This window comes from Globicephala melas, chromosome 19 (assembly GCF_963455315.2).
Source record: "Globicephala melas chromosome 19, mGloMel1.2, whole genome shotgun sequence".
NCBI lineage: Eukaryota > Metazoa > Chordata > Mammalia > Artiodactyla > Delphinidae > Globicephala > Globicephala melas.
The window spans coordinates 14723005-15839096 of record NC_083332.1 but is presented as its reverse complement, the minus strand read 5'-3'; the positions used below and the strand labels follow the sequence as shown (position 1 = coordinate 15839096).

The 1116092-nt window shown below is 43.7% G+C and overlaps 43 protein-coding genes, 2 non-coding genes and 4 pseudogenes across 142 annotated transcripts; 29 read left to right on the top strand and 20 right to left on the bottom strand.

Moving 5' to 3' along the window:
- Positions 1-3201: 3201 nt before the first annotated feature.
- RBM42 (RNA binding motif protein 42) lies at positions 3202-10707 on the top strand. 4 transcript variants are annotated; one of them, XM_030874704.2, is made up of 10 exons: positions 3202-3428; positions 3664-3808; positions 5111-5195; positions 5291-5365; positions 6848-6913; positions 7012-7166; positions 7661-7993; positions 8312-8429; positions 10178-10372; positions 10464-10707. In XM_030874704.2, the coding sequence occupies exons 1-10, from the start codon at positions 3301-3303 to the stop codon at positions 10574-10576; spliced, it is 1413 nt and encodes a 470-aa protein (XP_030730564.1). In that variant the 5' UTR covers positions 3202-3300; the 3' UTR covers positions 10577-10707. The 4 variants fall into 4 exon arrangements, with proteins under 4 accessions (XP_030730564.1, XP_030730563.1, XP_060144806.1 ...); XM_030874703.2 differs by having other exon boundaries at positions 6991-7166; XM_060288823.1 differs by lacking the exon at positions 6848-6913 and having other exon boundaries at positions 7015-7166.
- A 2293-nt stretch (positions 10708-13000) lies between these two features.
- Positions 13001-16919, top strand: ETV2 (ETS variant transcription factor 2). The gene is made up of 8 exons (XM_060288846.1): positions 13001-13155; positions 13551-13647; positions 14569-14658; positions 14753-14866; positions 15137-15196; positions 15453-15911; positions 16357-16469; positions 16719-16919. Exons 3-8 carry the CDS (start codon positions 14589-14591, stop codon positions 16917-16919), a joined length of 1017 nt encoding a protein of 338 aa, XP_060144829.1. The 5' UTR covers positions 13001-13155; positions 13551-13647; positions 14569-14588.
- Positions 16920-18912: 1993 nt separating this feature from the next.
- COX6B1 (cytochrome c oxidase subunit 6B1) lies at positions 18913-27356 on the top strand. The gene is made up of 4 exons (XM_030874820.3): positions 18913-19054; positions 20822-20938; positions 22115-22215; positions 26860-27356. The coding sequence occupies exons 2-4, from the start codon at positions 20833-20835 to the stop codon at positions 26911-26913; spliced, it is 261 nt and encodes an 86-aa protein (XP_030730680.1). The 5' UTR covers positions 18913-19054; positions 20822-20832; the 3' UTR covers positions 26914-27356.
- An 11859-nt stretch (positions 27357-39215) lies between these two features.
- Positions 39216-50410, top strand: UPK1A (uroplakin 1A). 4 transcript variants are annotated; one of them, XM_060288844.2, is made up of 8 exons: positions 39216-39957; positions 40377-40711; positions 41123-41214; positions 42727-42927; positions 46023-46097; positions 46231-46338; positions 48047-48226; positions 49937-50410. In XM_060288844.2, the coding sequence occupies exons 3-8, from the start codon at positions 41131-41133 to the stop codon at positions 50165-50167; spliced, it is 879 nt and encodes a 292-aa protein (XP_060144827.1). In that variant the 5' UTR covers positions 39216-39957; positions 40377-40711; positions 41123-41130; the 3' UTR covers positions 50168-50410. The 4 variants fall into 4 exon arrangements, with proteins under 4 accessions (XP_060144827.1, XP_060144828.1, XP_030730617.1 ...); XM_060288845.2 differs by lacking the exon at positions 39216-39957 and having other exon boundaries at positions 40125-40711; XM_030874757.2 differs by lacking the exons at positions 39216-39957; positions 40377-40711 and adding an exon at positions 49540-49623 and having other exon boundaries at positions 40815-41214; positions 49703-50046.
- A 15927-nt stretch (positions 50411-66337) lies between these two features.
- ZBTB32 (zinc finger and BTB domain containing 32) lies at positions 66338-76825 on the top strand. Of its 3 annotated transcripts, none has more exons than XM_060288819.1 (5): positions 66338-66375; positions 74707-74843; positions 74960-75028; positions 75152-75316; positions 75502-76825. In XM_060288819.1, exons 3-5 carry the CDS (start codon positions 75001-75003, stop codon positions 75783-75785), a joined length of 477 nt encoding a protein of 158 aa, XP_060144802.1. In that variant the 5' UTR covers positions 66338-66375; positions 74707-74843; positions 74960-75000; the 3' UTR covers positions 75786-76825. The 3 variants fall into 3 exon arrangements, with proteins under 3 accessions (XP_060144802.1, XP_030730558.1, XP_030730556.1); XM_030874698.2 differs by lacking the exon at positions 66338-66375 and adding an exon at positions 73437-74513 and having other exon boundaries at positions 74770-74843; XM_030874696.2 differs by lacking the exon at positions 66338-66375 and adding an exon at positions 73437-74513.
- A 227-nt stretch (positions 76826-77052) lies between these two features.
- Positions 77053-97294, top strand: KMT2B (lysine methyltransferase 2B). Its single transcript, XM_030874552.3, has 37 exons — positions 77053-77415; positions 78603-78675; positions 78913-80930; positions 81165-81278; positions 81373-81523; positions 81808-82087; positions 82249-82304; positions 82534-82812; positions 83113-83207; positions 83488-83586; positions 83728-83841; positions 83963-84109; positions 84209-84304; positions 84776-84893; positions 85388-85501; positions 85674-85858; positions 85933-86022; positions 86108-86212; positions 86346-86419; positions 87023-87138; positions 87234-87325; positions 87406-87543; positions 88279-88437; positions 88682-88802; positions 88880-88958; positions 89060-89220; positions 90289-90516; positions 90600-91896; positions 91983-92072; positions 92150-92259; positions 95209-95346; positions 95431-95505; positions 95610-95787; positions 96092-96199; positions 96317-96400; positions 96519-96648; positions 96739-97294. The coding sequence occupies exons 1-37, from the start codon at positions 77053-77055 to the stop codon at positions 97012-97014; spliced, it is 8151 nt and encodes a 2716-aa protein (XP_030730412.1). The 3' UTR covers positions 97015-97294.
- A 398-nt stretch (positions 97295-97692) lies between these two features.
- IGFLR1 (IGF like family receptor 1) lies at positions 97693-100322 on the bottom strand. Of its 3 annotated transcripts, none has more exons than XM_030874726.2 (4): positions 99514-100322; positions 98849-99031; positions 98156-98546; positions 97693-98071 (listed from the first exon to the last, which is right to left on the bottom strand). In XM_030874726.2, exons 1-4 carry the CDS (start codon positions 99778-99780, stop codon positions 97716-97718), a joined length of 1197 nt encoding a protein of 398 aa, XP_030730586.1. In that variant the 5' UTR covers positions 99781-100322; the 3' UTR covers positions 97693-97715. The 3 variants fall into 3 exon arrangements, with proteins under 3 accessions (XP_030730586.1, XP_030730587.1, XP_030730588.1); XM_030874727.2 differs by having other exon boundaries at positions 98156-98549; positions 98849-98950; XM_030874728.2 differs by lacking the exon at positions 98849-99031 and having other exon boundaries at positions 98156-98549.
- A 138-nt stretch (positions 100323-100460) lies between these two features.
- On the bottom strand, positions 100461-102614 carry U2AF1L4 (U2 small nuclear RNA auxiliary factor 1 like 4). Of its 3 annotated transcripts, none has more exons than XM_030874790.2 (7): positions 102526-102614; positions 102294-102381; positions 101832-101898; positions 101699-101748; positions 101526-101624; positions 101219-101352; positions 100461-100726 (listed from the first exon to the last, which is right to left on the bottom strand). In XM_030874790.2, exons 1-7 carry the CDS (start codon positions 102567-102569, stop codon positions 100642-100644), a joined length of 567 nt encoding a protein of 188 aa, XP_030730650.1. In that variant the 5' UTR covers positions 102570-102614; the 3' UTR covers positions 100461-100641. The 3 variants fall into 3 exon arrangements, with proteins under 3 accessions (XP_030730650.1, XP_060144858.1, XP_030730651.1); XM_060288875.1 differs by having other exon boundaries at positions 101231-101352; XM_030874791.2 differs by lacking the exon at positions 101526-101624.
- Positions 102615-102751: 137 nt separating this feature from the next.
- On the top strand, positions 102752-104117 carry PSENEN (presenilin enhancer, gamma-secretase subunit). 2 transcript variants are annotated; one of them, XM_030874799.2, is made up of 4 exons: positions 102752-102865; positions 102999-103154; positions 103558-103662; positions 103849-104117. In XM_030874799.2, the coding sequence occupies exons 2-4, from the start codon at positions 103094-103096 to the stop codon at positions 103986-103988; spliced, it is 306 nt and encodes a 101-aa protein (XP_030730659.1). In that variant the 5' UTR covers positions 102752-102865; positions 102999-103093; the 3' UTR covers positions 103989-104117. The 2 variants fall into 2 exon arrangements, with proteins under 2 accessions (XP_030730659.1, XP_030730657.1); XM_030874797.3 differs by having other exon boundaries at positions 102759-102865; positions 103037-103154.
- Positions 104118-105636: 1519 nt separating this feature from the next.
- LIN37 (lin-37 DREAM MuvB core complex component) lies at positions 105637-110557 on the top strand. 2 transcript variants are annotated; one of them, XM_060288861.2, is made up of 9 exons: positions 105637-105852; positions 108379-108454; positions 108616-108666; positions 108985-109014; positions 109096-109181; positions 109267-109433; positions 110093-110175; positions 110264-110337; positions 110424-110557. In XM_060288861.2, exons 1-9 carry the CDS (start codon positions 105819-105821, stop codon positions 110471-110473), a joined length of 651 nt encoding a protein of 216 aa, XP_060144844.1. In that variant the 5' UTR covers positions 105637-105818; the 3' UTR covers positions 110474-110557. The 2 variants fall into 2 exon arrangements, with proteins under 2 accessions (XP_060144844.1, XP_030730634.1); XM_030874774.3 differs by having other exon boundaries at positions 105638-105852; positions 110035-110175.
- A 51-nt stretch (positions 110558-110608) lies between these two features.
- HSPB6 (heat shock protein family B (small) member 6) lies at positions 110609-113469 on the bottom strand. Of its 2 annotated transcripts, none has more exons than XM_070044210.1 (3): positions 112955-113469; positions 111813-111968; positions 110609-111734 (listed from the first exon to the last, which is right to left on the bottom strand). In XM_070044210.1, the coding sequence occupies exons 1-3, from the start codon at positions 113150-113152 to the stop codon at positions 111561-111563; spliced, it is 528 nt and encodes a 175-aa protein (XP_069900311.1). In that variant the 5' UTR covers positions 113153-113469; the 3' UTR covers positions 110609-111560. The 2 variants fall into 2 exon arrangements, with proteins under 2 accessions (XP_069900311.1, XP_030730655.1); XM_030874795.3 differs by having other exon boundaries at positions 111846-111968; positions 112955-113449.
- Positions 113470-114277: 808 nt separating this feature from the next.
- PROSER3 (proline and serine rich 3) lies at positions 114278-125615 on the top strand. Of its 4 annotated transcripts, none has more exons than XM_060288745.2 (10): positions 114278-114379; positions 115634-115836; positions 116813-116940; positions 117048-117148; positions 117809-117891; positions 117992-118134; positions 122298-122473; positions 122589-123564; positions 123664-123745; positions 123901-125615. In XM_060288745.2, the coding sequence occupies exons 2-10, from the start codon at positions 115781-115783 to the stop codon at positions 124040-124042; spliced, it is 1887 nt and encodes a 628-aa protein (XP_060144728.1). In that variant the 5' UTR covers positions 114278-114379; positions 115634-115780; the 3' UTR covers positions 124043-125615. The 4 variants fall into 4 exon arrangements, with proteins under 4 accessions (XP_060144728.1, XP_060144727.1, XP_069900256.1 ...); XM_060288744.2 differs by lacking the exon at positions 114278-114379 and adding an exon at positions 115273-115413 and having other exon boundaries at positions 118025-118134; XM_070044155.1 differs by lacking the exon at positions 114278-114379 and adding an exon at positions 115273-115413.
- A 2161-nt stretch (positions 125616-127776) lies between these two features.
- ARHGAP33 (Rho GTPase activating protein 33) lies at positions 127777-141936 on the top strand. 3 transcript variants are annotated; one of them, XM_060288719.1, is made up of 21 exons: positions 127777-128149; positions 130380-130477; positions 130557-130641; positions 130995-131075; positions 131185-131322; positions 131754-131846; positions 132800-132922; positions 133010-133087; positions 133173-133239; positions 133323-133382; positions 133473-133625; positions 133709-133811; positions 135235-135379; positions 135457-135539; positions 135624-135731; positions 137126-137271; positions 137907-138060; positions 138144-138289; positions 138370-138444; positions 139494-140159; positions 140253-141936. In XM_060288719.1, the coding sequence occupies exons 1-21, from the start codon at positions 128144-128146 to the stop codon at positions 141509-141511; spliced, it is 3867 nt and encodes a 1288-aa protein (XP_060144702.1). In that variant the 5' UTR covers positions 127777-128143; the 3' UTR covers positions 141512-141936. The 3 variants fall into 3 exon arrangements, with proteins under 3 accessions (XP_060144702.1, XP_030730430.2, XP_060144703.1); XM_030874570.3 differs by lacking the exon at positions 127777-128149 and having other exon boundaries at positions 128359-130477; positions 140253-140644; positions 140729-141936; XM_060288720.1 differs by lacking the exons at positions 127777-128149; positions 130380-130477; positions 130557-130641 and having other exon boundaries at positions 131185-131249.
- An 8787-nt stretch (positions 141937-150723) lies between these two features.
- Positions 150724-162771, bottom strand: PRODH2 (proline dehydrogenase 2). Of its 3 annotated transcripts, XM_030874546.2 has the most exons (11): positions 162711-162771; positions 162186-162448; positions 161913-162109; positions 161684-161822; positions 161515-161601; positions 155944-156024; positions 155702-155857; positions 155435-155601; positions 152494-152604; positions 152020-152105; positions 150876-151060 (listed from the first exon to the last, which is right to left on the bottom strand). In XM_030874546.2, the coding sequence occupies exons 2-11, from the start codon at positions 162357-162359 to the stop codon at positions 150876-150878; spliced, it is 1383 nt and encodes a 460-aa protein (XP_030730406.2). In that variant the 5' UTR covers positions 162360-162448; positions 162711-162771. The 3 variants fall into 3 exon arrangements, with proteins under 3 accessions (XP_060144812.1, XP_030730406.2, XP_060144813.1); XM_060288829.1 differs by lacking the exons at positions 152020-152105; positions 162711-162771 and having other exon boundaries at positions 150724-151060; positions 162186-162359; XM_060288830.1 differs by lacking the exons at positions 155702-155857; positions 162711-162771 and having other exon boundaries at positions 162186-162359.
- Positions 162772-173832: 11061 nt separating this feature from the next.
- On the bottom strand, positions 173833-191137 carry NPHS1 (NPHS1 adhesion molecule, nephrin). The gene is made up of 29 exons (XM_030874545.2): positions 190999-191137; positions 190676-190891; positions 190477-190599; positions 190152-190280; positions 189422-189503; positions 188933-189036; positions 188622-188749; positions 188363-188534; positions 188021-188178; positions 187610-187754; positions 187383-187507; positions 186006-186192; positions 185651-185780; positions 185329-185501; positions 184772-184912; positions 184541-184681; positions 183913-184034; positions 182775-182946; positions 182523-182679; positions 182276-182427; positions 180793-180904; positions 180528-180709; positions 178870-178926; positions 177056-177175; positions 176891-176915; positions 176709-176784; positions 176459-176552; positions 176256-176371; positions 173833-174215 (listed from the first exon to the last, which is right to left on the bottom strand). Exons 1-29 carry the CDS (start codon positions 191135-191137, stop codon positions 174084-174086), a joined length of 3810 nt encoding a protein of 1269 aa, XP_030730405.2. The 3' UTR covers positions 173833-174083.
- A 3441-nt stretch (positions 191138-194578) lies between these two features.
- Positions 194579-202674, top strand: KIRREL2 (kirre like nephrin family adhesion molecule 2). Its single transcript, XM_060288742.2, has 15 exons — positions 194579-194764; positions 194979-195128; positions 195740-195889; positions 196051-196211; positions 196585-196735; positions 197008-197113; positions 197230-197378; positions 197708-197835; positions 197926-198058; positions 198360-198460; positions 198623-198842; positions 199307-199411; positions 199728-199828; positions 200178-200243; positions 201772-202674. The coding sequence occupies exons 1-15, from the start codon at positions 194713-194715 to the stop codon at positions 202105-202107; spliced, it is 2109 nt and encodes a 702-aa protein (XP_060144725.1). The 5' UTR covers positions 194579-194712; the 3' UTR covers positions 202108-202674.
- Positions 202675-203952: 1278 nt separating this feature from the next.
- APLP1 (amyloid beta precursor like protein 1) lies at positions 203953-213347 on the top strand. 4 transcript variants are annotated; one of them, XM_030874618.2, is made up of 17 exons: positions 203953-204211; positions 205118-205261; positions 206089-206221; positions 206447-206559; positions 206792-206925; positions 207036-207220; positions 207682-207812; positions 208184-208258; positions 209126-209284; positions 209363-209491; positions 210409-210508; positions 211555-211662; positions 211912-211935; positions 212130-212200; positions 212442-212504; positions 212636-212779; positions 212896-213347. In XM_030874618.2, the coding sequence occupies exons 1-17, from the start codon at positions 204083-204085 to the stop codon at positions 212992-212994; spliced, it is 1941 nt and encodes a 646-aa protein (XP_030730478.1). In that variant the 5' UTR covers positions 203953-204082; the 3' UTR covers positions 212995-213347. The 4 variants fall into 4 exon arrangements, with proteins under 4 accessions (XP_030730478.1, XP_030730477.1, XP_030730481.1 ...); XM_030874617.2 differs by having other exon boundaries at positions 211909-211935; XM_030874621.2 differs by lacking the exon at positions 212442-212504.
- A 3704-nt stretch (positions 213348-217051) lies between these two features.
- On the bottom strand, positions 217052-224071 carry NFKBID (NFKB inhibitor delta). Of its 4 annotated transcripts, none has more exons than XM_060288840.1 (12): positions 223489-224071; positions 222826-222926; positions 222569-222629; positions 221995-222212; positions 221547-221737; positions 221359-221464; positions 221094-221240; positions 220925-220976; positions 220683-220831; positions 218604-218720; positions 218151-218315; positions 217052-217665 (listed from the first exon to the last, which is right to left on the bottom strand). In XM_060288840.1, exons 4-12 carry the CDS (start codon positions 222145-222147, stop codon positions 217612-217614), a joined length of 1134 nt encoding a protein of 377 aa, XP_060144823.1. In that variant the 5' UTR covers positions 222148-222212; positions 222569-222629; positions 222826-222926; positions 223489-224071; the 3' UTR covers positions 217052-217611. The 4 variants fall into 4 exon arrangements, with proteins under 4 accessions (XP_060144823.1, XP_060144824.1, XP_030730606.1 ...); XM_060288841.2 differs by having other exon boundaries at positions 223568-223574; XM_030874746.3 differs by having other exon boundaries at positions 223517-223547.
- Positions 224072-226016: 1945 nt separating this feature from the next.
- HCST (hematopoietic cell signal transducer) lies at positions 226017-227340 on the top strand. 2 transcript variants are annotated; one of them, XM_030874822.2, is made up of 4 exons: positions 226068-226110; positions 226505-226528; positions 226943-227074; positions 227300-227340. In XM_030874822.2, exons 1-4 carry the CDS (start codon positions 226068-226070, stop codon positions 227338-227340), a joined length of 240 nt encoding a protein of 79 aa, XP_030730682.1. The 2 variants fall into 2 exon arrangements, 1 of the variants encoding a protein (XP_030730682.1); XR_009560001.1 differs by lacking the exons at positions 226505-226528; positions 227300-227340 and adding an exon at positions 226214-226326 and having other exon boundaries at positions 226017-226110; positions 226943-227230.
- Positions 227341-227597: 257 nt separating this feature from the next.
- TYROBP (transmembrane immune signaling adaptor TYROBP) lies at positions 227598-255748 on the bottom strand. 3 transcript variants are annotated; one of them, XM_060288879.2, is made up of 7 exons: positions 255561-255748; positions 251712-251888; positions 230540-230788; positions 230132-230158; positions 229840-229974; positions 229616-229662; positions 227598-227820 (listed from the first exon to the last, which is right to left on the bottom strand). In XM_060288879.2, the coding sequence occupies exons 3-7, from the start codon at positions 230589-230591 to the stop codon at positions 227761-227763; spliced, it is 321 nt and encodes a 106-aa protein (XP_060144862.1). In that variant the 5' UTR covers positions 230592-230788; positions 251712-251888; positions 255561-255748; the 3' UTR covers positions 227598-227760. The 3 variants fall into 3 exon arrangements, with proteins under 3 accessions (XP_060144862.1, XP_030730675.1, XP_030730674.1); XM_030874815.3 differs by having other exon boundaries at positions 229616-229659; positions 255561-255747; XM_030874814.3 differs by lacking the exon at positions 251712-251888.
- A 6216-nt stretch (positions 255749-261964) lies between these two features.
- Positions 261965-269491, top strand: LRFN3 (leucine rich repeat and fibronectin type III domain containing 3). Its single transcript, XM_030874644.2, has 3 exons — positions 261965-262874; positions 264333-265769; positions 268155-269491. Exons 2-3 carry the CDS (start codon positions 264349-264351, stop codon positions 268618-268620), a joined length of 1887 nt encoding a protein of 628 aa, XP_030730504.1. The 5' UTR covers positions 261965-262874; positions 264333-264348; the 3' UTR covers positions 268621-269491.
- A 26109-nt stretch (positions 269492-295600) lies between these two features.
- Positions 295601-296741, top strand: SDHAF1 (succinate dehydrogenase complex assembly factor 1). Its single transcript, XM_030874812.2, has one exon. It carries the CDS (start codon positions 295721-295723, stop codon positions 296075-296077), a length of 357 nt encoding a protein of 118 aa, XP_030730672.1. The 5' UTR covers positions 295601-295720; the 3' UTR covers positions 296078-296741.
- Positions 296742-302802: 6061 nt separating this feature from the next.
- On the bottom strand, positions 302803-306615 carry SYNE4 (spectrin repeat containing nuclear envelope family member 4). Of its 5 annotated transcripts, none has more exons than XM_030874733.3 (8): positions 306483-306615; positions 306132-306183; positions 305492-305632; positions 305065-305259; positions 304745-304993; positions 303875-303952; positions 303114-303172; positions 302803-303021 (listed from the first exon to the last, which is right to left on the bottom strand). In XM_030874733.3, exons 1-8 carry the CDS (start codon positions 306608-306610, stop codon positions 302844-302846), a joined length of 1080 nt encoding a protein of 359 aa, XP_030730593.1. In that variant the 5' UTR covers positions 306611-306615; the 3' UTR covers positions 302803-302843. The 5 variants fall into 5 exon arrangements, with proteins under 5 accessions (XP_030730593.1, XP_030730596.1, XP_030730591.1 ...); XM_030874736.3 differs by having other exon boundaries at positions 303875-303978; positions 304735-304993; positions 306132-306282; positions 306483-306614; XM_030874731.3 differs by having other exon boundaries at positions 306132-306282; positions 306483-306614.
- Positions 306616-307184: 569 nt separating this feature from the next.
- On the bottom strand, positions 307185-312171 carry ALKBH6 (alkB homolog 6). 6 transcript variants are annotated; one of them, XM_060288849.1, is made up of 7 exons: positions 312102-312171; positions 311230-311312; positions 310774-310914; positions 309454-309514; positions 308939-309111; positions 308618-308734; positions 307185-307454 (listed from the first exon to the last, which is right to left on the bottom strand). In XM_060288849.1, exons 2-7 carry the CDS (start codon positions 311308-311310, stop codon positions 307191-307193), a joined length of 837 nt encoding a protein of 278 aa, XP_060144832.1. In that variant the 5' UTR covers positions 311311-311312; positions 312102-312171; the 3' UTR covers positions 307185-307190. The 6 variants fall into 6 exon arrangements, with proteins under 6 accessions (XP_060144832.1, XP_060144830.1, XP_060144831.1 ...); XM_060288847.2 differs by lacking the exon at positions 312102-312171 and adding an exon at positions 311429-311897; XM_060288848.2 differs by lacking the exon at positions 312102-312171 and adding an exon at positions 311429-311885 and having other exon boundaries at positions 308939-309090.
- A 396-nt stretch (positions 312172-312567) lies between these two features.
- On the bottom strand, positions 312568-325592 carry CLIP3 (CAP-Gly domain containing linker protein 3). The gene is made up of 14 exons (XM_030874676.3): positions 324460-325592; positions 323922-324145; positions 320773-320912; positions 320594-320687; positions 320245-320406; positions 319711-319829; positions 318965-319201; positions 316544-316679; positions 316276-316404; positions 315493-315636; positions 315302-315425; positions 315030-315094; positions 314577-314649; positions 312568-314104 (listed from the first exon to the last, which is right to left on the bottom strand). Exons 2-14 carry the CDS (start codon positions 324085-324087, stop codon positions 314050-314052), a joined length of 1644 nt encoding a protein of 547 aa, XP_030730536.1. The 5' UTR covers positions 324088-324145; positions 324460-325592; the 3' UTR covers positions 312568-314049.
- A 741-nt stretch (positions 325593-326333) lies between these two features.
- THAP8 (THAP domain containing 8) lies at positions 326334-338257 on the bottom strand. 4 transcript variants are annotated; one of them, XM_060288859.1, is made up of 5 exons: positions 337982-338048; positions 336887-337013; positions 329120-329312; positions 328566-328958; positions 326334-326939 (listed from the first exon to the last, which is right to left on the bottom strand). In XM_060288859.1, the coding sequence occupies exons 3-5, from the start codon at positions 329264-329266 to the stop codon at positions 326799-326801; spliced, it is 681 nt and encodes a 226-aa protein (XP_060144842.1). In that variant the 5' UTR covers positions 329267-329312; positions 336887-337013; positions 337982-338048; the 3' UTR covers positions 326334-326798. The 4 variants fall into 4 exon arrangements, with proteins under 4 accessions (XP_060144842.1, XP_030730628.2, XP_030730626.2 ...); XM_030874768.3 differs by lacking the exon at positions 336887-337013 and having other exon boundaries at positions 337982-338257; XM_030874766.2 differs by lacking the exon at positions 336887-337013 and having other exon boundaries at positions 337968-338249.
- WDR62 (WD repeat domain 62) lies at positions 338241-387221 on the top strand. 4 transcript variants are annotated; one of them, XM_030874559.2, is made up of 32 exons: positions 338241-338928; positions 341728-341819; positions 343180-343242; positions 347442-347499; positions 347737-347907; positions 348777-348914; positions 349330-349512; positions 350875-351035; positions 352472-352661; positions 360510-360647; positions 362284-362462; positions 364052-364143; positions 365679-365804; positions 368725-368792; positions 368873-368994; positions 369802-369877; positions 370660-370771; positions 370867-370930; positions 371533-371658; positions 373332-373465; positions 375879-375931; positions 377911-378129; positions 379938-380065; positions 380402-380505; positions 380860-380967; positions 381273-381407; positions 381700-381814; positions 381938-382079; positions 382161-382221; positions 382403-383086; positions 383637-383794; positions 383889-387221. In XM_030874559.2, the coding sequence occupies exons 1-32, from the start codon at positions 338752-338754 to the stop codon at positions 384150-384152; spliced, it is 4641 nt and encodes a 1546-aa protein (XP_030730419.2). In that variant the 5' UTR covers positions 338241-338751; the 3' UTR covers positions 384153-387221. The 4 variants fall into 4 exon arrangements, with proteins under 4 accessions (XP_030730419.2, XP_030730418.2, XP_030730422.2 ...); XM_030874558.3 differs by having other exon boundaries at positions 381252-381407; positions 383889-387220; XM_030874562.3 differs by lacking the exon at positions 381273-381407.
- Positions 387222-387243: 22 nt separating this feature from the next.
- Positions 387244-392273, bottom strand: POLR2I (RNA polymerase II subunit I). Of its 3 annotated transcripts, XR_009560000.2 has the most exons (7): positions 391909-392273; positions 391776-391830; positions 391410-391483; positions 391248-391322; positions 391089-391140; positions 390484-390711; positions 387244-390387 (listed from the first exon to the last, which is right to left on the bottom strand). XR_009560000.2 is itself a non-coding variant. In XM_060288877.2 (6 exons), exons 1-6 carry the CDS (start codon positions 391965-391967, stop codon positions 390664-390666), a joined length of 363 nt encoding a protein of 120 aa, XP_060144860.1. In that variant the 5' UTR covers positions 391968-392273; the 3' UTR covers positions 387244-390663. The 3 variants fall into 3 exon arrangements, 2 of the variants coding, with proteins under 2 accessions (XP_060144860.1, XP_030730671.1); XM_060288877.2 differs by having other exon boundaries at positions 387244-390711; XM_030874811.3 differs by lacking the exons at positions 387244-390387; positions 390484-390711 and adding an exon at positions 390758-390857 and having other exon boundaries at positions 391909-392268.
- TBCB (tubulin folding cofactor B) lies at positions 391173-400675 on the top strand. Of its 2 annotated transcripts, none has more exons than XM_030874777.2 (7): positions 391173-391313; positions 392290-392709; positions 393107-393250; positions 396598-396694; positions 397428-397619; positions 400172-400244; positions 400400-400675. In XM_030874777.2, the coding sequence occupies exons 2-7, from the start codon at positions 392596-392598 to the stop codon at positions 400512-400514; spliced, it is 735 nt and encodes a 244-aa protein (XP_030730637.1). In that variant the 5' UTR covers positions 391173-391313; positions 392290-392595; the 3' UTR covers positions 400515-400675. The 2 variants fall into 2 exon arrangements, with proteins under 2 accessions (XP_030730637.1, XP_060144845.1); XM_060288862.2 differs by having other exon boundaries at positions 391218-391465.
- Positions 400676-419084: 18409 nt separating this feature from the next.
- CAPNS1 (calpain small subunit 1) lies at positions 419085-426574 on the top strand. Its single transcript, XM_030874773.3, has 11 exons — positions 419085-419233; positions 420044-420258; positions 421173-421206; positions 421486-421575; positions 421744-421801; positions 421899-421963; positions 423445-423513; positions 423615-423693; positions 423831-423947; positions 425834-425892; positions 426077-426574. Exons 2-11 carry the CDS (start codon positions 420062-420064, stop codon positions 426101-426103), a joined length of 795 nt encoding a protein of 264 aa, XP_030730633.2. The 5' UTR covers positions 419085-419233; positions 420044-420061; the 3' UTR covers positions 426104-426574.
- Positions 426575-427287: 713 nt separating this feature from the next.
- On the bottom strand, positions 427288-428967 carry COX7A1 (cytochrome c oxidase subunit 7A1). Its single transcript, XM_030874800.2, has 4 exons — positions 428825-428967; positions 428023-428109; positions 427814-427898; positions 427288-427419 (listed from the first exon to the last, which is right to left on the bottom strand). The coding sequence occupies exons 1-4, from the start codon at positions 428837-428839 to the stop codon at positions 427364-427366; spliced, it is 243 nt and encodes an 80-aa protein (XP_030730660.2). The 5' UTR covers positions 428840-428967; the 3' UTR covers positions 427288-427363.
- Positions 428599-501402, top strand: ZNF146 (zinc finger protein 146). 7 transcript variants are annotated; one of them, XM_060288856.2, is made up of 4 exons: positions 428599-429221; positions 434306-434438; positions 488406-488643; positions 498162-501402. In XM_060288856.2, the coding sequence occupies exon 4, from the start codon at positions 498943-498945 to the stop codon at positions 499819-499821; it is 879 nt and encodes a 292-aa protein (XP_060144839.1). In that variant the 5' UTR covers positions 428599-429221; positions 434306-434438; positions 488406-488643; positions 498162-498942; the 3' UTR covers positions 499822-501402. The 7 variants fall into 7 exon arrangements, with proteins under 7 accessions (XP_060144839.1, XP_060144840.1, XP_030730622.1 ...); XM_030874762.3 differs by lacking the exons at positions 428599-429221; positions 434306-434438 and adding exons at positions 477702-477991; positions 479696-479744; XM_030874761.3 differs by lacking the exons at positions 428599-429221; positions 434306-434438 and adding exons at positions 478064-478166; positions 479696-479744.
- LOC115862605 (zinc finger protein 565) lies at positions 445278-477607 on the bottom strand. Its single transcript, XM_030874653.2, has 7 exons — positions 477581-477607; positions 472961-473130; positions 465930-466022; positions 458266-458339; positions 454627-454753; positions 453874-453969; positions 445278-447439 (listed from the first exon to the last, which is right to left on the bottom strand). The coding sequence occupies exons 2-7, from the start codon at positions 473073-473075 to the stop codon at positions 446169-446171; spliced, it is 1776 nt and encodes a 591-aa protein (XP_030730513.2). The 5' UTR covers positions 473076-473130; positions 477581-477607; the 3' UTR covers positions 445278-446168.
- A 21488-nt stretch (positions 501403-522890) lies between the features above and the next one.
- On the top strand, positions 522891-542365 carry LOC115862636 (zinc finger protein 850-like; annotated as a pseudogene).
- A 7428-nt stretch (positions 542366-549793) lies between these two features.
- LOC138842447 (zinc finger protein 14 homolog) lies at positions 549794-560141 on the top strand (annotated as a pseudogene).
- LOC115862718 (U6 spliceosomal RNA) lies at positions 556105-556211 on the bottom strand. The gene has a single exon (XR_004043202.1). It is a non-coding gene; the product is annotated as a U6 spliceosomal RNA (small nuclear RNA).
- Positions 560142-567846: 7705 nt separating the features above from the next.
- ZNF567 (zinc finger protein 567) lies at positions 567847-597641 on the bottom strand. Of its 5 annotated transcripts, none has more exons than XM_060288763.2 (6): positions 597581-597641; positions 595779-595871; positions 593684-593757; positions 574059-574185; positions 573703-573789; positions 567847-570154 (listed from the first exon to the last, which is right to left on the bottom strand). In XM_060288763.2, exons 3-6 carry the CDS (start codon positions 593690-593692, stop codon positions 568434-568436), a joined length of 1944 nt encoding a protein of 647 aa, XP_060144746.1. In that variant the 5' UTR covers positions 593693-593757; positions 595779-595871; positions 597581-597641; the 3' UTR covers positions 567847-568433. The 5 variants fall into 5 exon arrangements, with proteins under 5 accessions (XP_060144746.1, XP_060144745.1, XP_060144747.1 ...); XM_060288762.2 differs by lacking the exon at positions 597581-597641 and adding an exon at positions 597506-597580; XM_060288764.2 differs by lacking the exon at positions 597581-597641 and adding an exon at positions 597544-597575.
- A 76-nt stretch (positions 597642-597717) lies between these two features.
- ZNF461 (zinc finger protein 461) lies at positions 597718-636551 on the top strand. Of its 3 annotated transcripts, XM_030874624.3 has the most exons (5): positions 610645-610778; positions 612387-612480; positions 621216-621342; positions 622112-622207; positions 634367-636551. In XM_030874624.3, exons 2-5 carry the CDS (start codon positions 612472-612474, stop codon positions 636073-636075), a joined length of 1941 nt encoding a protein of 646 aa, XP_030730484.1. In that variant the 5' UTR covers positions 610645-610778; positions 612387-612471; the 3' UTR covers positions 636076-636551. The 3 variants fall into 3 exon arrangements, with proteins under 3 accessions (XP_030730488.1, XP_030730487.1, XP_030730484.1); XM_030874628.3 differs by lacking the exons at positions 610645-610778; positions 612387-612480 and adding an exon at positions 597718-597849; XM_030874627.3 differs by lacking the exon at positions 612387-612480 and having other exon boundaries at positions 610640-610778.
- ZNF260 (zinc finger protein 260) lies at positions 597765-807934 on the top strand. 20 transcript variants are annotated; one of them, XM_070044176.1, is made up of 7 exons: positions 703248-704188; positions 706124-706217; positions 707454-707580; positions 721477-722858; positions 748846-750017; positions 761956-761962; positions 806612-807934. In XM_070044176.1, exons 1-7 carry the CDS (start codon positions 703950-703952, stop codon positions 807311-807313), a joined length of 3723 nt encoding a protein of 1240 aa, XP_069900277.1. In that variant the 5' UTR covers positions 703248-703949; the 3' UTR covers positions 807314-807934. The 20 variants fall into 20 exon arrangements, 19 of the variants coding, with proteins under 19 accessions (XP_069900267.1, XP_069900266.1, XP_060144811.2 ...); XM_070044165.1 differs by lacking the exons at positions 703248-704188; positions 748846-750017; positions 761956-761962; positions 806612-807934 and adding exons at positions 610653-610778; positions 655573-655641; positions 695429-695482 and having other exon boundaries at positions 721477-724894; XM_060288828.1 differs by lacking the exons at positions 703248-704188; positions 748846-750017; positions 761956-761962; positions 806612-807934 and adding exons at positions 676903-677090; positions 695429-695482 and having other exon boundaries at positions 721477-724894.
- Positions 649542-677432, bottom strand: ZNF382 (zinc finger protein 382). 5 transcript variants are annotated; one of them, XM_060288795.1, is made up of 6 exons: positions 676722-676860; positions 674575-674648; positions 673654-673709; positions 672133-672259; positions 671765-671860; positions 649542-651855 (listed from the first exon to the last, which is right to left on the bottom strand). In XM_060288795.1, exons 3-6 carry the CDS (start codon positions 673654-673656, stop codon positions 650435-650437), a joined length of 1647 nt encoding a protein of 548 aa, XP_060144778.1. In that variant the 5' UTR covers positions 673657-673709; positions 674575-674648; positions 676722-676860; the 3' UTR covers positions 649542-650434. The 5 variants fall into 5 exon arrangements, with proteins under 5 accessions (XP_060144778.1, XP_060144779.1, XP_030730531.1 ...); XM_060288796.1 differs by having other exon boundaries at positions 676844-676856; XM_030874671.2 differs by lacking the exon at positions 673654-673709 and having other exon boundaries at positions 676844-677432.
- Positions 778342-864473, top strand: ZFP82 (ZFP82 zinc finger protein). Of its 4 annotated transcripts, XM_060288811.2 has the most exons (8): positions 778342-778403; positions 787909-787981; positions 818141-818258; positions 818353-818419; positions 849074-849159; positions 850614-850740; positions 852776-852868; positions 862324-864473. In XM_060288811.2, exons 5-8 carry the CDS (start codon positions 849151-849153, stop codon positions 863679-863681), a joined length of 1587 nt encoding a protein of 528 aa, XP_060144794.1. In that variant the 5' UTR covers positions 778342-778403; positions 787909-787981; positions 818141-818258; positions 818353-818419; positions 849074-849150; the 3' UTR covers positions 863682-864473. The 4 variants fall into 4 exon arrangements, with proteins under 4 accessions (XP_060144794.1, XP_060144795.1, XP_030730403.2 ...); XM_060288812.2 differs by lacking the exon at positions 818353-818419 and having other exon boundaries at positions 818141-818320; XM_030874543.2 differs by lacking the exons at positions 778342-778403; positions 787909-787981; positions 818141-818258; positions 818353-818419 and adding an exon at positions 839244-839361.
- A 2062-nt stretch (positions 864474-866535) lies between these two features.
- Positions 866536-922427, top strand: ZFP14 (ZFP14 zinc finger protein). Of its 5 annotated transcripts, XM_060288808.2 has the most exons (6): positions 886710-886769; positions 887424-887466; positions 892394-892478; positions 895782-895908; positions 897016-897114; positions 917077-922427. In XM_060288808.2, the coding sequence occupies exons 3-6, from the start codon at positions 892470-892472 to the stop codon at positions 918441-918443; spliced, it is 1602 nt and encodes a 533-aa protein (XP_060144791.1). In that variant the 5' UTR covers positions 886710-886769; positions 887424-887466; positions 892394-892469; the 3' UTR covers positions 918444-922427. The 5 variants fall into 5 exon arrangements, with proteins under 5 accessions (XP_060144792.1, XP_060144791.1, XP_060144793.1 ...); XM_060288809.2 differs by lacking the exons at positions 886710-886769; positions 887424-887466 and adding an exon at positions 866536-866567; XM_060288810.1 differs by lacking the exon at positions 887424-887466 and having other exon boundaries at positions 886720-886769; positions 897019-897114.
- An 18418-nt stretch (positions 922428-940845) lies between these two features.
- On the bottom strand, positions 940846-967666 carry LOC138842283 (zinc finger protein 568-like). Of its 2 annotated transcripts, none has more exons than XM_060288790.2 (5): positions 967199-967666; positions 966063-966115; positions 953008-953131; positions 952616-952711; positions 940846-947376 (listed from the first exon to the last, which is right to left on the bottom strand). In XM_060288790.2, the coding sequence occupies exons 2-5, from the start codon at positions 966069-966071 to the stop codon at positions 945941-945943; spliced, it is 1665 nt and encodes a 554-aa protein (XP_060144773.1). In that variant the 5' UTR covers positions 966072-966115; positions 967199-967666; the 3' UTR covers positions 940846-945940. The 2 variants fall into 2 exon arrangements, with proteins under 2 accessions (XP_060144773.1, XP_069900262.1); XM_070044161.1 differs by lacking the exon at positions 967199-967666 and adding an exon at positions 966855-966982.
- A 34731-nt stretch (positions 967667-1002397) lies between these two features.
- On the bottom strand, positions 1002398-1043589 carry ZNF568 (zinc finger protein 568). Of its 5 annotated transcripts, none has more exons than XM_070044157.1 (6): positions 1038565-1038609; positions 1038354-1038445; positions 1036782-1036840; positions 1011466-1011592; positions 1011099-1011194; positions 1002398-1007291 (listed from the first exon to the last, which is right to left on the bottom strand). In XM_070044157.1, the coding sequence occupies exons 2-6, from the start codon at positions 1038427-1038429 to the stop codon at positions 1005709-1005711; spliced, it is 1941 nt and encodes a 646-aa protein (XP_069900258.1). In that variant the 5' UTR covers positions 1038430-1038445; positions 1038565-1038609; the 3' UTR covers positions 1002398-1005708. The 5 variants fall into 5 exon arrangements, with proteins under 5 accessions (XP_069900258.1, XP_060144770.1, XP_060144771.1 ...); XM_060288787.1 differs by lacking the exons at positions 1038354-1038445; positions 1038565-1038609 and adding exons at positions 1042092-1042162; positions 1043453-1043589 and having other exon boundaries at positions 1002399-1007291; XM_060288788.1 differs by lacking the exons at positions 1038354-1038445; positions 1038565-1038609 and adding exons at positions 1042092-1042162; positions 1043313-1043583 and having other exon boundaries at positions 1002399-1007291.
- On the top strand, positions 1033812-1033938 carry LOC115862714 (small nucleolar RNA SNORA25). The gene has a single exon (XR_004043198.1). It is a non-coding gene; the product is annotated as a small nucleolar RNA SNORA25 (small nucleolar RNA).
- A 40-nt stretch (positions 1043590-1043629) lies between the features above and the next one.
- Positions 1043630-1062064, top strand: ZNF829 (zinc finger protein 829). Of its 2 annotated transcripts, none has more exons than XM_060288831.1 (4): positions 1043630-1044590; positions 1049344-1049470; positions 1049773-1049868; positions 1059854-1062064. In XM_060288831.1, exons 1-4 carry the CDS (start codon positions 1044555-1044557, stop codon positions 1060831-1060833), a joined length of 1239 nt encoding a protein of 412 aa, XP_060144814.1. In that variant the 5' UTR covers positions 1043630-1044554; the 3' UTR covers positions 1060834-1062064. The 2 variants fall into 2 exon arrangements, with proteins under 2 accessions (XP_060144814.1, XP_030730580.2); XM_030874720.2 differs by having other exon boundaries at positions 1043630-1044648.
- On the top strand, positions 1053402-1054130 carry LOC132593992 (cytochrome b5 type B-like; annotated as a pseudogene).
- Positions 1062065-1064661: 2597 nt separating the features above from the next.
- On the top strand, positions 1064662-1067273 carry LOC115862586 (heterogeneous nuclear ribonucleoprotein U-like protein 1 pseudogene; annotated as a pseudogene).
- Positions 1067274-1080749: 13476 nt separating this feature from the next.
- On the bottom strand, positions 1080750-1104857 carry ZNF793 (zinc finger protein 793). Its single transcript, XM_030874721.2, has 6 exons — positions 1104840-1104857; positions 1099002-1099123; positions 1094291-1094336; positions 1087480-1087609; positions 1086864-1086959; positions 1080750-1083671 (listed from the first exon to the last, which is right to left on the bottom strand). The coding sequence occupies exons 3-6, from the start codon at positions 1094303-1094305 to the stop codon at positions 1082689-1082691; spliced, it is 1224 nt and encodes a 407-aa protein (XP_030730581.1). The 5' UTR covers positions 1094306-1094336; positions 1099002-1099123; positions 1104840-1104857; the 3' UTR covers positions 1080750-1082688.
- Positions 1104858-1116092: the final 11235 nt, after the last annotated feature.

Here is a 1116092-nt window from a genome sequence, read left to right as displayed (position 1 = left end):
CTCCCTCCCACCCTCCCTATCCCAACCCTCTAGATGGTCACAAAGCACCGAGCTGATCTCCATGTGCTAAGCAGCTGCTTCCCACTAGCTATCTATTTTACATTTGGTAGTGTGTATATGTCAATGCTACTCTCTCACTTCGTCCCAGCTTAACCTTCTCCTTCCCTGTGTCCCTCAAGTCCATTCTCTACATCTGCGTCTTTATTCCTGTCCTGCCCCTAGGATCATCAGAACCTTTTTTTTTTTTTTTTTAGATTCCATATATATGTGTTAGCATATGGTATTTGTTTTTCTCTTTCTGACTTACTTCACTCTGTATGACAGACTCTAGGTCCATCCACCTCACTACAAATAACTCAATTTCGTTTCGTTTTATGGCTGAATAATATTCCGTTGTATGCGTGTGCCACATCTTCTTTACCCATTCATCTGTCGATGGACACTTAGGTTGTTTCCATGTCCTGGCTATTGTAAATAGTGCTGCAATGAACATTGTGGACATGACTCTTTTTGAATTATGGTTTTCTCAGGGTATATGCCCAGTAGCGGATTGCTAGGTCATATGGTAGTTCTATTTTTAGTTATTTAAGGAAACTCCATACTGTTCTCCATAGTGGTTTTATCAGTTTACACGCCCACCAATAGTGCAAGAGGGTTCCCTTTTCTCCACACCCTCTCCAGCATTTATTGTTTGTAAATTTTTTGATGATGGCCATTCTGACCGGTGTGAGGTGATACCTCATTGTAGTTTTGATTTGCATTTCTCTAATGATTAGTGATGTTGAGCATCCTTTTATGTGTTTGTTGGCAATCTCTATATCTTCTTTGGAGAAATGTCTATTTAGGTCTTCTGGCCATTTTTGGATTGGGTTGTTTGTTTTTTTGATATTGAGCTGCATGAGCTGGCAGGCAGATTCTTAACAACTGCGCCACCAGGGAAGCCCAGGGAGTTTTTATTTTATTTTTTAATTTTTATTTATTTATTATTTTTGGCTATGTTGGGTCTTCATAGCTGCGCGCGGCTTTCTCTAGTTGCCGCGAGCGGGGGCTACTCTTCGTTGCAGTACGTGGGCTGCTCATTGCGGTGGCTTCTCTCGTTGCGGAGCACGGGCTCTAGAGCGCGCGGGCTTCAGTAGATGCAGCACGTGAGCTCAGTAGTTGTGGCTCATGGGCTTCGTTGCTCCGCGGCATGTGGGATCTTCCTGGACCAGGGCTCGAACCCGTGTCCCCTGCATTGTCAGGTGGATTCTTAACCACTGCGCCACCAGGGAAGCCCCCAGGGAGTTTTTAAAAAGTAATTTTATAATAAAGAAATCTGACAAGTGCTACTTCAGGAGATCAAAGTTAACAATAATAATTCATGTTGATAGTATGTAGCCTTGGTATGATATGATGAAAATTGCACTTTACCTCTGTGGTCTCCCTCCCCCGCCCAAAAAAAGCATAACCCCAGCCTAATAATGAGAAAAACATCAGACAGGTACCAAATGAGGAACATTCTACAAAATACGTGACCAGTACTCAAAACTATCAAAGTCATGAAAAAGAAAGAGTAGGAAATTGTCACTGGCAAGAAGAGCCTAACGAAACAAGGCAACTAAATGTTATGTGTTATCCTGGATGGGATGCTTAAACAGAAAAGAGATTAGGTAAACACTAGGAAAATTGAATAAAGTGTGGACTCTAGTTAATAATTTTTTAAGGCATCCTATTCTTATAACATCTCTAACACAGAAGCAAACAAAGTATTTTAACAAAGCATTCATTTATGCTGATTCAAACTGGAGCTTCAAGAAACCAAGGCAAGCGGTAACATTAAGTTTTGTTTTTGTTTTTACTATTTATTTATTTTGGCTGCGTTGGGTCTTCGTCGCTGCACGCGGGCTTTCTCTAGTTGCGGCAAGCGGGGGCTGCTCCTTGTTGCGGTGCACGGGCTTCTCATTGCAGTGGCTCCTCTTGCTGCAGAGCACAGGCTCTAGGCGAGAGGGCTTCAGTAGTTGTGGTGTACAGTCTTCAGTAGTCGTGGCTCGCGGGCTCAAGAGCGCAGGCTCAGTAGTTGTGGCTCACGGGCTTTGTTGCTCCACGGCATGTGGGATCGTCCCAGACCAGGGCTCAAACCCGTGTCCCCTGCATTGGCAGGCGGATTCTTAACCACTGAGCCACCAGGGAAGTCCCCAGTATAAAGACATTTTGAGGCAGAGAAAATTGAACTCAGTCTGGGTGTTAGATGATACTAAGATACCCATTTTCTTGGGTGTGAAAATGCTGTTTTTGTTTTGTTTCGTTTCCTTTTAAATACTCCTTATGTTAGAGAGACATCATGAAGCTATTATGGGTGAATTGATAGACGTCTGGAATTTGCTATAATGTAAAGCAAAAAAATAAAAGAAGTATAGACGAAACAAGAAGGGTAGAATATTAGTAATTGTTGAGAGGTACGTGGATGTTCATTCTCCCTACTGTTGTGTATTTTTGAAAATATTCATAAAACATTTTGAGGACTAAAAAAAAAAAAAAGGAGGGGTCAGCTGTATCCCTAGAAAGCACAGACACCGAAACTATACGCGTGACCTTATGAGGTGACGCACTTGACTACTGTCTCTCGGCCTTTGCATGAACTGTATTCCTCCTACCCAGAATCTCTCTCATTTTCATCCAGCAGAAGTTTTCAGACGTCACCTCCTCCAGGAAGCCTGAGTCAGGCACCTCATCTGAGCTTCCCACATCATGTCCCTGTTTTTTCTGGGACTCACTGTCTGGTAGCGTGTCCGTCTACCCCAGAGTGGGCGACCACGGCCCCCAGCTATACCCAGCCTCGTCCTGCCCTGGGATCATTCGGATTTCAGTGTGTTTTAAAACTTCCGGAACGGGCCTCGCGGTGGCAAGGGTGGGACCTCCGAACTTTCCTGAGTTCTTAAAGATCAAGTTTCCACTTCAGGAACGGGGACAACTGACTTTACAGTACTTTCATTAGCCCGTGTTCCTTCACGTAGGCGTGGTGGTCTCGCTCGGCTGCACTCTCATAGACTCAGAGTCTTCCGTAAAACTCGTTTTTCCGGCACTCTGATTGGCCTATACTCCTCCTTGGGGCGGGCCCTTCGGGTGTGGCCGGGTTCTCATTGGCCTTAGATCCCCGTTGACGAGCCCCGTTGGCGCATTATGTCATGTACCGGCGCCCGTCACTCTCGCTGAGACGTCATCCGCTGGCGCCCACCCTGACGAAGCCAGGGAGTACACAGCGGAACCGGCGGAGGTGACTGAGTTGAGGCGGTAGTAGTGGCGACAGCGACGGCAGCAGCGATGGCCGGGGCGGGGCCAGCCCCGGGACTCCCGGGTGCAGGAGGACCTGTGGTCCCGGGCCCTGGTGCTGGCATCCCGGGCAAGAGCGGCGAGGAACGCTTGAAGGAGATGGAGGCGGAGATGGCCCTGTAAGGCCCGCGACAGGGCGCGATAAGAGCCGTCCCACAGCCAGAGCCCTGGACCCTCCAGGCCACGATAGGCCCGACAGATGGCTCTATCTTGGGGAAATGGGACTTTCGGGATTGTGGGGGCGGGAGTAAGAAGGAGAGCTTGGCAGGGGTGAAGGCGCTGTCGCGATGTACCCAGCGTTCCAGAATTGGTGCAAGGTCCTGAGCTGTGGTGTCTGTCCTGCCCCCACCCCAGGTTTGAGCAGGAAGTTCTGGGGGCTCCGGTTACAGGAATCCCAACTGCTGTGCCTGCGGTGCCCACCGTCCCCACGGTAGAAGCAATGCAAGTCCCAGCAGCTCCTGTGATCCGCCCAATTATCGCCACCAACACATACCAGCAGGTACGGCTGAACTAACGCATATAATAGAGCACGTTGCCTCTGAACACAGTGTTTGTATACAGAGAGCTATTAACATGTTGGCTTGTTGATTAATTAGTGTGACAAGTATTTCAGGTGCAGGGCATTGAGGACACAGTAGTGACTAAGACAAACAATATTTCTGCCCTTTGGGAGCTTTTATTCTAGATCATGTTGGTCAGTAGAACTTTCTACAATGATGGAAATGTTCTGTATTTATTTAAAATTCATACTAAAATTAAATAGTTCCTCAGTATCATTAGTCACATTCAAGTGTTTTATAGCTAAGTATATATGAGTAGTGAAGAGAGAGACTACTAAAAAGAGAACAAGTAAATGAAACTTGTTCATTCTCTCAACAGATAATTTTCCAGTGCCTTTTCTGCACTAGGTACTATTCTAGACATTAGGCATATAGCAGAGAACAAAACAGAAAAACAATCACTACCTTTTTGGAGTTTACATTTTACTACTGAGAGACAGGTCAAAGTAGAGTAAGAAAGGCAGAGGTTTATCAGCGCGATCAGGAAAGGCCTTTCTGAGGAGGTGACATTTACGCAGATATAAAGGGCATGATTGAGGGAACCAGGCAGATATCTGGGGGAAGAGTATTCCCAGCAGAGAGAACTGCCAATGCAAAGGCCATGAGGTAGGTGCATACCTGACATGTTCAAGGACCAGCAGGGAGAATAGTGTGGCTGGAATGCAGTGAGCAAGGGAGAGGGTGGGAGGAGAACAGCACAGAGAGGTGGTAGAGACAGATCTAGTAGGACCTTGTTGGTCATCACAAGGACCTTGGTTTTTACTCTGAGATGGGAAGCAGTTGAAGGGTTTTGAGCAGTGAGGTGATGTGATCCAACTTAGATGTCACCAGGGTCGCTCTGGCTGTGTTTGGAGAACAGACTATAGGGGGCCAGGGCAGAGTCAAGGAATCTGAGGAAGAGGCTACCATAATACTCTAGGCAAGAGATAATGGTGGCTTGGACCAGGGTGATGGCACGAGAGAGAAGGAGGACACGCTAGACATAATTTCAGGTAGTGCTAAGTGCTTTGGGGAAGATGAAGCAGGATGATGAGAGAAGTTGCAACTGGGAGGGGCTAAGGACACCTTCGGCTAGTGTGGTCCCAAAAACCTCTCTGAAAAGTGATGTTTTAGCCGAGACCTAAAGTTTGATAGATAGCCACAGAGTGCAAAGAATGAAACCCTTGGCCTCCCAGGTGAGCCTGCCAGGGAAGCTTGGGGGCACTGAATCAGGCCTCTCACCCAAGCCTCCTCTCCAACAGGTCCAACAGACTCTGGAGGCCCGAGCAGCCGCTGCAGCCACAGTGGTTCCTCCCATGGTGGGTGGCCCACCTTTTGTGGGCCCAGGTAAGTAAGGAGTGGTGGAGTGAGGGAGGCAAGGTGGTGAAAAAGGGATGCCTGGGACATTCCTCCAACCATCCTCATCTCTCCCCTCCCAACAGTTGGCTTTGGTCCTGGTGATCGGAGTCACCTGGACAGTCCAGAGGCTCGAGAAGCCATGTTCCTGCGGCGAGCAGGTAGGTCTGGGGCCAGGAAATCCCACATTCCACCAAGCACTCTTGTTTCAACTACTTCACCCTCTCCATTTCATCCCCATGATGTCATTGTCTTTCTAAAGCATAAACCTGATCGTGTACTTTGTCAGTTTGGCATTAGTAAGGCTTCGCTTGATCACTGCAAACCAACCCCCTTACTGTCACTCCTAATCCTTACGCTTTGCTATGTTTCTTCATAGCACTTCATGCTTTAGAACAGTTGTACAATTTATTTATTATGGTTATCATCTTTTGCTTTCTCTAAAATATAAGGTCCATGCCAGCTAGTAAGTATTACGTGCTCTCTGTTGATGGGATGAACAAACCATCAAACAAGCACCTGTGCTCCTCACCTGTCAGTCAGGACCCTACATCACCCAGCCCCTTGCAGAGAGAGATCCGCATTTCCTCCTCAGGAGCCCCAAACATTGCTGGGATATACCAGCAGGGCTCTTGTTGAGGTCCCTTCTCTCCCCTGCTCATTGTCGCCCAACTTTAATCTTCCAAAACCTATCAACTAAACCCAAATCAAGCTAACCAAAATCAACTAAAATCTATCCTCTCCACAGGTCACTCACTCCTACTTTGTGTTGTTGAGATGACCTTTATACACACAATTTTTGTGACATTAGTATTTCCTTATGTGTATGAAAAGGGTATGTGTTCTGTAAAGTTCTGGTGTGATCTCTATTAGATTGTACTTGTTAATTGTGCTACTTAAGGTTTAACACCTCCTACACTTTAGTATGGTTTTGATCAAAGTGCATACCTGACATAGTCCCCTGCCCAGCTTCCAACCCTGCTGTGGCTCCCCAGTGCCCTCCAGAGGACATACACGGTTCAGCCAACAAGACTGCTTGGATGCCTACTGACCTCTTGACCATTCTCCTATGATGCTGTCCAACTCTAACATCCTCTATTACGATTACACTAAACTGAAAAGGGAAACATTTTTGTTTATAAATGTTCTCCTTGCTAGTAATATTTCCAAACTCACCCTTTGCCTGACCAACTCTTCATTATCCTTTGGATCTCAGCTTACAGGTCCCTTTCTCCAGGAAGCCTTCTCTAGTCCCCCCGGCATAGGTCTTCTGAGCTCCCACTGCTTCCTGGGCTCCCCACTCCCAGCCTCCATCACTCTGCCTGGGCTTTCCCCCATCCCAGCCCTGATCTCTCTGGCTGTCACTCTGGTGATAGGTCTGCTCTCTCCTGCTCTGGACCAGGAGCTCCCTTAGAGCCCTTGGTCTTTGGTGTGTCCCTAGCATTGCACAGGACAGGGCCAGGCCCAGAGGAAATCATCAGTGGTAAGTTTTTGCTGAATGAACAAATGAAAAGAACCCTGCATCTCCCAGAAAGCTCCCCAGGCTCTTCTCCAGATTTCTTGGTTCTGAGAGTACCCACAAGCACACACCTTGCCCCAAGTGCCCCAGTCCCCCTTGACACACACCCCCATCTCTCCCACAGCTGCGGCCCCCCAGAGGGCCCCTATTCTGCATCCAGCCTTCATCCCTCACGTGCTACAGAGAGCAGGTGAGGGGGCCAGGGTCATCATCCTGCCACGTAACTCCTCCCCAAGCCCTCCGATTTCCCCACTAACACCCTGACAGATTCTGCTCTTTCTTCCACAGCAGGTGGCCCCCGCCCTATGGCTCTGCGGCCCCCTCACCAGGCCCTCGTGGGCCCCCCTCTGCCTGGCCCCCCTGGACCACCTATGATGCTGCCACCGATGGCTCGGGCCCCAGGGCCCCCTCTTGGCTCCATGGCTGCTCTGAGGCCTCCTCTGGTGAGTGTGTACAGGGAACTGAGGGTCAGAGGTGCAGTGGGCAGGGAGGCCCTCATCCTGGCCCGGTGGGCTGTGTCCACCAAGTCCGCCTTTCCTGTGGCTTTTCATGTCTCTGCCTTCTCACTCTCTGACTTTGTCTCTGTCTTTCCCTCTTTCCTTCTGTGGCCATATCTTTCTGTTTTTTTCTTTTTATAAGGAAAGTATAGAGAGAAAACACAAGTTACAGGTGTACTTCTCTCTCTGTATCTCTATTTTTCCTTTGATTGTCTCTGTTTTTCTGTCTTCATGTCTTTTTTTGTCCCTATGTCTGTCTGTCTCTCTGCCTGTGTTTCTCTATCCCTGTGCTTGTCTCTAACTAGAGACTCCTTTCCCTGTCTAGGTGTCTCTTGCCTGCTCTCTGGTGCCCAAGCCCTTTTTCTGTTGTACAGGATGGAGGTGGTAGTGAGGTCTGAGCCTGTGATCTGGCCCCCCTCATGCCCTCCTTTTTCCTACAGGAAGAGCCAGCAGCACCCCGAGAGCTGGGCCTCGGCCTGGGGTTGGGCCTGAAAGAGAAGGAGGAGGCTGTGGTGGCAGCAGCGGCCGGGCTGGAGGAGGCTGGCGCAGCGGTGGCTGTGGGGGCAGGGGGCACCCCAGCTGGCCCTGCAGTCATTGGGCCCAGCCTGCCACTGGCCCTGGCCATGCCTCTGCCCGAGCCTGAGCCCCTGCCCCTGCCGCTGGAAGTTGTGCGAGGCCTACTGCCCCCGCTGCGCATTCCTGAGCTCCTGTCCCTGCGTCCGAGACCCCGGCCCCCTCGGCCTGAACCACCCCCTGGCCTCATGGCTCTTGAGGTAGGCAGGGAGCAGAGCAGTGGGGGCACAGAAAGGGCTGATTGGGCAGACAGGAGCCCAGGGGCTTCTTCACGCAGAAACACATGTCATCTTCTATCTGTGGAGGTAGGAGGGACCCAGGAAATTGGAGGGGTTGGGAGGACATGGGGAATAGGGAGGCAGACACACACATCTGACACCCAGCAGCACATCCAGCGCCCCAGCTATGGAGGCGGGAGGACCAGGTGGGCAGAGGAAAGTGGGGGAACATGAAGAGGGCATATGGGTCCAGCAGACTCCAGCATCAAGCCCTTTGCACCCCATCCCTTTCCTCTGCAGGTCCCAGAGCCTCTAGGTGAGGACAAGAAGAAAGGAAAGCCAGAGAAATTGAAACGCTGCATTCGCACAGCAGCTGGGAGCAGCTGGGAGGACCCCAGCCTGCTGGAGTGGGATGCAGGTAAGTGGGCTCGAGTGCAGGATCTGTGCTGCTCCACCAAGGGAAGGCGACCCAGGTAACTGCACACCTCTCTGTAGGGCGCACCTACAGAGTGGGTTAGCCCACCCCGGGGAGAGCCAGACTAGGACACTTGGGGGGCAGGCCCTTGCCCGGCCACTGAACAGAACTTGGTGGAGGGGATTGGCACCTAGGACCTTCTGGCCTCTGTTTCATTCATGAGGGGCCTGGCTTGCTAAAAGTGAAAGAGCATTCTTTTGTCTCCTAACTTTTTATGAAAAATTTTAATACTGAACTACACAGTTAACAACTATATATCTACCACCTAGATTCAGCGATTAACACTTTGCTGTATTCACTTTAACTTTCCATGTGTTTGTATCTTTTTTTGGTTTTTGCTCAGTCATTTGAAGTAAATTATAAATGAAGTTATCACTTCACTACTAAATACCTCAGTATTCATCTCCTAAGAAAAGTGATATTTTCTTTCATATCATTACACAATTAACACATCTAAGAAAATTAACAATAATTCTGTGGCATCTCATATTCTGTTTATATTCATATTTTCCCAGTTGTCCCCAAACTATATTATAGCTGTTTTTCCCCTGAATCAGAATACATGTGGTTTTGTGTCACTAGATTATCTTTTAGTGAGAATTGTCTCCCTCCCACTGCTTTGTCCTATGTATAATAGTTTTTTGATGTGTTCAGACTGGTTGGTTTGTAGAAGGTCCTACCCTTTGTCAGATTATTTCTGCCTGGGGTAAACTAACTTGTTCTCAGAGAGTGTCCTCAGTCACCAGCAGAGCTATGGGGCAGCCACAGCGGTAGCCAAGGAGAGGGGCCTGCCTCCCACCCTAGTCTTTGACTTCTGCCTCTTTCCCTGGGACCGTCTACCCACCCCAGGCCAGAGCCATGGCGGCGCCGGCCCAGATGTGGCCAGTGCAGGCTGTAGGCCCTAGTTCCGTGGCCTTGGGCAAGTCGCTTAGCCCCTCAAGCTTCATTTCCCTCATCTCCAGCAAGGGGATGGTAATAGTATGTGCTCACGGGGGAGGGGATTCTTTGGGCTTGAGCACATTTGGTCGAGGCTCAGGCCCAGCCCAGGGGATGTGTCCAGGAATGGCAGCTGAAGTTGGCCTTGGAGAAGAATCAGGCAGTATGTTCAGGTTTAAGGGACCAAGGGGGATTAGAGTGGGCTTTGCAGAGGAACGATGAATTCTGTGGTACCGGGGTGCCATTATGGGAGCCAGTGGGTGTCAGGGGCCCAGGGAATGTCCATGGGGAGGTGTTCAGGAGACCAAAGGATGCTGTGGGCTTGGAGGACAGGCCAGGGCTGGGATGACGAAGGTAGGGGCTTCATCGAGGGAATGGGAGAGCTGGCCCTGGGGTGGGGCAGGGCAGGGCAGTTAGTTAAAAGTGAGGACTCTGGAGCCAGATGCCTGAGTTCTTGTCCCAGCTCTGCCGCTTCCTGATTAACTTGGGGCGGGTGACTTGACCTCTCTGTGCCTTGGTGTAAAGGGTTGTTGGGAGTGCCAGATGTGCTAGAACCTCATGGGTGCTTAGCAGAGAGCCTAGCACAGGGTAAATACTATACAGGCATTGGCTGTTATGACCAAGAGGGCCCCAGGCAGAGACTGCAGGGCATACAGAGGAAGAGGGCTTGGTGATGTTTCCAGAGAAGGTGGGGTCATTTAAATAAGACTGAGCCAGACATCTGTATCCTCTGACCTCCTCTCTCCCAACCCCAGATGACTTCCGAATCTTCTGTGGGGATCTGGGCAATGAGGTGAATGATGACATCTTGGCACGAGCCTTCAGCCGCTTCCCATCCTTCCTTAAGGCTAAGGTGATCCGCGACAAGCGCACGGGCAAAACCAAGGGCTATGGCTTCGTCAGCTTTAAGGACCCCAGCGACTATGTGCGCGCCATGCGTGAGATGAATGGTGGGTGCAGCCTTCCCTAGGGTCAGTGGGCATGGCAGGCATCTGGCCTGAGCCTGACCCCAAGCCTGACCATGAACCCTCCCTCCCACAGGGAAGTATGTGGGCTCACGCCCCATCAAGCTGCGCAAGAGCATGTGGAAGGACCGGAACCTGGACGTGGTGCGCAAGAAGCAAAAGGAGAAGAAGAAATTGGGCCTGAGATAGGGTCTGTGGCTGGGCACCCGCTCCCACCCGGCCGGGCGCTGGCTCCTCCCCACAGTTCTTTGGGAAATCCTCAACTATCCACCCACCCATCCTCCCCAAAACCAGTTTCAATAAATTTACGTTCATTTCCATCCTTGGCTAGGCTTGGAAGCACTCTTTGGGGGGCAGGGCTTAGCATCCCCCACTCTGGGAATAGTGGGGAGCCTTGAAAGTTTACTCAAACATGCAGATGGGCATTTTTCGGTCCCTGCTGCATGCCCCTTACATCTTCTTGAAACCTCTTAAGTGCACGTCCAGTGCGGCCTATTCCACAGAGGAGGAAGTAGAGGCTTAGGGCAAGGCCGAAGCCAAGCAGAGGCTCAAACCTGTGGTCTTCTGACTCCACCCTGTGTTCTCAGCACCAAGATAAGGGGGTCTTCTGGGCCCTGCCCTTCTGGAGCTCACAGCCTTCCAGGCTTTCATCCATTCAGCAGACTCTCATCAAGGGCCTGGACAGTGCTGGGGACACAATGGTGACTTAAACAGCCACAGGCCCTGTTCCCTCCAAGTTCATGGTCCAGTGGCAGAAGATAGGGCTGTAGCCAGGCAGTCACAGCCCAGAGTGATCAGGGTTGGGATGGGAGCCATCCTGGGAGTCAGGGAGGGGCTTCCTCAAGGCACTGGCCACTTCTGAGACTCTCATTCTCTTCCTGTTTTTCTCTCTCCTAGTCTCTGCAGTTGTCACCCTCTAGGTCTCTGAGACTGTTTTCTAGTTTCTTCACTCTGCCAAAATCCAGCCAACTTCTGCTCTATCTCTTTGAGTGTTTCTCTGTTTCTCCTTCTCTGTTTCTCTGTGAGTGCCCCTCTGTTTCTTGTCTCTTTCTAAGTGTCTGTATCTCTCTGAGTCTCTCTTCTCTCTCTGCATCTGTAAGTCTCTCCCCAACTCCTGTTTCTCAGCTCCACGCTTGTCTCTGCCTGTCTGAAGAAGTGTCCATGCAGGAACTTGAATGCCAAACTGGGAGCTTAGACTTTACCCTGAAAGCAGCCAGCCTTGAGAAGCTGAGACAAAGTTTAAGCAGGGGACTAGCATCACAGATTTGCACTTTAGAAAAATCTGGGGTTCTGGAAGGAGGCTGGAGCAGTGACCAGGCAAAGGAGGGAGATGGCATGGGGAGGGGATGAGGGCCTCCCTGGGACATAGCCATCAGAACCCCTGATTGGGAGAGGGCTTGGGAGGGAGGGGAGAAACAATGCCAAGGCTTCTCAGGGAAGCCAGTTACCCAGGAAAGGTGTCAAATTTCCTCAGTTCCTGTCTTCCTCCCTCACTGCCCCCTCTGACGTCACATTTTCCAGTCTGGTTAGAGGGGTGAGGGCCTCCCATCAATGGCAGGAAGTACCCTTCAGCCCCCTGCCACCTGGGCTGGACCACCCAGCTCCAGAACCCTCAAACCCCATCCCCACATCACTAGCCCTCCCTACTCCTGACCCTCTTCTATTCACTGCAGGCAAAGGAGGAGATGGAAAGAAGAATGATTCCAGAAAGGCGGGTTTTAAATGTGTGCATTTAAGTCCTGAGGGGAGACAGAAAAAGATCAATGGGGTTGAGAGACAGAGGGACCGAAATGGAAGGGATGTAGTGAGCAGAGACAGAGAGGTGGGGAGGGAGACAGGAAGAGACGAGAATTGTGGGTCTGAGGCAGTACAATGGGAAGGCAGATGGGGAAAAAACCCAGGGAGGGAAAGAGATGGAAACAGATAAGGAGATAGGGAGAGAGACAGAAACACTTAAAGACAGGTGCGGGGGGACTGAGACATCAGAAGAGACTTGGGGGGATTCCCTGGGGTCCAGTGGTTAGGACTCCTTGCTTTCACCTCTGAAGGTGCAGGTTCAACCCCTGGTCAGAGAACTAAGATCCCACAAGCTGTGAGGTGTGGCAAAAAAAAAAAAAAAGTTACTGCAGTCAGGCCTGGTACAACAGAGACCCAGGGCCAGGGACGTCAACCCAGGGCAGAGAGACATGGAGAGACAGATACATACAGACAGGAGAGAGGCCAGCTTCAGGGAGAGGAGGCTCCAGGCCTGGTGGGGCACAGCAGGTGGAGACTCCTTTCAGACCCCTGGGTTAGATGGATGGAGGGACTGGTGATGCCCGAGGGCTCTGTGGTTCAACCAGCGCTGGGTCCAATCCCAGGAGCCCCAGGACCACCCACTGTGTGACCTAGTAAGTTGCTCTTCCCGTTGAGGCCCAGTTTCCCTCGTGTAACAATGAAGGGCAGTGCCCACACCCCCCACTCCTCCCACCCCCAGAATGGCAAGTGGTTAGTGATTGAACTGGGTGAATATTGGAAATGGCCCATATTAAAGAGGTTATTTTTGTTTTTGTTTTTGTGGTACGCGGGCCTCTCACTGTTGTGGCCTCTCCCGTTGCGGAGCACAGGCTCCGGACGCGCAGGCTCAGCGGCCATGGCTCACAGGCCCAGCCGCTCCGCGCCATGTGGGATCTTCCCGGACCGGGGCACAAACCCGTGTCCCCTGCATCGACAGGTGGACTCTCAACCACTGCGCCACCAGGGAAGCCCTAAAGAGGTTATTTTTAATGGTAAATATTTACTTATCAATATTGTAGGATGGGTACAAGCACAGGCTCTGAACCCAAGCTACCAGGGTTTAGGGTTGCCAGATTTAGGAAATAAAAATACAGGGCACCTAGTTAAATTTGAACTTAAGACAAACAACAAATAATTTTTTAGTATAAGTGTGTCCCAAATATTGCACGTGTGCATGTACATGTCGCAAGTATACATGGTTTGTTTTTTTACTGAATCATTGGAAACAAGTTACAGACACAACACTTCACCCCTAAATATCTCAGTGTTCCTTATAGAGGTAGCTTTCATATCATAGTACCATCATCACATCTAAGAAAATGACTAATTCTATATCTCATATTCAGTTCATATTCAAATTTCCCCATTTGTCCTAAACTGTTATTAGCAGGGAAGGGCATGGATTCTGGAGATGAAGAAAAGTGGAAGGAATTCCTCCTCAATTTCCCCTTTCATAAAATCGGGATAAGACTAGTACCTACCTGGTAAGCGGATTAAACAAAGGCCCAGGGCACAGCCGGTGGCATGTAATGAGCCCCCAATAAATGTTAGCTATTATTATCACTGTTGTTATTGTTCATACTGTTGTTGCTACTGTCCTCGGAAGCAGCCCCAGGACTTCCCCTCAAAGCCCTCAGAAGGGGAGAAGTGGGCCTGGTGGAGGATCCCAGGTCAACCTACCCCCACTGGCCCCCTGTGGACTGTGACGTCTGCCCACCAGGGGTCTGGCCGGAAATCCCCCTTCCTGTTGCAGATAAGCCTGGCGCAGCCCAGCTGACCCCAGGCTCTCCTCCCCCACCACCTCCCGTGTCACAGGATCAAGTCCCCAAGCCCCCCCCCACGCCCCAGTCACCCCGGAAACACCCCTCCTCACCCGGGTCTCTCCCAGCCTGCTGTTTCCCAAGCTCCTGTTCAAGTCCAAGCAACCCCTGCGGCAGGACAGCCAAAGCTACCGTGGAGGCGGATGGCCATCTCTGGGGGCAGAGGGGAGTGGGGCAGGGGTGACACAGCTCGGCCCCGCCTCAGCCCCTGCAACTCGACCCCCGCTGCGACCCCCAGCTCTGACGTCTTGGAAAATTCCCTCCTGCCCAGGCCCCCGGGGGGAGGGGGTGCATGGTATGAAATGGGGCTGAGACCCCCGGCTGAGGGCAGAGGGACCTGCCAGAGGTGAGCTGTGAACTGGGGACTGGAAGTCTGGGTGTCTGGGGGCCTGGATTCCTGGGTCTGGGTGTCTGGGGGCCCTTAACTCCTGGTCTGAGAGAAAAGGACACTGGAGGCCAACAATCCAGGGTCCTGGGGAAGGAGGGAGCAGAGGCCCGGACTCCTCTGTCTGAGTGAAGCAAGGGGTGGGGCTCAGACTCCAGGGTCCCTAAGCTCACCCTGGGCCCTTTTTTTTTCTGACCCAGAATATTCACAGCGAGCAGCCATGGATTTGTGGAACTGGGATGAAGCATCAGCACAGGAAGTGCCCCTGGGGAGCAGGCTGTCAGGTCTGGGTAGGCTGCTGGGGCTGAGACAATGTGTGTGGGGAGGGTGCTCAGGTGGGCGCCTCCACTGACCCTGACGGGGCTCTAACCTTCTTGCCTGCAGAAGGAGCTGAACTCGACTTCTATTTCCCTGAACTGGCACTCCAAGGGGACACGCTGACAGCGGAGACAGGTTGGAAAAGTGTCTGTGGGCTGGGACCCCTGAGCGCTGGGGAAGGTGAGACGCTGGCTTCTAAGTCTAAGGGAGGAAGGGGGCGTGCCTGGACTCCTGGGGTTGAGCGGGGAGAGGGGTGTGGGCTTGAACTCCAGAGGTTGAAGGAGGAGGGGCCCAGACAGCCTCCTGAGTCCCAGGTCTGAGTGAGTAGGGGCCGGGGGTAATAACTCTCAGTCCCTGACAAATAAAGACCACTGGGTTGAGTGGCTGAGGGGAGTCTCTAGTCATTGTGCACACCATCCCCTAAACTCTGCTACGTCCTATCCCTCTCAGGGCTCCCACAGCCGGACTGGGGCTCCGCATTACCGTACCCAGAAGCTCCATGGGGGGCGGGTGAGTGTGTGCGGAGAGGTGGGGGGAGGAGGGGACTGGGGTCCTCCATTGTGACTAGAGGTTTAGACTCCCCGATCTTTGAGGGGGAACGGGGATAGGACGGGGGACGCCTGTGCCCTTAAGGTGGCATGACCGAGATCCTGGAGCGTGGGGCCCCAGGCGCCAGGGCTGCGAGCTTCGACCCCTAGAACCCCCGAGGGGGCCAGGGATCGGGACACCTGGGCTCCTCTCACTTGGGGTCCGTTCGTCCTCACAGAACCCGCCCCTCAGGCTCTTCCGTGGTCGGGAGACTGGACAGACTTGCCGTGCACCGGCTCGGTCCCTTGGAGCCGCGTCTCCCAGGCCCTGGGTCCCGCCCTCTGGGCTGGCTCTGAAGGGGCAGCCGCCCAGAACTGCGCCACCTCCGCGGAAAGTGCCAACTCGTGGTCGGGCGCCCAGGTCGCCGCCAGCTCCACCAGCTGGGACTATTCTGTTGGCCCGGACGGCGCCACCTATTGGGGCAAGAGCCTCGGCGGGGAGCCGCCCGCCGACTCTACCATTTCGTGGGGCGGGCCTGCGGGATCGGACTATACCATCTCCTGGGACTCGGGGCTGCATACGGACTGCACCACCTCTTCGAAGGAGTACCAGACTTCAGATCTCACCACTTCTTCCGAACCGAGCCAGCAGTCGGACCGCGCAACCTTGGCTTGTTACCCCAAAGCTAACCACCGAGGTGAGGTCCGAGACACTTTGTCCCAAGGGAGCGAAGCCGGAGTCTAGTGAGGCGGGGCCTAGGCGCCAAGGGGGTGGGACCGGCAAACTGGTGGGGCTCGAGAGAGGAGGGGGCGGTGGCCCTCCTGTTGGGTCCCCAGGGAGGAGAGGACTAAGACACGGGTAGTCTTCCCGAGAGCAAGGGAGGAGGACCTAGGCTCCTGCATTAGGCAAGAGGAAAGAGATGAGGATGTGGATCCCTGGGTCTCCAAGATGGGGCAGCCAAACTCCTAAATCTCCAAGATGGGGGCCCCGATGCCTGGGTCCCCAAGGCCAACTCTTAGGTCCCTTAGACGGAGGAATCCGGACTCGGTCCCCGAGGAAGAGGGGATCCGGATTCCTGGGTCATCGAAGCGACATGATCTGGGGCCAGGAAACCTGAGTATTCACTTGCCTCCACCCCGCAGGTCCCATTCAGCTGTGGCAGTTCCTCCTGGAGCTACTCCACGACGGGGCGCGTAGCAGCTGCATCCGCTGGACGGGCAATAGCCGCGAGTTCCAACTCTGCGACCCCAAAGAGGTGGGGCAGCCTCCCAGACCCGCTTAGTCCCGCCTGGGTCTCCCTGTGTTCAGTTTAGCCCCACCAGCAGCACTTCGCCTAGTGCTAGGCCCCGCCCTCAGCCTCGCCCTCAACTCCGCCCCGCTCCGCCGGGCCTAACCTCCACGCTGACAGACCAGAACCCCAACCCCGCCCCACCCATCTATTGTCAAGCCCCTCCCACTCCTCACCTCTCCCGCCCCCTCAGACTAAGCCCGGCCTCCGCCCTAGGTGGCGCGGCTGTGGGGCGAGCGCAAGAGGAAGCCCGGCATGAATTACGAGAAGCTGAGCCGAGGTCTGCGCTACTACTACCGCCGCGACATCGTGCGCAAGAGCGGGGGGCGCAAGTACACGTACCGCTTCGGGGGCCGCGTGCCTGGCCTAGTCTATCCCGACTGCGTGGAGAGCGGACAGGGAGCAACGACTCAATAAAAATACACGGTCAAGCATCGTTGTGCGTGCTGTTTGCATCCTTCCCACGGATACTAACTACGTCTGCTAGGGAGCCTGTGTGCACCAGCACACCCACATCGCCTCCACAGCCCCGTGTGATCCCGAAACACACAGGGGGACCTACCGTGTGCTCACTGTGTCGTGGGACACGCAGAGGAATCAGACAGTCCCCACTGGGCCTGCCTACCGTGTGCCTGCCCTGTACTGGGACTTGCACAAGAATCAGACCCAATCACTAACTTTCGAGTTTATTTACTGTCCCCACCTTGAAGAGAGGACTCAGACTCCAAAAAGGGCTTACTGTGTGACCTCCCAGTGCTAGGAACCATCAAGGAATTTGACCTAGTGCTTATGCCCCAAAACCATCTACTCTGTTTCCCCACTCCAAGCTGGGGGCCATAGAACTCAGACCCCAAGGAGAGCCTACCCTGTTCTAGGAACTACTGAGCCTCTGAAGAGAGCCTACTGAGTGGTCCCCTTATGGGCCATGCTGGGAACTCAGCAGTGACCAAGACGACCCTGGACCTTGCCCATAGGAAGCTCACAGTCCAGTGGGGAGACAGACCCATCACCAGCCAGGGACAGCCCAGAGTGGTCAGGGCTGGGATGGGGAAACTCTAGGGGGTAGAGGGGGACCAAAAAGAGGGATCTGCCCTAGCCTGAGGTGGGGGCAGGGGGGTGGTCAGGGAAAATTTCCTGGAGAAGAGAATAGCTGATTTGAAAAGTCAGGTAGGCAAAGAATGTCCCAGTCAGAGAAATAGAGTAATCGAAGGCCTGGAGGTAGATCTCACAGCACTGTTCAATGAACTAAAATATCAGCATGGCTGGAGAGGGGACCACGGCTCAGTCCACAAAGCTCCAGTTGGAACTGCCTATGTGGGCCATGGTAAGGGGCCTGGACTTTGTCCTGAGGGCACAGGGGAGCCAGGGAGGAGGTTAAGCAGGGAAGGGCTTTGGGCTTCGGGAAGATCTCATTGAAAGGGGTGGGTGCAGGCATGTAAACAGGCAGTTCCACAAATAATTACAACGCTGATGAACACAGAATGCATAAGTGGCCCCCAACCCAGTTAGGCCTGGACGCTGCACCCAGCACAGTATGTGAGAAGCTTTGGAGGCCAGGCTGAGGGGAGGGGCAAAAGCAGGTCTCTTTCCCAGCTTCCTCTTCCAGTGCCCGGAAGCCCCCTTTATTCACACAAGAAATTCACGCATTCCACAAATATTTATAGAGTACCTATACTATGTGCCAGAAACTGTTTTAAGTGCTAGAGAAACAATGGTGAATGAGACAAAACTTGCTCCTTTATGATGCTTCTATTATATATTGAGGGAGACAAAAAAAGATAAACAATAAAAGGAAGGATACAGTATGTCAGAAGATAAGTGCTTTGGGGAAATAAAGTAGGGAAGAAACTGACAAGACAGCAATTTTAAATATTTGGACTGAGAAGGACTCATTGATAGGGTGACATTTTAACAAAGACCTGCAGGACATGATGGAGGGAGCCAACTGCAAGAAGAGCATTCCAGGCCAAAGGGACAGCAAGTGCAAAGGCCCTTACGGGGAAGCCAGCCTGCACGTTTAAGGAACTGCTAAGGAGGCCAGTGTGCCTGGAACCGCAGCAGTTAAGAGAAGGAGATAAGAGTATAAAAGGGGGCCAAACCGTGTAGGTCATTTGCAAGGATTTTGTCAGGGTAAGCATTCAATAAATAATTCTTGCACGAATAAGAGCATTTCCGCTAGGATATTTTTCCCATGCCCACTCTCCAACCAGCCCCAAGACCCAGACTCCTTTCTCCTGGTAAAGACAGAGAGGTGACCATGCTGCGCCCACAGCTCGCACAGCCATAGCTCCGTGCGGTTCCAAGTGACACGCAAGCTTGCGATTGGGTCGGGATTGAGGATGAACAGGCATTCAGCCCAATAGGAAGGTTGGACTTCGCTCGCATGGGCGTGGCCTGAACCGCTCCAGGGACGGCGCTCTAGCCGTGCGGAAGGCTGCCCAGTGCGCTGCCTCGTCCCGCTTCCGGCCGGTCTTCGTTCCGCTTCCGGTCCGACGCTGGCGTCATTGCTAAGGGTCACATTGAGCTTCGAGGAGCTTCAGGAGCATCTTTAGGTGAGTGTGGGGGCTTCGGGGGCCCTGGAACCCCAGCCTGGGGGACTGTGGAGCCCGACCCTTGCTTCCCGGAGAACGAGATAAGGTTTCCGGCCGGCGGCGGCCGACCTCCAGGAGCCCTGGGGTCCTGTTCAGTTAGTAATCGTAGCTGACGATTATTTAGTTCTTCGATGCCAGGAACATTCCAAGCGATTTATATTGCTTCATGTAATCCTCCCTCCAGCCCTATGAGATAGGGCCTGCGATTATCCCTTTTTGACTGGCAGGCAACTGAGGATCAGATATTATGCAGTTTAGCCAGCGACCAGGACTGCAGTGCTCTTAGTCACCAGGCCGCAGGCGTCCCTCCCCTCACGACCCCCGACCCCCCAGGCTTGCCTAGGCCGCAGCCTGGCTTCCTGGTGTCTGGCCCCTCCTCTCCCTTGGACGTTGGAGGGGCTGCAGCGTCATCCGCAGTCTACCCTCCCTCCCGAAAGCGGGTGGAGATCGCTTCCAAAACAACTCTTCCGACCGCGTCTGTGTCCCAGCGGCTGGTGTTCACATCACCCCGCTCCCGGAAAGACTCTCCTCCGGTGCCCCAGATCCTTACCGCTACCCTGGGTCGCTTGAATTTATTACTGGTCTGCTTACTTCTGTGTAATCCCACGACTCCTCGAATAATCTGATAGAGGCAGTTTCTCTCGGATTCTCTGATGAAAACAGTGTGTCACCACATAAGAGAGATTACAGCACAGGTTTTTAACCCTGGGTCCACAGAATCTGTAGAATCCAAGGGGTGCTAGTACTTGAATGGGGGGAAATTTACATCTGTATTTCTGCTAGTTTCTAATTAAAATGTAACATTTCCTTCAGTTAAGAATGGAGGCAATAGCCCTAGTAGTATTGGCATCATCTGTGACTTTGTCAGCAATCAAATCATAGGTCATCTTACAGATCATTATGGTTGCAGATTTCACAACATATCATTTTCAGGCATGATTATTTTGAAATTGTGAAAGTTAATAAATCCTCAGCTACAAGTAACTGGTTTTCTTTGTGATCCTATGCAATTTTTAAATGCATTCTTAAGTTTTTATTTATTTATTTTCTTTTTGGCTGCGTCGGGTCTTAGTTGCGGCACACGGGATCTTCGTTGAGGTGCGCAGGCTTCTCTCTAGTTGTGGCGTGCTGGCTTAGTTGCCCCCGGCGCAGGTGGGATCTTAGTTCCCCGACCAGGGATCGAACCCCCGTCCCCTGCATTGGAAGACGGATTCTTAACCACTGGACCACCAGGGAAGTCCCCTTTAAATGCATTTAAACATATTCTGAGAAAGGACTCATTAGACCCCTGAGGAGTCCATGGCGTCAGTAGACCTTAAGAACCTCTGCAGTGTAGGTTAAGTTAGTGATAGAGTGCAGCTCCACCACATGTGTGCTGAATGACCTTGGGAAGTCGCTTAAACACTCTGTCTCTTGTCTGTGAAGCAGTGATAGTAATAGTTTCTGCCTTGTAGAGTGACTGTAGGAATAAAGCTTCCTTGCTTATAGTAAGCACTCAGTGAATGTCAGCTGGTGTTATGTTGGGACAAATAAAGCCTGATTTTACCAAGGAGTTGACTCCCCCAGACACCCTGCTGTGACTTCTACCTTTAATGTGTTCTTGCCCTGCCTTCGCCTCTGTGTGTACTGAGCGGGAGGGGCGTTGGCTTGTGGCTCACCGGGCCTGGGTGGACTGACAGCCCCTTGCCAGCCCCAGAACCCCTGCCAGCACCCATTCTCTGCCTCCAGGAGTCAGCACTATGGCAGAGGACATCAAGACCAAAATCAAGAACTACCAGACTGCTCCTTTTGACAGCCGCTTCCCCAACCAGAACCAGACGAGGAACTGCTGGCAGAACTACCTGGGTGAGCAGGACATGGGGGGGCAGGGGGCGCGGGGTGCAGTGTTGACCTTCCCCTGGTCGCACACCTCAAGTCGCTTGCCTCTTGGCTCCTCGCAGGGGACCTATGCATCCCAGGCCTCTTCTCTTTTATTCTAATCATCTGACCTCGCAGGGTCTGTGCCCCTCATCACCACCTGTGCTTAAGATCTGGCCCAGGGTCACAAACTTTGGTTCCCACAGTGATTTTTTTTTTCCCCCAAGATGTGTGTGTGTGTGTGTATTTATGGAATGTGACATACGTACAGGAAGTACATAAAACATAATGTACAGCTAAATGAATAATTCTAAAGTGCATCCCCCGTGTAACTATAATCTGGATACAAAACTAGATACTGCCAGCCCTCTGGGCTCCCATGCCTACTGCACGCCCTGTCTTGAAAACAACACTCTACTCTCCCCAGAAGAGATGTAACCCCGCAGACTTAGGGCAGTCACACTTTGGTTTTATCACCGCTGTGAGGTTTGCCTTTTTGTGATCTTTATAAATACTGTACGTGTTGTCTTATGTTTGGATGTCTTCATTCAACAGTTTTGAAGATTCATCCATGCTGTGGCATGTGTTTTGCTCATTTTTATTGCTGTACAGTTTTCCACATTTTATTCATGGACACTTGCTTGGTTTCCAGTTTGGGGCCCTTATGAATGGTGCTGCTATAAACATGCTTATAAATGTAATTTGATGTCCATGTGAATGCTTTTCTCTCTAGGGAGTGTGCCCAGGAGTGTAATACTTGGAGTAATTTTTGAATTAATTTCCTACTATTAAAAACCAGATTATCCCCCTCTTGTCTTCCTCTCCAGGATGCCAGCATCTTAGCATCGAGACCACTGTCCCCTTCCCCTGCCCTGGTTCTGGACTTCCATAATCCCCACACACACCTCTCAGGTTGCCTTATCTTTCCTGACCCCAGAATTTTCAAGTAGAACTGTCATTCTTTAGGGGTTGCAAAATCAGCTTAGCGAGGTGTGTCTAGCCCTTATGAGTACTACACTTGTAAGGGTATGCTTTCTTTGTGAAACTTGGGAGTAGGGGGGATTTGTGTAACTGGTTGTGAAGTAAAAATGATTTCTGTGAATTTTGATCAAAAATGTGTTCCAGCCCTTGGTCTGGGCTGACCCTGATCCCCATTCTTCACAGACTTCCACCGCTGTGAGAAGGCAATGACTGCTAAAGGGGGTGACGTCTCCGTGTGTGAATGGTACCGGCGTGTGTACAAGTCCCTCTGCCCCATATCCTGGGTATGTGCCTCCTCCTGGGGCCCTTGGGGTGCTGGGGTGGGGGTGGGGTCCTAGCAGAGGGGCGTGTGATGACTTCATGGGAGCTCATCTCTGAGAGGCAAAGGGAGGACAAGGCATCACACTGGGCATGGATGTGGCCTTTTCTTCTTCCGAGAATCACCTCCCTTTCCTCCTTTCGCCGGTTCTCTCAACCAGCCAGGCTCTCAGCCAAGGCAACCAGATCTGTCTCACCCAGACACTCTACAAGTAAATGCCCTGTCCCTGTGGAGCTCACCATCTTTTGGAATCCTGTCCTTTTTTCATATGAGCATTTCCAAATATACATAAAAGTAGAATAATTCAGTGACGCCCCAAATATACCCATCACCCAAACTGAATAGTTTCAAGATTTCCCCACATTTCCTCCATGTCCTTTTCTTTTTCCTCTTTCCTTTGCTGAAGTATTTTGAAGCAAATCCCAGACATGTCATTTCACCCCTACCTACTTCCGCATGCATTTCTAAAAAACAGGGATGCAATAAGGCAGTCCTTTTAGGCCTGATCTGACCAGACCCGTTGTTACTATTTAATTTTCTGCCATACCCTCTTTTTTTAAATAAAATATTACTTTATTGCATCAAGTCAAAGACCCCATCGACTACAAGAAACACTGAGAGATGTTTAAATCTTTTTTTTTAATGCCAGAAATGGATGTAACAAGCATGCTATTTTCAGAGATGTTAAAATGAAAAAAATCATGTCTTAAAATCAAAATATGATATTATTACAAAACTAATAGTGCTCATTTAAAAAAATAAAACAGTACAGTACAGCACAGAGCAGTACAGTAAAATGAAAAGCAGACGTCACCTTTCGCTCCCCAGTCCCCCTCCCCTGAGGTAACTACTGTTAACCGATTCATCTTTCTCTGTATACATTTATCATATATAAGCCTGTGGAACTTTCTGTGTATGCATGGGTCATACTATATAGTCTGTTCTGTGACTTGCTTTGACTTATCAGTGTGTCTTGAGCCTTTTTTATGACAGTGCGTATAGATCTACCTCATTCATTTTTGTTGTTTTCTTTTCTTTTTTAAAATTTTTTGGCTGTGCTGCACAGCATGTGAGATCTTAGTTCCCCAACCAGGGATCGAACCTGTGCTCCCTGCAGTGGAAGCGCGGAGTCTCAACCACTGGACTGCCAGGGAAGTCCTTACCTTACAAATGCTTTATTTAACTGGTCCCCTTTGATGGAGATTGTGTTCTAGTTTGGATGTACATCTTTGGGGCTTGTTTCTTGAGAACAGATTGCCTTAATGCACTCTTCCTCAGCTTGCTTGGTTTGCCTCCCACCTCTGTGGCCACACTCTCAAGTGTCTGAGTACCCTCTCCCCTCCCAGGATTTCTCCTTGTCCCTGAGTGATCTTGGGTGCCATGACATCATGATCCCATAATATCCACCCTCCAGCCTCAGGGCCTGCATTAGGTGAGTGCTGGACAGGGTGCTAGGAAACATGCTTCCAGTCCCGGTGCTGCCCCACACCCCAGCCTTTGGGACCTGGGCCTGCCCTTACCTGGGGAGCGTTAGATTCTGTGGTTCCTCCCCTCGGGTGCCTGCTGTCACTGCCTTCTGAGGGCTGGATGTGAACACACCCTTTATACCCAGCAGCCCTGGCTTCTTTATTCCAGAAATTTGGTGAAGTAAAAATAAGTGTTTTGTTATTGCTATCGTTCGTTTTTGTTTTTTTATAAGCAATATAACAACTTCACAGAAACTTAAGAAATAGAGGAAGGGGCAAAAAATTGTTTCTCATTCTCCTGACCTGGCTGATAATACTGTAACATCTTCCAGGTGTTTCCTGTGTATTTTTAAAAATTAGTCTCTAATCCCAGTATGTGTATTTGGGGAGGAGTGGGGCTGGGAGTCCAGCACTTATCCTATATGAGCATTTAAAACATTTTTTCCAATCATCTTTTCTTTTTCTTTCTTTTTTTTTTTCCCCACATCGCGAGGCTTTCAGGATCTCAGTTCCCTGACCAGGGATTGAACCCGGGCCACAGCAGTGAAAGCTCTGAATCCTAACCCCTAGGCCACCAAGGAACTCCCTTTTATTTTCCCATTTTAAAAAATCTTTAGTTTCTTCATAAAAAATACAGTAAATCTTCAAAGTGAAACTTTTATAATGTAAAAAGTGAAAAACTCCTAAGTCACCCCCTTCTGAGTCCAACGTTAACTTCCCTTAGAAATTTGGTATAAATCTTCCACTTCCTTTTCTGTGTGCTAATGTGTGAGTAGGTGTTGGTGTATGTTTATATACTTTTTTCTTTTTAATTTATTTTATTTTATTTATTTATCTTTGGCTGCATTGGGTCTTCGTTGCTGCACGTGGGCTTTCTCTAGTTGCAGCGAGCAGGGGCTGCTCTTCGTTGTGATGCACGGGCTTCTCATTGCGGTGGTTTCCCTTGTTGCGGAGCATGAGCTCTAGGCACACAGATTCAGTAGTTGCGGCTCACGGGCTCTAGAGCACAGGCTCAGTAGTTGTGGCGCATGGGCTTAGTTGCTCCGCGGCATGTGGGATCTTCCCGGACCAGGGATCAAACCCATGTCCCCTGCATTGGCAGGCGGATTCTTAACCACTGCGCCACCAGGGAAGTCCCTATGTACTTTTTAAATATAGATATGGATCATACTGTAGATACTGTTTATCCTTGGCTTTTTTACTTGCATTGTTTACCTATTTTCATGTCAGTACAACCTGCTCAATTATTGGGTAGCCATTGTCTTTAATAGTTAAAAAATAGTCCCTTCCCCTTTAGCTGGACTCAGTCTTTTTTCACTATTTTAAATGATACTGCAGTGTACAATTCCACTGCAGGAAATGTTTTGCCTTCTATTTGAATGGTTTCCTTGGTTTCCTTTCCATGAAGTGGGATTATTGGACAAAGACGAATTTGCCAGAGGATCAGACCAGCCTGATCCTTTAACTTAAAAGGGATGGGGAGTGGAAGATAGTACTAAGTGTTGATGGTTCTATAGATTGGTCCAATCACTTTTTTAAAAATTTATTTATTATTTATTTTTGGTTGCATTGGGTCTTTGTTGCTGTGCACGGGCTTTCTCTAGTTGCGGCAAGCAGGGGCTACTCTTCATTGCAGCACGTGGGCTTCTCATTGTGGTGGCTTCTCTTATTGTGGAGCACGGGCTCTAGGTGCACGGGCTTCAGTAGTTGTGGCATGTGGGCTCAGTAGTTGTGGCTGGCGCACTCCAGAGCGCAGGCTCAGTAGTTGTGGCGCACGGGCTTTGCTGCTCGCGCGGCATGTGGGATCTTCCTGGACCAGGGCTCGAACCTGTATCCCCTGCATTGGCAGGCGGGTTCTTAACCACTGCGCCACCAGGGAAGCCCAGGTCCAATCACTGTTAAGGTCAATCCTGAGACAGGATCTTTCAAAATGAAAAAAATCATACTCTAGATGTGGCAGTTGCACATCTACACATCCTATAAAAATGTTTGTGTACAAGGACAACCATTGCAGAGTTGTTTGTAATGGGGAACGTTCAGAAACCAGTTATAAATGATGGTATATTCATCTTGATCTATGTGACAGAATACAGAAAGAGCTCTAAGACTCATGGAAAAAGCAAGTTGCAGGACAATCTGTATAGTATGGGGGGAAAAAGTCTGTATAGTATGGCCCAATTTAAGTAAAGAGTATTTGTGATGTGTGGTGTATGTGTGTAAATAAAGTAGGCACTTGCTATGGGCCGGCTACTTTGTAAGTGCTTTATGTCATATAAGGGCAAACATGCTTAAAAAAAAAAAAAAGATAGGTACTATTATCAGTATCCGCATTTTACAAAATTGGAAACTGAGGCCCTGAAAGGTTGAGTAATTTGCATGAGGAAATTACAGCTAGGAAGCGATGGAGCAGGGATTCAGTTTGTCTTCCTTATCCATGCATTTATCCATTGCCTCTAATGTATAGCATGTAAATGTGCATGTGTGTGTATATATAAAAATAAATGTGCTCTGACTGCCTGTAAGAGGGTCCACAAGTTGCAGAGTGTTACTTCGGGAGAGTGTTAACAGTTCGATATGGGCCTGTCCATCGTTTTGTATATGTACGCATACATCTGTGAGCAATAGTAGGATCACACTCTGTAGCCGGTTTGGACCTTTTTGCACTTGACTGTGCATTTGATCGTTAGAGATGCATTCCTGCTGGAGCATAGATAGCCTCATTTTTATTCACAGCTGCCCAGTATTCCTTCTTTCTTCTGTTCTGACAGACATCATTGAGGGTTGACTCTGGGGTTCCTGAAGCAGGCCCTGGTCACACTTTTGAAGGTCTTTACACACATCTCCCCACAGACAGCTCTGCAGTGAGTCTGCCTGTTATTATTCCTCCACCACCACCCCACCCCTCACCCCACCCCTTGTTCTCTCAGTGGGTCAGTTCATGTCAGCTCATTCAGGACAGTGATTCTTGTCCTTCTGGGTCACTACTGGTTCCCCGGCTCCTGGAACAGTTGCCAGTACTGGCACATAGCAGGTCCTGGGGTTACTTGTTGACTGAACAGGTAGGCAAAGTGGGGAAGACAAAGAAGTTCACCCATCTGGTTTCCCTGTGGAGGAAGGGAGTAACACTGGCTGTCTTTCCACAGGTGTCAGTCTGGGACGACCGCCGGGCAGAAGGCACGTTTCCTGGGAAGATCTGAACTGGCTCCGCCCCACCTTCTCTGTCCTCCGTCCTTCTCCCCAGGGTGGTGAAGGGGGACCTGGGTACATAGTGATCCCCACCCTGGGGTCCTGAATCATGGCTTAACTAATAATAAATACTCGTTGGAAGAGTGTAAGGCTGTGTATATGTAAAAGAGCTGGATGATGGGGCCAGAAGCTGGGGCGGAATTAGTACCTTGACCAGTAAGAGAGACTGAATTCAGGGTGTTTTTTTTTTTTCTTTTTTTAAATTTTTCTTTTCATAAACTTTGACCACCTCTTCTTTACCAGACAGTAGAGTGAGTGATTATACAAAATAGCCTCATGTTCCTGTATGTGCTAAAATTTATCTGTATGTTCTCCTTTATTATCTGTATAATTTTTAAAAACTTATGTTTTGAACCACATGAAAATAGTATAATAAAAACTCCTATGTACTCATCACCTAGCTTCAACAATTATCAACAAGTGAACACCCCTCTCCCTCTAGGTTATTTTATTTTATTTTATTTTTACTTATTTATTTATTTGGCCACGCCACGTGGCTTGTGGGATCTTAGTTCCCCAACCAGGGATTGAACCCGAGCCCTTGTCAGTGAAAGTGCTGAGTCCTAACCACTGGACCACCAAGGAATTACCCCTCTAGGTAATTTTAAAGCAAATACTGGAGATCATATTTTATCCAGAAATAAGTAAGTATATGTATCTCTTCAAGATACAGGTTTACTTTTAAACATAATCATATAATTACATCTAAAAGTTAATACATTCTTAATATCATCTAATAAGCAGTCTTCTGTGCAATGTGTAATTTCTCCGTATTTTCTAGGCCTCCTCTTAATCATGTTGATCATGGTGACAATTGGAAGTCATTTAAGTAGGCCAAGTTAAGAAATGTTCTTTCTTGATGTCCCCAAAGGAATTGCCACACAATAACAGTACAAAATATCATCCACCGCAAACTTGTCAACAGGGAACTCCTGACACAGTGTGGCCAGCTAGAGTACCATGTTGTGGCCAAATTGGTGTTTCCTCAAGACCACTCAGATGGTTGTGTAACAAACTTATCTGAAGTATGTTCAAAAGAGCAGAGAGATGATTTTTGTATTGAGGGAAAATGGGCCTAGGGAGGGCTCTTCTGAAATGGCCGCCCATGAGGAGGGGCGCTGTAAAAAGGAGCCTAGTGCATGCTTAGGAGCTTTGAGGGACTGTAGAAGCTTCTGGCATGTGTCAAGAATAGGAAAGAAACATGGTGAAAATTTCAAATGAAACAGGAAGTCCAGTGAAAAGATATAGGACTTCCTTTGACCCCTGTCACCCAGTCCTGCCCAGAGGCTGCCACCATTAGCAGTTACAGAGATAGCCTGTACATCTAGAAGCATTTATCTTGTCTATTTGATTTGATAAGGATTTGATATGGTTCTCCCATTTCCTCTTTGCTCTCCCACTGCTCGCTTGCTCATGCAGTTCCTCCCACACTGACCTCTTCATTGTGACAGGAACCCTGTGAGCCAATGAGAAGGTCAACGCACCAGGCTCGCTCCAGCCTCAAGGCCTGTGCAACTGGTGCTTGCTCTGTCTGCGAGGCTTAGCCACACAGCTCACTCCCTCCTTCGTTCAGCTCTTCCCCAAATACAACTTAGTGTGCCCTTCCCTGGCCACTTGACCTACCAATTCGACTCCACACACAAACTTTGCAGCCCTCACCCCTTTGGTTTCTTAAGTATTTACACTAATATTCCTGTATTTTATTTATTCATCCTTGATAATTGTCCCCCCACCACTAGAATGTAATTTCTGTGAGGACAGGGATTTAAAAATATATATATATATATGTATGTGTATATATATATATATATATATATTCCCTCTTTTATCATTTTATTATGAAAATTTTCAAGCATACAGAAAAAGTGGACAAATAGTACAATAATTGCCCTTATACCCACCACCTAGTTTTAACAGTTGTTACTATTATGTCATATCTACTTTGTATATGTGTACATGTAATTTTTTCCCGAATCATTTAAAAGTGCTTTCCAAACATGCTGACAACTTCACTCATAAGTACTTAAGCATGTATCTTTCAAAAATGCCATGTTTCTTCACTACAGTTGTCACTCCTAAGAAAAACTAACACGGATTGCCTAACATCTCATATTCATATTTCTCAAATCATACCCCAAAATCTTTTTTCTGTTGTTTTTTTTTAATTTAGTTTATTTTTTATTTATTTATTTTTGTCTGTGTTGGGTCTTCGTTGCTGCACGCAGGCTTTCTCTAGTTACGGTGAGCGGGGACTACTCTTCATTGTGGTGCGCAGGCTTCTCATTGCAGTGGCTTCTCTTGTTGCGGAGCACGGGCTCTAGGCGCGTGGGCTTCAGTAGTTGTGGGTCGCGGGCCCTAGAGTGCAGGCTCAGTAGTTGTGGTGCAGGGGCTTAGTTGCTCTGTGACATGTGGAATCTTCCCAGGCCAGGGATCAAACCCTTGTCCCCTGCATTGGCAGGCGGATTCTTAACCACTGCGTCACCAGGGAAGTCCTGTTGTTTATTTTTTATACCAGGATCCAATCAAGGTTCACCTTCTGCATTTGATCTCTAGGTCTAGTAGTTTTTCAGTTCTAGAATAGCCCCACCCCCACCCCACCCACTCTTATAAGAGTGGAATTTTTTAAGAGGCCAGGCCAGCTGTCTTGTAAAATGTTCCCCATTCTGGATCTGTCCAATTGTTTCTTCATGGTGTCATTTATCTTCTTCCACCCTCTGTAGTTCTTATAAACTGGAAGTTGGCTCTAAAGGCTTCATTAGATGCAGATTAAGTATTTTTTGCAAGAACCCTTCCTGTGTGTATCTTCCTTATTGCTTCCCATCAGGAGGTACCTGATGCCAGGTTGCCCCAGAGGAGGGGCCACTAGCCGTGTCCTCTGGAAATATCTGGCAGATGACCTGTGGGATGATACTATGGGGAATGGTTCCACCACGACAACCTTGCACATCTCCACATGAGCCACATAAGCAGTACTTAGTTGTGGTCTGACCCGAACCACAACAGAACTCCTGGTGATTCCTCCTGAAACAAAAGGAGATAAGCAGTCTTGCAAAGAGCTGCCGTGAGGCATTTTTTCTCACCCGCCTCCTCTTGCAGAGACTGCTTCAACACCATTCCTCACCCAGCTCCCTTGTTTCAGTTGATTACAGGACTTTCCACCTCACTCCTCCTTAGGGTATAGCTGCAGGCTGTAAAACTACTCTGAAGCTACCCCACTGGATACCTTACCTGCCTTATCACAGATCTTCCAGCAACTCAATAAGCCATGTGTGATTATGACCCCTATTTTGTAAGTGAGGAAACTGGGGCTTCTATTCCCCTGCCAGTCCATGTGGCTGTGGGTTTCCCTTTAGTGTATCTGTATAGGAGAGGGTTCAGTGCAGAAAACAGAAACCTTTCAAAGCATATTAAGTAGAAAGGGATTTAATAGGAGAAATTTGGTACAATAAATCCACGTGATGATATGAATTTGGATATAGTATACCCTCATCATGTTCAACTCAGCATAACCCCACATAGAACATACCTCAACATAATAAAGGCCATATATGGCAAGCCCATAGTTAACGTCATACTGAATGATGAAAGGTTGAAAGCTTTTCCTCTAAGATCAGAAACAAGACAAGGGTGCTCACTCTCACCACTTCTATTAACATAGTACTGAAAGTCCCAGTCAAAGCAGTTACGCAAGAAAAAGAAAGAAAAGTCATTCAAATCAGAAAGGAAGAAGTAAAATTGTCTCTGTTTGAACGTGATATGATCTTGTATGTAGAAAATCCTAAAGACTCCACCAAAAAAGTGTTAGAACTGATAAACAAATTCAGTAAAGTTGCTAACTTAAAATCACTTACATATACTATCCTTGTACACCCCCATTTTATATTTTTGATGTCACAACATCTCTATATTGTGTGTCCATTAACAAATTATTTTAGCTATTGTTAATTTTGATACTTTTGTCCTTTAATCTTCATATTAGAGTTAAGTGATTAACACACCACTATATTATAGTATTAGAGTATTTGAATTTGACTATATACTTACCTTTACCAGTGTGTTTTATATTTTCATCTTTTTATGTTACTAGTTAGCATCCTTTCATTTCAGCTTGTAGAACTCCTTTCAGCATTTCTTGTAAGGAAGTTCTAGTGATGACAAATTCCCTCACCTTTTGTTTGTTTGAAAAGTCTTTATCTCTCCTTCATTTCTAAAGGACAACTTTTCCAGGTAAGTATTCTTGGTTGGCAGTTTTCTCTTTCAGCACTTTGAATGTATTATCTTACTCTCCCCTGGCCTGTAAGGTTTCTGCTGAGAAATCCACTGATAGCCTTATGAGAGTTTCTTTGTAGGTAAGGATATTTTTTCTTGCTGCTTTTAACATCCTGCCTTTGTTTTTCATTTTAGACAGTTTTATTGTGTCTGGGAGACGTTTTGTGTGTGTGTGTGTGTGTGTGTATGTGAGAGTGTGTGTTTTAGTTGAAATTTTGGGGGAGGGACGTCCCTGGTGGCGCAGTGATTAAGAATCTGCCTGCCAATGCAGGGGACACAGGTTCGATCCCTGGTCCTGGAAAATCCCACATGCCACGGAGCAACTAAGCCTGTGCACCACAACTACTGAAGCCCGCGTGCCTAGAGCCTGTGCTCTGCAACTAGAGAAGCCACCGCAATGAGAAGCCCGCGCACTGCAACGAAGAGTAGCCCCCACTCACCGCAACTAGAGAAAGCTGAGCACAGCAACGAAGACCCAACGCAGCCAAAAAGATTAAAAAAATAAACTGTACTGGAATAAAGTATTTTTTAAAAATTGGGGGGAAGCTTATGAGATTAATGAATTTGAATGTACAAATTGTTCTTCAGATTTGCGAAGTTCTCAGCCATTTTTTCTTTTAATAAGCTTTCTCCCCCTTTCTCTGTCCCTTCTCCTTCTGGGACTCCAATAATGCATAATTTATTTCTCTTAATGGTATCCGATAGTTCACACAGGCTTTCTTCACTCGTTTTCATTCATTTTTCTTCGTTCTGTCTGGAAATTTCAATTGAACTTTCTTCTACTTCACAGATTCTTTCTTCTACTTGATCAAAGCTATGTTGATGCTTTCTACTCCATTTTTCAGTATATTCATTATAGTCTTCAGCTCCAGAACTGTTTGGTTCTCTTTTATAATTTCTGTGTCTCTGTTAAACTTCTCATTTTCTGTATTGTTTTCTTGATTTCATTGAATTGTCTTTTCTTGTAGCTCAAGAAAAGCTTCCCTAAAACAATTATTTAAAATTCCACATCAGGAACACCACAGATCTCCATTTCACTGGGGTTGGTTACTGGAAAATTATTGTGTTCCTTTGGTGGTGTCATGTTTCCTTGATTTTTCATGTTCCTTGAAGTCTTGCATTGCTTCCTTCGCTTTTGAAGAATTGGTCACCTCCTTCAGTCTTACTGACTGGCTTCAGATGAGCAATACCTTCCATCAGCCCTGGTAGGGATTCTGAGGCTTTCTCAGGACTTTTCTATGGATACCCCTGCTCCATCATTTCTTGTTCCCGCTTGAGGGGGAATTCTTAAGACTGTATGCCTTCTATCAACGCTGCAAAGCCAGACTGAAAGCTGACAACCTCCTGTTTGCTTTCCCTAGGACTGTGCTGAATGCCCAAGTTCATGTGCTTTCTCCTAATCCCCCAGAGATGGCTGACTTTCTGCATGCGCTCAGTAGCCATCTGCAGAGGCTCACTCTCACAGCCCTCAAGAGTGTGCACAGGGAGCTGGTCGTGAGGTGGGAATGTGTGTGGATGAGGCACGCAGAGCACTGGAGGTGCTGTGGGCCAGCTGTGGGGGAACCACAGGCGAGGCACCCCCAGTGGCTCATGCGCAGTCTTCCCACTGTCTGTGATGTGGTTACTAGGATCCGAGTCCCTTTGATGCTTTCTGAGAGCCCTGGCTGCTATTCTCCCTGCCACTCCCTGCTCCACCACCCGCCCCCAGTTATGCAAAACTCAGTATTCCTTTTCAGAGCATCGAACCTTGGATTTTTTATTTCCCCCAGCAGTGTGCTGGATACCCAGACTTCTCATCTGTGAGTGATTTTCAAAATCACTTTTGGGGGACGATGGTAGAAAAACTCCTATTTCACCATTTTGATAACATCACTCTCTCAACTTTTACAAAGGTACAAAAATATGCAGGAAAAATCAGTCATTTCCCCACCTTCTCCTCTAGCCACAACGAGGTGACTGCTATCACTGGTTTCTTGTGTGTCCTTCCAAAGATAGTTTATGCATTTGCAAGCAGATCCTCCCTCCTATCTGCCTACCCAACATAGTAGCCTGCTGTTCCTGGTGTTCTGAACCTTGCTTTTCTCCATTAATAATAGTATCTGGAAATCATTCCTTGTCAATCTGATATTCTTGAACTTTTTCAAATTGTACAAGTAATGCATGAATATGTTTTCTTCTTTTTTCTTTTTCTTTTCTTTCTTTTTTTTTGACCACACCATGTGGCTTGTGGGATCTTAGTTCCCCGACCAGGGATTAAACCCAGACCCTTGGCAGTGAAAGCGAGGAGTCCTAACTACTGGACTGCCAGGGAATTCCCCGAATACGTTTTCTTGGCTTAAAAAAAAGGAAAATATTCCAGCAGAGTCAGTATCACCCAGAGAGGCCATATGGTGTAGTGTAGTGGTTAAGGGGGTGGGCACTAGAGCTAGGCTGTCTCAGTTCAAATGCAGGCTCTACCACTTACTAGCTCTGAGGCCTTGGGCAAATTACTTGACCTCTCTGTGTCACGGTTTCCTCATCTGTAAAATGAAGTTAATGACACTTTCCTCGTTGGGCTGTTGTGCAGATTAAATGGGATGCTATGTGTAAAGTGCCTAGAACAGTGCCTGATACTATATGTGAAGTGCTTAGAGCAGTGCCCTGTGTGTTGAAAATGCTCTCTAGATATGATGTGCTCCTGATACAGTGGTCTCCTTTCTGGGCTGTGGACACATCAAGGAACTTTTCCTTCTCACTGTCTTTGTGTGTGTGTGTGTGTGTGTGTGTGTGTGTAGGACACTTAACATGAGATCTACTCTCTTAACAGTTGTTTTTTTTTGAGATGCACCATACGGCTTGTGGGATCTTAGTGCCCCAACCAGGGATTGAACCCAGGACCTTCGCAGTGAAAGCACGGAGTCCTAACCACTGAACCACCAGGGAATTCCCTTAACAGATTATTTTTTTATTAAATTTATTTTATTTATTTATTTTGGCTGCATTAGGTCTTTGTTGCTGCGCACGGACTTTCTCTAGTTGCGGCGAGCGGGGGCTACTCTTCGTTGCAGTGTGCGGGCTTCTCATTGCGGTGGCTTCTCTTGTTGGGGAGCATGGGCTCTAGGCACACGAGCTTCAGTAGTTGTGGCACATGGGCTCAGTAGTTGTGGCTCGCAGGCTCTAGAGCGCAGGCTCAGTCATTGTGGCTCACGGGCTTAGTTGCTCCGCAGCATGTGGGATCTTCCTGGACCAGGACTTGAACCCGTGTCCTCTGCATTGGCAGGCGGATTCTTAACTACTGTGCCACCAGGGAAGCCCCCCCTTAACAGATTTTTAAGTGTACAGTATAGTATGGTTAAGTGTAAGCACAATGTTGTACAGCAGACCTTTAGAATTTATTGATCTTACATAAGTGAAACTTTATACCCATTGATTAGTAATTCCCCCATTTTCCTCCCCTCCCAGACCCTGGCAACCAGGATTCTACTTTCTGCTTTAATGAATTTGACTATTTTTGTCACCTCTTATAAGTGGAATTATGCACTATTTGTTCTTCTGTGGCTGGCTTATTTCACTTAGCACCATGTCCTACAGGTTCATCCATGTTGTCATCTATTGCAGGATTTCCTAATTCTCGAAGCCTGAACAATATTCCCTTGTATGTATATGTCACGCTCCCTCTGTCAGGAATGTTCTTTCCTGCCTTTTATTTAACTGCCAGCCTCAGTCTCCTCCTTCAACGTCCCTTCCTCCAGGAAGCCTTCCTGTACGCCCTGGGCTGGCTCAGGCACTTCCTCTGGGCTCGCACATTCCCCTTTGTTTTCCCCATGGTGGCCCTGACCCTTCTGCCTGTGCTTCCTCCCTCAATGCCTTGGTCACTTCAGCATCCCCCTGACCATGCTGAGTTGTCACTCTCTGGTGAGTGTCTGTCCCCCCCCCATTCTTCTGTGAGCTTGTGATGACAGGGACAGAGCCAGCCTGATCGCCACTGTGTTCCCAGCATCGCACCCCACAGGGCTGGGCATGAGAAAATTCAGTACGTGCATCAGACCCTTAATGCTTAGTTCAGGCCTGATCACATACTTGGTGCTCAGTAAATCTGAGAAAGAAATAAGAAGGCCTTTTGACTGTCCCACCCTAGTGCTTTCCTCCTTGCTTCACCACCTCACACCACGTCCTAGTCTCCCCTGACTTCTCTCTCTCCCTCTCCCTCCCTTCCTCTCTTCTCCTCCAGCCACACATCACACTGGCCCCACCCAGCTCTGAAGCGTCCCTTTCTTGGGCGTGATGCCCACCTCTCACACCCCTACCCATGAATTTCAGGCCCTCCCTGCTCAGCTGACCCAAAGGAGCACCTGAGATTTCAGCCTTTCTCTATTACCTTGACACCCAGACTTCAGGTTTCAGAGCGTTGCCAAGTCTGCACACCTCTGGGCTGCCACTGACGGCACTTTTCTATATCCTCTCTGATAAAATGAATTCATTTGGAAAGGAAACAACCTATGACGTATTCTTGCAAAAAACTGGATGGAGTAGAGCCACATATGTGATGGATAAATCTAAAAAGCATAGTGCTGCGGTGGCAAAACCCAATTGCATGTACCGTAGGATACAATTTACGTAAAGTTTACCAAAAAATCTAAAACTATTCTATACGTTGTCAATGAATATATGCATATATATTAAAAATATGAACGCGTGCATAGGAGTAGAAACCCAAAATGCTAACAGACATGCGAAAAGATGCTCAAAACCATCAATAATAAAACAAGAGAGAATTGAAATAACAGCAGGTGCCACTTTACACTGAATTACTCTTGTCAAAAACTAGAAAGCTGAGTAATATCAAGGGTGGGTGCTGAGGAAAGGATACAAGAACCCCCGTGAACTGTTGGTTGGAGTGTGGAACGGGACGGCCTTTGTGGAAAGCAAACTGCCACATACATATCCAGGACCCAGCAATTCTGCTCCCTAAGAAAGAGACACACAAGTCTCTACCGGGCCAAGCATGACGGGGTTCATTGCAGCATTATTACCAGTGGGAGTAGTGTGGTGAGGGAGTTGGAAGTAGCCTGACTGCCCTCTCTGGGGAGGAGACAGTAAACTGTGGAGGATGCACACCAGAGGGGCCCCAAGCAACTCTCAGACGCCATGGACTCAGTGTGCCCGGAGTCACATGGACGGACCTTAATAAAACTGTGGTGCTCAGCAAGAGAAGTAAGAATAGGATGAGCTATTTAACACAGTCATGGGTATGTCAATTAGAAAAGACATGAGCAGGAAATACTGGGATCCCTTTTGTAAGAACCCACTCAACCAAAAAAGATATATATGAGAATATTAGAATGTTTGCCAGTGGGGGTAGGGGCACCGAAAGAGACTAGGATATGGAGATATGAGGAAATACATTAAATTTAAATCAAGAGGGCTTCCCTGGTGGCGCAGTGGTTGAGAATCCTCCTGCCAGTGCAGGGGACACAGGTTCGAGCCCTGCTCCAGGTAGACTCCACATGCCGCGGAGCAACTAAGCCCGCGAGCCACAACTACTGAAGCCCGCGCGCCTAGAGCCCGTGCTCCGCAACAAGAGAAGCCACTGCAATGAGAAGCCTGCGCACCGCAACAAAGAGTAGCCCCCACTCGCCGCAACTAGAGAAAAGCCCGCGTGCAGCAACAAAGACCCAATGCAGCCAAAAATAAAATTAATTAATTTTAAAAAAACCATTCACTTAAAAAAAATTTAAATCAAGAAGTATCTTGTGGGGGATAATGAACTATAAACTGAGGGTGTGGGATTAACGCAATCCAGGACACCTGTGATCTGAAAAGGAAGACAAGGGAAGGGTGTGGAGGAGGATGAGTCCCAGATTTATCTATCTATCTATCTATTTATTTTTGGCTGTGTTGGGTCTTCATTGCTGTGCGCATGCTTTCTCTAGTTGCGGCGAGCTGGGGCTACTCTTCGTTGCACTGCGCGGCCTTCTCATTGCGGTGGCTTCTCTTGTTGCGGAGCACAGGCTCTAGGCGCTCAGGCTTCAGTAGTTGTGGCACACGGGCTCAGCAGTTGTGGCTCACGGGCTCTAGAGCACAGGCTCAGTAGTTGTGGCACACGGGCTTAGTTGCTCCGTGGCATGTGGGATCTTCCCAGACCAGGGGATCAAACCGATGTCCCCTGCATTGGCAGGAGGATTCTTAACCACCTCTCCACCAGGGAAGTCCGAGTCCCAAATTTAGTAGTGAAGTTGTCTCTCTGGGGCGGGATCAGGTGGCTTCAAATGCCGTCTGCAATGTATGCACCTTAAGAAAACGATCTGCTGTGAATACAGAAAATACTTAGATTTGACAAAGCTGGGATGTAAGGATGTAGGTGTAGGTTACATTATCCCTACGTTTTCTTGTATAGTTGAAATTTTTTTTTTGCGGTACGCGGGCCTCTCACTGTTGTGGCCTCTCCCATTGCGGAGCACAGGCTCCGGATGCGCAGGCTCAGTGGCCATGGCTCACGGGCCCAGCCGCTCCACGGCATGTGGGATCTTCCTGGACCGGGGCACGAACCCGTGTCCCCTGCATCGGCAGGCGGACTCTCAACCACTGCGCCACCAGGGAAGCCCAGTTGAAATATTTTATAATTTAAAAGTTTGAGAAAACTTTCCTTTCACCACTGCCCATGGAAAACAAAACATCTTAAGAATAAATACAATGAAAATATGTTACTATTAAATTCTAGTGAGACACTGAGGCCTGTTGAAACCTGCTCTAAGCAAGAAAGGGGAGATGTTTAGGACACAGTAGCATGAAATTACTGAGCCTTTCTCCATGGCACCGTCTGAAGGACTGGTTAGAAATGGCTCATCATATGAATTTTGTATCATTTCATGCCATTTCATCTCATGTCCATGGAATGCCTAAAATTATCTCACGTGCCCTCTTTCGAAAACACCACTTTTAACACACTGAATATGTTTCTTTTGAAAGGATCTACCCTCTTTAGAATAAGACATTGGAATAAAAAAAATACAGAAAAGTGCACTTATCGTGAGTGTACCGCTTGATGAATTTTCACAATCTGAATACCCCTGTGTAACCAGCGTCCAAATCAAGAAAGAGAAGCCCCCTTCCTGTCCCCCCGCCTAGTCACATGTTCCCAAGGGTAACCACTCCCTGACTTTTATCATTCTAGATTGGTTTTGCCTGTTCTAGAACTTCCTATCTAGGATCATACAGTGGTAGTCTTTTGAGTGGCTTTTTTTTCATTTAGCGTAATGCTTTTGAGATTCATCCCAGTGGTTGCGTGTATCCATAGTTCGTTCCCTTTTGTTGCTGAATAGTATCCATTATATGCATGTACCATCATGGACTTATCCATCCTCCTGTTAAGGGACACTTGGGTGGTTTCCAGTGTGGGGCTGCTATGAATACACTCACAGCCTTTGGTAGACGGAAGTAGGGGAATTTCCAGGGACAAATGTCCGGATCATAGCATAGGAATATGTCATCTTTAGGAGATCTTGGCGTTGTGATTTTTATCATCAACCTTCTGAGCATCTGAGTAATTAGCACTTCAAATTTTATTGTTTTGAAGACTAGCTTATATAAAAGTAAGAAAGAATAGTGAAAATTCAAGTTTGACATCAAAACACACTGGGTTCTTGTTTCAGAACAAAATGAATCCCTTTTACAACAGGTGACATATGCCTCCATTGATGAAAATTTTTTGCTTTTATCAGACATTGTATATAACTTCCAATTGCTTATAGTTATCAACTATTGGAAAATAAAAATATTTCATGTTATTAGCATGGTCCTATTATTTTGCAAGTTACTTTAGCTAAAACTTATAAAATGTATTTGACAGGTTATATACATTATTAGAAAAACTATTTTAAATGTATAGTGGATTGACTAAAAATCAAATTATCCATTTTAATTGGAAAACATCTCATGAGTCTTATTACCAAGCCAGTATCTTGACGATTGAATTTTAAGTTCCATTTGTTTGCCCATTTCTCACTGGGGAAAGCCAAAGCACAGAGAGAAAACCAAGCAAATGCCCTAGCTCTCCGGGTTGAAAAGTTCTGGGGAAGGCCGGGCCCAAGTCACCCTTTTCGCCTGCAGGATCAGCCTTTTGCCACTAGGGGGCGCCACCGGAGAGACCGTGGGCTGCTCCGGAGCACTGCTGGTGAGGCGCGGCTGCCCACTGCACACCAGGCCCGAAGACACCCTTTGCAGATATCCCCGCCCTCAGTTCCCACCGCCGCCCAGGAAAGTGGTCTGATGGTACCCATTCTGCAGATGGGCAAATGCACACGCCAGGTCGCGCGTCACAGAGTAGGCGGAACTGGGATTTGAACCGAGGTCTCTTCGATCCCGCAAACTGAAGACATTTCCACCCACGGCTCCACCTCGCTGTGACCCTGCTTTGTCCGCGCGTGTGTGGTGATGGTGGGGGGGCCTCCCACCAAGCCCATTCAGGGTGCCCCTCCCTTTTGCCCCTCCTCTCCCCGCTTGCTCGTTGAACACTCATCTCAAAATCCCGTCACACACGCATCTCCTTCCATCCATCCCCTCAGCGCAGAGACCGAGCACCAGCATCCCGATCATCCCTCCCACTTGCCTCGTCTCCTCCCACCTCCCTGCCTCATCCAGCTGCCCTTGCCTGCCTGGGTCCCTGCCTAGACCTCCCCTTGGGCTCCCAGCCTTGGAGAGGTGGAGCCACCCGCAGAGGATGCAATTCTGGGATTGCGGACACGCGTGTGGGTTTTTTGTTTGTTGGGTATTTATTTATTTATTTATTTATTTATTTATTTATTTATTTATTTATTTATTTATTTATTTATCTGTGGCTGTTTTGCTCCCAGGCTTCCTTTCTTCTAGTTCTGGCAGGGCGGGGGTGGGCCTACTCTTCCTTGCGGTGCACCGGCTTCTCATGGCGGTGGTTTCTCTTGTTGCGGAGCATGGGCTCTAGGCGCATGGGCTTCAGTAGTTGTGGCTCGCGGGCTCTAGAGCGCGGGCTCAGTAGTTGTGGCGCACGGGCTTAGTTGCTCCACGGCGTGTGGGATCTTCCTGGACCAGGGCTCGAACTCATGTGCCCTGCCTTGGCAGGTGGATTCACTGTGCCACCAGGAAAGTCCCCTCACGTGTGGGTTTGACTTGGATCTCTCCCTCCTCCCAGGAAGGCCCTAGTCCTGAGGAGAGACATCAGGTGGTGCACTCGCCCTCTCCATCCCGCCCCCCTCCACCACCATGACAGACTGGGAACCAGAGGCCCCTGCAGTTCACCTTGCTCATGTGGCCAGATATTAGCCAAATCTGGAATTTCAGGTCTGTAAATCACTAGGGGGAGGGGTCTCATAAAACTGTTCTCCCACACTGATCTGCCGGCTTGACCTCTTGTCCCCTCCTCCAGACACCCTCCCCCCTTCCAGGAAACTGGCCCAAGGAGGGGCCTGGGCATATATAGGGAGGCACTGTGGGAGGGCCTGGCCAGAGAGGCTTCAGGCAGAGAAGGTGAGGACGGGGCTCTGGGGGTCTGGATGGGCAGGGGGAGCTGGGGAGGTCTGAGGCTAGGGGTGGGGGGCAGCCCTGAGCTCTGGCCAGTGACTACCCCACCCAAGGCTTCATTTCTTCTTTTTTATTTGGCCAAGCCACTCAGCTTGTGGGATCTTGGTTCCCCATCCAGGGATTGAACCCATGTCCCCTGCAGTGGGAGCGTGGACTCCTAACCACTGGACCAACCAGGGAACTCCCTCCTCCTCTGTAAAATGGCCCACTACTGGGGTTGTGGGAAGCTGGGCGCACTTGGTACTGGCTTGGGCCCATCAGAGAGCTGGCAGCAGCCCCTGGCAGCTGGGGTGTGGAATGGGGCAGTGGGTCCTCTCCCGGCCCCTGCCTGGCCTCATCCCGGCTCGTGTGTCGCAGGCAAGACTATGGCTTCTGCAGCAGCAGCAACAACAGAGAAGGGGTCTCCAGTTGTGGTGGGTCTGCTGGTCGTGGGAAACATCATTATTCTGGTGAGACATTCCCTGGGGCTGGGAGCCCAGTGGGCGGGTGAAGAGGAGGGGGGCGGTCCTGAGCCTGGGAGTGGGACAGCTGAGGGCTCAGGACTCACCTAATGGCCAGTGTCGCCTGGCTCTCAAGTCAGAAAAGCCCCGATTCGAATCCCAGCTCTGCCTCTCCCCAGCTGTGTGACCTTGAGTAAGCGATTTGACTTCTCTGTGCCTGTTTCCCCATTTATAAATTATGTCCACACTGTGGGCATTGTTGTGTGGATTAATCCATGTATGGCCCTCAGCTCAAAAAAAGTGCTTGACCAGTGCCAGCTATCATCATTAACATGATTACGGACGTAAGGTGCCCGACTGGTGCACAGGAGTCCAATAGTAACGTATAATAACAAAGTCTTTTAATTACGTGATACCTGTACATGGCTCTGGAGCCAGACAGCCTGGGTTCAAATCCCAGCTCTGTCACTTTCTATTGTGGGACTTGGGGCCAGTGATGTAACCTCTCTGGGCCTCAGTGTTCTCATCTGTAAGATGGAGATAAAATAGGAATGCTGAGAGGATAAAATAAGTTATTGGATTTGTGCTTAGGCCAGAATTTGGCACACGTGGTTGCTATCTGTGTTGGCCATAGCAGCTATAGTGCAGGAGAGCTGGTAACAACGATGATTATCATACAGAAAGCAGTTTCCAGGACCAACGCACACAGTAAATACTCTATGAGAGTTAGTTTGATTGTTGGCAAAGGTATCCACTGAGCCGTCTTCCTCTCTCTTTGTTCCCCATCCCAACAGGTAACGAGATTTTTATTTTCTCCAGTATTTCTTTAAGCAAATACAAGCAAATAGGAACCTATATACCTATTTTCTCCCCTTTCTTGCCCCAAACGTAGCTCATTCTACACCCTGCTCCGTGCCTCCCATTTCCTCCTGTGCACATTCTCTGTCCACATGAATCCTCAGACAGCCTCCCTGTCCTTTTCCACAACCGCCCAGCCCTCCATTGTGTGGCATCCTGGCTCCTTTACCCACGGTGCTGCGGGGAATAACCTTGTGGGTGTGTGATTTTCCTGCCTGGGCAGGTGTATCTGGAGGATTGACTCCTGCAAGTGGAATTGCTGGATCAAAGCGTTGATGCTTTTGTAATAGTTCTGGCCACGGCCAGGCTCCCCTCATCAGGGAATAGCAACACTCTTCAGGGGAGGCGGGCTAACCTAGCATCTCCTCGGTACCAGTCATGAGCGCCAGGCTTTGCATGTAGCATCTCTTTGTATCCTTGAAGCCACTGGCAGCTGGGGTGTGGGTGGGGGCGGAGATCTGGCTGGGTCCTCCCTTCCCTCATGGCCTCCTGCCCACCTTCATCCCTGCTCATGGAAGGTGACATCTTTGCCACTCTTACTATGTGCCCACTTTACCAAGAGGGCAGTAGAGGCTCAGAATGGGGAAGGCCCTTCTCACGGAGACTCATGGAACCGGGGCTGCTGCCCCTGTGCAGGCCTTGCTAACCGGCTGCCCTGTCCAGCTGTCAGGCCTGGCCCTGTTTGCTGAAACGGTATGGGTGACCGCCGACCAGTACCGCGTGTACCCACTGATGGGCGTCTCGGGCAAGGATGACGTCTTCGCTGGTGCCTGGATCGCCATCTTCTGCGGCTTCTCCTTCTTCGTGGTGGCCAGCTTTGGTGTGGGCGCAGTGCTCTCCCGCCACCGGTCCATGATGCTCACGGTGAGGCCCCAGGAGGAAGGGGATGGGGACGGCTGGGCACAAAAGTCATCCTCACAGAGTCATAATAACAACCACACCGCAGCTACTAGTGTGTGTTCCGCATGGTACCACGCTTGGGCCTCGTGGCAGTCAGGTCAGTTAATCTGCCCATAACCTAACAACCTAGGCTCAGCTGTTACCCCCATTTTGCAAAGAAAACTGGGGCACAGGGGAGGCAGGGAAGGCAGCTCTGCCTGGGAGGATGGCTCTTAAGTAACAGGACTGGGATTTGAACCTCAGCTGGTTGGTCTCCAGGGTCTGTACTCGGGAGCTCTGTTGATGACAATGACAATAATAATAGCACAGCAACCATTTAATGAGCGCTCACTGCATTCTACGTGCTTTACATAGATTAGTTCATTTGCTCCTCACAACCCACCGTGAGGTACCGTCATCACCTTCATCATCATCATCATCTTCATGGCCCATTTGACAGAGTTGAAACTGAGGCTCAGAGAAGGGAATCCACTTATCCAGGGTGGCACAGCAAGTGAGTGACAGAGCCAGGATTTAAACCTGAGCACTTCAGTGCTTGAGCCTAGGCTCCTAATCTCTGCCCACAGCAATAACCCACACTCCCCAAGTACCTCTCACGTTCTGCCACTAGGCTAAGCAGTTTAGAAAATGAGCTCCTTCAGTCCTCCCAGAATCCGTCTGAAGTTAGTGCTTCTCTGCCCATTTACCAGATGGGGAAACTGAGGTTCAAAGAGGCCCACAGCCCAGATGATAGGGAGACCAGGGATTCCAATCCTGGCCCCACTGACACAGAGCCAACGCTGGGTTTTCCCCAGCTGAGGGCTTTTTGGATTCCCGGGAGCAGCTACTTATCCAATCCACAAATGTTTATACAGCAAGAACCATGTGCCAAACCCTGCGCTGGGCGCTAGGCTATTTTGTGAGCAAACCATAAAAGCCCTTGCTGTGGGGGAGGATACTCTCATGGGGCAGACAGTGACCAGGCAAGGGAGAGCTGGAGCTGGGGATGGGAAAGGGAAGATCTTGCAGGCAGAGAAAGTGAAGACCCGGGGCGGGGGCTGGTGGCGGGGGGGGGGGGGGGTGCGGGGGATTGGTAAGGGAGTGAGCCGCATGAGTATCTGCAGAGAGAGCATTCCAGGTGGAGGGAACAGCAAGAGCAAAGGCTCTGAAGCCAGAGGGGACAGGAGTTCAGTGTGGCTGGAGCCAAGTGGGGGTGAGTGAGTGAGTGAGAGGAACTGAGGACGGACAGGGGAGGAGAACAGCAGCGGGGCGGGGTGGGGGGGGGAGGTTTGCTGGCCTTGAGAGGAGAGAGGGGAGAGAGCGGAGGTGGGCCTATCAGGTGGACCTGCAGGCCTTCGTAAAGGCTTTGGCTTCTCTATGAGTAACGTGGAGCCATGGAAAGGCTCTTTTCCTTTCCTTTTCTTCTTCTTTTTTTCTTTCTTTCCTGCATCTAGTTCTCTGGCAGAACAATTTAACCAAAGTCCTAAAAGTTCACCCAACTAGTAAAAGAAAAAAGGTCTGTGTCTGTCTCTCCTATTAGTTTGTCATTAACTAAGACACAGATTTTTTTTTTAATTGTTATGGGAAATTGCAAACAGACTAGAGTGAATGACACGATGCACCCTGTGTACCTATCACCTGGTTTCCACAATATCACCCGCACGTCGTCCCCTCTACCCCTACCCTCTGCCTGCCCACATTTTTCTTTCCTGGGGTATTTTGAAGCACATTCCAGACACCAGGTCACTTCCCTGTGAATACCTGCGTGCACATTTCTCTGAGTGATAAGGACGTGGTTTTAAAGCAGCCAGGCATGCGTGGCCACATCATCTCGTCTGGGCAGTGGAGCTGGCACACCCACACCCCACGCCCTGTTGCTTTAAGGGGGAGGGGAGGGGACAGCTGAGGATCAGAAAAATAATTTTCATTAAACACCAATTAAAGAGCTTTTTCAGGTTTGGGGTTTTTTGTTTTGTTTTGCTTTCCCCAATCACCGTACTGCGGGCACATGGTGCAAAATTCGCCCCAGTCCCTTCCTATCTATCTTCCAATACCCAATCTGTGTTCAGATGTCCCTGGTTGTCTCAGGAATGTCTTTATTTTTTTCTTTTCTACGGTAAGCATTCATTTTACTGCATCCAAGCCAACAGTTAACAGTTAAGGGAATACCTTACATATTTTTGTTGATTGCATTGTCCTGTAACGTTTTATTTTTAAAAATTTCAAACATACAGAAAAGGTAAAGACTTGCACGGTGAACACCTGTATATCCCCCACGTAGATGTTTCCATTCACATTGTCCTATCCTTTTTTTTTTAACATCTTTATTGGAGTATAATTGCTTTACAATGGTGTGTTCGTTTCTACTTTATAACAAAGTGAATCAGCTATACGTATACATATATCCCCATATCTCCTCCCTCTTGCGTCTCCCTCCCACCCTCCCTATCCCACCCCTCTAGGTGGTCACAAAGCAACAGCTGATCTCCCTGGGCTATGCGGCTGCTTCCTACTAGCTAGCTATTTTACATTTGGTAGTATTTATAAGTCCATGCCACTCTCTCACTTTGTCCCAGCTTACCCTTCCCCCTCCCCGTGTCCTCAAGTCCATTCTCCAGTAGGTCTGCATCTTTATCCCCATCTTGCCCCTAGGTTCTTCATGACCTTTTTTTTTTTTTTTTAGATTCCATATATATGCGTTAGCATACGGTATTTGTTTTTCTCTTTCTGACTTACTTCACTCTGTATGACAGTCTCTAGGTCCATCCACCTCACTACAAATAACTCAGTTTCGTTCCTTTTTATGGCTGAGTAATATTCCATTGTATATATGTGCCACATCTTCTTTATGCATGTCCTATACTTTTTAAAAAATTGTGTTTCTGGGAATTCCCTGGCGGTCCAGTGGTGAGGAGTCGGTGCTTTTGCCACCAGGACCAGGTTCCATCCCTGGTCGGGGCATGGCCAAAAAAAAAAAAAAAATTGCATTCCCATCACGGATCCATCCCTTGAGGGGTGTGACTTCACAGGCTTTGCCCTGCCAGGGCTGTCCCTGTGACCCTCCCTCCGTCTCTGCGCAGTACCTGGTGCTCATGCTCACCGTCTACATCTTTGAGTGCGCCTCCTGCATCACGTCCTACACCCACCGAGACTACGTGAGTCGGGGGGAGGACAGGGGAGGGGCATGACTTCCAGGGGGAGTTTGGTGAGGGTCTTGGGCCGGCAGTGGAGGTCGATCTCTCTCCCCACCCAGCCCCGCTGGACCCTGTTCTTCCCGGCCCACTGCAGATGGTGTCCAGCCCATCCCTGATCACCAAGCAGATGCTGACCTTCTACAGTGCAGACTCGGACCAGGGCCGGGAACTCACCCGCCTCTGGGATCGCATCATGATTGAGGTGGGCGAGGGTAGGCAGGATGGGTGGGGAGGGCTGGAAGAGCTGAGGCTCTGACCAGGTCTCCCATTATGGCCCCCATTAGGGCTCCCATTATGCCCACTGGTAGATGATATCCACTCCTGTGGTTCTTATGAGGGAGAGGCTCTGGTCCTTGCCATTTTTGGGATGAAAACAGGCCCAAAAGAGGGAAAGTCACTTGCCCAGGGTCATATGGTTGGTAAGGGGCAGAGCTGGGATCCAAACCTAGATCCAGAGCCCCTGCTCTTAACCATTGCACATGCTGTCTTTTTTTTTTTTTTTGACTGCGTTGGGTCTTCACTGCTGTGCGTGGGCTTTCTCTAGTTGCAGCGAACAGGGGTTACTCTTGGTTGAGGTGCGCGGGCTTCTCATTGCGGTGGCTTCTCTTGTTGAGGACCATGGGCTCTAGGCACGCGAACTTCAGTAGTTCCGGCACGCAGGCTCAGTAGTTGTGGCGCACGGGCTTAGTTGCTCCGCGGCATGTGGGATCTTCCCAGACCAGGGCTCAAACCCATGTCCCCTGCATTGGCAGGAGGATTCTTAACCACTGGGCCACCAGGGAAGTCCACACCTGCTGTCTTAATAGTAACAATAGTAATAATAATAACAGATGGTGGTCCAGTGGTTACGACTCCATGCTTCCACCGTAGGGGACACGGGTTTGATCCCTAGCTGGGAAACTAAGATCTGCATATCAGCGAGGGAGCTGCCAAAAAAAAAAAAAAAGAAGAAGAATTGTTCAATTAAAAAAATAACAACAGGGCTTCCCTGGTGGCGCAGTGGTTGAGAATCCGCCTGCGGATGCAGGGGACACGGGTTCATGCCCCGGTCCGGGAGGATCCCACATGCCGTGGAGCGGCTGGGCCCGTGAGCCATGGCCGCTGAGCCTGCGCGTCAGGAGCCTGCGCTCCGCAACGGGAGAGGCCACAGCAGTGGGAGGCCTGCATACCACAAAAACAAAAACAAACAAACAAAAAAACATTAAAGAGCACTATCTTTTGTTTAGCGCCATTCAAAGCACTTTCAAGCTTATTTAATCCTCACAACCAGTCCATAAAGAAGATCAGCTCTTTAGCAGTGAGGAAACCAAGGCAGGAAGCTGAGGGTTTGCACGAGGTCACGCAGCTGGTAGGTCACAGAACCAAAAGGGCTCAAACCCAGGCTGCCAGCTTCCAGAAGCCACGTTCTTAATTAAACTCAACAAGATACGGCAGCACAAGAGGAGAATATTGAGGACCCAAGGGAAATTGAGGTTCTCGTTTGGTTCGTCATGCAGCTAGCCTGGACTGAGACCCAGGTTTGAAGGAGCCTATGTTTTCATCATTTGAGAGTCACAAATTAAACACCCACGGGGGTCAGGAGAAGCCAGAAATCTGCCTTTTGGTGTCATTTACCTCAGGTTTTGTTGACAGCTAATTAAAAAAATTTTTTTTTCCAATGAATTTTTTTTCCAAAACTATTTAAACTAAATCACGAGTGTGGGTTTGAGCCAAATCCCCCATCAGCCTCGGGGTGCTGGGACCAGTATCTTCTGCTCCTTTGCCCACACACAGACACTGCTGCCCCTCTTCGAGGAGGCCCAGGATGTGGGGAAGTGCAGGCCAACCTTATCCTTCCTCGCTGTGTGACCTCAGGGGAGCGGCTGTCCTCTCTGAGCCAGAGTCCTCCTGACCCCTGCCTCTCTCTCCAGCAAGAGTGCTGTGGCACGTCAGGTCCCATGGATTGGGTGAACTTCACATCAGCCTTCCGGGCCACCACCCCAGAGGTGGTGTTCCCCTGGCCCCCGCTGTGCTGTCGACGGACTGGCAACTTCATCCCCCTCAGTGAAGAAGGCTGCCGCCTGGGCCACTTGGACTACCTGTTCACCAAGGTGTGTCTCCTCCCCCATGCTGTGTCTGTCGGTCTTTCTGGCCCTCTCTGGTTCTTCTTTTTCCCTCCCTGTCTGTCTGTCTGCTCCTCCCTCCCATCTGGCTTTCTCCTTCTCTCCCCTCCCTCTGACTCTCTCAACTCTCCATCTGTCCCTCCCTCCCTCTGCAAGTCAGCGGGATGAACCCCGGTTCCGGTTTGATCTGATCCAGACCTGGCGGCGCCCGAAACTTTTCTCAGATTGTCTGGGGATAAAAGCAACAATAACAGTATCAGCAGCACAACACCAATAACAACCAACATTTATTGAGCTGATACTTTGTACCAGGCCTCCTTGTAGGGGCTTTAAGTTTTTACCTTATTTAATTCTCACCACAGCCTTATGAGGTAAAGGTTATAATTACCTCACTTTACAGATGATGAGCCTCACTAGTGACGGATGGAGTTGGGATGTGATTTCAGGCAGTCAGGCCCCAACCAGGTGCTTTAACTCCTGCAAAGGGAGTACAGAGGCAGAGAGAGAAACCAGAGGAGAACCGGTCCCCTTCGCTGCCTGGGGGCGCTTCACCGTCATGCCTTAGATCAGGTGCCACAGAGAGGGGAGCCTGTATGCAAACCGTCACCGCCACCAGGGTCCGACAGCCCTTCCTTGAACCCTGGCTCTCTGCAGAGTGCTTACATGCATCATCTCACAGCATCACCACGACTGCTTTCGGAGGGCAGTGCTGTCAAAGATCACCATTTCACAGATAGCAAAACTGAGGCTCAGAGGGTCAGAATCCTAGCTAGGCCCCATAGCCAACAAGCGGCAGAGCTGGCCCCCAGCTCCATCCCGCCTGACTCCAGGGCACACACCTGGAACCTTTGTTCTTGGCTGCTTCCAAGTTGGGCCAAGCAGGGGTCTACGTGAAGGCGACCGGTGTGGGGCTCTGGGCCCACTCAGCCTTACCTCCAGATGAGGAGGTGTCAGAACTGGACTGATCCTAAAGGCGTATTTCAAACCCTTGGAACTTGGGGGCAGCACGGAAAGCCAGCCCAAAACAAAATCACCCTCAGACTGTCATAGGCACCATCGGGGCAGCACCTGCTTGTGCAGGGCCTGGGTTAACATCACATCCCTGGCTCCCTGAAACCGCCCTGGGAGGGAGACACTGCCATGATCCCCAGGGTGAGAAACCCACTTCCTCATGGTCCCACAGGTAAGAAAACCAAGGCTCGAGGCAGGAAGTGACTTTCCCAAGGGTGCCCAGTGACTCTTGCTTTCAGCAGCCAGCCTCCCCAGGCATTTTTTCAGACCCCCGTGTTCCCCCTGCCCAGGGCTGCTTCGAACACATTGGCCACGCCATCGACAGCTACACGTGGGGCATCTCATGGTTTGGGTTCGCCATCCTGATGTGGACGGTGAGAGGCGGGAGCCTGTGGGCTGGGTGGGATGTGGCTGTGAGGCTGGGGCGCCCCTCACCTGCCTCCTCCCCTCCAGCTTCCTGTGATGCTGATGGCCATGCGTTTCTACAGCACGTTGTGAGGAAGAGAAGGGAAGCCCACGTGCACACTCAGCTCCCCTGCCCCTGCTCCCTCCAGCTGCGACGCCGCCCCACCTCTCCCTTCCCCACCTCCTCCACCCTTCCCTCCCTCCACTCCAAAGTTTTTTTTTTTGTTTGTTTGTTTTTTGCTGTACTCGGGCCTCTCACTGTTGTGGCCTCTCCCGTTGCAGAGCACAGGCTCCGGACGTGCAGGCTCAGCGGCCATGGCTCACGGGCCCAGCCGCTCCGTGGCATGTGGGATCTTCCCGGACCAGGCCATGAATCCTTGTCCCCTGCATCGGCAGGCGGACTCTCAACCGCTGCGCCACCAGGCCCCTCCAAAGATGTTTTACCAGGTTTCTGAGCCCTGCTGGGAGTTGGGGTGCCCTGAAACCCCTGGACATGTGTGCACGGACCCTTAGACCTTAACCCCATCTCACTTGGCTGATTCCTGGCCCATCTTTCAGTGTCAACTTGAAGTCCTGTCCTGGCGGGGGGGACCCTTCCCTGATCTTACCACCCCACTCGCGGATGCCTCTCTAGTAGCTCCCTGAGCTCCTTCTTCATGCTGGATGTCGTCACCATCACTGAGTAGTTTGTGATTGTCTATTTAAGCTCTGGTAGACTGGGACTGCCATGAGGGGAGGGACAAGTTCTGTTATGGTTACTTTAATATCCCCAGTATTGCCCGGCACAGGGCTGAGCATGGATATTCAATAAATACTGCTTGAATGAGTTAATTTGTTTTCTTCGGAGGCCGAGGCGAATGAACCAGAACTCTTCCAATGGAAGTGGCAGAAACCCAACTGGCATTGACTGAAACACAAAATAGAAAGTATTGGCTCATGTAACTGAGTCAGTAAGGCTAGCTTCAGGCATGTCTGGATCCAGGGGTTCAGTCTGGGTCTCCAGGAAACCTGCTTCATTCTCAGGCAGGATTTCTCTGGCGACACCAGACTTACATCTTTATAGCTAGGCAACAGAGCAGCGAGAAAGGGCCTCTTTCCCAATAACCTTTGCCAAGGTCAGGGATTAAATCTCACTGACTTGGTTTAGATTCTAGACCCACTCTTTGGTTGGGGAAGGTCAGGCTCTGTGGATTAACATTCCTGCTAAGGATGCATCCAGGGGTAGTGTTAGGAAAGGGGGTTGTTTACCAAAGGAAAATCAGAGTGCAGGGATGCTGGGCCAGTACAGGTGACAGACATCCTCCTACTAGGGACTAAAGCTTCCAGAAGGTTCTCTAAGAGGTGCCTGAGAGCAAACAGTTTAAGAATCTCATCACTGCTGTTTTGTCCTCTCTGAAGCAGGCTCATGCTCTGGCCACTTTACAGCAATTAGGCCCTGTGAGGAGAGTTTGTCTTCCTTCCCCATCAAATGAGGTTTCTCAGGGTCCTCATCTACTCTACTGGTCTGCAGATGGTCTGCAAATGCTGAATTCAGATGTCAGCTTTTGAAAATATACTTTAAAAAAAATCTGTATTGGTCAAATCTATTAGGGTGAAAAATTGGAAACAACCTAACCTCCATCAGCAGGGGGTGGGATGTACAACTCATGTTATATCCTTGGACTGGAATTCTCTGTGGCTGTTAAAAAGAAGATAGATCTATGTGAACTGATATAAAAAGATATCATAATGGTATAAAGAATTAGAAAGTTCATTACAGTAACCTAAATGAACCTCAGTAGGGGACTGGTTAAATTAGCTATGCTATGTCTATTCTCTAGAATACCACACACAGTAGTAAAAAATAATGTTTTAACATGACAAAAATCTCCAAGAAATGCAAGTAGAAACACTTACAAACCACATACGGTACTTTTATCCCTGTGGTTACATATGAAGGGTAGGTCTTGTCTTTTAAAATAAATGGGTCAAGGTTTTTAAAATAATTTTTAGAAGAATTAGGGAAAATACTTTTAAAAATCAAAAATCATTGATAACTCTTCCACTTAAAAGATTATAAAAATTTACAAATGGAAGTGTCCCATGTTCCGCTCCCCAGGAAACTCCCCCCCCAAATCTGTAGATAACTGCTATTAATACATGATAAATGTCCTTTTCGGCTTTTCAAAAGTTTATATCGACATATCTATATATACTTATATGAGCACACACATACACACACACTTAATAGAATAGTGCTTCAAATATTGCTTTGCAACTTGTTTCCTTCACTTAACTGTATATTTTGGGCATCTTTCCATGTCAGTATATATGAATTCACCTCTTTTTATTTTGTTTTGACTGTTGCAGTGTATTCCAGAGTATAGCTGTGTCATCGATCACCATGCTCTGTTGTAAGTAGATAAGGCAAGGAGCAGAATAAGCATAAGTGATTTCATTTTTATAAAAATTCTATATACATATATATATGGTATGGGATAGAGGGCCCAGAGGAGGAATTTTCACACCATATATATCTTTATAATGTTTGAAAAAGATGTTCGTAAAGATAATCTATTACTTTTCAAAAACAAAAACTAGTAAAGGGGTTTCTAAGATACTAAACCATGTACAGCTTTGCTTTTCAAGCCAGAATCTTTTTAAATGCCGTGTAGTTGTTACACATACCATATGTTAACACACAAGAGTCCCTCCAGGTTAACTGGCCTAACAGGCTTTTCTGCAGGCCCTGGAATGAAACTTCTCCCCCATCCCTGAGCACATATTTGACCACGTTGTAAACATGTCAAGGAAAGGGGGGATTTCATTCCAATCTACTTTTAAATTCAGGTGTGCCCTCAGGAGCAAGCTCACAGTGACCCAGCCCGTGACTTAGATTCTCTGAGAAAGGCAGAGAGGCAGTACTGGGTTCTCACCACACCTCCACCACACTCTGAGCCTCCATGTGCCCCTCTATAAAATGGGGTTCTAGCAGTCCCTACCGCATAGCTTAGGGTCCAATACATTCTAAGAGCTCAGGAACCCATAGACCTCTTTACTGTGAATCAGGAATTTTCTAAATTCCGTGCCATCAGAACCAAATGCAGAAATAAACTGCCGGTAAGGCTGCTACTGTGTCTGGTAAGCCCCAGTTTCAAAGGTTTGGGGCTCCACCGTCTCGATGTACCGTAGCCAGCTCATCGAAGTGACTCACATATCTGTGCTTTCAAAAGTCAAATCATACCTGAAAACGCTTGGTGCTTTCGCTGAGAGATGTTCAACCCATGGGCTCGGCATATGTTAGCGTTAATATAACACTTTTTGCCTGAGTGTCCTTCAAGAACGTTTGTGGAGTTAGTGGAGATTGATACGCCTAAAATCAAATCTTTCCTTAAATGTCACACTGCAAAAGAATATTTAATGTCATGGGAGAATACCTTTTTTCACTGTTAAGTGAAAAAAGAAGATTACAAAAAGGCATGCCAAGTATGATTGCTTTTCTGATAAAAATTCAAGTATGTTTGTGTTTGTGTTAAAGTTGTAAAACACAGTCTCCCAAAGGTTAGCCCTGGTTATCAAGGAAAAAGAGACACTTGAGGGGGATTTTTATTTCATTCCTTAGGCATTTTGGTATTTTCCAAATATTCTATGATGACTCTTGCTTTTGCCCTCCAATAAAAATAAATATTAAGAGAGCTCCTTTCTACTTACTAGACGGGATGCTGCCTAATTCATGACTTGTTGAATAAAACCAATTAGATCTTCAGATTTACTCAGTTGATTTTTCTTAACACTCCTACTCAGAGCTAGTTCTGATCATACAACCACAGCCTCCTGAAGACAGATACTCCTCTCTAGCCATCAATCTCACATTGGCTATTGCAATTTAACAATGGAGTTCAAACTTGCCTGGTGGAATGGGATGTGATCCAATTTCCAATAGACAGTTCCTGAAGCAGAAGAAGTGGGTGTCCCTCTGTAGGCCTTTCTGTTTCAAGTAAGATCCACATAAGTGACTGGCAAAGGAAACTTAAAGGCAGCTCACCACTGAGCAACTTCAGAGAGACCAGAGCTGGGAAAACCAGACACCTGCCCCACCCCATCTCCAGCGCCCACTGCAGACGACTACAAACAAGCTGCTCTTGATTTTTCACTTCTGGTAGTAACTGTATAAATAAAATAGATGAATAATAGAGAGATGGGTGGATGAACGGGTAATGATTGATAATCTTTTTAAAGAAGAAAAAAAATAAATATTAATAAAAACTTCACTGTAGGACATGAGATGTGTACTGAGAAAAGAATTACCTTGCTAAACATTTTCAGACTTTACCTGAGCTGTTAAAACAGGTCAGGCCTTGTCAGATACTGGGGTCTTGGAGTCAAGCTGGCCTCTGGGCAGCAGGTACGGGTCCTCCGCCTCTGTCCCACATCTGCCACTCCCTTCTCTGGCTTCATCTGGCCACATATTTGCTCAGCTGGAATGGCAGCGGTGCGGCCTGGCCAAGGCAGGCCTCGGCTGGCAGGACGGGTTTGTCTGCCCTGGCCTTTTCACCCAGAGGCCCACTCCTGTGGGTGAGAGAGGAGCAAAGAGCTGAGCGCCAGGCGAGTGAGGCTCCCAGGACCACCCAAGAGAGAGGCAACCATTCGATGGCTGTTCCTACTGCACCTCTAAAGGACCATGTCTGTCCAGAGCTGGATCCGGCCTCTAACCCTCCGTGGCTCCCCAGTGCCCTCAGCACAAAGTCCAGCTGCTCAGCCTGGCACTGAGGGGCCCTGTGGCCTTTTTCCTTGCTACTTCCCCAAGCCTATCTCTCCCTCCTGTCCCCCCTTTTATTTTTTTAAATTTTGGCTGTGCTGCACAGCTTGCGGGATCTTAGTTCCCCGAGCAGGGATCAAACCTGTGCCCCCTGCAGTGGAAGTGCATAGTCCTAACTGCTGGACCACCAGGGAATTCCACCCTCCTGTCCCATTGAACCAACCTCTCTTTCACCACTGGAGATCATAGAATGGAAAGAATAAACTAATGTATATTATAGCAATCAAGCAGGCACACACCTCTGACTACATACACTGTTGCTTACACTCCTTCCATGAGAGCAAGTTGACTTCTTCACTGAAATGTAAAACCCACACCCCTTTGACCCACCCGATTCCACCTCTGGGAATCTATCCTGCATATACACTCCCAAGAGTGTGCAAAGACCCATGTACAAGGGTAACAGAAAAGCAATAACTGAGGAACAGCCTGAATCACATCAGAAGAGAACTAGTTATACAATTCATTTTCTCACACCATAGAATACTCTGCAGCTAAGTTTCAAGGGAGCTACATTTATATTTGCTGATATGAAATCATCTCCAAGATAGATTGTTCACTGAGAAAAATGCAACGTGCAAAACTGAATGTATGCTAGAGTGAAGTAAGTCAGAAAGAGAAAAACAAATATCATATATTAACACATATACGTGGAACCTAGAAAAATGGTACAGCTGAACCAGTTTGCAGGGCAGAAATAGAGACACAGATGTAGAGAACAAAGGTATGGACACCAAGGGGGAAAGTGGCCGGGGGGACGGTGGGATGAATTGGGAGATTGGGATTGACATATATACACTAATATGTATAGATATTATGTAATTATAATTATGTAATTATAATATGTAATAGATAACTAATTGACATATATAGACTAATATGTATAGATATTATATAATTATAATTATGTAATTATAATATGTAATAGATAACTAATAAGAACCTGCTGTATAAAAAATAAATAAAATTTAAAAATTAAACAAAGAAAAAACTGAACGTATGCTAAATGCAATGTGATGTCCTATGTTGGATCCTGAAAAGACAAGACATTAGTGGAAAAACTAGTGCAATCCAAATAATGTCTGGAGTTTAGTTAATAGTCCTGTACTAGTGTGAATTTCTTGGTTTCGAAAAACATATCATGGCTATGCCTCTAAATTCCATGTATCATTTAGCACAAGGTTAGGTCTTGTGAGTAGAGGGCGCTGGAGGGACACGGCAGAAGTTAGGGGTTCTCTCCAGATTCCGGTTCTTCCTTGTTGTTCCAACGGAGCTGTGACCAGCAGGTGGCTGGGGTTCTTCTCCACACTTTCCTAAGCCACCTTCATTAACCCAGCTAGGGACGCACCCCTTAACCCAAGTAAGAAACCTATTGAAAACAGGAAATAGAATCCTGATTTCTCACTGTCTTTTCAGATGGTCTTCAAATGGAAATAGAAAGATGAAAAACAGAGAAAATGGTCTTTTTGAAGAACCACTTCTAGGGCTGCTGGAAAAAATGATCAAAAGATCCTGGCATTTGATCCCTGGCACTAAAATTCATCTCATAAAAATGTATTCAGAAAATTGAGGGAACAGGTCTAGAAACTGAAGGGATTTTTCAGCTTTCAAGATGTATACCCAGAGCCAAAGCAAATATATTTGTTGCCTAGAAACCGCTCTAGCCCAGGGTATACTGGTTAATTTTGTTAACACGCCAAAACACAGTGACTTAAAATAATGATTAATTTTTAGCTGCTGATTCTGTGGGACTATTTGGGCTGAGCTCAGTCAGCCAGGCAGCTCTTCAGTTTTTCTCACCTGGGCGTACCCATGCAGCTGCAGTCAGCTATGGGGTGGCTGGGGGCTTGTTGGTCTAGGGTAGCCTCCCTCACGTGTGTGGCTGGCTGGAAGTTGCTGTAGGTAGCTGGGGTGAGGGCTCTGACTGGGCCATGTGTCTAAAGAGGCCAGCCCAAGCACATTCACATGGTGGTGCTTGCAGGGTTCCCAACAGCAGCAAGAAAAGACAAGTCCCAAGGTGCGTAAGCAATTTTCAATGTTCTGCTTTTGCCACATGTGCTGTTGTCGCATTGGGTGAAGCAAGTCAGTGGTTAAGGCCAGACTGAGTATGGGAGGTGTGCAGAAGGGAGGAGAATTATGGAGGCTATTTTAACAATCTAACCAGGATGATGAAAAGGTGCCAGCAGTCCCCAGCAGAAGTATCAAATGCCTTTATTTGAGAGTATCCCACAGTTGTGATCTCCTCAAACAGCTTACAGTTCCCAGAAGGAAGCTAGATAGGAAATAGTTAATGCCAACAGTAGCCTGGACCTTGAGCCGTTCCTCCAGTAATCAAAGAGTTGTCCTGTGAATAAGTGCTTTTTCCAAATTTCAGATGTCACAGAAGTTTGAGACAATGTTTTGACTTAATTCATGTTTCAAAACCCAAGCAGGAGATCTATTAAAGACATCAAGTTTCCCTTAGATAGCTCTCAGATGGCCACCTCAGATGCCATGGGCACTGGAATGGAAATAAATAAAATATAAAAGGTAAAAAGCTGTGAATTCCCTGGCGGTCCAGTGGTTAGGACTCCACACTCTCACTGCCAAGGGCCTGGGTTCAATCCCTGGTTGGGGGACTAAGATCCCACAAGCCATGCAGTGTGGCAAAAAAAAAAAAAAAAAAAAAAAAAAGGTAAAAAGCCAAGAAAGTGGTCTTTCTGGAGTTCCACTTAGGTACTGTTGGACACATAATTAAAATAAGGTCCCTAGGGACTTCCCTGTGGCACAGTGGTTGAGAATCCGCCTGTCAATGCAGGGGACACGGGTTCGATCCCTGGTCCAGGAAGATCCCACATGCCGTGGAACAACTAAGCCAGTGCGCCACAACTACTGATCCTGTGCTCTAGAGCCCACGAGCCACAATTACAGAGCCCACATGCCACCACTACTGAAGCCCGCGCATCTAGAGCCTGCACTCAGCAACAAGAGAAGCCACCGCAATGAGAAGCCGGCACACCGCGGTGAAGAGTAGCCCCTGCTCGCCGCAACTAGAGAGAAGCCCACACACAGCAATGAAGACCCAACGTAGCCATAAATAAATAAAATTTAAAAAACAAAAAAGAAGAAGAAGGTCCCTAGTAGTCAAGTACCTCTTGTTGTATCTAAGATCAAATTGCCAAGGATGTCTCATCTCACCACTCCTTTTCAACATCATACTGGAAGTCCTAGCTAATGGAATAAGACAAGAAAAAGAAATAAAATGTACACAGATTGAGAAGGAAGAAATAAAACTGTCTTTGTTTGCAGATGACATAATTGTCTATGTAAAAAATCTAAAAGAATTGACAAAAAACCTCCTGGAACTAATAAGCAATTATAGCAAAGTTGCAGGATACAAAGTTAATATACGAAAGATCAACTTGCTAGTGCAAGCATTACATCTATTGATCACATCCCTGCCTGATGGCAACTGAGATACCGCCAGGACTTACAAAGGATTGGTCTAGAAATAACAGGTGCGATCACTGACATTTTTTGGAGATTTGCAATCATGAGCACAAGTGCTGTTCCTTATTAGACTTTCCTGACCTTCCTCAAGAAAGAGATTATCAATCAAATCAAAATAGATGAGTTTATTGTACATTTCCATGCCAAAGTACCAAATCTTTTATTCAGCAAAGGCAAATTTTCTGATCAGGAAGGAATGAGGTTAACAGACACCGTGAGCCACATCATATGCTTTTTACTTAATGATCAAGATATTTCATGGGTAAAAGCCCTATTTTGATCGTAGATACTTGTATTTCGAATGTTTACCATACTAATCCTCAAGCCGAGTATGTGCTAAAACCCCAGTCAATTTTAATCTTATAAAAACATTCTCTTAAAATGCAGGCACGTCTCAGAGATATTGCAGGTTCAGTTCCAGACCACCACAATAAAGTGAATATTGCAATAAAGCATGTCACCAGAATTTTTTGGTTTCCCAGTGTATATAAAAGTTATATTTACACTATACTGTCCTCTATTAAGCATACAATAGCATTATGTATAAAAATACAATATATATACCTTAATTTAAAAATACATTATTGCTAAAAAACGCTAACCATCACTTGAGCCTTCCGCGAGTTGTAATCTTTTTGCTGATGGGAGGGTGTTGCCTTGATGTTGACGGCTGCTGACTGATCAAAGTGGTAGTTGCTGAAGGTTGGAGTGACTGCGGCAATTTATTAAAATAAGACAATGAAATTTGCTGCATCAGTTGACTCTTCCTTTCACGAAGAATTTCTCTGTAGCAGGCAGTGCTGTTTAATAGCATTTTACCTACAGTAAAACTTCTTTCAAAATTGGAGCCAATCCTCTCAAACCTTGCTGCTGCTTTATCAACTAAGTTTATGTCATATTCTAAATCTTTGTCATTTCAACTATCTTCAGAGCATCTTCACCAGGAGCAGATTCCATCTCAAGAAACACTTTATTTGCTCATCCATAAGAAGCAACTCCTCATCCGTGAAAAGGTTATCATGACGTTGCTGCAGTTCAGTCACATTTTCAGGCTGCACTTCTAATTCTAGATCTCTTGCTATTTCCACCACATCTGCAGTTACTTCCTCCAATGAAGTCTTGAAACCCTCACAGTCATCCATAAGGGTTGGAATCAACTTCTTCCAAACTCCTGTTAATGTTGATATTTTGACCTCGTCCCATGAATCACAATGTTCTTAATGGCATCTAGAACAGCAAATCCTTTCCAGAGGGTTTTCAGTTTACTTTGCCCAGAGCTATCAGAAGAATCACTATGTATGGAAGCATAGCCTTACAAAATATATTTCTTAAATAAGAAGACTTGAAAATCGAAATGTTACTTGGTCCATGGGCTGCAGAATGGATGTTGTGTTAACAGGCATAAAAACAACATTAATCTCACTGTACATCTCCATCAGAGCTCTTGGATGACCAGGTGCATTGTCAAAGAGCAGCAATATTTTGAAGAGAATGGTTTTTTCTGAAAGAGTAGGTCTCAACAGTGGGCTTAAAATATTCAGTAAACCATGTAAACAGATGTGCTGTCATCCAGCACATCTGTTTACAGCATCCATTTATAGAGCACAGGCTGAGTAGACTTAACAAAATTGTTAAGGGACCTCGTATTTTCAGAATGGTGAATGAGCACTGACTTCAACTTAAAGTCACCAGCTGCATTTGCTCCTAACAAGAGAGTCAGCCTGTCCTCTGAAGCTTTGAAGCCGGACATTGACTTCTTCTCTCTAGCTACGAAAGTCCTAGGTGGCATCTTCTTCTGACAGAAGGCTGTTTCATCTGCATTGAAAATCTCTTGTTTAGTGTAGCCGCCTTCATGAATGACCTCAGCTGGATCTTCCGGGTAACTTGCTGCAGCTTCTCCATCAGCACTTGCTGCTTCACCTCGCACTTTTATATTACGGAGAGGGCTTCACAAACGTCACAAACCGATCTCTGCTAGCTTTAAACTTTTTTTGCTGCAGTTTCCTCACCTCTCTCAGCCTTCACAGAATTGAAGAGAGTTAGGGATTTGCTCTGGACTAGGCTTTGGCTGAAGGGAATGTTGTGGCTGGTTTGATCTTCTGTCCAGACCACTAAAACTTTGTCCATATCAACAATAAGGCTGTTTCACTTTCTCATCATTCATGTGTTCACTGGAGTAGCCCTTTTAATTTCCTTCAAGAACTTTTCCTTTGCAGTGACAGCATGGCTATTTGGCACAAGAGGCCTAGTCTTTCTCACTAAGCTTCATGATTTCCAGCTTTTGATTTAAAATGACAGACATGTAATTCTTTCTTTCTTTTGGCCACGCAGCATGGCCTGTGGGATCTTAGTTCCCCCGCCAGGGATTGAACCCGGGCCCTCGGCAGTGAGAGTGCAGAATCCTAACCACTGGACCACCAGGGATTTCCCATGTGATTTTTTTCACTTGAACATGTAGAGGCCATTGTAGGGTTATTAATTGGCCTAATTTCAATATTGTTGTGTTTCAAGAAATAGGGAGGCCCTAGGAAAGGGAGAGAGAAGGGGGAATGGCTGATTAGTGGAGAAATTACACCAGTAATCCCACAACATTTATTGATTAAGTTCGCTGTCTTATACGGGTGCGGTTTTTGGCGCCCCAAAACAATTACAATAGTAACATCAAATATCACTGATCACAAATCACCATAAAATATAACAATGAAAAAGTTTGAAATATTGCAAGAATTACCAAAATATGCCACAGAAATATGAAGTGAACAAATGCTGTTGGAAAGATGGCACTGATAGACTTGCTCAACGTAGGGTTGCCACAAACCTTTGATTTGTAAAAAATGCAGTATCTGCGAAGCACAATAAAGCAAAGCACAATAAAATGAGGTATTCCTGTACTGTTAATGCTACTGATTGGTGCTAAAAACTTTTTTAAAGCATTTCACAAAATGTGTCATTTAAAAAGCATGCATTATCACTAGATAAAACCAACTATGTGTGTACCTTTCCTCCCTAATAAAGTGTGTTTGTATATTTCCCCCTCTCAAAGAGATTTTTGTCCCAATTGCTTTCATTGTCAAGTAGAATGTGTTCAAGGAGAAAAATATTTAAAAGAAAAAGACTGAGGGAGTACTGATGAAATAAGAAAGGCAGAATGTTGATAGCTCTTGCATCTGGGTGATAAGTATTGTACATAGAGGTCCATCAAACCAGTCTCTGTTAAAAAAAAAAAAAAATAGACACTTCCTTCTGTGATTCTGCATGGTTCTTAGGAGAATGCCAGCACTCCTGGCAAGGCCAGGCCTTGCCAACTACACCAGGTCTCCCTCTCCCCTGCTTCCCCTGTACCTCCTTGCTCTGCTCTGAGACATTGGATTCTGGGCCATGTTTCCTCTCACCCCAGAGCTCTGGAACCTACTTTCCTACTGCCTGGAAGCCTCTCCTCGCTCCCTAGTCTGGTTAGTGAGTACTCATTTTTCAGACCTGAGTACAAGCATCACTTCCTCCAGGAAGTCTTTCTTGAAAACACTGGCCAGATGAGAGTTTTACTTTCTTAATCTATCTTGTGGTTTTCCTTCGGAGCATTTAGCACAATTTTAATTTTACTTGTAATTAATAACAATAGCCAACATTTAATGAGCACGTACTCAGTGCCAGGGGCTGTCCTAAGGACTTCAAGGGTATCTGCTCATTTGATTCTCTCAAGGCACAAAAAGTGGAAGAAACTTGCTGAACGTCACATAGTTGGTAAATGACAGAGGCAGGACCCAAACCGTCAGTGTGATTCCAGAGCTGACATCTTAACCATTCTGCTCTGCTCTCTCCACATGTTGTTAATAATATGCATCTCCCCTACCAGGCTGTTTAATCCCTCAGTGGTAGATATTTAGTGTTATAGACTGAATTGTCAATAAGTCCAAATTCCCCAGATTCATGTGTTGAAGACTTACCCTCAATGTAACTGTATTTGAAAACAGGGCCTTTAAGGAGGGAATTAAGTTAAATGAGGTCCTAAGAGCATGAAGCTAATCCAATAGGACCGATAAATAAGTTTGTATTGCTTAAGGACTGATGTCCTTCTGTCTTAGTCTGTTTGGGCTGCTGTAACAGAATACCAAAGACTGGGTAGATTATATATAACAGAAATTTATTGCTCACAGTTCTGGAAGCTGGGAAGTCCGAGATCAAGGCACTGGCAGGTTTGGTATCTGGTGAGGGCCCGCTTTCTGGTTTATAGATGGCTGTCTTCTCACTGTAAAATCACATGGGGCGAGGAAGCTCTCTCTGAAGCCTTTTATAAGGGCACTAATCCCATTCATAAGTGCTCCACCCTTAAGACCTAATTACCTCCCAAAGGCCCTATCTCCAAATATCCTCACATTGAGGATGAGGTTTCAACCTACGAATCTGGTGTAGTTGGGGGTGTGGGAGGGGGCGGCACAAACATTCAGTTTACGGTACCTTATCAGAAAAGGAAGAGACACCCGTAGTGTGCATGCACAGAAGAAAGGCCATATGAGGACACAGTGAGAAGGCAGCTACCTGCAAGCCAAGGAAAGAGGTCTCAGGAGAAATGAACCCAGCTGGCACCTTGATTTTGAACTTCCAGCCTCCAGAACTGTGAGAAATAAGTTTGTATTGTTTAAGCCACCCAGCCTTTGGTATTTTGTTACAGAAGCTCTAGCAGACTAATACATTCGGTCTCTTCTTGTTTGCCATTATATGTTTTGGACTAAGCACCATGCCTAGCACATAGTAGGTCCTCCAAAAATATACACTTAGGGGTCACCACCTTCTCTGAAAAGTCTTCCCTCACCCTTCTCCCTCCCCCAGCCCTGGCTTAAGTGCCCCTTCTGGGCTTTAGTTGCTACACTTACCACTTGGTTTTGGAAGGATATGTTTTAAGGTCTAATTCCTTTCTATAAGGTTAAATCTTTTAATCTAAAGATTTTGAAGGGGCTAAGTCTTCCCTGGGCTTGGCACAGATGGCATATGCTCTCAGAGTTTAATAAATATTTGAGTGAATGCAAGTCTTCTGACCCCTACACATGAGCCCTGGTTCAAGACGACCTGAGTTCTAAGCAACATCTCTAAATCCCTGTGCTTGGACACGGAGCCTCAGAAGTAATCATGGCGGACTTCCCTGGTGGTGCAGTGGTTAAGAATCCACCTGCCAGTGCAGGGGACACGGGTTCGAGCCCTGGCCTGGGAAGATCCCACATGCAGTGGAGCAACTAAGCCCGTGCGCCACAACTACTGAGCCTGCACTCTAGAGCCCGCGAGCCACAACTATGAGCCCTTGTGCCACAACTACTGAAGCTCACACGCCTAGAGCCCATGTTCCACAACAAGAGAAGCTACCGCAATGAGAAGCCCGAGCACCACAACAAAGAGTAGCCCCCGCTCGCCACAACTAGAGAAAGCCCGCACGCAGCAACGAAGACCCAATGTAGCCAAATACAAATTAATTAATTAATTAATTATTTAAAAACAGTAATCATGGCTTTGGGTTTCTCCAGAAATCAAAGCTTGGGTAAAGTCCATTATGCTCTGAAAAGTACAGGGTCGTTTTGATGCCTGTTATGAGCACATGTGCAGTTGGGCTGAGCTCCTGAGTCTTAGTCATCTGCCTGGTTCCAGCTGGACTTCTTGCTGTACCTCAGACATATTAAGTTCACTCCTGTCTCAAGGCCTTTGCTCTTGCTACCTCTTCTGGGAACACACTTCCCCCAGACTTTCCCAGTGCAAATATCCAGCCTTAATTTTCAGTATCTACAGCAGAGTCAAGGCAAGTGATGTTGATTGCAAGGAAACAACTCAGTTTCAGAACACTGGAGAAGAGAAGAGATGCCACTGTTCTATTAGTTCATTTAAAATCCTCTTAACAGGGGCTTCCCTGGTGGCGCAGTGGTTGGGAGTCCGCCTGCCGATGCTAGGGGACACGGGTTCGTGCCCCGGTCTGGGAAGATCCCACATGCCGCGGAGCAGCTGGGCCCGTGAGCCATGGCCGCTGAGCCTGCACATCCGGAGCCTGTGCTCCACAAAGGGAGAGGCCACAGCAGTGGGAGGCCTGCGTACCGCAAAAAAAAAAAAATAAATAAATAAAATCCTCTTGACAGTCCTGAGAGGTATTTATTATCATTATCCCCACATTACAGGTGAGGAAATTGAGGCCAAGAGAGGTTAAGTAACCGGCCAAAGGTCTCACAACTAGCAAGAAGCAAGGCCAGGACATGAATCCAGGCAGACTGGATCCAGTGTCCAGCTTCTTAACCACAAGGCTTCTCAACATATATTAAAGTGTAGTTAACATTGGGCCTGGCATGGGGTAGTTGTTCCATAAGCCATAGTTATTTCTCTACTCCTCTCAGACAGCTTACTCTTCAAATCTTACAGTCCAACCTCCAGAATGAAACCAACAACCGTTCTGACTCCATCCTGCCAGAACCCAGGGTCCCTCACTCCATCTTCTCATGCTTGTACACACTGGGTAGTAGCTGGAATTGAGGGTTCTCGAAGTTCCAATCCAGGCTCCACCATTCACTAGCTCTGTAAACATAGAAATGTTACATCCCGCCCTGGGTCTCAGTTTCCTCACCTGTAAATTGGGGACAATAACAACCCCTATATCCTAGAATTATTATAAGGATTCAGTGAGATGATACATGCAGAATGTTTTCCACCTAGCCTGGCTCATAAAAAGTGTACAATAAATTGTAGCAATTACGATTAAGGCTTCTCAATGAGAAGCCCCCAAAGGCTCTGAGGCTGTGAAATACGTTCCCAACCACCTTTAGGGCCAAAATTGGGACCAGATGACCTCATTGCTTGCAGACAAGGCTGGCTGGGTATGAGGACTTCTCACCTGACCCAATAACACAGGATCTACCAGACACATACTTCCTGGAGGTAATGTGGTTCAGGGAGTGATCTCTTGGGTCTGATAGGCCTGGGTCTGAATTCCAGCTTGGATTTCTCCTCAGCGCCTCAGTTTCTTCGTTTGTCAAATGGGAAGGGAGCAGTGTGAGGAGTGATTAAGAATGTGGGGTGTGGATTCAGCATATTAGGTATGATTCATTCTACTCCTTGCTCAGCCATGGACCAGCTATGTGAGCTGAGTGTCTTCACCTCCATGAGCCTCTGTTGTCTGTTCTAACGAGTGTTGTCATCATTCCTCTTCCTAGAGTGGCTACGAGGATTCCCCAGGACCATGTGTGCCCACACTCTGGACACTGTAGCTGTTAGGATGACAGGCGTTGTATATCAGTGGTTAGGAGCTTAGGCTCTGGAGTCAAACTGCAACAGGCCCAATTCAAATTCCGGCTCTGACAATTACTCCTGGTGAGATCTTAGGGAAATCAGGTTCTTCTGTCAGCCTCAATATACTCATCTGTGAAGTGAGAAAAATAACAGTAAACATCTGATACAGCTTATGAGGATTCAGTCAGAGGATGCATGTAAAACACTTAAAAGTGGCTTGGTTCGCTGTCAGTGGCCAAAAAGTGGCAAAGATATTATGATGCTGATTTTTAAAATATCTTTTTCTAGAATGCAAATGCATTTGCCCCAGAGTTGGAGGAGTTGAAAATATATGCTGAGTGCTGAGCCTTCAGGATGGGATTCAAGTCTAAAAGAAGAAAAACAAACAAGCAAAAAAACTCATTTATATGATGAAGTAAACCAAGGTCATGTGACCACATGAGACCCCATTCCACATCTATATAAGATCAATCCTACTTAATTGTAGTGTAGCTCGGATGTTGGACTCTCACCAGAACAATGTCGGCGTCCCAGCAATGCCCATACTCACTGAGACAAGTGACTTCACCTCTGACCCTCAGCGTTTAACCCGGCTAGTAATAGACTCCCTCACAGAGCTATTTAGAAGGATTCAGTGAGATGATGCACAAAGCGTAGTACATGGAAAGGGCTGTTGTTACTACTACAGCGCCCGTCTTTCCCCTGCTATTTGAAGGGTTATCTCCCTCGTACCAGGCGCTCGCCTTAGGTGGTCTCGGTTCCCACTGTCCTAAGCTCCTCTAGTCGAGTCACGCCCTCCTCAGCGGGGCCCCTTCCAGCTCCTCCCCCCACCCCACTCTCCATCCCCATTTCCCCACTAGCCGTGGGGAAGGAGACGCCAGACAACAGTCGCCAGAACCCCGAAGCTGAACAGAAGCAAAGGGACAGAATTCTAACCGCCGCCCGAAACCATTGGGCTGGGCTCCCTCCTCCAGGTCCCCTGATCAATCAAAGGCGAAGAAGCAAGCCTCGGGACCAATCAGAAGTGGAAGCGGTGGAGCAATGCCCGTCTCCTTAAAGCGCCCTCGCGCCTGATTGGATGTGTCCAGGCTAAGCCACTTAGGAGTGGGGCCAGCTGATCGACGGTGCAATGGCAGCGGGGCCGGGGGAAGAAGGGAGGCAGTCGGCCAGCCACAGATTGGTACGGTGTGTCAGCACCAAAGCCCTGCCTAGTCAGAAAGCCCGCTGGCCGGGTTCTAACCCCGGGCCAGTTAATGGTGGGGCAGCGTAATGGGTCATTCTCTTTACGGTGTGGTGGGGGCTGGTACATGAAGTACGCAGTTAATCCTGACTCAGCAGACAGCTGGGGCGTCATCGTGTATTTGAAGCGCGAGCATCTAGGCCAATGAGGGGGGTCAAGGCACTGCCCTCTCTTGTGTCTTCTCTGTCCCCGCATACTTCCGGGTGAGGCAGGGTGCGTTCTGCAGCCAATTAATGGTGGTGCAAGGCAAGAGGCGGGAAAGGGGAGCTGCCCACTGGCACCCAAAGCCTGATGGCCTCCTATCCAATCCCAGTCACTTCTCCACAGATTGTAAGGGGTTGAGAGAAAGGTGAAAGGGTTTGCAACGAGGACTACACAGGATGGAAAGATAGAAACAAGAAAGCAGTGGTATCCCTGAGCACTTTCAGAGGGAGCCTCCAAAGCTATGCAGGTGAAGGAGGTTCAGGCCCCAGTCTCTTCATAAAGAGGGGGGGACAGAGCAATCTGCGCAGCCAGAAAGCATTGAGGACCGGCTGGTGGATGAGCTCTCAGCCTTAGAGGCCTGAAGCCTAAGTCCGCGGACCAATCAGATTTAAGGCCCTGTCCCTCCACAGCGCCAGCCAGGTGGGCGCGAGCTCGGCTCCGCAGCCAATCAGCGGAGGTCGCGAGGCAGAGTTGGGGACCCGGGGGCCGGGAGGGGGAGGGGCAGGGGGTGGTGCGGAGTGGAGCTGTCCTAGGTGCCTCCCAGGCTGTTGTGATCCCTCAGCCGGCGGGAGCCAGGAAAGAGGGTGTGGCCAGCACTGCGGCCAATCAGCGTCTGCCTCGGGATCCAGGGCGACCAGCGAGCTGTGCACGCGGCCCGGCCTCGAGCTCCGAGCCTCGCGCCGCTCCACTTTCTAACGGCTACTCGGGCTTGTGCCGCCCGGAGTGTATGTGAGGCGGAGTGAGGAGAGGAACAGGGCCTGAGTCGGTGAGTGCCATGGATTTTCTTTCTTTTCTTCGGGCTTGGGCCTGGCCCAGGCAAAGCTGAGGTATGGGGGCTTGAGTGGTCGCCCTGAGGATGAGGATCGGGAAGTGGGGGTGAGGGCGTTAGGCTTTGGGGACTCCCTCTGCCCTGGAGAGGCTGGAAGTGGGGCCTCCTGGGCACCGTTGGGCCCGGCTGGGCAGAGACCAGGCCGGCATGTCCCCGGGCCCTGAGACAGCCTGATTTGGAAGTGTGTTGTGGGGCAGGTGGAGGCCTTGGAGCTCTGTGTGGGGTCATTGGCCATGAGGTATGGCCTCTGATCTATGAGAGGTTGTCCGGGGTCTCTGGACTGAGACTGGATCTGGTGACTGGAGAGGTCTGTGACTCTCCAGAGGTTCTTGGGAGTCTTTGACCAAGAAATGAAACTAGTGAGAACTTGAGAGGTTTTCTGGAGTCTTTGGATCCAGCCTGGGCTGAGAGTGAGTGTTGATGAAGTCGAAAGCCCAATGGGAAGTTGTCAAGAGTCATTGCATCCTGGCTGTGATGGGAACATGTGGCTGCAAGACTTTTGGGGGACTCTAGCTTCTGGGTTGGGGTGCTTGTGTAAGATTTTCCAGGACTGGGTCCAGGCTGGACAACGTGGCCAGGAGATTAGGGCCGTGGTCTTCTGGAGGTTCCGGGGTGGGGAGGGTGTCTCTGAATCCCAGCAGGTTGTTTGCCCTCCATGAAGTATTATTGTTTTGTGGTGGCTCTAGATAGAACCAGGATTGAGTCGTGTCTTGGGCCTTTTAGTCCCTGTTCCCATTCTTCCGCAACCTGTTTCTGGTCATTCCCAGAAGACATCAGGTTCTAAGCATGGGGCAGCTGCTTGGAGAAGATGGACGTTGTACTGGAGCATAGGAGGTGTGTGAGATATCCTGCTCTTTAGGAAATCACCCAGGTTGTCTTTACTGAAGATCTTTTTATACTTATGAGGCAGGATGTTGATATCTAATTTCACTCCGCTGTTCAAGCTCTACCTGGTACTAAAGCTTTCAGGGTACTTTCATGTACACCCAGAGTTCTTAAACCAAGGGTGGAGGTGCATGGGGGGAGTCTATGAGTGGATTACAGGGTCTATGAGCTCCTGGGAATAATCCAAAAAACTGTATGTGTGTTGGCAGGGGGGGCGGTAAAAGCAGCCACAAGGATGAGGAGTGAAGCCTGTGCAAGGGTGAGTTTCAGAGCAGTCTGTGACTCTCTTGTCATTCACATGCAAAATGGTATGAGAATCTACAATTTTCTGATGTAAAGAGTTGATTCCACGACTTACAATTTTAAAAAGCATAGTGACCCCCTGAGAGGTTAAGAACCACTACAATAAAGCAGGCTCCCATATTATTTATGGGGCTTAGGCAAGACTAGAAATGGAGATTTCCCCTCTTATCCCCACATCTGGTGTTGGCGCATACTTCAAGGTGTCTCACATACTAGCCTGCATGTCCAAGTTCCGTCTACGTGCCCCTCCCACCCAATCGGCCACACAATTACATCAATCACATAGCCCACTCGGAAGAGTATAGACCTGGGTCTGAGGCCAATGTAAACCCAGGAAGTGGGCTATTTGGGCCAGGAGGTCCAGGGTTCCGAGTTCCCAGAGCATGGTCTAGAATTGGGGGGCACAGGTTCCAGGGGGGTACTTCCTAGATACCCTTGGACTCCTCAGCCCATGGGGAGGGACACAACTAGAGGTCAGAGTGGGGCCCTCTGTCTGGATTTGAGGCAATATGGATATTCAATACTGGTCTTGAAAATAGTCTCTATGAGGAAGTTGAGGGTCTCAGAAGAGTTAACCCCGTTAGTGCTGAAGAAAAAGGCAGTCCACTGTGAGGATGCAGTGGAACCTAAGTTGTTTTTACTTCTCATCTGGTTGTTTTGCCACTTAATCCACAAAAGGTGTGCTGTGATAGGGTCTCTATGACCTAGATTCAGCTCACCTGCCTATTACTATATCCAGATCTTGGGCTATGTAGAACATAGATTTAAGGGAAGAAAGAAACTCATTCATTCTGTGGTGTCTCTCCTCTGGTATGTGTTGGATGTACTTAACTAAAAAGATTTATGTAAGGTTTGGATAATTGGTTTTAATCTATATAAAATGATGCAGGGAGTTTAACCACCTTAATTTGCCGAAAGTGATGTGTTCCTGGGAAGAGTGGAAAGTTCATAGAACTTTTCTGAATTGAATCTTGTTTAACCTGGCTTTTGGAGGTAACCAATACCTCAATACGTGAGACCAAGGGAGAATATTTTCATAAAACAAATAATCATCCCTCTAATTGGCATATTCTGATGGTTTAGTTTTAATTATAATATTTGAAGAGACTCTATACTTGTATTGCTGTGTTGACATTTTTACAGCAAGCTGGGTTGTGCCTGAAGGTCAAGTCTATCAGTAAGAATAAAAGATATCAGATTTCAAACTTTATTTAGTAATATGAATATTAGAAAGGACTGAGAGGCAAAAATCATATCTCCTTTTCCCACATTCTTTTCTTCCAATTATATCCTACCTAACCTCTCCCACCTACGGTACCCTCTCCCAGGATGCAGGCTTGTGTCCTCATGACCTGTGGTTTCCTGGCTCCACCCCAGAGAGACAACTGCAGGAGATCCCTACTGAGTCAGCCTGGGAAGTGGAAGGTGGGCAAGGTTTCTGAGGCTGGGGAGGAGAGTCCTTTCAAGAAGAGAAACACAACACTTTCCTGGTGGTCCAGTGGTTAGGACTCCGGGCTTCCAATGCAGGGGGCACGGGTTCGATCCCTGGTCAGGGAAGTTTTGCATGCCATGCAGCCAAAGAGAGAGAGAGAGAGAGAGAGAGAGAGAGAGAAAGAGTCAGCAGTGTCCCTACCTTTCCAAGTCAAAGTGCTATTTGCTTCTGCTTCTGCTATCACTGCTCAGTGCAAGGTGGTTTGGACTGTGCAGTCAAGAATGTCAAGAATGTAGGAAGGAAGAAGGGCTGCGGTGTAGAAGGCCCTAGAGATACCTCTAAGGAGGCAGTCTCTAAAGGGATATCCTTAGAAGGGGGTAGACACCAAGTGGGAGGAAAGATGGGGTTTCCCAATCTTGGGGGCTTTTGTTCACTGAATGGAGAGTCCCCTTGCCCCTTGCCCTCACTTTTAGGTTTCCTGAGAGCCCGTTGGCACTCCCTGTCAACTGCATAAGAGGATGCTGCCCTTTGAGCACAGCCTCCAACTCTTTTGAACATCAGTGGGCAACCACCGGTAGGGGAGCCGAGTCATGGGCACATGATGTAGGCCTGGGAGGTGAGGGGACTCTACTCCACTGGGTGATGATGTAATCTTCCAGACCCCTATACCTACACTTGGGGTTTCTCCTTCATGGCTTTCCTCACTTATCCCATATCCTCAGGGAGTATTTCTGTATTGGAGGAAGGATGTTTCCCTCTGTATACCTACATGTCAGGGATTGGTGCATTTCTGTGTCCAAATCAAGCGTCTTTTATATGGGTATCTAATGAGTCCCTGGGTGTGGTGGTGTGAGGAGTTAGAAAGCTCAGAAATGGAAAATATTTAACGACCAGAGTAGCAAATGAATACAGCTTGCCCATTTGCATTTTCCCTTTCACTCTGACTCATCTTCCCCTCTCCCCACACTATTATTGCCCCTCCACTAGCCCCACCCATTGGCACACCCTGTCTGATCTAGGAGGGATTAACATCCGTTTGCACCCAAGCTAGAATGAGAGATAGAGGGAAGGCATATTAGGTCTGGAGAGAGAGTAGAAGGATGGTCTGAACATTCGGGGGTCCTGGAGCCAAAAGGTGAAACAGGAGTTTTAGAGACATAATATTTGAGTCTAGGAGGGGACCAGAATCTAAGAGAGAAGCCGAGGGGGAACCAGACTGTGTCTTGTCACCAGAGCAGCCCACCAGTGCCTGACTCGTTAACCTTCCAGTTATTTATTAGGCACATATCATAAGCGATTTAGCAGCACTTGTTCTGTGAATGAAAATTCTATCACAGGACGAGGAATAATGAAATAGTAAGAAACAGAGAAAGAACTTTGAGTCTCTCAGGGCTCATCTTTTCCCCAGGTTAAGGAGTGCTAAAGTGTGAAAAGAGGGGAAATCTCTGAGGAACTTCACCCCCTGGGCAGGAAGTCAAAGAAACCTCGGAGTCCTGATTTCAGAGAAATGTCATTTGTCATCAACCCAAGAAAAGGAGTTTTTCTCTTCGAAGACCACCACAGGCCCTTCCTGGGGTTGCCCCCATCAGAGCCTGATGGGAGGATCTGAGTCACTCACACACCCAGTCCCCAGTGATGTCCCAGATGACAGGGGTCATTCCCACAGAGCAGTTGAGGCTTCCTAGTACCAAGTCAGAGAGAGGGAGGAGGAGGCATGCTTTTGGCCCTCCTTCACTCTCTCCTTAGAATGCAGATGTTTCAGTCCTTTTTACTTTTGAGGTAGTAGAAAGAGCTTCCAGCTGCTAGAGATCTACTGACACCTCTAAGAAACAGAACTAATACTATTTGAATGATGCTATGTACCGAGAAACCACTTTCACATACATCATGTCATTTCATCTTCACCCCACCTCCAAATGAGGTAAGCAGAGGTTATCCCTATTTCATGGATGAGTTAACTAAGGCTCAGAGAGGTGACTTGCCCAAGGTGACTCAACTAGTAAATGGCAGAGATGAGACTCAAACGCAGGTCTGATTATCCCAAAGTTCTTATTGCTTTAGATACACTTCTTTGACTAGGGGTTCACAAATGAAATGAGACAGGAGGTTAGGAGGCAGAATGCCAGGGCTCTGGAGGGGAGAGTGGTCTCTCCTGGAGGAGTGAAGCACAGCCAGGGGTATAAAACCACACCCCTTGGAGGACTGTGGCAGACTGATACTTGGGACACCCAATGGATGACTGTGAGGTCAGGGGCGGGGCTAGCTCCAGGGTGGGGGTGCCCAGGAGCCCCAACAGCAGTTCAGAGCATGCGGTGTCCAGGAGGAAGCTACAACCGGTGAGTGGCTGCTTCTCCCCAGCTGAGACTTTCCTCCCACTACACCCCTCTTTCTGTCCACTTCCTGCCAGCCTGTAGCCCTCTCCGTGAAGTGTCCAACTAGTAATCCCCCCTCCTATGGGGTCCGTACTCATGGTGAGCCCACACCTAGGAATATGCCTGCTGGGCACTGCAACACTTAGGTGCGTCTCTTTATATCTGGGTTCCCAGTTTTCTTAAAAGCCAATGTGGTGGTTTTGATGTGTGATAAATTTCTGCCTTGTTCGGTTCTGTCCTTCTGTTCTTCACTTTTGGCTTATGAAAAACAAAATTGAACCGTCTCCTTATCCTAATCTTGAGAGGAAATAGCCTCTCCCTCTATAGTTCCCATTTCCCTTTCTCTGGCTTCCTCAAGGGTCAAAGCCTTCTCCAAAGTCTCTCCATCTTCAGATGAGGAGCCTTCTCTCCTGTGGCTTCTGACCTGCTCTCTTATCTCACTGCATGGGAGCCTTTGGTCTCTTCCAGTTCCTTCTCTGAGGGTGGGTTCTAGAAGTTTCGTCCTCAGGGAGATGATTGATTGATGCCTTAGAGCCTGCCCTCCTGCAGTTACGACCCCTGTCTTGCTGCCCTTTCTTCCTCTCGGGACCCTCAGCTCCACATGATGGGCTTGCAGGGGGAGGACACACTAGCTTTCTAACCTCACCCATGAAGCTGTGTCTTGCTCCATCCCTAACTTCCAGGGCTGACTGGGTTTTGTGGTGATCTTCTTGTCTGGAATGAGGAGAGCCTGACCTACTCCGAGGTCTTTCCCTGCAGAGGAGCTTGGAGAAGCAGAAGTATCAGTGTTTGCTATCCTTTAAGTCAGACATTGCCAACTGGCAGGACCCATCTATACTAGCCTTAAATCCACTACTTGAGATAGTTCTTAGCTGTCTTGTCCTTGCTCTTTAAGTCCTGAATTTGGTCTAATTTCCATTCTCCCACCACCCCACCTCCACCCCTGGCCCCTGCTATGATTCTAGATAAGCTCAGGTCCTCTCTCGGGTCAGGTTATCTGTTCCATGCAGGACAGAGAGCTCTGATTCAGAACCAGCAATTCACTCTTTCTCCCCTCACCTCCACAGGCTTGAGAATATGCTGTTCCTGCCTCCCCTTTTCACCATGGACCCCACAGTGTGGCCCTTCTCTCAGAACCTCTGAGATTGGTACCCAGGCAAGGCACAATGCCCACGTCCCCAACAAGACTGCCTAGTCCCTATGGCTCTGATCGGCTGGTACGGCTAGCAGCCAGGCTCCGGCCAGCACTATGTGATACCCTGATCACAGTGGGGAGCCAGGAGTTCCCTGCCCACAGCCTGGTGCTGGCAGGTGTGAGCCAGCAACTGGGTCGCAGGGGTTGCTGGGCTCTGGTGAAAGGCATCAGCCCTTCCACCTTTGCCCAACTTCTGCACTTTGTTTATGGGGAGAGCCTAGAGCTGCAACCTGGGGAACTGGGGCCCCTTGAGGAGGCAGCCAGAGAGTTAGGGGTGCAGTCCCTGGAAGAGGCATGCATGAGGGCTCGAAGAGATACGGCCAGAAAAGAGCTGGGTCCAGGGCTGAAGGAACAACAGGAGGAGCCAGAGAAACCCACAAGGGATTCTATGAGAGGAGTGCGGGGCTTTGGAGAGAAGCAGAGACCACAGAAGTTTGTTAGAGCTGGTGGGAAAGAACAGGAGACGTTGCACAGGCACAGGCCACCAAGAGAGAGCCCTGAGATGGCAGAGGCAACTCTGGAGGAGCAAGGGGAGCAGATGAGACCAGAGGAGAAACTCAACCAATCCCCTGTTGGCCGCGGAGGAGTAGATGGGAAGCAAGAAGTGATCATGTGGGTGAGGGACAGTCCAGGGGGCTCTGAGGAAAGTCTGCGGGAGTTCCCTGGCCCCCTTCCCCCACCAGGTTCCCTCCAAACCGGCATCACCCCTAGGCCCTGGTGGGCTGAGGCCCCTTGGTTGGGGGAGGGCCAGCCTGCCCTGTGGAGCATCCTGCTGTTGCCGCCCAGATATGGCACTCCCTTCTCCCATAGCACCCCCATGACTGCAGCCCAGCAGGAGGTCTGGCCTCGGGACCAGAGGTGAGTTGAAGGGCCTATGGAAGACCTCCGGCTGGGAGGGAGTGGCTTAGGAGAGGCAGCAGTGAAGGGTGGAAGGGCACCACATCTCTTATCTCTACTATACATTTCCTGAGCTGGGGAAAGGACAAGAAGCTCCCACCACAGGGAAACCCAAAGCCCAGCCCCTGAGGACTCATGACACCTCCCTCTCCAGAAAGGAATTGGCCAGGATCCCAGGTGTAGCCGAAGCTGTAACTCTTCCCCATCCCACTCCCAGGATCCCACTGTCCCTGAGCCTCCACAAAGGCCTCTGGAGCCAGAACCAGTTGGCCTCCTGCAGCCCCACCCCAGGTAAGCCCCTCATTGCCCTGCATGCACCCTGTAACATGTTCTCTCAGCTGGGGCTGAGGCTGGGGCTCCAAGAGTCCAGCCTGAGCAGAGCCCCTACTTCACTCTGCTCCCTTCAGGTTCCCTCCCCCAGGGCCCCACACAGCTCAGCCCTGGGGAGATGGAAGAGTCTGATCAGAGGCACACAGGTGAGTAGGGTGAGGGCACTTTTGCCTCAGCCCCACTGTAGCCCCTGATGTCTTGCCTGAGTGTTCCAGTGATCCGGCTCTGGGGTTCCCAGCCCTGCCCTCCTTTGCCTTTTGTCGCCACAGGTGAACTTGCAACCTGTGTGGGTCATGTGGGCACAGCAAGCCACCCATCTCACCAACACCCTCCCCCACCCCCTCCTGCTCGGTCTCGGCCCTATTCTTGTTCTGTCTGTGGAAAGAGGTTTTCACTCAAACATCAGATGGAGACGCACTACCGTGTCCACACAGGTATGGGCACCCTGCCCTGTGTGAATTGTCTACCTCCTTCCAAACTCCAGTGGGCCCGCTCCTAAGTCCCTCTCTGAGTGTCTGGCTCCCCCACAACGACCTTGCCCAATTGCCCCAATCTACCCCAGGCCAGCCTTCGCTCCTTTCCTCTTTCCTTCATGGGTCTTCCCCTCCACTTGCCCTAGGAGAGAAGCCCTTCTCCTGTAGCCTCTGTCCCCAGCGCTCCCGGGACTTCTCAGCCATGACCAAGCACCTGCGGACGCATGGGGCCGCACCCTACCGCTGCCCTCTGTGCCAGGCCGGCTGCCCCAGCCTGGCTTCCATGCAGACGCACATGCGCGGCCACTCGCCCAGCCAGCTCCCGCCGGGATGGACCATTCGCTCCACCTTCCTCTACTCCTCCTCCTCCTCCTCGAGGCCATCTCGGGCCTCGACCTCTCCTTGCAGGCCCCCTTCCTCAACCACCTGACAGGGTGTCAGTAGCTTCTTTGGCTTCAGCCAAGCGTACAGAATGAAAGATGGGCCGGCGGGCCTGCTAGGCTTCTGACCTCGCACCGCGGCTACGGCCGCCTAGCAAACTCTGCTCCAAGAAGCGTCGCAGCAAGGGCGCCAAGAGCCCTCTCCCAGATGACCGCGGGCCACAGAAACCTGGGCCAGCGAGCCCGTGTGGGGTGAGGGCAGTGAAGTGTGCACGAGTGAAGGTTAACTGTGCGGGGACTAGCGGTTCATCACCAAAATAAAGAGTTTCCTGTGCCCTCCTCTCGGGACCAGAAAGCCGAGTCCGGACTTTAGCCTGCGGGCGGGGGACAGCCTTGCCCCTAGTCCTGTAGCGGCCCCTGGTGGTTCATCGCGGCGGCCACCTCCTCCGTCTCCCGGGGCTCCCTCTCCTCCCCCAGAGGCAGAGGGCCGCGAGGACTCGGCGTCCAGGCCGACTTAGCAGCAAGCCCTGTGTGGGGAGGCTGTCAGAACCCAAGTTACCCGTCCCTTCCACAGCAAGCAACTGCGCGCGGAGTCTGAGTCTGGGCCTCCAGCCGGGGGCTCGAGAGGAACGCGTGCTCCGCCCTGCTTTCGGCCACCCTCCTCCTTTCCTAGCACAAGAGCCGAAAGGCCGCAGCCTCTCCAGCATCCTCCCTCCAGGCTGTACGAAACGGCTGCCGGGTTTAGCTCCGAACTGAGACTAATCTTTTGCCGCCGCCCCTTACCCAGCCCACGCCTCCTGCAGTACCGAACTTCATTTTCCAGTGTCTCTGGTGTTCCCAGGGTCCGAGGCCCACCGCACTCTGGGAGTGGTAGTTCACACGGGCCGCTGGCCTCGACAAGAACAATGGGAGGAGTCTGGGTCAAGAACCACATCTCCCGGTGGCCCCGGAGATCGCTTTCTGGGTCGGGTCAGGACCCCATGGTCCCAGCTCTCGCGGCCCTAGCTCGCCAGGAAGGAGCGAGGCGCTCGAACTACATTTCCCAGAGGGCCCTGCGCCTCATCCTCTCCCGCCGCGACGCGGGAGTCTATGCTCTTCAGATGCGGGCTAAGGGTGACGGCCGGCAGGTCTCGGACTCCCGCTCCCGTGGTGCCCCGCGCGCGGCCGGCCCAGCCCCCGGCTCCCGGCGACCCCGCGGCGGCGCTGGTGGTTGTCGTGAGCCGCCGCCGCCCCGCCCCTCCTCTGCTCCCCTCCCCCCCGGCCCTGCTTACGGGCCGCCCCTCCCCCCGCCTCCCCGGCCCCTCTCACGGTGCCAAGATGGCGGCAGCGGCGGGCGGCGGCAGTTGCCCCGGGCCTGGCTCTGCGCGGGGCCGCTTCCCGGGCCGGCCGCGGGGCTCTGGCGGGGGCGGGGGCCGCGGCGGACGGGGCAGCGGGGCCGAAAGAGTGCGGGTAGCTCTGCGGCGCGGCGGCGGCGCGGCGGGGCCGGGCGGAGCCGAGCCCGGGGAGGACACGGCCCTGCTCCGTTTGCTGGGGCTCCGCCGGGGCCTGCGCCGGCTCCGCCGCCTGTGGGCCGGCCCGCGCATTCAGCGGGGTCGGGGCCGGGGCCGGGGCTGGGGCTGGGGCCCGAGCCGGGACTGCCTGCTGGAGGAGGAGAGCAGTGACGGGGAGTCCGACGATGAGGTGAGGCAGTCGGAGGCGTCCCCATCGCCGGGCGGGGCGGAGGTGGGGGGCTTCCAGGGGTCTGTGTGGCCCCGAGGAGTGGCGTGGGGAAGCGTGGTCCTCAAGGCCTCCTGAGGAGGGAAAGGGCCCTGGAAATAGGCATGGGAGGAGGTAGGCTGCACGGGAGCTGTCGGAGGAAGAGGCCTCTGAAAGTGGATAGAGAAGCCCGGGCTGCAGCTGGGCACTTGGGCCCGAGGCAGGTCCTGCTGAAGTGTCTTGGGCTGATCCTTCTTGGTAGTTGGCAAATCCAGGGCAGGAGAGGTTTGGGCTAGGAGGCTGTGGGGACTGCACGCCCAACCGGTGGTTGACAGCAGCAGCGTGGCTCGAGTGGACCCAGGCTAGGGCTCTCTGGGCTCTTACCTGCAGGCTGCCCCGCCCGGCCGCATAACCTCCGGCACATCCCTGATTTCACCAGCGCCCCAATTCTTTTTCTGACTTAAAGTGGAGAGAGGGTAAAATGGTGGAGGTCTTCCTCTTGGGGGCACAGGTTGAAGAGAAATGGAATGCAGGATGAGACTGGGCACTCTAGCAGGTCTGAGTTCAATTCAGGATTTATCACCAGTCTCTCAGAAAAGGCAGGAAAGTGTGCGTTTTATTACTTAGGACAGTTTGTAGCCACCTCAGGACTCAGGGCAGATTATAATATGATAAACCGCTTGATACACACACACATACACACACACACACACACACAAACACACACACACACACACACACACACACACACAAACACACACCCTGCTTGGGTGCCCCAATTCCCATTTTCACTGAGGAAGAAACTACAGCCCGAGAGGGTATAAGCAGAGGTTCCACTTTTTTCTCAGTTGGAGAATGAGGGAATCTGAGGGTAGTGCCTACTGCCTCATCTGAGGCGACCCTCTTCTGTTCCCTTTGAACCAGTGAACCACTGATGGCTGTGCTGGTGTGGTCTGGAACGGGGTGCAGGTTCAAAATATCCTCTGCCTCCATCCCTAGGAGGAGACCGTCTTTTCTTTTCCCCTTGCTTTCCAGTCTTTTTAGTTCTTTTGTAAATAGGGATACGTTAAGGGGGAAGCTGGGGATATTCCTCGGAACCTGAGTCTCACATGAAACGAGGGCTTTGGCACTGACTGCTGTTTCTCCCCTCCACCCCTGGTCCCCTAAATCAGGAGTTTCAGGGTTTTCATTCAGATGAAGATGTGGCCCCCAGTTCCCTGCGCTCTGCGCTCCGATCCCAGCGAGGTGAGTGATGGGGAAACTCTACCTCTATAGCTTTACAAGAATGTTATTCTTGCTTTTCGTGTCAGCTCTTCCCTGTTCAACTAGAGTCTTCATCAGTTACCAAGTGTGTTCTGTGTTCAAAGCTCAAGCTAGGCTGGGCTGTCGGGGAAACAGACAAGACTTAGTCCCTGCCCTCCTGGAGTCCCTCAGTCTGCAGGGCTACCTTGACCCATCTCCCAACACCTATTCTCCTTTTAGGTCGAGCCCCCCGAGGTCGGGGCCGCAAGCATAAGACGACCCCCCTTCTGCCTCCTCGCCTAGCAGATGTGGCTCCTACCCCCCCAAAGACTCCTGCCCGGAAACGGGGTGAGGAGGGCACAGAACGGATGGTGCAGGCACTGACTGAACTTCTCCGGCGGGCCCAGGCACCCCCAGCCCCCCGGAGCCGGGCATGTGAGTCCTCCACCCCCCGTCGGTCTCGGGGGCGGCCCCCAGGACGGTCAGCAGGCCCCTGCAGGAAGAAGCAACAAGCAGTAGTGGTGGCAGAAGCAGCTGTGACAATCCCCAAACCTGAGCCCCCACCTCCTGTTGTTCCAGTAAAACACCGAACTGGCAGCTGGAAGTGCAAGGAGGGGCCCGGCCCAGGACCTGGGACCCCCAAGCGTGGAGGACAGTCTGGGCGAGGAGGCCGTGGAGGCAGGGGCCGAGGCCGAGGCGGGCTCCCCCTCGTGATCAAGTTTGTTTCAAAGGCCAAAAAAGTGAAGATGGGACAATTGTCCTTGGGACTTGAATCAGGTCAGGGTCAAGATCAACATGAAGAAAGCTGGCAGGATGCCACTCAAGGAAGAGTTGGGTCTGGACAGGGAGAGGGCCCCTGCTGGAGGAAGGAGCAGAAGCTGGAGGAGGACGGAGAGGAGGAGAAAGAAGCGAAAGACAAGGAGGAGGAGGAAGAGAAGGAAGAGCGAGCTGTAGCCGAGGAAGAGATGGTGCCGGCTGAGGAAAAGGAAGAGGCGAAGCTGCCGTCACCACCCCTGACTCCTCCAGCCCCTCCACCTCCCCCTTCCCTCCCACCCCGCTCAACATCTCCTCCATCCCCACTTTGCCCTCCACCACCCCCAGTGTCTCCTCCGCCCCCACCATCCCCTCCACCGCCTCCTGCCCCGGAGGAGCAGGCAGAATCCCCTCCTCCCGTGGTCCCAGCTACATGCTCCAGGAAGAGGGGCCGGCCTCCCCTGACTCCCAGCCAGCGGGCAGAGCGGGAAGCTGCTCGGGCAGGGCCAGAGGGCACCTCTCCTCCCACTCCAGTCCCCAACACCACCACAGGAGGCCCTCTGGAAGACAGCCCCACTGTGGCCCCCAAAAGTACCACCTTTCTGAAGAACATCCGGCAGTTTATCATGCCCGTGGTGAGTGCCCGCTCTTCCCGTGTCATCAAGACGCCCCGGCGATTTATGGATGAAGACCCGCCCAAACCCTCAAAGGTGGAGGTCTCACCTACTCTACGGCCTCCTGTTGCCACCTCCCCACTCGCACCACAGGAACCAGCGCCAGCCCCGTCTCCACCGCGTGCCCCAACTCCTCCACCTACCCCAGCCCCACTCCCTGAGAAGAGACGGTCCATCCTAAGGGAACCCACATTTCGCTGGACCTCACTGACCCGGGAACTGCCCCCTCCTCCCCCTGCTCCTCCACCGGCCCCACCCCCGCTTCCTGCACCCGTCACTCCGTCCCGGAGGCCCCTGCTCCTTCGGGCCCCTCAGTTTACCCCAAGCGAAGCCCACCTGAAGATCTACGAATCGGTGCTTACTACTCCTCTTGGGGCCCCTGAAGCCCCTGAGCCAGAGCCGCCTCCCGCCGATGACTCTCCAGCTGAGCCTGAGCCGCGGGCAGTGGGCCGCACGAACCACCTCAGCTTGCCTCGATTTGCCCCTGTGGTCGCCACTCCTGTTAAGGCCGAGGTGCCGCCTCCTGGGGCTCCAGCTCCAAGCAGTGGGCAGCAGCCTCAGGCTCAGCTGCAGCAGCCCGTACAGGCCTTGCACACCCAGCTGCTGTCTCCAGCGCTACCACCACAGCAGTCACAACTACAGCCGCAGTTACAGCTGCAGCCGCCGCCACCGCAGCAGCCGCCACCACTGGAAAAGGCCCGGACTGCAGGCCTGGGTTCCTTACCGCTGTCTGGTGTGGAGGAGAAAATGTTCAGCCTCCTCAAGAGAGCCAAGGTGCAGCTAATCAAGATCGACCAGCAGCAGCAGCAGAAGGTGGCATCTTTGATGCCGGTGAGCGTGGTACTTGGGCCATGCCCCTGCACCCAGCCTCAATTCTCTGCAACCCCTGAACCTCGTTCCCTCCCTAGACACCCTCCAGCATTGCAGGGAACCTTCAGAGCCAGTCCTTCCCCTGTCCCCCAGCTTCCTGTGTTCCTTCCCTGGTCCCATCCCTCCCCAGTGCTAGTCTCCTGGCCCCATTTTTTCTCGCTCTCTAGTCTCTGACCCTGTTTATTCCCCCACCAGTCAAGCCCTGGAGGGCAGATGGAGGAAGTCGTGGGGGCTGTCAAGCAGATCCCAGACAGAGGTTCTGTCAGGTCTGAAGATGAATCGATGGAAACTAAGAGAGAGAGACCGTCGGTATGGAGTGGGAAGAAGGCCCTCTGAAGAAGGCTGGTTGCGGGGCCACAAGGGGCAGTGCTCCACATATGTTCCTGCTTTCTCCTCCCCCCAGGGCCCCGAGTCCCCTGTGCAAGGCCCCCGCATCAAACATGTCTGCCGTCACGCTGCTGTGGCCCTTGGTCAGGCCCGGGCCATGGTACCCGAAGACGTCCCCCGCCTCAGTGCTCTCCCTCTCCGGGATCGGCAGGACCTCGCCACGGAGGGTAGGGGCGGGCACGTTGGGAAATTTGACAGCTGTGTCAAGTTTGGGGGCAAGTGAAGGCATCAGGAACCTGGGAGAATGGCAGCTGAGTCGGGTGCTTGGGGCCAGGTGGCAAGTGGGTTGGAGTGCTAGGTCTTAGAGCAGATTTGGGAGCACCTGGAATGGGAGCACTGTGGGAAAGTGGGGACCAGAAGGCCAGTTGTATGGAATCTAGGGGAGGTTAGGGAAATGAGGTAGAACTCCTGGTGGCTTTGTGGCTCCATCCCGGCCTCTCCACTGCACTAGATACGTCGTCAGCATCTGAGACTGAGAGTGTCCCATCTCGGTCCCGGCGGGGAAAGGTGGAGCCAACAGGGCCCGGGGGAGACTCAGAGCCTGCGGGGTCTGGAGGGACCCTGGCACATGCACCCCGGCGCTCACTGCCCTCCCATCATGGCAAGAAGATGCGGATGGCACGGTGTGGACACTGTCGGGGCTGCCTGCGTGTGCAGGACTGTGGGTCCTGTGTCAACTGCCTGGACAAGCCCAAGTTTGGGGGCCCCAACACCAAGAAGCAGTGCTGTGTGTGAGTAGCTGGGGTGCAGCCTCCATTCCCACCCGTGGTTGTCAGTTACCCAGGCCTCCTGCCCCAGCAGAGCAGTGGGATTGGCATCCTTGTGGAGAGCTTCCTCTCTTCCCCCAGACCACCAGTCCCCTACCCTGGTGACGTGCTGCTCCCCTCCCCAGATACCGGAAGTGTGACAAGATAGAGGCTCGCAAGATGGAACGGCTGGCCAAAAAAGGTAACGAGGTTTGAGGAGCATTTCTTTACACAATCTTACTGAGATTCGTGGTACGGAGGAAACCATGTCTTCTTTGCTCTCCTCCCCATACCTTTGCAGTCCACCACCTTTCTTTCTTTTCCATCGTGTGCTTGTTCGCTTCTGCCCCACTTTTTTCTGGCTTTTCTCCATCCCAGTGTCCCATGTCCCTGGCTGAGCTCAGATCCTACTAAGTCCCCTGTTCCCACAGGCCGGACGATAGTGAAGACGCTGTTGCCCTGGGATTCCGATGAATCTCCTGAGGCCTCCCCTGGTCCTCCAGGCCCACGCCGGGGGGCGGGAGCTGGGGGGCCCCGGGAGGAGGTGGTGGCCCCCCCGGGGCCCGAGGAGCAGGACTCCCTCCTACTGCAGCGCAAGTCAGCCCGGCGCTGCGTCAAACAGCGACCCTCCTATGATATCTTCGAGGACTCGGATGACTCAGAGCCCGGGGGTCCCCCTGCTCCTCGGCGTCGGACCCCCCGAGAGAATGGTGCGAATTGTTTGTTGCTTCCTCTGTCAGTCAGTCCTGTGTCTTTTGTGTGGAAGCGTCAGGACTCCCAGACCCAGGGCTTTGTCAGTCTCAGTGTAGAGAAGGGGGGTGGTTTTAGTGGACAGGGAGGACGGGTGCAGGAGGTTTTCAGTAGCCTGCTGAACAAGGCCCAAGTCATCCTAGTGGACCTTGTCTAGTTAAAGAAGGCCCTGGGGATCCAGGTAACAATTGGGGGTTGTAGAGGAGGGGGAATGGGGCAGAGAGGAGGGGGAAACCTCACCGCTCATGTGTCCTGCCTAGAGCTGCCAGTACCAGAACCAGAGGAGCAGAGTCGGCCCCGCAAACCCACCCTGCAGCCTGTGTTGCAGCTCAAGGCCCGAAGGCGCCTGGACAAGGTCAGCATAACCCCACACCAAGAACCCCGAGTCCTGTGGAAGGCATGGCTCCATCCCAAGGAGCTTCCTGGCAAGTCAGGGTAACAGGCTCACCTGAGTGCCGTGGTGTGTCCACGCCAGAGGACAGGTCCTGAGGGGGTGAAGCAGGCCTATCCTTCTGGAAGGCCAAGTAGGATCTGGGCAAAAGGCAGGGTTGGGAAGGCTGGAGGAGAGGGCGGTGAGGAGAAAAGTTGGTAAAGGGTGGGGCTGGCAGCACTCTGAGCACCACCATCTTCCCTAGGACGCTTTGGCCCCTGGCCCTTTTGTCTCTTTTCCCAATGGCTGGACTGGAAAACAAAAGTCCCCTGATGGCGTGCACCGGGTTCGTGTGGATTTTAAGGTACGGCATGGAGCGGGGGAGGGTGGTGGGGACTACGGTGGGAAGAAACTTGTTAATCATGAGTGAGAAACCAGGGCTTTAAGGTTGGGTCTGGCTTGTGTTCCTGGCTGCTCTCTGACCCCTTGTCTTCTCCTCCCTCAGGAGGATTGTGATCTGGAGAACGTGTGGCTGATGGGCGGCCTGAGCGTACTCACCTCCGTGCCAGGGGGACCACCGATGGTGTGCTTGCTGTGTGCCAGCAAAGGCCTGCATGAGGTTGGACCCCTGCCTTCTTTCACAGCCCCCCAAGTCTGGTTTCTTGGGCCCTCTCCACAGGGTCACGTTCCCTGGCCTTCTGGCCTCACACTCTGCCTGTCGTTCCGTCTCCCCACCCCAGCTGGTGTTCTGCCAAGTCTGCTGTGACCCTTTCCACCCATTCTGCCTGGAGGAGGCCGAGCGGCCCCTGCCCCAACATCATGACGCTTGGTGCTGCCGCCGCTGCAAGTTCTGCCATGTCTGCGGGCGCAAAGGCCGGGGATCCAAGGTTCGGGCACGAGGGCCATGGCAGTGGAGGCATGAAAGAGAAGGGGTATCCCTGTGCCAGTAGGTTCTGCCATTGCTGTCTTTCTTCAACATCCAACAGCACCTCCTGGAGTGCGAGCGCTGCCGCCATGCTTACCACCCAGCCTGCCTGGGGCCCAGCTACCCAACCCGGGCCACACGCAAACGGCGCCACTGGGTGAGAGATGAGGCCCCCACCCCTTACTTTGGAGTTCTGATTAATGCCGCACGCCACCCCCAGACATGCTCTAGGCGAGGGTTCTCAGGAGGCGGGGAAGGGTGGAGGTCCTTCTGAGAGTTTGATAAACATCACACGTCCTCTTCAAGAATTTCACGTAGACAAGATTTATGTGCAGAATTTGTATGTAATGGTTTTATGGGCTCATGCATTCCACGGCCCCCAGCTCACAGCCCCCTCCTGCTCTAGCCTAATCTCTTCCGTCTCACTCTACCGATCTCCCCACTTCATTTCTCTCCTGCCCTGCTTCTTTCCTTCTTCCTTCCTCCTCCTCTTCGCCTCTCCTGCACACTTTTTCTCCTCTTACCCATCCTTCCTCATCTGTCTCCTGCCTCCTCTTTGCCCATCCCCGCTTCGCACTGCTCCAGCCCGGTGTCTGGCTTTCCCCCTAATGTCGCCCTGCCCTCCCAGATCTGCTCAGCCTGCGTGCGCTGTAAGAGCTGTGGGGCGACTCCAGGCAAGAACTGGGACGTCGAGTGGTCGGGAGATTACAGCCTCTGCCCCAGGTGCACCCAGCTCTATGAGAAAGGTGGGGACCTGGCAGGGGACCGGGGCCCCGGGGGCCACCGGGGAGTGGGCCAGGTTCCTAGACAAGCAGTTGGAACAGATACTCTTCTCTAGTGGCTTTCTACTCTCTTCTAACTATGGAGCCTTTCCTTCCACTCAGAGTACTCTCCCACTGAGGGCAATGGGAGTGGAGGGCGTGGAGCCCACCCTTGTGGTGGTCCCTGAGATGCCTCCTGGAACCTCAAGTCTCCACTGAGCTCTTTGAAGACCTGGGCTTCCTCATTTACTCAGGCAGCATGTTTAGCAAAGCTCTACTTTGTGAGGCCTTGGGGCTGCAGAGTTAGAAAAACAGCCTTATCCTCAGCCAGCTTTTGGGGAATGGTAGGGACCCAAGTGGGGCATGATAGAGGCAGCTCCTGCAGCAGTCAAGGGATGGCTGGCCTCTGGACAGGGGCTCTGAGGGGCAGCCAGTGGCACCAGCCCCTCTGACTTGTCTCTTCTTCCCTCTCGCTCCAGGAAACTACTGCCCGATCTGCACACGCTGCTATGAAGACAACGACTACGAGAGCAAGATGATGCAGTGCGCCCAGTGTGACCACTGGGTGCACGCGAAGTGTGAGGGGCTCTCAGGTGAGTGGGTGGATTACCTGGGGGGTGGCCTCAGTCCTTTGGGGATCCCTGTTCTACCCTTCACCCCAGGCCCTCAGGGGACAGGGCTGAATGTTCTTGGTGATCTGGGGGCTGCTGAAAGCCCTCACATCTCCCTAAACCATTTTTTCCTTTCCTGCCCTGGCTGTTCTAGATGAAGACTATGAGATCCTTTCGGGGCTGCCAGACTCGGTGCTGTACACCTGTGGGCCATGTGCTGGGGCCACGCACCCCCGCTGGCGAGAGGCCCTGAGTGGGGCCCTGCAGGGGGGCCTGCGCCAGGTGCTCCAGGGCCTGCTGAGCTCCAAGGTGGCAGGCCCACTGCTGCTGTGCACCCAGGTCTGGGGGCCCAGGTGGCAGGACGGGGTGGGCCTAGGCCCAGCACGAGCCCTGCTGACTTCCCCTCTTTGCAGTGTGGGCAGGATGGAAAGCAACTGCACCCAGGGCCCTGTGATCTGCACGCTGTGAGCCAGCGCTTTGAGGATGGCCACTACAAGTCCGTGGTGAGTGGGACACTGAGAGGAACAGGTGGGTGCCAGGAGGAGAGGATTGGGGTCGAGGCTCGAGTCCTGACAAACCCCCTTACAGCACAGCTTCATGGAGGATGTGGTCGGCATCCTGATGAGGCACTCGGAAGAAGGAGAGACGCCGGAGCGCCGGGCTGGAGGCCAGACGAAGGGGCTCCTACTGAAGGTGAGCTCTTTGGGGGATGCCTGGAGGGTAGCTAGTATGGTAGTGGGGAGGAGAGAGTGGGTCCTTTAGACCCTGCCCCGGCCAGCTCTCCTGAGGAAGCCAGTTCTTCTCATCCTGTTAACCTGCTCCCCAGCTGCTAGAGTCTGCGTTCGGCTGGTTCGACGCCCACGACCCCAAGTACTGGCGACGGAGTACCCGGCTGCCCAAGTGAGCGAGGCTGGGTAGCAGGAGGGGAACCAGGGAGTGAGGGCAAAGGCAAGGGCACCTAGGAATCCAGGGGCAAGCTGGACTGAGAATAGACGAGGAACAGGGTTAGGGTCTGGAGGGTGGTGGAACCAGCATGAGAGTCCCCAGTGGTTCTAGACGAGCAGAGACTCAGATTGTGTAGTTAACTTGTACTTCGGTTCTACTTTATGCAAGGCAGTGTTGGGGACAGCAGTGGGCGAGCCATGTTTGGGAGGTTGGGCAGGCACTGATGACCCAGACAGTCAGGGCACTGATGGGGAGACCCAGGGGCTGTGGGAGCCCAGAGGAGGCGCCTGCCTAGGAGCCTAGGGCCTGAGGCTTTCCGGAGAGATGACATCCAAGCTGAGAAGTGGAGGAAAAGTATTCCGGGCATGAGGGACAGTGTTTCGTGGGCCAAAGGTGGCATGAGAGGGCCTGGCTTGTTTGGGAGACTGAGAGAAATTCCACGTAGAGAGAGGACAGAGGGTGTCATGGCATGTTCAGGCTGATACTGTGGGTGGGCCCCAGTGCATCCCCCACCCCCTGTTAAGAGACATGTCAGAGGCTGACCCTGCCTGTCCACAGCGGAGTCCTCCCCAATGCCGTGTTGCCCCCTTCCCTGGACCATGTCTACGCTCAGTGGAGGCAGCAGGAACCAGAGACCCCAGAATCAGGGCAGCCTCCAGGGGATCCCTCAACAGGTACTGGGAAATTGGGGCTGGAAGCCAGATCCCCTGGTTGGTGGGCCAGGCTCCAGGTCCTCATTCTTGGACCTTCCTTCCCACACCCCTTCCAGCTTTCCAAGGCAAGGATTCAGCTGCTTTCTCACACCTGGAGGACCCCCGTCAGTGTGCGCTGTGCCTCAAATATGGGGATGCAGACTCTAAGGTGAGGGCTACTGCATGAAGCCCAGGCTGTGGGGTCTGGTCTCTGGGTCCTCCCCTCCTGCCACCCTCCTCTGTCCCCAGGAGGCAGGGCGGCTTCTGTACATCGGGCAGAATGAGTGGACACACGTCAACTGTGCCATCTGGTCAGCCGAAGTGTTCGAAGAAAATGACGGCTCCCTCAAGAACGTGCACGCTGCTGTGGCTCGAGGGAGGCAGATGGTGAGGGCACGGGCCTGGAGAGGTGGGCAGTCCTCGGGGCTCTCCTCCACTCGGAGACAGCTCTTGTTTAGTCTCTGCCACAGCTTGTCCTTCCACTGCTGGTCCTAGTACCTTTCTTGGTTGTCCCAGCACTGTGGTGCTGCAGTGACAGCAGCTCTTTTCCTGTTTGTGCTCTCTGGCCATAATATGGGCCTGAAGCCTGGGAGACTAAAAGTTAGTCTGTTGAATCTTGTTGATTAAACCTGTGCTGGATGCTTTCCATACAGTGTGGCATTTAGCTCTTATTACATCCCTATGAGGTGAGATGTAGCCTGAGTTAGAATCCCCCTTACCAGTTTCGAACCTGAGTCAGGTACTGTAGAACGTCTCCAGCTCACCCTCAGAAAGATGATAGAGAGATGTACTACGGAGGGCAGATGTGAAGATTAAATGAAATAATACAGGTTCCATGCTAGAACAGCATGAGAAAGATGGTAAGGTAAATGCCACTCTCAGCCTTAGCTCTTGTTATTCTTCTTCCTATTGCAATTCTGTATCAAACAGTCTGAAACAGTTTTGATGTGTACCTGGCCCTGGATGCAGCTAGGGGAGAGGTAATGTTTGGTGAGTGCCTTTGCTTGGTGAGGTGCTGGGCTAGTCAGGGGCCCAAGCAGAGTCTCAAGGACAACGATGCTGAGTGTCAGGCTCTGGCTCGGGTCACTGGCTTCCCCCTTTAGCAGCCCCTTCCCCCCACAGCGCTGTGAGCTCTGCCTGAAGCCTGGAGCCACGGTGGGCTGCTGCCTTTCCTCCTGCCTCAGCAACTTCCACTTCATGTGTGCCCGGGCCAGCTACTGCATCTTCCAGGATGACAAGAAAGTTTTCTGCCAGAAACACACAGACCTGCTGGATGGCAAGGTGGGCCCGCACCCTGGGGGAGACAGCTCCCCACTGCACTCTCTTCCTCTTCCACTCAGGGAGCTCCGTAGCCCCTCAGGCCTGGCCCCAGCTGCCTCTCAGTGTCTCTTCCTTGTTCCCTTACCCTCTGCCCCCAGTCCTTTAGTCAAGCCCCTGACTGACCAGTCTCTGCCTCCAGAGCCTTCCCTCACATCCCCCTCACTTGCCACCAATCCAGCAACCCCATTTGCCACCCCCCTCCCAGGAGATCGTGACCCCTGACGGTTTTGATGTTCTCCGCCGAGTCTATGTGGACTTTGAGGGTATCAACTTCAAGCGAAAGTTCTTGACGGGGCTTGAACCTGATGCCATCAATGTGCTCATTGGTAAGCAGCTTGCTCTCTACCCTGGTCTTCCTGACCCTGCCTGGGCCCACCCTCCTGATCTCTCCTCTGCACCATAGGCTCCATCCGAATCGACTCCTTGGGCACTCTCTCTGACCTCTCAGACTGCGAAGGACGGCTCTTCCCCATTGGCTACCAGTGAGCAGCCCAAGGGACATTGGTGGGGCTGGAGGTCTCCAGGACTGGATCTTATTTCCTAAGTTGTCCTGATCCTCTTGTCCCACACGCCCACCCGTCAGGTGCTCCCGTCTGTACTGGAGCACAGTAGATGCTCGGCGGCGCTGCTGGTATCGGTGTCGAATTCTGGAGTATCGGCCATGGGGGCCGAGGGAAGAGCCGGTTCACCTGGAGGCGGCAGAGGAGAACCAGACCATTGTGCACAGCCCCGCCCCTTCCTCAGGTACAGCCTTGGAACTCCTTCATTTTCTTCCCTGAGTGCTGCCCTCCCCAAACAGTTACCCACCAACCCTATTCTCCTTGTGCCCTAAGGATACCCCAGGATGCTTGCCATTGTGCCACTTCCTGTAATGGCGGTAGTTTGAGATGACTTAATGGCTGTGCAGAGTGTGCGGGGGCTGTGCTCAGCGTCTCCCAGGAGAGAGTGCCATGCTACCTGCTTGTGCACAAATGCAGGGAGCATTTATGGCCACCTGACTTGGGGCTGCGTGCTCATGTGATGCTCCCCGCAGCCCTTTGAGAAAGGTGTAAGCTCCTCTGTACAGCTCAAAGAGGGCAGTAGCTCTCCACAGTGACCTAGTGGTAGAGCCAGGATTCAAACCTAAATCTGCTCATTTCCCAAACTGGCACCTTCCCATCTGTGCTAGCACTGAGGGATGTAGCTGAGCGCTGGATGGCACAAAGCAAGAACGGGCTTGGAGATAGGTAGAGGGAGAGGTCCTCGTGGGCCGAATGGGAGGAGGAGGAGATTTGGATTGCGCTTGTGGGTGAGGTGTTTGTTCTGGGTTGGAGCATGACACAGGGTAGAGAGGGGAGGAGGGTACAGCCATCCTGGCTGGAAACAAGGAAGCGTTGGGAGGAGGCAGCAGAGATCAGCTTGCACAGATTGGGTGGAGCCAGGTAATGGGGAGCCGCAAGCACCAGGACGAGGTGGATGCATTTGATGTGGCAGGGATGTGCAGAGCAGGTAGGACTGGCCGTGCTGGAGAGAGGGCAGTGCCCTGTGTGGGGCCTGAATCAGAGAGCAGTAGGCAGCCAGGAAGTGGGGAGATGGCAAAGGATGGGTGAGGAGGGGTCACAAAGGAACTCGGACCCAGGTGTGTATGGAGGTTTTGCAGAAGCCACAGAGGGGTTTGGGACCTGGGTGATGACTGGGAACCCATGCACCTTGTCCCCAGCTCAGGTGCCAGGCAGAGAAGGTGCGGTTGGTTCAGAAGAACAAAGGGTATGTGAGGGGAGGCTTTCACAAAGAGCCCCTGCCACCCATGATGCCATTCTTTTGCCTCTTCAGAGCCCCCAGATCATGTGGACCCCCCACCAGATACAGGTGCCCTTATCCCTAGAGCTCCTGAGCACCACTCACCCGTTGAGAACCAGGACCCCCCACTTCGGCCGGATCCAAGCAGCGCCCCACCTCCAGCCCCCCGCTCCTTCTCGGGGGCTCGAATCAAAGTGCCCAACTACTCACCATCCCGGAGGCCCTTGGGGGGTGTCTCCTTTGGACCCCTGCCCTCCCCTGGTGAGTACCTGGGAGTGTCTGGGAGAGGGGTGGGGCAGGGTGAGGCAGGAGCTCCTGGCTGACCCTGACCCTTCTCCCTACAGGAAGCCCATCTTCTCTGACCCACCACATCCCTACGGTGGGAGACCCGGACTTCCCAGCTCCCCCAAGACGCTCCCGTCGTCCCAGCCCCCTGGCTTCCAGGCTGCCACCATCACGGCGGGCCTCTCCCCCTCTCAGAACCTCTCCTCAGCTCAGGGTGCCCCCTCCTACCTCAGTCGTTAGAGCCCTCACACCTACCTCAGGGGAGCTGGCTCCCCCTGGCCGGGCCCCATCTCCTCCACCACCCCCTGAAGACCTGGGCCCAGACTTTGAGGACATGGAGGTGGTGTCAGGACTGAGTGCTGCTGACCTGGACTTCGCGGCCAGCCTGCTGGGGACTGAGCCCTTCCAGGAAGAGATTGTGGCTGCAGGGGCGGTGGGGAGCAGCCACGGGGGCCCAGGGGACAGCTCGGAGGAGGAGGCCAGCCCTACCCCCCGCTACGTCCACTTCCCTGTGACTGTGGTGTCTGGCCCTGCCCTGGCCCCTGGAGCCCTCCCTGGAGCCCCCCGCATTGAACAGCTGGACGGAGTGGATGATGGTACCGACAGTGAGGCCGAGGCAGTCCAGCAGCCTCGGGGCCAGGGGACTCCACCTTCAGGGCCAGGAGCAGGCCGGGCTGGGGTCATCGGGGCTGCAGGGGACAGGGCTCGACCTCCCGAGGACTTGCCATCAGAAATTGTGGATTTCGTGTTGAAGAACTTAGGGGGGCCTGGGGAGGGGGGCGCTGGGCCTAGAGAGGAGCCACTCCCCCCAGCACCTCCCTTGGCCAATGGCAGCCAGCCCCCTCAGGGCCTGCCCCCTAGCCCAGCTGACCCCACCCGGACGTTTGCCTGGCTCCCTGGGGCCCCAGGGGTCCGGGTATTGAGCCTGGGCCCTGCCCCCGAGCCCCCCAAACCTGCCACATCCAAGATCATCCTGGTCAACAAGCTGGGGCAGGTGTTCGTAAAGATGGCAGGGGAGGGTGAACCTGTCTCACCCCCAGTGAAGCAACCACCTCTGCCCCCTCCCATCCCCCCCACGGCCCCTGCTTCCTGGACTCTGCCCCCAGGACCCCTGCTGGGTGTGTTGCCAGTAGTAGGGGTGGTCCGCCCTGCCCCTCCCCCACCCCCCCCTCCACTGACGCTGGTGTTGAGCAGTGGGCCCCCCAGCCCACCCCGCCAGGCCATCCGTGTCAAAAGGGTGTCCACCTTCTCTGGCCGTTCCCCACCAGCACCTCCCCCAAGCAAAACTCCCCGGCTGGAGGAAGATGGAGAGTCCTCGGAGGACCCCCAGCAGGGTCCAGGGCTTTGTGGCAGCGGGTGAGTGAGCGTGCCCAGGCTGCGGAGTGGGAGAAGGGTGGGCAGGAGAAGGCAGCTCAGCCTTCTCACCGTCCACTCCGCACCAGGTTTAGCCGAGTGAGGATGAAAACGCCCACTGTGCGTGGAGTTCTCGACCTGGATGAACCTGGGGAGCCCACCTGGGGGGAAAGCCCGAGGTGAGTGGCTAGCCTCCTTTGCCTGGAGGCTCTGGAACCTCTGCCGCTTCCTCCTTCTGACAGGTCTCTCCTCACAGGCCCCTCCAGGACCGGTCCCCTCTGCTGCCACTTCCAGAAGGTGGTCCTCCCCGGGCCCCCGATGGTCCCTCTGACCTGCTGCTTGAGTCCCAGTGGCACCACTACTCAGGTAGGGGCCAGCCTTTTCCTCTCACTGCGTCCTTCCTGGCGCTTGTCTCAGCTGAGTAACTCACAGATACAGAACTGGTCCACTTAAAAAAAACACACACAACGCACTGGGTGTTGCACATTGCACAACTACCTGGGTACGAGCCTGGGCTGGATGTTAGAGTTACAGAGACACCCTTGGGAGCTTATGGCCTGTGTCAGAAACAGACACATGCCTGTTCAGTGTGCCCAAGAGCCCAAGGAAGGGCTTCAGGAGCTAGTGCACCAGGGTCAGAGGTTAGGTACCTAGTAAAGCCAGAGATGAAGTTCTGGGGATCATCCACAGAGGATGGAGCCCACCTAGGACCCAGAGGAAAGACAAGAACAGTGGGAAGGAGATCAGAGGAGAGTGGTGTCCCAGAGGCTTAGGGAAGGGAGTGGTCAGCAGTCCCAACTGCCACAGAGAACACCAGGCATGTGGGGTCTAGGGTTGGTGTACTGTCTGGGCAGATGGCACAGGGTAGGGAGGATGTTGTGTCAGAGTCCAGAACCAAAGACAGTGTTTGCCGAGGAAGCCAGAATAGCAGCCGGGCACCTTGCCAAAAAGCTCAGTTAAGAGTCTGGGGTGGGGGGTGGGGGTTGGGGGGAGCAGCTCAGAGGGGTTTGGTGTGAGGGCTGTGACAGCAAAAGCAAGGATGAGGGTGAAGGGGACTCGTGGATGGAAAAGGAGGTGGGAGGAGACATAGTGGTCAGGTTTGCATAAGAGACCCCTGAGGTGGAGGGAAGGACATGAGGAAGGTGTACAGGCATACCTCGTTTTATTGCCCTTTGCTTTGTCACGTTTTTTACAAATGGAAGGTTTTTGGAAACCCTGCATGGAGCAAGTCTATCAGTGTCATGTTTCCAGCAGTATTTGCTCACTTTGTGTCTCTGTGTCACACTTTGGTAATTTTCTTAATACTTCAAACTGTTTCATTATTTGTTACGGCGATCTGTGATCAGTGATCTTTGCTGTTACTCTCGCAAAAAGATTACAACTCCCTGAAGGCTCACAATGTTTAGCATTTTTTTAGCAGTAAAGTATTTTTTAATTAAGGTATGTACATTGTTTTTTTAGACATAATGCTGTTGCACACTTACTAGACTATAGTATAGTATAAACATAACTTGTATATGCACTGGGAAACTAAAAGATTTGTGCGACTCACTTTATTGCAATATTCGCTCTGTTGCCGTGGTCTGGAATTGAACCTGCAGTATCTCCGAGTTATGCCTGTACTTGCAGAGATACGAGACATCAGTATGCAGGATGGGGGCACGTGGAGCAGTTCTGGCTGATGGACTCAGTGAAGCTGGAAGGGCCGTGCTCTGTTGGTCATGGAGGGCAGTGGGAGAGGGAGTAGGCTACAGCCGAGTAAGCTGATAATTGAGCAGACTGAGGCTCGGAATTCCTTGTGGCCCCAAGTCCTGTCCTGATGTGTGGATTTTCTCATTATGTAGAGCTAAGCTGCTGAGTATGGAAATGGAATGAAGTAGACTGAGACTGTTTTACTGAAAGGCTACTTACAGGGGTCGGAGATGGCATGAGGATATGGCAGTGACCATGACAGACAGGTCCCTGCCCATAGGGACCAGACCACATTTTGCTAGAGGAAACAGATGCATAATTAACAAGCGCATTCTAGCTTAGGATGAGCACCATGAGAAAGAAGAAAGTAAGAGTGTGCCCAGGCGAGGCCTCTGTGGTTGTGCTCAGGGAACAGAATGGAAGTGAGGATGGGGAAAGGTGGCAGAAGTCAGAGGTGGACCCTAGGGCATTGCGAGGCCCAAGGATGATGTGGGACACACAGCAAGAGTTAGGTTTAGAGTCTTGCTTAGGGCTGGAAGGGCATATAGGCAGGTTGGCCCAGAGCAGTTCTGTGGGGAGAAAGTGTGGCCATGTGACTCCTGCCCCTCCTAAAGTATGCTCCACTCAAACGTATGCCCCCCACCCCACTCAACCCAGGTACAATGGTCAGGCCTCAGTCCACATCCTGCTTGAGCCAGTAGCAGCATTTGGTGTGCTGATCCCTCCCTCCTTGAAGCATTTCCTTTCCTGGCTTCCAGCACCCCAGCCCTCTCCTCACCTCTGGCTGTGCCTCCTCACTGCCCCAGCCTGTCAGCTTTGGTGTGTCCCAGGCTCTGGCCTTGACTTCTCTAATCTCCACTCACTCCCGAGTGCTCTTGTCTAACTTCCTGACTCTAAACCCCATCTCTAATTCTGATAGCCCCCAAATCACTAGCCAGGCTCTTATATCCTGCTGCCTGTTCGCCATCTCCACAAGCAAGTTGAAAGGGGAGGTTTTCTAAGAGGAATCTCAGGCTCAACATGTTCCAAACTGAGTTCTTGACCTTGACCCCAAACTCGTTTCTCCCTCACCTTCACCATCTCACTCAGTGACCATTTTATCCTTCCAGTTGTTCAGGATCCACACCTCAAGAATTGTCCTTGACCCCCCTTTTCTCTTACATCCACCTCACCTGTGTCAGCTAGTCCTATCTGTTCTTGCTTTAAAATTTTTAGCCCCTGAGAAATCCATCATAGTGTACGTATACTTGATTCTGTGAGTATGGGCCTTTATAATAATATATTGGTAATCTTTACAGCAACGTGGTACACATAAGAAAAATACATGTGCAAAATATAGTAGTTCTCCAGTATTTTAAATTTTGTGTGAGATGCAGAAAAATGAGGAATAGATTGGCATTTACGGTAGACTGAGTTTGAGTGAGCCGTAAGCATGTCCTGCAGTCAAGAGACTGTAGGCCCTTTAGAAAAAATAATGTCCATTCTATAGGGTTCACTGGGCAAATATTGCAGGAGGAAGGCCCTCAGACCCAGCAACTGTGCTTATATGCGGGCAGGAAGGAAGGGCAGAGGGGAACCAGGAGGGGTGATCCTCACCAACTCTGATCTGCTCCTTGGGACCAGGTGAGGCTTCAAGCTCTGAGGAAGAGCCTCCATCCCCAGAGGACAAAGAGAACCAGGCCCCTAAACGGGCTGGCCCACACCTGCGTTTCGAGATCAGCAGTGAGGATGGGTTCAGCGTGGAGGCCGAGAGCTTGGAGGGTGAGTTTGGGAGTAGCATTGACAGGGAGGGAAGGTGTCCCATAGAACACCATCCTGACAGCTCTGGCCCTGCCCTCTCCCCAGGGGCATGGAGAATTCTGATTGAGAAGGTGCAAGAGGCCCGAGGGCATGCCCGGCTCAGACATCTCTCCTTTAGTGGTAACTGAGGGGTTTCACAGGGATGCTGGGGGCCGGGATGACTCCCTGTTGGCAGGATGGGCCTCCGACGTGACTTACGTGTCCTCACTTTTGACTCTCCCCAGGAATGAGTGGGGCAAGGCTCCTGGGCATCCACCACGATGCTGTCATCTTCCTGGCAGAGCAACTGCCCGGAGCTCAGCGCTGCCAGCACTATAAATTCCGCTACCACCAGCAGGGAGAGGGCCAGGAGGAGCCACCCCTGAATCCCCATGGGGCAGCCCGCGCTGAGGTCTATCTCCGGTGAGAGGTCTGGGGTGTGATACCTGAGTCGGGGTAGCCCTGTAGGAGTTCTCAAGGGTGGGAATTAAGTCTTTACAGATTAGAAACTGAGGTCTGAGGAGAAGATACTAGGCCACTCCAGAAGTTATTCCTAGAGTTCACATCAGAAGAATGAACCTCATCTGTTCCCCGTTTGCTGTGTCTTCAGTAGTAGCAGTATTGCTCCTACCCTACCAGCAGCAGGCCCAGGCCAAAGAATATATGGGTAGCATCTTCTTGAAAGAATGGCTATGAACCTCCTTCCTTTCCTCCCTCCCACCTGCAGGAAGTGCACCTTTGACATGTTCAACTTCCTGGCCTCCCAGCACCGGGTGCTCCCTGAGGGAGCCACCTGTGACGAGGAAGAGGATGAGGTGCAGCTCAGGTCAACCAGGTATGGAGGGCAGGCCAGGGTACTGGGGATGGTCTGGAAAGGTCCAAAAGAGGGTGATCGGGGCAAGAGAGGTCATTCCTGGGTACCAACCTGTGTGACGCTGCCGTCCCCCACCAGACGCGCCACCAGTCTGGAGCTGCCCATGGCCATGCGCTTTCGCCACCTCAAGAAGACATCCAAAGAGGCTGTGGGTGTCTACAGGTCAGTGGGGTTGGGGGGAGGATGCCCCTTGGGTGGATGGACAGGTGCCCTAGTGTGGGACTACCTTGGTTCTGTCCCCCTGCCCCCTGACCTCCCCCTTGCCCATGCAACCCTGCAGATCTGCCATCCACGGGCGGGGCCTGTTCTGTAAACGCAACATCGATGCTGGCGAGATGGTCATTGAGTACTCTGGTATTGTCATTCGCTCTGTGCTGACTGACAAGCGGGAGAAGTTCTATGATGGGAAGGTAGGCTCTGCCAGGCCATGGGAATGAGACGGGTGAAACAGTGTGGTCCACGGGAACAGAGCCCCTGACTGCCCCACCCTATCCCTGTAGGGCATTGGGTGCTACATGTTCCGCATGGATGACTTTGATGTGGTGGATGCCACCATGCATGGCAATGCCGCCCGCTTCATCAACCACTCGTGTGAGCCCAATTGCTTCTCTCGAGTCATCCACGTGGAGGGCCAGAAGCACATCGTCATCTTTGCCCTGCGCCGCATCCTGCGTGGCGAGGAGCTCACCTATGACTACAAGTTTCCCATTGAGGATGCCAGCAACAAGCTGCCCTGCAACTGTGGCGCCAAGCGCTGCCGTCGGTTCCTTAACTGAAGCTGTGGCTGCCTGCCACGCCCCCCGCTGCCATCTTGCCCCTCGTCCCTCCCAGAGCATCTCACCCCACCCTCGTGTTCAGGGTGGATGTGGGCATGCAGGTGGCAAGGGCCCTGCCTCCACCCCTCCAGCCCACCCAGCAATCGCCCCCTTCTTTCCCTGGGGGCCCAGGATGTAGATATTGTACAAAAGTTTCTAAATCCCTTCTTTTCTATGCACTTTTTTATTTAAGAGGGTGGGATCCCAGGTGGGAACCCCCCACAATAAAGTCTGTCAATGTTTGGAATGGTGGTCTTCCATTTGTATGGTGCTGGGGGCAGGTAGGAGCTTCTGTTCCTCTGCGCCCCACACTCATCCTGAGCCAGGGGAGGCGAGAGGGCATCGTTCAGAATTAGAAGTAAACTGTGGGGGTCTGTTAAGGCTCAGAGCATAAATGTAACACCTATTCCAAGTTAGAACTCAGATGGGTCCCTATAGATGAACCCTCCCAAGGGTAGCAGGGCCATTTCTCAGAGGGGACCCCGGTTGCCCAGAGGTAACCCACATCTGGTCTTGTGTGTGTGGTGGGATTGGCCCATTCCCTGAATGGGGAGGGGAGTGAGAGGATGTCTGCTAGGTTTTGGCCCAATTAAGACTATTTTAAGAGGACCCGTGATGAGGCCCAGAGACAGCAAGCACTTACTTCAACGGAAACTTTATTTTTATCGGGTACTAGGCTGGGCAGGCCCCAGCTCAGCCAAGCTTGGACAGCACCTGCAGTGCATCTGCCCGCCGTCTCTGGGCAGGTGTGCGCCAATCTGGCCCAGAGAGGCAGAGGGCTCCCTTGCCACCACCATCTCCATCAGGGCCCACCGAGGCCAGCGACTGGGCTGCAGGGAGTAGGCGGAAGTGGACCAGGCAGCAGGCAGTCCATATTTTGCAGCCAGGTGTCGAGTGCTGCCACAGGCTCTCCCCCAACCTGGCCCAGGCTCAGGATCCAGCAGCACGATCAGCTCCTCCAGCACTTCCAGCTCATCCAGGAGGCGAGACAGCGGCTGTGATTCCAGACTTGGCAGCTCTGGGAGACAAAGGGAGGGGTGAAGGGGAGGAAGCGCAAGCTTCCAGCCCACCTCCCCCCCTCCTTGGTGTATCCTCAACTAACCCCTGCCTAGGAGTGGAGGCAGAGGGACCTCCTTCCCTGAGTCCCCTGCCTCTGAAGCCTCCAGGGAGCCTGGAGGGGACAAGTGCAAGGAGAATAGGGTGTGGATGTTGAGGTCGTTGCAAACCAAGCCAGGATAGGGGTGTTGGACAGCTTTCCCCTGGTGGTGGCGACGGCGGTGCCTTTGCAGGGCGAGCAGGAGAATTTCTGCTGAGGTCATGAGCAGAACCAGCACCAGGGACAGGTCAAAACTCCAACTCGGCCAGGCCTGCTGAGGGACTTTGTGCTCAGATGTCCACAGGAGACTGGAAATCGCCGGTAAGCTGGGCTCCTGGGAACTAAGGACGCTCAGCTTTCCACGTGTCAGGGGGCAGGGCTCCTTGTTAGGGACCGGCTTCTGGAAATAAAGTGGGAAGCAATGCCCTACTCCTGCCTCCTCAGCACAAACTTCCCATCCTTAAATCCCTCAATGGGACCACATCTCCGCCTGATCCTGCCCTCCCACCCCCCCACCCCGACTCCTTTAACCCCTGATACCATCAATACTGTGCCCCCATCCCTGTCCTCTTCAGTTAGGTTACACCCTCCCTTCCCTTGATACAGACGCCACCCATCCGACCCCAAGCCACGCTCCCCGCCCCCGCCCCACTCTGGCGGGCTGCACCTTGCCCAGGCTCTCCGGAGCCCAACCAGCACCTGTCTGCCGCGCCTCCGGGTCCCGCCGCGGCTCCCCAAGGAAGTGGGGGCCGTTGCTCCGCCGCCACAAGGGCTACATAGCTCCTCGCTGTTGGGGTTGCACTGCCCAGGAGGACACTCTTTGAAGGGGTGCGTTACGTGATTGCCCGCATCATCGGGCCCGCAGTTTTCCGAAAATTCAGTCTGGTGGGACACAGCGTCTCACGTGCAACCGCCAAACCTGCCTCCTCTGCGCTAGCTACGTGCTTTCCCCTTTGTCCTATCCCAGCAGTCCCCGCCCCTTGCACTGTACTCACGCAACCTATCAGCGGACGTGCCCATCTCTCTATCCCCCCCTCACCGCCCCCCCGCACACTAGCCCTGCCAGTCTCCCAACCTTCTCTACATAGGCCCCGCCCCTTTCATTCCCCCGCCCGCCTCTTCCTCGCCTCTCGGTTCCCGCCTGTCTAACCGGCCACACCCCTTAACCATGACCGTCTTAACTCACACTGTCCCTTTCTTCGCAGGCTCAGCCCCCCATCCCCACTTTGTCTACGTACGGCCCACCGCCCCCACCCCGAAGCAAGCCTCACGGGCCATACCCCACAGACCTCGCCCCTTCCCCCTTCCCTATCACCCCTTAACTCCGCCTGAACATATGCAAACGCCCAGTCCCGGCTCCTTACCCGAGCAGGGGGCGGCCCGAAGCGCTGCAAGCAGCTGCCACAGCACAGGTCCTCAGGGTTCCGGTACTCCGGCTGCAGTGCTGAGAGGCCTTCCTCGGCGCCGCCTGGGCCAGGAGCAGCACGGCAGTCAGGAGGAGGCATAGGGGCCCCATCCTGGCGGAGCCTGCCTTCTGGGGGGCCATGACCACAGGACTTCCTGCCACAGCACCTCTGCAGCACTTGCCAGGAAACCGGGGCAGAAGAAGGAAGCAGTGGATGTGGGGGCATAGGATCCCCAGTCCCCTTTGGAAGCCAGGAATCTACTCTCCAGCCCCAGACCAGCTCCTGGCCCGTTATCAGAGCAGCCACAAGGCCTCAAGATGGCTACAGCGAGGACTCTGGAGCCGGACTGCGTGGATTTATATCCCATCTCTGCCATCTTCTTGCCCTCTCTTTTCCCATCTGTAAAATGGTATAATAGTACCTGTCTTAGAAGGTTATTGTGGAGAAGTAAAACCATTACTGGAAGTAAAGCATTTAGAACACCTGGCACCTGGCACAGTGTAAGCTTAGGTATTAGGTACTACCTATTCCCATCTCAGGGCAGTGGGCATGGAGGACCCAGCCATCACCCACTGGAGACTCCCACCCAACTCCCAGCAATCTTACCTTAGCTCCTAACCCCAATCTCCTCCAGACTGGGAATCCTCTGACCTGCCACAACCAAGCATCTCCCCCTTGAGAATCCTCTGATGGACGTGCTGAAGTTTCAGCACGAAGGCAGCCCCACCCAACCAGTCCCACTTGGGGGTTTCTAGGACCCTGGGCATGCTGCTTTCCCACCTGTTGTTGTAAGTTTCTTGGCTGAGGTTGTGGCCAGAGCCCAGCCCTACTTCCCCTTTTCATCAGCAGATGTGGGGGTGGAAGGAAACCAGCCCACAGCCAGGCTCAAGCTAACAACGAAGCTCTAAACCCTCAATACAGAACTTTATTAGGGGCGGGGCGATAGAAGGTCCCTGTGTTGAAGGTATTACATCATGGAGACCCGGAGCATGGAAAAGATGGCACTAGGGAGTTAAGGGGGCTTTGAGGAGGGGTCCTGGCCAGGAACATATGTGCCTGCCAGGGGTGGAGGGCAAGGTCAGCATCTCAGAAATGGCCATGCCGGTGGTCTGGGGACCGTCGTCGATTTCTTTCTCGGGAACGGTGGCCGGTATGGGACCTTGGGGGTGACCTGGGGACAGGAGAGAGGAGGATCAGAGCCATGGGGATGGTGTGCAGATCCCCCAGTTCTGCCTCTCTGCTCTGGGATAAGGCATGGCACTTGATGAAGTAAGTAGAGTTCCTGGGGGTGGCCTCAGGATAGGTGCACAGGGGCTGACCTCAGGATTAGAGATCCAGGATGGACTTGGGTTTGGGGTTCAGGCTGGTTTGGGGGTTGGGACTTAGGTGCTCGTCTTCAGATGGGGCTCAGGGCTAGTTTTAGGGCACAAAAGGCTTGAGACACTTATTGGAGCACAGGATCAGATTCATTTCAGGATACAGGGGCCTGTATCATTTCAGGATACAGGGGTCGCAGGTGCATGAAGTTGCAGAAACCACCCCGGGTACATTCCCTGGGTAAAGCATGGATGGACGGATGAGGCCATTGTCACTGACAGCCCCCTCAACTCATACACAGAAGTCTGGGACTCCAAGTGCCCATCCCACCCCTGCACTACCATACCCCATCTCATACTGCCGACAGCACGACTCCCGGAAGTCAGTGACGGGAGACAGCTCGGCATGCACAGCCTGCCCGTTGAACCAGCGGTTATTGAGTTCAGCGACTGCCCGCTCTGCATCCTCCTCGCGCCGAAACTGAGGGAAAGTCGGTCAGGGTCAGCAATCAAACTCAGAAATCAGGGGATTAGCTAGCAGCTCAGGGTCTGGACTGGATTTAGTGAAGGACCTCAAGCTGTGAGGCTTCAGCGGTGGCCGTTAGGCATTGAAATGCCTCCACCTCTAGGCTCTAATGGGGAGACAGCAGGCACCTTGACATAAACATTGCCCACGAGGTGATCCCCCAGGTTGTCGCACACATTCATCTCTTCAATCTCCCCGTACTTCTCCTGCAGTTCCGTGAACACTTCCTGTGGAAGACCACGAGGAACTCAGCTGCGCTGCTGGCCCACAGGAAACTGAACCCACCCCTGCCAACCCTCACCTCGAAGAAGTTATCATAGCGTTCTTGCACCTCCACGTCGCTCACGTGACCTGGTGGAGGGGGGCAGGGTGGAATCAGGGCGTGGCCTGCTGGGAGCTGTCCGCCCTGCCCCCAAGACAGGTCCCTCACTCACAGTGCGATCCGTCTGCGGTTTGGGCGGTGTTCTGTGGATTCCGGTACAGGTTGAGCAGCACTATGGTCTGAACAGAATTTAAAGGGGGCGGGGCCTGAGCTCAGAAGGCGGGACTATATGCAGAGGGATTGGGTATGAAGGTTGGGGGTGAGACCTTGCACCAGAGAAAAAGCATAAGCATCTTGAGTGCAACAGCAACGCCTGTCCCTCAGAAAACCAGAAGAGGGGATACCTAGCAGTGAGGGACAGCCCAGGGCTGTGGTCTTTACGTACGGGGGCGTGGCCAAGTTCCTGGGAGAAGGGCCTGAAGGTTGGGAGAGGAACCTGCAGAGCTCCGACAAGAAAAACGCCGGGCGGTAGGGTGGGCCCTAGAAATCCGGAAAAGGCGGGACCTCGTGATGGTGGACAACAGAAAGGGAAAGGACAGGAAGTTAACCCCCCAGGCTCCGTGCCGGGTCTCACCTGGCTGAAAGTCGGTTTGTTGTGAAGCCGGGAGCACCGGTCCCCGTGCCGGCAGGCCCCGATCTTAAAGTAAAAAGAGCAGTTAACCCTGGAAGAGGTGCAGAGACAGAGGTGAACCGAGGGCCGAGGAGCCGGACACCCCAGAAACACCGCCCCACGCCGCCCAGCCACCAGGGAACCAAGTGCCTCGTCCTCGGGCTCCCGAGGGGCCACTCCCTGCGCCCGTTCTCACTTGTCCTTCTCAGTCCCGAATATCGAAGCTAAATATTCGGCCATTTTTACCCGAACCCTCCAACTATGTCTGCTATTACGTCACTTCCGTTGCTTAAGGGCATTGGGAAATGTAGTTCTTTGCGGCCTCCGGACACTCAGAAACTCCCTAGTGCGCTTGCGTGACGGAGGCTCTCACCCTCCCCGCGGACTCACCCACTGGAGTTTCCTGAAAGCGCATGCGTGCAGCGTTGCCTGACCAAAAAGACTACAAGGTCCAGAGACGCTTGCGGCATCTCGCGCAAAAGTCCGTAGTTGAAAGTGGCAAAGGGGTCCAAAGAGGAGGAAGTAAGACTCCACTGGTGAGTTAGGGGTCGTCTCCGTACCCCAATAAACATAAAGAGCGTCTCAACCCAGTCAGCTTGCTGGTGGGGGCGGGGGTACCCTTCTTTCAGAAAACCCACCCTTCAATTTCTCTCCCTTTTGTCGTAATAGGGGCGTGGTTGTTTGTGATCCTTGCATCTGTCACTTAGGGTCAGGGCTTGGGTCTTGCCCTGAAGACCCTCGGAAGACCCGGCCCCAGCGCAACTATGAACTTGGAGCGGGTGTCCAACGAGGAGAAGTTGAACCTGTGCCGGAAGTACTACCTGGGTAAGGGCTGATATCTTAGGGTCCCCGGAGAAGAGAGGGGACGGGACTAGAGCGCCTGGGGGCCTGGATTCTTGGGTCTAGAGGATGAAGTGGCTGGGGACGCCGACTCCTGGGTCCCAAGAGAGGAAGGGCCTGGGTCCTGAGGAAGGAGGAGACTGGGGCCTCAATTTCTGGGTCCCAAGAGAGGAGGGGAGTTGGGGGCCTGGTCTCCTGGTCCTGCCGAAAAGATGGTTGAGGACTCAGATTCCTGGATCCCGGGGAGGAGTCAGGATTCTTGAATCCCTGATAGCAGAGATCTCCATTTGAATTTGGGTATGGGAGAGGACCTTCCAAATTGGTCAGCTACGTGGGTGTTGGGAGGATCCTCATTGCCTTAAGTCCCAGTTTATTTTCTTCTCTTTAGGTGGGTTTGCTTTCCTGCCTTTTCTCTGGTTGGTCAACATCTTCTGGTTCTTCCGAGAGGCCTTCCTTGTCCCGGCATACACAGAACAGAGCCAAATCAAAGGCTGTGAGTCCAGGGCACAGATGAAGGGAGGCCATCGGGTGTGGGGAGGGGGTCTCTGGGAGCCTTGGTGGGAAGGGACAATGGAGGTTCCAGAATTCTGGGACTCTGTGGAAGAGAAGAGAGGGCCGGTCTCGGGGAGACCAGAGAGCAGGTGGTGGCCAACCTTTCCCCTCCTGTTCCCTCTTACAGATGTCTGGCGCTCAGCTGTGGGCTTCCTCTTCTGGGTGATTGTACTCACCACTTGGATCACTATCTTCCAGATCTACCGGCCACGTTGGGGCGCCCTTGGGGACTACCTCTCCTTCACCATACCCCTGGGTACCCCCTGACAACTTCTGCACAGGCCTGAGGACCAGGATGGGCTCCTCTTCTCCAAGCCCACTCTCAAGCCCCTAAGACTTGTTCCTATCTCCTGTGTTCTCTGCTGACATCCCCTAATAAAGGACCCTAATTCTCAATATTGACTTCCTGGGATCTTTTGGAGGTTGAAACTTAAAATGATTATTAATATTCAGAAACATTTATTGATTGCTTACTTTGTGCTAGGCTTAGTGCTTCATACATGATGCGCATTAGTTCACTGTATACTACTCATAACCCTTCAAAAATAGGAACTTTCTTGCTTGGGAACCCTATTGTACAGATCTGGAACCAAGGAAGGAATAATACTTCCATTACTAGGGACTGTCATCCTGTACAGGTAGTATGTGAATTTGAAAACATTACTTCGCCCTCATTATTCTTATCGGAAGTGTGGATCACAATGCTACCCCCTAGAATTTATCTACGCCAAGGCACATGTGGTAAATGGAAGTTCCTCATTTTCTGAAGGAGATTGTCTGCAGCAATAGACATGTATTCAAGAGATTTATTAGAGGAGGTTTCCTTGATCCTCCTATTTAAAATTTCAGTCCCCACCTTGGCACCCCCTGTGGAGCCCTACATCAAGGACACCCTACATCAAGGACACAGGACAAAAACTCTGGAATTAACCGAGCCCCCATAGCAACTGTTGCCATGGCCTCTCCTAATCTAAACCGGACAGCCCCCCACCCCGACTCCATATTAGGTAAAATATTCACCATGTAGTAACCTTGTAGCTTCCTGACCAATCACCTAATGCCATCCTGCTCGCAGGATTTTTCTTTGTCTTGAGGCTATAAAAGTTGGCTGCCAGCCCACACAGGGGGTTGACTTTCCCTGGCTACCAGGAAGTTGGCCCGCTGTTCTTGCAGCGACCCTTCTCTTTAATAAACTCTATCTTCCTTACATTCTGCCTTGTGCCTGGAAATTCTTTTCCAACCCGCGCTCGGGCCACCACACTCCCTATGTCTCTTTCAGGCTATATCCTTTCTCCTCTTACATTTCATTTAAAATATTCTACTTGTTTATTGTTCGTCTTCCATCCTCTAAAATATAAGCTCATTAGGGCAAGGATTTTTGTCCATTTTGTTCACTGCGGTGTCCCCAGTACCTAGAGTACCTGGCTCAGGTACTTAATATTTGCTAAGTGAATGAGGCTGCACGTTAAAAGAGTTTAACAGGTAGCTGGCACCTAGTGAGTGCTTAGTTAAGAGGGAACCCAGCCTAGCCCCATAATTGTTTTCCTCTTAGGGACCAAGAGAGACTCCCACGGTTAAATAACTCCTGTTAAATAGCCAAATTTGTGTTACTCAAATCTTCTAATACTATAAGTGCCAAGCAGCCTCGCGACGCTCTGATCCTTGGTCTCCCACCGTGCCTCGCGCGGCGCAGGCGCCCTTACTTCGGCTGAGTCTCGGGAGCTAGAACTACACCTCGCAGGAAGCGCCCTGGGATATTGTTGGTTTGTTTCCGGAAACCTGGACCACCCCCACCCCAGAAAGGTGGGACTTAGAGCTGGGAACCGACAGCGGCAGCTGTGAATTGGCCAGGGTACGAGATTGACGGTTGCATTGACTAATGGAAACAAGGGACTGCCGAAGGGCCCGCCCACAGAAGGTGAACTGGAGGAGGTGGCGGCTTCCGCGGCCGTCGCGGCCGGACACTGCTCAGGGCGGAGGACTGCCCACACACGAAGCTTACCTTTGACTTCTCCCCGTCTGCCTCTGGCCTTGACTTGTGACCGTAGGCTCTTTTGGGCTTCTCTGACCCAGCTAGCCAGACCCCAGACCCCAACCATGTTCCCGGTGAAGGTGAAAGTGGAGAAATCAGGTGAGGACCCCGAGGTCGGGGGCCTGTAGGGGAGCACCGGACTGATCAGGGTGTGGGAGTCCCTATAGACAGCATTATCGCGATAAGGCGGACTACGCGACTTCTCCCCGCAGCCCATCTGACTATCGCTGTCAGGCATCGAGCGATTCCTGCCACCTTGATACCCTCCCGGTGTGTGTTCAGGATAGCTTTGAGGTTGAATGGTGGTGACTCAGGCAGTGGTGTGGTGCGGTAAGACATGGGGATCCCGAGCCGTGTGACTCAAAGAAGGACTCTTTTCTCCGTTTCCCCATTTCTCGCAGTGGTCATGAGTCCAGCATTTGCTGAGCACCTGAAGTACGGGAAAGCTTTTAATCCTCGTAGTCACTGTATCCCAATAATCCTAGGACGTGGGAAATGTGGTAGATGGGGAAACTGAATCTGAGAGAGAGGAGGTCATTTTGGGTTGGGGCCAAGCTTGATGGGAACCCAGGACTGGCACGTTAAGGGTGGTGGGAGAGGCGTGGAATCCAGACAACAAAATAATACTAAAATGACGTGAGATGTTAAATGCTATAAGTGGTAATAAAACGAAACAGGAGAAGGTAGGGAGATCAGGAGTGAGGCCAGGTGAGGGAGAGAGCGATGAGGATAAGTGAGGGAACAGCAAATCTGACAAAGGAAATAGCTTTGAAACAGCGGAGAGGTGAAAGCCTTGTCCGGAGTGTTCAAGGGCCAGCACGGAGGCCAGTGTGGCTGGAGCAGAGCGAGTGATGTAGAAAGTGTGAGGAGATGAGAGCAAAGGTGGGGGGTGGGCAGGTCTTTGGCTTTTGCTCTGAGGGAAATGGGGAGCCAAGGGAGGGTTTTGAACCAAGGAGGGAGTTTTACAAGACGGCCCCCCAGATGCCAAAAAATGCCCCCAAAATCGTGGGTGGAAAAGTGAAGGGGGCCTGACCACAACAAAATAATGGTGAGGAAGGAGTAGGCAGGGTCATGGAGGCCTGTGAACACCAGGCTGAAACACTCAGACTCTGCCCCAGGGGGGCACTGCAGAGTCGTGGAGGGTTCTAAGCAGGGAAGGATCAGGGTCAGGTTTGGGTTTAGGAAGATTCCCCTGGCCACCTTGTGGAGGGTTCATTAGAAGGGGAGACTGAGGCTGGGAGCCCAGGGGGAGGGAGGGAAAGGACCCAGGTGGGCAGACTAGGGAGGGGGGAGAGACACTCAGGGGATCAAGTGGACAGGCCATGGGGTGGGCGGGGGAGGGAGAGAAGTGACCTTGTTGAGGCCCAGGGAGGGATGGGGTGACAGTGTGGATAAACCTGAGAAGGGGATCCAGGAAAAGGGATAAGTTTAGAGAGACACTGAGGCCAGTGTGGGACCCAGTAGGTAGCAGGAGCCTGGGGGATATCAAAGGGAAAGTGTCCAGGGTCAGGAGAGAAACAAGGACTAGGGAAAGAGAGGTGGGCATGATCCATACCTTGGCTCCTAACCAAGGCTCTTTGCTAGAATCTCAGCTGCCCCCAGCCCTGCATCCCCACCCTGTCTCTCCTCTGAGTCATGTCTCCTGGTCTCTTCAGGAAGTCTCAGGGCTGGCAAAGCATGTCCCCAAGTGTCCTTCCAGGCTCTGAGTGCTGGGTCAGAGCTCCTACTAGTTGGAAGAGAAGAGTGAACACCCCACAAGAGTAAGAGGGGAATATTTATAACATCATCACCTACTTATGTTCCGTGATGAAGAGAGGCAAACACATAGGCTGACAGGGCCAGGCAGGGGCTGTGGCATGCAGGAAGGTGGGCCCGGATCTCATTTCCTGGGGGAAAAAAAAGCCAAAAATGGGTATTTGAGATGAAATCTCCCAATTATTAAATGTAGTCATCTTATTCAGATTTAACTCAGATTTAAAATAACACAACTACCTCAGCCAAACAGAGCACATCTGTCGGCTGGATTCTGCACCCAGTTTGAGTCCGTGCCTTATAACTTCAGCTGTGGAGCCAGATGACCTGGGTGCAAATCCTCAGCCTTGCGATTTCCTAGCTGTGTGACTTTGGGCAAGTAGCCTAACATCTCTGTGCCTCAGTTTCATCATTTTTAAAATGGGGATAAACATCATATTTACCTGCCAGGGTTATTGTGAAAACTCAGTGGGTTAATATGTGTGATGTGCTTGGAACAGTGCTTGGCACATAATAAGCACTCTATATATGTTACTCGTTATTATTGCATCCTGCTAAGAGATTCATATACAACATAGGTTTGTTTAAACCTCAAAACAGTCCTAGCAGGTAGATACCATTCGGAGACCCATTTTCGAGATGAGGAAACAGGCTCAGTGAGGTAAGGTGATTCACCTTAGGTCACACATGAGCATGTGGGTCAGCCCTGGAAGCCAGAGCTCTTGCTCATCATTTCAATAGTCTCTGCCCACTGTACCCTCCCAGCATGCCTGGGCCTGACCGAAGGATTGGATACACATGCCCTTCCCCGGCCCAGTGGCTGCCCACCTGCCGTGGGCCTGGGAAGTGACTCCTCGGTACCCTCTTCCCCAGAGTTGGAGATGGCAAAGGCCCGGAACCAACTGGATGCTGTTCTGCAGTGTCTGCTGGAGAAGAGTCACATGGACAGGTTGGGACCTGGCCCAGCATGGGGTCATAGGGAGTCGGGGGCCCTGGGTGGGACCCCAGAGGCTGGCTTAGGGAGGAAGGGGCCCAATGGATGAGGCCACTGGGTGCCTTCCCACCCTGGGCCCTTGGAACCCTGAGCCTACAGTTCTCCTCTGCTACCAGGGAGCGTCTGGATGAGGAAGCTGGGAAGACCCCCTCAGACACCCACAACAAGTAAGTTTTATTGATGGGATCTGTGTTTGAGGGTTTGTGGTAGATAACTTCTTTCCTCATCCAAGCCCTGACCACCCTGCCCCATGCTTTCTCCACCACACTCCTAACCACTCTCCGTGTACAAAGGCCCTGGGGCAGCAGAAGCTTAGGTCCCCTGATGATGCCACCTCGGGCCCCGGTGTGGGGGGAACACAAGGCCTAAGGAGTTGGTGGCGTCTATATGAGCTTGATCACAGTACCCCAAGGGTGCCCTTTGGGGGGTTTTGAGCAGGCATTTGTTCAAGGGTAAGCCTGCTGACGCCCTGTCTCTCCCCACAGGGATTGCTCCATCACGGCCAGCGGCAAACGGTAAGGTGGCAGGGGCCCCAGCCAGCTGATGAGAGGTCCTCAGTCCCCACCCCGGTCCTGAAATTCTCCCTCCCCACACAGGCCATCTGCCCGATTCCCCCATCAGCGGAGGAAGAAGAGGAGGGAGATGGATGAGGGGCTGGCCGAGGGAGGGCCACAGCGATCCAGTGAGTAGTCGGTGGCCCTGGAGGGCAGGCAGTGATGGCGGTCTACGTGACGATATTCATACCCCTCCCACTCTCACCACCCTAGACTCGTACGTGATCAAGCTGTTTGACCGGAGCGTGGACTTGGCTCAGTTCAGTGAGAACACACCGCTGTACCCGATCTGCCGAGCCTGGATGCGCAACAGCCCCACAGTGCGCGAGCGTGAACACTCACCCAGTTCACCGCTGCCCCCACTGCCTGAGGATGAGGAGGTGGGATGGGTGGTGGGCCCCCGCCCAGCAGCCAGGGAGGGCGGTGGGTAGACAGTCGCAAGGTACCTTCCCCCCAAGCTAATGGGATAGACAAGCATAGGTCTCTGTGTCTCTCGGGTAACTCCTGGATCCGGTGAGGTACACAGATAGGAACCTTTAGGCCAGGGGAACGGTTGGAGTGCCCCAGAGCAGACAGACGTGGCTATCCGGTCTGGGAGGGAGAGGCGACAGGGTTCCTCTGGGCAAATAGATGTGACCTCCAAGATCAGGGGTTCCCAAGAGCTGGGGGACTGGGCAGGGGTTCTTAGTGCAAACAGGTGTAGCCACCTGGCCTAGGGGAGCAGATGGGGACCCCTTGGGCTGGGAATGGAAGTCTGCATAGATAGAGGTCTGTGTGCTGGGCAGGAGTAATTGAGGAGATCCCTGGGTTGGATAGGAGAAAACAGGGATCATTGGAGCAGACAGACATGACTCCTAAGTACAGGTCCCTGGTGAGACCCTCATGTCTTTTGTCACTGGGAAAGGAAGGAGGTGTGAAATGTGTGCCCCTGGCCCTCTTCTCTGACTCTCTTGGGCTTGGTGTGGGGTCCTGTATCCTCAGGGTTCAGAGGTCACCAACAGCAAGAGTCGTGATGTGTATAAGCTGCCTCCACCCACAGCTCCCGGACCACCCGGAGATGCCTGTAGATCCCGAATTCCATCCCCACTGCAGCCTGAGACCCAGGGTACCCCTGATGATGAGGTGGGTGTGCAAGGCCAGCCTGGGGCAATGGGGCAGGAGTTGTGGGGCTCGGGCGTGGCCACCCAGCCTGGCCTCTCTGTCCATGCAGCCCTCTGAGCCTGAGCCCTCACCCTCCACACTCATCTACCGAAACATGCAGCGCTGGAAACGCATCCGCCAGAGGTGAGCATCCCCCAAATGCTTGTTCCCTGTGGCCTGTGCTCCAACTGCTGAGTCCTCCCTCTGCCTTCCCCCCACCCCAACTGCAGGTGGAAGGAGGCATCCCATCGGAACCAGCTTCGTTACTCAGAAAGCATGAAGATCCTACGGGAGATGTACGAGCGACAGTGATGTTCCCCTCTCCCCACCCTCACCCCAATAAACATTCCCCTCCTCCACACTGGCCTCCGCTTTCTCCAGCCCATCCTTCCCGGATCAGACATAAAGAAGTTGGCACAGTTCTAGCACATTTATTGGGGGAGTGAGGAGACGGGGCATCAGGGAATTTGAGGCGAGAGAAAGATTGTGGGGAATCAAAGAAAGTGGCTGCTTGGTTGGGTCTTGGAGAATAAGGGGAGGGGTGTGGAAGGTGGATATGTGGTTGGAGACTTGGGGGTCAAGACAGTGACTGGGGGGTTCTGGTTAGAGCTGGGCGTAGGGGCCTAGGACATCCGTGCAGAGTCTGAGGAGATGGGATGGGTATCTGTACAGTGTGAGGTTGAGGGTCCTGGTTGGCCTAGAATAGGTGTACAAGGGTGGGGGTCAGAAATGGGGTTCAAGAGTCTGGGGGTGGCTGGCTGAGGTTTCAAGTTAGAAGATGGGTTGGGGGGAGAGAGTGAGGAGAAGTGGAGTATCTGGTTGGAATGAGGGGAAGGACCCAGAGTCTTGGGGACCAGGCCAGGAAGGTCCAGGGTGGGAGGTCTGTGCAGAGTCTGGGACATTTGAGGGGAAGCAGGGGCTTATGCTTGACTAGCCTAGGCCTACCTAGGATGGGGGCAGGTCTGTCTACACCATAATCTTGGGTTGGGGGGGGACTGAAACGGGGTGTGGAGATGTTTTCCTAGAGAAGTCAGAAGGAAATAGGGAGTTTGGAGTGGGGTTCTATGCCAAGCGGGGTCAGTGGGGATGGGAGACTGTAGGCTGAGAGCCTGTGCTTGTAGGGTCTGGAAGCCAGAGAGGTGTTGGGAGGTTTGAAAACAGGAGAGTGTGTGAGAGAGGGAGTGTCAGCGGAAAGGTCTAGGTTATCAAGGCTGAGTCTAGGTTGGAAGGTTCAAGGCAGATCCCAGATTGGGTGGGCGGGTAGTCTTGGCGCGCTCGGGATATCTGGCTAGGCGGAGTCAGGTCGGCTTTAAAAGTGCGGTGGAGGGGCCTCAGGCGGCTCCCAGGGTTCAAGCGTGCCTTGGCTCCTACTTGCCGGCAGCCGCTGGCGGCGACGGCAGTGGAGCCTGGGCCGGAGCAGGTGCGGCCTGGATGGAAAGGACGCCCTCAGGGGACAGCGCGGACGTCACGGCCGCAGGGTCCACGCCAGGCGGCAAGCGGTAGCGGCGGTGAAACTCGCGCGCGATGTATCCGTGCTCATCCTGGAGGGAAAGAGGCTTGAGGGGCTCGGCCCATTCCCTGTAGATGCCCCGCCCCTCCGGTCTGCGGATCCCGCGTACTTGTTCTGGCCCCGCCCCCGCCAGCGGGCTCACCGGGCGCTCCTCGTGGCGCGCGTGCACCTCCACGTGGTCGCCAACCACCTTGACGGCGATTTCCTCCGGTGAGAAGTGCTTCACATCCAGCAGCACCGAGAAATGCCCGGGGTCGGTCGATACCTGTGCACAGCCCGATAGTCATTGGGCGGGGCGAGGCTCCGGGGACCCAGAAAGGCCCCTCCCCTTGGTTCTCCGTTGGTTCCGGTGCTGCAGCTGTTCCTGGCCTCTGGAACTGGGGCGTCCCCTTTCCTACACGTAGCCACCGAGGACCTCCTCGCCCAGAATAACTGAGATCATCCCTCCCCTTGTGGCCACTGGGATTCCCCTCTCATCCAGAGTGATGAGGCCCCCTTACCCTGCAAGGTCAGGGACCTCCGTCCTCACGGGGTAAGGCCTGCCCTCTCCCCCAGTGTCAGCAACGCCGTAGTCAGCGTGTCCTTCTGAACACTGCTCAGCCCCCTTCCCCTCAGAGCCCCAGGGGCCCTTACTGCGCCACCCCCGCCAGAAATCGTCAAGATGCCTCCTCCCACAGTCTCCCCTTTCTACCCTCCCACTCGAGTCACGGGATTGCTTGAGCCCTCAGTAGTTACCAGTACTCCTCCCCCACTTCTGAGTGGCCAGACCCCCCTTTCTCAAGTCACAGGACCCTCCCTCCCCTCTACCTCTCCAGGAGACATACAGTCACCACAGTCTCCAAACTCTCTTCCTCAGGAATAACAAAATATTCCCTCCCCTCGGGAGGCACTGGTAACCCCACGCCCTTCAGAATGACTGGGCTCCCCCTTTTTCCCAGATTCCCTGGGTCCCCAGCCTCCTTCAGAATCACAAAGACTTCCCTCAGAGTGACCGCCCCCACCCAATTACTGACCCAGCCCTTACACTCCCTCTCGAAGCTGAGACCCTCCTCAGACTGACGGGGACCTCCTACCCCTTTCAGTAACCTGAACTCCGAGAATCCAAACTCAGGGAACTCCGGAAGCCCCTCTGAGGGGCCGGACTCTCTGGCCCGCTCAAAGTCAAGGGCCATTCCTTCACCCCCCGCAGGGTGACCGGGGACCCCAGCCTTGGAAGTAGACGGGTTACCGCCCCTCCCCCAGGCCTGGCACCTGGGCGGTAGGCAGCGCCACGCTGGGTGCGCGCAAGTAGTAGGGGGCCAGCGCGGCGGGGCAGAGCGCAGCCAGCTCGGCCTCCAGCAGCCCCTCGCCGAAGCGCTGGTCGAAGAGGCGCCCGGGTGCCGAAAGCCCGGGCAACGGGGCCGAGGCGCGGCGCAACCAAGACGGCTGCACAGGCACCGGGATCTCCATCGTGCTCCGCCGCCGCCCTAGGCTCCGCAGTGCCCCAGCGGGTGCCGCCGCTGCTTTATAGTACGCTCTGTGTCCGCCCCTCGGCGGGCCGCCCGGGGACGTTGGGACTGCGGCCAGAGCCGGCCATTAATAGAGCCTTATTTAGACAGCCCAACAATGACTTGGCCATTTATTAAGCGCCTGCTGAATGCCAGGGAGGTATCATTCCCCAATTTTCCGAAAGGAAAACTAAAGCTGAGGAGGCGGAGCCTTGCCAGAGTGGGGTGCAAGCGTGGCGTTTGGGATCCACGGCCTGAGAAACCCACCAAAGAATTCCCAGTCCCTTTAATCCACCCCCGCCCCAAAGGCGCTCTGAGGATGACGCAGATGGCGGTCTTAGGAGCAGATTCCTGGGTACAGGGAATGCGGTAGCTGGGCCAGGCTGTCAGGAGGACACAGAACAGACCCTATTCCCATCTCAGCAGGGCCCTGGTCCCAGCCTAAGCCGGGCCTAATTCTGTGCGTCTGACTCAGCCTCGGGTGCACAGGACAGCGGGGTCTGCCAGGTGAGCAGCGGCCAGGGGGCGCGGGCAAGAACAGTCCAGGCTGGCCCCCCTGGGGCAGCGCGCCGGGGCCCAAAATAGCTCATTTTGATCCAGCCACCTCGGCCAGGAGCCCAGGCCTGGCATCTGGCGCAACCAGCTGCTCCTGGAGCAAGACGGAAGTGCTTAGATGACGGGGTGGGACTGGTAGGCTGCTGGACTGATGGAGGGACGGCGGTTAGAGAGGGCATAGACGCCCTTACTGCCCCTGCAACGGGAAAAGCCGTAGTTAGACTGAAATCTGGATGAGATTTACGCAGCAAGAGGGGGAGTGGCCAGAATACACGAGTACAGGAAAGCAAGAGTGCATTGGAACCCCTCCTAACCGCGAGCCCAGTCTCAGCTCCTTTCCATTGGTCCACGGACTTGCCAATTACTGCAGCTCGCTACGGTTCTCCAATTAAACATGCTCTCTCATTCACGTTACAGCCAACCAATTGTGAGACACCTCCCTTTGGCCACCGTCCAATTACTTTTATTTTCCTATCTTTCGTCGCCTTGGAGGCCGCTCTCTTCCCGCGCCTGCAGTCCCAGAGAGGGGCGGGGCTGATAGGGCATTGCTAAGCGACAAAGATGCGCTCCGAGTGAGTCCGGTGACCGAGCAGAGCAGGCGGAATCGGCGAGGTAGCTGCGGGATGGACCGCAGGTGAGACCGATCCCTCTTCCGGGGATCACAAGGGGCCTGGGGAGGATCAAGGGTGAGAGCAACGCAGCCTAGGATCAGGTTTTCTAGGGTGCGGAGTCTCTCGTTCTCAACGGCACTGGAACTACAACTCCCAAGATGCTCCACAGCCTTAAGCGGCTCCCGCCTTGGACTTCACCGTCTCGGGGGTTCCATAGCGTCTTACGTTCCGCTAAGTGGCCCCGAGGGCTTTTTTTTTTTTTTTCCCTCTAACCTCGCAATTCTCAGGGGCATCTTGGGAATTAAGATTCTTAATTTTGAATCTGTCCCCAGACTCCCATGGGTGTTATTTTTGACCTTTCTTGCTTAGGCGGAGCCCAGTGACTATAGGGACTGTAATCCATCTACCCCTTTCTCCTCAGAGAGTGTCCCAAGGACTTATGGGAAATGTACAGTGATAAGGTTTAGCCCTTAACGTGAGCTCCACTTCAGAATCACCTGGGACACTGCGAAGAAGATGTATGTAGATGCCCAGCCCCCTTCCTGATATTCTGATTCTTTTGGTCTGCGGTGAGGATCACGCATCTGTAGTTTTAAAAGATTCCTCCTAGACTGGATCCACGGTTAAGAACCACCAATCAACAGTTCCTGGGTTCTTCTCTTTTGAGACTGCTCCAAGGGCTGGTGGGAATCGTGCGTCCAGTATCTTTATCTTGAGTGTGCAGTGGTGCTTCAAGGGAATTATAGTCCATCTCTTCCAGGAATCCATGGGAATCGTAGGGTGGTTGTGCCCTCTTACCGTTCTCCCATCCACCCCACCCACATACAGCCTCCCAGCAGGGCTGCAGTGACCTTGCTTTGCCTGCCAACCCCCCTCTCCCCTTGCAGCTTGCCAGTTTTCTCCACCCAAGACAGTACTTTGGGGGACGGCCCCCTGGGTCGAAGCCACTTCTGACCTGGCACCCCAAGATGAGGACACCCAACAGAGAGTGCTGTGTTCCAGCCCAGTAGCAAGGGAGTGACAACTAGAGGGAAGGAAGACATGATGAGAGATGGGGGTGAGAGATCAAAAGACAGTCCCTCCTCTTTTCCCTATGGCCCTACCCTTATCCTGTCCTCTACCACCTAAATCCCTCATCACAGCCCCAATCACTTTGAGTTGTTGCAATCGTGGGATGTTTCCTCCCCTCCGGACTGAGACTTCGTATGTGTCTTCGTTACCCTACAGGGATAACCCCTCAGCCTCACTTTTTCTTCTCCTCGTTTCCCCTATCTTAGACCCTGAGCTCATCCAGGTCCCAGAGATCCAGGCTCCCAGAGGCTCCCAGGGCTCTGGCCACAGGTCCCAAATCCCCTGAGCTGTTTGAGGAGTCCTGGCCATCCAGCTCAGGGACCTCTTCCCCACCCAGCACCACTGAGGGACAGATGAGAGCCTCTCCACCACTCACCGTGACTGACAGCGGGGACTCTGTGGTGGCCAAGTAAGTAGCAGTAGCCCTGGGGGAAAAGAAGGGTTTGGATCAGTGGGAGGGGGCAGACATCCCATAATATCACAGCCAGATCTGCACTTTTAGGACCACACTTCATGCATGTTAGCAAGCGATCTGGAGCGAGGTTCAAATCCAAGCTTCGTCACCAACTCTGTATATGATCCTGGCCTCAGTTTTCTCATCTGTAAATTGGAGATATTAATAGCGTGTATGCTCTAGGGCTGTTTTAAATTTTCAATGAGTTACTGTCCGTGCAGCATCTATAACAATGCCTGTCACATAGTGAGCACTTGGATTTGTAGGATCCAAGTTCAGCTGCTATAACATAGAGTCCCAAATTAATTGTGGCTTAAACAAGAGAGTACTTATTTCTTCCTCACCTAATAGTCCAGACAGAAACAACCAGGCCTGATATGGCAGCCCCTAATTGAGGTCTCAGAGACACAGTTTCCTTCTGTCTTGTCGCTCTCACTTCCCTAGGCTGTTACCCTTTCCTTCATGGCCCATAATGGCTCCCAGCCACATCCACTTTCCAGAATCACATCTCCTCGTACCTGTTGGTCAAGAACAGAGTTACATGGCCATAAAGCTACAAGGGCACCTGGTAAATGTATTTATAGAAGAGTGGCTATGTGCCCCGGATTATATCATCTTATATAATACTGCATTACTGGGGGACTTCCCTGGCGGTCCAGTGGTTAAGACTCCGCACTCCCAATGCAGGGGCCACAGGTTCAATCCCTGGTTGGGGAACTAAGATCCCACATGCCGCCAGCGCGGCAAACAAAACAAAACAAAACAAAACAAAATTGCATTACTCTATAAGAAAGGAGAACTGATGTTGAGGGACAACTCCCAAGTGCTGCTATGGAGTTAGGTAAACATTGGCTATTGTGATTATTATTGTTATTTTTAAATATTAGGCTCTCCTCATCCCACCCACCTTACAATTCTCTGATGCTCACAGGTACATAAACCGGTTCCGACAGGCTCAGCCCACAAGCCGAGAGGAACGCAAGTCTGCAGGCCCAACCCCAGCTGACTTTTGGTGGCTGTGGCCTGAATCACCAGACCCCAGCAGTCAGCTTGCAGCAGGTACCTGCTTCAGTCTCATCTACTCCTGGCCTATAACCTCTCCTGAGCGATACCCCCAGCAGCCACTCCTCCTGGCCCCCCCTAAATCAACTGGAGCTTCTCAACAGGAGCCAATGAACCAGAAGGAAGACGCAACACAGCAGTCCCGACTCGTGCCAAGGTGGCCAGCGCATCACAGACTATGGCCCCCCTTCAGGAAATAAAGCAGGTGACATCCCCATCCACTCCTTCCCCTACATGCCTGAACTGGCAGTACCCGCCCTGGGATAGAATTAGAGTCAACCCCCAATTCAAGGAAGTGTAAACAAAAAAGGAAGGTCTTGCTGGCTAATGCAATCAAGAAATCCAAAGGTAGCTGCTTTCAGGCATAGCTGAATCCAGGTGTTTGCACCATATTGGGAGGAACTTGACTCTCATGGCTCTCTGTTCCTCTTTGTTTGGCTCAACCTCAGGTAGGTTTTCCCCTCAAAATAGCTAAGATGGCCCCGTTAACTCTAGGCTTCTAATGTACTTGATCACTCCAGTGGAAAGAGAAGGCTTTTCCAATAGCTCCATCCTAAACCCCAGGGCTTACTCTCATTCGCTCATCTTTGAGCCAATCACTGTGAACCAGAGGACAGAACGTTATGACTAGCCAGGCCTGATCAGGAAGGCAGGGTCAACCCTTCTATAACAATGACTGCACTGAGGGATACGGATCCACAGAGGAAAACCTGGTCTCTCTTTCCTGAGGAGGAAGAGCAGATTCTAAGCCAGCATGTGAGGGCACCAGGTGGAATGTAGACCTGCATCCAGGCCCTCTGTCCCGAGCCCCTTTCCCAGTAGCCTTTGGGATGGGAACTGGCCTCTGACCCCTGTCACCTCACAGAGCCTCAACACGTGGAACTCATCCCTGCTGGACTTGGAGACACTGAGCCTGCAAAGCAGAGCTGCCAGGCTGCTCAAACGCAGGTGCCTCCCCCACCCCCATCACCCTCCCCACTCCTACCCCTCCAGGCTCGGGCCACTGCCTCTGAGACCCCCGTTGCCTCACTTATGCCTCTCCCTACAGCAAGGCCTCCATCTCTTCCTCCTCCTCCCTCAGCCCCAGCGATGCCGGCATCTCCTCATTCCCCGTCAGCTCTGATGGCCTCTCTCCCTTCTCCATGACCTTCACTCATGACTCCAGCAAGGGCTCTGACCCCAAGGCACGAGGTAGGTTCTGGGAGGCAAGGATGAGGGCAGTCTGGGTGCAAATCCCAGCCTTTCGACTTACCAGCTCTGTGACCTTGGACCTCTCTGGGCCTTGTTTCCGCAGCTGTAAAACAGGGGAAATAATTGTACTCCTCTGCTGTGGGTGTTGTGAGGATTAAATGAGTTGGTGAATACATGGAAAACCTAGCACGGCTCTGTTAACAGTAGCTATCAGGAGTATGCGTGTTCTCTCTCTGCATCCTGTCTGCAGTTCTGAACACGAAGCCCCAAAATCAGAAGGCTTTTTGCAAATTTGGCACCACAGCTGATTTGCCAGCAAAATTTGATGTAAACAATATGAAGAATATTCATATATCTATCTTATTTTATTGAGGTATAACTGATTTACAATATTATATTAGTTTCAGGTGTACAACATAGTAATTCAAAATTTTTACAGATTATACTCCATTTAAAGTTATTATAAAATATTGGCTATATTCCCTGTGCTCCACAATATTTCTTTGTTGCTTTTTATTTTATACATAGTAGTTTGTACCTCTTAGCCCCTGTCCCTATCCTGCCCCTCCTCTGCTTCCCTCTCCCCACTGGTAACCACTAGTTTGTTCCCTATATCTGTGAGTCAGTTTCTGTTTTGTTCTATTCATTCGTTTATTTTTTCAATTCTACATATAAGTGATAACATATGGTATTCACCTTTCACTGTCTGACTTATTTAACTAAGCATAATACCTTCCAGGTCCATCCATGTTGTTGCAAATGGTAGAATTTCATTCTTTTTAATGGATGAGTAGGATTCCATTGTATATATACACCACATCTTCTTTATCCATTTGTCTGTTGATGGACACTTACTTAGGTTGCTTCCATATGTTGACTATTGTAAATAATGCTGCTATGAACATTGGGGTGCATGTATCTTTTTGAATTACTGTTTTCATTTTCTTCAGATATAGACCCAGGAGTAGAATTGCTGGATCATATGGTAGTTCTATTTTTAGTTTTTTGAGGAACCGTCGTATTGTTTTCCACAGTGGCTGCACCAGTTTACATTCCCATAAACAGTGTACAGGGGTTCCCTTTTCTCCACATCTTCACCAACATTTGTTATTTGTGGTCTTTTCGATGATAGCCATTCTGACAGGTATGAGGTGATATCTCGTTGTGATTTTGATTTCCATTTCTCTGATGAGTAGCATTGTTGAGCATCTTTGAATGTGCCTGTTGGCCCTTCTGTATGTCTTCTTTGGAAAAATGTCTATTCTGGTCTTCTGCCCATCTTTTAATCAGGTCGTTTGTTTTTTGATGTTAAGTTGTATAAGCTGTTAATATATTTTGGTCATTAATCCCTTATCAGTCATACTGTTTGCAAATATTTTCTCCCATTCAGTAGGTTGTCTTTTTGTTTTGTTGATGGTTTCCTTTGCTGTACAAAAGCTTTTAAGTTTAATTAGGTCCCATTCATTTATTTTTGCTTTTGTTTCCTTTGCGTTAGGAAACAGATCTACAAAAATATTGCTATGATTTGTGTCAAAGAGTGTTCTATGCCTGTGTTTTCTTGTAGGAGTTTTATGGCTTCAGGTCTTACATTTAGGTCTTTAATCCATTTTGAGTTTCTTTTTGTATGAAGTGGGAGAATATATTCTAATCTCATTCTTTTACATGTAGCTGTCCAGTTTTCCCAGCACCACTGATTGAAGAAACTCTCTTTTCCCCATTGTATATTCTTGCTTCCTTTGTTGTAGATTAATTGATCATAAGTGTGTGGGTTTATTTCTGGGCTCTCTGTTCTATTCCATTGATCTACTTGTCTGTTTTTGTGCCAGTACCGTTCCGTTTTGATCACTGTAGCTTTGTAGTATAGTCTGAAGCCAGGGAGTAAATATTCATTCTCCTTTCTATGGATATATAACATTGAACCATATGAAATTTTTGTCTGTAAGTGAAAAATGGTTGAATAATGGCAATTTCATATTGTTCAACTAAATACCAATGTGTTTGAGTCTGGTGTACTGACCCAGACCCCTGTCAACACTGTACATACCATGTAACTTTGCTAAAACATGCAAACTGTTGAACTTGCAAATTTCTGCCCCCAAGATTTCAGAGATTGGATTAAGGACCTGGGTTACTGTTACGGTCATCGTTGTTACTCTGTGCCTAGGTCCTGGGATGCAGTGGTGCACGGGACAGATGCTTTCCATGTTTCACAGGACTCCCATGAGTGGGGACAGGCAAGCAGAGAGAACAGAGTGGTGTTTGTGCATGTTGTGTGATCCTGCCCAAGCACTCCCCTGTCTGATTCTTTGTTCCTTCTCTTCTTATTCACTTCTCCTCCTTGAGCCTCAGTTTCCTCATCTGTAAAATGGGGATAAAACTACTACCTACTTCATGAGTTGTCTTGCTGATTAAATGTATTCATTATTTCACATAACAAACATTGAATATCTGTTGTGTATGAAGCCTGTGAGCAGGATTGGGGATTCCTTAGTGAACCAACCATACATGGTCCCACCTTCATGGTCCTCACAGGATAGTGAGTGTGGGGTAGAGAATAGCTACATAACTCCACAAACAAATGTGAAATATAAGCAGAAATGAGGGCCATGCAGGAGAGAATTGCGATGCTGGGATGTCAGAGAAGGCCTTCCTGGAAGAGCTGCTATCTAAGTGGAGACCTGAATGATGCAGGTGGGGACAATAGCCCTCTAGCCTGTACAAAGGACCTGAGGTCGGAGGGAACACGATGCAGACAATGAACTAGGAAAAGCAAGAGCCAGGAGTAAGAGTAGTGTGGGATAAGGTGGAAGAGATTGGCAGGGGTCGGATTCCATGGGCTATGTAGGCATGTGAGGCATTTGGTCATAATCTACCGGGGAGCCACGGGAGAGTTCTGAGCAAGGAGGGCACGGGATCTTTATCGCTCCCTATGGCTGCTATCAACATCTAGAGAGAGACAGACTCTGGTAGTTTGGGTTGGGCCAGAGCCTGAGGAGCAGAGTAGAGGGGAGTGGCCAGGTCTGGAAGTAGAATCACAGTATATAGAAGGGAGAGAAGAAGAGGTCCCACATGATGCACCCCCCCCCCTTCTCGGTGCAGCGTTAGTAGGTGGGGCTTCCGAGAGATAATGGTAGCCATGCTAATCATAACTGACAAAATGATGCTCTGGGTGATAGGGAATGGTGTCTCTTTGCCCCACAGGACTGAGGACAGCCAGTGGCCCTGCCTTTAGTCACTGCTGTATTCCCAGCACAGGGCTGGGCACTGGGATGGAACACGATAAACAGTTCATTTTGCATTTATGCCACAAATACTGACACTAGGTCCTGTTCTTGACACTGAGGATATGATAATGGCCAGATAGACAAAAATTGCTGCCCTTGTGTAGCTGGCATTGTGGAGGGAGAGGTGAACAATAAATAAGCAGAGAAGTATGATATTTAGTAGTTAGAAGGTAATAAGTGCTAAGGAGAAAAATGGAACAGGAAAGAGGATGGAGAGTGGTAGGGCCGGGGTTGTTGCAGTTTTGAATAGGGTAGCCAGGGAAGGCTTCACTAAGAAGGTGGTACCTGGGAAAATACTGGAAAGACTTGGAGTGAACCCTGTGGTTACATGAACAAAGAGCCTTCCAGGCAGAGGAAACCACAAATGCAAAGACTTTTGCTTTTTATCAGGAGAGAGGTGCAGCCCGGGGAAGATTCTAACCCAGGAGCACCCTGATCTGACTCAGGTGTTCACAGGCTCCCTCTGGCTTCGGGTGGGGACAGTTTGGGAGGATAGGAAGAAGGGAAACCAGGGAGGAAGTTGCTCTGAGGTTGGCAGGTGAGGGAAGGAAAGTGGGGAGAAGTGGGCAGATTCTGGAGGATCCGCCTTGGTCACTGCTATAACCACCACGTCCAGAACAGTGCCTGGCAAATAGTAAGAGCTCAATAAATATTTGTTGATGAATGAAGAATTGAATGATGACAGGTTGAGAAGCCCATGAGGGCTCTCTTCTCTGATTCTGCCCCTTTCCCCACTTCCCAATCTGCAGGGGAGTTGGGACATTATCTGGAGAGCCTGTCTGAATAACCTTCTGGTACAGTCGAAGGGTGTGTGCTAGGCTGTCCTTGCTCATCCCCCCAGGCCCTGCCTTACCCCTCTTCCCTCTACTTACTCCACAGCAACCCCAGCACCTGCCCCCATCCCTACTCCATCCCCAGTCTCCTCCCGGGCACCCCTGCGGCAAGAGGATGACATTCTGTACCAGTGGCGGCAGCGGAGGAAGCTTGAACAGGCTCGAGGAAGCCAGGGTGATGGAACCTGGGTGCTGCCCCAGACCCCTGCCCTCACCCCTACGGTGAGATTCGGGAGGGAGGAGACTGAGGGGGCTGGAGCAGGGATCCTAAGGGAAGTTGGAGGAAGGCGGAGGCTGAGGGGATCTGAGGACCCTCTACCTTTTCTCTCCCTCTCAGGTCCCTATCCCCAACTGTCTACAGACCTCTCCTGCCCCTGCGGAGACCCTTGGTTCCCTGGGAACCCAGCCTAACTGCATCCCGCTTTGGGGCAGTGTGGCTCCACCTGGTCCCCGGGAAGCCTTCCACTTGGAGAGGCCTCCTATTCCCCCAGGGTTCTCTCCACATATCTTTTGGGGCCACAGCCCCCATGGATTCTTCTGGGCCCCGCAGCCCGGTTCCTGGGTATCTCTTGGGGCCATCCCTCCCACGGCCGCGGCCTCCACCCCAGCGCCCCCAGCCTCCACTCCTGCGCCTCCAGCCTCAACCACTGCGCCCTCTGCCTCCACTCCCGCGCCCCCTGCCGCCCCCCAGGGCCCGCCCACCCCTGCACCATGCAGCCCAGCCGAGCTCGAGAGGCAGAGCTCCAAGCCTCGAAGAAGCAGAGCCCAGCGCCGGGAGTCTGCTGGGCGAATCACGGAAGCGGACGAGGGCCCTGGCCCGCAACTCAGAGGCGCGCTGGGCCAAGTAGTGGCGGCTCGGCTGTTTCCGGACAGCCTGGAGGACACGCCCCCTCGCCAAGAGGGCCAGCCTCCGCCCGAGGCTGAATCTCAGAAAGTCAAGGCCACATGCCCTCAAACCGAGACTCGGTCCTCTCGTTCAGAGGTCACGGCCCCTCCATCTGAATCACGGTGTCCCCAGGCAGAGACCCCGCAGGATTGGTCTAAGGCCGAGTCTCGGAACGCCAAGGCCGTGCTCCCCCTAGTGGGATCGGTGCCTAGGAAGGACAAAGACACTTTCTTGGCTGACGTCGGGTGTAAGCCGCCCAAGGTCCGGCCTCATCCAGCTGAGGAGGCGGCCACTTGTGTTGAGGCCCCGCCCCGTCCATTCAAGGAGGGGGCTCTTGAAGTTGTGGCCACGCCCTCATCCGCTGATGGCCACGCCCCCTCAGAGGACGTCCTCGCCCAGGCTGCCAGACTTCTGCAGGCTGCGGAAGGTGAGCAGATGCGCACAGACGCACGTGGCTGCCCGGATCTGGATGGCAGTCCAGCACGCTACGAGTCCGGCCCCCTGAATCTCGCTCTTTTTCCCCCAGACTCCGACGGCAGCGAGTTCCAGGACGACCCTATACTGCAGGTGCTAAGGGTTCAAAGGGCGGAGCTGCGGCGGCAGAAAAGGTGACCATGCCAGGATTTAAGACACCCGGCCCCTGAATCCTCTGAGACTGCCGTTTGGTACCCACTTCTCCTGAGCCCCTTTCCCAGAACATACACAGCCCCAGACCCCAATCCTGAGCAAAACTTCAGCCTCTACTCCCCTGTCCTTTTTCCAGGAAAGTAGATGCCCAGATATCCCGCCTGCTGGGCCACACTGAAGACCCAGGGTCTTGGTCTCCTCCAGCCAGGTCGCCTCCCGGGTCCCCAAGGATGCAGCTGAGGAGGGAAGGAGACTCTCTTGAGGCCAGACGACTTTGAATTGTACAGATTCTATTTTTCCTAATACATTTTTTTTTTCAGGTTACTGGTTGTCTCTGAGAAAGAAGTTGTTTTGGAAAGTCCAAGGGTCATGCTAATTTAGGGAAATAGCTCCCATGCCCCACCTCCCCTCCACACACACCCTAGCTCTGCCCTGCCCCACCTCACCCTAGTTTCTGACCACTGAAGCAAAGTCTCTTCTGGTTTCATCCTCTGTGAGGGCAGGAGAGGGGTTCCGGGCAAGACTGGGACTCACCTTATCTGACCTTCAACTTAGGAGTGGATCCTCTTGTCTCAGATGAGACCAAAGGAACTGTCCCCTGGGTATGAAGCTTGTAGAGTCATCAGAGTGTTGGACAATGGTCAGGCCTCAGTCCACATCCTGCTTGACCCAGCAGCAGCATTTGGTGCTCTGATCCCCACCCCCTCCTTGAAGCACTTCTTTTCCTGGCTTCCAGAACCCCAGCCCTCTCCTCACCTCTCTGGTTGTGCCTCCTCATTGTGCCTCACACCTGTCACTTTAGTGTGTCCCAGGGCCCTGGCCTTGACTTTTCTATCTACAGTCAATCCCAGGTGCTCTCATCTGGCATCATGGGCTCTAAACCCCATCTCTTTTCTGATAGTCCACAAATTTCTATCTTCAGCCTAGAACCTCAGGTTCTTGTACCCTGCTACTTGCTCATCATCCACACAAAAAGGTCTAAGAGATGTCTCAAACTCCACAGATCTTAATCTTCCCCCTAAACCTGCTCCTCCCTCCCTGACTCTCAGCTCCAACCTTCTACTTGCTCAGTCAGAAGCCTCACAGCTGTCATTGACTCCTCTCGTTCCCTCACACCCACAGTCAGTTGACCAGCAAGTTCTATCATCTCTACCTTTAAAATCTCTCCAGAATTTAACCCTGCCTTTCTCCCCATTCCACTGCCCCACCCCAGTCTAGGCTATCGTCACCTGTCCGGACTATTGTGAAAAACCTATTGTTTTATCTGTGACTACTTTGACACATTTCCCATCAAAAAAGTAGAGTCTATGTCCCTTCTTGAAACTGGGTTGAACTTTGTGACTGCCTCCACAAATAAAATGCAGAGGAAGTGATATTACTTTAACTTTCTAAATTGGATTAGAAAAGATGATATAATTTCCACCTGTTTTTCTCCCAGTCTCTCTTCTCTCTCCATCTCTCCCCGTCCCCCTCCTTTTGGAGCCCTGGGATGCCATATTAAAAGTCCAGTTGCCATCCTGGATAAGGATTTTGACTACAAAGGTGTCAAAATTCAGTGAAATTTATGAATTGCATGGTATGTAAGGTTTACCTCAAAAGAAAAATAAATATTGAACTCCAATGAAGCATATGCATGCTGAAGTATTTAGAAGACAGTATACAATGTTTTTAATTTATTTTGAAATGCATCCAAAAATTAGATTAATGGATGAATAGAGTAATAGGTAGATGTGAGATAAAGCAAATATAGTAAAATGCTAATGGTAGGATCTAAGTGGTGGGTATGTGGGTGTAAAATTGTTCAGCTTTGCTGTATGTTAGAAAATTTTTATAATAAAATGTTGGAGAATATATGATCAGGATTATTTTGATATTTGTATTTACAAAAAAAGAGAAGATAGGATAGATTTCTGTAAAAAGTAGCTCTGTATGTCACAGACATGGTAAATACTTGTTTTCAGTCTTTTTGAACAAACCATACATTTAAATAAAATCAAAAGAAGGAAATAGCTGCTTAGATATAAGGAGAAAAAAAGATGTTTATAGTAGCAGAATCTGATCTTGGGGGGTGAGTGGGACCTAGAAATTTTCCTGAGGAAGTTATATTTGAGCTGAGACAGGTAGGAATTAATAACTAACAAAGGGCCATCCTAATTGCTATTTTGGGTTACAAGCCACCCCAAAACTTAGTGGCATAAAACAATCATTTTATTATGCTCATGGATTCTGTGAGTCGGAAATTTGGACGGGGCACAGTTGGGGACAGTTTGTCTCTTCTCCATGATGTCTAGGGGTTCAGCTGGGAAGACAAAGGTGGCTTGACAGCTGGGGGCGGAATCTCTGGAGCTTCTTCACTCCCAAGTCTGACATCAGGGCTCAGATGACTTTAAGCTGGAACTACGGACTGTAGTGCCTATACAGGGTCTCTCCATGTGGTTTATGCTTCCTCAGAGCACGACTACCTCAGCAGAGTTGCACTTCTCACATGATGCCTCAAGGCTCCAGAGCTAGTCATGCCAGTGGACGAAGAATGCCTTTGCCTTTTACTACATAGCCTTGGAAATCACATAGTGTCAATTTCTATTCATTCCTATTCTCTGTTGGTTGAAGTTGTCACAATCCTGCCCAGATGGAGATAGACTCTACCTTTTCATGAGAGGAGTGTGAAAGAATTTGCAGTCGTGTTTTAATGGCGGGGGTGGGGGTGGGGGTGGGGGTGGCGCGCAGAGAATACTCTGGGCAGAGGGAAATTCATGTGGGAAATCCCTGTTATGGAAGTGAGGTCAGCAAGTTCAATAAACTGAAATAAGTAGCTGTAAATTTACCCCCCAGTCAAGCACTCCCTTTCCCCAATATTGGCTTAAATTTTATCCATAGAACTTATCGCTTTCTAATATTCTATATTTTAAAATTCTTATTTTGTAAACTGTCTTTTCCCACTAGCTTTTGAGCTCCATGTGGGCAGGTTATATTTTCCCCTGTTTTGGTTACTGATATATCCACAAATTAAGCGATCAGAGTTTTTGAATGAATGAATGGGTGGATCAAGGATGTACCTTCGAGGGCCTTGTTGAGGGCATGAACAATGGCAAATTCTCTTGGAAAGGGCGTTGTTACAGAGTGTTTTCTTTTTCTTTCTTTCTTTTTTTAAAATGTACATACCTGGTCCAGGGATCAGAGAGCTGTATTTATTTATAATTTATTATTTATTTTTGGCTGTGTTGGGTCTTTGTTGCTGCGCACAGGCTTTCTCTAGTTGTGGCAAGCGGGGGTTACTCCTGGTTGCGGTGCGCAGGCTTCTCATTGCAGTGGCTTCTCTTGTCGTAGAGCACAGGCTCTAGGTGTGCAGGCTTCAGTAGTTGTGGCACGCAGGCTTAGTAGTTGTGGCTTGCGGGCTCTAGAGCGCAAGCTCAGTAGTTGTGGCACACGGGCTTAGTTGCTCCGCGGCATGTGGGATCTTCCCGTACCAGGGCTCGAACCCGTATCCCCTGCATTGGTAGGCGGATCTTTAACCACTGAGCCACCAGGGAAGTCCCTACAGAGTGTTTTCTGAGCCTCAGTCAACAGCGGGAACAATTGGGACTGGCTTTATGGGAGGCGTGGTCATGTTCAGGCATGCAGGCTAAATTTATTCCTAGGAAAAAGGAGTCAAGGCTGGAGGCCAACCTGTAAGAAGCAGTAGAAGAGGAGGCAAGGAAAATGTCCTGTGAGTAGCGGGAGGCTAAGTCGCAGATTGCCTAGGGTTATGTCCCAGGTAGGGCATCTGAGCCAGTGAAAAACATCCAGAGGCCAATGTTGTTAGTATTCTGTGGGCAGGGGAGGGGTCAAGGACTGACAAAGTGGGGTCAGAGAATCGAGACTTCGAAGAGCTGCTTAGGGGATGGAGAAAAGCTTGAGGCCATGGGAGAAGCCAATTGAAAGTGGCAGAGGAGCGGTCACTGACAGTGGACTAAGGGAAGGGTCCACAGCTTAGTGTTAGAAATGTTAGAAGCAAAGCATAAAGAACCTGAGGGTGTGTCTCAGGAGGGGAATGACGGCCAATGAAAAGCAGGCATAGGCGTGGCGCTGTCAAACTTCGCGGGGCGGGACCGGAGAGACCGAGCCAGAAATGAGACCCAAGCCAATGAAAATCCGCCATGTGGGCGGGGCGTCGTCCTAAAGCCAAGGGTGGAGCCAATGAGACGCTGCGCCGCGTCCCCCATTGCCCCCGCCCCTGTGAGGCTAGTGCCGGAGCCACGGGCGGCCGTTAGGGGCGGGGCCTGCAGCCGCCCGCGCGCAGCTCGCGCCCTCCCCTTTGTGTCGCCATGGCGGCGGCATCGGCGACGAAGACGACGAGCGAGGGGTCCAGCGCGGCCGGCGCCTGAGGAGGCTACGCGACCATGGTGGTGAGGCGCCCACGCGGCCGTCAATCTGTCGGCGAAGTCAGTCTGTCCGCGCGGGGCCACGCCCCGCGCGCCCCGCCCCCGGCCCCGCCCGAGCCCGCGGCCTGCGCCGCCCCTCACCCCTCACCGCGGTCCCTCTTGTACCCCGGCCTGGTCTTGGGCCCGAGCTCTTACCCGAGCCCCGCCCCCTCAGCGCGCATCCCTCTTCCACGCCCTGGATGGGGGTGACAGTGGCCGAAGACCCAGACTTGGGAGGAAAAAGGGCTGGTCCAGGGAAGGACCCCGCATCCTCCAAGTGGCCCCCGCAGGGGCCTGCTGAGGCTCTCTGGGTCCTTCAACAGCCCCTATCCCAGAGCCATCCTCAGCGTCCTCATCCCAGCCTCCACCCCTCCCTGGCCTAGACCCCTCCTCCTCCTACCATCAGCCGGTTTCTCATTCTTGAGCCCCACCCCCATCCGGCTCCATCCTCAGCCTGACCCTTTTCTTCTCCTTCTCGTCTTTCTCACCCCTTCCCAGTCCCTCTCAACCAACCCTCCCTTATCCCCCATCAGCCTGAACCTTTACTTCAGCCTCTCCATCTGCTACCCTCCTCCCTACTCCACCCTAATCCCAAGCCTGCATTGTACCCCGATGTGATCCTTGGGTCCTCTCCATCTTCTTGTCCTCATCCACCCTCCCCCACCATCTCCCTCTCCCACCCTGCTGCTCCTGCTCATTCATCCATTCATTCCCTCATTCGCTCACTTAACATTCACTGAGACCTCTGTGTGGCCCCTTTGCTCCAGGCACAGAGAAAGTCAGATCCCCTCCTGCCTTGGGGAGCTTCATGGGCTGGAGAGGGACCCACCCAAGGGTGAGACCCAAAGGATGAAGTCGGCGTTGTAGAGATACGAAGGAGGGAGAGGCTAGAGCCCAGCCTGAGGAATCCTCATCTGGCAGATGGTTAATTTATTCATCAGAGTTTACGCAGCCCCTGCTGTGTGACTGAGCTGGCACTGGCCGTTGGGACCCAGAGAGGAATCAGGCACAACCCAACCTGTGAGGAGCATCAGTTCTGTGCCCAGCTCTGTGCTGGGCAATGCTGGGGGACTAGGGACTCAGTCCCAGTCCAGTGGGGGAGATGGACTCCTCCATTGGACTGTCACCAGACAGGGACACCTCAGAGTGCTCAAGGCTGTAATGAGGGAAGCTCAGGCAACATCAAGCCTGGGATGGGGGTGGCTCAGGGGATGCGGGAGTCCAGAAGAGGAGCCTGACACAGCCTGAAGGGTCAGGGAGAACTTCCGAGAGGTGGGAACATGAGAGCTGAGACCTGAGGGATAAGTGAAAAGACGGAAAGGATGGGGAAGAGTGTTCCATGCAGCAGGACCAGCCTTTGCAAAGCCCTAGAAGGAAATGAGAAGATGGTACTTTTGTTGGACTCTTAGAAGTTTGAGAGCTCTGAGAGCAGAGGCAGTGGGAAGAGATGAGGCTGGAGAGGTAAACAGACCAGAATATTTAGACTTTATCTTTTTTTTTTTTTTTTTTTTTTTGCGGTACGCGGGCCTCTCGCTGTTGAGGCCTCTCCCGATGCGGAGCACAGGCTCCGGACGCGCAGTCTCAGCGGCCATGGCTTATGGGCCCAGCCACTCCGCGGCATGTGGGATCTTCCCGGACCGGGGCACGAACCCACGTCCCCTGCATCGGCAGGCGGACTCTCAACCACTGCGCCACCAGGGAAGCCCTAGACTTTATCTTAAAGACAACAGGGAGCCATTGAAGATTCATGAGCTGTGGAGAGACAGAGGCAGATTTGTGTTTTGTGAAAGTTATACAGGCTCTTGCTGTGAAGAAGCTGGCAGGGAGGGAGAGGTGGAAGCAGGAAGACTGATAAGATGGGAGCAGTGACTGTCCAGATGTCTATGAAAGGCGTGGAGAGGCACATACGGGAGATGACTGTACTCTGCTGGGGCTACAGGAGGGTTTTAAATGGGGAGAGGTGGTACCAACATGCTCTTTCCCTAATTCACCCGTGGGCCCTGCTCTGCCAGCCCCCCACCCCAGACCACACACGAAGAAGCAGACCTACCCTCAGCCCAGCCTTTACCTCCCCCTGACCTACCCCTCTTCTCCCTGCTCAGGGCAGTGTATGGAGCAATTCGGGCCCGCAGGCCCGGGCTGACAGATAACAATGCTCCCGTTGTCTCTCTGCTCCCATCTCTGGGGGCCTCTGATGCTTCTTTCTGCTCTACAGGCTCGCAGCACTGACAGCCTGGATGGCCCAGGGGAAGGCTCAGTGCAGCCCCTGCCCCCTGCTGGGGGGCCCAGTGTGAAGGGCAAGCCTGGGAAGAGGTGAGAGGTGAGGGAGAGGCTCAACTTAGGAGGGGAACCAAGTGCAGGAGCCACTAGTGACCTGTCACCTGTCCCCCAGGCTCTCGGCTCCTCGAGGTCCCTTTCCCCGGCTGGCTGACTGTGCCCATTTCCACTACGAGAACGTTGACTTCGGCCACATTCAGGTATGGGGGCAGCACCAGGTGGGTAGGCAAGGTCCCACCCAGCCCTGAAGCAGTATCAGCCACCTTACCGCTGAAACCTACCCTTGGGACTGGTTGCTCAGTGGCAGGAGCTGCAGGGCAGAAGGGGAGAGTTGTTCATTCATTCATTTGTTCCTTTATTCATTCAGCAACAACTTTTTGTTAGGTGTATGCTTTGTGCCAGGACCCTGTACTCTGACTAAGACATCACGAGGCCCTGCTTTTGGGGAGGCTCAGGAGGGGGACACAGACCCATCCTTAGATAATGCCGATCTGGAGAGGTCAGGGCTGGAAAAAAGTGAGACCCTCACCTGGACCTTTGTTTCCCTCTACAGCTCCTGCTGTCTCCAGAGCGTGAAGGTCCCAGCTTCTCTGGAGAGAATGAACTGGTGTTTGGGGTGCAGGTGACCTGTCAGGTGAGGCCACCCACCCCTACCTCTCATCGAGCCTGGCGGACTGGTTGCCCCAGTCCTCAGCTCAGGGTAATGGAACCATTGCTCCCTCCTGTCCTTCCCGCTCCCACAGGGCCGTTCCTGGCCAGTTCTCCGCAGTTATGATGACTTCCGTTCCCTGGACGCCCACCTCCACCGGTGCATATTTGACCGGAGGTTTTCCTGCCTCCCAGAGCTTCCCCCGCCCCCAGAGGGTGCCAGGGCTGCCCAGGTAGACTACTTGTTGTCCCAGCCCCTACCTCAGCCAAGGTGTGTCCTCATCAGAGATGTGTGAAACCATCAAGGCAGGGGAATAGAGAAATATTTAAGCACTGGTATGGCCCGAGTCCCAGCCAGTCAGAGGCCTTAGAGCTGCAGCAGGGTTCTGGAGACTCCCTTTAGTTGTAGGATCATAGGGAGTTCCCGGGGGTTTCATGGAAGGGTCAGAATGGCCACACCAATGGGGGCACACGGGGACTCGGCATAGTCTATTTAACCAATTGATATGACAGCATTTCAGTACTTAAGAGCGAATGGAGCAGCACCCATGCGTACAAGTTGAATTTCGGCTCTGCCAGAGGCGAGCTAGGGCAGTATAGGAGGGCAGTGGGCTGTCTTGGGCAGGGTCTTCTCACATAGCCCACTCTGACCACCTGCCCCCAGATGCTGGTGCCGCTGCTGCTGCAGTACCTGGAGACCCTGTCAGGGCTGGTGGACAGTAACCTCAACTGTGGGCCCGTGCTCACCTGGATGGAGGTGGGCCCGGGCAGGAGGGCTTGGAGCTGGGAGTGAATGAGGGATGTCTGGGGAGCAAGAACCAGCGTGGGAGGGTGTGTGTGGGCACAGGAAAGAAACGAGTAGGAGTGGAGGAGACGCTGGTATTTCAGTGTCTGTGTGGGCGCTTGCCTATGAGGGGAAAAACGTGTGTGCGTGCATGCGCACACAGGTGTTGAGCTGTAGGGATGTGAGAATTTCAAGGTATATTGGTTAGAAATAGGTTTGGCTGTAGCTCACAGAATGCCGGGCTAAGAGTGGCTTAAAGCAGCAGGGTTGGGTTTTTTTTTAATTAATTAATTTTATTTTTGGCTGCGTTGGATCTTCATTGCTGCACGTGGGCTTTCTCTAGTTGCAGGGAGCGGGGGCTATTCTTCGTTGCGATGCACGGGCTTCTCATTGCGGTGGCTTCTCTTGTTGCGAACCACGGGCGGGCTCTAGGAGTGCGGGCTTCAGTAGTTGTCGCACACGGGCTTCAGTAGTGTGGCTCACGGGCTCAGTAGTTGTGGCTCGCGGGCTCTAGAGTGCAGGCTCACTAGCTGTAGTGCACGGGCCTGGTTGCTCCGTGGCATGTGGAATATTCCCGGACCAGGGCTCAAACCCATGTGCCCTGCATTGGCAGGCGGACTCTTAACCACTGTGCCACCAGGGAAGCCCTAAGCAGCAGGTTTTTAGATAGCAGATGTGCAGTGTCTGCTATGGAGGACGAGGGTGCAGGGGCGTATCAGAAAGACTTCGGGCAGGGTAGTCCTGGGACATGGAAAGGACTTTGTTTTGGGAGGGGCAAGAATGTAGGTGTTTGACCAATAGCTCTGAGTGACAGGGGCTCTTGGGTGGGAGACAGGTGGTGGCCTCCATTGGGCATGGAGGAACCTTCTCTGTCTTTATTATCGCCTTCCTCTGGCCTCTCCCTGCCACATTCTCTTCCATCTCAGCTGGACAACCACGGCCGGCGACTGCTCCTCAGTGAGGAGGCCTCACTCAATATCCCTGCGGTGGCCGCTGCCCATGTGGTGAAGCGGTACACAGCCCAGGCACCAGACGAGCTGTCCTTTGAGGTGAGGCTGTGGAGGAGCAGACTCCAGCTGGGTCCCCACTTCCCCTGCGCCTTCTGACCCTCCCTCCTCACACCTGCCCACTCCCAGGTGGGAGACATTGTCTCAGTGATCGACATGCCGCCCACGGAGGATCGGAGCTGGTGGCGGGGCAAGCGGGGCTTCCAGGTGAGCCTGGCTTGGGGTGGACAGGTGGGGTCGGGGCACTGCGCCAGCTCAGATGGCCCAGTCACTGACCCCAAACCCTCCTCAGGTCGGATTCTTCCCCAGCGAGTGTGTGGAGCTGTTCACAGAGCGGCCGGGTCCAGGACTAAAGGGGGGTGAGTGTCCTGGGCAAAGTGGGGAGGCCCTCCTGCATCCTTTGTCTGCCATCCATCCTTTCCACCCCTTGTTCGCCCCACAGATGCCGACGGTCCCCCGGGTGGTATCCCAGCTCCCCAGGGTATCTCCTCTCTGACCTCAGGTAATGCAAACGAGGGGCGAGGCCCCTGCCTCCCACCCCATCAGACCGGGGGCTGCACTGACCCTGTTTGACCCGCCTGTACACCCACAGCTGTGCCCCGGCCGCGTGGGAAGCTGGCCGGCCTCCTCCGCACCTTCATGCACTCCCGCCCTTCCCGGCAGCGGCTGCGGCAGCGGGGCATCTTGCGGCAGAGGGTCTTCGGCTGTGACCTTGGAGAGCACCTCAGCAACTCAGGCCAGGATGGTGAGGCCCGGGCCCACCTGCCCTGCCCGATCCTCCCACCCAGGCTGCAACCTGCCCAGCCCTGACCCCGCTGTTTCTCCCAGTGCCCCAGGTGCTTCGCTGCTGCTCTGAGTTTATCGAGGCCCATGGGGTGGTAGATGGAATCTATCGGCTCTCGGGTGTGTCATCCAACATCCAGAGGCTACGGTGAGGACCCTCCACCAAGCCCTTCCCTCTGCAAACATTTATTGAGCATCATCTCTATTCCAGGCCCTGTGCCATGTGCTGGGGACACAGAGTTATTGGGAGGGCACAGGGCAGGGTTGGACCGGGGTGGGGGCAGGGAAGGCTTCCTTGAGGAAGTGACACCCCAGCTGAGGTCTGAAAGGTGAGAGCAGAACAAGCACTCAAAGCAGAGGGGTCGGCCTTCACTGAGCACCTGCCACATGCCAAGCACTAGGCACTGGGGACGCAGTGGTGAATGAGACAACCAGAAAATCCTGCCCTCACGGGGCACGTGCTAGAGGGGGAGCCAAACAAGGAAATGAGAGAGTTTACAATAGGTGACAAGTGGTATGGAGGAAAAAAGACAGGGGTAAGCAAGATCATAATAAGAAAACGGGGGGGGGGTATTGCGGTTTTCAGTAGGGTGGGCGGAGAAGGCCTCCTGGGGGAGAGCTCGCTGTGGAGGAGGTGAGGGAGCGAGCCATGTGCTTATCCACGTTGGAGGGAACAGCCAGCGTGAGGGGAAAGCAGCAGGAGATGATGTCTGCGAAATGATTAGGGGCAGAGCATGCAGGGCCTTTTTTTTTTTTTTGGCGATACGTGGGCCTCTCACTGCTGTGGCCTCTCCCGTTGCGGAGCACAGGCTCCGGACGCTCAGGCTCAGCGGCCATGGCTCACGGGCCCAACCGCTCCACGGCATGTGGGATCTTCCCGGACCGGGGCGCGAACCCGTGTCCCCTGCATCGGCAGGCGGACTTTCAACCACTGCGCCACCAGGGAAGCCCCACGGGGGGCCTTTTTGATGACTGTTAGGATTTGGGCTTTTACTGGGAGTAAGAGGGGAGCCACAGGATGGGTTCTGAGCCCAGGAGAGGCAGCATGCATAACAACAGTCGAAGAGGTGGGAAGCAGTGAGGCATGGGCTTCCAAGCTGACAGGAGGCCGTGAAGCAAGAGCGTGGAGCCTGGGGCAGTGAGAGATGAGGCCGAGGTCACGTGCATAGAGCTTTTACCTGAGAGGGTGGGACACCGCCAGGTTGTGAGCAGGGGCCGCTGGGATTTCAGCTGCATTTTCCAGTGTGACCTCTTGGAGCCAGGAAAATGGCACAACTTTGTGGACAGAGCCCGGTCACACTGTGGAGGCAGATAGCCTTGGGTAGCTACAAGCAGGGCATCTCCCACCTGAGCCTCAGTGTCCTCCTCTGTAAGTGGGGTGCCCTTGTCTTTGGCACATACGGTTGTTGGGGGGAAGGGGGGGCTCAGTAAGGTTCTGAGAGCCTCTGAAGAGCCCAGCACAGGAAGAGGATTGCATCCACCTGTGGACACTTTAGGGGGTGGGGGAAGGACACGGCCAGGTGGGCTAGCTCTGACCCGAATCTTCCTCCTCCTTGACCTGGTGGCCTCAGGCATGAGTTTGACAGTGAGAGGATCCCTGAACTGTCTGGCCCCGCCTTCCTGCAGGACATCCACAGCGTGTCCTCCCTCTGCAAGCTCTACTTCCGAGAGCTGCCGAACCCCTTGCTCACATACCAGCTCTACGGGAAGTTCAGCGTGAGTGAGGGCGCTGGCAAGGTTGGAGGGTGCTGGGAGGCGTGCGGCCCCCCTCATTCATGCTCACACAATTTCAGGAAGCCATGTCAGTGCCTGGGGAGGAGGAGCGCCTGGTGCGGGTCCACGACGTCATCCAGCAGCTGCCCCCGCCGCACTACAGGTAAACCAGGAGGGGCAGGGAAGGGCTGTGGTGGGCTCCCAAGGGAGTTGAGGCTCAGGCTTCCCCCTCCGCTTCCACCCCCAGGACCCTGGAGTACCTGCTGAGGCACTTGGCCCGCATGGCGAGACACAGTGCCAACACCAGCATGCATGCCCGCAACCTGGCCATTGTTTGGGCACCCAACCTGCTACGGTAAGCTGGCAGCTCACCAGCCTGCCCCCCAGCTCCCTCCCACAGGCTGGGCCTTGAGTCTCCCCCTCCCCCTCCCCCACCCCAGGAACCCACCCAGCTTTTGCTCTCTTGTTCATTTCACATATTTCTTAAGTGTTGGATGCCAGTATGCCAGCCCCTGTTCTCAGCACCGGGGACACAGTAGTGAGCAGGAACCTGTGCTCTGGGCTCACATTCTCATGCGGGAGATGACAGTGAACCATTACAAGAAAAACACAGAGCGCTGTCTGATGGTGATGAGTGGCAAGGAGAAAGATTACAAAGTGGGGAAGGGAGATCTGCAGGGCCATGGCATTTGAAATGTTTAGACTGGCAGTGAAGGCTTCAGGAAAAAGTCTTCCATGGCCAGCAGCAGAGTAAGCCCCAGAGGATTTGATGGTGACCAAGACAGGCAAGTTCTCTGTTCTGGAGGAGTTCAGTTCTTCTTGGGAAACAGATAAGTAAATAAATAAAACAGATGGTACATGGTAGGTATAAGAACTACAGGAGAAAAAATAAAGACAGACCTGGAATATAGAGGTTTACAATTTTAAATGAAGTGGGTGGGGAAGACTCCATTGAGAAGGTAACATTTGAGTTGATACCTGCAGAAGGTGAGGAAAGGACCCATGTGGATATCTGAGGAAGAGCAAACTAGGCAGAGGGAATAGCAAGTGCAAAGGTCCTGGGGCTGGGTCAGGGCCTAGTGTTTTGGAGGAGCAGCAGAGGGGCCAGTGTGACTGGAGCTGAGTGAGTGAGGGAGGGGTTGAGGGGGAGGAGATGGTAAGGTCAGAGAGGTGATGGACCAGGTAGGGGAGGGACTTATGGGTTGTGGGTCATAGTGAGGACTTTGGCTTTTACCAGGAGTGAAATGCAGCCAGAAGAGGGCTCTGAGCCAGGAGGGCCCTGATCTGACTCAGGGGTTCACAGGCTCCCTCTGGCTGTGTGTGGGGAGCAGACTGTAGGGGCGGGATGGGAGCAGGGAGACCAGGGAGGAGGTTGTGTGATGGTCCAGGAGGGAGAGCGTGGAGGCCGGGCCAGGGTGGGGGTAGTGGAGGAGCAGAGTTTAGATTCTGGATAGACTTTGTGGGTGGAGCCAACAGGGTCTGCCGAGACTGGATGTGGGTGTGAGGGAAAGACGGGCCAAGGACAATTCTAGGGTGTTTGGCCTGAACCACTAGAAGAAGTACACTGACTGAAATGGGATAGGCAGGGAGGGAGCAGGTTTGGGGAAGGGTTGAGAATGCAGTTTTAGTTTGATGGGGTCAGAGACATTGAATGATAGGCATTGCTTCCAAGGCTCCCTACCTCGCCTGGCCAGAACCCACCAGCTGGGGCTCGAGGCACCGGGCCACCCTCCCCGTCCTCCCATCCAGGTCCATGGAGCTGGAGTCAGTGGGGCTGGGGGGGGCAGCAGCCTTCCGGGAGGTGCGGGTGCAGTCGGTGGTGGTGGAATTCCTGCTCACCCACGTGGACGTCCTGTTCAGTGACACTTTCACCTCTGCTGGCCTTGACCCTGCAGGTATGCCCATCCACCCCCGATGTCCTGACTACTGCCCCCTCATTGTCCGGGCTGCAGCGGGAGGGCAGGTGGGCTCCCAGCCCCATCCCTATCCCACTGAAGCTGGACCTCCCTTCTGGCTCCTTGAGGACCCCGCCCCGGCCTCTCCCTCCCCTCCCCCCCCTTCTCATTTCAGCTCCTACGCTCAGGATCCCCACTTCTTGGCCCGGACATCGTTCTTCCTTCACCCCTTGTAGCTCCTGGGGGCGCTCGGGGCCTTGGGTCCACCTGGGAGGAGGTGGGAGGTCCCCAGACTTGACCCCGCCCCAGCCCCACCCAGACTCCCCGCCCTGCCCCGGACCCCAGCCCAGTCAGGATTCAGCACGTCGGAGGGCCCTCTGGCTCGAGGTAACTGAAGCCAGAGCCGCTGTCCTCGCTGGCTGCTGGGAGCTGCCTCCTCATCAGCTCGTTCTGCCTCACGCCTCCTCCTCACCTGCCTGCTGCCCACCCGTTCCCGCCTGATCCGCCCTGGCCCCCTGCCTTGCCAGCCCGGGTGGGCACGCTGCTGGGCCGGGGCTTGGGCTGTAGCGCTTGGCTTTGCCTGTGGCCTTGAATGGTCCCAGAGCTGACGGCTGCCCCCTTTCCCGACTTCCCAGGCCGCTGCCTCCTCCCCAGGCCCAAGTCCCTTGCGGGCAGCGGCCCCTCCACTCGCCTGCTGACGCTGGAGGAAGCCCAGGCTCGCACCCAGGGCCGGCTGGGGACGCCCACCGAGCCCACAACTTCCAAGGCCCCAGCTTCACCTGTGGAAAGGTGAGTGGGAGGCCTGGAAGGGGAGGGGCTCGCCGGGGGGCCCCAGCTCTCAGCCTGCCTCCTGTGTCTCACCCAAACTCCAGGAGGAAGGGGGAGAGAGGCGAGAAACAGCGGAAGCCTGGGGGTAGCAGCTGGAAGACCTTCTTTGCCCTGGGCCGGGGCCCCAGCATCCCCCGAAAGAAGCCTCTTCCCTGGCTAGGGGGCACCCGTGCCCGACCGCCACCTTCAGGTCAGAGGCCGGGCAGCTGGTGTGGTGGTCAGAGAGGCACTGTGTAGTGCCCCCCGTGACCCTTCTTCCTCTCCCTGCAGGTAGCCGACCTGACACTGTCACGCTGAGATCTACCAAGAGTGAGGAGTCTCTGTCATCGCAGGCCAGCGGGGCTGGTGAGCACAGGGCAGCGCTGCCTATGCCCAGGTGGAGCTGGGAGGGACTGGGGCCCTGAGCTGGGCTCCAAGTGGTGTTTTCAGATTTGGGGGTCTTGGGTTTTTTTCGTTTTTAATCTGGACCATAGGTACAATAAGTTGGATAAAGCTTCACCCTTGTTTCCTGATGCACTATGATCACTGGTCCATGCAGCGTCCTTTCAAAGTCTTTTATTCATCCCTTTTGAAAAAAAAATTAAATAGTATAATGAACACCCATGAACCCACTGGCCAGAACTAAAAGAGCGCCACTATGTTACCTGCGAACTCTTCCCCCTCCCACCTGCTGCCTCCCCACCACAGGCATCCTCTAAATTTGATAGCTTCATCCCTTTGCATTTACAGTTTTATCACATACAGGTGCAGGCGTCAATAACATACTGGGAAGTTCTAGTTGTTTTGAAACTTTAATTAAAGGGTACCATTAAAAGCGGTATCGCGCTATATGTGGATTCACTCACCACTACATTATAGGCTGCCGTCCGCGCTGCTGAGTAGAGCTCAGCCTCCTTCCTCTCCGTCACTCTCTAGTGTTCCATGTGTGGGTGTCCCCTTGGGAGTTGCTTGTCCATCCTCCTCCTGATGGATCTGGGGGCTCTGATGAGCTCGCCCAGGAGTGGAGGTGCATACTGTACGGTATGCTCACGTCCAACTGTACAAGACAAGGCCCAAGTATTTCCCAGACGTGGTCGCCCCACGCTGTACTCCCAGCCACTGTGTATGAGATCTTGCTGGTCTCATGCTCACAGCCAGTGGGGTCGTCAGACTTCATTCTTGCCTTTGGGTCTGGAAGGATTCTCTTCATGGACTTGCCATTTATTTCCTTTATCACCCATGAGTCTGAAGAGCTCTCCCTGGATTCCCAGCCATTGTGACCCTGTCCAGGGACGTGCCTCTTCATGTTATTTCCCCAACTTACTGGGTGGTGTGTCCTGTTCTCACTGATGTATATGGGTATGTAAAGTTCTGACCCCTGACCCCTAACTGCACCCCCCATACTGCCCTTCCAGGCCTCCAGAGGCTGCACAGGCTACGGCGACCCCACTCCAGCAGTGATGCTTTTCCTGTGGGCCCAGCACCTGCTGGCTCCTGCGAGAGCCTATCATCCTCCGAGTCCTCCGAGACCTCCGAGTCCCCCGAGACCTCCGAGTCCTCCGCAGCTGGGCTGGGGGCGCTCTCCGGTTCCCCCTCACACCGAGCCTCAGCCTGGCTAGATGATGGGGACGAGCTGGACTTCAGCCCACCCCGCTGCCTGGAGGGGCTCCGGGGGCTTGACTTTGATCCCCTTACCTTTCGATGCAGTAGCCCCACCCCAGGGGACCCTGCACCTCCCGCCAGCCCGGCCCCCCCGGCCCCCGCCTCTGCCTTTCCACCCAGGGTGACCCCCCAGGCCCTCTCGCCCCGTGGACCCACCGGCCCTGCCTCACCCATTGCCCTGGACATCTCAGAGCCCCTGGCTGTATCGGTGCCACCCGCTGTCCTGGAGCTGCTGGGGGCTGGAGGAACACCTGCCTCGGCCACCCCAGCGCCAGCCCTCAGCCCCAGCCCAGGCCTGCGCCCCCATCTCATCCCCCTGCTGCTGCGTGGAGCTGAGGCCCAGCTGAGCGACACCTGCCAACAAGAGATCTGCAGCAAGCTGGCACTGCCTGGTCCCCGGGGAGCCCAAGGCCAGCATGGTGAGTACTGTCCAGCCCCCCTGATCCCGCACCCTCACAGCCCTGAGGCTGCGCCCAAGACCCTGCCGACTCCTCTTCCCACTCCTCTCCTAGGTGCTGGTATGGATTCACCGCTGCTGCCCCCACCCCTGTCCCTCCTTCGTCCTGGGGGGGCCCCGCCCCCGCCTCCCAAAAACCCAGCGCGCCTCATGGCCCTGGCCCTGGCTGAGCGGGCTCAGCAGGTGGCTCAGAGACAGAGTCAGCAGGAGCAGGGCAGCACCCCGTCTGCTCCCCACTCCCCTTTCCACGGCTCGCTGTCCCTGGAGGTGGGCAGTGAGCCCCCAGGGACCTCAGGGAGTGGGCCACCCCCCCGCTCCCTAGCCCACCCAGGTGCCTGGGCTCCGGGACCCCCACCCTCCCTACCAAGACAACAAAGCGATGGGAGCCTGGTGAGGAGCCAGCGGCCCACGGGGACCTCAAGGAGGGGACCCAGGGGCCCTTCCCAGGTCAGTGCCCAGCTCAGGACAGGTGGGAGGTACAGGGATGTGCCAGAGATGGCAGCCCACTTCCTGTGTTCTGTCCCCCCACAGGTTCCTACCCCTGGCTTCTTCTCCTCAGCCCCCCGGGAGTGCCTACCATCCTTCCTCGGGGTCCCCAGGCCAGGCTTGTACCCCCTTGGCTCCCCATCCTTCCAGCCCAGCTCCCCAGCCCCAGTCTGGAGGAGCCCCCTGGGTCCCCCTGCACCACTGGACAGAGGAGAGAACCTGTACTATGAGATCGAGGCAGGCGAGGGGTCCCCTTACTCTGGTCCCACCCGGTCCTGGAGTCCCTTGCGTTCCATGCCCCCAGATAGGCTCAATGCCTCGTATGGCATGCTTGGCCAATCACCACCACTCCATAGGTCCCCCGACTTCCTGCTCAGTTACCCACCACCCCCCTCCTGCTTTCCCCACGACCACCTTGGCTACTCAGCCCCCCAGCACCCTGCCCGGCGCCCCACCCGACCTGAGCCCCTCTATGTCAACCTAGCCCTAGGGCCCAGGGGTCCCTCACCCGCCTCTTCCAGCTCCTCCTCCCCTCCGGCCCACCCCAGAAGCCGCTCTGATCCTGGTCCCCCAGCCCCCCGCCTCCCCCAGAAACAGCGGGCCCCCTGGGGCCACCACACCCCTCACAGGGTGCCTGGGCCCTGGGGCCCTCCAGACCCGCTCCCCTACAGGGCAGCCCCACCAGCCTATGGAAGGGGGGGCGAGCACCACCGAGGGTCCTTGTACAGGAATGGGGGGCAAGGAAGGGAGGGGGCTGGTCCCCCACCCCCCTACCCCACTCCCAGCTGGTCCTTCCACTCTGAGGGCCAGACCCGAAGCTACTGTTGAGCCAGAGCTGGGAGAGACCTTCCTCCTTTCTCTTCTCCCTCACTGATCTTGGTCCAACCTAATCCCTTGTTTTGTATTTTCTTGAGCTCCTGACCCCTACCCCAGGTTTCTAACTTTGTAACTTGCCTCTGATGTGGGTCCCTAACCTGTTATCATAGCTTACCTACCCTGGGCTGAAGGGCATGCCCATCACCCCACCACCCTCCATCCTGGGGGCTCTTGCACAAATCTGAGAGGGTTAGGCTGACTCCCTGTCCTCCCTTTCTCTCCAGGAGTTCCCAGCATGTCCTGTCCTGTGCACAGGGGGTGGGGGGACAGCTCCTGCCATCTCCCCCCCCATACCCCACTAAACCATCTGACAAAATTAATGAATAAAAATGGTGAAAATGTGGCTGCTAGTGTCATGCTGGGACCAGGCTCAGTGAATAAAGAGGCAGTAACAGATGGGTTGCTTTCTCATTTTATCATTTCAGCAGGTGCTAAGTGGCGAGTCACTCCTGGGAGACTCTGAGGGGCAATATCTGCAGAGAAGGGGCCATGGGTGCCCTAACAGTTTGTGTCAGGAGTGGGATTGAGCCTGGGCCTGTCTTCAAGTTGGCATCCACCTTGTAGCTCTGCTATGATCTCCAGCAGATCCATCCTGGGGGTGGGGGGCGGGGTTGGTGGCGGGCAGGTGAGGGTTATCTCAGGGATGAGGAAGGGGCCTGTGGCCTCCCACCAGTGCCCCATTTCTCACTTCTGCAGGCTGGAGAAGAGACTTCCTCTGATCAGCTCAGGGCTGGGCGCCTGCAGGAGTAAAAGACTAGAGCTGCCACCCGGTGGCCACGGAGCTCAGGATGGCCCTGGGAGGGTGGGGTGGGGCAGGGGCTGGGCTCAGGGTCCTCTGCTTCACCTGCCCTCGTGGCCTTCCCTGCCAGCAGTCTCCAGGGTGTGGGAAGCCTCCCTGTGGGTCAGTAGGCAGGGGGTGGGCTCACAGGGCTGGGGGTCAGCAGGGCAGCCCTGTGTGTGTGCCACCACAGCCCCTGCAGGGCTTGGATCTTGGCTGAGAACTTCCTCTCAAACTGCTCCTCAGAGCTCTGAGTCCCCAGCAGGGAGGCTGAGTCCTGAAGGCTGGAGTACAGGGCAGGGCCCTGGGGGAAGCAGGGTTGGTTGGGGGTCACAGGTCATCGAGTGGACAGTTGGGGGTCCCAGCGGGTCCCTGGTCAGAGGAGAGGCAGCCAGGGAAATTGGGGTTGGTGACAACTGGAGGGAGGGGTCACAGGTGAGCAAGTGGTTGGTGGCACAGGGCTCAGGGTATCCATACTGTTGATCTGGGCTCCAGGCAGCGGTCCAGGCTGACGCTGGCTGTGGGGCTGTGCCCTGGGCAGAGGCTAGGGCTGGGACTCGAGCTGCTGCCTAGAGTCAAGCTGCTGCCCGAGTCCCAGGCTGCACCCCTCTGGACTTTGCTGTGGCCCATGACCTGCAGAGAGCGACGGCAGAGAGCTGGCATGGTCGCCCAGGTGCCCCACAGCTCCCTTGGTCCTCCACATGCCTGTCCTGGCTCCTACCTGGGATGAGGAGGGGCCTGGGGACATCACAGGGGGCACAGGCCTGAGTGCAGTCTTGGCTCTGGGGGAACAGACCAGTTGGTTGGAATGGGGTGGGGTCACAGCTGACCTGTGCTTAGCACCTGCTACCATCCCCTCCTTGCCCTCTAACCTGGTGGAGACCCCTGGGGTGAAGGGCACAGTGTGGTCCAATCCATTGGGGAGCTCACCTCAGAGGCTGAGTCCTGTGGAGAGGAGGCTGGGTGTGGGACACGGGCCCTGCCTGAGGTTCCAGGGCTACCACCCACCCTGGCCGACCTGCCCTATACCTGAGCCATGGCCTTCCTCAGCAGGTATTGTGTACTCTGCAGGCTGCCCCAGTGGTCAGCAGGCCCTAGACCCAGCCCAGCCCGAACCAGGGCCTGGTAGGGGGCTGGCATCAGGGGGTCCAGAGCTGGGCTCTCACCGGCCTCCAGTTCAGCCTTCACCGGCCTCCAGTTCAGGCCCTTCTCTTCCAGCCCAGGGAAGCTCTCTTGTGAGGAAGCATGATTGGGGGACCCAAACGGGTGGGGGCCTCACTGGGGCAGGGAGCGGGGTCACTCGCTGACCAGTGAAGACCTCCTGGGCCAGGATGCAGAAGCTGTAGAGGTCTGAGGTGGCGGCAGGCGTGTTACCGCAGATGAGCTCAAGTGGCAACCACGGGTACAGTTCGGGAGGTGGGGGCAGCCCTGGGCCTGGGCCTGGGCCTCCCCACGGGTAGCCCTGCTGTGGCCTGTGGAGGCCAAGGAACCTGGTGAGCCAGTGGCCGCCGGACAGGGACGCAGGAGCAGGCAAGTGAGGCAGGCGCTCACCTAGGCCGCAGCCAGAGTTGGTGCAGCGGGTGCCCGTGCTCCAGGCTGCCCACCTTGGCCAGGCCTGGCCGCATCAGCTGCACAGCATGGGAGCTGAGGCCTCCAGGAGCACGCCAGCGGGCCTGCAGGAACAGCAGGGCCTCCAGCACCTGCAGCGGCAGGTGGCCAGGCAGCAGGCCGGCACAGGGCAGGGGCCCCCTCTCTTGGTCCCAGCCACACGGGTTCGAAGAGAAGGCACAGCCCCGACGGGTCGGCCGAGGGGCTCAGTGCCGTCAGCAGCAACAGGCTGGTGTGGTGCAGGGCAGGCGGAGAGCAGGCCACTCACGAGGAGGCCCCAACCCACACGGGGCAGGGGGCTGCCCTCGGGCACAGATCACCACGCACCAGGGGCTGACAATCTGCCTCAGCCACCAGACGGAGGGGAAACCGAGACCCCGGGTCACACAGCCTGGCAGTGGTAGAACCAGCACCCTGTCTGTGGTATCCCTCCCTACGCCCGCCTCCTCTCAGAGGCCTACAAGACAGTGCACCGAACTGGGTACCCACTTGCCCGTGGGGAGGGGTCACACCAGTAGGAGGGCTTCATGCCAAGCGCTGGCCCAGAGGTGAAGACTGTAACCGCGGCCACTGCCACACTCCCTGCGCTTCTGTTTCCGAAACACTTGAGTCGGGAGGGCAGGCAGGAGACTGCTCTGCAGGACTGGGCTGGCCTGGCGGGAAGGCTGGGGTGACGTACCTGCAGTGCTGAAGGTCAGGCAACAGCACGTCAGGCTGGGCTCCAGGTGCCTTCAGCTGCCACACGGTCACGGTCACGGTCATGGTCACGGGGTGGCCCCTCCACAGGAGGCTGGAGAAACGGGGAGGGGGAGAGAGTGTGGGTCTGAGACAAGGGGGCTTTCCCTGTAAGGGGAGAGGAGAGCTGGACTCTTCCCCGAGCTCTGCTGCACAGCCAGGCAGGCGTGTGGGAGGGGTCTCTCTCTCTCACTTGGCCATGAGGGTGTGGGAGCTGCTCTCATAGGTGCGGTCGGGCTCGCCCCGGGCTGGCAGCCGCTCCTCGGGGTCCACCTGTTACCAGCCCCAGTGGCCACAAGCTGCTCCGCTGGGGGTGGGGAGCGGGACCATGAGGCAGGAGGAGGACGGAGTGGTCCCCACTCCCTCCAACATCTCCCGCTTACCTGGCCGAACCCTACGGCTGGGATTTGGGGGGTTCTCCTGGTCTGCTCCGGCCTCCGTGCCCTGGGGTAAAGGGCCGTCTGAGAGTAAGTCCAAGGTAGCTGGGAGCGGTGGGTGGGCAGGCTTCGGGATGTGGGCTGTTACCTGTCGGCCTGCATCAGCCGCACATCACCACACAGGCTCTGTCCAGAGCTGGCCTGCAACTGGCCCAGGGGTGCAGTGGGTGCCAACTCACTGCCATGCACCAGTGCTGATGTGTGGGCACAGCAGAGCTGTAACGGCTCCAGCACCCGGACAGGGGGTGGCCCGTGAGGTGAGGCAGGGTGGGGCGCCCGCCCTGACGCCCTCACCCCACCCCGGCCACGGCTCACCTCCCAGATCTGCTTGGCACCGCCTTCCTCTGTCCACTCCCGAGGGGTGCGACCCTGCTGGTCATGCAGACACAGGTCACCCCCCCGCCTGCAGCACGTGCAGCATCACCAGGCTGCGGCCCGAGAAGGCGCCCGCATGCACAGGTGTGCTGCCGTCCAGGCAGCGGCTGCAGCAGAATGATGAGAACAGTAATGGATTAGGAAAGGGACGGAACAGGGACAGGAGGTGGCAGGGTGGGAGGACTGAGGGATAAAGGTGTCACTACGATCATGGGAGGTGGCTATCAAGATGGGGGGCTCACTTGGGAACACAGTGGAGTCTGAGAGGGTGAGAGGATAGCGGTGAGCATGGGAGGCAGTGGGAGAATGGGAATAGTCACTGGAGGATAAGAAGGGGCGAACTGAGAGAACAAGGTGGGGGCTGGTCACTGGGGATGGGAGGGTCATCAGGGGATGGAAGGGGGTCTGAGGGAGAGAGTCCTCTGGGGAAGACAGCCCTGGCTCTCAGGCTCCCTGGGACTCAGACTCAGGGCGCTGGGAGTGCGGGGCATCGTCACCTGTCCACTCACTGGTTGGGGCTGGCACCAAAGGCCAGCAGGAGCTGCACGGCAGAGCTGTGGCCCAGCAGCGCCACGAGGAAGAGCGCCGTCTGCCCAGCAGAGTTCTCACCATCTACCTGGACAACGGAGGGGCAGCAAGGTTGAGGATTACCCCTGCCCTTTACTCCGGGGGCAGAGGTCCTCTCCCAGTTCCCTGCCCCCACAGTCCCTCCTAGACTGGGTGATCCTTGACTCCAGGTTCCGTCTCTGTGTCCTGGAACGCCCACCTTCCAGCTGCTGGGGACTCTGCCTCAGAATCCATCTCAACACAGTCCTCACCATTAAGTCCACAGAACTGGAACAAGGTGACATCTACCTGCTATGCCAATATCCATCCCCATTCCAGAGGTGTCAAAATCACACCAAGGTACCCAGGGGCCAGGAGGAAGTGGACTTCATGGGCACTTGGGCTTATAGGAGCCTCGTGCACTGTCTAGGGCAGGCAGGCTCCACCCAGCTCTACTTCACTATATGAATACGGGTCCCATGTGGTCAGCACCAAATTCAAGAAAAGCAAACTCTCTGGATTTTATCAGGAAATCTCTCAAGTTTATTTTTGAACACTGCATTTAAGAGCTGAATCCAGGTAGTAACCTCCTCTGGATTCAGCCTCCATGCCCTTGCCAATCCCCTACTCACCGTCATCCTGCTCAGAGCCCCCCTCCCAACCCTTCATCTCCACACCCATCATGTCCCAAGCCCTGTTTCTCTGCATCCATCATCCCTGAGTGCCTCTTCCTCCAGACTCTATCCCGTATACCCATGGTGTCTCTGTCCTTGCATTCCTATGTAACTGGCAGACACAGTTAATTAATCATGTACTTGGTCCAACCTAGCTTGGTCTCTGCCGCAAAATCCCTCCAAATGTGGTCCTTCAGGAACCTCTGAATATCACATTTACTGCATCCTATTTTACTCAGTAGCCTACCATCTTTTGCAATGGCATCCTAACTGGTTTTCTGCATTTGTTTTGCCCTGCAGAGGGATCATCTTAAAACACAAATCATTTCACAATATAATCATTACGATAATCACTTCATTTCACGTATAACCTTATACAAGTTGTTCCGAAACAGAAAAAGAGGGCAAGGCTCATTTTTATGAGGCTAGTACGACCTTAGCTTCAAAACCAGATGAGAGTTTCCAGAATCAGAAATGAAGCTATATATCAATTCAGCTTATGATCATATACGCAAAGCCCCTAAATAAAGTAAAAAGGGTAACCCAATCGATTTATTCCCAGAAAGCAAGGATGATTCAACAAAAGAAAATCTATCAATGTAACAAAACACATTCATGAACTAAAAGACAAAAATCACGTATAACTGCATCAGTAGAAAAAAGCACTTGATAAAATTCAATACCTACTTATGATTAGGGAGAAAAAAAACCCACCGCAGAAAACTAAGAATAGATGGGAACTTCCTTACTTGATAAAAATTACAAACCAAAACCCAAACAGCAAGCATGGTACCTAGTGCAGAAACATAGGCTCTTCTCTTTAATATCAAGAACAAGGAAAGAGATGTCCATTGACAGCAAGGTTTGGGGGTTCTGGCCAGTACCTTATGACAGGAAAAAGAGATTGGAGTTTAAAGATGAAATAGCTGAGACCAAACTGTCACCGTCTGCAGATAACAAAAAAGGAAAAGAATCAACACACAATTACAACTATTAAGCAAGTTCAGAAAGTGGCTGGATACACAATCAACTTACAAAAATCAATGAAAAACAGAAACTAAATTTGATAGTGTTAATTTCCTGCCTGCAACTCCGATGGTTTCCAATCACACACAGAACAAAATCCAACAAAATTCACACCCCTCTTAAGGCCCTTTCCTGTCTGTACCTGCTGCCCCCTCAGCTTCAGTTCTCTCCCTGAGTCCCCTTGCTCCTTGCTGCTACTTACGCATACCCAGTGTGTTTTGACTTCAGGGCCTTTTCACTGGCTATTCCATCTTTCTGAAGTGCTCTTCCCCCAGCTGTCTGCATGACTGACTCGTAGTGTGGGACCCAAGTATCACCCTATCCAAAAGGCCATCCCCTTTACCTCTCCTTTCTACGTCATTCTCACCACTCTCTTAAATTCTCATATTAGATTTCATTCACAATGACCCAGGAGGTCACGTTTACCCATAAATCCCCATCTCAGACAACAGAGCCTTGGCACACGATAGGTGCCTGCTACACAATTGTTGACTGGCCAACTGAAGTTGCACCCTCCATTCTGCCCCTTGATCTTGTCCCCCCGAGGCAGTTCCAGCAGGAGCCAGGTGAGGCCCCAGCCTGGGCCCCTGGCCATAGCCAGGCAATGCAGACGGCCCACCTAGCCTCCTGGATCCCGGACAGAGCGCAGCTCCACGGGGAAGCGAGAACGCAGTGAGGGCATCTGTGGGCTCTGGACTCAGCTCCTGGCCAGGGATCAGCTAGCGGGTCTCATGAGGGCATGAGGAAGTGAAGGACTAGACCTCTGGAAAGCAATAAAGACAGAGCTGGCTGGGAGTCCAGGGGGGCAGACTGAGAAAAAAAGGCAATTCAGGAGGGGTCTGCTTTGGAGAGAGGCATTAGAATGAGAAGAGGGGTGGGCTCTGGGACAGCTACGGAACAGGTCAGGGGTCCAAGGGAGTCTGGGAGTGAAGAGGATCTATGGAAATCTGAGGGCTGGGCACTCCGTCTGGGAGAGAGGGTGTAAGGGCTACGGGGATAGGATTGGGGCCAGGGAAAGGAGTCTGGGGGCTTGGGAAGAGGGTCTGAAGACTACCTAGGGGCTGGAGGAAGAGGAGTCTGAGGGTTAGGACCTGAGAGGGGCTGGGGTCTACGGGCTGTGAGAGGGAGGCGTCCAAGGGAGGAGGACAGTCTGAGGGCAGGGTCTGCAGGCTTGAGGAGGGGTCTGAGGGTAGTGGCTGGGGTCTGTCACCTGGGAGAGGGTCTGAGGGTTGGGGGGCATGGGCTGAGGTTTAGGGAAGCGTCTGTGTGCTAGGATGGGGTCTATGGATTATGAGAAGGGACGGAGGGAAGGAAGGGGTCTGAGGACTGCATCCGTGCGCTGAGGGAAGGGAGCGCATAATGAAGACAGGGTCTGATAAAGGGGTGGGTCTGAGGGCGCAGGAGGGGTGGGAAGGACGGGAGGAGTGTGAGGGAGGGGGAGGTCTGAGGGCGGGGGTCTGTGGGCTGGGGAAGGGGCCTGGTGGACAGCTGAGGGCCCAGTCGCTGCAGCTTTGTACCTACCGTTGGGCTCCGAGAGCGATCCCCATGTGGCTGCCACGTGACCCCGTGCACTATGGCGATCTGAGCGGGAATCCTAGGCTCGTGCGCACCAGCTGTCTCTGGCCACCTGTGCGCTTGCGCAGTAGCCTCCCTCCCCTGAGAGCTGCCCCTGCGGCCCTGAGGTGCCCCGGTAGGAGGGACAGCAATGGCCACCCCAGAGCTACTGACTGCCCCCTAATGTTACCGCCTTCTTGTTTGGGCTGGCGGGCCCTTTATGATCCCTGCCCTTGGCTGTCTTTCCATGCTTTTCACCCACACCCATGGGCGGTTTCCTCCATCTCAGCCCCAGCCTCTCTTCTTTGCCCCACAATGTCCTGATACTCTGCCTCTCTCTGGACGTCCCCTGGGGCCCTCACACCCACTGGGTCCCACGCTGGCCTCAGTATCTCCCCCAAACTGCATCTCCTCCCAGATCCCCATCTCAGAGTTGGACCCACTGTCCCCTCTTTAAGCCAGAGCCCCGGGCCTGGCCCTGAATGTCTCCCTCAAATCCAGCCTATCAGCTCCACGGCCCTTCCGCTCAGCCTCCTGATTGCTCTTTCCACCAGCCCCCTCCTCCCTTCCCCACACCCTGCCCTGCTCTACCCACCTGCCAGGATTCCCTACCCCAGCTTCCCCTGGGCTCTCAGACGGAAAGCTCGAGGTCCACTCGCCATGCTGCAGCCCAGGGACTCTCACTAAAGCCCAACCTGACTCTGTCCCTCCCCTGCTTCAAAGCCTCCTTACTCCCCAGTGCCCTTGGGACAGAGTCGATACCCTGCAGTGTGGCACCAAAGACTGCATCTTCTGGCCCCCCAGACTCCATCCTTGTCCCCCGACTCCGCAGTCTGTTTATGCACATGCCCTTGTCCTGGAATGCCCTTCTCAGTATTTACTTGGTTATTCTCATGAATTCTCTGGGACGCCCTCTTGATCACCAGGTGTGTCTCCTCTGGCCTCCTACAGCCTCCAGGCTTTTCCCAACGTTGCCCTGATACTCTGCCTGGGCTCCCCTCATCACAGCCCTGACCACCCTGGGCTGTCACTGTCTGAAGATGGGTCTGTCTACCCCTACTGGACTAAGAGCTCTGTGAGGCCAGGCCTGGGGTTGTGTTTGGTCACTGTTGTGTCCCTAACACTGTTCACCTGGAAGCCTAGCTCAGAAGGAGCTTCAGTAAATGCTTATTAAATCAGAGAGTGGCTTGCTTCTTCTCTCCGTCCCTCCGTGGACGTGTGGCCTTAGCCCAGCCTCTAGATTTCAGTGCCTCCGTGTCTGCTCTTCATCTGTGCTCTTTACCTGGGCGTCCACTGGAGTAAAGAAAATTCCCGCGTGAGCCACTAGCTGGCTGAGTAGAGCTGACCCCAGGCCCATGGCAGGATCGTCTGCCTCAGGGTTGGTGGGGGAGCTCATTAGTCTTTGATCAATGCCCTTGCTATGCTCTGGGGTCATCTAAAGATCTCTCTTGAGCCACAGAGCCCCCTGAGCTTGGGCTGGCTGAGGTCGAGATGAGCCCTTCCCCAAGGAGGCGGCTTCCGTACAGGGCAGCTGCCTGGGCAGCAGCTCAGGACCTTTATTGACCATATGAGCCCTGGGGGTGCTAATGGGGTACCCTCAGGCCCCGCCCCAGCAGCCTCCGCCGAAGTTCTTGACTGAGCAGTTCCTGTTCCCTGCGGGCACCCCGCAGTACGCTTTGGTTCTCCTGGGCCCTCCGGATCAGGTAGGGGATCACTTCCTCCAGGGAGCCATAGGGGATGGACTTGTACACAGCATAGCCAGCCTGCCCTGGAGGGAGAGTAGTTGCAGGGTGTGGGCTGGTGTTTGGGGGAGAGGCTCCCCCAGGCCCCATCTGGAACAGAGATTTCCATTTCTGAGAACATGGCAGACTAGGTGGGTTGGACAAAATCTCCCACTGAAAAAACTAAAAATCCTGGAGTAAACATTAAAAAAAAAATCTTCTCAAAGTTATGAAAATGCTTAATCCAAGAATTAAGAGAAAGTGAGAATCCAGAGAAGGAAGGGTTACACAAGAAGCATTTCTATCCTGAAGGCAAAATTGGGCTGCTACTTAATGACTTCAAAGCTCAGGGGGTACAGAAATGGAGGCCCAAAGCCTGACCACGGTAAGAGTTATAAAGGAGAACTTCCCCAGATTAAGTTGGAATCCAAAAATCTAGACCCTCAAAGTAAGAGATAACAAGAAGTCAAACCTCCCACCCTCCCTCACTCCCGGGGAATGGCCTTGACCATGAGCAGAGCAAGGAAAAAACTAGAGAAATCCATCTCTGATACGTTGTGGCCGTGGGTTAGTCCCCTAAAATATTTGCAGCCTCAATTTGCATCCCTGGGATATCTCAAAAAAAACCCCTCAAGCTGTGAAGTTAGGGTACACTGACTTTGTACCCCTCAGCACCTGGCAGAAGAAAACATAAATCTTCTGGTCTCAGGCCCTGGTGAACAACACAGTAAAGAAAACAAAGCACACAGGTGACAAGATACCACGATGAAGAACCAACAGAAACAACAGACCGCAGACACAGAGACACAGGCCCGCAAGGCCTTCAGCTATGGGACAGATCTATCTGGAAGGGTCTGGCGCTCGGACCGGCTGCAGGCTCTGGATGGGAGCCTGGCCAGGCATTGTCTGGGAATGGAAGATGGGATCTGTTTGGGAGGGAATGAGGCCTGGGGCTGACTGGGTGGGATGTGGGAGTGGGGCTGGGAGGGACAGATCATTCACGTACCCAGTGCCAGGGAGACATGGTCACACATCCCCAGAAGTTGTCCAAAACAGACAGGCCCATCCAGAGGAATGCCCAGCTCCCACATGCTACAGAAAAGGCCACATCATCAATCCAGACAGTGGCTGGATCCAGAGCTGAAAGTCAGCCATGATGCGCTCATATGGCTGTGCTAGTTATTCAAATGTTGAAGTACTTCCAAACTCACTGATAAATAACCACTGCCCTGGGCCCCCTGAAGGATCCCCAGTGAGTCCCCACTTCTTCCCTGGAGCCCTGGGACCTCCCCATGCCCCAGCAAATAAGGGGCAATGCCTTGTTCAGCTGGGGCCTATGGGACCTGCAGGTGTAGCAGGAGTTAAATATTTTGAATATCCTCCCCAGATCCCCTTTGAACCTACTGGCCCACACTGTCCCTCCCCTTGTTCCACATCCACCACCCTTTGGGTACCTATTTCCCAGTCCCCTACTTCATACCGCTTGGTTGCCTGGTGAACAGAGTCCTCATTGTGGGAAGCCACCATGAGGGGGCACATGGGGCCACGATGGGACACCTGGGTTAGCATCAGCTCCAGACAGCGGCTGTAACTGAAGGGAGATAAAGGCCTGGCATATGACACCTGGTAAGTGAGAGTTAGGCCCCAGGGACTGGGGATTTCTGTCCTTGGGAGGTGGGGTGCCTAAGGGCAAGGACCCTGAAGTCGGGAAGTACCTGCATCCCACCTGCCTCCCCTGTGAAAGACATCCCCTCTCTGAGGCTTTTTCCTCTCTTTAACAACCCACGTTCACCTAACAGTGTTGTTGTGAGGATGGAGTGAGATGAGGGTGGACATAAAGCCTCTGGTACAATGGCACTCTCACAGCAAAGGGCCACATCACACAAGATGACATTTATCCAAGGTCATTCACTGCAGCAGTGTCTACAGAGCAGGGTTAGTAACAACCCAAATGTCTGTAAGTGGGGGACCGGCTAAATGAACACCCAGAGGAGAGTGGAGTGCCCCTGCGGGGGCAGGGAGACCCCGTGATTACATGGTGATGGGAGCGGATGGGAGCTGTGTCGGTGTGTTCATTTTCATATCATTTTGATTTTTGAATCATGTGAATGTATTATTTATTCAAAATCTCTATTAAAACATTAACGGTACTGTGCTGGAGAAGATGTGGAGAAATTGGAACCCTCCCACCGTGCTGGTGTGAGTCTAAAATGCTGCAGCCACTTTGGAAAACCATATGGTAGTTCCTCAAAAAGTTAAACATGGAGTGACCATATGACCCAGCGATTCCAGTCCTAGAGAACTCAACTTTTTTTTTTTTTTTTTTTTTTTTTTGCGGTACGCGGGCCTCTCACTATTGTGGCCTCTCCGGCTGCGGAGCACAGGCTCCGGACGCTCAGGCTCAGCGGCCATGGCTCACAGGCCCAGCCGCTCCGCGGCATGTGGGATCTTCCCAGACTGGGGCACGAACCCGTGTCCCCTGCATCGGCAGGCGGACTCCCAACCACTGCGCCACCAGGGAAGCCCTGGGGTTTCTCTTTGAGGTGATGAAAACGTTCTGGAATTAGATAGTGGTGATGGCTGCACAATCTTATGAACATACTAAAGGCCACTGAATTGTGCACTTTAAAATAGCAAATTTTACGATATGTGAATTATATCTCAGTAAAAAAACCCAAAAATGGTGCCAAATGATTAAGCCTATGGGACACAAATGTGCCTAGGAAGCTTCATGGGCTTGGATGCAAGCTTAGCCTTCGTGGCTTGGCAACTTGCTCTGGAAACTTGGTGAGTACTTGCAATTCTACAGACCTCTCCTTGGTCCACTGTGAAATGGAATTGGGCTTTGAAAACTCCATGAAGACAGGGCCTGGTGGCCACCTTGGTTGCCACTGCAACCAGGGTGCAACACAGTTCCTGATCTAAATCAGGTGGTCAGGGACTTCCCTGTTGGCACAGTGGTTAAGAATCTGCCTGCCGGTGCGGGGGACAGGGGTTCGAGCCCTGGTCCGGGAAGATCCCACATGCCATGGAGCAACTAAGCCCATGCACCACAACTACTGAGCCTGAGTTCTAGGGCCCATGAGCCACAACTACTGAGCCTGCGTGCCATAACTACTGAAGCCCGTGCGCCTAGAGCCCATGCTCCACAACAAGAGAAGCCACCGCAATGAGAAGCCCACACACAGCAACGAAGAGTAGCCCCCACTTGCGGCAACTAGAGAAAGCCTGAGCGCAGCAACAAAGACCCAACACAGCCAAAAATAAATAAATAAATAAATAAATAAATAAATTTAAAAGAAAAATAAAGTGGTCAGCAAGTATGTATTGAAAGATAAATTCTGTTTTTTCTTTTTTTTTTGGCTGCGGCCTCTCGGCTCACATGATCTTAGTTCCCCAACCAGGGATTGAACCTGGGCCCCTAACAGTGAAAGCCCAGAATCCTAACCACTGGACTGCCAGGGAATTCCCTGAAAGAATAAATTCTTTCTTCCCAGGGCCATGGGATGGTGGCCCAAGGAACTCACAATGATTTGAGGTGAGTAAAAATGTGGGTTCTAGAGCCAGTCTGCCAAAAATCTTGGCCCTGCCACTCACTAGCTGTGCGACCGTGGGTAAGTGATTCCATTTCTCTGTGCCTCGATTTCATCCTCTGTGAAATGGGGATGATAATAATAGTATCTACCGCTTGGGTTGTTTATTCATTCTTTCAACAGATCTGTACCAAGCACCCACCACACAGCAGGCGCAATTTTAAGCACTGAGGGTTCAGCAGTGAACAAATCAGAATGCCCTGCCCTCCTGGGCCCACGCTCCCGTGGGTGAGACGAATAATGAGCAACCGAATGTGAAACCTCAACTGCTGATAAGTGCCGGAAGAAAAATAAATCGAAGAAGTGAGTGGGTGTGGAAAGTTCTAGTTTTTGATAGGAAGGTCCCCTGAGAAGGTACCAACAAATAAAGATCTAAGGAGGTGAGGGATTGAGCCACACCACTGTCTGGAGGGAGAAGGTTCTGGGCAGCGGGAACAGGAAGTGCAAAGGCCCTGGGGGTCATCAAGGAGGCCAGTGTGGCTGGAGTGAAGTGAGCGAGGGGACAGGATTGCAGGCCGCTGCAAGGATCTGGGGGTTATCAAGGGTGCACTGGGCGCCATGGGGGGATTTTGAACTGAGGAGGGACAAGATTTGAGGCAGGTTCCCTCTGGCTGCACGTGGGGACCGAATGGGGAGGGGGTTAGAGAAGGGAGCAGGAAGCCCAAGGAGGAGGCTGCTCTTCAGGTGGGAAGTGACGGTGTCCTGGACTGGGGAGAGGGAGTGTTGTGTGGACCCACACAGGACACTCAGCACCCTGGGGAGTGAGCTCTGATGAAAGGTTAGATGCTAATATTATTTGTCTCAGAGGCCAGCCTGCCCCAGTCCCACCTCTGACTGGTAGCCTTGTAGTCAGGCTGAGTGGGATCTTCGGTACCCTGGAGCCGGGCCACCTCTCTCTCCTTGTCCAGATATGCCCCTCGTACCAGCTTCACCCCGAAGGCCAGGCCAGCCCTGTCTGCGGCCTCAGCATCCCGCCTCAGCTGCTCGTAGGTGTCCTGGCAGAGCACAGGGGCAGCTTCGGGTCAAGGTGCCGGGACCCCGGCCTGCGGTCCCCTCCCCCGGACCCCCCCCACCCCCCCCAAGTGCACCACACACCTTCAGATAGGCCTGGTAAGTGTTCCACACCCAGGGCCCGCCTTCCCTGGGGCCGTTCCAGCGAGCGGCCAGAGCGGCCACCAGCAGAGAGAGTGCAGGGTTCAGGGAGGTGTACTCAGCGTCCACCAGGAGCCTCACATGCTGGGCCCGGGCGTGCTGAGGGCGAGAGAGACTGTGGTCGGGCCCCCAGGAGTGACCAGCAAGCAGGTGCAGCGGAGCCAGACCGCGGCCACAGGTGTTACCTGTACCACCCGGTGCAAACGGCTCAAGGAGGCCTGGAGATGCCGGGTTTGCTCGACATTGAGGCAGGAGACCTGGAGGTCCTGTGGGGGGTGGGGGATGGCAGGAGCAGTTCAGGGCTACTGCACCCTTCCAGAGCTTAAGTCTTCTCTCCCCCACCAGCAGGAAGGGAAAAACAGTTTAGAAATTGTTCGAAATCTGAAAAGTAGCTGTATCACATTGATATTATTTACTGAGGGATAATACAATGGTTGAGAGCTCAGAATCTGAGTCTGAATCCTGGCTCCACCACTTACTGTGTGGCCTTGAACAAATCATATAACCTCTCTGGGCCTCAATGTTCTCCTCTGTAAAATGGGGGTGATAATAATAACTACCTCATGGAGTCGCTGTGTGGATAAAAATGGGTTAATATATGAGCTGTGCCTGGACATACACAGAACAGGACAGTGCCAGAATATGATGAGCGCTCAATACCTGTTATGATAATAGGTGGCTTCAGATGCCATCTTATGTATTTAATCTTTACAATGATCCTAGCAGGCAGATGTTATTCCAAGCTCTGTTTTCCAGTGGGAGAGTGACGTGACTTGGAATTAGCATCTAGAAAGTGCTTGGAACAGTAGCTAGCTCAGAATAAGAGCCATAAGCGTTACCTCGCATTCGTCTCTTGGGACCTCAGTTTCCTCATCGAACTTTGAAGGCCTCATTGCAACTCACTAGGCTCCCCTGGTCTGACCCCTCTGCTCTCACCTCCTCCCACCCTCCACCTGGCTTACTGCCCTCCAGCCTCACGGGCCTCCCTGCTAGTCTTTGAACATGCCAGGCACCTTCCCACCTCAGAGCCTTTGCTCTGGCTGTTCCTTCCGCCTGGAACACTTTTCGCCCAGATGTCCACTTACTTCACTCCAACCTCTCCGCAGGGTCTTTATTTCAATGCCACCTTCTCTATGAGGTTTTCTCTGGTTTGAACTTGCAACTCCCTTCCTGGGGCTTTCCCTTCCCCTTCCTCAGCCTTATTTTTCCCTACAATGGCTGTCTATACTTGTAACATATCGGCTTTGTTTTTTGTTTTAGTATAATTAAACATTTATTACATTTTTTCACACACTTATGGATAGAGTGAAGAGAGGGCAATGTTTCTCTGTGTCTGTCTCTGCGCCACACTCCCCATCTGAATCCAAAATCATTTGATTGTAAGGGAACAATAAACAGAAACCTTTCAAAAGAGCTCAAGTGAGAAGGCGGTTTACTAATATGGGGAAGTTCTCAGAGCCCAATTTCTTTTTTTTTCTTTTTTTTTTTTTGCGGTACGCGGGCTTCTCACTGTTGTGGCCTCTCCCGTTGCGGAGCACAGGCTCCAGACACGCAGGCTCAGCAGCCATGGCTCACGGGCCCAGCCGCTCCACGGCATGTGGGATCTTCCTGGACCGGGGCACGAACCCGTGTCCCCTGCATCGGCAGGAGGACTCTCAACCACTGCGCCACCAGGGAAGCCCTCGGAGCCCAATTTCAAAAGCACCTACTTTATCTGCATTAATAAATTTGATCCCCTAAAACAATTAAGTAAATATTATTCCCAATTTCCAGATTAGGAAACTGAGACCCCGAGGGGTACTAGAACCTAAACTTGAAAAAGAATGATTTTCCTGGCTCGGTGCGCTTCCCACCCCCCCCACCCCCCCCCCCCACCCCCACTCCCCCCGCCTCAGCACGAGGCCCTGCAAGCCCCAACTTGGCTTTGGTTTTAACAATTGAGAGTCTCTTGCGCCTCCCAGACTAGCAAGTAATTACCTCGAGGGCAGAGATTTTGTTTATCTTGGTCATCATCCCCACCCCTGGCACAGCATCTGGAATGTGGTAGATGTTCAACAAACGTTTAGGGAATTGTTACATTTGTAATGTGGAAATAATAACTATCCCTAGTTCAGGGTCCTCTTATGGGGATTCGAGGGTGAATGTGACCTGCTGGTGACTCAGGGAGTCCAGCTGGGTTCAAAGAAACTGGGAAGTTAAAGGAAGAGGAACAGGTGGAATTTAGGGCTCCAGTATGGTCAACAGGTTGGGTATGGATACTATCCTGGGGGAGAAGACTCTCCAGGAGAAGGGAAGGGTGAGGGGCACCTGCGGAGTTCTTCTCCCCAGTCAGAGAATTGTCTCCCTATGGGGCATCCTCCCAGGAGAGTTCTGGGGTGTGAGCAGCTGGTGGAGCCGCCGCCCTCACAGAGGGCCGACAGGGCGCCACATGCAATTTCAGGTCCTCATTTACCCTTCACCACCCTCTGAAGTAGGGACTATTGTCATCCCCATTTTACAGAGGGGGAAACAGAGGTGAAGGCATAGAGAGTTGAAGTCATTCGTCTAAAATCACACAGCTTGGGACTTCCAAGCTGTGTCTGGTGGAGAATGGTTAAGAATCCGCCTGCCAATGCAGGGGACACGGGTCCAAGCCCTGGTCCGGGAAGATCCCACATGCCACGGAGCAACTAAGCCCATGCGCCACAACTACTGAGTCTGCACTCTAGAGCCTGTGAGCCACAACTACCGAGCCCGTGTGCCACAACTACTGAAGCCTGCATGCCTAGAGCCTGTGCTCCGTAACAAGAGAAGCCACAGCAATAAGAAGCCCACGCACCTCAACGAAGAGTAGCCCCTGCTTGCCGCAACTAGAGAAAGCCCGCACGAAGCAACGAAGACCCAACGCAGCCAAAAATATAAATAAATAAATAAACTTATAAAATCACACAGCTTGACCTGGGATTTAAACCTCAGCATCTTCAGGCAGAGAGTAAATGCTTCCCTTGAACACATATAAACCACTTAGGACAGTGCACGTTGTGAGTGGTAAGTTCTCCACCATTAATTTTGTTTCAGACTCACTTGCTCCATTCATTTACTCATTTATTTAACATATGTTTATCACATCTTGTCTAGGTGCCATGGCCTGGGATATGGCCGTGGACAGGACAGTTATGAATCGTGCTGTGGAGCCAGTGGCTGTGAAGACCAAGGATGGGTGGGGCCTGGGATCGGGATGGGGGTGGTAGGACTGCTCTGAGATGGGGACAGGAGGAAGGGGCAGGTTTGGGGAGACACAGGCCAGTGTGGGACCCAGTTGGTGTGAGGGGTCTGGGGGATGTCCAGGCGGAGGTTCCAGAGGGACTCAGAGGAAAGGCTGGGGCTGGAGACAGAAGGCAGGCATCATGAGCGCAGAGCAGGGAAACAGGCTGTAGGGGTGGGTGCGAAGGCCCCTTGGAGGGGAATAAGGACTGAGAGGGGAGTGAGCCGGGACCTCGCCCTGGGGAACCTCCATATTTAAGAGTCAGGCAGGGTAAAACCCAACGAAGATTGAGAATGAGCTGGCAGAGGTGGAAAAGGAACACCAGGTGTGATGGTGTTGGGGAAGCCAAGGGAAGCTAGTGACACAGAGGGATGAGGGCCCCTCTGTCATCGTGCAGATGCCAGCCTGGCAGGGGCTTTAGTCTTTGAAAACACCCTGGGAAGAAATTACTATCACTGCCCTCACATGAGTAAACTAAGTTCATGAAGAGGTGAAATTCGGTACACTCCAAAGCTGATCCTTTGAAGCACTAAGTCCTGCTTCTATGTGTTCTGTGACACATATTAAAAATTACGAATTAAAAAAAGAAACCTCAGCAGGTCCCAGACAGCATGATTTGGGGTGATGGAGACTCAGAAACCACCCGGGTGTCCATCCCAGGAGAGGTAAACCATGCGGCCAGAAGCAACCATTAAAAACAGTGGATTAGGGACTTGCCTGGTGGTCCAGTGGTTGGGACTCCACACTCCCAGTGCAGGGGGCCCAGGTTCGATCCTTGGTCAGGGAACTAGATCCCACATGCTGTAACTAAGAGTCCACATGCTACAACTAAAAGATCTCGCACGCGGCAACGAAGATCCCGCGTGCCACAGCTAGGACCCAGAGCAGCCAAACAAATAAATAAATATTTTAAAAAATGGATTAGATGTACACAGAGATGCTTGGAGGGATCTTAAAATCAGAGTGCTCAGTGAAAAAAGTAAGAAACAGAATGCCATAGGTAACATAATGTTACTTGTGTGCGTTTAAAACTATACCCTCCACCCCCCACCCAGCCCCATTGATGGAGAAGGGCACAAGGGAACTTCCTGCAGTGATGGAAAGGTTCTATACCTTGATAGAGATTTGAATTGCTCAGATGTGTATTTGTCAAAGCTCATCATCAAAGGGTACATTTACAATGTGTGCATTTCATTGTATGTAAATTTTACCTGAAAAGAAATACATACAGAACTCTAATTAGTTATGTGCGTTCTGAAGCATTTGGGGGAGAAGTGTGCTGATGTCTGCAACTTACTTTGAAATGCATCAAAAAAATGTGGATTGATGGATGGATAGAGGAATGGATAGAAGGATAGATACGATTTAAAGCAAGTATAAGCCCAGTGGCATGGACATACATACACTACCAAGTGTAAAATCGATAGCTAGTGGGAAGCAGCCGCATAGCAGAGGGAGATCAGCTCGGTGCTTTGTGCCCACCTAGAGGGGTGGAATAGGGAGGGTGGGAGGGAGGGAAGAGATATGGGGATATATGTATATGTATACCTGATTCACTTTGTTATAAAGCAGAAACTAACACACCATTGTAAAGCAATTATACTCCAATAAAGATGTTTAAAAATACATAATAAATAAATAAAGCAAATATAGTTAAATGTTAACGGCAGCAGGTATATGGGTGTTCACTGTAAAATTCTTTCAACTTTTCTGTATGTTTGAAAATTTTCATAATAAAATGTTGGAAAAATATGCCCCCAAAGAGCATATACTTGGCAAAACAAAATCACAGTAACTAAGAGATACATGCTGCTGATGGCAGGGAAGGTAGAAATAAGATATGGAAATAAAGAATAAATGAAAGAGGGACTTCCCTGGTGGCGCAGCGGTTAAGACTCTGTGCTCCCAACGCAGGGGGCCCAGGTTCAATCCCTGCTCAGGGAACTAGATCCCACATGCATGCCGCAACTAAGGGGCCTGCCGGCTACAATTAAGAGCACACGTGCCACAACTAAGGAGCCCACCTGACACGACTAAAACCCGGCGCAACCAAATAAGTAAATGAATAAAGTAAATATTTTTCAAAAGTTACAGTTAATTAAAAAAAAAGAATAAGTGAAAGAACAAATGAGTGAATGAATGAACCAAAACCCATTGGTCTAATCATAGCTTCCAGCTGGTTAGCACACACTAGCATAGCTGAGTCGATTGATAAAATATTGATTACTTTCTTCTAGTTGGTAAAGAGCTGCTGTCTCAGTGTCTCCTCTGAGAGCTCCCAGCCCCCAGGCCCCTCCCCTAGAGTCTCCAGGTGACCCCTATTCCATTTATTCCAGCCATGCCCCAGGTCTGTAGCCACACTTATTCTGACCATTCTAAGCCTGGAAAGTAGAGGTAGTTAAACATTTTGAACATGCCTCTGGCGGGTGCCTGCTACCTCCAAGTCCAGGGGGCTCTGCTTCCCCCACATTCCCCACCAACCATTCAATCTCCCCCAGCCTGAGCTCCTTACCTGCCCAGAGTCCATGGCTTCGGCCAGTCTTTCAGGGCTCAGCTCCAAGGACCCCCCTGGCCTTTGGACGCGTGAGGTTAGCTCCTTCTGGAATGGGGTGGTAGATGGGGTAGCGAGGGGGACCTGGGGGGCGCCCACCCCCTCCCCTCCCACTCTGCCGGTCCCTTACACAGAGCCGAGTGCTCATCAGCGCCGTAATCTTCAGCTGCATGAGGATGTTTCCAGTCGGGCCGGGGCTCTCCAGGAGGCCTCGTGACAGGTCCACACATCGAAGCATAGCGCGGAGGTTCCCCTCATACCAGGCCTCGCTGCCCAGCCAGCAGGCGTCAGGGTTTGGAGCCCACTAACCCCCTTCTTGCAAGCCTCCCGGCCACCCTGGTCCCTGGCCCCCTACTCACCCAGTCTTGACAGCTGAGTCTGGCTCCTCCTCAGTGGGCACCGCCAGCAGGGGCCGGAGGCCTAGGCTCTGCAGCTGTTGGACACAGGCCCTCACCTCCTCTGTGGTCTCACCAGCCACAAACTGCCCGTAGATGGATGCTCGGAGAAGCGCGCCCGAGAGCTGGGACCCCAGGAGTCGCTGAGACCAGGCTTGGAGCTGGGGTGACAGGGAGCAAGGGCTCAGAGCCTGGCCCTGGGGAGCCCCTGGGCCAGTCCCCACGGTCACTGCTCACCGCCAGGCCGTGGGTGACCAGAGGGGGCCAGGCACACAGCCGTAGCACCAGCAAAGCCCGGGTCAGTTCTCCTGTGCCCTTGAGGTGGAAGGCCCCACCATCAAAGCGCAGGGGCTTCCAGCCCCCAGCGGAGGGCCCCGCTTGGGAGCAGAGCACACGACAGGTCCAGAGCATCAGGAATCCTTCGCCACTTCCACACCAGGTCAGGGGACTTTGGAGGCCGCTGGTCCACCTAGTGCCCCTTGCCCGGCCAGGGGCAGTGACTGATTAACCAGACAGTAACCAGGGAAAGGTAAATCTTTAGGATCACGGGCTCCTTGAGGGGCAGTTAATTATTAACTTACGGGGACATAGTTCAGAATAATGGGGACAGGAAAGGAAACCCCCCAAAACAGCCCCCAACGACCCTCAGAATAACAGCTCACAATTATTAGGTGCCCATCACATGCCAGTGGGTGTTAAGTGAGAATGTGGGCTCTGGGAGCAAGGCAGTGTGGCTTTGTGGCCTTGGGAAAGTCCATTAACCTCTCTTGTTGCAATTGCTTCATCTTAAAATGGGAGAGAGGGTAGTGCTACTGAATAAATTTGAAAATGCACATAACCTTTTACCTATCTGTTCCATATTAAGTATGTATCTTAGAGAACTTGAACATGGGCATCAGGAAACATGTACAGGAGGAAACGTTCCCAGCAGCATTGTTTGTAATAGTCCCAAATGGGAATTTCCATCAACAGGAGAATGGATGAATACATTGTGGTATAGTCATACAACAGAATACTACAGAGCAGTGAAAAGAGCATAAACTACTGATACGCACAACCACATGGATAAATCTCACACACGTGGTGTGTGAAAGACACCAGACACCAAACAGCCAGACAGGACATGCTGTCTTATTCTATTCAAAAAACTCAAAAGCAGGGATAATGAAATGGCAATATAGTATGGGGGATACATACATACATGGGTGGTCAAACTACAAAGAAACGCAAGCAAGGAAATTATTATCACAAAAGTCAGAAAGGTGGTTACCTCAAGGGATTAGAGGAGTTGTAACTGGGTAGGGGCTCATGGGGACTTCTATGTCCTTTTTATCTTAATCTGATGAGGATTCACAGTTGTTCACATTATAAGTATTTTTTAAAGCCATACGTTTATATTTTACACTCCTGAATGTACAGTACATTTCACAATAAAATAAACATAAGAAGTGAATCATAGTGTCAGCCTCACGGAGTTGTTATGAGGATCCAGTGAGCTCGTGGACACACACAGCCTGGTATACAGTATGTGCTCAATACATACTGGCTGTGATCATGAAGTTTTGTGTACGTACAACCCCATTGGTGTCTATGCCCCTGAAGAGGTATATGACATTAATCACCCCTGTGTTTAGGGATCCGCAAAACCGCCTCAGGCTCACCGATTCGCTGGAGGGACTCAACTCAGAAAAACTGGTTTACTCATGGTTATGAAAGGATACAGATTAAAAATACCAAAGGGAAGAAGCTATGGGACATAGGAGACATACGACCTGGAGACACCAAGACAAGACATAGGTCCTGGAGACACCAAAGCAAGCTTCTCATTGTCGTTTCCCAGCGGAGCCCAGTGAATGGTGCTCAATTCTCCCAGCAACAAAACGTGAAAACACACGTGGAGTGCCACAGCCAGGGACATTCACATGAGCCGTGGTGTCCAGACTTTTTATTGGGGGTCAGTCACATGGGCATGGCCTACCTCCCGCATGACTGACCTTAGTCTCCAGCCCCTCCAGGGGTCAAGTTTATACTGCACAGCCCAAGGACCCCAGGTAAACAAAGATACTCCTAACAAGCAGGATATTCTAAGGGATTAGAGGTTACCTCCCAGGAGTGGACAAAATTAATCCTTTAATGCACAACCTCCCATTCACAGATAGTAAAAGTGGAGCCTCAGAGAGGTAAAGATGTCTGAAGTCACACAGCCAGTGGCCAAGTGTGGATTTAATGTCCTTGTCCCCTAAACCCCAGGAATAAAATTTTAACCACCCTTTTTGCAGTCTTTTCCTCAGTACCTAATTCACAGAATCAAGGGACAAGAGTCAGACTATAAAGCCAGAAAAACCCTGGGTTAAAAAGTCTTGAAACTTTTTTTTATTACATGCACAGTTCATATTTTAAAATTAAGATAATACAAAAGGAAAAGGAGTGGAGCAGTTTCTCCAACTCCTCAATTCACGCCTCTAAAGCAACAGGGTATCCTTGCAGAGGATGGTTTGTGCATAGAAACACACCTATGTAGCTCCTTTTCGTTACATAAATGAGAAAATACTACTTGTCCCTTTGCACATTGATTTTTTTACTTAATGTATTTTGAGGGATTGTTTCCATCTCAGCACATATAGCTGGATCTCAGATTTGAAAGATTTTATGTTATTTCTTTCTTTAATCTTTGATAGATTTCACCAGCAGAGCCATCTGGGCCTGGAGCTTTCTTTGTGGGAAGGATTTTAATAATAAGTTCAATTTCTTGAATAAATATATTTTCTATTGCATCCTGAATTACCCTCATATGTTGTGTTTTTCAAGGAATTGGCATTTCATCTAAATTGTCAAGGCCTTGACACAAAGTTGTCATAATATTCTCTTAACATCCTTTTAATGGTGACAGAATTTATAGTGATAATCTCTCTTCCAATCTTGATATTAGTAATTTCTGTTCTCTCTTTTTTTCGTGATCAGTCTAACTGGGGATTTTATCAATCTTGCTGATTTTTTCAAACTTTGGCTTTGTTCATTTTCTCTATAGTTTGCAGATCTGCCTCATTTTTAACATTTGCAGATTGTTGTGTTGAATGCATTCCCATCACTGATAATTTCTTCACTTTCCCTGACATTTTATCATGAAAATTTGCAAACAAAGTTTAAAGTTGTCTTACAGAATGTCCTACATATTGTATTTGCCTGATTATGATGTCATTTAATGTGTTCCTTTATCTTCTGTATTTCCTGTAAACCAGAGTTTGGGTCTAAAGTCATAAATTTTTAAATTTACTTTTTTGAAGTATAGTTGATTTACAATGTTGTGTTAATTTCTGCCATACAGCAAAGTGATTCAATTATACATATATATACATCATTCTTTTTCATATTCTTTTCCATTATGGTTTATCACAGGATATTGAATATACTTCCCTGTGCTATACAGTAGGACCTTGTTGTTTATCCATTCTATATATAATAGTTTGCATCTGCTAATCCCAAACTCCCAACCCATCCCTCTCCCACCCCTTGGCAACCACAATTCTGTTTATGTCTGTGAGTCTGTTTCTGTTTCATAGATAAATTTTTTGTGTCATATTTTTGATTCCACATGTAAGTGATATCATATGGTACTTGTCTTTCTTTTTCTGACTTATTTCACTCAGTATGATAATCTCTAGGTCCATCCACGTTGCTGCAAATGGCATGATTTCATTCTTTTTTATGACTGAGTAGTATTCCATTGTATATATGTATCCATTCATCTGTTGATGGACATCTAAGTTGTTTCCATGTGGATAAGATCAACTTCTTGAGTCAGTGCTGATCCGGGAAGAAGTAGAGGAGGCCACAAGAATCACTCCCTCAAAAAAGTCATGATCTGACAGGGGATAGAGTAGGGGGCAGCTGGGAGAGGTAGAGTTGCTCTAACGGCGGTTACTGACAGCGGCGCTGCTTACCAAGGTGCCGTGGTGTTGCACTCATCGCTCCAGTAGAGGCGGTGCCAAGATCTTCCCCTCCCTCATGAGAGGTTCTCATGACAAAATTAATTATCCAGCTGTGTTTGACGTTTTCCAAGGATGTTTATGCTGGAGGGTAGGCAGGCAGGCCCTGATTGCTCTTTAATTAAGTTACAAGGAGATATATAGCAGTGGGAAAACTCAGTTCTGGATGGGAAAGGCACCTTAGTGGGATTTGGAGAAGATATTTTTTATTTCTCAGCTGGCAGATCTTACTTTTTGCCCCCCTTGCTTGTTCTTAAGGAGATAGAACCAGGACTTCCCTGGTGGAACAGTGGTTAAGACTCCACACTCCCAATGCACGGGTCCCGGGTTTGATCCCTGCTCAGGGAACTAGATCTCACATGCATGCTGCAACTGAGAGTTCACACGTCACAGCTAAGGAGCCCACGTGCCACAACTAAGGAGCCAGTGAGCCACAACTAAGGAGATAGAACCAAGCAGCAGCAGGTGAACTGCTTGCATTTAGGGATCTCAAAGGTTAATGGTGATAGAGGGAGATTATTGAAGGGAGAACGAATTTGCTCCTTTCTCAAATTAGGCATAGGTGAGCCACACTTACACTGAACTAGTGATGTGTGTGGTTGTATCAATTTCCCGTAGTAGGAGGAAACTAGCCTGCTCCCTGACCTCTGACAATGTGTTAACCAATCGAAGAATTTAGTTCTTCTCCCAGGGTAGAGTTGTGGGGGGTGAACTGGGGCGTGGTGATGAGATTATTATCAGTCTGATGTTGATATTTACAAATGTGAAAATTACAGACTGTCCCAGGATGGGGCCATCCAAGACTAGGGGTGAGTTCTTTAGGGTTATCGAGTAAGAGGGATGAGAAATGGGAAATCTCATCAGTAGTTAACTTTGAGGTCTGTCCTAAAAGAGAAGATAAATCACTCTAAAATAATGATGTTCCAGCCTGGTAATATATGAAAAAATAAAATCACCAAGCACACAAGAAAGTAAGCCACCATGAGGGTTAGCAGAAGCAACTGCTCCAGTTAACAACTGTTGCAAAATAAACTACCCCTAATATTGGTAGCTTTTAAAAATAGCGATAATTTATTTTGCTTACAATTTCTCAATTTGGGCAGGGCTCAGTTCCGTTGTTTGTTTCTGTTCCATGTAGTATGAGCAGGGTTGGCTCAACTTGGGGCTGGAGGATGCACTTTCAAGATACTGTACTCACGTGCCTGACAACTTGGTGCTGGCTGTTGGCTGGAGATTCGGTCAGGTCTGTGGGCTGGGGGCCTCAGTTCCTCTCCACAGGATGCTTGGATTTCTTTGCAGCATGGTGGTGGAGTTCTTAGAGTGAGCATCCTGAAGGAATCAGGGAGGAGTTGTACTGCCTTTTATGACCTAGCTTTGGAAATCACAATGTCACTTCTGCCATAGTCATAAACTTGCCCTGTGTCAAGTCATATTGTAAAGAGCAAATCTTGTTTTGGCCATCTTTGGAAAAATACAATATAACACAACAACAAACAAAAGATTCAGACCTGCAAGAATTTCAGATATTAGAATTGTCAAAATCAGACGACAGACTAGCCCTTTGTAAAATTTTTAAAGAAATAAAATATACAATCACAAATGTAAGCAAGCAACAAGAGAGTATCAGGAATGAAAAAAGTGGATTTGAAAAATAAAAGATGAAACTTTTAGAGATTAAAAATATAACAGATATAATTCCCACAATAAAAATTAAAACAGTGGATTAGACATAGCTGAAGACAGAACGTTTGAACTGAAAGATTTATCAGAGGAAATTACATAGCACAAAGAGACAAAGAGATGGATATATGAAAGAGAGATTAAGATACATCAAATATCTAATAAAAGACCAAAAAGCAGAAAATAGAACGGAGGAACAGCAATCTTTGGAGAAATGATGGCTGAGAATTTTCCAGAACTGATGAAAAACATGAATCCACAGTTCCAAGAAGCAAGTATATCCTAAACAAGATAAATAAAAATAAATTCATGCCTAAATACATCAAAGCGAAATTGCACAACATTGAAGACAACCATTCTTATTGAATAAAATGGGTGGGCATACCAGGTCGAGATCACAGACGATTTAAAGACAAGGAGGTAAAGCATTTCTTCTTAACTACCTGAAACACAGAACTAGGATTGGTAGAAAGTGAAGTTGAAAATGACAGTGCGGTGGGGGGCAGAGGCTAGGTGGGGAACCTTGAGGTCCTGGCAGAACAGGCAGAACACAGCAAGCTGCTCAACTGTAGCTAGGGAAGGTTCTTGAATGAAGTTCCCAGATGGTCCTTCTGTGGGTGACCACCCACTTCCTGCTGAGCGTAAAAGGGGCTTTAATATTAGCTCAGAGGCAGGGCAGTGTTCTAAGGGGGAGAACAACTGCGGGGGTCAGAGTCCTCTCCTTAGTTCTGACTGGGTCACCTGATGACCCGTAAGCCAATCACTGGGCTTAGAAAATAAGACACTCTGGTTGGTCAGTTCCCAGGGCTATCCCTATTCGTGGAGCCCCAGGTAGAGTGGGCTACATACGAAGCACAAAGCATATCTGAAGTAGGAGACCAGGCACCGATGCTTCCCGAGAGGAGACTGCAGGTCACCAGGAAAAGGGTGAATGAACTCTGGATGACAGAACAACTGAGCTCATGAGTAATTCTGATGGTTCCGGAAGAGAATACATAAAAAGAACTTAGAAAAGGGGTTGGCGTGTGGAAACAGCTAATAAATGCTGTCTGTCCGTTGTTGCATTTCAGCTATTTAGTGGCTTCGTATCACCCATAGGATAAAGTACAAACGCCATAAGATGACCTTCGTGATATATCTTTGCCCATCTCGCCAGCCTCAATTCCTACCTCTCCCTGCCTTGACAGTTATTCTCCAGCGACAATTTTAAGAAAATCCCTCCGCACGCTGTGCTCCTGCGGTCCCCTATGTCTTGATGCCCTGCACAGCTACTTAGCCTTTAATATTGGGGCTCAGTGACCACTAAACATGCAGAAGACACTCCCACCACCACCACCAAGTTATTATCTCCAGCACAGACCCATCCCCTGAGCTCCCAATACACAACAAATCTGGTAGATTGGTTCTTCCCAAAAGGGGCGGTACCGCCCCCTGGTGGGAGTTTTGGAAATTTGCGCAAACGTTTTTGGTTGCCGCGTTGACGGAGGGCGCTACAGACATTTTTTTTTTTAACATCTTTATTGGAGTATAATTGCTTTACAATGGTGTGTTAGTTTCTGCTTTATAACAAAGTGAATCAGTTATACATATACATATGTTTCCATATCTCTTCCCTCTTGCGTCTCCCTCCCTCCCACCCTCCAGACATTTAAGAGGCCAGCGTCAAGGCATGCTGCTGGATATTGCGTCCGCGTCCTGAACGACTTGAAAACATCGTTAAAGGCATTCATATGGGTAAAAAGATAAGTTTATAATTATCTTAAATTAATATAAATACGCATGCATGAAAAATTTTGGTATGGTTTAAAATATACGAACTTTTTTTCTGAAATGAAACTATACAGTAAATAGAGTGACAATTATAATTTATTTGTTCAGAACGGTACCAAGCGTTGTTAACCATATCAGAAAATTATAATTCCAACCATAATGCCAGCTATGAGATATAATGTAAAAAATTTAATGATATATAACACACACAAAGAAATGTACCCATATCACAAGTATTGTGTGATAAATTTTCAAAAAATGACAACACCTGTGTAACTAGCACCCAGGTCAAGGAGCAACATTATCAGTCTCGTAAAAACCCTCCTTGTGTCCCTTTCCAATCACTGTCTCGCTCTCCCCCAAAGGTAACCACTCTTGCCACAAATCAGTTTTGACTGTTTTTAACTTTAAAGAGATGAAATCATACAGTATGTTCTCTTTCGGGTCTGACTTTTAATTCAACACTGTCCATGTTGTTGCTCTAGATAGTCTTCATTTCCCTTATGATCTCCTTTTCTTAACCCAGCTTGAGCCAACCCGATTTGATCTGTCTGAAATTTGGAATAAAGGCACTACATTTCAGAGTCAGGCAAGGGTGTGGTGCTCTAGAACTGGAGCAGTCAATTCCTGGACAAGCAATAATTATGGACAAAGAGGGAAGCTAGGTATCTACAAGGAGAGAATGGAGGAAATCTGCTGAGGGATGTAGACAAAAGATGATGGGACCAATGAAAGATAAAAAGAACTGGATAGGGCTTCCCTGGTGGCGCAGTGGTTGGGAGTCCGCCTGCCAATGCAGGGAACACGGGTTCGTGCCCCGGTCCGGGAGGATCCCACATGCCGCGGAGCGGCTGGGCCCGTGAGCCATGGCCGCTGGGCCTGCGCGTCCGGAATCTGCGCGTCCGGAGCCTGCGCGTCCAGAGCCTGTGCTCCGCAGCGGGAGAGGCAGCAGCGGTGAGAGGCTCGCATACCACACACACACAAAAAAGAACTGGATAGATTTGCACAACCCATGAGACCCAGTTGTACTTCCGATTCTTTTCTTCTATGACATTGTCATGCACCTTTACAATGCACTTTTTAAAATCAACTTTTATTTTGATGTGATATCAGGCCTCCAGAAAAGTTCTAAGAAGGACACAAAGCATTTCAATACAGTTCACCCTCATTCCCCAAATGTCAACATTTTACCTTTGTTTTATCCTTTTCTACCTCTCTGTATAAACACACATTATTTTTCTCAGTTATTTGAGAGTAAATTGAAGACATGATAACCTTTTACCCTAAACGATTAAGTGCACACTTCCTAAGAACAAGGCATTCTCTTACCCAACCATAGTGTAATAGAATTAACATTGACACAATATTGTTATCTAATCTACAATTCTTACTCAGTTTTGTCAGTTGTCCCCATAATACCCTTTATGGAAAATATGTGTTGCCCTCAGTTGCCATGTCTCTTTAGTCTCCTTTAAGCTGGAACAATTCAGTCTTCTTTTGTGTTGTATGACCCTGACATATATGAAGATTACAGGACAGCTGTTTTGTGGAATATCCTTCAATTTCAATATGTCTCCCTCATGATTAGGTTCAGGTTATGCACTTTAGTCAGGAATATCATTGACATACTGTTGTACCTTCAATATTTCATATCAGCAGGCCCATGATGTCAATCTCTTACATGCCTGGTAATGTTAACTTTGATCATTTGGTAATTACTATTTTTCCCTTAGTAAGTAATAAAGTAAATGCCTTTTAGCTCTACTAATTTGAGTGAGTTTCTTCCCCTTGGAAATTATTCATTTCTGTATCAGTTTACTAAAGACCCCATTCAAACTGGCTTAAGGGAGAGGGTAATTTATGGTTGCAACTAACTAACTGAAGACGCCATTCAGATTTACCTAAGGGAAAAGGGGAATGTATAGTCCAGGAGTGGCTCTGACTTTGGGTATAGCTGGATCCAGGGGCTTAGCATAATTAGGAACTTGTCTTATTCAATGATATCTATATAAATTAAGAGGGACTCGATTCTGGGCAGACAGAAGCAATAGATATCTGTTACATTGATTCAGACAGTAGCAAAGAGGAAGTAAAAAGTGCATGAAGAGACCCAACCACAGCCTGGGGGTTCCTTTGGTGAGCCTTACCCAAGTGGTTTATGTGGTTCTGAGCAACCCAGGACCTGGATTATCCACATATTTTGTTCCCTGGCCATAATGATTGGTTCAGGGATGGACGTAAGACCCAAGCTGGGCTGACGAAAGACAGCCCCAAGACCTTCCAGAACTATTGGCAAAAGATGTACTCTGGCTCCTGAGCTTCTGGAATGCCAGCCTAGAACGGCAAGTGCTCATCTTTGTCCCCAAATGAAGGCTCTACCTGAGAATGAAGTCAACACAGAGAACAGCAAAGCCAAGAGATACAGAGAGATAGACCCCTCATAGTTTTGTTTCAATAAATTCACCTTTTCTCCTTAGCCAAAGTGGAAACAGAATGTTGTATGTTTCTCCTCCTTCTCCTTCTCCTCCTCCTCTTCCTTCTTCTTCTCCTTCTCCGCCTCCTCCTCCTCCTCCTTCTCCTCCTCCTCCTCCTCCTCCTTCTCCTTCTTCTTCTCCTCCTCCTCCTCCTTCTCCTCCTCCTCCTTCTCCTCCTCCTCCTCCTCCTTCTCCTTCTCCTTCTTCCTCTCCTCCTCCTCCTCCTTCTCCTCCTCCTCCTTCTCCTCCTCCTCCTCCTCCTTCTCCTTCTCCTTCTTCCTCTCCTCCTCCTCCTCCTTCTCCTCCTCCTCCTTCTCCTCCTCCTCCTCCTCCTCCTCCTTCTCCTTCTTCTCCTCCTCCTCCTTCTCCACCTCCTCCTCCTTCTCTTCCTTCTTCTTCTCCTCTCTCTTTTTTTTTGGGGTGGGTGGGTGGGTGTGGGCCGCCCTGCTTGGCTTGTGGGATCTTAGTTCTCTGACTAGGGATTGAACGTGCGCCCTCAGCAGTGAAAGTGCAGAGTCCTAACCACTGGGCAGCCAGGGAATACCCTGTAGTTTTCTTCTTTGAACAGGAAAAATATACAATTAGAAAAATTCTATTCTTAGGAATGGAATATTTTTTTAATTAAAGGGAAATCAGTTGGACTCCAATGTATTTGTGTATTCAAGTGCTGTGGTATAAAAACTTATTTTAGCCTATGCTGATAAAAAATAATATGTGGACAAACATTTGTGGGTTTTTAAAAAATATTTATTTATTTATTTGGCTGTGCCAGGTCTTAGTTGCGGCACGTGTGATCTTCGTTGCGGCATGCGAACTCTTAGTTGTGGCCTGTGGGATCTAGTTCCCTGACCAGGGATCGAACCCAGGCCCCCTGCATTGGGAGCACAGAGTCTTAGCCACTGGACCACCAGGGAAGTCCCTGGACAAACATTTGAACTAAACAGTTTTGACAATATGATTAATAAAATAGAACTGGGGGCCTAAAGAAAGATTATTCCTAACTATACTCTGTTCTCCATGGAAATAGACAGCTTCTCAGTTAACTTTTCCTGCTTTTCAATACAAAAAAATAAGAGACTAATAAGAACTTGCTGTATAAAAAAATTTAAAAATATAAGAATTCTCTTGCTGGGCTGCTTTATTATAGTGCCTTTTTAAAATAAATTTATTTATTTTATTATTTATTTATTATTTTTGGGTGTGTTGGGTCTTTGTTGCTGCGTGCGGGCTTCTCATTGTGGTGGCTTCTCTTGTTGTGGAGCACAGGCTCTAGGTGTGTGGGCTTCAGTAGTGTGGCTCGCGGGCTCTAGAGCGCAGGCTCAGTAGTTGTGGCGCACGGGCTTAGTTGCTCCGCGGCATGTGGGATCTTCCTGGACCAGGACTTGAACCCATGTCTCCTGCATTGGGGGGCGGATTCTCAACCACTGCGCCACCAGGGAAGCCCCTATGGTGCCTGTTTTTAAAGTCACTTTTGTTGAGGTGTAATTTATGTACCATAAAATGCAACCATCTTAAGTGTAGAGTTCAGTGAGTTTTGACAAATCTATACATTCATATAACTACCACCACAATCATCATAAAGAACATTTCTATTACCCCCTCAAAAATTTCCTCATACCCTTTTTTTGTCAGTTCCTTCCCATGGTCCCAGGCAACCACTAATCTGGCTCTGTCACTGTAGCTTAGCTTTGCCTGTTCTAGAATTTCTATAAGCGAAATCACATAGCATGTATAATTTTGTGTCCAGCTTGTTTCAATAAAGGCTGTTTATTTTCTATAGAGTCTATTTATGTTTACATGTGTGTCATAGTTTATACATTGTGTTGTAGATAACTATGGAAAAGCATAAACCAAGCTATTTCAGATGTAGTTGAACTCAAAATGAACTGAGTTTTTAACATGTCTTTTCCCACTTCTGAAATGTTTACTTTAAAAAGCATAAAGACCCTCAGACTACCTTTTCATTATTGAGATGTCTTTTACAATTCACTGTGTCCCTATGGAGAACTCTAAATCCAACCCCAGGAGGAGGCTTGTTTATACTTTGACACCAGCTTGAACCATCTTCTGTCACTTACACACACCCCTCCACTTCCCTTTCTGAAAAAGTCCAGTCCCTTTGTGTCCAATGGAGATCACTTAACAAGCTCAGCCTAGGCTGGAATAAAAAGGACAGTTGGGATATTATGTCTTGCAGGTGTAGGAAAAGGGTGTTGAGAAGCCTCTCACACCAGCTGTCCCCTCAGCTCAAAGGGTAGAGCATCAGGTTCCATAGGGTCCAAATCTCCTGCCACCTGATCATAGATTCCTCTGGTATCTTCATACCTGTCTTCAGGCCAGTAGAGGTCACAGGAGCCCTGACAAGCAAAGGTGAAGTTAGAACCATAGAGAGATGCTCTGTGTGTCATCATTGCAGCTCTGGGGGATACAACCTCCTGCTCTACTTCATAGAAAAAAATGTTTTAGCTTCTAATTATGGGGGAAATTCCAACATAAACAAAGAGGAGAGTGATTATTATGTACCCCGTGAGCCCATCACTTAGTTTCAACAATATCAACCTTTGGTCAATCTTTATTTATCTATATCTCTATCTTCTCATCCCCCACCCCACCCCCGACTGGATTATTTTTAAGCAAGTCCAAGATATCTTGTGATTTACTGTCAAAAAAGTAATTTAAATGTCAGACATGTGAAACTTTTAGTTAGCCCACGATATCAGATATGGGAATTGTGGAATGTGAGTCTTGATTCTGTCAGTCTTATGAAGGTCCAAGACATTCCCTCATCAAAATAGAAGAGATAAAAGACGATGTAGGGTGGTCGCTACTGGAGTTGTGCTGTCCCTAGATTTGGGAGAAAATGGTTCTTTTTGATCAGCAAACTTTAGAGCAGACTTGCCCATGGGCCAAATATGGCCCACTGTATTTTTTTATTGCCTAAGAATAGTTTTACATTTTTTAATTGCTGGGAAAATATCAAAAAAGAATGATACTTGTGACATGTGAAAATTACATTAATTTCAGTGCCCCAAAATGAAGTTTTATTGGAACTTAGCCACAATTGTTTGTTATTGTCTATTGCTGTTTTTATGGCAGAGTGAGTCGTTTCTAGAAAGACACTGTATCCTGCAAAGCCCCAAATATTTGCTATCTGGCCCTTTTCGGAAAGTGTGCAGACTGCATCTGTGCTACAGAGGGCTCGTGTGGTTCAGCACCATGGACAGCATCGCGCACTTTATTTCCACCTTTGTGGGGAGAACAGTTCCCCGTCTGGACAAAGTTGCAGAGGGAAATCTTTGGCCCACTGTAGCCAGAGCATTCGTCAAGGCCACACAGAAAGTAGGGGTTCTGCCCCACCTCCCTTACTGTGAGGCAGTAGGTGGGGCTTAGTTTGTGGCCAAGGTCCCTGTCGGCTGCTTTTGCCTGCCCAGCCACGATCTTCATTTCCCTCTGTGCTCTCCATCCCTCTTCCACTCTCAGCCCAGTGGATTGAACGGGGCTGGCCCCTACTCCCTGATGCCATGGGTGGGCACTGATTCAGACTTGTCCAATTAGCATATTCTACTCCCCACTTCAGTGGTTCAGCAATGAGTATGAGCAAAACTAAACCAATGAGCGTCTGCGTTGGGGCTTTGGAGCTACCGAAAAAGAGGCATTCCCTTTATTTGAAGGTTTCTAATCTAATAGGATACAAACCTGAATTTGTTAGGGACATCTTTAGAGAGGAAATTCTGGGTGGGCCTGAAGACATTTCTATCCCTTGACTTTTCCATTGAGTAGGCCAAAAAATTATTTCTCTATATCTCTCTGCTTAACCAGTATAGTGGAGACGGCTAATTATCCAACCAAATACAAACCTTCCTCCTTCCACAGTAACAGAATTGTAGTAGGGGATATAGCTGCCGATAGGCTGCATTTCTCGGACTCTTTTGCAGTTAGATGTGACCATGTCCATATTCTCACCAGTGGAATAAAAGCAGAATGCTTTTATGGGCCTGTATAATGGGCCTTTTATGGACCTGTATAATGCCTTTATGGGCCCGTTTCTGGGCCTGTACCATGAGTCAGGGTTGTGCCTCTCCCATGCTCTCTTTTTCCCTTTCCCATCAGTTGAAACCCCCAGGGAACTGTCTCATCCATGTAAACTTGGTCAACTTACTAGAGGACAGCAGAGGAAAACAACAGAAAGAACTTGGGTTCCAGAATAATTACATGCAGCAGGGCCACTCACCTCTGACTGCTATGTGAGAAAGAAATAGACTGTCTCGTTTAGGCCACTGGATTATGGCCAAGGCCTCTTTGCTACAGCAGCTGGCTTACCCTAATTAATACAAGCAGTAGGAGGTGGGTTTCTAGCACTGGCCAAGAAATATTTCTGCTGATACAAATCTCCTCACCATTGGTACTTCATCATAGAGGGGTCCCCAGGCCCCAGACGGGGCGTACAGTCTTTCCAGCTCATCATACACGTGCCCAGGAAAAGCCATATTCTCCTCCTTAAGACCTGTGACACCTGGAAGGGAGAGATGATCAGGACACCAGGTCCAGATGTCAGGGTTACTTATTGGCAGGGGGGGGTTCCACTGTGTTCACCACTCACCTCGGGGATAAGACACCTCCTCCAGCATGGGGGGAAGCTGGGGGCTGAAGTCCCTCATGGAGTGGTAATAAGGCTCTACATCTGTTGTGCTAACCTGTCAATGCCCCCCCCCAAAAAAAACAGATAAAGTCTTTTCCATCCTTTGACTCCATCATTCCTGGAAAGGGCAATGATTAACGTGAAGCTAACAGTGGAATTTTAGTCACTGTCAATTCCCTGTCAGGGGAGTGTCAGGACCACCCCCACTCACCATGGAGCTTCGAGTGTCACGGTCTCCAGTCCACTGGCTCTCCTCGTATTCATTCCTGACTCGGTCTTCCTCCGACCTTCCAGGATGGAGACATGGGGGCAGCTGGGTGTTGACCCTCTGACAGCTGTCTCCCTCAAACCTCCTCCCCAGAGGCTTCCTTACAGAAAAATATACCCACTTACCCTGCCTCTGTCTTCTCTGAGATGCCTGAGGGAAGTAGGGGAAAAAAGGGTCAGAAACATGGTCCTCGAGCCCACTTGGCCCTGGGATACCTTCAATATGCAGCCAACCCAGGGCTCCCATCACCCTTGGGCCTCCGTCCCGGCAGGGGAAAGGTCCCTCCTCACCCTCAGCAAGACGCTTCAGTCTCCGCTGCCAGAGGAATCCCCCGACACAGGAGGCGTTAGAAAGCAGCAGAAGACCCCCAACAGCAAACAGCACAGGCAGCAGGGGCAGCTTTGAGGGTCCTGTGGGGACAATTGGTTTTAGACTTCAATTGGGGTTCTCTGGAAAAGCCTGTCCCTGACCAAGCAAAGTCCTCCTCCTAGGTCAGGAAAGCAGATGGGCAGGGGTTTCCACGTCCACTCCTTTTGCCACCCCAGAGAAGGTGGCTCCTTTCTCAAATCAGGCCATTAGCAGTGGGTCCTACCTTTGCCCAAGCCACTTGTATGGACTCAAGCAGGAACTTCAGCTCTTTAGCTGGGCATTCAAGACCTTCTATGATCTGGCCTCTTTCCATGTCCCCACTCTTGTTCACCAACTACTGACCCTCCAGCCACACAAAACTAACAGCTGGCTGTTTCCAGAATCACTGAGACAAACCCACACTTCTAAGCTTTCGAATAGTCAAGTGTCTGTCTTTAAATGTCCTTTCATCTCAAGCAAACTTCTCTTCTCCCTTCAAACTCCATCTTGAATGACTTCCTCTTTGCACAAACTTCCATCCCAGACAATATCAGAATCCTCTGCTATATCCCTGAGGACAGGACTAAGTCCCTCTCAGCAGACATCTGCTTAGCACTCATTTCCCCAACTTCTGCTAACAGGACTCATTTTCCTTTGACGGTGGTTCTCCCTGCTCTCCTCAGTCTGGATGGCTCCCCAGGACTCCGTGGAGGACATGTGGCCTGACCTGGCCAATAAGAGCACCCATCCCTCTTCCCACGGTGATCAGTTCAGAGACTGGCATTTAACCTAAGGTGGATTTTTGCAAGAACATCTAGGACACTCTTCTGCTAGCTGCTAAGAAGTGAAATAAAAGCTGAAGGTGTGGGAGGATTTCTTTGCCTTCTTAAGAGACGAATCCGAGAAGGAAGTCATCCGAGTTGAAGGCAAAGTTGAGAGAGTGAGGAACTGATCCTTGGTGAAAATTTTGAGCACCTGAATCCAGGCACACTAAGAGGTTTCAACTTCATGAGCCAAGCCATTCTTTCTATTGTCAACGACAGCTGAATTTCTGTCACTTGCAATCTTCTCAGACTCTAAAGGGGATTATTTGCAAAATGATCATAATGGTCTCCCTATATGCGTACCCTTGAGATTTTCCCTTCCACACTGACTCTGGATTGAGCCATGTCACTTGCTTCAGCCAATGAGACAGAATCAGAAGCTTGAAGAGTGCCTGTAAGTTGGAACTTGCCCTCTCCTGCTGCTCTTGGGATTCCAGTGACCACCTCCATGGGAACAAGGCAAGGAGACGCATGTGGCCCACTTACCTCCATTGTCCCAACCAAGAGCCAGATCGTCAGACGTGCGAGGAGGGGCCCCTCTAGACCAACCAGTCCCAGCAGAGCTGCTACATGACTACAGCCCAGACCAGAACTGTTCAGCCACTCATAGAGTCACAAGAAATAATGTTTGTTGCTGTAAGTGTGCATATTTGGAGTGGTTTGTTACGCGGCAAAAGCCAGCTGACACAGGTTCTGCACAGGGCATGGAATCAGCTAGTTTTTCATTTTGCTTTGTTTTTCAGAATTAAACTGAATTAGGAAGAGAGAAAATTTATCACATCCAGGTAAGAGGAAGAGCTAAGGATATGAGTGAGGGCCTACAGGGCAGAGCTAAGTCTTAAAGGGCTGTGGCCACAAGGAAGAGGAGGTGGGGTTAGAGACCAGAACGTTTTTTCCGGGAGAGAGAGGGTGTTTGGGGATTGAGGACTTGCCTGCGGGCTGCTCTGTGGGCCGCTGGTAGTCAGGTTCTCCAGAAGGTTGGTCTAGACCTGCGAGGTGAATATAGAGAGTGCAAATTAACACCATTAATCTGAGACTAGCCTTAAGTATTTCTCAGCCTCCTATTAAGCTTTGCAACCCATTTTGAGACTCATGGGAACTAATTTATGACTTCTTAGGAATATTTCAAAGAGAACTGGAAACTGCTGATGATAATGACAATACTATTAACAGCCATGCTAATGCTAATAATAAAAATAATAATAATAAATTATTGATGAGTGCTTTATGGTGTGGAAGGTTCTTTTAACCTGAATTGTCAATTTGGGGGGTTAATCAAAAAAGATGCTGGGTTCTCAGGATGCCTTAATAGAGGTATAAGTTCTAGAGCAAGGGAGGTAAGTATAGTACTACTTTATGCTTTAGTGCTTAAAGGGAAAACTGGAATGGAGGTGGGGGGAAGGGGAGGGAAGATTGTAGGGATGGGAAAGAGTCCTTACTTCCAGGAGGAAAAAGGCTGCTCTGTCAGGAAGGGAAAGACAGAGAAAGGGAGCTTTCATGGGGCAAAGTAAACAGAAGGTGAGCAGGGGGCATTTCGTGAAATTAGCATCTACATAGCACTTACTTTGTACAGGGGCCTGTTCTAAGAGTTTTAGATATATTTTATTTAATCCTCACAACTGTCTAAGATAGACCTTACTTTCAGAAGCTGAGATACAGAGGCTGGAGATACACCTTATCTTTAGAGCCTGAGGCTCAAAGATTATACTGAGTCTTAAGTGACTTGCCTAAGGTCTCACATCTAAGAAGTTGCAGAGCTGGGACTTGAACCCAGGTTTGTCTGAACCAGGCTCTGTGTGATTAGCCACTACACTGTAGTGTCTACCAGAGTCAAAATGTTCTCAGTCATATAAGAATTTATCCGTGTCATCAAGTTGCTGAGTTTATTGACATAAAATTGTTTGTAATACTTCCTAATGTCCTTTAATGTCTGTAGGATCAGTGGTAATGTCCCCCTTTTCATTCCTGATATTGGGTAAGTGGTGTCTTCTCTCTTTTTTGCCTTGATTAGCTTTATAAACATTACTGATCTTTTCAACAAATCAGCTTTTGGTTTCATTGATTTTTCTTTATTGTCTTTTGATTTTCTAGTTCATCAATTTCTGCTCTTTATTATTTCCTTCCTTCTGTCTACTTTGGATTTGGATTTAATTTGTCTTTGTTTTTCTAGTTTCTTAAGATGGAAACTTAGAGAGACAATTTGAAGTCTTTTTTAAAAAAATCTAATATGAGCACTTAATGCTATAAATTTCTTGCTAAGCACTGCTTTAGCTGCACCCCACAATTTTCATGTTTTCATTTTAATTCAATTCAAATTCTCTTATAATTTCCCTTGTGTCATCAATCACATTCCAACAGTAGAGTCTAGTGGCAAAAACTAGTCTTTGGAGTTCATCTGCCTGAGTTTAAATCTGAGTTGAACTACTTCTCTGTAGTTCCTTTCACCTGTGTGAACTTTGACAGTTTGTTTAACCTCTCTGGGTCTCAGTTTCTCCATCTGCAAAAAGGGAATAATAGTACTGACTTCACTATACCACCCTATAAGTTCTCTGAGGAATTTTGCAACCTGCCCAAGAATGTCCCTTCCCACCTGGAGTGGTGACTGAGATCTGGGACCCTTTGTCAGCTATTCCACTGTCGCCCAGGGCATTGCTGGCCAGCAACCAGACCCTGTATCGTGTAGAAGGTTGCAGCCCAGTCAGTGTGAAGGCGGTGGCCTGGGGTGGTAGGACATTCACGTAGAGAAACCCTGGAGTCCCCAGAGCCTCATACCTGCATGAAAGGGAGGGCAGTCATTCAGGGAGGTGCCCCAGTCCTATTGGCTACCACCCCTTCCTGCCATGACAGGGACCCACCTGACTTGGAAACTTTGTGGCAAGCCCCCATCAAAGCCAGGCTTCCACTCCAGCCCCACCGAGTATGGGGTCATGCTCACGACCTTCAATCCCAATGGCGGATCAGGGCGGCCTTTGAGGTAAGGGATGGGGGACATAGTCAGAGGATACAGAAGGATTCTGAAAGATTCCTTCCAGATTCCTTAAGCATGATTTTAAATATACAGTCGATTCTCATTATTCATGGTGGTCATGTTCTCTAAAATCACTGTGAACCCTCAGCGAGCAAATACCAAACCATTGCTTCTAGGGGAAATGCAGGCTTAGATTCCCACGAGCCTCTAGTCACATTTTCATCAACCAATTAATACATGATCTTGTATTATGCATGTTTCTGCTTAAAGACATCTTATTTAATATATCTTGTTGATTCATTACCATTGAACTCACAGACAGTGGTGCTATAACTCACACCTGAACGAAGCTTATCCAACACAAGTATTTTCTCCAAATGGCACACCACAGACTTCTTGAGCTTAGGAACACCAGACAGCACTTGAGTGCTGTGCTTGGGGGCCATTTTATTTAGCAAAATCACTAACAAAAAGGACGAAGGTGCAAACTATGAGAGCTGTAAGAAAGCAGAGTGTTGTCTTGCTCCACCGCAGCTGAGAATGTACTCATTGGGTGACTCAAAGTTTTCACCCGCTCTGTACAGTCCCCTGAATGTCTGAGAGAGCAGCATGAGTATTGATTTGAGGGTTATGAATAAATTTTAGCAGGCAAACGTGCAAATACAGGCTCCACAAATAAGGAGGATTGACTGTATAATATATGTTTCTTGTAGTGGATTTTTGTGCCTATCTCATATCCATTCCCCTCATTTCTTCTGGTTACAGAACCCTGAATATCCATTGGAGAACCACTTGCCCACGTTCTCGGGCCACGTGCTTCTGACAGAAGTGACTCCACTCCTTGTAGGATGGACATGTGACTAGGCCTAGCCAACAGGAGCAACAATCAGATCAGGTTGTCTTCCCCTCACCACCTGATTGGATCAGGCATGGGCTGGGAGCCAAGTGGAACCAATGGATCTTAATTCTAGTACTTTCACACCACTGTTAGGAAGCCTTACTTTACTGTAAAGCTTCTCATAGTGGTTGTTAGATGTCTAACAGACATCTCACAATAAGGCCAACACAGAGATAAGCGGTCCTGAGAGGTGGGGAGTTCTTGATGACGGCTGAACCTAGATCCAGCAACTCCCAAAAATCTACTTTTCAGTTACTTGGGCCAATAAGAACCCCCCTCCATTTTTTCCTTTGTGTGGGTTTCCCTAAAAATTCAGTCTCCATTGGGATTTCAGGGCAGGCAAAAACTCCATCCTCGTTCCTAAACACTTCTCAGGTTTCAGGAACACTGCCATTCTGAGAGCAACCAGAGACTTGGGGATTGACCTAGGGGAGCACCCTCCCAACACCCTCAGAGCCCCCTCCCACCATACTGATGCTGACGAGTTGAATATCGGTGTGGTCCGAGCCGAGGGGGTTGGTGGCTGTGCACGTGAAGAGGGCATAGTCCTGGGCTGCGGACACGTTGGCAATGGTCAGGAGACTGCTGTGGACACCACTCTGGTGGTATGTGTGCTCTGTGTACCTGGAGAGGAGGTGTGGCAGGGGCTCAGGGAGGGTGATTGGGGCTGGGGGATCAAAGTTAGGGCTGGACTGTTACCTGGCTAGGCCTGGGCTCACCTGGGATCCTGGAGATCCAGAGGGACCCCATTTTTGGTCCAAGTGAAGACGATATTGGGGACACCTCGGGCACGACAGTGGAGGGTGGCAGAACTAGTGCTGTCTCCAGCTGCAGCCACTTTAGTTAGAGGAGAGGGATGCTCCACGTGGGGGGCAACTAGAGGGGTTGGAGGTCAACATGAGGTGTATGGAAGGACATGATATGTGGATTTAGTGGCAGGCGTTGAAGTTAGGATTTTGGTTGTTACTCACATCTAACAACAAGACGGACCAGCCCTCTGGCTGGAGGTGCCACCCCATTGTCCACAATGCACTGGTAAGCACCAGCCTGGGTCAACTTGGCATGGTGAATCCGAAGACGCCCTGTGGACCCCTTTGATATCTTCTCCATGTCATCCAGGCTCTGGTCCTCCTCCTCTTCTCCCTGGAGGCACAAGACTCAGGAGATGGTCCCCAAGTCTGGCCCCAGCTCCATTATCCTCCAAACTGGGTCCCCTCTGTAGCCTCATTCTCCCAGCCACAATCACCCTTTCCAGCAAAGAAAAAATTTCTGCTGTCATCCACCCATGCACCCATCCATCCATTTATCCAACCATTCATGCATGGATCCATCCATTCATCCATCAATCCATCCAACCACTCACCCAACCATTTATTCAACCATTCATGCTTGGAAACATCTACCCACCCATCCATCCATCCATGTATTTAACCATCCTATCCATCAACCTCCCATTCCATCCATTCATCCATTCACCCATTCATTCATCCAACCATCTGTCTTCCTTCTACCTGTCCATTCACCCTTCCATCTCTCAACCCATCCACCCCATCTATTTCCTCATAGACACACACACCAATAAACACATGCATCTCTTCATCAATGCATCTAGCTACCTATTTATCTATCTCTCCATCTCTCCATTGACTTGTGCGCTCACCCATCCGTCCATCCATCCATTTACCCATTATCCTTCCACAGACATCTTTTCCACTGATGGTGTATCTATCCATCCATCTACTCTCTAGTCTAATCTACTCATTTCTCTCATTCAATCATCTAACTGCCCATTTATTGATCCATTTATCCAGTCATTCACTTGTTCATTTGTCCATCTGTTCTTCCATCCAGTCATTCATCCATCCACTTATTCATCCACCCATCTACCTATCCATCCATATATCCACCCACCTGCCCACCCACTCACCTGGTTATCTATTTACTCATCCACCCATCCATCTGCCATTCAACAGTTATTTCTTGGAGCATGCCCAGACAAGTACATAGTTATAGAAGGTCATGTAGACGTGACCCCTCCTCCCAAGGAACTCACAGTCAAGAAATCACATCCCCCCAGGCCCCTCCATTTACCAAAGGTTTGATCCTCACCAGCCTCTCCCAGTTGAACATCTCAGGAAGGATGGGATTGGCATCAACAGTGCAGACTATGTCCACAGAGCCCCCAATATTCACTTCAGTGGGATCTTGGAGAGCTCGGATGATGGGAGCATCTAGGGAAGGGAGGAGCTTGGGGAAGGCACTTGGGCCCAGACAGGCCATGGTGGAAGAGGGCCCCAGGTGGGTGAGGCGTCTTAGAGGTGCCCGAGAAAGTCATGGGTGGGATAAAGTCTGCCTTTAGAGTAAAGTTCTCAAGGTTAACGAGGTTGTCCCCACCCTCTACTATACGACCGTAGTGACAAGAGTAGGTGTGGTGGACTTCCAGAATTGTGTGGCAGTGGGGCTTCCACAGTGGGCTTGGCTTCCTGATGGGAGTAGGTGGGCAGAGATTCTACATAGGGTCTCTCTAGTGGGCAGATTTCCCGAAGTGGACGTGGCTCCATCACAGTGGGGGCTCCCAGAGTGGGAGGCTTCCAGGATGGGTGAAAATCCCTGGGTGGGTGGGGCTTCCACAATGAGGAGACTCCACAGTGGGCAAGATTCCCTGGGTGGGTGTGGTTTCCATGGTGGGCGGGGCTCCCAAAGCTCCCTAGTTGCCTAGGGTGACGAGGGGGCTCACAGTGTACGTCCAGCCTCACGAGAGCTTCAGCGGTGCCCTCTGAGTTCTGGCAGTGCAGCTGGTAGAGGCCATCGTCAGCGCGGGTCACGTTCCATAGCTGCAGAGCTCCACCAGACAGGATACGATGCCGGGGGCCGCCAGCTGGGGGAAATAAAGGTTGAGGGGCTTGCCAGACCCTCCCGTCCCGGAGTCCCGGAGACCTGCGCTCCTCTTCATTCCCCTTCCCTGTACCTGGGCTGAGGCGGTAACCGCGGAAGGTCCAGTTGAAGGCCTCCGGGGCGGGGTTGGCAGACACGGACACGGGTAGCAGTGCCTCGCCCTGCTCCACCGCGGTCACCATAAGCACCTGCTCACCCAGGAACTCTGGAGGGTCTGCGGAGGAGGCGCCGCTGGGAGTCAAGATTGTTAAGGTTCGGATCCGGGGAGGATTTGAGATCAGGTGCAGGCATGAAATGTTAAAGTCAAGATCATGACTAGATTTTAAGGTTGTGGACAAGGTAGCAATTAAGTTCAGAGCTGAGATGGGGGTTAGGTTCAGGAGAAGCCAGAGTCAGCTTTAAGGATGGAAAGAGCGTTCGGGACGGGGGTGATGGTCAGGGGTAAGGATAGAGGACAAAAGGCAGGATGGGGGTTGGGCAGGATAGGAGCTGGTGCAGGGTCGGGTGTGAGGATAAAGGTCAGGAAAGTTTCAAAGTTTAGGATGGAAGTCAAAGACAGTATCAAGATGAAGACCCACGTAGTATAAGGTCAGGAGGGAATCAAGAGGGATGCCACGCCTGCGTACATACACAGCACGTTGAGGCGGTAGAACGCGCTCACGGTTTCCCGTAGCTCGGTGCTGTGGGCACGGCAGGTCACGCGGTGGCCGTGGTCGCGGGATGACATTCTCAGAAGGACGCTCCTAGCGGCAGCGGAGCCTTTGAATGGAGCACTCCGGGGCGTGGCGGCCACACCCTCCAGCCTGTGGACCGGGCAGGGAGTAGGACCAGAGCCAGAGTCTGGGTACTGCGCAGGGTACTGGACAGAACGGCAAGTAGGGCGGGGGCGGGATTCTGACTGTCAAGGAGCGTGGCCAGAACCAGGGAGCGATGGGGCCACTCGCACTCTCACCTCTCCCCCTCCTTGTCCCACGACAAGTTGACTGGAGGGTTGCTGCTAACGCTGACGCACGTCAAGTTTAAGGCATCCCCGGGGCGCAGCGCCGACGCGTTGGCCAGGATCGTCACGTTAGTTGGGGGGACTTCGAGAACCGGTGGGAGGAGCGAGGCTCAGAGGTGAGGAGGGGGCCCGGCCTGCTACCGCCCGGCAGTGACCCGGGCCCCGCCCAGCCCCGAGCGCGCCGGGGCTCTGCGGCATCCACCCCTCCCCCAGCCGCCCCCCATCCCCAAGCCAGCAGCCACGGCTCCGGCTCAGTTCCCCGCCGCGGCCCAGCCCTCGCCCCCAGCCCGGCCGTGCGCCCCCTCACACTGCACCACAAGCTGCGTGGACGCGCTGAGCTGGCCGGCTTTGCACGTGAACTTGGCCTGGTTGTCCGACGGACCGGTGATCAGTACCAGTTCTCGGGAGAAGGTGCTCCCGGACTTCTCCAGACTTCCCAGCTGCACCCGCCGTGGCTCCTGCGGTGGCCGCGGCTCGGTCACTGTGCGCGAGTCCTGAGGGCCGAGAATGACCGGGGGACCGCGGGTAGCCCTGCCATTCCCCGCGAGACGCCCCACTGGGTTGGCTGCCAGCCCAGATAAAGCTTTTGTGTGATGAGGAAAAGGCGCCCCCTTCCGTGGGCACCAGCTAGGGTAGAGGAATGGGGACTGGAACTGAGCACATCCTACCGGAATCTCTCCCGCCGACTGGGCCCCGGAGCCCCGAGATTTTGCTGTCTGATTCCGCCTCCAGTCCCACGCCTCACCACCCCCGCCCCCCCACCTCTGCTCTCTGGATGCCCTCGGCCGACCCTCAGCCCCACTCCTCAAAATTCATTCCAGCTATGTTTACCAGACACCCTACACCAGGAAACTCCCTTGGAATTCCCAAACCTTTCCCAGAATTCCTTCACTTTTGCCTATCCTTAGTTCTTTTGCTTAAACTCCCCACCTTCCTCAAAGATTTCCTTTGATCTTTCCCTTAATTCCATTGGCTGGTTGCAAATTTCTGAATCCTTCCCCAATATTCTCTTATTATCCTAATCTTTTACTAGAATCCTTTGTATTGTCCCAATTCGTGGTATTTCTCCAAAACTCCATCCAATTAAATGGAATTCAATTTTGTTCCTATAATGCCTAGTCTCTCCCCCAGAATTTCCACTAGATTCCTAATTTCCCAAGAGTCTCCCAGAATTCTGCCAGAATTTTAAAATTTTAATGGAATTTCATTTTATTACCCCCAAGTCCCAAGAATTCAATTTAATATTAATGGATTTTTCAAATGTGCTGGAGAATTACTAGTCTTTCTCCCCAAATGTCTAGGCTTTGCCCACCATTGTCTTTGTTTCTGGAATTCTTAGTCGTTCCCTAAAATTCCTGCCATTTCACCTGAATTCCAAGATTTCACCAGAATTTCCTTTAATTTTAATGAAATTAATTGCCTTTTCTCTAGAATTCCCAATCTGGATCCAGAATTCTTTCTTTTATTCTAGAATTCTCACTGTTTTCCCAGAATTTCCTCACTTTTTCTAAGGTCGCATTTAATTCTCATGGCGTTTGTCTTTTCCAATTCCCTGCCGAAACTCAAAATCTCCAGTATTTTTCAAGAAATTCAGGTTTCCCAAGATTTCCCAAGAGGAGGAGAGAAGGGGCTTCATCTTTCCCCCACATTCCCGGCCACCCCACAACCCTTGCTTGGCACCAACCTTGTACCAGGTGAGGGAAGGGTCTGGATTGCCTCCAATGGCCAAACATACCAGCCTCACCCGGGTCCCAGCCCGGAGACGCTGCCCCTCTGGGGGGCCCTCAATCCATAGCTTCTGGGCAGGATCTGTGGGGAGAGCCAGGAAGAGTGGATTTTCTCTCCTGGCTGGGGCCTGAGGGTGGGGGTCTCTAAGGCATGGGGCACCCCCAGGTGACGGTGGAGCCTCACATTTCACATTCAAGGCGAGTGACTTCTTGAAGGTCTCCTTGGTGAAGGCCTCACTAAAGGCCTCACATGTGAGGGTCAGACCATTGTCCTCCCGTCGCGCCAGGAATGTCAGGTTAGACATGGAGATGTGGCCACCATGCAGGCCCTGGCAGGGAGCAAGCTTCAGACTGGGGGAGTAGGGCACCCCCATCCATGGTACCAGTGACTTGGGTCTACCCCAGACCCCAGCAGGGACACATGAATCATCTCCACCCTCTCCTCTGTTAGACCCAGGAGGCCCTGGGCCCCAGTCCATGCTTGCTCCCCAGGCACCAAAGCATCCAAGCTGCCAGACCCCTCCTCTCCCAGATCCAGGAGTTGTGCCCTCAGCTCCCTCCTCCCTCAGACCCAGGAGCCCGGCCCCCGCCTCACATCCATGACCGTCTCCTCTGTGGACAGCAGCTGCCGCCAGCCCAGCCACCATCGCAGTAGGACCCTTGGGCGACTGGACTTGGTGATGCAGGAGAGTGTCACGTTCTTGTTCTCAGACTGGGATGCAGATCCCAGGATGGTAATGGCACTGGGGGGAACTGCAGGGATGATGGACAGAGAGACACTGAGCTGGGCTGCACGGCTCACAGATGAGCCCAGACAGAGAGGAGACTGGGGACAGACGATGAGGTTTTTGGCATCAGACAGGCATGATCTGGGGGCACAGACAGATGGTTCTCTGGGGCACAGACTGACAGATGGGCAGCTGGCACCAGGACTCACAGGTGACCTGCAGCGTGACCCCGCGTTCCTGGATCCCTGTAGATACGCTGTTGTAGGCCTCGCAGCTGAGCCTTGCCCCATGGTCTTCCGGCCGCACGATCATCACTAACATACTGCGGGCCACTGCCTGAGTGTGCTCTGTGCCCCAGGCTGTGGACACTGGCTGGCCGTTCTGGAGACAGGGACAGGCCTGGCCAGCTCAGGGCCGGCTCCTGGCCCTCGCCCCTTCCCCCATCTCCAGACCTGCCTCTGCCCTCACCTTCAGCCACTGCAGTGTGGCTAGCGGATTCCCCCCTCGGGCCATGCACAGCAGCTCCAAGTTCTGCCCTGCCCTCGCGTGCCCCTCGTCCAGGCCTGGCCACTCAATGACAGGGGGTCCTGGGGGGACTGGGGAACAGCAGTCACGGGCCTGGGGACCCCATGCATTCCTTCCAGGCCCCACAACCTGCCTCTGAACCCCTATGTTTCCCCCTTGAGAGTCTGAGCCTTCCATAATCCCTGTGCTCCCCGGGCCCCCCAATTCCAGCTCCCCATTCTTAGTGCCAACAGTTGACTCAGTTCCCCACTTACACAGAACATTCATGGTGATTGAAGCCTTGATAGGGGTGTCCAAAGCTGGGCTGGACCCCTCACAAACCAGTAACTGCCCATTATCCGAGCTCCGGGGTGTCACCCTGGGGTGGGAAGTTGGGGTTCTAAAGTCAGAGTCATCATCTGAAATTTGGGCAGTCAAGGTGAAGAGGTGGGCATGCCAGCTCCCCACACCTGGCCTAAGTCTCTATGATGATTTCCTTTAGGATTTAGATAGAGTTCCATGGAAGAGATTTCAGGGTCAACAGCGAGAACTGGGGTCGCAGAGGCCCACACCTGGCCAAAACCTTTGTACTTGATCCTCTGGAACTGGGATTCCATGAAGAAGTTTTAGAGTGTCAGGGTGAAGAATTGGGTCCCGGATGTTCCTACCTGACCCAAGTTTCCATGCTTGAATCCCTAGGATATGGGGTTTTCATGGAGAAATTTGGGGATCCGTCTGCGGGGAGGGCACCCCAATTTCCATACCTGGCTGTGGCCTCTGTGGTGAAGAGTTTCTCCTGGGATCCCTCATTCACATTAGCAGAGATGTCAGAAATTGTTTGTCCACCTTAGGGTAACAAGAAGGCTGAAGGGGTACCAGGTTTCCCCCAAGGTAGATCCTGGGGAGCATGGCCTGGAATTCCTCAGGGTGGACATAAAACCCCTCCCTCCTGGTTCCGGAGGAAAAACACTATATCCATTCCCTCCACACATTCTAGCCTCCCTGAATCCTGGAGTCCTCACTCAGGGCTGAGTCCTGGCCTGGGCCTCTCCCCTCCTCTCCTTTTTTTTTTTTTTGGCTACGCCACCTGGCTTGCAGGGACCTTAGTTCCCTAACCAGAGATCAAAGCCGTGCCCCCTGCAGTGGAAGTGCGGAGTCCTAACCACTGGACCGCCAGGGAAGGCCCTCTCCCCTCCCCTCCTTGCTGGGTTGTATTACCCACCCCCATCACCTCAGCTTCTCGTTACTGCACCAGAAGGACACCCGTACCTCTATCTGGAGCCTCGGCCTCTCCCCTGAGTCCCGGCCTAGCAGTCCTGTGAACTCCTTGGTACCTTTCCTGGATGTCCCCTCCCATCCACTGGGTCCCACAGTGGCCTCAGCATCTCCCCAGGCTTGTTCCTGCATCCCATCTCAGGAGAACCCTGGGCAGGGACACATCCCCTCCCCACTCCAGGGGCTTCCTGCTGCCCCCATCAGTTCACCCACACTCACTCAGGAGGAAGGTGATGTCAGGTGCTGGCTTTGCATCCCCAGACACACAGCTGACCAAGTACTCCTGCCCAGCTACCCACGTGACCGTGCTCCCTGCCTCGGGGGTCAGCTGAAGCACCTTGGGGGGCACTGGTGAGAAAGGGTCTGGGATAAGCCAGAAGGATATGAGGATTTGGGCTTCGTGTCTCATTGCTCAGGAAATGAGTTCTGCACCCTGGGTCTAAGGAAGGGGGTGGTGGGGAACTGGGGTCTTGGACTCCTGGACCCTGGAGCTGGCAAGGGTGGAAGTCCAGACTCATGGGTCCTGGAGGTCTCTCACCCGTACCCAGGATGGAGAGAATCACTCTGGGCGACACGAGCTCAGGACCTGTTTCTGAGCGGCTGACCTGGCACTCATACCCTGCGTCGTCGCTGAGGTCACATGCTTCAATGTGCAGGTGGAATTCACCTGCAGGGAGGACCCCAGATCAGGGCCGCGGTTAGCCTCTGCTGGTGGCTCAGAATCTCAGGCTCTTGTCTCTTACCTTTCGTAGGGTCCCCTTGCAGGCGATACCGCGGGAAACTGGGGATCCTAGGATCAGGGCCTAGGAGCAGCCCATCTTTGGCCCATTGGACTGTGCTGCCAGGGGCGCTGACCCCACACCACAGCTCAGCGGCAGCCCCCTCCACCACCGTCAAGTTTTCAGGCAGAGCCCAGAAGCCTCGCGGGGCTGAGGCAGGGACTGGCACCTGGGCCAGGCCTGGGGACACAGAGGTATCAGTAGGAGAGGGCGGAGGGTCTGCCTGGAGAATGTGGGTGGAAAATGAGGGCCACCTGGCTCTGGTCACCGGCCAGGATCCCACTCACCTGTCATCAGCAGCCCCAAGAGGAGCAGCGGTGTCCAGATGGGGAGCCTCAGAGCCAGCCCAGGTCCTCTGCCTGTGGCTCCCACAGGGACCACTGCCCGCCTCCTGCGTCTGCCTCTGTCTTTCTCTGGGTTTTCCATGTCTCCGTCTCTTACTTTTCTCTTTGTTTCTCTTTTTCTTCTTCTCCTTCTCTGTTTTTCTCTCCTCCCAGGAGTCAGTCTCCCCTCCCCCACACTGTCTTTCTCTCTCCCTCTTCCTGCCCTAAGTCCCCTCTGATCTCCTTCCTGTATTCTCTCTATCGTGCTCTCCTGGTCTAAAGTTTCCTCTCTTTCTCTCTCTCTCTCTCTCTCAGTCTCTATCTCCTTCCCCGAAGTCAGTGTCTATTTCTCTTTCTTCTCCTGTGCCACTCCCACCCCTGGTCTCCTCTCACCACTCATAGCCCCTCAGGGAGGACCCGCTGCTGAGTCGCGCAGGCCCTGGGAGCCCAGGAGAGCGAGGATGCGGTCAATGGCAGAGCTGGGTCCAGTTCTCAGTCGAATCTTGTCCTCACACTGTTACCTCCCCCAGGCACCCTCCTGCGTCTCCAGCTTCAGGCCTCTGCCCAAGAAGCTCCTTCCGGCACAGCTGGAGCAAGAAATCCCCTGTCAGCACATGCCAGGCACATTCCTCGGTGCCTCCCCAGCCCCCATGACCCCAAGGGCCTGGCTTGGGCCAGGGGTAAAGGAGGAGCAGTTCAGACCCAGGAGGTCCCAGCTCAGTATGGGGAGCTGAGAGCTGGACCCAGCGTGGGGGTAAGACTCTTCGGCTCTTCCTACCCTGGTACCTGACCTTCAAATCCCTTCCTTCTTTGAGTAGACATCCCCCTCTCAGTGACGTCAGGGGTCTCTGCTGAGGAGTGTGCAACAGTGTGTGAGAGGGACTGGGAGAGTGCCGATATCTGTGTGCACACATATGTGTGAAGTGCTTGTGAGTGTGTGAGCATGCGTGTGAGCCTGGGGAAGGTGAGAGTGAGCTGTGATCTGTGGAAGTTTGTGCAGTGTGTGAGTGTGTAAATGTCTAAGGTGTTAGGTATGCCTGGCAATCTGAGTGGGTAGGAGTGACAGGTAGGGTCCGAGGCCACAAGCACTGAGCCCAGTGTGGGAACACTTTGGCAAGGGCCTTGTGAGTTCTAGTTCACGTAGCTTCCCTCTATCTCTTTCTGTCTCTTCTTGCCTTCTGGGTGTCTGTCTCTCTCCCTCCCTCAAGCCACGTCGATTTATTTTCCTATCTTTCTCCATCGCTTTGAGACTCTCCCTCTCTGACTCAGTGTCTTTCTCCCCCTCTCTCTCTCCATTAGGTGGTTACACGTCAGCCAGCCTTTAACTCTGTCACTGTCTGTGCCTGTATGTTTCTCTGTTTTTCGCTTTCTGTCTCTGTTCTCAACTCTATCTCTCCCCCACCCCATACTCTGTCTCTCACGCACACCAGGAGCTCAATAAATATTTGTTCTCAGTCAGCCTTTGACTGTGTGTCTTTCTTTCATTTGTTTCTTCATCTCTGAGTCCTCCTGATGGTTCACATCTTTGGATTTTATAACCATATGCTGCTTGGCCTGCCCTCCCCACTCCAGTGTGTGCATACACACCCACATGGGATAAGCTGCTTCTGCCCGCTTATCTCCTGCAGGAATTGGAACTGCTCGTTTTCTCTCTCTCTCCCCCACTATGACCCCCATCTGGTCCTCATCCAGAAACAAGATGAGGCATCTGGCCTAAGTCCCCACATCTCCATCCTTGATGCTCCCTCTAATCTCTCTTCTTGCCTCCCATTCCTGACTCCTTGCCCTCCTCCCACATTCCCTCTCCCGACGCCCCCACGCCTCCTGGGGAATGGGCTGGATGCAGCGCCGTCACCAGATGGTGTCCCTCGGGGCCAGGGCATAGAGCTGTCCATTGCTGGGACCTTTAATTAGCACAAACCTTCCACCCTCCACCTTGGATGTTTTCCTTCTCTGGATATTCCTGGGACCTCAGGCTCTCCATCTTTCCATGCTTGTGGCCCCAGAGAGCCAGGAAGGGGAAGTGATGTCAGGTGTCTGGAAAAACAGCCTTACTACCTGACTTCCACCCCAAGACTCAGGAGTCCTGGACCCAAGCTCATCCTGTTTCAAAATCCAGGGGCTGGATCCCCAAAACAAAAGCCAAGAGTTCTAGAAGTCTGGGCCCCCAGGATCTACCCTCTCAGACTCAGGAGTCGAGGCCCCTTCTTCCCAAGGACCTGGGAGTTCAGACCTCCAATCCTTCCCACCCCCCCCACCCCCCATGCACACACAGGACTTAGGGCAGATGTTCACTGTCTGTTGATTTTCAAATCCTTCTGGTCCTGAGTGGGGGTGGGAGAGAGATTGGTGGTTAAATCCACTGACTCTAAGATTTAAGGCCAGATTTTCTGACCCCAGGTCATCCTTTCCCAACTACACTCTGCTGCAGGCAGGGGACCTAGTTGAGTCCCCAACTCCTCAGAAACTTGGCGTTCAGGACATTAGCTTCTCAGTCCTCAGAGGTCTGAACCCCTAGTCTTAGAATCCTGGGGATCCATGCCCCTGCTATTCAGGGACACAAGAATCTGAGCTCAGGAACAACGGAGTGTGGAGCCCCAGTCCCTACAGGCTCAAGAATGTCAGACCCCCAGTCCCCGCTCTGTCGGCTCAGGGTCCCTCCCACCTGCTCGGCCAGCTGCGCAGCGCACCGCGGGCCGGCAGCGTGGGAACGCCCCAGCTGGGCGGCATGTAGCCGTCAGGACAAGCTGCGTGGTTCCCAGCCTCCCCGCCTGAGTCAGCCCGGACACCGCCGCCTCCCAGCCGTCGCCCGGCAACCACGGCCGAGTGGGGCGAGGAGGTGGTCCCGGACCGCAGGGTTCTGGGAAAGGAGGGGCTGGGGGCCTGGATTCCTGAATCTTAGGACGTGCTATGGTTTGCAGCGGTAGCAAGGCAGGCAGAGGGATATTTTGAGAAGGGGTTTTGAGGTGGGGAGAGCTGAACCTCTCCTTCTCGGAGGGTCCCAGCTGCCCCCCAGGCAAACACGGTGCCCTCTTCCTGACCCACCAGGCCAGAGGAGCCCCGGGCCCCGCTTCTCCGGGGCGCGGAAACTAGCGAGTCCCCAGGGGTTCCCATTTATAGCTCCGTTTCCACTCAGCGCGGTCCCTCCAGGACCGGGCTGAGCAAGTTTCTTCCACTCCCTCCCCTCCCTCTTCCTCACCCCCAGCCATCCCCCAACCCCGGCAGGGTGCAGGTGTCCAACCCAGCCGGTACCCCCTCCTTCAACCCAGGTGTTCCAGCTCCCAGACTGAAAGGGCGCTGGGGTGTCCTCCCGCTGGGGGAACCCGGCCCTGCATGCCCCCATTCATCCGCTTCTGGGCCGCGGGAGTTTCTCAGCGGGAAGAGGGCGGGTCTCCCAGAAGGCGGGCCGGGGCGGGGCGAGGGGGATCAGGCCCTCCAGGGTCTCTCGGAGACCGAGCGCGCGGAACTGGCCTGCGTTTCAGAGCCGCGGAGCCTGCGGCGGAGCAGGCTAGGAGAGCTCCGGGCCAGAGACAGGGGGTGCTGCTAGCCTGGAGAGAAGAGTTGGGAGCGAAGGGGACTCCAGGCTAGAGTGGTGGGAGGTGTGCTGCCGAGGAAGGAGCTGGCAGGGAAGCCAGTGCAACAGCAAGTCTGCTGGATCTTGGGGGACACACACTCAGGATGCTGGTCCCCGCACTCCTTGTCCTTCTCTTCTGCCTCAGAGGGCGTGCAGGTACCGCGAGGGGCAGGGGCAGATAAATACAAGAGAGGGTTGTTTGCCAGTTGTCGCTTTACTGTGGTAAGTGCAGCTGAGGGTTCAGACTCCTAGATCTGAGGGACCCTGGGCTTCTGGATCTGAGGGCAGAGGGGATTGGGGACTGAACTCCCTCCTGAGTGAGGGAACTCTTGAATGTGCTAAGCTCTGCTCCTCCGCCCCATTCTCCTAGGTCTGTCACCCCACTTCCTGCAACAGCCAGAAGACCTGGTAGTACTGCTGGGGGACGAGGCCCGTCTGCCCTGTGCCCTGGGCGCATACTGGGGGCTGGTTCAGTGGACTAAGGATGGGCTGGCTCTAGGGGGCGAAAGAGACCTGCCAGGTGAGGCTGTTCTATCTATTCAGGGAGGAGCTGACTCCAGGGTGAGGGTGTTGGGCTTGGGCTATGACTGAAGTTTCTATTTTGACGTTTTCAAGTTTGGGAAATGAATGGGCTCAAGGAAACATTTGGGAGTTCAGAATTTTCAGCTCCTTCTTTGGAGGTGACCCATAGGGTTTGGGAATTTTAATTTTTATTGTAAAATATTGCATAAGTGCAGAAAGGCTCATAAAACATAAATGGAAGATTTGCCAAATAATTCTAAAATAGACAGCCATGTAACGACTACCCAGGTCCATTGCCAGCTCCCCAGAAGCCCTCCTTGTTCCCTTCCCCTGTCATAGCCCACTCCCTCCCCACCCAGGAGGTAGTATCTCATCTGACTTTTATGACAATTGTTTTCTTGCTTTTTTTTTTCTGAATTTGTCACACACACACACACCCCACCCCCACACCCCGCAAGTTTGCAGCGACTCTGGATTGGGAGAGGATTAGTGTCTCTCTGGCCCAGCACCCACTTTTGGTAGTGTCTTTCTGGTGTGGGATGTCTGGGGATGGAGGCCTGGGGCCAAGAACTCAGAACCATGGTGTGACTGCCTTTTCCCTGACTCCAGGGTGGTCCCGGTACTGGATATCAGGGAATGCAGCCAGTGGCCAGCACGACCTCCACATTAGGCCCGTAGAGATAGAGGATCAAGCATCCTACGAATGTCAAGCTACACAAGCAGGCCTCCGCTCTCGACGAGCCCAACTGCATGTGCTGGGTGAGGACCCAGCCCACTTGTCCCTGGGGAGCCCAGGGGGACGGCCAGTGCTAGCTGGGAATATGAGAGTCCGGGGAGAACGGAGGAGTGGTCGGTCGGAGCTGGGAAGATCAGGGTCTCTGGGCCCAGGATCCAGCTCTGACCTCAGATCCACCCTACAGTGCCTCCGGAACCCCCCCAGGTGCTGGGTGGCCCCTTTGTGTCTCTGGTTGCTGGGGTTCCTGCGAATGTGACCTGTCGGAGCCGCGGGGATGCCCGCCCCACCCCTGAGCTGCTGTGGTTCCGAGATGGGGTCCGGCTAGATGGGGCCACCTTCCGCCAGGTCAGGTCCAAGTCTCTGTGCCAGCCCTTGCTCATTCAGGGAAATTTGGGGGTCCACTCAGACCACAGGCTCTTCCAGAGGAGGCATGGGAGGGCAGGGATTCAAGGCTTGGGATCCTTGGTACGTACTTAAGTATAAGGGCTCTAGGGCTAGACTACCTAGGTTCAGATCCTGGCTCAGCCACTCGTTAGTTGATCTTCACCTTTCCATCCCTCAGTTTACTTATCTGTACAACGGAGTTAATAGTAGTATGCACCTCTAGGATAGCTGTGAGGATTAAATAAATATTTATAAATGCCTAGAAGAGCGCCTGACCTAAAGTAAGTACTACCTAAGGGTAGATGAAATCATCGTTATTATTCATAATCTACAGACCCTGTTGAAGGAAGGAACCACTGGGTCAGTGGAGAGCATCTTATCTTTGACCCCTTCCAGCCACGATGATGGAGCCATCTTGGTTTGCCGGGCTCGGAGCCAGGCCCTGCCTGCGGGGAAGGACACAGCTATCACACTGAGCCTGCAGTGTGAGTGCAGTTGGACACTGGGCCTTGAGCCTGAGGTCCTTGGGGAAAGAGGCAGCTGGGGCCTGGACTTCAGGGTATGAGAAAGGAGAGGGCTGTGGACCTCAGGTCCCTGGGGGAATTGGGTACTGGAAGCCTAGACTCCTAGCTGAAAGGGAAGAGGGGACTGGGGACTCAGATTCCTGGGGTGGAGGACCTGAGAATTGGACCACTAGGTCATCAATGGAGGTGTTGCATGTCCTTGCCCACCACTGACCATTGACTCACTTCTACAGACCCCCCAGTGGTGACTCTGTCTGCAGAACCACAGACAGTGCAGGAGGGAGAGAAGGTCACTTTCCTATGCCAGGCCACAGCCCAGCCTCCTGTCACTGGCTATAGGTGAGGACACAGATCATTTCTCCCCAGCCGGGAGAACAGTCTTGGGGAGGGCTGGGGCTAGGACGTGAGTAGGTGTGCTTCGGGAGCAAGGACAACACAGCCCACCACCTTCGCAGGTGGGCAAAGGGGGGCTCCCCTGTGCTTGGGGCCCGCGGGCCAATGTTGGAGGTAGTGGCGGACGCTTCGTTCCTGACTGCACCGGTGTCCTGCGAGGTCAGCAACGCAGTGGGTAGCGCCAACCGCAGCACAGCGCTGGATGTGCGATGTGAGCAGGGGCGGGGCCATGGGTGTGGCCAAAGTGGGGTGAGAGAAATGGGACTGGGGCTACGGTGAGGCGCGGCTCTGACGGACTGCGGGAGGTGGTGGGGCCCGAAGTAGGATTTAGGCGAGATTTGGCTGTGCTGGATCAGTACCAAAGTGGAGTAGGGGCGGGGCGCGAGCGGGGCTGGGGCTTGTGAGCCGGACGTACGAGCTGATTTGTGAACCGGGGGCTTAAACCCAATGGCCCTTGGGAGTGTCGTTTCGGAGTGGCTAATCCCAAGTCAGAAGCTGCATCCCTCCCTGGTCATGTGACCCCTCCTCTGTCTCCTCCAGTCGGGCCGATTCTGCAGGCAAAGCCGAAACCCTTATCCGTGGACGTAGGGGAAGACGCCTCCTTCAGCTGTGTCTGGCGCGGGAATCCTCTTCCACGGGTAACCTGGACCCGCCGCGGGGACGCGCAGGTGAGGCCAGACCTGGGGCTTGTGGCCATGGCTAGCAGTAGATGGGGCTTTCTCCCATGGTCGTGTCCCTGACGCCCTTCCCTATCCCAGGTGCTGGCCTCCGGGCCCACGCTGCGTCTTCTCGCGGTGGGGCAGGAGGATGCAGGCGACTACGTGTGCAGAGCCGGGCCGGGGCTCTCGGGCCTGCGGGGTGGCGCTGCGGAAGCTAGGTTGACTGTGAACGGTGAGAAAGCGGTGCTTCCTAGTGGACCTGGCATGTCCTGGGATAAGAAGTGGGCAGAGGGGGCGAGGGCTAATGGGAGTGGGCGTGGCCTCGAGAAGGGGAGCTTAACTGACGGCTGGGGCCCTTGGATTGAAGCGGGACCTAGGGAAGGCAAGCCTCAGAGGGGTTCGAAGTTTGTTAAGAGGCTTGGCCTAGTTGGTCGGGGTTAGTGGGGAGTGCCCAGGCCTGGCCTCGCCTGCTTGAGAACGGGCCTTGGGTGGGCGGGGCCTCTCCTCTGATTGGTCCACAATCTCCAACCCAGCTCCCCCAGTGGTGACCGCCCTGCACTCTGCGCCCGCCTTCCTGAGGGGCCCCGCCCGCCTCCAGTGTCTAGTCTTCGCCTCCCCCGCCCCAGAAGCCGTGGTAAGGAAAGTTCCCACTCTCGTGACCCTTCCAGCAGTGATCCCAGACCTCCTAGCCGGACCCCCAAAACTGCTGGGATGATCTGTGACTTTCCCGACGCCTTGACCTCCTCTTCCCGCCCTCCTTCGTCTCCTCAGTGACCCTCCTCTTCTGTGCCCCCAGGTCTGGTCTTGGGATGAGGGCTTCCTGACGGCGGGGTCGAGGGGTCGGTTCCTGGTGGAGACATTCCCAGCCCCAGAGGGCCGCGGGGGACAGGGTCCAGGCCTGATCTCTGTGCTGCACATTTCGGGGACCCAGGAGTCCGACTTTAGCCGGGGCTTCAACTGCACTGCCCGGAACCGGTTGGGCGAAGGAGGCACCCAGGTCAGCCTGGGACGTAGAGGTGAGACCCTGGGCCCGAAGACCCCAAATCTGAATATTTCAAGCCCCCAAAATGCCACAACCCCCAAACAGAGGACCCTCAAGTGCAGAGACCCTCAAACCTTGGGAGCCTCAAAACTATGAGTCCATTGAATCCTGAGATCCCCAAACAATAATTTCCCTCAAATACGGAATCCTAAACTAAGAGACCCCTCACACTTAGGGGCTCCAAAGAAGGCAACCTCCAAATATAGGCAAAGTAAAAATACCCTCAAAGTCTAAGACTCTCTAAAGCCAGGGAGTTTAAACTTGTGAAACCTCAAGTTCATGAGTCCTTAAACCCAAGGGACCCCAAGCTAGGGGACTGCAAAACTTGGAATCCCCAAACTTGGTGACCTTTGAACCCAGAGATTCCCTACAAAAGCCCCAAGCCCTGTTCCCCAGTTCCTGCTCAGCATCCTCAGGAACCCCCTCTTCTTCCCACAGACTTGCTGCCCGCTGTGCGGATCGTGGCTGGAGTGGCCGCTGTGGCCATGACTCTCCTTATGGCCGGCACTGGGGTGGCCCTCTGCTGCTGGTGCCACGGCAAGGGTCAGTACCTGAGCCCCACGGCAGGCCCATATACAGGCCCTGCCCACTGACTGGCCTGGCCTTGGGACCTGGTCCCAGTCCTGCCTCTCTAGACCCTCACTGGCCTTGGCTTACATCCAGGACCTGATTCCCTGCTCAAGCTCTAACTCCATCTCCTCAGGGTCACACACCCCTTACTCTCCTAGGCCAGAGTTCTCTCCCAGTCTCCCGACCTGATTTGCCCCAGTCCTCTCTCTTCCTGCGCACTGGTCTCCACAGACCGTGATCCAGCCCCATCGTTTACCTCTGCCCCCACCCCCAATGTCCCTGGCCTCAGCCTCTTTCTCCAAGCAAAAGAATCTGGTGCGAATCCCAGGGAGCAGCAACGGCTCCAGTTCGAGGGGTCCCGAGGAGGAGACAGGCAGCAGCAAGGACCAGGTAGGATGCCAGGGTCCCCAGACCTGACAGTACCTCAAGACCCAAATAGTAACCCAGTCCCAGTTGTGATCCCAGTCGCAACTGGGCGCCCCAAACTCAAAAAGAGCCGTAGTCCCAACAGGGATCCCCAGATCCAAATATCCCCCAAATCCAAATACACCCCTGACCCAATTATTCCCTGGACTCAATATGTCCCTAAGGCTCCTTGTTGTCCTGAGCCCAGACCCCAGCTCTCAGGTGCCCTTGGTCCCTCCTGCCTGGCCTCAGATGTTCAGCTGAGGGTCTCTGGGGTCTGGCAGTGGGGCCAGAAGATCCTCTACACTCCCTTTCACTAAGCACCCTACCCCAGGGCCCCATCGTGCACACAGACCACAGCGACCTGGCTCTGGATGAGGAGGGAGCTCTGGAGACCAAGGTGAGTGTTGGGAAAAGAGGGGCTCCCTTCACTGTATCTCCAGCTCTCTCTCCACTTCTTTCTTTTTATTTTTTTTTTTTTTATGTTTGGCTGTGTTGGGTCTTCGTTGTTGCGCGCGGGCTTCCTCTAGTTGTGACGAGTAGGGGCTACTCTTCCTCGCGGCGCGTGGGCTTCTCATTGCAGTGACTTCTCTTGTTGCAGAGCATGGGCTCTAGGCGTGCTGGCTTCAGTAGTTGTGGCATGCGGGCTCAGTAGTTGTGGCTCTAGAGCACAGGATCAGTAGTTGTGGCACACGGGCTTAGTTGCTCCGTGGTATGTGGGATCTTCCCAGACCAGGGCTCGAACCCATGTCCGCTGCATTGGCAGGTGGATTCTTAACCACTGCACCACCAGAGAAGTCCCTCTCTCCAATTCTGTTCCCTGCTTTTTCATTCTGTTGCCCCCAGAGCTGGCACCTAACCCCCTCCACCCACTTCTTGCTGCCTCCTGGGCTGTCTCACCCAACTCCAGTCTCAGTTTGTTTATCTGCTGACTATGCCCACATATCAGCCCCAGCCTTGGCCTCCATCTTGAGCCCCAGATCAAGGTTCAGTCTGCTTGTGCTTTCCCCAACACAGTCATGTTTCAGGCCTCCTAGATGCCTCTCCCTGGTTGCTTCACCCAGGCCCCTTCTACCTACCAGGTTCCACACTGGCCTCACATTTCCCCAAACTTGTACATCCTTTAGGGTCCCATCTCTTTTAGGCCCCACTGACCCCAGTCCCCAATCCAGAGCCCTTCTCTCTCTTCTCTGTACCTAGTACATGCTATTCTCTTGGCCCGAAACACTCCTACCTTTCTTCACATACCTACCTAATTCTCTCCATCATTCCTCTGGTCTCAACTCAAACGTTTCTGGTTCCAGAAAGCTCTTGCTTCCCTCCTCGTAGCCCTGATCATTCTGTCTGTGTTTCACCCGTCATAGCCATGACCACTGTGAGCTAGGCTTCCCCATCTCAGTCTGAAGATCCCCCCATAGCTGTCCCAGTCACTCCCTGAACTTCCTCCATCACAACCCTGACCTTCCTGGCTCTATCTAGTGATTCCTCGTTTCTCCTTTGGCCTGGATCTCCATGAGGACAGGGCTAGGTCTATCCTAGTGAGAGATGTCTAGGCATGCAGCACAGGGCATGACTCAGAATCAAAGCCTCAAGGCTGTTGGGCAAATGAATGAATGAATGTCTTGATCTCCATTTCTCTCTCTTGTTCCCTCTGCATCTCCTTCCACACCGCCACCGCTCAGCAGGCCTATATCCTTCTGTCTCTGTCTTTCTCTGCCCATCTCCTCTGTCCCTTCATCTCTTGTCACTGTTTTTCTGTGTCACTTTGTTCTTCTACCAGTCCATATGTCTCTGGATCTCTGACTGCTCCTGTTTCTATCTTTTCGTCTCCCCCTAGGTCTGGCTCTATCTCAGTGTGTCTCTCCATCAGTGACCCTCACCCCGCTGTACCCTTACATACCTTACCAAGTCCCATTTTGTCCCCTCAGGACCCAACCAATGGTTACTACAAGGTCCGAGGAGTCAGTGTGAGCCTGAGCCTTGGAGAAGCCCCTGGAGGAGGTCTCTTCCTGCCACCCTCCTCCCCTCTTGGACCTCCAGGGACCCCTACCTTCTATGATTTCAAAACACATGTGGGCATTGTCCCCCCCTGCAGGTTATATAGAGCCAAGGCAGGTTATCTCACCACACCCCGTCCTCGAGCTTTTACCAGCTACATCAAACCCACATCCTTTGGACCCCCAGATCTGGCCCCCAGCACTCCCCCCTTCCCATATGCTGCCTTCCCCACCCCCAGCCACACACGTCTCCAGACTCATGTGTGACATCTCTCCAACTGAAGAGTCCTGGGATCTTCAACTTGCCATAATGGATTGTCCTGATTTCTGAGGAACCAGAACAAGTTGGCGACCTTACTCTTCCAACATTGAACATTGAGGGGAGGGAAAGATCGTTACAATTGTCTGGGTCATTGATATACAGTCAGCTCAGCCAAAGGGGATGCCCCAAGTGGGAGCAAGAAGGCCACTGTGCCTACCTCTTCCCCTGTGTAAAAGAGATGCAAGATGGCACATGGACCCTCTGCAGAGGGATGGGGGGGCAGGGGGTGATGGGAGTTAGGGGCAGAGAAGGAAGTTGTTTCCCAACACTGAAAGAAGATATTTCAAGATGACCACCTGCATTGAGAAGAAAGGCAACATAAGGCAGATTAAGATGGAGGACCTGTCCTGGCTCTCCCCAAGGGGCACTTTGCTTCACCCATGGAATTGCAGCCAGAATGGCCATTCACCCCCTGGGAATCCAAGATGGTCACTATCTTGATTTCTTCTACCTTCCTTAAAGGCCCTGGAAGAACTGGACCCAAGGAGTAAGGATAGGGTGAGAGCTGTTGTGGGGTTGGGGGGGGTGAGGGGTGGTGTTGGAATCTGAGAATGAGCATATTTATGTTTAATAAAAAAAGTTGCGAAGTGAATGTCTTAGAGATTCTCCTGGCATTATTACTGTCTATCAAAGAAGGGGTCCATCGAAGCTGCCCCAAGGCCCTTCTTCTTACCCTAGACTATGAAGTGGCTGTAGAAAAAACCGTGAGCCACCCCCCAGCCCTTTGCTACCCATTGAGCACTCTAGGCTCTTTTAAGATACATCTACACAAACATACATGCACAGATGCACACACGTGACAGGACTGCCCCAGTCAGCTTGGGGAAGACAATTCTACACTGCATTCTGAGGAGACAAAGAAGTGAGCCCTGAAGGGGAGGGGGCGAAGGAGAGGCTAGGGGTGGGAAAATAGAAATGCCCTGATCCTTACAGCAAGGATGGGGGTCAACTCTTATCTTGAGGTGCTGGCTACCTGACTCAGCTCATCCTTAAAGAAAGGGTCTGGGGGCTTTGGTTCATGAATCCTTGATCTAGGAGTTAAAGGTCTAGATGACTGGGGTTCCTGGGAAGCAGAGCAGAAGGCCTGGACTCGTGCGTCTTAGGGAGAAAGGGCTGAGGGCTTGGTCTCTAGTCCTGAGAGAGAAGGTACCTGGGACCCAGACTCCTGGATCTGAGGGAGAAGGGGACTGGGTCTCAAGTGCTATGTTCTTTTTTTTTTTGCGGTACGCGGGCCTCTCACTGTTGTGGCCTCTCCCGTTGCGGAGCACAGGCTCCGGACACGCAGGCTCAGCGGCCACGGCTCACGGGCCCAGCCGCTTTGCAGCATGTGGGATCTTCCCGGACCGGGGCACGAACCCGTGTCCCCTGCATCGGCAGGCGGACTCTCAACCACTGCGCCACCGGGGAAGCCCAAGTGCTATGTTCTTGATTGGGGAAACTTTGGAGGCCTGTATTCCTGGGGCCTCAAGAGACGATTTGGGGGTGGGGGCCGCTCTCCAATGCTTGCATCCCTAGAGGAGAAGCGAGATGATTTGTGACTATCTGGATCCGAGGGAGGGGAACACTGGTGGTGAGAGTCTTGAGGGAGAACTCAAAATCCCCAACCAGGAAACCCGTGACCCAGACTCCTGGCTAGGCGCTTGCATGGGGTGGGACGCCTAGAATCTCAAGGCGGCGGGGGCCTGGCGCAGGTTCCCACCCGGGGTTTCCAAGCTTCTCCGCTGTGCGCAGAGCTGCCACGCTATTGTCCTGGCCAGGAAGGCGGGGCCAGCGCGGGGCGGGGCTGGCGGCGCCGGCGCAGCCCGGGGGCGGCGGGAAGAGGAGGCGGCGGCGGCCGTGGCGCTGGGAGCTCCTGTCACCGCTGGGGCCAGGCCGGGCCGGGCGGAAGTGCTGGGGACGTGAGGGCGCGAGGGCCGGGACATGGGACCAGCCATCCCCGCCGCTCGCGGTCTGGGCCCGCTGCCGCTGTTGCTGCCACTATTGCTGCTGCTTCTGCGCGCGCAGCTCGCCGTCGGGAGCCTGGCCGGTGGGAGTCCCAGCGCTGCCGAGGTGAGGCCCGGCCGGGTCCAAGGGGATGGGGGAAGGGGCGGGACCGGGCCTCTGGACCCCGATGCGGACAGGTCCAGAGCAGAAAGCGCAGTCTTTCCAGCTCGGTGGCCGGGCCCCCCGGCGCCGCTAACTGCACTAGGCATTCAGAAAACCGTAAGTCCAGGCCCCATCTCCTTCATCATCTGTCGTCCCAGTCCCCTCCAGCCCGCAGCGTAGGAACTGGCTTTTCCAGAGCCCCTGGTCCCAGAAGTCCAGCCCCCCCCAGACCCTCTCAACCTAGGTGACTCAGCCCCAGACCCTTCCCACCTGAACAGGACCCACCAGGCAGCAAGGCACCTACAGCCAGGAATCTGGGCCCCCTGCATCCTCTGGACCCATATGAGGCCTCCCGCAAGGCTCCTAGGACCCAGAAGTCTAGGCCTCCAGCCACCGCCCCCCAACCCAGGATGTAGCTCTCCATCCCTCAAGGACTTGGTGTCCAGGCCTGCAGGGCCCTGAAACCAGGCCTTGTGGTCTTTGCACCCGAGAATGCGAGCATGAGCTAGGGATGGAGGGAGGAGGGGCCAGAACGCCTGGGTTCTGACCTCCTCCCCCGCCATTCACGTTTAACCCTTTCAGCTCTAGTGCGGCTGAGCTGGGGTGAGGGCGGAGCCTGTCTCCGCGGCAACAAGGCCGCGAGAATCCCGGGGGACCCGGGTCGCCATAGCAACGGCAGAGCTGGGGCGCCCCCGCCCTGTGGGAGCTGTTTCCCGGGGAACCGAACGTCTATGGAGGCGGTGCGCGGTGCTTGGTGGAGGGGGCTGGTGCTGGGGGTGTGAATATCTGCGTCCTAGGGAGCAAAGGACCAGGGGAGTCACATGCCCGCGTCCCCCGTGCCCTCGCTGACCCCTCCGTCCCCACCCCCAGGCCCCAGGGTCTGCTCAGGTGGCTGGACTATGCGGGCGCCCAACGCTTCACCGGGACCTGCGTACCGGCCGCTGGGAACCAGACCCACAGCTCTCACGACGCTGTCTCCGGGACCCGCAACGCGTGCTGGAGTACTGCAGACAGGTAGGCGGGACCTACTGGGAGGGGCGTGGCCAGCAAGAAAGGGGATCCAGCTTGGGGCCGGGTAGCGCGTGAGAAGCTAGTCGTGCAAAGACAAGGTCCAGGGAGATGAGGGATCCAAGAAGGCATGGGAAACTAGGGGACGTGGCCAACAAAGAGGCGAAGTTAGGATAGGACAGGACCTGTTTCTGAGAAACTAGGTCAGGAAAGGGGAAGAACCGTGCAAAGACGGCCCGCTGAGGAAAGTGTCCAGTGAAGAGACAGAGTTTAGCAATAATGTGGTGGACTCCTTAAAGAGCAGGTGTAGGTGGACGTGACCAAAGGAGACGCGGGGCTAAGACAAAAAGACCTTTGGACCGGCGTGACTGGGAACGGGGTGGAACCCAATGGGAGAGTGGAAAGCTAGGAGGCGTGGCTATGAAAGCAGGTCTAACACAAAGAAAGGATACTTACTGAGAGGCCAGAGAGAGAGCCGAGGCTTAACGAAGGGAGGAATCTATGGGGAGATAAACCTGATAGGGGGAAGGGGCAGAGGCGACTACAAGAGAGGTGGGCTTAGAGGGATTGAGCTTTTGGGCAATGGAGGGACCTTCGTTAAGAAACTGGACAGGCAAAGGGGCGGAGCCTAAGGATGGCGTGGCTTAAGGGAGAGGTACTAGGGGGCGTGGCCAACAGGCTTGAGGGGCTTAGATATCTAAGACCTGTTCTACAGAGAAGCGGGGCCTAGGGAGGAGAGGTCCTTATGAATACTAGAGACTTGAAAAGGGACGTGGCCAGTGCAGAAGCGCAGGCGGGGCCGTGGGTTGATCACCCCCACCCGGTGCCCCCAGATGTACCCGGAGCTGCAGATTGCACGTGTGGAACAGGCGACACAGGCCATCCCCATGGAACAATGGTGCGGGGATGCCCGAGGTGGCCGCTGTGCCCACCCCCACCACCAGGTTGTGCCTTTCCGCTGCCTGGGTGAGTCACAGGCTGGGGGAGGAGAACGGAAGGAGCGGGGGTGGGGGGAGGGGGGCGTCTCCGAGGGGTGAGATTCTGGCCCTGGTTTCAGGCTCACATTAGGGAGATGGATGCCTGGGTCCAGAGTGGGACAGAAAAGCCTATGAGGATAAGAGATCTGGATTCTGAGGAGGGTAGGGCTAGTGGCTGCGGCAGTGTCTCACATCGATGACCCCCATTTGCCAGAGGGTGAATTTGTGAGCGAGGCCCTGCTGGTGCCTGAAGGCTGCCGGTTCCTGCACCAGGAGCGCATGGACCAGTGCGAGAGTTCAACCCGGAGGCGTCAGGAGGCACAGGAGGTCAGGACTCAGCCCACTCATTCTCACCGCCCCCCAGAACCCAGGGATCCAGTCCTCTAACACCCTCCTCCTCCAGAACCCAAGAGTCTGGGCCTCAGCCTTCTCTTCCCAATGGGACAGAACCAGGAATCCAGGCTCCCAGCCCCATCAGCCCCCAAGACCCAGGCATCCAGGCTACCCCCTACCCTCTGTTACCCCACAGTCCTGGCATCTGGGCCCACTCTTCCCACAGGCCTGCAGCTCCCAGGGCCTCATCCTGCATGGCTCGGGCATGCTTTTGCCCTGTGGCGCGGATCGGTTCCGAGGTGTGGAGTATGTGTGCTGCCCCCCTCCAGTGACCCCCAACCCGTCTGGGACAGCAGTTGGGTGAGTGGGAGGGAAGCCTCCATGCCCAACCCAAGGCTCCTGAGGCAGGAGATGGAAGCCTGGGGGCCTGGGCCCAGGTTCTCATTGCCTTGGGTCTTCTGCTCCCTCAGGGATCCTTCCACTCGGTCGTGGCCCCCCGGGGGCAGAGTTGAGGGGGGTGAGGACGAGGAAGAGGAGGAATCCTTCCTACAGCCAGTAGATGATTACTTTGTGGAGCCCCCACGGGCTGAGGAGGAAGAAGAGGAGGAAAGAGTCCCACCCTCAAGCTCCCATCCCCCTGCAGGGGTCAGCAAAGGTGAGGCAGGCTCTGCACCCCCAGTCCCCTCCACCCTTGGGGGAGGATGATTTAAGGGAGCCTTGGTATAGGGGCCTCTTTGGGAGGGACCTGTGGGGGAGAAGCCCTGTTGGGGGAAATGGGAGGGATGGGAATGGCTTTGAATAAAGTAGAGGTGGAAGGGGCAGCCTGTGAGGAATGCAAAGGGGGAGGGTGGTTTGGGGGTGCCCAGAAGTGGAGGAGTCATTTGGCGGGTCTGAAGGATTACTGGGGGGAAAGCTTAGAGGATAGTGTAATGGATTCCTAAGCTTTACAAGAACAGGCCCAGTTCAGAACCACATTTCGCATGAGGCCAGGCAGCAGCTATGGCTGAAGTGAACACATGAGGGTCTCCAGTGCGCTCTAGGAAATGCAGTTCTCTGGGAAGGGAAGGAGACCTGGAGCTGGGCTTCTGGCTGACTCCCTGGTTCCTGGCCTTGCAGTGACTCCCACCCCGAGGCCCACGGATGGTGTGGACGTGTACTTTGGCATGCCTGGAGAAATCAGCGAGCACGAGGGGTTCCTGCGGGCCAAGATGGATCTGGAAGAGCGCAGGATGCGTCAGATTAACGAGGTGATGGTGCCGGGGGCCCCAGGACCCCCCATAACGCAGAGCTCCCTAAATACCAGGAAATTCCTCAGGGACACATTGAGACTATCTTTAAAGAGTCCCCAAGTCCCCATTAACCCCCAGTCCTCAACACCCCCCCTAAGATGACCAGGGATCTCTGACCCACCTAGAATCCCACTGAGATGCCACCAGATTCTATGGAAACTCTGATGCATGGTACTCTTCCACTTTAAATTCTTTCTGAATCCTCTCGGGAATCCAAGAGGCAGAGGGACTTAAGGGATCTGGAGACTCTGAGGAAGGATGGGGGCGGGGGAGATGCAGTGGGTAGAGCAGGGTGGATTCTAGGATCCTGAAGCTCGCCTTGTCCCCAGGTGATGCGTGAATGGGCCATGGCGGACAACCAGTCCAAGAACCTGCCTAAAGCCGACAGACAGGCCCTGAATGAGGTAGGACAACCTCCAGGGTGTCCTGCTCAGGTCTGTCCACTCCCTGGGGCACACTGGCTTTGTCTGGCCTCATCCAGTTTCACCCCTTCCTACTTGCGCGGGCCTCTCCGGGCCCCACCCTTACACTCGGCTCGGGCCCCTCTTGGCCTACATCTAACCCGACTTTGCTTCCCTCCTCTTCCCACTGGCCATGTTTTGCCCTGTCTTAACTTGATCCTAGCCTCTGAGGGCTGGCTCTGGAGGCCTCTCCCAAGCTGGGCCCCTGCAGACACAGCCCGGTCCTTCTCAGCCTCTCTTTGATGCTCGGCCCTGCTCCCTGACTCTGATCCTGCCCCTGTAATCTCCCTTTTACTCAGTCCCTCCTCAGTAGTCCCAGCCTCATGACTCTCTGCCCCACCTCTCTCAGCCTCACTTTAGTACCGCCCTACCCTGTGTAGACCCCACTTGTCTGCGCCCCATTACTTGACTCTTGCTCCTACCCAGCTCAGTCTTATTTAGTTACAGCCTGTCTCCAGTGGGTCCTGCCCAGGCCTGAGCCCTACCTTTCCTACAATACTTGGCTCCTTTCATCTCGACACAGGCCAGCTCTGTGCCTAGATTGTTCCCACCCATGTAGTGAACACCTTCAGCGGGGCTCCCAGCAGGCCTAGCCCTGCCCCCACTCCACCTGGCCCTGAAGCCCCAGCTCTACCAGTCAGTCTCCTGTCATCTAGTCCCACCCCAGGTTGACTCTGCCCAGGCCTAGATCCACTGCACGCCTCCCTCTCCCCCGCCACTTGACCCCATAGCCCTACCCTTCCAGACTGCCTTTGACCCGGGTTTCACTCCACTACACCTCTCCTGGCCCTGTGCCCACCCCCTCGCCAGCACTTCCAGTCCATTCTGCAGACCCTGGAGGAGCAGGTGTCTGGTGAGCGACAGCGCCTGGTGGAGACCCATGCCACCCGAGTCACTGCCCTTATCAACGACCAGCGCCGGGCTGCCTTGGAAGGTTTCCTGGCGGCACTGCAGGAGGATCCGCCTCAGGTGCGGGAGCCGTGGGGGCAGAGGGCAGGGGGTGGAAAGGGCTGGGGCAGGCCTGGGCAGCCTTCATCGCTTCCACAGCCAGAGCGCGTCCTGCTGGCCCTGCGGCGCTACCTGCGAGCAGAACGGAAGGAGCAAAGGCACACGCTGAGGCACTACCAGCACGTGGCTGCCGTGGACCCCGAGAAGGCCCAGCAGACGCGCCTCCAGGTGCTCAGGTTCTTCCAGCTCCCAAATTCTCAGCTAGCCCTCAGACCCCGGCCTCTGGGACCCCATCCCTCTAACTCTTCTCTTGCCCCTCATACCCTCTTTCTATCCCTTGGACCTTCCTATCCCTGGAACCTCCCCCTTCTGTGCTTGGAACCCACTCCAGTCCCTCAGATCCTTACTTCTTGACCCTGGAATGCTGCCTCCCCGACCCCTGTGCCTTTGACCCCTTTCTTGAATTCTCACTCTCTGTCCCTCGACCCCACTTCTTGTCCCTTGGATTCTTCCTTTCCTAGAATCCCCCTCCTGTGCCTTGAACCCTGTTCCTGCCCCTCAACTCTCCTTCTTCCCTAACCCAACTTGTTCTTCCTGGAACCCTTGCTCTGTGCCCTCAGATCCTAATTCCTGTTTCTTGGATGTCCTCTTCCTGTCCCAGAATACTCCATTCTGTGCTCTTGAACTCCAAGTCTTGCCCTTGAACCACATCATTTCCATATGACCCTCCAATTCTTCCTTCTTCAGAACCTCCTCAAGCCTCACTTCCTATTCCTCAGACCCTACTCTCTGCCCCTCCTACCCACTTACCATCTTCTATACCATATTCCTTGTACCCTATACTTACCTTGTCTCCTGTGCCCCACCTTTCCTAGCAGCTACTCCTTTTCCTTCTTCCTTACTTTCTTTCCCAAGACTCTCACAGCCTGTCTTCTGTACATCGTTTCCTTTTCATTGTATTCCACTTCTCCTTCTCCAGTTTCCTTCCTCCCATGGCCAAGTTCCTGCCCTTGTACCCTACTTCCTGTCCATTGTATGTGCTAATTTTGCTTGGACCCTCTTGACCTTCCTCCTTCACCCTGCCTCCGTTTCCCCATCTCTAGCCTGCACTGCTCAGTTCATCCCTCGTACTCACTCCCCCACAGGTGCAGACTCACCTTCAAGTAATCGAGGAAAGGATGAATCAGAGCCTGGGGCTGCTTGACCAGAACCCCCGCCTGGCTCAGGAGCTGCGGCCCCAGATCCGTGAGTGCCCAGTCCTGACCCCCAGCCTTTGACTCCCCTGCCATTTCAGCTCTCTATTCCTGTGTAACAAACTGCAAAACTTAGTGGCTTAAATCAACCACTTTCTTTTCTTTTCTTTCTTTCTTTCTTTCTTTTTTTTTTTTTGAGTTTGGAAAACCAAGGTTTATTCCAGTCTTTCTTTAAATTTAAATGGTCCACAGTCCTTCAAGGACCTTCAATAGCATCACTTGAAAAGTTTGTTAAAAATGCAAGTTTAGGGACCTCACTCCACACCTATTGAATTAGAATCTTTTGAGACATGGATGGAAAATTTGCATTTAACAACTTCTTTGAGTAATTCAAATGCACACTGAGGACAGGAAATCTTCATCTTCTGGTCATAGGACAGCATGGACCAGGTATTATAGCTGTATTAAATCGACCATTTTCATTGCTCATGATTCTGCCGTCTGCTCTGGGCTCTGCTGGGTGCTTCTTCTGCCGGTCTTGTCAGTAGTCAAGCATGTCACTACATTTGGCTAGCAGGTCAGCTAAGGGCTGGGACTCTGGCACAACTGAGCCTCTCTCCCTCTCTGTGTAGGCTCAGGGCCTCTCTTCTCCATGGAGCCCCTCCACGTGGTCTGTCCAACAAGGGAGCTGGACTTCCTACATGGTGGTTCAGGCTCCCCATACCGTGCAAGTGGAAACTGCCAGGACTTCTTAAGACTTGGGCCCACCTTCTGTAGGTTAAATCAAGTCACAAACCCAGTCCAGATTCAAGCTGCAGGGCCTTCACAAGAGCATGAATACCAGAAAGTGTAACCCCCAGATCTACTGCGACTTCCTCCTGGATGTCCCATGCCAAACCCTAATTCTCCTGCTCTTTAAGGAGGCTGTTCTCTTGAACTTCAACCTCCATCCTCCAACACTCAGCTCCACTTCCCCAGGTCACACGTATGGCTCCCCGCTCCGATCGCTCTATTGTTAGGATGCCATCCATTCACCCATTTTTGTTTTGTGGATCCCTGTGATCACAACCTCACCACCTTTCTCCATGTTCCCCTCAGAGGAACTCCTCCACTCTGAACACCTGGGCCCCAGTGAATTGGAAGTCCCTGCCCCGGGGGGCAGCAATGAGGACAAGGGTGGGCTGCAGCCCCTGGATTCCAAGGATGGTGAGTTAACCCAAATCTACATAATCCCAGACTTTGGGGTACAGGTCCCCAACCTCAATTCTAATCCCCTAAAATCTGGGGGTGTCTTAGCCACCACAGTGAGTGGAAGAGGGTGGGAAGGAATGTCTGAGGTTGTAGAGGCCTCTGTGGGATCCTCGGCCCCTGGGAGGGGGCTTCCCCACACTATCTTTGGTGATGCTCTCCTCTCTTCACTGTTCCACCTGTCTCGCCTCCTCTGACTGCCAGCAGACACCCCCATGGCCCTTCCAAAAGGTGAGTATCTCACAGAGTAGCCCCCAGCCACCAAATCCCTCTGAGTCCTTGAGCCCAGAATGGAAGAGGGCCCGTACACGGGGAACCCCAGGCCTCCTGGGGTGGAGTCTGGTGCCCCTTCTGACCCCCTCTTCAGGCGGGGGGTAGTAGCACCATTCTGGACTCTCAGGAATGAGATAGGATTTGGGGGGTAGGGTCCACAGAACAAGATGCTGCATCCTCTGAGAAAGAGAAGATGTCCCCCCTGGAGCAGTATGAACGAAAGGTAAGTTGGTCGGACCCACGGGCATCGGAGGGAGGATGGGCCAGGGGGCCTGGACTCCTAGGTCTGAAGGAGGAGGGTGCTAGGGGTTTGGGTTCCTTGGCCTCAGAGGAAAGAAGGGACTGAGGACATGGACTTCAGGGTCCTAGGGAAGAAGAGGGCTGGGGGATGCCCTCTCGGGGCCCAGGGGAGGGGGAGGCAGGGGCCCAGACTTCTGGGTCCCTGACACCTCCTGCTCCCCCAGGTGAATGTGTCTGTTCCAAGGGGTTTTCCTTTCCACTCATCGGAGATTCAGAGAGATGAGCTGGTAAGAGGAGGAATATTGTGGGTACTTAGGGGAAGAGGTCAGAGGTCAGTGGCTAGGCTGTGACTCCAAAAGCCACACAGGGCCCTGGTGAGCCTCCAAGATGACCCCGGCCCCATCTCCTCTCCCTGCAGGCACCAGCTGGAACAGGCATGTCCCGAGAGGCTGTGTCTGGTCTGCTGATCATGGGAGCGGGTGGTGGCTCCCTGATCATCCTCTCCATGCTGCTCTTGCGCAGGAAGAAACCCTACGGGGCTATCAGCCATGGAGTGGTGGAGGTGAGAGGCAAAGAGACCTGGAATGGGGAGGACTTCCAGAGCCTGGGAGTAGAGTGGCTGTGAGGTCTGCGGTCAGGCCCCTGTGGCCCACTCTGCCTCCCCTGCCCCTATTGCAGGTGGACCCCATGCTGACCCTGGAGGAGCAGCAGCTGCGTGAACTGCAGCGTCACGGCTATGAGAACCCCACCTACCGCTTCCTGGAGGAACGACCCTGAACCAGCCCCCTTCACCCCTTTGGCTGAGCCCAGACCTTCCCTCTTCCTGGAGCCCCAGAACCCCAGCTCCCAGCCTGGGAGAGGGGTCTTGAAAAAGTTCATTTCACACCCTTTGTGAGGGGGCTGGAAATTCTTATTTCCCCTGTCCAATTCCAAATTGAATTCCTAAGAAATCCCCAGGTATTCCCAGCTGCCTCCCCGCTTGGGACCTCCTCACTTTAATTTATTTTGTACATTTATGTATTGTTCCTTAAGGTGGCCACCAGTTGGTCCCACTGTCTGTTGTTCCCTTGAATTCACCGTCCCACGTGTCCCCCACTAATATCCCAATAAAGTCCTCTTCCCCACCAGGCCATCCTCCGTCTCTGTGGGGGAATCAGGGTGTAATCAGCTCTGGACATTGGTGTGCAAGCCCGCCCAGACCTCCTTCACCTCTTTAAACTGTTGGAGAGATCTTTAAATCTGGGCGGGGCCTTGGGAAGGGGCGGGGTCCAGAGATCTAGGTTAGGCTCCCACCCAGGAGCTTTCCGTGGTACTGAATGGGCAGCCACTTCTAAGCCTGTATCAGCTGGGTTCCAGGGTGGACTCCAAGGAGGCTGGGCTCTAGCAAGTTTCCCCTGCCTCCCACTCACCCTCATACACAGTCACATACAACATCCACCCCCAACCTGTGAACTCGATGAGGGACAGGGAATCTTGAACTGCTCTTCCCATTCTTGAGTCTTAAGCCCTTCTGGGGGAGGTGATAAGAATCCCCTTGGAGTGTGGAAATCCAACCATGTGTCCCAGAGAGGGTTATGTGATGTCTGCAAGTGCATTGCATTTTGTGACATGTCAGAGTTGTCCCTCTACATATACTGTTACCTGTCTCAAGAGGGTTGTTATGAGGATTAAAAGGAGTGATATTTGTTGGGACATTAGAATTGTGCCTGGCATTTCGCAAGTACTTGTTGAATAAATTCTAAAATGACATGGCAGCAAACATTCATACGGCACCCTGTGCCAGGAACTGCTCCAAGGCTTTCACGCACTGGCACGCTTAATCGTTATTTCTACCCCATGAAGTAGGTACTATGACTATTCTCATTTATAGATTAGGAAATGGAGGCAAAGAGAAGTTATGTCACATTCCCAAGGTCACCATCTAGGAAGGGATGAAGCTAGGAATCCAACCCAGGAAACCTGGCTCCAGTGCCCATACTCTAGGCCATTTTGCTACCCTCCTGCCTAATAATTCATGGCTGTCCCATATGGTGTTTGGGTTGCTCACTGCAACATTTTAAGTGATACCATTCATCTCCTAGACATTGTAGATTTGCATTTTTACCACAACTTCCCAGCAGATAGCAGTAGTGTGCCATGTTCTAATATCAGGAGAGCACAATTTTCTGACAGATGGCTAAGGGAGGGAGCACGTATTTTTAATTCTTCCAACGGACCGATGAGCTCACAGTGATGAGCTCTACATAACATATACATGAATTATAGGTCATGTATATTAAATATAGACGTGGTAGGTATTGGGAGGAAGATGCCTGCACGATGCAAGTTGGATACAATGCCACAGCTTTCTTAAGAACCCAGTTTGCAACATCATTCTGATACCGGCTTTACCATCAGGTAGACTCAGACCATTCTAGTAGAAATCTATAACTAGCACCACAAGCAGGGGAAAAACTGCCTTTGTATTTTCACAGCCAAGGGTGGTTAACAGGCTACCAATAGGTAAGGAGCTCCAAGCAGGTGGGATAGGAAATGAAAGGCCATTTTGCTCAATACACTCAGTGCATGATTCCCTAATAATATGTGCATTTTAATGGCAATACTTAGAGTAATTAGTTCAAAAACACTGTTTTTATTGAAATTCCAGCAGGAAAAATAACTTTACTATTGCTCATTTGATGCTCTTGTGCCCCTAAACCACTCTTCTTTTCCCACTGAATACGATTTAATTCTTCTTTTAGTAAAGCAAAGTTTCCTAGAGACTTGTTATCACGTTAGTGGTGTGTGTGTGTGTGTGCGCGCGCACTGATACATGTCGGGAAACACATCTTATACGTCAACAGAATCTAAGATGCCATCAAAAATAAGAAATACCGGGCTTCCCTGGTGGCGCAGTGGTTGAGAGTCCGCCTGCCGATGCAGGGGACACGGGTTCGTGCCCCGGTCCGGGAAGATCCCACATGCCGCGGAGCGGCTGGGCTCATGAGCCATGGCCGGTGAGCCTGCGTGTCCGGAGCCTGTGCTCCGCAACAGGAGAGGCCACAACAGTGAGAGGCCCGCGTACCGCAAAAAAAATAATAATAAGAAGAAATACCATTATTTTATGTACCACAAGGAAAACTACGGAGACATTAAACTATGCCACCTGATTGTAAGATGAATTCCAATTAAGTTCTTCCTAGAATTAATGAAATACAACATACTATTATGAATTTTCCGTGGGTCAGCTGCCCCTATGTGAGTACACACAGAAGAGCACACTCATGCTGGTCCGAGGCAGCTGACGTGGGAGACTTGTGCTGGCACCACCAGTAACTCCACCTCCCAATATTCTTGTTCTAGTGCAGTACCTTCCTCCCCACTGATTCTGGGCTTGGCCACATGGCTGACTTGGACCAATGGGGTATCAGCAGGCATGATGCAAGCAGGGGCTTTTTCTCTTGGAATATTCCCTCTTGGATCTCCTGCGTGAGGAGATCCTCCTACCCTCCTGGAGGGACCACAGGGAGAGGGATGCTTGGCTCACTCTCAGAAGTTCCAGCCATCTCAGCTGAGCTATCAGACACGTGAGTGCTGTTGTCTAGGCCAATCGGGCCTCCAGCTGACTGCAGCCACGTGTGAGACCAAAGCAAGATAGCAGAACTGCCCAGCTCAGCCCAGCCCAGATCGCAGAATCATGAACAAAATAAGTGGTGCTGGACTTCCCTGGTGGTGCAGTGGTTAAGAATCCGCCTGCCAATGCAGGGGACACGTGTTTGAGCCCTGGTCCGGGAAGATCCCACAGGCCGCGGAGCAACTAAGCCCATGCGCCACAGCTACTGAGCCTGCGCTCTAGAGCCCACGAGCCACAACTACTGAAGCCCGGGTGCCACAACTACGAAAGCTTGCATGCCTAGAGCCTGTGCTCCGCAACAAAGAGAAGCCACCGCAAAGAAGCCCGCGCACCACAATGAAGAGTAGCCCCCACTCGCCACAACTAGAGAAGGACTGCGCTCAGCAACGAAGACCCTATGCAGCCAAAGATAAACAAAATAAACTTAGCAAAAAACAGACGTGGTGGTTGTTTTAAGCCTTAAGTTTTGGGGTAGAGACACTGGCATATGCCCTGAAGTGTGCTTGGTTTGTTATCCGTGAGAGCCTCCAAGCAGTGGGGGCTACCGTGCGTCAGAGGGCTTTCTGGAGTGACGAGACTGGGACGGAGGACAGAGCAGAGGCTGTGGGACAGAGGTACAAGGGGGCATTGTGGAGGTCTTCCGTCTTTCGTTTGGGTTTCTCCGGAAGCAGAGGCTTAGGCAAGGATTTGAGGACAAGATTACCTGCAAGGAGTGGAGAACCTTGATAGGGGAGCAGGAAGGGACCCAGAGAAGGGAAAACTGCCAAGAAAGGGTATGTTCTCAAGCCAGAACCATGGTGGGGAACCGGAGCTTCGTTCCACTGGGAGCTTGGAGAGCCCGTGCGGAACACACACTTCCCAGTTATCCCCACGGAGGCCGGGGACCTGGAGGATTTACATACCGTCTCCCTTCAGTCAGTCACTGGTTGAGAACTGCTGGAGCGGGAAGAGGCATGATCCTCCTGGCATGGAAGTCTTGACACACTCATACCCAGGGCAAAGCAGGCGCCAGTGGTCTGAGAATGCCCACAGGCAGAGTCACGTGCCGGCCCTGGCAGTTAGACCACCAGGTGTGGACAGGGTGAGGGGGACAGGATATGGACTTCGCACCCGCCGTGTCTGCTACAACCCCCCACCCAGACACATCCACCCAAACACGGCTCCTCAGCCGCTTCCCTGCACAATGATTAGAGATTAGACAGTAACGGTTCTAGTCCAAACTGAGTTTAATCAAGAGTTTCAGATAGGGGAGGGATTCACTAGAAATACTGAGGTCTGGGTCAGGGGCCTGGTTGTGTTCTGACTTAAAGCAGTAGGACCTAGGGGACTATGATCGAGAGTCCTTCCTATGTCTCAGGGTTAAGGACCTGAAGGGGGTGGGTCCTGGGGAGGTCAGGGGTCATCTTAGGAGCTCTACTAGGATGGTACTGGAAGCTCTTTTGGCGTACCCCAAGTACCATATAGGGGAGTTACATCTGGACCCCAAAAGATCCTGGTGGGGAAAGGGTTGGGGGTCCAGTGTGTTTCACAGAAACAATCAAGGGGCCTCGATTTCACAGAAATCATCAAGGGGGCTCCTTGTGGGTGGAGGAAGGGTATCACACCACCCCAAATATTGGGGACTGTTTACCCACCAACAGCCATTTTGGGGTTTTAATGTAAGACCCCGATGGCAGGACATTATGCACATACATTATCACGGATTTGCAACATTAGCATACGCTGGCTGTCCCACAGGACGGTGGGGACTGGAAAATCAGTCCAGGTTCTGGGTTTGAGTCCTAAGAGGACAGGCCTGGGGGTGCCACACGGCTCCTCTTCAGTAGCTGCCGGAGCTGTGGACAAGACAAGACGGGGGAGAAGCTTGAGAGGTTGCAAGGAGAACAGGCACACCCTGTTGGGGTGTGAAGTTGGGGGTCAGAGAGAAGTGAGTAGGGTCAGTTGGGTTTGAAGGTCAGAGGTTCTGAGTCAAGATGCGGGGCTGGGGGTGAAGGCTCGTTCACACAATGAATCAAGGCTCCTGAGCAAAGGCGTTGCTGGCTGGGCGTTCCCACCTTGGGATTAGCATTGAGGACTGGGAGTCAAAGGGGAGAAGCAAGGGGCCAGAGTCACATTTGGGGGTCAGAAGTCCCACTCTGAGGTCAGGACTAAAAGTCAGGGGGCTGGAGGTCATGCTTGGGGATCAGAGGTCACACCTTGAGGTCAGGATACAGGGTTGAAAGTAGAGGTCAGGAGGAGTCACCATTATCAGTCACCCTCTACAGTCAGGAATGTTGGGGTCGGGGGTGCACCCTGCAGTCAGGGTGGGCTCAGTGCTCACCCCCTCAGGGCCCAGCCCGGGCCGTAGCAGGTGGACGGGCTGCTCGTTCTCCAGGTTGCGCAACGTTGGATCCGCCCCAGCTGCCAGCAGGCGCCGCACAATGGCCTCCTGGGCCGGCCCAGGGGGCAGGGCGGCCGCCATGTGGAGGGCTGTGTTCCCATGGGCCTGGGGACGGTGAGGGGGGGCCTGCTGAAGACGCAGGCTCAGCTGGCCTGGGCCCTCGACGGCGCACTTCATATTCCGTCACACCCAGGTCCCACATGTCCCTCCTCACATCCCCCAGAAGCCCCCTCCAGGGCCACATTCCACACACCCCTCTAGGCCCTACACGTGCCCCGTCCACATCTCACACAGCAGCCCCTCCCCAGACACAGCCCGTGGGACTCCCAACATCCCACTGCCCGCTCTCTGCCACGTCTCACCCAATCTGCACATTCCAGCCTAGGCCCCTACCTTCATGTTGACAAAGGCCCGCAGGTCTCCCCGCGGCAGCGCCAGCAGCAGCTGAACCAGGGTCGGGTTGGCAGCCTGCACAGCCAAGTGCAGAACTGTCTTGTTGCTCTTGATCTCCTGTGAGGAGGGGAACGACAGAGGTCAGGCCAGTCCTCACACCCAAGCCTCCACCCATGGAACCCAAGAGCCTTTAGACACTCTGTCTCTCTTTTTCAAGCACCCAGGAGTGCCTTATACAGTTGTACGTGCTGTGCACTCTACAGGAATACCAGATTTAAGGGGGTGCCGTTCAGATCACACACATCACCGAACGGTACATTTATTAAGATAATATTCCAGCCCAAGTATCTTTGAGAAAAAGATTTCTTTTCTATTCCTCCAAAGGAGCTCTCTGGACTAGCAGCTGCCCTGGCCAGCCCACATTCTATTAAACACAGTAAAATGCGCCCACATCCCACATGGACTGTATTTTATCTATAAAGATGGGAACTGAGCAGCATTAATCAGCGGCCTATCTAAGCCTGTACCTACTTCCATACTGAACTGTTCTCTCTCTCTCTTTTTTTTTTTTGCGGTACATGGGCCTCTCACTGTTGTGGCCTCTCCCGTTGCGGGGCACAGGCTCCGGACACGCAGGCTCAGCGGCCATGGCTCACAGGCCCAGCCGCTCCGCGGCACATGGGATCCTCCCGGACCGGGGCACGAACCCGTGTTCCCTGCATCGGCAGGCGGACCCTCAACCACTGCGCCACCAGGGAAGCCCCTCTCTTCATATTTTGAAGCAAGTAAAGACATTTTCCACAATGAAACTTTACTATGTGCCTTTAAAGAATTTGTAATGATAATAAACATTAAAAATTGTGTGTTTAGACATAGAAAATAAACTTATGGTTACCAAAGGGGAAAGGGGATGGGGGAGGATAAATTAGGAGTTTGGGATTAGCAGATACAAACTACTACATGTAAAACAGATAAACAACAAGGTCTTACTGTATAGCACAGGGAACTAGATTCAATATCCTGTAATAATCCATAACGGAAAAGAATATGAAAAAGAATATGTGTACAACTGAATCACTCTGCTGTACACCAGAAACTAACACAACACTGTAAATCAACTATTCTTCAATTTTAAAAAGAATTCTGGGTTTACATAGGGCAAAACAACCTAGCTGGCTCTATCAAAAAAATTATGAAGAGAAAACTCTAAAGGAGGGGAAGCTCTAAATTAAGAGCTTAAAAGGACGTATCACTGCAATGTGTGGGCTTTATTTGAATCCTAGTTTTTTTTTCGTTTTTTTTTTTTAATGAAAAAAATAAATGTATGCCACTTTAGAGCCAAATAAAAATTTGGACACAGGATATTTGATATTATGAGACTGTTAATTTTTTTAAAGGTGGAATAAAGGTACTGAGGTTAACAAGAGTTCTTGTCTTCTAAAGACAAATATTTATGGGTAAAACTATAAGCTTGGATTTGCTTAAAAATAATACAGGAGAAGTGGATGGGAAAGGACTGGCTATGAGTTGCTGGTTATTTATGTTGGCTACATGGAGTTCATTATACTATTTTCTGTACTTTATCTATGTTCAAAGTTCTTGAACTAAAATGTAAAAATCCAAAACAATGAGTAAATGTTTAATTCTCTCAGCCAGCCTTTGAAGGAGCCACTGTCAGGAAGGAGGAGACTATATGTATTCACAGCTGGATTCTGGGGTCAGGCCACCTAGGCTCAAATCCCCTCTCTGACACTCACAAGGCAAAGTCCTTGAGCCTCAGTTTCCTTATCAGTGAAAGAGAGAAAGTAATAATAGTATACACATCAAAGTGCGTTTGTGAGGATTCAATTAGCTAATCCATGAAACAGTGTTTGATGAATAGTAAGTGCTTGGTAAATACAAGTTAAGATCAGTAATATTATTCCCAGTTGACAACTGGCACACAGAGAAGTGAAGTCACGTGTTCAAGGTCACACAGCTGGGAAGAGGCAAGTCAGAATTTGTTTCGAGCCCCTGGATATCCAGGCGCCCCCATCCCGCGTGCCCTCCTGGAGGCCAGCTGCCCACTGCCCAGCTCACCTGGCTGGTATGATCAGCACCCATGTGCAGCAACATCTTGACGCAAGCCAGCCTGTCCTGGGCCTGGGTACTCAGTACTGGGGGATATAGGTCGGGGGGGTGCATAGCAACGTTGAGGGCCAGGATGGCTGTGTGGAGAGGGGTGAGGCCTGCAGAGTAGAGACAGTGAAGACTCTACATCTGGAGCACCGACCCCACCCAGCCCCACCAGCCCCACCCACCCTGCCCACCACCCAACTTACCCTCGAAGTCTCTGGCTTCGATGTCAACTCGAACCCCTGAGTTAATCACAGCCTGGGAGGAGGAGGAGGTAGAGAGCTGGATTAGGGTCTCCCCAGGCCTCCTAGCCCTGAAAGCCAGGATCTAGGCAATCAGTCCATCCCATTCACCCCAGCTGCCAGGTGAACATACCGAGAGAACTCTTGGGAGCCCATATGTAGCGGCCACGTGTAAGACAGAGCGCCCTTGATGGTCAGTGGCGTTGGGTTCCGCTCCCAGGTTCAGTAGATCCTCCACAATCAGGGGCTGGTTGGCAGCAGCAGCCACCAGAAGAGGGGTCTGCAGGAGTCAGGAAAGGTCAGTCTGGGCCCCCAGCCCCCTCCCCTCTGAAAACCGGGAATCCAGGCCTCCAGACCCTCTGCCCTCAGATCCAGGAGTTCAGGCCCTCAGCCCTCACCTTGCCCTTATGCTCACGAATGTCCAGATGTCTGTACGCTTGGAGCATCTCAGCTGCGGCGTATGCGGCCCAGCGCAACCCTCGAGCCGCAAACAGGTGCAGGAGCCTGAGGATAGGTGGAAGGAAGCAATGAGCACAGCACCCCAGCTGAGCAGGAGAGCCTGCAGACGCCATTCCCCTATACTCACGTGTCTCCCTCCTCATCCTGGGCCAGCAGCTTTTGTGGCCCCAAAGCCAGCATGTGAGCACGGGCAGCATCCAGGGATGGTCCGTTGACCACAGGAGGCAACTGTGGGGGTCCTGAAGGGAGTCCAGAACCTCTCCAGGATCCTGCCTGTGGCAGGGGAGGTTCTGCATAGGGTCGAGTATCCAGGGGGTCCTGAAGGGTACAGGTGATGGGGAGACCCAGTCAGCTGAGAATTCCCTCTTTCTACCACACACACATACACATACAGAGTGCCAGGCAGAGTGGCTGGGCGTCCCACCTGCGCCAAGTGACCTTGGACCTTTGGGCCTCAGTTTTGCCCATCTGAGGAATGGGATCCTAATCCAACCCCAGACATCTCAGAATGCTGCATAAGGGCAACTGGGAATCTTAGGAGCCCTTCAGCACCCACCTCCCATTCTGTATCTCACCTCCATCCCCAGGGGAAATGAACACGGCCGCCCTGGGTCCGAGTGTGAGTAGAAGTCAGGAGTCAGGAAACCTTCAGCAGCAGAAGCAGGGTAAGAGTAGGGCCTGTCCGTGTAGGCAGCATGCGTGTTGGGGTCCCAGTCTGGAAAGCCCATGGGGGGCGCCAGGCTGCCAAGTCCAGAACCCACAGTCTCCTGGTGTGCTGGGAAGTGAGTATGGCCTGCATGTGAGAGGAGGAGCAGAGGCAGGCCTGGTTACCAGAGTTAGGGAAGTCACAAGGTACTGAAAGCTAGTACTTCTGGGGCACCAAGGGGCTGGAAGCTTGGACTTATGGGACCTAAATGCCTGGGACACTGAGGGGTTGAGGGCCTAGATTCCAGGCTGGGAGCCTGGGCCCCTGAAGGACTATGTGCGTAGACTACTGGGCTCCAGAGAATCTGGCTCTACTCTGCGGGTCTCAGCAAGAATGAGGGTCTAACTCCTAAGTTCCTGAAAGTTCTAAGAGTTGGGATGTTTGAGTCCCTGAGGGAAGCTGGGGCTAGGAGCTGAGGGAACCAGGTGAGTTTCCAGACTTACCAGCTTCACCCTCATTCACAGGTGGGGTCAGGGGCTGGGCCAGGGGAGCCAGGAACTGTCCCTGTAGAGGCATAAGCAAAGAGAAACAAGGGTGAATTTACCTGGCAGATTCCTCAGCATCCATTCCCCACCTACAGGGCATCTAAGTCAGGACTACGTCTCTCCTCAGCCCCGAGGGCCCAGCAAGGCAGCAAGTCCTTGCCCAACAGGACATGGCCTCACGGGAGTTGTAGTTTACAGCGCTTCATGGGCCTCACCTGTAGCCCACCAGCGTCAGGCTGCTGCTGGCGGCGCCTTTGTTCTTCTAGGAGCTTCTTCACCGTCTGTGATGGGCAGTGGCTGCGCTCATTCCGGCTCACTGCGGGGTGAGGAGGGAGGGAAGTTATCAGGGGTCCTTACGTCACCCAAGTGCGCCGGGGAGTGGATCTGAGCGCCCTCTTCGCCCTCCCGCGCGGAAAAACTGGCACACTGATGCCGCCTGAGAACTCCAAAGCCAATCTAAGATTTCGGGTGCGGCGCCGCCTCCGCGGTTTCCTTCCTTTTGCTCCGCACTTTCCCCTCTGACCCAACTTTCCACCAGCGTCGTGGAAACTGAGGAAGGAGGTGGAGGGCGCCCTCTGCAGCCCCCCTCCCTCTGCCTAACACTTCCGTGAAAAATCCCACCCCACCCCACCCCCAGATCTCCCAGTTCTGAGGGATTCGGGGCGTCGCCGGGCATCACTCCCCAGAGACGCACATCCAGGTTCCCAATATCTCTCTGCCCTAGAAGCTGCCCTGATACTTTTTCCTCGGGATACGAGGCATCTGAGTCCCCAGCCCCTCTCCCTGAGGAGCCACGAAGTCACTAGCCCCCTAGCTCATTAGGAATCCAAAGGTTCAGACCTCGCCCCCCTCTTCAGACCCAGAAGTCCAAGCCCCACCTCACGGGAGTCTGGGAGACTCGCATACCCTTCCTCAGGACCCAGGAGTCCGGGCCCTCAGCCTACTCCCCTCTAGGACCTGGTAATCCCAGTTTCCAGACTCCTTGTTCGCACGACGCAAGAAGGCCGGGCCCTCAGCCCTCACCCTTCCGAGCCCCGCTCGAGCACAGGAAGGGTTAAGCGCCGGAGGGCGGACTCGGAAACCGCCCAGACGCGACGCACTGACGTCACGTCGCTCACGCAAGGGAATCTTCCATCTCCTTCTTCCTCTCCGCCCGGCGACCCAGGTGTCCCGCTCCGAGACGCGATGCGTGGCCAAGCGTGGCGCTCGTGGAATCCCCGCACAAGGGAAATTCCTGCTCAGCCCGGGGACCCGGGCCGGGTGGCGACTCGGGAAATCCCAGGGTGGGGCAGGGTCACGGTCAGAGTGCATTCCTGCGGCCAAGCTCCGGACCTTGCCCACCCAGACCTTGGCTGATTTCAAACAACGCCCCCAAGGACTCGATCCAGCCTCTTTTTCTACAGCATGGAGTCCGGGTCCCCAGCCCCCTCCTCCCAGGACCCAGGCAGGAGTCGGGGCTCCCAGCGCTTTCACCCCCGGGACCTAGGATTCAGGATCAACAGTCCTTTACCCCACCCCACGCCCCCACCACCCCGGGACTCAAGAGTCCAGAATCCCAGCCGCTCCGGGATCACGACCCAGGAGTCTGGACCCTCCGCCCCCTCCAAACACCGGGTACCCTCACTCTCAGCTTGATGCTTCACCCCTCACTCTTTTTTTTTTTTTTTTTTTTTGTGGTACGCGGGCCTCTCACTGTTCTGGCCTCTCCCGTTGTGGAGCACAGGCTCCGGACGCGCAGGCTCAGCGGCCATGGCTCACGGGCCCAGCCGCTCCGCGGCATGTGGGATCTTCCCGTACCGGGAAGAATCCGTGTCCCCTGCATCGGCAGGCGGACTCTCAATCACTGCGCCACCAGGGAAGCCCACACCCCTCACTCTTGATGCTCCAGCTCCGTCCCTCAGAGCCTCAAGAGTCCGTCCCCCAGCCCCTCTCTTAGGGGCCGAGCGTGCCTCACCTCCCCGCCCCTCCATTACCTCGGGGATTCCGTTGTGCGGATTGTGGGGCCCCAGGGCCCCGGCCTCGGCGCTGCGCCAGCCTCGCTGTTTCCCCGCGGAGCCGCCGCCGGGTCCCCGATCTTGGGTCGGGTCCCCCCGCGACTTTTTAAACTGAGGTTCTGGCCCCGCCCACAAGCCCGGGAGTCCCCGCGTTGCGCTCGAGCAAACTTGGTGTCTAAATGGGCGGGGCTGACTTTAAGAGCCCGATTCCTAAGTCTCCCCGGAAACAGTGATTGGGAACCCCGTGTTTGGTCTGAGGGAGAAGGGGCCTGAGGTAGCGGACTCCTGAAAGAGGAGGGAACTGGGGACCTGGACTTTTGTCCAGTGGGGTGTTGGAGGCCTTGACTCCCAGGCCCTGGGCTGGCCGAGGGGCGGGGGGACGCTGCCAGTATTATTGGGTCCTGAGAGAGAAGGGGGCTGGGGTTCTGAACTCCCTGGTCTCGAGGGAAGAAAGGTCTGTAGGTAAGAGTGATATAGGTGAACTCAAATTTACCCCCTTCCACACATCACCTTTCTCAGAGGCCAGTTCTCATTATTCATTCATCATTAAAAATAATTACTGCAAGGGAGGTACTTTGCTGGGTGCTGTGGTATAGCTGTGAACTAAGCAGGCAGGAATTCCCAACCCTCAAGCCAACTGACATTCCAGTGGGAGGCTCATTCTCAGTTCCCATCTTGGTGACCATGTAAATCATATTTCTCCCCTGCCCTCAAGACTCTATGCTCTCCTGGTTCTCCTCCCTCCCTTGCTGCTCCTTCCGTTTTACTGGCTGTTTCCTCCTCTTCACCCATTCTTGGTGTTGGGAGGAGGTGGTGTTGCTCCTCTGTCTGTACTCACTTCCTTGATGATCTCATCCAGTCTCATGGCTTTAAATACCATCCATAAGCCAGCAATCCCCAAATTTACATCTCCAGACCAGACTTACCGCCTGAACTCAAAGAGGCAGCTGTGGTCATTCAGCTTCTCCACAGGGTGATCTATCAGGCATTTCCAACCCAGTTTGCCCAAACCTTGGCACTCTCCCCCCTAAGCCTGCTTCCCCTCTTTCTCCATCCTGTCAAAGGATGCTCTGTCTTCTCAGTTGCCTAGGCCAGAAGCTTTGGTCATCCTGGACCCCTCTCTCTCATGCACACTCATATCCACTCCATCAGCAAGTTTTGTTGGCTCTACCTTCAAAATCTTTCCAGGATCTCCCCAGTGCCCACACCCTGGTCCACCTGTCACGTCCCACCTGGACGATCACAGCAGCCTCCCTGATCTCTCTGACCCTCCCCCTAGTTTGTCCCTAAAGGCTGTCAGAGAGATCCATCACCTCTCCCCCTCCCACACACACACAGGAAGCAGGTGGCCTTGCCACCAGCAGAGTGACATCCGCTATTGCTGCCTCTCTACTCCCCATTGTTCCTCAGGACTTCTCTGGACCAAAGCCCTTTGACAGACCTCTTCCAGCCCCCAGCCCATCATGGTTCCTGCAGGCAACATCCCGTTCCTGCTTCTGCTCCCAGGTGAAGCCAGTGGTTATGGGGGGTGTTAGGCAGAGCTTTGTGAAAGGAGTGGCTTGGGGTGGCATCTGAAGGGAGGGGTGCTGAGGATGGGTCCTTCTCCCAGTGCCCTTGCCCTTCCAGAGAGAGACTTCTGGGCCTGGTTCTTTGGGGAGGGAAGCTGAGTTTGGATGGCTGCTGTTCGTCCCCTTCTCACCGCTGGGTGAGATTTCCCGTGAGGTGAGATTTCTGACTTCCTGTCTCCCTCCGTGTCTCTGGGTGCTTCCCTCCCATTTGGCCCCTCTTTCTTATTTGACCTCTCCCGAGTGGAGGCTACTTCTCAGGACATCACCTTTCCCTGCACCCTGTTTTGAGAACCACCCCTCCCCACTGATCTACCTCCCCTCTCCTTCCTCAGTGGCTGCAGCTCAGACGACCCCAGGTGAGAAATCAACACCCTGTCCCCTTTGCAGCACGCTTCAGGTGCTGCTTCCATCCCTAAAGTGTGGCCTGTGGGTCCTGGATCTCACCTCACATCCCCGAATCAGAGCCCCCAGAGGATCTGCAGCCCTCTCTAGGTCCCCATCTCACCGTCCTCATCACCAAACTGAAGGCCCAGGGCCTCGGCCGTCTGCCAGCCTGTCTTCAGGAGTACTTACTATGCCCAGAGCACAGTCCTGGGAGCCCTGGGACACCTCCCAGCCTCTCTCTGGATCTCCCTCTCCCCTTTCATTCCCCAGGGAATCTGGGACACCCACCTCCAAAGGGACTTCCTCTGACCCATATGCCCAAAGCCCAGGCCCAAGTGTCTGGAACTCCCCTCAGCTGCCTTCTATCTTGGCTCCCACCCCTTCAGGTTCCTGTTCTGGATGTGGGCCCCTCTCCCTGCCACTCCTGGCGGGCCTCGTGGCTGCAGATGCGGTCGTGTCACTGCTAATCGTGGTGGTGTTGTTTGTGTGTGTGCGCCCACGCAGCAGGCCCACCCAAGGTGAGGGCAGGGACAGAGCTGGGCCTGAAGAGGCATGGTGTCCCTAGGGAGGGGGTCCCCAGGGCGGGTGCCCCCGGGCAAGCCCTTGAGGTTCTGGGGAAACCCTGGGGGCGGTGCTTAGGGGAACTCCTGAGGAAACCCCTGAGGCAGGGGGTCCCCAAGGAAGTGGAGATGTGGGTGGAAGGTGGGTGGTCAGGCCTCGTGCTTTCTCTCCCCCACCCCCAGAAGATGGCAAAATCTGCATCAACATGCCTGGCAGGGGCTGACTCCCCAGTAACTGCGACATAGGACTTCTGACCCTGTCATCCTGGATTGTGTGTGGCGGCACAGGAAATCCAGCCCTCTTCTGGGCTGGAATAAAGCAATTGAAATACTCCTTGTTGTAATTCTTTCTCAGACAACCCAGGTTCCCCAAAGGCTCCCTCTCATTTAGCTGTTTCTGGGTCCTTGATCCACCTAGAACCCCGCATATCCCCATCCCGTCAGCCCAGGGATCTGGAATAACTCAACATTGTTTGTGTGCTCCATGTTTATTTGGGGGCAGTAGTGGGGAGAGGTCTGATGTCTCATTGTGGACACTCTGTGGATCCGTATCTTGGTGGGAGTAGGACTAGAGTGCTGGGCAGGCATCAGGAATGACTGGATCCAGGCATCAGGTTGCTGACTGCCCTGGTCTGGGCTCATTTTTAATATGGCCTCTGTGTGTTGAGGCTGCTGTAGACATCTGTCCTCTGGCCTTGGAGCTCCTAAAGGGATGGACAGGGTGTGGACCATCAGTGAAGGGGGTCCACCAAATGAACTGAAAATAAAATCTAGCCTTCTCCCAGTGGCCTGCAAGGCCCCTGGCAGCTTCTTCAACCTTGTAGCCATGAAAGAGATCTGGACTTTATTCAAGTGCCTGCAATGTTCCCCCTTCTCCTCTGCCTCATTGTTATGCCCCAGCTGAGGGGCCTTTGTGTGTGCTGTTCACTCTGCCTGAAACATTGGTCCCCTAGATATTCCCATGGGTAGTTCCTTCTCACCCTTCAAGTCTCAGCTCACGTCACTTTTTCATAGAAGCATTTCTTGATTTCCCCATCTATAGTTTCTTCCTCACACACTCGAGTCACTGTCACATCAATCTACTTTAATTCCTTCACGTTGCCTCCCCAAATGATCTTATTTGTTAATCTGCTTCAAGTCTGTCTCCCCAGGACTTCCCTGGTGGCGCAGTGGTTAGGAATCCGCCTGCCAATGCAGGGGACATGGGTTCGAGCCCTGGTCCAGGAAGATACCACATGCCACGGAGCAACTAAGCCCATGAGCCACAACTACTGAGTCTGTGCTCTAGAGCCCGCGAGCCACAACTACTGAGCCCACGTGCCACAACTACTGAAGCCTGCACGCCTAGAGCCCGTGCTCTGCAACAAGAGAAGCCACCGCAATGAGAAGTCCACGCACCGCAAAAAAGAGTAGCCCCCGCTCATCGCAGCTAGAGAAAGCCTGCGCGCAGCAACAAAGACCCAACGCAGCCAAAGATAAAAATTAATTAATTAATTTTTAAAAAAAGTCTGTCTCCCCAACTAGGATGTAAGCTCTGCTGCTGTGTTTCCAGCATCTAGCATATATCGGCCCTCAACAAATTCCACCAAAGGAATGAATAAACTGGGACTTTGCCCTAAAATTTCACTGTCCCCCACCTCCCCCAGTAACTGGAAAGCCCCTTCAGTCCTCTGGACCTCACAGAGCCGAACTTGAGATTCTTATACTTTACAAAGAGACTTTTTATCCACAAGTGAGGCAAAGCAAAGTTGGCTGCAGACAAGTAAAACAGATTTCACAGAGCAGGGTTCACGATGGGGATGGGGTGGGGTTCTATGCCCCCAAGGTGCAGGCCTCAGATAGAATCCCTGAAATCATATACAAATGCCCAGTCTGGAGTTCATCTTTCTGGAGAGGGTCTGTTTGGCTTCCATTAGATTCTCAGAGGAGGTCATGACCCCCTAAAGGGTTAAGAATGGCATGGACAGGAGGTGGGAGATGGAAAGATGACGTTTGCATTATGGTTCTTAAGAAGGGTTTCAAGGATACTTGCACCGCCTCTAGATTATATGCACAATTTTGCATCTTTTGTGTGGATTTTTCTGAAGAGTCTCTGGCTTTCGTCAGTTTCTCAAAGGCTGCAGGGTCCCTCCCGCACAAATTCAGAGCTCCTCTCTTTAGAGTTACCAAACTAGGGTTGAATTATATCCTCTGCCCTTATGAGGACTTCTCTGAGAAATCAGCCTGTCCTGGGCTGGGCTTTTGGAGAACGATTGAGAGCCTGCCTTCTGGCTGAGACAAACTACCCCTGTATTTCCCCTGCACGCATTTTAAGCTGAGCATAAGGTGGTGATGGATCATTGAAAGCAGTTTTGGATGTTTTGCCTTCAAGCGTTTGAGGAGCTGCTGAGAAAGTGGGCTTTAGGGCCTAGGTTCTGCAGGGGCTGGGGGAGGGGTATTTGGGACAAGACACCCTCAGGGCAGGAGTGAGGTGTGAGAAAGAAAAGCTGGTTTCCTCACCTGATAAGGCGACTCTGTCTCAGTGATGTGCTGTTTCCGGGTCACTGCTTGGGGGTGGGGAACAGCAGAGTTCAGAGACAGACGGGGTGAGAATCGGGACCATTTGGTTGCAAAAGCCGCCCCTCCATCACCTCCTTTTGGGTGGACGTGACTTGGGAGCTCACCCCTCCCCGCCACGGAAGTCCTCAGAGGGTCCCAGGCCATCCCTGGCCAGCTCCACTCACCCTCCGTGGGCCCTCGCCCCCGAGGGACCAGCCGACCCAGGGAGTACACGGCCAGGGCGATGAGGAGGGTGAGCACCAGGTCCCCCAGCACGATCCCCGCCAGCATGCCAGGGCTCACCGAGGAGCAGCTGCAGTCTGGGAACGTAAGTGGCACAGGAGTCAGAGACCAGTGGGAGCTGGGAATTGGGAGGTGGTGTCAGTCATCAGGGGGTGGTGTGGAGAGACTGGGGAAGGGACAGAGGTGGGGTGGTCTTTGGGAGGTAGGGAGGGGGATCGCAAGGTCTAGGCCTACCTGCGTGGGCCTGAACGAGGCTGAGACCTGAGGAGAGAAAAAGAAGGTAAACTGAGACACGTGACTATGACTGGGGGTTGGGCAGAGAAGCTGCGTAGGGTGGGTCCTAACAGGCAGCAGGCGCGGGTGGAGAGCCACGTCTGGTGGGACCTGCGGGCCGGCATCACGGCCACCGGACTGTGTTACTTCTACATCGACGTGTCCTGTTGCAACACCCTCAGAATCCCCTCCCTCTGCTTCTCCCAGAGGCCAGATCTTGTGGGGCACAGGGTCTGGGAGAGACCCATAGGGTTTTGAGCCCCAGGGATCTGCTCCGGTATCATCCCCCACCCTTTGGTTCTCTCTTTCCGCCCTGTTCCCTTTCCTGCCCAGAACTGAGCCCAGGAGCTGCCGAAGCCCCCAACTCACCACCCACAGTCAGGAGAGACAGGAGCCTGTTGGAAGGTCCAAGGCCCCCCATGATGCAGGCGACGCTGCTGGACACCACAGTCCAAGGCGGGTGGGATGTGACGTAGTGTCCAACCAAGGAAAGGAGGAAGTCTGAGGTGGGTGGTGGCAGGAGGGAGGAGGGGATGATGGGGGAGGAGGAACGGAGACGGATACCACCAGAGAGTCAGGCCCAGACACCCCAGAGGGCCATGCTGCAGTCCCCAGTGGCTGGAACGAAGGGCAAAAGATACATGTGTCAACTCGACCTCCATCCCTAGGCAGGGGTCAGACATCATTATAACAGGAGGGTCTGTGGCTGACTGTGCTTGAAGCTATCTCTGCCTCTTCCTGGCTGGACAATCTTGAACAAGTCACTCAACCTCTCTGGGCCTCAGTTTCCTCATCTGTAAAATGAGGAGTAAAATAGTACCTACTTTATACTATTGTTGTGGGGAATCAAATGAATTAATATTTCTAGAACAGGGTCTGACCCTTGTCAGCTTTTTATAAGAACCAGTTATAATTACTTGACAATCAGAACCATGTGATGTTCATAGGATATTAAAAGAGAGCCATCAGGATACGGGTACTAACGACGTGCAGGCACCCCGTCCCAAGTGTTCATGCATTTAACCCCCAAGAACACTCTTCTGAGGGAGATGCTCTGATCCCCATTTTACAGAAAGATAAAGACACTTGCCCAAGGTGACACAGAACATAAAGGCAGAAATGGAACCCAGGACCCAAAGACAAATATTTGACCCTTAGAAAGAAAAAAGAACCAAGATGGAGGATAGGGAAGGAGAAAGTAGCGGGAAGGCAGAGAAAGAGGGAGAGGAATAGGCAGTGACACAGATGCACACAGCACAGATGCAGGACTGGGGCTTTGGGGTGAGGCAGGTGGGGGAAACGTGGTAACACTGGGCCAGGTTAGGCTGCTCCCACCAAATGAGGAAGTGGCTGGAAGCGAGCACTGACGGAGGCCACCCAGGAGATGACAAGGACTTCTAGCCCCAGCAGATGAGCTGGGGCTGGGGAAGGAGGAACCTGAGGTTAGGGCCAGCAGCAGGAAGCCCCCCTCCCCTGTCCAGGCGGAACACCCACAGCTCCCCAGGGGGCCGGGCTCAGGAGAAAAAAGGGGAAACTGGATGCTGGTCATGGGACAGACGCTGAGTGGCCTGTTGCGGGGGCGTAGTATTCAAGTCTGGAAGAGGGCCAGGGCCGAGTCCCAGGCAGCACTGGCTGCTAACATCGCCGCTGCCCAGGCCTGGCCGAGTTCCGCCGCAGAAGAATCAACACCCCACCATCACCACCACCACCACCAGGTCTGGAGGGAGTAGGTCCTGCAGGCCCTACTGGCGCACCAGGCATCTCAAGGTGGCTGAAGCCCAGCAAGCCGGGGGGGGGGGGGGCGGGGGGGGCAGTCAGAGACCAGAGGAAGCTCTGAGCCGGGGGGGCTTTGATATGACTCGGGTGTTCCCAGGGCTCCCTCTGGCTGGGGGTGGGGAGCAGACTGTGGGGGGCAGGGGCAGGAGCTGGGGGCCAGGCTGCTGCAATGATCCAGTTTCTCGTGAGGATTTTGTGAGGTCTGTTAGAATCAGGCTTCCTGGCACCCTGTATATGCTCGATGAATGTTAATCTTTATCAACATCATTGCTGTTACTGTTATTATTACTTCAAGTCTTAGTTCTGGGCTCGCCTTGAGAAAAATCCTCCCTCGACCTCTCAGCCTCGGCCTCCTGATCTGATTCTTCCAACTCCAGCCAGGCCCAGGCTGTCCCCAGTCTACCAGCCCCACACCCAGGCAGCGCCTAGTCAGAACAGATGTGGCCACAGGGCTCGATCAGAGTCCTGGGGCTCCCCTTTGCTTGATGAGATGTGGGGAAGTCTGAGGTGTCCCAAGGGAGCCAACTGGGGTGGTGGTAGATATTTGTGGGACGTGGGATAGAGGCTCTTTACCAACCCAAAGTGAAGTATTTCAATATTTTAGCGACAGGTACAACTTTACTGGTGCAGACCCCGATACGCCAGCCTGGGCTGGTCTCCACTCCCTGGTCTCCATTCCACCGGGAAAAGGAACAGGCTGAGATGGAGGGCAGCATCCTCCTCCCAGAGCCAGACTCCAGGAAGCAGGGTTGCCCCCCTGGCCACCAGATCTGTAAGTGTCTCAGTCTCTCCTGGCAGCAGCGCAAGAGTTGGGGAAGGTCAAAACTGACTTTCCCAGAAGGCAGGCTGTGTGCTGAGTCTGTGACAAGCTTGCCTCTGTGGGAGCTACAGTCCCTCCCCACTCTCCCTGCTTCCACTTTTGCCCCCTACAGTCCATCTTCCCCACACCAGCCAGAGGAAGCTTTCTGAAAAGTGAGGCAAATAACCCACTTTTTTAAATGGCCGAAAGATTGGAACAGACACGTCACAAAACAAGAGATGTGACTGGCCGAATAACATGTGAAAAAACACTCAACATCATGTCATTAGGGAGATACAAACTAAAACCACAATGAAATACACACCTACTAAAATGACAAAAAAAATTTTTTTTAAGTATTTATTTGACTTCACCCGGTCTCAGCTGTGGCATGCAGGATCTAGGTCCCTGATCAGGGATCAAACCTGGGCCCCCTGCCTTGGGAGTGTGGAGTCCCAAACACTGGACCACCAGGGAAGTCCCTAGAATGACAATAATTAAAAACACGGACCCTACCAAGTGTCAGCAGAGACGTGGAGCAATTGGAAATGTAAAATAGAACCTTGGAAAAGAGTTTGATAGTTTCTTATAAAGTTAAATAGTCACCTATGCATAGATCCAGCAATTCTGCAAAAGAAGGCATTTACCCGAGAGAAATAAAAACATATGTTCATATAAAGACCTGCCCATCTCTGTGTCCTCCGCTCGGGCCTCTTTTCACCTCACTTCCCCTACTTGAGTTACACTGGTCTTCTTGCTGTTTCTTGAATAAGTCAAGCTCATTCTCACCTCAGGGCCTTTGTACCTGCTGTTCCCCCTGTCTGTGATGCTTTTCCTGAAGTCTTTGAATAATTGACCCTTTCTCATCCTCCAGGTGTCAACCCAAATGCTACACACTCACAGAGGCCTCTCCTGGTCACCACTGCTCAAGTCACCTCCTACCAATTTCATTTTCTTCCTGTATTTGTCATGCCTGAAATTCTCTGACTTACGTATTCCTATTTCTACGGTCCGCCACTTCCTCTAGAATGGAAACTCCATAAGAAGAGGAATCTTTCTGTCTTGTTCACCGTTGTGTCGCCAGCACACATAGCAGATGCTCAATAAATATTCTTTGGCTCTTGGCCCTAATGACCACCAGTGGTAACAGGTTGTATTAAACATGGCTCCTCGGGCTTCCCTGGTGGCACAGTGGTTGAGAGTCCGCCTGCCGATGCAGGGGACACGGGTTCGTGCCCCGGTCCGGGAGGATCCCACATACCGCGGAGCGGCTGGGCCCGTGAGCCATGGCCACTGGGCCTGCGTGTCCGGAGCCTGTGCTCCGCAACGGGAGAGGCCACAACAGTGAGAGGCCCGCGTACCGCAAAAAAAAAAGACTGGGACTTCCCTGGTAGCCCAGTGGGTAGGACTCCGTGCCACGCTCCCAGTGCAGGGTCCCGGGTTCGATCCCTGGTCAGCGAACTAGATCCCACATGCATGCTGCAACTAAGAAGTCCACGTGCTGCAACTAAGACCCAGCACAGCCTAAATAAATAAATAAATATTAAAAAAACCAAAAAAGATCAAAAACCCAACTACCACTTCTGAGGTGTCAGGAGCAAAAGCAGGATACTGCACGTGGTCCCTGCACACAGCACCACCAAGTGGGTTGGCCAACCGCCTAAGCCAACCCTCCGGCCCGGACCCATGAACCGACCCCTACCCTCACCCAATTTAAGTTACCAGCTCACTCCCCTTCAGGAAGCAAGCAAGGGGAACTGTTACTTGTTTTTGCTCCTTCGTGCTGCAGCACGAGTCCCAGTAGAGCCTTGCCTGAATTTCTCATCTGGCCTCTTATCAATTACTATTGATTAAGGAGTCCAAGAACGCTGGTTGGTTAGACAGATAGATAGATAGATAGGGATATATAATATAGATATAGATATATATTCTGGGAAAGGGCAAAGATTGGCTCAACACAAATAATCTGCCCACCTCAAAACTGGGGTGAGGGGTGAAATCTGTAAGAAAATGGCAGGATGCATGAGGACACTGAAATGGAGCAGGAGGGAGGAACAGTCCCTAGAAGCAGCATGGGGGGATGCTGTTGGTGTCTCACCCATATTCCCTCAGCATTTACCATTTCCAAGCACACAACCTGGCTTCTGAGTGCCTGCACTGTGGCTATCTTCTTGAGGGCTCTTTCTGGCTGTTGCAACCCACTCCGCCCAAGCTGGAAAGGGCCAGGGAGTTAATGCTCCTGGGAGCAGCTCTCTACCAATAACTGACGGGAGTTGGTAGATAAATACCCCAGCTCCCTCAAGACTTGGATGAACAACTCTAGACTGTTCTACAGTCTTCCAGGATTCCCCAGCAAGATTAAGCTCCAACTGCTCTAGATAACACACCCTTCATTGGCTCATCCTTCCCTGTCTCCCTTCCCCACTCCCTGTTGGTGTTCTCTGAACTTCCAGTAAATGGCTTGCACTTGAATCCTCTTTCAGCGTCTGCTTCTGGGGGAACCTACACTAAGACAAAGGGAGTTTAATTTCCAGAAGGAAAGAGGGGCACCGGGTCATCAGTACAATGGGTGCCCATGACATCTCTTATCCCTACCCCTTTCTCAAAAGACTTGCTGCTTCCACAATTTGAAAGTAGGAATTATCCATGCCCACCCCCTGGCACCAGTTATTAAACCAACGTTACACTTGACCCAAACATAGCAGTCAGGGTTCTTCGTTACATACCATAGAAACCAAGGCAACAGAAAAGGAGGTGTGTTCAATGATGTTAAGGAAACCGCTGAATCTCTAGGAGGGCCAGAGAAGCACTCCCGGGGCTACACAAATCCTAATGCCCACACAGAATTTTCTGCTAAGACTTCTGATGTTCACATCAGAATCGATTTTACAGGTTGCCTCCTTCTCACTCTCTTTCAAATCGAATCATGATGTGAGTACCAAAATACTTGCAGATGAAATATGATGTTTGGGATTTGCTACATAACAAGACAGAAGAGGGGAATGAGTGGTAAAGGATGGGCCATGGTTGGCCGGTTGTTGGGAGTAGATAGATTATTGAGGACTCCTCATACTTTTCTGTCTACTTTTCTGTCTTTTCAAAATTTTCCAAATTAAAAAAACAATTTTCAAACATGGGTGTATTTGGTTGGCAGAGTATGGAAAACATTCCCACACCACAGCTGCAAGAAAGGGTGGGAAAGTGGTCTCTGAATTCTAGACTGGGGAGGCCAAATTCATAAGGTAGGAAATTCCCAAAATGTAGAGCTGATGTTCAGAAAGCCCTGGACCTCTGGATAGAAAGCATGAGAATTGTCCAAAATACCAAGGGAACCAATCCATCTGGCCTGCCTTACCCTTCCTAGATAAGATAATAGTTTGATTCTTTGGTCAAAATAAAATGGAAAACCACAATGAGATACCACTACACATCTATTAGAATGGCAAACAACAACAACAACACTGACAATATCTAGAGCTGCCAAAGATGTGAACAGCTAGAACTCTTATACATTGCCGATGGGAGGGCAAAATAGTACAGACCCTTTAGAAAACAGTTCGGCTGTTTCTTATAAGGTTAAACATATTCTTACCATATGACCCAACAATCTCATTCCTAGGTGGTTTTTTGTTTTGTTTTGTTATGTTTGTGGCTGCACTGGGTCTTCTTGCTGTGCGCGGGCTTTCTCTAGTTGTGGTGAATGGGGGCTACTCTTTGTTGCAGTGCGCTGGCTTCTCATTGCGGTGGTTTCTCTTGTTACAGAGCATGGGCTCTAGGTGCGCGGGCTTCAGTAGCTGTAGCAAGTAGGCTCAGTAGTTGTGGCTCACGGGCTCTAGAGTGCAGGCTCAGCTCAGCGCACGGGCTTAGTTGCTCCATGGCATGTGGGATCTTCCCGGACCAGGGCTCGAACCCGTGTCCCCTGCGTTGGCAGGCAGATTCTTAACCACTGCACCACCAGGGAAGCCCTCATTCCTAGGTTTTTACCCCAGAGAAGTGAAAACTTAAGTGCACATAAAAACCAGTATGCCATATCAATAGTGGCTTTCGTCATAATTGCCCAAAACTAGAAACAACCCAAGTGTTCGTCAACAGATGAATGGATAAACAAACTGTGATACTTCCATACGATGGAATACTATTCGGCAATTAAAGGGAATAAGCTACTAATACACACAACAGCACAGACACATCTGAAATGCATGATGTTAAGTGAAAGAAGCCGGACTCAAAAGTCTACATACACGATTCCATTCATATGACATTCTGGAAAAGGTAAACTATAGGGACAGAAATCAGATCAGTGCCTGCCAAGGGCTGGAAGTAGAGGGAGAGGTTGACCACAAAGGGAGATCCGGGAGTGATAGAATTCTATATTTTCATCGTGGTGACAATTACATGGTTGTATGCATTCTTCAAACCCACAGAAAAATACACTAAAAAGGGTGATTTTTACTCTATGTAAATTCTACCTGAATAAAAAAAATTGTTTTTGTTTTTAATGAAATGACAGCTGTAAGCACCAAAGAAACTGGTAAAGAGGTTTCACAATCTCTTTATTTCCTATCAGTTATTTCCTATCCGTGGATGACTACCCAGATGTTTCCCACTCTGGCGTAAGGGAAAGTGCTAGCAAGCACTGTTTGGCTAGAAGGTGAGTGAGCCTGAATTCTAGTGATCAGCAAACATTGTTTTCTCCCCTTCTTCTATTGAAATAGCATTTGGAATTGGGCATCTGGTCCCCTGGCCAAGACTATGTTTCTCAGTCTCTTTGGAGCCAGGTGAGGCCTTGTAACTGTCTTCTGGCCAATGGAATGTGGGAAGAAACAAAATGGGCAACTTCTGTCTTTTTGTTTGTTTGTTTTGTTTTCGGTTTGTTTTTTGGCCACGTTGTGTGGCATTCGAGATCTTAGTTCCCCAACCAGGAATTGAACCCGTGCCCCTTGCATTGGGAGCACGGAATCTTAACCACTGGACCGCCAGGGAAGTGGCCCGGTTGTGTTTCTGAAGGCAAAAGTGTGCCCTGCCCGTCTCTGCCCTTCCTCTTGGCTGGAGTGTGGCCCTGACACTGGCAGTGGGCACCCATCTTAGACCACAACGGCCAAGTTTTATTCATAAAATGAAGGCCTTTTAAATATAATTAAAGCAATACTTGATAGATTTATCAACTGTGTTTTACCCATATCATAAACGCAGTCATTACAAATGAATTAGAACTCTACAAGCTGATTTGAAGGGATTTTAACTGAGAAAAGCAAGATGCAGAGAAGTGAATCTAGTGCGATTCCAAACAGTGACCAAAAAGAATCCCTTATAAATATATGTATACATGTTTGCATATTTGAGTGATGGTGGAGTAAACTATGTAAGGATACACCTGGGCCGCTAACGCTGGTAATACTGGTGACCTGGATCAGGATAGGAGATGGGGGAGGGTAATCACAAAACAGGGTTGAAAGGAAAGGAACTGGGACATCCCTCGTGATCCAGTGGCTAAGACTTAGCCTTCCAACGCAGTGGGTGCGCGTTCGATCCCTGATCTGGGAGCTAAGATCTCACATGCCTCGTGGCCAAAAAACCAAAACATAAAACAAAAGCAATATTGTAACAAATTCAATAAAGACTTTAAAAATGGTCCACATCAAAAAAAAATCTAAAAAAAAAGTGAAGGAACTCTATGAGAACAATGTGGGTATAACATGATGCCATTTACATAAAATGATATAAGTAAAATTGTGTATATCTGCGTAGAAAGAAGTATGAATGTGTAGTCAAGTGAATGCCAACTGTGGTATCTCTGGGCAGTGGGATTTAGATTATTTATTTTTTTAAATTAATTTATTTGTTTTTATTTTTGGCTGTGTTGGGTCTTTGTTGCTGTGCATGGGCTTTCTCTAGTTGCGGCGAGTGGGGGCTACTCTTTGTTGCAGTGCGCGGGCTTCTTATTGTTGCGGAGTGTGGGCTCTAGGCATGCGGGCTTCAGTAGTTGTGGCACGCGGGCTCAGTAGTTGTGGCTCACAGGTTCTAGAACGCAGAATCAGTAGTTGTGGCGCACGGGCTTAGTTGCTCTGCGGCATGTGGGATCTTCCCGAACCAGGGCTCGAACCCATGTCCCCTGCATTGGTAGGTGGATTCTTAACCACTGCGCCACCAGGGAAGCCCTATATTTTCTTACTTTTAAAAATTTGATTTTTTTTATGGGGAGTATTTTTAATCTATGTAATTGGGGGGAAAAGATATTTCAATATCAGAAAACACAACAAACAAATAAATTCAATTTTGCAGAAGAAAAAAATACAGGACTTCTTCTGCCAGGAGTGGTGTTCTAAAGAAATCAGAAACCACCCTCCATTGGAGAACAGATAAAAATGCAGGATGAAGTCTATGGGAAAAAAAATTTACTAAAAGCAGCAAAGCACTAGTAAGAGGCTAAGGAAACAGTACTGAAAACTCAGAATAAAACAAGAGAGGAGTTCAAAACTCAAATGCCTTTGGGCCAAATGCCTTCATTTGTCCCAAAGGCATTTTCCAACTCAGAAGACAGTCTGAGATTAGAGGAGCAAAAGTAAAGGCCCAGATCCACCCAGACTGGAGAGTCTGAACCTCAGCTCTTCATTTTAAGCTGAGACCTGAAGGCCATCACACTCAAGGTAAGAATGAGCCCGGAGTCACCTAACTTTCATGTGAACTTACAGTTTATCCTTATACCCCCTTCACTATGCTATAGCTACACGAATTTTCAAGAAAACAAAACACAAGTTTGAAGTTTTTATCAGGAAACTGGAAATTATAAAAAGTGAGAGAGGTTTTTTTTTTCGGTATTCGAATACAAAAAAGAGAAATACAAAAGATAGGATGAAAGAGAATTTCTAACTTATTTCATTGTAGTCATAGAAGAATGGGGTAGAGGCAATATTTGAATAGATCATGACCAAGTTAGAATTATAGTAAGAAAGCAAGATTGGTTGAATATTAGAAAATCAATGTAAACCAGCACATTAACAGGTTAAGGGGGGAAGCATATGATTACCTCAACAGATGCCAAAAGTTTTTGATGAAATTCAACATTCTTTCAGAAAACTAGGAATAGAAGTGAATTTAAATATTTGATGAATAACTATATATAAAATAGACAACTAATAAGGACCTACTGTATAGCACAGGGAACTCTACTCAGTACTCTGTAATGACCTATATGAGAAAAGAATCTAAAACAGAGTGGATACACAAATATGTATAACTGATTTACTTGGCTGTACACCTGAAACTAATAGAGCATTTTAAATAAAATATACTCCAATAAAAAAGTTTTATAAAAATTTGATGAATAGCACTACCAAAACCGACAGCTAGCATCACTTATGGTTAAGTATTAAAACATTTAATGGTTAAATATTAAAAGTTTTCCTTCTGGGACTTCCCTGGTTGTCCAGTGGTTAAGACTTTGCCTTCCAATGAAGGGTGTGTGTGTTTGATCCCTGGTCAGGGAGCTAAGACCCCATATGCCTCAGGACCGAGAAACCAAAACATAAAACAGAAGCCACATTGTAACAAATTCAATAAAGACTTAAAAAATGGTCCACATCAAAAAAAAATCTAAAAAAAAATGTTTTCCTTCTAAGTTTGGAATAAGACAAAGAAAGATGCCTGTTGTCATCACTTCTGTTCAATTTTGTCCTGGAGACCTTAACTCTGAAGTAAAGCAGGAAAATAAATAAAAGGTTATTGCCACCATTATTAATAGAGTATATGATTCTGGCTAAAGAAAATTCAGAAGACTCTATAGACTAATTTATTAGAATTCATAACAGAATTTAGTGAGGTAACTGGATATAAAATCAACCTACAAAAATCAATTTTATTGCTATATACCAGCCATAAACCAAACAAAGGTGGAAAAAAGTAACACTTTACATTAGCATAAATGGCCAAGTAGCTAGTAATAAATCTAACAAACTATATGAAAAGCCTGTACAGGGAAACTCTGTGAAAAACTTTTAAAAAAATCTAGATAAATGGTTTGATATACCACGTTACTGGATTTGGATAGCAGTTTCCCCTGAATTTACCTATATATTCAATCCATTCATAATCTAGACTCTAAAAGCTTTTTCCTGTGGAACTTGCAGATGGAGCCTAAATTTTACACTGAAATACAAAGAGCCGATTATAACAAAGATACTCTTAGACAAGAACAAGATGAGAGGTCTCTCACCCTACCTGATATCAAGACTTATTGTAAAGCTGCTGCGGGAGTGAGTGGAAGTGGTTTAACCACTTTGGAAACAGTATGGCATTGTTTTTCCCAGTGACTCAGAACTTCTGCCCCTCTACCTGTATCCTGGGGAGACTAGTGGATGGACACCAGGACACCTGTGTAAACCTCTTCACAGCTGCGCTATTTGCAAAGCCCTTCAGGGGAACCAACACATATGCCCATCACAGGAGAATGGGTACGTATATTGTAGCCCATTCACACAATAATGATAATAATTATCCTGGATCCATAGAATAAATACAGTAGATACTAATACTTGCTACAACATGGATTTATCTCACAAACAGAATGTTAAGTGAAAGAAAAAAAAGCCATATACAAAAGAGTACATGCAATATGGTCCTCATTTGCATAAAGTTTAAAAATAGTCCAGATTAGACTACAGTGTTTAGGAAGCACAGGTAGGGAGAAAAACTATTAAGAAAAGCAAGGAAGGGATTCTATCAAATCAAAATGGTGGTAACCTGTCAGAGAAGAGGAAGCTTTACGAATAAAAAAGGACAAAACATTTTCTAGACTGCACTGATGACCTCTTTTTTTTCTGTGGCGGTAGATGGTTGAGTGTTCACTCAATGATTCATTATGCAGTGCATTTGCTTTTTGTTTGGGGGTTCTGTGGGCTCTTTTGATAGGTGTTCTATATGTCACAATAAATAAAATTTAAAAGATCTAATAATGCTTGCTCGTTGTGAAAATTTTGAAAAACACAGCAAAATACAAAAAGAAAAAGAAACTTCACCTACATCTGAGAGACAACCTCATTACAATATTTTGTTATATTTCCATCCTGTCATTTTACTGGGTATATTTTTATATATTTCTGACCATATCATATATGCAAATTTGCATTCTGCCCATTTTTGCAACCAACTTGTATTAACCTGAAACAAGCAGCTATATTCCCTTTGACTGCTCATTCATGACGTGACCTCACTGTTACCCTCGCTATTTGCCCTGGGAAGAAACCAAAGAGATGACCCTCAGAATAAATTAGACACCAAAGCTAAGATTTTATTTCTCTGTCCACCTATGCTTAGAAAGAGTGGTGGGCTGAGTCTCCATTTCCCTTTTCCCCTTCCCACTGCCTGGAGCATGGATGTGGTGGGAGCCACCTTGGACCACTCAGGCCGGGACGCTCCCCTAGGGATGGGAGAGCCATAGGTCAAAGCAGCCTGCATCTCTGATGCCATAAAGCCTCCATACTGACACCATGAAGCCCTGGACTGCTTATGCTTGGTCTACTGGTGAGAGAGAATTAAAGTTCTCCTTTGTTTAAGCTGTAGTTATATTGAGTTCTGTTACGGATTCATGTCCTACCTAACATAGACCCTACCTAAATGCTCATTATATGTGAGCATTTCCTTAGAAGTATCAGTCTTGGGACTTCCCTGGTGGCGCAGTGGTTAAGAATCCACTTGCCAATGCAGGCGACACGGGTTCGAGCCCTGGTCTGGGAAGATCCCACATGCCACAGAGCAACTAAGCCTGTGCACCACACAACTGGACCTGTACTTTAGGGTCCACGAGCCACAACTACTGAGCCCGTGTGCCACAACTAATGAATCCCGCACTCCTAGAGCCCATGATCTGCAATAAGAGAAGCCACTGCAATGAGAAGCCTGCGCACCGCAACGAAGAGTAGCCCCTGCTCACCGCAGCTAGAGAAATCCCGCGGGCAGCAATGAAGGCCCAACGCAGCCAAAAATAAATAAATTAATTAATTAATTAAATTTTTTAAAGTCTCTTAAAAAAAAAGAAGTATCATTCTTAATTGGTTCATAATATTGTGTCCTGTGAAGTTACTGAATTTTTCATCCACTCATGCATTCATCCATTTATTCCATCACATATTTGTTGAGTGCTCACTGGGCCCCTGGATGGGTGATGGGTATGCAACGGTGAATAAAACTGCCTTCCTGCAGCTTACATCCTAGTGGAAGAAGACAGGTGATACACAAGAAAACAAATAAATAAACAAGATAACCCTTCTCTGTGTTCAGATACAGCATGTTCCCAAATATGTAGCAGAGACTAATTGCTCACTAAAACTGCCCCCCTTGCCCCTTTGCACACAGCTGGACCACATTTCCCATCCTCCCTTATAAGCAGGTATGTGAGCCAATGAGCAAGTGGGCAGATGCTGTCTGACTTCCAGGTGTGATCCCCCAAACCTCCCACTTAGGATCCTCACCTCTTTTAACATTCACCAATGGAGAGGACTAAGTGCAGGTGCAGGGAAGCTAAAGGAGCCCAGAGGTGCCAGGTGGGAGGAGCCTGGGTCCCTAAGTGGCTCTGAGGAGCAGAGCTACCCCACCTGCTGTATCACACAACCCTGTGAAAGAAGATAAGTTGCATCAAGCCACTGAGATTTGGGGATTCTTTGGTTACAATTGCTAGTAATTTACCTTGCCTTATACACATGAAGAAAGGGCTCTAGGGCTTCCCTGGTGGCGCAGTGGTTGAGAGTCCGCCTGCCAATGCAGGGGACACGGGTTCGTGCCCCGGTCTGGGAAGATCCCACATGCCGCGGAGCGGCTGGGCCCGTCTGAGCCATGGCCGCTGAGCCTGCGCGTCCGGAGCCTGTGCTCTGCAACGGGAGAGGCCACAACAGTGAGAGGCCCGCGTACCGCAAAAAAAAAAAAAAAGAAAAGAAAAGAAAAGAAAGGGCTCTGGTCAACTGCAAAAATGGCTCCAATTTTTCAGCCCTCCCTGGCTCCTTATCCTTTGCCGTCTGACTTCACAGCATCTTCCATCAAAGGGTGGAGTCTATTACCCCACCCCTTGAATCTGAGTAGGTCTTGGGCCGTGAGGTGGCCAATAGAATGAGAGAGAAGAAATGGCATGATAGTTGCCAACAACTGCTAAAGAACTGAAAATGAAGTCAGAAATAAGTAAATACATTCAGGAAAAAAATGCCTAGGAGGTACCCTCATACAGTTATCATGGACTCTAGCATGTTGAGGAAAATTCCTGCAGCTCACCTAACTTCTTTCAAGCCAGCATTTCCCACATTTATTTTATCAAGGAGTCTTTATTCTCAAACACCAATTAACATCCCATGGATCTTTGTCAAATGCTAGTAGGACACAGTCAAATTATTTCCAATTAGTTTTTGTTCGTTTCGCTATTATTTTAAAAATGGTGTTATAAAAATCCTTGTAGTGAAATCTTTTCCACTTGCCGGATTCTTTCCAGTGGCTAAGTTCCTAGCAGGGTGAATGGTGAATTAACAGATATGCACATTCTCAGGTTTTGGACTCAGGCTGCCCAATCCTTCTCTGGAAGGGTCACTCCCATTCACATCCCAATCATAGTGAATGTGAACAGGGTCTTCCATTTCCCTGAACTCTCCTCACCAAAGGGAACCACATTTCAAACATCCTTGCTGATTTAACAGACAAAGGGATGCATCTCAGTATTTCAAGTGGCAAGTTATTTGAATATTACTGGGGATAAACTTGCCTTTCATCTTTTTTGGCTATTTGTATTTCTTCTTTGAATTGTCTTTTCATATTAATTACTCATCTTTCTTTTGGGTATTGGCTTTTCCTGTTAATTCCACATTAATTTATTAATATCTTTATTACATTAACCACTTTTCTATCATACCTGTTGCAAATATTTTTCTCTACTATTTATTTAACTTCAATTTTAGTCATGCCCTTTTTTTTTTTTTTTTTTTTTTTTTTGCGGTATGCGGGCCTCTCACTGTTGTGGCCTCTCCCGTTGCGGAGCACAGGCTCCAGACGCGCAGGCTCAGCGGCCATGGCTCACGGGCCCAGCCGCTCTGCAGCATGTGGGATCCTCCCGGACCGGGGCACGAACCCGTGTCCCCTGCATCGGCAGGCGGACTCTCAATCACTGCGCCACCAGGGAAGCCCCGTCATGCCCTTTTTGAACATATGGGATATTTAACTTTTTATACAGTCAAACCCATCAATCCTTTCCTTTGTAATTTGTTCTTTTTTTAACAGAATTTTTAAATTTTTATTTATTTATTTATTTTTGGCTGTGCAGCACGGCATACGGGATCTTAGTTCCCCAACCAGGGATCACCAGGGATCGAACCCATGACCGCTGCAGTGGAAACACGGAGTCTTAACCACCGGACCGCCAGGGAAGTCCCTGTGATTTATTCTCTTAAAGTTCAGAAAGTCTTTTCCAACCCAGAGGTTATTAAATATTTATTTCATCTTCAAGATTTTTTTTTCAAGATTTTTATTGTGTAATTTTCTTCCCACATTTTCCTCTAGTCCATCTGGAATTTATTTTCATTTATCATGCAAGATGAGGCTCCAAATTGATATTTTCCCCCAAATGGCTGAGACATAAACCCAGCTGGTATGACATTATGTTTCTGTTCTATAATACATTCTTGCTTTCTTTACTCTGTCTTTGGCCAATCATTCTGGTACATTACCCAGGATGATTGCTCTTACACTGAAATCACACTTTATATTATATGAATTCCATGATTTTGCCTGTCTTTTCACCAGTGTATCCACAGCACCTAGAACAGAGCTTGGCACATGGCAGGATCTCAATAAATATCTGGTGAAAGAATAAATTAGTGAATGAATCAGTGAATGAGTGAGCAAATAAATGAATGCATACAATATGCCAGCCCTGATCTGGGCAGTGAGTGTACAGAGGAATAGGAAATAGTTTACTCAGTGTGTATCAGGTAGCCATTGCTGCATAACAAAATTCCCTACAACTAATGGCTTAAAACAGCAACCATGTTATTATTTGTTCACTGTCCTGTGTTTCAAGATTTTGAATAGATGCAGAGATGGTTTGTCTCTGTTCCACATGATGTCAGCTCTGGTTAGAACATCCAAGAAAAAAAAGAACATCCAAGAGAGCTTCTTCATTTGCGTGTCTGGTGCTTTGGAAAAAGTTCGAATGGCTAAGGGATAACTAGAACAGCTGAACTGGGGTCATGTATGAGGGGCATCGATTCTCGCTGTTACCTGGCTTCCTTAGGTCTCCACATGGCCTTTCCATGTGGTCTCCCCAACAAGGAGCTCAGAGCTCCTGAGTACACAGAAGCAAAATCTGACAATCCTAAGGCTTAGCCAGGAACTGGCTGGGGGTGACTTCTGTCATGTTCTATTGGTTAAAGCAAGTCACATGTCCAAGGCAGATTCAAGGGGAGAGGATTATATGAGTGTGAATAGGGAGGTATATCTCTTTGGGAATTTCAGCATAACTGACTTCCACAATCCATTAAACGGCTGCTTATTAGCCATTCACAAGGGTCAGGCAGAAAGCAGGTGCAATGGCAGGCCACACAGACACAGGCTCCTGAAATGCAGTGAATGTAGGGGCCCAAGCCATTGCTGGGCCCTGAGGCAGGTACCTCTCCCAGTCTGAGAAAGGAAGTGGCTTCCGATGGAGGTAACCCCAGACATGTGTATTAAAAATGAGAGCACAATCAGTTAAATGGAAGAGCATGTACTAAGGTTCACAGGCGAGAAACCACTTAGAGATTGTCTTGGTGAATCCCTAAAGTCCAGAGGCAGAGAGATGAGGTTGGAGCCAAATCAGGGTCTGTATAATGTGGAAAGATGGGAGCCCTGAATGCCACTGTAAGAAAGTTAGCATTCATCTTGAAGAATAGTGATTCCCAATCAGCAACTGGGTATCAGAATTACCTGAGTTTAAGAGGGCAGACAGCAGAAGCAAGAAGAACTACAGTTCTGCAGACTGTGGAAGGAAAACCACATTCACAGAAAGATAGACAAAATGAAAAGACAGAGGACTTTTTACCGGATGAAGGAACAAGATAAAACCCCAGAAAAACAACTAAATAAAGTGGAGATAGGCAACCTTCCAGAAAAAGAATTCAGAATAATGATAGTGAAGATGATCAAGGACCTCAGAAAAAGAATGGAGGCAAAGATCAAGAAGATGCAAGAAATGTTTAACAAAGACCTAGAAGAATTAAAGAACAAACACCTAGAAGAATTAAAGAGCAAACAAACAGAGATGAACAATACAATAACTGAAATGAAAAATACATTAGAAGGAGTCAATAGCAGAATAACTGAGGCAGAAGAACAGATAAGTGACCTAGAAGACAGAATGGTGGAATTCACTGCCATGGAACAGAATAAAAAAAAAAGAACGAAAAGAAATGAAGACCGCCTAAGAGACCTCTGGGACAACATTAAATGCAACAACATTCACATTATAGGGGTCCCAGAAGGAGAAGAGAGAGAGAAAGGACCCGAGAAAATATTTGAAGAGATTATAGTTGAAAACTTCCCTAACATGGGAAAGGAAATAGCCACCCAAGTCCAGGAAGCACAGAGAGTCCCAGGCAGGATAAACCCAAGGAGAAACACCCCGAGACACACAGTAATCAAATTGACAAAAATTAAAGACAAAGAAAAATTATTGAAAGCAACAGGGGAAAACAACAAATAACATACAAGGGAACTCCCACAAGTTAACAGCTGATTTCTCAGCAGAAACTCTACAAGCCAGAAGGGAGTGGCACAATATATGTAAAGTGATGAAAGGGAAGAACCTACAACCAAGATTACTTTACCCGGTAAGGACCTCATTCAGATTTGATGGAGAAATCAAAAGCTTTACAGACAAGCAAAAGCTAAGAGAATTCAGCACCACCAAACCAGCTCTACAACAAATGCTAAAGGAACTTCTCTAAGTGGGAAACACAAGAGAAGAAAAGGACCTACAAAAACAAACCTATAACAATTAAAAAATTGGTAATAGGAACATATGTATTGATAATTACCTTAAACGTGAATGGATTAAATGCTCCAACCAAAAGACACAGGCTCACTGAATGGATACAAAAACAAGACCCATATATATTCTGTCTACAAGAGACCCCCTTCAGACCTAGGGACACACACAGATTGAAAGTGAGAGAATGGAAAAAGATATTCCATGCAAATGGAAATCAAAAGAAAGCTGGAGTAGCAATACTCATATCAGATAAAATAGACTTTAAAATAAAGAATGTTACAAGAGACAAGGAAGGACACTACATAATGATCAAGGTATCAATCCAAGAAGAAGATATAACAATTATAAATATATATGCACCCAACATAAGAGCACCTCAATACATAAGGCAACTGCTAACAGCTATAAAAGAGGAAATCGACAGTAGCACAATAATAGTGGAGGACTTTAACACCTCACTTACACCAATGGACAGATCATCCAGACAGAAAATTAATAAGGAAACACAAGCTTTAAATGACAAAATAAACCAGATAGATTTAATTGACATTTATAGGACATTCCATCCAAAAACAGCAGGTTACACTTCTCAAGTGCGCACGGAACATTCTCCAGGATAGATCACATCTTGTGTCACAAATCAAGCCTCGGTAAATTTAAGAAAATGGAAATCATATCAAGCATCTTTTCCAACGACAACACTATGAGATTAGAAATCAATTACAGGGAAAAAAATGTAAAAAACACAAACACATGGAGGCTAAACAATATGTTACTAAATAACCAAGAGATCACTGAAGAAATCAAAGAGGAAATCAAAAAATACCTAGAGACAAATTACAATGAAAACACGACAATCCAAAACCTATGGGATGCAGGAAAAGCAGTTCTAAGAGGGAAGTTTATAGCAATACAAGCCTACCTCAAGAAACAAGAAAAATCTCAAATAAACAATCTAACCTTACACCTAAAGGAACTAAAGAAAGAAGAACAAACAAAACCCAAAGTTAGTTGAAGGAAAGAAATCATAAAGATCAGAGCAAAATAAATGAAATAGAAACAAAGAAAACAATAGCAAAGATCAATAAAACTAAAAGCTGGTTCTTTGAGAAGATAAACAAAATTGATAAACCATTAACCAGACTCATCAAGAAAAAGAGGGAGAGGACTCAAATTAATAAAATTAGAAATGAAAAAGGAGAAGTTACAATGACACTGCAGAAATACAAAGCATCCTAAGAGACTACTACAAGCAACTCTATGCCAATAAAATGGACAACCTGGAAGAAATGGACAAATTCTTAGAAAGGTATAACCTTCCAAGACTGAAGCAGGAAGAAATAGAAAATATGAACAGACCAATCACAAGTAACAAAATTGAAACTGTGATTAAAAATCTTCCAACAAACAAAAGTCCAGGACCAGATGGCTTCACAGATGAATTCTATCAAACATTTAGAGAAGAGCTAACACCCATCCTTCTCAAATTCTTCCCAAAAATTGCAGAGGAAGGAACACTCCCAAACTCATTCTATGAGGCCACCATCACCCTGATACCAAAACCAGACAAAGATACTACAAAAAAAAAATTACAGACCAATATCAGATGCAAAAATCCTCAACAAAATACTAGCAAACAGAATCCAACAACACATTAAAAGGATCATACACCATGATCAAGTGGGATTTATCCCAGGGATGCAAGGATTCTTCAATATATGCAAATCAATCAATGTGATACACCATATTAACAAACTGAAAATAAAAATCATATGATCATCTCAATAGATGCAGAAAAAGCTTTTGACAAAATTCAACACGTATTTATGATAAAAACTCTCCAGAAAGTGGGCACAGAAGGAACCTACCTCAACATAATAAAGACCATATACGACAAACCCACAGCAAACATCATTCTCAATGGTGAAAAAATGAAAGCATTTCCTTTAAGATCAGGAAAAAGACAAGGATGTCCACTCTCACCACTATTATTCAACATAGTTTTGGAAGTCCTAGCCACGGCAATCAGAGAAGAAAAAGAAATAAAAGGAATACAAATTGGAAAAGAAGTAAAACTGTCACTGTTTGCAGATGACATGATACTATACATAGAGAATCCTAAAGATACCACCAGAAAACTACTAGAGCTAACCAATGAATCTGGTAAAGTTGCAGGATACAAAATTAATGCACAGAAATCTCTTACATTCCTATACACTAACAATGAAAGATCAGAAAGAGAAATTAAGGAAACAATCCCATTCACTATTGCAACAAAAAGAATAAAATACCTAGGAATAAACCTACCTAAGGAGGTAAAAGACCTGTACTCAGAAAACTATAAGACACTGATGAAAGAAATCAAAGTTGACACAGACAGGTGGAGAAATATACCATGTTCTTGGATCAGAAGAATCAATACTGTGAAAATGACTATACTACCCAAAACAATCTACAGATTCAATGCAATCCCTATCAAATTACCATTGGCATTTTTTACGGAACTAGAACAAAAAATCTTAAAATTTTTATGGAGACACAAAAGACCCCGAATAGCCAAAGCAGTCTTGAGGGAAAAAAATGGAGCTGGAGGAATCAGACTCCCTGACTTCAGACTATACTACCACTCTACAGTAATCAAGACAATATGGTACTGGCACAAAACAGAAATACAGGTCAATGGAACAGGATAGAAAGCCCAGAGATACCATGCATAGAAACTCATGCCCCTATGGTCAACTAATCTATGACAAGGGAGGCAAGGATATACAATGGAGAAAAGACAGTCTCTTCAATAAGTGGTGCTGGGAAAACTGGACAGCTACATGTAAAAGAATGAAATTAGAACACTCCCTAACACCATACACAAAAATAAACTCAAAATTGATTAGAGACCTAAATGTAAGGCCGGACACTATAAAACTCTTAGAGGAAAATATAGGAAGAACGCTCTGACATAAATCACAGCAAGATTTTTTTTGATCCACCTCCTAGAGTAATGGAAATAAAAACAAAAATAAACAAATGGGACCTAATGAAACTAAAAAGCTTCTGCAAAGCAAAGGAAACTATAATCAAGACAAAAAGACAACCCTCAGAATGGGAGAAAATATTTGCAAAGAAATCAACAGACAAAGGATTAATCTCCAAAATATATAAAGAGCTCATGCAGCTCAATATTAAAAAAACAAACAACCCAATCCAAAAATGGATAGAAGACCTAAATAGACATTTCTCCAAAGAAGACATACAGATGGCCAAGAAGCACATGAAAAGCTGCTCAACATCACTAATTATTAGAGAAATGCAAATCGAAACTACAATAAGGTACCACCTCACACCAATTAGAATGGGCAACATCAGAAAATCTACAAACAACAAATGCTGGAGAGGGTGTGGAGAAAAGGGAGCCCTCTTGCACTGTTGGTGGGAATGTAAATTGAGACAGCCCCTATGGAGGTGTCTTAAAAAACTAAAAATAGAATTACCATATGACCCAGCAATCCCACTACTGGGCATATACCCAGAGAAAACCATAATTCAAAAGGCACATGCACCCCAATGTTCATTGCAGTAGCCAGGTCATGGAAGCAACCTAAATGTCCATCGACAGACGAATGGATAAAGATGTGGTACATATATACAATGGAATATTACTCAGACATGAAAAGGAACAAAACTGGGTCATCTGTAGAGATGTGGATGGATCTAGAGACTGTCATACAGAGTGAAGTAAGTCAGAAAGAGAAAAACAAATATCGTATATTAACGCATATATGTGGAACCTAGAAAAATGGTACAGATGAACTGGTTTTCAGGGCAGAAATAGAGACACAGATGTAGAGAACAAATGTATGGACACCAAGGAAAGTGGCGGTGGGGTGGTGGTGTGATGAATTGGGAGATCGGGATTGACATATATACACTAATATGTATAAAATAGATAACTAATAAGAAAAAAAGAGAATTACCTGCGTTTAGATATTTTGAAGTGTCTACATAATATCTGGGAGGAGGGATGTCCAGTTGATAACCATTCTATACATCAAGAGAGGGTCTGGGCTGCAAATAGGGCTCGGAATCGTAGCCGTGTAGTTAGTCATCAAAGCCACCAGACTATAACAGAGAAGTTCATCTCAGGAGAATGTCTAGAGTCAAGACAGAAAAGGACTCCTATCAGTGCCTCAAATAACATTCTTTGTAGCAAGTTCCTCACATCAAAAGGTGGGATCTATGTAGCTTCATCTTGAATCTGGGTGGGTTTGTGACTGCAGAAGTGATGCCGTGGGATTTTTGAGGCCAAGTCATAAAAACAAACAAACAAACATACAGTTTCTGCCTGGATCTTTTGGAACACATGCTCTGGAAGAAGCCGGCCACCATGTAAGGTCACCATGCTGGAGTAGCCACGTGTAGTTGCTCTGGTCAACAGCCCACCGAGCTCTCAACCGACAGCCAGCAACATTGCCAGCAGTGTGAGTGAGCCACCTTGGACATCAGCCCCTAGAGTTCTCAAATGACCCCACCCCAGTCAACATCGGACTCCAGCCACAGCACAGACACCTCACGAGAACAGCCCCACTGAGGTCTTTGTGAATTTCTTTTTTATTTTATTTTATTTTATTGATTTTTGGCTGCATTGGGTCTTCGTTGCTGCGTGCCAGCTTTCTCTAGTTGTGGCGAGCAGGGGCTACTCTTCGTTGCAGTGCGCGGGTTTGTCATTGCAGTGACTTCTCTCGATGTGGAGCACAGGCTCTAGGCGCGTGGGCTCAGTAGTTGTGGCTCACAGGCTCTGGTGACACCACCTCCTCCCTTTGTTCTTCCAGCCTGGAGCAGCGGTGGCTTCCCACTGCTGTTAATTTCCGATGGCTTCACTGGCTCTTGTTTGGCCCCTCAGCACCTCCATCTGCTGCATAACCACCCCGATGTGTTAACGTCCCTCTGTTCTTTGTTTTCTGTATCCTCAGCAAGCCCTCACAGGTATAGCAGCTCCAGACTACTGGTCCCAAGTTGGAAAGTGGGCTCTGTGTTGTCAGATATCCCAATGTGGCAGAAGCCAGAAATCAGGATTGTCATGGGGAACGTTCTGAGATTTCAAACACCATGGATGCCAACGGTCCTCTGATTTCAGAGTAGGTGGAGGAAGCTAGAGAGACTGAGGAGGAGCAGCTGTAGAAGTTCACATGCTGGGGAAGTTCACATGCTGGGTCAGTGAAAAGACCTTTTTTAAGCACCTACTGTGTGCAGGCACTGTGGGAGGAGCTGAGGACAAAGTGGTGGGCTAGAGAGATGAGTTCCTGCCCCCGTGTGCATACATGATAAGACAAATGAAGAAGAACAGTGTGTGGTACGTGCCATGCTGAGAATGAAAGGTGGGTGACATTGTGTGAACATGGGTGCAGGGAGCCGGGCTTTAATGACACATGGCAGCATGGAGATGAGGACATCTAAGCTGAGGCCCGAAGGAAAAGAGAGAGCCAGTCCTACAAAGAACCGTGTTCTCAGAAGAGGGAATGGCCATCACAAAATCCCCGAGGCAAGAAAGAGCTGGGAGTGTGAGCAACAGCGAGAAAGGTGGCAAGGCTGGGGCAGAAAAAGCGAAGGGCGAGCTGGGGGATGATGTGAAGATGGGGAGGCTGCAGGGGCCACAGGAAGGAGTTTGGATTTTATTCTAAATGCAATAAGAAGTCACTGGAAGGTTTTAAGCAGGGAAGTAATGTGATCTGATTTATGTTTTTGGAGGAGCCCCAGAGCTGTGTGTGAGAACTACAAGTAGGGTAGATGCCAGGAAACTACAACTACAACTACAAGTAGATTAGATGCCAGGAAACCAGTTTGTAAGCAATTGCAGTGGTCCAGGTAGGACCGAATGATGCTCAGACCACGGTGCTAACAGTGAAGGGGTGAGAAGTAGGTGGGTTTGGGAGGGTACTGTGTCACAGAAACTGGGAGGGGAGTTTTCAGACAGGAATGGTCTGGAGGACTTGGTAAAATGCAGACTGCTGGGTCCCATCCCCAGAGACTCTGGTTCAGTAGGTCCAGGGCGACAGAGAATTTGCATTTCTAACAAGTTGTCATGTGATGCTGATGCTAACGCTAACGCCGCTGGTCCAGAGATCACACTTGAAAACCACTGGTCTAGAACAACACTTTCTACTAGAAATGTAATGTGAATCACATAGGTGATTTTAAAATTTCTAGTAGCCACACTTAAAAAGTAAACAGGTGAAAGTACTTTTAATAAAATAGCTCTCTCGTGTACTTTATTATTAATATATCCCAAAACTATCGTTTCAACATGTTATCAATATTTTTTAAATTCTTGAGATATTTTACATTCTTCTTTTTGTACTGTCTTTGAAATCGCAGTGTGTATTTTATACTTACAGCACACATCTCAATTAGAACTAGTTAACCTCTCAAAAGCCACTTGTGTGGCTAGTGGCTACCCTACTGGACAGCATAGGACAGGTCCATTATTACAGGACCAGTGAGTTGAGGATGGAGAATTGCCTCTTGAGCTTAGCAACAAGGAAGAGGTTTAGCAATAGGCGCCAACATTTGTGAAATAGAGGGAGAGAGATGGAGGGGAGATCATGGAGACACTTCCTGAGGTTTGGCTGTGGTTTCATAATGGATGGATCAGGCCGACAACACTCAAACCCAACACTGAATATTAACATCACACAAAAAAAGAAACATCCAGGCAGTATTATGTGCCTCCTGATGGAAGGACTTGTCATCACCCACGAAGCATACTTATCCCTAAATTGAATCTGAATCGGACCCAGCTTCTAGATTTACCAGTTTGCAGGGCATACAGGGGACCGAAGAACATATTAAAGGACACCAAGAAGTGCAATCAGACTGTGAGATAGATGGGAGTGAGGGGGAACTGTCATCGAAAAAGACTTAAAGAGGTACCAACAAAATGCAATGCACTATCCTGTTTGGATTCTGATTTGAACAAGCTAACAGTTAGGAGACATTTATAAGATGATCACGGAAATTTGGTGATGGGTTGGATATTGGATAATATTATGGAATTATTCGTTTTTTAGGTGATAAAGGTGTTTTTTTTTTAAGAACCTTATATTTTAGAGATACATACAGAAGTATTTATGGATGAAATCATATGATGTCTGGCATTTGCTTTAAACAAATTCAGCCAGGGAGGGAAGCAGAAAAAATAAAACAAGACTGGTCATATGTTGATAATTGTTGGATGGGTAGCTGGAGGATCATCGTACTATTCTATTTTTGTGCACGGTTGAACGTTACTATAGTAAGGTGGTTTTTTTAAAAAAGGGGTGTGGCTATAAAACGAAATGAGAGAAAAGAAGGATTTTTTTTTTTTCCTCTCATTACTGGAGCACTGGGACTTCCCTGGTGGCGCAGTGGTTAGGAATCCGCCTGCCAATGCAGGGGACACGGGTTTGAGCCCTGGTCTGGGAAGACCCCACATGCCGCGGAGCAACTAAGCCCACGAGCCACAACTACTGAAGCCCGTGTGCCTAGAGCCCGTGCTCCCCAACAAGAGAAGCCACTGCAAGGAGAAGCCAACGCACCGCAACGAAGAGTAGTCCCCGCTCGCCACAACTAGAGAAAGCCCGCAAAGACCCAACGCAGCCAAAAATAAATAAATACATAAATTAAAAAAAAAAAAAAGACTGTAGCGCCAAGGAAATACTAGGGACAGTGGAGATGCAGGAGAGAGCCTCACGGCTGGTGAGCTGGTTCCAGGACACACACAGTGTGGGGCGGGGGGGTGGGGCGGGGGGGCGGGGATCCCGCTCTTCCTCGAGTAATGGACTGCATACCCTCCACCGCTGCTTCAACTTCAGCTCCGCGTCTGTAGCTCCAGGGCCACCCACCAGCTAAGGTCCAGCGGGCGCTACCGGCCACCCACGCCTGCGCAGCAATCCCTCCTTCCCGCGCGGGCCTCAGTCCCTACACCCCATAATCCCCCGCGCCGCTCTGGAGGCGCGCCCTCTGTGGGGGCGAGACCTCCGCTTCCAAGATTTGAGCAAGGTGAGGCAGAGGGTGTCGCGTGGCCTTCCGGGAAACGCAGTTCGCATGCTGACCCAAGCCACCGCTTAACCTGCCCTCAAGCCTACGCGCCCCACAATGCGCCGCGCGCGCAGCTGCTGAACGGTGTGTTGCTGCCCCCAAGTGGCGATTGAGCGGTTACGCCCTGGCCTGGGAAGGGTGCTGAAAGGGACAGGGGCGAAGGCGGGACTGGGGACTCCCTGGTCCCTGGGAAGCTCTGGGAAACCTTTCCAGAGGATGAGGCCCTCAGACCTGGGCCAAGGAAGGTGGTGAAGAGATTGCAGGTAGGGCCCGCTATGAGAATTACATGAAATCAGAACAATAACTGTTGGCTGCATATTATCATTATTATTGCAGCTAGTACTTAGCGAGTAAGCACTTAGATGCCAGGCCCTGCTCCCAGCGCTTTACTTGTATTAACTCATTTAATTTTCCCAAAAGACATTTGATTTACTATCAGCCCCCTCTTTACAGGAATGGAATTTAAACCCAGGCTGTCAGGCTTCAGAGTCTGAGAGTCTTCAGAGTCTTCTTCACTATGAATTTAACACCCTCTGATCATTCTATTAAATGATCCCAAGATTGTAATTAGCATAGGAATCACCTCTAGATGGCCATTAGCAACGTGGACCTCTTTGAGTTGATGGTTATCAGCATGTGTTCCTGCCCAAGTTTGTGATTTAGCCCTTCTCCAGGACAGAGTTTGCAATCAACTCTGTTGATTACCACATGAATTAGCACATGGTTAGCACATGAATTAGCACATGAATCAGAACATGGGATCAGAATTCTGATTAGGGATCAGATTTCACAGGGATCAGATTTCTGATTAGCACTTGAATCAGCAGTGGTTTGTGTTAGGAACTGGAATCATAGGTTTCTGATTAGCACATGGGTCTGCACACAGGGATTGTGTTCACACCTAGAAAGCTCTATCCCCTTTTGGTCCAGGTGACCCCCTCAAATGTTGCCCCCAACCCTTCCCTGAACCCCACCCCAACCGTCACCAACAGACAGACAGACTTGGTGGTTTCCTTGCCCCTCCCCTCTCTCCCATCTTGTTCATAATGAAATATCACAGCGACAAGCACAGGTTCAGAAATCATCTGTTCTCTTTCTGCCCTGTGAGGAGACACAACTCCAAAGCCTGGACTGTGTCTCATTCGTGGGCATGTTCCCAGCATCGGGCCTGACACACAGTAAGGGCTCAATAAATGCTTAGAGAAAGAGTGTCGGACTCTCACCATTATCCTTCTGCAGTGACCTAAAGATTTATCAAATCAAGTCAGATTCTCTTTGCCCTCAAAGGAGTCAAATTTGTGGTCACCCACCCCAAAGGCAGGGAACCAGGGTAGATGGGTGGGTGGGTGGTCAGGGTGGGGCTGGGAACTTCTCCCTGGAGCAGGACTCCATGTAGTGGAGGGAAGGAGATTCCATAGCCTCTTTCTGCTGCTTCCCCTGAGGTTGTGGATCTGGTGGTGGTTGATGTCGGCTCCATTATAATCCACACTCTCCTTGCATAATTGTGACTGAGAGGGAGATGCCCAGCCTAGAAATATGTTCTCAGCCCCCCTTGCATCTCTCCAATCAGATATGAGCAGAAGGGAAATCTGTAGAATGTCACTTCTGGGCCAAGTTTTTTTAAGAAGCTGGTGAAACGTCTCCACTCTGTCTCCTCCCATTTGCCAGGTAGAAGCAGATAATTCTGAGCCCTAGGAAATAATGGAGGTGCAAGATTAACAAATCTGGCATGTGAATCAGCAGATGGAGGATAGCTGCCAACCACGCAGGACACCTGTGGCGAGAAATAAACTATTGTATTAAGTCACTGAGAATCAGGGGGTTATTTGTTACAGCAGCTGGCATTGCATTCACTAACACACTGATTCTTCCTTTCTGGCCCCAGATATCAGTAAAGCTTGAGCCCTCCTTGTCATTCTGTAAAATGACCCTCTAATCCCCAACTGTGGCATTCAGGCTTTCACAGAGCAGGTCTATACAGTGGCCCAAAGTCTCTATGTTTGCTAGTTAAAAGTTTTCGGCATATTTCCCTCCATTCTTTGCACAAATGTAAACCTTTCCCCATGTTCTTATGGAAGTGTTCTTCCATGTTGATAGCTGGAAGTCATTAAAGCAGACCTTGAAAGTTGCATTCCGTCTTCCACGTAGTTCAGCGGAACCTCATGTAGAGGGTCTCCTGGTTGCTGTGTAGAAGTCAGTGCTTGTTTGGGACCCATCAATCTGATTTAGGGTGGTTAGAATGCGTGTACGGGGTGTGGATGGAGAGGATGTACTCATCTCCTTGCCCCACTCTTTTGACCCCTCCACATGGGGGTGCACCTTCAGACATGATCTTTAAAGTGAGTCCCTAGTTCTCAGCTCTGATTCATGTGCTAATTACAAAGCCGAGCTAATTTCAATGAACCCCATTGACTGGACTTGGGTTGTACAAGGAGTTGGTAGGTACTAGTTGAGGATAAGGAGATACCACCTCCATCCCTTCTTGCGCTAACAACCCCCTGACTTGGAAGGGGCCTAAGTTTATTTATAAAGCGACCCCTTTTTGGCAGACAGACTGAATCCACTGGTTTGAATGTGTGTGTGCACACGTGCATGTGCATGTGTATGCCCATCCCATGGAGGTGTCTGATGTGACTCTCTGAATATGTTTCTGTGCATATGTGTGGGAGTGTGGCTCACACATGTGTACAAGAGAGAATCTGTGTGCAGAGTGTGTTTCTGCACATGTGACCTCTCACATGTCTGAGTGTGAGTCTGTGTGTGTGTTCTGGAAGTGTGTCTAAGTATTCACTTTTGTATGCCCCTGTATTTGAACATGAGTCCAGGTGATATAAGGTCCATGTGCCTGCTGTATCCATGTGTGTTCTGGTGAGCCTCTGAGTATGTGATGTGCATGTGTGAGTATGGATGTGTATTTTGGGGCAGATTCTGTGTGTGGATATGAGCAGTTCCCTTCCCCCCAAGTCTCCCTCAGCTCTCAGGCAATTTAACGTCATTCTTCCTGCTGTGGCTGTTTCCACTGCTTCTGTCCCCTTCTCCAGATGTTACAATTATGTAAATGCAGCAATTAAGCGGAGTCCCCCAAACGAGCATCCCACCAGGATCCCCTTCCAGGAGCCAATGAGAGATTACAGCACATGCAGACACATACACGGTGCTATTCAGGCACCACAGGGACCACCCCCCCAGACTGCACATGCTGTGGCATGAGGGCACACAAACGGCATAGGGGGTGCCTTTGCCCACCTGCTTCATTCGTACTTATCCTTAAGATCTCAGTATAAAGACCCCCTCCTCCGGGAAGCCCTCCTGACTCCGGGGGTGGGGGAGTTCGGGGGAGAAGGGTTGGACTCTGCCTCTGGGGCCCACACCCTCTGTTTCCCCCATGAGAGCCCTGACCACTGTGGCCTGTGCTTTGTCATCAGAGCCCTTATTATTTTGCCCTGTGCTTCCCCTAGCACACTTTGACCACTATGGCCTGGACTTCTGTCATGACAGTCCCAATCTTTCTAGCCCAAGCTTCTCCCATCCCCACCCTGACCACGCCAGGCTGTCTAGAGATGTGTCTTACTCCCTTTTAGAATGTGAGCTCAGTGAAGCAGGACCTGACGCTGTCTTGGTCACACTTTTACTGCAGTGTCATCTAGCACACAACCATGCCCAGAAATCCAAAGTAAATGTTGAACTAGCATCTTGGCCTCTGCCTTTCTTTGTTGCCAAATCTCTCTTTATGTCTCTAAACATGTTAGTTTCTTTGGCACACATTTGGGGTGCTGCATGCCCTCAATTCACAAGGTTTTGGCATAGGTGTGGTGGACAGTACCACACACATTGCAGATGTTCCTGGTTTAGCCCAGTGGTTCTCAAAGTGTGGTCCCTGGACCAGCAGCATTACCATCACCTGGGAAGGTAGACATGCAAATCAGAAACTCTGGGAATGGGGCCTGGAGATCGATGGTTAACAAGTCCTCCAGTGATCCTGATGCAGCTAAAATGTGAGGACCTTGGGTCTAGTTCATGCAAGTCATCCCTCTGCTTTTCCACCTCAGATCTCAGATGGCTCTCAGTACCACCCCCTCTCACCAAGGGAGAGTCATCGCCAAAGGGGGCAAGATTCTGTGGACAAATGCCCCAGCCTCTCTGAACTTTGCAGCAGGGAAGGAAGGGAAGGAACGACAATTCTGATGTGTTCTACAGGGTTCCTTAATGTTCCCCAGCAGAACTGAGCCCCAGTTGCCCGAAGAGGTAACCCATTCCTCGTCTGCACCTTCTATTAACTTTGTTCCTCCTCTGCCTCACTCTTCCCCCTCCCTCCCTTGCCTATTTCCTGGGGCCATACACCAAATCAGCCAGATCCTCTGAATTCTAATCCCAGTCTGTTTGGGATTGTCTCCAAGTATTTTCCTCTATCTCCCCCACCTCCACCACTTCTGCAGCATCTCTGAAATTTCTCACCATCTTTCTGAGCTTCTGAGAAACCGTATCTGCTGTGCTGGGCCAGGAGCACTGATGAACTTTGCTAATGATTGGGAAAGGTGGACCCTAGAGCTGAGTTAATTTTAGCTGCAATTTTTCAATACACACAAGTGGAAGGAGCCAAAAGTCTGTTCTGAAACCTTCAGCAGAGCTAGGGATGCCAGGGTGGATGTGCATTCATGCCCCCGCCCCCAACAAGGTTACTTTACTCCTCTGCTCAGTGGGGGGTTCCCGGGGGTGGTTTTTGATCAGGTCCCCCCAGGGTAGGGCCATGACCACAAGCCAAGGCTATGCCCCCTTCGGACGAGGGTTTGCAAGAGATTAAGTCCCCCACGCTGCTATAACCAATAGCAACGTTCCCAGGCGAGGCTTGTAGACCACGGCCCACATTCCTCTTCCTGCAACACCATCTGCCAGGAAACATGTGGAACCCACCCCCCTATCCTCTCCTCCACTATCCTCCACAAGCATCAGCACAGGAAGACACCACTCCTGGTGAGTCATGTGTTAGTACAATTCTAGTAGGATATTCTGTGGGGCAGTGGACCTGAGTTGGGGAGAGGGGAAGGCAGTGGACATACTTTTCTGGGTCAACCCAGCCAACCCCCTGCCTCTCTCCCAATTCCTAATTTCTCCTTCCTCCATGGGATATCTGGCCAGTGTATCTTGAGGTCTAGCTCTACATCCAGAGGGCACAGGGCACAGGAGCCAAGTTTTCCCCTTGCAGCCAGGGCAAGGAGTCTTAGGAAGGAGCAGAGTCTCCCCTCTGGCCTGAAAGATCAGGCTTGTTGCTGGGCAGGGTTCAAGAAAGGAAACTCCACCTGAGGGACGGACATCCCAGAGAGGTGGTGCTGGGGCACAGGGACAGAAGGATACAGGCTTCTGTGGGGGCCGGGGGCTCTGGGGTGGAGAACCACATTCAAGGCTGTGAATGAGACCTGGACACACACATATATACACGTACCCATCCTCATAGCTGAGTTGCCCCAGGTCAGTCTGTCTCTGTCTCTGTCTCTCTCCCATTTCTCTGTCTCTCTGACTTTATCTCGATCTCTAACTTGTGCTGTCTCTTGTCTCTCTTTTTCTTTCTGGGTCTGTCACTGTCTCTGTATTTCCATCTCTCCTTGAATATGTGTGTCCCTTCCTATCTCTCTGTCTCTCTATCTGCCTCCCTCTCATTCTACTCCTCTCTGTCCCTCAATCTAAGCCTGCCTTTTTATCTGTCTTTCGCTATCTCTGTGTGTCTCTCTGTCTCAGTCTCTGTGTCTCTATCTCTCTGACTGTCTCTTTATCCAAGGATTCTCCCTCCGAAGCAAAGCCAGAACGACTCCGTGAGAGGTGAGGCCAGGGGCGCGCCTTTGAGGGAGGGGACCTGCCTACACCTTTAAGTGCGGGCGCGCGCGGGGCCTGCGCCTTTAAGCACGGGCGCGCGCACGGCCCTGGGTTCCCGGCGAAGAGGCCGCGGGAGCGCCCGGACCCGGCCCGCCTGCCCCGCACCTGCCCGGCCCCCGCCCCGGCCCCGGCGGGGGAGGGGTCTCTGAGCGCGGCCCCTCCCCCCTGCGCCCCGGCCTGTGCTGCGGTGCCCCCACCCCGCGTGTCCGTGTCTGTCCAGGCCTCGCCCCACCCCGGCCCCCGGGGCTGCCTGGCCGCCCCCCCGCCCCCACCGCAGCCGCCCCCCTCCCTCTGGGCCAGCCCCCGCCGCAGCCCGGGAAGCAAGTCGGGACGCCGCCACCCCAGATCCAGGACCCGCACCCCGAAATCTGGGGCCTGCACCCCGAGATTGGCTCCAGAGATCTGGAAGCCCAAGCCTGGGAGCCTGATTTGGGGCTGGGACCCCAAGACCTGGAGCCTGAACATCAATATCTGGGGCTGAAATCTCAACATCAGTCCCTGGGACCCCAAGATTTGGAGCCTGAACCCCAAGAATTGGAATATGGACCCCAAGATTTGGAGCCTGAACCTCAAGATTTGGCATCTGAAACCCCAGATCTGGAGCTGAACTCTTGAGTTCTGCGCCTGGGACCTTGAAATCTGGGACTGGATTCTCATTTCTATACAGTGGAACCCCCTATTTGGGACCCCAACCCTGAGACTTTAGGCCTCAGATCCCAAGATCTGAACCCTGGCATTCCAAAGGGCCTAAACCTGAGTTTGGGCCTGAAGTCCTTGCTGCAAACCCGAATACTGAAATTTGGGGCAAATCTTGACTCAGAGCCCCAGTATCTGAACCCAGCACCCCAGTATTGGATCCCAAGACTGGGCTTGGGACTCAGAGCTTAAACTCTCCATTTGACTGTTGAGCATCCCAGGACTGGAGCTGGGAGACCATGACTCCAAGCAACCCAAACTGGGGCCTGGGTCTCTAAAACTGGACCCTTAGGGGCCCAGTATTTGGAGATCTAGGACCCAAAGTGTCCAGGTCTATCAAAGTATCAAGACTCCGTGGCCACAAATCTGAGCTGAGACACAACAGACGGTCCCTCTGCAGAGGCCTTGGGGACGGGGAAGGAATGACCAGGCACCCCCTCCAGACCCCTGACCCCCTTGGAGCTTGAGGACTCTGCTCCCTGGGGTTGCTTCCAGCTCAGGTAAGACTACTGGGAGACCCCACGGTGGGGAGGGACTTGGGAGGAACTTTGTGACTGGGGGTGGAGGTAAGGATTACCAGGTTCCCCTGGGCACCTTTGGAGTTTCCCCAGGAAACATATCCCCTCACAAGGGTCTGCCTCCAGCTCCTGCTCTGCTTCAAACACTCTCTGGACGTTTGGCCAGCCCTGCCTCTCTCTAACCTCCTCTTCCCCAGTTGATGGCATCTCCAGGTCTGTGACCCACTCACCACCACCCCCTCCCCCGCCCCGCCGGCTCTCCAGCGTCTTCCTACCATCTGTCTTATTTGATCATCTCCAGCTGCCTCTCCTGTCCACCATTCCGCTCTCCAGTCTCCTTTCTCTGCCTCTCCTCTCACTGACCGTCTCTATTCACCTGTCCTCTCTCTGATCATCTTTGACACTTCTGTCCACTGTTCTTCTCTCTGGCTACCTCTGGCCACCACTCCTCTCAGTGACCATCTCTGTCTGCCACTTCTGTCTTTGATCATCATCTTTAACCCCCCTGTCCACAGCTTCTCTCTCCAGCCACCTCTGTCTACTGTTTCACTCAATGACCACCTTTGACATCGCTGTCCAAGGTACCGCTCTCTAATCATCTTTCAGCAGCTCTCGTGACCGTGTCTACCCCTGACCCTAAGCCTTGACCTGTGACTGTCTCTGACCATCTTTGACCTCTTTTTCTACCACTCTTCTCTCCAGCCGCTTCCATCCATCTCTCCTCTCTGACTTCCTTTATCCGCCTTTCCTCTCTCGGACCATCTTTCACCATCTCTCTTGCCCTCCACCCACTCCTGACTCCAGCTGCCAGTCTGTGACCATCCTGGCCTTTATTGACCACCTCTCTTCTCTCTGTCTCTCTTGCTCATTGGTGTTCTCTGATCATTTCTAACATCTCTGGTTGCCTTTCCTCTCTCTGATGACTTCTCCCCACACCCATCATCCTAACCAGCTGTCCCATGTCCAGCTGTCTCTGACATGTCTGTCCTCTCCTCCTCTCTCTGACTGCCTCTCTGCCTTTTGACCATTTTGGACCATCTTTGACCATCTCTCCTGGATCTGACCGCCCCTGGCCACTTCCCCTCTCTGTCCACTTCTGATCTTCTTGACCATCTCTAACCACCTCTCTTCTCTGGTCACGTCTGGCTACTTCTAGTCATTCCCGCTACCCTGACCAACTCTTGTCTCTTTGGCCATCTCTGAGTATCTCTCTGACCACGTCGAAAGCTCTCTGGCTTGCCTTCTACCCACCCTGACTACTGATCCTGTTCTCTGACTGTCGCTAACTGTTTCTAATCACCTCCCTTCCCTCTGACCATCTTTGACCAAGTCTTCTGCTCTGTGACCTTCTCTTCTGGTCTCAGACCACCCCAACCCCCTTTAGCCCCCCCCACCACTCCTGGCCTCAGCCCGCCCTAACTCCCCCCTTCTTCCCTGCAGGCCGCCCCTGCCCGCGATGGCCGTCCTCCCTCTGCTCCTCTGCCTGCTGCCGCTGGCCCCCGCCTCGTCTCCACTCCAGCCAGCCACACCCAGCCCGTGTCCCCGCCGCTGCCGCTGCCAGACACAGTCCCTGCCCCTAAGCGTGCTGTGCCCGGGGGCAGGCCTTCTGTTCGTTCCACCTTCGCTGGACCGCCGGGCGGCCGAGCTGCGCCTGGCGGACAACTTCATCGCGACCGTGCGGCGCCGTGACCTGGCCAACATGACGGGCCTGCTGCACCTGAGCTTGTCACGCAACACCATCCGCCACGTGGCCGCCGGCGCCTTCGCTGACCTTCGCGCCCTGCGCGCTCTGCACCTGGACGGCAACCGGCTGACCTCGCTGGGTGAGGGGCAGCTGCGCGGCCTGGTCAACTTACGCCACCTCATCCTGAGCAACAACCAGCTGGCAGCGCTGGCGGCTGGGGCCCTGGACGACTGCGCTGAGACACTCGAGGACCTCGACCTCTCCTACAACAACCTCGAACAGCTGCCCTGGGAGGCGTTGGGCCGCCTGGGCAACGTCAACACGCTGGGCCTCGACCACAACCTACTGGCTTCCGTGCCCGCCGGCGCCTTTTCCCGCCTGCACAAGCTGGCACGGCTGGACATGACCTCCAACCGCCTAACCACCATCCCACCCGACCCACTCTTCTCCCGCCTGCCGCTGCTGGCCAGGCCCCGCGGCTCCCCCGCGTCCGCCCTGGTGCTGGCCTTCGGCGGGAACCCCCTGCACTGCAACTGCGAGCTGGTGTGGCTCCGGCGGCTGGCGCGGGAGGACGACCTCGAGGCCTGCGCCTCCCCACCGGCCCTGGGTGGCCGCTACTTCTGGGCTGTGGGTGAGGAGGAGTTTGTGTGCGAGCCCCCCGTGGTGACACACCGTTCGCCACCCCTGGCCGTGCCTGCCGGTCGGCCAGCCGCCCTGCGCTGCCGGGCAGTGGGCGACCCCGAGCCCCGTGTGCGCTGGGTGTCACCCCAGGGCCGGCTACTGGGCAACTCGAGCCGAGCTCGCGCCTTCCCTAACGGGACGCTGGAGCTGCTGGTCACCGAGCCGGGCGATGGCGGCATCTTTACCTGCATCGCGGCCAATGCAGCTGGCGAGGCCACGGCTGCTGTGGAGCTGACCGTGGGCCCCCCGCCGCCCCCCCAGCTAGCCAACAGCACAAGCTGCGACCCCCCGCGGGACGGGGATCCTGATGCCCTCACCCCGCCCTCTGCTGCCTCGGTCTCTGCCTCCTCCAAGGCGGCTGACGCAGGGCCCCCTACCGACCGTGGCGTCCAGGTGACTGAGCATGGGGCCACAGCTGCTCTAGTCCAGTGGCCAGATCAGCGGCCTATCCCAGGCATCCGTATGTACCAAATCCAGTACAACAGCTCAGCCGACGACATCCTCGTCTACAGGTGCAGGGTCCAGGCGGCGGGCAGGTTGGGTGGGGGAGCGAGGTGGAGGGAGGGCTGGAGGAACACCTACTGATACCCCAGGTTGCAGCACTGGAAGTGAGGCTGCAAGGTTACAAAGGCAATCAGACAGCAGAGGTAAAAGAAATCAGGCAGAGAGGGTAAAAGAAATCTGGCAACAGTGGTAAAAAAGAAAGAAGGCAGCAAGCATAAATACTAATCAGGCCAGAAAAGTAAAAAGATAATTGGGGGTGAGGGGCAAAGTTGAGGGGATACAAACCAACTTAAGTAGTAAAGAGAAGCCGGGTTTTTCCAGATGACAGGGCTAGACTCAAACCAGTCTGCAGGAGGAAAAAGAGATCAAGCGGGAGAGTACACGGATCATGGGAAAAATGCAGTGAGGCAGCCCGGCTGCAAAGGAACTCAGACCAGAGGCTAAAAGGAAAACGGGGGAGGACGTTACATAGAGATTAGGCTTTGCGTTTGTGCGGTGCGACCTGCTCCATGTGTTTGGAGTTCCAACGTGGTGACATCTCAACTTTTGGTTTTCTAAATCAAATTAAACCTAGTTCAAGCTCCACCTCTGGGTGAACAGGAATGTTCAGTCGACCACTGCTGGGGCCTCCCTTCTCCCTTCTCTTGTTGCAAACACAAAACTTGGGGTTTACGCACTCCAAGAGGCGGGTTACGTAACTTCTGCCCCCAAGCCGGAGAGCACATGGAACATCTGCTGTGGCCACATGTGGTCACTAGGGGGCTCTCATCCAGATGTGCTGACACATCTCGCCCAAGTCCAGGCTTGCATGGATGCCTGTGGATGGCTCCCTGTTCTCACTGCCAGGCTGGGCCAAGGGTACAGTCTCTGACACCTGGCTGCAGAGGACTGGGCCTCCCAAGGCCTGGGGTCTTCACCTTGTAAACCCAGTACCTGGGTTCCCTGTGCCTCCCCAGAAGCCCAAACATCAAAAGATAGTCACTTGATTTCCTTTTCAGTCCCGGAAATCCAACGAGCTTTTTCCACTCCCTTTCGTAGACAGTGGTACTCAGTAGATTCCATGGAGGGCCCACACCTGAAAATCACACAAGTCCTATCTACCTTGCCTGTCAGGGGACGGGACAAATGCTCTCCTAGATCATCACCCTCCTAGAGATAATCATGGAGTTCCCTCATTAAAGCAGTTTAAGAATAAAACAGATTATAAAACAAGTTAAATCTGCAACAGGGCGCCACGCTACAAAAGGAAATATAGTGGAATTGGGTACTGAGGGTAAAAGGGAATGGGAAAAATAAGGATAAATAGAAACCAGGCTAGAGAGATAAAAGAGAATCGGGGACAGAAGTGGAAAGAAATAAGGCAACAGGGAGGAAAAGAACTCAGCAGTGATAACTGAGGCACATCAGTTTAATGAAAATGGAGCCAGATGACAGGACTCACTGGAAAGCAGGCTGTGGGTGTGGTAATAATAACACAGCAGCGGCAGCGGGGCTTGGGGGACAGTCATTGGCAGGTTAGAAGGAAATCGGGCATCAGCAGTATGGGGGGATCGGGTGGTTAGATTAGAGAGAATTCTAGGTTTAACACTAGAGGAAGGTCAGGCAGCTGGAAAAGGGAAACCAGGCACCTGCTGGAGGAAAGTCAGAGGAGCAGAGGGAAATTAGGTGAAGGTCTAGAGGGAGACTGGGAGGTGGGATTAGAGGGAAATTGGATGGGCGTGGGGGGGGTGTGGCTAGAAGGAAATGGGCATCCGGTTAGAGGGATACCAGACAGCATTAGAACAAAACTGGGTGCTGAGTTGGAGAGATGTCTGGCAGTAGGGCTGGAGGGAACTCGGTGGTGGGCTGGCGGGAAATGGGGTAAACTGGAGAGACTCGGGCAGTGAGCTAGGGGAGAGTAGGGTGGGGGGACCAGCGTGAAGTCAGGCAGGAGAGTGGAGAAAAACTGGGCAGCAGAGCTAGAGGGAACTTGGAGGTTGGTGGGAAATTGGGGGGCAGTGCAGGATGGGAACCAGGCAGTGGGGTAAAATGAAACCCCACATGGGGGGCAGTGGGGCTAGCGGGAAGCTGGGCAGCAGCGCAGAGGGGAAGCGGGCAGCGGCACTAGAGGGAATTTGGGCGTTAAGGCCACAGGGAGATCACATGGGTATTCGAGCAGTGGGAAAATGAGAGGGTGGGCTCGGGTGAAACAGGCTAACAGAACGGAGGGATATTGGGCAGCTGGTGGGTATCAGACCAAAGGGAATTCCTGTAGTGGTTACAGGGAACTCAGGGGCTAGGGTGAAATGAGACAGTGGCCTGGGGGGAAATCCTCCAGCTCGGAGGGTTGGGGCAGAGTGCAGGGTGGGTACTGGGCAGCCGGAGGCCTGACTCCCACCTGTCTGTCCCTCCAGGATGATCCCAGCTGACAGCAGCTCCTTCCTGTTGACGGACCTGGCATCAGGCCGCACCTACGATCTGTGTGTGCTAGCCGTGTACGAGGACGGCGCCACGGGGCTGACAGCCACACGGCCTGTGGGCTGCCACCGCTTCTCCACTGAGCCAGCGCTGCGGCCCTGCGGGGCCCCGCACGCACCCTTCCTGGGCGGCACTATGATCATCGCACTGGGTGGTGTTATCGTGGCCTCGGTACTGGTCTTCATCTTCGTGCTGCTCATGCGCTACAAGGTGCACGGTGGCCAACCCCCGGGCAAGACCAAGGCACCTGCGCCTGTCAGCAGCGTTTGCTCCCAGACCAATGGCGCCCTGGGCCCCACGCTGGCCCCGCCGGCTCCTGAGCCGGCCGCACCCAGGGCCCACACCGTGGTCCAGCTGGACTGTGAGCCCTGGGGGCCCAGCCATGAACCCACGGGACCCTAGCTTCGCGCCCACCTCTATGGCCCTTCTGGCTCCAGGGGTAGCAGGACCCGGACACCCTGTGGGACCTGGCTTCAGACTCACCAAATTGCTCACGGTTTTTAAAACTCTGATGGGGAGGGTGTCGCGGGCACCGGGACACAACAAGAAAGTCCTATTTTTCTAAGCTTGGGCCTGGGCCCTTGCCCTTGTCTCTGTCTGTTGGGGCTGGGGGATCGTTCAGGGGTCTGGAGCTGGGATGCCCCCTCTGGGGAGAGAACCACCCCCCAGTTCTGTCTGAAGTCCCTGGATGAGGCCGAGGATGGTTATTCCTTTAACCAGCCAACGTTCCTTGAGTGTCCTCTCTGGGCCTGCCCTGCGCTGGGTGATGCTGCAATGCCTCAGGCAGCCCCCAGCCCTGCCCCTCAGACAGTGAGAGCTCAGAGCGAGCAGAGCCGTGGTGAGGAGGGAAGCCTAGGAGACTGCAGGAGCCCAGAAAAGGGGCCTGTCTCAGCCCAGGGTGTGGTCAGGGAGGGCTTCATGAAGGAGACGTGATCTGAGAATGACGTCTGAAGGAGATAGATGGGCAAAGAGCAGTGGGAAAGGTGTTCCAGGCAGAGGGACAGCCCAAGCTAGGGCTTAGGGAGTGCCAGGCACTGGGGGTGCCGTGGTAGAAGTGAGGCAGGAAGGGGGGGCAAGGTTCAGGACCTCCAGGCTGAGGAGCTCAGACTCTAACCTGATAGTACTGGGGAGCCACGGAGGAGTCTATGCAAGGGAGGGAGAGGGTCAGTTTTGGCTTTAGGAAGATCCTTCTAGCCATTATGAGGAGGGTGGACCAGAGGAGAAGACTGAGGTTGGGAGCCTGGGGGAAACCAGGGCAGGGACCTGGGTGGGTGAGGACAAGGCTGGACCAGAGCCGGCCTGGGGGAGGGCACTAGGGGGTGGGTGAGAGAGACATTCAAGAAGCTGAGTGGATGGGTTATGTAGCTGAAGGGCTGTGGGGGAGAGAAGTGTCCAGGGTAAGGCCCAGGGCTCTGGCCAGGGGAGAGACAGTGGAGCTGCCCTGATACAGGACCGGGGAGGAGGGGCAGGTTTGGGGAAGATGCTGAGGCCAGTGTGGGACTTGGTGGATACAGAAGGCAGCTGTGCTCACCACTGTACCACCAGTGCCTCTGGGACTTGGTGGATATGGGGGGGCCCAGAGGATCGGCATGCCACCAAGGCGTGGCAGCCAGGAGGCCTTAGGACCCCTGGTCTAAGACTGGAACTGGGGACAGAAATGAAGGCTCTGTCAGCTGTGATGGGGAACTGAGGCCACCAATTTCCCCATATTTAAGGGACAGGCAAATAAAACCCTAGACTAAAAAACAAAGACTAACTAGGAGCAGTAGGTGAAGGGATGGATTGACGCAAACCAGGCAAGTCAGACCCAAGTGACTCTTCTGTTTAATGATATCAAGGCTGCGGTGACCTCAGCGAGAGCAGTGTTAGGGGATCAGGTGGGCGGTTGCCAAATCCAGCTGATGTGACAGGAGGAGGGAAGAAACTGTGGACAGGGAGTGTAGACCCTGTGATTCTCGGGGTCTAGGGCCTGGTTCAGGTTGATCGGGGCCTTTCTGCCCCACGTCTCTCCAGGGCTGGTCGTCACTCAGTCTAGGTCTGCTCTAGGCTCCCCCACTCAGACACCAGGCCTGGAGGTTGGCAGGACTAAACCCTGGGCCTTGGACATGTTGAACCTCACTGGAGATCCAGGAATGGGATGGGCAGTAAGAGGATGGCGCTCCCTGACTTCAGCCCACCTGTCGTGGTCCAGAGGCAGAGATGTGGAGGGAAGTCGGGTCCTGTCATTCTTCTCTGAAGTGATGTGTGAGGGGCATGGTGAAGGGAGCCCAAGACTGGCTGGGCCGTTCTCGTGATCTGGCTCGCTTGACTTGTCCTCGTGGGATAACATCCTAGATTCTGGCGAAGTTTCTAGATGGGTGTAGGCCTTGGAAATGATCCTACGTCGGCCAAGGGAACAACCTAAGTGCCAGGGACCTGATCTGACTCCTGAGTCCTCCAGCAGCATCCGGAGTCCTCCTTCTTCTTCTTGTGTGTTACCCTCGGTGGCTGAGGTCAGGTGAAGCCATCAGGGAGAGCGAGGTGTCTTGGGTAAAAGGGCCCAGGGGGTGGGAGGATGGGATGGATTCCTAGCGCCAAGCTACAAAATACCAGTTTCTGCCATGAGGGGGAGCCAGAGTGCGCCATCCCTCAACCCTCCTTTTAAAATCTGAACCATTCATTGTGTGCCCACTGTGTGCAACGTGCTAGGGATTCAATACAGAACAAATACAGGCCTGTCCTGCCCTCCCATATCTCACCATTTGGTGGGGGAAACAAGGGTCAAATTAACAAGTGTAAACACGTATGGTGACAAGACAGGTCAGGCAGGAGAGAGCCTTGGAACTGTGAAACCCTATAACCAGGGGACTTGACCCAGGAAGAAAGGTTGAAGGAGGCTTCCTGGAGGAAGTAACGCCTCTGCTGAGATGCTCAGGTTGGAGTTAACTACACAGTGGGTGGAAAGGACATTCCATACAAATGAAACAGCACTGCAGGAGGCCAGGGGGCTGGAGTGGGGTGAGGATAAAGGGAATGATGCCGTGTGGAGGCTGGAGAGCCAGAAGGGGGCAGATGACGCAGGACCCTGTAGGTGGCTTGGAGGAGCCTGGGTTTTATTCTCAGTGGCACGAGAAGCCTTTGGAGGGTTTTGAGCCATGAGGAGAGTAGTGGTCCCTGATCTCAAGGAAGCTGGCAGCTCTGTTTGCATGTTCAGGACAAAGTGAAGCACAGAGACCAGGGAGGGGGCTACGGTGATGGTCCGGGCCGAAAAGTGGCCGGACGAGTTTGGGACCTGAAGTGGATGGATTCAGAGATTTGAAACTATCTCACCAGAGGCCTCCATCCCCTACACAGAAGGGGACAGTGTGGACCACTGTCCAGCTACCCTGTTCTCAGGCTAGATTGCAGAGACTGGGAAGAAGAGTTGTAGAGCCTAGGTCTCTGATATCCGAGGACCCATTCCTTAGAAGGGGGAGCTGACTTCCCTGTAGTGCAGGAATTAAGGACCTTTTCTAGGTTCAAGTACTAGGACTGAGGCCATAGCTGGTTGGGGGGAATGTGGACACAGGAAATGCAGGCCCAGAAGGCGGACACACACCCAGTGGTAGCTTATTACACATTCAGAAGTCGGAGGTGGGAGGAGGCCCATGGGGGCAGGCTGGTCCCTCTAACGTGGTCCCCTTCTGCCTCCTGCACAGGATGCCTGGACCATCCCCCACCCCCAGGCAGAAACAATACAACTATGGACAAATGGTGACGTGTGTGGAATTTAAAGTTAAAATGTAGCTTGTCCAACATTGCCTGGCTGAGCCCACCAGTTTCCTGAGCTCAGAGAGTGCTACTCTTTCCACTGTCCCTCTTCCATCTGGCTTTGAGGATGCCCTGCACAGTTTTGAGACCAGCTTTCCTGGGGCCAAAGCTCCAGGCTATTGGAGCATTTTCTTGAAGACACTGTAGTCCTGATACCAGGACTCTCCCCTGTCTGGGTCCTACCAGATCCAACCCATGTGTCCGGGTGTGGCTAATCCCCCACAGGCCCTGAGTGTCTGGACATACCTGTGATCCCTGGAGAGGCCTCAGCTAATGCCAAGCCTTCACAGCTCTTTACCTGGGCACATATGTGGGAGAATCAGACAAAGGGTCCTCAGAAAGGGGATGTTTCTTTTCTAGGTTGAACTTGGGCATGGCTCCAGCCTTTGGTTCCTCCCTGATCATGCCTCACAAAAGCAAGGTTAAGTATCAAAGCTCAGTGTTGCCTTGACCTGTGCAGAGTGATGCTGGGAACACAGTGGTGACCAACATAGCCCCAGATCCTGCCCTTATAGAGTTCAAGTCTGGTGGAGGAAGTAAACACTCACCAAACAGTGGCAGCTCAGAGTGGTCAGGGCTGGGATGGGGGAAGCACAGGCAAAAATGATTAGGGCCTGTTTAAGCCCAAGGGACTCTGGGAGCCCAGAAGGGGCTCCTAACTGAGCCTGGAATGGGAGGTGGGGCGAATGCAAGATTTCCTGAAGGCAGGGCCGGCTTCATGGCAGCTTCACTGGCTGTAGTCGCCCAGTGCCCTGTGTTTAAAAGGACGCTGTGCTAGGCTGATGCCCTGCGGTCACCATCATGAAATTCTTAACGATTTTTGAACAAGGGACTCCACGTTTTCACTTTGCACTGGGCCCTGCACACTTGAAGGATATACAAAGAGAGCCGGGAGAAGAGAGGGTCTTCCAAAGAGAGAGAACATCATATGCAAAAGAGAGGAAGGGAAGAGAGAGGATTGTGCATTGGAGAGCTGGCCAAAGTTCTGTGTAGCTGGAGCACAGAGTGCGAGAAGGGGGGACGGTGACAGGTGAGCTTAAGAAGTGGGCGGACGCCTGCTGCCAGGCTTACGAACTGCGACTCCACGCCAGGGGCACTGGAGCCACGGGAGGGGCAGGATCTGGTTTGGACCTTAGATCTATGGTGGGGAGGGGTACACGGCACAGAACAAGGTCAGGGTGGGAGGCTCATTTGCCTTAGGAGGGGTTGGGAGTGTGGCCACTGCTTAGGCTTTTGAAGAGCCTTGAATGCTTGGTGACAGACACCCCAGTGTACCAGGAGACTGGCTGGGGAGATTCCACAGTCACAGGCTGAACCCCGAGCTTCATTTTCACTTGAAGATTTTCACTGTTGAGGGTGGGAGGGGAGTACACAAGGGTAGGTTAAAGGGTGTCACTGGTAAGTACTTGAAAATCTTTTTATATGAGAACTCACATGCATAGACTGATGGAGGTGAATACAAAATTGATGAGAATTTAGAGTATAAAACGTGAGACTTCAAAGGACTTTATTCTCGGTATATTCTGGCTTCAACTCTGTGGAACCCCCGGGGTGCACTTCACTCTGGATGAAACATCAGTTCTTTGGGAACTTCCTCTTCATCCACAGTGCTGAATGCTATGGTCCCCAGGGCTGGGAACTCACCGCCTTCCTGCTTCTCCACTCACCTCTTTCTGGGGCATCACCCCCAACACACCCCAATGCCCCCGTTTTCCCTCTCTGCTGAGGCCCTCCACATCGCTGTCCCCGGCCCTGGCCCCTCTCCTAAACCCCGAGCCTGGCTTACCTTGGCTTCCTGGACACCCCCCAGGCCTCTCACACACACTGGGTCTCACACTGGCCTCAGCTGCTTCCCACACCTGCCCCTCTTCCCGGGTCCTGTCTCAGGGCAACCCCCACCCAGCCTCCTGAACAGCCCGCCCACCTCCCCTTCCTCCCTTCTCAGGTCCCATCCTGTTCTAGCTCTGGCCTCATCCACCTGGGTCCCTGCATCTCCTCCCCCTGGGCTTCTCATCTCCTCCCCCTGGGCTTCTGGCCTCAGTCTCACTCTCTGGTCCAGGGAGTCTTCCTAAAGCCAAACCTGGCCCTCCTCTGCATGGAACCCTCCATGGTTCTCCAGGGTTCCCGGGACAGGGTCCCAGTTGCTCAGCCTGGCGGCACAGGCCTTGCCCCCTCCCCTGCTCCCTTGCCTAGCTCCATCTCTAGCACATGTGTTCAGGGACCTCCCTGGCAGTCCAGTGGTTAAAACTGCACGCTACCACTGCAGGGGGCACAGGTTCCATCCCTGGTCTGGAAACTAAGATCCCACATGCCGCGTGGCGTGACCAGAAAAAAAAAAAAATGTCTAGCACATATGTTCTCCACCTCAGGCTGGAAGGGATCGCTGCTCCCTGAAAGGCCCACACCCTTATACTCCCACACCTTCCCTCACCTTGATCCCTATGCCCTCCCTCACCTCCTCTGCTTGTGATGAAGAGCCTGGGAAGGATCTTAAGCAGGTGTGAAATGAAGCTACTGAAAGAAAGTCGGTTCCTTCTTGAATTCTCCCCCTACTCCTCCCACCAAAGGCAAGGGCTCTGGGGGGAAAGGGACTAGGGGTGCAGGCTCCTGGGACCTGAGGGAGGGAGGGGCTGGAAACTGTATCCAAGGTCCCTTGCCTTTCCCTGTCTAGAGCCCCAGGCTTGCCATTCCTCCCGGATCCTCCATGGACGGTGCGGCTCCACTATTCTCCGGCTCAGGACTTTCTGGGAGGATGGGAGTGACTGGAAGCCATTGTCTTCCCTTGGGGAGCCCCACCCCCCAATCCTCCAGACCTCCACATCGGGCACATGGTGTCCTCTCCCGCCTGGCTCCAGTCCTAGGGGTCCAGGCCCCAGTCCCCACCTTCAGGTCCCCAGTCCTTCTCCCTCACACACAGAAAACCAGTTTCTATCCCCCTCCTTCTGCAGAATCCCCAAGGCTCCTGGCACCCTGGCGCCCTCCTTCCCAGGATCCCAAAAGTCCAAGCCGGAAGCTCCTCCCTCCTCAGCAGGCTCAGGAGCCCTGCTCCTCTCCTCCTAGGAGCCCTGATATTCTTGCTTGCTCCCTTCCAGCCCCTGATTTGTAATCCTCTGTCTCAAACTTGGAGCCGTCACCTCCTCCGAACACAACCACTTCCTCCACACTCGAAGGCCCTCCTCTGAAGAAATATCTTTCCTGTCTCTCTTGGCCTTTACATCTCTCCACCACGTTCAGCCCTCTCTACATTCCTTACTCTGCCTGTCTCTCTCCCCACACCCATCTCTCCGTCTCCCTGTAATTTTCTTGTATTTTTTCCTCTCCCTCTTTGAGTGTCTCTGCTCATCTCTGTCTCTCCCCTCTTCCCTCTCTATCCCTCTCCCTCCGCTCTCTGTCTGCCCCTTCTCCCTGACCCCGCCCACATAATTAGGCCTCATTATGATCCGTGGCACCAGGTCAGGCTGGAGCCAGTGTTAATGGGGACCGCAGTCTGCTGACCCTGGGAGAGTGTTGAGGGCCAGGCCCAGGCATCTGGAACTATAAATGCCCCCACAATGTGCCCGGCCTCAGTCTAGCTCCTGGCAGGTGAGATCCCCAATCTTGCCTTTTTCCTGGGGCTTGGAGGTCCAAACCCTTCTCTGGGATTCCTCTTGTGTCCCCTTCCACTCCTGCAGTAGGAGGGCTGGAGGACAGACTGGCAGGAGAGACTGCACTGACTAGCCTGGATCTGTCCACTCCCTCTCCAGCCGTGGCTGCCCCGTGTGTGAGCACCTGCCCCGCTGTGCCTCGGTGCCCTGAGTTTCCTATGGGGTGAGTGACCCATGGGAGATGCAGAAGGCTGGTGAGCTGGCCTGGATCTACAGCAGAGGACTGGTTGTGTCGTCTGGGGTTGGGGGGGCTGCCTGGCAAGTTCTGCAACAGGGGATTGGCCACAGTGGAGCTTCTTGGGACAGGGCCCTGGCCAGCTGGGACAAAGGACTATTTGGGCAGACTCTGTGACAAGGAATTGGCCAAACTGCTTGTGGGAAGGGGAACAGTCAGGCCTTTCCAGGACGACGGCCCAATGGAGGCAACTTTAAGTTAATGTTTATGTACCATTGTTCCGTGGCCTTTACGTATATTATCTCGTCTAATCTTCCCATAGCTCTGTGAAGTGTGGGCTAAACACTACCTCTTACAGATGAGGCAAGTGTGGCCCAAAGAGGTTAAATACCTTGCCCACAGTTCACATGGCCAGGGAGTGGTAGAGTCAGGATTACAATATAATGTGTTTGGCCTCAAAATCCACCGGATTATGCTGACTCCTTCCTATCCCCTCCCGGTTCCCTCAGGCCCAGGGGCTGCGTTTGTAGGTTTCCAGGGCCATGACATCATCATGGCTTTCTTGGAGTACCGGCGCTGAGGCCAACTTCCGGCTGTACGTGTCGCCACCGCTCAAGGGGCCCCTGGTGCTACTGAGGGCGCACCCGATGCACCACTGCGTGGGTTCGCGGCAGGCGGCGGGCAGCGAGGTGCCTCTAGAGGCGTCGCGGCCGATGGGAGTGACAGTGATGACCGCGAGTAGGCGCGCCTCCCCGGACACGGCACTGGCTCTTCCGCGCCACCTGCTGAGTACCCATTACGTCGTGGTGACGCCGTCGCTGCAGCCCCACGACCCGCACAAGGAGTTTGCCATGGTGGCAGGCGCTCGGCCAACGTGCCTGAGCCGCAAGCCTCCCGTGCGGGTCCTGCTGGACGGAGTCAAGCACGCTGCCCGCCGGCCCCTCCTCGTACACCTTGAGCCTTTCCAGGCACTGCAGCTGCAGAGCTCAGAAGACCTGTCAGCACCTGCGTGGTGGCCACTCATCCCGTCGTGCTGCTGACTGGTCACAGTTGCCTGCAAGTGGGAGACAAGGCCTGTGGCCACGTGTCCAAACTGCTGTCCCAGGGTCTCTGAGGCCCCGTCTACGCCGTGCCTCCGTTCGCGCTGGCGTATCCCGGGCCCCGAGACCTCGTGTACTTGGCGGCTGGCAGCCCCGGCGGCGGACGTTTGTGGAGGAGGCGGCGCCGGAGGAGCGCAGGCTCTGCGCCCTGTCTCCTCACTGCACTTCGACGTGGACCTGGTGCGCTCGCTTGTGCTGCGCTTCTCGGCTCGTCTGTCTGCAGGTGCTTTTTCTGGGCGGGGCCGCGGACCTCGGCGGCGTCGCCTACGATCCTTTCTTTTCTCTCGGGCTCCCAATGGGCGCGTTCAGTCTAAGTTTAGCGCTCAAGGAGCTGCCAGGCTTTCCCAACCGGCGGCCGCTGCCCAACCTGCACTGGAGCTTCATCCCCACCGGCCCTGAGCCGCATCACGGGCGGCATTCTGGCCACAGCCAAGCCCCGGCTCAGGGCTTCGCCTGAACCGAGCTGGCCTAAGAACCGGGTCGCGGGCACAGCGCGGTGCACAGCCTGGAGACGCGCGAGGCGTCCTTCTGAGTGTTCAGCTTAAGCACCGCCCATGGCGGGGGCTTCCGGATCCAGGCCGGTGGGTAGCCGGCGGTGAGTGAGCAGCCCTGGGGCCCAAGAGAGTCCGGAGGTGGGCACGTGATGGGATTTCTGGGGATGAGGGTCGAAGAAAATCATAACAATACATTCGCTTGCTCACATAGCAGCCAGAGAGAGTTTCTAAATTCAAGTTACGTACCTCCCACGCAATCATTCCACCTCACTCCCAGCAAATCCAAAGTGTTTTATAAGGCCCCACAGGATCTGCTCCCATTACCTCCCTGATCTCATCTCCTCTCTTTGTTAAATGTGCACCACATTGTATTCCAGGCACTGGGCTCAAACAGGAAGTTACTGCTGAAGGTCACACGCTCTTTTTCTTTATTACAGTATGAAATGTGAACAATGGGGTGGGAGATGGGATAAAATAATAATAGCTAATGTTGAGTGTTTAACCTTCCTGCTAGCTTTTGAGGTAGGCTCTATACTAATATTGTAATAATTCCTTTTTTTTTTCCTGGAGAAGGGAGGGGGAAAGGCTGGAATTCAAATCTTTTGCCAAATTCATACAGAAAGAAAGTGGCAGAGCCAGGATTTGAACCCCAGTCCACTTGCTTCCAGAGCACAAGGTTTTAACCACCTTTTTGTTTTGTTTTGCTTTTTGTACTGCCTCACAAAGACTGATAGTCAAGACTTATGAGCTGAGTGATACGTGCTTTTATATATATGTACATTATGTAATGTAAATCTCATAGCCACCGTGGAGGCAGATCTTTCTATTACTCCCGTTTTATATAGGAAGCGGTTGAAGGTTGAGGTCAAGAAATCACCACCCAAATCTGCACACGGAGCAGGTGGCAGCTGTGATCCCAAAATTCGCTCAGGATGCTAAGGAAGATGTGCCTCTCCACCAAGAACGCGTCCCTCCACGCAGATTCAGTGTAACCGGATGCTGACCATAGTCCTGAATTATGCTATGGGAATCGGGGTTTTCCCGTAACGCTGGAATAAGGAGCTACCATCCAATCTCTTTCTGTCCTGAAAAACAACAGGAGAACAGGAAGATGAGAGAAAAGTGAGGGATACTCAAAGGCTGGGGTTTCTTAGAAACGAAGACATGGACTTCAATTCTTTTATTCATAATGGCTCAGAGCCAGGCTCTGGAGCCAAGAGACCTGGATTCAAATCCTGCTTAAAGTCATGTGATCCTGGGCCCATCACTTCACCCTCTGACCCTCTATTTTCTCCTCTCTGAAGTGTGGTAATAACACCAACAACATTATAAGATTTTATGGCATTTTAAAAAATGAGTTAATAGAACAGTGCCTGGCATGCAGTAAATAGTTGCTGTTATTATTTTTCAATATTTTTAAAAATATTTACCTCAGGCCAGGCCTGTCCTAAGCACTGGAGATGCAACAATGAACGACATAGACAACACCCTTACCCTGGGGAGCTGACATGTAAGCTCATAATCTAATCCACACCAATACTCTATATCCCATCTTGATGGAAAATGTGCAAAGCTTTACAGAACAAACAAGGTTATTTCTTTAAAGTTCACTTTGTAGATGGCTAACTTCATGAACTAACAGCTATGAAAAAATAACTCCCCTCCCTGGGAATTAGGGGGGGATATATGTCTCTAATTCCCACAGGATATGTACACACACACGCACACACACACACACACACACACACACTTCTTAAGGCTGCTTAACAGGGCACGTTGCAAGTCCTCACTGACCAAAATCAACCTACAGATGTGATTGGACTTATGGGCACAGATATTTTTAAATAATTGATATGGCGTTTTTAGATGAAGCCTGTGCTCGCCCGCTCATCAAAGTCCTATTCTACACCCAGGCTGTGCTGATCATTTCTGTATTGTCCCTCAGCCCCACCCTTCTCTTTCTGCTGATATGGGCCCCAGTTCATTTTAGACTGGGAACCCTATTAGCTTCTGAATGCTGAGTCTTTAATGCCAGGGAGCCTGGATGCCAAGGGTGTGGAGGCAGGTCAGGGATAAGATTAAATGCCAGGATTCAATTCTGTGGCGTCCTCGCCTCATCTCATCTCCAGATATTCTGACTGAGGAGGCTGTGGACCCTCCCATGGAATCTCATTCCCTCCTAGCGTCTTCCCTAATGATGCTACTCCCGTTCCCAGTCTCCTATAAGGACTATGCATGCTCCAGTGGGACCACATGTCACCTTTGCAAAGCACAAGGCTATGTGTGTGCCTAGCACACAGGCCACATATGGATTCAAGACCATGTCCAGTTCCAACTCGGTATCTCTGAGGGACTCCAAAACAGTGTCCAACTCTCAACCCTGGTAATGGCCAATCCAGGATCTGAGAGCACACCTGAACCAGGGCTTTTACCTGTGGCCATGGCTTAGCTGGGGCTTGCACAAGGGGCCGTGAATGGAGCCTGGCCTGAATCTGTAGCTGTAGTTGAACCAGCACCTACACCTGTCTCCCTGCCCATGCTCATGGCTGAACCAGAGTCCAAATCCAAGATAGCGTCTTGATCTGGGTCAGAAACTGCCTTAGTGGCCAAGCCGGGGCTCAATGTCGTGGCAGTGACTGAACCAAGCTTAGAGGCTGTGGCTGTGGGGAAACCAGAACTTGAAACTGTATCTGGGTCCAAAATGATGTCTGTGACCAAATCAGAGATAGCAGCTGGGACTTCCCTGGTGGCGCAGTGGTTAAGAATCCACCTGCCAATGCAGGGGACTTGAGTTCAAACCCTGGTCCGGGAAGATCCCACATGCCGCGGAGCAACTAAGCCCGTGCGCCACAACTACTGAGCCCACTGCCTTGAGAGGCAGTGGGCTCAGTAGTTGCCCTTCAGTGCCACAACTACTGAAGTCCACGCGCCTACAGCCTGTGCTCCGCAACAAAAGAAGCCACCACAATGAGAAGTCCGCGCACCGCAGCGAAGAGTAGCCCCTGCTCACCGCAACTAGAGAAAAGCCCATGCAGCAATGAAGACCCAACGCAGCCATAAATAAATAAATAGATAGTGGCTGTCTCTAGTAATGGGCAGGGGACCATCACAGGGAGAACCTGCTGGGCCTCTGGGTTACCACACATCTACACTCTGGATGGCTACTCTTTCCCCATGCCTGGGGGCTGCGCCTACATCCTGAGCAACTGCCCTCAGACCCTACCCAGAGGCCTCCGTTCCTTCCAGCTGTGGGTCGCCTGCTCTGGAGGGAGACAGCTCATGTTTTGTCGCAACGCACATCCCTGACGTCATCATCACTGCTGTCAAACAGGAGTTCCGTTTTTTCGGATAAGAATCACACTGTACGGAATCCTGGGAAACTCCATCCTTCTCTGTCCCTCATTTTTGTCATCTGTAAAATAGAGGCAATTATACGGGTCCACAGTTTTCTTAGCTAAAATGATCGGGGCCAGGTGCATTTCAGATCTTAGAATTTCAAAGGGTCATACCATGCAAATGCCACATATTATATAATACCCCTAGTGGGTGTTACAAAATCACAAATATTAACGTCTCTGCAGTGACATGTCTGAATATTCACACCAAATGGGATAAATTAAGACTACAAGCAGCCACATGTGAGGGGCTATTGCTGCCAATTTAGTTCTAACATCAAACACACAAAACATCGTTCAGTCTTCAGACCACTTTTGCATTGGGGGATTGTAGATAAGGGATTGCGGATCCCTAGCACCTACCTCATCAGGCTCCTGTGAGGTGGGAACGAGTTAACGCATGAAAAGCACTTGGAACAGAGTCCAGCTCATGGTAAGTGTCATATGAGGAATGTTTGCTATGTTTATTGTCCCCTAACCCTGGCATCTGGAACCTCCAAATTCTCTGAGCTTTGGACATATCCTAGGACCACATGCAGCCACTGGCATGTCCCAAATTTGTCCTCAGGGAAGGTTTGGGGACATTGCTCTGGTTGGAAGCCTGTGGGAGCTAGACTGTATTTAATTGTGGTTGCTAGCGGGGCAAACTGATGGAGGTTATGGATGTACAAAGACACCTTTCAGCACTTTTCATCACTATAGAAAGACAATGGACTCTGGAGCCAGATGGCTTGGGTTCAAATCCCAACTTGACCACTTGTTATTTATATGATCTTCGGCAAATTAGTTAACCTCTCTGGGCCTCTGTTTCTTCATCTGTGAAATCGGGATGATGTAAAGACCTAACGCATAGGGTTGTAGTGAGGATTAAGTGAGATAATATAAGGAAAGCTCAGAAGGTGTATGTTGCTAAGACCTGATGCGTGAGCCCATGATGGTCCATACTCCTCTCCACATCTCTTAAGAGCTCACCCTGCCACTTAGGAGTCAGGAGTTCCCCAAGTGCTCTTATGACTCCCCAGCATCCAGCAGCCTCCACTCCAGGTATCCAGCACCCTCAAATTCTCAGGGCTCCAGTTTTTTGTGTTTTTTTGCGGTACGTGGGCCTCTCACTGTGGTGGCCTCTCCCGTTGCGGAGCACAGGCTCCGGACGCACAGGCTCAGCGGCCATGGCTCACGGGCCCAGCCGCTCCGCGGCATGTGGGATCTTCCCGGACCAGGGCACGAACCCGTGTACCCTGCATCGGCAGGCGGACTCTCAACCACTGCGCCACCAGGGAAGCCCAGGGCTCCAGATTTTTACCCTCACCACTTGGGCCCCCATCTCCCAGGGACCTGACACTCCTGAATTCCTTCCTTGATTAAGGAATATTTTATTCTTATGTACCAGAACTTGTTCAAGAAACTGAGGACACGTCAGCAACACAGACAGACAAAACCCTTGTTCTCACGGTGCTTATAGTCTAGCAGAGAGAGAGAAGCAATAAATATAAGTTAATTACATAGTATGTTAGAAGATGCTACGTGCTAAAGAGAAAAAAAAATAGAGCAAGGAAAGTGAGATGAGGATTTCTGAGAGTACAGTTTTAAATAGGAGGGATGTAACTTAAGCCAAGTCTTAAAGAAGTGAGGGAGAGAGCCATGTGGGTATCTGAGAAAAGAGCATTCCAGGCAGAGGGAACAACAAGTGCCTAAAGTGAAAATCTGCCACCCATGTTAAAGGAACAGCAAGAGGTCCAGGCTGAAGTGGGATCGTGGTGCCGAGCAAAGGGAGAGATCATGGGAGTCAGGTTGTGTACAGCAATGTGGGCTCTTGCGGTAACTTTGGCTTTTATTCTGTGTGAGGTGGGAACCAAGGAAAGATTTTGTGCAGAGGACGGTTGAGATCACTCGCGTGTAAATAAGATCCTTGTGGCTGCCATGTGGGAAACAGACTATGGGGCTTGTGGAGGAAGACCAGTGAGGAGGCCTGCTGCAATGTTCCAGGCAGGAGATGATGGGGGCTGGACCAGGGTGGAGGTAGTGAAGGAGAGTAAAAGGTGGGTTGGGAACCTTCTGGGGGGTGGCGTGGGGGCATAAAAACAGAAATCATGGGTTGGGAGAAGAGAGACACTCTCTGACCTGGAAGTTCTTGGAGGAGGCTCTTGGTAATTGTGGGAAAGACCTTTGGGTCCTGGCTGAAGGCTGTCCTATTAACTAGAGGAGGTGGGCACTCCTAGCTCCTTAGTGGAACAACTTATCTGGGTTCCTCAGAGGAGGACTTCTGAGTTTTGCATGAGGACAGAACTGGGTATTGGAAACAAGACTCCTGGTTAGCAAATGAGGGTGAGACCTTGCAAAGCCCCAGTACCCCAACCTTCAACCCCCTCAGCTTTCATCCCTCACCCCTCCTCAAATGCTCAGGAATTCAGCCTTTCTGGTGACCCTGGCTCTTGGGTTGCCAGGTGAACCAGCAGTGGCTACAGCTGTCGGCAGCCCTGAGTATCACAAGGCTTTGGTTGTACTTCCGCAGCTCCGAACTACGGGCAGAGGCAGGTCTGGGGTAAGAACCGCCTGCACTGCACTGTCTTTGACTGGCAGCTCGCGATGTCTCTGCAAGTGACCAAACGTTACCGTGCACACATGTAGGGCCTGTGTGGAAACTTCAACGGGGACCGGACCCATGATGTGGGAGGTCCCGATCTGCGTGTCTTCTTGCATAATTGTGCCCTGCAGCCGCCTGATGCCCCGTGCCAAGCCCCCTAGGCTGCGCCCTGCATCAGACCTGTGTCCCCACCAGAGACCCCAGGGCCCTGTGCTGTCCTCGTAGGTCTGAACGGGCCCTTTAGCCACTGCCATGACCTGATGCCACCTAGACCTTTAGAGACCAGCAGCAGTGCTTGGATCTGCCACGAAGAGACAGCTTCCCAACTACCCATTTGTGCTTTGCGACTTGCACTTTGTGCGTGGCCCTCCAGGTCTGTGGGCACACCTATCAGCGCCTGGGTGTCAGTGTCAGGAACGCATAAGTCTTGGGGTCAGGGTCTGCGGGTCCTGAGGGTGGAGAATTCTAGCTCCTGGGGTCCAGAACTACTCAGTTCTAAAAGGCAGGATTCCTGGACCTGATGCATGAAAAAGTCCTCTAGGCAGCGAGGACTCCAGGCTCTGGAGTGAGGGCTCTGTGTCCCATGGCCTGACTTTTATGTGCTGGAGAAGGGACTTCTGGTTTCTGAAGACAGAAACTTTACTCTGTGAGATGGGGTTTTCTGGGGCTGGGAGCTGGAAAGCTTCCACTCTAGGGCCACCAGGCTACCTGAGGATGCTTTGGCCTGGGCCTTCAGCCATAGCTTCTCGGTGGGTTCCCTGAGCGAGTGTCCGGATGCTGCTGGCAAGATGCTGTCACTGCCACCATGCTGTCACTCTGCCAACCACCAGAACCCCAGCCCACTTTGCCCACATGTGTGACGTCCTCTTTCACCTCGGGGCCCTTCCAGCTGCGCCCTAAGCTGCTTGCACCAAACCCCTGTGTCCAAGATTGCATGGTGGACGTATGCCTGGGCATTGGACTATGCCCAATGCTAAGTGTCTACTGTGAAACCCGCCAGTGGCTGGGTGGCCAAGTCTTCCGCTGGCAGAAACTGAGCCAGTGCAGTGGGTGTCCAGGGCCTCGGTCCAACCTCTCCATCTTTGCTCATCTGGGGTCCCCCTCCTGACCCAGTTTCAGCTCCTTGTTGCCCATCTCAGGGTGCCAGCCCCTCCCTGCACAGGTTAGTCCCTGAGACCTTGTACGTCCCACTGTGCCAGCCTCCAGCCACCCCTCCACGGCCCATTATGGTCCAACCTTTGCCCATCCTAAAGTGTCAGCCCAGCTCTGACAGCAGTCCAGCCCCCAGCTCTTATCCTTCTCACTTCTCAGTCCTGATTATGGTCCAGCTCTTCAACCCTCACCTCTCAGGAGCTCAGAGCCGTTCATGGTCCAGCCTCCAAGGCCTTATCCATCCCAAACCCTTATGGGTCAGCTGTGCCTCTGATCCATGGTTGGCCACCTGGTATTTATCCCTTTGAGTGTTAGCTTCAGCTCTGCCCAAGTCAAGCTTTCCAGCCCTTACCCCGGCAGGGCCCCAGATGCCCCATCCCAGCCCCAGAGGTGGGGGGTGAGACTCCAGCAGCCACTCGCCACCAAGGAACCCTCCATTCCTACTCCTTCCCTCAGGCCGGCTATGCCCTGCACGCCCACACTACTCGCTGTGCACTCCGGGACGGCCAGACACTTGCGCAGGGCTGGAGGGGCCGCCCGGCTGGGAGGGTGACCGACGCTGTCGCGGGGGCTGCGTGTGCAACGCAGGCCTTGTGCTGAGTGGTGTCACCTGTGTGCTCACGGCTCAGTGCAGCTGCTCAAGCGCTGGCCGGCTGCTACCTCCCACCCGGTGCACCGCTGCCGCGGCTGCCACCTTGGCGGCCAGGTGGCCTGCAAACCCTGCCGCGCAGCCCGGGGGCAGCCCAGGCCTCTGCCTCGCCTCGGGCGAGCTCTATTACCCCACCTTTGAGGGTGTCACCTTCCACCTTCTGGTCGCCAGCACCTATTCGTTGGTGAGCACAGGCACGGGTTGCCTTCGGGGTATGTGGCCCTTCGAGGTGGTACCGGAGATAGGCTCACGGATGCTCAAACTCCGTCACGTGTTGCTCCGCACACAAGGCCGCCGCTTAGGCCTCGACCCGCTGCAAGGATGGGGATGCGTCAGGGTGAGCTCCTGCTCTGTGTCTGCCACTTCCCTCCCATTCCCTCTTCACCCCAGCACGCCCACCCCACCTGTCTCTCCCATCCTCCAGTCTTCATCTCCGAGTAGTTTTTTCCTCTGCCTGGGTTTCCCTGCACCTTCCCATGCTCCCCAGCTACCATCACCTTTTCCCCACTCCAACCCAGCCTCCCCTGACCCTGGTTGCTGCTTGCCCAGACGCCTTCCCTGTGTGCCCCTCTCTCACCACTGCCCTTCCTCTGGCCTCTCATCCCCTCTCCGCCTCTTGCCCCCCGCATCTCCCTCCTCTTCCCTGGCTCGACAGCCCTCCACTGCCTCCCCATCCCCCAGTCCATGGATGCCCTCTAGGTCTGTCTCCTGTCCTCCTCTCCCCTCTCATCCTTCACCCGCATGCCCACCCCACCACTCTCCCTCCCCTCCCTTCCCCCACCTCCTGTCTCCACAGGCGTCCTCCCCCTCCTCCGGCCTTCCTCCTACACAGCACCCACTCCCAAGCCCACAGCACCCACTCCCAAGCCCACAGCACCCACTCCCAAGCCCACGGCACCCACTCCCAAGCCCACAGCACCCACTCCCAAGCGCCGCCCTGAACGCCTCTCCCCTTGACTCCTCTCTCCCCCTTCCTTCACCTCCTCGTCAGTCCGCTCACCCCTCCCACCCCTCTGCACTCTCCCCTGTTCTGGCACACCACCTCTCTCAGCCTTTGCACACACACCACCACTCCGTCTTCTCCCTGATGCTCCCCAGGCCCTGATATCCCCCCTCACTCTAGGCCTCCTTTGGCTGCCTGCCCTTCCCACTGACCGGAGGTGGGTACGCACCTTCGTGTGGCGGGGGCGCCGTCTGTGGTGCTCGTGGCTTGGATGCCAGTGGCTGCTCTTCCAGTGCAGCTCCCATGTGAGCCTGCCGCTGCCTGTGACCTCCTGCAGCTTCCCATGCAGCCTCTGGGGCAACTTCAACAGCAACATGACAGATGACCTGCAGCAACCGAGGCCCGGGTCTGTGCTGCGCTGTGTTCCTGCCCAGATGCCAGCTGTCCAGCAGCCACTGAGGACAGGGGCGCAGACCCAGCACCTGCGGCCTCCTGTGTGAGCCCAGTGACCTGCTGGTACCCTGCCACCCATGCCTGCCGCCAGAGCCCTTCTTCTGGGCCTGTGTGGCCGACAAGGGCCCTGCCCACAGGAACCTCAAAGTGCTCTGTGCCTGCCTGCAGGCCTCCATGGCCGCCTGCCAGACGGCTGGTGTCAGTGTGCAGCCCTGGACGGCTCCTGGCTTTCGCTGTGAGTCATTGCCGGTGGGGTCGGCATTGCAAGACCATGTCTGGTCTTCTGTCATCCCACAGGTGTTAGTGGAGGACCAGCATGTGCCAGGCCCACGAGGGAGATACAGCGCCAAATAGGACAGAATCCTGCATACATTCTTGTTGGGAAAACAGATCTTATCTCTTAGCTACATTTACAGAGCACCCATTCTATATCGGACCCTGTGTTGAGACAGTGGGGCTCAAATTATTGTCCCTAGACCGGCAGCATCAGCAACACAGGGTTTGTTTACAGTGCAAACTCTTGCCCTGCCCCAGATTTACTGCATCAGAAACTCTGGAGGGTGTGGGACCGAGCAACCTTTTGTAATGAGCCCTTCAGGGGATTCGGATGCTAGGCTAGGTTTGAGAACCTCTGTTTGACCTGCTTTAAGTCAGCTCACTCCATCTTTGAACCGCTCTAGGAGATAAGGACAATCATTGTCTGCTTTCTACGGTGAGGAAACTGAGGCACAGAGAAGCTAAGTACTTCCCTAGATCTCAGCCAGTAAGCAGCAGACCTGGCCTTCCCACCTGGCTCCAGAATCCTCCTGGCCCTCTATGCTTTAGTATCTTTCCAACAATAATGTAAAAATAGTTCCAGTAATAACATGAAAAGAGCAGCTGACTTTATTGAGTACTTGCTCAGTGATAAGCCTTGTTATTACCTTAACTGATTCTCGCAACAGCCCCATCAGGCAGGTTTTTTTTTTTTAATTTATTTATTATTTATTTTTGGCTGCATTGGGTCTTCGTTGCTGCACACGGGCTTTCTTTAGTTGCAGTGAGTGGGGGCTACTCTGTTGTGATGCGCAGCCTCATTGCGGTGGCTTCTCTTGTTGCGGAGCATGGGCTCTAGGCATATGGGCTTCAGTAGTTGTGGCGTGCAGGCTCAGTAGTTGTGGCGCACAGGCTTAGTTGCTCCGTAGCATGTGGGATCTTCCCGGACCAGGGCTTGTGTCCCCTGCATTGGCAGGCAGATTCTTAACCACTGCCAGGGAAGCCCTATCAGGCGGGACTCTTAGTGGCAGTGTCAGAATCCCAAACTGGGGAAAGAAAAAAAAGGACTTGAAGTACATGTAACTGCAAAGACAGAGGGTATTTCTATTTTCAGGCTTAGCTGGATTAAGAATTTTCAATTGCAGTTAGAAGAAATCTGTTTCTCTCCTTCTCTCTCTTGGTGTCTCTTCTGTGTCTTGGACTTCCCCTCCCTCCTCTCTCTGTGTTAGCTTTATTCTCAAGCAGATTCTTCCCTTGTGGTAGCAGCAAGGCTTCTGCAACTTCAGGCTGACAATTCTACCAGCTTCAAAGCCCTCTTCCAAAATGGAACACCCTTTCCCCACTGGCCCCAGCCAAAGTCCTAGAGTCCCTACCCATAGACTTTGCTTGACCAATTATTGGGGCCAAAGGAGAGAGGAATAATCTGATTAGCCAGCCCCGATTCCTGTACCCACCCCGGAGCCTGGATGTGGAGTCATCTCAACCTACATGTTGAAAGTAAGGATGGGTGGCTGTCAAAAAGGAGGTATCATTATCAGAAGGGTGGGAGGACAAAAAAGACATCCACTACTATAGTTTACTGACAGGTTCCGCTCAGGCCCAAACAGGTGGATAAGAGGTAGGATCACTTGGTGGTTCAAGAGATGGTCAACCCTTTCAGTAGGGGCTGGGAGTGGTGGGTGGGGCAAAACCCCAGAAGACAAAGAGCAGAGAAGCCATGTCAGTCGTATCTAGGACCCATTAAAGTAGCCAGCACACGACGTGGTATGTAGACACTGCTCAGTCGTTGCTGGTTATTATTGCAGATATGATTAATCCACGGGGGAGATCCCTCAAGAAGGATGCAGCCTCAGGGTGCTGGTGGGATGGACAGTAGGCCCCTGGCTTGCCTGAGTCTGACAAGCTGCCTCTTCCCAGCCATGCAGTCTCCCCCCACCCCCACTCCCGTCCCCAAACACAGCCTCTACAGCTTGTGTGGAACCCCTGCCCCGTGGCCTGTCCGTGCGTTCAGGAGGTGCAGCTTCCCACTCCCTGAACTGAGGGCCGCAAGTGTGATGATGGATTCTTCCAGGCGTGGGCTGACTGCATCCCTGTGGACCACTGTTGTTGCCTCCACAATGGCCAATACTTCCCTGTGAGCACATCCTCTTGGGTCCCTGTTAGAGTTTCACTTGGATCCTTCCACTTTGCCTTTGATTCCGACGCACTTCCTTGAATGGGGCTCATGTCAGAACCTCTAGGCGTCCTTCCTTTTAGTACCACCTCCCCTTTCACCCTCCCTCCCTTCCTCCACAGCCTGGCCAGACTATCCTCTTAAAGAATTGCCCCTCCTATACCTGCCAACTGGGGGACAGTGTGACCTGCAGCGGCCCTACAAAGTAGGTTTGTGGGTCACAGATGGACCCCTAGGCTGTCAATTGCAAGGTGACCAGGGCTGTGGTCTGAGGGGTCAGAGATTGGGGCATGACTTCTGGGTCTTGGGAAGGAGGGGACTGGTGACTCAGACTCCTAGGACTCTTGGGTCCCTGACCCTCTCTCTCCCCCACAACGACCTTGGCCCCTGCTCTGAGACCCATGGCCTCACTGCTGGGTTCCCCACCATTGCTCCCCGGCCCCGGTCCCCAGTGCCCAGCTATCTCCCGCTTTGTCCCATGTGGTTCTGCATGAACAGCCACATGTATCAACCCCTCAACCCCAGAGCACTGTAGCTGCCCCCGTGCCCTTACCTGCCCGTGCCTGTCTGGTCATCTGCTGCCTTGGAGGGCTGATGCGTGCCCCGTGCCCACCGCTCCTGCTTCCTGCACCAAGGCTGCACTTTCTGGACAGACAACTGTATTCAGCATGGCCACTGCCTGGCCACTGGGGCCCTGGTAAGCAACATGCCCCAGTGATGGCCCGAGAAGTGCTGTGGTCATTGCAAGGCTGCCACAGGTAGCTGGTATCACTGCCTGTTAGCCTAGTCCCCACCAAGCCCCACTGTCCTGGAGGAGCCGCTGGTCTCCACTGCTACTGGAGACTTCCACTTCCGCACATTCGGAGGAGCCCGCTGTGAATCCCTGGGCTCCTGTGTCTACCGCCTGGTGGGTCTCTGTGGCATAGCCCATGCCAACCTTGACCCCTTCAGTCTGGATTTGATCCCTTTTCTGCAGCCACATGGCTGCACCAAGGGCCAGACCCTCTCAGCCAGTCTGATACTGGACATGAGTCCGAAAGATCTCAACCACATCTGGGTGAGGTTTCTAAGGCCCACACTGACCCACCACCCATCACTGTCCCCACTACCCTCAGGTAACCCATAGTAACCCCTTTTTCCTGCTGGTGCCCCCATTATTGACTCTCCCACTGGTCCTGAAAGATATCTACTCCAATTCCCTAGTGGCCCTATTCATCCCCTACCAATGGCTACTGACCCCCCTCTCCTCATTGACTTGCTTGTTGACTCCTTCCTACTGACTTTCACTTGTCATTATTTACCACCATTGAGACTCCTATTACCCTCCCATAAACAACTCTCCTTTGAGTCTTCATTTGATTCCCTAATTGACTCCCCTTTAACCCACAGGCTCAGCCCTGACCTCCCCATTGACCCTCCCTTTCACCTCCCCATTTAACATCCCCTTAAGCCATTGCCTCCCCAAGTGATGCTTCTGTTGTTATATCCACTTGCCCATTAACCCTACTTACTGCCCTGTTGACCCCACCCCACACCCTTCCCCCATTTATCTGTACTGAGCTATCTATTTGACACTCCCAGGGATCCATGACTGGCCCATTAATGGCCCCATTTACACCCCTGTGGAGCTTCCCATTAAGCTTCCTAGTGATACTGACTCCTCCATTGAATTCTTGGACCTTTCTGTTATCCTAATTCAGCCTCTTTGACTCATTGTCTCATTCACTGAGACTTTCAAAGTGTCCTATTAATTCATCGACTCACCTTCTGACTCCACCCGAATTTACCCACCAGCTGAGTCCTCCCATTGCCACCCAAAGCCATCTAAGCCTTCTCTTGACCCTCAGTGATGCATGGATTTGTCCATCCACTTCTTCCATTTGCCCTCTTCATGATCCTCCCCTTGATTTCCCACGGACCCCTCCCTACTGACTCCCTAATTATCCTTTTTACCCCTCATTGATCTTCCATTGACCCCTCATTAATTCTGACGATCTAGTCACTCTACCATTGATTCCTCATTGGGTTCTTTATTGACCCTCCATTTAGCCTCCAACTGACCTCCCACTGTAGTCTCTTTTGATCCCTGATGACTAAACCCCCGTTAACCAACCAGAATGTTCTCCTTGATCCCTCTCTGATCCTTCATTGACATTTCCAAGAATGTCTGCTGACAGCCACTACCCCCTTCCCTGGCTGTTCTCCCCTCCCGCATTCCCTCCCTGGAGGTGGTTGGAATTCTGGAATCACCACCCTTCATTCACAGCTGCCGCCTCCTCGCCTACCGCCGGGGATGCCTGCCCTACGTGTGCGCCCCACGGCGTCCGCTGCACAGTCGACCAAGCCCTGGTCGCCTACATTGTCACCTGTCAGTCTCTGGGCGTGCGCCTGGGCCCTGGAGGATGCCTGAATTCTGCTGTGAGTGTGTGGGGCTGGCTGGAGATAGTGGGTGAAGCTCTGGAAACTCAGATTTGGGCCACCAGAGGACGGACGCTGGAGGACCAATGGAGAAGTTTAAGCCTGGGTGAGCGGGGGCCAGGTGAAGAAGGGTGGGACTTGAAGAGTTAAGACTACGTTTGAAGAAGCAGCCAGACCTGGAGGGACAGCAGTTTAACAAGGTCTTTCTGTTTTTTGTGCCTGTCTCTTTTTCTCACTGTCTGTCTCCCCTTTGCCCCACAGCCTACACTGCAGGCTCGCCAGGAGGCTGGGATTCCCGTGATACCTTGGAGGGGTCCCCAACTTTGCTGTGAGTGCTCTGGCTGGGTCTGGGATGCATCCGGGCAGGTTGTGGGCTGGCAGGAAGAGCCCTCTCTCCTGATGGAGATCAGAGAAGACCTGACATAGATGGAATTGGCTGGAGAGTGTGTGGGAGGGGCATCCAAGGGAAAGGAAACTGTAATTGCAAAGTTGTGGAGGTTGGAAAACACCAAAGGGAAGCTAGCCTGACTGGATGCAGGAGGCAGTAGGACTGGAAAAGGAAACTTGAGTACCAAGCACTCACCTTTGCCATCCACCTGCAGCCCTGACTTGTCCACCTGAAGCCACTACAGCATCTGTGCATGGACCTGTCATGGGGGCTGTGTCCCACCTCTCAGCCCTGCTCACTGTTCTACCCAATGCCATGAGGGCTGTGAGTGTGACCCTGGCCTCATCTTTGATGGCACAGACTGTGTATCCCAGGACCACTGTGGCTGCGACATCCCTGTCAGAGAGGCCTCCAGGCCTGGGTGGGTAGGCACAGAGTCTCCCGTACCTCATCATAAAATGTTCCCTGAAACACACCATATCAGTAAGACTTTCAGCTGTAACTGACAGAAAATGATGCCAACTATCTTAAATACAACAGGGAATTTATATCCTTTCATTTGTGTAAAGTTGAGGCCTTCAGACATGGCTGGATTCAGGGACCCAAATAATGTCACTAGGACTCAGGTTTCCATCTTTCATCCCTGCCTTTTCCTTTTTCTGTGTTAGCATCTATATTAAGTAGGCTCTACATCCAAATGCTATAACAGAGGCTCAACATTACAGTGGCTTAAACTTGATAAAAGCTTATTTCTCATGAACAATCCAAGTATAACCAGTTTGTTTCCTCCGAGTCAGGAACACAGGCTCCTTCTATCACACACTTCTATCTAACACAGCAGGGGTCAGCTCCTGGATTGCAGGGTTGAGGAATGAGACAGCTGGAGACAGCAGGTATAGACACCTCTCTTGACAAGTTGTCCATGCAGAAAGGGGAGAATAAAGATCAGCTAGAAAGTTCCAGAGGGCAAAGGTATCTTAGAATTGATGATGATGACGATGATGATGATGATGATTTTGAGATGGGAGAAACTCAGGGATGTTTAAGTGCTGATGGGAAGAAGCCAGCCAAGGAGAGGTTGGAAATCCAGCAGGGAGAGATGCCAGGGTGGAGGATGCATGGCTCCCCAAGGAACTTGGAAGCAGGAGAGCAACAGGAGAATTGAAATTTGGGCAGGCAAAATGGATAGTATTTCTAAGTAAGAGGAAAACAAACCTGAAATCTCATGATGAGAAATAGAAACATCTATGAGTTCAAGGTTAATTGTAGGAGTGGGAGGATGGGCCAGCAAGAGAACGGCTGGGTATCTGCCACAACCTGGCAGGTAAACTAAGCCAGAACCTTTGGTTAAAGGGTCAAGAAACCCCCACTATGTCTCTTAAACTTCTAGTGTAACTTTGGGTAAGTGACTCAACCTCTCTCTGTGCCTCAGTTTGCTCATCCACAAAAAGTGGTGGTAAGAGTGGTGCCCACCACATAGGGTAGCTGTGAAGATACATATAAAGTGCTTGGGGGACTTCTGTGGTGGCGCAGTGGATAAGAATATGCCTGCCAATGTGGGGGACACGGGTTCGATCCCTGGTCTGGGAAGATCCCACATGTCATGGAGCAACTAAGCCCGGGAGCCACAACCACTGAGCCCGCGTGCCACAACTACTGAAGCCTACACACCTAGAGCCCGTGCTCCACAACAAGAGAAGCCACCACGATAAGCCCACACACCGCAACAAAGAGTAGCCCCCACTCTCTGCAACCAGAGAAAGCTGCCGCCAGCAACGAAGACCCAACGCAGCCAAAAATAAATAAATTTTTTAAAAAATTAAGTGCTTGGTATAAGTAAGTGACCAATAAGTATAAGCTGTGATTGCTCTTGCAGCCATTTTTATATTATCTTTGGTGAGGCAGTATGTATAGCAGAGTGGTTAAAAACACAGGCCATAAAATCAGATCCCTGGGGTTTGAAACCTGGCTCTGCCACTTACCAGCTATGTGAACCTGGGCAGGCTACGTTACTTCTCTGGCCTTGGTTTCCTAAGAGGCAAGAGGCATATGGTCCTGCAGATCTACCTTGTCAGAGTGTTGGTGAGGATTTAATGTCACTTAAAATATCAAGTGTTTAGGGACTTCCCTGGCAGTCCAGTGGTTAAGACTCTGCCTCCCAATGCAGTGAGTGCAGGCTTGATCCCTGATCGGGCACGGCCAAAACTTAAAACAAACAAAAAATGTTTCAAATATTCACTATTTTCAAATAAGTGTATTACATAATATAAATTAGGTGACAAGATATTAAAATAGCATCATATTATATTGCATATTTTATTAACATACTGTGTCATACATTATCTTATAAATAAAATATTAAAGCACTTGAAAGAGTGCCTGGCACAGAGTAGTGCTCTGTAAACAGTTACTAGATTATGAAGACACAGGTGAGAGAGATGTGACAGGATCCAAAGGCTTTTTTTTCTCTTTCTCTAAATCTCCCTTTTAAGAAAGTGTTTATTACAGAAAATTTCAAGCATCACAAAAGAAGAGAGAATAGTGTTATGAAACCCCATTACAGTTACAAATATTTTGCCACTCTTGCTTTCTTTTCCTCTCACTCTTTGTCGCTCCGCGGCATGTGGGATCCTCCCGGACCGGGGCACGAACCCGTGTCCCCTGCATCGGCAGGGGGACCCTCAACCACTGCACCACCAGGGAAGCACCTCCTCTCGCTCTTTTTGTTTTGTTTGTGCCGGAGGATTTTAAAGCAAATCCCAGACCTTATTCCTCTAGCAAAGACCTGGATATGTATTTCTGATAGAGACACCGAGGGGATTCATAGCGGTTTCAGATCTCCCGTTTGACTCCCAAACTCCGACCCTCTCCCCAGTCCCTGACCCGCCTCCCTTCTAGCATAAGAACCCACGCCCAGCGCAGCTCGCCGCCCAGGTGTGCCGGGTCGTGGTCGCACGCTGGGCGGAGGGTTCCGGGTTATTGTCCAGCGGCCCCTCACGCTCCGGGTGCTGGTAGGGTCCGAGGGGGTCGTGGCATTGCAGGCCTCCCAGCCCTACGAGTACGCCTCCGCGTAGCCTGCGGGGACTCTAACGGAATTGAGGCTGACCTGATACTCCCTGGACATCGGGGTGCCAGCCTAGTCGAAATGTGCCATGTGGGCTGGACTCTGGACTTCAACAGCTAGGGAGGCCGCTCCCTCTCCTACCCTCGGACCCGACTCATGTCGGTAGAGGGCGCTAAGAGCCCAACTCCCTGCGCTACAGGCTGCGTCTGGGGGCTTACAGCCCACACCATCTCTCACGCCATCTTCTCAGCACCGAGAAGCTTGTCCTGCCGGCTGTGACCCAACACTTCACCGCGTGACCCCGTCCCTCTGCCCGTCCCCAGGGTTGGGACCCTCGACGCACACCTGCTCTGCGGGTGGGAACGCATGGAGCTTCCCTAGATTGCTTTAATAAATGAGGACAAAAGCATGCCTGTGCCTGTCTTCTCTCTCCCAGTGCCCCCAGAGCCCTGAGGCACACAAGGGCTCCAACCTCTAGCTCTCTCCACTCGCAGGACCCAAGAGTCAGGTCAGGATCCCCTGGTCCCTTCCGACCCCAAACCTAAGAGCCTCAGCGCCTAGCGCCCTCCTCATCCAGGCCCTCAGAAGTACCGTCCTCTAAAGGACACTGATTTCCTGTGGGGCGGGCCAGTGAACCAGAAGCTCCGCCCCTTACTCACAACATTGTGACGTGGCAGCAGCGACAACCTATGGGACGCGACGGCGCCGCAAAGCTGGGTGTGGGTGGCGGAAGCGTCAGTTGTCGCGTTTCACCGCTTTTCCCAACTGTTCTGCCGCGCCACTCGGTGGGGCGTCAGCTGTGTGAGCCCGCGGCCCAGCTGCTACCATGAGCCGGCACAGCCGGCTTCAGAGACAAGTTCTGAGTCTGTACCGCGAGTTGCTGCGCGCCGGGCACGGAAAGCCGGGCGCCGAGTCGCGGGTGCGGGCCGAGTTCCGGCAGCACGCTCGCCTGCCACGCTCCGACGTACTGCGCATCGAGTACCTGTACCGCCGCGGACGGCGCCAGCTTCAGCTGCTACGCTCGGGTCACGCCACGGCCATGGGTGCCTTTGTGAGTACGCGGGGCCCGACTGAGGAGTCCCCCGGCGCGGGGGCCCCAGGGACCCCACCTGACGAAGGTGACGGCCCAAGGAGACCGCTGGACAGCATGGGGGTACCGAAGACCGCGCCGGATGGACGGTGACCGTCACCCGGTGGCTCAGGGGAACCGGGGGCCCGCCTGACTGCGTGGGGGGACCGGGGAACCGGCCTGATGGAAGGTGAGAGGTCTTGAGAGACCAGATCGACAGATTGGGGGAATTGAAGAGCCCTCCTGGCGACGTAGGGTGCGATGGCGAGAGATGCTCGACTTTGTCCGATGTATGGTAACGGGTCAAACTTACCCATGAGGGCTTGGGGCAGCCTGGGTCGCCGGCTGGCTGGACTGTCAAGCTGAGAGCTACTTACCCGAAGGCCTTGGGGAGCCAGGACGCCCCGCTGTTGGACAGAAAGAGACAGACACGCCCTTCTCTAGACCCGGGAGAACATACCACTCCTGGCTCCTCAAGGAGACTCCCTTCGTTGTAACTATGAGGAGAGCAGACTTTTTTGCTGAGGAGTTTGGGAAGATGCCCTGATGGCCGGTGAGAAGCCTGAAATCCCCTTAGAAAAATCTTTCGCCCATTGTGACAAACTAGGATCGATGAGGAAGCGGGTAGGGAGTCTCTCACCCCAGCTAATCAATTAAAGACCCCCTCAAGACCTCTACGTGATACTTCTGAGGAGGACTCCCGATTCCTGCCCCTTTCCCTGCTCAGGACTGTTGGACAAAAAGGCAATAAAATTGGGGATGTGCTTACTTCCCTGTTGGTGGTCTTAAAGATTTAATGTTTGGGGGGATTTTTGAAGAGGCACACACACACACACACCAACTAGTGACCCTCTGGCAAGGGATGGGTGTGGGGAGCTGTCTCTTCCCCTCTGGAGCCCTCTAGAATGGCAGGTTGGTTGGAGCCGCATAGTTCTCTCTCCTGGGCAGATCCATGGAGGGGACCCAGCCTGGCTTGACCCCAAAGAACCCCCAGTAGACTCCTTAATGGAGGGTAATGAGGCAGGAGAGGAATAGTGGAGCTGAGGAGACCTGGCTGGTAACCCCTGAGGTAGTAGTGGGGCCCTCAAACGTGGCTGAGGAGTCCAGCCTCAGCTACAAGCTGGGATTTTTGTTAGCAAGGCTGAGGGGTTGGGGAGGAGAGGCGGACCCAAAGGCCACAGGCATACCTCCCCCCATAGACCTGCCCTAGGTATTCTCTGGAGTACTGCACTTTGCAGCCCTCAGCTGTAGTTGCACTGATGTCGGTTAAATAAGTGGAAAGCAGTTGAATGCAGTTGAGAGGAGGAGGAGGACCTCAGGAAAGGAGCCCAGGCCTCAGATCAAAGGTAGTACGGACAGAAGAGAAACACAGTCTCTGCCCCAATCCCAGTGGGGGAGGCAGGAACCCAAATAGTAATAAAGTTGGGGTGCAGTTTAAAGAATTATAAAGTATTTGCCAGAATGTAGGGATAGGCTTCCAAGCAGGGGGACCAGTGTGGGTAAAGGCCTGGAGAGGGCGAGGGGAGAAATGCTGGGCCCTGGAGTGCCCCAGAGCACAGGCTGTGCTGTTCACGCAAGTGACTTCTACTTCAGCTTTGTCTCTGGTTGGTGCTTGGCCTCCACGGCCATGTTCGTCTCTCTGCCTCAGTTTCTTTGGCCAGGGTGATGCTGTTAATCCTGGCCTGACTCCATTTTGGAGTAAAAGCCAAAGTCTTGAAAGTGGCTTAAGGGGTTAAGTCCTACCTATCCAGCCCCCATTACATTTCCCTCCTCTTCCTCTTGCTCACTCCTGGCTCCAAGATCTTGAGCCTTAATAAGCTCCAGGATGGGAGCTTCTGGCAGGGCTGCAGGCAATGATTGAGTTCTCACTGGGGCTGGGTATCCCGGTCAGGAAGGGAGACATTCACTTGGGTATTACAGAGGAATGGAGTTTGTCTGGTAGAGAGGATGAGGGAGGGGATTGCCTGATTTGAGGGAGGAGGTTGTAGGTGAGTGAGCAGTGATTAAGAGCATGGACCCTGGAACTGGAATGCCTAGGTTTGAATCGCAGTTTCAACACTTACTGATTACATGATCGGAGGCAAGTGATTTAACCTCTTTGTGCCTCAACACCCGTATCTGCAAAATGGGCATACTAATAGTGCCTCCCTCCTGTGGCTGTTATAATGATACAGTGAATTAAATACATGTGGCAGCAGGTGATGATGTCCCAACCCCACTTGTAGCTGCAGAGGAGGGTTCCCAAGAGGCAGCCAGCTTCCTGCTCTGAGCCCCTGCATCTCTGCTTCTCTGCTTGAGGGCTTTTGGGGAATTATGGGGGGTGGGTTAATACCCTTAGGAGCAAACTACAGCCTGTGGGGGACAGCAGTCACTGGATAAGTGCCTGTTGTCTGGTGGGACAAATGAAATGTGTTCTACAAGGTGCCTCCATGGGACTGAGCCCCAGTTGCTCACAGTGGCTATCACTCCATGAGCACGTTTTTTGATTTTACCCTGCCCTGTCTCACTCTCCCCACTCCCTAACTCCTGCCTCCTGGGATCACATCCCAAATAAACCACCTCACTTCAGTGCTGACGTTAAAGCCCCCCCGTTGGTAATCTCTGTGTCTGCTGCTGTGTTTTTCACTCTTCTAAGGCACAGGGTCAGTGCCTCTCAACCTGTCTGTTAAAAGAATCTCCTGATCTAAGAAAATTGCTATAAAGGACTTAAGCGGCTTGGAATATGGATTGTGGGTTAATAATAGACTTGAATTGAGTTTTTAAATTTCCTGATTCCAATAACTGTACTCTAGTTGTATAAGATCTGTACTTTTGATCTTAAGAACTATACACTGAAGTATTTAGGAATTAAAAGTATCATGTCTACAACTTACTCTCATATGGTTCCAAATTATGTGCACATATATATTAGTGAGAGTGTGAATGGTGAAGCCCATGGGGTAAAGTGTTAACATTTTATGTGAATGTGGGTAAAGGGTATATGGGGGTTTGTTGTACTCATCTTAAAGCTTTTCAGTAATTTGAAACAAAACAAAAAGTTACAAAAAAGACAATGGTCATATCACTGGTCATTCCTCTTTGGGCACCAGAGATCTTCACACAGAGGATACATTTTTACAAGAGATTTGAGAAGAGTAAAGCCTGCATCTTCTGAGACTTTATAAATCTCTCATGCATACCTTCTTCGCAGATTTAACAATCAATTTAAATTAAATTTCTGACCTTTGAAATAATAACATCTGCTCTCCCTTACAGATTCTGATCTCCACCCTATTGGGAGTGATGGGTCACTAGAATATGTTCCTGTCTTGGGTCACAAGCTCAGTGGTCCCAAAGGGGCGACCAGGTGCATGAGGTGGCCCAGTGGGGCCTTGGGGAATTCTGGGAAACTCACAGTACCTGATGAGGATGAGGAGCCAGCCACACCCTCAAATTCCCAGCACTCCTGCTGAGCTCCCTCCCTCAAATAGTGACATCCTAGGCGTAAGTGATGTAGAGGAATGACTAGAATTTTTTTTATAGTAGTAAGAGCGTTGTGATTGGATTTTTTGCGGGGGGGGGGGGCACACGCAGCACAGCTTGTGGGATCTAAAGTTCCCCGACCAGGGATCGAACCCGCAAGCTCGGCAATGAAAGCATGGAGTCTTAACCACTGGACCGCCAGGGAATTCCGTGATTAAATTTTAAAACAGAATCGATCTTCTGGAGATGGTCCATGAATTGCTGGTGAATAGAAAGGTACAATGTCTAGAATTGACTTCAAAGTAGTAATCTAGGAAGAGGGGAGTGAGCACCTGGGAGCATTAAACGGGATTGGCCCTGAGTTGATAATATTTGGAGCCAGTGATGAGTTCACAAGGACTTGTAATGCTATTCTTTCTCCTTTTGTACAAGTTCAAAAATTATCAGAATGAAACCTGACACAACAAAAGCCCCTCCAGTGCCCATCTTACTCAAACTAGAAGTCCTCACTGTGGTCCACAAGGCCTCACCTGATCTGGCCCTACTGCCTCTCTCACCTTACCTCCTTCCATTCTCGCACTCCAACCACACTGGCTTTCCCACGCGCCAGGCACACTTCTACCTCAGGGCCTTTGCACTTGCTGTCCCCTCTACCTAGAATGCTCTTCCTCCAGGCCTGTACTGTCCAGTATGGTATCTGGGAAGTACCTGTGACTTGAGCATTTGAAATGTGATTAGTGCAACTGGGGAATTTTTTTTAACTTTATAAATTTTAAGTAACTTAAAATTTTAAACTGTAGCAGTGTAAAATATTTTGTCATTAAACACAGCTGTATTGTTTTGGTAGCACTACATTTCATTTTATGCGTTGAAAATTAAGCATCTGAACTGAGATGTGCTATAAAGTATAAAACACATACCAGACTTCAAAGACTTAGTAAGAAAAAAGGATTGTAAAATACCTCATTATTTTTATATTGATTACATATCGAAATGATAATATTTTGGATATGTTGCGTTAGAGTATAAATTAAATTAAAATTAATTTCACCTGTTTCTACGGTTTTACTGTGACAGCTAGGAAATTTAAAATTATATTTGTGGTTCACATTATATTTCTGTTGGACAGCACCCCTCTAGGAGTCCCCCTGGTTTGTGTTCTCACTGCAATTTGGTATAATGACTTAATTATAGCATAATGATATAATTGTCTCCCTGATTCTTTCTTCAACCATCCTAATTGTACCCCTCCCCCTTTGCCTTTTCCCACATTAGTTTTCTCCTTAGCACTTAACCACTCTCTGACCTGTTATGTATTTTACCTGTTTCTTTTACTTACTGTTGCTTTCTCCCACTAGAATGTCAGCTCCACAGGGACCAGGATTTTAGCCTGACTTGTTCACGATCATAGCCCTGCTCTTTGACCAGGACCTGGTTCATAGCAGACTCAGTCAATATTAAATGAATGAATGAATGAATGAATGGCATGGATTTGCTCCATTACCCAATCGGTTGGGTCAATATTGCCAAGACTCTGCCTGTCCCATTTGCTGGTAAGCCCAGGAACACCATGCCTCCTCAGGGACAGGACCTGGCCTGGCATTTGAAACAGAACAGATCTACGTTTGCATCCTGACTTCTCCCCGAACTTGGAGTCACTCCCAGAATCTGCTGCTTCCTGCCCCCTTCCCTCAGTGTCCATCCCCCCTTCTGGTGACAGCTCCCTGATTTTTTTTGGAGAACAACTTCTTCCCCTGTTTTCAGTACACGTGGTTCCGTCAAGGCTGACTGCAGCCCCCAGTGAAGTATGTGACACTGGCTTTGGGTCCTTGGCTGGAACTGTAAGGGAAGAGTAACTCTCCTATTGGCTGCTAAATTGGTGGGATGTAGGCTTGGAGGTTTTGAGGGGCACTCTGGCGATCACTTGCATAAGAGTGAAGCCAAAACAGAGGAAAGAACCGAGCCTCTGGATCCAGCTGTGCTTATAGTCCTGAACTTTTCAGTTACCCACGAAAACAAATTCCCATTTCTTTTTAAATCAGTGCGGATTTGGCTTCAGTCACTTGCTCCCTGTGTGGCCTCAGGCTGGTGGCTTCCCGTCTAGAGCCTCAGTTTCCCATTCTGTTAAGCGGGGCCACATCATCAGGTGGTTGTGAGAATTAAAGGAGAAGGGATCTGTCTTAAGTGCACATCCAGGAGCCTAGCACAGGGCTTCTGCCTCTGTTCTTGAGTCCGGTTCTGCTCTACGCCTTGTCCTGATACCTTAAGCTCTGGGGAGAGGATGAGCTTAGACACCTGGGGCTGGGGACTGGACTTCAGGACTGAAGCCTGGCAATTCAGCATGATGACCTGGGAGAAGGGGGCTTTCACAGTCGTGCATCAGTGATGGCCAGCCTGGGAGCCCACCATGTGGAGTGTTTGAACAGAGCACGTGGATGAATGCAGGTCAGGGGCTATAGCAAGTGCTGTCGGCAACCCAGCACCAACATCACCTGCACCCCTCCTGCACACCTGCACCCCTCTAGCATCCTGTAGCAAGCACCTGTGCCTCTTGGCCTGAGGGTCGTTTACAGGCAGGAGAGGCTGGAAGTGCTGGGGAGTTAATATCTCTAGGAATAATCCTTAACCAATGAAAGATGGGAGCTGGTACATATATGCCACAACTTCTTCACCTCTTGGGTGGGACAACTTTGAGTGTGTCTCACAGTCTCCCAGAGGTCCCTAGGGGGATGGCACTCTAGGTGCCCAGAGCAGCAACCAGCTCATTAACTCCTTTCCATGGTTCACTTCCCATTCCCCTATCCATTTGCCTAGGATCAACTCCCTAAAAAACTACCTGTGCTTGAATCTTTGTCTCAGGGTCTGGGGGAACCCAACCCAAGATGGGCTGATTCAGTTCCATGTTCTGTGCTCAAGGCAAAGGGATCTGTGGAGGGGGCTGTCCAGATGTACCAGGGCCATACCCAAGATTCTCAGTACTCAAGCACCCAATATCCCCACATATCCTGCTATAGACTGAATGTTTGTGTCCCCTCAAAATTCATATGTTGAAATCCTAACCCCCAAAGTGATAGTATTAGGAGGTGAGGCCTTTGGGAGGTGATTAGGTCATGAGGATGGAGCCCTCATGAAAGGGATTAGTGCCCTTATAAAAGAGACCCCCAGAGGATTCTCTGCCCCTTCTTCTATGTGCAGATACAGTGAAAAGACAGCCGTCTATGAAGCAGGAAGTGGGTCCTCATCAGACACTGAATCTACAGGCACCTTGATCTTGGACTTTACAACCTCCAGAACTGTGAAAAATCAATTTCTATTGTTTATAAGCCACCAGTCTATGTTATTTTGTTATAGCAGCCCGAACAGACTAAGACACATCCTTTGACAGTGACCATTTATTACATATGTCTGGACTGTGTAGTCAGATTGGGGGAGGACCATTGACATAGCTGAGCACCAGGTAAGGTGTCCTGGCCAGTCGGGCAGGAGAGCAGCAGGAGTCCCCTGACATGGGCAGGAGCAATGTGGCACCCACCAGCAGAAGGAAAAGGAGGAGGAGGAGGAAGGTCAGGGGCCGCCTGGATGCAGGAGTGGGGGATCTGCAAAGGGAAATGCAGTGTTCAATGTATGGGTGGGCTGCCACCATAAGCCCTACCCCCACACCCCCAGACCCATCTCCCAGGCATCTCACCCAGGGTCTACCTCCAGCATCACATCCTGGACATTGGGAGATGCTTGCCTCATCTTGTCCTAAAGGTAGAGAGCAGCCAGCAGTAGAATGGGTGGAAGTGATATTTAATGTGGTCTTTACCTTACTCCCACAGACCTACAGAGCTGGGCTTATTTCTCCTCCTTTCCTAGCACTCCCTCCATCCCCAAGACCCCACATGGACTTGGAATATCTCCAGGTATAGTGGATGTCTGTCAGTGCCTGCCCTCCAAACAGTCTCCCTTTTCCTGGTAACAGTGGTTCAATTTGGGGAGAAGGGTATCATACCTCCCTACTTTCCTGAACTCAAAACTCCACCTCCATGGTTAGGCATGTGACCCAGATCTGGCCAGCCAGAGCCCTCCATCAGCTTGGCTACTGTGATTGGTTCAGGGTGTAGGCCATGACCCAAGCTGGGGAAGCAGAAGTCAGCCCTAGGACTTGGCTGCTGTAGGTCAGTGGCACTCTCTCCTCCTGGGGTGGGTAAGCCAGTGGGAAGTGAGTGTGTAGCTGCTGGGGCAGCCATTTTGCTAGAAGGAATCCACCTTGGAGAAGTAGAGCCCAAGACAGGGAGGGACTGAGCCCTGACAGTATTTGAGGTCTTGAATTCAACACCACCTGGACTTTTCAGTTACATGAAAAAAACAGCATCCTCTTTTTTGTGTGTAATTCAATTTGGGTCGGGTTGCTGTCACTTGCCGTCAACATTCCTGAGTGATACACCTGGCCGAGGACCAACTCACCTGAGACTTCCGGAGCAGGGACCGTCTTCGGTGACCTGTTAAGTGTTTCCGGTGGCTGAGGCCTGACATGAGCATGTCCTGTGGGGAGAGAGAGGAGTGGGGTCCTTGGAGAATCAGTGACAAAGAGACACAAAGTTGGGGAAGGGCCAAGAGGGGGGAAGTGTCACAGAGATTAGATTCTGTGGGAAGAGAGAGATCTCAGGGAGAGATGAAGAGAGGGGCAGAGCCAAAGAAACCAAGAGAAGAGAGACATTATTTATTCATTCATTCAACAAATATTTAATGAGCATCTGTTACATGCCAGGTGCTATTCTAGGAGCTGGGGACACTGTGAGCATGGAAACAGGCAAAGTCCTGGCGTCCATTGAGTTTATATTCTAGTAGGAGAGAGAGAGACCATAAGTTAATAAATGTATAATGTCAAGATGTGGTAAGTGCTGTTAGGAAATAAAATAAGAGGATAAGGAGTGATAATGTTTGGAGGCCAGGGCAGGCCTCTCTGAAGAGGTAACATTTGAGGAGAGACTGGATGGAATGAAGTGAGGAGGTGAGCTCGGTGTGCCTCTGGGGGCTTCGAGATGGGAGTGTATTTGGAATATTTGAAGAGCCAGGAGGCTAGCGTGGCTGTGGTGGGGTAAATGAGGGGGAGAGTGAGAGGAAATGAGGAAATAAATATAGGTACAACAGAGACACCTGGAGGCCAAGAGAGGCAGAGGGATGAGGGAGGAGACCACTGAGACACCAAAAGCAAAAGAGACACCGGGAGAGACAGAGCCATGAAGACCTCCTCGAAAGGGAAAAAGGCCCTGCTAGGAGACACACAGAGGGTCCCTTGGGTGCCTGGGGGGAGGTGACCCCACCTGCTCTCACCTCAAGGCTTTGTCCCCTGCCCTGGGGCCCCCTGCGGCCACACAGCTCACAGGGAGTCCCTGGTGTCCAGGCTGTCCTTTGCCCCAAAGGCCCGAGGCCCCCAACGTCCCCCGCCGGGTCCCACTCCAACTCTGCGGGAGTGGGGAGGCTACTGGGTGCCCAGGGCCCCCAGACCCCACCAGGTCCTGGCCCGTCTGAGTCCCCCTCGACCTCCAAGTCCTGCTCCAGTGTGCTGGCCTCCTCAAACACCTGGTCAGAGGACAGAGGTCATGAGGGTTGGGATCAGCGCCTGCGCCAGGGACCGCCAGGGTGGGCCATACCAGGCTGTAGCTGACCAGCTGGGCCTGCAGCCGCCACAGCTGCCGGAGGATGCTGTCTCGGTGGGCTCTGAAGGCCCTTAGGACCTGCTCCAGGGATGCCCGGGCCTGAGGCTCACTCCGCTGTGCCAGCCCCTCACCGAACACCAGCAGTGCATCTAAACGCTCAGCTGCCCCACGCAGGTCTGCCTGTAGGGCCTGGGTACACATGGTTGGACATCACCAACACCACACCAGCCCATCCCCACCCCCCGCCTCCATACACACACAGCAGGGGCACCAGAGACCTGAGACCTGGAGTCACTATCCCCACCCCCTCTGCCATCCAGACACCTGGAACATGGAATAAACCCATTTCCCACCCTGGGAAGCTGGCACCCACTCCTGAGGCCCTGCCCACCCTCCCACGTTTTGGCTTCCCACTGCTCACCTGCAGCTGGACCATCCTGCTCTGGGCTGATGCCCAGGGCCCCAGGCCTTGCTCCAGGTCCTGCAGCCGGAGGCCCAGCCCCAAAAGGCAAAGATGCAGGCTGTCCTGCTCAGCCTCTAATCCCCAGCCAGAGATGGGGCGCTGGGGAACACAGGGGGCTGAGTCAGAGCCAGTGAGCCAACCAAGGCCTGGCCCGCACCCATTGCACCCAGGCTCCTGCCCTCTGGGTGCTTCTCTGCAGCAGAGTCCATCTCTGGGTCTGCACCAGGGTTGCTCCCACCTAGAGAAACTTCCCAGTGGAGCCAGGCCTGAGAACCTCTAGTTCAAATTCTCCAGGTTTTCAAGGCTCCTAGAAACTTGTACGTATAGGGCCTGGGGCTCTGGAGAGGGAGAGGGTGATGGAGCTGGATAGCCCCACGAGGAATGGGGCTACGCCAGGGCCAATGATGAAAGAATTCTCTCTCAGTTGGTAAAATACTGAATAGTGATAGTTAAAGAATCATTGTCTAGAGCATCCCTCCCCACACAGATGCCCAACATTTTTCCAGAATCATCACCTCATCCCCGGTGTGGAAGCCAGATCCTGGGAGACAGACAGGAAGTAGGGACTGGCACAGGGGCCTAGTTCACCTCAGCTCACCTCACGGTGTTTGGCCCCAGCCGAGTCCTCATGAGAAGGGGGCGTTGGCAATCTGGGGAGGCCAGCAGCAAGTTCAGTGCCCCTCGGCCCACCCTGGAAGGGCTCGGGAGGGTCCAAGGAGTCCTGCCCCAGCTTCTGGGCCTGTTCTGACCTGGGATGGTGGTGGGGGGGGGCATTGACAGGTCCCTGGGTGAGCCTAGGTGCCCATTATCCACCCTACCCTACCCCTGTCCCCAGTTACCTCTCTCATGTCCCCAGGTGATCTTAGCTACAATACCTCCTACCGTCAAAAGGCCCCTGCTACTGCCTCCACCCTTTGGGGACCACAGTTTCAAAAGCCCCAGCTCGTACCTGATTCTCTCCTCTCCAGAGGCGGAGCAGATGGTGCATCCAGATGTGTTCAGTTCCCTAGGGGCTCCAGGCGGGTGGCTGAAGGGCTCTGAGGGGGGTGTAGGGCCCAGGCGTGGGGGCAGGGCCATATTGGGGAGCCTGAGGACAGAGAGTCAGTGAGTAGAAGCCCTTTTCCTTTCCTCCCAGACTTCCTCAGTAGGACTCACCCAGGCCTGAGGCAGCCAGAAGCCCAGGGGCAGGCTCAGCTCCACCTCTTTCTAGGAGGAACCTGGACCCAGGTAATTTGATGCCCAGCTCAGGTGATAGTAGCACCACTTAACTCCTTCCTCCCCAGCAGACCAGTAGCTGAACCTCCCAAGCTCACCCCACCCACCTAAGGGGTTTCCAGATATAACCCTGCCCCTCAAGAGCCCTGGGTTCTTCTCCACTCTGTGACCCGAACATCTGACCTCGGCAGCCCACACCATCCATCTAAGGTCCCGGACGCAGCGCCCCTCAGGAACCCAAACATCTGGCCCCCCACCCCCAAATGTCCAAAACCAGAGTAAGATTGTTTTGTTGGTGGTTTATTTGGAATGGGGCCTTTTCCTGTGGTTCCCTCACAGGTACTGGGAAAATAACCCGGGGGGAACCGCCTCTGCCCACAGGGAGCCAGCAGTCCAGAGCAGGTGAGAGCTCGGGAATCCGAGCGGGTCCTGGGTCCTGGCGTCACTTGCTGAGCAGGAGGCCAGCGCGCAGCACGCGGGGTACGCGGCGGATGGTCAGCGAGACGCGGGTGCCGCGGACCAAGCGGGCTCCAGCTTGCGCCGAGGGGCAAGCGGCTGCGTTGCGCGGCAGGGAGGCGGCGTCGAGCGCGTCTACGCTGGCGGCTGCGATGCCGTGGAGGAGGCGCGTGTAGGCGGTGCCACGGAGCACCAGCAGGCTGCGCGGTTCAAGCAACAGCGAGGTGGCCGGCCGGGGCGGGGGCCGGGGCTGCGGGGCGGGTTGAAGGTTAGCGGGTCCCCAGAAGTTAGGAGTGGGGTGGGCGAGAGGTCAGCGGGTTTGGGGGTTCAGGGGGCGAGGGTCAGCGAGTCCCAGGGGCAAAGGCTGAGGGGCAAGTGTGCTCCTAGGGATCGAGGCTTTGGAGTGAAAATCCCGCGGGGGCCAGGGCCAGGGCCAGGGCCAGGGCCGGGCTTCCAGGGAAGTGGAGACGGGGTGGTGGTGGGGTGTCAGCAGCCCCTCGGCAGGGACTAGGCTGCAGATGGGGGTGTCTAAGGGCCTAAGGGAACTGCAGCTGGGCTCTGCAAGGAGCTGGGGCTGGGACCGAGGGATCAGTGGTCCCAGGAAACTGAGTGGAACTGGGCTGAGGACTTGGCTGAAGCCAGGAAGGGAGGAAGAGATGAACAGGTGTGGTCTGGGAGGATGTGCGGATATCAGGATGTTTTGAGGACACCAGCAGAGTGGGAGGGGGTGTCAGTGCATCTAGGAGCGTGTAGGATTAAAAAGGGCAGCCGTAAGGAGCAGTTGGTGTCAGGGTGTCCAGGGAGTTTCTGTGTCCAGGGGGTGTCAGACATACAGCAAAGAAAGAGGTCAGGGAAGCTGCTGTCATGAGCAACACAGAGGGGAGGCAGGATATCTGGGGGCCCTTGAGCAGCAAGTCATGTGTTGAGGTGCCAAGGAGAATCTGGGGGTGTCCTGCATGACAGATCACATTATTGGAGGGGGAGGTAGGAAGTCAGTGTTGGGGTGCCTGTGCAGTGGCCACTGAAAGGGTGTCTGGCAGGATGTCAGCGACAACCCTGAGTGGCTGGTGTTGGGGTATCTGAGGATGTCCGTGTCTGTTGGAGAACTGGGGAGCCCTGCATGCGGTACTGGAGCGCTCTGAATGTATGGAGCCAGGGGATCTGTAGGCTGTCAGGGTATTCATTCAGCAGATGGGGGTATTGGGGTACCCGTGGATATCATGATTTCTAGGGCACCCTGCAGGCAGATGGGCTGGGCATCTGGGCGGATGTGGGTGCCCTCCATGAAGGGACAGAGGAAGATGTCTGGAAGGGTATCAGGGGTACCCCGCAGGCAGGTGGGATTGGGGCCTCTTAGAGGATATGGGGTGTCAGAGTGCCCACAAGCAGCTGGGGCAACGTCTCAGGGCCCACCTGCTCTGTAGGGTCATCGTCCTCTGGCTGCCGAGGCTCGTAGAGGTCCAGCATGGTGTGGGAGCCCAAGCTGATGGTGCTGACAGTCGGGTAGTACAGTGGCCCATCCTCGTGGGGCTGGGGAGTGGGTACCAGGGCTGGACAGGGCAGGAGTCCACACACCCCCACCCTCAGGTGAAAGCGGGGCTCCCCAGCTGGGGACAGGGAGGTGAGTGTTTGGTTGGGGTATGTGGCTGCTTAATGAGAGTGGATGTGGGTCGACAGGATGCCCTGCCCCATGATGGATCCGAGGTCTGGGGGTCGGGGTGAGAGTGTGGTTACCATGATGCCCTCCCCAGGCAGATACTGGTTCACAAGGACGTGGTTGGCTGGGAGACCCCCAAAAAGGCTGAGGTCAGACACTTTGTCCACGTAACGCTGGAGCCACGGTGGCAGCCGCTCAGGAACCATCCCCCGGGGATGGGGGAGCCCACCTGGGGGAGGGAAATGGGGTGCTGAGGGCACCCAACAAGGAGCTCTGGCATGTGGAGCCCCCATTAGGGATATCCCAGTGGTTGGTAGCACTCTGACCTCCTCGGGGACCCCTAAATCTTTGGAGATCACCACCACTGACTTCTCCAAACCCCTAGAGATACCCTCCAACTCATCAGGAAATCCCTAAGCCCTCAGGACCTCCACTGACCCCTGAGAATCCTCCTGGCCCTTGGGACCCCTTGAACCCTCAAGGACCTCCCCCCGGCACCCTGACGCCTCAATGTCCTGAGACTATCCAACCTGAGCTGCCTACCCCAGTCCCCAGCCCTAAATCACCCATGCCCACAGCCGGAGACACTTACCCCAGTTCTGTAACTTCCTCCCGGAGAGCTGGGTCCACTTTGGTTTTGGGGCATTGAAGACCTGGGAGGTGGGAAGGGGGTCAGTCCTTTTCCAGGACCACCCTCTCTGATTCTCCCACCCAGGCCAACATAGGGGTTTTCACCTAGGGTGGAAATGGGTCATCTCAGTGTCTGTGGGATCATTCTCCGAGACAGTGTTCCCAGGATTTTGTTCTTGCCCTTTCCCCTGTGGAGGCCGCTGGCCTCAAAGCCCCTCTGTGTCTAGGGATTGAGGGAGGGAACCAGAGCTACCCAATCAGGGTCTGAGTCTACTCAGAGCTCTGGGCTGGGTTGGGCTCTTTCAGCCCAGCAAACAGTCTGCACTCTGTAATTTCGTGATTCCTGGGCTATCTCAGCACAGTCTGAGTCCTGGAACCTCCTTGTTCCTCTTGCCTGGGGGAGAAAACGTGCTCAACTGGGCTATTCAGTATAACCAAGAGAGTACGTTGAAAATTCTCCACTGCCAAGACCCCAAGGGTCTAAAAAGGGTTATCTCAAAAAGTCTAAGAAATCTCCTTACTTCCTTCATTGTTATGGGGCTGGAAGCGGCTGTCTCAGTATGAGAGTCTGAGTTTTGGAGCTAACTCATTCCTGGGACTCAAACTAGACAGGACTAGTTGGGATAGCACAGGGAAGATCTGTGCTCTATAACCAAGGCTCTGGGGCTGCAAAAGGCTATCCCAGTGCACAGACTCTGAGCTTTGTAAAATTCTCCTTTCCCCAGACCTTAAGAATAGAGTACAGACTGGGCTATCTAACACAGGTGGTCTGTGCTTGGTAACCTTGTTCCCAAGACTCTGGGTCTATGCTGAGCTATCAGCACAGGGAAGCGTTTAACATTCTGAGCCCTGGGTTATCTCAGCACAGAAATCTGAACACTGTAAATTCTTCATTCCCCAAATCTCAAGGGAGTGAACTGGGCTACCTCAGCCTATGTTATAACCTCCTTCTCTCTAAGGTAGCCGGATAGGGCTGTCTTAGTACAGGGAGTCTTAGCTCCATAATAACCACCACCTTTCTAAGAATCAGTTTGGGGGGTTCCCTGGTGGTCTAGTGATTCGGTACTTTCATTGCCATGGCCCAGGTTCAATCCCTAGGGGAATGAGATCCCACAAGCCACGTGGCGTGGCCAAAAAAAAAAAAAAAGAATCAGTTTGGTTTCCCCTAAGCTTCCTGGGAAAAGCCCTTTCTGACAGTCCCCAGCAGGTGCTGAGAAAGGAATAGGGAAGGTGGTGAGGGATGGGTGCCAGGTGGCACTCTCCCTCCTGCAAGAATCCTCACTGTGACCTTTCGGGCTCTCCTACGAGAACTGGGGGTTGAAGAGGTTCTGGGAAGAGGGGATAAACAGGTCACCTGTCGAAGCAAATACTCCTCCTCTTCCTTGGAGATGAAGTCAGGGACATAGTAGATTACAGGTGGTGCCTAGGATAGAGAGATCCCCCCTGAAGGTGTGACCTTTGGACCCACACAGGAATGCTGCCATCCATGAGCAGCCCCTCCTCTGGAGCGTAGCTCAGGATGTCCCCAGACAGGGCAGGGCCTTAAGTCGAGGGACCAATGGCTATTTGGGGGATGGGGAGGTGGGGTGAGGGTAGGGCTAGACCCTGAGGGTAAGGATGAATTGAGAGGGAGGGGGCAGTCCCAGCCCACAAACCCAGGAGTCAGCCTGCCTATCCCCACTCTATCTCCCGCCCTCTAGTTCCCACCTTCACCCTCTGCACCCCCGGTCCTGACAACCTGCTCCACCCTGAATGGTTCCAGAGCTGGAACCCTGGCGTCCTGATCCTCCATTGACATCAAGTCCGTGTACCCGGTCATTCCTGTGGGGAGGGGAGAACATGCTGAAATCACCAAGCCTCCCACCCGCAGACTGTGATCCAGCTTTCTGGTCTCATCATGGGCCAGGGCCTCACCTCAGCCCTCTAGTGAAACTCACTTGGTTTCGAAAACCTAGATGTCCTCAGCATCTCAAAAGCCACACAGTGCACCCGTAGGCTCCCTGCCCAGACACAATGAGCACCCACAGTACTCCCCCCAGACTCCGTCCACCAAATACCCATCAAACTACACGTCTGCCGTCTCAAGCCTCTACAGAGAACAGCCTCAGACTCCACTGGGAGCCTTTCTTAAGAGCTCCACGCATATCCCCCAGGGCTGCACCCCAGACCCCCTTTAAACACCTTCATTTGAGACCTCATCCTAAAAACTTCAGACCTGCAATCCCGAGCCCGGCTCTCTAACAATATTCGAGGTCCTCATAGACCCTCCTCCCGCCTCAAGCCTTTTCAGACGCCCCATTCTGAGCACGCTTGTGCCCCCAATCTAAGCTTCCTCAGACACATCCATTTTCAGTCTCCTTGTATCCTCCCCACTCTAGACTCCCCTCAAGACTTCTCTTCCCGAGCGCCCCTTCCCTGCAGCCCCCTTGGACCTTTGACCCTGAGCCTGACCCCTCTCACACCTTCCCTCCCTGAACCCCTTGGTTCCCCCGACTCTGTCTTCTAGAACCCCACACTTTTAGCTTCCTCGGACTCCCATCTGAGCTTCCCCGGATCCCCACTCTCAGCCCTCTTGGACCCCCATCTCCGCCCTCGGCGCCCCAAACTGACCGTCCACCAGTGACCCCTCCAAAATCCAAATTCAACACCCCCATTCCCTTCCCAGCCACTTCCTACCCACATGGCCGACGCAGGAATTCTCAGACCAATGGGAATTCTCAAAGGCTCTAAGGCTCCTCCTTCCACCCAATCGGCGCTCTCACACACTGTTGTTCCGCCCCCTCGCCCTCCTTCGGTGACAGGCTGTGCCTCCCGGCCTCTGAGCCACTGGGGCCCCTTCAGAGACGGGTCTTCGTCTGGCATCGACCAATCAGAGCTCCAGAATCGAACCTGTCCACGCTGCGGAGAGCCCAGAAAGGAGGGGCAGCCGTGGCGGCACAGGAAAAACGCGATGGTTGGAAGGACTCCCCGCAGGTTAGGCCATCCTATATAAAGCCGCAGGGATGCGCGACTGCTGTACCCAGCAAGGGTACGGAGGCAGGGCCGTAACTCCCTAAACACCGACCCGACACAGAGAGCCGTAGAAACGTCTTTATTGAAGGGGGTAGGGGTCATGCTGAGTTTGGGGACATGCAGTGAAGGGGCAGTCGTGAGCTGTCCTTGGTTTTCAGGGTCCCAGGTCTGCCCTGGACCCCTGGGCCTTCAGGGTCTCCGTCGGGCTGTTAGTCTGGCCAGGGTGCTCTGAGGTCCTTCAGGGCCAGTAACTTAGATTTGGTGTTTTGGACCTGTGACCAGAATGTAGATTGAAATGGGGACTCCAGGATTTGGGATCCCCTCAAGGCCTTGATGCCCCTCATGTATGAGATGGAGGCTTGAGGATTTGGGGTTCCCTTGGGGCTGGGGCTCTTGGAATTTGGGTGTCTTGAGATCCATGGACTCGGGGCATTCAAGTCCTCTGGTTTCCGGGGATGAGAATTCCTGTTTGGGGTTTCTGGTGCCTATGAATAGAGCTTGAGGTGCCCTGGGGGCCCAGGATACATATCTCCTCCATCCCAGGCACAGGAACCTCCGTGACTGAGGTTTCCTGAGGGCTTGGGATTGGATTTTTAAAATTTGGGATTCCCTGGGGATTTGGGGATTCCATGATTTGGGGATCCTGGGAGTTAGGGCTTTGGGGTCTCCTAGGGGCTCTAGGACTTGCGGGCACAGGGGAGTTTAGGACAGGTACTCTGGGGTTTGGATCCTCAGAGTCCCAGAATGGGACCTCCAAATTTTGGGGTCCCCCCAAAGGGGGAAATAATTACTTTAAAAATAGAGAATTTTCTGGGAGCCTGGCCAGCACAGGTGCTGTGGGCCGCATGGGGTGGGCTTCGTACAAGGCACTGGGGGTTTCTTGAGGGTGCAGAGGATAGGAAGACTTGGGGGTCCTGTAATTAGCACTTCCAGTACTGTTTTGGTATCTGTAAATTGGGGGTGACAGTGGGCTGGTTAATGTGGGTCTCTTCTTGAGGGGTAAGAGCAGGGGGGTTCGTTAATGGAGGGAGTCTCTGATTGCAGTGTAGGGGGTTTGGGGTGACCACGGGGGTCACAACATCTTGAGGGGACTGATATTAAATGTGGGTTTGTTACTCTTGCTTTGGAGGTGTTTCTTTCAAGGGGACTTGATGGTGGTTGGGGGGGGCCTTTGTTAACAGGGAAGGGTTCTGATCCAGTGACTAGTGACTCAGGAATGTTCTGCTGTGGAGCATTATGTAGAGAAAGTCACCGTCATTTGGGGTGATGTGGAAATCTGTTATTGGGGGGTCTCCTCTGAGGGGTTGGGACTAGCCTGAAGGTACTACACTTAGGGAATCTCTTTCTGGGTAACATAGGGTCTGTATTTGGGGGGTTATCATGAGGGAATCTGTTAATAATGGGGCCTCAGTGATCGAGGGCTGGCTAATGGGGGTCTCTATTCTGGACGTGTTACTGGGAATCTCTATCTCAGGGTGACTCGGGGGCTCCTTGTATCAGGAGATGCTAGAGGAGGCTCTGTGTCTCTCTCAGATGTCCAGAGCCTCTAAGACTGCATCTCCGCCCTCAGCATCCAGGGAAACCAGCAACAGAAGAGCAACCTGGGGAAGAGAACTGTGTCACACGCTGGTGCAGGATGCGGAAGCATCTGGATCCATCACCACCCAGCTCTTCCCCGAGTGTCTGGGATTTGGCCTTTCTGGATTCCAGCTGTGCCCTCTCAGGCTCCCGTGGAGCCGAAGGTGTTCTGTCTCTTTTACCTGCCCCTTAAAAGTTGAAGTCACCAGGGATTTCCCTGGTGGTCCAGTGGTTAAGCCTCTGTGCTCACAACACAGGGGGCCCAGGCCCGGCGCAGCCAAATATATATATATATATAAAAGTTGAAGTCACCAGAATTCACTATGGGGCCTCACTCCCTAAAGACTGCTTCTGGGTAAGCTAACTAGTCATATGTTTTCCTAACTTCTATTTCCAGCCCCAACCCAGAACTCCAGACTCCCTGTGTCCAATGGCCTGGTGGATGCCTCTCCCTGAATATCCCACAGGAGAGGGGGACCAAGGGTTGCTACGTACCTGGAGATGGAGTTCTCTGATGCGATGTCCTTTGGGGTCCGGACTGTTGTGAAGGTGCGTTTGGGCTGCGTCACTGAAGGGAAGGGCAAGGTCTCAGGTGAGGGGATGATAGACCCACCTCTGTCCTCAATATCTACCCAGACTCTTTTTCATTAATATTTATCCACATCCCCAATATCCTACATTCCCAATAGCCATCTAGACCTCTTGTCAATAATATTCCCTGTGTCCTCCAAGACCTACCCATGTCCCCGGTGCCTGCTCAGAGCCTTGTCGTTAACATCCCCATCCCTATAGCGCCCATCCTTTTGGGGATCCTGTCTCATCATTTTCCTGGACCCTGTGTCCCCAATTAAATACTGGAGATTCTGTCACCAGCATATACCTGAGGACCCAAGACCTTTCTTCCTATCCCCAAATCCACACTCCTCCCACAGCCAGCCCCCAACTCACTTGTCACTTGATGTACTTTTTTGGCTCCAACGTTATCCCCAGGGGGGTCAGTGGATCCACCAATCCTGGGGAGACACGAGGAGTGGGAGGAGTCAGAGCCACAAGAGGCCAGGGTCTGACCAGGAGCGGAGCCCCGGGGGGCCTACAACGAAAGAGCTAGGGTGTGGGGGTGGATATCCACACTGTCCTCCTGGTCCAAGAGAAGGAGACATCCAAGCAGGGGATCAGGATTCTGGGTGGTACCCTGAGTTGTGACCAGAGTTTGGGCTCACCTCTGAATTCGAGATGCTGGTGCAAAGACTCCATGCCGTGGGGGGCAGGTGAAGTACCGGACACCAAAGACAGAGCCATCATGTTTGCCGGTGGGCTGGTCTAGCTCTATGCCGTACCAGTAACCTGCAACAGGAGAGTGTCAGGATGCCTCAGGGCCCTGCCTGCCCCCAGCCCAGATAGCTATCCTCACCTGGGGCAAAGTCTGTCTTCCCATAGAAACGCACGATCCCTTGCTTCTGGCCTGCGACGAGCACTTGGTCTCCAACCTCAGCCTTAGCTCCTTCACGCTGCTGCAGGCTGCCCAGAGATGGGGATGATGAGGGCTTCTTCTTACCTGGCGGGAAGGGGACAAGGGGTGAGGGTGAGGCCTCCAGATGCCAGCCCTGGGGGCCCCGTGTCACCCAGAAAGCCACAAGGTAGAAACTATCCTGGTTCAAATGAGACGAGCCTTCCCCTGAAATGGGGTTGGCGGGGTGGGCTTGAAAGGAAACAATCCCAGCTGCCAGAGAATGGGGGTGGGGGCTTTGGGCCTGAGGGACAACTAAGTCAAGAACCTACAGAACCTCAAAACTCTTTCTCAAAGTTGAAGATATTTGGGCCAAGGGGAAAACTGAGTCTCAGAAGTCAGAAACCCAGAAACTGTCCTTTTAAAATGAAGGGGGGAGTTAGGTCTGAGAATAAATCAAGTCACTAAAGCCAGGAACCCCATAGATTCTTCCCTAAAACTGGGAGAAAACCTTTGGCTCTAAGGGGAAACTAAGTCATGGGGGCAGGGAACACACAGGTCCTTGCAAGAACTGGGTGGGACCAGTACTGAGTCAAAGGAGAAACTGAGGCACAAAAGTCAGGAACTCAGAGGTCATCCTCTAAAATGGAAGTTTGAGCCTGAGGAGAAACTGAGTCACAGAAGCTGGGCTATCCACAGAATATCCTCAAGAATGGCTCTCGTCACCCCTAGGGCTCCCCCTCTGACCTTTGTGTTCCCTGCGGCCTTTGCCTGTGACACGGGAGAAGTCCATCCGGGGAGTCCGCGGTGTGGAGGTGACAGATGAGGGAGGTGCATCCACTGCCTTGGAGATCTTGGACACAGAGGCAAAGAGACCTGGGGGGACAGAGCCTGGGCTGGGAGTTGTCCAAGCCTCTGCCCTCTGACCCTGCTCATCACCTCCCAACCCCAGCACTCAGCAGCAGAACTACTGAGTGGACCCCACCATCACCTTCTGGGCCCCAGTGGGACTGACCCTGCTTGGGAGGGCAGATGAAGTACCGGACACCCCCAACACTGCCATCATTCTTGCCCTCAGGTTCATCTAGTTCCACGCCCACCCACTGGCCGCTGGCGAACTCCGTGGTCCCGCAGAACCGCAGTGTGCCCGTCTGAGGAAACAAGGGAGGAAATGGCTTGGGTGCACCTTGAGAGGCCGATAAGATCACCGGCACACAGGTAGCATGGTGGGATGGACGAGGGAGCCCCAGGCTTAATTCTCAGCTTGGACATCACCATTCACTGGTTGTATAACTTAACTGTGCCTCGATGTCCTCATCTGCGAAATGGGAACAGAAATCTCACCCACCTTACAGGATTGTTACAGAGCTGCGCTGTCCGACGCAGTACACGGCCACTAGCCACATATGACAATTTAAATTAACTAAAATTAAATTAAAATATCATTTCTCCAATCACACTAGCCACACTTCAAGTGCTTAATATCCACATGTGGCTCATGGCTAGTTCACTGGACTACACAGACATAGAACATTTCCAATCTCACAAAAAGGTCTACTGGACATGAATGCTATAGAGACATAAAAGCCCTCAGAACAGGGCCTGGTGCTGAGTAAGGGATCAGTAAGTGTTGCCTATTATTATCCTGTAACTTTGGTAAAGGGACCTCACGGGGCCTCAGTTTCATTTGGAAAATGGGGATCACAGTCCACCTCAGAGGCTGGTTATCCGGTGGAAACATTTTTAACATATGTGAAGTTGCTTAGCTGCAGTGAGTGTGGTTATCATCATTTGTGTGAGGCTTCTTCACTGCTCTAAGCCTCAGTTCCTCATCTATAAAATGGGCTAAATAATAGCGCCTACTTTGGAGAGCTGGTGTGGGGATCAGAACAGTGCCTGGCACACAGAGCCAAGCCCTATTCTAAGGGCTTTACACATTTTAACTAATTTAAACCTCGAAAATAATCTTAAAAGAGAGTGGATATATACATAACTGATTCACTTTGCTGTGCAGCAGAAACTAACACAACATTGTAAATCAACTATATGCCAATACAAATTCATTTAAAAAAATAAAATAAAATAAAATAAACCTCAAACAACCCCCCTCAAGTGGGTACTATCAGCTCCATTTTACAGATGAAGAAGCTGATGCCCAGAGAGGTGAAATCACTGGCCCCACAGCTGGTAAGTGGCAAAGCTGAGATTTGCCTGAGCAAATCCCTGAGCCTGAGTTCATAACCACTGTGCTATGCTGCTTCTCTACACGCAGAGATTGTTATTACATGTCTTCAGACAAAGAGTTTCACCTCTTGGGCTTCTTACAGTCTTCTATATTGTAAAATGGAGAGAATCAACCCATCCTGCTTTCAAAATTGTCACACTGATTTGATTAAATCATGTACAGAAACTTTCCAGGTGGGGCTGATGCATGCAAAACTCTTGATTACGAAACAAAATGTGACTTTTATGGCTTCTCACTGTACAAAGAAACAAAATTCAAATTCACTCCAGTGGCCTGCAGGTCTGGTGAGATCCAGCCCCTGCTAACGTCGCCACTTCACCCTCCCTAGATAACTCCCCTCCAGTCACACTACCCCTCCCCTCCTCTGGGATTTTGTACCTGCGATCTCCTCTGTCTCCATATTTTTGCAAGGTGAGCTCCTTCCCCTCTCAGCTCAGATATCACCTCCTCAGAGAAGCCTTCTCAGAAGACCTTAGCTAAAACCACCTCGGCCCTCAGCTAGGGCCAATTTATTAAATGCAAGCATTTAATGGTTTTCAAAGCCTTTGTTGCTACTGGAAATTATCTTAACTATGGGTATACTTTATTGACTGTCTCTTCCTCAATAGAAATGGAGTTCTATGAGAGCAGGTCTGGGGCTAACACAGGCCTTCATCCCCAAGGACAGGCTGGGTCCAGCATGGAGCCTGAGGGACACCAGGTAAATGAATCAAACTTGGAATGATTGAATGAATAAAGATCTCTCTGTCCTCTGGGACTTTATACCTGCTCCCCCTCCCTAGGGCCCCCTTCTCCCTTTCTTCTCCTGGCTCATTCCTCAGCATCTTCAAGTGAGCAAAGTATTGACCACTCTGGGAACACAAGTGGCCCCTGGATGGGAACCACAAGGCCCAGGGGGACCCAAATGGGGCAGAGTTGCACTGATCACTCTGCATGTGCTTCCTCGTGAGCCATGACAGCTCTGGGCTGTCACTGTCAGGAGATGTATCTGTCTTCCCCCTTGGACTGAGAGTTCAGCTTGGGTGGGGCACAAAGGAGGCACTCACAGAACAACTGTTAGACAAAATGAATACTGTGTGCATGACTGGGAGGGTGGGCAGGCAAAGGGGAGAGTCTGCACTCTGCCCAAAGACCCAGCTCTGAGGGATGAGGGCTGAGTCCTGCCCGCCCTTCCCTGCTCCAGTCCCTGACCTTCTGGCCATCCAGTAGCACGCGGTCTCCCAGGCGCAGGCCCAGTGCACTGAGCATGAGATTGCCTGGGACGTTGTCATAGTTGGGTAGCGTAACCTTGGGGAGGGCGCAGGAGAGCGGCACAGCCTCCTCCAGTAGCGTCCGCAGCTCCTTGGCCACCAGCGCCGCCTCTGCCTTGTCCAGGGACATGTCCATGGGGTCTGGGACCACCTCCGCTGGCACCTGTCCCTTTCGGTTCTGGGGGCCAACAGGAAGAGAGGGAGCAAAGACTCAGCGGCATAGGCTGCACCCCCACTGAGCCCATGCCCCCAGAGACCCCAGGTCGAGGTGAGGCAGAGGTGGGAGTAGGTCATACCCTGGGCCAACTTGGAAAGAGGAAGGGGTGGGGCATTAAGGTACAGCCCACGATCCCCAGGGAAGTCCACCTCTGAGACCTCAGGCTGGAGATGTCAAGTATGGAGCCAATAGGGAATGAAGGTCCCACTTCAGTGCTGTAGGTCATGCCCTCAGGGCCAAGACCCCAAGCCCGGAATGGGGCCATGTGAAGGACAAACACTGAAAATGGGCTCCTGTGGTACCAGGTTAAGGATCCAACTGGGCCAATGGGGAATGAGAGTTTCAAGAAACTCAAGTGGTCCTGCCCCGCCCCCTCCCCCGCTCCCATCCTCTGCAGAGGCCTGCTGGCCAGAAAGCGGTTGGGGAGGAAGGAGAAGGAAGGTAACAGGACTGGGCCAGGGTGGCAGTACCCGAAGCGCCGGGTTGGCACCGTGTTCCAGCAAACATTTGGCCGCACCCAGGCACAGGTTGGAGGCAGCGATGTGCAGGGCTGAGCCATGGTTGAAGTCACTGCACGTGGAGTTCACCACTGGGAAGTGGGTGAGAGGAGGGTTCCGGGTGAGCACCCTCAGCACCCCAGCCCTCCCGCTGCCTTCCAGCCTCCGAAGTCCACCTCTTCATCCATCTCTTAACCCGCAGGCCCCAGGCCCCACCACCCCACGGCAGCCTCTGACACAGAGCCCCGCCCCTCCTCGGCCACCCCCCTCCCAACCAGCTCCCGCCAGGCCCTGACGTTTTGGACCCCTGAACTCCTTCTCCCGCACCTCCCGCCTCCCGCCTCCCACCCTGGCCTCCCACCCTGGCCTCCCACGCCAGGCCCCATCAGTCGCCTTCCCTGCCTTCTCACTCGTCTCCTCCCCCCACACCTGGGTACCCTCCTTCTGCTTCCAGCCGTCCTTCCTCGCCTAGGTCCTGCCCCTCCCAGCCCGGCCCTTCCTCCTCACCTCTGGGCCGTGCACCCTTCAGTAGCACGCGCACGAGATCCGGCACGTCAAAATAGGCCGCGTAGTGAAGCGCGTTCATGTTGGTCCAGCGGCTGCGCAGGGTCACGTCTGCGCCCAGTGCCAGCAGCTGCTGCGAGAGGCGTACAGCCGCCGCGGGGTCCCCTGCGCGACAGCCCAGGTCAGCTTGGGTTCCCTCCTCCAGAGTGTGGGCCCAGAGCATGGGGAAGGCCCAGGGCTTTAGGGACTGCACTTTGGGATCTTAGGCTGTGGGGTCCAGGATGGAGGTCTGAGGGTCGGGGTTCTGAGAGTGTTGGGCGTGGCAGTTAGGTTTGGGGGTTTGGACCCTCACCGACTCCGTGGGCCCCCGCCTTGCACGCATAATGGAGCAGTGTCATGTCGGTCAGCCCATCACGATCATTCACGTGGCAGCCTCGACGCAGAATCTGGGAGTACCAGGGGACCAGGGAGGGTTACCCAAACACGTGAGGAAGCCCTTCCTCTCCTCCCTCGCTTCCCCAGCGCTCTCACCTCATTGCCAATGACATCAATCTTGTGCTGGACTTGGGGCACCCACTGGCGCACAATGGCGAACAGCTCAGGGATGGTGGTCTGCGGGTCAAACAGAATCTCCTGGCAGGCAGGGTCGTTGGGGTCGAAGAAGGTGAAGGCTGGGGTGGTGAGAGGTCCAAGATCACCCCAGGCAAACTGTGGACTGACCCCCCCCCCTCCTTCCATCCTAAGGCAGAGGAGCTCTAGACCTTTAAAACCTTCTAATACAGAGTCTCAAACTGGTGGCACATGGGCCACAGGCATTTTCTGTGTGGCCAGCGTGAGGTTTCAAAATCAGGTCTCACATAAAAATGTGGATGCCTGGTGTGTCTTGAAAAATTGGAAGATCATATAGCAGCAAACTCCACCCCATGAAACAAGAGTGGTAAGGAGTCTGCATGCCCAAGGGGGCTGCTACTGCTCTAGCGCATGTCGCCCTGTCGGGGCATGCTTTAGCCAAATCTCCAGGGTAAAGAAAATTAAAAAGGCAGAAGTCACGGTTTTTAAGAAAAATCTCCCCGAATTTCAATTACTGTGCAGTCCACATAAAATGGATCCATGGGCAGGACCCAACCTGTGGCCAGCCAGGGGGTGCCCAGAGGAACTTCCATCTCCCCCCTTTAGAGTGTTGCCCTGTAGTAACGTCAGCACGCAGCACAGGGCTGGCACAAGGCAGGAGCCCAGTGCATGTTGAATGGATGAGCAAACGAATGACCAGATGACACAGAGCCCAGGGACGTACCGCATAGAAGGTGTCTCCCGGAAGCAGCCTGTGTGCTCTTTTTAAAACCCCAGTCACAGCACAGCTCTCCCTGGCTAAGCCTGCCCTGGCTCCCATCACACTCAGAGTACAGACCCAAATCCTCAGCCTGGCCCACAGGCCCTAAACAAACTGGCCTCATCTGTTCTGTGCCCTCTCCCCCTCACTCGTTCCCCTCCAGCCACACTGACCTCCTTCTGTCCTTCCAACTCGCCAGGCAAATTCCTCTCTCAGGGCTTTGTGCTTGCTGTTTTTCTTGCCTGGGCCCGTCTTCCCTGAGATCTTCCTAAGGCTTCAGAGAGGCCTCCCCAGACCACCCTGGCTAAATCAGCACCTCTGCCCTTCTTTATCTCTTGCCCTTTTTCATTTCTTTAAAAATATCACTACTTAGGGACTTCCCTGGTGGTCCAGCGGTTAAGACACTGTGCTTCCTATGCAGGGGGCCCGGGTTCGATCCCTGGTCAGGGAACTAAGATCCCCATATGCCACGCGGCGTGGCCAAAAGAAAAAAAAGAAGAAAAAAATCACTACTTAACATTACTTGTTTACTCCTTCCTCCTTCCCTCTTTTCCTCTCTTTCTCTTCTTCCTCATTCTCTTCCCTTCTTGCTTGTCCCCCTCACTAGGACGTTTCCAGGCTGCCTTGTTCACTCCCCTATCCATGCAGGAGGCGCTCTGTCAGTCTAGCTGAATTAATGTACAAATTTAATAAATACACGAGTTTCTCTTGGAGTCCACCTTAGCCCTCTCTCTGTCCTAGACTACATTTTCAGATTCCTTCACATTCTGTGACCAAACCCTCCTTGTTCTACAGGCAGGATTCCTGGGGACGGGGGGCAGATACTCTAGACTCTCTGACTTCCCAGCAGGCCACAGGTCCCAGCCACATCCAGCCACATTTCCAGTGGAGATTTTCCAGTTTCCCAGGGTGGATACCCGGCCGTAGACACCCAGATAACGTTCTTATTTTTCTATCAGACTGAGGGCAACTTATGGCCTCTCTGACCCACCTCTAGTGGGTGGCATGTCCACAGATGCCACCCCTCCTGCCCTATCCTGATGACACCTACTCTCTGAACTTGGAACCTCATTTCCGAACTTACAGCTGCCGGGGATTCCCAGCCAACATCTTTTAGAAGCCTCCTCCTATATCTAATTCTGGCTGAGCTCCACCCTCTCTACCCAGTAGCCAGAGGGAGCTTTTAAAAATATAAATCAGACCTGCCCCCCCACAAACTGCTCTCCCCCGCCATCACACTTAGAATATATCCAAAGTTCTCACAGTAGCCTTTAAGGCCCTTCCAGATCTAGCCATTGCCAACCTCTCATCTCAGCTCCAATCACTCCCTAACAGCAACACCAAGATCTTCCTTCTGCTCCAAGCTCAGTCCTGCCTCAGGGTTTTTGTACTTGCTGCTTACAGCCTGGAACACTCTTTCTCCAGCTCTCCTATGGCTGATTCCTCCTCATGCTCTGGGTCTCAGCCTAAATGCCACCTCGTCAAAGACCCACCCTGACCACTCTGTCTCCAGGTGCTGCCCCCTAGCCATTCTCTGTTATATCTCCATCTTTTATTTCTTTCATAGCATCCACTCCAATCTGAACTTATCCGATTTATATACCTGTTACTTGCTTAGTCTTGCCTTCTCTCCTGAGAGCAGGGATCATGCCTGGATTGCTCACCATTAAATCTTCATCTCCTAGCACAAGGCTTGTCACAGAGTAGTAGTGATGGATAAAAGTGCTTGGTGAATGAGTAGACACTTTCCTTTTCTCCAAGAGGCCAACCTCTCAGCTCCACATCTTCCTACCTCAGAGCCTTTACTCCTGCGGTTACCTTGCCTGGGACCCCCTTCCCCTAATCTTTTCCCTTGTTAACCCTCAATTCATCCTTGAGTCTCCCTCAAATGTTCCTTCCTCAGGGAAAGCATATCTTAACAAGCTCTTGCAGAATTCGGTTCTTAGCAAACACAATTCTCATCCAGTCTTGTAATTATGTACTTATATTTTTATACTTATTTGTGTGGTTGTCATTGAGGCCTGTGAGTTCTCTTAGGCAAAGACTAGATCTGTCTTGCTCCATGCTGTGCCCCCAGTTCCTAGGTCCATAGCAGGCTTTCCAAAAATGCTTGTTTAATGACTAAATGACTGAATGATGTGTCATGAATCAAATATTACGATTATCCCAATTCCATTCTCCAATGGGTGAATGAATTAATGAGGGGGGTGGGAATCCAAGGGCCACGACTCCTCCAGAACACCTTCAAATCCTCCAGGTTCCTCCCACCATCTCCACCAGCAGAGTTCAGCCAAACCTCCCTGGCAACCCAAGGCTCCAGGCCATATTGCTGAGTGGGGAGGGTGGTTACCGTAGTCCTTGGGGAGGGGGGCAGGTGCCGAGGGGTGCACAACAGGCTTCTGCCGGCGCTCCTGGGTGGGGCTGGGGGGCTCTGGGACAGGCTCATCCTCCTCCTCCTCCTCTTCTCCCTCCGCCCTGAGCGGCGGGGCCATCGGGGCGGGATCTGTCTTAGTCATGGTCCTTGGTGGCCCTCAGTGGGCAGGTGCAGAGTTGGAGGTGGCCTTCAGGCAAATCCTGGGGGCAGAGGTCAGCTAGAGAGGGTGCCCCAGTCTCCGGAATCTGAGCCCCCCAGACGCTCACCGGGCTCCGGGTGGCTCCCACGCCCCCAGCTCTGGATTTTGGGCAATCATAGGGACGCCAGTCACCCATCAGAGGACGCTGGTTTGTGGGCCCAACGCCTACCACTTCCCCCAGGCCAGTCCCCCATTCTTCTCCTCCCGCGTCAGGGCCCTCAGTCTAGGCCGCCCCCTCCCCCGGTTTGTTTATCTCAGGATGCAGGATGCTTTGCCCCTCCCCTTCTCCGCGGGCCTCCCCTCTACCCATCTTACCTCGGGTGTCTGGGGCTGGAGACCAAAGCTGAAACCGGGGAAACTGGAGTAATGGGGTGCCAGTGTCTGGGGAAGTGATGGGGGAGAAGAAGACAGAGAGAAGGGGACGAGGCCCGGACGCCGACGGGGGATGGGGGTGGAGAGGGAGGGGCGCTGACGGCGCATGCGCTGTCACCCCCAACCAGGCGCGGGGGCGGAGACACTGCGAGGCTGCTTGCATTGATGAAAAGGCTGGAGGCAGCGGTGGGAAGGGTATAGACACCAAGAACGGGGAGTAGAAGAAATGGCCACGAAGAAGGATGTGAGGCATGGAGACAGGAGAGAGATGAAGCAGGGACAAGGGCAAAAAGACAGGGATGGGAAAACGGGCACATGGATTTTTGTCCATCCCGCTGTGATAGCGCCTTTGCGAAGGCCTGCAAACCAGACAGTTTGGGCAGGGGTCTCCATGTGTGGTAGTGGTGGGTGTTCTCTCTCTGACATATCAGACCTGACCTCTACTCCATGTCCACCCTAGACAAGGGATGTCTCAGAGGGATGATTTTGTGGAGACTCCTATAATCACTGTCATTGTCATTATCACATAGTGCGCACACAGCATTGACCCAGAGAAGTTAAGCCATTTACCCAAGGGCATACAGCAAACAGGTAATGGAGCTAAGACTTGAATCCCAGTGGCCTGGCTATAGAGCCTGGGCTTTTAATCACCGTGCTACATGGCTTTGGCAGTGCCTAGGGGATAGACCTGCCAATGGACTCCTCCCCCCAGAAAGACCTCCAGGAGCCAGCCCAGGGATGAGGCCTTCCCGGCCCCATCATCCTGGCTGGGCTGTCACACCTGACTGGCTGTGGCCTGCACTGTCCACAATCATCCCAGCCTGAACAGGGCTAGCTGACTTTGCCTTCCACCTCTCATCCTTCTAATGTGCAGGCCCAGTAGCTCCATTAAGATATTTCCAGAATTTCATCCCTCACCCCAGTCCCAGGCCCTAATCCTGGTCCATCCTTCATCCTCTCCCGCCTGGACTATGGCAGCTCCCCACAACACTCCAATATGCAGCCAGAGGGACCTATTAACACCTATCAGGGCTTCCCTGGTGGCGCAGTGGTTGAGAGTCCGCCTGCTGATGCAGGGGACACGGGTTCGTGCCCCGGTCCGGGAAGATCCCACATGCCGCGGAGCGGCTAGGCCCGTGAGCCATGGCCGCTGAGCCTGCGCGTCCAGAGCCTGTGCTCCGCAATGGGAGAGGCCACAACAGTGAGAGGCCCACGTACCGCAAAAAAAAAAAAAAAAAAAAAAAAAAAAAACACCTATCACATCAGGACCTTCCTAAAGGCATCTGCTTGCTGCACCTCACTGCAGGTAACAGCCAATGTCTCAACCACAACTCACAAGTCCCTGTGGGAACTTCCCTGTCATCTCTCCAATCTCACCTCCTCTCACTCTCCCCCTCAGTCACTCCACTCTAACCACCCTGGCCTCCTTGTTCCTCCTCACCCCAGGACCTCTGCACTGGCGTTCCTTCTGCCTGGAATGCTCTTTTCCCAGATACCTGGTTCCCTTACTCCTCTCTTTTAGGCTTTCGCTTATTGGTACCTTTCCAATGAGACCTCTTCTGCTCTATCTAACATTGCATCCCAACCCCACCCTCCTCACACACAAACACTCCCTTCCCTGCTTCAGTGTTCGCCATAGCAACACTGTCTTCCTCCGGCTTATACCTTAGATGGTAGGGTATGTGCAGAGGCTGTTCTTCTCCCTGGAACATCCAGTCCACGTGCCTTCCAGGCCAGCTCCTTCTCATCATCAGGTGTCTGCTCAAACATTGTCTCCTTAGAGAGTCCTCCCTCCCACCCAGCCCATTACATTTTCATTCAGTCTTTACGGCACTTATCACAACCTGAAATTATACTGTTTATTAATTTACTAGTTCATCTTCTGCTCAAGCAGAAAGTGAGCACCACGAGGACAGGACTTTTGTCAGCTGTGTTCACTGCTGTATCCCCAGCTTGGCACCAGCCTTGGCAAAGGGTACAAGGGGCTCTTCAGAACCAGGTACAACTCTCTCCAAACAAACAACCCTTGCTCTGCTCTGAGAATGTTTTACTGACCGCAAAGATTGAAGGTGGGGTTGGGACCTGGTTCCCAGGGTAATCACTGCTGACAGGGGTCTTGGGCCCAGGTCAGCCCTAAGGTTCAAGGGGTCCCTAGGAGGAGGTGGTGGGAGCCAGGGCCCTGAGGGAGGCACTGCTATGCCCCAGGCATGGGTCATGGGGCTGGGCCAAGCCCACGTTTGATGCGTCTCTCTTCCTCTGTCTTCTGTCATCTGTCCTGGTCCTTATGCACTGGGAGTCTGAGTGTCCAGGAGCTCAGGCTTGGCGTCCAGGGTGGGAGGTGCAGGACCTTGGGTGAGGACCACAGCTATGTCAGGCCCTCCACAGATGATGGTGAAGGCTTGGGACTCCTCAGGTCCAGGGAGCTGGGCCATCCCAGGCAAAGAAGTAGTAGAGATGGAGGACACAGGGGAATGAGGGGAGTGAGGGGAGGGAAGGAGGGAAGGAAAAAGTGGGGGCAGGGGGAGAAATGGTGAGGAACAGGGAGGTAGAGGTGGGAGGGGGGTGTCAGGAGACAGAGAGAGATATGGGCAAAGAGAGATGTGAGGAGAGAGATGTGAGAACCAGAGAGACATTCATGAGGGTATAAAGAGGCATGGGGAAACAGGGAGAGAGATGTGGGGGAAGAGAGACACAGAGAGACAGATATGGGGGGTGGGAGAAATGTAGGGGCAGGGAGACAGGGATATGGATATGGGGGATAAAGATGCAGATGAAGAGAGACATGGGAAGTGGGGAGATAGATGGGATGACAGAGACATAGGGGGCAGAAAGACAAAGATGAATGTGGGAGAGAAAGGAAGAGGTTGAGAGACAGGGATGGAATGGGGACAGGGGAGGCAGAGAGAGACACTGTCAGCCCAGGGGCCCTGGCAGGCTCCATGAAGAGCCGCAGGCCTGAGTCTGAGTTATGTCCTTGCCCCCACCCCCACCCCCTCGTATGTCCCTCTTGTGCTCCCGCATGGTTCAGGCCACAGTCTCAAACATGAAGCCTCCGGGGACAGCCACTGCAGCTCTAGCTGACTGCTACTATCTGGGGATGCGAACCCAGTGCTGCTAGATTTGCTGAGCCTTCAGGAAAGACCAGAAAATATTTTACAGCATTACTGAGGCCAAAAGAATAACATCTGTGAGTCAGGCCCAACCCACTGGCTGTCAGGTTGAGACACCTTAGCTACAGAGGTACCTCAGGGGCTTTCTGAAACCCCCTCCCACCTCCCTTGTCCAGGCAGGAACAAGGGCCCTGGGACCTCAAGCTTGACCCTGGGGTTTTAAGCAGGAAAAAGGCCTGGTCAAATTTTGATTTTTAAAGACATGGTCCCCTTGGGAATTCCTTGGTGGTGCAGTGGTTAGGACTCTGTGCTTCCACTGCAGGGGGCATGGATTCGATCCCTGGTCGGGGAACTAAGACCTCACAAGCCGCGTGGCGTGGCCAAATAAAAAAAGACATGATCCCCTCCATTCCCCACGCCAGAAAATACTCAGCAGTAAAACATAGGGGCAAAAGGGCCTTAGATAGGGCCTGGGAGACTCTAGTATAGAGTTGCAAACTCAAGCTCTATAGGGGCCAGGCAGGGAGCTCTCCCACAGAGGAGCACAGGCCTCCTCTGGGGCCAGACACCTGGGTTTGAATCCTGGCTCTGCAACTTACTGACTGCCTGGCTTTGGGCAAGTTACTGGACCACTCTGTGCTTCAGTTTTTTCATATGGAAAATGGGGACAAGAGCAGTTTCAATATCAAGGTCATAGTGAGTTTTCAATAAGTTATTTACTCTGTGTCTAGAAGAGAGTGAGGGCTGCTTAAATATTATAATATTATTAATAATATTAGCAGCCACTACTCAGCTCCCACCGATAGTTGCTTGGCATTGCCATACTGATTTTTTTCAAGCCAGAAATTTGGAAACACGGGTGAAATGTTCTGACTTTCAACTCTGGACTCTAGTTTAGCTGAAAGCACACCCACTGTGTGGGCCAGGCAGGGCACTCACCGCGCGCAGCCGGCCCCGGTGCGTCGGCGCCAGTAGGCTCTCCGCGCGCAGCTGCTTCGCCAGCTGTTCCAGAGCCCGCAGCCGCGCCTGGTGCCGCTCGTGGCGCCGCTGGAGCCTCTGCACCCGCCGCTGCAGCGCTCCCAGCGCCGCGCCCAGCCCGGGCCAGGGGTGCTGGGCCGACACTCCAGGGCGCGGCCCCGTGGGAACCGGCGGACGCGGCAGGGGAGTCAGGAACACGGTGGCTGGGACCTCGGGGCCCCCGGATGCTGGCCCCAACACCACAAGCTGTACGGGGCCAGGGGCCGGGACGGCTGGACCAGGGGACAGGGACGTGGCCTCCTGCGGAGTTGGAGGCACGACTGGTTTCTCGGTGCTTCGGGAATTCGTCTGCCTCTGGAAGACAAGGCAAGGGATGGGGGATCGAGGACATCAGGGCCGGACTCCAAGGAAAATTCCTCAGGAGTGGAGGGCTGAGAGTCAGCCTGCAGGAGGGACCTCCCTCAGAGGGGAGGGCGGGGGATCAGACTCCAGCAATGGGACTCTCCTGAGCTCACCTTGGCGGGCGGCGCTCCGGAGAAGATGGAGGGCACAGCATCCGGCCGCAGGTAGCGCACGCCCCAGCGCCACTGGAAGCAAGAGGGGACGAAGTGCTCGCTGCACAGGTGCTGGTGGCAGCTAGGCACCCAGTGCTCACACCCCATGTGCCTCAGCCAGGCCTGCAGCCGGGGACCATCCTTCAGGGGGAACCTGCCGGGGGGCGGGGTCAGCGAGATCAGGTCCAACCCCACCCCTCCATGAGGATACGCACACCCAGAGGTCCCTGAGCTCCAAACCTCTGCCTCCCCTGGGCCAGAATCTGGCCCTGCCTCCCAACCAGGCTCTCAACCTCCTACTCACATCCAGTTCTTCAGGCTCCACCTTTTAAACACCCAGCATCAGCCCACCTCTCCCACCTCCGCTGACCCTCGCATCCAGCCTCCAGCCTCCCCTGGCTGGGTTTTTGCAACAGTCTCCTTCCTGGTCTCTTTACCCACTGTCACTCTCCCTTCCCCTCCAGTCTGTTCCTCCATATGAATCTCGGGAGGCAGTTTACAGAATTGGACAAATCTAGAATGTGGGAGATCCCATATTCATGGGGGTAGGGGTGGGATTATAGATTAAAAGAGATTTAAGAAACATCAGTCCAAAGGCAGATGTGGACTTTGTCTGCAACAAGCCATTCTGTAAAAAGACATTTTAATACAATTGGGGGAAACTGAGCATGAATTGGGTATTAGATGATTGTAAGAAGTTAATTTTGCTAGGTGTGATAATTATATTGGTTTAACCTTCTAAATAGTCATCTGTTGGAAAAATATTCTGAAATATTTATGGATAAAAGACCTAATGTCTGGAATTTACTTTAAAATACTGCATTAAAGATGTACATGGGAGGAAGGTGGATGAAAAACATTAGCAAAATGTTGACAACTGGTGTAAATGAGTGATAGATGCACGAGGATTCATTTAAACAACTCTATTTTTTGTGTATGCTTGAAAACATGTTAAAAAGTTTTTAAACAACTTAACAACAACAAATAACCCGATTAAAAAATGGGCAAAGGACTTGAATAGACATTTCTCCAAAGAAGATACAAATGGCCAACCAGCATATGAAAAGATGCTCAACATCATTTATCATCAGGAAAATGCCAAATAAAACCACAAGATGTCACCTCATAACCATTAGAATGACGACTATACAAAAACAAACAAACACAAAATAACAAGTGTTGGCAAGGACGAGCAGAAACTGGAACCCTGTGCACAGCTGGTGGGAATGTAAAATGGAGCAGCCTCTATGTACGGCTGTTCCTCAAAAAATTGAAAATAGAATTACCGTATGATCCAACAATCCCTCTTCTGGATACACACTCCCTAAAAATTGAAAGCAGAGTCTCGAAGAGATATGCGCATACTCATGTGCATAACAGCATTATTTACAATAGCCAAAAGTGGGAAGAAACCCAAGGGTCCATCAACAAATGGATTAGCAAAAGGCGGTATATACATACAATGAAATATTATTCAGCCTTAAAAAGGAAAGAAATTCTGACACATACTATAACATGGATGACTCTTGAGTACATTACGGGAAGTGAAATAAACCAGTCACAAAAAACCCAAATACTGTATGATTCCACTTATATGGGGTATCTAAAGTAGTCAAATTCAGAGAAACAGAAAGTAGAATGGTGGTTGCCAGGGGCTGGGGGGAGGGGAGGGAAATTGGGAGTTCTTGTTCAATGGGTATAGAGTTTCAGTTTGGCAAGATGGAGAAGTTCTGGAGGGACTTCCCTGGTGGTGCAGTGGTTAAGAATCTGCCTACCGACGCAGGGGACATGGGTTCGATCCCTGGTCCAGGAAGATCCCACATGCCACGGAGCAACTAAGCGCGTGCGCCACAGCTACTGAGCCTGCACTCTAGAGCCCACGAGCCACAACTACTGAGCCTGTGTGCTACAACTACTGAAGTCCGTGTGCCTAGAGCCCGTGCTCTGCAACAAGAGAAGCTAGGGAAATCCTGCGCATGGCAGCTAGGGAAATCCTGCGCATGGCAATGAAGACCCAATGCAGCCAAAAATAAATAAATAAATATTTAAAAAAAAAAGAAAGAAAAAGTTCTGGAGATTGGTTGCTCAACAATGTGAACATGCTTAATACTACTGAATTTAAAGATGGTTAAGAGGGGAGATTTTATGTTATGTGTATTTTACCACAATTAAAAATTTTTTTAATTTTAAAGTTTTTTTTTTAATGAATTAAATAAAAGCTTTCCCAGTGGGAGTGGATAGGGATTATCTGATAAGGCACCCTCTACAGGCGCCCAACTACTTCTGTGTCCATAAGAAGTAGTGCCACCCGTTAACTGGTGCCACTGTCCCCAACGTCTCTTTTTGCCCTCTTTTATAGCAATTCACTTTCTATTTGGACCTTGGTTCAAGACTGTCCACAATAAAGACCTCATTTCCCAGCTTCATTTGCAGCTAGAGGTGGCCACATGATTAAGTTCTGGCCAGTTTGTTCTGTGGGAGCTGCCAGAAACTGTGAAACATTAAAGGTTTATTTTAAGCTGCTAAATGTTGGGATAGTTTGTTATGGAGCATTAGGTAACTAATACAGTCAGTCATCCACATCCCACCTTCACAATGTCTTCCATATCTGTGACTTTTTTTTTTTTTTTTTTTGCGGTACGCGGGCCTCTCACCGTTGTGGCCTCTCCCGCTGCGGAGCACAGGCTCCGGACGCGCAAGCTCAGCGGCCATGGCTCACGGGCTCAGCCACTCCGCGGCATGTGGTATCTTCCCGGACCAGGGCACGAACCCGTGTCCCCTGCATCGGCAGGAGGACTCTCAACCACTGCGCCACCAGGGAAGCCCTGTGACATTATTTACTTAATATTTTTCTTAAAATTGACCAACTTAAGTATTAAATGAAGATACCTAAAAGAGAAACTTTAAACCACAATTGAAAATGGAATACCAGTATCAATTCCATAAATAGGAGTTAACCATAAAAACACCTGATACCTTTACTTGCTGAGGGCTTTAAGGCCTGCTCTCTGTTAAAAAGGAAGAGTAAGGAGTGTTAGAGGGTGGGGGACAATCCCATCCATAGGAGACAGGACAAATAAACTCAGGCATATGCACACAAAGAATACCATGCAGCTCTAAAATAGGCTGAAGGCACTGTATGAACTGATATGCTATTGTCAGGCATACATTATGTGAAAAAAGCAAGGTTCCAAATAGAGTATATCAGCTTTTCGTAATTGTGGCAGCCTGAATAACGGTCCCCCAAAAGACATCCATGTCCTAATCCCCGGAGCCTGTGAATATTGCATTTCATGACAAAAGATGTGATTAAGTTAAGGATCTTGAGATGGGTAAAATTATCCTCTACATCATCCGGGTTGGCCCTAAAAGCAGTTGCAAGTATTCTTTTAAGAGGGAAGCAGAAGAACATATTACCACAGATAAAAGAGGAGACGCAATGTGATGACAGAGGCAGAGATTGGAGTGATGTGGCCAAAAGCCAAGGAATGCCTGCGGACACCAGAAACTGGAAGATGCAAGGAACAGATTTTCTCCTAGAGCCTCCTGGGGAATGCAGCCCTGCTGACACCTTGATTTTTGGCCCAGTAAAACCGATCTGGATTGTGAGAGAATAATTCCTATTGTTTTAAGCCACCAGGAGTTTGTAACAGCAGCCATAGGAAACTAACAAAGTAATAAAGGGGGAAACAAGAACATATGTTCAGATTTGCTTGCATTTACATAAAGAAACACTGGGAAAGACACATAAGAAAGTAAAGAGGCCACCAGTGGGTAGGAGGTGGATGGGATGGACAGAGGTTGTTGGTGGGGAGCAAAGGAAGGCTTCTCAGGCGAAAGGCAGACAGAGAGGGAAGTGGGGGATAGCTGGTGAATGAGGACAGAAGGGCTGACTCAGAGGAGAGCATGGCATCCAAAGAGCAGAACCCCAGGGCACAGAGCCAGGAACTCTGGCCGATGCAGTTCCTTCACCCTCAAACTGAGATCCAAATGTTCTCACCAGCCTCCTTCTGCCTGGACACGAACATGAAATCCCTTGTACCAGCACTTCCCACCTACTCCTGGGCAGAGACTGCCAACTGATTACTCCACGTCCACTCTCTTCTTCTTCCTAACAAACTCCAACTTTTTTGAGGCCATAATGTGCCCTGTTAGACGACTGTCTCCCAGGTTCCTTTGCAGTAGGTGGGCCACGTAACTAAGTTCTGGCCATGTTGGGTGATACATCTAGGATGGTACCTTAAAAGTGAGAGGGTTATCAAATGGAATCAGAAGCAGCTCAAGGCGCAAAGGAGGAAAGTAATATCAGAAAACCTCTTCCTAATTTGGTCTTGGTTTTATTCTCTTTTGTTCCTCTAGATGGCAACATTTATGATAGGAAATGTCCCTCTCTAAAATTCTACCTTAAGTGCACAGCCAGTGTCCTCCTTTTTTTATAGAATATTTTAGTCTTGTTGGCCATTCTATCTACAGCACTGCTAAGAGTTCTTCTTTTCTTCCTTACTAACATAACTCAGAATGTCTTCAGGGTGGTTAACTGCCCATCAAAAGACTACATTTCCCAGGCTCCTTTGCAGTTTTTTTGGGGGGGTGACCAATGATGAAGAACCTACCGTTGGGTGGGATTTCTGAGGCTTTGTAAAGGGGACCAGCTCAGTTTAGAGTTGTGTCTCTTTTGCTCTTCATCCTTTCTCTTTTCTCCCTACCAGAAATGGTTGGGCATGATGGCTGAGGTACTTGGCAGCCACTGGATGGATATGAAAGATGGGACCCTCATCCCTGATGACTGTGGAACTGCCACACCAGTGCTCATCTGCCAACCTCTATACTTGCTTCATGTGAGAGAAAAATAAACCTTGCGGTAGACTGTATTATTGTTCAAGACATTTGCTGCCCTTCCCCACACGAAGATACACATTTCCACTCTACTGACCTGACGCTTGCCATAGACTTGCTGTGGCCAAAGAAAAGTGATATGGGCCACTTCTAAGTATGCAATTTACCAGGAGCCACTGGGTGATTCTCCCCACTTTCTCTTTTCCCCCCTCCCACAAGACCACCAATACTCCAGGTAGGGGAGGCTCCTTCAGCCTGAATCCCCAATTAAGATACAGTAGAGAAGGGCCACAAATGGCCGACAAAGGACATTAGTGTGAGTGAGGAATAAACCTTTGCTGTGGTAAGCCACTGAGATTCTGTGAATTTGTTACTGTAGCATAACCTAACCACGCTGATTCCTACAGACCCCGTAATTTGGTAAATCCACTATTATTTCAGGACTTTGTTACTGCCAGACAGATGCAATTCCTACCTGTGAGACACCTCCCCCTGCCATGAGAGATGACTGTCATTTGTTCCTGAAAGGGCCTAAATCACAACTAATGAATGTTTCCTTTGGCACCCAGGCAGGAATTTTGAGTTACTTCCTAGCAGCCACTTCCCTCAGTGTTTCACCTTGTTCCTTCCTAGCATCCATGCCCTCTCTTGAATCTCCTTTGGAGACTGCTCCTCACCAAACTCTTAGCTAAATGGCTTCTTCAAGAATGACTCAGGGATGGACCTTGAGGTGGGAATGGGTCAGCCTGTGTGAGGAACAGCCTGGCAGCCACTGGTGGGATTTAAACAACACAGGCATGAACTGATTTTTATACGGTCACCTGGCTGCCATGCACAGTTCTCACTGTTCTCCTTATTATTATGTGTGAAGCACTTAGAACACTTACCTGGCATACAGTGAGTGCTCTTTAACCAAGTTATTATTGTCATCGCTGTAAGGGAAGCAAGTGTAGAAGTAGGGAGACCAGCAAGCATCTATCACAGCGTCTCATTAAGAAATGATGGGGACTTCCCTGGCGGTCCAACGGGTAAGACTCCGCGCTCCCAATGCAGGGGGCCCGGGTTCGACCCCTGGTCAGGGAACTAGATCCCACATGCATGCCACAATTAGGAAGTCCACATGCTGCAACTAAGAAGTCCGCGTGCCACAACTAAAGATCCCACATGCCACAACTAAATATCCCGCATGCTGCAACTAAGACCCAGCACAGCCAAAATAAATAAAGAAAGAAAGAAATATTAAAAAAGAAAGAAAGAAAGAAAGAAATGATGGCAGCCTGGGCTATGCTGTGACAGCAGAGGTGATAAGAAGTGGTCAGACTAGGAATGTGGTGGGTTTTCTTTCCTTATTTCCTAATCCTTATTTCCTAATAGTTTAGTGAGGATTCTGCCATTTGCATTTATAACTGTATTGCCAAGGAGTTAGGGCTTTTGTTGTGATTGCTGCAGGATGGGACTATTTTGGAGGGTAGAGTCAAAGGATGGATTAATGGACTAGATTGGGGGCAGTGGTGCTGAAGAAGAGAAAGGATCAACTTGTGTCCTCAGTTCTCAATGAGTGACCCCACACCTATCCATGAGCTCTGTCAGGGCAGGAACAAGATCTGTCAGGGTCCTTTGTGTCCAGCAGGAGCTTACTTACTACAGGAGACACTCGGAGTTGCTGACTTAATAAACGATGTCAGAGTGATATATATTAAAAAGCAAGTCTGGACATACTGATTTAGGTCCAAAAACTCCTCTGCCCTCCTCCTCCCCTGAACCAGGGTCCCTCAAGGGATAGCTGGGACATGGCATTCTGAGTTTCCTAAGGAGCCCACCTGAAATGCATTCATCGAATTCATCCAACAAATATTTACTGAGCACCCACTACATGCCAGGCACTGTTCTAGGTGGTGGGGACACAACAGGGAATAAGATAGAAAAACATCCCTGCCTTCATGGAGCTGACATTCTAGCGGAGGAGCCAATAAATGAATATATCAAATATGTGGTATGCCAGAAAGTGGTAAATGTTAAAGGGAAAAATAAAGCAGGAGGCGAATAGGGAGAATATGTATGTACGGGAGAGGGTTATCATTTTACAGAGTGGTGGTCATAAAGGGAAGATCTTTCCAGGCAGAGGGAACAGCACAGGCTGTTCAGAACAGGGAAAGGCCCTGGGGCAACACTGTGCCTGGCATGCTAGAGGAACATCGAATAAGCCAGTGACACTGGAGCGGAGTTAAGTAAGGGGCAGGAGGGAGGAGATGAGGTCAGACAGAGAGTGGGGACCCAGCTCCTGTAGGGCTTTGTAGACCTGTTCTCTGCCTGCTCCAGCCTCACCTTCTTGTCTTTACAGAGTCAGGTGGGAGCTGGGGAGGGGATCTGAGCCCTGAACAGACTGTGGGAGCAGGTTGACAAATGGAGAGGCTACTAAAATAGTGCAGTCATGCAGTCGGGAGGTGACACTGGCCAACACCAGGGTGGGGGCAAGGAAGGGGGTTAGAAGTGGTAAATTCTTGATAGACTTTGAAGGGAGAGCCAACAGGATTTGCTAATGGACTGGATGAGGAAATGTGTCCTGGCCAACTTAGACTAAGGCCACCAGGGACAAACATGTAGTCTAGGGAAGTCACGTTTATTTACCACAGCAATAAGGGAACTGTACACCAGAGATACTGTGGGGAGTTTCATCAAACAGAGGAAAATAATTATTATTTGGGTTTGGTGAATAGGTGAAATTTAGGTGAAATGTAAGTGAAACAGTGTTTGGATAGGCTCAAAGCAAAGCAGAACTGTGTGTAAAGGGATCAATATCAGACCTGGATTACAAAGTGGACCCAGGGTCCGTCTCCTTGGAAGCAATAAAGTTTGGATAGATGAGGAATACTGTGTCCAGAAACCCCTTACCTGAAGCTCTGCACCTGGACTGTAAATCAAGGTTGCTTCTCTGTGTCAAAGTGACTCAACTTCTCCAAACCTTAAGTAAGATGTTTCATTCTTACTGATGTAATTTCAAACAGCAGTTTGTGATGGCCTACGATTTTAGAGAACAAAGCTTCCTAGTAAGAAAGCAGCAGTCACTCAAAAGAAGGGGAGTTTTGGGCTTCCCTGGTGGCGCAGTGGTTGAGAGTCCCCCTGCCGATGCAGGGGACACGGGTTCGTGCCCCGGTCCGGGAGGATCCCACATGCTGCGGAGCGGCTGGGCCCTTGAGCCATGGCCGCTGAGCCTGCGCGTCCGGAGCCTGTGCTCCGCAACGGGAGCGGCCACAACAGTGAGAGGCCCGCGTACCGCAAAAAAAAAAAAAAAAAAAAAAAAGAAGGGGAGTTTTGTCACTTTACATCTGCAACACGTCCCTGAAAAAAATACAGAAAATTTTTTTTCCTATTAACTCTTCAGCTAGCTTTTCCCGTGTCTGTCATTCCAGCCAAATAAATGAGAGCAGGTTTTTTGTTATTGGGTTTTTTTTGTTTTACAGTTCAAGCTAATTTTTACTTTCTCAAGTGTGAGAAAAGAGAAGTAAAGATGACTCTAAGGGTTTCTAGCCTGAAAGACGGTAAGGATGGAAAGCTATTAACTAGGATAATAAAGGATATGGGAGGTTTTAGGAGAGACAAAATCAGGAGCTTGGCTTCGGATGTTTTGAGTTTGAGATGCCTCAAATCCGTGGGGATGGCGAGTGGGCAACTGTAGGCTCTTTCTGAGCCTGGACCAACCTCACTTCTGTCTTCACGGCCCTCCCATTCCTCCGCTCGCCCCGTTCACTACCTGCAGTTAATCGTCTACCCCTGCTGTTTCACACATCTGCACCTTTACATGTGCGGTGTCTACTGTTAGTGAAACACTGGGAACACGGTCTCTTCAACCTGCTAACCCTGCTTCCAGACACCGGCAAGATGGACTAGGTCCCCCGCCCTGCTGCATTTACCCTCGGGCCCGCCCCCACAGGGCCCCGCCTCCCTGCAAGGCCCGCCCCTCGCTTGTGCTCACTTGTAGAAGCTCACCGGGCGGTTGTCCGCGCCCAGTTGGCCCGCATTGTTGGAGCAGTTCGGAGCCCGGCAGTACTCGGGCATGGCTGTCCAACCCAACTGGCTTTTGCTCGGTCTGAAGTCGCACTTTGGTCCTCGCCGGGCGCCGCAGAACCCCGCCCCGCCCGCACGCTTGCAGCGTGCCTGACGTAAGGGGCCTCGTCACGTGCCTGCGTACTGCGCGCCAGGCCGTGTTACCACAGCTACGCCCTCGTCACGTGGCAAATGGAGACAAGCGAGAATGTCTGCGCAAAGCCGGCTCTTAGCCACCCGGACCTCATCACATGATGGGGGAGAGGTGGCGTCAAGGCGTTTCTGAGTCTGCGCCAACTCTTCAGTCTTTTTCGGCTCCACCCTACGCTTACATCCGGGCGACTGCCACTGCGCGGATAGTCGCCCTTGGGTGAGGGTGGGGGGGCAGCAAAAAGCGAGGCGAGGAGGCTTTGGCATTAGCTTCGTAAAAGTTAAAACCTGATATTTATTGAAAGATGAAAACACAGACGGGATTTAAAAAAAACTCCACAACGCTCGATCAAGTATCAAGCTGAGGAGCCGTGGCTCCACCCTGCCAGACCCTCCGCTCCGACTCTTAGCTCTCATTGGTCAAAAGCGCCGCCTGGCAACCCTGAGATTGGCCAGACCGGCAGCCGGCCGCGTCCAATGGGCGGCGGCGCCGGCTTTCCCGCGGCCGTTCGCTGTTCGGTGGCAGTTGAGGAGTGTAACGGTCGCCGGGCTCCGGAGTGACGATGGCGGCCTTGGGGCCCGGAGGCTACGCGCGGAACGATGCAGTCGAGAAGTTGCCATCCATCATGGCGGGAGTTCCGGCGCGGAGGGCCCAGTCCTCCCCGCCCCCCGTTCTACCGCTCTGCCTCCGGCGGCGGACGAGACTCTCGGCGGCGCCCGAGGACACGGTGCAGAACCGGGTGAGGAGCTGCTTGCCTTGCCCATCTCAGTTCCAGGTTCCCCTGGGTCTCCCTTGGTCCCGCCCTTAGATCTTTGGCCCCGCCTCTCAGCCCCCGGTTGGTACCCCCTCTAGTTGCTCTCTGACCCGACTAGTCCTCTAAACCCCGCCCCCTTTGCCAAGGCTCATCCCACTGCCCTGTCTCCTCCTCTCTCGGGTAGTGCCCGTCGTTCCTACTCCCACTTCTCAAACCCTGGCCACACCCTTAGCCCTTGGAGCGTTGCCGGGGTTCCTCCCTGGCCTTGTACCCTGGAGCGCATTTTAGTTTTGCTAATCACCTCCTAGTTCTGTTTATCCCTTTAGTTACCTTTAGACGTATCTCTGGGCCACTTTTGTATCCTTCCACTTTTGTTGACCTCACCCCCCTCTTGGTCTTTAGGGTCCCTACCAGGGTTCAGTCCCGAGTCCTACTTGTTCCAACTCTTCCTCAGCTCTAGCCTGCCTTCCTTCATCCGCTGCCTTCTCTTTCCTTCTCCTTTACCAAGGTGGGATTCTTAGTCCATATTGCCACCCTAAATTATGGACAGGATGTGAGTAATATTTGTAAAATCTCAGCAGCACTGCCGGAGTTAGGGAGACGGCGTGTGGAACAGTTCCTTAAATCCTGAGACACAGAAACAAAGATTTTAGAGTAGGTAGAAGAAATTCCAGTAGCACAGCAGCAATTTAAAAAATCGTTTTCCAACTCCCTGAGCTGCAAAGTCTGTTTTTATAAAATGGAGATAACGATAACCATGGTGTTGCAGGGAGATGCGACAAGATTGTGAATATGACCTACTTGGCACAAAGTCCAGGTAGAGGGTCAGTACTTGGTAGCTGCTGTGGATCTTGTTCCTCCTCCGTGGCTTTCTGCTACACTCTGATTATATCACCCACTCCTGGGTGCAAGGCGCTAGGCAAGCGGCCTCTGCCCACTTCTCTCGCCATACTTCCCTTGGCTTCCCTCTCATGAAGGTTCAGTCACACTGGCCTGCTTTCTGTTTTCCTGAGGCTCCAATCTCTTTTCCGCCTCTTAGCCTTTGTGTTTGGTGAGTCCTCTCTCTGGGCTTTTTGCTGCAGTCGACCTGGCTGGCTCCTATCCCTCGAGTCTCAGCCTGAATATCCCTACCCTGAAAGGCCTTCTTGAACCCCAGCCTAAAGCAGACCCCCACCTAAGTCTCTCACCCAGAACCCTGTACTTCATAGCCCTTATGTTGTATGTTCCTGAAAGTGCCTTGTGGGCTCTAACGTGTATAAAGGAGAGGAATAACAATAGTAATTTCAGAGATGCAGTATAACAAGGTGGTTAAGAGCACCGCCTCTGAACCCAGACTGCCTGGGCTTTAACCTTAGTTCTGTTCTTCCTTTCCTGATCTTTTCTGTGCCTCAGTTTCCTCATCTGTAAAATGAGGATAATAATATAAGTGTTCCCTTATAGGGTACTGGTGAAGATTAAGTAAGCTCACATATCTTAAGTAAGCTCACATATCTTAAGTACCTAGAACAACAGCTGGCACACTGTAAGTACTCTCTTGGTGTTAGTTACTGCTGTGATTGTGTATTCAATATTTTAGGTGATTGATGTCATTTATTTTTCTTGTTTGGTGGTGTAGGGGTCCATCCAGCTTGCGAAAGACCTAGTCTAAAAATTACCAGCTATGCTAATGCCCAGTAATGCTGATTAACAGATTAAAAAAACGTGACTGCCATTGCCTGGTTGCCTGGGTTAGTCCTGGCACTGCTCCTTCCAGATGGATTACCCTCATGGGCCTCTGTTTCCTCATCTGTAAGGTGGAGATGATGATGATGATAGTGACCACATCACAGGGTTGTTGTGAGCATTAAATAAGTTAATACAGTATTTAAACAGTGCCTGTCTCCTGGTTAGATGCTCAATAAATATTAGTTATTACTATCTTATATTTACCTTTCATTTCTGAGGCCCACCACCTTGCTTGAGAATGTTTTACTTTATAATAATTAGAAACTAGTCTCTTCAGAATATGAAAATACCACAGTTTGTTAGTTCATCCTCTAAATTGTTTAATCAGCCATGATGGGGACTGGCTTATTTGACTTATCTTGCTTAGAGAATTTTAAAATTTTAAATGCGACTGTTCAAGTTCACTTGTTTCTTTACTCGTTGAACCTCTAGACTGTGAATTTATTGACAGTGTCCACTTTTGTTCACTGCTGTAAGCAAAGTGCTGCACAAAGTGCTGGCTTTGAAGCCAGAGACTACCTGGGTTTGTATCCCAACCTTGCCACTCCACGGGGGTGGGACCTTGGGCCTCTGTCCTCATCTGTAAAATAGTGGTGATAATAGCACCTTCTTTGCAGTGTTGTGGGCTGTCAAGTCTTTCATTCATATAAAATACTTAGAGTCTTATTCACCTTCTCAGTGAGGCCTTCTCCCCTTCCTCTGTACTCTCAATCTCCTTCCTTGCTTAATTTTTCTCTAATGCTCCCATCGTCACCTGACATCTGTTTTACATATTTGTTCTGTTCATTTTCGATGTCCACCATCCCATCACCCCCAGAATGGGAGCTCCAGGAGGACAGGGATTTTTTTTGTCTATCTTCCTCACCATCCTGTGCCCTTCACCTAGCACTGTATTTATCAAAGCAGCATTTGAGGAGGACAAGCTTTAGTTGCTGGTAGATGACTCTAGACGCTCAGTGAATGTGTTGGAGTGACAGGGATTGAATGGGTGGCTGAGGTGACTGTGCCACGTGGGGCCTGCTGGGGCAGCTGCTTCTAATTTGGGCCTTTTCCCTGCAGGTATCACTTGAGAAGGTGCTTGGCATCACAGCCCAGAACAGCAATGGCCTAACCTGTGACCCCAGCACAGGCCACGTGGCCTACCTGGCAGGGTGAGTGAGTGGGTGGGCCTCGGCCTCTGATCACCGATCCTGAGTTCAGAGCCTGAAGTCTTCAATGAATCTCTCTGGGCCTCGCCTTTTCCGTCTGTAGAATGTATAATGCTGCCTACCTCTGAGGGCTGTGGGAAGGATTCCATGGGCCCTAGAACAGTACCTGGCATGCGTGAGTGCTAAGAAAGCCTTATTGTGACTGCAGGCGGGAGGTGGCAGTGATTCTGGGAAAGGTAGGTGGTTAAGATCCAAGCCATGGTTGGTGTCAGCCATCTGGATTTGTGTCCCAGCTCCACCGTGTGTGCCCTTCTCCAAGCCTCTGCTTCTGTAAAACAGAACTAGTGGTACCCTCCCCTTGGGTAGTTAGTTGAGAGGACTGAAGGACATTTGCAACTGTTTATTCCACAAATACTGGTCTAACCTGGCACTCTTCTAGGCACCGAAGGGACCCCTCACCCCCACAGGGCAGGGCAGAGCAGGGCCATAGTAATTCCTGATGAACAGTATCTGTTACTGAGTCTCTGGGAAGCAGCCAGAATAGAGGACAGGGTTGGGCTCTTGAATCTGACAGGTGTGGATTCACTTACCCACCCTGTCCCCAACCTGCTGGGGAGTCTTGGGTAAAGGACTTCCCTCTCTGTAAAGGGCTTCAGTTTCATCATCTATGAAAAGCGACAAAGATTCCTGACCTCATCTGGCAGTTGTGAGGATTTAAAGAGATTGTGCACAGTATGTCTTTATTAGCCCAGAACCTAACAGTTACCACAGAGGAAGTGTTGGCTTCTATTTAAGATTATATTGATATTAATAATAATGTTGGGACTTCCCTGGTGGCGCAGTGGTTAAGAATCCGCCTGCAAATGCAGGGGACACGGGTTCAATCCCTGGTCCGGGAAGATCCCACATGCCGCGGAGCAACTAGGCCCATGTGCCACAGCTATTGAGCCTGTGCTCTAAAGCACACGAGCCACAACTACTGAGCCTGCGTGCCACAACTACTGAAGCCCATGCGCCTAGAGCCCGCACTCCGCAGCAAGAGAAGCCACTGCAATGAGAAGCCCATGCACCACAATGAAGAGTAGCCCCCGCTCGCTGCAACTAGAGAAAGCCTGCATGCAGCAACGAAGACCCAACACAGCCAAAAATAAATAAATAAATAAATGTGTAAAATAATAACAATAATAATAATGTTAAGTGCCCAGAATCCTCAGCATAGATAATGGGGGAGAAGGAGACTGAGGAGAGAAGCATCGGTTCAGAAAGAGCCTTGTTTATATGTGGGCTCTTGTGTTGGGAATAGAATCATCCCTGGACCCCAATACTCCCCTTAGTTTGGGCACATTTTCCTCTTTCTCCCCAGCTGTGTGGTGGTGATTTTGAACCCCAAGGAGAACAAGCAGCAGCACATTTTTAATACAGCCAGGTAAGCTGGGACCTGGGCATGGGGTAGGGGTGGGACCAGGGTCCTGGCACATCCCTCCTTCCCCACACTGCCTGGAAGTGCTTGTGGGTGGGTGACTCATTCATTAACCTGGTGGTTCAGTGACATTCACCAAGGGTCTGCTCAGTGCTAGGTACTGTTCCAGGTGCTGGGGACATGGAAGTTAACAGAAGAGATGAGAATCTGCTCTCGTAGAGCTGACAGCTTGGGTGGTGGGGGGAGGGACAGACTAAACTAGTTGGCAATTCCTAGCCGACCATGAGACCATGACTGTTGCTATGGAGGAAATGACGAGGATGTGTTAAGGCAGGTTTGCAGGCAAAGGACTCTCGTCAGAGTCTTATCAGAGCCTCCCTGAGGCTGAGAGCTGAAGAAAGTGAGGGGGTGACCCATGTGAAGGTGTGGGGAGAGCATTCCAGGCAGAGGGGACAGCAAGAGCAAAGGACCTGCAGTGGTTAAGAATCTCAGGATGTTTGAGGAGCAGTCAGGGTTCCATGGGTGAGGGGGAGGTGGGGCTGGAACCAGCAGAAGCCACATCACAGGGGCCTTGGGAGGGGTTGGCTCTCATGCTGATTGCAAAGAAAAGCCACGAGAGGGCATTTGCAGGCTAAGGATATACTTCACGCACCCCAGCCCTCCAGTACACTCTATCTCCCTTCCTTGCTTTACTTTTTTCCACAAAATGCACTCCTTTTTGATATGCTGTCTGATTTCCTCAGCGATGGTATTTACTGTCTCTTTTCACAGTGTGAGCTCTCTGACGGCAGGGACTTTCTCTTAGTTAATTTCTGTGTCCCTATACCTTGGGTCAGTGTCTAGCACATTGATAACACTTATCGTTTCCTGAGTGAATGAGTGTGATTTGGGTTTTAGAAAGATCTCTCCAGCTGCCAGTTTATTGAGGAAGGCCCTTGGCTTTGAGCAGGCCCAGGATGATGCCCGGGTCTGCCTTGGGGCTGATTGAACACTGTGTCCTCCTGGGGCTTTGGTCCCAACCGGGTTGTGACCTTTGGGAGGCACCTCACTGCAACTTTTTATTCCACAAATACTGCACAAATAGCTCAAGCTTAGCTCCTTTGGCTGGGCTCTCCAGGTGGACGGATAAGTTGTGGGTTTTCTTCTTCCCTTACGATCCCTAAGGCAAGGTCCCTAAGATACGGTTTGGTAGATACAGATTCCCTCTCAGAAGGGGCTTCTTGGACCCTTGACTCTGACTGTGGGTTCTGTCACTGGTGGTGAGGGCAGAGATGGGTTCCAATCCAGACTTAAGTGTTTATTCACTATGTGATCTCAGGTGAAATACTTCTTGTCAATAATCACAAACTAGGGGCCCACAGACTTGTCTGACAGTATGTTTTAAATATTGGACTTACTTGACAACGTTTAAAGTTTTCTACACAAAAATTCAGATGCCCTCTCGTTTTAGAAATGTGAGAGATTCAGATCTCTGGGGCCCACATTCTCCTATGGCAGGGATGGGCTGGAGCTTGGTGGCATTTGTCAGAATGCCCCTTGCCCAATTCTTCTCATCCTCCCTGTTGCCTCCCTGAGTCCTGTAGGCGGTAGAGTAGGTAACCTTGATCCGAAGCAGATAGCATAGAAGTATCCACTCTCGGTCACAGATGGGTCTGTCTTAGGAGGCAGTGTGGCCAGAGTAGAGGTGTTCATTGTGGCTGCATTTCAGAGTCACCTGATCCCAGGCTTCACCCCCAGAGAAGGCTGAATAAGTTAGTCTGGAGTAAGACCTAAGCACTGCCAATTTTTAAACTTTTTATATTGAAATAATTTCAGACCTACAAGAATAGTACAAAGAGCACCTGTACACCTTTCACCCATATTTCCCAAATGCTAACATTTTACCACATTTGCTTTATCATTCTCTGTCTATGGGAATTCCCTGGCAGTCCAGTGGTTAGGACTCCGTCCTTTCACTGCCGAGGGCCCAGGTTCAATCTCTGGTTGGGAAGTAAGATCTCGCAAGCTGCACTGTGCGCCCCCCACCCCCAAAAAAAGTATCATTCTCTGATTCTTTGTCTATATACATAGTAATTTTTTTCTGAACCATCTGAAAGTAAGTTGCATACCTGATACCCCTGTACCTCTAAATACTTAAGTGTGAATTTACTGCAAAAAAAAAGTATGACCTTTCAAAACCACAAAGATTGAGCAAAGTCAGGAAATTAAAGTTGGTACATCACTACCATCTGCTCCTCATTCAGCCTTCACCATTTGTCCCAAGAATGTCCTTTACAGCAAAAAGGATTCTGTCCAGCATCACGCATTGCCTTCAGTTGTCTCTTCAGTCTCCTTCAATCTAAAGAGGTTTCCTCCATCTTTTCTCGACTTTCATGACCTTGACACCTTTGAGGATTGCAGGCCGGGTGTTGTGTAGAATGTCCCAGCGTTTGGGTTTGTGTGCTGTTTCCTCATAGGTAGAGTTGGGTTCTGCAGGACCACCTCCGAAGGAATGCTGCGTTCTGCTCAGTGCGTTCTGTCAGGAGGTGCGTGATGTCGTTCTCTCCTGTGGCTCGTGGTGATCACCTTGAGCCCTTGGTTAAGGTGGTGTCTGCCGGGCTTCTCCACTGGGAAGCCTCCCTTTTCCCCTTTGTGATTAGTGAGTATCTTGAGGGGAGCTTCTCTGAAACTATGCAGATACTACCCTGTTCCTTACCAAACTTTTACTCACTAGTTTTAGCATGGCTTTGATATTTTTCAAAAGCTCCGTGGGGAATTCTCATCTGCCCTGTCTGGTTAGGTAACCTTGGCACGACTTCCTTGTGTTGAGGTCTCCTCATCTCAAAACTGGCTAGGAAGGGTCTTGACTGCATGGAGTGTGTGTGAGGAATCAGAGTAGCGCAGGCCCGTTTGGCAGAGGGCCAGGCGCAGGCTCAGGCGTGCAGTAGGCTAGGGGCAGCTGCAGACGGCAGACCTGCCCTCTTCCCCACCCCCAACAGGCATGGCTTAAAACACAAGGGTGTGCTCTTCCTGCACAGACAAAACCAGGAAGTGGGCACTTAGGGGGCTGGTGTCTCTGCCAGCATCAGGGGCCCCACTCCTTCTGTCTTTCTGTTCACCATGCTTATTGGGAGGCTTAAGATCACCTCCTGGCCCAAGGTGAAATTCTGGTTGTCGTGTGGGAGCAAGTGGGGAGCAGGGCAAAGAGTTCCCTTTGAGAAGCTTTTCTGGAAGTCCCACACAACACTTCAGCTTACCTCTCATTGGCCAGACTGCGTCATGTAACTGTGCCTGTGTGGCTGCAGGAGAGGTGAGGAGATGTACTCCAGCTGGGGCCGTTGCCATCCCCATGAAAACTGGGCTTCCCTTCGTGAGGAAAGAGAGGCGAGTGGATATTGGATGGGCAGCACACCTTGGCTGCTACCTTAAGGAGCAGTGGAAGCTGCAGAGGGTTGAGTTGATGAAGATAAATATTCTATGAGATTTTCAGTGACTCACTTAGAGGCCTCAACTTAGTTATCTGCACAGCAGTTTACTCATTCGAGGTGGACAATTACTAGACTGCTAAGGAACAGAGGTAAAAGCAGGATTAAAAGAGAGAGGAGAGAAAAAACAACACAGTCTGGGAACAGTGAAACTTGCTGCCACAAAACATGCAAACTAGACTGATCATTCAGGGTTCTTGCAGGCTAACTGGGAGTGTCAAAGAGAAATGTGTTGGTTGTTTACGGGTTTTCCAGGACACCTTCAGCGTTTAGCAGTGGAGCACAGGCTGCAGGCTGTCTCAGTGTGATGTCTGCCAGGATCCTCCATCAGTACCACCTGCATAGTTAGGCCAGATCTGTACCATTTCCTGCATCTACATTTCTCAGGGTTACAGGGTACATGGGGTCTTAGGGAGCCCACACTGTCAGAGGGAGAGGGAAGGAGGGTTTCCATACAGCATCCACCCCGTCAGGGTTTGGGGTTTTGGGGAGGAAGGACCCTTTGCTTTTACAAAACCCCATTTCCCTGTGCCGCTGCCCCCACTTCTTCCAGCAGGAAGGAATGCACTGGGTGCTATGCTGGGCAAGGACATAGCACTCGCTCTCTGGGAGCTGCAGGCGCTCACCTCTCCCGGCCTCTTGGGAGTGAGGAGTGGGCCGAGTGCTGTGCGCACAGCCAGGCTGGAGTCTGGCTGCCCACCCTCAGTGGAATCAGTAATCAACCCCTTTCCTTGCCTCCAGGAAGTCTCTGAGTGCCCTGGCCTTCTCCCCTGATGGAAAGTACATAGTGACAGGGGAGGTGAGTCGTGATCATGACTGAGTGGGTGGGGAGGGGCCTTGGGGCCATTCCTTCTACCCCCAGGAGGCCTGAGGAATCCCTGGAATAGCTCCTTCCTGGGCTAGAAAAGCCCTGTGACAGATGGGGGAGGTGGCTTTCGGGCGCACTCTGGAGCAATGCCAACTTCAGCCCCTCAAGCCCCTCAAGCCCCACCTGGGTGCAGAACCCGGCAGCAGTAAATGGCCCCATCTTCCCCAGAACGGGCACAGGCCTGCTGTGCGCATCTGGGACGTGGAAGAGAAGAGTCAGGTGGCGGAGATGCTGGGCCACAAGTACGGTGTGGCCTGTGTGGCCTTCTCCCCCAGTATGAAGCACATTGTGTCCATGGGCTACCAGCACGACATGGTACTCAACGTCTGGGACTGGAAGGTAAGAGCTGACTGGTAGGTGTGTGACAGGCAGCCAGCTGCCAGAACACCCTGAGTCTTGGGCATTGGGAGAACTAAATAAGGTAACTTGGTAAAGTGTTTAACCAGCAAATATTTATTGAGCATCTACTACATGCCAATGCCGGTTCTAGGCACCTGTTGCAGGGCATGTGACAAGTTGTCAACCCAGGGAACATATAATTCTTTTTATATTGACCAGCTGTGACCTTGAGCAAGGGACCTAACCTCTCTGTGAGTCTGTTTCCTCATCTGTAAAATGGGTATAATAGTATCTGCTTTGTTGAGTTGTGAGAATTCAGTGAGTTGATATGTGCTGGAAGGCTGGACTTTGGAACAGCTTGGGGAGGACTTGAAGTCGGGAGAAGTGGGTATCAAGTCCTGCCTCTGTTCATGACCTGCTGTGTGACCTTGAGCATGTGACAGCCCCCTCTGAGCATGACAGGGTGGTGGGGAGATGCACTTCCCTTGTAGGACTGCTGAGGGGATTCCACGAGTTATCCTGTGAAGGGCTCAGCAGGGCCCAGAGTAAGAGCCCAATATCCGGCAGCATGGGTCGTGTTGTCCTTACCTTCCAGCTGTGGCTGTCCTCAACACCATGTGTGGGCTGCAGGGCTTGGCCTCTTGAGGAGAGCTCTGGAACTTACTCTCACGTGGGAACCTTTCCAGGCCTCAGTCTCCTCTGTGTTGGGAATGATAAGAGTGTCACACGTAGGTTTCCCCAAAAAGGAGGGCCCAAGAAAAACAGACTTGGAGCAGGGGAGGGTGGAAAGACGCAGGGCTGAGGGCAAAGGCTCAAAGAGTCTGATGAGGTGGGTGCTGGCATGAACTTCTCTGCACCGATTCTTCCAGAAAGACATCGTGGTGGCCTCCAACAAGGTATCATGCAGGGTCATCGCCCTCTCCTTCTCCGAGGACAGCAGCTATTTTGTCACTGTTGGGAATCGGCATGTGAGGTTCTGGTTCTTGGAAGTCTCCACTGAAGCAAAGGTGAGTTGCTGTCCCTGCCACCTCATCCGGGCCCAGGGGAGGAACTGTCAGGGGCAGTAGGGACTCCTGGTTCTACCTGAGATTCAGGGGCAGTGGTCTCAGAGGCTGTCTAGCCTCTCAGGGGTCTGCCTTCTGCTTCTGGGCCTGCTCTCCAGGTGCTGACTGACTGGTAGGCCCTGCTGGGTAACCTCCCCTGCTGGACCCTGGGGCCAGACTTCATCCCTGGCCTGCTGCCTCAAGCCACTGTGCCTGGAAGTGTGTGTTCTCTTTGTTCTTCCCTTCTCCATTTGGAGGAGTTTCTGAGAGTTCTCCTGTTTAGCTGTGTCGTATCCACTGGTCATGAGAGGCCCGCCGTGACCTTGCTGGGGGCTGGGCCATGTGGACAGTGTCTCACTGTGCCCTGCTCTGCCTCCAGGTGACGAGCACAGTGCCCCTCGTGGGGCGCTCAGGCATCCTGGGTGAGCTGCACAACAACGTCTTCTGTGGTGTGGCTTGTGGCCGGGGCCAGATGACAGGCAGTACTTTCTGTGTGTCCTACTCGGGCCTCCTCTGCCAGTTCAACGAGAAGAGGGTGCTGGAGAAGTGGATCAACCTAAAGGTACCCCAGCCTCCCTCTCTGCTCTCAGTGGGGGAAACACTCCCCATGACATGTGTCTACAGGGACACTCAGCAGTCCCCCTGCGTGATAGTTGGTCACAACAGCTCTGGGTCTGACTTCCTGTTCTGCTTGTACAACTCTGGGAGAGTGACTTTCCCTCTCTGAGCCTCAGTTTTCTTATCTGTAAAATGGAATTACTGCTGCCTACCTCACAGAGTTGACAGGGGAGTCATGCGAGATAATATATGTAAGGCACTTAGCACAGTGCCTGGTTTCCCTATAATGGGGGTCAGGGTTACAATTGCTTTCCCATCGCCATTTGACCCAGTTCACATTTCTTTTCTTCACTGGGCACTCTTGGCTGGTGGGAGGACCGCTTTTTTTTTCTTTTTTAATCTAAGGTATCATTGACGTAATAACTTTTATATTACTTTTATCGTTAAAGACTATATAAAATACATAAAATTTTAAACTAAAAGGTGACATATCAATAAATTACAGAACCACTTTTCTTCGGGATCTGAGGGTCTGAATCCAAGCTGTCTTCCTATCCTGGGCTTGGATGCCTGTTTGGCTGTTAGCAGGAGCATCACAGTTGTGCTCCTTGTCCTATTCCTGCTCTTATGACTCCCCTCTGGAGCTCAGCTTTAGGGTTAATGGCATGGCAAGAGGTGTGTGGAAGAATTCCGAGCTTTATCTGTCTTTCCTAGTTGGTTAAACATCATTTATTTCTCTCATTTGAATCCTCTTGCTAGAACTCATGCAGCTTTTAAGCAAGTCAGAAGCTTTGGATAGATAGATGTTTAGCCCCTGAGCAGGTGTCTTAAATGACCCATAAACTTAGTCCCTCTAGATTTGGAAAAGCTCCTCTAAGCTCTATCCAGAGGTCTGGCAGTTCCTGCCCCTTCTATCTGCATGCCCTGGCAGAAGAGACAGTCCTTCCTGTATATAATAACTTTTTTCTGTGCTGCTTTAAAGTATAATCTCTATGAAGGTATTTTTAAGCAATAAGGAATAAAGCCTAAAATTTAATTTAAGCCTAAAATTCAACGCTGCTACTGCAAGCAACCTATCTGAAGTCACAATCGGCTGAGATATTTTCCACACACAGCTGAGTTCCTCTATAACAATGATAACTCTGTCCCAATTTGTGCCTCTGTCTGCCTGCTGCCCCCTTTCCTTCAATAGTGACTGAGCACTATATCCTGATTTCAAAAATCTTAACATTTGCAAAAATGGGTTTCTTAGACCCCAAAGCTGTAAGGCTTTTCTGGAGACCCAAAGCTGTTCTGTCAGCCCCCATATCCCTGAACTGGGCCACACAAAACACGAAGTCCACTTGGGTCCCCTTTGCCCCCACAGGTCTCGCTGTCTTCCTGCCTCTGTGTCAGCCAGGAGCTCATCTTCTGCGGTTGCACAGATGGGATAGTCCGCATATTCCAAGCCCACAGCCTGCAATACCTCGCCAACCTGCCCAAGCCGCACTACCTTGGAGTGGATGTGGCCCAGGGCCTGGAGCCCAGGTACTGCCTGGCACGGGGAGGGAGAGGGGCCTACCTAGAGTCTGTCTGCTGGTATCCATCCATACTTCCAGATCCATCTACCTACTGGCCAGCCTTGGGCTGGAAGCAGGATACAGGCTGTAAGGAGGCAGCAGGATCTCGTGAAGTCTGCAGTCTAGTGAGGGTGCTGGATGGTAAATGAGTGCATAAACAAGATCATTTCAGATAGTCGTAAATGCTTTGGTGAAATAAAGCAGGGACTCAAGAAGGAGAGTGTCTGGGAGTGGGGCTGTTGACTGGGTGGCCAGGGGAGGCCTCTGGTGAGAACAAGCCAGCTGTGTGGAGAGCTGGGTCCTGACAGCAAATGCAGAGGCCTTAAGGGGACAGCACACTGGGCTCCATGTGTCACAGGAACGGCTGGGGGCTGTGTGGCTGGAGCCCAGTGTGCTGTGGGGAGGGTGGTAGGAGACAGGTGTAAGCATTGATGGAAGCTGCTGAGAGGAGCTTGGAGCCTATTCTGAGGTCACTGGGCAGCCACTGGGACCTTAGGCACTGGTGTTACTGGGTCAGGCCTTGAGTAGTAGCTCCTCTGGCTGCCATGTTGAGAGTGGGTGGAGGGACTGAGCTGTGGTGTATCTTCCCTTTTGTAGTAAGTCTGTTTTGTGGGGGTTGGGGGGGCTACCTAACCAGAGAGTTTGGGGTGCCTGGGGCTGCCTCTTCGTAGGTTGCTGGACAGTGCCTCCTGGGTGTGCCTTTTCTAAGAGAGCGCGTGGAGGGGCTTACTGGATGTCGCAAAGGAAAGAGAAGGTGGGTGAGCAACCCACAGACAGTACTGTGTTGTAGTGGCCGGGGCGTTCAGCTCTGCCACCTTCTGCTGTGTGCTGTGTGGCCTCGGGCAGGTCACTGTATCAACGAGTGCTTCAGTTTCCTCATCTGTAAAATATAGTACCTACCTCTCATGGAGACTGCGGGAATTCAGCACAGCTGCAGCTCTCGGCTCGGCACACAGTAAGTGCTCAGTCAACTGTAGCCTTGGTAGGAAGGCCCCAAGCCAGGGGATGGCTCACCAGCCCCCTTACACAGGGAATTTTGATCATGTGTTTGTGAGGCTGAGAGAGAGAGGGCCTGATCTTTGTGCCCATTATCCTATGCTCAGAGAGAGAGGATGGAGCTTGGGCCGAGTGAAAAGAGGGGAGAGGAATGTTAACAGGAGTCGAAAATTCAAACACTCTTAGGGGCTAGGCAGAAGCTTCCAGTTTACAGTCTCTGTATTAGAAGCAAAGCAAAGAAAGAAGATGGAGGAGTGAGAAGTGGAGTTGGAGTAGGAGAGATGGGTCACCACAAAGATCATAAGGGATGGCATTGCCAGGCAGGAGGCAGCTCAAGCATCACCAGAGGCAGCTGTTACTACTCACAGTGACATTGATGGTCATTGATGACTCACGTGGCCTTGTCAGCTTCCTTTTCAGCAGGAAGGCAGGAGCCATCTACCCGGATACAGTGGCGCTGATCTTCGACCCCATCCACCAGTGGCTGTCCTGTGTGTATAAGGACCACAGCATCTACATCTGGGATGTCAAAGACATCAACAAAGTAGGCAAGGTGTGGTCAGAGCTCTTCCACAGCTCCTACGTCTGGAATGTGGAGGTGAGCCCCTCTCTCCCTCCCCCTCCCCCTGCTTAGCCCCCAGCTGGGGCTCAGCTGAGGAAGCTTCTGCAGAGTTTGGGGAGCCCATTCAGCCATACCTGCAAAAGATACTCATGGACCCCTACTATGTGCCAGGTGCTGTTCTGGGTGCTGGGGACACAGCTGGGCAGGAAACTGACACAAGTCCTGATCTCCTGGAGCTCACATCCGGGTGGTAGAGTAAACCTGTAAACATATCAATATGGAACGTGCCAAGTACAATACTTCTCTGAAGAAAAACGAAGCCGCCTAGGGGAAAGGGGGTTCAAGAGTGCTCTTCTAGAAAGGAGAGTGGTCAGGGCAAGCCTCTCTGAAGATGTGACATTCGAGTGGGGGACCTGCAGGAAGTCAGGGGTGAGGCGCGCCACCATTGTGGGTACGGCAAGTGCAAAGGTCCTTCAGCAGCAGCGTGTGTACCCCAGGGAGCTTTCTGTCGAGGGTGTGCGTAGTTCACGACTGTTTTTTTTTAATTGATTGATTGGCTGTGTTGGGTCTCCATGGCTGCGTGCGGGCTTTCTCTAGTTGCGGCAAGTGGGGGCTACTCTTCGTTGCAGTGCGCGGTCTTCTCATTGCGGTGGTTTCTCTTGTTGCGGAGCAAGGGCTCTAGGCGCGCAGGCTTCAGTAGTTGTGGCACGCGGGCTCAGTAGTTGTGGCGCATGGGCTTAGTTGCGCCATGGCATGTGGGATCTTCCCGGACCAGGGATAGAACCCGTGTCCCCTGCATTGACAGGTGGATTCTTAACCACTGTGCCACCAGGGAAGGCCTTTTTTATTTAAGTGTTGAAAAAGCCTTTATTTTCTGAGAATGAATCTGTGGGGATTTTTCATTCTGAAGCTGTTCTAAGTATAATACTTCTTGCAGATAAGACTTGTAGATAAGATAAGGTAGAGAAAGAATTGTAGTCTGCTTTTTTTTTTTTCCTGAAAATTTCTTATTATTAGGAATGTTTGTTCTAGAGAAATTATGTTTTCAGTGGCCCAGTTCAGGATTGTGAGAAATAACTTTATCCTTTTGAATAGGCATTATTCAGCCCTTTGCTTGAATACATCTCCTTTCGTGGATCTGACATGTCTGTTGATAGCACTTTTCTCACTTAACAAGAATGTTTTTTAAATAACTTTTGAAATTTATATATAAATATATTATCCTTAAAAAAAGGTGAGATATTACAGATCAAGCTAAAGTCTTTTTTGATCACCTCCGCAACCCCCACTCTTGCTGTCTCTCTCACCCTCACTCTTGTTATCAGTTGATTATGTGTTTTTTTTTCAATTCATTTTCTTTGCATCTGCTGGTTATTTATATATATATTCTCAACAGAAATATCTGTGGGTAGATCTTTTAATCAGTTCTGGAAAGTTCTCAGCCAATATGGATTTAAGAGTTGCCTCTACCCCATTCTCTCTTTTTCTGTTACTCTAATTTGCTGTCTTTTTCTATCCTTCATATTTTTTTCAATAAAACAGAGATCTAGAAAACCACACGAAAGAAATGTGCAGTTGATTGATTATTGTTAGCAGCTGTTGACACTCGATGCCTAGATCCCTTTATTCATTGGGGTTGCAATATGGTGATATTCTAATTCTATCATTTCTTTTTATTAGTTGGACTGCTTATATGAAGAGAAACTTCCCTTCATCTACCATTTGGTCACCCAGTGGTACACTTCCTATAGGAAAGGCAGGATAAATGCTTGATTCTTTCCCTTTAATTACCAGTTTCCAAGATAATGAATTGGTTCCTTGTCCTCTAAAGGTAACTAGTTGTTTTTATTTAATATCATTATAAATTCACATATTTGAATATATTGGATATATTTTAATTGACTGCAATTATTAACATTATTGGAGCTCAAATTGTCCCATCTTTGGCCAGTGGAAGCCTCTTCAGGTTGGCTCCTGAGTCCTTTGGACACGATGCCAGTAGTCTTTGATTAGCTACCTTGCTAACGACAAGGGATGACAAGGTGTTCTAGCCTCATCTTGTGCATTTCTTGCCCCAAACCTGGAATCAGCCATTTCTTGAAGAAGCCCTGTTTTTTGTTTTGTTTCGTTTTTTCACTTTGGATTGGCATGTCAAAGTCACAGTCTGGTTGCTGGGGATGCTTATAGCTGTTGGATTGATCCTTCCAGAATCCTAGTTCTCAAAGACATAGGGGGATGATGGAGTTAGAGTAGCCCCAGTTAATCATTTCCTTGTTCCCACATTATAATACAACAGCCTAAGAATGATAATTCAATTCTGAAAACAGTTAAAACAATTTTTTTTGCAAATGTTCTCCCCATTCTCCCCTAATTTTTAGATTAATTATTCTGTATCTATATGATCTGATCATATAGTCATTATATACTATATTCTCTCCCTTTTGACCCCATTTATTTGAGGGGAGTATAAGTGTACATATATATTATGGTAAAATATACATAACATAAAACTTACCACTTAAATCATTTTAAATATACAATTCAGTGTTATTTAGGACATTCACAGTGTTGTACAACCATCACTACTGTCTAGTTCTGGAACTTTCTCATCACCCCAAAAGGAAACTCTGTACCCATTAAGCAATCACTTTCCATTCCTACTCTTCCCAGCCCATAGCAACAGCTAATCTGCTTTCTGTTGCTATGGGTTTGCTTGTTCTGAATGTTTCATATAAATGAAATCACAGAATATGTGGACTTCGTGTCTGACGTCTTTCATTTAACAGTGTTTTCAAGGTTCATCTATGTTGTAGCATGTTTCAGTACTTTATTCCTTTTTAAGGTTGAATAATACTATTCCATCATATGGATAATACATTTTGTTGTGCATTTATCAGTTCATGGGCATTTGAGTTGTTACTTTTTGGTTTATTCCCTATTAATAATAGCCAAAATAACATTGTGGCTATTGTGAATAGTGCTATTGTGTAAAAGCTTTGTTTGAACACCTGTTTTCACTTCTTTCGGGTGTATACCCACCCAGCAGTGGAATTACTGGTCATGTGGTAATTCTATGTTTAAGTTTTTGAAGACCCACCACCGGACTTTTCCATGGCAGCTGCATCATTTTACTTTCCCACCAGCAATGTATGAGAGTTCCAATTTCTCCACATCCTTGCCAGCACTGGTTATTTTTCTGTTTGGTTTTTTAAAAATTATAACTATCTTAGTATTTGCAAGGTATTGTGGTTTTGACTTGTATTTCCTTAATGATTAATAATTTTGAGCCTCTTTTCATGTGCTTGTTGGTCATTTGTATATCCTCTTTGGAGAAATGTCTATTCAAGATTTTTGCCTATTGCTTTTTTTATTTTAATTAATTAATTTTTAAAAATTTATTCTTGGCTGCATTGGGTCTTCGCTGCTGTGCACGGGCTTTCTCTAGCTGTGGCGAGCAGGGGCTACTCTTCATTGCGATGTGTGGGCTTCTCTTTGCGGTGGCTTCTCTTGTTGTGGAGCACGGACTCTAGGCGCACGGACTTCAGTAGTTGCAGCACACGAGCTCAGTAGTTGTGGCATGTGGGCCCTAGAGAACACGGGCTTCAGGAGTTGTGGCGCTTGGGCTCAGTAGTTGTGGCTCATGGGCTAGGTTGCTCCACAGCATGTAGGATCTTCCTGGACCAGGGATTAAACCCATGTCCCCTGCATTGGCAGGCGGATTCTTAACCACTGCGCCACCAGGGAATTCCTGCCTGGTTTTTTTGGTGGTTTTTTTTTTTTTTTTGCGGTATGCGGGCCTCTCACTGCTGTGGCCTCTCCCGTTGCGGAGCACAGGCTCCGGACGCGCAGGCTCAGTGGCCATGGCTCACGGGCCCAGCCACTCCACGGCATGTGGGATCTTCCCGGACCAGGGCACGAACCCGCGTCCCCTGCATCGGCAGGCGGACTCCCAACCACTAGGCCACCAGGGAAGCCCTTTTTGGTGTTTTTTTAACATCTTTATTGGAGTATAGTTGCTTTACAGTGTTGTTAGTTTCTGCTGTATAACAAAGTGAATCAGCAGTATGTATACGTATATCCCCATATCCCCTCCCCCTCCCTATTTCTTAATTGGGCAGTTTGTCTTTTTGCTTTTGAGTTGTAAGAGTTCTTTATATATCCTGGATACTAGACCCTTAACAGGTATATAAGTTGCAAATATTTTCTTCCATTCTTCTTTTTTTAGAAGTTTTATAGTTTTATTTATTTATTTAATTTATGGCTGTGTTCAGTCTTCTTCGCTGTGTGCCAGCTCTCTCCAGTTGCGTCGAGCGGGGGCCACTCTTCGCTGCAGTGCACAGGCCTCTCATCGTGATGGCCTCTCCTGTTGTGGAGCACGGGCTCCAGGCGCATGGGCTTCAGCAGTTGTGGCACACGGGCTCAGCCACTCCACAGCATGTGGAATCCTCCCAGACCAGGGCTCAAACCTGTGTCCCCTGCATTGGCAGGCGGATTCTCAACCACTGCGCCACCAGGGAAGCCCTTCTTCCATTCTTTATGTCGTCTTTTCACTTTCTTGATAGTGTCCTTTGATGAACAAAGGTTTTTAATTTTGATGAAGTCCAATTTCTCTATTTTTTGTTTTGTTGCTTGTGCCTTTGGTGTCATATCTAAAAAACCATTGCCGGGCTTCCCTGGTGGCGCAGTGGTTGAGAGTCTGCCTGCCAATGCAGGGGACACGGGTTCGTGCCCCGGTCTGGGAAGATCCCACATGCCACGGAGCGGCTAGGCCCGTGAGCCAGGGCCGCTGAGCCTGTGCGTCTGGATCCTGTGCTCCCCAACGGGAGAGGCCACAACAGTGAGAGGCCCACGTACCGCAAGAAAAAAAAAAAAAAATTGCCAAATTCCTAGTCATGAAGATTTACTCCTATGTTTTCTTCTAAGAGTTTTATTATTTTAGCTCTTCCACTTAGGTATTTGATCTCTTTTGAGTTAATTTTTGTATATCGTGAAGTAAGGGTCCAAATTCATTATTTTGCATGTGGATGGATAATCCCAGCACCACTTGTTGAGCAGACTGTTCTTTCCTCCTTGGGTGATCTTGGCACACTTGTTGAAAATCAACTGGCCATAGATATATGGGTTTAGTTTTGGATTCTCAATTTTATTCTACTGATACATGTCTATCTTTATGCCAGTACCACATTGCTTTGATTACTATAGTTTTGTAGTGATTTGTTTTGACTATTTGGGGATCCTTTGCAATTCTATATGAATTTTAGGATCAGCTTTTCCATTTCTGCAAAAAAGACTGTTTACGTCCATTGTAATCTTTATATTTTCCTTTCTTCTGCTAGCTTTTGGTTTAGTTTTCTCTTCTTTTCCTAGTTCCTTAAGGTGAGAAGTTAATTGATTTGAGATCTTCTTTTTTTGTAGGCATGTACAACTGTAAATTTCCCTCTGAGCATTGCTTTTGCTGCATCCCATAAGCTTTGGTATACTGTATTTTCATTTTCATTGGTCTCAAAGTATTTTCTAATTTCTTCTTTGACCCATTGGTTATGTAAGGGTGTGTTAATATCCACATATTTGTTAATTCTCCATATTTCCTCTGTTATTCATTTGTAATTTCATTCCACTGTGGTTGGAGAAGATTGTTTATATGATTAAAGCCTTTTAAGGTTATTGAGACTTACGTTGTGGCCTATATGTGGTCTATTCTGGAGAATGTTCCATGTTCATTTGAGAAAAATGTGTTCTGCTGTTACTGGGTGTTCTTTATCTCTCTAGATCTATCTTTTTTTTTTAAGCTGAAGCAGTCATTCATTTTATTTATTTATTTATTTATTTATTTATTATTTGGCTGTGTGGGGTCCTAGTTGCGGCACGTGGGATCTTGCGTTGAAGCGCGTGGGCTCTTTGTTGTGGCACGCGGGCTTCTCTCTTGTGGTGCATGGGCTTAGTAGTTGTAGCATGTGGGCTCTATAGGTGTGGCATGTGGGCTCAGTAGTTGCGATACGTGGGCTCTCTAGTTGTGGCGTGTGGGCTCTCTAGTTGTGGTGCACAGGCTCTAGAGCACACAGGCTTAGTTGCCCCATGGCATGTGGGATATTAGTTCCCCGACCAGGGATCGAACCCACGTCCCCTGCATTGGAAGGCGGATTCTTAACCCCTGGACCACCAGGGAAGTCCCCTAGATCTATCTTTTATTGAAAATGGAATATTGAAGTCCCCAACTATTATTGTAGAACTGTATATTTCCTCCTTCAATTCTGTCAACTTTTTCTTCATATATTTTGGGTCTCTGTGTTAGTTGTATGTTTGTATTTGTTATACCTTCTTTATAATTGACCCTTTTTTGTCACTTGTAATAATTTTTTACTTAAAGTCTGTTTTGTCTGGCATTACTATAGACATGCAAAGCTCCCTTTTGGTTACTATTTGTATGGAATATCTTTCCATACCTTCACTTTCAACCTGTATGTATATTTGGATGTAAAGTGAATCTCTTATGGGCAACATATAGTTGGATTTTTTTTTTTTTTTTGGCGGTACGTGGGCCTCTCACTGCTGTGGCCTCTCCCGTTGCGGAGCACAGGCTCCGGACGCGCAGGCTCAGCGGCCATGGCTCACGGGCCTAGCCACTCCGCGGCATGTGGGATCTTCCCAGACCGGGGCACGAACCCGTGTCCCCTGCATCGGCAGGCGGACTCTCAACCACTGCGCCACCAGGGAAGCCCTGTTATATCCTTACTTTTATCTGTACTTCTTTACTTTGTCTCTCTTGTCCCTACCCTGATCAATTTTGTTTCCATTCCCAGCAGTTTCTCCTCAGTATAGGCCTTTGTCCTGAAAGGAGCCCTGGTAGGTTAGTTTTGAGAGCTCACCAGGCCTTGATTTCTCCAGCCGCTTCAGGCCTTACTGCTGAGCCCTGCACTCAACCACTATTGGAGTGGATGACCCCCCACCCCCACCCTGCCAAGTTCAACTACTGTTCAGTTTGGCCAGTTGTGCTTTCCAGTGAATACCTGCTGGCTACTTTGAGGTTAGAATACCTCATTGCTCCTCTCTGCTTTCTCCCATATACATATTGAGAACACGTAGGTCTTATGACTGGAGGTAGTTTGTTCCTACCTGCTTGTATTTGGGGAGTTATGAGAATATCTTGTTCACCTACTTTTGTTATAAATATTGTCCATGGGGTTTTGGTTTTGCTTTCAGGTTTCTCTTTTTCATGTGGGAATTTTGAATTAAAAATCTGTGATGCTGCTGTCATCATCATCTCAGAATCCAGGCTTCCATATTTTGAAATTTCTTTATATGTTATCTCTTTGTCTCTCTGAGTTGCATTCTGAATAACGTCTTTAGTTCTATCTTTCAATTCAGTTAATTTTCTTTTCAACTGTGTCAAATCTTTGGTTTTTAATATGTTTTATTTTTCATTTCTAGGAGTAGTTCTATTTTGTTCCTTTTCAGCTCTGCTTGGTTGTTCTTTATAGTTTCTGGTTGGCTACTCATACTTTTAATCTTGTCAAAGTTCTTTTATTTCTTTAAACATAGTAAACATAGTCATTTTAGAGTCTGTTAGATAATTCCAGTATTTGAAGCTAGACTCTGTTGTTTCTGCTGCTTCTTGCTCGTGGTACCTTGTTTCCTTTTGTGCTTAGTGATTTGCGCTACCCATTTTCCTTAGAAATTGATTTGTGGGGATGTTTTATGGACTGGACTGAAGATGGGGCATGGTAATATATGGTAGCATTTTGTGTCTTTTTTTTCTTGCAAGGCGTTACACTAAGGCTGTTTATCTGCAACTTACTTTTATTTCACCATGCAATAGTATATCATAGTGCTGTCATTGAAGTGCTTGTAATGAATCTCCTTTGCCTTGTTCTCTGGGGACTGTAGGTGTATCCTGAGTTTGAAGATCAGAGAGCTTGTCTGCCATCAGGATCTTTTCTGACTTGTTCCTCAGACAATACCATCCGCTTCTGGAACATGGACGGCAGCCCTGACTCTCACTGGCAGAAGAACATCTTCAGTAATGTAAGGGGCTTCATTGTGAACCATCTTTTAGGAGGAACAAAGGCCTACTTGAATCTAGGATAGGGGGGTAGGAGGGAGTTTTATGGAACCTCAGTGTTAAGCTTCACTAGGGACAGGAACCAGGAACCAAGGCTGGTCACTCTCTGTCTCCTATCTCATTTCTCTCTCTCTCCCTCTCTTTCTTTCTAGGTTACATGGTCTTTCCTGTCTGCTTTTTAAAAAAAATATATATATATATATATATTTATTTATTTATTTATTTTATTTTTGGCTGTGTCGGGTCTTGGTTGTGGTCCTCTCTGCTTTTCTTTACCACTCAGCTCCTGCTGTCTCGGTGTGTGTGGACACAGCCACTCCAGGCAACCCGACATACTCAACAAAGAAGAAATTGCTCCCCAAGTCTTGAGTTAGAACTCCCTGGGAGAGCACCTGATGGGCCAAACCAGGCAGGGGTGTCTCCTGTCTAGCTAGCTGCCACGCGGTGAAGCCTGAGGTGGAGGTGCTGGCAGGATCCCAAAGAGAGCCATGATGAGAGGCTGGGGAGAAACACTTTACTGAAGAAATGGTTGGTGTTGCTAGGTCAGTGAAGGAGCTTCTCTGAGGAGCTGAGGCCTGAATCATGCATTCACTGATTCTACAGATAGTTATTAAGGTCAGTGCTAGGTGCTGTGCTGCATGCTGGGGACATATCAGTGACTAAGGCAGACCCTTCTCCTGGCCCCGTGACACCTACAGTCTAGTAGGGGGAGGCAGCCAGCCAATAACTGCACAAATTATGATATAATCACAAGCATAATAAGCACCATGAAAGAAAGTTGTAAGGTATGAGTAAGATATATCTAAAGTCAGTCATCTGATTTTATCTGTGGCATTAGGGGCAGCCTCCTGGAGGAGGAGATAACTGAACTGAGATATGGAGGATTGGGAGGAGTAAAGAGGGGAGGAGAGAGTGTTCTACACCAAGGGACAAAGGCCTTATGGCTGCAAGGAGCTTGATGAGTTGGAAAACCCAAAAGAGGTTAGTGTGGCTGGAACAAAAAAAGCTCTTAATGCAGGGTGTGTATAGCAAATGCTCCTTTACGACTCCCCTCACCAGCGCCCCACGTCCCCCTGCCATACTAACATCTTCTCTTCTGCATCTGTGATAACCATGTTATATTTGGTTGCACACAATAGAAAAACCCGAAGCGAGGTAAAAGTTTGATTTTCTGACTTGTAAAAATAGTCTAGAGGTAACTAGTCCAGGCTGTTTTGGCAGCTGTAGGAAGCCCTTAGAGACCCAAGAGCTGTCCAGCTCTCCACTCTGCCCATTTTGAAGGAGTGGCCCTTGTCATCGTGGTCCAGGATGGCTGCTGGTGCTCCAGTCATCACATCCAAGTTCCAGGCAGCAGGATAGTGGGAAAGAAGCAGAAGAGTTTTCACTTGCTTTACACCTCATTGACCAGAATTTATTGACACAGCTTCATCTAGATGCAAGGGAGTCTGGGAAACATAGTTATTATTCTGAGTGGTGAAGCTCCCAGGTCAGAATTGGAATTCTGTTACTAATGAAGAATGGGAGACTATCAGGAGAAAAAATTGCAGAGGTGCTCCAGAGCTTCTCATAGCACTGACCTAAGTCCTTTCCCGCTTGCAGACCCTGCTGAAGGTTGTGTATGTGGAGAATGACATCCAGCACCTGCAGAACATGTCACACTTCCCAGACCGGGGGAGTGAGAATGGGATGCCTGTGGACATGAAAGCTGGGGTACGAGTCATGCAGGTCAGTCCTGATGGCCAACACTTGGCTTCAGGCGACCGAAGTGGAAATCTGAGGCAAGTGGGCCCTGGCGTTGTCTAGTGTACATCTCCCAGCTTGGGCTCAGGTACTAAGGGCAGTGGGGAGGAGCCCTGGCCTTGGCACCTCCAGCTGCCTGTTGGGAATGAGGGACTGTGAGTAGCAATCTGGTAGCCAGCCACCCCTGGGAACATAAGCTGAGAAGGGGCTTCCAGAAGGGCTAGCTCAGGGTAGATCAGGGTAGCTACCGGGGCCTCAGCAGCTGGACCATGTGAACTCTGCCTGCAGCGTGGACAGGCAAACTTGCATGACTCTCGGGCATGGTGACACCTTCTCAGCCACATGGTACCACTGCTGAACCATCAGAGAAGATGCCAGCTGGAGCTTGGCATTTCTGGTGGCCCTGAGAGAGGGACCAGAGGATGGGACATCTGAGGGCTCGGGCTGTTTACCACCCTGCAGAGGTTTTTCAAGATGTGACAGGCCCAATAGGTGCTGACAGAATATGAGTCCTGTCACAGGGATCAGGTTTAAGGTGGCGAATGTCAGCTATGACCCCCTGGGTAGTGGAGCTGTTGCAGAATGGGAGGGACTGGGGCACTGAAGAGCATGTGCCCCATAACGGGGCAGCCACCACGCAGCACCAGTAGTATAGCCTCCAAGTTGTCATATCTTCCCATTGTCTAAGAAGAACATAAAGTGCAGACTTTTTCTGTGAAATTCCATGGTTTTTAAATGTTGGCAACTGTTGTGATGTCAGTCACTGCATGAGGCAAACTGAACGTGTCAGGGGGCTGCTCCCGTTGACAGCACTTGGCTGTCAACGGTGAAAACAGTGAGGAGAGGTAACGTGGGCATAGCGATCTTCCCCCAGGCTGGCCGCTGGCCTGAGTACCATGGGTATTGACTGATTTAATCCTCTCAGCGACCCTCTGGCGTAAGTGCTGTTATTCACTCCACTTTCAGATGGGTTCCCTGAGGAAAGAGAGGCCAAGTGGCTTGGCTAAGGTCACACGGGTAGAGAGTGGAGAAGCTGGAATTATTATTTCTTATTTCAGTCCTGGATGACCTGTTGTCTGATTTCATTTGGCAAGAATGTGAGGAAAGTCTGGATCTGAGACTCTTTAAGAATGAGAGGGAGTTCCCTGGGGGTCCAGTGGTTACGACTCCACGCTTTCACTGCTGAGGGCCTGGGTTAAATTCCTGGTCAGAGAACTAAGATCCTACAAGCCACAGAGTGCAACCAGAAAAAAGAAAAAAAAAAGAATGAGAGATTGGAATCAAATGTTCCCACCCATGGGTCCTATCCTTGAGTATGACCTCTGACCCCTGCCCCAGCCCCAGGAATCACCTCTGATATATCCCTATCCTAACCTTTGTTCCCCCAGAAGACCATCCTAGGTGTTACCCATGGACAGAAGGGGCGGGGTGCCCGCTGAGGTTCTCGCAGGCTTGGCAGGTTTTTAGATGAGAAACTGGTTGGGCACCTGTAGACTACTTGGCCAGGGTAGGGTGTTCTCCACGTCACCTACCTGGCTGCTCTGACCTTTTCTAGTAGTGGCAGAGCGTCTGGAGCTGAGGGGTGGGGGCGCCAGGCAGGGTACAGCAGGCAGTGTGTATCTCTCAGGATCCACGAGCTGCACTTCATGGACGAGCTGGTCAAGGTGGAGGCCCATGATGCTGAGGTGCTGTGCCTGGAGTACTCCAAGCCTGAGACAGGTGAGCCCATGGCAGGGGAGCAGCCTGCCTGGCAGAGCCACAGGGAGGAGTAGTTGGTGTCTGGTGGGACCGTAAATGACAGGGCAAGACTCGACTTGTTTACCCTGGTCCCCGGTGCCCCGAACAGAGCTCAGGCTAAAGAGGTGAAGGTTGAATGAGTGAATATATGAATGAGCTCCTCCTCTGCTGGAGAAGATAAAGATAGATCAGTAGTCAAACATATTCTTTTGAAAAAGTTTGACGCTTACAGAAAAATTGCAAGAATATTATAATGAATATCTGTAGCCTCTTCACCCAGGCTCCCCAAGTTTTTTCTTTTAAATCCTGTCTGACCTGTGACAGAATTATCTGCTTCCCCTCTTTCCATTTCTGTGTATTTGCGCACCTGTGTATATATACACTTGTAATAAAATAATAGCATGTGCATTATTATTATTAAAGCGTGTATATTATTATTATTATTATTTGCTGAACTACTTGAGCGTAAGTTGCAGGCATGCTGCGCTTTCACCCTTAAATGCTTCTGTGAGCATTTCCTAGGAAGGGGGACATCTATTTACATGACCACAGTGCACTTATCAAATGTGCATCTTATCAAATCTGTCATCTGTCTGGGGTTCTTATTCACATTTTGCCAGTTGTCCCAATGCTGTCCTTTATAGCACCTTTGTTTATCCAGTCCAGGTTCACATTTCAGTTGTTGTGGCTCTCCTGTCACCTTTGTTTTGGAATATTTCCACAGCCTTATTTAATTTGTCTTTATGACTTTGGCTTTCTGCAGAATATAGATCAGTCATTTTATAGAATTTCCTTCAATTTGGGTTTGTTGTTCTCATGATTTGATTCCGATGATACGTTTTTGGCAGGAATATAATGTAGGTGGAGTTATGTCCTGATAATGTTAATGTGCGTTCCCATGCTCTTCCTTCCCCCACACCCTCTGCCCCACCAAATTTTCTTTAAATTTCTTTTCATTCAGTACACCTCTCCCGAGCTCCGCTCCACCTCAGGTCATGTGTTAGGCCTCAGACATAGCAGGTGTCCCGGCTAGGCACTGTCTGAGGGGGCCAGCACGAAGGTCCAGTGGCTGAAGGAAAGGTGGCAGCATGTGGTCAGTAGGGCCTAGATGAGGCTCGTGTAGCCAGAGCTCAGAGAGTGAGGGGGCAGTGTTTTGGGGAGGTTGAGAAATTGGCAGGGCCTTACGTGGCTGCCAAGTAGCTGGACTTGGTAGGGAGGAATGCTGGGCTCTGCTGGAATGTCTGGTGTGGGCACAAGTGGAGGAGTGTCCACGTGTACATCAAGATTCATCCTGCAGGAGCTGGTGGCAAGGGATGTGAAATGCCAGGGTTTGGGGCTCTGGGGAAAGACTGCGCAGAGTGGGGGAGTGGCCCCTTTCCGGGTTTGTGGCAAGTTGACTGCAGTTAAGAAACCGAACTCCTTCTTCAAGGCCAGGAAAGCTCGGTCACACTGCTCTCTGGGAGGCCAAGCCATCAAGCAGCCTCCCAGAGACCCAGTGGCACCCTTTTCATCCACAGGGTTGAGCTTGCTGGCCTCAGCCAGTCGGGACCGACTGATCCACGTGCTGAACGTGGAGAAGAACTACAACCTGGAGCAGACCCTGGATGACCATTCCTCCTCCATCACAGCCATCAGGTTTGCTGGTGAGCCCTTTCCTTCTGCGTCCTGTGCCTCATTAGATGGGCTCCTTTGACTGCACGTAACAGCAAAAGCCACCTTTAGCTTAGAGAAGAAAGGGAGAGGCAAGCTCTGGATTCAGGCACAGCTGGATCCAAAGATGGAATTTTTATTTATTTATTTATTTATTAAAAAAAATTTTTTTAGACTAATTTTTTTTAATGCTTTTGGAGTATCGTTTATTTTGGCTGCTCCACGTGGCATGCAGGATCTTAGTTCCCGGACCAAGGATTGAGCCCGTGCCCCCAGCAGTGGAAGCACAGAGTCTTAACCACTGGACCACTAGGGAAGTCCCCAAAAGTTGAATTTTTTAAAGTTACCTGGACTCTCTCCCTCTGTCAGCTGTGCCTTTCTCTCGTGGGCAGGATCTCAGTGGTCACTGTGCCGCTGGAAAGAGATTTCCCCTCTTCCTGTCAATTTTGGCAGAAATTGGTAGCTGACTTACCTTGTGCTGGCTTGAGGCACCTGCCCTTTCCAGGGCAGGTGGTGCCAGAGCTTTGGAGTATCCTCTTGGGCTGGGTGTGACTCGTGTGCCCCCAGCCTCCACCTGCCTCCACCCCTGATCCAGGAGGACTGACATTAGGTGAGTGCTAGTCCGCAGAAAGAAATCAGAATGCCAGTCCAAGGTGGAATGGGTTTGGGTGACCTTGGCTGAAAAATAGATGACGGTGACAATTGCTGGAGACTAATTCTGTGCTGGGTGATGTGATCCTTGCACTGCCCCAGCAGTTACTGTACTTTACAGCCAGAGTCACACAGCCAGTAGGTGCAGGCCTGGTATTTTGCATAAGGCTGTCCTTTCTTATAGCCCTCGCTCAAGCAGGCAGTTGAAGGGATCTCTCCAAGACTCGAAAGATCCAGTACAGAGATCCCTGGCCCTAAGGGATTCCAAGAGGAGGGGAAGTAGGCCCTGTGGGGGTTTAACTGATCAGAACCCAAGAACATGTTCAAAACTATATTCAAGAAGAATCCATTCATGGAGGGAATACGTCCACTGACTCCAAGTTCTTGACTATGAAGTGTTTTGTACATATAATCTTGTGGCTGAGAATGTATTAATGTCCTTGGTCTTCCCCACTTTCTGCCCTGTCTCTGTCTAACTCAGGTGGTTGGGAGCTGGGCAAAAACAGGTTAACACGTTTGCTATGTCTTGATGAGGACCTGACAAAAGCTGATCAGCTCAAACTTCTCAGACACCTGTAAAAAACTGTTCAGACCATCCCATTCCACAGGGTAGAGGTAGTTAGAATAGATTGGTAAATCTAGCAGTTTGGCCAGCAGTGACCTCACCTTTAATGAATGGTCTGGATCCAGGAGAGGTGATAACTGGCCAAGGGGGTGGCCCAGGAGTCGGTCCTTTAGGTCACCTTCTGAAGGCGTGGGCCTCTGTTAAAGCCCCAGCCGGTCTGAGAGGATGCACATCCTAAAACCAGTCCTGTGAGCCCTGCTCTGGCTGGGCTGACTCAACTGGGCGTTACACTCAAAACATTGATAGTTCATATAAACTGGGCACCAGCCAGTCGGAAACTGTCTGAAGCTATCCAGCTAAAGAATGAATCAGTCTCTTAATTCTTTTCTATGAAACATATATCCAAAAAAGTGAACAGAAATATCTGTGAATAGTTTACAGAATAATACAATGAATATCCACATCAAGGTTCATAGTCAGTAGGTCTGAACTAGACACACCCATTGTTTATAGCCAGCACCTGTTCTGATTGGTCCTAGTCCTAATATTGCTAAATACTTGGACTCACCACCCCAGGTTAAGAAGCAAAACATTACCAGTAGTAACTTGCAGGCCCTCTCTGGATTCCTCGCCAACATAGGACTCGTTCCCTTCTATAAACCAGTGACTTCTGCTCGAGTAACATCTTAACTTGTATGTCAGGCCTGGGTGCTCTCAAATGTCCTGTCATGAAGGAGCAGTGTCTATTGTACCAAGGTTGTACATGTTTTGTATTTGTTCTGTCTCTTCATCCTCACCACAACTCTGCAAGGTATTTGTGCTGTGATTATTCTTATTCTATAAAGAAAGAAGAATAAAAGTAAGAACATCCATCTTGCTTACCAGGTAGCAGCCACTGTCCCAAGGGCTTCATACCACTCCACGGGGCAGTGGCTGATACAGGCTTATTGAACAGATGGGAGCTGAGGCTCGGAGAGGAAGCCTGGCTTCAGAGCACAGTGTTTAACCAGAGAATGCCTGGGATCAGCCCTGGCCCCATCTTGACTCTCTGCACCCTGGGACAAGGACTGTGTGACTCTGAGCCCCTGGGTTCACATTTGTACAAGTGGCTGGTGACAGTCAGGAAGGGGAGGCATGTGGCACAGGACCTGGCCCGAAGTCTGTGTGGATAGTCCTTTTTATTTTGGCTGCACCGCATGGCTTGCGGGATCTTAGTTCCCTGACCAGGGATCGAGCCTGTACCCCCTGCAGTGGAAGCGCAGAGTCCTAACCATTGGACCGCCAGGGAAGCCCCTGTGTGGATACTCTGATCCTTCTTGATGGTGTGAGCCTCCCAGTGGTCTGACTGTCTCCTCTTGCTCCCTGCTTCACTGACGCCTCCATTGTGAGGCCAGAGTCACCTCTCCAAATCCCAAATTAAACATGGTGCCCCTGCTGTGTCCCTGGCTTCTGTTTCCCTGTCTGCTCTTGCTCTGCAGATTCCTGCCTTGCCCACTGCACCATCTGTGCCCCCCTCACACAGAGCTCACAGTTTACAGAGTCCTACCGGCACCCAGCACTCACCTCACCTCCTCCGGGAAACCCTCTCTGACCCCCAGCGGAGTGCCCTTATAGTAGAGTTCCCTAGCTAGGATCCCCAGCCCCAGTTGGGCCCAGCAGTGGCCCAGCCCTGCCTAAGGCACTGCTTCCTCCTCCAGGCCACAAGGACATCCAGATGATCAGCTGTGGGGCAGACAAGAGCATCTACTTCCGCAGTGCCCAGCAGGTAGAGTGGGGCAGCCTCCTTGGGAGCTGGGTAGGGGGCTTGTCAGGGGTATCCTCTGAAGGCCCTGCCTGCCCTGCCAGGCCTCAGATGGACTACACTTTGTCCGTACCCACCACGTGGCAGAGAAGACCACCTTGTATGACATGGACATTGACATTACCCAGAAGTACGTGGCTGTGGCCTGCCAGGACCGCAACGTAAGGTGAGGAACTGCCCTGCACTCTTAGTCAGCCAGACTAAGTGGGGCCTGGTTGGGTCTGTCTTCTCATGAGCGCTCTGCTTTCCTCCCCCTGCTCACCTGGTCCCTGAGAAGCTGGGTGGAGTGGTGGGACCCAGTGGGTGTTTCTTAGGAGCTGGGTTCACCCAGGCCTAGTCTCCAGGTCAAACAGAGGGTTCTCCTAGATCTCAGGAGCCTGTGTGGGGCAACTGAGAGCTGCTGATGTGGCTCATAAACTCACTCATCCTCGTTCCCTGAGCTCCTGTCTGGGAGGGACAGTGGGGGAGTCACAGGCCCTGCCTTCGTGGAGCTCACAGTGCAGTGGAGGAGAAGACAGACTGACCAGACAGTGACAGCACAGAGTGGTCAGGGCTGGGATGCAGAGAGCCCAGGGGCTTTGGGGGGCCCTGGGAGGACATCCGACCCTACCTGGGGTCGCTGGAAGGGACATCTAAGCTTAAACTGGGAAGGATGTGGAGGAATAAGCATGTGCAGAGAGGTTCTCCATCTCCTTCATTTGCTCACTCAAGTTGGGTGCCAGGCACTCAGCTCGCTGTGTGGCAGGGAGATGGATGTTAACTCAGTGGACACCCCAAGACGTAACCTCTGTGACCTCAGCCCAAGACAGGGTCTCATTCCCTGATACGGGGTTTCAGTCCAGGCATCGGGTGGGGGACAGGAGGTACTGGGGGCTTCCAGGGGAGAGGAGGGCAGCAGGTAAGGTTGGAACAAGGGAGCAAGAGAGGGTGGTGGGCAGGGCCATGTTAGCCGCTTCTGCTCTCACCTTCCCAGAGTCTACAACACCATGAACGGGAAGCAGAAGAAGTGCTACAAGGGCTCCCAGGGTGATGAAGGGTCCCTGCTGAAGGTGAGGAGCTGGGGCCCCAGGTGAAAACCGTACACGGACACCCACACACAAGGCCCCCCTGTCTGTCCCCTGCCCTGCTGGGCCTCCTGAGACCTGGGTCCTCCTTGGCACCTGATCAGAGGGATGAAAGGATCACATGCCGGCCAGCATCTACTCAGGCCTGGCTGACCAAGGGTGCTTGGGAGCCAGGGCTGGCCCTGACTGCTCTGCCTTTACTTACTGAATCCTTCCCCACGTGGGGACATTTAAGTGGCTTCCATTGTGAGTGGCAGTAGAGAGTGGTGGGAGGAATCAGAGAGGCCTCTCCAGGCTTGCCCCTGTCTATGTTATCCAGGATGAGGTGGGGACCTTCTCAAGAGCCTCTGGACTAGGGGAGTTATGAGCTCAGGCTCCAGGGTCAGACCCTCTTACAGCTCTGCCTCGGGCTGACTGTGACCTTGGGCAAATGTCATCTCGTCTCGAACCTGTTTCATCATGTGTAAAATGCAAATAAAAATTGCCTCTATCACAGGGTTCTGTGGGGGAAATAAGTTCACACACGTACAGCTCTTAGCACAGGGCCTGGCTGCCATTAGTGCCATTGTTGTGGTTGGTAATTTCTTCACCTGTGAAATGGGAGCAGGAGCTTCTGCCTACCATGGTGTGTGTCGTGAGGGTTACCTGAGTCCATGTGCCAAGCGCCCAGCACAAGGCGTTCCTCAGTTAGTGGGGTTGTGTGTTGAGACCCAGGCCTATTCCAGAAGGAGGCAGCCCAAGTGTCACGTGGGTCCTCTTCTCGGCAGGTCCATGTGGACCCCTCAGGCACCTTCCTGGCCACAAGCTGCTCTGACAAAAGCATCTCGGTGATTGATTTTTACTCCGGGGAGTGCGTTGCCAAGATGTTTGGCCATTCAGGTGGGTTTGCCTCCTTGCTTGGGACACCTCCCCACCTACCCCAACCCAGCCTTCTGGCTCAGAAGGCCAGCATGGCTTCTCTGCTCTGCTTGCAGAAATCGTCACCGGCATGAAGTTCACCTACGATTGCCGTCACTTGATCACAGTATCCGGAGACAGGTGGGAAAGGCCTGGAGGCTGCCCCAGCTGGGCCTCCCTCTGGGAGTGGGTGGGACCTATCCTGCTGGGAGAGCAAGGGCTCAGACACCGGAACCCCATGCCCACGGCCTGCCTGTGCAGAGAGCTCTCTGAGCATGCCAGCTTACTCTCCTCGGATAGTGTGTGCCCAGCCCTGAGTTCAAATCCTAGCTCTGCCACTTATATTTCCCCTCTCTGACTTTGTAAAAGAGAGATGACCCCATCTACCTTGAAAATCGTATGGTGAGAGTCAAATGAGATGACATAAGTTCCTTAGCACATGGTTGGTATCCAAGGACGTCCCTTTTGACGCTCTCCTCAGTTTATCAATACTACACTCCTTCCTCACAGCCCCCTTCCTTGGGTCTCAGGGTCTTCAGAGCAGCCTTGGTTTGCTGGGATGCCCTGGACCCCTCCCAGGGTGTAGACCTGACTTGGTCCGGAGCCCTGTGCTAAGCTGATGAGGGTTGTTTTCCGGGCCAGGAAATAAGGTCTTGGCAGTGATGAACCAGGTGGCTCTGGGGTCAGATGGCTTCCATATTCACTGTTCCTCCCTCTTCCACATCCCTCCTTGGCCTCTGCAGCTGCGTGTTCATCTGGCACTTGGGCCCGGAGATCACCAGCTGCATGAAGCAGCACTTGCTGGAGATTGACCACCGTGAGCAGCAGCAGGAGAACACGAACGGCAGGAACTGGAGCAGCCACCCCAGGTCCTGGCAGCCACCTGTCCATTCACCAGAGGGATGTCTTCCTGCCCTGGGCCCCGTGAGGAGTGAGGCTAGGGAAGCAACCACGGCCCAGACAGCCCCCGGCCCTGCCCTTTGTGCCCTCGGGGCCTAGAAGGGGAGATGTACTTTGAATAGGAAGTTACAATAATGCATATGAGAAGGGTTTTGAAGTGTAAAAGCAAAAGTGCTTGGAGAGCCCATGAGCACTCTGGTGGGAAGCCCCAGGGGGCTGTGGGGACCAGGGGAGGCCCCAGACCCAGCCCACCCAGCCCATGGTGGGGAGGGAGGAGATCAGAGAAGGGTCCAGTGGAGCAGAGATGTCTTCTTAATCTTTTTTTTTTTTAAGGTATTTTTTTTGTTTGTTTTTAATCTTTGGCTGCGTTGGGTCTTCATTGCCGCACACGGGCTTTCTCTAGTTGCGACGAGCTGGGGCTACTCATCGTTGCAGTGCGCGGGCTTCTCACTGCGGTGGCTTCTCGTTGCACAGCATGGGCTCTCGGTGTGCGGGCTTCAGTAGTTGTGGCACACGGGCTCAGTAGTTGTGGCGCACGGGCTTAGTTGCTCTGCGGTATGTGGGATCTTCCTGAACCAGGGCTTGAACCCGTGTCCCCAGCATTGGCAGGCAGATTCTTAACCACTGTGCCACCAGGGAAGTCCTATCTTAATCTTTTTTTTTTTTTAAGATGTTGGGGGTAGGAGTTTATTAATTTATTTATTTTTGCTGTGTTGGGTCTTCGTTTCTGTGCAAGGGCTTTCTCTAGTGTGGCAAGCGGGAGCCACTCTTCATCGCGGTGCGCGGGCCTCTCACTATCGCGGCCTCTCTTGTTGTGGAGCACAGGCTCCAGACACGCAGGCTCAGTAGTTGTGGCTCACGGGCCTAGTTGCTCCGCGGCATGTGGGATCTTCCCAGACCAGGGCTCGAACCCGTGTCCCCTGCATTAGCAGGCAGATTCTCAACCACTGCGCCACCAGGGAAGCCCTTCTTAATCTTTTAATGTAAGTTATTCCTTCACTTATATCTTTGAGTTTCCTAAACATATTTCTTAAGTCTTTATGTTGCAAGACCAGTTTTATTTGGAGTGAATTCCTGTTCTGGTTTTTGATTTGGGATTTTGGTTTGGAAGTTTCAGTTGGAGTGGGAGGTTTTGAATTTTCTTCTCTTCCGCCTCCGGAGCTGTCCCTATCTCTCTCTCTGTGTCTTGAGGCTTTGCATTGCTTCCCCACGGGGACCAGGCCTGACATGGGCCATCTATTTTGCAGTGATCTTGAGGTAATGCAGATCTAGGCACCAAGAGAGTGGGCAACTCTTTGGCTTGTGGAGCTAGAACCTCATTGCTAACCCCACTTCCTAGAACAGAAGCCAGCAGCTCAGGACTCATGCCCTACTATCATCTGCTTTGCTTTTTGTTCCATTGCTGTGGCCCTTGAAGAGTTTGTCGTATTTCTTGAGCCCAGCCTTTGTTACATCTCATTTTTTGTGGCAGTATGTTTCTAGCAGAGGGGGTGTGGCAGGTGAGACCTTCCAGCACCGTCTTGACCAGAAGCCAAGAGTATGTTCACATGGACCCCAGCACAGGGCCCAGCCCTAGGCAGGTCCCCTCTACCACCCCATTTACCTATGTTTCTCTCCTTGCTGTCCTTTTTCCTGGCTTCAGGCAGGAGACATATGCATCCATGCCCAACGAGATTTGCTCCCTAAGCCCTGGAGAGCAGACAGACGATAAGCTGGAGGAAGAATGTGAACCTGAAGAGTTACTAAAGACACCATCGAAAGAGAGTTTGGATCCAGGTTGGGAAAGGGGCCCTATTTTGACCTCTCAGTGTAGGGATCATTGCTGGGTTTTGGCCACTACTCTGTTTTCACAGCCTGGCACATATTGAAGCTCAGTAATCATATCAGTCAGGACTTTTTCAGGGTAATAGCACCTAGACTCTCACTGGCTTAATTTGGAAAGAGAATTTATTGGTTCTTGTAAATGAAAATTTGAGAGTATTGGTTCAGGCATGGCTGGATCCAGGTAGTCAGATGATGTTAAAGAAATAGATGTATCTCTGTCTCCTGGCTCTGCTTTTCTCCATGTTGACTTTGCTCTCAGGCAGAATCTCCCTGTACAAGGGGCAAAGTATCCCCAGCAGCTCAAGGTTATAACATTCTAGAAAAGAGAGCACTTCTTTCCTAATAGCTCAAAGTCCTGTGTTCATGACTCATGTTCCTGCTGTGAGTCACCTGCCCATTTCTGAGTCACTGTGATTGGCCAGGCCTGAGTTATGTGGTCATCCCTGAGGGTAGGAGGCTTTAGTCAGCTCCACTTGAACCACCTGACCAAAGGCGACGGGTGGGTGTAAGGGGGTGTCCCAGGGGTAAAACAGGGTGATGTTCACCAGAAAACAGACCAGATTCTCTTGTTCAGGCAGAAGGGAGAGTGGTAGCTAAGCGACTTGATGAGAGGCCAGGCGCTCTATAAATTTCTTCCCCTCTGCATATCGCCTTGGCTTAGACCCATGTTACAAGATGGCTGCTTAAGTTCCAGGCATCAGAGACATTTTTTTTTCACATCTTTATTGGAGTATAATTGCTTTACAGTGTTGTGTTAGTTTCTGCTGTACAACAAAGTGAATCAGCTATATGTATACATATATCCCCATATCCCCTCCCTCTTGAGCCTCCCTCCCTCCCACCCTCCCTATCCCACCCCTCTAGGTCATCACAAAGCACTGAGCTGATCTCCCTGTGTTACGCAGCAGCTTCCCACTAGCCTTCCATTTTACATTTGGTAGCTTATATGTGTCAGTGCTACTCTCTCACTTTGTCCCAGCTTCCCCTTCCCCCACTGTGTCCTCAGAGACATGGTTGAAAGAGGACATTCCCTCCTGGAATCTCCTGTACAGAGGAAACTCTTTCCCAGAAGCCCCTGCAGGCTTCTCACAGGTCCCATTGGCCATGATTGCTCCAGCTGTGAGAGAGGCTGGGAACAGTGACCAGCACTGGGTGCTCTTAGTGAGGGTAGGGCTGCCAAGAAGGAGGAAACAGGCAGGGGCCAACTGGATGGCTGACTAGTAGGCAACAGCAGTGTGATGATTCAGCCTTGGGAAACAATCAAATAGAGAGTAAGCTCATTCTCTTTGTCACCACCCACACATCCAATTCAGCGTCCTCTCCCAGGTGGCCACTTTGATGAGTTTGGTGTGAACCCTTATAGGCCTTTTCCTGAACATTAATATACACGTGTGCATATCCATAGGAAACATCTGTGTCCACAAATCGTATTATACTGCAGATATCATTCTGTATCTTTTTCTTCTCAAAACTATCTTACTGACCTGTAGGTTGGTGAATACAAAACAGAGGCCTCCCTCTTTTAACCAGAAGCATAACCAGTGATTTTGCTCTGGGTGGGCACTTGTGTGTTTTCTAACTTTACACTGTTGTGAATGAGGCTGTGCTGACCACTCCTTGGCCTCAGGCCGAGGACTGGCATTGCTAAATCCTGGGGTTAATACACTTTTTTTTTTTTTTAACATTTGTTTTAATTTTTTGGCTGTGCCATGTGGCATATGGGATTTTTATTCCCCAACCAGGGATTGAACCCATGCCTCCTGCATTGGGAGCACAGAGTCTTAACCACTGGACTGCCAGGGAAGTCGGATATACTTTTTATTTTAAAAGAGAACCCCAGGGCTTCCCTGGTGGCGCAGTGGTTGAGAGTCTGCCTGCCGATGCAGGGGACACGGGTTCGGGCCCCGGTCTGGGAAGATCCCACATGCCGCGGAGCGGCTGGGCCCGTGAGCCATGGCCGCTGATCCTGCGCATCCGGGGCCTGTGCTCCGCAGCGGGAGAGGCCACAACAGTGAGAGGCCCGCGTACCGCAAAAAAAAAAAAAAAAAAAAAATTAAAAAGTAAAAGAGAACCCCAGCGGCCCTCCAAATCCAGTTACTGCCCCACCCAGCAGTCAGTGTTAAGCCCTCTGTTTCCCCACACTTTTGCCAACATTTGATAGTTTGAAGCATTTTAATTTTGGTCAGTCTTAGGGTAAAACATTATATCCCATTGTTTAAATTCGCACTTCCCTGACAGTTAGTGAGGTTGACCATCTTTGGATGTCTGTCGTTTCCTGTGTTGTCTCTGGAGAACTGCTGTTTATGTTACCCGTTGTCTCTTGGGTTGCTTATTCTCTTTTCATGGTTTCCATGTGTCTCTCCAGATCCTCGGTGCCTGCTGACCAACGGCAAGCTGCCACTCTGGGCAAAGCGGCTGGTGAGTCTGCCCGGAGAGTGGGACGCCTAGGAGCGGACAAAGAAGGGGTGCCCTCCTCCATGTTCCTCATTCTTCTGGGAACACTTTTCCCCTCCACATGTCTCCTTTCCCTGGAGAACCCCTGTCATCCTTCCACTCTCCGCTTAGACAGTCCTTCTTTCATGCAACACATATTTACTGAGTGCCTACCCTGGGCTAGGCCTTGCTGTGGCCCTTAGATACAGCAACCAGCAGGGCAGATGAAATCTCTGCCTTCACAGGCTCATTCTCTACTTCGGGAGGTGGACAATAGCCACATTAAACAGGTAAATTATATAGTGTTTGGGGAACTGATAATCAGTGCTATGGAGGACAAAAAGGTTGAGAAGGAAAATACAAAGTGTGGGGGGTGGTGACAATTTTAGGGTAAAAAGAAAAGGCTTCACTAGGAGGACTTCACGTATTTGAGCAGAATTAAAGCAAGTGAGAAATACAGATCCTGGGAAAGAATGTTCCAGGCAGAGAACCCGGTCTGCAAGGGTGAGGGCCGTGAGGCAGGATCATGCTTATTAGCATGTTCCAGGAAGTGCAGGGAGGCCCGATGCCTGGGTCGAGGGTGAATGAGGGCAGAATGGGGGAGAAGGGCTCGGAGAGGCAGTGGGGACCAGGTGGTGAGGAACCGTGTGGGCTTGCTGCGTCCCCTCAACACCCCTTATTGTCCTTCTCCACTGATTTCTTCCCCTGTAGCGCTGAGTGAGATGGACAGGAGGGAGAGCTCTGAGCCAAGGAAGGTCGTGTTCTAACTCAGGCCTTAACAGGTCCCTATGGCTGCCTGGGCAAAACAGACCTTGAGGGGCAAGCAGGGGGACCAGGGAGGGGACTGCTGTGATAATCCTGGCAGGAGAGGTTGGAGGCTGGACCTGAGGGGAGAAGTGGTTGGATTCTGGATGGATTTTGAAAGTGGAGCCAAACAACTGGATGTGAGAGAAAGAGGGACCAAGATGAAGGTAGGATTGAATGAGTGATCATTAATTGAGGGAGGGGCAGGCCAGGCGCTGGTGGGTCAGAAGTTGGCAGCAGAATCCTAAACCCCAGGTTGAAGGGTTTATTTTAGGAACAATGTCAGACCTCAAATCAAAGCCTAAATGTCAGCTCTTCAGGGAAATCCTCCCTGTTATTAGCCTCTGCACTGCTGACCAGGTCAGGCATGTGACTGTGCTCTCTCAGGCCCCCAAGCTTTCCCTTATCAGTGCATATTACAATTGGAGTTACATCCAACAAATATTCACAGAACACTTACTCCGTACAGGTTCTATTGAGTCTTTTATATGTATTGTTTAATCCTCCTGGATGTATGGGCTTTTCATATCCCCTGTTATTTCACAGATAGGGAACTGAGGCCCAGAGAGGTTAAGTAACTTATCTGGGGTCAAGCTAGGAATTAGGGGAGGTGGGGTCGACCCTAGAAGGCTGGCTCCAGAGCCTAAGTTGTCAAGCACCCACCCTCCACTGTCTCTCAAGCAAGTCTTGGTAGGAGGCAGTGGTGGGCAGGACCAGGGTTAGGGTTAGGGACCGTGGAAGAGAAGTGGCCATATCTTGGATGTGTTTGGGTGGCAGAGTTGAAGAAATACAATGGGAAGTGTGAGGGACAGAATAAGAGGAATGAAGGAGAACCTCAAAGTTTGGGGCCTGAGCAGCTGCAAAGAATCACTGAGACAGGGAAGGCGTTAGGAGGAATAGGTTTAGGGGGAAGGTCAGTTGTTGTCTTCAACATGTTTGCTTTGAAAGATCACTAAACATCCATGTGGAGATGTGGAACAGTTGCATGTGCACTTCCAAAGTTTAAGAACAAGGTTCAGGCTGAAAACAAATATCTGGAACTTGTTTCTGATTGATGTTTAAAGCCACGAGGCTGGATGCAGGTCCGTGCAGTGTCCCGGGCCCTCACTGGAGTTGGTGAGCACTTGGCTAGCTGCCTGACCATCCCCTGTCACCCTCAGCTAGGAGATGATGATGTGGCAGACAGCTCGGCCTTCCACGCCAAGCGCAGCTACCAGCCACATGGCCGCTGGGCGGAGCGGGCTGACCAGGAGCCTCTCAAGACCATCCTGGATGCCCGGGACCTGGATTGCTACTTTACCCCCATGAAGCCCGAGAGCCTAGAGGATTCTGTTCTAGATACAGTGGAGCCGCAGAGACTGGCGGGCCTGCTGAGCGAGGTATAGACTGCCTGCCCCAGCCCGGCCTACAGCCCCTGCACCATGACTGCCGGCGCAGGACCTGGGGCCTCAGTGCTCTCGTTCTAAAGATAAAGCTGACTGTCCCACTCCAGGGGTGCGAAAGGGTTACATGAGATGGTAGAGGGCAGGAGGGTGAGCCTCGGACCTGGTGCACAGTGAAACTTCCCAGGGCAGACCAGAAAGCGGGAAGATGGGGTCGCTCGGGGGTTAAGAGCTTGGGCCCGAGGGCAGGCCTGTGCCTGAGTTGGGGGCATTTGAGCAGGTGGAGCCCTGGTCCTACCCCTTCCCGGCTCTGTAACCTGCAGCAAGGCTTGATTCTCTGGGCTTTGATTTTCAAAAATATGGTCATTTAAACAAAAAAGAGAGAGAGACTTCCCTGACGGTCCAGTGGTTGAGACTCCGTGCTCCCAATGCAGGGGGCCTGGGTTCGATCCCTGGTCATGCCGCAACTAAGAGCCTGCATGCTGCAACTACAGATCCTGCACGCGGCAACTAAGACCCGGCGCAGCCAAATAAATAAATATTTTTTAAAAAGAAAGGTGACTGGGGCTTCCCTGGTGGCGCAGCGGTTGAGAGTCCGCCTGCCGATGCAGGGGACACGGGTTTGTGTCCTGGTCCGGGAGGATCCCACATGCCGTGGAGCGGCTGGGCCCTTGAGCCATGGCGGCTGAGCCTGCGCGTCCGGAGCCTGTGCTCCGCAATGGGAGAGGCCACAACAGTGAGAGGCCCGCGTACTGCAAAAATAAATAAATAAATAAAACCATTTAAAAAAAAAAAAAACAGTGACTAAGAAAAGATTTCAGAAAAGGTCATTAAAAAAAAAAGTGCACAGGGGGCTTTTACAGTAATCCAGTTCTAGAAACAGGGTCTGGGCCCTAAAAGGCGCTGAAGCAACTTTAGCTCTTATTCTATTATTTTTCAAACAAAATTCTTTTTTATTCTATTATATAAGTTTGCTTATGTGGCATAATATAAATAGTTATGTGCATAAATCATAAATATATAGTTTGATGAATTGCTACCTGTGTACACACCGATGTATCCACCACCCAAGTCAAAATATAGAGCATTTTCTACCTCTTGGAAGGGGATCTTGGAGGACCGCCTTGTGTCTCTCCCAATCAGTACCCCCACTGAGGTAACCAGCATTCTTTTTTTTTTTTTTTTTTGGCTGCATCGAGTCTTCGTTGCTGCACGCGGGCTTTCGCTAGATTCGGCGAGTGGGAGCTACTCCTCGTTGCGGTGCACAGGCTTCTCGTTGCCGTGGATTGTCTTGTTGCGGAGCACGGGCTCTAGGCGCGCGGGCTTCAGTAGTTGTGGCTCACGGCCTCTAAAGTGCAGGCTCAGTAGTTGTGGCGCCCAGCTTAGTTGCTCCGCGGCATGGGGGATCTTCCCGGACCAGGGCTGTAACCCGTGTCCCCTGCATTGGCAGGCGGATTCTTAATCACTGAGCCACCAGGGAAGCCCTGGTAACCAGCATTCTGACCTCTTTCACCATGGATTGGTTTGCCTGTTCTTGGATTTCATATGAATAGACTCTTAGTGGGTTCGAGCCATACCTATTCCTTATCTGTAAAGGGACTGATGATAATGCAGGGGCAGCACAGAGTGAGCTCCTCATGGCCCCAGCCCAGGCCCTGGCTCACAGGGAGCATCCAGCAGTGAGGGCTGCCATCACTACCTACATCTTTACCGTTACCGTCGGTGTTGGCGGAACACCTAGCAGCTTGGGAGGGCCCTGGTTGCCACAGCTGCCTCTGATGTCTGTGCTGTCTTCCCCCCCCCAGTCAGAGAGTCCCCAGGACAATGGCTGTGGGCCTCCCTCCTTACCACCCCTACAGAGGGAGTCTTCTGAGGCCAGCGAGCTCATCATCTACCCCCTGGAGACAGAGGTGACAGTCACAGGGACAGACAGGTGGGTGTCTTTTGCACCAATGAGAACCTTAGTTGGAGAGAGGAAGCCTCAGCTGGTAGGCACACCGTGGAAGAACCACTCTCCCAGTGGGCCTGTGGGAGGGAGGCGGGCGGGGGGTGAAGCCCGGATGGTGCAGGAGCCCAGCCCTGCAGCCTCTGCTGCAGCCTGTCTTCCTGGTTCCAGGAGAAGGTGCAGGGGCCCCTGGAGGCGGCAGGAGAGATGAGGCTGTACTCCCAGCAGGAGCAGGTGCAGATGTCTAGGCGTTCTGGGTGGGGGCCACTTGTTTACTAACCAGTACATTATCATTCCCTCGCCCCACGCCCACGGGCACTGCAGCAAGTACTGTGCGGAAGAAGTAGAGAGGGCGCCAGGAGACCAGCAAGGTGACTCCTACCTCAGGGCCCCCTCCATCGACTCGAAGGACCAGAGGCCACCTGAGGGTGAGTGAGCACCAGGCAGTACACCCTGCAGTAGTCTGTTCATGTGGCCAGGTCCCTTTCTGGGCACTGATGGTGACCTTGACCAAGCCTTTCTGAAGCCCAGAGTCTGTCACAGAGACAGGCATGGTCCCTGCTATTGTCACTCTAGAATTCTGGAGCCCAACTTCCCACCAGTGGGAGCCCAGCTCTGCACCTTCCTCGAAGTGTAGCCTTGCTGGTCCATAAAAATAGGGGGCGATCTTATCATCCCCTTTCTGCAGATGAGGAAACGGAAGCCCTGAGACCCAGAGCGCCTTACCTGACTCAGTCAGGGCCCAGCTTTGGACTCCTGACCCCTCCCACCCTGTTTTCCAGACTCAGGGGAGTCAGAGGCCGACTTGGAGTGCAGCTTTACCACCATCCATTCCTCCCCTCCACAGCCAGACCCAGACCCTCAGTTTGATGTGACGCCCCCTACACCAGGTAAGTAGGGGCCAGATGTGGGGAAGGGCAGTGTGTGGGCCTGGCCAGGGGCTGGTCACGATAGATAACCACTGGCCCAACATCAACCCTGCATTTGGTGGCCACTGAGCACCAGTTTCCTCCCCTGGAAGACAGACGCATTAGCCCTTCCTTCGCCTGGTGGCAACAGGGTGTGTGATGGGCAAGTCCAGCTTTCTCCATTGTTAAGTGGCCAGTGGCTTTTTCAGAGCATCTGCCATGATTCATGGTGTTGATGGTTCTCTCCTGCCCACTCCCTCTCCCAGACCCCCTTCTCCTCTCCCCAGGATGCCCAGGTACCACAGAAGAGTTGTCCCAGCCCGAGGTGCCAAGCATATCCAACGGCTCCCTGCCCCAGACCCCTGAGCAAGAGAAGTTCCTCCGCCACCACTTCGAGACACTTACTGACGCCCACCCTGAGGGTAGACCATGCCCCTCTCTGACCTGTGCCTGGGCAGCATCCAGGGCTGAGCTCAGTGTGGGCTTCTCTGGGGCTAGGCTTTCCCTGGCAGGACTGGCGAGGGTGGTGGGAGGGCGTGTGTTTTACTTGGGGGCCCAGCTGTATGGTTTCTCTGCCTGCTCCATTTGCTCCCAAAGTGTGTGTTGTCTATTGATGGGGGTTTCTGAGGATTGTCTGCTGGTCTGTGGGTCTGCCTGGGCCCAGGGCTGGCTGGCTGGAGGGATTCTGAGGGCGCCCTCGGCATCTTGCCCTAGAGCCCTTCCACGGATCCCTGAGAGACCTGAAGGCCTCTGAGGCCGAGGACAACTTCTTCAATCCCCGGCTGAGCATCTCAGGCCAGTTCCTCTCCCGCCTCCAGAAGACATCCAGGTGGGAGCTGGTGAACTAGTGAACCCCATCCCGCCTTCCAGCTCTCTGTCTCTCCGTGGGAAGGGGCTGTGTGCCCTCAGGCGCCCCCAAGGCAGCCACAACCACCTGTTTTCCCCCCTACAGGTTCACCCACACCTTCCCTTCCCGGCTGCCCCTGCACCTCGTGAAATCCCCAGAGGTCAAACTCATGGATCTCAGGGGGAGCCCGCCCAGAGCAGAGCCCCTGAGAGCAGGTACTGGCTACACCTGCCCAGGCAGGACCAATGTGAGTACTGGGGCCGCTTCCCTCGAGACATAGGGCTGGGAGCCTGGTGGCCTTATCCTCACCTCAAGGCTATGCTTGCAGGTCATCTCTGGGGGAAAGGCTGAGGAGCCCCTCGAGACCCTGGAAGCCTGGTCCCCACTGAGTGAGTGTCCCCACCCCCAGGTGAAAAGCCCTAGCCTTCTCAGCAAATGGCCCTGGGTGCCTAGCTGAGCCATGGTGGGGATGGACAGGATCCACTCAGACCCTGCAGCCACCCTGGCTGGGGCTCCCTGTCCATCAGCTCTGAGCTGGGGTATGAGAGTAAGCTGCCTCTTCCTTTCTAGCCCCCTGCCTCACAGGCCTGGCGCCCTGCATCCTGCCCTCCTCTGTGCTGCCCACAGACAAGAAGCCTCCGACACCCACAGCTCTACCCACTCCAGGCCTGGCTCAGGGTTTCCACACCCCCGCCGCCCGCTCCTGCATGGAGGCCACTGCCAGTTCCTGTGCCAGGATACCACACAGCATTTCCATTGAGGACAGTGAGGGCCCTGTCCTGGCTGAGCTGGCCAGGCCTCTGTGCAGGTCCTCGTCCCTGGGGGAGCTGGCCTCCCTGGGCCAGGAGCTCCAAGTCATCACCACCACAGTGACACCCAGTTCTGACAGTGAGGGCCAAGAAGCTGCCCTGCCCTCCCGGGGCAACCATGAGGCCCGCGCCAGCCTGAAACTCACCCTGCCAAGCATCTGTGACAGGCTCGTGTTGCCCCCACCCCAACTGGAGCCTCCCACCACGTGTGTCTGGTCCCAGGAGCCTGTGGCCATCCAGCCCAATGTCATGGTCACAACAGCCAGCTTCCTGGCCCCCAGCCCTGTGGATGGGAGTGCCCCAAGACTCCACAACGCCACCTTTCTCCCAAGGTTCCTGGCCACCGAGTCCCTCAATACCCCTTCCCATCCCAACAGCCCCCCACTTCCAGAGGCCAGGCCTGGGGTCCCCGGCAGCATCACCTCCCTCCTGGAGCCCAGCCCTGGTGAGTACCATCCTTGGGACAAGGGATTGTCCCCTAAGCTCATCGCATGTAACAGCTGGCTCAGCTCCAAAGGTGGGCACTTGACCTGGCCACGGGCGCTGTGCCACTCACTCATTCATTGCCTTACATATTCAGTGAGCACCTCGTTTGTGCTGGGCTTTGTCCTGGGCCCTGGGGACGCGGGACCTGGTGGTAAACAAGACTACAGAAAATTGACACCTTAACTGGGGGAGACGCCCAGACTAAATCTAGTAAGGAAAGTGTTCAGTGTATCACAAAGCGATGTGTGCTGAGAAAAAGAGAAAGAAAGGGTTTAGGGAGTGACAGGTGGGAGCAGTGGTTAGTTTTAAACAGGATGATGAGAAAAGGCTTCAGGGAGAAGGTGGCATTTGAGCAGAGACCTGCAGAAGGGGTGGGAAGGTAGCCTTGGGGACTGAGGGAAGCATCCCAGGCAGAGGGACAACAATTGTGGTCGGCCCAGCAACACTGGCCTCTTTAGACCAGCTAAAAAGTAGAAGTGTCTTTCTCATTTCGTCCCCTCCACCCCCAGATGCGCTCAGTCCAGTCCAGGGCTGCCCTGGACACTGCGGGGAACCGAGGGGGCCAGCCAGGGTACTGCCCCCAGATCCCCTTGAGCTGAGCAATGTGGGGACCGTCGTGCACAGACTGCAGACTACCTTCCAAGAAGCCCTGGACCTTTACCACCTGGTGAGCCAAGCCCCAGGGTCAGGGGAAAGGACTGAGGGGCTCCCTGGCACTGCCTGGCCCAGGTGGCCCCTAACAAGATGGGCGCCCCTTGCAGATGGTCTCCAGTGACGAGGTGGGCGCCGAGCAGCGGCAGGCACAGACTGAGCTGGCCTCCACTTTCCTTTGGATCCACAGCCAGTTAGAGGCCAACGACTGGCTGGTTGGGACCGATGTGGCCCCAGCCCAGGCCCTGCCCAACCCAGGCCCCCCCTCCCCACCTACACTGTGCCCCCTGGCCAGCCCAGACTTGCGTGCCCTGCTGGAACACTACTCAGAGCTGCTGGTGCAGGCCGTGCGGAGGAAGGCACGGGGGGACTGAGAGCCAGCAGCCCCCTCCACCGCAGCCCTGCTGCTTCTGAAGAAATAGTTACTTTACGCAAATAAACTGACAGCTTGGAGGAGTGGTTCCTGGTGCCTGTTCTGGCGCATCCACAAAGCCCCCTTCAGATGGATGCAGGGAGAGAGGGTAGAGAGCCCAGGGAACTCACAGATGCCCCAGTGCCAGGCCCTGTTCCAGGACTCTGTCGTGGGCAACACAGGACTGTTGGGGAGCTGCAATAATGATGATCCCAGCACCTGGCTCCCACGTCACCTGTCCCCAGCCCACTGAGCTGCTGTGGAGTCACATGTGGTCCTTGCCCAGTGGGGCCCAGCTGTACTCTAGGGAGGGGCCAGCCCTTCTTCTCTGCCCCCTACTGATGCGCAAGAACCCACTGGAGCCTCTGTGATCACCATGTCCCAGACCCTGGCCACCAGTTCACATACTGCCACAACACTGGCTCACGGCCCCTGGGCCAGTCCCATGCTGGATCCTATGAGCTTCAGGCTTTTGTTCCCGTTTGCAGCAGGGTAAAGTGAGGAAGGACAAATCCAGGGAGCATACCTAGGCCACCCAGCAGCTGGGACCAGTAATTTCTTCCCCAGCAAGACTGTGTCCAGCTTCAACATCCCATGAGCTCCCAGCACTGGTACCAGCTTCCCTAGGCAGCAGGCATCTAGCCACGTGGCATGTCTGCTAAGAAGGACACTCTTGTGACAACAAAAGCCCTCACTGTCCCAAGTCTGTAAAAAGGAAGCCGGCAGGAGCAGAACCCTCCTAGAGCACAGTCGTACTGTGCAGCCTGCTTGGCCTGAACCCCCACTTGCCTGTGAGTTCCTCACTGCTCTGTTTGGTGATCACGGCCCACCAGAAACAGGCTCAGAGAGATCCAGTGCCTTGCCTCGGGTCCCATAGAGTTGAGAGTCAAATGAGGCTTGCCTGGTGGTAGAGCCAGACTCTTTAACATGAGGACGTGGCTCTCTGTTGGCCCTGTAAACACTGAACCAATCATGCAGTTGTTGAAAAAAATCCTACCAGCCCCGAGGAATTGCTGGTCCCAGCTGCTGTCACTGCTCTACACGGTAGGAGTAGATCAAGGAACAGGACAAGCAAAGCATCTGCCCTCGTGGCATTCACCTTCTAGAAAGTGAAACACGACAGAAATTAAAATAACTGTCTAACTGTAGGTAAACTGAGCGCATTCCCTGTGCTGGTGACAGGACTTTCTTAGGTGATGTTGGAGCTGAGGCTTGATAGAGGGCACAGGCCGTGTGGACACTCAGGCAAGTATCCAGGCAGACAAAGGCCGGTGCAAAGGCCCCATGGCAAGCTCAGACGTACATGAAAGGAATAGCAGTGAAGCCAGCAGGCTGGAATGGAGTGAGCTCAGGGCGAGGATAGGAGAGGAGGTGGGAGGAAGAATGGGTCCCACTGGGCAGGGCCTTGTTGCTTCATGACATTTAAGTCCAAGACACATTCACAATAGTTTTTTTCCCCTAAATAAAATGCCTGATCTTGGTGTTTGGGAAGATGCCCAGTATTGTTTATTTCTCAAGGCTCCCTCTCCCTGCCCCGGCCCACTGGCCACCCCTGCAGACTGGAGACCCACTTGACCTGCCCCTGCCTGCCTCGGCCACAGGTGCCTAAGATCTCTGAGGTGTTTGGTTTCCAGGACCCTGGACACCCAGGGGACCACCTTGAGCCTCGGTCCCTCGTTGATTTTACCCCTCCTCCCACCTTGTATCATAGTTAACTCTTCAACTCCAGGTAGCAAACACCTGGCTTAAGGGGCCCCAAGCTAAAGGGACATTTGTTACTCTTGATTCTGTTCCTGCTGTATTTCACCCTCTGTGAGTCTGAGTTTCACTCTCCAGCTTAGGCCCTCATGGTGGCAACATGGCTGCCATAGCTCCCAGCAGTATACCTTCACCCAACCAGGAGCAAAGACACAAAGCAGGGCAGCCACCAGGATAGTGGGGGAAAAGTGCAAAGCCTTCTTAGATGCCTCCGCTTTCAGAGCAGTTGCAGGCAACAGGATTGGAGATGCCTTTAATTTGCTTGGACCAGCCACCTCCCCTGTCCTGGGCCTGTTACTGTTGCAACAAAATTGGGTTCTCTCAGCACAAAAGGAAGGTGGGCTGGTAGGATCCAGTGTGTCTGCCAGTCTCCACCTCGTAATGCCAAGCTCTTCAGCCCTGGAAGGACCAGACTTTCCTCAGACAAACCAACTGGTTAAGAAACCACAGCTGATGAATGTGTGTGCATGCGACAGTGCACCAGCAGCAAGAGGACAGCATGCTCACGTGGGATATTTGAAAGAGAGCTTAGCAGAGGGATCATTTGCAGAGAAGTGGACAGGGAACAGGGAAACTTCAGGGCCAGTGCATGACCCTAGACTGGTAACAGAGGAGAGGTGTTACTCCCCACACAAGGCACAAGGGAGCAAAGTGGAACCCAGAAGAGCAAATCCTGGAGACAGCTGCCCTGAGGGGAGTTGTGTTCCTGGCAACCCCACAGGGAGGGAGTTGGGGGAACCCCTCCCCCATCTTCTGCCAGGCTCCCCATTGTCTAAACCCCACTGGAAGCCAGAGGGCCCAGGAGCCCAAATGATACTGACCACCCAGGTCAGCTTCCCAGGACATAGAGCAGGACAGAAAAGGGACCTGGGGGCAAGTAAAGATAGCCGGCCCCAGGGTTTTTCCCTAATGTGTTTTCAGCAACAACTCAGGAACCAGTTGTCCCAAGAGATGTGGTGTTGGGCATGGAGAACTGGGCACCTGAGACAAACAAAATGGCTCCCATAACCTGCTCACTGGCTTGTTCTTCAGTGCATCTGGCCCCAGTGCATCTGGCCCTGCGTCGGTCAGGTCCTAGATACTGGGCTGCCGACCCAGGCCAGGCACACCAGTCACAGCTGCGTTAAGTCCAACAATTGGGAGATGGAGACACTTAAAATCCCACTTTACAGGGACATCCCTGGCAGTCCAGAGGTTGAGACACCACCCTTCCACTGCAGGGCGCACAGGTTCGATCCCTGGTCAGGGAACTAATCTCGCAAGCCGTGCAGTGAAGCCAAAAAAAAAAAAAAAAAAAAAATCCCATTTTACGTGGGCTGATTGAAACTCAGATGCTTGCCTAGCCACCCCACCCTTCAAGACTTTTGAACAACCCGCATTTATACGTCTGCTTCATGCCAGATCCTCTCCCTGGGTGATCTACATGGATTTTCAACACAAACTAGGAAGACTCAGTCCCATTTCCAGATGAAGAAACAGGCTCAGCAAGACAAGATGTGACTTGCCCCAGGTCCTGCAGAGAGAAAGTGGCAAAGCTCTGGGCCAGCAGGCTTCCAGCGCTTCCTCTGTTGCTTCCGCAAATGAATTTAGCTGGACTGACTCTCAGGGAATGTGAAGAAATGAATAAGTATTGCTTCTTGCACCATCAAGCCTTTTATAGACTGTTCCTCTGCCTGGAAAACCCTCCCTGTTTACCAGAAACCTCTTCTTCCTTCAAGGCTCACACCTAGGAAGTCATCCCTGAACACTTAGACTGGATCAGGAGCCTCTTCTGGGTCCCCTGAGCCCCCTGGTTTTTCCCCATTGAAGCTTGGGTCACTCTGCCTGTGCTTCCCCCATCACAGCCTTGGTCATTCTGGACTGTCACTGGTGTGTCTCCCCCATGGACCTTTATGTCATTTTCAGTGCTGAGCTAGGCCAGGCCTATAGTTGGAGATCAGAAAATCGTTGGGTGAATAAGTGAAAGTAACTGCATGGGGAATATTCAAAATCCTTAACCCCTGGCTAAGAAGCCAATGACCAATCTAGAACAGAGCCTGGCCAGAGTGCTGGGGTAAGGGTCCTGGGAGCCCCTGGCTGTGTCAGGTGACCCCTTATAGTTCCTGGACCGTAGGAGAGTGAGGGAGTTACTAGGAGCTGCACTAGTAACAAACCAGTATTGTGATACCCCATACACTTGAACAGTGCTTCCGGCTGAACGTCAGCTCTGGGCATCTGCGGATCAGAGAGGTAGAGTTTCCCGCCTGAAGATGCACAGGCTGGATCCTCACTTTGACCTTACCAAATTGGACCCTGCTGTCTCTCCACCCTCTGGAGCAAGCAATCAGTCACCCCCTCCTCTGCTTCCTCAGACGGCTGCTGTGATTTGAATAACCAAGCAGGCTGTTGGATGTCAGGTAGTGACTGATTTGCTTGGCAAACAGACCCTCAGGTCTGCTGGTAATATGGAAAAACACTCAGCCCCACTGGGGTCTCTGTTTCCTCTCTCCACCCCCAAGGGCTGCTTAGGTTCCAGTCTTGCCCTTGCTTGACCTCCCGGGGGGCCCTAGTGCTTGTCTTCCCCTGGAGGCTGGAGAGTACCCTCAGGAACCTGGCAGAGGAGAAGGCGGAGGAATGGCAGGGCCCAAGGCAGAGGTAACTGGAGCCAGCTAAGTCTGCCCCCTGGGCCTGTCACAAAATTTGCATGGAGAGAATGAGACCTCTCTGTGACTTCCCCCTCCCTTCCCACCTGGAATAGTCCTCCTGGGCCTGAGGTCTGACAGCAGGTGGAGGAAGCAGCCCTGTGTGGGGGGGAGCTGTTCCCGGTGGTGATGCCCCGCGCCTTCCTGGTCAGGAGTTGGCGTCCACAGCCACCCAACTGGGGCCACCTGCCTGACCAGCTCCGGGGACATGCCTATGTCCCAGGTGGGCCCCTCACTGGGCCTAGAGGTGAGGGGCAGGGGAGACACAAAGCATCATCATCTGGCTTCTCTCCTCAGACTGCAGCAGGCTGGGGGGGCCACTGGCACACCAGTCTTCTGGCCTCCGGGACTCTTGGGCAGCGGTGAGTCTGCAGCTGGCCCACAAGACCCTGCTCAGTTTCACCCCTGCCCGCTCTCAGCCTCCAGAGAACCTGCCTGCCCCTTACCCCCTCGTGCCACTCCAGCCTCGGGACCTTCCCACCCATTGTCCTCTCTGCTGGAAATGCCTTTTCTTTTTTAGTAGTGGGCTCACTGTTAGCCCTCACCCCAAGTACCCTTTCCCCAGGGTGGGCAGCCACAGCCCCTGCCCCCAGGGATTCTCTGCCCAGTGGGGCAGAAGAACAGGATTCAAACCAATAATGGGTGGTGGTTTGCATTATGTCAGAGAATCAGACAAGGTGACAGGAGCTGGATGGGGGATGGGGGAGGAGCTTTGGGGTCTCTCAGAAGGGATACTCAGCTGTGCGTGCACTGGAAGAAGGAAAGCCCTAGGCGGGATGTAAATGTGCTGGAGATTATTTCAGTTTTTATTGGGAGCCAGGCCTGTCCTAGGCAATGGGTGTTGAGGAGTAAGACAAAAACTCATTCCTTCCTGAAGCTTATAATCTGGTGGGAGCTGCAGGTATAGATAATAAAATTGGGGAAAAAAATATTATGTTGGAAGATGGTATGTACTATGGAGAAATAGAAAACAAAGGGCGATGGGGGGCAGGGTGGTCAGTGAAGACCTTGGGGAGAGGGTGGCATAAGCACGCACAAACTGCAGTCTCCAGCCTTCCCAGACCTCCTTGGTTCCCAGTTCTAGGTGCTCCATTTGGTCCAGTGGAGGGGTGGGGTGGGGTCCTAACTCCCATGTCCCTCCCACAGCCCTCCCAGGGCACACTGACTGCCACTCCTAGGGGCCCTGGGATGCCTGGCTGCCCCCTCTGCCCCAAGGCTTCCCGTTGCAGCGGATGCTGACCCGGCACCTCAAGTGCCACAGCCCTGCCCACCACCACGTGTGCCACTACTGTGGCAAGGGCTTTCACGACGCCTTTGACCTCAAGCGGCACGTGAGGACTCACATGGGTAAGCGGCAGCAGGGACTGACTGGGAGGCGCTGCTGGGGGGGGATGGAACGAAATGGAGGGAGGTGCATGGGATGTGGAGTTTCTGTGCACTTGAGTTCCGTGCACAAGTGGGGCATGTGTTAGTGGGGCAGAGACTCAGCCTTCAGGAGGCTGGGAATACCATGCACCTCAGCTCCCAGCCAGTGGGTGTTGGGGTGGTGCCAAGGTGGGGGCCTGCTGAGGGATACAAAGAGAAAACAGGTACTGGTTACAGGATTCAGGTCGCATATTGAAGGGTGCAAGGGAAAGCCTCCCTCCTTCTCCTCCAGGGGAAGGAACATCCTGGTGAGGAGGGTGGGGACACACAGCTCCCACGTTTGCACGGGGTGGAGGTAGCAGATGGTGGGAAGCAGGCCGAGGTCTGGCGAACCTGGAGTAGGAAAGGGGGAATGCTCACGGAGGGCGAGGTCGGAGGGTGCTGGTCTGGGGGCCATTGCCCTGTCTGTCCTCTCTCCCTCTGGCCCACCTGCGCAGGGATCCGGCCATTCCGCTGTGGAGCTTGCGGGAAAGCATTCACGCAGCGCTGCTCACTTGAAGTGCATCTTGCCAAGGCACACGGACAGCTGGCCAGCTACGCTTATCGTGAGCGCCGTGAGAAGTTACATGTGTGTGAGGACTGCGGCTTCACCAGCTCGAGGCCTGACGCCTACGCGCAGCACCGCACCCTGCACCACGCTGCTTGAGACTGGGAACCCTGTGTCCAACCCATGAGAGGAAAATAAACAGAGGAAAGGCACGCATAGAACACAGCATTTATTACACAAGGGGGAGAGTGGTTCACTCGGTCCAGCGGTGGCCGCAGTGTGGGGCTGTGCACACGTAATACAAGCGCATGGCATCCTGGCAGAAAGGATGTACGGTTAGGAAGGGTCTGGATCCACAGGGCTGGGTACAACACGAACCTCCATCCAGAGAAGCCTCACCCCAAAAGAACAGACTAGGGGGCTTTCCCCACTACTAAAGGTCCAGCTCGAGATGCCTGGAAGGGCAGGATCTCCCCAATATTGGTATCCCCACCCCTGGGAAGGACCAGGCCCAGGTCACTCCTAAAGCCTTGCTCTCACCACTCACCTCGGCCCGGGCACTGTGTGACTGGAAGAACACCGCCTCCTTGTGGCCGCACCTGAGAGGACAGTCAGCCACTCAGAGCCTGCCATACCCTTCCCTCCTCCCTTCTCCGTCCGGTGAGGATGAGCCACCTTCCCTCCCCAATACCAGCTGCGCGCTCACTTTTGGCAAGGGTGGTCTTCGGTCCGCGGCAACGTGGGGTCCTGGGACACGTCAGCGATGATCTGGGTCAGTTCGCTGAGGGAATAAAGGGTGAATAAGTATGCTTAGACCGGGCCTTCCAAGCCAACAACCCCGTCTCCGAGCTCGGGCCCTGCCACTCACTCCACTTCGTGCGTGATTTTGTTGACGTAGATGCAGCTGTTGTCGGCTTCCTGCTGGTAATCACAATTCCGGCACTGCGAGAGGGCGAGAGTGGCGGGAAGGGGGTCACAGAGAGATCCCCGATGGGACTGGGAGGGCATGGCCTTCCCCCGAGGGGATGACTAGGGGATGGAGTCTTGAGGTTGGGATCATTGGGTGTAATCGAGAATCACGTCGCGGATGGGCAAGACGAGAAAGTCGGGTTCACTAGGGGGACAGTTCGGAGGGTAGACCAGGATGGGGCGGCACTGGGAGTAGGGCCGGGCCACGTTGGGAACCTGTGGGCCGGTCACGGAACACCGGGGCGCCCGGCTGGCTCGCGCTCACCGCGTACAGCAGAATGCGGTTCTCCTTGTCCTCCTTGGGGTAAAGCATGTTGTTACTGTGGGGAGGGGGGAGGTCTGAGGTCAGTACTGGGGCCACTACTTGCTCCCCTTCCACAGTGCTGGCCGGGTCTCACCATTCCTGGCAGAATCGAATACCCACGAAGCCCGGCTCATAGGTCCCATCGGGTTCCATGGCGACTCACTGCCCGCCTAGCCTTCAGCGCTTGCTCAGCCGCGCGACAGGTCGCGGGAAGGGTCAGATCTCTTAGCTTCGCCAAAAGAGGGGAGGAGCTGCGCACATGTAATGGCTCCCAGTGGCTTTGTGCTGGCTGATCTGAGCTGAGGTTTGATTAATTACTTGCTTCAATCGTTTGATATCCTAGAATATGGCTTCCAACTTCTGGGCCTTTCTTCCCCAGTTTACAGAATAGTGTGGTACGAGAACCGGGAAAAATGATGCGTCACGTAACCCTCAAAGTGCTGAGTGTAAATGGAGAGGCCTTGGCTCTTTGCAGGTTGAAGGCCAGTGCACATGCGCGGACAGGGGTAGCTCTTGCCAGTCCTTCCTCTCGGCTTCAGCCTTCGCCCGCCAGGCCGTTTCCCGTGACGCTATTGGAAGAACTGTGCACTGTGAGAGACTTCTCAGGATTGGCTGGGCCTACCCAGGACTTCTTCCAGGAGGCGGCGAAGAGACGCGGCGATTGGCCAGGTCCGGGAGCAGGGGGAGGGGCTGATATCCCAGAAGCGGCGGCGGCGGCGGCGGCTGCGGAGCCGGTGTGAGGCGGCTGACTGGGTTGCGGGACCCCGCAGGGCGCGGCGAGATGGAGGTGACGGGGTTGTCGGCGCCTACAGTGAACATTTTCATCAGCAGCTCACTCAACAGTTTTCGCTCCCAGAAGCGGTACAGTCGCAGCCTCACCATAGCTGAGTTCAAGGTGTGGCCGTGGGGGCGGGGTCCTGAGGGGCGGGGCTAGTGTTGAGGGGGCGGGACCAATAAGAAATGGAGGGTCTTCCCCAGCGCAGGGAAGGGGCTAGAGATAAGCCGAGGTTGCAGAGGTTCTGGACTGGACCTCAGCGGGCGGGGCCAGAGGGAACCTGAGGTTCCAGAGAATGGGTGCGGGGCCAGAGAAAAAAAGAGGTTTCAGGGAGTGGGGGCAAGACCAGAGGAGGTGGGGCCAGGGATAACCAGGTGGGTCCTAAATGGTAGGTCTCTTGGAGGAGCGAGGAATGGGTGATGGTTATTGATACAAAGGGCGGAGCCTCAGGTCAGCGAGTGGGGCCACTGACAGCCTTCCACCTCGTCCCCGCCTCCCCATCTTGTTATCCCCACAGTGTAAACTACAGCTGGTTGTGGGCAGCCCTGCTTCTTGCATGGAATTGGAGCTGTATGGACCTGACGACAAGTTCTACAGCAAGCTGGATCAGGAGGATGCACTGCTGGGCTCTTACCCCGTAGATGACGGCTGTCGCATCCATGTGAGGCCTCCCTACCTGGGATCCCTCCCCTCCGTTCATTTATTTATTCAATAGATGCTTGATGTGCTTTGCGCTGTGTGATAACCAAAATAGGCCCTAACCGCATGGAGCTCCCAGTCCAGCAGTGAGAGAGACAGACCCATCACCAGACATTGGCAGCCAGATTGGTCTGGACTGGGATGAGAAAAGCCTAGGGGACTGGAGGCATCCAGAAGAGGTGCCTGACCCCACCTCGGGGTATCAGAAGGGACTTCCTGAAGTTAGGGATGCCTGAGTTGAGATCTGAAGGATGACCTAAGAGAAGAGGCAGGAGGGGCATTCCAGGCAGAGGGAACAGAGTGTGAGGTGGGTCAGGGTGAGCAAAGAGGCTCACATATTGGGAGAAGCCAGAACACAGAGGACCTCTGCATGCATCAGCTCACATCATCCTCTCTGTCCTCAGTCTTCCCCGCCCCCCAAAACTCTGCAGACGTCCTAGCATCCCAGGTGAACTTTGCATGTGCTGTTCTCTGTGCCTGAATGTTTCTTTTTTCTATGCCCACATGGCTCACTCCTTCCTTCCAGTCTTTACTTAAATGTCACCTTCCGGGTGTGAGGGCTTCATTGCCCTCAGTATAAAATTTAAACCTCCTCCCTTTCCCCCTTTCTTTGATTTTTGTCCTTCTCACTAATCACCTGTGGCATACTGTGTATTTTTCTCCAATACCTGGAACAGTGCCTGGCACAGAGAGGATGCTCAGTGAAACATTGTTGAATGATGAGTTGAATGCATAAAATAATACTTGGAAAATGGCGTAATTAACCCTATTTTGCGGAAGAGAAAACTTAGTTTCAGTATGGAATTTACTTTCCTGAGGAGAGACATAGCTAGAATTTTTACTTCAGTCTGCATGGCTCCAGAAGTTAGTGTACCCAGAGAACTGGGTCTTTTTTGTCTCTTTCAATTATTCATAACTGTTCACTGAGCATCCACATTATGCCAGGGATATAGCTGTGAATCAAGTCTGAGAAGGTCTGTGTTTTAGCTCTGTCCAGTGAGTGCGGTAGGCGTTAGCTAAATATTCACGGGAACAAATGTAAAGGGTTAGTGAGATGAGGGCCATGCAGGAGGAGATCACAGAGCTGGGAGATCCTATACTGGGGAACCTGACCCATCAATGAGATCCAGGAGGACTTCCTGGAGGAGGTGCTGCCTGAACAGAGACCTGAAGTTAACTGAAGAAGGGGAAAGCGTGCTTCAGGAGGAGGGCACAACATGTGTAAACACTCTGAGGTGGGAGGGAGCAGAGTGGGGTACAGGGGTTGAAGAGTGACCTGTCCTGTTTTGGTGGGAAGTGGAAGCCAGGGGAGGACTCTGAGCCAGGAGGGTCCTGGTCTGACTCAGGTGTTCACAGGCTCCCTCTGATTGCATGTGGGGAACAGACAGTGGAGGACAGAGGAGTAGGGAGACCAAGGAGGAGACTGCTTCCATAGTCCAGTTGAGGTTATGGGTCCTGGACCATTGTGGGAGCAGGTCGGGACTGTGCTGAGCCCATAGGACTGACTTTGGACTGACCTGGGCAGTCTCAGCCTTGGGATGCTGGGGGGTCAGGCAGGGCAGTGGCCTCCTCAAACAGGAGGGTTTCACACATGGATTCAGGTATAGACAGGGTGCTGACTTCTGAGGCCATACAAGGAAAGTTTCCCAGAGGTGGAGCCTCTGGAGAATTTGTATTTTTTCTAAAATTCTTTTTCTGTTTATAAATATCACCCATATTTCTTTTCTTTAAATTTATTTATTTATTTTTGTCTGCGTTGGGTCTTCGTTGCTGCACGCGGCTTTCTCTAGTTATGGCGAGCGGGGGGCTACTCTTTGTTGCAGTGAGCAGGCTTATTGTGGTGGTTTCTCTTGTTGCGGAGCACAGGCTCTAGGCGCGCGGGCTTCAGTAGTTGTGGCTCGTGTGCTCTAGAGCACAGGCTCAGTAGTTGTGGTGCACAGGCTTAGTTGCCCTGTGGCATGTGGGATCTTCCCGGACCAGGGCTCAAACCCATGTCCCCTGCATTGGCAGGCAGATTCTTAACCCCTGCGCCACCAGGGAAGCCCTCACACATATTTCTTGCAACAACGAATGACAGCAACCTCAAACTTAGAAAAACCCCTGATATAGAAAGTGGAACTTCTTAGTGATCGTTAGCCAGAAATAAGGGCCGTTTCAGTTTTGCCCAGTGACTCAGGCCAAATGCTTTAGGGTGTTCCTCACCCTTGTCTTTCCCTCACACCCACATCTAATCTGTCCGCAGATCCATGGGCTCCACCCACAAAAATCTATCCAGAATCCAGATTCTCCTCCCTCACTGCCCCCACCCTGGCCCAGCCTCCATCTTCTCTCTCCTGGACCATCACACAAGCCGTCTCCCTGCTCCCATCCCTGTGCCCCTCCATCTGCTTCCCACACTCAGCTGAGGGAGCGTGTAAACACTTGTGTCAGATCAGAGCCTTCCTGGCTGAGCCCTTCCCTGGCTGCATCTCATTCTAGGTAAAAGCCAAAGTCTGCAGTGATCTATTGTGTCTCCCACTCTCCCCCTGGCTCACTCCACTGCCGCCGTGCTGGCCCTGCTGTTTCTCAAAGGAGCTAAAGACATTTCTACATCTGGGACTTTGTGCTTGTTCCTTCAGGCCTGTCTCAGACATCCCCTCCTTCCAGAAGCCTCTTTGTTGTATTTGTCTGCATAGAACCTTGTCGTCATCTGGTGTTTAATACCCATCTCTGTGCATTTGTTTCTGGTTGGCCTCCCAGCAGAATGAGCACTCCTTGAGGGCAGGAATTGATCTATTTTTGTACCGTGTCCCTAGTACCCAGCACGGGGCCCAGCTGGGTGCCTTGGAGGAGCTCATCAGGTGATGAGTGAATAAATGTTGGGGGTGGTACAGAAGAGATGCACCAGGATCTGGAAGTTGGGGTCAGCCTAGGAGGGTCCCAGAGGTCCAGAGAGGATAGACACACTGCCCGGAGGGTTCATGAGCAAGGCCCGAGCTCTGCCCTTCGGTTCCAGTGTCCTGGGGCCATCAGTGATGTGGATGTCAGTATGTAGGGGTCATCTGGAAGCAGATGCAGCCTCCAGGGCCTTGGATGGGTGGTAGAGAGGGAGATGGCCATTGTAGACACCTGCTCTCACCCCTTCGGCTGGGCTCAGGGCAGGCAAGAAGGCTGGGGTAAAGGTGAGGGTAGAGTAATGTGGTTTTTCCGAGACAGGAGAGACTTAAATCTACGGAACGCTCCAACGTGCAGCCACACTCGCCCCCCGCAGCATCCCAGGCCTCTCTGCCCAGACCCTGATCCCCACTGACCTCCCTCCCCTCACTACAGGTCATTGACCACAGCGGTGCCCGTCTTGGGGAGTATGAGGACATGTCCAAGGTGGAGAAATACGAGATCTCACAAGAAGCCTACGACCAGAGGCAAAGTACGGGGTGCACAAGGAGGGGTGGGGGCTAGGGGAGGGGGTGGGGAGCAGACAGGATAGACGGGGACACTGAGGGCGAGTCGGTGGTGTGGGCAGTGGGGCAGGCAAGCATGGGGGAGTGGAGGGGGCGGGGTGAGGTTGGCGTGGGGACAGACGGCTCATGGGAGAACAGTCGGGTGGACGGGCATGAGGTGTGAATGGAGGCTGGGGGGTGTGGCCGAGTGCAGGCAGGCAGACAGGGCCATGAGAAAGTAGAGGGGGCCTGAGAGGAAGGTCTGGGGTGTGTATGTGGGGTCAGATAGGGGGGCGGTCAGGGTCACGCTGGGGGCACGGTGTAGGGGACAGAGCATGGTAGAATACGTGGAACCGACAGGACAATGGGGTGCGGGCATGTGGGGACAGGTGAGAATGTGTGGTGGGGAAGATGAAGGTTTCCGAGCCTGGGTGGAGGCAAGCATGATACTGAAGGGACGGAAGGATGGGGTGCCGCGAAAGACTGCAAGCAGGCACCTTCCTTTTAGTTTCGGGATTGTGGGGAGGCCCAGGGGTCCTGGGGAGAGGCCAGGGCTGTGGTGGGAGACTTGGGGGGCTTGGGTGACAGCCCTTCAACACCCAGCACGGAAGCGTTTCCCTCGGAGTGTTGGCCCCGTGCGGGTGGCAGATTATCTCGTTAGGCCAGAGGTCTCCCAGGTGGTCTCCCATGTCTGACCCTCACCCCCTACCCCACCCACAGACTCAGTCCGCTCCTTCCTGAAGCGCAACAAGCTAGGTCGATACAGTGAAGAAGAGCGGGCACAGCAGGAGGCCGAGAGCTCCCAGCGCCTTACTGAGGAGGAGGCCCAGGCCAGTGCCATCCCCGTGGGCAGCCGCTGTGAGGTGCAGGCGCCTGGGCAGCCCCCTCGCCGGGGCACCGTCATGTATGTAGGTACGTGGCTCACCGGGGCCTCGTGTCCTGCCTTGAGGTGGGCAGTGCTGGGGACCCAGCCCTCAAGGGGATCTCAGTCCAGGAAGGGAGACGGACCCAGGGGCTAACTCTGACAGCCTGGTATGTTCACGGCAGGGAAGTGGGAAGCAGAGGCCACATGACCTGAATTGTGATGGAGGAAGTGGAGGCCAGAGGGATCAATTCTGAGGTGAAAGCCTGGGGGCACAGTGGTCAGAGCTGAGATGGGGAAACAGGCAGAATTATTAGGCCTGTGATAGGGGAAGCACAGACCGAAGTGATCAGGGCACACCCGGGCCATGGGCAAGGCTGGACTGTGCTGGGCCTCGGAGACAGGAGAGAGCAGTGTGGGGTTTTTTTGGGTTTTTTAATAACAGTTTTATTAAGATAAAACTTATATACCATAAAATTCACCCATTTAGGGAACTCCCTGGCGGTCCAGTGGTTAGGACTCCACACTATCACTGCCAAGGGCCCACATTCAGTCTCTGGTTGGGGAACTAAGATCCTCCTAGCTGCGCCACACAGCCAAAAAAAAAAATCACCCATTTAAAGAGTATCATTCATTAGCTTTTAGTTCACAGGAATCGTGCAACCGTCACCAGAGTCAGTTTTACATTTTCATCACCCTAAAAGGAAACGCTATAACCATTAGCAGCTACTCCCCATTTCTGAAACCCCAGCGCCCCCAGTCCACATAGCTGGCTACTAATCTATGTTATGTCTCTATAGACTTGCCTATTCTGGAAGTTTCATTTAAATGGAGTCATATAATACGTGGTCTTTTGAGACTGGCTTCTTTCACTAGAACCATAATTTCAAGGATCATCCATGTTGTAGTATGTGGCAGTATTTCATTTCTTTTTATTACCAAATAATATTGCATTGTATGCAACACCACATTTTATTTATTCATTCATCAGTTGAAGAACATTTGGCTCCTTCCCACTTTTTGGCTATTACAAATAACATTGCTTTGAGTATCCTTGTTTAAGTTTTTGTGCGGACATGTGTTTTTATTTCTTTGTACCTAGGAGTGGAATTGCTGGGTCACAGAGTAACTCTTTCACTTTTTGAGGAGCTGCCACACTGTTTCCACAATGGCTGCACCATTTTACATTCCCACCAGCGATGAATGAGGGCTCCAGTTAATCCACGCCCTCATCAGCACTTACTATTACCTGTCTTTTTGATTACGGTCATTCTAATGGGTATGAAGTGGTAGAGCATTATGGTTTTGATTTGCGTTTCTGTGATGGCCAATGATATTGAGCCTCTTTTCAGGTGCTTAACAGCCATTTGTAGATCTTCTTTAGAGAGATGGCTTATTCAGATCTTTTGCCCAGTTTTTAATTGGGTGGTTTGTCTTTTTGTTGTTGATTGGTGTGTTAGGGCTGCCGTATCAAAGTACCACACACCAGGTGGCTTAAAAAACAGAAATTTGTTTCTCACAGTTCTGGAAGCGGGAAGTCTAAGATTAAGGCTTTGGCAGGTTTGATTTCTTCTTAGGCCTCTCTCCTTGGCTTGCACATGGCCACCCTCTCTGTGTGTCCTCACATGTGTCCTCTTTCCTCTGTGGGCTAGCACATCCCTGGAGTCTTTGTCCAGATAACCTCTTATGAGGATGTCAGTCAGCCTGGATTAGATCCCACCCTGATGGCCTTATTTTAACTTAGTTATCTCTTTAAAGGCCCTGTCTCCAAATACAGTCACATTCTCAGCTACTGAGGGTTAGGGCTTCAACATGTGAACTTGCGGGGGACACGGTACAGCCCATAACAAGTTGTAAGAGTCCTTTATGTATTCTAGATACAATTCCTTTATCAGATATATGATCTGCAAATATTTTCTCCCATTCTGTGGGTTGATTGTCTTTTTACAGTCTTGATAGTGTCCTTTGAAGCACAAACATTTTTGGTTTTTATGAAGTCCAATTTTTTTTTCTTTTTTTGCTTATGCATGTGGCATTATATGTAAGAGGTCAATGCCTAATAGAAGGTCACAAAGATTTAAACCTGTGTTTTCTTCTAAGGGTGTTATAGTGTTACATATTACATTTAGGTCTTTGACCCATTTTGAGTTAATTTTGGGTTATGGTGTGAGGTAGGAGTTCAACTTCATTCTCTTGCATGTGGATATCTAGTTGACCCAATACGATTTGTTGGAAAGACTGTTCTCTCCTCATTGGACTGTCTTGGCACCCTTGTCAGAAATCATTTGGCCATAAGCAGTGTGGGTTTTATGCTGAGCAAGACGGGCAGTTTTTGAGGAATTTGGGACAAGGCAGTGGTGCTGTTTCCCTTTGATTTTTACAGAGCCCCCTTTGGCTGGGGGTGTTGAGTGAATGGGGGTCAGGGTAGGAACAGGGAGACCAGTGAAGGGGGCTACCATATTGACGTGGGCAGGAGGTGGTGGTTGTCCTGGGTGGTAGCAAGGAGTGGTTTTTGCCAGGACAGGCTTTATACTCAGTGGGCAGGTGCGAATCTGGGGTGAACTGCCTAAGGAGGTTTCATTGGGATTTCTCCCCTGGGCAGGACTTACAGATTTCAAGCCTGGCTACTGGATCGGTGTTCGCTATGATGAGCCGCTAGGGAAAAACGATGGCAGGTAGAGATCCCCCGTGTAGCGTCTGTGTGTGTGCCTCTGTGCGCGTATGTGTGCATTTATGTGTAAGTGCATACATGTACTACTGGGGGAGCCCAGCCATGCTGGCATCTGGAGTAGGAGCCCTCTGACACTGCCTTCCCCATCATGCCCTGCAGTGTGAATGGGAAACGCTACTTTGAATGCCAGGCCAAGTACGGCGCCTTCGTCAAGCCATCCGTTGTGACAGTGGGGGACTTCCCCGAGGAGGACTACGGTTTGGACGAGATGTGATGCCCAAGGAAGGGCACCCCCCTGCTCCAGCTAACTCACCTATTGCCCTTCCCTGTGTGTGTCCATGGCCCTTTCCCCATGACCCCATTTTTATTTTATTCACTTGACCCTCGCCATTGACTTTTGAGACACATGTATTAAATTTGCCGGAAACCTGGGAAGTGTTTGGAAGACTCAATGATTATGGGGGGGCTGGGGACAGCTGGGTAGGTGAGGGGAGGGAGAGGGGATACCCCTTGTTTTATTTCAATTTTTAAAATTTTTTTTATTTTTTGCGGTATGTGGGCCTCTCACTGTTGTGGCCTCTCCCATTGTGGAGCACAGGCTCCAGACGTGCAGGCTCAGCGGCTGCGGCTCACGGGCCCAGCCGCTCCGCTGCATGTGGGATCTTCCCGGACCGGGGCACGAACCCGCGTCCCCTGCATCGGCAGGCGGACTCTCAACCACTGCGCCACCAGGGAAGCCCTACCCCTTGTTTTTAAGGAATATGTATATACAACTCAAAACTTGTTCCTATTTCATTGGCCAGAATTCTGTCTCATGGCCACTTGTAGTTGCAAAGGTGGCTGGGAAATGTAGTTTTTATACTGGGTGGCCATTTCCTTGCCAAATATCAGAAGTTCCTCCAGCTACAGAAGCTGGGGAAAAGGGATATTGGGGTCAACAAGTAGTTCTACCACTGTCCCTGTGGGTGGGGGACCCGTTCACTTAATATTTAAAAGAAAAAAGAAATCTCAAGTCTTTAGAAGTAGCATGAGGCCCCTCACAGCATCGTAGAGCTGGGCAAAGAGGTCTGCGCCCTCAGATATGTGACGTGTGCATGCAGCCCAGGCATTCTAGGGAGGCTGTTCCACCATGTGTATGTCTGCATGTGCAGTGACTCCTCATTAGCTCCTTGAAGGGATTCCTGATGGAATGACTATTCGGGAGGTTCTACTTAATTGTTAAAATGACTTTATTATAGCTTCTGGAGAAGAAGTTGGCACTGGTGGGAGCAACCGCAGTAAGCAGAATAAGGTTGAAATGCTTGAGAGCTGAAGGGGTCCTTGGGGAAGCTGCTCACGTGCACATACAGCCTGATGCATACATCCTCTCATGCCCACTGTAAGGTACGTGGACCCACTCAGATACACAGAACATTCACACACCTGGACTCATACTCAAACACCGGAAACACAGACACTAGAGGTCACATGTACAGAAATACAGTCAGTGCACAAAGATTCTGTCCCCCCCACACAGGGGAGTCACACTTACAGGATACGCTCAGATTCACATCAAACACCCATCTGGGATAGACATACACCTACACACACGCACACACACATATCAATGAAGTTGTCGATCTACAAAACAAAACTGGTTACTTTATAAAAGGACTCCAAGGCTTAGATCCCTTCCACATGAGGGAGTTGTCAGAGTGAGGAGCATTAGAGGGGGTGTCCCCAAATTCTCAACCAGAATCTACCAACCTTAGTTCAGCCAGAGCTCAGCAGAATTAGCTCAGCATTGAGGACCTGAGGCTCACTTTAAGATCAGGCCCAGTGTGCACCCCCATGTGATGAGGCCAAAGAATAAGGGCAGGAAGACGATCACATGCTCTCCTGGACACAGTGATCACCCAAAGTCATACCTCCAAGCTCCAAGCAAGGGTCACAGCATCAGTGTATATGAGGATCTGTCAAGCTGCAGTGGAAGATCTAAGCACAGGCTTCCAGGGTGTGCTTTAATGCCTTCCAGCTGTCAGCATGGAAGAAGCTGTACCCATCAGAACATGGGAAACATTAAAATTTTTGATGACAATGGAAGGGATCATGCTGGTAATTTCTAATTAGGAAACCTACACTTGCTGTGTGAAAGTCAACCACAGTTAGGGATTGGGGAGGCACATTTTACAGAATGACCTGGTGCTTAAGCTTTAAGGGGTCCAGAAAGGAAAGGGGACAGTAGTCAATGTGTTAAGGCAATGCCAGCTGCTGTAACAAATATCCCCCTACACACACAGTCCGGTGCAGAGTTTCTGGTTGATTGACAGCAATCTCCATGATTCACACACCCAGACTCCATACTGGGGCTCCATCATCTTCATGTGCCTGGAATTATCTGCTTCCAGGTGGCAAATAGGAGAAGACAGTGTGGGGATGTTTCACCATTTTCTTTAAAAACATGTTCTACATGTTCCATTTGTGCTCATGTTGTATTGATGAGTACGTGTCAGTCATGCAGCCACCCTAGATGCAGAGTGGGCTTTGGAACATACTCCTGGGCTGAGCAGCTCCCTCCCAGCCACTACTATGAAAATGGACCGTGGGTTTTGGCGGCTCCAGCATTGACCACCCTTTACCAGGTCCCCAGATCCATAACCTCAGGGGAAGCGGCAGGAAAGGGCCATGGGATCCACCAGGCCCATTAAATCCTCCTGTCCCCCAGCCAGCTGCCTGTGCCTGACCTGCACCATCCACCACCCTGCCCATAATCCTCAGGTCAGTGCAGATGGAAGACACTGAATGTCCAGCACTCTTTCCCCACATTTTTTGAGTCCTCCCAATCCCCACTGTATGTCAGGCTTGATGCTGGAAACACACTCATGAAATGAACACAGTACTGGCTTGGGAGTTGAAGGCAGACAAACATAATTACCAAACATTTCCTCTTTTTTATCTTTTTTTTTTTTGACTGTGATATTTCATTATGAATAAGGTTGCTGGCAGTAGGGGAAGGGAGAATAAAATCACTAAATTTGCCAGGTGGTGCTGGTATGAGGGAAGGGATGGGATGGAGGAGACTTGAATAGGAGTCATGTGAACAAACGGGGACTGGGCTTTGTAGGCTTGAAGTAATCCCTTCCGTGATTCATGCTGATCAGAAACTTGATCCCAGTGCTAAATTTAGGCTGAATACCTTTGTCCTGGAACTGAGCTAAATTGCTAATTCATATATGCTAATAGCCCACTTGAGTTCATTCACGTACCAGTTACAAACTTGGAATAATTCAGTAGGTTAACAGGTGGTGCAACCTTAGGAATAGCTAGACAGCCTAGGTTCAAACCCCAGCTGTGTCACCAGCTGGGCACTGGACAAGTCCTTCTCCTTGCGTTTCAGCCTCATTTCTTTCCGTTGTGGAGCACAGGCTCCGGACGCGCAGGCTCAGCAGCCATGGCTCACAGGCCCAGCCGCTCCGCGGCATGTGGGATCTTCCCGGACCGGGGCACGAACCCATGTCCTCTGCATCGGCAGGCGGACTCTCAACCACTGCGCCACCAGGGAAGCTCTCAGCCTCATTTCTTAATTGAAGCCGATAATAGTACCTACCAAACGATTTTGTGAGCATTAAATGAGCTAGCACATGTAAAGCACTTAAATTCAGAGCCAGGCACGCAGGTAAGTGCTGTATAAGCCATAGGAATAAAAATGCTTATATACAGTCAACAGTTACAATGCTGGCTTCATTTAATCCTCACAGTGGGCCCTGTCCCCAATTTCTTCACCGTTTTCACCTCCCCACCCCATCTTTCCTGGCCCAATTCTGGGGTCACCCTCCCCGAAAGGGGTTCCCAGGACAGCGCCCGCCTCCCAAGTCCCTGCAGGCTCTGCAACCCTAATCTCTGCACTGTCCCAGACTCGGGCAATAACCTCTCAGTCGCCACGGGGGGGCAGCAGCGCACTGCTCCGCGCACCGTGCGCGCGGTGCATTGTGGGATGTAGTCTCGCTGGTATTGACAGGTGTCTCCCAACCTAACACGCAAACTACATTTCCCAGAAAGGCATGCGACACCCTCGGCCTAACCTTGCTCATGTCTGGAAGCGGAGGTCTTGCTCCCGCCCTGCGGCGCGGGGAATTGTGGGGTTTGGCTCCCTCGCGGAGGACGGGGCTACGGGGGTGCGGGAGGCCTGCCGAGCCAGCCATGGTTTAATCAGAGAGCGAGGACAAATGTCTTACCTCCCGCTTTCCTGCATCTCCACCGGTCACTCTCAAGGGTCTCGGTTAACTCTCAAGCTGGGTCAAGGAGCGCCCATCTTAAAGGAAAAAATACCCCTTTTCCCCTCTTACCTGTCACCCAACTTCAGTAATTGTCAGCATTTGGCCAACCATGTTCAGTTTTTCTGACCTCCCCCTATTTCTCCCGTAATTAAATCTCAGACAGCAGAGACTTCCCTGGTGGTCCAGCGGGTAAGACTCCGCTGCCAATACAGGGGGCCAGGGTTCGATCCCTAGTTGGGGAACTAGATCCCGTAAGCGTGCCATAACTAAAAGATCCCGCATGTGGCAACTGCGACCCAGTGCAGCCTAAATAAATAATTAATAATTTAAAAAATCTCAGGCAACATATCACCTCATCCAGAAATGTGTTTCTATATGTGTCTCTAAAAGATATGAGGTCTTTGTCACACCTAATTGCAATAATTCTTTAATATGATTTAATATATGGTCAGTGTTATTATATATGAAACAAAATCCCCGTTTGTTTCATAAACGTCTTTTTACTGTTGGCTTGTTCAAATCAGAATCCAAGTAGGGTTCAGGCAGTGCATTTGGCTGATAGAGCTCTAAGTCTTCTATTCTACAACTTCCCTGTGGGATCTCCCACTGTCTGATTTGGCTGGTTGTACCCCCCTGTTGTCCTTTAATATATTCCTCTATCCCTGTGTATTCTACAAACTGGTAGATCCAAAAGCTGGGTCAGATCCAGGTTCAATTTTAGGATAAATACACTTTATGGGTGGTGGTGAGTTTTTGCATCAGGAGGCACATACCATCAGGTTCTCTCTCTTTCTGTGATGTTAAGATCCAATGTTGGATTTTGTGTTGTCGGCCTGATCCATCCCTTATAAAACCACACCCAAACTTCAGAAAAGAGGTGTCTACATGGTCCTTACTGCAACCCTCTCCTAACTCCACAAAAACTAAACTCTTTCTATTGCTAAAGGCCTTCCTTGGGACTTCCCTGATGGCGCAGTGGTTAAGAATCCGCCTGGCAATAGAGGGGACACAGATTTGAGCCCTGATCTGGGAAGATTCCACATTCCACGGAGCAACTAAGCCATGCGCCACAGCTACTGAGCGTATGTGCCACAACTACTGAAGACTGCGTGCCTTACAGCCCATGCTCCACAACAAGAGAAGCCACCACAATGAGAAGCCTGCACACCGCAACGAAGAGTAGCCCCTGCTCACCACAATTAGAGAAAAGCCTGCACGCAGCAATGAAGACCCAACACAGCCATAAGTAAATAAATAAATTTTTAAATAAATAAAAAATAAAGCCCTTCCTTGATGCTAAACTCAAGAGGCAGCTCTTCACCTCAACTTACTGGTCCTGCAATGACAGCTGACATTTAGATCTATGGTTCTCAAGCTTTTGTGTCTCAGGACTTCTTTACATTCTTAAAAATCGTTGAGGCCTCAAAGAGCTTTTGTTGGGCTTCCCTGGTGGCGCAGTGGTTGAGAATCTGCCTGCCAATGCAGGGGACACGGGTTCGAGCCCTGGTCTGGGAAGATCCCACATGCCGCGGAGCAACTGGGCCCGTGAGCCACAACTACTGAGCCTGCGTGTCTGGAGCTTGTGCTCCGCAACAAGAGAGGCCGCGATAGTGAGAGGCCCGCGCACTGCGATGAAGAGTGGCCCCCGCTCGCCGCAACTAGAGAAAGCCCACACACAGAAACGAAGACCCAACACAGCCAAAAATAAATAAATAATTTTTTTTAAAAAAAGAGCTTTTGTTTATGAGGTTTATATCTGTAGCTATTTACCGCTTTGGAAATTAAAATGTTTAAACATTCATTTTAAAAGTAATAAACGATTACATGTTAACTATTAATTTTTTATAAAAAGTAACTTTTGAAAAAACTAGCAAGAAGAGTGGCATGGTTTTACATTTTGAAAATCTTTTTTAGGGAATTCCCTCGTGGTCCAGTGGTTTGCATTCCATGCTTTCACCGCCGAGGGCCAGGTGGGGGAACAAAGATCCAGCAAGCCACGCGCGGTCAAACAAACAAAACCTTTTTAACGTCAGGCTTAAGAGAAGATAGCTGGATTCTCATATCTGCTTTTGCATGCAAACTATTGAATATTATCATATAACCTCTGAAAACTCCTCTGTACACTCGTGAAAGAATTCGAGTGGAAAAGGAAAAAAAGTATATTAGTATATAATAATAATAGTATTATTATGAAAGTAGTTTTAACTTCAAAGACCCCCTGAAAAGGTCTCAAGGACACCCAGGTGTACCCAGTGTTTGAAATATCCAAACATTCCCCGTGACAATCCTGATTTCTGGCTTCCACACCGGGGTATCTGACAACACACAGCCCGCTTCTCTACTGGATCTGCCGTACCTGTCAGGACCTAACTGGGACACAGAAACCACTCCTATACGAAAAAACAGGGACATTAACACATGGAGATGGTTATACAGCCGTTGGAGGAGCTGAGGGGCCAAACAGGAGCCAGTAAACCAATGGGAAATTAGATCAGCAGGAAGCTGCTAGAGCTCCTCCCTCTTTCTGGTCTCCTGCCCACATTTCCCATTGGCAGAACCCCAGGAGCGTCTAGATGAAGGGGAGACTGAGAACTGTGGCCTGGAACAGAAAGGGGAGGTCAAGGAACAGATGGGATATATACAGCCCAGAGCAGCACAGCATGGTACCCCCTCTGCACCGGGGTTCCCACCATGGCTTGTTGTTTGACACCCGACCCTGCTTACTGATTTACATGACATGTCTGGCTGCTTTAGGATTAGAGTTTTAGAGGTTAAATTTGTGATCGCTGGGACTTCCCTGGTGGTGCAGTGGTTAAGACTCCTCACTTCCAATGTAGGGAGCGCGGGTTCCTTCCCTGGTCGGGGCCAACAAGATCCCACGGGCAGTGCAGCCAAAACATTAAAAAAAAAAATTTTGTAATCCCTGTTGTGATTGTTTTATTTATTTTTATTGGAGTAAAATTGCTTTACAATGTTGTGCTAGTTTCTGCTGTACAATGAAGTGAATCAGCTATATGTATGCCTATATCCCCTCCCTCTTGGACCTCCCTCCCCCCTTCCCCCCCTCCCATCTAGGTCATCACAGAGCATGAGCTGAGCTCCCTGTGCTATACAGCAGGTTCCCACTAGCTATCTATTTCACACATGGTAGTATATTTGTGTCAAACCTAATCTCCCAGTTCGTCCCACCCTACCCCTCCCCCCACCACCATGTCCACATGTCTGTTCTCTATGTCTGCATCTCTATTCCTGCCCTACAAATAAGTTCATCTGTACCATTTTTCTAGATTCCACATATATGCGTTAATAGACGATATTTGTTTTTCTCTTTCTGGCTTACTTCATTCTGTATGACAGACTCTAAGTCCATCCAGGTCTCTACAAATGATCCAATTTCGTTCCTTTTTATGGCTGAGTAATATTCCATTGTATATATGTACCACATCTTCTTTATCGATTCATCTATCGTTGGACTTTTAGGTTGTTTCCATGTCCTGGATATTGTAAATAGTGCTGCAATGAACATTGAGGTACCTGTGTCCTTTTGAATTATGGGTGGTGGTTTTAAAATATGTCCACAACGCACCCAAAACTAACATAATATTGTACATCAACTCAGTTAAAAAAAGAGAACATAAACAAATAAATAAATAAAAGATAAAGTATTTCCACAAATTCTTTGACACTTCTCTAAGAGCCCTCCCATTGTGTATGGGTTGGACTTAGTGCCTTTCTTCTAAGGAATAGAACATAACAGAAGTAATGGTGTGGGACTTCTAAGATCAGGTCATAAAAAGCATTGTATCATCATCCTGCTTCCTCTCTGGGATCACTGGCTCTGCAAGAAGGCAGCGAACTCCTGCCAACAGCCCTGTGCATAGGCCAGGAGTAGGCCAATAGGATTAGGGAACTCTTGAGCTCCTGACCCATAGAAAATGTGAGATAATAAATATTGTTTTAAGCTATTAAATTTCGGTTTTAATTTGTTAGCAGCAATAACTACCTAATGCATCTGTGTTCCAGTTATCTGTAACTGCATTAAATGGGTTTTTTTGTTTTTGTTTTTTTGTTTTTTTGCCGTACGCGGGCCTCTCACTGTTGTGGCCTCTCCCGTTGCGGAGCACAGGCTCCGGACGCGCAGGCTCAGCGGCCATGGCTCACGGGCCCAGCTGCTCCGCGGCATGTGGGATCTTCCCGGACCGGGGCACGAACCTGTGTCCCCTGCATCGGCAGGCGGACTCTCAACCATTGCGCCACCAGGGAAGCCCACTGCATTAAATTTTATCTAAACTTCAGCAAGTTAAAACAGCCACTTTATTTTTCCTGTTTTCCTGTTTTGTAGATCAGGAATTTGGGATGAGCTTGGCTTGAGATCCCTCCTGTGTTTGAATCAGGAGTTGGCTGGGGCTGGAGTCATCTCAAGGCTTGACCAGGCAGGATTTCCAAAGTGACTCAGCAACTTGGCTGCCAGCGACACTGGCTATTGGCTGGGAGCTGAGTGGGGACGTTAACTAGAGCACATCACATGTTCTTTCTATAATGGCTGTCCCAGGGTAGTTGGACTTTTTACATGATAGCTGGCTTCTCCAAAGCGAGCGTTCTAGGAGAACCAGGCAAAAACTGCATGGCCTTTTCTGACCCAGCCTCAGAAGTCACATAGTATCACTTGTGCCGCTGTCGATTGATCAAAGTGATCACAAACCCACCCAGATTCAAGAGGAGGCCACATAGACCTGAATTCTTTTCTTTTAATTTACTTATTTGGCTGCGCCGGGTCTCAGTTGGCGCACGCAGGATCTTCGTTGCAGTGTGCAGGATCTCTAGTTGCGGCATGCGGCATCTAGTTCCCTGACCAGGGATTGAACCTGGGCCCCTGCATTGGGAGCGTGGAGTCTTAACCACTGGACCACTAGGAAGTCCCCCTAGATCTGAATTCTTGCTACAAGGAATGTCAAAGCCCTGGTGGTCGTTTTTCAAACAGTCCCACCTTGCTGTAAAGAACATTCTTTAAAGCATTGGGTCCTTCTCTGTCCTCATTCTACACATTCTCCTCTGATCTATTCTGGTAACTTTAATCACCATCTACATGCAATTCCCAGCCCTATCTCCAGCCCAGACCCTTTCCTGATGTACACATTGGTTGTCAACCGGATAGCTTCCTGCTCCTGTCTTAGATATTGCTTAAAGACCAAGCTGTGCCTGTTTAAATCCTGAGCCACAGAATCATGAAAAGTAATAAAAATCATTGTTCCTTTAGGCTACTAATTTTGGTATGGTTTGTTATGGAACAAAAGCTAACTGATACAGGATTAAGGAAATGTTTTCTGGGTTTGCGGAAGAAGGGATAACATGTTTTTCACAATATAAAAACAATCACAGTACCAGCACAGGGCCTGGAATATGTATTCATTCACCCATCAATCCACTCACTCATTCACTCACTCATTCAACAGATATTTATTGAGATCCTGCCATGTGCCAGGCACCTTTCTGGGTTCTGTGGCTACAGCAGTGACCAAAACAGACAAAACTCCTGTCTTCATGGAGCTTACATAATTTAAAGTGTGGTTTCAGTGTAAGAACAATCTATTGGGTAATATAAAAGAATCATTGGCCAGACTGGAGAATGTAAGAATTTATAACAGAATAGAAGCATCATGTCATACCAGTTGGGTTGATCCCTCACCTTTTGAGGGAAAAATATCATTTAGGTATTTTATTTGGTGGTGGTGGGGATTACACCATGAAACGATAAAGATTTTCACCAGCAAATAGTAAATGACCTCTGTATGAGGAAAGACTTTCGGAACTTCAGTATAGTGGGGGAAAAAACCACCAAGTAAAAGATAGATGAATTTGACTGTATAAAAAGCCGAATGTTTTATATGTCTAAAAAAGGCATGGCTGGGCTTCCCTGGTGGCACAGTGGTTAAGAATCCGCCTGCCAATGCAGGGGACACGGGTTCGAGGCCTGGTCCTGGAAGATCCCACAGGCCACGGAGCAGCTAAGCCTGTGCGCCGCAACTACTGAGCCCACGTGCCACAACTACTGAAGCCTGTGCGTCTAGAGCCTGTGCTCCGCAACTAGAGAAGCCACCGCAGTGAGAAGCCCGTGCACCCCAACGAAAAGTAGCCCCTGCTCGCCGCAACTAGAGAAAAGCCCATGCGCTGCAATGAAGACCCAATGCAGCCAAAAATAAAATAAAAATTAAATTAATTAATTAAAAAAAAAGATAATGGATATAAATTTTTTTAAAAAGGCATGGCCAACATTGAATTAAATATGCATTAGAGAAGTATATTTGCAACAAAAAAATGATAGAAATTTGATTAACACCCTTAAGGAGTGAAGATATTAATAAAGTAATGTGAAATTAACATGAAAAGCTAATAAATAAAAATGAGCATAGAATAGGAAGACAATTTATAGAAGAAAGCTTAATGGCCAACTAAATATGAAAGCCCAGTTTACCCCCACTAGTATTTGAAAAATGTCACTTAAAATACCGACTCCTTTTGTCTCATATCAGCAAAGATGTTTAAATTTTGGTTTCTCAAAGCTGAGGACCATTCAGGGCAACAAGGGACCCATCCGCCATGGTTGAGATATGAATGGCAACCACCTTTCTGGAGAATGACTGTGTAGCCTGAGTCCAAAGCCTGAAAATGTGGACATCTGTTGACCCATCATTAATGTTTCTAGGAATTTGGCCCCTGGAAATAATCAGGGAAGTGGGTAAGGTCTTGTGAAAGGATTGTCATGGCACCTTTTTTTTTTTTTTTGTATTATTATAACAAGAAAAAACAAAGCAAAAAAAAGCTTCACAAATTTCCGAGGAGATGTTAATGAATACTCAAAGATAAAAGGGTTCCTTGATAAAAGAAATGTGGCCTTTGCTGGCTTGAACAAAGTTAGATGAGCTGCTTCGTTGCAGGAATTTTCATTAACATGCTAGAGTCCATGATAACTCTACAAGAGGGAATCTCCTAGGCATCATTTTCTGAATTTGTTTGGTCATGGAGCCTGTATCAGATAGCTATTGCTATGTGACAAACCACACCAAAACTTAGTGGCTCAAAAATATAGTCGTTGAGCTTCCCTGGTTGCACAGTGGTTAGGAATCCGCCTGCCAATGCAGGGGACATGGGTTCGAGCCCTGGCCTGGGAAGATCCCACATTCCACGGAGAAACTAAGCCTGTGAGCCACAACTACTGAGCCTGCAAGCCACAACTACTAAGCCCACATGCCATGATTACTGAAGCCTGCGTGCCTAGAGCCCACTCTCTGCAACGAAGAGCAGCCCCGCTCGCCGCAGCTAGAGAAAGCCCACACACAGCAAGGAAGACCCAATGCAGGCAAAAAATAAATTAAAAAAAATAATAAATAATCATTTATTATTCTCACAAGTCTATGGATTAGGGACTTCCCTGGTGGTCCAGTGGTAAAGAATCTGCCTTGTAATGCAGGGGACACAAGTTTGATCCCTGGTCGGGGAACTGAGATCCGACATGCCCCGAGTGCAACTAAGCCAGCGTGCCACAACTACTGAGCTCATGCGCCACAACTAGAGAGAAGCCTGCGCACCTCAACGATGATCCCACGTGCCACAGCTCAGACCCAACACAGCCAAAAATAAATAAATAAATATTAATGAAAGAAAACATTGCATTAAAAAAAAAGTGTATGGACTAGCTGGATGGTTCTGCTGATCTGGACCAGGCTTGGCTGATCTTGGTTGGGCTTACTTTTGCATCTGTCATTTGCCAGAGGGTCAACTCGGCCCTGGACAGTTATGATGGCATTGTCTGAGAGCACGCAGGGCGAGAGAGAAAAGAACATAAGGCCCCTTGAGACCTGGGCTGGGAAGTATTACACTGTCCTTCCACCTCATTCTGTTGGTTAATGACAAGGCCAATCTGGCTTCAAAGAGTTAGGAAATAGACTCTACCCCTTGATGTGAGAAACGGCAAAGTCAGATGGTACAGGGCAAGGATACATGGAAGGGTGGAAAATAGAGCTATTTTTGCAATCAGTCTACCACAGAGCTCATTCTTCATGGAGTGTATTAGTTAAAGTAAGTAAGGCTGTTAACTGAAGATCCCCCCCACCCCCCAAATTCAGTGGCTTAATAAATCTTTCTTCTTAATTTTTTTTTTGGCTGCACCACATGGCTTGTGGGATCTCAGTTCCCTGACCAGGGATCAAACCCTGGCCCTCGGCAGTGAAAGCGTGGAATCCTAACCACTGAACTGCCAGGGAATTCCCCATTAATAAATCTATTTTTTAAATTCACACCATAGTCCAATGCAAGTCAGTGGGGTCGTTCTGCTCCACAGAGTCTTTCAGAGACCCAGGCTCCTTCCATCTTGGGCTTTGCTCACCTCTAGGTCCCCAGAGTCCCCTCTGCTGAGCTAATTTTATGCGCCAACTCAACTGAGATGCAGGGTGTCCAGGTTTTTGTTTGGCTAAACTTTATTTCTGGGTGTGTCTGTGAGGGTGTTTCCAGATGAGATTAGCATTTGAATTGGTAGACTAAGCAAAGCAGATTGCCCACCCTAAGGTGGGAAACATCATCCAATCCTTTGAGGGCCTGAATAGAACAAAAAGACTCAGAAAGTGTTACTGAACCAAACTGATCCGCTCACCCCACACACAGCAAAGACAGTCTGTTGATGCCAAGTTATGGAGAATGAAAGTACAGCATTCATTTATTGCAGGGCCAAGCAAGGAGAATGGGTAGGTCATGCACAACAGACAGGAACTCCTTCAGGGGAGTGTTTTTAAAGACAAAGTGAGGGAGAGGGTTGCCAGGTAGGTAATCAGCTTGTGCACAATTCTCTGATTGGTGGGTGGTGAGGTAACCACAAGAGATCACAGGGGTCAGCATTATCAATTCTCAGGCTCCATCCAGTCTGGGAACTACGTGCTCATGGTCATCATGCAGTTAGCTTCTTCCACCTGATGAGCATAGTATCTGCAAAACAACTGAAGGATATGGCCCAGGATATTATCTATAGCCCTTGAGGAGGATCTAAAGGTCCTTGACTTTGTTTTATGTCTAAACTATTATTATTTTGTCTTGCTTGACTGTTTTCCTTTGTTTCTGCATTTTCTCACTTCTCTGATTAAGTTTGCTCTTTGGAACTCGGGAAGGCCTAGGAGGCTAAAGTTTTTCTGCAAACATGAGGCAGGGGACACGGGTGAGGGGAGGGTGTCTGTCCCCAGGAAGGCCACACAAGATCCTGCTCACTTTCAGAAGGAATAGTTTATGTTCTGCGTGACCACTGAGCTGGAACATCAGATTTCTCCTCTTCTCCTGCACTCAGACTGGGACTTACACCATTGGCTCCCCTGGTTCTCCAGTCTTCAGACTTGTACCAGGACTTAGACCATTGGCTTTCCTGGGCCTCCAGCTTGCAGAGAGCAGATCATGTGACTTCTCAGCCTCCATAATGGCTCATAATCATTCATGAGCCATTTCCTTATAATAAATCTTTTTCTTCCTCTCTCTCTCTATATATATCCTATTGGTTCTGCTTGTCTGGAAAACCCTAATACACTGGCGAAGGGAGGACAGTGAAAGGACAGTAAACTGGAGTAGACATCACAGAACTACTTGGCATCAACCATGCTTGGGTTCAAACTGGCTCTGCCATCCCCTCAGGCAAAGGACTCTACTTCTCTGAACCTCCACTTCCTTTCATGTTAGTTCCTTTCTCAGAGGGTTGTGAGAGACCTTGAAAGACATGCCTGTAATGCAGTTACTCCAGCCTGGTCCCATCAAACCCTCAGGAGGCATTAGCTAGGATAGTTATGACTATTTTGAGTTTATTAATTGGTGGCGGCATTATAACATTAACATCGTTGAGGCAGCAAATTGTGAGAATTAAAAGCATAAGCTACAGGACTTCCCTGGCAGTCAAGTGGTTAAGACTCTGCACTTCCAGTGCTTCCACTGCAGGGGGCGTGAGTTCAATCCCTGGTCAGGGAACTAAGGTCCCACATGCCAGGAGGCGGGCTGGGGGAGGAGGAGGCATAAGCTACAAAGTCAGCCTTCCTGGATTAGAATCTTGACTCTGGAACTTACTAGCTGTGTGATGTTGGACAAGTAATCCCATCCCTCTGGTTAACTCATGGCATGATAATAACTTCTACCATCAGTCAGAATAGGCTAGGTTATGTGGAGGTAACAACTGAGTTCTAACCCTTAGTGGAACAACACCTCAAAACTGATTTCTTGTTCACAGAAATTAGCAGATGTCCTCCATGCCATGGCTCAGGGATCTAGCTAGCTTCCTTCCTGTGGCACCTCTGTGCTTGCAGAGCTTCCAGAGTTGCCTAGGCAACCTGAGGGCATTAAAGAATTAGAGCATGGAGCATCCTGCACAGGCCTTTATATGCTACTACTGGGAAATGACACCCCCAACATTTCCATTCACGTTTTTATTGGCCAAAGCAAGTCACATAACCATATCTGAATTCAAAGGAGTCTGGAAGATGGTGGAAGACTTTAGTAATGTTTGTTGTACTATCTCATGGATGGTGCTGAAAATTCAACGAGAAAATCCACACAAAACATTTCATTCTTTCAACAAATATTTGAGTACCTAAGATGAACCAGGCACTGTTCTAGGAACTGGGTAGATAGCAGTGAACAAGACAGACAGAAATCCTTGCGCTCGAGGAGCTCACATTCCAGTGGGGGAAACAGACAAGAAACTGAGTAAATAAACTGTACAGTATGGCCGTGACACATGGTGGGCGTGTAGGATCTTAGTTCCCTGACCAGGGATTGAACTCGCGCCCCCTGCAGTGGAAGCTCGGAGTGGAAGCTTAACCACTGGACTGCCAGGGAAGTCCCTAAACTGTACACTGTGTTAGCAGGTGATACATGGTAAGAGCAGTGTCAGGTGGGATGAGGAGTGTGGGGTTAAAGCGGAGATCCGAGAGCACCCTCCTGAGATCACTAGGTGTATAGTCTCGAGGCAGTAAGAGGTAAGTCGCTAAGGAGGGGCTAGAGAGGGCCTTGGTAATGGAGTATCGGCCCCCAAGTGTGACCAGAGAGGGGCTCTTTGGATATTGCTGCATTTGCAGAGCCTCCTCGTCTATGTCTTGTCTTCGTTCAACTGGGAACATCCAGGTCAAGCTGCCAGTAGGGCTGCTTCTCCATTTTTTTTTTTTTTTTTGCGGTACGCGGGCTTCTCACTGTGGTGGCCTCTCCCATTGCGGAGCACAGGCTCCGGATGCACAGGCTCAGCAGCCATGGCTCACGGGCCCAGCCGCTCCGCGGCATGTGGGATCCTCCTGGACCGGGGCACGAACCCGTGTCCCCTGCATCGGCAGGCGGACTCTCAACCACTGCGCCACCAGGGAAGCCTCACTTTCTTAAGGGGGAGGAGATGAGGGCAGAGAGGTGACAGGGCAGATCACTAGGGACTTGGTGGCCTTGTGAGGATTTTGACTCTTACTGTGGTGAGATGCAGCCAAGGGAGGGCTCAGCCAGTAGGTTTCTGATCTGCCTCAGGTGTTCACAGGCTCCTTCTGACTGCGTTTGGGGAAAAGACTGGGAGGGCAGGCTCAGGAGCTGGGGGATCGGGGAGGAGGCTGCTCTAACTGTCCAGGCAGGAGAGGGTGGGGGCTGGGCCAGGTTGGGGGCAGGGGAAGGGGAGGAGAGTTTAGATTCTGTAGGTAGAGTCACCAGGGTTTGCTGACAGTTGGAGTGGGTCTGAAACTGAGGTCCAGGATGGACCTAGGGTATTTGGTCTCAGTCACTGGAAGGATAGAGGTGCCATTAACCTAGATGGGGAAGGTGGGGAGGGAGCAGGTTTGGGAGGAAGGTCAGGAGCTCAGTTTAAGATGTGTCAAGCTTGAGACATCTCTAAGACCCCCATGGAGATATTGAGTAGGATGCAGGATGTAGGATCCTGAAGATAGAACTATCTGGGCTGAAGATAGAAACTTGGGTGTTGATACCCTAGAGATGGATTTCTTTTTTTTTGGCTGCACCGCACACCTTGGGGGATTCTAGTTCCCCACCAGGGATTGAACCCGTGCCCTTGGCAGTGAAAGCTTGGAGTCCTAACCACTGGACCGCCAGGGAATTGCCTAGAGATAGAATTTTAGCCATGCATGTGAGGGAGATCCATGATGGCATGAGTAAACTAGAGAGAAGGACTAAGATTTAGAGCTGGCCAGGGTTAAGAGGTCAGGGAACCAGACCTAGATGACAATATGATTGTAATTGGCAGTGAGTGCTATGAGAAAGTATGTTACAAGCATGTAACTGCAAGCTTCAGTTTCAGTCTCAGGTTCAGACAGGGAGGGCTTCCTGGAAGAGGTGACTCCAGAGCTGACACCAAAACCTGAGTGGCTAAAAAACCAGGCAAAAAAGGCAGAAGGAGTGTTCCAGATAGAGGGCACAGCCCATGCAAAGGCCTGTCAGCAAGTGAGCCCCGGAGAGGGCAGAGAAGGAAGCTACTCAGACTGGCAGGGAGGGGTGTGGTCAGAAGGGAATCCAGATTAGTCATCACCAAAAGTTTTTAGCAACAGCCAAGCCCAGGTTCAGACCTGGTCCTGCCACCCTCTGTGACCTCAGGCAAGTGACCCTGCCTTCAGAGATTCCATTTTCTCTCCTGTTAGTTCCTGCCTCATAGATAAGGCTTATGTGGCAGCCCCAGCAAGTCTTCAGGAAGCGTAGCTGTGACTGGGGTTTTGTCTGTTGCGCTTGTTATTTGAGCTATTATCATATTAATTGTATTATTGAAGAGTCAATGCGTTAGGGTAACGATGCTGAAAACTCAGCCTCTGTGCACTGGTGCCAAATCAAATCTTGGAGACAGAGTTTTGGGTGAAGTAGAAAAGAAGAGTTTTATTGCTTTGCCAGGCAAACAGGGACACAACAGGCTCATGGCCTCAAAAACTGTGTCCCAAACCGGGGGATTTGGTGAGGAGTTTAATAGCAGTGGTTCAAGGGCAGGGTTGGTGATAAGGATCAGGGTGTGTGCAGGGCCTGCACTTCTTTAATCTGGCCTTAGGTGGTCTCCTGATGCACTTCTCTGGAATGAAGAACGCTTCATCAAATAGTTAACATCTTCCATTTGTTGGGGGTTTTAGTTCTGCAGAAGAGCTCAAAGATATTGTTATGTGTATTCCTTGAGGAGCCAGGACCCTGCTCCAAGGCTGCACTACTCTTTCTTGACTGCTCCTCCCTTTGTCTCCACATCCCCTCCCTTCCCTGATTAGCAGCTGTTTGAACCTGCCCTTTGGAGCTCAAGGAAGGTCATGGAGGCTGAAGCCTATTTCCTACAAACAAGAAACAGGGGACACAGAAAGGCTTCTGTGCCCAGGAGCCCTACAGGGTCCTGCTCGGTTTCAGTAGTGCTCAAGAGTACAGGCTTGGGAGTTTACCCTCAGAATCAGTTTACTTATTTGTAAAATGGAGATAATGTATAGCATCCATCCCATAGGACTGTTATGAGGACATATGACCAGATATAAAGTACTTGGGAGAGTGCTTGGCAGTTATTTTTTTATCAGTATTACCTAAGGAGGAGCAAGACACAGAGGATAATAGCTACTATTTACGAAGCATTTACTGCTTAATTTTGATAGGGGCCTAGAAAGTGGGGGCATGGAAACCTTCGTTCGCATTTTACAGATTAGGAGATCGTTGCTCAGCTCACCGTTTTGGGATCCCAAATTATTAAGGGCAAAGTCAGGATTCAAACTCAGGCTGAGCCAGCTTCCCAGGGAGAGGCTAAAGGCTAGACAGTCAGACTGCCTGGGGGAGCCAGATTTAGCTCCCTCTGAGGAGCCCTGAAAAAGTACTGGGCCCTCACAGGTTGGACGTTGGAAGCAGAGAGCAAGGGAGATACCCAAAGGTGGCTTCAGTTGCCATTTTCCCTCTCAGCTGCATTCCACACCCTGCCCACCACCCGACCTTGGGAACATCTAGCCTCAGAAACCAGGCTGTGGCCAGGGGACTCATCCTGTGTCTGGGCCCCTCTTTAGAGACTGTAAGACTGAGACTACACTTTGGGCCCGTCCAGGAAAAATGATTCTGGTGACCCTGACTCAGGGGGCCAAGGGGTGTGGATGGAGAAGGCACAAGACAGTCCAATTCGTAGGCGGAACTGGAACGCCATCAGGGCTGTGCCGCACAGGGCTGTACCCCGCCACAGATGCGGGCGCTTGTCCCCGTACTGTGGGCCAAACATAATTCGGGGCCTCCAACTGCTGCTTGTCGCGACAAGGCTAGGATAGGCGACAAGTGCCAAGAGTCCCAAGAGTTCCTTTCCGAGGAGACCGAAAACCACATCTGTGATTGGGTGGAGGCTGATTTTGGGGCGAACATTCACACTACAACACTAGGGGGTGACCTTGGGCACGACGAGTCCTCAAGTCACCTCGAAGTTCTCGTCCCCGGGCGCCTGCACCTGGAACCAATAAGTGCAGGGGAAAATCTCAGCTCTTTTAAGTCAGGGCGGTGTCGGAACGCTAAGCACCGGAAACGCAGGACTGAGCCTGGGCGGCCGCACCCCATTACAGAAGGCGGGGCCCGCAGGCACACGCTTCAATGTCGGCTCTAGGACCGTGCGGATGCCGCTGGGCCGCCCCGCAAGTGCCTAATCCGGCCTCTTCCGCCTGAGTCACCCGCCCCTCCCTGAGGAGCCGGACGCAGCAGGAGGCCCCAGAGCAGCACAGACTAGCGGACCGGCCGACGCGCGAGCGAGGCGGTGAGCGCCCAGTCCGGACTCCCCCTGCACTCTGTAAACCCGGCCCTGGAGGCCTCCAGACCCGAAAAGATGCTCAAATCTTGTCCTCAGGGGTCCACCACACCCACGATCTCGGATTCGAACCCCCTGATCTGTCCGGCCCTAGTTATCCCGCCCCGGGGACTCTTCCACCCTCCCTCTCAGGATCTAAAATAGAAGCCCATGGATTTGAGAGGTACCCCGTAAATTCAGCCCTGGGTGTGGCCTCCAGGACTACGATCCTGGATCCGTGCTCTCAATTCTAACGGGGACTCCGGTATCCCGGGCCCCGGGGCTCACACTCAATATCTTAGACCCGAACCCATAGACACAGCGATGAGACTAATCCCGCTGCTGGTTGTACCTAAACCCTCAAGCCCACATTCTGGATTTACTAAACTCTGCTCCAGGAGCCTCCAGGCGGAGAATTTCTGATCCACGCTCCCGACCCACCCCAAACCCCTAAATCAGTCTTAGGGCTCTGGATCTCAGATTCGAGAGTCAGCTTGGGGCCCCCATCTCGAGAACCCCACTTGACCTGGCCGCTGTCTGGTGCTTAATGATGCCTATGCGTAGACTCAGCCCAGGGTCCTTCAAGCCAGACGCGGACCCTTCCCCCAGAAGCCCAGACCCCATCCCGAATGGACCCTCAAGCCGCAGCCGGAGGACAGGTCTCCGCCTAGCGGCTTCATATCACTCCCCCAAGTCCAGCAGTCAGAAATGCGTATTTCTTTGGGGGAAGGGGCGGGCTCAGGGACGAGACAGCCACCTGACCCCTTTTTCCCTCCTCAGGAATCTTGAGTCACAGCCATGTTCCTGGTTAACTCGTTCCTGAAGGGTGGAGGAGGCGGCGGGGGAGGTGGGGGCCTGGGCGGGGGCCTAGGGAATGTGCTCGGAGGCCTGATCAGCGGCGGCGGCGGCGGCGGCGGCGGAGGAGGAGGCGGCGGCGGCGGTGGCGGTGGCGGAACTGCCATGCGCATCCTGGGCGGGGTCATTAGCGCCATTAGGTAAGGCGGGGCCTGAGGAGGGGCGGGGCCTGGAGGAAGAGGCTTGTCCAGCCAGAATAGAGTGGGGTAACCTGGACACTGACCAGGAACCTTAATTAGGCTGGGCCGGGACTGGGCTAGGAGACCGGCCTTGAGGGGGCCGACCGTAATGAGTTCATGGGGGCGGGGCTTGACATGGGGGTAGTCTTGTGGGGACAATCTGATGGGCTTTGGGAGGTGGAGCTTAATGGGGCTGGCGCGGCCTACTTCCGCTAACCTGGAGACAAACGTTAAGGGGGCGGAGCCAGTGAGGCTGGGTATCACTTCATGGGGGCACGGCTAGCCTTATGGGCGCGGCGTGGCCCTCGTAGGTGGGTCAATGAGGTGTGCCCAGAAGAGGTCTAACCGTAATGGGACAGGGGAAATGGCCTTGAAGGGGCAGGGCCTGGCTGGGAACTGGCTGGTTAAATTAGAAAAATGTCCTGGTGGAGGTAGGGCAGGGCGTCGGTAGGGGCCTCGTTAGTCTTGGCCACTGAGTGTGATCCCTTAAAGGGGTGAGAACTAATGGAGCTGGGGTGGGATCTTGGGAAGACACAAGTGTTCAGAAGCCGTGGCGATGGAGCAGGTTCCTAGACAGGTGGAACCCAGGAGGGTGGGGCCCCGGGAAGCTGAGGCCGAGCTTCTATGAAATGAGCTCCCGTCTTTTGAGAAATCTGCCATCGCGTGGGTGTGCCCTGGCAAGAGGGGGTCCTACCGTGGGGACACAACCAGGGCAGCGAGGATAGGGACAGGGGAGGACAAGGACTGATGAGGCGGGCAGAGGGAACAGGTAGGTAGGGCGGCGAGCTGGGGGTTGGGGGCTTGGGGTGTGGGCGCTGGTGCTGCCCGTTGGAGGCCCCGCCCCCTGGCACTAACTGCCCCTTGTTTCCCTTCAGTGAGGCGGCTGCGCAGTACAACCCAGAGCCCCCGGTAAGCCACCCTTCACAATCGGAGACCCCTCTTCTTCAAAGGGACAAGGACCCATCATTGCCCCTTTGAAGAAGCCCCACACTTCTCCTTATGAAATTTATCTCATTTAGTCTCTCCCTTGTAACATCCTTAAACTTAGCTATATCCACTCCCTATTCATTGACCACCTCTCATTCATTAGTCACTCAGCCACCCAGCCCACTCTGACTTTCCCACCTAAGGCTGTCCTGGCCAGGGCACCCCTCCCCATACCTGCTCTGAGATCTCCTCCCTCTGCAGCCCCCTCGCACCCATTACTCCAACATCGAGGCCAATGAGAGTGAGGAGGTCCGGCAGTTCCGGAGGCTCTTTGCCCAGCTGGCTGGAGAGGTAAGTAACCTGGGGCCCCCAGAAGTGTCCTCACCCTTCCATGCCTTCCCTCTGGATGCCCTTTACATGTGCATTCGACCATGGCAATCCCAAAGTTCCCATCCTCCTTCATGACATGCCCAGACCCCTTTCAGTCACCCCTGACCCATTCCTAACTTCTCCCCCTAGGACATGGAGGTCAGTGCCACAGAACTCATGAACATTCTCAACAAAGTCGTGACCCGACGTGAGTGACTGGGGTCAACACACAGGGCAGGTTTAGAGGCATGGCGACTGGGGTAGCTGTGATCTCTGGCCTCTGACTTTCAACCTGCTTCCCACAGATCCTGATCTGAAGACTGATGGTTTTGGCATTGACACATGTCGCAGCATGGTGGCTGTTATGGATGTATCCTTGAGGGCAGTCTGGCGGAGGCCTTGGTGAAGAGGGGATTTTCTTTTTTGCTTTTCTTTCTTTTTTTTTTTTTTGGCTGTGCTGCATGGTTTGTGGGATCTTGGTTCCCCAACCAGGGATTGAACCCGGGCCCTCGGCAGTGAGAGCAAGGAGTCCTAACCACTGGACTGCCAGGGAATTCCCAAGAGGGGATTTTCTGAGAGCATGATTTGGGCGGTCAGTGTGTAGCTTTCATATCCACAGATGTAGACATGTATATATCACAACACACACCCACCTTGGACATGCGGCAATACATAATAACAGCTGTCATAACATGTTGCATAGTGTTAACCAAATCCAGCTCTGCCCTTAGCAAGGTTACTGAGCCTCTCTGTGCGTCAGTTTGCCTCTCTGTAAAATCGGGTGAATGATAATGGTGATAACAAATTGGAGTTACATGCAAAAGGTTTAGCACAGTACATAGCACATAAGCGGTCTGTACATGCTAACTGTTACCATGATCTCACCCAGGTTGATTTTTCAGCTCTGAATCTGTTTCTCTGTCACTGGGGTATAATACTGGTGGGACTGGTGTCTTGAGGATTTAGTGACAAAAGTGTTGTTCCTGAGAAGCTTAGCACTATCTGACGTGTACTTGGTCATTTGATAAGTCTTGGCCATTGTTGCTATTTATTGAGAATTTATTAAGTGCCAACCCCTGAGCTAAGGGCTTTATACCAATATACAGCCCTCTCATTCACTTTTATTTATTTATTTTTATTTACTTATTTATTTTTTGGCTGCGTTGGGTCTTCGTTGCTGCGCGTGGGCTTTCTCTAGTTGCCGCAAGCGGGGGCTACTCTTCGTTGTGGTGCATGGGCTTCTCATTGCGGTGGCTTCTCTTGTTGCGGAGCACGGGCTCTAGGCGCGAGGGCTTCAGTAGTGTGGCACGCGGGCTCAGTAGTTGTGGCTCGCGGGCTCTAGAGCTCAGGCTCAGTAGTTGTGGCACACGGGCTTAGTTGCTCTACAGCGTGTGGGATCTTCCCAGACCAGGGCTCGAAGCCATGTCCCCTGCATTGTCAGGCGGATTCTTAACAACTGCGCCACCAGGGAAGCCCCTCATTCACTTTTTATCAGAAACCCAGCAGGTATTTACTCTTATCCCTTATTTCCTTAGAGTTCTAAGATACCCTTGTTTTTTACATGTCCTAACATTTATAACATTGAATTACTGTTGAAGAATTTTATAAATGAGGAGTTCCCCGTGGTTATGTTTAAAGTGTCTCTATTTTGAAATATAGACTAAAATAGTCTATATTTAGAAATATAGACTAAGTATGGCAAAATGAACAATGAAGCCACACCCAAGGTGACATGACTAGGGTGGGATGGGAGCTGGGGTTTTAGCCCAGGTTCCCCTGCTTGGCCATTATCCTCATCATGTACACAGTGCACGTATCTGGGTACATTTATTCTTAACACCCTCTCACCAGAGTGACACGACCGGCAAGCTGGGCTTCGAGGAATTCAAGTACTTGTGGAACAACATCAAAAAGTGGCAGGTGTGTGCAGCCTCTGAAACTCCTAGCACAAAGACCCCCAAGCCATGGAGATGCCATGCCCCATGATGCTTAGTTGAACCCTGACCTCCTTGTCCCCACAGACCATATACAAACAGTTTGACATTGACTGTTCAGGGACCATTGGCAGCAGTGAACTCCCAGGGGCCTTTGAGGCAGCAGGTGTGGCTGGCGGGAACGTGATGGGGCTGGGGGTGGGACTGGTGAGGCAGCCCCCACTGAGCTGGGCTGAGCCTGAATCCTGGGGCTGGGAGGGCTGGGCTATGTGGCCCCCGCACCTGAGAGACAGTCGTTCTCAGGATTCCACCTGAATGAGCATCTCTACAACATGATCATCCGACGCTACTCAGATGAGGAAGGGAACATGGATTTTGACAACTTCATCAGCTGCCTGGTCAGACTGGATGCCATGTTCCGTGAGTGGCACCCCAGCTCTCTTCCTGGGTGGGGATTTGTCCAACTTCCATCCGCCAAGCCTCCTTTGAGCCTGACCCTGAGGTGGGCAATGTTAGGGGCACAGCAGCGACTGAAATAGCCCTAGTTTCTGCCCGCATGTTGCTCACAGTCCAGAGGAGGAGAGGCAAATTCCCAGACAGTGACAGCTCACAGTGGTTACGGCTGGGATCGGGGAAGCCTAGGCAGAGTGATGAGGGCTGTGAGGGGGAAGCTCAGGGCAGATTGGGTTTAGATTTGTGACTGGGGGAGCTCTCACAGCTATTCAACCCTAACAAGGCACCTGATGCAGCTTAAGGGGTCAAGGAGGGCTTCCTGGAGGAGGGAGGGCACATGTGAGTTGAGACCTGATGGATGAGGAGGAGTGAGAGGGTGGGGACGAGTGTTGCAGCGGGAACAGCCTGTGCGAAGGCCTAGAAAGGAAAGAGTAGATGGTGCTTTGGATGATTTTCGTTGGACTTGGTTCAGAGTGCTAAACATTTTAGGAAGGGGGTGGGATGGGGAGACATAAGGCTGGGAGGGGTCAGTAGGGGCTGGATCATGCGGTCTTTTGTGAACATTAACGCACTGAATCCTTAAGACAGCCCTGCGAAGTGGGAATTATTGTCCCCATTTTCTGGAGGAGGAACCTAGGGTTCAAGGAGGCAAAATTTCTTGCTCACAGCCACTTAGCTAGGAAGTTGCAAAGCTAGAATTTGAACTCAGATTTGTCTGAGAGTTGCATAAAAGGAGGCAGGAGTAATGGGCCTGGTCAGGCTGTGCAGGCTGTGAATGCCAAGTTCAGGGTTGCTCAGACTCTACTGGGGACAGTGGACAGGGTCCAGGCAGGGGAATGACAGGGTCTCAGGTTTAACTTTAGGAAGATCTCCCGGTGTCCCAAGAGCCCAGGGAAGACAATGCATTAAGAGCCTGGGGAGAGGAAAAGGGGCAGGTGTGTCGGGGACATGAAGGGAAGGTGGGAGAGGACAATAGGGCAGATGATGCCAAAAATCATGTATGAGAGGGCCCAAGAAATGGCCTTGGATTTACCAGCAAGAGGGCCAGCAGTGAGTGCAGCTTCCGGGGTACCAGGCGAGTGGGCCCTTGAGGGTGGTAACTGAGTGGTGAGTGACAGAGAAGCCACAAAGACAGTATGGGAGCCTGTTTGCCTACAGGTTTGGCTGTGAGTGAGGAACATGGAGTCAAGTTTCAGGGCAGGAGTGGGGACCACACGAGGCTGTAGGAGCAGGAAGTGCAGCGCCTCCTTCCGGTAGCCCCCTTAGGCTGGAACCGTGTGGAGCCGGTCGGTGGGAGGCTGGGGCTTGGGCAGAGGGGTGATGGGGGGCATGCAGGTCAGGATATGGAGCTCATTACTGAGGTGGGTAGCAGTCTGGGTTCCAATACCATTTTTCTGACTTTTACACTGTGTGACATGGGGCACATAACTGCACTTCTCTGTGCCTTATTTTTTTTTCATTTTTTAAAAAAATATTTATTTTGGCTGCGCTGGGTCTTAGTTGTGGCACGTGGGATCTTTGTTGTGGCATGCAGGATCTTTTTTTTTTTTTAGTTGCGGCATGTGGACTTCTTAGTTGTGGCATGCATGCGGGATCTAGCTCCCGAACCAGGGATTGAACCCGGGCCCCCTGCATTGAGAGTGTGGAGTGTTACCCACTGGACCACCAGGGAAATCCCTCTGTGCCTTATTTTTAAATGACACTTATCTCACAGAATCGGATTAAATGAGTTCATACACGGAAAGCGCTTTATACATTGCTTGGCACAGAGTACTAGCCATTATTATTGTCATCCCATATATTAATATATTTTTATCCTAAAAGCCAATCCCTCCAACCCTTCCTTTCTCCAGGTGCCTTTAAATCTCTTGACAAAGATGGCACTGGACAAATCCAGGTGAACATCCAGGAGGTAAGAACCCCATCCTGGGATGTGGGATCCTAGCAGGGGGCCCCTCCCCTCAGTCCCCTGTACCAGCTCTGGGCTGGGGCTCCCTCCCTCCTATTTTCCCAGTGACCCCTGGGTGAGGGCAGAGAAGGGCTGCTGGTATTCTTAGGTTCCCTGATCCTCACTCTCGGTGCCTTCCTCTCCCCAGTGGCTACAGCTGACCATGTATTCCTGAACGGGAGTCCCAGACCTGCCCCCTCATCGCCTCGCTGTAGGAGTCACCTTGGACTCTTCAGTCTCCCCCAGGGTTGATCCTGTTTGCAGTCACATCTTCATGGCTCCTGCTGACCCACAGGCCTTTCTGTTCTCCCAGCCCTTGGCACCCGGATTCTCAGTCAACAGCCAGGGCCCAACATGCTTCAACACACCCCGCCCTAGCACACCCATCTCACATCTACTCCATATCTACTTGCTTCTGTGCCAAGCCCAATGTTTGTGTTGCTTGCACACCCCAAGGGCCCTTCTCTCAGTTCTGGGAGGATCACTCCAGTCCCTACACACCCTGGCACACCCATTCAGTTACCACCCAGGCAGCTGAACTCCAGGCCACAACAGGCCACATGCCCCAGTGCCTTTGTCTGTATTCTGCTCCCAGCCTGCCGGGTCCAGGAGGAAATAAATGCACCCTAGTTGCTGCTCTCTCTGAGATCTGCCTCCTATTCTGAGAGTTGAGGGGTGTCTCTGGCTCTGTTTGGGGCAGAGGGAGTCTGTCTCCGCCTGTCTTATAGTCCTGGTCTTTTTTCAAATTCTGGATCCCAGTTGAGCTGTAACCTCATTCTTTTTGGGGTTTTTTTGGCCCCGCTGCATGTGGGATCTTAGTTCCCTTACCCAGGATTGAACCTGCGCCCCATGCGTTGGAAGCGCGGAGTCTTAACCACTGGACCACCAGGGAAGTCCCTGTAGCCTCATAGCTGAGATCTCTCACAGAGCCTGTGGAGGCCAAGACTAGAAGCCTGGACCATCTCTGCTTCTGCTCCAAGAGCCATGCTGGTGGGAAGTCTTAGTGCTACCCCTGGCTCTGTCCCCCAAGGCCATGTTTGCCCCTCTCAGCTTCTGTGCTTGAGTGAGTCTGTCCTCACTTGCCTCTGCCTCTGTGTGTCATACATTATGCTCAGCATCTTCCTTCCCACCCTCTGGCCTCTGCAGGGAGAGGGGCTGCTCTCCCAGGATACAAACCCCCTGTCCCATTCCAGGTCCCCAGGCCCTGAGGGGCAGCCCAGGGGTGCTGGGAGGGCTGAGAGGCAGCGACACCCTAGGGATAGCCCTGGTCTAGCGTCGGAGACTCAGGGCTGGGGCAATGGTCTGTCCACAGGGCAGAGATCACTTGTTGGTGGAAGGCTGGGAGGTACACACACGGAGGACAGAGCCGGGCTGGCTTCCCCAAGAAGCCAGCACATTTATTGATGCTTGTTCAGGTCCTGCAGACTTCTTGGTTTCACTTCTTTTGAGGGAAGGAGGCCCAGCCAAGGCAGTACAGGCCGTAGACAGTGCCTAGGGAGGGAGTGTGGGGGGGATACAGAATGAGACCCTAGTTCCCTCCCTGAGCCCCCTGCAGACTCCCCAGTCACCATCCTGGATCCCAGCCCTACTTCAGGCTCCAGCTCCCTTCCCAAACTGCACTTCAACTGGGGAAATGCTGGACCTTGATCCAGACCGGGCTTTGGGCTTTCTCCCCAGACCCATCACTAGCCCAGCCGCCCTCCTGGGACAGAAGCCCAAGCCCTAGGGTGCTTCCTATTTGCCAGCCCAGAGCCCCATACCGTCCCACACCAGCTCAGAACCCAATCCCCTCCCAAAACCCCAGCGCTGGAGCCAGCCCCTTCCCCTCTCCATCTCGAGTCCCGCTCCCTCCCGCAGTTCAGGCTGAGCCGGGCCCTGCACTCACCTCCCAGGCACAGAGCCATAGTCACTCGATACAGGATGTTGTCGGTTAGACCGCCCTTCAAGTGCACCGGGAGGTCATTGTCCGCCTGGATGTTGGGGGTAAACGATTGGAAAGGCGCTGCCTACTCGGTAGACCTTAAGCCCCTGCCTCCCCCAACTCGTCTTCAGGACCAAGCAGGCGGCCCCGGGTCCTCCCCCCGCCCCGCCTACCTGGAAGAGTTTCTGTTTCTCAGCCACTCGGTTCTCGAAGCGGTTCCGGGCGGTTGAGCTAAAGGAGCGCACCAGTGCCTGGGAGACCTGTGGAGAGGGGATGGCTGGGTATTGGAGGCGCCTGGAAGGGTGTCCCGGAGGAGGTCCCGCTGGGGAGAGGGTGTCGGACTTTCCGAGGCTCTGACTCGGGGACGGTCCTGTCCCTTGGGAGCGTCTCAAAGGCAAGATCCGAACTGGCAGCAAGAGTGGGGGAGGGTGTCCTGTCAAGAAAGGCCCAGAAGAAGGGGATTCGTGCCTAGAGGGTCTGGCTTGGAGGTTATCAGGCTGCCTAGAGGTACTATTGGAAGAGGATTGGACCCAGAAGGGAGACTATGTTCTGCGGGCCCAAGTCCCGGAGAGGTTTTTTGCAGTCTCCTGGGTTAATGGGAGGAGCTCAGGTGCCGGGAACGTCAGGACTGGAGCTGGAGTGCCTGGGGGATTTCCCGGCTGCCCGAGAGCTTCGGCGGCGGGGAAGGGGTGTTACGTTCCCGGTGCCTAAGTCCCGAGGTATTACGGGAGCCCTGGATGAAGGGGAGAAGTTCAGACTCGGGGCTTTGGGCCATGTTAACGGGTCCCCGGCTGTCTCAGAAGCTCTTGGACTGGGAGCTGGGGGGAGGGGGCCCCAGGCTTATTAGGAGGGAGTCTCGAGCCCTGAAGGGGGCTCACGTTCCAAGTCCCCAGATCCCGGAATGTTTGGGGAGTCTCGTATAGGGGCGAGGGCTTCCGGGTTGGGGGCCCCAGCCCGACCCATGGTGGCCCTCACCCGCAGGGCCCTCATCCTGCGTCCTCCTCTTCGGCCGGAGTCACCTCCCCTCTCCGCCCAAGGACAGACGGTGCCCTCCCCTCCGGGGGAGTCCCAGGCCACGCCCTCGGTGAGCCCCAGGACAGCGAGGTCCCGGCGGCCGCTTTCCGATTCGTCCAATAGGTGGGCGGAGAAGACGCTGCAACCCCATCCCCGCATCCCAGCGCCAAATGGTTGGAGCACCCATCTGTTACTCATCTCGGAATTCTGTTGGTCCGCGTGGAGAGGAAAGCGGTTCCAGAGAATTCATTTTTGGGTTGTTTCTGCGGTGATATCGGCCTGGGGCAAGTGCAAGTCCTCCGTCGGGTCCCTCGGATCTCTCCCTATCCGACTGACGTTGGAGAGCGAGTAAAGGAAGGTAAGATACCATCTTTCATTATGTCAAGTGCGGTCCTTTTTCCTCCCATGTTGAAACAGATTGCTGTGGCTTTGGCTAAACGTCAATATTCATTTTGGGTTTAGGGACCATGTAGTATGGAAAATGCACTCAACTCACACCTCATCCAGGTGAGTGATGGGAACCAAGGAAGTAGATTACGCCCGTATCTCATACTCACGGGGGCATATGCTGCTTCCTCACTGAGTGGAATGAAAGGCAGGATAATTTTCCTTGTTTAAATAGTTATTTTTCATTATCTCTCTTGGTTTATTGTGAATCCATGTAGCTGACTCTGCAGAGGTTAAACATGCACACAAAATGACTCCGCCGCATAGCCACCATCTTTGCTTCTTCATTCATATCTTACCCCCACCTCCGCACTCAGTTCTTCACCCTGGAAAACGGTGTAGTTGCTCTATTTATCTATCTGTTGACTTTAGACTCCACTGCATCCCCAGCACCTGGCGCATGGGTGGATTTTTTTTTTTTTTTTTTTTTTTGGCTGCGTTGGGTCTTTGTTGCTGCGCAGGGGCTTTCTCTAGTTGCGGAGAGGGGGCTACGCTTCGTTGCGGTGCGTGGGCTTCTCATTGCGGTGGCTTCTCTTGTTGCGGAGCACGGGCTCTAGGCACATGGGCTCAGTAGTTGTGGCTCATGGGCTCAGTAGTTGTGGTGCACTGGCTTAGTTGCTCTGCGGCACGTGGGATCTTCCTGGACCAGGGCTCGAACCCGTGTCCCCTGCGTTGGCAGGCAGGTTCTTAACCACTGCGCCACCAGGGAAGTCCCGCATGGGTAGATTTGATAAATATTCGTTGAAGGAAATACAATATAACCCAAATGTTCTCTAACTTGGTCGCTCCCACCCACTTAACAAAGAAGGACCTCAGTGCTTCGCCTAGATTCTAGTCATCTAGATATTTCTGGGCATCCCCGGGAAGTGGCCGCACATGTGCTCACTTACCCAGCTGTCCCCTGTTATCTGCAGTCATGTAGGATCAGTATTCAGGGAAGAAAATAGAAACTGCTCTGAGAATTGGATACCAGAAAGTTTGGAAAGGCTGAAGGAGTGCCTTCTAAGCTGGGCTGCTACCTAATTTATGGGGCCTTGTGCAAAAAGAAAACGTGGGATCTCTCGTTCGAACAGCAGGAAAAAAAATTGCTGTTAAAAATACTAAAATATAAAGCTTTTTTTCTTTTTTCCATGATTGCTCTTAACCTGTCATGGTGTTTTTAATTTACTATACAATGTCATGCTCCCTAGAGTAAGGGATACCCTGGGGTGAGTACAAACTCTCACAGTCACCTGGGGGACCTGCCTTGCAACTTTGTGTGTGCGTACACACATGGCTGCTGGCTGCTGGGTTCTCCTCCTCTCTCCACCAGCCACTGGACCAACTCGTGCCCTGGCCAGAGGTGGAGAAGTCAAACAAGGCATCTCTCCTTCCCACGGGCTTGCTCCCTACAGGGTGATGCAACTTCCCTTCCAAGAAGAGCCAGAAACCTGGATCAAAGGTGGGCAGGACCCTCGCCCCTGCCGGGTCACCTGCTAAATGTGCCGTGGAGTGCCAGCTGAGGAGGGGCCACTCTGCCCTACCCTCAGAGGCCATGGGATGTGTGTGGTGGACCTTGACCCTCCCTATGCCCAGGCCCCCAGGAGGCAGAAGAATAGGCAGCTAAGAGCCTGTCTCAGGGAGGTGGAGAGTGGTGGGAGGAGAGAATGCATACGGTTCAGGCTCCAAGTCCCTGGCGCCTGCTCCATCGTCCAAGCCGACTTCACTTATAAAACACAAATTCAAAGATAACGTGAAGAATTACAAGATGGCAGCCACAGAGCATTAAACCTCACGCTTCTGAGGGGAATTCCCTGGAGGTCCAGTGGTTAGGACTCTGCGCTTACCCTGCTGAGAACTCGGGTTTGATCCCCTGCTTGGGGAAGTAAGATACTGCAAGCCTCTCGGCCAAAGAACAAACAAACAAAAACCTACCACACTTATGAGTGTGGGGCTCTGTGCAACTGCACTGGACATATGCCTTGCTTTTAGGCTAGTCCTGTAGGAATGAGTCTCAGGACCTAGGAAAACTGACCTAGGAAAGCTGTTCTCTGATGCTGCCCCTGCAGGGATAGAGTCCAGAACACACCCTGTAGCACTGACCTTGGTCAGGAAGCCCTAGGCAAGAAGCTGCTGCTGCCATCACTCAGGTCTCCTTTAGGAATGGGCTCATCCACTTGCAGGACAAAAGGGCTCAACTACAGGATAAAGAATCAGCTGGGGGATGTAAGCTCTGCTGCCCTGTGTTAGCATGAACACTTACTGCTATAACAAAAAGGCACCAAAATTCTGTGGTTTAAAGAACACAGAACTTATATACCAACCAATCTCAACATGTGGACTTTATTTGGATCTTGATATGAACAAACAGTAAAAAAAAAAAAACCCAAACATTTTTAAGACAGTTGGAAATTTGGACAATGATTGACTTTTCCCTCAACATTTTATGAAAAATTTCAAAGATACAGAAAGGGTGAAGAAACCTTCTAGTAAACATTCATATCCCCACCACCTAGATTCTATAATAAATATTTTGCTACATTTGCTTTATCACAGAACTAGCCATCTATGCCTCTATCAATCCATCAAGCCACATCTTTTTTTTTTTTTGGTTGTGCTGCCCGGCATGTAGGATCTTAGTTCCCTGACCAGGGATCCAACCCACGCCCCCTGCAGTGGAAGCGCGGAGTCTTAAACACTGGACTGCCAGGGAAGTCCCCCATATCATTTTTTGATCCATGTCAAAGTAGATTGCAGATATCAGTGTGTGCTTAACTAGACTGCTTGGATATTTATTATGGTAAATAATTTAAAATTTTATAGCTGTTGTGGTTGTGTTTTTAAAAAATGAGTCTCTACACTTTAGAAATACATACTCAAATTTTTTTGGTGGAATGGTATGAGTTCTAATATATAAATGCCAAGTGACAAATGTAGCAGCTTAAAACAACAATAAACATTATTTCACAGTTTCTGTTGGTCAGGAGTCTGAGGGTGTTTTAGCTCAGCTACAGTCTCACAGCTCAGGATAGAGGTGGGCAGGAACCCACCAGGATTTACCTGTCATGAGTGGGGAGAGAGACTGATTCCAGCCAAGCAGCCTTCCAGAGTCCAGAACCAAGCTTTGGTATCTCTCTGCTGCCATCTTGTGGCAAGTCTGGAAAAACAGCTCCTCCCACCGCTACCTTCCCACACACCAATTCTTTTTGATGATGTTTTAGGACTTGCTTTTTAAAAACTTCTTACTTTTATCCACCCAGTTGCTGAATAGATCATGAGCTCAAGGTGGTTTAAAATTCGTTAAGTGTGAATAGGAAGAAAAGTCTTCTTTCCTCTGAGGACTCTGCGTTCCTCTCCAGGGGAACCATTCTGTGTTGTTTCTTGTGTATCCTTACAGGGAAATTTTATGCATAGAAAATAAATAAATAAACCCTCCAAATACAACAACAAAACCACAAAAATATACTCAGCCTCCCCCAGTCATAAAAGGATAATTTGTTCCTGAAATCAGCAAATTCATTCAGTAATACTTATTGATCCTGATTTGAACAAGCAATGTGTATATGTTTTCAACAAACAAAAAATTTAAAAATAATATGACCCAATGGGGAAATGTGAACACTGCCTGAAAACTTTATTATATGAAGGAATTAATGTTAATTGTTTAGGGGCGATATGGAGCTTAAAACCATATACAAGCCCCTGTGTCCCTGATTTTTTAAGTAAAAGGCTTTTGCTTTAGTCTCTCAGTCCTCCCTAGAGTCCCAAAAGGCTGACTCAAGAGTTAAAAATGATTAGGAGGGCTTCCCTGGTGGCGCAGTGGTTGAGAGTCCGCCTGCCGATGCAGGGGACACGGGTTTGTGCCCCTGTCCGGGAGGATCCCACATGCCGCGGAGCGGCTGGGCCCGTGAGCCATGGCCGCTGAGCCTGCGCGTCCGGAGCCTGTGCTCCGCAACGGGAGAGGCCGCAACAGTGAGAGGCCCGCGTACCGCCAAAAAATAAAAAAAATGATTAGGAAATGTGAAGATGTAGAAATAAGAAATAGTTGTTGGGCTGGGAAACTGGTAACAATTTAGACTATAAATCAACCATGTAACAGAGTCACTGAACTCCCAGTTTCCTGAAAGACATAAAGGTCTGACACACATTCCTAAGTTGTTCCTGTAAGGAACCAGACTCCCACCAGATGAAAACTGCTGGCCTCAAGAACTTAGACCCCAGACCAGTTGAAACCAGAAGACTGACGATGTGTAGAACTTCACCTTGATGCCAACCAATCAACAAATTTCAGTATCATAGCTCCAGTGTTTGAACAAAATATATTATTTCATTAATTCAGCTCTTTGATGAGCTTCATTTTAACAATTCTTGCTGCATTTTTAAATGCATCTAATAAGATTCAGAAGAATCTCTTTGGGTGCCAAAGCTTTGTTATATAAGATATTATTCCTATAATTCTTCCAACAATTTAATAGCTCCACTATGTTTTCTGGTCATACTTGTAGCTCCATTGCTTGTACTTCCTTTACAAATTTTTCAGTTTAATGTGTACTGATTAACAATGCATTTTAATAATCCTGTTAGTATGTTCAATCCTGTGAGTATAAAGTTAAATTTAAATAAAACTAAACTGGGACTTCCCTGGTAGCGCAGTGGTTAATAATATGCCTGCCAGTGCAGGGGACACAGGTTCGAGCCCTGGTCGGGGAAGATCCCACATACCACGGAGCAACAAAGCCCCTGCGACACAGCTACTGAGCCTGTGCTCTAGAGCCCACGAGCCACAACTACTGAGCCTGCGTGCCACAACTACTGAGCCTGCGTGCCACAACTACTGGAGCTTGTGCTCTGCAACAAGAGAAGCCACCACAATGAGAAGCCCGCACTCACCGCAACTAGAGAAAGCCTGCGCACGGCAACGAAGACCCAATGCAGCCAAAAATAAATAAATAAATAAGTAAATAAAACTAAACTTTCATAAAATTATCTTTTTTTTTTTTTGGCCATGCCATGCAGCTTGCAGGATCTTGTTCCCCCCGACCAGGGATTGAACCTGCACCTTCAGCAGTCAAAGCATAAAGTCCTAACCACTGGCCCACCAGGGAATTCCCAGAATAAGTTTTTTGACTGATACCGTGCCACGCCAAATGTAAGTACAATAAAAATAATGCTGAGGTAAAAGAACCCTCCTTAAACAATGCAATCAAAACAGATTACCCCACCAGGTAAAGAACCTAGCTGAGGTTCTGGCTGAGGGTAGTGGAAATGCAGAATGGGTTGTGGAAGAAGGAAGATACCAATTATGACCTGGTGACCAGTTACAAAAATGAGGATTGTAGTGACTTTGCATATTTCCTGTTTGCCTATTATTTGTATATGCTAACTGTTTTCTTCTCTTTCCTTCATCCATTTTTATTTTATATGCAAGTTGTTGGAAGTTAATTTACAATTTGGCCTTAAACTAGTATTTAGTCAGAGTGACTGAATTTGAGTAGTAATATAGCCAACGATGGATACAATGACTGGGTCTGTGCATCTCCTTATTTGGGGTCTGTGCATCTCCTCATTTGGGGGAAAGGGTGAGAATTTCTTCATCTGTAAGGAGGACAGCTGTATCTTGTTAGATACAACCATAAAGTTTTTCTTGTTTTTGCTGTTGTATAGAGGTTCACATCTGTGTAGAGGGTGCATATGGATGGTAATTAGTCAAAGGGGTAGATTGTGTTGATTATTGATTTATTGCCGTTTAGCTCTAAATTTGCCCTTTTTTTTTAACATCTTTATTGGAGTATAATTGCTTTACAATGGTGTGTTAGTTTCTGCTTTATAACAAAGTGAATCAGTTATACATATATATATATATATATATATATCCCCATATCCCCTCCCTCTTGTGTCTTCCTCCCTCCCTCCCTATCCCACCCCTCTAGGTGGTCACAAAGCACCAAGCTGATCTCCCTGTGCTATGCGGCTGCTTCCCACTAGCTATCTATTTTACGTTTGGTAGTGTATATATGTCCATGCCACTCTCTCACTTTGTCCCAGCTTACCCTTCCCCCTCCCCATGTCCTCAAGTCCATTCTCTAGTAGGTCTGCGTCTTTATTCCCATCTTGCCCCTAGGTTCTTCATGACCACTTTTTTTTTTTTTAAAGATTCCATATATATGTGTTAGCATATGGTATTTGTTTTTCTCTTTCTGACTTACTTCACTCCGTATGACAGACTCTAGGTCCATCCACCTCACTACAAATAACTCAGTTTCATTTCTTTTTATGGCTGAGTAATATTCCTCAATTTGCCCTTTTGTCTGCTTTGTGAAAACAAATACGGACCCATTAAACAAATATTTTTCCTTTGCCAGCTGGCATGATGATAAGCTTCATCAGTAGAGGTTGATGGAGAGAGACTGCAGAATGAAAAAGGGTTCTGCATCCTGGTTCTGGTGTGCTCGATTGCCAGGCTCCTGACAATGTGCTTGGCTTCCCCAGTGCCCAGCTCCTACAGTGTGGGCAGTTTCTCCAGCACCAGGTTCCTACAGTGTTCTCAGCTTCTCCAGAACCAGGGCCTGCACTACAGCGCATAGCAGCCAAGCAGCACCTAGTGGCCTGCAGCTTTCTTTAGTACCTCCCTTGGGTGGTTTTATAGCAGAGTGCCTCGGGTGAGACTCTTCCCCTTGAACACACTAGAGTGGATTTCCAGCAAGTTCCAAAGGGCAGATTTCCAGCAAGATCCACTAGCACTTCTCTGCCATTTGGTGAGCCATAGCCATGCCCTCTCCAACAAGGTCTGGATCTCAGCCCCAGGAGGGCCTCTTCCTTGGGTGCTCTAGATCAGACCTTGGGGAGCTGTGGAAATTGGATGGCCTCTAAGAGTTTTCCAAATTGGGACAATGGGGCTGGAATCCCCAGCATCAACTAGTAATTGGAGACAGGCATACCTCGTTTTATTGCGTTTCACTTCATTGTGCCTTGCAGATTTTGTGGTTTTTACTAAGTAAAGGTTTGTGGCAACCCTGTGTTGTCAGATGAAGGTTAGCGTTTTTTAGCAATAAAGTATCTTTAAATTAAGGTATGTACTAAAAAAAAAGATATAATGTTCTCGCACACTTAATAAATTACAGTATAGTGTAAACATAACTTTCTTCTTTTAATTTTTTTTTTTTTTTTTTTTTGCGGTACACGGGCCTCTCACTGTTGTGGCCTCTCCCGTTGCGGAGCACAGGCTCCGGACGTGCAGGCTTAGCGGCCATGGCTCACGGGCCTAGCCGCTCCGCGACATGTGGGATCTTCCCGGACCGGGGCACGAACCCGCGTCCCCCGCATCAGCAGGCGGACTCTCAACTTCTGCGCCACCAGGGAAGCCCAATATTTATTTATTTATTTGGTTGCACCGGTCTTAGTTGCAGCAGGCGGGCTCCTTAGTTATGGCATGTGAACTCTTAGCTGTGTCACGCATGTGGGATCTAGTTCCCTGACCAGGGATCGAATCCAGGCCCCCTGCATTGGGAGTGCGGAGTCTTAACCACTGCTCCACCAGGGAAGTCCCTAAACATAACTTTCATATGCACTGGGAAACCAAAAATTGGTGTGACTCACTTTATTGCTGTATTTACTTTATTATGGTGTTCTAGAACCAAGCTCACAATGTCTCTGATGTATGATGCTATCTCTGGGAAAGGGATATTACATGGAAACGTTTATTTTATTTTATTTTGTTTTTCTTTTAAAAAAATTTTAAAATTTAGATATAATTGATATATAATGATTAGTTTAGGTGTACAACATAATGATTTGATATTTGTATATATTGCAAAATGACCACTACAATAAATCTAGTTAACCTCAACACTATACATAGTTATAAATTGAAACCTTTCTTTAGCTGAGAGCATGCACTAGGAGGAACTCAGATGCAAGGCATTGCTAGCCAGTGCTCTAAGCAGATGAAGGATTGAGTGCCTTGGTCCTGAAACAGTGATCTGGGCAGCATATCAAAGCATCCATCCTCTGGACATATCATCAGGTGGGTGTGCTGTATGTCCATGTATGTTTAATTAAATTCTTTTTGCAGTAGGGACTTCCCTCATGGTCCAGTGGTTAAGACTCTGTGCTCCCAATGCAGGGTGCATGGGTTTGAGCCCTGGTCAGGGAACTAAGATCCTGCATGCTGTGCAGCATAGCCAAAAACAAATCAATAAATAATAAATAAAATTTTTTTTGCAAGAATATAATTATAGAGAAATATACTGCGGCATGACATTTTCACTGAATTTTATACATTTGATAAAACCATTAAAAAAGTAATCTTCGTTGTACAGTCTTGTATGTATTTCCTTTTATAATGTGGCTCCAAGAAGTCTGCTGAATCAACATTTTTCTCAATATTTCCATTATTTATGTCTCCAGATCCAGCAGTGGAACTTGAACACATCTCTTCATTTCATCACTCTTTTTCTTCTAATAATAAAACCATCCATTCTAAGGATAGTTAATATCAGTTCAAATAACATGTACAGTTGGATTTTTTAGAAGTCTCATTTGATAATGTCCTTTCAAAAAATGCACTGAACGTTGGTAACTGAAACTCAGTGGAACGTTTGTTTTGCTAGCAGCAGGTAAAATTCTCTCAAATTTCACTTCATAACTAAGCAGAAGTGCCAGTATGAAGTTAACCTCAGAACTTTGACTAAAGGGGTGAACTTTTCTGCAAATTTCCAAAAAGCATATTAGTATTCACCATTCCTTCCTTCCCTTCCTCCTCATACCCAGGGATAGTTGTGAACCTTGTGGTCAAAAATAAGATGATAGAGTAAAGTGCAGTGCCAAGAGCATCCAGTGGGGGAAAGAATGGTATTTTTAAAAATGGTGGGCTTCCCTGGTGGCGCAGTGGTTAAGAATCCACCTGCCAATGCAGGGGACAGGGATTCGAGCCCTGGTCCAGGAAGATTCCACATGCCACAGAGCAACTAAGCCCGTGCACCACAGCTACTTAGCCTGCGCTCTGGAGCCTGCGAGCCACAACTACTGAGCCCACGTGCCACAACTACTGAAGCCTGCGAGCCTAGAGCCCCTGCTCCGCAACAAGGGAATCCACTGCAGTGAGAAGCCCAGGCATCGCAATGAAGAGTAGCCCCCGCTCGCTGCAACTAGAGAAAGCCCACGCGCAGCAACGAAGACCCAATGCAGCCAAAAATATAAATAAATAAAATAAATTTATTTTTAAAAATGGTACTACTGGATATCCACATGCAAAAGAATTAAGTTGGACTCTCCCTCACACCATATACCAAAAATTTTTTTTTTTTTTTCTGCATTGGGTGTTCGTTGCTGCACATGGGCTTTCTCTAGTTGTGGTGAGCAGGGGGCTACTCTTTGTTGTGGTGCGTGGGCTTCTCATTGTAGAGCACGGGCTCCAGACGCACGGGCTTCAGTAGCTATGGTGTGCGGGCTCAGGTTGTGGCTTGCAGGCTCAGTAGTTGTGGCACACGGGCTCAGTAGTTGCGCCTCACGGACTCTAGAGCACAGGCTCAGTAGTTGTGGCACACGGGCTTAGTTGCTCCACGGCATGTGGGATTTTCCTGGACCACGGCTCGAACCTGTGTACCCTGCATTGGCCGGTGGATTCTTAATCACTGTGCCACCAGGGAAGCGCTGTGCAGTAGTCTTTTAAATCAGGTATGGAAAAAGAGGAGTTACAAACAAAAAAATACATTTTATATTTATCTTTGTAGTTATCTTTACCAGTGTTCTTTACTTCTTCCTGTGGATTTTAGTTACTGTCAAGTGTTTTTTCATTTCAGCTTGAAGCATTTCTTTTGTGTTTTTTGTAGGAAGGTCTGCTAGCAATGATCTCTTGGTTTTTATTTATATAGGAATATCTTAATTTCTCCTTTATTTAAAAGAAAATTTATTTATTAATTTATATTTTTTACTTTTTTTTGGCTGTGTTGGATCTTTGTTGCTGTGTGCGGGCTTTCTCTAGTTGTGGCGAGCAGGGGCGACTTCATTGCGGTGGCTTTGCTTGCTGCAGAGCATGGGCTCTAGGTGTGCACGCTTCAGTAGTTGCAGCATACGGGCTCAGTAGTTGCGGCGCATGGGCTCTAGGGCACATGGGCTTTAGTAGTTAATGCCCGTGGGCTCAGTAGTTGTGGCTCGCAGGCTCTAGAACACAGGCACAGTAGTTGTGGCACACAGGCATGTGGGATCTTCCTGAACCAGGGCTTGAACCCGTGTCCCTGGCACTGGCAGGCGGATTCTTAACCACTGTACCACCAGGGAAGCCCTCTCCTTTATTTTTGAAGGATAGTTTTGTCAGATATAGATTCTTTTTTTGTGTGTGTGTGGTATGCGGGCCTCTCACCATTTTGGCCTCTCCCGTTGTGGAGCGCAGGCTCAGCGGCCATGGCTCACGGGCCTAGCCGCTCCACGGCATGTGGGATCTTCCCGGACCTGGGCACGAACCCACGTCCCCTGCATCAGCAGGCGGACTCTCAACCACTGCGCCACCAGGGAAGCCCATAGATTCTTTTTTTTCTTTCAGCACTGTGAATATGTCATCCCCCTGCCTTCTGATCCTCATGATTTCTGTTGAAAAATAAGCTGTTTATCTTACTAAGGCCTCCCTATACATGCTTCTCTTTTTTGCATTCAAGATTCTCACTTTGTCTTAGGCTATATATACCAAAGAACTATCTGTCTTGCAATTTTGTAATAGCTAATGTTCAAAATGCCTGCTAGGATTTTGTAAATTAGGTCTATATTTCTGATAGTGTGTGCATTTCTGATGCTTTTCCAAGATAATGTTAATGTTTCCTAAAGGCAGGATTTCTACTTTTACTTACGTATTTTGAAAAGAGAGTGAAAATTTGGTTTCCTTCAACTTTTTCCTTGTTTCCTTATTCTGTATTTTGAAAACATGGAATGAATGAATTTTCCTTGTTTCCTTATTCTGTATTTTGAAAAATGCTAATTTACACTAGCATTTGTGAGCATTCTTTTTTTTTTTTTTTTTGCGGTATGTGGGCCTCTCACTGTTGTGGCCTAGGCTCACGGGCCTAGCTGCTCCGCGGCATGTGGCATCTTCCCGGACCGGGGCACGAACCCGTGTCCCCTGCATCGGCAGGCGGACTCTCAACCACTGCGCCACCAGGGAAGCCCTGTACTATATTTTCTACTTTTGTGTATGTTTGAAGTTTTCCATAATAAAGACAGCATGAATTTTTAAAAACTTAGAAGCTAGAAATATGCAAAAATGATAACATTTATATTTAAGGTACCACAAAAATATTTTTCCCTCTCATTTTCTATATTCTCTGTATTCTATTTGAGCATTTTTACTTTTTTATAAGGATAAAACAAAAACAAAAAACCAAAACCCCATTCTTACTAAGCTCTTTCATCCTTTTGATCCTAGCATTGCCACTTTCTGTGTTACGGCCATGAACTGACTGCAGTTTACAGATTGTCTGAAAAAACACTGATTTTTTTCCTTTTCAGTCATACATTCTGAAATTTGTACATATGAAACTCTACCCTATCTTGCCCTTGTCCTTGAAATTAGGATTCTCCACTTAAGAGGCCTTAGGCAAACGACTTAATCTCTCTGACTCTCAATTTCTTTATCTTAAAGTAGAAAATAAGCCAAATCAGAGGCATGAATGACAATGTAGGCAAACAGCAAGGCAGGGAACTAACACTTGGTGAATTTCAGGCATTGTACTAGGAATTTTATACACATTTATTCCTCTCAAAAACATCTCTTTTAAGGAAGAAAAATATGACTACCTCAATATTAAATGAATAAAGGATATGAACATTCAATTATTCAATTAACAAACATTTATGACCACCTACTATATTTTAGGTACCATGCTGGAAGCAATACCAATGGTCAGCAAATATGTGAACAAATGGTCATCTCTGTTAGTCATAATCGAAGGAATGCAAGTGAAAACAAAAGCGACTTTTCCATTTTTCACCGACCAAACGGTGAACTTTCAGTAAATGTTTTCTTAGGGTTAGATGATGTGGTGCTTTGGGATCTCTTCTAAAGTGGGCAGACGCATAGATGCACCATCTTCCTGAAGGCACTTGAGCAATGTGTATAAAACGGGCCGAAATGTATATTTACTTAAAAAAAATGTTCAACCAGGAGGATGAAGCACACCTAGTGGCTGCAGTTTCCAAATACCATTTTGGAAAGTACCAAAATACCCAAAGGAAAAAGGATTCCTTGGAAAATGGAAAATGGCTACTTCAAGGTGGGAGCTAGGAAATGAACAAGACGAGCCTGGAACATCCTATTGTGGCAGATAGCAAGCAAGTGATCAAAGACTAGCAGGGTCATATCAAAAGGACACAGGAATCAAATGGAAAAGGATCCCACAAGCCACACGTGGAACAATTTGAGCATCAATGAGAGTACAACTTAAATAGATTTAAACATACTGAATATGCTTCACATACACACCCCTCTAAGCTCAGTGATTACCATGGCACAATGTTAGGGAACCAACTCATTATTTTGCAAACCAATAAGGAGAAAGAAAGAAGCATCTACCCTGCCTTTCCTTATTGTAACATGGATAACCAAACAGTAGTTGAAAGGAAGTTTCTCTTTTTAAAAATATTCTAGCTGATAAAGGAAGAAAAAATAATATATCATCATTCTGCAATCCCTAATAAATTAATAGATTTACCAATTGAACATCAATGGCTGCTAACATCATAAAAAGAAAGACACCTAAATATTATGTCTCTCAATATTAACCACCTATAAGTAGTCTTAACAACAACAACGAAAATGGAACCTCAATCTGATCATGCCTCTAGACAACAACTACCAACTTACAGGAAATACCAAGGATAGAGGAGCAGGTTTAACTACCCATTGGGATGAGCCAGCAGAAACCAAGCTCTGAGAAACTCTCCAAGGCAAACAAACTAGTTTCTTTGAAAAGTTAAGTTGCTGGGGGGTGGGGGTGGAGGGGTCCGGGGGAGGAGGATGAAGGAGAATGGATAGATTGAGACTTAAGAAACACAACAATCAACTGCAATTTGTGAACATTATTTGGATCCTAATAACTTTCAAAAAATTGACATTCATGAAACAATTAGAAATTGGAACACTGGCTATCAGATATGCAATGTTAAGTATTAAGGCAGTGCTGTCAATTTTTTTAAGGCGTGAAAATCTTTTTAAATTTGTGATATATTTCAGAGGTACATATTAAAATTTTTATAGATGAAATGATATATCTGGGATTTACTTCAAAAATAACATGGAGGTGGGGGAGTGGGTGGAAATATGGATAAAACAAGCCTGGCCGTGAGCTGGTAATTATTGAAGCTGGTCATGGGGTACTGCGGGTACATTCTAAGAGTGTGAGGACAAAAAGTTTAAAAGAGAGAAGTATATACATTTTTTTTTGATGTTTGCTAGTAAAAAAAAAAAGTATATTATTTTGATCTAATATTTCCACTTTTAGAAATTCATCTTAAAGATATACATTACATATACAAAATAATGTATGTGCAAGGATATTTATTATAGGATTGTTGGAAAGAGCAAAAAATAAATTGATAAGGTTAAATAAATTATGAAACACACATGAGAGAATACTATGCAGCTGTTAAAAAATAAGGCCATTATATATGTATTGACATGGTGCAATCTTCCAAGGTGTATGGATAAGCAAAACTAGCAATGTATAGAAATTTGCTACCATTTATGTAAAACATTTCTTATAAAGAGTGTTATGTGTATGTCTACACTTAAGCAAACGGAGAAATCAGGAAGTATATGCAAGAACTTGATAGCAGTGATTGCTACATAAAGGGCAACAGGGTAATGTGTGGAGGTTCACTTATGTGAATACAAAATTTAACTTTAAAATTTTTATCCTGTGCCTGTGTTTTAGCTATTCAAAGTGATTAATTTTTAATGTCATAGATTTGAGCCCCTCCAACTGTACATCCTAATCATTAAGCCACTTAAAGAAAAATGACATAAAGCACATTGCTTTGTAACCCTTTGTAGGCAGTGGCACATGCAGAAAATGCAGGTGCTTTTGCTGAACACTCAGGATGACTGAGAAGATGGATAGCATCAGGGTGCAATGGGTTCTCTGGCCCAGACACTGACTGGCTACCCCAAGGGCTGAGGGGATGTGTTTTTTAAGATTACTCAGTCATTCACAAGCCCTGATCTGGATGTCCCTGGAGTTGGATCAAGGCTCTTTTCCCCATCACTGTCATATCCTGGAGTTACAACATCAAAATTCTAAAAACATATTTAATCCAGAATAGGTGCAGTTCCAGACATTCCATCTAAAATTAATTTTCATAGACTGGATTAAATTAGCTGGAATTTTATTTATATTTATCTTCACAAATGATAATTATTATCTACAATTTGTTTTTCAGGAGTTATTCTTGTTGAGTTTTTTATCATAAATTTTTTAGCCTTGAAGATGAATTGTAAAGCTTCTCTCAGGGATTATCTGTACTTTAAGGTTTTTGTATGTTAAACTGTTTTCTTGGGACTTCCCTGGTGGCGCAGTGGTTAAGAATCCGCCTGCCAATGCAGGCGACACGGGTTCGAGCCCTGGTCCGGGAAGATCCCACATGCCACGGAGCAACTAAGCCCGTGTGCCACAACTACTGAAGCCTGCATGCCTAAAGCCCATGCTCCGCAACGAGAAGTCACCACAATGAGAAGCCTGTGCACCGCAACAAAGAGTAGCCCCTGCTCGCCACAACTACAGAAAGCCTGCGCACAGCAATGAAGACCCAACGCAGCCAAAAATAATTAAAACGAAACAAAACAATTGTTTTCTCTAAAGGGACAGAGCTTTGATGACTTTTTATGTCCTTCCACAATCGATTGTTCAGAAATCCCACATCTTCTTGAACCAATGTTGATTATTTTTGTAAAAATCCATTCTCTCTAGATTTCTAAATATATTAAAGTCATGCATAGTTGCTACTTTTTAAAAAAATCCACCCCTTCCTCATTCATACTGCTAAATGTGTTTTTTTTTCTATATCAGAGTTGTCTATTATATTGTTAAATAACCTTCAGATTAAGTCTACTGTCGTTTCTGATTTTATATTTTTTGGCTGTGCCATGTGGCATGTAGGATCTTAGTTCTCTGAGCAGGGATCGAACCCACACCCCCTGCAGTGGAAGCTTGAAGTCTTAACCAGTGGACCACTAGAGAAGTCCCATTTTTTTCTTTTCTTTTTAATAATCGTTCTTACTGTTGACTTGGGTTTATGTGGCAATTTCCCCTAACTTTTAGGATTGACCATTCATTTAATGTGTTTAGTATGTGACTGGCAATGAGTAGGTGCTGGAGATCTACTTAGAGAACAAAGCCCCTACCTTTTTAAAAAAAAATTTTTAATTAATTAATTTATTCATTTATCTTTGGATGCATTGGATCTTCGCTGCTGCACGTGGGCTTTTGCTAGTTGTGGTGATTGGGGGCTACTCTTTGTTGCGGTGTGCGGGCTTCTCATTGCAGTGGCTTCTCGTTGCAGAGCATAGGCTCTAGGTGTGCGGGCTTCAGTTGTTGCAGCACGTGGGCTCAGTAGTTGTGGCATGCGGGCTCTAGAGCACAGGCTCAGTAGTTGTGGCGCATGGGCTTAGTTGCTCCACGGCACGTGGGATCTTCCCGGACCAGGGCTCGAACCTGTATACCCTGCATTGGCAGGTGAACTCCCAACCACCATGCCACCAGGAAAGTCCCAAAGCCCCTACCTTTTTTTTTTTTTTTTTTTTGCGGTACGTGGGCCTCTCACTGTTGTGGCCTCTCCCGTTGCAGAGCACGCGCTCCGGATGCGCAGGGTCAGTGGCCATGGCTCATGGGCCCAGCCACTCCGCGGCACGTGGGATCTTCTCGGACCGGGGCACGAACCCACGTCCCCTGCATCAGCAGGCGGACTCCCAACCACTGCGCCACCAGGGAAGCCCCCAAAGCCCCTACCTTTAATCCTTGGGTTCTGACAGGAGTACAGCTTTGGTTACACTGAACTGGTTTTGATATGCAGAATTCACTGCCATTCATTTCTAGTTTGTAATTTTAGTTTGATTCTCTTGAAGTTATACTTGGAGGTGGTTTTAGATTCCTAAATGGGCAGATTTCTTTCAGCTGCTCTTCTGTTAATTTCTACTCTTCAAAATTTACAACCTTTTAAATGAAGATCTTCTCATAATAACTATACTTTACTACTGTTTTTCAGAATGAATTATCCTAACAAGTGGTTTTGAAGGCTTTGGATATTTGATACATTCATAAGGCCCTCCTCTCACATGAACTCCTTAACAGTAATACTGTTATTAATTAATGACAATAGTATTTATTGAGCATAGGCTTTATATAAAATATCTGACAATCTTCACATAAACTCTATTAGGTACATATAATTATCACTGCTTAAAAATAAGTAAACTGAGGAACACAGACATTGCATAATTTACCCAATGTTATACAGTCAGTAATTGCTGGAAGTGAGATAATGTTAAGTAAGGTATATGGCGAAAGGCACAGTCACAAAATGTTTTAATAGGGTCATTTTCTATTAGGAATTCTCAGAAGTTTAACATATTTTGAGTGGTAACAGGAGGCTCTTCTATATTCATATTAATTTTTTTTCAGTGTAAGATCTCTGATGCTTAGTAAACAGTGAGTGTGAGGCAAAAAGAATTCCCATGTTTATTGAATTTTCTTCTGGTATGAGTTACCTGATGTTCCATAATGGAGGTGACAAATGAAGGTTCTCTGACAATAATTACATTACATTATGCATTATCTAATATTGAGTCAGGCATGAATTCCACATAAAGGCTTTCCTACATCCCTAACATCAAGGCTTTCTAGCCAGTATGAATTCTGTAGTGTTCAATGAGCTGTGAGCCAAGAATAAAGGCCTGCCCACATTCTCTACATTCATAAGGTTTGATACCAGGATGAATTCTCTGATGTTCAGTAAGCTGTGAACTACGAATAAAGGCCATTCCACATTCCCTACATTGATAGGGTTTCTCACAAGTGTGAATCCGCTGATGATGAGTCAGTTGTGAAACACGAATAAAGGCTTTCCCACATTCCTTACATTCGTAGGGTTTGTCACCTGTATGAATTCTTTGATGCTGAATAAGGTACGAACTACGACTAAAGGCCTTCCCACAATCTTTACACTCATAGGGTCTGTCACCTGTATGAACTCTCTGATGTCGTGTAAGCTGTGCATGCTGTCTAAAGGCCTTCCCGCATTCTTTACATTCGTAGGGTTTCTCCCCAGAATGAATTCTTTGATGTCGAGTAACTTCTGAGCTATGAATAAAGCCCTTGCCACACTCCTTACATTCATAGGGTTTCTCCCCAGTATGAATCCTCTGGTGCACAGTAAGCTGTGAATGCTGTCTAAAGGCTTTCCCACATTCTTTACACTGATAGGGTCTAGCACCTGTATGAATTCTCCGATGAACAGTAAGTTGTGAGCCGCGAATAAAAGCCTTGCCACAGTCTTTACATACGTAGGGTTTCTCACCTGTATGAGTTCTATGATGCAGAATAAGTTGTGAGTGCTGTCTAAAGGTCTTTCCACATTCTTTACATTCATAGGGTTTGACACCAGTATGAAGTCTCTGATGTAGAATAAGTTCTGAAGTACGACCAAAGGCCTTCCCACACTCCTTACAGTCATAAGGTTTCTCCCCTGTATGAATTCTCTGATGTTGAACAAGGTGAGAGGTACGACTGAAGGCTTTCCCACATTCCTTACATTCAAAGGGCTTTTCACCCGTATGAGTTTTCTGATGTTGAATAAGGTGTGAGCCACGGCTAAATGCTTTCCCACATTCATTACATTCAATCAGTTTCTCACCAGTCTCGTTGCTGGGATGTAGGGTGAGGGATGTATGATGCTCAAAAGTGGGCATGTTTCCATAGGTGATTTTCACTTGCTTGAAAGAGCACTCATGATTTACTTGTTGTTTTTCAAACTGGCTTTTGTATGCCCAGTCATCTCTAAAACTGGAGCCCTCAAAAGCACAGCATGTAAGGCTTTCCATCAGCTCCCAATCGAATGACTCTACTTCAAAGATATCTTTTTGTAGAAATTTATCACACCTGGACTCCAAGTCTGAAAAATAAAAAAAAAGTAAATACAACTTGTTCTCTTCTTCTAAGAGAAATTTAAGAATTCTACAGGAGACTAGAGAGACAAAATGAAAATAATAACCATAATAGGTGAATTGCTTCTATAAGTCTCAAATATTGCTGTGCAATTTCTAAAAAGCACATAAAAGCACAAATATGATAAGAGCTCATATGGTGCCAGAAAGGGGCAAGAAAACAAATTAAGCCAGTGGTTCTCACGTTTGATAGAGATCAGAATCATCCAGGAAGCCTTGTAACAAAACAAATGTCCAAACAGCACCCCACACTGAATCAAAATCTACAGGAGTAGGGCCAAGACATGTGTATACATACATATCTACACATATTTTAAAAGTTATATATATATATTTTAATTGAAGATTCACATAATATAAAATTTCCCATTTAACCATTTTAAAGTGTACAATTCCATGGTTTGCAGTACATTCCCAGTGTCCTGCAATCATTGTCACTATCTTCTAATTCCAGAACACTCTCATCACCCCAAATGGAAACTCTGTGCTACAGACTCACAGACATAGAGGACAGACTTGTGGTTGCCAAGGGGGGGGGGGGCGGGGGAGGGCTGGATTGGGAGTTTGGGACTAGAAGATGTAAACTATTATATATAGAATGCATCAACAACAAGGTCCTATTGTATAGCACAGCAAACCATATTCAATATCCGAAATTAAACCATAATGGAAAAGAATATGAAAAAGAATGTGTGTGTGTATATATATATATGTATATATGTGTGTATATATATATATATAAAATATATATGTAAGTCACTTTGCTGTATAGCAGAAACTAACACAATATTGTAAATCAACTATACTTCAATTTAAAAAAAATAAACCCTGTGCCCATTAAGCAGCCACTCCCCATTCCTCATTCCTGCCAGCCCCTGGCAATCACTAATGGCAGAGAAACACTAATTCTGTCCCTGTGAATTTGCCTATTCAGGGCATTTCATACAAATAAGGCATCTATATTTTTAGCACTTTCTACCATATGATGCTGATGTCAGTCAAAATGAAAATGTCTGCTTAAACTTTTTCACAGCCTCCCCACTGCACTTAGAATAAATTCTAAATTCAATGCCATGGTTCACAGGTTCTTGGCAAAGCAGGTCCCTGCTTGTCTCTGTTGTCCTTCTGTTGCTCTATCTCCACCAAGGACAATGCATCTTCATATTGAATACTCTCCCCTTTCCTCCCTATGTAACAAACCACAGCCCTCCTTTGAGTATCTAGAATAAATGTAGGTCTTTTCCATCTTAGACCTCTCATCAGGTTCTTCTATCTATTGGGAATCCTGTCCTGGGCCCTTTGTATGGCTGCTTTTCTCTTTAGGTTTCAGATTAAAACTCATACTTTCAAAAAGCTCTCAGCCTGATAACCCTAAGCGTATACTTTGATTCTCTTTCCCACAACGTGTCCTATTGTCATAACACTTTCATCAGTTGTACTTAAGAGTTTCATTTACTTACTCATCTGTTGATTTGTTTTTTTACCTCCCCAAAGGCAGAAATAAAGCCTTTTTCACTAGCCATTGTCACCAAATCCTAGCACATAGTAGCAATAGCGGATTGCTTGATGAATAAATATTGGATTCTGGAGACAGACCAATGGAACTCAATAGAAAGGCCAGAAATAGACTAAAGTTTATATGGAAACTGAATTTATTATAAAGGTGGTATCTCAAAGGAGAAAAGAATAGTTTTTATAATAAATAATGTTGGGATTAGTCATTTGGAAAAAGATAAAATTAGATCCATATGTTATACCACCGTATACCAGAATAAACTCTGAATACAGTTTTAATGTTAAAAGAAAACAGAAACCATACAAAAACTGGAAGGGAATGTGGTAGATTACTTTATAATCTAGGTATAGGGAAACCTTCTAAATAATGACTCAAAATCCAAAAGCATCAAAAGACTGATAAATTCCATTATGTAAAGGTGAAAAACAAAACAAAAAACTTGCACACGAACAAAAAACACTAAAAGCAAAGTCAAAAGACAAGTGACAGAGAAAATATTTGAAACTTATATCATAGATAATGGGATGATCTTCACAATTTATAAAAGACTCTTAAAAATTAAGAAACGCCCTTGAAAAGTAACATAACAATTACCAGCTGATCCAGCAATTTCATTCCTAGGTATATACCCCAAAGAAGTGAAAACAGGGAGTCAAACAGATACTTGTACACCAAGGCTCAGAGCAGCATTATTCACAATAGCCAAAAGACAGAAAGAACCCAAGTGTCCATCAACAGAGGAATGAATAAACAAAATGTGGTATATACATACAATGGAATGTTATTCAGTCTTAAAAAGGAATTAAATTCTGATAAATGAATGAACCTAAAACTACATATTGCATGACTACATTTACATGAGATACCTAGAATTGTCAAATTCATAGAGACAAAGTAGAAAAGATCTAACAAGGGGCAGGGCGGAGGGGAAAGTAGAGAGTTATTGTTTAATAGGTACAGAGTTTCTGTTTGGGATGATGAATAAGTTCTGGAAATGGATAGTGATAATGGCTGCACAACATTGTGAATATATATACAACCTGAAGGTGTTCCCAAATGGCCAAAGCTTTCCCAATAAGCAATTTGAACAGCAGAATAAACAATGATATTTTTGGACTATAACTCATAGAATACATAAATAAATAAATAGCCCATACTGATAGAAACAAATCTTTGAATAAATAGATGAATGGGAAAGGGAGTAGGGAGAGCCCTTCCTTACAGAAGAATTCCAATTAATAAATGCAGAAGCAATAAGGGACATAGAAAATCAACACAAGGCAACACTATTGTATTGTTACAGACAAGATCCACCAATGGATACTAAAACCAGTGGGCAAAATGAGGAGAAACAGCATATAGTTGCAAAGTATCTCCCTCCAAGATAATTACCACTTACAGTCGCAAAGTACTAACTTTACAGGAGAGAAACATGAGAGACACCTTAACCAAGGTGATCAAGGTTAACACTACCAGTAAAAAGCCATATTAACATCAGGCAACCCCTGATATGATGCATAGAGAAGGACACAACATCACTTCTGTGGTATTCCTGTCTAAGAGGCATAATCTCAATCTAACTGTGAGAAAATATCAAGCAAACACAAGTGAGAGACATTCTCCAAGAGAGCACTCATCAAAAGGATCAAAGTCATGAAAGACAGAGCAATTGTCACAGATTGGAGGATACTAAGGAGACAAAACAACTTAATGCAATGTGGGATCCCAGACTGGATCCTGGTATAGAAGGAGGACATCAGGGGAAAAACTGATAAAATTCTAATAAGATCTGTAGATTAGTTAATAGTATAACACCAATGTTAACTTCCTGGTTTTGATAACTGTACTATGGTTACATAAAATGTTAACATTTGGAAGCTGAGTGAAAGGTATATGGGAATTCTCTAATAATTTTGCAGATTTTCTATAAGTCTAATCTAGAATGATTTCAAAATATTTTTTTAAAAACTTTACTGAAAAGAAAAAAATTCTATTTCAGTCTTGAGGTGGGAAGAGAAACACAGGTTTAAGCACATTGCTTTCTTTTTTTTTGCGGTTCGTGGGCCTCTCACTGTTGTGGCCTCTCCCGTTGTGGAGCACAGGCTCTGGACACGCAGGCCCAGAGGCCATGGCTCACGGGCCCAGCCGCTCCGCGGCATGTGGGATCCTCCCAGACCAGGGCACGAACCCGTGTCCCTTGCATCGGCAGGCGGACTCTCAACCACTGCGCCACCAGGGAAGCCCCCTAAGCACATTTCTTAGAGTCAAGTTAAAGACTATTCTATTACAAAGCAATAGGACGTACAACTTCAAAATTGCTTAAAGGTAGAAAGGGTAATAAAATGTGAGCAAGGGCTTCCCTAGTGGCGCAGTGGTTGAGAGTCCGCCTGCCGAAGCAGGGGACACGGGTTCGTGCCCCGGTCAGGGAAGATCCCACATGCCGCGGAGCAGCTGGGCCCGTGAGCCATGGCCACTGAGCCTGCGCGTCCGGAGCCTGTGCTCTGCAACGGGAGGGGCCACAACAGTGAGAGGCCCGTGTACCGCAAAAAAAAAAAAAAAGAAAAAGAAAAAGAAAAAATGTGAGCAAAACAGGAATAGCTAGAAATAAAGAGAATGAGGAACAGAAAATATAAGATAAAATGGGAGGAGTAAGAACAGACACATGAATGATCACAATAAATGAGAACGGATTAAGTTCTATTAAAGTCAAGGACTCTCAGATTGATTAAAAAAGGAAACTCTAATTCTGATTATAATGGACACACTTAAAATGGCAATAATTTTTAAAAAAGGATAAGCAAAGATACACCATAATTTTTTTTTTTTTTTTTTTTGCGGTACGCGGGCCTCTCACCGTTGTGGCCTCTCCCGTTGCAGAGCACAGGCTCTGGAGGCGCAGGCTCAGCGGCCATGGCTCAGGAGCCCAGCCGCTCCGCGGCATGTGGGATCTTCCCGGACCAGGGTACGAACCCGCGTCCCCTGCATCGGCAGGCGGACTCTCAACCACTGCGCCACCAGGGAAGCCCCACCATAATTTTTTAAACTAACAAAAACAGGGCATTTTATACTAATATCAGAAAAAATAGAATTCAAGGTTAAATGCCACTAAGTGGCAAAATGAAGGATGGACTGTACTGATAAAAATACAATTTGCAACAAGGATCTATATTTCATCTTTATAAAAATGTAATATGTAGTAGCAAAATATATAATACAATTAAGAGCTCTCAGAATTGGACAGTGGAAGTACAGAGAAAGTTAAAAGGACATACAGACTCTAAATCACATAATCAAAAGGGTTATAGTTAGAGAGGTGAACGCCCCATCCAAAGGACACTAGTTTTAAATATATGTGGAACATTTTCCAAAATTGGAACAACTTGACTTAATGACAACATTGGAAGAGAAAAGGCAGTGGAATGAGTTCTTCTTTGGGCTGAGAGAAGATTCTTGCCAACACAGAATTCCATACTCAGTGAAAATATCCTACAAGAAAAAAGGTAGAATAAAGACATTTTCATGTGGTCAAAAGCTGACAGAATTTGTCAACAGCAGACCTACACAAAAGGAAATATTAAGGGTGTTCTTCAGATAGAGAAAAAATGATCCCAGATGAAAATAAATGACAACAATACAGAGAAGTCATGAGGTAGTAACATAACTAAGTATTCAAAGGCTCCATTTCTGTCCAGCAAGAGCCAGTTACAAATACTTACTAACATTTTTTTAGTGGTCACTATTGCCTGGCATTGTTCTGGGCATTTTCACATACTAACTCATAAAAAAGCCACACTAACTACATGAGGAAGGCACTTTTTTTTTTTTTTTTTTTTTTTTGCGGTACGCAGGTCTCTCACTGTTGTGCCCTCGCCCGTTGCAGAGCACAGGCTCCGGACGCGCAGGCTCAGTGGCCATGGCTCACGGGCCTAGCTGCTCGGTGGCATGTGGGATCCTCCCGGACCGGGGCACGAACCCGTGTCCCCTGCATCGGCAGGCGGACTCTCAACCACTGCGCCACCAGGGAAGCCCCAGGAAGGCACTATTTTTAATCCCATTTTCAGAGGAGAAAACTGAAGCACAGAGAATTTAAGTAACTTACTTAAACTCACAGATCTAGTAAGTGGCAGAGCCAGGATTTGAACTCAGAAAACCTGATTCCAGGGACTTCCCTGGTGGACCAGTGGTTAAGCATCCGCCTCCCAATGCAGGGGACGCAGGTTCAATCCCTGGTTGGGGAACTAAGATCCCACATGCTGTGTGGCAACTAAGCCCATGCACTGCAACTACTGAGCCCTCACACTCTGCAGCCCACACACCACAGCTAGGGAGAAGCCTGTGCACCATAACGGAAGATCCCACATGCGGCAACTAAGACCCGATGCAGCCAAACAAATTAAAAAAAAAAAAAAGAAAATCTGATTCCAGAGTATTCCCTCAGCCACTACACATCCTTACCTCTCAAAAGTTAAGAGAATAAATGAATTGCTGAATTAGGTGAAGTGAAAAGCTGTTTTAAGAAAATAAATACTTTTTAAGGAATGAAGACACTGCAGAAAAAAGGATCCAAACTCCAGGTAAAATAGCTGCCACCGGAAAGGGGCACATTCCTTTTTGAAATGAGAAGAAAACATAAGAGAAGAAAGAACAGAGAGGAATTAATGGGGATAAAGGCAAGGTTCCCTTGGAAGCTGATGCTGGCAAGGTCTTTGTTCTTCATGGCTTCACGTCTCAGGCTTTTATTCCTCAGTTTTTGGTGGGGCTTTGAGGGAGTTTCCTGACAATAACTCAAGTTACTGTTACGAGTTGACTCACCTGCTGGGCTATTATTCCCAGTGACCTCCCCCCATTGGATCAGCCCTCACTCACCTGGGCACCATGGTCCTGTCATATCATTTACAACCATCCAGGGTTCTTTCCCTTGCTCCAGTAAGGAGATGACATCGGGCTTAGAAAGGGAAAGTCCTGTTTATAGGAAAAGAAATGGGGCATGATCGTGCTGTTTCCAAATTCAAACCCAGTCTCTTGGTTGCTAAGGAAGAGAGGCAATTACATAAGGGAAGGTGTGAAGGTTGTCCAAAGGATGGGAAGGTGGAGGTGCCAATGGCACTACCCATTTCCACTTCAACAAAGCACAGAACAATTCCCTTGAAGACAGAGAACAGAAACTTAGCCAGAAACTTGTAAGTCTTCCCAGAAATTCACCATGAAGAAACCAGAAATTTTATTCTCCATTTGCCCTCTCCCTCTCCCCAATCCATTCCTCGCTACTCTTGGCCCTGCTATGTGCCTAGCTGTGCCCCAGACAGCTTACCTGTAAGGACTGTATTACCCTGGTCCTATCATATCTCATTGGGTTTGGTAGATGGAAAGCATCAGTGGACTGGAAGACAGTTCAGGATATTTCTTATCCCTCTCGCTCCCTCCTTTGACCCAGGAGTTCTGGAGGTAGCTACAGTGGCTACCAGCTGGCCCTTCTCCATGGCTCTAGCTCTCACTATCTTCCGGTGGCAGTGTTTCCTCTCTTTACCCCCTCCAGCCGAAGGTGGTAACAGCCTCCCACTGTTGTAGTCCCTGGGAGCCTTGTTTCCTGGCTGGTCCTGTATTATACAATGTCCTTACCTAGTGAGACCAAGTTACTGAAGTTCTCCAAAGTTACATCCTTGTACAAGTCCTTCTGGGCAGGTTCCAGGCACTTCCATTCTTCCTGAGAGAACTCTATGGCCACATCCCTAAATGTCACCAATCCCTGAAACAATAAACCCATGCACTACTAGTAAATGAAATGACTTTTAGTTTTTAAATTGATTACAAAAATTTTCAAAATACACAGAAGTACAGAGAATAGTATAATGAGCCCCCATGAATCCATCACTCTGCTTCGGTAACTTAACAAGACCTTGCAAATCTTGTTTTAGGTCTTCCTTTCCATTTTTTACCCCTGGTATATTTTGAGGCAAATCCCACATACCAAACATTATAGTATTTCACCCACAAATACTTTAGTATCTAACAGAGTAGGCTTTTTAAAAAAGGCATAATAACCAGAATATCACTATCACACTTAATAAAATTAACAATAATTTCCTAATAACCAGATCAAGTTTCAGATTGCCCCAATTTTCTCAAAAGTGATTTTTGACAGTAGGTTTGTTCAAATCAGGATTCAAACAAAATCCACCCCTTGCAATTAGTTTATAGATTTCCTAAAGTCTCTCAAATCTCTTATAGCACCCACAGACCCTTTAAAAATTTTTATTGCTGTTTATTCATTAAACAAACATTTGAATCAGTAGCATTTCCCATATTCTGGATTTGGCTGATCATATCTTCATGGTATAGTTTAACATATTTCTCTACTTCCATATTTTTTAGGGGACATAAATATGTCAGAGGTCGTACTGTGTACTTCCTATAGCATCCCCTTAGGAAGCACATAATGACTGGTTGTCTCATTTTTAGTGAGGTTGAAATTCATGCAGCTGGGGGAAACCCCAGGAGAAAAATTAAAGTGTGCCGAATTTGAGAATACTCCTAGCTGCAAAACCTCTCTGAAGAAAGGCATCTTCTACCAGCTCCCTAAGGACTACCACATATTAAATTAAACCAGCCAAGATAATTTCATGGGAAAAGATTAGTCTTTTTAACAAATAGTGCTGGAATAAGTAGATATCCATATGCAAAGAATGAAGTTGGACCCCACATCACACTATATATAAAAATTAACTCAAAATAATTGTAGATCTAAATGTAAAAGCTAAAACCATAAAACTCTTAGAAGAAAACATAGGAGTATATCTTCACAGCCTTGGTCAGGCAGGGGTTTCTTAGATATGGCACCAGACACAAAAAAGAAACAAAAAGAACAAGAAGATAAAATAAACTTCATCAAAATTTAAAGCTTTTGTTCTGCAAATAATTTCATCAAGAAAGTGAAATTCCAACCCACAAAACTGGGAGAAAATATGTGCAAATTGTTTATCTGATAAGGGACTTGAATCCAGAATATATAAAAACTCTCACAACTCAGTAATAAAAGACAACCTAATTATGAACCAGCCAAAGAATTTGAAGAGATTTCTCCAAAGAAAATATACAAATGGCCAATAAGCACATGAAAAGATGTTCAACATCACTAATCATTAGGGAAATGCAAATCAAAACCACAATAAGATGCCATTTCACATCCACTGGGGTGGCTATTATGAAAACAAAACAAAACAAAACAAAAAACAAAACTCCCAAAAAACACATATTGGTGAAGATGTGGAGAAACTGGAACTCTCTTACGTTGCTGGTAGGAATGTAAAGTGGGGTAGCCACTTTGGAAAACAGTTTTGACAGTTCCTCAAAATGTTAAACACAGGGTTAACATGTTACCCAGAAATTCCACTCCTAAGTATACAGAAATGAAAACATATGTCTACCTAAAAACATTGGTATATACCAATGCTTATAGCAGCATTATTCATGATAGCCAAAAAGTAGAAGCAACTCAAATGTCCAGACTGATGAATTGCTGAACCAAATGTGGTCTATACATATCCATGGAATATAGTTTGGTATAAAAATGAACAAAATACTGATACATGCTACATCACGGAAGCTTGAAAACATTATGTTAAGTGAAAAAAGTCACACACAAAAGATCAAATATTCAATGATTCCATTTATATTAAAAGTCCAGAAAAGGCAATTCCATGGAGACAAAGTAAATTAATGGTTGCCAGGGGATGAGGAGGGGAATTTGGGAGTGACGGCTAATGCAAACAGGATTTTTTTTGGCAGTGATGTAAATGTTTTAAAATGGTTTGTGCTTATGGTTGCACAGCTCTACAAATATACTAGAAAAGCACTGAACTATATACTTACATGGGTGTATTTCATTGTATGTGAATTATACATATGTACAATAAATAAATAAACAAATAAAGCTGTTAACGTTATTGAAGACTTTCATTAATGCTGGTTAAATCTATCAATATATACCACATTAGAAATTAAAAGAGATAAATTTAAAAAATTATTAATTTATTCAAATAATAATAAACCTGTTAAATAACACACATTTTATGAAAAATAACTTTGTCAAAATAAAATAAGTTTAGTAGCACTGTTTTACATTTTTGCAAATCTCTTTAATGACTGGCTGAATGAAAGAGTTAGATTTTCACATCTTCTGTATTCAATCTGTTGGCCAACTTAATTTAATTTAATTTAATTTAATTTTACTTTTTGGCTGCACCACGCGGCTTGCGGAATCTCAGTTCTCCACCCAGGGACGGAACCCAGGCCACAGCAGGGAAAGCCAGGAATCCTAACCACTAGGTCACCAGGGAACTTCCCAATCTGTTGGGATAACACATTTCATATAGCTTCTGGGAAACTCCACTGTACACTCATTAGAGTTGTGAGTGAAAAAGGCAAATAATGCGTTAGTATTATTATTATAAAAGTAATTTTGACCCCTAGACCTCCTGAAAGGGTCTCAAAGTCTTCCTGGACCACACTTTAAGAACTGCTGACCTAGTGCTACACAATTTAACGTGAATAACTTGAAATCACATTGTGTTGAGTGAAAAAATATGGTAAAAAATATAGAGAATATGACAACTGTACATCAAATTTAAAAATGAAAAACTCAACAGTATACTGTTCAGCAGGCATTCATATATGGTAAATTATAAGAATCAAAGTGCTAACGAACGCAAAATTAAAAGTAGTCATTAACATTGGTGAGGTGGTAATACGATATGTGAAGGGATGTGGGAAGGGATAAGGGTTGCTTAGATGGTACATTAAACAAATATATCAACTCATTTTATTATTCTTTATACCATATATATGTTATAGACACGTTTTTGTATGTATTTTTCAATACTGTGAAATGTTTTATGATTTTTAAAGGGGGGTGATATTTTAAAATAGAAGGAAAAAAGGAAACTACTTGGGTTAATGGAAAAAATCAAAGTTATCTTATCTTTGGCTCTATTCAACCATGGTTCTGATAAGGACGGCTCTCAAATTTCTCTCAGGAGAATATATTTCTGCTCCATTGGTGCTCTGGTAAGAACATTGTGCACGTATGTGAACACTTGGAGAAGAGAGGGCCACAAAGGGAGGTGAGGCATCATTGCCCATTCTCTGCAATGAAGGAACTGGGAGCAGGTTACTGAATGGGGCTCAGCCAGACAGGGAAGTCTCAGGATAAAGAACACAAATGTTGATATTATTTCAAGGATAGAGGAAACTTCAACTTACCTGGGTCATGGCTTTTAGAACTACCTGTCCTGCTTGGATTTCTTTAGATTCTTCTCTTGAACAAGTGCAGAGTCCTGGAAAAAAAAAAAAACAGAGTAGGGGGAGAAGGGGCAAATCTCATAAACCGAGCTTGCCTCAGCACGCCTAAATAGATGAGCTTAAAACAACTGTACTTCCAGGGTCCCTGCTCTGCTTCCTTTGCTCTACCCTTGTCCCACCACACAACACTAATGCCAAGAACTATTGAGTTAACAAAACCCAGCCCCTTCCTAAACCATAAGGAAACTGAAAGATGGATTCAAGGCAGATGTGCTTCGGCACTGACATAGAATCCAAGCACGTTAGCAGGAGGGATTCTGGCCTAGACAGCTCCCAGCTAGCTGTACCAAGCAGACCTTCCTTTGCAGCTGCAGCAAGGAGGATCACAACTCAGACTCACTCAGACTTTACCCCTTAAAGATGAGGACGGTACCTACAGGCTAGGAGCAGAGCATACCTGTGTAGGCCAAACCTTGTAAAAAAGACAACCCTTAAACAAAGTTTTCCAGCTTCTCTGGGTTCAACAGGCAAAACCGCTTGGGTACCTCCCCGGCTCTACATTCGCCTTCTAAGTTCAAAAAGGGCCACGCCATCCATATGAGAGGTTTCGTCAAAGCCTCCAGCCCCAGCTAGACTTATCAGACAGGAGCAAAAAAACCACAGTAATACAGGCATCTTACAAGCATACCTACACATCCAGAGTATTTACCTGAGTGGGAACTCAATTTCTAGAAGCTTCTTGGCCCAGCAATCCTTATTTTCCACATAAGCCCTCTCTACTGCTTTCCTGAAGAACATCACTTCCTCTCTGGCTGACAAATGCTGAGGCTGGTGGAGAACGGCCTACTTTAAGATAATGAGAACTCAGGGGTTTTTTAAGGAAGGTAGTAAGGTTGGTTCTAATTACAGGTGCAAGGAGCACCCATGCTTTTTTTTTTTTTTTAATACTGTGATTTATCATCAGGTACTTTATTCTCTTGGCCACTTTGCAGTCATGCTAGAAGTTTCCAGAATCCTTAGTGCATATGGTGTGCAAGAGAGTCAAAAAGTAAGAAAAGAAAACTCCTCGCTGGAGAGTGAAGTCTAGAGAAATGCAGGCCAGAAAGGTGTAAGGAGTTATTTCAGAGGCTGCCGCCGCTAAGGCCATTGGTATCAACTGGATAGATCTCAGTAGTACTAAGAAGAACCAAAACTGATCAACAGATACGTGAGGAAGTCAGACGCATGGAATAGTGGGACATTTCACACACAAAGGACAAATAAACCAAGAGTTAATTTTGGCTACCAAACTGCAATTTGGTTTTCTAGGTCATTTTCCCCCAACTATTTAAAAAGAAACACTAGTGCTACACATATGCAACTTTAAGATGTTGTATTCTCCTACCAAGTTGCACTGAGAAGCAAGTTAAATAAGCCCCTCTTACTGCCGTCCACCTGCAGAGACGTCACATCCATTTTCTTTGATTTCCATTGGCAACAGCGGGAAATAATTCCAATAGTGAAGTAAGCAGCCAGACTGCCTTGCTGAGTTCCCATGGTGGGAAGGGGTGCCGTCAGAAGGAAGACTAGTTAAATCATTGGGGGCTGGTGTCAAGGAAAATTTCCTGTAAGTTACAGAATATGATTTGGGGCCTAAAATCAGAGGATATTAATAGGCAGAAAAGGGACAGAAGAGCATTCTGAGCAAAGTGAAGAGCAGTGGCAAAAACAGTGGACCAAAAGTAGACGGTGTGTTTGGATTGCAGAGAATAACTGGGAAAGACTTGTACCGTTTGGGGCAAGGATTAGACCAGTGCTGTCTTATAGAACCTTTGTGATGATGGAAATCGTCACATCTTGTACTGTCAATAATGTAGCCATTAGCCACATGTGGCTACTAAGCATTTGAAATGTGGCTAGTATGACCGAGGAACTGAATTTTTAATTTAATTTTAGTTAATCTGAATTTAAATCTAATTAATTCTAGAATCTAGAGGTAGATAATGCTTATAACATTAACTATGAGGACCAGGTCTCATCATCACTGTAAATGGTATGGGCCACAGTGACTGAAGTATAAAGGTGACCAATGAATACTGACTGAATATATACAAGTTTGGTTTTCACCCATTAATGAATGGAAGGCTACTGAAGAATTTAAAAAAGGAAGTGAAAGGGCCAATATAGCCAGATTATTTTAGTGGAGAGGAGTACAATTGGAGTCAGGGAGATCAGCTGAAACGTGCCTGTACTTTCCCAAGCAAACAAAGGGCCTGACCCAAGATAGTGATAGTAGAAATGAGGATGAAGGGGATGAATTCAAGGTGTCAGAGAAGTAAAATCAACTGGTTCTGGCATCTGATTGGATATGGATGCAGAGAGAAAAAGGAGTCAGGAATTCTTTCGTATTTACTGAGTTCCCAACTCAGTTGGCATGGTTCTATGTGTGAGGAAGATAGCAAATCCAGTCTGTCCCAGCGGATCTCACATTCTAATGGAAGGAGACAATAACAAATATTGATATACTGACATTGATATTCCTATTTATATGTAAAGGAGTCAAAGTTCTATAGAGGAAAATAAAAAGATTAAGGAGATGGGGAAATGAAGGGTGGTCTAAGAAGGCTTTTCATCGACACAGAAATCTAGGGGAAGCACAGTCCTAGCAGAGGGACCAACAAATGCAAAGGCCTCTAGGCAAGAGCAGGCTTTAACAACAAAGAGGAAGGAGACTAGAGTGGCTGGAATGGGGTGAGTGAGAAAATGAGGGCCAGAGAGGTAGATGGAAGCTGGATCACACAGGGCTTGTGGGCCTTGTGTAAGAACATTGGTTTTTACTCTTGAGTAAGACAGGAAGCCAATGAAACACTTCAAACCAAGGAATGGCATAATCTGATTTACATTTAAAAGGATCACTCATGGAAAATGGACTAAGAGGACAAGGGGGGGAAGCAGGGAAGTGGGGGGAACTGAGAAGGTTACTGCAGTAACCCTGGCAAGGGGTTGAGGGGCTTGCCTTAGGGTGGTATGGTCATGGGGGAGGTGACAAGAACTGATCAGATTCTAGATATTCTCTGTAGGAAGAGCTGACAGGATTTACTGATTTTAGGTATAAAAGAAAAAAAAAAGAGGCCAAGATGATGCTAGGGTTTTTGGCTTGAGCAACTAGAGGTATGAAGTTGCCATTTTTTAACACAATGGACTATGAGAGGAGCGGGTTTGGATGGACCAATTATGAATTCTGTTTTACCTTAATACTTGAGCTGATTATTATATGTCTAAGTGGAAATGCCAGATGTCCATTAGACATTAGATCTGGGAGTTCAGAGGAAGTCCAAATGTAGGAATATAAAACTGGAAGTTACTGATGTTCAGTTGATATTTGAAGCTCTGATACTAGGTAAGATTGCCTACAGAGTGATTAAAGGTAAGGAAGAAAAACGGTCCAAAGCCTGAGCCTGAGGGGCTCCAACGGTTAGAGAACAGGGAGATGAAAAGGAAAAAAGAAAGAAAGGAGTCTGAAAAGGAAACATCAGTGGAATAGAAGGAAAAAAAGAGAATTGGGGCTTCACTGAAAGCCCAGTGAAGAAAGTATACCAAGAAGGAAGGTGAGAACAACTGTCAAATGCTACCAATAGGTCAAGTGGTATGAGGAACGAGAACTGTCCATTGGATCTGGCATTAGAGAGATCATTAGAAGTCTCAACAAAAGTGGATTCTCTAGAGTGGAGGACACAAAACCTTGGCTGGAGTGAGTTCAAGAGAAAATGGAAGGTGGGACTTCCCTGGTGGTGTAGTGGTTAAGAATCCACCTGCCAATGCAGAGGACATGGGTTTGGAGCCCTGGTCTGGGAAGATCCCACATGGCGCGGAGCAACTAAGCCTGTGTGCCACAACTACTGAGCCTACACTCTAGAGCCGGTGAGCCACAACTACTGAGCCAGCGTACCACAACTACTGAAGCCCGCCCGCCTAGAGCCTGTGCCCCGCAACAAAGAGAAGCCACCGCAGTGAGAAGCCCGAGCACTGCAACAAAGAGTAGCCCCCACTTGCTGCAACGAGGGAAAGCCTGCACGCAGCAACGAAGACCCAGCACAGCCAAAAATAAATAAATAAATACATTTATAAGAGAAAATGGAAGGAAAGGAAGTGGAGACAGAAGAGCCATCCCTTTCAAGGAGTTCTGTTGAAAAGAGTAGAGAAATAGAGCTAGAAATGGATATGGAATCCAGGAATGGTTGTTTGTTTTGAATGTGGAAGAGATTACAGCATGGTTTATAGTGATGGGAATAACCCAGTAGAGAAAAACGAATAATGCAGGGGCATAGGAGACAACTGCACAGGAGCAATGACCTTGAGCAGGAGAGAGGGGATAGGAACCAGCACCCAAGTATTGGGGGCTGAATTACAGAAGATCACAGGTAGTTCGTTCATAACTAGGGAAGGTAGAGTACATAAGTACAGGAATGATCCCCAGGATTCTAGGGTGAGGTGATGCAGTGCCATTCATATACACTTTCATTTAGTTTTAATTTTATAACTACGCTGTTAGTTAAATAAAGTTGATTTTATTTCTCACATTATACATAAGAGAAGCTAGAAGGCCTGAGAGGTTATGATATTGACCCAAGGCCACACTGAGTGGGATATGAACCCAAGTGTTGTATTTTATTGCCCATGAAAGTTTCCATCAGCATAAACTGTCTCCCTGTGGTTATTGCCATTAATGAGGGGAATGAACAATAAATTCCCCAATTAAGAGAGTTAGAAAAGGCCCAATTAAGAGAGTTAGGGGTTAATGGGAGAAGGAAACTGAAATCTTTTATAAGGGCTTTGTCACAGGAGACAATTCTGACAAGTAATAGTTTCTTTTGAGAATTATTAGACAAGAAGGCACCAGATACATTAGAAATCAGGAGGGAAAAGCCTAGAACATCTCAGAATTCAGAGGAGAAAAAGACACAGAAGAAATGAATTCTGAAAACAAAGGTCAGAGATATGGAAGAGAGATCCAGAAGACCTAAAATATACGTAAAAGTGGAGAATAAAACAGAACAGCGGGAGGAAAAGTGAATAAAAGTTAATAATAAGCGTGTTTTCTGGAGGAAATAAAATACTTGAATCTTTATATTAGAAAGAATCCCTGAGAGCTTATAAAAATTCACAAAGGGCCATGTGGATGCATCCTGGTAACAATCCTAAAATTTTCACTTACCAATAAGATATTATTCTTAAATGTCCATGGACTATTTAGAATGCACCACATAATACCAGCCATGTTCCCTTTGGAGGCTTTGTATATTCCTTCCGGAATGCTCCTCCTCAAGATAGTCATAGAGCTCACTTGCTCCCTCCACGAAGGTTTCTGCTTAAACTTCACCTCTATGACCAAACTATTAAAATATTACCCTTTGTCATTCACTTTAGCCTTCCCTGCTTTATTTTTCCTTCTAGCTCTCAGTGCTACTATACATTACATTATATATTTGCTTGTCAATTATTTGACTCTTCCCACTAAACTTAAAAGCAGGGATCTTGTTGGTTTTGTTCATTATTAATTCCTCAGGACATAAAATACTACATGGGAGGCACTCAAACTCTCCAATGAATGTACAAGATCACAATGGAAACCTTAAGAGTTTATCAAAGTAGCAATTTCTCAGCCTATTTTTTGTGGTTGTACCATAAGCCAAAAAGAAGTTCTAACTTGATAAAATATTTAATATAAAAATAAAATATCTGTAAATGTACTTCAGACAAATATAATGTATTTATATTTTGTGAACACATAACATACAAGGCAGAAAAATACAAAGAAAAAACTTATATTTGAGATTTTAAAAACTCTAGCCCAAAATACTAAAATCAAAATGAAAAGGCAAATGATAAAATGAAAAAAAAAAAACTTTAACTCACAAGTCAGATAAACAACAAAAATTCTTATTGGATAGTGCTTTTAAAATTAAATTTTCAGGGCTTCCCTGGTGGCACAGTGGTTAAGAATCTGCCTGCCAATGCTGGAGACATGGGTTTGAGCGCTGGGCCGGGAAGATCCCACATGCCGCAGAGCAACTAAGCCCGTGCACCACAACTACTTAGCCTGCGCTCTAGAGCCTGCGAGCCACAACTACTGAAGCCCGTGTGCCTAGAGCCTGTGTTCCGCAACAAGAGAAGCCACTGCAATGAGAAGCCCGTGCACTGCAACGAAGAGTAGCCCCTGCTCACTGCAACTAGAGAAAGCCCGCACGCAGCAACAAGGACCCAACGCAGCCAAAAATAAATAAATAAATAAATTTTTAAAAATTTAAATTAAATTTTCAGAAAAAAGCAATAATTTTAGATAAATGAGCAAAGGATATGCATGGGCAACTCACTAGATAATAAAGTGGCTCCTCAACCTATCAAGAGTTTTAAAACTTCACTAGTAATGAAGAGAGTGTACGTTAAAGCAATAAGGAAATAACATTTTACAGTTATCAATTTGGCAGATTTTTAAAAGACTGATGACACGTCACAAGAGCATGATGTGAGGAAATGGACACACACAGTAGATTATAGCTGGTATAAACTTGCAACAAGGCAATGTTAGCAGAAATTAAACCATGTATATCCTCTGATGAAGTACTTCTATATCTGAGACTCTATCCAAAAGATGAATGTGGGGTGTATGATGGAGACACTGCTGACGATGGAAACAACTTGGAGAGAATTTAAATATCCTACAAAATATAGTGTATCCATGAAATGGAAACATTGTTGCCATAAAAACATATCTTTGCTGATGTTAAGATGTTAAACAACTTTGGGTGAATAAGGTAGATAATAAAACAGTATATGTAATCTTATTTTTATAGGAAAAATATATACATGCATATATACATGCATATGTGTATGCATAGAAAATGGATTGAAAGGATTTTCAATTAAATTTTTACATTTGTCTCTAGGTGTATAATTATGGGGGAATCTGTTTTTCTGTATATATATATATATATATATATTTTTTTTTTTTTTTTTCGGTACTTGGGCCTCTCACTGTTGTGGCCTCTCCTGTTGCAGAGCACAGGCTCCGGACGCGCAGGCTCAGCGGCCATGGCTCACGGGCCCAGCCGCTCCGCGGCATGTGGGATCTTCCCGGACCAGGGCACGAACCCGTGTCCCCTGCATCGGCAGGCGGACTCTCAACCACTGCGCCACCAGGGAAGCCCATTCTGTATTTTTTTTTCTTTTCTTTTCTTTTTTTTTTTTTGGCCATACCACGCTGCATGTAGGATCTTAGTTCCCGGACCAGGGATGGAACCTGCGCCCCCTGCATTGGAAGCATGGGGTCTCAACCACTGAACCGTCAGGGAAGTCCCTGTTTTCCTGTGTTTTCAAGTTTTCCCTTAAGCATATGTTTTATCATCATAAATAACACAATTAATTCCTTCCTCCTCATGGGGCAGGATAGATTATAAAAGAAAATACGAATGGAGTGATACGAGTGACAGTAAAGTGCCTCTGGGAACTTGTATGCTGAAGGAGCTTAATCTTCTCCATAGTTCTAGAGCCTTTGAGGGGTGTGTTCTCAAACAGTAACTGACTTCCCACAGAGGAGGTGAGCTTTCATATAAAAGGCTTTCTGTTTCCTTAGTCTCCTCACTCACCTGTGCACAGGCCTCTTGTTAACCTCTTTCCACAGTCCAGGATGTCTTCCTTGCTCCAAAAAGAATTCACACCTAATTTACAGAAGCAACTTCCTATACACAGAAAAAGAAATGGGTCTTAGCCAGTGTGGTAGACATTACTAATTTAATTACTAATGTCTCACCATTATCCAGTTTTTCAAGTATCCAGTCTTCCACATAATCCAGACCACATAATTCTCTAATCTTTCTATTGCTGATGTGGTGGCCAAGGAGGCTGTGTGTTTCAGATGGTACAGCTACAGGATGGTGGAGTCTCCTTTAGTCTGGGACCCTGCCTATGCTGATGCATAATGAGCAAAAATTAAAAAGTTATTTTGTAAACCACTGAGATTTGGGGGTTGTTTGCTACCACAGCATAACAACCTGTCCTAACTAATATGCTAATTCAGCTATACTCTGACTAAATAAAAATTCAGACTTGCGGCCTTGGTCAATACAAGACAGAATAATTTTTAAAAAGTCAGAGGAAACTTCAGAAGTAACAGAGCAGAGCTGTGCATTTCCAACTCTATACATCTCAAAGGGATTTTTCACAAACCCACAATGTGAAACAAAAGGCCCTAAAAAGGCAGATGATGAGTTAGGGGACAAGTTGTTCTTGATCCAGCAAAATCATGCTCCTTTAGATCTCTATCATCAAATCTTTGTACAAATCCTTCTAAGCGAAGTTCAGCCATCTACACACCACCCAGTGAAGCTTGCAGTTACGTCCCTGGATTTTCCCTGTCCCTAAATTGACAGACATTCTTATTCTTCAGAGGGCATGGATCCCACATCACACAAGGCTTGGGCCGGGGGAGTGCGAGAACTTGACAGCTCATGAGAAGTAGATATATATAGATATCTTCACCTTAACATTAGCAATCTGTTCCTGAAAAAGCAATCATTCTGAGTAAAAACTCTAACCAGGAGCCTCTCTCCCAATATTTTAAATGTGAAAAATATAATGAGTCACATTTTAACACAAAGCCCCCAAATAATTTCCTAAACATAATTAAACACAAGAAACACCTACATATAAATAATAAACTATTGTATTAAGATGAAAATTTCTGGGACTTCCCTGGTTGTGCAGTGGTTAAGAATCTGCCTGCCAATGCAGGGGACACGGGTATGAACCCGGGTCTGGGAAGATCCCACATGCCACGGAGCAACTAAGCCTGTGCACCACAACTAATGAGCCTGCGCTCTAGAGCCCATGAGCCAAAACTGCTGAGCCTGCGCGCCACAACTACTGAAGCCCGTGAGGCTAGAGCCCGTGCTTCACAACAGGAGAAGCCACTGCAATGAGAGGCCTACACGCCGCAACGAAGAGTAGCCCCCGCTTGCCCCTACTACAGAAGGCCCGCACACAGCAATGGAGACCCAACGCAGACAAAAAGAAAAAAAAAGATGAAAATTTCTTAAAACATCACTTCCTGATCACCAGTTATTATAGATATTAATAATTAGTTGCTTTGTGTGCAGTAACATGGCCTCCTTTAGCACCATGAACATCTGCACATCCCTTTTGTTGACAAGCCAATCTATACGTTTGTCAAAATATTAACATGACTCTGATATTTAACTAAGTGAATTTCTGATGTAACTTGAAACTTTTCCTATATGTCATATTTTTAAATGTTGTATTGAGCTTTATGGATGTAAACATCCAGTCTAAACATCAACCCAAAATCAATACACTGAGAGGTATGCACATTCTCAGGCAATGTTCAAGATTCTGAGTCAGACAACAGCATATTAAATAAATTAAAGATTTCTATAAAACAGCAATTCTCAGTACTCACAAATTTAGTAGTAATTAAGTAGTTAATAACATAGAAAATGTTCAAGATATGGTTAGATTACAAAACAACTGGGCATCATATGGTCTTATTTGTAAAATACATGTATATATTAACATAGACGATATAGACAGACAAATCAGACTGAACGTATCTGGGAAGTTTTATCCTTAAAGATTACTTTGGTTATTTCTGGGTTGTGATCTTCAATTTTCTTAGTTTTGCTTAAGTGTAGTTTTTCAATAACCACGCATTAATTTTTAAATGCATATTTTAAAGTTCTGTTAAGTATAAGCTACTCCCAAACGGCAGATGAAAAAGGAAATACTTTATTTTAAACAATCTTCCTTTGAACATGAAATAATAGCTCAGGATATTCTAAAAACAGTTCTTTTTCACAGAATGGCTTTTGTTGTTTTTGCTTGTCAGCTCCCAATTGTTGCAAACTTCTTGATTTGGTAACTACATTTATGTGTGCTGGAGACCTGCCTGGAAGAGAACTAAAAGTCATTCAGGCCAAGTCCTGTGTATAAGTGATGCTTCCTTTCAGCACTTCTCGCCAGATAGGTTTATTATGTTTCTGCACCTGCCCTATTTGCCTCAGTGTTCTCTGAACAGCTATAGAATCATCTTGCTCCACTGGTCATACTTTGTATTTCTTTTGAACACTTTTTTTTTTGAAGACTTTTTTGATGTGGACCATTTTTAAAGTCTTTATTGAATTTGTTACAATAGTACTTCTGTTTTATGTTTTGGCTTTTTTGGCCATGAGGCATGTGGGATCTTAGCTCCCCAACCAGGGATCGAACTTGTACCCCCTGCATTGGAAGGCGAAGTCTTAACCACTGGACTTCCAGGAAAGTCCCCATACTTTGGATTTCTGATGATTAGAATGAAAATTGCAGGAAATATAGGTGACTCAGTTCACCTCCATAGAGTTCTTATGGGATCAGTTTGACTTAGATATGACATGACATGACAATGACAGCTCTGGTCATACAAATATCTTCCTCTTATGAACTCTCATAGCATACTATCAGGGTAAACTAGTGCCCTTTTTCATCCTTTACTTTGGACATTTGTATACAAGTTTTATCTCCCCCATTACATTATTTGTAATTTAAAAACAGAGATTCTCACTTTTTAAAAGTACTTTGTCTCCCTGAGCTCTAGATTAGGATTTTGCATATTTGCAAATTCTTAATAAATGTCTAATGCCTGACCCAAAGGAATTCATTATAAAAATACATGAAGTTGTATGCACAAGAGTACTTTTGGGACAATTTCACAATTAAAATATAGAAATATAAATGCTCTTTAGTAGGCAGTAAAGGGAATAAATTAAGGTGCATCTCGATAATGAAATACTACATAGTGACTTTAAAATATAATTGTTACACAGTCAATGCATTATTAAATGAAGCAGGCAGGTTACAGAATTTATATAAGAGATACCACTCTATAAAATCCCACAGAAAGGGCTTCCCTGGTGGCGCAGTGGTTGAGAGTCCGCCTGCCAATGCAGGGAACACGGGTTCGTGCCCCGGTCTAGGAAGATCCCACATGCCGCGGAGCGGCTGGGCCCGTGAGCCATGGCCGCTGAGCCTGCGCGTCCGGAGCCGGTGCTCCACAACGGGAGAGGCCACAACAGTGAGAGGCCCGCATACCGCAAAAATAAATAAATAAATAAATAATAAATAAAAATCCCACAGAAAAATACCTGAAATATATCCATCAAATATGAAAAATATTTATCTTTAGATGAATTACATTTTAAGAAAAATTTCTAATTTTTGCATTAAGCTTATATATTTCATAATAAAAAACATAACAGTACTTTCCACTTAAACAAAAATAAATAACTAGAGTTGTAGCTGACATTTATTTTCCTGGCAGCACAAAAATTATGAGCAATCGAGCCAATGTCTACAACACAAGTAGGGACAAAAAAGGAAATTAGTCTGATTGAAACAAATTACAACTAAAAGTTCTTTAACAGTCCTTTAACATATTCTCTGGTGCACTGAAATAGCTTCATTATCAAAAACATCCTGTGAATGACCAATTTTCAAGACAGTGCAATTTCCAGTTTAAGTGAGTCAGTGAGCACAAAGCAGAATGCATGGTGTCAGATACGTAGCCAGTTTCTTCTCCATTAAATTACCCATTAAAAAATTTGGGGATGGGATCTTTGCAAAATTTGAATACTTTTTTTTTTTTTTTTGCGGTACGCGGGCCTCTCACTGCTGTGGCCTCTCCCGTTGCGGAGCACCGGCTCCGGAAGCGCAGGCTCAGCGGCCATGGCTCACGGGCCCAGCCACTCCGCGGCATGCGGGATCCTCCCGGACCGGGGCACGAACCCGTGTCCCCCGCATCGGCAGGCGGACTCTCAACCACTGCGCCACCAGGGAAGCCCTGAATACTTTTTTATTCATCATTTTCAGTGTTGTATCATTACAGTATTTTCCTTGTTCTGGTTAACTCTCTGTAAGCATATGTTTATTAGCTGAATAATATTCCATCATATGAATGTAATATGTGATAGAAACTTCCTCTTTTAACTCCCTGTTGTTGGGCACAAATTTTGCACAACATCTCAAAGGTTATTATTACCGGGCACTACTGTCTTTGATTGCAGTTCTAAATTTTTAAGGGTCATGAATCTCTTTGAAAATCTTATGAAATCATAAAACTCCTTTCAAGAAAAAAATCAAATAAATAAGTATCTGCAAGGACTTCCCTGGTGGTCCAGTGGCTGAGACTCCGTGCTCCCAATGCAGGAGGCCCGGGTTCAATCCCTGGTCTGGGATGCATGCCACAACTAAGAGTTCATATGCCACAACTAAGAGGCCCGAATGGCATAACTAAGATGCCACAACTATGAGCCTGCAAGCCGCAGTGAGGATCCCGCGTGCTGCAACTAAGACCCAGCGCAGCCAAAATAAATAAATAAATAAGTATTTAAAAAAAAAGTATCTGCAAAAGCTGCATAAAATTTCATGGCGTCTGCAGAGCCCTGAAGTCTAAGGGTGGGAGCCTGGACCTTCTTTAAAAACCCTGCTGTAACCACTTATTTACAAACACCAAGTACTACTAGCTAATATTCTTTTTTTTGTTTTTTCCATAACTTATCGAAAGAACAACATGGATTTGGCTGAAAACAAATTTAAGACCCCAAACCTAAAATGTCCCATATCAAATTAGATCTGGTTACTGAAACAAACTTTTATCCCAGATTTGTGAATCTAGACTTCTGATATAGGTCCCAATCACATTCTTACTCCTAAAAGCCAGAACAGCAGAAGGCCTTGTTCATCAACCCAGACTGTGAAAATCAAAAATATTAATAACAAGTGTTACATGATCCAGGGTATCTGTGTACAATTATGCAGGGGCCATTGTTCATGAATCAACAAATCACAACCCTCCAAAAGATGTAGATCTATGCCAACAGAGCCCTTTGCTGCATAAATGGTATAAAGGAGAAACTGAATAATTTGACAATAAAAAAAGGAACATCAGGAAACTAGCTGTACTAGACATTAAAATGTACTGTAAAGTCTCTATAATTAAAACAGTGTGGTAGTAGTGCATAAATAGACAAACCAACCAGTGGAACAGAACAGAAGGCCTAGAAATAGAACCAAGTATCAATATGTATGGACATTTAGTATATGATAGAGATGGCATTTCAAGTCAGTGGGGCAAAGATAAAATTCTTAATAAATGGTGCTGGGAAAACTGGATAGCCATTTAGAAAATATAAAATTAAATCCATACCCCATTCCATACACAAAATTAAACTCCAAATGGATCAGGGTGCTAGATGTAAAAGATGAAATCATACAGTTATTAGAAGATAACACATGTAAATTCCCCTTTAATCCTGAGATTGAGAAAGGCTTTCTAACTCCAGAAGCAATAAAGGAAAACATTGGTAATTTGACTACATAAAAATAAAAATATTCAACGACAAAGAACACCATAAACAAAGCCAAAAGACAACTGTCAAACTGGAAGAAAATACTTGCACCATACAACACAGATGAGGAACTAATATTCCTAATGTGTAAAGAATTCTTAAACATTGTGACAAAGCACCAAAAACAAACAAACAACAAACAAAAAAACCCCATGAAAGTAAACAGGAAAAAGAGATGGACAATTCACACACAAAAAAGATGTAAAAAAGGCCCTTAAGGATATGTATGCAAAGATGTCTATCAACATAGTACTGGAAGTCCTAGCCAGAGCAGTTGCACAAGAAAAAGAAATAAAAGGCATCCAAATTGGAAAGGAAGAAGTAAACTTATCTCTGTTCACAGATGACATAATCTTATATATAGAAAACCCTAGAGATTACACACACACACACACACACACACACACACAAACCCTGTCAGAACTAAAAAATGAATTCAGCAAAGTTGCAGGATACAAAATCAACACACAAAAATCAGTTGAATTTCTATATAGACTAACAATGAACAATCAGAAAAGAAAATTTTAAAAAACAAATCCATTTATGATAGTATCAAAAAGAACAAAATACTTAGGAATAAACTAAGGAAGCAAAAGACTTAACACATTGATAACTACAAAGATTGCTGAAAGAAATGAAAGAAGACATAAATAAATGGAAAGATATCCTGTGTTCAAGACTTGGAATACTTAATATTGTTAAGATGCTGTCACGGACTTAGAATTGTGTGTGTCCTCCCCGCCCCATTCATATGTTGGAAGCCCTAACCCCTAATGTCACTGTATTTGGAGATAGGGCCGTTATGGAAGTAATTACATTTAAATGACATCATAAGGGTGGGGGCCTGATATGATAGCAGTAGTGTCCCTATAAGAAGAGATACCAGAGAGCTCACTCTCTCTCTGCCATGCGAGGACTCAGTGAGAAGGTGGCACCTTGATCTCAGACTTCCAACCTCCATAACTGTGAGAAAATAAATTTCTGTTGTTTAAGCCACCCAGTCTATGGTATTTTGTTACAGAAGCTTGAGCTGACCAAGACAGATGGCAATACTACCTAAAGTAACATACAGATTCAATGCAATCCTTATGAAAACCCCAATGATTTTTTGAAAAAATGGAAAAATCCATCCTAAAATTCACACAGAATCTCAAGGGACCCCAAATAGCCAAAACAATCTTACTCTCACAATTCTTGATTTCAAAACTTACTACAAAACTTACCAAAGATGGTAATCAAAACAGTGTGGTGGGCTTCCCTGGTGGCGGAGTGGTTGAGAGTCCGCCTGCCGATGCAGGGGACGTGGGTTCGTGCCCCTGGTCCGGGAAGATCCCACATGCCGTGGAGCGGCTAGGCCCGTGAGCCATGGCTGCTGAGCCTGCGTGTCCGGAGCCTGTGCTCCGCAACGGGAGAGGCCACAACAGTGAGAGGCCGCGTGCCGCAAAAGAACAAAACAAAACAAAAAACAAACAAACAAACAAACAAAAAACAGTGTGGTACTAACAAAAAGACAGATATTTAGACCAATGAAATAGAAATCCTCACATATATGGTCAAATAATTTTCAGCAATGGAGTCAAGACTATTTGATAGGGGAAAGGACAGTCTTTTCAACAAATGGTGCTGGGAAAACTGGATATCCACATGCAAAAGAATAAAGTTGGACCTGTACCCACTAAAAAATTAACTCAAAATGGATCAAAGATCTAAACATAAGAGCTAAAACTATAAAACTCTTAGAAGAAAACATAGGGGAAAATCTTCATAACACTAGATTTAGCAATTATTTCTTGGATATGACAACGAAAGCACAGGCAACAAAAGAAAAAAATGTGTTGTAGACGTCATCAAAATAAAAAACTTTTGTGCATCAAAGGATACTGTCAACAGAGTGAAAGTACAATCCATGGAATGGGAATATTTGCAAATCATGTGTTTTATAAGGGATTACTATTCAGAGTATATAAAGAACTCCTAGAACACAACAACAAAAAACAAACAAACCCCGGTGGCCTCGTGGTTAGGATTCCAGGCTTTCACTGCCATGGCCCAGGTTCAATTCCTGGTCGGGGAACTGAGATCCTGCACGCTGCACAGTGCAGCCAAAAGAAAAGCGGGGGAGGGGCAAAGGATATTTCTCCAAAGATATACAAATGGCCAACAAACAACGTGAAAAGATTTCCTACATCACTAATAATTAAAGGAATGCAAATCAAAACCCATAATGAGATACCACTTCACACTCATTAGGATGGCTATTATAAAAAAAGAAGAAAATAACAAGCATTGGCAAGGATGTAAAGAAATCGGAACCCTTGTTCACTGCCAGTGGGAATGTAAAATAGTGCATCTGTTGTAGAAAATGGTATGGTGATTCCTCAAAAAATTAAACATATCATGTGATCCAGCAATTCAACTTCTGGATATATACTCCAAAGAAGTGAAAGCAGGGACATGAACAGATATTCGAAAACCCATGTTCAGAGCAGCATTATTCACAATAGCGAAAAGGTGTTAGCAACCCAAGTGCCCACTGATAAATTAATAAACAGAATGTGGTATACATGTACAATGGAAAATTATTCAGACTTAAAAAGGAAGGAAATTCTGACATATGCTACAACATGGATAAATCCTGAAGATATTGTGCTCAGTGAAATAAGTCAGTCATAAAAGGACAAACACTGTATGATTCCACTTACGTGAGGTACCTAGAATATTCTAATTCATAGAGGTAAAAAGCAGAATGGTGGTTTCAAGGGGCTGGAGGAAGGGGCAAAGGGAATTATTGTTTGATGGGTACAGAGTTTCGGTCTTTGAAGATGAAAAAAGTTCTGGAGATGAATGGTGGCGATGGCTGCACAAGGCAAATGGAGTTAATGTTACTGAACAGCATAATTAAAATGGTAAATTTTATGTTATGTATATTTAACCATAAAAACCCCCAACAAACTGAGATTGGTTGGTTACCTATAATGGGTGATTGGGCACAGTGTGGAAAGAATGGGGGAATGGAATTGGGAGAGAAGGAATGATGGAGGAGTAACTGAGTAGATCTTCTGGTCTAATTCTAACTTTCAGAACCATGTTAATGTTTCACATACTCAAAAAATAATTAAAATCAACCAGGATGTGTGTTTGGGAGCCCCAAATAAAATACAAACAGTAACAAATGAACCTATATTACAAATGAGTAATATTACCATACAGATGGGTGTAGGGAAAACTGTATTTTTATTTATTTTATTTTTGGGGGGGCGGTACTGTATTTTTACTATGAACTGTAAGACTAAATACAAAAAGAACTATATGGGGTTTGGGGATATGTGTTAGAACTACTTTCTACTCAAGACTGAGCAAATAAATAAATGTACTGTGGTTAATGAGAGCCGAGTTTTTCACTGTCAGAGAAAGGAGTTACAGAAAAGGAAATGGAGATGTCTAGAAGAAGCCCTGTGGTATTGAACTGGAATTGGAGATATCATATGACATCATGGATTATCTGTATAGGTATACATACAGATAGATACAGATGTGTGGGTACAGATGCATATATTTCATATCTGAGAAAGTCAAGAAGCAAAGACATCCCAGTAGCAACGAGCACATCTAATCTCGGTTTCTAAATATAATTTTCTAATAAAAGGAGCCAGTGATCCCTGGGAAATTTGCTGATTCCAGGACTAAGGCTGGGAAAGTACAGTATCAACCTGGAACATCCTGTGGTGCAGGAAAATAAGGAAGTACTAAATAAATAAATAAATAAAGGGGATATGTTGAAAGGATACAGGAACCAATCCAAAGGGTTTCCCAGTGGCCAAATATGGGACAATTCGAGCAATAAAATAGTGATAGTAATGGATTATAACCTATAGTATTAAAAAATCCAGACTATACTTATATAAGTTAGTAAATCAATTAAATGGGGAGAAGGAAAATCTATTTGTGACAGAATTATAATTAATAAATGTAGAAGGAATAACAGAATCCGAAAAAAAAAATCAACGTTTGGCAAATACCTGGTAATAAATTTTCAGGCAGGAATTATCAATGGATGTAGTAGGTGGAAGTAGGATGAAAAACAGCATAATTTTATAGACCTAAAGTATTTCTCCTTGAGACACATTAATTATAATGGAAAGAGTGACTTTGCAGTGGAGAAACCTGGCAAATAAAGTTAACACCACCAATAATGAGACAAATTAATCTCATGTGTCTCCTGATAAGATGCACTGAGAATACATCACTTCTGGGGTAGTCTTGCCTCAACTGCATAATCCAAATTTAATTATGAGGAAGTATCAGACAACCTCAAATTGAGGAACATTCTACATTGCAGAATTTACAAAATAAACGGCCAGTTCATCTCAAAAGTGTCAAGGTCATGAAAGACAAAGATTGAGTAACCGTTCCAGATAAAAGAAGACTAAGGAGAGTTACCAACTTAATTGCAACATATGATCCTGGATTGGATCCTTGTCCAGAAACAGGACACTAAGGGACACTGATGAAATCTGAATAAGGTTTGTAGATTGGTTATTTATCAGCGTTAATCTCTTGGCTTTGATAGAGAAGCTGGGTTAAGAGTATTTGGGAATTCTATTTTTGCAACAGTTTTAAGTCTAAAGCTAATTAAAAATGAAAAGTTTAAAAACATTTAGATTAACATTAGGTGTATAGGGAGTATGGAAGGTATGGGCCTTTCAGTTCACCTCCATAGCACTCAGTAATTTACTCCAATGGCAAACACTGGACACCAGTTCACTTGGGGGTGGGTGGTGGTGTGTGTCTTTGTTAGGCAAGAAGTTTCAGAAGAAGGAAGGAAAAGCACGTGTTAAAAAAAAAAAAGCCCCAAATGGGGTCATGTGCCCCCATAACAGCAAACAAGACAATACCAGTTTCAATCTCTCTCAAGAAAATGTGCTCCTAAATAAAAACTCAACAAACAAACAAAAGAAAATGTGCTCTTTAAACAATCAATCTGAAATTTCCTGATTAGCACTAGTGAGGTAATCTGCATGATAAGACCCCTGCCATTCCCTTCCCCTAAAAGATGTCCCGGCCTAAAACAATCCTTTCTTTTCTTTTGCTAATAACTTCCTTGCACCACTTCCCTACTGCCTATAAAAACCTTCCATTTTGTCCAACTCCTTGGAGTATCTCTCTACTTGGTAGATGGGATGCTGGCTGATTCATGAATTGTTGAATAAAGCCAATTAATCTTCACATTTATTTGGCTAAATTTTTTTTTAACACACATCACGAATAATAAGAAGGGTTTCAGGGAAAGAAGAAAAACTGATACACGGAGAACTTGGCTTTTGGATGTTCAATAATAATTCTTTTCTTCTCTTCTCAATACGTCTCTTGGAGAAGAGTCAAGGAAAAGCAATCATGACGGACCAGGGCATTTTTAAAGGGTCATCGCCCGACCCTCCCACACAGGGGAGGGAGAGCAGAGAAGACTGGACATCATGCCCAATTTCGGTGTTACAGGGAAAGGCTGAGGTTATCACTGTCCAGGGCCAAAATCTGTCAGAGTACTGGAGTCAGAGGCACCTCACACCCACACACTTGGTGCTGAACAAATGGTCAATGTCACACAAACACATATCCACTCTTAGGACACACAATGAAACACGATCATAGACACCTCCACAGCTTTATACACAGCCACAATCTCACACCCACTAAGGCACACACAGTCGCACAATCTACTCACCACCATGACACACAAAGACACATTCAGAATTGTGCATTTTCAGCCCGCTCACGCCAGCGCGCAAAAACCCAAGGCTCTCTGGACACGCCCTGTCCCCGCCCCGGACTCCCAGACCCCTCACCTTCTGCCTCCCCGTGGTCGCGTCCGGGGCCCTGCGAAGCTAACGACCTCGCCACGACGTCAAGAGAGACGTAACGCTGGGCCGCTGTGGACTCTGGGAAATGTAGTCCAGAGCCAGACCAGCTACAGAGAAGATGGCGTCCTCATACCTCAGAGTACGGGCTTGGCCCGTTTGACGCTGCCCTCGGGAGGCTTCAAAGACGGGGTGGGGTTCCGGCTCCAAACCTTCCACCAGGCTTGAGCTGATCTTCCTCCAAGGCAAAAGTACTCACCCTGAGAGCATCATAATCACAGGAAGAGGCCGCCAAGTTCGCGTGGGAAAGACAGACGGAGAGACATAGAATGTCGACCAGCAAAGCCTTAAGGGAAATGTAGTCCAAGGCCGGAAAATCGGCGTTGCTGTAGATAGAAGGTAATCAGATACCAGCCTGCGCTTGGCCGCGGTGACCGTGCGGGCCGCATCGCGGAGATTTCTGGGAGTGCTCGCTCGGCCTCGGAGTGCGCAGGCGCAGCGCACCGAGTGGACATTTTGGTCTTTGTCCGCGGGTCAGTCCGGCCCCTGGATCCACGTGGCGCGAAAATAGGAGGTGGGATGTGGGTGTCTTGGGCCGATGGGGTCTGGGAGGTTGAAGAGAAGGATTCTAGATCTATTGGGGTGCGGCGCGAGGGTGGGGAGTGGGTTTAAGAGCTTCTGGCCTACATGTAGGGTGGGGGTGGGGGCCTCTGAGGAGGGTTCGAGCGTGCATGACCCTGAGTTTGACCGCAAGTTTGATCGGATGTTTGAGATTGAGGGAGAAACTGAGGGTGCAGCATTGTGTATGGTTGTTTCTAAGAGAGAGAGATGTAGGAAACCAGCATTGAGAAAATAACATCCGAGCGGCACTTCCCGTGTCGAAAGTGCTGATAATAACGGTGCCGTCTTCCTGGAACATCTAATTTACTTGAAGATTTGAAGGGTGATATAAAAGCTAAGTGGTAAATACTTTTTAAATGGACTTTTGTATAAAAGCGCGTTTGTTTTTAATTGGGGTAGAATGCAAATCGCCGTGTTTTTTTTTTTTAACAAAAATATTTCAAAGGAAATTTTTGTTATGGGGAGCCTGCTTCAAACGGTCTCAAATATTCTGATCTTCGGGGTACTTTAATAGGTCTTCTGTTAATTTAGAGTAAATATCAGTCTTACATGTTGAGAAGCAGTGTCAAATAGTGCAGAAGGCCGAGGACTGGGGAGTCAAGGGTTTGGGGTTCTAGGTTCGGCACGGTTATCCTCGTTCTTTGAAAAAAACTTAGTTCTTTCAGTGTTTATACATGAGGCTGGACTAGTAGTTGTCCTAACTCCTAAATGCGTGGAGGTGTTCCCAGGTTGTATGGATTTTGTGAAGTAACGAAAAAGTAAGGAATCCACCTTCAGTTATCCTTCACGTGATTGTAAATAATTGGGGACCAAATCAGTATCTACAAATCAGTAGCCTTCAAATAGACAAACCACAGCCAGTTAGAAGGTATAATAGAAGAAAACCATTATTTACAAGAACAGTTTTTTAAAAATTGAGGAATAAATTTAAGAACTGTGCAAAACTATTGGAAAAGAACTTTAAAATACTGCTAAAGGGCATAACATAAGAGAACAAATATACAGTGTTTTTCAATAGGAAGACGTCTTAAAAAAGTGTGTGCAAATTTAATTTAAGTAAATTTATTAATTTAATGTTATCCCAATAAAAGTATCCAGTTTTTTTTTTTGGACCTAGGTAAGCTGATTCTGCACTTCATATGGAAAAATAGACAAGCTAGAATAGCTAGTAAAACTCTGAAAAAGGAAAGCAGTTGGGGTGTGGGGAGGTGGGAGCCCAACAGTAACATTTTACTTTTTTTTTTGCTACTCCCCTGGGCTTTTGTGATGTTAGTTACCCAACCAGGTATTGAACAGGCACCCTCAGCAGTGAAAGCGCAGAGTCCTAACCACTGGGCCACCAGGGAATTCCCCCAACAGTAACATTTTAAATCCTCAGAAATTAAAATAGTATTGGTATTAGCAGGAAACAGGCCTATGAAGGGCAATTGAGCAGTATGTATAATAACTACAAATGTATTTTCTTTTTGACTTATTTTACAGATGGAAATTCATTCTTCAAATGTACCTGAATTTACATGAAGTTGTACAGGTACAAGGTTGTTCATTGCAGCAGTGTTTCACATAGGAAAAGATTAGAAACAATTCATGCCCATCAGTAGGAGATTGGTTCAATAAAATTATGATGTATGTATACAACAGAATAATTTGCAGCTCTATAAAAGAATGAGGAGGAAGCTTTCTGTATACTGACACTGAAATAACTCCAGAAATATATTAAGTGAAAAATGTAAGATGCAGAATATATGGTATGCTTCATTTAGAGTAAGAAAGGGGAGAGATAAGAATATATACTTGTATTTGTTTCCTTTAAGAAACAACATCCACAAGAAACTAGTAAGAGTGGCTACCTCTGTTGGGGGTAGAGGTACTGGCATAGATAGGACAAGGGCAAATAGCTTTCTATGTTTTCTTTTTTTTTTCCCCCCTAACTATATGAATTTAGTATATATTCAAAAGTCAAAGTACTTTTTTTTTAAAAGTAGGCCATAGAACCAGACTCTTTCCTCTGCCACTTTGTACCTTGGTGACCTTAGACAGGTAATCCCTTGTGCCTCAGGTTCTCATCCAGTATTATAGAGAAAATAATAGTATCTGATTCACGGAGTAGTTGTGTAGATGGAGGAGTTCTAAAAAATAGTGCCTTATTACTTAGTAGTACTGGATAAACTTTAAGTAGTACTATTGTTACTATCTACAGAATATTACTTCCTCAGAAATAATGCCATTTGCAACAAGGTGGATGGACCTGGAGATTATCATACTAAGTGAGGTTAAGTCAGACAGAGAAAGACAAATATATGATAGGCAGAATCTTTAAAAAATGATACAAATGAACTTATTTGCAAAGCAAACACTCAGAATGAATTTATGGTTGCCAGAGGGAAAGAGTGTGTGTGTGTGTGGGGGGGGGTAGATTGGGAATTGGATTGACATGTACACAGTACTATATTTAAAATAGATAACCAACAAGGACCTACTGTATAGCACAGGGAACTCAGATCAATATAATAACCTAAATGGGAAAAGAATTTGAAAAAGAGTGGATACTTGCATGGGTGTAACTAAATCACTTTGCCATACACCTGTAACTAGCACATTGTTAATCAACTATATTCCAATATAAAATAAAAATTTTTAGAAAATTCAGAAAGGGACAAAAAATTTCCTCAGAAACAGTACATTCACTCTTACTGTTTCTGGTAAAATTTTCTGAAAGATTCAGATATGCAGATGCTCTTTTTCAATTTCAATGTTTAAGCTTTTTTTTTACATTTTCTTTTGTAATGGGAATGAGGAAGTTAGAGTTCTTTGTTCAGGTTACATTCATCCTTAGAAATTCATCACTGCCTCCTTCATGAGATTTGTTCTTTGATTTCTATGATGGTTACTTTCTCATGGTTCTAATTCAGAGCCTCTGATGATGTTCTTTAAAAATCCTAATTGTGACCTGTTTTGGGTCAGATTACATCAGAGGTGATCTTCAAATTGCATAACATCAGGACAGAAATATATGACTGGTCCACCATTAGTGATTGTATTTTCCCCTTTATGACCAAAGTGTAATCTGTATGGTTTCATAATTTGGCACGGTACAAATGTCCATTCCCCATCAATCATTTAATGAATGGTTTTAACACCAATAAATAATCCTTAGCTGAATCAATAATTTCTTCAAGGTTGCAAAGTGATTTTCTAGTTTTTTCATTTCTTTTACATTTATTTGATTGCTACCTCAAATTGTGACAAATTTATCCTGACTTTTTCTTTAAGCATCATTTTAAAGTTGTGCTCTAATAACTGCAGCTAGTTTTCTTTTTGATAGTCATATTGTCACAGTTTTAGTCAGTGGACATTCCTTCATGCTAACTCCAGTCTCATTTTAACTTGCCCCCATTTAACTTTGAAAGCGATCTTGCACTCCAGGCCCATCTTGTACCTTCCCTCCCAGACTTGGAATTAGCTATTTCTTCAAGGAGCTCTGGTTCCTTTTACTGGAGAGTGGTATTGGAGACCAAGATCTGGGTGCTGAATGTTCGTTCTCCCCCCCATCCCCTCCCTCCCCTCCCCTCCCCTCTTTCAGCTTCACTGACTTCATTGCTGTGTGTGGGCTTTTTCCAGTTGCTGAGAGCGGGGGCCACTCCTCGCCGTGGTGCGCGGGCCTCCCATCGTGGTGACCTCTCCTGTTGCAGAGCAGGGGCTCCAGGCGCGCGGAGCTCAGTAGTTGTGGCGTGTGGGCTCAGCAGTTGTGGCTTGTGGCCTCCAGAGTGCAGGCTCAGTAGCTATGGCGCACAGGCCCAGCCTCTGTGCGGCATATGGGATCCTCCCGTACGAGGGATCGAACCCATGTCCCCTGCACTGGCGGGCAGACCCAGGGAAGCTCCTGGATGTTATTTTATTGCTGCAGAGGTAATTGTTTCAAGGCCATTTCAGAGATGGAACTAGAAAACCCATTTTGAAAAATCATGAGTTCATATTAGTATTTATAATTCAGTTTAAACGGTTCAGTATTTTTATCTCATACTTAGCTCCTAATTGTTTTTTTTTTCCCCGGTACGCGGGCCTCTCACTGCTGTGGCCTCTCCCGTTGCGGAGCACAGGCTCCGGACGCGCAGGCTCAGCGGCCATGGCTCCTGGGCCCAGCCGCTCCGCGGCATGTGGGATCCTCCCGGACTGGGGCACGAACCCGTGTCCCCTGCATCGGCAGGCGGACTCAACCACTGTGCCACCAGGGAAGCCCCTAATTGTATTTTATAGTAAAAATTTTGGAACAGGTTAATATAAGTATAGGATTATTTGCTTTATCCTCCACTATAAAAAAAATGGTTTCAAAAATAACAATGTTGATAGTAGTAACCATAAACATATTGTATCATGTGAAAATTTTCTTTGTAGCTGTTTTTGTCCTTAGAATGCATCCCAGGAAAGATGTGTAGTCAAAGTTCTCTGTTCTAAAGTCATTTGAAATAAATCCTTTCTTTGAGGAATTATGTTACCAAGTTAATGTACAGTTGAGTTCATTTGTTTCAGTTTGTTTTCAAGTTCAGGGATTGCTTTTTCAAAAAATCAATTTCATCATATAAAAAGTAAATAATGCATTTCGGTGATTCAACAAAAACTGTCTCATAGAGATATCTCATTCTGCTCCCCTGCATCACATTCTTCTCTGTCCCAATTAAATATAGTTTCTTGTTTTTTTGTTTCTTTATCCTTCAAGTAGATTTTTTTTGTTTGTTGGGCCATTAGTGTATGTTTATTCTTCCCTCCTATCCCCCACTGTCCTTACATAAAAGATGTACTATGTACATCTGTGTTCCTCACTTTCTTCACTTAACAATACGTCCTGGAGATATCCTTTATTAATCATTATATATATATTTTTCTTTTTAACTGCCTTATAAATAAGATGCCATTGTGTGCATGTACCGTAGTTGATTCTGCTCTTGAACATTTGGGTTGTTTCCAGTCTTTTGCTGTTACTGCAGTAATGAGTAATTTTTCATCTGTGTCATTTTGTACTTACGCAAGATTATCTCTAAAGTAGATTGCTACAAGTAGAATTGCACATAGGGCTAAGTACTTTCATTTCCATTAGCAATCTACAAGAACACCTTTCCTCCTAGAACCTTATCACAATGTAGAGTTGCATTTTTTTTTTTGCCAAAGGAATGAGTGAAAATTGGTATCTCAATGTAGGTTTAATTTACATCTCTATTATGGGTGAGGTTGAGTATCTTCCATATGTTTAAGGGCCACATGTACTTATCTGGGAACTCTGTTCATATCCTTTTTCTCCTTTTACTATGGGGTGTCTCTTTCTTCTAGGAGCTGTTAAATTACATTAGAAAGGTTAGCCCTATGTGAAATGAGTTGGAGTTTTTTTTCCAAGTTTTAAATTTGTGTTTTGATATTGTTCACATTGGTTTGTTTTTTTAAACCATGTGGAATCAGGAAGTTTTTATTTTTATGTAATAGATTTATCAGTCTTTCCATTTATGGTCATAGAAAGCCTTTCCCACTCCAAGTTTCACCTATACTTTCAAATCCTTAAAAGATTATAATTTCTATGGGTTTTCATATCCTCGTGTATGATATTTAGGTTTGCATCCAGGTTTATGTTTTTCCAATAGGCTACCCAGTTCTTCCAACACCATTTATTAAAAGGCCTTAACTCTACTATTTTAAGATTCCATTTTGATCATATACTAAATTCTCGTGTTTCTGGTCTATTTCTGGACTTTATATTCTCATCCATCTTCCAGCCTATATTCGTGTACCAATATTTATCTTTTTGGTATGGATGCTTTATAATTTTGTTTTAATATCTATTATAGCTATTCTCTTATTGCTTGTTTTTTTTCAGTTTCCTAATTCTTGTTTATTTTTCTGTGTAAACTTTAAAATCAGCTTGTCTGGTTCTAGAAAAAAACTTACTGATATTGCATTAAATTTTGTAAAATAATTTAGCAGAAGGGACATTAGATCTTTATAATGTTAAATATTCTTGTCTATGTACATGATATGTGTTGTATATATTCCAGTTTACTTTTGGGTCTTCTAGAGTGGTTTTTTGTTTGTTTGCGGTAAGCAGGCCTCTCACTGTCGTGGCCTCTCCCGTTGCGGAGCACAGACTCGAGACGCGCAGGCTCAGCGGCCATGGCTCATGGGCCTAGCCGTTCCGCGGCATGTGGCATCTTCCCAGACCGGGGCACGAACTCGTGTCCCCTGCATCGGCAGGCGGACTCTCAACCACTGTGCCACCAGGGAAGCCCTAGAGTGTTTTAATATTTTCTTCATATAGGTTTTAGACACTTTTTACTAAGTTTATTCCTAAGTACTTTATTTTTTATATTGCTGTTATGAATGGAGTCATTGTGCTATATATAAAGCTTGTTGGTTTCTTTTTTATATATATAAATTTATTTATTTATTTTTGGCTGTGTTGGGTCTTCGTTACTGTTTGTGGGCTTTCTGTAGTTGCGGTGATGGGGGCTACTCTTCGTTGCGGTGCGCGGGCCTCTCATTGTGGTGGCTTCTCTTGTTGCGGAGCATGGCCTCTAGGTGCATGGGCTTCAATAGTTGAGGCACGCAGGCTCTAGAGCGCAGGCTCAGTAGTTGTGCACGGGCTTAGTTTCTCCGTGGCATGTGGGATCTTCCCGGACCAGGGTTCAAACCCGTGTCCCCTGCATTGGCAGGCGGATTCTTAACCACTGCACCACTAGGGAAGTCCCAAAGTTTGTTGATTTCTATAAGTTAATTTTATTCCCTGCTTAATTTACAGAATTATTGTTTATAGTTATATTTTTAAATGAGGCAGTGGGCGTCCTTATCTTTATTTAGAGTTTAATAATAGAAATGCCTTCAATATTTTTGCATTAGATAAGATGCTGGCTTTTGTGGTCAGATATAGATTATGATTACCTATATATGTATAAATTACCCATGCTGCCTGGGTCTCTGGGGATGTGAGTAGAAACAAAACGTTTAAGGCTGAGACCACTGTTATGCCTCAGATACAACAACCAGGAAAGATCACATTAATCAAGGAAATAAAAATCCCTCTAAACTCTCTGATAGCTGCAGTCTTAAAAAAAGTCAAATATAACAAAAATAAGATGTCCACTGCTATTTTCTTTCCATTTCCTCCTTTTGGGTGACCATTGCTTAAATCAGTTTCTCCATTTATCTTTTGTGTTCTTTTTATAGCTTTGCTTGCTTCTTAAAGTTTTTATGTCTTTTTTAAAAAATTAATTTCGTTACATTGTGTTTCATTTTTTATCTACTTGTGGCAGTATTTTCAGGTGAGTTTAACTGTTGGAAAATTATGGTGTTCATTGCCACTGTTTTCTTTAAAGCATCCTTGTATGGACACAGACAAAATATTTTGTGTTTCTCATGTTTGTATGAGGTAGATATTCATAGACAAGTACCAGGAAAAAGGAAACATAGTAGCATTCTATACTTCAAAGCTCATGTGCTTCTTCTAGTGTATAAAAGCAGAGGGCTTCCACACCTTCTCTGGCTAGATGACCATAACCTGGTTGAGGCCGACTTTTATCTCCATCTCTCTGTTTCCCATAAATCTTCATAGTACTTGCCTTCCAGGATGATGCATTTGCTTTTTTTTTTTTTTTTTTTTTTTTAAATGCGGTACCCGCGCCTCTCATTGTTGTGGCCTCTCCCGTTGCGGAGCACAGACTCCGGACGCGCAGGCTCAGCGGCCATGGCTCACGGGCATAGCTGCTCCGCGGCATGTGGGATCTTCCCGGACCGGGGCACGAACCCGTGTCCCTTGCATCGGCAGGCGGACTCTCAACCACTGCACCACCAGGGAAGCCCTGCTTTGTATTTTTTAATATATAAATTTATTTATTATTTTATTTTTGGCTGTGTTGGGTCTTCGTTGCTGTGCATGGGCTTTCTCTAGTTGTGGCGAGCGGGGGCTACTCTTCGTTGTGGTGCACAGGCTTCTCACTATGGTGGCTTCTCTTGTTGCGGAGCAAGGGCTCTAGGCGCAGGGGCTTCAGTAGTTGTGGCGAGCGGGCTCTAGAGCGCAGGCTCAGTAGTTGTGGCGCATGGGCTTAGTTGCTCCGCAGCATGTGGGATCTTCCCGGACCAGGGCTCGAACCCATATCCCCTGCATTGGCAGGAGGATTCTCAACCACTGCACCACCAGGGAAGCCCCCAAGTACTTTTTAAGCCTGCTCTTTCTGCTTCCCCTGCAGTCTCTTTCTGTTTAATCTAGGTCTTGCTTTCATTAGTTCCGTCTTAGGGTAAGGTCTACTCGTTTTGTAAGGAAATACTAGCTGCAGATTTCTGAACTATTTAAGTCCTGAGAATCTCCCTCAGCGTTTTGAGTTCTTCCTGGCTTCTTTGTAACTTCTTTAGGCCTCCTGTTTGGCTTTCGCTTTGGCAGAGGTACATGGAGTTTGGGGGTTTGTCTTTTCTTTTGTGGCTAGTTTTGTTCATAATTAGACTTCATTACAACAGTTCTCACTCAGGGTGAATCCCTCATTCTGAGAATGAATATTTGCTAGTTATTTCTGAGATCTGTTACCTCAAAGACTTCTCGCCATTATCTAGTCTTTCTTGCTACACCTATTACACTATTGTGGTTCCTGTACCACTTCGGCTATTTTGGGTTTTTGGTCCGCACTTACAAATAATTTAGTTAACATAAATTTTGGGTTTTTGGTCCGCACTTACAAATAATTTAGTTAACATAAATTCTCTCTACTAGTTTCACTACAGATGTAGTGTATGGATTAGCTTCTTGCCCCCTTGTTCCACCCTCCCCATTACCCCATTATTTTTGATGTTTTATATGGTTTTCAGGAAAAGTATTTGAAAGATTGAAACTAAACAGCCACCATGCTCCTGTGAAACCTTTCCTTGTGTCCTTGACCTTTGGTGTTCCTAGGATTCCATCCTTGACCATCTTCACGGACTGTGTATGTTCTCTATAAGCAGTCACAGTAGTATTCCACCTGTCTTCAACAGCAGTGATATTCTGACAACTGACAAATTCCCATTTCCATTCTAGGCTGTTCTGAGCTCCTAATTTATATATGCAGTTGTGTAATGGATATACTTGCCTGCATGATCCTCAGAAACTTGACACTCTGAATGTCCAGAAGATCAAATTTGATCTCCTTTTGCAGGCTGTTTCTAGGCAACTCGCTCTCTCATGTTTATCTCTGTGTACATTACTGTTTAAAGCAGGCTCTAAGCCTTCCATCTGCCACACCCCAGTACAAGCTGGTGACCAAGCTTTTTCAACACATAGTAGATAGAGTGTATAAGTAGTAACTTAGGATTTTGCTTTTTTTTTTTAATGATTTCAACTTTACAGAAAAGTTGCATGTACCTTTTCTAGAGAAGGGTATATGTGCAGAAAAGTCCCATATACCCTTTACCGAAATTCACCAATCATTTACTTTTTTATTGCTTTATTTTTCCTTCTCTTATTCTCCAAATATGTGTGTACATTTTTCTTCTGAACTATTTGAGACTAAGTTGTATACATGCTCCCTTTATCTGCAAATACTTCAGCATAAATTCTCTAAGAACAAGGACATTCTTATACATAACCATGGTACAGTAATCAAAATCAGAAAATGTAATGCCAATACTATTGTTTAATTCAAAATCCATGTTCAAATTTTGTCCATTGTCCCAATAATGTTCTTAAAAACGTTTTTTTGAATGTGTGGATGAACATATATTTACAGGACATTTTTAGTATATAGTTTCTTTCAGAGGATATTGCTAACAAAGTAAATATTAGGACTCCAGGAAAACTTAAGTTTTTATTCCTGAATACTGTCAAGAACAACTTTATCCATGTGGCTTAGTTATGTTAGGTGTATGTTGTTATAGTCATAGATATGAGTATTGAATTTCATCCAGGAATAAGGGCCACAGTTAAAATCCACTTAGGAGCCTACATAGGAATGTGGTGCTAGAGAACAGTAGCAGCCAGTCATGTAAGGTATGAACAGCTTTTCCTATGTAGGTCAAATTTTCAAAATACATTCCCTCTTTCTTCCTCCATTTCTGGATGTGTGGAGCCTTAAAAGGTTGAGTGAGTGTATGGCTTTGAAATTCAGGACCCAAATAGTCCCTTTGCTCATATAGTTGTGTGTGCTTTAATTTCTAAGACAAAAAGTCATTACTTTGTTCTTTTTCACAGGGTCGCTTCCTTGTGCATTCCTGGAGACTGCACCTTCCTCATCCTTCAGAAGGCCAGGAGGCCCCAGGGCTCAGCCTGAGTTCTAGGACAGAACTTTGGCTCCAGCATTAACATTCTAGTGCTGTGTCATTTCCCCAATAGCAGGTTATAAGCTGGCCAAGCTGTATGTGATCCTCTGTTGAAGCAAGAAGACGAACTGTGGATGGTGGAGAAAGAAGTGTAAAGGAAATTTGTCCAGGTGAGTGCATCACAACCAGGCAGGTCACAGTTGTTCAGTCGGCATTGCCACCTCTGAAATGCTTTTAAGGATGTTTTCTTACAGGCCCTAGTCTTAGAATATCACTTGATATGAATTCTTTAGAAACCTGAAAGATATTTCCAGTCATTTTTTCTTTTAGTAGTCTACTCCTTTAATCAGATGCTAGAGGACCAGGTTCCCCTCTTACCTTTATTCTGCATGTCAGCACTTCGCACGTCATTTGTACTGCCTCTGTGTCATTGTTCTCTCTTTCATGATGCCCTCAGTCTCATATCCCCTGATGTGTATAGACTCCTTTGTGCATTCTTTTATATGTCTTAAGTCTTTATATATTATCTGATATTTAGGTTCCTTTTTATTACTTACCAATTTCTCTAATTCTTTTAGTGGTTAAATGCCTCAGCATTATATTTTACATCTGTAATCACACTTCCTGTTGTCTTCTTATCCAGCGCCCCCATTATACATCAACAAACTCCTGCCTCACTCCCTTCTGCCCCCATGTACCTCTTTCAGAAGTTTTTGCCTTAGAAGTCAATTCTGCCTGTCTGCTGTGTGTGTGTGTGTATGGATGTATGAGTCTGTATTTGTTTTTTAATGTAATACGTGAATTTGTAAAAATTTTTGAACATCAGGTATACAGTGAAAAAGTCTGCTGTTCTGACCCTGAGTCCTGTAATTCTTTTTCAAAGATGCAGTCACTTTTAAGAGTTTCACATGTATCCTTCTTGAGGTAGTCTACGAATAAACCAGCCTATATTATGTATCTGTGCTGCAAATATGAATATATATAAGCCCTCAGTTTTCCTTTTCATGTAAATGGTGGTATGTATTCTATTGTGTACATAGTTTTCTTTTTTTCTGTATCAACATTTAATTTGTTTAACCTGTCTCGTACTAATGGACATTTAGGTTGTTTCCAGGCTTATGCAATTGAAGATGTAAGTGCATATACTTGTTTATATTGCTTTGCAGAGATGTGCAGATATAGTTACATCATAATTTACTCTAAGTGGAAGTGCTGGGTCAAAGTTATGTTTTTTTATAGATTTGATAGAAATAGGCACATTGTTCTCAAGAGAAGTAAACCAATTTACATTTCTACCAACGTAGTATATTCGTATATTCAATAAGTATTTACTGAATGATTTGAATTTGGCACCAGTTCAGTTACTAGGGAAATGTCAGTGATCAAAGCAGTAAAAAATTCTTCTTTTTTTTTTTTTTTTTTTTTTTTGGCGGTACGCAGGCCTCTCACTGTTGTGGCCTCTCCCGTTGCGGAGCACAGGCTCTGGACGCACAGGCTCAGCGGCCATGGCTCACGGGCCTAGCCGCTCCGTGGCATGTGGGATCTTCCCGGACCAGGGCACGAACCCGTGTCCCCTGCATCGGCAGGCGGACTCTCAACCACTGCGCCACCAGAGAAGCCCAAAAATTCCTCCCTCTTGAGGCCTATATTCAAATTGGGGAAGACAGACTATGAATAAATAGGTAAAAGATATATTCTGTCAGTTGGTGGTGAGTCCTGTGCAGAAGAGTAAAGCAAGGAAAACTGGCATAGAGAGGGCAAGTTGGGGGGTTATAATTTTAAAGAAGTTGGTCAAGGAAAGGTCTCATTAAGAGGATGGCATTTAAGAGTATGAGAGTGGGACGTGCAGTATTTGGTGGAAGAGCATTCGGCCAAAACGAGCAAAATCTTAAAAACCCTGAGGCTGAAGCGTGCTGTTCAAGAAATAATGATCAGGGCAGTGGGCTGGAGCAGAGTGAACAAAGGAAATAAGAATAGATTCGGTTAGGTTAACAGGCCAAATCATAGACTTTGGCCTTTATTCTGAGTGATTTTGGGAGACCAAAGGGTTTTGAGGTAAATCACCAAATTGTATGAAGCCAGTAGTCAAGCAGTAAATATTGTTAAATACCATAATTCATTTATCCCTTGTGGCTCAAGCCACCATTAGATGCTTTGCAAGTTGGCAAGGTATCAAAGCTGAGTGTATTCAAGTTTGCTGACATATGGAGGAAGAGTTACTCTACTCCTCTCTGCTTAATAACCATTCTCTAAACATTGGTTCTTCTCTCCTTGTCAGATAGAACTGCTTTCCTTTTTTTTTTCCCCCTGCTCCTCCCAGGCATGTGAACCTGAAAGAATTCTGGGTTCTTTTTTTTTTTTTTTTAATATTTATTATTTATTTGGTTGTGCCAGTTCTTAGTTGTGGCTCACCGGCTCCTTAGTTGCAGCTCGTGTCCTCCTTAGTTGCAGCACTGCTCGTGAGCTCCTTAGTTGGCAGCTTGCCGGCTCTTTAGTTGTGGCATGTGAACTCTTAGTTGCGGCATGCATGTGGGATCTAGTTCCCTGACCAGGGATCGAACCCAGGCCCCCTGCGTTGGGAGCTTGGAGTCTTAACTACTGCACCACCAGGGACGACCCAGAGCTGCTTTCCTTTAAAAAGCCTGTTAGGATAATTGAGATTGTAATATGCTCTACTACCCAAAAAAAATACTCTAATAAAAATGAAATATTTGGGGAAAAAAGCAGGGGGGTTTGAGGTGAGGAGTGAAAAGATCAGAATTACGGTTTGGCTGCTATAAAGAAAACATGGTAGAGGGGATTAATGGGAGGCTATTGCAGTAGGTAGTAATTGTACTTAGTGACACACAGTCAGATTCTTAAGATATTTTAAAGGAACAGCTGACAAGATTGACTTATTTTATGTTGGTTATGAGAGAAAGAGGAGTTGTTGATGACTCTTTAACTAGAAGAGGATGAGTTACCATTTACTGAGATAGGAAGACTTCAGGAATTTTGGGAGATCAAGAGTTTTCTTTTGGACTCGTTAATTGTGACATATCTACTGGTCCATCATCTAAGTGCATATTCAGGTAGACAGTTGGATGCACAAGTCAGGAATTTAGGGAGATAGAAACTTGTGATGACTTCTGTTTTGCTGTACTAATAAGCTGCTTTATTCAGTGATGGTGTCTCTGCATTTCCTTGCTCAGTCTTAACTTTTCTTACCACCCAGGGATGCCAGAGTGTCCACCAAGTCTCCTGCATCCAGCCTACATTCCTGGATTCTGTTGTTAGAAACAAGGAGGTAGTGATAATGGCCCTTGAAGCTGTGCCTTTTGTTTTTGGAGAGCATTGTGCATGAGAGCTCTTCGTAAAAACAGCAATGGCAGCTGCCCACTCATATCCTTTCTCATAAGACATTAGAATTATAGCTACTTCCTACTCTTATCAACAATGCAGTTTTCCCTTTTTTTTTTCCTCTTTATCTTTCTCCTTCACAGGCATAAAGTGAGCAGAGATGTCTTTATCGTTTTAGAAGAAAGCATCTATTTATGTTATGTTTGAGTCCCTCCTCTAGGAATTCTCTCCCACTTCAGCTTGATTGGTGCTTTGATGGCCTGAGATGTTGCTTTTTCTGTCTTAAGTGTTTCCTTATCTTTTGAGCCCTCCCCCCCCATCCTCTTACTGGAGGTGGCTTCTGGAACTTTGTATTCTGCCTTTCCTTCTTCCCTTTATAAACTGATCCCTAGAAAGTGACTCATTCGTTCTGAAGTTAGAAGTAACTCTTTCTATAAATATCAATTTTTATTTTGGCACCTCCAGGCTTTTTGTCTTGCCCACCATGATTTTACCTGTTTACGGGATAAACAACTGTCCAATTAACTTCATTTTCATTGTGTCAGACCGTGAAATCATTAATATCGTACCCAAATTAGAGATTTCAGCTCATTATTTCAGGTCCAGACGTTACTTCAAACCATTTTCAAATTAGGTCTGGATTATTTCTTTTCTTATGGTCCTTGTGATATGGTCAGTCAAACCTTTTAAAAGATATACTTTGCTCTAATCAAGAGAGGGCATATCAACCATGTGAATATAAATGTGAACATATTTCCTTTCTATAAAATTATTTGAATCTTGGCCTTTGATTATGAAATATCCTACCTATTTAGTTCCTGCTTATTTAAACCTGTTACTTCCTCTTCTTTTGATCTCCCCTCTGATTGTCCATCCTGCTTCACATTTTCCACAGAAATTCAAAAGTCCTTAGTAAATACCATCTTAAGTGTTTTTTTTTTTTTTTTTATGTCTGGATATCTTATGAACTTGTTGAAAGGAAGGCCCATGTTTTATATTTTCTGTTTGCAGTTTTGATTACACATGTGGTAACTTGTTAAATAATCTGAATTATTATTGTGGAAGATTTGTTTTTTTAATCAATTCTTAACATCTTCAAACACCATAAAACACTGAAAGAAGAGTACAGTGATCTCCTCTATACCCACCACACAGATTCAATAGTATTTTGCCATGTTTGATGTATCTGTATTCCAGTGCATGTGTATTGTGTGCACTACAGCACACAAACAGCATGACATTTCACTCCTAAAAAATTAAGTAAGCATTTTCTAAAAATACTGGCATCCCTCTATATAACAAAAATACCGTTACCACACGTTAGATGATTAGTCATAATGTGCTAATATTGTGTAATAGTCCATATTCAGATTCCCCAGTTATCTCCAAAATACTTTCTGTAGGTTTTTTCTTTTTTCTTTTTGGCCTCTTCGAGCCTTGTGGGTTCTCAGTTCCCTGACCAGGGATTGAACCCAGGCCACAGCAGTGAAAGCGCCAGATCCTAACCACGAGACGACCAGGGAGCTCCCTCTATAGTTTTTTTTAAATACCAGAATCCAGTCAAGGTTTAAACTTTGGGTTTTGTTGTTGTCTTTTTAGTCTTTAAACTCTAAACTGTCCTCCCCTCCTTTTTTCCCCCTTGGTAATGCCCCCTATATTTAAAAAATACTTGCTATCAGCCATCCAAAGAAAAGAGTGGAGCTGTTACTGCAATCCAGCATCTCAGATTATAGTTAGCATGCTAAGACTTAGCTACATACAAGTTTGGGTTTAAAAATATTTCATATGAAACACTTATTTTAAGAAAAGTGAATGTGATTGTGATTAGTAGTTAAGGGAAAGATGTTTAGAAGTAAGAGACAAGATTGGAGAAGTCTTTTTAAGAGCATGTTACTGGAGCTGCTTCCAGGAGGTTCTGTGAATTCTAAGAAGTGTAAAAAATAGGAGGGGATCAAGCTAAGCCAAAGGATATAAGGAACATAATATGTGTAATTGTGACTCACTGATTGCATATTTAACATGCTTGGCAGGCTTTTCCTCAGGGCCTCTGAACTTACTTAACTACTGCTTAGAATGCTCTTCCTCCAGATCACTCTTTCTTCCTTCATGTCTTGAATCTTCCTTCTCAGAGGCCTCTCCATCTGAAATTGAAACTCTATCCCTTCCCTAATTTTACCCCATATCACTTAAAACTTGTTAACAAACCATCTCCTTCATTTGGTTATTATTTGTCTCTGTCCACTAGAATATAAACTTGATGGGTGCAGAAAATTTTGTCTGTTTTATTCAGTACTGTTTATCCCTGGAGCTTAGAACTGTGCCAGGCACATAGTAGGAAAGAAGAAGGTATTTGTGGAATGAATAATGAGAAATGTTTTGAGCATCAGGTTCTCAAAGTTTTTTGGTCTTAGGAACTCTTCACATTTTTTTTTTCTTTTTCTTACATAACAGCTTTATTAAGATATAATTCAGCTAACCAGATCTACCCTTTTAGGGTATACAGTTCAGTAGTTTTTCATATATTCACAAAGTCATGCAGTCATCACCATTATCACATTTTCATCACCACAGAAGGAAACCCAGTACCCAATAGCAATAAAATTTACAGTCCTAAAACTTGAGGACCCGCAAAGAGCTTTGGTTTATTATGTGGACTTTTGTGATGTTTACTTTATTTAACAAAAAATTGAAACTTTTAGAAACATTTATTAATTAAAAAAAAACCCATTACATATAAACTTACATTGTTTCTTAATAAAAATAACAATTTTCCAAAATAAAAAAATTTAGTGAGAAAAGTGGCATTGTTTTGCATGTTTGTAAATATCTTTATTGTCTGGCTTAATAGGAGATAGCAGAATCTGCTATTGTAACCTGTTGTTTTGGTTGAAGTATATTAAAAAATTGTGGCTTCACACAGATGTAGTTAGAAAAGGGAGAAGTATTTTAGTAGCCTTTTCAGATAATTGTAAATATTCTTTGGTACTATACCAACACTTGACAAGTGATCATTTTTTTTAAGGTTAGCCATAATGTGAAATTTGAAACACATTTTCTTGTTTTCTTACGTAAAATCCATTGGTTTGTCTTAAACTTTGAATGGATCTCTTACCCATGCATGATTTTGTAATATGCGTTTGTCTGTTGAATTATGGAGATCTTTAAAATGTTGATGTATCTCACTATACAATATCAAAACATCACAGTTTGTTAACATCACCAGTCTCATTAGAAAAGTTTTTTTTTTTTTTTTTTTTGCGGTATGCAGGCCTCTCACTGTTGTGGCCTCTCCCACTGCGGAGCACAGGCTCCGGACGCGCAGGCTCAGCGGCCATGGCTCACGGGCCCAGCCGCTCCGCGGCATGTGGGATCTTCCCAAACCGGGACATGAAGCCGTGTCCCCTGCATTGGCAGGCGGACTCTCAACCACTGCGCCACCAGGGAAGCCCAGAAAAGTTTTTTAAGTATTGAAAAGCTATCAGTCTCATGGTGGAGGATTTGTGGTTTTCCAAAATTCTAATTTTTGTTTGAAAACTTGAATTCTATCATTGGCAACATATACTGTCAGTTGTTTTCCTTGAGATGATGATGTCTTACTTTGTTCTGTCTGAAGGAAGTTCCTGGCAAACAATACCCAAGGCTTAATAACCATAGTTTGTAAGGCATTTATTAATTTATTTAAAGCAAATTAGTGGTGCTCCATAAAATAAAGTAAAAAATGGTGCTTCATGAGAAAAGTGGCTAGGTTTAGCTCACAACTTAGATGATTTGCCTAAGTGCTTTTCCTTGCTTGGTTTCCTATATTTAGCACAGACTCCCTTGGACTTTCTTCAGAATAGTTCAAAGCCCTCTCAATACTTGTTTCCACATGGTCAGATGCATTGGGAAATCTCCTTCCATTTTTCCCCTTAGAGATATTACTTTTAGAATTTTTGTCTTCCTGCTTCAGTCTAGACTGGCTGTACTCTGACTTGATAGTCAGCTCTTACCTTATAGCTTTTCATCACCATTATCATAGAAATTTTTTTCACTTTTTCCCCTATTCATCCCCTCTTTTTTGGATTCTATATCTGTTGCCTTCTCTACTAATTTTGATGGAACACATCTTCTAGTACCATCCTGGGAGAAAAGGTGCATTTTTGGGCATTTGCATATCTGAAAAATGGATTTATTTGACTGTCTTATTAGATTGATAGGCTAAGCTTAAAATTTTTCTCTCAGAATTTTCTCTCTAGCTTCCTTTCTGTTGGGAAATTTTATTCTGATTCCTTTTTCTTTGAATGATATATGTTCTTTTTTCTGAGAGCATTTATGGCCTCTTTTCTGTTTTGAAATGTCACAGTGATGTGTCTAGGTATGCATCTTTATTATTCATTGTGTGGGGTACCAAGTGGGCCTTTTAAGAATTCTAGAGAGGACTTCCCTGGAGGTCCAGTGGTTGAGACTCCGCACTTCCACTGCAGGGCACAGAGGTTCGATATTTGGTCAGGGAACTAAGATCCTACATTCTGCGTGGTGTGGCCAAAAAAAAAAAGGAAAGAAAGAAAAAAAAGAGGGGAAAAAAGAAGTCTCTAGAGGGAATTCCCTGGCATTCCAGTGGTTAGGATTCAGCGTTTTCACTGCTGGGGGCCGGGTTGGATGCCTGGTTTTAGGGAACTAAGATCCTGCAAGCTGAGGCGTGCCCCCCCAAAAAAACAAACAAACAAAACTTCTACTAGGAAATCACACTTGTCACCTGTGCTCATATTAACAGTATGACCCCTCTGTGCTTAGGAGACTCTGTTATTGGTGAATGGTAATACAGTCTACTTTACCACCTTCCCCCTCACCACCCCCTCAACCCCAGTCTTAATTTGTAAGGGAACTTTTTCTTTTTGCTTCTTGCTTACAGAATCCTGTTATTGTTTCACTGATAAAATATCTTCTCATAACTGATTGGTTTTTAGGGTTTTGTTGTTTGCTGTGCCTTACCTTTATTTCCTTTGACTTTCTTTTTTCTCTCAATGTTGATCTGTCATGTTAGTGGGGTTCCTCTAATGTGTGTGGAACACTGGCTGCACAGTCATACTTAAGAATGATTCACTAAAACGTAAGCTCTTTCATACCTGGGTGCTTCTAGTCATCTGGTAGGCTTTAGTGGGTGAAAAATAGAATGCCTCATGGACTCAGGGTCTCCTCCTGCAGAAGCGTTATACTGCCTTACTCTCATGAACTCAGGTGTGGCCAGGTAGTTCGTTTCAGCAAAAAAAAAAAAAAAAGAGTACAAGCAACAAGTATCATCTTAGATGGTGGGCATCCTGTTTAAGTTTTTCACTGGCCTTTCAGTTTGTCCAGAAAAAGGTCCTTTCATATCCTGCTCACAGGTTGCCAACAATTTTTGGCATCAGCTGCATAATGGAACTGGAGGTTTCACCATATTACATATAGATCCTGTTGATTTCAGTATAGCACCTGTCATCTCATTTGTTGAGTGTCCCTGAGACTAGAGCTACTCTGATTAAATTTCTGCAAAGAATAACTTCCATTTCTTACAGAGGAGTGGTCCTTTGTCCTCCTGACTGACAGTAGAGGTCCAGCTGCAACTCACACCTTTTTTTTTTTTTAACCCAGCAACAATCCTTCATTCCTTCTTTTGAGATACTTGATTTCCCTTCATTTCCTGAATCTTTCTGATATTTTGTGGCACAGATTGGCTTGCTTGACATTGGCATCCTCTTCTGGAATACCTTTATGTTATTTGAACTTCCTCAGCTCTTCTGTGTGTTGAAAATCTTCCATGTACTTTATGTTATCAAAAATTTTGTTAATACCTGTGTGTATTGATGTCTCCTATCATATTCTTTTTTCTTGTGAGTTTGTACCGTTTTCCCTTTTCTTGTCATTTTAATGGAGTTTTAGAAGGAAGCAGTTGATTTTTCCTTTTTCCATTTCTTAAGAATCCCAGGTAGACTTTCTTAATTTTATGTGGTCACCTCTTTATCCTGTTTGTTAATTCCTCATTTTTTGTTACATTCAATTTGCTGGATTATGAAATAAGAAAGATTATTTTTAAAGAATAATCTAAGCTTTATGTACGTATGAATGTTAATTTTCAACCAGGGGTCCTCTATAAAGGTTTCCTTCTCAAAATTTAGTTGGAGACATTGGTCATGAGGATTCTTTCATACTGTTGAGGTGGGCTACCCGAGTTCATCCCCAAAAGCACAATCTGAAATTTTATTATTAGTAATGGGAAAATTCATAATGATGATAACATAAAGCTAACATTTATTGAGTGCTTACCATGTGCCAGCCACAGTTCTAAGCACATTGACTCCTTTAAATGATGATTCTTTGTACTCCATTTTAGAAGAAGCCTGAGAAGAAGATGAGCAGATAGAGAGGCAACAAGACTTGGGAGGCAAGTTGCATCCAGCTCCAGTAAAGTACAGACTGAGGAAAAAAGCAGTGAATATAAGAAAATTGGAAAAATACTTCCTCTGATCTCAAACCTTATATCTTTTAAGGCAACACCTTTTTCAACTTAACCTAGAAAGAGTTTGAAACACAATTTAGACTTAGTTGTGTAGGAAAGAATCATCAATTAGTTTGGAGATCCTGCCACAGCTTACTCCTTGTGGTAATAACCCCCTTTAGGTGTAAATCAGTGTGGAAATGCCTTCATTTAAAAAATTTTGAACCCCATATGATATCAGAGCATTCATACTGGAGATAAAACCTATGAATTTACTGAATGTGGTAAAACTTTCACTCACATGTTGCACCTCATAAATGTAGAAGTCAGGCTGGAGAGAAACCCTGTGCTTCTAAGGAATATTGAAAAGCCTTTAGCTAGATAATAAATCTCATTGAGTAGAAGAAAATTCATACTGGAGAGAAACCAGTGAATGTAACAAAACTTCATTTGAGTATTAGAAAATTTAGAGTTGAAGAGAAAGCTTTGAAGGTACTAAGTATGATAAAGTTTTCTCTTGAACCTTGTCTGTTACTCTGCATTTGAAAGGTCATACACAGAGAAGCCCTACAAATGTAAGAAATGTGGAAATACCTTCAGCTGAAAGCAAATTCTCATTCATCAAAAAATTCATACTGGAGAGAAATCTTGTGAATGTGGGAAAGCTTCCATTCAGATGTCACACCTCAGTCAGCAGAGAATTTGTAGTGGGGAAAACCCCTTTGCCTGTAAGGTATGTGGGAAAGTCTTCAGCCACAAATCAACTCTCACTGAGCATGAGCATTTTCATAATAGAGAGAAACCTTTTGAATGTAATGAATGTGGAAAAGCATTCAGCCAAAAGCAGTATGTTATTAAACATCAAAATACCCATACTGGAGAGAAGCTTTTTGAATGTAATGAATGTGGAAAATCCTTCAGCCAGAAGGAAAACCTTCTTACCCATCAGAAAATTCACACTGGAGAGAAACCTTTTGAGTGTAAGGATTGTGGGAAAGCTTTCATTCAGAAGTCGAACCTCATCAGACACCAGAGAACTCACACAGGAGAGAAGCCCTTTGTATGTAAGGAGTGTGGGAAAACTTTCAGTGGCAAATCAAACCTTACTGAGCATGAGAAAATTCATATTGGAGAGAAACCCTTTAAGTGTAGTGAATGTGGAACAGCTTTTGGTCAGAAGAAGTACCTCATAAAACATCAAAATATTCACACTGGAGAGAAACCCTATGAATGTAATGAATGTGGAAAAGCCTTCTCTCAGCGAACGTCACTTATTGTACATGTGAGAATTCATTCAGGTGATAAGCCTTATGAATGCAATGTATGTGGAAAAGCCTTCTCTCAAAGTTCATCTCTTACGGTGCATGTGAGAAGCCATACAGGTGAGAAACCCTATGGTTGTAATGAGTGTGGGAAAGCTTTCTCTCAATTCTCAACCCTTGCTCTACATTTGAGAATACACACAGGTAAGAAGCCTTATCAATGTAGTGAATGTGGGAAAGCTTTCAGCCAAAAATCACACCATATTAGACACCAGAAAATTCATACTCATTAAAAACCTGTGGATATCATGAAAGGTGTTCATCAGGAATTTACATCTCATAACATATCAGAAATAATCATTCTGAAGGAAAGCATCACAAATGAGAGAAACAAAAGCTAAAAACTTAAAGGATACCAGAGAATTCATCCTGAAGAGAAAGACATTTGTATAATATCCAGCAAAAAAAAAAAAAACATACAGCACAGGTAATGCTGAAACTTTAGATGCATTTCCACTAAAATTGGGAATGGAAAACATGTTTAACATTGCCGTCTGCATGGATCTGGAGATCTTCACCAATGTAAAAAAAAAAAAAAGGTTGCAAGTATTAGAAAGGAAGAGACCTTTATGGTATTGATTTAGCAGAACAGAAGAGATTCTGGAAACACCTATGCATTTATTAGAATTTATAATATAGAAATGGCATCAGGAGATGAGAATATAATGGGACTATTTAAAAAATGATTTGGAGGTAATTTGTTCTCCAAGGGACAAAAAAAAAAAAAAAACACGAACTATACACAAAGGTAAGATCCAGGGGGGTTAGGTTAAAAATAGTAATATGAAAAAGCTATATACTAAAATGGTTATGACCTTGGGAGTTGGGAAACATTCCTTATAGCAAATTGAAAAACACCTAGCAATTCTAGTCTGAGTTTGTATGCTCAGGAAATGTGTACCAGGCTATTTACTGTGGCATGATATGTAGTAGTCATAAATTGGAAACAACTTAAATGCCCATCAGCAACAAAATGGAAAGTACTTATGATGGAATACTGTATATCTGTAAAATGTAATAAATGAGATCTATATGTATTACAGAGAAAGATCTCAAAAATCACGTTGAGGGGGAAAGATAAAGTTGCAGAATGACATATATTATGATGACAGTTTTGTAAATTTGAATAAAACTTCCCTCAAAATTTCAGTGCTATATATTGGTAATGGATACATATATGTATGTATGTTTTTTAAATGTTTTTGAAATGGTTTGGAAGGATACAGACCAAACTCTTGATAGTGGTTGCCTGTGAAGAGTGGAGAAGGGAAGGGAATGCGTGTGGGAGAGGGGGGGGATTGGATTGGTTAGAGGGGACTTCAGTTTTATATATAAACGTCCATTTCTCTTTAAAAAAAAAAGACTGCAAGAAAATATATTGAAATACTGGTTAATTCTGGATTGTGGTTTATGGATATCTTGTCTTATTTTTTGTACTTTTCTGTATTTTTAAATTTTCTCAAAATTAACAAGAATGGGGGTGAGGATGGGAACACTGTACCTATAGAAATCATGTTCTAATGGATTCATTTGCAATCAGCTACTAAACTTTTTATAGAAAGTATTTCTAAAATTTTATCGATGAGTGGATGGACTTGCTCTCTATGTAGTATGAAATTATCTATTTTATTAAAATTAAAAATGACAGCATAATCCAAATCTGTTTTAATTTATTTTTACATGATATAGTGTACACTATATGGTCTACACGTTTCTAACACTTTTGTGACATCATTTGAGCTTAGGAATTTTTAAGAACATTTAGTTTAAATAAGGATACACACACAGACTTCATATAATTTGTGTTTTTCAGATAAACTGACTTTGGAATGACCATTTTCCTGTCCTGTAAATTTCCATGGGAACAGCATATGCATTAAAAGTAAAGGTTTTGATTATTTCTTTCTTTTTTTTTTTTTTTTGCGGTACGCGGGCCTCTCACTGTTGTGGCCTCTTCCCGTTGCGGAGCATAGGCTCTGGACGCGCAGGCTCAGTGGCCATGGCTCACGGGCCCAGCCGCTCCGCGGCATGTGGGATCTTCCCGGAACGGGGCACGAACCCGTGTCCCCTGAATCAGCAGGCGGACTCTCAACAACTGCGCCACCAGGGAAGCCCCAGAATCGTCATTTTAATATGTCAGGAGGCAGATGACCTGAACTTCCTAATAAGTACATCTGTCTTACTCTATCCTAATAGATACAAGTGTCCAGATTATTGTAAACCTGAATCATTATTAGTCAAGATTTATAAGATAAATTGTGGTTACTCCCACATTGCCCACGTTGCCAGGATACATATTAATAGCTACCTTATATCATACCCAAACCATGTGAGGGACCATTAAACATCTTTATCCTTGCCCCAAGCCCAACAAAATCTCAAGTATCCTAATTTTCAGTGATAACATTTCATCAACTGTTTCAGGTATTCCTTAGTTATATCTGTCATTTAAGCAATACTATCTCTGCTTTCCTTGCTTACATACTGCATATGTGTATTTCACGTTTAAGGTGTTCTGTGTTTAAAAGAGCCAACACAAGTTATTTTATGAAAAACCTGACTTTGTAATTTTACTATTTACCACTGGTGCATAACAAACACCATATTGTCATACAAGGCAGTGATAACAACATAACCTGGCATTTATTTAGCTCTACTTTTTTTTTTTCCCCAGTGTTTTCATCTAAATTTTTAAACTTCAGTGTACATTAGAATCATCTAGAGGGTTTATTGCTGGGTCCCATTTCAAGAGTTCCTGATTCAGTAAATCTGGCATGATGGGGGCTGAGAATTTGAATTTCTAACAGGTTCCCAGGTTGCTGCTGTGCCAGGGGCCACACTTTGAGAACTGATGGTCTTCACAGCAGCTCCACTGGGTAGTAGAGTATTATTTCTCCATTTTATATCTAGAAAAAATGAGAGGTAAGTGACAAGCTTAGTGTTTTATATCTAGTGGTGAGCTAAGACTATAAAGCAAGTTAACGGCTTTTTGTGACAACTTCAGTGTAATAGATGGGAGAGATGGCGCTTGCAAACTTCGGCGAATAATTTGCCTACTTACCTGTTGCATGCCATTTAGTAGATACATAATGAATATCAAAACAACATGCTGCTGCCGTCTTAAGATCTAACTAGTGCTCTTGTGTGTGCTGGGGAGGCAGGGGAAGTGTACGATGTGGCTGAAGATACAGCCATGTAGCATATAATGTAAGGGTCATAGGCCATTGCATCAAAGACTTGATTTATTAAGCACCATGAGAATCTGCCAAAGGAGACTTGAGTGTGGCAGTATGATTGACATTTTGACAAGATCATTTGATGTTTTGTGAAGAGTGGGTTGAAATGGGAGCAAGAGTAGAGAGGCAGAGTGGCCATTTTAGAGGCTGAGTAATCAATCACTGAAGCAAGGTAACAGAGGTTAGGATAGAGATGTTGCATTGGAGATGGATGGAAATGGGTAGTTGTGAGATTTACTTGGAGGCGAGCTGACAGGACTTATGAAGTACATGATAACAGGAAGACATCAAGTACAATGCCAACTTTTAACTTCTACAGCTAGCTGATTAAGATATTAGGGGCCATGGAGAAGCAGTTTGGGAGGAAATAGAATCAGGAATTGGTTTGAGAGGGACTTCCCTGGCCGTCCAGTGGTTAAGACTTCCAATGCAGCCGGGAAGCTTAAGATCCCACATGCTTCGCGGCCAAGAAACCAAACATAAAACAGAACCAATATTGTAACAAAAATTCAATAAAGACTTAAAAAATGGTCCACATCAAAAAAAGAAGTTTCCTTTAAGAAAAAAAAAGAATTGGTTTGAGGTGTGTTTGTTAGATTTGAAAAGCTTGTTTGACACTAAGTGGGAATCAGAGAATTTGGAATCATAAGCCTTCAGATAGTATTAAAGACAGGTGATAGGATAAGATTCCTGAGGTAAAGTACAGTCTTTAGAGGAAATAAGAAGGCCTAGGTTTGAGCCTTGTTACTCTCCAATGTTTAGAAGTCACGCAGAGGAAAGAAAAGCAGCTGATCTCCTATGCTAATGAGGCAGGAGCCTATTTAGAGTATGGTGTCTTAGAAGCCAAGGAAACTAAGTATATGAAGATAGAAATGGTCATTCTGTTGATTTTACTACAAAATTAAATGATGAGCCAGTGTCCTTTAAATTTGGCAGTATGTAGGCCACTGTAAACCTGTTCAGAAGCCTTTTTGGTGGACTGCGGAGGTCATAAACCACATTGCTTTAGCACAGGGTAAATTGATAAGAACTTGGCTCTGCTCTCATGTTTGAAAACTGTTCCTGCCACTATTTCTGAGGCTTTCTGCAAGTTTTGTAGCATTTGTGCCTCAGTTGCCTTATCTCCAGTACATCATCTTCTCATAGAGTTGTAAGGATTAAGAAATAATTAACATTTAAAAAAAATCTTAGTACTCAGCACGTTAAGTGCTCGATAAATGTTTATCATTCTTAGAGTTAAAGGGTGAACGTAAAGATAGGAAGAGTGGCAGCACGAGTAGACTACCCTTTAAGTGTTTCACTAGAAGCCCAGAGGTAAGTTAGTTTGAGGCAGATGTGAGATAAAGGAAGGGAGTTTTGATTCTTTGGTTTTGGTTTGTTATTAAAGCTGGGTAGAGTATATTTGTAAACTGTAAGGTAACACGTCAGGACAAAAGTATTTGGGAGGCCGGGAGAAGATGAGCTGTTGCAGAGATGACCCAGTTAGTGGTTGATAGGAACTGGGTTACTTTCCCTGAACAGGAGGGAAGAGAATATAAGTGTCAGTGGAAGCAGATCTGAGAATTTGGTGGTGGGGAGAATAAAAGGAAGTTTCTGTTTGGTTAATTGTATTTTCTCAGTGAAAGATGAAATTGGTTAGATCGAAAGCGGAGGAAGGAATGTGCAAGATTTGAGGAGATAAAGGAGGTCTCTCATACTGAAGTGTTGAAGCATGCTCATAGGTCCCCAATGAAATATATCTTAATTAAGTCTCGAACTTTTCAGTAAAAATTCCTTTTTCCTCAACAGTCACCCCTCATTTCAGACATTCCTAAGATGTGTCCAATTTGAACTGCGTGCCCTGGGGCAGGGAAGGAGGGTATTGTGGAATTGACCCAGAACATACTAATGATGGCTTTTCTCTAATGATTATTTTTCTACCCTAAGATGAATATCAGACTTGAGAGACATTTATTCACATACGAGTATCACACATGAAATTTTGAGAGTATGTTATTGAATGAAAGTTCTATATAATGAGATTGTCATCCTACAGAACTGAAAATGCAGATGGTTAGAGGAGTGAACTTTAGGGCACATCTGCATTAGCTGTGTTAATTAGCATATGCAGCCAGGGAATTCCTAGCAATGCTACATCAGGAATTTTGTAGAAAATAGGTTGATATGTAAAACAGAAAATACCGGAGACCAGACTAAAATATACCAAGGGTTGAATATTTATACAAAAGGATGTTTAATATAAATGTTTTTATTAAGTAATAGTGACTATAAAACCATGATAATGTCTGTTTTGTGGCGTTAACAAAACTAAAGTATTGAGACGCAAACTTTTGTGAATGAGTTTCTGGGTTAAAGCATTGTAAGATCCTTTTATTTCAGGAAGATGGCAGATGTACTGATTTAAGTGTACGTGCTGAAATAACCAGGGTAGCCACTAAGAAAGGGAAGGAGGGGTGGCAGGGAGAGAAAACTTCTAAAGTAGAAGAACATAATGGAGTGAGAAAAAAAACCAACCCAAAGAAAGGCAGGAAAATGAGGAGGAAACAACAAAAATGGGAGATAAGTAGAAACCATATAATGAATAGTAGAAATAAATCTAAGTACATCATTAATCAAGGAAATGTAAATAGGCTCAACTTTTCAGTTAAAAGTAAAGATCATGAAATAGGATTCTTTTGTAAAAGCAGCTATAAGCCATTTTACAAAGTGTATCTCTAAAAAGATAAGAACAGAAAGGTGAAAAATACAGAAAAAGATATGCCAGGCAAATGGTATCTAAAAGAAAGCTGTCGTATTTAAATAACAGACAAAGTAGTCTTGAAGGAAAACATTACTAGAGATAAAGTCACTAGAGAACAGTAAACATTTCAATTCACTAAGGAAGATATAATTCTAATCATGTATGTTGCTAAATAATATAGCCTGAGAATATTAAACAAATTAAAAGAACTACAGAGAGAAATTGACAAATTAACCAGGTATTTTAAAACTATCAGGAGCAAAGCCAACGCAAGAGAAACTCATGATCATTTCCATCATTTTTTAATCCCTTATTATTGAATGCCTAAAATGATGGGAGATGGAGTTCTTTGAAAGAGATGGGAGCTGGCCCAAATTGTGTCATGCCCTAGACCTGGCTTTTCCTACTCAGGGCACTATTTCCTCACCCATCAATTATATATAACCATTCAGGCCTGGCCTTCTCAGAGGGCTATGTGTAAGTTGCACATTTTATTACCCTCAGGTCACTTTCTCCACTGCCCTCGTGTTTTTACAGTGCAATAGAAATACAGAATTTTCTACAGTGTGATAGGGAAGGCAACAAAACAAGATGTAAAATAAGTAACCATTTCTATACAAATATACTTTCTGTACACGTTCAGAATAAAATATGAAGAAGGATGGTTAGCAAATGTTAGAGTGGTAATCCTGAATAGCTGGGATTATGGATGATTTTGAGTTTTTTCCTTTTATTTTTTTCTATCTTTTAAAAAATGTGTCTTTATTTTTTCTATCTTTTATTGTGTACCAAAAGTGAACAACAAAAGTCCATTTATGGCATTCCTTGTAGAATTCCTGTTTGGCCAATTTGGAGTCCTACTGGAATAAGTTTGGTAGTATTTTAAGCTTTCAAATCTGATTGCATAAATGAAAGTGACATATACTTTCCCTTTTTAAACTTAAGTTTATAATGCACATGATATGTGCTCCTTCGTTACTATTCTCTACCATTGTGAAAGTATATGACAGAAGAGGCGGACAAGCCAATTGGGTAAGTTTTCCATGCAGATAATGATAATGGAACTAGAGAGAGAGAAAATTCAAAAACTGCTGTTGAAGTTTTCAGTCACTGAGGAATGTTTGTTTCTTAGGGCTGCCATAGCAAAGTACCACAAAGCTTAAAACAAGCCACCAGATATTTTGATAAGCCACCAAGTTTGTGGTATTTTGTTCTTCTCTCACAATTATGGAGGCTAGAAGTCCAAAACCCACAGGTGTGATCAGGGCCATGCTCCCTCTGAAGGTTCTAGGGAAGAATCCTTCCTTGCCTCTTACAACTTTTGTAGCCCCAGGCATTCCTTGGCTTGTAGTTGCATCACTCCAATCTCTTCACATGATCCTATTCCCCTTGTCTCCTCTGTATGTCCAAAACTTCTCTTTATGACAAATTATTGGATTTAGGGCCCACCTGAATCCAGTGTGATCTCATCTTAGCTTGACTACATCTGCAAAGACCCTATTTCCGAATAAAGTCACATTCACAGGTATTGGGGTTAGGACTTAAACATATCTTTTTGGGAAGCATAATATAACCCACAACCTGGAAATCAGTAAACCTAGTTGAAACAGCAGTATCTGTGAAAATAAGCATAGATACATAAGTCCTTAAAACTACCAGCATGAGTTACAGCAAGTCTAGCTGAAATGCAACAATTTAAAAAAAAAAAAAAAAAAAGCTTAGATCCATAAGTTTTTCTCAAAACTATATTCCCAGAATGAGTTTTGAACAGGTTACAGTAGTTTGAAGTATAGGAAGTGTAAGGCCAACTGGCCCGAGGCAGGGGAACACAATATTCACAGGTTGCATCAGACCGAAGACCACCCAGTTCCAGAAACTGCCTTGGAGACATTTCGGACCACCCAGTTCCAGGAACTGACCTGGAACCCAGCCCAGCCTTACCGCCTTTCGAGGGGCGGGACTAACGGTCCCCCAGGATACCCGAAAAGACCACCAAATAAGGAATACCCTGCGCCCTCCCAGATTCACCACACCCCTTTCCCTTTTTCCCCTATAAAATCTTGCCCGACCCTCGTCCCCGGGTGCGACTTCTCTGGCCCCTTTCTCTCGGACCAGTGAACCTCGCCCGGGAGCGCTCCCTAATAAAGCTCACTTGAAGCTTTCTGTTTCGCGGTGCCGTTTGTTAAGATCCGACCTTACAGGAAGGGATATAAGCATATGACATAGCTCTCACTGAAGGACTTTTATATGAGAATGAGGGACACAAATGTGTAGGCAATAAAAAATAACACCCACCCTTTTTCTGGGATCCGTGGGATGTGAAGCATGGGAAATGAGCAACATCAACTCTAGAGGCCTAAAGAGGAAGAGAAATCCTTAGAAAAAGTATGGCTAAATTAAGGCAGAAAATGGAGGTAAAACCTTTACTGTTGAGGTTTAGCACATTTGCAGTGTTTGTGATACAACTGGCATTTCCAAGGGCAAAATGAAATGTAGGCACAGACAGTATTACAGCGGAAGTGCAGGTTAATATGGTTGACTGTAAACGTTGTGCTGACAGGACCGGAAAGTGGGGCTTAAGAGGTCTCACAGTTCTGTTTGGCTTTCTGGTGTAAGGACTCTGGACCATTGCAGACAGTCATCCATCCTTTTCACATGTAACCAGAACCAATTTTTATTCTTCCTAACTTCATTTAGTGGAAACAGTGAAATGATTCCCTGGGTTGCTGAGTTAATTGGGAGATTCCAGTCTGATACATAATCCAGGAAGGAAATTGCCAGAGAAGCAAATTTTTTGAGATGATAGAGCTATACAGAATGTGGTCTTTGGGTAAACATGCAATCTCCATTTATCTCCCAGAGAAATCTGAAAGACAACTTTGTTTATCTCATTGCTATATGAAGAATAAATGTCTATCATTCTTCAATTCTTGAAAAGAAAACTGAACTCCTTACCACATTATTCAAGGTCTTTCATATTTTATTTGTTTTGTAGTTTTCTAATTTGATCTCACTAATTTAGAGCATGTACTTTATATGTCAACTAAACATAGATTGCTTAATGGTCCCAGAACTTGCTTTGCTCTTTTCCACATTAGCAACATTTCTTGTACCTTTTCCTCTGTTTGGAATGTCCATCCATTATAATTGTCAATTACCAGCTATCAAAATACATTCATCAAAGGCAAAGATCAGTTGTCACTCTTCCACTGAGCCTTTCCTATTCTTCTCTGCCTTTTTCCTCTCAGGAATCATAGGTTTTTGTATAATAACTACCAGTCACTGAGTCTTTTATAATGTGTCAATATTCACATCAAGTTTATGAAGTGTAGTCACTTATTTACATTTTACAGATGAGGAAATAGAATTTACATAGCTAGTAGTTAACCATTTTCATTTTTTTTTTTTTTTTTACAGATGAGGAAATAGAAGTTTACACAGTTAGGAATTAACCATTAGTTCTCAAACCATTATTGTAACAGAGCATCTTTAGAGATAAATTGGGAAGCTAAAGGCTATTTATTCCAATCCCTTTACAAGTGAACAGAGGCCAATAAAATGAAGCAATTGGACTCAGCAACTATAATTAGCAGGATGGATATGGCAGAGTACCAAATCAGTCAATCTTAACAGCTTGATAAGGACTGAGAAAAATGACACAGATTATGAAAGGAAAAACATAAAAATACATCCAGAATATGCTCTATATGTATAATAGACATTTAAAAGAGCCAGAAAAGAACAGTATATTGGGCTTCCCTGGTGGCGCAGTGGTTAGAAATTCGTCTGCCAGTGCAGGGCACACGGGTTCAAGCCCTGGTCGGGGGAGACCCCACGTGTCACAGAGCAACTAAGCCTGTGTGCCACAACTACTGAGGCTGCGAGCCACAACTACTGAAGCCTGTGCGCCTAGAGCCTGTGCTCCACAAGAGAAACTACCACAATGAGAAGCCCATGTACCGCAATGAAGAGTAGCCCCCGCTCGCTGCAACTAGAGAAAGCCTACGCACAGCAATGAAGACCCAATGCAGCCAGGAAAAAAAAAAAAAAAACAGTATAAGATTAAGTAGTCATTTAAAAATAATAGAAGAGGGCCTTCTGCTTCAGGAAGATTGAGTAGGTGTACTTTTCCTTATTTCTCTTGCTGAGAACAAATAAAAACTCTGAATATTTACAGAAAACAAACAAGACTTTGAAAGGTGGGCATGGTTGGAACCATGGGACCTAAGGAATAAAATCGTGGTTAGTTTTCTGGGTTTTCTTTTTGCCTTGTACATCTGAGACTCTTGGAGCTGAAGAAGCTGGCAACCCTGGAATGCCAATTGATGTAGAAAGAAAAAGCCTCAGAAAAAAGCCCGTTCTCTAACCAAAGAACAAGGAAAGGGACAGCCTAATAAGACAAAAAAATTTTAGATAATAGCTGCTCTACTCAAGCCAAACACCACAGAAAAGAGGGGCCCCACCCATACCAGCAAAGGCCGTATAAAGCCTCACCAGGCTGTAAAGGTGCTCCAACCCTACCTCTCCTTCACAGGGGTGGTTTCAGAAAAGGACGACTAAGGAGTTGGGACTTTTATCCCCACTGGGTGGTAATGAGACAGCACTCCCACCCATGGTGTCAGTGTAGACCCTTTGGGGAGCTAGGACTTCTACCCAGCAGTAATGAGGCACCTGCATCCCTCAACCTCTCTACTGGGTGGTCTCAGGGAGACCTACTGGAAAGTCAGTACTTTAACCACTGCCCAGTGTTAATGAGACCACACAAACCCCTGTAGTGTCAGTGGAGACCACCTGGGGGACGGTTATAATATATAGTCTTATCCATCCCAGAAATGGTGATTACCAGTGGATGCCTAAAGGGGAGTTGGAACTTCCATCCCTGTTCAGCAATAACAAGGAGGCCTTCCCCTCCTCAGGTGTCAAAGAAGGCTGAATTGGGAACCTAGACTTCTACCCACAGCTGGCAGAAACAAGGTCTTGTCTCCAGCTCTCTCAGCTATGACAGTATCAGAGGAAGCCAGCCCAAACTGAAGGTTTAAATAAGATCTAGTCTCATAATGCCCCAAATGTCCACACTTCAATAGAAAATTACAGGAAAACTAGAAAATTTCACAAAATGGGGAAAATCTCAACTTGAATAAAAATCAATATAGGCATCCCTTGGAGATATTGTGAGTTCAGTTCTAGACCACCGCAATAAAGCAAATATCACAGTAAAGTGAGTCACACGAATTTCTTGGTTTCTCAGTTCATATAAAAGTTATGTTTACACCATACTGTAGTCTGCTAAGTGTGCAACAGAATTATGCCTAAAAAATGTACATACCTTAGTTAAAAAATGCTGTCATCTGAGCCATCAGCAAGTTGTAGTAGTAACATCAAAGATCACTGATCACAGATCATCATAACAAATACAATATTAATGCAAATGTTTGAAATATTGCAAGAATTATCAAAATGTGACACAGAGACTTAAAGTGAGCAAATGCTGTTGGAAAAATGGCATTGATAGACTGGCTCAAGGCAGGGTTGCTACAGACATTCAATTTGTAAAAAATGCTATATCTGTGAAGCACAATAAAGTGAAGTCCAATAAAATGAAGATGTTTTGCTTTGAACCTAAAACTGCTCTAAAAAATAAATTCTATTAAAAATATCAATAGATGCCAACACAGATGACAGGTTAGAATGATCTGATGAAGATTGTAAAGCAAACATCATAAATATCCTTTAATGAGCAATTAAAAGCACATTTGAAACAAATGAGAAATAGAAAGTTTGAGCGAGAAATAGAAAACATGGGGCTTTCCTGGTGGTGTAGTGGTTAAGAATCCGCCTGCCAATGCAGGGGACATGGGTTCAAGCCCTGGTCCTGGAAGATTCCACATGCCACGGAGCAACTAAGCCTGTGCACCACAACTACTGAGCCTGCGCTCTAGAGCCTGTGAGCCACAACTAATGAGCCTGGGTGCCACAACTACTGAAGCCCGTATGCCTAGAACCCATGCTCTGCAACAAGAGAAGCCACCGCAATGTTAAGCCCGTGCACTGCAACAAAGAGTAGCCCCCGCTCTCCACAACTAGAGAAAGCCTGCACACAGCAATGAAGACCCAACCCAGCCAAAAATAAATAAATAAAATAAATACATTTATTAAAAAAAAAAATTCCCTTTAAAAAAAAAAAAGAAATAGAAAACAAAAAGAAGAACCAAATGGAAATTTTAGAATTGAAAGATACAATAATTGAGGGCTTCCCTGGTGGCGCAGTGGTTGAGAGTCTGCCTGCTAATGCAGGGGACATGGGTTCGAACCCTGGTCTGGGAGGATCCCACATGCCGCGGAGCAACTAGGCCCGTGAGCCATAACTACTGAGTCTGTGCGTCTGGAGCCTGTGCTCCACAACAAGAGAGGCCACGATAGTGAGAGGCCTGTGCACCACGATGAAGAGTGGCCCCTGCTTGCCACAACTAGAGAAAGCCATTGCACAGAAACGAAGACCCAACACAGCAAAAATAAATAAAAATAAATTAATAAACCCATACCCCCAACATCTTCTAAAAAAAAAGATACAATAATTGAAAATATAAAAAACAAAACAAAACTCAGTGGATGGGTTCAATAGCAGTGTGAAAGGTACAGAGGAAAGACTCAGTGAATTTGAAGACAGACAATGGAAATCATTCAGTTTGAAAGAGAAAATGAACTGAAAACAAAAACAGATCTAATATTTGTGTCACAGGGGTCCCACAGGGAGGGGGAAAAAGAGGGCAGGGCTAAATAAATAGTTGAAGAAATAATGGCTGAAAATGTACCCAGTATGGCAAAAGACATACATACAGATTCAAGAAGCTGAGAAAAACTCAAAGTGTTAAAAAAAAAAAAAAAAAAGATCCCAGCCAAGACACATTATAATCAAACTTCTGAAAACTAAAGAAAAAATCTTGAAAGCAAAAAGAGAAATGACACCTTATCTATAGGAGGAAACAATTTGAATGACAACAAATTTTTCATCAGAAATGGAGGAAGTGGCACAGCATTTTTCAAGTGGTGAAAGAAAAAGCAAAACTGTCCAACCCAGAGTTCTCTACCTAGTGAAAATATCCTTTAGGAATGTTTATTCAAATGTATAAATCCTAAATGTGTATGTACCAAACAACAGAGCTGTAGAATATGTAAAGCATAACTTGTAGAAATGGGTGTGATGTCACTGAGAATGGTGGAGTAGGGGGCTCCATGGATCCATCCCTCCAATGAAGCAATGATTAAGGTGGCAAAAATTGTCAGAATCAACTTTTCATAACTATTGAATCTAATTTAAAATTTACAAAAACGAAGGGAGTACTTAACGAAGAAAGAAGCTGCTAAATTTCAGTAGAAGGAATTGTGGCATTTGGCATACCAACCTACTAAATCGCACCTCAGAGGTGGCTGTGGGTATGGTGGCCTGCATTCCTCATGCAGCTTGTTGGTGCCATAGTGGACAATACAGACTTGTTCCCAAAGAATTGTGCTTATTTTGACCTGTTCGGTGGCTCCCTGAGTGATCAGCACAGGGACTTGCCTTTGTTTCTCCTCTCCCCTCTCAGAACTCTGTAAGGGTTGGAGTGGCCCCCTGGGAGGCTTTTGTCAAAAGTATTCAAAGGCATATACTACACACAGCTATCCATGAAAAAAAAATAATAGAGCAAGCAGCAGACAGACTGAAAAGCCTAGGAAGCAAGAGACTGGGGAAGAGATACATTTCAATATTTACTACAAAGCAAAACAGTGTGTTACTAGAATAATGATAGAGATAGATCAATGGAATAGAATGAGTCCCCAAATAAACCCATACATCTATGGTCAATTGATTTTCAACCAGAGTGCCAAGGCCATTCAATGGGGAAAGAACAGTCTCTTAAACAAATGGTGCTGTGCTGGGAAAATCAATGCAAAAGAATGATGTCAGACCTTTGCCTCACACCATATACAAAAATTAGCTCATAATGGATCAAAGACCTAAACATAAGAGCTAAAACTATAAAATCCAGAAGAAAACATAAGGGTAAATCTTCATGACTTTGGATTTGTAATGAACAGATTATGGTGGAAGTGATGGGATGAGACCTCTGAACCCAGATCATAAAAGGCACTGTGGTCTTTCTTGTATCACTTGCTCTTAGGGTAATCTATTAAGCCAGTCATTGGGGTAATCTATTAAGCCAGTCGTTAGGGCACTCAGGCAGCCCTGTGAGGCCCAGGTAACAAGGAACTGAAGCTTTCTGACAATAGCCAGCAAGGAACTACTAGAAACCATGTGAATGAGCCATCTACCTTGGAAGCAAATGTCCCAGTCCCAGTCAAGTCTGGCCAGCAGGTTGACTGCAACCTCACAAGACACCCTGACTTGGAATCACCCAGCTAAGCTATTTCCAGATTTGTGACCCTCAGAAACTGTTTCAGAGAATAGATGTCTGTTGTTTTAAGCTGCTACATTGTAAGGCAATTTGTTATGCAGAAATAGATAATACACTACCACACCATCCTGGCAAAGAATAGAATATTTATTCCCTAGAGAAAGTGAATCAGGGAAGCTTTAGACACAAGGCTATGAAGAAAAGCAGATGGCAGAGGCACCATGCTGAAATCAGGGGATTAAAAAAATAGTGGAATGTAAATCAACTATACTTTAATAAAAAATCATAAAAAAAATAAACGGGGGACTTCCCTGGTGGCGCAATGGTTAAGAATCCGCCTGCCAATGCAGGGGACACGGGTTCGAGTCCTGGTCCAGGAAGATCTCACAGAGCAACTAAGCCGGTGCACCACAACTACTGAGCCTGCACTCTAGAGCCTGCGAGCCACAACTACTGAGCCCGTGTGCCACAACTACTGAAGCCTACGCACCTAGAGCCTGTGCTCCGCAACAAGAGAAGCCATCAGCACTGCAACGAAGAGTAGCCCCCACTCGCCGCAACTAGAGAATGCCCACGCGAAGCAACGAAGACCCAATGCAGCCAAAAATAAATAAAGTTTTAAAAATAAATAAATAAAGAATAAATGGTGGGACCTCATCACTATTGGACCCTCAAAATTCTGGCAGTCAAGAGGTGAGAAGGCTCTTCTCTGGAGAAATGGAATAGCCTAGGAGAAAAGCTATAATGCTAACATTTTGGGGCTGACAAAGAAATGTCTGAAATCTATACTGAAGTTCACAAGTTGACAAGCCCTATCTATCTACCTATTGTTACTACATTAAATCCCCCCCCACCCCTCTTGAATTCTTTTGGCTGGTCTAATAATTTAATTGACTCAAGACAGGTTAACAGGAGAAAAAAAACCCAATTTACTTTATATGCATGAAGGTCTCATAGAAATGGAACCCCTGACAAAGGAACAATTATTTGTGAAGATTTAACAAAGGGCCTTGTGCTTGGCGGAGCAGACTAACGAAGCAGTAAAAAAGTTCGTTTATACAGCTTTCTTAGCCTTGAATTCCCTAACTCTGGTGATAAAGATGGTTTTTATTCTCTTGGTATAGGGAGGATAGTTTTACATGGGAGATTTATTTCCTGCTTTCTGGGGAAAGAAGGGGGTCAGAGTGTTTTCTATATCATTTTTCCCCACTAGCTGTTTCTCAAGTAACTTTAATTCAAAACAATCAACATGCCATTGTGACATTTCTTGGGGTGGCCTGTTTTGAAGCCCAGCAACAGTCATCTTTTTAGCGCATTATTAATAAATGATGAATGGACAGTATTAATCAACAAACTAGGGAAAGCCTAGCACTATGTAAATGTAAACCTAGTAATATGAAAGACAGATGAAAACAATAAAAAAAAAGAAGTAAGGAAATGAATACAGTTAAGGAACAGAAAAATACACACACAGGAAAAAGCCACCCAAAATCCCCCTACAATAGCACCAAGAGGTAAGAGGAGATCTTATATCCAGGAAACAATTAACATGTATATAAAAACTGCTCTTGGAAATTAAAAATAAAATACCTATTATTAAAGATTTAATAGCAGATATGGGAAAGAGCTGTGGAAATCACTCAGTTGTAGGGGGAAAAAAAGTTAAAAAATAAGGTAATAAAGGATGAGAAAGATAACAGATAAAATCAGGAATTTCAACATCCAGAAAGAGAAGGGTTCCAGAAAGAGAGAGTAGAAAACTGAATAGAGGAAAATTTCAGAAAATTTAAGATTTCTAGAAATATAGGTCACGATTCTTCGACATAAAGGGGTCCACTGAATACCCCATACAATGAACCAAAAAGACTCATACCAGAGCACACCTTTGTGAAGTTTCAGAAAACTAGGTGTGAAGAGAACCATTTAAGAATGCTTCTAAAGAGAAAGAACAACAATATACAAATCAAATTGTCATCATACTTTAAGATAAAAACTGTAAGCTAGAAGACAATGGTATAATTCTCTCAAAATTCTAAGGGAAAATTATATCCAACCTAAAATTCCAAACCTAGTTAAGCTATCATCCCAAAGAGGTTAGAATAAAGACGTTTTAGACTTGTAAGGGCCCCCAAATTTTATTCCAAATTAATCTCTCTCAAGGTGCTAATGGAGGATTTTTTTAAAAATTAAAATGTGAGACTAAATAAAGAAAAAAAGAAGACATAAGCTCCAGGAAACCCGTAATCCAACATAAGAGGTGAAGGAAATTCCCAAGATGGTCATGTGCTGGTTATTCATTTACTGTGTTTCAGTCCCACACTGAACCTTCTATATGGTTCTCTGTAATGCTGGGATTGGGACTCTGCACACTACAATTCCCAGGCTCCTTTGTCAGCTGGCTTCTTTTTATTTATTCACTGATAAATCGAACATACTCATTAATTAACTCTACAGTGGAGAAATCTTATGGACACCATTTAAACTATAAGTAATAAAACCTGGGACTTTCCTGGTGGTCCAGTGTTTAAGACTCTGCGCTCCCAATGCAGGGGGCACTGGTTCCATCCCTGGTCCGGGAACTAAGATCTGGCGGGCGGGGGGTGGGGGGAGGAAGTTAACATTACCAGTAATGGAACATATTGACATTGCGTGTCTCCTGATAAAATAAACCAAGAAGAGCGTAGCATCATTTATGGGATTTTCCTCCCCAAAATGTATAAATGATCAGGACACATCAGGTAAACCCAAATTGAAGAACATTATACAAAATAACTAATCTGTACTCTTTGAAAATGTGAAGATTGTGAACAGGTGGAATAAACAGAAAACAAATAGTAAGGTGGCAGATTTAAACCCAAATATTTTAGTAGTTTCACTGTAGAGGAGAGTGTCTATACTTGAGGGTCTGGGACAGATAAAACCAAGCATCTCGTAATAAATTACTTTGCAATCTTCCTTCTTGCTTTAAAAACATGTTCAACTTGCATTCTAAACCATAGTAAAAGTGCCTATTTTAACATAACCCGTTAATGTTGTTTAGCATATAGTAGATTAAAAAAAATTCTGTCAACCTTCAAATAAAATTGATGCCCCATAAAGATACCCTCTTTTATCATTTTACAAAAGCCTAACAGAGGTTAATTTCTGTTACGCAGATACAAGCCTGGTCTCCCAAACAGGTGACACACATTCACATATACACAACACCCAGTCACACCTGCGGTCACAACTCAGCATCTTCAGCAAGCTCTGCCCCGCCCTCTTCCTCACCTGAGTGCAGAGACGCACGCGCTCACACACACTCTTCAAGATCGTGATTTCTTCTCTGTCGCCTCTTCAATACAGTCCAGAAAGAGAAGATTAGGTCCCACCTTCACTCTTACCCTGAGCGCTGCGCGGATCGAGGCCTGGACTCACCCGACGGACAAAGATGAAAAGTGTGTCATCCCCTCTGCATTCCGAGGGCGAACTAGAACCTCAAGAAATCTCCCGGGCCCGGCGGGTTGGGTCACGGGGGTCAGGACCAGCTGAAAAGAATCAGTTCGCTTGCACCCTGGCCGATTGGCTGCTTTTCTGGCGTGAACTACGTTTCCCAGAGGCTCTGCGACTCGGAGCTGCTTAAGAGGCGAATTTGCGGTCTCGCCTTTTGCTTACGGGCGATAACTGAGCTGACAGAGATGGGTAGGACTGGCAACTCCAGCAGGTATGCCGGCTCCATCTGCGAACTGCTTGGCGTCCGGGGCTTGCGGTTCTGATTGGTGCAGAGAGGCGGTGGATGAGCGCAAACCTAGCTTCCGCGCTGAGAGGAATCGGGGGCCCGTTTTCAGCCTCTGGACTACATTTCCCAGAGAAATCCGCAGGCCCACGCTATGTCCCGCGGTATTTCGCTGCTGAGTTTTGCACAGTGGTGGGGCCGTTGGCTCCGCGGAGTTAGCTGCTGAGGGGCGTTTGGAACCCGGTGCAACTTAGCTACTTTGGACCAGACTGGAACTAGGGAAGGACTAGGGTGAGGAGTTGGGCCCCCGGCCTTTCGTGTCCGGAGCGAGCAGAAGAGAGGAGATCGTGTGTGTGTCTGTGTGTGTGTGTGTGTGTAATTGTTACAGTGTGTCTTCGCAGTGTGTGATGGTGACAGTATGTGGTGATCACTCTGGGTGATGGAGTGGGGTGTTTGTGACTGTACGTGTTCCCAGAAAGGGTATGTGATTGTTACTGCATTGTGCGCCATTGTGGGGGATGTAGAGGGCAGGTGACTGCATTTGGAACTGTGTGTCCCGGTAATGGGTGTGTGATTGTTTGAATGTGTGCAGCACCGTGTGCCTAGGATTTGGAGGTCTGAGACTGTGGTGTCAGGCGCCTGTGACTGTGCAGGTGCAACTAATATGACCTTAGTGTGTGGGTGCGGGGAGTCCTGTGGCTGTGCGATAGAGACCTTGTGTGTCCCTTAGGTATGTATGTGGGATTATATGTAACCAGGTGACCTTGTATAGCACTATGTGTGCCATGGTGAGTGGGTTGTGATGGTGCAAGTGTGGCTTCACCACTCCATACCTAGGAGTCATTTGTGAGCCCATGATAGATTGTAGCTCTTTTCCTGTAACTGCATTGGGCTGGATTCTTCAGTCTTCCCTGACCTTCCTCTGTATGTGTGTGTGGGTGGAGAGGGGCTGGAGAAAGTGTGGGATCCCAAGAAAAGCTGGAGAAAGTGTGGGATCCCAAGAAAAGCTAAGTGTCTCATCAGTTTCTTCTTTTTTCCTCAGTTACCTCACTAAGAGGAAAGAATGGTTTCTGAACATCCAAAAGTCAAGATCAAAGTGCTTTGGGATTTTTTCTTTCTTCCCTGAAATCTTTGTTTTTCAAGGTATATATATTTTTTCCTCTTCTGACAATTCCTGACTACCAAAAGCCCATTCAAGAGACCTTGTCCTTAGTACTTCCCATTTGGATACATAATGGAGGCCTTGGGGTTAGACCCAGAGACCCAGTTTCCTATATGTCCCCTCCGTCTTAGTATTAATTGGGCAGTTTCTCCTGTGTGCCATATCTCCTCTAAGATCTCTGCTGGCCTAGTGAGGCAAATACAGAGGCTTCATCATAACAACTGAATTGTTGAAAATAAGATGAGTGCATATGTGGCACACACCATACCACACACCAAGCAAAAGCCATGCAGCTTATGGGTTGGTTTTGGTTAGTCTCAGTCCAAACAGGTGATAAGATCTTTCACTTTGCCAATATTTTTGGAGTAGGAATGACATGGGGGCTTGATCAAAGAGTTCTATACCAATAGGACAAGGGATTTGCCAGGTAATTTGTGAGTAAATACTTGGACCAGTTTCCAGGTCTATTTTGAATTAAATTCTCAAATGGTCCTCGTTGGAGTTCTCAATCTGGAATCCATGGACTCCATCACCAGATATCTAAAGGGAAGGAGGACTGGAATGAAATTCACTAAGGCTTACAAAAATGGTAGAACCACGGATAGATCTAAAAGCAGAGACTACAACACTTTGGGACAACCTTTGAGATAATAAAATCCAAAATTACTTTTCACAAATAGGGAAATTTTAAGTAAATCCCAATATAAGGTGGCATTTTATGCAGCTAAGTAAAAATATGTTTGAGATAGAACATATCCATTTTCATTATTATGACTAACATTAAGCAATTTAAAATAAATAGAAGGGCTTCCCTGGTGGCACAGTGGTTAAGAATCTGCCTGCCAATGCAGGGGACACGGGTTCGAGCCCTGGTCTGGGAAGATCCCACATGCCGCGGAGCAACTAAGTCCATGTGCCACAACTACTGAGCCTGCACTCTAGAGCCTGCAAGTCACAACTACTGAAGCCCGCATGCCTAGAGCCCGTGCTCCGCAACAAGAGAAGCCAACGCAGTGAGAAGGCTGCGCACCGCAACGAAGAGTAGCCCCCACTCGCTGCAACTAGAGAAAGCCTGTGCACAGCAACGAAGACCCCACACAGCCAAAAATAAATAAATAAAATTTAAAAATAAAATAAATAGAAAGTACTCAAGAAATTGTATAGTTAAATCTCCTCCCTATTTTTTTAGGAACAGAAGTTATTTGTAAAAGGGCCAAAGGAATGTGAGGTCCTCAAAATGAAGAAGCTTTAGAGCTGTCAGTTGAAGCTCAGTAAATACCAAACCAATTCTTAGCTAGAGTCAAGCTCTTCAGAAGCTCCCTGGAGATACACATGAAGGAAAATAGATGTCTTAAAGGGAAGATTATGAATAATAGGGGAAACTTCTCAATTAGTAGAACTATGTTTCCTTACTTCTCTATTATCACATCCTTGAAGAAGTTCCTCTGGACAGGATTTATCCATTTGTCCTCCACAGCCACTCATGGATTTGACCACATCCATGAATACTTCCTTCTTCTGAAATGACAAAAACTTTTTTCTTCTCCAGAGGCCTGTGCCCCCGTAGTGCCCTGGTGGGTGTGGCCATGAAGGGGCAAAGAGGGGATATAAGATGATCAAAACATTGTAGGTGGACAGCATGTATCAAATTGCTTAGGCAATGCTGGACATTTTAAACTTCACGTAGCACTTAATTAGATTATCAAACATCCACAGTTTGGAATTCTAGCTAGACTTAATTTATTCTTGGGAGCAAGGGGGGCAGTTCCACATGGTGGAGAGAAAGGTGATAGGCCTGTGCCCAGCTGAGTGAGGGCGACTCGGAACTTGAAAGCCTTGCATGTACAAGTTCAGCTGGTCCTCATCTAGGCCACAGGCATCTCTCCTTTGATGTTGCAACAGCCTATTAACTGATCCCCCTACTTCTTTCATTGCCTGCCTAACATTCCTTCTTAACACAGCGGCCAGGGTGATTCTTCCAAAATGTAAGTCATCACTACCTGGTTTAAAACTTTCCGTGGCTGCCCATCTCACTCAGAGTAAAAACCAAAGTTTCTACAATGGCTTACACAGCCCAATGTAATCTGGCTCTCGGCTGCCTCTCTGACTTGATTTTCTATATATTTTTAGGTAACTTAATTCTGCCCCCTCTGCTTTTGAACTTGCTGATTCCCCTGCCTGGCATTTTCTTGCTCCTGATATCTGCATCATTACTCTTTCACTTCTTCAAGACTTTGCTCACCTGTCACCAAATTGGAGAACCCTTCTTTGACCACCCTACATAAAATAGCATCTCAACAAGTGCACTTCCTATCTCCCTTATACTGTTTTATTTTTTCATAGCTCTTATTACCATTTTTTAACTGAGATATAATTGACGTAAAACATATTAGTTTCAGGTGTAAAACATAATGATTCAATATATGTATATATTATGAAATGATCACCTCAAAAAGTCTAGTTAACATCCACCACTGCAGATAGTTACAAACGTTTTTCTTGTGATGGGAACTTTTAATATCTAATCTCTTAGCAACTTTCAATATATAATATAATACTATTAACTATAATCACCATGTTGTACATTACATCCCCAGGACTTACTTTATAACTGGAAGTTTGTACTTTCTGACCAGTTTCACCCATTTTTGCTTCCCCCCCATCTCTGGCAACCACCAGTCTAGTCTCTGCATCTATGAATTTGGTTTTTTGTTTTGTTTTTAGATTCCACATATAAGTGAGATCATATGGTATTTGTCTTTCTCTTGTTTCACTTAATGTAATGCCCTCAAGGTCCATCCATGTTGTTGCAAATGGCAAAATTTCATTCTTTTTTATGGCTGAATAACATTCCATTGTGTGTGTGTGTGTATATATGTATATATATATATCACAATTTCTTTATCTGTTGATTCACTGATGGACACTTAGGTTGCTTCCATATCCTGGCTATTCTAAGTAATGCTGCTATGAACATGTGGATGCATGTATTTTTTCAAGTTAGTGTTTCTGTTTTCTTCAAATAAATACCCAGAAGTGGAATTGCTTGATCATATGGTAATTTAAAAAAAAATTTTTTTTGAGGAACCTCCATACTGTTTTCCATAATGGCTGTGCCAATTTACATTCTCATCAATGACGCACAAGGGCTCCCTTTTCTCCACATCGTCACCAACATTTTTTGTTTTTTTAACAGTAGCCATTCTAATAGGTGTGTGAGGTGAAATCTCATTTTTTAAAATAAAGCATTTAAATTTATTTATTTATTTAGGCTGTGCTGGGTCTTCGTTGCTGTGCACGGGCTTTCTCTAGTTGCGGCGAGCGGAGGCTACTCTTCGTTGTGGTGTGCGGGCTTCTCATTGCAGTGGCTTCTCTTGTTACGGAGCACAGGCTCTAGGCACGTAGGCTTCAGTAGTTGTGGCACGCGGGCTCAGCAGTTGTGGCTTGCAGGCTCTAGAGCACAGGCTCAGTAGTTGTCGTGCACGGGCTTAGTCGCTCTGTGGCACGTGGGATCTTCCCGGACGAGGGCTCAAAGCCGTGTCCCCGGCTTTGGCAGGCGGATTCTTAACCACTGCGCCACGAGGGAAGTCCCAACATCTCTTTATCTAGAAACTTCCTTGCCTAACTGAGCTTCATCTATGAACCCATCTCAGGTCCTCCCATTCTGTCAGGGAGCGAGTGATGGCACCCAGCAGCAGGGTCTTGTCCCTTAGTATCCCACGCTTTTCTTTTTTTTTCATTATTGAAGTATAGTTGATGTACAATATAAGTTACAGGTGTACAACATGATTCACAATTTTTAAAGGTTATACTCCATTTATAGTTATTAATATTGGCTATATTTCCTGTGTTGTACAATATAGCCTTGTAGCTTATTTTACACATAATAGTTTGTACCTCTTAATCCCCTACCCCTATATTATCCTTCCTCCCTTCCCTCCTCCCCACTGATAACCACTAATTTGTTCTGTATATCTGGAAGTCTGCTGCTTTTTTTAAAAATTATATTCACTAGTTTGTTGTATTTTTTAGATTCCACATATGAGTGATATCCTACAGTATTTGTCTTTCTCTGTCCAACTTATTTCACTTAGCATAGTACCCTCCAAGTTCATCCATGTTGTTGCAAATGGTAAGATTTCACTCTTTTTTATGGCTGAATAGTATTCCATTGTGTGTGTGTGTGTGTGTGTGTCCACGACAGATGAATGGATAAAGAAGATGAGGTATGTGTATATATGTATATAATAGTGTTGCTATGAACACTGGGGTACATGTATATTTTCGAATTAGAGTTTTCATCTTTTCCAGATATATGCCCAGGAGTGGGACTGCTGGATCCTATGGCCATTCTATTTTTAGTTTTTTGAGGAACCTCCATACTGTTTTCCATAGTGGCTGCACCAGTTTACATTCCCACCAACAATGTAGGAGGGTTCCCTTTTCTCCACACCCTTTCCAGCATTTGTTATTTGTAGATTTTTAAAATTATGGTGTGAGGTGATTCCTCATTGTAGTTTTGATTTGCATTTCTCTAATAATTAGCAATGTTGAGCATCTTTTCATGTGCCTGTTGGCCATCTGTATGTCTTCTTTGGAAAAATGTCTATTTAGGTCTTCTGTCCATTTTTTGACTGGGTTTTTGTTGTTGTTGTTGTTGAGTTGTGTGAACTGTTTGTGTATTTTGGAAATTAAGCCCTTGTTGGTTGCATCATTTGCAAATATTTTCTCACAGTCTGTACGCTGGTTTTATCATTTAGTTTGTGGTTTCCTTTACCGTACAAAAACTTGTAAGTTTGATTAGGTCCCATTTATTTATTTTTGGTTTTATTTTTATTGCCTTGGGAGATTGACCTAAGAAAACATTGGTACAATTTATGTCAGAGAATGTTTTGCCTGTGTTCTCTTCTAGGAGTTTTATGGTGTCCCGTCTTATATTTAAGACTTAGCCATTTTGTATCTCATTGTGGTTTTGATTTGCATTTCCCCTATGGTTAGCCGATGTTGAGCATCTTTTCATGTGCCTGTTGGTCATCTTCACGTCTTTGGATAAACGTCTATTCAGTTCTTCTGATCATTTTTTAATCGGCTTTTTTTTTTTTAAACGTTGAGTTCTATGAGCTGTCTATATATTTTGGATATTTACTCCTTATTGCTCATATCATTTGCAAATATTTTCTCCCATTCTGTAGGTTGTCTTTTCGTTTTGTTGATGGTTTCCTTTGCTGTGCAAAAGCTTTTAAATTTAATTAGGTCACATTTGTTTATTTTTGCTTTTATTTCCTTTGCTTTAGGAGACAGATCCAAAAAAATACTGCTGTGATTTATGTCAAAGAGCGTTCTGCCTATGTTTTCCTCTAGGAGTTTTATTGTTTTTGGTCTTACATTTAGGTCTTAATCCATTTTGAGTTTATATTTGTAAATAGTATAGGAGAATGTTGTAAATTCATTCTTTTACATGGAGCTGTCCAGTTTTCCCATCACCATTTATTGAAGAGACTGTCTTTTCTCCATTGTATATTCTTGCCTCCTGTGTCACAGATTAATTGACCATAAATGTGTGCACTCTTTTTTCTATTCTAGCATCCCATTCTTTTCTAACAGTGTTCCCATTTGTGTGCAGTGCTCTATGATGGAGCCTAAATACATTCCACTGGGCCTCCCATATCAGAACTGTGGGTTTTTTTTTTTTTTTCAGATTCAGAATTGTGGTTTCATGAAGTGGAAATGATTGTTGAATGGGATAACTCATCTTTACAGGCCTGTTTATTTTTCGTTAATTTTTGAGTTCCCCTTTAAAAAAATATGAAGTATTTCTTACTACAAAAGAATAATAGAACACTCATGTACTTAACACATAGAATAGGAAGGCCTATTGAAGACCCTTTTGTACACTGCCCTCCCTCTCAACATGTAACCTGTAAAGAAAATTTTGTAGTCATCATTCTCTTGCTTTTCACAATTGTTTTACTATTTATCCCTAAACAATATACTGTTAGCTTTTCTATAGTTTTGAACTTTTTAACAAGTAAGACTAGCCAGATGCATAAGTTTTTGAGAATTTTAGCCTTTCAAAGCTGTAAAGGAACTTAGAGATCTTGTTCGATCTCAATATCCAAAATAATGGAATGGTTATGTCTTGCCTTCCTAAGATGAAAGATATATCCAGTTAAAAAGAGTTTATTAAAGAACTTGCATTATAAGGAAAAATACTTATGATACTTTCTGAAAATGATGATTCTTAGTATTTGGTGTACACTTTAATTAGATCAAAGTCCTATTATGTGCAACAGAGGTTTTGCTTGTTTGTTTGGTAAATATTTTGGAAAGATTCTGACTTTTTCCTTTAAGAAGTAAGAAGAAAAAAAGGGAAAGGAGGAGCTCATATTTAAGAGTTTATTGTAAGTAGTAATTAGCATGTCAGATGTTCACTATACAGTTCTTTCAACTTTCTGTATGTTTGAAAGTTTCCACAATAAAAATATTGGTAAGTCAGGGATGATCATTAAAATAAATAGTAATTTTCCAGGCCTACAGGTTACTGTGTGTTTTTCTACTCTATTTCATTATTTGGGAAACTGTAAATAAATGTGTGTTTTGTTCATTCCTAGCCCTAGCCGTGGGATAATGGGAATGTCTCACTGTATGAAGGAGGTGTGTCTACAGCAATAGGAATATTCAAGAAGATGGAGGCACTTTGTTCTAATTACACTAATTTTTTTACTCTACCCTATCTTTGGCTTAACCCATTTGCTCAGTGTATTTTCTCCATCCCTCAGTGTCCTTTTCCATCTCTTCTTTGATCTGAAAGACATTTCCTTTAATTTTAACAGTACTACATGGTTTTGTCATTTTAGGGGTTGGTGATGTTCAGGGATGTGGCTGTAGACTTCTCTCAGGAGGAGTGGGAATGCCTGGACTCTACGCAGAGGGATTTATATAGAGATGTAATGATGGAGAATTACAGCAACCTGGTCTTATTAGGTAAGGATTTCTTTTATTTATTTATTAGTTTAATTTAATTTACTTTTGGCTGCCCTGGGTCTTCGTTGCTGTGTTGTGGGCTCTCTCTAGTGGTGAGCGGGGGCTACTCTTCGTTGTGGTGCACGGGCTTCTCATTGCGGTGGCTTCCCTTGTTGCGGAGCATGGGCTCTAGGTGCGCGGGCTTCAGTAGCTGTGGCACGCAGGTTCAGTAGTTGTGGCGCACGGGCTCTAGAGCACAGGCTCAGTATTTATGATGCACGGGCTTAGTTGTCCCGCGGCATGTGGGATCTTCCCGGACCAGGGATCGAACCCGTGTCCCCTGCATTGGCAGGTGGATTCTCAACCACTGTGCCACCAGGGAAGTCCTAGGTAAGGATTTCTATTCCCAAATAACTTGTGAATTTTGGGTGTATTTTCAATTGTCTGGGTGGGTTTCTACCTATTTCCTTGGGAATTATTTTGTACATTGTAGATTCGGAGATGAGCAGCACTTTGTGGTACCTTTATCTTCTCCTTGCTTTACACCTTCCTCTTGTCCTTCATGTTGTTGCCTGTTTTCTTAAGGACTGGGTTTGAATTCAGGAACAGCATGATTATGTCTTCTTATTTTTTCTTACAAACAGGACTCTCTATTCCTAAGCTTGATGTAATTTTCTTATTAGAGGAAGGGAAGGAGCCCTGGATGGTTTCAAGGAACATGGTGGGAGGATGGTGCCCAGGTGATTAGATTGAATAGGTAGGGAAAGGCACTGCAGTTAGGAACCCAGCTGGTGGGACTTCCTTGGTGGTCCAGTGGGTAAGACTCCGCTCTCCCAATGCATGGGGCCCGGGTTCGATCCCTGGTTGGGGAGTTAGATCCCACATGCATGCCGCAGCTAAGAAGTCTGCATGCCACAACTAAAAATCTTGCATGCTGCAACTAAAGATCCCGCATACCACCAAGAAGATCCTACATGGTGCAACTAAGACCCGGCACAGCCAAAATAAATAAATAAATATTAAAAAAAAGAACCCAGCTGGTGAGGGAGGCAGCACCTTAAAAGTATAGATTGAGGAATCTCTTCCTTGAAGGCCTATACAAGGGTTGTGAAGAAAAGCCCTAAAACACGTGGAAAAATGTAAAGTCCTTCCCTTTTACCCCCACCTGTGCTCTCTGTGCTATTCGTCTGTCATAATTCCCTCCAATTTTAAAGCCCTTTTTCTTTAAGAGCCATTTTATATCATATAACTTAGATCCATTTCTTTCCCTTTTTTAAACTCATGTGTTTTTGAAAAAAATCTTCTGAAATGCATTTTTAAGCCCTACTGTTCATTTTTCCTACTGATCTTTGAATTTTTTTCCCTCTGACTAGTTTTTTTTTTTTTTTGCGGTAGGTGGGCCTCTCACTGTTGTGGCCTCTCCCATTGCGGAACACAGGCTCCAGATGCGCAGGCCCAGTGGCCATGGCTCACTGGCCCAGCCGCTCCACGGCACGTGGGATCTTCCCGGACCAGGGCACGAAACCATGTTCCCTGCATCGGCAGGCAGACTCTCAACCACTGCGCCACCAGGGAAGCCCCCTCTGACTAGTTTTGCTTTGATGCAGCAATTCCATGCATTAAAAGATATTCATTTACTTTTAATCAACATTTATTGACTTAAAATAATGTTCTAATTGTAAGATAGAGATGATTTCATTTTTTTTCACAGAACATTACAAATGTGTTTAAATTTTTTTCTTTTTTACTTTATTACGGACAGAGGAATGGACGTCCCATGAATTTGTGCCCGAGCTTCAGCAGTTATTAACATGTTTTCAATCTTATTTCATCTATCCTCATTGACCTCTGCATCCCCCACCCTTGAAGTATTTTAAAGCAAGACCCAGATATCATACGTTTAAATACTATTAAATATATGTTGCTTTTCACAGTTTCTTCTATTTAAAATTACTACTCTGATGCATCTTTATTTAGATGGATATTTTCATATTTGATGATCAGATATGAGATTCCTGGGCCAAAAAAGTTTAAACCCTTTAAAGCTCCTGATATTCTAGCACAGAAATGCATGATCCAGGGAAGCTGACTTTTTAATTTTATTTATATAAATTTTATATAAATTTATACTTTTATTTATAAATATATAAATTAAAGTATAAATATACTTTCTTTTTATGTAAAATTTTGCCATCTTTTCCACTAGATTGTTTAGGTTTATTTTCTTAATAATTAATTAATTTTCAGGAGTTATTTATTTACTTACTTAAAATTGTGTTAAAACAATGAATAACAAATGTATTCCATTTTCACCTTTTTTGAGTGTAAATTCAGTGGCATTAAGTACATTCACATTCTCTTGCAACCATCACTGTATTCATTTCCACAACTTTTTCATCTTCCCAGAATGAAACTATGTACTCATTAAATAATAATTCCAATTCCTCTTCCCCACCAGGGCCTGGCAACCACCATTCTACTTTCTGTCTTTATGAATTTCACTATTCTAGATATCTCATATGAGTTGAATCATACAATGTTTGTCTTTTTGTGTATGGCTTATTTCACTTAGTACCATGTCCTCAAGTTTCATCCATGTTCTGGTATGTGTCAGAATTTCCTTTTTAAGGCTGAATTCTGTTGTATGTATTTACCACGTTTTGTTTATCGATTCATCCATCAGCAGACATTTGGGTTGCTTCCATCTTTTGGCTATTGTGAATAATACTTCTAGGAACATGGGTGTACAAATACCTGTTTGAGTCCCTGCTTTCAATTGTTTGGGTATATACACAGAAGTGAAATTGTTGGATCGTATGGTAATTGTCTGTTTAATTTTGTGTATACACACACACACACACACATTTTCTTTATCCATTCATCCATTGATGAACACTTAGGCTGTTTCCATGTCTTGGTTAATGCTGCGGTGAATGTGGGGGTACATATATCTTTTCAAATTAGTGTTTTCGTTTTCCTTGGAAAAATACCCAGAAGAAGAATTGTTGGATCATATGTAGTTATATTTTTAATTTTTTGAGGAACCTCCATATGTTTTCCATAGTGGCTGCATCAATTTACATTCCCATCAGTAATGACAAGGGCTCCCTTTTCTCTACATCCTTGACAACACTTGTTATATTCTTTTTTTTTTTTTTTTGTGGTACGCGGGCCACTCACTGTTGTGGCCTCTCCCGTTGCGGAGCACAGGCTCGAGACGCGCAGGCTCAGCGGCCATGGCTCACGGGCCCAGCCGCTCCGCGCCATGTGGGATCTTCCCGGACCAGGGCACAAACCAGTGTCCCCTGCATCGGCAGGCGGACTCTCAACCGCTGCGCCACCAGGGAATCCCGCCCTAGTCTAACTTTTGATTGTGACTTCCTACGCGCCTCAGTTTGAAAAGTGGGAATCTTGAAGGATCTGGGTTCAAAGCATTACTCTAGGAGATTATTTACTCGTTTATACCAGAGACCAGGTCTATTCTTTAATTAATTTCTCAGCTTGAGGTGTCCATGACAGGTAGTGTAAATTTGAACTCCAATCTTATGTGAGGATGGATGTTAATGATTAATTCTCAGGTGAGACTCTTTTTTTTTTCTTTTGCGGTACGCGGGCTTCTCACCGCTGTGGCCTCTCCCGTTCCGGAGCACAGGCTCCGGACGCGCAGGCTCAGCGGCCATGGCTTATGGGCCCAGCCGCTCCGCGGCATGTGGGATCTTCCCAGACCGGGGCACGAACCCGTGTCCCCTGCATCGGCAGGCGGACTCTCAACCACTGCGCCACCAGGGAAGCTCTCTCTTTTTTTTTTTTTTTTGATGGTGGTAGTGGTGGTGAAATCTAGAACCACAGCGGAGGAGAGCAGATTTACCTGTTAGTCCCTTAACTGGCAGGAGACTTTTTCCTAGCCCACCCTTTAACTCTGGGTGTGGCTTCTTTGAAGACCTGCGTTTTATGCTGTAGTCTCAGGTTTCGTTCTTCACTTTGCGTAGTTTGAGACTTAACCTTGTTCCTTCACATGGACATCAATCCACAAAAGCTCTTGGTTTCTGTTGGGATGCCCCACAGCAAGGTGGTTTCAGTTCTCGGGTTTGCTTTGCCACTCCAGTTTCAGTTTTCTTTTCTGTGTTTAGTATGTTTATATTGTTTTTGCTTTTAGGAATTTCCTTTACTTTCTTGAGCGCTCAGTGGCAAGTTTAAAGATACCTTTATTTTGATATATCCAGCATTTAGCAGTTTTGCAACATAAGACTACTTTTCATGATAGATAAAGTGTACCATACTGCTAAAAGCAGAGGTTGCAGTGGGAGAGATGAGGAAGAATGTCAGTACCCGCAGTGTTTGCAAAATACTAGAAACAATCTAAATGTCTCTCAGCATCAGAATAGATCAGTAAATCATCCTGTTTCTATTGTATGCTAAATAAAACCATACTGCCATGAAATGAATGAATTATAGCTAATATATCAGGTTAATCATAAAAACAGTCACAGAATACCAGAAGTATGAGGCTATTTATATATAGTGTTCAAATGTTGTCATACTGCACAGTATCTTAAATAAGAATTCACATATATATAGTAAAACAATAATAAAAGAGAATGAGAAATACAAATTTCGAAATAGTGGTTACCTGTAGGGTACAGGAAAGCGAGAACAATTTGCTTTGGGAGGGATATTCAAGAAGCATCAATAATATTTGTAATGTTTTATTTTTTAAGCTTAGTAATGGATACATAGTATTCATTTCATTATTCTTTGTACCTTTTAAATATGTGTATATACAAATGCACAAAACACTCTCATTTGTATGTATTTCTTAACAAAAAATACTTTCTGACTAATGAAGCTAAAAGGAGAGGAATAAGGTGACTAATTGGGATGCTGTGTTAGTAATTCACACATAAGATGATGATAGGTTAGACTAGGGGTCAGCAAACTATGTATGGCCTGTGAGCCAGCTGCCTATTTTTTGTAAATAAAGTTTTATCAGAACATAGCCACACCTATTCACTTATGTGTTGTCTTTGGCTATTTTTGCACTACAGTGGCCAAGTTGAGTAGTTGCAATGGGGACTGTGGCTTGCAGGCCTAAAATATTTACTCTCTGGCCCTTAAAGAGAAAATTTGCTGATGCTTATGATGTTAACAGTAGAAATGTTGAGAAAATGATTAGATTCAGGATTTTTTTTTAAGGTTAAGCCAGAAGGATCAATAGTAGCTGGCTATGTGAGCTTCTGGCAGAGTGGAGAGGGTAGAGCTGGGAATCACCAGCAGATGGATAATTTATTAAGCAATAAGACTGAAAGAGATCACTTGATAAATGAGTGAAATATTGAGAGGAGAAGAGTATCAAAGACTGTTCTCTGAGCCATTCTTCCACTTAGAAGTCAGGAAAGGAGGATGGTCCTGGTTTTCCCAATTATGGAGTTTTCCAGAATGTGGGACTTTTCAGTGCTAAAACCAGGACAATCCCAGGCAAACTGAGATGGTTGATTACCCTAGATGGTATCTAAAAGGAGAATGAGAAAGACTGGTGAGCAAAGTAGAAAATGACCAAGGTAAGTATGGATGTACCAGTAGATAAACTGTCACACATTACTGGAAGAACAGTAACTGACCACTAGAGTTAACAAAAGGGAGGGTTTTGGTGGTCTTAGAAAGAGTGTTTTTTCAGTGGAGTTATGAAACAAAAATCATTCCTGATTGAAATGGCTTTAAAAAAAGTGGAAGAGAATTCTGGGAAAATGGTGGCTGTGAATATGTAATGTTTTTGCTTTCCTTGAATCCTCCCCATCTCCCACCAAACAAAACAAACAAACCAAATAAGAGAGAAACTAAAAGAGCAAAATACAAATCCACAGGTAACATCTACATCAAAGCTAAGTGACAAGTCACCCCCTCAAACCCTATAAGAAGATTAACTGGGAATAAACTGACAGCCCTAAGATCCTTTTGGTGTCTGCAGTTTTTATGGGATGAAGTAGAAATAAAAGCAAGGGAATATCTGACAGCTCTGAGAAGAAGAGAACCCTCAAATCATAAATTTACTCACTAGAAAGTACAGCAGCAGCTGAAACTGGAAGTCATCCTTCTATAGGCAGGTATGTGAAAGGTAAATACAGCACAGCTAAAGTCTGGGCCTCTTAAACTCTAGAATCCAAACTACAGATGCCTTTCAGGACAACATCTACTACTCAGGAGACATTTCTGGTAGTAGAATCCAAATTAAACAACAGGACAGGGATGATAGTGGCAAAGGAAGAAGGTGGTCTAGATAAAAGTTGGGGAGGGGAGCAGAGGAGGCATATTTCAGGAAGTGTTTAAGACTACAGTTTTGAGCACTCATAGAAAACCACGAAGAGGGACCTTCAATGCTACAAAGCTATAAACTCTACCCTGGTCCAATTTTTTCTCCTAAATGTAGAATAACACCCATCTCAATTAAAAATGAGTAAGAATTAAAATGGAATATTAAAAAGTATTCAGTTACCATATTATCCAGCAATACCATTTCTGGGCATATACCCAAAAGAATTGAAAGGAGGGGCCCAAACAGATATTTGTACACCTATGTTCATAGCAGCATTATTCACAATAGCTAACATGAGGGAGCAACCAAGATGTCCATCAACAAATGAATGGATAAACAAAAATGTAGTATAAACAGACAATGAAATATTATTCAGCCTTAAAAAGGAAGGAATACTGACACATACCACAACATGGATGAAGCTTGAGGACATTATGCTAAGTGAAATAAGCCAGTAACAAAAAGACAAACTGATTTAATTTTCTAAGGTATCTAGAGTACAGACTTGGAGAGAGACTTTGTTTAGTGGGCACAGAGTTTCAGTTTTGCAAGATAAAAAATTTCTCAAGATTGGTTGCACAACAATGTGAGAGTTTCAGTTTTGCAAGATAAAAAAAATTCTCAAGATTGGTTGCACAACAATGTGAATATACTTAACACTAGTGAACTGTACACTTAATGGTTAAGATGGTAAATTTTATGTTATGTATATTTTACCACCATTAAAAAGAAAAGGATGATGGGCCAAAAAAAGTGTCAATACAAATGAAGGCATAAAATTGGAAACAGAGGAATGAAAAACAGGTTGCACATAGAAGACAAATAATAAAATAGTAGACCTGAATCCAAACACATCAATAATTACATTAAATGCCAATGGACTAAATACACCAATTAAAAGACAGAGAATGTCCAAATGGATAAAAATTCATGACTGAAGTGTGTGCTATTTTTGAGAAACTTCAAATATAGGTAGATTAAAAGGATAGAAAAAGATACATTAAGCAAACACTAATAAAAAAGAACTGGAATGGTAATATTAACAGGAAACAAAGACTAGAGAGCAAAGAAAATCACCAGGGATAAAGAGGGACATTACATAATGATAAAAGGGTCAATTCACTGAGAAGACATAATAATTCTCAATGTGTATACCTAATAAGAGAGCTCCAAAATATATGAAATAAAAACTGACAGAACTGAAAGGAGAAATAATTAAATCCACAATTTTATATAGACTCCAACATGCCTTTCTAAGTAATTGATAGAACTAGTAGACAGAAAATCAGCAAGTATATGGAAAAACTAAATAATGCAATCATGCAAATGAATATAGTATACTTTACCCAACAATATTAGCATACACACTCTTTTCAAGTGTGCATAGAACATATCTTGGATCATAAAGCAAACTTTAAAAGAATTGAAACCATACATCTTATGTCCTTTGACATAATGGAATTAAATGAGAAATCAATAACAAAGATAAGAGGCAAACCTCCAAACACTTAGAAATGAAACAAGACACCTCTAAATAGCCTATGAATCAAAGAAGAAGACTTGAACAGACACTTCATCAAAGAGGATATATGGATAGCAAATAAACACATGAAAAGATGTTCAACATCATTAGCCATTGGGAAAATGCATATTAAAACCATGATGAGAAACTAAACACCTATTAGAATGGCTAAAATAAAATATATTGCAATTACTAGGTACTGGCGAGGATACTGAGCAACTGGAACTTTCATACTTTGCTGGAAGGGATGTAAAATGGTACAGTAACTTTGGAAAAGAGTTTAGCAATTTCTTATGAATTTACACATACACAACCCAGCAATCCTACTCCTGAGTATTTACCCTAGAGAAATGGAAACTTGCATTCACACAAAAGCCTATACAGGGTTATTTGTAGTAGCTCTGTTCATAATTGCCCCAAACTGAAAACAGCCTAAATGTCCTTCAGCATGTGAATGACACATCCATACAATGGAATAGTACTCAGCAGTAAAAAGGAATGAGCTCTAAGTACATAAAGGTACTTGCATGGATCTCAACAGCATTATGCTGAATAGGAAAAAAATCTCTAAACATTACATACTGTATGATTCCATTTATATAACAATCTGGAAATGAAAAAAATCGTAAAGATGGAGAACAGATCAGTGTTTGCCAGAGATTAGGGACTAGGGGAGGGAGGATGTATAAAGTGATAGCTTGAGGGAGTTTTAGGGGTGATCGAACTATTCTGTATAATTATTGTGGTTATATGAATCTCTACATGTATTAAAATTCATAGAACTATACACAAGAAAGCTTTGCTATGTTAATTTAAATTTTAAAAATTTAAATAAAAGCAATAGGAAAAGATTCTGGTTTAACCTTGCATAAAATTGCTATAAAAGGGATTAAAGGATAAAACAACATTCCTATAGACAATGAGAGGCACACCAGCACGTCATATGTACAAACAGTCATAATGTTTCAAAACTAGCTAAAAATGTCAGAAAATGATAGACACTCTGAAAGAACAATAAAACAGAATTAGAAAAACTCAGATATGAGGCAACTGGAGAAAAAAAAGTTAAAGATGGTGACAGACTCAGGAAAGAATTAGAAATAAAATAAAAAATCATTTCAGAGGTGAAGACCAAACTAGAAGGGAAATAAAAATGAAAATGTGCAACAAATAATGCCTTGGGAGAAACAGGAGATGGAAAGGAGAAAAAATTTCAAAATCAAGAAGAAATTAAGGGCTTCCCTGGTGGCGCAGTGGTTGAGAATCTGCCTGCTAATGCAGGGGACACGGGTTTGAGTCCTGGTCTGGGAGGATCCCACATGCCATGGAGCAACTGGGCCCATGAGCCACAACTACTGAGCCTGCACGTCTGGAGCCTGTGCTCCATAACAAGAGAGGCCACGATAGTGAGAGGCCCATGCACCGCGATGAAGAGTGGCCCCCACTTGCCACAACTAGAGGAAGCCCTCGTGCAGAAATGAAGACCCAACACAGCAAAAATAAATCAATTAATTAATTAACTCCTAAAAAATAAAGAAATTAAGAAGGAGAGGAAAAGGATTAGAGAGAAAATGATATAGAAGATAGGCAGTGAGAATCTAACATCTTCATTAAGAGTTCCAATAAGAGTTTAATGGAACAAACAATTGCCAAAAATGACTCAAGATAACTAAAATTAAGAACAAAAGGACTGAAGCCATGTTTTGAAAAATTACACCATGTATCCAGGAAGATCATAACTTTGGCATCCAGACAAAAAGACCAAGTCACTTAAAAGGAAAGGAAAATCAGATTATCATCTGGCCTTTCTACAGCAAAGATTTATTCCAGAAGACAACGTCTATTTTTCTATTTAAGTTATACAAAGACATAAATTTTGAGCTAAGAATTTTTTACCTAGCCAAATTGTTATATATATATATATGCAGAAGCTCAAGGAGTATTATTCCTCTAAACCCTTCCCAAGGGATCAAGCCAAAAATGAACTTCAGAAAACAGAAATAGAGAGACATCAACCTAAGGACTGGGTTGAGCATTAAGTATATAATAACCTGTATATGTAATACTAAGTGGTGGTATTAAGGGAGAGAGTATAGTATTATTGCTTAGGTATAGTAGATATATATCGTTATAATTATCTAAGAAGTAGGGTGAGAATGTGAGGGGTATATGAAAAGTACAACAAGCTTGTAAATTACCTTATAGATATTAACAGAGGAAGTAAGTATTTCAAATCAGAGCCTAGGGAAGGGATAAGAAGTTAATAATTATTTTCAATATGTCTCGTATTAGGAAACCAGTAGGTAATAGCAGAGAGAGTAGGAGGACAACAGTTATTATATAAATTTATCAGGATAAAAATAAGCTTTGTAATCAAAAATGTAAACTTGACTAAATATGAAAAGATATGCCTCAAAATAGAGAATAAGTAAAATGGTATACATAAAGACTGTATAGATAAAAGATATGTATGTGTGCATGTTCGAGTGTTTATGTATATCATAAATCAAAATGATAGAACTAAGGCCAAACAGTGATTATACTAAAACATGTTGTTATTTATCTAAAACAGGAAGGATATTGTATTTTTTAAAGTGTTTTTTAGAATAAGACAACAGAGATCCCAAACGACACAATAGAACAGTTGGACTTAATTGATATATATAGAACACTACATCCAAACCACCCCCGCCTCCAGAATACACATTCTTTTCAAGGTGCATGGAACATTCTCTAGGATAGACTACTAGTACGACACAAAACAAGCCTCAACAAATTTAAGAGAATATAACTTATTTCAAGCATCTTTTCTGACCACAATGTCATGAAAGTAGAAATCAACTACAGAAAGAAAAATGAAAAACAACAACAACAAACACCTATTAGACGGAGACTAAACAACATGCTACTAAAAAAACCAATGGGTCAATGAGAAACTCAAAGAGGAAATCAAAAAATACCTCAAGACAAATGACAATGAAGATACAACCATACAAAAATCTATGGGATGAAGCAAAAGCAGTCCTAAGAAGGAAGTTCATAGTGATACAGGCCTTCCTCAAGAAAAAAAAAAAAAAAACCCAAGAAAAATCTCAAATAAACAACCTAACCTACCACCTAAAAGAATAGAAAAAGAAGAACAAATAAAAAAAGTCAACAGAAGGAAGGAAATAATAAAGATCAAAGAGGAAAAAAATAAAGTGTTTTTTAGTTGTTACTTTATACAAGGGGAGGGAAAATAATGGGATGAAGAGGACTTCTTTCATTATACTTTATTTTGTAGATTTGAGTTGGGAACTATAATAAACATCTTACACAATTATAAAACAAAATTAACTTTAGAAAAACCCCTGAAACCAAAAGAGAAAGGAAACAATTCAATCTAAATGTGTATCCATTGGTTATATACCCTAAGAAGAAAAGACACTATCTAAAAACCCCACCATAATGTTTTTAGTACTCATACTAGTGGTAGCAGTGCTGATATTGTTAGGTTCTGTGGAATAAAATAAATGAGCAATTTAGTTGGAGTCTTTGAAAACTGAGACTGTCAGTACAGGAGAAAGGAAATACAGATGTAAGATTGATAACATTAAATAGAAAACCTGTAGTCCTGAATATGAATTGGAAGGATTATTTTGAACTCAGGCTATATTTTATCTTTAATTACATATCTTAAAGACTAAAAGACACTTAGAGCTAGCAACCAGTCTCATTTACAGACCTCACATGGATCTTGATTCAAACAAACTGAAAAATACACATTTATAATTAGACAACTGGGGAAATAGGAAGACTAATTGGATATTTGATCTTAAAGAATTACTGTAAACTTTAGGTTTGATTACTATATTAATATGCTTTTGCAAAAATGTTCTTGTCTTAGAGATTCATGCTGAAATATTTACAGATGAAATAATAAGATGCCTGGAATTTGCTTCAAATTAATTTATGGATTGGCTGTGAGAAGTGGATGGATAAATAAGAGTGTCTATAAGTTGACAGTTGTTGAAGCTGAGTGATTGTTATATTGGGTTTTTTCCACTTTCAAAAGCTTACATTTTTCTATGGCAAACTATTTTAACACAAAAAAAATAGGAAGTGAGACAATGTGTGGATGGTGAGACAATGTGTAGATAGTGTGAAATTTTGTAAAACAGAGGACAAGGAAATGATTGGTAGCTGCCGGGGGTCCTAGAGTCAAGGAAGTTGTTTGTGTGTACATACTTTAAAGGAGATTTTAAGGAGTGTCTTTTGTGCTGATAGGACCAAAACATGAGAGCAGGAAAACTATTTGTGAAGGAGAGAGGATGGGGATTGCAGAAGCATATGCAAGAAAAGGTTATGTCAGAGAAGATAGTCTTCAGGATCCAGTTAAGGTATTGGCCTTGGACAGAAGCATTTTATCAGCAGGGGAAACAGATTATTGGAGTTTATGTACAGGTTGGTTGATTTGATTGCATGAGAGAAAATTCTCTCATTCTTACTTTTTTCCCCGCCTTCTTTGTGAAATTATTAATCTGGACATCAGCCAGGAGATAGTTCTGAGATCTTAGGAGAGAAAAGAGGTGGGGGAAATTTTTCAGAGAGTGAGAAAATGAGAAATGTAGCAGAGGTGAGGGGAAATGCTGAGGGTCCATTTGAGTTGTGTGGTTATAAATGTATAGTGAGAATAGTCAATGTGGTTGTGTGTTCCTTATCAGCCATGTTCAGCTACTCAGGTAGAGAAGAACAATAGGCAGAATTGGATTTAATCAGGTTGGGGACATAAATGCAAGACAATAGTTACAATGATGGACTGTGGAATTTAAGCTAGGTAAGGCCATCAGGGATATAATAGTGAAAATTAACATTGCAGATGATTGAGGGCATGAACAAGAGGGTGAATCTAGAATAATTTCCACCCTACTCCTTGAGTTTTGGAAGTCTTTTTGTTTGTCTTCATGCCTCACCCCTTTCACATTCGTCTCCTTTATGACAGAAAATTTTAATGAAATTTTCCACATTCACATTATGAAATTTACATTGATTTTATGAAAAGCATATAGTTCAGGTGCAGGAAAACTTAATATCATTTTCCTTGCTCAGTCCTTGCCCCCCCACCGCCTTTTTTTCCCCTGAATCTTCTTCCATAGTAATAAGAATGATAGAACCACTTTAAAAAATTATTTTTTTATACAGCAGGTTCTTATTAGTTATCCATTTTATACATATTCGTGTACATATGTCAATCCCAATCTCCCAATTCATCCCACCACCACCACAACCCTACCCCCGCCACTTTCCCCCCTTGGTGTCCATACGTTTGTTCCCTACATCTGTGTCTCAATTTTTGCCCTGCAAACCAGTTCATCTTAGAACCACATCTTGAACTCTTTATGCCTGGCACTTTACATGCATTATTCCTAATCTTTACAAGCCCACGGAATAGGTATTTCTATATCTATTGTTATATGAAGAAATGGTGACTGAGATAGGTAAAAGTACTTTGTCTACACAGAAAGGTAATCATCAGCAGAGCTAGGGTCTGAGATCCTGGTCTGTCTGAATCCTGTGTTCTCACTAAATCCTCACTAAATCTCATCATTACTCTTTCTTTTACTCTGAACTATTTCTCAGCTTTTACTGTCAAATCACTCATTGCTAGAGACTGCCTGAGTTCTCTTCTATATTATTTCAAGGACAATCTTTATAGCATTAGCACCAAATAATAGTTTTATTAGAGTCACAAAACATACCATACTGTAGTCAGAGGAATATTTGTGTTGTAAACTTTCTATACTCACCCAGCATTTTAGAATATTCTGTCTGTTCCATTATCTAGATTTCCATTCTCCATCATTTCCTTCAGTTTACATTCAGCATGCCCTTTGTTATAGAGTTTCTAGTCGTCCAGTCTACCCACCTCATTCTACCAAATAGTGATCCTAGTCTCCCAAAATTCTCAAGTCTCTTTGCTTAATATGCTTCAAACCTGTTATAATGCCTGGGAAGAAATAGTTTTCTGGGAAGTACAAATATAGTGGTTTTGGACATAAAGGAGGGAAGGGAAGCCCAGAGAAAGGGCCTGGAGGAACAAAATAGATTGTATATTGGATGGAAGGTTGAGTAATACTACAAATTCAAGTGAAGGGTAAAAGAAAAGGCACCTCAGTATAGTATGGTATAGATAGTCATAACTACACATAAATGGCAATGAGCACTGGTAGAAGTAAAGGGAGAAACAATTGGATAGATAGGTGGTTAGATATATATAATATCATTTTTCTATTTGCATTATTTAATAACCTAGTTTTGGTTGTGATTTTGTTTTAGTTTCTGAGGGAAGTAGTGAAGTAAAGAGCTTATGAAGTAAAGAGCTTATATTATCCTTTCAGTGATGTGAGAGAGATTAAAATCAGGGATAGATGTTTAGAACTATTCTGTAATTAAGTATAAGTATAAATGATTGTTATAATCCTTAAATTCTTCCCTACTTCCATATCTGCACAGTATTTCCTTTTATCCCTACAATAATCCCCTTTCATTCATCCAGTGATTCATTCATTAAACAATTATCTATGGAACACCTTTTATGACTAAAATGTTGGTTATTCTGTGTTGGGTGAAACAGCCATTGTTCCTGCCCCTTAAGAGCTTTAACATAAAGAAAATAAAAGATTACATATGAATAAGTAAGCGATTGTATAATTATAAAATCCAGAACATTGCGGTGAGAAAATACTCTGATGAGATAGAGAATGAAGAAGTGAATTTAAATAGGGTTGTCTAGCTCAAACTTTCTAAGGAAGTGACTTTTCACCTGAGACTTGAAGTCAGCTGTGAAAAGAGCTACGTTTAGAGAATTTCTAACAAATTGAACAGTCTGTGGAAAATTTTGAGAAGGTAAAGTACTTATTTCAGATGCTCAGAAGTGATGAATATTTGGTACATAATGAACACTGGGGAAAAGTGGGTTGAGAAGGTGTTGGATAGGATTTTGGTTGAGATATGTCAAAGATAAGATTATGGAGGATCTCATAAGCTGTGGTAAGGGAATTTGGATTTTATTCTAAGTGCAGTTGGAAACCATTGAAAAATTCTAGGTGGGATTGTTAAATTTTGTGCAACATCAGAATTGGCTGGTTGAATGTATTAAACATAGGAAACCTAAGACCTATTGGTGTAAATTCTTATTTACTTGATTTGAGGTGGTACACTGATATCCAGTCTTTTAGTAGACTATTTATGTGATTCTAATCTACACCTGAATTTGGAAAGTACTGACTTAACCTGTTTTCCTAACAGCCTCTCTCATCTTTCTTAAGTGTTTATGCTTTTGACTTCTTTTTCAAAATGAAGGCCTTGTATACCATCTTCACTTCTTAAGGACATTATTTTCAGTTTTTCCCCCATTTCTACCACAGAAATTTTATTTCCCCCCAAGGAGGAAACACCGTATGTTTACTTTCTGATTATCTTTCAGACTTGGAGTTCAGATGCAAAACCAAGGAATTGTGTCTGCAGAAAGAAATTTATGAAGTAACATCATCCCAATGGATGATAATGGAAACAAGTCATAGACTTGTGGGCTCCAGTATCAGAGATGTCTGGGAATGCAAAGGCCAATTTGAAAGGCGACAGATAAATCAGGAGGGATATTTGGGGCAAGCATTAATGACTTACAAAAAAAATGCCAACTTTCAGCCTACAAACATCTCTTATCCTACATCAGCAAATTTATCCTGGAGAGAAATTCTATAAATTCAAAGAATGTGGGAAAGCCTTTATTTATGGCTCAGGACTTACGGGATGGCATGGAATTCATATTGGTGAGAAACCCTATAAATGTAAGGAATGTGGGAAGGTCTTTAGTCATTTTTCCTATCTTACTGAACATCAGAGAACTCATACTGGTGAGAAACACTATGAATGTAAGGAACGTGGAAAAGCCTTTATTCATGGCTCACATCTTATTCAACATCAGAGAATTCATATAGATGAGAAACCCTATGAATGTTAGGAATGTGGGAAGGCCTTCAGACAATCTGCACACCTTACTCGACATCAGAGAATTCATACTGGTGACAAACCTTTTATAAATGTAAGGAATGTGGGAAAGCTTTTATTTGTGGCTCAGAACTCACTTGACGTCAGAGAATTCATACTGGTGAGAAACCCTATGGTTATAAGGAATGTGGGAAGGCCTTTAGACTGCATTGACAACTTGATCAACATCAGCGACTTCATACTGGTGAGAAACCTTATCAATGTAGGGAATGTGGGAAGGCCTTTCTTCGTGGCTCACAACTTACTGAACACCAGAGAATTCATCCTGCTGTGAAACACTATGAATGTAAAGAATGTGGGAAGACCTTTATTTGTGCTTCACAACTTACTCTACATCAGTGAATTCATACTGCCAAGAAGCCCTATAATTGCAAAGAATGTGGGAAAGCCTTTATCCGCAGCTCAGAACTTGCCTGACATCATAGCATTCATACTTTGGGTAATGACGTGGGCCTGGGACATTGCAGGCCATTAAGCAGGCCCCAGCTGGCAATGTGACAGCCAGTGGGTTTTGGAGCTGCCCATACTGTCACCCATACTCACTAGAGCTCTTCAGCACTGCCACAGCCAACCACTAGATGGCACCATAATTCCATTTCCACCTTGCTGGCAAAAGTTTAGTTTTAAGCAGCCCCTATTAGCTATTTTAAATTTACAAGGGAGCCACATAGGAGGCAGCGTTTATACTTGTTCCATACCCCCACTGTTAAGGCTCTTGAATTAATATCCCTATGCCCAGGCCTGGCCTCTCAAAATACAAGTCAGACTGTTACTGAAAGGGCAACGGAAAGCTTCACATGGGGATGTATGCAATGAGGCTTCTTTGGGATTTTTTTTTTCTTTTTTTGGCTGCATTGGGTCTTCGTTGCTGTGCGCGGGCTTTCTCTAGTTGCGACGAGAGGGGGCTACTCTTTGTTGCGGTGCACGGGCTTTCCACTGCGGAGTCTTCTCGTTGTGGAGCATGCGCTCTAGGTGCGTGGGCTTCTGCAGTTGTGGTGCATGGGCTCAGTAGTTGCGGCTCGCGGTCTCTAGAGTGCAGGCTCAGTAGTTGTGGCGCACGGGCTTAGTTGGTCTGTGGCATGTGGGATCTTCCCGGACCAGGGCTCAAACCGGTGTCCCCTGCATTGGCAGGTGGATTCTTAATCACTGTGCCACCAGGGAAGTCCCTTCTTGGGGATTTTTATATCCCCAATATGATGCCAAGATAGTAACCTCTTTTCTATTCATTGTGCCTCTCATTATCCAACCACATAAATTTCTGTGGCTCCCAACCAACAAAGTTTATGCTGCAAGGTCCTGAATTTGGCTAAAGATTATTACAAACTTAGTTAAGGCCATGGCCTCACCCTTAACCAACTCTGTGACAGCCTGATGGACCATCAGATAACCTCAGCCCCACAGCTGGACTCATCCTAGATGGAATCTTCCCTGACACCAAGCCCTCATTATACCTTACTGTCAAAGGTCTCCTCTACCCCAAGACCCCTTGCTGCTCTCTCCACTTCTCTTACTTTCCCAATTCAGCCGCAGCCACAACAAACTATTCTCCCTTCTCCTTTAACCCTTTTGCTTTCTGGTTCCCAGAACTCAGCTCTTCTAGCCCCACTCCCTAATATAACATTACAAAATAATTTGACTTGTGCTATCTGCATTTTGGGGAAAATATAACCTTTTGGTCTGTCCCTAAACAAACCGCATCAGTCTTACTCCCATGCACCAAGCGTACTGTATTCTTGCCAACTGCCCTATTCAGCTGACCACTTTGGGAGTCACTGGTGCTGCCTTAGAAGCCCACAATACTATACAACAAAACAAAATAATTGATGCCAATCAGGAAATGTCCAAGACAATAACCAAATATATAATTAAAACTTAGCAGCCCTCAAAGCCCTAAAAGAAGGGCGGTGCTCTCTGGCAGCCATGGTTGCAAACCACCACCTAGTGTTGGGGTATCTACTGGCCAGCCAAATAGACATTTTTTCCCTTAATGGTACTTCTTGCTGCATGGGGATAAATAAACAGGCCTCCACTTCCAGGTAGAGGTCACACAGGGTACTCTGTAAGAGAGAGAGGAGAGATGTTAGATCTCCATTCCCTCCCTCCCCCGTTCCTGGGCTCACTGGGCCAAAGGTGCTCCTGTCCTACCAGGAGAATTTTTCCCCATCGACTGTGATGTGTCTTATACCATGAGCAAGCATAGCACCTTTCATCCACCACCACCACCACACCCCCCGCCCCTGCCAGAAAAATGAATCCAAATCTTTGGGCTTAGATTCTCTTGTGGCTCAAGAAAAGTTTCTATTCTATATATTGATATCCATCCCAGGAGGCTACCTGGGACAAAACAGCAGGGTCACCTTAAGGAAAATATTGACCTAGAAACCTCAGATTGATGGTTATTATCTTTAAAGTCCTTGTAGGCAAAAAACCAGGGGCACACAGGTTACTGTCTTTCTGCCTTCTTGTTTAATACCAATAGATCTTTCTTCTGGAAGGGTTGCATGCAAGAGGAACAAAAGCATTTTCATAGAAAGAATTTATAATTTAACCAGAATGACACATTATGTTTAAAAATTGGTTAGCACAAAAATTTGAATTTTTAAAATACCCCAAAACGGGTTTATATAATCCCCCATCCCTTACTGTTTAATAGCCATCTTAATTTTCCATCTATCTGACTTTCTAGAAAGTGGTCAAAGGAGACGGAAGCTCCTTGAAGGGTCCCCAATGGAGACTAAGGTGTCAATAACTATAAAAGAAGGATGTACAGTTGAAGGAAGGGAGCAGACCAGGTAACCGAGCAGGACCCTATGGGGTCTTCCCAAGACAGATTCCACCCCCTCGTCCGGCCCCAGTGTCCTCTGTCTATAGAAAAACTTTAGCCTTCTAGGCCTTCCCTGAGTTCTGAATAGTAATCAGAGAAGTGAGAAAATGCAGAAAGGAAAACAGTCAAGCAGGACAATAACAGTTTAGTCACTTAAGAAAGTCAAGGGCTACAGATAATATTCTGAACCATATCCTTTAGAGCTATTTTGTAGATACTGAAACCCCTACCATGTGGAAGAAGTTAACTATATGTTGCCTACAAGCACACAGACCCCAGGCTGGTTGGATCTAGAAGGTTGATGATGCTGACTCTCGATTACCTCACTACCAACCAATCAGAAGAATGTCCACAAGCTGATCATATAACTCACAACCCCTCTCCCTCACCCTGTCTTTATAAACCTTTCCCTGAAAGCCTTCAGGGAGTTCGGGTCTTTCAGGCACTAGCTACATGGGCTCCTTGCTTGGCACCCTGCAATAAATGCTGCACTTTCCTTCACCACAACCAGGTGTCAGTAGATTGGCTTTACTGTGTGCAGATAAGGGGACACTTAAGGTTTGTTTAGGGACAGACCGAAAGGTTATATTTTCCCCAAAATGCAGAATGTTGTTCAGTAACAACATTCTGACCAAACATATGGCACAAATGAGAAGTATCCTTATGGGGAAATTGCTGCATTGAGACCCCAGACTGCTTACCTGAGATGTGTAGTCAATGTTGGGGTTATCTTGTCTCCTCCCATTAGCCACTTAATACTGTCCTTTTTTTTAAAAAAAATTGTATACTTTGTCTATTTATTTATTAAAATTTTTTATCGATTGATTGATTTTTGGCTACATTGGGTCTTAGTTGCTGTGTGCGAGCTTTCTCTAGTTGTGGTGGGCAGGGGCTACTCTTCATTGCAGTGCCTTATTGCTGTGGTTTCTCCTGTTGCAGAGCACGGGCTGTAGGCGCATGGGCTTCAGTAGTTGCAGCATGCGGGCTCAGCAGTTGTGGCTCACAGGCTGTAGAGCGCAGGCTCTGTATTTGTGGCACACGGGCTTAGTTGCTCCGTGGCATGTGGAATCTTCCTGGACCAGGGATCGAACATGTGTCCCCTGCATTGGCCGGCGGATTCTTAACCACTGTGCCACCAGGGAAGTCCCTAATCCTGTCCTTTAATTGTCCATCCAAATGCTCAATCATCCCTTCAGCTTGGGGGTGATATGGAGCATGGAGAGTCCATACACCCTGTGATTGGGCGCACTGATGTGTGCCTTGGGCCACAAATCAGGGGCCGTCATCAGAAGCAATATGTTCAGCAAATCCAAAGAAGCAAATGTGGTTTTGTAGGGCCTGGGTTATGTGGTCTGAGTCAGTGGAATTCACGTAGATGGCTAGGCCAAACCCAGAGAGTGTCAATTGCAGTCAGGATCCAGCAAAACTCTGGATAGGAAGAGGCCCAATTTGGTTTCTCTGCCAAGAATATCCTGGCCCACTGGCTGGGAAATCTATCCCTGGGCATTGTTCTTAGTCATGGGCAGGGTCTGGCAGGCAGGACAGTTTTTCCATGTGGTTTTGGCATCTTATGATGACTTGTGGCAGTCCATGAGAATAAGCCCAGCCTAGGAAGGTGTCTGAATATCTATGGGCTGTCTTTTCTAGGATCCAGGAAGAGATCAGTTGCACCAGTTGAGGGTCAGGTGGATCAGTGCAGATGTGGGAATCTTCTCACTGTTGAGGGAGTCCTGAACAAAAGGCTCTGGCACTTTTATGGACCTTGGGATCAGATAGCGGACAAGGGATCCCCCTTGGATTCCCCTAGGAATGGGAAAGTACTGGGTACTGAGTCAGAGTGGGGAAAAGTATTTTCAAGTTTTCTCCTAACAAGGAATTATCAGCAGAGATATCTGAAGAAGACCTCTGCTCAAGGTCTCAGATACAGAGACTTGGGAAAGAAGGCACCAAGGGTAGGAATGCAAATATGTGAAGAATATAACTGTCCAGGGGGGCCTGAGTCCTTCACTGCAACTCCCTTCAGAAACTGCAGTGCACTGGCAGTGTACCAAGTCTGGTATGGGGAGGGCAGCTTACCCCTGTAGGCCTGCCACATAAAGCCATTTTTTTTTTTTTTTTTTTTGCGACACATAAAGCCATTTTTAACAGCCTATAGTCAGGCCTGAAAAGTCACTCACAGGTTTTTAACCAAGATCTGCACTCCTCAGGTGTTGCTCCTTGTGTTATTGATTCATAGGAGCTTTAATATATTCTGGATACTAGTCATTTGTTCGCTATATGATATGTTGTAATTATTTTTCCTAGTTTATGACTTGTTTTTTTATTTTTATGAAGTCTTTTGATAAAATTTCTTAATTTTGATGTAATGGCATTTTCAACTATTTATGTTTTGTGCTTTTAATGTCTTGTTTATGAAAAATTTCCCTACCACAAGTTATTCATGGCATTTACTTTTTTTTATTGGAGCGGGTGTCACCTTATTTGACCCAATATGTCTGACTGCTGTTTATGGATTTTGGAATTTCAACACCATTTTACACTCTGATGTTGCTATTTATTACTTCCTGCATCTCCAAGCTGCCATCTGAGATTGTTTTTCTTCTATCTATTAAAAAACACTGGGACTTCCCTGGTGGCCCAGTGGTTAAGACTTTGCCTTCCAATGCAGGGGGTGTGGCTTCAATCCCTGGTTGGGGAGTTAAGATCCCACATGCCTCATGGCCAAAAACCCAAAGCATAAAACAGAAGCAATATTGTAACAAATTCAATAAAGAGTTAAAAAAATGGACCACATAAAAAAAATCTTTTTAAAAAAAAACATCATTTAGAGTTTCCTTTAGTGTTGGTCCACTGGTGACAAATTCTCTCAATACTTTTATATGAAAGTACCATTGTTTCATCTTAATTTCTGAAGGATTTTCACTGGATTTTGAATTCTAGGAAGGCAGTTATTTTTGGTTAGCACTTCTGTTAACTTACTTCTGACTTCCATTATGTTATGTTTGTTTCTTTGAAAGCAATATAGCCTTTCTTCTCTCAGTGTTTTTAGATTTTGTTTTGTTTTTTGGCATATATGTGATTTTTCCTGTTTGGGATTTGTAGGGCTTCTTGATTTTCTAAAAAAAATCAGTTTTGGAAAATTAACAGCTACTCTCTTTTCAGATATTACATCTGTCCTATTGTCTCAGTCCTCTTTCTGGGACTTCAAGTACATATTTAATAGATGGTCTAACCATATCACATTTGTGTCCTTATGTTCTTTTTTAAAATTTTTTAAAAAATTGAAGTATAGTTGGTTTACAATGTTGTGCCCTATCTCTGCTGTACAGCAAAGTGACTCAGTTATACACATATATGCATTCTTTTTTTAAATATTCTTTTCTATTATGGTTTATCACAGGTTATTGAATATAGTTCCCTGCGCTATACATTAGGACCTTGTTATTTATCCATTCTAAACGTAATAGTTTGGAGCTACTAACCCCAAACTCCCAGTCCTCCCTCTCTCTCCCTCCCTGCTTGGCAAACACAAGTCTATTCTCTATGTCTATGAGTCTGTTTCTGTTTCATAGATAAGTTCACTTGTGCCATATTTTAGATTCCACATATAAGTGATATCATATGGTATTTGTCTTTCTCTTTCTGACTTATTTCACTTAGTATGATAATCTCTAGTTGCATCCATGTTGCTGCAAATGGCATTATTCCATTCTTTTTTATGGCTGAGTAGTATTCCATTGTATATATGTACCACATCTTCTTTATCCATTCATCTGTCAATGGACATTTAGGTTGTTTCCATGTTTTGGATATTGTGAACAGTGCTGCTATGAACATAGGGGTGCATGTATCTTTCTGAATTATAGTTTTGTCTGGGTATATTCCCAGGAGTGGGATTGCTGGATCATATGGTAATTCTATTTTTAGTTTTCTGAGGAACCTTCATACTGTTTTCCATAGTGGTTGTACCAACTTACATTCCCACCAACAGTGTACGAGGGTTCCTTTTTCTGCACATCCTCTCCAACATTTGTTATTTGTAGACTTTTTAATGATGGCCATTCTGACAGGTGTGGGGTGATGTCTCATTGTGGTTTTGATTTGCATTTCTCTAATAATAAGCGATGCTGAGCATCTTTTCATGTGCCTACTGGTCATCTGTATGTCTTCTTTGGAGAAAAGTCTATTAAGGTCTTCTGCTCATTTTTCGATTGAGTTATTTGTTTTTTAAAAGGCATATAGATCAGAAAGAAGTAAAACTATCTTTTTGCAGAGGACATGATTACTTACCCTATCTAACCATCATACCAAATAATAATAATAATTAATAATAAGAGTTTGGTCATACACCTAAACATAAAAGCTAAAACAAAAGAGTGATTATTGGAAAACATAAGATTTTGTGATTTAGGGACAGGCAAATGTTTCTTAGGTCACAGAAGACAAAAACCATTAAAGGTTAAAGTGATAAATTCAGAGTTCATCAAACTTAAAAACTTCTCACCAAAAGACATCTTTACAAAAACAAACAGGCAAGGAACAGAGTAGGAGAAAATATTCATAAAACATATATCTGACAAAGGACTGGTATCCAGGATACATAGAGAACTCTGCAAATCAATAATTTTTGGACATTTTATAAAAATATACAAATAGCCAAAAATCTTATGTAAGAGAACTCAACATTATTAATTATCAGGGAAATGCAAATTAAAACCACTAAGATACCACTGCACGCTCACCAGAATGGTTAAAGTGAAAAAGGTTAATAACTCCTAAACCTGGATTTTGTGGAACAACTGGAATTCTCAGACCTTGTTGGTGGGGCTTGACAATGGAGAAAGATCTGGAAAGTTTCTTATAAAACTAAACATATACCCATCCTATGACTCAACAATTCCACTCCTGGCTATTTACCCAAGAGGATGAAAACTACAATCACAGAAAGACTTGTAAAAGAATGTTATTAGAAGCTTTTAGCCAAAACAACCCAAGTGTACATCTCTGTAAGAACTGATAAACCATACATTATTCATACAATAAAACACTGCTTAGCAATAAAAAGGAATGAATTACTGATAGACCCAACAATATTATATATATGTTATATATAATATATATACAAAATCTCAAAAACATTCTCATTGAAAGAACACTTACACAAACAAGTATATTTTGTAAGATTTCATTTATATGAAATTCTGAAAGAGGCAAAGTTAACCTGCAGCTCCCTACCCCCAAAAAGAACAATATTTGCCTCTGAATGGTTGGTTGTGAGTTTTGACACCATGAGGCATAAAGGCACTTCTTCGGGTGATTGTAAAGTTTTATATCTTGATAAGGGTTTGGATTACATATACACATTGGTCAAAACCAAGAAAGTACACTCAAAATTTCTGCATTTTTTCCAGTATGTACATCAAAACAGAAAGGCAAACAAAGATTGAACTCTTATTAATATGCTTCCTGAATTATTTAGGAGGTAGTGTACTGATGTCTGCAATTTACTTTGAAGTGCATATAATAATTAGATGGATTACTGGATGTATAGAGAGATGGATAGATACATGACAAAGCTAGTATAATAAAACGTTAAGGATAGAATCTAGGTGGTGAGTATATAAATATTCAGTGTAAAACTCCCTCAAGTTGGCTGTATGTTTGAAGTTTTTCATAATTAAAATATTGTAAAATAAAGAGATTTTTAAAAGTCAGCTTTGAATGCCACCGAGGCAAGACATAACCTTAGTTAGATTACTGCAATACCAATCAAGTGATATTTTTCTTGCTCCTTATTTCTCTTGTCCCCTGGTTCAATCCCAGAAGAGCCAGAGACCACGTACAGAGAGAGGTAAAGTAAAGTAGTCAAATTACAGACTGGGATATTAGAGAAGAAATTCCAAGTTGCAGGAGGTGGAAAGTTTTTGCTTTAAATGAAGTTTGAAGTAATGATTTTTCCAGAGAATATTTTAATTAGCAAAAATGATTATACTTATTGAGAGTGACCTCAGTTTTATCATCTTACAGTGACTGAAGAAGCTATCGAATCTGCCAAGACTTCATTTAGGAGCATGAAAAAACACAGAAGTGTTTAAAGTAGTAGTTAATAAAATATTTTGTTTGCAAGCAATGCGTGGAGTCTTACTCAATTCAATATATTGTTATTAGTTGACATTGAGTTTCCAGATATACAATGATATCTGGAAATTATGATAGTCTAAATCTCCTTTTCAATTGTTACACCTATAATTATTTCACTTACCTAACTGCCAGCACAATTCTGTAGGCTCAAATAAAAGCAGGTATCAGATATCCAGCTAGTCACAGTCAGGCACTGTTTATGAGTCGCTCAGCAGTCTGCCACCATAGAACATATGCAAGAGAACCACATCCCTTCTGTAACCATCATATAAATACTAACACATCTATAAAAACAGACACATTCAGTTACCTACTATCTCATCCACTCAACAAAACCAAAATCCTAAGGCATCACATCATTCTCTACCTCATATAAGTAATTCTACACAGAAAAATCACACTCACAAACCACTTCCTGTTAATGTCTCCTCCAGTCACTTACAAGCTCAAACACGACTCACACTTAATCCAAAAATAGATACACCAGAGGAAACACCACGCGGCAACACGACTCCACCCACTTCTACAACTGGCTGCAGAGTAGCTCGAGGTGACCAGCATCAGGTCAGGTACAGAGGGCCATCCCAATTCGGGACATACACCTACACACAAACACACGTCACACCTGCTACGTGCCAGGCCCGGCTCCAGGCGCTTGGGCTTCCACAGGGACAAAACACAAAATCCGCCACGCCCCCCCGCCCCCGCCAGACATCGTTCCAGGTCACACCCATGGTGGACATCAGCATTCCTACCCAGAACAAAAGTAAGGTGCTCAACACACGTAGGTCTGAAGCTCCCAGCTTCCTCCTGGGCTTTTGCAGCTCTGGGTCAGGCTCTGGTGTCCTCGCTCAATAGGCTGCACCTGGCTGTGCGTGCGTGCTCCTGCGGGCTTGACGGCCCTGGAGTCTGGGGCATTTCTTCCTCTGCAATTTTTTGGGAATAATTTGTGAAGGATTGGTGTTAGTTGTTCTCTAAAAGTTTGTTAGAATTTACCTGTGAAGCCGTCTGGTTCTGGACTTTTGTTTGTTGGGAGCTTTTAAAAATAACTGATTCAATTTCAGTACTGATAATTGGTCTGTTCATATTTTCTGTTTCTTCCTGGTTCAGTCCTGGGAGAGTGTTCATTTCTAGGAATTTGCCTATTTTTTTCTAGGTTGTCCATTTTATTGCATATTTCTTTGTAGTAATCTCTTATGATCTTTTTTATATTTTTGTGTTGTCAGTTTTAACTTCTTTTTTATTTCTGATTTTATTAATTTAGGCTCTCTCTTTTTTCCTTGATGAGTCTGGTTAAAGGTTTATGAATTTTGCTTACATTTTCAAAGAACCAGCTCTTAGTTTCATTGATTTTTTCTATTTTTTTTTTAGTGTCTATTTTATTTCTGGTCTGATCTTTATGATTTCTTTCCTCTACTAACTTTTCATTTTGTTTGTTCTTTTTCTAGTTCCTTTAGGTGTAAAGTTAGGTTGTTTATTTGAGATTTTGATGTCCAGAATTTTAATTTCTGGTATTGATAACGTGTGTGTTCTCTCTTTTCTCTTGATCACCTCTGGTATAAGTTTGTCAATTTTATTGATCTTTTCACAGAACCTATTAAATTTTAATTGATTTTCTCTATATCTTTCTTTTTCTCTGTCATTGATTTCCATTCTTTATTATTTTGTTTGCTTTGGGTTTAATTTACACATTTTAATAGTTTCTTAGATCATTGATTTTGATAACTTTTTTCTTTTGTAATACAAGTATTTGGAGCTAGAAATTTCCCTCCTCTCTGTGTAGTTTTATTCAGCTTCCTCTCACAAATTTCAGTATATTTTCTTTATCACCAGGTTAAAAGTTTTACATTTTCCACATGATTTCTTCTTGACTTATGGATTCTTTAGAAATATGCTGTTTAAATATTAATTATTTTGCAGATTTTCCAAGTATCTTTACTTTTGATTTCTAGCTTAATTCTATTGTGGTCACATCATATATTTCAAGCCTTTCAAATTTATAGGGACTTATTTTATGGCCCCAAATATGGTCTATTATGATGAATATTTTATATGCAGTTGAAAAGAATATGTATTCTGCTGTTGTTGAATGAAGTGCTCTATAAATGTAAAGTTGATTGATACAAACAGTTGGTCAAATCTTTATTTTTATTTTGTGTCTACTTGTCCTATCAATGAAAGAGAAGTGTGGAAATCTCCAACTGTAATTATAGATTTCTTTATTTCTTTTTCAGTTGTATCTGGTTTTGCTTCTTGTAGTTTAGAACTACAATTATACATATGTTGGACCTCTTAGTATTATCCCACAGGTCATTATTGCTGTGTTTTGGTTTTTTCCCCCCCAGATTTTGTTTGTTTTCCCTCTGAGCTTTTTTCTAGATACTTTCTTTTGCTATGTGCATAAGTTCACTAGACTTTTTCTAATGTCTAACCTGCTGTTAATTTCATATAATATCATTTCAGATGTTATAGTTTCACCTCCAGAAAGGCCACTTGTTTTTTTTTTATCTTAAATTTCTCTCCTTATCATGTCCATATTTTCCTGTGCATTGGATCTTATTTATAATAACTGTTTTAACATCCTTGCTGTTTTTATTGTCTCTGTCATTTCTGCATCTGTTTCTATGAACTGATGTTTCTCTGCTTCTTCAAATGTCTATAATTCTTGATTGGAAGTTGGATATTCATTTGCTGTCAGCACAGAGATTTCTTTGTTCTGCTTAGACTCTCCTTCTCTGTTTTGCAGAGTATGGCATTCTAAATACAAAATTATTTTCCTTTTAATTTAAATATTTAGACAGTTTTCCTGAAATATTTGTCACTGATTAAAGTCTGATATTAATATGATTCTTGTTCTTTTGTAAGTACACAGTTTTTTCTCTCTTTGAAACATTCAGAATTTTTGTGTTAATCATTCAGTTTCTGAATTTTTTCTAAGAGCTTTCTTGGTATTATTTATTTTTTGTATTTTTATTTAATGCATGTGATTGAATTTAAGAAGCCATGGGTTGTAATTCCACTTATTTTATTTATCACTTAAAAATCACTGCTAATTAAACTAGCCTATGTAGTTTGTTAAACTCAATTTCAGAGATGTTAAAATGTGAAGAAATGTGCAAATCAAAACTGGGGATATAGATGTTTTCCTGCTAACCACATGATGGTTCTAATTTAATCTGAGCATTCTTATCCATCTTTATTTTTGGAAATCTCCATCTTCCTATGAAGAACATGACCTCCCCACAATTCTCTCTGTTCTTGTCTCCTGGACATTCTGTTAGATGGCTATTATCATTCAGGAGGTGTGGTCCATTTGTGAATTTTGGAGGTTAAGTAAGTCCTGCTGGAGGTTAAGTAAGTCCCTGCTATTGCCCATAACAGCACATGAGTATATGTAGATGTGTACGTTTTTCTGAGTAAAGGGTCATAGTGAATATGATCTTCAAATAGATATGTGACCTATCACTCCAAAAATTTTTAAATTGCTGAATGTCAAGTTTATATACACATTATACGTCTATATTCCTTTCTGCTGCATTCTGGTGCTCGTTTCTCTATTTTTTGTGTCCTGATTTACTTTTTCACTATGTACTTATTGCTATTCAAGCCAACTACTGAACTTTTAATTCAATGAGTACAAATTAAAATTTTGTATAATCTAAGTGATTCCACTTTCTAGATTTGTTAGTTCCTTATATCTATTGAGGATGCTATTTAAACTTATTCTAAAATTCTGGTTTTCTTTGTTCTCTAACAATTTTTTGGAGGCAGTCTTCCATTCATTCAGCTTGATTTCTTTGTAGTCAGCTTGAGTGGAAAAATGGATTTGCAGCTGACCTGCTTTTGTGAGATAAAGGGGAGAGGGCTTCCCTGGTGGTGCAGTAGTTAAAATCTGCCTGCCAATACAGGGGACACAGGTTCAATCCCTGGTCTGAGAAGATCCCACATGCTGTGGAGCGACTAAGCCCATGCACCACAACACCTGAGCCTGTGCTCTAGAGCCCACGAGCCACAATTCCTGAAGCCCATGCACCCTAGAGCCCGTGCATCACAACTACTGAACCTGTGCCCCGCAACTACTGAAGCCCGCGCCCTCTAGGGCCCATGTGCCACAACTACTGAGAATGTGTGCTGCAACTACTGAAGCCCGTGTGCCTAGAGCCCGTGCTCTACAATGAGAAGCCACTGCAGTGAGAAGCCCATGCACTGCAATGAAGAGTAGCCCCAGCTCGCCACAATTAGAGAAAGACCAGGTGCAGCAATGAAGACCCAATGTAGCCAAAAAAAAAAAAAAAAAAAAGAGAAAGAGATAAAGGGGAGATATATTTTCATGTTATGGGGTATCAGTTTACCTTACTGGTTAGTACTGTGAATGTGGGTGCTTTCCTTTCCTTCTTGGGCATTACCAGCAACTGGCCTATGAATCATGTCCAAGTTCCCGCACCTATTGCTTTCTTCTGAAGGCAAACAGTTGTAGTCATGTAGACATGCTGTGCAGGTTCAGTCTATTTGCTGCTTTTGGCTTAGTACCCTTCCCCCAACAAATAAACACCAGTTGTTTATTATGTCTTCCTTCCTACTTCTTATTCTGACAAATGTTGAGCTTGGAACACCATTGGTGAGTCACTCTCACCTTTTGTAGCAGTGCTGTTTTGTGTTTTGGCTTGTGGTTTCCTTAGGTAATAACTGTTTTTTTGGTTCATGTGTGTATGTAAAATAGTTTCAGTTTACCATATATGTAAAAATCTCTTTGTCCTACTGAGTTGAAGTTCACTTTAATATACACTACACTTTGTAAAATATCTGCAATGCTTCTGAACTTTGCATTCTGTTCCATTCATATTGCCTGTATAATTATTCACCAGTACTACAATGTTTTCATTATTCAGTCTTTAACATAACACAAACAACATCTGGTATGATTATTCTTCCATTCTTGTTCTTTTTCAAACATTTTCATGTTATTCTTCCTTATTTTTCCAAATGAACTTTATTTTTTATTTTATTTTATATTTGGCTGCATTGGGTCTTCGTCGCTGTGCACAGGTTTTCTCTAATTGTGGTGAGGGGGGCTACTCTTCGTTGTGGTGCGCGGGCTTCTCATTGTGGTGGCTTCACTTTTTGTGGAGCATGGGCTCTAGGCACGTGGGCTTCAGTAATTGCAGTACGTGGGCTCAGTAGTTGTGGCATGTGGGCCCTAGAGAGTGTGGGCTTCAGTAGTTGCGGTGCGTGGGCTCTAGGGTACACGAGTTTCAGTAGTTGCGCATGTGGGCTCAGTAGTTGTGGCTCACAGGCTCTGAGCGCAGGGTCAGTAGTTTTAGCACATGGGCTTAGTTGCTCCGTGGCATGTGGGATCTTCCCAGACCAGGGCTCGAACCCACGTCCTCTGCATTGGCAGGTGGATTCTTAATCACTGCGCCACCAGGCAAGTCCCTCCATGTGAACTTTAAATTAAAAAAAAAATATGGAATGCTTCACGAATTTGTGTGTCATCCTTGTGCAGGGGCCATGCTAATCTTCTCTGTATCATTCCAATTTTAGTATATGTGCTGCCGAAGCGAGCACTGAACTTTAAATTTAACATGTCTAGTTCTTGAGAGAAAAAACATGCTGGCTTTTTTATGGGGGATCACATGAAGTTTGTACTGAATTAAGAGAATTATCAATGTCTTTTTATGCAGTTGAATGTTCTCATCCAAGAATAGGATATGTTTCCCAAGGTTCAAATGCATTTTTCATTTAGGAGTGTTTACTGTGTCCTTCATAAATTTTGCTAATTTCACCTTAAGTTTTTGCTTTAAAAATACATCCCCTAATTCTAATATGAAACTATTATTTTTATATATGAAGACTAGTAATTTCAGTATATTAATTTTATATCCCACTACCAAACTGAATTCTCTGGTTGTTTGTGGCAGATTTTTACTTGATTTTCTTGAGTTTCCCAGAGATACAATCATATCTGTACATTGTTAGTTTTTTAGCCCTTTTCCCCAAATTTTACATATCTAATTTCCTTCTGTGTCAGTGAATAGTAGGGTTGATGGTGAGTACCTTTGTTTTTTTCTGAATGTAGCAGGAATGCCTCCAGTGTTTCCTCCTTAAGTCCCTGGTTTTTAAGCTGCAATATATCTATATACCAATTCCTATTTTATGGAACTTTAAAAAACAAGATTGGGTTTTGAATTATCACATGCTTTTTGAGCTTCTAAGGAGAGAATTATGTGAATTTCCCCATTAGATCTAATATTACAACCAGTCATATTAACAGATTATCTAGTATTGACCATCCCTTCATTTCAAATAAATCCAAGTGGACACACTAATGTCCCCAAAATGTCCATGTCCTAATCCCAAGAACCTGTGAATATGTTAACTTATATGCAAAAGAGACTCTGCAGGTATGACTAAATTAAGGACCCTGAGATGGGGAAATTATCCTAGATTATTACCTTCGTGGGCCCAGTGTAATCAAAGGGCTCCTATAAAAGAAAGAGGGAAGCAGGAGAGTCATAGAAGGAGATTTGAAGATGCTATGCTCTGGCTTTGAAGACATAGGAAGGGGCCATGAGCCAGGAAATGAAGGCAGGCACTAAAAGCTAGAAAAGACACAGAAATAGATTCTCCCCTACAGCTTCCAGAAGGAAGACAGCCTTGTCAACACTTTGATCTTAGCACAGTATCCAATTTTGGATATACCTACTATAATATATTACCTATTATAATACCTGAATAATCATTGAGATACTTTGCTGGGAAGTATGCTACTGGTTAGCCTTGATGATGAAGGAATAGATTGGAGGACCTGACAGAAAGCTTCAATGAACAAGAGAGATTAGTAATCACCTTTGGATAGATGTGTAATACTAAAAATGAATCGTAAGTTAAACATCCTATTGCCTTACTGAAATGGGGGACAAAGAAGAGTAGCCACTGGCAGAATGGTCGACTGTGGTGAGATACCTGTATATTTAAGGGTAAAGATGATAGAAGAATGCAGTCACCTTTTCTGTTTGTGCATTTAACTGAGCTTGTTTGGATCAAATTCATTTCCACCCATCAGAAAGGAAAGTGATGAAGGAAAACATATATTTGATCACTGTAGGAAAAGTGTGAGACAAGTATATGGAAGATGTGAGAGATTATAGGCAATGAGTCATATATAGTAACTGTTGTGTAATTATGGTAAACTGTATTTTGATAGGCATCAAATTATCTTTCCCAATGGCTTATCTTTGTATTATTTACCTTTATTCTTATTTTTCATTCTTAAATTCAGTGGTTCCGTTATTCTAAAATTAATTATTTAAAAACTACTGTATCCTAGCTCTTGTTTCTTAATAGTAAATAAAGTAGAATTAGATCTACCCATCATGAGTTTTAGGGCTATAAAAATACCTGGAAATAAATTAAGAAATGAGAAATTAAAGAATATGTAATTGAAAACAGTGAAAGTAGATCAAAACACAAGATATTAGAATAGAGAATAATGAACATGGAATTGGTAGGTTCTGATCATACAGCCTCTCTGAAGAAACGACTTTTAATCTGGGGCCTGAAGAATGAGGAGTCAGGCCTATAAAGAGCTGTGTCAGGGGAATTCATGGGGATGAAACAACATAATGCGAAGTTCCAAAAGATGGGAAATAATGTGTCAGATTTAGTGCCTTCAAGGAATTTTTAAGGTAGGTTAAAAGGGCAGTGGTTGAGATGAGTTCTTATAAGAACGGCCTTGTTTTCCATCTTTAACTTGTCATATAATGTTCTAACTGCAGTGAGAAACCACTGGAAAAAAATCTGTAAGTAGAGAATGTCAGGGAGTTCCCTAGTGGCCTAGTGGTTAGGATTCTGGGCCTTCACTGCCGTGGCCTGTGTTCAATCCCTGGTCAGGGGAACTGAGATCCCATAAGTCACACAGCGTGGCCAAGAAAACCAAAACAAACAAACAAACAAAAAACGGAGAATGTCAAACATTGATCTGCCTCTGATACATCTGATGGAGTGGTTAAAAGTATAGATGCCTAAGACCTACCCTTATAGATTCTGATTCACTTGGTCTGGGTTGGTCTCTGAAATTAATACTTGCAACAGGCTCCTGAGGTGATTCTAATTGAACACTTACATTTTAGAATCAATGATTTAATCTATTTTCATTGTTAACAGATCTCACAACATATGCTTTCATTATTCTCTAAACTGTTTGCCTTCTTCAAACTGCATAATAACTATCGAAATTCATTGCTAATGTATTTTCAGTTTATCACTTATCTCTGCTGTCCCCCTGTGCCCCCCTTCTGTACCCCAGTACAGGAAAACAACATTTGTTAGTTTTCTTGCTTTATTTTTCCACGTTTGGAGACCAGATATGATACAAAGACTTTATTTATTTCAAAAACATTTTTGAAATAAATTTATCTAAATGTAAGATAAAGAAGTGAAATGCTTGACCTTGAGGGTTCCATTATCCAAAATAGCTGGCAGAACAAAGTCAAGATTAAGAAACAAGAACCTCAAAAAGAATATTTTAGCCAAATGAAAATCATCTATGAAAATATATCTATTCACAGAAAAGATACATCTCTTACCCTACATCACAGAATTCCTAGTAAACATTTATTAATGTAAAGAATGTGGGAAGACCTTTAATTATAGCTCAGATCTAATCAAACATGAGAGAATTCATACTGCTGAGAAGCCTTATGCATGTAAGGGATGTGCGAAGGCCTTTAGAATTCGTGAACAACCAACTTGACATTTGAAAATTCATAATGGAGTGAAACCCTGTAAAGGTCTCGTATGTGGGAAGGCTTTTAGTTTTTTGGCAGAGACCTTGGAGTACACCAAAATATTCACTCAGGGGAGAAACCCTAAGAATGTAAGGAATGTGGGAAGGCATTTAGAATATGTCAACAACTCTAAAAATTCATAGTGGCGTGAAACCCTATACATGTAAAGAATGTGGGAAAGCTGTTGTTTTGGCAAAAACCTTAAAGTACACCAGAATATCCATTCTGGGGAGAAACCCTAGGACTGTCAGGCCTGTGGGAAGACTTTCAGTTCTTCCAGATACTTTAGAGTACACCAAAAAATTCATACTGATGAAAAACCCTATGAATGTAAGGAATGCGAAAAATCCTTTAGATTACGTGCACAAGTTGGTCAACATAAAAAAATTCATACAGATGAGAAATCTTATGAATGTAAGGAATGTGGGAAAACCTTTAGACTTCATTCACACCTTATAGGTCATCAGAGTATTCATACTAATGAGAAACCTATGAATGTCAAGAATGTAGGAAGGCCTTTAGGCAGAGGACACATCTGATTCAACATTAAAGAATTCATATTGGTGAGAAACCCTATGAATGTGGGAAGGCCTATAGATGGAGTTCAACACTTATTCAACATCAAAAAATGCACACTAAGGAGAAACTGTGTGAATTTAAGATTTATGGAAGGGCCTTTGAACTTCATTTAATCCTTACAGATCATTAGATAATTCATAATGGTGAGAAACCAAACCTATGAATGTGCACGATGATGTGGGAAGGCCTTTAGATAGAATGAACATCAGTGAATGTACATTAAGTAGAAACCCTGAATGTGAGGAATGTGGGAATGCTTTTAGATTTTGTTCATGTTTTACTGAACACCAGAGAATTAATAATGGCAAAAGACTCTAAAAATGTAAGAAATGTGTGAAGGCCAAATATTCATGTCTCTATGAACACCAGAGAATTCATAACCTTATAGTGTTAATTCAAAGGTACTTTTTCTTTGACTCAACTCTTTATAGAATATTAACACTAGGGGAAATGTTTAGGAAACCTTTTTTTTTTTTTTTTTGGTCATTCTTACAACTTATTTAGCGTAAAAGATCTCTTGCCAGGTATCTTAATCTAATGAATATATAAAATACTTCCAAACCTGAGGCAGGAGATAGACGGGCCCCAGGCTGAGCAGCTGGAGTCTGTCCCCTGTGGAGTAGATACTCCAAGATAGAGATAATGGCAGAAGTGAAGAGGAGCTGAGTCCTGTCCAGATAAAAGATAAAGAGACCACATATTTCGATTCTGAGGTCAAGAAGACCTTCCTGACTACATGTGCACATTTGGCCTCTGTGGAGGCCAAAAAGGGGGGGGGGGCACCACCCCATAGTAGGTGATGCCAACCTATCCATAGACCTCTGGGCTGGAATCCATCTTGGCTAAGAGTTGCATGTGCACCTCAGGGGAGGACCCTGAATTATACCAAATACGGACTCAGAACCTGGCAAAGCAAGATGATTGGCCAGAGGAAACCCGAAAGAGATGCCCCACCTAAGTGATTTAAACTACCATGAAGGCGCAGCTCTCTTTCTGAGGCCTCCTGTGTGTCTATTCACACGTACTTTTTTTTCCCCCCAAATAAATACTTTACTTGTTTCACTACTTTCCGTCTCTTTGTTGAAATTCATTTCTACAAAGCAGATAAGCCAGGGCCTTGTCACTGGCCACTGGTCCTCATGGTCTAGTGGCTAGGATTCAACACTCTCACTGCCACAGCCTGACTTCAATCTCTGGCTGGGGAACTGAGATCCTGCTTCAAGCTGCTGCAGGCTGAGGTCACCTGAGATCAAAACCACTCAATTCCTGTTGGATACCAGCAAACTTATACTAGAGGAGAATCTATCAGTTGTGGAACTGAAAGAAAGCCTTTGGTCACATCACATACCTAGCCTATCATCATCTTCAAGATATTCAGCAATATACCAATATATTACTTCTGTGCCTCAGTTGTAAAATGGTGAAGACAATACCTGTGTTTTTGTGAGGATTAATACGTGTAAACCCTTATAAGACTATTTGACAAATATATTAACTACTGTTGTTCTGATGATAATTAATAGCATTATCATTAGCAAATTCTTAGAGAAAGACACTATGTTGGTAATGAACTTAGAAGAGCCTCCAATCACCCCCATTCTCCTATTCAACCTCAGATGACTGATTTTGAATAAAGTCCAGTAAAATATAGAGAACATGTGAGACAATTTCATTCCTGCTGAGCTGCATCAGGAAACTAATGCTGGAATAAATACTCTGGAACTAGTGGCTGTAAATATATATTGAGAATATAGCTAGTTGCTTAAGTAGAAAAGGGTATGAAGCAGTATTCTGTTAATAAATTCCTAATAACAGATACCCCATAATCTACACTCTCTCACAATTCTAAGTTTATTAGAAATTATCAAAAGGATAACAAAGAGAAAACCGTCCATTAGTAAACCTTCCAAGTTGCCATTATGAAAACTTTCAAACAAACAGGAAAGTTAGAAAAGTACAATGGACATGTATTTACCACCCTGCCCCCCCACCTAGTTTAATAGCTAAAAGTTTGTCATATTTGGTTTATCTTCCTATAATTTTCAACATAACCATACTATAACCACATCTTCTAAAATATATCATGTGACACATATTCAGATTTTCCCAGCTGTCCCAAGATTGACTTTACAGTTGTTTGCTTTCGTTTTTTATCTAGAGTCAACTCTAGGTTCAGAAATTGCATTTAGTTGATATGTCTCTTTTAGGCTAGTTTAGTTCTTCACTTTTTTTTTTCCATGACTTTTTCTTCTTAGAGTCCATGCAGTAGTCTTGTAGGATGTTCCATATTTTCGATTGTTGTTCTCGTTTCCTAATGTTGTCATTTAATTAATTCTGCCATTTACATTGGAAACTAAGTATAGAGAGAAGATTAAGTTTGGATCAAACAATTTTGCAAGACTATTTCATAAATGATGTAAAGTATTTTGTATTGTATATCAAGGTACATATTGATAAAATGAGGCTAAATTTGATCATATGGTTAAGGTGGTGACTGTCAACTCTCTCCATTTTAAAGGTTCTTTTTTATTCTTACAATTAGAAAGTGTGGAGTGATTCTAACCTCCTCTTGGAAATTTATATTTTATTTGTTTGATTCAAAGAGAAAACCAGTATTAAAACAGGATACCACTCAGATATGAGTGATAATGAGTTGCTACATAACAAAACCTGTATGAGGTGACCAAAATCATCTTAGAAGAACACTAATACCCTTTAACAAATGTGGGAAATCAAGACATAGGGCCAGAACTGTTTTTGCATTATCATTCAACGATTAACATCATTGCCCCACGTGACTATACTATTATAATCCTAGTTCTGAAACAGTGTCTGTCACATAGTGGACACTTGATAAAACTGATGATGTAATCAAACCTAAGAAACCAGAAAAAGAACAAATTAACCTAACTACAGAAGAAAACAGTTCGTACAGCTAAAATTGGAAATCAGTGGAAGAAGCAATAAAACCTCCTTAATTTATTTTTGTGGAAAAAACACTGATCTAAACTAGACTTATAAATTTGATCAATGTAAAGGTGAGAAATATGACAGCACTAATAAGGTAGCACACATATACTTAGGAAGAGTTTAAAAATATCAGTAATATTATATACAGAAAGTATTTTCTTTAAAATTGACTCAAGATGAGGTAGAAATCTGCATAGTCCAATACACATAGCAGGAAAATGAAAATCTGGTCCAAAACCTCTCTTTAAAACAATATTTAGGGCTTCCCTGGTGGCGCAGTGGTTGAGAGTCTGCCTGCCAATGCAGGGGACACGGGTTTGTGTCCCGGCCCGGGAAGATCCCATATGCTGCGGAGCAGCTGGGCCCGTGAGCCATGGCTGCTAAGCCTGCACGTCTGGAGCCTGTGCTCCGCAACGGGAGAGGCCACAACAGTGAGAGGCCCATGTACCACACACACACACACACACACAAAACAATACTTAAATATCAGGTAAAAACTACGGATAATCTCTAAAAGAATTTTACAAGCTCATACTAGAAGTCTAAACACTGGATCAAGATAGTTTCTAAAAGATCTAAATGAGCTTATGAATATTAATGCAAATATTCTAAGGAAAATATTAACAAAATGAAACCAAACACGGAGGAAATCATGACTTGAGAGGCAGAACTTTTGTTTTGCCTATCAGTCACCATTCAGAATTTGACATAATCGTACCACATGATTGCACTCTATTTCCAGCTCTTTAAGCAAGATGCATCCAAACTCAAGAATTTAAAAGGAAAAAAAAAAAAGCAGCAGCAGTACCAGTTAAGAGAGTTAGCATGTTCCACCCTGCCTCTCCCACTGAACACAACTAAAATCATAGACAGAATGGATGAGGCAGCTGAGAAAACTGAAAAGTAAATGTTAGCAGACAGACTGAGAAGGAAACAAGAAGTTGGAAGTTTGATCTGGTGGTGTGCTGGTCTGAACTGAAACAACCTGAATCCCAAAACTGTGAGCCAAACTTGGATGGAAAGAGCTCCATAAGAAACTCTCTATAGTTGGAAGAGTGGGAGAAGGGGTTTTTGTGGAGCAGAGAAGGTAGAAGAAATCCATGTTGTTTTTCTTTTCTTTCTGGTCTCACTGCAGGCAAACACTAGTCCTGAAAGCTGCAGTCCTGGATTGGGTAGGTGGTGGTAGCAGCAGCTGCCAGCAAATACTTAAACCCTGAGGAAAGGGAATCCTATCTTACTAGTGGAAGTCTGTTCTAAAGAAGGTGGAGGAAATCCCATTGCTTTTTTCCTCTTTATTCTCTCACTCATTGGCACTGGAAGAAGCCCTAGCTGTGGGAAGGCCACAGCAGAATGGGAAGGCTAAATAAAGCCCTGTTGCTCTAACTAGATCCAGGAAGTTGTCCTCTGGGAACTAAAGAGTTCTAGTGAGATAGGGGAGAGGAGCAACTCAAGTTAGGGATCCCTTAAAGTATTATATGAACTCGAGGGTGCACATGTGTAGATCTGACACTAGGCAGCATACCAAAGGCCTTGAGAACTGAACCAGGTGGACCATCAACCAGGTCTCAGAGTGGGTACTGGGTGAAGCACATAAAAGATAATGCACACTGAATTCCAATTTTCAAATTCTTTGAAAACTGAAATGACATTGGAACCCCAGGGCACAGAAAGTAGTTTGGAACTTGCATATTGAATCTAAATAAACTGCCTGCTAAGACAAACAAACCTAAATTATGTTTCTCATAGGATTTAAACTAGACTCAGAGAATCAAATTATTCAAAATGTCTAGGAAACAATAAAAATGTACTCCACATACAAACAGGACAATTTTAAAACTCACAATGGAAAAGAAAAAGACACTAATACTGACATGATCCACATTAGAATTAAAACCATGTTCCAAGATGTAAAGGTGAACTCTTGAGTGAATATCTAAGCAGAGAAACAGAAGCTATAAAAAAAGAACCAAAAGGAAATTAAACATTTAAAATTTTTATTATATAATTCTCGGATGTATAAAAGGAAATTTTAGAACTGAAAAAGTGAAAATTAGAACTTACTTGATGGGCTCAGCAACAAAATGGAGTGCCAGGAAGAAAAAAGTATTTAAAGAATCAATGGTTGAAAACCTACCGAGTTTGGTAAAAGACCTTAAAATTACAGATTCAAGAAATATAGCATACCACAAAAAGGATAAACTAAAAGAAACCTTTGCTGAGACACATCATAACCAAACTGCTGAAAATCAAAGAAAAAAATCTCAAAAGCTTCCAGAGAACATTGATGCATTACATATAGGAGAACAATCCCTTAATTCCCATTAGAAAGTATGAAGGCCAAAGGATAGTGCAACAACATTTTTTAAGTGCTTTAAGGAAAGACATGTCAACCCCAAACTTTATCCAGTGAAAATTATCAGGAATGAAGGGTAAATAAAAGATATTCTTAGGTAAAGGGAAACAAAGAGGATTTGTTACTTGCAGGCTTGCTGTAAAAGAAATGCTACATGAAGCTCTTTAGATGCAAGGGAAATGATATCAAAGAAAAACCTGAAACTTCAGAAATAAGTAAAGAGCAACAGAAATGGCAAATTGCTGAATAAATAATAAAATTATTGGTTTTTAAAAATAATTTAAAAATTTACTGTGATAAAAAGCAAGGAATATAACACTTTCTGATGAAGTTTGTAATGGATGTAGATATAGTAAATATGATAATCATAATATAAAGAGGGAAGGCTAAAAGGGACAAATATGGTGGTAATGTTTCCATATTCAACATGCAGTACTAAAATGTTAACTCAAAGTATATTGTGAATTATATATATTATGTGTATTATAATCCCCAGAGGAACCACTAAAGAAAATAAACAAAGAAATAGTAAAAAGCTAAATAGATAAATTAAAATGGAATAATAAAATATATTCAAATGAAAAAGAGAGCAAGAAAGGGAAACAGAGGAATTAAAAATAGAGGGGAGATACAGGAAAGAATGTTAGAGCTAAAGCCCAACGATATCAGTATATATACATTAAATGCAAATGGTTTAAAACCAGTATTAAGACATTGTCCAACTGGAATTTCTTAAAAACCCCAACTATATGTTGTCCGTCATAACGTGGCCTTAATATACATATATAATACACATATATATTGTGGGTTTGGCTCCAGACCACCACAGTAAAGCAAATATCACAATAAAGCGAGTCACATGCATTTTGTGGTTTCCCAGTATGTCATGTTTATACTATAAAAGTTATGTTTATACTATACTGTAGTCTACAGTAAGTGTGCAATAGCATTGTCTAAAAAAAGCAATGTACATACCTTAATTTTAAAATATTTTATTGCTAAAAAATGCTAACCATCATCCTAGCCTTCAGTGAGTCAAAAATCTTTTTGCTGGTGGAGGGTTTTGCTTCCAACTCACTACATACTCAGGAAAAAGAGGTAGGCTTGCATCCTTGGTTGTGAATGCAGTTCTTTTGGTAGTCGTCATCGTTAGCATATATTTTTACTCATCTACAAACACAGATTTATTCAAATGAAATAATTTCTAGGTTCTCATAACTCTGAATATAGATCCTGTAATCTTACTTGTTGTAGGTATTTTATTCTAATATGTTCATCCTGCCTACACACTAGAAAAAAAAAAACTCTAAACATAAATAATAACTATTAGTTAAGGCTATATTTCTCAAAGTTCTGTCCAGTCAGACATGGCATTTTATCTTTTATTGTACGTCCCTTTCAAGTCTAAATTTTTTTCATGTCTGATTTGCTTCATCACCCACTGTTCTTTTTCTGCTCTGAAATCATCTGCAAGACCTGGAATGACAAGCATGTTTCCATTTACAATCCACTGGCAGGTGGTGCCCCTTTCTATAGGCCAGATGGCCTGTTGTATGTACATTTTTAATGTAAGATACTTGAACTATCAATTATTTTCCTACTTACTTAGATACAGTTTACAGTTCTACTGAATTGGGGGGAAAAACAGTTTATTTAAATTTCTACTGAATTTTATTACAATAACTTCATGTATGGTTATGAATATTGGTTATGAATAATCCCCCTCAAGAAGGGCCTTTAGTAACACTGTTCAAATTGCTGTTGAGCTTACTATTTTCACAGAAAAGATGCTATAGATGGTATTATCTTAGATTTCCAACTCTCACACATCAAAATCTCCAGTGATTTTTCATTTGGGATTTTCGAGACCCACATTTCCTGTGAGATAAATCAAGGTATAAAAGGCTTACTTTACATAGGCTTATTATATTATACATAGGCTTACTTATATATATTTTTCATAATTCTATTAAAGGGAATAGACTCCTATACTCCCAAATTTTATTCATCTATGTTCCTTCTTAACCTTTCTTTAGTATAAATTCTTTGATGGTGAAAGACATAAGCTATTGCTAAAAGTACCCCTATAATCACGACAACTGTAGGATGCCCTCCAATATGAATTCTCTGATTTTGTGTAAGGTTTAAGCCACAGCTAAGGTCTTTCTACATTTATTACATTCATATATTCATGACTAACAGCCTTCTCACAATTATAACATTATAAGGATTTCTTTTTAGCAGGAATTCTCCAGTTGAATGACATTTCTCCACTTGAATTACAGAGCTGTTACTCTCCAAATTGAATCATCTCACATTGAGAAAGGTCTGAGAGATGTTTGGCAGTATCTAACATAACTGAAAAAACTTTACGTACACCCTGGGACTGAGTAATCCCAGTCTTCATATAAAATCAACAGAAATACACACACACACATATACAAGAATATTTATAGTAGTATTTTTATTACAACACAAAATTATAAAAAATACAAATATCCATCAAGAGGATAAATAGCAGTATATTCTTAAAATGGAAGAGTATACAGAATGAAAATGAATACACTACTGCCACATGCAATAATGTATGAATCTTTAATATGTTGAGTGAAACAAGACAAAAAATTTGTAATGTATAATAAAATATAAAGTTTAAAGACATGCAAAAACTATTTCATGTTAAAAGCCAGAGAAGTGGTAATCTTTGGGGAAGTAACAACTAACTTTTATTCCGCAGAGTGCAATGAGAAATATACTTCATAATTTCTTCCTCTTATGGAGACTGATACTTAAAACCACTTTGTATCTTGCTTCTGCATGTATTATATAAGAATTAAAAAAATAAACTGAGTCAGCAGGAGAACTTGAAAACGTAAAAAATTAGCTTCATTGCTGATAAGAGTTCAATATCAATGATCATATCCATTTCATATGCTAGTAAACAGTAGATAAATAGTTATGTGGTATAGTACATTAAGTTAATAATTATTATTACATTTGTGATTAAAATTACCTTATTCACATGTTAAGCATGCTTTTTTAAAAAACTAAAGTTTTACAATAACTTAGAAAGGCTTCACAAAGAAATCACATCATTTATTACTGCATTACCATGTTTTCTCCCTTGTGAATTCTTTGATGGACAATAAGGTTTCTCTTATAACTGAAGGACTTACCACACTCATCACAAATATAAGGCTTCTCCCCTGTATGAGTTCTCTGATGTACAATGAGATTTGTCTTCTGGCGGAAGCACTTCCCACATTCATTACACTTGTATGGTTTCTCTCCTGTATGAGTTCTTTGATGATGAATGAGATATGACTTCCTGCTAAAGGCTTTCCCACACTGAGGGCATTCATAGGATTTCTGCCCTGTATGTATTTTCTGATGTACAGTGAGGGTTGCTTTCTGGCGAAAAGACTTCCCACACTCATTACAAATATAGGGCTTCTCTCCTGTATGAATTCTCTGATGTAGATTGAGATTTGTCTTCTGACTGAAGGATTTCCCACATTCATTACATTCATATGGTTTCTCTCCTGTGTGAGTTCTGTGATGATCAATGAGGTACGACTTCATTCTAAAAGCCTTCCCACAGTGAGGACATTCATAGGATTTTTCCCCTGTATGTGTTCTCTGATGTGCCACAAGGGTTGTCTTCTGGCGGAAGGATTTTCCACACTCATTACAAATATAAGGTTTCTCTTCATTATGAGTCTTCTCATGAAGAGCGAGGGTTGTCTTCTGAGAGAAGGATTTCCCACATTCATTACAAATATAGGGCTTTTCCCCTGTATGAGTTCTCTGATGTACAGTAAGATTTGCCTTCTGGTGAAAGGACTTCCCACATTCTTTACAAATATAGGGTTTCTCTCCTGTATGAATTCTCTGATGTAGGGAGAGTGTTGTCTTCTGGCGGAAAGACTTCCCACAGTCATTACACTCATATGGTTTCTCTCCTGTGTGAGTTCTCTGATGACGAATGAGGTGTGACTTCAATCTGAAGGCATTCCTACATTGTGGACATTCATATGATTTCTCCCCTGTATGTGTTCTCTGATGATCAGTGAGGGCTGTCTTTAGGCGGAAGGACTTACCACATTCATTACAAACAAAGGGTTTCTCTCCAGTGTGAGTTCTCTGATGATCAATGAGATATGATTTCCTTCTAAATGAATTTCCACATTGATGACATTGGTAGGGTTTTTCCTCTGTGTGAATTCCCTGATGCAGAATCAATACTGATTTCCTGCAGAAGGACTTCCCACATTCAGTGCATATATGCTTTTTTTCAATATTGGTTGTTCTTCTCCTTTTATTATATTCAGATGGTTTTTCCCTTCTGTAAGCTCTATTATGTGTAATTAGGCCTCCTTTTTTAAGGAAGGATTTCTCACAGTCATTATATCCAAATGACTGTGCTGAAGTTTCTATCTCATGATATTGCATAATCATTTCATTATGACTGACAGTCCTACCACACTGATTATGGGATTTGCCTCCAGAGTGAGCTGTCTCTGGCTTAGTATTGAGGAGTGATTTCCCATATCCATTATGCTCACTAAGTCTCTTTCTTGTAGGACTTAGATTACTGATGATTAATTCTGAAACATTTTTAAAAATCTTTCCATGAGTGTCATATTCAGGAGGTAGGTTTTTTGAATTAATAGGGTTTTTGCTTAAAGTAAATGTCTTTTCATATGCACTACTGTTCTCCTTAATCAGTTTTCTGTGGTTGATTAATACAACTGATCTAGAAAATTTATCTTGTTGTTCCTTGAATTTCACTAAAAAGTCTTCAGCTTTCCACTTTTGTTCTAGGAAAGAATATAATTAACAACTTGTGAATCTTCACATATTTGCTATTGAAAGGAATTGTAATAGGGTCTAGTACATGAGGCCAAAAAAGACCAAGGACAAATTATTCCTTGCCTGGGAAAAGACATGGAACCTAAATTAAAAACTCTGCCTCAGTGTGGAAAAAGATGAAAAATAAGTAATGAACACTAGTAACATTTGCATTTTGCACCAGAACTTCATACAGAAAGTGAAACAAACACACGAAGCAGTAAGGAGAAGAGACAAAAGAATAGTGGAAGAGGAATTCATGCTTGGATAGGTGGATTCAGAGGCAATGAAGTGAACCTTTCAAGAGCATTAAGATTTAAGTAGGATGAACAAGAAAAATTAGCAGAAAAGTTTGTTCAGGGAAAATTTTAGAGGAAGGCATTTGGAGGACACAGATCAGAGCCTATACTTTTATTTTTTTATGCCACACCACGTGGCATGTGGGATCTTAGTTCCCTGACCAGGGACTGAACCCATGCCCCCTGCAGCGGAAGTGTGGATTCCTAACCACTGGATCACCAGGGAATCCCCCTGAGCCTATACTTTTAAATATTCATCCCTAGACTGTAAGGTAAAATACTTCCAGTTGTTCCACCACCCTCTTTCCACACACCCACCAATGAATCTTTCTAAGCATCAACTATTTTCCTAGTGTTTATAATCCTCTATATAGCTGGGGATCATTTTTTCTTGTGAGGGAAATACTAGGAAAACACTTCCAACAGGAACTTTAAAACAGACTAGGGGTATGTTCACTAGTGTATTCAGGTTGCTGTTGTTATTATTTTCTTTCAGAATTGTTCAATAACAAAACTCATGATCATTAATTATAACTATTCTTCTTTTTAAGTGCTAACTTAGAGGTTTAAAGGAAGATTCAAGTCTTTCCCCAATACGGTAACATTCTTAACTCCAGTTTTCCATATGGGGGACCAGAAAGATTGTTCACTCTGGTTCTAAATCACTCATTAATCTTAACCTTTATTTCTCTTATAAATTTAGAACTATATTTGACTCTTTTGCTTTGCAATCATCCACATCTAGTGAAACAATGTTAAATCTAGGTTCAAAAGTCTATTTCTTCCTTGAGTCCATTGCCCACAATACTAACACACAAGGAATTTCTCCTGTAAACAAAACTTTACATTACCTAGACTTACTTTTTATATTCAAACAAGTTTTCAGCGTTGTCCACATATCTGAATAATTTCACCCATAACAATCAAAGCCTAATATTTACTGCCCTATAAATACCTCCCTTATCCCTAATCACATGCTTTTGCTCATGTTCTTTTAATCAGTTGACTTGCCTTCCAGTCTTATTTCTAATCATATTTAGATAATCTTCAAGAAAATGTTACTACTCCATGATATCAAAACCCTTCACATATATCCCACCACCACTTTATTCATTACTTCTTTATAACTTGAAAATAATTATGGTCTAGAAAAAAAATTTTAACAAATCTTTTTACAAGCTTACACTGTGTCATAAATATTTCATGAAAAATGCAGACTTTGACAGTAATCCTTTCTCATAAAGGAATACTTTATTGGTTATCGCCTTTGTACTCTTCTGAGTTTACATTAACACTGCATATCATAGATAGGTAGTGTTTGTTAGAATCCAACCATTTGAATCAGAATGTACAGAACCATGGCCTGAGCAAGTACTTCTGAAAGGACTTATCAGTACATACTTTATGAATAGAGGAAAAAGAGATCTCCCCTGTACAGCTCCATAAACAGAAAATGAAGCAACTACTGACTACTTAAAATGTTGTATACTATGGCAAAGAAGATACAGAGGATCTTATCTTTGAAAGAATCCTTAAGCATAAACAATGTACAATCAAGTATCAAATTATATAACATCCAAGAGCTGTGTGTATTACAGTTAGTAAGCAGCATGGAAATTCAGGAAAAGGAAAGGTGGATATGTTGGGGAGTAGTCAAGGAATAGAAAGGAGAAGAAATCTCAAGACTTCAAAGATATACACTATACAGAAGGGTGAACACAATGAAAAGTACAGACATCATGACAGACCCTACATGTATAGAGAACATTTAGGAGACTAGATAAAGTGGAAATTAGCAAGCATTTTCCACAAAAGAGAGAAATAAAGTTGAAAAGACCAGATGAGGGCTTATTATAGTAGTCCTTGTATGAAGGAGAATTTCAATTTCCTATAATAATAAGTAGTGGGGAACAAGTGATGATATAGCTTGTCAGGAAAGTTAACAATATAAATTGAAAAAATTAGGACAAAAATTATAGCAAAAACAAATTGTAATTACCATATGCAAGACATTAAATAAGGTAGTCGTCATTTTGTATGATGTGAGTAAAAAATGAAAATATGGGAGGATGTAAATATATTTCACGGGCTGATAAACACAAATTGTGAAGAGATCCACAAGAGATTATGACAGAGACAATCAAGCTGGTATCAAGGCAGTAATAAAATAATTTGGAAAGAGTTAAATGGGAATGAATTTAAGAGCTAGGAAAGTTGGTGATTTTCATTTTTAACTTATTGTCACAAAAGGGGTGAGGCATCATAGTGCAGAACTTGTGAAGGACTGGAGTGAAGGTGGGAGGACTGTGCCGAGTATGTTGGTATTAGAGGTTCTCCACATAAAACGAGGAGCTTAAGTTCTGAGAGTGGATGAGACTAATATAATTGAAAGGTAGATCTCTTGAGGACAAATTAGAGAAATAAGACTGAGAGTCCAATGAAACAATATACCTTAAAAAAAAAAAGTTCTGTGACTATTATGTATGAGGCACTGTTCCAGTCAATATGGCCAGAGTGGTAAAAAAAAACAGAGTAAGTTGGAAATAAATGATCACTTAGAGAATCAGGATAAGAATGATTCAGTGTTTTACCCAAACCAAGGGATGATTTCAGGAAAGATGATCAGCCATATAACAATGAACCATGAAAGTTTAATGGAAGAAAATGGTAACCATGGAATTATCAGTCTGGGCCAAGGTGAGTGAGCTTTAAAATTAATAGCTAGACTCTTGGTGAGAATGGGAACTTAGAGTTAGCATAGCAAACAAATCTGAAATACTATAAAAGAAAGGAAAAGAAAAAGCAACTAAGAAGAGAAATATTAGCCAAGAATTTTTTCTTTCTTAAAGATAGATTTAAAAATGCCTAAAAGAAATCTATTCAATGGCTAAGATAAGGGACCGAGAAAGCTAAAAAAGGATACAAATCAAGAAAAAAGATCTATAAGAAGGAAGGAAAAAGATCTAAAAGAAGGAAGGCTTAATTTTGATTAAGAGTGGCAACTATCTTTGATAACACCAAGCAAACTAAGGAAGTCTATTATATAGGGAGAGTGACATTTGAAAGTGATTTAATTTTTTTGCAGGCACAATAGTCATTTCAACGGTTAGGAACCTTTAAAAAGACACTACCAAAATATTTCAAAAGTGTCACCCAACACAAGACCACTTTAAATTTATTTTCCACAGATTTCATCTGCCTGCAAGTCAGAAACTCACCTAAACAGGTATGACCTGTAAATGATGTCCATGGCTCTTCTCCTCGTTCCAACTTGAGGATCACATCAGGCTTGGTCATGTGACACCCTGATTAAGGGAAGATTTGGATTAAGTTGCTTAGGCGTCAATACCTTTGAAAAATCAATAAGGTGAATTTTCAGTACTGCAAATTAAGATACTCCTTTGTGTAACAGTAAATTTAACACCTTGCACTATGCAAGTGAAGACACAATAATCCTTTCTGTCAACCAAAAAGAATGCATCACCTCTTATCCCTGAAATCAAGATCACACATATTTTAGGCACCCTGAAAGGAAATGCATGCTACTGAAAGTTTCAAAGAGAGTTTTTCTTACCCACAGAAACGAGGTGGCAATAGTTTTCCAACATCACATCCATGTATAGCATCTTCTGAGCAGGATCCAGGTGCTGCCACTCCTCCTGACTAAAGTCCACAGTCACATCTTTGAATGACACTGATCCCTGTAATGGTTTGGAACTGTGATCAGAATAAATTGACGAGAAATTGGAGACTAGTTTTGATCCTGTTCCTTTGTGGCATTCTTATGAAAACTTGTAAAGAAGAATGCCTACCATTTTTCTTGTTTTGTGATTTAAATAGTAAGGGAAACAAAAATCAAGGTAGAAGTACTTGCCACCAAATTTATTTAATAACTCATTCTAAAAATGTTTATTGTGAAGTCACTTTGTAACCCCAAATTGGACTCATTTACTAGGGTGCCAAGATATACAAAATGCTGTCCCTGTTCACAAGAAGTTACAACCTCAAAGCATGTAACACATACCTTCAAGAAAGTATGTGTCAACACAAATCTACAAGAAGGTGTTATGGGTACTGTAACAGAAGTATGTACAAGATAACAATGTATTACAAGGACAGAACAATTTTTCAGGCTTCACTGAGGAGGTAAATTTTTTCCTCTTCAAGATTAATGTGTTATTCAGGAAGAATATAGTTTTAAAATGCATGGGAGTGACTTTGGGCATCCAGTAATAATAGAGTGAATTGGTCAAGCAAAAATTGGAGGAGAGTTTATCCTTAAAAGGCAGCAATGAGTAAGAATTGTTAGGTTTGTGGCTTTTTTTTTTCTTTCTGCATTACGTGGGCCTCTCACTGTTGTGGCCTCTCCTGTTGCAGAGCACAGGCTCCAGACGCACAGGCTCAGTGGCCATGGCTCACGGGCCCAGCCACTCCGCGGCATGTGGGATCTTCCCGAATCGGGGCACGAATCCGTGTCCCCTGCATCGGCAGGTGGACTCTCAACCACTGTGCCACCAGGGAAGCCCGGTTTGTGGCTTTTTTGCATGAAGGTACCGCAAAGCCCATAGCTCTTCAGGTGAAGAGCTTCCTCAAAGGTGACAGGGGACAGAATTGAGGGCTGGTAGATGAGCTGGAGATTTAGCGATAAATTCTGGAAGTGAGAGAACTACAGGAAAAATGAGACCCCAAATCTGAGTATAAACTCTGCCATAACTCCAGGTTGATAGTTAAACTAAGCAATTGTTAGATAACAGGAGGCTTAGCAAAGAGCAAACAGAAAGACACCAGCAAAGAGTTTTGAAAAACAGAAGTGTACCTAGTGAGATTTGGAGATTTCTGCATTTTTGATTAACAGCATTCCACAACCTGCTCATAGCTTAAGCAGAAGAAAACTGAAGCCTTAATGGACTGAGGTGTCAGAAGCTGGAGTTAACAAAAAGCAGCAGGATGTATAAGGGGTGAAACACTGAAAGAAAGAGAATGTAGAAAGTCAGGCCCCAAATCTAAGTATAAATATATACCAAATTCTTTGAGAGCTAAAGTACATGAACACAGTGGGAATCTACCTCCCATCATGGGATCAGGGTGAAAAGCAGCAGGTGGGAGCTTAAGGGACCTAGCTATCAGCTGCTTCACACTTGGGGTGGAGGTGGAGGGGCAGGGAGGGCAGAGTTTGAAGTTTGATTCCAAGCAAGTTAATCGTCTGCTAGAACAACAACAAAAAATAATCCTCAGAAAGACATACAGAATTCAGATTACTATATTACTCATGACGTTCTGGTTTCTAGCAAAAATTAGACATGTAAACAAAACAAAACAGAAAAAGAAGAGAGGGAATATGACGCATATTCAGAAAAAGTTCATGGAAACTAATTCCTAGTGGACCCAGGTATTGGATTTTGCCCCAAAGGCTTCAAAACAGCTGTTCTAAATGTATCTAAAGAAGTAATGAAAAACCTGGCATGGAATCTTGAAACATAAACTGCTAAAAAAGCATGAAGTGAAAATTCTAGAGTACAGTAACTGAAATGAAAATTTCACTATGTAGGTAGCAGACTAGAAATAGAAAAAGGAGCAATCAGTAACCTTGTAAATACAGGAATACCTCAGAGATATTGCAGATTCAGTTCTAGACCACTGTAATAAAACGATTATTGCAATAAAGTGAGTCGCACGAATTTTTTGGTTACCCAGTGCATATAAAAGTTACATTTACATTCTACTGTAGTCTATTAAATGCAATGACATTATGTCTAAAAAACAATGAACATGCCTTAAATAAAAAATACTTTATGGCTAAAATGTGCTAATCATCACCAGAGCTTTTAGTGAGTTGTAATCTTTTTGCAATACTAACATCAAAGATCACTGATCACAGACGATAACAAATATAACGAAAAAGTTTGAAATACTGAAGAATAGCCAATGTGACAGAAATGAAGTGAGCAAATGCTGTTGGAAAAATGGCACCAATAGACTTGCGTTAAACTCAGCATTGCTACAAACCTTCAATTTGTAAAAGGTGAAATATCTGCAAAGTGAAATAAAAGAATAAAATTAGGTATGCCTATATATAACTAGATCAACAGAAATTAATCAATCTGAATAGAAAAGGAAAGAAAAAGAAAAAATGAATAGACACACAGAGAGCAGTGGGTCAATTTCAAAGTAATCCAACAGAGGTGTAATTGGAGTCCCAGAAAAATAGGGGGAAAAAAAGGGTCTGAATAATTTTTAAGGAAATAATGGCCTAACACATTCAAAGTAAGCAAAACTTAACTTACATATTGAAAAAGCTTAATGAACCCCAAAAGGATAAAAACAAAAGAAAACCACACTCAGTAAATCCTAATCAAACTGCTAAAAGCCAAAGAGAACATCAACCAAGAATCCTGTACTGAGCAAAATTACCTATTGAAAATAAAGTCAACATAAAGCTACTTTCAGAAGAAATCTGAGAGAATTCATCACTAGCAAAACTGTACTATCAAAAATGGTAAAGAAAGGTTTTCAGGCTGAAGGTAAAAATGACATCAGATGGTAAACAAGGTCTTTAGGAAAGAATGAAGAGTTTGAGAAAAATTGTATATAAAAGACTATAAATATTCATTTCCTTCCTAATTTAAAAAACATGAGTGTTTCAAGCAGGGGTTGAAACACTTTCTGCTGTTTTAGTATGAACGCAACCATGGACAGTATATAAAATGAATGAGCAAAGTTGTGTTTCAATAAAACTTCATGTATGGACACTGAGATTTAAATTTCATAAGTTATGTAGGTGAGAAATATTTTGATTATGTAGGTCAGAAATATTTTGATTTTGCACTTTTTCAAACATTTAAAGTATAACTATTTTAAACTCACAATCTGTACAAAAACACATAGCAGACTGTTTTTAGCCTCTGGGCTGTAGACCCTTGGTTTAAAGTAGGCATTCTAACACCATTTATTACAAATATAAATATCACACACACGGTGAACAAAAAAACAAACCATGGGGAAGCCAATAAATGAAAATACAATGTTGCAAGTTGACATATTTTACCTTAAGTAATTCAGTACTATCTCTAAGTAAAACATGCTAAGTTAAAGATGCACACTGTAATCCCTAAAGCAACCAAAAGAAAAATAATGCAAACTGATATAACTACAAACTCAAAAGAGAAATAAAAATTAATTATGAAAATGTACTGCTTGACACAAAATAAAACAGGATATAGGAACAGATGCACAAAAACAGGTAAGGAGTAATCTTTTTTTTTTTTTTTTTTTTTTTGGTACGCGGGCCTCTCACTGTTGTGGCCTCTCCCATTGCGGAGCACAGGCTCCGGACGCACAGGCTCAGTGGCCATGGCTCACGGGTCCAGCTGCTCCATGGCATGTGGGATCTTCCCGGACCGGGACACGAACCCATGTCCCCTGCATCGGCAGGCAGACTCTCAACCACTGCGCCACCAGGGAAGCCCAGGAGTAATTTTAAATGCATATTATTAAATGTAAGAAGTCCAATCTGAAAAGGCTACATAATATATGATTTTAACTATATAACATTCTGGAAAAGGCAAAACTATGGAGATGATAGATCAGTGGTGGGACTTCCCTGGTGGTGCAGTGGTTAAGAATCCGCCTGCCAATGCAGGGGACATGGGTTCGAGCCCTGGTCTGGGAAGATCGCACATGCTGTGCAGCAACTAAGCCCGTGCACCACAACTACTGAGCCTGCACACCACAACTACTGAGCCCGTGCACCACAACTACTGAAGCCCACGCACCTAGAGCCTGTGCTCTGCAACAAGAGAAGCCACTGCAATGAGAAGCCCATGCACCACAACAAAGAGTTGCCCCGCTTGCTGCAACTAGAGAAAGCCTGAGCTCAGCAACGAAGACCTAATGCAACCAAAAATTAAATAAAAAAAATTTTTTTAAAAATCAGTGGTTGCCATTGCCACATATTATAGAGGAGAGGGAGAGATGAATAGGCAGACCACAGAGAATTTTTAGAGCAGTGAAATTAGTCTGTATAATACTATAATGGTAGATACATGTCACTATATATTTGTCAAAATCCATAGAATATATAACACCAAGAATGAACCTTAATGTAAACTATGGACTTTGGATGATAATGATGTATCATTGTAGGTTCATTGATTTTAACAACATACCACTCTGGTGTAAGATACTGATAGTAGGGAAAGCTATGCATGTGTCAGGGGGTAAGGGCATAAATGGAAACTCTCTGTACTTTCTGCTTAATTTTGTCTGAACCTAAAACTGCACTAAAATATAAAGTATGGTTAAAAGATTAAAACAGGTTAGGTAATCAGAAAAGAAAGAGTGAAATGGCAGCCCTAACTCCAACAGGACTAAACACTCCAACAAAAAGACTGAGATTATTAAAATGTGTAAAAAACCAAGACTCAAAATATATTCTGTCTTCAAGAGACATACTTTAAATACCATAGACACAAATAGGTTTAAAATAAAAGGATGGGAAAAAAACATAAAAACATTAAACATGGGAAAGCTGATGGGGCTATAGTAAAAGAAGCTGAGGAGTATTACCACTACAGGCAAAAAAGAACATTTCCTGATAATAAAAGAGTAAATACATGAGAAAAATATAGCAACTACAAATGTATATGTACTTAAATAACAGTTTCAAAACATGAGGCAAAAATTGACAAAAGTAAAATGAGATTTTAAAAAGTCTAAAATCATGGTTGGTGTTAATGTTTGTCAGTAACTGAGAGAACTAGACAAAGGGGGAAAACCTGTAGAGATTTAGAATCTCTAAAGACTACTGACACCTAACGCATTTGATATTTATAGACCACCACTTTCAATAATTTCACAACACATTTTATTCAAGAGTAAATGGACTATGCACCAAGATAGAACACAAACAAGTCTCAACAGATTTAAGACAAATCATACAAAGTATGTTTTCTGACCACACATGAACTAAATTAGATATCAATAAAAATGGCATATCTAGAAAAGCCCCAAATGTTTGGAAATTAAACAATACACTTCCAAGTAACCAATTTAGGGTCAAAGAAAATTAAAAAATTGTTTTTCATAAAATATATTAAACTAAATACAAATAGATCAAATTTTGAAGATGTAATTAGAATAGGCTAAAAGAGAAAGTTATAAGTTTAAATGCTTATATTAGAAAACAAGAAAGATTTAATATCAATAATTTAAACTTTTATCTTAAGAAGCTTTAAAAAAGAATAAGTTAAACTAACCCCAAAGCAAGTAAAGGAAATAGTTAGGAAAAAAGGAAAAATCAGTAAAATAGAAAATAAATAAGCAATAGGGGAAAATCAATGAAACCTAAAGCCAAATCCTTGAAAATATCAATAAACTGTAAAACCTCTAGTTAGATGGATTAAGAAATAAAGAGGGATGTTACACATGGCCATTAGCAGATCCTACAGATACTAAATGGATAAGAGAATTATAAACAAATTAAAGGCAATAAATTAGACAATGTAGATGAAATGGACAAATATTTTAACTTAAAAAACATGTTACCAAAAGAAAAATAATCTGAAAACCCTTAACTATTAAAGATACTGAGGGACTTCCCTGGTGTTCCAGTGAAGTCCACTTCCAATGCAGGGGGCATGAGTTTGATCCTTGATTGGGGAACTAAGATCCCACATGCTGCGGGGCAACGAAGCCTGTGTGTGCCACAACTATTGAGCTTGCGCACCTCAATGAGAGAGCCTGCATGCTGCAAACTACAGAGCCTACATACTCTGGAGCCTGTGCACCACAACTAGAGAGCCCACGCACCCTGGAGCCCATGCGCCACAACAAAGAGCCCACATGCCACAACAACAAGAAAAGATCCTACATGCCTCAAAGATCCCGCGTGCCACAACTAAGACCCAATGCAGCCAAAAAACAAACAAACAAAAGAAAAACAGGGACAAAAATCAAAAAACAAATGGGAAAACAAAAAAATAGCAAGATGGTATATTTAAACAACTTATTGATAACTCATTAAATGAAAATGGACTAAAAACTCTAATTAAAAGGTACAGTATCAGGAGTTACCTGGTTAGGATCCTGGGCTTTCACTGCCATGGCCTGAGTTCAATCCCTGGTCGGGGAACTGAGATCCCACAAGCCATGCGGCACAGCCCCGCCCCCCCCCCCCACCCCAGAAGGGAGAGTATCAGACTGGAGACAAAAGTAATACCAAAATATATACTCTCTGTAACAGACTCATTATAAATATTAAAACATAGGTAGGTTAAAGTACAAAGAATGGAGAACAGGTATACTATGTAAATACTAATTGAAAGAGATCAGCCAATATGGCAGAATAGAAAGACCCTGATTGAGCTCACCTCCTCTCACAAGCACACCAAAATTACAACTATTTACAGAACAATGATCAGTGAAAATGACTGGCACCTACAAGAAAAGATCTACAGATAAAGAAGGTATGACAAGATGTATAGGAGTGAGGTTGTGATGTAGTCAAGTTCCAGCCCCCCAGGTAGGCAACCTATGAATGGGAGACTAATTATAATTGCAGAAGCTCTCCCCAAGGAGTGAGGGATCTGAGCCCCATTATCAGACTCCCCCACCCCAGTGGTCTTGTGCCAGGAAGACAAGCTCCTAGAACATTTGGGTTTGAAGGCCAGTGGGGCTTACTTTCAGGAGAACCAGAGGGCTAGGGGAAATAGAGACTCCACTCTTAAAGGCAGACAAAAATCTCACATGCTCCAGGAACCAGGGCAGAAGTGTAATTTGAAAGGAGCCTGGGTCAGACCTATCTGCTCATCTTGGAGAGTCTCCCAAAAAGGCCAGAGGCAATTACAGCTCACTCTAGGGACAAGACACTGGCGGCAGCCATTTTGGGGAGCTTGTTGTACAATGTAGACACTGTGCTAGCAACCTCCATTTTGGATTCCTCCCTCTAGCTTATCAGCCTCAGGACCCATCCTCCACCCAACAGCCCAAAGGTCCTAGTACATAGACGCCTCAAGACAAGCAACTAACTTGGTAGGGACAAAGCCCCACCCACTAGCAGACAGGTTTCCTCAAGACCTCCTAACCCCACAGCCGACCCTGGACATGGTCCTGCCCACCAGAGGTCCCAGGACCTGGCCCCACACACCAGTGTGTAGACACTAGAATCAGGGCCCCCAGGGCCCTGCAAACAGACCCTGCTCCACTCACCAGTGGGCAGGAACCAGCCCCAGAATCCATGGTCCCACACACCAGCGAGCCTGCTCTAGAGTTGGGACCAGTCTCAACCACCAGCAGGTGGACACCAGTTGGACAACCACAGCCCTGTAGCCTGTAGACTCAGCCCATCCACCAGCAGGCCAGCACCTACCCTGGGACTGGATGGGCTCTGACCCCACCCATTAGCAGGCCAACACAAACTTTGGAACGTGCCTCATGCTGCAGTGTCAGAAAATGGCCCCTCTCACCAGTGGTCAGACACCAGTTCTGGGACCCCTGGGCTCAGCTGCCAGACCCCAGGACCTGGCTTCACCCACCAATAGTGGACACCAGCCCCAGGTTCTCCTGGATTCTGCCCACCAGTGAGCTAGCACTAGCCCTGGGGTCGCCTGGGGTTTCCCAGCCAGCTGCCTTAAGACCTGCCCAACCAACCAGCGGCCAGCAGTCTCTGCACAAGGCAAAGCCTAGCAACCAACCAAACCGGAGGCCAACCAAGTCTACAAGACCGCCCACAGTAGTCAACCTGTCACGACAGAAGGACCCATGCAACCCAATAGGGGGCACCCTAGAGCATACAGCTCTGGTGATAAGATGGGAGTGCACTGCTGGGACACAAAGGACATCTACAAAAGGCCACTTCTCCAAGGTTGGGAAAAGGTAACCAAACTACCAGATACACAGAAATAAAAACAGCAAGTTGGGTAAAATGAGGTGAGAGAGGAACATGTTCCAAATGAAGGAACAAGATAAAACCCCAAAAGAAGAATTAAGTGAAGGGGAGTTAGGCAATTTACCTGAGAAAGAGTTCAAAGTACTGATCATAAAGATGATCAAGAACTCGGGAGAAGAATGGATGCATAGAGTGAGAAGTTAGAAGTCTTTAACAAAGTGCTAGAAAATATAAAGAACCACCCAACAGAGATGATGAATTCGATAAATGAAATCTAAAATACAGTAGAACGAATCAACAGTAAACTAAATGATACAGAGGAACAGATCAGTGAGCTATAAGCAGAGTAGTGGCAATCAGTGCCACTGAACAGAAAAAAGAAAAAAGAATGAAAAGAAATGAGGAAAGTTTAAGAGGCCCCTGAGACAACATCAGGACACTAATATTCACATTACAGGCATCCCAGAAGGAGAATAGAGAAAAGAGCTAACAACATATTTGAAGATATAATAGCTGAAAATTACCCTAACTTGGGAAAGGAAATAGACATCCAAGTCAAGGAAGCACAGAGATTCCCAAACAGGATCAACCAAAAGAGGAACACACCAAGACATACTGTAATGAAAATGGCAAAAATTAAAGATAAAGAGAGAATATTAAAAGCAGCAAGGGAAAAGCAACAAGTTACACACAAGGGAACTCCCATAAGGCTATCAGCTGACTTTTTAGCAGAAACTCTACAGGCCAGAAGGGAGTGGCACGATATATTTAAACTGATGAAAAGGAAAAAGCTAGGAAAAAAACCAAGAATACTCTACCTGGCAAGGCTCTTGTTCAAATTTAGTGAAAAGAGCAAAAGTTTTACAGACAAGGAAAAGATAAAAGAGTTCAGTACCACCAAAACAGCTTTACAAGAAATTTTAAAGGGACTTCTCTAAGCAAAAAAGAAAAGACCACAACTAGAAACGTGAAAATTATGAAAGGAAAACTCTCATACAGTAAAGGTATTAAATCGTCCATGCACAAAGCTAATAGATTAAAACAAAAGTAGTAAAATCATCTATATCCACAATAAGCAGTTAAGGGATATCCAAAACAAAAAAAAATGTAAAATATAATGTCAAAACGAGTAATTGTGAGGGGAGAAGAGAACAAATGCAAGGTTGTTAAAATGCATTTGAAATTAAGAGATCAGCAACTTAAAACAATCAATATACATATATACATATACATATACACACACATGTACATATATTGCTATACAGAAACCTCATGGTAACCACGAACAAAAATCCATAATAGATACACACACAAAAAAGAGGAAGGAATCCAAACATAACATTAAAGATAGTCACCAAGTCACAAGAGAAGATAACAAAAGAAGAAGGAACAAAAAAGAAGTACAGGGCTTCCCTGGTGGTGCAGTGGTTGAGTCTGCCTGCCGATGCAGGGGACATGGGTTCATGCCCCGGTCTGGGAAGATCCCACATGCTGTGGAGCAGCTGGGCCCATGAGCCATGGCCGCTGAGCCTGCGCGTCCGGAGCCTGTGCTCCACAATGGGAGAGGCCACAACAGTGAGAGGCCCACGTACCACACACACACACACAAAAAGAACTATAAAAGCAACCCCAAAACAATTAACAAAATGGCAACGAGAACATATATTGAATATATCAATAATTAGTTCAAATGTAAATGGATTAAATACTCCAATCAAAAGACAGAGTGGCTGAATGGATACAAAACAAGACCTGTGTATATGCTGCCTACAAGAGACTCACTTCAGATATAAAGACAGAGACTGAACATGAGATGGAAAAAGGCATTCATGGAAATGGAAATCAAAAGAAAGCTGAGGTGGCAATACTTATATCAGACAAAATAGACTTTTAAACAACGGGTGTTATAAGAGACAAAACATAATAATCAAGGGATCAATCCAAGAAGATGTAATAATTGTAAAAGTACATGCACCCAAATAGGAAGACCTAAATATATAAACCGAATATTAAGATATAAAGGGAGACACTGACAGTAACAAAATAATAGTAGGGTACTTTAACATACATCAATGTGTCTATACAAAGAAAGAAAATCAATATGAAAACAAGGGCTTTAAGTGACACATTAGTCCATATGGACTTAATAGATATACACAGAACATTCCATCCAAAAGCAGCAGAATACACATTCTTTTCAAATGCACATGGAACATTTCTCCAGGGTAGACCACATCATAGGACAGAAAACAAGTCATGGTAACTTTAAGAAAACTGAAATCATGTCAAGCATCTTTTCTGACCACAATGCTATGACATTAGGAATCAACTACAAGGAAAAAAACTGCAAAAAACAAAAACGTGGAGACTAAACAATATACTACTAAACAACCAATGGATTAGTGAAAAAAATCAAAGAGGAAATAAAAAAATACCTGGAGACAAATTAAAACACAATGATCCAAAGTCTATGTGACACAGCAGAACAGTTCTAAGTGGGAAGTATATAGCAATACAGGCTTATCTCAGGAAACAAGAAAAATCTCAAATAAAAAACCTAAACTTACACCTAAAGGAACTAAAAAAGAACAAACAAAACCCAAAGTTAGTAGAAGGAAAAAACCATAAAGATCAGAGCAGAAATAAATGAAATAGACACTAAAAACAAACAAACAAAAACAATAGAAAAGATCAATGAAACTAAGATCTGGTTCTTTGAAAAGATAAACAAAATTGATAAACCTTTAGACAGACTCATCAAGAAAAAAGAGGGGGTCTAAATCAATAAAACCAGAAATGAAAAAGAAGTTACAATTGACATCACAGAAATACAAAGAATCATAAGAGAATACTACAAAAAACTCTATGCCAATAAAATGGACAACCTAAAAGAAATGGAAAAATTCTTAGAAATGCACAATCTCCCAAGACTGAACCAGGAAATATAAAATATGAACAGACCAATTACCAGTAATGAAACTGAATCAATAATAAGAAAATTCCCAACAAACAAAATTCCAAGACTAGATGGCTTCACAACTGAATTCTAATGAACATTTAAAGAAGAGTTAACACGTATCCTCCACAAACTATTCAAAAAATTGCAAAGGAATGAACACTTCCAAACTGATTCTATAAGGCAGTGTCACCCCGATACCAAAACTATACAAAGACATCACAAAAAAATTACAAGCCAAAAACACTGATGAACATAGATACAAAGATCCTCAACAAAATAATAGCAAACTGAATTCAACAATACATTAAAAGCATCATACACCATAACCAATTAGGATTTAACTCAGGGATGCCAGGATGGTTCAATATTCGTAAATCAATCAATGTGATATACTACATTAACAAACTGAATAAAAACCATATGATCATTTCAATAGACGCAAAAAAAGCTTTTGACAAAATTCAATATCCATTTATGATTAAAAAAAACTCTCAAGAAAGTGGGTATAAAGGGAACATGCCTGAACATAATAAAGTCATATATGATAAGCCCACAGCAAACATCATTCTCACTGGTGAAAAGTTGAAAGCATTTCCTCTAAGATCAGAAAAAAGAAAAGGGTGCCCACTCTCTCCACTTTTATTCAACATGGTATTGAAAGTCCTAGCCACAGCAATCAGACAAAAAGAGAAATAAAAGGAATCCAAATTGGAAAGGAAGAAGTAAAACTGTCACTGCTGATGACATGATAACTATACATAGAAAATCCTGAAGACGCTACCAAAAAACTACTAGAATTAATCAATGAATTTGGTAAAGTTGCAGGATATAAAATTAATATACAGAAATCTGTTGCATTTTTATAGACTAACAATGAACTACCAGAAAGAGAAATTAAGGAAACAATTCCACTTACAATCACATCAAAAAGAATGAAATACCTAGGAATAAACTTACCTGAGGTAAAAGACCTGTATTTGAAAAAGTATTAAGACACTGATGAAAGAAATCGAAGATAACAGAAACAGGTTGAAAGCTGTACCAGGTTCATGGACTGGGAGAATTAATATTGTTAAAATGACCATACTACCCAAGGCAATCTACATATTCAATGCAATCCCCTATCAAAATATCAATGGTGGGACTTCTCTGGTGGTTCAGTGGTTAAGACTCTGTGCTTCCAACGCAGGGGGGTGCAGGTTTGATCCCTGGTCAGGGAACTAAGATCCCACATGCTGTGTGGTGCAGCCAAAAGAAAACAAAAAAAATACCAATGACATTTTTCACAGAACTAGAATAAATAATTTAAAAACTGTATGGAAACACAAATACCTCGAATAGCCAAGAGAATCTTGAGAAAGAAGAACAGATCTGGAGGTATCACACTCCCTGACCTCAGACTATACTAAAAACACAGTAAGCAAAACAGTATGCTACAGGCATAAGAACAGACACACAGATCAATGGAACAGAATAGAGAGCCTAGAAATAAACCCATGCACTTATGGTCAATTAATCTATGACAAAGGAGGCAAGAATATACAATGGAGAAAAGACAGTCTCTTCAATAAGGGTTGCTGGGACAATTGGATGTGTAAAAGAATAAAATTAGAATATTTTCTAATACCATATATACAAATAAACTCAAAATAGATTAAAGACCTACATGTAAGACTAAAACCATAAAACTCCTGGAAGAAAAAGGCAGAAAAACACTCTGACATAATTTGTAGAAATATTATTTTGGATCTGTCTCCTAAGTCAAAGGAAACAAAAGTAAAAATAAATAGGACGTAATTAAACTTTAAAAGCTTTTGCACAGCAAAGGAAACCATCAACAAAATGAAAAGGCAACCTATAGAATGGGAGAAAATATTTGCAAATGATATGACCAATAAGGGGTTAATATCCAAAATATAAGCAGCTCATACAACTCAATATCAAAAAAAAAACCAAAAACAAAACCAATTAAACAATGGGCATTAGATTAAATGGACATTTTTCCAAAGAAAACACAGAAATGGCCAATAGGCACATGAAAAGATACTCACCATCACTAACATCAGAGAAATGCAAATCAAAACCACAATGAGGTATCACCTCACACCTGTAAGAATGGCTATCATCCAAATGACCACAGACAACAAATGTTGACAAGGATGTGGAGAAAAGGGAACCTTTACATTGGTGGGAATGTAAATTGGTGCAGCCACTAGGAAAAACAAAAACTAAAACTATCAATAGAACTACCACATGACCCAGCAATTCCACTCCTCAGTATGTATCTGAAAAAAATAAAAATGGTAATTTGAAAAGATACATGCACCCCAATGTTCACAGCAACATTACTTACAATAACCAAGATATGGAAGCAACCTAGGTGCCCATCAACAGATGAATGGATAAGGAAGATGTGGTGTGTACACACACACACACACACACACACACACACACACACACACACACAGAGGAATATTACTCAGCCATAAAAAAGAATGAAATTTTTCCATTTGCAACAATATGGATGGACTTGGAGAGTATTATGTTCAGTGAAGCAAGTCAGACTGAGAAAGACAAACACTGTACTTTATCATGTATACGTAGAATCTAAAAAATAAAATGAATATATACAACAAAACAGAAACAAGACTCACAGACATAGAAAACGAACTAGTGGATACCAGTGGGGAGATGGAAGGAGGGAGGAACAAGCTAGGGGTAGGGGATTAAGAGGTACAAACTACTAGGTATAAAATAAATAAGCTATAAGGATATATTGTATAGCACACAGAATATAGCCAATACTTGTAATAACTATAAATGGAGTTTAACCTTTTAAAACTGTGAATCACCACGTTGTACACCTGAAATGTATGTAATGTTGTAAAATCAACTACACTGCAACTAAAAAAAAACAAGAAAGAAACGGAGGGAGATGCTCTAGATTAAAAGACATTTAAGATATTTTTTTGAAATTAATTAATTAAAATTAATTCATTTTACATTAATTAAAATTAAAAATTAAAAATAGGGACTTCTCTGGTGGCACAGTGGTTTAGAATCCATCTGCCTGCCAATGCAGGGGACACAGGTTCAATCCCTGGTCTGGGAAGATCCCACATGTCATGGAGCAACTAAGCCCGTGTGCCCCAACTATTGAGCCTGAGCTCTAGAGCCTGTGTGCCGCAACTAGTGAGCCCATGTTCTGCAACTACTGAAGCATGCACACTTAAAGCCTGTGCTCTGCAACAAGCAAAGCCACTGCAATGAGAAGCCCGCACACTGCAATGAAGCGTAGCCCCTGCTGGCCGCGAGTAGAGAAAGCCCACACGCAGCAACAAAGACCCAACACAGCCAACAAAAAAATAAAAATAAACACTAATCATAAGAACGCCAGAATGGTTACAATAGTATCAAACAAAATAGATTTCAGAACAAAGAATATTATCAGGGATTACGCAAGGCATTTTATTTATATTTACTTATTTATTTTTGGCCGCACTGTGCAGGGTGTGGGAATCTTAGTTCCCCAATCAGGGATCAAACCCATGTCTCCTGCACTGGAAGCGTGGAGTCTTAGCCACCGGACCGTCAAGGAAGTCCCAAGTAAGGTATTTTATAATGATAGAGGGGGTCAATTCATGAGAAGATATAACAATCCTAAATATGAATACACCTAAAAACAGAACCTCAAAATATATTAAGTAAAAAAAAAAAAAAAAAAAAAATATATATATTAAGTAAAAACTGATAGAACTGAAAAGGAAAAATAGACAAATCCACAATTATAATGTAAGATTTTGACTTTCTTCTCTGTCACTGCTATAACAAATAGACTGAAAGATCAATAAGGATACAGAAGACTTTACCATACTAATCAACCAATTTGACCTGATTATTTAGAGAATACTCCATCCAATAACACTAGAATATACATCCTCTACAAGTGCACACAGAACATCCATCAGATGGTACAAAAAAAAGTCTCCATAAATTTAAGAAGAATGAAATCATATACAGCATGTTCCCTGATTGTAACAAAATTAAACTAGAAATCAATGACAGAAAGCAATCTGGAAAATCCCCAAATATTTGAAAATTAAACACACTTCCTCTAAACAACCAATGGGTCAAAAAGGAAATCGTGAGAGAAATTATAAAATATTTTCAACTGAATGAAAATGAAAATACAACATGTCTAAATTTGTTAGAGGGAAATTTATAGCATTAAATGTTCTACTGGAAAAAATAAGTCTCATATCAATGATATAAGCTCCCATATACAAAATAAGAAGAGTTAATTAAACCCAAAGTAATGAAAAGGAAAGGAAATAAAAACATAAGAGCAGAAATGAAGAAACAGGAAACAGAAAAATAATGGAGGAAATCAATGAAACCAAAAGTTGGTACTTTGAAAAATCAGAGAAATTGATAAACCTCTAGCCAACTGACCAAGGAAAAAGGTGAGTCACAAATTACCAATAACAGGAATGAATCAATGGCATTGCTACAAACTGTACAAACATCAAGAGGATAAAAAGAGTAGATTTTTGAACAACTTTGTGACAATAAATTTTATAACTTGGATGAAATGGACAATTCCTTGAAAGACACAAATTATAAAAGCTCACTGAAGAGAAAAAAAATTGATAACATGAATAGCCATAATTGTATTAAGGAAATTGAAATGCTAGTTAAACACCTTCCCACAAAGAAATCTCCAGGCTCAGATGGCTTCACTGGTGAATTCTAACAAACATTGAAGGAAGAAATAATAGCAGCTCTACACAAATTCTTTCCGAAAATAAGATAATAATTCCCAACTCATTCTGTAAGACAGCATTACCTTGATACCGAAACTAGACAAAGATATTGCAAGAAAAACTTGTAAATTCATCAAGCAATATATGAAAAAAGAATCTATCATGACCAAGTGGGGTTTATCCTAGGGATAAGCTGGTTTAGCACTTCAAAATCAATCAATATAACTCACCATGTTAATTTAAAAAGGGCAAAAACCATATAATGCAGAAAAACCAACAGACACAAAAAATCTTTTGACAAAATTCAACAGCCATTTGTGATAAGAATGATCCGCAAACTAGAACTTCTTCAACCTGATAAATCTGATAAAGAGCATCTAAGTAAAAATTGTCACTAATGTTACACTTTGTCAAAGACTAAATGCTTTTCCCCTCAGTCAGGAATAAAGCATAAATGTTTGTTCTCACCGCTTATATTCAACATTGCACTGAAGGTTCTAGACAATGTAGTAAATAAAGCAAGACAGAAATAAAAGGAATACATATTGGAAAGCAAGAAGGAAAACAGTAACTATTCACATATGACATGATTATGTATGTAGAAAATCCTAAAGAATCTACCAAAAAATTACTAGAATAAGTTGAGAATGCAGGTTAATATAAAAAAATCAATTGCATTTTCATATACTAGCAATGAACAATGGGAATTTGAAATAAAAATGAATAGTATTTACAATAGCATAAAACCTAGGTATTAATATAACAAACATTTGCAAGATTGGTACACTGATAACAAAAAAACATTACTCAGAGAATTTAAAGATCTAAATAAAAGGAGATGTGCCTCATATTCATGAATTAGAAAACTATATTATCATTATTGATTACTATTCTTGAATTAAACTATTAATGCATATTTTAATATTTTCCTCTCCCCTAATAGATTGTCTTAAACATTCTTCAAATGTGCTTCGGGTCTAATTCTATGAAAACTGTAAGATAAGAGTTAATTGTTTAATGTCATTGGTACAGAGTTTCTGTTTGGGATGTGAAAAAGTTCTGGAAATAGATACTGGTGATGGCTATACAACATTGTGAATGTACTTAATGGAACTGCATTATATACTTAATGATGGTTAAAATGATAAAATTTTATGTCATGTATATTTTAGCTCTCACAATTTTTTTTTTTCTCAGTATGCGGGCCTCTCACTGCTGTGGCCTCTCCTGTTGCGGAGCATAGGCTCCGGACGCGCAGGCTCAGTGGCCATGGCTCACGGGCCCAGCTGCTCTGTGGCATGTGGGATCTTCCCAGACTGGGGCACGAACTCGTGTCCCCTGCATTGGCAGGTGGACTCTCAACCACTGCGCCACCAGGGAAGCCCTATTTCATGTATATTTTAAAACACACACACACACACACACACACAGAGTTAAACAGAAAAGTGTAAGCAACACAAACATCCATAAGGGAGCACTGGGGTGAGCACTTGGAGGATGGGAAAAGGAGCAAAGATGTTAAATGGGAAGATAAGTTACCAGTATGAGAGCGACACCGATGATGATATCAGTGGAGATAAAGGGAACTGAAATATAAGGAATAAGATTCACCACTAAATGGTCGTGCAGTGGAAAAGAGACACTTAACTCAAGTTAGCTGTGTTAGCAGGTGGGTAGGGGCTGGGCCCATAAGCAGGTTGAGGGGAAGAAAAAAAAGACTAAAATGGTAGGAGATCATGAGGTAAATCTTGGGCATGTGCCTGAAGTATCTGTGGAAGACACAGGAGGTGGTATCTAGTTGGAGGTTGGATACAGTTTTGACACCCACAACAGAGATTTAGCATTAAAATTATTTGAGCATCATTATAACAGTGGTAGATTGTGAATAAGAACAGGAGACTATACAGTGAAGAGAACCAATACAGAATCTGGAGAACACCAGTATTTAAGAGGTCCAATATATACAATGGAATATTACTCTGCCATAAAAAAGAACAAAATAATGCCATTTGCAGCAACATGGATGAACCTAAAGATTGTCACACTGAGAGAAGTCAGACACAGAAAGACAAGTATCATATGATATCGCTTATATGTGGAACCTAAAAAAAAGGGTACAAATGAACTTATTTATAAAACAGAAATAGAGTCACAGATACAGAAAATAAACTTATGGTTACCAGGGGATAAAGCGGGGAGGGATAAATTGGGAGATTAGGACTGACATATACACACTACTATACATAAAATAACTAATAAGAACCTACTGGGGCTTCCCTGGTGGCGCACTTGTTGAGAGTCCGCCTGCCGATGCAGGGGACACGGGTTCATGCCCCGGTCCGGAAGGATCCCACATGCCGCGGAGCGGCTGGGCCTGTGAGCCATGGTTGCTGAGCCTGCGCGTCCGGAGCCTGTGCTCCGCAACGGGAGAGGCCACAACAGCGAGAGGCCCGCGTACCGCAAAAAAAAAAAAAAAAAAAAAAAAAAAAAAGAACCTACTGTATAGAACAGGGAACTCTACTCAGTACTCTGTAATGGCCTATATGGGAAAAGAATCTAAAAAAAGAGTGGACATATATATGTATAACTGATTCACTTTGCTGTACACCTGAAACTAACACAACATTGTAAATCAACTATACTCCAATAAAAATTAAAAAAAAAAAAAAAAGAGGTCCAGGCATAAAGATGAATTTTCTGAAAGAAAGAACCAGAATAATGTCTTTGAAATCAAGAGCAGACTATTTCATGAGTTACACTTTTAGTTCAGTATGGTGATCTAAGTATATTCATTTACTTCCTTGCATGTGAACATAAAATTAGAAGAAACTGAAAAATAGGAATAAATCTATAACACATACCACAGATTTTTAGGAATTATTAGCAGCTATGAGCAGAACTCAAGGATCCGAGAGGAGAAATACAGGATTCTTGGTTTTTGCATAATCTGCCAAAGCATAGCTCTAGTCTCAAAGCCTCAAGACAGGACTTCTTGCCACTTAACTAATAGCAATCTATCAATTCCATCTCCATCTTGACTGTTTTTATCTTTTTTTTTTTTTTTTTTTGCGGTACGCGGGCCTCCCACCGCCACGACCCCTCCCGTTGCAGAGCACAGGCTCCGGACGCGCAGGCCCAGTGGCCATGGCCCACGGTCCCAGCCATTCCGAGCCATGTGGGATCCTCCCGGACCAGGGCACGAACCCGCGTCCCCTGCATTGGCAGGCGGACCCCCAACGACTGCACCACCAGGGAAGCCCCTGTTTTTATCTTTGCAAGACAGGTTCATGAAGTAATATATTCTCATTTAATTTGAGGAAATGCATTTTTGTTCTAGCACTGCTTCTGGAAGAACACTGAGAAAAGATGTTGAATGATTATACCCACTTAATGTGTGAACACTGCTTAAAATTAGAAGGAGCACTCGTGGAAGGTAAAAGCTTATCTGACCAATATGGGAACAAGTGGGGACTGCTTTCATGAAGGGGAAGATAAACAGGAGGATTTTAGAAAAAGAAAGGGAAATGCTCAAATATTCTTAAAAACAACAACAAAAAACTATTTCAGAAAGGAGAAAGGAACCATCATCTCACCTGAGCCATGGTTTTGAGATCTGCAAGAGATGACCAGTCTTCCTTTGGGCTCCTCTTTAGAAAAGGGGCGGTTCCTAAGAAGGCAAAAGCAAGATGAAAAGAAGCCACATGCCACTACACATGCTTTTAAGCTCTCTTATGACTTACGACTCAAGATTGACTCCATTTCCTTTGCTTTGGTGCTTGTTCACTCTATATATTCCACACCAATATGGGGGAAGAATAAGCTAGACAAAAATTTTATCCCCAAAGCCAGAGATACAGGCTCCTGGGTAATGGGTTAGATTTTGGGCAAGCCCCCACCTCTCTAGAACTATCTTTTCTCTCCTAACCTGCCTATTATTATTAACTACTTCCAAGCTGTTCTCCATTAAGGCTCTACCATTTACATCATGACCAGCAATACGTGAAAATTCTTGTCACCCCACACCCTCATGAGTACCACGGATACAAACTTCCTGATGCTTACCAAGGTATATACACTGTGATTCTAGTTCTTATTTTTCTTATTATGAGAGAAGATAAGCTTCTATTCACAATGTTTAAAAAGCACCTTAATTTTTGTCTTTTAAATAAAAGCCAGGCCATGCCAGGCAGCAAATTCCCCACGGCAGCCACCACCGCCATCCATCTTTAGTTTCTTGTCTGTGAAAGGTCTCAATTTTTTCACTTTTCTATTAACTTCTTTTTATTTTCTGGATTGATATTAGATCTTTTTTAAAGGAAGGAAATTAATTCTATAATTACTTAAAATATTTTTTATAGTTTTTCTTTATCATACACTTTATTTCCTTTATATATTTGAGTGTATCTGGACTTTGTATTTAGTTCCACTGATCTGTTCACTTAATTGCCAGGATTACTCTGCAGTTATTACAGTTTTAAAACATATTTTAGGGGCTTCCCTGGTGGCGCAGTGGTTGAGAATCCGCCTGCCAATGCAGGGGACACGGGTTCATGCCCTGGTCTGGGAAGATCCCACATGCCGTGGAGTGGCTGGGCCCGTGAACCATGGCCGCTGAGCCTACACATCTGGAGCCTGTGCTCCGCAACAGGACAGGCCAAAACAGTGAGAGGTCCGCATACCGCAAACAAACAAACATGTTTTAGTATCAGGTAGGCTTACTTCCCCCTTCATTATTTTTCTTTAACAATTTTTGTCTTGTTCATTTTCTCCTAAGAACTTCAGAAAGTTTAAAAATTTTACTGAAATTTTAATGAAACTCCATGAAATGTTAGGGAGTTTTGACAATTTATCATGTGTCCCTGGTCCCTTTATTTAAGTCTTTAATTTTTGAGTCCCATCAAAAATTTTTTTATACATCATGCTGTCTTTTGTATCTTATATTTTGATGGCCACTGGCAACTTTCCATAGTTTTTTGATGCATATATACACATACGCACAGACACATATGTGAAACCTGTTGATTTGTTAATGTCTTTTCTAGCAAAGCTGAGTTCTCTAACTGTTGTCATTATTTTGAACAGGATGGTAACTTAGAAATTTTTCTGCCTCAGACTCAGCAGATGTCCCAAAGATGATAGGCAAAACAATCTTTCAATTGTCCCTCATTCTAAGATAAAGTCTTGTAAAGTAGCTGACTGTAACGTTTTGCTACCATTAATTTACCTCCTACTTCGAGAGGCTGAGAAAAGGGAATGTCTCTTTAAGAGAGCAAATTATTTTTAGAACATAGTTTTCTAGGGGGAAGAAAAGTAGGTGCTTCTCACTCCCTTATAATAAACAAGGGGCTCCTCAGACCCTGATGCCACTATAAATCAAAGTGGTGAGAGAATTTGGGGGGGAAACGTACATGTTTCCAGGATTTGGGCGGTGGTGGGGGGGAGCAGGGTGGTGGTGACTAAAGTGGCTAATTATCACCTGAGCTCCAGATGGAACCCACGGATGGAGCATGCCTAGGTTGGTTTGGATCCTGTCCAAGAGGACTGATGGGAGAGAACAAGACCTACCAGAGTAGGTGGGCCACTGCATGCCAAGAGGAGGCATCTAGAGAAGTGGCCATGCCCATGAAAAGGGAACTGTATTTGGAAGTTCCCAGTAGTGGGGTCTCTCAGAAGGTAAATATGACTTACACTAAATTATAACGGTACCAGTCATGTTAGCCTCTTCTTGTCCCTGACTTTTCTTTTCCAGCTCCCAATCCATTCCAGCTGCAGACTATCAATCTAGAGGGAGTAAAGAGGGGACAAAATAGAGGTTGAGGAATTAGAGAAGAAACTGATCATGTTTTCTTTAGCGCAGCAGACTTCCAACAGGAGGGAGAGTTTTTGCTTTTAAAACAAGTTAGTGTGGGAGGGAGGGAGACGCAAGAGGGAAGAGATATGGGAACATATGTATATGTATAACTGATTCACTTTGTTATAAAGCAGAAACTAACACACCATTGTAAAGCAACTATACTCCAATAAAGATGTAAAAAAAAAACAAAAAACAAAACAAGTTAGTGGGACTTCCATGGTGGCACAGTGGTTAAGAATCCACCTGCCAATGCAGGGGACACAGGTTTGAGCCCTGGTCCAGGAAGATCCCACATGCCGCAGAGCTACTAAGCTCTAGCGCCACGACTGAGCTGGCGTGCCACAGCTACTGATGCCCATGTGCCTAGAGCCCGTGCTCTGCAACAGAGAAGCCACCACAATGAGAAGCCCGCGCACCGCAACGAAGAGTAGCCCCCGCTCGCCGCAACTAGAGAAAGCCCACACACAGCGACGAAGACCCAATGCAGCCAAAAATAAATAAATAAATTTATTTTAAAAAGTAAATAAAATAAAATTTAAAAAAAATAGAAGTATTGATTTCTACAGTGAATACTTTATTCAGCTAAATGAGACTGATCTTGTGTTTAAATGTTCAACAGATTTTTTATCTTCATAATGACTGAAGAAATTATTGAAACTTTACTGTCCAGGAATTCACCCAAATAGAAATTCTGAGAGTAGCAGTTATGGGAGAAAGTTTTTTGTGTTCTCCTAATGATGTTCTACTTATGTCAACATACTGGTCATTAGTCAATATGGGGTTTCACAATATACAACTGTTCCATCTGAAAATTATTTTAATTTTACCTCCTCCTCTCCGTTTTTAAAATCTCTATTTTTTTTCTACTTGTCTAATTGCCAGAGTCAAATTCTACAGGCATATAAAATGGACAATATTCAGACAATATAAACAATACATAGTACTTAACTAGTCTTGCATCTACTGTCTCAAATGCTCAATCTCAAATGCTCCATCTCAGTCACACAACGAGCCTGACACATTCCTAGTCACCGTGAATTGTGCAATTACTTGTGTGCACAAATACTTGAAAATTTGACATATTCACAGTTATATCATCCACTACACAATCCCAATCCCATAGACACAATTCATGCATAATCTCTCAGAGCCCATTACATAATTCTACACAAAGCTGCAAAATTTTACTCACAAACCCCTTACTGTTGCCTCTCCAAAGTCGCATACAGTCTCAAACACAAATCTACTCGCACCTAATTTAAAAATTAGACACACGCAGAGACCCTCTCACTTTCACAAACAATAGGTTCCATAACGTTCCACAGAGTAACACACGTTCCACACACACACACACACACACACAAGACCAGGCACAAAAAGCTACACAAACAGAACGCCTGTGCGTGCCAGGCCGAGCTCACACCCGCCTCGGCGTTCCCAGCCCTGGCTCCCAGTTCCTTCCCCTGCCTAGGTTCTTGTTTCCCCCCTCGCTTTCCTCCCCGGCCTTCTCTCAGCCCAGGTTCTGTCTTCTTTCCTCGCTTTTCCCAGTTCTGGTTCCCACCTCCCTGCTCGGCAATCCCCACCGGGTACCACAATCACCAGCCTGCCCAGCGCCAGCAGGACCCACCAGCCTCACCTTCGCCTACTGGCCAGCCATCTGCGCTTGCGCACTCCAGCGCGGGCTCTACCTCCCAAGAGGCTCCGCGGCTCCTTCTTCGCCGCTGCGTCTCAGGCGCGCCTTCTCGACATCCGGGTTTTTGCGGCCTTGAACTACATTTCCCACAGCCCCTGGGCTGCTTTTGAAAAGAACTTTGATATTTGGTTCATCTCTGATTCCCTTCTGAGGTCCTCTCAGTCGTCGCGCTCCGAGTGGTAACCTGAGTCTGGGCACGGCGGGCACTCACGGTGAGGAAGCCCCCACCCTCTGGCGCACACAGGGCGTGTGGAGCCTGGAGCTCAGGCCTGTGTAGGCGTGTATAAGAGTGTGTGAGCGTTTGTGGCAGTAACAAGGCGGGGTGTGTGTGCGGTGATGAGGCCGTGTCTGGTGCAAGATGCGGGACCCTTTCGGTGACCGTGATCGGCTGTGATGTTGAGGTAGGGGACACTGTGGGGCTTGAGACCGCCCTTCAGAAGACGATGCTGTTGTTACCTAGTATGGTGGAAGAGGCTTTTAATTTTGTGACCGGGTGGGAGTTTGGTTGTATCACGGGGTAGAGCTTCATTTCTGCAGTTCTGGTTTAACGTCGGGACTGAGGCGATCTGTTGAATATCTCCCTGAGAGTGTATCTGTGCCTGTCAAGACGACGATGCCAGTATTAACCAGAGTTGCACTGAAGCACGGCCTGAGCTGCTTTTGTCAGCACCTCCACCTCCAGTGCTCAGACTCCAGTGCTTAACGCAAAAGTGGATATCAGTGGAGTGAGTGTTGCCTGCCTAGGGGCCAATTTTAGGTTCTATTGTTTCTTAGTATCTGTATCCTTTTATCACTGCTTTCTCTTTTCTCCCACTTTATAGCCAGGACACCAGCTGCAGAGAAATAGTCACAAAAAGGGGAGTCAGATATTTGAGTGGTGGGATAAATGTTATATACAAGCAAGAAAGCACAAACCTGTTTTTGGAATGAGTTTTGGGGCTGGGAGTGTCCCTTAGGCAGAGTCCTAGGAAGACCTGTAGAGAGCCTAGGAGTAGGATTCCTTCCTCAGAGGATCTCTTTTGGGAGCTGAGGTCAAGTTCCATGTTTCAGAACCACATCATTTCCAAAGCTGTCTCCCCAGGAAACTTGCTGTGAACTTAGAGAAAGTTTCAGCTCTGGTTATCAGTGACCCTGGCCTTTCCCTTTGATACTAAAGAAAGGTTAGTAGTACTCCCATCTCCCCTTTACTTCCATCTGAGTATGTGTGTGGTAGATGACTGAGCTTGGGTGGTGTTGAAGAATTTCTTCCAGTTTAGCCAGTTCATGCTCTAAGAAAGGTCTGGTGTCTCATGAGTCCTTACTCCCCTTCTCTTCACCCTTCCCCTGCAGTGCAGCTCTCTGAAAGAAAAGCCCTGGGGAAAGGAAAACGTTACAGAGCATATCTGAAAACCAAGCTCAAGGTCAGGGATTTTGTTGTTGTTATTCTCTTTTAGTTTTTCAGAAAAGGGAAGTATTTGCTCTCCTTCTCCTGAAATGGTTAGGTTACAATTAGGCAGGGCCTTGTGATGTACTTTGACTAATAAAATGTGGTGGAAGTGAGACTTTCAAGATAAAGCCTTAGGAGGTCTTGCAGCTTTTGCTCTTTCCCTCTTCCTGCCTTGAGACCACCAGGTACTAAAGGCTAAGACTAGCTTGCTTGAAGACAAAAGATCACTTGGAGACAGAGGCCAAGCTAACAACAACAACTGCCAGATGTTTCATTGAGACCATTTGGTCCATCCAGCCCCCACCAAGCCACCAGCTGGCTGCTGTCACATGAGTGAGATCAGCAGAAGCACCACTCAGCCAAGCCAAGCCCGAATTGCCAACCCCCGGAATGATGAGCTAATTAATGGTTTTGTTTTAAGCCACAAACTTTTGGGGGTGGTTATATAGCAATAGATAACTGAAACTGCTGTTTAAACTTCTAGACATTTTCTATCACCCTATACTGATACAATTGTATTGGTCAACCTGCTTTGTTAAGTGATTTCTCTACTGATGTTATACCTTGAAAATATTCCATATCCTAAATTTTCTACAACTTTGCATTTGTGTATCTAAGTGTTCTATTACATGGTTATTTTATAATTTATTTAACCAATAACTTTCCCGAGCAACTACTTCTTCTTCCTGTCCAACTCCCACATCTTCACCAACTTTACATTCCCTTCCAGGACCTTAAGGGGAACATGGGTTCCTGTCATTTCAGGGGTATGTAGACTCAAGAATGTGGCATTGACTTCTGCTGAGTGTGTATAGGTGACTCACCCCACTCAGAAGAATTTGTTCAATATAGGTGTGATATAGGACCAATGTACATTTATTTAACTAATAAACAGGGTCTCCCTGATTACAATATCTCTTTTCCATTTTCCAATTCAGAATCTGCATTCTGGAGTCATCTTAACTTTCATCAGTATGACTCATTGGGGAATGTGACTCTCTAGGGTGCTTAGCTATTTGAAGGATTGGTATGATTCCTGGAGATGGAAATGGGCATCTCTGCTGTGTTGTTTCAAAAGTGTCATCCTCCTAATACTTCAGGTTACTTTTTCAACTTCCTTTTCTGCCTGATGATAAACGGAATGGTCTGAATTAACCACATCAGGCCTAAATCCCATTTCTTCTCCTATGTGCAGGTTTTATTATTAATTAATTAATTTATTTCCAAGGCAAATGTGGTTTCCTTGTTAGTTTCTAAGGCTAGTGGAGAGGTCGGCCAGCAAATCTGAGCCTAGTTGAGGGGCAACCAGTAAGAGGAATTCATTGTGTATAAAATCTTGGGAGTCAAGATTTAGGACCTTTAAGGTAGTATTTGAGTCACTAATTTGAAAGGCTTCATGTCTATGAAGAAAGTTCAGGCCTCTTAAGACAGAATTCAAACAACTACAACAATACACTCCATGTATTATATTCATATCTCCTATCATTTCTTTTGTTCTCAAAGAGGGAGGGATTAGCTCTATTATTTTTTTCTGATTATAAAATTAGATTCTTAATTCAGAAATTTGAAGAATACAGAAAAGCTTAAAGTAAAGCTCATCTAGAAACAGCTTATTTGTTCCAAATCATCTCACCTATTCCTCTGTGAATTAACACATGGATATAGCCATATAGGATTTTGAAATTCAAAACAGAATTATACTGTAATACTGTTTTGTCATCTATCTTCTTCATCTAACCTAATATAGTGAACAGCTTTTCATGTCATCAAATGACAAACTGTGTCATAATTTTTTGAGTATGCTGTTTGGATATACTATAACTTTTTAAACTGTTTCCCTATTGTAGGATATTTAAGTTCTTTCCAGCTTTTCCTCATTATTTTACAGTGTTTTACTGCACACTCCTTTTTGTGCACATGTGTAATTATATCTTTTTGACAGTCTCAGAAATATTGACAATGAGGCTTTCGTAGTTAAAACCTGCTTATACATCTTTATTAATTGCCCTGCTTAAACTTTCACCAATATACAACACAGTATGAGAGTGTCTAGTCTACTAATATAGGGCATCGTCAGTCTTTTAAATCTACCAATCTAGTGGAAATTGTTTAAATAAATTATGCATGCTCAGGTTTCACTCAATGTAATAAAATCTGGGCTTCTGGATAAAAGTCAGAATTGAAAGAGAACTGGTTTTGTAGTTAAAGAAATGTGGATTCAAAACATAGATCTGCCATTTATTGAACATGAATGATTTCTTTCTTTTTTAATTTAAAAAATGGTTACATTTTTGGTTGTTTCAAGTCTTAGTTGTGGCCCGCGGGATCTTTTGTTGTGGTTCGTGGGCTCTTCGTTGCAGCGCGCAGTCTTCTCTCTAGTTGTGGCGCTCTGTAGTTGTGGTGCGCAGGCGCTCTAGTTGTGGTGCGTGGGCTCCAGAGCGTGTGGGCTCAGTAGTAGTGTGCGGGGTCTCTAGTTGTGGCAGGCGGGCTTAGTAGTTGTGGCACACAGGCTTAGTTGCCCCACCACATGTGGGATTGACCAGGGATCCCCAACCAGGGATCGAACCTGCGTACCCTGCATTGGAAGGAGGATTCTTAACCACTGGACCACCAGGGTAGTCCCAGGAATGATTTCTTTTCCTTTCTTTTTAATAAGACTTTTGCACAATATAGAGCCCAGACCTTAAAATCCTAGCCTGGTGATTTATTTTATAAGCCCATACAACCACCATTTGATAAAGATAAAGAAACTTTTCAACATCCCAGAAGGCTCCCTTCATGTCTCTTCCCAATCAGTATACCTCAAAGTTAACATTATTTTGATGTCTATCACAGTAGATTCGTTTTGTCTGGGTTTTTTTTTTTGCGGTATGTGGGCCTCTCACTGTTGTGGCCTCTCCCATTGCGGAGCACAGGCTCCGGATGCGCTGGCTCAGCGGCCGTGGCTCACGGGCCCAGCTGCTCCGCGGCATGTGGGATCCTCCTGGACCGGGGCACGAACCCGTGTCCCCTGCATCGGCAGGCGGACTCTCAACCACTGCGCCACCAGGGAAGCCCTGTTTTGTCTGGTTTTTGAACTTTGTATAAGTGGAATCATACAGTAGGTTCTTTTGTGTCTGGCCTCTTTTACTCAATATAGTGTCTATAATAGCATGACTCTACATATGTGATAAAATTGCATAGAACCAAATATACACAGATACAAATGAGTGCATGTAAAACTGGCAAAATGTGAAGAAGTACTGTGTATTATATCAATATAAATATCCTGGTCATGATTTTTTTTTTTTTTTTACAAGAAGTTAACATTGAGGGAAACTGGGTGACGTTTATGTGGGATCTCTCTATATTATTTCTTACAACTACATATAAATCTACAATGATCTCAAAATAAAAAGTTAAAATATAAATACATAGCTGGGACAAGCAGTTTGCCATTTGGAAAAAAAAATTATATCCATACCTCACATCCTGTCACAAGAATAAACTCTAAATAGATCAGGGAGGTAAACATAAAAATATGAAACAATATAGGTCCTAGAAGAAAGCATTGATGAATTCCAGTTTAACCTCCGGGTAAGGAAGAACTTTCTCATTATGACTCAGAAAATAAATGCAGTAAAAGAAAATATTGAGGGGCTTCCCTGGTGGTGCAGTGGTTGAGAGTCCACCTGCCGATGCAGGGGACACGGGTTCGTGCCCCAGTCCGGGAAGATCCCACATGCCGCGGAGCGGCTGGGCCCGTGAGCCATGGCCACTGAGCCTGCATGCCTGGAGCCTGTGCTCCGCAACGGGAGAGGCCACAACAGTGAGAAGCCCGTGTACCGCAAAAAAAAAAAAAAAGAAAATATTGAAAATTTTGAAATATTCAAAGATTTGACTATAATTAAAAACACATAAAATCAAAAGACAACTTACAAATAAATATCTTTATCACAGATAAAGGGCTAATACTCCTGTATTAGTTTAATAGGACTGCCATAAACAGAATACAACAGACTGGGTGGCTTAAACAACGGAAATTAATTTTCTCACAGTTCTGGAGGATGGAGGGCCAAGATCAACAAGTTGGCAGCTCTGGTTTCTCCTGAGGTATCTTCTTGGGTTGCAGATGGCTACCTTCTCACTGTGTCCTCATATGGCCTTTTCTCCTACATACCCATCCATGGTATGTCTCTCTATATGTCCTAATCTCCTCTTATAAGGACACTAGTTAGATTGGATTAGGGCCTATCCTATCAGCCTCATTTTAACTTAATTACCTCCTTAAAGGCCCCATCTTCAAATACAGTCACTTTCTAAAGTACTGGGAATTAGGAATTCAACATTAGATTCAGCTTAAAGTTCTGATTCTTCATATCAGCTGAACTTTTACCTGCAATGGCATCTCTCTTTCTGGAGCTGGTTTACTCACTGCTTTCTCTACCATTCAGGGCTATCTCCTTTTCTCCGATGAGGAAATCACATCTGGCTTAGCGATATAAAGTGCTATATATAGAAAAAGGTGTGGGACTTGGGTCTGTGGTGGTGATGTCAATCAAGGAAGAGGAAGAGAAAGGCCAGAGGAAGATAAGATCACCTTAGGTGTCAAGAAAATGAAGCCTCAGTAAAAACAAAACGCAGTTATTTCTTTCCAGTTATACAAATGTCAGATCAGTTCTTCAAAGGCTCTCCAGAGATTTCCTCCAGAAGGAAAATACTTCCAGCAGGCAGATTATAAACAATCAGGGGAAATACTCTAAACTGGCAAAACCAGACTCCAACATCACATCCTTGTGGTTACATCCCTCCGAGCAGAGTTCAGGCACTTACTTTCCACCTGGGAGAACTTGATGGACATCTTCAGAAGCAACAGTCCTGCAAATGACAAAAACACTCCAACTCTAAAAAGCCTAGTCCCACATGACCCTGGGAAAAAAGGGAGGTTGGATCAGACACAAGAGCTAGGTAGCATATACAAGGAATTTCTCTCCCATGGTTCAGCTTTCTGAGTCCAGCAAGGATATACTAGTTTAATAAATTCCAGAACTTCCTCACAATGAGATAACTTACAGAAATTTAAACTTAAGTATAATTTCTTTATAAGAACAATGTATTGATTTTAGAATATATGCTTTAAGGAATTTTGTTAAAGGGAACTTCTTCAAAAATAGGTGAAAAAAACTCACTGTTGTAAGTCTTTAGGTTAGATTTACAGCTCAGTGTATTCTAAACACAGATATGAATGATTTATGTTTCCTTCCAACAAACGTGGTTTCTAAGCATGCCTGTGGGTGTTCTGCCTAGAGAAGGAGAGCTAAGAGGCTCACAGCTTGGTCTTGCTGCTTTGTTTTTTGTTTTCTTGATGGGGGATTTATTTCACTTCTGAAATATTAGCCATAATTCCCTATATCCTGTGAGAAAATCACCTTGCTCCATTAGTTTCCTTTTGGACCCAATATCAAGAGATTCAAAACTATAAGCTTGACTAGAAAAAATTCATTTATACCCAGAATTCCTGTGAATTCACAATAATTAGGACATGGAATCAGGATACAGAGCAGAAGATATAGAGTTGGAAAATGGTAGAATCTAGTAGTTAAACAGTTAAAAGCTGAGGACTTTGGAATTTAAATTCTGCTTCTATCTCTCAGGAACTCTGACATTTCACAAGTTATTTCAGCTCTTGGTGCCTCACTTGAAAAATCGGTTTACTGGGAATGATAAGGATACCTCCCTCACAGGGTTCTCATGAGGATTAAATGAGACAATATATGTAAAATACTTAGACTAGTGTATTAGTTAGTGTTCTCCAGAGAAACCGAACCAATAAGATGTGTGTGTATGTGTGTGTGTGGGGGGGATTAAGAGAGATTTTAAGGAATTGGCTCATAAGGTTGTGAGAGAGAGAGATTTTAAGCAATCAGCTCATGAGATTGTGGAGGCTTGTTAAATCCAAAATCGGCAGGCCAGGCCAGCAGGTTGAACACCCAGGGAACAACTGCAGTTCAAATCTGAAATCTCTCTGCTGGCAGAGTTCCTTCTTGCTTTGGGAGAGGTCAGTCTTTGTTCTGTTGAGACCTTTAACTAATTCGAGGAGGCCCACCCACATTATGGCGGGTAATCTGCTCTACTCAAAGTTCACTGATTTAAATGTTAATCTCATCTAAAAAACATCTTCACAGAAATATCCAGAATGATGTTTGACCGCATTGTGCGCAGCCAAACTGATACATAAAATTAGCCATCATAAATCTACCCTGTGACAACCTGGCACGTATATGCATCTCCTTAAGCCATACTTAATCTCCGAATAAAGACAATAACAAGGTCATACTTCCACCTAATATCATAGAAATATCTTGCAGATAACCAAAAAACACATTAATCCTCTGCCCAGAAGAGGTTGCAAAGTCCTTGGTTGATATTTACTCTTCTCTTTGATATCTCATAACTTAAATATTATGATGTAAAGTTAATAATACTTAAATACAATGATAAAAGGTCAGTACATCTTATGTTACAATGATAAAGGGATAAAAAAGGGAAGAAAACAAAGATATCTACTATACACACATACACAAATACAACAAAATAAGGAAGAAATGCTGATGACAACTACAGTCCTCATTTCTGAAAGTGATCACACAGTTATAGTTGGCATTTTTATAACTACCTTCTTCCCCTACCCATTCCATATTCCCTTTGCCCTCAGCAAGCACCTCGGCCTGTCATGGTTCTTTACTTGGTGGAGTGACCCAAATATTCATTCTTGAAGAATGTGGCCCATCAGTCGTCCTGCCTGAGTAGTGTTGTCGTTTTCCATTCACTTTAATCACAGGGCCTGTTAATACTAAGAGATACTGGAAAGGTTCCCCTGTACTTGAGACATATTTTTCCTTACCTCCCTTGTGGAGTAGCAATCCAACTTCCTCTTGGTAGGCAAGATCAACCACCCCAGTCAACACAGTAACTCCCTTATTTGCCTGTTGATTCAGAGGGTTAAGGAGCCCAAAATGGCTGGGTAGCAGTCTTTAACTTCCAGTTCAATGGAATCATTGTGTCTCCTGGTGGAAGCATCCCTCCATTTGGAACTAAGACCTCTGGGCAGCAGAACAGAAGTTGTGGGGACAGAAAGCAAAAATTTTACTATTGGGTTACTAGGGATAATAGTGAGTGGTATCACTCCCATTACTTGATTCCTGACCTTGTGAATACTGGCCATGGAAGAAACAGCACCAAATATCGGACACTGATCCAGAGCAAATACAGCCTTCAGGAGAACCTTGCCTCAGCCCTGCAAGATACTGCCACCAAACTGGCATTGTAACTGAGTCTTCAAAACATCATTCCATTGTTCTTTCAAGCCAGCTGCTTCAAGATGGTGGGGAACATGGTAAGACCAGTGAATTCCATGGGAATGGTACCATTGCTGCACTTGTTTGTTGTGACATGAGTTTCTTGACCAGAAGCAACGCTGTGTGGAATGCCATGACAGTGGATAAGGCATTCTGCAAGTCCACAGATGGTAGTTTTGGCAGAAGCATTATGTGCAATAAAGGCAAGTCTGTATCCAGAGTGTCTCTTCCAGTAAGAACAAAATGCTGCCCCTTCCACGATGGAAACAGTCTAGTGTAATCAACCTGCCACCAGGGAATGGTGCCATACTGGGGACTCAGTGTTGGTTTCTTCTGCTGATTGGTCATTTGGCAGTGGCTATAGCCAGGTCAGCCTTGGTGAATGGAAGACCAGGTTGCTGTACCCATGCCTAACCTCCATCACTGCCACCATGGCCACTTTGTTCATGAGCCCATTGGGTGATGACAAGGATGACTGAGGAAAGAAACTGGTATCCACAAAATGGGTCATTCTATCCACTTCATTGAAATCCTCCTCTGCTGAGGTTACTCTCTGGTGAGCATTCACATGGGACACAAATATCTTCATTTTTACCCATTCAGAGAGGTCCATACCTCTTTCCCAGACTTCCTTGTCACCAATTTTCCAATCATGTTCCTTCCAAGTCCCTGACCATCCAGCCAAATCATTGGCCACAGCCCATGAATCCATATATAATTGTACACCTGGCCATTTCTTCTTCCAAGAAAAATAAGTAACCAGGTGCACTGCTTGAAATTCTGCCCAGTAGGAGGATTACATGTGCTGTCAGGGTGTGCTTGGCCTGATCAACATACCACTTTCATTTCATGATGGATTGCTGCTGTGCACACCCAACTTAATGCCTTGGTGGGTCAGATTACAACCAGTTCATGATCGGCAGCTCAGATCGCGTGTTAACTTGGTGGCCCATGGTTAAGTGTTCAGTCGCTACTAAGGCCCAGTAACAGGCCAAAAGCTGTTTCGCCAAAGGAGAGTAGTTAATTGCAGAGGATGGCAGGGCTTTGATTCAAAACCCTAAGGCCCTATGCTGTGATTCACCTATAGGGTCCTGCCAAAGACCCCAGACAGCATCCTTATCTGCTACTGATACCTCAAGCACCATTGGGTCTGCTGGGGTATATGGCCCAAATGGCAAAGCAACTTGCACAGTAGTCTGGACCTGTTGCAGAGTCACAGAGCCTTCTCTTGTTCTGGGACCTACTCAAAACAAGCAACTTTTCAGGTCACTCAGTAAAGGGATGGAAGTAACACATCCAAATGAGGAATATGTTGCCTCCAAAATCCAGAGGCTTCCTAGGCTTTGCGCCTCTTTTTTTGGTTATGGGAGGGGCCAGATAAGGATAAGAACAACTTATCCTTCTTCACCTTAGAAGGGGTATCTGACATGCCCCACACCACTGGGTCCCTAGGAATTTCACTGAGGTAGAAGGCCCCTGAGTTTTTGTTGGATTTATTTTCTACCCTCTGACACACAAATAAATGTCTTACCAGTAAGTCTGGAGTAGTTGCCACTTCTTGCTACTAGGTCCAATCAGCATATTGCCGTCAATGAAATGGACCAGCGTGACATCTTGTGGAAGGGAAAGGTAATCGAGATCCCTATGAACTAAATTACGACATAGGGTTGGAGAGTTGATATAGCCCTGAGGTAGAACACTGAAGATGTAATGCTGGCCTTGCCTGCTGAAAGCAAACTGCTTCTGGTTGTCTTTATTAACAGGGATGGAGAGGAAAAAAATTTGCCAGATCAATGGTTGCATACCAGGTACCAGGGAATGTGCTAATTCCCTCAAGGAATGAAACCGCATTTGGTACAGCGGCTACAATTGGATTCACTACCTGGTTTAGCTTATGATAATCCATTGTCATTCTCCAGTATCCATCTGTCTTCTGCATAGGCCAAATAAGCAAGTTTAATGTGGATGTGGTGGGAATCACCACCCTTGCATCTTTCAAGCCCTTAATAGTGGCACTAATCTCTGCAATGCAGTGTTTCTTTTGGTTTACTATTTTTCTAGGTAGAGGCAATTCTAGTGTCGTCCATTTGTCCTTTCCCACCATAATAGCCCTCACTCAACAGGGCAGAAAGCCAGTGAGGGGATTCTTACAGTTCCTGAGTATGTTTATCTCAATTATCCGTTCCAGAACTTGGGGGAAAAACCACAGGATGGGTTCAGGGTCCACTGTGAGATGGACTTGAGCTAAAACTTCATTGATCACCTGATTTCCATAAGCGCCTACTCTGACTGGTGGACAACAATGATGTTTTGGGTCTCCTGAAATTAGTGTCAATTCAGAGCCATCGTCCAGTAATCCCTGAAAGGTCTGATTATTTCCTTTTCCTCAACATACAGTTATCCTGGTAAAGCCTGTAGGTTCTTTTGGGAAAGCTTAGGGGAAAAATTAACAGTATACATTTTTGGCAATGGAGCAGCGTCTCTCATTAAAGGGGTTCTAAGTTTGCACACTGGGTCAAGTCTGGGAATTGAGCGGCCATGACTCTCTGTTTTTATTATTCAAGTTAAGCTTTTGTTCTCTTGACTTAGAACTCTTCCACTTATACAGATCAACTTAAGAATTTAGTAGACTTCCCATCTATTTCACTTCCACCAAAGAATATCAACCATACTCCCAGTAACCACATAACAGAAATTAAAAAACAAACCAACTAAAAAACCTTTGATGGTCATTTTGCATTCTTCATCACAATAAATTATTTTATATTTTTAAAGTCATGTTTTAACTCTTCTTAGATTTAAAAGAATTTCCATTGGAAATTTAAATTTTCAAGTAACTCTGATGCTTCAGGAAGCTTAGCCATTATTATCTTTTTAGAGATATGTGAGGTTCAGAGTAGGTATCACCTCTGCTCAATCTCACACACATAATATTGCAGTCTCTCACAGTTTCTAAATTCAGATCACAACCACACACTGTCTTCCATCCAGATCTTAACTTGCATAAATTGCATTCTAACACACACAAAAACACCTCTACCAAATCTCTTGCATGACCTCCCACTCAATCATACTCAAAACATCAAAGTCACAACGTTATAATCACCAGCCCTTTTACTGCCATATGCAGAGACTTGGGTACAGTCACAAACCACTTTCACATACTTTATATATTTCACTCAACACCCCTCCCAGTGATAGGCTCAAGTGCAAACCATCTAAGGTACAGTCACAAACCACATGTTCTCACAGATACTATATCTCCTCACACTTAAGAGATGGAGCTTCTGGCCTCAGCAAGATTAAAAAGCTTTACCATAGATGTGTCCCTTATCGCAGATAATCGTACTAGTTTCCACCCCTCTGGATTAATTCCAGCCTGTCACACACACTTAGACACACAATGTCACCTCACACACACACACCCCCCCACCCACGAACGGCCCAGGACCAGCTCGCCTGCCCCAGGGATCTGTGATTCATCCACTGGGTCCCTCCTAGTTCCAACAGACCAGCTTCCTCCCTTCGCTGGTGAAATTAACCCGCGGACACTCGCCACACCTAAACCCTCCCGGTAGTCATAGGTGGACCCAGCTCAGACAGCCTTCCACAGAACGTTGTGAGGTCACTGCCAGCATAGCCAGCCACGCCACCCGCAAGCATGCGTAATCAATCACACGGTCTCAAAGCACCACTCACAGGTAAGTCACATCACATTATGCCACCTCACAATCACTGCACGTGGCCGAGCTCACGGCTTGAACCTACACGAATATGTAGCACATCCACTTTCACATACAGATTTCCTCACGCATGACACCCTCACAGTCGGTGTCACATAATCATCTGCCTCTCGATGAGACGCACCCCCGCATACGTAACGGACTCACAGAATACATCTCGCATCGCAACCGCGGAGAGAACCATCCAGAGGCTGGATCTCTCCGCACCAGACAACAGTTCTCTTAAGCCCGTAAACGTGCACATTGGGAGGGTCGGGACAGCCACCGTGTCAGGTTTGAAATCCGTCCTCAGAGAAATCTGAGGTTCCGAATTCAGACCCCCAAACCCAGCTGTGAGCCACGCAAACTGGGTGGTTGTGTCGTCACTCCAAGCCCGAGTGAAACAGCGCAGGTGCGGCCGGAAGTCGGGCGGAAGACCTACCTCTTTAGCCTCCCGGGCTCCTTCCTCTAGGACTAAGTTTCCCAGAGGACACGGCTTTCCAAAGCTGCTTCCGGTCAGAACGTCGGTTGAATGGTCGGCCGCAGAGGCAGTTGAGGGCTTCCCTTTACGGGTAGAGTAGGCAGGGCTCGGCGTGCGGCTTCGCCGGGAAGTCCAATCAGAACTTGGACCAGAGCTCCTCCTGAGGATGCTGAAGGTGAGGAATCCTGTAGCCCCAGGACCGGGCAAGAGGAGTGTCTGGAGTGTTAGGCCTCTTAGTGCAGGAGCAGACCTAGGGAGAGTAGGTTAGTCTGTGCGTGCGTGACGGAAATTAGTCTCATGACTAAGGGTATTTGGCTGTTTGTTGTGACAGCAACTGGATCCGTGCTTTTGTGACCGTTGTAATTTTGTGCATTGGCCATGTGTGTAAATGGAGTTTGTATGTGTTTATGATCATGATTGCGGGTGACTATTTGTGTAAGCCCCATTTACTTATATAAAGAAAAGCACATTTACACAAACATTTAAACCCAGGCTCACCGTAATCAGGTAGTTAGGAAGACATTCCAGTAGGCACCTATAGATTCATACACACGTCATAAAGCCAAAGCCACATAATCCCACCATCCCCCCCGTGTTTATCATCATCATACAACCTCAAAGTGACTTATATAGTAAAAAAAAAAAAAGAAAAAGAAAAAGAAAGGAAACAACAACAAACAACTAACCGTATGCCCACTTAGTCGGTGTCCTCCACAGTTATCTGAAGAGCTCACACACATCACCAAGAATAAGAGAAACATAGTCTTCATGGTCACAGACAACATCTACTCCACACCACACTCAAGGTCACACAAAATTTGAGCTTCCAGAAAAACCTAGTATCTCATAATTTTTCTCTACCTCACTACTTCTACCATTCCCCTTAGAAACACCTCTAATTGGAGGAAAGAATGGCACTGTTGCACATCCAAAAACAGTGTCTAAGATGATTAGGTGCTGCATCTTACCTGAAATTTTCACATTAACCTTCAAAATTCCTTTGTTATATTACTTCATTTAAAGTAAAAGTTATCTATAATTCTTCAACCACTCTGAACATTTTATTGCAAATGTTTTCACCCTCTGTGTACATACATATATGCTTATGTTCATGAGTATTTTTTCCCCAAAGATTAGAACACAATACACATTGTTTTTTATTTCCTTATTAAAAGATATTTAGGTCTTTTTTGCCTGTATTTAGGGATGAATTTCAGAAGATTTTCCAGGATGTGGTTTTTTAAATTCTCACCGGTACTTCAGACTCAAGTATTTATTTTGCTCCGGACATCTTTGTTCTATTTCTTCTTTTCAGTGTTGCTTTAGTGTGTATTTTTGAAGTTCCTGTTACACAAGAATGTTAGATATAACCAAAGATCTGTTACATCTTTTGAGTCATTTTCTCTTTCCCTGACCTTTTCATAAGGTCCATTTCCTTTTCTTTTTCCTCTTAATTCAGTGAGAATCTGTTCAGGGTAGGTCTGAGCAGGCCAGTTGGCTTGATTTTATCATAGTGTTGGGACACTGATTTGCCTCTCTAGATCACTCCTGCTAAAGAGCCTGGGCCCAGTCTTTCTTGAATCCATAGCTGGATTCCCTCCTTGCTTTGAGTAAGGTTGGGATTGGTTCATCTTTTCTCTGATCTTTTATGTATGTGTGTATGGGGTCTGGGAGTAAGAGATGTGAAGTGGGGGAAATGTCATTCTAAGTTAGCACATTGGGAGCTCAGAGGCAAGATCATCTCATGTTTGTTTTTGTTTATTTTTAAACCCCTCTCATTCAGCAACACTTTCTTTAGACTGTGAATTTCTTCTAAAGTGGAACTAAGAAGACAACTAATAAATACATTGAATTCTAAAAAAAAAGCCATGGCCCATGTAAGTTGTTGTTTTCTTGTTCCTCATTGAAGTAGTCCTCTTTTTTTCCTATAGGTCATGTGAATATTTGCATTCTTCATCCTGATATTGTTACCTAACTGAATATCACACAGTAACTTGCCAGTGAGTGAGTAAGTGATTGTGCCAAAAATATAGGATCTTCCTTTTTTGCTCATCTCTCTAACCAGTGCCAAAAATATAGGATCTTCCTTTTTTGCTCATCTCTCTAACCAGATTTACTCATTCAGTAAATCATTACTTATTTCCCATATGCTGAGTCTTCTGCCAGAATAAGGAAAGAACAGAAATAGTATCCTTTTGAGGGAAATATTGATGTTCTTCTTGTCAGAACTTTGGTTTGATGAACTGATTTAACAAATATTTATTGAATATCTACTATGTGATAGGCATTCTTTTAGAGAACTAGGAATAAATCAGTGGGGGGTAAAAATCAGACACATACAAATCATTCCTTGTGGAACTTGACTTGTAATGAAAGAGACAGAAAGTAAATAATCAGCTTATATAGTACAAGACTTAAGACACACATATATATGTGCATATGTATGTATGTATATACATTATATATATATATATATATATATATATATGGTCAACACTCCATATCTGTGGGTCCCACATCTATGGATTCAACCAACTGTAGATTGAAAATCTTCAGGAAAAAAAATTCCAGAAAGTTCCATAAAGTAAAACTTGAATTTGCTTCATGCAAGCAACTATTTACATATCATTTCCATTATATTAGGTATTATAAGTAATCTAGAGATGAGTTAAAGCATGTGGGAGGATGTGTGTAGGTTATACGCAAATACTATGACATTTTACATGGGACTTGAGCATCTGCAGCTTTTGGTATCTGCGGGGGTCCTGGAACTAATCCCCTGTGGATACCAAGGGATGACTGTGTATATGTAGTGAACAAAATAATTGTATGGTAGAACTAAGACGAAAGAGCAAATATATGTCTTATCAATCAGTGACTGTATATGAGTTCTCTTTGTTTGTTTGTTTTGTTTTAATTTTAATTTTTGGGTGCGTTGGGTCTTTGTTGCTGCACTCAGGCTTTCTCTAGTTGCAGCAAGTGGCACTAGTCTCCATTGCAGTGCACGGGCTTCTCACTGCAGTGGCTTCTCTTGTTGTGGAACATGGGCTCTAGGCATGTGGGCTTCAGTAGTTGTGGCACGTGAGCTCAGCAGTTGTGGCTCATGGGCTCTAGAGCGCAGGCTCAGTAGTTGTGGCTCATGGGCTTAGTTGCTCCATGGCATGTGGGATCTTCCCAGACCAGGGCTCAAACCCATGTCCCCTTCATTGGCAGGCGGATTCTTAACCACTGCACCACCAGGGAAGTCCCTGGATATGAGTTTTAACATACCTATTAAGAGAAAAAGTCTTTCAGATTGAGTCACAAAGAAAAATTCAACTCTCTGCATCAGATGCTTAAGTGATTCAGTGATTCAGAAAGTTTAATAAAAGGATGGACAAATTATACCAGGCAAATGAAAACTAAAGGAAAACATACTAAACTTTAGGCCACATCACACAATTAAACATGGCAAAGAGGGACTTCCCTGGTGGTCCAGTGGTTAAGAATCCGTCTTCCAATGCAGGGGATGCGCGTTCCATCCCTGGTTGGGGAACTAAGATCCCACATGCTGTGGGGCAACTAAGCCCATGCCACAACTAGAGAGCTCGTGTGCTGCAACTACAGAGCCCATGCTCTCTGCAGCCTGCACACCACAACTACAGAGCCCATGCACTCTGGAGCCCATCCGCTGCAAGGAAAGATCCCACGTGCTGCAACTAAGACCTGACACAGTTGAAAATAAATAAATAAATATATTTTTTTAAAAAACATGGCAAAGAAGGACACTACATAATTCTAAAGTGTAAATTTCAAAGTGAAGCTAAAATACTTATGAATTACCTACATATAAAATATTACAGCAGCAACTTTCCTAAAACAAATAGAAAAGCAGATAGAAGAAGAAATAGATACTTGCCAGCAGTAGGGGATATTAGTTAACCGTCTTAGTCAAAGTCAAGACAAGTGGACAAAATTTAGTTAAGGATATTGAAGTACTAAATCACATACTCCATCAAATCTATCTTATTGATATACATGAAATGCTAATAGTAGTGAATATGCATTTTTTAGGTATCCATGGACCATTCAGAAGAAAATGACAAAATATTAGGCTGTAGTAAAGCCCAAAAAGTACAAATGGTAGACAGTATTCTCTGAACACAGTGAAATACAACTAGAATTTAATTACAGAATCAGAAAAATTGTTATTCTTACCAGAAGTTTATAAAATCTGTCTTAGTAACTGCTGAATCAAAGAAGAAATATAATCTAAAAAGTGAAAAATTTCTCATGTCAGTGATAGCACTACATATTGGAACCCATGGAATTTAGTTAAAGCAGGACTCTAAGGGAAAAGTCATAGATTTAAATGCTTCTAACAAAAAATAATGAAAATTTGTAAGTTAAAAATAAGTAGAAAGAAATCTGGAAGGGATTTACAAAGATAAAAATTACATGTGTTACAAAACAGGAAAAAATTATAACTAATAAGATAAATCAATAAGTTAAATCACTAACCTTTGAATCATGAATGAAAAGGGAGAAAGCACAAATATACAAAATGAAAAGGGGAAAATCCACAGAAACAAAGGAAATTCAATAGACTCTTGAAAAAAAAACTGTATTTGATTCTTTGCAAATACATTTTATTTATTCACATATACACCATTTTCAATTGCTCTCTCTTCTTGAGATCTGAATTTCTGTTTGATATCATTTCTTTTTGGCCTGAAGACATTTCCTTAGCATTTCCTGTAGTTTGTATCTTCTAGTGACAAATCCTCTCAGCTTTCTTTATGTGAAAATGTCTTTATTCCTCCTTTATTTATAAAATAAGTCAGGACTTGCATCCTCCTCCTCTATTTTCTGGAAGAGTTTTTTTTATAGAATTAGTATTATTTATTCCTTAATTGTCTGATAGAGCTCACCAGCAAAAAGCATCTGTGGTAGGCAGAATAATGAGCCCCCCTCAAAAAAAAACTCTCTACGTGCTAATCCTAGAACCTGTGAATAGGTTACCTTACGTGGCAAAAGAGACTTTGCAAATATGATTAAATTAATGCTTTAAAAAATAAATTTATTTATTTATCTATTTATTTTTGGCTGTGTTGGGTCTTCATTGCTGCATGCAGGCTTTCTCTAGTTGCAGCAAGCGAGCGGTGGCTGCTCTTCGTTGCGGTGCACGGGCTGCTCACTGCGGTGGCTTCTCTTGTTGCAGAGCACGGGCTCTAGGTACACAGGCTTCAGTAGTTGTGGCATGTGAGCTCAGTAGTTGTGGCTTGCGGGCTCTAGAGCACAGGTTCAGTAGTTGTGGCACACGGGCTTAGCTGTTCTGCGGCATGTGGGATCTTCCTGGACCAGGGATTGAACCTGTGTCCAGCATTGAATCCGGCAGGTGGATTCTTAACCACTGTGCCACCAGGGAAGTCCCCCAAATTAATGCTTTTGAGATGGGGAGATTATCTTGGGTTATCTGAAGATAACCCAAAGAGGATGTGCGTATGGAATATGCATACTTCGGTTAAAAAAATGCAACATTACTGGCTTTGAAGATGGAGGAAGTGGGCCATGAGCCAAGGAACGTAAGTAACCTCTAGAAGCTAGAAAAGGTGAGGAAATGGACTCTTTCCTAGAGCTACCAGAAAGGTGCACAGCCCTGCCAACACCTTGATTTAGTCTAGTAAAACCCTTGTTGGACTTCTAACCAACAGATCATAAATTTGTTGTTTTAAGCTACTGCATTTGTGGTGATATGTGCAGCATCAGTAGAAAACTAATACACCATCTGAGTTTAGAGTTTTCTTCATGGGGAGACTTTAATTTCTTTAATAGATAAAGGGCTTTGGTTTTTTTTTTTTTTTCTTGAATTAGTTTAGTAATTTGTGCCTTTCAGGGAATTAGTTTATTTCAACTTAGATGTCAAATTTATTGGCAGAAAGTTGTTCATAATATTCCCTTATTATCATTTTAATGCCTGTCAGATCTACAGTAATGCACACTTTTAAATTCCTGATATTGATAATTTATGTCTTCTTTTCTTGATCAGTATACTAGCAGCCTGTCAATTTTATTGGTCTTTTCAAAGAACCAGCTTTTAGTTTTACTGGTTTTTCTCTCTAGTTTGCCCTTGCTGTTTCACTGATTACTGATCTTATTTATTCTTTCCTTTGTTCTGTATATTTTAGATTTAATTTTCTCTTATTTTTCTAGCTTAAAATTCCCTTTCTTCTTTCACCCGTGGGTTATTTAGAAGAGTGCTCTTTAACTTCCAAATATTTGGGAGCTTTTCCAGATCTTTCTGATAGTTCATTTTTAATTTAATTCTGTGATGGTCGAGGAACATACTCTGTAATTTCTATCCTTTTAAATTTATTGAGATTTGTCTTATGGTCCAAAATGTGGACAATTTGGTGAATGCTCAATGTGCAATTAAAAAAAAAGGGCATTATACTGTTGGGTAGAGTGTTTATCAGTTAGGTCAAATGTTTGTAGTGGTGATCAACATTTCTATATCTTTACTAATTTTTTTTTGTCACTTGGTCTATCAATTACTGAGAGAGGACAGTTGAAAGTTCCAGATACAATGGTAGATCTGTTACAGTTCTGTCAGTTTTTGCTTTATGGTATTGAAGCTGTGTTATTAGGTGCATACATATTTAGGATTGCTATATCCTCTTGACAAATTGACCCCTTGATCATTAAATGTTCCTTTTGGTAATATTCTTTGTCTTGAATTCTGTTCTCTTTATTAACATAACTGATTCAGCTTTCTTTTACCGTTTTCTTCATGGCATATCTTTTTTCCATCCTTTTATTTTTTTTAATTTTAATTTTAATTTTTTGCGGTACGCGGGCCTCTCACTGCTGTGGCCTCTTCCGTTGCAGAGCACAGGCTCTGGACGCGCAGCCCCAGCGCCCATGGCTCATGGGCCCAGCCGCTCCATGGCATGTGGGGTCCTCCCGGACCGGGGCATGAACCCGTGTCCCCTGCATCGGCAGGCGGACTCTCAACCACTGTGCCACCAGGGAAGCCCCATCCTTTTATTTTAACCTATTTTAAGTGTATCTCATATAACAGCATATACTTTGGTTCTACTTTTTTACCCAGTCTGACAGTCGCTGCCTTCAAGTGTCTACACAGGGTTTAGCAAGCTATGGCATGCTGGCTAAATCCAGCCCACAACCTGTTTTCCTCTGGCCCTCAACCTAAGAATGGTTTTGCATTTCAGAAGGGTTATAAATAAGTAAAGAAAAAAGAATATGTTATAGGGACTATATGTGATCCACAGAGCCTAAAATATTTACTACCTGACCCTATTCAGAAAAGTTTTGCTGACTTCTAGATAGACCATATAAATTAAATGTAATGATTATGTTTTAATCTATCATCTTATCATCTATCCTTTCTTCCTTTTTTTTTTTTTCCTATTTTCCTGCCTTCTCTTGGACTGATCCTGTATTTTTTTGTATTCCATTTATCTCCATTATAGGATTATTAGCTGTACCATTTTTGTTTTGTTTTGTTTTGTTTATTGTTTTGGGGGTTGTTCTAAGATTTCCAATGTGATTTTAAAAACAAAAAAATCTTACTAGATCTTCCAATAATTTTATACAACTTCATACATAACTCAAAAATCTTAAAACTGGATATTTCCATTTCCCCTTCCCATCATTTTTACTACTGCTATCATATATTTTATTTCTAAATACTTTTAAACTACACATGCTTTTTTTCTTTCTTGCTTTTTTTTGTGGGGGTGTGGTGTGCCACTCAGCTTATAGGATCTCAGTTCCCTGACCAGGAATTGAACCTGGGCCATGGCAGTGAAAGCCCAGAATCCTAACCACTAGGCAACCAGGGAATTCCCAGTTTTTTTTTTCTTTAAATGGTCAATTATCTTTTAAAGAAATTATGAGATGAAAACAATATCTTTCTTATTTACCTCCGAATTTATCATTTCTGGCACTCTTCATTTCTCTGTGGATAGAAGTTTTTACTTAGTATAAATTTTTTCCACCTTGAAAAACTTCCTTTAACATTTTTTGTAGCAACGTTTGTTACTCTCAAAAAAACAAACCGGGCTTCCCTGGTGGTGCAGTGGTTGAGCGTCTGCCTGCCGATGCAAGGGACACGGATTCGTGCCCCCGTCTGGGAAGATCCCACATACTGCGGAGCAGCTAGGCCTGTGAGCCATGGCTGCTGAGCCTGCGCGTCCGGAGCCTGTGCTCCTCAACGGGAGAGACCACAACAGTGAAAGGCCCGCATACCGCAAAAACAACAACAACAAAAAAAACCCAACAGCAGCAAAAATAAAACTCCAAGCTTTATTTCACCTTCATTTTGAGGGATTTTAATTGGAAATAGAATTATAGCCTGACAGCTTTCTTTCAGCATTTTTTCTTCCAGTTTTATTGAGATATAATTTACATACAGCACTGTTTAAGTTTAAGGTGTACAACATAATGATTTGACATACATACATCATGAAATGATTATCACAATAGTTAGTAAAATCCTTCATCTCATGTAGATACAAAAATAAAGAAATAGAAAAAAATTCTTTTTCTTGTGGGAACTCTTAGGATTCACTCTCTTAACAACTTTCATAAATAACGTTCAGCAGTGCTAATTATATTTATCATGTTGTACATTACATCCCTAGTACTTATTTATCTTATAACTGGAAGTTTGTATCTTTTAACCACCTTTATCCAATCCCCCTCCCCACCCCCTGCCTCTGTTAACTGCAAATCTGATCTCTTTCTCTATGAATTTGTTTGTTTTTGAAGTATAACTGACCTAACATCACTGTTAGCTTCTGTTACACAACATAGTGACTTCATATTTTTATACATTTCAAAATGATCACCATGATAAGTCTAGTTATGGTATGTCACCATAGAAGAATATTACAGAGTTATCTACTATATTCCCCACACTGTACATAGCAGTCTTTATTTCTTCCTCCATCTCTCTCTCTCTCTCTCTCTTTCTCTCATTATTTTAGGTTACTCATCTCTCAAGTTCAAATGCATTTTAACAACTCTGCATATTTTGCACCCTCCCCAACTTTTCCTGTTTTTATCATATTTTACATCTTTTTGTTTTGCATATATATCCCTTAACTACTTAATGCAGATATAGATTATTTTCCTACTTTTGTCTTTTAACCTTCCTACTAGCTTCATGGTTAATTTACTACCTTTACTGTATATTTGCCTTTACAGATGAGATTTTTCCTTCTGTAATTTTCATGTTTCTAGTTGTGGCCTTTTCTTTTTCACTTGGAGAAACATTTCTTGTAAAGCTGGTTTGGTGGTGCCGAACTCTTTTAGCTTTTGTTTGTAAAGCTTTTAATCTCTCCATCAAACTGAATGAAAGCCTTGCCAGGTAGAGTACTCTTGGTTAAGATTTTTCCTTTCATCACTTTAAATATATCATGCCACTCCCTTCTGGACTGCAGAGTTTCTGCTGAAAAGTCAGCTGATAGCCTTATGGGAGTTCCCTTGTATGTAACTTATTGCTTATCACTGTTTATCCAATCTTCTCCTGAATTCTTTGAACATCTTTACAATCGTTACCTTGAACTCTCTATAGGGTAGATTGCCTATCTCCACTTCACTTAGTTCCTCTTCTGGGGTTTTATCTTATTCCTTCATTTGGAAGATGTTTCTCTGTCACCTCATTTTGCCCAGTTGGCTGTTTTTATTTCTGTGTTTCTGATAGATTGGTTACCTTTCCCAACCTTGGAGAAGTGGCCTTTTGTAGGAGACGTCCTCTGTGTCCCAGCAGCACTCTCCCCTCTGGGCACTAGAGCTATATAGTCTAGGGGTGCCCCATATTTGGGCTGCGTGGGTCCTTCTGTTGTGGTGGGCTGACTACTGTGGGCAGTCTGGTTGGTGTGGCTGGCTCCTGGTCCAGTTGTCTGCCAGGCCCTGTCTTATGCAAAGGCTGATGGGCACTGGTTGGCAGAGCTGGATCACGAGACTGCTGGCAGTGGGGTCCACTGGTGGGTGGAGCCAGGTTCTGGAGTGGGTGGTTGTGGGGCTGAGGGTCCCATATCTGGTGTCGGCATGCTGGTGGATGGGACCAGTTCCTGACATGGTTTGCTGCAGGGCTGAACGCTGCTACTGGCCTGCTAGTGAGTGGGCATATCAAGGTTATGAAAGGGAGATGTGCTCTGTCCATCTTTGGAAAATATAGTCTGCACTGGGTGTTTACTAAAGAATTTGCATTAAAAGTAAAAATGCTTAGTCATAATGAGGAAGAAAAATCATCAGGTCCTTTTTCTGAAGTTGGAGACTTTCATAAGAAATTTTGGAAAAATTTACAACTATTTAACTTAGTTGGGAACCTCTATTTATTTTCTAAATTTCTAGATGAGTGATTAACAGAAGTTTTCCACCCTATGCTAGAGGATGTGTGTGCAGAAATTGAATTGTTTAAGAGTATGTGGGCACTCTGCTTTAGTCTCACTAAATTTATTTTTGACCCATACAAGCTTCCAGCCTTAGCCTATATACTCATTGTACCATCCCTTTCCTGCAGTGCCTTCTTTTAGCAGTGCTTCTTCCTTTTGAAAAATGTTTCTTATAATTTCAAAAACAGTACTGTGATTTGTCATTTTAGGGGTTGGTGATGTTCAAAGATGTGGCTATAGATGTCTCTCAGGAGGAATGGGAATGCCTGAACCCTGCACAGCGGAATTGGTACAAAGATGTGATGTTGGAGAACTATAGCAACTTGGTTTCACTGGGTAAAGTTATCTGCCTCTAATAATTCAGAATCTGTTTCTTGGAATTTCTGCTTTCTCCACTATGAATTTTAGGGCTACCTTTCAAATAACTAGATGGATTTTCTCTTTGTGTAGAAATGAGCACAGCCCAGTGGAGTTGCACCTTCATTTTCTCTATCCTCACATCTTACTCTGGTCCTTTCTTATAATTGACTTTCTTCCTTGAAAATTAAGGAGCAGAATTGAAATTCTGTACCATTAAAGCATAGCATAGTCAAAGAAACCAGGCTTTGTCTTTTGTTTCACTCGCACTGTGCTAAATGTGCAGATGCACTAGTGTAGATAAAAGTAAGCACATGGGTCCTGGGTGCAAAGCTCTTTAGCCTTCCCAATTAGTGTAGTAATGGACTGAGACATTTACAGCTCAAATGAACACTGTTCTATTTACTGCAACAAATGTAAACAATTTGCATTTGGAAGTTACATTCTAAGAACTTTACCTTTAACATGGAAAAGTATCTGAGAATAAGTATTTCAGGAAATTCCTTTTTTTCTCAAAGGAAAATAAGGAGTGAAAGCTTATATAACTTAAATAGCATTTTACCATCTATTTGTTTGTTTTGTTTCTTATGATCCTGAGTTTACCTGTATATGAGAATTTCACTTTTCTTTCTTCTCTAGACCTTATCGAGTACCATCTTATCCTATAGGTTTTTTAAAATAAATTCTGAAACACAGTATTTGAATACATTCATTTCCACCTCATCTCCATTTCTTTTCTTATAACCAGGACTTTCTATTTCTAAGCCAGCTGTGATCTCCTCATTGGAGCAAGGGAAGGAGCCCTGGATGGTTATGAGGGAAGTGATAGGAGAACAGTTCCCAGGTGAGTGAGCTATAATCAGGAAGCAGAAAGTTGTTGTGAGGAGTAGGCCAACTGGTAAGAATGTTGGTTATATTAAGGTTATAAGGTTAATGTAAGGTTGTATTAGACTGAATAATTAGGGAAAATCTGAATTCAAAACTTATTGCAGTGTTACAGTAATCAAACAATGTGGTACTGGCATAAAGACAGACATATAGATGAGTGGAATAGAATAGAGAGTCTAGAAATAAACCCTCAGATATATGACAAAATGATTTTAGATAAGAGTGCCAAGACCATTCTATGGGGGAAAGGACTGTACTCTTAACAAATGGTGTTGGGGAAACTGGATACCCACATGCAAAAGAATAAAATTCCTTATGCCATATACAAAAATTAACTCAAAGTGGATCAAAGAACTAAATCTAAGACCCAAAACTATAAGATGCCTAGAAGAAAATATAGGGGAAAAACTTCATGACATTGGATTTGGCAGTAATTTCTGGGCTATGATACCAAGGCACAGCAAAAATAGACAAATAGGAGTACATCAAACTTAAAAAACTTCTGTTCATCAAAAGATGCAATCAGGGCTTCCCTGGTGGCGCAGTGGTTGAGAGTCCACCTGCTGATGCAGGGGACACGGGTTCGTGCCCCAGTCTGGGAAGATCCCACATGCTGCGGAGCGGCTGGGCTCCTGAGCCATGGCCGCTGAGCCTGCGCGTCCGGAGCCTGTGCTCCGCAGCCGGAGAGGCCACAACAGTGAGAGGCCCGAGTACCGCAAAAAAAAAAAAAAAAGATGCAGTCAACAGAGTGTTAATTTTTTTTTTTTTTTTTTTTTGCGGTACGCAGGCCTCTAACTACCTCCTGTTGAGGAGCACAGGCTCTGGACGCACAGGCTCAGCGGCCATGGCTCACGGGCCCAGCCGCTCTGCGGCGTGTGGGATCTTCCCGGACCGGGGCACGAACCTGTGTCCCCTGCATTGGCAGGCAGGCTCTCAACCACTGCGCCACCAGGGAAGCCCAGAGTATTAATTTTTAAAAAAAATTCATACAAGTTGCTTTGCTAGGTGATGAGAATACATTTTTTAAATGTTATAAAGACATTTTTAATCTAGTAGTGGATCGAGAACATATGAATATATTTTCTAATAAAATATTTAGGAAAAATTAATTGATTAGAAATTGTGAAAATTAAAGCAAATGACTACATTGCGGAGATGGAGATGGTAGAGGGATGATTAGAAAGGAAGGAGTAGGACCCTAGGAAAGTATAGGGTCCTGAAGGCTAAGAGCAGGTTCATTCCACAAGTTAGAGCAGGGATCCCCAACCCCTGGGCTGCGGGGGTTGAGCTCTGTTGATTGCATCTTTTGATGGACCGGTACTTGTCCACGGCCTGTTAGGAACCAGGCTGCACAGCAGGAGGTGAGCAGCGGGAGAGTGAGCAAAGCTTCATCTGCCGCTCCCCATTGCTTGCATTACTGCCTGAACCATCCCCCACCGCCCCCGGGGAAAAATTGTCTTCCACAAAATCAGTCTCTGGTGCCAAGAAGTTTGGGGACCGCTGAATTAGAGGTCTTTGATGACGTCTGTAACTCATAGTACTCCAGAGCTATGAAAAGAGTATATTTCTGTTGTTTTAAGCTACCTAGTTTGTGGTACACTGTTACATTGACTCTAAGAAACTAATACAGAGGTGAAACATGGAAAAATGGTATATACTTTCCTAAATGTTTTGCTTTCATGTAAGATGTTATTCTTTTTACTAATTTTTGATACCTGGCCAGGCCTTTCCTTTTGCATGTATGGTGTGGTGATTTCTTTTTAAAAGTCTTTTACCTTGAAATAGTTATAGATTCACAGGAGGTTGCAAAGAAATGTACAGGGAAGTTCCATGTACCCTTCCTCCAGCCTCTCCCAGTGTTAACATCTTACACAACTATAGTACAATATCATACTGAAAAATTGACATTGGTATAATCCATAGAAGTTACTCAGATTTCACTACTTATATACACACTTATTTGTATGTGTGTTTCTGTGCGTATGTATAGCTCTGTGTAGTTTTATCACATATAGCCTTGTATCACCATTCCAACAATCGAAATAGATAGTACCATCACCACAAGACTCCCTCCTATTATCTCTTTATAGCTACACCCATCCCTTTCTCCCTTACTCCTAAATCTTGGTAACCATTAATCTATTCTATATCTATATAACTATGTTATTTCATGAAGTTACATAAATGGAATCCTGAAGTATGTATCCTTTTGAGATTGGTTTTTTTCTTATATATATATATACATACATATATATATGTATAACATGAATGTAAGGAATATATATATACACACACATATGTGTGTATATATATATGTGTGTGTGTGTGTGTGTGTTCCTTACATTCATGTAGAAGTTTGTACTTGAAAATAAGTCTGGGATAAAGCTCAAGTATGCAATTTCTGGGTCGTAAGGTAAGCTCATTTTTAGTTTTGAAAGGAACTGCCAAACACTAGCAGTGTATGAATGATGCATTTCACTGAATCCTAGTTAGCACTTGGTGTTATCAGTTTTTCATTTTAACCATTCTGATAGGTGGGTAATGATATTTCATTATAGTTTTTATTTGAATTTCCTTAATAGAAAATCATGTTTATTTGCCATCTGTGTATCCTCTTCAGTGAATGTCTGTTCATGTCTTTTGCCCATTTTATGATTTGATTGTTTGGGTTTTTTTGCTGTTGAGTTTTCAAAGTTCTTTATGTATTCTTTTGGGTTGGCCAAACAGTTCGGTTTTTTCTGTAAGATGGTTCTAGTGCACTTAGTTGTCTTTAACTTCATTCAAAACAGTTTTGTTAGATTGTATTGTGATACCTGTCATATCAGAGTACATTTTTTAAAAAAATCAAAATTGGTGAATTTTTGTGTAGCTATTTTGATACTGAAGATGGAAGAAAAGAAGCAACATTTTCGGCATATTATGCCTTATTATTTCCAGAAAAGTAAAAACACAGCTGAAATGCAAAAATAGGTTTGTGCAGTGTATAGAGGTGCTGTGACTGATCGAACATGACAAAAGTGGTTTGCGAAGTTTCGTGCTGGAGATTTCACACTGGATGATGCTCCACAGTCGGGTAGATCAGTTAAAATTGATAGCAATCAAATCGAGACATTAATTGAGAACAATCAATGTTACACCACATGGGAGATAGCCGACATATTCAAAATATCCAAATCAAGCGTTGAAAATCATTTGCACCAGCTTGGTATGTTAATCATTTTGATATTTGGTTCCACATAGCGAAAAAAACCTTCTTGACCGTATTTCCGCATGCGATTCTCTACTTAAACGTAATGAAAACGTTCTGTTTTTAAAACAAATTGTGTCGGGCAATGGAAAATATATACTGTACAATAATGTGGAATGGAAGAGATCATGAGGCAAGCAGAGTGAACCACCAAAGGCCGGTCTTTATCCAAAAAGGTGATGTTGTGTATATGGTGGGATTGGAAGGGAGTCCTCTATTATGAGCTCCTTCCGGAAAACCAAACGATTAATTCCAACAAGTGCTGCTCCCAATTAGACCAACTGAAAGCATCACTCAATGAAAACCGTCTGGAATTAGTCAACAGAAAACGTATAATCTTTCATCAGGATAACGCAAGACTGCATGTTTCTTTTCTTTTCTTTTTTTTTTGCGGTACGCGGGCCTCTCACTGCTGTGGCCTCTCCCGTTGCGGAGCACAGGCTCCAGACGCGCAGGCTCAGCGGCCATGGCTCACGGGCCCAGCCGCTCCGCGGCATGTGGGATCTTCCCGGACCGGGGCATGAACCCGTGTCCCCTGCATCGGCAGGCGGACTCTCAACCACTGCGCCATCAGGGAAGCCCTGCACGTTTCTTTGATGACCAGACAAAAACTGTTACAGCTTGGCTGGGAAGTTCTGATTCATCCACCGTATTCACCAGACATTGCACCTTCGGATTTCCATTGATTTCAGTCTTTACAAAATTCCCTTAATGGAAAAAATTTCAATGCCTGGAAGACTGTAGAAGGTACTTGGAACAGTTCTTTGCTCAAAAAGATAAAAAGTTTTGGGAAGATGGAATTAGGAAGTTGCCTGAAAATGGCAGAAGGTAGTGGAACAAAACGGTGAATACGTTGTTCAATAAAGTTCTTGATGAAAATGAAAACTGTGTCTTTTATTTTTACTTAAAAACCTAAGGAACTTTTTGGCCAACCCAATAGATAGGCCTTTGTTGGATATGTGACTTAAAGAAATAATTTCTCCAAGTCTATAATTTGTGTTTTAATCCTTTTAACATTGTCTTTTGCAGAGAAAAGTTTAATTTTGATGAAGTCTAGCCTTTATTCATCTTTTAAATCTTATGAATTGTTAGGGGGTTTTGTTGTTGTTTTTTTGTTTGGTTTTGTTTTTTGGTGTTAAGTCTAAGAACACCACCTAGTCCTAGGTCCTAAAGGTTTTCTATGTTTTTTTCTAGAACTTTTATAGTTTTACATTTTCCATTTAAATCTGTAATCCGTTTTGAGTACCTTTTTGTAGAAGATGTGAGACTTCAGGTCAAGGTTTAACTTTTTACCTATGGATGTCTAGTTCTCCATCACCATTTTTTTCAACAAGTTATCCGTCCTCCATTGAGTTGCTTTTTCACCGTTATCAGAAATTAGTTGAGCACATTTGTGTGGCTCCATTTCTGAGATCTATGTTCTGTACCATTGATCTTTGTAACTACTCCTCTGCTAGTACCATACTTTTGATTACAGCAGTTATATAGTAAGCCTTAATATTGGAAAGAGTGATTCTTCCCACTATACTATTTTCCAAAAAAAATTTTGGCTATCCTTGGGGCCTTTTTCTTTGCATATAAATTTTAGAATAAGCTTGTATCTATGTACAAAAAAACTTGCTGAGATTTAAATAGGAATTATGTTAAACCTATAGATGAAATTAGAGAATTAACATCTTTACTCTGTTGAGTCTTCCAATCCATGAACACAGCATTTCTCCAAGATTTTTTCCTTTGATTTCTTTTATTAGCATTTTATAATTTTCATCATATATTTTCTGTACATGTTTTGTTAATTTTTTACCTAAGTATTTCTTTATTTTAATCTTGGAGCATTTGTAAGTGGTATTGCATTTTTATTTTGGTTTCTATTTGGTCATTGTCAGTGTACAGAAATTCGGCCAATTTTGTATGTTAATCTTGTATTCTATGACATTACTCAATGCACTTATTAGTACTAGTTAGTACTAATACTAACTAGTACTAATTTTTCCTTGTAGATTCATTCTTGTAGACAATCATATAATCTGCAGAGTCTTTTTTTTTTTCCTTTTCCAACCTATGCCCTTTCTTTTTCTTGCCTTTTTGTTAGCTAGAAATATGTTCTGTGTTGGATAAGAGTGGTAATAGTGGACATCCTTTCCTCTTTTCTTAATTTTAGAGGGAAAGCATTCAGGGGTAAGGTCTTTTGCCATTAAGTATGATGTTAGCAGTAGATTTTTTGTATATGATGTTTATGAGGTTGAGGAAGGTCCCCTCTCTTTTTAATGCCCTGAGTTTTTTTTTTTAATGAATGTTAATATGATCATGTGATTTTTCTTCTTAGTTTTTGGTATGATGGATTACATTGATTTTTGAATGCAGAACCAGCCTTTCACACCTGTAAAAATTCCACTTAGTCATGATATATTATTCCTTTTATTCACTTCTGAATTTGATTGGTAAAATTTAATTCAGGATTTTTTCATCTAAGTTTATGGGAGATACTGGCCTGTAGTTTTCTCTTTGTGTGTGTGTGTGTGTGTGTGTGTGTGCGTGCGTGCACACATGTGCGTGTGCATGCTGCCTTTGCCTGCTTTTGGTATAAGAATAATAATGGCCTCATAAAGTAAGTTGGGAAGTGTTCCCTTTTCATCCTTTCGTGGAAGAAATTGAGGTGAATGTTTGGTAAAATTCACCAGTGAAACCATCTGGACCTGGATATTTCTTTTTCAGGATCTATTTTAAATTATAAATTCCATTTCTATAATAGTTATAGGACTATTCAGATTACCTACTTCATCTTGGCTGAGTTTTGGTAGTTTGTGATTTTCAAGGAATTGGTATATTTCTTCTAAGTCAAAATTATGAGTGTAAAGTTATATGTGGTGTTCTTAGTATCATTATGATGGATTATCTATATATAATTATATATATATATATATATATATATCCATGTATATAAAGGATATACATGTCCTTATAATCCTTCAAAAATTTTTTTTCTTTGAGACTTGTAATTTCACCCATAGATTATTTAGAAGTGTGTTATTTGGAGGTGTTTGGAGATTTTCTTGTTGTCTTTCTTTTATAATTTGATTTTATTATGGTCTCATGTGAAAATTAGAGGGAGCTGTCTACAGGAGTCTTCCCTCACTTCTGACATCAATTGCAATTTCAATGGTTTCTGAGACCACCCTTGTGTTTGATAATTCACTAAAAGGACTCATAGAACTCACTGAAAGCTATCATCCTCACAGTTACAGTTTATTACAGCAAAAGGATACAGATTAAAATTAGCCAAAGGAAGAAGTACATAGGGCAGAGCCTAGGAGAGTGCCAAGTGTGGAGCTACCCATTGTCCTCTCCCAGTGGAGTCATGGACAGTGCTAACTTTTCCCATCAACTATGTGTAACAATATGCATTTGGGCATATTGCCAAATAGAGAAACTCACCTGAGCCTTACTGTCCAGAATTTGTATTGGGGCTCCTTGTTGGCTACCCATGTGGCTGACCTTTAGTTTCCAGCCCCTCAGAAGGTAAAGCTGATACCTTTAGTCTCGATTCTTTTTGGAGGAAAATTGTTGCCATATATCTCAAACCTTCCATTATAACCTTGCATCTCTTTTCCTCTTTATTTTTCTATAGCATTTTTTTCCCATCTGACTTACTAATTCATTTACTAATCATTTATTAGATGTTATCCCAGTAGAATGTAACTCTATAAGAGGATGCATTTGTTTGTAATGATATTTCCCTTTTCATTCCTAAGATTGGTTATTTGTACCTTTTCTCTCTTTTATGAAATAAAAATTTATTTTGGATTAATTTTAAACTTATGGAAGAGGTGCAAAATAACCTAAAAAAACTCCCATATGCTGTTCACCTAGATTCACCAGCTGGTAATATTTTTGTCATATTTTCCTTATTATTTCATTTAAGTCTCTTTACCCTAAATAGTTATCTTCCCTAAGAGCAAGGATATTCTCTTACATTTCATAAATTCAGGAAATTTTACATTTATCTAAATCTATTATCTCATTTATTGTCTGTATTATATTCCACTAATTTTCCAAATATTGTCCTTTTCACTTGACTCAGGATCTCACATTACATTTCTCTTTACTTTAATCTGAAAAGTTCCTCAGCCTTTCTTTGGATTTTATGGCTGGTATTTTTGAAGAATACTGGCCACTTTTATAGAATGTCCTTCAATTAGAGAATATTTGTAGGTTCTTCCAGATTAAACTCAGGCTATACATTTTTGGTAGGATTATTTCATTGGTGACCTATCTTTCTCAGTGTATTATTTACGGAGGCACATAATGTCATTCTGTCCCATTATTAGTGTTGTTACCTTTGATCACTTGGTTTGGGTGGTGTTTGCCAGGTTACTCCATTGTATTTTTTTTCTTTGTAATTAACATTTAATCTGTAAGGTAGTCTATTTTTCTTGGCCAGTCTTGCCAGAAATCCTATTATATATTTGTTTCTGTTTTATTTATTCTGCCTATCTTTGTTTTTTACTTTATTCTACTTTTTGAGGTCTCAGTTTGCTATTCTTCTTCTAACTTCTTGAAATAGATGTTTAGGTGATTGACTTTAAGAATTTCTTTTTTCTATTTGCATTTAAGGCCATAGATTTTCCTCTAAATGTGGCTTTAGTTGCATCCTACACGTTTTGGTAAGAGGGGACCTTATAGAGCATTATATTTTTTTCCTAAATGTGATGGGAAACTATTAGAGGCATTTGAGAGCAAAAGTTATGTGTTGTCACTAAGATATGATGTGTTTAGTGGAACAAGAAAGAGAGCAGGAGACCAATTTGAGAGTTACTGCAGTAGTATAACAATGGTAGCTTAGACTGTAATAGAAGTGGTGCTGATAAATGATTATGTCATTATATATATATTAAAGAACAAGTTGACCATGCTTGCTAATAGACTGTAAGTTGAGTAAGAACAAAAAAACTAGGCTTTTGGCTTAACCTATTGGTAAAAGATGGTTGCATTTACTAAGATGGGTTAAGCTGGAGTATGAATGAATCTAAAAAAGGGATTTGCAAGTTCTCTTTGGACATGTTATGGTTGAGGTACTTATTATATATTTACATGAAGATTTCAACTAGGCAATTAGGTGATAAATGTGGAGCTTAGGGGTAAGATAAAAGCTAGAAGTATAGACATCAAAGGACACAATAAAGTGAAAATGCAACCTATGGAATAGGAAAAAATATTTTGTAAGTCACGTATCTGATAAGGGGTTAATATCCAGAATATATAAAGAACTCCTACCAAAAACAAGAAAAACAAACAACTCAATTTTAAAAATGAGAAAAGGATTTGAATAGATATTTCTTCAAAAAAGATATGTAAATGACCAGCAAACACATGAAACTATGCTCAACATCACTAGCCACTGGGGAAATGCAAATCCAAACCACAGTGAAATATCACCTCACACCCATTAGGATGGTTACAGTCAAAAAACAAGTATAACAAGTATTGGTGAGGCAGTGGAGAAACTGAAACCCTTGTGCTGGTGGGAGTGTAACATAGTTCAGCCACTGTGGGAAAAGAGTATGGTGGTTCCTCAAAAAATTATAACTAGAATTACCAACTTAAACAGATACTTGTACACACATGTTCTTAGCAACATTACATACAGTAGCCAAAAGGTGGAAGCAATCTAGGTTTCATCAACAAACAAATGAAGAAACAAAATGTGGTGTGGTGGTCGTGTGTGTGTGTGTGTGTGTGTGTAATCCTGACACAGGCTGCAACATGAATGAACCTTGAGGACATTATGCTAAGTGAAATAAGTCAGTCACATTCAGAAAAACAACAAATACTGTATGACTCCAGTGATATGAGGTATCTAGAGTAGTCAAATCCATAGAAACAGAAAGTAGAATGGTGGTTGCCAGGAACTGGAAGAGGGAAGAATGGGGAGTTATTAATGGGTACAGAGTTTCAGTTCTGCAAGGTGAAAAAGTTCTGGAGATTCGTTGCACAACAGTATGCACATAATTAACACTACTGCACTAAACACTTAAAAGTGGGTAAGATAGTAAATTTTATGTTATGTGTATTTTATCATAATTAAAAAAAATTTTTTAGAGGTATAAATTTAAGACTTAGCATTATATTATTGGTATTTAAGCCAGACTGCTATTAAGGGAAAGAGTGTAGATTGAGGGCTGGCCAGAGCCTGAGTTCTGGGACATTCCAACATTGAGAGGTCAGGAAGTGGAGGAGAATTCATTAAGGGGAACTGAATATAAGTAGAGAGGTAGGAGGATAACCAGGAGAATATGGTATACAGGAAGCAAAGGGATTGATCAGTTGTGTCAGATGCTACTAATGAGTCAAATAGAGTGTTGACTGGCATTTGAGCACTGATTTTGGTAAAGTAATTTTGTTAGTTACTTTAGCTAGAAATGTTTCAACAGAGCTATGGGAGTTGAAATATTTATTGGAGTGGATTACAGAGAAAATGACTAACATACAAAGTCATTTGATATAACACAGAGTCAGGGAAAGGATGGTCTTTTCAGTAAGTGGTGCTGATATCTATTGAAAAATAAGAGTCTTGATTTCTACCTCATAGTGATTTCTATAATCCACTAGGTGGATTATAGATCTAAATATGAAAGGTAAAATAGTAAAAGCTTCTGGAAGATTATATGAGTATATTTTTATGAACTTGGGATTAGACTATCTTAAAATTAAGAATTTCTTTTTACCAAAACATAGTATTAGGAGAGAGAAAGGGCCAGCCCCAGAGTGGGAAAAGATACTCGCATTATGTAGTTGGTTATATCCAGAATAAATTAAGAATTCCTACAAATCAAAAAGAAAAATACAACCCAGAAACTACCCAGATGTCCCTCAACTGGAGAATGGATAAACAAAATATGGTTATCTGTACAATAAAATATAACTCAGCCGTAAAAAGAAATGAAGTACTGATATGTGCTACAGCATCACTGAACCTTGAAAATATACTGAGTGAGAACAGACACAAAAGGTCACATATTGTATGATTTCGTGTTTATGAAATTTCTTGACAATTTCAGAGACATAAAGCAGATTGGTTGTTGCTGGGGGCAGGGCAGAGAGGAGAATAGAACATGATCATGGGTGTGAGGTTTCTTTCTGGCATGATGAAAATATTCTGGAATTAGGGATCGGATGGTTGCACAACAGTGGGAATGTACTATAAGTTACTGAATTGTATGCTTCAAAATGGTTAAAATGGTGGATTTTGTATGTATTTTATTGCCCCAAAAATTAATAAAAATGGACAAAACACCTGCATAGGCAATTTATTAAAGAAGATATCCAGTTGGCCAATAAACATATGGCAAAGTATTCAGCCTGCAAAATTACAAATTAAACCACAATCCAATATCACAACACATCTGCCAGGATGCTTAAAAGAAGATTGACAATTACAAGTGTTGCTGAGGATATGAAGAACAGGAACTCTTTTAGAGTGTGATGGAATTGTAAATTAGAAAACTGTTGCATAGTGTCAACTGAAGCTGAACAAATGCATATCATCTGATGCAGTAATTTCACACCTAGAAGAAAGGAGTCCTGTTTCCACCAAAAGAAATGTGCATGGATGTTGATAGCAGTACTAACCATAATAGCCAACAACTGGAAACAACCCAAATGATCATCATTAGGAAAATGGAAAAATAAATTGCGTTAGCATAGAATGCTTTATGTAGCTGTTGGTCTCAAACAGTTCAATGGAAGGCTGTATTAGTTTGGATATAGGTTTGGCTGTATGTGACAGAGACCCCCAAATAATTGTAGTTTAAACTATTTAGAGGGTTAATCTTCTCTTTCATTAAAGTCCAGGCTGGAGTGGCAACTCTGTTCTGCAAAATCATCTGTGACAGACATGACATCAAATGCACATTGCAGCTGGCTTTGCTGAGGAATCAGAAGAATAACAGATATAGGGTGTGGGCAAGCTTACTCTTAAAGTTCTCAGGACTTCCCTGGTGGTGCAGTGGTTAAGAATCCACCTGCCGATGCAGGGTACACGCGTTCGATCCCTGGTCTGGGAAGATCCCACATGCCGCAGAGCAGCTAAGCCCGTGCGCCACAGCTACTGAGCCTGCGCTCTAGAGCCCGCGAGCCACAACTGCTGAGCCCGCATTCCACAACTACTGAAGCCCACACACCTAGAGCCTGTGCTCTGCAACAAGAGAAGCCACCGAAATGAGAAGTCTGTGCACTGCAACAAAGAGTAGGCCCTGCTCACCACAACTAGAAAAAGCCCATGGCAGTAACGAAGACCAAGGCAGTCAAAAATAAATAAATAAAATTTTTTAAAAATTAAAAAACTTCTCAGAAGCTACTACATAATACTTCTGCATTTCTTTTGGCAGAATCCAGTTACATGGCATATTCTGCTGCAAAGGGTCCTGGGAAGTGCAATGTTTATATTGGGCAGCCTGTTCTCAACTAAAAACCAAGGGTTCAATCAGTGTACAAAAGGGGAATAATAGATGTTTGGGGACAACTAGCAGATATCACATAATCCTTTGGCCTGGTGGAGAGTGTTAAAATATACAGACTCTCGTAGACTCTGATTCAGGTGATCTAGAATGTTTTGTAAACATCCATAATTGCAACAAATTCCCAAGGCGATTCTGATGTGGATCAAAATTTCAGAACCACTGACTTGACTTGTTAATTAACTCCCTCACTTTTCTTTCATGAGCTTTCATTTCTTTGCATTCTCCTTACTCTATTTTCATTCAATTGCATGATGGTATTTATTTTCAATTCTCTCTCTTTTCTACCAGAGGTATTTCAATTCTCTTGTAACACAAAACTAGCAATTAAAATGTGTTTCTTATCTTTCAGACTTGGTGTCCAAGTGTGAGGCCAAGAAGTTATCTCCAAAAAGAAACATTTATGAGACAGAATCATCCCAATGGGCTATCATGGGACCATTTAAAAGCCATAGTCCTGAGAAATCCATTTTCAGAGATATTTGGGCATGCAAAAGTCAGTTTGAGAGACAACAGGGAAAACAGAAGGGCTATTTCAGGCAGTTTATTATCAACCATGAATGCATGCCCATTTTTAGCCAACATATTTTGTTCACTCAGGAATTTTATAATAGACAGAAAATCTTTGAATGTAAAGAATGTAGAAAAAACTTCAGTTACAATTTATTCTTTAGTCCTCACAAAACTCATTCTAAAGAAAAACTTTCTGAATGTAAGGTATGTGCAGAAACTGTTGATACATCATACCTTACTAAACAACAGAGAATTCAAAATAGTAACAAGTGCAATGAATGTAAGGAATGTTGGAAGTCCTTTATTCATTGCTCACAACTTAAACAACATTTGAGAATTCATAAAGGTGAAAAACACTATGAATGTAAAGAATGTGGCAAGGCCTTTTATTATGGCTCAGAACTTATTCTACATCAGAGAATTCACACTGGTGAGAAACCCAAAGAATGTAAGGAATGTGGGAAGGCCTTTATGCAGCTATCACAATTTACTCAACATCAGAGACTTCATACTGGTGAAAAACCCTATGAATATAAGCAATGTGGGAAGGCTTTTATTTGTGGCTTTCAATTTACTGAACATCTGCACCTCCATACTGGTGAGAAACCCTTTGAATATAAAGAATGTGGAAAGACTTTCAGGCATCAATCATCCCCTACCATAAGTCAGAGACTTCATAGTCATGAGAAACCCTATGAGTGTAAAGAATGTGGGAAGACCTTTAATTATGGCTCAGAACTTATTCTACATCAGAGAATTCACACTGGTGAGAAACCTTATGAATGTAAGGAATGTGGGAAGGCATTTAGGCAGCGATCACAGCTTACTCAACATCAGAGACTTCATACTGGTGAAAAACCCTATGAATGTAAGCAATGTGGGAAGCCTTTTATTCGTGGCTTTCAACTTACTGAACATCTGCGACTCCATACTGGTGAGAAACCCTATGAATGTAAAGAATGTGGAAAGACTTTCAGACATCGATCACACCTTACAATACACCAGAGAATTCACACTGGTGAGAAACCCTATGAATGTAGAGAATGTGGAAAGGCCTTTAGCTATCACTCAAGCTTCTCTCACCATCAGAAAATTCATTCCGGCAAAAAACCTTATGAATGTAGTGAATGTGGGAAGGCCTTTTGTGATGGCTTACAACTTACTGTACATTGGAGGATTCATACTGGTGAGAAACCCTATGAGTGTAAGGAATGTGGGAAGGCTTTTAGGCAGTGCTCACACCTCAAAAGACATCAGAGAATTCACACTGGTGAGAAACCTCATGAATGTATATGTGGTAAGGCCTTTAGACTTCATTCACACCTTATTCAACATCAGAGAATTCATACTGGTGAGAAGCCGTTTGAATGTAAGGAATGTGGAAAGACCTTTAGCTATCATTCAAGCTTCTCACACCATCAGAGAATTCATTCTGGGAAGAAACCATATGAATGTGGGAAGGCCATTAACCATGGCTTACAATTTAATGTACATCAGACACTTCATACTGTTGAGACTTCAGTAAGTTTTCCTCTCTCCCCATCCTAGTCTAGTATCATGAAATTATTTTGGGGGATATACTTTTTTCTTCTTTAAGGAAAATGTTGGTAAAATACTGGGTTTCATTAGTATTAATTTATTTTAGTAATCTTTGAACTCTTTTTTTTTTCAAGTGGGAAAATGGAAAAGTTATTAAAAGGAAAAAATTGCTCTGGTATCAGTGCTATTTATGAATTATTGTAATGATCAATACTGGAAATAAATTTTATAAAACTATTTGTTTTCACTGAAACCAGTGAAGTGGGGCAGAAATAAAATGAAAACAATTTCTTCCCCTCCCACAAATCCCTGAAATAACCAATATGTATGTGTGTTGCTTCTTTCTTCGTGCTCGAACATATCTGCACATATGAAGGCTTTATTGCATGTCTGTGAAAGGATTTACCCCCTATAATGACATATTTCGTGGCATTTTGCCCTTTACACTTAAATAATCATGGACATTTTCCCAGGCCAATACTGTAAATCTGACTCATTCTTTCTAAAGTTTCAGAATATTTCTACTATGGGATGTATGCCAGTATTTTGAGCCATTCCCTACTGTAGACATTCAAATTGTTTCTACTTCTTTTTCACCAGAAATGATCGTGCAATAAACATTCTTAGATTGTCATTCTTATGTTTCTATTGGTAGATTCCCAACCATGAAAGTGTGTGTCTGTTCTGTTGTTACATTAATTTTGTAGTTTAAAAAAATGGGAAATAAAAGCAGATACTATAAAAGTTCAAAAATTACCCAAAATAATGTGAAAATAAAATCTTCCCTAATATCTAGTCCTATAACCATCTGCTTTCCCTACACAGGGGTAACTATAGCTGTCACTTCTTTTGTATTCTTCCAGGAATTAAATTTTAAAAATTCTTTGGACAAAAGTGGATTAATCATAATCCATGATTCATCATGTTCTAATCAGTCCACATTTTAGCCTACTTTTATTTAATTTTAATGTATTAGAGGGATTTATAAATACTGTACCAACTATTTACTGCCTTTCTGCTCCAAATTCTTCATTGCCTGCTCTGCAATATTGGAACTCTTCTCTCTTGTTTATAACATTATTTATTTGAGTCCTATCTTTTTATTTTTTTTTTTTTTTGCGGTATGCGGGCCTCTCATTGTTGTGGCCTCTCCCGTTGCGGAGCACAGGCTCAGTGGCCAAGGCTCACAGGCCCAGCCGCTCCGCAGCATGTGGGATCTTCCCGGACCTGGGCATGAACCCGTGTCCCCTGCATCAGCAGGCGGACACTCAACCACTGCGCCACCAGGGAAGCCCTATCTTTCTTTTTTTACTTGATTAGACTAGCTAAAAGTTTTTCAACTTCATCTTTTCAAAGGAAAAGTTTTATTGATCTTTTCTATTGTCTTTCTAGTCTTTGTGTCATTTATATCTGCTCTAATGTTATCTTTTTTCCACCTGCAGATTTTGGCCTTCATTCTTTTTTCTAGTTTCTTAAGGCATTAAGTTAGGTAGTTTACTTAAGATCTTTCTTTTTTTTAAAAAAATATAGGCTTTTATCTCTATAAACTTCCCTCTTGAAACTGCATTTGCTTTAGCCCATCTGCTTTTGTATGTTTTGCTTCTATTTTCATTTTTCTCAAGATACTTTTTGATTTCCCTTTTGATTTCTGATCCATTGCTTGTTAAAGAGTGTGTTTAATTTTCATGTATTTGTGAATTTTCCAATTTTCCTCCTGTTAATGATTTTTATTTTCATAATATTGTGGTCAAAAGGATACTTGATATGATTTCAGTCTTCTTAAATGTGTTAAGACTTGTGCCATAACATATGATCTATCCTGGAGAATGTTCCGTGTGTGCTTGAGAAAAAATATGTATTCTGCTGCTGTTGGATGGAATGTTCTATGTATGTCCATTATATTCATTTGTTCTGTAGTGTTTTCTGTCTGGATGAACTATCCATTGTTGATAATGGGGTATTGAAGTTCCCTACTAATACTGTATTACTGTTTATTTCTCCGTTCAGTTCTGTTAATATTTGCCTTATATATTTAAGTGCCCAGCTGTTTGGTGCATATATATTTACAATTATTATATCTTCTTTATGAATTGGCCACATCATAATAGTGACCTTTTTTATTCTCTGTGACAGATTCCAACTGAAAGTCTATTTTGTCTGATATAAGTATAGCCATCCCAGCTCTCTTTTGGTTACCATTTGCATAGGATATCTCTTTCCATCCTTTCACTTTCAGCCTTTGGATATCCTTAAAGTGAGTCTCTTGTTGGTAGCAAAAAGTTGGATCTCTTTTTCAATCCCTTCAACTACACTACTGATTGATTCAGCTACTCTACTATCTTTGGATTAAATAATTTATTTCATTTACATTTAAAGTAATTATTGATAGGTAAGGTCTTTTTATTGACATTTTGTTCATTGTTTTCATTTTTTGTGTGTCCCCTTTTTCCTTTCTTTGCTATCTTCCTTTATAATTTGATGCTTTTTTTTTTAAACATCTTTATTGGGGTATAATTGCTTTACAATGGTGTGCCAGCCTCTGCTTTACAACAAAGTGAATCAGTCACACACAAACACATGTTCCCATATGTCCTCCCTCCTGCGTCTCCCTCCCTCCCACCCTCCCCATCCCACCCCTCCAGGCTGTCACAAAGCACCAAGCCAATATCCCTGTGCCATGCGGCTGCTTCCCACTAGCTATCTACCTTACTACGTTTGTTAGTGTGTACATGTCCATGACCCTCTCTCGCCCTGTCACAGCTCACCCTTCCCCCTCCCCATAACCTCAAGTCCGCTCTCTAGGAGGTCTGCACCTCTATTCCTGCCTTACCCCTAGGTTCCTCATGACGTCCTTTTTTTCTTAAATTCCATATATATGTGTTAGCATACGGTATTTGTCTTTTTCTTTCTGACTTACTTCACTCTGTATGACAGACTCTAGGTCTATCCACCTCATTACAAATAGCTCAATTTCGTTTCTTTTTATGGCTGAGTAATATTCCATTGTATATATGTGCCACATCTTCTTTATCCATTCATCCGATGATGGGCACTTAGGTTGTTTCCATCTCCGGGCTATTGTAAATAGAGCTGCAGTGAACATTTTGGTACATGACTCTTTTTGAATTTTGGTTTTCTCAGGGTATATGCCCAGTAGTGGGATTGCTGGGTCATATGGTAGTTCTATTTTTAGTTTTTTAAGGAACCTCCATACTGTTCTCCATAGTGGCTGAACCAATTCACATTCCCACCAGCAGTGCAAGAGTGTTCCCTTTTCTCCACACCCTCTCCAGCATTTATTGTTTCTAGATTTTTTGATGATGGCCATTCTGACTGGTGTGAGATGATATCTCATTGTAGTTTTGATTTGCATTTCTCTAATGATTAATGATGTTGAGCATTCTTTCATGTGTTTGTTGTCAGTCTGTATATCTTCTTTGGAGAAATGTCTATTTAGGTCTTCTGCCCATTTTTGGATTGGGTTGTTTGTTTTTTTGTTATTGAGCTGCATGAGCTGCTTGTAAATTTTGGAGATTAATCCTTTGTCAGTTGCTTCATTTGCAAATATTTTCTCCCATTCTGAGGGTTGTCTTTTGGTCTTGTTTATGGTTTCCTTTGCTGTGCAAAAGCTTTGAAGTTTCATTAGGTCCCATTTGTTTATTTTTGTTTTTATTTCCATTACTCTAGGAGGTGGGTCAGAAAGGATCTTGCTGTGATTTATGTCATAGAGTGTTCTGCCTATGTTTTCCTCTAAGAGTTTGATAGTTTCTGGCCTTACATTTAGGTCTTTAATCCATTTTGAGCTTATTTTTGTGTATGGTGTTAGGGAGTGATCTAATCTCATACTTTTACATGTACCTGTCCAGTTTTCCCAGCACCACTTATTGAAGAGGCTGTCCTTTCTCCACTGTACATTCCTGCCACCTTTATCAAAGATAAGGTGTCCATATGTGCGTGGGGTTATCTCTGGGCTTTCTATCCTGTTCCATTGATCTATCTTTCTGTTTTTGTGCCAGTACCATACTGTCTTGATAACTGTAGCTTTGTAGTATAGTCTGAAGTCAGGGAGCCTGATTCTTCCAGTTCCTTTTTTCGTTCTCAAGATTGCTTTGGCTATTCGGGGTCTTTTGTGTTTCCATACAAATTGCAAAATTTTTTGTTCTAGTTCTGTGAAAAATGCCAGTGGTAGTTTGATAGGGATTGCATTGAATCTATAGATTGCTTTGGGTAGTAGAGTCATTTTCACAATGTTGATTCTTCCAATCCAAGAACATGGTATATCTCTCCATCTATTTGTATCATCTTTATTTCTTTCATCAGTGTCTTATAATTTTCTGCATACAGGTCTTTTGTCTCCTTAGGTAGGTTTATTCCTAGGTATTTTATTCTTTTTGTTGCAATGGTAAATGGGAGTGTTTTCTTAATTTCACTTTCAGATTTTTCATGATTAGTGTATAGGAATACAAGAGATTTCTATGCATTAATTTTGTATCCTGCTACTTTACCAAATTCATTGATTAGTTCTAGTAGTTTTCTGGTAGCATCTTTAGGATTCTTTATGTATAGTATCATGTCATCTGCAAACAGTGACAGCTTTACTTCTTTTCCAATTTGGATTACTTTTATTTCTTTTTCTTCTCTGATTGCTGTGGCTAAAACTATATTGAATAATAGTGGTGAGAGTGGGCAACCTTGTCTTTTTCCTGATCTTAGTGGAAATGGTTTCAGTTTTTCACCATTGAGGATGCTGTTGGCTGTGGGTTTGTCATATATGGCTTTTATTATGTTGAGGAAAGTTCCCTCTGTGCCTACTTTCTGCAGGGTTTTTATCATAAATGGGTGTTGAATTTTGTCGAAAGCTTTCTCTGCATATATTCAGATGATCATATGGTTGTTCTCCTTCAACTTGTTAATATGGTGTATCACGTTGATTGATTTGCGTATATTGAAGAATCCTTACATTCCTGGAATAAACCCCATTTGATCATAGTGTATGGTCTGTTTAATGTGCTATTGGATTCTGTTTGCTAGTATTTTGTTGAGGATTTTTGCATCTATGTTCATCAGTGATATTGGCCTGTAGTTTTCTTTCTTTGTGACATGTTTGTCTGGTTTTGGTATCAGAGTGATGGTGGCCTCGTAGAATGAGTTTGGGAGTGTTCCTCCCTCTGCTATATTTTGGAAGAGTTTGAGAGGATAGGTGTTAGCTCTTCTCTAAATGTTTGATAGAATTCACCTGTGAAGCCATCTGGTCCTGGGCTTTTGTTTGTTGGAAGATTTTTCATCACAGTTTCAATTTCAGTGCTTGTGATTGGTCTGTTCATATTTCCTATTTCTTCCTGATTCAGTCTTGGCACATTGTGCATTTCTAAGAATTTGTCCATTTCTTCCAGGTTGTCAATTTTATTGGCATATAGTTGCTTGTAATAATCTCTCATGATCCTTTGTATTTCTGCAGTGTCAGTTGTTATTTCTCCTTTTTCATTTCTAATTCTATTGATTTGAGTCTTCTCCCTTTTTTTCTTGATATATCTGGCTAATTGTTTGTCAATTTTGTTTATCTTCTCAAAGAACCAGCTTTTAGTTTTATTGATCTTTGCTATCATTTCCTTCATTACTCTTTCATTTACTTCTTTCTTTTTTATATCTTTATTGGAGTATAATTGCTTTACAATGGTGTGTTAGTTTCTGCTTTATAACAAACTGAATCAGTTATACATATACATATGTTCCCATATCTCTTCCCTCTTGCATCTCCCTCCCTCCCACCCTCCCTATCCTACCTCTCTAGGTGGTCACAAAGCACGGAGCTGATCTCTCTGTGCTATGTGGCTGCTTCCCACTAGCTATCTATTTTACGTTTGATAGTGTATATATGTCCATGCCACCCTCTCACTTTGTCACAGCTTACCCTTCCCCCTCCCCATATCCTCAAGTCCATTCTCTAGTAGGTCTGTGTCTTTATTCCTGTTTTACCCCTAGGTTCTTCATGATATTTTTTTTTCTTAGATTCCATATATGTGTGTTAGCATATGGTATTTGTCTTTCTCTTTCTGACTTACTTCACTCTGTATGACAGACTCTAGGTCCATCCACCTCACTACAAATAACTCAATTTCGTTTCTTTTTATGGATGAGTAATATTCCATTGTATATATGTGCCACATCTTCTTTATCCATTCATCCTATGATGGACCCTTAGGTTGCTTCCATCTCCTTATCTGATCTTTATGATTTCTTTCCTTCTGCTAACTTTGGATTTTTTTTCTTCTTTCTCTAATTGCTTTAGGTGTAAGGTTAGGTTGTTTATTTGAGATGTTTCTTGTTTCTTAAGATAGGCTTGTATAGGTGTAAACTTCCCTCTTAGAACTGCTTTTGCTGCATCCCATAGGTTTTGGGTCGTTGTGTTTTCATTGTCATTTGTTTCTAGGTATTTTTCGATTTCCTCTTTGATTTCTTCAGTGATCTCTTGGATATTAAGTAGTGTGTTGTTTAGCCTCCATGTATTTGTATTTCTTACAGATTTTTTCCTGTAATTGATATCTAGTCTCATACCATTGTGGTCGGAAAAGGTACTTGATATGATTTCAGCTTTCTTAAATTTACCAAGGTTTGATTTGTGACGCAAGATATGATCTATGCTGTAGTATGTTCCATGAGCACTTGAGAAGAATGTGTATTCTGTTGTTTTTGGATGGAATGTCCTATAAATATCAATTAAGTCCATCTTGTTTAATGTATCAGTTAAAGCTTGTGTTTCCTTATTTATTTTCATTTTGGATGATCTGTCCATTGGTAAAAGTGGGGTGTTAAAGTCCCCTACTATGATTGTGTTACTGTCAATTTCCCCTTTTATGGCTGTTAGTATTTGCCTTATGTATTGAGGTGCTCTTATGTTGGGTGCATAAATATTTACAATTGTTATATCTTCGTCTTGGATCGATCCCTTGATCATTATGTAGTGTCCTTCTTTGTCTCTTGTAATAGTCTTTATTTTAAAGTCTATTTTGTCTGATATGAGAATTGCTACTCCAGCTTTCTTTTGATTTCCATTTGCATGGAATATCTTTTTCCGTCCCCTCACTTTCAGTTTGTATGTGTCCCTAGGTCTGAAGTGGGTCTCTTGTAGACAGCATATATATGGGTCTTTTTTTTGTATCCATTCAGCCAGTCTATGTCTTTTTTTTTTTTTTTTTTTTGGCAGTATGCGGGCCTCTCACTGTTGCCGCCTCTCCATTTGTGGAGCACAGCCTCCAGACGCGCAGGCTCAGCGGCCATGGCTCACGGGCCCAGCCGCTGCGTGGCATATGGGATCCTCCCAGACTGGGGCACAAACCCGTGTCCCCTGCATTGGCAGGCGGACTCTCAACCACTGCGCCACGAGGGAAGCCCCAGTCTATGTCTTTTGGTTGGAGTATTTAATCCATTTACATTTAAGGTAATTATCAATATGTATGTTCCTATTCCCATTTTCTTAATTGTTTTGGGTTTATTATTGTAGGTCTTTTCCTTCTCTTGTGTTTCCTGCCTAGAGAAATTCCTTTAGCATTTGTTGTAAAGCTGGTTTGGTGGTGCTGAATTCTCTTAGCTTTTGCTTATCTGTAATGCTTTTAATTTCTCCGTCAAATCTGAATGATATCTTTGCTGGGTAGAGTAATCTTGGTTGTAGGTTTTTCTCTTTCATCACTTTAAATATGTCCTGGGTAGAGTAATCTTGGTTGTAGATTTTTCTCTTTCATCACTTTAAATATGTCCTGGGTAGAGGAATCTTGGTCGTAGGTTTTTCTCTTTCATCACTTTAAATATGTCCTGCCACTCCCTTCTGGCTTGCAGAGTTTCTGCTGAAAGATCAGCTGTTAACCTTATGGGGATTCCCTTATGTGTTACTTATTGTTTTTCCATTGCTGCTTTTAATATTTGTTCTTTGTATTTAATTTTTGATAGTTTGAGTAATGTGTGTCTTGGTGTGTTTCTCCTTGGATTTATCCTGTATGGGACTCTCTGTGCTTCCTGGACTTGATTAACTATTTCCTTTCCCATATTAGGGAAGTTTTCAACTATAATCTCTTCAAATATTTTCTCAGTCCCTTTCTTTTTCTCTTCTTCTTCTGGGACCCCTATAATTCGAATGTTGGTGCATTTAATGTTGTCCCAGAGGTCTCTGAGACTGTCCTCAATTCTTTTCATTCTTTTTTCTTTACTCTGCTCTGCAGTAGTTATTTCCTCTATTTTATCTTCCAGGTCACTTATCCGTTTTTCTGCTTCAGTTATTCTGCTATTGATCCCTTCTAGAGAATTTTTATTTTCATGTATTGTGCTGTTCATCTCTGTTTGTTTGTTCTTTAGTTCTTCTAGGTCCTTGTTAAACGTTTCTTGTATTTTCTCCATTCTATATCCAAGAGTTTGGATCATCTTTACTGTCATTACTCTGAATTCTTTTTCAGGTAGATTGCCTATTTCCTCTTCATTTGTTAGCTCTGGTGGGTTTTTATCTTGCTCCTTCATCTGCTGTGTGTTTTTCTGTCTTCTCATTTTGCTTATCTTACTGTGTTTGGGGTCTCCTTTTTGCAGGCTGCAGGTTCATAGTTCCTGTTGTTTTTGGTGTCTTTCCCCAGTGGCTAAGGTTGGTTCAGTGGGTTGTGTTGGCTTCCTGGTGGAGGGGACTAGTGCCTGTGTTCTGGTGGATGAGGCTGGATCTTGTCTTTCTGGTGGGCAGGTCCACGTCTGGTGGTGTGTTTTGGGGTGTCTGTGGCCTTATTATGATTTTAGGCAGCCTCCGTGCTAATGGATAGGGTTGTGTTCCTGTCTTGCTAGTTGTTTGGCATAGGTTGTCCTGCACTGTAGCTTGCTGGTCGTTGAGTGGAGCTGGGTCTTGGCGTTGAGATGAGATCTCTGGGAGATTTTCTCTGTTTGATATTACTTGGAGCTAGGAGGTCTCTTGTGGACCAGTGTCATGAACTTGGCTCTCCCACTTCAGTGGCACAGCCCTGACACCTGGCTGGAGCACCAAGAGCCTGTCCTCCGCATGGCTCAGAATAAAAGGGAGAAAATAAAGAAAAAAAGAAGAATATAAAATAAAATAAAATAAAATAAATTTATTAAAATAAAAATAATTAAGAAAAAAATTTTAAGTATTAAAAAAATGAAAAAAGAAAATAATGGACAGACAGAACCCTAGGACAAATGGTAAAAGCAAAGCTATACAGACAAAATCACACACAGAAGCATAAAGATACACACTCACAAAAAGAGAATAAAGGAAAAAAATATATATAGTTCCTCCCAAAGTCCACCTCGTTAATTTGGGATGATTCGTTGTCTATTCACGTATTCCACAGATGCAGGGTACATGAAGTTGATTGTGGAGATTTAATCCGCTGCTCCTGAGTCTGTTGGGAGAGACTTCCCTTTCTCTTCTTTGTTTGCACAGCTCCCAGTGTTTCAGCTTTGGATTTGGACCCGCCTTTGCGTGTAGGTTGCCTGAGGCCGTCTGTTTTTCTCTCAGAAAGGACGGGGTTAAAGAAGAAGCTGCTTCGGGGGCTCTGGCTCACTCAGGCTGGGGGGAGGGAGGGGTACGGATGCGGGGCATGCCTACAGTGGCATAGGCTGGCATGATGTTGCACCAGCCTGAGGTGTGCCATGCATTTTCCCAGGGAAGTTGTCCCTGGATCACGGGACCCTGGCAGTGGCGGGCTGCACGGGCTCCCAGGAGGGGTGGTGTGGATAGTGACCTTTGCTTGCACACAGGCTTCTTGGTGGCTGCAGCAGCAGCCTTAGCGTCTCACGCCCATCTCTGTGGTCCACGCTGATAGCCGCAGCTCACGCCTGTCTCTGGAGCTCCTTTAAGCGGCACTCTTAATGCCCTCTCCTCGTGCACCAGGAAACAAAGAGGCAAGAAAAAGTCTCTTGTCTCTTCGGCAGCTCCAGACTTTTTCCCAGACTCCCCCCGACTAGCTGTGGCACACTAGCTCCCTTCATGCTGTGTTCACACAGCCAACCCCAGTCCTCTCCCTGGGATCCGACCAAAGCCCGAGCCTCAGTTCCCAGGCCCCACCCATCCCAGCAGGTGAGCAGACAAGCCTCTCGGGCAGGTGAATGCTGGTCGGCAGCGATCCTCTGTGCGGGAATCTCTCTGCTTTGCCCACCGCACCCCTGTTGCTGTGCTCTCGTCAGTGACTCTGAAGCTCCCCCGCTCCGCCACCCGCAGTCTCCGCCCGCAAAGGGGCTTCTAGTGTGTGGAAACCTTTCCTCCTTCACAGCTCCCTCCCACTGGTGCAGGTCCCATCCCTATTCTTTGTCTCTGTTTTTTCTTTTTTCTTTTACCCTACCCAGCTACGTGGGGAGTTTCTTGCCTTTTGGGAGGTCTGAGGTCTTCTGCCAGGGTTCAGTAGGTGTTCTGTAGGAGTTGTTCCACATGTATATGTATTTCTGATGTATTTGTGGGGAGGAAGTGTCTTACTCTTCCGCCATCTTGAAGCTTCTCCCAGTATGTAACTTTTTGAGACTAGTTTTATCCATGATGTTGCATGTGTCAATGGTTCATTATTTTTATTGTTGAGTAATATTCCATTTTATGGATGTACCATGGTGTATCCATTTATCCATTGAAAAACATTTGGATTGTTTCCAGTTTTTAGTGATTATAAATAATAATACTATAGACATTCATGAATAGGTTTTTGTGTGAACATAAGTTTTCATTTCTCTAGGCTAAATATAAGTGGGATTGCTAGGTCACATGGGAAGTGTATGTTTAACTTTTTAAGAATGACCAAATTGTTTTCCATAGTGGTTTTACCACATTGCATTCCCATTAGCAGTGTATGAGAGTTCCATTTGTTTCACATCCTCTTCACTGCTTGGTACTGTCACACATCTATGATTCTGAGAAGCCCCAGTTTATAGAGACCAGTGTTGATATCTGTGTTTTGGCTGTTGTATATTACTTATAAGGCAGGGCATGACAAGTCTGGCACTATTTCTGGACCACAAATTAAGTGAAGATATTCAAGTATTACCTGGCAAAAATGTTTCAGGTTTGAGATGCACTATGCACAATATGATACTGGGGACACAAGAAGTGAGGCGACATGCTTATTTGCATGCACAGATTATCAGAAAATACATAGGAGTTGTAGGAACCATGTTTATAGGATGGAATTGATTTATAGTTGGACTGGAAAATCTCTAACATTATCTCCATGATGCTTGAATGTCTGATGTTGACTTTGATTGAGATAAGGGCAGAGGGATATATAAGGTGCTGTTTAAAGTTGAAAACTTCCTCAGAGACAGCCCAGAGTCGATTTGTTTACTCACAAAAACGATTAGATAACCCGGCTTGACTGTGTGACCAGTGAACAGAGGGGCATAAAAGCCCTTGTGGGGAACTTCTGCCTTGAGCTCTCCCAGAGCCAAGATTCACACAGATCTTAGTGGTTCAGTCGGGAGGTAAGAGTGCAGTCTCTGTGTGAATAAGGACACTGGGGAGCTTGCAACTGGACTCCCCCCAACCAAATGCTTGCCTACCCTTTCTCTTGGTAAGCTGCATCCTTTGCTTTTATTATTTATTTATTGTTTTGTGGTACGTGGGCCTCTCACTGTTGTGGCCTCTCCCATTGCAGAGCACAGGCTCCGGATACACAGGCTCAGCGGCCATGGCTCATGGGCCTGGCCGCTTCACGGCATGTGGTATCTTCCTGGACCGGGGCACGAACCCGCGTCCCCTGTATCAGCAGGCGGACTCTCAACCATTGCGCCACCAGGGAAGCCCCATCCTTTGCTTTTAAAGGAAAGCATTACACGTATGTACTCTGTGGAGTTTTGCTAGTTCTTTTGAACTGACGAAATCTTTGCCCATGTTAATTCTCTTGTGTCCTATGACCTTGCAGTTATGTCTACAAAATATGAATTTTCAAATTAATTTCTATCTTGTTGTATATATTTAGGAATAAGTGGACTTGGATTCCAAAACCATGTCCACTCCTCAGAGCTGCACAAACTTCACTGACCAAAAGATCAGTTAGATGAAAATCCTCATTTCATATATTTATCAATTCATAAAATAAGGACCCATAAAAATTAAAGAAAAAGAACATTTCCAACTTCTTCAAAATAAATCTTAACACAGGAGTCTGGAATATAGCCCAATCCTGTTTCATACCAAAATAAATCTATTGGACCTAATTTTCCTGAACGTTTGTTAGAAAGCAAAACTTCACTTAGGCTTTCTTCAAGGCATTCAAAGGTACCTCCTACAAGGATATGGCTGTACTTATGTCCATTGGATTCTATATCTTGATTTCTATCTTCACTTTAGTTCATGAAATGACTCTGCACAGGATCTTTCAAAGATAGACTTACTTCTCTCTGCACTGTCCACAGCTGGTATTTTGGGGCTATTTTAATTTTTTTCACAAAATTGGGAAGTATACATTTGCATTGGTAATCAAGTTGATGAGTGTAACTTACTACCAGAACAGGAGAAAAAAAAAAAAAAGATAAGGATGAAAAAAAGATATGTATATGGACTCCTCACTGAATTGTTATTTAGATATGTAATTGTAAACAAAAATTACAGTCCAAACTTCAACTGTATTTCAGGGCCAGTTTTTGCTCATGCCTTGATCACCTCATAGTCACCACACTTTTGCTCATTGACCCTGGAATCCAAATATTCTTACCTTCATTTTTATAATACAGATACAAAGAGATTATTTTCCCCTTCTTTTAATCCATCAAATTTAATTTTAAAATGTGACCATTTAATTTTGAGGGTCAGAAATTTGAGGCAGCCTCAGCTGAGCAGTTCCTGCTTGGGAAGAGGGGAGTGGATCTCTCATGTGGTTCCAGTTGGATGTCAGAGCAGCTACAGTCATCTAAAGACTTGACTTGCCCCAGATGGCCCATTCATATAGTTGGCAGATGATACTGGATAACGGCTTGGTGCTTAGCTGGGGCTATTGACTAGGGTGCCTACGCATAGGCTCTCTAGCATCATGATCTCGGTATGGTTGGACTTCTTTCATGGAAACAGCTTTCCCCAGAGTTAAGAGTTGAAGCCTCATCTGTTCCCTTGTCAACCTTCCTTGCTTTAGTATGAATTCTTTGCTGTTGTATAGAGTGAGTTATAACTAATCATTCTTACAGTCATTTCATTTGAAGTGTTCCCATCCATTGTGAATTCCCTGGTGTTGTAAGGATTTGAGCTATGGCTATAAGCTTTTCCATATTTATCATTTTTATATGACCAGTAAGATAGTATTTTATCCAGTTAGAATTCTCTAATGTTGAGCGAGGAAGATACTAGATGCCTCCCTTTCTCTAGTATGACTTTGATTTCAAATAGGCATTCTTATGGGTAAAGGCAGTCTCACATTTATTACATGTGTCTGGTATTTAGGATTTGAGCTGTGGCTAAAAGCCTTTGGACATGCATTATATTTGGATTCCCAGTTTTCACAACATTCATAGAGTTTCCCTGTAGTATGAATTCTTGGTTTGAACCATCACCATATTGATACTATTTACAGCTGTCTTCCTTCAGAGTGAATTATCTCATGTTATGAAAGTTATGAGTCATTTGATAGTATCAACATACATATACCCCAGGACCCAGCAATTCCACTCCTAAGTATATACACGAGAGAAATGAATATATGTACACCAAAATATAAATACATTCAACAAGCATTATTTATTATGACCCTAAGCTGTAAACAATAAAAAAAAGTCCATAAACAGTAGATTGGATAAATTGAAATATAATCATATAATGGAATTTTATACAGAATGAAAATAAATAAGCTTCTGCCACATGCACTAATGATGAGTTTTAAAGACAGAGTGATGGATGAAACAAGCCATATAGGAAAGAATACATGTATAATTTATATAAAGGTTTATTATATGCAAAAACTATAACGTTAGAAGTTAGAACTGTGGTTAACTCTGAGGAGGTAACAAGTTTTATACCATATTTGCAATGAGAAATACAGTCACACCACCTTTCTTTTAAAGCAGTTCTGTTCACAGTGTGGTCCATGGACCACTGCCAGGCAGCCTACTGTTTATTACTGGGTCACAACAAGGTATATATTAAAATTTAAAATAAGCAATTTAAAATGTAGCAATTTGATAGAGGAATTTATGTCTGGTGAATCTAATAAAAATTTTAAGCTTGTATTTTCAATGACTTTTATCATTTAATTTGTCCAGTAATTCCTTTTGTGTGTTTTATAGGCTAGCAAATAGTAGGTAAATATGTGGTACAGTACCTTAAACTGTTTAATATTATTACACTTGCAAGCAACATCATGTACAGGGTTTACTATGACTTTAAAAGTTTTCACCAAAAAAGTCACAGATTTTAGTGAATTCCCATGGTTTCTATCTTGTGAGTTTTCTGATGGACAATGAGGTTTGACTTACAACTGAAGAACTTTCCACATTCTTTACATTCATATGGTTTCTCTCCTGTGTGAGTTTTCTGATGGCGAATGAGGTTTGATTTCCTACTAAAGGCTTTCCCACACTGAGGACATCCATTGGATTTCTCTCCTGTATGTATTCTCTGATGAACAGTGAGGATTGCCTTCTGGCGGAAGGACTTCCCACATTCATTACAAATATAGGGTTTTTCTCCTGTGTGAATTCTTTGATGGAGAGTGAGGGTTGTCTTTTGGCAGAAGGACTTCCCACATTCATTGCAAATATAGGGTTTCTCTCCTGTGTGAGTTCTCTGATGTACAGTGAGGGTTGTCTTCTGGATAAATGCCTTCCCACATTCATTACATTGATATGGTTTCTCTCCTGTGTGTGTTCTCTGATGATCAATGAGGTATGACTTCTTTCTAAAAGCACTTCCACATTGAGTACATTCATAGGCCTTCTCTCCTGTATGTGTTTTGTGATGTCTAGTAAGGGTTGCCTTCTGGCGGAAGGACTTCCCACAATCCATACAAATGTAGGGTTTCCCCTCTATATGTGTTTTCTCGTGAAGAGTGAGGGCTGTCTTTTGACGGAAGGCTTTTCCACATTGACTACAAACATAAGGTTTCTCACCTGTGTGGATTCGCTGATGTTCAATGAGATATGACTTCCTTCTAAAGCTATTCCCACAGTAAGGACACTGAAAGGGTTTATCTTCTATTTGAGATCTCTGATGCATGATAAAAATGGACTTCCTACAGAGGAACTTCCCATATTTGCTGTATGCGTGGGCCTTCTTCTCCATATTTTGTTGGTGAACATTGAGATTTGACTTTTCGATGAAGCCTGTTCCATCTTTATTGTATTCAAAGGGTCTTTCTCCTCTGTGAGCTCTAGTATGTGTAAATAACATTCCTTTTATAAGGAAGGGTTTTTCACATTCATTATGTTCAAATGATTGCTCTGGAGTTTGAACCTTCTGATGTTGAATAAGCTCTTGTTTACCACTCAGACTCCGCTCTGTTTGTTTATAGAGATTCACTGCAGTATGAATTTTCTCATGTTTAGTATTAAGGAGTGATTTCTCCCATCCATTACTCTCACCAAACTTCTCTCTTACAGGACTTATATTTCTAATGACTAATTCTGAAATATTTTTAAAAATCTTTCCATCAGGTTTATATTCATGTAGTGTTGTTTTTGAAATAATACGGTTCTTGACAACAGTAAATGTTTTCCCCAAAATATTAGTTCTCTCCTTCATTAGCCTTTTGTGGTTGATGGATACAACTGATCTAGAATGCCTGTCTTGGTATTCTTTGAACTTCACTAAAACATCTTCAGCTTTCCAATCTTCTTCTAGAAAAAATACAATTAACACCAGTAAGTCTTCACATAAACGTTATGGATAAGATATATATACAAACAACCCATGGTGGGACTGTCTATCTCACTACTGTAGTCTACAGAAAGGCCAAAATAAATTACCTCTTGGAGGGAAAATGTATATAACATTAAAATGAGGAAAAATTGCCATAAGTAAATAACACATATCTTTGGGATGTTGTAAGTATAAGCTACATTGAGCAGGTGTAATAAACACAAGGGCAAGGAAGCAGAAGATAAAGGATGGTGAAAGTGGGATTGCTCTTGGAATGGGCAGATTCAGAGATAATGGAGGGAGTCTATCAAGGGTACTAAACAGTAAGCAATGAAAATGTTCAGGTGAAGATGAAAGACTATATATTTATTCCCTAATGACTAAATAAGTGTTATAAAATACTTCCATGTGTTTCTTCCTCAATTGTATTTAGCCCACCCATAGCAAATGAACTTTCTCAGGACTCATTTCCTAGTGCAAACAGACACACTAGTCTATTGTCTAGACCCTAACTCTGCATATCACTGTAATTTTTTTCTCTTGAAAGGGAAGAATTGAGAAAACATAATTCCATTAGGAATTGTGAAATAAACCAGAGGACAAAGTATATCTGCAACATGAATATAATCCCTGTTATGTTCTGACTGCTGCTACCATCAATGTATTCTTCCAGAAATGATCAATAACTAAATTCTCTTGACCGTCAATTACAACTTTTCCTCCTTTCAATTTGTTAAATTACTTTTTCAGTTTTAGGGAAGGATGGGTTCAAGTTTTCCTCCTAGTGGAGTAACATACCTTAACTCTGCTATTTCCTATTGGGGCTGTGAAAGATTGAATTCTTCAGTGTATATGTACAGCACTGATTGGCCTTAAAAACTATATCTTACTACTGTTGCCTTACCACTTCCCATATCTGGCGGGGCAATTTTAAAGATGGATTCATCTTACTCACGACTTGCATCTTATTTAAAACAGCCCTTTTATCCCATCAAACTAGACATCGAAAGGTAAACAGGTAATACTGTATATGTATTTATAAAATGGAATACTTCAGTGAAATTTATACAATGGAATACCATTCAGCAATAAAAAGGAAAAAGCCTACTGATACATAATGACAAAAGGGATGAATCTCAAACATTTTTCAGATTTAAAGCTTTATACAAAAGAGTACATGTCGTACAATTCCATTTATTTGTAGTTCTAGGACACACAAAACTAATCTGTATCAATAATTGTAATTATACTGCCTTCCTGAGAATTCAACCACCTGCAGGGATATGCTACAATCCAATTTATCCAAAAGCCTTCACATATTCTTTCTACCCTTCAATGTCTATTTTGTCTGAAATTAGTATATAATTATAGTCTGGACCATCCATTTCAAGCAATCTTTCAACAACCTGCTATTTTCATATAAAATTATACGTAAAATGCTCAATTTGATAATAATGCCTTCCCAACTAACACTTATGCTCTTGGACATCAACATTTTATTGACTATCTTTTCCGAAACCTTCTGAGTATACATTAACACACTTATCAGTGGTAAAGAGATATGATCTTGACATGTATATCTAAAAGGAACTTACCATTAAATGATTTTTGAATGGATGAGAAAGATGTTTTCTTTGCATGCTACCACAGGCCATCAATCAAGTAACTATTGAATATCTAGCCTCTGCTACAAGCCACAGTAAGGAAAAGTAAAAGAGAGGACCTTATTTTGAGGGAACTGTTAATCAGATGGGAAGAGAGGCCTCAGATAAAACAATGTTGAATCAGGTAGGAAATTACTAGATCATATCAGAGGATTTGTCTCTTTGCATGTTTATAGACACTAAGTATAATGTGAATGCAGAAAAAAAGGAACTGACATGCTTTGGAGTCATCAAGGAACATTTCATGGGGAAGTGAAATTTGATCTTTTAATCAAAGGATATGTAGTATTGTGTGGTAAAGAATATATAATCTTGCCCAAAGAGAAGTCTGACATTTGCCTTTGGATTCTGGGAGGTAATCTCTAAGTCCTTGGAATGTCATGCCTGAGAGGAGTATTAATTGCCTGGGAGCCTTTGGCCAACCAGAAAGTAACAATGTGATTTGGGGGGGGTGGTCTTTGAGTCACACCAACAATGTGATTGAGAGCAGGGGGCTTTGGGTCACAGAATATTAGCTCAGTCTCTTAAGGGGCTAGAAACTTAGGTCAGCCACATGGGCAGTGAAGCATGCCTATGTGATGGAGCCCTAATATAAGCTTTGGATAATAGCCTTGGGTGAATCTTCCCTGGCTGGCAGTATTCTATATGTATTGTCACCGGGAAGTAATGCTGTCCGTGACTCCAGAGAGAGGACTACTAGAAGCTCTGTGTTTGGTACTTTCCTGGACTCTGCCTTATGTGCTTCTCCCCTTGGCTAATTTTAATCTGTATTCTTCTCTTACAAACCATAACTGTGAGTATTATAGCTTTCAGTAAGTTTTGTAAGTCCTTATAGAAAACTATTGATCCTAACAGTAGTCATGGGGACCCTTGAACTTACAGTTGGTATCAGAAGTGAGGGTGGCCTTGTGTGTACTACTGTACTCTCTTACTTTGTAGTTGGCTAACTTTGCAAGTATCCCTATGGTTATATGGCAGCTCTCACATAATGAAAGGTCCAGTTGTGAAGAATAAAATCAATTCTATTGAGTACATTTGGGAGACTCGAACAGACGTTAGCAGGAATTCTTCGTCAAAAAGAGAAATACATGTGGAATGACAAGATGGGATATTATTGTGTCAGCCCTTGAAATAGAAGGGATTTAAATTTCATATAATAAGTGATATCTTTTTTGCATATTGACTGAAAGAAAACTGAAAGAACTGGAAAATAAATCATGGCAAATTCAAATAGTAATTACAGCAGCCCACACCTGAAATAACATGAAATAACATGGCTCTCACTTTTGAAGATGTCAGTGGCAAACGAGAATATGAGAGGATGTAAGGATATTTCATGGAGTGAAATAAAACACAAATTGTGGAGAGATAATTTTTAAAATATTGCAGAGATGATGGAATCAACCTGATGTTACAAGAAACTGACTACAGGAACAAAGGAAATACAAAGATAAGATAAAGTTAATGACTATTATTTCTGAAATATCAATAACCAAAAGGATGAGACAAGTGACCCTATATTGCGGTAGGCAGATTAAAATATACCAGTAGAGGGCTTCCCTGGTGGCGCAGTTTTTGAGAGTCTGCCTGCTGATGCAGGGGACACGGGTTCATGGCCCGGTCCTGGAAGATCCCACATGCCGCGGAGCGGCTAGGCCTGTAAGCCATGGCCGCTGAGCCTGTGCGTCCGGAGCCTGTGCTCCGCAACGGGAGAGGCCGCAACAGTGAGAGGCCCGTGTACTGCAAAAAAAAAAAAAAAAAAAGAAAGAAATAAAGAAAAAAAGAAAAACCAAATATATATATATATATATATACCAGTAGAGTACAAGTGGGAGAAATGGGCTGAAAATGGCTATTTGAAAGCCATTCACATAAAATAAGGAAATCACAACTTGAGAATGGATCAGATTATTACAGTTTACATGGCTTTTATAAAGACAAGAACTGAGGATGAAGAAAGATTCTTTAAGGATACCGATGAGAGCCTACTGAAATAAAATCCATTTATTCAACAAATATTTATTTTTTCAGAGGGAAGAAAAGCAACCAAGATGAAAAAGGCACTCAGGAACGTAGGATAAGTTTTTCACCCAAATCAAGGTGGGTACGTATCAGGAATCTGAGCACTATGTTATGAAACACGGAGATTTATTGGGAAGAAATTTACTGAAAGAAGTGATACTGAAATTATCACTTTAGTCCAAGGCATATGGATTTTGAAATCCGACAGTTGGTCTCACAGTGAGAATGGGATGTGAGACTGAGTGCAGAAAACAAGTAGAAGAGGAAAGGAAATGAAAACTAAGAGGAAGATTAATATTATCAATGATTACCCTTTTATATTTTGGATAGATTTAAGAATGCATATAAATAGGAGACTATAATAAAAGAAGAAAGATAAAGAGCCGAAATGTTAAAGAAAGAGATGAAAAGCAAGAAGAAAGGCCTAAACTAACAGTTTCCAAGAGACCCTTATGGGAGGTGCGATAAGTCAAAAATATTTTTGTTAGTAATAACACTTCAGGGGGACTTCCCTGGTGGTCCAGTGGTTAGGACTTCACCTTCCAGTGCAGGGGGTGCAGGTTTAATACCTGGTCGGGGAGCTAAGATCCCACATGTCTTGTGGCCAAAAAACCAAAATATAACACAGAAGCAATATTGTAACAAATTCAATAAAGACTTTAAAAATGGTCCACATCAAAAAATCTTTAAAAAAAAAGATAATAATAACACTTCATTGGGACTTCCCTGGCTGTCCAGTGGTTAAGACTCCGTGCTCCCAATGCAGGCGGCACGGGTTCAATCCCTGGTCAGGGAATTAAGATCCCGTATGCCGCACAGTGCTGTCAAAATAATAATAAAAATAACAACACTTCATTATTAACAAAAATAATAGTATTTTAAACTGTGTTCTTATTTGCATTAGTGGGGCAAAAGCACTGGTGATTGTCTCATGAAATTTTAATTTATAGAGGTGACTGAGTGATGACACAGGGAGGCTAATTCTATTAAAAGAAAATTTTTTATTACTTACCTTTCCTGAGAGGAGGGGCCATGCCATATCATGCAGGGTTACATGGGGAAGCACCAGCTTTGGTCAGGAGGCAGAAAGAAGCAAGGGGAAAGTGTAGGCCAGAGCCTTTACTCGGGCTTGCTTGCATGGGAAAGGCAAGGCAGGGCAGGGGAAACAGCTTAGGATTGGCTAGTTTGAAGAGTGTTGGCAGGTTATGGGTTATAGGGGAGCTCTCCAGTTGTCTGGTACCTGGTCCTGGGTGATTTAGGGCAGGGTAAATATTGGCTTGGTGTCTGTGAGTTAGATAAAGGAGGTGGTTGAGGATATGGAGTGGGGATTGGTTGATTTGTATATGAAAGATGGGCTCACCAACAAGTTGTTTGTTTACTATCTCTAGAAATTGGCTAGCTCTGGGAAGGGTAATCTCTCTTCAGCCAGTAGGGCTCTCCAAAGATGTCAAAACATAAAATATAGAAAATTTAAAAATGATTGATACGGTGGGTAAAATGCTGGCACATTAACATGTATCAAAGCACTGGCACCAATCTATAATAGTAATCGCTGCATTTCTAACTACCACACACTCGCAGGAAAAAAGTTTCACTTAAGACTTTTTGATAGAGCAGAAAAAATTCATTAATTTTATTAGATCTCCACCCTTGAGTACATATATTTTCAATATTCTGTGTGATTGTTAAAGAATTATGCATACAGCACTTCTTTTGCATATCAGAGTACAGTTGATCTTTAAATAACATGGGGAGTTAGTGGTGCCAACCCTCTGCACAGTCAAAAATCTGCATATAACTTCCAGTTGGCCCTCAGTTCCTCCATATCCACAGTTCCACATCTGTGGCTTTAACCAACTGTGGATCGTGTAATATTGTAATATTTGCTATTGAGAAAATTTGCATATAAGTGGACCTGCACAGTTCAAATGCATGTTGTTCAAGGGCCAATCATATAATGTATTTTGTGAGGAAAAGTGCTGGTGTAATTATGTGAGTTGAGAACTAAATATCTACATTTTGTGGAACAGCAGTTTTACTTGAAAAAACACTATTATTCAGATGTGGGTATCTGGTAAACATTTTCTTGAACAATGTGAACCTGTCTATTCAAAGAAAACATCTGCCAATACTTGTTACCTACGATAAAAGAAGTATAAGTCATTATGTTAGAAAGCTTGTATTTGCTACAGTGAGTTTGTCAACTTCCCAATACTTAAAAGACTTTTATAATGAGATTGCTGGTGATATTAACACATGTGGGTTTGGGTTTTTTAAAAAAATATTGATATGGAAATGTGTCAAAATTTGGCAGACCTGTATGCACCAGTGAATTGTTACTTTCCAAATGACCAATACATATTACAAAACAATGCATGGGTAAAATATTTAAATAGACCATTGGATTTTATGTAATAGTCTACAAAAGTTCATTGTTATGATTTCAGATTTTATATTGCAACTAACTGTTTAGAAATAACCAATTGTTAAGTGGCAACTAAATACTTAGGAACTACCAATTGTTAAGTTTGGGTGTAGTATTAATGAAGAATATCCATGACAGTCTAAAAAGGCTTTTAAAATACTTCTCTTTCAAACTACATATACGCATGAAGGAAGATTTTCTCCATATATTTCAATTAAAACAACATATTGCAACAGATTAAATGTAGAATCAGATGTGAAAATCAGCTATCTTTTATTCAGCAAGACATTAAATAAACTTCAATCATGTAACAATGCCCCTTTACTCACTTTTCTCTTTTGAAAAATAGTTTTTGTTGGTAAAAATATGATTTTTATGTCAACATGTAATGACTTTATTATGTTTATATTGTTCTTTTTAAATGAAATAAATGAATATTTTTAAATGTGTTTTAATTTTGAATAGGATATATACACATTCACAAAGTTCTTTTGATTCTTAATAATTTTAAGAGTATAAATAAGTCTTGCAGCTGCATGTGAATCAATGAAGTTAGAACACACCCTCACACCATGCACAAAAATAAACTCAAAGTGGCTTAAAGACTTAAACATAAAACAATACACCATAAAACTCCTAGAAGAGAGCATAGGCAAAACATTCTCTGACATAAATGATACCAATGTTTTCTTAGGTCAGTCTCCCAAGGCAATAGAAATAAAAACAAAAATAAACAAGTGGAACCTAATCAAACTTACAAGCTTTTGCACAGCAAAGGAAACCATTAAAAAAAAAAAAAACAACGAAAAGACAACCTACGGAGTGGGATAAAATATTTGCAAATGATGCAACAGACAGTGGCTTAATCTCCAAAATATACAAACAACCCATGCAAATCAACAGCAAAAAAACAAACGACCCAATTGAAAAATGGGCAGAAGAACTTAATAGACATTTCTCCAAAGAAGGCATACAGATGGCCAGTAGGCACTTGAACAGATGTTCAACATCACTAATTATTAAGAGAAATGCAAATCAAAACTACAGTGAGGGGCCTCCCTGGTGGCGCAGTGGCTGAGAGTCCGCCTGCTGATGCGGGGGACGCGGGTTCGTGCCCCGGTCTGGGAGGATCCCACATGCCGTGGAGCGGCTGGGCCCATGAGCCATGGCCGCTGAGCTTGTGCGTCCGGAGCCTGTGCTCCACAACGGGAGAGGCCACAACAGTGAGAGGCCCGTGTACCACAAAAAAAAAAAAAAAAAAAAAAACTACAGTGAGGTACCACCTCACACCAGCCAAAATGGACATCATTATAAAGTCTACAAATAACAAATGCTGGAGAGGATGTAGAGAAAAGCGAACCCTCCTACACCATTGGTGTAAGTTGGTACAGCCACTATGGAAAACAGTATGAAGGTTCCTCAGAAAACTAAAAATAGAATTACCATATGATCCAGCAATCCCACTCCTGGGAATATACCCGGACAAAACTATAATTCAAAAAGATACATGCACCCCTATGTTCATAGCAGCACTGTTCACAATAGCCAAAACATGGAAACAACCTAAATGTCCATCGACAGATAAATGGATAAAGAAGATGTGGTACATGTATACAATGGAATATTACTCAGCCATAACAAAGAAAGAAATAATGCCATTTGCAACAACATGGATGCAACTAGAGATTATCATACTAAGTGAAATAAGTCAGAAGGAGAAAGACAAATATCATATGACATCACTTATATGTGGAATCTAAAATATGGCACAAATGAACCTGTCTACAAGATAGAAACAGACTCACAGACATAGAGAACAGACTTGCGGTTGCCAAGGGAGGAGGAGGAAGAGGGATGGAGTGGGAGTTTGGGGTTGGTAGATAAAAACTATTACATTGAGAATGGATAAACAACAAGATCCTACTATATAGCACAGAGAACTATATTGAATATCCTGTGAAAAACCATAATGGAAAAGAATATAAAAAAAGAATGTCTGTAGGTGTATAACTGAGTCACTTTCCTGTACAGCAGAGATTGGCACAACATTATAAATCAACTATACTTAAATAAAAAAAATTTTTTTAAGTCCTGAGACTAAAAAGTTTGAGAACTGCTGATTTAGACATTCAAAATTCTGGTAATAGCAAAGAAGTTTGTATCAGAACAACCTTCCAACTGATAACAATGATAACTATGGACCAATTATAGAAGACCAACTTGTTTGAAGACACTAAAGAATGATCAAAAGCAGGCAGAAACTGGAATGGATACAACCTTTGAAAGAAAGAAACCATACTGCAATAAGATCTACTTTTATCCAGGTCTTCCAATGTGTGCCCTGGTAGTTCATGCAGCACACAGGGGATAGATCTCAAGGAGAAAGCAGGAGTCATCCTGTGCAGAAGAATCAGAGATCAGAGTTCAGGAGTACCAGAGTGGCTGTAAATTGAGGACAGAATCCAAGGATGAAGAAAGCATAGAAGGAAAGCCCCAACGTTAGCATAAACCCCTCCTCAAAACTTTGGTTAACTTCATTTCTACAGGGTAAGACTAGAAGGAGCATAAAGGGAAAAGAAAGCTGGAACACTGAAAGAACTCAGCAGAGATTTCAGCAGCTACTTAAATCTGCAAAAACAGTTTTTAGTTCCAGTCCTGTGCCAAGTTAGAAGAATCTGGTTAAAACTTTGGTCTTTCTACTGAAATCCCAGAAGGGGCATGTATTAGGAGTAAAGGCTGCATCCCAGGACTTAGAGGAATACCATAAAACTAAAGGCAAAACTGAAACCGAAATAGAAATAATCTGAACAACTTAAAAGCAACCTGACAAAAGAATCGACATGAACCTCCAGTAACTTAACCTCCTGTAAGATTAAAACTCAGCAATCTTCAGAGGAAGAAAAAGGATCCAGCAACTTCACAACATGTTATATAAAGTCTTCCTGAGAAGAAACAGGAAAATGTGACCAATAGGGAAGATAAAAACCATTCAACAGAAACAGACTGATATATGTCCCTATGTTGAAATTAGAACTATGATAAATATGTTTACAAATCTACAAGAAAAGATGGAAATATGGGTGAAGAGATGGAGTAGTCAGGAGGCATAAAGAAATGCAAACTGAAAAAAAACCCAATAGCTGAAATATAAAATTCACTGGATGGGTTTAACAGCAAATAAACATAAGAGAATAAAGAATCAGTAAACTTGAAGTCAGGTTCACAGAAACTACCCAAACTAAAAGAACTTTTAAAATCCTTAGTGAACTACAGGGTGGGATGAAATGATTTAAGATATAATTGAGAAAAGAGCAGGAAAAAAACTGTACAAGTACAGACGAAAATTTCCCCAAATTTTATCTAAAACAAGAACTCTGTGAACTTGCTAAATTCACTTATTAGTTCTAACAGTTCTTTTCTTTTAGATTCCTGAGGATTTACTATGTACACAATCATGTCACTTACAAATGAAGACAGTTCCCTTTCTAATCTGAAGCCTTTTAACTTCTTTTTCTTGCCTTATTGTACTGACATATGTTCTGTATAATATTTAATAGAAGTGGTGATAATGGACATCCTTTCTTTGTTTTTGTTCTTAGAGGAAAAGCATTCAAGCTTTCACCACTGAATGTGATGGTGGCTATGTTTTTCAAAGATATTCTTTAGGAGGTTGAGGAAATTCCCCTGGATTGCTAATAAATAGATTTATAATAAATATAAGTTGAATTTAATTATTTTCCTGCATTTACCGAGATGATTGTGGTCTTCTCTCCTTTTTATTTTTCTATACTTTAAGTGGTAGCTTATATCCTTGAGTTTCGACCTCTTTTTATCTTTACATGGTGAATTATATAGCTTTTATTTTTAATTTAATTAATTAATTTATTTATTTTGGCTGTGTTGGGTCTTTGTTGCTGCATACGGGCTTTCTCTAGTTGTGGTGAGCGGAGACTACTCTTTATTGCGGTGAGCGGGCTTCTCATTGCAGTGGCTTCTCTTTCTTGTTGCAGAGCAGGGGCTCTAGGCGTGCGGGCTTCAGCAGTTGGAGAATACAGGCTCAGTAGTTGTGGCGCATGGGCTCTAGAGCACAGGCTCCATAGTTGCAGTGCGTGGGCTCTAGAGCGCAGGCTCAGTAGTTGCAACACACAGGCTTAGTTGCTCCGCAGCGTGTAGGATCTTCCCAGACCAGGGCTCGAACCCATGTCCCCTGCATTGGCAGGCAGATTCCTAACCACTGTGCCACCAGGTAAGTCCCTATAGCTTGATTTTTTTTTTTTTTTAGCGGTACGCGGGCCTCTCACTGCTGTGGCCTCTCCCGTTGCGGAGCACAGGCTCCAGACGCGCAGGCTCAGCGGCCATGGCTCACGGGCCCAGCCGCTCCGCGGCATGTGGGATCTTCTCGGACCGGGGCGCGAACCCGTGTCCCCTGCATCGGCAGGCGGACTCTCAACCACTGCACCACCGGGGAAGCCCTAGCTTGATTTTTGAATTCCAAATCAACTTTGCTTTCCTGGGATAAACTCCTTTCGGCCATGTGGTATCATCCTTTTAAAATACTGCTAGATTCAGTTATTTTTTTAGATTCAGTTTTATAATATTTTATTAAGGATTTTTATATCTAGCTTCATGAAGGTTGTTGCTGTGTAGTTTTCTATTCTTATAGTGCCTTTGATTGTGGATAATGCTGGTCTTATAAAATGAGTTGGGAAGTGTTCTCTCCTACTCTTATTGGTTGGTATAAAATTGTTTGTATATTCGCTAATGGTCCTTTTAATATCTGTAGGATCTGTAGTGATGTAGCCTCTTTAATTTTTGATATTGGTGATGTGTCTTCTATTTTTTATTAGTAATATAGCTATGGTTTATTAATTTTATTATTTTAATGTATCAGCTTTTGGCTTCACTCATTTATTCTTCTTCTGTTATGTATTTCATTGATTGCTGCTTTAGTCAGTTTTTCCTCTTACTAACTTTTGAGTTTAATTTACTTTTCTTTTTCTAGTTACTTAGGGTGACAGTTTAACCCCTGTTTTAGGCCCTGATTTAAAGAAATAAAGTTTTTTAATGCTGCTATGGTTGCATCCCACACATTTTGATATGTTGTCTTAATTATCATTCAGTTCAAAATACCTTCTAATTTACCTTAGGATTTCTTCCTTGCTTCATGGGTTATTTGGAAATGTGATTAATTTCCAAAAATTTGGGGAATTTAGAGATACATTTTTGATTTCTAAATTAATTCTACTGTGGTCAGAAACTATACACTATGATTTCAATTCTTTTTAATTTATTGATACTTGTTTTTAATTTATTGATACATATGGCCCAGCATATAGAGTCTATCTTGGTGAATGTTCCATGTAAAATAGTCTATAAAGATTAACTAGGTACAATTGATTGTGTTTCAACCCTTCCATAGCCTTATTGATTTTCTTTCTCTTTGTTCTCTCAATTACTGAGGGAAAAGTATTTATATCTTAAGCTATAATTATATTGCTTCTTTCAGGGAGCAAAATTGGTTCTGAAGAAAATGAAAAAAGAAAATCTTACATATTACTATCGTTTGTGGCCCTCCAAAGGGCAACAGAACATAGATTATTGTATTAAAATTTCATGGGGGGGCAATTAGAAAGAAAATCTCTAAAAATACTTTTAGGGTAGTGAAAATGATAAAAAGCTGAGAAACACTGAAGTATTTTGAAGCTGTTACAGTTGTTATGACCTCTCAATGAACTGTCCCTCTTTATCACTGTAATATTCTATTTTCTGAAATCTACTTTGATATATGGCCACTCCCATTTTCTTCTTAGTGTTTCCATGTGTAATAGAGTCAGATTCTATTTTTGATGTCTTACTGCTGACACCTTCCTAGACCCACTCCCTTTTTTTCCTCTCTTGCCCCACACCTGGGCAAGCCAATCAGAAACCTTGAATGTTCTCTCTGTTGGTGCTGGCAGGAAGTTTAAACCACGCAAGCCCTAGCCTATGTGTAGAGACCTGACCTTACCCCTCACCAAAACACAATAAACACCAAAGCCAGACACCCCTCCTTGCTCTCTCAAGCCATTTTAGGACTAGCTTGGGAATCTTCCCTGCTCTCCCTAGAAAGCCTCATTATGTGAGATTTCAGTCTTGACATCTGTCCCAAATTTTGGGTGAGTGGAGTGGGGGATGATCTCATCCCCACATAGGGCAATCACAAGACAGTATGGTACATATTTTTTCATCATTTTATGATTCACCTACCTGTGTCTTTATATTTTAATACATAGGACATGGTTGGGTCTTTCTTTTCATTTCAGATACTGAATAGTCATCTTTAGAAGCTTCTTTTGGTTTTTTTTTCGATCTTTGCTATCTTGTCTCATTATGATCACTTTCAGTTTACATCCCTGATGATACTCAAGTCATTTATAATGGGTTTTAACATACTTGTGAGCGAATTCCATCACCTCTACCTTTTTTAGGTCTGTTTTTATTAACTGCATTTTTTCCTATTGAATGATTTTTTTCCTGTTTATGGGTCATATTTTCCTGCTTCTTCATATGTTTAATAATTTTTGACTGGACATCAGACATTATCAATTTAATGTTGTTGAGTTTAAGATATGGTTGTATTTTCATAAAGAATATTAGTCTTTTTTTTTTTTTTTTTGGCATTCTGTGGCAGCCAGAGTTGCACCACTAGGACCTCCCTTCAAAAAGAACTTACCATTCATGTGCAAGAACTGTTAACATCTTCAGGATGCTCTTAAGATTTTGAACCAAGTCAGGGTCTCCCGAGGGAATCCCCACCAAATGACTGAACACTGAGTGGGTACTAGAGGGTGGCCATTTCTGTCCATTAGGACTCCTCTGATGAACAGTCTTTGCTTCAGAGGAGTTAGGTTGGTTGAGACTTTGTCAGATATGCATAATGGTCTAAGGCTCTCCCTGCCCAATCCCCTTTTCTTCCACATATCTGTATCATGGTCTGATGGCTTTCTGATCTTACTTCTTCCTTTATCTTTCATAGATGTCACCTCTAAGAAATCTATTATACTCCCAACTCCAACTCAGCATCTCCTTGGAGGACCCAACAGGTACACAGAAGTTATTTTTGGATTAGTTTAATCCTTTTGATGCTTTAATTTAAGCCCTTTTATGACAAATCTTGCAGTCTTTAATCTATTGCCCCATTTATTAGGTATGACATTTCTAGGGTGTCTATCTAATGTCCTATGTATTAACAAGTTCTCTCCACTCTGGCTGAAGGGAAATAAAATGATTCCTGGTGCAGCAGGCTATGAGAATTGTTTGTCTCACAACACTGTTGTATTTTTCTTAGAACATGTCCTTGACTGGTCTCATGGGGTTTCACCTACCCACGTGCAGACTTATCTTTAGCCAAGACTCAAAGGGAACATTTTCAAGATTTGGGGAACTCTTTCTCTGCATAACTCTCTCTTTTGGAAAGTGTGACCTGCAAATTCTAGTCACCTCAATTTCCTTGAATGCCAGTGTTGGTCCCCTAAAGTCAGTAAAACTTCTTTCTGGATTCCTCTCTCTGCACTGCAGTCTGGAAGTTGCCTTCAAATGAAAGCCTGGAATGAGGTAGGGTGCATCTCATTTATTTCTCTTCTCTCAGGAATCCAGGCCTGTGCTGCCTGTTGTGCAATATCTGAAAATAGTTTTGTCCAGTTTTCTAGTTGTTTCCTGTAGTAGTATAATTCTAGACTCTTACTTCCTCAGGGCTGGAAGCAGAAGTTTTGAATTATAAAAATGCAGGCCCAAATGGCTTAATAATGATTTTCTTCAAACATTTAAGGAAGCAACAATGCCAATCTTACAGAAATTCCATAAGAAAGTAGATGAAAAGGAAACACCCCCAGTTCGATATGGCTGACACAATTCTGGACACAAAAACTTTTCAATGACATTACAAGAAAACTACAAACGACTATCCTTGGTAAAATCATGCATTTAGCTTACTAAAATATTAGCAAACCAATTTCATCAATCTATAAGAGAGATAATGCATCTTGTCCAACTGGGGTTCATCCCAGGAGCCCAAGGTTGGTTTAAAATACAAATTAATCGGGCTTCCCTGGTGGCGTAGTGGTTGAGAGTCCGCCTGCTGATGTAGGGGACACGGGTTCGTGCCCCAGTCCGGGAGGATCCCACATGCCACGGAGCGGCTGAGCCCGTGAGCCATGGCTGCTGGGCCTGCGCGTCCGGAGCCTGTGCTCCGCAACGGGAGAGGCCACAACAGTGAGAGGCCCGCGTACTGCAAAAAAAATTTTAAAAATAAAATAAAATAAAATAAATCAATGTAATACATACAGTAACAGATTAAAAAAGAAATATCATATGATCATCTCAACAGATGCTGAAAAAGCATTTAAGATCAACATCCATTCGTAATTAAAATTGTCCAAAAACTAGGGAAAAAAGAGAATTTCCAGAATCTAACAAAGAGCACTTATGAAAAATCTACAGTCAATATTAAGCTAAAGAATGAAATATTAAATGTCTACCTTCTAAATTTAGTGAACTGCTAAGGATGCTCACTCTCACTACCTCTATTCAACGTTGTACTGTAGATCCTGGTCAGTATAACAGGGTAAGAAAAAGAAATGAAAGCAATAAAGTATGCAAATGTAGACGTGAAATATCTTATTTCAAGAAGGCCTGTTTTATGTATAGAAAATCTTAAAAAAATAACAAAACAAATAAAGAACAAGAGTAACAACAACAAAATTTAATACCATCAAAAGAAATATGCAAAGTCAATATCTAAAAGTCAATTGTGGCTACACATATTAAGAACAAGCTGGAAAAAGAAATTTTAAAAATCTCATTATTTACAATAGCATCAAAAATATTAAAAGCTTAGAGATAAACTTAATAAAATATGTATAAGACCTCTATACTAAAAATAATAAAACACTGCTTATGGGAATTACAGAAGCTAACTAAAATGTTAAGATATAGTATAGCCATGGACCAAAAGACTCAATATTACTGAGATGTTATTTCTCACCAATAAAAATCCCAGCATATTTATTTAGAGAAACCAAGATGGTACTGGCACAAAAACAGAAATATAGATCAATGGAACAGGATAGAAAGCCCAAAGATAAACCCACACACATATGGTCACCTTATCTTTGATAAAGGAGGCAAGAATATACAGTGGAGAAAAGATAGCCTCTTCAATAAGTGGTGCTGGGAAAACTGGACAGCTACATGTAAAAGAATGAAATTAGAACACTCCCTAACACCACACACAAAAATAAACTCAAAATGGATTAAAGACCTAAATGTAAGGCCAGATACTATCAAACTCTTAGAGGAAAACATAGGCAGAACACTCTATGACATGAATCACAGTGAGATCCTTTTTGACACACCTCCTAGAGAAATGGAAGTAAAAACAAAAATAAACAAATGGGACCTAATGAAACTTACAAGCTTTTGCACAGCAAAGGAAACCATAAATAAGATGAAAAGACAACCCTCAGAATGGGAGAAAATATTTGCAAATGAAGCAACTGACAAAGGATTAATCTCCAAAATTTATAAGCAGCTCATGCACCTCAATGTCAGAAAAACAAACAACCCAATCCAAAAATGGGCAGAAGACCTAAATAGACATTTCTCCAAAGAAGATATACAGACTGCCAACAAACACATGAAAGAATGCTCAACATCATTAATCATTAGAGAAAAGCAAATCAAAACTACAATGAGATATCATCTCACACCGGTCAGAATGGCCATCATCAAAAAATCTACAAACAATAAATGCTGGAGAGGGTGTGGAGAAAAAGGAACCCTCTTGCACTGTTGGTGGGAATGTAAATTGATACAGCCACTATGGAGAACAGTATGGAGGTTCCTTAAAAAACTAAAAATAAAACTACCATACGACCCAGCAATCCCACTACTGGGCATATACCCTGAGAAAACCATAATTCAAAAAGAGTCATGGGCGCTTCCCTGGTGGTGCAGTGGTGGAGATCCGCCTGACAATGCAGGGGACATGGGTTCAATCCCTGGTCCAGGAATATCCCACATGCCACGGAGCAACTAAGCCCGTGCGCCACAGCTACTGAGCCTGTGCTCTAGAGCCTGCGAACCACAACTACTGAGCCTGCATGCCACAACTACTGAAGCCCGCATGCCTAGAGCCTGTGCTCCACAAGAAGAGAAGCCACTGCAATGAGGAGCCCGCACATCGCAATGAAGAGTAGCCGCCTTGCGCCACAACTAGAGAAAGCCCGCGTGCAGCAACATAGACCCAACGCAGCCAAAAATAAATGAATTTAAAAAAAAAAAGAGTCATGTACCAAAATGTTCATTGCAGCTGTATTTACAATAGCCAGGACATGGAAGCAACCTAAGTGTCCATTGACAGATGAATGGATAAAGAAACTGTGGCACATATATACAATGGAACATTACTCAGCCATAAAAAGAAACGAAATTGAGTTATCTGTAGTGAGGTGGATGGACCTAGAATCTGTCATACAGAGTGAAGTAAGTCAGAAAGAAAAAAACAAATACCGTATGTTAACACATATATATGGAATCTAAAAAAAAAAAAGTGGTCATGAAGAACCTAGGGGCAAGATGGGCATAAAGACACAGACCTACTAGAGAATGGACTTGAGGATACAGGGAGGGGGAAGGGTAAGCTGGGACGAAGTGAGAGAGTGGCACGGACATATATACACTACCAAACGTAAAATAGTTAGCTAGTGGGAAGCAGTCACATAGCACAGGGAGATCAGCTCGGTGCTTTGTAACCACCTAGAGGGGTGGGATAGGGAGGGTGGGAGGGAGGGAGACACAAGAGGGAAGAGATATGGGGACATATATATATGTATAACTGATTCACTTTGTTATAAAGCAGAAACTAACACACCATTGTAAAGCAATTATACTCCAATAAAAGATGTTAAAAAATAAAATAAAATCAAGAAATCAAGAAGTTGATTCTAAAATGTATTTGAAAAAGAAAATGAAAATGACCTGGAATAGCCAAAACAATTTTTTAAAAAGAAGAAAGTTAAGAGGACTTACTCTGGCATCAAGACTTATTATAAAGCCACAATAATCAAAGACCAGGTGGTATTAGTAATGGGACTTAAATTATATCAAAGGAAAGAATACTCTAGAAATAGACTGACACAAATACAATCAAACAATTTTCTTTTTTTTTGCGGTACGCGGGCCTTTCACTGTTGTGGCCTCTCCCGTTGCGGAGCACAGGCTCTGGACGCGCAGGCTCAGCGGCCATGGCTCACGGGCCCAGCCGCTCCGTGGCATGTGGGATCTTCCCAGACCGGGGCATGAACCCGTGTCCCCTGCATCGGCAGGCGGACTCTCAACAACTGCGCCACCAGGGAAGCAATCAAACAATTTTTGATAAGATCATCAGAGCAATTTAATTCAATTCAACAAGTGATGGGACAAATTGATATCTATATGGATGAAAACAGACTCTTAACACTTACCTCATACCATAAATAAAACTTAACATGAGATGGATCATAGAACTAATTTTAAAAAAGCAAAATATACATAACATTTTTAGAAAAAAATATAGGAAACTATCTTTACAACCTTAGGCAAATATTTGTTTGAGAGGTCAAAGAAATAATGATAAAAGATAAAAATGATAAACTGGACTTCAAAAACTTGTGATTTTTTAAAGACACCATTAAAACGAGTAGGCAAGCCACAGACTAGGGGAAATATATGCAATACCTATATCAAACAAAAGACTTCTATTCAGAAAATGTAAGGAATTCCTACTATTCAAGGAAAAAAATATATTACCCAATAAAAGATAGGTAAAACATTTGAACAGATACCTCTGAAGAAGATATAAAAAGCACATGAAAAAGTTCTCAACATCATTAGTCATAAAAGAAATCTAAACTGAAACTGCTAAGATATGCTACCATTCTTCAGAATAGTACTTCACAATGACCAAAATGAAAATATTGATAACATCAAATGTGGAAGAGAATGTGGGAGGCAATCAAAATTCTCATACATTGCTTGTAAAAGTTTAAAATGCTATGGTAACTTTTAAAAACTGGCAGCTTCTAAAATGTGAACTATAAACCTGACTTATGAATGATGGAATACCTACCATCTGATAGGTATTTACTGAGGAGAAATAAAAACGTGTGTCCACAAAAAGATCTTTACAAGAATGTTCACCGCAGCTTTATTCATAATAGCCCCAGGGACTTCCCTGGCAGTCCAGTGGTTAAGACTCTGTGCTTCCACGGCAGGGGGCTTGGGTTTGATCCCTGGTCAGGGAACTAAGACCCCACATGCCGTGCAGTGTGGCCAAAATAATGATAATAGTAATAATAATAATAATAATAGCCCCAAACTGAAACATTTCAAATGTCTATCAATAGGAGATGCATAATAAACTGGTATCTCCATTCAATTGAATACTATTCTGTTTAATTAAAATAAACTATTTATATATGCAAAAACATGTATAAATCTCTCAGATGTTAAGCTGAGTGAAAGAAAGTAGACATGAAAAAGGTCCAGAATAGACAAAACTAATCTATGTTGGTAGAAATCACAGTGGTGATCGTCTTAGGGAGGGATTGACTTGGAAGAGGCCTGATGGAACTTAATGGGTTAATGGAAGTGTCCTTTATCTTGACTAGAGTGTGAGATACGTGGGTTTATACTTCTGTCAGAACTCAAAGAACTTTACACTTAAGATCTCTCTGGACATTATACCTACAAAGCATGGAGTGGATTCTTGGTAAAGTAATAGCAGCCAATAGCTCTATAAGCATAAGGCACACAAGGAAAGGATTTATGTGGGGAGTGATATTCAAAATAAAATTTAGATTTTAGAGGTATTTAAATCAGTCATGTATAGACACTTCAAAGATCTCAGGCCTTTAAAAATATATCCCTAATAAGACAGTTACTGTCTGAAAAAAAAGAAGAAAAAAAGAAAATAACAGTTGTTGGTAAGGATGTGGAGAAACTGGAACCCTTGTGCATTGTTGGTGAGAATGTAAAATGGTGTAGCCACTATGGAAAACAGTATAGCAGTTCCTCAAAACATTAAACATAGAATTACTATATGATCCAGCAATTCTACTTTTGGGTATATACCCAAAAGAAAGCAATGACTCAGATATGTATTTGTACACCCATATTCATAGTAGCATTATTCACAGTAGCCAAAAGGTGGAAGCAACCAAAGTGTCCACTGAGAGATGAATGGGTAAGCAAAATGTGGCATGGACATATAATGGAATATTATTCAGCCTTCAAAAGGAAGAAAATTTTGATACATACTACAACATGGGTAAAACTTGAAGACATTATGTTAAGTGAAATAAACCAGTCACAAAAAGGACAAATACCATATGATTCCACTTATATGAGGTACCTACCAGTAGTCATATTCATAGAGACAGAAAGTAGAATACTGGTTGCCAGGGGATACTTGGGGGTGGTAATGGGGAGTTATTGTTTAATGGGTACAGAGTTTTACTTCTGACAGATGAAGGGTTCTGGAGATGGATGGTGGTGATAGTGGCACAACTATGTAGAAGTACTTAATGCCATGGAACTATATGCTTAAAAATGGTTAAGATGATAAATTTTATGTTTATTTTACCAAAATTAAAAAAATAAAAATAAATAAATAAATAAAAATTAAAAAAAATAGATCTCTGAAAATATTCAAAGACATCAACTACCTGAGCCCACTGGACTTTATCTATACAGACTCACCGAGGTAACTCTGACTTGGAAAAATTTTCTCTGTTGTCCATAGTTCTTTTCCTTGTTCCAACTTGTGGATCATATCAGGCTTAGTCATGTGAAATCCTGATAATAAAAAATGAGACTTGATCTAAGCTGTTGGGCTTCAAAACTATTGAAGGAAGAGAAAGATACAGCTTCAAGACGGCAGACAAGGTACACATTAACGTCCTACCAAAGTTAATACCTTGTACTAGGCCAAGTGTGGACACAATCACGCTTTCTACTAACAGAAAGGGATTCATCACCTCTGATCTTTGAAAGTCAAAGTTCTATATGTTTCAGAAATTCTTGAAAGGAGATGCATGACACTGAAAGATTCAAGGAATTTTCCTTACCTACAGAGATGAGGTGAAAATAGTTTTCCAACATGACATCCCTGTAGAGGGCCTTCTGAGCAGGATCCAGTTGCTGCCACTCCTCCTGGGTGAAGTCCACAGTCACATCCTTGAATGACACTGATCCCTGTAAGGGCATAGTCTAGTTCATCCTAAAGTAATTGAAACTAGTGAGAACTAGACATTGGAGACCATGTTCAGTGGTCAAACTGGTTTTCTTACTTTGTGTTTTATACTGTAGAAAATTCTCTCTGAAAATACATTCATCAGTATTTACTTATTATCTCATGCTAAAAATACATGAGATCATACTCTTTGCCTTGAATGTGATTGGTTGCTTGGTGCACGAAAACAGATAAAACCCTGACCTTGCTCATAAGAAGTTACAGGCTAAAGGAAGGGCATATGTGTAAATACATACACTCAATAGATATTGCAGATGCAATGACAGAAATATGTACAAGGGAACATACTACAAAGTAAAGAAAATTTCATTTTGTATTCTAAGACTTCATTGAGGACATAAAAATTTTGTACTCACAATGAATATTTTTTGTAGAACTACATGTCAATGGCTTTTGAGATTCATGGGGAGAGTAAAACCAGTCAGTAAATTCAGGAAATAGCAAAAGGTACAGTATGTTAGGAAAGAGTCTTTGAGCTGTAAGAAGAAAAAAGTATATGGAGGTAGGCAGTAGGCATATTTATGTAATAATACTGGATTTTTTAATACTCTGTTTTAAGACAGAGCAATGGTCTTAAAAATGTACTGAGCACACTTCCAACATATTTGTATTTATTTATAAATCATCAGTTGGCATTAATAGCAATCCACACTGTTAATGATTACTGTTCTGGAACATAAACTATTAGTATTTTCCTCCTTTTCAGTATACTGTCTTGTACATTCCATTGTAATGCATACCCCACTTTAGGTCTGCTGCTTTATGGAGTACAAAAAAACATGAAGAAATGTTAAGTCATCACATATGTTATGTGAAAAAATTTGTACTTTAGAGGCAATACTCTCGAACACTAGAGAAGGCTTGAGGTGTGTTAGGTGGGAAAGACAATTAAGTAACCACTGTTAGAGATGTGTCCAAGATTAAAATGGTATTAGTGGTCTGGACAGGAGACAATTGGTTGCTTCATGATGAGTTTCAACAGAACTGGTCATAAATTGGTTGTAGAGTGGAAAAAAGAGAGGCACAGCTCTTAGGTCATCTGCACAGCAAGTGGGTGGGTGCTGAGACTAGAAAATGGAAATGGGAAGCAGGAGAAATAATAAGCTGGACCAAAGGAGGTAATGAGGTAAACCTTGGACATGTACTTGAAATGTCTATGAAACATACAGGTAGTGATAGCTGTTGGAGGTTGGATATATGGTTCTGACACTCTGGTTAGAGGTCTAGGATGGAGAGAGGTATCTGAGAGTCACTAGAATCAGATCAGTATAACCTCTGGAGTAAATATGATTGTGCATACAGAAAAAGAGACAGAGAGGAGAAGAGAACCAATTACCATTTGGGGAAAACCCAGATTGGTATTTCAAAGATTGGTAGATGAAGAGGAATTTTCTGAAAGAAAGATATGGAAACAGGAGTAAGTACCACCTTTGATTCAAGAATAGAATATCTCAAGAGTGGATTAGCAAATGCATCTCCTTCTCTTTCATGCTCATATAAAGATTAGAAGAAACTATAAATGTAAGAATAAATCTATAATAGCACTGAAACACTGGAAAGGTTTTCACTGGTGGGCCACAGTTTATAGGAATTGCTGGCAGATATGGATAAAATATATCAGAGAGCAATGTAAAATTTCAGTTTTCTGTACAAGCTTGCAAGCAAATCTCTATCCTAAAAACCTCACAAAACAGGAAATCTAATCCAAAATAATAATGTGATCTACCAATTTCTACCTCCCACTAAACCTAGGTCAGTGGAGATGATCAAGGTTTTTGCATGTCTGCTCCCTGACTCCTCACAAATTTAGATCTCAAATCAGTGTCTAGACAAGATAGATTCATTCAAGTAATATATTCCCATTTAAATGAAGATAATACATTTCTGTTCCAGCAGTACTTTTATGAGAGGACTGAGAAAGGAGATGATGAATGATACACCCAATCAATATGCAAACATTGGCTACAACTAGAAGGTGCATTTGGGGAAGACTTAAGTTTATTCTGTTGGAATGAGAGAAACTGGGAACAGGACTGCCGCTAGGGTGAGGCAGGTAAGACACGTAGGGTACAAAAGTTAGAGCTGGACAGCCCTGAGGGTCCTTCTTAAATTTTGTATCTAGGCCACCTGCTTGCCCTACTGGAGACAAGTTTGATGGAAGCAAATCCCAATATCCAGAAAATTTAAGGATAGGGAAGCAAATGTTCATATAACCTAAAAACAAGTTACTTCAGAAAGAGAGGAAACATCATCTCACCTGAGGCATGGCTTTGATATTTGCAAGAGATGAAACTTCTCTTATGAGCTCTTCTTTTGGAAAAGGGAAGAGTCCTGAGAAGGCAGAGATGGGAAGATACAAGGAGCCATGTGAAACCATATTTGACTGAGATCACCCAGAATAACTCAGTTAAATCTACATCTATTTTCAGTTTCAGCACTTGCCCACTCTGTGTACCCCACACAAATCCAGGACAGAGATTAGTAGGGAAATGGACAAATCCTGTTGCCTTATCAATGCCAGAAACCTAATCTTCTGGTGAGGTAGAATAGATTCTGGGGAATCTGTTGTAGCTTGGAGAGAGGGAACATGGTGTGTTTCCCTCTGCAGCTCTACCTTCCATCTGCCATGGAAGACAGATTTATCATATATTTCCAAATCGTTCTTCATGGATTTCCTACCAATTTACACTGTCTCCAGCAGTGCATGAGAATACCTCCCCACATCCTAATGAATGCAGTTGAAAATAACTTTAATCTCTGCCTACCAGATATATATATGTTCTAATTTACACATTTCTTATTATGAGAATAAGTTTTTATTTCTTTTCTGTGATGACATCTTATAGTATGTCTGTTTTTCTCATAGGTGTTTATTTTCTAATTGGTTGACATTATCTTCTTTTTCAATTTAATAAATTAAACCTTTATCTATTTTAAGTTGAAAGTGATTTTTCTTAGCTGTTCATGTAACTATTAAAGTGTTTATGCCTTGTGAAGGTTTTTTTCCTGGCATGTTTTATTGTTTAGCAATACTATGTTCTCAGTTGATATGAAATGCCATCTCTATCATCATTACACATCGCTATATACTTGAGAATATTTGGACTTTCTATTTAATTTCTCTACTTCATCTCTATTGATTCACCTGTGTGTACTACTAATTAGCATAGTTAATTATTGAAAATTAACCATTATTCATTATTAATTTATTAATAGTAATTTAAGTATTAACTACTGAACAACTCTTTTTAGTAGTACAGGTATGGAAATAGAAAAGAAATTGATCTTTCCACACTGTAGGCTTTCAGGCAGAGAGAATAGTTTGCTAAATGAAGTCTGAAGTATTGACTGCTACTGTGAATATTTTAAATAGCAAAATAATATTTTAATTACTAAAATGAGACTGGTCTTATGATTAAAAGTATACCTAATACTTTTATATCATGGAATGCCTGAAGAGGCTATTGACCCTGCCATAGATTTCATCCAGAAGCAGGAAAACTTACTCATATATCAGTGTTGAAAGTGCTAGTTATGGGTAAAAATTGTTTTTTTCCTGCATGCTACCCATGGAACACTAATTATTTTAACACATTGGTTTTAGTTCATATAATACTTCCCTGTAATGAACCTTACCATCTGGGAATTATGAAATCTTACCTCTTCCTTTCCAATACTCATACCTCTATTTTATTTGCTAAATACCTACTGAGTTACAATTTTGCAGGCAGGCTTAATGACCTCTATTCAGATAATCAAATCTTAAGTACCTAACTAGTGGTCATACAGAGTCTCTCAATCACAAATAGTAACAGTAGGTTACAAACACATGCAAAGTTACATTCGATCACTTACTTCAGAAAAGCACCGTCTCACGGCACACCCATGTCATTCACAATCTCAGACAGCACATTACTAATTCCAGGCAAAGTCACAAAATCACATCACAAATCATTTCGCTTCTCCATAGTCACCTGCGGTCTCAAACACGACTCACACCTAATCCGAAGAGAGACATATGCAGAGGAGTCCCCACGCAACAAGACTCATCCAGTTTCGCACACAGTCAGCCGCAACATCCCACAGAGCAGCACGCATCCAAAACGCAGCAGGTTGGACACAGGAGGCCGCTTCCATTTGGTACACACACACACACACACACACACACACACACACACACACACACACACACACACACAGCATCCTCTGTGTGAGGCCCTGCTCCCTGCGATGGAGATTCCTCGGGGTCAAAACAGACAAAATCTCTCCTCGCAAAACTCGCTCCAGGTCACACTCGATTGTCACCTTCAGGGTCACGCCCACGAACCACGCCCGAGGCCCCGGTAGCACAGATCTGAGTGTCTGGTTACCACGGCCCGGTTCCGGTTCCCTCCTCATAATTACCAGGCCGGGTTTGGGCTCCCGGTTTCCTCCCCAGACTGCCCACCAGGTCCCGCTTCCCTAGTCTGCCCTCCGGGACCGGAGCTCCCAATTCCCGCCTCCTCCTCAGAGGCCCTAGGACCTACCAACCTCACCCCCGCCAAGGCTCAGTTCTCTGCGCCTGCGCACTCCCGCGCGGGCAGGCGCTCCCAGGAGTCTGCGGGGCGGCGGGTTAGGAACCGCAAGGTCCCAGCTGCGGACGCTCGGGTGTGTTAGTGTCGGCGTCCGCACTTTTCCGGGTTGGACTCCGTTTCTCACAGGCCTTGGGGGGATTCATGAACTTCGGTCTCTGGTTCTTTTTCCGCTAGCCTTGGGGTCATCGATTTCCGTGCGGTGAGTTGAGGTGACCCGGGTCTGGGTGAGGGAGGAGCTCACTGCAGGAGTCCCGGAGTTTCCCAGACACGGATGCGGCAGGTGGAGGCAGGAGCCTCGGGCCTTTGTGAGTCAGCTGCTGAAGAAGGTGATTGTGGGTGGGCATGTGTGATTGTGTGACTGCATCAGTGTAAGATACACACATATGAGTGTATGTGTGTATCAGAAAGGGCGATAGCGAGCAAGCGAGAGCGTGTGTGTGAGTATGGGGTCGGGGTTGTGTGCATGGTGGGAAGGCTCTGACTGGCCCAGATCAGCTTCCTAGGACTGAGAGGGGGCGGGGCCTTATTAATGACTGTGATCGGCGGCGACTGTGAGGTGTTACACTGTGACCAAGTGATCCTGTGACTATTGTGACCGACTAGCGACAGATCAAAACTGGCCTAGTGTGACTTTTTTTTACTTTTAGGAGGGTGGTTTCATTTTTGCAGTTCTAGCATTGAGGAATCAGTGGACAAGATCCCTGTGTGACTCAGCCTGTGCCTGTCAAAGGCTGCGAGCCCCTTGTTAACCACAGAGGTCCCCAGTTCTAAAGCATGGCCCCGGTTGCCTTCATCATTGCACCCTGTGTCTATTGTCTAGCCTAGTGCTTAATACACAGGCATGCAGTACATTAAGTGTTACCTGTTTGGGAGCTAATTGTCAATTCCATGGTTTCTTGGAATTTGTTGCACTGGGCTTTCTTTCACTGCCTCTATGTTTTCACCTGTTATAGCCACACTGCGCAGAAATGCTAGCTGCACAAAAATGGCTAGCATTCTAGGTCTCAAATATTCAAAGGGAAGTTGAATATTTGAGACCTAGAATGAAGGTTCCAACTAAAAAAATCAGAGTTCCGTGTTTATTACAGGGATTTTAGAGCTGGAATTGCCCTCGAGGCAGGGTCCTGGGAAGACATGATATTAAGGCACCAAGAGTAGGAGTCCTTCCTCCAAAGAGTCCTCTTGGAAGCTCTGTGGGGGCAAGCTGCATATTGCAGATCTACAGCATTTTCATAGCTTTGTTGACAGGAAACTGCTGTGAACACAGAAACTGATTCTGCTCCTAGGCTTCAGTCAACCTGACTTTTTTTTAATGATACAGGTCAAGAGTATTCCAGTCTTTCTCTTACTTCCATTGGGTGTATTTAACATGGATGATGGAGGCTTGCTAGTGATGAAGAATGTGTTCTTATTTAGCCTGTCTTGGTATGAAAGGCCTAGTATGTCATGATCCCCTTTTCCTTCCAAGTTTTGCCGTATCCCAAAAGAAGGGCCATGAAAGGAGAAGTGTTGCAGCTGCACATCTCAAAGCCAAGCTAGAGGTCATTTTTTTTTTAACATCTTTATTGGAGTATAGTTGCTTTACAATGTTGTGTTAGTTTCTACTGTATAACCAAGTGAATCAGCTATATGTATACATATATCCCCATATCCCCTCCCTCTTCCATCTCCCTCCCACCCTCCCTATCCCACCCCTCTAGGTGGTCACAAAGCACCGAGCTGATCTCCCTGTGCTACGCAGCTGCTTTCCACTAGCTACCTATTTTACATTTGGTAGTGTATATATGTGAATTCTCCTCTCTCACTTCGTCCCAGATTACCCTTCCCCCTCCCCATGTCCTCAAGTACATTCTCTATGTCTGCGTCTATTCCTGTCCCGCCCCTGGGTTCATCAGAACCATTTTTTAAGATTTCATATATATGTGTTAGCATACAGTATTTGTTTTTCTCTGACTTACTTCACAATGTATGACAGACTCTAGGTCCATCCACCTCACTACAAATAACTCAGTTTCATTTCTTTTTATGGCTGAGTAATATTCCATTGTATATATGTGCCACATCTTCTTTAGCCATTCATCTGTCAATAGACACTTAGGTTGCTTCCATGTCCTGGCTATTGTAAATAGAGCTGCAATGAACACTGGGGTACATGACTCTTTTTAAATTATGGTTTTCTCAATGTATATGCCCAGTAGTGGGATTGCTGGGTCATATGGTAGTTCTATTTTTAGTTTTTTAAGGAACCTCCATACTGTTCTCCATAGTGGCTGTATCAATTTACATTCCCACCAACAGTGCAAGAGGGCTCCCCTTTCCTAGAAGTCACTTTGAGGTTTTTGTTTCATGGAATGAATTTTTGTTTCTCAGGATATAGAATAACTTCATCTTAAATGCCCTGCCAAATAGTGACTAATCCATTTACCTGGCCAAGCCTTCTATTCCCAGTTAATGATAGTACCATTAGGATGGATCCCCTTCTTTCCCAGTTCCTTATCAAATGCCCTTCCTACAGTTAATTTTTGTATAACCACTTGGCAACACTTTCCCCTTGTGCTGTTTTTGTCTAAGCAGTCCCATGACACAGAAACAGTCCTCCTTTACATGGTGATTTGTTAATGCTTAGGTAGAATTACACATTAGATACTTCAGATTTTCTTCAAAGACATGAGTGGGAAAATGGCAAGGTAGGATAAGGTTTGATTGATTTCAGTAACAGTCTTCAGTAAAAACGGTCTTCTGTTTTGGAGACCTTTAAGAATATTATTAGGGGTATGTACAGAGGCATCTCTTTCAAGAAGGGCAGAAATTTTTTCCCAAGGAATTAGGAGATTTATGTGGTACCAACAAGTTATTGAATAAGATTAGGCAGCATCAGTTTTTTTTTTTTCAAGTCACATAATTGTGTAGACTGAGTCAGCAATGTATAATGGTCTCTGAGTCTTGAGCAGAGGTCAGCAAACCACGACCCTGCAGGCCAAATCCAGCTTGTAGCCAATTTTTTTTATGGCCTGTGAACTAAGACTGGTTTTAACATTTTTCTACAATTGACAGCATATCAAAAGGAGAACAACATTTCATGATGTGAAAATTATATGAAATTCAAATTTCAGTATTCATAAATAAAGTTTTGAATTTTGTCAAAAACTTCTATGGAAATTTGTTTTCTCTCTTGTTATATTAGCACCTGCATAATATCCTTGATTTTCTCTTTTGCCCACAAAGCCCAACATATTTATACCTGGTCCTTTACAGAAAAATTAACTGACCCCTAATCTAGAGTATCTGGATTAAAATCTTGGTCTTGTAAGTATTGGTGAATTTGGGCAATATATTCAGTGTCTTTCTGTTCCAGAGTTTATTGTTTGTAAAACACAAATAATAGTACCAATTTCAAACAGTTTTTATGAGGATTAGGAGAGTTAATATTAACAGCACTAGAACAGTGGCTAGCAATAATAAGTGCTTAAATTAAAACCTGTTATTCGGGGACTTCCCTGGTGGCAGAGTGGTTAAGAATCCGCCTGCCAGTGCAGGGGACACGGATTCGAGCCCTGGTCTGTGAAGATCCCACATGCCACGGAGCAGCTAAGCCCGTGCGCCACAACTACTGAGCCTGTGCACCTAGAGCCTGTGCTCCACAACAGGAGAAGCCACCACAATGAGAAGCCTGTGCACCGCAATGAAGAGTAGCCCCTGCTCGTCACAACTAGAGAAAAGCCCGTGCACAGCAACAAAGACCCAGTGCAGCCAAAAATAAAATAAAGAAATACATAAATGCATAAATTTATAGGAAAAAAAAGGGAAAAGAAACCTAAAAACCTGTTATTGGGACTTCCTTGGTGGTCCAGTGGGTAAGACTCTGCGCTCCCAATGCAGGGGACCCAGGTTCAATCCCTGGTCGGGGAACTAGATCCTCCATGCCGCAACTAAAGAGTTCACATGCTGCAACTAAGAAGTATGTGTGCCGCAACTAAGACCCCGCACAGCCAAAATAAATAAATAAGTTAAAAATATTAAAATTAAAAAGAACCCTGTTGTTATTATGTGGATATCCTAAGTCATCCCACATTCATGAATGAGGAGCAATGAAAATATAAAGTTAATTGTAATGGGCATTTTTAAGAAAACAAGGTATATGCTTAGATGGTCTATAACAGGTATCCTTCACCTTAAATGATTTGCCCTGGAATTGAATACCAAATTATTGTATATTTATTTTATTAATGTATATTTTTCTTGGGGAAAAAGTCTATAATTTGGAGACTGTCAAAGGTGTACAGGAACCAAACAGGGTTTGAATCACTGACCTGGAACCAATAATTTACACCTGGAAGTGAACTTTAAGAGGAGTTTGTCCCAAAATAATTTCCTGTATCATGTAAATATAAGGTTAATCACATTACATTCAAGTGATTAATATTATATAGATACAAAAAGAGATTCTAGTATGAAAAATACAAAGTGTAATGCTATGCAGTATTCATGTTTATGAACAAAATTACTCAGATTGCTAAATTATAAATCAGTTTAATTATTATAATGGCATTTCTTACCAATTTTTCAAGGATTGTATCCAATATGGTACATTAACTGGTCGTTCAGTAGAGAAAGGCAATGATAAAGCCACATTTATTAATCCTCTACTATGAACCAAATATTGAAAGTGTCACTTACCTGCATTTTGCACATTCACAGGTGAATCTTTTTTTTTTTTAGGACTGAAGATTTTTCTTTTAATTTTTATTTTATATTGGAGCATAGTTGATTAACAATGTTGTGTTAGTTTCAGGTGTACAGCAAAGTGATTCAGTTATACATATACATGTATCTATTCTTTTTCAAATTATTTTCCCATTTAGGTTATTACAGAATACTGAGCAGCATTCACAGGTGAATCTTAACATAGAAAGTGTCTCACTATGTTTATGAAATACAGTAAGAGAAGATACAATACTTGGTAGGTTTATTTATTTTAGTCACACTGGTTTTTTAGTGCTTTTACCTGTCATTTTGCCAGTCTGTTTGCTCACAGTTTTCATAAGAAGTAGAAGATACCCCTCCCTACAACGCTTTTTAGAAAAATGCTTTATATGGAAATAGGTGTTAATTCCTGATGATCAAAATGAATGTAGTCTTGTTGAAAAAAATTAGTAATCCAAATTGCACTTATAAAATCAAAAGTACTAAAAAAAAAAATCAAAAGTACTTATAATCTTAGCATCTAGAAATAATCACTATTAACATTTTGGTGTACATTTTAAATTTTTCCTTATGTTTATGTTTATATGATTTTGGTTTTTTCAGGGAAAAAATCACGTGAATTAATCATTTAAATGAATAAAGACCTCTCTAGCTCTTAGTTTGAAAAAGGAATTCAACCCAATCAATGGTTTGTTATACTTCCTTGTATGTAGTGTCAAATGACAAAAACTAAAACAATTTGGCAACGAGTTTGATATCTTTAATTCAAGGGAAACAATCCATGGATTGGGGGAGTACAGTGCCTCACAAGCAGTAGAGCACTCTCCCAAGGGGTTTTGGGCAAGAGAGAATCTTATAGACTGTTAGAAGAGGCAACAGGGAAATGGCATAATTGGCTAGGAGGTCAGGGATTTTCTTATAAGGCTAGCTGGTCCAGTTTTCTAGGGTAAGGTAAGCTAGCCAAAGCTGAGTTGAGGTGTTTCCTGTAAATGTAAGCTGACTTAAGTTTACATTTGTGACGTGGGCTGGACCACTGGGGTGGCCCCCATTGTGTGGATCCTGATACACAAGTTAACTTTATCAGTGGGGATAAGGAAGTAACAATGACCTCCAACTGATTTGACAGACCTTTTGCAATTTTACAGATAACAATTTATGCATAATTCCAGGGGAACAAATTATCAAGTAAAGCTACTCAATTAAGTATTTAATTTTCTTTTTTTGCATAGTTACTTTCAGAAAATAGCACTAATATCTCAAGACCAAATATCTTAGGAGACTCCATTATATAAATTATGCTGACAAGGATGAGTTTATAATTTCAGATAACAGAATTAGATGTTAGTAGTTATAAATATGCATACTTATAAATAACCCAGCATAAAAGCCTGGGTTAGGCAGCAAACAAGATTGATTTTTTGTTAGTATTTTCAATTTGTTACTTAAGTGGGTCAGATTCTCTTAGCTAGCTTTATGAGGCAGAATGGTGTCTACCTGTAGCTGCTGTCCTCTTCTTTCTCCCATTCTTTGTGAGTAATGTTGCTGGTGAAAACAAATTATATTTGTAAGCTGTGCTCTGCAATATATTAACATTATAAGGAAGAGCAGGCCTAAGAAGCTCGAATTTCACTTTCAGAAAAAATGGTAAGCAACGAAGAGAATTTCCTTTAATGGTAATTACAGGATATGAAATAGTCTCTTCGTCATCAATAAAAAATAGATAATATTTTGTTGGTTTTTTAATTTTCACTTAATCCTGACAACTCTTTGAGGTACTAGGTACTATTGTTTTTCTCACTTTATTGATAAGGAAATCTAGGCAGTACAGATAAGATACTTATGAACACACACAGTAACTTTTAGAGCTAAGGTTGACATTCTGGAAGTTTAACCACAGAGCTTATTCTTATTTACAACTGCACATAATCTCTCGATAAGTTTTTAACCTGCCTGTCTTACTTATTAATTCATTACAAATATCTTTCCTCAACATTTACTATGAATTAGAGTAATCACCTTTAAAAACTAACGTACATATTAATAATAGCTACCAATAATTTTTTTTTGGCTGCCCCATGTGGCTTGTGGGATCTCAGTTCCCTGACCAGGGATTGAACCCAGACCCCAGCAGTGAAAGTGCCAAATCCTAACCACTAGACCACCAGGGAACTCCCATCAATAATTTATTTAACCTCTTTTCTACCCTGAGATATTTATGATTATCAAAACTGTGATGAATATCCTTAAGATATATCTTCATCTACTTTTATATGTTTCCTGCTCACAATATGCCAGAACTTATTCTAGTACTTGACGGGACACCAGCACTAAAAAGAGGTAAGTTGCTCATTATTAAGCAAAGGTCAAATATATGTGGGAATAAATATAAGGTAGACTGTGATAAAGGCTCTTAAGTCAGATGACACATGTTGGGAATGCATATGGAAGAGACATTCTGATGACAGCATTCTTAGGTTATGACCAGTTATATTGGAAGACATAAAAGCTCTGGGGAGGTAAATAGGTTTTATTCAAGAAAATTTTCATGAGATTAGATGTAAAAATGAGACTAACAGAACAAGATTAAACAGGTGTTTGGTTGTCATCAGGGCTAAAAGGAATGAATTAGAAGTGAATTAAACCCATACATCAGGAAGACATGAAGGCAGCATTTAGAACATCAAAACTTATGAGACTTCTCTCAGGGACCTTTAACCGTTCTTTTCTAGGCAAAACTCCAACTTCCTTTGCCATATGTAAAAATCAAAGTGTTAAATCAGGTGTTGGGAGCAGAAAGAAACAAAAGCCATTCAGAGTTGGCATCTATTTATCCTGAGCATCTTCTCAAAGTTCAGGGAAGACTGTTTAAGACTACTTCTTAATTTAAGAGTGGCCATGTATTAATATAAATATGCACTTTAAAAGTCTTTAAAAAGAAAGCTATTCTTCAAAAATATATTAATATTAATACATGGCCACTCTTAAGAAGTAGTTTTAAATAAAAAAATCACAGACGGCATAGAAAAGCAATGCTAACATAAGGTTTCATAACTTTCCAGATATTTTTCTTTCTGTTTATATATATACATTTTACAGGCAAAATGACATTACATTTATATATTTATTTTAAAAAAACTATTGAATATGTTTTGAATATTTTCATACTTTTTCCAACCTTTATTGAGATATGCTTGAACATGTTAACTACAAATTTTTTTATAACCATGCATTTAATGACCACCTTAGTAGTCATGAATGGATGTTCTATAATTTATTTTAAACCAATCAGTTATTGCTAAAGCTGAATCTTACCTGGGCATTTGCTTCTACTTGCTCTGCAGCTCCCATGTCTTGGCCAACTTTACCTCCCCATCTAGGACCCTCTGGGAATATTTGTGTCATTTCAAGTGTAGACATGTTCTGCAGTGTCACATTGGCTCCTGCTGGGTGGAATGCAGATGATAGTAACTTGCTCAGGTGTATTTATTCAGGGGAATAATATAGGAACTGAATAGTTTACCCTTTTATCTGGGTCTCACTGAATACAAATATCTATGTACCTCCCCAGTCAAAATGTACTTGTTTTGAACTTCACATAATGATAGATCTTTTTTAAAAATAATTAATTAATTTATATTTTTAGCTGTGTTGGGTCTTCGTTGCTGCACACGGGCTTTCTCTAGTTGCGGCAAACGGGGGCTACTCTTCGTTGCAATGCGCGGGCTTCTCATTGCAGTGGCTTCTCGTTGCAGAGCACGGGCTAGGCACACAGGATTCAGTAGTTGCAGCACACAGGCTCAGTAGTTGTGGCTCACAGGCTCTAGAGTACAGGCTCAGTAATTGTGGTGCACAGGCTTAGCTGCTCCGCGGCATGTGGGATCTTCCCGGGCCAGGGCTCAAACCCATGTCCCTTGCATTGGCAGGCGGATTCTTAACCACTGCACCACCAGAGAAGCCCAAAGATAGATCTTTTTCTTTTTCAACATCTTTGTGTGATTCATCCATGTTGCTGCATATAGCAGGCACCTTTTCTTTTGCTATGTATTCCATTATAGGATGTTGTACAGATTATTTTTCTGTTATTCCGTTGTTGGAAATTTGAGTTGTTTCTAATTTTTCTTGAAGAGATACTACTGCTGTGAACATTATTGTACATGTGTTTTGTGGACTTAAGCATTCATTTCTGCTGTGGAGATGCACAGGGAAAGGATTGCTGGGTTATGTAATACATCTATGTTTAGTTTTGTAGACACCAATGAACATATTTCCAGTATGCTATGCTCTAACAGCCACTGCATGAGAGTTCTAGTTGTAATAAGTTAAGCATAATACTGCAATCTTTATGATAACCACTAAGAATAATGTATGACAGTATAAATTAATGGGGAAAACTAGAATAATAAAAGTATTTGACTAATACAACAGAAAGTAAGAATGGTGGAATAGAAGAACAAAGAAACAGAGGGGACACATAAAAGCAAACGTTGGTGTACCCAACATTATTAGTAATTAAATTTCATGAAAGTGGATTAAACACTCCAATAAAAAGAAAATTGTTGAACAAAATCAACCATATGCTTTTAGCAGCTGACACGTATTAAGTATAATGACAGAAAACGAAATCTGAAAGAGGTATAATACGAATACTAAAGGAAAATTGGTGTCTCTCTATTAAGATCAGAAAAAAAAAGGACTTACGAGAGATAACGGGGACGTTTCATAATGATAAAAGTTTAAACCTAAAAAGAAGATATAGTGGTCATGAATTTGAATATACCTAATAACAGCTTCAGGATATACAAATCAAAGATTAACAAAAATAGGGGCTTCCCTGGTGGCACAGTGTTTGAGAGTCCGCCTGCCAATGCAGGGGATGCGGGTTCGTGCCCCGGTCTGGGAAGATCCCATATGCCGTGGAGTGGCTGGGCCCGTGAGCCATGGCCGCTGAGCCTGCGCGTCCGGAGCCTGTGCTCTGCAGCGGGAGAGGCCACAACAGTGAGAGGCCTGTGTACCACAAAAAAAAAAAAAAAAAAGAAAGAAAGAAATGGGAAGTGCTAAGCTGTTGGATTCTGGGACTTGCGTTGGCTTGGGGGTAGGACTCCATGTGAGCCAATGTTGTTTTGCAATGGCACTGTTTTCTGTTTTTGTGTGTGGGGTGATCACGCATTCCCAGTTTCTACCTAAAAAACCATCCCCAAATTAGTGGCTTAGAACAATGATATCATTTGTTTTAATCATTAATTTGTTCATTGGGCAGAACTTTGTGGAGATAGCTAGTCTCTGCTCTACTTGGCTTCAGCTGGGGTGGTTTTAAGATTGGGGACTGGAATCATCGGAAGGCTTGCTCACTTACGTATTTGGTGGTTGATGCTGGCAGTCAGCTGGAACCTCAGCTGGACTGTGGTTGGAATATCTAGCTGTGGCCTTCTTGTGTAGCTGCTTGGATTCCTCACAGCAAAATGGGTGGGTTTCAGGGTGAGCGTCTTGAGAGTGAGTTAGTAGGAAGCTCTATTGCCTTTCCTAATCTAGCCACGGAAAATAGACAGTGTCATTTCCACTGCACTCTATTCATCAAGAGAATCACAAAGGCCTGTTCTGTTTCAAAGGAAGGGAAATAAACTCCACTTTAAAAAAAATTAATTTATTTTTGGGTGCGTTGGGTCTTCGTTGCTGCATGTGGTCTTTCTCTAGTTGCAGTGAGTGGGGGCTACTCTTTGTTGTGGTGCGCAGGCTTCTCATTGTGGTGGCTTCTCTTGTGGAGCATGGGCTCTAGGGTGCCCGGAGTTCAGTAGTTGTGGCTCGTGGGCTCTACAGCGCAGGGTCAGTAATTGTGCTGCACGGGCTGAGTTGCTCCACGGCATGTGGGATCTTCCTGGACCAGGGCTCAAACCCGTGTCCACTGCATTGGCAGACAGATTCTTAACCACTGCGCCACCAGGGAAGCCCCTAAACCCCACTTCTTGATGACGTAGGTGAATGGCAAAATTCTGGAAGGACATGCAGGACCTGAAATATTGTTGTGGGCCTTACTGGAATTTACAGTATGTGTCAATCTCTGAGGCCAAAGATGAGGTCTAGGTGTGGATGGTGTCTTCCCTTTGCAGCCCTGCAAAGTAGAATAGCGGGAGGAGTATCTGCTCGAGATGTGCCCAATCTCAGGCCCAGGCCAGTATTAGCAGAGTGGAGGACGAGCCAGAACCCTCCTGCTGAAGTGTCTGGATCCTACTTTCAGACAGGAGGACCTCTGCTTGATATCTGTGCCTGTTTACTGGATTCTTTGTGTGTGGACTGTTTAGATTTGTCCAGAACCCATCTTACCTGTTATTTTCTATGTATGTTGATAAGGTACTGTTTACAGGCAGGAAGACAAAAGAAAAAAGCACATATTAATGTGTATCATTTGGGGAGATGAGAAGTACATCTGGTGTCAGAGCAACATTTCTTTTCCCAGTTCTCACCTCTGTAGTCTCTGTGCTTCTCCAGGAGGGAAACCCCAAAGAGTACTGACAGGTTCTCAACCATTTTAAACCATGGCTTTGGTAAGTTTCTGTTTCTCCCTAGTTCTTGAACATAGTTATATATAGATCATGTGAACATTTCTTTATTTAGAAATGTCCTGTGTAACAGAGATCTCTAAGAAGCTGTCCCCAGTTCCTCCCATACCAGTGAAGTATGATGCCAACCAGCCCAGGGTCCTCCTGATGGGTCTCCCTGTTCTTCCATTAATGTGTAGCATCTCCTATAAGTTCAGCCTTATTTCAAGAAGAATTATGGAGTAAAATTAAATCGCTTGAGGAGGAGGTATTTCACCATCCAAAGAATGGTGGAGAGATGATTAAGAGAAGTTAGTCCCATTTGATTACTCATGGAAAAACTTAGAAATTCTTTGCATTTTCTAGGAAAATATATGATTGGCAGTTGATTGGCCCCAGTGTTGGTATGTGTTGAGATTACATGTTTTATGAGGCTTTTAGGATTGGGTAGGAGTAAAATTGGGACTTGCATACAGAGAGATCAGGGATCTACCTTGGGAATCAGTCATGGAAAGATGATTATCAGGAGGAAGATTTACTGTGTACTTGAAAAGTTTGTGCTGGTTTAAGATGATTTTCTATGTGATTATGGACCATTCTGTGTTTTATATCCACTAACTCAGGATCAAGGAAAGTATTCAGTGAGGGATGGTGGCTCAGCTAGATTTAAAAGAAGTAGCTAACTACAGACTCCCATCAGTAGAAAAGATGTTAGAGATTTTTTTCCCCACCCTAAACTTGGTAGTATAAAAGAATAATTAAGAGTGATATATCTACTAGATTAACTGTAGCTGTTAAAAAATTTACTAAATACTTTGGCATAAGAAAGTTTAGTGCTTATTACATATTTTTAAATAATGGTCTTACACCCAAACCGAAACAAGTTAGAGAACAATTTAGTGTGAAATATGAAACCATTAAAAAATGACAACTAGAAAAAAAAATGGTATATAACATAATGATGAACCTGAGGCTTGAAGAAATTCTTTAAATTTATGCAAACTATTATCTCTCTATCTATATAGGAAAAGAAATTCCATGAATTATATTTTCTTAGTCTATAATGAAAAAAGAGAATGTAAAAATTAACATTTATTAATAACTTATGAGGTAGGCATGTGGCATGCAGTATGCTCATATTCACTATTTCAGTTAATTGGTAAATTGTGATTCTTTTATTCATTTCTAGCCATGTTTCTAGACATGTTTTTATCTGAGGAATCACATAATAGGCATGAACTAAATCAACTAGATTACTTAAAAATATGTGTATAATCTGTTTCTGAAACACTGATTTCCTTAACTTCTCTTACCATAGACTTCCAGCCACAGCCTATTTGCTTGCTATATAGCCCCCTTCTTGGACTTCAAACCTTTATCTACTCTTTCTATTTTGAAAATATTTCTTGAATTTCACCAGTAATGCATGGGTTTGTGCTTTTAGGAATGGGGAACATTCAGGAAAGCGGCCCTAGAGTTCACTCAGGAGGAGTGGAATATCTGGGGTTCTGCTCTGAGGGAACTGTACTGGGATGTGATGATGGAAAACAGCAACTTAGTCTTACTGGGTAAGACTGCCTCAAATAATTTAAATATTCTCTCTGGAACTTTTCATCTTGCAAAACTGAAACTGTATCCATTAAACAATATCTCTCCATTTCCTCTTCCCCAGCCCCTGGCAAACACCATCCTGCTATCTGTTTCTATATGTCTGACTACTCTAGATACTTCATATAAGTGGAGTAATACCGTATTTTTATTTTTTGCCCCCAATCCCCTAAAAAAGTCTCAGAGATTGCAAGTTCCCTCATCTCTTTGGGCCAGTGAGTAGTATTTTTCTAGAAATATTTTATAGGACTAAGCAGAGTCTTAGTTCCAGCTCTCTGCCCCCTGTTCCTGTGTAAAAATTAGAACCCCAGACCCCAGTTAGTACTCTAAAGCATTATATATGGGATCAAAGATCTCTATGAGGTGTCAGCTCAGTTACCTTTATATTTACTGTTGTGATTCATCTCTTTGTTTCTGGATGCAGAATTTTCCTTTTTCCTTTTCTTTTCTTTTGAACTTGACCATTTTTAAGACATTCTGTCATAGTTTAGATGGCATTTCTCTGTGTTTATAAGGGGAGTAGGGACAGGTATCCACTTGTTATGTCTCTCTTTAAAAAAAATTTCTGGGACTTCTCTGGTGGCACAGTGGTTAAGAATCCACCTGCCAATGCAGGGGACATAGGTTTGATCCCCGGTTCAGGAAGATCCCACATGCCGTGGAGCAACTAAGCCCGTGTGCCACAACTACTGAGCCCATGTGCCACAACAACTGAATCCTGTGCACCTAGAGCCCATGCTCTGCAACAAGAGAAGCCACTGCAATGAGAAGCCTGTGCACTGCAACTAAGAGTAGTCCCCACTCACTGCAACTAGAGAAAGCCTGTGCGCATCAACAAAGACCCAACGCAGCCAAAAATAAATTTAAAAAAATAAATAATTTTAAAATTTTCTACTATACTTTGTTCTTACCTCTTACCTAGAGGAGAGGAAAAAAATGGAATGATTTCCTCATTTTCAAAAAAATGTAAGGGAGGCATGGAGAAGAAAAAAGAGTGGGTAGTATTGAATTAATGACCAAAGGAAGGCTTAGGGCAGCTTTTCTAATTTTACTGAGGTTCAAAGCCTGCTCTATTCCTAGGCTCCTGTCACCAAGGACCTGCTTCTCTTGACCTTTCTCTTCTCCAGTGCTTTAGTGTGTATAGAAAGTAGGCTTTTATATCTGCTCTTTCAACCATAGATTACTTCCATGCCTTTGGTGCTTGTTACAGAATGGAGACGTGTATATGGGACAAAGCACTCCTGGGATATGACTACGAGGGAGAGATGGAGAAATATGATCCATAAGGGTGAGCTGGAGATGGAAGAAAGGACACAGTATAACACGGGGACCTCCCTTCTTGCCATATAGTAATATTATAATCTATTGATTTTACGTCTGTGTTTACTCACTAGAAAACCAAGGTCTGTGGACATAATAAAGTCTTCTTGTATGGGCTCTCCTAAGCACTCAATACTTAGACATCAAATCACTGTCTAGACAAGAAAGGTTCATTCAAGGAATATATGCTTATTTAATTCAAGAGAATGTATTTCCATTTGTGGGCATGAGAAAGGAGATGCTGAGCGAAACATGCAATTAGTAAGTGAACATTAGTTAAAATTAGAAGAAGATGTTGAATAAGGTACAGGTTTATCTGGAGAGAACAAAAGGAAATGTGGACCAGTTTCATGAAAGGGAATCCTATCTCCAGGAAGTTTCAAAATGGGAAACTGCTCATATATGCTAGGGGAAAAAGACTATTGCAGAAAGGAGAAAAGAAACATCATCTAATTGGAGCCATGGCTTTAAGATTTGCAAGAGAGGACCTTTGCTCTTTTCGATTCTTTTTTAGAAAAATGAACAAGGAAGAGAGAAGGGAGGCATAAGAAACCATGTGAAACTGCACTTACCTTAGAGTTTCCACAACAACTTGATTAAATCTGCCTACTTACATAGTAAACAGTTACTATTAAATATTTATATTCATTATGCTAAATATTAACTATTCAGTAATACAGGTTAGGGAAATAGAGAAGAAACCGATTATATACTTTTCCACACTGCAGGTTTCAGTCAGATGGAAGAAATTTTTCCTTTAAATGAAGTTTAAATATTGATTTTTACAGTAAACGTTTTTATTAGAAAATGACTAATTTAATTGCTATGAGACTGACCTTGTGATTCAAAGTATTTCAGATACTTTTCCTTAGCTTAGAGCGACTGAAAAAGTTATTAAATTACCCATAATTTCATCCAGGAACAGGGGAAAAAAAACTCACTCAAATCTGTTAAAAGTAGTACATAGAGGTAAAAAAAGTATTTTCTTGTGAACTACTTATTGAACCCTAGTCATTTCAACATATTAGAATTAGTTCAGATGATGTTCCAAGTATACAATCCAGTCATCTAGAAATTGATTTTACCTCCTACTTTCCAATTCTTTTTTTTTTTTAAAGTAACATACTTAAATTCAAGGTGTACAATGTGATGATTTGATACATGTATATATTGGGAAAAGATCACCACAATAAGGTTAGTTACCTCATATAATTATGCTTTTTTTTGTGTGGTGATAACATTTAAGATCTAATCACTTAACAACCTCCAAGTATATAATACAGAGTATTATTAATAATAGTCACCATGCTGTACATTAGATCCCCAGAACTTATTCATCTTATAACCTTTGACCAACATCTCTCCCTTTCTCCCACCCTCAGGCAACCACTATTATTCTACTCTGTATTTCAATGAGTTTGGGTTTTTTTAGATTCCACATACAGTGAGAACATAGTATTTGCCTTTCTCTGTCTGACTTATTTCACTTAGCATAATGCCCTCAGTGTCCTTCCATGTTGTCACAAATGGCGGGATTTCCTTCTTTAAGGCCAAATAATCCTCCAGTGTGTGTGTGTGTGTATGTGTGTGAATGACTGTGTGTGTGAGTGAGTGCATGGGTGTAAACACACATTTTCTTTATCCATTCATCTGTCAGTGGACACTTAGGCTATTTCCATGTCTTGGCTATTGTGAATATTGCTGCAGTGAAGATAGGAAGGAGTCAGGTATCTCTTTAATATCCTGTTTTCATTTCCTTTGGATAATCTTATACTGCTATTTTACTTGATTAGAAACAGTCATAATTCTGCAAGCAGAACCAAAATGAAACACACCTAACTAGACACACACAGTTTCGCAGTCATTCATTAATATCACCTATGTAGTGATCCACTTTCACAGTCACATTATAATGAACACACAAAATCATGATAAGAGTTGGTACAGACACCTTGTTTCCTATAATCTCACCCACTTCACAAAACCACAATTCCATGGACTCTACGTGATATTCCTAACTCCACTGAGCCCATCTCCTAATTCCATAGAAGAATACCAAATCAAACTCAGAAACCACTTACTTCACAGTCACATACAGTCTCAAACAGAAATTGTAACTAATCATCCTACAAGGTTTGTCAGCTTCTTAGAAAGTTAAATAGAAACTTAACCTATTATCAGCATTTTCTTCCACTAGGTATCTCCCCAGGAGAAATGGAAACATGCCAGCGTTATCAAAATACATAAAACCTGGAAACACACTAAATGTTCATACAGAGAAAAATGGAAACACAAATTGTGGCACATTTGCACAATGGAATGCTGTCCAGAAACAAAAGGAATGAACTAAACAACATTAATAAATCTTACAATACTAGGATGAGCTAAAGGAGACAATTGGAATTGTAGAACTGACAAAGCTAAACTACGATGACATGTATCAGAACCATGGCTGTCTCTGCTATGAAACTAAAGGAAAAGGACACCAGCGAACTTCCTGGCGGTGACGATATTAAACACGCCAAGGGCGTGCATACACTCACTGCGCGTCTGCTATGTGCCATGGGTGTTGGGGCTTTCTCAAGGGCCAAAACTGACAAAAACAACAAAACCCTTGACCCTCTGGTTCACGATCACGGACCAGGGGTCCCGCACGTACAGGCCTGAGTGAACTTCTCGCCTGGTCTCTCTCCTGCCCGAAGTCCCTCCGCACGGCTTCAGCCCTTCTTAGCCCGGCCTCCCTCGGGAGAGATTCACAATTCCCGCCCCGGCCCTCCTCTGCCGGGTTCCCAACTCCCTCTTCCCTCCTAGGCCCGGCGCTTCCAATTCTCAGCCAGCCCTACCCGAGCCAGGATTCTTCCGTTTGCCTCCTCGGCCCGCACCCGGCTTCCAGTTCCCTTTTCTGCCCTCTCCGGCCCAGGTTTGCGATTACTTCCTCGGCTTGGGCTCTCCTTCCTTCCGCGACCTCACCTCGCTCTCAGAGAACCATCACCCGGCTCTTCGGCATCTGGAAGGACAACCAGATGCAACCCCTCCACCAAAGTCGTGCGACCATTGCGCCCTGGAATTCCCGGTAGTCTCGGGGCGGGGAGGGGAGTGTCTCTGCAGCTGATGGGCTCCACGCTCCGCTCGAAAGTCTGGACTTTTTCGGTGTTGGACTACGTTTCCCACAGGCCCCAGAGCCGCCAATGACCTTCGACCTTTGGTTCACCTTCCGGTGTCGTGGTCATTATTGGGTTATACCTGGTGAGTTGAGGTGACGCAGGTTAAGCTGCGGGAGGGGCTGGCGGTGAGGAGGCCTGAAGCTCGCAGAGCGTGGATGGGGCTTGTGGAGCCAGGAGCTTGTGTATGCGTGAGCCGCGGACGACCATGGTTGCGGGTGCTACTGTTTGTGACGGCGTCCTTGTTGAGTGTTAGTTCGCGCCTGTGCGTGCGTGAGAGCGAGGGCTAGAGTGCGTGTGACGGGGCCCTGGGTTGGCGTTACTGGTATCTGATTGGGTTGGTGAGACTGTCAGCGGGGGCGGAGCCTACTGTGTGATCATGGTTAACATGGACGTGGGGACGAGGGTGTCTGACTGACACAGTGACCGAGTGATCCTGTAACATCTCTGTTGTGACTGACTATAAGTGTGCACGAAGTGGAGTTTTAAAATTTTGTTTTCAATGAGCTTGTTGAAGTTTGGAGTTTTGTTTTTTTCATCTAGGAGTGTGTAAATTTTTTTTGTACGTGTGTGTGTATAAGCTATTAACACCATGTCCCCAGTACCCAGCCTCGTACTTTACACAGAGGGGGCATTGGTGAAGTGAGTGTTGCCCATCCAGGTACAATTGTAGGTTCCATCGCTTCTTGGAATGTGTTTCCCTGGATTCTCTTCTGTCCTCACACCATGTAGCCAGTTGGGTCTAGCTGTAGAGGGATGGCCATCAGAGTGAAAGTCATGAATTTCACTCCTATAATGAAAGTTCCCAATAGAAAAGTACATACTGAATCCTTGGATTAGCATTTAGGCCTGCACTTGCCTTCAAGACAGGCTTCTGGGAAGACATGAGGAGGAGGGCACAGGTGTAGAATCCCTTCGTGGGTTAAACTCCCTTGGATGCATTATGGAGGCCATTTACACCTTTCACAACCACAGCATTCCCTGAGCTGTGTCCTGTAGAAACTGCTGTGAACTTAGATTCCAGCTCTGGGCATAGGTGATGCTTACCTTTTTCTCTGATACTGGTAAAAGTCAGCATTCTAGTTTCACTCTTACTTCCATCCGCTTGTATTTGTGGTGGGTGATGGGTCATGTCTGATGGTGGACAGTGTGTTCACCACGACTCTTAGCCAGTCCTGAGTCTCACAAGTCCCTTCTTCTTGGTCCTGTAGCTCTGCAAGTTCTGAAGTGGAGAGCATTGCTACTAACTTAATGGCCCATACAAGGTCAGTTCGTGTTTGCTTTTTATCATACATTTTTGTTTTACAGAGCATAGAATATTTGCTTTCCTTCTTTTAAATTTCCCTACCTAATTGTGACTTATCAATTTTCCTGGTTCATAGGACTTCCCTTCCCAGTTAATAACAGGGCCATAGAGATGGGTCCCCTTCTCTCCCAGTGCCTTTCCAAATACCCTTTTCCCTTCCAGTTAATTTACCTATTGGGTAAATCATTCAATTACCGCACATGCTCTTCTTTCCAAAGGATAGCACAGAAATACAACTCATGGAGGATAAATTAAGGGCTTGTTTTAGAATATGCTTTGTTAAGGTTAGGTAGAATAACATAGCAGATACCTTTGGTTTCCAAACAAGGCAAGATAGGAAGTGGTTTGATTTCAATCAGTAAGTGACAAAGTTGACTTTGACATTTAAGAGTGGGTATATGATTGGAGTTTCGTGAAGAGAGGTATGTGTGTACAAGGGCAGGGAGTTTTTCCAGAGAATCCATGGGGAGTTTTGAGTGGTGACAACCAAGTCTTGTTTGAGATTTGGCAGTAGACTTTGTTTCAGACCACATATTGGTGTAGACTGTGATAGGCAGTGTGGTATAGTGGTATTTGAGTCTAAAGCAATACTAATGGAAATATAATGAAAGCCACTTAGATAATTTTACAATTTCTATTGAACACATTTTAAAAAGTAGGAAGAAATAGTTGAAATTAATTTTGATAATGCATCTTATTTGAACCAATATCTCTAAAATATTATTTCAACATATAATAACAAATAAATTGAAGTATTTTACATTCATATCTTCATACTAAGTTTTCAAAATTTCGTGCATATTTTATTGTTATAGCACTTCTCAATTTGGATGCTAAATTTTCAGTGGTTAAGGTGAAATATATTCACACCAAAACAATAAAATTGTGTTTAATTGAAAAACATTTTATATTGCTTTTGTATTTTAATTAAAACTAAATTGAAAATTCAGTTCTTTGTTCACACTAGTCATATTTCAATGAGGTCAATATTTATTAGTCTATGTTTTATAATTTCTTTTTATAAAATGTACATAATAATCACATCAGTGCTTTATGGATTTTATGAGAATTGGATACATTAATCTGAGCATAGCCCTAGACCACTTAATGAGTACCTTGTACTTAATAAGTCCTCAAGAAAAAAAATAGTTGTTATTATGTGAAGATTCTAAATATTCCTTATAAATTTCTATAAATGAAGAGTAATGAAAATATAAAGTTAATTTTGATGAGCACTTAAAAGGAATTTTTAACAGCCAGAATTGCAAAAGTCCTAAAATAGAAATTCTTAACCTAAGGCAATTTGATTACATTTTGGTGCTCACAAAGGACCACAAATCTGTTGAAATTATGTTCAAAATTATTCTATTATATAGTTCCTAACTGTTTTTTTTTGGTATGTTTGGTTTTGTTTGCAGAATGTCTGTAACTTCATGGGGTTATATAAGTGTATATAATCTTAAAAACTAAGTTAATCACATTACGTAAATGTGATGATAATACCATGCAGATAAGAGAAACTATGGAGTTAGTCATAAAAAGAAAAATGATTAATATGTAATATTATACAGTATTTTTACATAGGAAAAAGAACATTCCAAATTGTCAGTATTGTATATGAATCTGTTTTACTAAGATTGCATTTGTAAGCAATTTTATATATCTAAAATATTAGTTTTTGAATAATGAAGTTAAAAATTAAGCCATATGTAATAAGCGTGTACGCTGTACCAAACACATTTCTGCCTTCTTTACACACATTTTCTTATTTAGTCTGAAAATGCTACCATCTTGAATTTTGTTAATTCAAGTACGTGAATAGTGAATGTACCCTACTGCACTGGTGTGATACAACTAAATGATGTTCATAAGTTTGTAGAAGTAATTTATTTCAGTCACAAATTTCCTTCATGTTCCCACTCATTTTGAAGATCTTTTTATTCATAATGTTATTAAACAGAAGGAAAACTTGCCTCCAACTCTGTTAAATCTGTTATGCAGAAATACCTCTCATATATTTCTGATGATGGAATTAATGCAGGTTTGTTGTAAACTATTCAGTTTTTAAGGAACTTGGAAAGTATAAAGTCAATAATTACTCATAGTCCCACCATCCAGAATAATCACTTGTAATAACATAATATACATTCTTCCAAAAATTTTCTCTCTAGGTATGTGGGGCTTTTTGTTGTTGTTTTGTTTTATTTTTTTGGAGATACAATTGACATATAACATTGTATTAGTTTCAAGTGAATAACATAATGATTCGATATTTGTGTATATTGCAAAAATACCACAATAAATCTAGTTAACATTCATCATTATACATAATTATGAGTTGTTTTTTTCCTTGTGATAAGAACTTTTAAGATACACTCTTAGCAACATTCAAATATACAGTACAGTATTATTAACTATAGTCATCGTGCTGTACATTGATCCCCATGATTTATTTATTTTATAACTAAAAGTTTGTACCTTTTGACCACCTTCACCCATTTTGTCCACCCCTTACCCACCATCTCTGGCAACCATCTATCTGTTTTCAGTGTCTAGGAGTTTGTCTTTCGGTTTTTGGTTTTTTCGATTCCACATATAAGTAATATCATACAGTATTTGTCTTGCTCTTACTTATTTCACTTAGCATAATGCCTTCAGGGTTCATCCATGTTGTCACAAACGACAAGATTTCATTCTTTTTTTAGTGGCTGAATAATATTCCTTGTGTGTGTGTGTATGTGTGTGTGTGTGTGTGTGTGTGTGTGTGTGTGACATTTTCTTTACCCATTCATCCATCTGTGGACACTTAGGTTGTTTCCATGCCTGCTATTGTAAATAATGCTGCATGAGCATGGGGGGTACATAAGTCTTTCTGAGTTAGTGTTTTAGTTTCCTTAAGATAAATACCCAGAAGTGGAATTGCAGGATCATATGGTATTTCTGTTTTTAATTTTTTTAAGGAATCTCCATTCTGTTTTCTGTAGTGGCTGTACCAATTTACATTCCCACAAACAGTGCACAAGGATTTCTTTTTCTCCACATCCTCACCAGCATTTGTTATCTGTCTTTTTGATGATAGCAATTCTAACAGTTGAGGTGATGTTCCATTGTGGTTTTTTTTTTTTTTTTTTTTTTTTTGCGGTACGCGGGCCTCTCACTGTTGTGGCCTCTCCCGTTGCGGAGCACAGGCTCCGGACGCGCAGGCCCAGCGGCCATGGCTCACGGGCCCAGCCGCTCTGCAGCACATGGGATCCTCCCGGGCCGAGGCACGAACCCGTGTCCCCTGCAACGGCAGGCAGACTCTCAACCACTGCGCCACCAGAGAAGCCCTTCATTGTGGTTTTGATTTGCATTTCCCTGATGATTAATGATGTTGAGCACCTTTTCATGTATCTGGTGGAAATCTATGTTTTCCTTGGAAAAATGTCTATTCAAACCCTCTGCCCATTTTTAAAATCGAATTGTTTGTTTTTTTTGCTATTGAGTTGTATGAGTTCTTTGTATGTTTTGGATATTAACCCCTTATCAGTAATATGATTTGCAAACATTTTCTCCATTAGAAGGTTGCCTTTTCATTTGGTGATGGTTTTTTTGTTTGATGTAGTCCCACTTGTTTGTTTTGTTTTGTTTTCTGCTTTTGTTGCTTTTGCTTTTTTGTGCTAAATCCAAAAAAAAAAATCACTGCCAAGAAGGATATCAAGTTGCTTACCCACTGTATTATCTTCTAGGAGTTTTATGTTTTCAGGTTTTATGTTCAAGTCTTTAATCCATTTTGAGTTTTGTGTATGGTGCAAAATAGTGGTCTAGTTTCATGCTTTTGCATGTGGCTGTCCATTTTCCCAACACTATCTATTGAAGAGACTGTCCTTACTACATTGTATATTCTTGGCTCCATTGTCATAAATTGACCATAAGTACTTGAGTTTATTTCTGGGCTGTCTATTCTGTTCCTTTCTCTGTGTGTGTGTTTTTAAAAAACCAATACCACATTGGTTCAATTACTATAGCTTTGTAATATAATTTGGAATCAGGAAGCATGATGCCTCCAGCTTTATTTTTCTCTCTCAAAATTTCTTTGGCTGTTTGGGGCCTTTTGTGATTCCATACAAATTTTAGGATTGTTTTTTTCTATTTCTCTGAAAGATGCCATTGGATGGGAATTTTGATAGGGATTACCCTGAATCTGTAGGTTGTTTTGGGTAGCATTCTTCCAATCCATGAACATGGAATTACCTTTCCATTTATTTATTTCGTCTTCACTTTCTTTCATCAGTGTCTTATATTTTTTGGTGTACAGGTCTTTCACCTCCTTGGCTCAATTTATTCCTAGGTATTTTATTCTTTTTGATGCACTTGTAAACGGGATTGTTCTCATAATTTTTCTTTCTGAGTGTTCATTATTAGTCCATAGAAATACAACTGATTTTTTGTATATTGATTTTGTATCCTGCAACTTTATTATATTTGTTTATTACTTATAATAGTTTTTTGGTGGAATCATTAGGCTTTTCTTGTATCTAATATCACATCTGCAAATAGTGACAGTTTTGCTTCTTTTCTCATTTAGATGTCTTTTATTTCTTTTTTCTGCTCTCTCTCTCTTTTTTTTTTTTTTTAACATGTAATTGCTCTGGCTAAGACTTCTAATACTGTGTTGAATGAAAGTGGCAAGAATGGGTATCCTTGTCTTGTTCCTGTTCTTGGAGGAAAAGCTTTCAGCTTTTCACCATTAAGTATGATATTTGCTGTGGACTTGTTATATATGACCTTTATTATGCTGAGGTATGTTCCCTCTATATCCAGTTTACTGAGAATTTTTATCATAAATGGATGTGTAATTTTGTCAGATGCTTTTTATGCATCTATTGAGATGATCATATGTGTTTTATCCCTCATTTTGTTAATATGATGTATCACATTAATTGTTTTGGGGATGGTGAACCATTCTTGCATCCATGGAATAAATCCCACTTGGTCATGGTGTATGATCCTTTTAATGTATTGTTGAATTCAGTTTGCTAATATTTTGTTGAGAATTTTTGAACCTGTGTATGTATTTCTTCTTTTGTTTCTGCAAAAAGAATTACATAAATTTGCTACATAAGTGAGACAAAGTCACAGTTTTATCACACTTCTAGGCATGTAGGCATAAGTAGAGAGTGCCAGTGGTCACCATGTGATTTGACATATCTAACTTTTCAAAGCTTTGGAGATTACATAGATATCAAATAAACAATTACCAGGAGAACAAATCATGAATCAAGACTGCTGATCAGAGATTCATGGTTTTTTAAGAAGTGGTGGTTTCTTTCAGAGGACATAGGAATGATCTGGGAAATCCAGGTATCATACAAGACCTCATTATACAAATTACACTTGAAAGGACAGTTTTGTAGAAACAGAAATAAATATGCATGTAACTCTCTGTGTTGGACAGGGGAACAAGATTAAGCCTTTTATGCTCAAATTGTCACATATTAGATTCTAGTTATATGTCTGCAGCTTTGTGTAGAGGTCAAGGAGATATGTCCTTTCATTTTTGAGAATCTTTGTGACAAATATTATTGAGGAAAAATTGTAATCTCAAGGCTGGACTCTGAAATGAGTTAACATTATAGGAAAGAACAGACCTGAAAATCTCAAATTTCACTGTAGCACAAAGGTGAAGCATAGAGGGAATTTTTAAAAAATAATGAAACAAGGGATGTGAAATATTCTTTACCATTTCATAAATTAGCAGACAGCTTTTATTAGGTATCATTAGGTGCTTTTTATATGGCACTGAAAATGCTTTATGTCTTTTATTTAATTTGGTCCAGACAGCAACACTTTGAGGTAGGTCATATTGTTATTTCCATTTTACTGATGAGGAAATTAAGGCAGTTAAGTAACTTAGTAAAAGGTTACACAGTAACAGCCAAAGATAAGATTTGCAAACTGAATTTTGGATGATAGATTTTATGTTCTTTATCATGATAGTACACAACCTCCAATGATTTTAAAAATCTGATTGTTTGATGAGTAATTCATCAAAATATTTTCCCCCAACATTTAATATGAATCAATGTTATCATTGTTAAATACTGCATAGATATTGCTAACATATAGCTCACCACACTTTAACCTGTTGTCTATCCATAGATATTTAGAATTATCATAAACTACACTGATGTAGGTCATTGTAATAGAATTTTGTCTACTTTTTTATGTTACTTAAGGAAAAATTTCCAGAAGTTGCATTTACAGATTAAATATTTATTAAATGCCTATAATATGCCAATTTTATTCATGTTATTGGTGTGGATATTAGCATTAAAGAGACATAGTTGCTGTCCCTTAACTTGTTTATAACTGATCACATAATATAAACTGCGAATAGGACTAAAACTATAGTAGGGTATGATAATGATCATTAAAGAAATTGGATGACATGCATTTGAAGTTGATGAGGAGAGATGTCATGGAGACAAACCCAAGGCTGTTAGGTTTTTACCAACATATACTAAAGCCATGGATTGTCAGGGTTTACCAAAACCATCCTCAGATTGACGATTTGCTGGGACTCACAAAATCCAGAAAAACTGTTGTGCTTGTGTTCATGGTTTATTACAGTCAAAGGATACAGATTAAGATCAGCAAAGAGAAAAATCCAGGAGAAACTAGATGTGAGCTTCCAGTGGAGTCATATAGACAGCACTAAATTCTGCCAGCACCATTTTGTAACAACACATGTGAAGTAGGTCAGGGAAACTCACCTGAGCCTTGATGTCCAGACTCTTTATTGAGAGTGAGTCACACAGTCATGGAGTAACTGTGTGACTAGGCTTAGCTGCTACAGAGGTCAAATTGATACAGTGCATCCCAGGACCCCTGGCCAACAAAAATAGGTGTTTACCATAAATCGCATTTATAGCATAAATTATCTCTCTGGCATAGCCCAGATATGCTCTTATCAAGCAGGATATTGTAAGGGCTCAGAGGTTGTCTCCCAGGAGCTGTTCAAGGGCCATTCCTTTCTTTGGAAAGAGCAGGGTTTGGGTACTCCAGACCCATTGAGTTCATTGTTTACTGCACCCATGAGATATCCATGAACATGAATGGATTTATTTAATAACTTTCATGCTTTAGTAAATTTTGGTAGGTTATAGATTGTTTCTAACTTGCCAGTGAACTACTACCCATGCTCAGATTTCAATCCATAAAGAAGAAATTCTGAACTAAAGAGACAAGAATGAGAGTTAGAACTGGCTTTGTAGTAAGAGGAATATGAGTTCAAAACTCAGCTCTGCCACTTTGTGGGTTTGGTTTTTTCCTGAGATGTAACTTAGTGTAAACTATACAAACCATATTCTAAAACTGGATTGTTTTTAACATTTATGTATATCTATGAAGCCATTACACAGCTAAGATACAGCATATTTCCAACACTCCAGGATGCTCCCTTCTGTTTCCTTCCAGTCATTACCAACTTGCCTTTACCCCCAACAAAGGTAACCAATATTCTTTTCACTATTACAATAGATAAGTTTTAACTAATTTGGAAGTTCATATAAATAGAATCGTACATTATGTACTTTTTTTTTTTTTTTTTTTTGCTGTGCTGTGTGGCATGTGGGATCTTCGTTTCCCAACTAGGGATCGAACCTGCACCCCCTGCAGTGGAAGCACAGAGTCTTAACTACTGGACAGCCAGGGAAGTCCCCCATTATGTACATTTTTTTCTGCCCTCTTTTGCTCAACCTCATGTTTATGAAAATCATCTGCCGTTTGTTCAGTTTTATTCTTAAGTAATCTTCCACTATAGGAATGTATCTCATTTAATTTTTCCCTACTTCTGTTGATGGATGTTTGGGTTGTTAACAGTTTCAGGACAGTATAAAGAAATGCAGCTAAAATAATTCTTTTACATACTTTTTGGATGGAAAAACTAATTTCTGTTGGGCATATACACAAGAGTGGAATTGCTAAGTCACAGTATATATTTTTTTTTAGTAGATTGTGTCAAATAGTTGCCCAAAGTAACTGAAATAGTTTACACTCAACAACAAGGGGTTTACAGTTGTAACAGGTGAAAAATGCATAAACTAACTTCTACAGTAGGGGTTAACAAGTTTTTTTTTTTCTGTAAAGGACAGATATTAAATATTTTAGGCTTTGTGGATTACACAGTCTCTGTCACACCTACTCAACTCTACCATTGTAGCACATAAACAGCTATAGATGATATGTAGCTTTGTTATATTAATCCTGTTTATCACTTTTCATTCTGTTTATTTGAACCTGTGGATTCAGATTACCATCTGGATTCGTTTCCTTTGCCCAATGAAGCTTTTCTTCTACCTATCTCCTTTGTGTTATTATTGTCGAACATACTACATTTATATATGTTGCAGGCCCAATAATACCTGTTATGTGTGTGTATATATATGTATATAATATATATATATATATTTTTTGCGGTACGCGGGGCTCTCACTGTTGTGGCCTCTCCCGCTGCGGAGCACAGGATCCGGACGCACAGGCTCAGTGGCCATGGCTCACGGGCCCAGCCTCTCCGCGGCACGTGGAATCTTCCCAGACCGGGGCACGAATCCGTGTCCCCTGCATCGGCAGGCGGACTCTCAACCACTGCGCCACCAGGGAAGCCCATGTATATAATATTTATGTATGTGTATACATATATATGAATTACTTTATACAGTTGATTTTTTAAAAATTTTTAATTTATTTTTGGCTGCACTTGGTCTTTTGTTGCTGCGTGCAGGCTTTCTCTAGGTGCGGCGAGCAGGGGCTACTCTTCGTTGCAGTGCGCAGCCTTCTCATTGCGGTGGCTTCTCTTGTTGCAGAGCACGAGTTCTAGGTGTGCGGGCTTCAGTAGTTGTGGCTCGCGGGCTCTAGAGCACAGGCTCAGTTGTTGTGGCGTACGGGCTTAGTTGCTCCACGGCATGTGAGATCTTCCCAGACCAGGGCTCACACCCGTGTCCCCTGTATTGGAAGGCAGATTCTTTACCACTGGACCACCAGAGAAGTCCTGGAAACTTTTCATCCATTATTTATTTGAATATATTAAAATGCACCTTTCCTCTTTTCTGTTACACTTATTACATGCATATGCTTAATGGTGTCCAACATTTCTCTGATGCTCTTTTCATTTTTCTTCCTTGTGTTTTCTTCCTTTGTTCTTCAGATTGCATGATCTCTATCATGTTATCTTTAAGTTTTCTAGTACTTTTTTTCCTGCCCAGTTCACATCTACAGTTGAGTTACTCTAGTGAAATTTTCATTTCAGTTAATACTTTTCAACTCCAGAATTTCCATCTGGTGATATTAAATAACTTCTATCTCTTCACTGATTCTTTATTTGATATGACATTGTGATCATACCTTCATTTACTTTAAGCATGGGTTCCTTTGTTTATTGAACATATTTATAATGGCTACTTTGAAGTCTTTGTTAAATCTGGTTGCTTTCTCACAGGCAGTTTCTGTTGTCTGTTTGGTTTTGGCTTTAGTGTTTTTGGTTTATGGGTTATATTTTCCTATTTCTTCACCTGTCTCTTGTTTGTGGAAAGTAGATATTTTAGATAGTTGTAACTCTGGTACTTTTGTCTACTTCTTCTCCCCAGGCCTGTTATTGTTATTTGCTTTCTTATTTAGTGACTGGCTAGATTAATGAAGTGAAATCTATCTCACCCATAGTGTAAATCTCTGATGTTGCTCCTTGGGATATAGACTTTGCTATTACCACAGTTACCCTTGGATGACAGTGGTTTTGACAGGGCTGTCTTCGAGTGTCTCTTTACCTGACCACACCAAGCTGTTAGGATCCACTGATTGTGACTGATAGCACTATTGTCTTCAGTAATGCTGTGGGGTTACACTGCTTCGCAGACTAATGAAATAAAGTCAGTGTCTGAAATTTGTTCTGACAATAGGAAGGGCTCCCCAAGTATCTTTCTCTGATCCTTTCTGACAAACTAGCCAGCCTACAGTTTAGCATTTAACTCCAATGAATTTTTCAATCTTCTTGCAATAGCCTTTCACCAAAATTTCCAGTGTTTTTGAGAATGTCCTTACCCTTGAACTTCTTCACACTCTGTTGCAAATGAAGGCAGTTCCTTTGGAGAGGGCTCTGGAGGGGATTGGGCAGCAGTCCTAGGTCTCAACTTGCCTCTCGTGGCATGGAACTCCTGCCCTATGAGCCAAGGCAAAGACAGTTGGAACCCCAGTATTCTCAGCAGTGCCACACCCATGGTACAACATACAATTCTTGTGTGGCTACTAGGCAGAAGAAAATCTCCATTCCTTTGTTGCATTTGCCTGAGCAACAGGTAGCTGGGGGCAGAATGAGAAATGCTGATGTTCTACTCCTCCCAGGAAGATAGTTATCTGACTGGGAACAGGGCATGAGTGGTGAGGAAGTTTGTGTCCTTGACTGTACTAGTTTGCAGTGGAATCTTTTTCTCACTAGGATGGGATGGACAAGGAAGGGTGCAGGTTAGATTAAGATACTGCAGACTTTCACAGTTCTTAATAAGTTTTAGTAGATTTACAAATGTTTCTTCATTTGCTCTATGTTTTTATATATAATTTTTACCAGTTTCAATGGGGAGCATGTCGGTGGAGCTCCTCATGCTGTCATACCAGAAGTGGAATTCCCTGATCAATTCTTTACAGTTCTAACCATGGACCATGTAAGTTGCTATTTCTCTCTCCTTTGTGAACATTTCATTTGTCTGAATCTTCCCAGAAAGCAGCCCTAAGAGCCTACCCCACATCCCCATAAAAATCCCCATTTTCACTTTCTAGTGAGAGTTGTATTCAAACAGCACACAGTACCTCCTATGTGCCTATCTATTCTCCAAATAATGTTCAACATTCCTATGTGTGTTCAGTGTTTTGTTCAGAGCAGCTATAGGGTAGAAATGGAATCCCTAGATGGAGGCATTTACCAGCCTTTTTCATACTCTTGGGTAGAGAGAAAGAGCAAATGGATCCATTTGATGACATATGGGCAAAGTCTGTACTTCTGAACAGACCTATTTTTCCAGGTAGACTGGATTTGATGTTGACTAGTCTCAGTCAGACATAAATAGATTACTATAGATTTCAGAATTGGAGGAGATCTTATCCAACTTATATGTCTAAATATAATTAAGGCTGATATATTTCCACCAAGCAGACTACTCTGTAGCCACTAAAAAGCATTTAATAAATAATTTTTCATTAGAAGTTATAATTCTTATATAATGTGAAATGGTGATTAACAGTGATGAACTTGGGGTTGTAAGAAAATTTTAAATATTGTTCATATCCCATTTTCTAAGCTAGATATTTTTCCTTTACAGAGGAACGAGGATGTAGAAATTCATTATTATTGATAATACATTCAGCAGGCATGTAGCATGCAGCGTTCATGTATACACTATTTCTTTTAATTTGTAAATTGATTATTTTGTTTATTTCCAGACGTGCTTAGCTAAGAAATCCCATAGCATGCAGGAAGATTTCTCTGAATCAAAAGGATTCTTTAAAGACCTGTAGATAGTCTGGTTTGGAAGCATTAATTTCCTTACTTCCCATACCATAGGCTTCTACCCCTGGCCGATGTACTTACTATTAGACCCCTTCCTGTAATGCAATTCTTTTTCTTTTTTTTTAAATTTATATTATTGAAGTATAGTTGATTTACAATGTTGTGTTAATTTCTGTTGTACAGCAAAGTGATTCAGTTATATAGATATATATTCTTTTTCATATTCTTTTCCATTATGGTTTATTACAGGACATTGAATATAGTTCCCTGTGCTATACAGTAGTCCCTTATTGTTTATCCATTCTATATAAAATAGTTTAATTCAATTCTTTATTTCTTATCTTTTACTCAAAAATGTTTCCTTCAATTTTACTTATGTGGTTTGTTGTTTCAGGAATTGGTGACATTCAGGGATGTGGTCATCAGCTTCTCTCAGGAGGAATGGGAGTATCTGGATTCTGCTCAGAGGGACTTGTACTGGGACGTGATGATGGAAAATTACAGCAACTTGGTCTCACTGGGTAAATTTAGCTGTTTACATAATTTAGAATATGTTCTATAGAATATCAGTTGACATTCAGTGAACTCAAAGCTATCTTTTAAGAAACTTCATGTAATTTCTATGAAGTCCCTTCTCAGTCTCTTATAATTTCTACCTTCATTTATTTTTGGCTGTGTTGGGACTTTGTTGCTGCGTGTAGGCTTTCTCTAGTTGCATTGAGTGGGGAACTACTTTTCAGTGCAGTGCGCATGCTTCCCATTGCTGTGGCTTCTCTTATTGTGGAGCATGGGCTCTAGGCACGCAGGCTTCAGTAGTTGTGGCACGAGGGCTCAGTAGTTGTGGCTTGCAGGCTGTAGAGCACAGGCTCAGTAGTTGTGGCACACGGGTTTATGGTTTTTTTTTTACATCTTTATTAGTATGATTGCTTTAAAATGGTGTGTTAGTTTCTGCTTTATAACAAAGTGAATCAGTTATACACATACACATGTTCCCATATCTCTTCCCTCTTGTGTCTCCCTCCCTCCCACCCTCCCTATCCCACCCCTCTAGGTGGTCACAAAGCACCAAGCTGATCTCCCTGTGCTATGCGGCTGCTTTCCACTAGCTATCTGCCTTACATTTGGTAGTGTATATATGTCCATTCCTCTCTCTCGCTTTGTCACAGCTCACCCTTCCCCCTCCCCATATCCTCAAGTCCATTCTCTAGTAGGTCTGTGTCTTTATTCCTGTCTTACCCCTAGGTTCTTCATGACATTTTCTTTTTCTTCACTTCCATATATATGTGTTAGCATACGGTATTTGTCTTTCTCTTTCTGACTTACTTCACTCTGTATGACAGACTCTAGGTCCATCCACCTCATTACAAATAGCTCAATTTCGTTTCTTTTTATGGCTCAGTAATATTTCATTGTATATATGTGCCACATCTTCTTTATCCATTCATCCGATGATGGACACTTAGGTTGTTTCCATCTCGGGCTATTGTAAATAGAGCTGCAATGAACATTTTGGTACATGACTCTTTTTGAATTATGGTTTTCTCAGGGTATATGCCCAGTAGTGGGATTGCTGGGTCGTATGGTAGTTCTATTTTTAGTTTTTTAAGGCACCTCCATACTGTTCTCCGTAGTGGCTGTACCAATTCACAATTCCACCAACAGTGCAAGAGTGTTCCCTTTTCTCCACACCATCTCCAGCATTTATTGTTTGCAGATTTTTTGATGATGGCAAACATCATCAAATGTTTGTGTGAGATGATATCTCATTGTAGTTTTGATTTGCATTTCTCTAATGATTAATGATGTTGAGCGTGCTTTCATGTGTTTGTTGGCAGTCTGTATTTCTTCTTTGGAGAAATGTCTATTTAGGTCTTCTGCCCATTTTTGGATTGGGTTGTTTGTTTTATTGTGTTTGAGCTGCATGAGCTGCTTATAAATTTTGGAGATTAATCCTTTGTCAGTTGCTTCATTTGCAAATATTTTCTCCCATTCTGAGGGTTGTCTTTTGGTCTTGTTTAGGGTTTCCTTTGCTGTGCAAAAGCTTGTAAGTTTCATTAGGTCCCATTTGTTTATTTTTGTTTTTATTTCCATTTCTCTAGGAGGTGGGTAAAAAAGGGTCTTGCTGTGATTTATGTCATAGAGGGTTTTGCCTATGTTTTCATCTAAGAGTTTGATAGTTTCTGGCCTTACATTCAGGTCTTTAATCCATTTTGAGCTTGTTTTTGTGTATGGTGTTAGGGAGTGATATAATCTCATACTTTTACATGTACCTGTCCAGTTTTCCCAGCACCAGTTATTGAAGATGCTGTCCTTTCTCCACTGTACATTCCTGCCTCCTTTATCAAAGATAAGGTGACCATATGTGCGTGGGTTTATCTCTGGGCTTTCTATCCTGTTCCATTCATCTATCTTTCTGTTTTTGTGCCAGTACCATACTCTCTTGATTACTGTAGCTTTGTAGTATAGTCTGAAGTCAGGGAGCCTGATTCCTCCAGCTCCATTTTTCATTCTCAAGATTGCTTTGGCTATGCAGGATCTTTAGTGTTTCCATACAAATTGTGAAATTTTTTGTTCTAGTTCTGTGAAAAATGCCAGTGGTAGTTTGATGGGGATTGCATTGAATCTGTAGATTGCTTTGGGTAGTAGAGTCATTTTCACAATGTTGATTCTTCCAATCTAAGAACATGGTATATCTCTCCATCTCTTTGTATCATCCTTAATTTCTTTCATCAGTGTCTTATAATTTTCTGCATACAGGTCTTTTGTCTCCTTAGGTAGGTTTATTCCTAGGTATTTTATTCTTTTTGTTGCAGTGGTAAATGGGAGTGATTTCTTGATTTCACTTTAAGATTTTTCATCATTAGTGTATAGGAATGCCAGAGATTTCTGTGCATTAATTTTGTATCCTGCTACTTTACCAAATTCATTGATTAGCTCTAGTAGTTCTCTGGTAACATCTTTAGGATTCTCTATGTATAGTATCATGTCATTTGCAAACAGTGACAGCTTTACTTCTCCTTTTCCAATTTGGATTCCTTTTATTTCCTTTTCTTCTCTGATTGCTGTGGCTAAAACTTACAAAACTATGTTGAATAAGAGTGGTGAGAGTGGGCAACCTTGTCTTTTTCCTGATCTTAGTGGAGATGGTTTCAGTTTTTCACCATTGAGGATGCTGTTGGCTGTGGGTTTGTCATATATGGCCTTTATTATGTTGAGAAAAGTTCCCTCTATGCCTACTTTCTGCAGGGTTTTTATCATAAATGGGTGTTGAATTTTGTCGAAAGCTTTCTCTGCATCTATTGAGATGATCATATGGTTTTTCTCCTTCAATTTGTTAATATGGTTTATCACATTGATTGATTTGCATATATTGAAGAATCCTTGCATTCCTGGAATAAACCCCACTTGATCATGGTGTATCATCCTTTTAATGTGCTGTTGGATTCTGTTTGCTAGTATTTTGTTGAGGATGTTTGCATCTATGTTCATCAGTGATATTGGCCTGTAGTTTTCTTTCTTTGTGGCATCCTTGTCTGGTTTTGGTATCAAGGTGATGGTGGCCTCATAGAATGAGTTTGGGAGTGTTCCTCCCTCTGCTATATTTTGGAAGAGTTTGAGAAGGATAGGTGTTAGCTCTTCTCTAAATGTTTGATAGAATTCACCTGTGAAGCCATCTGGTCCTGGGCTTTTGTTTGTTGGAAGATTTTTAATCACAGTTTCAATTTCAGTGCTTGTGATTGGTCTGTTCATATTTCCTATTTCTTCCTAATTCAGTCTTGGCACATTGTGCATTTCTAAGAATTTGTCCATTTCTTCCAGGTTGTCCATTTTATTGGCATAGAGTTGCTTGTAGTAATCCCTCATGATCTTTTGTATTTCTGCAGTGTCAGTTGTTACTTCTCCTTTTTCATTTCTAATTCTATTGATTTGGGTCTGCTCCCTTTTTTTCTTGATGAGTCTGGCTAGTGGTTTATCAATTTTGTTTGTCTTCTCAAAGAACCAGCTTTTAGTTTTATTGATCTTTGCTATCGTTTCCTTCATTTCTTTTTCATTTATTTCTGATCTGATTTTTATGATTTCTTTCCTTCTGCTAACTTTGGGGTTTTTTGTTCTTCTTTCCCTAATTGTTTTAGGTGCAAGGTTAGATTGTTTATTTGAGATGTTTCCTGTTTCTTAAGGTAGGATTGTACTGCTATAAACTTCCCTCTTAGAACTGCTTTTGCTGCATCCCATAGGTTTTGTGTTGTCGTGTCTCCATTGTCATTTGTTTCTAGGTATTTTTTGATTTCCTCTTTGATTTCTTCAGTGATCATTTCGTTATTAAGTAGTGTATTGTTTAGCCTCCATGTGTTTGTATTTTTTACAGATCTTTTCCTGTAATTGATATCTAGTCTCATAGTGTTGTGGTCAGAAAAGATACTTGATACAATTTCAATTTTCTAAAATTTACCGGGGCTTGATTTGTGACCCAAGATATGATCTATCCTGGAGAATGTTCCATGAGCACTAGAGAAAAATGTGTATTCTGTTGTTTTTGGATGGACTGTCCTATAAATATCAATTAAGTCCATCTTGTTTAATGTATCAGTTAAAGCTTGTGTTTCCTTATTTATTTTCATTTTGGATGATCTGTCCATTGGGGAAAGGGGGGTGTTAAAGTCCCCTACTATGAATATGTTACTGTCGATTTCCCCTTTTATGGCTGTTAGTATTTGCCTTATGTATTGAGGTGCTCCTATGTTGGGTGCATAAATATTTACAATTGTTATATCTTCATCTTGGATCGATCCCTTGATCATTAGGTAGTGTCCTTCTTTGTCTCTTCTAATAGACTTTATTTTAAAGTCTATTTTGTGTCATATGAGAATTGCTACTCCAGCTTTCTTTTGGTTTCCATTTGCATGGAATATCTTTTTTCATCCCCTTACTTTCAGTCTGTATGTGCCTCTAGGTCTGAACTGGGTCTCTTGTAGACAGCATATATATGGGTCTTGTTTTTGTATCCATTCAGCCAGTCTGTGTCTTTTGGTGGGAGCATTTAGTGCATTTACATTTAAGGTAATTATCGATATGTATGTTCCTATTCCCATTTTCTTAATTGTTTTGGGTTCGTTATTGTAGATCTTTTCCTTCTCTTGTGTTTCTTGCCTAGAGAAGTTCCTTTAGCATTTGTTGTAAAGCTGGTTTGGTGGTGCTGAACTCTCTCAGCTTTTGCTTGTCTGTAAAGATTTTAATTTCTCCATCAAATCTGAATGAGATCCTTGCTGGGTAGAGTAATCTTTGTTGCAGGTTTTTCTCCTTCATCACTTTAAATATGTCCTGCCACTCCCTTCTGGCTTGCAGAGTTTCTGCTGAAAGATCAGCTGTTAAGCTTATGGGTATTCCCTTGTGTGTTATTTGTTGTTTATCCCTTGCTGCTTTTAATATGTTTTCTTTGTATTTAATTTTTGACAGTTTTATTACTATGTGTCTTGGCATATTTCTCCTTGAATTTATCCTGTATGGGACTCTCTGTGCTTCCTGGACTTGATTAACTATTTCCTTTCCCATATTAGGGAAGTTTTCAACTATAATCTCTTCAAATATTTTCTCAGTCCCTTTCTTTTTCTCTTCTTCTTCTGGAGCCCCTATAATTCGAATGTTGGTGCGTTTAATGTTGTCCCAGAGGTCTCTGAGACTGTCCTCAGTTCTTTTCACTCTTTTTTCTTTATTCTGCTCTGTAGTAGTTATTTCCACTATTTTATCTTCCAGGTCACTTATCCGTTCTTCTGCCTCAGTTATTCTGCTATTGATCCCTTCTAGAGTATTTTAAATTTCATTTATTGTGTTGTTCATCCTTGCTTGTTTCATCTTTAGTTCTTCTAAGTCCTTGTTTAATGTTTCTTGCATTTTGTCTATACTATTTCCAAGATTTTGGATCATCTTTACTATCATTATTCTGAATTTTTTTCAGGTAGACTGCCTATTTCCTCTTCATTTGTTAGGTCTGGTGGGTTTTTATCTTGCTCCTTCATCTGCTGTGTGTTTTTCTGTCTTCTCATTTTGCTTATCTTACTGTGTTTGGGGTCTCCTTTTTGCAGGCTGCAGGTTCGTAGTTCCCGTTGTTTTTGTTGTCTGTCCCCAGTGGCTAAGGTTGGTTCAGTGGGTTTTGTAGGCTTCCTGGTGGAGGGGACTAGTGCCTGTGTTCTGGTGGTTGAGGCTGGATCTTGTCTTTCTGGTGGGCAGGTCCACGTCTGGTGGTGTGTTTTGGGGTGCCTGTGGACTTATTATGATTTTAGGCAGCCTCTCTGCTAATGGGTGGGGTTGTGTTCCTGTGTTGCTAGCTGTTTGGTATAGGTTGTCCTGCACTGTAGCTTGCTGGTCGTTGAGTGAAGCTGGGTGCTGGTGTTGAGATGGAGAGCTCTGGGAGATTTTCGCTGCTTGATATTATTTGGAGCTGGGAGGTCTCTTGTGGACCAGTGTCCTGAACTTGGCTCTCCCACCTCAGAGGCACAGCACTGACTCCTGGCTGCAGCACCAAGAGCCTTTCATCCACACGGATAAAGAGGAAAAGGGGAAAAAAATCATAAATCTTGCTCTCAAAGTCCACCTCCTCAATTTGGGATGATTCGTTGTCTATTCATGTATTCCACAGATGTAGGTACATCAAGTTGATTGTGGAGCTTTAATCCGCTGCTTCTGAGTCTGCTGGGAGAGATTTCCCTTTCTCTTCTTTGTTTGCACAGCTCCCGGGGTTCAGCTTTGGATTTGGCCCCGCCTCTGCGTGTAGGTCGCTGGAGGGTGTCTGTTCTTCGCTCAGATAGGATGGGGTTAAAGGAGCAGCTGCTTTCGGGGCTCTGGCTCACTCAGGCTGGGGGGAGGGAGGAGTACGGAGTGCGGGGTGAGCCTGCAGCGGCAGAGGCCGACGTGACTTGCACCAGCCTGAGGCGTGCCGTTCGTTCTCCCAGGGAAGTTGTCCCTGGATCCTGGGACCCTGGCAGTGGCGGGCTGCACAGGCTCCCCAGAAAGGGAGTGTGGATAGTGACCTGTGCTCACACACAGGCTTCTTGGTGGCGGCAGCAGCAGCCTTAGCATCTCATGCGCGTCTCTGGGGTCCGCGCTTTTAGCCATGGCTCGCGCCCATCTCTGGAGCACCTTTAAGCAGTGCTCTTAATCCCCTCACCTCACGCACCACGAAACAAAGAGGGAAGAAAAAGTTTCTTGCCTCTTCGGCAGCTCCAGACTTTTCCCCCGACTCCTTCCCAGCTAGCCATGGTGCACTAACCCTCTGCAGGCTGTGTTCATGCTGCCAACCCCAGTCCTCTCCCTGTGCTCCGACTGAAGCCCAAGCCTCAGCTCCCAGCCCCGCCTGCCCCGGCGGGTGAGCAGACAGGCCTCTCGGGCTGGTGAGTGCCGGTTGGCACCAATCCTCTGTGCGGGAATCTCTCTGCTTTGCCCTCCACACCCCTGTTGCTCTGCTCTCCTCTGCAGCTCCAAAGCTTTCCCCCTCTGCCACCCACAGTCTCTGCCCGCGAAGGGGCTTCCTAGTGTGTGGAAACCTTTCCTCCTTCACAGCTCCCTCACAGTGGTGCAGGTCCCGTCCCTATCCTTTTGTCTCTGTTTATTATTTTTTCTTTTGCCCTACCCAGGTACGGGGGTAGTTTCTTGCCTTTTGGCAGGTCTGGGGTCTTCTGCCAGCGTTCAGTAGGAGTTCTGTAGGAGTTGTTCCCCATGTAGATGTATTTCTGGTATATCTGTGGGGAGGAAGGTGATCTCCACGTCTTACTCTTCTGCCAATTTCCCCTCCTTCTCCCCAGCGCATGGGTTTATTTGCTCCATGGCATGTGGGATCTTCCCAAACCAGGGCTTGAACCCATGTCTCCTGCATTGGTAGGTGGATTCTTAACCACTGTGCCACCAGGGAAGTCCTTGGATTTGACTTGTAGGATACATACACTGTATCCTTTGAGATATCAATTATATTTTTTTGAGCCCAGAATTGCTAAAATTTCTTTATTATTTTCTTACCCACCTTCTGGGAGAACAGCTGAGATACTGTGTCCTGAGTTGTTATGATTATTAAAAGAATTTGTATAATTTATATTGTTACATTGGCAAATAGAAGTCATATTCATTGCCTGACACAAGTGTTGTCTTACACCTGCTATGGGGTTAAAGAACTTTGCATTTAATGTTAAGTCAGTATTCCAGCAAGGATCTTTTAATGTTTTAGAAAACTCCTTGTTTTCCTCTCAGCTCACATAGTTCTTGCCTTGTACCAGGCCCCGATTTAAGCCCTTTTAATATACTGAGTTATCTAATTCTACAACCCTATGGCATAAATACTACTTGCATTATTGTTCTTTGAAGAGATTGCTAAGACAAAGAGTATTTAGGCTACCCCTCCAGGGTTACTTAGCTAGTTAGTGTCAGACGCAGGTTTTCTTACCCAAGCAGTCTGACGCCAAAGTTGATATTCTTAGCTGTTACAACATACTGCCTCTCAAGGCAAAGAGATAGCATGGGTTTAAATTAAAGAAGACATTTCTTTACCTGTCTGGTAAAGTATTTATACAGCTAGCCATTAACAATCAAAAACTATGATGGGCTAAAGTATACTAAACCAATGAAAATCAACAAATCCATAATGATACATAAATAAGAGGTCAGAAAATTTTTACTCTCTTTATACTTTGTAATTCTATGGTCACTCTAAGGTGAATGTTCTTTCAATCTTCTCATATTTATCTTCTCTGAAGTCTTTCATTTCAACCTCATTTATTAAAAACTTAACCAATTCTCAAAAGTGTTTTTTAGAATTGGTTATGATGCTTATATATTTCTATATATTATGTTACATTTCTTTGTTGTAAACAGAGTGTTCCATTTCTAAGCCAGTTTTGACTGCCTTATTAGTGGAAGGGAAGTTGTCCTGGAGGGTTACGAGGAATGTGACAAGTAAACGGGGCTAGGTGAGTGAGGACTTGATGAAGCAAGGAAAGCCATCACCAGAGTAAAAAGCCCAGCCTGTCCAAGAGGAGGTTGGCCCCTGTGATGTTTTGGGGAAACTCCCTTTAAACCCCTATGGGAAAAGAGCCTGATACTTGGGGAAGCAAATTAAGATCTTCCCCAATTCAACCAACATTTCCCCTAGTTCCTCTTGTATTTAGACTTACATAAATGTCTTCACTGACAAAAAAATCTTGGTCATTTTTATAATCAACACTTAATCAGTGTGTACAGTAAGACAGATATTGTGTTAGCCCTATAAGTACAATGGTAAGAAAGATCAATACAGATCTTAATGTCATGGAACTAACATACTAGTAAGTGAGATATATAATAAATAGGTAAATAAATGATTAGAAAATATATCATGGATAGTGATATGGGCTATGAAGAAAAGTAAGCAAAATAAAGGGATGAAGAATAATGGAACTAATTCAGATATTATGGTCAGAAAGGGATCTCTCTGGTCCTACTTTAGCATTCTATGAATACACAGTTCCTCATCAACAATTCACTTAATGCTTTTTACAATTGAAAACCTTCATTTAAATCAGTGTTGTACTAAGTCCGTCATTCCTTCTAATACATTTAATTAGTTACTTGATAAACTTGAAATCTAATGGAAAAGGCAGCAAGTGTTTGATTATACTCTTTATATGATTGTAACTAATTAGCCACCTCAAATGGTGCACTTGAAATTTTCTGACCTCTTATTTACATATCATTATGGATTTGTTGATTTTCATTGGTTTAGTATACTTTAGCCCATCACAGTCTTTGTTGATGCCTAGCTGTATAAATACTAATTCCTTATGGATTTTTGTGTACCTTTGACTTGATTCTTTATTCTTTGAATTTACTATTGCTTTCTGAAGCTTTCCCAGGCTCACCCTATACCTTCCCTATCCCAGACCAAACACCTGAATTGGTTAAAAGTGAGTTCTTCTGGTCTTCCATGTTTTATGTGTTTTGTTCCTTTTTAAAAAATTAATTCTAGCTATAAATTTTTAGTTGTTTAGTTAACATGTTTAGGTACACAAAGTACTTTTTACCCTCTTTTGATTATTGTATTGTCAAAATGGTGGTCTCCTTTGATGATTTGTGTCTTTTTGTTATAGTTCATTAATATTATAAAACATTCTTGCTTCTGTCACAACAGTCAAGGGCACATTTTCTACCTTACCTGCTCCAGGTTCGTGACTCAGATCTTTATTTTAGGAGCCATGGTTCATTACCTGGTTTATTGCCACAACCTGGGCAATAGGCATTCTTATGATTTTTTGTTTCATGGGAGGTAAGTCTTTGACAATTTTATCTCTTTCTAGCAAATTGTTCATTTTTCAACTTTTATGGCTTCTAGGGTTTTCAGTATTTATTTACCTAGAAAATAATTCATAAGTCAACATTTTCAAATTGGTTGGCATATGAGCCTTATAACATTTAAAAAATATCCTCTGTGATGGTTCTTTCATTTGTCATTTACTTTTTTTTTTAATAGATCTTTATTGGAGTATAATTGCTTCACAATACTGTGTTAGTTTCTGTTGTACACCAAAGTGAATCAGCCGTATGCATACATATGTCCCTATATCCCCTCCCTCATGAGCCTCCTTCCCATCCTCCCTATCCCACCCCTCTAGGTCATTGCAAAGCACAGAGCTGATCTCTCTGTGCTATGCTGCTCCTTCCCACTAGCTAACTACTTTACATTCGGTCGTGTATATATGTCGACACTACTCTCTCACTTCGCCCCAGCTTACCCCTCCCACCCCATGTCCTCAAGTCCATTCTCTATGTCTGCATCTTTATTCCTGCCCTGCAACTAGGTTCATCAATACCTTTTTTTAGACTCCATGTATATGTGTTAGAATATGGTATTTGTTTTTCTCTTTCTGACTTACTTCACTCTGTATAACAGACTCTAGGTCCATCAACCTCACTACAAATAACTCAATTTCGTTTCTTTTTATGGTTGAGTAATATTCCATTGTATATGTGTGCCACATCTTCTTTATCCATTTGTTTGTCGATGGACATTTAGGTTGGTTCCATGTCCTGGCTATTGTAAATAGTGCTGCAGTGAACATTGTGGTACATGTCTCTTTTTGAATTATACTTTTCTCAGGGTATATCCCTAGTAGTGGGATTGCTGGGTCATATGGTAGTTCTATTTTTAGTTTTTTAAGGAACCTCCATACTGTTTTCCATAGTGGTTGTTTCAATTTACATTCCTACCAACAGTGCAGCAGGGTTCTCTTTTCACCAAACCCTTTCCAGCATTTATTGTTTCTAGATTGTTTGATAATAGCCATTCTGACTGGCATGAGGTGATACCTCATTGTAGTTTTGATTCACATTCCTCTAATAATTAGTGATGTTGAGCATCTTTTCATGTGCTTCTTGGCCATCTGTATGTCTTCCTTGGTGAAATGTCTATTTAGGTCTTCCACCCATTTTTTTTTTTTTTTTTTTTTTTTTTGCGTTACACGGGCCTCTCACCATTGTGGCCTCTCCTGCTGTGGAGCAAATGCTCCAGACACGCAGGCTCAGTGGCCATGGCTCACGGGCCTAGCTGCTCCACAGCATGTGGGATCCTCCCAGACTGGGGCACAAACCCGTGTCTCCTGCATCGGCAGGCAGACTCCCAACCACTGTGCCACCAGGGAAGCCCCTTCCACCCTTTTTTTTTTTTTTCATCCATTTTTAATTGGATTTTTTCTTTAAGTTCCATTTGTTTATTTTTATTTTTATTTCCTTTACTCTAGGAGGTGGGTCAAAAAAGATCTTCCTGTGGTTTGTGTCAGAGTGTTTTTCCTATGTTTTCCTCTAAGAGTTTTATAGTGTCTGGTCTTACATTTAGGTCTTTAATCCATTTGGAGTTTATTTTTGTGTATGGTGTTAGGGAGTGTTCTAATTTCATTCTTTTACATGTAGCTGTCCAGTTTTCCCAGCACCACTTATTGAAGAGGCTCTCCTTTCTCCATTGTATGTTCTTGCCTCCCTTCTCATAAATTAGATGACAATATGTGCGTGGGTTTATCTCTGGGCATTCTATCCTGTTCCATTGATCTACTTTTCTGTTTTTGTGCCAGTACCATACTGTCTTGATTACTGAAGCTTTGTGGTATAGTTTGAAGTCAGGGAGCCTGATTCCTCCGTCTCCGTTTTTCTTTCTCAAGATTGCTTTGGCTATTTGGGTCTTTTGTGTTTCCATACGAATTGTAAAATTTTTTGTTCTAATTCTGTGAGGAATACCACTAGGAGTTTGATGGGGATTGCATTAAATCTGTAGATTGCTTTGGGTAGTATAGTCATTTTCACAGTATTGATTCTTCCAATCCAAGGACATGGTATATTTCTCCATCTGTTTATGTCATCTTTGATTTCTTTCACTTTTTATATTTGTTGATTATATTCTTTATATGTTCTCTAACTCATCACATTCTGATTCTATATTTATTGAATTCTCCTCTCACCTTTTCTTTAGGTCACTTTGTTCTTTTCTGTCTTCTTGAATGGAATGTATACATTGGTTTTCATTCTTTCAGTTTTATCAATATAAGTGTCTAAATTCTTACTTTCTATGTGACTAATATTGAGTTTCATAGATTTTTAATGTGCAATATTTTCAACGCCACCATTCCCTGAAAGTTTTGTAATTTCAGTTACATTTCCACGATAACTAAACAGTTATTTGATAGAAAGTGTCTTCATTTCTAAGTGGAAATACTTTTAATTTACTGATATTGGCATTCATTTATGATTTTATTGTTTCAGTCAAATAATGGTGTTTGCATTATTTCACCTTAATTATACATAATTCAGTCACAAGAAATTATTTTTGCCTTTTATCATGCAATGTATATCAGTCACTTTGGATTTTCCTTAGGTTGTTCCCTCATCTGATTGCCAATCTCCAGCTAGGTCCAAGAGATCTTTTGTTACAAAGTGCCTTACACTCTTGCCCACCTCCACCACATTTTACATATCATTCTGTTACCAAATTCTCCTTTTCAGCCGCAGGTTTACTCAGAATTGCATAAGCTTTACAATATGGGAAATACCTATTATAATATCTAAAACATTCTGATACTATTTTAGGCAGTATAGCTTTGAGAATAAGAAAATGGAAAGGAATACCTGGGAAAGAGCATGAAGGAAAACACTTAAATATAGACTAGGATTTCAGGAGGATAGATGAATAATAGTGAAAATGTTACTGAAGAGAGGTAAATAAAACACCATCTTTATTGGGATGAAGAAACTCATGGTTTTGCATAGGAGGAAATTAACAGCAGTGATCGAGACAGTATGCATAGGTGGAGAGGCAATTGGAAAACAATCATTTATAAACACTATTGTATATATGAATGTATCTTACTATATTATAATTTTCATGTATATAAATTTATATATATAAAATCACTGTAGTGTAGTGTGAGGTTTTAAAGGCATGGAGATTCTTATAGTTATATAATTATTCTGGTAATTGTGTTACCAGAATTGTGTTACCAAAAAGTGACTTCTTTTTGTAATATTGGCTTTTATTCTCACATTGCTTTCAACTAGTGATTTGCTTTTCCTGTAATTATGAATTACTATGACCTTGGGGCTTGCTATTCAGTGGCACATAGAATGACTTTATTTGTCCTTTTGGAGTTTAATAAGGAAATAAACAGTATGATAACAGAGAAAATTACAGATTACACAATTGGAAAAATGGGTATGAGGGCAAGGAACTAGATATTGGAATAGAGACATAGATATGAACTTACTTAGAGTCAGCTAGTACATAATTTCAGAGGGTAGTAACTTTTAGACCCAGACAATGAAAAGGAAGTAGTATATAAGGATTCCATTTCTGAGAAATGAAATATCTTGTGGGTATCTCTAAATGATAGGAAATGTGGTTTGATGCAGAAGGTGAAAATGATTAGGTGAAAGGGAATAATGGATTAAAATGTTGTTTTACAAGCAGCACCCTGTTATCGATGATAAAGTATTGGGATTATATTGTAAAAGAAGAAAAGTATCAGAAAATTGTTAGTATGTATCAGTAATCAAATTGTGATCTGTATTTGCAGTATCTCTACAAGATACTGATGACTAAATTCCACATCTATAGGTGTTGATTCAGTTTATCTGGATTAGTTCATGAACATCAGTACTTGACAAGCTTACTAGGTGATGATCAACACCAAAATTTCAGACCCACTGACTTAATCCATTTCTCTTAGCACAAACCTCACAACCTTATGTTATACTCTTAACATTCTCTGAGTTCTCTTTACCTTTCCTCAAACTTCATAACAGTATTTTAATCATTCACTTATACTGTGAATTATTTTCAGTTTTTTTCCTGTGCATTTTATAACTATTTTATCTTTGTTACACATGAAAAAAGAAATTGTTTTTTCCCTTTCTTTCAGACTTGGAATCCAAGTGTGACAAAAAGACTTTATCTACAGAGAAGGACATTATTGAAAAAAATGATTCTCAGTGGGAAGTAATAGAAAGTAGTAAATTGGTTGGCCTTGAGAACTCCATTGTCAGAAATGATTGGCAAAGCAAAAGGAAGACTGAAGTGCAAAGACCTGAAGTGGGATATTTCAGTCAAATGAAAATCATCTCTGAAAAAATACCCAATTACAAAAATCATAAATCTCTTACATTACATCAGAGAATTCATGATAGTGAGAAGCCCTGTAAGGAATATGGGAAGGTCCTTAGTTGTGACTTAAACTTTGATGAATATGAGAAAATATATACTGAGAAAACCTCTGAATGTAGTAGATATTGGAAAACCTTTGGAGTAGATGACCCACATACCCTACAACTGAATATTCATACTGGTGTGAAACCTTGTAAATGTATGGAATGTGGGAATGCATTTAGTTTTTGTGAAGACTATAGTGTACACTGTGATGATCAGAACGGCTATAAATGTAAGCAATATGGAAGGACTTTTAGGAGAATTGAAAAAATCACTGCACTTCAAAGAATTCATGATGGTGAGAAACCCTATGAATGCACTTCCTGTAGGAAATCGTTTAGAGTGCATGCACAACTTACTAGACATCAGAAAATCCATACTGATGAGAAACCTTACAAATGTATGGAATGTGGCAAGGACTTTAGATTTCATTCACAACTAACTGAACATCAGAGAATTCATACTGGTGAGAAGCCATACAAATGTATACAATGTGAGAAGGTCTTTAGAATTCGTTCACAGCTTATTGAACATCAGAGAATTCATACTGGTGAGAAACCTTATGCATGTAAAGAATGTGGGAAGACTTTTGGAGTCTGTCGAGAACTTGCTCGACATCAGAGAATTCATAGTGGTAAGAAACCCTATGAATGCAAAGCATGTGGAAAGGTCTTTAGAAACAGTTCATCCCTGACTAGACATCAGAGAATTCATACTGGTGAGAAACCATATAAATGTAAGGAATGTGGGAAAGCTTTTGGAGTAGGTAGTGAACTTACTCGACATCAGAGAATTCACAGTGGTCAGAAACCTTATGAATGTAAAGTGTGTGGAAAGTTCTTTAGACTTACTTCAGCCCTTATTCAACATCAGAGAATTCATAGTGGTGAGAAACCTTATGAATGTAAGGTATGTGGGAAGGCCTTTAGACACAGTTCAGCCCTTACTGAACATCAGAGAATTCATACTGGAGAGAAACCTTACGAATGCAAGGCATGTGGGAAGGCCTTTAGACATAGTTCATCCTTTACAAAACATCAGAGAATTCATAATAGTAGGAAACCCTATGAATGTAAGGAATGTGGGAATGCCTTTAGAGTGGGCAGGCAACTTACTTGACATTGAACAAGTTGTACTGGTGAGAAGATTTTTGAATGAAAGACATATATAAAGCCCATTTGTTTCTGAGTTTCATTGGAAAAATATGTGTATTTAAGTAGAAGTTATCGCAGAGATTCTACCTCAATTAAATCTATTTCCAGACTTTATGGCCACTCTAGAACTAGAATTATTCATTCATAAGTGAGATATACTTTCAGCTTTGTTCAATATCACCAAATATTTCTCCTTTTTATATCAATTAACATTCTGAATATCCGTTTATGTAAGATGATGCCTATCAATCCGTTTCTTAAATGGGAAATGTATTTTCCTAATTATTAATTATTTGAGTTATTTTCATACGAGTTTTTTTTTTTTGCGGTACGCGGGCCTCTCACTGTTGTGGCCTCTCCTGTTGTGAAGCACAGGCTCCAGATGCGCAGGCTCAGTGGCCATGGCTCACGGGCCCAGCCGCTCCATGGCATGTGGGATCCTCCCGGACCGGGGCACAAACCCGTGTCCCTTGCATCAGCAGGCGGACTGTCAACCACTGCGCCACCAGGGAAGCCCTCATATGAGTTTCTTGTCCAGGGATGTTTTGCTTACAGTTACTTTTGGTGTTTGTGTTTTTGGCTATTTATTGTTTTTGGCTTAGTGATTTGTAATATTGCTCAAATATATCTTTTGCATTCTAATTTTTTGCCTGTTTTATATGGCATACTTATCTTCTCCAGGGAGTTAGAACCCCCAGACACTATGTGGTTTTAAAGTTTTGTGGTCCTGCAAGGTGTTTGTGTAGATTTGTTTTGTTTTCTCTTGATTTTGTTTTAATGGTAGATGTTTTAACTTCTCCATTGTCATCAAATGTTTGAATTCTTTCTGAATTTCTATTTTGTTTTGACACAACAGATTTCCCTAAATACCTTTTGCAACACAATTCCTTTAAGGAGTCTTTTCACCTCTAGGCAGTACCAGTAGGCATCCAAATGAAATGAGCATTTAAAATATTTCATAAAATATTCTAACCCAATCTTACATCTCTTAAATTTGTTAGGCAGCTTTAAAAGTAGGAGAAAACCTACAGCTATTGCAATGATTATAAACTGGTCACTAAAATCAAGAGGGTTTACAATGCTGCTATTTACCATGGCTTCAATTGGGTTTTGTATCTATTTATAATTTTCCTTTTTATTCAGTTCAGGGTTGTCTTACTGTGTTTTGGCAGTTGGAAAATCAGTAGACCTTTGATTTTAGCAATCTCCCCTGACTCAGGAAAAACGAAAAGACAACAACAAAAAAATGAGACAGTTAATAAGGTTGCAAATCTTAGCTACTCATCACCTCTTTCTTATGACAGTTGACCTGGTTATATAATCAAAGTGATCAAAAGCCACTGGTTATTGATTTTTATAAGAAAATTTACCTGTTATATTTACATACATTTACATCACTGTCATTCATTAGATTTTAACTTTTGAGATTGGTATCTTGCCCAGTTTTGCATGATCAGCAATAGTAAGTAAGGTTTTCTCATTGGGTATACTGAGCTATGTTTTCTTTACATATTCCTTATTAGTAATTTACTTAAGTTAGCAGTTATTAAAAGTATGTAACAGATAGATCATTCATGTCCTACAGAGTAAAAGAATGGGTCTCTGTTGTTACCCTTATTAGGATACTTGCTATTTCATATCTTTGAAATAGTTCAATTGTATTATAATTATTAATGTTATTAATAGCTCACTCTATTTACTGAGCTGTCATGTGACCACACTGCTGATTTGCTCTTATATCCTACTCTACCTGGTTATTCTGAGTTACCATCAATGCTGTTTAATTTCCCTCTTCTTGCACAGTACTCCAGAGCTACTTGCCCTACTCTTCTTTGTGTGTTTTTAATATTTTTTGCTTGCTCGAACAAACTAAAACAATGAGCTATCCAAACCTTATATACGGACTTAAAATTAATGACAGAAATAAAATAACCATGTGGCTTGACACTTATTTTTTGAATCATTAATGAATAAATGAAAAAAAATACAACACATCCTTATTGTCTCCCTTATTTGTAATTACAGCTACATTTTGTTCACATTACATTAATATTTTGGTCACATTACATTAACATTTTCCTTTGAATTTTGTTATGAACTCCTGTCATTTCACAGACTGCTAATCTGATAAACCAAAATGTAACATTTGGTACTTTTTCTTGGTGCTCAAATTGATAAAATTTATTCCTTTCCATTTTCATTTGTTCCTTTATCCTTTCCACATTTTCCCTAGCCTACTTGGAAGCTTTGGGTTCTTTCCCCAAATACAAGGGGATGTTCCAGACCTATCCTGTTTATTGCTGTCCTGAACCATAAAATTAGCTACTGCAAGGAAAGGATTCTGGTTCAATTTAATGGTGAAGAATTCTAATTAATAAATGTAAAGGGAATGAGGGAAATAGGAAATCACCATAATAATAGTGGTAATTATATACAAAATCCATTGATGGATGGTAAGAGTTGAAGGTGAAAGTATAAGGAAAAAATGGGATATTAGAATTGTTTCAAAGTATCTCTCCCAAGTATTTAATTACAAAGATAAAACATTGCACACACACCTTTAACCGAATAATCACCAACAATGAGACACTGGCATCAAGGTGATGCACTAAGAAGGGCAAACACTTGGGTAGTATTCTCACCAAAACATGCGTAACTATGTTCTAATAATGAAGGAACTGCAGGTAGACCCAAAATGAATACCCTTTTGTAAAATAACTTGCCCAATACTCCAAAAGTTCATAACTTTTCTAGGTCATAAAAGGCAAGGGAACTAAATACAATGCTGGATTGTGGATTCAATTTTTGGAACATTAGCAGAGAAAACTTGATGAAATTCAATCAAACCTGTCATTTGATGATAGTATTGTTCCCAATGTTAATGTCCTGGTTTTGATCATTATACTACAGTAGTGTAAAATGTTAGTATTAGGCAAACTGGGAGAAGGGCATATGGAAACTCTGTAGTCCTCTTGCAATTCTTTTTTTTTTTTCTTCTTTCAATTCTTAAGAACAGAATTTATTTTTTTAATACTCTGTTTCCAGTCAAAATGGGAATAATAGAGGCAGGATTTACCTTCCTGCCTAAAATAACAAAACACTAGATAAAATATGAGAAATAAAGGTTTTCAGACATTGGACACCAGGCAACACAATGGTAATGCCTAAGAAAGTATAAACAAATGTGATCCACACATTTGACCCAGCCTACTGCCTAGAGAGCATTTCCACACCTCAGCACTGTGAGGGGGAATACAAGGGGCGCTTTGTAATCTCCCTAAGTAGACAAGATGGAGCTGAGAGTCCAGGGAGGCAGTGATGGCTAGAGTCTGCAGGGCAGAGTATTGAGCCAAGTTCTCATCAGTGCATGGGATCAAGGAAACCACCTGAGGCCAGCAAAAGAAATGCTTAAGAGCACAGGTAATCCTTGGAGCTCACACAGAGCCAGGAATAGTTTGTGTCCCCATCAGCAAGAGTGGTAAACCTCATAATTTATAGGGCACTGGTTAGATTACTCAAAAAGCTATTGCCTCAGTAGATAGGCGAGTTAGCACTAGGTTAAGGCTTTCCTAGTCCCACCTAGCAGAGCTTAAAGCAAATCTTGAACAAATTGTTTCCAGGTAACATAAGTATATTACAGAACAAAGTTTGAGTATATTTATAGAAATGCAAAAATACCAAGCACATTGAAGGTAACTTTCATAATGTCTGTAGTAAATAAATTTTACCAGAAGTGTAAATAAGCAGGCATACATGACTATAATGCAAAAAATCAATAGAACCACAACCAGAAATAGAAATGACAAAAATAGATTTTGTATTTAATAATAGATACTGACAATACAAAAGTCATAACTATATTCTATATATCCAACAAGGAAGAGAGATTGATCATGTTAAGTACCAATGTGGAAAATATTTAAAAGACCCAAACAAATCTAGAGGTAAAAACAACAATGTCTGAGACATAAAAATACAGTTGCTAGAATTAATAGATTAAACATTGCAAAAGCAAGCATTAGTAAACTGGAAGGCATAGCAATAAAAACTATATAAATTGAAACAGAAAAACAGACTGAGAAAATAAGAGTATCAGAGAGCTGTACGACAACTTCAGCTAGCCTAATTATGTGTAATTGAGATCCCTAGAAGAGAGGAAAAAGAATGGGCAGGGGACGAAAAAATAATTGAAGAAATAATGGCTGAGGGACTTCCCTGGTGGTGCAGTGGTTAAGAATCCACCTGCCAATGCAGGAGAGACAGGTTCAAGCCCTGGTCTGGGAAGATCCCACATGCTGTGGAGCAACTAAGCCCATGCACCAGAACTACTGAGCCTGTGCTTTGGAACTTGTGAGCCACAACTACTGAGCCTGCATGCCATAACTACTGAAGCTCATGCACCCTAGAGCCCATGCTCTGAAACGAGAAGCCACTGCAATGAGAAGTCCGTGCACCACAATGAAGAGCAGCCCCCAGTCACCACAACTAGAGAAAGCCCACGCACAGCAACAAAGACCCAATGCAGCCAAAAATCAATCAATCAATCAATTAATTAATTAAAATAATGGCTGAAAACTTTCCAAATTTCATGAAAATTATAAACCCACAGGTCCATGAAGTTCAACCTATCCCAATCACAAGAAACATGGGGGACAGGGGGTATTACTCCAAGGGAATCATAACGAAATTGATTAAAATCCATGCCAAAGAGAAAATCTTAGAAGCAGGGAGGGGGAGAAATATCCTGTATGTGCAAAAGAGCAAAGATAAGAAACCATACTTCTGGACATGATGGAGTAAACACATTTTGCCCTATTACTCTCCACTTATTAGACTTAAAATCCATGGAAAAAATACATGAAATAAACTTAAGAATCTGAAAGTTGGAGTAATGAAGGCCAACTCTATTGACCTTGGGATTCGAATAACAACCCAGCCCAGTGGTGAGTTCCCTGGCAGAAGACTGGGTGTTTTGTGGTTTTTGTCTCCCCATATATTCCTATCTGAGCACCAGAGACTTGAAATTAGAAATACCAGCAGGTGCAAACAACTACCAAAACACCAAACAATAACAACAAAAAAAAAACACACAAGGTATGCTTGCTTTTCCTATCCAAAGGGCTGAGAAGGTTGCTGCCCTGCAGAACAATACCCTATTGACAATGCCAACTCTGCATTAGCTGAATACTTTAAAAATGCCAATCTTTCACACTATTATGCAAACAGCTAGCAGCACCATCCTCCCTTCTTGCCAGTAAGCATCTGCAGAGGCCTTGTGTGTGCACAGCCTAAGATCCCAGCCCAGCAGTAATGCCTCTTCTCCCAAGCAATGGGCATATGCAGGCACTGTGTGTGTGAGCAGAGACCTGACTGCCATCCTGGCCCATCAATAATAGGCATCTATAAAGATCATGTATGTGATTAGAGCATTGACTGCCAACCTAGTCCAAGAACCATGAAGCACACCTCATTTCCTGGCTGGCAGATGCATTGGGAGGGTGTAAGTACAACTGGGGCATTGACTACTGTTGCGACTTGGCACTGACAGGCATTTACAGGGGCAATATGTGAATTATCACTCCAATGAAGCAGTAACAAAGGTCCTTTCCCTTTCCAGCCAGTGGGGGCTCCAAATACTATGTGTGTAAACAGAGCCATGACTAAATTCCTGCTTATCAACAAGTAGCAAGATTTACACAGAAACCAGAGTGTCATAAGATTATAACCCAAATCATTGGGGTACAGTCAAAACTTACTCATCCTAGCAAGAACAAGGAATATTCAACTTGAATGAAAAAAGACCAAAACAAACCAAGATGACAAAGATGTTGGAATTATAAGGATTTTAAAGTTACTATATAAAAATGCCCAAATAAACATGGAATGCACATAAAAACAGAGCTCCAAAATACAGGAAGCAAAAATTGACAATTTCACAATAGGTAGAGCCTTCAAAGTCAGTTTCAATATCAGCTAGAACAACTAGGTAGATGGTCAACAAGAAAATAGAAGACTTGAACAAACTATGAATCACTTAGATAATAGGCATCAATAGAAACTTCACCCCATAAGAGCAAAATACACATTGTTCTCAAGCATATACATATAAAACATTCTCCAGGATAAAACACACTGAGACATGAAACAAATCTTAGTAAATTTAAAAGGATTAAAGTCATACAAAGTATATCCTTCAGTCACATGATATTAAATTAGAAATCCAAGAAATTTGAAAAATTCACAGATATTTGGAAATTAAACACATTACTAATTAACCCTAAGGGTCAAACAAAAAATAAGGAAAATTTAAAAAATATTTTCAGATGAAAATGAACCTAATGAGATGCATATAAAGCAGCACATAGAGGTAAATTTATAGCTGTAAATGCTTATATTTTAAAAAAGAAAAAAAAATCTCAAATCAGTAACCTAACTTTGCAGCTTAAGAAGCTAGGGGGAAAAACCTAAAACAAGAAGAGGAAGGAAATAATAAGGAATAGATGAGAAATAAATGGAAGAGATAATAGAAAAAATATATAAATGAAACCAAAATTTGTTTCTTTAAAAGATCAACAAGGGACTTCACTGGTGATCCAGTTGTTTAGACTCTGTGCAGGGGGCGTGGGTTTGATCCCTGGTTGGGGAACTAAGATCCCACATGCCGCATAGCACAGTCAAAAAATTTTTAAAGATCAAGTAAAAGATCAACAAAATGACAAATATTTGGCTAAAACCACCATGAAAATAAAAAGGGAGAAGGTACTAAAATCCAGAATGAAAAAGAGGGCTTAACTACCAACCTCACAGAAATACAAAGTATAATAAGGAAATGCTATGAATACCTGTATCCCAGCAAATTAGATGAGTTACAAAACAAATTCCAAAAAAGACAAAATCTACCAAAACACACACACAAAAATGGATAATCTGAATATGTCCATATTTGTTAGAGGAAATGAATAACAACCTTCAAAACAGAAAGCATCGGGCACAGATGATTTCACTGGTGAATTCTACCAAATGTCTAAGGTAGAAATACTAATTATCTGTGATCTATTCCAGAAAATAGAATGATGTCCTAACTCATTCTATGATGTTGTCATTACCCTAATACCAAAATCAGATAAAGACATTGTAAGGAAGGAAAATTACATACCAATATCTCTCATGAATATAAAAGCAAACATCCTCAACAAATTATTAGAAAATCAAATCCAACAAATGTAGAAAAGTAATTACATACCACAGTCAAGTGGGATTTCTCCCATGCATGCAAGACTGGCTCAATATTTCAAAATCAAGCAATTAATCTATCATATCAACAGGCTAAAGAAGAAAAATCATATGATCATATCAATAGATGCAGAAAAAGCATATGAAAAGATTCCATACTCATTCATTATTAAAACCCTCTCAGGAAACTGGAAATAGGGGAAACTTCTTCAATTTGATAAGAACATTTACCAAAAACTAACAGGTAACATCATATTTAATGGTGAGGAACTAAAGACTTTCCCTCTAAGAGCAGGAACAAGGGAAGGATATCTTCTCTCACCACTCATATTCAGTATTGTACTGGAAGTCCTATCTAATGCAACAAGAAAAAGAAACCGTATACAGATTGGGAAGTAAGAAATAAAGCTATTTGCAGATGACATGGTTGAATGTGTAAAAATCCTGAAGGATGCTCAAAAAACTCATGGGACTAATAAGTGATTATAGCCAAGGTTGCAAAACATAAGGTTAATGTACAAAAGTCAAGTACTTTCCTATACACCAGCAATGAAAAATAGGAATTTGAAATTAAAAACATAATTATTTAATTAGAACCAAAAAAGTACTGAGGAATAAATCTAACAAAATATGTACAAGAGATATATGAGAAGAACTAGAAAACTCTGATGAAAAAAATCAAAGAACTAAATAAATTAATATTCTATGTTCATAAATATTAAAAAATTCTATGTTCATAACCCAATATTGTTAATATGACAGGTATTCCAAACTTGACCTATAGAGTCAATGCTATATTAAAATTACAAGTTATTTTGTAGATATTGACAAACTGATTCTAAAGATTATATGAAAAGACAAAGGACCCAGAATAGTCAAACAATACTGAAGATGAAGAAGTTGGAGGACTAACACTATCAACTTCAAGATTTACTATAAAGACACAGTAATCAAGACAGTGTGTACTGGCAAAAGAACAGACAAGTAGATAAATGGAATAGAATAGAGAGCTCAGAAATAGATCCAAACTAATAGAGCCAACTGATTTTTGACAAGACAGCAAAGACAAATCAACAGAGAAATGTAACAATCAACAAATACTGCTGGAACAACTTGATAGCCACATTAAGAAAATGAATCTGGACCAGGATTTACGACTTAAAAAAAATTCAAAATAAATCATGGGCCTAACTTTACAGTGTAAAACTAAAAAAAACAAAACCACAAAAACTTCTAGAAGATAACATGGGAGAAAATCTAGGTGACTTTGGGTTTGGCAATGATTTTTCCTAGAAACACCAAAAGTATGGTCCCTGAAAAATAAAACTTGATAAGTCAGATGTCATTAAAATTAAAAACTTCTGGGGCTTCCCTGGTGGCACAGTTGTTAAGAATCCGCCTGCCAATGCCGGGGACATGGGTTTGAACCCTGGTCCGGGAAGATCCCACATGCCACGGAGCAACTAATTCCATGAGCCACAACTACTGAACCTGCGCTCTAGAGCCCGCATGCCACAACTACTGAGCCCACGTGCTGCAACTACTGAAGCCCATGCGCCTAGAGCCCGTGCTCTGCAACAAGAAAAGCCACCACAATGAGAAGCCCGCACATCGCACCAAAGAGTTGCCCCCACTCGCCACAACTAGAGAAAGCCCACACGCAGCAACGAAGACCCAACAGCCAAAAATAAATTTTAAAAAAATTAATTAGGAAATATCCTTGTAAGCAAGGAAAAAGAAGGTATAAGCAATTGAAATACATTTTGTTAAGGGAAAAGAAAGTAATTTTGTCTGAAAGAGAGGTCAGATAGAAGAGAAATGGAAAAAATCTGGAGATAAAAAGGAAATTATAGAAGGTAATGGAGAAGAAACCCTGGGCAAAGAGTTTAATGTGTGATCAGGACTAAGATTAGAATAAATTTAATTGAGTAAGTGAATTTTAATATTAAAGGTAAGGTGGTGCAAAACTAGAATTTGTTTCTCTCTCTGTTAAGAGGACAAAGTTTTCCTGGAATAATGATCTGCTTTAATAACAGATTATAAAAGTTTCTTTACCTTTTAAGTAATCTGTTGTAACTATCTGTATTTGCCTTTGAAGTCTTTTATTTTCGCTTTAGTTAAGTGAAAAAGTATTGTTTCACAGCACCTATAATCCTATTTGATGTTTTTGACAAACTTTCCAAAAATCAACCTCTAAATGAAGTGTTATTGACCTGAAATAAACTTGACATTTTCCAGAGGTCTCCTGGAACATCTCAAGAGATTTGTTTTCTCTCCTTACCAGAGAAAGATATTAAACTAATTAGGCTTATTTGGTATATTAAAGAACATGGGAAGCATTATCAAATGAATGGTGATAAACCCTCTTAGGATATACTGTATGGATAAATGTTATTAATATAGCTATTCTAGAAATTACATGGAATTCCTAAAAGTCTGGTATGTTCTAGTATAATGTTATCAGTCATAATTCTAGTTATTATCTTTAATTGTTCTATGTCACAGAAGTAACCAAGTTTCTTTGCCAATTGCATTGTGATCAGATCTTTGACCATGCGTTTTTAAATCTTTTGTCATTTATAGGCAGTTATTGTACTCTGATGCTTTTATAAAAATGCTTCATCTTCAAGAAGATCCATAGAAAGGACCTTTTGACCAGTACAGGTTTCTGATAATTTTTACATCATACCACTGAACTGGGTAAGAAATTAAAGAATTCTAATGGAAACCCTGATGGCTTCATAAAACTGTTAACAAAAGAGCAAGATCAAAAAGAATTAGCTACATAGGGCTGAATGATAGTTTTTATGACTTTTTTGTCTGAAATATTACTGGCTTTTAATCTTTGTTTTCCAGATATAAGGAAACACTCCCCCTTAAGCTAATTATAACTGACAGCAATTTGGTAAACTATACTTTTGTAAGCAGAGTAGAAACATTTATCTTTCCTACCTGATCCCTCCAGAAATTGGAAACTCCTAGGTTCCCAGCAGCCTTACCAGGTAAATAAGGAAGGCCACCTCCTGACGGGTACAGGAATTTTGAGTTATTTTGGGGACACTGAGAAGGGAGGAATTCATCCAAATCTATACCCATCACAGGTGGCAAGTCCTTGGCAGGGCTTTCCTGGCCTTAAGAGGCCTTTTAAAAGTTCAATCTGAGATTCCTTATAAAAAGTTCCAGCACAGCCAATTTAAAAGAGCCTGTAGGATGAATTACACTTATGTGAATAATCAGGCTAAGTTTATTGAAACCAAACTTATTTTGCAAACAATTAGTCTTAATTTGACTATCTTTGGTAGAAATCAGCATAATTTTAGAGAGAAATATTATGGTTTAGTGATATTACTTTATGTATGTTAAGTTCTAGTGTTGTTAATTGCTTCTGAGGGTTTGTGTTTACTACCTAAGACTCACTTCCTGGATGACTCCTTGTTACTACGTTGTGTTATTACAAAAGTTTAATTGAATTATTAAAAGACATTCTAGGTTTGTTTCTGAAGCTTATCACAGTAGTCTATCTTTAGATGAAGATCAGATGCCCTGTGACCTACAACCAGGAGATTATATACATATGAAGAAGCATCATTTAAAGCAGCAGTCCCTAACACTTTTGGCACCAGGGACTGGTTTTGTGGAAGACAGTTTTTCCACGGATGGGGTGGGAAGGGGGAGGGGGATGGTTCAGGCAGTAATGAGAGCAGTGGGGAGCAATGGGGAGCAGCAGATGAAGCTTCACTCACCCGCCAGCCGCTCACCTCCTGCTGTGCGGCCCAGTTCCTAACAGGCCACGGACCAGTACAGGTCCACAGCCCAGGGGTTGGGGACCCCTGATTTAAAGGACTGTCTCCAACCTAGATGAAAGGACCCTTAAACTAGTTGATGTGCAGCAAAAGTGAAGAAATTCACTCTTAGAATCATATTTCCCACTTAAAATGGGCCCCTACACTGTACTGGTCTATATAGAGGACTGCTGACCTCAAACTCACCTTAAAGCAATGCTCAAACAGAGAGGAAATGACACACCAGGACAAGAAGACAACATCAGAAATAGCTATCCCAAGATGCTAGACCTGACTTGTATGATTATTTATAGTGATCTCTTGGACTTCTGCATATGAATCAAATGTTTTCTATTACAGGCAAAATTCTACACAGTTTAAAACTTAATCTAATTGTTGGGCTTATGGTCACTTACCTATGTCCAGTACTTTTGGGTTACCTTGGTGGATTTCTCCTCTCCAAGACAATGATTGGATAGTCCTTAGGAAATTTATTATAGAAGAAAGAAGTTATAGTTCTCTTTGGGCCACTATTGATATTACTAGATGGGACCCCCTCAGTTGGCCAACCAATCATACTTGCTCTGACCCTGGACATAAATACGAATTTTAAAGTTACTCAAGCTCAGAGAAATGAGCTAATTTCAGTGAAAGAATATATACTCCTGATTATTAGGAGGGACCCTCCCTCAGTCATGGGATGGATTTATATGGCTAATACCAGGCTATGGTTGTTTAAGTTTAAGGGAACAATTTGTTTGCTGGGAACAATTAAATCATACTAAAGGTAACCATCCTAATAACACTAGGAAATTGGGCTGAGTGCCTTATGAACAATGCTTATATATCATTACCTTTAAAGATAGCGATTGGTAAGGAACAGACTGGGTCAGATGACTGGGGATATACTGGGCCACACCTAATGGAAGCTCTTGGTTTAAATTCTTACTTATGATCTTATCAATGCTACTAGCTGTATTACTTATACTCTGCCTATTTTATAAAATTATTGTTTTTTGCATTACCAAATGTGACTGAGCCTCCAATAAAGATAATGATGACTAAGCAACCTGAAACAATTAACTAAATATAGTTTTAAATATACATATAAGATCAAAATGATTGTAGTAGTGTAACCCTAGATATGGGAAGAAGCAGCAAGAGGGAATCATTTCCTAGACCATAACAGATTAGTAAGACAGATGGTACAGAAACTTTTATGACTACCATTAACAATGCCTAGTCCAGTAACAGCACACTGAGTGGCCCATCAATGAAATCCTCGCCATACCTAGGAATGAGCCTTCCTAGCACCATGGGACAAATTGGTCACAAAATGTCTCCCAAACCTTGGTTGAACTTATGACCAAAAGGGGGAAACTGTAAAACAAAAAGTGTTGTACACCATCCAGTTCTACAAGAATCAAGCCTTTAGCCACTATACTCACTGACTTACATCCTGAAAGGAATTCAGGATGAGTCACTCTGTGCTCTGCAAAAATGGGCCTTTAGATATTTAGAATTATTTCAGGAGAATTTTTAAATGAACTTGGATTCTTGCATCTTCCCAAACTTAGAAAAGCACTAAAATCATTACTTGAGATATTTGTTCCTCATGACTAGCAGTAACCTTCTACCGAGATGTATCCTTAACTGCGTGTACCCCTTCACCTCTTCAGAGTAATTTCTCAGAGCTATCTGAGAGGTTGTCTCCCAAGGTATAGTGCTCAGTAAGTCCCCAAATAAAACTGAAACTCACAGTTCTCACGTGTGTTTTTATTTCAGTCCACATTACAATGAAAAGAATTAAAATGCTACTATACATTTCATGCACCTATAGGTAAATTTTGTTTTGTTTACCAAAAACTTTCATACAATATATACCATTTAAAATCCTATTTTCATTTAATATAATACCATAAATTTTCTTATGCTTCCTTTCCTAGTAAGTACATGGTTATAAGATGGCTGCTCCATATGCAGCTCTATATCCACTTTCCAGGCAGGAAGGAGAAAGGAGGAAGGCCAAAAGAATACATACCCACTGAGCCTGCCGCATCCCCACCCCTTTAAAGAACTAAGAAATCCAATCTAACAGCTTTTGTTTACAACTATAAGGGAAACTAAAACATGTTTTTTGTTTGTTTGTTTTTGGCCATGCTGTGCAGCTTGCAGGATCTTAGTTCCCTGACCAGGGATCGAACCCATGCCCCCTGCAGTGGAAGCGTGGGAGTCCTAACCACTGGACCACCAGGGAATTCCCTTCCTATTTGTTTTTTGTTAAGCTGAGCACACTGCCCCTTCAAACAAAAATCCGGATTTTTATAGCAATAAAGGAGAGAATGGATTTTGGGTTAGTCACACATGAAAAAACAACACTGTCTAATATTAAAAATAATCTCAAATAACTTTCAATTATGTGGGAAGTTACAACGTCATTTAAATGAAAGTATTTAAAAAATATATATGTATACACATGTGTGTATATATACGTGTGTACATATATGTATCTACATGGTTCCATATATGTACATATGTAAAATCAGAATACTCAGCATACATATTAATTTTTAAAATTACAAATGCAAGGAAGATATTTCCAAAGAGAAACAGTAGGTTCCGGTTTACTTCATGGGTCTTTGTTAGGAGTTAGCCAAGAAAGAAAAAAAATCACCTCCTGAAAAAATAAAGCATTTTACAAACAAAGAGAAAATACCAAGCCACCTTATGTACGACTTTTAGATGTCACAACCATTATTTTCTCCTCCTTGGAGATCTCTCTTGGAGAAGGATATGTTAGCTAAGCAGCAGTAGGGAAAGGATGGGGTTAAAGCACACCAAAGTGTGCTTTGTTTTGCAGAAACTGTTAAATTGCAGAAAGTTCCAACCGCCAGATGTTTCAAAAAGGTTAGAGTGCAAACAAACAACCAAAACACCTGCTTGCTTGCAGTTTTTGGCAACCTAGAGTAACCTCTATCTCTTTACCATGCCTGCCCTTTCAGGACTATGCATGCCCCCCAGGTTTAAAACTTCCCCGTCCAGCTTTGGAGAGACAGTACTTTGAGAGCTAGCTCTCTGTCTCCTTACTTGTCACAAGTAATAAATGCTTCTGCTTTACTCAAAAGTACTTGGTGTGTGCACTGGCTATGCACCACAAGGGACAGACCCATTGAGCCCGGTAACAGAGATGGGGAAAGGAGACAACAAACCTTTCTTGAGGTCCAGATGACAAGGTCACCTTGCTCACTTGCCCCTCCCTGACCAGGGGAAGGCTATCAGAGGAGACCCGGGCTTCCATCTCAACCTCAACGTCATAGAGAATAATCAGGGTTTTTACAGGGGCAGAGCCATCCTGTATCTCATACATGACTACATGTGACACAGTAACTGACACAGTCTCCCCAAATTCACACATCCAGTGCTGCATAGTCACACACCCACCAGTAGACACAAAGTTAACAGCCTCAGTCTCAGACTCCCCCTTCCTTCCGCACACAGTGCTACACAGTCACAATCCCCACTAGGGCGCAGTCACAGAGGCACAATAACAAAGCTCCCTATGCCTGCACAGAAGAGGAATACACGATCCCACAGAAACAATCCACACACCCACCACAGGGACACACAGTCACAGGTAGCCCACACCAGCACACAGTATTACACACGGTCACATATTAACAATCATACCACGGAGATTCATCCACAGAAAGCTACACACACACGGTATCACACACAGTCAGAATAACACACACATCACTGGGACACATAGCCACACACAATTTCGTAACCGACACTCCCCTCCCCAACCCCGTCCGTTCCGCCTGAACAGACTTAATACTCAGTCTCCACCCCCGCCCCGAGCTCTGTACGTTTCACCTCCAATCTGCCGTGCGCGGCGCCAGCCAACAGTTCAGAGACTAACACCCGGCTCGCGTACAGCTCTGCTCAGAGCCGCCGGCCGGAGAACGCGGCGGCCTCTGGGAAATGTAGTTCAGAGCCGCACTCGCGAGGGACAAGATGGCGCTGGGCTTGAGCCCTGCCAAAGAGATCCCCACAATCACTCCCTGCCTCACCCCTACTCCACCCCAGCCTCGAATCGCGCCCTGGAGTCTTCTGGCGCTCCTGGCGTAGCCTTGCACCGTGGCTCCTAGTTGGAGTCACCCTGGCGTGCTTCAACTGAGCTTATTATAACGCAAGGCACATCACTGCCCTCTTCCAGATGTAGTTAGCAAAGGTAGAGTGTTACCTAAGTCCTGAGGCTCGGCCTACGTACACTACTCCCCCAACCAGGAAGACAGTCCCACAAACTACGGTGGAGCTGAGAAAGCACGAAAGCTGACTCGAAAAGCCGACTCGAACCACTGAAACTTCTGGGAAATGTAGTCCACAGTAAAAAAAAAAAAAAAAAAAAAAGGACAACCGGCCGACATCAACTGCTTCTGACCGGTACTGAGCCCAGGCTTGGTGGAACCCAGGAGACCTCTGGGAATGCTCACCAGCCTGGAGTGCGCAGGCGCAAGCGCAGGCGCAGGCTTTCCGGCTCGGCTTCGTCGTCTTTGTCTGATGGTGAGTTTGATTTTGGCTCTGCGAAGCGCAGATCTTGTTGCGGGACCTGGGTTTCTGGCTTTAGAATCCGGTCGGGGAGGCTGTAAGGGAGGTTTTGTGGAGCCTACTACCGGGCTGGGGAAACTGAAGGGGAGGAATCGCCTCCTGTGACGTGCAGTGTTCAAAGCTTCTGTGGATGGGGGCAGGGGTACAGAAGGAAACGGGCGGGTTCTCCGGGGGGTGACAAAGGTTGTGAGGGAGTGTGAGAGGGTTATAGAGTTGCAACCTGTATGGTTCCAGGTTTGTGAGTTTGGGTGGCATTGTGAACTTAGTGGGGTAGTACCATGTAAACCTCACTTTTCTAGTTTCTAAAATAATGATAAGAATGCATCTCTCTGGAGCATCCGTATCTGTGAAAGATGAGAAAGGGAGAAGGCTAAAAGCAGACTCATTGTAGAGTAGAAAACAAAATCAGCATTCGTTTTTTTGTTTCTTTTTAAAGAGGAAAGATTTCCGGGAAACTTGTTATTGGTTGTCTAGACTCCCTGTAGGTATTGAATTTTCTTAATTCTTTGAAGGAATTTTGGTAAGGCTGCTTTGAGAAGTTCTGGACTAAGGAATAGCTTTAAGAGGTAGTTTCCACTAGTGCACACAGCACAGACGGAATTGGGAAGCAAGTTGTCCTGTCTTTGGTGCAGAAATCAAGTAACGGATTTAAGACTCCCTGGTTTGTCAGTGAGCATGGCAGTCTGACTCCTAATTTGACCAGGTTTTCCCCAAACGAAATGGCCTTTATAAATGTAAAGAAACAAATTTTTCTTTTATCTACAAAGAGAATTTCTTCCAGTATTTTATCACACTTAACATATTTTTCAATAAAACGAAAAAGAAAAGTACCACAGTACAAAAATTCATGTATAGAAATAATAGCTTTGATACATACAGAAAATAATCAGTAATAGTTATAAAGAAGACTACTTTATTTACAATAGCAACAAGTCAGATAAAACACCTAGGGATAAACAGTAAATGTATAAAACCTTTATGAAGATTATTTTTAAATGTTAATGAAAGACCCAAAAGAAGACTTGAGCAAATGGAAATATATACAATATGTTAGATAGATTTTAAAAGTCTGCAATGTATTTTGTTACATGAAGAAAGTAAAGTGTATATTTGGTGTAATACACTACTTTTTTTAGTAAGTGGGGATAGGAATGTATATTTGTAGTTACACAGAAAATAAAAATAGCTGTGAGGGGATGCAGCAGCTAGGGCACGGATAAGAATCACATTTTTGCTTGCATGTTTTGTACACTTCCGTTTTTAATTGGGATGGAGGAATTAGATTTCTGTGTTCACTCCATTCCTTTACAGGTGTTTATCACTGCCTCATTCTTGAACGTTTCCTTGATTTCCATAATACTTCTCTCATTTTTATAATTCCGGTCAAAACCAAGGAACAACAACCCCCCCCCAAGAAAAAAAAAAAGAAAAACCCTCCATTAGTGACTTAACGTTTCTGTTTTTCCCTTAAATATTAGTGTTCTTAAGTTTCTGACTTCGATCATTTTTTTTTCACCTCTAAGAACTCTATGAGCAACAAAATTCCACTGCTATGGCTTCACCTGACACAGGACTAACAAATGATCATTCCTCTTTGAAGCTTGTCCTGAGCTCCTCATGCATATATCCAACTGCCTAATAGACAGCACTATCTGGAAGTTGCATAGGAACTTCAAACTCTTTATGTCCAGAATGTTATACTTATGTCTTTCCTCCTGCAGTTTGCCTCCATCCTTTCCCACTTCTGTATTACCTGTTTTCATCAATTAATAGCACTGTCCAGGCAGATTCTAAGCATACTACATTGGATCAAGCTTGTGAGGAAGTATGATCCTTTTAGCTATCATACCCCATTACAAATTGGAGACCATGGTCTTTTCAATACATATAATAAGTGAGAAATATATATATATGTTTGCTGAACCAATGAATTGAATGAACATATAATTATAGGACGCTTAAAATATTTAATTTCTCCTAGAGTAACATAACCTAGGTAAAATATTAGGCTTCTAAAAATTTTAAGAGCTCTGATTCATGAATTATTTCAGAGTCATTCCCTTTATATTTTATCCATATCACTCAAGGTTGGTGACTTCAGAATTATGAGAAAAGTGTCATTATGATACTCAAAAGTGTGACTGTGACTGTTCAATCAGGAGCAAGGCTACAAGTGACACCTGCTCAAAGGCACCCGTACAGGTTGTGATTCTAGAGAACTCTAGCAACTCAGTCTTGTAGTTTCTCTGTATAACCTGAATTCTGAAAATACGATAGCTTCTGTTTCCCATTTTTTGAAATGTATGGAGCCTTTAAATGGCTTAATGAGTTTGGCCTGAGATGCAAATTACAAATACTCTTTTTTCCATGTGCTCACATGTATGTATGTGCTCCAGTTTTTAAGCCAAAGGGTCAGCGTTACTTTATTCTTTTTCACGAGCCAGCTTCCTTTTGTATCCCCAGGAGCTGAACTTTCCTTATCCTTCAACTCCTTTGAGGGTCTAAGGGCTCAGCCTGAATTCTGGGATGCTGCTTTGACCTTCAGCAGTAACATCCAAGTCCTATGTTAGTATTTCGAATTTTAAAGTCACCAGTTCAAACAAGAAGAGCAATGGATGATTGAGGAAGAAATGTAAAGGGGGTGTTCTCCAGGTGAGTTAGGAAGAACCCAGCAGGTATGAATGGAATAAAAGTTCATTACAGTTATTCAGTGAGTTTACAACATCTGAAACTTTTTTTTTTTTTTCTTTGCGGTACGCGGGCCTCTCACTGTTGTGGCCTCTCCCGTTGCGGAGCACAGGCTCCGGACACGCAGGCTCAGCGGCCATGGCTCATGGGCCCAGCCACTCCGCGGCATGTGGGATCTTCCCGAACCGGGGCACGAACTCGTGTCCCCTGCATCGGCAGGCATACTCTCAGCCACTGCGCCACCAGGGAATTCCCTGAAACTTTTTTTGAGGAGATTTTCTTATCAGCCCCCATCCTTTGGAGTGAAAATTGCTAGGAATTCTTTAGATACCTAGGTAACATTTCCACCTGTTCTTCCTGGATTGGTGCTCTTTTCTCAGATTCTGGAGGACTGGGTGCCTCTCTAACCTCTATTCCGGACGCCAGCCTCTCTACCTCATTTGCAGTCTCAATTTTATGACTTCTACAGCCTAAATTTCGTGCTTCTCCCTCTCACTAACATTCTCCATTTTTTACTTCTCCCTATATGCCTAGACTCCTTTCCTTCATTTAGTCCTTCTTGCCAAGGATTATAGATCTGTAATCTTTCAAAAACTAGCACGTAGGTTCTTTTCTTTAAAATTTAACTATCATTTCTCCCTCCTTCTATCGTTATATACCTCAGAGTTGAATTTTACCCCCTTATCCTTATTCCTTATTGTCTTCTTACCTCTAGATATCATAGTATAACTCTTCTCCACCTCCTGCTTTTTAACAATAATGCAGGCTTGGAAATGAGTGCTGACTTCCTACTAGTTCAATTCCCTGTTACTTTTAAAGAGAAATAGTACTATTATTTTTAAACTCTAATACATATACTTGATAGAAATTAAAAGAATAGATATGTCTCCTTATTCCTGGCTCTCAGTTCTCCATTTCTGCTCCCTGGAAGCAGCAATTATTAACATTGAATGCTTCTAAATGTTTTATGAGTATACAAGGAGACTTTCAGGCAGAGCAGTGACATGATTTGACTGTGACAAGATTACTGTGATTGCTATGTTGAGAAGAGTTGTAACATATGTCAAAATGCTCAAATGTTAAGCAAACTCAATGTATTCTGTTTAAATGGTGACCTGTTAAGAACAGAGGTTGGCAGCTATACCCTGCTATGTGTTTTTGTAAAAAGTTCATTCATTTTCTTAGGGTCTGAGACTACTTTCAAACTACAATGCCTGAGTTGAGTTGGCATCTGCAGATACATGATATGTAAAGCAATGAAACTGGACTAAAAAGTGTTATCAATCATGGTAAAGCTAAGTGACTATAATAAACCCCAAAATGTGCTGGTTTAAGGAATGTAGGAATTCATTTCTTGGTCACATATCAGTTATGTGGTGAGTAGTCAAAATTTGCGTGGTAGCTTTGGTCTTTGTGGTACTTTAAGATCCAGATTTCTTCCAGGTGTCTCTTTATCATTTAGTTGTGGTTGAAGCTGGATCAGCAATGCATCCTTGTTCCAGCCTGGTAGAGGAGAGAGGAATCACCACTCTAGGGTGTGTATGTGGGGGGAGAGGGGTCAATAAATTATTTTGTAAAGGGCCAGGTATTAAGTTTTTTAGGCTTTGTAAGCCATAGGATCTCTGTTGCAACTACTCAACTCAGGCATTATAGCACACTTAGTTTGCTTGGCATTAGAGCATTTTGATTTATACTTTGAAAATACTTTTTAAACCACAAGATAAATGCTGTTGAAAGGACCATTTTGCCTGGTATTCAGACAATGTTGCCTAGTTCAGTTCAGGACTGTCATTTCACAGTATAAAAAAGTCAGTTTTGGGAGGGGGGAGGGAGGCTCATGAGGGAGGGGATTGGGGGATATATGTATGCATATGGCTGATACACTTTGTTGTGCAACAGAAAGTAACACAGCATTGTGAAGCAATTATACTCCATTAAAGATGTATTAAAAAAATTCAGTTTTGATAAGTATGTGTGAAGGATGTTGATATAATCCCTGTAAAAATACAAGGGGCTTTAATTACCAAGGAGATATAATTTCTGTGTTTTCTTTTGGCTTATTAGTAATACAGAACTTAGTCCTGATCTGTTGAGCATCATGCTTTTGCAAATTTAATGAATTTAAGAATTGGAAAATTTTAAATATATAGTATTACTGTACTTTGTTAAAAGTTTAGTAAAATTCACATCTTAAGCCATGTGTACCTGGGACTTTGGGGTGATAAAATGTCTGAATGATTATCTCTTTTTTTCCTATGTTTATTTTTCTGTTTAGATTTTCTGTCTTTTCTGGTCTCAGTTTTCAGAGGTTATATTTGCTAGGTTTTCAAATTTATTTGCATAGGGTTGAGCAAAATAATCTCTACAATCCTTATTCCCAAATAATCATTTTTTATTTTTGTAATTTTGCTTTTATTCCCTTTTAGTTTTTCCGTAAGAATCAACTCATGAATCTATTATTCTATTTTTGTTTGTAATAATTAATTTCTTTTATCTTTACTAAGTTTTCTGTTTTTCTTTTATTTACTTTTCCTTATTGTAATTCCTTAGTTGGAATGTTTATTATGATTATTTCTTTTAAAAATAATGTAAACATTTATGCTAAAACTTCTCCATGCATTATTTTCAAATGTGTTCTATGGGTTCTGGGTTCTGATATACATTGTGTTCTGAATAACATTCTGAACATTACACAATTTATTTTAATTTCCTCTTTGACCAAAGAGTTTGTTCAAGCCAGTAGATTTTGGAATTTACACGTGAAAGATTTTCATTTTTCTAATTTATGACTTTTTTTTTTTTAGTCAGAATTTTATCTGTTCTTTTCTACTTTGTGGAATATTTGAGATTTTATAGGCCTACTATTTGGACTGATTTTGAGAATGTTCTCTGAGCATTTTAAAAGATGGTTCACTATCTATTTTCAAGATGCAGAATAAACTATTAGCTCTATATTATAAATAAGTGCATATTTTTATTTCATGTTCCCATTTTTTATATGTTTGCATATTTCATGGATTTGATCTCCTAGGTTGAGAGGTAGTCTTCTCAGTTGCTAATGTGTTTTTGTATCTTGGATTTCTGTATTTTATATATTCATGATTATCTTCTTTATTTTATCTTTAGTCTTTATTTTCACCATTTCTTATATATTGTTTTACATGCATATCTTGTATATATATAGTTTAGGGGGGTTTTGCTATATCAGTTGTTAAACTTTAGCATGAATCAAAATCACCTGAAGGGCTTGTGAAATACAGATTGCTGGGCCCTACCCACAGGTTTTTTGATTCTGGAGGTCTGGTTTGAGGCCTGAGAATTTTCTGTATGATCCTATCATAGCTCTTTTAATAGTTATTTTTATTCTAATTGCACTTATTGACAGGAACAATATGGTTGGTATTGATTCTCTGATTTTATTTTATATACTGTTTTAATTTTTTTTGGGGGGGGGGTCATGCGGCACAGCTTGTGGGATCTTAGTTCCCTGACCAGGGATTGAACCCATGCCCTTGGCAGTGAAAGCACAGAGTCCTAACCACTGGACCTCCAGGGAATTCCCAACTGTTTTAAATTCTGCCTCATCTTTTATCTTTTGTATCTTTTGCTATAGGATCTTTCTTTGTTTTGAATATATGTCTTTTCTTCCCGAAAATTTGGAAAGTTTATATTTTTTTCTTATGGTTGCCTTTATATTCATAATTTTCTTAGTCTTCATCTTTGATTTGAGATAATATCTATTTACTGTCTGTTACCAGGAGTGATGTATATTTTATACATTTTACAATAAATATTTTCAGTCTCCCTCTTCCCTTCACTGCACAATTGGTGATTATGATTATTATTCTAGCTTTAAATAGTAACAGTTGCACTGTTCTCACCTCCCCCTTCATAGTATGAAATTCTTTGCATCTTTGCCATTGATTGTGCAGTGATCCATCTGTCAAAATCCTATCCACTGTTCAACTTTGAACTTCATTTTTATTAAACTGTCTCTCACTTCTAGCCCAATCTCTCTAATCTCTGTATCTCCATCTTATATTGTACCTTCCAGAGCAACTTGGATCTTAAGTATATACTCTGTTAGATTTGTATTTTTTGCTTTGATGTCTGAGACATACATTGAAGCTTATTGGCAGAAAGGCCAGTTTTCTATCCTTCTTGTCTGCATTCTTGAGCACAAATATTTTATTTTGTGAAATGTCTACCCTAGTCTTTCTCCCATTTAAAAAACTAAATTGTTTATCTTTTTATTATTGTGTTTCAAGAGTTCTATATATTCTGGATACAAGCCCTTTATTAGTTTCTCCCAGTCTATGGCTTTCCTTTTTGTTTTCTTAACTGTGTTTTTTTTTTCTTTTCTTTAATTAATTAATTAATTAAAATTTTTTTGGCTGCGTTGGGTCTTCCTTGCTGTATGCAGGCTTTCTTTAGTTGCATCGAGCAGGGGCTACTCTTCATCACAGTGTGCGGGCTTCTCAATGCGGTAGCTTCTCATTGCAGAGCATAGGCTCTAGGTGCGCAGACTTCAGTAGTTGTGGCACGCAGGCTCAGTAGTTGTGGTGCACGGGCTTAGTTGCTCCATGGCATGTGGGAGCTTCCTGGACTAGGGCTTGAACCCGTGTCCCCTGCATTGGGAGGTGGATTCTTAACCACTGTGCCACCAGGGAAGTCCTTAACTGTGTTTTTTGAAGGGCATTAGTTTTAAATTTTGATGAAGTCTACCACTTTTTCTTTTATATTAATAGTTTTTTTATTAATAGTTTTAATGCTTATGCTGAGGTCTATAATTGATTTTGAGTGAATTTTTGCTTATGGTATGCAGTGAAGGTTGAGGTATTTTTTTCTAGTTATGGAAATTATAGCACTGATATGAGTGGCAGCATATTACTAATCAGTTCTTGAAATGATTTATAAGAAAATGAGGATATAATTTTAAGACAGATAGATCAGGATAATGTCCAGGGTTTGCAGTGAGTGGATGGAAAACAGTTATAAAAGAAAGGATTTAGAGAGAGGCCAAGGAAAGGGCTCTTGACAAGAAAAGGGCTTGGGTGCCAGTATATCAGGCATAATGAAAGGAGAAAAATAAATGAAAATTGAATTTGATGACAATGACAGTTTCTGTATCAAGAAACGATAGTATCAATAATCAAAATAGAAATCAAAATCAGATTTGGAAGTAAAAATGGCTATTTTCTGGCATATTTTCTTTCCCATTAAATATATGTGTGCTTTGCTGTTTAGCTCATGTGAAACTCAGTTGTAAGTAGATAAAAAAGGCACTGTCTATAGTTATTATACAATTATAGACTGAGTCAAGTTAAAAGGCTCAAGTCTTCAAGATCTCTGTAAGTATAACAAATAGGGGCTTTTAAAAGTCAAATAGGATTATAACTATGCTTGCTCCATTCTTCCTCACCCACAGTTTTTGTTCCACATAGACAGCCACTTTCAACTCATTTGACTGTGTCTGTTGGTGTTTATTCCCATATTTTATACAGCTATTTTACCTATTTTAAATGTAATCAATTTAATCATTATCAACATGCTAATATGAAAGATGGGATTCAGAAAATTTCCTGCATTCATTTTTTTCATATTTTCTCTGAAACTCCTTTCTCTGGTGCTTCATATTTTCTCTTGAAACTCCTGGATTCCTCCACTAAACTACTAATTTCCCAGTCATTACTCTCTTTCTTTATTCCTTTCTCCCTTCCTTCCTTTTTTTTTTTAAATTTTTTTATTCTGGGAGATATTCTGTATTTTGTTTCCCAACCTATTGAATTTTTAAGGTTAGCATCATACTGTTTATTTCCAAAAGCACTTATTTATAGAATCCTGTTAATATTTCATTGCTATATAATCTCTTAGCTTTCTGTGATACTAATTATATGTTGTATGTATGTGCTCTTCTGTTCCTTGCCTTGTTTTTTCCTATTTGTTTGATCTTTCACATTATGGCTTTTGTCCAATTTTTGTGATCTTTAACTCTACATTAATACATTGAGGTACCAGAAAGATTATTGTAATCTCTGTGTCCATGGGTGGGTCTTGTAAAATGGTGGGCTTCACTGTGCAGCACTCAGTCAGATATCTAAGTCTTTTATATGACTCCAAATGTCAGTATCTGTAGGTGTTCTCATGATCTTCTCATTTTTTCAAACAAGAACGCTTCCATTATCTAACAACTACCAGCATTCTTAGAGTCTAGCAGAAGAAAGAAGTTGGGAGCCTATACTATATATAAACTTTTACTCATCCACTTCTTTCAGTATGGTACTCTCATCTACTTTCCCTGTCATCACTAAATTTGGAGTTTCGCAGTTGTACTTTGTCTGGATAATAAATTCCTATTTCTTTCCAGTTAGGAGAATTGGGTGTATCAGCTGCTCCTTTCATTTTATAAGCCCCACCTTCCACTCTCATGCAATGTCTCCAGTTATAGTGCCTTTCTGTTGACAGCTGTGTCACAGATTACCTTGCTTCTAAGTGGCATCCTCATCTGCTAGCATTTTATTTAAGCCACTCAGTTCTGCTGTTAATGTACAGTCCTTTATTTGCTTTTCTTTCAAAATTTCCTAATACTTTCATTCACTGTTGTCTCCTCAACCTTTTAGATTTTATGAGTAATGCCCTTCATCCCCTATTGTCATTTTAATGGAGTTTCAGGAAAATGTAGAAATAAATGTCTTATTTAACCACATAGCCCTTATTAATACTCCTATTCATTTTATTTTTTATCCCTTCATCCTAGGCTTTCCAAATGTTATGTGTTTGTCTTTCATCCTGTTTGTCACCTGTTCTTTATGTTTTCCCTTACTTTACTGATTTATAAAGTATACATTGCTTCATTTAAAAGCAGTTTAAGCTACATGCACCCATGGATGTTATTTGCATTTGAGCTTTCTTTTATACTGGTAGGTTAGGTTTGAAATAAAGAGTCTATTTTTAAATTGCATATTTTTGAAATTTTATTAAAAATAGTGGGAAAATTTACAAGTGTGATATTGATGATGATGATAGCTACTTTATTGAATGTTTACTACATGCCAGGCATTAAATATTTTACAGTTATTAACTCTTTTCAATGATGATTTTTTTTTTGTACTCCTTTTTAGAAAAGGCCTGGGAAATTTATAAGTAAATAAAGACACAACAGGAAAGACTTGTGGGTTAAGTCTCATCCTTCTCCGTGAAAGCACAGCTAAAGAAAAACTCAGAAAACCTAGGTAGCAGAAAAGTATTTCCTCTGAGTACAGACATTGATTCTTTAAGACAACTCCTCTGTGTATGGGACTCAGTTTAAACGAGTTTGGAACATTTAATTTACACTTAAATATGAGAGAAGCTGTCTAAGCAAGAACCATTAAGAATATAATGAGGATGCTATATTTCATCCCAATTTGTAATCAGCTAATCACAGGATAACCAATGTGAAAAGTTTTTCATCATATATTCAACTTTGTTAGATAGCTGAGAATTACTATTGGAGAGAAACCATATGAATTTACTGAATGTGGAAAAGCTTTCATCCATGTCACATGTCAAGAGATACTAAGGAATTCTTGTTGGAGAAGGTATCTGTGCATGATAAGAATGTTGGAAAGCCTTCAGCCTGAATCAGATCTCCTTCAGCATGATCAAATTCATGCTGGAGAGAAACCTTATGAATGTAATGACTGTGGAAAAACATTTAACCTGAAGCAAAACCTCATAGAGCATAAGAAAATGCATACTGGAGAGAAATCACATGAATGTAATGAATGTGGTAAAGAATTCTCTCGAGTCTCATCCCTTACTCTACATTTGAGAAGTCATACAGGAAAGAAACCATATAAATGTAATAAATGTGGAAAAGCCTTCAGCCAGAAGGGAAACTTGCTTACTCATCAAAAACATCATACTGGAGAGAAAACTTATGAATGTGGGAAAGCTTCTATTCAGATGCCAAGCCTTATTAAACACCACAGAAATCATATTGGAAACAAACCCTATGTATGTAAGGAATGTGGCAAAGCCTTCAATGGAAAATCATATCTCTCTGAGCATGAGAAAATTCATACAGGAGAGAAACCATTTGAATGTAATCAATGTGGAAGAGCCTTCAGCCAGAAGCAATACCTCGTTAAACATCAGAATATCCATAGTGGAAAGAAACCCTTTAAATGTAATGAGTGTGGAAAAGCCTTTAGCCAGAAGGAAAACCTCATTATCCATCAAAGAATTCATACTGGTGAGAAACCTTATGAATGTAAAGGGTGTGGGAAAGCTTTCATTCAGAAGTCAAGCCTCATTAGACACCAGAGAAGTCATACAGGAGAGAAACCTTATATATGTAAGGAATGTGGAAAAGCCTTCAGTGGGAAATCAAACCTCACTGAGCATGAGAAAATTCATATTGGAGAGAAACCCTATAAATGTAATGAATGTGGAACAATCTTTAGGCAGAAGCAGTACCTCATTAAACATCACAATATTCATACAGGAGAGAAACCCTATGAATGTAATAAATGTGGAAAAGCCTTCTCTCGAATCACGTCTCTCATTGTACATGTGAGAATTCATACAGGTGATAAGCCTTATGAATGTAAAATATGTGGGAAAGCCTTCTGTCAAAGCTCATCTCTTACTGTGCATATGAGAAGCCATACAGGTGAGAAGCCCTATGGTTGTAATGAATGTGGGAAAGCCTTCTCTCAGTTCTCAACTCTTGCTCTGCATATGAGAATCCACACTGGAGAAAAACCTTATCAGTGTAATGAATGTGGAAAAGCTTTTAGCCAGAAGTCACATCATATTAGACACCAGAGAATTCATACTCATTAAAACTCTATGAATGCCCTGAATTTGGGAACACCTTCAAGAGAATTCGTATTAAACAGTATATCAGAAAATTCATTTTACAGTAAAGTCACATGAATGTGGAAAATCCTTCAGCAACAGCTCAAAATGTAATATACTGAGAATTTAATAACTATCACAGTATCATGAAAACCTACACCCCCAAGACCCCCACAACAAACATTGTTCCTGCTGTACTTTTAGGAGCATTCTCATTAAAGTAAGGATCCAGTCATGGACACTAATCAACATGGTTCTGGAAGGCCTACTTGATGCATTCAGACAAAGATATGCAAGGTATTAAGATGTGAAATTAAGAGACAAAATTGTCTTTTTTTTTTTCGGTATGTGGGCCTCTCCTGTTGCAGAGCACAGGCTCTGGACGCGCAGGCTCAACGGCCATGGCTCATGGGCCTAGCCGCTCCGCGGCATGTGGGATCTTCCCAGACCGGGGCACGAACCCGTGTCGCCTGCCTCGGCAGGCGGACTCTCAACCACTGTGCCACCAGGGAAGCCCAAAATTGTCATTTTTTTGTTACATGTTTTGCTACATGTATAGTCATCAAAATTATTTGCTCTTGATGCAGTAATAGAAAACAAAGATTGTGACAGAATATTATATCCAGAAACATATGCATATCTTTATGGGGAATTAGCAATTGATAGAGGTGGTAATCACAAGTTGGTAGGAAAATCTGGATGATTTAAAAAATGGTCTCAGGGTAATTGACTCTTCATATGGAAAAATATTAGATCTTTGCTGTTGTTATACATTAAAGTATTTATTTAAAAATCCAAAAGTGTTGTGAAGATTAGAATGCAAAGAGCAAAACTTAGTAATATAAGAATTTTATAGGAGAATTTTTTCAAACCTCAGGGTAGGAAAGAATTTCGAAAACAGATTCCAGAATACCCACTCTTGAGTATACACACATATAGTGAAGAAACTGATACATGTACCCAGGGAGTCCTGCACCTTTATGTTCATTGCAGCATGAGTTATATTAGCAAAATATTGGAAACAAATGTCTGTCACTTTTGAAATGGATGAATAAAATGTGATGCAGTCACACTGTATAATATTCTCTAGTAGTTAAGTTTAACAAATTAAATCTATATGTATTAATAGAGAAAGATATGAAAATCATGTAGAGTGAAAACAAATGAAGTGAATATATTATAATTATACCTGTATGAATTTGAATTAAATCAACACTAACCAACACTAGTATTAAAGCATTGGTTATGGTGAACATTTTTATGTAAAACTATGAAGAATGGATTGGAAGAATACACACTCAATTCCCAAAAGTGGTTGTCTCTAAAAAGAAAGGCAGTAGAAGGGAAATGGGGCCAAACATAGTAGTTAAAGGATACTTCAGTTTTGTATCTAAATATCTATCTCATTAAAAAGAAATAAAGATTCCAAGTAAATAAACAAAATATTAGTTAATTCTGAATTGTAATAGTATATGAGTTTATTCTGTTGTTTATGCTGTTTCTTTTAAACTTCTGAAAATTAAAAAAGATAGGGATAGGAGTAGGGAAACTATATGGAGTACATGTTATAGTGGATTCACATTCCCACTTAGATGCAGATATTTTACAGAAGATATTTCTACAATCATATCTTTACGATAAAATACGAATTTTAAAAATTGGAATGGTAACAAATCTAGTTATTTAAATTTACTCTCAAATGTCATATCATTAATCTCTGTGTGGTCTCTACTGAGACCACAGTAGATTATAGCATGATTTTGCAACAGGTGATTGAATCACATACATTTAATGGTCATATCACTTAGTAATACATGCACAAACTTGTTAGAGATAATTAGTTTTTCAGAAACATTTATCAGAAATTTTAATAGTCCACGTAACCAGTATTGGTATTAGAAATTTGACATTTTTTAAATGAGGAAAACATGTCACTCTTACATTTTTTTGTATGCCATTGAGTAAAACATCAACTCTTGCATTTCAGCTTGAGTTTTAAACTCAGACTATTTTTTTTCTCTAACCTGCCACAGTCAATCAATTTCCCCCACCTCTAGTTTGTTTGTTTCCTTCAGGAAAATGGCACTGAAAAGGGAGATCTCAGACCTAAACAGAATTCTTTTATTAAAAGCAAATCTTTATGAGGATTTTTGATTCCTTTCCACAATAACTTGACATATAGAAAGCATTTAGTGCTCTTTTTGAATAGTGATAAAAAATGAGTATGTAACACAAACCTTAGGCTGCTTTCAAATATATCAATTTCTTTTAAACCCAGAATAATACTATGCTACTATAACTATAGCACTGCATGGCTTATTATTAGCATATTTGAAGGTTGGTCTTGAGATAAGATTATAAATGCCATAGGTTGACTTTGTGAGGTAAGGTATCCAAATAAGATACATGTATATCTATGTGAATCTAAATTATCCTCTCTTTTCTTCCATTTCTCATTAAGCATTCTCTCATATTCCTTAAGTGTTATCCCTTTGTGCTGGTGCAGCTTTGAAATCACCAGAGCAACTAGGAACTCTAATCCAGACCAAATAAGGAGGATTACCTCTTGCTGCCTATAGCTGGTCAGTGCCAAGGCCTAGCAACAATAATGATTATAATGGTCAGATAGAGTAAGATAAGCAGTTGCTGCACAGTATTCAGTGATATTGTGTGCTATAAATTTATTCAGCCATCCCCCTACTAATTCAACTTGTTGCTAGTTATTTGCCATCACAAACAATACTATAGTAAACACCCTTATATTGGCCCTTACCTTTTATTTTTATTTCTGGGGGATAGATTTTAGGCAAGAGACTGCTAGATCAAAGGATATGTGCTATTTTAAAATTTTAAGATGCAATCAGTTATTTTCAAAAAGACAAGTTTCCTCCAGCCATGCAATAGGTGGTATTATACTAAAATTCATGTTTGTCTGATGAGTATAAACCTCACCTTTTCCTAGATTTGCTTCTTTGTAAATTTTCATATTAGCCTATTTTCCTATAGGATTATTTATCTTTTTGTCAGTTTTGAAGACTTCTACATGTATTAGACATTAGGAAGTTTATGGATTGGTTATAGAGATATTTTAATCTCTAGATTATATATGTTATTTCTTAGGTTTTCTTATAAATTGTCTATTTCCTTTTTGCAATATATTAATATTTAATCCATCTAGAATTGAATTTTTAATGTCATATATGAGGGTTCATTTTCTTTTCTTCCAGATGGGTTGCCAGTTATACAAGCACAATTTGTTAAAATAATCCAGCAGCCAGTTTATCAGCAAGTCACACAGCTCTGACACCTGCATGTCCACCAGAAGCAATCACAGATTTGAACTAGCAATCAAAAAAAGAGAGAGAATAAGATTTAACCTGGCATTAAGTTTATTATTAGATTTGTCCTGACAAAAAAATGTCTTCACAGCATGTTCATCAACAGTCCTGCAACTATCCAAGCAAGCACAGCTTCCACTGCTTCAGTACTGCACAGAGGAGAAAAGATCAAAATGGGCGTGGTTCACCTCAGCACTGGGAAACATTAACATTCTCATCCAGCATATTTTATAATAATCAACCAGGGCATCTGCACAGTGTGCCACCATCACATGGGGCACACTCACTTGTAACAATGATAATCATTTAAGCACAGAGAAGCCACTGCCTTGGTTTCCCAAGACTTGTGATGCCTTACTTATATAGGCTGTCAATGTCTACATGCCAGTTAACAGTTCGCCCCATCCAGATACAGGCTACAGATGAGAGATTTACAGTGGTGTTTTCTTCAAGGAAACTGGTAGAAAGGCAAATCTAAAGTCATTTTTCCAGAGATGAATCAGTGGGAAAGACCTGTTCTTAATCCTTTACTGATACAACACTTTTCCTACTCAACTAAAACTTTGCTATGTAATCCTTTAACCATATGATCTTTTCTTCATTCAACTTAAACTGCCTTATATTTTGATTTATACCAAGACCTATTTCTATATTCTTTTACTTAATTAATCTGTTTTTCTATTCCTATACTAACACCATATTAATTGATAACATATTAGCCTTATTGTATTTTGATACTAAGTATTACAGCAAGTCCCCCACTCCCTGTTTTTCAGTTTTATTGGCTAATCTAAGTTAATTTTCTTTCTATATAAATTAAGATAGTTTTCTCAAATTACAAAAACGCTTTGATATTCTAATTGGAATTACACTAAATTTATACACTTACTTTGGGAGAAATGACATTTATGATACTGTCTTTCTGTCCCAAAACATAGTATGCCTTTGCATTTGTTCAAATTGTGATTCACGTCCTTCAGCATGAGGATTCTGAACAAAGTAATTTGAAGCCCATCGCTGCTTAATACCATTATATTAAAGTTTCTTTTCGGTGAATAAGGAAATTCCCCCTCCACCCCATCCAAGAATTCATGTGTGGAAGCCCTAATCTGCAATGTGATGGTATTTGGAGATGGGGCCTTAGGGAGATTAATTAGTTTTAGATTAGGTGGCACACTTATGATGGGAGTATTGCCCTTATAAGGAATGCCTCGTGTATGCACCAAGCACACAGTGAGACAGCAGCTGTCTACAACCCAGGAAATGGACCTTCACCAAATCTGCCAGCACTTTGCTATTGGGACTTCTTAGCCTCTAGAACTGTGAGAAATAAATGTCTGTTGTTTAAGCCACTCAGTCTATGGTATTTTGTTATAGTAGCTCAAGCTAAGACAGTCCCCTTCCTGCTTAATTCTACCCCAGCCAGTTAAATATGAGGTAAACATCTTGTCAGATGCTATGAGCTCCCAATATATGGTAAATAAGACAAAGCCACTTCTCATTAGAAGAGTATAATCCCAACTCCATTAACAAGCTCTGTAATTTTTGGCAATTTGTAAAACTTCCTAAGTCCCAATTTCTTCATTTTAAAATAAAAATTGTTGGAATGGGAAATATGTGAAAAATACAGTTCCTGCAAATGACGTTACCAAAATGTTGAACTAGGAAGCTCCAAGCTATTGTTTTCCCATAGAAACTGAAAAACAACAACAAAAAAAAACCCAGAAGCTTTCTGAACCAACTTTGTAGTACCTCTGAGAAACAGTCAAAGGTTTTTTTGAAACAAGAAAATGCTCAATTAAGAAAAGCCATCTTCAAAATGTTAGTAATGTTTTGTAGCATGTTTACTCTTTCCCCACCCCTCCCCAGCACAACAGTGATCTTGGTCTTGACCTGGTGGCAACCCAGTTTCTCCTCAAACTTGAGGGAGCAGAGCAGACCATGTTTGCAAATTATTGTGTATCTCTGTTCTAACCTATCTTGAGGATACTTGAAGGACTGCTGCAAGGCACATTACTGTTTCACATTACTCAGAATGCAGGTGGGGAAATGAGCATGCACTGCTCATAAAACCTTCAAGGTGGAATGCCTGGGGCAAGAGATATTGGTGGGGACACAAACTATGGCCTGGAGGAAAAGCTAGGGTAAAACTCTGGGAAATTAAGACATTCAAAAGCAGATGTATATAGGGGGGACTTTACTAAGACATACACATGTCCACACAGGGACTTCCCTGGTGATCCAGTGGTTAAGACTCCGCTTCCACTGCAGGGGGTGCGGGTTTGCTCCCTGTTCAGGGAACTATGTTCCCATATGCCACACGGTGCAGCAAAAAAAAAAAAAAAAAAAAAAAAAAGATATATACATGTCCACACAAGAAGCATGCCAAGAAGTCTTACTTAATCTTGAGAAGACAAGATTTCACCTTGGGGTGATACCTAGGCTCAGAGCAATTCTAGCTAAATGGTGAAGGAATGACCCAGCACAGAACCAACCTGCAAAGACTAGGGAAGGTGGCTGTTCTCTTGTGTGTGTGTGTTCGTGTGTTGTTTGTTTCAGCTTCTGGCATTCAAGAAAATCTCTGTCAAAACAGTTAAAAGCAGATATACACAAAATGAACTAAAGAAAAAGGCTTTTAGGGACTTGCCTGGTGGTCTAGTGGTTAAGACTCTAAGAGTCCGCATGCAGCAACTTAAAAATAATGATTCCACATGCCACAACTAAAGATCCCACATGCCACAACAAAGACCCAGCACAGGCAAATAAATAAATAAATATTTTTAAAAAACAGAAAATGACTTTTAAGTTATCATGCATGTAAGAAACAGTCTATGCAAAAATAATTAGAAAAAGTATCAGATTACCACAGCTTTTAACAATCAAAAACATTGAAACTGGGGAAGGGGGAAAATCTGATTTCCAGAATTAACACTTTTTAATAGTGTCCAATTTACAATACAAAACATAAAGCACATGAAGAAACAGGAAATATGACTCATGAAAAGGAACAAAGTTAATTGACAGGAACTGTCCTTGAGGAAGCCCAGTCACGGACCTAGTAGGCGAAGATTTTTAAACAATTGTCTTAAATATGGTCAAAGAGCTAAGTGACAATATGGACAAATAACTAAAGGAAACCAGGAAAATCACATGAATAAAATGAGAATATCAACAAATGGAACCAAACAAATTCTGGAGCTACAATATACAATAATTGATGTGAAAAATTTACTAGAGGGGTTCAACAGTGGACATGATTAGACAAAAAAAAAATCAGCAAACTTGAATATATTAAATAATATATTATTTTATATTCAGTGTAAGAGGCAAATAGAAACCCAAATGAAGAAAAGTGCATAAGGGACTTGCAGAGATCAACATATGCATTATGGAGTCCCAGAAACAGAAGAGATAGAGAAGGGGTAGAGAGGTTATTTGAATGAATAGTGGCCCCAGACTTTAAAAATTTGATAAAAGACATGAATCTGGGGCTTCCCTGGTGGCATAGTGGTTAAGAATCCACCTGCCAATGAAGGGGACATGGGTTCAAGCCATGGTCCAGGAAGATCCCACATGCCTCAGAGCAACTAAGCCCATGTGCCACAACTACTGAGCCTGCGCTCTAGAGCCCACAAGCCACAGCTACTGAAGCCCATGTGCCAAGAGCCCATGCTCCACAACAAGAGAAGCCACTGCAATGAGAAGCCCACATACCACAATGAAGAGTAGCCCCCACTTGCCACAACTAGAGAAAGCCCATGCACAGCAACGAAGACCCAATGCAGCCATAAATAAATAAATAAATAAATATTTTTTTAAAAAGACATGAATTTACAAGAAGCTCAACAATCCCCAGGTAGGATAAACCCACATAGACCCAGACTGAGAAATAATGTAGTCAAATTTTCAAAAGCCAAAGACAGAGACACTTGAAAGCAACAAGAGAAAAGTGACTCATTGAATACAACAGATCCTGAATAAGACTGTCACTCAATTTCTCACCAAAACCTTAGAGGCCAGATGGCCTATGATAAATGCTAAAGGGAGTCCTTCAGGTTGAAGATATACAGTATATGAAGAAACTCTACTCCAGTAGAGTAAAATACATGGGCAAATATTTTCATAATTTTGGTTTGTAACTCCACTTTTTATTTTCTACAGAATTTACAAGACAAATAGATAAAAATATTTACAAATCTATGTTATTGGGCACACATTATATACAGGTGCAACATTTTTTAAAATTAATTAATTAATTAATTTATGGCTGTGTTGGGTCTTTGTTTCTGTGCGAGGGCTTTCTCTAGTTGTGGCAATCAGGGGCCACTCTTCATCGTGGGGCATGGGCTTCTCACTATTGCGGCCTCTCTTGTTGCGGAGCACAGGCTCCACATGTGCAGGCTCAGTAATTGTGGCTCACGGACCCAATTGCTCCACGGCATGTGGGATCTTCCCAGACCAGGGTGCGAGCCCATGTCCCCTGCATTGGCAGGCAGACTCCCAACAACTGCGCCACCAGGGAAGCCCCCAGATGCCACATTTTGACATTAATAACAAAGGGAGAACAGAATTGTATAGGAGAAGAATTTTGTTATGTGGCTGTAAATAAGTTGGTATTAATTCAAGTTAGATTGTTATAACATTTAGGATGTTATATGTAATACCCATGGTAACCATAAGGATATATCTATAGCATATTAAATCAACAACATATAAAAAGGATTATACACCATGACCAAGTGGGATGTATTCCTGGATGATTCAGCATGTTCAAGGATAGTTCAGCACACATCAATTAATGTAACACACTGCATTTAACAAAATCCAACACCCACTCATGATAAAAGAAACACTCAACAAATTAATAATAGAAGAAGCCTCCTCAACATGATAAAGCCATATATGAAAAACCCATAGATAACATGATACAATGTTGAAAGACTGAAAATTTTTCCCTTAAGGTCAGCAACAAGAGAAGGAAGTTTGCATTCACCATTTCTGTTCAACATAGTATTGGAAGGTCTACCCAGACCACTTAGGCAAGAAAAAGAAAATGCATTTAAATTGGAAAGGAAGAAGTAAGGTTATCTCTATTCTCTGACACAATCTTTTACATAGAAAACCCTAAGGATTCCACAAAAAATATTAGAGCTAATAAATGAATTCAGCAAAGTTGCTGGATACAAAATCAACATGCAAAAAATCAATTTCATTCCTATACATTAACAATGAGAAAACCCCTCCCCATGCAAATTATAAAAACAATTCCATTTACAATAGCATCCATTCCACTTGCAACTATTTTGCATCAAAAAGAATAAACTACTTAGGAATAAATTAACCAAGGAGATCAAAGGTTTGTATGGTGAAAGCTACATAATATTTCTGAAAGAAATTAAAGAAAACATAAACAAATGGAAAGACATCTCATGTTCATCAATAGAAGATGATAATGTTAAGATGACAGTACCACTCCAAGTGATATACAGATTAAATACAATCCCTATCAAAATCCCAGGGGTGCTTTGGTGGAAATAGAAAAACGTATCCTAAAATTCATATGAAATTTCAGTGGCCTGAACAGCCAAAGAAATCTTGAAAAAGAGAACAAAGTTAGAGGGTTTGCTGATCTTGATTTCAAAACTTACTACAAAGCTACAGTTATCAAAACAGTGCAGCACTGGACAGACAAAGAGCAAACAGAATATAATAGCGACCCCAGAAACAAACCTTTGTGTATATTGTCAACTGATTTTTAACAAAAGTGCCAAGACAATTTAATGGGGAAAAGACAATCTTTTCAACAGATGTTGCTAGGAAAACTGGCTCAAGTTGTAATGAAGTTGAGCCCTTACCAAAAACCATATACAAAAATTAACTCAAAATGGAAAAAAGACCTAAACTTAAGACCTAAAACCATAAAATTCTTACAAGAAAACATAGGGGGAAAGCTTCGTGACAACAGATTTGGTGATAGGTTATTGGATATGATACCAAAAGCACAGGCAAACAAAAGAAAAAATAGATAAATTGGACTAAATCAAAATTTAAAACTTGTTTATTAAAGGTCACTATCAAGAGGGTGAAAAGAGGGACTTCCTTGGTGGTCCAGTGGTTAAGAATCTGCCTTCCAATGCAGAGGACGCAGGTTTGACCCCTGGTCGAGGAACTAAGATCCCACATGCTGCAGGGCAACTAAGCCCATGCACTCTAGAGCCTGCATGCCACAACTAAAGACAAGCCCGTGCACCGCAACAAAAGATCCCACATGCCACAATGAAGATCCCGCATGCCACAACTAAGACCTGATACAGCCAAAAAAAAAAGAGAGAGAGAGTGAAAAGAAAAGAATTGGAGAAAATATTTGCAACACACATATTAGTATCCACAATATATAAAGAATTCCTACAACTCAACAACAAAAACAAACATACAAAGAAGAATTTATGCCTATCCTCAAACTATTCCAAAAGATTGAAGAGGAGGGAACACTCCTAAGTCATTCTATGAAGCCACCATCAACCTGATACCCAAACCAGATAAAGACACTATCAAAAAAGAAAATTAGAGGCCAATATCTTTGTTGAATATAGTTGCAAAAATCCTCAACAAAATATTAGTAAACCGAATCCAACAATATATAAAAAGGATCATACACCATGATCAAGTTGGATTCACTCCATGGTCACAAGGCTGGTTCAACATATGCCAATCAATCAGTGTGATGTACTGCATTAACAAAAGGAAAGACAAAAACCACCTGATCATCTCAGTAGACAAAGAAAAAGCATTTGACAAAATTAAACATCCACTCACAAGAAAAACTCTCACTAAAGTGGGTATAGAGGGAACATATCTCAATATAATAAAAGCCATTTATGACAAACCCACAGCAAGTATAATACTCAACAATGAAAACTGAAAGCCTTCCTGCTAAATTCAGGAACAATACAAGGATGCTACAGCAATCAGATAAGAAAAAGAAATAAAAGTTATCCAAATTAGAAAGGAAGAGGTAAAACTGTCACTATTTGCAGATGACATGATACTCTATATAGAGAACCCTAAAGTCTCCACACAAAAACTATTAGAACTAATAAATGAATTCAGCAAGGCAGCAGGACACAAGATTAACATATAGAAATCTGTTGCATTTCTTTACACTAATAGTGAAATATCAGAAGGAGAAAGTTAAAAAAAAATTCCGTTTAAAATCACATAAAAAATACCTAGGAATAAACATAATCAAGGAAGTGAAAGACCTATACACTGAAAACTATAAAACTTTGATAAAGGAAATTGGAGATGATTCAAAGAAATGGAAATAATATCCCATGCTCTTGGATTGGAAGAATTAATATCGTTAAAGTGGCCATACTACCCAAAGCAATCTACAGATTTAATGTGATCCCTATCAAAATATCCATGACATTTTCCACATATCTAGAGCAAATAATTCTAAAATTTATATGGAACCACAAAAGACCCAGAATTGCCAAAGCAATCCTGAGGTAAAAAGAACAAAGCTGGAGGCATAACCCTTCCAGACTTCAGACAATACTACTCAACTATGGTAATCAAAACAGCATGGCACTGGCACAGAAAGAGACACATAGGTAAATAGAACAGAACAGAGAGCCCAGAAATAAACCCACACACCTACAGTCAATCTATGACAAAGAAGGCAACAATATATAATGGAGAAAAGACAGTCTCTTCAACAAGTGGTGCTGGGAAAGCTGGAGAGCTACATGTAAATCAATGAAATTAGAACACTCCCTCACAGCACATATAAAAATAAACTCAAAATGGTTTAAAGACCTAAACATAAGATGTGATACCATAAAACTCCTACAAGAAAACATAGGCAAAACATTCTCTGACCTAAATCATAGCAATATTTTCTTAGATCAGTCTTCCAAAGTAAAAGAAATAAAGGCAAAATAAACAAATGGGACCTAATCAAACTTAAAAGCTTTTGCACAGCAAAGGAAACTATCAACAAAATGAAAAGACAACCTATGGACTGGGAGAAAATATTTGCAGACAATGAGACTGATAAGGGGTTAATATCCAAATTATATGAAGAGCTTATACAACCCAATATTGAAAAAACAAACAACCCAAACAAAAAATGGGGAGAAGACTTAAATAGACATTTCCCTAAAGAAGACATACAGATGGCCGAATTAAAGGCCACATGAAAAGGGACATGGAAAGATGCTCAACATCGCTAATTATTAGAGAAATGTAAATCAAAACCACAATGAGTACCACCTCACACCAGTCAGAATGGTCATCTGTAAATGGCCATCTGTAAGGTCTATAAATAATAAATGCTTGAGAGGGTATGGAGAAAAGGGAATCCTCCTACACTGTTGGTGGGAATGTAAATTGGTGCAGCCACTATGGAAAACTGTATGGAGGTTCCTTAAAAAACTAAAAATAGAACTACCATATGATCCAGCAATTCCACTCCTGGGTGTATATCCAGGAAAAATGAAAACTCTAATTCAAAAAGATGCATGCACCCCAATGTTCATAGCAGCACTGTTTACAATAGCCAAGACATCAAAATATCCCAAGTGCCCATCAACAAGATAAGTGGCCTAAGAAGATGTGGTATATATATACAATGGAATATTAGCCATAAAAAAGAATGAAATATCGCAATTTGAGGCAACATGGATGGACCTGGAAAATGTTATAGTTATTGATGTAAGTCAGACAGAGGAAAGACAAATGCTTTATATCACTTATATCTAAAAAATAATACAAATGAGTCTATATACAAAACAGAAAGAGACTCACAGACATAGAAAACAAACTTATGATTACCAAAGGGGAGAGGGAAGGGGGGGTAAAAATTGGGTGTATGGGATTAACAGATACAACCTATTATACACAAAATAGATAAATTACAAAGATTTACTCTACAGTACAGGGAATTATATTCAGTATCTTATAATAACCTATAATGAAAAATAATCTGAAAAAATATATATATATAACTGAATCACTTGCTGTACACCTGAAACTAAACAATATTATAAATCAACTATACTTCAATTTTAAAAATTGTTAAAATGGTAAATGTTGTGTTATGTATACTTTACTACAATAAAAAATCTCTTTCCTGGTAATAAGTATGCAATGAGTAAATGTTAATCATAATTATTATCTAGTATTTAAATGAGTAGTCTCACATCAGTAAGTTAAAAAATAATAAATCTACAATATTGGTCTAAGCTATGATTAAAAGAATAATATTTGTTCAGAGAAGGTAGAGACCAATGCTAATTGAAAGAGTTTTTTCATCTCAGGTAGGAATGCAAAATTAACATCAGAGGAGGTTTTTATATGGACAGAGCATATAATAAAATAGGCAGATGTAGGGAAGAATACAATATGAAAAACTTGAAATGGAGTACAGGAAGAGTAAATCTTGCCAACTCCAGTATAATTGATTTTCCTCTCTAGTACCTCAAGCCCTTGAAGGTTTTGAATCCAGATTCTGTGACCCAAAATGCATTCATTTGGCATAGTCTCCATAGACAACCTGGGTCATGATCGGAAACTGTTTGAAGTGATCCCTCAAATGTGAAAAGGAAGGGTATGTCAGTCAGGCAACATTTTTCCCATCTTGCAACCATAGAGACATTTGTTGAACATCTACTATAGCCCAGGCCATTGAGGAGCTATGTGTTTCTAGAAAAGCCTCAGTCATATACTTTACCAAATGTCCTAAGTATGAAGTGCAAAAAGTCAAATCTATTTTTCATTCAGTTATTTATTGATCCCATCATTGAATCAGGTCCTGCTGTTGGCTAATGGATATGTAATACACAGTTTGCTCCCTGAGGCTCACATAGTGTAGTACAGGAAACAGATATAGGGTTAAATAATCATAAATGTTGTGGAATAGAAGCATGTGAAAGATATGCAAGAGTACAGAAGAGCCTGTGACAAATTTTGAAGCTGGGTCTGGGAAGGCTTCTCAGAGAAGGTAACATTTAAACTGAGTCTTGAAGGGTGAGAGTGACATCACTGGGCAGAGAAGGGAGAAAAGATCATTCCTAGGCAAAGGATAACCTATGTACAATTGGTCAAGAGCTATATTACAGAAATTGTACATATGCTGTCCCCAAGCTAGAAGCAGCTTCCCACCCACTTTACCTGACTGGTTCTGACTCATCAGCTCAGTGGTTAGTTTCTCAGGCAAGTAGCCTCTGAGATACCTGATTAGGGCAAAACTGCTATTTTTACTGGTCATCAAACAATATAAATCCTTGTTGTAACACTTAAAACTGCTGAGAATTTCCATTTTTTTTATGACTGATAAATATCTGTCTCCCTATCTATGCTGCAAGACTCAGGCACAGTCTTAGCACAGTTTCTGGACCACAGAAGGTGCTCAATAAATATCTGAGGAATTAATGAATGAATGAAGTGAATAAACCCCCTCAAGACATGACAAGTGAGTTGCCTATGACTGATAAATAGAAGACAAAGACAAATCCCCAGGATTCCTGATCTCTGGCCAGGGCTCTTTTCAATAACAAAAAGCCCTGGGTTAGGGAAACATTTTGTAGATATTTTGAAATTCAGCATTTTCCATCAATATAAAGACAAAGTTATATTCTTCTTAAACCGCTGTACCATTCTTTTTTGTGGTCATCTCCAAGGGCTCTCAAATGACCTTGAAAGGTCACAGACTTTGGAAGCAGTGATTTCTCTCTCTCTCTTTTGGGTACTGATATTCACATTATTCCACCTCTCAGGGAACTGTGAGATGAGATCTCAGATTTGACAAATATTTCCATTATCTGCCCTGGATAAAATGGGAATGACTTCTACTGTGCTTTTTTACTCTCTTCACACAAGTGATTCATGGTGATTTGTGAATGGAATACTAGGACAAATGGTATCTATATTTCTATATTTATTAAATATTTCCAAATTGCATTAAAATTGTTGTACCAATTTATAGTCGCTTAGCAATGTATGAGAATCCCCACTGATCCACATCCTCACCAACCCCTGTTTTCACACTAATTTTCCCAAACATATTGATTGTGGAATGGTAGCTCACTATGGCTATAATTGGCATTTCTTTGGTTATTTGTGAGGATAAGCTTCTTTTCAAATGTTTCTTGTCCATCTAGTTTCCTCTTCTGTGGATTTTCTGTTCATGTATACCCTTCACCCACTTTTTTTTTTGCATTTACAAATAATTATGTATGAATTGTGTATATAATCTGAATACTAATCTTTTGTCGGTTATACATGTTGCAAATATCTACTCTCAGACTACAACTTCTTTTTACACTTTATGATATTTTTGGATGCCCAACAGTTTTAAATTTTAATATAATCACCTTACTCTTTTATGTTTGCATTTGGGATCTTGCTTATGAATTATTTCCTACTCCATGGTATCAAAGCTATTGTACTATATTTTCTTTCAAGAGTTTAACAGATTTGCTTTTCATAGTTCTTTCTCTTTTCCCCCTATAATTGATATGTAACATTATATTAATTTCAGGAATGCAACATAATCATTTAAAATTTGTATATAGTGTGAAATGATCATAATAACTCTAACATCCATCACCACACAGTTACAATTTTTCTTTTCTTGTGATGAGAACTTTTAAGATTTACTTTCTTTGAGACTTTCAGATATACAATACAATATTATTAACTATAGTCACCACGCTGTACATTACATCCCAAGGATTTATTTATTTTATACCTGGAAGTCTGTACCTCTTAATAACGTTCATCCATTTCACCCACCCACCCCCACTTACTCCACACCTCTGGCAACGACCAATCTGTCCTCTGTATCTGTGAGTTTAGTTTTTGGATTTTTTTTTCTTTCCACATATAGGTGAGATCATATGGCATTTGTCTTCTGTATGACTTATTTCACTTAGCATAATGCCCTCAAGGTCCATTAGTTTTGTCACAAATGAGATTTCTTTCCCTTTTGTAGCTGAATAATATTCCATTGTATATAGAAGATATACAGATGGCCAACAGGTATATGAAAAGGTGCTAAACATCATTAATCATCAGGGAAATGAAAATCAAAACCATGAGCTATCCCCTCACACCTGTTAGAATGGCTGTCATCAAAAAGACAAGAGATAACAAATGTTGGTGAAGATGTGGAGAAAAGGGAACCCTTGTGCACCGCTGGTGGGAATGTAAGTTGGTGGAGCCACACTAGAAAACAGTTTGGAGGTTCCTCAAAATATTAAAAATAGAACTACCATATAATCCAGCAATCCCACTTCTGGTATACCCTGAACAACATGGGTTTGAACTGCCTGGGTCCATTTATATATGGATGTTTTCAGTAAATACATACTACAGTACTACAAGATCCATAGTTAGTTGAATCCTCAGATGCAGAACCGCAGATCCAGAGGGCTGGCTGTAAAATTATACTCGGTTTTCAACTGCGTTGGGAATTTGTGCTCCTAACCCCTGCATTGTTCAAGGGTCAACTGTATATCCAAAGGAAATGAAAACAGGATTTCAAAGAGATATCCGCACTCCCATGTTCATTGCAGAATTATTCACAATAGCCAAGATATGAAAACAACTTAAGTGTCTGTCAGTGGATGAATGGAATAAAAAGACGTGGTGTATATACAATGGAATATTTTTCAGCCATGGGACTTTATTTCAAAGGAGCAACAGGATTAGTTTTCAGATTCAACTCTTTTGAATGTTCACTACTTTGGACTTTAACTTTTGAGTGGTTTTAGTTTTTAGACTTTAAACAGGAAATATGAGTGGAAGGAAAATTTTCTCAAATTTGGTACATCTTACGTTGGGTATTTCATTATTCCTTATTGCAGAATCTCTGTGATAGGGTTTATTAGACAGTAGAACTAAGCATAATTTGGGATGGAAAAAAATTATAGACTGATGTGAAAAGCCAGAGCTGAACAGTAGCTAAGATAGTAAAAATACATTTTATTCAGGACTATATCAATAGGGGAAAAGAGACCTCAGGCTCAATTCTGAATACAGCATGGACAAGTGGAAATTTATAGCCAGGGTCAGTGGATGAAAAATTCTCAGAGGAAACATCAGGGGTAAGGGTGGTTCTGGCTAAATCAACCTAACAGGATTCTTGTTGAAGGCAGGCCAGCATGATCTGTCGTCACTTGGGGGATGGTGGATGATGAGGAACCTGATCAGATATCAAGAGTGATCAGATGTCAAGGGTGGAGGGTTCTAGTTCAACTGACTTAGCAGAGTTCTTGCTACATCTAGATTTCATAATAAGTGCACAGATAGACCTAGGAGATGGTTCAACAATCTGACTAAAGTTTGGTCAGGCAAAGAATCTTTGTCACAGGATTGTTGGCCTTTGGGCAAAGCAAGACCTTGGGGTTAATTAAACTAATGTGCTATGAATGACCCAATTCAGAGACTTCTGGAGGCAAATTATACATTTTCATTAGCAGTCCAAAAGGATGCCCCAAGTAACAAGGGTTGGTAGTGGGGCAGTTGTCTCACGAAGATGCAAGCAAGGCTATACTAATAAATTATTGACTCCAGAGGGTTTTGGCCATATCCGTTGAGTTAACAGAACAAAACCTGGGGAACGTTAGTGAATAATGCTTCTTTCCCACTAATCCATTTTTCAAGAGGAGAGATTTTCCCTAAATATTCTTGGCTTCTTGCCTTACCTCTTATTTCTCTCCTGGAAAGGTGGAGCAAAATAGCTGATTAGAGAATTTATTGCTGCTTAGCTCCAAATTAACCCTTTGTTGCCTGATCTGTGAGAAGAGATCTTTCTTTTTAAACATTTTTTCTTTCACCAGCTAGCATGATGTTTAGTTTCGTCATTAGAGAGTGTTGGAGAAACAATGCAGCAGGAAGGAGTTCTTGGTTCGAGTGTGGCTCTCTCTCCAAGTTCCTGAAAATAGGCTCTCTTCTCTACTGCTTGGTTCCATAGTTTTCTCCAGTACAAAGTGCCTTTCTGGCACAGCTTTCTCCAGCATTTGGCCACCATGTTTTCTTTACTCAGTCACAGACATCATAGCAGAGCTCTTCAAACAAATGTGTCTGTGTCCCAGCCAGGGCTCTATCCCTATACCCTTTCTAAAGCCCTACAAATGCACACTTGGGGGACCTCATGCACCCAGCCATCTAGCAAGCCAGTACCTGGCCTTTATCAGCTGACAGCCACCAGGAGCTGTCCTGGCCCAAGCCTTTCATGGATATATGCTAGGTACCTACAAAGGGAGGCCTCTATAGCTCCACATTCCAGTAGTGTCCATAGTGATACCCCAACTCCCTCTACATGTCTATCTATCAGCTTCTGCTCATCTCACTGCCTGGTGTAAATCATATCTGGGGTCTGAGCAACTCAGCAAACTTCTCTGCTATAGTTGGTCTTTCATGAAGTATGAACCCCTCTCCTTCCAAGTTGGTCCTTCCTTAGGTACACTGCCTCAGCCCCAGAGACCCTTGAGTCCCTTTCCATCTCAACAGTATATAAAAAGAGCTCTATATAATTACTATTATTGCTTAATAATTCTTTATATTAAACTTCCCTGTTTCAGTTACTGTGTAGTTTCCTGTCTTCTGATTAAACCTAGACTGCCCTGGCCCTACTTCTTTTCTCTTCTGCTGTGGAATCTGCCTGTCTGCATAGAGCACAAAGCATGCATTCCCTAGGCCACGCCTTGGGACTGGGTATTAAGAGTCTGTTTTTTCCACTGCCATGATTTACTAAGCCAGTCTATTTATTTCTGGAGTCCAGTCATGAATCTCATTGGACTCCCACATAAACCGTCCTCCAATTTGCCTTTATCTACAATAAAGGCAATATTTAGCTTCCATATGTCTTAACACTTTGTCCCAAATCTCAGTTGAATAAAATTCATGGGAGGAAATGGGGTGATATATACTTGGCCTCTTCAGAAGCCCCAGCACACAATGTCACATGATATAAAAATGTTACAGACTATCCCATGCTTTTATGATCTTGCTTATAGTAATTTCCATAAATAGCTTTTGGGAGGAGAAAAATCCAGACTTGCCACAACATGATCTATAAGAATGAATGAAAAAGCCCCATGCTCACTTTCCAGACCAAGGGGACTTAATACTTGGACCCAAGATAGTTGAAACCATGGAAGAAAAGTTTCTATTAGGCAGCAGTGGGATGGACAGAACTGGAAGTGTTAAGAGAGAGGACTGAAAATGATTAGTGAGCATTTCCTACTATACTCAAGCCTCCAGTCCGGTTGTCACACCCACATTTTGCTCACTCACTCAGCCCCCTCAAAAGGTAGATTCAAATTAAGAAGCCAGTGGAGGTTTGAATTCAAGATGTTGACATAAGAGGCTCCTTAATATACCACCTACCACAGACACACCAAATCTACAGCCACCTATGGAATAATTCCCTCTGAAAGAAATCCAGAAACGAGCTGAGTGACTCCTACATATCAGGAAAATGAGAAAAAATCCACAGTGAAACAGGTAGAAAAGTCTGAGACACAAACTCGCCATAAAACCCACTGCTGGCACAGTGACACACAGTCAAGAGAGAACCCAACTCCCAGCTTCTCCCTGAGGGGTAAAAGGTTTGGACCACATATCTGGCACCCTAACTTTTAAGAATTCCACCTGAGAGACAGACCCCCAAAATATCTAGCTCTGTAAGCCAATGAGATGTGTCCACAAGACTCACAAGGCTATAGTGAACTAAGAAACAGTTCTTAACAGTCTTGTGAAGAATCACTGTGGCTATTCTCCCAGGGCTTGGCGCAGAAGTAGCAGACTAATTTTGTCTTTTAACCTTCATACTAGATTTATAAGTGAGTAACCCACCACCATTACAACACTAGATTATTCTGGACTTAACTAAATAGTTACCTTTACCAGTGAGATTTATACTTTCATATGTTTTCCTGTTACTAATTAGCACCCTTTCTTTCATCTTAAAGAAGTTGGTCAGACAGCAGCTTTTAAAGTATGCAAATATAAACTTCCCTGGTGGTTCACTGGTTAAGACTCTGTGCTTCCATTGCAGGGGGCATGGGTTCAATCCCTGGTCAGGGAACTAAAGACCCCGCATGCCCCGTGGTATGGCCAAAAAATTAAAATAAAAAAAAACGTATGCAGATATATCTCTTCTGGGGAAGACTAGGAGATGGCTGTTTCTGTCTGCTCCCTCTGTATTAGTCCCTGGAGGAATAGCCAGTTAAGAACTGCTTAGTTTTGTTTTGGTTTTTTGCTACCATCCCGTTGAACCCATGAACACAAGCACCACTGGCCACCAGAGTCAGGCTATAAGGAATGTGTCCTCTGGACAGCAGCCACCATAACCGGGGTGCCAGACTTGTGCACAAGCTCCTTTCATGAAGACTCGAGCATTCAGGCACAGAGGGAGAGCACAAAGATGGGGCCAACTGGTGTCCTGGTCTCTGGGGAGAATTGCAGTTAGCCCCTATATATGTGTTAAATTAGAAGCATACCCCTCAGGCCGCAGCTTTTAAGATGAGCAAATAGACCTCTTTCACTGAAAGACTGGAGTTTCAAATAAACAACCTAACTTCACACCTCAAGAAACCAGAAGAAGAAGAACAAATTAAGTCCAAAGTTAACAGAAAGAAGGAAATAATAAAGATCAGAGTAAATAAATAAAGACCAGAAAAACAATAGGAAATATCAACAAAACCAATAGCTGATTTTTCAAAAACATAACCAAAATTGACAAACCTTTAGCTATACAAAGAAAAAAAGAGAGAAGACTCAAATAAATAAATAATAATAAAGATGTTACAACTGATACTACAGAAATACATAGGATCATAAGAGACTGCTATGAATATGCCAACAAGTGAGATAATCTAGAAGAAGTGAACAAATTCCTAGAAACACACAACCTACCCAGACTGTACTGGGGGGCTTCCCTAGTTGTGCAGTGGTTAAGAATCCGCCTGTCAATGCAGGGGACACAGGTTCTGGTCCAGGAAGATCCCACATGCCGCAGAGCAACTAAGCCCGTGTGCCACAACTACTGAGCCTGGGCTCTAGAGCCCATGAGCCACAACTACTGAAGCCAGCGTGCCACAACTACTGAAGCCTGCGTGCCTAGACCCTGTACTCTGCAACAAGAGAAGCCACCACAATGAGAAGCCCTCTCACAGCAACGAAGAGTAGCCCCCACTCGCCTCAACTAGAGAAAGCCTGTGCACAGCAACGAAGACAGAATGCAGCCAATAAATAAATAAAATCTATAAAAAGACTATATTAGGAAGCAATAGAAAATATGAACAGGCCAATAATGAGTAAAAAAAAGTGAATCAGTTATTAAAAACCTCCCAACACAGAGAACCCCAGGACCAGATGGTTTCACTGGCAAATTCTACCAAACATTTAAAGAATTAATGTCAATTGTTCTCAAACTCTTCCCAAAAACTGAAGAGGAGGAATATTTCCAAACTCATTTTACCACATCAGCATTAACCTGATACCAAAGCCAGAAAAGGACAAAAAAGAAAACTATAGATCAATATCCCTGATGAATGTAAATGCAAAACTTCTCAACAAAATATTAGTAAACTGAATTCAAGAACACATTAAAGGATTAAACATCATGACCAAGTGGAATTTATCCCTGGAATGGAAGGATGGTTCAACATTCACTAGTCAATAAATATGATACTCCACAATAATAGAATAAAAGGTTAAAATCACATGATCATCTCAATAGATGTAGAAAAATCATCTGACAAAATACAATGTCCTTTCATGATAAAAACTCTCAAGAGGGGGCTTCCCTGGTGGTGCAGTGGTTAAGAATCTGCCTGCCAATGTGGGAGACATGGGTTTGAGCCTTGGTCCAGGAAGATCCCACATGCCGCGGAGCAACTAAGCCTGTGTGCCACAACTACTGAGCCTGTGTTCTACCACCCATGAGCCACAAGTACTGAGCCCGCAGGCCACAACTACTGAAGCCTGTGCTCCCGGAGCCCATGCTCTGCAACAAGAGAAGCCACCACAATGAGCAGCTTGCGCACCGCAATGAAGAGTAGCCACCGCTCGCCACAACTAGAGAACGCCCACAGGCAGCAATGAAGACCCAACGCAGCCAAAAATAAATAAATAAATAAATAAATAAAATTTAAAAAATATGTTAAAACCCTCAAGAGATTGGGTATAGAGGGATTATACCTCAACATAATAAAGGACATGTATGACAAAACCACAGCTAACATCATACTCCACAGTGAAAAATTCAAAGTTTTCCCCTATGATCAGGAACAAGACAAGGATGCCCACTCTCACGACTTCTATTCGATACAGTACTGGAAGTCCTAGCTAGAGCAATTAGGTAAGACAAAGAAATAAAAGGCATACAATTCAGAAAAAAAGTAGTAAAAGGGTTTATTTGTAGATTATATGATTTCTATATATAGAAAATCCCAGACTCAACCAAAAAAACTGTTGGTACTAATCAACAAATTCAATAAAGTTGCAGGGTATAAAATCAACAAACAGAAATCAGTTGCATTTCTATACAATATCCATGAAACATTTGAAAAAGAAATATCCCATTCACAATAGTATCAAAACCAATAAATACCTAGAAGTAAATTTAACCAAGGAAGTGAAAGATCTCTACAATAAAAACTATAAGACTTTGTTGAAAGAAACTGAAGAAGACACAAACAAATGGAAAGACATCTTGTGTTCATAGATTTGAAAAATTAATATTGTTAAAATGTCCATACTACCCAAAGCCATATATAGATTCAATGCAATCCATATCAAAATTCCAGTGGCATCTTTCACAGAAATAGAAAAAACAATCCTAAATTTTGTAGGGAATCACAAAAGACCCCAAATTGTCAACACAATACAAGAAAGAAGAACAAATCCAGAGGCATCATACCCCCTGATTTCAAACTATACTACAAAGCTATAGTATAAAACAGTTATGCTAGTGACATAAAGAGAGATACATAGCCCAGTGGAACAGAATAGAGAGCACAGAATTAAACCCCAACATATATGGTCAACTAATATTCAACAAGGGAGCCAAGCACCCTTGGTTTGGAATGGGGAAAAGGATAGTGTCTTCAACAGATGGTATCGGGAAAACTAGATAACCACATATGGAAAAATGAAATTGGATCTCTGTCATACATTACTAACAAAAATTAACTAGAAATGAATGGAAGACTTAAACATAAGACTTGATACAATAAAGTGCCTAGAAGAAAACATGTAGAAGAGGCTCCTCAACACTGGTCTTGGTAATCAGTTTTTTGGATAGGACACCAAAAGCAAAGGCAACAAGCAAAAACCAACAAGTGGGACCACATCAAATTTAAAAGCTTCTGCATAGCAAAAGAAACAAACAAAATGAACAGCAACCTAAAGAATGGGAGAAAATATCTGCAAATCATATATCTGATAAGGGGTTAATATCCAAAATATATAAGGAATTCATACTACTCAATAGCAAATAAAACAAACCATCTGATTAAAGAAATGGGCAGAGGAACTACATAGACATTTTTCTAAAGAAGGAATCCAAATGGTTAACAGGTACCTGAAAAGATGCTCAACACCACTAAACATCAGGAAAATGCAAATGAAAACCACATTGACACATCACCTCACACTTGTTACAATGGCTATCATAAAGAAGACAAGAGATAACAAGTGTTGACAAGGATGTGGAGAAAGGAGCCTCTTACACACTGTTCGTAGGAATGTAAATTTGTTCAGCCACTAAGGAAAACAATATGGAAGTTCCTCAAAAAGTTAAAAATAGGGCTTCCCTTGTGGCGCAGTTGTTGAGAGTCCGCCTGCCGATGCAGGGGACACAGGTTTGTGCCCCGGTCCGGGAAGATCCCACATGCCGCGGAGCGGCTGGGCCCGTGAGCCATGGCCGCTGAGCCTGCGCATCCGGAGCCTGTGCTCCGCAGCGGGAGAGGCCACAACAGTGAGAGGCCCACGAACCGCAAAAAAAAAAAAAAGTTAAAAATAGAACTACTATATGATCCAACAATCCCACTTCTGGGTATATACCCAAAGATAATAGAAACAGGATACTGAAGAGATATATACACTCCCATGTTTATTGCATCGTTATTCACAATAGCCAAGGTACGGAAACAACCTAATTTCTCTTCAACAGTGAATGGATAAAAAAGATGTGATATATGTATGTGTGTATATATATATATATATATATATACACATATACATATATACACATAAACACACACACACACACACACACACACACACACACAGTGGAATATTATTCAGCCATGAGAAAGAAGGAAATCCTACCATTTTCACAACATGGATGGACCTTGAGGACTTTATGCTAAGCGAGAAAAATCAGAGAGAAAAAGACAAATACTGTATTTTATCACTTATATATGGAATCTAAAAAAAGCCAAATTCATAAGAACAAAGAGTAAAATGGTGGTTACCAGGGGCTGGGGGCATAGGAGAGACATTAAGGATACAAACTTGCAACTAGTAGATAAATAAGTCCTGGTGATCACTGGATCACCATTAACACAGTACATAGCACAGTACAGTGATTATATGCAACAAATTTGTATTATAAACATCACACCAGCTAACAGACTAGCTCTTAATAATTCCCACCACAAAAACGAAATGATAATTATGTGACATGATAGAGGTGCTAGCTAATGCAACAATGGCAATCATATTGCAACATATGAATGTATCAAATCATCATGTTGTATACCTTAAACTTACACAATGTTATATATCAAATATAATTCAATGTAAAAAAGAAATTAAATTCATAGTTTAAAAATTCCAGAAAGAAAAAATTCCAACCCAGATGGTTTTGCTGTTGAAGTCCATCAAATAGTTAAAGAATACATAATGGGAATTCTGCATAATCTCTTCCAAAAAAACAGAAAGGAAAATGTCCTAACTCATTTTATGAGGCTAGCATTACTCTGATACCAAAACCAGACAAAGACAGCACCAAAAAAAAAAACAGTAAAAGTACAGACCAATACCCTTGTTAACATAGACACAAATCTGCTCAACAAAAAGTTAGCAAATCACAACCAGCAATACAGTATGTATCACAAGCAAGTTGGGTTTATCCCAGGAATGCAAAGCTGGTTTAATATTCAGAAATCAATTAATGTAATCCACCATATTAAACTAAAAAAAAAGAAAAACCATATGATCATATCAACTTATGCAGAAAAAGCATTTGACAAAATTTAAGGTCTATTCATAATAGAAACTCTCAGCAACCTAGGAGTAGAAATGACTTTTCTTAACCTAATAGAGGACCTAACACTAGTGGTTAAAGATTGAATGCCTTCTCTCCCAGATCAGGGATAAGACAATGATGTCCACTCTCATTGCTCCTATTCAACATCATACTGGATGTCCTAGCCAGTGAAATAATAATAATACCCCACTGTTCACTGCAGCACTATTTACAATAGCCAGGACATGGAAACAACCTAGATGTCCATCAACAGAGGAATGGATAAAGATGATGTGATACATATATACAATGGAATATTACTCAGCCACAAAAAGGAACAAAATTGGGTCACTTGTAGAGATGTGGGTGGACCGAGAGTCTGTCATACAGAGTGAAGTAAGTCAGAAAGAGAAAAACAAATATTGTATATTAACACATATATGTGGAATCTAGAAACATGGTACAGATGAACCTACTTTCAGGGCAGGAATAGAGACGCAGAAGTAGAGAATGGACATGTGGACACAGGGGGGAAAGGGAGGGTGGGACGAATTGGGAGATTAGGATTGACATATATACACTACCATGTGTAAATAGATAGCTAGTGGGAACCTACTATAAAGCACAGGAAGCTCAATTTGGTGCTCTGTGATGACCTAGATGGGTGGGATGGGGGAGTGGGAGAGAGGTCCAAGAGGGAGGGGATATATGCATATATTTAGCTGATTCACTTCATTGTACAACAGAAACTAACACAACATTGTCAAGGAATTATACTCCAATAATAATAATAATGATAATAATAACAACAATGATAACAATATGAAGAAGGAGAAGGAGAAGAAGCAGCAGAAACAGAAGCAGCATACTGTGGAACACAGTATGGTGGTTCATCAAAAAACTTAAACATTTAATTACCATATGATCCAGTAATTCCACTTCTAGGTATATCCACCAATTAATTGAAAGCAGGGTTTCAAAGAGATGTTTGTATACCATGTTCACAGCAGTATTACTCACAACAACCAGAAGATGGAAACAACCCACATGTCCTTCAAGAGATAAACGGATAAACAAAATATGGTATAAACATACAATGAAATATTATTCAGCCTTCAAAAGGAATGAAATTCTGATACAGGCTACAACATGGGTGAACCATGAAAGCATTATATACTAAGTTAAATAAGCCAGGCACAAAAGAACAAATATTATATGGTTCTACTTACATGAGGTACCTAGAATAGTCAGATTCATAGAGACAGAAAGTAGTATAGTGGTTACCAGAAGGGAGGGGTGATCACTAATTATTGTTTCGTGTGTACAGAGTTTCAGGTTAGGATGATGAAAAAGTTCTGGAGATGGATAGTGGTGGTGGTTGGACAACAATGTGAATGTACTAATGCCACTAAACTATACATTTAAAAATGATTAAAATGGTAAATTTTATCTTATGCATAATTTATCACATACACAAAAAAGATAGGCCTAGCATGGAAACAAATCTGTTGGTCATGAGTCAGTAAATGTTGCTGAAGCCATCGTAGTGGGATATAGTTGCTCAAAAAGAAAAATATTACAGATTAAGAGAAGATGGTCAATAACAGAATCCTGACTTTAAGAAGGCAAGTGGAAAACAATTCACTAATGTTTTTGTTGCTGTTATTATTTGTTTTAGTGATCAGAGGATTAGAATTAGAAAAATGAAAGAGAATTTTGAAGGAAGTCAAGGAAATTGTCAAGAATGGGGTTGTGATACCTTTCTGAAAAGAAATGTGATGAACACAAAGATCTTGGATATGCATCATCATAACTAGATCTGTAGGATAAAATCCCAGAGGTGGGATTGCTCAGTCAAAGGATAAATGCGAATGGAATTTTGAAAGATGCTGCCAAATTGCCTTCCAAATAGTTTGTACCAATCGGCAGTCCCTCTAACAAGGTAAGTTTTCAAATTTTGGGAATATTTGCCATTCAAGTCTGTAAGAAACAGTATCTCTACATAGTTTTAATGGCATTTATCTTCTTATGAATGAGGTTGAGTGTATTTTTGTATACTTGAGAACAATATGTAGACCCTGTTCTGAGTATTTTTTGTTAATCTCGTTCTGTTTTTATTGGGTTGTTAGTCTTTTTTGTTTAATCAATTTTTTGAGTGCTCCTTATATACTAGGGAGATGAGCTATTTGTAAAAAAAAATGCAAATTTTTTCCAGCTTGTCACTTTAACTTTTTTTTTTTTTTCATGTAGTAGCAATGATCAATCTTTTACATCTTGGTTTTGGGATTTTGAAGTTGGGAAGGCCTTCCTCATTCCATGGTTATAAATTAATTTAAGTTTTCAGTCTTTGTAATTTATTTATTTTTTTGTTTAAGTTTTAAGTTTTGACCCATTTGGAGTTAACTCTGGATTCAGTACATGGCATAATCTATTTTCTTTTTTCCAGAAAGGCTACCAAATTGTTCCTATTACCATTATTGAAAAGTTCATTTTTTCCAACTGATTTGAGATGCCCCATTCACCAGACACTACTACTACTACGTAACCTTTCTCCCATCAAATCTAAAAAAAAAGAGAGAGAAAGAAAATGCTTCCAGATCTATCCTTCTTGTTATTGTTTTACAATGAGTCTCAGGGATTATTTTCCAATATACAATCCCAGTAATACATACGGTGATACTCATTTAAATTATCAATGACACAGACACACACATACAATTCTTTTCCTGCCCCTCTCTACTACCCCCAACACCCTAAGTCACACACATCCGGGCTTTCGTTACTTGCCTCCTGCACAACCTGCCTCACCGCCCCCTCATTCTCCTCACTCCCCGACTACCACAGAGAAATCAGTAAGTAGCACAGAACAGCATCAACCCCCTTCGCAGCATCGGAAACGCATCCCGTTTTGTTTACCCCTCCCTGTTTCACGTTTAGCGATTCCTCCCCCTTCAACCTCCCCAATATCTTTGCAGGTTCCTGGTTTCCTCCGCTTTGTCCTCCCTGACTAGATTTGGGTCTCAGAAGCTCAGGTCCCCTCTGCACTGAGGAACCCACAAACCAAACTCATGCCCGAAAAGCCAAAACGGCGACCCAGGATGCCTGCGCACTCCTTGGGCGCAGTGACACTCCCAGAAGTCTCCGGGGTGTGACCAAGCGCAGGCTGTGAAGAATCAAGACGAATTTCAAACGACCCATCCACCGCTTTTCCTGCTCCCCAACTACATTTCCCAGAAGGCTCGCCTGTGCAAATTATCTCCCTTTGCGGACTAGTTCTTTTCTTCCAGAGCCTGTTCAACTCCAGGGGATAGTAGGGCGGGTCCGGAAAGTCCATTTTCAAACGCTTCAGAGTGAGCTTCTTTGGGAGTCACGGCCCGAGGCTGAGCCAGGCTCCGTGAGGCCTCCGATGCGCGGTTTGATGACGGAATGCAATCCTTTCGGCTGGGTCGCAGCTGAGCTCTGACAGGAATCCGGACGGCCGGCGGTCATCTTGCTCACCACTGGGACGTCTCTGACTACACTTCCCAGAGGACTTATCGGCAAGAACGTTATTCTCGCTTGAATTCAGCCTCATAGTCACGCGCTGGCGGGACCCTCAGGTCTGCACGGGTGACTGTTCCAGTCCTGTGGAAGGTTGTGCTGCTTTGGAAGCTTGGAAGACCTGAAGGGCGGAACCAGAGGAGAGGGCGGGACAGGAGCCTCGGCTTTGTACCGCTGAGGGGGTGAGTTTGAAATTGTGTGATTGTGTCTGTGTAGTGGTTTGTGATGAATGAACGCGTGATTGTGTCTAGCTGTTCCTGTAGTGAGCGTGTGTGTGATTCCAGTGATAATCGTGTGCAGCACAATCTGAGAGCCTGTGACTGTGCTGGTGTGATGGGATGCGACCCAGTGATGTGCGTGTAATCACGTGCGGCATTGTATGTGGGGGTGTGAGGAGCTTGTGACTCGGTGGATGTGATAGCGTTTGTCCCCGTAGAGGGGTGTGACTGTGGGCTGCAGAGTACACGTGGGGATACCTGTGGATACTGTGTGGTTTTAATCTGTGGTTAGTGTGATTGTGACTGTGCGACCATGTGCAGGTGTGCAGTGCCTGTGACAGTGCCGGTTGTGAATGACTGTCCTCTTGGTAAATGTGTGATTGTGCTTATGTGACCATTTGAGGCCCTGAGTATGCGACCCTGTTGTTGGTTTGTGGGTTACCTCTAGCTGTATGTCACCATGGTGATTTAAGTTTGTGTGTGATTATGTTTGTGTGACTGGCTAAATGTATGAAGTTTTTTCACTTATGTTTACCTCTTTAAGCATTATACTGTAGTTTCCCCCCGTTTTTAAACTTTATATGAATGCTGCCATACTGTCTTTTATCTCTTACTTTGCTTATTTGTACAACTATGTTTTTGAGAATTATGCGTATTAGATCTAATAGTGGTTCATTTGTTTTCCTTGCTATATTGTATTCCATCCTTTAAAGTATACTACTATTATTCATCCCTTCTAGTAATGATGGACATTTGAGTTATTTCTAGTTTTTGGCTTTATAGGCTATGCTGCCAGGAGCATTCTTTACATAGGGTACACATGCATGAGTTTACCTACCAATCGAGTTGCTAGGTCATATATCTTCCACTTAACCAAATAGTGCCAAAATATTTACAAAAGAGGGTGCCAGATTTATATTTGCACAGCAGTGTTTGAAATATCTCATTGCTCCATGTCCCTACCAAAACATGGTTCTGATAGTTTTAAAAAACATTTTTATGACATATAGCACATATACAGTAAAGTACACATATCTTCAGTATACAGCAATAAAACAGTTTCCTAGATCAACATAAAGAACTTTGCCAGCACCCCAGAAGTTTCCCTCATGCCCCTTCCCAGTTATTCCTCTCCCAGAATCAGTATTCAGAATTCTATAACCATTAATTAATTTTACCCATTCCTGAATTTCATATATAAATGGAATTATATGGCGTGTGTTCTTTTATGCCTGGCTTCTTTTGTTCCACATTATGTCTATGAGATTCATCTATGTTGTTGAGTGTAATTGTACTTAGTTCTCATTACATTTCGGGGTGTACTGCAATTTATTAATTGATTACACTGTTCAGGGACATTTGATATTTTCTAATTTGGGGCTATTACGAATTGTGTTGCTGCTATGAATATTCTACTGTGGTTTTGGTGAACACGTAAATGCTCTTCTCTTGAGTAAATATTTAGGAGTGGAATTGCTAGATCATTAGGCAGGCATGTTTAATGGATACTACCAATATCTCATGTTGTACCAATTTACGTTCCATCCAGTAATGTATGAGAGTTTCAGGTGTTCCCCATCGTCTCCATTATTTGAAATTATCAATCTTTTAACTATTCTGGTGGATGTGTAGTGGAATTTCATCACAGTTTTAATTTGCATTTCCCTGGTGTGTAATTATGTTCAGCACATTTTCATATCTTTATTGGCCATTTGAATATCCAATTTTTAAAAGAGTTCTCTTGTCCTTTTAATTTTTTTCATTAAAAAAACTTTTTATTTTCATATTGTAAACATAGTACAAAGAATTCCAATATACTCTTCATTCAGGTGTCCACAGTACAATTATGAAAACCAGGAAATTTACCCTGATACAAGATGTTTGCTAATTTACAAACCTTATTTAAATTTTGCTAATTGTCTTATCAGTGCCTTGTTCTGTTCCAGAATCCAATCTAAGTTCCCAGATTGATTTAGTTGTCTTGTTTTGTTAGTCTCCTCCCATCTGACATAGTTCTTTAGTCCTTTTTATCTTTTATGACCTTGACACTTTTGAGGAGCACTGGCCAGTTATTTTGTAGAATATCTTTCATTTGGATTTGTCTGCTGTTTCCTCGTGACTAAATTTAGACTATGCATTTTTGGCAAAAAGATCACAGAAATGATGTTGTGTTCTTCTCAATGTGTCATATCAGAGTTATATCAGTATATCTCATTACTGGTAATGTTAACTTTGATCACTTGTTAAAGGTGGTGTCTGCCTGGTTCCTCCTTTGTAAAATTACTGTATTCCTCTTTTTAATTAATAAGTATCTTGTGGGGAGGTGCTTTGGGACTATGCAAAACTACTGTTTCTCATTATACTTTCACTCATCAATTTTAATATCCATTGATAATTCTTTTTTTTTTTTTTGCGGCACGCGGGCCTCTCACTGCTGTGGCCTCTCCCGTTGCGGAGCACAGGCTCCGGACGCGCAGGCTCAGCGGCCGTGGCTCACGGGCCCATTCGCTCCGCGGCATGTGGGATCCTCCCGGACCGGGGCACGAACCCGCGTACCCCGCATCGGCAGGCGGACTCTCAACCACTGCGCCACCAGGGAAGCCCCACTGATAATTCTTATCTGTAACAATTATTACTGTGATGTTTGCCTAGTGGTGATTTTCCCTTTCCATCATTCCTTCTACATTTATTAATTTAAATTCTAGTGTAAAGAAGAGTTGTCCCTTATTCCTCATATGTTTGTTCAATTATTTATTTATGAACTCATATATATGTATATATATATATATTATTCTATGAGTTCGTAATCTATTATTGTTACATATTTTGTTGCTCAAATTGTCCCAGATTTGGCCACTAGGAACTCCTTCAGTTTGACTTCTGTGTCCTTTCAACATGCCATTATTTTCTTGAGCACTGTCTTACTTTCTTGCACCAATATGTTCCAGGCTTGTATTTTTCTCTCCTCTAGCCCTGGAATCAGCAATTTCTCCAAGGAGCCCTGGTTTCTTTTATTGGAGAGTGGATTTATAAACCAAGCTCTGGGCACTTGGTGTGCTCATTTCTACCTGGGTGTAATTCCTGTAGTTCCTGGCAACAGACAGAGCTAGAAAATAAGCAAATGTATATACACACATCTCTATCTATCTATCTATCTATCTATCTTTATTTGTATATATTTAAAAACCACCAGTTCATACTCATACTTTCAATTCCAGTTCAATACCATGGGATTCTGTCAAGAACTGTGAAGTATCTGAGATTTTACCCTACTTATAAGTTAAAAGTTAGCTTGGGCAGCTTCATGGATGCTGGTAGAAGACATGAGATTTTGAGTCAGAGATGAAAGTTTGCTGCTCATTGTGGTAGAAGTAGCCAAAGTATCAGTATTTTCCTTGCACTGGTTCACTTGCACCCATAGGGTGATGCACAATACACAGGTATTTATGTGTTCCCTTGAATTTAGGGAACCTGAATCTTTTATAATGGGTAATAAGCATGCCTGGCTTTTGCTCTAGAGAGAGACTATCTCTGTCCTCCAAGGCTGTTCATTATGTAAACATCTTGCAGAAATTATCCAGAATAATAGCACTTAGTCTCTGATCTGGCAACATGTGCAGAAACATGCAAGACTCATGGAGAATTGTCTTCCTTGAGGTTTGGCCATTTCCTTATTTGTAACTCTTTTCTCCAACAGTGAGAAACCTGCTTCTTAGTATCAATAATTTTTTTTTTTTTTTTTTTAGTATGTGGGCCTCTCACTGCTGTGGCCTCTCCCATTGCGGAGCACAGGCTCCGGACGCGCAGGCCCAGCGGCCATGGCTCACGGGACCAGCCGCTCCGCGGCATGTGGGATCCCCCCGGACCGGGGCACGAACCCGCGTCCCCTGCATCGGCAGGCGGACTCCCAACCACTGCGCCACCAGGGAAGCCCAATAATTTTTTTACACATATCCTAGAATGTATATAAAGTAGTTGCAGAATTGCTAACCCATACTTGTGTAAAAAATAAATGTACTAAGTACAGTAAAGTATTTGTGTGCAACTTTTTTGTTCTTTAACTTAAACTTATATAGTCAAAACTGTTTCCAAAGTTACTCAATTTAGTTTTCTTCACTACCCTCTTCAGTATAGTTTTGTTACTCATTTTTCCTACACTTAGCTTTGTGTGTTACACTTTGGGTTCCTTCACATCCTGGTTGATTGTAACATGTCATAATATTTTGAGTATGAAAACATTAACATGGTTCCTGCCCACTTCTTGTACATAATCAGTCTCGTTAGTTTCTGTTTTTATCCTTCTGGTATTTCCTTTGCACAAGTGAGCAGATACAGGTACTCTTTTGAATGACCTCTTTTTTTTTGCATTAAAGATAACATATTCTAGGTACTCTTTTGAACATTGCTTCTTTCACTTAATGACATATCCTGGACATTATTCTACTGCAATTCAAAGAGATACTAATAATTCTTTTTTACAGCTACATAATATTCCAGTATATGGATTTAATCATAGTTTATTCAACCACTTTCCTATTGTGGGCATTTAGGTCAATATTTTACTACTAGAAATAGTGCTGCAATGAATACTTTTTATATATGTATTCTTGTATTGCTGGAGGTGTATCTTCAGAGTAGAGTCTTAGAAGTGGGATTGCTGGGTCAAAAGGTAGGTGTGTATGCCGTTTTGTTAGGTATTGCTAAATTCTCCTTTAGAGCTGTTGACCAGTTTTCATTCCCACTTGCAGTGTGTAAGAGTGCCTCTTTCTCCCCACAGCCTAGGAGCAGAATGTGTCCTCATGCATGCCTTTTGTTTTTACCAATCTAATACATGAAACATAGTATCTCGGTGTTGTTTTCTAATTTCTTTAATTATGAATGTGCTTGAACATTTTAAAATCTTTTTTTGTGATTGCCTATTTATATCTTTCCCCATTTTTCTAGCAGTTTTTTAGCGCTTTGTCTTTTAGGGTTAGTGTTTTTTTTATATCTTGAAAAGAAATCTTCAATTATTCCCAAGGTCTTGAAGATACACTCCTATGTTTTCTTTTAGAAACTTTATAAATTTATCATTCATATTTAAGACTATGATTCATATTGAATTAATTTTTGTGTATGGTGAGAGGTAAGGATAAAGGTTATTTTTTTTTCCATTCAAGTACCCAGTTGTTCCACCACTATTTTGTTGAACATACCATCCTTACCCATCTGAATTGAAAGGAGCTTTTATCATAAATCAGGTGGTATTATATATGTGGCTCTCTTTCTGAACTGTATTCTTTTTTACTTTTTGTTTTTTGGCAGTACCACTGTCTTGAAATCTGTAGTATTAATCCTCTGACTTTTTTTCTTTTTCAAGAAATCAATTTCCTGTAGATGTTAGAATCAACTTGTTAATTCTCACCAAAAAAGAAAAATCATTGCTGGGATTTTGTTTGTGTATCTATTTGTTAGTATAGGAAGAATTGACATCAATATTGCATCTTCCAACTATTAAATATGGCTTATATCTACATTTGTTAAGGTCTTTAATTTCTCTCATCAGTTAGCTATGGTTTTCAGTGTACATCTTTTGTAGATTTATACCTGGGTATTTGACATTTATTGTTGAAATTGTAAACAGCATTTAAATTTTGAAAAATTTCCAATTGCTGCTAAAAGTACAATTGCTTTTTGTATTTGTCCTTGTATTTAGCATCTACAAAAACACCTATTGTAGATGCTATTTATCAGGTTGAGGGAGTTCTCTTTCTCATTTGCTAAGACATTTTTACATTAATGAGGGCTGAATTTAGTTAAATGCGTTTCCTGTGTCTATGAAAGGATCAAATGTGGTATTGTTTATTATTAATCTGGTAAATTATGTTGATTTTCAAAAGTTGAACCAAACTTTTATTCCTGAAATAAACCCTACTTAGCCATAATGTATTACATTTTTCCCCCAGTGGGTTAGATTTGCTAATACTTTTTGTAGAATTTCTGCATGTGTGTTCATGAGAAATATTGGCCTATAATTTTCTTTTCTTCTAATGTCTTCATTAAGTTTTGGTGTCAGGCTTACATTAGCCTCGTATGAGTTGGGAAGAATTCCTTATGTTCTCTTTTCACTACATTGTAAGACTACAGTTAATCCTTAACTTTGGAACAATTCACTGATGAAGCTATCTGGGCCTGAAATTTTCTTGATAGGTAAATTTTAAATTATGGAATCAATTTAACTTTTCAGCTATTCTGTTGTTTCTGATTGTTTTGTCAGTTTTGGCATTTTTTCCAGGAATTTGTCCATTTCATCTAAGCTTTCAAACTTAAGAACATAAAGTTATTAGTATTCTCTTATTATCTTTTTAATGTCAATACTATCTTTAATAATGTTTCCTTTTTCATTCCTGATTTTGTTCATGTTAACCCTTTCTTTTTTATCAGTGCTGTTGGTAATAGATCTTTTATTCCTCTGGGTACTATCAATAATTTTTTCCTTTCTCTTTGGTTTTCAGCAGTTTGACTCTGATATACTTGGTTGTGGTTTTGCTTTTGTTTTGTGTGTTTGTTTTGTTTACCTTCTTATCTATTATTCTTCAGGTTTGCTGAGCTTCTTGAAACTCTTGTTGAGACTTTTAATCAATTAATCTATTCAAATTTTTTAAAAATGTTTTTTAAATTAAAAAATTTTTTTTCAGATCAGTCTCCCCCATAGGCTCTTTTGTTGTTGTTTAATTTTATTTTTTTTTATACAGCAGGTTCTTATTAGTCATCAATTTTATACACATCAGTGTATACTTCTATTCAAATATTAATTCCTCTCCAATCTCTTCTCCTTCTGAGACTCCACTTAACATTTATGGTAGATCTTTTAACTGTGTCTTGTGTGTCTTTTATACTCCTGTTATTTTTTTTTCTCCTGCACTTCATGTGGATATTTTTTGTTGGCTTGTCTTTGAGTTCAGTGATCCTGTCTTCTGCTTGTCTGATCTCAAAACCATGCAATGACTTCTTTGTTTCTTAATTTGCCAAAATTTTATGGATTTCAATTCTGTTTAGTTTCTTCTTCTTATCATCCATTTGCTTATCTTTTCCTTGGTTGCCTTTAACATTTTAATTATAGCCATTTAAAATTATTTGTTTGCCAACTCCAGTATCTAAATTGTCTTTGGTTCTGCTGCTGTTTTCTGTTTTTATCTCCTTGCATGTCTAGTAATCTTTAATTGTATGATAGATATTGTGTCTAAAACAACCATGGGGACCAAAGCCAGCCACTACCTACTTCTAGCCTTCTCATTATATAAGAAAAATTAAACTGCCTTTCAGGTCTCTATTACTAACAGACAACTACAGTTCCTAGCATACAGGAAATTTTCAGGGTAATACTGGAAATATTTAATACATTACATTCTTTTTAAATTAAAAGAGGTGTGTTATTTAGAAGAGTGCAAAATTCTCAAAAATTTTAAATCACTTATTAGATTGTAAGACTCTCTTCTGTGTAGTGGTATCTTTTGGCAGTGCTCCATGCCCCAGGTGTGGTCACGTTGCAAATATACGATGGTCTTGGCCACAGAGATTGTTGGCTTTAAAAGGGAGGAGCAGATCCTCCAGATGCAAGAATTCAGCCTGGGAGGATACCATCTGGGGCAAAGATGAAGAGGGTTGGGAATGTGACAAACATAGTATGGAGTTATTGAAGTGAGATGTTTCCTGCCCATTCTGCTTGGAAGGTACAGCACTTGAGGAAGTCCCTTTAAAATCAGGGAAAGGCCAGGAAGAGAGACCAGAAAGGGGGACTTAAAAAAGTGAGGCGTGGGCTTCCCTGGTGGCGCAGTGGTTGAGAGTCCGCCTGCCGATGCAGGGGACACGGGTTCGTGCCCTGGTCCGAGAAGATCCCACATGCCGCGGAGCGGCTGGGCCCGTGAGCCATGGCCGCTAGGCCTGCGCGTCCGGAGCCTGTGCTCCGCAACGGGAGAGGCCACAACAGTGAGAGGCCCGCGTAACGCAAAAAAAAAAAAAAAAAAAAAAAGTGAGACGTATAGCAGAAGGAACTCTTTTCAAGTCTTTCAGGATTACTGTTGATTCTTTAGTATCAACAGTGCCCTCCACAGTCCCCCCTTCTTCTTTTAGCACAATACCTGGCATGTAAGAGGCTATGTGGTTTTTAAAAATACTAAGAACTTAGTAAGTAGTAATAATAGTTATTTAAAGGAATGCTTTCAGGTTTTAAGGAAGAGGTATTTGTGGATTACTTTGGTTTTCATTTCCTGGAATGTGTTTACCTGTGGGGGAATGCAGTGAGTAACTAGGGGTAGAAGTAGCCATTAAATAATTCATAACATGATACCATGGTGTTACTTCCTGAGTGGTTTTACATGAAATTATTGATAAATTGTTTGATGATCAAGGAGCTTGGTATATATAGAGGATGCTCACTGCCCTTTACAGTTTTATAATGCTCAATTTATTACATTCCTATATCCAATAAACAAAAAACCACAGATTTTCTTGAACATTTAAACATCGATGACAAATTCAGTTACTCCCCTTAAACAGTTTTAGACTTCTATTAGTATAGAAGCACACAGAATATACACAATTATTATGAATTTTATTACTATGCTTATAGTCAAAAGCTATTCTAAAGCATCAGTGATGTGGGTTTAGTCCATTTCTATGTTATTTCTGTAGTTTTAAACTCCTTTATATTGTTATGCTAATTTTAATATCTTCCCCAAATTACTGTAAATTCTGTAAAATTACTTTGTTTGCTTTTCTGGATTTCAGTTTTCTTAAGTCAAGGCTCATTAACCCCAAAAGTCTTCTCAACTAGGCAAGATTAGAGGATCTGGTTTATCAACTAGCTGTTTCTTGGTCAGGACTTGGGACCTGATTGTACAATCCAAGATCATTGAAAATTGGTTTGACCAATGTATATCCAAATTAAAATGCATATGATCAACTTTTAGGAATTAATCATTCAGAATTTATATACAGGTAAAATGATATATGTACAAGAATATATATCACAGCATTGTTTGTTATAGTGAAAGACTGGAAACAACCCAAATGATCATTGGCAGCAAATTGGTTGAATAAATTAACGTGTATCCATTTAGTATAATCCAATGTAGCTAAGAGAATTATGTACCTCTGAATGTACTAGTTGGGATCTGGTCCAAGATATATTAAGTAAAAATAGTAACAGTGTGTATAATATGCTATAATTTGTACTTTTAAAAAGTACATCTTTGTGTGCATATGTGTATATATACAAGCTTTGTTCTCTAAGCCATGTCAAGTTGTCCAGATCTATCTGGCTCTAGTCAAAGCTTGAGGTTTCTGGAGTAGGGGATAATGAGAGATTTGCCCATTCTTCTCACTGATACCCCTCAACTGTTTGTGTGGAGTGAACAGAGGGGAAATGATCATTCTGGGAGCTATGAGGCAAGTGGGATCTTATATAGCTTCTTTTCATTTCCTCCAGCTCTGCCTTTTTCCAGAAGAGGAACCCAGAGGAAGACTGGTCCTTTTCTGCAAATATCAAAGCCATGGCTCAGGTGAGATACTGTTTCTTTTTGCTCAAATAGAGTCATTTTTACCCAATACGTGTAAATATTTGCTTTCCTCATCATGAGCTTTTAGGTGTTTTAAAAAAACAACTTTCAGACAGTTTAGTTATAAGCAATGCCAAAGTTCTCTTCCTCTTGCTCTAAAGAAAAGGTCTCTAATAAGCCAATTCAAAAATTTCTCTCTTGGTGGAAATATTTATAGAAAAAATAAGTGGTTAGATAATCATTGTTGGAAAAAAAGAAGGAATGTCTGGTTAAAGATCTTTATACTCTTAAATTATAGATAACTGTTAGAGGGCTGAGGGGTAGCTAACAAGTTTCTCTGAAGGGGTCTTAATCAGATTAAAATCCATTAGAAAATTGCTTATGGAATTCATCAAGTATCTTTATTTGTTCCCACAAATTGTTAATTACATAATGTAAACACAGTCTGACTGAGACCAGGTTTGGAAGGAAGTTTTTTTCACTGGTTAACATGGTCCCCCTTCAGGAACCTGACCCCTATTTCCTCCTAAACAACCCAGTGCCCTCCACAGTCCCCCCTTCTTCTTTTAAACAGTGTTTACAAATCCATTTAGTAAGTCCTTCAGCACCTTCTATCAGAGTTGTGTCAGAAATCTTGGTAGAACAGAAATGTTTTTTCCATTTGTCAATCTAATTTGCTTTGGACAGTGATTTGATAGGATGGAGATGGGTAATTAGGGGCACCTCATGCGGAAAACCCCTGATCATCTCCACAGACCTAGGTTTTCCAGTAAGAAAGTATGTGGAATGGTTTTGTTTGATTTCATTCTTAACACACAGAAATATCTCCTATGTATGAGACTTTCAGGTTTGAAGGTATGACTGGTGGTTGGTACAAAGCTCTGACACCCCACGAGATCATCCATGATAGACATTGGTAATGCCATTGTGTGAAACTGGATCACATTCTGCCAATTTCCTGTAGTTCAGGAACAAAGGAAATTTACAGTTGAGCAATGGGCGGTTTTAGGTGAGATTGGGCCAATGTTGGAAAGGTCTTTAAAGATCACCTTCAGCCTCAACGTCTGAAAGCAAAGGAGAAGTTGTCATTTATGTCCATATTATAGAATATTATTCAGTGAAAAAAAATATGCTTATGGAAAGAATTTAACAAGGCATAACTTATTATACAGTAGTGTGACATTAGAATGGATCAGTCTTGAATTATATGCAAATTTAAAATATTTTTTAAAGTCATATTATACATGTTCAGAAGTAAAGTAGTGCTATTTCAATTTGGCTCCACTACCAGTTCCACTCCCAGAAGGTAGCTGCCCTCAACTCTTGAATATTGATAATCAGTTTTACTCATTATCTCTTGACTTACTGCAGAGTGGAAAGGACATTATACTTACATATTGCACCCTTCATTTCCTCTGATTCTGTTATTATATCACAATTTTTGGTTAAATCAATAGTGTACATATTCTTAGGACTGCAAATATCACTCACTGCTGAGCCAGCTCATGGCTTTTTTCTGTTACAACCTTTCATTTTTCCTGGGGTTAACTGCTTTCTTCCCCCCATTTTCTTAGTTGTCCATGTATTTATATCCAAAATCTCCAGAATCACTGCCACATGCCAATCAATATGTTTTCCATCTGGTCAAACACATCAATTCCTTTTGAACATGCGTCCCTATTCCCTTTTTCACCCTACTCCCATCTAGTTGCTCTCTAGGTCTGTTTCCCAAAGATTTCCCTTCCCCCCTCCCCGGGATTTTCCTTCACTGTTCTCCCGTGTTAATTCACTTATTTCTTGAATCCCATGTCTTCCTCTTTTCTAGTTTACTCTCTGATTTTGATGGAGCACAGCCTCTGGTAATTTCCTAAGAAATTGTGCTGAGTCGTTCCATATCTAGGAATTTCTTTTTTCAATTGTCACAACAGAATGAAAATTTGGTTATAGATTTCTAGATCAGAATTTCTTTTCTTCATCAGCATATTGAATTGTTCTTACCATTTCTTGTTTTTAGAGGTTTTCTTAAGAACCCCATTGCCTCTCTGGTTCTTTTTTTTTTTTTAATTTATTTTTAATTATTTTTTTGGCTGCGTTGGGTCTTCGTTGCTGTGCGCAGGCTTTCTGTAGTTGCGGCGAGCAGGGGCTACTCTTCATTGCAGTGCGGGGGCTTCTATTGCAGTGGCTTCTCTGTTGCAGAGCACGGGATCTAGGCGTGCAGGCATCAGTAGTTGTGGCACATGGGCTCAGTAGTTGTGGCTCACAAGCTTAGTTGCTCTGCGGCATGGGGGATCTTCCTGGCCCAGGGCTCAAACCCGTGTCCCCTGCCTTGGCAGGAGGATTCTTAACCACTGCGCCACCAGGGAAGCCCTGCCTCTCTGATTCTTGATGGCTTTTGTCCAACCTGCTTTTAATGTCTTCTTTTTATCCCTTATTCTGAAATTTTACTTATAGCTATTTTGGAAAAGACAGTCACATATATTCATAACATATTACACGACAAGCATTTGCTAGTTGTTTGTGTATACTATTTCATTTAATTAGGAAACTCGTCTTGGCTGGATTTTGTACCTTCCCAGACTTACTTGGATAATGGAAGTGTCCCATTATACACAGGCAATTTCCTTGGAGGAAACAGATGACATGGAAGCTCAGTGATTCAGTCCTGCTTATTTGTTTACAGTCTTCCAGATGCATCCCAGACATTCAGCCCCACTCTGTATGCTTGCTGGTTTTCACCTCTTCTAGCTTTATTTTAATTAATTAATTTATTTTAATAAATAAATTTATTTATTTTTGGCTGTGTTAGGTCTTCGTTTCTGCGCGCAGGCTTTCTTTAGTTGCGGTGAGCTGGGGCTACTCTTCCTTGCAGTGCCCGGGCTTCTCACTGCGGTGGTTTCTCTTGTTGCAGAGCACAGGCTCTAGGCACGTGGACTTCAGTAGTTGTGGCACGTGAGCTCAGTAACTGTGGCTCGCAGGCTCTAGGGCGCAGGCTCAGTAGTTGTGGTGCACTGGCTTTGTTGCTCCACAGCATGTGTGATCTTCCCGGACCAGGGCTCGAACCTGTGTCCCCTGCATTGGCAGGCAGATTCTTAACCACTGTGCCACCAGGGAATTCCCTCTTCTAGCTTTATTTTTTTCTTCTCTCTTTCCATCACAAAAACACTTATGTTTATTAATCCAATCTAATTTTTAACAATTTAACATGGTTGTTGTTCCAGGAGTCAGTGATGTTCAGTGATGTGTCCATAGACTTCTCTCAGGAGGAGTGGGAGTACCTGAATGATGATCAGAGAGATTTATACAGAGAGGTGATGTTGGAGAATTACAGCAACCTGGTTTCAATGGGTAAGGATGTCCATAATAATTCAAATTCTGCCTTGAGAAGGTCTACTTCTTCTGGTGTTATACTCACCTACCTTTCAAGTAACCATTTGGATTTCTACAGCTTGTTTCCGGAGGAATAATTTTAATACTGTAGAGTTAGAAAGAGGAAGCTGCATTGAGTTATGAGGGAAGTTTCAAGTCCTCTGTTATGTTTCATAAATCTTATGTATCTTTCTTTGACTCTTTCTTAATAATGAAGGGACTGGATTTGAATTCTGGGACATTCTCATCATAAACTTATCTCATTACTTCTTTTGTAAGCAGGACATTCTATTTCTAAACCAGATGTGATCTCCTTCTTGGAGCAAGGGAAGGAACCCTGGTTGGTTGACAGAGAACTAACAAGAGACCAGTGGCCAGGTAAGTGAGGCATGGCAGGTAATGACCCAATTGGTCAGTGGAGAGACTGCACCTTTGAGATGAAATCTGGGAAGCTCCCCTTAAAAACTTTAGGCCTGTTGTGCAAAAGTAAGCCTTTTCAGCATGACCTTTCAAATGATCTTACCTTTTCCCCTTAACACACTCCACCTGCTCTTCTCCTCGTGTACTTCTGTCCCAATTCTAAACAGCTGGTGCCCTCCTCCACATTCTCCAATAATATTCCTTTCTTTCCAAATTTGGATCTACTTCCTTATCAGCTTCTCATCCTCTTTCGTATTTAGTCTTTAAAAAGCATCACTGTCTCCTGAAATATTTTTTTTTCTACATTACCAAAGACTTATTTCCTTTAGGATTTTTAAGATACAGTAGCTCATACACTCATTGATTCATTCATTTACTGATTTTTCTAATGTGTGTGAGGTACTCTACTAGGTACTGAAGAGATTAAAAAACAAATAAGCAGGAATTCCCTGGTGGTCCAGTGGTTAGGACTCCACGCTTCCACTGAAGGGGGCACGGGTTCGATCCCTGGTCGGGGAACTAAGATCCCTTAAGCCGCATGGTGCAGCCAAAACTGAAAAACAAAAAATGAATAAGCAATTTCAGAATTTATAGCTTAATAGGGATATTATATATAACTCCTAAAATGTAGAAGCGCCATAAGTGAGGTTAAAATAGGGAGCCCAGCAGAAAGTGAGGGCTAAAGAGGTAGAAGAGAAGTTGATCACATAGATGTCATAGAGGGAGATTTGAGCATGCATGTCATTGACTTTAATGGAAAAAAGGAAAAAAGGCTCTGTGCCTCCATTGAGAGCTTAGTGCTAGCAAAGATAAATTTTTTAAAAAAAGGAAAAACCAGGACAGCACATTTCTTAATTCAGTATATGTTTTTTTTAATTTTTATTTTATATTGAAGAACAGTTGATTAAAAATGTTGTGTTAGTTTCAGGTATACAACAAATTGATTCATTTATACATATACATGTATCTATTCTTTTTCAAATTCTTTTCCCATTTAGGTTATTACAGAATATTGAGCAGAGTTCCCTGTGCTATACAGTAGGTCCTTGTTGGTTACCTGTTTTAAATATAGCAGTGTGTACGTGTCATTCCCAAACTCCCAATTTATCCCTCCCCCCCACCCTTCCCCCTGGTAACCATAAGTTCATTCTCTAAGTCTGTGAGTCTGTTTCTGTTTTGTAAATAAGTTCATTTGTATTATTATTTTTTTAAATTCCACGTATAAGCGATAGCATATGTTATTTGTCTTTGTCTGACTTCACTTAGTATGATAATCTTCAGGTCCATCCACGTTGCTGCAAATGGCATTATTTCATTCTTTTTAATGGCTGAGTAATATTCCATTGTATATATGTACCACATCTTCTTTATCCATTCATCTGTCGATAGATCAGTATATGTTTATTGACTACCTGTTGTATGCCCAGCACTACTGTCAACCTGAGGTTACAGCAGTGAATAGAATGTGCAGACTCTCTATTTCCAAGTTTACCCTCTGGTGCAGGGAGAGATACAAAATAAATGAATATATAATATATAATGGTGAGTGCTGAAAAGACAAACAAGGTGGAGAAAGGGGATGGGGGGGTGCTATTTTATGTGACATGGTACGAGAAACTTTTTCCAATAAGATGACATTGGGACAGAGACCTGAAGAAGTATAGCTGTAAATCATTGTATGTGATTACTGGGAGGAAGAACATTCCAGAGAGAGGAAGCCAAACAAACATTCAAGGACCTGAAGCAGGTATGCATTGGCTCTGTGTGAGGAGCAGCCAGGAGGCCAGTGCTTCATCTATCCCAGTTGTTATTATTAAAGTATTTTCAAATCCAAGACTTCATGTCATTTCACCCTTGCATAACCTCAATATGTAATTCTAAAAAATATGGAAAATTTTTCCTTTATATAACTTTAATGCTTTATCATCCCTAATAACTTTTACACTGATTTCTTGGTACACTGGATTGTTTTAGTGTCATTCTACTGAGTACTAGTGAGAGTGAACATTTTCACCTTAATGGTGCTACTGTTTTTAACTTGTTTGTGCTATATTTTACACTTTTTATCTATTACTGTCCTAATTTTTTTCAGTCAATTTTTATGGACTTTATGAAATAAAAACATTATATACCCATTTCCACAGGGTGCTTTTTACTTTTTAAATTTTAATTTGGATTGGCATCTTTAAGTGTATGCTTTAATGTGTCTGTAGTCAACTCTTTTGTGGTTATTACAGTTTCTAATTTTAGAAAATTAACTGACTTCTACAAACTTCATAGATATTTTGTTCTTTTAAAAACATTTTTCTGCTATTTTCAATAGCATTTAAATCCATTTTAAAGTTCTTTTACAATAAGCTGTAAATTGAGAGTCCAAATCAATCCCCCCACCCGTGCCCCCATACCTTATTTTAGCACCATTTACTGAACAGCTGCTTATATCATCAATGTTTTATCTGCCTGTTCAGTTATAAGTTCTGATTTATGTTAGTTTGTATTTCAGGGCCTCTTTTTCTATTTCTTTTATCCATCTATCCACTTGTACCTGCAGAGATAGACAGGCCCAGGAGACAGTTTAATATATTTTAATTCTTTTTATTGGAAATTATCTCAAGTACAGAAAAGTAACAAACTATAGGCAGATATTCAAACAGTTATAGAATGAATTCTCATGGAACCATCACCCAGGTCAAGAACTACAACACTGTCAGCACAGATCTCTCTTTGTCCATAGTATCTTTGTGTCCCTTTATACTTTTACCACCTAAGAGAGCCACACAATTTTTTATAATCAGAGTTGATTCATTTGATTATATGAATATACCACAGTTTATTTTTCAGTTCTACTTTTCATAGGCAGTTATGTTGTTTCCAGTTTTTGACAGTTATAAATCACTACTATGAACATTTTCTATGTTATTTGAAAAGGATAGAAATGAATGGATCATAAGACATCATATCTTTAGCTGTCCATTTTTCAACTTTTCTTTAATGCGTGTACTAGTTTACAATCCCACCAGCAGTATATAGGAGCTCCCATTGTTGCACATGCTTCCTAATGTATGGTATTGTCAAACTTAGATTTTTACCAATTGCTGAGTATATAGTGATACTTCAGTGTGGTTTAATTTGCATTTCCCTTTTTACTGATGAGTTTGAACACGTTTTCATATCATTATTCGTCTTTTGAAATTCTTCTTTAGTCAATTGCCTGTTCGTCTTTTTTACCTGTTTTTCTGTTAGATTGCCTGTATTTTTCTTAGTGATGTGTAAGAGTTCTTTATATATTTTGCTTATGAGTATATTCCATGTTCTAAAAATTGCTAATATCTTCTTCTACTCTTAATTGTTTTTTAGCTCTCTTTGTGGTTTCTTTTTGTGAACAGAAGTTCTTAATTTTGGTCAAATTTATCGATCTTTCCTTTTGTGCTTCACACTTATTAGGACTTATGTAAGAAATTCTTCCTTGGCCTATATTTGAATCTTATATAAACAGATCATGCTATCTGTACTTTTAGTCCTGTTTAAGAAACCTTTGCTTACCATAAGACCATAAAGATATTCTCCAATGTTTTCTTCTCGATGTACGATTGTTGTTCCTTTATAAACTTTTCTTCTAAGGGGCTAAATTTTTACTGTAATATTCAGGTGTGGTTACCTTTATTCTGCCATATTTTGCTTCTGGTTGTATTTTTAAATCTGAGGAGTTATATCTGTTTCTTGTGATAGGAAATCCTTGGCAGTCATCTCTTCAAACATTACCTTGCTACCATTTCCTCTTGTCTCCCGTAGCTCCTATTAAACAGACATTAGAACATCTGGATCACCTCCAATGGCTTAAACTCTTCATCTCTTTTTCCATTTATACTGCCTTTACATAGAATTCCTTGCCTCGATTTGTATTGATTCACTAATATATTCAGTTATGTGTGACCTTTTGGCTCTTCAGCTTATCCACTGTTTTTTTTAAATTAGTATAGTTATTTATAAAATATAGTACATGCACAATAGGATATATATAACATTTAACTAACATAAAATTATAAGATAATAACATGTAAATCTCTAGATTTGCATATACAAGAGATTTGCTAGGAAATACACCTAGGAATATAATTGCTGGGTCTTGGCATACATTCTTTTTTTTTTTCCCCCACCTTTAAAGAGTGATTTTTATTAAACTTCTTAAATTTGCTTTAAAAAATCAGTTAACCTGTTGGATCCTGATATCTCTAGATAGTCACTTCAAGTCTCTATTTCACTTAGCTTGTATATAGCCAAAAAAGAGGGTAAAGTCTTCTGGGGCTTTGTCGGAGAATTTAGTGGACATTAAAACACACCAGACAGGCTGTGTGGCCCAGTTGACTTTAAATAGGCATACTTTCTTATTCAGCTTTACCAGGTAATACCAAACTGTTTTCCAAGTGTCTGTATCACCATCTTTCCCTGTAACTGATATTGTAAGATTTTTTCCATTTTTTAACAATCTGATTGGTGAGTATAAAATCTCATTTTGGGGCTTCCCTGGTGGCACAGTTGTTAAGAATCTGCCTGCCGCAGCTGCATAGCACAGGGAGATCAGCTCGATGCTCTGTGACCAACTAGAGGGGTGGGATAGGGAGGGTGGAAGGGAGACGCAAGAGGGAGGGGATATGGGGATATGTGTATATGTAGAGCTGATTCACTTTGTTATACAGCAGAAACTAACACACCATTGTAAAGCAATTATACTCCAATAAAGATGTAAAACAAAAAGCATCCGCCTGCTGGGACTTCCCTGGTAGCACAGCGGTTAGGAATCCGCCTGCCAATGCAGGGGACACGGGTTCGATCCCTGGTCTGGGAAGATCCCACACGCCGCGGAGCAACTAAGCCCATGTGCCACAACCAGTAAGCCTGTGTGCCACAACTGCTGAAGCCTGCACGCCTAGAGTCCATGCTCCACAACAAGAGAAGGCACTGCAATGAGAAGCCCGTGCACAGCAACAAAGACAATGCAGCCATAAATAAATAAATAGAATAGAATCTGCCTGCCAATGCAGGGGACATGGGTTTGAGCCCTGGTCCGGGAACATCCCACGTGCCACGGAGCAACTAAGGCCATGTGCCACAACTACTAAGGCCCACGCGCCTAGAGTGCATGCTCCGCAGCAAGAAAAGCCACCGCAATGAGAAGACCGTGCACTGCAACGAAGAGTAGCCCCTGCTTGCCGTGTGCAGCAATGAAGATTCAACGCAGCCAAAAAAAAAAATCTTATTTCATTGTTTTAAATTGAGTTTTCCTGGTTACTGTTGAAGATGATTATTTTTCCACATGTTTGGCCAATAGTGTCTCTTCTGTGTAATACCATTTTTTTTTAAACTGCTATCTCTCCCTTCTCTTAATTGCAGTAGCTGACCCTATGCTCCACTTCATCTGATTTGATAATCTGCACTTTTTTTTTTTAAGATTTATTTATTATTTATTTTATTTATTTTTGGCTGTGTCGGGTCTTAGGTGCAGCACACCGGATCCTCGTTGAGGCATGCAGCATCCTTCACTGTGGTGCACAGTCTCCTCACTGTGGCATGCATGCTTTTCTCCAGTTGTGGTGTGCAGGCCTTCTCCTCTCTAGTTGTGGCATGCAGGCTCCAGGGCACATGGGCTCTGCAGTTGTGGCACGCGAGCTCAGCAGTTGTGGCGTTCGGGCCCAGCTGCCCTGTGGCATGTGGGGTCCCAGTTCCCCAACCAGGGGTCGAACCCACGTCCCCTGCACTATAAGATGGATTCTCTATGACTGGACCACTACAGAAGTCCCTATAATGCCATTTTGATCATTTTTTTATTAGACTATTTGTCTTTTTCCTAAAATTTATAGGAATTCCTTATATATATTCTAGGTACTAATTTTTTGTCAGTAGCATGTTTTATAGACATCTTTTCCTGTTGTAGCTTATTTATTCATTTTCTTTATGACATCTTTTGATGAACAGTAATCCTTTGTGTTATTATGGTTACATTATATATTTAATAGTTAAATTATATATAATTATATAGTTTTATATAATTATACATAATTATAATTATATAAGTTTATTTAAAAATTCTGCTTTTTTCCTTCCCAGGCTTCACACCTTTGGGGTCATAAGAAACCTTTTCCTAGCCCCATTTTCTCCTATTTTTTCTTCCAAGAATGTTTATGTTTTTACTTTCTTATTAAAGCCCTGTTAAGGTACCTGGAGTTGATTTTCACAAATGGTATGAGATCAGTTATAATTTTTTCCCCGTAGAGAAAACAAATTATTTTTGCCCCACTGAATGAAGAGTCCATTTGTTTTCCACTGATCCACAGTCACATATTAAAATTCCATGTATACATAGGTCACTCTTATTCCATTGGCCTTTTTATCTGTACCTGTCCTAATTACTCTTGCTTTTATCAAAAGTCCTGATCTCTGATGGGACAGGTCCCTCCACCTTTTTCTTCAGAAGTATTTGATTATACTTGTCTTTTTGGTCTTCCATATAAATTTTAAAATTACATTAAGTAAAATTTCATTTATGTTGTTTTTTTGTCAACATCCATTCATGATAAAAACTCTGAACAAAGGGGGAACATATCTCAACATACTAAAGTCCATTTGTGACAAGCCCACAGCTAGCATCATACTCAGCGGTAAAAAATTGAAAGTTTTTCCTTTAAGATCAGGAATGAGACACGGATCCCCACTCTCACCACTTTTATTCAACATAGTACCGGAAGTCTAAGCCAGAGCAACTATGGAAGAAAAAGAAATATAAGTCATCCAAATCAGAAAGGAAGAAGTAAAACTGTCACTATTTGCAGATAACATGATATTATATATAGAAAATCCCAAAGACTCCACTAAAAAAAGTTAGAATTATTTATTTAATTTTATTGAAGTATAGTTGATTTACAATGTGGTGTTAATTTCTGCTGTACAGCAAAGTGGTTCAGTTATACATATATACATTTTTAAAAGCACTATTTCTTAATGTTTTCTTTTTTTAAATATTTTCTTTCACTTATTTATTTTGTTTGGCTGCGTTGGGTCTTCATTGCTGTGCGCGGGCTTTCTATAGTTGCGCCAAGTGGGGGTTACTCTTCGTTGTGGTGTGCAGGCTTCTCATTGCAGTGGCTTCTCGTTGTGGAGCACAGGCTCTAGGCACGTGGGCTTCAGTAGTTGTGGCATGCGGGCTCAGCTGTTGTGGCTCACGGGCTCTAGAGCACAGGCTCAGTAGTTGTGGTACATGGGCTTAGTTGCTCCGCGGCACATGGGATCTTCCTGGACTAGGGCTTGAACCTGTGTCCTCTGCATTGGCAGGTAGATTCTTAACCACTGCGCAACCAGGGAGGTCCTATATATACATTATTTTACTATTCTTTTCCATTATGGTTTATCATAGGATACTGAATATAGTTCTCTGTGCTATACAGCAGGACCTTGTTGTTTATCCATTCCATATATAATAGCTTACATCTGCTAACCCCAACCTCCCACTCCATCCCTTCCCAAATCCCCTCCCCCTTGGCAACCACAAGTCTGTTCTCTATGTCCGTGAGTGTGTTTCTGTTTCATAGATAGGTTCATTTGTGTCATATTTTAGATTCCACATATAAGTGATATCATGTGGTATTTGTCTTTCCTTTTCTGATTTCACTTAGTATGATAATCTCTAGTTTCACCTATGTTGCTGCAAATGGCATTATTTCGTTCTTTTTTATGGCTGAGTAGTATCCCATTGTATATATTTACCACATCTTCTTTATCCATTCCTCTGTCAATGGAAACTTAGATTGTTTCCATGTCTTGGCTGTTGTGAATAGTGCTGCTGTGAACATAGGGGTACATGTATCATTTTGGATTAGTTTTGTCTAATCCAAATGCCCAGGAGTGGGATTGCTGGATCATATGGTAATTCTGTTTTTAGAAAAACTGTTAGAATTAATAAATGAATTCAGTAAAGTTGCAGGATACAAAATCCACATACAAAAATCAGTTGCATGTCTATACACTAGTAATGAACACTCAGAGAAATTAAAAAAAAATCTCATTTACAAGTGTATCAAAAAAAAAAGAATAAAATACCTAGAAATAAATTTAACTAAGGAGGTGAAAAGACCTGTACATTGAAAACTATAAGACACTGATGAAAGAAATTGAAGAATTCACAAATAAATGGAAGGCTACTCCATTTTCATGGATTGGAAGAATTAATATTGTTAAAATGTTCATACAACCCAAAGTAGTCTACAGATTCAGTGCACTCCCTATCAAAATTCCAAGGCATCTTTCAGAGAAATAGAACAAACAATTCTAAAATTTGTATGAAACCTACAAAAGACCCTAAATTGTCAAAGTAATCTTGTGAAAGAAGAATAAAGCTGGAGGCATCATGCCTCTTGATTTCAAACTAGATTACAAAGCTGTAGTAAAAATAGTATGGTATTGGCATAAAAACAAACACATAGATCAATGGAACAAAAGAGAGCCAAGAAATAACTGTGCTTTGCAAATAAGTCCATCTGTACCATTTTTCTAGACTCCACATATAAGTGATATTATATGAAATTTGTCTTTCTCTTTCTGACTTACTTTACTCTATATGACAATGTCTAGGTCCGTCCATGTCACTGCAAATGGCATTACTTGGTTTCTTTTTATGGCTGAGTAATATTCCATTGTATATATGTACCACATCTCCTTTATCCATTCCTGTCGATGGATATTTAGGTTGCTACCATGTCCTGGCTATTGTACATAGTGCTGCAGTGAACATTGGGTGCATGCATCCTTCTGAATTATGGTTTTCTCTGGATATATGCCCAGGAGTGGGATTGCTGGGTCATATGGCAGCTCTATTTGTAGTTTTTTAAGGGACCTCCATACTGTTCTCCATAGTGGCTGTACCAATTTACATCCCCACCAACAGTGTAGGGGTGTTCCTTTTTCTCCACACCCTCTCCAGCATTTACCATTTGTAGATTTTTTGATGATGGCCATTCTGACCAGTGTGAGGTGATACCTCATTATAGTTTTGATTTGCATTTCTCTAGTAATTAGTGACATTGAGCGTCTTTTCATTTGTTTTTTTGCCGATCTATATGTCTTCTTTGGAGAAATGTCTATTTAGATCTTGTACCCAGTTTTTGATTGGGTTGTTTGTTTTTTTGATATTGAGCTGTATGAGCTGTTTGTATATTTTGGAGATTAATCCCTTGTCAGTTGCTTCATTTGCAAATATTTTCTCCTGTTCTGTGGTTTGTTTTTTAACTGAGATATCCCTCCTCTAACCCTCTGTTCTTCCTCCCCAGGTGTGATTGTAACATAGCTTTATTTTAGAATTTTCCTTTATTATCATCCAGTGGATTCCCTTAGGATCATCCCTTTGATTCCCTTAACTCCTTCCCTTTGAATTCGTTTTGATTCTCTTCTGTATTTGCATGCCTTGGATACTTTTGTATACCTAGACTGTTGGATCTCTTGCCTTCCTCTTTCTTGATTTGTTTCCTTATTATTCTGAAGCACATCTTTCAAAAGCAACCAAGGGAAGGATGCAAAAGAAGTAAATAGAAAGTATATTTTGTGAATCCTTTCATGAATAAAAATGTTTCCATTTCACTCTCCTAATTTGATTGATAATTTGACTGGAGATGTCATTTTAGGTGGAAAAACTTAGTTCAACTTTTTAAAGGCATTGCTCTGAGGATTTCTAAAATCTTCTGTTATCTAGTGTTGTAGAGAAGTCCAAAACCCATTCAGTTCTTAATTCTTTTAAGTGACCTGTTTAATCTCTTTGGAAGCTTTTAGCATTTGTTATTTATTTATGATGTTCTAATATTTCATGTTGAGGTATCATGATGTTGATTTTATTCTTTCATGTACCAGGGCACTCACTTATTCCAGAAACTAAAAATCTCTGAAATTTTCTTCTGTAATTTTGTTGATCATTTGTTCCGCATTGTTTTCTCTTTTTCTCTGTTCTCTATGTTTCAATGTTTATTGATCATTTTTTATGTCCAGTGCTTGGCACCATGTCTGACACAGAGTAAGAGCTCATTAAATTTTTTGAATGATTGAACACTCGTAATTCAGATCTTAAATTTTTTGTGCTACCTCTAGAATTTCTTTTTCTTTTTTTTAAATTGAAGTATAGTTGATTTACAATGTTGTGTTAGTTTCTGGTGTATAGTGAAGTGATTCAGTTATACGTGTATATATACACATTTTTTTTCATATAGTTCTCTGTGTTATACAGTAGGACCTTGTTTATCTATTGTTGTTTATCTATTTTATATATAGTAGTTTGTATCTGCTCTTTTTTCTTTTTTCTAGTTTCCATCTCTCTCTCTCTCTCTTTTTTTTTTTTTTTTTTTTGCAGTTCGCCGGCCTCTCACTGTTGTGGCCTCTCCCGTTGCGGAGCACAGGCTCCGGATGCGCAGGCTCAGCGGCCATGGCTCACGGGTCCAGCCGCTCCGCAGCATGTGGGATCTTGCCGGACCGGGGCGCAAACCTGTGTCCCCTGCATCGTCAGGCAGACTCTCAACCACTGCGCCATCAGGGAAGCCCTCCATCTCTCTTTTTATGTTGTACTTTCTGTGAGGTTTTATTAAGTTCTCATCTTCGTATTTTTATTTAAAAAAACATTCTCAGTATTTCTTTTTCTGACATCATTCTCTATGGAATTGCTATATAACATTGTTTTTAGAAGCATTTTCTTTTTTTTTTTTAGAAGCATTCTTCTTTTGAATTTTGTTTTTTTCCCTCCATTGTCTCTCCTGTTTCTGTTTGTGTATTTTAAGCTCTTATTTTTTGTTTTTGTTTTTAATTAATTTATTTATTTTTGGCTGTGTTCGGTCTTCGTTGCTGCACACTGACATTTTCTAGTTGCGGCGAGTGGGGGCTACTCTTCGTTGTGGCGCACAGGCTTCTCATTGCGGTGGCTTCTCTTGTTGCCGAGCACAGGCTCTAGGCATACGGGCTCCAGTAGTTGTGGCATGCAGGCTCAGTAGTGTGGCTCATGGGCTCTAGAGTGCAGGCTCAGTAGTTGTGACACATGGGCTTAGTTGCTCCGTGGCATGTGGGACCTTTCTGGACCAGGGCACGAACCTGTGTCCCCTGCATTGGCAGGCAGATTCTTAACCACTGCACCACCAGGGAAGTCCCTTAAGCTCTTATATTTAATGTTTTCCGGAAATAGCTAGTGACTCAAAGCTATTTGCTCATATAAAACTGTGGCATTAAAAAGCTGATTTGAGCTTGTTTGTGACAAGATTTGTAGATTTATTGGTGGTAGTTACTGCAGAGTGATCTGCCTAGAACAGTTCATTGGCTGACACCACCTATCAGGTCTTTTCTCTTGGGCTGATTTTCTCCAGAATGGGATCCTCTACTTTCTTTCTGGAATTAATAAAATAAGCGTGGCTGCCTGATTCTTGAGAGTTTACTGGGTATAGTGGACTGTGGAATCAGCCTGCTATATGGAGTAGGTTTGAGAATGTGAGGTCTGTCTATTTCTTACAGATTTTCAAGTAATTATCCTTTTTGCAACCCTTATGCACCCTAGTTTCAAGGGTACCTGGTGTTTGCATGCTTGAAAATATCTGGTATTCTACAGTAAGACTAATCTGTGACTTAGGTTTCAAGGCTCAAGGTTAATACATCATTTATTACTATTCCATCTATTCTCTAGTTTCCAAATTTTTGTTGATGCTTTTTTCCCCATTCTCATTGTCCTCATGGAGTTTCCTCTTTTGTTGAATCTCATTACTATCTTTAGTGGCACTTCATGAAAGAGCAGTAATAAATGCATATATTCAATGTGCCATATTTGCAAAAAGTGTGTCCTTTTTATTTTTAATCAATTAATTTTTGGGCGCGTTGGGTCTTTGTTGGTGTGCGCAGTCTTTCTCTAGTTGCAGCGAGCGGGGGCTGCTCTTCGTTGCGGTGTGTGGGCTTCTCATTGCAGTGGCTTCTGTTGTTGCAGAGCACAGGGTCTAGATGTGTGGGCTTCAGTAGTTGTGGCACCTGAGCTCAGTAGTTATGGCTCAACGGGCTCTAGAGCACAGGCTCAGTAGTTGTTGCACATGGGCTTAGTTGCTCCGTGGCATGTGGGATCTTCCCGGACCAGGGATTGAACCTGTGTCCCCTGCATTGGCAGGTGGATTCTTAACCATTGCGCCACCAGGGAAGTCCCTGTCCTTTTTCCCTAGAGGAAATTTTTAGACATTTTTCATTAAGGAGTATATATTTAAATACTTTCTTATTGAGTCAGTCAGTAAATACTTGATCTTCCAATATGTACCATGTACCATGCTCAGAGTTGGATACACATTGATGAAGACAATAGACATTTTCCTTGCCTTCACAGAACTTAAGACCTATTGAAGGAAAAGATAGTAAATGAACATAAATAAGTATGTAATTACAAATTATGAAAATCCTGTTAAGGAAGAGAACAGAGTGCTAAAAATATAATTACAAGGAGGGTGTAATTTGGTCATAGGATCAGAGAAGACCTCAAAAAGTATGATCTTTATGTAGAGATTTGGAAAATGAGTAATAGTTACCAAGGCAAAGAGTAAAAGAAAATACCTTCTATACATAAGGAAAAGTACCTAGAAAGATCTAAACAGGGACTAATAATTAGGAGCATTTGAAGAACTATAAAATAGGACCAATGTGGATGGAGCTTAGAAACCAAAATGGAGCATAGTGTGAGATTTGGTTGAAAGGCAGGCAGGAACAAGATCATTCAGAGTTTTGTAGACCACATTCAGGAGTTTGGCTTTTATTGTAAGAGCAATAAAAGGAAACCACCAATGGATTTTAAGCAGAGCATTGGCAGGCTAATGCCATTCTAGTGACATGGATTCAAGACTACAAACCTCAAGTGGAGAAACTAGGTTGGAGGCTATTCCAGTATTCCAAGGGAGAGATATTTCATATTAGGTATTATATTGAACATAAAGGGAAGAGTGTCAGGATATATTTAGGAACAATATTAAACAGTATTTGCTAAATAATTATATGAGAGTAAGATGAATAAGATGGTACTAGAATGATCTTCACTTTTTTGGCTTGAGGTTTTTCCTCTGGGTCCATAGTGTGGTCTTCAAAACACTTCACTTGCCTAACATCCATATTTTTATATGGAAATTCTTCCATAATATTATCTCCCAAATACTAAATAATTATTTAATACCAAGTATTTTTTCATATAGTATTCCCAGTCCTCACAATGATTATAAGAGTTAGTTATCATTCCTGTCATATAGACAGACAGTTGGGGACTCAGAAAGATGAACTAATTTGCCCAAGGAAACAAAGCTTGTAATTAACTGAGTTTGAGTTCAAAACTCATACAACTGAATCTTGTACCTCTGATCTTTCAATAGCAATACACTGCCTCCCATTATATTCTTTTCACTTCTCTTTGAACCTACAAATGCCCTTCCTGTCAGTTGGTCATCACTACTACAGTGCTTGTGCACTTGTTAAGTCCTCTCCTCTTTTTTCCTAAGTTCAGAATTACAGAATTCCAAGGCATAGTATTTTCATCAAACCCCAAGCATATACCATATCGAGCCACAGAAAATCCTCCCTATATAACACTCATGCTAGGTTCATTCAGCACCTGACTTTTCTTAAGGTACTCTCCCATCTGGATTACCACCTTCTATTTCTCTGTCATTGGTTGAAGAGAACCTAAGCCTCTAGTTACTTAATCTAGAATTTTCAGCAATGATGGAAATGTCTGATATTTGTGATTTCCAGTATGGTAGACACTAGCCATATTTGGCTATTTCTAACACTAGAAATGTGGATATTGTCACTGAGGAACTGAATTTGAATTTTTATTTAATCTTAATTATGTTAAATTCAAATAGACATATATGCTAGTAGCTACTGTAATGGACAATACAGATCTAACCAGGGCCTGGCAAACTTTTCAACAGGCCAGATAGTAAATATTTTAGGCTTGCAGTCAATGTGGTCTCTGTTGCAACTGTAGCTCAAAAACAGCCATAGACAATACATAAGTGAATAAATGTGGCTGTGTTCCAATAAAACTTTACTTATAAAAATGACTGCAGGGCTGCAGTACATAGTTTGCCAACCCCTGAACATTCTTCCTTAGACATATTCATTTAATCCTGACAACCACCCTATTAAGTGGTATGATCATTCCCCTTATTTACAGTTCATGCTGTGCGCCGCTTTTATATGTGTGTTTGCATATGATGTGAGATGTTGTGTGTATGTATGATTAGAGCCATCCTGTAACAAGGGAGTCTAAGGCATCTGTATATTTAGCAAGCTCCCATAAGTAATTCTGATTTATAGCAACGTTTAGAAACCAGTGGCTTACTTACTGTCCTCACCTTACTATGTCATCTCTTTTCACTCTTCTTTTCTTGTCCATTTTTAAAAATTTCAGTTTAATTCTCCCATTTTAATTGAAGTTTTATTTCTCCCAAACAAGAAAAATGTGAGTGATTGCTTTCATATTTTCTTTCAGTCCTGGAGTCAAGATGTGAGACCAAGAAATTATTTCTGAAGAAGGAAATTTATGAAATAGAGTCAGCCCAGTGGGAGATAATGGAAAGACTTACAAGACATGACCTTCAGTGCTCTAGTTTCAGAGATGATTGGGAATGTAATGGCCAGTTTGAGAAACAACATGGCTCTCAGGAGGGACATTTCAGTCAACTGATATTCACCCATGAAGGCATGCCCACTTTTAGTCAACATCCATCCTTTACATTACAGCAAATCATTAGTAATAAAGAGAAATACTGTGCAACTAAGGAATATAGGAAATCCTTTAGACATGACTCACAGCTTACCACCCATCAGATAATTCATACTGTTGAGAAACCCTATGAATGTAAGGAATGTGGAAAGGCCTTTAGACATCCCTCAAGACTCAGTCATCATCAGAAAATTCATACTGGCAAGAAACCCTTTGAATGTAAGGAATGTGGAAAAACCTTTATTTGTGGCTCAGACCTTACTCGACATCACCGAATTCACACTGGTGAGAAACCCTATGAATGTAAGGAATGTGGAAAGGCCTTTAGTAGTGGCTCCAACTTCACTCGACATCAGAGAATTCACACTGGTGAAAAGCCCTATGAATGTAAAGAATGTGGGAAGGCCTTTAGTAGTGGCTCAAACTTTACTCAACATCAGAGAATTCATACAGGGGAGAAACCCTATGAATGTAAGGAATGTGGCAATGCCTTTAGTCAGAGCTCACAACTTATTAAACATCAGAGAATCCACACAGGTGAGAAACCCTATGAATGTAAGGAATGTGAAAAGGCTTTTCGTTCTGGTTCAGACCTTACTCGACATCAGAGAATTCATACTGGTGAGAAGCCCTATGAATGTAAGATATGTGGGAAAGCCTATTCTCAGAGTTCACAACTTATTAGTCATCATAGAATTCATACTAGTGAGAAACCCTATGAATATAGGGAATGTGGGAAGACCTTTAATTATGACTCACAGCTGATTCAACATCAAAATTTGTACTGGTGATAAAACATAGAATATATGAAATGTGTGCAAATGCTTTTATTTACAGCTCAAAACTATTAACATCAACTATTTAACAAAAGAGAATTTATCTCTATATTAATCCCTCTAAATAGAATAAGGTAGAAACATCTTATTTGCTGACTACAGCTTGTTCAGCCCAAGAAAAATCATGTAGGAGAAACACCCTATGAGTAGAATACGTTTTGGAAGCCATTTAATAAAAGCCCCTATTTCCCTTGCCATCAGGTAATTCAGTCTAGTAAATACTCAAAATGACAACAGCACTTCTGGCACCTTTCTAACCTTATCTTAAACATCAGAGAATACATGCTGAAATGTAATCCTGTGATTTTCATTTTATTTTCCCCCCAATTTGTCTATAGTTGTAATATTCTTAATCTTTTAATCCATTTAAATTTATATAACTGTAAAGTCCATCTGTGTATATCATGGTTTATAAAATATCTTTATTTTTAAGATACCTTTAATACCCAAGAGCAGTGACCTCTTTATTTTTGAAGATAGCTTATTCCTTTTGCTCTTTACAAAATTTAGACTTTCTTGTTGTAGAAACGTTCATGTAATGACTTACCACTCAGTAAATAGAGATCCTTTACTATCTTCATGGTGTTTTCCTTGTGTTGCTGTAATATCATTTCATCAAATCCCTATTGATAGACATTGTAGTTTCCTCCAGTGTTTTTGCCATTATACACAGTGCCCTGACGGGCATTCTCCCTAGGTATATCTTTGTGTCATGTCTTTTATTTTAATTGCAGAAATAATGCCTCAATATATATTTTCCTTATAATAGGTTTAAACATTACAAGTAAGGTCTTTGACAACTATCCTTGTACCCATATCCCTCCTTGTTTAGTATTTATCCTTCCTGAGCATTTTTCTATGTTTTTATACATATATGTTTTGGTAGAAATTATAAAATGGGGATAATTATAATACCTACCTCATAATTTTGTGTGAGGATCAAATAAAGAGACACAAAGTGCTTAGAATTGTGCCTGTCATATAATAAATAGATACCCACAGAATGTTGGTCATGTTAATTGTATTCATCGTTGTCATTATTAGTATTATTTGTTGAAAAGCAACTGTTTCTACAGACCTTACTCAACATCAGACAGGACAGATAATTGAAGAAAGACCCATTGAAGGTAATGAATTAAGAAATTTTCCATTATCACTTACTTCCTATGGAACATGAAGTAATCCTGGGTGTTGGTGGGGAAAGTAATGTGTGTAATGAGTAGGAAAGGCTGTATTCAGATTGGTATCCTTTTCACTACATCATATAATACCTAATATAAAGACATGATAATATAGACAAGACATTGGTGACACTGATTAAAAAATATGAAAAGACAAACAGCATTATGTTTGAAAATGAATATGCATATGTACATAAAGAGAAACCTTATAGTGACTGATTTTAAATGTTATACTGAATACAGTACTTCCAATACATTTGAAAACCTAAACAAAATTATTTTGTAGGAAAATAAAAATTACAGTATTGACTCAAAGAGAATTAAACTCTTGGGAGACTCATAAACACAGGTAAAAGGGGAAATTTAGCGTGAGATATAGTAGCTATTACTAATGAAGCATCAAACCCAATTTCTTTTCAGGCAGAACTCTTTTTTAAAAAAATTGGGGTATAATTGATACCAACATTATATTAGTTTCAGGTGCACAACATAATAATCTGATGTTTGTATACATTGGAAAATGACCAGCATAATAATCTAGTTAACATCCGCCACCATGCATACTTATAGAATGTTTTTTTTTGTGATGAGAACAGGAAAGACTTTATCAAGTATTCAAGGAACTATTAGTTATATAGAAGTAGACATCTCATAACATACTCTAACATAATCCTGATGTTAGATAAGGATTAGGAGAACACAAACAGGAAGCTATTTTTCAGGGTCATCCATGAAGATATATACAAGCATACTAAAGAAAATAGCAAACTGTAGGTATCTATTAAATGAACAGAAATGAACCTGCATTGGGACAGTAACTGAAGAAGATCCCCAGTGCCCAGTTCCAGCTAATGAGTGCTATGAGAAAATGCAGGCCTTCTTTTGCCAGCTCTTCTGACTTTTGGGAAAATCCAGAAATCTACATTTTTTTCAGTGTGTGATAGCCCTTGATTTTTTAAATGGCAGCTAGGGTTTTGTTTGGTTCTTTTTTAAACATGGTATGGACCAAAGATATATTGACGCTGCAAGTAGCAAGTGACCCATAGCTTACTTTTGTTCTGGACACTAGAGCAGTGAGTGTGCAAAAGGCTCACAGGAGGAGTTTTTAATAGTGCAAATCCCTTAGCCCCAAGGAGACTTAAGGGTGGCAGGGGAATAGTGAAATACAAGATAATTTACCTGGAATTTCTTAGATGTGAAAAGTATTTTCAGAGATAAAGTAGCTAAGCTCCAAATACAGTTTTTTTTTAAGGACTTGATCCAGTCCCATATTTTCTACATGCAGTTTTTTATTCTCAGCATCATGTCATTTAAAAACTAGGGTATATTTTATATGTTGTAATCCCATTCTTGAGCTATATAACTGTATACACATGCAGCTGAAAATAAGAATAAAGAGTTAACCTATTGAGAAAAATAGGTTAGCCAGACCATCACTCTAGCAGAAAATATGTCACTGGAATTATGCATTCTGTTTTAGACCAAGGGTCAGCAAACTTTCTGTAAAGGGCCAGAAAATAAATATTTTACCCTCTGTATGTCATACTATTTCTGTTGCAACTACTCACCTCTGCCATTATAGTGTGGAAGCCTACTAAAATTTCTTAAGAAATCCTGAAGTTTAAAAAAAAAGTCCCACAGCTTAGCTTTGTTTAGGTTTAGGTTAGTGTTTGAGATGGGCCTTTACTGTGCCTCAATTTTCATGCTCAGCAAGCAGCTTCCTACATTGAATGGTACCATTCTGTGGAAGGAAAATCCATATATCCAAAGTTACTATAGATCTGTCCTTCTATGCTCCACTTTCTTTTTTCTTAGATCCCATATTAGAGGACTTTAAAAAACAAAACAAAACATTGAGCTACTTTATTTTTTATGAGGCATGAAGAAGTAAAATATTTAATAATCAATTTGAGATAAGTAGAGTGAGCAACATATCTGCAGATGGTAGAATTAGTAAAGACGAGGCTGTTTTATTCTAATATTCTGCATTACACTAAAATGAGAACTAAGTGAAATTTTATATTCTTTTGTCATTTTAAAGTCATTTATTGAGTTCCTCATCTAAAATTACAGAAGTAATGCATTTGCACTTGAACCAATGAAACAATGCCAGTAAAAAGAAAAAAACATTATCTCTGCTCCTCTCCATTTCTCACTCCCTTCCCCTTTGTCTATTTCCTTCTGAGTAATGTCTAAACCTCGTGTATCTCCCCCATATACTTCTTCAAGCTTAAACAGTAACACAAATAACTTATTTTAGTATTTTTTACCCCCCCAAATGGATGATACTTTATACATTTCTCTGTAATTTGCTTTTTTACATTCAACAGTACATTTTGGATTTTCTTTCAAGTCAGTAAATGATGATTGAACTTAGTTGTTTTAATGCTTACAGTATATTCCACAGTATGCTTATACCAATACCTACTCAACTACAGTATTTCCCCAGTTGTGATATTTCATATTATCTCCTTTGCCATTTAAAATTAGTGCTGCAATAAACATTCATATATTATATTCTTGTCTATTTACTTTATTTCTATAAAATAGGTTTCCCAAAACATTTCCAATGTATTCCATGTTTCTTAGAAAAGTATTGCTTATAGAAAATTTCAGAGGACAAGAGGATAAAGGAAAAAAGTGCAGGTTTTCATATATGTGTTTATGTGGGTGTGTACACACACAGATTTAACACTTAATCCATCTGGATTGATTATTATATATGGTGTGATATAGTATGTTGGCTTGTTCTCATCCAGAAATAAAGCCAATTATGCCAGAAACAATTATTAAAGTATTGAACTATTAAACTATTCATCTTCTACTGAATTAAAATACTATCTTTCATATATTAAATGCTCATATCCTCAGACCTATTTGCCAGCAATCTTTGATTTATACTTTTCAGTAACTTACTACTTGTAAATAAAAATACATATAATTACATAGTTTTTATTTGAAAATAAAGACAAATGTGTCTTCATTAGAATTAAAATGTTTTTTAATCCAGTTCCAGTAAGTCCTCATTGGGATTATATTTTGAATTATTAAGTTTAAATATAGAGTATCCCAAATGAATGCATCATTGACACTGACTGGATATTCATTAATATATATGTATGTCTTGAAATTTCTTTGAGAGCTCTTCATCCTCCTTACTCTCTAATATCTTTATAATGTACATAAAATATAATATATAGTCCTTAAGATATGCTAGTAATAATTGAAAGTTTAACATATTTTATTAGGGTATTGATTATAAAGAGATAAATTCTTTTGACCTTTTATAATGTGCAGATAAAAGATATACCCATCTCACAGTATTACACCTATTTTCTTGTCTTATTTCATGTTGTAGACCGGATGACAGTGGATTTTGAGCAGGACTTCTTTTTTAACAGATTTTCCCCATTTTTACAGGCTGAAGAGTTGGATTTTGAGGATAATTTCTGCTTCCTGTTTTCATCCCTACTCTTGTTTGTGTGTCATAAGAGAAATGATTTATTACCTTGGTGAAATGTATTAAAACACATAAATTACCTCCCTTTATTTGACCCTGAATTTCTCATGTTTCCTGGGGCAGGCTATGATTCTCTATGCTGACTCTGCAGACCCATTCCTCTGCTGGTATATGTCCCAATATCTAGAGTTTGAATGAAGTATTAGGTTATGCATTTTAACTCCAGGTTCAAGCTGCCTCTTTCAATAAAGCATTACCAAAAAAATGACCTATTTCTCAATCAGTCCAGAAATCAGGATGAGAGAGTTATAGCTAATTATCACCCACAAAAAATTTTTCTATAGCCATTTTTGTTTTATTTCTAATTTTAATGAAAACACATTAGTTACAGTCAATATGTTTTACATTTTATTAATTTGAGTGGATAAAGAATTCATTCAAATGGTTTTGAGTTGCTCATGGAAAATCTTAATGTGCTGAAGAACAAAGATACAGAACCAGAAACAATGCTCCAAATGATGACATAGAGCTTGTGTGGTGAGATCACCACTGCTGCTGCTGTACACAGAATCCCCAACTTACACTACTGACACCATGGGTGCTGGGCTCTGGATGTTCCTGCTACTGCCACCTGTGTACCTGGGGTTACCCATCACCCAGATGGAATTTCCACAGTCCTTGTTCCTTTGTACTATCAGCTTGCTGTTTGGAGAGGAGTGTGTTTGAGTGCTGAAGCCTAGGTTCCATCCCTGTGCATTAGCTGCTGGGGAGACAGATACATTTTCAGATTAGTGAGGATCAGCTTCTGCTGCTTTTACATATATATATATATATATATATATATTTTTTTTTTTTTTTTTTTTTTTTTTTTGGCTGCGTTGGGTCTTTGTTGCTGTGCGTGGGCTTTCTCTAGTTGTGGCAAGTGGCGTCTACTCTTTGTTGCGGTGCGTGGGCTTCTCATTGCAGTGGCTTCTCTTGTGAGTCCTAGAGCACGGACTCTAGGTATGCGGGCTTCAGTAGCTGTGGCAGGTGGGCTCCAGTACGTGTGGTTCGCGGGCTCTAGAGCACAGGCTCAGTAGTTGTGGTGCACGGGCTTAGTTGCTCCTCAGCATGTGGGATCTTCCTGGACCAGGGCTCGAACCCGTGTCCCCTGCATTGGCAGGTGGATTCTTAACCACTGCGCCACCAGGAAAGCCCCCAGCCTCTGCTTCTTAAAGACGGATGTTTCCCATCATAGCAAGTGTACACATGAACTGGGCAGCCAAATGAATGGCCAGCGTTTATAAGATGGCATCCCATTAATCATACATAATTCTTCCCACAGCTGAAAATGAAAACCTCACTTAAAATAATATGGCCATTCCCCCACTCAACTGAAAATGTGCTGGGTAATGTCTATACCTCTTCTCTGTCAGGATCCTTTGTAGACATTCCGTAAACTTTGTCTTAAGTGGTAACAACCTACATAGAAGAAAACGAGTAAAAAGAAATGTAATCATAATATATAGGTATATATAAATTAGATAGATGCTCCAGTCTTCTTCTCTGTAAATGACAGTTGTGACACACTCCCTTTTAATTTAGTAGATTGGGGAGTTTTTATAGGTAAAGTGACCTAAGCCTTTATGAAAAAAGGATCTGAATCCTTGTTGGTTATTATAGTTTTCTATTAACTTTTACTACTGGAAATGATTTAGAAGTAGGAGTTGACCCAGGGGAATCTTTGTGTTCTATCCATGTTCCATTTGGAAATTTCAAATCTGTCTTTCCCTTGAGAGCCAGGATCAATCAGCCTGGCAAACACCAGCTTACACCCTTCTTCTTCTTCCACCCCAGCCTTTGGTCTGTTGTCCAGGGTCACAAGGAACTCTAAATAGCCAAGTTATAGGCTCACTTTACATTGTATTGGAATCACTGTTGAGTCCACTGGTGAAAGTATTTCTTCATATATTCTCTACATTATCCTTAGACAATGTTTTTGATACTTAGGTTTGACTTTCAGAATATGCTGAGATTTGATTATAATTTATGGTCTCGATATAAGGGGAGGGGAGCATGAGAAAAGTAACACTATTGCAAGATAACTACATCAGACAAGATCTTCAAACAGGTATCTCTATTAATGCATCTTGGCTTAAAGTTTAGGTTGTCTGCTAGTAGTATAGTTACATGAATTGCTTATTGTTTGTATGATATAATTTAATTTCAATTAATTAAATTTCAATTTTTTTAATTTCAACTTTTTGTATCCTTAAATTATAGATGTGTTTTCTAAACACAATATAGTTGCATTTTTTAAATTCAATATGACATTCTTTGTCTTTTAAATAGAGTATTAGATCTAATTTATTCAATGTAATTACTGATATATTTAGCTTTAAATCTACCACCTTTAATCTTTTGTTTATTTTGCCAATTCTATATTCTTTTTTTCCTCTTTGTTTTCTTCATGATTTTAAAAATTGTCGTTTTGTTTTTACCTCTATTATTGGAAATTCTACATACTATTTCTATGCTTTAAGGGTTACTTCAGAAAATATCATGAATACTAAAACCTATCAAGGTCTAAAACAGTTCATATCTTTATTCGCTCCCATGACAATAGAACATACTTAGAGTACTTTAGCTACATTTATCCACCCATATACCAATGTAGATTATTGTTTTCTTGCATATTTATTATCTTTTTTTAACCTCATAGACATAATTTTTTATAGTCAATGTTCATTTACATTTGCCCCCATAATTCCTATATTGCTTGTTTCTCAACACTTCCATTGGGGATCATTTTCCCTATGTCTCATTATTATTTTATTTCAGTGGATAGTATTTTATTTCAGCTAACATTCCACTCTCCTAACTTTCATTGCTACTGTGAAAAGTCAGCTGTCAGTCTAATGGCTAATTTGAAGGTAATTTATCCTTTCTTGTTTGCTGTTTTAAGATTTTCTCATTGTCTTTGATTTTATGCAGTTTCTCCATAATGGGTCTAGGTTGAAGGATTTGAGTCAATGGTTTAGAGACTGTCATCATCTTTGGAAATTGTTCATTTATTGTTTCTTCTAATATTGAAGTTTAGTTGCAACTCCAACTCTATCTGGCATATCTTTAAACTCTCTTTTATATATAGCCTCATTTTGTCTCTCTGTGATAGATTCTGTGTATTTTTATCTTTCTTCCAGTTAAGTAATTCTCTTTTCTGTTTTGTCCAATTTTGTGCCCAACCTGTACAATAAATATCTAATTTCGGTTATTGTACTTTTCCCATATGAAAGTTTTACTTTGTTCTTTTTCAAATCTGTAATTTTTATAGATCCCTACACATATTTTAAGAAATAAAATCGAGGTTTAAACATAAGCAAAGTTCTTTGGTAACTTGTATCTATGATTCAAATGAAGGCCTATTGTCACTATCTTGTGTTTCTGCTGGTTCTCTTTCATAATACCTTGTTTCACTGAGGGCTTAGTTTCTTTTACCACATGCTTCTCATTGACCTTGAAAATAATTATTTGTGAAGATTCCCTGAGATCAAGAAACAATTAATATTACTTCCGCCAGGAAGATAGGGGTACCTGTTGGAGATTACCTTAAACCATGTTCAGGGCTTGAATTCCTGTCCCATACAGGCTTTGTCTACTCAGACTCTAAATATGCTTGAGGGCTAGTAGGCATGATATCTTATGCTTTTAGAATTCCAGTGTTTGTTCATTCTCTGTGTAACTGGAACAGTTTTCCAGCAAATACAAATGTTTTCAGGCTTGAGTGGCTTTCAACAGCACTGACTTTTCCCCTCCATGTTTACATGCTGTGAAGGAGGAGAAAAGTTATAATTCCTGAGACTCTGTTGTTCATCGTTGTTGTTTTTTTAAATCTTTTTTTATTGCAAAAATAAAACACACACAGAAAAACCACAAAAATATACCCAAATGAATTGCTATAAGACAAATACCCCTGTAACCATCACTCAGGTCAAAATATAGAAATTTACCAGATAAGTCAGAAATTCCTCCACATGTTCTGTCCCAAACATTACCTTGCCCTGTCTCCAAAAGTAACCACTACCACTCTCCTAACTTTTCTTCCTTGTGTTATTTCTTCCTTGTGTTTCTTTATAATTTATCCATTTGTACATCTCTAAACACTATGTTTTACCTTACTGCTTTTTTTAATTTGACACGTCTTTTAAGTTTCTTTTAACCTACAATATTTCTCCATACTCATCTGTTAATAACTGTTTTTTAGTTTTGCTGGGTATAAAATATTTGGCTCATATTTTCTTTCATTGAGTATTTAAAATATGCTAATCCATTTTATATTTCTAAATATACTGTATTTACTGTCAAAATGTCTGATGATAACCTGACATTTTTTTTTCCCTTTAAAAGTCACTTATGGACTTCCCTGATGGTGCAGTGATTAAGACTCCATGCTTCCAATGCAGGGGGCATGGGTTTGATCCCTGGTTGGGGAAGTTCCACATGCCAAGCAGTGCAGCCAAAAAAAAAGTCACTTATATTTATTTCTCCCTAGGTGCCCAAATAATTTTTTTCTTTTCTTTAAAGTAATTTTACTAATATGACTTGTAGTTTGTTGTTCTTAATTGATATTCTCAGGTACACCATCTACTTTCTCAATATGCAGTTGCAAATCTTTTTTATATCAGTATTATTATTATTATTCTAAGTTTTTAGTATTCTGTTCCTTTGCTTTTGTTTTCTTCTTCAGGAACTTCTGTTAATATATTTGATCTTCTTTGCCTGTCTCCAATATTTTTCTCTGTCTCTCAAGTCGTTTTAAATTTCTTTCTTCATTTCTTTCCAATTTTAGAAATTTTCCTAATTTTTACCTTCTATTTTTCTCTTAGGCATTTCTTGGTTTAGTCATTGTTGTATTCCTTCTAGTTGAGTCTTTCTTTCCTTTTTAAAAAAAATTTTTTATTAGAGTATAGTTGATTTACAATGTTGTGTTAGTTTCAGATGTAGAGCAAAGTGAATTAGTTATACATATACATAAATCCACTCTTTTTTAGATTCTTTTTCCATATAGGCCATTACAGAGTATGGAGCTCCCTGTGCTATACACTAGGTCCATATTAGTTATCTATTTTATATATAGTAGTGTGATATATCAATCCCAATTTCCCAGTTTATCCCTCGCCCCCCATCCCCTGGTAACCATAAGTTTTGCTTTATACATCTGTGACTCTACTTCTGTTTTGTAAATAAGTTCATTTGTACCCTTTTTTTTAGATTCTACATATGTGATATTATATGATATTTGTCTTTCTCTGTCTGACTTACTTCACTCAGTATGGCAATCTCTAGGTCCATCCACATGTTGCTGCAAATGGCATTATTTTGTTCTTTTTATAGCTGAGTAATATTCCATTGTATATATGTACCACATCTTCTTTACTCATTCTTCTATTGATGGACATTTAGTTTGCTTCCATGTCCTGGCTATTGTAAATAGTAAATAGTGCTGCAATGAACATTGGGGTGCATGTATCTTTTCAAATTATGGTTTTCTCTGGGTATATGCCTAGGGGTGGGATTGCTGGGTCATATGGTAGTTCTATTTTTAGCTTTTTAAGGAGAGTCTTTATTTCTGAAATGACTTTTATTTCTAATTCTTTTCTGAGTTAGTACCCCATTTCTGAATTTTTTTCATTCTAATTTATATTGTTCTTTCATATTTTGTATCATTTTCTAAATGCACTATTAGCTCATTTTGAAATAGTCGGTTCCAATTTTGATCTTTCTGATATGCTTTCATTGTCTGTAAGGATGTTATTGTATTCCTTATTCTCTCTCTCTCTTTTAAAATAGTAACTTTTATGGAGTTGGTCTGATACCTTTCTGTTACTTATTTTTATACAGTAGTTTCCCTGAACCACTTTAGAAGGAGGCTTGATTCAGGGTAATTATTTATACCTACAGAGCTGTTTCTGTAGGCTTCACACAGTGTTGAAAAAGAAATACACACACACACACACACACACACACACACACACATATATGGCCTTTCTGACACTTAATTGCTCTCTTCTTCCCTCCCACTTTTATCTGGACCTTGACTTCGATTCTGTTTTCCCTGTCCAGCTCAATTATGATTCCCCATTCTTTGCATTTTCTCCTCAGGGAGGAACTTTCTCCTGGAAAGAAATTTGGGCTGTCTACTTTGAAAGTTCTCACAGACAAAGCTTCACAAGCCCCTTCAGATCTTCCGTCGTGGACAACTTGCACTCCTCTCCCATTGGTGTGTGCAAAGCTGCATCCCATTTCAGCTGTTGTTCTCAACTTGGCCCACTCTGCTTTCCAGTGAGTATGTTTTGGTGTTCTCTTGCTTTCAGGTTACTTCAGATGTCCAATTACTTTGCTTGGCTTCCTTCTTCATAGATGCACAGATTTACCATGCAGGTATTGCATTATGATTTTTCCCTATCTGCTTTTATTTGGGGATTAATGGGTATGTTATCTGTATTAGTTTGCTGGGGCTGTCATAACAAATTACCACAAGCTGGGTGGCTTAAGCAACAGAAAATTATTTTCTCACAGTTCTGGTTACTATTAGTCCAAGATCAAGATGTCAGGAAGTCTTTTCCTGCCTCTCTCCTTGGCTTGCAGATGGCCACCTCTTCTCACTGTGTCCCCACATAGCCTTTCCACTGGGCCAGTACTTCCCTAGTGTTTCTCAGAGTATCCAAATTTCCTCTTCTTATAAGAAGAGACTGGATTAGGGCCCACACTAATCATCTTAATTTAATCATCTCTTTAAAGCCCCTGTCTTCAAATATGGTCACATTCTGAGGTACTGGGAGTTAGGGTTTCAACATATGAATTCGAGGGGAGGTGCAATTGAGCCCATAAAATTGTTTCATCCAGGTTTACTTAAATGTTGCCAATAGGTTTTTGGTTTTACTGGCTGCTTGCTCTATATTTATGTGGGGATTTGGGACGATTTAAAAACTTTGCTAATGTAACTCCTATTTTTCTAGAATCTTTTAAAATTTTTATTGGCGTTGTTTAATCAGCTTTATTGAGGTACAATTTACATGCAGTAAAATTCACCAATTTTAAGTGTACAATTTGATGACTTTTGAAAAATGTATACAATCATGTGATTGTTACCACAAGCTGATTTAGAATGTTTCCTTCACTTCAAAAAGTTCCTTCAGGGACTTCCCTGGTGGTCTAGTTGTTAAGACTCCATGCTTCCAATGTAGGGGATGCAGGTTCGATCACTGGTTGGGGAACTAAGATCCCACATGCCGTGTGGCACAGCCAAAAAAAAAAAAGTTCCTTCATGCCTTTTTGTCATCAACCCCTTCCCCAATCCCTGGCCCTGGCCTCTGGTAGCCACTAATCTACTTTCTGTCCACAAAAATTTCAACTTTTCTAGAATTTAATATAAATGGAATCATACAGTACATAATGTATTATGTAAGACTTCTTGTATTTAACATAATTCTTTAGAGATTCATTCATGATGTTCTGTGTAGCAGTAGATTATCTAATTCTTTTTTTCTTTCTGAGTAATACAGCATTGTATGGAAATACTCTGATTTGTTTATCCCTTCACCAATTGATGCACATTGGGTGGTTTCCATTTTTTGGCAGTATGAATAAAGCTACTATGAACATTCAAGTGCAGCTCTTTGTATAAGCAGGTATTCATTTCTCTCGGGTAAATAAAGTCATATCTGGGTCATATGCTGAGTATATCTTTAACTTTATAAGAACATTGATATGTACCATCAATGTTTGAGAGTTCCAGTTGTTCCATAAACTTGCCAACACTTAATATTTTCAGTTAAAAATTTTAACCATTTTAATAAGTGTGTAGTATCATCTTGTTTTAATTTACATTTTATTTATATTTTAATTTACATCTCACTGTTTTAATCTACTAGTGATGTTGAGCATCTCTTCATGTGGGTTTTTGTTCTATTTTGTTTTGTTATGCCATTCACATATAATTTTTGGTGTAGTATCTGTTAAATCTTTTACCAGTCCTTATTGGGTTATTTGCCTTCTTATTGTGTCATGAATTATTTGTATATTCAAGATACAAGTCCTTTATTAGACATATGGTCAGCAACTATTTTCTGTCAATCTGTAGCTTGCTTTTTCATTTACTTAACAGTGGATTTTGAAGAGAAAAAGTTTTTAGTTTTGATGAAATCAATTTATCATTTTTTTTCTTTCATGGTTCATGCTTTTTACATCCTATCTAAGAAATATTTCCTAAACCAGGGTAACTAAGATTTATCACTTTTATTTTTAAATGGATTGAAATAATTCAGGTTTGGGCAGTGAATAAAAAAGAAGCTCAAGTCATAAGTTTAATTAATATATCAATTATAATAAAAATATGGGAGTCAGGGAAGACTACTCTATAATAATAGTCTATGGTATGAGCATATCAAAATTCATTTGCCCACATTTTTTGAGACTTCAAACACAATTCTTTAATTACTTGGGGTTGCTTCCCCCATACCTTCCAACACTAGGCAACCACTAATCTATTTTCTGTCTTTATAGATTTGCCTATTCAATATGTTTAATGTAAATGCAATCATATAATATGCTGTCTTTTTTGTCTGCATTCTTTCACAGATGTTTTCAAGGTTCATCCATGTTGTAGCTGTGTCAGTACTTCATTCTTTTTATGGCTGAATAGTATCCTGTTGTATGTATACTATATTTCATTCCTTCATTCATTAGTTGCTGGACATCTAGGTTGTTTTCACTTTTTGGTTATGATTAATAATGCTATGAACATTCATGAAATTTTTCTGTGGACATATAGTTTCATTTCTCTTGGGTATATATATCTAAGAGTGGAATTGCTGGGTTGTATGGTTATACGGCTTTAACAGTTCGAGGAACTTCCAGACTGTTTTCCAAAGAGGCTGCACCATTTTATATTTCCACCAGGAGTGTATGAGTGTACTGATTTCTTCACAGCCTTGTCAGCAATTGTTATTATCTGTCTTTTTTATTACAACTATCCTAATACATGAAGTGGTATCTCATAGTTTTGACTTGCATTTCCCTGGTGACTAGTGATGTTGAGCATATTTTCATGTGCTTATTGGCCTGTATATATCTTCTTTGCAGAAACGTCTATTCAGATATATTGTCCATTTTTAAGTTGGGTTGTCTTTTTACTGTTAAGTTGTAAGAGGTCTTTATATAATTCTAGATGAAAGTTCCTTATCAGATATATGACTTGCAAAATTTTTTCCCATTCCATGAGATGTCTTTTCACTTTCTATTTTTTGTTTATTTATTTTTATTTTTTTAATTAAAAAAAATTTTTGGCTGCATTGGGTCTTTGTTGCTGCACATGGGCTTTCTCTAGTTGTGGTGAGTGGGGGCTACTCTTCGTTGTGGTGCGTGGGCTTCTCATTGTGGTGGCTTCTCTCATTGCAGAGCATGGGCTCTAGGCATGTGGGCTCAGTAGTTGTGGCACGTGGGCTCTAGGGCACGTGGGCTTCAGTAGTTGTGGTGCACAGGCTTAGTAGTTATGGCTTGCAGGCTCTAGAGCACAGGCTCAGTAGTTGTGGCACATGGGCTTAGTTACTCTGCGGCATGTGGGATCTTCCCAAACCAGGGATCGAACCCGTGTCCCCTGCATTGACAGGCAGATTCTTAACCACTGCGCCACCAGGGAAGTCCTCTTTTCACTTTCTTTCACCAGTGTCTTTTGAAGCACAAAATTGTTTTTTAAATTTGATAAAGAACAATTCATATATTTTTTCTTTTATTACTTGTGCTTTTAGTTTCATATCTAAATCATTGCCTAATCCAAAGTTTCACAGATTTACAGCCATGTTTTCTTTTAGATGTTCTATACTTTTTAGCTCTTATATTTAAGTATTTGATCAATTTTGAGTTTATGTTTATGGTGTGATGTAGGGGTCCAACTTCATTCGTTTCCATGTGAAAATGTGGTCTCAAGATGATTTGTTGAAAGACTATTACTTCCCCTATGGAATCGTTTTGACACCCTTCTCAAAAATCAGTTGACTGTAGGGCTTCCCTGGTGGAGCAGTGGTTAAGAATCCACCTGCCACTGCAGGGCACATGGGTTTGAGCCCTGGTCCGGGAAGATCCCACATGTCGTGGAACAACTAAGCCCATGCGCCACAACTGAGCCTGCGTTCTAGAACCTGTGAGCCACAACTACTGAGCCTGCATCCACAACTACTGAACCCCGCATGCCTAGAGCACATGCTCTGCAACAAGAGAAGCCACCACAATGAGAACACCGCACACTGCAACGAAGAGCAGCCCCCGCTTGCCATAGCTAGAGAAAGAACGTGCAGCTACAAAGACCCGGTGCAGCCAAAAATAAATAAATGTATTTTTAAAAAATCAATTGATTGTAATCTGAGGGTTTATTTCTGAATTCTCAGTTCTATTCCATTGATCCATTGATCCTTATACCACTATCATACTATCTTGACTACTGTAGTGTACTGTTTTGTATTTAGGAAATGTGAGTCCTCCATCTTTGTTCTTTTTCAAGATTGTTTTGACTATTCTAGGTCCCTTGTATTCAAATATGAATGTTCAGATCAGCTTGTCAATTTATCAAGGAAGCCAGGTGGGATTTTTATAAGGATTGCACTGAACCTATAGATCAATTTAGGAAATATTGCCACTTTAACAATATTAAGTGTTCTGACCATGAACATGAAATGCCTTTCCATTTATTTAGATTTTCTTTAATTTCTTTCATCAATGCTTTATAGTTTAAACAGTATAAGTTTTACACTTATTTTGTTGAAGTTATTCCTAAATATTTAATTTTTGATGCTATTACAAATGGAATTTTTTCTTATTTTCAATTCTGATACTCATTGCAAGTCTATGGAAATACAATTAATCTTTGTATATTGATCATGTACCCTGCAACTTCTTTATACTCATTTATTAGTTCTAACAGTTTTTTAGTGGATTCCTTAGGATTTTCTACACACAAGACCATGCCATCTTCAAACAGATAGTTTTACTTCTTCCCTTTTATTCTTGAAGCTTTTTATTTTATTTTCTCTTGCCTAATTGCTGTACCTATAACCTCCAGTACAATGTCAAACAGAAGTGGTGAGAATAGACATCCTTATCTTGTTCTTAATTTTAGGAGGAAAGCGTCCAGTCTTTTGGCATTAAATATGATGTTATCTGTGAATTTTTTGTAGAAGAACATTATCAGGTTGAAAAAAAAATCCCTTCTATTCCTGGTTTGTTTAGTAGTTTTGTCATGAAGGGGAACTGGATTTTGTCAAATGCTTTTTGTGCATCTATTGAGATGATTGGGACTTTTTTGTCCTTTATTTCATTGATATGGTGTACTACATTAATGGGTTTTTGAATGTTAAACCAATCTTGCATTCCCAGGATAAATCCCACTTGGTCATGGTGTATATGTATAGCTGGATTTGGTTTGGTAATACTTTGTTGAGGAGTTTTGCATCATATTCATAACAGATATTGATTTGTAGAATTTGTTCATTGTGATGTCTTTTTCTGGTTTGAAATTAGGCTAATATTGGACTTAAAGCAAAGTTGGGAAGTATAACCTCCCCTTCTATTTTTTGGAAGAGTTTGTGAAGAATTGGTTGTAATTTTCTACAAGTTTGGTAGAATTCACCAGTGAAGGCATCTCAGCCCAGTCTTTTCTCTTTGGGTAGTGGTTAAATTACTAATTCAATCTCTTTATTTTTTATGAATCTATTCAGACTTTCTGTTTCTTCTTCAGTCAGTACTTTATGTCTTTCTAAGTATGTTCCCATTTCACCTCAGTTATTTAATATATTGGTATATAATTGTTCATAGTATTCCTTTATAATTTAAAAAAAATTTTGTATGGTCAATAATGATGTCCTCTTTTTCATTCCTGATTTTGGTAATTTGAGTCTTTCCTTTTTCTTAGTCAATGTAGGTAAAAGTTCATTAATTTGGTTGATCTTTTCAAAGAAACAACATTTTATTTTTTATTATTTATTTATTTTTGTGGTACACAGGCCTCTCACTGTTGTGGCCTCTCCCGTTGCGGAGCACAGGCTCCGGACACGCAGACTCAGCGGCCATGGCTCACGGGCCTAACTGCTCCGCGGCATGTGGGATCTTCTCGGACCGGGGCACGAACCCGCGTCCCCTGCATAGGCAGGCGGACTCTCAACCACTGTGCCACCAGGGAAGCCCACCAACATTTTATTTTTGTTGATTTTCACTTTTGTTTTTCTATTCTCTATTTCATTAATTTCCACTCTAATCTTTATTTCCTTTCTTTTGTTTCTTGTACATTTAGTTTGCTCTTCTTTTTCCAGAGTCATAAGGTAGAACTTTAGGTTTTTTTTTTTTTTTTTAATTTAGGCTGTGTTGGGTCTTCGTTTCTGCGCACGGGCTTTCTCTAGTTGCGGCGAGCGGGGGCTTCTCTTCGTTGTGGTGCTCAGGCTTCTCATTGCAATGGCTTCTCTTGTTGTGGAGCAGGGGCTCTAGGTGCGTGGGCTTCAGTAGTTGTGGCACACGGGCTAAGGAGTTGTGGCTCACAGGTTCTAGAGAGCAGGCTCTAGTAGTTGTGGTGCATGGGCTTAGTTGCTCCATGGCATGTGGGATCTTCATGGACCAGGACTCGAACCCGTTTCCCCTGCATTGGCAGGTGGATTCTTAACCACCAGGGAAGTCCAGAACTTTAGATTGCTGATTTCAGATCTTTTTTTTTAATATATGCATTTTAATGCTATTGGCTTTAGCTACTTCCTGTAAGTTTGGTAGGCTGTGTCTTCATTTTCATTTATTTCAAAGTACTTGCTTATTTCCCTTGTGAGTTTTTTTCTTTGGTCCATTGATCCTTTAGGAGTGTGTTCTTTAATTTCCACATATTTGTGAATTTCCCAAATTTTCTTCTGTTATTCGTTTGTAATTTCATTCCATTGTAATCAGAGAACATGATGCAAATAATTTCAATCCTTTTAAATTTATTGAGGTTTATTTTATAACCCAGCATGTGGTCTACCCTGTAGAAAATTCCATGTGTACTTGGGGAGAATATGTATTCCAGAATTGTTGGATGGTGTATTCTATAGATGTCTGTTAGGTCTAGTCAGTGTACAGTGTTGTGCAAGTTCTCCATTTCCTTGCTGATCTTCTACTTAGTTTTTCTATCCATTATTGAAAATGGGGTATTGCATTCTCCAACTGTTATTGTTGAATTGTGTATTTCTCTTTTCATTTTTTCTAATTTTTAAGTCATGTATTTAGGGACTCTATTATTAAGTGCTTATGCGTTTCAAATTGTTATATCTTCCTGATGGATTGACCCTTTTAACATAGATAAAAAATTTTTAAATATTTATTTTATTTATTTTTGGCTGCGTTGGGTCTTTGTTGCTGCACGCGGACTTTCTCTAGTTGCGGTGAGTGGGGGCTACTGTTCGTTGCAGTGCGTGGGCTTCTCATTGTGGTGGCTTCTCTTGTTGCAGAGCACCACAGGCTTCAGTAGTTGTGGCTTGCAGGCTCAGTAGTTGTGGCTCGCAGGCTCTAGAGCGCAGGCTCAGTAGTTGTGGTGCACGGGCTTAGTTGCTCTGCGGCACGTGGGATTTTCCCAGACCAGGGCTCAAACCTGTGTCCCCTGCATTGGCAGGCAGATTCTTAACCACTGTGCCATCAGGGAAGCCCCCTTTCATCATAATAAATGGTCCCTCTTTATCTCTAGTAACATTTTTGTTTTACTTTTTTTTTTTTTTCCATGCATGGGGCCTGTGGGATCTTAGTTCTCCGACCAGGGATCAAACCCTGGGCCCATGGCAGTGAAAGCGCAGAGTCTTAACCACTGGACCAACAGGAAATTCCCATGTTTTACTCTATCTTTGACTGGTATTAGTATAGCCAATCTAGCTTTGTTATGGTTGGTTTACAACTAACTTTTTTGTATCTTTAAATAAAAAGTGTAGCTCAGGTAGACAACATATAGTTGGATCTTTAAAAAATAAATACCATCTGACAATCTCAGCTTTTTGATTGGATTGTTTAATTCATTCACATCTAATGTTATTGATATTGTTGCATTTACTGCTGCCTTGTTTTCTATGTCTTATGCCCTTTTTGTTCCTCTATTATTATTCTTTCTTTTGCATTAAGTGAATATTTTCTAACATAACATTTAAATTCTTTTAATGACTTTTTTTTTTTTTTTTTGCGGTATGTGGGCCTCTCACTGTTGTGGCCTCTCCCTTTGCAGAGCACAGGCTCTGGACGCGCAGGCTCAGCGGCCGTGGCTCACAGGCCCAGCCGCTCCGTGGCATGTGGGATCTTCCTGGACAGGGGCACAAGCCCGTGTTCCCTGCATCGGCAGGCGGACTCTCAACCACTGCGCCACCAGGGAAGCCCTCTTTTAATGATCTTTTTTTTTTTTTTTACAGTATTTTAAAAGTTATTTTCTTGGTGGTCGCTCTAGGGCTTACCATACATATCTTACATTATCAGAATCTATTTCATATTTAGAGATATAGTTATGTTACTCCTATATAGCTCTATTCCCTCTCCCTCTTTTTTTGTGTAAATTTATTTACTTTATTTTATTTATTTTTGGCTGCATTGGATCTTTGTTGCTGCGAGTGGGCTTTCTCTAGTCGCGGCGAGTGGGGACTTCTCTTCGTTTGGTGTATGGACTTTTCATTGTGGTGGCCTCTCTTGTTGCAGAGCATGGGCTCTAGGGTGTGCAGGCTTCAGAAGTTGTGGCTCACGGGCTCTAGAGCACAGGCTCAGCAGTTGTGGCACACAGGCTTAGTTGCTCCACAGCATGTGGGATCTTCCCAGACAAGGGATCGAACCCGTGTTCCCTGCACTGGCAGGTGGATTCTTAACCCCTGCGCCATCAGGGAATTCCCTCCCTCTCCCGCTTTTTTTGCTATATTGTTATACATATTATACTTATATATGCTACATAACCCACAATACATTATTTTAACTATTGCTTTACATGATTTTATGGTTATTAAAGAAGCTGAGGTAAGAAAGGAGAAGTATATATTTATAGAGTTTGCTATAGTAACCTTGTTGACCATTTATGGGTCTCATTTGTTCCTGTGGATTTGAGTTTCCACCCTTTATTGGGTGTTGTTTCCTTAGCCTTGTACATCTTTGCTCCCATTCACCTTCTTTGTGCTGTTACTGGCAAATATATTTCTATATGTTATAGGTCCTAAATACTATTATATACATATTGTTTTATTCAATTATTTTTTAAATGAGTAAAGAGAAGAATAGAAAAGAAATATGCATTTATATACTTTTATAATTATGTAATTATCTTTACTGGTACTCTTTGTTTTTTTCATGTGGATTTGAATTACTGTATGAGGTCACTTGTTTTTAACCTGAAAAGCTTCCTGTAGTATTTCTTATCTTTTAAAAAATATTTATTTATTTATGTGGCTGTGCCGAGTCTTAGTTGGTGCATGTGGGATATTCGTTGCAGCATGTGGGATCTTTTTAGTTGTGGCACGCGGACAGGATCTTTTAGTTGCGGCATGTGGGCTCTTAGTTGCAGCATGCGAGATCTAGTTCCCTGAAAAGGGATCGAACCCGGGCCCCTTGCATTGGGAGCACGGAGTCCTAACCACTGGATCACAAGGGAAGTCCCCCTGTAGTATTTCTTATAAGGTGTATCTGCTAGTAAATAAATCTCTCAGTTTTTAGCTCTTCTCCATTTGTTCTATTGAAAAGTCAGCTATTCATCTTATTGGTGTTCTCTTATACATTACAAATTGGTTTGCTCTGTTGCTTTCAATAGATTTCTTTGTGTTTAGCTTTCAGTGTTTCTATTATGATGTTTCTACGTGTCGATATCTTTGTGATTGACCATCTTGCAGTTCATTAAGTTTCTTGGCTGTGTAAATTCATGTTTTTCATCAAATTTAGGAATTTTTCTTCTGTGATTTCTTTGAATGTTTTTCTGCTCTTTTCCTTCTCTCCTTTCCTTCTGTTACTCACATTATGCATATTTTGGTGCTCTTACTGGTGTCCCATATTTCTCTGAGGCGCTGTCTACTTTTCTTCATTTCTCTCTCTGTTCTTTGGATTGTTAGATCTCTCTCAATCTACAAGTTTGCTAATTCCTTCTTCACCAATTCAAATCTATTACTGAGCCACTCTAGTAAATTTTTAATTTTGATTATTGTTATTTTCAACTCCAGAATTTCCATTTGGCTTTCTTATTTCTTTCTCTTTATTTATATTATCTATTTTTTAACAACTTTATTGGAGTATAATTGCTTTACAATGGTGTGGTAGTTTCTGCTTTATAACAAAGTGAATCAGCTATACATATACATATATCCCCATATCTCCTCCCTCTTGCATCTCCCTCCCACCCTCCCTATCCCACCCCTCTAGGTGGTCACAGCGCACCGAGCTGATCTCCCTGTACTATGCGGCTGCTTCCCAGTAGCTATCTATTTCACATTTGGCAGTATATATAAGTCCATGCCACTCTCTCACTTTGTCCCAGCTTACCCTTCACCCTCCCTGTGTCCTCAAGTCCATTCTCTACATCTGCATCTTTATTCCTGTTCTACCCCTAGGTTCTTCAGAACCTGTTTTTTTTTAGATTCCATATATGTGTGTTAGCATATGGTGTTTATTTTTCTCTTTCTGACTTACTTCACTCTGTATGACAGACTCTAGGTCCATCCACCTCACTACAAATAACTCAACTTCGTTCCTTTTTATGGCTGAGTAATATTCCATTGTATATATGTGCCACATCTTTTTTTTTTTACATCTTTATTGGAGTATAATTGCTTTACAATGGTGTGTTAGTTTCTGCTTTATAACAAGGTCAGTCAGTTATACATATACATATGTTCCCATATCTCTTCCCTCTTGCATCTCCCTCCCTCCCACCCTCCCTATCCCACCCCTCTAGGTGGTCACAAAGCACCGAGCTGATCTCCCTGTGCTATGCAGCTGCTTCCCACTAGCTATCTATTTTACATTAGGTAGTGTATATATGTCCATGCCACTCTCTCACTTTGTCACAGCTTACCCTTCCCCCTCCCCATATCCTCAAGTCCATTCTCTAGTAGGTCTCTGTCTTTATTCCTGTCTTACCCCTAGGTTCTTCATGACATTTTTTTTCCTTCTTAAATTCCATATATATGTGTTAGCATACGGTATTTGTCTTTCTCTTTCTGACTTACTTCACTCTGTATGACAGGCTCTAGGTCCATCCACCTCATTACAAATAGCTCAATTTCATTTCTTTTTATGGCTGAGTAATATTCCATTGTGTATATGTGCCACATCTTCTTTATCCATTCATCTGTCAATGGACACTTAGGTTGCTTCCATCTCCGGGCTATTGTAAATAGAGCTGCAGTGAACATTCTGGTATATGACTCTTTTTGAATTATTGTTTTCTCAGGGTATATGCCCAGCAGTGGGATTGCTGGGTCGTATTGTAGTTCTATTTTTGGTATTTTAAGGAACCTCCATACTGTTCTCCATAATGGCTGTATCAATTTACATTCCCACCAACAGTGCAAGAGGGTTCCCTTTTCTCCACACTCTCTCTAGCATTTATTGTTTGTAGATTTTTTGATGATGACCATTCTGACTGGTGTGAGGTGATACCTCATTGTAGTTTTGATTTGCATTTCTCTAATGATTAGTGATGTTGAGCATTCTTTTCATGTGTTTGTTGGCAATCTGTATATCTTCTTTGGGGAAATGTCTATTTAGGTCTTTTGCTCATTTTTGGATTGGGTTGTTTGTTTTTTTGATATTGAGCTGCATGTGCTGCTTGTAAATTTTGGAGATTAATCCTTTGTCAGTTGCTTCATTTGCAAATATTTTCTGCGTTCTGAGGGTTGTCTATTTTTGTAAGACATTTTCGTCATAACTTCCTTTACTTCTTTAAGTATGGTTTAACTTAGTTCTTTTGAGATATTTCTAATGGCTACTTTGAAGTTTTTGTCTGAACCTTATTAGTGAAATTTTCTGTTTTTTGCTTTTTTCCTGTGTATGGGTCACACTTTCTTGTTTCTCTGCATGTGTCACAATTTTTTCTTGGAAACTGAACATTTTAGAGACTGGGCACATAAGATGGCATCATCGATCATTCCCAACTTCAATCCCCCTCACAAGAAGACCAACGAGAAACTATCCATAGACAAGACACTATTTTGAAAATCCCAGAACCCAGGGTTGAGCTGAAGCACCCCTGCTTGATCACAAAGAATGAGAAGAACCACAATAGAAGGGTAAGAAGAGTGGCTTCCTTTTGACCACATTGCCCCTCCCCCAGGCCAGCACAACACTGTACCAAGAAGGGCCCCCCAGGCCTACAGTTATTCCATTGGGAAAAAGAGGACCCAAGGTGGACATGTAGCTTCCCCAGCATTGTGGGACACTTTCCAGGAAACCCACTCAGGTCTTACCTCATGGGATTCACTGGGGAAGCCTATAGAGTTCTACCATAAGTGATCAGATAGAGATGAAGAAGGGAGGTGGACAAAGAAGCAACCAGCATGTAGATCTTCACAGACTGTATTCCTGCTTACAGCAGTGCCTGAGCAAAGATCCTAGCTAGTAGCTTTGCCCACCTGTAAAACTGAGCTAGTGGTCCCATGGCCAGGGAGCTCAGTCGGCAGCTCTACCTGATTTGGATCCCCAGCCAATAAGCTGTATTGGCCATGGAGCCCATTCTGTGGCTCCACTCAGGCAGGAGAGGAACTGCTAAGCATAGTTACCAGTCTCACCCCACCAGGAAGCCTAACTGCAGACACCTAGGACCCACAGAGCATATTCTTTGGCCTACCTAGGCAGGGTTGCAAACTAACAGTACCACCAAACAGCTGAGCATAGCATCTAGTTCCATTCCTCTGGGGAGTATAGCCACAGATGCTCAGCAGCTGCAGAGCACATCCTATGGCCCAACCACAGAGCCCAGCCTACATCTCCACCCAGTAGCAGATCCCGGACCACAACCCTGCCCAATTACTGAAAACAGCCTTGGTCCTTGCCTAGGCAGGGAGCTCAGCCAGTGACGCCACCCAATTGCACAGCATAGGCTGTGGCCCCACCCAGTCACAGAGCCTGAACAATGACCCAGCCTAACCATGGAGCACAGTTTCCAGACCCACCCAACTGTGGGGTACAACAGGAGTCCCTGCCTGACAAGAGAGCCTGTCCAGTGACCATGCCCAATAGTGGAGCACAGCCAATGGTGTACCTAGTCACAAAGCCCATCCTGAAGCCCCACCCAACTTTGGGGCACAACCTGCAGCTCCTGCTGATTGCAGAGTACAGCCTGAGGCCCCAACCTACCATGAAGCCCAGCCTATGGCCCTACCTGAACTTAGACTCCAGCCAGTGGCAGCATCTAGTCAGGAAGCACAGCCTGAGGCCCAGCCAACCAAGATCAGTACAGAGCACAGCCTGCCACCCTGCCCAATCACAGAAGCCAACCAGTGGCACTGCCCTGTCAGGGAACACAGCCTGATACCCCCATGTGACCAGAAGTGATTGCAGAGCCCAGCTAGTGACTCCACCCAACAGCAGAGCCTAGGCAGTGGCAACTCCTGACCTCAGAGCATGGGCAGTGGCCTCACCCATCTAGAGACCCTGATTGCAAGCCCCAGCTGCTCATGGGTGCTACCAGCTCACCAATCCAGTACCCCAAGCTGAGTAAACTAGTGAAGTTCTTTCCTTGCTGAAGCAAAGATGTAAAGTCTGGAAGAGAAGACCATTTAATCAAATGTGCAGTTACCAACTCAAGGATACAAGGATCACAAAAAATCAGGTAAACATAACACTACCAAAGGAAACTAATAAAGCTCCAATAACTGACCCTAAAGAAATGGAGATCTATGAACTCTGACAATGAATTCAAAATAATCGTCTTAAAGAAGTTCAGCAAACTACAAGAACAGACAGACAACTAAACTAAATTAGGAAAACAATGTATGAACAAAATGAGAAGTTCAACAAAGAAACAGAAATCATAAAAAAAAAAATCCTAGAGCTAAAGCATACAATGTCTGAACTTAAGAATTTAATAGAGATCTTCAATAGCAGAGTAGACCAATAAAAAGAAAGAATCAGTGAACTATTGTAGAAGACACCTCATTTGAAATTATCCAGTCTGGAACTTAATGGAACACCATCAAAAGAAATCCATAGACACAGAATATACATTAGTGGTTGCCAGTGGTTGGAGGGAAGTAGTGAATGGGAAGTGACTATGTAATGGGTATATGGGATTTTTTTGTTTGGGGGTGGGGTGGGGGTGATGATGAAATGTCCTGGAGCTAGATGTTGGTGATGGAAGCACAACATTGTGAATGCCACTTAATGGTACATTTTAAAAATAGTTAAAACGGGGATTTCCCTGGCGGTCCAGTGGTTAGGATGTGGCTCTTTCACTGTTGAGGCCCGGAGTTCAGTTCATGGTCAGGGAGCTAAGATCCCACAAGCTGTGCAGTGCAGCCAAAATAAAATATAATAATAAAATAAAAAAGGGACTTTCCTGGTGACACAGTGGTTAAGAATCCACCTGCCAATGGAGGGGACACGGGTATGATCTCTGGTCTGGGAAGATCCCACATGCCGCGGAGCAACTAAGCCCATGTGCTGCAACTACTGAGCCTGCATGCTGCAACTACTGAAGCCCAAGTGCCTAGAGCCAGTGCTCCGCAATGCATAGGAGGGACACTGGAATTTTGGTCATACATTTGTCTACAAGATAAAAGATGCAGTTTGCTTTTCTAAGTACTAAAATCTAAAGGAAGCAGAGTGGTAACAATTATTTGTACTTGAACACAATGAATGGCCACTTGTCATCCCTCTCCAGCAAATCTCCAAGGATTCTCAAATAGCTATAGATGAACAATATGCTATGTTAGCTCAGAAACCAATTGCTGAAATCTCCCACCATGACCACCAACCTGAAATCCACAGTCTCAAACCAAAGAGCTTTCTCTCTCTCTCTCTCTGTTGTATCTCACTGCCTTGGCCTAAACAGCGTATGTACAACTTTACTCTGCACTCATATTCCTACGTAGTTTGAGATTATGTTTTTGTTTATGAATCACTTGGCCTGAAATGGTATTTAGGCTGAGAAAACTGTTGTATCAGAGGAAAAATAATGTCCAAATTGCAGCAGAGGCATCAAGTCAAATCACTTTAATTTTTCTTTATATTGGTATATCTCCATTAGAGGAGAAATACAGACAAGAAAGCAGGTGGTTTCCTGAACAGAGAAATGGGAAAAATCTCTAATAAGGTAAGTTGGACTCATCTTCTAGGCTCACAAGAGAACACAAGTGTATTTTCTACTTGCAAGAAGCCAAAAATTCTGCCTGTAGCCCAGGTTTATTCTAAAATGCTAGGAAGCTCATCTTCCCGATACCTTAATTATGCTTTGGTAACCTCCTCCTTGGTCCCTTTTCCAGCACATAGGCTAGAGAAAGAATGCACTGAAGGCATCATCTATTTGGAAAATGAACCTTTGCAGTCATTTTCTGTATGAAATGAATTTCAGGCCAGGATATAATTCAAAACCTAAAAAAACCAAGCAGAAGATGGAGTCACATTTTCTTTTCCAGGGACTATGAACAATGTCAAATATCTAACTTTTCCTTACATTAGAAAGAATGACACCACTTCCCTATCAAGGGAAAATGTATCAATATGTAGGTATAAAATAAAGAGCCACATCCAGTACAAAAAAATTATTTATCCATTAAATTGCGTATTTATTAAGGGTATGCAATAAATTAAATGTTCATTATGTTATTTTAAGTGTGTTATTCATAATATATAAGAAAATTTCAAGTGACATTTAAACACTGATTACATGAATAGATTTTATAATATACCAAATAGATTCATTACTCTTTTCTTTTATTGTGGATATCTAGGAAGTAAATTTTTCCCTGAGAACAAAATAAAGGTCATTCTCGTCTAGGTGATTTGCACAATCTAATTTAATCTGGAAATAATATATACTTATACATCATTCATCTCCAGACAAATCTATATATAGTATCTTTTGTCTAGATTAATTGTTTATATTGGGACCCCCAAAGTTAACTACTTCCCTGATCAGGTATTACTTCCAGTATTATAAACAATGCTGTGGTGAACAAGCATTCACACATATTTTTGTTCATTTGTCCCAATTTTCCTTAGGATAACTTCTTAAAAGTTGAATCACTGGCCTTTGAGACATGTTACTAAACAGTGCTCATGAGTATGGCTGTTTTCCACTTCTATGCCTACCTTGGTATTCTACATCTTTTAAAATTTTCTCTCCCTAATTAAAAAAAATTCATTTTAACTATTTCTTTTGAGATATTTCTTCTCACTAACTTGATTAAATTTGTGTGTTTATTAGCAGCATTTTTCTTTTATTAGTTGCCTATTCATATCCATTTTCCATTGCTATGTTCAACTGTTTGTTATTGCTTTCTTTCATTGCATTAAATAATATGTGAAAATTTGCAGTAAAGATACGAATACATTTGCAATTTCTCTCTCCTTTTTTTTTTGGCTGCGCATTGTGGCTTGAGGGATCTTAGTTCCCCAACCAGGGATCCACCTGCGCCCTCTGCACCCTCTGCACGAAAGTGCAGAGTCCTAACCACTGGACCACAATGGGAATTCCCTGCAATTTCTCATAGGCTTTGAAGTCACTAAGAGAATGCCTTGTCCTGCCAGTTCTGAGTAGCACTTCACACTCAGAAACATACCTGCTCATGGCAACAATGATGTTGGAGAGTAAGTGTGATATTGTGATTTATAATAAGAAACAAATAGTTGGTCTTTTTCCTGTTTCTGGCACCAGAGCTCCTAAAACCCTTGGAATATCCTGTGCTGAAAGTGATCAAGATGTCTCTTGGTATGTTAATGAGGTAACTTATGGACCACACCTAAGGCTGCAGGCTGGTTGCCAGAAGAACCAACCATGTGATTAGCGGGTCAGAACTTTCAGTCCCACACACCTGACCTCCAGGGAGGGGAGGAGGGCTGGAGGTTGGATCAATCACCAATGGCCAATGATTTAACCAATCATGCCTATGTAATGAAACTTCCATAAAAACCCAAAAGGATGGGGTTCAGAGAGCTTCTGATTTGGTGAAAACGTGGAGATTCAGGGATAGTGGTGCAAGAACACATGGAGATTCAGAGAGGGCATGGAAGCTATGTGCCCTTTCCCTATGCATCTCCTTCATCTGGCTGTTCCTGAGTTATATCGTTTTATAATAAACCAGTAATCCAGTAAGTAAAATGTTCCTGCGAGTTTTGTTAGCTGATCTAGCAAATTAATCAAACCCAAGGAGGGGGTTGTTCGAACCTCCAATCTATAACCCGTTGGTCAGAGGCACAGGTGATAACCTGGATGCCAGATGCCTGCAACTGGCATCTGAAGTTGGGGGTGGGGAGGTGTAGGACTTGGTCCTTAACCTCTGGGATCTGACACTATCTCCAGGTACACAGAATCAGAATTGAGTCCAATTGCAGGACACCCAGCTGGTGTCCGAGAATTGCTTGGCGGTGTGGGGAACACACACACACGCGCGTGCGCACACATACACACAGACACACACACACACACACTGAAATTGGATGCAGAACTCTTTAGTAAGCAAATATGTGGTTTAGTCTAGGCAATCTACACCTAAGGAGTGAGCAGTGCAACAGTGCCCTCCCTCCCTGGAGAGTGACCAGTAGAAATACATTTGAGGATGCACACAAACTACCAGCACATCTTCTGTAATTAGAACTCATTCACCCAGCTATTGCCCAGCTTTGGAAAGGCTATTCTCTGGGCATCTTGTTTCTACCAATGCAAGTGGCACTATGAGTGTCAAGACTCTGTAAAGAAGCAGAAGTGCTGGTCAGCAGCAGGCAAGGCAAACATTAAGCATTGGGAAAAATCAGATAGAGACTGACTTCAAAGAAAACTCAGTATTGCCTGATAAATTGTGCTATAATATTATCCTACCAATGGCTAGCCTTCATGCCATGAAGATGTATCCATTTTAACAATGTCACTATCTTACCTAACTGCAGATAATAGGTGACATGAGAGAAGACAATAGAAATGAATGTGAACTTAAAGGAAAACATCATTCTATACAAAAATCTTCATCAAATCCAAATATTGTAAATGTACTTGAAGCAGAGTTCACAGCCATGTAAAACAAACTTATTAGCTGGCATTCTTCTTTTTCTCTTGTTTATGGATTTTAATTTATTTAATGGGTTATAATTAATTACGGAATTTTTTGATGGCACAGGAAAAGAATTATTTCAAGTAGTTTTTAAACACTCTATAATTAAGAAGGATATACTCTAAAACAGGAGACAGCAAGCTTTTTCTGTAAAAGGCCAGATAGTAAATGCAGTCTATTCTTATTATTTGCAGATTCCATATTTGCAAACTAACCTACTTGCTAAAATTCATTTGTAACCCCAGAGTCAATACTCCCAGAACCTTTTTGGTCATTCGTTGGCATGTGAAAATTGATGACCAATGAGTCTCCCGACACACATGTTCTCAGCTGAAGTCAAATAGGGGACCCTCTGCCTTCTTGTTTCGGTTCTTTTTTCTAATTAATTTATTTTATTTTATTTATTTTATTTTTGGCTGCGTTGGGGCTTCGTTGCTGAGCACGGGCTTTTCTCTGGTTGCGGCGAATGGGGGCTACTCTTCATTGCGGTGTGCGGGCTTTTCATTGCGGTGGCTTCTCTTTTTGTGGAGCATGGGCTCTAGGCACGCGGGCTTCAGTAGTTGTGGCACACAGGCTCAGTAGTTGTGGCTTGTGGGGTCTAGAGCGCAGACTCAGTAGTTGCGGCGCATGGGCTTAGTTGCTCCACGGCATGTGGGATCTTCCCAGACCAGGGCTGGAACCTGTGTCCCCTGCATTGGCAGGTGGATTCTTAACCACTGTGCCACCAGGGAAGCCCTTGTTTCTGTTCTTATACCATAAACAAGTATCCTTTTCTCAGTGTGCTTAGTATTACTTTATTCCTCTCATTTTTGTGCTTTTAAAAAAATTATTTATTTATTATTATTATTATTGGCTGTGCTGGGTCTTAGTTGTGGTATGTGGGATCTTTAGTTGTGGCATGCATGCAGGATCTAGTTCCCTGACCAGGGATTGAACCCTGGCCCCCTGCATTGGGAGCACAGAGTCTTACCCCCTGGACTACCAGGGAAGTCCCTCATCTTTGTGCTTTTTGTTGGTGATTTTGCTGTTTAAAATGGTCCCCAAGTTTACGCTGAAGTGCTGTCTAGTGTTCCTGAGGGCAAGAAGGATTACAGAGATGTGCCTTACAGAGACAATACATGTGTTAGATAAACTTCATTCAGGAATGAGTTATGCTGTTGTTGGCCTTGAGTTCAGTGTCAATAAATCAATAACATATAAAAAGTGTCTTTAAATAGAAACACATAAAACAATGTTATGTATTGACTGGTTGAGGAAAATGTTGTGACCAGATGTTTATAGGAAACTAACTTTGTTTCTCTGCTAGGAGCAACAGTTCACTAATTCAGTGTTTGCAACAACTTTATAGAATATAACTACCATGAATAATGAGAATCCACAGGTCATTCAGTCTACACTAACTTCTCAATTCTGCCCTTGTAGTTCAAATGTAGCCATAGACAATACATAAAGGAGGATGGCTATGTCCCAATAAAACTTTGTGTAGGACACAAATTGAAATATATAATTTTCACACCTCATGAAATATTCTTGATTATTATCGTTGATTTTTTAAACCATTAAAAAAACACAGACACCATAGACACTCACTAGCTATACAACAGGTGGCAGGCCAGATTTGGCCTGCAGGCTATAGCTTGCCAACCCCTGCTTTAAAAGAACTACAGTCTAAAATTATATTTACTGGCTCGATTGTTAGTAATAATATTGGTATTACAATTTTGAACTATTTTATAGCAATTCTAGGCTAAGGGAAATAAATAAATATGTTAATATTACTAGGAGCTAGGATTTCTGTTAGAGAAAAGAAGCAGAAATATAAAATAAAAAGTAAGAATAAAACTCTGTAATATTAAATTTGAATTAGTAATGTCAGTATGGACTCATGCTTTGAGTCTTTCTTGCCCTCCTTGAACATAGGGAAAATAGTGTCTAATCCAGGACTCAAGATATCTGACTTCCTAATCCTGGACTGTCTGCTCTAGTCATACTGCTTCTCTTTTGTGTAAAGATGTTTTTGCATAGACTAGGGCTTCTTAAATCTTCCTAACAAAACCCCCTTTCCCATGAGAGGGAAAGCCCACTCATGGGAATTTGGGGCAGAAGCAAATCAACTACTCTATGCAGAAATTTCCTTTGAAATCTTATTTTTCAAGTAATGCTTATTTGCATTTTTCTCCATAAGAAACCTGTGATTAAATGTGAAATAATTTCCCAGAAAAATCCGTTTTTTCACTCAATCCTTCAGTAAAGTTGATGCTCCTTGAAGATGCAATATTCCTTTCCCTCTTCAGAGCTGAGGAGAATGAGGCTCCTGGTCACATCCAATCATCCAGATAGCCACCTCCTCAGTCCTGCAGGAACATACCAGAAGCACACACACTCGCCACACAATCAGGCAGGTCGTTTCTAAGACACACACTGAGTGACTCACATCCAGGGTCTGCAGAGAAGGCCCAAGGAAAACAAATCTATCAAAACCGAGCCACATAAATGCTCAATTACAGACACGTTCACAGAAACGCAACCTCATGCACTCACAGTCAGCTCCACTATCTCACAGGCCCTCACAACATTCTCAGTCCGACACAGCCCGACACAATTCCAGTCATAAAATCTTCATAAACCGCATTCCAATCCCAGCAGTCGCACCATCTCAAACACAACCAGCCACATTCAATGAAAAAAATCGCATCCGGAACCACTCCAAAGACAGATACACAAGCGCTGTCCTTGGTCATGGACCTCTCCGGTTGGCCCCGCGGAGAGTCCTATTTTCGCATACACATCCCTCTTTAATGCGCCTGTAGTCCGTCCCCGCCCCGCTCCGGCCCAGCCGCGACTTCCTCAGGACAAAGAGCCGAGAACCCCGCCCCACTGCGGAGCGACTGGATCTCGGGCTCACTCGACACATCCCACGCAAAGCAGCTCACTCACTGACGCTCCGCCCCCTGGGGCTCGGCCGCACCTGCGCACTCAGTGCGTGCAGTCTGCGCTCCCAACAAGCCCCGCGCGCGGCCCGTTAGGCTCCGGGGGCTGTGGACTTACTTGAGGTGTCGCGCGCTCTCTTCCACTGGGCATCACCGTGAGACGGGTTCGGTGCCCCAGGTGAGCAGTCCTGGCTCGGAGCATTTGTTCTGGCCATCGGTAGGAAAGGCGTTGCGGCCCGGGGATGAGGGAGAGGGAAGGGAAGAGCTGCAGCACCTCAGAGTGTTGGGAGCCCAGCATCTCAGCCCCGAGTGGGCGTGAGAACCACGGAGGTGTAACGGTGTGGTGTGTCTGTGGGCGTGACTGCACCGGGGTATGGCATCGGGACTATGTGCGGTTGTGAGGCCGGAACTAGTGGGTGATGGCGTTTGTGTGACTGAATGGGGTGCAGAGCCTCTTGTGTGACCGTCGGTTGCCGTGGACTGGGTGACTCCGACCCTAGCATCACGGCTGAATCTTCTGCCAGCCGCAGAGAAAGGGCCCCCAGTCAGGTAACTGACAGCCAGAGAAAAGACTCCCAGCAAAAAGACTCAGACCCGTCTTGGGATAAGAATGTTAGAACTGAAGGTGCCCCGCAGGCTGGCTCCTGGGAGTATTCCCAGCGCACTACATTCTCCGGCGGGCGCGCGCGGACACACGCACGGTTGCTCACACAGCTCCGCACTTTCCACCTGCAGGTTTCGGAGCCACGGAATTCCCTCTCCGCACAACCGTGACCCTGGCTTTTCTCTATTACTGGGAAGAGTCAGTACCCTTCCTCTTCCTTACTCTGGGCGTGCGTGGGTGGTGGGGACAGATGCGGTCGTGGCGTGCCCTAATTTAGCCGGGGTGGGCAGGGCTCCAAGAAAGGCCTATATTGTCTTAAGATTCCCTTCTTCCTCAGTCTTGTCAAACTAAGAAAAGGGCTCTGATGAGGAGGAGAAATGAATTGCTATTGCCCACTTAAAAGTCAAAGTCAAGACGAGTGGGTATTTCCACTTGTTCTGTGAAATGCATTTTTATTTTTTAGAACCTGTAAACATTTGCTTCCTTCTGCTTAGTATGACCTGTCCATTAATTTGATATGTAGCTCCCCTCCCTAGTGCCTATATGCATATATCCATGTGGCAGATACTTCCCCTTACTTCTGAGAGCTTTCTTTTTTTTAACTATGTGTAAAGGTCTTATAACAGTGCCTGATACTTCATAAGTACTTAATAAACATTAGCTATTTGTTGTTAAGTGGTGATTTGGAGCAATTCCCCATCGGCCTCCAATAGATCAGGAAAAATGGAAATACCATGCTAATTGTGTTGAACATTTCCTAGTTTAAAAAATTGAGGTGCTCCAGGGAACTCTACTCAATGCTCTGCAGTGACCTAAATGTGGAGGAAATCCAAAAAAGAGGGGCTATATGTATAGGTATAGCTGATTCACTTTGCTGTACAGTAGAAACTAACACAACATTGTAAAGCAACTATACTCCAATAAAAATTTTAAAAAAAATGATGTACTCAAATGGTTTGAATAGGAATTCTTAACTAGTGGTAATTTAAATCCATTTGGGGCTTTCACTTTACCAGAAACCCCTTGAGATTGTATATGAAATTATAATAGTTGATAATATGCCATTTTTCTGGGAAGGAAGTCCATAATTTAATGAGATTATCAAACATGACCCAAAAAGATTCAGATCCATTGGCCTAGAATCAAAGGCTAATGTCTGAGAATGTTCTTTGAAATAAGAACTATATAAAATTAGTATCTATGGGAATTCCCTGGGGGTCCAGTGGTTAAGACTCCACGCTTTCACTGCCGTGGGCCACTGGGTTCAATCCCAGGTCAGGGAACTAAGATTCTGTAAGCTGCGTGGTGCAGCCAAAAATAAATAAAATAAGGTAAGATAAGATCAATTAAAATGTGTCTAATTATAGGAAATTATTAAATAAATCACATTCCATCCATGTGATGCAATTTTATGCCATTGGTATTGACTCATGAGAAGGAAAAGAAGTAAAATGATCAATTTTAAGCAATAGTTACAGTTTTGAACAAGATGACTTAAGACATTTTTAGTTACGTATGAATTCCTTTTAATAAACTAGGGATTTGTGTGACATTTTGCAATGATATATCTAATATGAAAATTTAATAGTTATTCAGTGGAGAAAGGAGGAGGTAAAGCATCCGTTGTATACCAAATACTGTTCTGTCTGCTTTGGTATACTCTTTCTAAATTTGGGAATGCTGTTTACCTTTATTGTGTTCAGTTACAGGAGAAGGATTGTGAAGATAGCTTATCGTTTTGATGAACAGTAAAAGAACAGTTATTTATTTCTGCCATGCTAATGTGTGTGTGTGTGTGTGTGTGTGTGTGTGTGTGTGTGTGTGTGTAGAACCCTCTCATGTCACAGGCCTATGACTCACATTTCTCTTAACAACTGGAAGGTACTCCCTCTCCCAACTCTACTTTATTTTTATGGAAATAGTAATTTAATTTTTGTTTCTGATGATAGAATTCATGCAGGTTTATTGTAAAAAGAAAAAAAAATGCAGGAACCTAAGGAAGTTTTAAGAAGAAAATTATAAATGCCCTTAGTCCCATCATCCAGAGTTAATGAATATTACAATTCTGATGTTTGTTTTTCCAAATTTTTTTTGTGCACTTGTGTATATATGTTTGGTTTGCAAAATAGAATCATAAAAATTGGTTATTTAAAAAGATAAAGACTCTCCAACACTATGAAAAAGCAATCCAGTGCAGTTATAAGATTTATTATATTGTTATGCCTGTGCAGGGTAAAGGGGAGTGCAATGGTTCCCCACTAATTTGAAAAACTTTTCAAGAATTTACACTTTTTAGTTATGGAGGCATTGATTTTTGTTAATTACTTTCTTAAGCCTAGTTCTAAAATTTATTGATGCTGTTAAGAAAGGCCAGTTGTGAAAATCTCAAAAAATTTACTGTTAAGAAAAAAAAGAAAGGGCATGCTAGTATTAAAATTATTAGAGGGCTTCCCTGGTGGCTCAGTAGTTGAGAATCCACCTGCCAGTGCAAGGGACACGAGTTTGAACCCTGCTCCTGGAGGATCCCACATGCCGTGGAGCAACTAGGCCCGTGCGCCACAGCTGCTGAGCCTGCGCTCTAGAGCCCGCGAGCCACAACTACCAAGCCCATGAGCCACAGCTACTGAGGCTGCGTGCCACAACTACTGAAGCCCGCGCACCTGGAGCCCATGCTCTGCAACATGAGAAGCCACCGCAATGAGAAGCCCACACACCGCAACGAAGAGTAGTCCCCGCTCACCGCAGCTAGAGAAAACCTGCACGTAGCAACGAAGACCCAATGCGGCCAAAAAATAAATGTTCCTTAAAAAAAAATTATTCGAGATGATTTATCAAAAATTAAAAATTTTTAATTAAAAATTGTTAAAGATAATTTTCTTTAATAAATAGAATGGACATGTCATGTTTTTCATTTTATTCAGTGCTTATAATAAGCTGCTTTAAGTTCTTTATATGTATTATGTTAACGGTTCACAACAACCCTATAAGATAGATACTGTATTTTTTTGATGTGGTCCATTTTTAAAGTCTTTATTGAATTTGTTACAGTATTGCTTCTGTTTTTATGTTTTCATTTTTTGGCTTCCAGGCATGTGGGATCTTAGCTCCCCGACCAGGGATCGAACCTGTACCCCCTGCATTGGGAGACGAAGTCTTAATGACTGGACCACCAGGGAAGTCCCCTAGATACTGTTATTATTCTCCAGTTTTTCTATGAGGGAACAGAGGCACTGAAAATTAGTAACGTGTCCAAAGCCTCCTAGTTGATAACTGTCAGAGCTTAGATTCACATACTGGATCCTGACAACAAAGCCTGTGTTTTTCATATGTGAGAGTCAATCACCTCCCAACATTGTGCATATTCTTTTTAGTCTTCCTAGTGTACTTGGTAGTTTATCATGGATATCTTTCTTCATTAATTAATATGAACCAGTATCATCATTATTAATAATTGTATAATATGCCATCATAGAGTGGAACATAATTTATTTAGCTTGTTGACTATTGTTAGGTATTCTTTTGGTTATAAATTATTCTTTGAAGAACTTCCTTGCATATACTTCTTTGTGTATACTTTTACAAATATTCCCTAAGGATAAATTCCTAGAATTGGAATTTCTAGGTTAAATTATCAGACATTTAAAAAGAACTCATATCATGCCAGATCCTGTGCTAGTGCTTGGGGAAAATACAGTAACTAAAATCCTTAAGTTGCTTTTTATCTATCAAGTTAGATAAACCTCTACAGGAATAAGACTAAAATAAAGTCAGTGAAGAAGTCTGATGGCATGGCTTGGGAGTTCCTGGAAAGGAGACATCATCTGATTATAGCAAGCACTATCAGGTTGTGACCAAACAGTACCAAACCCATCAGATTTCTGTGGAGGTCATTGGATTTTATGTAATGAGCTTTGTCTCACAGTTTATTTTTCCTCATGATGTTGATGCAGGGCGAGACCAACAGAAGAAAGACAATTCATTAGCTCTTTGGAGGGCATCGTGACTAAAATGACTAATTCAGAACCAAGATAAATTCATCAGTCAAAAAGTTATGAGAGGGGCTTCCCTGGTGGCGCAGTGGTTGAGGGTCCGCCTGCCGATGCAGGGGACACGGGTTCGTGCCCTGGTCCGGGAGGATCCCACATGCCGCGGAGCGGCTGGGCCCGTGAGCCATGGCCGCTGAGCCTGCGCGTCGGGAGCCTGTGCTCCGCAACGGGAGAGGCCGCAGCAGTGAGAGGCCCGCGTACCGCAAAAAAAAACAAAAACAAAAACAAAAACAAAAACAAGTTATGAGAGGCAGCAGAAACTTAGAAATCGTAGAGTTGGTTCAGATATTGGGAACTGAAATAAATTAAAAAATAGCAGCTTTTTTCCTCCAGGTTCAAGGGATGACTGCTTTAAAAAATCTCTTTCACCTACTTGAAGAAGAAGTTCCTGTTTATAAAATTTTAAAATATATATATATTTCAAGGGTATATATGGCCATATAAAATTATGAAGTACATGTAAGCAAAAAGAAGAAAATTATGAAGTACATGTAAGCAAAAAAGAAAATTATGAAGTACATGTAAGCAAAAAGAAGAAAATTAGTACATGTAAGCAAAAAGAAGAAAAAATGTAGAAATAGCAATCTTTGCAGATTTTTTTCTGTCTGTTGATGCCTGTTAGTACCTCTTTATGCCAATATATATGTATACTTTACAAATATAATAACCATTTCATTTTATTTTTCTAAAGGCTGCATATCTTGAATATTTTGTATGTCTGTGTACTTTCTAAAGCTTAAACTTATATAATATTTTCCATCAACTATGCCTCAATCGAAAAAAATTTTTAATAATGAAGGTTAGCATTTAGTGATTACTTTGCACATACATGAATATATAGATACATATAGGTGTTTTTACCTGCCATGACAGGATCACAGTACTCACAACTGTTGTTACCTGCATTCTTCACTCAGCAACATGTAGTAAACATATTTCCATCTTTCCTATTAAAGATCTACATCATAATTTTAATTTTTTAATTTTTATTTATTAAAATTTTTTTTAAATTTTATTTATTTTATATTGCCTGCATTGGGTCTTCGTTGCTGCGTGTGGGCTTTTCTCTGGTTGTGGCGAGTGGGGGCTACTCTTCATTGTGGTGTGCAGGCTTCTCATTGCGGGGGCTTTTCTTGTTGTGTGGCTCACAGGCTCTAGGCATGCAGGCTCAGTAGTTGTGGCGCACGGGCTTAGTTGCTCTGGGGCATGTGGGATCTTCCCGGACCAGGGCTTGAACCCGTGTCCCCTGCATTGGCAGGTGGATTCTTAACCACTGCGCCACCAGGGAAGCCCTACATCATAATTTTTAAATGGAAAGTTTTTTCACTCTATGGATGCTTTATAATTTATTAAATGTATTTCTACTGAAGGATGCTTCAGTTCTGGAAAGCTTTTTTCCCCTAGGAATAATGTCTGTCAGCACACTTTTACATTTTTGTCCATATATACAATTATTTAATATTTTCTTTAATCCCATAAGCTAGAATTTCTGCATCAAAGGGTTTTCATGGTTTAAATGCTGCTTGTACCTACTTTAAATTTTGTGCAGTCTACAGGTTAGAATGTTTATATCCTTACAAGCTTGCTAATATGGGCATCAGTACTCTTAAAATGAGGTTTAATATCTTTAGGTAATTTGATGTGTTATTTCTATGTTTTAGTGAGTCATACCTCCTCATGTTTCTCTCACTGGGACAAGAGATTCTGGGTTTCAGGGGCAAGAGCTAGAGGTGAAAGAGAGCTGACTTTGTGGTTAGAAAAATAAGGATTCCAAATGCAGCTTTGCTACTTATTAACTGAATTTCTGCAAGTGATTTCACTTCTTTTAGTGTGAATTTTCTGATCCATTGCATAGATAGGATAATTATGATACTACATAGCAATCCTGCAGATACAATTAACATATAAAATACCTATCATATAGAAGTCCTTTTTTTCTCTTCTTTTTTTAAATTGATGTATAATTGACATAGAACACTGTTTTAGTTTCAGGTGTACAACATAATGATTTGATATTTGCATATATTGCAAAATGATCACAGTAAGTCTAGTTAACATCTGTAGACATACATAGTTACAATTTTCTTTTTCTTGTGATAAGAACTACTCTCTTAGAAACTTTCAAATATGCAATACTATATTATATATATATATATATAAACTATATCACCATGCTATACATTACAACCCATGACATTAATTTTAAAACTAGAAGTTTGTCCCTTTGCCTCCCCACTTCAACCGTATCACCCTCTCCACCCCTCCCATCCCCCCACCTCTGGAAGCTACTAATCTGTTCTTTGTATCTGTGAGCTTGGTTAGAGTTTGTTTGTTTGTGTTTTTTTAATTTTACATGTAAGCAAGATTATACAGTATTTGTTTTTCTGTGTCTGACTTATTCCGCTTAGCATGATGCACTCAAGGTCCGTCTGTGTTGCTGAAAATGGCAAAATTTTATTCTTTTTTTTTTTCTTACCATAAATTTTACTGAAAAAGAAGAAAAAACTTAACGGCCCAAAGTAGAAGGGACTTTCCCCTTCTTGAAAAAGTTGCAATCTTGAAACCGCTTACTATTCTTCCGCCTTTAAAAATAAGCCCGCCCGTCTCGCCCCAAGGTCGCTCAGTGACCTCTGCAGAGACGGGTCAAGGAGCACGGCCGGTGACCCAAACTGCTGACCAGGGGACGGGCGGAGCTGGAACATGGGGGTGAGGCCTGAGGCTGGTGTTGATCCAGCGCGAGGGATAATCCCCTGGAGTCGAGGTGGGCTCCAGCCAGTGCCACTTGTGCCGCCCGGGTAGATGCTGGGGACAGAAGTATCCCTGGTGGATGCCTTCAACTCTGAAAACGGCCAGGGTATTTTGTCAAATTTCCCTTTATTCCCTTATTTCTTGAATAAATAAAATCAAGGTGGGGGGCAGAAGCGGCAATGCGCACGCCTCGCCCCCGCCCCTTCCGCCCGGCGGGAGACACGTCCCTGGCCGACCTTCCTTCGCAGGGGGTCCAAATCCATCCGGCCGGTGGGCCAGGGCGTGCGCCCCGGGAAGTCAGCCACCAACCCCAACCACGCCAAAATTTTATTATTTTTATGGCTGAATAATATTCCTGTGTGTCTGTGTTTCACATTTTCTTTATCCATTAATCCATCGATGGACATTTAGGTTGTTTCCATAATTTGGCTGTTGTAAATAATGTTGCAGTGAACATGGGGATGCATAAATCTTTTCAAATTAGTGTTTTCATTTTCTTCAGAAAATACCTAGTAGTGCAATTGCTGGATCATATGGTAGGTCTATTTTTAATTTTTTGAGAAACCTCCACACTGTTTTCCATAATGGCTGTACCAATTTACATTCCTGCCAACAGTGCACAAAGGTTCCCTTTTCTCCACATTCTTGCCAACATTTGTTATTTCTTGTCTTTTTGATAATAGCCATTCTAACAGGTGTATGATGATATCTCATTGTGGTTTTGGTTTGCATTTCCCTGACAATTGTGATGTTGAGCATCTTTTCATGTACCTGTTGGCCATCTGTTATGACTTCTTTGGAAAAATGTCTATTTAGATCTGCCCATTTTTTAATCAAGATTTTTTTTTTTTGCTATTGTATGGGTTCTTTATATATTTTGGAATTGATCCCTTATCAGATATATGATTTGCAAATATTTTCTCCTATTCAGTAGGTTGCCTTTTCATTTTGTTGATGATTCCTTTGCTGTGCAGAAGATTTTTAGTTTGATGTAGTCCCACTTGTTTATTTTTGCTTTTGTTGCCTTTACTTTTAGTGTCAAAAAATCATCACCAAGACCTATGTCTAGGCACTTACCTCCTGTGTTTTCTTCTAGGAGTTTTATGGTTTCAGGTCTTAAACATTCAAGTCTTTAATCCATTTTGAGTTCATTTTTGTGCATGGTATGAAATAGTGGTCCAGTTTCATTCTTTTGCATGTGGCTGTCTGGTTTTCCCAACACCATTTATTGAAGAGACTGTCCTTTTCCCACTGTATATTCTTGGCTCCTTTTTGTAAATTAATTGATCATGTACACATGGGTTTTATTTCTGGGCTCTCTATTCTGTTCCATTGACCTATATAGCTGTTTTTTTTTTGCGGGGGGGGACAATATCATATTGTTTTGATTACTGTAGCTTTGTAATATAGTTTGAAATCAGGAAGCATGATACCTCCAGATTTTTTCTTCTTTCTCAAGATTGCTTTGGCTATTTGGGGCCTTTTGTGGTTCCATACAACTTTTAGGGTTGTTTGTTCTAGTTCTGTGGAATATTCCAGTGGAATTTTGATAGAGATTGCATTTAATCTGTAGATTGCTCTGGGCAGTATGGACATTTTAACAATATTAATTCTTCTAATTTATGAACATTGAATATCTATTTGCGTCATCTTCAGTTTCTTTTATCAGTGTCTTATAGTTTTCAGTGTACAGGTCTATTTAACCTCCTTGGTTAAATATATTCCTAGTTATTTTATTCTTTTGATGCAATTATAAATGGGATTGTTTTCTTAATTTCTCTTTCTTATAGTTCATTATTAGTAGATATAAATGCACCTGATTTTTGTAAATTGATTTTGTATCCTGCAACTTTACTGAATTCTTTTATTCTAACAGTTTTCCTGTGGGGTCCTTAGGATTTTCTATATATAATATAGAGATAGTTTTACTTCTTCCTTTCCAGTTTGGATGCCTTTTATTTCATTTTCTTGTGAAAAGTCTTGATAAATAGATATATGTTATTGTCTAACTGCTGACAACATGAATTCACACCTCTTCAGCCTAGGTTGTAAGAAACAGAATGACAGATGAAGTCATCCAGGAAAGCAATGTGGATGATTCTGATTGAAAATAGTGATGAGCCCAGAGGATTCTGGAAGTTATTGTTCTGACTGCAGGCAGGCAGGGCTGCCAGTGCAGTAATTTCTCAGTGGTAACGGCTGCTAGCATTGGTCCTATGGATTTCTCTCTTTGTATCTGTTTAATTTAAGCAGGTTTGTGAGGTTTTGAAAGAGATTCTGGTTTAGATGATGTGGTCCCTTATCAGCCCTGAAATTTATAAGTAGGGATTAGATTTGTCCATACTTCCTCAAATTTCCGTGTGTGTGTGTGTGTGTGTGTGTGTGTGTGTGTGTGTGTGTGTGGTAGGTCCAGGGAGGGGAAAGAATATATTAAGCTGAGTCGTTTTGAGAGTTCTAAGGCCTATCTCATGGCCCCCTTTTTCTCCCCCTAGCTCTGGCCTCTGTGAACTGTGCTTCTCCAGGCAAGTAAACCCCAAGGAGGACTGACCAGTTCTTGAATTTCTAAACCATGGCCCATGTAAGTTGCTGTTTCTTTCACCTTCTGGAAGTTAAGTTCCTATAAACTTTTCTTTATCCTGAAACTTCTTACTTATCAGAGCCCCATCTAAGGACCCATTTCCTCCAAATCCAGTGAGAGATGAGGCCAAATAAATAGTACAATGCCTTCCTTGTGAGTCCTCTTTTTTCCAGTCATTGTTCATGTATTCATTGAACAAATCATTCAGCATCTGTTATATGTGCTCAGTCTTCTGCTAAAAGCTGCAGTGGAGCAGAAATGAAATCCCTTTAGGGAGACGTTTCACCATCTCTTTTGAGTAGTTGAGAGAGTATGGGCCCATTTGACTGCTCATGGGAAATCGCTAAATTTTTCCAAACTTGAGTTTTCCAAGTAGGTAAGATTTGCTGTTGGTTGACCTCAGCCTCAGTACATGGTTAGATCTCATGCTTTATGAGGCTTTTAGGACTAGGTAGGATTATGGTTGGGTCTTGCATGCAGGGAGCTCAAGTATCTGCTCTGGAAATCCCTAAGAGTTGTATACCATTTATATTGGAACGGGATGAGCTAGTCTAGAATGACATCTTTGTGATTCTGGATCACCAGTATCCAGAATCTACATCAGTATCCTCTAACTCAGGAATAATGAATGCATACAGTGAGGGATGGAAAATGATAGATAAGATCATGCAGATATCTATTGCATAGACTATTATACAACCAATTTTTTAAATTTCATAAAAGAATTTATCATAAATGGGGAAATGTTTATGATCTGATTCAATGGTGAACTTGGAAGAAAGTTTTAATTGTATTCAGATCCTTTTCCAACATAGAGATATCATAGGAAAACTTTTTTTTAAAAAATCTTGTTCTTTAAGGGGAAAGGGTGGAAGAACACATTTTTTGAGAATTTGTGAGGGAGACATACAACAGACAGAAGGCTTATACACAGTATTTCATTTAATTAGAAAACTGAGGGACTTCCCTGGTGGTCCAATGGGTAAGATTCCACGCTCCCAGTGCAAGGGGCCCGGGTTTGCGCCCTGGTCAGGGAACTAGGTCCCACGTGCATGCCGCAACTAAGAGTCCTCATGCTGCAACTAAGAAGTCTGCATACTGCAACTAAAGATCCTGCATGCCACAACTAAGACCTGGCACAGCATAAATACATACATACATACATACATACATAAATACATGCATACATACTGATTATATTTTTCCCAGATGTGTTTGGATAGTTAAGATATGCTAGAGTATACAAGAGGCTGTATCTGTAGCAACAGGATCCTTCAGGAACATATAGACATCCTGCTTCAAGCACACTCATTTCCTAACTACTGTGTTACGGGCTTCCAGCCCAAGCCTGTTTGCTTGCTCTATGATCCATTTCCTGCAGTATCTCTTCCATTTTTTTCTCCCATCTTAAAACAAATATTCTTTAATTTCAGTTGTATGGTTTGTCATTTCAGGGATCAGTGATGTTCAGTGATGTGTCCATAGATTTCTCTCAGGAGGAGTGGGACTACCTGGACTTGGAACAGAGGGATTTGTATAGAGATGTAATGTTGGAGAACTACAGCAACTTGGTCTCATTGGGTAAGGTTATCTGCCTCTAGAAATTTAGACTCTGTTCTCTGCAAAATTAGCTTTCTTCTCTAGAAATTTCAGGAATATCTTTCAAGAAATGATCCAAATTTCTGCTCCCTGTTCTCAAGGGAATGGTTTGAGCTCTTTTTGTTTGGAAGTGAGCACCTTCACTAAGCATATTCATCTTGGCCATCCTTATGTGGCCTTCAGGTCTTCCTTAATGATGAAAGGACTGGGTTTGAAATCTGGGTGATTTACAACCTTACCAGTGTCAAAGAAAGCAGGCTTCACTTTGTATCTGAACTCAGAATTGCTATAGGTGTTTTGTTATTTGTTGGTATACCTATAAGGAAAATAGCTAGACCTTATATCTTGGTTTTTCTCTGACTCTCAAATGAACACATAATTTTTTTAGTGGTAAGTGGTATAAACTGGATTTATTTACAGTTCAAGAGAACTCATGTCTTATATTAATAAGCAAACATATTCACTCCAACCTACTTTTATGATTAAAAGTTAAAAATCCAAGAACTTTGCATGTAACATTGTATGAATATCCTAAGAAAAAACAGTAAATGCCTCAGGAAACTTCTTATTTTCCTCTCATTAAAATAGCAATTATATGATACAGCCACTATGGAGAACAGTATGGAGGTTCTTTAAAAAACTAAAAATAGAACTACCATATGACCCAGCAATCCCACTACTGGGCATACTGAGAAAACCATAATTCAAAAAGAGTCATGCACCACAATGTTCATTGCAGCACTATTTGCAATAGCCAGGACATGGAAGCAACCTAAGTGTCCATCGCCAGATGAATGGATAAAGAAGATGTGGCACATATATACAATGGAATATTACTCAGCCATAAAATGAAATGAAATTAAGTTATTTGTAGTGAAGTGGATGGACTTAGAGTCTGTCATACAGAGTAAGTCAGAAAGAGAAAAACAAATACCGTATGCTAACACATATATATGGCATCTAAAAAAAAAAAAAAAAAAGGTTCTCATGAACCCAGGGGCAGGACAGGGATAAAGATGCAGACATAGAGAATGGACTTAAGGATACAGGGAGGGGGAAGGGTAATCTGGGACGAAGTGAGAGAGTGGCATGGACATATATACACTACCAAATGTAAATTAGATAGCTAGTGGGAAGCAGCTGCATAGCATAGGGAGATCAGCTCGGTGCTTTGTGACCACCTAGAGGGGTGGGATAGGGAGGGTGGGAGGGAGACACAAGAGGGAGGGGATATGGGGATATAAGTATACGTATAGCTGATTCACTTTGTTATACAGCAGAAACTAACACAACATTGTAAAACAATTATACTCCAATAAAGATGTTAAAAAAAGCAATTATAGGGGCTTCCCTGGTGGCGCAGTGGTTGAGAGTCCGTCTGCCAATGCAGGGGACGTGGGTTTGTGTCCCGGTCCGGGAGGATCCCACATGTGGAGCGGCTGGGCCGCTGAGCCTGCGCGTCCAGAGCCTGTGCTCCGCAATGGGAGAGGCCACAACAGTGAGAGGCCCGCATAACGCAAAAAAAAAAAAAAAGCAATTATAATAAATAATAGCTAATAAAATATATGTAGCGCTTAGTGTATATTCTAGGCAATGTTTAGATATGGATATATATTAATATAACCTGCGCAACAATCATGTATGATAGGTACTATAATTATCCCTATTTTATAGGTGAGGAAAATAAAGCAGACTGGTAACTTGTCCAAGGTCACACTACTGGGTTATGGCAAAGGCAAAATTTGAACCCAGACATCTGTCAACCACCATTGCTCTCAAGAAAAGGAGTACTTGTGTGAATATAAATGAAAATAAGACCTTTTCCCTCCCTCTGCAATCTCCATTTCTTATGTAATATTAACATGATGTTTTTTAATCACCTCACTTTTGTTCTAAAGTCTTTATCAATTACCATTTGACCTATAGTTTATTAAAAATTTAACCAAAACTGAATCAAAGTAATTGTGAATTTATTTTTTATTTCCACATTACCTTACATTTCTTTTCTTCTGTCCAGGATGCTTTGTTTCTAAACCAGATGTGATTTTCTTATTGGAGCAAGGAAAAGAGCCCTGGAAAGTAGTGAGGAAAGGAAGAAGACGATATCCAGGTAAGTGAGGGCCAATAGGGTAGGGGAAACCATCACCAGAGAAAACTTCCCTGCTAGTTAAGGAAGAGACACACCCTTCTGATGTTGTTTCGAAAACCCACTTTGAAAGACCATGGCCTAAGGAGAAAAGGTCTGAGACCCTGGGAGCAAATTAAGGACTTAGCTGGGGTTACTCATAGTACTACTGTATCCTATTTACCACTCTCCTTTTTTCATTGTTGTTTTTCTCTCTAATTTTCCTCCCCTTTGAAGGGGGCATAAGGTATGGAAAGGTGCTCTCTGTTCCCAATATTATTCTATCTATATTTTGATTTCTTCTTTTGCATGTATAGATAGATAGGCAGACAGACAGATAGATCGATCGACCAACTGGGCTCTGAGCCGGGCACTATGCTGGACACCATCAATACAGTTTTATTTACATAAAACCACTAGAATCCCTGTCCCTGTGAGGATTTACCCTGATTTACAGAAACATAGTAAGTAAATAGAAAATATAATGTTAGGTAATAAGGGAGTACTATGAATAAAGGTAAGCACAGTAAGGGAATAGAGAATGGTATGGGATGGGAAAACTGTTTTAGTTATGGTCAGGAAAGGCTTTTTTCCCTAACTTTTCTCATAAATTAAAAATGGGAAATAGAAGACTATGGAGATGAGTGTTCTTGACGTGGTAATAATATCATACGTTTTATCAGCAACTGAAGTTTCATGTGAATTACTCTAGAAGATAGATCCTTAGTTTACAGAATATCATTTTTATTCACCTTTTTCCATGTATGTTTATATCTACCTTCACATCAGGAAGAAACATGAATGTAATAGACTATATGGAAAATGATCCCTTGGTTTAGCTTCTACCTCTGTGCTATTTTCATCTCTCTTTGGACCTTTTGTTAAAGAAAGATCCTTAAAACTCTTGATATAGAGATATATGTTGTCACTTTATATTTTGCTCTGTGTTATATTCAGGTCTGACAGAGGAGACTCATTTTAGGCGAAACGTTCTTTTGTAACACCAGAGCCATTTCAGTGCCCATAATGTTTATAAGGTTATGTCTTCTGATTCACCTTCTACCAAAGGAAAGAAAAATATGCTGTTTTTCCCAATCCTAACTTATTTTCTATCATCTGATTAAATGATATTTACAACTGTTAATACTACAAAAATAATGAAATACAGTGGCTCAAAGTGAATAAGATAATATCAGTTTAGTCAGGAAATATTTAGCCAAAATAACAACTGTTGATTCAAAGTTAGACATCTTAAACAAGGTCATTATTTTTTTCCTTTCCTTTTCTTTCTTTGTTTCTTTCTTCTTTTTAGTTAAGTTTTATTGAAGTATAAATGCATATAGAAAAGTGGACAAATGAAGGAAGGTTTTTTTGAGGAGATGGTATTTGAGGAGAGATGTGAAGTAAGGGCTCAAGCCATTTGACTCTAGAGGAAGAGCATTCTGCGCAGATAGAAAAGGGCTAAGGAAGAAGTTAGCTTTGCATGTTTGAAAGCCATTATGGCTAGAACATGGGGGAGAGGAAGGTAAAGTAATAACAGATGAGATCAGAGTTAGTCAAGGGCCATATAATATAATCATTAAGAGAAATTGGAAGCTATAGTCTGCTTTCTGTTTTAAAATGATTCCTCTGGTCAAGTGCAAAAGTAGGAAGGACCAGTGTGGAAGCAGTTTCAGTTCAGACTGGAAGTAATGGTGGTTTGGATAAAGCTGGCAGCCGTAGGAGGTAGTAAGAAGCTGTTAGACTCAGGTTATGTATGAAGGGAGTCCCAAAAGAACATGCTGATGGACTTATAAATGCAGTAAGTAAGAAAGACATATCAAAGGAGGAGATAAGGGTGTTAGCTTGAAAAGCTAGGTGAATGGAAGCACAATTTACTGAGGTAGGGAAGATAGGAAGAGCAGGTTGGCAGGTAGACGTTGAGAGTTTCTGTTTTGGATATTTTAAGTTTGAATTGTCTTTCATTTTTCCAGTTTTAGATGCTGAGTAGGCAGCTGAATATGTATATACACATGGAGCTCAGGGAGAGGTTACAGCCTGATGTCCATCTGGGTGTCTTCACTTTATGGTTAAAATTGAAATCCATGGGTCTGAATGTGTTCATCTAAGGAACACATGCAGGTAGAAGAAAGCAGATAAAGAGAAGAGGCCTAAAGACTGATTCATGGGATACTCCCCTATTCAGACGTTAGAAAGAGGGGGCCGCAAAGGACATGCAGAAGGAGCAGGCACTGATAAAAACAAAAGAAAATGTTTCAAAATGGAAGGAGTAGAGAATGAGGATGAGAATTGACCCCAGATTCTGGCAAGATGGAGAATGCTGGTGACCTTGTCAAGAGTGATTTTAGTGGAGTCAGGGTGAAAACCTGATTAGAGTGACTTAATAAGAGTAGGTAGGGCTTCCCTGGTGGCGCAGTGGTTGAGAGTCCACCTGCCGATGCAGGGGACACGGGTTCGTGCCCCGGTCTGGGAAGATCCCACATGCTGCAGAGCGGCTGGGCCCGTGAGCCATGGCCGCTGAGCCTGCGCATCCGGAGCCTGTGCTCCGCAACGGGAGAGGCCACAACAGTGAGAGGCCCGCGTACCGCAAAAAAAAAAAAGAGTAGGTAAGGCAGTGATGAGATGGGTGTAAGACAACTCTGGAAGAAGTATGTATGAAGGAAAGCTGGGAAATAGAGTTGGTAGTTACACTGGGGATTTGGGTTATAAGCAGTGTAGTTTATGGTGTGCAATTATAGACCATGTTTGTGTGCCCATAGGAATGATTCTGTAAAGTGGGGGAAATTGATGCAGTAGAGAGAGCATAAATTTGGAAGCAGTGTCCTTGAGGTGAGAGTGGAGGAAGGGGATAGGATCCAGGGAACAAGAGAGAATTAAAGGGAAAACAATGTAGTTATGAATGCAAGTAAGTTGGTCTGGGTAGTGGAGAGAGGACAGCATATTCTTCTATTGTTATTTCCTCAGTGAAATCAGAAAGATGATCATGAATAGAATGAGGATTATTCAATGGTAGCATTCACTATGGCCTTATTCAGGATGTGACTAAAATTGATACTTCAGAAGTACAGTTCCTCGGATGTTAGGTTTTATTATTTTCAGATCTTTGTACTCTGTCCACAGTGTTGAAATGCAAATAGGATTACCTTGGAACCAAATCTTCTATATCCTAGTCTTGTATCAACAAAGCAAGGTGGTTAATAATAAAATGCCTAAACAGACTAAATACTAAGTTCAGGTAATTTATGTGACATTTTCCATTTAATTAAAGCTGGTTCTCTGAAACGGGGGAATCACATTTGTGATTTTTTATATTTATATATTTTTAACTGATCAAAGAAAGGGCTTATATTTTTCTATATTCTCATCAGCATTGTGTAATAGAATAGAAATCCTTTGGTCCAACAGAATTGGGACTGGTATTTGGTTTGTTTATTCATAAAAAAGGGTTAGATATTTTATGTACATACCATAAAAGTAATATTTTTACTCTCAACATTAAAATATAGCTCTTTGTCAATACTTTCGACGTGTCTAAGGCTTTCTTTCCATTGTGTCTCTTATTTAATTTTTCATCTAAACCACACATACAATTTATAGTCTATTACTATTTCTAGTTAAAAATTTTTTAAGTAGAACAAGAACAAAATTTGCAACAAGTACAGAACACTTCTTGATTATTATGTTTTCCCCATCTTTTACTATTGTCCCTCCCACACTTAGTTTTTGTTAGCCATGTTTTGTATTTTGTTTTTCTGGCTGTGCTATGTGGCATGCAGGATCTTAGTTCCCCGACCAGGAATTAAATCTGTACTCCCTGCATTGTGAGCACAGAGTCTTAACCAGTGGACCGCCAGGGATATCCCTGTTAGCCATGATTTTTAACAATGTATTTACAACCAGTTTTTCCAAAGTATTCAATTTCACTTTCATAGAACCAATCTCTTCTCATAGTTACTTATAAGTTTACATATTGTTTAATTAAATTGGGTACTTTCAGGAAAATGTGAGACTGGCCTAAACTTGTTTGGAACAAACACAGTTAACTCTTGTGAGATAGGAGTGCTTTGTCAACTGGGCCTGTGGAGGGGGCCATATCCCCTGGACGTGACAAGCCACTGGCCTGTCTCTCATGCCCTAGCCCGCATAGCTGTTGCCTACTCTGAAGGCAGACAGCAGAAGTTGCTATCTGGCCCAGGGGTGATAATCTGCAGGATTCGATATACCTGGCTACTTTGAATACAGAATTTGCCCTGTTGTTTGCCATTGTCTCCATACCTGCTCAGCTTATCAGCATGAACACCCTTGATAGACCACTGTCCCCTTGTGCAGAGTAATCTCCCTCTTGTGATTTCGTGTGTGATATCTTTAGAAAATCTAATGCCAGATGCTTCATGAGTGTTTCAGTGTTTTCTTCATAAAGGTTATATATATATTTTAAGTTTACTCTTGAAACTGTTGTGACTGGAATCTTTTTTTCTCCATCATATTTTATTATTAAATGTATGTATAAAGGCTATTAGTTTTTGTTTTTTATATCCTCCTACCTTATTAAATTCTGTTATTTATATTATTTAAACCTCTTAGATTTTCCAATTATGAATTATCATCTGAAAATACAGTTTTATCTCTTCTTTTAAATTCTTAAGACTACCGCTCATTTTTTTCTGATATTTAAGTGTCTTGACTAATAACTCCAAAGCTGTCTTTTTGTTAAGGTATTATATATTTTATCATTTTAGGGAGGTAATTATTCCTCCTTTATTGAGCTTTTTTTAAAAATCAGATATGTTTCCCTTTTTTAGTTGCCTTTTCAGCGTCTATGGAGTTGATCATGTGAATTTAAAAAAATATATTGGGACTTCCCTGGCGGTGCAATGGTTAAGACTCCAAGCTCCCAATGCAGGGGTCCCAGCTTCGATTCCTGGTTTGGGAACTAGATCCCGCATGCGTGCCACAACTAAGAGTTCACATGCCTCAAGTAAGGAGCCAGTGAGCCACAACTAAGACCCAGCACAGCCAAATAAATATTTTTAAAAATATATTTATTTGGCTGTGCCAGGTCCTAGTTGCGGCATGCAGGATCTTCGTTGACACGTGCAGGATCTTTAGTTGCTGCATGTGGGATCTAGTTCCTTGACCAGGGATAGAACCTGGGCCCCCTGCATAAGAAGCGCAGAGTCTTAGCCACTGGACCACCAGGGAAGTCCCCGATCATGTGATTTTTATTTGTCCCTTTCCTCAGCTGTATTAAATGAGTTGAATTATCTTAATAGATTTCCCCATACTGGACCTCTTTAACATTCTTTGAATAAACAACACTGGGTCTTTTGACACACTGTTTTATTAGATGCTTAGAATTTTTACATCAATTTTCAGAAAACTGGTATGGAGTTTTCTTTTTATGAGCAGGATTTAGTATGATATTATTACATCATGAAAATAGTTTGGAAGTCCTCCTTTTTCCTAGTTCTCAGTCTAAACAGAATTTGTATGGCCTGTTCTTTAAAGCTTTAATAACCTTTTTAAGCTTTTTCCTTGAAGAAGGAGATGGTAAGTCTGACTACAATCTCTGTTTGCCTTATGGAAATTAATCTGTTGAAACATTGTATCTCTTTTGTGGTCAGTTTTGGTAAATTCTATTTTCTTAGAAAATTATTCATTTTAGCTGTGTTTTAAAACTTATTGGCAAAGTAATCTTTCTTCCAACTATGTTCTGTATTTAATCATGATTATTTTCACTTTGCCATTTTTAAATTTCTATGTCTGTGCGTTCTTGCTATTTTTATTTATTTATTTATTTATTGCTATTTTTATTATATTAACTAATGGTTATCTGTTTTGCTGATTCATTTATAAAAAAAGAATCTGGTTTTACTTTGTGTGTTAGTTCTTTTTTTCTGTTTTCTAACTATTCTAATTCTGCTTTTATATAGTTAATTTCTTTTTTCTGCTTTGCTTCAGCTTGCTTTTCTAATATTTTTGAGTGGGATTTTTAGTTAATTTTTTCTTTCATTTTTTTGCTGTATGTATTAAGATATTTTTTTAAATAAATTTATTTATTTTTGGCTGCATTGGGTCTTCATTGCTGTGCACAGGCTTTCTCTAGTTGCGGTGAGAGGGGGCTACTCTTCATTGCGGTGCACAGGCTTCTCATTGCAGTGGCTTCTCTTGTTGCAGAGCACGGGTTCTAGGCACGCAGGCTTCAGTAATTGTGGCTCTCAGGCTCCAGAGTGCAGGCTCAGTAGTTGTGGCGCATGGGCTTAGTTGCTCTGCGGCATGTGGGATATTCCCGGACCAGGGATCGATCCCGTGTCCCCTGCATTGGCACGTGGATTCTTAACCACTGCGTCACCAGGGAAGTCCCATGTATTTAAGTTTTTGAATTTTCTTCTACTCACTGTGGTTATAGTTTTACAGGTAATTTAATGTAGTTTTCTTTTTATTGTTACTATTGTTTTTTTTAAACAAATACCATTTGGGATCTTATTTCTCTATTGATCTAAGAGTTATTTAAGATAGACTTCTAAAATTCCAAGTGGATTTACTTTTTTGTTGTTATTATTAATTCCCAGTTTTAGTAGAACCTATATGATTTCAGTTTTCTTATACAGACTATATTATAATACTTGAAAACATCATCATTTTTCTCTCTCATACACAGCTCATTCAGCACTTAAATTCCCCTCTGGCTATTTCTCCTCCTGGCTTACCATCCTCTGGTTTACATCTATCATGACCTTTGTTAGCAAGTTCTTCACACTCAAGTTACTGCAAAACCCTTTGACCCTATTAGTGAGTTACTTACAAATTACGTCTTTTTTTTTTTTTTTGCTAAGGATTTCATAAACTTCAATAAGGTATAAACATATTTTCCTGTCTGAAAGTCACATTTCTAGGAAATAAGGAATGGTCTTGCCTCTGAGGGGACGGAAAGGAGGAGACCAGAATAAGGGGATGAAGGAACAAAACTCACTGAGCATTTGCAAAATGGATGAGTAGTAGAATAAGCTTAAAGGGAGCTGAAGTACGTAAGAGTTTCTCAGTGTCTTTGTTGTGATGTGGAGACAAACAAAGAGCAACCCATAGCTATGTGAAGGAGGGAATGGCAATGTAGAGAATACTGCATAAATAAGGGTATAAAAAACGGAAGGATGTACAGGAAAATACAACCACCATTTTTCATTTATATAGTCAGCTGGGCTAGCTTGAATGAATAAAGGAGATATTTAATCATTGTAGTAAGATGTGAGAGGTTAGAGGCCGAGAAATATATTCAGAATAAATATATAAGTATAGGAATTAAATAAGTGAAATCTATTTTGTGCTCTGGATTTATTATTGAATGGAGAATAAAGCAGGGATCGTTTCTGCCCTTAATGAGGTTTAGGGGTAAGAAAATAAACAGAATAACAATTGGAAAAATTAATAAATAGATAATTTCAACATAGCTCTATGTTGTATGTAATATATGTATAATAACTATGCAGATATACAGTTAACCCTTGAACAACACAGGGTTTAAGGTGTTGCCCCCACCAGCGTAAGCAAAAATCCACATATAACTTTAAAAAATATATTTATTTATTTTATTTATTTATTTTATTTCTATTTTTTTGTCTTCGTTGGGTCTTCTTTGTGGCTTGCGGGCTTCTCTCTAGCTGTGGCATGGGGGTTTTCTCTCTCTAGTTGTGGTGCATGGGCTCCAGAGCACGTGGGCTCTGTAGTTTGTGGCATGCAGGCTCTCTTTTTGAGGTGCGTGAGCTCAGTAGTTGTGGCACATGGGCTTAGTTGCCACGTGACATGTGGGATCTTAGTTCCCTGACCAGGGATTGAACCTGTGTCCCGTGCATTGGAAGGCAGATTCTTTACCACTGGACCACCAGGGACGTCCCCACATATAACTTTTGACTCCCCCAACACTTAGCTACTTATTAGCCTATTGTTGACCTGGAAGCCTTACCAATAACATAAATAGTCGATTAACACATATGTTATATATATTATATACTGTATTCTTATAATAAAGTTAGCTAGAGAAAAGAAAATGTTATTAAGAAAATCACAGGGAAGAGAAAATACATTTACAGTACTGTACTGTATTTATTGATACCATAAGTTTATGTTGTCTGTTTATAAGATAAATTTTCTGTCAGTACCTACATCAATATTGTCCTATATCATAAACACATTACATATTATATGTGTTACTAACACTGGACATCAGAAATGAAAAGATAATGTGAAAAAATTTTATATTTATTTACAGATATAATGACTTATGCATTGGTAATGAAAAAGCAGCAATATGATTGCTTTACGGTAACCTATTGTAATTGATATGAATGCTTCACAGTAGCCTAGCCTATACAGTAATGAGTGAATCAGCATAAAATTTCTATGGCATACAATATTACAGTCACATTTATAAAACAGTATTAGAAACATTGTTACAGGTTTTAAAAAACCACTTACCTGTGATGATAGGCTGATATGCAGTTTATCCAGTCAGAAGAGACAGAAGCACACTATATAGTAATGTAATTCTTTGAAAGCAAAGTTGTAAAACAGTAAGAAAGCTAACACATTATTAATTTTATACTAAATATCACTCACCTTATGCTTATGTAAGGATAGGTTATCCACTTCAATACAAGTCTTGCACACGATGTTCTACACATATATGTTTGTATATTTATTGAAAAAAGTCCATATATAGTGGATCTGCACAGTTCAAACCCATGTTGTTCAAGGGTCAACTGTATAATAAGCACATAGCTTTAAGTACTGTCAGTAGATTCAGCTGTTGAGTAAGTAACTTACTCTAAGACCTCAGAGTGAGAAGGAGCCACCATGCAAAGAGCCCAAACAGATTTGTGGGGAAATAGAGCAGACTGAAAAGTCCAATGGAAGTAAGTGGGAACATGTTCTAATATCTGAAAAGAGGCCTCTCCAAGTAGCAGTAAAGAGAACAGTGGTTTGAGATGATGCGTTATAGGTAAGCAGAGGCCTTTTAACAAGTTTGATTTTATTCTAAGAATAAAGAGAAATTGTTGAAAGAATTTAAGCATGAATTCCCAACCTTTCATTTCCATCAAAATCATCGTATGGAGAATATTAAATATAGGACTGCCCAGGACTGTAGAATCTGATCCAAGTAGTTTAGGTGGTATCTAAATCATAGTATTTGTAACAAGCTCCCTTGTGATTCTGATTCACGTTTCAGTTTGAGAACCACTGACTTAAAATATTTACTTAGTCACTAATCTCATTTTCCTTCATGAACTCTCATTTTCCTGGTGTTGCCTTTTGCTTTTTTTAATTATGTAACTATTTTTAGAATTTCATTGGGTAGTACTTTGGTTGTCTTTTACTTCTACTGTAGAAATTTTACTTCTTTTAGAAAAAGAGAACTACATGTTTGCTCTCTTGTTTTCTTTCAGATTTGGAGAACAAATATGAGACCAAGAATTTATCTTCAGAAAATGACATTCATGAAATAAACTTATCCCAGTGGAAGGTAATGGAGAGAATTAAAAACCATGGCCTTAACAGACTCATTTTAAAAAATGATTGGGAGTCCAAAAGAAAATTTGAAGGACAAGAGGAATATTTCAATCAAGTGAAAATTACATCTCAAAAAGTGTCCTCTTACCAAAAATACTCATCTTTTTCTTCACATCAGAGACTTCATTTTGTCGAGAAACCCTATGAATGTAAGGAATGTGGGAAGGCCTTTAGAGTACGCCAACAACTTACCTTTCATCACAGAATTCATACTGGTGAGAAACCTTACGAATGTAAGGAGTGTGGGATGGCCTTTAGACAGACGGCACATCTTACTCGACATCAGAGACTTCATTCTGGTGAAAAACTCTATGAATGTAAGGAATGTGGAGAATCTTTCATATGTGGCCCAGACCTTAGAGTACATCAAAAAATTCATATTGGTGAGAAACCCTATGAATGTAAAGAATGTGGGAAAGCCTTCAGAGTTCGTGGACAACTTACTCTACATCAGAGGATTCATACTGGTGAGAAACCCTATGTATGTACAGAATGTGGGAAGGCCTTTAGACAGTATGCACACCTTACTCGACATCAGAAGCTTAATATTGCTGACAAACTCTATGAATGTAAAGAATGTGGGAAGGCCTTTTTGTGTGGCTCTGGCCTTAGGGTACATCACAAACTTCATACAGGTGAGAAACCCTATGAATGTAAAGAATGTGGGAAGGCCTTTAGAGTACGACAGCAACTGACACTCCACCAGAGAATTCATACTGGTGAGAAACCCTATGAATGTAAGGAATGTGGAAAGACTTTTAGTCGTGGTTATCATCTTATTCTACATCACAGAATTCATACTGGTGAGAAACCTTATGAATGTAAGGAATGCTGGAAGGCCTTTAGTCGTTACTCACAACTTATTTCACACCAGAGTATTCATATTGGTGTTAAACCCTATGACTGTAAGGAATGTGGTAAGGCCTTTAGACTACTCTCACAACTTACACAACATCAGAGTATTCATATTGGTGAGAAACCGTATAAATGTAAGGAATGCGGGAAGGCCTTTAGATTGCGCCAAAAACTTACTCTACATCAGAGCATTCATACTGGTGAAAAACCCTTTGAATGTAAGGAATGTAGGAAGGCCTTTAGGCTTAATTCATCTCTTATTCAGCATCTGAGAATTCATTCTGGTGAGAAACCCTATGAATGTAAGGAATGTAAGAAGGCCTTTAGACAACATTCACACCTTACCCATCATCTGAAAATTCATAATGTAAAAATATAAGAAAGACTTTTTAGTCTATGAATGTAGTAATTAGTTCCTTTTGCTTCCTCCATGCACCTGACTTGGCATAACGGGGTTTATATCATAAATAATGTGTTAATTTAATATATTCCACCATCACTCAGACCTGAGAATCTTCACATTCATTCTAGAAACTAATCCTATTAATATAACAAATGTGGGAAAGACACTTAACATCATTTCTAGCCCATCACTTTCTTACCTGTGTTATATTGAACAGGATGTTTAACTGCTTGATGCTATAAGTTCTTGATTTATAAAATTATAATACTGTGGCAGAATAAAGATTACTGCAGATTCTTTGGTACTCCACCCATCAAGATGTGGAATCCACATCCTTTCCCTTTGAATCTGGGCAGACTGTGACTACTTTGATCAGTAGAATAGCAGAAGTACTGCTGTGCTAGTTTCTGGACCCAGACTTTACTGGTAGATTTTGCCTCATCTCTTGGAATACTCTCTCAAGTTCAGACCTGAACTGTTATGTTAAAAAGTCTGGCTACTCTGCTGAAGAGACCACATGGAAAGGCCCTGAGACTACATAGAGAAGGAGAGGCACTCTGCTGTGCCCAGTCTTCCAGATTGCCCATGAAAACACCAGACATCTGAGTGAAATAGTTTTGGATCCTCCAAACCAGCCATCAACTCAATGCCAGTGAATAACTTCAGTTGATGCCATGTAGAACAGAAAAATCCACCAACTGAGCCCCTGCCCAAATTCTTGACCCACAAAATCATGAGATACAATTAAATGGTTGTTGTTTTAAGTTACTAACTATTGTTTTACTATTATCATCATTAATATTGCTCTCTTGAAAATCCAAATGAATGACTATGGGCACAGTGAATATAGAAATGCCTTCCACCAACACTCATCCATTATTGAATGTCAGATAACTTACTCTTATTAAAATAGTGAAAGTGAGAAATCCTTTTTCAATTTTTTCATAAAAAAATATATTCTACAATCTATACTCTCTGGCCTCTGTATAAATTTGATTTAAAATTAACAGAGGATGGATGGACCTAGAGATTGTCATACTAAGTGAAGTAAGTCAGACAGAGTAAGACAAATATTGTATCACTTGTATGTGGAAACTAAAAATAGTACCAATGAACTTATATACAAAACAGAAACAGACTCACAGACATAGAAAACAAACATGGTTATGAAAGGGGAAGTGGGGGGGATAATTTAAATTAGGAGTATGGTATTAACAGATAACATACTACCATATATAACATAGATAAACAATAAGGATTTACTCTATAGCATTGGGCACTATATTCAATATCTTGTAATAACCTATAATGGAAAATAATTTTTTTAAAGAATATATGTATATATATTCACTGTATGTATGAATGTGTATATATATATATATATATATATATATATATATATATACACCGTATGTTTGTATATACATATACATGTGTATATGTAACCAAATCACTGTGCTGTACACCTAAAACTAACACAATATTGTAAATCAACTATACTTCAGTTAAGTAAATAAAATTAACAAAGAATAAGATAAAAAGAAACTATTTGGAAATTAAAAATCACCTATATTATAAGTCCAGAATCAATCTTTAAAAATCCATTGTAGCCTTTTTTAAAAATGCTCAAATTGTCCTATATTTGGCCAGTGGGAATCCCCTCAATTTGGATCCTGTGTCCTTTTATCATGATTACTGTAGCCTGTGATAGCTTCTTTTTTTTCTAACAAGATGCATTGGTCAGCTACAGAGCACATTAGGGCATTTATTAATAAATAAAGGGGGAAAATGGAGCATTTATCCTGCCTTTCCTCTATGAACTATATTTCAAGACAACCAAAAGTTGGTGAAGGAAAGTTCTTTATTATTAGAGAATTCTAGCTAATAAAGGTCAAAGGAATGATAGAATCCAAAAAGTGACACTTTTTTTTTATGAAATAATGGATCTTGATGGTATCAGTGGATGTGAAAACCATTAGGTGAGAGATTATTCGAAGGTTTTAAAGGACAGAGCAGAATGACAACCCGCTAACCTATAGTAACATCTCTAAATTAAATCAGCAAGGCTGTGTGCTTCTTGATGTAATGCAATGGATGTATACTACCTGTGGAGTATTCTTGTCCAAAATATTGATTCAGAAGTGTAATTTAGGGCTTCCCTGGTGGCGCAGTGGTTGAGAGTCCGCCTGCTAATGCAGGGGGCACGGGTTCGTGCCCCGGTCCGGGAGGATCCCACATGCCGTGGAGCCGCTGGGCCCGTGAGCCATGGCTGCTGAGCCTGTGCGTCCGGAGCCTGTGCTCCACAACGGGAGAGGCCACAACAGTGAGAGGCCCGTGTACCACAAAAAAAAAAAAGAAGTGTAATTTCGTCTCTAAACATACCAGTTTACAGGAAACTTGGGAAATAAATGAACAAATTCATGACACAAAGAAGCAAACAGCCAAATCCAGAATGTGGGAAATTCCACAAAATATAAGGCTTAGTTTCTTTTTTTTTTTTTTAAGGCCTAGTTTCTTAACCAATATATGTTAAGTTAATAAAAACAGAATTTTACAAATTAAAAGAGACTTGAGACATATTAATTAAATACAGTGTATGGAATGTATTGAGATGCTTGTGTTAAAATGTACCCAGGATTTGCTTTAATCAGGTTTGATAAGTCACGAAGACATGGAAATGATTATCATGAAGGAAGACGCTTATACGCGGAGATTTCTGCAAGCAGGAGGAACCGAGTATACATAGGAGAACATGGAAGGAACACCTAGTCCTGTTAGGAGGCAGAAGGCGGAAGAGGGCAGAGCATGACTCAGAACCTTTACTGGAGTTTTCCCAGGAAGGAATGGGTGACGTGATGCCAGGTAGGTACACTGAGCAAGTTTAAGACTGGGTAGATTGAATAATTTTGTGGGCTCTGAGCTCCAGTGGTGGTCCTCAGTTGTCCAGTACCTGGCCCTGGGGTGATTTAGGGCAGGAGAAATAATGGCTTGGTGTATGAGAGTTTGATAAAGGAGATGTTTGATAAAGGGGTGTGGACTTTGGATTGGTTGGTTTGTATATCAACGGCATGCTTGCCAGGAGGGTCGTTTGTCAAGGAATTTGCTAGCCCTAGAAGCGGTAGTCTCTCCAAGATCAAGTCCCCAAATGCCAGAGCATCAAGAATACAGAAAATAAGAAAATACAGGCAATACAATCCTGATTTGGACAAATAAAAAAAAAGACAACTTTTTACATTATTGTGAAAAAGTAAACCTGGAGTGGGTATTAAATTATATTAAATAATTATTATTCATTTGTTAGGCATGATGATGGCATGGGAGTGTGTATGTGTGTATAAATCCTTATGCATTAGAGAGCCATACTGAAGTATTCAAGGATGAAATTATATGTGTGATTTGCTTTATAATACTAAAGAAAAAATGGGAAGGATAGATGAAACAAGATCAGAAAAATGCTGTAAATCGTTGAAGCCAGGTAATGGGTACATAGGGTTCACTGTGCTATTCTTACTACTTTGCATATATTTGAAAACTTCCATAATAAAGTTTTTGTTTAAGTGGAAAATCTGAAATTTTAGGCTACTTAGTGATAAATGATAATTTGATCCCTACAGATAAAAATTTGTGGGAAGGGCTTCCCTGGTGGTGCAGTGGTTAAGAATCCACCTGCCAATGCAGGGAACTCGGGTTCAAGCCCTGGTCCAGGAAGATCCCACATGCCGCGGAGCAACTAAGCCCATGCACCACAACTACTGAGCCTGCGCTCCAGAGCCCATGAGCCACAACTCCTGAAGCCTGGGCGCCTAGACCCTGTGCTCTGCAACAAGAGAAGCCACCGCAATGAGAAGCCCCCGCTCACCGCAACTAGAGAAAGCCTGTGCATAGCAACAAAGACCCAATGCAGCCAAAAATAATTAAATAAATAAGTTAAAAAAAAAATTTGTGGGAAGCCACCAAAGCTCTACGTTGTAGGAAATTAACAACCTTAATGCATTTAGAAAACCTGGATTGAGCAGTTATTTCACGACTCTGTTACCACACATACCGTGCCTGTCACATAGCAGGCAGTTGGCAAAAGTGTTGGGGGAAAAAATCATTAACATAAGCCAGAAAACATGTTTTTTACAAGGGCTCTCAGCAGTGAAAGCATGAAGTCCTAACTACTGGACTGCCAGGGAATTCCCAGAAAACATTTATTTATTTATTTAATTTATTTTTGGCTGCGTTGGGTCTTGTTGCTGCGCACAGGCTTTTTCTAGTTGCGGCGAGTGGGGCCCACTCTTTGTTGTGGTGTGCGGGTCTCTCATTGCGGTGGCTTCTCGTTGTGGAGCATGGGCTCTAGGCGTGTGGGCTTCAGTAGTTGTGGCTCGATGGCTCTAGAGTGCAGGCTCAGTAGTTGTGGCACATGGGCTTTGTTGCTCCCTGGCATGTGGGATCTTCCCGGACCAGGGCTCAAACCCCTGTTCCCTGCATGGCCAGGCGGATTCTTAACCTCTGTGCCACCAGCGAAGCCCCTTTTTTTTTTAATTAAGGTAAATAGCAGGAAGTAATTCATACAATAAAAGTAAAAGTACAATTTTAAAAAAGTAGAAGAGGGACTTCCCTGGTGGTGCAGTGGTTAAGAATCCACCTGCCAGTGCAGGGGACACGGCTTCAAGCCCTGGTCTGGGAAGATCCCACATGCTGCGGAGCAACTAAGCCCAACTACTTAGCCACAACTACTGAGCCTGCACTCTAGAGCCCGCAAGCCACAACTACTAAGCCCGTGTGCCACAACTACTGAAGCCTGCATACATAGAGCCTGTGCTCCGCAACAAGAGAAGCCACTACAATGAGAAGCCCACACACTGCAACGAAGAGTGGCCCCTGCTCACTGCAACTAGAGAAAGCCCACATGCAGCAACGAAGACCCAATGCAGCCAAAAATAAATTAAAAAATAAATTTTTTTTAAAAAAGTAAAAGAATAGTTAATAAAGTAGTAGATTTTATCCAAGAATATTCTCTTTGAAAAGACCATTAATATAGAATCAGCAGTTATTATTGAAGGACAAAAGTTGATTCAATTACAGCTTTATGTATGGGAATGGTGAAATAGGTACATATATCAAAGAGATTTAAAAGTTTTAAAATTTATGTGTTACTATATACATATATTTCAGTATGTATAAAAATGTAGAGAATGAGCTATCTAGAGAAACCAAAATGATCAAAGTTGACTCAAGAGACTATAGAAAGCCTGAACAATCTATAGATTTTATATTTTATTTTATATTTGAAACAATTTATAATTTATAGATTTTATAATTTATAGTTTTATAATGTATGAGATCTGTAAACAAAGGAAATTTAAATGGAGTTATGTTCTTGTTTTTTTAAAAACTAGAATCAATAGTTTTTCAGGCAATAAAATTTTAAAGAATAGATAACTTCTAACAAAATTTTGCAGGATCATTCTATAAGGCAGATATCCCAATAATAAAATTTTAGACGAGGGTAATCCCTAAAAAGCAAAATCTAGACCAGTATCATTTAAGATACATGCAGACATTCCAAGTAAAGTTCAGTAAGTTGAACTCAGTAGTCTACTAAAACAGTTATAAAACAAAATGATTTACCAGGAATACCTAGGGCCTTACCTTTTGTGATTTAGTTAGGCATTTAGGTTTTCTAACTTGAGCGGTGTAACAGTGTTGGGAAAAATGATGTGATCCTGCCCCAATAATTTCTTTCATTTGTTTCTCTTCTTTTTCTCGTTTATTTTAGCTTCATCAATTTTATAAAAGGAATGAAAGATTATTTGAAAAATAGGCATTCAATACTTAAAAGTTATTACCTTCTACAAAAGAAAAACAAGTATTGCCACAGCACTTTATTTTCAACCAAATGAATGTCACTGTCATACACTGACTTGTACCTCTAAGTCCATTTTGCTCAGAGTGGGCAGATTGGGCAGATGTCATTGAATAATCAGTCACCATCTAGAATAATAAATCTCTTCCACTCATGATTTCAAATTGCTTTTAATTTGTGGACATTACACAGTGTTTACACAAAAATGTAACATACACAATGAGCATTTTAAGTGCTATTATGTGTTTCTTCACCCTGGTAACATTTTCTTGTTAACTGAAGTCTTTTGGGGACAGTACATTAACTCAAAATTTCTTAAAGTATGTTCCACAAAACACCAGTACTTAATGGTTCTTGAAGAAAATGATTTTGTGGTCAAACAAGCATGCAAGCTCTATATTCTATATTTCTTGGAAGAAAAAAATCACATTAAGTGCCTATCAAAAGACTATCAAAAATGTTTCATTTTATCTAACTCAATGTATCTCATACTTTGCTATAGAGCTCCCATTCCCAATACCTATTGTAGGTGTAATTCCACTTTGGCAGATGTTGCCCTAACCAAAAGGAGAGGCTTCAAGGATGGAAATGTCAGCATTGTGGCAGGTGTATGGTTATCTAGCAAGGCAAGCAACTCAGCATGCTGTCCAACCAGCTACTTGCTTTTTTTTGGATTTAATATGGTTCTTTTCAGTAGAATAGAAAACCCCTAGTCCTTTTCTTTATATAAATACACCATATGTATTGAGGCCTTTTATTGGTCAATATTTAGGTTATATATAATTTCTCACTGAAAAATATCTTGTTGAATATCTGAGTTTCTTGCTATACATAACAAGGGTTTCTCTGAGGTATTTATCAAAAGGTGAGATTGGTAAGTCAGAGGTTATGTTCATGTTCAACCTCGCTAGATATTGCTGTAGAAAAGGAGAATATCCTTATGGTACCAATTTACAACCCCTTCAACCAGTGAAATATTATTTCCTTATATCCCCGCTTCTGGTATGTGCTTTAATATTTTCCTGGTAAATAATGAGTTGAGCATCTTTTCACATATGTTTATTACTAAATACTATAGCTTGCCAATTCATATGTATTGCCCATGTTCCTTTTTTTAAAAACATTCATATAAAAATAGTGGGATTCTTAAAAATAACATTCTAGATAGTAATCCTTTACCTAGTATTATGATGGACTCACCTTCTCCCAGACTGTGGCTTATTTGTTTTTATTGTGATATTGTCATATTAAAATTTTAAATATGGATACAATCATTGCTTTCATTATTACCCAATAACCTTTAAAATTCATTTTTTACTAGACTCTTGATTTTTTAGGCAATCAGTTATGTCAACTACAAATAGATATGATTTTTTCCTGAATATAGTGATTATTTTATTATTCTTACTCTAACAGAAATAATTTCCAGAACAAGACTTAGGATTAGTGGTGATAGAGGGCATCTAGTTGTTTTTTCCAACATAATGGAAATCACTTAGTGTAATGTTTGCTCTGTGTTTGAGGTAAACAGACCTTGTGTGGTTCACTTGTTTCCTTCAGTCCCTATTTAACTTTTTTTTTTTTAATTAAAAATGCCTGCTGGGGCTTCCCTGGTGGCGCAGTGGTTGAGAGTCCACCTGCCAAGGCAGGGGACGCGGGTTCGTGCCCCGGTCCAGGAAGATCCCACATGCCGCAGAGCGGCTGGGCCCGTGAGCCATGGACGCTGAGCCTGCGTGTCCGGAGCCTGTGCTCTGCAACGGGAGAGGACACAACAGTGAGAGGCCCGCATACCACAAAAAAAAAAAAAAAAAAAAAAAAAAAAAATGCCTGCTGAATATTGTCAGATGCCTTGTTGGCACACTGATATATTTTCCTTCTTGAATTTGTTAATGTGATAAGGTGTACTTTGGTCATTAAGGCAACATGATACTGATGCAAAACGAACAAGTAGACCAACAGAATAAAATAAAGAGCCCTGAAACAGACTTACATACATGTGGTCATCTGATTTATGACAAAGGTTCCTCTGCAGTGTGGTTGCAGAGGAAGTGATGTTCTTTTCAATAAGTAGCACTGGATCAATTGCATATCCATATCGATAAAAAATTAACCTTGGCTCTCATCTTACACTTCACACAAACCAATTCCCTATGTGTTAATGATGTAATTGTAGAAGATAAGATAAGGACTTTAGAAGAAAACATAGAATATCTTTCTAGCCTTGGGATAGCAAAGATTTCTTAAACAGAACACAAAAAGCACTAACCATATAGAGAAAAAAAGGTAAATTTTACTATATTAAATTTAAAAATCTATTTTCATCAAAAGACACCATTAAAGTGAAAAGGCAAGCCACAGACTGGGAGACTATATTCACAATACATAAATTTGACCAAGAATATATAAAGAACCACTACAAATCAATAAGTGACAGACAACCAAATAAGAAATGGGGGTACTTCCCTGGCGGTCCAGTGGTCAAGACTCCGTGCTTCCATTGCAGGCCGTGCAGCATGGCCAAAAATAAAATAAACACTTCCAAAAAATGGATATCCAAATGGCCAATAAAGATATCAGACTGTGCTCATGTTCGTTAATTATCAAGAAAATGGAAAAATTAAAACCACAATGTGATATGGCTGTACACCCACCAGAATAGCTAATAAAAAAAAATGCGTGCAAATGCTTGTGCATAATGCATACCTGGAGGGTGCCATGGTGTGCTCTGGCTATTTCAATATGCTAGTGGATATTAAAGACAAGATCCCCAATCTCCAGGAAAATCTGGAAGGCAGACAACCAGTGAGTACGTAACTAAGAAAACTTCACATATTGATAAGGGTCATGAAGAGAAAGATACTGGGAAGGAGAATTACTGGAGGGGGACAATTCAGTTAATCTTTTCACCTGAAGTGTATACAGTATCTATAGTGGTAGCAATACAGGTTTTAGGTAAGTATAGCCAGGCTAACACTGAAAAAGAAAAGCTGCAAAGTGGTACTAGTCCAACCAGATAATTAAAAATACTAAAAAATCCCTATAATCGAAACGATGTGGTACTCATGCATGAACAGACCAGTGGAATAGAACAGAATTCCATAAGTAGACCCAAATACATAGGGGATTTTAGTACATAAAGGGACAGGGACGTGACACATTCTATTTTTTATTTTTTGTGTTTTTTTACTTTAGGGACCATATTAATGTTTTACAAATTTTAAAAGTCAGTAACAGGGACTTCCCTGGTGGTCCAGTGGTTGAGAATCCGTCTTGCAATGCAGAGGACACTGGTTCGATCCCTGGTTGGGGAACTAAGATCCCACATGCTGCGGGGCAGCTGAACCCGCATGCCACAACGAGAGAGAAGACCGCGCACCGCAACAAACAGCCCACGCGCTGAAGCAAAAGATCCAGCGTGCTGCAACTAAGACCTGACACAGCCAATAAATAAATAAATATTTTTAAAAGTCAATAACAACCAAAGGGGAAAGTGGGGAGGGATAAATTAAGAGTATGTATTAACATACAGCTATATATAAAACACATAAACAACAAGGATTTACTGTATAGCACAGGGAACTATACTCAATATCTTTTTTAAAAATAATTTTATTTTATTTATTTTTGACTGCGTTGGGTCTTCATTGCTGCACGCAGGCTTTCTCTAGTTGCAGCGAGCGGGGTCTACTCTTAGTTGTCGTGTGCGGGCTTCTCATTGTGGTGGCTTCTCTTGCTGCAGAGTACAGGCTCTAGGCACGTGGGCTTCAGTAGTTGTGGCATGCAGGCTCAGTAGTTGTGGCTCGCGGGCTTAGTTACTCCACGGCATGTGGGATCTTCCCAGACCAGGGATCAAACCAGTGTCCCCTGCATTGGCAGGCGGATTCTTAACCACTGCACCACCAGGGAAGTCCCTATACTCAATATCTTATAATAACCTCTAACGAAAAATAATCTGAAAAAGAATATATATGTATAACTGAATCCCTTTGCTGTACACTTGAAACTAACACAATATTGTAAATTAACTATAGTTCAATTTTTTTTTAAGTGAATAACAGAGAAGAGAACCTAAGTTGAAATATAAGCAAAAAAAATAAATAAAGTTTCCCTCACACTAAAGGGGGAAAAAAGACTTAGGCAAGCAACTTTTTTTTGTTTTTTTCGGTACGTGGGCCTCTGCTGTGGCCTCTCCTGTCGTGGAGCACAGCCTCCGGACGCGCAGGCTCAGCGGCCATGGCTCACGGGCCTAGCCGCTCCGCGGCATGTGGGATCTTCCCGGACCGGGGCATGAACCTGTGTCCCCTGCATCGGCAGGTGGACTGTCAACCACTGCGCCACCAGGGAAGCCCAGCAAGCAACTTTTGAGGACAATTTGACCATATTCCCTCAGGATAAAAACAGAAGAAGGAAAAAAGAAAAACCCGTAAACAAGTAATTACCTCTTGTTAGTAGGATTGATTTACACAGTGATATAGATTAGTAATTCTGGAACTATTTCGTGTATTCTAGAATCAAGCAAAAAAGTAACTGTACTTGGGAGTAAGTAAATATAATGGGAGCCAAGTTTGTTGTTGCTGGAGAAGGGCGTTGAAATAGGGAGAGCAGGAGGCTAGGATGAACCCTGTGGTGTTGGATTGCAATTGGAGGTATCACTACAAAGTCATGCTTTAAAAAAAAAAATTAGAAATTCATATAAAGGTGTGTGTATGTATGTTCCCCTAGCAGAGAGGACATAGAAGCAATTACACCGCCGTAGCAATGAAAATATCCAGCACCCAGATCCCAGGAACAAGGGCTCCTTGGAGAAATAGCATAAGACACGGAGCAGAGAAAACACAAGGTGAGATTGGAACATTCTGAGGTGGAAGAAAGTAGGGAAGCGCTCAAAAAATGGTTGAAATATGTCAAAAAGTCACAGTATCTCAAGGAGTTCTCACTGGCCAAATCTGGACAATCTGAGCATCAAAACAGGTCATAATAGTAGCAGATTGAGTAAAACCATTGACTAACACAGTGACTAAAAGAAGAATCCATGAAACATGCTTTATATTAGAATGCCAACTTACAAATGTAGAAGGAATGGCGAAATTAGAAAATCACCATCAATCAACCATCACAGTAATCATTGATTCTGGTAAGAATCCTCAATGTATGCCAAAACCAATGGGTGAAAATTTGATGAGAAACAGAATTTGATGCTATTGTAAAGTCTCTCTCCACAAATATTAATTACAAAGGGAAAAGTAGTAACATTACAGTGAAGAAACCTGGCAGACAGCATCTTGACCAGTTATCAAAGTTAACATAACCAGTGTGGCACAAAATGACATCCTGTACCTCCAGAACAGAGCGACTCCTGTGATATTCCTGCCAAAAGGCACAACCAGAATTTAATCATAAGGAAATCACAGAAAAATGCAAATTGAGCAATGCTCTACAAAATAACTGGCCTTTGCTCTTCAAAAATGTCAAGATCAAGAAGGACAAAGCTTGAGGAATTGTTTCAGGTTAAAGGAGACTAAAGAGACATGACAAGTGTAATATATGACCCTGGAACAGAAATTTTTTTTTTCTGTAAAGGCTTTATTGGAACAATTGTGAATTTGAATAAGGTAAATATTAAAATAAAAGTATTATATCCATGTAAATTTCATAATTTTGATCATTGTAATTATGGAGATTACGGGAGAGAATGTCTTTGCTTTTAGGATATATACACTGAAGCATTTAGGGATAAAGGAGCCTTACGTGGGTAACTGACTTTTCTGAATGAAATTCCAAGTGTTCAGAAAAAAATAGGATCGTAAAGTAAATGCAGTAAATGTCAACATTTACAGAATCTGTGTGAAGGGTATACAGGAATTCTTTGTGCTATTCTTGCAACTTTTCTGTACATTTGATATTATGTCAAAATAAAAAGTTTCATTAACAAAGAAAGCAGGTTTGCATTCTGCCTTCTCCATTAATTGCTCTGTGATGTTGAACAGGTCGCTTCACCTCTCTGTGTTTCTGTGTCTGTTACGTGAGGATTGAAATAGTACCCACGTGATGGGATTGTTATGAAAAATAATTAATGCATGTAACATTCTTAAAACTAGGCCTGGTAAAAGAAAGAGCACTTTAGGGCTTCCCTGGTGGTGCAGTGGTTGAGAATCCGCCTGCCGAGGCAAGGGACACGGGTTCGTGCCCCGGTCCGGGAAGATCCCACATGCCATGGAGCGGCTAGGCCCGTGAGCCATGGCCATTGGGCCTGCGCGTCCGGAGGCTGTGCTCCGCAACGGGAGAGGCCACAGCAATGAGAGGCCCGCGTACTGCAAAAAGAAAAGAAAAGAAAAGAAAGAGCACTTAAATTTTAGCTTTTATAATTTTTACTTGAAAATTTGTCTTTTTTCACCTCCAAAAAGTTTTCTCTGTCTTCCTTTCTTTCTTAAAATTCCCTTTTCTTCCTTATTATTGGTTTCTCCTTGTAGAATTCCTATTAGACATTAGAATTTCTGGCACTGCCTTTCACATGTCATTTTCTCTCGTGTTTTCCACTTTTATCCTTTTGTACAGAATTTTGGGAGAAACTCTGAGCATGATTTTTCTATTCTTATAGTTACTCTTCCACATATCTCCAATTCTACTATTCAGCCAAGCCGTTGAGTTATTTACTTCATGTGTTTAATCTCCAAGAAAGTAGATTGTTTAGAAAAGCCTAATCTGGGTTTATGCATACTCTTTCTTTTCTGGTGTTTCAGAAGGTAAGGAGTGAGGTGGAGGGCAGTGGTGGGGGGCAAGGCAGAGGCCTAATTGAGTTTTTAAAGTTCTGTTCCAAATTCTTGAGGTCCAGCCACTTTTTTGCCATTGGGATCCTTAAAACACTCTAGTATAGTTATATAAATCTCACTTTTCACTGTTACTCCTTAATTTAAAAGGTCTAATGCAAGTTTCCTGCACCCATTGTCTTGTTCTATACAAGTCTATACAAGTCTCATACTTTATTTTTTAAAATATTTATTTATTTATGGGCTGCGTCAGGTCTTACTTCTGGCACTCAGGAATCTTTCATTGCTGTGCGCAGGCTCCAGAGCACGTGGGCTCAGTACCTGTGGTGCGTGGGCTCTCTAGTTGTGGCTCGCATGCTCAGTAGCTGCGGCGTGCGAGCTTAGTTGCCCTGCAGCATGTGGGATCTTAATTCCCCAAGCAGGGATCGAACCGGCATCCCCTGCATTTGCAAGACAGATTCTTAACCACTGGACCACCAGGGAAGCCCCTACTTTATTTTAAATAAGGTTTTCTTTTAGAATGGTTTTAGATTTACAGAAAAGTTGCAAAAATAGTTCAGAGTTCCCGAATAATGAGCACCCAGTTTCCCCTTTTGTTAACATCTTATACTACTATGGTACATTTGTATATCCTTATTAACTGAAGCCCATACTCCAGTCAAATTTCCTTAGTTTTTACCTAATGTCCTTCTGTTCCAGAATCCTATCCAGGATACCATATTACATTTATTCCTCTGTGTCCTTATGCTCCTCAAGACTGTGACAGTTTCTCAGAGTTTCCTTGCTTTTGATGTCCTTGACAGTTTTGAGGAGTACTGGTCAGTTGTTTTATAAAATGTCCCTGAAGTTGTGACTGTCTAATGTTTTTTTCCTAGTTAGACTGGGAGTTTGAATTTGGGGGAGGTAGACCACACTAACTGTCACTGTTACAACATCATATTAGAGGTATATGCTAACAACATAACTTATCACTGATGATATTAGCCTTGAATTCCTAGCCAAGGTAGTGTTTGCCAGATTTCTCCACTGTACAGTTATTTTATCCCTCTTCCCAGACTATGCTCTTTGGAAGGAAGTCACTATGCACAGCCCACACTTAAGGGGTGGGGAGTAATGCTTCAACTACTCGAGGAGGGGTAATCCACACAAATTATTTAGAATTCTTCTATGTGGTAGATTTGGTCAATCTCTCCCATTTATTTATTCAACTATTTATTTATGTCACGATGGACTCACTGATATTTATTTTATACTTTGGGTTATAATTCAATATTATGTATTTTTGTTTTTGTTTTTGTTTGTTTTTCTCAAATTGTTCCAGCTTTGGCTATTGTGAGCTCTTTCAGTTAGCTCCTGTGTCCCTTTGACATACCCCATCATTTTGTTTTTTGAAGCACTTCCTTTATTTTCTGGTGCTACAAGACATTGCAGGCTCATCTTGTATATTTCCTGCCCAGCCTTAGAATCAACCATTTCTCCAAGGAGTTCTGGTTCCTGTCAACCTAAATAAACCTAAGAGGCAATAATCAAGCAAAAAAACATTTATTTGGGATCGAAGAATTGCAATTTGAGGCACGTAGATTCTGGTAACAACCCAGTGTCCCGCTAGTGAGTAAAAGTCAGGGACTTTCAAAGGCGAAGAAAGGAAGTTTGCATTACAGACTCTTAACTGGAGTTGGAGGCAGAAGCTAGTTTTGGCTAAACATGATTGGGTACTAAGGCTACCACTGCAGTGAGGTAAAAGTCCGTTACTGTGACAAGTTGCAGGTGTTCTTGCAGAGTCCTTGGAATATCTGTGGTTTGGCCTCACCTGGCTCCACCTGGTGAGGACGTGCATAAGTTCCACCTTCCAATGGCCTTCTGGCTCCATTTTAAAACCCCTTGACATTAGTGACTCCATTTTATTTCATATTTCACACTTCTTTCATTGTTGGATGATATTAGAAACCAAATGCTGGGCATAGGAATTGCTCATTTTTCCTGGGATTGCTTCTAGGCCCACTCAGCAGACAGAGCTGGAGAACATATTTGTGTATACTAATGCAGGTATATATACAAATCTATATTATTTATATATGTGTATGCATTAAGCTAAATATGAATTCATATTGATTTCTCTGACTCTAATCCAGTAACAAATAGTTCATTCTGCCTTCTGTGATATTGTGTTATAATAAGAAATATATATTTGGTCTTATACCTCGTTCCTGGCACAGAGCTCCTAAAACCCTTGAAATTTCCTACGTGATGAGAGTGATAAAGGTGTCTTTTGTTGTGTTAAGGAAGTGACTTTTGGAAAGCACCTAAGGATGAGATCTGGTAGCCAGTGGAGCCAACCGTGTGATTAGAGGTTGAAACTTTCAGTCCCCCTTTTCCTCTCCTTCACTACCGTCCCACCTCTGGGGAGGGGAGAGGAACTGGAGATTGAGTTCAATCATGCCTATATAATGAAGCCTCCATAAAAACCCAAAAGGAGGGAGTTCAGAGAGCTTCTAAGTTAGGGAACCAGAATGCTTCCATGTGCCACTGTTCCCGGCCCCAAACTCCATGAGAATAGATGCTCCTTTGGGATGTTCCCCTCCATATCTCTTCACTTGGCTGTTCATTCATATTCTTTAATATCCTTCATAATAAATCGGTAATCTAGTAAGTAAACGGGTTTCCTTAGGTCTATGAGCCATTCTAGCAAATTAATCAAACCTGAAGAAGGGGTTGTGAGACCATAACCAATTGGTCAGGAACAGGTAACAACCTAGCTTCCAATTGGTCAGAAACACAGGTAACAATCTGGGCTTACAATTGGCATCGGAAGTGGTGAGGAGTGGGCAGTCTTATAAGACTGAGCCCTCAGCCTGTGGAATCTGATGCTATCTCTGGGAAAATGGTGTCAGAATTGGGTTGAATTGTAGGACATCCAGCTGGTGTCCAAAAATTGCTTGGTGGCACACATTGTAATTGGTGACTAGAACCCTCTTATCTCCCCGCCTTGGGCGGTCTGGAACTTCCCACTCCAAGACTGAGGAACCTGGCTTTCATCCATTTATTTATTTGTTTACATGTAGTGGTTTCAGAATTGTTTACCCATACACCGTTTATGTACACTTGTCTTTAGACTTACAGTTTCTACTCATTCCCAAAGTTACTTAAGTCAGCTTTCCCCGCCCCCCATATTCTTCAATAAGGTTTATCATACTTTTTTTTTTTTGCGGTACGCGAGCCTCTCACTGTTGTGGCCTCTCCCTTTGCGGAGCACAGGCTCCGGACGCGCAGGCTCAGCGGCCATGGCTCACGGGCCTAGCCGCTCCGCGGCACGTGGGATCTTCCCGGACCGGGGCACGAATCCGTGTCCCCTGCATCGGCAGGCGGACTCTCAACCACTGTGCCACCAGGGAAGGCCTATCATACATTTTTAATACAACTGGATTCAATTGGATGGAATTGGATTTTTTGTCATTGTCTGAATTTCATCCTGGGATCCCTCAGGATCAACTTCCTAATTTATTTTTTTTATGAGTAAACATTAAGTTTCACTATTTGTGCTGTTATGTTCTATGGGTTTGGACAAATGCATAGTGTTATATATCCACTACCACAGTAACATACAGAATAGTTTCACCATTCTAAAAAATTCCCTGTGCTTCACATGTTCAACTCTTCCAAATCCCTAAACCTCTGGCAATCAGTGAACTGTTTAATGTCTTAATAGTTTGCCTTTTTCAGAATGTCATATAAAATGTATGTATGTATGTATGTAGCCTTTTCAGACTAGTACCCTTATAAGAAGACAGGAGAGCTTGCTTAAGCTCTTTCTTCTTTCTGCCATGTGAAGATGAAACAAGAAGATAACTACCTGCAAACCAGGAAGCAAGCTCCCACTAGACACTAAATCTGCCTATGCCTTGATCTTGATCTGCTGGCTAGCCTCCAGAACTGTGAGAAATAAGTGTTTGTTGCTTTGGCCACCCAGTCCATCCTAATTTGGTTTTGGTTTTTGTTTATTATTTTATACGGAGCAGCTGTTTTATTTATTTATTTTAAGAATTTTTTAAAAAATTAATTAATTAATTTATTTTTGGCTGCATTGGGTCTTCATTGCTGTGCATGGGCTTTCTCCAGTTGCGGCGAGCAGGGGCTACTTTTCGTTGTGGTGCGTGGGCTTCTCATTGCGGTGGCTTCTCTTGTTGTACAGTACGGGCTCTAGGCGCGTGGGCTTCAGTAGTTGTGGCACACGGGCTCAGTAGTTGTGGCTCATGGGCTCTAGAGTTCAGGCTCAGTAGTTGTGGCACACGGGCTTAGTTGCTCCACGTCATGTGGGATCTTCCCGGACCAGGGCTCGAACCCGTGTCCTCTGCATTGGCAGGCGGATTCTTAACCACTATGCCACCAGGGAAGCCCCTTATTTTTAAAAAATATATTTAATTAATTTATTTATTTGGCTGCGCCAGGTCTTAGTTGCGGCCTGCGATATCTTCGTTGCCGCGTGCGGGATCTTCATTGTGTTATGTGGGATGTTTAGTTGTGGCATTAGAACTCTTAGTTGTGGCATGTGGGATCTAGTTCCCTGACCAGGGATTGAACCCGGGCCCCCTGCATTGTAAGCGTGGAGTCTTAGCCACTGGACCACCAGGGAAGTCCCTATCCTAATTTGTTATAGCAGCCCAAACTAAGATAGTGGTGATATCTCGTTGTTTTAATTTGCAATTCCCTAATGACAAATGATGTTGAGAATATTTTCATATGCTTATTTGCCACCTGTATATCTTCTTTGGTGAGGTATATGCTCAAAGCTTTTGCCCATTTTTCAAATGGGTTATTTTCTTATTGTTGAGTTTTAAGATTTTAAAAATATATTCTGGATACAAATCTTTTATTAGATATGTATTTGCAAATATTTTCTTTCAGTCTATGGCTTGTCTTTTCATTCTCTTAGTGTCTTTCACACAACAAATGTTTTTGATTTTTTTTTTTTTTTTTTTTTTTTTTTTTGCGGTATGCGGGCCTTTCACTGTTGTGGCCTCTCCAGTTGCAGAGCACAGTCATCCAGACGCGCAGGCTCAGCGGCCATGCCTTACGGGCCCAGCCGCTCCGCGGCATGTGGGATCTTCCCGGACTGGGGCACGAACCCGCGTCCCCTGCATCGGCAGGCGGACTCCCAACCACTGCGCCACCAGGGAAGCCCTGATTTTTAATAAGGTCTAACCTATTGATCTTTTCTTTCATGGCTCATGCTTTTGTTGTTGTACCTAAAAATTCATCAACCATCCCAAGGTCACACAGATTTTCTCTTATTTTTTTTCTAAAAGTTTTATAGTTTTGTGTTATATATTTAGGGCTATGATCCATTTTGAGTACCAAGGTTTTGTGTTATTTTGCTTTTTGTTCTTTTTGCATATGGGCATCCAGTTGTTTTGCACCATTTGTTGAAAAGATTATCCTTTCTCCATTGAATTTCCTTTGCTCCTTTGTCAAAGGTTAGTTGACTATATTTGTGTGGATCTATTGCTGAGCTCTCTCTTTGGTACCACTGATATTTTATCTATTCTTTTACTGATACTATGCTGTTTTAACTGCTGTTACATTATAGAAAATCTTGAAATCAGTAATATGAGTTCTCCAAACATTATCTTTTTATATAACTCCATGCTTTTGGTTGGAACATATATATTTCTTGAAAAAATCATACTTGTGCTTTAAGATTCAGTTCAAACATAAGGTCTAGAAACCATTTACCCATCATTTGAATTCTCATTGCATCCTGTGAATTCAAATGATGGGTAACTGGTTTCTAGACCTTATGTTTATAATCTCCTTCTATAATTTTTATGCCCAGAATCTACCAGTGTTACCAAACTCGATAGTCAAGAAATATCTACTGTTCTCAATGGAACAAACTGATATCTGAATTGTGTATGTAAACATTCTCACCCAATAATTGGCTATACTATATACTCAAATCTTAAAAGGAGACTTTTATACCCTAGTGTCTCCATGTGTTCATTTTTCATATGTTTAAGCACTTGATATTTGCCAGGAACTAGGTGAGATGCTGCTGATGAAACGGTGAATAAGAGTCCTGATCAAGCCAGTCTTGTCAGATTAATTTTGTACTTAACATATTGTGTTAAAATGGTCATTTTTCAGGGACTTCCCTGGTGGTCCAGTGGTTAAGAATCTGCCTTCCAATGCAGGGTATGTAGGTTCGATCCCTGATCAGGGAACTGAGATCCCACATACTGCAGGGCAAATAAGCCCACGCACCGCAACTACAGAGCCCATGCACTCTAGAGCCTGTGTGCCACAAATAGAGAGCCCACACACCGCAACTACTGAGCCTGTGCACCACAACTAGAAAGAAGCACACACACCACAATGAAGAGCCCTCATGCCACAATGGAAGATCCTGCATGCCACAACTAAAACCTGATACAGGCAAAAATAAAAATAAATAAATATAAAATGGTAATTTTTTAGTTCTTGGTTGTGAGCTCATTGAGGGTAGAAACTGGGCCTTTGTGTGTGATTTTACTTATTAATTAATTAATGTATCTGATGCATAATAATGCCTGGTTGGGATCTCCCTGGCAGTCCAGTGGTTAAGATTCTGTGCTTCCAATGCAAGGGGCACGGGTTCGATCCCTGGTTTAGGAACTAAGATCCCACATGCTGTGCCACACAGCATGGCCAAAAAAAAAAATGCCTGGTCTATGTGTATGATAAGTATTTGGTGAATAAATTATGAAGGACTTTCTTTCAGTTAAATGTGAGTAAGAGAAAGTATTAACATTTTAAAAATCACACCTAAACACAGGGTGGTATCAAAAGCCTAATTGTCTCATTAGAGTAAAAGAAAAATGCAGTTATCTTAGATTTAAAAAAATAAAATACAATCACTGCAGGACACGGTTTCATTTTTCCACTGAGATGCCTGAAACTGCAGATTCTTTTTCTTGAATCCAATCAAGTACATCATGAACACTGTAATAAAAGCAATGTATTCCTAAGTGCTAGATAGGTCAAGTGTACTAAAAGATTAATTAATTAACTTACTTAAGGTTGTGAACTAGCAAAGAATGTTGGTTCAGTCTCCAACCAACAATCCTAGTGAACTAGAAATACAAGAGAGGTATGGATTCCAGGAATTTAAAAAATTTTAAAGCCTCCTGACCATGATGGAGTAACTGATATCAAACTAAGTTTCTTGCCAAGAACAATCATAAAACTAGGCAAAATATATGAGGCAATGGTTTTCAAACTTTGGACAATAGGCAGTGCAAGACTGTGATCACTGATAGAAGAGAAAAACATGAAGTAAGCCCATGATTGTCTCTGCTTTCTGCCTGGGGCTACTTTCTGGAGTATGGTATGGAGAGGTATAGCTCAAGTAAACTCAGAGCCTCACTGAGCGGAGTAGGCTAAGAATTTGGCCTAAGACTAAGAGTTTGGGGATGCTAAGTGGCTGGAATTAGTGGGGTAGAGTCAAGAGAATAGTTTTCTGCAAAGAAGGAGTCCCAGAACTGTGCATAGAGATCTTCTTACATTTTTAATTAATACTAATCTGTGCATGTACAGGGAGAGACTCCACAAAGCCTAGCAGAGAACAGCTTCTGGGGAGTTATGAGCTTCACAGAGATTCTAGAAGTGCTGGGAAAAAGGAAATTCCAAACATTCAGAGTGGACAGATACTTCTGGACACCCTAGTAGTCAGCTCACACCCTAAAAAGGCCACACCTTTAGAGTACGGTTATGCTAGCCCTAAGCAAAGGCTACTCTAGATCTAAGGGAAGAAAGTTTTAAAATAGGTCTTGAAGAGATCAGACTGTTCTGCCAGTAAATTAACTGGCTGCTATAAAAAAATCAATAATCTTTAAAGAAAGATAACAAAATCTGAACTCTCAACAACATAGCATCCACAATGTACAACATACAATCAAAAATGACTACTCATTCAAAAAAGCAGGAAAATGTGATCCCTAAGCAGGAAAAAAGCAACCAATGGAAACAGAACATGAGATTACCCAGATATTGGAATTAATTAGGAGACAGTATAAATATGTTTATTGACTTAATGGAAAATACAGTCATAATGAATAAATGGAAAGGATCTTCAGCAGAAAAATGGAAAGGATAAAATAGAATTGGGAATGAGAGTTTTATAGCTGAAAAAACAAACAAAAATTTCACTGAATGAGCATAAGAACAGATGGGGGGCATCAGAAGAAATGGTCAGTAATCTCCATGATAGATCAGTAATAATTATTCAATCCTAAGTACGAAAAGGAAAAAGATTGAAAAAAGAAAGATATTTATGGAACAGTATTAAGTGACCTACTGTACTTGTAAATAGAGTCCTAGAATGAGAGGATTGATAGAATGTGGTAGAACAAAAACTATGACCAAAATCCCCCAAATCTAATAAATAGAAAATCCTGTAAGCAGATAGAAAAAAACAATACATAACATATTGGGAAACAAAAATATGAATAATGCTGACTTAATCAGAAACAATAAAAGCCAAAAGACAATGGAATAACATCTTTAAAGTATTAAAGAAAAAAATGTGAATTCAGAATTCTATCCCCAGAGAAAAATATCCTTTTAAAATGAAGATGAAATGAAGATATTTTCAGATAAATGAAGATTTATATCATAACCAGTAGAACTGTAGTATAGAAAACACTAGAGGGAGTTCTTCAGGTTGAAGGGAATTGACATTGGATGATACAGAAAGGAAAGACCAACAGGTAGGAAAGAAGAGTATCAGAAATGGAAAATATGTGGGTAACTATAAAATTTGTTTTCTTTCCTATATGTTATTAAAATATATGACTGTTTAAAGCAAAATAATGTAACATGGTACGGTGAATTTTATAAGGTATGTAGTTGAAATGACAACAGTAGGACAAAGAATAAAAAGTTCAGGGGCTTCCCTGGTGATCCAGTGGTTGAGACTCCATCCTTCCCCTATGGGGTGTGGGTTCAATCCCTGGTTGGGGAACTAAGATCGTCATGCCCCATAGTGTGGCCAAAAAAAAAAAAAAGAATGAGGAGTGCAAATGAAATGATATTGTTACAGGTTCTTATATTTTACATGAAGTGGTATGATATTAATTCTAGTGTAAACTATATTAAAGATGCATATTTAATCCCTGGAGCAACCTCTAACAAGATGCATAGAGGTATAGCTGAAGAGCCAACAGAATTCAAATATACCAGAAAAAATTAATCAACCCCCTCAAAAAAAAGCAGGAAAGGAGAAATAGTTAATTTTTTAAAATGTGGCAAATAGAAATCAACAAAACAGTAAACATAAATCCAAACAAATTAATAATTACATCAATATAAATTGATTACATATTTCAGTGAAAAGCCCCAAGACTGCCACACTGGATAAAAAATGTGAAACCCAAACTACATGCTATCTGCCAGAAATGTATATTAAATGTAATCACAGGGGCTTACCTGGTGGCGCAGTGGTTGAGAGTCCGCCTGCCGATGCAGGGGACACGGGTTCGTGCCCCAGTCCGGGAGGAACCCACGTGCCGCGGAGCGGCTAGGCCCGTGAGCCATGGCCGCTGAGCCTGCGCGTCCGGAGCCTGTGCTCCGCAACGGAAGAGGCCACAACAGTGAGAGGCCCGCGTCCCGCAAAAAAAAAAAAAAAAAAAAATGTAATCACAGATAGGTTCAAGGGAAAAAGGTAGAACAAGATATACTTGTGCACACAGTAAGCACAAGCAAACTAGAGTGACTCTACTAATATTAGATAAAACAGATGTCAAGACAAGAGACAGAGGCACAGGGATATCGGCTCGGTGCTTTGTGACCGCCTGGAGGGGTGGGATAGGGAGGGTGGGCGGGAGGGAGACGCAAGAGGGAAGAGATATGGGAACATATGTATATGTATAACTGATTCACTTTGTTATAAAGCAGAAACTAACACCATTGTAAAGCAATTATACCCCAATAAAGATGTTAAAAAAAAAAAAAGACAAGAGACAGAGAAATGTTTCATAATAGAAGGGTCAATTCATTGGGAAGAAACAATCGTAAATGTGCGTATGCTATAATAACAGCTTCAAAATACATGATGCAAAAACTGAATGAACTAAAGGTAGAAATAGACAAATCCACAATCGCAGTTTTCATGTATCTCCTACTTCATACATATTTTGCTGTTCGAAAAATGAGATTTAAGATTAGCCTAGATATTTTCAGATAACTTCTAAAGTTTTTTGAGAGGAGAAAAATCCTTCCATCTATGAACTAATACATAAAATCCAAGTCCGGAGGTCCACCGCCCGCTCCCGCCCCAATCGCTCGCGCCTGCGCTTGCGCATTCCTCTCAGCCCGTTGGGGCTAGGACCAGGCCCTCCCTACCGGGACTACATTTCCCACAAGCCTCTGCACCTAGTTTCCTTCCGGCTTCCTTGCTGGTGTCGGCTCGGAGAGGTGAGTTGGTGTTGTGCATTGAGGAAATGGGCGCGGGGGCGGCGCGGGGGCGGCGCGGCCCTCTGTGTGCACTGGGCTGAAGTGACTGTGTAGTTTGTGACGCTGACTGGACACTGGGCACCCTGGTGCGTCTTCTGTCCTCCTGCTTCAGGGCCGCACAGATGCAGCGGCCCAGAATGGCTCCGAGTTAGATTTATGAACCTCACAGTGAAGGCCCCTAACAAAAAGACGCAGAACAACAGCTCTCAGAACCACAGCTTAGCCAGAGCTCCCTCCCAAGGCAGCTTTTGAGAACTCAGAGACGTATTCCAGCCCTGGTCTTTGTACTCTGGCCATTCTCACCCAGAAGGGTCAGCTTCTCCCCAGGCTCCCTCTTACTTCCATAGGGTTATGTGTGTGGTGGATGGCGGGAGCAAATGTGGTAGCGGGGGTGTGTCCTTAATCTGGACAGGCTGAGCTCCGAAAAAGGCGCAATGTGTCCAGATTCCCGTCTCCGTCCCCCAACCTGCTGATCTTTAGGAATGGAGTCAGAAAGGAGAAAATAATTATGTATATACAATTATATATGTGTGTGTGTATATATATATGTATATAATTATATATATGTTTATGTTTCCTCTTTGTTCCATGAAATGTAATTTTATTTTTTTCTAGACGTGGGGACGTTTGCTTCTCCTGTGAAAGAGTGAAAAATCAGGTCGGACTGAAAAAAGATAAAGCGGCCCTGCCATTAATCTGGATGGGAGAGGATAGACAGATAAAGCAAGCTGCAGAGTTAATAGAAAACATTATTTCTGCCCAGGTCATGCAGCAGTTGTAAAATGCCATAAAGACTCCCTTTTTGAGAGCTTATAGCTTTCTTACCAGTGTTGCCCCAGACCTGCCTTGCTGATTTTATTTTATCACTGGGGATACCCAGTTACTAAATTACCCTCACTTCACTTTCTAGCACTTAATCTCCAGTTAATCTCTGCCGCTCCTATTCTCACCTCAGAAGCAGCAGTCACTGAAGTATGGTTCCCCACTTCTTCAGAATCCTTCAGCTGGAATTCAGCTCTTTACAAAAGAGCTTTTCTTATCCCTCTCCTCCATCACATTCCAGCCATTCCTGTAGAATTTCCTCCCTCTCTTGAGTCAATAAATCTTATTTTGTTGGACTGTACAGAATTGTTACAGGTAGTCTTCAGTTGGTTAGGCTTTAATACCGGAATATCCTATCCATTGGCGTGGTACTTTGTTCTTCCTTCCCAGTGAATGGTGGAGAGGATGAGGGTAGAGTCCCCCCCACCTCCACCAAGGGTATCCTCTCCTCTCCAGTGGCTATTCAGATGAACATTTGGCAGTCATTTAATTCCACCTGTGAGCTGCTGCTTTCTAATAGTTTGAATGGTCTGCAGGTAAACCTCATGCAGGGAGGCTAACTGTAGCGCTTTATTTATTTTTTGTGTGTGTATGGTACGCGGGCCTCTCACTGCTGTGGCCTCTCCCGCTGCGGAGCACAGGCTCCGGACGTGAAGGCTCAGCGGCCACGGCTCACGGTCACAGCCGCTCCACGGCACGCGGGATCCTCCCGGACTGGGGCACGAACCCGTGTCCCCAGCATCGGCAGGCGGACCCCCAACCACCGCGCCACCAGGGAAGCCCAGAGCTTTATTTTAGGCTGTGATTTATTATGATTTATTTATTACAGTTTAGTTGGAATCATACACTAGGTGTTTTGATCTTTTCCACTGCCCTGAGGTCAAAAGCAGGGAAAGATAGGAGATGGTTTGATTGGTGACAGGGTCTTATGCTTTTGAAGCTTTTAGGAGTGGTAAGGTGATAGATTTTTAACAGAGAGCTCTGTGTTAACAAGACAAGGGATTACTAGTGGGAGGGAAGGGAAACATCAGTAGAAATTTGAAAATTGGTTTGAGGTTTTTGACGGCATGAGTTTGTTTCAGGCCACATATTTATGTGGTCTTATGACAGGCAGTTTAGTATAGTTGCAATATGGGTTATGGAGCCAAATTATCAGGGTGCTAATCCTAATCCTTCACCCTTAGAGCTGGGTGAAGTTGGGGCAATTTATTTCATCTCTTTGTGCCACAGTTCCTTCATCTGTAAAAAGAGGATAATAATAGAACCTACTGTGTAGGGTTGCTAAGAATAGGTGAATTAATATATGTAAGGTCCTCAGATAATGCTTGATACATAAGTACTCAGTAGATTCCGTTGATATTATTAAAGTGTGATCCATGTTTTTCCTCATCACCCAGATCCAAAAATTATGAGGATTTTGCCATGTATGCTTCATCCACATACCCTCCCTTTGTAAATTGTTGTTAATCAAGAGGAATTGCCTATCAGTCTGAAGCTCTGAAATTTATTAGCATTCTCAGGAAGAGCGGGGCTGAGAAGCTCAAACTTTTTGTGGAAGAAAAAAGAAAGCTCAGAAGAGAATTTTCTTTAATAACTGTGGGAAGAAGTATGTAGTATTCTTCATCTTCAGTGATATAGCTGACGTTTATTAAATGTTTATTTGCTACTTTAGTGTGTTATTATATGTAGTGTCTTATTTAATACTCATAACAATGCTTTGGGATAGAATCTATAGTTATCACCATTTTATATGGGAGGAATCTAAGGCTGAAAAGTTAAGTAACATATCCAAGGTAACACACTTAATAACTGTCAGAGCTGAGATTTATATCTTGGAAGTTTGACAGAAAAGCCTATGTTAGTAATTACAACAGTATACCAAATCTCATCATCACATCTACTTGAACAAATCCTTCCCACCTTACTCAGTAATCCATCGTGAGGGGGGTGATATTAAGATGATGACAGCAAGCACTGTCAAGTTATGTCCAGATTATAGCTGTGAGGTCTCTGTAAAAGGAGGATTTCATACAGTAAGATTTATGCCTTACAATTTTTATTTTAATGATGTTACATGCAAGGTTAGAAAAATAGGACAAGAAGATCTAATAGCAGTTGGAGGGCTTCATAGGCATCTTAGCCCAAAGGATTGGTTCAGAAGCAAAAGAAACCCATTTGTCAGGACGCTGTGAAAGGAAGCAGCCATGAGACTGCCATCAGTGCCTAAAAGATATGAGAGACTTCGTCATCCTTTTCTAGGTAGTACTCTAACATATGGGTAAATTAAATCATGGAGTTGGTTCATGATTAAATCATGAATTAGACGCTGAAGTAAAGAAGAAGAGCCACTCAGGAAAAACAACAGCTGTTTTTAGAGTATCCTGAACTTTTTTCTTCAACAGAAGACTGGAAGAAAACTTGAATTGGGAAAGTCTTTCCCTTCTTTGGAGTATTTGCATACTTTAGGGTCACACTGTGTTTAATATGGTGGTGAGTGTTGTGAGCTACCACTGTAAACATTTTAACTGGTCCTTCTAGGCATACATGTGATTTTTTTTTTTCTGTCAAAATAGTTTAAGGCCACACATGCTGGGATTTTTTGTATTTAACATATTGGCTTTACCCATTTCATCAAAGTTAGGGCAACATCATCACTTTTTACTCTTTGCATGGTTTTCAGTGGTATAGATGCACTACAGTTTTTTTGTGTTTTTTTTTTTTTAATTTATTTTTTTATTTTTGCTGTGTTGGGTCTTCGTTTCTGTGCGAGGGCTTTCTCTAGTTGCGGCAAGCGGGGGCCCCTCTTCATCACGGTGCGCGGCCCTCTCACTATCGCGGCCTTAAGCACAGGCTCCAGACGCGCAGGCTCAGTAGTTGTGGCTCACGGGCCTAGTTGCTCCGCGGCATGTGGGATCCTCCCAGACCAGGGCTCGAACCCGTGTTCCCTGCATTAGCAGGCAGATTCTCAACCACTGCACCACCAGGTTAGCCCCCTGGCAGGAGTTCTTTAGACGCAACCAAGTTGTCAGTTACTTGCCACGCAGTCTTAATTTGGATGTTTGGTGGTCGTCTGGGTGGATCTTTTCAAGTCCAAAGAGATAGAGCAATAGGAGAATGAGAAAGACTGAGGGGGAAAAGCCTTGGCCTCAGTGCGCTTCTTCGTGGCCAGAGAACTGGTCTCTGCCAGATCCTGCAGTCGACGTCAGCTGCCACTTAACGGGCTACTTGAATCTACATGGCTCAGGATGAGTCCCAGCCACCCTTCAGAGGGGAGCCATAGCCCAGTAGGCGGATCAAGATTATGGCCTTTGAGGCCCTGCATTGGGTGCCAGAAAAGATGTTGCAGGAAAGAGAGTGGGGTGCGAGAGGATGGTCACATCCCAAGTCATGTCTGAGTCCCTGGGATGGCCGCCAAGTGTGTGTTCTTGGCTTTGTGCAGGCAAGAATTCAAGAGCAAGACATAGTAAAGTGAAAGAAGGTTTATTCAGGGAGATACACACTTCATAGACAGAGTGTGGGCCATCTTGGAAGGCAAGAGGCCACACTACAGTTTATTTAATCATTCCCCAGTTTAATTATTTTCAGCTTTTATTCATTATAAACCAAATCTGTTCACACATCTCTGCAAACATCTCTATGTACATGTGCAAATAGTTCCTTTAGTCCCAGAAGTGGAGTTTCGGGTTTACAGCGTTATGGGGTTTAAATGCTGTTTCACACAGTTCTAAATTTGGACCAACCTAGTGTGCTGTGACCTTGCTAATATCATCAGTCTTTAGATCTTTTAGATCTCCCAATCCAGTCGCTGTAAAGAGGTATTTTTTGGTTGCTTTAAACACATTTCGTTAATTAGAGTGAGGTCTAGTATCTTTTGAAAGGTTATTTCTATTTTTTAGTGAATTGCCCTTGCTCAGGTTTCTCTCAGTGAAGTAGAAATTCTACCCTTCAGAGGCAAAAACCAAAGTTGAAAGATGGCTTTTTAGTTAGAGAAATGTGGACTCAAAACAAAGCTCTGCCACTTAATAACTGAATCTGGGCAAATGATCTGACCCCTGAGCATCAGTTTTCTGAACTATGGAAAGGAGAGAGGAACTACTTTGCAGAACAATGCTGAGTGATGTACCTAAAGCAGCCATCACATGAAATTTCTCAATGAATGTTTGTTGTTGACTAACTGCAACAATCATGAATCCTCTACTGAAAGAGGGGGTGGAAAAGGACATCATGGTGTGAGAGGTTCTGACTGGGAAACAGAGTAGTGAGTTGTCCGGGCTGGGGAAAGACCAGTGCAGCTTTACAGTGTCAGGAGCTGCCAGGCCCGATCTGTGTGGTTTTCAGTCTTTGTGTTTAGGAGGTTCAGGCAGGATCCTGGGGCTCATAGGAGGCTCTGTGTGGATGGTATGGCCCTTTCTCAGCCCTGAAAAAATTGTACTGGAAAGGGGAGATGCTGCTCAGGACAAGTCTGAGGAATCCAGTGTCAGGACCAGATCCACACTGCCAGATGGGGAACTGGATAGAAATCCTCCCGCTAAAGTATCTGGGCTCTGTACAAAGATCATTTTTGTTTAGCTGAGTTTTGTCAGGGCTTGGATTTCTTCAGACTCCCTATACTCTCCTCCAGTTGGGTATGAGAGCAATGTGGGTATAACGGTGAAGAGTAGTTTGGAAGCAGGAATGGAAGAGAAAAAAAGCTCATACTAACATAAGTCATTTTGGGAGCTCTGAGGCACATCTGGTTTCATGGCTGCTTTTTCTTCTTCCAGATCTGGCTTATCTGGACTCTAGTTCTCCAACAGAGAAATCTTGAAAAGGACTGACCGGTTCTTGCAGTTGGAAACAATGGCCCATGTAAGTTGGTGTTTCTTCTTCATTTTTGAAATATTGCCAATTTCTAGGCCATGTTTCAGGATAAGGAATATTATCCTGAAACTTCCTATTTAACAGAATTCCATCCAAGAACCCACTCTAGTTCCTTTCATTCCTGTCAGAGTTAGGGACAAATAGCCCAGTGTCCCCTATGTGCCCCCTTCCCTTTTTTCCACTAATGTGGACCATCTCCTATCTACAGAATCTTCTGTCAAGGGCCATCAAGGAGCAAAAGTGAAATGCCTTGAGAAGAATGTGGGTATTCTCTGCAGAATGTCCCCCCGTTAACATTTTTGATTTTAGCTTTTTATTTTAATACCTAAACTTCAGAGAAAGCATATTTCTCTGAATTACAGTGATTTGGGGCCTAGTTTTATATGGGAAAAATTGACATCCCGGATACACAATTTGACATCTTTTAAAAGTTTTTTTAACTTTGTATTGCTGTATAACGTACATAGAGAATAGTGCACAAATCAGAAGTGTGCAGCTGAATGAATTTTCATAAATTGAGTATATCTATGCTATCAGCACTAAGGTCAAGAAAGAGAATATTACTAGCAGTCACATGTCCCCCTTTCAGTCACTTTCTACCTACCCAGTCCAAATGTAACCAAATGTAATCCTGACTTTGAACACCATACAATAATGTTGCCTATTTTTAGAACTTTATGTAAGTGAAATTGTATAGTTCAATGTAACTTTTTTTAAAACAGAAAACAATGTGTAGGAAGTCTTGCTATATTCCAAATACAATTGCTGGATCATCAGAACCATCTGCAGATGTTTTGAAATGCATGCAGATATCATTAAAGGGGATGTGTATAAGTGGTACTGCTGGTGATAAGGGAGGCCTCAGAGCATCATACAGAGTGTGAGCCAGGCCTGCCATTATGTTCTCCTTGGAAGCGCATTTGCAAAGTGCACTTCACATGTAACCCCTGTTTTTGTCATTTTGTAAAATGAGTTCCTAAGAAGTTGGAAAAGTATTGAAGAAACTTGTAGAGAAAGAAGCAAAGCAAGTGAGAAAAAAAAAATTTGGTAAGAGACGGTGAAAGTACTAAAGCCAGAGATATCATGTGTGCACTGACCCACGTGTACTCTAATTCTGTCCTGGGGGAAATGTGAAGCTAGTTGGAGGGTTGGAATTGATATATAATGCAGTATAATTCTTTGCTTTAAAATGATGGGAAAATAGGCACCCACACAAAATGGTGGGAAAATAGTGTTAGAATGTCTTGATTTTCAAGAATGGATTATTAATATTAAATGGGAGATCCCTGTTTTGAACACTCCTTGATGATCTTGTGGTTTGATGAAAGAGAGAATTTGGTCTTATTTGACTGCTTATAGGGAAAACTCCAAACTTCTCCACAGACCTGAATTTTTTAAGTACATAAGATGAGATTTAGTATTGGCTGGTCTTAGTCCTTGTATGCGTTGAGATCTTATGGTATGTAAGGCTTTTAGGATTGGGTGGATAAGGTAGGGAGATGATTGCGACCTTGTATTGTGAGGCCTAAAAGTTCATATGCTGCCTTGATATATTATCAGACCTAACCAAGAGTTCGCTGCTCTCCCCAGATGTGGCCCCCATGCGATGGAAAAGACTCTTTACCTGGCTAGTTTCCCTATCAGCTAGACCAGCTAAACCCCTCTTACTCTTCAACCTAATAGGTTTCACCTCCTTGCCAGCCCACAGAATTATTCAAACAAGCTCATCACATCCTCCTGCATTGGCCAGGGACCCCTCATCCTCTTTTTACTATAAAGCCTGCCTCCCACAGATCCTGCTTGTTCACCTTATTCCTGAGTGCAACCCCTGTGTGGCCCTGCATGATGTGTGGTGTCTTCCTCTCCCGGGCTGTGAGTATATGTGACTAATAACCTGCTGTCAGTCTCATCTGTCAGGTGTCGGATATTCAGTCATCTCATACCATTTAGGGTGAGGGATCCCTCCTTCAGCAATGGGGTGAGTAGGAGGTGATTGGAACAGAACTGCAAACAGAGAGGAAGAATCATCTCCAGGAACCCCTGAGAGAAGGATAATAGGAGCAGAGTCCATCGTGTAGTTTTACAGGATGTGCTGGTTTAGAGCAGGGTTTCTCAACCTTGGAACTACACTTGACCTTTGAACAACGCAGGGATTAGGGACGCTGATCCTTTGTGCAGTTGAAAATCTGGCCCTCTGTATATGCCGTTCCTCCATATCTGGAATTCCTCATCATATGCAGTTCTGCATCCACAGATTCAACCAACCAAGAATTGCATAATACTGTAGTATTTACTATTGAAAAAAATATACATATAACTGGTACCACGCAGTTCAAATCTGTGTTGTTCAAGTTTCAACTGTATTAATATTTTGAGCCAGAGAATATTTTATTGTGGGGGATTGTCCTCTGCATTGTAGGATGTTTAACAGTATCCCTGGCCTCTACCAGTTAGACACTTCTAACACTCACACCCCTTCACCCTAGTTGTGCCTATCAAAATTGTCTCCAGACATGGCCAGATGTCTTCTGGGAAGTAAAATCACTCCTCATTGAAAACCACTGGTCCAGGGTGATACCTTTACCATTTGGTATCCTCTAACTCAGGAATGAGGAAAGGTGTTCAGTGAGGGATGATGGATGATAAATAGTAAGAAGATCATCCAGATGCATAAGTAATAGATAAAGTAGAATGTGAGAGTTGAGGAAGATTTTTGAGACTGTATTGAATCCAGACATCTAAAGAGAGAGGAAAAAAAGATTGGATTTAATACATTTGAAATGTGGACTGCCATGTAGCAAATTTTTAAAAATTTACTAAAGAATTGGTCGTAACAGGGAAGATGCTTATAATAAAATGTGACTTTATGGTGAACTTGAGTCTATTTTCTTAGAGATTTCATAGTACATTTCATTTTTATCAATGTTTTTTCATGATCAGTAAAGGGGAAAGAAGGTAGAAGACCTCATATTTCATAAGAATTTGTGGTGGAGATACAGCTTGCAGAGGGTTTGTGTGCACTGTTTCATTTAATTGGAACTTCTTTTGGTTATTTTATTCCTTTCCAGATATTTTTGGGTAAAAATTTAATCTTATTTGCACTCACAGGACTGTTCAAGGCATGTAGCACTATGCTTCAGTGATACTAATTTTCTTACTGTCCTTACACATGTCATAAATTTGCTTGCTGTGTGCTCCCTCCCTCTCTGCAATGCAATCATTGATCCCTCTTTCCATTTAAAAAATATTTCATTTATTTTCACAAGTTATCCATGAGTTTTATTTTTTCAGGGTTCAGTGACATTCAGAGATGTGGCCATAGACTTCTCACAGGAAGAATGGGAATTCCTGGACTCAGCTCAGAGGGACTTATATAGGGATGTCATGTGGGAGAATTATAGCAACTTCATCTCACTAGGTAAGGCTATTTATCCCCAATTATACTGGCTTTCTCTTCTGTCAATATCAGGACTATGTTTTGAGAAACTAGATAAAATTTTTCTCTCTGTTCCAAAGGAATGGTTCAAGCTTTTTTAGGTTGGAAGTAGGCCCCTCCTTTTAACACTTCATCACTCTCAGGTTCAGCAGGCTAGGTCCTTCAGACTTTCCAGGCTCTGTTGTTTCCATGTTTCCTTAGTATTCAAGGGGCTGGGTTTGAATTCTGGGTTTTTTACAACAGACGCATTCTCCAAGAAACCAGGCTCGGAATTGATGTAGATGCTTAACCCTCCTTTATAATCCACCTGCAAAGAGACTACCTAGACTCAGGGATTCTGAGTCTCTTTAAAAATCAGAGGAGCCTGTAGAACTTACATAGTATGAGGTGGATCCACAAAGTTCATCTAAAACTCAAGTAAGTGCATTCTGTTTCCTATAACAGACATATTCAGTTCTACTTGCTTTGTCGTAGAAAGTTAAAGTCTAAGAACTTTGCATTCAACATTAAATGAATATCTTAATAAGAATCTGAGGATGTCTGAGGAAGCTTCTTATTCTCTCAGCAAATTGATAACAATAAAAGTTAATAGCTAGTATACACACATATTATGTGTATCTATACATATAACTGCATATACTTACATACTATTCTGAGCATTGTATGTTATTAATTAATCCTCACAACAACTCTATGAGAAATATGCTATTATTATCCTTATTTCAGATGAGAAAATTTAGGCACAAAATGTTAATAATTTGCAGAGGTAACATAGCAACAAAGGCAGGATATGAACCCATGCAGTCTGGATCCATATTCTGTGTTTTCAACTATTACAAAAGACTGCCTCTCAACAGAGCTTGTATGAGGTATGAGTTTAAATTGTTTTAAGGCCTGTTCTTACGCATCTGGTGTCTACTCCTTGTGGTCCTGAGGTTACCCTAGTATGAGTGTTCTTCAGCTACCTGGCATTTCTTTGCTCTTAGGCTTTATAAAGTACCATTTTGATCTGTCGTTTATTATAAATTTAACCAAATCTGAACCTAAGGACTTTGGGGCTTATAATTTCATGTCACATTATCTTTTAAGCAGGACCTTCCATTTCTAAACCAGATGTGACTACCTTATTGGATGAAGGGAAGGAGCCCTGGATGGTTGTAAGGGAAGGGACAAGAAGACATCACCCTGGTGAGTGAGGGCTTAGCAGGCATGGGGAAGTCATTACTGTATGTAATAGCCAAGTATGTTAGAGTAGAGACATACCCTCGAGATGTTACACATCTCTCTTCAAAAGCACATAGCCTGTGGAGAAAAGGCCTGAGACCTAGGAAGCAAATTAAAATCTTTAACCTTTGGGCTAGCAAATTAATCTTTAATCTTTGGGCTAGCAAAGGAACTTCCTACTGGCCTCGATTACAACTCTCTGTTTCTTGTCTCATGTTTCTCTCCCACTTCAAAGAGAGAAACTGTTCTCAGTAGAAGGAAAAAAATGATAATAAATATGAGTTAAAATCAACAAAATAGAAAAAGAAAAAAAGTGAAAATTAATAAAGCTTAGAGTTGATTTCTTGAAAAGATCAACAAAATTGATAAACACCAGCTTGACTAATCAAGAAAGAAAGAGAGGCAATATAAATTACTAATACCAGGAATGAAAGAGAGGTTTTCACTTCACATTTTTACAGCCACTAAAAAAATAAGAGAGGCTTCCCTGATAGCACAGTGGTTGAGAGTCCGCCTGCCGATGCAGGGGACACGGGTTCGTGCCCCGGTCCTGGAGATGCCATGGAGCTGCTGGGCCTGTGAGCCATGGCCACTGAGCCTGCGCATCCGGACCCTGTGCTCTGCAACGGGAGAGACCACAACAGTGAGAGGCCCGTGTACTGCAAAAAAAAAAAAAAAAAAAAAAAAGAGGATACCATGAATAACTTTATGTCAGTAAATTTGACAAATTTAATGAAATGGAAAAAATCCGTGAAAAATATAGCTTACCAGACCTGACACAAGAGAAAAAAGAAAATATGAATAACTTCATATCTGCTGAAATAATTGAATCCATTATCAGAAGTCTTTCCAGAAAGAAAATGCTAGGCCCAAATGGTTTCACTGGTGAATTCTATTAAATATTTAAGGAAGAAATATTACAGTATTACACAAATTCCTTCAGAAAAAGAAAGAACTCCTTCCAATTCATTTTATGAGACTACTATAACTCTTTTACTAAGTTCATGAAGGATATAAGTCTATAATTTTTTTTTCCCTTTGGTAATTTCTATCCTTTGTGAATGTAGATGTAAAATGTTTAAAAAATATCAGGAAAAAAAAAATATCAGGAAATTAAATCCAGCAATATATAAAAATGATGACCAAGTAGGGTTTATCCCAGGAAAACCCTATCTTGGTTTAACATTAAAAAATTAATCAGTGTAATTTAACATATTAACAGAAATGTGAGAAACCATGTGATCATCTCCATAGATGTAAAAATAGCATATGACAAAATTCAACATCCATTCATAATAAAAATTCTCAGGAAACTAGAAACTGAGGGGAGCTTCCTCAATCTGATAAGGGACATCTGCTGAAAAAATACTACATCATAAACTTCATCATACTTGATTGAAGAGTTTCCCCCAAGATTGTGAGCAAGGCAAGGATGCCCAGTCTCCCCAATTCTACTTAACATTGTATTGAAGGTTCTAGCATTGCAATAAGGCAAGAAAAAGAGATATTGTAAAGATCAGAAATGAAGAAGTAAAACTATTTGGAGATGGCATAATTATATACTTAGAAAATTGTAAGGAATCAAAATAACAGATACTCAAAGCAATACTTGAAGATCACAGTAAGATCACAGGATACAAGGTTGAGCTACAAAAATCAATTGTGTTATTATAAACTAAGAGTGAAAAAAATTAGAAAATTAAAGTCAATTAAGAAAACTTAAAGTCAATTAAGTCAATTTACAGTAGTGTCAAAAAAACAAAATACTAAGGAATAAATTTGACAAAATGTGTAAAACCTCTATAATAAAAATGATGGAACATTGCTAAGAGAAATAAAAGAAGACCTAATGAATAGAAAGATACCATTTTTGGGATGGGGACTCGGTATTGTAAAAATGTCTATTGTATAGATTCAACACAATTCCAGTCATAATCCTAGGAACCTTTTTTTTTTTTTTGTAGACATTAACAAGCTGATTCTAAAATTTATATGGAAAAGCAGTGGACTTAGCATGTCTAAAACAATCTTGAAAAAGGAAGAGCATATTATAGAACTTAGACTACATGACTTCAAGATACTTCAAGATATATTATAAAACTCTAATAATCAAGACATTATGGTGTTGATAATGATCAACAAACAGAACAGAGACCCTAGATGTAGACCTCACATGCGCTTAAAGGGTCATTTACTTATTGACAAAGGCATCAAAGCATTCTAGTGGAGAAAGGAAAGACTTCAACAACTGATGCTGGAATAGCTGGAAAAAAATCTTGAACTCTGTCTCATTCCAAAATTAATTTGAGATGTATTTTAAACATAAATATAAAAACTAAACATTAAAAAATCTTAAAAGCCAAATATAAAAGCTAAGTATAAAAAATAAAATGAAAATTTAAGAACTAAGTATACATTTTATATATAAGAAATATAAAGCTTTTAGAGGAAAACATAGGGGAATGACTTGGTAGTAGGCAAAGGTTTCTTAGGAGAAAGCAATAACCATAAAAATTAAAAATTGATGTCACAATTTATCTAAATTAAAAACTTTGTCTCATCAAAATATACTAATAAAAAAATGAATAGGTGAGTCACAGACTGAGAGAAAATAGTAGTAAAACAAAGGACCAGTATCCAGCCTCTACACTACAACTCAACAGTATAATGATGAACAACCCAATTAAAAAATGGGTAAAAGGTACATCCATACCATGGAATAATACTCACCAACAAAAAGGAATACATTATTAATACACACAACGACTTGGATGAACCTCAAGGAAATTATGCTGAGTGAGAAAAACCAATCACAGAAGGTTATATACTGTATGACTCTAATTGTCTAATATTTATGAAATAATAAAATTATAGAGATGGGAAATGGATTAGTGGTTGCCAGGGGTTAGGAACATAGGGAGGGGAGGAGATGGTTGGGCTATAAAGGAATAACACAAGGGAGTCTTGTGGTTATGATATAGTTGAGTATGTTCATTGTGGTAGTGGTTATGTAAGGCTATATACATGTGATAAAATTGCATGGAACTATATACATACACATACGCGATGGCATGTATAACTGGTGAAATCTAAGTAAGCCCTATGGATTATACCAAGGGTAATTTCTTGGTTTGAATATTGTACTATAGTTTGTAAGATGTTAACATTGAAAGGGGCTGGGTGAAGCCTGCATGAGACTTTCCTGTACATTTCTTTGCAACCTCCTGTGAATCTACAGCTATTTCAAAATAAAAAGTAAATAAAAATGTCCTGTTGGGAGTGATAGGTAAAAGATTTGACAAAGAGAGGAGCTACTCTTTTTTCTTGATCAATGACTACAATTCATCTATATCTAAATCTGTATTAGGCAGCTCAGGCTGCCATAAAAAAATACCATGGACTGAGTGACTTAGACAACAGAAATGTATTTCCTCCTAATTCTGGTCGCTAGAAGTCTGAGATTAACATTTTGTGCCTGATGAGGGCTCTCTTCCTGGCTTGCAGATGGCCCTGTTCTCACACTGTCCTCACATGGTGAAGAGAGAGAGCACAATCTCTCTCTTCCTCCTGTAAGACCACCAGTCCTATCCTATTCTACCCACCAGTCCTGTGAATTAGGACTCCATCCTTATTACTTCATTTAACCTTAATTGCCTCCTAAAAGCACTTTCTCCAAATACAGTCACATTGGGTGTCATGGCTTAAATGTATAATTTTGGAGGGACACAATTTGGTCCATAGCAATATCTATATGGGATCAAGTTTCTTTCCAGTCTGACTAATATATATGTATTTGCTTGCCTAAAAATATGTTGGTTCATTTATTCGGCAAATACTTGTGTGCCCAGTCTGAACCAAGCACTGTCCTAGACACCAGTAGGACAATTGTGAGCAAGAGTGGTAGTTCCCAGCAGTCTTGCTGTTTACATTTTAATAGGAGAAAGGACATTAAGTAAACAAGTAAATGAATAAACAATATTATATACTGACAAGTGTTATTAAGAAAAGTGAGAAGAAGAGGGATAGAAATTGGCAGGTGTAAACAGGTTTGTTTTAGGGTGGTTGGGGCTTTTTGAGAAGGTGATATTTGAGTGGAAACATGAAAAAAGAGCTCAAACCATATGAATATCTAAAGCAAGAAGCAAGAGCAGTCCTAATGGAACAGTAAATGCAGAGGTCTTGGGTCGGAGGAAAAAAGGCTTTGATGTTTGAGGAACAGCAAGAAGACCAGGATGATTACTCAAAAGGTAAGTGAAAAGTAGAGTGACAAGATGAAGTCAGTAAGTTAGGCAAGGGCTAAATCTTGTAAACGTTTGTATGTCATAGGGGAAGGCATGTGACTTTATTTTTATTTTTTGCCCTGTTGCACCGCTTGCCAGATCTCAGTTCCCCAACCAGGGATTGAACCCGGGCCACAGCAGTGAAAGCCTGAAATCCTAACCCCTAGGCCACCAGGGAACTCCTGGCATGTGATTTTGAAGTGTGATAGAAAGGCATTGGAGGTTTCTGAGCAGGGGAATGACATGAGCTGGTTTATTTTATAATTATCACTCTATGGAGAATAGATCGAATGGGGGCAAAATGGATAGTAGGAAGACCAATTAGGAGGCTATTTCATTTGTCCCAGTGGAATATGGTAGTGGTTTTTAATTAATTAATTAATTTATATTTATGGCTGCATTGGGTCTTTGTTGTTGCATGTGGGCTTTCTCTAGTTGCAGCGAGTGGGGGCTACTCCTTGTTGCGGTGCACAGGCTTCTCATTGCAGTGGCCTCTCCTGTTGTGAAGCATGGGCTCCAGGCACAGGGGCTTCAGTAGTTGTGGCACGAGGGCTCAGTAGAAGTGGCTCGTAGGCTTTAGAGTGCAGGCTCAGTAGTTGTGACCCATGGGCTTAGTTGCTCCGTGGCATGTGGGATCTTCCCAGACCAGGGCTCGAACCCGTGTCCCCTGCATTGGCAGGTGGATTCTTAACCACTGTGCCACCAAGGAAGTCCCTGATAATGTTTTTGATTTGAATGGTACTGGTGGAATGACAGATATTAGGTTCATGGTGGGTTTGTCCAGAAGATACTGGGCTGCTCCTCTGTCTGGATCCTCTCCTCTTCTCACTGGAACTCCCGAACAACCTATACAAGGCTGTCCCCACAAGTGGATGTCCTCTTTACCCAGATTGGACTCCTCACACAGCCTCCTCCCCCCTATGTAGATAAGGAGCATCTTTGTCTTTTAATTGGTATATTTTATCCATCTACATTTAAGTAATTTTCTTATATATTTGGGCTTAAATCTACTGTCTTCCTAGTTTTTTCTGTTTATTCAACATGTCCTTTCTTCCTTTTTTCCATCTCCTGCCTATTTTTGGATTAATCAAGTATTTTTCTTTTTTTTTTTTTTGCGGTATGCGGGCCTCTCACTGTTGTGGCCTCTCCCATTGCAGAGCACAGGCTCTGGACGCGCAGGCTCAGCGGCCATGGCTCACGGGCCCAGCCGCTCCGCAGCATGTGGGATCTTCCCAGACCGGGGCACAAACCCGTGTCCCCTGCATCAGCAGGCGGGCTCTCAACCACTGCGCCACCAGGGAAGCCCTGTTAAAGCTATCTGTTAAAATTTTTTTTTTTTAATCTTTAGGCTCTGTTGTCAGGCAAAGGGATTTTTAAAAAAAAATTTTTTTTTTTTGGCTGCTCTGTGCAGCTTGCAGGATCTTAGTTCCCTAACCAGGGATTGAACCTGCACCCTTGGCAGTGAAAGCATGGAGTCCTAACCACTGGACTGCCAGGGAATTCCCATAAAGCTATCTGTTAAATTTTTAATTTTACTTATTGTAATTTTAAGTTATAAAAATTCTATTTGGATATTTTTAATGAATTCTACCTCTGGTTAAATTCTCCATCTTCTATCTGTTTTCTTGGAATTTTTGAAAAATATTATTTATTTGGTTGTGTGGGGCCTTGGTTGTGGCAGGTGGGCTCCTTAGTTGTGGCTCATGGGCTCCTTAGTTGCAGCATGTGGGCTCCTTAGTTGTGGCAGGCGGGCTCCTTAGTTGCAGCTCCAGGGCTCCTTAGTTGTGGCTCTAGGGCTCCTTACTTGCGGCTCCCCAGCTCCTTAGCTGTGGCATGTGGGCTCCTTAGTTGTGGCTCACCAGCTCATTAGTTGTGGCACACAGGCTCCTCAGTTTGGCATGTGAACTCTTAGTTGTGGCATGCATGTGGGATCTAGTTCCCTGGCTGGGGATTGAACCCAGGCCCCCTGCATTGGGAGTGCGGAGTCTTAGCCACTGTGCCACCAGGGAAGCCCCTGTTTTTTTGGAATATTAATCACAGTTTTGTAATAGCTTGGGTCTGTTTCTGTTGTCTGCTTAACCTCTTGGTTTTTTAGTCATTTTTCTCCAGTCTTTTATACCTGATTATTTATGGTCAAATTCTGGACATTGTGTTTGAAAATTTTTAGAGGCTCTGAAAGTTTCTGAACAATATGTTGTCTTTCTTCAGAGATGATTTAATTTGCCTCTGGTAGGCATACAGAGCATGGGCTGATCAACTTCATCCATTTAAGAATAGTCTGTTTACTGCCTGTTTGTAGCTCTTCTGGGGTCTCAGCTGAAAGTCTGGGATGATTATTAGGAAACTTCCTCTTTAGAGGGATCTGGACTCCAATTTCTGTCTCCCTAGCACTTTGAGACTGCCAAAATCTCTACTTGGACTTTTAGCCTTTTAGAAGTTACTTTCTGCTTAACTTCATGGCCTTGATTGATGCTCAGTTTGAGGGTCAGCAAATACCTCAGGGGAAATTCCATGCAGAGTGTTGGCTGAATTCAACATGTTTGCTTTCTCTCCAGGACGTTGGCTGTCCAGTCCTGGCTGCTTTGGTTGTTCATTAGTATCATCAAACAATTATTTTAATTAACCATTTCAGTTGTCTTGGGTGGGTTAGTCTAAAACTAGCTTCTCTGTCATAGTCAGAAACAGAAGTCTCCTTTCCCACCTCTTCTTATAGTATTTCTATATTTTAGAGTAAATAACATGTAAATTATGTTCTGTAACCCTAATCCTCACATTATTAACACACTTTGTTAAAATTAGTCATAGAGTTAAAAAGTTTCAATACTCATACCAATTGTTATGACATAGTTTTGATTTTCCTTCTTTCCAGATCTCTCTTTCTTTTCTTAATTTATTCTTTACTGAATTCCTCAAGAAAGGCTGATGGGTTCTAATGAAATTTACATATTTTCTACTTTACTTTATTCAAGTACATAATATTGTTATCAACAATGTTTCTTTATCATTTTATTTTGAATTATTGAATTTTATTTTATTTTTTTTATACAGTAGGTTCTTACTAGTCATCCGTTTTATACACATCAGTGTATACATGTCAATCCCAATCTCCCAATTCATCACACCACCACCACCACACCCCGCCACTTCCCCCCTTGGTGTCCATACATTTGTTCTCTACATTTGTGTCTCAATTTCTGCCCTTCAAACCAGTTCATCTGTACCATTTTTCTAGGTTCCACATACATGCGTTAATATATTATATTTGGTTTTCTCTTTCTGACTTACTTCACTCTATGACAGTCTCTAGATCCATCCACGTCTCAACAGATGACCCAATTTCGTTCCTTTTTATGGCTGAGTAATATTCCATTGTATATATGTACCACATCTTTTTTATCCATTTGTCTGTTGATGAGCATTTAGGTTGCTTCCATGACCTGGCTATTGTAAATAGTGCTGCAGTGAACATTGGGGTGCACATGTCTTTTTGAATTATGGTTTTCTCTGGGTATATGCTCAGTAGTGGGATTGCTGGATCATATGGTAATTCTATTTTTAGTTTTTAAAAGAACCTCCATACTGTTCTCCATAGTGGCTGTATCAATTTACATTCCCACCAACAGTGCAAGAGGGTTCCCTTTTCTCCACACCCTCTCCAGCATTTCTTGTTTGTATGTTTTCTGACGATGTCCATTCCAACTGGTGTGAGGTGATACCTCATTGTAGTTTTGATTTGCATTTCTCTAATAATAGTGATGTTGAGCAGCTTTTCATGTGTCTCTTGGCCATCTGTATATCTTCTTTGGAGAAATGTCTATTTAGGTCTTCTGCCGAGTTTTGGATTGGGTTGTTTGTTTTTCTATTGTTGAGCTGCATGAGCTGTTTATGTATTTTGGAGATTAATCCTTTGTCCATTGATTCATTTGCAAATATCTTCTCCAATTTTGAGGGTTGTCTTTTCATCTTGTTTATTGTTTCCTTTGCTGTGCAAAAGCTTTGAAGTTTCATTAGGTCCCATTTGTTTATTTTTGTATTTATTTCCATTACTCTAGGAGGTGGATCAAAAAAAATCTTGTTGTGATTTATGTCAAAGAGTGTTCTTCCTGTGTTTTCCTCTAAGAGTTTTATACTGTCCGATCTTAGATTTAGGTCTGTAATCCATTTTGAGTTTATTTTTGTGTATGGTGTTAGGGAGTGTTCTAATTTCATTCTTTTAAATGTACCTGTCCAGTTTTACCAGCACCACTTATTGAAGAGACTGTCTTTTCTCCATTGTATATCCTTGTCTCCTTTGTATATCCTTGCCGACTTTGTCATAGATTAGTTGACCATAGGTGAGTGGGTTTATCTCTGTGCTTTCTATCGTGTTCCATTGATCTGTATTTCTGTTTTTGTGCTAGTACCATATTGTTTTGATTACTCTAGCTTTGTAGTATAGTCTGAAGTCAGGGAGTCTGATTCCTCCAGCTCCGTTTTTTTCCCTCAAGACTGCTTTGGCTCTTCGGGGTCTTTTGTGTCTCCATGCAAATTTAAAGATTTTTTGTTCTAGTTCCGCAAAAATGCCATTGGTAATTTGTTAGGGATTGCTTTGAATCTGTAGATTGCTTTGGGTAGTACAGTCATTTTCACAATGTTGATTCTTCCAATCCAAGAACATGGTATATCTCTCCATCTGTTGGTATCATCTTTAATTTCTTTCATCAGTGTCTTATAGTTTTCTGCATGCAGGTCTTTTGTCTCCCTCAGTAGGTTTATTCCTAGGCAGTTTATTCTTTTTGTTGCGGTGGTAAATGGGACTGTTTCCTTCATTTCTCTTTCAGATTTTTCATCATTAGTGTATAGGAATGCAAGAGATTACTGTGCATTAATTTTGTATCCTGCAACTTTACCAGATTCATTGATTAGCTCTAGTAGTTTTCTGGTAGCATCTTTAGGATTCTCTATGTATAGTATCATGTCATCTGCAAAGAGTGAGCGTTTTACTACTTCTTTTCCAATTTGTATTCCTTTTATTTCTTTTTCTTCTCTGATTGCCATGGGTAGGACTTCCAAAACTATGTTGAATAGTAATGGTGAGAGTGGACATCTTTGTCTTGTTCCTGCTCTTAGAGGAAATGCTTTCAGTTTTTCCCCATGGAGAATGGTGTTTGCTGTGGGTTTGTCATATATGGCCTTTATTATGTTGAGGTAGGTTCCCTCTATACTCACTTTCTGGAGAGTTTTTATCATAAATGGGTGTTGAATTTTGTCAAAAGCATTTTCTGCATCTGTTGAGATGATCATATGGTTTTCGTTCTTCAATTTGTTAATATGGTGTATCACATTGATTGATTTGCATATACTGAAGAATTCTTGCATCCCTGGGATAAATCCCACTTGATCATGGTGTATGATCCTTTTAACGTGTTGTTGGATTCTGTCTGCTAGTATTTTGTTGAGGATTTTTATATCTATATCCATCAGTGATATTGGTCTGTAACTTTCTTTTCTTGTAGTATCTTTGTCTGGTTTTGGTATCAGGGTGGTGGTGGCCTCATAGAATGAGTTTGGGAGTGTTCCTTCCACTGCAATTTTTGGAAGAGTTTGAGAAGGATGGGTGTTAGCTCTTTTCTAAATGTTTGATAGAATTCATCTGTGAAGCCATCTGGTCCTGGACTTTTGTTTGTTAGAAGATTTTTAATCACAGTTTCAATTTCATTACTTGTGATTGGTCTGTTCATATTTTTTCTATTTATTCCTGGTTCAGTCTTGGAAGGTTATACCTTTCTAAGAATTTGTCCATTTCTTCCAGGTTGTCCATTTTATTGGCATAGAGTTGCTTGTAGTAGTCTCTTAGGATGCTTTGTATTTCTGTGGTGTCTGTTTAACTTCTCCTTTTTCATTTCTAATTTTACTGATTTGAGTCCTCTTCCTCTTTTTCTTGATGAGTCTGGCTAATGGTTTATCAATTTTGTTTATCTTCTCAAAGAACCAGCTGTTAGTTTTATTGATCCTTGCTACTGTTTTCTTTGTTTCTATTTCATTTATTTCTGCTCTGATCTTTATGATTTCTTTCCTTCTGCTAACTTTGGGTTGTTTTGTTCTTCTTTCTCTAGTTCCTTTAGGTGTAAGGTTAGATTGTTTATTTGAGATTTTTCTTGTTTCTTGAGGTAGGCTTGTATAGCTATAATCTTCCCTCTTAGAACTGCTTTTGCCGCATCCCATAGGTTTTGGATCGTCGTGTTTTCATTGTCATTTGTCTCTAGGTATTTTTTGATTTCCTCTTTGATTTCTTCAGTGATCTCCTGGTTATTTAGTAACGTATTGTTTAGCCTCCATGTGTTTGTGTTTTTTACGTTTTTTTCCCTGTAATAGATTTCTAATCGCATAGCATTGTGGTTAGAAAAGATGCTTGATATGATTTCAATTTTCTTAAATTTACTGAGGTTTGATTTGTGACCCATGACGTGATCTATCCTGGAGAATGTTCCATGCACACTTTAGAAGAAAGTGTAATCTGCTGTTTTTCGATGGAATGTCTTATAAATATCAATTAAATCTATCTGGTCTATTGTGTCATTTAAAGCTTCTGTTTCCTTATTTATTTTCATTTTGGATGATCTGCCCATTGGTGTAAGTGAGGTGCTAAAGTCCCCCACTCTTATTGTGTTACTGTCGATTTCCTCTTTTATAGCTGTTAACAGTTGCCTTATGTATTGAGGTGCTCCTATGTTGGATGCATATATATTAATAATTGTTATATCTTCTTATTGGATTGATCCCTTGATCATTACGTAGTGTCCTTGTCTCTTGTAACATTCTTTATTTTAAAGTCTATTTTCTCTGTTACGAGTATTGCTAGCTTTCTTTTGATTTCCATTTGTATGGAATATCTTTTTCCATCCCCTCACTTTCAGTCTCTATGTGTCCGTAGGTCTGAAGTGGGTCTCTTGTATACAGCATATATATGAGTCTTGTTTTTGTATCCATTCAGCAAGCCTGTGTCTTTTGGTTGTAGCATTTAATCCATTCATGTTTAAGGTAATTATCGATATGTACCTATGACCATTTTCTTAATTGTTTTGGGTTTGTTTTTGTAGGTCCTTTTCTTCTCTTGTGTTTCCCACTTAGAGAAGTTCCTTTAGCATTTGTTGTAGAGCTGGTTTGGTGGTGCTGAATTCTCTTAGCTTTTGCTTGTCTGTAAAACTTTTGTTTTCTCCACCGAATCTGAATGAGATCATTGCTGGGTAGAGTAATCTTGGTTGTAGGTTTCATCACTTTAAGTGTATCATGCCACTCCCTTCTGGCTTGTAGAGTTTCTGCTGAGAAATCAGCTGTTAACCTTATGGGAGTTCCCTTGTATGTTATTTGTCATTTTTCCCTTGCTGCTTTCAGTAAGTTTTCTTTGTCTTTAATTTTTGCCAATTTGATTACTATGTGTCTCAGCGTATTTCTCCTTGGGTTTATCCTGTATGGGACTCTCTGCACTTCCCGGAATTGGGTGGCCATTTCCTTTCCCATGTTAGGGAAGTTTTTGACTCTAATCTCTTCAAATATTTTCTTGGGTCCTTTCTCTCTCTCTTCTCCTTCTGGGACCCCTATAATGCGAATGTTGTTGCATTTAATGGTGTCCTCGAGGTCTCTTAGGCTGTCTTCATTTCTTTTCATTCTTTTCTCTTTATTCTGTTCCACAGCAGTGAATTCTTCCATTCTGTCTTCCAGGTCACTTATCCGTTCTTCTGCTTCAGTTGTTCTGCTATTGATTCCTTCTAGTGTATCTTTCATTTCAATTATTGTATTGTTCATCTCTGTTTGTTTGTTCTTTAATTCTTCTAAATCTTTGTTAAACATTTCTTGTATCTTCTTGATCTTTGCCTCCATTCTTTTTCCAAGGTCCTGCATCATCTTCACTATCATTATTCTGAATTCTTTTGCTGGAAGGTTGCCTATCTCCACTTCATTTAGTTGTTTTTCTGGTGTTTTATCTTGTTCCTTCATCTGGTACATAGCCCTCTGCCTTTTCATTTTGTCTATCTTTCTGTGAATGTGGTTTTTGTTCCACAGGCTGCAGGATTATAGTTCTTCTTGCTTCTCAACAATATGTTTAACCTGAAAATTTTTTAATATTTTAATGCAGTTTTTTGTCATCAATGTCAATATTATTTTTGTTATTTTTTATTTTTTTTAAAGTATGTATTGTAATTTATTTTGATTGCTTCAGGTGTTAGTTGCAGGCACACAGGATCTTCGTTAAGGCATGTGGGATCTTTTCGTTGTGGCTCGCAGGCTCTTTGTTGCGTCACTTGGGCTTCTCTCTAGTTGTGGTGTGCAGGCTCCAGGGCACGTGGGCTCTGTGGTTAGTGACACACAGCCTCTCTATTTGAGGCGCACGAGCTCAGTAGTTGTCGTGCACAGGCTTAGTTGTCCCGTGGCATGTGAGATCTTAGTTCTCTGACCAGGGATCAAACCTGCGTCCCCTGCATTGGAAGGTGGATTGTTTACCACTGGACCACCAGGGAAGTCCCTGTATGATTACTGGAGCTTTTTAGTGTGCCTCTACTAACCTTTGGAGTATTCCCTTCTTATTAGTCTTCTTTTCCAGTTTTTAAAAAATTATTGGTTATTTCTCCATATAGATTCTTGAATTAACATGTCTAATTCTAGGAAAAAATAAATTCATTGGTATTTTTAATTTGGATTGTGTTAATTTTATTCTACCTCTCTGTTTGCATAAAATGCATCTGTTGGATCTTACAGCAAGATTGCTTTTCTAAGGAGCATTATAAGAAAGAAATAAATCATTTGACTGTCATATTATTTCTGTTAAAAGACTAACTTTCTAGTTCTAGAAGAGAAATTATTTTCTTCTTCCGCTTGTTGAGTAGAATTTTCCACTGGGATTCAGAATCACAGAGTATCAGTTAAAACTGCAAGCCACCTTATGGCCACCCCTCTTAAGCTTTTGGGATCTCTCAGAAAGGAACCACATGGTGCTGATTTCTCTGAAAGCTGCTTTCTCCAAAGCAGGAGCAGCACTTCATCCAGGATGTCTCAGAATTTTGCAGCTCAGGTGGAGTCATATCCTGATCTCTTTGGTTGCCCTGCTGAGACATCCTCCAGACTTCCCATGTTTTGGGGTCTGCTTGTGTCACCCTAAGAAATAGGGACTGTGTAGTGTAATCTCGTGGAGGTTTACCTGGATTTAGGGTGTCAGTTACCCCAGTTTTTCAGTAGTAGCTATATATTTGTGTAGAAAACCCCAAACAAAAATATTTCGCTAATCCTTTTAAAACATATACTTAAGGGCTTCCCTGATGGCTCAGTGGTTTAGAATTCATCTGCCAATGCAGGGGACACGGGTTCGAGCCCTGGTCCGGGAAGATCCCACATGCCACGGAGCAACTAAGACCGTGTGCCACAACTACTGAGCCCACATGCCACAACTTCTGAAGCCAACATGCCTAGAGCCCATGGTCCACAACAAGAGAAGCCACCATAATGAGGAGTCTGCGCAGCACAACAAAGAGTACCCCCCACTTACTGCAACTAGAGAAAGCCCGCTCACAGCAATGAAGACCCAATGCAGGCAAAAATAAATTAATTAATTAAAAAATTTTAAAAAATAATAAAACATATACTTAAAAGCCATTTACACAAATGGATTTAAAGTGTAGTGTTGATCCTTAATTCGAATCAGTGTAGCATTATTGCATTGCATTAGGCCACTTATATCTCTGACCTACAGGCTTTTTCCATTCTAGGTGATAATCTGGTGACTAAAGTAAGCCATTACAAATTAATTTTTGGAACAGAGTTTGGGCAAAAAGAAAAATGACTTTTAGAGTTCATAATTAAATATTTCAGAACAAATAAAAAGAAGTAGAATATAGGTGAGTTAGAGGGACAAGACACTTTACATTCATTTTTTTTTTAAATAGACTTCATTCATAGTCTCCATTCACAGCAAAATTGAATGGAAGGTACAGAAATTTTCCACATACTCCCTGAGGATTGCATTATTTTTGTAAGTTAGTGGGAATCTACATGTTTTTTTTGTTTACATTTTTATACTTTAAAAAATTCAGTTTATTGATGAATATATAATTGACATACATTAAAATTCACTCTTTTTAGTATCCAGTTTTAGGCATTTTAATAAACATATATAGTTATGTAACTACCACTACAATCAATTTTTAGAACAGTTCCTAAGTCTCCTCATGCTCCCAGTGTTTCTTCACTAAGTTAAATCTAGCTTTTGGGCTAAGAAATACACTTTTTATCATGTTAAGGAAGTAACTGTGTATTCCTATTATTTTGAGTGCTTTTTTTAATAAATAATGAGTGCTGAGTTAATGTCAGATGGCTTTCCAGTGTCTTTAGAAATAAGTGTATAATTTTAATCCTTAGAATAATTAATATTATAGGGATTTCCTTGGCAGTCCAGTGGTTAAGACTCCATGCTTCCAATGCAGGGAGCATGGGTTCAGTCCCTGGTCAGGTAACTAAGATTCCACATGCTGTGTGGCCAAAAAAATAAAATAAAATAAAAATAAATTTTAAAAAAGAATAATTAATATTATAAATTTTTTAGAAGATTTACTAATGTTGAACTGTCCTTCCATTCTCAGGGTAAGCCTCGGTTAGTTATGATATATTTTCTTTTAGTGTGCTATGAGTTTTGGCATGAAATTTTATAAGTGATATTGGCATATAGCTTTCCTTTACTAGGTTTAGATTTCATTTTTAAACTCACTTAAAAATAATTTGGGGGGCTTCCCTGGTGGCGCAGTGGTTAAGAATCCGCTTGCCTGTGCAGGGGACATGGGTTCGATCCCTGGTCCAGGAAGATCCCTCATGCCATGGAGCAACTAAGCCCATGCGCCACAACTACTAAGCCTGTGCGCCACAACTACTGAAGCCTAAGTGCCTAGAGCCCATGCTCTGCAACAAGAGCAATGAGAAGCCTGCACACTGCAACCAAGAGTAGCCCCTGCTCGCTGCAGCTAGAGAAAGCCCACGTGCAACAACGAAGACCAAACGCAGCCAAAAATAAAATAAACTTTAAAAAATAACTTGGAAAAAAAATAACTTGGAATTATTTTCTTATTTATAACGTGCTGGGCTACTTTAAATATTGTGCTACATGCTTTCTAAAGTTTTGATAATCTTCAAGATAGTTTTTGGAGAAGGTCTTTGACTACTTTCTCTATATTTTCTTAGAAAATTACCCTTTATTGCCACAGTAGTTCCTTACGATTTTCAAAATATTCTGTTTTATTAATAATTTGTTAGTGTCAAGAAGTGTAAAGGGTCTGAAATTTTACCCTACTTGCAAGCTAACAAGTAGCCTACAGCAGTGTCATGGATGCTGGCAGAAGACACAAGACTCCTAATCCAAAGGCAGAGGATTTTATTGCTCAAAGCACAACAAGCAGCATGAACATCAACATATTTGCCTTGTTCCTCTTTGCCCACAAGTTCCATGGGGGTGATGCGGATGGTCCAGGTAGATACGTGAACATTCAGTGAGCTGCATTATGGGAGAGGACCCGGAGTTTAGAGAACCCAAATCTTTCATAATGGGTAATACACATGCATGACCTTTGCTTTGAGGGAGATACTACCTTTATTATATTGAACAGTTAGCAAACCTGTAGGTTGATTTAGAGAGAGAGAGTATCTCTGCCTTCCAAGGGTATTTGTTATACAAACATTCTCAAAATGATAGTCCAGAAAAAAGGTAGTCAGTGTTTCTGCTTGCAAGATATGCTCTGATACCTAGTTGCTGTTTTTTATTTTGTTTGAATGCTTTCCTTTTTTTCCTTAAAAAAAATATATTTTTTTAATTTATTATTTTTGGCTGTGTTGGGTCTTTGTAGCTGTGCACGGGCTTTCTCTAGTTGTGGCGAGCGGGGGCTGCTCTTCGTTGCAGTGCATGTGCTTCTCATTGCGGTGGCTTCTCTTGTTGCAGAGCACGAACTCTAGGAACGCAGGCTCAGTAGTTGTGACTTATGGGCTCCAGAGCGCAGGCTCAGTAGTTTTGGTGCACGGGCTTAGTCGCTCCATGGCATGAGGGATCTTCCTGGATCAGGGATTGAACCTGTGTCCCCTGCATTGGCAGGCAGATTCTTAACTGCTGTGCCACCAGGGAAGTCCCTCCTGTTTTTTCTTATTATCTTAGCAGTTGGTTAATATATTTCATTTAATTTTTTCAAACAACCTGGGTTTTTCACTTGCATATTAATTTCATTATTTTACTGTTATCTAATTAATGGAATTCTGCATTTATTTTAATTTATTTTCTCCTGGGTTCCTCAGTATATTTTGTTGTTCTTTTCTTAAGTTTTGAGTGGGATACTCATATATTTTTTTCTTTCATTTCTATTGCTCTATTTAAATGTATTGATGAATTTTCTTCTAAGATCTGTAGCTGTATTTCATAGATTCTTGATAATGTGGTGTTTTCAGTATTCTAGAAATTCTTCAATTTTTTTAAATTTAGTAAATAGTTTTAAATTTTTGAAGTGAAGTTGTCTCTTGGTTTTAAGATTTTATTTCTCATTTTGTTTCACAGTGATCAAGCAATGATTTGAGTCATTTCAACAGTTTTATACATTTATACGGTAGTCACAGAAAAATACTTTCCTATCTCTCCTATCCCATCTTCTCCCATCTCTTTTCTTACTTCATTTGCATTTAGATATTCTTCACTCAAGTCCCCCATGTGGGTCACTGTCTTCAAGCCCACATCTAACATAGCCTTTATTTGTACTCTCTTGTACTCAGGTGATACCAAATCCCATTCCATAGTTGACAGCCATTCTTCTGTACTCAATATCTACACATGCCTTTTTGCTCAGGATTTCATAAGCCTGTCAATATTAGCATGATTGAAAAATATTTGAGATCATTCTCTGGGAAGTACGAAAGTTTCTGCGGCTATGTAGGATTGGAGAGGAGCACCTAGGGAAGATATGGAGGAGCAAGTGTTTGAGTAAATATAACACTGATGTAGTAATCGTATGAACTCTGGTGGAGATAAGCAAGTCATTGTAGTACAGTATAAAAGATTAGAGGCAGGGCCTCCCTGGTGGTGCAGTGGTCACAAATCCACCTGCTAGTGCAGGGGACACCAGTTTGAGCCCTGGTCTGGGAAGATCTCACATGCTGCGGAGCAGCTAGACCCGTGCACCACAACTACTGAGCCTGCACTCTAGAGCCCACAAGCCACAACTACTGAGCCCACGTGCCACAACTACTGATGCCTGCATGCCACAACTCCTGAAGCCTGCATGACACAACTACTGAAGCCTGAGCACCTAGAGCCCGTGCTCCACAACAAGAGAAGCCACCTCAATGAGAAGCCCACGCACTGCAATGAAGAGTAGCCCCTGCTCACTGCAACTAGATAAAGCCTGCGCACAGCAACAAAGACCCAACACAGCCAGAAATAAAATAAATTAAAAAAAAGGTTAGAGACGGATGTATATATTTGTTAGTGATTACATAATTGTGGGAATTAAATGAGTAACATCTATTGTGAATTTGGGGTTGCTTATTCAATAGTAAGTGAACTTAGAATCGTTTCTGCCACTGGGAAAACTTAGGGGTAAGAGACTAATGGAATAACAAGTGAGAAAATTAATAAATATGTTATTGCAATGTTATAGAGATGAGCAACATGTTTCTGGGATAGAGCATAAAGTGCTTAGACTTAAATAGGATCAGCAGGAATATCTTTTCTGAAGAAGTGATTTTTGATTTGAGATCTGAGGATGAAGAGAAGTCAAGCACACAAAATCAGAGGATTTCTCAAAGAAGGAGCAACCTGTCAAGAGCCCTATTTAATGGCAACAGTTGCATTAAACATTAAACAGTGCCTTTTGTGAGCTGAAAAGAGGCCTTTATGGCATGAACAGAGAAAGTAAATGGGAGAGGAGTTGATAAGCAGAAGCCTTATTATTCATGCTCAGGTATTTCTGTTTTATTCTAATTGTAAAGAGAAATCATTGAAAACGTTTAAGTAGAGAGACTCAAACATTGATCAGCAACAGGGTCATTTATTGTCAGATATAAAAAAGAACAAAACAAAAACATGTGCAGGAACTAGTCCTGTAGATCTTGTTTCAGTCAAACATCTCTGTATAGTTTTAACAGACCTTTAGGTGATTCTTGCACACACTTAAATCAGGCCTCCACTGATTTACCTTGTTTGCCTAATCACCAACCTCACCTCCATTCCTGAACTTTCTTTATTCTCTGTTTCCTTTGCCTTGTTTTGAAATGTATGAGAATATAGTCTGTTCCATAATACAGTTAATAATCCGTAATACAAATTAGCTTAGTAATGATATGAAGTAGGGAATGATATCAGTATAATGTGGAACTTAGTTGTTTCACAGGTAATTTTCCTGGTTGAATAGTGCCAGAATGGTAGAAATAGATTTATAACATTCAGCAGGAAAGGCAAAAGCCTTTAATTTGATACTTTATTGTTAAGAGCCCTTACACCTCCATATTAAGAAAATTAATAATAAATGCCTACATTCAGGCTCCCTCCCCAGACATGGATACCATCAACCTTGCATGTCTCCTAGCTGATGACAGGTTTCACTTCATCCTATTTCCATCTTAATGGTAGCCTCACTGGCTCAGGGCTTTATTTTCATGTACAATGTCTCAGCACCTGAAATCCAGTGTTTTCAATTTTTTGTGTGCATTTTAATATCCATGATGCAGCCTTCAGCTGTGTTGAGCTGCCTTTCAGGTTATCTCTTGAGATATCAATTATTATATTTGTTAGTGCTCTGCCAATAAAGTTGCATAGATTTGAGTGTTCTTCTCCAGCCCTGTTTTCCCCATAAACTCTAATTTTTGGTGTGTAATTTTACAGAAGATAGGTTTTTTTAGGTACACATATGTGTTATTGTAGCAAGAATGCCTATCTTCTAGAGATGTCTAATCCATTCACTGGTAATGATGCTGAAAATTCAGCCTTTGTGCACCAGTGCCATATCGAATCTTGGAGACAGAGGTTTGGGTGAAGTAGAAAAGAATAGCTTTATTGCTTTGCCAGGCAAACGGGGACACAGCAGGCTAGTGCCTCAAGAACTGTGTGTCCCAACCCAGGAGGATTTGGTGAGTTTTATAGCAGTGGTTCAAGGACGGGGTTGCTGATAAGGATCAGGTTGTGTGCAGGGCCTGTATTCCTTTAATCTGGCCTCAGGTGGTCTCCTGATGAGCGTCTCGAGGTTATCAAACTGTGACTTTCTCTCTGGAACATCTTCTGTTTGGTGCCAGTTTTAGTTCTGCAGAAGAACTCAAAGATACTGTTATGTGTATCCCTTGAGGTAGAACCAGGACACCCCAAGGCTGTACTGTTGTTTCTTGACTACTCCATCCTTGTTTCTGCATCCCCTCCCTTCCCTGATGAGCAACTGTTCGAATTTGCCCTTTGGGACTCAGGGAAGGTCATGGAGGCTGGAGTCTGTTCCCTGCAAACAAAGAAATGGGGAACACAGAAAGGCTTCCGTGCCCAGGAGCCCCACAGAGTCCTGCTCAGTTTCAGTAATAGGCATTATTTTAGGTGCTTTTTATTTCTGTATAGTTTTCTTTCTTCTGGAACTGGAAAACAGTGTGTGTTTGCTTTCTTGTTTTCTTTCAGATTTGGAGTCCAGATACAGGACCAATACTTTATCTCCAGAAAAGGACATTTATGAAATATATTCATTCCAGTGGGAGATAATGGAAAGAATTAAAAGCTATGGCCTTCAAGACTCCTTTTTTAGAAATGATTGGGAATGCAAAAGCAAGATTGAGGGGCAAAAGGAACCACAAGAGGGATATTTTGGGCAAGTGAAAATTGCTTCTGAAAAAATGTCCACTTACAAAAGGCATAATCTTCTTGCTGAGTATCAGAGAATTCATAATGGAGAAAAGTTATATGAATGTAAGGAATGTAGGAAGACCTTTATTCGTCGCTCAACACTTAGTCAACACCTGAGAATTCATACTGGTGAAAAACCTTACAAATGTAAAGAATGTGGGCAGGCCTTTAGACAGCGTGCACACCTTATTAGACATCACAAACTTCATACTGGTGAGAAACCCTATGAATGTAAGGAATGTGGGAAGGCCTTTACAGTCCTCCAAGAACTTACTCAACATCAGAGACTTCATACTGGTGAAAAGCCCTATGAATGTAAGGAATGTGGGAAGGCCTTTAGAGTACATCAGCAGCTTGCTCGACATCAGAGAATTCACACTGGTGAGAAGCCCTATGAATGTAAGGCATGTGGGAAGACTTTTAGGCAGTGTACACACCTTACTCGACATCAGAGACTTCATACTTCTGAGAAGCTCTATGAATGTAAGGAATGTGGGAAGGCCTTCGTATGTGGTCCAGACCTTAGAATACATCAGAAAATTCATTTTGGGGAGAAGCCCTATGAATGTAAGGAATGTGGAAAGGCTTTTAGAATATGCCAACAGCTTACTGTCCATCAGAGTATTCATACTGGTGAGAAACCCTATGAATGTAAAGAGTGTGGGAAGACTTTTAGATTAAGGCAACAACTTGTTCGCCATCAGAGAATTCATACTCGTGAGAAACCCTATGAATGTATGGAATGTTGGAAGACCTTTAGTAGTTACTCACAACTTATTTCCCATCAGAGCATTCATATTGGTGAGAGACCTTATGAATGTGAAGAATGTGGGAAGGCCTTTAGACTACTCTCACAACTTACTCAACATCAGAGTATTCATACTGGTGAGAAACCTTATGAATGTAAGGAATGTAGAAAGCCTTTTAGATTGCTCTCACAACTTACTCAACATCAGAGTATTCATACTGGAGAGAAACCTTATGAATGTAAGGAATGTGGTAAAGCTTTTAGACTTTATTCTTTTCTTACTCAACACCAGAGAATTCATACTGGTGAGAAACCCTACAAATGTAAGGAATGTAAGAAGGCCTTTAGACAACATTCACACCTTACTCAGCATCAGAAAATTCATAATGGAATTTAATACAAGAAGGCTTTCAAATGTACATGTTACAGAACATCAGAAAATTCATTTTTGAGAAAATTTGTTTCATGCTCATAACTAAGCATTAAGAAGTTTATATTTCAGAAAAAATTGTTGCTTTAAAACCTTCCACCACCATTCAGACATTGTATATCTTCAGCAAATTTATATGAGGAAATAATATAATGAATGCAGGAAAATCTTTAGCCTTATCTATCATTATCACCATTTCACCCCTTTATTACCAGTGTGTTATTAGATAAGGTACTTAAATTTCTGTGCCTCATTTTGCTCACTTGTAAAATGGTGATAGTAGTACCTATGTATATTAGTTATTTATTGCTGTGTAATAAATTACCACAAACTTAGTAGCTTAAAATAATACACATTATCTCAGTTTCTGTGGGTCAGGAGTCTAGGCATAACTTAGTTGGGTTCTCTGCTTCAGGGCCTCTCACAAGGCTAAAATCAAGATTTCAACCATGGCTGAGTCTCATTGGAAGGCTCAACTGGGGAAGGGATGCACTTCCAACCTCATGTGGTTGTTGACTGAATTAATTCACTGAGGGCTGTTGCGCTGAGGTCCTCAGTTTCTAGCTGGCTGTTGGCTAAATGCTGACTTCAATTCCTTGCTACATGGGCCTCTTCAAGGTGGCTGCTTACTTCATCAGAGTGTGCAAGCCAAGGAAGCAAGAGGCTGCTAGCATCAAAGAAGCTATCGTCTTGTGTAATCTAATCATTGAAATGACATTATTTCATCACCTTTTCTATCTTCTTTTGGTTAGAAGCAAGGAACTAGGCCACCCTACACTCAAGGGAACAGGTCTACACAAGAGTATGAATGCCAGGAGGAAGGGACCACTAGGGCCAATTCAGAGTCAGCCTGCTACATCATGTAATAGAATTGTTGTGAGGAGTGAGTAGTTAATACTTGGAAAAATAGCAGCCACATAGCATGTTTTCTGTAAATATTACCTATAGTTGTTATTAACATCATTAGTATTAGTGAATTCATATGAGAGGAATATCCTATAGAAGTAATAAATGTAGAAATGCCTCCTGTCACTGCTCAGCACTTACTAAACTTAAGATAATTTATTCTGGATAAAATCTAGGAGGTTATACTGAATGTGAGAAGTTCTTCATCACTTGAGCTGCATCCGAAATTTCATGCTGAAAAGAAACCTTATGAATTTTATGAATATGAGGTTGTTAAGAGTATAACTATTGGAAGAATCAAAGAGAAATACAAAATTATTTTCCCATAATAAATTCCAAAGAGTAAATGTTTTATAATCTCTCATCTCTGACCACCATTCAATTAATTAGAAATTATCAAAAAGGTGGCATAAAGGAACTAACCACTTGGAAATTTAATTGTGTGTTTGTGTGTGTGTGTGTGTGTGTGTGTGTGTGTGTGTATGATACTCTTGTATAAAAGAAAGAAAACATTCCATTACAGTCAATATACTTTTTGATGCTCAAATTGCCCCATCTTCAGCCAGTGGGAGTTGGGTCTTTTCACATGATCCCAATAGCAGTCTGATAATTTGCTCAGTTATGGCTGCTATGGGAAATGCTTGGGTACCAACTCATTATTCTGAAAACCAATAAATAAATGGAAAAATAAGTATTTATTTTGCTTTTCCCATGTGAATCAAGTTTCAGAGTCACCCAAAACTCATCAAATTAATTTTTTTTTAATTTAAGAAATCTCACCAGTAAATACAGAAAAATTGATAGGATTAGAAAAATTTTCTAGTTCCTAATGGAATAATGGGTCCAGAAAATGATCTTCAGTGGATATTAAAACTATTTGGGAAAAAGTTTATAGTGAGAACGTTACATTGGATTTATCAAGCTGACCACCTCTGAGCCCTTTATTCAATTTTAACGTCTATAAAGGTGGGACTATCAGACAATAGGCACCTCCTGATACAATGCAATTAGGAAGTACATACCACTACCTATGAAGTCTTATTGCCAGAATAATGAACTGAAGGAATCAAACCTTTAAATCAAAAATTTTAAAGCCAAGAATTTGGGGAATAGATGAAAAAGTAAATGGCACCGCAAGGAAGCAGCCAAGCAGATCCAGAATGTGTAAAATTCTACAAAACAAATGACCTGATTTCTTCAACTAATGAGTGGCATGAAAAAGAAAAGAAGGGCACTGTTAACAGATTAAAAAAGACGAGGCATATCAACTAAATTCAATATGTGGGTATTATTTGGACCCAGATTGAACAAAATGTAAAACAACATTTTGGAGACTGGGGGAAATGTGGACATGCACTGAGTATTAAATGATTTTTAGAAATATTAGATTTGTTTGTTAGGGATGATAATGTCAATGTGGTTATTAAAATATAGAACATCCTATGTGTTAGAGATACATATATATGAAATAAGATACCCAGATTTGCATTAAAATAACTCCAGCAAAAGAAAAAGAAAGCAAATTGGCAAAGAGCTAGAAAGTAGATTAGCAAAATGTTGATAATTACTGAAGTAGAGTAGCTGTTTATGGAGGGTTCATTGTTTTAACATTTTTACCTTTTTATGTATTTGAAGTAATATTTAAAATCAAAGCTGAAATTATACACTACTTAAGAAATGATTGTTAATGAGATGCCTGCATATCTAAATTTGTCAGATGTAACCAAAGTTCTATTCAGTGAGAAATGTGTGCCCCCGAATGCATTAAGGAAACTTCGTTTGTGGGCCCAGTCTTCATCTTCTTCACTTACCTGCAGCAATCAGTGCTGGGCCTGTCATGTAGATAAATGTATTAAAGGAATGAATAAGCATTTATGTCAAGAAACAAGAAACAGAACAAAGTCAAACCAACACAAGAGAAGCAAAGTACAATTGAAAGTAGAAATTAAGAGATTAGACACTAGTAGACTTCCAATGTTAACGACTGTATCTTGGCAGGTCTAATCAAGGAAAAGAAAATGAAATATAAACATTCAGCATTATGATAAAAGTGATTACAGATTATCAATAAGTTTTCCTTTTAATTATAAGGTAACACTGTATGTACTATATGTATTCCAATATATGTAAAAATACAGATGGATTACATTTTCTTCTCCATAAGTATGTTATCACAATTGACTGTGCTCTAGAACCCACAGACCAACAAATAAATGTGTGTGTGTACGAAGTTCCTGTTTAAGGAAAAAATCTGATAGTTGTGTAGGTAAAAACCTTAAGAATAGATAATCCTTAACAAGATTTTACTAATTAATTTTACACAGGTGAAATAATCTGATACAAAACTAGATAAAGATAAAGAGCAAAATCTAGACCAACTTCACTTATGAAAATTCTATTCTTCATAATTCTAAATAGTTATATTTAGAATTTCTTACAAAATCAGTCTTCACTAATAGGCCAGTGTTTTGCCTTTCCCAAGTACAAAGTAGCTCCAGAAGACCAGTGTTTAACCAACATTCTCCACAAGTTTGCTTCAGGGAATACTAGTCCTTGATGATATTTTAAAAAATATATCTGGGGGAAAAATGTAAATGAAACAAAAGATAAAGTATCTACTTCTGGGGGAAATCCAAGTACACATTATCAGCTTGTCGAAAGATGTATTAAAGAAATTTTCATTTAACATAGTGTATCTCAAATTTACTTCATTGTGCACTTCTCACTCCAAATACCTTTTAACACCTTTAGAATGTGAACCACTTTGGTAGATGCTACCATAACCACAATGAATGTCTTCAAGGATGTCATTTCAGACATGGTGAGTGATTGTGTTGGGAAGGGGTGAGGAAGGGCACTTTTCTTTTGCAGCTCACATTATACTCTGAAAGCAGCTTCCTGCTTGAATGGAAGGCTAGTGATTTTCTATAGAATGGAAAAGATTCCAGCCTGGTGCTTGATAATGTATGTATTAAACATGCTTAAATATTCTATTAAACAGTGATTAGGACAAAATGATTTTTCATTGTAATAAAAATGCTATATTGAATACCATTTTGTGCGGGGTTTTTTTTCTTATTTTTAGTTTTTGGAATCAAGCCAGTTTATTGAGGGGCTTTGAGGGAGAGTCGAAAGGCTGGGAGGACAATGAGATCCGATGTCCTTCTCCCAGCCGGGACCTCCCCAGCTTCACAGTCGCTGAAAGCCGTTTTCTTATTTCTTTGAAGAGTTGAGACTCAAAGGTGCATATCTAGAAGTGCTGTGTATACTGTGTTTCACATATTGCTAGATTATTGCTCCATCATTGCACCACTACTGAATCCCTTCAGTTATTGAATATGAGTGTCTGTACTTCCCTGATTGCAAGTGAATTGAGCACATTTTTTCATATGTGTTTATTGGCCAATTATGTTTCCCTTAGTGCTTTTTTTTTTTTTTTTTTTTTTTTGCGGTACGCGGACCTCTCACTGTTGTGGCCTCTCCCTTTGCGGAGCACAGGCTCCAAACGCGCAGGCTCAGTGGCCATGGCCCACGGGCCCAGCCGCTCCGCGGCATGTGGGATCTTCCCGGACCGGGCACGAACCCGTGTCCCCTGCATTGGCAGGCAGACTCTCAACCACTGCGCCACCAGGGAAACCCCCTTAGTGCTTTTTTTATTCATGCATTTTCTCTCTTTCTTTCTGGGTTATCTCACTGATTTTTTTAGGATTTTTAAAATAATCCAGGTATTGATAATTCCAGGTATTACACATTTATAAATGTTGGACTTATTTTCTCTCAAGGTGGCTTGTGTTTTCACTGTGTTATGGTGTTTATTGTTTTGCATACAGTTTTCATTTTAAGCCATACCAAATAATTGTATTCTTTTTTCTTTTTTATATTTTATGTTTTCTGCCATGTATCTGCAAATAGAAATAAGTTCCCTCAATATTTTTTATTATTTATTTTATTTCTATTTCTTATTGCAGTAGCTGGAGTTTTCAGAATAAAGTTGAATACTAGTGGGAATAACTTCCCTCATTTTTCCAATTTAATGGAAATCACATATCTATTTAAACATTTAGTATAATGCTTATTGACTTAGAGTAAATAGTCTGTTATATGTAAGTAGTTTCATTCAGTCCCTGTTCTACTTAATGCCTGTTAGATTTTGTTGGGAGCTATTTTATCATCTGTTGGTGTGAACCTGTTTTTTCTCCTTTAATTTTCTGATGTGATGAATTATGCAGATTTCTTGACAAATTCAGGGGTTCCTACAACCATTCTTAGGTTGAGTAGTTTACTACAACAACTGACCCAACTCAGGAATGTAGTGCAGTTATGATTAGTTTTATTACAGTGAAAAGATACAAATTAGAATCAGCTAAAGGGAGAGATGGATGCCTAGGACAAAGTGTGAGAGGGATCCAAATGTGGAGCTTCTGGTCATCTTCTCCTTGAACACAAGGATGATATTACCTCCTCTTGGCCATGAGTTGTGACAATATGCACAAGAAAGCTTGCCCAAGCCTGTGGTCTCCAGATTTTTTGTTGGTGCTCACATTCTGTCCATGAGGTTAGGCTGATCTTTAGCCTTCAACTCCTTCAGAAGGCTCAAGCTCACACCTTTCAAGTATGAGCATCGAAGTTTCAAGTCTCCAGTTCTTCCAGTGGTCAGAACTGATATGGTGTGTCCCAAAACCTCTATCATAAATCACATTGTTAGACTGGTGGTGAGAGCCCCCAAGCAAACAAAGACACTCCTATCAGGCAGGACATTCTATGGGCCTAGAGATTACTTACAAATCTAAGGACATGCTGCCTGTAAGTAAAATTCTATATGTATATCCCACGAATGCTCAAATGCTTTGTATTTAACTTGATGTCATCACATTAGGCTGACGACGAGAATCTTTGTAATGTGGGCTTAATAAGAGCAGAGCTGCATGTCAAAGTGAATTTCATGTTTACCTATATTCTATTTTACCAATATACAAGAATAACACGATGTCTTAAAGGGTGCAGGTAGTTCAGAAGTATTATTGGAAAAGGAAAGAAGAGTAAAAATACTCTACTATACCAAGGGATGGAGAGAAACATGTTATTGCTTATTTTATATAGGTAACATCTGTTTAATTGGTCCTATTACATTTCTATTCTCTTTTTTAAAAAGGCTTTTTTTTTTTTTTTTTTTTTTGCGGCACGCGGGCCTCTCACTGTTGTAGCCTCTCCCATTGCGGAGCACAGGCTCCGGACGCGCAGGCTTAGCGGCCATGGCTCACGGGCCCAGCCACTCCGCAGCATGTGGGACCTTCCTGGACCGGGGCACGAACCCGTGTCCCCTGCATCGGCAGGCTGACTCTCAACCACTGCACCACCAGGGAAACCCTGATATTCTATATATTTCAAAATTATTACCACAGTAAGTCTAGTTATGATATGTCACCATACAAAGATATTACATAGTTATTGACTGTATTTCCCACAAGGTACATTTCATATCCATGACTCACTTACTGTGCAACTGGAAGTTTGTGCCTCTTAATCTCCCTCACCTATTTCTCTACTTCCCCCAACCCCTCCCCTCTGGCTTGTTTCATCTCTGTATCTATAAATCTGTTTCTGTTTTGTTATGCTTGTTCATCTGTTTTGTTTTTTAGGCTCCACATATAAGTGAGGTCATAGAGTATTTGTCTTTCTCTGTCAGACTTATTTCACTTAACATAATACCACCTAGGTCCATCCATGTTGCCGCAAATGGCATTATTTCATTCTTTTTAATGGCAGAATAATATTCCATTATAATAAATACCACATCTTCTTTATCCATTCATCTGTCGAGGGGTATTTAGGTTGCTTCTATGTCTTGGCTATTGTAAATAATGCTGCAATGAACATTGGGGTGCATGTATCTTTTCAAATTAGTGTTTTCATTTTCTTCAGATACATAACAAGGAGTGGAATTGATGGATCATATGGTAGTTCTATTTTTAACTTTTTCAGGAATCTCCATATGGTTTTCCAGAATGGTTGCACCAATTTACATTCCCACCCACAGGGTTCCCTTTTCTCGACATTCTTGCCAACACTTACTGTTTGTCAGCTTTTTGATAATAGCCATTCTGACAGCTGTCAGAATGATCAGGTCATTCAAGATGGCTGTTCTCTTGCTCTTTGTGAATCCCCTACTCGACCAGTTCCTCCTTCACCTGTAACCTACTCACGTGAACGTCTTTGCCTCCTGCCCCAGCTAGTGATCGTTCTAATCCTCCGGCCAGAATGGCCCCACCTGCTACTTTATTAAAGGGAAATATCTGCCCTCATGATGCATGTTAATCTGAGGGGCTGTGAGGGACGTGCCCCAGCTGCTGGTTTCCCTGGTAACTGATGAGCCAAGCTGACGTCATTTCCCCTTATAAATTGTAGCCTCCTTCTCCCTTGAGTAGTAAAGACTGCTGCCGTGTCCTACTCGCTGCCTGATGCACACTGTGGGGTGTCACTCCAGGACCTTGCTTCAGGTATGTAAGATCCTCTCACCCAATAAACCACTGATATCTCTGTTGCCATCTCTGGGCTCTTTCTTCGGTCTTGAGGCTGGGCAACAACAAGGCTTGCAGTTCTGTGGGGTATAGCGCAATAGTTGGCCAGCCAGGAGGCCGAGGAAACTCCCACAAGTGCCATGAGGTCAGGATATAAAGATGGGGGACAGAAAGTTATGGGGGTGATCCCGAGGTGGCTGTCCACTAGCATGTGGGGCCCTGTGGCAGCTGACTACCATGAGGCATGTCTTTCTCTTCCATTATATCAATGATATCCTGTTAACCTCAGAGTCTCTTTCCAGTTTAAAAGTAGCAGCCCAGGGGCTTCTCTGGTGGCGTAGTGCTTGAGAGTCCGCCTGCCGATGCAGGGGACACGGATTCTTCCCGGTACGGGAAGATCCCACATGCCGCGGAGCGGCTGGGCCCGTGAGCCATGGCTGCTGAGCCTGCGCATCCGGAGCCTGTGCTCCGCAGCGGGAGAGGCCACAACAGTGAGAGGCCCACGTACGGCAAAATAAATAAATAAGTAACTAAAAAAGTAGCAGCCAAATGCTTATGGCTTATCTGAATGCACATGGATGGCTGATGAATAAAACACACAAGGACCTAGATTATCTACAAAAGACAAGCATCACCCTCCGACCCCTCACCCCTAAACAATTACATACACAAGCTTTAGGGATATTACCTCAGGGATAGGCTTGTGAATTGGACGTGGCCAGTTACCCGGAAGGCTTTGGTTGGGGCCTGTGGCAATGGCAAAATAATAGTAACCTTCTAGTCCCAGCTATGGCAGAGGGCAGAGCAACAATCTGGTGTGAGGGAACAACAGCGATATGCATCTACGGTGCATTGCAAAGGCGGAAGACGTTACCAAAGACCTACCTGAGTCATCTAACAATGCAAGAAAACCCTACTATTTGGGGTCTAGAACGCCTGTGTGCAACATATAGGACCCCCATGGACATCAACAGTGAACAAGGAAACTACTTTACCAGCCATGATGTTCAGGAATGGGCTGATTAAAAATGACATACGCTGGCATTTCCACCTGCCCTCCAACCTCACTGCTCCCGGGCTAATGGAAAGAATAAATGGACTCCTTAACAACTGATTTGAAAACCCATGCTCTCGATATGCGGACCAGAGGCTAACTCAAGCCCTAAGGACTATAACTGAACATCTCAGGAGCAGTTTTCCCAATGACCAAGCCATATTAACCCAGAGACAACTAGTCAACACAATGCGAGTTCAACGGTTGCCCACCGAAGGACGGTTGCCAACTACTGGTCAGGACAGTAACTCACTCTGGCCCTTGCCACAGGGTCTACCTCCCGGGGAACACGTTATAAAATGGCCCTGGGACTGGCAGGTAAGTCCCGGGTGTTTGGAGTTTGCTGCCCCATGGGGGACAGGATTAGAAAGGGACTGACAGACTTCACCTGTCTCCTACTCGGCCCACCTGAGACTACTAAGGTAATTCCTCCGGGCCCCTTACTAGAGAAAGGCGCCATTATATTAACCCTGTGGTGGGTTGTTACACCGCCTCTCCAGTATTCGGCACAAGCTGTGGGGCTAAGGGTGGACTGGCGGAATGGTACTGCAGGCCAGGACCACAGGCAGAGGTGGTATTATCTCAGAATGTGATTACTGCTTGTATTTTGCTTAATGGTCACGACCTTCCCTGTGTTGTGCCTGTTAAACATCTTACATTTTGTCCCTAGTGTGAGGGGAGGGAATTTGTTCGTGGACTGGGCCACAATGGAGGCGTCACTGTGAAATGAGTCTGATTGCTGGGTCTACAGAGAGAGGCTGTTGGTGTCCTCCTCTGGATTTCCATGAAAACTTGACCTGATAAGCATCTGGCTACAAAGTTTTTCCACCTCTTGGACTCTCGATATCCTTTAGATGCTGTTGTCTGTATTGCATTTGTGGTATTCGATCGCAGTGCACCTCTACATACCTGACCCCAGGGATATCTCAGAAGAGGGGTGGACCAAAATTGTAAGGGTCGTGCAGGGTATGTAGATGTGGAGTGTTTGGTCAGGTCACCCAAGGTGGCTGTTCTCTTGCTCTGTGCATCCCCTGCTCGATCAGTCCTTTTTTTTTTTTTTAATAAATTTATTTATTTTTGGCTGTGTTGGGTCTTCATTGCTGCGTGCAGGCTTTCTCTAGTTGTGGCAAGCAGGGGCTACTTTTCGTTGTGGTGCGTGGACTTCTCAGTGCGGTGGATTCTCTTGTTGCAGTGCACGGGCTCTAGGCACACAGGCTCAGTAGTTGTGGTGCACGGGCTTAGTTGCTCCGTGGCATGTGGGATCTACCCGGACCAGGGCTCAAACCTGTGTCCCCTGCATTGGCAGGCGGATTCTCAACCACTGCACCACCAGGGAAGCCCTTGATCAGTCCTTTCTTTACCTGCACCCTACTCACGTGAACGTCTTTGCCCCTTGCCCTAGCTATGAATAGTTCTAATCGTCAGGCTGGAATGGCTCCACCTCCTAGTTTACTAAAGGGAAACATCTGCCCTAGTGATGCTTGTTAATCTGAGGGGCTGTGAGTGATGTGCCCCAGCTGCTGGTTTCCCTGGTAACTGATGAGCCAAGGCTGACATCAATCCCCCTATAAATGGTAGCCTCCTTCTCCCCTGAGTAGTGAAGACTGCTGCAGTGTCCTGCCCACTGTCTGTAAGATCCCCTGTCCAAAAAACTATTGACGTCTCTTGCTGTCTCCAGGCTTTCTTTGGTCTCTAGGCTGGGCAACTACAAGGCTTGCAGCCCAACAGTGTGCTACTCTGGCCCATTTACCAGGTGACCTGAAAATCTGGTGGTTTTAAGTGGGGCGCAGAACGAGAGAAGGCTCTGCAACAGGTCCAGGCTGCCATGCAAGCTGCTCTGTCACGTGGACCATATGATCCAGCAGACCCAGAATGTTTGACAAAATATCTCGGCACCATGGTCCAGCCATATTGACACACAAAATTAACTATCACAAAGATATTAAAAACTATAAACAAGTAAGCTTCATTCAGTAGGTTATTTTAAAAGTCAACAGGGACTTCCCTGGTGGTGCAGTGGTTAAGAATCTGCCTGCCAGTGCAGGGGGACACCAGTTCAATCCCTGGTCTGGGAAGATCCTACATGTTGCGGAGCAACTAAACTCATGTGCCACAGCTACTGATCCTGCATTCTAGAGCCCATGAGCCACAACTACTGAGCCCACATGCCACAAGTACTGAAGCCTGTGTACCTAGAGCTGATGCTCCACAAGAGAAGCCACCACAATAAGAAGCCTGCACACCACATCGAAGAGTAGCCCCTGCTCGACACTAGAGAAAGCCCACATGCAGCAACGAAGACCCAATGCAGCCAAATATAAATAAATAAAATAAATTTAAAATATCCAAAATAGGGCTTTCCTGGTGGTGCAGTGGTTGAGAGTCCGCCTGCCAATGCAGGGGACGCGGGTTCGTGCCCCCGTCCAGGAGGATCCCACATGCCGTGGAGCAGCTGGGCCCGTGGGCCATGGCCGCTGGGCCTGCGCGTCCGGAGCCTGTGCTCCACAATGGGAGAGGCCACAACAGTGAGAGGCCGGCGTACGGCAAAAAAAAAAGTCAACAAACTTGGGAGGCCCTTTTCTTTAAAGTGTGATTTTAATGCTTCAGATAAATTAAGGATTCTCTCAACTGCATTTGTTACAATATGCAATATGTTTCTTACAATACTGTGTTAGTTTCATGTGTACAGCAAAGTATGTATATTCACATTTTCCATTATAGGTTATTACAAGATACTGAGTATAGTTCCCTGTGCTATACAATAAATCCCTGTTGCTTATCTATTTTATATGTATTGATATATGTATCTGTTAATCCCATACTCCTAATTTATGCCTTTCCCCCCTTCCATTTTCCTCTTTGGTAACCATAAGTTTGTTTTCTATGTCTGTGAATGTTTTTCTGTTTTGTAGATAAATTCATTTGTATCTTGTAGATTCCACATAAAAGTGATATCATATAATAATCTTTCTCTGACTTAGTGTGATATTCTATACATCCATCCATGTTGCTACAAATGGCAATATTTCTTTTTTTATTTTTATGGCTAAGTAGTAATCTATCGTGTATATACACCACATCTTTATATCCATTCATCTGTTGAATGGATATAAAGGTTGCTTCCATGTCTTGGCTATTGTTAATAGTGCTGATATGAATGTGAGGTGCCTGTAAATTTTCGAGTTAGTTTTCATCTTTTCCAGATATATGCCCAGGAGTGGGATGGCTGGAGCATACGGCAACTCTATTTTTAGTCTTTTAAGGAACTCCCATACTGTTCTCCATAGTGGCTGTACCAATTTACATTCCCACAGACAGTGTAGGAGCATTCCCTTTTCTCCACACCCTCTCCAGCATTTATTATTTGTAGACTTTTCATAGCCATTCTGACTGGTGCAATGTGGTACTCATGGTTTTGATTTTTATTCCTCTAATAATTAGCGATGTTGAGCATCTTTTCATGTGCCTGTTTGCCAGCTGTATGTCTTCTTTAGAGAAATATCTCCTTAGGTCTTCTGCCCAGTTTGTTGGTTAGGTTGTTTTGATATGAGCTGTTTGTATATATTGGAAATTAACCCCTTGTCAGTCGCATCGTTTGCAAATATTTTCTCCCGTTCTGTAGGTTGTCTTTTCATTTGGTTTACAGTTTCCTTCGTTGTGCAAAAGCTTTTAGGTTTGAGGTCTGATTGTTTCTGGTTTTATTTCATTTGTCAAGAAAGCCAATATGTTTTTGAATGTGAGAACTGTAGAATACTAAATGTCAACAAAACCACAAATTCCTTAATCAGTTCAAACAACATAAATGCTGAAATACTATACTATAATGTTTGTTATAATGGACTTGCTAAAATTAATCACAATACTATACAACACATTTAGATTTTATCACATTATGCATTCCATCTTGGGATCAACTGACTCCTTAAATATTTAAGAATTTAAAAAATTAATTAGTTTATTTATTTTTGGCTGCATTGGGTCTTCATTGCTGTGTGTGAGCTTTCTCTAGTTGCAGTGAATGGGGGCTACTCTTCCTTGCAATGCACGGTCTTCTCACTGTGGTGGCTTCTCTTGTTGCAGAGCATGGGCTCTAGGCGTGCGGACTTCAGTAGTTGTGGCACGCGGGCTCAGTAGTTGTGGCTCACAGGCTCTAGAGCACAGGCTCAGTAGTTGTAGCACATGGACTTAGTTGCTGCACGGCATGTGGGATCTTGCCGGACCAGGGATCGACCCTGTGTCCCCTGCATTGGCAGGCGGAGTCTTAACCACCGCACCACCAGGGAAACCCCTAGAATAAGTCTTAAATATGTAATGTGAGTCATACAAATTTGTTCTTCCTCTTTAGCATTGTGTTGGTTATTCTGAGGATTTTACTTTTCCTCATAAACTTTAGAATAATTTTGATATCTACAAAATTTCTGGCATTTTGATTGAGAATTGGAGTGAATCTACAGATCAAGTCTGGAACAGTTGACTTCTTCACAATATTGAGTATAAAATTTTTTTTTTGAATTTTATTTAATTTATTTTTTTATACAGCAGGTTCTTATTAGTTATCCCTTTTATAAATATTACTGTATATATGTCAATCCCAATCTCCTAATTCATCACACCACCACCACCCCCCGCCACTTTCCCCCCTTGAGTATTCAAATTTATGAACTTGATTCTCTCCATTTATTTAGATCTTTGATTTATTTCATCAGAGTTTTATAGTCTTTCACATATAGATCCTATATATAAATAAATACATATATATATGTACACACACTTACATTTTGCTATGAGTCTGTCAAATTAATACTTGTTAAGTGGAGCACAGGGCCAGATAGCTATGATTCAACAATAGACCACAAGAGAAATTGAAATAGGGAAGTTTACTCACAGGTCCTGGAGAAAGTACCCAGCATGCATCAAGGGGACATTGGGGGAGGTCAAGGCAGAGTGCAGACAGAGAGATAGGACCTGGGGCACATACTTTTATTAGGGTCATGAAGGAAGGCTTCGGGGTTCCTGGGTTAAGGCTGGATTGGCCAATTCAAATCAAAAGAGAGCTTTGACAAGCCCCACAGGGGCTGCAGAAGACTAAGGGGTGCACAAGAAAGTGCTGGGAGGCAGGGGAGATTGTTGATCACAAAGGTATTGAGGAGGTCATATCAGGAACTTACATTTGCTAGTGACTCTGCAGACTGTTATCTAGGGCATGAGCTAGCATGAGGGGGCTAGTGTCAGTTGAAGGTCCCTGCAGGCTGCTTGGCCAAACAAAATGGATGCGAAGACAGCAGTACTATGGGTAGCTTACCTAAACTCTCAACAGATTTATACCTAATTATTTATTTTCATGCTAATATAAATGGTGCTGCATCTTTGAATTTCACATTCTTATTGTTCATTACTGGTATATAGGAAAGCAGTTGACTTGGTATCCTGTGACCTTGGTATACTTGCATGTTAGTTCCAGGAAGTTTTTCTTGATCCTTTGGGATTACATAGACTATTGTGTCATCTATGACCAAAGAAAGTTTTATTTCCTCCTTCCAATCTGTACACATTTTATTTCATTTTCTTACTGAACTAGTTAGGACTTCCAGTCTAATATTGAATAGGAATAGTGAAAGAGGATATACTTGCTTTGTTCCTGATCTTAGGAGGAAAGCATCCAGTTTTTCACCATTAAGTATGATGTTAGCTGTAGGTTTTTTGTAGATGCTCTTCATCATGATGAGGAAGTTCTCCTCTTCTAATTATCTGGGAATTATTTTATCATGAATGGATTTTGGATTTTGTCAAAAGCTTTTTGTGTCACTGATACAATCACATCCTCTCTCTTTTGTCTGATATGGTGGATTACATTAATTTTTTTTCTTTTTTTTTAGTGTTGATAGCCTTGAATAGCTGGAATAAATCCCACTTGATCGTGGTGTATAATTCTTTTAATATATTGTTGAATTTGATTTGCTAATATTTTTGTGAGAATTTTTGCATCTGTATTGATGAGAGAGATTGGTCTGTAGTTTTCTTACAAATTTTATCTGGTTTTGGTATTAAGATAATGCTGGCCTCATAGAATGAATTATTAGTATTCTCTCTTGCTTCCATTATCTGGAAGAGATTGTGGAAACTGGTTACATTTCTTCCTTAAATGTTTAATAGCACTCACTGTTGAAACCATCTGTGCCTGGTCTTTCTTCTTGGGGGGTTATTAATTATTGATTCAATTTCTTCAAAATAAAGGGCTACTTGGTTATCTATTTCTCCTTGTGTGAGTTTTGGTAGTTTGTGTCTTCAAGGAATTGGTCCATTTCATCTAAATTATCAAAGTTGTAGAATTGTTTATAATATTCCCATATTATTCTTTTTTTTTTTTTTGTGGTACGCAGGCCTCTCATTGCTGTGGCCTCTCCCGTTGCGGAGCACAGGCTCTGGACGCACAGGCTCTGGACGCGCAGGCTCAGCGGCCATGGCTCACGGGCCCAGCCGCTCGGTGGCATGTGGGATCTTCCCAGTCCGGGGCACGAATCCGTGTCCCCTGCATCGGCAGGCGGACTCTCAATCACTGTGCCACCAGGGAAACCCCCCATATTATTCTTTTAATGTATATGGGATCAGTACTGATGACCCCTCTTTCATTTCTGATATTGATGATTGGCATTTTCTTTTTCTTTTACCTTGGCTAGAGATTTATCAGTTTTATTAATCTTTTCTAAAATTTTGCTTTCATTGATTTCCTCTATTCTGTTTTCAATTTCAATGATTTCTGCTGTAAACTTTTTTTTTCTCTTACTTGCTTTAGGCTGAAGTTACTCTTCTCTACTTTCCTATGGTAGAAGCTTAGGTTCTTGAGTCTATATCTTTCTTCTTCTCTAACATATGCATGTGATGCTATAAATTTCCCTCTAAGCACCATTTTCACTTATTACCACACACTCAATGGCTTAAAACAACAGTAACTTATTCTCTCTCAGTTCTGGAGGCTAGAAGTCTGAAATCAGAATAACTGGGCTGAAATCAAGGATTCATGTGTCATGCTTCCTCCCGGGGTTCTAGGAGAAGATCCATTCCTTGCCTTTTCAAGCTTCTGGTAATTGCTGTAATTCCTTTGGGTGATTTCACTTTAGCCCTCGGAACTGACATCTTCAAATATACCTTGGCTGTGTCTTCACATTACCTTTTCTTCTGTGTGTGTCAAATCTCCCTCTTCCTCCTTTTTAGGGCCCAATCAGGTAAACCAGAATAATCTCTCCATTTCAAGATCTGTAACTTAATTATATCTACAAAGACACTTTTCCCAAATAATGTAACAATCACAGGTTTAGGGATTAGGATGTGGATATTATTGAGGGGAGTATATTTTTCAGCCTATTACAGTTTTATTTATCTTTTTTTTAGTTTAAAATATTAAAAATGTCTCGAGACTTCTTTCATCCATCTGTTATAAAGAACTGTGTTAAATTTCCATGTATTTGGAGATTTTTCCAGCTGTCTTTCCAAATCCTAGTTTAATTCCATTGAGGTCTGAGAATATATTTGTATGATTTCTACTTTAAATTTGTTAAGGTGTGTCTTATGGCCAGTAATGTAGTCTAACTTAGTGAATGTTCCATGGGAGCACAGGAATGTATATTCTATTGTTGGATGGAGTATACTATAAAGGTACAAACTTCCAATTATAAGATAAATACATTGGGCATGTAATGTACGACATGATTATAGTTAACATTGCTGTCTTGTACATTTGGAAATTGCTAAGAGTAAATCTTAAAAGTGTTCACAAGGAAAAAATTTTGATACCTATACGAGGTGATGAATTTAACTGACCTTATTGGGTTAATCATTGCACAGGATAGTATGTCAAGTCACTACGTTGTACACCTTAAACTTGTGCTGTATGTCAGCTCAATAAAACAAAAAACTCAAAACTAAAAAATTGAATTCAATCATGCTGGATTGACAGTAATGCTGTTAAAGTCAACCGTATCGTTACTGATTTTCTACCTGTTTGATCTATCATTTACTGACAGGAGAGTGAAGTCTACAACTGTAACTAGTGGATTTGTCTATTTCTCCTTTCAGTTCTATCAGTTTTTTGCCTCATGTACTTTGATGTTCTGTTGTCAAGTACATGCATTTAGGATTATCTTCTTGGAAATTGCCTCTTTATCATTATGTTGTGCCCCTCTTTAATCCTGATAATGTTTGTTCTGAAGTCTGCTCTGATGCAGGTATAAACGGATCTTGACCGTGTCTGAGTTTGCCCGTCTCTCTAGATTTCAGGATAGTGGATTGCCCTGCAACCTGTTTTCTGATGTGCCCAAGAGAAGTTTTGTTTTTTAATTTGTCCAGCTTTTTCTTGTTTTGAGATGAGAGTGATGAATTCCAAGCACTTTAAATCTCAGCACCAAAACCAGAAGTTCCTGATCTTTTTTTTCTGTTAAACAGGTTAGTTTTGTTAATCAACTTCACTTAATCTTTCCTCTATCACCTTCATTCTGATATTGAGCCCATATGGTGAACTATGAGTTATATTTTTCAGTTCTAAAGTTTTCATTTGGATATTTTTTACCCAGAGACCCCCTCCCTCCTCCCTGTCCTCTGGTAGGTGAGACAACTTGCTTTTCTGTTCTACCATGTATTTCTTGTGAACCTCTAGGGCCATGCAGTAAACAGATATAAAGAAAGCAACAGGATCCCCAACATGTTTTTGGAAACACAGTTCCTCTGGTCAGAGAGAAAGGTTTTCCTCCCTTCAAATTTTTGGCATTGTCCCAACTGCCTCTGCTGTCACCACTATTGCTGCCATGGGACTGCTGCAGGCCTTTCTGGTATTTTGTGGTACAAAATCTCACTTCGAATTTCTCTTCAAGACGTCTTCATTAAGCTCCCAAGCTTGTGGTATCAGTTGATATTCTCCTATGTTTTCTTTTTTTTTTAAATAAATTTATTTATTTTTGGCTGCATTGGGTCTTCGTTGCGGTGCGCAGGCTTCTCACTGTGGTGGCTTCTCTTGTTGCGGAGCACAGGCTCTAGGCATGCGGGCTTCAGTAGTTGTAGCACGTGGGCTCAGTAGCTGTGGCTCGCAGGCTCTAGAGCACAGGCTCAGTAGTTGTGGTGCACAGGCTTAGTTGCTCTGCGGCATGTGGGATCTTCCCAGACCAGGACTCGAACCCATGTCCCCTGCATTGGCAGGCGGATTCTTAACCACTGTGCCACCAGGGAAGTCCTCATATGCTTTCCATCTTCTAAAAATCTGTCATTTTTTCTGTTAATTCCCCTTTCATCCATCCTCTTTTTTTTTTTTGGCTGTGCCGCCTGGCTTGCGGGATCTTAGTTCCCTGACCAAGGATTGAACCCAGGCTACCGCAGTGAAAGCACTGAGTCCTAACTACTGGACCTCCAGGGTATTCCCTGTTCTTTTGATTTTACACCTGACTGTCATTTTAAGGGAGAAAGCAGAAATAAGCACTGTATGTAATCACAAGTCTGTCTCTTCTCTGGTCATTCTGTTCCTTGTTTAGTTATCCTATGTGGACCCTCCTAGTTTTATGCCACACTTTCACTGTAATTGTCACAAGGTTTTCTGCAATGTGCTAAGTTATCTTTAAAAGCAATCAAGGCTATGGATAACTGTTATTGTTGGTTTCTACCCATACTCAAAGGAGCTTCCCTCTCAAATGTTAACCAACAGAACACATTTCCACTTTGGATTTCTCTCCTAGGAGAGCAGGTCTGAAACCAAGACTCAATTCCACAATAAAACACTGCTGAAATTATATGAATTTACTATAAAATAATAGAAAATTTACAACTGTTGAAGTTAGTAATAAATTGCAGCTAATATTTATATAACAGTATGTGTATTATCTTCATCAACAGTTAACAGGTCAATTAGGATCTGTTCTAAACACCTTGCACATTAATTTGTTGAACTGATGATTCTTGGTACAAACTTTTAGAAGCAGCCTGAGAAGCTCAAATAGTGCTTCGATAGATAGGCATTTTTTAAAGCAAGCACAGAACTTTTATACAAATTGAGAATATTCTGAGCCATAAAACAAATTTCAACAAATCTCAAAAGGATTAGAATCATAGGATATGACCATCATAGTAATGATTCAATGAAGAATCATCAATGGATATTAAACCTTTAATGGAAAACAATTATTTTAATAATCTAAAAGCATCTCCCCACATATTACATATTAACTACAAAGAGAAAGATATTCTTTCCAGTGGAGAAACCTGGAAAACATCACCTTAATCAGGTGATTAAGTTACCATCACCAATAATAAGATAGTCGTGTCATGTATTCCTTCACAAATGTCTGAAGAGAGATTAGTGTTTGTCAAAAATTCATAAAAGCAAAGATGCATATTCTGAACTTAATCATGAGGGAACCCTTAACAGACTCAAATTGAGTAATCCATCACATTAACAGCTAAGAAAAAATATTTAGAAAAAGATAAACTTGAGAATACTAAAGTAGACACAAATCAGAAAAGGAATGCAGGACTTCCCTGGGTGTCCAGTGGTTAAGACTCTGCACAGGGGGCACTGGTTCGATTCCTGGTAGGGGAACTAAGATCCTGCATGCCACACAGCACGGCCAAGAAATAAAATAAAGGTGTATTTTTTAAAAAAAAAGGAATGCAAAAAGAGTATTGAATAGGTCATCAGTTTTATATGCTGAGGGCCTGCAAAGAACTTAAAGCACCCCAGCAGAAAGCCAGCAAGTGCAGGGAGCAGTGTGGCAGGATCACCATTATCATGCAAATAGGAATTTGACTCTCCAATACTTAAGCTCCATAAAGGAAACAATCAGAAACTAGGACAGCTGGGAGATGAGAAAAAAACCGACATGGATGGCTTCTGCCTTTCCAGTCTCTTTCTCAGCTGCCATCTTACCCACCCTCCAACATGCCTGAGGTAAGGGAAGGGAGAAGCCCACCTGTAAATGATGCTTAAGTAAGAGAAAGGGTGGGGAGGAGGGATAGATTGGGAGTTTGGGATTAACATGTACACACTGCTATGTTTAAAATAGATAACCAACAAGGACCTACTGTTAAAAATAATAATAATAAATTAATTAAAAGCAAAGGTTTTACTTTCTATACATGGTCTGCCCATGATTTTATCTGGGGTCGGAGAAAGTACTTGTTCTACCAAATTTAAAGGGACAGTGTTAAATAAGAATGAATCTGCCTTGTCATCCCCCAAGTTGTGATTACTCATTACAATTCACAGGCTTCACCTGGACCCCACTGTAGCTGGGAGCCAGCATGCAACTCCCCGGCTTCTACCAGGCACTACCTGAACACTGGAGGTGGAAGACATGAGTATAATGAGGTGGTGGCAGCATATCCAGGGGTAGGACCCACAGTGGCAGGAGTGACTGGTTCTCCTGAGGCAGCTATGGAAGTTTCTAGCATCCATTCCATAGAACAATAGGTGATATGCAGTAAGTAGCAGCAGCAGTTTTCCTTAAACACAGTACCATCAAAGTACTGTTCAAGGAACAGTGTATCTGAGCCTTTATCAGCGCATCTGTGCTATATTTGGGCCTCATTCTTACTACTTTTTTCTGGATGGTGCATTCCAAAGGCCCGATTCCTTGGCTTTCTGAAAATTCTTCAAATTACAAAATACCTCTTATTAAATCCATTGCTGCTTAGAATAGAATGGATTTTTATCTGCAATTGTTTTTCTATATTTTATCGGTAAAGAGACTGATAAATGCATAAAAGTACAACAGCAAGTAAAAGAATTAGATCAGTATTTTTCAATAGTTTTAGATCCTACTAAAATACTGTTAAAGAAAATTACAGCTGTATCACTGCTTGTGTTACTTAGGTGGTACCTCATACCATGCGTTTCTATGTGTACACCAAGTGTTGGTTTGCTATTGCTTCTACAGACCCAGGGAGAAAAGCAGGACCAAAGGGAAAAGACTTGACCTATTTCTGAGATGATTTATAAAATTTTAATCAGAAACAATGAGGGGGACTTCCCTGATGGCGCAGTGGTTAAGAATCTGCCTGCCAATGCAGGGGAGAGGGGTTCGAGCCCTGGTCCGGGAAGATCGCACATGCCGCAGAGCAACTAAGCCCGTGTGCCACAACTACTGAGCCTGTGCTCTAGAGCCCGCGAGCCACAACAACTGAGCCCGCATGCCGCAACTACTGAAGCCTGTGAGCCTACAGCCTGTGCTCCGCAACAAGAGAAGCCACTGCAACGAGAAGCCTGTGCACCGCAACCAAGAGTAGCCCCCACTCGCCTCAACTAGAGAAAGCCTGTGCAGCGAAGACCCAACACAGCCAAAAATAAATAAAAACATTTTTAAAACAAAACAATAAGAGGCCTAATTATTAGGCAGTAGTTGCTATTGTTTTGTATTTTATTTAGTCAAGAAGATTTAAAAGCATAAAATAAAATGGAAGAAAATTTGGAAAAAATGAGATGAAAGACAATTCAGGAACAAAACCAGAAAACGAGATCTCACATAGCAAAAAGATAATTTAAAACAGGCGTCAACAAATGACAACCTGTAGGCCAAATATGGCCCGTTGTTTTTCTGAATACAGTTTTATTGGAACACAGCCATGCCCACTTGCTTACAGGTCAGGATTTCTCAGCTTCAGCACCACTGACTTTCTGGACCAGATAATTCTGTTGGGTGGGGGGCAGCGAGGAGGGTGGGTAGAATGTTTAGCGCATCCGAGATGCCAGCAGCACTCCCCTTCATAGCAATAACCAAAAAATGTCTCTTTAATTCCCAAATGTCTCTGGGGGTTGGGGGTAGGGAAGGCAAAACTACCTCTGATTGAGAACCGCTGGTTTATTACGTGTTTTCATATTACAAAGGCAGTAGAGACTGTACGACCACAAAGCCTAAAATATTTACTGGCTGGCCCTTCACAAAAGTTTGACTTTTTGTCACAAAAAGGAAGATACATGCTAGACTAAGAAAACAAACTATAAAATATATGACAAAACAATCTTCTTAACAAAATTTCTACAAATTGCTTTAAAAGCTAGTCTACTTAAAAGAAATAGATTAAAAAAAAACAATTCACAGAAATAAAGTTCAAATAACTCAGGCATGGTAGATGCTCAACCTCATTGGCAGTTAAGAAAATGCAAACTGAAGGCACATTATTTTTCTTCATCCAATTTAACAAAAAAGGTTCAGTCCTGGTTGAAATTAGGTTGGAAATAGATATAAATTCCTGTAGAGTTTAATGGCAAGTTTCACCAAAAATAAAAAAAATTAAAAAAAAATAAGGCATTAACTACATTTTAAATATCTATGTTGTCAGGCAAGGAATCCAACTGATAGGAATCTACCCACTTCCAGAAATTAAAAAAGCAACATGAAACAATACATGTGCAGTAAAATTGTACAACCATTTGTAAAAATAAGAAACCTGAACTTTCATTGGTAGAATAGGGTTTGTCTTTATTATGTAATCATTTAAAATTTTTTAAATTTTATATTGGAGTACAGTTGATTAACAATGTGTCAGTTTCAGGTGTACAGCAAAGTGATTCAGTTATACATATACATATCCATTCTTTTCATTTTCCCATAAAGGTTATTACAGAATATTGAGTATAGTTCTTTGTGCCATACAGTGGGTCCTTGCTGTTCATTTTATATAATGTGTATATGTTAATCCCAAACTCCTGATTTATCCTCCCCCCCCCCATTTCCCCTTTGGTAACTATAAGTTTTTGAAGTCTGAGTCTGTTTCTGTTTTGTAAATAAGTTCATTTGTATCATGTTTTTTTAGATTCCACATATGTGATATCATATATTTATCTTTCTCTGACTTCATTTAGTATGATCTCATCCATGTTGCTGCAAATGGCATAATTTCATTAATTTTTTTTTTTTTTTGTGGTACACGGGCCTCTCACTGCTGTGGCCTCTCCCGTTGCAGAGCACAGGCTCCAGACGCGCAGGCTCAGCGGCCATGGCTCACGGGCCCAGCCGCTCCGCGGCATGTGGGATCTTCCCAGACTGGGGCACGAACCCATGTCCCCTGCATTGGCAGGCAGACTCTCAACCACTGCGCCACCAGGGAAGCCCAATTTCATTCTTTTCTATGGCTGAGTATTATCCCATTGTATAAATATACCACATTTTTTTCCTCCATTCCTCTGTTGATGGACATTTAGGTTGTTTCCATGTCCTGGCTATTATAAGTAGCGCTGCAATGAACACTGGGGTGCATGTAATTTTCCAAATTATGGTTTTCTCCAGATACATGCCCAGGAGTGGGCTTGATGAATCATATGGTAGTTCTATTTTTAGGTGTGTTTTTTTGTTTGTTTTTGCGGTACGCGGGGCTCTTACTGCTGTGGCCTCTCCCCTTGCAGAGCACAGGCTCCGGACGCGCAGGCCCAGTGGCCATGGCTCACGGGCCCAGCCGCTCCGCGGCATGTGGGATCCTCCCGGACCGGGGCACGAACCCATGTCCCCTGCATCGGCAGGTGGACTCTCAACCACTGCACCACCAGGGAAGCCCCAATTTTTAGTTTTTTAAGGAGCCTCCATACTGTTCTCCACCATGGTTGTACCAATTTACATTCCCACCAACAGCGTACGAGGGTTCCCTTTTCTCCACACCTTCTCCAGCACTGTTTGTAGACTTTCTGATGATGGCCATTCTGAATGGTGTGAGATGGTACTTGTGGTTTTGATTTGCATTTCTCTAATAATTAGCGATGTTGGGCATTTTTTAATGTGCTTTTTCTATGTAATCATTTAAAGCTAACTAGTTACATCTGTAGGTTTTGATTGGAAGGAAGTCCACTGGTATGTTATCAAGTGAGAAAAGGGGGCTATATACTTCAATGTGTCAGCACAATCCCAGTCAAACTACACCACTCCCAGCCATAACCCCCATTACGAAAATAAAGCTCCAATGTGGGTGTGAGAGGGTATGGAGAAAAGGATGAAAGGCTTTTGATGTTGGCACTTCAGAAAATAGGTACAGATAGCTCTTTTTTCTGTGTTGTTTAAACCTTTGCAGTATATCTCATTTTTGGCAAAACATGTTACATAAATTTGGACTAGAACTCTCAAATCTTGAAAATAGAAATATGTATACATGGGCAAAAAATCAGAATCATTTCTTTTTAAAATTTATTGAAGTATAGTTCAATTACAATGTTGTGTTAATTAATGCTGTAAAGTGACTCAGTTATACATATATTTTTTCATATTCTTTTCCATTATGGTTTATCACAGGATATTGAATATAGTTCCCTGTGCTATACAGTAGGACCTTGTTGTTATCCATTCTATATATACCAGTTTGCATCTGCTAATCCCGAACTTCCAATCCAACCCTCTCCCAACCCCCTCCCCCTTGGCAACCTCCAGTCTACAGAGAATCATTTCTTGACATTCATTATAACTATAACATTTATTATAACTCAAAAAGTTAGAAATTGTAGAGAAAGTATAGATAAAATTTAGTAATCATTTCCCTCTTTAAAAAAAATGCTCAAATTTTTGTTATAAATTGTCCTCCAATGGGTTGATTGATATTTAGCTATGACCGATTTAATCTGTCACATAATACATGTTTACATTAAACTTAGTATGTAATATTTTTCTAAAGTGTGGGGCAAAGGTGGAATACACTGGATGGTGATTATTCCAAATGCTGTGACTGATTACACCCCATGAGGTGTGATTAAGAGGGCAATGCAGTGACCTCACAGCAGTTGAATATGCATATGCTGCTAACAGTTTACTACTTTCAGTGGATAAGTTGTTTTAGTGTCTAGTTTTCAACGTGCAAACACTACATTTATACATCACATTTTTTACAATCTGACAGATCAGGTCATGAACCATTTTATTCTAGACAAAACAACCCCTCTGTTTTCTTTTAATAGGCTGCTAGATTTGACTTGCTATTTTAATTGGAATACTCATATACCATTGAGTACAATGGATTATTTTTATAGCTGATTTGAGCTGGATGCTGTCCTTTTCCAAATTTGGTATAGGGGTTGTGTTAGCCTCATAGCTGATACTCTTTATATCTTAAAGACTTGGATTTTATCTACTCTAGTACTAGAGGAATTATATGGTGTAGCTCTTTAATTAGTTTTTTCTTGGTTCTTACTATATTCAGGAAACTACTACTTTTCCTGGATTTCAGACATACTAAAAAAAACTGCATATAAACATATACTGTGAGACGCTAAATGCAAACAGACATTTCCTACATCTTAACAAATCAAAGTTGTATATATATACACACATATACGTTTAAGAAAATAATGCTTTTTCTGTAATTTCACATACACTATAAAAAGCTGAATATAAACATTTTCTCATGTTACTAAAGTGGAATAAACGTGTATGTATAGGAAAATATTTTTTTCTAGGACTCGGATATATAAAGTTGAATATAAACTTATAACATATAGGCACAGAATTTCTTAGTTCACACCCATCCGGGCACAGGGCAGTTCTGAATTGTTTCATCATCTCAATAATGTCAAAGACACAAGTTATTCCTGTGCCAATCTCAGTTTCTCGCCTCCCCTGGTTGTAAAATGGCCATAATTCCAGGTATCACACAGACACAGAGACATGCATCCTGTATATAGGAAGACCATTTCCTCCTATTTTGTTAGTAAACAATATTTAACTGAAGCTCACCTGCAGACTTTTTGCTTAGATCTTCTATGGCCGGGACTGTTACACACATGCCCAGCTGCAAAGCAATTAGGAGGGCAAGCATCTGGCATTTAGACTTAGGTGGGCAGCAGGCAATCCTGGCAAAGGGAGAATGGTTAATACCAATGGACAGGCAACCAACAGTGTCAGCCAAACAATATTGGCTTATTTCTTCATCTCCTTCATCTCTGTAGTTACATATCCTTTCTCACTTATGATGCTTGAGTTTTTTCTTTCTAGGGTGCAATCTTTTTCACTTCAAAAATTTAAGGTGTTTTTTGGGGCTTTGCACTTATTTTGTTAGAGCACCTCAACATACTAGAGTTGGATGCTTATTCATTCACTCTCTCATTCCTCTGATCAACAGATGTTTAATGGGAACCTACCAGGAATAGGCAGTGCACTAAGTATAAGGAAGTGAGAATGAAGCCCTGCTTTGAATTTTCCCTGTTTTCTACACATACTGAAAGAAGTTAAATTCCCTCAGTAAAGCTTTGGTTGCATCCTACAAATTTTAACATGAAGTTGTCTCTTTGTCATTCATTTGAATGACAATCTGCCTAATGATAATTTGCTTTGATTTCCTTTTCTAAAAAAAAAAAATTATTTATTTTTATTTTTGGCTGCGTTGGGTCTTTGTTGCTGTGCGCGGGCTAAGCGGTGAGCGGGGGCTACTCTTCGTTGCAGTGCCTGGGCTTCTCATTGGGTGGCTTCTCTTGTTGAAGAGCATGGGCTCTAGGCGCTCTCGGGCTCAGTATTTGTGGCTCGCGGGCTCTAGAGCGCAGGCTCAGTAGTTGTGGAGCACGGACTTAGTTGCTCAGCGGTTTGTGGGATCTTCCCAGAGCAGAGCAGGAACCCATGTCCCTTGCATTGGCAGGTGGATTCTTAACCACTGAGCCATGAGGGAAGCCCTGCCTTGATTTCCTTTTTAATGTGAAAATTATTTATACAAGTATCTTAAATTTCCTTGTGGAGAAATGGATTTTGGCTGAGGCTTTATTTTCTAATTCACTAAAAGAGAGGCCAGAGATCATGGCATATGTCTCTTGTTTTTTAGAAGGTCTTAAAAAAAATTATCTAAGTCTTCCCTCTGACCTCACAGCACCCCACTTTTATTCTACTGGGGTTCTTTACATTATGAACCCCCTAATGGGGAAAAGGGCAACCTATGAAAAGCTTGTTTTAAAATTTTTCTCCAGAAGGAAATATCTAACATTCCATGAAGAAAGATGATGTAAGAGCTTCATATAGGCACTGCACACATAAGGCCTTCCTCTCATATGCTCTCTAATACACAATTAGGAAAACAAAATTAAGAATAAAGCCCCTCTAGGGCTTCCCTGGTGGCGCAGTGGTTGAGAGTCCACCTGCCAATGCAGGGGACACAGGTTCGTGCCCTGGTCCGGGAAGATCCCACATGCCACAGAGCGGCTGCGCCCGTGAGCCATGGCTGCTGAGCCTGCGCGTCTGGAACCTGTGCTCCGCAACGGGAGAGGCCACAACAGTGAGAGGTCCACGTACCACAAAAAAAAAAAAAAAGAAGAAAGCCCCTCTTATTTAACACACTTTCAATATGAACCAGACACTATTCTAAGGGATACAATGTACACAATGCTACTAAGAAATATGGTTCTAATATTACTAATTGATAAATGAGAGAATTTGGTTAAGTCATTAGCCCTATAAGAAATGAGTAATAATGGTGAAGCCAAGTAAACACTAAATATTGGTTAAATCCTTTCCCACTCTGATTCAGTTCAGAGCTTGCAAACATTTAACAAGAGTTGAATGGAATGGAAGAATCTGCTGCATTTTTAACAATGTAGCCTTCCTCTAGTATGAATTATCAGATGAATAATTAGTTAGCTAAAGCAAACTGGTGCTCCATATAAATATTTATATTATGACTTCTGATTTCCCATAAGGGCTAATTGACCCTTGATGTTGAGAAAAGTTAGAATGATTAATGTCTCTAACACTGCTTTCCTAATAAGCCTTTCCACTTTCCTTATATTCATGGAGTTTTTCACTTTTTCACCAATTGATTGATGTCTAATAAATTCTGAAACACAAATACACCCCTCTCAATTCATAACATTTATAAGGTTTTAAATCAGTAACAAATATCAAATTCTGGACTCCCTCACATCCACAGTATGAACTCTGATATTAAGTTGTTAACCTTAAATGCTTTCCCATATTCCTTACAATTAGAGGGGGTTTTGTTTGTGTTTTACTAGTATGAATTTCCAGGTGTCAATTAAATTCCAAGCTTCCCACATGCCTTCATTCACTCCTCTGTCCTGTATGAATTCTTTGATGTTGACTAAGGTGTGAGCCACGAATAAAGGCTTTCCCACATTCCTTACATTCATAGGGTTTCTCACCAGTATGAATCTTCTGGTGTCGACTAAGTTCTGAGCCACGACCAAAGGCCTTCCCACATTCTTTACACTCATAGGGTTTTTCACCACTATGACTCCTCTTGTGATGAGTAAGTTCTGACCTTCGAATAAAAGCCTTCCCACATTCCTTACATTTATGGGGTCTCTCACCAGTGTGAACTTTTTGATGTCGGATAAGTTCTGTGCTACAAGTAAAGGCCATTTCACATTCCCGACATTTATAAGGTTTCTCACCCGTGTGAGCTCTCTGATGTCTGGTAAGTTCTGAGCCACGACGAAAAGACTTCCCACATTGCTTACATTTATATGGTTTCTCACCAGTATGAACACTCTGATGTCGGACAAGATGTGAATCAGAGATAAAAGCTTTCCCACATTCCTTACATTTATGAGGTTTCTCACCAGTATGAATTCTTTGATGTAGATTCAGTTGTGAGGCACAACTATAGACCTTCCCACATTCCTTACATTCATAGCGTCTTTCACCAGTATGAATTATCTGATGAAGACTAAGTTGTGTGTCATAACGAAAAGCTTTCCCACATTCCTTACACTTATAGGGTTTCTCACCAGTATGGATTCTCTGATGTCGAATAAGGTGTGAGGGACGGGTAAAGGCTTTCCCACACTCCTTACATTCATAGTATTTCTCATCAGTATGAATTCTCTGATGTAAATTAAGTTGTGAGGTAGATGGAAATGGCTTTCCACACTCTGTACACTTATAGGGTTTCTCATCTATATGAATCCTTTGATGTTTACTAAGTTGTGAGTTAGAATGAAAGGCCTTCCCACATTCCTTACATTTATGAGGTTTCTCGGCAGTATTAATGCTCTGAGATTTAGTAATCTGAGCATCACGAATAAAGGCACATTTCTTATTTTCATCACTTTTTTTGCTTTCATGAATTCTCTGATGCTTAATCAAGTCTGACCTACTATTAAAGGCTTTCCCACATTCTCCACATTTAGATTCTTTTTCCTTATTATGACTTCCTTCATGTTGACTATGGTGTGATTGGTACCTGAAAGTCTTACGTTCCTTGGATTCACAGGATTTTGCTCCAGTATGAGTTGTCTGAGGTGTTCTATGATCTGTGCGCTGAATGGAAGTGGATCTTTTTTCAGAGGTTATTGTGGCTTGTCTGAAATGTCCTTCCTGTAGCCTCTCCAAGTGGCATCTGATTTCTCTGTTACTTCTGACCCTAGTATACTCAAGGGTAGAGTTTGTAAGTCTTTTTGTTATCTCTGGTTGAAATGACTGAACTTCATAACTGTCCTCCTTTAGCATCTTGGTTTCTCTTCTAGACTCCCAATCTGTAAGATAACAAAGAAAATAGTGGGTATTTTCATGTTGCAGGAGAAAGGAAAGTTCTAAGGTAGAAATGACAAACTAAAAATAGTGAATAATGTAAACTCTTAACACTGCATTGCAACTTGAAAAAAGGGTTGGGGGGAATAAGAACAGAGAAAATGAGGGGAGCTTGTGAAGGAGGTGATTCTTTGCCTCTGGTAAGAATCAGAATCAGCTGGGGAACCTGTTAAAAATATAATGTCCAGGACCCAACCAACTAAATGAGAATCTAAAGGAGTAGGACATTATCTAACAGCAAATCCTCTCATCTCTAGCCTCAAATATATCCAGGTTTTGACTACTTCTACTAGTATCTCTAGTGGTGATCATGTTGTCCAAAGCCATCTCTCATCAAGATTAACAAAACACTATCCTGGAGTATCTCCCTACTTCCTCCTTATATTCCACACCCAACACAGTGGCTGTACTGTTCTTCTTAAAATAAGCTAGATCATGCCATTCTTCTGCTCAAAATTCTCCACTGTATTTCCCTCTCATGCAGAGTAAAAGTCAAAATCCTCCCGTGATCTACAGGGCCTTCCCTGAACTTGTCCTGCACTACCTCATTCTAACCTCACTGGGTATCTCCTCCCCTCAGCTGACTCTGTTCCAGCTCCCTGACCAACTGGATGGTCAAACTTGCCAAGCACACCTCTCCTTCAGAATCTCTGCCTGCAAATATCTTCCCTTAGATATCAATACGACTCACTCAATTACTTCATTCTGACCTCTATGCAAACGCTGACTTAAGAGACCACTATATATTTTTTTTTTTGGCCATGCATCTCAGTTCCCCAACCAGGGATTGAACCTGGGCCCTGGCAATGAAAGCACCGAGTCCTAACCACTGGGCCACCTGGGGATTCCTCAAGAGACCACACTTTACAAAACAGGACGCTCATCCCTCTACTTACTGCATTTTTCTGCAGTACACATGTCATTTAATCTATTTCTCCAACATTATTACGAAAACTTTCAAACATAAAGAAAAATGAAAAGAATCAGACAGGGAACCCCCATATTCCCACTAGCTAGATTCTACAATAAACATTTGGCTCTATTTGCGTTTTCACACATCTATCTACCCCTCCATCCATCAATCCATCTTGCAGACATTAGTATACTTCACCTCTAAACTCAACAGATTATATTTTAACTTGTTTATTTCTGTATCGTCTGCTCACCCTTCACTGTACCTATACAGAGTAAATACTCAATGACTGGTGAATGAATGGCCATTCTTTTTTTTTTTTTTAATCGCCCTCACTGATTGAGGCAACTCAAAGTGTGGCACTCAATGTTTAAATACAGTGCCTTTCCCAGTGCACTTCAAAAAAAATACAAAATTCCCTACCAGACCTGCAAAATTCTATAGTATCTGGTCCCTGCTTCCCTATTCACCTTCATTTTGAGGTGCTCTCACCTTGACTCACCATGAGCTCACTATACTGGCATCCATTTGACTCCCATATCATGCCAATTACTTTCTCATCTTAGACCCTTTCAGGAAATGTTTCATATTCCATGAACGTTTTGTGTTCCAGGATCTCTCCATGGCCAGTTTCTCTCATTCTAAATACCTTAATTTTCTGTCATGTATCCTGTTCTTTGCCCTCGATCTTTTTCTCAGTTCTGGAATTACATATTTGTTCATCAGTTTATCTACTGGTATAATTTCTCCCTAAGTGGCCTAGAACTAACATAATACTTATTGTATGCTCCGTGATATAACCAACCCCAGCATACAGTTTAATTAATGTTAAATAAACGAATCAGTAGATTAAGCGTATTTAAATGGAAATAAAGAGAAATAAGCTAAAGATAATGAGATTAGGAGAGTGACTTGAGATTCACTTATCACTCCATGCTTCTAATTATTTAACAGGTGATAGAGGTGTCTTCCTGCCCCTGATTCCTGCCCAGCTTCAAAATGCTCTCCCTACATCACTTCTGATGCATATGGCAGTTAACACAGAAGCAAGCCTGTGCCATTAGAGCAAATCTGTTCATGTGCCTACACCAGTGTCCTAGAATACTGACAGTTTTACACAACAATAAAAATCTACGTAATCCTACTCAATAACAGCCTAATCAAAAAATAGGCAGAAGACCTAAATAGATCATACAGATGGCCAACAAGTACATGAAAAGATGTTCAACACTGTTAATTATTAGAGAAATGCAAATCAAAACTACAATGAGGTACCACCTCATCCTGGTCAGAATGGCCATCATCAAAAAGGCCATCATCTCCTGGGCATACATCTGGAGAAAACAATACTTTGAAAAGATACATGCACCCCAATGTTCACTGCAGCACTATTTACAATAGCCAAGACATGGAAGCAACCTAAATGTCCATTGACAGAGGAATGGGTAAAGAAGATGTGGTACATATACAATGGACTACTACTCAGCCATAAAAAAAGAATGAAATAATGTCCATCCATGTTGTTGCAGCAACATGGATGGGCCTAGACATTATCATACTAAATGAAGTAAGTCAGAAAGAGAAAGACATATATCATATGTATCACTTATATGTGGAATCTAAAATATGACACAAATGAACTTATATATGAAACAGACTCACAGACATAGAGAACAGACTTGTGGCTGCCAAAGGGGGTGGGTGTGGGAAGGGATGGATTGGGAGTTTGGGATTAGCAGATGCAAACTTATTATACAGAGAATGGATAAACAACAAGGTCCTATTGTACAGCACAGGGAACTATATTCAATATCCTGTGATAAACCATAATGGAAAGAATATGAAAAAGAATATGTATATATTTGTATAACTGAATCACTCTGCTGTACAGTAGAAATTAACACATTGTAAATCAACTATACTTCAATTAAAAAAGTGAGCTTCAATTACTACTATTATCAGACAAAACAGACTTTAAGACAAAAATTATAACTAGAGACAAAGGAAATTTTATAATTGACCATTTTATAATGACAATTTTATAATTTTATAATTACTATATAATGATAAGAAGATCAATCCATCAGGAAATTATGTATCAGTTATAAGTATATATGCACCTAATAATAGAGCCCGAAAATACATGGAAGCAAAAACCTACAGAATTAAAGGGAAAAAGTGGCAATTCAACAAACTGAAGACTTTAATGCTCTATTTTCAATAATAGATAGGTCGACTTGCCAGATCAACAAGGAAACAGAAAACAACATACTCTTAAAAAACCAATGAAACAAAGAAGAAATTACAAGAGAAATTAGAAAATACTTTTCAGTATGAATGAAATGAAAACAACATACCAAAACTCATGGGATATGGTTAAAACAGGTCTTAAAGGGAAATGTACTGCTTAAATTGCCTATATTAAAACCACAAAAGATCTCAAATCCATAATCTAACTTATACACCTAAGGAACTAGAAAAAGAAGAGCAAACTAAACCCAAAGATACCAGAAGGAAGGAAATAAAGAGAGAAGACAAATAAAATAGAAAAAAAATAGAGAAAATCAACATAACTATAAGTTGGTTCTTTGAAAACAAACTGACAAACTTTAGCTAGAATGACCAAGGAAAAAAGAAGATTCATAATAATATCAGGAATGAAAGTGGGGATATTACTACCAACATTACAGAAATTAAAAGAATTTCTAGGGAATACTATGAACAACTATACGCAACAAATTAGATCACTTAGATGAAATGGACAAATTCCTAGAAAGACAACTACCAAAACTAACTCAAGAGGAAAGAGAACATATGAATAGGCCTACAAAGAGATTGAACAGTAATTTAAAAATCTTCCCAGCCCGTGCGCCTAGAGCCCATGCTCCGCAACGGGAGAGGCCACCGCAGGGAGAAGCCAGCACACCCCAGAGAGGGGTGGCCCCTGCTGGCCACAACTAGAGGGGGCCTGCGCACAGCAACGAAGACCCAACACAGCCAAAAAAATAAATAAAATAAAAAATAATAAAAAAAATCTTCCCACAAAGAAAAACCCAGGACCAGATGGCTTCACTGCTGAATTCTACTAAACACTTAAAGAAAACTTAAATCGTTCACAAACACTTCAAATACAAATGCCTCACAAACACTTCAAAAAAAAAACAGAAGAGGAGGGAATACTTTCCAATGAATTCTCAGGCCACTACTACCCTGATATCAAAACCAGAAAAAGGCATCACAAGAAAACTATAGATCAATATCCCTTACTTAATATAGACAGAAAAATCCTCAACAAATAAAACCAAACTAAATCCACCAACAAATAGAAAGGGTAATACATCATGACCAAGTGTGATTTACCTGGGCAATGCAAAGTTGGTTTAATACCCAAAAATGCATCAATGCAATATACCATATTAATAGAACAAAGGATACAGACCACATATCTCAATATATGTAGAAAAAGCAGTTAACAAAAGTATTCTAAAACCCTTTCATGATAAACACATTTGACAAACTAGGAAAAGTGAAGCATTATTCATAGTAGCCTAAAAGTGGAAAACCATCCAAATGTCCATCATTTGATGAATGGATAAACAAAATGTGCTATAGTCACAACATGGAATACTATTTGGCAATATAAAGAAATAAAGTAGTAGTATATGCTACAGCATGTATGAACCTTGAAAACAAACATTCTGCTAATTGTAAGAAGCCAGTCACAAAGACTACGTACTGTGCGATTTCATTAATATGAAATGTCTAGAACGGCCAGCTCTATAGACAGAAAGCAGATTAGGCGTTGCGTAGGGCTGGGTGTGGGGAGTGACCACTAATGGGTATGGGATTTCATTTTGGGGTAAAGGAAAATGTTTTAAAATTAGATTGTTGTCATGGTTGCAAAACTCTGAATATACTAAAAGCCACTGAACTGTATCTTTAAATGAATGAATTCTATGATATGCCAATTATATCTCAAAAGAGCTACTTTTAAGTCAGAACAAAACTGGACCCAAAGTGCAGGGTCTCGTGGGGAAGAGGAAGGCACTTCCTTCCTGAAATCAGAAGGAATAAGAGCAAGGGTAGCATGAAAGTGGTAAGTGGAATGAAAATTTGGGGGCTCATGCCGAAACATCCTTACTTTCTTCTCCAGATCTCAGGCTTTTCAGGGAGCTTTCCTACCAACATCTCAGAAGTGCTGCCTGCCTTCTCACAGGCCAGGTGGGTGACCACCTGCCATGGTCTTTCCCATATGAGTAACCATTACTCACCTGGGCACCATTCTTTTGTCTCGTTGCTGTTAACCATCCAAGGTTCCTTCCCCTGCTCCAATAAGGAGATCACATCTGGCTTAGAATCAGAAAATCCTGTTCAAGAAAGAAAAAAAGGACCAAGTTATGTTGTGAGTGTCCCAAAATTAAAATCAGTCCATGATTATCAGGAAAGAGGAGTAAGTAAATTAAGGGTCAGAGGAAAGGATGAAGAAGATAAAGTCTGATGGAGCAGTCAATTTCTAACTTCACAAGGCACAAAAAGCGTTCTTTGGTAAGCAAGAATCATTAATTCAGTCAAGCACTTGGGAGGCACTCACAAGAAATTTATAACAATAAACACAAAAATTCCAGAAGGCCAATTCTGAATTCTGGAGGGCAGGTAAACTTACCCAGTGAGATCAGGGTATTATAATTCTCCAACATCACATCTCGGTACAAATCCTTTTGAGCAGAGTGCAAGCACTCCCACTCCTTTTGAGTGAAGTAAATGGCCACATCTTTGAACTTCAAGTCCTGAAACCACAGATAAAAATACACAGAAATTAACGGGCAAAATCTTTACAATAAAATAAAAGAAATTTTGAAAAAGCAGTTCAATAGGGGAACACCGTTGGGAAAACAGGATGTGCTGGACCTTTCAACATGAGTAAGTCAACAGCTCAATATCAAAAACAAACAACCCAATCCAAAAATGGGCCGAAGACCTAAATAGACATTTCTCCAAAGAAGACATACAGCTGGCCAAAAGGTACATGAAAAGATGCTCAACATCGCTAATTATTAGAAAAATGCAAATCAAAACTACAATGAGGGATCACCTCACACCGGTCACAATGGCCATCATCAAAAAGTCTACAAAGAGGGCTTCCCTGGTAGCGCAGTGGTTGAGAGTCCGCCTGCCGATGCAGGGGAAACAGGTTCGTGGTCCGGTCCGAGAAGATCCCACATGCCGTGGAGTGGCTAGGCCCGTGAGCGATGGCCGCTGAGCCTGCACGTCCGGAGCCTGTGTTCCGCAACGGGAGAGGCCACAACAGTGAGAGGCCCGTGTACCGAAAAAAAAAAAGTCTACAAAGAATAAATGCTGGATAGGGTGTGGAGAAAAGGGAACCCTCCTACACTGTTGGTGGGAATGTAAATTGATACAGCCACTATGGAAAACAGCATGGAGGTTCCTTAAAAAACTAAAAACAGAGCTACCATATGATCTTGCAAGCCCCTCCTGGGCATATATCCAGAGACAACCATAATTCGAAAAGATACATGCACCCCAGTGTTCACTGCAGCACTACTGACAATAGCCAAGACATGGAAGCAACCTAAATGTCCATCTACAGATAAATGGATAAAAATGATGTGGTACATTTATACAATGGACTATTATGCAGCCATAAAAGAGGAATGAAATAATGCCATTTGTAGCAACATGGATGGACCTAGAGATTATCATACTAAGTGAAGTAAGCCAGACAGAGAAAGACAAATATCATATGATACTGCTTATATGTGGAATCTAAAAAAAAAGGATACAGGCTTCCCTGGTGGCGCAGTGGTTAAGAATCCACCTGCCAATGCAGGGGACACGGGTTCAAACCCTGGGCCGGGAAGATCCCACATGCCGTGGAGCAACTAAGCCCGTGTGCTACAACTACTGAGCGTGCACTCTAGAGCCTGCGAGCCACAACTACTGAGCCCACATGCTGCAACTACTGAAGCCTGCACGCCTAGAACCCATGCTCTGCAACGAGAGAAGCCACCACAATGAGAAGCCCGCGCACTGCAACAAAGAGTAGTCCCCGCTCACCGCAAGTAGGAAAAGCCCGCACGCAGCACGAAAGACCCAACACAGCCAAAAATAAAATAAATTTATAAAAATAAATAAATAGATTTTTTTAAAAGATACAAATGAACTTATATACAAAACAGAAATAGACCCACAGATATAGAATACAAACTTATGGTTACCAACGGGGAAAGGTGGGTGGGGGAGAGATAAATTAGGAGTTTGGGATTAACATATATACACTATGCTTCATAACATAGATAATCAATAAGTACCTACTGTATAGAACAGAGAACTACACTCAATATTTTATAATAACCTATAAGGGAAAAGTATCTGAAAAAAATATATGTATAACTGAATCACTTTGCTGTACACCTGAAACTAACACAACATTGTATCAATAAATTGATTATACTTCTATTAGGGAAAAAAAAGAAAGAAAACATGGATAGGTCAGTGTGGAAACAAGGATGATCACAGCACACGTTCTTGGTGCACACATCATTTTTTTTTTTTAATTGAAATACAGTTGATGTACAAATTATATGTTTCACGTATATAACAGTGATCCACAATTTTTAAAAGTTATATTCCATTTATAGTTATTATAAAATATTAGTTACATTCCTTGTGTTGTACAAATCATTCTTAAACATGCTTGCTACTACAGATATAACCTCTCGGCATTATCCTCTTCCACTGTTTATTCCCAGGCCTGGGTGGATAGAGTCCAGATAATTGGTGTCTTCCAATTAAATGAAGCTGTATGTACATGTACATAGCACATGCTATGTTCAGCACATAACACTGTGACCATCTCCTTCCATTCTCTCATTTTAAAAATTTGTTTAGAAGTCTGAAGAATTCAGGAATTTCCTGGCTGTCCAGTGGTTAGGACTCAGCGCTCTCACTGCCAAGGGCCTGGGTTCAATCTCTAATAGGGGAACTAAGATCCCACAAGCCACGCGAACAGAAAAAAAAAAAAAAAGTCTGAAGAATTCATAGATATCTTTAAAAATCTCTCTCTCTGAACATAGGATTTGGATATAACTTATGTGAATTAATTTCTTAAAAACTCAGGCTCATATTCAATTCTAGCTGTTTTACTTGTCACTATAAATAGACATAATTTTCATTGGCTGTATGATGCCCCATCTTATGTGTTCAATGTTCTCATTTTGCAGCACTAGCTTAAACAAGTTCTCCTGCGGTTACAAGAGTCGTTACTTCTCAATAATTTATGCATCTGGTTAAACTGTTCCTGTTACAATAAGTTGTGCCTAACTATACTCTCCTTGGTCCAGAACTACCAGGACTGATGAAGTAAGATCCAGACTCACATTGATGTGACCCAAGATGAGTATACACCACACAAGTTCAAAATGGACCCACGGACTCCTTGGAATATCACATAACTTCATATACTGAATCTATCATATTCCCAGTCAAAAAAAATCTCAAAGCTAAAGACAAGGGCAAATACTGAGAATGCAACAAATCAGTGTCAATTACCTTCTTGTTTATCTGGAAAACCCAGGTTTGCAACATGGAATCTCACTTAATGAATCACCTCCACTTCATCAAAGCACAGCTCGAACAAGGGAGGTACAAAATTTTCAGCAAGGGTTGATTTCCCCATTCCATCAGTACTCCTGGTGGAAGGATAAGCACTTATGGAATGCTAAGGGGTTTTCTGAATAAATAGCTAAACATTTGTTGGAGAACAGAGAGACACTTATGGGACAGCAGCCTTTGGTAGCATCACTCATTGGAATAGGAAGAAGTGGGGAACAAGTCCCTTGGAAAGGCTCAGGGAGGCAGGCAGTTTCAGGAAAAAGAAATCCACTGCTGAAATCTTCCAGAATAAAAAATGCTTTCAAAGAAGGAGAGAAGAAACATCAGTTCATATAAACAATGGCTTTTAGGGTTGCAAAACCAGATCATTTATATCCTGGGCTCATCTAAGAGAAAAGAAAGCTTAAAAAGGCAAAGGAAGAAGAAGCAAGAGCAGCCCTGAGTCACCAGACTGACCTTAGAGTTCCCAAAGGACTGAAAATGAATTTTCCTCTTTCCTCCTCTGTTCCTATCTTCCTGCTTTTGGCAACCCAGTGTGTACACACACACACGCACAGAGTCTCTTTCTTTTTCTTGACTTGAAGGAGAATAACAAACCTTTGCTTTCCCTGAATCCCAGGGAATCCAACTGTCCATAATGTATTGGTTCTGCACTGCAAAGACCTGGGACCTCTAGGACCAGGCCCTCAGAGTAAGGAAAAAGTAGAAGCAGCACTCCCATTCTCAGGGGCTACAAGGAAAACTGCCTGACTTGAACTCTGGCTACTGGTAGAAGGAAAATATTCTCCCCTGAGGAACTGTAACCACAAATTAGCCCTCACACAGGTCTCAGCTCACATTCCTATTACTAAAATGAATCTAAAAAACCTACCATCTATGAATCTACTTTAATGTGGTTCTGGTTTGGCGGTGCTCCTGGAAGAAGCAAGCCCAGATGTGTCCTAGAGGAACAACATTCACCCAGACCTCAAGAATCCATGGGTAGAATTCCAAGGAAAATGACCAAGGAGTCAAAAATAATAAAACAACACAACACTGTGAATGAACTAAATGCCACTGAACTGTACACTTTAAAATGATTAATTGTATGCTATGTGAATTTCACCTAAATAAAAAATTAAATAAAAATGAAACATGCAAAGAGGCATAATTCCATGATCCAAGAAGCAGGAAATCAACTGTTTCAACTTTCATTATATTTGAAAATTTCCATAATAAAATGTTGGAGGGAAAATATCACACCTGCAAAAATTTACATATTATGCAGATAACGCAGGTATATGATTTTTAAAAAGGGAGTAAGGTATTAAGAAACAAAACTCCACAAAGATAACAGGTAGATTTAAAAGAAAAAAATTTACAACTTCTAGAATAAAAAACACAATACCTAAAATTAAATCATACAATGGCTAGAATAAATATCTCTGAAGAGAAAAATTACTGGGCTGAAATATTTAAAAAGAAATTACGCAGAATGCTATCAAAGACAATGGGGGAAAGTATAAGAGGTTAAGAAGATAAAGCAAGAAGGTTTAACAGATATCTAACTAGAGTTCTAGAAGAAAAAAGGAGAAAGGACTGAAAAAGGTAGTAATTGAAGACATAATGTCTAAGAAATTTTCACAACTGGCAAAAGAAAGCATTATTCAGAAGCCAAATGAGTCTCAAACAATAAATAAAAAGAAATCCAGGGCAATTATATAAAAACTGAAGAGCATTAAAAACAGAGACTATGTTAAAAGTAATTTGATATTAAAGACATTGTCTACAAAAGAATAACAGTCTGATTGACAGATGTCTATTCAACAGCAACAATGTAAATCAGAGATGACAGAATAAAAATTCTCTCTCACAAGGGAGGACAAACAAAAACATTTTCAAAAAGCCAAAAGAACAGAAATTCATTAATGTATGTACTTCCAACTAAAGGAAAGTGTTCCCAGATAGAGGGTTTGAGATGTAAGAATGGTGAATGGTGCCGTTCTTTAAAATGGCAAAAATGTGGATAAACTAAGCTAACATTCAATATATAAAATAATAAAAACGTTTTATGGACTAAAAAAAAACAATGAAAGAAAAATACCTGACTACAATATAAGTTGCTTGATCAGCTGGAATATCTACTTCCTTATACTATTCAGCAAGAGCATAAAGATGTTCTTTAGTTTCAGACACTGGTAAGAAAAGTATGTTAAAATGTCTAAGGTAACCAATAAATAAACAAACACAGTTCATAACTTTCAAACTCACAGAAGGGAAAAGGGAATGAGATAATAAAATACAGAAAAGGTAGAATAAAAAGCACAAACTAAGTCAACAAAGATACTTTCAATTATGTCAGTAATTACAACTACTGTATAGACTATATGCTCTCATTAAAAGATACAGTTGGTCAAAAACCAAAGCCCAGTTATATGCTGTTTGTAAGAGACACATCCAAAACATAAACATCCAGAAAGACTGGAAGTAAAAGGCTAGTAGATAACGTGTACACACCTAACAAATAATAAATATATATAGTACATACACACAAAACAAAAAGGAACAGAATTATGACAGATAAACCCTCATCATTATGGGAGATTTAACATACCTCTCAAAATAACTGATAGATAACACAGATAAAAAGTCAGTAAAAATAGAGAACACTTAAATAATAAAACTAGTGAGCTTGATTTATTGGCCACATACAGAAAAATGCACCCAACTCAAATAATAATCATCTCAATCATATCTGGAAGATTCAGAAAAACTGACCACACTGGACTTTAAGACAAGACAGAAACATTTTTCATGAATACATACTAATAAAAAGATGCACCTTAATAGGATTGCCTATGGGGGGTGGGTGGGAAATGGAATGGAAGAGAAGTAAATAATCAGAACAAGTGAACAACCTTGCCCAGACCAATAACAATGTGCCATGAAGTGAAGATTATGATTAACACTGCACTCAAAGCCTCCCCCCATCCAACCAAGGGAAAAAGAAAAAAGAAAAGAAGGGAACACTATGACATATTTTATGAGGCTAGATCAGAAGTCAGCAAACTTTTTCTATAAAGGGACAGAAAGTAAATATTTTATGTTTAAAATTTTACTTATTTATTTATTTTTGCTGCATTAGGTCTTTGATGCTGCGCGCAGGCTTCTCATTGCGGTGGCTTCTCTTGTTGCGGAGCACGAGCTCTAGGCGCGCGGGCTTCAGTAGTTGTGGCTCGCGGGCTCTAGAGCACAGGATTGTGGTGCACGGGCTTAGCTGCTCCGCAGCGAGTGGGATCTTCCCGGACCAGGGCTCAAACCCATGTCCCCTGCATTGGCAGACAGATTCTTAACCAGTGCGCCACCAGGGAATCCCAAGTAAATATTTTAAAGTCTGTGGGTCATTACTGTCTCTTGTAACTACTCTACTCTCACAGGGGCATGGAAGTAGCCGTAGACATTACATGAATGAATGAGTGCGGCTATGTTCCAATAAAGCCTTACTTATGGAGACTGAAATCTAAATTACACCATTTTCATATGTCATAAAATATTATTCTTCTTTTAATTTTTTTTCTAACCATTTAAAAATGTAGAAAACATTCTTGGCTTACAGGCCAGGGCCACAGTTTGCTGACTCTTGGACTAGAGTAACCTTGACAACATAACTTGCATAAAGATTTTATGAAAAATGGAAATTATAGGCCAAGCTTACACATGCTACAGATGTAAAAATTCTTTTTTTCTTTTTTTTGGTACGCGGGCCTCTCACTGTTGCGGCCTCTCCCGTTGTGGAGCACAGGCTCCAGACGCACAGGCTCAGCGGCCATGGCTCACGGGCCCAGCCGCTCCACGGCATGTGGGATCTTCCCGGACCGGGGCACGAACCCGTGTCCCCTGCATCGGCAGGCGGACTCCCAACCACTGCACTACCAGGGAAGCCCAGATGTAAAAATTCTAAATAAATTATTAGCAAACTGAATTCAGCAATATGAAAAAGAATAATACATCATGGCCAAGTTAGGTTTCTCCTGGTATAACATAGTATAAATGATTTTAGAAATCAATTAAAGTTACTAAGCACATTAGCAAATTAAAAGAGAAAATCCATAAGATCACCTCAAGAGATGTAGAAAGGTGTTTCAAAGAATTCAATATTCATTCGTGATTAAAAATTCAGAGCAAATTAGGAATAAAAAGTAATGTCTCTAACCTGATAAAGGACATCTTGAAAAAAACCAAAAATCCAAGAGAAAGCATCATAAATAGAAGTGAAACATCAAAGGAATTCTCTCTAAAACTGGGACTAAGAAAATGTGCCCACATTCTCACCAGTCAATACTGTTCTGGGAGATGGAGCCAGTGTGATAAGACAAGAATTAGCACCAAATAAAGACTGAAAAATGGAAAACATCAATATTTACAGATAACACAATTATTTACACACAAAAAGTGTCCTTATTCATCAATGATATGATTATCTAAGTTAGATGACCCCAAATCCAAAAGAACCTACAAGATATTACAATAAATGAGAGTTCAGCAAGTTGGATGGATATAAAATCATTATCTAAAAATCAATTTCATGTCTGTATACAAGAAACAATGAGAAAATTAGTCTAAAAATTAATACCATTCACAAAAAACACAAAATATTAAAATACCTAGGAATAAAATTAACAAAAGGCATGCAAGACTCCAATTAAAAACCTTTATTAGAAACCATTATACAAGACTGAAATCAGCAGAGTTATACCACATAGAGTGAGAGGAAAACTCAATACTGTAAAAATGTCAACATTCCACAAAACGATCAAAGATTCAATGTTGTACGAATTGATATCCCAACTGGATCTCTATGTAACTTGATCAGCCAACTCTAAAATTTATATGGAGAATCCAAAGGCCAGAAACAGCTAAGTCACTCTTCGAGGACAAGACTATGATGGTAGAGGAACATGACTTACCAAATATCAAATATTATTACCAAGCTGTCTTAATTAAGACAATGTGGTTTTGGTGGAGGGATAGACAAATAGGCCAGCTGGGAAAAACAAACACACCAGTGGATTAGAAAGGACAGAATAGACCAAAGCGTGTGTGTGTGTGTGTGTGTGTGTGTGTGTGTGTGTGTGTGTGTGTGTGTGTGTGTGTGTGTGTGTGTGTGTGTGTGTGTGTGTGTGTGTGTGTGTGTGTGTGTGTGTGTGTGTGTATATATATATATATATAAACTTAATTTATGACAGAATTGCCACTGAATTACAGAGAGGAAAGGATGATTGTGGAGTAAGAAATTTGGCCTCCAAAGAGAGATTCTTGCCTTTGTCTAGCTAATAGGACAACCTCTAAACACTTGGAATTCCCCAAGTGACAGGAGTGTCTTTATTATTTATGGTGGGCCCCCAAGACCACATATGTTAGTTTATGCTAACGAAACAATGTAGGGTAGGGGCTGGCCATGCAAGAAAGACCAACCATGTAATCAGAACCTTGGGGCTTTGGGTTATGTGACAGCAGCTTGACTTCCAGGCAAGTAGGGAAGGGAGATGCTGGAGATTGCATTTAACCACGTGAAAATGATTCAATCTTGCCTATGCAATGAAGCGTCAATAAAAACTCTAGGCACTGAGCTCAGGTGAGCTTCCCTGCATGTTGTCACATATCAATATTGGGAAGGTAAACTTCAAGTTTGGAACCCTCTCAGATTCTATCCTACGCATCTTTTCCCTTGGCTAATTTTGTTGCTGTTGTTGTTCTATCTGTCCAGTAAGACTGCAAGTTTTTTTTTAATCGAAGTATAGTTGATGTACAATATTATATGTTACAGGTGTACAATATAGTGATCCCTTGGCTAATTTTAATGTATCCTTTCCCTGTAATAAATGTGACCATGAATTAATAGCTTTCAGTGAGCTCTGTGGATCTTTCTAATAAGCTGTTGAACCTGAGGGTGGTTGTGAGAATTTATCCAAATGGAAGAAGTAAAATTGGACCCTTGCCATACACCATGGTAAAAATCAACCCCAAGTGAATTAAAAGCTTAAACACAAAAGGCAAAACAAAACCATTTATAGAAAACATTATGGGAAAATATCTTTACTCTTAGGAGAAAAGAGATTTCTTAAACAAGACACACATAAATTAGTAAAGGAAAACAGTGTTAAATTTGATGGCATTAAAATTGAGACTTTCTACTATCTAAAGGTTAGAAGTCAAGACAAAAAATGAGAGAAAGCATGTACAGCACATATGACTGACAATCCACAATATTTAAGGAATGCTTACAAAGCATTAAAGGGAACGAAAAACTGGAAATATAAAACTCAATAGAAAAATTAGAAAATGAGATGAAATGGTACTTCAGAGAAGAGAAAGCATGAAAGGGGGCTCAACCTCATTTAAAACCAAGATACGCACATTTAAATTCAGAATAACATAGCAATTCATGCCTACCAAATGGGTAAAAATTGAAGTCTGACAGTACCAAGTATTTGGTGAGGATATGAAGTAACAGGATTTATTACTGGGTATAAACACTAGAACAACTGGGCAATGTCTAGTGAGATTAAAGATGCACATACCCTATGACCCAACAATTCCATTTCCAGTTATATAACTAGAGAAATTCTTGTGCATGGTACCAAGAGACAAATTCAAGGATGTTCACAGGAATAATGACTGTAATATGAAAGAAAAAATATATATTTATACAGTGGATGGCTATACAGTAGGATAAATTCACAATGTGAATGAATCTCATGAATATACATTGAGAGACAAGTAATGAAGTTGCAGAAGATTCCAAACAGTTTGATTTTATTTATATCAAATTTTAAAATGACAATAAACACATATGATTAAAACTGTAAAGAAAAGCAAGGGAAAGAAAAACATAAAATTCAGAATAACAGTTACCTCTGAAGGGCAGAAAAGGGAATTGGATTGGGATGATTCACAGCTCACATGGGGTTTTTAACAATGCTTAATGCTCTACTTCTTAAATATGGGTGTTCACTCATTCACCACACCATAAACATTTTTTACTATTCAATATTTAATAAAAGCAGTTTTTAACGAGAGTTACAATACAGTGTGACAAGAACAGATGCAACACAGGGGAATGCAGTCACTCAGAGGCAGCAAGCATAATCAGGAAAGTGAAGTAGGCTTCACAGAACCCTGAGAAAGTGGTGGTGAGGGATAAGCGCCCCTCTTGTGCTTCTTGTGCCATGGAGGCCAGAGATAGCACTGGGCATTCTGAGAAAGGCTAAAGTCAAGTCAGAGAGGGAGCAGAGCAATGAGACTGAAAACAAGTATCAGCTCGCGAGACCTTTAGAGGTTCTCACAGGTCAGGGATTTTTTTTTTTTTTTTGCCGTGCCACGTGGGTTGCGGGATCTTAGTTCCCTGAGCAGGGATTGAACCCGTGCCCTGGGCAGTGAAAGTGTGGAGTCCTAACCACTGGACCACCAGGGAATTCCCTCACAGGTCAGGGATTTTAAGCAGGCTACATGAGCTCCGATTACAAGTAGAAGAAACTTCCTATGGGAAACGAGGTACAATGACTTACTTAGGTTGAGAGGTATGTGGAGAATTTCCTGTAACAAGTAGAAGATTAACTGGGGCCCTGAAAAGGAACAGAACTCCAGCAAACAAAAACAGACCAAGCAGCATTCCAAGCAGAGTGAACGTGGTAAGTTGGAGGTAGAGAGGGAGACTAATTGAATCCTGTGTGTCTGAGGAGCAGACAGTTCACTGGGGTAACTGGTGGGGGATTCTGGGCAAGGAGTAGATAGAAGCGATGCTGAAGAAGTCCAAGGGGATCAGAACAGAAAGGTCTTGGGTGACAGTCACCTCTGCCAGGACTCAACATACCATCCTTAGTCACCACTTTACTCCAATACTAGGATTGGTGCTCTAGTAAATATAGAATGTGCTTTTTAGTAAATAAACAATGAATGTGAAAGAGCTAGAGCTTTATCCTGAAAGTAACAGGGATTCGCTGAATAAAGGAAGTGACATAACTGGACTACTTTATTTTTGAGGAATAACCTAGAGCCAGGGAGTACGATTAAATCAACGTATCACCCACTTCCACAAAAGTCTCATCTGGCACAGAGATAGTGGTGTGAGGTCACAGGGCACGAGACCGAAAAGGAGCAGGAAAGGGACAGATGCAAAGGGATCTGCCACCACACTGAATGTTGGGGAGATCAGGAAGTAGGAGCTGGGGACCTCCCGGTTGCTGGTGTAAGCGCACATTCAGGTAAATTTCCATTACCACCATATTCCCCAAACCCTGTAGACTACATTATACAGAAGAAGTTATGAGGAAGCCATGGTCTGAGAGCTAATAAATGGTGGATATTGGGTAAGACTCTACGCTTTTATGCCGTGCAGAGCCTCTTATTAATACAGTGAAAGGACAATGATCACTCTGAGGAGAGGAGGAAACAGGGAGAAATGGACAGTCGAAGGTTGAAGGGCAAAGGGGAGCTAGACTTTCTTCCTCACCCAAATATGCTGAGAATTGATGGGGAGAATGTAGTCCTCTTCTGAGAATCTTAGGAAGGGTCTGGCCAGAATGGAAATTGGAAGACAAATTCAATAAGTTCTCACAGGATTCAGAAAAGTCAAAGAGAAAGGAAGAAACAGATTCATCCAGAAAAGAAAGAATATTTCTTTAGTCTTTAGGGTGAAAAGAATCCTTGAAAAGCAAGTGGACAGAATTAATAAAGGAAGACCTTCACTCAGACACATCCAGGAAAAAAAAACTCCGAATCTCACATACTACAAATACCATGCCATTCTTTAAAATCAACTAGAAATTTTACAGCCAACATTCTCTAGTTATATCTCAAACCAGATACCTTAAGGATTAAATTGTTTAGACAAAAGTACTTTAGAAAAATGAGTGACTTTCTATTTTTGTAGAGAAGACCTTCTGGCATGACATAAAGAGAACATTTTTTGAAAACTCTGAATCTTAAAAACACACAAAAGATACATTAACCGTGAAAAAATATTTCTAAAACAACCTGTAAATGACAAAGAGAAAATATGCTTAACGTATAAACTGACAAATGGGCAAAAGAAATCAGTAGGCAATTTAGAAATCCCAACTGTACCATTTATTAACTGTAATTTTGGACCAAGTGACTTAACAGAATCTATTTTCTCATCTGTCAACTTAGAATAATAATATATTTCATAAAATCTGAGATGCCACTGACTGTAAAGCCACCATTACTTTATATACCATGAAAGAAAAAAAATGCAATCAATGGAACTATAACTTAAAGGGAATTGACAAACCCATCCTGATTTCAGAGAAGTTAAAATGTGGGGGAAAAAAGCATCACTGAATTAATGAAAAACAGTCATAACTGACTCATTGGGTTGTTATGTGGATTCAACAAGATAACACATATCAAGAGCTTCAAACTACAAGTGGCTCAAAGTAAACACCCAATAAGTTAGTTGCTTCTATTAGTAATATGATCCCATTCTGTGAACAAAATTACATACCCACACATACGTGCAGACAAAATAATTTAAAAACATTAATAGTGATTAACCTCTAGGTGGTGGGACCATGGGCCATAAACTTTAATAACTTACTCAAATTTTGAAATTTTTGCAAAACTCCTATATAACTTTAATCGTTAGAAAGAGAGCAATTAGGTTATCTCTATTTGGAGGGGGGGATATCTAAATCTGAAAGGGGCAGGCAGGCATTCCAGGCTGTTAGAAATCTGGAAGCAAATAGGCTACTGCATGTGACTCTGGAGGGGACAACAAAGAAATTAGTGAGACTTAACTAAACTTATTCTGTTCTTCAACTTCCCTGCCAAATCACGGAGGCACATCCTGTCAAGACTGTTATAGCACTGAACAAAATCCAGGGAAATGGAAAATTCAGATCAGATAAGACAATGTATGCAAGGCAGACAGCCCAGGTTTAGGTTCCTGGCTTGTTTAGGAGGAAACCATCTCTTCCCCTTTCTCCAAATCACTACTGTAAATCTCTTGGCTAGAATCCTGAAACAGGATAGTGTCCTGAAAACAGAGAAGCCCTTTCCAAGAAGAAAATTGCAAATACAACTTACCTTCGCCATGACTTTTGATGAACAGCAGCTCTTTTCTCCTCCTCTTCTGGATTCTTAGAGAAGGAAAAAGGTAGAAAATGGTTAAGAAACTAAGAGACAGCAGGTCCTTCCTGGAGCCCAGAGGAGGCCGAGTCAGAACAAATCCCTACCCCACCCCAGGCACTGAGAGGGAGCCCAAAACCAAAGAAGCCTGCAACCCCACCACCCTCTCTCATCTTCAAAAAGAAGAGCAGGCGACCTTAGGCGCCCTGATGGGAGTCTTGGGAAAGACTCCCAGACTGTGGCCTCTTTCCTCCATAAGAACCTGACTTTGGGTATTTTCAGACCCCAGTATCGTACACTGAGCCCAGATCTGTGGCTCCAAGAAACATCCTAATTGGATTCACCTGTTAAAGAATCCCACATTCCTGTCCTTTAGGCTGGGGGCACCCGCCTGGGCCTTGGTGGCCACACGGTGAAAGAACAGAGAAGTGGAAGTCGGAGGGCGTCCCAGCCCAAAGCTCTAGAAACCCCCCGACACCACCATAAACAGCCCCAGAAGCGCCATTCACTGCGCTGGAGAGCGAGCGGCTGCAGCTGTGCCACTTCTTGGGCTGGAGAGTGCAATGGGAGCGCAGTCCCGGCCTGAGGTAGACGCCCGGAACACACCCACCCGCGCAACCCACTCAGCGCCCACCAAAAATGTACAAAGAAGGCGCCATTCCCAGCTCCAAAGGGCAGAGTCTGCGACGTGGCCACATTGGGCGCGCGCACACCGAGCCACAGGGAGTCCCGCTTTGATAGAGTACCCACCACAGCACCGCGAGGCACTGGTTGCCGAGCACCGGTCGTCTGGCGCACAAACCAACACCAGGGAGTATCTCACGGACTTTCCCCAGGCAGGAGGCCACACAGCTACGGGACCCCTGACCTCCAGACATCCCCAGCCCGCCCCCGCGCCAGCCTGAAGCCACACCCTCCCGTGATGGCGCGCGGCCCATACCTCCCACCCCCGAGTGTGGACAAGCGGCCTGGAGAGCACCACCCTCCCTGTCGTCCTTTATTTTCCAAGCGCGTGCACGCAGCTTGGACATGCCCGACAGCCACCCATATTTAAAACTCCCGAAGGACCCCAGCCCTGCCCCGAGCCTCCTCACCGTCCACTTCTCCGGGGTCCTCTCACTCCAGTCTGATTGAATCCGCCCCAAACCAGTGAGCGAGGCAACCTGGAATGCCCCGATCCTTTGCGTCCGAACTCCCGGCAACTCACACCGGCCAGCGAACTTCGGCCGGAATCCGCATACACCGCGGAGCCCTCGGGAAAATGTAGTCCAGAGAGGGATAAAAATCCAAATAGAGCCTGAACCGGCACAAGTCTTCTCCGCCCCAAGTCGCGTCGTGTTCCAAGCTTCAATGAAGCCCAGTCCTGACCGCCCAGCCGCACGCGAACATCCTCCAAGAACCTGGGCGAACTCACAGGTCGAGGTAGCAATAGGTGGCTGCGGAGGGGTAAGAAAGGGTTGTGGCCCGTGGAGACTTCTGGGAAATGTAGCCCACAGGCGGGGAAAGGGGGTGCTCAAGTTTCCGCTGAGAATTCATTCCCAGGTCCAGGGCGCCGCCGGGAAGTGCAGTCCTCACTCCGGAACGCTGGAACGCTGCAGCCTGCAGTCCCGGCTTTTCAGCACGATTTGGGCGGGGCCCCAGGGACGCCCGGTAGGGGCTGGGCCCACCCTGAAGGCGTCTGGGAAATGTAGTACCAGCCTAGTGCGTTGGGGACGTGGCGGGGAGAGTCTGAAGGGAAGCAGTAGAGTTCGGGGGGGCGGGGGAGTCTGAGAAGGGCCCGGGGAGGTTCAGGAAGGACAACCCTGAGTCCGGAATGGAATGCCAATACTAAACTCTGTATACTATGTAATACTGTTTTCAAACATGTTATAAGTACATAAATATAGATTAAAAGACACAGGTAATAAGATCGCTGGAAAGTCACACTAACATTTGTTAACCGTAGTTAATTTCTAGGATGTGTGAGTTTTTTTCTTTTTACTTTAAGAGTATCACCTTGGGCTTCCCTGGAGGCGCAGTGGTTGAGAGTCCGCCTGCCGATGCAGGGGACACGGGTTCCGGGTCCAGGAGGATACCACGTGCCGCGGAGCGGCTGGGCCCGTGAGCCATGGCTGCTGGGCCTGCGCGTCCGGAGCCTGTGCTCCGTAATGGGAGAAGCAGCAGCAGTGAGAGGCCCACGTACCACACAGACACACACAGACACACAGACACACACACACACACACACACAAAGAGTATCACTTTATATTTTGGCCATTTTCATGTCCTTCTTATAAAACATTACTTATTAAATTTTGTCAAATATAAAATGAATAACTATTGTGGATGCAAATAATCAATAAACCATCTACAATAAGGAATAGAAGAGAGTTTTATTCCAGCTGTGCTGAGGACTATAGTAGGGGATATAGCCTCTCAGTAGTTCTGAGAAGCTGCTCCAGAGAAGCATGGCTTTCAGCATAGTTTTGTATCTTGTCAGAACAAAGAACGTACATCAAACATGACATGGGTACTTTCCTTCAAGCTTTCAAGAGACAGATTAGCACGTACACAGTGAGTCAGTATAGGCTTGGCGTCTGGGAAAGGAACATTATCTTTAAAGGAGAACTGGTATGGGCTTATAGGAAGGGAGGCATTTTATCCTTATCTTCAAAGTGGACATTCTTTACTTCTGGATCATGCTTTTTTTTCTTTAAAGGTTAAAGCAGATGTGTAATGTATGATAAACAGGACACAAGGCTGTTCCAGGAACATAAAGTTCAGGCCAAATTATGTATAAACCAGAATGATTTCCCCATACCTCAATATATGAAAATTTCTTCTATCAGTATAGATTCTGAAAATGATGAACTAGAAAACAAAAAAGTGGGCTGGACTTTTAAAATTCACAACTTGGTTCTAAAAGATAAATGAAACACAATATCGATAAACAATAACAAAACAAAACAAAAAATTAAATCAAAACAAAAACATTAGAAGTGTGGAAGTTTAAACCATAGACATAATGTTTAAAATAATTTTGAGGCTATGTGCAACTTTATAACCACAGTAGAGGTAACTAGATTTTCTAGTAAAATTTAAATTACTAATTTCTACTAAGAAGTAGAAAACCTGAACAGAACACTAGCTATAATGAAATTTAAATATATCTTAAAATATGTACTATTAAAAAGGTACCAGATGGTTATAATTGAGTTTTAGCTAATTTTTGAACTAATAACGATTGTTCAGTTTATTCAGATCCTAGGAAAAGAAGGAATGCTCTCTAATTAACTTTGTTTAACTAGCATAAAACCTGATAACGACAGGCCAAAAGAAAGGTTATTAATCAGTTTCATTTGTGTTAAAAGATAAACTGAGACACAGAATTTTTTAAGTTTACTTGTGCATACATCAATTTGAATCAGGCAGCATCAAGTCAAAAGTGGTTAGGAGCACTCAACAAATATCCTATTTGCTAGTGGAGAGGTTTTTATAGAGAAGACCCCAAAGCAAAGCAAGGAAGTTATTTGATTGGCTATACCTTAAGCAGTCATTTTATTTGGGAAAGCTGAGTTGGCTGTTTGTGATTGGTTGTCCCTAAGGTTTATTTTCTCTGATTCGAGTGCACTGACTCTGGGTTAGGTTTTGGTTTGCTTACATAAGCTACCAAGGCATTAGAGTCACCTCAGTCTAATAGCCTCCTTCTTTAATTACTTTAACATTTGTGATTATAGATGCAAAAATTCCAAATAAAAGGCTGATTTCAATAATGTAGTATAAAATTTGTACAATTAATTTTGTCAAAAAATTTGCTAATGTTGAAAGAACAACAAAATGACAAAACGTATTGCATGAACAAATTAAAGGAGAAAAAAGTATATATATATATATATACATATATATATATATCAAATGATGCCAATAAGATAATGTGGTAGACAGACTAATGCCCCTTCTCCCATAATATGTCTAAGTCCTAAGCTTCAGAACCTGTGAATGACTATGTTATATTACATAGCAAAAGAGACTTTGCAGATATGCTTAAATTAAGTATCTTTTGGGGCTTCCCTGGTGGCGCAGTGGTTGAGAGTCCACCTGCCGATGCAGGGGACACGGTTCATCCCTCGGTCCGGGAGGATCCCACATGCCACGTAATGGCTGGGCCCGTGAGCCATGGCCGCTGAGCCTGCGCATCCGGAGCCTGTGCTCCGCAACGGGAGAGGCCACAGCAGTGAGAGGCCCGCATACCGCAAAAAAAAAAAAAAAAAAAAAAAAATTAAGGATCTTTTGAAATAAGAAGATTATCCTGGATCATCTGAGTAGCCCCAAAGTAATCATACGGTTCTTTATAAGAGGAAGGCAGGAGGGTCAGAGTCAGAAAGGAGAAGTGAGGAAAGAAGGGGAGGTTAGAATGATGTGCTCTGAAGAGGGAGTAAGGGGCCATGAACCAGGAGTACAGGTGATTCTAGAAGCTGGAAAAGGCAAGAGAAAATATGCTCCCCTTTGGACTTTTCTTGCGGTCCAGTGGTTAAGACTCTGCGCTTCCACTGTAGGGGCCCGCGGGTTTGATCTCTGGTTGGGGAACTAAGATCCCGCAAGCTCTGCAGACAAAAAATAAAATAAAATAAAATAAATTTTAAAAGCTCCCCTAGAGCCTTTAGGAGGAATGTTGCTCTGCCAACACCTTGATTTTAGCCCGTAAGATCAATTTCAGTCTTCTAACCTCTGTCTGGATGAGTAAATCTTCCTTCAGAGCAGGAGGAGGAATGGAATGACCTATCAATTCATCAGAAAGCCAAGTCCTTCTGCCTTACTTCCTGAGATACTTCACCTCACCCCCACCCCTTGGCCCAACCAGGATATTCTGCAATCCTTCTCCAGAAACTTCTTTTATGGAAATAAATTGGGGAACTGGCTCCCTAGTTCTCCTGTTCCAGTGGGGTCTTTGGGTACATCCTTAAGCATCTCAGTGCCCTCTCACATTTATTTCTCTCATACGGTAGAGCGGAATCACTCAACAGGCACATTTTCTTCAATTTTTTATTTTGAAAATTTTCAAATCTCCGGAAGCACTCAAAGAATAGTACAAAGTACTCTTATACATGCCTATCCCCTGGATTCATCAGTTGTTAACAACTTGCCACTTTTGATAAACTTTATTTCCCATTTGAAAATAAATTCAAGTATCATGATGCTTCACTACTAAATATGTCAGCACGTATCTTAAAAACAAGGACATTTTCTTACCACACACCACTAAACACAGTGTCTCACACATATACCACCACATACCGCAAAAAACACTCAATTGTTTTGGTACCACAAAAAACATACCACAAAAACCACTCACACTCACATCAGGAAACACAGTAGCACATCCCATGTATCTCTAACCACAACACCATGATCAGAGCCAAGGAAGTTAATAATTCCACAATTCACTTGCAATTTCCCCCAAATGTCCCCAAAATGTCTTGTATAGGTTTTTCTTTAATCAGGACACAAAGTTTATGCATTATATTTGAGGTTATGTCTCTTTAGTCTCTTTTAATCTAGAACAGTCCCTCCACCTTTTTGTTTTCTTTAAACATTGATTTTTTTTTTAAAAAGGGACTTCCCTGGAGGTCCCGTTTTTAAGACTCTGCACTTCCAATGCAAGGGGCGCGGGTTCGATCCCTGGTTGGGGAACTAAGATCCCACATGCTGCGCGGCGTCACCAAAAAACTAAAAAAGAAAAAAGATTCTAGCTTAGTTATTCTGCAGAATGTCTTACATTCTAGGTTTATCTGGTTATTTCCTCATGGTAAAATCCAGGTTAAACATATTTGGTAAGGATACTACGTAGACAGTGTTGTGTCCTCTTGTTGTATCACATCAGGAGAAACATGAAGTCAGGTCATGTCACTATTGGTGATGCTAAATTTGATCATTTGGTTAAGGTGGTAATGGCCAGATATCTTAATTGTAAAGTTATATTTTTTCCTCTCTAACTAGTGAGTAACCTGAGGGCTGATAACTTAGGACCACATGAATATCCTATTTCTCAACAATCATATGCATATTTACTATAAGGTACATGTTACATAAATTAATATATGTGTTACTATTTCATGTGAATATGAACCATGAAATTGTATTTTATATATGGACTTTATATATGTGTATTAATGGTGTATTATTAACACACATATATATACATTATTCCTCAGTGTTAGGTAATCAATCCATGTTATATGCCTTGTGAACCATTTAAGATATTTTATAGTATAATTTAGACTATAACCAATTTTTTATTCTGTTCCTGACTTTTGAGTTTAACCCCCATAAAAATATAACATCACTGTAAACAAATATTCACTTTCAGATTGTTGAGCTTCTCCATCATGCTCAGTGTTCTGTTAAGAACACTGATTGGCAGAAACACATATCTTGAAGAGAAAGTTGAGGGTCTTTATTGTGGAGATAATGATCTGTCAAGGAGGAATATGGCAAAAACTATCCTGCCTTACAAGACTTTTTCTTTTTTTAAAAGAAGATGTTGGGGGTAGGAGTTTTATTAATTAATTAATTTATTTTTGCTGTGTTGAGTCTTCGTTTCTGTGCGAGGGCTTTCTCTAGTTGTGGCAAGCGGGGGCCACTCTTCATCGCGGTGCGCGGGCCTCTCACTATCGCGGCCTCTCTTGTTGCGGAGCACAGGCTCCAGACGCGCAGGCTCAGTAGTTTTGGCTCACGGGCCTAGTTGCTCCGTGGCATGTGGGATCCTCCCAGACCAGGGCACGAACCTGTGTCCCCTGCATTAGCAGGCAGATTCTCAACCACTGCGCCACCAGGGAAGCCCGAAGACTTTTAATAGTTGTGTATCATAGAGAACTTAAGTGTGAAGGTCTTGGTGAATAATCGTGGGTTTTTGCCAAAAATGAATGAGAAGTTTTTGTACCAGTAGCCAATTCCTATAGTCAGTTTGTATCAGTTTGGGTTCATTCACAAAACAAAAATTGTACCAGAATTTAAACAGAAGTTTAATATAAAGAATTATAAAGCAATTATAGGAGGGTAACTATAAAGACATAAGAGAATTTGAAAGGGTCCTTTATGGCTGAGGAAGGACAAACTTGGAAGGAGGGTCCCTCCCAGAAGCTGGGTTTCAGACCTCATTTGATAAAATGTGGTTGCAGCCCATTGGATGGCAAAGAAATTTGCTGGGATGCCAAGTACTCAAAGAAAGTTAGAATAGCACTACAGGTATGAGGCCTGAGATGCATGGTACCCACATCAGGAGAGTTCCAGGAAACAGCCCTCCAAGGCACATACAAGCCAAAGCTGATGGGCAGGCATGCAGAGAGAGTTGGTGTGCCACTATGGGCATGAGGTCTGGAGCACACAGTGTCTCATCAGGAGGGCCTCAGCAATGTGGTCACTGGGTCCAGTTCAAGTCTGCGAGACCTCCAAGAGACTGCATGCTCTGGAGCACAGCTGGTGCTGAGCATCACTGAGGGTTCACACACACACACCACACACACATACACACACACACCTCATAGACCATGAAGCAAGAGCAAGAAAAAGCAAAATACAGTGACCAGAACCAGGAAGAGATGCCCCCTTCCTCCTCCAGTGCCCTCTACTGACAAAGCTTCACATCATATTCACTGTAAAGATATGCTTAAAGAATCCAGTCCAGGGACTTCCCTGGTGGTCCAGTTGTTAAGAATCTGCTTCCTGAGGGCAGACAGCAGAAGCAAGAACTACAATCCTGCAGCCTGTGGAACAAAAACCACATTCATAGAAATATAGACAAAATGAAAAGGCAGAGGGCTATGTACCAGATGAAGGAACAAGATAAAACACAAGAAAAACAACTAAATGAAGTGGAGATAGGCAACTTTCCAGAAAAAGAATTTAGAATAATGATAGTGAAGATGATACAGGACTGCAGAAAAAGAATGGAGGCAAAGATCGAGAAGATGAAAAAATGTTTAACAAAGACCTAGAAGAATTAAAGAACAAACAAGCAGAGATGAACAGTACAATAATTGAAATGAAAAATACACTAGAAGGAATCAATAGCAGAATGACTGAGGCAGAAGAACAGATAAGTGACCTGGAAGACAGAATGGTGGAATTCACAACTGTGGAACAGAATAAAGAGAAAAGAATGAAAAGAAATGAAGACAGCCTAAGAGACCTCTGGGACAACATTAAACACAACAAAATTCACATTATAGGGGTCCCAGAAGGAGAAGAGAGAGAGAAACGACCCGAGAAAATATCTGAAGAGATTATAGTCAAAAACTTCCCTAACATGGGAAAGGAAATAGCCATACAAGTCCAGGAAGTGCAGAGAGTCTCATACAGGATAAACCCAAGGAGAAACATGCCAAGACACATAGTAATCAAATTGGCAAAAATTAAAGACAAAGAAAAATTATTGAAAGCAGCAAGGGAAAAATGCCAAATAACATACAGGGGATAACATACAAGGTTAACAGCTGATTTCTTAGCAGAAACTCTACAAGCCAGAAGGGAGTGGCATGATATACTTAAAGTGATGAAAGGGAAGAACCTACAACCAAGATTACTCTACCCAGCAAGGGTCTCATTCAGATTCGATGGAGAATTCAAAAGCTTTACAGACAAGCAAAAGCTAAGAGAATTCAGCACCACCAAACCAGCTCTACAACAAATGCTAAAGGAACTTCTCTAAGTGGGAAACACAAGAGAAGAAAAGGACCTACAAAAACAAACCCAAAACAATTAAGAAAATGGTCATTGGAACATACATATTGATAATTACCTTAAACGTGAATGGATTAAATGCTCCAACCAAATGACACGACGGCTTGCTGAATGGATACAAATGCAAGACCCATATATATGCTGTATACAAGAGACCCACTTCAGACCTATGGACACATAGAGACTGAAAGTGAGGGGATGGAAAAAGATATTCCATGAAAATGGAAATCAAAAGAAAGCTGGAGTAGCAATACTCATATCAGAAAAAATAGACTTTAAAATATAGAATGTTACAAGAGACAAGGAATGAAACTACATAATGATCAAGGGATCAATCCAAGGAGAAAATATAACAATTATAAATACATATGAGCAAAACATAGGAGCACCTCAATACATAAGGCAACTGCTGACAGCTATAAAAGAGGAAATCAACAGTAACACTATAATAGTGGGGGACTTTAACACCTCACTTACACCAATGGACAGATCATCCAAAATGAAAATAAATAAGGAAACAGAAGCTTTAAATGACACAATAGACCAGATAGATTTAATTGATATTTATAAGACATTCCATCCAAAAACAGCAGATTACACTTTCTTCTAAAGTGTGCACGGAACATTCTCCAGGATAGACCACATCTTGGGTCACAAATCAAGCCTCAGTAAATTTAAGAAAATTGAAATCACATCAAACATCTTTTCTGACCACAACACTATGAGATTAGAACTCAATTACAGGGAAAGAAACATAAAAAACACAAACACATAGAGGCTAAACAATACGTTACTAAACAACCAAGAGATCACTGAAGAAATCAAAGAGGAAATCAAAAAATACCTAGAGACAAATGACAATGAAAACACGACGATCCAAAACCTATGGGATGCAGCCAAAGCAGTTCTAAGAGGGAAGATTATAGCTATAAAAGCCTACCTCAAGAAACAAGAAAAATCTCAAATAAAAAATCTAACCTTACACCTAAAGGAACTAGAGAAAGAAGAACAAACAAAACCCAAAATTAGCAGAAGGAAAGAAATCATAAAGATCAGAGCAGAAATAAATGAAATAGAAACAAAGAAAACAATAGCAAAGATCAATAAAACTAAAAGCTGGTTCTTTGAGAAGATAAACAAAATTGATAAACCATTAGCCAGACTCATCAAGAAAAAGAGGGAAAGGACTCAAATCCATAAAGTTAGAAATGAAAGAGCAGAAGTTACAACAGACACCGCAGAAATACAAAGTATCCTAAGAGACTACTACAAGCAACTCTATGCCAATAAAATGGAAAACCTGGAAGAAATGGACAAATTCTTAGAAAGTTATAACCTTCCAAGACTGAACCAGGAATAAATAGGAAAAATATGAACAGACCAATCACAAGTAATGAAATTGAAACTGTGATTAAAAATCTTCTAACAAACAAAAGTTCAGGACCAGATGGCTTCACAGGTGAATTCTATCAAACATTTAGAGAAGAGCTAACATCAATCCTTCTCAAATGCTTCCAAAAAATTGCAGTGGAAGGAACACTCCCAAACTCATTCTATGAGGCCACCATCACCCTGATACCAAAACCAGACAAAGATACTACAAAAAAAGAAAGTTACAGACCAATATCACTGATGAATATAGATGCAAAAATCCTCAACAAAATACTAGCAAACAGAATCCAACAACACATTAAAAGGATCATACACCATGATCAAGTGGGATTTTTCCCAGGGATGCAAGGATTCTTTAATATACACAAATGAATCAATGTGATACACCATGTTAACAAATTGAAGAATAAAAACCATATGATCATCTCAATAGATGCAGAAAAAGCTTTTGACAAAATTCAACACTCATTTATGATAAAAACTGTCCAGAAAGTGGGCATAGAGGGAACCTATCTCAACATAATAAAGGCCATATACGAGAAACCCACAGCAAACATCATTCTCAATGGTGAAAAACTGAAAGCATTTCCTCTAAGATCAGGAACAAGACAAGGATGTCCACTCTCACCACTATTATTCAATATAGCCATGGCAATCAGAGAAGAAAAAGAAATAAAAGGAATACAAATTGGAAAAGAAGAAGTAAAACTCTCACTCTTTGCAGATGACATGATACTATACATAGAGAATCTTAAAGATGCCACCAGAAAACTACTAGAGCTAATCAATGAATTTGGTAAAGTTGCAGGATACAAAATTAATGCACAGAAATCTCTTGCATTCCTATACACTAATGATGAAAAATCTGAAAGAGAAATTAAGGAAAGACTCCCAGTCACCACTGCAACAAAAAGAATAAAATACCTAGGAATAAACCTACCAAGTGAGACAAAAGACCTGTATGCAGAAAACTATAAGACACTGATGAAAGAAATTAAAGATGATACCAACAGATGGAGAGATATACCATGTTCTTGGATTGGAGGAATCAACTTTGTGAAAATGACTATACTACCCGAAGCAATCTAGAGCTTCAATGCAATCCCTATCAAATTTCCAATGGCATTTTTTATGGAGCTAGAACAAAAAAATCTTAAAATTTGTATGGAGACACAAAAGACCCTGAATAGCCAAAGCAGTCTTAAGGGAAAAAAATGGAGCTGGAGGAATCAGACTCCCTGACTTCAGACTATACTGTAAAGCTACAGTAATCAAGACAATATGGTACTGGCACAAAAACAGAAACATAGATCAATGGAACAAGATAGAAAGCCCAGAGATACACCCATGCACCTATGGTCAACTAATCTATGACAAAGGAGGCAAGGATATTCAATGGAGAAAAGACAGTCTCGCCAATAAGTGGTGCTGGGAAAACTAGACAGCTACATGTAAAAGAATGAAATTAGAACACTCCCTAACACCATATACAAAAATAAACTCAAAATGGATTAGAGATCTAAATGTAAGACTGGACACTATAAAACTCTTAGAGGAAAACATAGGGAGAACACTCTTTGACATAAATCACAGCAAGATCTTTTTTGATCCACCTCCTAGAGTAATGGAAATAAAAACAAAAATAAACAAATGGGACCTAATGAAACTTCAAAGCTTTTGCACAGCAAAGGAAACCATAAACAAGACGAAAAGACAACCCTCAGAATGGGAGAAAATATTTGCAAACGAATCAACGGACAAAGGATTAATCTCCAAAATATATAAACAGCTCATGGAGCTCAATATTAAAAAAACAAACAACCCAATCCAAAAATGGGCAGAAGACCTGAATAGACATTTCTCCAAAGAAGACATACAGATGGCCAAGAAGCAGATGAAAAGCTGCTCAACGTCACTAATTATTGGAGAAATGCAAATCAAAACTACAATAAGGTATCAGCTCACACCAGTTAGAATGGGCATCATCAGAAAATCTACAAACAACAAATGCTGGAGAGGGTGTGGAGAAAAGGGAACCCTCTTGCACTGTTGGTGGGAATGTAAATTGATACAGCCACTTTGGAGAACAGTATGGAGCTTCCTTAAAAAACTAAAAATAGAATTACCATATGATCCAGCAATCCCACTACTGAGCATATACCCAGAGAAAACCATAATTCAAAAAGACATATGCACCCCAATGTTCATTGCAGCACTATTTACAATAGCCAGGTCATGGAAGCAACCTAAATGCCCATCGACAGACGAATGGATAAAGAAGAAGTTGTACATATATACAATGGAATATTACTCAGCCATAAAAAGAAAGGAAACTGGGTCATTTGTTGAGACGTGGATGGATCTAGAGACTGTCATACAGAGTGAAGTAAGTCAGAAAGAGAAAACCAAATATCATATATTAACGCATATATGTGGAACCTAGAAAAATGGTACAGATGAACCGGTTTGCAGGGCAGAAATTGAGACACAGATGTAGAGAACAAACATATGGCCACCAAGGGGGGAAAGCGGCGGGGTGGTGAGGGTGGTGATGTGCTGAATTAGGCGACTGGGATTGACATGTATGCACTGATGTGTATAAAATTGATGACTGATAAGAACCTGATGTATAAAAAAATAAATAAAATAAAATTCAAAAAAAAAAAAAAAAGAATCTGCTTTCCAATGCAGGGGATGCTGGTTCGATCCCTGGTAGGAACTAAGATCCCACATGCCCTGGGGCAACTAACCCCTGCACTGCAACTACTGAGCCTGTGCACCATAACTCGAGCCCATGCACTCTGGAGCCCGCATGCCACAACTAGAGAGAAGCCCGTGCGCCACAACGAAAAATCCCTCATACCGCAACTAAGACCCAATGGAGCCTAAAATAAATAAATAAATATTTTTTAAAAATCCAGTCCATAGTCACATAGTAGGTATTGAAGGGTGAATTTGGAGCTGAGAGGCAATAACTGGGCACAGTCAACCCCTTTGGCTACTCAGTTTCTAAATAACTTTCTACACACATTTGAGCTCCCATACAATAACAAAACAACTCTACACATCTGCCTAGCTAGGTACAACTATCCAAACAAGAAAATGTACAATCCCAAGAGCTAGCTATATTGATTACTAATTAATTAATTTTTGGCTATATTAATTATTCCTCAAGCCAAAGTCAGATTCAGTAATAGCCCCACTGAATATTCTGTTGCCTAGAGAATAAATTGTAAAGTTAACCTCCAACAACTTCTTGTATATAAAATAAAAATGAGAAGAAAGAAGAAAAAGTAGTTAGTACATATAAATAAACTAATACAACAAGCAAAGAGAAAATATGTAAAGCTACTACAGTCCTCATGTCTAACTAGATATGAGGTCATAGTTGATGTCTATGACTTCCTTCTTCAACAATCCATTCTGTATTTCCATTGCCTTTGACAAGAACCTCAGATGTTCTAGATTCTTTACCTGGCAGATTTACCCAAACCTTCATTCCTGAAGATTCAGTATCCTCAATCATTCTGTATTTTTTTCTTTTTATTACCTACATTTTCCATTAATTTTTACTTTGAGGCGTAGAAGTACTAAGAGGAATGCCAGAGATGTCCAGATATGTCCCTCTTTACCTCCATTGTATAACAGTAACCTGATTTCTCCTTGGTAATTAGGGTCAATCATTCCAGCCAGCAGATTAACTTTTTTCCCCCGTTGGTACAGTGGTATAAGGAACCCAAAATGTTCAAGAGGTAAGTCTCATCTTCCAATTCCACAGACCAAGTGCCATTGGTGTGTCTCCAGGTGGAAGAATTGCCCTCTTGGGAACTATTCTCTCCACAGCAGCAAAGCTCAAATTCCATGAGTGGGTTATTAGGTGTCATAGTGAGAGAAGCTACTCCCACTTCACTCCTTCATTTCTGGAGCATGTGTTCTGCCTATAGGGTAGGCTATAATGGTCTCCAATTCAAAATATATACTGCATCCTGTAAAACAGAACTCCAACCATTCAGGGTGATGTCTCCAACTGGTTCTGTAACTGAATCTTCAGTAAGCCATTCCATTTTTCAACGGGGCAAGCTGATTCCAGGTGATACAGCATGTGATAAGACCAGTTAATTCCCTGGGCATTAATGCACTGCTGCACTTCCTTTGCTGTGAAATGAGTTTCTTGTTCAGACAAAAATTTGTGCAGGATGCCATAATGGTAGATAAAGCATTCTATGAGTCTGTGGTTAGTGATGCTGGCAGAAGCATTAAAGGGAGGGAAAGGAAATCTAAGATAATATGTGTCTATACTTGTGAGGATGAATCTCTGCCTCATCCATGATGGAAATGTCTAATGTAATCGACCTTCTACCAGGCTGGTCCTCACAGGGAATGGTGCCTTATCAGGGACTCAAGGTTGGTCTCTGCTGTTGGCAAAAATTAAGGGGAAAGACTTTGCTAGATAACTGTTCCCCTTCTATTAAGAAAGAAAATGCTGACACCCTGACCCCCAAATATATCTGCTTATATATCACTGGCCAGATTTATGGCACATGGTTGCCCTTAGTCACAAGGTAGGTTAGAAAATAAAATACTGAATTCCTCCAAAATCTGTAATGGAAATCAGCAAAGTAAAGGTGGGCTGAGACTGTCTATTATGTCTGTCAAACATCAAGCACCCACCAGAAGAGAACTGGTTTCTTGCAGGAAAGATACAAACTTGGGCCCAGAGTGAAGATTCTGGGTAAAGAGACAATGTTTCTGAGCTTAAGACTTGGGCAAAAATCACACTGTTAGAACTAGAGATATCTGCAAATCAGATTCTTTGGAGGGAAATAAGAGGACATGGCCTTAGAAACAGAAATCATCACTCCTGAGAGTAACCCCTGGTAAAACCTGTGAGGAAGGGCCAAGGTGAGACTCTCCTGGAAGTGGCAGACGCTGGTGATGCTTTTATTACCAGGGTAGATGAGCATTTATCTACCCTGGTAGATATTACCAGGGTACCAGAGCATTTATTACCAGGGTAGATGAAAGAGTGTACACTCTGAGACCTGTGGATAGAGGTAATAGTGACAGGCAGATGGCAACTGGGTAGCACAGAAGAGGTAAGTTCCTACTCAACAATTTAAATAGCTCATTTATCACAGAACCTGAAAAACGTGTTATGCACAGTGTTCATTCAAAGTGTGTGTATAGACACAGTATGGAGAATTGCTATTTCCTTCATATTTTCTTTGGTTAGGATTATGGAACTACAAAAGCTATGAGTATAACAGTAATTTTGTATCACCCCTATGCACACTTTAATGAACAATGTGAAGTGTTTAATATTATTTTCTTTTTCCCTGTTATGTTTGTTCTGATTATATTTATGAAAATCTAATTTTATGTTTGTTGAATCTAAAAATGAAAGAAATTGGGACTGTGTTATGTATGTCTTTTTTTATTTTTCATTAAATTTATGTTTATTATATTTTCCAAAAGTCTCGGTCCACAACAGTTTGAAATTTTTAAATAAGAAAAAAGATGTTGTCTTTCACCACAATTTGAGAAGCACTACTTTAAAAGACAAAGGATGGGATGGGATATTTACTTAGTCTTTTTCGAACAGAGAGCTAATAGTTTTCTGTATTCTAGTCAATATGACCAAAGAAATAAAATCTCATTTATATCCTTAATGAAAATTTCAAGGCCAGCTGTAATCTCCCTCCTGTAACATTTGTATGTCCCCAAATAACTAAAGACCAAACTAGTGTCCTAATTAAGAGAGTGCAAAAGATAAATTCTTTTATTCAGAGGTACCCCTCTTCTACCTCTAACACTGGGGGCATCAGTCAGCCCATGGGACATACCTTATTTGTCTTCTGCTGCAAGCTCAACCACCTCTTATGTCTACCTTCACTTCACTGTTTTTATTTAAAGATCAGATCAGTTTGAGTGCCTCATATTTTAAATAACACTTATGACTTACTCTGTGCCTTCAGTATTTGTCCCTTGAAGGAACTCCCAGACAGCAGAAACCACGCCTGCACGCTAGACACCAGGAGATCTTAGAAAGGTATTGTCCAACATGCAACAAGAAAGTAAAATTTCACGAAGGTTGAGGTCAATTTAAATTCATGTGGCTTGAAACAACTTTGGGATGGGGCAGCAGTCATAGTATAGCTCTCTGCCAAGTTCATTTAACAGAGACTCTATCGGGAGCATTGCATAAAATGGCTGCTCATGTTGCTGTTGGTTGTCAAATTTAGTTAGAGAAGAACTAGCAGCTGGTTATCTGGGAACACTAAAACAGTCATTAATTATGCCCCAGAAACAGCTGCTGAAGTTTTGCTTTGGCTTTTCCACTGGCGCTCTGCCCAAAGCCTGGTGCAGCTGATGTTCACCTCTATCTGTTGGTCCAAAATTATCAGTCAAAATTGCCACTCTGGCTAATATTTCCATGGGTTGCCAAGCTAAGAAAATGAAACTACTGAGACTGAATTAACAGTATCAAAAATTAAGAATCTTCATACATATACCTTCAATAGAACCCAGTCAATCCACTCCTAGGTATTTATCCAAGAGAAATGGAAACATAGATCTATATAAAGACTTGTATACAAATGTTCATGGTAGCTTTATCTGTAATAGTCCCAAACTGGAAACAACCCAACTATTCGCCAACAGGTGATTTGATAAACAAACTGTGGTACGCTTACTCAGCAACGAAAAGAAAGAAACTGCTACACACAACAACATAGATGAATCTCACATCTGAGCAAATGAAGCAGATACCAAAGACATTGTATGATTCCACTTATATGGAGTTCTAAAGCAAGCAAAACTAATCTATGGAAATGGAGGTCAGAAGAGTGATTACCTCAGAAGAGCATGGTAGCTGTTGTCTGGGAAGGAGCCAAGGGAACTTTCTGAGGGAATGGAAAATATTCTATTTCTTGATCTGGGTGAGGGACACACAGTTATATGCACATGATGCATACTTAATATTTTTATATTTTATTATATGTAAATTATACCTCAATTTTTTTAAAGGGAAAGAGTGGGAAAAAAGACATTAAAAGACCTTTAGTCATTAAGGAAGTAGGTGGGGAAGTTTTAGAGACATGCGTCAGGGATAGAGTAAAGGATGAAGTAATGATGGGCAAACCACCTGACCCCTGTGGACTATTCTAGGGCCTACAAATATTTCAGACCTATGTGTAGGCTTTAAAACATGAGACCTACGATATAAAAATTACCATGTATAGTCAAATGTCTCTAAAATTCAATTTGACAGGTTTAATATTCAACACAATTCTATTGAGCTACATAAAAATAATTTTAATGTAGGCTACATGTGGGTTTTTTTTACTGCATTTATTTGATTTTAAGTGTACTGAAGCCTTCATAAGTCCTTTAAGTTTATTGCAATCTTAAAGTAGCAGTGACTCTTTCTTCATTTCCTCTCTCCCCTCTGTATTTTGTCTCCCTTATTCCCACACTTCTGAGTTGGAAATAATCTTCTACCCCAAGGATCTTGGCCTCTGCCTTCTACATTTCAACTTGGTTCAACAAACCCAGTTCCCATTCAACTCCTGGTGAAAGGACTTTTCACTAGGCCCAGTGCAGATCAATAGGACATGGAATTCTCTCTTATTAGAGACCTTCTTGAACCCATTTCCTCTACAGGACCCCAAACCATCCAATTTTCCCACAAACAAAATGAACCAAAATCTCGGGTACCTTTGGGCAAAGTTTGAAGCCCATTGCACTAAATCCAAAGAGAAAGGCCAATGAAACATGATTAAATAAATCAAGTACCCCTCCTTCTTACTTTAGCAAAACCCTTACACACCCTTCCTAGTAATTCTTGAGACACAGTCCAATGGAAATAGAGACTTCCAACAAATCCTTTGAAAATCATAAGGCAACTAACTTTCATCAGAATTTCATCTGAAAACTTCGACTTTACAGACGTTATATCTTAATCACAGGCTTGGGAAGTAGGTGGTTATTTATTTTTTTTCAGAGATGCTTCTTTTTGAAGTCTTTCTGTCAATTTTGAAGACATTATTTGGACTTCAGAATTGTAAGGAATGTAATTCTACTGAGAAGAAATGTAGATACCAGATCCATGTCTCCTAACTTTGTCTTTGGTTTTGCTGGGTTTTGTCTGATATATATATATTTTTCAATTTATTTATTTATTTATGGCTGCGTTGGATCTTCGTTGCTGCGTGCAGGCTTTCTCTAGTTGCAGTGAGCAGGGGCTACTCTTCGTTGAGGTGCGTGGGCTTCTCCTTGCGGTGGCTTCTCTTGTTGCAGAGCATGGGCTCTAGGTACGCGGGCTTCAGTAGTTGTGGCTCGCGGGCTCTAGAGCGCAGGTTCAGTAGTTGTGGTGCACGGGCTTAGTTGCTCCGCGGCATGTGGGATCTTCCCGGACTAAGGCTCAAGCCCATGTTCCCTGCATTGGCAGGCAGATTCTTAACCGCTGTGCCACCAGGGAAGTCCCTGTCTGATATTTTTACCTCAGGTGCACATAGTTATATTAATAACAGCCTTTGTCCATTCAGGGCCCACATTAGGTTTTTTAGTTGGCTAGTGTGGTAGACTTTGATATTATACCATACTTTTTACCACTTTTCTCTGGGCCCCTCCTTAGAAGAGGATTATACTTCCTGCCCATTGATATCAGGCTTGGTAATGTGTGAAAGTGACATGTGCCAGTTCAGAGCAGGAGCTTTAAGAGTAGTTGCTTCGTTTCACCATCTCTCTTTCCCCTCTGCCATGAGACTGCCACATTTTATATAAGTGCTGCTTCTGCAATCTAGGTCTTGGAATAAAGATAACATGGAACAGACCAGCTGCCAACTTACAATGGACATGAATATGAGTGAGAAATAATTCTTTGCTGTTTGTCACTAAGATCTCAGACTCACTCGTTACAACATGGTAATTCATTCTAAACTGATCAATGAAGTTTGTTATTTTAAATAATGTTATAAGCACTCATGAACCCACCACCCAGCATAATAAATATAACCTCGATAATAGCCTATATGTAACTATATGTTAACTCTCTCCAATCCCCTTCCTCTCCCGGTAATCACCATCCTGAATCCTGTGTTCATCAGTCCCTTCGTTTGCTTTTATGCAGTTTTACTGCATATGTTTTGCTAAAAAGTATATTATTAATTATTTTTTACTTGATTAATAAAAGCTACTTCATTATATGTAATCTTTGGAATTTACTTTTTCTTCTAATATTATTATATCACTAAGATTTTCTGTACTGTTGTGTCATTGCAGTTCATTCATTTTGACTGCTATCTAATAAGTAGTCCACTGTGAGAGTAAAGCACTTTTTCCTGTTGATGGACATCTGGGTTGTTTCTATGTTTTGGCTATTGAGAATGGTGCAGTGATGAACATTCTTGTGCGTGTCTCCTGGTGTACATGTGTAACAGCTTATCTTGGGTATACTCCTAGGAGTACAGTTCCTGGGCATGTAAATGTTCAACCATAGAAGATAAAAACTAAACTGCCGGGCTTCCCTGGTGGCGCAGTGGTTGAGAGTCCGCCTGCCGATGCAGGGCACGGGTTCGTGCTCCGGTCCGGGAAGATCTCACATGCCGCGGAGCGGCTGCTGGGCCCGTGAGCCGTGGCCGCTGAGCCTGCGCATCCGGAGCCTGTGCTCCGCAACGGGAGAGGCCACAACAATGAGAGGCCCGTGTACGGCAAAAAAAAAAAAAAAAAAAAAAACTAAACTAAACTGCCAAACTCTTCACAACTGGCTCACTAATTTATGTTACTACCAGCAACGAATGACAGAACTTGGAAACACATCGTCTCCAACATTTGGGATTTGTACTGAATAGCTTTCTTTTGCCTCCCCTGATCAATTCTCTATCATTTTTCACCCTATTCTGTGCAGGAGAGGCTGACTGGCATCAATGTCAGTTATGTGTATAGCAAATATATTTTCCTAATTTGTAACTTTTTTTTCAGACTAGTCAAGTGCAGTAGTGAGAAGGGGGGGAAGAGTAGAATGAGGAGTGCAATTTGTAACTGACCGTGAACAATCTATTGAGATAATGCACTACCTTCGACCAGTTGTAACTTGTTTTCTCTAATTGCATTCCTTCAATGGGAGCCCTACCAGGAGATCAGAGGGAGAAAGGAAAGTGGATGAGGCATTTATCCCTTCCCCATTCCTTCCCTGCAGAAGCATGATGTTGGCTGTGACCCTCAACTAAAGTTCTCAGGTCTTGACAAACATTCCCTCTCCACATGGCCCTCTCTATTTGGGGGTTCTGGTACTCTTTTTCCCGGACACCTCTCAGGTTTAGGGTGATAATGGATCTCTGCCTCAGGATACTGTGGTTTCTCTACACTCTATCCACATTTTTATAAATAGTTCCTTTAATTACCTCTACTCAATGCACCCAATTTGAATGACTACCTATTTCCTGCAAGGCCTGGATTGATACATTATTGTTAGACTCTAACTTTTGCTGATCCAATGGGTGTTAAATAATATTTTGCTGTGGTTTTGAACTTGCATTTCCTCTACTCCTAATTACATTGAACATCTCTTAATGTATTTATTGATCTCATATATTTTTTTCTTGAAATGCTTATGTTTCCTGTCAATATTCCTACTGGGTTGTTTTGCTTTTCTCCTTGATTTGTAGAGGGTTTTCTTGATATCAATTCTTTGTCAGCTATGTGTATGGCAAATGTCTTTTCCTAATTTATAACTTGTTTTTTTGGTTTAAGATATCATTTGATGAATGACCACTTAAAATGGCCAAATACATTAATTCTTTCTTTGTTAATCAACTCTTTGGTGTTTTATTTAAGAAATATTTCCCTACCCCAATGTCTAAAAGACACGCAACTATATTTTTTTAACCAGTGTTTTAAAGTTTTATGTTTAACATGAAAATCCTTCATCTTTATGGAGTTGATCTTGTGTATTATTGAAGGCCGAACTTCATCTTTTGCCAAATAAAAAGCCAATTATTTCCTGCTCCTTTGATTCAACTGTCCCTTCTTTCCTCACTGGCCTGACAGGCTGTCTCCATCTATACTGATTGAATGGTGGCCCAGATATACCATGTTCATTGACTGCAAGATTGTTGTTACTATGTCAATTTTCATTCCAATTGATCTATAAATTCAATGTAGTCTAAATCAATATCTCAGCACAATTTTTGTGGAAATTGGCAGGCTAATTCCAAAATGATATGAAAATGCAAAGGCTCTATTATAACCAAGAAAATATGAAGAAGCTGAAGGACTTAATTACCATCTACCAAGACTTGTGCTAAAGTCACAGCCAATAAGACTGTGGTTTGGTGCAAGGATAAATAAATAGATCAATAGAACAGAATAGAAAGTCCAGAAACAGACTGAGCATATTTAGATACCTGATTTATGAAAAAGAAGCCATTGAAATTCAATGGGTAAAGAATGGTCTTTTCAATTCATAGTGCTTGATCAATTGGATATTCATGTGAGGAAAAAAAATAAACCTTGATCCTTAATTCAAACTATACATAATAATTCAAAATTGATAATACACTTATGTGTGGAAGATAAAACATTAAGACCTCTAGAATAAACTAAAGGGAAATATATCTATGATACTCCTATAGGCAAAGATTTTTAAAATTGGACACAGAAAGCACTAATCATAAAAGAAAAAATATTGATGTCACTCAAATTTAAGAAATTCTGTTCATTAAGAGATATCATTAAGAGAGTCAAAAACCAAGCCACTGGAAGAAGATAATGTGTACATCTGACAAAGGATACATATCCAGAATATATATCTACAAATTAATAAAGATGGACAATTCAATAAATATATGGGCAATAGACTACAACAGGCATTTAGCAAATCTAAATGGCCAATAATATACAAAAAGGTACTGCAATAAAATACCACTATACTCACAAATATCCTTTTGCCACTGGTTTCATCAAAAAAGGATCCAAACATGGACTTCCCTGGTGGCAGAGTGGTTAAGAATCTGTCTGCCAATGCGGGGGACGCGGGTTCGATCCCTGGTCCAGGAAGATCCCACATGCCGCAGAGCAACTAAGCCCATGCGCCACAACTACTGAGCCTGCGCTCTAGAGCCCGCGTGCCACAACTACTGAAGACTGTGTGCCTAGAACCCATGCTCTGCAACAAGAGAAGCCACTGCAATGAGAAGCCCATGCACCGCGACAAAGAGTAGCCCCCGCTCGCCGCAACTAGAAAGCCCGCGCACAGCAACGAAAACCCAATGCAGCCAAAAATAAATTAAAAAAAAAAAAGGATCCAAACAGACTCTACACATTGTGTTTGGCTGTTATGTCTCTCAAGTCTATTTATTTATTTTAAAATTTGGTTTACTTTTATTGGATTTAAATTGTCTGAATTTTGAGGTTCAAGTCTCTTTTAATCTAGAATGTTCCTTTGTTTTCATGCCATTGACTTACTGAAACTGAATAGATCAATTGTCCAACAGAATATGCAACATTTGGGATTTGCCTGATTGCTTCTTTTTGGCATTACTTAATTTTCCTCTACTCTTTATGTAAATTATAAGTTAAATGTTCAATTAGATTCCAATGAAACATTACTGGCCCTGTCTTTGTATTGTATAACACCAATCCTAGTATTTACTTGTCCTACTTTGAGTCTGAGTTTGACCAGTGATCTTTCCACTTTAAAGTTAAGTTGCCTTTTACGTAGGGTGACACTTTGGAATCCTAAAAATATCCACTTCTCAATCAACCATTTATTTAGGGTTTTAGCATAGATTGATGATGATTGCTTGAATCATTTAAGGTTATAAAATGTTGATTTTTTTAATTCTAGCATACTTTTTTTCTAGCATACTTATTAGACTTATTAACTAGAATTACTCTGTACAGACTTTTCTTTTTAAACTACTTAGCTATTTGCAATCACTATTAGGACTATTTGTGTACTACGAAATACAGTTCATACAGAGAACTCTTTAATTATCACATTTTCCATATAAGGAGTTGGTGCACCAGCCACTGGTGAAAAATAAGTTTTGATTTCTTGCTATTTTTCCAGCATAATTTGATCCTATGGATTTTCACAAATTGTTATATTTCAGTCCTCTGTAGTCATTAATCTTTTCCTTGTTAAAATCATCTTTGGCCAGTGAGAGTCCCTTCAAGTTGGCTCCTGTGTCCTTTGAAATGACTCCAGTAATCTGATAACTTTCTTGCTTTCTGATATACTGAAAGGTTCCAGGCTTTTTGTAACTGATATCTGGTTTAACTGCATTGTGATGAGATTGCAGCTTAAGATATTAATCTACTGATATTTGCTTGATAGTTTCTTTATGGTCAACTTCTACAAATGTTCCATGTTTGCTTGGAAAGAATGTATATTCTGAAGTTGTCAGATGCATGCTCTAGATATGTCCAGCAGGTCAAATTTGTTAAGTGTGCTGCTTAGATTATCTATAAGCCTAAAAACATTTTGTCTGCTTGATCAGTCAATTAGAGAGACTGTAAAATCTCCCATCACTATAGTCATTTTAACTACATATTCTAACTACTTTCAGAGTTTTACTTACCACCACTTTACTGAAACTAATCTTGTCATGGTCACCAATAACTTTACTGTTGCTAAAGAATTCAGTGGTCAGTATCCCATCTTCTTCTTTTTAAAAAATATTTATTTATTTATTTGGTTGCACAAGGTCTTAGTTGAGGCAGGCGGGCTCCTTTAGTTGTAGCTTGAGGGCTCCTTAATTGTGGCATGTGAACTCTTAGTTGCAGCATGAGTGTGGGATCTAGTTCCCTGACCAGGGATCGAATCCGGGCCCCCTGCATTGGGAGTGCAGAGTCTTAACCACTGCACCACCAGGGAAGTCCCTCAGTCTTTTTTTTTTTTCCCCTCAGTCTTCTTTTTACTTGGCCAATTAGCAAAATTTGATAAAGTTCATCATTCCCTCCTTTTAAAAACTCTTTCTTCACTTTGCTCCCAGTACATTTTCCTCCCTAGGTTTTTGTTCTAACTCCCTGGCTCCACTTTCTTATCTCCTATGCTGCTTGCTTTTCGTTTCTCTGCCCTCTAAATGATAGAGTTCCCCCCAAAGATCAGTCCTTAGATCTCTTGTCATCCAGTCTCATAGCTTTAAACACAATTAATGTTCTAACAACCCATGAAAGTATATCTCTAGTCAGACGTCCCTCCTGGATTCCAGATCCACATATCTAGTTGTCTAGTAGACTTCTGTGCTTGGAAATCTAGGCCTCTCCCTAACAACCTGTCCATCCAGACCCTCAAACAAGCTTGTCCTGTAGCTTTTCCATGTCAACAGACAGAAATTGCATTTTTAAGTTGATCAGGCCAAAAATCTGGGCATCATCTTGATTTTTCTCTTTCTCTAATGAGCCACACCAAATCTATCAGCCAATCTTTATAGCTCTACCTTGAAAATACCTCAAAAAACTGACTACTTCTCAATACATCAACCATTATCATGCAGATCCAAGCCCTTATTACCTTGAGCCTCTCAATTTGTATCTCTGGTTCCACATTAGCTCCTCTGCCCTCTAATATTAATAGGTCCTATAAGACAATCCCTTTAAAACATAAGTCATATTGTGTTAGTCCTCTACTTATGGCCTTCCAATGGTTTCCCACTCCTTACAAAACAAAAGCCAATCCCTTCCTAGACTCATCTTCAAGACACAACTTAATCTGGCCTTCAATCTCTTTCTAAACTTCATCACTTACTAGTCCCTTCTTACCTCTCTTTTCTCTGACCATAATGTCCTGCTTCTTACCATTCCTTGAACATATCACGTATGCTCTCTGCAGGGTCTTTGAAATTTCTGTTCCCTAAAGCTAAATGTTCTTTATTCAAAATTTTCCATGACTCATTCCCACACCTCCTTCAGTTCTTTGCTCAAATGTCATTGTCTAGTTCCACTTTCAGTAGTGGCAGACTTGCTTATTTCAGACTAATCCACACAAAGATAATAACTATAAACTCTGGACTATGTTTTTACACACACACACACACACACACACACACACACACACACACACAATGTGAAGGCATTGGGGAACAAATAAAAGTAGGCAAAAATTGAAGGGGAGTTGAACCTTGAAAAACAAAAAGTGCACTGTGACACATTAACATTTATATAGATTATCACCTAAGAGCACTTTACAGCCTCTGTGGCACGAGGTAGCTGAACACAAGTAGAAAGCCACAATCATACTGGCTTGAGAAGTTGGAGGATGACGTTTGAAGTTTCATGAAATGGTTTAATAATGAATAGTTAAATTCCAGTAAGGAGGGAGCTACAGAGAAAGAGACTCAAGATCTACATACAAATTCTGCCCAAATCTTTGACTGATGCCTGAAACTTACAAGTAAAAGGAAACTTCAAAGAGCCTAGGGAAATAAACAACTAGAAGACTGGAAAAATGGAGCAGATATTTCAGTTACTGCTTATTCAGGGGAGACAGATTGTATTTTAAATCCAGCCAAGGGATTCCCTGGTGGTGCAGTGGTTAAGACTCCATGCTCCCAATGCAAGGGGCCTGGGTTCGATCCCTGGTCAGGGAACTAGATTCCACATGCATGCCCAAACTGAGAGTTTGCATGCCACAACTAAGGAGCCCATGAGCCACAACTAAGGGGCCTGACTGCCACAACTAAGAAGCTGGTGAGCTGCAACTAAGGAGCCAGTGAGCCACAACTAAGAAGCCCACCTGCTGCAACTAAGACCCAGTGCAACCAAATAAATAAAATAAATATCAAAAAAATTCCATCTATCAAGATTCTTATTAAAAAATAATCCAGCCAAGGTAACTGTTTTTCAGGACAAAAGTCACCACTGTCTTCAAGTTACATCTATATTGTAGTGTATATCAGAATTTCATTCTTTTGCATGGCTGAATAATATTCTATTGTATATATATACCACATTTTGGTTACCCATTCATCCACTGATGGCCATTTTGGGGCTATTGTCAATATGCTGTTATGAACATTGGTTTACAAACATCAATTTGAATTCCTGCTTTCAATTCTTTTGGATATGTACTTAGGTGTGGAAATACAGAATCATATGGTAACTCTAAGTTTAACTTTTTTTTTTTTTTTTTTTTTTTGCGGTACGTGGGCCTCTCACTGTTGTGGCCTCTCCCGTTGCAGAGCACAGGCTCCAGACGCGCAGGCTCAGCGGCCATGGCTCACGGGCCCAGCCGCTCTGCGGCATGTGGGATCTTCCCAGACCGGGGCACGAATCCGTGTCCCCTGCATTGGCAGGCGGACTCTCAATCACTGCGCCACCAGGGAAGCCCTCTAAGTTTAACTTTTTTGAAGAAATGCCAAACAGTTTTCCTCAGCAGTTGCACTATTTTACTTTCCCACCAACAATTCACAAGGGTTCCAATTTCTTCACATCCTTGCCAAACCTTATTATTTTCCATTTTTAAAATAATAGTCATCCTAATGGGTGTGGAGTCATATCTCATTATGGTCTTGATTTTTCATTTTCATAATGACAATTGAAGTTGAGTATCTTTTCATGTGCTTGTTAGCCATCTGTGTATCTTCACTGGAAAAATGTCTATAAAAGGCACTTGCCAATTTTTGAACTTGATTGTTATTTGTTGTTAGGAATTCTTGATATATTCTGGATGTTAATCACTTATTAGAAATATGATTTTTGTCCCATTCTGTGAGTTGTCTTTTTGCTCTCTTGATAGTATACTTTTATGCACAGTTTTTTATTTTGATTAAGTCCAATATATCTACTTTTTCTTTCATTGTCTGTGCTTTTGGTGTCATAGCCAAGAAATCATTACCAATCCAATGTCAGTTGTCCCCTAACTTTTTCTTCTAAGAGATTTATAGTTTTGTCATCTTTTTTCTTGGTTAGACTCATTAGGGTTTTATCAATTTATTATCTTTTCAAAGAATTAGCTTTTGTTTCCACTGATTTTCTCCATTAATTTCCTGTTTTCAATTTCAATGATTTCTAGTTTTTATTATTGCTTTCTTTCTGCTTGATTTAGGTTTAAATTGCTCCTCTTTATCTCATTTGCTAAGGTGGGAGCTTAAGTTATTGATTTTAGATATTTCTTCTTTTCTAATATAGTACTTCAAGGCTATAATTTCTCTCCAAGTACTCATTTCACTGCACTCCACAATTTTGATAAATTGTATTTTCATTTGGTTGAAAACATATTTGAATTTCTCTTGATAATTGTTTAACCCATGTGTTATTTATAAATCTGTTGTTTAATCTCCAAACATTTTGTGATTTTTTTCAGCTTTTTATTACTGATTTCTAGTTTATTTCTCATTGTGGCCTGAGGCCATACTTTATATGATTTCTAGTCTTCAAAATGTGTTAGGTGTGTTTTATGGCCAGAATGTGGTCTATTTTGGTGAATGTTTGAACTGAGTTGAGAAGAATGGGTACTCAGCTGTTTTTGGATGAAACAGTCTATAAGCATCAATTAAATTCAGCTGATCAATGCTGCTATTCAGTTCAACTATGTCCTTACTGATTTTCTGCCTCATGGACTTATCAATTACTGAAAGTGGGGTGTAGTAGTCTCCTTACGGTTCTATCAGTCATTTATATGATGATAAAATTCACATTTTATCCATTTAAAAAGTGTACAATTCAGTGGCATTTAGTGCATTAACAGCGGTGTGCAATTGTCACCACTAATTCCAGAAAATTTTCATCAACCCAAATGGAAACCCCATGCCCATTAACAAGTCACTCCCCAATCCCTCGTTCCCCAGTGTCCCTGGAAACCATTAATCTGCTTTCTGTTTCTATGGATTTGCCTATTCTGTATAATTCACATAAATGGAATAATCATATAATATGTGGTCTTTTGCTTCTGGCTTCTTTCATGTAGCATAATGTTTTTGAGGTTCATCTATACTGTAACATGTATCAGTACTTCATTCCTTTTTATGGCCAAATAATGTTCTGTTAAATGGATACAGCATTTAAAAAAAAAACTTATTTATTTTATTTGTTTTGCGGTGTGTTGGGTCTTTGTTGCTGCGCGCGGGCTTTCTCTAGTTGCGGCGAGTGGGGGCTATTCTTTGTTGTGGTGTGTGGGTTTCTCATTGCAGTGGCTTCTCTCGTTGTGGAGCACGGGTTCTAGGCACGCAGGCTTCAGTAGTTGTGGCATGCGGGCTCAGTAGTTGTGGCTCATGGGCTCTAGAGCACAGGCTCAGTAGTTGTGGCACACGGGGTTAGTTCCTCCAGGGCATGTGGGATCTTCCCAGACCAGGAATTGAACCCATATCCCCTGCATTGGCAGGCGGATTCTCAACCACTGCCCCACCAGAGAAGCCCCTGCATATTTTGTTTATCCATTCATCTGGTAGTGGACATTTTCATTATTTCTACCTTTTGGCTATTATGAATACAGTTCAATCAGTTTTTGCCTCATGCACTTTGATGCTCTGCTCTTAGGTCTATACACTTTAATGATTATTATGACTTCTTGAGCAATTGATCTCTTTATGATTATTTGATGCCCTCTTTTCCCCTGATAATTTTCCTTGTTCTGTTGTAAATAATGCTGCAGTGAATATGGGAATGCATGTATCTTTGAATCAGTGTTTTCATTTTCTTTGGATATATAACTAGGAGTGGAATTGCTGGATCATATTGTAGTTCTATTTTTAATGTTTTGAGGAACCTCCATACTGTTTTCCATAGTGGCTATACCAATTTACACTCCCACTAATAATGTACTAGTGTTCCCTTTTCTCCACATCCTCGCCAACACTTTTTATTTCTTGTCTTTTTGACAGTTGCCATTCTGACAGGTGTGAAGTAATATCTCACAATGGTTTTGACTTGCATTTCCTTGATGATTAGTAATGTTGCACATCTTTTCATGTGTCTGTTGGTCATCCATATATCTTCTTGGAAAAATGCCTATTCAGGTCCTTTGGCCATTATTAAATCAGGTTGTTTGTTTGTTTTTGCTACTGAGCTGTATGAGTTCCTAATATATTTTGGATATTAACCTCTTATCAGACATATCATTTGCAAATATCTTCTCCCATTCAGTAAGTTGCTTTTTTCGTTTTGTTGATGGTTTCATTAGCTGTGCAAATGCTTTTAAGTTTGATTTATTTTTGCTCTTGTTTCCCTTGCCTAAGGAGACAGATCCAAAAAAAAAAAAATTGCTAAGACCTGTAAAGAGTGTACTATGTTTTCTTCTAGGAGTATTATGATTTCAGGCCTTACAGTAGGTCTTTGATTAATTTTGAGTTTATTTTTGTATATGGTGTGAGAAAATGTTCTAATTTCATCCTTTTACATGTAGCTGTCCAGTTTTCCCAACATCACTTATGGAAGAGGCTGTCTCTTCATTGTATACTCTTGCCTCCTATGTCATAGATTAATTGACCAGATATGTGTGGGTTTACTTCTGGGCTCTCTATTTTGTTCCATTTATCTATGTGTCTGTTTTTGTGCCAGCACCATACCATTTTGATTACTATAGCTTTATAGAATGCTAGGGTTTTTTTCCCCAACACTTTACATATTTCACTCCATTCTCTTCATGCTTACATGGTTTCTAGAGAGAAGCCCAATGTAATTCTTATCCTTGTTCTCCAGACTTCAGGTGTTCCCCCCACCACAAAACCTAGCTTCTTTCAAGATTTTTCTCTTTGTCTTTGGTTTTCTCCAGTTTCAATATGATATACAGTTGCTGCTTGAACAACACGGGTTTGAACTGCGCGAGTACACTTATACATGGATTACTTTCAATAAATACAGTACGTATATTTTCATTTTACAGATCTTTATGTGTGGGGAGAGGTTTGTGTTCAATTAGAAATCACAATACGTGGGATCAAAAGAACTAGGGTTTGAGTCCTGATTCTATCCAAACTGTTTCAGCCTCCTGTCCTTGGGTGAGTCATTTATCAATTCCTTTGTTTTTGAGACAGAGATAGCAGTATGTGGATTTTTGACTGTTCTGAGGGTCAGCACCCCTAATCCCTGCATTGTTCAAGGATCAACTGTACATATGTGTAGATTTCTTGGTATTTCACCTGCTTGGTGTTTCCTGAGCCTCCTGGATCTGTCATTTGGTGTTATTAATTTTGGAAAACTCTCCTCCATTATTATTTCAGGTATTTCTCCTTTATCTTTTTCTCCTCCTTCTGGCATCTTAATTACATGTATGTAACACTTTTGTTATTTACCCAAAGTTCTTGGATATTTTGTTCTGGCTTTTTGTTTTGTTTTGTTTTGGAGTTGTTTTTAAACCAGTTTTTTCTCTTTACATTTCAGTTTGGCAAATTTCTACTGACATAGCTCCAAGCTCATCGATTCTTTGACCATATTCATTCTACTGATGAACTTATCAAAGGCATTTTTTGATTTCTAGCATTCTCTTTTGATCTTTTCTTAGAGTTTTCATCTCTTTTCTTACACTACCCAACTGTCTTGCATAGTGCCTACATTTTCCCTTAGAGTCCTTTAGCATATTAATCACAGTTATTTTGAATTTCCTACCTGATAATTCCAAAACCTGTGTCATATCTGAGCCTGGTTCTAATGCTTGCATCATCACTTCAGTTTTTTCTTGCCTTTTAGCATAGCTTGTAATTGTTTGTTGAAAACTGGATATGATGTATTGGGTAATATAAAGGGAAGTAATATACCTTAGTGTGAGATTTTATGTAAATCTGGCCAGTAGCTGGACCATGTTTAACGTTTGCTACAGCTGTAAGTGATAGAGGCTTCAGTTTTCTCTGGTGTCATCGTTTCTTCCTCCTCTGTTGTCTTTGGGTTTCCCTAAGATCTCCTTCTTAAATCAAGTCTGTATCCTGTGGCTCTTTCCATTGCAATCTACTGTTATTATACAGGAGCCCTATCAATGTGGTGCTAAGGTGTGGGGGAGGGGAAGCATTCTATACTCTTATAATATTTTGGAAGTATTTTTCAGCCTTTTTTTCCCTTCTCCGTTTCAGTGAGACAGGAATGTTAAAGGGGGCTGGCACTGGCTAGTTGCCCTTCCCTCCAGGAGATAGGGCTCTGGTAACACCATTTGCCTAGGAGAGCAGGAATTTATTATGTAGAACACTCTAAGTGTATTTCAAAAAGGCTGCCCTTTCCTAGTCCCAAAAATGAGGGGAGGGTGTTTCTTAGATCTTTACCTTGAGAACCTGGTGGGTTCTCAAGAGATAAAACACATGAAAGTGTGGGGGTTCCCTAAGGCTGGGCCGCCAGAGCTTCTCACACTCAAGCTAATCCACACTCACCCTTCAGCAATTCATCAAAACTATCATTTAAGTGTTCTTAACAGTTTGTGGCTCCTGTGGCTTTTGCTCTGGGTAAGCTGATTTTGGTTGTTATCTATAATTTTCCATCTCTCCACAATTCAGAGTGGTGGTTTTCCCTGTGACCTCAATTCTTTGATGGGTTTAAGAAAAGTCATTGTTTTCATGAAGTAAGTCAGAAAGAGAAAGACAAATACCATATGATATCACTTATATGTGGAATCTAAAATATGATTCAAATCGACATATCTACAAAACAAAAACAGACTCACAGATATAGAGAACAGACTTGAGGTTGCCAAGGGGGAGGAGAGGTAGGGGAAGGAAGGAATGGGAGTTTGGGATTAGCAGAGGCAAACTATTATATATAGAATGGATAAACAACAAGGTCCTACTGTATAGCACAGGCAACTATATTCAACATCCTGTGACAAACCGTAATGGAAAAGAATATGAAAAGCAATATATATATATATATAACTGAGTCACTTTGCTGTATAGTAGAAATGAACACAACACTGTAAATCAACTATACTTCAATAAAATTAAAAAAATTCTCCATATCATATGTCAGCAGGGAAATTAATATTAAAACAACCATGAGATACCAACTATACATACCTATTAGAATGGCCAAAATTTGGGAAGTTGACAACACCAAATGCTGACAAGGATGTGGAGCAACAGGAACTCTCATTCATTGTTGGGATGCAAAATGATACAGCCACTTTTCTTTTTAATGAATTTATTTATTTATTTATTTTTGGCTGTGTTGCTGTGCACAGGCTTTCTCTAGTTGCAGTGAGCAGGGGCTACTCTTTGTTGCAGTGCTTGGGCCTCTCACTGCAGTGGCTTCTCCTGTTGCAAAGCACGGGCTCTAGGTGTATGGGCTTCGGTAGTTGTGGCTCGCAGGCTCTAGGGCACAGGCTCAGTAGTTGTGGCACACGGGCTTAGTTGCTCCATGTCATGTGGGATCTTCCTGGACCAGGGATTGAACCCGTGTCCCCTGAATTGGCAGGAGGATTCTTAACCACTGTGCCACCAGGGAAGCCAATACAGCCACTTTGGAGGAGAGTTTGGCAGTTTCTTATAAAACTAAACATACTCTAATCAAATATTCCAGCAATCACACTCCTTGGTATTGATATTTACCCAAAAGAGATGAACACTTCTGTCTGCACAAAAACCTGCACACGGATGTTTACAGCAGCTTTATCCATACATGCCTAGCCTGGAAGCAACCAAGATGTCCTTCAGCAGGTGAATGAATAAACTGTGGCATATCCAGACAATTCAGTGCTGAAAAGAAATAAGCTATTAAGCCATGAAAAGACATGGAGGAACTTTAAATGCATATTATTAAGTAAAAGAAACCAATCTGAAAAGGCTACATACTATATGATTCCAACTATATGAAAAAGGCAAGACTATGCAGACAAAAAGATCAGTGGTTGCCAAGGGTTGGGGTGAGGGAGGAATGAATAGCAGAAAGGATTTTAAGGGCAGTGAAAATATTCTGTATGATACTATAATGGTGGATATATGTGGATACATTTGTCCAAACCCATAGAATGTACAACACCAAGAGTGAACCCTGATGTTAACTATGAACTTTGGGTGATTATGATGTGTCAAAGTAGGTCCATCAAATGTAACAAATGTACCACTCTGGTGGGGGATGTTAGTAATGGGGTGGCTAGGCATGTGTGGGGGCAGGGGGCATATGGGAAATCACTGTACCTTCCCCTCAGTTTTCCTGTTAACTGAAAACTTCCCTTAAAAAAAATCTTTAGGGCTTCCCTGGTGGCGCAGTGGTTGAGAGTCCACCTGCCAATGCAGGGGACACGGGTTCATGCCCTGGTCCAGGAAGATCCCACATGCCACGGAGCGGCTGGGCCTGTGACCCATGGCCACTGAGCCTGCGCGTCCGGAGCCTGTACTCCAAAACGGGAGAGGCCACAACAGTGAGAGGCCCGCGTACCACCAAAAAAAAAAAAAAAAAAAAAAAAATCTTAAAAAAATAATAGTAATAATTGTTGGTTCCCAGAGTTCAGAAGCGGGGGGAAGTCATTGACTTTCAGTTTGTTCAGGTTTTTTTCTTCCTTGTTGTAAGGATGGGAGCAATGACTTCCAAGCTCCTTAAATGTCAGAGCTGAAACCAGAAATCCTGAATTTTTTAATTAGTATGAAAACTTTAATTTCCAAAAGAGTCATATATTTCACATCATTACCATTCACTTACTTGCATAATCATCAGCTGGATGTTATGTCTTTGTAATTTCCCAGCTGGCTCTGCAGCTATTTCTGTTCTTGTTACTAAGTGCTAGCCAGTAAAATGTGAAGGAAAGTAATGTCTCCAACTTTAGATACCTGTCCTTAGAGTAAACTGATGTGCCTCTCTGCTCCCTTTTCCACTTGGTTCCTTGGGATGTGAATATGACAGTGTGCCATCTTGGGCTGTGTGAATAAGGTCACCACCCTAGGAGTGTTGGAAAACAAGGAAGAGAAGTCGTACCAGTTCTGTACTACCTAACTTCAGACTACTGAAGTAAGGATAAAAAAAATCAGTTTTTAATTTTATTTTAAGGCACTGTTATTTGAGGTCTCTTACATTCTAAATCTGTATCTCAAAACATTAGCTTTAACAATAAAGGGACCTAAAATACTTTAAATCAAACCCACACCAATCCTGTGAATCATATGCCAGTGTTTTCCAGTAATTACACTGTCGTTTTTAATGCCATAAGTCAATTCTGCTATTCTGTTCCACTGTCAATATTTGTTCTATTTATTCACATTTTAACATTTTCTTTGCCCACTATTCTTGTTTCTCAAATCCTCTATCTAGGACCACTTATATATTTAAATAGCACGCCAACACCTCTCCTCAGTTCCCCTCCCTTCACAACTTTTTAGTTCATTAACAAAGAGTTTTTGAAGAAACCAGGGCAGATGTCAAAACAGCAGTTCTTAAAGAGTGGTTGGAGAATCCCTAGGGGTCCCTTAGGTCAAAATATTTCCATAGTAATTCCAAGACTTTATTTTCCTTTTTCACTTTCATTCTCTCATGAGTGTAGAGTCTCCCAGTCTATATAACATGTGACATTGCTACAGAATGAATGCAGATAGGAGAAACCAGCTGTTTTCCATTAAATTATTAAAGGTATCTAAAAAATTATATAATAATGCCACTCTCATTATTTTTGTTTTGGAAAATAATTACTATTCATAAAATGTTATCATGTTAACATGTGATGAGTTTATTCATTTTTAAATGAATTTAAAATTTTTATTTCAGTTTGAGACTTGCTGTTGTAAAATGTCTGCCTATCTTAAGTCAGGTTGCCTGGGAAACAGAATCTGAGAGGAAGCAGATTGGGTGGAAGGTTAAGTTGATCTGTGATAGGGTTGCAATCTGTTGGGGAGCTCTAGGACTGGATTGACTCTTTGGACTTGCTGTAAATTGCCCTTGGGGAGGCAGTGTTAACCGTGCACGACCCAGCTCTCTTTGTGCAAGAGCAACTCCTATAGAAGAATTTAGCTGTGAGTTGTCAGCAGTCAAGATCCTCAGCAGCTGGCAGTACAATGAGGGGGGAATCTTGACAAGTCTAAGGCATAACTTACATTCTAGAGTTTCCTTAGTGATTGGGCTGAATCGACCCATGGCAGGACTACAGCTGAGATCACACCCTTAACTTCCACTTTACTGTCCTGCTTCTTCATGCCCTTACCATTCTTACTGGGAGAACTTCCTTAATAAACCACTTGCATAGGAATCCTCATCTTAAGGTCTGCTTCTGGCAGATACAAGGTAAAAGAATGTCCACAATAGAACTCGATTCCATCCTCCAATCTTTACCCCAAAATGTTTCTCCCTAGTCTGCTGCATTTTTAGCAAATGGTGACCATCCAGCTGTTGCTCTCCACAAAAATGTAAGAGCTATCCTTTATCTCTCTTTTCCTCATCTTTCATATCAGCAAACTTCAAATCAAGTCTGAAACCTAGAATGGAAATTCTCCAGGCAGCAGTTCATATGCATCCAAGTGGAGAGGGATTTATCATAATTTGATTAATGATTTTTTTTCAGATGTTATCTCAGTCACTTAGACCTTATTTCTATTCCTTAGGACAGGGAAAAACTTAGAGACCAGATCACTTTCTTGTTGACATATAGTCAGCAGAACAGCCTTCCTAGACTTGAGATTCAGGTTTACTCTCAGGCACTTTATCTCACCCAATAAGCACAGCCACTCTTAGTGGGAGAGGCTAAAAGAGGCCCCTAAGGTAGTCCTTATGGACTGCAGGTGAAATTTTAAAATTTTCTGTTGACTCCAAAGCTATGTAAAGGGGCAGAAGATTTAAATGAGATATGAGCCAAATAAAGAAACATGAAGAATTGGGAATTCCCTGGCAGTCCAGTGGTTAGGACTCTGTGCTTTCACTGCGGGGAACTAAGATCTCACAAGCTGCATGATGCAGCAAAAAACGAACAAACAAAAATGAAAATAAAAAACATGAAGGAGAAAATCAGGAGACTTCCCTGGTGGCACAGTGGTTAAGAATGCACCTGCCAATGCAGGGGACACAGGTTCAAGCCCAGGTCCGGGAAGATCCCACATGCTGTGGAGCAACTAAGCCTGTGTGCCACAACTACTGAGCCTGTACTCTAGAGCCTGCGAGCCACAACTACTGAGCCCATGTGCCACAACTACTGAAGCCCGTGCGCCTAGAGCCCATGCTCTGCAGCAAGAGAACCACCACAATAAGAAGCCTGTGCACTGCAATGAAGAGTAGCCCCTGCTTGCCCCAACTAGAGAAAGCTGGCACGCAGCAACAAAGACCCAACGCAGCCAAAAATAAAAATTAATTAATTAATTATTTTTAAAAAGAAGAAAATCAGAGTGAAAAATGACAGTTTAGACCAAAAAAAAAAGTTTTGCAACTAAAAATATACAGATCTTGTTATGTATATAACACATGAACTTTGAAAACTATTTTTTTAAAAAAAGAAGTCTACAAAAAAGTGTGCTGGCAAAATTGGACTTAGCACAAAATCTATGAAAGAAGAGATTATGAAATTACAACACTCATTTAGATACTTAAGTTTTGGTAAATGGATTTCATAAAAATCAGCACCTGCTAATTACAATTATAAGTCACTGTCAGTCTTCAGAAATAGCTAATAAAAGTAAAATTGACATTACTCATGCTTGTACTTCATAAATTTAGTTTGAGAAAGATTTAGTTTTGTGAAATCAGCTTTAAAATAAATGTGGCTGACATTCAAACATTCAAAGCTAAAGATTCCTTTTGAACGACATCGCCAATCCTAATCATGTTTTTAAAAAGGCACTAATGGTTTTCTGCATGTCAAGTAATATTGTAGAGGTGGTATAATTAAAAAAAAAAATTACCTGAAGGGGTGATTCATGTATTGTTACAGAGAATGAGATCCTTTGAGCGAAACTCTTATTACTGCTCAGGGTCTTAGACCACCACTGCTTCCAACCAAAACTAGATAGGTACATAAAACAAGGGTTGTAGAAGAGTGAAGCAATTTTACATAATTGCTTATGGCCACCTCAAGAAAATAAAAGTCTTTCTTGGGACTGGTGGTCCAGTGGTTAAGAATCTGCCTTCCAATGCAGGGGACGTGGGTTCGGTTCAATCCCTTGTCGGGGAACTAAGATCCCACAAGGCGCGCACCGCAACTACTAAGCACGCACTCTAGAGCCTGTGTGCCACAACTAGAGACCCCACGTGCCACAACTAGAGAGCCCATGTGCTCTGGAGCCTGCTCACTGCAACAAAAGATCCCACATGCCTCAATGAAGATCCTGTGTGTCGCAACTAAGACCCGATGCAGCCAAGTAAATAAATAAATAAATAAATATTTAAAAATGGCCTATAAAAGGCTTTCTTGTTTCAAAATATTGTAATAATTAACAATGATATTAATGCCTATGCTGGTTGTATGGAAACTTACAGTGCAAGACTAATATTGTAGAGTTAATTTCTCAGGAAAATATTTTTTTCTCCACAATAACTCTAAGCATATTACTAACTTATTAGCTATGAATCCAACAAGTCAGTTGCCAAATAATGCAAGACACATTGAGAGAATAGGGATCATTAGACCTTGATGACGCCCTAAAATAGTAAAGAACCACATCTTGCACACCTAGAACAAACAAAACATTGTAATCAGATTTGGCTGTGATAAAAAATTAAATTAAAAAACGAACAAGAAGTAATGAGACATAATCTTAAGGGGCTTTTCCTGGCACTTTCCGTCCTAATTTATAACTTACAGCACAACTTCCATTATGGCTCTGTTGCCCTAGAAACCAGATTTGGTAAGGAGAAATGCTGCCGCCTTCTGGCCGTTTCACACAACAGCAGCTTTAAACCCAGCGCTAATGGTCACTTAATATTCAAAATAATTGCAGGCCTGTAAATGACACCTGCCATCAAAAAAAAATCCTGGGATCGTAAATCGACCAGAAAATTCAAAAGACGTCAGCAAGACACATTAAAAGAGTAGGTATCATTAGACCTTGATGATGCCCTAAAATAGTAAATAAAATCACATTTGATTTGTCACACTGCTCTCTGATTTTCAAATTTTTAATAAATAATTATATACTTCCTTGAATCTAAGATATACTTGGTTGAAAACTGAGTTCTAAATTCAGAATGTGAAAATGTGGGGGGGAAAAGCATCATGGGATTGATAAAGCACGTTAATTTCATGTTCTATAGTAAACAGAACTATCACTTTTAATTACTACTTTTCTGGAAATATTTTTCAAAAAATAGTTCAGCACCTGATAGGGCATATGAATCCATTGTAACATTTTATTCTCTGGGTATAGGCTTCCCCTAGCCCATAAATCCTGAGAAATAAGTACAAAAACACTATTAAGATAAGACATCCATATCACCATTGTGTATCATTAACTTTTAAGATTTATTTTATATGCTACTCATCTTTTTTTAAGGCATAAAAATTACAAGTAAAGCTAAAAGCCCCCTTTGACCAACACCCTCAATCCTAATCTCCTGCCAGAGACAACACTATCAATAATTTGGTATGTGTCCTTTTTAATCCATTTAAAATAGTTTTACATACATATTTCAATAATAAAAACAATTCTATTCTTTGTGAATGATTTCACTCCAATTTACATGAATGTTATTATATGGTATGTTTCATCTGGATCTTGATTTTTTTTTCACTCAACATTATTTTAGATAACAACCATGTTACACAATACAGACCAAGCTCATTTCTTTTAACTGCTGTATACCATTCCATTATTTGAATATGTCACATTTTATTCATCCATTATCCCTTCAATATATATGTTGTTTTCAATTCAGATATATATATATATTTTTTATTCATATTTATGAATTTCTTTAGGATGTATATCCAGAAGTGGAATGGCAGGGTCCTTTTAAAAAATATTTCCCTGCCTCAAAGTCATAGACAATATCCTGTTATTTCCTTTCAAGAAGTTCAGAGTTTGGCTTTTCACATTTCAGTGTTCAAATCCTTTAGAATTCTTTTTCTTTATATGTTGTAAGGTTGTATGTAATTTTATTTTCCCCAATATGGAGATTCAAATACTCCCAACTGTATTTATTGACTAGGTCGTCATTCTTCTACTGATTCATGATGTCATGTCTAATATATATATAACAAGTTTGCATATATTCATTCATTTACTTCTAGGCATTCTATTCTGTAAATCCTTTTTACTTATCCATTAATGTTCTAATACCACACACTATTATATGACCATAACTTCATAATACGTGTAGTATATGGTAGAAGGTGTGTCATCTCTGTTCTTATTCAATATTGTCTCAGCAATCCATAGACTTTTATTTCATATGGATTTTAGAATCATTTGGTAAAGACCCTAGAAAATTCTTGTTAGATGTTTGGAACTATATTAGGTCCATAGATTAATTTGGGGAGAAAAGACATTTTATGATATTGGGTTTTTCCATCTACATCCATCGTATTTCTCTCCATTTACTCAAGTCTTTTGCCCTTCAACAAAGCTTTACAATTTTTTCATAAAGATCTTTTTCATTTTTTGAGACTATGCCAAGATATTTTAAAGTTAAGTAAAGCATGGATTGAATTTAAGAGAAGGCCTTTATTCATTTAGTACACTCGGCGTTTCTCACCTGTATGACCTCTCTTATGTATAGAAAGGGATGCTCTTTGAGAGAATGCTTTCCCGCATTCATTACATTCAAAAGGTTTCTCACCGGTGTGAATTCTCATATGTATTATAAGTAATGAGCATTGAGAGAAGGCTTTTCCACATTTATTACATTCATACGGTTTCTCCCCTGTATGACTTCTAACGTGAAGAGTAAGGGATGAGATTCGAGAGAAGGCTTTACCGCATTCATTACATTTAAATGGTTTCTCTCCAGTATGAATTTTTTCATGTTCAAGGAGATTTTGTCTCTGACTGAAAGCTTTTCCACATTGATTACAATGATAGGGTTTCTCGCCAGTATGAATTTTCTCATGTTCAGTGAGATTTGATTTCTGACTAAAGGCTTTCCCACATACTGTACATGCATAGGGTTTTTCACCAGTATGAATTCTCTGGTGTCGGATGAGGTTTGACATCTGAATAAAAGCTTTCCCACATTCATTACATTCATAAGGTTTCTCTCCAGTATGAATTTTTTGATGTGTAATGAGATTTTCTTTCCGGCTGAAGGCTTTTCCACATTCATTACATTCATAGGGTTTCTCAGCTGTATGATTTCTCATATGTACAGTAAGGGATGAACTTTGAGAGAAGGCTTTCCCACATTCACTGCATACATAGGGTTTCTCCCCTGTATGACTTCTCATATGTATAATAAATACTGAGCATTGAGAGAAGGCTTTTCCACATTTATTACATTTATAGGGTTTCTCCCCTGTGTGACTTCTCATATGCAGATTAACAGATGACATTCGAGAAAAAGCTCTACCACATTCATTACATGCATAAGGTTTCTCGCCAGTATGAATTTTCTCATGCTCAATAAGATTTTGCTTCTGGCTAAAGGCTTTTCCACATTCCTTACATTCATAGGGTTTTTCTCCAGTATGAATTCTCTCATGTTCAATGAGATTTGATTTCTGACTGAAGGCCTTCCAACAATCCTTACATGCATAAGGTTTTTCTCCAGTATGAATTCTCTGGTGTCTAATAAGGTTTGACATTTGAATGAAAGCTTTTCCACATTCATTACACTTATATGGTTTTTCCCCAGTATGAATTTTTTGATGTGTAATAAGATTTTCCTTCCTACTGAAAGCTTTTCCACATTCCTTACATTCATACAGTTTCTCTCCAGCATGAATTCTCTCATGTCTGATGAGGTCAAATTTATGATTAAAGTCTTGTCCACACTGATTACACTTAAAGGGGGATACAACATGTGATGAGCAATGGTAAAATGGTTTCCCATACTTATTACACTCATAATTTTCCTCTCTTATACAGCCTTTCTCATAACTAAGTAAGTCTAAATTATGTTCAAAACCCTTATCAAATGAGTCATATTCATAGAAGTTTTGTCTTGAAGTAACAATGTCTGAGCCCAGAGGAAATACTTTTGCAACTTTTTTACATTCAATGACATTTTCCTTAATTAGAGTTTTCTTGGAGATGGATGTGACTTTCCTCACAAGTGTTTCCTGCTGCTCCTTGATCTGTTCATCATCTTCCCAAACTTCTAAAATGGAGGACCAAAAATTATAACTTTTGAATTTTTCTCCTACTGCATTATTGATAACATTTCAGAAATTTGTCAAAGTGGGGTTGATCTTTGATATTGGCTCTAGTCTCCCAATATGAAAGAAATCCAAAGTGCAAATGTCCCTAGTTTCTAAGATTTGAGAAGTTAACTCCTATGGATAATATTATGGAGAGAAAACTGCCATTTAATAGGCCCAAGCTGCTCTGATTGATTTAAAAAACATACAATGCAGATATCAGTAAAATGAATAGAATAATTAAGATGAAAGGGCAAACACATAAATGACTGGATAGCAAGTCAAATGACTAGAGGATAAAATTACCACTTGTGGTTAAACAAAACAGATCGAATGTATATGTTTATTTCTCCCACTTCTTAAAATTCCATTGAAATGACAGTAAAAAATAAAGATTTAAACCCATAAGAACAAAGGAAATAGGAGTAACAATAAGGGTAAACAAGACATTTCAACAAAATACTGGAAGGCAAAAGGGTAAGAAAACTGTCAACTGATAGCTTAGCTAAGAAATTCAAGTTTTGAGCTATGAAGATGCAAACGTCCAACAACAAAGTGATTTGACAACAAAACACTAGAAAAGCTCAAAACTTGGAGGATTTAGGTACTTAAAAGGCAGGGATAAGAGTGGGGCTTTAAAAACAGAGGATTAATTTAAAGCCTGGAGTTATATACTGATTTGAAGGCATGAATACATCTATATCATGAAGGTACATAAAGGAAAAAGGAGTCTATATGTAATTTAGAACTATTTTGGAATGCTCAGTAAGGGCTGGAGAAAAGGAGTCATGTAAAACACAGTTCATAAAGGAATAAGAAAAAATAAACAGGAACTGAGGAGAAATCAGAATCCTTTAGAGAAAAGAAGACATTTCCAGGAAGGGTGATCCACAGGATCAAATATAGAAGAGGAATTCCTGTTTCAATATGGTGGAATTAAACACCTCTGTGTCCTCTCCTCTCTGCAAACATGAAGAAGAAACAAAAAAGAAAATATATCCTCAATAAAACTAAAAGACAGCTAAACTCCAATTCCAGAGTATAAGGAAAGACCAGAGGGTACACTGAACCAGGTAGGGAAGAAATCCAGACACTGGCTGTTCTTTCTTATCTTAGACAGAAAGCATGGTGAACAGAGTTCTCCAAAACAGATGGAACACCCTGTGGACAGAATGAATGAGTCATTTTTTACAACAGTGGAATCCAGATATGTTAAGACTACATGGTGGCAGGAACATAATGGTCTTCTTCTGGCCCTGTCAAATGGTAGGGAAGGCAGAGCTATACAAGGAGATGCAAATAGCCATTATTCTTGTATAAGCAGGATGCTGGCATAGGAGGGTAGAAGAGATACTGAGTGCTAGAGGAAGCATGCAATTAATCATCTCTGATTCAGAAGTAAAGGGCAAACCAACTCTTAACACCAAAACTTGTATGACAGAGGAAGTCAACAGAGCAACAGAGGCTTCCTACTAGCTCAAGAGTATTTTTCTAGACAATCTCCAGCACTCTCCTTCTGTAAATAGTGGGTCCAGCAGGAAATAACCTTATTCAAAGATGAGGAATTGGTCTTCCCTGGTGGCGCAGTGGTTGAGAGTCTGCCTGCCGATGCAGGGTACACGGGTTCGTGCCCCAGTCTGGGAAGATCCCACATGCCGCGGAGCGGCTGGGCCCATGAGCCATGGCCGCTGAGTCTGTGCATCCGGAGCCTGTGCTCCGCAATGGGAGAGGCCACAATAGCGAGAGGCCCGCGTACCGCGAAAAAAAAAAAAAAAAAAAGATGAGGAATGTAGTTATAAAAGGAACCAGTATTCAGATCTATACCACACTACAAGAATCAAAAAACATGAATATACAAGCTTACAGGAAAAACTGATACTGACTGATCAATAAGCCTCATAAAGTTCTAAAGCTTTCAAGAAAAACAAACCTATGGGCATCTAGGCAAATAAATCAAGTCACCTATGAGGGAAAACAATCAGGCTTCAGATTTCTCCAAGCAAAAATTCAAAGCCAAGAGGCAGCAGAGGACTGTCTAAAGTCTTCAGGGAACTGTCTACAAAACCTCTAGGAAAGACAGTATGGCTCAAGAATTATATACACAGCCAACTATCAACTAAATATAAAGGTTTTAAAAAAAAGATATTTGCTTGTTTGCAAAACCTCAGGGACTCCAGTTCCCACTAAATTATAAGCTCCATGAGCCCATGCCCAGAATAGTATTTTATCTATATTGTTATGACTATAAATGTGGTTTCCTTTTCCTTATATCTTCTACTCGGTTGTTGAAGTATACATGAAAACTACTGATTTTTATTTGTTAATTTGATACCCTACCATATCACTGGATTCTCTTACTATTTGTTGCAGTTGATTCTTTTGTGTTTTAAGGGATATAATCTTATCATCTATAAATAAAGATGGTTTTACAGGGCCCTTTCCAATTCTTCTAGTACTGATTTTTTTCTCTTGTCTGTTACTTAGGTATAAACTTAGTAAGAAATTTACAAAAGGTATAAAGGAAACCTTGGATTTCTGAAGGACATAAAAATAGATAGATCTGAACAAAGACAGAGAACACGTTCTTGGATAGAAAACCTCGACGTTATAAAGATGTCAGCACTCCGAAAGTTAATTTATGCTTCTAACACATTCCCACCAAAAAATTCAACACGTTTTTCTCTGGAAAGAGGTAGTTGAATGTAAAATTCTTATGGTGAAATAAACAATCAAGAATAGACAGCACAAGGCCTCTGTGGTGGCACAGTGGTTAAGAATCCGCCTGCCGATGCAGGGGACACTGGTTCGAGCCCTGGTCTGGGAAGATCCCACATGCTGCAGAGCAACTAAGCCCATGCACCACAACTACTGAGCCTGTGCTCTAGAGCCCACGAGCCACAACTACTGAGACTGTGTGCCACGACCACTGAAGCCCATGCACCTAGAGCCCGTGCTCTGCAACAAGAAGCAACCGCAATGAGAAGCCTGTGCACCATAATGAAGAGTAGCCCCTGCTCGCTGCAACTAGAGAAAGCCCACGTGCAGCAACAAAGACCCAATGCAGACACAAATAAGTAAATAAAATTAACAAAACAAAAAAAAGAATAGCCAGCACAACTCTAAAAAAAAAGTGTACTCAACTGGGAAAAGAAAGGGACTGAGTGTCAAGGGTAAGAGACACTCACTTTTAAATGTTATCTTTTGGACTGTTTATATTTTTTAACTAAGTGCGCATACATTATATTTCAAAAAAATTAAAGGAATGAAAGGTGTAAATAAGCAGGAAGGAGGTAACAGTTTGTAAGCCAGAAACTTTTAAACCTATATGGGATTGTGAGAGTTGTGAAGTACAATGGAAAGTGTGAGTATTGTTACAAAACAAATCTGAGGCTTTTCAAAATAGAAAGAAAAGGAATCTAACTCTGAAACAAATGTGTTTTTAAAATACTATACATCCACCAAATACTGAATACATAAGAAAAAACCCTATGAACACAAAGCAAAGAGAGAGCTTAAGGATCATAGAGAGGGACACTAATCCTGAAAGTAACGCTGTAAATGAACTAGGGAAGTTTTGGTATCTAAAATTTGAAAAAAGGAAGATAGCTCCAATACAGTATTTGGAAGTGTCACCATAATCCAAGGCATTCATACCTTTTGTCACTGTAGAAGACTTAAGCAAATCTTGGAAAATGTGAAATGGTATCAACCCCCTGAACAACTGTCATGTGTCTTTCTCATTCAGACCTGCATTTTCACTTATTCACCTGGACAGGGCCTCCCAAGCATTTCTTCTTCTATCACCCATGGTTCCTCTTCCTGCTCCAACTTGAAGATCACATCTGGTTTGGTGACTTCGCAGCCTATTATGAAAGACAACAAAGGACTTGGATATTAATGCTGGAGACAACCATCCAGACCTTGGGTTGAGTCCTGGGGACTTGAGGGCCTATGAAAGATGAGGATGGAGGAACTTCCACAGTGAGACAAAGTAATTAGCCTTTACCCTAAAGACAAGCACATACAATGAAATGAAGAAAGGGAAGGCTAGTTAAAGACATCTGGCAAGTTGAAGTCGTCACAGATTTCAAAGATAGAAAAGAATTCTGTGTAAAATTGCAAAGTTACCCTTACCCACTGTGACTAGGTTGCTATAGTTCTCCAGCATCACATCACGGTACAAGTCCCTCTGAGCAGGTTTCATTTGCTGCCATTCCTCCTGGGTGAGGTCCACAGCCACATCCTTAAATGTTACTGTTCCCTGTAAAAAGACAATTTGAAGTCATCAGAACTAAACACTGTGGTCAAAACATCTAAGAACCCATTTAGCTGATCAGATACCATATATCAGGCTTGCATATTTATGTAATTTTGTATTTATACTATATGGAAAAAATATACCGTAATAGAAATATCCTGTAGAAGTATGTTAATTACTGAATCAGCAAACTGATGAATTCATTATCTATTATTCAGGAAGCTGGAAACAGTGGTCACTGATTTATACTAGGCTGTGACAGAGATGACATAGACATGATTCATACGTAACTGGCTCAGAACCTGTCCAAGCAATTATGTAATCTAGTAAGAAAGAGGACTTGAAAATAGTGGGGAAGGAGGAGAAATAAAGCTGGAGGAAGGAGGAGAGGTATGAAAATTTGAACATGCAAAATTTGATATTTCTAGGACTTCCAGATGGAAATGTCCACTATGCAGCTGGAGGTATGAAGAAAGGAGATGAGAATTTGTTAGCCATCAACTGAAAATTGGGAGCTGAATCCATGGCAGAAGGATATGAGTGGTTGTAAAGAACATATATGGTAGATTGGTTCAAGATGGTGGAGTAGAAGGACGTGTGCTCACTCCCTCTTTCAAGAGCGCCGGAATCACAACTAACTGCTGAAAATCATTGACAGGAAGACACTGGAACTCACCAAAAAAGATGCCCCACATCTAAAGACAAAGGAGAAGCTGCAATGAAATGGTAGGAGGGGTGCAATCACAATAAAATCAAATCCTGTAACCGCTGGGTGGGTGACTCACAATTATACCATCCACTGGAGTGAGGGTTCTGAGCCCCATGTCATGATTGCCAACCTGGGGGTCTGGCAACAGGAGGGGGAATTCCCAGAGAGGCAGACTTTGAAGGCTGGCAGGATTTGATTGCAGGAAATAGAGAGGACTGGGGGAAACAGAGACTCCACTCCTGGAGAGCACACACAAACCAGTGTGCACATCAGGACCCAGGGGGAAGGATCAGTGACCCCATAGGAGAACCAGACCTACCTGCTAGTGTTGGAGGGTCTCCTGCAGAGGCAGGGGGTGGCTGTGGCTCACCACGGGGACAAGGACACTGGCAGCAGAAGTTCTGGGAAGTACTCCTTGGCAGGAGCCCTCCCGGAGTCCACCATTAGCCCCACCAAAGAACGTGTAGCCTCCAGTGCTGGGTCACCTCAGGCCAAACAACCAACAGGGAGGGAACTCAGCCCTACCTATCAGCAGACAAGTGGATTAAAGTTTTACTGAGCTCTGCCCACCAGAGCAACACCAGCTCTACCTACTACCAGTCTCTCCCATGAGGAAGCTTACACAAGCCTCTTATATAGACTCATCCACCAGAGGGCAGACAGCAGAAGCAAAAAGAACTACAATCCTGCAGCCTGTGGGAAAAAAACCACATTCACGGAAAGATAGACAAAATGAAAAGGTAGAGGACTATGTACCAGATGAAGGAACAAGATAAAACACCAGAAAAACAACTAAATGAAGTGGAGATAGGCAATCTTCCATTAAAAAGAATTCAGAATAATGATAATGAAGATGATCCAAAACCTCAGAAAAAGAATGGAGGCAAAAATGGAGAAGATGCAAGAAATGTTTAACAAAGACCTAGAAGAATTAAAGAACCAAAAAACAGAGATGAACAATACAATAACTGAAAAGAAAAATACACTAGAAGAAATGAATAGCAGAATAACGGAGGCAGAAGAATGGATAAGTGACCTGGAAGAGAGAATGGTGGAATTCACTGCTGCAGAACAGAATAAAGAAAAAAGAATGAAATAGATTATTACTCAGCCATATAAAGGAACAAAATTGAGTTATCTGTAGTGAGGTGGATGGACCTAGAATCTGTCATACAGAGTGAAGTAAGTCAGAAAGAGAAAAACAAATACTGTATGCTAATGCATATATACGGAATTTTAAAGAGCAGTACTGATGAACCTAGTGGCAGGTCAGGAATAAAGATGCACATGTAGAGAATGGACTTGAGGGCATGGCAGAGAGGGAAAGCTGGGATGAAGTGTGAGAGTAGCATTGACATATATACACTACCAAATGTAAAACGGATGGCTAGAGAGAAGCAGCTGCATAGCACAAGGAGATCAGCTCAGTGCTTTGTGACGACCCAGAGGGATGGGATAGGGAGGGTGGAAGGGAGGCTCAAGAGGGTGGGGATATGGGGATATATGTATACATATAGCTGATTCACTTTGTTATACAGCAGAAACTAACACAACATTGTAAAGCATTTATACTCCAATAAAGATGTGAAGAAAAAAGAAAAAAATAATGAAAAGAAATGAAGACAGCTTAAGAGACCTCTGGGACAACATTAAACGCAAAAACATTCACATTAGAGGGGTCCCAGAAGGAAAAGAAAGAGAGAAAGGACCCAAGAATATATTTGAAGAGATTATAGATGAAAACATCCCTAACATGGGAAAGGAAATAGCCACCCAAGTCCAGGAAGTGCAGAGTCCCAGGCAGGATAAATGCAAGGAGAAACACACCAAGACACATAGTAATTAAATTGACAAAAATTAAAGACAAAGAAAAATTATTAAAAGCAACAAGGGAAAAATGACAAATAACATACAAGGGAATTACCATAAGGTTAACAGCTGATTTTTCAGCAGAAACTCTGCAAGGCAGAAGGCAGTGACATGATATATTAAAAGTGATAAAAGGGAAGAATCTACAACCAAGATTACTCTATCCAGCAAGGATCTCATTCAGATTCAATGGAGAAATCAAAAGCTTTACAGACAAGCAAAAGATAAGAGAATTCAGCACCACCAAACCAGCTCTACAACAAATGCTAAAGGAACTTCTCTAAGTGGAAATCACAAGAGAAGAAAAGGACCTACAGGGCTTCACTGGTGGTGCAGTGGTTGAGAGTCCGCCTGCCTATGCAGGGGACACAGGTTCGTGCCCCAGTCTGGGAAGATCCCACATGCCGTGGAGCGGCTAGGCCCGTGAGCCATGGCCACTGAGCCTGCATGTCTGGAGCCTGTGCTCCTCAACGGGAGAGGCCACAACAATGAGAGGCCTGCGTATGGCAAAAAAAAAAAAAAAAAAAAAAAGTCCTACAAAAACAAATGCATAACAATTAAGAAAATGGTAATAGGAACAAAGATATCAATAATTACACTAAACGTAAATGAATTAAATGCTCCAACCAAAAGACATGGGCTTGCTGAATGGATACAAAAACAAGACCCATATATATGCTGTCTATAAGAGACCCACTTCAGACCTAGGGACACATAGAGACTGAAAGTGAGGGGATGGAAAAAGATATTCCATGCAAATAGGAATCAAAAGAAAGCTGGAGTAGCAATACTCATATCAGATAAATAGACTTTAAAATAAAGGATGTTACAAGAGACAAGGAAGGACATTACATAATGATCAAGGGAGCAATCCAAGAAGAAGACATAACAATTATAAATATATATTCACCCAACATAGGAGCACCTAAATACATAAGGCAAATGCTAACAGCCATAAAAGAGGAAATCAACAGTGACACAATAATAGTGGGGGACTTTAACTCTCACTTACACCAATGGACAGATCATCCAGACAGAAAATTCATAAGGAAACACAAGCTTTAAGTGACATAATAGACCAGATAGATTTAATTCATATTTATAGGACATTCCATTCAAAAGCTGCAGATTACACTTTCTTCTCAAGTGCACATGGAACATTCTACAGGATAGATCACATCTTAGGTCACAAATCAAGCCTCGGTATATTTAAGAAAATTGATATCACATCAAGCATCTTTTCTGACCACAACACTATGAAATTAGAAATAAATTACAAGGAAAAAAGGAAAAAACACAAACACATGAAAGGTAAACAATACGTTACTAAGTAACCAAGAGATTACTGAAAAAATCAAAGATGAAATTAACAAATAGCTAGAGACAAAATGACAACGAATACACCATGATCCAAAACTGATGGAATGCAGCAGAAGTAGTTCTAAGAGGGAAGTTTATAGCAATAGAATCCTACCTCAAGAAACAAAAAAAATCTCAAATAAACAATCTAACCTTACACCTAAAAGAACAAGAGAAAGAAGAACAAACAAAACCCAAACTTAGACGAAGGAAAGAAATCATAAAGATCAGAGCAGAAATAAATGAAATAGAAACAAAACAATAGCAAAGCTCAATAAAACGAAAAGCTGGTTCATTGAGAAGATAAACAAAATTGATAAACCTTTAGCCAGACTCATCAAGAAAAAGAAAGAGCAGACTCAAATCAATAGAGTTAGAAATGAAAAAGGAGAAGTTACAATGGACACCACAGAAATACAAAGCATCATAAGAGACTACGACAAGCAACTCTGTGCCAATAAAATGGACAACATGAGCAATGGACAAATTCTTAGAAAGGTGTTACCTTCCAAGACTGAACCAGGAAGAAATAGAAAATATGAACAGACCAATCACCAGTAATGGAATTGAAACTGTGATTAAAAATCTCCCAACAAACAAAAGTGCAGGATCAGATGGCTTCACAGGTGAATTCTATCGAACATTCAGAGAAGAGCTAACACCCATCCTTCTCAAACTCTTCCAAAAAATTGCAGAGGAACACTCCCAAACTCATTCTATGAGGCCACCATCACCCAGATACCAAAACCAGACAAAGATACTCCAAAAATGAAAATTACAGACCAATATAACAGATGAAATTAGATGCAAAAATCCTCAACAAAATGATAGCAAACAGAATCCAACAGCACATTAAAAGGAAAATACACCATGATCAAGTGGGTTTTATCCCAGGGATGCAAGGATTCTTCAATATACACAAATCAATCAATGTGATACACCATATTAACAAATTGAAGAATAAAAACGATATGATCATTTCAACAGATGCAGGAAAAGTTTTTGACAAAATTCAACACCAATTTATGATAAAAACTGTCCAGAAAGTGGGCATAGAGGGAACCTATCTCAACATTATAAAGGCCATATACAACAAACCCACAGCAAACATCATTCTCAATGGTGAAAAACTGAAAGTATGTCCTCTAAGATCAGGAACAAGACAAGGATGTCCATTCTTGCCACTATTATTCAATATAGTTTTGGAAGTCTTAGCCATGGCGATCAGAGAAGAAAAAGAAATAAAAGGAATACAAATTGGAAAAGAAATAAAACTGTCACTATTTGCAGATGACATGATACTATGCATAGATAATCCTAAAGATGCCACCAGAACACTACTAGAGCTAATCAATGAATCTGGTAAAGTTGTTGCATACAAAATGAATGCACAGAAATGTCTTTCATTCATATATACTAACAACAAATGATCAGAAAGAGAAATTAAGGAAACAATCCCATTGCTACAAAAAGAATAAAATACCTGGAATAAACCTACCTAAGGAGGTAAAAAACCTGTACTCAGAAAACCATAAGACACTGATAAAAGAAATCAAAGATGACACAGATGGAGAAATATACCATGTTCTTGGATTGGAAGAATCAACATTGTGAAAATGACTATACTACCCAAAGCAATCTACAGATTCAATGCAATCCCTATCAAACTACCAATGGCATTTTTTACAAAACTAGAAAAAAAATCTTAAAATTTGTATGGAGACACAAAAGACCCGGAATAGCCAAAGCAATCTAGAGGGAAAAAAACAGAGCTGGAGGAATCAGACTCCCTGACTGCAGACTATACTACAAAGCTACAGTGATCAAGACAATATGGTACTGGCACAAAAACAGAAATATAGACCAATGGAACAGGATAGAAAGCCCAGAGATAAACCGATGCACCTATGGTCAACTAATCTATGACATAGGAGGCAATGATATTCAATGGAGAAAAGACAGCCTTTCAATAAGTGGTGCTGGGAAAACTGGACAGCTACATGTAAAAGAATGAAATTTGAACACTCCCTAAAACCATACACAAAAATAAAGTCAAAATGGATTAAAGACCTAAATGTAAACTGGACACTGTAAAACTCTCAGAGGAAAACATAGGAAGAACACGCTTTGGCATAAATCACAGCAAGATCTTTTTTGACCCACCTCCTAGAGTAATGGAAATGAAAACAAAAATAAACAAATGGGGCCTAATGAAACTTAAAAGCTTTTGCACAGTGAAGGAAACTGTAAACAAGACGAAAAGACAACCCTCAGAATGGGAGAAAATATTTGCAAATGAATCAATGGACACAGGACTAATCTCCAAAATATATAAACAGCTCATGCAGCTCAATATTAAAAAAACAAACAACCCAATCCAAAAATGGGCAGAAGACCTAAATAGACATTTCTCCAAAGAAGACACACAGATGGCCAAGAAACACATGAAAAGCTGCCAACATCACTAATTAAAGAAATGCAAATCAAAACTACAATGAGGTATCACCTCACACCAGTTAGAATGGGCATCATCAGAAAATCTACAAACAACAAATGCTGGAGAGGGTGTGGAGAATAGGGACCCTCTTGCACTGTTGGTGGGAATGTAAATTGATACAGCCACTATGGAGAAAGTATGGAGGTTCCTTAAAAAACTAAAAATAGAATTACCATATGATCCAGCAATCCCACTACTGAGCATATACCCAGAGAAAACCATAATTCAAAAAGACACATGCACCCCAATGTTCACTGCAGCACTATTTACAATAGCCAGATCATGGAAGCAACCTAAATGCCCATCGACAGATGAATGGATAAAGAAGATGTGGTACATATATATAATGGAATATTACTCAGCCATAAAAAGGAAGGAAACTGGGTCATTTGTTGAGACGTGGATGGATCTAGAGACTGTCATACAGAGTGAAGTAAGTCAGAAAGAGAAAACCAAATATCATATATTAACGCATATATGTGGAACCTAGAAAAATGGTACAGATGAACCTGTGTGCAAAGCTGGAATAGAGACACAGATGTAGAGAACAAACGTATGGACACCAAGGGGGGAAATTGGGGGCAGAGTTGTGTTGTTGTTGTTGGTGGGATTAATTGGGAGATTGGGATTGACATATATACATTAATATGCATAAAAGAGATAACTAATAAGAAACTGCTGTATTAAAAAAATAATAAAATAAAATTCAAAAAAAAAGAACATACATGGTAGGTAAAGGGCCAAGGTCAGAATCAACCATTAAGCATCAATGAAAGGGTCTTAGGTTTTTGTTTCTTGCTTATATTTACAGTCGTGGGATGAGAATCAAAACTATGAGAGTGGTGTGACAGAAACTAAAAAACAAATGATAAATTTTTAGAAAAGAATGTTACTTGATCACAGAAACCAACTCTTCCTCTCCATTTAAAAACTTCAGTATCCAAATAAGGAAAAATCTTTACCTGCAAAGGCTCTAAGAAAGAAATATATATCCCATATTTGGGAGAATATTCAAGAAACAGTATAAATAAGATAGAAAAATGGGAAATACAAATGGAAATTACCCAAAGCTGAATCACAATTAATGTTTCTCAGAAACTATCTCTATGATCATTACTACCATCAATATCATCATCACTGTCATCTATTGAGTACTTATATGCCAAGCATTGTTAGAATTTCTTTAGATATATTAACATCCAAAATTCCCCTAATAAGGTTATGAAGTAGCTACTGTTATTATCCATTTGAAAGGTAAGGAAACCAGCACTAAGAGTTAACTTTCCTAGGGTCATAAAGCTACTATGTGGTAGAGCTGAGATTCCAGCCCAAGCAGTGTAGCTGCAGAGCCCATGATTTTATCCATCATATTATACTTCTCCAAGTCAGCAGGAAGTCTCAGAATCCCAAAAATATTCCCACAAGAGAGTCTGCTGCCCTCTGAGACCAGGGGTGGGGGGCACACCTGGGCCTCTTCTGTTCCTTGAGCCTAAGCCTCACCCCCCACAGCCCCCAGGGCCTTTTCCAGCCCTGTGGGTCCTGAGCATTTGCCGCACCAACCACCCAAACCTCACCCTTGCTTAGGCCCTGCCCTCAACAGCCAAGGCCTTTCTCCCCCTCCTTTTTTATCTATTTCTTTTCCCTCCTCTTTTTTATTATTGTGGTACAGATGTACCTTCCGGTTGTTTATACATCTATATTTAAAATTTTATATTCTTCCTAACATATCTGTTAGTTTCCTAGTCTAATTTTATTTTTTACTTTGCTATTGTTCTTTTTTTTTTTTGCTGCCCCAGGTGGCTTTCAGGATATTGGTTCATGAGCACGCAGTCAGGCTGTAGCTCCTGCAGTGGGAGCTCTGAGTCTGAACCACTGGAATAACAGAGAACCTCAGACCCCAGGGAATATTCAACGCAGTGAGGTCTCACAGAGTTCCTCATCTCAGCACCAAGACCCAGCTCTACCCAATAACCTACAAACTCCAGTGTTGGAAGCCTCAGGCCAAACAACCAGTAACACAGGAATAATATCCCACTCATAAAAAAGAAAAAAAAAAGAGACAGCAAAAAAAGATGTCACAGATGAAGGAGCAAGCTACAAGACCAAATAAGTGAAGAGGAAATAGGCCATCTACCTGAAAAAGAATTCAGAGTAATGAGAGTAAAGATGATCCAGAATCTCAGAAATAGAATGGAGGCATGGATTGAGAAAATACAAGAAATGTTTAACAAAGATCTAGAAGAACTAAAGAACAAACAGAGATGAACAACACAATAACTGAAGTGAAAAATACACTAGAAGGAATCAATAATAGAATAACTAAGGCAGAAGAACAAATAAGTGAGCTGGAAGACAAAATGGTGGAAATAACTGCCGAGGAGCAGAATAAAGAAAAAAGAATGAAAAGAATTGAAGACAATCTCAGAGACCTCTGGGACAACAATAAACACACCAGCATTCGAATTATAGGGGTCCCAGAAGAAGAAGAGAAAAAGAAAGGGTCTGAGAAAATATTTGAAGAGATTATAGTTGAAAACTTCCCTCACATGGGAAAAGAAATAGTCACCCAAGTATAGGAAGCACAGAGAGTTCCATACGGGATAAACCCTAGGAAAAACACACCAAGACACATCTTAATCAAACTAACAAAAATGAAATTCAAAGAAAAAATATTAAAAGCAGCAAGGGAAAAACAAAAAATAACACACAAAGGAATCCCCATAAGGTTATCAGCTGATTTTTCAGCAGAAACTCTACAGGCCAGAAGGGAATGACAGGATATACTTAACGTGATGAAAGAGAAAAACCTACAACCAAGATTACTCTACCCAGCAAGGATCTCATTCAGATTCGAGGGAGAAGTCAAAAGCTTTTCAGACAAGCAAAAGCTAAGAGAATTCAGCACCAACAAACCAGGTTTACAACAAATGCTAAAGGAACTTCTCTAAGTGGGAAACACAAGAGAAGAAACAGACTGACAAAAACAAACCCAAAACAATTAAGAAAACAGTAATAGGAACATACATATTGATAATAACCTTGAATGTAAATGGACTACATGACCTAACCAAAAGACACAGACTGGCTGAATGGATACAAAAACAATACCCATATATATGCTGTCTACAAGAGACCCACTTCAGGGATACATATAGACTGCATGTGAAGGGATGGAAAAAGATACTCCATGCAAATGCACATCAAAAGAAAGCTGGAGTAGCAATACTCTTATCAGATAAAATAGACTTTAAAATAAAGACTGTTACAAGAGATAAGGAGGGACAGTACATAATGATCAAAGGATCAATCCAAGAGGAAGATACAACAATTATAAATGTTTATGCACAACACAGGAGAACCTCAATACATAAGGCAAATGCTAACAACTATGAAAGGTGAAGTTGACAGTAACACAATAATAATAGGGGACTTTAATACCCCACTTACACCAATGGACAGATCATCCAAATACAAAATAAGTAAGGAAACACAAGCTTTAAATGACACAACAGACCAGATAGATCTAACTGATATTTATAGAACATTCCACCCAAAAGTAGCAGAATACAATTTCTTCTCAAGTGCACATGGAACACTCTCCAGGATAGATCACATCTTGGGTCACAAATCAAGCCTCAGAAAATTTAAGAAAATTGAAATCGTACCAAGCATCTTTTCTGACCACAACGCTATGAGATTGGAAATCAACTACAGAAAAAAAAAAACTGTAAAAAACACAAATACATGGAGGCTAAACAGTGCACTACTAGATAATCAAGAGATCACTGAAGAAATCAAAGAAAATATTTTAAAAATACATAGAAATAAATGACAATGAAAACACAGCAACCCAACACCTATGGGACGCAAAAGCAGTTCTAAGAGGGAAGTTTATAGCAATACAATCTCGCCTCAAGAAACAAGAAAAATCTCAAATAAACAATCTAACCCTACACTTAAAATAACTAGAGAAAGAAGAACAAACGAAACCCAAAGTCAGTAGAAGGAATGAAATCATAAAGATCAGAGCAGAAATAAATGAAATAGAAATGAAAAAATAGCAAAGATCAATAAAACTAAAAGCTGGTTCTTTGAGAAGATAAACAAAATTGATAAACCCTTAGCCAGACTCATCAAGAAAAAAAGGGAGAGGACGCAAATCAATAAAATTGGAAATGAAAAAGGAGAAATCACAATTGAAACTGCAGAAATACAAAGGATTATAAGAGACAACTACAAACAACCATATGCCAATAAAATGGACAACCATGAAGAAATGGACAAATTCTTGGAAAGGCACAATTTTCCAAGACTGAGCCAGGAAGAATTAGAAAACATAAACAGACCTATCACAAGTAATGAAATTGAAACCGTAATTAAAAATCTTCCAACAAATAAAAGTCCAGAACCAGATGGCTTCACAGGGGAATTCTATCAAACATTTAGAGAAGAGCTAACACCCATCCTTCTCAAACTCTTCCAAAAATTGCAGAGGGAGGAACACTCCCAAATTCATTCTGCAAAGCCACCATCACCCTGATACCAAAACCAGAAAAAGATATCACAAAAAAAGAAAATTATAGACCAATATCCCTGATGAACATAGATGCAAAAATCCTCAACAAAATACTAGCAAACAGAATCCAACAGTACATTAAAAGGACCATATACCATGATCAAGTGGGATTTATCCCAGGGATGCAAGGATTCTTCAATATACGTAAATCAATCAATGTGATATACCACATTAACAAATTAAGGAATAAAAACCATATGATCATCTCAATAGATGCAGAAAAAGCTTTTGACAAAATTCAACATCGATTTATGATAAAAACTCTCCAGAGAGTGGGCATAGAGGGAACCTACCCATATATGACAAACCCACAGCAAGCATCATACCCAATGGTGAAAAACTGAAAGCATTTCCACTAAGATCAGGAAGAAGACAAGGATGTCCATTCTCGCCACTCTTATTCAACATAGTTTTGGAAGTCCTATCCACAGCAATCAGAGAAGAAAAAGAAATGAAAGAAATACAAATTGGAAAAGAAGAAGTAAGACTGTCACTGTTTGCCAATGACATGATACTATACATAGAAAATCCTAAAGATGCCACCAGAAAACTACTAGAACTAATCAATGAATTTGGTAAGGATGCAGGATGCAAAATTAAGGCACAGAAATCGCTGGCATTTCTATACACCAACAATGAAAAATCAGAAAGAGAAATTAAGGAAACAATCCCATTCACGATTGCAACGAAAGAATAAAACCTACGAATAAACCTGCCTAAGGAGGTGAAAGATTTGTGTTCAGAAAACTATAAGACACTGATGAAAGAAATCAAAGATGACATAAACAGATGGAGAAATATACCATGTTCTTGGATTGGAAGAATCAATATTGTGAAAAGACTATACTACCCAAAACAATCTACAGATTCAATACAAGCCCTATCAAAATACCAATGGCATTCTTCAAAGAATTAGAACAAAAAATTTTACTATTTACAATAGCCAGGACATGGAAGCAACCTAAATGTCCATCAACAGATGAACGGATAAAGAAGATGTGGCATATATATACAATGGAATATTACTCAGCCATAAAAAGAAATGAAACTGAGTTATTTGTAGTGAGGTGGATGGACCTAGAGTCTGTCAGAGTGAAGTAAGTCCGAAAGAGAAAAACAAATGCTGTATGCTAACACATATATGGAATCTAAAAAAAAAAGGTTCTGATGAACCTAGGGGCAGGACAGGAATAAAGATTCAGACGTAGAGAATGGACTTGAGGACACAGGGAGGGGGAAGGGTAAGCTGGGATGAAGTGAGAGAGTAGCATGGGCATATATACACTACCAAATGTAAAACAGACAGCTAGTGGGAAGCAGTTGCATAGCACAGGGAGATCAGCTCAGTGCTTTGTGACCACCTAGAGGGGTGGGATAGGGAGGGTGGGAGGGAGGGAGGCATAAGAGGGAGTGGATATGGGGATATATGTATACATATAGCTGATTCACTTTGTTATACAGCAGAAACTAACACAACATTGTAAAGCAATTATATTCCAATAAAGATGTTAACAAATAAATTAAATTAAATTAAATACATGAGGAGTGCCTTTTTTAATGTAAAAAAAAAGACATGAGACATGGAGAAGAGAAAGGAAAATGGCAGACATAATTTAGTGTCAACATTAGTGGTAAATGGATTCAACAATCAAAAAGGCAGAGACTGTCAGACTGGATAGAAAAACAAGATCAAACTATATGCCGTCTATAGGAGACATACTTTAGGTTCAAACGTAAAAGTCAACTGAAATAAATTGACGGGAAAAAATATATCATGCAAAAAATAACCATAAAAAACTGGAGTGAATATACTAATATTAGACAAAATAGACTTTAATACAAAAACTGGGGACTTCCCTGGTGGTCCAGTGGTTAAGAATCCACCTTCCAATGCAGGGGACATGGGTTTGATCCCTGGTCAGGGAGCTAAGCTCCCACATGCTGCGGGGCAAATGAGCCTGCGTGTCACAACTACTGAGCCCGCACCCACAACTAGTGAGCCCACATGCTGCAACTACAGCCCATGTGCCACAACAACAGGGTCCACGTGCTCTGGAGCCTGTGTGCCACAACAAAGAGCCCATGTGCCGCAACCAAGAACTGACACAGCCAAATAAATAAATGAATATTTAAAAAAGGAAATCAATAAAATAGAGAACAGAAAAATAATAGAAAGAATCAATAAGGCCAAAAGTTGGTTCCCTGAAAAGATCAACAAAATTGACAAACCTTTAAGTTGACCAAGAAAAAGAGAGAATGCTCAAAACATTAAACTCAGAAATGAAAGAGGAGACATTACTACTAACCTTACAGGATTAAAAAGGATTATAGTGAAATATTATGAAGAACAGTATGGTAACAAATTAGATGATTTAGATGAAATGGACAAATTCCTAGAAAGACACAAAGTAATGAAACTGCTCAAGGACAGAAAAAAAGAAAATCTGAATAAACCTGTATCAAGTAAAGAGATTCAATTAGTAATCAAAAAACTACCCACAAAAAAAAGCTCAGGGCTAGATGGCTTCACTGGTAAATTCTACCAAACACCAAAGAACAGTTAATACCAATACTTCACAAAATCTCCCAAAATAGAAGAGGAGTGAATGCTCCTTCTATGAGGCCAGTATTACCCTGATATACCAAAGACAAAAAAAAAAAAAAAAGAAAAAGAAAACTACCGACCACTATCTCTTATTAATACAGAGGTAAAAATCCACAACAAAATACTAACAAATTTAATCTAACAATATATAAAAAGAGAACACAGATGTTTATAACAGCTTTAATTCATAATTGCCAACACCTGGAAGCAATCAAGATGTCCCTTAGTAGGTGAATGGATAAATAAATTGTGGTACATCCAGATAAAGGAATATTACTCAATGCTAAAAAGGAATGTGCTATCAAGCCAGGAAAACACATGGAGGAATATTAAATGCATATAACTAAGTGAAAGAAGCTGACTTGAAAAAAAAAAAAGAAGCTGACTTGAAAAGACTATTGTACAGTATGATTCCACTATATGACATTCTGGAAAAGGCAAAACTATAGAGACAGTAAAAAGATTAGTGGATACCAGGGGCTGGAGGAGAGGAGAGCAATGACTAGACAGAGCAGAGAGGATTTTTAGGTCAGTGAAAACACTCTGTATGATACTATAATGACAGACACATGTATACACATTTGTCCAAATCCATAGATTATACAACACCAAGAGTGAGCCTCAATGTAAACTATTAGACTTTGGGTGATTATGATGTGTCAGTATAGGTCCATCAATTATAACAATGTACCACCCTGATGGGGGATGCTGATAATGGGGGAGGCTATGCATGTGTGGGGGCAAAGGGTATATGGGGAATCCCTGTACCTTCCTCTCAACTTTGCCATGAACCTGAAATTGCTCTTTAAAAACAAACAGGGCTTCCCTGGTAACGCAGTGGTTGAGAGTCCGCCTGCCAATGCAGGGGACATGGGTTCGTGCCCTGGTCCAGGAAGATCCCACATGCCGCGGAGCGGCTGGGCCCATGAGCCATGGCCACTGAACCTGTGCGTCCAGAGCCTGTGCTCCGCAACGGGAGAGGCCACAACGGTGAGAGGCCCGCATACTGCAAAAAAAAAAAATAACAAACAAATATATAAAGGATTATGTGCCATCACCAAGTGGGATTTATACCAGGAATGCAATACTGATTTAACATCTGAAAATAAACTAATGTAATACTCGATGCCGATAGAATAAAGAACAAATCCATATGATCATCTCAACAGATGCAGAAAAAGCACTTGACAAAACTCAATACCTTTTCATGGGAAAAACACTCAACATACTAGCAAAAAAGAGGAACTTCCTCAACGTGTTATAAGACATCTACAAACACCCCACAGCTAACATCATACTAAAAGTGAAAGACTAGATGCTTTCCCCTTATGGTCAGGAACAAGACAAGGATGTATATTCTTACCATTTCTATTAACATTGCAGTGAAGGTTCTAAACAGAGCAATTAGGCAAGAAAATAAAAGGTATCCAGATTGGGAAGGAGAAAATACAAATATCTCTATTTTCAGATGACATGATTTTCAGAAAACATAAGAAATCCACTAAAATTTTATTAGAACTAATAAACAACTTCAGCAAGGTTGCAGAATATAAGATCAATAGTAAAAAACCAATTGTATAACTAGACATTTGCAGTGAACATCCAAAAATGAAATCAAGGAAAACAATCCCATTTACAATAGCATCAGAAAAAATAAAATATTGCTCAAGACGATGGAGTAGGAAGACCCTGAGCTCACATCCTCTCATGGGCACACCAAAATTACAACTATTTACGGAGCAACTGTTGATGAGAAAGACTGGAACCTATAAAGAGAACGAACCACAACAAGATGGGTAGGAGTGGTAGAGTCAACGTATAGTCAAGACCCATACTCCTGGATGGGAAACACACAAATGGGAGAATAATTACAATTGCAGAGGTTTTCCACAGGGAGCAAGGGGTCTGAGCCCCACATCGGGCTCTAGAGCCTGAGGATCCTGCACAGGGGAAGACAAGTCCCCAGAGCATTTGGCTTTGAAGGCCAGTGGGGCTTACTTTCAGGAGACCCAGAGGATTGTAGGAAATAGAGACTCCACTCTTAGAGGGCGTACACAAAATCTCACATGCTCTGGGACTCAGGAGAGCAGCAGGAATTTGAAAGGAGCCTGGTTCAGACCTCACTGCTGACCTTGGAGAGTCTTCTGGAGAGGGAGGAGGCAACTTGAGCTCACCCTGGGGACACAGAAACTGGCAGCAGCCACTTTGGAGAGTTCGTTCAACCACATGGATGCTGGTGCTGGCAAGTGCCATTTTGGAATCTTCTCTCTAGCTTATTAGCCTTAGGACTCAGCTCCACCCCGCCCACCAGTTTGTAGGCAAAAGTACTCTGACTCCTCAGGCCCACCAATTAGCCAGGCAGGGACACAGACCCATCCATCAGCAAGCAGGCTGCCTTAAGATTCTCTGAGCCTACAGCCACCCCTGACATGACCCTGTCCACCAGGGGGCCCAGGACCCAGCCCCACACACCAGAGATGAAAATGTTGAGAGATGATACAAGCATGAGGGATGGAGAATGAAGATCTAATCTAAAAGCTATATATATTGCCAAGGAACCAGAATAAAAGAAAACCTAATAACACAAATGGAAAAAAAACAACTTGGAGTTGAAATAAAATTGAGATATTATGACTATGTGAAAAGGAAAAAATAATGGAAAAAAAGGGTAAATTGTAACTGTGGATAGGCAATGGTTTTTTTATATATGACACCAAAAGCACAAGCAAAAAAAGAAAATTAAATAAAAATGGACATCAGAAAAATGTAAAAATCTTGTGCTTTCAAGGACATCATCAAGAAAGTGAAAAGACAACCCACAGGCTGGGAGAAAATATTTACAGATCATATACCAGATAAGAAACATATCTAGAATATATATGAAGATCTCTTACAATTTAATAATAAAAAGACAAATCAATTAAAAAATGGGCAAAGGGCTTCCCTGGTGGCGCAGTGGTTGAGAGTCCGCCTGCCGATGCAGGGGACACGGGTTCGTGCCCCGGTCCGGGAAGATCCCACATGCCGTGGAGTGGCTGAGGCCCGTAAGCCATGGCCGCTGAGCCTACGCATCCGGAGCCTGTGCTCCGCAACGGGAGAGGCCACAATAGTGAGAGGCCCGCGTACCGCGAAAAAAAAAAAAAAAAAAAAGGGCAAAGGATCTAAATAAACATTTCTTCAAAGAAGATATACAAATGGCCAATAAGCACATGAAAAGATGTTCAACATCACTAATTACCAGGTACACGTAAATTAAAGTCACAATGAAATATCACTTCACAACCACTAGATGGCTATAATCAAAAGGACAGATAATAATAAGTGTGATGAGGATGTGGAGAGACTAGAATTCTCATCCACTGCTGGTGGAAACATAAGATTGTACAACTGTTGTGTAAAACAGTGGCGCAGTTCCTTAAAAGGTTAAATGTACAGTTACCACTGTACATTTCCACTACATATAATGAGAACTAAAAATATATGTCCACATAAAAACTTGTACACAAATGTTCTTAGCTACATTATTCATAATAGCCAAAAAGTGGAAATAATTCAAATGTCCATTAACTGATAAAAAGATAAATAAAATGTCATATTCAGGACTTTCCTAGTGGTGCAGTGGTTAAGAATCTGCCTGCCAATGCAGGGGACATGGGTTTGAGCCCTGGTCCAGGAAGATCTCACATGCTGTGGAGCAACTAAGCCATGCACCGCAACTACTGAGCCTGAGCTCTAGAGCCCGTGAGCAACAACTACTGAGCCCCTGCGCCACAGTTACGGAAGCCCACGTGCCTAGAGCCCATGCTCGGCAACAGAAACCACTGCAATGGGAAGCCCACACACCGCAACGAAGAGTAGCCCCACTTGCCACAACGAAGACCCAACACAGCCAAAAAAATAAAATAGAAATAAATAAATACATTTATTAAAAAATATGTCATATTCATACAAGAGAATACTGTTTGGAAATAAAAAGAAACAAAGTACTGATACAAGCTACAAAATGGATGAGCCTTGAAAACATTATGCTGAGTGAAAGAAGACAGTCACAAAGGACCATATACTATATGATTCCATTTATATGAATGTCCAGAATAGGCAAATCCATAGAAACAGAAAGTACAAAGGAGACTTGGGGGGAAATGGGAAGTGATAGCTCATGGGTACAGAGTTCCTTTTTAGGGTGATGAAATGTTCTAACATTGATTGTGGTAATGGCAACTCATAAATATACTAAAAACCATTGCATTATATACTTTAAATGTGTCAATTTTATGGTATGTGACTTATATGTCAACAAAGTTTTCTTAGGTTGTGAGACTGTTCCAGTGTATTTCAAGTTTTAAAAAAATTCCAATAAAAATAGTTCCATCAGAAAATATTACTGATTAACTTGATTATTATTCCACAAATATTCATTTGTGTCTCTAGCTAATGTCCCATCCCCCAGTGTGGGCCTTGAGTGAGCCATTTGTTAGAGCTAAAGGAATGTCAGTAAACATGATGTGAGTAGAGGCCTGAAATGCACTTACACCTGTTAAAAACAAGACAACAGGCCCAAAATGGAGTCACTTATGCTAAGCCTCATGTCACCAAACTGAGACTTACCTACAGTTTCAGCCTCTCCTAGAAATAAAATCTTAAACTAGTCAAGCAGGAATCACCTGATCAGCATTAGTGAGGTAATCTGCCTGATAGACCCTATCATCCCCTAAAGGAAAGTAACCTGGCCAGAACCAATCCACTTTTTGCTACTATAACTTCCTTATTCCCACTCCCTTCTGCCTATAAAAATCTTTGACTTGGTACAGCTCCTCAGAGTTCCTATGTATCTGCTAGATTGGATGTTCCCTGACTGATGAATCATTGAATAAAGCCAATAAGATCTTCAAAATGTAATCAGTTGAATTTTGTTTTTAAACACACCCTTGACTTGGTTCATGTACTCCAGTGATCTGGCAAGTGAAGAGCCTGCCCCAGAAAGCTGCTGCTCTTTCACCTGAATGAACACACGTGGAGGAGATGTGAGCCCATGCCACAGCCTGAGTCAGGGCCAGGTGATCTGCAGCCCAAAGCAGAGCCCAAAGCCCACATAGTCAACCTGCATGAGAATAAAGGTCTCATAAAAGCAGCAGAAAAGCTGAAGAGATACCTGATTGAAAATTTTTCAAAGAATTAGGCTCTCAAAATGGAGGTGGATTTAGATATTTTTACTGGTTAACAGGCTGTAGAGTCTGACATCATGAGTTCAAATCCTGGCTTCAAAATTTAATCGTGTGGGAATTCCCTGCCAGTCCAGTGGTTAGGACTCGGCACTTTCACTGCCATGGCTCGGGTTCAATCCCTGGTTGGGAACTAAGATCCCACAAGCCTCGCGGCGCAGCCAAAAACAAAAAAGTGTTTTTTTAAACTAAACTCGACAAATAGCCAAATTTGAGCCTCATCTGTAAAGTGGCATTTTCCTCCAAGGGCTGTTATGAGGACTAAATGAGGCCAAAAACTGTGAAGCACTCAGAACTGAGGTTGGCACCCAATAACCTTTCAATAAATGTTTCAGGAATAGATAACCCCTATGGAATATGAACCACTAAAAAAAATAAGGAAGAACAACAAAGAAAATATATTTTCTACTAGTGCTAGTAAATTAGCATTAAAACATCTTTCCCACTAACTAGTAAATTAGCATAAATTTCATACAAAAAAAAAACTGTACTCCTGACAAAAATTATAAAACAAGTAACAAAAGTAAAAATGGGTTAATTTCTAACTATATAAAATGATGTATCAGTGCTTTAGAACAAATAGTGTATTTTCCTAAGATGTTGACTCTCTTTACATACATATGTCAAGAATTCCATATTAGGAGCAAGGAACAAAGAGGATTGTTAAAAAACACAAATTCACATTTCTTGTCATTAAATTTTATTCCTCCTCCTGTCAGACAGAACCAAGAAAAAGATGAGTATCTCCTGGGCCCTGGAAGGAAGTCTTAACATTTCCAGAGGTCCTGCTGGTATCACAGCAGTTTCCTCTCCTTTATTTTTAAGATACTTAATATGATAAGTCTTTTTTTAAAAAATAACAGTTTACAGTGAAGGCATAAAGATAATTACACGTCAGTTCTATGGTATATATGCTGACTGGCAACTTTTTTCTTTCTGACTGGCAACTTTTTGTAAAAGATTTTTTTCCTTAAAGTTACACAAACATTAAACGAATATTCTTTTTAAAACTTAGAGCATAACACACATTTTTCATATTTTTTCTTGGATATTTTACACACTTATTTTTCAAATGTCTTCTACAGTCAGCTTGAATAGACTTGCCTTAAAAATAATATTTAGAATATGTGAGATTCCAATAAATCTCAAGATTAAAGAGAATTTATATTGATTTAATAATGATGATCTTTTCCAAAAAAAGTATGTATTAAAAATTTATTCAAATCCTCTTTTAGGTCTCAGTAATGCTTTAAAGGTTTCTTTCTCCCATATACATCAGATACAATTTTTTTTTCCTTTAGGATTTTGTTTCTACTCTTAACATTTTTCTTCCATTTTATTTATTTTTTAATTTTAATTTTTTTTGGCTGCATCGTGAGGTTTGCAGTATCTTAGTTCCCCGACCAGGGATTGAACCTGGGCCATGGCAGTGAAAGCACCGAGTCCTAACCACTGGACCACCAGGGATTCCCACCTTCCATTTTACTTTTGAACTGGTTGGTGGTTTGTATATAGAAATGTTGTTGATTTCTGTATATTAATTTTGTGTCCATACTGTATTGAATTCTCTTGTTTCCTCTTCAACTGCCCACATACATAATTGTATCACCTAGATATAATTTTGTATGCACCTTCCCAATGTTTATCTTTTTTTTCTTTTCTATATGCATATAGAATTATAGTAAATAAATGTGGTACCATGAGTAATCTGGTTATGTTCCTGACTTTAGTAGGAATATGTATCATTTCCTGCAGGAAACATGGTTCTGGCCTTTAGCTTAGTATGTGTGTAGAATAATTTATTTTTTTTTGTAGAATAATTTTTTAAATATCATGTTAAGGAAGTATCCTTTTACTTCTATTTTATAAATAGATCCTCTTTAAAAAATCTCAAATTCTGATTTTAAAAAAATTAGTAGCTTTGTGAAGCTGATTATATATATATATATATATATATATATATATATATATATATATACACTTTTTTTTTTTTTTTTTTTGCGGTATGCGGGCCTCTCACTGTTGTGGCCTCTCCCGTCGCGGAGCACAGGCTCCGGACACGCAGGCTCAGCGGCCATGGCTCATGGGCCCAGCTGCTCCGCGACATGTGGGATCTTCCCGGACCGGGGCACGAACCCATGTCCCCTGCATCGGCAGGCAGACTCTCAACCACTGTGCCACCAGGGAAGCCCTGATTATATATTTTTTTGAATTTGATAAATTATATTAATGGATTTCCTTAAATTGAAACATCTTTCTGATAGACAGAAAAAAATGTTTCACTCAATTCTTCTCCAATTACAGACAGTCCCCAACCTAAGGCAGTTTGACTTATGAATTTTCGACTTAAAATGGTGCAAAAGTGATACACACAGAAAACATAGATACCTTGAATTTTAAATTTTGATCTTTTCTCAGGCTAGCTTTATGTGGTATGATACTCTCTGGTGATGCCAGGCAGTGGCAGCAAGCCATAGCTCCCAGTCAGCCATGTGATGTCATAGGTAAACAACCAATACACCCTTACAACCATTCTATATTCATTCAACTGTTCTGTTTTTCGCTTTCAGTACAGTAGTCAATAAATCACATGAGATATTCAACACTTCATTATCAAATAGGCTTTGTGCTAGATGACTGAAGGCTAATGTAAGTGTTCTGAGCATATTTAAGGTAGGCTAAACTAAGCTATGATGTTTGGTAGGTTAGGTGTATTAAATGTATTTTCAATTTATGATATTTTCAAATTATGATGGTTTTATCAGGATGTAAGTCAGGAAGGTCTGTAGTCTACAATTCTTTGCAATTCCAATTAAAATCCCAACAGTGTTTTTTCCTTAGAGCTAGATAAACTGATTCTAAAATTCAAATGAAAGCATAGAGGTCCCAAAGTAGCTGAGGAAATTTTTTAAAACTAGAACATTTATGTAGTGGAAAGTGGGGAAATGCCTGCCAAGCAAACAGGGTTATTATAAAGTTAAAGTATTTAAGACAATGTAAACACATACACACACACACGCACACACACACACACACAGAGCATAGTACTGGTATAGATGTAGACAAACAGATTAAAGAAACAGAACAAAGAGCCTAGAAACAATTAAGCATGTATATTATAAAGGTGGCATCACAAAGTAAAGATCTATTTAACAAATGGTATTGGAACACTGGTTGTCTACATGCAAAAATAATTTTACTGATATAATTATCAGCAAATTCCTACCTTGGACCAATTACAAAATTGAATTCCAGTTGGATCAAAAACTAAATATGAAAAGCAAATCTTTGAAAAGAAACTATAACATAATAATTGGAAAGATATCTTATAAAATACCAACATTAGAAACTCATGAAAGAAGACTATTAAACATTAATGTTGCATATGTCATTTCAAAGAGGGCTTATGGGACCAAAACCAGGAGCTCTTAATGCTGTGACCAAAGACTGAAGTTCTCCATGGGATGTAATAGTCACTCAACAGTGCTATGTCTTCCTGAGGAGATACAAGATTTAACCACTTATATCCATGATTGCTGATACGGGAAAGTAAAAATAAATGTTTCCCAAGTTTAACAACAACAATAAAAATTAATGTTGCATATTAATTTTGACTGAATTATTACTGTATGCACAAACTTATCATATGCTAGATGAAACTACCCAAATTTAAAGTTTATATACAACAAAAGATACACGATAACATATAAGTGACAAATTAGAAGAAGATATCTGCATAAATCCTAATGCTGAAGCAGGCATTCTTAAAATCCCTTAATTTCAAGTAGAAAAAGGACTAACGGCATAAAATGGACAAATAATATGAACAGTCAATTGGCAAAATTTGCATTTCTTCACTCATGAGTGGATTTCCATTTGTACAGTATCATAAGAGTGTGGTCCTAGAGTCAGGTTGTATGGGTTTGAACCCTGGCTTTACTGCACACTTGATGCATGAATTTATGTAAGTTTCTTAATCTCTGTGCTTCACTTCCTTTCTCTATAAAAATGAAAATATCTACTTTACAAACTTCTGATAACGATTACATGAAATAAGCTACGTTAAGCTTATAGCACAATATACCTGGCACATAATAGGTACTCAATAAAGCTATTATACTTATTGCTGTAGAAGATTTTTCTAGCTGCTGTGTAGCCTATTCAAATATAAATAAAAGCTGCCGTGTAATATATTTACATCCATATTCTAGAATGAATGCCCAGAAACATAGGCAGTCCATTTCTGTTTGATAGTCCAGACCAAGATGTCTGGCTCTGGTGTCTGAAAGGAACTGAATGAAGTTTTTGAAAGCTAACAGAGTGTCCTATTTGTAGATCACAACTCCTTATCTCCAGCTTTTTACTTTATAAGGAAAATTCACATGTGAACTAATTATTTGGAATCCTCTCATAAAAGATGGTCATTACCCACTAATTCAAAATACACCTAAAAAATGTATCTACAAATCTGAATAGTCTGTTTCTTTGTGACATTTTTATTTTAAAATATTTATTGCCACTTCCATTTTTTCCAACTGCTTGCTCATGTTCTCCACCCAATTTTCTATTTTCTTAATTGTTGGTTTTTAAGAATTGTTAGTATATTTCTGCATATGTATTACAAAAACTGTTCCCAGTTTTGCCTTATTACAGTGTTTATGGTAGTTTCATTGAAGAGAAGGATTAATTTTGTGAACACAAATGAGGCATCTACTCTTTTATCTTATCAGTTTCATATGTTAAACTAAAAAAGTAGGTCAATGAATACAGCAAACACATTCAAAGACCTTTTCAGGTAGAAAGATTTATATAGCTAATAATTATTAACAATATTTATCATTTATGGAGCACTTACTATGTGCATTTAACCCTCCCAATATTCCTATGGGGTAAGTACTATTATTATCCCCATTTACAGATGATGTAACTAAGGACAAAGAGATTAAGAAACTTGCCCATAATCATGCACTTACTCTCACTGAGCCAAGATTTGAACCCAAGTCTGTCTAGGCCCAGAAAACCACTCTGCCAAAAGGAGAAATAACTGGATAAGCCACACAATCATGTGGTCAATAGAAATGTGTGTGTGTTTCAGGATGGAAAAGATATGAGCTGAGGAAAAAGAGGTAGTGGAAAATATTTAAAATACAGGAGTGTGAGGGATTCCAGTGCTGGAAATGAAAAGAATCAACAGCAGAGGAAAGTGAGTCATTTTGTAAGAAGATGAAGAATACTGTATATTTTGAGACCATAAAAAAAGACGTGGAGAGTTATAGATACTAGAACTATAAAAAATTCTGCCACAGAATTTTAGTATATATTTTAGCTCAACTTAAAAAGTCTCAACTGAAAGAAATATATATGGAGGATCGTTTGAAAGAAGTACTCGATTTACTCTTCCCAATAATTCTAGTTTTTAATCTATGGCCAAGAAGGACTTTTAATAAACTGAGCTTAAAATCATAAGAATTATGGAATTATTTTGGATTTCTTTTTGACCTAAGTGCCAATGAAAAGCTTTTTTCTGTCCTGAATTATAAGCTTTTTCCTCATAAGTAGTGCAAGTTATGGGATGAACTTTATGTCTCAGTTTGCTTTTGCTTCTCCAGATTGTATTCAAAAAAATTTTTTTTAAAGATTTTTTTTTTATGTGGACCATTTTTAAAGTCTTTAGTAAATTTGTTACAATATTACTTCTGTTTTATGTTTTGGTATTTTGGCCGTGAGAAATGTGGGATCTCAGCTCCCTGACCAGGGATTGAACCCTCACCCCCTGCATTGGTAGGCAAAGTCTTAACCACTGGACTGCCACGGAAGTCCCTCAAATTTGAACTTAAGTTTTATAATCCTGTATGGACCTGTTTCTGCATAGCCACATGTCAAATTTCCCCAGGTTCTGACCTTCTAGCTGTATTTTTCCTCACCTTGATTTTTGATTTAGTTTTTTCCAACTTACTGTTAGGTTAAGGTAACCCACTGCAACTGCATTGTAAAATAATGCAGGAAACAAATAAATGCTTAAAACATACAAGAAGGGACTTCCATGGTGGCACAGTGGTTAAGAATCTGCCTGCCAATGCAGGGGAGACGGGTTGGAGCCCTGGTCCGGGAGGATCCCACATGCCGTGGAGCAACTAAGCCCGTGCACCACAACTACTGAGCCTGTGTGCTGCAACTACTGAAGCCTGCATGCCTAGAGGCTGTGCTACGCAACAAGAGAAGCCACTGCAATGAGAAGCCCGTGCACCACAACGAAGAATAGCCCCTGCTCGCTGCAACTAGAAAAAGCCTGCACACAGCAACGAAGATCCAACGCAGCCAAAAATAAATAAATTTTAAAAAAAACGCAACGTACAAGAGAACTGGTCATATCCTCTTCTTCCTTGAAAAGGGCAGAATCTGGAGAACACCAAGCTGAGGAAAGAGAAATAAAAATCTGTTTACTTCAGAGCCCCAGATAAAGGACTAGAGAAATCTTCAGCATCAGCTGTAAGATCACCTATAATGATCCTCAGAGCTTTGAGAAATATTAACCACCACCAGGCTACAGAGACACTGAAATGTACATAGATGGCTTGTAATTTAATCATATAGAGTTCTATGGGAATTTCTGGAGGGCTAAGTCTAGGGTGCCCAATGAATCTATTTCCCTAGTTTCCTGCTATTTTATTCCTAATAGGAGATTTTTTAAGTACATAATAATAAATACCACAAAGATTTAAGGATTAAATTATTTATGAAGCACTGTAAAGAATTTGGAAAAAACTTTAATCAGAGACAGGTTACAGGCATTGTGGAACATTCGTATGATGGAATGAAATGCAGTTATAATTCTAAAGACATTTTAAAATAACTTAATTGACTTATTTTTTACCCTAAAAAATTCAGGGCCTTCAGGTTAAAAATGGAAGACTGAATACTTGCATTTATTTCTGCTCTCTCTGAAACACAACCAAAACGAAAGAAACAATCTCACAAGGACAAAGAATACAGAAGATTTTAGCGGGAAAGAGATGTCAACAAAATTCTGAAAGATAGAGAGCAAATGACTGGTTTCTAACTTAGAGAAAGATGAAGCTTATGCGAGGGTGGGGAAACCACGGCAGAACACTTGAAAGGCTCAGGAATGGAGGTATTAGGTACTTTTACAGGCAGGAGTTTGGGGTGGGGCTGAAAAACAGGGAACTACATACAAGGTGGGGTTGAAGCAATGTAGAGAAAATAAGGGAATTAAGTAAAAGCTGTCAGATTGAAAGATGAAGTGTTCCCCTCAACTTTTTTCCTTTCTTTGCCTCCCAAAAGCAGGAATCCTGGCTTATACTCCTCAAATAATCTAGGACTTCTTGCTGGGAAAACTGACTAGCTCAAAAGAAAATGCATACAGATGCTGACATTTGGTCAACCTTCAACCTCGAACAAAACACCATATTAGAAAGAAGGGCAAGGAGAAGAGTGTGTGGGAGTCAGGGTGGGGTGAGGGTGATGAGGAAGGGGTTAGATAGAAAAGAGACATAAATCTTTATTTCTACTGTCAAAAGTCAATAGGAAATATCTAAAACTGAAATCAAACATTAGCAGTATGAGGATGTTATTCAGGAAAGCAGAGATGAATACCAGAATATCCAGAAAAAAATGTTCCAAGTAATTGCCTATGGGTAGTGGGAACAGGGTATGGGAAGGAATGGAACAGGAAACTTTTGTTTACAATTATATATTTAACAGCACTTTTTAAAAAATCTAAATGCATATAAGAAAAATAGGAATTATATTAAGAATTTATTTTAAAAAACAGTTGTCAAGTGAATAAAATAAAAAACAAACGTCAACACAGTCAATAACTTGTGAACTTTCTTGGTAGGAGTACTGAACTTCCTAACTCTTTTTACAGACTCTCTCCTAAACTCTGCCCATCTCTGAGCCACCTCACCTGTCCCTTCCATCATCTGGGTCAAATGCTCCATTGTCACACAGCTACTGCTGATCTCTGAAGGTTGAGATGTCATTCAGGCCTTTCCCACTCTAAACAGAGGGGTTAAGATAGGGTGCACGTCTAGCAATTCCAGGGTCCACTCTATCTCAGGACTCCCCAGTTTCGAGGGAAGGTCTCAGATCAGGAGGTCTCCTTCCATGATAGATACCTGCTCTTCACTGTTCTTTATCCTCACATCACAGATCTGTCTTATCTTTGTGGAGCCAGGACCTGTGGGCTTATGATATAAATCCAATTTACCTGATGTCTTCTCACTGGATCCCTATGGGAACCAGCCTCCAAGGTGGCCCCCAATGATCGTTGTCTTCTGGTATTCATGTCTTTCATACACCCCTCCCACACTGAATAGAGTTGACCTGCATAACCAATAGGATCTTGCAGAAATGACAGTGTGACTTCCAAGGTTAGATCATAAAAGATATGGTTTCTGTCTTGCACATTTTTGAATCACGCACTTTGAAGGAAGCCAGCCACCATGCCACGAAGACACTCAACAAGCCTTAGGAAGAGGCTTGTGCCAGCAGCCAACACCAATTTGCCAGCCATCTTGGAAGCAAATCCTCCTGTCCCCATTAGCCTTCTGATGACTGCAGCCCTGCCAGCAATTGACTGAAACTTCATGAAATATCTGAGCCAGAATACCCAGCTAAGTCACTCTCCACTCCCCAAAAACTGAGATAATAAATGTTTATTGTTGTTTAATATGTTTATTGTTGTTTAAGCCACTAAATTTTGAGGTACCTTATTACACAGTAATAGATAATTAATACAGTCCCAAACAATTAGCTTCCTTGCTTGTAATTCACAGTCCCTGGAGTCACTGACCAGAGATGCTGAGACAGCAGGAGTCTGGAAGAAAACTCAAAGACTCAGCAACTCAGGTTGAACCAATAGAAACACCAAGAGTCTAGAAACAAAGTGAATACAATAGTGATGTTCACATAATATCTGCTCCTCAAATATCTTTTGTGAGCATAAAGATGTAGGCCTGATGCAGTAACAGATATAAAGCTGAGTCAAAAAACATTCAGATTTTCATCAACCCCAGATCTAGTGTGAAAGAGAGGTGCATTAAAAGTCCAGCTATTCCATTTCCTATCTATCTTGACAACTGAGATAAACGAGAGTTGTAACCCAGAGCTCCCATACTCATCATTTGAAATGAGAATTATACTCATGTCACAGTGACACTGTCACATGACATTAATTTATCATCTATGGTGAAAAAAATGATACACAAGAGAGTAGACTAATCCTTACTCTGAATGACAGAAAAGAAATAATAAAACAGAAAACATTCAATTATAATAAATTTTGAGAAGTGTTATGCTTGGGATATACTCCTACTGTCCCTCACACAGTTTCTATTTTTTTTTGAATGGCAATTATCACTAATAAATTATATAATTTATCATGCATATTGTCTTTCCACCCCCTCATGTAAAATACATGAAAACAGGGATTTATTTTTGTCTTTTTGCCACTGATAGTAGGTGCCCAAAAAATATGTTGATAAACTGGTATACCCACTAGGGAAAACAGTATGGCAGTCAAAAAATTAAGAATAGAATTACTATATGATCCATAAATTCCACTTGTGGATATATACCTAAAAGAACTGAAAGCAAACAGGTATTTGTACACACGTTTGTAGCAGCATTATTTGCAACAGTCAAAAGAAACAATCTAATTGTCCATTGACAGATAAATGGATAAACAAAATGTGGTATATACAATCAATGAAATATTATTCAGCCTTAACAAGGAAGAAAATTCTGACACATGCTTTAACATGGATGAACCTTGAGGACATTATGCTACGTTAAATAAACCAGTCACAAAAGGACAAATACTGTAAGATCTGGTACACGGAGTACATAATGAGGTAAAGTCAAATTCATAGGGACAGAAAGTAGAATGGTGGTTGTCTGGAGCTGGGGGACTGAAGGAATGGGGAGTTATTGTTTAATGGGTACAGTTTCTGTTTTGCAAGGTAAAAAGAGTTCTATGGATAAACAGATGGTGATGGTGGCACAGCCATGATGGATGTAATGCCACTGAACTGAACACTTAAAAATGGTTGGTAAGATGGTAAAATTTTTGTGTATTTTTTTGCCTTTATTGAGGTATATCTGATACACAAAAAACTGCACAAATCTAATGTATATATCCTGATCAGTTTGGACATATGCATACATCTGTTAATACCAGTACCATAACCAAGGTACTAAACATATACATCACCTCCAAAAACTTCCTTGTGTTTTGTGGTTTTTTTCCAGTAAGAACAGCTAACACGAGATCTACTCTCAACGTATTTTAAAGTGCATAATACCACTTTGTTAATATAGGTACTATGTTGTACAGGGCTCTAGAACTTATTCATCTTACATAACAGAAACTTTGTACCCATTGGAAAACAATTCCCCATTTCCCTCTCTCCCAGCCCCTGGCAACCACCATTCTACTCTCTGCTTCTTTGAGTCTGATTATTTTCAATACCTCATGTAAAAGAATCATGTAGTATTTGTCCTGTAACTGGCTTATTTCATTTAGCATAATGTCCTAAAGGTTCATCCATGTTGTCACAAATGGCAGGATTTCCTTCTTTCTTAAGGCTGAATAATATTCCAGTGTACATATATGCCACATTTTCTCTACCCACTCATCTGTTAATGGATAGATGTTTCCATATCTTGGCTATTGTGAATATTGTTGCAATGAACATAGGGGTACAGATATTATGATAGCAAATTTTATGTCATGTGATGTTATCTCTATTTTACCACAATTAAAAAAATACACACAGAGTGTACCCTTGAACAACATGGGTTTGAACAGCGTGGGTCCACTTACAGGCAGATTTCTTTTTCAGTAAATACATACTACAGTACTACTACACGATTTGAGGTTGGTTGAATCTGCAGCTGCAGAACCTAGGATACAGAGGGCCAACTGTAAAGTTCTACTTAGATTTTTGACTGCAAGGGGTGAGGAGGGAATCAGACCTCCACGTTGTTCAAAGGTCAGCTGTACATATTGAGCAAATGAATAAACACTAATTTGGGGTAATTAAAATTAGAAGAAAGCAAAATATCAGATAAGAATAACATAGAAATGGGTGGGTAGTTTGGAGTTGGCAAGTGTTCTAAAATCTTAAGTTAGGGTTTTGTTAAACATGCATGTTAAAAATTCAAGGATAAGAGGGCTTCACTGGTGGCACAGTGGTTAAGAATCCGCCTGACAATGCAGGGGACACGGGTTCGAGCCCTGGTCCAGGAAGATCCCACACGTCACGGAGCAACTAGGCCCATGCACCACAACTACTGAGCCTGCGCTCTACAGCCCACAAGCCAAAACTACTGAAGCCCGCATGCCCTAGAGCCCGTTCTCTGAGACAAGAGAAGCCACTGCAATGAGAAGCCCGCGCACCACACAACGAAGAGTAGCTCCTGCTCACCACAACTAGAGAAAGCCCACGCGCAGGAACAAAGACCCAACACAGCCAAAAATTAATTAATTAATTAATTATTTAAAAATTCAAGGATAAGAAACCAAAGCATTGGAGAAAGAAATGGGAATAAGGTAAACCTGCACAATAAAAAAGAAGGCATAACAGAACATAAAACAAATTTTTATCAGCAATCACAATAAATGTAAATGAATTAAACTCACCTATTAAAATAACAGTCAAACAGGATAAAAAGAGGAAAAGTCCAGCAATATGCTCTTAACAAGAGACAGACCTGAAGTATAAAGACATAAAGGGAAGGGGTTGTAAAATGAAATTCCTGGAAAATACAATAACAAAACACGAAAAGCAATATTATCAGACAAAAGAGAACATGGACCAAAAGACATTCACCAGGATAAAGAGGCATGTTTCTTAATGTCGTAGACTGGAATCTTGGTCCCAATGTTTCACCCCCTTCTAAGAGGATTACATATTCACACTTTTTGCCATTTAACTCTGCCTTGCCTTCTGACTGCGTGTAATTAATGTTACACTTAGGCACCTGAATAGCTCTGGCTAACCTAATATTAGTATACTTGGGAGCAGAGGTTTTTAAGGGTGTTTTTATGATCAGTCTTGCACTCTGGTGATCTACCAGGAGAAGAACACGTCCTGGTAACCACTGTCCTTTTAGCCTGAGCTGCAGAAAGAACACACGTGGAGCAGGTTTCAATCGATTCTGCAGTCCAGCCACCCAGGCAAACCCAGCCTAGATAAGCTGAACACAGAACCTGCAAACCTGTGAACAGGAGAATAAATGTTTGCTGTTTCATGCCACTGAGTTTAAGAGTGGTTTGTTAGGCAGCATTATTATGATTACAATAACTAATACATATAATAAAAGAAGACACAGGAAGATGAAATAATAAAACTGGAAAAGATCACCAAGGGAAACTGGAGAGCAACAGAACCGGGCCAAGAACGGCTGGGGGTAAAAAAGGGCAGCAAAGGGGACTAAGATAGAGTAGCCAGTGGGGAGGAAAGACCACGTGAAACCAAATACAGAAAATTTTTTCAAGCGGTTACCAATTATGCCAAAGGCTACACAAAAGTCAAATGTGGTAAGACAAGAACCACTACACATATCACAATTGCAAACACCTCCACACTCACACACACTGCACATCTACCTGACAATCAGAGACAACACCACACACGTTATCATAAATCACAGACAATTACAAACATCACCATGACAAAAATATCCCATCACAATTACTCCACCACACTCAACACAACCACACCCCCATCACTGTCGCATCATCACAATCACATACACACAGGATCACAACCTCACAGACCATCATAGTCACACACACACTAACTCTCCACCAGTTTCTTGTTCTAACAACTCCAGCCACGCTCCAGGAGCGTACTCCCACCCCGAGCACTCTGCACTGCCACTACTCAAGATCCTCGGGGCCTCCTTAAAGGCTCCGCCCCGTCAGCGGCGCGCGCTGGTTCAGCCCAGATTGCTTGAGGCCCTCCTTCAAGTCCCGCTCCGGGGACGCGGTAGCGTCACCTGCCGGAAACGCCCGAGTGCGCATCTAGCGCGCAGTTTCTTGGAGGCTGGGTGAAGGTGACACGCACGATGGCCCGGGCCAGGTGCCGGTAATGCCGAACCAACCCTCCGCGCCCGCCTCCCAACGGAAGTTCCACTACACAACACCTCCCAGAAGCCCTCACGGCCCGACTCAACTTCCGGCCAGAACGACGCCGGAGTTTCCTGTGTGAGGGAGGCGGGTGGGCTAGGTCTGTTCTGGTGGCTGAGCCCGAGCGTGCCGAGTTACCGCGAACTGCAACTTTGAGACCTGGCTAAACTCTGAAAGTTGCAGGAGCAGTCATTTCGGGTGGACGCAGCGAGGGCGCTGAGAGGAATCGGCCGTGGGGCTCGCTGTGGACCACATTTCCCAGAGGGCTCGGCAGCCCGTCGCTTTTCTCGCGGGAACTCGAACTTTTCATCACGCCTGGCGGGAGCGTTAGATCCTTGAGGTGAGATCGTGGGCCCCTGGGGGAACTGGTTCAGCTCTGCAGGTTCGGACCCCCGGGGACCCGAAAGGCCTAAGTTGAGGAGACCGGAGGCCGATATGGAGCTCGGTACTTGGGCCTGTGCGGGCGGAGCGGCGTGAGAAGGGGGAGGTTATGCGACCCGTGTGCAGATATAGGATGCCTATCATTGTGGAATTGTGACTGTGTCCCCCTGTGGTGGTGTGTGCTTGTGACCCCGCGACACTGGGGTACCTGCGACTGTGCGAGTGTATGTATTCCGTGTTGAATTTGCGATTGTATCTGTGATACCATGTTTGACTCTGTGTGTGGATGTGGAGTGCGTGTTCCCTTGTTTTAAGAATGACTGCTTAAGGTATGTGGCACTGTGTGTATGGGTATGAGGCTCCTGTCAGCTGTGCGATTGTTACTCCAGAACTCTGTCCTTAGGAAATCTCTGTGAGGTTTTGTTAGATTATTGACCTCAACAGCAGTAACCTCAGCTTTCTCCTGAGACACTGGGATTGGAAGGGACGCCCCATTCCTCTGATCTCATTCGCTTTTGTGCTGGGGGATGGGGATGGGGCTGACCTGTGACCTGACCAGTTTGAGCAACAAGAAGAACCTGGTATCTTACGATGACTTTCTACTTTCCAAGTTCTATCCTTCTCCAGGTGAGGCGCAAAAGAGAAGGAAACAATGCATGCTGAACTTATACAAGCAGTTTTCAGGGTATGTTGGGGTTTCCTCTTTTCTTTCGTTCTTCTGAAAGTTAATGCTTAATAAAGATCCCGTTTGATTATAGGTTCCTATAATTTTCCCACTGGAGAAAAGGATAGTTGAGCCTGCTACTGAAGCACAATAACTCCCATATACCTAATGTTTACTTATTTGGAAAATGGCCCCACTTCAGTTTGCCATGTTTTCTTCTTTTTATTTTTATATTTTTAATTTTTTTAGATTTTTTTTTTTTTGATGTGGACCATTTTCAAAGTCTTTATTGAATTTGTTAAAATATTCTTCTGTTTTATGCTTTGGTTTTTTGGCTGCAAGGCATGTGGCATCCCAGCTTCCCCACCAGGGGTCGAACCCGCACCCCCTACGTTGGAAGGCGAAGTCCCAACCACTGGACCGCTAGGGAAGTCCCAAATTTTCTTCTTTTTAAATGCAATATTTATTATGACTTTAAAATAAAAGCATGATTATTTTAGAGATTTTAAAAACACAGATTACCAAGAAAAAATGAAATGAGACCACTCAAATAACTAGTGTTAACATTTTGGTGTATTTTCATTATTTTTCCGAAATCAGATTATGCTTCATTTATCATTTTATATCCTACGTTTTCACTAAAAAGTATCATTCTCCTGTGTTGTCAAATGATCTTTGTAAATACCATTTTTCAAAGATACACTTTTTTTTGTGAATGAGTTATGGTTTATTCGTCAGATGAGCTGTGTCAGACATGAAATCTTTCAACACTTATTTAAAATATTTATTTGTACAAACACACATATACATAGATGCATGTAGGTTTTAGTTGCGATTTCCATGATTAATAATGAGATTGAACACCACTTCATATGTTTATTGGTTATCAGGGTTTCTACTTTTGTGATACACCTGTTGAAATCTTTTATTTTGCTCTTGGATTATCTTTTTTTTAATATATAAATTATTTATTTATTTTATTTTTGGCTCTGTTGGGTCTTCATTGCTGCGCACAGGCTTTCTCTAGTTGCGGAGAGCTACTCTTCGTTGTGGTGCACGGGCTTCTCATTGCAGTGGCTTCTCTTTGTTACAGAGCATGGACTCTAGGCGGGCAGGCTTCAGTAGTTGTGGCATGCGGGCTCAGTAATTCTGGCTCGCAGGCTCTAGAGCTCAGGCCTCAGTAATTGTGGCTCATGGGCTTAGTTGCTCCGTGGCATGTGGGATCTTTCCGGACCAGGAACCTGTGTCCCCTGCATTGGCGGGGGATTCTTAGCCACTGCGCCACCAGGGAAGTCCCTGGATTATCTCTTATTGATTCATGGGAATTCTTTATATTTTCTGGATATGGATCCTTTATTGATTATATTTTTCTACTATCTGGATTGTTTTATCACTTCCCTTAAGGTAGTTTTACGAATAAAATCTGACTTTTTTATTATATATTTTTTTATTTTTGGCTGCGTTGAGTCTTTATTGCGGTGCACAGCTTCTCATTGCTGTGGCTTCTCTCATTGCAGAGCACGGGCTCTAGGCGCGGGCTTCAGTAGTTAACAGCGTGGGCTCTAGGGCATACAGGCTTCGGTAGTTGTGGTGCGCAGGCTCAGTAGTTGTGGTGCACAGGCTTAGTTGCTCTGCAGCATGTGGGATCTTCCTGGACCAGGGCTCGAACCGTGTCTACTGCATTGGCAGGCGGGTTTTTAACCACTGCACCACCAGGGAAGTCCCCCTAATTTTTTATCAATTTTTTTTCCGTTGGTGGTATCTTTTTGTATCTTATTTAGGAAATCCTTCTCTGTCCCAAGGTTATGTAAATATTCTATATTTATATTTAAAGCGATAATCCCGTTTATTTACTTAACCTATTTTTAATTATTCTAGCTCCTCATTTGAGGTAATTTGACTTTTCTTCCTCTGGCTGTTTTTAAGACTGTCACTCTGTTTTTGGCTTTCTGTAACTCAAGTATGATGTGCCTAAATGTGCATTTCTTTTTATTTATCTGCTTGGAATTTGTTAAGATTTTTTAATTTGTGGATAGGTATTCGGGAATATCCTCAGCCATCTTAAAAGATTGCCCTGCCTCATTCTCTCTCTTCTTCTTAGGCTCTAATTATACATAGGTTATAATTTCTCCCCTTTTTTTTTTTTTTGGTTTCTTACTCTCCTTTTGGTTTTTAGAGTTAATACTTGTAGCTAAAATCAAAGCAATATTAGGCAAAAGAACTTTGCCTTGTTTCAGGACAGGAGTGGAGGGCATGGCAGGTAGCTAGAGTTTTGGGGTTCTTCCTCTAACTGGTAGAAAAAATATCTTTATTCAGTTATGTTTCAACACTTCTAATCTTGGGGAGCTCACCAAATCATAAGGCTCTCAGTTCACTTTATGATTCTCATATCTGAAAATTAGAGTGTACCAAGGTAGAGGACTCAGAATAGGGATTGTGTTTTCTGAAGGTATAAATTGGGGGCTGAAACTAAATTTGGAACTCTCAATTTTAAAAATGTGTGTTTGGTACGGAGCCAAAGAAAACCAGGATGAGAATCAGTCTCCCCAAGTCTGTTCAGTGTAAGCCCTTTCTATCTGAATTTCTTCGGAAAAGGGCTGAGTCTTTCCTAATCCATTCTCCTTTGCCGAAGCCCAAACAGAGCATCTGGTTCCCCTCCCCCATCAACCTCTAATTACACTCACCATCTCTGTAATGAAGATTATTGCCCAATATTAATGGGAGTAACTCTAGGGAGGTAGTATACTGTAGTGGAAAATAAATTTTTAAAGGAATAAAATGAATTTTGTTCTTAGAAGCTAACCTAATGTTTAATCAGGAAATATCTGAAACATTCCAGGTAAAATCAGAAAAAGACAAGGGTATACAGCATACAGCATTACCAATGTTATTTAACATTGTTCTGTAGGTATTAACCAAAGCACTTAGACAAGAGGAAAAATTAGGTTAAAAATTAGAAAAGAGAGTGTAAGATTATTACTTTCTGCAGATGCTATGACTGTGTACCTGGAAAATCAAATCAACTTATAACCAACACTTTGAAATAAGCAGGGCTCCATAGGGAGCAAGCAAAAGGATTTTCTTTCCCCTATAATTTCCACTCTCAACTCTATGGCTAATGTTTTTGTTGCCCTGAATAAAAGCTTGTGTAGTCCCTATAATTGTTTTGATCACTCTTTGGTATTCTTTGGTTATTTTCAGTCACAAGATCAGTCTCATTTTACTAATTACAACCTCTAGTTGAGTATAATAATGTGCAAATTTCATTTAAAGCCTTTTCTCTGAGCTCAGGTTTGCTCCAAGCTAGAAGCTTACAGTGTGAAAAGGGGGACCTACTAAGCTGCTTTGTTTCTTTAACCTGAACTCCTCTTCACTCAGTAGTCAGTTTCTTTACTATAGTCCTCTATCCTCCTCTTCTAGGTGTTGCTCTCTAGGTCTGCTCTCTAGGTCTAGATATTGTTCGGGGACTTGCCTTTTACAATTATACTGGACTTAGTTCACCATTCTCATGTAAGTTTTCTAGTTTCAGAGTATAATACCTTTCATTTTCTTAATTTACTCTCTAGTTTTGATGGAACACTTAGGCCAGTAGCTTCCTAAGAAAAACTAGACAGGAGATAATTTAACATTCATTCTCTATGGTTCTACAATTGTCTTTTTTTTTTTTGCCGCACCACATGACTTGTGGGATCTTAGTTCCCCAACCGGGGATCGAGCCCACGCCCCCTACATTGGAAGTGTGGAGTCTTAACCACTGGATCGCCACGGAAGTCCCTAGAATTGTCTTGATTTAATCGTCACACTAACTTGGTATTTAATCTTTCTTTTTTCTTTAAATGGGTTTTAAAAATTGTTTTATTTGGGAAAAGTGCGCCTTACAAGAGGGCAGCTGCAAAATACAGAGACGTCTGCAGCAATTACTTGTTTGTGCTTAAAGTGAAAGAATGAGTGGTATCCAAGGAATCAAAGCAGTAGGTGGACAAATCAGGAGCATCTCCAAGTTATTTTCAGGAAATAGAACAACAAAATGCAAAGCCATAATTTCCGATCAAGGAATTCTTCTAAGAATTTAGCTTATCTCGTGGATTACCACCCTTCCGCCCCCTTTTAGTGGAAAAGCATGACTTACTATTGCAAACCAATTTTGGTATTTAGTCTTGCTTTGTATATAATCTTCATACTAGCTTTGGCTGTGTGTGGAATTCTCGGCCAGAATTTGTTGTCTTTTGTAATATTAAAGGAATCACTTCATTTTCTTGTTTTAAATGGTGCTGTTGAGAAATCCATTGCCATTCTGATTCCTGAAACTTTTTATGTGATCCACAGAAGCTTTTAGAAAGTTCTGTTTTTCCCTGATATTCTGAAATCTTACTCCAAAATATAAGGTTTTTTTTTTTTTTTGTCCATCACATTTTTCCCTCTCTTGGGGCTTAAAGAGAACATGGGAAGGAATTCTCATTTATGCAGACTTTACTGTGGCCAGGCACTGAACTGCATGCTTGCTATTTCATCTCATTGGAAAAGTCCACTCTGTTTGCACATTCCTAGACATACCCCTCTGTATATAGGAGATATATCTTATATTGATTTAATCGATTCCAGCTCCTTCGATTTGATTAATAATCTCTGTCCTTTTATGTAGAGCCCTCTACCACTTCATCTACTATCATCTTTTTCTTCTCTCTTTCCATTGTGAAAGCATGTTTCTTGTTTCAGGGGTCAGTGATGTTCAGGGATGTGTCTATAAACTTCTCTCAGGAGGAATGGGAGTGCCTGGACTCTGGTCAGATGAATTTATACAAAGAAGTGATGTTGGAGAATTTCAGCAACCTGGTTTCAGTGGGTAAGGATAACTATCCCCCCAAATTCAGAGTCTGCCCTTGGGAATGTGTCCTTTCTCCATTGTGAATTACACATTTCAAGTAACCAGCAAAATTTCTGCACTCTGTTCCCCAAGGAATGGTTGAGTTGGAATGGAATGCAAGGGTTGGAAATGGGCAGCTCCACTGGGCTGTGGCTGAAGCTTCATCATCTTTCTCTGGTCCTTCCCTATAGGGGCATCTGTTTCTTGATCACCAAGGGACCGGATCTGATTTCTGGGACACCAACAGCATAACCATGTCCCATGTCTTTTCTTGTGATCAGGACTTTCCAGTTCTAAGCCAACTGTGATCTCCTTATTGGAACAAGGAAAAGAGCCCTGGATGGTTGACAGAGAGCTGACGAGAGGCCTTTGTTCAGGTAAGTGAGAGGTGATAGAGCAGGAGCAGAGCCTGAGGAGGTATTACCTATATAAGATGTTATCAGAAAACTCCCCTCAAGCCCTCTTCCATAAAAGAGGTATCTTGCTTTTTTTCTCTTATACTTTATTCCCAGTCCAATGTAGCAAGTACCTTCCTTTGTCATTTCTAAGAGTTATTCTACCCACCTTTTAGATTTCATTCCTTCATAGGATCTGCTGCATTTAGACTTGTATTAACAGTAGATATTCCCACCCTAAGAAGTGTGTGTGTGTTGTGTGTATGTGTTTCAATACTGGTTTTCATTTTATTGACTTTCTAAGTATTTGTTAACTTCATTAACCAGGTTGTCCTGGATAGTAATTCATTGTTTCATTTATCAAACATTTGATTTTTTTTTCCATTAAAAAAAATTCAGATATAACATACATATGGAAACTACATGAGTGATTGTATAGTGTGAAGAATTACAAGTGAATGCATCCATGTAACCACCACTTCAGACAAGTAATAGAAAATTACTAGCACCTTAGAATCCTTTCTGCCCTTTCCCAATCACTAGCCTCTTTGTCCTCCTCTTGACTTCTAACTCCGTGAAATAATTTTGCCTTTTTCTGAGCTGAATATAAGTGGAATCATACAGTATTTATACTTTTGCCTTTGTTTTTTCTCAACTTTATGTTTATGGGACACCCATGTTATTGCATATAACACCCATGTTATTGCATATAGCTGATGTTCATTCTCAGTGCTATGCTGTATTCCATTCTATTAATACATTTTATAGTGTGTATTATATATTGCTAATTATTATGAATAAGTCCTTTCTACTATTGACTGTTGGGTTGTTTTCCAGTTTTTAGCTATGTGAACATTCCTTTGGTGCATATATGTACACATTTCTTTTGGGTGTATACCCAGGAGTGGAATTACTGGTAATAGGATATGTGTTGGTTCAATTTTAAAAGATAATGCCAGTTTTCCAAAGTGGTTATACCAATTTATACTTCCACTAGCAGTGTGAAAGTTGCTATTCCTCTGCATTCTTACCAGTTCTTTTTTTTTTTTAATTTTATTTATTTATTTATGGCTGCGTTGGGTCTTCGTTGCTGCGTGTGGGCTTTCTCTAGTTGCTGCAAGCGGCGGCTACTCTTTGTTGCAGTGCATGGGCTTCTCAATGCAGTGGCTTCTCTTGTTGCGGAGCACAGGCTCTAGGCGTGTGGACCTCAGCGGTTGTGGCTCTCAGGCTCCAGAGAGCAGGCTCAGTAGTTGTGGCCCACGGGCTTAGTTGCTCCGTGGCATGTGGGAGCCTTCCGGAGCAGGGCTCGAACCTGTGTTCCCTGCATTAGCAGGCGGATTCTTAACCACTGCGCCACCAGGGAAGCGCTTGCCAGTTCTTGATATTGCTAGACCTTTTAATTTTAGACATTCTGCAGGTGTATGTGTGTGTGTGTGTGTTCTGTGACTTGCCCGTTTAAGTTTCTTGCTTCTATTCATTAGGTTGTCTTAATTTTTCTTAGTGATTTGAAGGAGTTTTTTGTATATTCTGTATATGAGTCTTTGTAAATATCATCTACCACCTTATAGCTTACTTTCTTATCCTTTTAGTGCTGTCTTTTGATTTTATTAATTTTAAGTAGTCAGGCTTATCTATCTTTTCCTTTATAGTTGTTGCTTTTTGTGTTCTGTGTAGGACTCATTGCCTACCTCAAAGTCATGAAGATGCTTCCTTTGTTATATTCTAGTAGCTTTTTTGTTTTACCTTTTACATTTAGATCTCCAATTTCCTGGAGCTGATATTTGTTTATAGTATGAGGTAGGGGTCAAATTTCATTATTTTTCCATGTAAATATCCAATTGACCAGGCAATGTTTACTGAAAAGACTTTTTCCCTTTCTCTATAATGCTACCTTTGTCATAAATCATGTGTTGCTATATCTGTGAGTCTGTCTCTGAACTTTATTCTGTTCCATTGGTTTGTCTACCTTTGTCCCAATACCACACTATAATAGTACTGTAGTCTATAATAAGGCTTATTTGGCAGAGCAAGCTCTCCTGCTGCTTCTTCTTGATAATTTTCATATAAATTTAATTTATTTTATTATAATTATTTTTCATAAATTTATTTTTAAATTTCTGGCTGCGTTGTGTCTTTGTTGCTGTGCACGGGCTCCTCATTGTGGTGGCTTCTCTTGTTGCAGAGCACAGGCTCCAGGTACACGGGCTTCAGTATCTGTGGCTTACGGGCTGTAGAGCGCAGGCTCAGTAGTTGTGGCACACGGGCTTAGTATCTCTGCGGCATGTGGGATCTTCCCAGACCAGGGCTCAAACCCATGTCCCCTGCATTGGCAGGTGAATTCTTAACCACTGTGCCACCAGGGAAGTCCATATATAAATTTTAGAATCAGCTTATTAATATTCACACACACATAAAAATAACTGCTGACATTTTGATTAAGGTTAAAATAAAGTTATACATCAGTTTCTGGAGAATTAACATTTTGGAACAGTCTTCTAAAAAAGTTTGATTTTTTAATTTGTGCAAGTAGTCTGCTAGGTGCTACATAGTTTAAAAAATATGTAGACTTATTAAGAAATTCATTGTTTAATGTGGGAGCTAGAACATTTCTGTAAATAATTTCTACAAAGTAGAATTCAGCAAACAAGAAGAACAAATAGGAAGCTCAGAAAAAAGTTATAAAACAGTCAAAAAATACAGAAGTGGTATTGATTCAATAGAAATTAATTGTTGGATCCTTGGAAGTAGATGTAACCTATCGAGATAGTGATAGAATTAGACCATGCCTCCATTGAGAGAGAATTCTGGATTCAACAAAGCTCTAGGAACCTAGGCAAGAGTTTGTGAATCTCCTTCCTTGCCCTCCATAGGTCTCAGCTAGCCTTAAATATTTTATAAGCAGGGATCCAGAATTTTTTTCCTCCATAAATTGAATCATTTTCCTCTCTATCATCTGTAAAAGAATTGAACTTTCTTCATTGATTTCTGGTGCCATCTTTATTGGATAATAAATTCGCATATATGAGTCTTTCTCAGCACTCTATTGTCTTGTTATGGTATAATGCCAGTACGAGTGTCTTTATTTCTTTGGCTTGTATTTTTTAATATCTAATATCACCTTATTTTTCAGATCAAAGGTTTACTTAGCCTCTGGAGTATTTTTGCTTTTTTTGTTTTTATTTCCCTGTGTCTCACTTACTGCTTTTCCTCCCTACCAACTTGCTTACTCACTCCCTTCTCTATCTTTCCTTGACCCCATACTTTTCCACATGATCTCTGTTTATTCTTTTTCCACTTTTTTATAATTAATTAAATAGTATTAGATAAATAACGTGAAAGGTAAAACCATTGTTTAAAAAGGAAATTTTTTAATATTTAAACTTTTTAAAGAGAAAATCTTTGTGAAAAATAGACAAAGATAACTTACCTTAAACTCCAAAAGTAGGAGCACGAAGTCTACCTCAAGGAAGTTGTCAGCGGAAACCTGGATAGCGGTGGAGAAGAGCTTAGGCCCAATGGCGACTGTGGAAGCAAGCAGCAGCAATGGGAAAGGGCAAGGGGGTCGAGACCTCAGTTACCTTTTACTGATTGGAGGAGGTGGCAAAGCGCAACTCCCTGAAGGAGATATGGCTGGTGATCCACGGGCAGGTCTGTGATGTCACCTGCCTCCTTAACGAGCATCCTGGTGGAGAAGAGGTTCTGCTGGAACAAGCTCGTGGAGACGCAACTGAAAGCTTTGAAGATGTAGGCCGCTCGTCTGAGGCCAGAGAAGTGCTCAAGCAGTACTATATTGGTGATGTGCCTCTGAATTACATTAAACCTGGAAGTGGGGGACTTCCCTGGTGCTCCAGTGGGTAAGACTCTGTGCTCCCAATGCAGGGGGCCCGGGTTCAATCTCTGGTTGGGGAACTAGATCCCACATGGATGCCTCAACTAAGAGTCCATGTGCTGCAACTAAGAAGCCCTCGTGCATACCATAACTAAACATCCCATGTGCTGCAACTAAGACCCAGTGCAGCCAAAATAAATAAATATTTTAAAAACAAACAAAGAAACGTGGAAGTGGTAGCAAGGACCCTCCAAAAAGCAACATGTGCAAAAGCTGCTGGTCATATTGGATCTTCCCCATCATAGGCCATGTTCTCTTAGGTATTCTGTATCGTTACTACACAGCGGAGAGCTAATCCTCCCAAGGAGACCTTGTTGAAATCTGGAAAGCATATCCACTTGGGAATGAGAACTAGAGACTTGTTTGGAGGTTGAAGCAGTGCCTTCTCTAATCCTGCTAATTGTACTCTTACCCTTCAGAACCCAGACTGTTGGCCAGATATCCACCTCAGCCCTGGGCCAATGTCCAAGTCATTTCTTAGAGCCTTACTCTCAAAGTACCTGCTCATTGTTCTGTGTCCTTGCCGTTGTTCCCTCTCTTTATTCTTTTCCATGGGCACCTTTATGTTTCAAAGTTTCTTTTGTAATTACGGTCCACATGTCCTAGTGACATTGCCCTTTGGTAAAATTGCTTTCCAGTACTTTGAATGCATATTAGACATACTTAACAGGGCATCACGCTCTGGTTTTGAAGCTTTTCTTTTTCCCTTTTTCTTTTAAGTAAATATTGTTAAAAATAAATAAATAAATAAAACTCCAAAAGTACAAACCATACAGCAAAAACATGAACTGGAAATACATCAGAATTAAGGATTTCTGCTAAATGAAGGACACAATAGACAAATCTAATGCACAGTAGACTAGAAGATACTTGCTAATTAAGAGGAAGAAGTTAGTGACACCAATAAAAATACCAATAAAGGTTAACAAGACTAAAATGCCAATAAGCCTACCAGATGTTCATAGTTATTAATAATTAGAAATGCAAATGAAGGCAATAATGAAATATCACTTCACTTATTAGGCTAGGAAAGTAGAAAGCTGGGTAATGACAGCTGTGGGTGGGGACAAAGAAATTCTTATGCACTTTTGGTGGAAGTGTACAGTGGTGTTGCCTTTCTCTACAGCCATCTGGTACTACTTAAACAGGTATACATATGCCCCACTTTGGGGTATATATCTAAAATTGAAAATAATGCAAAAGGATAAATACTTCATGTCTTTCAAATGTCATACCAGTGTATCATCTATCGGGTCCATTCGAGGATTATTTAATTATCTTGGGAAATGTATCGTTGTTTCACTTACTATTTACTACTCATTAGGGACCAGGTTCTCTTAAAATTAGATGTTAAATTTAAAAAGATTGATAAGTTGCGAATGATTCGTCTGGTGGAAAAGGTAGCTGAAGGGTATGGTTTTATTATCCTATAACACAGTAACTCGTTTTTGTATCCAACTTAGTGATGTTATTCCTGCATTCTTTAGGGTACCATATGAACTCAATCTCTCCTAGATAATTGGAACTAGCTTGATCATTCCTCTGGCCCTCTCATTAATGAGTTAAATAAATCTTTAAAACATGCTTAGCATATTCTGTTTCATTGGTTTATGTGGTTGTCTTTATGCCAGTACCATACTGTTTTAACTGCTGTAGCTTTGTTTGTTTGTTTTTTTTTTTTGCGGTACGCGGGCCTCTCACTGCTGTGGCCTCTCCCGCTGCGCAGCACAGGCCCCGGACGCGCAGGCTCAGCGGCCATGGCTCACGGGCCCAGCCGCTCCGCGGCATGTGGGATCCTCCCGGACCGGGGCACGAACCCGTGTCCCCTGCATTGGCAGGCGGACTCTCAACCACTGCACCACCAGGGAAGCCCTGTAGCTTTGTTTTATACTTTGAAATCAGAAAGTGTGATACCATTAGCTTTCTTACACTTCCTAAAGATTATTTTTAGCTCTTCCAATTTTTTTTCTATTAATATTTCTGTAAAAAATGCCATTGGGATTTTTATAGGGATTGTGTTGAATCTGTAGATTACATTTTAACAGTATGAACTCTTCCAGTCCACAAGCACGCGATTGCTTTCCATTTAGTGTCACCTTTAATTTCTTCAATGTTTTATAGTTTTCACTGTACAAGTCTTTCATCTCCCTAGTTAAGTTTATTCCTAAGTATTTAATTCCTTCTGATGCTATTATAAATGGAATTGTTTTCCTGATTTCCTTTCAGATTGTTTATTGTTAGTGTATAGAAACACTGTAGTTTTGTATCCTGCAACTGAAAACTAAATTTGTTTAATTCTGACAGTTTTTATGTGGAGCCTTTAGGGTTTTTTCTATGTCATTTTCAAATAGGGACAATTTTACTTCTAAGTTTGTTGCGAGTTTTTAATCATGAAAGGATGTTGAATTTTATGAAATGCTTCTTATCTATTGAGATGATTGTGTGATTTTTATCCTTTATTAATGTGGTATATCACATTGATTTTTGTATGTTGAACCATCTTTGCATCCTACAGATAAATCGTAGTTGGTCATGATGTATGATCCTTTTAGTGTGCTGTTGAGAATTTTTGCATTTATATTCATCAGGGTTGTTGGCCTGTAATTTTCTTTTCTGTGACTTCCTTGTCTGGGTTTGGTCTGAGGGTAATTCTGGCTTCATAAAATGAGTTTGGAAGTCTTCCCAGCTCTTCAGTTTTTTTGGAAGAGTTTGAGAAGGATTGGCATAATGTGTGGTAGAATTCACTAGTGAACCTCCCAGCAAAGAAGAGCCTAGGCTTTTTGTTACTAATTCAATCTCCTTACTAGTTATAGACTTTCTATTTAGACTTTCTGTTTCTTCATGACTTTCTATTTCTTCATGATTCAGTCTTGGTAGGTTGTATGTTTCTAGGAATTTTTCCATTTCCTCCAGTTTATCCAGTTTCTTGGTGTATAATTGTTCATAGTATTCTCTTATGACAGTTTTAATTTCTGTTACATCAGTTACCATGTCTCTTTTATTTCTGATTTTGAGTCTCCTCTCTTTTTTTCTTAATCTAGCTAAAAGTTCGTCAATTTATCTTTTCAATAAGCCAACTATTAGTTCCATTGATCTTTTCTGTTGTTTTTCTACTCTCTATTTCATTTATCTCTGCCCTAATCTTTATTATTTCCTTCCTTCTGCTAACTTTGGGTTTAGTTTGTTCCTTGAAATGTAAAGTTAGGTTGTATATTTGCAATTCTTCTTTTTCAATGTAGGAACTATAAAATTCCATTTTCATACTGCTTTTTCTGCATCCCATAAGTGTTTTTGTTTGTCTAAAGATATTTTCTAATTCTTTGGGCCATTGGTTGTTCAAAAGTGTGTTTTTAATTTCCACATATTTGTGAATTTTCCAGTTTTCCTTTTGCTGTTGATTTCTAGTTTTGTTCCATTGTAGTCAGAAAAGATACTTGATATGATTTCCATCTTAAATTTCTTAAGATTTATTTTGTGAACTAACATGTCATCTATCCTAGGGAATGTTCTGTGTATGCTTGATAAGAATATATTCTGCTGCTGTTGAATGGAATATTCTATATATGTCATTTAGGTTCATTTGCCCTATGGTATTGTTCAAGTCACTTTTCTTTCTTGATTTACTGTCTGATTGTTCGATCTGTTACTGAAAGTAGGCTATTGAAGTGTCCTGCTGTTGTATTTTTGTCTATGTCTCCCTTCAGTTTTGACAATGTTTGCTTAATATACTTAAGTGCTCTTATATTGGGTGCAGGTATGTTTATAATTGTTATACCTTCCTGGTGAATTGACCGTTTTATCATTGTATAATATCCTTGTTTGTTTTTTGTGACAGCTTTAGCTTAAAGTCTGTTTTAGCTTAAAGTCTATTTTATCTGATGTAAGTATAGCCACCCTTGCTCTCTTTAGGTTACCATTTGCATGGATTACCTTTTCCCATCCCTTCACTTTCAGCCATTATCTGTGTTCTTAAATCTAAAGTGGGTCTCTGGAGGACATCATATAATTGGATATTGTTGTTTTCTCCATTCAGCCAGTCTCTTTTGATTTGAGAGTTTAATCCATTTACATTTAAAGTTATTATTGAAGGATTTACTATTGCCGTTTTGTTCGTTGTTTTCTGTTCTTTTTGTAGTTCTTTTGTCCCGCTTTTCCTCTCTTGCTGCCTTCCTTTTGTTTCTTTGATTTTTTGTATTGATATGCTTTGAATCCTTTTTATTTTTCTTTTCTGTAATCTCTATAAGGTATCTTCTTTGTGGTTATCATTGGGCTTTCAAAAATATAACAGTATGTTTTAAGCTGATAACAATTTAACTTCAATCACATACAAAAACACTTTTACTTCTCACTACCCACACTTTGTGTTATTGACATTGTACTCTTCTGGTACATAGATATGTTCACCAACCAGGAAGCTTCCCCCAATCCTTGCCACGTTTTTTACTGGGGGTGTCATTATGTGGGGAGTGGTGACCAGTCCCATCCCTTGAAACTAAGGGTCCATTGTGAATCACTTTCTTATCATAAATTCAGGTATGATCAAAAGGCACTTGTGAATAACAAAAGACAGTCTAGTGGTTTTTGAAGTTCCAATGGTTTTTGAAGCTCTGCCAGGAACTGGAAACAAAGACCAGATGTATTTTTTGTATCAGAAGTATGTATATTTTCTGTTAATTCTTTCTTCTCAGTTCAGTACCCATGCCCACAGCTATGCTGGATGTTCCTGAGTCCAGATTTTCTCTGGTTCCATTTTTCTAGATTTCTAGTTTTCTGTGAGAATGAACAACTATAATCATCCTGTCCTGTGGGATGGGGAGGAGATACAGTCTTTGAATTCATCCTTCAGCTTTTACTGTTCTCTGCACTCCACTATTAGAAGTGCCTGATGCCTCCAGTTCTTGTGCATTTGTAGGATTTGCACCATGAATCAGTACTGTGGAATTTACCCACTGTTGGCTCAATTTGATATTCTCCAGTCTGCAGTCACTTATCACTCATCCATTGGCTTTCCAGTTTCCAAGTTTTATTGCTACTGTTTCTTCTCCAGTATCTTTTGTCCTAGTAGGGTTTTCCTTTCCCCTTGTTAAGCTTTTATTATAATCTTCCTGTGGATTCGTGAACAAGAATTGGTAAATTTATATATACTGTCTGCCATTTTTAACAGAAATTATGCCCCCCTTTTATTAAAAATACAGTTGACCCTCATTACTCACAGATTATTTATGAATTCACTTACTCCCTAAGATTTATTTGTAAGCCCCAAATCAATACTTATAGTGTTTTCATGGTAATTAGCAGACATATGCAGAGTGGCAGAAAATGTTGACATGGAGTTCCTATTTTCTCACAGAAAATGTTTCATTCTTATTCTCTTCTAACACTCAAGGTTCCTCCCTTCTTAGTAACTGCCATGACTTGAAGATTCCATTTTTCTTTCCCAGCATCAGCATCACAGAATTCCAAGGCAAACTATTTTCAGTGAATCCCCAACATACATGAGGCTCTATTCACAGAAGAAATTTACGTGTCCTCCATTCTCACCAGTTTCATTCAGCACCCTAGACTTGTTGAGGGCTGTCCCCCAGTGTGAATTTGCCAAAAACATACCCTTTGCTTAGAGTTGCTGACCCTCTCCCACGCCCATTTGTACATTTCAACACATTTATTCCTCAGTAGTCCTATAGGTATGACAGTTATCCACAAATAACAAAACATATAGTATGACGCTCTGTGTGTGAGTATATGCTTATATAAATGTATATATGATTAGAATCACTGTATAATGTGGAGGATGGCCCTGCATAGTGTGGATTCATTGAAGTTGCAGGTGATTCTGATCCACACCAGGATTATAGAGTCATCTATTTCCCTAATTAACCCTCTTCAACTTCCTCTGTTGCTTCTCCTTAATGTCTGTGCTTTTCTTATCAATTTTACAAATTGCCTAGCCATATTTGAGAACTGTCTAAGCATTTACTTTCCCGAATATTTTCAGCTTAATCTTTGCATTTCTTTTTCAGAAGTTTAACCTTTCCCAGCATAGGAAAAATGAGCATATGCCTTTTTATTTTCTTCCAGATCTGGAATCCATGTGTGAGACCAAGTTACTCTCTCTAAAGAAGAGACATTTTAGTCAAGTGATGTTTACCTATGAAGACATACCCACTTTTATTCAGCCCACGTTTCTTATTCCACATCAAAAAACTATTAATGAAGAGAAGCCCTGTGAATGTAAAATATGTGGAAAGGCCTTTAATCAAAACTCACACTTTGTTCAACATCAGAGAATTCATTCTGCTGAAAAAAACTATGAATGTAAGGAGTGTGGGAAATCCTTTAGTCGTGGCTCACTTGTTGCTCGACATCAGAGGATTCACACTGGTGAAAAACCCTATGAGTGTAAAGAATGCGGCAAGGCTTTTAGTTGTAGTTCATATTTTTCTCAACATCAGAGGATTCACACTGGTGAGAAACCCTATGAATGTAAGGAATGTGGAAAAGCCTTTAATTATTGCTCAAACCTTAATGATCATCAGAGAATTCACACTGGTGAAAAACCCTATGAATGTAAAGTATGTGGAAAAGCCTTTACTAAGAGTTCACAACTTTTTCCACATCTGAGAATTCATACCGGTGAGAAACCTTATGAATGTAAGGAATGTGGGAAAGCCTTTACTCAACATTCAAGGCTTATTCAGCACCACAGGATGCATACTGGTGAGAAACCTTATAAGTGTAAGGAATGTGAGAAGGCCTTTAGTAGTGCCTCAACACTTACTAACCATCACAGAATTCATGCCGGCAAGAAACTCTATGAATGTAAAGAATGTGGAAAGGCCTTTATTCAGAGCTCAGAACTTATTCAACATCAGAGAATTCATACAGATGAAAAACCATATGAATGTAATGAATGTGGAAAGGCTTTTAATAAAGGCTCAAACCTTACTCGACATCAAAGAATTCACACTGGTGAGAAACCTTATGACTGCAAGGAATGTGGAAAAGCCTTTGGTAGCCGCTCTGACCTCATCCGCCATGAAGGAATTCATATTGGATAAATGATAGGCCCTTATGACTGTAAGGAGTGTGGAAAGGCCTTTGGTAGTCGCTGTGACCTCATCCACCATGAAGGAATTCATATTGGATAAATGATAGACCCTTTTAATAACCTTTATAATAATATATTTTAAAACAGGTAATGCAAAAAATAAACAAAAAATCCCAGATAATGCATGATCAAAGTTCCTCTCTGTAGTAGTTTTCTAGGGCTACTATAACAAAGTACCAAGTACCACAAAACTAGGTGGCTTAAAACAACAGAAACTTATTCTCTCAGATTTTGAGCCTTGAAAACCACAATCAAAGTTGTTGGCAAGGTTGGTTCCTTCTGGGGCTCTGAGGAAGAATCTGTTCCATGCCCTTCTCCTAGCTTCTTGTAACAGTGATTTTTTGACATACCTTGGCTTGTAGACGCATTGCTCCAATCTCTGCCTCCATCTCCACACTGTGTTCTCTCTGTGTCTCTTCTCTCATATGGACACTGGTCATATTGCATTAGGGATCACCCTAAGGACCTCATCTTAACCTGATTATATGTGCAAAGAACTTATTTCCATGTAAGATCACATTCACAGATACCAGGTGTTAGGACCTCAGCATATTTCAACCCGTTACACTCTGTTAACACTATTTTTTCTAAAGTATTTGTAATTTTATACATAAAGTTAATCAAATGTATTTTAAAATGTGAATTCAAGGTCTAAATTAAACTCCCTTTTCCCCCCAAAAAAGATTCTATCCCAAAACTACTTATTCCATAATTCCTTCCCAATTAGTCTCTGCTTTGATTATATAGTTTGTATTAACTTATGTTTTAGGGCCGTCTTTTCTGTATCTGTGGCCTACCAAATTACACTGTAAATTGTGTTACATAGGCTATCTTTGAATTCATGGTGGAATTATAACTTTGTTTTTGAAGGCAGCTGTATTCTTTTTACTTTTTGTAAAATTAATATTTTCTTATTGTAAAAAAAAAGAGGACACCAAGAAAAAAATAAAGATTATTTGTAAGCCTACCAAACAGAGATGACTACTTCAAATTATCACAACATATCCTTACAGGCTTTATTTAGTGTAATTGTGACATGCATGCTGTACCATAACCTGCTTTTATCATGCTACTATTTCAGCAAGTATAGATGTTTATGTATCATTCCTTTTAATGGTATCATAATAATCTTTTCTGTGGTTGACTATCATTTTGCTAAATAACTACCAATAAACATTTTGGTGCCTGTTTAAACTTTGCAGTTATAAAAGTTGCCTTCTAAAGGCAACTTTAGTACTTTTTTTGTTTGAAACTTAAAAACATTAAATATCAGTGCTGAAATAACTGATGAACATTTTCTTCCTATAAAAAATTGCCAATAACTCCCAATTCCCTCATAATCACTATTACAGATTTGTTTTTATCCTTCGAGACTTTTTTAAAAATTTTATTTTATTTTTGGCTGTGTTGGGCCTTTTTTGCTGCATGCGGGCTTTTTCTCTGGTTGCAGTGAGCGGGGTCTACTCTTCATTGCGGAATGCGGGCTTCTCATTGCAGTGGCTTCTCTTGTTGCGGAGCATGGGCTTCAGGTGCACGGGCTTCAGTAGTTGTGGCGCACGGTCTTTGTTGCTCCACGGCATGTGGGATCTTCCTGGACCAGGGCTCAAACCCATGTCCCCTGCATTGGCAGGCAGATTCTTAACCACTGAGCCACCAGGGAAGCCCTATCCTATTTGCTCCTAATCGCTCGTAACATTTTTGGGAAGTGTATATGTTTGGGAACTGTTTGGGGTTTTATTTTGTTTTTTGGCTAAAATCATGAATCAAAGGATGAAATTAAAGAAATCATTACAGGTAAGCAAGGAATTTGGGGATGGAGTATTTTCCATCTCCCTAATATCAGGCACTGCAGGATGCCGGACACAACTGTAAGCCATCAGAAGTATTAAGATCGGGCTTCCCTGGTGGCGCAGTGGTTGGGAGTCCGCCTGCCGATGCAGGGGACACGGGTTCGTGCCCCGGTCCGGGAGGATCCCACGTGCCGCGGAGGGGCTGGGTCCGTGAGCCATGGCCGCTGAGCCTGCGTGTCCGGAGCCTGTGCTCCGCAGTGGGAGAGGCCACAGCGGTGAGAGGCCCATGTACCGCAGAAAGAAAAAAAAAAAAGTATTAAGAGCGCTGATAAAGGTAAATACATGGATAAATATAAAGCAGCATTAATGTAATTTTGATTTGAAAAATTTGGGGATTTTTTAAACAAGATTTAAAAAACATGCATAAAAGTAATTGTAAATCTAGGTTAAAGTATACACAATATATAAAGATTCAGTTTGTGATATCAATAACATAAAGAGAAGGAGCCAACTGTAAAGGAATAGAGCTTTAGTATGCAATTGAAGTTGGTATCAATTTTAAATAGATTGTTGTAACTTTAGGATGTTATATGTAATCCCTCTGGTAACCAAAAAGAAAATATTTATAGAATACACAAAAAAGGAAATGAGGAGGGAATCAAAACGTGTCACTACAAAAAATCAACTAGAGATAAGACTTCCAGTTTCTAGTCCATAATGAGCTTGGGAGTCATCAATCCATTATAACAACAAGTAAAAAGCAGAATGAACTGAAAATCAACTCTTCCATAGATCCATCAGAGAGTTAAGGTCACAGGGTAAACTGCTGCCCACAGACAGGTGGATACAGAGAATCACAACTTACCAGAGCATAGGCACATTAGCAGAAACCTCTGTGGGAACCAGTACAGGAGATGGAAAACCTAAACTGTAATGGAAAAATTGCAGGAGGTTCAGTGTGGACAAATCTGAGAGTTAAATGCTCCAAGGGGGTCCGAGTCTTTAAGAAGTCCCTGCACTTTTATGAGCTTTACCTCCAGGAGCCCAATCAAGTCCTCACTAAGTCCTCACTAAGACTGGAGAAAAATCTCCATTGTGTTTCTGGCAGAGAGAGGGGGAAAGTCGCTATTTTGAAACATTCTCAAAGCATTCTGTTCTTAATAAGGCATGCCGCAAAGAGAAACTATTGTACCAGAGCCTATAACCTACTGAGGTTTCATTAGTGTCTAACCAACCTGAGGGAAAAGAAATGCTCAGCTCCAGCCCACTCTAGCCATCCTGTCCCACCAGAGGGAGGGAGGTAGACTGAGAGGCACTGGCAAAGTTCACAGTCCAGTGGCAGTTTCACCAAGACTGAAGCTTAATCACAGGACTATAGAACATAAACCCTCCCCCTACACCTTATCACCACATCACTAAAGGTCTTACCAGTGTTCCTTTTACCCAGCACATGAAGTCTAGGTTTAAACAAAAACAAACAAAACAACAACAGAGACAATTAATAGAAAACAGTAACAAATATGATAGGTATTAATCCAATTATATCAATAACCACTTTACATATCAAAGATAAAATCAAAAATAGAGAAAAGTGGGGCTTCCCTGGTGGCACAGTGGTTAAGAATCTGCCTGCCAATGCAGGACACGTGTTCAAGCCCTGGCCTGGGAAGATCCCACATGCCACAGAGCAACTAAGCCCGTGCATCACAGCTACTGAGCCTGCACTCTAGAGCTCACGTGCCACAACTACTGAGCCCACGTGCCACAACTACTGAAGCCCAGGCGCCTAGAGCCCATGCTCCGCAACAAGAGAAGCCACTGCAATGAGAAACCTGCACACCGCAACAAAGAGTAGCCCCCACTCGCCACAGCCAGAGAAAGCCCACACACAGCAACAAAGACCCAACATAGCCAAAAATAAAAAATAAAATTTAAAAAATAGAGAGAGTGGAGTGGGGGCCTCCCCTTTCCTCCTTTGCCTCCTGACAGGAAAGGTTTAAGGGCGACTGAGCCCTGGGAGGCCGGGCTGGGCTTGGGGGCCGCCCCGGGGGCCCGGGCCATGGATGTACGCCGACTGAAGGTGAACGAACTTCGCGAGGAGCTGCAGCGCCGCGGCCTAGACACTCGTGGCCTCAAGGCCGAGCTTGCTGAGCGGCTGCAGGCGGCGCTGGAGGCCGAGGAGCCCGACGACGAGCGGGAGCTCAAGGCCGACGACGAACTGGGGCAACCCGGGCACAACAACGAGGCGATGTCATGGACAATATTATCATGCAGAACCAATTCTATGAGATGCAGGTCACCAAGAAAGAGAACGAGTCAGGCTACGAGAGGAGAACACTGGAAATGGACCAGCAGCAGCAGGCCTATCGCCCAGTAGAAGTGAAGACAGAGATGAAGCAAGAAGCACCCACCAGCTTCCTCCCGCCCGAAGCATCTCAACCCAAACCAGACAGACAGCAGTTCCAGAGTCGCAAGAGGACTTATGAAGAAAACCGGGGACGGGGGTATTTCGAGCACAAGGAGGATAGGAGGGGCCGCTTTCCTCAGCCTCCCGCTGAAGAGGATGAAGATGACTTTGACAACACCCTTGCTGCCATCGACACATATAACTGCGACCTCCACTTCAAGATGGCCTGAGACCGGAGTAGTGGCTGCCCACTCACAACTGAAGGTTTTGCGTACCTGTGGTCAGCAGCCCGTGCCAGCTATGGGGTCAGAAGGGGCCGTGTGTGCTTTGAGATAAAGATCAATGAGGAAGTCTCTGTGAAGCACCTTCCATCTACAGAGCCCGACCCACACGTTGTCTGTATTGGTTGGTCCCTGGACTCCTGCAGCACTCAGCTAGGCAAAGAGCCTTTCTCCTATGGTTATGGAGACACTGGGAAGAAGTCCATCAACAGCTGGTTTGAAAACTACGGAGACAAGTTTGCAGAGAATGATGTGATTGGCTGCTTTGAGGACTTTGAATGTGGAAATGATGTGGAACTTTCCTTCACCAAAAATGGGAAGTGGATGGGCACTGCCTTCCGAATCCAGAAGAGAGACTTAGGGGGTCAGGCCCTCTACCCTCATGTCCTGGTGAAGAATTGTGCAGTGGAGTTCAACTTCGGGCAGAGGGCAGAGCCCTACTGTTACGTCCTCCCAGGCTACACCTTCATCCAGCACCTTCCCCTGAGTGAGCGAATCTGGGGCACTGTCGGACCAAAGAGCAAGGCAGAGTGTGAGATTCTGATGATGGTGGGCCTGCCTGCCACCAGTAAGACCACATGGGCCATCAAACATGCAGCCTCCAACCCCTCCAAGAAGTACAACATCCTGGGTACCAATGCCATCATGGATAAGATGCGAGCGATGGGCCTACGCCGTCAGAGGAACTACGCCAGCCGCTGAGACGTCCTGATCCAGCAGGCCACCCAGCGCCTCAACCGCCTCATGCAGATCACTGCCCGAAAGAAACGCAGCTATATCCTAGATCAGACAAATGTTTATGGGTCAGCCCAGAGATGAAAAATGAGACCATTTGAAGGCTTCCAGCGCAAAGCTATTGCTATTTGTCCCACTGATGAGGACATAAAAGACCGAACGATAAAGCGAAACGACGAAGAAGCGAAGGATGTCCCATATCACGCGGTCTTAGAAATGAAAGCCAACTTCATGTTGCCAGGTGTTGGGGACTTCCTGGACGAGGTGCTGTTCATTGAGCTGCAGCGAGAGGAAGCAGACAAGCTGGTGAGGCAATACAATGAGGAAGGCCGCAAGTCTGGGCCACACCCTGAAAAGCGCTTTGACAACCAAGGCGGTGGTAGCTTCCGGGGCTGTGGGGGTGGCGGCCGTTTCCAGCGCTATGACACCCGAGGTCCCCCCAGGGGCAACCGAGGAGGCTTCCAGAATCGGGGAGGAGGCAGCAGAAGAGGCAGCTACCGAGGAGGTTTCAACCACAGTGGAGGTGGTGGCTACAACCAGAACCGCTGGGGTAACAACAGCCGGGATAACAACAACTCCAATACCCGAGGCAGCTACAACAGGGCTCCCCAGCAACAGCCACCACCACAGCAGCCACCGCCACCACCGCCACCCAGCTACAGCCCTGCTCGGAACCCTCCAGGTGCTGGCAGCTATGCTAAGAACAGCAACATCCCTGGCTCGAGCACCAATACCAGCACTCCTACTGTCAACAGCTACAGCCCTCCACAGCCGAGTTACAGCCAGCCACATCCCTACAACCAGGGAGCTTACAGCCAGGGCTACACAGCTCCACCATCTCCACCTCCGCCACCACCTGCCTACACCTATGGGAGCTATGGCAGCTACAACCCAGCCCCTTACACCCCTCCGCCGCCCCCCACCGCACAGACCTACCCTCAGCCCAGCTATAACCAGTACCAACAGTATGCCCAGGAGTGGAACCAGTACAATCAGAACCAGGGCCAGTGGCCGCCATACTACGGTAACTGTGACTACGGGAGCTACTCCGGGAACACACAGGGGAGCACAAGCACACAGTAGCCAGTGTGTCCTGGAGGCCCCTGCCGGCTTCCTCCACCAGCGCCCACCTTGGCCCCCCTTGTCCACCCCACCGGGTCATGTGGTGCTGGGGGACGGGTCCTCCCAGGGCTGCCTCCCCTCCAAGGGGCTCTTACCCCACACAGGGCCGGCATTTTCCTCTGGATTCAAACAGGCAACAATGACCTTTTATTTTTTATTTTTTTGCAGTATGCGGGCCTCTCACTGCTGTGGCCTCTCCCTTTGCGGAGCACAGGCTCTGGACGCGCAGGCTCAGCGGCCATGGCTCATGGGCCTAGCTGCTCCGCGGCATGTGGGATCTTCCCGGACCGGGGCACGAACCCGTGTCCCCTGCATCGGCAGGCGGACTCTCAACCACTGCGCCACCAGGGAAGCCCAGACCTTTTATTTTGTTTGTCCCCCCACCCCACTCCTCTCCCTCTTCCTCCCTTCCTCCTTTTAGACTAAAGACGCCCCTTCCCTTGGTTGTACAGTGAGGCTACAGGGCTGTGGGGAGGGCCCCTTCCTGTCCTCTGGTCCCAGCCCTGCTCCAGCCCCTCAGCTTCCCAGATTCTCATGCAGTTGGTTGTAAATTCTTCCAGGAGCTGTTTTACTGTCTACTTTCAGGATTTAAAAAAAATCAAAAACTTAAAAACACACAAGTTTAAAAAAGCAAAATGCAGCAGGAGGAAGAAGTGACAGATTTTTTTTGGTAATTATGCTTTTTTTTTTAATTTTTAGAATTTGTCCCTTTTTACTGTGGGTGAGCTGTTGATATTTCATCAGGATAACCATTTCTTTGCTGAGTTCAGGTGATGGAGGAAGAGCCACACCCTCAAAACAAAACACACACAAAACAAAACCAGAGAATCATCTTTAACCTAACTTTTTATACAATGTCTCAGTTTCCCGTAACTTTGCACACAACCTTCTGTGTTGAGTTGAATTGTACCTGCCTTTTGTATTTGGAGAGAGTGTGACTATTGAACTTGAAACCTTTTATTCCAGGCATCTTGGTGGTTTCTGGTGGGATTAATCGGGTGAGAGGGAAGAAGGGAGTTGGGGGGTTCCTTCCTTTCAGAACATGAAGTTTCTCACTGCCTCCTCTCCAGAGGTCTCCCAGGTGCCAGACCTAAAGGTTTTTCCTACAGTGATCCTCTGATTATTTTTACTTCCCCTTGACCCATATGTTTTAACAGGACTTTAACAAACTGCACTTATTAAGAAATGTGTTTGCTCTGTCTTGTTTTGTTTTTGTTTTGTTTCAATAAATGACATGGCACCTCCTAGCAGGAAGGAAGCAAGGTTTCAACCCTGATTTAAAAAAAAAATACAGAAAAGTATAGCATGCTAACACTAATCAAAAGAAAGCTGGGGGCTTCCCCAGTGGCGCAGTGGTTGAGAGTCTACCTGCCAATGCAGGGGACGCAGGTCCGTGCCCCGGTCCGGGGGGATCCCACATGCTGCGGAGTGGCTGGGCCCGTGAGCCATGGCCGCTGAGCCTGCGCGTCCGGAGCCTGTGCTCCGCAACGGGAGAGGCCACAGCAGTGAGAGGCCCGCGTACCGCAAAATAAACAAAAACAAAACAATATCAAAGTGACGCCAAGTAAGAGTACAAGGTGTTAGCTTTCAAAATCCACGTCTTCATTCAAAATTGAGTCGGGGGAGGGGAGGGACTGAGAAGACCATGTATTAAAAAAAAAAAAAAAAAAAAAAAAAAAGCTGGAGCAGCCGTAGTAATTTTAGAGGAAGCTGACTTCAGATCAGGGAAAATTATCAGGGATAAAGAGGGCCATTACATAATGATACAGGTGTAACAAAACAGTAGTAATCTTTATATGTACCTAACAATGGACCATCCAAATATGTGAGGGAAAAACTTTTAGAACTACAAGGAGAAATAAATAAAACCACTATTATAATTGGATTCCTTCAACACCCTTTTTTTAATAATGGAAAATCAGTAAGGACACAGTTGACTTCTAGCCCCATCAATCAACTGGATATAATTGACACCGATAGACTACTTCTTCCAACAACAGTAGAATACACATTCTTCTCAATTTTACAAGGAACACTCACCAAGATAAACACAGCAAGCATCTGTGGCCTTAAAACATACCTTAACAAACTTAAAAAAATAGAAACCAGGGCTTCCCTGGTGGCGCAGTGGCTGAGAATCCGCCTGCCAATGCAGGGGATGCGGGTTCGAGCCCTGGTCCGGGAAGATCCCACATGCCACGGAGCAACTAAGCCCGTGCGCCACAGCTACTGAGCCTGCGCTCTAGAGCCCGCGAGCCACAACTCCTGAAGCCCGCGCGCCTAGAGCCAGTGCTCTGCAGCTAGAGAGGCCACCGCGATGAGAAGCCCTTGCACCGCAACGAAGAGCAGCCCCCGCTCGCCGCAACTAGAGAAAGCCCGCGCACAGCGATGAAAATCCAACGCAGCCAAAAATAAATAAATAAAATTAAAGAAAAAAAAATAGAAACCATAAAATGTATGCTCTCACACCGCAGTGGAACTGAACTAGAAATTAACAACAGAAAGATAGCTGAAAAACCCCAAAATACCTGGAGATTAAACAACACACTTCTAAATATCACACAAGTCAAAGAAATCTCAGAAATATTAAAATATCTTCAATAAAAATGAAAATACAGCTTATCAAAATTTGTGGGATACAGTGAAAGCAGATCTTAGAAGGAAATTTATAGCATTGAATATATATATTAGAAAAGAAGAGGGCTTCCCTGGTGGCGCAGTGGCTAAGAATCCACCTGCCAATGCAGGGGACACTGGTTCGAGCCCTGGTCCAGGAAGATCCCACATACCACAGAGCAACTAAGCCCGGGAGCCTGTGAGCCACAACTACTGAGCCCACATGCCACAACTGCTGAGGCCCGTGCACCTAAAGCCTGTGCTCTGCAACAAGAGAAGCCACTGCAATGAGAAGCCCACGCACCACAATGAAGAGTAGTCCCCGCTCACAGCAACTAGAGAAAGCCCACGTGCAGCAATGAAGACCCAATGCAGCCAAAAAATAAAAATAAAAAAACAAAAATTTTAAAAAATATATAAATAAATAAATAAGACAGGGGTTGATGCTTCCATGTTACATCCTGGGGCTCCAGTTCTGGAGGCGTCTATTGTCCCCATTTTACATGCCATAAAACTGAGGCCTGGGCTTCCCTGGTGGCGCAGTGATTGAGAGTCCGCCTGCCGATGCAGGGGACACGGGTTCGTGCCCTGGTCCGGGAAGATCCCACATGCCGCGGAGCGGCTGGGCCCGTGAGCCATGGCTGCTGAGCCTGCGCGTCTGGAGCCTGTGCTCCGCAACGGGAGAGACCACAACAGTGAGAGGCCCGTGTACCGCAAAAAAAAAAAAAAAAACCAAAAAAAAACTGAGGCCTGCCCTGGGATCCCAGAGCTTGTAAGCAGCTCTTTTTAAATCCCAACTGTATCTCATTTTATTCTACCCTTTACAACTAAATCTTACCTCCTCTGAGTACAAAATGAGTGCATGATTCATGACACCTATTTATACCAAGAAAAAGGACTAGAGCTTGAGCTTGTTAACTCTTGGCTTCTCCTGTGGCTCAGAATGTGGCCTTGTGCACATCACTTAATTCATTCAGGAAATACTGCCTGAGTTCCTGCTGAGTGCTGGACACTTCTAGAAGCGGGGCACACAGCAGTGAACAGGACAGATGGGTCTCAATAGCTTATGTTCTAGTTGAGCAATAGACAACGTTAAACATTTAAAACACAGGTGAGTGCTCTAATGAAAAGACAGTATAAAGGGATGGAGAGAGATAGGGTGAGGGGTGCAGGGACAAATCATGCAATGGTCTGAGTAAAACACTAGAATCAGTTAATTGTGATAATTAGTAGTAATTAATAGTAGAACAAATTAAACATACTTCATGCAAGGAAGAAACCCCAATATTTTATGTTTCTTTTTTTCCTCTGATACAACAGTTTAACTTTTTAAAAACTCTCCATTGGATATTTAAAATCTGTGGGCTATGTTAATGTATAGTCTACAGTATATAATCCCGTTGCGGAGCACAGGCTCTGGACGTGCAGGCTAAGCGGCCATGGCTCACGCGCCCAGCCCCTCCGCGGCATGTGGGATCTTCCCAGAGCGGGGCACGAACCCGTGTCCCCTGCATCAGCAGGCGGACTCTCAACCACTGCGCCACCAGGGAAGCCCCAAGTTTAAGACTTTAAAAGGAGAACATAAATGCAATAGACCTAATGAAAAAGATAATACCTATATTTAATTTTAAAAAGGAAATATTTCTGTCTCATGATATAGTGGGATGTTTTTACTCTGTTTTCTTTGACAATATTTCTCTGAACTGCCTGTGGCCTTCAAGACATACTTCTTTTCTTGTATGAACAGTAGTGGTAAAACTGACTACATACAAAATTCACTTTGACTTGGAGCTCTGCTCCTATCAAGCCCACGTTATGCTAGTTCCTGGTGTCACCCCAATTTGATGACAGCAAGCCAAATATCTTCTAAACAAAAGCATATGAGCGTGGGATACTTAATGATTTTATCTACTAGCAACAGCAGGTTTTTAGATTTGGATGAATTCATTTCCAGCTCTCTAAAAATGTCTATCCACTTTGTATCTAAAAGGCTTATGTTAGTAAAGCAGCTGTTTGCTGGGTCTTGGATCTATAAATTCATCAGAGGCTATCCATGTCTAAAATGTCCACAATTTTTAAGCACTTCAGTGTTTGAATGTCACTTTAAGTTAACCCCTCTCAGGGAAAATGAGAAAGGTAATTTGAACTTGTGAAGTTGAAGTTAACAGTTTCAGCCAAGAAATTGAGAAAGTTCTATGTAACCAGATCATCAAACAATTCTGGAGAAACAGCATTTATCTTTTGTTTTACTATAATCATTTTCTCCATTCTCATCCTCATTCTCCAAATTAGAGAAGGACATGCTTGTTCCACACTTGGAAAATATAATTTTACAGTAAGACAGTTTAACATCTTTTCTATGGCTAGCATCAATAGCAATCTGGTACACATATGTCTAAGGAGGCCATCTCTGTCCATTTCTTTAAAGCTTAAAATCTTACCAAGTGCTTCTGCATGTTTTGAAGAAATCGAGAAATAACCAAAACCTTTCATTATGAAAGCCTCAGTATTCAGATAAGCAAATCACATCCCCTTTTTTTGCAGTGTTGCAGATGAAATCTTTTAATTTCCTTTTTTTATAAAGATTTTTTGATGTGGACCATTTTTAAAGCCTTTATTGACTTTGTTACAATATTGCTTCTATTTTCCGTTTTGGTTTTTTGGCCACGAGGCATGTGGGATCTTAGCTCCCCGACCAGGGATCAAACCCACACCACCTGCATTGGAAGGTGAACTCTTAACCACTGGACCGCCAGGGAAGTCCCTAATATCTTCTTATTTTCTTCGGTGAAAAGTTTAGGGACTGAATGGAATTTACAAAAATTACATCTACATTGTCTGCCAAATGTGCAGATAGATGAACAAAATCTAGTTATTAATTGAACAAGATATCAACACCCTTTCGTTTTATGTTTGTGTGGGTGTGGTTTCATTAAAATCTTCATAGAAATCAAGAAGATGATTTGAAACTCCATTTTTCGAGTACCTAAGAACTAGGGGGAAATTTTTGTTACCATGACTCCACACACCACTTGATAAACTGTAGAAAGCTGATCATGATGGCTGGCAAGATCTGACAAAATAGGCTTTAGACTGTAAGGGACCAACATATCTTGTCAAAATTTCCCCTTTAGCTTGCCCACGGGACGTTTTAGCTGCAAGCTCTGAGTTCGGAAAATTAACTGCACCTGAACTGTACCTGGTTTCACAGAGCAGTCAAAGGAATGATGATGATGTGTGTTTGGTATACCTAAGCCAATTCACCACCACTATTTTTATTGGTGTCTTTGGGGGAGCTGAAAAACCTTGACAAAGTTAAAAGTACTTACCTGTCTTTTCCCAGACTTGTGAGATTGCCACCGTGTGTACTTTTACATACCTTTCTCCCGAATACTCAATCCTGAATTTTCTCCATATTGTTCAGTAGTCTCTGTTTTGGTTATTTATCTCCCTAATCCATGTGTCCTTCCATTTGTCATTAAAAGAACACATTCGGGCTTCCCTGGTGGCGCAGTGGTTAAGAGTCTGCCTGCCAATGCAGGGGACGCGGGTTCGTGCCCCGGTCCAGGAGGATCCTGCCTGCCGCGGAGCGGCTGGGCCCGTGAGCCGTGGCCGCTGAGCCTGCGCGTCCAGAGCCTGTGCTCTGCAATGGGAGAGGCCACGGCAGTGAGAGGCCCACGTACCGCAAAAAAAAAAAAAAAAAAAAAAGAACACATTCACTTAGCCTTTTTTTGGTCTGGGTTATGCTGGTGTTGGTATCGTAACCATTCTTTTCATTATCTAAAATCTTAGAAAACATTATCACAGTATTCACAATGTCAGAAGTTAAAACTAGCACTACTTGATACAAAGCGTGAGTTAATCCACAGGCACAGGCAAAGACAGTTACGGCTCCTAATTACAATACACTTAAGTTGCGTTACTCAGAGTGATGCATCAATGAATGATTCCTTATTGTGAACTACCAATCATGGTTATCAACATCAGCAGTCAGGGGCAGTATGGAAGGCAAAAAAAATCTCTGCTGTATCATTTGACACTAAAATCTGTTGCTTTCAGCAGTTCCTATTTTGGGGACCACCATATCAGTTTTCTACTTTACCCACAATCTTTGCACCCATTGCAAAAACTGGGACCTTTGCATGTCCTGAGGAGGGGTTTCCCGGGAAGCAGGTGTTTCAGTGCTAAAACCGGGATAGTCCTGGGGAAACCAGCACAGTTGGTCACCCTATAAGTAGTCTTGACTACGTCTTGTCCACCACCTCCCCTTTCCCCTACTTCCCGACCCTGCCAGAGCTGCCCTCACCCCAAGCTCAGCCAGTCACCTTCCCTCTCCTGGCAGTCTGAAATCTGGAAGGGAGACATGCCTAGCCTGGGAGTTGCCACAATATGAAGGTTCAAGCATTCCCCAAACAGCCCTAGCTGATTATTAGATAATTCTTGTTGTCCAGGGTTTTCTTCAACCCACTCCTTACCTTAGTATTCTGGTTAACTGCCTTTTCTGCTGAAGGTAGCCAGAGTTGGTTTCTTTAGCTTTCAGACAAGAGCGTCTTCACTACTGCAGTAGTATTGCTTTTGCTGATGTCCTTTCTATATCCTGTTGATCTGTGTCGGATCCTGGGTTCCTTGACACCAAATGGATATTCAGGTGTGGTGTAAAACTAAGATGGCTGTCAGTGATTTCCCGAAAAATGGCAAGGAGGTGGGGTGTTTGTACCTTTGCAATGGCTGAAGAGGGACTCAGCTGTGAGTTGTCAGCGGCCAACAATCCCAGCAGCTAGGGGGATGGGTGCTTTGGCCCTGAAAGGGAGAGAGATGGATGGCACACCTCAGTATTCACTATACTTTATCTCTATTCAATATCACATTAAAAACAAATTGTACCACTATAATATTTTAAATTGTTAGTAAGATCAGGTTTGTTTGTCTCTTTAAAGCATATAAATATTTAGGAGTTTTTGCCAGTATATATCTTCTAAGAGTTTATTCCACACGTAAAGTGAACAATCAGATATAACATTCATTTCACAACTCTTTCATTTTCCCATATTGTGCTAGGGTTTTTTCCTTCACAATTTTTTAGGTGCACAATCTGTATCAGTAATTGTTAATTTGTCTCATAATTACTAATAAGTAGAATTCTATTTTTAAACCTGCAATTATGGTAACTTACCATCAGTCACTCATCCAGTAAGAGTGGATGAATTCAGCCTCTGGCATTCTAGTCTCCAAACCCAAGCTATGGGGTAGTGCTTCTCAAATTTTCATGTGAACAAGAATCATCCAGGAATCAGTGAAAATACAGGTTCTGATTCAGGAGGTCTGGGGTGGGACCAGAGAATCTCTTTCAAATAAGCTGCCATAGGGCTAGTCTGAGGACACCTTAGGAGAAGTGAGGTTCTAAAGCAGGAATTAATAAATTACAGCCCACAGACTAAATCAGCCTGCTGCTTGGTTTTGTTTTGTTTTAATATTATTTATTTACTTGGCTATGCCAGTTCTTAGTTGTGGCACACAGGATCTTTAGTTGTGGCACACGGGATCTTTAGTTGTGGCACGCAGGATCTAGTTCCCTGACCAGGGATCAACCCCGGGCCCCCGGCATTGGGAGCATGGGGTCTTAACCACCGGACCATCAGGGAAATCCCTTTGTTTTTTATGGCTAAGAATAGATTTCATAATTTTATTTTATTTATTTACTTTTTTGGCTGCACTGGCGGCATGTGGGATCTTAGTTCCCTGACCAGAGACTGAACCCATGCCCCCTGCAGTGGAAGTGCAGAGTCTTAACCACTGCACGGCCAGAGAAGCCCAAGATTTCATAATTTTAAGTAGTTAAGATAAAATCAAAAAGAATAAATATTTTGTGATATGTGAAAATTACATGAAACACAAATTTCAGTGTCTGTAAATAAGGTTATTAGAACACAGCCATGCTCATTTGTTTATGTAATGTCTGTGGTTGGTTTTACACTACAAGGGCAGAGTTGAGTAGTTGTGACAGACTGTAAGGCCAGGCCTGCAAAGCTGAAAATACTGTCTGGCTCTTCACCAAGCTCTAAAGCACTAAATCTGCTGTTTCAGAGATGATTAACACTTCCTAGGGAGAAAGGGGGATTAGCTGCTGAGTTCCTTCTGGTTCTGGGTTTAACAGATTTGCAAAGTCTGTTAGAAAGAAGAGGAAACAAGGTTTTGAGGAGAAAGGACAGAGAAGGTGAATAAAGAACCAGGAGGTAAAAGTTTCTTGAGATTAAAAGGGCTTTACAGAAGGGTTTGGGTTATACAAGTGCATGCATTTGTTTAAATTCAGCAAATGTACACTTATAAAATATTCCGATTTCTTCAGCTTACTTGGAAATGAATGAAAAATTGAGAGGGACTGATGAATGGATAGATGGAAAGATAAAAAAGCAAATAGGGTAAAATGTTAATGGTGGTATATGAGTGTTCACTCGACAATTCTTCCAACTTTTCTGTATATTTGAAAGTTTTCATAATACAAAGTTAGAGGGGTAACAGAGGAAGAGAACGTGAAGGAGGTTACAAACGGGATGATCTTGGGGTAACTTCTGAGGAACTGACTCTTGTGTAAGACATTTTTACTGACTTCCAATGGAGGACCTCCACTTCCATTACTCCTGCACTAAGAGACCCAGGGAATTTTAAGCATCAACACGCACAGTGACTGCCATGGCAAGGCAACTCACTCAGGTCTTAACAGATTACCCAGGACACTCCCCTCTACCCAGGGCTGGCTTCATGGGCATGCAACCTGTATAGCTGCAGACAGCCCCACACTCAGAAGGTCCCACACTTGGTTTAACACTCTGCTGTTGCTGTCTTGAAATTTGTGGTAATTTTTGAACAAGAAGCCCCACGTTTTCATTTTGCCCTAGGTCCACAAATTATGTAACTGGTCCTGCCCCAACTCTCTCCTTCCCACCTACCAGACATATCTGAAAACACAGTGCATCTGAAGTCCCACATCAGGATGGCTCCTGATGAAAAAGCCTCTCAGACTATTAAAATATGCCAGTAATAGGTTATACTTAGAGTTTGAAAGCAGACATGGTTTTTAAATAAATTCAGGGGGACGATTTTCACATTAATGCTTCACATGTGTGATAGGACTTTTTTTGAAGATCAGGTTTTTTACACAAATTAAGGTATGTAAAATGCATGGATACTTTCGAATATTCAAATATATAGATATTAAAAATTAAAATAAAATATTAAAATAACAATTGTTTATTTCATTGTAAAATAATTGTTTTAAAGATTTATTTCTTACCCTGTTACTTACTGAGATGTTATTGACATACAATAAACTGCACATATTTAAAGTGTACAGTGTAATAAGTTTCAACATATACATACACACGTATAACCATCACAACCAATATTTGATCATACCCATCACCCCAAAAGGTTACCTGTGCTACTTTGTAACTCTCCCTCCCACACCGGGCAAAACTCCATCCCCCAAACAACCACTGATCTGCTTTCTATATAGAGTTTCATATAAACGGAATCATACAGAATGTACGCTTTTTGGGACTTCCCTGGCCGTCCAGTGGTTAAGACTCATCACTTCCACTGCTGGGGGCAAAGGTTCGATCCCTGGTCAGGGAACTAAGATCCTGCAAGCTGCGCCCTGCGGAGGAAAAAAAAAAAAATCTGGCTTCTTTCACTCAGCATAGTTTGAGACATCCATATTGTTGTATGAATAGTTATTCCTTTTTATTGCTGAGTAGCATTCCATTGTATACCATACTTTGTTTATTCATTCATCTATTGATGGACACTGGATTATTTCCTGTTTTGGGCTATAACAAATACAGCTGCTATAGACATTTGTGTACAGTCTTTGCAGGTGGGTCTATGGTGGTGAAGCAGGTAGCTGCGCCCATTGGCTCCCTGGGGGCAACCATTATCAAGGATATTTCTGGCAATTCCCCAATCTTTTTCTGGCCCAGTTTTTGCTTGTAGGGAGGATAGGCGACTGATACCAACCTGCTCCCATCCTTTCTTCAGGGACTCCAGCTCTGGCGCTGCCACTTCTGCATCAATACAACAGCCAGCGTCTCCTCTTAATCAACATGTTGTCGCTCATAAGAAAGATAGCAGCGCCCTGCAACCAGTTTTTATTAGCGTTAAGGTAGGGCATCCTGGGCGCCACCATTTTGAAGGAGGTGCCAGGCATCTTACATTCTGCTTCTGGGTCCCTACACAGAAGAGGCCATGGCAAGGGGGTACCTTCCAATAAGTGCAAAAGGCACTTGGGCTCTGGCTTGATGGGGTTGGGAAAGAGGCCCTGGGTGGACAAAGGTTTTGGAAAGGGCAGGGCAAGGGGAAAGAAGCCGCAGTAAGGGGGAGTGCAGCTCCAATGGTGCTTCCAACCTGACCCATAGTCACTATGTGAGACAGTGTTTATTGTTGGTTTAAGTCAGTAAATTTTGGAGGTAGTTTGTTTTTCGGCAATAGAGAGTACACCTTCCTTGCTGGTCTCCAACATTCCAGGCACACTGCCTATTTTAGGGTCTTTGCATTTGCTGTTCCCTCTGCCCGGAATAGTTTTTTTGTTTTTGGACACGTGCATTATTAGGTCCCTCATTTCTTTCAGGTCTCTATGCAGAGGTCACTTTGGAGGCCTTTCTTAGCTACTGTATCTAAAATTTCACTCCCCTCCTGTAATAGGGGAGGCACAGGCACGACCTATAGCAGTTCCGCTCAGCCACTGGTCAGCACCGCAGTGGGCCTCTCCCCCTCCCCCTCCTCTGTATAAAAGGAGACCGAATTTGGACTGAGGGAAGATGGTATTTTGAGACTCTAGTCTGCCATCTTCTTGGTCTGCTAGCTTTCCAATTAAAGTCGTTATTCCTTGCCAGAACAATTCATCTCCTGATTTACTGGCCTGTCCTGCAGTGAGCAGAGTGAGCGTGGGCTCTGTAACACTCCTACTATTTAATTAATTTATTTAGTTAGTTAGTTTTTGGGTTTTCTGGCTGCGCCACATGACATGTGGGATCTTAGTTCCCTGACCAGGGATCAAACCTGCGCCCCCTGCAGTGGAAGTGCGGAATCTTAACCACTGGACCACCAGGGAAGTCCCGATGCTCCTACTATTTTATATACCCTTTCCCTATTTACTTTTTACTCATTGACAATTATCAGTTTCCCTTTCTGTTTGATGTATCCCCAATGCCAAGAACAGGGCCTGGTTCATGGTAAGCACTTAGAATGCACTTGTGGGTAAAGGATGCACTTCTATTTAGAGTTCAAGAACTCCCAACAAGCACATCCAGAATCTGTGGCTCACTCAGATCTCTGCTCCAGCACTAGCCTTCCTGACTCCTTCCTACTTTTCAAATCTATTTCCCTGGTGAGGTGGGTAGGTTCTAAGATGGCCTGCAATGACTTCTACCTCCTGGAAGTCTGGAAAGAGGAATCCCCCTTGTGTAATTTCTCCCCCTTGAATGTGGCTGGGAACTGTGACTTGCATCTAACCAACAGAATACAGCAAACGTGACAGGATGTCACTTGCATGATAATATTACATAAGAGTGTAACTTCTGTATTGGTAGCAGACTCCTTATTTGAAGCAAGCTGCTGTGTTGTGAGCTGGACTTTGGAGATGCCCATGTGACAAGGTACTGAGGATAGCCTCTGGCCCACAGCCAGCATGAAATGGCGGCCCTCAGTCCAACAATTCACAAGGAATTGAATTCTGCCAACAACCATGTGATCTTGGAAGCAGCTCCTTCTCTTGCTGAGGATCAGATGAAACCACTGTTCTTGGCAACACCATGACTGTAGCCTTGTGAGACTCGAACCAGAGGACCCAGCTAAGCTGTGTCTGGACTGACAGAAACTGTGAGATAACAAATGTGGGTTGGCTTAAGCTACTAAATTTGTGATAATTTGTTAGGTAGCACTAGGTAACTAACACACTTAGGTTACCAAAGCTAGAGACCAGTGTTAACAGATGTCATAATTTTTTCTCATTACTATCTGTTCTGTGAGGAGGATGCTTTGTTTCAGGGCTAATGATTAGGTGTGTGATCCATACCACAGCTCCACCCTTGTCTGACCATCAGAATTACTGAGGATGCTTGAACCCTCTGCCAGAGCTAATCAAACAGAATCTCTGGGGCCAATATGTTTTTAAAAAAAATTCTCTGCAAAGTGTCTTGCCCAAGATATTTATTAACTACAAAGGCAGAAATGGCAGATTTAGAGTGGGGAAATCTGACATTGAGCACCTTGACCAAATGATCAAGGTTGACATCACCAATAAGATTTATCACCATCACGTACCCTCTGATATGATGCACTGAAGATGCATCACTTCTGTAATATTACTGCATAACCCAGTTAATCAAACCCCAATTGAGGGATATTCTACAAAATAACTGGCCAGTATTGTTCAAAAGTGTCTAAGTCATGAAAGACAAGAAAAGACTGGGGAGCTATCATAGTCTGGAGGAGACGAAAGAGAAATAACAGGTAAATGCAATGTGGGATCTGGACTGGATCTTGGGCTAGATGAAGACATCAGTGGGAAGGGCTATAGTTTAATTACCAGTATTATATCAATGTTAATTTCTTGGTTTTGATAATTATATTATGGTTATATTAGATGTTAACATTAGGGGAAGCTGTGTGAAGAATATTTGGGAACTGTTTTGCAACTTTTTTATAAGTCAAAAATTATTTCAAAATAAAATTAAAAAATCTCTACTTGAGGGGTTCTCAAAGTATTGCCTTTTGCTCTTTAGATCTACACATTTTCTTTTACTCTGGTGATATCCCAAGGACTGAGCCAGGGGAGAGGCAATAGACCAGGCCAGAGTGCCATCTTGTCAGAAAATAAAAACATTTGCAAGGCCATGTATTTCAAAACACTCTTCCCCCCTTTATTTTGTTTTTCAAATTACAAAAGTAATATATGTTTGTTAACAAGTAAAACAATACAAAGATATATAAATTTAAAAACTACTTACATTTCCATTCCCCACCAGGGTAACCAATGTTAATATCTTGTTTTATATCTGTCCCTCCACACTTTTCTCTTTGTTCATATAAACACACACATGCATAAATACACATATACGTGTTTTAATTAAAAAAATAGATTCATATACATTATTCTGAAATTTTCTCTTTTCACTTAACAATATACCACAAATATCTCCACAAATTAGTAGAGTTCTAGCTTCCCCCTCAAATTTCTTAATCACATATTTGACATATCATACTTGGTTCAGTTATTTACATAATTTTTCTTTGGGGCTTTCATTTTCCTTCTCTTGACTACCCCATTATCCACCTGCATCACCCACCTTCCCCAAACCCAATGTATACTCTTCTATATTTTTCTCCATGCATATAAAATCTTACACAAACATATATGATACATGTTTATCACTCATAAGCACCTAGAAGCATTTTGTAACTGATTTACAAAAACAGAGTCATTTTACACACTTCTACCTTGCTTTTCTCTCTCAAGGAAACATTGTGGAATTCCATTCAGGTCCACTAGCATAGTTTTAACTTGTTCACCTTAATGGCTATATAAACATCCTATGGAATGGATATACTATAGTTCCTTCCCTCTTCCAATTTCCCTGCTGATGGACATCTATTTTGATTCTAGTGTTTTTTGCCACTAGGAACAATTCACAATAAATGTACATGTCCCTTATGTATTGGGGTTTTACTTCTAAGAGAAGATTGCACAAAGTGGCATAAGTATTTTAAGTTATAATAGATGTCAGATTGCTTTTCAAAAGAGCTGTAACAATTTATGTTTCTACCAGCAGTGTCTTAAGAACACCTTTTGGCCTGACAGCAAAAAGCATTCCTGCTCTTTTTCGTCAGCTTGATTGCATACTGTTATCTCATTATAACTTTAATCTGCATTCTCCAACAACTACTGAGGCTAATCATTTTTTTGATAAGCCCATGAGCCACTTGGATTTGCTCTTCTCTCAACTGTCTATTCATTCTTTGCCATGTTTTGCTATCAGGTTATTTTTTTCCTGTCAGTATGAAGACCACTCTTTCTCTGACTGGCTCTGCAAATATTTCCCCCCAAATCATTGTTTATTGACTGTTGATGGCATCTTTTGCCATGCAAAAGATTGCACTTTTTATGTAGTCAAATATTTATTTTTTAACAGCTTTTGAGTGTCCTGGGTTGGTAAAGTTAATCTCCCCCAATTCCTAGATTGTACATGTAGTCTCCTTTCATTTTCTTTCAAGAATTTTATTGTTATTTAAAAACTTTAAATCTTAAGTCCGCCTCCAATTTTTTTTTGTATGGTTTGTGCTGTTGGTTCAACTTTACTTTCTTCCTGATTAAAAAGCCAGTTGTGCTAGAAAAGGTGGAGAAAATGTGCTGGTTTAAAATGTTAAAGCTTTTTAAAAAAATAGTTGGCCATATTATTATTATTGTTTTTTGCATTGTTAGACACCAAAAGACAATGGTGATATTTAGAGTGAAAAAGTTTGGTGAATGGCATTCTACATATGTGCTTGATATTCATAATTTATTAAATTCACATTTATATTTCTAAAATATAAATACTGCTTATTATGTGGCTCACTGTGGGACATACCATAATATACCTCTAATTTTCTTCACATATATTTTGTATTCTGTTATCATGTTAACTTTCATAAGCCAGAATGAACAGGTTTATGTTTTATAAAATATTTTCTATAATCTTTAGTATAAAATTTTCTGTCACAATTGGAGCATGACTTGCCTTATGATAAATGGTTATTAGGTCAATGAGGTTTCTCCTAAGGATGAATTCCTCCACATATAATGAAATAGGATATCTTGCTCAAGGTTTTTCTACAATTTTTAGGTTTTCATTCCTATAAGCATTCTTCCTAGCATGAACTTTCTGATGTCTGCTGAGGTTTGGCTTCTGGTAGAAAGCTTTGCCACATTCGTTGCATCCATAGGGTTTTTCTCCAGTATGAGTTCTCCAATGTTTATTGAGGCATGACTTTTGACTGAAGGATTTTCCACATTCTCTGCAACGATAGGGTCTTTCTCCTGTGTGTATTTTTTGATGTACATTGAGGTATGACTTCTCACCAAATGACTTCCCACATTCATTGCACACAAAGGGTCTCTCTCCTGTATGTGTCCTCTGATGTTCTCTGCGGTGTGACTTCTGGGTGAAGGCTTTCCCACAAAAAAAACACTCAAAGGGTCTTATCCCAGTATGTATTCTCTGATGTTTAATGAGGGTTGACTTATGTGAAAAGGCTTTTCCACAGTCAGTGCATCCATACGGCTTCTCCCCAGTGTGACTTCTTTGATGCCTAATGAATTCAGACTTGTAGCAGAAGGCTTTCCCACACTCAGTACAGACATGGGGTTTCTCTGTAGGTGGAACCCTCTTCCGTTTGTACACAAGAGAATTGGTTACTGCTGGTTTATACATAAGTGCTGGGTTATGGCTGAAAGCTTTCTCACAGTGACTGCATTCCCAGAATTTTTCTCCATTAGGTCTTCTATCATGCTTTGTATGTTGTAATAATTTCCCATATCCATAGCACTCATCTTGCTTTTTTGAATAGTTTCTCTTAAAACCATTCAAGTCTAAATTATGGTTCACACTCTTTCCACAAGAGTCCCAGTTATTAGGGTTTTGAATTGAAGGAAAAAGATCAGTGCTCAGATGTGATATTTTCCCAAACTTATTACATTCATGGCTTCTTTCCTTGGGCAACGTTTTCTTGCTGATGAATGTACCTTGCCTCAAAAGCATGTCTTGCCGTCTTTTCTTCTGGACGTTACCTTGCCAAATGTTTTCTGGAGAAAGTACAGCAAACCTTTCCTTATGAATCTGTTATTATGACCTGGAATAAAACTATTTGAGAAATGCCCTAAAAGTTTAAAGGGTGCACAGTATATGAATAGAGAGCATGAATCATAACTAAAGGTACCAATACGAGTATAGAAGATTCAGAAACTGGCACAAATGTAATGAAACATGTCATAGATGATAGAGAGAAATAATTTTGAAGATGAGAAGATATTATAGAGCAGTGGTTGGCAAACATGTTCTTAAAGGACCAGCGACTAGTTTAGGCTTTGTGGGATATATGGTCTCGGTCACAATTACTTAACTCTTGCATTGTATGGTGAGAACACAGCCAGTATGTAAATGTAAGGATGGTGCAGCTGTGTTCCAATAAAAGTTTATGCACAAAATTAGGTGGCTGACCTATAGGCCAAAGTTTGCTGATCCCTGTTACAGAGGAAAGGGGTTTAAATGTCATAAAGCACCTTGTTACCCAATGCATGGTTCTCAATGGTCAGCATCACCCTCATCTGGGAACTGATATGTAGGCAGATATGCAGAATCTTGGGCCCTACCCCCAAACCTACAGAATCAGAATCTGTATTTTAACAAGTTGCCCAGATGCTTCGTTATCATATTAAGAGTTTGACAAGCACTGTTACAGCAGTCAGAGAGTTTATGTTGAGCTAGTTAGTAATAATATAAATGGCAAGGGCTCTAAGATGAACTAGATAAAAGAAGGAATCAATGAAGCTAACTAGAATTTAAAGTAGGAGCTCTTAACTTGGTATATAGAAAACTGTTCTAACTACAACTGAGCATTTCCTTTGATTATGAATGTGAACAACAAAACATTAGTATTAGCTCCTGTAACTGTCCTAGTTTGTGAATAAGGTATTTTCATGTCACACTATAGTTGTCACAGATTTCTCAAAATATGTTTACAATCATCTCTACTTTGAGATTATGACAATTATTTGACCTGACGGGAGATCTCATAATTTAATATATAAATAAGGAAGTATATCTACTATTATCATTAATATCACTAACATCATTAGTGTTTTGATATTGCATTTTCTAACTTTATTTTAGTAATTACTGTATTTTAGTAATTTGTATCTCATGTAATCTTATGGGTTTTATTATTTTTTAATATGTAAAAAAGGGGTCTATTAGGCTTCACCAGAATGGTTAAGAGTTCCATGGCACAAAAATGATTAAGAACCCCTAACTTAAAGACATTCAGGCATGAGGTAATTTGGGTCCAATTTTAGGAGATGTCAGTGGGAAATGAAAAGTAGACAGGAAGATTTAAAGTAATTTCTCAAAGGAAAACCAACAAAACTAGCACATAAGCATAGAACAATTAGGGTGACAGAGACAGAAGCTTCAAAATGAGCTCATGGTAGCAAAACTCTGGAATGAAAAGTAAGGTGAGGTATATATATGCATGCACTTGTGTGCATGTGGGGTGGAGGGGAGGTAGCAAGCAAAAAAGAGGATGACTTCAGTTCTTGCCGACAAAAAACAGGAATAAGTGGACATAACTGTGGAGATGATCCAGACTGGTAAAATGGGGGGTAGGGGATCCTAGGTGGTACAAGGCGGACAAAAGGTGGCAAAATGTCAAAGAGGCCGGTTGTGAGCATCATATGGTCTCAGAACGGATGACTTCTTTAGGGAGTTACACCATTGAGAAGAGAATCAAGTTTGGAAAACAGAAAATGCAGTAGTCCCTTGGAAGGAAAAGGCTGGGCTGCAGCCAGGGAAATAGAGGATACAGAGAACTTAGAAAGGAGGGCTGACTGGATACTATTTTTTGGCAGTTATTATATAAAATTCTTGAAAGAGGGAAAAGAAAAGCAGTTGATAGCCAGGTTACAATGGTTTCAGGAAGGTTGACGAGCAGTTTCATGAAGCAAAATTCACCTCAGAGGGCATCAGAGTGTGATGGTTAAGAATACTGGTTCTAGGGACTTCCCTGGCAGTCCAGTGGTTAAGACTCTGCATTTCCACTGCAGGGGGAGCGGGTTCGATCCCTGGTCGGGGAACTAAGATCCCACATGCCGCGCGGCATGGCTAAAAAATTACAAAAAAAGAATACTGGTTCTAGAGCCTGACCACCTGGGTTCAAATCCCCATTTGGTCCCTTACTTTGTTATATGTTCTTAGACAAGTTTCTTAACCTTTCTGTGATTGTTTGCTCATTTGTAAATGGGGGAATAAAGGCTGGTAATAAACACCTCACAGGTATTGTAAGGGTTGAATGAGTTGATATATGTAAAGGACTGAGAACAGACCTGGCACAAAGTGAGCACACACTGAGTGTTGGCCAGAAATTCTAATGCTATTGCTGCTACTACTACAACCAGTGAAAGCTGGATGGTGGTAATCTCAAAGACATTATTTTGGGGAGAAGCATGAAATGACTTGAATGTTTTGGGGGTTTATATAATATTTAATTCAATCATGTGATTATAACACTAAGTACAAATGGCATAAAGAGATCCAGGAACAGATGGCACTGACTCTTCTTGCTAAACTCATAACTCTATTGGAGAAGCAGAAGTCCAGAGGCATTCTAAAGAGTAGGTTACCAACACTCAGGATACCACGGATTATTGTTGAGATATTTTATAGAGCTGACGGGAGAGGGGCAGTTATTCTGAAAATTAAATAGAAGTGGTTAAGACAGACCAAACTCAGGCGTCTCCTTCACTACCCAACTGTCCCTGTTCACTTCCTGGAATTCACTGCTTCCTCGTCTGTGACTTAGGAAATTAAGCGACTCAGGGATAACTTAAGGGATTAAGGAAAGGATAGGAAGTGAGACTCTGAGTATGGCAGGCAGGTCTGGGGCATTTTACCCAAAAACCGTTAGAATAGAGAATAGGAAGGAATCGGCAAGAACAAGAGAATCACAGAAGCTTATTTGTAAGAATGCCTGAATGTGAAAGAGAAAGTGTACTGATAACTTCAAGAGAGAGGCCAAGGATTCTGGAGAAAAGGAGATGGAGCAAGCACACAGGGAGGTGGGATGTATGGAGGCTGAAGGGTCACCAAGAAGGCTGAAGCTCTCAGAGAAATGTCTCCAGCGGCTTTCAAAGCTCTAAGGCTTTTAAAAGCTGGACCCTGAACAAAATCCCAAAGGTGCCAGCCTCCCTTAGTATGTCTTTTGCTGGATTTATCATACTTACCCCGACAGTGGCAGCCCGAGCATGATGCCTCACAAATCCATGGTGCTTCTTCCTGCTCCAGCCTGAGGATCACATATGGTTTGGTGCCTTCATAACCTGTTCCAGGGAAATGATCCAGGCCTTAGACTGAGCTCCTTGGTCTTCTCAGGCAGCATTAAAGGCTACACAACAGACACTGTACTTGGGAGGAGACTGTACACACACTTTGTCCAGAACTCAAAAGGAAGCAGTAATCCAGGACCACTGAAACTCAAGCCAAGCTCACTGAAGCACACAGTATAAGGGTTAGGAATACACACTGTGCAGCCAGACTGCTGGGGTTCAAATCCTGCTCTGGCTCTGCTATGTACTTCATGGGTGACACTGGGCAAGTTACTTCACCTTCTCTGCCTCAGTTCCCAAATGTGTAAAATAGTGGTACTAACAGTACCTACCTCACAAGGCTCTTATGAGGATTACATGAGCTAATATTTTAAAAGTGGCTAAAACAGTGTCTGAGACATAGAAAGTATTTGGTACTTCAGAGGTTCTAGGTACTTCAGTTACTTTTAGCAACTGAAAAAGGAAAGGTGGTCATTCAAGCATAATCTAGATTGTGTGGCAGAGCTGTTCTTACCCACTGAGACGAGGTTGCTGTAGGTCTCCAGCATCACATCCCGGTATAGGGCCCTCTGAGCAGGATTCAGCCTATGCCACTCCTCTTGAGTGAAGCCCACGACCACATCCTTGAATGACACAGGTCTCTGCTGAAGATGAAATGACATTGAGTCATGTGGGGAAAGTGTAGGCAGAGGTGGATGGTTCTGACTTTTTATAATGTTCATAGGTCAGAGCTTATTATGATCATTTATCTAGGATGCCTTTTATATTCCTGGCTTTGGACTATATATGATGGGATTGGAAGCCACTGTCATTTATATTTGGGTCAACACATATTGACTGAAGACTGTGTCTGACCCAGTCCTGGTTGCTGGGGACACAGTCATGGGTGGCACCTGACCTCAAGGAGCTCACAGCCTGGCAGGGAGAGCAATATGTAAGGCCCTCAGGGTGAAAGGCAAGAGCTGTGACAGCAGGACATCTGGGCTATGGCACACAGAGAAGTGAATGGTCCACTAAAATTATCAGGGTCTAGTTAGGCTTCAGAGCTAAGGGATATGTGCAGCTGAATCTTCTCTGCAGAGATGGAAAAACTGCCTTCCTTGCAGAGGGAGCAGCACGAACAAAGGCACGGGGGCCAAACAGTGATTTTAAGGATGGCAAATCACTAGTTACAGGAGAGAGTACAGAGGCCTGTGAGTGATGAAATGATGGACTTTAAGACAATGAGAAATCTATCAAGGGAGTGGGGTGTGTAGAAAGCACACTCTAGAAGGCATGTGGTGAGCTTCTTACATTCCGTGTCAAGCTGTACAATGGTAACTCTAAGCAGACTGTGAAAAGTTAAGGAGGGACATTGCTCCCTAGAGTAATCACTAAACTCAGTGCAAAGAGGTGTACTGAAGTAAATAAAATTCTAAAAACTATTCAGTTAATCCGCACAAAAATACACATACAAGAGAAAAGAAACAAAGCAAAAGCAGATGGGACAAATAGAAAACTAAATGCTAAAAAGATATAGATCCAATCCTACCAATAATTACATTAAACTATATTAAATTATAAGGTTATTTAATACATGATTAAACACTCCAAAAAGGCAGAGATTGTTAGACTGGATAAAAAAGTAATACTGCCGGGCTTCCCTGGTGGTGCAGTGGTTGAGAGTCCGCCTGCCGATGCAGGGGACACGGGTTCGAGCCCTGGTCTGGGAAGATCCCACATACCGTGGAGCGGCTGGGCCCGTGAGCCATAGCCGCTGAGCCTGCACGTCCGGAGCCTGTGCTCCGCAACGGGAGAGGCCACAGCAGTGAGAGGCCCACGTACTGCAAAACAAAAAAAAGTAATACTGCCTACAAGAGATACAGAACTCACAGATAGTTTGAAAGTGAATGGATGGAAAGAGAAATGTGGTGGGTGACCTGGAGCGAGAAGAAAGGAAAGACTCTGTACTAACCTAGGTGGAAGATGATGCTCACAAGTAAGACGGAAACAGTGAGATAGAGAAGGACCAACGTAAAGAAGAGCAGAACCTGTACCTTAACTGGTTGTGGAGTGTGAAGAAGGCGTAAGGGTAACACCCTTACCTTTGTGGTATCTCAAAGGCAACTGGGTGACACTGGTCACCAATCTCAATTGCAGCTGAGAAAAACTGCAAAAGTAAAGAGGACATGGTGTGTTGGGGACACAAAGGGGGAGACACTCGGCAGGCAGCAGGATGGACATGAGTCACGTCAGGAACAAGAACAGGAACGGAGCTAAAGCTGTGTGAGCCATCAGCACAGAAGTGGTAGCTAAAGTTGTCACACAGTGTGGTCTCTCTCAGCAAGGAGACAGGATGAGCAGATACTCAGGCCAGAGCCCCAAGAGACACTAAAACACAAGAGGCCAATGGCAGAAGAGTCCAGCTGGAGACCCAGAGGAGGAAGTTTGGAAAGGAGGCTCCACAGCCTGGCAAGCCTCAGATTACACTGTCTGGGCAGTCAGTCCTCTGGTTTAGGGCACAGAGAACAAATTCTCCAAAGAGCCCAGTGCCCTGGAACCAGATAGCTGCTGAAAGACCCACAGGTACTAACCTAAGAAGGCATCTGTGATATTGTGATATATTAAGAAATATATATATTAAGAAATATATATATATTTTTATATATATATATATATATATACACAAAATATATATATTAGGGCTTCCCTGGTGGCGCAGTAGTTAAGAATCCGCCTGCCAACAATGCAGGGGACACAGGTTTGAGCCCTGGTCCGGGAAGATCCCACGTCGCGGAGCAACTAAGCCTATGCACCACAACTACTGCGCCTGTGATCTAGAGCCCATGAGCCACAACTACTGAGCCTACGTGGCACAACTACTGAAGCCCCCGTGCTCTAGAGCCCGTGCTCCGCAAGAGAAGCCACCACAATGAGAAGCCTGTGCACCGCAACGAAGAGTAGCCCCCGCTGGCCGCAACTAGAGAAAAGCCCGTGCGCAGCAATGAGGACCCAACTCAGCCAAAAATAATAAATAAATAAAGAGATATATATATATATATTTGATCTTCTTGCCTGATTCCTGGCGCAGAGCTTCTTAAACCTTTGTAACTTACAGAGCGACAGAAGTAATAATAGGAGTGTCTTTTATTAGTAGTAACAAGCCCGTGTCAATCATCTCAGAGTTTATACTAATGATATAACTCTTTGAGGATGGGGGCTGGTTGCCAGAGGAACCACCCAGGTATTAGATGGTTGGAACCTGTAGCCATACACCGCCCAATCTCTGGGGAGGGGAGAGGGATTTGAGATTGAGCTAATCACCAAAGGCCAATAATTTAATCAATTTTGCCTAAATAATGGAATCTCCATAAAAACCCTGGAGAGCTTCCAGGTTCGTGAACACAGCCAGGAGGGTGTGCACCCCAAACTCCATGGGGACAGAAGCTCCCGTGTTCAGGCCCCTTCTGTACCTTACCCTACGTACCTCTTTATCTGGTTGTTCATTTGTATCCTCTATAATATCCTTTATAATAAACCTATAATAGTAAGTAAAGTGTTTCCCTGAGTTCTGTGAGTTATAGCAAATTATCAAAACTGAGGAGGGGTCATGTGAACCCCCAATTTATAGCTGGCTACTCAGAAGTTCAGGTGACCACCTGGGTTATCAAATAGGCATCTGAAGTGGGAGGCAGTCTTGTAAGACTGACCCCCTAACTTGTATGGTCTGCATAGAATTGGAGAATTGTTTGGTGTGGGGAAAAAACTTCTACTCCTGTAAGTAAACACTTTTTTCTTTAGTACCTAAGATATTATCTTCAAGTGACTGTATAGTAGAGAATTTAACCTTGCCCAAGGAGAGGTCTGACCTTTGCCCTCAGTTCCTAGAAGTTAATCTTTAAGCCCCTGTAACATCCTCCTAGGTAAGAGTGTCTCTGTTTACCTGGGGGCCTTGGGCCACACCAGATAGTCTAACAACATGATTTTGGGGGGAAGCTTTGGCTCACAGACATCAATCAGCTCAACCTCCAGAGGGGCTGGAAACTGAAGTCAGCAGTCAGTCATGTCTAGTTTACCAACCCCCAAAGGAAACTCTGGACACCAAGGCTTAGGTGAGCTTCCCTGGTTGGCAATACTCTGTATTGTCACACATGGTTGCTGAGAGAATTTTGCACTGTCCACACTCACTGGGAGAGGACACATGGAAGTCCTGTGTGTGGAGCTCTCCTGGACTCTGCCCCAAGTGTCTCTTTTCTCGGCTGATTCTAATCCATATACGTTTGCTGTAATGAACCCTAACTGTGAATATAACATTCTGTGAGTCTTCCTAGCGAATTATCAAACCCGAGGGTCTTGGGAACCTCTAAACTTACAGTTGCTGTCAGAAGTGAGGGTGGTTTTGTGGACTGCTGTCCACTGCTTTACAGTCACTGACAGACGCAAGAGGCAATGGAGCAGATCAGTTAAAAGTATGAACTTTGGGGCAGGACTGCTCGAGTTCAAATACAGGCTCAGCCACTAAATGAGCGACCCTGGGAAAGCTCTTTAACCTCTCTGTGCCTCAGTTTTCTCATCTGTTAAATGGAGATAATAACAGTGTGTGTCTCTTAGTTATTATATTATGAGGTTTAAATGAGTTAACATGTGTAAAGCCTTTATAAACTTTGCCTGGCATATGGCAGCACAATATAAAAGTACCTATTTTAAGTAGAAAAAGATTGTAAATCATTATTTAAAAATCTGTTAAGAATGGGAAAACAATTCTAAAGGACAGAAAAAAAGGTGAGGAGGGGCACCCAGGACCTGTGCCTGGGTGTCAGTGGGGTGGAGAGCCCTAGTGCACCGCACAGTGCCAGTGGCACTGGCCCACTATCTCTGGGAGTGGCCGGAGAGAAGAAGCATTGATAGGGCCCCACAGAGGTGAAAGGGCTGAGAGCAGCCACTCTCCACTCTCAGGAGGCTGTAGGTTTCCTTGAAGAATGCTGGGTCCTAAGGTGGTGAGACAGGAAGGGGGCAGGGCACAACCTTTAAAAGAATGACAGCTATTGAGGACACGACATAAACTGGTTAGAACCAACTAGGTCCAAGATGGTGGATGACTGACTTCCACTAGACCTTGAGCCTCAGTATACCTTATTGTAATACATCAGCAAGCTAAATGACACACCCATAGGTGCCATAACAGTTCCAAGGTGGACCATAAAAGGCCAAAAAGTGAGTGGTGGCCCAATTCCTGGTAATCTCTGCCCCTCCCCTAAAATAGTTGGAATAATCTGCCCACTTACTAGCCTATGAGATTACTCACCCCTATAAAAACTGACAGTCCCCGTGCATACCCTGGCGCTTCTCGCCTTCTGAGATGGCCCACACTCTGTCTGTGGAGTGTGTTTTTCCCTGAATAAACCTCCTTTCAATTTACTGTGGCTTGCTCTTGAATTCTTTCCTGCGTGAAGCCAAGAGCCCACACTTGACAGCCGTCCCAGGGACTCACCTGAGACCTGGGATGTGACCACCCTCTCGTACCCCACTCTTTTTTCCTGCAACAGTAGCACTTGAGTAGTGGCCCAGGCAGATGGATCTGAAGGCAGGACCAAAACTAGGGTGGAGGCCATGGAAGCTGGCACGTGAGACCCGAAGACCCACGCAAAGGAGGTACCAACTAGACTCCCTCTCTGATGCCAGAACAACGTACTGTGGTAGTGCATGAGCAGCAGTCAGGCTTCATCACAGAGCACAGGACCTGGCTCAGTGACAGGTTCTGGGCAGTATTTCCCAAAAAGAGCTAATTGGAATGGGATGGGATTGGGTGGAGTGGGATAGAATAGGATGAAACAGAATGGGAGGGAATAGAACAGAGCAAAGCAGAAAAGACGTAATCCTGCACCTAAAAGGCCATGTCTTTTTCACCAAACACAGGGATGAAGAGGAGAGAGATGGAAGAAACACTGAGGCTGTAAAATCAGCAAGACTTGGTGACTGAGTGTGAGAGGTGGAAGGTGGGGAGAAGTCAAGGGAAAATCTCAGGGTCTTGGCTTGCCTGGTGGGATGGTACCATCTCCTGAGATGAGAAACAGGAAAGAGGAGACAGAAATCAAGAGTTCAACTTTGTACACATTAAATCTGAAGTGCTCTGGGGCAGCCAGGTGCAGATGTTGGGCAAAGGGGTCTGAAGCTCTCAGAGGAGGCCTCAGCTTAGGTATGGATGTGGGAGTCACTTGCAGACGCACCAGCATCAACCTAAGAGTGGACGAAACCACCCCCAGAGGCCCCAGAGAAGGTTCAAACCCACAGGAACATCAATGTCTAAGACACTTCTTAAAAAAGAAGTGCCCTGGAAAGCTAGTTTTCTCTTGGAAATAACAATACACTTCTTCCTTATGGCCAATGCAAGTCATGGGCTGTGTTTGCCTTTTTGCTGGGCTACCAGGAAGTCCACAGTTGACTCTCACTGGACTCTCCCCTTGTACATCTGTATTCCAACAAAGAATGTTCCTTGCATCATTGCTTAAAATATCAAATTTGGAAACTACCGGAATGTCCATAATATGGGGGATGGGTTAAGTATTCCATGCATATGATGGAGCATTATGTACATTATTTAAAAAAAAAAGGCATGGTTCTTAGTACTAATATGGTACAATCTCTAGGATATTTTAATTGGGAAAAAAGGGTAGAGTAGTATGTATAATAAGTATCTGGCCATTGTGTCTATGTGTATAGAGAGGCTGTGGTATTCCACCCAAATCTCCCTGCAGTACCGAGGTACTTCTCCCAGCTGCTAGGAGATGGCTGGCTGTTGCCGGCGTGAAACCTTTAGAGAATTTCCCTTGGCCAAAGGAAGCAACCCCACCCAAGTTTATGTCCCCTCCCTGGGGCAGCCTACAACCAATGACTGGTTGATTTCAGAATACAAAGGCCTCCTTGCCTCCATTCAGGACAACATTGAGGACCATCCCAGCTCCAGAGCATCTTATAAGATCAGTTGATGCCTCTGTTCAACAACTCCCTCTGTCCACCTTGCTTCCTTCACTGACTTACAGGTGTTCCAAGAGCCTCCCTAGTAAACCTTCTGTGTGCAAATTTCCATCCCCAAGTTTGTTTTCCTGAGAACCCAGCCTATGACAAGGCATATGTGGTTGAAATGCATATATTTTTTTCTAGAACAGTTTCCCCAAGAAGGGAAAGTAGGCTCATTTTGTTTGTTTTTTGGTCACGCCGTGTGGCATGTGGGATCTTAGTTCCCTGACCAGGGATCGAACCCACACCCCCTGCATTGGAAGCATGGAGTCTTAACCACTGGACCACCAAGGAAGCCCCGGAAGTTGGCTCGTTAATGTCACACTTACCTGGTACTCGATCATTTTCTGTTGTTCTTGGAAAAAGATCTGCGGCCTGTGAAGACAGAGATGGCGGGGTGGGGAGGAGGATGGAGAAAGAGAACAGAGCTGTGAGGGACCAGACTTGTTTTAGAACTTGCAAATTCCCTGTAAATCTTGGACAAAAACCCATGCTTTAGATCACTGGGGTAGAAGAAAAAAATGTTGCCATTCAATTCAGAATGTGGATGCACAGAGGAGACTTACCAGGAAACGAAAGTTGCTACCAAGTAAGAACTGAAAGTTATTAAAAAACAAAATCCTTAAAACTTAAATAACTGGCCCCAAGTATATTCTGGAAAAGGGGCTTCTATATCTGTAATGAAAATATTACAAAAAAACTCAAAGTGAAGTAAAATAACTGTGTAACATTAATAAAACTAATGGTTACTTAAAGTATGGTACAAATAATTACTGAAAGGCTAAACCTTGTTATTCACCCAGCAGTTTATTAAGTATTGTCATTAAAAAACAATTTTTTTTCGGCCGCATTGTGCAGCTTGCCGGACCTTAGTTCTCTGACCAGGGATTGAACCTGGGCCACTGCAGTGAAAGCGCTGAGTCCTAACCACTGGACCCCAGGGAATTCCCTAAAAAATAATTTTTAACAGATGAGAACAAACATCCACCGTATTAGGAAATATGGAACTAAATTTGTACCAAACATTGATTAAGAACATTTTAAGTTTTTCACTCACAGTAGTGAGAAACCTTATAAATAGGCCTGAATATACTTTGCCAATAATCCACAGCCTGGAATTGAAAATCCACATCCAGAAGCAACAAGAGCTCTCACACATGACTGAGGGGACTGTAATTTGGTTCAACCATTTTGGAAAACCATTTGGCCATATCTACTGAAGCTGAACACAGTTCCATTCCTGGATATATACTAGAGAAATACTAGAGAAATACATGAATATTGTTCAACTAAGACTTGTATTAATGTAAGAATGTTCATAGCAGCTTTGATCATAGTGAGTCAAAACTAGAAACTGCCCAGGAGAACGAGATAAATTGTGATGCATCCATACAATGAAATACTATTCAATAATAAAAAGGAATGAACTGCTGACACCCATGCAACATAAATCTCACAGGCATTATGCCAAATGAAAGATGTCAAACATAGGAGAGAATATACTGTATAATTCCATTTCTGGAAAGTTCCAGAATGGGTAAGACGAATAATATGGCGACAGAGTCAGAATGGGGGAAAGGAATGAGTCCCTGAGATGGGGCAGAAAGGAGCCTTCTAAGGTAGGTCAGCAAACTTTTCATTTAAAGGACCAGACAGTAAATATTTTAGGCTTTGGGGGTCATATGGAGTTTTCCACAACTACTCAATTCTGCTGTTGTAGCACGAAAGCAGCCGTAGACAATAATATGTAAATGAATGAGTGTGGCTGTATTCCAATAAAACTAATTACAAACACAGATGGCAGGCCATATTTGGCTAGTGGGCTAGAGTTTGCCAACCCCAGCTCTAAGGTGATGGAAATGTTGATCTAAGTGGTGGTTAAATGAGTGTGTATATGTATTTTAAAAATTCATCAAGTTGTATATTTATGATTTGTACATTTTGCTCTATGTATTTTATACCTCAGTAAAAGAGAAAAGGAAAAGAAAGGCAAAAAGCAAAAGGCAAGGCTCAGATGAAATAAGTTTTACATCCACCAGAACTGATTCACGCCTTTGAGGGCAGGAAAACCATCCCACCATTGTGGGGCTACAAGGGTTTGTCTCCTGATTGGCATTCTTGAGTTGTGGCCCTGATGGCTGACAACTCCAACTTTGTCAACCCCACAGCTGATTCCCCCCAGATCCAGGCTTTGCCCACTGAGAAACAGTCTAGGGACAACCTTTAAAACAGAGCAACTAGTATCTCTCCTTTGCAAAAAGAAGAGACTAATTTTCCTACAGGACAGAGAAGAGCTTTTCCTGAGTATAGTGACATTCACACCATTTGACTATCCTGATGTTCTCTCCTGTAAAAACACGTCTAGCAAATTACTGTCCTGAGGGTTCTTTACATAATCATGAATAATCCCTCCAGCACTAATCAGTGACTGCCCTATTCTTACAGTTGGTCAATTCTGAGATCAAAGAAAATTAACCAGAGGAGACTGAGAAGAACTGGTCACGGCTGGAAGAACAGACTTTATTTAATTTTATACTTTTATGTGTCAAGTAAGCCTGAGAATTTAAAAATGATTTATTCCAAATGTCACATAAGTATAAAAGGACTTCAGTGTCCCTAAATATTAAGCTTGCCCACATGGTGAGCTTAGCACTGAAGGTGAAATTCCTATAATATTATCATCCTTGAACTGAGATAATACTTGTCCTAATTGAACAAGTGAAGGTAAACTTTCTTGGTAAAATAGCCTAGGCATGCCAAATGTTAATAATACAGAGGGTTCATTGGGTCAAACTACCTCAGGATGAAGACTGAGGCCTCAAGGTCACCTAAGGTCCAGACCTACTAAATTATTCAAAAGCTAGGAAGAATTTTATACAATATCTTAATAATGTTGGTAAAAATTGTTGTTTGCTTTACTTATATATTCCAATAGTGTTGAAGAGGAACTGTTCAAGTTGTTACTAAGAAAAAATAAAGATTCTCTGAGAGGAGGAAATTCTAGAAGCCCTTCTGAACCTCTGAAAGAATGTGAATAAAATTATGAGTTTCTCCTTTTAAGGAAAGTGAACAGCTTCCAATTAGTTTAGTGATTGGCAGAAGACACTAGTTTTAAGGGAAAAAATTGTTTCCAAATGAGTACATTTTCCTTGCTTTGTTTTACAGAAGTTCTTTCTCATGAACTACTGACATATCATCTTTTGAAAAAGAGAATAATTCTAAAGTGCAGGAAATATTCTCTATCATGATCTGGGTGGTGGGTACCTGAGGGTACATATATGGAAAAATTCCTAACACTACAGTGCTAAGTGAGTTAATGTTTTACTTTTCTCTTCATGGACAATAAATATCATTTATTTAATGGACAATAAATATCCATTAAATGCACTGAAATACTGTACAGGTCATAAAGCATAAGTCATAAAGCATGGTTAGTGTGAAAGTGGCATTTAACTATCGTATCAACAGCGGAAGAGACTGAGCAATGAGCTTACTGTGTCTTAAAAAAATGTTTTTTCTTTACTGAGGTATAATTTACACATAATAAATGAACCCATTCTAACTGTACAGTTCGATAAGTTTTGACAAATTATTCACTCATGTAATCACCACACAATCAGGATATGGAACATTTCCATCACCCAGAAAGCTCCCTTATATGTCTTTTGTTAAGGAACATCCTGTTCACAAGATATAACAAATTTGTGTCAACGGTATTAAGATGAACTATTTAGATTCCTGTCTCTTCTACAGAAGAAATAAAAAGTGATTTTCTTGAATGTTAAATACAGATACTTCTTTGCTTAAATAATATATTAATCAAGTTATAGCTGTAAGTCAAAAAAGCAGTTAAAAAACAAGGTATGATCAATTTGTTCCAATTTCATTTATATGAAGTTCAGAAACAGGCAACCCTGACCAAAGTGATGGCTTTGGGCAGGCACTGCTTCGGAGAAGTGGGGAAGCCTTTGAGGAGCTGGAAATATTCTCTATCATGATCTGGGCTGTGAGTACATGAAGGTGCATATATGGAAAAATTCATAAAGCTACATGTTATTCTCTATGTAAGTTACATCTCAAGTTTTAAAAAACAAAAAAACCCCACAATCCTGTTATTTAAGAAATATATATGTAGAAAAACTTTTGGTATGAAATACAGTAAAATATTATCAGTGGCTCGATTTGGGTGGCAGATGTTTCTTACTCTAATCTGTAACTGTAACACATATGCATTTCATTGTTTACATATTTCATTCATTTTCCCACTGCCTTTTTTCATTATGAGGGAAGTCACAGGAGGGTTTGAAAAGGGGACGGGGTTCTCTGAGAGAACTGAACTGTCCATTAGGAATTGAGCTGGCAGGAAAGGCCTGGGGCAGTTAATCCAGCTTTGGGCCACTACACTCCCTCCCTCACCTGCCTGGACTTGGCTACTCAGCCTCAGCCTGGTCTCCATGGCTATGCAGCTAAGAGTCCAGACAGGGCCAGAAAAAATAGGGGAGTGGGTTGGCCACATGCCACACTACAAGATGGCAGAATGCACTGGGCTGGACCAATGTCCCCTTCCCCTGAGAGAACATGTCTATCACATGAGAGAACATGGCCTTCCCTGCCTCTCCTTTCACTTCTGCCTGTCTCTCTGAATCTTTGGGCCAACCCTTCTCCCACCATGTAGCCATGGAGGGTCCCTAGAAGGAGAGACAACAGTTTGAGTCCTGCTAAACTTCTGGCTCAGGGATGATGATATTTCCTGTTATGTAGGAATCTTTGCTCTCGCAAGAGGTCTGGATCCTAGGTGACTCCTTCAGAAGGGGATTTTTGTCCCAAATTCCCATCTCCTGGACGAGAGAGTCTTTTACCTGGTCTGCTAGGCTCTCACAGCTCTATTTCTCATCCTCTGGGACTTCCCTGGGGTTCCAGTGGTTAAGACTCCATACTTCCAATGCAGGGGGCAAGGGTTCAATCCCTGGTCGGGGAACTAAGATCCTGCATGTCTGTGGCGTGGCAAATAATAAATATTTTTAAAAAACAGTAACTCACCCTCAGCTGCAGCTGCTGACAGGGCTTTCTGTAGACGTGTCCAAGGTCCTGTGGGCCCCACGGAGAGCCTTGCTGTCCAGCGAGGTGGTGGGACCCAAAGGTGTACAGGGCACTCAGGAAACCTGAAGATAAGCAGAGCCCATGGTAAGAGTCATCAAACAGACCCTCCCCAAATACTTTCTGAGGCCTAAGAGGAAGAAGCCTGCAGAAGACTGGGCAGTAGACATATCTGAATGATGGCTGTGCTCCGGGTTTGGGGCAGGGGGAACTTCTGGAAAGAACTTGAGCCTGAGAGTTACTCAGACAGAAGTCTGAAGCCAGTGATTCCTTTAACTGACTGAAGGGATCTAGTCCGACAATTCACTTCACTGGGCCTCATTTTCCTCATCTGTGAAAACAGGAATGATAAATGGTAATTTTAAAAAGCCCATCCTTAGGGGCTTTCCAAAAGTTACCTCCTTTAACAAAACCCATGGGAGTTCCCTGGTGGCCTAGTGGTTAGGATTCCGGGCTTTCACAGCTGAGGGTGCGGATTCAATCCCTGGCCAGGGAACTGAGAAAAAAAACAAAACAAAACCCAGGAGTTTCTAGATTTTTTGATGATGGCCATTCTGATCGGTGTGAGATGATATGATTCCTTCCACTTTTCATATATATCTTCTAACTTCTTTGATTAAACATTTAATCAAGACAGAAAATAAAACCACAGAAAACTACCCACAGTTTGGTATAACTCAATTGAAGAAACTATCCCACATAATCTCATCTGACCTTTTCCACCATGAGTTTTTAAAAATACAATATGATATACTGTCACAGAATCAACAAAACCATGACTTGGGTTTTACAATATGTATGGATCATTTCATCAGGTTTTGACAGTTCTGCTACATTTCTGACAGTCCGTTTCTTTCCTTCTCTAGCTCCCAAATCCCTCATTGTGACAGCACTTTAGAAATCTATCTGGCCAGAGTGGGACCCTAGAGGTCTCCTGTCTATGTGGGTTATTTGTCACATGATCTGACAACTCTTTCTCTGTAAACTAGTCAATCTCCCAAGATGCTTTCTCTGAGATTTAGAAGGTTTGAGCTCTGGCTCATGATCTAACTCAACAGTGTAAACAGCTTGTAAGTTTCTAATGTGTAGCTCCTGTTTTATATGTATCTAGGATGCACTATTATATTTATACTGAGGGGGATACTGGGGGATAAGGGAAAGCTCCAACTAATCAATATAAGGGAACGACACAATTAGAAAATCATCGTTTGGCAACCATAACAGTCGTGATTGACTCAGGCAACAATCATTAAAGGATAATATTAACACTAGTGAATGAAAGTTTGAGGTTATTTACATGGTCTCAAAACATGCCCCCATAAGATACTTATTAACATAACTTTATGGTAGACAACCCACTATTAAGGTTACAGTGGATAACCTTAACCAAATGATCAAAGTTAACATTACCAGCAATATGACAAACCAACATCATGCATCTCCTGATATGGGACATTGAGGACACACCACAACTCCAACTAGCAATCAGAAATGTACATATTTCATAAGGAAAATCAGAAAAACTCGATTGAAGGACATCCTATAAAAATAACTAGCTTGTACTCCTCAAAACATCAAGGTCAAAAGAGGCAAAAAGTGACTGAGAAAATATTCCCAATTAAAGGACTCTAAAGAGACATGACAACTAAATGCAACATGTAATCCTGGATTAGATTCCTGGACCAGAAAAACATAATTGTTATAAAGGACATTATTGGGACAGTTAAAGAAATCTAAATAAGGTCTGTGGATGAGACATCTGTAAACAAAAAATGTTGCTCACCATTCCAGTTCTACAAGTATCAAGTCATTAGCCACTGTGGGTGCCTACTGACAGTGTGCCCTGAGGGAAATTGAGAATGGAAAAGACAGGAGGCACTTTGTGCTTTGGATAGAAGGGCACCTAGATAGTTAAGATGCATATCTAAGGAAGAATTTCAATCACCCCAAATTCTTCCATACACAGAAAAGCACTAAAATCATTAACTTGAGATGTCTATTCTTTGTGACTAGCAATAATCTTTTTATGCTTGACTACATGTATTTCCCAGTCAAAAAAAATCATATACATACTGGCTTCTCCCCTGCCTCTTCGTAGCAATTCCTCAGAGCTGAGAAGTTGTCTCCTGGGCTATAGTTCTCAGTAAGACACTGAATAAAACTCAACTCACAGCTCTTATGTTGTGTGTTTTGTTTTTGATTTTTTTTTCACTTGATGCTACTATGATAACAATAATAATACTGTTTCAAATGGGACCTAATGAAACTTAAAAGCTTTTGCACAGCAAGGGAAACCATAAACAAGAAGACAAGACAGGGGGCTTCCCTGGTAGCACAGTGGTTGGGAGTCTGCCTGCCGATGCAGGGGACACGGGTTCATGCCCCGGTCCGGGAAGATTCCACATACCACAGAGCGGCTAGGGCCGTGAGCCATGGCCGCTGGGCCTGAGCATCTGGAGCCTGTGCTCCGCAACGGAAGAAACCACAGCAGTGAGAGGCCTGCGTACCGCAAAAAAATAAAAAAATAAAAAAAAAAGAAGAAAAGACAACCCTCAGAAAGGGAGAAAATATTTGCAAATGAAGCAACTGACAAAGGATTAATCTCCAAAATGTACAAGCAGCTCATGCAGCTCAATATCACAAAAACAAACAACCCAATCCAAAAATGGGCAGAAGACCTAAATAGACATTTCTCCAAAGAAGACATACAGATGGCCAACAAATGCATGAAAAGATGTTCAATATCACTAATCATTAGAGAAATGCAAATCAAAACCACAACAAGGTATCAGAATGGCCATCAGCAAAAAATCTACAAACGATAAATGCTGGAGAGGGTGTGGAGAAAAGGGGACCCTCCTGTACTGTTGGTGGGAATGTAAACTGGTACAGCCACTATGGAGAACAGTATGGAGGTTCCTTAAAAAACTAAAAACAGAACGACCACATGACCCAGCAATCCCACTACTGGGCATACACCCTGAGAAAACCATAATTCAAAAAGAGACATGTACCACAATGTTCACTGCAGCACTATTTATAATAGCCAGGACATGGAAGCAACCTAAATGTCCGTCAACAGATGACTGGATAAAGACAATGTGGTACATATATACAATGGAATATTACTCAGCCATAAAAAGGAACGAAATCAAGTTATTTGGAGTGAGGTGGATGGACCTAGAATCTGTCATACAGAGTGAAGTAAGTCAGAAACAAATACCGTATGCTAACGCATATATATGGAATTTAAAAAAGCAGGACTGATGAACCTAGTGGCAGGGCAGGAATAAAGACGCAGACGTAGAGAACAGACTTGAGGGCACAGAGGGGGAAGGGGAAGTTGGGATGAAGTAAGAGAGTAGCATTGATGTATATACACAATCAAATGTAAAATGGATGGCTAGTGGGAAGCTGCTGCATAGCACAGGGAGATCAGCTTGGTGCTTTGTGACCACCTAGAGGGGTGGGATAGGGAGGGTGGGAGGGAGGCTTGAGAGAGAGGGGATATGGGGATATTTGTATACATATACCTGGTTCACTTTGTTGTACGGCAGAAACTAACACAACATTGTAAAGCATTTATACTCCAATAAAGATGTGAAAAAAAAATTTTAAATAATAATAGTGTTGCAATGTTAACGTCCCTGCTTTTGATAATTATGTTGTGGTCACATAAGAAAATGTTCTTGTACTCAGGAAATTCACATTAGGCGTAAAAAGGGCTATCATGTCTACAACTTACTGTCAAATGGAGGCAGGCAACCACATGGAGGCTTTTTTTTTTTTTGGCCATGCCCCGCTGCTTGCAGTATCTTAGTTTCCTGACCAGGGATCAAACCCGGGCCACGGCAGTGAAAGTGCCAAGTCCTATCCACTGAACCGCCAGGGAATTCCCTGCAGGCTCTTTTTCAAGCTGCCTTATTCAGTCTCTGCAGCCAATGGTCAGTCTCCAAAGGCTAAGAGATTTTGACCAGGGGGCTCTGAGGTCCCCCTCCAAATTACCTACAAAGAAGAATCAGCCTTAACTTGTTAACTTCATTAACAGGATCCTGACTCCAAATTCACCCCAAACTGCAGGGTTCACTTAAATGTTTATGTTTTTGGATTCCAGAGGGAATAACAGAAAACAGGCAATCTCAAATGGCCAAGCCAGGGCTACAGAACAGAATTTTGTCCTGGTGTGTCTGGTTTCAGAATTTCAGACAAAACTTCCACATTGTATGAATGTTTTGGCTTCAGATTACTTCTATGATTCCATTTAAGTAAAGTTCAAAAACAGGCAAAATTAATCCATTGAATTAGACCCAGGGGCAGCAGTGGGTATTGACTGATAAGAAAGGCTTCGGCATGCTAGAAATGATGTATATCGTGATCTACGTTGTGTTTACACAGTTCTCTGCAATGTAAAAATTCACTGAGCTGTAGCCTTAACATAAGAACATTTGACTGTCTGTGTATCTGTGTCCAGATCTGGAAACGATCTGGAAAAATGTTTCTTGCATAAATAAAATGAAACAATCTGTATTCAAACTTAAAAAAATGTTTCACATAGAGTCACATACTGCCACCCCATCAGGTATAGATATTCCATTTAATTAGAGTTCAAGAACAGACAAAATTAATCTGTAATGTTAGAATTAGGAGAATGGTTCCCCGTGGCAGGGTAGTAACTGGGAGGGGGTATCATGAGAATTTCAGGGTGCTAGAACATTGTTTTGTGATCTGAACACCCAGGGGTGTTCTCTTTGTGACAATTCATTGAGCTGTATGTATATTTTTCTATGCATTTTATATCTCAATAAAAGATTTATGTTAAAAACTTAAAAAAGAAAAAGTATTTGCTCCCACACCTGGCACTGAGCACAGTGTAGGTGATGAAGGAAAAGAGCTACAAGAAAAAGAAAATGCCCTAACTCCTTACCCTTGCATATGTGGTCTGTATCTTTGATTCTGTGGAAGGAAAAATCAGAGACTGTCTGCTCTAAAAATGAAAGCTTGACATGTATGGCTTCTGAAAGATGTTACCTGCCTTACTCTCAACTTCCTTTGCTCCTTAAGGTGATATACTCATTGTGTTTTGTCTAAAGACTACATAAGGATTGAACGTAATATTTATAAAAACAATTAAAATACTGTTTCAGCATTTCACCCTTTTATTAAGCTAATGGTCAAAATCATATTTGCATTTCATTTGTAATTTTGTCTCAGTCCATCTTAATCACCATTAGTTTGACTTTAATTTCAGTGAAGAACAGTTTCTAAAAGTAGCTTTAACTTTTGTTTTTGCGCTTGTTATTGTGGTTTTACGTTTATTGAATTGTTCTACCAGGATTTTATATGGCACAGATTCACAGAGGTCAAACGTACCATGCCTAAAAAACACAGAACGAAGCAAAAAAATTCTTAGAACACAGTAACTTCTAGATCCAGTTTCTTTTCCTTCCATAATTCATCTTTTTTTTCCCCAGCCTTATAGAGATATAATTGACATATAACACTCTGTAAGTTTAAGGTGTACAATGCCCTGATATGATACATGTATACATTGCAAAATGATTACCACAACAGGGTTAGTTAACATCTCCATCATCTCACATAATAACTTTTTTTTTCTTTCTGTGTGTGTGTGTGTGTCTGTGTGTGTGTGTGTGCGTGTGTGTGTGTGTTTGTGTGTGGTGGGAACACTATTTTTAAGTTATGCCTAGATAAAAGTATTTTCCGAATGCTCTCAAGGTTTGCCCCTTCAGCAAAATCTTTTACATCAGTTTAGATACTTACTCAGTAAACCCTTCGTTTTCTAACCACAGGCAAAGTTACATCCATCCTAGCTGCCATGGAGTCAGAATAGATTTCCAGAAACCAGGCTGACTCTTGGGATGCTGTCACAGATGGACATGTCATTACATTTTCCAGAAAGAACCTTAAAGGAAATATTAGGAGAAATATGCATTTTTAACAAGATGTTACTTTAGAGAATTCTAACACTTGATCCTTTCAAAGCACTTTCATTCATGTGGGGAACAGTAAAAAAGGGAGAAGAAGGTTTCTTTTTTTTTTTTTTGGTTGCTCCCCGCGGCTTGCAGGATCTTAGTTCTCCGACCAGGGATTGAACCTGGGCCCTCAGTAGTGAAAGCACACAGTCCTAACCACTGGACCGCCAGGGAATTCCCAGAGAGGGAGGTTTCAAAAAGAGTTTTGAAGTGGGCTTTCACCCTAACGAACTGAACGGAACTGGTTGCTCATCAGCTGGGGCATGTCACATGGGTGAAGTGTGTTCCCACTGTGCAGGGTTGCAGTCTCAAATCCTTGACTCTCTCATCCCCAACGTCTGCATTTTGCAAGCCTCAACATCAACCCCCATTAAGCCTCCTAATCACAGACACACGCGGTGTCTCCAATCTATTAATTCCCAGAGGTCCTTGTAGTCACAGATATCCCGGAATGCCAAACTTGACCATCAAAGGCCACTTAGTCAGTGACTACAAAACTCACTGATCCATTCTGATTGCCGAACAGTGAAACAGTGAATTACACAGATCCCTGATGGCGAACCCACACTGATCTCCAATGCTATCCCAAAGACTGGGGATCAATCGCGGACTCTCACTGTCCTACCTCCCCCCACAATTACTAACAGTCCCAATCACTGACACCTCCCCCCCACATTGATCCCTCTATTCCCCATTCCCTGATATACAAAAGTCCAGTCACTGATGCCCTCAGATACCCCCATCGATGATCTAAAGGAAATCTTCATCACTGATGGCCTAAAGATTTCTGCAAACACTGATCCTCACTGACCACCCTCAGAACTGAACCCCGAAGTTCCCACAATCACCAGTTCCAGGTACCCAAACAGAACTTAGAACCTCCAATCACTGACCCCTCAGGCTTCTGATCACTGAGCCCTAACGCCGTTCAAATCAGTGTTTTCGAAGAAACCCACTTGGCCTCAGACCCTTGAAGACCACCATAAACTGACCCCCACGCACTCTCTCAATCAAGAATCCTCGTTTATTGCTTCCCATATACTCCCAATCCATCTTCTTCACAGACTCTGACACTGACTCACACAAACCCGCCACCCCAGATTCCCTCCCCCAAGAGGCTCGGACGCCCAATCACTTAACCCTTCAGTACCCTCAGTCTCTGAGCCTTACGGGTTCCCATGACTGACCCAGTTGGGCCACCGTAGCCGTCTGGTCGCCCTCCTACACAGGTCCTGAATTTGGACTGTTTCTCACACTGACCTTTCCCATTTTCCCCGCATCCGCGCCCATAACCTGAAACTGCCGCACCACGCCGCCTCTCCGCGGTATGAGCATTTCCCATCCGGAGTGGCCGTGCGCAGACTCAGTCGCAACTTTGAGGCTGTCGGCCGCCACCTGGCAACCTTCCAGAGAACAGGATTCTGGGTTTCTGAATTTTTATAGCAGGTATGATGGCCGCGCCTGCTTGACAACCTCTTGCTGGGGCCGGCCATGTTTAAATCTGTGCCGTACGGCGAATGACTAGGCCATTTGTTAGACGATTAGGCTATTTTAGGGCGGGGAGAGGCAAGTGTTCCGGGGTCCCTAAACACAGACGTCACTGCTGCTTTTAGCGTCTCAGAAGCCCAAACCTCCTGAGACCACTATAGAGGCTCCCTGACCTGGAAATTGAGTTTTCTTTGTCTCCAGCTGCGCAGGCAGTGAGGTAAGATGGCCGCGTCCGTTTATAGCGCTTTTTACGTGCAATGGGCGCGGCCATCTCTCAGGAGGAACGTCTGTAAAGCTAGGTGACACTTTTTCTGTGCTAGCTCTAGGATTTGGAGAACAGCGAAGAAGAGAGGCTCTTCTGTTGGGGAAGCTGAGGCCCCCGCGATACTTTACGGAGGGGGCGGAGCTGCAAGAGAGGGCAAGTAGGAGGTTCTTAGCCGGCTACTGAAAGAATACGTCGAAAGCCGAGTCTTTATCTTAGGTGGATTGACGCTTTTTGACATTAAAAATGAAATACCAGAAAATGGGTTTATTCTGGAATAGCAGAGAATTGCAATTCCGGACGGGCAAGCTACAGCAAAAATCATAGGCAAGTCCACCAAACAAAGGAGAGGAACAGTTATTTTATAGAGGAAAAGGAGGTAGTTGGGAGGGATTGTTTTGAAGAAAAGTCCTTTGGAGAAAAGTGAAAGCTCAGAGCGATGAGAGTTTCTCATTGGCTGAGTTGCTGGGGTAGTGGATTTCTTGTAGGAGATGCAATGCCCATCTCTTCTTGTTGAGGCCTGTGATTGATGATTCTTTCCTGTCGATTCTTCTGTTGGGGTCAGTTTTTCCTGTAATTGACATGGAGTGGTACTGCCTGAGAGCTCCCCTTTCAGGCCGCCCTACTCCATTTGAGTGAGGTTTTCCTTTATTTTCACGCTCCAGAAGACGACCTGAAATATTGGTGTGAGTGCAAGCAGTTTATTTGACAGGTAGAGGATGGGTAAGTGAGACAGGGGAGGGATGGAAACCAACACAGAGTGCATCCATGAGCCAGAGTACCCCTGTGAGCAATGGTGGCTCAGTCCTGTGGGGAACTCTGGGAGATTGTGTAGAAATCACCTCCAAACTGTCCCACTCAAGGGCTGATGAAGCTGAGATAGTTATATGTCATCTCTGGTTCCTCAGTGTTGAGGGCTATTGTAAGGGCCTTAAAGCTGTAGCGTTTTCAGCCTGCCTCATGGGCAGATCTGAGGCAGAGTCTGTAGTTGGGAAGAAGCCAGCCATCAGCATATGGGCATGGTGAGTGCCCAGGCAAAGTGGTGGGGTAGAGACAGCATTCACCAGAGTCCTGTTTTTAATGCATCCAAAGCAGTGCTCTGCACATCACAGGCATTGTTTTGGAACATCTCTGGAAATGATTGCCTTGTCCTATGAAAATAGCTTTAAAAAAAAAATTCTATTTGGTGGTCTTACCAAGTGGTATAATAGCTGACCTGTAAAATAACTCTCAACAATTCCTACCTCCTGGGCTTCCCTGGTGGCGCAGTGGTTGAGAGTCCGCCTGCCGATGCAGGGGACACGGGTTCGTGCCCCGGTCCGGGAAGATCCCACATGCCGCGGAGCGGCTGGGCTCGTGAGCCATGGCTGCTGAGCCTGCGCATCCGGAGCCTGTGCTCCGCAACGGGAGAGGCCACAACAGTGAGAGGCCCACAAAAAACAACAACAACAACAAAAAAAACAATTCCTACCTCCTGGTAGTCACACCCTTGTGTAGTCCCCTTCCACTTTGTACCAAGGCAGATTTGTGAGACTAATAGTATACAGTAGAAGTGATGTCTTATAACTGCTGAGATTAAAATGACACCTCAGCTTCTGTCTTGGAGGTGCTCATGCTCTTTCTCTCAAATAACTTACTCTGGAAAAGTTAGTTGCCATGTCATTGAGGACACTGAGATAGCCTATGAAGAGGCCCATGTAGCAAGGAACTGAGATCTCCTGCCAACAGCCAGGGAGGAACTGATGCATTCTTGTATCAAGGGGTCATCTTGAAAGCAGATCCTGTACCTAGTTAAACCTTAAGATGACTGCAACCACATGAGGGACTCAGAACCACCCAGCTAGCAGATCCTTGACCTTCATATAATGTGTAAGCTATTAAATATTTGTTTTTAGCTGCTGAGTTTGGGAGTAACTTGTTATGCAGCAATCGGTAACTTGGATGCTGTGGTAAAAATGCTATAATTGACGTCTCTGGATTCCTTAAACAAGTTCCTAAACTTGTGAGATTGTTCTTTCAAATCAGAGGGGATTATTAGCAATTTCCTCTTCTGCATGATAGAGAAATTAAAGGCCCATGGCTCTGCTACATACTTAAAATTTAGCAAAGAGTTTAAGAGTCTTGCTTCACTTGAATTAATACAAGTGGTTTATGTGACAGTGCCTTGAAGTGATTATAGTAATTAACAAAAATGACCATTTAGAGAGTGCCCGTTACATGCCTGGCCTGTTGCTGGCCTTCTCACTTCAAGGGCTACCCTCATTCTAGCACCAGTCATAAAGGCAGAAGGAAAGAGAGCCTTGGAATGTCTTATGCTGGGAATTAAATGCTCTGTTTCAGAAATGACACGTATCATTTCCTCTCACTGCTCACTGAGTAGTCACCCAACCACATGATAGAAATACAATCTTACCATAAGCTTGGAATGGGGAGAGCTAGAAATATTTAAGGAACAACCTTAAAGATGTCCACAAACACTATGAGAACAATGTTATCATCACCATCCTAAAGAAAATGCACTATAGAGGTGAGGTGTCCAATCCATAATCACTCAGCTAGTAAGTAAAAAAGAAGGACTCTGGGCCAGGTATGTCTATTTTATACGAAGGTAAAGGATCATTACCATTATTGTTAAATTTTTTACTTCAGTATATTTAAGACACTGAATTAGGGAACAAAGAGAAGACTGAGGTCTCCAATAAAAATAAAGGATACTCAAGATGTTGAGGTCTGGTGGGGGGTGGAGTACACAAGGAAAGAGAAAATGGGAAAAAGAAGAGTGTTTACAAAAGAGTGTACACTGTAGGATTCAATTTATGTGAAGCTCAAGAACAGGCAAAACAAATCTGTTGAGTTATAAATCAGAACGCAGTTGATTCTAGTGACTGTTGAATTCTCTGAAGAGAATTCCCTGGGGTGAAGAAAGTGTTCTATATGTTGTTTTGGGTGGTGGTTTCAAGAGTTGTCAAGACTCATCAAATTAAACACTTAATGATTTGTGCATTTATTATATGTAAATTGTACCTTAAATTTTTGAAGAAAAAGAGTGTTCAGGGTATTGAGTGATCGTGTGGTCTAGGGAAAAGAGAGAGGAATGGAAGAAGAACTGACAGCACTTTACTATAGTCTGTGGAAAGATGAGACCCTGGCAAGGCCATCATGAACACTTATGGCTTTTGGCAGTGCCCCCGCTAGGCAGAGGAATTAGAGAAAGGAGCCTTCAAGGATTTGTGGTTTGGCAAATTAAAGGCTCTGGGCTAACCCAGCCTGCACTGACCATCAGCTCTTATTTATTCCCTCAGCTGATAGGTCTCAGCCTGTTGAACCAGATGTGGTGGCCCTCTACACTGTCATCATTTAAAGGGATACCGGGCCCCAAATGTGGCCTAAAAGGAGGCATAGCTCTTCCCTGTTCTGGAGCAGAAAGGACTGTGCCCTGACCTGAGTAGGAATAGGGCTCTGCCCTTGCATGAGTGAAGACTGTTCCGGATCTAGATAGGATGTGACGGATGTGACTGTCCCCTGGATCAAGATAGATCTTGAGAGTAGCCTGGCATGAGCTGAGGCTGCACCCCATCCTGTCCTGTCTGGAGCCAGGGATGGTGGTGCTGGTGGTAACTGGCGATACAAGTCTCAAAGTATAATTTTCAAAAAGTTGAAAATTAGAGTTCTTACAGATATTCAGAGATACACTTAACTTACTAATGAGGGAACTAGCAGGATTGGAAATTTGGTTCAAAGTAAGTAAGTATTTAGTCAGTGGAGTAAAGACTCTTGGAATAAGATTGCAATGTTAGATACAAAACTAATGTCCTACACGGCAGTAAAACCATAACCTTTAAGGTTATCTTCTCTTCACAGAATCAGTTTGCATCTACAACAGACAAATATATGAAATGTACCAACTGTCTCCAAGTTAACATTTATCTATATAGTCTTCATCCTAACTAGTAGTAAAAAGCCCATCAAACAAAGTTACATTCTGCTAGAGCAGTGGGTTCTCAAACTGTTGCAGTTTTAATCCCCAGGGCACATTAGGCAATCTCTGGAGATGACTTAAGGGGAGGGGAGGTGCTACTGTCATGTGGTGGATAGAGGCCAGGGATGTTTTCCACCATACAGAGGACAGCCTTGCACAAAAAGAGTTATCTGGCCCAAAATGTGAACAGTGCTGAGTTTAGGGAACTTTTCTCTAAAATGATTTGTTAGACTTTGGGTGGGTTTGTTAGACCATGCTCTAGCATGACTTTGAAAAGGCACACAGGATATTTTCCTTTGATAATTTTTCTTAACACAAAATTGGGGAAATGTTGATAATTGTTGGATCTGAGTAATGAATACATGGTGATTAATCTTTTCTCTCTATTTTTGTGTATGTTTGCTTTTCATTTTTCTTTTCTATATTAAAAGGTAAAAAGAAAAAAACAGTAGATTCTGGTCTTTTGCTTATGGTCAGTGCCATGTACCAGTGACCACAGCTAAAGCTCATGTTTAGACATAATATTTAAGTTTAAATATGTTTCTCTTTTACGACTTGGTTCCTTTACCCTGCGCATCTCCCAAGTCCAGGGGCTGTCAATTCTAGCTACATCTTAAATTCACCCAGATTTTTAAAATTCTAATGATTGGGATCCACTCTCAGCAATTCTGGCGTGCTTTTCCTGGGGTAAGTTTCTTTTTTTCTTTATTCTTTTTTTTTCCTTTGTGAAGTTTATCAGATATGGGACATTATGGACTCACAACCCGAATCAGTCAATTCAGGAACTTCACACTATGAACTTGGTTTGAGGTGGGCTTGATGGGTAGTATCTTGCAGGGCAAATGAGAATACACTCTGAGGGAGGGCATACCTATATTACGCCTATGCCTCCACACATAATGTTTTCAGGGACAGGGACCAGCCAGCTGTCACAGATAATCAGTCATGCAAGGGAACAGAACCACATGAGTGAGACCCTGCAGAAACAATAGTCAGTATAAACAGTTCCATCTACTCTAGGCTGTGCGCCCGCCCTGCCCCTATTACAATGCTAAATGAAGTAAGTCAGACAGAGAAAGACAAATATCATATGATATCACTTATATGTGGAATCTAAAAAAATGATACAAATAAACGTATTTATAAAACAGAAACAACTCACAGACATAGAAAACAATCTTATGGTTACCAAAGGGGAAGAGGGGGAGGGATAAATTAGAAGTTTGGGGTTAACAGATATACACTACTATATATAAAATAAACAAGGATCTACTGTATAGCACAGGGAAATATATTCAATATCTTGTAATAACCTATATCGGAAAGGAATCTGAAAAAGAACATCTATCTATCTATATGTATGAGTGTATATGTATGTATGTGTGTGTGTATACATATACATATATATATATGAAAAACTGAATTACTTTGATGTACACCTGAAACGAATACATTGTAAATCAACTATACTTAAATTAAAAAATTAAAATTTTAAAAATGAAATTACATGATTCTGAAACAAAATTATCTTAGGGAACAATTAGATGATAACTGATTGGACCAAACCAATGAAAAATGGCATCTCTTTGATCAAATGGGAGCCAAGGCATAATTAATTAACTGGAAGGCAAGCCACCACCAAAAGCTGTATTTGTTTTTTACTGCTGCATAACCGACCACAAACTTAACAGCTCAAGAGCATATCCATATATTAGCTCACAATTCTGTAGGTCAGAAGTCTGGCATGGCATGCTTGGTTCTCTGCTCTGGGTATCAAAAGGCTGAAATAGGGGCTTCCCTGGTGGCACAGTGGTTGAGAGTCCGCCTGCCGATGCGGGGGACACGGGTTCGTGCCCCGGTCCGGGAAGATTCCACATGCCGCGGAGCGGCTGGGCCCGTGAGCCATGGCCGCTGAGCCTGCGCGTCAGGAGCCTGTGCTCCGCAACAGGAGAGACCTCAACAATGAGAGGCCCGCGTACGGACTGCAAAAAAAAAAAAAAAAAAAAAAAAAGGCTGAAATCAAGGTGGTGGCCAGGCTGAGTTCCCATTTTGAAGGGTCTGAGGGAAAACCCACTTCCAAACTCATTCTTGTTGTAGACAGAATTTAGTCCTTATGTTATGGTTGCAGGACAGAGATCTCTGTTTCCTTGCTGGCTGTCAGCCAGCAGCCACTCTCAGCAGCTAGAGGCCACTCTCAGGTTCCATCCATATGGCCAAGGGCCCAGGAAACAGTAAATAAGAAACTATTTGAGGGACTTCCCTCGTGGTCCAGTGGGTAAGACTCCGCGCTCCCAATGCAGTGGGCGTGGGTTCGATCCCTGGTTAGGGAACTAGATCCCATGTGCATGCTGCAACTAAGAAGTCTGCGTGCTGCAAATAAAGATCCCACATGCCATAACTAAAGATCCCACATGCCGCATGAAGACCCCGTGTGCTGCAACTAAAATCCGGCGCAGCCAAAATAAATAAATAAATATTTTTTAAAAAACAAACTATTTGAGCACATGGGAATCATCTTAAATTTTCTGTGCCACAGTTTCTGCATCTTTAAAATGGTTATAATAATTAAATTGACATAGTTATTAAGTATGTTAACAAAATGAAAAAGAAAGATCCTTAAAGGCTGCCCACTCCCACATTTTAAGTTTTTATTATGGCCATACCCCACTTCCAGTTATGTTTATCCCAAATCATCACACTTCATACTTAAAAATGAGTGTATTTTTTTTTAGTTTATGCAAGTCATACCACAATAAAGCTAATTTAAAGCATACAGCCTGGATACAAAAGTAACTACACCTAGTATATAAAAAGATATAAACGATTTGAGTTTTGGCAAAGGAAGCTGTTATAGAAGAAAAATTATCCAAATGAGGATTTTCATGACATTCAAATAACTGAAAGAAAGGACTCAACAGATAGGTTGAACAGAGATTAGACATGGGGGAGGAAAGATGTTAGCCAAGTGGAAGAGATGACATGAATTCCAGAATAGAGTATGAGGAGAAAATGATAGAGAATTAAGACCTAATACAAGCACAAGGTATACAGTACCTTGTAAAAGTCTCACATTTTTGAAATTGAGATACTAAAAGGTAACAAGACAGAGAAAGCTCAGACTTTTGGAGATTCCAAAATTGACAGATGACACCAAGGCACAATTTTAAGATGCATTTAGAACCCCAAGAGGACTAACAACAACAAAACTCCTAACTAGGATCGTAAAAAGGAAATTTGCTGAAGGCAAAAAACAAGATCTTAGAAGCTTCCAGAAAAATAAGAATGGCCTTCAAAGGAGCAAACATTGCACCAAATCCATTGCATTGGACTTTTTTCTTTTTGCCTTGCCACGTCTTAGTTCCCCTACCAGGTATTGAACCCAGCAGTGAAAGCACCGAGTCTTAACCACTGGACTGCCAGGGAATTCCCTAGGATGGGCTTAATGAAAAATAGTAGAAGCCATGAGATAAAGTGCTAATAAGCAAAAGCAAAGAGTTAAACACAATTGGATATATCTAAGAATGAAAAATGGTCGTATTGAAAATGAAATCACTGGACAACAGGAATAAAAAGGCCAAGAAGAACCAAGAATTCATGGCTTCATCCCATTGTATTGATATGTGAAGCAAGCTGAAATAGGATTTTGCATCGAAACAAAAATTAATTCTGTACAAAGACAGCATGTCAACAGAGACGTATATGACAATAGCATGTCCCAGAAGAAACAAATATATGTTGGTGACAAAAAATGATTTAAATGACAATAAAGAATTCTATTATAATTTCATTTTATTTTTTCTACAACTTACACAAAATAAACATGCATAAAGGTCATGAAAGATAAGGAGAGATTGAGGAAATGTGGAAGATGGCAAAAGGCTAAGGAGAAATAACAGCTGAATGCAAAGTGGATCCTGGATCAGAAATTTAAAAAGACATTAGTGCAAAAGTGATGGTCTTGTAAGGCGAAAATCCATCGACCTCAAAGGCAGCACATCCCCATGGGCAGAGGGAGCCCATGTCCTGCCTTTCGCAGTGCCTTCTAGGAATCTGTTAAAAGCCCCTTCTCCCCGCCATTCTTCCTCCCCAGCCCCTCCCCCAACCTCTCTCTCCCACCCCCTTTAATCCTGCTTGGTAAGCCTAGCCTGGCCGGGCTTTCCTCCGCTCTCCGGGGTCCCAACAATCCATAAAATCTATTCATCCATCCAACTTTCCATTTATCCATCCATTTTTCTATCCATCCATATCCTTCCATCTATCCGCTGGACCACTAGAAGACACAGGCCACAGGCCCTTGAGAAAGCACAGGCCACAGCCTTCACCTGGCCCTGTCAACAGCCTAACGGCGCGCCGGCTTCCCGACAGCCTAGCTTACCCTTCCAATGACAACTGTGCCTGTCCTTCCGAAGCTAGCTGTCGTCGTGTCCCGCGCATGCGCAGTGGGAGGGCGGGCTTCAACCCTGGCAAGCCGGGTTGTCAGAGAGTAAGAGGGAGAGGACATAAGGGAGAGGATAGGAGGTAGGGCGGGTGTGCCAGCCTTTCTCTCCTTGGGTTACCAATATCCCGGATCTCTGAGTATGTGCTGCCATCTTTGACGCCGCCGCCACCGCGGTAGCTGCTGGACCTGGTGGCGAGACGCAAAGTCTACCTAATTCCGGATCTAGATGAATGATAATGAAGTCAGTTGGGGTTGGAGAGAGGGAGGATGAAATCTGGTGTGGCGGGCGGCGATAAAGATCCCCAAGTCCCTGCTCAAAATTATGGTCGTGTCGCCTGAAAATCCGTTGACCTCGAGAGTGGTTCCCTCCACTAGACGTGGGCAGAGGATGCCCATGCCCTAGCACCAACTGGGGCGCGGGACTCTGCCTCTCCCAGTGCCTTCTAGGAATCTGTTGAAAGCCCCTTCTCCCCGCCATTCTTCCTCCCCAGCCCCCCAACTTCAGTCCCCCACTCTTTTAATCCTGCTTGATAAGCCTGACCTGGCTTTCCTCCACTCTCAGGAGGCCCAACAATCCATCCATCTATTCATCCATCCGTCGATCCATCCACCTTTCCATTTATCCATCCATCCGTGCCCTGGACCACTGGAAGACATAGGCCACAGGCCCTTCATAGAGCACCAGACACAGCCTTCGCCTAGGCCTGCCAATTGCCGAGATCTCTGAGTCTGTTCCACGAAGCCACGGTGGCGCTCTCCCAGAGCCTAGCCAACCTGTTGCATAGCAACCGGTCTTGTTGTGTTTCTGTCCCCGGCACCAGCGGTTGGAAGGCGGTCTTCAACTCTAGCAATCTGGGTAGTCTGAGGCGAGAGG

Excerpts from the sequence above, each read along its gene's own strand:
- CLIP3 (XM_030874676.3), bottom strand. The coding sequence starts at position 324,087 with ATGACTAAGACAGATCCCGCCCCGATGGCCCCGCCGCTCAGGGCGGAG. Across the intron at positions 320,407-320,593 it reads GGCGGGGGCCCACGGAGTCG|GGGACCCCGCGGCGGCTGTA; the intron begins GTGAGGGTCCAA and ends GCTGTCGCGCAG. Across the intron at positions 314,105-314,576 it reads TCAGAGAACTCCATCTCCAG|GTTGCTCTTCTGTTGCTGGT; the intron begins GTACGTAGCAAC and ends TCTCTTCCCCAG.
- U2AF1L4 (XM_030874790.2), bottom strand. The coding sequence starts at position 102,569 with ATGGCCGAATATTTAGCTTCGATATTCGGGACTGAGAAGGACAA. Across the intron at positions 102,382-102,525 it reads TTCGGGACTGAGAAGGACAA|GGTTAACTGCTCTTTTTACT; the intron begins GTGAGAACGGGC and ends CACCTCTTCCAG. Across the intron at positions 101,625-101,698 it reads GCTATGATAACTTCTTCGAG|GAAGTGTTCACGGAACTGCA; the intron begins GTGAGGGTTGGC and ends GGTCTTCCACAG.
- HSPB6 (XM_070044210.1), bottom strand. The coding sequence starts at position 113,152 with ATGGAGATCCCGGTGCCTGTGCAGCCGTCTTGGTTGCGCCGCGCCTCG. Across the intron at positions 111,969-112,954 it reads TGGCGCTGCCTACCGCCCAG|GTATCGACCGACCCCGGGCA; the intron begins GTGCCAGGCCTG and ends GGCTGTGCACAG. Across the intron at positions 111,735-111,812 it reads CGGGGGCGGGGCCAGAACAA|GATGAGCACGGATACATCGC; the intron begins GTACGCGGGATC and ends CTTTCCCTCCAG.
- HCST (XM_030874822.2), top strand. The coding sequence starts at position 226,068 with ATGGTTCCTGCAGGCAACATCCCGTTCCTGCTTCTGCTCCCAG. Across the intron at positions 226,111-226,504 it reads GTTCCTGCTTCTGCTCCCAG|TGGCTGCAGCTCAGACGACC; the intron begins GTGAAGCCAGTG and ends CTCCTTCCTCAG. Across the intron at positions 226,529-226,942 it reads TGCAGCTCAGACGACCCCAG|GTTCCTGTTCTGGATGTGGG; the intron begins GTGAGAAATCAA and ends CCACCCCTTCAG.
- NFKBID (XM_060288840.1), bottom strand. The coding sequence starts at position 222,147 with ATGGGCTTTCCAGACTGGGACCCCAACACGCATGCTGCCTACACGGAC. Across the intron at positions 221,738-221,994 it reads CATTTCCCCTGGGGATGGAG|GACCCCCTGGATACTCGACC; the intron begins GTGAGATACAGA and ends TGTACCCTTCAG. Across the intron at positions 218,721-220,682 it reads GTGCTGATCATACCAGCCAG|GAGATCAAGAGCAACAAGAC; the intron begins GTGAGCTGGGCA and ends CCCTCCTCACAG.
- SDHAF1 (XM_030874812.2), top strand. The coding sequence starts at position 295,721 with ATGAGCCGGCACAGCCGGCTTCAGAGACAAGTTCTGAGTCTGTACCGC.
- PSENEN (XM_030874799.2), top strand. The coding sequence starts at position 103,094 with ATGAACTTGGAGCGGGTGTCCAACGAGGAGAAGTTGAACCTGTGCCGG. Across the intron at positions 103,155-103,557 it reads GTGCCGGAAGTACTACCTGG|GTGGGTTTGCTTTCCTGCCT; the intron begins GTAAGGGCTGAT and ends TCTTCTCTTTAG. Across the intron at positions 103,663-103,848 it reads ACAGAGCCAAATCAAAGGCT|ATGTCTGGCGCTCAGCTGTG; the intron begins GTGAGTCCAGGG and ends TCCCTCTTACAG.
- LIN37 (XM_030874774.3), top strand. The coding sequence starts at position 105,819 with ATGTTCCCGGTGAAGGTGAAAGTGGAGAAATCAG. Across the intron at positions 105,853-108,378 it reads GGTGAAAGTGGAGAAATCAG|AGTTGGAGATGGCAAAGGCC; the intron begins GTGAGGACCCCG and ends CCTCTTCCCCAG. Across the intron at positions 108,455-108,615 it reads GAGAAGAGTCACATGGACAG|GGAGCGTCTGGATGAGGAAG; the intron begins GTTGGGACCTGG and ends CTCTGCTACCAG.
- ZNF567 (XM_060288763.2), bottom strand. Across the intron at positions 573,790-574,058 it reads TTGCCACCTCGTTTCTGTGG|GGTGTCACATGACCAAGCCT; the intron begins GTAAGAAAAACT and ends TCCCTTAATCAG. Across the intron at positions 570,155-573,702 it reads TACAGGTCATACCTGTTTAG|AACAAAAGTGGAAAGCTGAA; the intron begins GTGAGTTTCTGA and ends ATTCTTTCCTAG.
- ARHGAP33 (XM_060288719.1), top strand. Across the intron at positions 135,732-137,125 it reads TGGGCACCCAACCTGCTACG|GTCCATGGAGCTGGAGTCAG; the intron begins GTAAGCTGGCAG and ends CCTCCCATCCAG. Across the intron at positions 137,272-137,906 it reads TGCTGGCCTTGACCCTGCAG|GCCGCTGCCTCCTCCCCAGG; the intron begins GTATGCCCATCC and ends CCGACTTCCCAG.
- TBCB (XM_030874777.2), top strand. The coding sequence starts at position 392,596 with ATGGAGGTGACGGGGTTGTCGGCGCCTACAGTGAACATTTTCATCAGC. Across the intron at positions 393,251-396,597 it reads ATGACGGCTGTCGCATCCAT|GTCATTGACCACAGCGGTGC; the intron begins GTGAGGCCTCCC and ends CCCTCACTACAG. Across the intron at positions 397,620-400,171 it reads GGGCACCGTCATGTATGTAG|GACTTACAGATTTCAAGCCT; the intron begins GTACGTGGCTCA and ends TCCCCTGGGCAG.
- COX6B1 (XM_030874820.3), top strand. The coding sequence starts at position 20,833 with ATGGCAGAGGACATCAAGACCAAAATCAAGAACTACCAGACTGCTCCT. Across the intron at positions 20,939-22,114 it reads CTGCTGGCAGAACTACCTGG|ACTTCCACCGCTGTGAGAAG; the intron begins GTGAGCAGGACA and ends CATTCTTCACAG. Across the intron at positions 22,216-26,859 it reads CCCTCTGCCCCATATCCTGG|GTGTCAGTCTGGGACGACCG; the intron begins GTATGTGCCTCC and ends GTCTTTCCACAG.
- LRFN3 (XM_030874644.2), top strand. The coding sequence starts at position 264,349 with ATGGCCGTCCTCCCTCTGCTCCTCTGCCTGCTGCCGCTGGCCCCCGCC. Across the intron at positions 265,770-268,154 it reads GACGACATCCTCGTCTACAG|GATGATCCCAGCTGACAGCA; the intron begins GTGCAGGGTCCA and ends CTGTCCCTCCAG.
- IGFLR1 (XM_030874726.2), bottom strand. The coding sequence starts at position 99,780 with ATGCCCCCACATCCACTGCTTCCTTCTTCTGCCCCGGTTTCCTGGCAA. Across the intron at positions 99,032-99,513 it reads TCGGGCCGCCCCCTGCTCGG|ACTGAATTTTCGGAAAACTG; the intron begins GTAAGGAGCCGG and ends GTGTCCCACCAG. Across the intron at positions 98,547-98,848 it reads CCCGGAGGCGCGGCAGACAG|CCGGTCCCTAACAAGGAGCC; the intron begins GTGCTGGTTGGG and ends TATTTCCAGAAG.
- ZFP14 (XM_060288809.2), top strand. Across the intron at positions 895,909-897,015 it reads TAGCAACTTCATCTCACTAG|CAGGACCTTCCATTTCTAAA; the intron begins GTAAGGCTATTT and ends TTATCTTTTAAG. Across the intron at positions 897,115-917,076 it reads GACAAGAAGACATCACCCTG|ATTTGGAGTCCAGATACAGG; the intron begins GTGAGTGAGGGC and ends GTTTTCTTTCAG.
- NPHS1 (XM_030874545.2), bottom strand. The coding sequence starts at position 191,137 with ATGGAAAACCCAGAGAAAGACAGAGGCAGACGCAGGAGGCGGGCAGTG. Across the intron at positions 189,037-189,421 it reads ACCACAGAGGCCACAGCCAG|GGTGACACCCCGGAGCTCGG; the intron begins GTATGGAAATTG and ends TTCCCACCCCAG. Across the intron at positions 184,913-185,328 it reads CTACCGCCTCAACGTGCTGT|ACCCTCCAGAGTTCCTGGGT; the intron begins GTATGTACGCAG and ends CCTCCTCCGCAG.
- ZNF568 (XM_070044157.1), bottom strand. The coding sequence starts at position 1,038,429 with ATGACATCTCAACCTTCAGAGATCAGCAGTAGCTGTGTGACAATGGAG. Across the intron at positions 1,011,593-1,036,781 it reads AGGATATGACCAGTTCTCTT|GGAACAGTAACATTTAAGGA; the intron begins GTACGTTGCGTT and ends GTCTTTTTACAG. Across the intron at positions 1,007,292-1,011,098 it reads GCTTGGGAGGCCCTGTCCAG|AAGTTTGGGAAGATGATGAA; the intron begins GTGAATAAGTGA and ends CCTCCATTTTAG.
- ZNF382 (XM_030874669.3), bottom strand. The coding sequence starts at position 672,271 with ATGCCCTTACAGGGATCAGTGTCATTCAAGGATGTGACTGTGGACTTC. Across the intron at positions 671,861-672,132 it reads TTTTCACCTCATCTCTGTAG|GATTTCACATGACTAAGCCT; the intron begins GTAAGGAAAATT and ends TTTTATTATCAG. Across the intron at positions 651,856-671,764 it reads TCCAAGTCAGAGTTACCTCG|AAGAAGATTGGAAAGCTGAA; the intron begins GTGAGTCTGTAT and ends TATTTTTTCTAG.
- LOC138842283 (XM_060288790.2), bottom strand. Across the intron at positions 952,712-953,007 it reads TAATACCCTGATCTCACTGG|GATTTTCTGATTCTAAGCCA; the intron begins GTAAGTTTACCT and ends TTTCTTGAACAG. Across the intron at positions 947,377-952,615 it reads GACAAAAGAATGGTGCCCAG|ATTGGGAGTCTAGAAGAGAA; the intron begins GTGAGTAATGGT and ends GTTATCTTACAG.
- KIRREL2 (XM_060288742.2), top strand. The coding sequence starts at position 194,713 with ATGCTGGTCCCCGCACTCCTTGTCCTTCTCTTCTGCCTCAGAGGGCGT. Across the intron at positions 194,765-194,978 it reads CTGCCTCAGAGGGCGTGCAG|GTCTGTCACCCCACTTCCTG; the intron begins GTACCGCGAGGG and ends CCATTCTCCTAG. Across the intron at positions 198,059-198,359 it reads AGCTAGGTTGACTGTGAACG|CTCCCCCAGTGGTGACCGCC; the intron begins GTGAGAAAGCGG and ends TCTCCAACCCAG.
- APLP1 (XM_030874617.2), top strand. The coding sequence starts at position 204,083 with ATGGGACCAGCCATCCCCGCCGCTCGCGGTCTGGGCCCGCTGCCGCTG. Across the intron at positions 205,262-206,088 it reads TGCTGGAGTACTGCAGACAG|ATGTACCCGGAGCTGCAGAT; the intron begins GTAGGCGGGACC and ends CGGTGCCCCCAG. Across the intron at positions 212,201-212,441 it reads TGGAGCAGTATGAACGAAAG|GTGAATGTGTCTGTTCCAAG; the intron begins GTAAGTTGGTCG and ends CTGCTCCCCCAG.
- ZNF829 (XM_060288831.1), top strand. The coding sequence starts at position 1,044,555 with ATGACTTTCTACTTTCCAAGTTCTATCCTTCTCCAG. Across the intron at positions 1,049,471-1,049,772 it reads CAGCAACCTGGTTTCAGTGG|GACTTTCCAGTTCTAAGCCA; the intron begins GTAAGGATAACT and ends TCTTGTGATCAG. Across the intron at positions 1,049,869-1,059,853 it reads GACGAGAGGCCTTTGTTCAG|ATCTGGAATCCATGTGTGAG; the intron begins GTAAGTGAGAGG and ends ATTTTCTTCCAG.
- ZNF461 (XM_030874627.3), top strand. Across the intron at positions 621,343-622,111 it reads TAGCAACTTGGTTTCACTGG|GACTTTCTATTTCTAAGCCA; the intron begins GTAAAGTTATCT and ends TCTTATAACCAG. Across the intron at positions 622,208-634,366 it reads GATAGGAGAACAGTTCCCAG|ACTTGGTGTCCAAGTGTGAG; the intron begins GTGAGTGAGCTA and ends CTTATCTTTCAG.
- COX7A1 (XM_030874800.2), bottom strand. Across the intron at positions 427,899-428,022 it reads AGAAACAGAAACTCTTCCAG|GCGGACAATGACCTCCCGGT; the intron begins GTAGGCGGGGCG and ends CCCAACATCCAG. Across the intron at positions 427,420-427,813 it reads TATGGCTCTGTGCCTGGGAG|GCACTGTCTACGGCCTGTAC; the intron begins GTGAGTGCAGGG and ends CTCCCTCCCTAG.
- ZNF793 (XM_030874721.2), bottom strand. Across the intron at positions 1,086,960-1,087,479 it reads CAGCAACCTCGTCTCAGTGG|GTTATGAAGGCACCAAACCA; the intron begins GTAAGAACAGCT and ends TCCCTGGAACAG. Across the intron at positions 1,083,672-1,086,863 it reads CTCGGGCTGCCACTGTCGGG|AAAACATTTGGCAAGGTAAC; the intron begins GTAAGTATGATA and ends TACTTTCTCCAG.
- PROSER3 (XM_070044155.1), top strand. Across the intron at positions 117,149-117,808 it reads CCCTTCAGGAAATAAAGCAG|AGCCTCAACACGTGGAACTC; the intron begins GTGACATCCCCA and ends GTCACCTCACAG. Across the intron at positions 117,892-117,991 it reads GCCAGGCTGCTCAAACGCAG|CAAGGCCTCCATCTCTTCCT; the intron begins GTGCCTCCCCCA and ends CTCTCCCTACAG.
- RBM42 (XM_030874703.2), top strand. The coding sequence starts at position 3,301 with ATGGCCGGGGCGGGGCCAGCCCCGGGACTCCCGGGTGCAGGAGGACCT. Across the intron at positions 8,430-10,177 it reads CCTGCTGGAGTGGGATGCAG|ATGACTTCCGAATCTTCTGT; the intron begins GTAAGTGGGCTC and ends TCCCAACCCCAG. Across the intron at positions 10,373-10,463 it reads CGCCATGCGTGAGATGAATG|GGAAGTATGTGGGCTCACGC; the intron begins GTGGGTGCAGCC and ends TCCCTCCCACAG.
- SYNE4 (XM_030874736.3), bottom strand. The coding sequence starts at position 306,610 with ATGGCCCTGCCCCCACGCCTGGGCCCTACACCCCCCTCAGAGCCCTTC. Across the intron at positions 305,260-305,491 it reads GCAGGATGGTCCAGCTGCAG|GCCCTACAGGCAGACCTGCG; the intron begins GTGAGCAGTGGG and ends ATGTGTACCCAG. Across the intron at positions 304,994-305,064 it reads AGCTGGTCAGCTACAGCCTG|GTGTTTGAGGAGGCCAGCAC; the intron begins GTATGGCCCACC and ends TCCTCTGACCAG.
- PRODH2 (XM_060288829.1), bottom strand. The coding sequence starts at position 162,359 with ATGCTCTGGACCTGTCGTGTGCTCTGCTCCCAAGCGGGGCCCTCCGCT. Across the intron at positions 156,025-161,514 it reads AAGCCATGGACTCTGGGCAG|GACCTCCAGGTCTCCTGCCT; the intron begins GTAAGGAGCTCA and ends CACCCCCCACAG. Across the intron at positions 155,602-155,701 it reads CTTACCAGGCCTATCTGAAG|GACACCTACGAGCAGCTGAG; the intron begins GTGTGTGGTGCA and ends GTGCTCTGCCAG.
- LOC115862605 (XM_030874653.2), bottom strand. The coding sequence starts at position 473,075 with ATGTGGGATCTTCCCGGACCAGGGGCACGAACCCACGTCCCCTGCATC. Across the intron at positions 466,023-472,960 it reads TGTTTTGATTACCATCTTTG|GAAGTTGCTTCTGTAAATTA; the intron begins GTAAGTTTTGTA and ends TTCTGTGTATAG. Across the intron at positions 458,340-465,929 it reads AACAAGAGGCCTGTGCACAG|GACTCTGCACTTGTTCAAGA; the intron begins GTGAGTGAGGAG and ends TTTTTTTTCCAG.
- ZNF146 (XM_060288857.2), top strand. The coding sequence starts at position 498,943 with ATGTCACACCTCAGTCAGCAGAGAATTTGTAGTGGGGAAAACCCCTTT.
- THAP8 (XM_030874766.2), bottom strand. The coding sequence starts at position 338,050 with ATGCCCGAGTACTGCCGGGCTCCGAACTGCTCCAACAATGCGGGCCAA. Across the intron at positions 328,959-329,119 it reads CCGGAGCGCCGCCCGCCAAG|AGGCAGACGAATTCCCGAAG; the intron begins GTGAGCTCAGGA and ends CTTGTCTTCCAG. Across the intron at positions 326,940-328,565 it reads ACCGGGGCCGGCTGCGCGCG|CTCCCTGGACCTGAGGAGTC; the intron begins GTGAGTGCCCTG and ends GGGATGGCCCAG.
- WDR62 (XM_030874558.3), top strand. The coding sequence starts at position 338,752 with ATGGCGGCCTTGGGGCCCGGAGGCTACGCGCGGAACGATGCAGTCGAG. Across the intron at positions 352,662-360,509 it reads CCTACGTCTGGAATGTGGAG|GTGTATCCTGAGTTTGAAGA; the intron begins GTGAGCCCCTCT and ends TGGGGACTGTAG. Across the intron at positions 369,878-370,659 it reads ATGAAGGGTCCCTGCTGAAG|GTCCATGTGGACCCCTCAGG; the intron begins GTGAGGAGCTGG and ends TCTTCTCGGCAG.
- ZNF260 (XM_070044176.1), top strand. The coding sequence starts at position 703,950 with ATGTATATAATATATATATATATATTTTTTGCGGTACGCGGGGCTCTC. Across the intron at positions 704,189-706,123 it reads CCCATGTATATAATATTTAT|TTTCAATGGGGAGCATGTCG; the intron begins GTATGTGTATAC and ends AATTTTTACCAG. Across the intron at positions 707,581-721,476 it reads CAGCAACTTGGTCTCACTGG|ACTTGGAATCCAAGTGTGAC; the intron begins GTAAATTTAGCT and ends CCTTTCTTTCAG.
- UPK1A (XM_060288843.1), top strand. The coding sequence starts at position 40,966 with ATGGCCCACTACTGGGGTTGTGGGAAGCTGGGCGCACTTGGTACTGGC. Across the intron at positions 42,928-46,022 it reads ACCGGTCCATGATGCTCACG|TACCTGGTGCTCATGCTCAC; the intron begins GTGAGGCCCCAG and ends GTCTCTGCGCAG. Across the intron at positions 48,227-49,936 it reads TGGACTACCTGTTCACCAAG|AGCACAGGCTCCGGACGTGC; the intron begins GTGTGTCTCCTC and ends CTCCCGTTGCAG.
- ETV2 (XM_060288846.1), top strand. The coding sequence starts at position 14,589 with ATGGATTTGTGGAACTGGGATGAAGCATCAGCACAGGAAGTGCCCCTG. Across the intron at positions 14,659-14,752 it reads GAGCAGGCTGTCAGGTCTGG|AAGGAGCTGAACTCGACTTC; the intron begins GTAGGCTGCTGG and ends TCTTGCCTGCAG. Across the intron at positions 16,470-16,718 it reads AACTCTGCGACCCCAAAGAG|GTGGCGCGGCTGTGGGGCGA; the intron begins GTGGGGCAGCCT and ends CCTCCGCCCTAG.
- ZBTB32 (XM_030874696.2), top strand. The coding sequence starts at position 73,627 with ATGCCCACGTCCCCAACAAGACTGCCTAGTCCCTATGGCTCTGATCGG. Across the intron at positions 74,514-74,706 it reads GTCTGGCCTCGGGACCAGAG|AAAGGAATTGGCCAGGATCC; the intron begins GTGAGTTGAAGG and ends CTCCCTCTCCAG. Across the intron at positions 75,029-75,151 it reads GTCTGATCAGAGGCACACAG|GTGAACTTGCAACCTGTGTG; the intron begins GTGAGTAGGGTG and ends TTGTCGCCACAG.
- ALKBH6 (XM_060288847.2), bottom strand. The coding sequence starts at position 311,552 with ATGGGTATTTGGTGGACGGAGTCTGGGGGGAGTACTGTGGGTGCTCAT. Across the intron at positions 309,515-310,773 it reads GGAGAGCCCGAAAGGTCACA|GTCTTCAATGCCCCAAAACC; the intron begins GTGAGGATTCTT and ends CCCACCTCCCAG. Across the intron at positions 307,455-308,617 it reads ACGATGACCCTACAGAGCAG|CCCCGGCCCCCGCCCCGGCC; the intron begins GTGGGCCCTGAG and ends CCCGCCCCGCAG.
- KMT2B (XM_030874552.3), top strand. The coding sequence starts at position 77,053 with ATGGCGGCAGCGGCGGGCGGCGGCAGTTGCCCCGGGCCTGGCTCTGCG. Across the intron at positions 83,842-83,962 it reads CCAGCAAAGGCCTGCATGAG|CTGGTGTTCTGCCAAGTCTG; the intron begins GTTGGACCCCTG and ends TCCCCACCCCAG. Across the intron at positions 92,073-92,149 it reads ACCTGGGGGGAAAGCCCGAG|GCCCCTCCAGGACCGGTCCC; the intron begins GTGAGTGGCTAG and ends CTCTCCTCACAG.
- POLR2I (XM_030874811.3), bottom strand. The coding sequence starts at position 391,967 with ATGGAACCCGATGGGACCTATGAGCCGGGCTTCGTGGGTATTCGATTC. Across the intron at positions 391,831-391,908 it reads ATTCGATTCTGCCAGGAATG|TAACAACATGCTTTACCCCA; the intron begins GTGAGACCCGGC and ends CCCTCCCCACAG. Across the intron at positions 391,323-391,409 it reads AAAATCACGCACGAAGTGGA|CGAACTGACCCAGATCATCG; the intron begins GTGAGTGGCAGG and ends TTATTCCCTCAG.
- ZFP82 (XM_060288811.2), top strand. Across the intron at positions 850,741-852,775 it reads CAGCAACTTGGTCTCATTGG|GATGCTTTGTTTCTAAACCA; the intron begins GTAAGGTTATCT and ends TCTTCTGTCCAG. Across the intron at positions 852,869-862,323 it reads AGGAAGAAGACGATATCCAG|ATTTGGAGAACAAATATGAG; the intron begins GTAAGTGAGGGC and ends GTTTTCTTTCAG.
- CAPNS1 (XM_030874773.3), top strand. The coding sequence starts at position 420,062 with ATGTTCCTGGTTAACTCGTTCCTGAAGGGTGGAGGAGGCGGCGGGGGA. Across the intron at positions 423,514-423,614 it reads ACAACATCAAAAAGTGGCAG|ACCATATACAAACAGTTTGA; the intron begins GTGTGTGCAGCC and ends TTGTCCCCACAG. Across the intron at positions 423,948-425,833 it reads CAGACTGGATGCCATGTTCC|GTGCCTTTAAATCTCTTGAC; the intron begins GTGAGTGGCACC and ends TCCTTTCTCCAG.
- TYROBP (XM_060288879.2), bottom strand. The coding sequence starts at position 230,591 with ATGGGGGGCCTTGGACCTTCCAACAGGCTCCTGTCTCTCCTGACTGTG. Across the intron at positions 230,159-230,539 it reads GTCTCTCCTGACTGTGGGTG|GTCTCAGCCTCGTTCAGGCC; the intron begins GTGAGTTGGGGG and ends TTCTCTCCTCAG. Across the intron at positions 229,975-230,131 it reads CCTCGTTCAGGCCCACGCAG|ACTGCAGCTGCTCCTCGGTG; the intron begins GTAGGCCTAGAC and ends TTACGTTCCCAG.